Source organism: Sorex fumeus, unplaced genomic scaffold, assembly GCF_029834395.1.
Source record: "Sorex fumeus unplaced genomic scaffold, SorFum_2.1 ptg000033l, whole genome shotgun sequence".
Taxonomy (NCBI): domain Eukaryota; kingdom Metazoa; phylum Chordata; class Mammalia; order Eulipotyphla; family Soricidae; genus Sorex; species Sorex fumeus.
This window is the reverse complement of record NW_026606090.1, coordinates 18,465,572-19,619,004: the sequence shown is the minus strand read 5'-3', so window position 1 is coordinate 19,619,004 and position 1,153,433 is coordinate 18,465,572. Positions and strand designations below refer to the sequence as shown.

At 38.9% G+C, this 1,153,433-nt stretch overlaps 3 protein-coding genes, 1 non-coding gene and 2 pseudogenes across 4 annotated transcripts; 3 read left to right on the top strand and 3 right to left on the bottom strand.

The window, feature by feature from the left end:
• The first annotated feature begins 106,796 nt into the window (after positions 1-106,796).
• On the top strand, positions 106,797-107,973 carry TCIM (transcriptional and immune response regulator). The gene has a single exon (XM_056116864.1). It carries the CDS (start codon positions 106,858-106,860, stop codon positions 107,179-107,181), a length of 324 nt encoding a protein of 107 aa, XP_055972839.1. The 5' UTR covers positions 106,797-106,857; the 3' UTR covers positions 107,182-107,973.
• A 107,952-nt stretch (positions 107,974-215,925) lies between these two features.
• On the top strand, positions 215,926-217,147 carry RRP36 (ribosomal RNA processing 36). Its single transcript, XM_056116656.1, is given in 4 exon segments — positions 215,926-216,285; positions 216,287-216,427; positions 216,430-216,565; positions 216,918-217,147. Coding segments are annotated over 4 exon segments (867 nt in total).
• A 61,444-nt stretch (positions 217,148-278,591) lies between these two features.
• On the top strand, positions 278,592-279,190 carry LOC130026175 (60S ribosomal protein L19-like; annotated as a pseudogene).
• Positions 279,191-283,105: 3,915 nt separating this feature from the next.
• Positions 283,106-286,045, bottom strand: LOC130025997 (60S ribosomal protein L10a-like; annotated as a pseudogene).
• Positions 286,046-554,747: 268,702 nt separating this feature from the next.
• On the bottom strand, positions 554,748-554,850 carry LOC130026242 (U6 spliceosomal RNA). The gene has a single exon (XR_008792853.1). It is a non-coding gene; the product is annotated as a U6 spliceosomal RNA (small nuclear RNA).
• A 100,332-nt stretch (positions 554,851-655,182) lies between these two features.
• On the bottom strand, positions 655,183-1,133,334 carry ZMAT4 (zinc finger matrin-type 4). The gene is made up of 7 exons (XM_056116778.1): positions 1,133,083-1,133,334; positions 1,045,122-1,045,227; positions 959,862-959,951; positions 855,755-855,911; positions 826,558-826,785; positions 720,478-720,574; positions 655,183-656,504 (listed from the first exon to the last, which is right to left on the bottom strand). The coding sequence occupies exons 2-7, from the start codon at positions 1,045,221-1,045,223 to the stop codon at positions 656,489-656,491; spliced, it is 690 nt and encodes a 229-aa protein (XP_055972753.1). The 5' UTR covers positions 1,045,224-1,045,227; positions 1,133,083-1,133,334; the 3' UTR covers positions 655,183-656,488.
• Positions 1,133,335-1,153,433: the final 20,099 nt, after the last annotated feature.

Genomic DNA, 1,153,433 nt, shown 5'->3' with positions numbered 1-1,153,433 from the left:
GTCTCTCACCCTCTTCATTCTATTCTAGGCCATGGGTCCAGATGTGCAATTCTTTGGCTGATTTCTCAGTCCTATCTTGGCATTAAAATCACTGACAATGATCTTGTTGAAGGTGTGGTCTTCTTTATAGAACTTCTCAGCTCCATGTAGAACTTCTCACTTTCTCCTTCATCACAATTGGATGTTGGTGTATAGACAAAGAAGATAGAAACTGCCTGCAGTGAGCCAAATATATTCAAGTGTAAGGCATTCAGGTTGTTAGGCATTGAATGAATCAATGATCATTGCCAAGTTCGTGTTGACAAGGACACCGACACTTCCGACGCCTTTTTTGTCACATGTTCTGAGGAGCGATAGCACAGCGGTAGGGCGTTTGCCTTGCACGCAGCCAACATGGCCGACCCGAGTTCGATTCCTCCGCTCCTCTCGGAGAGCCCGGCAAGCTACCGAGAGTATTTGATATGCCAGACACAGTAACAACAAAGTCTCCAATGGAGACGTTACTGGGCCCGCTCGAGCAAATCGATGATCAACGGGAGGGCCTTTACTTTTTACTTTTACTGTTCTGAGGAACAGTTCTTCTCCAGTGTCAAAAACGGTGTCATGTGATTGATGCCTTCTCATCTCAGTCAAACCAATGATGTGACACTTGATGTTTCGCACTTGTACCATAGGTCTGCCATGGATGCATTTGATGCCAGCATACATGCGTTGAAAGTATAGACAGTCATTTTTGTCCTTCTTCGTTTTGACAGCCTAGTTTTACCTTGAAATTTTATTAGCCTGTCCTTCCTCATCCTTCTTAATGCTGCCATATTGGTGCTCTTTCAGGGTCATGGAAATGGGACTCATTGTATTTACTGGTTTTGGCATATCAAATACACCACGGATAGCTTGCCAGGCTCTGCCTTGTGGGCGTGATATTCTCAGTAACTTGCCAGGCTCTCCAAGAGGGATTGAGACTTTTAGAGCGGCCTCTAATCACCCTTTCAGTTGTTCCCATGGTTCAATCCATATTTGAACCCCATCAGATACAATGCAGTTATCTTGGAAGATAGGTATTAAGTGTCTTATGATATGTCGTGTGGTCCAGAAAGCAAATAGGAGTGTGTTGGAAGCTGGGTAGTGGAGATAGTGGACGTAGTGGAGGTCTGTTGATGAGGTATTTATCTGGTACCGGTAGGTTGGGTCTTCTGTGTGCAATCCCTGGGTCGCTAGAGATAGGTGGAAGCAGATAGTGCAGGGTAGATTGGAGCTTCTGGGTTTAAACCTTTTAATTATAATAATTTAATATGTTATTAGTTGAATTTTTTCAGTACTATCTTTGAAATAAATGTTTATATTGATAATATTTATTTGGATTACATTTTTGAAGACAGGCGTTTTTTTGTGGCTATCTCTCTCTTGGCGTTCCTCGCACATTCATGGAGGTGCTGAACCAGTCGATCATATTCCTCGTCAATGTTGTCAACAATGGCATCTTCCCATGTTGCCGCAATAGTGCCAAAGAGTTCCCAGTTGGTGGTCGTTCTGAGAGTTCTCTTTTTGAACTTTGCAGCCCTTTCTCCCCGCTCTGTGAAGTAGAATTTTGCACGAAGGAGACGGTGGTTCGATCCCGTTCAGAATTTTGGGACAACAGCGACATCAGTCAGGCAAAACCGTCGATTGAATATGATGTGGTCTATTTTGTTGTGGAATCATCCACCGGGAGACTCCCATGTCCAACGTTTAGATTCTGCCTTCTGGAACTGTGAGTTACCATGGATGGTCCTGGTCTACATGATGAACTCAGACAGTCTCTCACCCTGTTCGTTCCATTCTAGGCCATGGGTCCCGATGTGAAGTTCTTCAGCTGATCTTCTCGGTCCTATCTTGGCACTAAAATCACCCACAAAGATCTTGTAGAAGATGTGGTCTTCTTTATAGAACTTCTCTAGCTCCATGTAGAACTTCTCGATTTCTCTTTCATCATAATGAGATGTTGGTGCGTAGACAACTAAGATAGAAACTGCAGGCAGTGAGCCACATCTATTCAAATGTAAACGTCCGATTCTGGTTGTTAGGCATTCGAATGAATCAATGCTCTTTTTTTTTTTCTTTACCCACTGTACTATATTACTTCAGCCAATCCCCCCAGCCCTCACCTCAGTGTCACAGTTTTCTGCCCAATAATAGCACTTTATAGAGTCTATCATTGAATCAATGCTCTTGGCCAAGTTTGTGTTGACAAGGACACCGACGCCTCCAACACCTCTTTTATCGCTTGTTCTAGAGCTAATTCGCTAGCGTGGTTTGGAGCATGCCTCAGGCAATCGCAAGCTAACGTCTGAGCTCGCAAAGCAGTGCAGAGATGTGATCAAGGAAGACCTCAAAGAGAGAAGAGCAGAAGTACTGGTAGATGTGGCAGAAGCTGGGAAAAGTATTCTTAACGCCCGCCTGTCCTTCGCCAACTACAAGACCAAGATGACTGCCCTCCGACGTCCTGATGGATCCATCACATCCTCCAGAACGGCAATGGAGAAGATTATCCATGACTTCTACTCAAATCTCTTCGATAGCCATGTCCACTTGCCGACATACCAAATTCCACAGGATGGATTTGTCGTTCCCAACGTTCTCCCTTCTGAAATCCAACACGCCATTTCGTCGGTAAAGAAACAAACAGCACCTGGCCCAGACAAGGTCAGACCTGAAGACCTGAAGAACCTGCCGTCAGTACTCATCAATGCACTGGCTCGGCTCTTCACTTGCTACCTGTCTGAATGCAAGGTTCCGTCCCAATGGAAAACCAGCAGGACTATACTACTGTTCAAGAAGGTAGACATCCATGACATTGGCAACTATCCCCCGATCTGCCTATCTCCCTATCTACAAGTTGTTCACTCGAGTCATCCTAAATAGGATTGGAAGAACACTAGATGAAGGACAGCCATGCGAGCCAGCCGGCTTCCGCAAAGGATTCAGCACCATCGACCATATCCACACGAAAACCAAGCTCATTGAGGTTTCTCGGGAGTTCAAGCTGCTGCTCGTTTAACGTTCATTGATTTAAAGAAGGCCTTTGATTCTGTTTAGATGGAAGCGGTCATTGAAGCCCTAGCCAATCAGGGCATTGAAGCCCAATACATCAAGATCCTCTGTGAGCTGTATTGCGGATTCACTACCAGGATCTCACCATTCTACAAAGAAGTGATCATTGATGTCAAGAGAGGGGTTCGGCAGGGTGATACCATTTCACCGAAACTCTTCAGTGCCACCCTCAAGAACATCATGTGACGACTGGAATGGGAAGGAATGGGAGTAAAGATAGATGGTCGACAACTACACAACCTCCGCTTTGCTGATGACATTGTTTTAATAACACCAAACATCAGCCAAGCGGCACAAATGCTGGCCGACTTTGACCGTGAGTGTGGAAAGGTAGGACTACAGCTGAATCTTACGAAGACAATGTTTATGAGAAATAGCCTCGTTCCTGACGCCCCATTCGCTCTCAACGGAACGACCATCTCTGAATGCAACAGCTATGTGTACCTAGGTCGAGAGGTCAACATGACAAATGACCCGGCACCCTAGCTGTGCAGGAGGAAGAGAGCGGCTTGGAACGCCTTCAAGTACGTCGAAGAAATAGCTAAGAGGATGAAGAACCTCTGGCTCCGGGCACATCTCTTTGATTCTACTGTTCTTCTTATATTAACATATGCCTCAGAGACCTGGGCCCTACGCAAACAGGATGAGAACGCTATTCAGGTCTCCCAAAGAAGAATAGAAAGAGCTATGCTTGGAATATCATGTTTCACTCAAATGAGAGAAAGAATCCGGAGTTCCGACATCCATCGACGATCAAGAATCAGGAACGCTGTCTCATTTGCCAAGGTGTCAAAAGTCAGATGGGCTGGTCACGAAATGAGATTTAAAGACGACTGCTGGACTAGAGCTGTTACTGACTGGATTCCACGGGATGTCAAAAGACCGTGTGGCCGCCCACCTACCAGATGGTCAGTCTTCTTTGTCAAGGTCATGAATGATCATTTTGAGGCTCTTCATGTTCCCAGAGCGAACAGATGTCATTGGGCTACATTAGCACGTGACAGGGACAAATGGAGACGTTACTGGCACCCGCTTGAGCAAATCGATGACTAACGGGAAGTTAAGTGATTAAGTGATTAAGTGACAGTTTTGAAGATTTATTATTTCATGAGTAAATGAATTTATACAGAGCTGAATTGACAAATATCATATGACTAGAATGTAGAAGAGTAATTTACAATCTTTTTCACTCAGATAATTTTTAGAAGCCAAATAAGCATACTTTATAGAAGACTAAAATTAGGGAAAACACTTAAAAATAATGCTTGCATGGTTAGAATTATATCTCAGTGGCAAAGTGTAGAGTTCTGTGTATTTTTCCACTCCATGATAATTTTTGGTCCAAGAAATTCAACATGGGATACTGCTGTCATAAACCACTTCAGTTTCATTAGGCTGGTGATTTTGAAGTTATTTTTTATCATTTTGTGTCATGATCCTTTTAATGTTACTCTCTTTTGTGCCTACCCAGTTAAGGCTCTCCAGAGCCTTCCCAGATGGCTAAAGTCCCCAACCTGTAATTAACCTTCTGATTGCATGGCACTACTAGCAAAGACTTACATTCACTCAGGGAGGCAGCTGTAGCTCCAGAAATAATGAAGTGTAGGAATCCACTTGCACTAACAAACAAACAATTCTATGAAAATACAAGCATAGGTATTTCTAATCTCCAACACAAAAATTTCAGTCACTGTGATTAAGCTTCTTGTTGAAATAAAGAAAATGATAGAGAACTCTAATCAAGGAAACTAAAATATGAGGAATTATAAGAGACTTATAAGAAAAATCACTAAAGTACAAAATACAACTTAAAAATACTTTAGAGAATATAAGAAATAGAATGGTAGAAGTAGAGCAATGAACCAGGTAAACTGAAAGATAATATTCAAAAAAACCACCCCAAACAATAAAGGAAACAGGAAAATGAATATATACATATATATTATATATATATATATATATATACACATATATATGTTACGGTCCTCCCATTGTTCATCGATTTGCTCAAGTGGGCCCAGTAACGTCTCCATCATGAGACTTGTCGTTACTGTGTTTGGCATATCGAATATGTCACAGGTAGCTTCCCAGGCTCTGCCGTACAGGCAAGATATTCTCGGTAGCTTGCTGGGCTCTCCGAGAGGGGCGGAGGAATTGAACTCGGGTCGGCCATGTTGGCCGCTTGTAAGGCAAACGCCTTACCGCTGTGCTATCGCTCTAGCATATATATATATATATATATATATATATATATATATACACACCATCACAGAGATATGTGACTGTGATAATAGTATTTTAATTATAAGAATCAGAATGAGAAGAAACATAGGGTAAAAATTTGGTTGAGAACAATTATAATGAAAAATTATACCAATTTGAGGACCAACTTAAGATCCCAGATTTCAGAAGCCCAGAATACAATCAGAATAAAGCACAAGGGGTCAGAGATAATCCAATGGGAAGGCTGTTTGCCTAGTTCATGGCCAACCCAGTTGATCCTCATCACCATATAAGATCCCCTGCTGAGTTCTGCCAGAAGTGATCTCTGAGTGAAGAGCTAGGCAAGTCATGAGGACCACTGGGTGTGACCCCTAAACAAACAAACAAACAACCAAACAATAGAATAAAGCCCCAAAGACAAAAATACCAAGACACAAAATAATTGAATTTAAAGATGCTATCCTAAATCAGAAAAAGCAAACCCAAAAATTAACTACAAGGGAGCCCCATATTAAACAACAACTGATCATTCAAATAAAACTCTATAGGATAGATGGAGAAGTATGATATATCCAACACACTGAATTAAAAGTAGGCACCCAAGAAAGAATACTTTTATATCTTTGTTATTATTCAATTCAATATTATAATGCAAAGTTTCACTAACAACAGCTAAAGTTCTTTCACTAACAGCAACTAATGAAGATCGTGGTACGCTTTGCAGAAGTTCATTACTGCAATACCCAAATATCTCATGTAAAATACCAAAGGTAAAAAATCTCATTGTAAATATTTACAGAGCCCCCCAAATTGCATCAATTTCTTTATCTCAATTATTTCATCAAATCCTAATGGCCTGAATTTACTAGTCAAAACATGCAGATTGAATTGATGAATCATAAAACTGAACCCAACCTTGTAACAATTACGAGACTCAGTTGAACGGTTATGATAAATACAAGCTAAATGTACGAAACAAACACTAGGCTAAGAAAGTTGGGGAAAACCACAAATTTAATTTATATATATATTTCAATCCATAGAAAGGAAATAAACGGCAGATATTGGGGGGTGCAGATAGTGTCATGGGTATGATACTTGCCTTGCATATGGCCAAGCAAGATTCAATTCCCAGAACCCCAGATGGCTCCCCAAGCCCATCTCAGAGTGATTACTGAACACAGAGGCTGGAGCAAGTCCTGAGAACAGATGGGTAGGCCTAACTTCCCACCCATGCCCAAAGAGGAAAAGATAGAAATACAACATATATGAATATAGACACAACAAATGGAGAATCATCAAAATACATAAAACAAGAACTAGCACACATCTGAAGGAGAGTATTCACAGTAACATTATAGTTGGACCAAATATAAAAATAATGAAAATATTTCTTAATACATGTGAAAATAAAGAGTTGAACTACCAAAACTTATAGGACACACCAAAAGCTTTACAAAGAGGGATGTTTATATCACTACAGGCACTCATCAAGAAACAGGATCATATATAAATAAATAACTTTATACATCAAAGAATTAAAGAGAAACAACCAAATGAGTAGAAAAAGAAACATAATAAAAATTAGAGTAAAAATCAATGATACAAAAATAAAAAACAACATAAAAAAGATAAGTGAAGTCAAAGAGTTGCTTCTTTGAACACAAAACAATTATTGACTAGACTTACAAAGGAAATAAAAGAAAAAACCTGATAAACAGAAACATCATTAACAGAAAAGAAGAATTTTCAGAAAATATTCAAGAAATACAAAATCACTTGTAATGACTTGTCGTCTGGTTGTTCATCGATTTGCTCGAGTGGACGCCAGTAACATGTCCATTTGATCCTGTCATGTACTAATGTAGCCCAATGGCGTCTGCTCACTCCAGGAACATGAAGAACTTTAAACTGTTTGTTTAGGATATTGATGAAGAAGTCCAACCCTCTCGTAAGAGCATGGACAGGTGTTCTTTTGATGTTCCATGGAATTCAGTGGGTAACAGCTCTATTCCAGCAGTCATCTCTAAATCGCATTACATGTATGGCCCATCTGATTTTTGACACCTTGGTAAACAAGGCAGCATCCCTGATCTTTAATCATCGACAGAGGCCAGAACACTCAATTCCTTCTCTCACTTGAGTGAAGCGTGATACTCCAAGCATAGCTCTTTCAATTCCTCTTTGGATGATCTGAGTAGCATTCTGTCCTGTTTTTTTAGGGCTCAGGTCTCTGAGGCATATGTTAGTGCAGGAAGAATGGTGGAGTCAAAAAGATATGCTCAGAGTTGGAGGTTCTTCATCCTCTTAACAACTTCTTCGATGCTCTTGAAGGCATTCCACACCACTCTCTTCCTCCTGCACACTTTTGGCAGGGACTAGTTAGTTTTTCATGAACATTGTCTTGGTGAGATTCAGCTGCAGTCCGATCTTTCCACACTCAACAGTCAAAATCAGCCAACATTTCTGCTGCTTGGCTGATGTTTGGTGTTATTAGAATGATGTCATCAGCTCAGCAAAGTGGAGGTGGTGTAGTTGCCGACCATCTATTTTCACTCCCATTTCTGCCCATTCCAGTCATAGCATGACATTCTCCAGGGTGACACTGAAGAGTTTTGGTGAAATGGTATCACCCTACTGACTCCCTCTCTTTATGTCGATGATCACTTCTGTGTAGAATGGTGAGATCCTAGTGGTGATAGAATGGTGGGTAGGCGCTTGCCTTGCAAGTGGCTGTTCCCGCATTCGGTCCCCGATACCACATACTTCAAGTGAGCACTCTCTGGTATTCAACTATTTATGGATATTATAAATTCTGAAGTTAATAAAAATGATAAGAGAATATAGAACTCTTTTTCATGTTTATGGTTTGTAAGAATCAATATTGTTAAAATGACCCATCTTCACAAACTATTACAGATACAATGTAATTTCCACTAAAATCCCAAGGCATTTTTTTCAAAACCTTAGAAAAAATACTTATAAATTTACATGAAAATATAAAATACCCACAGTGGCCAAAGAATTACTCAGAAAAAATAATATGTTTTACACAGCATTTATAGATTGTAATATTTGCTATAAAGATAGAGTAATCAAAACCTCTCAGTACTGGAACAAATATACACTCTCAGATCAATGGGATGAACTGAGAGCCCAGAGATAAGTTTAATTTAGATTACTGGCAGATAATTTATAACAAAATAGGTAGGAACATGAGAGAGAGTGAGGAGAGTGGTGTTTCTGGGTCAAATGGGAGCTCAATTTCTAATTTTTTGAGAATCGTCCATACTGTTTTCCAAAAGGGCTGAACCAGTCGGAATTCCCACCGGCAGTGAAGGAGAGTCTCTTTCTCGCTACATCTGCGCCAACACCGGTTGCTTTTGTTCTTTTGGATGTGGGCCAGTCTCTGTGGTGTGAGATGATATCTCATTGTTGTTTTGATCTGCATCTCCCTGATGATTAGTGATGTAGAGCGCTTTCTCATGTGCCTTTTAGTCATTCGGACTTCTTCTTTGAGAAAGTTTCTGTTCATTTCATCACCCCATTTTTTGATGGGGTTGGATGTTTTCTTCTTGTGGAGTTCAATCAGTGCTTTGTATATTATTGATATCAACCCCTTAAATATGACAGATGCCCAAGAGTAAATATTATTCAGAGTTAATTAAGTCTCATGATACAAGAACATGGCATTAGCTGTCTTATTGTGTCCAAACAAAAAAGACATTGCTCTAAAATAAATATGGAAAGGACACAAAAAATGAGAAAAGCAATATATACACACCCATATATTATAATTGGGAATCACCACATGTAGGAGAAATGGTCATTAGGGGCTCATATTGCGGGAATGTAAATTGATAGACCATTACCCGAGTCATTTCCTGAAGGCGTGTTTGAGAAAATCTAAACAATTATGGGAACTATGGCTAATAGGTAGGAAACTACAATAAAAGGGGTAAGTAAGCAAGTATCCAAGGTGGGACTGAGGTAGTTGGCCAAGAGAAGAGGGGTGGGCATTGAATCGTTCCCTAAGGTTATCATGAATTCTAACCATATTCTTGATATTATCCTCAATTATCTCAAATTCATTAATAAAATAACAACATTGTTCAACAATAAACACACAGACCCCCAGTTTATCTGCTATTACTAAGTCCAGTGCTCTCTGATTCTGAAGAACAACTTCAGCCAGGGAATTAATCTGATGTTGCAGTGTTACCAGCGATGATGTGGTGAAGTCAACCGCTCCCTGCAGCTGAAGGGTGAAGTCTCTGGCTGTCAGGAGCATTTTGGCCAGGGAGCCAGAGGACAGTCTCACTGAAGCAGCTAATCCAGTAACAGAGCCAAGGAGGGCAAGAAAATTGTGCGCTTTCGTTGGGTTCTAGGCAGAAGCTAGGTAAGTTCTTCTGAACTGGGAAGAGTAAACTGAGAGATAATAGCAGCTAAAGAACCAGGTTTTCATGGAGGAGGGTGGAACAGTGTCTTATCATGAATAGTCACACCAGTAAAAGACATTTTCATGGGGTTTTCACTTATGGCTGCTGGAATAAGATCTGTCACATTCCCCCAAGAGGGACGCCCTGTACTGGACCATAATTCCTGTTCTGGGATAATATCACATTATCCTGTTCTGGGATAATACCACAGGTCTTATGTCAGGATAGCCTGTGACCGATTTAAAGTAGTGCCACAAACACTGATTGTGAGAGGGAGGCACATAAGAAATAATCCTTGCCGTCTGAAGAATTTAAGTCCCTAAGGAGAGTAAGTGCATATTGTAGATACCGAGTACAGGAGGGAGCTAGACGGTTCCTCTTGATTGCCTTTTTCAGGGAATACTCAGACTCCTGAGTAATCTGTGGCACTAGAGCAGATGCCAGGACAGGGACCGATGCTTTGGCTATCCACAATCTGCGTGCTGGTTTACTTGCCCAATTGGAGGTATACAGAAACCTGTCAGGTCCCACTTGCCAGCATTGGTGCCAGGGTCAACTATAACCCAGTTTTTTTTTTATTTGTTTGTGTGAGGGATTGCATAGTGGGTAGGGAATATCCCTTGCATGTGGCCGACATGGGTTCGATTTCTGTGCCCCTCTTGGAGAGCCCAGCAAGCTACTGAGAGTATCCCACCCACACAGCAAAGCCTGGCAAGGTACCTGTGATGTATTGTATATGCCAAACACAGTAACAACAAGTTTCACAATGGAGACATTACTGGTGCTCACTCAAGCAAGTAGATGAACAACAGGAGGACAGTGTTACAGTGCTACAGTGTGTGAGGGAAAGACCCTATTACAGCGAGGAAAGATTCCCTATCTGGATTTATACAAAGCAACATAGTGCTATGAAGCATCGAAAAACATTCTGAAGGTACAAAGAGGAAAACAAATACTTCACTTTACTCATAATGAGATGCAATATACCCATTTTTTATAGGTCGTAGTCAAAAGAAGCATTAAGTTCTGTAGAGGTAGGATATACAGTTTAACAACATCCTGTCTAACTCATTTATTTCCATGTTGAAAACCTTGATTTCTAATTATCTAAGAGCACTGTAACAGGATTCTGGATACTAGAACAATTCTGCAGATATAATTTAAAGAGTTTTTTTTTATAACAATATGGTTTGATCATGGTTTCTTTCCTTAAAACACAATCTCTAATCTAAACATTTCTTATTATGCCATATTCTATCTTATAACGTAGAATATCAAGTTATAGGAAAGTGTGGATAAAAGAGGATTAACAGACTCCGAAGATTTATATATTTCATTTACCTACATTTTTCTTCAATCTTTGCCCACTCCATTATTTCCAGTGGACAGCATTTTGTCTTTTTAAGTGACTTTAACCTCAATTTTATTTTTCTCTCCGGTACACAATTCAAATAGTCACATATGCAGTTTATGCTTATATTTTTAAACTGTAGCAGTTTCCTCCTGTTGTTCATCTATTTGTTCGAGCGGGCCCAGTAACGTTTCCATCGTGAGACTTGTTGTTACTGTGTTTGGCATATTGAATACATCACAAGTAGGTTGCCAGGATTCGCCATGCGGAAGAGATACTCTTGGTAGCTTGCCGGGTTCTCCAAGAGGGGCAGAGGAATCAAACTCAGGTCGGCCACATGGGCCACGTGCAAGGCTAACACTCTACCTGCTGTGCTATTGCTCCAGCCCATATTTTAAAACTATCCTTGAAAATAAAATAATACAGAGAAAGGGAACAAAGTTTAAGATTGCCTATGTTTACCTTAGTATAAAGTAAAGTAAAGTGAAGTAAAGGCCCTCCCGTTGATCATCGATTTGCTCGAGCGGGCCCAGTAACTCTCCATTAGAGACTTTGTTGTTACTGTGTTTGGCATATCGAATACATCACGGGGAGCTTGCCAGGCTCTGCCGTGCGGAGAATGAATTCAAATATTCCTTCTTGTTTTCTGCTTTATCTCCTTTATCTTTTCATTTTTCTTGAGACAAAACTATTCTATCAGAATGTTTTAAACTTTAAATTCCTTTTTACCACAAATACGTATTTTTGTTTTCTGGGTGTACTCTTTTCAAAAAGTATTCAAAACTTTTACACTTAGATATTAACTTCTTAATTTCAAAACTGGGCTCAGCATAAAGCTGTGATTTATCACCATTCTCATCTCCCACTTGCCTCAGCTAAGAAAAGATGGGGGGACAAGGCGGGGTGCAGCTGCCTCTGTTCAGATGCAAGGTCACTAAAGCCCAAGGAGCTATTCTGATCCTCTTGAACTTTAAAGTGACTCACTTTTTTTCTTTCAGCAGGAAGGTCTGAAGCTCATCTGAAATTCCAGCAAAAGGCTTGATATCATTTAAACTCTAATGGGATAAAATTTTGCAACCAATTTTATAACTCTAGAAAGCAGACTAATTTTTCATTAAAATTGGCTGAGTTTTGTAAGATAAAGTCTTCCACTCTGTGAGCTATTATTTCACTTTAGTTCAGGCTCTAGTTCTGCAGCTCTTTCTAGATAGCACAGATTCTGAAGCTCAAAAGAATTTCAACTATTAATAACCATTAATGCTTTTCCAATACGAAATTTATATTGAGAATTTCAATTTCTCAATTTTTTAAAATTTTATTATTATTATTTTGCTTTTTGGGTCATCCCAGCAATGCATAGGGGTTACTCCTGGCTCATACACTCAGGAATTGCTTCTGGCAGTGCTAGGGGGACCATATGGGATGCTGATAGGGTGGGAATCAAACCCAGGTCTGCCACGTGCAAGGCAAACGCCCTCCATACTGTGCTATTGCTCTAGCCCCTCAATTTCTCAAATTGAGATTGAGAATTTCAATTTCTCTGTAGGCTGAACATTCTGTGAGAAATGTTTGTTTAAACCTGATATAATAAGTTCTCAAAACACCTAAACTTTTTAAATTTCTGGGTTGCATATACTCTGACCTCTTGTGATGATGGTGCATGCCCATGTCTAAAGATTTCTACTTCTGATTTCAATATGACTCTAACTTTGAATGTTCCACACAAATAGACAAACAATGGACTAACTACAAACACTACATGTACATGTGCATACGTATACAGTTAATCAATCGATCTGACCCTTCAAGAATGTCAGGGAGAAAACTGACAGACTAAGAAAGGAAGGAGCAGTCCCCAGGGCAAAATTAGTCCTGTCGGCCAATTGAGAACCTTGTCCCCCATTTCCCGGCCTGACCAGCCTGTTGCCTGCTTGTTAAAAATGGGTCAAGAAAGCGCTTTTGATAATATAAAGCCAGCAAAAAAATTATGACAAAGTAAACCTAAGATGGTCAGATATTACCATTTTTGACTTTCCTTGTTCTGAGGTAGAGTTAGAGTTTTCTTATCAGGCATGATGATAGGCTCTCTTAGCAACACACAGTTAATCATATGATCCTGCCTTTTCCTGCCTCCTCTGGCTTGATAATCCTATTCTTTTGTTTCTTGCACAAAGTTCTAACTGCAAAAATGGTCTGGTAATGAAACCTGTCATTCACCGGCCATCTCTCCCCAGGCTCTAGTTTATTCTTAGGCCATATGTTGTTGCAAAGGCCAGAAATAATCGAAGAAAAGAGAATAAATGTAAATCATAATTATTTCTTGGCAAAACTTTTCTCCAGATCTCTTACCTTCAATGGCAGGGACTGAATAGGGAGATTAGTAGGCTCAGTGGGACAAAGGAGAGGCCTGTCCTCAGGGGTGTCAGTTTTTAGAGAACAGTTCTCAACAGAAATGTTAGAAGTGGTATTGAAAGGCTCCTTCTGGGGCCCACCCAGGGATCCTCTAAGTTTCATGATGAGAGAGTGTAAGATCTCTCTTAGGTTGTTTAGAATAAGAGAATCCTTGGAGCTGATAACATCTATGTTGCAGGTAGAAGGATGAAGAAGGTGGGGGGGGGAGGGGAAGGGATGGGCAATTCTCTGGTGCTGGTCCAGCCAGACTCCTTGTGGGATCTTAAGGTTCTCTTGGCTTTGGAGTGCAGGTGTAATCCCTCTGCCAGGTTGTTGCCTTGCAGGGAAAGACTCCTTTAGCCATCCTCGGATCCTCGGAACCCTGGGTTGGAGCCCACCTAGACCCTGTAGCACTGCTGATACAGTGGGAAAATTTCTTGGTTCAGATTCTGTGGAAAGTGGTTCAGAAACTTCTCAAAAAACAGCAATATAACTTCTTTTGACCCTATAATCCCACTTCTGGGCATCAAAACACAAAACCCATAGGTCATATAGACACCTACATTCATCACAGAATTATTTGCAATGGCCAAGATGTAACTACAGATTCGTGTATAAAGTAATTGTCATACATCTATATCTATACCTATATACATATATGTGTGTACATGCTATATACATATGTGTTTGTATAATGGAAGACCACCAATCTCTGAGAAAATATTAAATCACCCAATTTCCTACAACTTGGTTGAAATTGAAGAAAATCAGAAAAAAGGTCAGAAAAAAACATGATCTCATTCATTTGCAGAATACAAGGAAACAAAGCAAGTAATTCAACTACCCCCAATGAAAAAAATCTCTGAGACAATGTTAATAGAACTCTGTTCTACATGGCAGGGGAAGGTGATCTTGGCATAATAGTGGAATGATCTGGGCACTTACTCTGATGGTGGGCATGGAGTAGGGCATGCCAGTAAGGGATGCGGTGCAAAAGCACTGCAACTCAAAACAATAATATTTGTTATAGAATTTAAAAAATTCAAAAAATTAAATACAAAAAACACTGATCTCTTTAATGCATTTTGATTTGAGTTTTGGACATGGTATTAAAGGGAGTCTGAATTCATTTTTTATGTGAGCAACTAGTTTTCCGAACACTATTTGTTGAGGACACTTTACTTGCTCTAATATTTTTTCTCCCTTGTCAAGGATTAATTTCTCATGTGCCTGAGAACTTTCAAGTCTATTTCATTCATGTGCATGTCTGTAGTTATTCTATCCAGTAATAACACTGTTTTGATTACTATAGTTTTATAGTATGGTTTGATATTGGGGAGAGTAAAGTCTCCCTTTTTTTCTAGAATTGCTTTGTATATTCTGAGTGTGGTGGTTATATACTTCAACATGAAATTTCAGGGGAATTTAATCTGTATCTTTAAGAATGTCAAGGGCATTTTCAGAGGGATCACATTGACTCTCTACAATGCTTTGGCAAGATTGCCATTTTGATAATATTTGTCCATCAAATTTATGAACAGAAGATGTGTTTCTATTTCTTATTGCCATGTTTTATTTATTTTAGTAGTGACTTATAGTTTTCTTTGTATAAATCTTCCACATATTTTGTTTAGTTTATTCTCAGGTACTTGATTTTATGAGACAAAATTGTGAACAAGATTTTAATTTATTTTATTTCTCTCTCTTTTATTTGTGTATTAAAAACAATGAATTCATGAACAGAAATTTTGTAGCCTGTAGTGTTACTGCACAAGTCTTTTGTTTCTAGGAGATTGTTTTGTAGCGTCCTAATGGTTTTCTATGTATAGTATCATGTCAACTATAACCAGTGAGTTTAATGTTTCTTTTCCAATCTCAATGCCATTCTAGTACCATGTACAGAAATATAATAAGAATGGATTAAATACTTTGACATCAGGCATGGACTAAAACATTATATTGTGAAAAATATAGAATACTTCATGGCATTGAATATACAGGTATCTTAATGATTCAAAGTCATTGTCCAAGCAAACACAAATAAGACTACATCAAACTAAGAAGATTTTGCAGTTAAAAAATGGTTACTAGAATAAAAAGACAATCGACAGACAAGGAGAAAATATTTGTTTTCAGCACTTATGGCAGAGCCTGGGAAGCTCCCCATGGTGTATTTGATATGCCAAAAACAGTAACAACAAATCTCACAATGGAGACGTTATTGGTGCTCCCTCGAGCAAATCGATGAACAACTGGAGGACAATGCTACAATGCTACTTATCTGATAAATGGCTAATACCCAAGATATTTAAAGTACTGGCAGAACTATACAAGGAAAAATATACAAACCCATCAAAATAACGGGAAAAGAGTTGAACAGAAACTTCCTCAAAGATATTCAGAGGTCCCAAAGATATATAAAAAATGCTCCTTATTACTTAGCATCAGGGAAATGCAAGTAAAAACAACAATGAGATATTTCATGCCAGTAAGACTGGCACATATCACAAAGAGCAAAAACAACTGGTGTTCACATTAATATGAGAACCCTTATTCATCACTGGTACAAATGTCAACTAGTCCAGTGTTTCTAGAAAACAATATGGATACGTCGCTTAAAAAAAAAAAAGTAGGAATTGAGCTTCCATACAAGCTAACAATTATTCTCCCAAAAGTCAAAAATCTGTTCAGCAAAAAACATTTTCAACTCTATGTTCACTGCAGCACTATTCACAACAGCAAAATTTGAGCACATGCAAAATGTTCAAGAATAAATGACTGGATAAATAAACTATTGTTCATATACATGATGATATTTTATTTGACTTTATGAAAAGTTGAAATCATACAATTTGCTGCTTTGTAGATGAATTTGGAGACCATCATGCAGATCAGGATAAAAAGAAACATGGTGGGGCAGTAACAAGTGCCCAAGGGCAATAGAAACTGGGAACTGGTCTTCAGTAGAAAGCTTACCTCAAAAGCGTAGCAGGGGCTGGAGTGATAGCACAGTGGGTAGGGCGTTCGCCTTGCACGCGACCGACCTGAGTTCAATTCGCAGCATCCCATATGTCCCCCGAGCATCACTAAGAGTAATTTGTGAGCGCATGAGCCAGGAGTGACCCCTGTGCATTGCTGGGTATAACCCAAAAAGCAAAAAAAAAAAAAAAGGCGTAAGCACACAAAGATAATGGGTAAAGAATCAAACACTGGTGAAAAGTGTAATGCTTCAAGCGTTATGCATGAAAACATACCAGTCACAGCTTTGTAAACCATGGTACTAAACATATTTTTAGAAGGAAAATATAATTTTTTATCTTACAATGTTATAGGATTGTAATATCTCATCTTGTAATATATTTTATTTAAATATAGTTGTGTATATACATTTTTAAATATTTGAGCACAATTTGTAACTGCTAAATTTATTTTTCTTAGTAGCCATAATATTGTTGTCCTAATGTGAACTTCAGTTTCTTTATTTTGTTTAAATTTGGCTCAAGTGCAAAATTTTTTTAATTGTAAAAGTTTATAAATACTTTAAATTTTTTAAATGAGCCTAGTGAAATAGTACAGTGAGTAGGACATATGCCTTGCACATGGCAGACCTGGGTTGTATTCCCAGCACCATATATAGTTCCCTGAGTCCCTCCAGGAATGATCCCTGAGCTCAGAGTCAGGAATAAGCCTAGAGCACCCTTGGGTGTGGCCACCAAGCAGAACAAAACAATTTCTTATACTGTAGATAAAGCAAATTACCATAAGGCATTTGTTTAGCAATTAATTGGTGAATTCAAAAAGTGGCAACTTTATTGTTACTTTTCCATTAGCTATTTCCTAAGATATGATATGCTTTGTTACTTACCATTGTGAGAACATGTCCACTGTCACTTAAATTGCATCCTATTACTACAAGAATAGAAGTCAACTTTTATTTTGTGCACCCTACACTAAGGCCAATACATCAGCATATTCAATCATTTTTATAAGCTATGTAATAAACCAGAAGTAAAATATTTTAGAAAATCCCTGGAATTATGATATAGCATAAGTCCTTATAAATATATATTTAAATCTTCCATGACTATTATAAAAACATAAAGTGAAAAGTATCTATGAAGCCAGTTTCTAAGGTGTTAATCAACTTGTATTAGTAAAAATTAAGAATGATTCATAGTTTTGAAATTATCTCAGATTACTTCAGCTGCTTTCAATTGGTAGAAATAGAGCAATGTCAAATCAAAAGATTTATATGATGTGTGGTCCATCAAAATTGTTGCATATCACTAACGTCTCTTCCTGAATTTTTTTGATTTATTGGAAGATGAGAGATCAGGAAAGCCTGGGTAAGACTTAGGATAGATTTTTTTCTTCCTGCAAAGAGCAATTCGTCACTCCAGGTTGAGTTCCTTGGAGCCCTGAGGAATTGGATCATTTCCCATGCTGGACAGAACAAGTGAAACCCGATGTGGCTAGGGGACTCTTCTAACGGTGGGACTGCTGAGACATCAGATTTGTACCAGGCAGGCACTGAATGCAGACTTACATGAATCCTAGTATTTGCTAGATATTTCCCTAGGTGCAAAGTAGGTTGAAAGGGGAGCTGCAGACTCCCTTCTGGGCTGCTGACTCTCTATGCCCCGCTCACATATATCACCCAGCAACCCTGCTTCCTCACTGATGGATCACGTCTCCCACAGACAATGAGTGGTGATCCTGAAGAGACAAAGGCAAAGACCTTCAAGGAAAGGATGCAGCCTTGGGAGCATGTGCTGCGCAGGTACGCATCTCCTCTCGGAAAGTCTCCTTTGTAGTCTTTGTGAGAAATTTTGCTGCTGAAAGAAGCCTCAGTTTTCCCTTGCCAGCTCCTGTGAGCAGTTTCATTTTAGCTATCTCCATTTCCATACTTTAAACACTCTTGAAACATCTTCTGCTCTTCCTGAGGAAGGGATATTAGCAGTTTCCCCAAAGCGTGAATTATTCTCCAAAGCTTAAGCTCACTAAAAGATTGAGATAATGGGAAATACCTAAAGCAAATGGTCAAATTTATGAGCCGAAAGGCCTAAACTAGGGATACCAGTGTACAATTCTTTCATTCTTTGTAACATTCTTGTCACTTGATATGCAACATAAAGACCCAGCTTTCCTTTAAAAAAAAAACTCCACAACTTCATCTTTTCTAACAGCTACATAGTACTCCATTGTGTAAATGTACCAAAGTTTCTTTAACCAGTCATCTGTTCTTGGGCACTCAGGTTTTTTCCAGATTCTGGCTATTGTAAAGAGTGCTGCAATGAACAAACAATTGCAGATGTCACTTCGAAAGATGAAGTTATGAAATTTACATACAAGTGGTACTACATGGAAAGTATCATGTTAAGCAAAATGAGTCAGAAAGAGCGGGATAGACACAGAAAGATTGCATTCATCTGGGGAACATAAAGCAACAAAACGGGAGACTAACACCCAGGAATGGCTCAGATTAGTACCAGGAATTTTGCTCCATGACTTGAAGGCCAACCACATGTGCTAGGTGAAAAGGAAGCTCAGATAGAGAAGAGAGCACCAAATGAAGAGTGTTGTGAAGACCCTCCCAGGGTGGGAGAGACATGCTAAAAGTAGTCTATAGACCAAACATGATTGCCACTCAATGCCTCTCTGGCAAAACACAGTACCCAAAAGAAGAGAGAGAGAACAAGGGGGAATGCCCTGCCACAGCGGCAGGGTGGGACGGGGTGGGGGGACAGGGGGTGGGAGGGATGCTAGGACCCGTGGTGGGGGAGGATGGGCACTGGTGGAGGGATGGGTACTTGATCATTGTATAACTGAAAGCCAAGCACAAAAATTTATAAGTCTATAAATGTACCTTATGGTGTTTCACTAATTAAAAAAAATGATTAAATAAAAATAAATAAATTAATTAATTAATTAAAAAATTTTTTTAAAACTCCACAAAATGAATCATATTTTACTTAGCCCTACCCGTGGCATATTCGATATGCCAAAAACAGTAAAAATACCGGGTCTCATTCCCCTGACCCTGAAAGAGCCTCCAGTAAGGGGTCACTGGGAATTACGAGTAAGGAGAGGCTGCTAAAATCTCAGGGCTGCGATGACTGGAGATGTTACTGGCGTCTGCTCGAGTTAATTGATAAACAACTGAATGACAGTGATGATGATGATAATACTGTACCTCCTCATCTGGGCAGTTTCTTTTCCTCTCCCTTCTACTTTCCAATAAACTTTCCTTTCTAACTCTGATTCTGAGCATCTTTGTACTCAATATTTGCACCCCTGAAAATATTGAAGAACATGCTTTCATGCTGCTGTATCACTCCCAGGCCAGTACACAGAGACTTTTCACTTAATTCTTTCTATGTAGTAAATGGATTTAAGATCAATAAGTAGAAATTGAAATGCTAAGTAGGCCAGAATACAGGCTTAATCTTTGTATAATTGCAAACTGATTTCTACAAAAAGACATTACTTTGAGTAAACTTGGCTAGTTACTTTGCATAAATAGAGCAAGGCAAAATAGAGAATTCTCTATTTGGGATACCCTGTTATTTGCTAAGAGGTTCTGGGGACAGAGCAAATGATTCTCTCATTAATTAATTAATTAATTAATTAATTTTTAAGTTAATATTTTATTTGTCTGGAGCGATAGCACAGCGGTAGGGCGTTCGCCTTACAAGCGGCCAACATGGCCGACCCGAGTTCGATTCCTCCGCCCCTCTCGGAGAGCCCGGCAAGCTACCGAGAGTATTCGATATGCCAGACACAGTAACAACAAAGTCTCCAATGGAGACGTTACTGGGCCCGCTCGAGCAAATCGACGATCAACGGGAGGGCCTTTACCTTTACCTTACCTTATTTTATTTGTCACATCAGGGACGCTGACTTGAGGAACTTCCTTATGGGATATCATAAATTTTTTTCTGACTATACTTAGGAAGAAGTAGCCAAATTGGAAATACTGTGTCTTGGCTCAGCTGCAAGAATATGCTTTACTATGTTGTCTGCAATGGATCACTGGCCATCCAGAAGGTCCTTTTGCTGAGAAACTAGTATGGCAATAGCAAAGTACAATCAAATTTAGTATTTTTATAAATGACAATAAAAGCTTTGTAATTCTATATAATTTGTAATATGATTTAAATATTTTATAATAAACTTAAATAATTTTAAGATGCAATTAAAATATTTATATAATTTTATGAATGACAATAAAATTTAACATGAAGCCATATTAGTCACCTTCCATTAAAATGGGAAGAAGTTATTTTATTTTATAGGAACAAACAAGTTTTCTATATTTAAATTTACTTTCCAAGTCTATATGTCTTTAATACCACATAACCCTGAACTTGTTGAAGTCACTTTACACAAAATATTACCTCATATTTTTATATAAATTTTATTAATTAATTTTCAAATTAGAAAAGGAATGCTCCTAAGCTTATTCTGCATTGACCCTATTGTTAATATCAATTCTGAGGAAAAAGTTATGTCACAGTGAGGAAGTAAAATATTATCAGTCATTTTGCTGTCCTGAGGATGTAATAAATTCTATGAAGCATTCACACAAAATACAGTTTTATTATCTCCATAGTTATAATATAGTTCTGGAAACTAAAATATAAAAATGCAATTGGGTAAGTCACAAGGTTGCACATCCACTTGCCATATATACCAAAACTGATTTCTATTTCCAGGATCTCTATTTATGAAACTTTTGAAACTAATTCACCTTGGAATTTAGGGTTTCCTTTGTCATTATGAACATAAAACAAAAAAGAATGCTATGGTTTTAGATATTTGGGAAATTTGGTTACTAATTTCATTGGGGCAGAGAAAAATAGGAATGAAAACAAGTGATTTAATTTGAAATTTCTTTGTACAAATGAACCTAAGTTAATGGAAGCAATGATAATAAAACCACAAGTTTCAGTTCTCTCAGGAAGGCAAAATTTTGGTTACAATATTAAGAAATTTTTTGATACATTAGTGCTAAAGAAGGCAATGTAAATGTTGCAAGTATATAAGGGAAATTCAGAGAAAACTATCTGTTAATGTCTTGTGGATAATTATAATAATGCATCATAACTAGAATTTTTATTGTGCTGTATCTCTATGTTCATAAAAATATTTATTCTTTATAACTGCTGAATTATCTTATTTTTGTTCCCTGTTATTGAATGAGGCTCGTCCGAATGTGTGGAGAGTGGTCTTAAGCATGGCTGTGGCTGGAACTGAAGGTCTTCAGCTGCTGGAGCTCTGCTCGGGGCAGGGAGAGTAACTCAACCCACCCTCCTCCAAGGGGCCCCGGTGACGACAGCCAGGCGCGGATGTAGGAGACTTTGCGCTGTTCTCTTCCGGGAGCTGGGTTTTATAGTCTCTGGGTCTTGGCCATTGATGGGATTACACGGTGATGAGGACAGTTGGTGGGTGTAACTCCTGCATACTGGAAGATGGGGGAATCTGGGTGGAGGAGACCTAGTCCCGATCTGAGCAGGCTTGGAGATCTAAGCCCTAGGTCCTGCACACCTGGGTTCCTCTGCCGGTTTCTTCATGCAGAGGGCGGGTTGTGTTTCTCTCCCTGCCCTGAGCAGAGCCCCGAGAGCTGAAGACCTCCGGTTCCAGACACAGCCATACTTAAGACCACTCTCCACACATTCAGATGAGCCCCATGGATCGGGACTGGGCGTCCTCCACCCAGATCCCCCATATTCCAGTATGTAGGCATTACTGGAATAATGCCCCCAGAGCTGTGTAATCCCATCAATGGCCAAGACCCAGCGACTATAAAACTCAGCTCCTGGAAGCGACATCTTATTATCTAGATCTTACTCTGGAGAACCTGGCAGGCTACCAAAAGTATCCTGTCCGCACAACAGAGTCTGGCAAACTCCCTGTGGCGTATTCAATATGCCAAAACCCAGTAACAATAATGAGTCTCATTCTCCTGACCCTGAACGAGCCTCGAATGTGGCACTTTCTAAAATCAGGGCTAGGACGAAGGAGATGTTACTGGTGCCTGCTCGAGGAAATAGATGAACAACAAGATGACAGTGATACGGTGATTATTGAATATTCTCCTTAGATTGCCAGGCTCTCCAAAAGGGGCAGATCGAACCTGGGTGGGCAGGATTGGGTGCATACCAGGCAAATGCCCTAACCACTGTGCTTTCCCTCCAGCCCAGCTACAGAGAGTATCTCACCCGCACAGCAAAGCCTGGAAAACTACCCGTGATGCATTTGATATGCCAAAAAGAGTAACAACAAGTCTCACACTAGAGACGTTACTGGGCCCGCTCGAGCAAATCAATGAACAATGGGAGGACAATGGTAGTGAGAGTGATTATTGAAAAATTGGATTTTTAAATTATTAATCACTTAATCACTTAATCCCCGTTATTCATCGATTTATTCGAGCGGGTGCCAGTAACGTCTCCATTCATCCCGGTTGCGTGCTAGCGTAGCCCAATGGTATCTGTTCGTTCTAGGAACATGCAGAGCTTCAAACCGATCATTTAGGGTCTTGACGAAGAAGTCTGACCATCTTATAGGTGGGCGTCCACGTGATCTTTTGATGTCCCGTGGAATCCAATCAGTAATGGCTCTAGTCCAGCGGTTGTCTGTAAACCTCATTACATGTCCAGCCCATCTGATTTTTGATGTCTTGGCAAATGAGACAGCGTCCCTGATTCTTGAGCATTGACGAAGATCAGAACTCCGGATTCTATCTCTCATTTGAGTGAATCGTGATATTCCAAGCATAGTTCTTTCGATTCCTCTTTGAGAGACCCGAATAGCGTTCTCATCCTGTTTTCGTAGGGTCCAGGTCTCTGAGGCATATGTTAATGCAGGAAGAATAGTGGAATCAAAGAGATGTGCTCGTAGCTGGAGGTTCTTTGTCCTTTTAGTTATTTCTTCAATGCTCTTGAAGGCATTCCAAGCCGCTCTCTTCCTCCTGCGCAACTCAGGTGCCAGGTCATTCATCATGTTGATTTCTCGACCTAGGTATATATAACTGTTGCATTCGGAGATGGTGGTTCCGTTGAGAGCGAATGGAGCGTCAGGAACAAGGCTGTTTCTCATAAACATTGTCTTCGTAAGATTCAGCTGTAGTCCGACCTTTCCACATTCACGGTCAAAGTCGTTCAGCATTTGTGTCGCTTGGCTGATGTTTGGTGTTATTAAAACGATGTCATCAGCAAAGCGGAGGTGGTGTAGTTGCCGACCATCTATCTTCACTCCCATGTTTTCCCATTCCAGTCGTCGCATGATGTTCTCGAGGGTGGCACTGAAGAGTTTTGGTGAAATGGTATCACCCTGCCAAACCCCTCTCTTGATATGGATGATTACTTCTTTGTAGAATGGTGAGATCTTGGTAGTGAATCCGCAATAGAGCTCACGAAGGATCCTGATGTATTGAGTTTGTACGCCCTGATTGGCTAGGGCTTCAATGACCGCTTCCGTCTCAACAGAATCAAAGGCCTTCTTTAAATCAATGAACGTTAGACAGAGCGGCATCTTGAACTCCCGAGATACCTCAATGAGCTTGGTTATTGTGTGGATATGGTCGATGGTACTGAATCCTTTTCGGAATCCAGCTTGTTCACATGGTTGTCCTTCATCTAGTGTTCTGCTAATCCTATTCAGGATGACTCGAGTGAATAGTTTGTAGATGACAGACAATAGGCAGATTGGGCGATAGTTGCCAATGTCGTGGATGTCTCCTTTCTTGTATAGTAGTACAGTCCTGCTGGTTTTCCATTGGGATGGAACCTTGCATTCAGACAGGTAGCGTGTGAAGAGTCGAGCCAATGTATTGATGAGTACTGATGGTAAGTTTTTCAGGTGTTCAGGTCTAATCTTGTCTGGGCCAGGTGCTCTTTGTTTCTTTACTGACGAGATGGCATAATTTAATTTATTACACAATAGAATGTGGAGAAAAAATAGCAGGAGAATAGGTGAAGGAGGAAGTATTATCTGAGTTCCTTGATTTGGAGATACATTTATAATTGCATAACATTTGGCACACCATTCTTATTGTATGTTAATATCTGTATTATATTAGTTGGTAGAGATTGTTCAAATGTTATCCCTGGAGGAAAATATATGACTAATGGGCCAATAATTGATACTGTCAAATTTTGTTAATATTTTTGTGAGATCTTTTTTATATTCATTTATTTACCCTCTAAGTATGCTTTTTAGCTTTGGGAAAAATTGTTTTGATAGAACAAAAAATCCAGAAGCCTACTTCAACAATGAAAGTTATGAGCCAAAGTATTATTGTGGGAGAAGCATATATCCTAAAACTACCCAATGAATATATATTTTCCCTCTTAGTCTGAGTTTAATGATAACAGATCATCCATTCTAGTTTGGAAACTTTATCAGTTTTTAGAAGATAAATATATGTGATTCTGTTTTCTTAGTTTCCTACTAAAATACCGTGCTTTTTGCCTTTTGTCAGAGAATATGACTTCTAATTATAAAATAAGCAAAATTTTTGCATTATTATTCTTTATTAACTGTAGTTAAAATTCTTTCACCTTGTCATGAAAATACCAGAAGTGTATCTTGAAAGTTAAATGATACAGAGCAGGTAGGGGGTTAGACAGCTTGCAGGACTAGAGCTCAGCTTTTCATGCTAGTGGTACAGGTTTGATTACCTACCACCGCATGTTCCCCTTGATCACTTGATCACTTGACATCCCGTTATTCATCGATTTGCTCGAGCGGGCACCAGTAATGTCTCCATTCATCCCTGACCTGTGCTGGTGTAGCCCAATGGTGTCTGCTCTCTTCAGGAACACAAAAAGCCTCAAATCGATCGTTCAGGATCTTGATGAAGAAATCTGACCATCTCGTAGTTGGGCGGCCATGCAATCTTTGGTGTCCTGTGGAATCCAGTTGGTAATGGCTCTAGTCCAGCGATCCTCTCCAAATCACATTATGTGTCCAGCCAATCTGATTTTCGACGGCTTGGCAAACAAGACAGCGTCCCTGATTCTTGATGGTCGATGGAGGTCAGAACTCCAGATTGTGTTTCCCTTAATGCTGCCAAAAGCAACTCCCAAACACTAAAACAAGACCAGCTCCTAAGTACCTGCAACTGTGGAGCCATAATGAAAATGAGGAAGAAGGGAAGGAGACAAGGAAAGAAGGGAGGGAGGGAGGGAGGAAGGAGGGAGGGAGGGGGAGAAGAAAAATGAGAGACAAAGAGAGAGAGTGTGAGGGCAGACTTATTCAGAATGTTGGGACACAGATAGAAACATTGGTGAACTATATTCAGGATATTTCTATGGTATATAATCTTACCCTGGAAAGCAGGGGGCTTTCCCAAATATTCAGCACTCCCATTGACAATTATGTACTTTTGACATGGGCTGGAGCTATAGCACAGCGGGTAGGGTGCTTGCCTTGCACGCTGCTGACCCAGGTTGACCTCGGTTCGATTCCTTTGCCCCTCTCGGAGAGCCCAGCAGGCTACCAAGAGTATCAAGCCCGCATGGAAAAGCCTGACAAGCTACTCCTGACATATTCGATATGCCAAAAACAGTAATAACAAGTCTTATTATTGGTGCCCGCTCGAGAAAATCGATGAACAATGGGAGGACAGTGCTACAGTACTACAGAATTGGGGAGATGAGGATCTATGGGCATAAACAGGCCTCAGTGTCCCGGGGACTTCCATTCTGTGGACCTTTAACTATATAGGGCATAAAAGCTCTGCTGAAGAAAATATTAGCACCCAATCAGGTAACCACATATCTTGAGGGGAAATAACTTGTGAGGCACATTACTGACTTGAGCCAGCAGGTGGCTGATGAAAAATTATCAAGCATGGTATTTTCCAACAGAGAAGCAGACCCAGGTCCTGCCAGCCTGCTTCTAACTGCTTCATGGACGATGCACCCTATAGACAGTGCATCTCCCAAAGTAGTAGAGAGGTAAAGAGAATTATGCTCCACTGTTTGAAAGCCAGACTCTGCAATCTATTAACCCAGGTACGTGTACTCTGTCACCAGCTGAGGCTGAGGACTTAGCCTCTTAACCCATCTAGCACAGCCTCTAGCAAAGGTAAGCTCTCTGTAAAGACAAGCCACCAACAAGGACTTCCAAACTAGCAAATACTTCTAACCTGCAATACAGAATATTTCCGACCTAGAAAGTTCTAGTCACAATAGTACAAAGATACTGTTTGACACCTGTGGATAGACACCTGGCTTATTCCAAAGACCTGCTTAAGTTGGCACACATTTGCCCTCAGGCATTTGTCATAGTGACTTCCTAATTATTGCTAAACCTGTTATTCTCGGTGGCTGCCACATGACTAGCAAAACTCTATGTTCTGCCAATCCCTGAGTGAATGTTCTGCTGCCACCTGGGTTTGAGTGCCAAGTCTACTTTCAACCTGCTCGAGCACCGGCTCTGCAGCAGCTGCCTAATCGGCATGACTGTGACATTTCAGTAGCAGCAAAACACTCGAAACTTTGAGCTTCCTGGTCACTGCCCAAAGCCTGCTTGACCTTGACAATATAGCCATTGAAAGCTGCCTGTGACCACAAAATACCAGTTTTTGTGTAGGCTGGTTGGAACTCAGGGACATAGTGGATTATAGACAAACACAATTAAACTCACAACTGAACACCAGTTTGCCTCAATCTGTAGCTACAGCCCAGAACTGTGAAATCCCAGATTGCCTGCAGGCCCTCTTCACCATGGTTGCTAAAGTCAGTGCTAAGTACTCAGAACCGCATTCCCAGTCACTGCCAGGATTCCTCAACTTTAGTATTACAATTAGGGCCACACAGTGTAAATCCAATGGGCACCTCCAGAGACAATTATGTCAATCTCATTGCAACTGGCATTCTCAAGTGCAAAACCCCAGTCCATCCCAGTACCACTCAAGCACAAGCCATAGCAACCATGCAGGTGCTCATCAAGCTTAATGTGTAATGAGGAAAAAGAGACACCCACCCATACTAGTGGAATAAGATTGCCAAGAAATAATCAACACACAGTGATATGTAAACAACCTGAAGAAGACATTGAAGTAACAGTCCTACTAATACACAGAGCAAATAAGAAATTATAAAATTTAATTTCAATAAAGACCAGAAGTATAAGAGAAAATATAAGAAATTCTGGACAGACAAAAATAGACCTAAATGAAAATTACCAAAATGATAAGCAAAAAATTATACAATTAAGATAACATAAAAATAGGAGACAGTATCAAAAGAAACTGCATTTGTACTATTGTAATACCACAGAAAGATAGCACTGTAGCACTGTTTTTCTATTGCTTATCGATTTGCTTGAGCAGGCACCAGTAACGTCTCCATTGTGAGACTTGTTGTTACTGTTTTTGGCATATTGAATATGCCATAGGATGCTTGTCAGGCTCTAGCATGTGGGTGGAAAACTCTCAGTAGCTTGTCGGCCTCTCTGAGAGGGATGGAGGAATTGAAACTGGGTCAGCCATGTGCAAGGCAAACGTCCCACCTGCTGTGCTATAGCTCCTGCCCTACAGAACTATAGAGAAAAGAAAAATAGTTTATGCTGAAATAATAGCCAAAACTTCATCAAACTGAGAAAAGAGATACACAATTAGATATGAGAGGTTTAAATAATTCCAAACAAGATAACTTGAACAGGCAGACTTGAAAAAAAATACTTTAGCTAAATGGCTACATATGTTCAAGATGAAGAAACGATTACAAAGAAACAAGAGAAAAGACAAAATAATACATAAGAAAAAATACTATAGCTTGATGATCAAAATTTTTGACAGAATCTATATATGTGTAGGAAGGAAGTAGAATGATATAGAAAAAATTCTAAATGGAATAGTTGTCAAACATTTAATATTCACATATTTTGGTTTTTACTTCAATATAAGGGATGAAGCGATAGCACAGCGGGTGCTTCAATATAAGGGCTGGAGCGATAGCACAGCGGGTAGGGCGATCGCCTTACAAGCGGCCAACATGGCCGACCCGAGTTCGATTCCTCGGCCCCTCTCAGAGAGCCCGGCAAGCTACCGAGAGTATTCGATATGCCAGACACAGTAACAACAAAGTCTCCAATGGAGACGTTACTGGGCCCGCTTGAGCAAATAAGGGATGAAGAAAGAGATCCTAACGTAAAACAAAGTAAAAAAAAAAAACAGATAAATAAACAAATAACTAAAAAAATTCATTACCACTAACCCAGCCCCATATGGCAATCCCAAAGTAAAAATACTCATTAGATATGAACAGGATACAAGTGGAATCTGATAACACAAATTGAAGATCAGAAAAAGAAGATATAAAAGTCTAAGGAAAGAGAATAAAAGAACAAAATAAAGGAGATATTTCAGCCACAGTCAAGTTACACCTCAAAACTGGTAATAAATTCTTTCCTATTAATAATTTCATTAATTATTAAAGTAATGAATTTAAGAATTAAAAGACAAAGAATGCCAGGACAGATGAAAATAACTAATAAATAGAAATTCGATATAATTTAGAATTAAGAAAGTGTAGTAGTGTGGAGTTCATGCCCAATTCAATCAGCCTAATCAGTGGCTGAATAAATAGCAGTACTCTTACATTTAAAAAAAATCTTTATTTTAAGGTGAAAACATTAAAACCAATGTGACAAATGATACATAAGATAATAAATATTTTGAAGCAAAAAAAAAGAAAGTGTAGTAGATGGAAGAAGTAGATCTCCAAAAGAAGTAGATGTCCTGGTGGCTTGTGAAATATTGCAGGGTTCCTTGATGTCTTATCTTTTATGTTATGGGTAACTTATGTGAAGTTTATTTCAAAGGAGGTAGTAGCCTCCATCTATGACACTTTCATAATTCTAAATTATATTGAGAAAAACATAAGTAGAACTCTTCATGACACGGAATCTAGAAGTATCTTCAAAGGTTCAATACCATTGGCCAAGTAAATGGAAGCAAAGATAAAAATATGGTACTGCACAAAAATTGAAAACATGAAATATTGTCAAACCATATAGCCAACAAATTACTTGTATGGTACACTTGAAATTCAATAATAAATAGCATAGTTAGAAAAGGTATGACAGTAAGAATATATATTTTGTGTGAAAGAGCAATTGGTAGATTAATAAGCACATGAAAGCTTTTGATATCACAAACGATTGAGAGAAATATCAAGACCACAATGGGTACATACAATGGGTGCATACAATGGGTACATACAATGGGTACATACATAGATACAATCAAAAATCGAAAATAAAAGCAATGACACATTCTGTCAGAATAAGATAAGCTGGAGTTTTTATACAAATGGTGGAAATACAGATGATTTTATCACGTTAGAAAATGGTTTGGTAGTTTCTTAAAAATGGTAAATATATACATTTATCTTAAGACGTAACAATCACCATCACTAATACTGTTTATACTAGAGAAAACTGAAAATTGATGTTCTCACAAAAATCTATACAGAAATTATAATATTTTTTATAATAACCAAGAATAGGGGACAGCTAACATACCTCACAATAAGCAGGTGATTAATCAGTGTTCACTAATATCAATAAGTACTCAACAATTAAAAAATGAACGATTAATACATTAACAACTTTGATTAATATGAGGCATTATGCTGTAGAATAACAATATCAAAATATCATAATTTGTGAATCTATTTATGTAAGAAAATTTTGGAAATATAAAATTATGGTGATGGAAAACAGATAATTGCTAAGGGTTAGAGTTCTTGGGTGAAGGGATCTCTTTGACTGGTATTAAGAATATCTTTGAGAAATCTACAAGCTCTAAACTAGCAGTAACTCCTGTCCCTCAACACAGAAAGTTCTAGGTGATTGGGAATAAACTTAATAAAGGAAGTGAAGGACTAATGCGTGCAAAAGGGGGAAAAAGACTAATGGATCGGAAGGGCCTTGCTAAAAAAATAAAAGATACAAGGAAATGGGATATTCCGTACTCACAGGTTGCATGAATTAATATTGTTAAAGTAATTAGTATACTCAGAATTGTACAAATCAATGTGATCTCTATTAAATACCATTGACATTCTTTTAGGACTTGAAACAAACATTACACACTATGACTAAAAGCACAAAACGCTAAGTAAAATAATTCTTGAGACAAAGAATTTTGGAGATATTTTCCTTAGAGATTTTTAAATAATAGTATGAACATTTAATAAATAAAATATGATAGCACAGCAGTAGGGCATTTGCCTTGCATGCAGCCAGCCTGGCCGAGCCAGGTTTGATTCCTCTGCCCCTCCCAGAGAGCCTGGCAAGCTACCGAGAGTATTCAATATGCCAAACACAGTAACAAGAAGTCTCACAATGGAGAGGTTACTGGGCTCGCTCGAGCAAATTGATGAACAACGGGAGGACAGTGTTGATCTTAGAATAAAAGTAGATACCATACCAAAAAAATGAAATTGAGAATCCAGAAATAAATTTGTGCATAAATGGATAATTAAATTAAGACATTGGAGTCAACTAAGTAAAATAGAAAAAGCAATGTCTTTTCAACTGGGAAAACTGGATAGTTGGTACAATATAAAATTGAACCACTATCTAATAGCATTAAAAAAAAGTAAGTTCAACATGGATTAAAGATTTAGGTATTAGATTCCAATCCATATTAAAAATTTTAAAGCTAAAAATCAAAAACACTAGCAAAAAACTACATAATATTTATTATTTTTAATTGTATCTCAGGTGATTAGTCTCAATTGGTAAGAAAAAATAGAAAATTGAATTACACCAGACAAAAAATTTTTACACAAAACAAAAAATATTATCATTAAAGCAAAAATTGTTTGATTGGGATAGATAATTAGTCCTGACATAGGACTAACACACAAAATAAATAGAGAATTTTCAAGACTTAATGACAGAAAGCAACTACGTTTTTCAAAAAGTAGAGAGAATAGGTACCAAAGAAGACATACAAATAGGCAACAGGTTCATGAAAAAAAGTTTATCATCACTGATGAGGAAAGTTGCAAATGACAATATTGTCCCACACTTGGGAGAATGGCCTGTATAAAAATATGAATAAAACATGTTTACTGCCATAGATGTGGCGATAAAGAAATATTCATTCACTATTGATATGGAGACCAGTTTTAAGCCTCTAGAAAAAGCAGTGTTTTTTGATAGAGAACTCACCATTTGTCAAAGAATTCTTTATGATCCAAAAATTCTACTCACAAGTATTAGACAATCACTGTATCACTGAATCACTGTCATCCCATTGTTCATCCATTTCCTCGAGCAGGCACCAGTAACGTCTCCATTTGTCCTAGCCCTGAGAATTTAGCAAGTGCCACATTGGAGGCTCCTTAAGGGTCAGGGGAATGAGACCCATCATTGTTACTGGGTTTTGGCATAGTGAATATACCACGGGGAGCTTGCCAGACTCTGCCGGCAGGATAATAGCCTGCTGGGATCTCTGAGGGCAAGAACTGGACAATTAGAAGAGCTCACGGGGCCGCAAATTCCAATGCGCTTCTGGGAGCTTGGCTTTATAGTCTCTGTATATTGGCCATTGATGGGACAGACAAAGCACACACACTGCCGCTGTTGCTGTCCTCCCGTTGTTCATCGATTTGCTCGAGCAGGCCCAGTAACATCTCCATTGTGACAGTTGTTACTGTGTTTGGCATATCGATTGCGCCATGGGTAGCTTGCCAGGCTTTGCCGTGCAGGCGAGATACTCTTGATAGCTTGCCAGGCTCTCCAAGAGGGGCAGAGGAATCAAATTCGGGTTGGCCATGTTGGCCGCTTGCAAGGCAAAAGCCCTACCCGCTGTGATACCGCTTCAGCCTAAGCACACACAAACTATATTAAAATATATGTGCACATATATGTTCATTGTACACTGCTTACAACAGGTAAGGGATATATATGTTACTTAATGGAAAAAAGTGGATGATAAGCGGATAAAAAAGATATGATCATATATATACATATAGGTATGTATGTATGTGTGTGATTATATAGAGCAATAAATATATATTATGACAAATATATACTTGTATCTGTCATAAAGGAGCAATATAATTGTTTAGGTTTGAGGGTATTTCAATATCTTTTCCTTTGTCACACACAGCTGTGCTTAGAGCTCTGTGCTCAGGTTGACTCCTGCACTCCTGGAGGTATTTGAAGTACCATATGGGGCTCCAGGGATCAAACACTGCTTGGATGCATGCAGGCTAATCTTGTGACCCAATCTGGTCAAATATCATATATATGCATGATACACCTTCCACTTTATAATTTACTTCTGTTTTATTTTTCCCCAGCATTTATATAGAATTGGAGAAATCTTATACGTAAAATAAATCAGAAGGGAACAGATAAATAGAGGGTAAACTCACTAATATACGAGATGCAAAGAAACAATGAAAGACAAGTGATAACATCCAATGGAAAGAAACCAACAGAACTTTTACAGAAAGGGGGGAGGGACCTATCAGGGTGGTATTGACTATGGTAAAGGGTACTTGATAATTTATGGTGGTCAGAAATTGATAATATTGTATTATTAAATGATATAAATGTCATCATTGTAAATCATGCAAGAAAAATTATGTGGAAAAATTGCAAGATTTAATGTTTTTTAAAGTGCGCTGAGGAAAATATAGGCAAAGCATCTCTTCACTGACAAAGCATATCTTTCTTATAATGCCACCACCACAAGTGAAACTGTGGTAGCATTCTGGTTCTGTCATAAATGGAGTCTCATACTTTCTAAGCATATCTATTTCAATGATTCAAAAAATGAATACAAAGTTATTTCCTAGAACCCGCTGATGGAGATATATATATGTGACTTAATGAAACTCATACTTCTTAAGAGAGCAGTTAGGTAAAGGTAAAGGTAAAGGCCCTCCCGTTGATCGTCGATTTGCTCGAGCGGGCCCAGTAACGTCTCCATTGGAGACTTTGTTGTTACTGTGTCTGGCATATCGAATACTCTCGGTAGCTTGCCGGGCTCTCCGAGAGGGGCGGAGGAATCGAACTCGGGTCGGCCACGTTGGCTGCGTGCAAGGCAGACGCCCTACCCGCTGTGCTATCGCTCCAGCCCAGTTAAACAACTGAAAATTAAATCTAATTCATGAGAAAAATTCGTAATCATAGATGATTTCAATAATATAGATAATATACAGCCTGGGATGTAGTGGTGGGCTAAAAGATATCTCTTACTTTAGTTCTTAGAGATTTATAGCAGGCATTAGGAGATGTATTATCTCTCTGCATTTCCCTGAAAGCAGAAAGATAGTGTTGAGCAAAATCTCTGTTCTCCCTATGTAGAATGCATTAACATGATAAAATTAATATTACAAAAATGAAATAGCAGTAAACACTCATGTGATATAATTTGCAATTGTGTATGTCCATGGTTTAGTATGGACTGGCTTAATGAAGTTAAGATTCATGGTGAGGACGCTTTAGAGAAAGTAGATGAGTTAGATTTCTTTGTACATTTCATTGCACAAATGGGAGTAATTGGTCTACTTATCACTATGTTTTTGATAAGTGTCAGTGTTTATTGCAAATTTTCAGGATACAGTCTAAGTCATAGAACCTGACTAGACCTTAAATTATTTTCTAATTTACTTTACAAACAGAAAATATGTCCTATGCATTCAGTCCAAGATCACTCTTAGCCTTAAAGAGATGCATATACAAAATGAATGTCCTTAGAGCTCCTTCAGCAGTATATTTCAATTCACAGTTGAAGCCATTGAGGCTTAAGGGATTAAAAAAAAACCCTACTAACATCGCAATTACAAAGGAACAATAAAACTTACAGTTAATGACACACTTTTCTTTGCAGAAGAATCCATGTTTGTAAATAAGCATTTTTCAGCACTGCATATTATCAATAAAATTCAAAGAAATATTTTATCTAATAATTCATCACAACTTGAAAAACATTAAATTATCCTCTATTTAGTCATAGTACAAATTTTCCATGGAAAATATTATAGTTAGCAATTGATGTAGGTTTTTGTCATTTCTAAAAAATTATCCATTACCTTTCCTATGCATTTTGGCAAGTAATCTTTTTTTTTTGGTCCCCACCCACTTTTTTATAATAATAAAAAAGTGTTTTTTCCACCCTCAATGTGATTTTTCTTCTAGCTCTGTTTAAATACTGTGCAAGAGATTAATCAGAAAGCAGTGCTAGCCACCAGAGTTTCTCATGGCATAGCTTTTGCCTATAATTGCTCCTTCTACTCATTATACACTGAGCTGTGCATGCCAAAGCAGTGTCCCTCACACTCCACACACTTACACCTCCTGTGAAATCACATACTCAGGAAAGCACTGTGACCCCAGAGACTTTTTGCTATTAGAACTCCATTCTTAGCCCCACTTGCCTTTTCTGCAGAAAAGCATTACTAGGTAGTGGTGGTAACAATCAATTATATAATTTTAAATTGAAGTGGGAGAAGCCTAATAGGGGTCCTTGGGGGCTCGATAGGAGCCCTTGGGTAAGGGATATGGCGACATTGGTGATGGTTGTGGTGTTCAAATTATGTGCACGGGAAACTATCGTTGACAGGATTGCAAAGAACAGAAACTCAATCAATTATAAATAAATAAATTTCAGTGACAGGAGACACAGAGCTACGATGGTATCAAAAATAAACTTATAACCCACATCCCACCACAAATCAGAAGCCAGAAGCAGCAAACTGCGTCTTGAAGAGGCTCAGTAGCTAACTAAAAGCATTGCTCAGAAGAATCTCTCTCAGAGATCTCCTTCAGGGAAAACTGCAAAGCTTCACCCTCAGAACAGAGCAGAAACAGTAGGTTAGCAGTGTGGATTCCCACTAAGCTGAATGAATAAGGATAATTGCCCAGACAGCTCTTACCATACCAATAAAATTTGTGGTCTCTCCAATAAAAACTTGAAAGACATCATTTGAGAGTATTTAATGAGCTCAAAGAACTTGTGGTACAGTTGTCAATAAATCCCAAGGAAATAAGAGAGCAAAAATAAGAAGCTACCATCAGAAATGACAGAAATGAAGAGTATGGTGAATGAAATTAAAAGCTCAGTAGAAGGTCTTAGCTTTAGAATAACAGAAACTGCAAGGAAAAAATGATTATATACAGGAAACCTCTAGAAAACAACAAAAACAAATTGGAAAGAAGTCTGAAACTAAGTGAACATCACACAGCAGAACTATGGAAAGAGTAAAAAGGAGCAATATAAAATCATAGAAGCCTCTGATGAACAGGGAGGCAAAATCAATTAGAAATTACTAGCCAGAGAAATCATAACTAAGAATTTCCTAGAATTTAGGGTTACTTAACTCAGATTAAAGAGCCTTAAATGGTATCAGCCATAATAAATCCAAATAACAAAACTCCAAGAATCATTGTAATAAGAATGACAAGAGACAAAAACAGAGACAAGATATTGCAAGCAGCATGATCATAAAAGGAACTCACATACAAAGAAAATCCCTAAAATTCACAGCCAATCAATCAAATGAGATTCCATAATCCAGGGGAAAATGGTGTATTATAGGGAAAAATAACAACACTCCCTACCCCCAAGAAAACCCTCAATGAAATTAACAGCTCACCAATAATACTCTACCCAGCTAGACTATCATTCAGATTTTAAGGAGTGATATAAAGCTACATAGACAAAAGAAAAAAAGTACATCGTCTCAAAATCAGATATGCAAGAATGATTAATGGTCTTCTTTAGAATAAAATGTCATAAACACACATTTTTTACAATATTATGACAATAAATTTCATTTAAATAGTCCACTCATTGGGGCTGGAGGGATAGCATAACAGGTAGGGCATTTGCCTTGCACGTCGCTGATCCAAGTTCAATTCCCAGCATCCCATATGGTCCTCCAAGCACCACCAGAAGTAATTCCTGAGTGAATGAGCCAGGAGTAACCCCTGTGCATCGTCAGGTGTGATCCAAAAAAAAGTATATAAAAAATAATAATCCACTCATTAATGAACTGAATTCACAAGTCAAAAGGCATAGAGTGTCAGGACAGGCACTGAATCCAACTGTCTACCTCCTACAAAAGATACAACTGAACACTGGTAACACATGTTCAAAGTAAATAGCTGTAGAGGCTGAAGCAATAGAACGTCAGAAGAGTGTTTTCCGGACATGGCTGACCTAGCTTCGAATCCTGTGGCATCCATTCTGGTCCCCAGGAACGAGCTCACCAGGAACAAACACTGATAATAAAGGCAGGGGTAAGTCCTGAACAACACCAGGTATGGCCCCCAATCAAACAAAAAAACAAAGTAAAATAGTTGAAAAACAATATTTTGTATATTTTTTATGTTACTGTGTTGGGGTCAAATTCGATCCAACATATACCTCAGAATGTACCACAAAATATATGTTGTAATATAGATATAATATTTGATTGTATATAATCAAAGAATTGTCAAGATCACTATAAAAAAACTCTATGGCATAAAATTGGAGAACCCAGAAAAAATATATAAATCATTGAATTCTTATAACCTTTCTAAACTCAGTCAAGAAGACAGAGAATCCCTGAACTGACAAGCTGCTAACAGTGTTGTTGAAAAGGTAATCAAAAATCTCTACGAGGAACACTGAGGAGTACACATGGGCTGGGATCAAAAGACACTGACCAGAAACATTTAGGCTAGCCCAAGGCAGGCAGTGGTTTCGAACTAGTGCTGGAAACTGCAAGGCTCTAATACTTGGATATTCCAGGTATAAAGGAACCCTGTCTGCATAAAGCACATTTCTTCGCCTCTCCACAAATCACTATAAACATATGAAGACATCCTAACTGTAGGTGCCTAACCACACAACAGTACACGAGAAACAACTCCCAACTGCAAAGGTCACAATGCTAAAATAACACAACAAACCACAAGACTTAGTGAGTGAAGATGCTAGCTCAGATGACCCAACCAGTAATAATGAGCAACATAACTTTTCTGAGAAGGAGTTTAGAACAAAACTGTTAAGGATGTATAAAGAGCTCAAAGAAGCAATGGAACACACCACCAGTAAAATACAACAGAATATGAAGGAAATACAAACAAAACATACAAGCAGAAATGACAGATCTGAAAAACCAGTTGGTGAGATGAACGGCTCCCTGGAAAGCCTCAGCAACAGAGTAATTGCTGCTGAGGACAGAATCAGTGAGCTCTAAAATGAAGTGCAGAAATTCTCCAAACTCCGCAGAAAATGAAAAAGAGCCTCAAAATAAACCAAGAGATAACAAGAGAACATTGATTTGTTCTCATTCAAGAGGAACAACAGAAGAATCATTGGGGTCCCAGAAGGGCAGGAAGAAAACCTTGGTGAAGAAACAAGCATCCACACTATGGAAGGCAGGAAAATCTAAGAAGCACAATGAAGAATTCTGAACCTTGGGCCTCATTGAGCTGGTTGAGACAGACTTAGAGACACCAGGCTCTTTCTGAGACACAGCCTGAAAATCCATCACGGTCAGGACAGAAAAATATGTGACTTTTATGCTTGATACTAGAGCTTATCACTTAGTTATCACAACCCCAATTGCCCTCCTGACCAATAGAAAAGCAACAATTATAAGAGTCCCAAGAGAAAAGACAAAGTTAGTTTTTCTGGGGCTGGAGACAGAGCATTTGCCTTGAATGAGGCCACCCCATGTTCAATCCTGTTATTCCATATGGTCACTCCAACAGAACCAAGAGTAATTCCTGAGTTCAGAGCCAGGAGTAACCCCTGAGCTTTGCTGGTGTGGCCCCAAAACTAAACCAAATCAAACAAGCAGTTTTTGTCTCAGAGGCAATTTCTCTAACTGGGGGCCATTAGGTCAGGCATGAGTTCCTGTATATTCCAAAATACCGATCCCCCCCCCCCCAGTGGCATTTTAGTATGAAAAGAGCCCAGAAGACTTTTTATCCATTCTAATACAACCCTCAAGGTTAACCTTGACTATAAGGAGCCAAAGTCCTTCCTCCTGGCAGCCACCACACCCCAAAGAAAGAATGGAGGCTGTTTTGTGAACAGGCTCCAGCTGACAATCCAACAGAGTTCTGGACAGGCCTGTCTGCGCTCAGAACAACCCCCCTGGGCTGGCTCACAGCCAGGCTCCTGTTATTGTTGACCTATGACAGAGAGCAACCCCCGCCTCCCTGGAGACGGAGACAAAGACAATACCCAATCTCTTCAGAAGCACTGGCCAAAATCCAAAAGCATCTGTCTGGACTGAGGGACACAAGCATTTGGTAGAGTGCCAATTCCCCCTGGAACACTATACTCCTTCCTGTGCGGAATCCCGGGAGTGGGTACTGGACAGTCCTAGACCTCTGAATGATTAACAAAGCCACTGTTTCTGGCCTTGTGGATCAAATCTTCACAGTCTTCAAAGCCAGGCCCCTAGTTCAGCAAAAGGGTTCATTTTCTTAGATCCCAAAATTTGGGTTCTGCCTCCGACTATCCCTTTGCCCCTCAGAGTCAGTCCCTCTCTTTCTTTGAGCAGATGGACCCTGCGTCAGTTCATCTCCTGCAGCTTTAAGACTTCCCCTACATTTTTCAAGAAGGCTGACCTTTCCAGCTTCCCCAAAGAAGATACTCTCTGTACCCTACTCCAGTCTGTTGACTACTGCCTTAGGGCTGGGGAGACAAAGGTGGCCTGATTGCTGGAACAAGGGCTTTTCTTCAGTTCTTATCTAACCAGGGACAATGGCCCAGATCTCTGACAAGAAGCTCAGTACTTAGTCCTTCTTCACTCCCAAGGACAGCAGACAGTCATCATTTCTCTGCCACAACTGAGCAACAGACAAACTCAGAGATTTTGTTGAGTTGGTATTTAGCCTAGTGTTTAGCCTGGCCTGGGCTTCGTAGGAATTTCTGTTAGGCCCATACCACAGTCCCTCTGAGTGGAAATGGTCATCTGAGAAGTAAAGCCAGCCCTCAGGCGAGCTCCAGTCCTGGGGTTGCCAGATGTAAAGAAGCCCTTTAACTCTCTGAATGAAAATACAAAGACAGCACTGACACTCTTCATTTAGGGAACATGCTCCTGGCCAAGGCCAGTAGAGAATCTCAGTGAAAAAAGTTTGACTCAGTAACTGTGAAATGGCTGCAGTATCTCAGAGCTCTTGCAGTCATGCTTCTTCTAGTCCAGGAGGTCAACAAGTTCACTCTCAGGAAAACTTAAGTGTCAGAGTTCGCCCAGTCAGTTGTTTCTCTAGAACAAGCAAGGTCACCATTTTTTCTCTAGGTCTAACATGGCTCAATACCAGGGTTGATCTGAAAAATCCCTGTGACATCCTAAAGAAAGTGTGTACTCAGAATCCAACAGCCTTCTTCCCATAGAGAAGGGAGAACCAGATCACGACTATTCTGAGGTGACTGATGAAGTCTTTACCAACTGCCCAAACCCGTGGGACCAGTTTTTGCCTAACTCAGACATCATTTTGAGGCCTTTCCCATCAGCGCAGAACAGAAATTATGAGGTGGCTATGACCCTTGTCTGGGAATTCATCCTGATTCAGATTGCCTCTGACTTTTCACGAGACAATATAGCAGTGTTCATAGCAGATGTCATCCAGCACATAACTAGAGTTCTCAACATATCCTCAAAACTGCAGTCGACAGATCAAGTTCGGAAAGACTACTGTAGCCAAAGAATCAAGCTGTCCCTGGAAGGCCAAAGAGGACTGGGTGATATCCATAAAGCCTGTTTTTAACTGCCCTAACATCCCCCTTGTATTGGGTCTGTGACAGTCCAATACTGGTCCCTTCTTGGGCTGTTCCTTTCTCTGCAAGCAGTCACATCACTAAAGGAATTGAAAAGTGCCCTGAGTGCCCTGGAGCATAGTGGATGGGAGCCAGAGGGAAAGGGAAGATTCGCCAACAGTCACAGAGAAATCAGACAAAAGTGTAACAACAGTATCAGAGTGGTTATGGGTGTCAGTCAAGTGAAACTCCCATGACCACTGGCTAAAATGGGTCACATACTGTTCCTTAGTTACAAAAGAGACATTTCTGTAAAGCAGAACTGAGGTCAAGAAGGGGAATTTGGAAATATGGAAGAGTCAACTTTTGGATTCATGGCTCAGGTAAGGGAGACTGGATGGGTCTATATTTCTTTCAGATTCAGAAGTTGGCTGCCAGATGCCTGTTAGAACAATTGAGGGCTTGATAGATGGCATAGATCACCCTCAAGAACTGAACCATGGGGCTGGAGCAATAGCACAGCGGGTAGGGTGTTTTCCTTGCACACGGCCGACCTGGGTTCGATTCCCAGAATCCCATATGGTCCCCTGAGCACCACCAGGAGTAACTCCTGAGTGCAGAGCCAGGAGTAACCCCTGTACATCGCCAGGTGTGACCCAAAAAGAAAAAAAAAAGAACTGAGCCATGGTTCATTCTCTCAGTTGCAGTTGGAGACCAGATACACCTGGAACATGGGTCTGACTTTCCTGGTTCTCACCCACACTAAGAGGGGAAAGTAATTAGACTAGTCCAAAAACAGATAACAGTGCTATGATCCCCAGCAATACGCTCTGTCTTGGGTCCAACATACAATTGTGAGATTAAGGGGCAAACAATGATAGCAGTTTTCCTTTAGATTGGAGTATCAGACCAAGACTTCAGGGTCCATGTGGCCCACATATTTGTCCAGGAATATTTGGCACCCATAACTTGCATCCCCATTCTCAGCAAAAATGTGGGCATGGAGTCAGTTGCTGAGGTCTAGGTACCCCCACATATAAAAATATCCACTGCTCCTTCTCTCACATACTCTGAGGGTGGGAGGACATAGTAAAGGTACCAATGATGGTAGTCATCATATTGATTCATGAGCTTGCACCTGTCAAAGAAAGATTCACTCTCTTTGCTTCGTGTCCTATATTGCTACAGAAAATGGAACCTTGAGAGCAGGATTTAAACAGTAGAATTGAAACATCTGGTGGGAAACCCAGGTTGAGTGGAATGAGGAGAGTCATGACTGAATTGATCTGGTTGTAAAAAATCGCACACGTATAAGCAGACAAACCGAGCCAAACAGGAGTTGGAGCCCACAACCTCAGTCAGGATGAGCAACAGCAAGTAGACTGCAAGAAGTCAGTGGGAGTTGGGGGTGGGCATACTTGTTCTTAAAGGAAGACCCCAGGGAAGTCCAGAAAAATCTTAACTCAGCTGCAGAAGAGGTTATATAAAGCCATCTAGAATATGGTATTAAACCACTGAAAACTCTAATAAACTATTGTGATATGTTAGAGTTAAATTTCAGTTTTTCTCTGCTCTTCCTATGCCTTTTGAATTAGAAATGCCTTAGCTTGACATATTATTATAGTTAAGAGAAAGGTAGAAACATATGCAAGGGATCAAAGTGGGTGAGCAGGGAGGCATCCAGAGGCAGGAGCTGGGGCAGCCTGTTCTGGAAGCTGAGAGGATATGAATAGGTCTTACATCATAAAACTGACGAGAACAGAAGGGCCCAAACTAACCTGTCACCTTAGCTAGGAGAGTGGGGTCACCGAAACCATTAGGTTAATAAATGTCTCTATGGGATCTACAGCAGAATGCATCCTGCACAATTATTCACAGCAACAAGGGCCACTCAAGTCACTGTTGAGCCTTCCTGCCTCCATGTAACTTGGTGTATTGCCACCAGGTAAAGTCAAGAAGCCCCATTCTTTTGTTCTTCTTCCCTTTGTCCTGCATTTTGCTGTTGCAGGGAACCCTCCTATTCAAAGTCTGCTCTGGGCTGCCACTTCAGGCCATTGCCTAGCTGCTTCCTCTTGATGTTAAATAATTAAATGTCCTTGCTTTTCTCCTGTATAGATGATTTCAGTGTGATTGATTAAATGAAATCCTTTGCAACATAACAGCAATATTGATTCAGAAAATGTCAAACAGGTGTTCCTTTGATACAAAACTAATTTTCTGGGTATAACAGGGAAACAATGTTAGTAGCCCTAGTTTTATTCTTTCAAACTGCAAAACAGACTAGAAATTCTACAAAGCATGGTTTAAAAAACTTCCTTGAAAAGTATAGAATGATTGTTTACTCTGTAAGCATTGAACAGTAAACTCATACAATCAGGTAATGTCTCTCCCTAACTAGCTTTGGCCAACCCAGCATGCCATTTCTTTTATTTAATATTCCACAAAGCTAAATTTCCATTCCAAGGACAATGCCACTACTCCTAAAATAGTTCTCAAAATTTTCTGCAGTTTCTCATTACTGCAGTCTTTCCATTTGCCCTCCTGAGGGCTATTTTTTGTAAAATCCTGAAACCAGATTTATGCTATTGCATAAAACACAATAGAAGTACTCCTGCAGATATTTTACTTTTTTTATTTTTATGGTTATTTGAAATAGAACAGGATTGAAAATACTTGGGTTCAAATGCTTCTCAAGGTTAGTTTTCTATCACATTGTGCTAATTTCCTAGAATTACGTTGTGTGGCTACAACAGTAGACTCAGGTATGCTTGATCAAGGTGTTTTTGTTTTTCAGCAAATTGTGAAGGGTTTACATTTGCTCTAATTTTCAAAGTCAGGTTATTTGTTCCCCTATGATGCTTAAATATTAATTAATGTTTTATTTATACTAGGCTAGATCCTATATCATTGAGGTTTATTTAAGTTATGAAAATTTTCCTTGATTAATGTTCCTGAAGTTTCTGAGGCATTTCTTCTAATGTCACCTTAAAATTCTTAGAATTTATCTCTTCATTAACATCATTATCCAATCTCAACATATTACTATATTCCCTCTAGAAAATTTCGTTTTCTATTTTTGGTTTATTGTGTTAGTAATCTTTTTCATTTATTTCTACCTGATACCTTGAAGTCACTGTCTCTGAAGTGACAACTAAGAAGACTTTATTTGCAGAGATTTACTGGTTGAAATGCCTAATTTTCTCAAGATTCAAAAATCCATAACTTTCCATTCTCTTCTCATTTTGAATCTCGAATTTTTTTTTTCTTCTTTGTAGAATATCTCTATACAGCATAAATTTCACTGTGTCAATATGTTTGTCCCATTTTTGTTGTTCAATGTTATTTTTGCCACCACTCTCATTCTCATAGTTTATCACTTTTCAAATACTTGTATGCTTGCATAACCACTATGTTCCCCAAGATATTAAAAAATATATTCAAAATTGGACATGGGGGAATGATGAAGTGAACTGGAAGTAACACAAGGAAGTTGGTACAGTATACTTTGGGTAATTTATGGTGGTGAAGTGAGGTAACTATATACACATTATCATAAATGTTAACATTATTGGAAACATGATACATAAAGAGTAATAAATATCAATAAAATAAATCCAAAGTAAGATGCAATACTTACTTTTAATGAACACATTGTTTTAGATATACAGAGTGATTATAACCAAAAAAAAAGCAAAGTGTATTAAATCTTATAAAAAGAAATTTAAACTATTTATAAGTAAGTTAATTTGCAAATCTCAGTAAAGATAGAATAGAGGTAATTTTAACATTTTATTTTGGTCTGAATCTATATATGTTAATAGAGTTCAGTGCCGACTACAGCAGACTGACTACCTGAAAGTATTTAGATCTAGTTTATCTATAAGCTTAAATTTCCTTATGGTATTAAGAATGCCAGCACTTCTTTTAAAATGTTATGAAAATTAAACAATAGAATACATATAATGCAGCATGTAGGGTGCTTGCCTTGCACGCAGCCAACCTGGGCCGATCCTGGTTCCATTCCTCGGGCCCTCTCAGAGAGCCCGGCAAGCTACTGAGAGTATCTCTCCCGCAGGACAAAGCCTGGCAAGCTAATCGTGACATATTCGATATGCCAAAAACAGTAACAAGTCTAACAATGGAGATGTTACTGGTGCCCGCTTGAGCAATCGATGAAAAATGGGAGGACAGTGCTATACAGTGCATAGTGCAGTGCCTGAGACATAGTACTAATACAAATACTTAAATAGCATTATATGTTGTCCTCTTTAGAGGATCTTTTGTTAGGAGTTTGCTAAAGGAAGAAAATATTTGGGGGTATGGTGCTGCCAGCAGGTCAATCTGTATCTGTGAGGCGAGAGCATCAGCAGCCTGATGGTGCCTTCATACTTCCAGATGCCTCAAAATTGCTACTGGCCTTTGGCCAGACCCCAAATACTTGGGGCCAAGTTTACCAAGAAAGTAAATGCCCAAAAGTTAGGAATGTGGGAGACACACCCACAAACCACTTCTGGCTCAGCTATATAATTGGAGGCAAGGCCTCTCTGGTTCCTGATTGAACTGCTTAATGGCCATGATCCCAGAGACTCAGAGACAAACCTTGAAACCCAGCCACTTTTGGCAGAGATGTGTCCAGTCCTCGCAATGGGTTACCAGCACCAGTCCATCCCAGGGGATAAAGGTGTTGACTTTCCGCCTGCTCTCCCTTGCGGCTTGGTGGTCATCATCTTCCAGAGGCCATTGGACAGTTAGGTTTGGGCCCACAGTGATGAGACATGTGGAGCCTCATGGGATGGGGGTGGAGCTGGCCTTTTCCTCCCTGCCCCAATGAGACCCTGAGTCAATGCCCACGAAAGGCCTCTCTGGCCCCTGATCAATCTGCTTAATGGCCATGATCCCAGGGACTCATAAACAATCTTGGAACCCAACGGCTTTTGGCAGAAATGCGTCCAGTTCCTGAAGTAGGTTAGTGGCACCGGGCTACCCCAGGTGGGAATAGGTTTCGTGCCTTGGCCTGTTCCCCCTGGCAGCTCAGTGACTGCCATCCTCCAGAGGCCACTGGATGGTCAGGTTTGGGCCCACAGTGACTAGACATGTGGGGCCTCACAGGATGGGGGTGGAGCCATCCCTTTTCTCTCTCTGCCCCAACGAGACCCTGAATCACTGTCCACAAATGACCTCTCTGATTCTTGATCAAGTTGCTTAACAGCCATGATCCCAGAGACTCAGAAACAAATTTCGGAACCCAGCAGCTTTGGGTAGAAATGCGTCCAGTCCCTGCAGTAGGTTACTGGCACTGGGCCACCCCAGGTGGGAATAGGTTTCATGCCTTGGCCTGTTCCCCCTAGCGGCTCGGTGACCACCATCCTCCAGAGATCACTGGACAGTCAGGATTGGGCTCGCAGTGATGAGACACGCAGGGCCCCATGGGTGGAGCCAGCCCTTTCCTCCCCACCCCAACAAGATCCAAATTGCCGCCCATGAAAGGCTTCTCTGGCTCCAGGAGTTTTATTGAATTTTTTACTTTATAATGCAGACTTTTAAGCAATATATATAATATGTTTTGTGTTAGAAAATCAATAATTCCTTTCTTAGAGTAAAATACTCTGTACTTTTATAAACTCATTAATATTTTTTCATTTAAATTTACCTAATTCTCTCCAGTCTTACTAAATTTTACATTTGTAGGTTTTTAGTATTGCAAGGAAATTCTAAAATATATTAGCACAGAACTTAAAAAAATCTTATGTATGACAGGAAAGATATAATTACCACAATGAGATCCAAATACAAAATAAAATTTAACGGAATATATTTCAGGTGCCAGCATTTAAAATTTAGTTATGTGAATGAGAAAAGACAAGATGCTATATTGTATTAAATGACTTGAATTTTTATTTACATAGGTTAAAATAATATAGGTTAAAATAATAAAATCACCACAAACTGACTGATGTTTATTTATTTTCTGATAATTCTATTTGCCATTCATTTAAATTTTGTTGGAACAATTAGCATGAAATAAACTGCTTTATGCCTGACAAAGGGACAGGCTTGAGGTTAGGATGAAGCTAGGGATATTGATGGTGAGACTGTATGCATAAAACTATATGAACAAACAACTTTAAATAAATCTGAATAAAAATAAATTTAAACAGAAATTGTACTTTGTATTCTTCTCAACATAAAATTTATTCCTAATCTTTCTTTTTACTAAGAATATGCCATTGCTTTTGTTTTACTGGATATTAGATGTATTTTTTCAAAGTAGACACTAAAGTGACATTCACACTCTAAAATATATACATATTAAATTTTAAATAAAAATAGTCATTTAAATATGTTTAAATAAAATGGTAATTTATAAAAATACCTACTTATATTCACACATAAAATAACTGGATACCCTAAATCAGTCAATATTCTCTTTTGTCAGACTTCTAAGCCATTACCAATCTGTTGGGTGAAAGGGGTTTACTTTTATTTTTATTTGCATTTGTATGGATAATTACAGTGCATAGATTTATTCTTGTTTAATATATTTCATGATCCTTAATGTTTTCTTTTTGAATTGTTCCTCGGTATCTTTAAGAACATTTTAGTTTTTTTTATGATACTGTATAAATTTTAGGAAAATAGAATGCTACCATATCACATCCATTACTGGTTACCCAACTCCTTCCACCACAGTCTATTAGATCTTCGTCCTTTCTAACCACTCCTCACTACACTACTTCCACATTCTTAAAATTTATTGCCAATTTTTCTATTTGTCACACATCACTTTTTATGTATGAGTTGTTGAAAAAATAGTATTATTTTAACTTGTGATTTATGCAGTCTATGAGAAATGCTTTTATATTTTGGTCCTATGTTTAACTTAAAATGTTTTAAACTTTTTTGAATTCAATGTCTATTGTTTTTCAAACACAAATTGCTTTATCCATCAGTTCAAGAGGGAGAAGCATGCCCTATTTCAATAAATATTTTATCATATATTTTTGTCTATGCGTTTTTTAGGAATGACTTGAATACTATTTGGCTGAACCAAAAGATGAAATTATGCAGCTTGCTGCAATTTGCCCACAGCTAGAGGAAGGATACTGAGCAAAATAAACCAAAAGAAGAGGACAAATTCAGGGTGATTCCACTTTTCTGTGGTGTATAGGGAAACAAAATAAGGAAATGAAGTGATCTAGCAAAAGCTCATGTCCCTATTTCAAAGGCCTGACAGGGTAAGATCTTCCCTGTGACACAAACAACTGAGCTGTGTCTGTTAACATTAGCAATTGTGCCCAGAAGACTCTAGAGGTCCCACAGTAGTTCAAGTCTGTATTCAATTCTTACAATTGGCCACATCTCACCTACTCACCCACCACCCAGAATTAACTAAACTATAAAAGGCAGAAACTTCCTGCCAAAACAGTTCTGAGACACACAGTAACCCCCCCCCCCCCCACCCCCGAGACAGTACTAAGCACATCTCGCTCTTTGGAAGCCTCTGTTCTGTCAGTCTGACCAGTGTACTCCTTTCAATAAATTTACTTTGCTCTCCCTAAATTGTCCCTTTTTTTCTACTCAGTTATTGTACAACTCCATGCCTTAGATCCAGAGACCCTCCCTGTCAGGTATGGGTTATGAGCACCTCTTCCTATTCTTTCAGGAAATAGATGGTATAAATTGATGACAAACTCTGAGTACTGGAATAAAAACTGAGAATAACAGATTAGGAAAGAATAGCTGGAGCGCACCAGGCTATGCGCAGAATCTTGGGCTCTTGGTGGTGATGAACTGAGGTCATTGTGTACAGAAAGACCAGGAATGTCAAGACCATTGTAAACAAATTACCTTAATTATAATTAATGCTATCAAAGACTGGTGAACTGTCTTAAGTTATAGGAGAATAAGGACACAAGATGATAAAATGCAAATTTCATCCTGAACTTTATTTTATGTCAGAAAAAAACACCTTCTGCTATTAAGAATTAAGGGACAATAAAAATTGACTAAATAAGTTTGATAACAGAGATATACTGTTAAATAAATTTGCTAATTTGAAATAATGCATTGTTATTTGTAAGAGAATGCACTTGACTTAGGAAATACACACTAGGGCAAAGATATATTATTTTTGCAAATTACACTCAAAGTCTATGTTAGTGCAGAAATTCACATGGTTGGTGACCATCTGCTCTACTGAGGCTGGCCCAAAAAAATTAAGAGGTGAATTCAGTAATATTACTTGATCACTTGATCACTTGACATCCCGTTACTCATCGATTTGCTCGAGCAGGTGCCAGTAACATCTCCATTCGTCCCTGTCACGTGCTAGTGTACCCAATGGCATCTGCTCGCTTCAGGAACATGAAGATCCTCAAGACATTCTTTCAGAATCTTGACAAAGAAGTCTGACTATCTCATAGGTGGGCGGCCATGTTATCTTTTGAAATCCCGTGGAATCCAGTCAGTAATGGCTCTAGTCCAGCAGTCATCTCCAAAACATATTACGTGTCCAGCCGTCTAATTTTCAATAGCTAGGCAAATGAGACAGCACCCTTGATTCTCAATTGTCAATGGAGGTCAGAACTCCGGATTCATTCTTTCACTTGAGTGAATTGTGATACTCCAAGAATAGTTCTATCAATTCCTCTTTGGGAGACCCAAATAGCATTCTCATCCTGTTGTTGTAGGGCCCAGGTCTCAGAGGCGTATGTTGATGCAGGAAGAACGATAGAGTCAAAGAGATGTACCTGGACACAGAAGTTCTTAATCCTCTTACTATTTCTTCAACACTCTTAAAAGCATTCCAAGACGCTCTCTTTATCTTGCACAACTCAGGTGCCAGGATATTCGTCATGTTGAGTTCTTGACATAGGTACACATAAATGTTGCATTTGGAGATATTTATTCCATTGAGAGTGAATGGAACATCAGGAACGAGTCCGTTTCTCATAAACATTGTCTTGGTGAGATTCAGCTGCAGTCCAACCTTTCCACACACATGGTCAAATTTGGCCAGCATTTGTGCCACTTGGCTGATGTTGGGTGTTATTAGAACGATGTCAGCATAGAGGAGGTCATGTAGCTGCTGACAATCTATCTTCACTCCCATTCCTTCCTATTACAGTTGTCGCAAGATATTCCCTAGGGTGGCACTGAAGAGTTCTGGTGAAATGGTATCACCCTGCAGAACCACTCTCTTGACATGGATAATCACTTCCTTGTAGAATGGTGAAATCCTGGTGGTGAATCCGTAATACAGCTCACGGAGGATCCTGATGTATTGAGTTTCAATGCCCTGTTTGACTAGGGCTTCATGACTGCTTCAGTTTCAACAGAATCAAAGGCCTTCTTTAAATAAATAAACCTTAGACAGAGCATAATCGTGAACTCTTGCATAAACTCAGTGAGCTTGGTTCACTTCATCACTTAATCACTTAACTTCCCGTTAGTCGTCGCTTTGCTCGAGCGGGCGCCAGTAACGTCTCCATTTGTCCGTGTCGCGTGCTAGTGTAGCCCAATGGCATCTGTTCGCTCTGGGAACATGAAGGGCCTCAAACCGATCATTCATGATCTTGACGAAGAAGTCTGACCATCTGGTAGGTGGGCGGCCACGCGGTCTTTTGACATCCCATGGAATCCAGTCGGTAACAGCTCTAGTCCAGCGGTCGTCTTTAAATCTCATTACGTGACCAGCCCATCTGATTTTCGACACCTTGGCAAATGAGACAGCGTCCCTGATTCTTGATCGTCGACCGATGTCAGAACTCCGGATTCTTTCTCTCATTTGAGTGAAACGTGATTTTCCAAGCATATCTCTTTCTATTCTTCGTTGGGAGACCTGAATAGCATTCTCATCTTGTTTGCGTAGGGCCCAGGTCTCTGAGGCATATGTTAATGCAGGAAGAACAGTGGAATCAAAGAGATGTGCCCGGAGCCAGAGGTTCTTCGTCCTCTTAGCTATTTCTTCGACGTACTTGAAGGCGTTCCAAGCCGCATTCTTCCTCCTGCGCAGCTCGGGTGCCAGGTCATTTGTCATGTTGACCTCTTGACCTAGGTACACATAGCTGTTGCATTCGGAGATGGTCGTTCCGTTGAGAGCGAATGGGGCGTCAGGAACGAGGCTGTTTCTCATAAACATTGTCTTCGTAAGATTCAGCTGTAGTCCTACCTTTCCACACTCACGGTCAAAGTCGGCCAGCATTTGTGCCGCTTGGCTGATGTTTGGTGTTATTAAAACAATGTCATCAGCAAAGCGGAGGTGGTGTAGTTGCCGACCATCTATCTTCACTCCCATTCCTTCCCATTCCAGTCGTCACATGATGTTCTCGAGGGTGGCACTGAAGAGTTTCGGTGAAATGGTATCACCCTGCCGCACCCCTCTCTTGTCATCAACGATCACTTCTTTGTAGAATGGTGAGATCCTGGTAGTGAATCTGCAATACAGCTCACGGAGGATCCTGATGTATTGGGCTTGAATGCCCTGATTGGCTAGGGCTTCAATTACCGCTTCTGTCTCAACAGAATCAAAGGCCTTCTTTAAATCAATGAACGTTAAACAGAGCAGCATCTTGAACTCCTGAGAAACCTCAATGAGCTTGGTTATCATGTGAATATGGTCGATGATGCTGAATCCTTTGCAGAAGCCAGCTTGCTCGCATGGTTGTCCTTCATCTAATGTTCTGCCAATCCTATTTAGGATGACTCGAGTGAACAACTTGTAGATGACAGACAATAGGCAGATCGGGCGATAGTTGCCAATGTCATGGATGTCTCCCTTCTTGAACAGTAGTACAGTCCTGCTGGTTTTCCATTGGGACGGAACCTTGCATTCAGACAGGTAGCAAGTGAAGAGCCGAGCCAGTGTATTGATGAGTACTGACGGCAGGTTCTTCAGGTGTTCAGGTCTGACCTTGTCTGGGCCGGGTGCTGTTTGTTTCTTTACCGAGGAAATGGCGTGTCGGATTTCGGAAGGGAGAACATTGGGAACGACATATCCATCCTGTGGAATTTGGTATGTCGGCAAGTGGACATGGCTATCGAAGAGATTTGAGTAGAAGTCATGGATAATCTTCTCCATTGCCATTCTGGAGGATGTGATGGATCCATCAGGACGTCGGAGGGCAGTCATCTTGGTCTTGTAGTTGGCTGTAAAATCTTATCATGCCGAAGGTTGTATGTTCAGGGGCTCACTGGACGGCACTGTTTCACCGCCTGCGTTCGGTGCTCTTGAGCTACTGTGTGTGGCCTGGATCGGAACGGCTGTTGGCCAAGGGCAGACAGAAGAAAAAATGGGGGCCAGGCCAGTCTATATCAATAGTAGTTTATTCCAATCCTCTTCACTCCTGTCTTTCTCTGCCTCCTTCTCTCCTGGGCCCCAGTCTTGGAAGCTCTCTCCTTCTGGCTCTGACTCTGGATCACTGGAGCCCGAGCTCTCTTATTTCTGACCCCTTTTCCGAGCTTATGTCTTAGTTTATATAGCAGTCACATAAGGCGGTGACATAAAGGTGGATTGAATACTGACGAATCAACAAAGAGAGGTAAGACCACTCCTCCAGGAGATTAACTCAAGGATAAAATCTCATCTACAGAGATTACTTCAGATTACTAGGAGATCCACCCAAGGGTGGGATCCCAACAAAGGTGTGTTCTTCCTTCAGTTAGTAATCTACTTAAATATTTGTAATAAATCTACTTCTAATATTTCTAGCAATGTCATTCTGTATGAGCACAGTAAGAGATATAAATTTAGTTTGGTTCTTCCTGAGAACATCTCACTATACATTTCGCAGTCCTCTGGCCAGGTTAATCTTCCTAGCTCCAGCAGGGTCCTAGTCTCATCGTTACTTACTTTTGGATCATGACAGCATTTGTCCATGATCATGCCCTCAACTTATAGTTGAGTATTGTGGCTCTTTGGCCTGGCCCATTTCGATGCCAGGGTAGCTCACTGTTTGCCCTGAGTCCATTCAGTCCCTCGTCGGGACCCTGCTTTTGGGGTGCTAGGAACTAAGGGCAACTGAGTCAAGAAATCAGATGCCCAGGAGTAAATATTATTCGGAGTCAATCAACTCCCAGTTACAAAGCATAATATTAACTGTCTTCCTGTGTCCACACAGAAAGGACATTACTTACAATACAAGTTCAGTGTTCTTAGATGGGTGTGACCTGACAAACCTAAGCTACCTGAGGAAGGACAAAGGAGTATTATCCTACAGTTGGCGAAGGACAGGCGGGCATTACGAATACTTTTCCCGGCTTCTGCCGCATCTACCAGTACTTCTGCTCTTCTCTCTTTGAGGTCTTCCTTGATCGCATCTCTGCACTGCTTTGCGAGCTTGGACGTTAGCTTGCGGTTGCCTAAGGCATGCACCAAACCACACTGGCGAATTAGCTCAAGAGTTTTCAAAGATAGACGATTTTTTGTGGCTATCTCTCTCTTGGCGTTCCTTGCACATTCATGGAGGTGCTGAACCAGTCGATCGTATTCCTCGTCAATGTTGTCAACAATGGCATCTTCCCATGTTGCCGCAATAGTACCAAAGAGTTCCCAGTTGGTGGTCATTCTGGGAGTTCTCTTTCTGAACTTTGCAGCCCTTTTTCCCCGCACTGTGAAGTAGAATGTTGCACGAAGGAGACGGTGGTCCGATCCCGTTCAAAATTTTGGGACAACAGCGACATCGGTCAGGCAAAACCGTCGATTGAATATGATGTGGTCTATTTCGTTGTGGAATCGTCCACCGGGAGACTCCCATGTCCATCGTTTAGATTCTGCCTTCTGGAACTGTGAGTTACCATGAATGGTCTTGGTCGACATGATGAACTCAGACAGTCTCTCACCCTGTTCGTTCCATTCTAGGCCATGGGTTCCGATGTGAAGTTCTTCAGCTGATCTTCTCGGTCCTATCTTGGCATTAAAATCACCCACACTGATCTTGTAAAAGGTGTGGTCTTCTTTATAGGACTTCTCTAGCTCCATGTAGAACTTCTCGATTTCTCTTTCAACATAATGAGATGTTGGTGCATAGACAACGAAGATAGAAACTGCAGGCAGTGAGCCACATCTATTCAAATGTAAACGTCTGATTCGGGTTGTTAGGCATTCGAATGAATCAATGCCCTTGGCCAAGTTTGTGTTGACAAGGACACGGACGCCTCCAACACCTCTTTTATCGCATGTTCCGAGGAACAATTCTTCTCCAGTGTCGAAAACGGCATGGTGAGATTCATGCCTTCTTGTCTCGGTCAGACCAATGATGTCGTACTTGATCATTCGCGCTTGTACCATCAGGCCCTTGATGGATGCATCTGATTCTAGCATACGTGCATTGAAAGTACAGATGATCATTTTTGTCTTCCTTCGTTGTGGCAGCCTAGGTCGGCCTTGAGATTTTGTCGGCCTCTCCTTTCTCATCCTTCTCAGTGCTGCCATGTCGGTGAAGCCTTCAGGGGCAGGTGAATGAGACCAGTTGTAGTTACTGGTTTTGGCATATCGAATACACAACGGATAGCTTGCCAGGCTCTTCCGTGCGGGTGGAATACTCTCGGTAGCTTGCCAGTCATTCCGAGAGGGATAGACGCTTTTGGGGCGACCTCTAATCACCCTTGTAGGTGTTACCATATTTGAACCCTATCAAATACAGTACGACAATTCCGGAAGATGGGTATTTAGTGTCTTATGATGTGTCGCGTGGCTGCAAAGTGGCCCCGCGGGTCCGGAAAGCGTCCTGGAGTGTGGCGACAGCTGGGTAGTGGAAGTAGTGTCGAGCTTGGTTACCCTATAGATATAGTTGATCATGCCTAATCCTTTTCAGAACCCAGCTTGCTCGCATGGCTGTCCTTAATCTAGAGTTCTGCCAATCCTATTCAGGATGACTCGAGTGAACAGCTTGTACACGACAGACAACAGGCATATCGGGTGATAGTTGCCAATGTTGTGGATATCTCCCTTCTTGTACAGTAGAACAATCCTGCTTGTTATCCATTGTGACGAAACCTTGCATTCAGACTAGTAGCGTGTGAAAAGCTGAGCCAGTGTATTGATGAGTACTGATGGCAAATTCTTCAGGTTTTCGGGTCTGACCTTGTCTGGCCTGGGTGCTGTTCCCTTCTTTACTGAAAATAAGGCATGTAAAATTTTGAAGGGAGAACCTTGGGAACGACATATTCATCCTGCCGAATTTGGTATATGGGAAGTTGGACGTGGCTATCAAAGAGATGCAAGTAGAAGTCATGGATAGTCTTCTCCAATTCCCTTCTGGAAGATGTGATAGATCCATCAAGACATCGGAGGGCAATCATCTTGGTCTTGTAGTTGGTGAAGGACAGGCACGCATTGAAAATGCTTTTCCTGGCTTCTGTCATGTCTGCCAGCACTGCTGCTCCTCTCTCTTTGAGGTCTTCCTTGATCACTTCTCTGCACTGCTTTGTGAGCTCAAACATTCACTTGTGGTTGCCTGAGGCTTGCTCCAAGACACGTTGGTGAATGAGCTCAAGAGTTTTTGAAGACAGGCATCTCTTTTTGGCTATCTCTCTCTTGGTGTTCCTCACACAATCATGGAGGTGCTGAACCAGTCGATCGTATTCTTTGTCAATATTGTCAATGATGGCATCTTCCTATGTTGCGGCAATAGTGCCAAAGAGCTCCCCGTTGGTGGTCATTCTGGGAGTTCTCTTCTTAAACCCCGCTCTGTGAAATAGAATTTTGCATGAAGAAGATGGTGGTCCAATCCCGTTTGAAATTTTGGGACAACAACGACATTGGTCAGGCAAAACCATCGATTGAATATGATGTGGTCAATTTCATTGTGGAACTTTCCTTCAGGAGACTCCCATGTACAACTTCCATGTACAACAATTTGGCCTTCTGGAACTGTGAGTTACCATGGATGGTCTTTGTCGACATGATGAACTCAGACAGTCTCTCACCCTGTTTGTTTCATTCTAGGCCATGAGTCCCAATGTGGAGTTCTTCAGCTGACCTTCTCAGTCCTATCTTGGCATTAAAATCACCGACCATGATCTTGTAGAAGGTGTAGTCTTCTTTATAGAACTTTTCCAGCTCCATGTAGAACTTCTCAATCTTCTACATTGTAATTGGATGTTGGTGCGCAGGCAATGAAGATAGAAACTGCCAGAGGTGAGCCACTCTATTCAAGTGTAATCATCCAATTTTGGTTGTTAGGCATTCGAATGAATCAATGCTCATGGTCAAGTTTTTGTTGACAAGGACACAAACACCACTGATGCCTCTTTTGTTTCACTGTCTGAGGAACAGTTCTCCAGTGTCGAAAAAGGCACGATGTGATTGATGCCTTCTCGTCTCGGTCAGACCAAAGATGTCTTACTTGATCTTCTCTGCTTGCACCATCAGTACATTGATCCAATGCCAACATATGTGCATTGAAAGTACTAACAGTCATTTTAGTTCTTCTTTGTTTGGGCAGCTTAGTTCAGCCCTGAAATTTTATCAGCCTCTCCTTCCTCATCCTTCTTAATGCTGCCACAGTGGGGACTTTTCAGTACTATAAACCAGAAAACTTGCCTGGGCAGGGATATTTGAAAGTGTTGAATATCCCTATTATCTTGTCCTAAAGATTAGAAAGCAGAAACTTTAATTCAAAATCCTTATTTGCAGTTCCATTTTAAATGTGCTCAGGGGATCATAGCTTGAGTCAATTTATTGATCATTCCGTTGCCCACCAGTCTGCAATCCATCCTTTCTAAATATGTGTTTTCTGTTCTCTTTTTGGATAAAAACAAGTTTTTTATAACTGGAGATAAGATGGCTTTTTTTTTGTATTTTGCCCGTGAGCATACATAAATTGTCATCTCCTAAGCTGCCAGTTAGCTGCCAATAAAACTCTATCTCAATTCACTTTATTTCTTATTTATTGACTCTTGAAAGGACCTTCAATGATCTGTGTTACCATTTGATGAGCCAGATAGGAGTGGAGAGCTGTTGCAATAAGTTAACTGGTTCTCCTTGCCCTAGGAACTGTGCCCTGTTTCCTGAGCTGACACTTAATGAATTTTACACCACCTCTGATGGGTCAGAGAAATAGCTATGGGTAAGTGGATGGGCCATATTCGTGTGATCTCTTCTGTGTGTAAAAATGGGGAACGTTACCTTGAGGTGCATGCTCTGTGGAATTGAGGCAATTCTCAGAGAACTTTCTGAATTAGTAAGTTTAAAGAATTTGTGGATAAATTCATGATCTGTATATATGTGACCACATCTATTTCTACAATCTCCTAGAAAGAAAGCATATTGGGCAAAGGAAATTCTCATCTAAATGTTATATTACCACCTGTGAGAATTCTGGAAACCTGAGCCAATTTAAAGTTTGGAGTAGAAAAAAAAAGTGTTCATATGAGCATGTGTAACTAGTTAACACACAGGATGGACTAAATTATTGCCATAAATCAGAGAAATGGAGAGTCTTAGAATTAGCTAGCAATTTGAAGAGCTTAGGAGTCAGTTTGAGAAGTTTAATGTTTTCCTACTCACCCCATGGCCTCTGATGCTTCTGAGAGAAGTCAGTTGGATGCTTTATGCATGTGGCATGTTTTGTTTGTGTTGTTGTGGATAGTCCCACCAAAATACAATGGAAAATCAACCAGTGCACCTTGAGAAATAGGAAACACTGCTATATTATGTTAATGGATACATTTGAGCTCATGCTCCAGGACTGGGTTCAGAACATTTAATAGAATACTTGATGGGAATCTGAGCATATGTAGGAAACTGGCAGGGGAGAAAAGAAACAGAAATTCCAAAGCATGTTACTTTGTAAAGCAGATTCTGGACCACCTCAAGGACATGAGCACATTCAGCATATATTCCCAGGTTACCAAGGATGCAAAGTGAGACTATGAACCTCTCAGAACATCCTAAATATATGCCATGTCTATGTTATGTTTCCCAGACTCAGCTATCCCTTGGCTTCTTCTGCTTACTGGTGTTAGCCTGCTGAAGTTGAATAGCCTCCACAACTTATAATGTGGAGCAAATTTCATTGCCAAGTGTAGTATGTGTTATAAGAGCTTAAATTGTGAGCATCCTAAAGCCTTCTATATAAGGTAAAGGTAAAGGTAAAGGCCCTCCCGTTGATCGTCGATTTGCTCGAGCGGGCCCAGTAACGTATCCATTGGAGACTTTGTTGTTACTGTATCTGGCATATCGAATACTCTCGGTAGCTTGCCGGGCTCTCCAAGAGGGGAGGAGGAATCGAACTCGGGTCGGCCATGTTGGCCGCGTGTAAGGCGAACGCCCTACCCGCTGTGCTATCGCTCCAGCGCTGGAGCGATAGCACAGCGGGTAGGGCGTTTGCCTTGCACGCAGCCAAAGCCTTCTATATATCTATAGAAAATCTACCTAGTTGTTAAATGACAGATATATGGATCATGAAGATGTGGCATATATACACAGTGAAATACTACATCGTTGTAAGGAATGATGAAATCATGTAATCAGCTGCAACATAGATGGAAATGGAAGACATCATGTTAAATGAAGTAAGACAAAATAACATACATGGTATTTAGAATAATTGGATGAGGAAATGCAATGCAATTCTCTAAAGGGGGACCCCCAGATCACCTTGATCCCAAAATATAGGTAGCAGAAGAAATATAAGAGAGGAGGGGAGGGGAAAAGAAGATAAATGAGAAGGAACAGGGGCCAGGTCAGGGGATTAAAGTACAAAGATGATCTTAAGGAATGATAGAGGCAAATATCCAAACCACAGATTCGACAACACTGAAATCAAGAGAAAGAAACTTTAACAACCAAACTTAAAAAGGTACCTGTCAAGAGGACTGCAAGGGGGAAGGGAGGGTTGTGGAAAGGAACCTGGAAATATTCGTCAAGTGAAGTTGACTCTGGTGGTGCTATCAGTGTTGCTGCAATATTGTATGTCTAAAATCCAACCATGAACAACTTTGTAAACCACAGTGGTTTTGTAAATTATTTTTAAATAAAAAAGAAAGTTTCTTCAATGCTTCTTACAAAGGTGGTTTCATGGTTATGAGTGCCTAATCTGTTGTTTGTACAGGAAGCTTTCACCATCCCTTCAAATCCATATGATATTCTAGCTGGGTGAAATAATCTTGGTGAGGTATTAATTTCATTTCATTCTTCTTCTGTTTTTTACTATTTCCCTCCCACCCTCTGTTTTCTACTGGCCCTTATGTTGTCACTTGATTGATCTGGAGACAGTGAGTCTTATTTGACTTCCATTGCATGTAAGTTTCTTTGATCTTACTGCTTTCAGTACTCTGTCTGTCTGACTTTTTTGTTCTCATTCTAATTACAAATTACAATGTATATTGCAGTAGTTTTATTTGGGTCAATTTTTACCCTTGGGCTGCTTGCAAATGGATGCATGTTGCTCAACTCAAAATTTTGCTTTGTGATTTTTATGAGTTTTATCTTCCTATTCCTCAGTAACTGCAATGGTTTTACATGTGTTTATCGAAACTTTTCACTTTCAAACACTGCAACTGAATTCTGTGGACTATCTCTTCAGTTGAATTACCTTTTATCATTCTTTCTACATATAAGGGATAACATTCTCTATCAGTCCATTTTCTTCTGACTGACTACATTCAGTGTGATATATTCTAGCTCCATTAATATCACAAAAAATTACATGATTTGTTCTTTCTTTCAGCAACATAGCATTTCAATATGTACATATATCACAACAGCTTTTTTCCCCATTTGGATCGCAATTGGCAATGCACAGGGGTTATTCCTGGTTCTTCACTCAGGAATTACTCCTGGCATTGCTCGGGGAACCATATGGGATGCTGGGAATTGAACTCAGGTCGGCCACATGTAAGGCAAATGCCCCACCTGCTGACAACATCTTAATCTATTAATCTGTAACTGGACATTTGGGTTGTTTCTGTGTCTTCACTATTGTACTAAGCACTGTGATGAACATTGGTGTATATACATCTTTTACAAATAAGTGATTTTCTGTTTGGGAATATAAACCCAAAAAGTGATATTGATAGATCTTATGGAAGATATATTGTTATTTATTCTAGAGATATACATATTGCTTTCCATAGAAGTTAAACCAGATAATATTCACAACAGTAAATTATCGATCCTTTTTCCACAATCTCACCAAGTAGAGCTATTTTCAGATTTTGGGCACCATTATCAATAGTGTGAAATGTATTTAGTGTTTTTATTTGCACTTTCATAATTATAGTGAGAATTTTTTCATATGCTTATTGGATATCCGTATGTCTTCTTTTGGACAGTGTCTATTCATTTCTTGTCTCCAATTTTGGATGGTGTTGTTGGCGTTGGATTTTATGTTGTTGAGTTTTGTGAACAATTTTAAATATTAAACCCTTTATCTGATATATTATGCTTAGGCATTTTATCCCATCAGTGTGCTGTTGTTTTAGTTTGAGTTTCTTTTGCAGTGCAGGAGCTTTTAAATGTGGTTCAGTCTCTACCACCCATTCTCTTCTTTTTTTTTTAATCTTTACTTCTGTGAGCATCCTGAATAGAACAGGCAGAACACTAGATAAAGGACAACCATGAGAGAAAGCTGAGTTCTGAAAAGGATTCAGCATGATCGACCATATCCACCCAGTGACCAAGCTCACTGAGGTTTCGCAAGAGTAAGATGCCACTCTGTCTAAAGTTCATCAATTTAAAGAAAGCCTTTGATTCTGTTGAAACTGAAGCGGTCATTGAAGCCCTAGCCAAACAGGGTGATAAAACTCAGTACATCAGGATCCTAGGCTAGCTGTATTACAGATTCACCACCAGGATCACACCATTCTACAAGGAAGTGATCATCGATGTCAAGAGAGGGGTTCGGCAGGGTGATACCAAAACTCTTCAGTGCCACCCTCAAAAACGTCATGCATGACTAGTCACTTCTGACTACAGTTTTCTTGTTTCTGCTCTCAGACTTTCTTGTTCTTTATTTACTACCTGAAAAACTGATTTCTTTGAGCTTATGAAATATACTCATCATAGTGTTTCAAAAGTTATCATGGTTACAGGTCCTTTAGTTCAGATGGATTCCTCCACTTTATTATATCTTTCATTGCAGCTGCCTCTCCAGGGTAGGAAATTGAGTGGCAGCCCTACATGGGTAAATTTTAGAGGCACAGGGGTTAAGAGTGTCCTATCACGGTTCACATGAAATGTGTAGAGCTTCACAAAACAGGACTGAGCTAGTTCTGGTCTGTCAAGTGTGGAGTGTCTCTGCAGGAGGTAAGACAGTTAGAGGCTCCAGGGGAATCATGGTTAAGCTCAGCTCAAATGGATGGTGCGGTGTATAATTTGTCACTTCTCTGAGGAGTAGGGTATGTCTACCCAGGTGACAGCTTTGTCAGATTGAGACAGAGATTGGGGCAGTCTTCGCGGGACTCACCTGAGAGGGGTGGTAGGAACCAAGCCAGCTTCACACTGATCTACTGGGCAGGGCCAGCCTGAATGGAGTGCACCAGCAGAGTGAGTTCTGGGGGGTTTACCTGAGAAAGTTAGTGAGAGAAGTTTTTCCTTGATTTTTGTAGATTTGAGTCATATCTTTGTATCTTTATCTACTTCAATCCAAGAGGTTATCAGAAGGTCTGACACTGTTTAAATTCTCTCACCTAATGTTTAAAGTACAAACCTTTGTTTTTATTTTAAAAAATCAACAAACATCTGAAATAAAAGCAAGTAATGGGTCAGGGATACTAGAAGAAGTAGGTGGAGGAAGGAAACAAAAGTCTAAAGGAAACAAAATAATTGGAAAACACTTAAACAACTAAATAAAAATGTATTAAATGCAATAAATGATCAAGTTGGTTATTCATTTATTCAGCATGTAATTTTTTAAGCAAATTATACTAAGTTAGAAAAATATAACTTTCCATGACTAAATAGCTTCTTCTACAACTTGGATTATTTTTTAACCACTATGTGTTCAGTTATGAAGTTTTGAATTATTTTTTCTGTCTCCTGAGATACTAATATTGCCAAAGTGATATAGAGGTTATCTTTAAAGTCTCTAATGGAAAAATTTATACATTTTCATATCAGTAATACATTTTAGGAATTCAAATATTATAATTAAAATATAATTTAACATCTTAGAATACATTGATGATATTGGTATATGTTTCTGCTTTAAGTTTTACTTTTCCATTGTGAAATAGTCCATAACATTTAAGGAAATAGTTAAAAAAAATTAACACCCAGAGGAAAAAGAGGCCACGGGGGAGCCTCCACAGCTATCGAGAATGCTCCTGGTCCTGAAGAGAGCCGAGATCACCGGGAAGTTCCAGATGGAGTAGGTGCCGCATCCCGCCTCCTCCAGAGGGAATCCTGGTGACCATGAGCCTCTACAAGCATAGCTCGCTTATGCAGGAACCAGGACTCTCACTGCAAACTGCTGGGACTGCCCTGGCACCCAGGTAACCTCTGACTCCAGAAGTCACGCCCACAACCCGCCCCCCAGCGCCATCTTTACAGCACACAGCCACAGAGAAGAAAGGCCGTGGGGGGCCTCCACAGCTACTGAGAATGCTCCCGGTCCCAAAGAGAGCCGAGATAACCAAGAAGTCCCAGATGGGATAGATGTGGCATCCCGCCTCCTCCAGAGGGAACCCCAGTGACCATGAGCCTCTACAAGCATAGCTCGCTTATGCAGGAACCAGGACTCTTACTCCAAATCATCTTCTTATATATAAAGTGGTCAATGGAAAGTAAATTCTCCAACGTTTCTCCCTGAAAATCAGGCTTAACTCTTTTACAAACCACAACACGGAATAGGAAAGAGAGAACAAAAGGGAATGCCCTGCCACAGAGGCAGGGTGGGATGGGCATGGAATGGGGGGTGGGAGGGCTACTGGGATCCGTGGTGGTGGGAAATGATTACTGGTGGAGGGATGGGTATTCAAAATAAATAAATAAATTTAATTAAAAAAATTAACATCCATGGATAGCTTAAAGTGAATTTGTAATGACTCTGAGACTGGGCTAAGTGGGAAGGAATATAGACAAATTTAGGTTTAGCTATTTTATTCTAGGACCATCTTAAAATGGCATTCTGTTGTATTCTTTTGGTAATACAACTCCCCTGTGCTTCTGAAAATTGTGTATCTCAGCTCCCAGCAAGCCCATGTTACTGAAAAATTTATCTGTTATTTTCAAGTTTTCATTACACTAAAATTTAATTGATATACTAAATTTTATGAAGGCAAAACTGGACACATGTACCATGTTTATCTAAATGTTTGGAACAATCTTAATTGAGCAGAATTTGTGCTCTTAATGATCAAATTAGACATTACGCTAATGCCATGCTTTCAGCAACATATGCATAGATTTAATTGGTAAATCCAGTAATTAAGACAACAGTCAAAGGGTAATTGTGCACATAATAGAACCATTTTTCATTTCTTCGTTTTAAATTGTACTATTAAGCTATAATACTAAAAGTTTTGTGGTACCTTTAATAAAGATAGACTCACAGTTCAATGAAATAGAACTGAGAATTTGAGATAAACCCTTACATTTATGGACAGTTAATCTATGGCAAAGTGGTTGGGTGATAGAGTGGAACAAGAAAGCCTCTTCAAATATGAAAGCCTTTTTTTGGTAACAGTGGATAATAACATGAAAAAAATCAAGAACAAAAGAAAGTGGATTCATATTTCACATCATACACAAAGGTTAACTCAAAGTAATTACAAATCTCAAGATTAGACCAAAATCAACAAAATACATTGAGTAAAGCATGAATAGAGCTTTACAGATTATGAACCTCAGAGATGTTTTCAATAACTGGATTCTATTAGCAAAGATATAAAAAATAGTACTATATGAAATTAAAATATTTTGCTCTAAATAAAAAGACACTTTGGGATTGGGAGAAAGTATTTGCGCACCATACAGCAGTTAAAGGACAAATATCCAAGCATTATCAACTCAACAACCCAAACTGATAATCCCATAAAAATATGGGTAGAAGACTGATCAGACACTTTTTATGAAGAAAAGATAAAGATTGCCATTAGGCAAATTGAAATATGATAACATTTTTTTGCAGCAAACAGAAAGCATTTTATAAAATGTTGATTTAAACATAAACACCCTAAAGTTGTATAATGTTATTTTTCAAAACTATAGAAATCATCTTTATCTAGAAGAGATCCTTCATTCAAAAAATGAAAATCAGATCTAGCTGGTTTATTAGTTAATTCTTAGAGTTAGCATTTGCTAAGTCTTATTAGGTTGCAAACAAAAGGATTACAAATATTAAAGTACCTATCACAGTTACCCTCCTGGTAGGTCTTATACTCACTATGTGCCAACTCATTTTGGCCAATAAACACTTTATTATCTCTGCCTCTGTGGCTATAAATTTTGGAGTCTATTTCCAGGTCTATGTCTTTCAACTTTCATTTCTGGGCATTAATTTATTTTTAGTTTCTCTTTGTAGTAATATATTTTTCATTTACTCTGACTGCCAAGTCATCCTTATTACTGGAATAGCCTTCTAAATAAGTTTCTCTTGTTCCAATTATTCTCACTCACTCATCTCTTAAGCATTGTAAATGCCATTTCACTAAAAACATGACCTTCATCTGTAACCATGCCTTCTGGTTCAAAAACTTTCTTTCATAATAAGGTGATCATTAACATGCTAATCACTTCAGAAATAAGCTATTTTTTTATATTTTGATATTAATGATTAGTTGAGGTCTTTTTCATTAATAAATATCTTTTCACAAAATTCTACACTGTCTATTAAGGTAAACAGGGGAGTACCTACATTTTTATTTGAACAAATGGTAAAATCACTATAAGTCATTTGAACAATTTAATTTCTACATGAGCCCTCTTAAGACTTATCTACATGTGAGTTGTCCCCTATGAGCGGCTCTCCAACATGGCCATGGCTCCAGAGGCACAAAGACTTAAAACAGAGCCTGGCAGCTTGCAGAAGAAAAGTGAATGAACTATGCATTAGACTATGGTGCCAGGCCTCCCTGGGAGGGAAAGGGTGTATCTCCCTTCTGCCTCCCCCCTCCGACGCCCCCCCTCCTCCGGCAGCAAAGCCGCCACCACCTCAGAGCTTATTGGAAAGTCAGGTATGAGCTGGCGGTGACGGGGCAACTGCAGCCTCATGGGAAGGGGGACGGTACCAGCTTGTCCTTCACGCCCTACTGAGATCACGAGTTGCCCCCCAGGAGCGGCTCTCCTGTACAGCCATGGCTCCAGAGCCACAGAAACCAATCTCGTAATTATCTGGCTCTTGGCAGAAATCCCTCCAGACTTAATTAGTAAAATATCAGAAATCCAAAATTGCATGACATCATATGGTTCTCTTATCCAGCTATAGATAACATTATTTCACAATGCCTTTTCAGCAGTTCTGATTGTTGGGGGAAAATTCCAAACAATAATGGTGCATCATTTTTTGTCGAAAGAATGAATGTAATCAAAGTAGAGAGAGAGTTAAGTAGAAATCATCTGCCTCACAGGCATTGGGAGGGATGGGGAGGTATATTGGGGTTTTTAGTGGTGAAAAATAAGTACCGGTGAAGGGAAAAGTTTTTGATCATTGTATGACTGAGACTTAAACCTGAAAGCTTTGTAACTTTTCCCACAGTGATTCATTAAATAAATATAACAAAAAAACTTATGTACATGTATATGTTGTGTATATATATGTAGAATTCTTATATATCTCCACACACACATATATGTATATATATAAAAGAATTCTGTTCTCCAAATAGTTTGTTAGTATTAATGGTTTGAGTATACCATTTTAAATTTAATTGACTTGAATTTCTCTTACATTTTAAGTTTACATCTAATTTAATGTTATTCCTTGGTTAAATATTCTCTTTGAGAAGCACTATCATGTATTACATGAAAGAATAATTGTGTCCAAACTACTTGGGTTCAAATAAAAATACTAACATAAATTTACATGTTTTATTTGGGCAAACGTGTCTAGATCATAGTTTGTTGTCATAATTGCTCCTATGCCGTAAGATTGTTAGGATTCAGTGAGTTAATGAACACTTGGTGGATAGATAAATGCTATTTTTCTTCAAAAGAGATTTAGGAGTGAATTAAAAAGTGCTTCTATTTCACCTACCCTTCGAGATTGCACTCAAGCCTCATTTTCCATCTCCAACATTCCCATTTCTTTAAAATCTCTCCTACTGATCTCTTAAATTATATTATGCTACAGAGGAGGCTTGACATAAATCAATGATTGTATAGAATTTTGCAAAGAATTTTGCAGAAGAGTACATTGCAAAGAATTTTTCATAAGATTGGTGTTGAATTTTTACTTTTGCAAATGAATAACTAGGATGTAAAAATAAACCCAGCCTGAACAGATAAGTCCAACCTAGTATAAATTGATGAGGTAAACGACAACAGTGCAGGCCTCCTACCTTCAGTATACAGCGGACATTTACCATAGCAATAAGAAGGATCACTATCAAATAGTACGACAAAAATAGAACCTTCCCCAGTAGATAAATTCTATATATGTACTTGTTTGTTTTAGCACCACATTCAGTGGTACTCAGGACAAAGAAAGTCCTGTTTCTTTGCTCAGTAATCACTCTAGGTGTGCTCCAGTAGTTGGATCAAATGGTAGGAGTCTATATGCAAGGAAAATGTCTAAGCCCCTGTACTAGCATGTCTCCAGGCCAAAACTATGTATTTTTATTTTAGTTTTACTGAGAGGCTATGGGCTGGAGTGATAGCACAGTGGGTAGGGCGTTTGCCTTGCACACAGTCAACATGGCCAACCCGAGTTCAATTCCTCCGGCCCTCTTGGACAGCCCGGCAAGCTACCGAGAGTGTCTCGTCACACGACAAAGCCTGGCAAGCTCCCCCTGGTGTATTCGATATGCCAAACACAGTAACAACGAGTCTCATGATGGAGACGTTACTGGGCCCGCTCAAGCAAACCAATGAGCAACGGGAGGACAGTGACAGTGACAGTGAGAGGCTATATTTACAATGTTTTATAGTGGTTTCTCATGCACATAATAAAAATTCTATATTTTTAAAATCTAATTTCTTGGGCCATGCATTGTATAGTGAACTTCTCTTTTTTAATTTCCACAGAAATTTATGTAAACCAATCACAATCAGAATTAAAAGGAAAAACAATGAATACCACTCCTCTCTCATTATTCTAGATTTTCTTATTTTTTATTAATCACTAATCAGGAGTCCCTTATCTGAAATTATTGATTTTTGCTAATAAAATAATAATAAAATGATACAGTCAAAGTCAGTGTTCTTTAAAATTTTACTAAGGCTCACCTCCTATACCCACTCCCAAGTTGACTAACCCGCCAGTTCTACTCTTCAGATTCATGAATTAAATGCCTGAGGAGATGAAACCCAAGCAGTTGAAATTCATGGATACACTTGTCCCCTTGGCTGAAATTTCTGGAGCTCCCTCAGAGGTGGGGAGGGCCAAGTGTTCTGCCCAAGCTCTGGCAGCCACACCCACACCCCACTACTGCCACCCTCTCAATGGCCTAGCTCCATTGCCCCACTAAGAATCTCTGTAGACTCATCCCAATTCTACAGATCCTGAAGTTACTGGAAACCTCCAAATTCCACAGTACTGAAATCCCAGTAGGAGCACACCAAATTAAATGAGAAAATAACATAGAAGCCAAGTAATTTCAACAAAGAAAAACAATAACACAGAAGACTCAAAAAGCTGCAAACTGCTTAGTAAATTCTCAGACAAAAACAACCCCCGTGGTGATGATATATGACAATTTTCACAAATTTTCTTTTACTGAAGCATTTTTGATTTTTCCTTTAGCCATTTGGTTGAAACAGGCACCACAAAACTAATTATAATGTGCCTGCTAAAAAAGTAGTCTTGGAGGGTAGCTGGAAAAATTGGGTCAATGGTGGTGGAAAGTTCACTCGGGAGGGGAGAATTGGATTTTCAACATTTAAAGACATTAACAACTGTATTATGAACAACTTTGTAAACCACGGTCACGGTCACAGTCCTCCTGTTGTACATCAATTTGCTCGAGCGGGCCCAGTAACGTCTCCATCATGAGACTTGTTGTTACTGTGTTTGGCATATCGAATATGTCACTGGTAGCTTGCCAGGCTCTGCCATGTGGGCGAGATACTCTCGGTAGCTTGCCGGGCTGTCCAAGAGGGGCGGAGGCATTGAACTCAGGTCGGTCATGTTGGCCGCTTGTGAGGCAAATGCCCTATCGCTGTGCTATCACTCGTTTAAATAATAAAATAGTTAAATTAAATAAAAGGTTTGAATAATTAAATAAAAGGTTGCTAATGTAATGTGCTTGATATTTTCAGGAGTTACTGAATATTACCACTTACAGGAATAAATTGAAAATACAATCACTTTATCACTTGACCACTTGACTTCCCTTTACTCATCGATTTGCTTGAGCAGATGCTAGTAAAGTCTCCATTCGTCCCTGTCACGTGCTAGTGTAGCCCAATGGTGTCTGCTCACCCCAAGAACACGAAGAACCTCAAACCGTTCGTTCTGGGTTTTGATGAAGAAATTTGACTATATCTTAAATGGGCTGCCACACATCCTTTTGACGTCCCATGGAAACCAGCCGGTAACGGCTCTAGTCCAGAGATCGTGTCCAAATTGCATTATGTGTCCAGCCCATCTGATTTAGGCTGCCTTGGCAAACAAGACAGCATCTCTGATTCTCAATCGTCGATGGAGATAGGAACTCCGGATTCCTTCTCTCACTTGAGTGAAGCATGATATTCCAAGCATAGCTCTTTCAATTCCTCTTTGGGAGACCCAAATAGCATTCTCGTGCTGTTTTTGCAGGTGACTCTAGAGTCAAGAGAGACAGAAGACAACATAGAGAAGTGTGCAGTACTCCCAGATAAAGTGCTGACCACCTGCATTTTTTCCCACAGCTGGTTTTATAACCTTTGGCTTAAGGCTTTCTTTTCCTTTTCATAAAAATCTGTTGCTGGGGGCATTGTTATGGTCCTCATTCATTCTTATTAGCTTTTGTTCCTGCTAAAGCATCTCTTCCCCTAAAGGGAGGAGGGCTCATACTTCTCCACTTGGAATGATGTTATTCTTTGCTTATCATGCTTTGAGGGTTCCTTTGTTTAGAACAGGAGGCTGGTAACAGAATAGCATTTTTTCAGATAACATCCTCATTCTATTTTTTCCTGAAAATACAGTGAAAAAAGGGTAAGCATCATCCCAACCCTCTCAACAGTTCCCAAACCCATCTGCCTGTCTTCAATCTGTCGACATTTTTTTTTCTTTCTTCCTAGCTCATTTTGAAAAGGAGAGACTCTCACACACTATTTTAGGGCATGGTATACCTTTGAAATCATAGAGCAAAAGCCGTGGGCAAATTTCTTTCTTTCTTTTCTAGGAAATCTTCATTTTTCTTAAGAATTTTCTATCCCAAGTACTTTTAAATGCAGTCAAGATTAAAGGTCATGACTATCATTACTAAGCACCAATTTATCACCACCTCTCGATAGCACACACGTATGATTTTCTTCTCATTCAAGCATGTACTTCCAGGAACGTCTCAGAGGCCAATAGTTTCCAAAAGATATTGCCAAGAGAAAAAATTATACACTATGCTCTTTGTGCTCCTTATTTCTTAAATTGAAAATTCAAAGATTTATTTGATAAAAGACTCTACTGTGGGAAATACTGAGTTTCTAAGTCTCTTTCCTCCCCCATAATAAATAATAAATCTTCCTTTGTTTGGAACAGTATTATCACTTACCATTAATCTATTTTAACAAGGTTAAGAAAATTGTACTGAGGCTGGCATGCTAGTGAAGATGTTCAAATCATATCACCTCAAGGTTCTCGGGGGTGGTCTCCTTAAGACGCCCAGATCTGGTACCCAGGTGATTTTAATTCAGAACAGTGAAGTCTCTGAAGGCCATGGAGAATTTCTTGCCCAGCCCCTAATTTAAAATGCAATCATTTAGTACTAATAATGATCAGCACAAAAATAGCTTTCTTCTTGAGTGAGTAATTGAGTGACATACAAAAGACTTGCATACAAAACTCCAGATGCATATAAAACTCTGTTAGTTACTCAACAGCTTTATGAAGGTAGTTTGAATCCCCTGATGTCCCATGTCAAGACTTTATGCTGTTACCTCACTGATTCCTTGCTGCCATCCAGCAGCCCTTACTTAGGCAGTCCTTATTGCTCTTATGTTTTGATGGTTCTGTCTCTCAAAGTCCACCCTTACTTCTGTTCTCCTGGCTATCCTGATGCTATGAAGTCTTTTTCTGGGTTCGTGGTAGTTGGTATTTACCTCCGTTGGTAGTAACCTCTGAATGTTTGTAGTGCACCAGCTTCCTGTCCCCTCAACTTTCTTAGATTTCTGACTATGTGTATCATTGGTGAGAGTTCCCTCTTTCCTGCCTTCTGAGTATAAGTGAGAGGTCAAAAAGAAGATTTCCTAGGCAGAAGCTCTCTGTTATGTTCTACTATTTCCAACCTCTAGGCAGTTTTGTTGGGCTGACGCGATAGCATAGTAAGTAGGGCATTTGCATTGCATGCGGCCGACCCAGGTTCAATTCCTCTACCCCTCTCAGAGTGCCCAGCAAGCTACCAAGAATATTCCACCCACACGGCAAAGCCTGGCAAGCTACCAGTGACATATTTGATTTGCCCAAAACAGTAACAACAAGTCTCACAATGGAGATGTTACTGGTGCCCACTTGAGCAAATCAATGAACAACGGGAGGACAATGCTACAGTGCTACAGACAGTTTTGTTATCTATGGCTCTCCCCTGGCTACCTCTTCAGTGAGCAAGAGAGAAAAGGACCAATCAACTAGATTGCATGGTGCCCCTTCCATCATCTTTCCTCTACCTCCATCTTAGAATAACCCTGAAGGACTAGTTTTGATGCTACTAAAGGACCAAAGACAAGAGGCACAGTGACAGTTGAGAAACTACTTGATTGGCAAAAGGCTAAAGGACTGGATTTGCACAGTAAAGTAATTATTTTGTCTGTACAATCAAAAGAAGCAAATTTTTTATATAGAAAAATAAATCAATAAAAGCACATTTTTATAGAACATGGGTTTCAGCCTGATGTATACCAGGATGAGAAGTACATTCCTTCCTGTCCTGTCCCTTGAAGGATACTTCATATTATTTGCAAACATAATTTCTGAGTTTGAGTCTAAACTGTGCTTTTCTGAGACTTTTGTGAAAAGGATAAGGTATAGAAAAGCAACTGGTTTTTAATTTTGAATTTATTACATCATTTGAGCCTGGTTTGAATAATAACACCCTTTTAATGCCTATGAAAAATTAATTCGAGGGTTTTTTATGGTGTAGTCTTTTATATAAGTGCATTTTTCTACTGAGAAACCCAGTTTTACTTTCAGAAAAAAGATGAAGTCATCATTTCTTCTCAGGTGAACCCCCTCTATAATTCTCTTTGATAACCCAAGTTCCTAATGTCACTCAGTTGAAGTAATAATGACTGAAAACACTAATAAAGAAAATTTTATTTCAGAGTCAAAAGGTAGACCAGGGGACCAAGCAGAGAATTTGGACCAACTAACTCTGCTCTTCTTCGTTATATTACAACATAGCACTGTGAAAAGAAGGCAGCATGCAACAGAAAAATAGTAGATATTCTATAACAAAATGTTTGTTTTAGGAACAAATATCTGGTATTCTTTTAAAATCTTTAGAGAAAATATAAGGGGCATAGGAATACACTGTGCTGATTTAGCAGATTTTTATTACAATGATCTGATGCACTGTGTACCTAAGAATTTTGAGTCCATAGATCTGTATCTGAAAGTATGTCTTTTGTTAACATATGGGTTTGGTAAAATGTTCCACTAATATTTATCCTTCAACAGGGTCGGTGGTAGTGTGATCGGCATTATGGTATTCTGGGTCTTTATGGGGTATCCTTACAATGTCTTTATGACAATCTGCTTTCTCATGAATGTGTTCTCCATGGCGTTCCGTGCCCAGAACTGTTGATTTCTGATTCTGCTTCTCCTACACCTTATTTTGTTTATTGATTTAAAACCTGTGGTCTAAACTGGAATTGATACAGGTATAATCATTGTCACTCTCTCACACTTAATCACTTAATCACTTAACTTCCCATTAATCATTGATTTCCTTGAGCGGGCGCCAGTAACGTCTCCATTTGTCCCTGTCGCGTGCTAGTGTAGCCCAATGGCGTTTGTTCGCTCTAGGAACACGAAGAGCCTCAAACCGATCGTTCATGATCTTGACGAAGAAGTCTGACCATCTTGTAGGTGGGCGGCCATGCGACACTACCTCCACTACCCAGACGCCGCCACACTCCAGGATGCTTTCCGGAACCGTGTGACACATCATAAGACACTAAATACCCATCTCCTGAATTGCCGTACCATATTTGATAGGGTTCAAATATGGTAACACCTACCAGGGCGATTAGAGGTCGCCCCAAAAGCCTCTATCCCTCTCGGAAAGACTGGCAAGCTACCGAGAGTATTCCGCCCACACGGCAGAGCCTGGCAAGCTATCCGTTGTGTACTCGATATGCCAAAACCAGTAATCACAACTGGTCTCTTTCACCTGACCCTGAAGGCTTCACTCTCTCACACATATTATTTAATTGATTTTTGTCTTCTACCAAACTATCTAAATCCTCATTTGATTACCTAAGCATCCAAAGAAACCATAAATATGTGGAAAGCATTCCCTCTGCTCTTTTGTGACTGTCTATGGTCCCTTTGATCTACACAAGGTTGCTTTATTGAATGGACAACTGTTTTAAGACTATTGTAAAGAATTTTACATCAAGACATGATGCTAATATTAGACCCTAACACTCATGGTTATGATGATCTGAGAACCTTCATTTATGTGTCTATCTCCTATTTATTTTGCAAATTGTAGCTGGAAATATAATTAAATAGGAAGAGATGGAATTTTCTTTCTACAGTTAATTACTTCTTCCCCCATCCAAAGACCCTCCCCAATGTGAAAATCTTATGAAATTTAAACTCTTACAGTGTATGATTGGTGAAGGGAGAATTCATTTCTATTTGAGACAGGGAAGTATCTCAGAAGTTATAAAGACATATTTTAAAAGTGTGACTTGGGGCTAGAGCAATAGCACAGCAGTTAGGGCGTTTGCCTTGCTTGCGGCCGACCAGGTAAGATTCCCAGCATCCCATATAGCCCCCTGAACACCACCAGGAGTAATTCCTGAGTGCAAAGCCAGGAGTAACCCCTGTGCATCTCCAGGTGTGACCCAAAAATCAAATACTAATACTAATAATAATAATAAAATTAAAATGTGACTTACATAGTGTCTCTGAAAGCCTTGCCTGACACCAAACATCTTCCACCTGCAAAGATTCTGCCAAAATTAAGGGGTTCTTTTTTTAACTAAAGCCTAAGTATCTTTAAGATAGGAAGCATTTAGCAAAATGATGGTCGTTCAAAAGGCTAAGTAAATTTTAGATTTATTAGAAACTTACAGAAGAATGATGTCTAACAAATTAGTCCATTTAAAGTTTCACCTAAGAGGGCTGGAGTGATAGCACAGAGAGTAGGGCATTTGTCTTGCACATAGCTGACCAGGGTTTGGTTCCTAGCATCCCATATGGTCTCCCCCAAAGACCACCAGGAGTAATTCCTGAGCGGAGAGTCAGGAGTAACCCCTGAACGTTGCCAGATGTGACCGAAAAGAAAAAAAAAAGTTTGACCTAAGTAAGCTATAAATTCAACACAAAATAAAACAATTATTTTCATAATTGCATCATAAGGGTATTCGTTTTAACAATAACTTGTCCTACGGCCACACACGCTAGGGGAAAAGGCAGCTCAGAGAGAGAAAGGAGCACCAAATAAAGGGTGTTGGGAGGTTCCTCTCAGGATGGGAAATACGTGATGAGAGTAGACTATAGTCTGAACAAGATTGCCACTCAATGTCTCTTTTGCAAACCACAGTACTCAAAAGGAGAGAGATAACAAAGGGGAATGCCCTGCCACAGAGGTAGGGTGGGATGGGGGAAGGGGGATGGGAGGGATACTGGGACTGGTGGTAGTGGTGGAGAATGGGCACTGGTGGAGGGATGGGTATTCAATCATTGTATAACTGAAACCCAAGCACAAAAATTTGTAAGTATACAACTGTACCTCATCGTGTTTCACTAATAAAAATTTAAGGAAAAAAAAACAATAACTTGTCCTAAAACCAAAAGTAACTTTCAGAACATCTTTTAATTTCTATATTTTTATTTCTATATTTAATTTATTATTTTAAATTTTAAAATAAAATAGCATTTTAATGATGGTATAGTTCCACTACAACTCAAGGTGTTAATGTATATTTTCTGAATTGTAACTAAAGATGAAAAATAAAACATCAGGATCTTTAAAATTTTCTGGGAGATGGTTGTGTTGTGGATGCATGTACATATATATGTATCTGTGTGTGTATGTGTTTGTATGTGTGTGTGAGGAGACAAAATAAAAGAGTTTTTAATATGGTCTAAAATGAATGGGAACAAATTAAGAAAAATATCAAAGTTTAATTTACAAAAAGAAAAGAATATGCTAATTAAAATTCTCATGATGGTGGACTGGAACCACAAAGAAAGAAACAGAACTCTATTATATGATTCAAGTTAAAACAAACAAAACACAGTTCTATTTTTGTCTTTTTAGCTTCAAATAGTGCAGATTTCAGGAACCTACCTCTATTTCTTCCTTAATTAAAACAAAATTGAAAAGAGTCAAAATTAAATTTCAGATTTATCTGAGGAAGTTTAAAAGACATTTCAGTCACAGAGTGGCCACTTCCTGACTATCTGTTGTTCACAGCACACAACAATCTGACTCTTGGTATAAACCTAGCCGGGAGCCTTTGCAGCTGGCTGGGCCCCAGCTCCTTAGGTACATCATGGAAAATGAGGGTTTGTATTAGTGACACATGCATTGTATTTAAACAGTATGTTATGCTCTCCTGCATGTGTGTAGGTTTGGAGAAGGTCACAACACATCTGGTTTTAGTCTACTCACACAGTTTAAGCAAGATGTAAGTGGGCTCTGAAGATGCTGGTTCAAACTGATTAGGGGGACAGGGCATGCAACTCCTTTTTAAATGAAATTGAATATAAAGGATATATTTGCATATCTTCTCCCTCTGAATACGTTGAGCTGATACATGAAACATTATTTTTATTATTTTGAAGCATCATGATTTTTAATACTGTTAAAGACAGTTTCATGCATATATCACACCGCACCCATCATCCCTGTGTCCTTTCCCTCCACCATGGTGTAAAAGAAAAGAACAAAAGAACTGCTCTACGGAACTGAACTTACCTAGTGCACTGGTGCATGGGGCAAGTATGGAATGGAAGGACCCCAAAACTCTTCACTGTAATCACAAACATCAAGTCAAGACTCTGGGTACATTATCAAAACCATTATTAGATTTTGCGCTTTCCAGTTTGAAAATATAAATTTCAAATCATGCAGCATCTTACCTCAAGTTCAAAAGTTTTCCCACGTCCCAAGAATTCCATGTTCTAAAATAAACCCTTTGAATTGTCTTGGATGTCTCTGTAGCTACAATCTACTTCATACTTTCTTTTTACTCTAATTATTTTTTACTAAGACGATATCCAGCACCTTTATTTGTTCTTCCATTCTACTTCTAACTGCTATATTCTTCCTCTAATCACTCAGTTAATGCAATTGCCCCATAAAGCGAATTTATCTTCAAATATTATAGCTTTGATCATAGTAAATGTTCTGACTCTGAAATTCATCTTCACAGAACTCTTTATATATGTTTTTATAGCATTGAACTTTCTGTTTGTTCTCTCATTCTGTTTGTCCTCTTCTTATTCTTTCATTCTGCTGTCATTGTACATTTGTTTTTCTTGCTTTAAAGTATTTTCTCATTCTGTTATGTTTATCTCATTCACCCTAATTTCTTAGTAGAGAATTAGTGACTAGCAACATTTGTACAGAGTTGACTGTGATGTAACTAACAATACATATTAGACATATCTAGAAGGGTGTCCCAAGACCAAGATGATTTTCCTCAGGCAAATCTCAAAACAAATAGCAAACAAATTTTGAGTGCTCCTATTCTGTCTACCATTTTCTCAAGGTTGAAAACTAGAGGTTTTGCAATTACACTTTGTTCTTCCATTTCTTTATTTTCCATATTACCACAAATGTCTTCCTCGGTCTTTGAAATTTTAAATTGCTAGACTGTTTTAGCTGCGGGTTCCACAAATTTGTCTCCTCTTTACACAATTCAGTTGTAACTCCTGTGAGACTAATTTCTTCAAAATGTGGCCATTATTGAATCATTGCATTTCTCAAAAAATATTATTTATAAGTGATAAATTAAATATATAAATTTTTAGTTGTTTCCAATTAAATCTTAATTGTTTCCAACTTTTTACTCACTACTACATAATAGAAATCAAGTAATAATATCCTAAATTTATTTTTATATGTACTTTGAACAAACATACAATATTTTTTTTTTAGTTTTAGGAAATTTTTTTAATTTATTTGATTTAATCTTTGACCCAGTTGTTATTTAGCAGTGTTTTGATCAGCTTCCAGGTATTTGGAATTTCTCTGCATCTTTTTTTGAAAATTTTTATTAGTGAAACACCATGAGGTACAGTTGTAGACTTACAAATTTTTGTGCTTGGGTTTCAGTTATACAGTGATCGAGTACCCACCCCTCCACCAGTGCCCATTCTCCACCAACACTAATCCCAGTATCCCTCCCACCCCTCATCCCCCATCCCACCTTGCCTCTGCGGCAGGGCATTCATTTCCTTTTGTTCTCTCTCTTTCCTTTTGGGTCCTGTGGTTTGCAAAAGAGGAATTGAGTAGCAATCATGTTCAATCTATAGTCTACTTTCAGCATGCATCTCCCATCCTGGGAGGATCTTCCCAACACCCTTTTTTGGTGCTCCCTTCTCTCTCTGAGCTGCCTTTACCCCTAGAATGTGCGGCTGGCCTCCAAGCCATGGAGTAAACCTTCTGGTATTTACCTCAGCTATTCTTCGGTGTTAGTCTCCTATTTTGTTACTTTATGTTCCCCAGATGAATGCAATCTTTCTATGTCTGTTCCTCTCTTTCTGACTCATTTCGCTTAGCATGATACTTTCCATGTAGTACCACTTGTATGTAAAATTCATGACTTCATCCTTTCTAACAGCTACATAGTATTCCATTGTGTAGATGTACCAAAATTTCTTTAACCAGTTATCTCTTCTTGGGCACTCAGGTTTTTTCCAGATTCTAGCTAACACATACAATATTCTTAACACAGTTTATTCTAGTTACCTTGGTTTGTTTTCTTATACCCCCTCTTGTCTCCTAAATTATTCACTTTTTTCTAGACAACTTCTGTAGTTGATGGGACTGAGTCAAAGGGGATAATTTATGTCTTCTATGTATTTTCAAGGCTTTAAAGCCATAAGTGCCCTCATTTTTTTGTTTAATTTATTTATTGAACCACCTTGAGAAAAGTTACAAACCTTTCAGGTTTAAGTCTCAGTCATTCAATGATCAAACACCTTTCCCTTCACCAGTAATTATTTTTCACCACCAATAACCCCAATATACCCTCCTCCCACCCCTTCCAATATCTGTGAGGCAGATGATTTCTACTTAAATCTCTCTCTACTTTGATGACATTCATTATTTTAACAAAAAATGCACCAATATTGCTTGGAATTTTCCCCCAACAATCAGAACTGCTGAAAAGGCATTGTGAAATAATTTGTTTTCTATTGCTGGTTATGAAAACCATGTAATGTCACGCAGCCACTATTGCGGCCGTGCGATTTTGGATTTCTGATATTTTACTAATTCAGTCTAGAGGGATTTCTGCCAAGAGCCAGATAATTATGAGATTGGTTTCTTTGCGTCTGATGTCATGGCCATGCCAGAGAACTGCCTGTGGGGGAAACTCGTGGCCTTGGTAGGGTGTGAAGAAGAGCCAGTTCCGCCCCCCATCCCATGAGGCTGTAGTTGCCCCATCACTGCAGGCTCATACCTGACTTTCCAATAAGCTCTGAGGTGGCAGCCACCGTGCGGCAGGGAGGGGGGTGGCAGAAGAGACAGACACCCTTTCCCTCCCAGGGGGGCATGACACCGTAGTCCATTCATATTTCTGCCACATGCTGCCGGGCTCTAGATTAGGTTCATGTGCCTCTTGTGCCAAGGCCATGCCTGAGAGCCATACATACCCTCTTAACAAATATGGTAAGAGGGAATTTTCCTATAAGATGCAAAAATATTTCTAAATGGGAATAAAGGGTTTTCATTTTATATTTTACTTGAACCATTTATATACAAATTATTTCATAAATTTTATTTGGTAATGTATTTTCTGTTTCACATGAGAATGCTTTTCAAACAATTCTTCATTTCTGAGTTCACACTGACTTTAAGATTAAACCAACTAATATTAGTCAGTGTGAATTCTTGGGTAATATATACAATATAATAAGGTATAATCATAGTAATGTCTATTAATTTATATTCCCATTGGGAATGATTTTAGTCAAAGAGAAGTATGCATATTTTCTTACTTCTGTTTAATTTTATGACATATTCTGAAGGACTAGCTAATACACAAGACAAAGTTTATACCAAATGATTAATTAGAGACATACATTATCTTGCTTATTCTTTCGGTCCAAAAATTCATAAAGACTCTTAGAGATCATTCACTTTACTCCATCTCAATTTCTTTTGGAAAAGTAACATTCATTTTATTCTCCAACTCTAAAATAATTCCTCTTTTATACATTAGAAAGTTAAGTGAAGCAAATTAAATTCAAAATATTTTTTTCGGAGTTCAGAGCAACAGTACAGCTGGTAGGCTGCTTGCTTTATATGCGGTTGGCCCAGGTTTGATCCCCACACCTCATATGATCCCCAGAGCTCGGCCAAAAGTGAACCCTGACCACAGAGCCAGGAGTAAGACAAAGCACAGCTGAGTGTAGCACTAAAATTAAATAAATTTATTTTTACTCATAGCTAGACATACCTGCTGTTAACAATTTTAACTTTTGCTTTTAGCATTTTCCTTCACATATTTTATAACAAATGGCAATACTTATTTATGAAATACATTTATATTTTGTAAACTATGAACATGCTTACACACATTAATATTATTTTGATAATATGATACCATTACATAATAAATATTCGATCCTAAAGATACCATATAAATTAAGAGCTACTTCCATTGTTAAAAGGTTTGTTATCTATAAGTTCTCCTTTATAAAAATTCGCTTTCAATAAGATCTTTAGACATCACTTACAAGCAAAACTATAATCAAAGAAAAAGACATCTGTTCAGTAAAGAGGGTTGAAGTGTTGAGGTTTTGTGAAATAGATGGAGGGAATCAAGAAGTACAAACTTCCAGATAAATTTAAGATGAAATGTCTACAAACTTAAGATAAAATGTCTAAAGCAAAATTTCATTTAAAATATATAAAACTTTTTAAAAGACTCATTATTATTATCATATTGCATCTTGATTATTATTTTAATGTGATAAAGGGCTAAAATAGAGATTATAGTTTTTACATTCTTATCAGCGTGGTAAATAAAAATTGCTATTTCAACATTCCCTTTAGTTTCATTGCTAATTAAGCTGAGTACTTTGCTAAAGTTTTTATTAACTCTTTCTTCACTTGTAAATTCCCAGTTACAGGATATTTACATCTTTTTCTTTGGGAGTATTCAATTTACATGAGTTCTTTATGCTTGATATTTTTGCCCAAACTACACTTTTCAAATATAAAATTCTGGGTTTTATAGACAAGACTCTGACTCACAAACAGATCTCATGAACTTTTCATTATAAAAATAGCCTGTTAGGAAAAATTATTGAGAAAGCAAAACCTTTCCAAAAAGGGGACCTTTTAAGGAATCTATATTTAGACCACAAAGGCAGCCAACGACACTGCTTTGGATTAGATTTCATCCAGTGCCCCTCTTTACCACGGAGTGGAAGCATCCAGGTGCCTTTGCTTGTTTGCCTCTCTCTCCCCTCTAAATTCAATCACTTTATGGTTTTTTACTAAAGAAACACAGAAGAAAATAATTTCTTCAGGAGTCACATAATAACCAAATCCATCTGATGGCTTATCATTCTGATGCATTATATTGAGTCTCCAGTCCTACATAAGGTCAGTTCATGTTTTAAAAAATATTAAAGTAATTATCTAAGAAAGTTATGTAAACAAACCAAGTTACTTAAAATATGATACAAAATACATGACTTGGAATGCCTAAACCATATTCTCTTTGGAGAGGTCCTGATTTTCTAATTATTTCAGTCATTTGTATCAATATATAAGTGTATGAATTGCTAAGAAATATTTTAGACTCACAAATCTAAGGGTTTAAGGAATTTTTTAACATTACTATTTAAGATGTGCTCTACCGTACATCCTTGATAAAAATTATTTTATGCTGTCTGAAGTATAAAGTACTATTAAGTTACATTACTGTGTGAAGGAAGATCAAAAGAGACTCTTTAAGTACCTTCTCAAGATTTTATTAAAGTTACCCTCCTTTTGTAATACCCTATGATAAAGCAAATTTCATTTCTATGTCGTTTTATTATCAGTATCCCTCTAGGGTAGAAAGATTAACCATGAGACTTTACTTCTTTCAGTTGCAGCAAAACATTTCAAACATTTTTAGTTTTTAATAAAATGAAAAACCCGCAATAACCCACCATTGCAAAGTTATAAAAATCCTAATGTTGTCTATTTCAGGCTGTATTATTTCTCTTGAGGGAATAGGAAACAAATCAAACATACAATGGCATTGCAAAATCCAGGACATTCTAATAGGAGTTTGTTTTTCATGACTGCCACTAGCAATAATGGTCCTAAATAGCATCTACTAGACATCAGTATCTTATATTATATAGAACCGATTAATCCTGCATGTCTATTTTTCATTTCAAAAATGAATTCAATTGTCTTTATATAGTTATTTTCAATAATTCCTATATATAATTAGCAGAGAACTCAGTAGCATATCATCCATTTGACTCAATATACAGAAATACGCTAAAGTTGGCCCTTTTACTAAGCTATTTACAAATATGAACACCATTATATATACATCAATGAAGTTGCTACCATTCTTCTCTATTCAAATATTTGATCTCATAAAGGATAAAGGTTTTCATTCAAACCATACATATACTCCCACCTTTACTGTTTCCTTATCTTTAAAACACACGACACAAAATTTACTGTAACACAATGCAAAAACACAATAGAAAACTCCCTGCTTCCCAAAGTTAGTATGACACTCAAAGATTGGATAACTCTAATAGATGTGCACCATGCTGTATAGTAAATAATGTGTTAGGTCTTTGTCCCTGATGTCTAGAAGGGATATTTTAAAGACCAGCATGTACTTTAAAAAAATATTGTAGGAGTTACATATTATAGTGAAAATTTGAGAAGCTCATCTTGAAAATGCAAAATATTAAAAATAAATCATTTTTATGCTTTTAATTCTACTAGTTTTATATTCTGTATTTGTATATTATATCCTAATTGTGGGTTGGAGTGATAGCATGGCGGGTAGGGCATTAGCCGTGCACGCAGCTGACCCGGGTTTGATTCCTCTGCCCCTATCGGAGAGCCCGGCAAGCTACCGAGAGTATTCCTCCTGCACAGCAAAGCCTGGCAACCTACCCATGACACATTCAATATTCCAAAAACAGTAACAAGTCTCACAATGGAGATGTTACTCACAATTTGCCTAAGCAAATCGATGAACAACGGGAGGACAGTGCTACAGTGCAGTTGTATCCTAATTGCATTCCCCATCCAATTTACGTAGAACCTATATCAGCTCTAACCTCTCAAGCAATCATCATGGTGAATTCTTCACTCATTATAGTCCACACAAATTATTTATTGAAAGATGATAATTAATAAAATGTGTAAACTTTACACATTATTATTCTCAAGTTGATAATTTTAATTTTTACCCATTTAAGGTAGATATTGTATCTTAAATTTTTGCTCTCTATAAATCTATGCAAATAGTTTTAGGTAACGGTACTGTGATTAACTGATAATTCATATAGTTTCACACTAGTATGGTGGATAAATAATTGTCCTACAGTTTTTCTAATATGATAAAAAATTGAGGCTAATTTTTAGAATGATTGAGAACATGGAAGCCTGTTTGTTGCCTTGAAGGCCTATCAAAGTTGCTCCAATTTAAAATAAAAATGCTTGCGTGTATGTATGCAAACACAATGCCAAACAATATTGCCCAAACAATAGGAGAAAAGAAAATTTATGTACCCAGGTTCCAATGACGTGATTTACAGTCCACAGTGTATCTAGATTAAAAGAACCAAGATTCTAGCAGAACAATAAAGTGCCTGCTTATCATAAGCAGGATTAAGCCAAAATTTCCAAAGAGAAAACACAGGATATCCCCTTGCTGTCAGAACAGTGAGTCAGTGTCGCTTGCACAAAACAATGCACGAATACATAGTCATTGAGCGACCTTTTATCTTAATCCATGTTTAGCAATATGTAGGCCTTGTAGATACCTCACTCTCTAACCTTCTTGATCATCATTTGTTTAACAGGAAATCTGCTGCATGCATTTTAGCAACTGGGAGTGATGAATTATCTTCCAAAGTTAAGCACAAAGGCAAGAATTGCTAACTACAGGTAGTCTTTTAGAAACTGAGTGAAATGAATGGTAATGTGTTAGGTAATGCCTGGAAGCATTAGGGATGAACTCTGAAAAAGAGACATAATTCATCTAAGTAATCTAAATTTTAATAAAATACTGGTCTGGATCACTCATCTCCCTAAAATTAATCTACATACCATAGTTTTCAATGTGGATTATTTGTTGTAAATGACACAGGAAAGAAAATTATTTTGTTACTTTCTATTTTTACTGACACAGTAACATTATATATTACCACCCAACAATTATTATGTAAATTTACACATCAGAACAGTGTAACATTCCAAACTCTGACAAACAGAAGTTTTATTCCCTCAAAAAGGACAAAAGTCTTGGGTATATCTATGAGAGTACTTATTAGTTATTCCCGAGCTCCAATAATGGTATTTATTCAGTGACTAGTAACAGAACTCCAAAATACAGCTGCTTAAACAACCTAAGATTTACTATTTTTCACATCAGATATTAGCAATTTAGTGTTAGCACAGGCAGATTCACAACTTCAGCAGGAGTCTATCTTTGTTTCTCTGTCTTCCTCCATTCTAAGTTCATAAATCTTATCCCCCAAAACCATCATGCAAGACATAAAGGGAGGAAGCCATATGAGAACAGTATTAGTTCCTTTTAAAGAGTTTTCCCAGAAGTCCCACTCTATGACTTTCACTTTTACTTCAATGGCTGAAACTCAATTACTTTCATGGACATTTGCAGACACATACAAATAACAACAAATAAATAAATAAACTTACATGTGCCATTGATTCCATGTACAGTTATAGACAAAAAGAAAAAAAGAACTTTATTTTTTTTTTTGCCCAGGTCTTGCATTTAAAAAAAAAAGAAAAAGTCTGTTTTTTAGGTCTATTTAGCTTTTGGTGCTTTCTGTTGGCATTTTGCTTCTTTAAATTGCCCACAAATACAGTATTGACTTCTGTTCCTTACTGCTGCGTGATCTCTTCTAAGTAAAAAACATGGTAGCCAAATTTTGTTCAAGCATGGGACAGAATTTTTTTAGTTGTGTATTCAATGTCAATCAATCAATCAATCAATCAATCAATGCTGCATAAGATTTCTTCAAACACATATGAAACAAGCTATGTTGATCAGTTTATGAAAATATCGTCAAAAACTCTCAGGGATTTAGTGATCAAGTTTGGTACTTCCTGATTCAGCATTCATTGTGATTTTTATAGACCATAATATTATAGATAAAGAAACAACTGTATTCTGCTCCAAACAGTCCTTACAGTGGACCTCTTTCTATCATCATCTTATAGTATTTAGACTTTGACTGTCCTTGATTTTCTACCTTCATAGTCTACTTTTGTTGTAAACCCTAGAGTCACTATTCTCTGTGATACAATGAAGTAACTAAGGGGATAAAGAAGAGAGATCTGTACCCATTTTTGTTTGGTTTTGTGCCACACTATGCGGTGCTTAAGACTTATTCCTGGCTTTGGGCTCACAAATCACTGAGTGGTGCTCAGAAGACCATATGCCATGCCGCATGCCAGGTAAGCACCTTAACCCCTGAGTTTTACAGTCCCTCTTTTTATTTTGAATAATAAAAGAATTGAAAATACACAAATATTTTATCTATTATTGATGCTTCTAACTGGTATTACTTTATTCACTTGATTTTTCAAGTCATAATCTTATGTGAAAATTTTTTTCAAGAAAAAATAGAGTAGCTTTATAATAGACCATAAAGATGCACACCATAAAACCAAAAATCTCCAATAGCATTATTTAGTGATAGTTCTTGGAGCAGAAAACCATAGAAAATTTTCTGTCTCTCTTCTCTCTGTCTCTCTGTTTCTGTCTCTATGTCTCTGTCTTTCTCTGTCTCTGTTTCACTGTCTTGTCCTCCTCTCTCTCTGTCTCTCTCTGTTTCTATCTGTCTCTGTTTCTCTCTCTCTCTCTCTCTCTCACACACACACACACACACACACTTGTGAAACACTCATTTTTTGCCCATGCAAGATAATTTGTACTCACCTCATTAACTCATTTAATATGAAGAAATATACCTAATGAATCACATTAGTTGACTAAGGTGATTTCTAGACAGACATTTGAGAATGTCAATTTATTTTATTCAAGTAGATAAGATAGTGAGAAATCTTTTTAAAATGGTATATTTAGATAAAAAAAATTTTTCATTGTCACTCATAATTAGGGAAATGCAAATCAAGATAATAATGAAATATGGTCTCATTCCTCTGTGAATGGCACATATCAAAAAGTCTGGAGATAGCAAATGCTATTTATATCAAAAAGTCTGAAACTAGAAAGAGGGTATGTGGTGAGAAAAGAAACCTCACTCACTGTTTGTGGGTAGGTAATCTGGTTAAATTTCCGTGGAAAGCAATGTGGAGATTTCTCAAAGAAATAGGAATAGAACTCCCAAAGGACTCAGTGTTAGTATTTCTTTATGTCTATCCCCCAAACACAAAACTTAATCTGAAAGAAACCGACCCACCTATCTTCATTGCTGCTCTTAGCATAATAGCCAACATATGGTAATGACCCAAATACACAACTTCAGATGAATGGATTAAAAGTTGTGGTATATATGCGCAACGGAATATTGTGTAACTTTAAGAAAGAACAAAATCATGCAATTTGCAGCCACATGCATGAAACTAGAGGATGTTATGCAGTCAGATGGAAACAGAGAAATACAGAATAATCTCTCTCATGTGTGCAAGGTAGCAATAAAGGTCCAAAGGCAACACAGTGGGAGAACTGATCCACACAGTTGAGTTGGAATGGGGCGGGGAAAGGAAGGGAGGGGTCTGGGGTCCCTTGGAAGAAGAGGGGTACACTGACTATGGATATGATGTTGAAAGTATGTCCATGAGAAAACATTATTTATAGTATTGAAGATCAAAATATCTCAATTTTAAAATCACTTGATCACTTGATCCCCCGTTATTCATCGATTTACTTGAGCGGGTGCCAGTAATGTCTCCATTCATCCCTGTTGTGTGCTAGCGTAGCTCAATGGCATCTGTCCGTTCTAGGAACATGCAGAGCCTCAAACCGATCATTCAGGGTCTTGACGAAGAAGTCTGATCATATTGTAGGTGGGCATCCACGCAATCTTTCGAAGTCCCATGGAATCCAGTCAGGAATGGCTCTAGTCCAGCGGTTGTCTGTAAACCTCATTACGTGTCCAGCCCATCTAATTTTTGATGCCTTGGCAAATGACACAGCGTCCCTGATTCTTGAGGGTTGACAGAGATCAAAACTCCGGATTCTATCTCTCATTTGAGTGAATCGTGATATTCCAAGCATAGCTCTTTCGATTCCTCTTTGAGAGACCGAATAGCATTCTCATCATGTTTTTGTAGGGCCCAGGTCTCTGAGGCATATATTAATGCAGGAAGAACAGTGGAATCGAAGAGATGTGCTCGTAGCTGGAGGTTCTTTGTCCTTTTAGTTATTTCTTCAACGCTCTTGAAGGCATTCCAAGCCGCTCTCTTCCTCCTGCGTAACTCAGGTGCCAGGATATTCGTCATGTTGATTTCTCGAACTAGGTATATATAACTGTTGCATTCAGAGATGGTGGTTCCGTTGAGAAGGAATGGAGCATCAGGAACGAGTCTGTTTCTCATAAACATTGTCTTTTTGAGATTCAGTTGTAATCCGACCTTTCCACACTCACGGTCAAAGTCGGTCAGCATTTGTGCCGCTTGGCTGATGTTTGGTGTTATTAGAACGATGTCATCAGCAAAGCGGAGGTGGTGTAGTTGCCGACCATCTATCTTCACTCCCATTTCTTCCCATTCCAGTTGTTGCATGATGTTCTCAAGGGTGGCACTGAAGAGTTTTGGTGAAATGGTATCACCCTGCTGAACCCCTCTCTTGACATGGATGATTACTTCTTTGTAGAATGGTGAGATCCTGGTAGTGAATCCGTAATAGAGCTCACAGAGGTTCCTGATGTATTGAGTTTGTACTCCCTGATTGGCTAGGGCTTCTATGACCGCTTCTGACTCAACAGAATCGAAGGCCTTCTTTAAATCAATGAACATTAGACAGATGGCATCTTGAACTCCTGAGAAACCTCAATGAGCTTAGTAATCGTGTGGATATGGTCGATGGTACTGAATCCTTTTCGGAACCCGGCTTGTTCACATGGTTGTCCTTCATCCAGTGTTCTGCTAATCTTATTCAGGATGACTCGAGTGAACAGTTTGTAGATGACAGACAATAGGCAGATTGGGCGATACTTGCCAATGTCGTGGATGTCTCCCTTCTTGTATAATAATACAGTCCTGCTGGTTTTCCATGGGAATGGAACCTTGCATTCAGACAGGTAGCGTGTGAAGAGCTGAGCCAGTGTATTGATGAGTACTGATGGTAAGTTCTTCAGGTGTTCTGGTCTGATCTTGTCTGGGCCAGGTGCTCTTTGTTTCTTTACCGATGAGACGGCGTGCTGAATTTCGGAAGGGAGAACATTAGGAACAATATATCCATTAATTCTAAAATAAACTAAAATTTTTAAAATGTATGATTATAAAGTAGTTATAAATAAATCTAAAGGCCTTAGTGAATAAACTTTGTGTTTCATAATCAAAATGAACTCATCCTCTTTAAAATATAGTCATGGAAAACATTGTTATTATGTGTAGAATAATATTGGTTTGTCATTTCTCCCTGGCCTCAGGGAGCTTAGGTTTATTGGGTTACACCCATCACAGTGCTCCTAAGGCACTCCCATTCCTGTGTGTTTATTTTTAACTTCGTTTCTATGCTCTGCTTCCCCAACCAGTCAATCATCTTTATCCTCAAATCAAACTCGGTTTATTTGTATTTGTAAGTGAAATATTGCTTTTCTCTTCTCCTTATGTCCTTTTGCATAGTTTACTCCAGAACAATGTCCTTTTAGTATAGACACAGGGAAGGCAGTTAATGCTACGATTTTGTAACTTGGGAGTCAATTGACTCCAAATAATATTCACACCTAGGTATCTGTTTTCTTGACTTGACACATGGCAAGCTGTGAGCTACGCTGGCATTGAAATGGGCTAAGTCAAGTGCCATAATACTTAACTATAAGTTAAGATCATGGTCATGGACAAATTCTTTATGATCCCAAAAGTTATAATTGGATTAGGACACTGCTAGGGTTAGGAAAGACTAACCTGGCCTGAGTACTGTAGTCTGAGGAGAGCCACTGTAGGGCTTAATAAATATACCTTAATAAATGTTTCTAAATAAATGTACTTTATAAATGTACTTAATAAATGTATCTCTTATTGTGTCCATAAAAATGACTAATATTAAGAAGTAGAATTAAGATGAATGTGTGAATGGTTATTGGACTAAGGAAAGGAGAAACACATCCCTAAATGGTATTTTGCCATTGAGCTGATCTCCTGAATCTGAAGGAAGGGCTTTCATAAGTTGATTGTGCTACCAGACCTAGGTGTGGTTGCTACTCCCAAAGCTTGGAGGTTGGGTGGGAGAGATGAAGGCTGAGAGATAGAACATGGAGGGAGATAGGAGACAGGAGTGAGGGGCAGTATGAGACTGGCAAGGGAGCAGAGTGAGATTTGAACGTGCACTTGGGGAGAATAGAATAAATTGCAACTGATCTCCAATCAGTCTGGTGGCCCTATTCCCTCATTCACGCATTTGTTGGTGGTGACTGCAGGCCGGAGTGAGGAAGTGGCTCATGGCCACCTAACACATGTGGTGGGCGAGAGAGACACCACCACCACTGCTGTGCTCACTCATTTATTTTATGATTTGTGAAAATAAAAATACTAATAAAAATGTTAAGTAAATACCTATTTGCAACATGTCAAAGGAATAATATAGTTAATAAATTATCATATATAATAATTTTCAAGTATTATATTAACTGTATTATGTATCATTCAAGGTAGCAATTTATTGTTATACTTATTGTGGTACACTAAAAATATTCCATAGGATGTGAATGAAATAAAGCCATTTCTCGCAAAGAATGATGCAAAGTAATCTATATTATAAACTCACTGTCCTCCCGTTGTTCATTGATTTGCTCGAGTGGGCCTAGCAACGTCTCTATTTTTTTTTTTGAGACTTATTGTTACTGTGTTTGGGATATTGAAATGTATGTTTTTATTCTGAAATTACCATATTCATATTTCTGTAAATATATTTTATGATAAGAAAACAAATATTAGAAAAAGCAGATATATGTCATACTCACAAAAAATATGTTACGTATCTGTGAATAGCTAAAACATTGTGATAGGATATAGAGGGTTTTTATCTTGAAAACTTACCCAATGAAATAAAATCAATTTTTCTACTTTAGGGTTCATATATGGTATTCTGCATAACTGCAAGGTTTTATATTTAGAAAAACAGAAAGTAGCATTTGTACAAAATAATTAAGTAGATTGTGTGATGAATATTAGAGCATAAATTCACATTTTCACTTTAACCCAGTCTAAACTCAAATACAGAGTGGGGATATAGAATCCTCATATCCATAGCTATTGATATAGAAAAGTTATACTGACGTAAACTGTTTCCAGGGACACCTTTAAGACCAAGATTCAAACTTTAGTGGAAGAAAAGAGAAAGAACCACAAAACAGAATTACTTAAATTAAAACTGTAGCACTGTAGCACTGTCCTCCCGTTGTTCATCGATTTGCTCCATCAGGCACCAGTAATGTCTCCATTATGAGACTTGTCGTTACCGTCTTTGGCATATCGAATGCATCACGGGTAGCTTGCCAGGCTTTGCCATGCAGGCGGAATACTCTTGGTAGCTTGCCAGGTTCTTGGGGATGGGTGGAGGAATCGAACTCGGGTCAACTGCATGCAAAGCAAATGCCCTACCTATTGAATTTGAGTAATCTTACTCCTGATTATACATAATAAAATGCATTTTACCTTTAAAATATTAATTCAAAAACAAAAGTGAATTTATTTTTACCACCTTACAGGAAGTTATAGTTATTTTGAAATCTCCTATTCTCATTATTAAGAAAATGGCATAGCACTGATTTGTGGAGTATAAAACAACATAACATGAGGCTGACACCTAAGGACAGTAGATACACAGGACATATAGATTGCTCCATAGCTGGAAGCTGCCTCATGAGCAAAGGGGAGAAGGCAGCTGGAATAGAGAAGGGATTACTAAGAAAAAGATGGCTGGAGGACTCGGTCGGGATGGGAAATGTGTGCAAAAAGTAGATAAAGGACCAAACATGATAACCTCTTAGGGTCTGTATTGCAAACCATAATGCCAAAAGTAGAGAGAGTTTATGGGGAATCATGTCTGCCGTGGAGGCAGAAAGGAGGGTGGGAAAGGGGAGTTATACCGGGGATATTGGTGGTGGGAAATGTGCACTGGTGGAGGGATGGGTGTTTGATCATTGTGTGATTGTAACCCAAACATTAAAGCTTGTAACTATTTCATGGTGATACAATAAAATTTTTTTAAAAAGAATTATAAAATAAAATCCCTACACTGGAAAAATTAAAAAAAGAAAAAAATGGCATAGCTAAAAATAATTAGTTGAGTCTTTCCATGTGTCATCTTTGATTTAATCTGTGGTCTTACTTTTGGGGCAAATAGCTAATTACTCTTATTGCCTTAAGTTCAGAGTTTTGATGTGGAAATCACACTGAAACATATACTACTTAGCTCTTACAGATTTATAATTCTGTCTCTCTGAACAAAACTTTGAGTTCCATGTTCACAGAATTAGGTTGCTTTAAATAATTATTAAAATAATATTTTGCATTTTAATGAGGAAAGGATTCACATGTATAATGAAGACTTTATTCAGAGATTATATTAGTAGATCAACTATAGTATTCACAAAATGTTACCTACTGGTTCAACAGAAATATATCCACATTATTCTCAGATATATAATTATGTCATTATATAATGATAGCATAATATTTATTTCAGTGCATGTGAGATGTCATAAATAAATTGAAACAGAGGTTATAGAATCAGTACTTAGAAGAGAATTTTTTATTGAATTCTGAATTTCTCTCCTATTGGAAAGCCTGACTTGTGACAAATAATAGGAATGCATTCTCTCACAATTTGGAAGACTCGGTATGAAATCAAGTGTTGACAGGACTCTGCTGTCTCAGAAGGCACTAGGAGAGGCATTTTTCCTATACTAGTTTAAAAAAGTTAGTTCCTGGCTATCCCCAGAATTTCTTAATTTATTACATGCATCACTCCAAACTGTGACTTAGTCATCATATCGACATCTGCCTAGGATGTTTAGGTCTAATTTTTTCCATTATTTTAACAGATGAATCAATTGATGTGGGCATACCCGACCCCACTACGTGCTCATATTAACATGCTATTTGCAAAACTTCTATTTTCAAATAAGGTCATCTTCATAGTTTTCAAGAAGAGTTGCATCTTCAACATATATTTATCACAAATATACAATAATGCTAACCAAAGACTCCTATGTGAAAAAGACACTGGAATGAGAAATCTTAAGAGAGAAGGGAAGGTGTAGGCAGTGTGGATGGGAGAAAAGATTCTGTGAAATAGACAATGTAAAAATATCCAAAGTTCTAAAGTTGAAGCATCCTTTAAGTAGTGAGAAGACAGAAAGGCAAGTGTGACTAGAAAAAGGGATCGGGAGGAGCGGGAACAGGAGACCATGTGTATAAATAGAGACCAATGACACTGTACTTTGCAAACTACATAAATAGTTTAATTTGTATTCCATTGAGTGTGAAATTTACGCAGGATTTTATTCAGAAAAAAATATAATGTGATTTTAACCTCAAAAGAATCATTGTAGTGGTCAGAAATATAGTACAGAGGTTAAGACTTCTATTTTGCTTGTGGCCCACACCAGTTCAATTTCCAAGAGGACCAAAATTTGTCCTCTAATCCCTTCCAGAGTGATCTCTGAACACAAGCCAGGAATAAGCCCCGAGTACCAGTCGGTGTCAAACAAAGAATAAATAAGCAAAAGGATCATTGTAGATGCTCTACATGAAAATAGTAAGTAAATTTGTGATATTTTTATTGAAAAATGAGGTGGCATCGAAGATAATGATAGCAATAAGATTATGGAGATATGTTCTGAGAAGAAGATTCATCATACCTGGTTCAGTTAACCATAAGGCAGGGAAAAAAGAAGAAGGTAGAGCTTCATAACACTGGCTGAGAGGGCTATTACCATTAAGAAAGATGAAACACAATCAGGGAATTAAGCTTGTGCTAAGCAGAATGGAGATCCTGTATGTGTATATGTGTGTGTGTGTGTGTGTGTGTGCATATTCTGTACTTCCTGAATTAGTGTATATTATTCACTATATATAATAGAGAAATTTATACTATATGTACATTTACTAGATATGATAAAGAAATGTACACTGTATATATGTATATTATATACTATATAATGCATATTATATACTATATATATGTAGAGAAATGGTGATGCTATAACACAGAGTAAGCACTTAAAATATATGTATCCATCTCTGAAACTTGCTCGAATTTTCACCTTGCATGACTCTTCATTCTTCATTGCTCTTCCATCTGTTCTTCTGCCTCTAACATAACTACAAAATCATTAACATCTGTAAATCCCCGTTGCAAATGTTTCATTTAAATGCAGTGGGAGGGTGGAAAATCAGGGAACTAGATTTTATAGAACAGGATAACTGCACCATACCTGCTACTCAATGTTCTGTATAATGTCTAATTTCCATAGACCTTAGTTTTTATGCGTTCAGTGAATTTTTCCGATGATTGTTTTCGTTAATGCATATAATACTGTGAATGAAGCACACCCTAAATGCAGATGTAGGAGACAAGGAAAAGAAAAGGAAGAGACAGCATTCATATTCTGGCACCAACTGAAGGAAGTTTAGTGGATGGTCTCTCTGAGAGTTAGGATTCAGAGACAGCCAAACAAACAGATGTGATACATTGTTTGTTAAATGAACATCATCTTTTTAAATTTAATTTTATCAAAGCACCATTTTCACGAAGTTATTCATAGTTGATTTTAGATACACAACACTCCAGCACCAGCCCCACCACCAGCATCAACTTTCCTCCACCGGTTCCCTTGACACACCTCCTTCCTCCCCTCAGCCTTCCTGCCTCCTTGACAGACACATTTTTAAATTTTGTTATTGAAATTTGCATCTCATGTCTTCAGTGTTGTTGACTCTGCAGTTTGGATTTCAGCTATACCACTCCTTTACACATCCTATGCACCCAACTCCCCTTAACCCCTGCTCCCCATTGCTTCCTGTCTGTTTCTTCTTCCCCCAGATTTCTTTCCTTTTCTGTAATTCTCTTCCATAAATTATGGAGCCAAAGGTGACTAGGCTTCCTTCAGTAAAACATCTGCAGTACCCTACTTTGATTTGTAAATTGAGTAGAAAGTGTTTGGATCAGGGGTGACTCAAGAAACAGACTGACCTCCCTACACCCCTCTGCTTCAACTCAGAGTGCCATTTGCCAGAATGCTAATGCTAATTATTTATGCTAATCATAAAGTAAAAAAAAAAAGTAAAAGGCCCTCCCGTTGATCATCGATTTGCTCGAGCGGGCCCAGTAACGTCTCCATTGGAGACTTTGTTGTTACTGTGTCTGGCATATTGAATATCTCGTGTTAAATTTCAGACAGTATTTTTTGAGACTAACATGTTTTATGAAATGTTTGTTATTTTAATTTAGTTAACTTTTCTTTTGATTTCTAAAAAATAAATGAATTCCTCCTCTACCACCATTATTGTCACAATAAAAACTAGTACGCGGAAAAGCAAAGCCCAGGGAAACCAAAATAGAACTTTCAATTTGCCTCTTTATAATGATGAATTCATGTGGTCTGAGCCAATAAGTTATCTCATTGTGCCTTGCCTATCTTGGAGTCTATAAAAGATCACGTACTGTGTTCAATGAGGCTAACTAAGTTGGCCTCAAAGAAGTAAGAGCAAATTTGCACAAATGAATAGAACTTGAAGTCACGGTACTCTGACTTATCCCACACCTTTTTTCAAAGTCCTGGCAGTCCAATCTCAGTTCTAAAATGCAGTGATTACAAGGGTCCAGTACAAGGGTTCAGTACCGGATAGTCTGAAAATATCTGCTAAATAGATAGCATGGTCTGATGCAATCTTTTTCAGCTTATCTGACTTTTAGACTAGCAGAAAACCAGTCATGAGATATAGACAGCATTCCGTTACTCCTTTAAAAGAAGTGCCATCTATCTTATATCAATGACTTCCTGCCAGGTGCACAAAAGGGAAGGAAAGTGAAGATGCCAGAAGAGTCAGATTCTGTGTTCGCAATACAGAGTCTGAACATTTTGTGAAACTCCAGGGATCTGGGTCTCAGAGAGGAGCACTAAGGGCAAAGGAGTGATTAACTTTGCAGCTGTTCAAGGAGGCGCCTCAACTTCAGTTCCTCCTCCATCTTTCTTCTACAATAGTTGCTGGGAGTGAGCAAGCATGCCAAGAGCTGCAGTATGTTCTGGAACACAGAGACTGATAGGGTCATAGAACTTGACTTTCTGAAATATCTTTAAACTCAGAAAAATTTATCCACATTTATGGGCTCAGTAGAAATTTAACTTGTATTGTTCAATGACTCTAGACCCATTTAAAGAAAAGCGACGTTCAGTTCAGTGATTTTGATTCATTTCCTCTGCCTTTGACACATAATATGCATAACAAATACTTATTAGGTTATAGTCTGCAACCAATCCTAAAATCATGTGTAGGATAACATTGGTTTGTCCTTTCTACCTTACCACAGGCAGCTTAGGTTTATTGGGTTACTCCCATCACAGTGCTCCCATTCCTCTGTGTTTATTCACAACCTCTTTCTTTGTGCTCTGTTGACTTGTAAATATTGTTTTTCTCTTATCCTTAAGTACTTTGCATAGTTCATTCAGAACAATGTCCTTTTTGTATGGATGCAGGAAGACAGTTAATGCTATGCTTTTGTAACTTGGGAGTAATTGACTACTGAATGATATTCACTCCTGGACATCTGTTCTCTTGTCCTAAGCCTCAGTTGCCCTTACTTCCTAAAACCCCCAAAACAGGGTTCCAGCGAGGGACTGGATGGAGCCAGGGCAAGTAGTGAACTACCCTGGCATTGAAATGGACCTGGTCTAAGAGCCATAATACTTAACTGTAAGTTAAGAGCATGGTCATGGACAAATTCGGTCATGATCCAAAAAGTAATAACTAGATTCGGACCCTGCTGGGGTTAGGAATGATTAATCCAGTCTGAGCTCTGTAGTCTGAGTCTGTGGCGAGATGTCTCCAGGAAAGCCACCCTACAAACTCAATGTATCTCTTACTGTACCCATACAAAATAACTAATATTAAGATGCTAATTAAGTTATTCAACTAAGGAGAGCAGAAACACCTGTAAGTGATATTTTGTCCTTGAGCAGAATAAGGGCTTTTTATATATGTTTTGCTACCTGATGGGCTGTGGTTGCTACCCCCTAATGAAGGGAGTTAGAGATAAGAGAGAGACCAGGGCAGCAAGATGGAGTGCAGAGAGACTAGCAAAAGGGACAGAGGGAGAAGAATGTAGGGGAATAATGCAGGAGCAGGTGCATGGAGAGACAAGAGAGAGTCCAGGCTGTGAGATGGAGTGTGGAGAGATGACCGGGAGAGACAGGAGAAGACGGGAATGAGGGGAGTGTGAGACTAGAATGGGGAGTTTAGTGAGACTGCAACAGGTGCCTGGGAGAATGGAATAAATGGCAACTGATCATCTACCAGCTTGGCCCTTGTTTCCTCCTTGGTCTGCCTATGGCATGGGCCGCCCTGAGGAAGGGCGGGAGGGGGGCAACCTGGGATCACTGAAACTGGGCTGAAAGAGGGAGAGCCACCAAGGACTTTCTCAGGCAGCCCAGAGATTACACAATGTTTCACATTGCACACACATGTTCAAGGTTAATTTTACTTTCTTTTAAGTCTTTCAAAAAGGTTAGGGGTATGTGTGTGTGTGTGTGTGTGTGTGTGTGTGTGTGTGTGTGAGAGAGAGAGAGAGAGAGAGAGAGAGAGAGAGAGAGACAGAGAGACAGAGAGACAGAGAGCCTGCCATGGAGGGGGTATAGTGGTGGTGGCAGGAGGGAACTGGGGACATTGGTGGTGAGAAATGCACATTGGTGAAGGGAGGGGTGTTGGCATATTGCATGAGTGAAACCCAAACATGAACTACTTTGTAACTGCGTCTCGCGGTGATTCAGTTAAAAATCAAAGTTCTGTTTGTTGCATCTTGAATAGAAAAGTAGATTTATCTATACACATTAAGAATTTTGAGCTGTTATGAAATTTCCCTAGCACATTTTAGTGACTCTCAGAAACATATAACAACAAATAGCAATTTAGTCGAGGGTGAGTTTTCTCCTCATGCACTTAGAAACAGATGCGTATGGAGACTGAATATTGCTTTCTTAACTTCCACACACTCTGACTTCTACCCAACATCACCCTCACTGCTCTACTATTGCCTCTTTCTGACTCTCAGCCATCCATTCTTTTATTATCCCTGTATAAATGGGGAAGAAACACTTTGGAATGTTTGGAGGAGTGGAAACAATGACTAAAAATATATATAATATATCTATTTCTGTAGATTAAAGCAAAGTTAGTGGGAGGCACTTAAAAAAATGAAAACCTATTTTAGTAAGTATATAAAGGAGTAAGTGAATATGTATATGATTTATATTATTGATATTTCTGTGATTTTTCAGTGATATTCTATGAACATTTTTAAAAAGGCCTCAGTTTATATATTTTGGTTATGCTCAAGGCTTACTCCTGGCTCTGCACTCAGGGATGATCACTCCTGAAAGGGCTTGGGGGTTCAGATCAAACTCAGGTTGGTCAAATGCAAGGCAAGCATCCTACCCACTATACTATCGCCTGGGTTCTAGACTTCAATTTATTATAACAATGGAAGCAGTACTAGATTGTATTTCATTTTCAGGGTAACAATGTTGTAGACCTTTCTTTATATAATTTTTTTAAAAAAGAACCAAACACCCAGCAACAGTCACCAGAGATATTTCTATACTTAGGCGTATTTTAGATGAGTCTACATCCCTGCTCGCATAAAAATCAACCTTCAGTACTTACTAAGAATATTGTCTATGCCCCTCACAGGTTTTGCCTACCATCTTGTTCTTAGAATCCTACAGATTATGGTGATCTTCAGAGAGGACGCTGATGACAGTTTCCTTCTCAAGAAAAGGGATTGAAGGAGGATCTTTAATAGTGACTGACATGTGTATCACTACTTAAGAAACGTTGAAAGTACAGACAAGTATTTTTCCAGTAGTTCTACTTGAGAATGACTGAAATATGCCAATGTCAGAACCCTACTCACCACTCAGTCAGAAGCACACACTGAAGGAGGGGGTAACAGCAGTGGGAAGAAATCCTTCATAAAGACTTATTTGGGCTTAGTCATAGATTATAGAAACACACATGCTGCTATAAATACACATAAATACCTCATGCTCATTTCCTGAAGGGGAAAAAAGTTAGTTTATGTTCACAAATGTTTTCTTTTAAAACAGCTATAAATATCAGGGGTTTGATATCTCAATCTGAACAGCTAATTAAAATTTTTAAAAAGAAAAGCTTATCTTCCAGTTCTTTTTTGGGAAGTATTGCAAATACAGACTGATGGTTTAAGCAGAGACAGCTGTTTTATTTCACATACAAAGGAATAATTTAAAAAGAAGCACTAACAAATAGTCTTGGACATAATTCTTTCCAATAAAGTTGTGGGTTCTCCCCCACCTACACACACATACACACACACACACACACACACACACCACATGCGCACACACACACACACAAAGACATTTTGGATGAAAGTCTTGGAAAATGCATTTCCTCTGTTTTAATTTTTTTCATTTGTTTTACTTCTGAGTTTTAATTAGCTTCTCTTTCAGTCACAAGGTAAATATAAGAATTAAATTTTCTACACAAAACAGTGGTGAGTTAACAAGTGCTATCTAAAGATGAATGCACATTAATAAATTTTTGGTAAAAGGAAATGTATACAAATTAATTTTTAAAGTTATTAGCAATTACGGAAGAAATGTGAATGTCTATTCTTACATAAAAGCCTAATAAAGACCATTAAATTAATTGCTAAAATGAATGTTTGTCATTTCAGTAATTAAGTGTAAAAAGTGGAGAATTTAGCAGCAGATGTAATTAAGCAACATGGTCACTAAACTAACTCATTCATTTTTGCATGCTACTTAGCCCTACCTAACACTGCTTTTTCCTTTTAAAAAATAAAACAAATAATTTGGAAACTACTTATTTGACCTTGTTCTGGATTCTGGGTTTAAGGATATAGGGTAACACTAGTAGAAGGAAGCTGATACAGGTGGAGGGATTGGTGTTGATTATAGTATGTCTAAAACTCAGCTATTAATAACTTTGTAAATCGTGGCTCTTTAATAAAAAAAATTTTAGAAGTCATTTTTGGGCCAGAAGTGATAGTGCACTTGCCTTGCACACCCTGACGTGAGTTCAATCCCAGGAAATACCAAATGGCCCCCTGGATCACTGCCAGGAATAATTTCTGAGTGCAGAGCCAGGAGTAACACTTGAGCATTGCTGGGCATCACCCAAAACAACAACGACTAAAAACTTAATTTCTAGGAATAGACCAATACTACAGAAGGGCAGTTGCCTTGAATGGGGCCCACTAAGGTTTGATCCCTGCCAACCTCTATGGTCCCCTGAGACCTGGTAGGAGTGATCCTTGAGCTTCAGAGCCTAGAGCAGGTTCTAAGCATTGTCAAATATGGCTCCAAAACATAAAAACCAAACAGTTGCAATCCGTGTTGATTTCTTGACAATTATTACAGATAAAACACAAATTCAAACTGCATCTGAGAATTCTCCAGGCTCTGATTCATATAGCTGTCTTCTTGCTTGTTTCCTAAGTATTTAAAATTTAGTATGTACATAACTAACCTCTTGACATTGCTCCCAAATCCTCTCCTCTTTAACTTTGCTCACTGGAATCTCCCTACCAAGAGTTCCAAGGCTTATCTGGAAACACCTTTCTGTTTATGTGATCCTTTCTCCATCCACTATTCAAGTCACTACCAATTTTCTGTAAGTTTAATTCCAAATACATTTAGAATTTTCTGCTTACTATCTGAAACTGTAATTGTTCTCATTATCTAACTCATGGGCAGTAGCTAAAGCAATTTCATAAAAGAAAAAAGTAGGTAAATGCTACATAAATTTCTCTTCTAAGTTTATGTTTTGTACTTCTCAACGCTGCTCTTTGCTACTAGGATAAAGTTTATAATTTGCTATGCCCCACATCAATTGCTCCCTAGAAACCAATCCTGCATTAAAATCATCCTCTCCTCCCCTCTTTGGTTTTAGTTTACCAGAAATATTGTCTTTATGACAGTGTTCCTGATCTTCAAAGCCTTTGCATACAATTTTCTTCTGTATAGAAAGTTTTTTCCTCATTCTTTTTTTCCCGTTAATTTCTACACTTATTCCAAGTCTCAGCTTGCATATATCTTCTCCAGACTCTCATGATTCAAATAATTCAAATTATTTTTTAATTTAATAAATAAATAATTTAAAGGAAACATCGTGGACTCTATTCCTATATATTACTGGGTGTTTTTATTTTCTAGCACTTATAAAGCTATTATTCATATATTTATTTAATTGTTTAAATTGTATTTAGTTATCTTGAAATTACAAAGTTATTCATGATTGGGTTTCAAGCAGACAGTGTTTCAGCACCTTTATTCACCATTGTCCACATCCCCCACCAATGTTCCCATTTCTCCATTTGCCTCCCACTCACCACTCTACATAATGAGAGATGCTTTTTAGTGTGTGCTTTTGCACTATGGTTTACAGTACTGTTCCTGATAGTGTTTTACACATAACACTTTACTGCCACTCTTCACTCCATCCTTTTCTCAGTTATGCACATCCCTCCAACATAGTTGCTGCCTCTTCTTGTCCTATCTCCCAGCAGTCTGCTAAAAGGCATGTTTTCTACTGAAGAGCCCATTCTCATGTTTTATGTATAGTTTGTTCTTTTGGATGTCTGCCAGTCTCTGAGGTGTGAGATGGTGTCTCAATGTAGTTTTGATCTGCATCTCCCTGATGATTAACGATGTACAGCATTTTCTCGTGTGCCTTTTTGCCATTCGGATTTCTTCCTTGAGAAAGTTTCTGTTCATTTCATTGCCCCATTTTTTATGGGGTTGGATGTTTTCTTCTTGTGGAGTTCAACCAGTACTTTATATATCCTTGATATCAACCCCTTGTCAGATGTGTATTCGGTGAATATCCTTTCCCATTCTGTAGACTGTCTTTGTATTTTGGTCACTGTTTCTTTTGAGGTGCAGAAGCTTCTTAGTTTAAGATAGTCCCATTTATCTATCTCTGTTTTCACTTGCTCGGCCAGTGGCGTGACATCTTTGAAGATACCATTAATATACTCACTTCTTTTTCAAAAATATCTTTTCATTTTTGGAGCTCATATGTATAAAACCCTACTTTCCTCTAGGAGTTCTTTAAGCCTATAGTATTTTACTTGGCACAGTGAAAATTTAATAATTTGTTTCTAAATCATATTATAAATAACATAAGCACACATTAAAACATAAAAAAAAGTTTTAGTAGAATTTTCAAACCACAGGAGATGAGTAAATAATGAGCATAATCAAGGTGCTAAACAAGAGTTAAGGGGAAAAAAACCACAAAAAATGAAAATCAAAGTTCAAGACCAGCTTTGTCATTTAATTAACTCCAAGATTCTGAGAAAATTCTTAAATTTCTGTAGTACTCAAGTTATTTTTCACCTGTAGATTGGGTGTAGTAGTACCAGTGAGGTCATTGAAGTGAAATAAAATCATGTGCATACAAATGCACTTTAAATTAAAACAGTATGGAATGTTTATTGATAAACATATTCAAATAATTTAAGATAAATTTAAGGCTCAGGTTTTGGACATCTATATTTGTATTCAGGAAATTGATAGGGATATAAATTAGTATACAACAACACTTCAGTAAATACTGTGTACTTACCTTTTCCCACTTAATTACATAGTTATTATAAACAACACTGATAAACTGGTACCCTGAAGAAAATGCTCTGGTCCAAAAGCCACTCCTACTAAACTTCATTATCTACCTGGTAATGTTTTTATTTTTATTTTTTTGTTTGATTTTTGCTTTAGGAAGCAAAAATAATAATAATCTATAAGGTTTTACAGCCTAGTGTTGTTCATGTGCAATTTGCAAATTCTTGCAGTAATATTCACCTCATTGGGTCAAATTATTTATGCTAAGAAAGCAAGAATAAGGTGACAGTCATAAAAGGTTTTCCAAACCAATACTGAGTTTCCTGTGGCAAAGAGAATTCAGCAGCCCATGACCACAAGAATTGTGTTATATACTTGAGAAAGGGAAAGCAGCATTTTTCCCCCTATGGATGGGCATTTCATATAAAAATTTTTTAAATTTTTTGATCTCTTTAAATGTTTTTAGCTAGGACACAGGAGAACTACTAAGTGTCTTATAGAGACATTATTCAGACTTTGAGATCATTGTTGTTGATTTAGGAGCAATAAAACAAACTGTTTGAAACCATGGACTTCAGACTAGTCATGGGTTCCAGTTGTCCTGTTGGGTCAAAGAGATAGTCCCGGGGGTACGATGCTTGCCTTGCCTGTGGCAAGCTGTGTTCAGTCCCTCACACTGCATATAGTCCCCAGAGCACTCTCAGGAGTGATCTCTGAACATAGAGCCAAGAATAATCCCTGAGCACAGATGGATGTGGCCAAATACTGCCCCTTATTCTCACAAAGACAGCTGTATTATTGTGACTGAAGTATTTACAGACTGAACTGCTTCCACATAGTCTCCGTAACAAATAGTAATGGGCTCATTGGCTTAAAATTTAAAACTTTTTCTAATAGTTTAGGTCAGAATCTAAAATGATTATGAAGTGATGAGTTCCTTCTGAAGAATCTTTGGGAGAGTTTGTTTCTTCTTATTTTTTGCCTTCTTGAAACTGCCAACATTACTTACCTCACAATCTCCATCTTCTATCTGCCATCTTCTAAAGAAGCAGCTTAGCACCATTATTTCCCTAAGACCTACAGTCATCTTATAAGGATCCCTATGATTCAAGAGTGAGTCTGAAAGTCTAAAAATAAGCTCTACCCCCCAATATTTTTCATATAAATACTCCTATGAATTTTCTTTTTACCACCAATGTCCCTTTGGCAATGTATTTTTATCTTTATTTATAGATTCCATGGTGTATATGTGAAAATGTTAGAAAGTCATAATTCAGCCTACAACAGGGAATAAATATTCATTGACTTGGTTCTTTATATTGTATGAAAATTGTCAATGTTCCTACTGAATAAGGCTGTATGAGACTAAAATTGAGTTGCATATATTGTTTTTCAATTATGAAAACACATTAGGTAATCTAGGAGATTTGGATGTCAATTAGAGAACAGGACTGAGCTCTTCTCCTGCTTAAAAGAGGTTTTTAATGGGGACTCATAAATTTAAATGCATAATTGAAAATTGTTATAGGTAATCAAAAGGAGTAATAATAAATAGTAAATAAACTTTGTCAAAGATGTCTATATTGTCTAAAAGGATTTTTAAAAAGACTTCACTGAACAAATAGCTTTTAGTTGAAATATTATGAGTGGTTAAGAATTATATAGCAGATAAAAATAAGCAAAAACATTTCACAATGAGGAAAATGTGCAAATACTCGTGGCAGGATTGATAATGTTGTATTAATATTTTTGGAAGATGTAAAGAAAGAGAGACAGTAGCAAATTATAATAAAGAAGAGGTCTGGAACTAGGCAGTGACCAAAAGAGGTATAGTAATATTTGGAAGCTTTCCTAAGAGTCACAATATGATCAAGATGCTCACTGGGAAATAGTTCTCTAGATGCTAATTAGAGAATGGAGAACAATAGAGGAAGCAAGAACTCAAAAAAATTCTTAGTGTCAGTGGAAGAAATTAAAGAAAAATAGTTTCCTAAGGAAGCAAATCCCAGGATGAAGTTCAAAATGCCTGTTATTTATTATGGAATATCCTTTGGATCAATGTCTGCAAATTGGAAATGAACATATAGAAGTGTCAATAACCTAAAAATTTGTCTTGGGTTTACATAATCCATCAGAATAGGGATGAGGTAGATGACTTTGACATACTTACGATAATTAGTCATTTGATATAGTTGCCCAAGGAAAAGCCTAAAGAAGTATGACCTTCAATGGTGATGGTCACTGGAGGGATTGATAGTTGTGGATCTATAAGGGAATTATGGCACAGAGGGTTTGCATTTGCCTTGCACTCGGCCAACCCAGGTTTGATTCTTCCATGCCTCTCGGAGAGCCCAGCAAGATACTGAGAGTATCCCATCTGCATGGCAGAGCCTGGCAAGCTCTCTGTGGCATATTCAATATGCCAAAAACAGTAAAAACAAGTCTCACAATGGAGACATTACTGGTGCCTGCTCGAGCAAATTGATGAACAACGGGAGGACAGTGCTACAGTGGTACATCACAACACCCACCCTGTAGAGGTTTGTCTTATAGTCCAGTGGAAAAAATAGACAATAAATAGATTTTTAAAAAATTTTATACTTGGTTTTATATATATAAAATCTAGACTTCAATCAGGAGGAAAAGAGAAGATTCCAAAGTTTGCAGCTATATTTTTTGACAACTATAACTGAACACATATGTTGTACATTTTTGCATTGTTTGTTAAATGAACGAGTCATATACTGGAAATTCAATTTATTAGTAATATAAAACATCAGTTAAAAGGCAAGAGCCTAGAAAAGAATCATCTGAATAATGAACTTGACATAAGAAGATTGACAGGGGCTGGAGAAATAGTATAGCAGATAGGGCATTTGCCTTGCATATGTCGCATCTGGATTCGATCCCCAGCACATGATATGGTTCCCAAAACACTTCCAGGAGTAATTCCTGAGTATAGAGCCTGTAATAATCCCTGAGTATGGCTAGGTGTGGTGTACAAACAAACAAACCGACAAAAAGGAAGATTGACAAAGCTTTGACAATAAAGACAGGTAGGTACAGTGCTTGAAAATTAATGAGAAATTCTATTGCAAAATAAAAAATATTAATTATGACACAGAATGCCACAAAGTTATGCTATATTTGCCAATGAATTCATAGTAATATGCAGCACAGTGGGGTTCTTCCATGGAAAATCTGGAACAAATATGAACTGCTTTGGCTTTTAAATTGAAATCTCTTCGTTTAGAAATGTCTTTCAAAGAAGCTAAAGATCATCCTGGTTTCCTCCCTGTGTTTCATTACTCACATTGAGCCTTAAGGAATATTTTTGATACTTAACCTTCACAAATCTTCCCCAAATATCATCAGTTTCCGCCTCCACAAGAACTTCCTAGTGGGGGACTTTATCATTCCTTGTTAGGTTGTTTATTAACTAAGCTTTGTTCTCAGACCCTTACTTACCTCCCTAAAACTTTGCCAATAAATGGTATTCATTTTTTAACCATAAGTAGAATAACTTCGACCGTGAGTGTGGAAAGGTCGGACTACAGCTGAATCTTACGAAGACAATGTTTATGAGAAACAGCCTCGTTCCTGACGCTCTATTCGCTCTCAATGGAACCACCATCTCCGAATGCAACAGTTATATATACCTAGGTCGAGAAATCAACATGACGAATATCCTGGCACCTGAGTTGCTCAGGAGGAAGAGAGCGGCTTGGAATGCCTTCAAGAGCGTTGAAGAAATAACTAAGAGGACAAAGAACCTCCAGCTACGAGCACATCTCTTCGATTCCACTGTTCTTCATGCATTAACATATGCCTCAGAGACCTGGGCCCTACAAAAACAGGATGAGAATGCTCTTCGGGTCTCTCAAAGAGGAATCGAAAGAGCTATGCTTGGAATATCACGATTCATTCAAATGAGAGATAGAATCTGGAGTTCTGATCTCCGTCAATGTCAATGCTCAAGAATCAGGGACGCTGTCTCATTTGCCAAGGCATCAAAAATCAGATGGGCTGGACACATAATGAAGTTTACAGACAACCGCTGGACTAGAGCCATTACTGACTGGATTCCACGGGACGTCAAAAGATCGTGTGGACACCCACCTACAAGATGGTCAGACTTCTTCGTCAAGACCATGAATGATTGGTTTGAGGCTCTGCATGTTCCTAGAATGAACAGATGCCACTGGGCTATGCTAGCACGCAACAGGGATAAATGGAGACGCTACTGGCACCCACTCGAGTAATTCCATGAATAATGGAGGATCAAGTGACCAAGTGATCAAGTAAAATCATGCTAATTTTTTTGAAGCAAGTTCTCCAAAGATTACCTATCTCTTATAGTATAAAAGCTATATCTATGAAAAAGCCTATTATGCTACATTCAATCTGCAAACTCTGCCCTCTTCCCACTTCCTTCTGCCCTGACCTCAACTCCTCCTCCTTTACACTGCTAATTGCATTTCAACTACACTGCTGTCCTGACTATTCTTAACATCTATTCGGTTTCCATCTTCATCTCCTTCAAGTAGTTGTGCTTGCTATGTTAAAAAAAAAAGTCATCCATGAGTATTCAAATTTTTAATCTTTTCTTTTCTCATCTATATGTTTTGCTGCTCACTCTCCACACGTTTGGACAATCCTCATGCATGAAGGAAATGGCAGAGTAACCCAGGTGTGTGGGACCCGGGGCTTAGTTCTCCAAGCCTACTCAGATTGGGACTGGGGCTCCTCCACCCAGATTCCCCATCTTCCAGTATGTAGGCATTACACCCACCAACTGCCCCCAGTGCCATGTAATCCCTTCAATGACCAAGACCCAGGTTCTATAAAACCTAGCTCCTGGAAGCGCGTGGCAGAGACATCTTATTATCTAGTTCTTACTCTGGAGTAAGACACAGTAACAACAAAGTCTCCAATGGAGACGTTACTGGGCCCGCTCGAGCAAATCGACGATCAACGGGAGGGCCTTTACCTTTACCTTTACTCTGGAGAACCTGGCAGGTTTGTGAAAGTGTCCTGACAGCACAGCAGAGTCTAGCAAACTCCTCGTGGTGTATTCAAAATGCCAAAAACCAGTAACGATAATGGGTCTCATTCTCCTGACCCTGGAAGAGCCTCGAATGTTGCACTTTCTAAAATCTCAAGGCTAGAACGAAGGAGACATTACTGGTGCCTGCTAGAGGAAATAGATGAAAAACGGGATGACAGGGATACAGTGATGACTTTGCTGCATTTTGTCTACATGTATTACCTTCTGACATCTTTATTGTGAATGCAAATTGTTCTCTAGTTATTACACTTAGTTTAGCATATAAACACATACACAATATAAGCCTTGAGATGCTCCAGCTGAATCAGACCTTTTATACATGTGATTAAATAAGTATGTAAGAAGACTGAAACACAATTTTCTAAAGAAGTACCTTTCTCACATTCTGAATCTTTTGAGCGTTTTCTAGGTCTGGCTTTACTAGGTAAGAGAACAGTAAAGACAAAATCCTATTTCTTGGACCCTTAGAAAACATACAGACCTAAAATCCATGAAGAAAAAATCTCAGAGAGCATTTAAGAGCGATATACATCTAGTTGGATGCAACTGCTCCAATCATAGGTCTGCACACTAGCTGGTCGGATACTGAAGAAGGCAGAAAGAAAAAAATTCAACTTCTTCCGAACCATGTATTGTTCTATTTCTGGACAATGTCAACAAAATAACTTTTTATTGAAGTGATTGTCCATTATTACATATTTTTCAGGCATAAATCATAGAAAATTTATATTTCTGTATACTACATTAAGCTCACAATCAGTAAATTTTATAGAAAAAATCTTTTGTTTTGTGTTCTGTGTATTTAGAGCACCTAATTAATTTTAATACCTCGATATTTTGATAGCTATTGCTTTATGTATACATGATATGTTACTAATATGAAACGAAACCATTAATTATCATAATCATATTAGTTTTTAACTCATATTTTAGTGAAATGTTTTAATTATGTATTAATCATTGATCTCAGACTATTTAAATTATATTAAAGTTAATTCGGTGGGTGCCTATGAAACTTGCCATAGTCTCTAAAAGATCAGAGCTTCATTCTGTGCCATGTCAACTTTCTGAGGGTAAATCCCCAGTCTATAAATTAGACAAACTCTAACCCATAAATTGACACTCTTGATTTCTAAACTCTTTTCTCAACAACTCCGAAATTGTTCTGACATGACCAAGATTCTGATGTGGATTGTCAAGTGTTTAGAGTGCACTTTTAAAAATATCTCTAGAAATTAAAACCTCCCAGTGTTTCTCGGAAGGCTTTGTTCTGCTGTTGTTTGGAAAGGGTTTTGAGTTTGAGCCACATTATCTGTGTTTTATTTTTGCAGTTTCTAGGTTTGTTATTTTGTGAGAAAGATTGAGGTCAGTATAAGACTGTGGTCCAACGAGGGGATTAGGCCCAAAGCATATTCCCGCCCCTCCAATGAACACAGTTTCCAGAAACTCTTGGGACTGGAAGAGGGAGCTGGCACTGCAACTGTTAATCTGTCTGAGACTAATCTCCTGTGAGATCGCTGATGTCACCAGTGTAATTTGAACCCGGAGAGGTCCTGCAGAGTTTAAATAGCCTGCCGGGAAAGTTTGGCCACAGATTCCCAGCCCCAGGAACTGGACTCCAGGAAGATCCCAAATCCATGAAAGCAAAGTGGAGAGGCCAGCAGGTGACCACCATGTCCACTTCGCTGCGCGTGAGCCCGTCCATCCGCGGCTACTGCTTCGACACGGCCGCCAGGAAGAAAGCGGTGGGCAACATCTTTGAAAGCACCGACCAGGAGTCCCTCCAGAGACTCTTTAAAAACTCTGGCGACAAGAAAGCAGAGGAAAGAGCCAAGATCATCTTTTCCATTGATCAAGACTTGGAAGAGAAAACGCGAGCCCTGATGGCCCTGAAAAAAAGGAGAAGAGACAAACTTTTCCAGTTTCTCAAACTGCGGAAATATTCTATCAAAGTCCATTGAAGACAGGACGATGGATAAGACTATTTTCCCAGAAGGAGCATGTAAAGGGCACGTGAGTTTCTGAGACTCTTGGCGCAGGCCAGCAATTTGTTATAGCCTTGCAAGTTTCCCTTCCGACAGGACTCCTTACTTCTTGGGGCTGTGAAGGAATGGAACAAACCGGCTGCAGAAACTCCCATCAATCTCGAGCCTGGGCTGGACAGAGGAGAACAAAATGCTTTCTGCAAGGATCTGAAATTTTTTTCCTGTGGGAAAGGACTAATGCTGCTGTCAGGAGGAGTTTGGACAGATAGAAATGCAGCTGAAGGTGACAAATGGCTGGAGGAGACTTGGAGACCCTTTGGACTGAAGTTCAACCTGAATTTTTGTGCTCTGTTTTTAACTCCACTGTGTAGTGAGTAGAGAGAGGGTGGAGTACAGAGAAAGAAGATACCATGCTTAAATTGTTTACTGAATTTTTTTTTATTTGAATGTTCAAAATGTTGCCAAACTTTAATGTTGTTTATTGGTAGAGATTTTTAGGAATCAGAAATTATTTATTTTCACTTATGATAGCACCTGGAAAAGTGCATATAGGAATAAGTGCAAATCTGTGGAACTGCAATAACTTCAGCTCAGTAAAACTGAATGAGACCACATATATATGTCCATATATATCTGACGTACTGTGTACTGTGAAAAGAAAGCTATAATTTTTAAATTTTTCTAACTAATGCTAAAATATGTCAAATTATCTCTCTCGGTTACCGTGAAAGCATTAGAAGTAATAAAATACACTAAATAGCTTATAAAGATGCTTTGTTTTTTTTTCTATAATTTAATATACATGATAAGTGGTATGCAAGCATAATAAATTATTATACAGTTAGTTTTACTTGGCCTGTGATGATTAATCTCAAAGGAAAAAACTATAACTTGGGGTTTATAAAAGTGTAAACTTTTATAAAGTATTGTTAACTTTTCTAAGAAGTTACTTTAAGAATAAAAGGTAATTTTAGAGTAATGTGATGTTAATTTACAGTTTTTACCAAATGAACTCATAGTAAATAACTAGGAAAATTCCCTGTCTCAACTATGAAATTTAGACATATAAATGTATATGTTTACTCACACATATAGTTTATTCACTGAGAGTAAGTCTTTTGCTCCATATTTTTGAACATTTTTTGTTGCCCCCGCTTTAAAAATATTTTTTTCTTCTATGACTATATTAACTATATAAATATACTTTGTTTCTTCTGGAACAATAGACTTAGAAGCTGATTCAGAATTATGATCAAGATTCTGTGTTCTAACAATGTTTATGTAATTCAAACAACTACTGAAATCACATACTTATTTACTCATAAAACTATAATAACTCATTTCTATGAAGATGTATACTGATGCATCTGTTTAATTTTCCTAATTAAAAACAATTTTTTTAATCCCCAGAAATTGGGGCTTGAGCATATAATTGCTGGGCAGTGGACCTGGATTTGATCCCTCATATTGCAAATGGTCTCCCAATCACTGCCAGGAGTGATCCCTGAACACAATCACAAGTAGGACACAGCAGGAATGAATCCTGAGCTGGGTGCAGCTCCAAAACAAAACAAACAAACAAACAAAAAAAACCCAGAATTGAGTATTTCAAAAGTATCTAAAAGGCTTTGAAACAGGCCAAATAAGTAAATGCTTTAAAATCTTTTCAGAGAATTACAAGTTAGAATTCTAAGTCACATTTTTAATTTAATTTTTTGGGGGGTCACACCTGACTCAGTGCTCAGGGACATCCGAATTAAGGGCCGGTGGTGGGGGTGTCTTTGCAGGGCTTGGAATTAAACCCATAGCTCAAATGTGCAAAGCATGCACTCCAGCCCTTTGAATTATTTTCCTGGTCCTACATAACATTTTTAAAGTAAATTAAATGGTAGCATTTATTTTCAAATGTTAGTTGATTTGCTTAGTGAACATAGCAAAATTGTCCCATTAGAAAGGGATTATTAAGGGGCAAACAAGCATATAGTTTAGTGGTAGAGTGTGTGATTCACATATATGAAACCTCATTTTCCACTCCCACTTAAATCCCAACCCCCAAATGAAATTCATTATCTGAGAGCACAGATTGAAAAGCAGAATTGTGTCTGCACATTTGTGCGTGTGTGTGTGTGTGTGTGTGTGTAGGATGTTCATGAGATGAAATAAGTTACAAACATAAAAAGGTAGAGTTTTGACAAATAAGAGATTGTAATATCAAATTCTGGCAAACTACCCATGAAGTATTCAATATGCCAAACACAGTAACAAGTCTCACAATGTTACCAGGCCCGCTCGAGAAAATCGATGAACGAGAGGACAGTGACAGTGATAGTGATGGATTATCTAAATGAATAATTGTTTTAATGTTCTTTTTCTATCAGATTCAGAATCCTCTTGATAAATGGGCTTGCTTGGTACATTCACTTAAAGTCTTCTCTCTTCACGTATAGGTTAAACCGCCTACCTCAACATGCATGTCATGAGTGACATATTTTCCTCTGTCTTGGTTGAAATCTCTAAATGATATTGGTAAAGGTAAAGGTAAAGGTAAAGGCCCTCCCGTTGATCGTCGATTTGCTTGAGCGGGCCCAGTAACGTCTCCATTGGAGACTTTGTTGTTACTGTGTCTGGCATATCGAATACTCTCGGTAGCTTGCCGGGCTCTCCGAGAGGGGCGGAGGAATCGAACTCGGGTTGGCCATGTTGGCCGCGTGCAAGGCAAACGCCCTACCCACTGTGCTATCGCTCCAGATTGATAAACTAAAAAAAAAATTAGTAATTTAGTTTTCTAGGTTATAAATTATACTCCTTGTCTCCAGTGAAAACATTTAAATTACTTTAGATTCAGAGTATAAGTTTATCTCGGATACTGAACAGAAATTTTGTAGAATTTTAAATTTTCAAAGGTTAAATTTTGTACGCAAGTTTACAATTCTTTCTCTATTTGTTTTTCTGAGGCCTCACCCAGCAGTATTCAGGCCTTAATCCTGACTCTGCTCTCAGGGAGCACTCTTGACAGATTTGGGGAACAATCTTGGGGTACATAGAATTAACCTGTGTCAGTAAATGCCCTACGGGCTGTACCATTGCTTGGGCCCTGCCTCTGTTATTTTTAACAAAATGTTACATGCATCTTATCTGATTCATGTTAACAAACAACTTTTAATCATTTGAACTCAGTTTTCTTGAAATATTTTATCAATACTTATGATTTTAAGATCCTACTAGGGAAACAAATTGAAAAGCAAGTACACGTGTTAGTGATGCCCAACAGTTTGAAGGATAAAATCTGTTGCAGTGGATTATTATACAAAAGGACTATCCTTCCCTTTGTTTTTCATTTGTTTGCTTGTTCAACTTGTCTTAGGGCCACACCCTGCTGTGCTCAGGGTCTATGTCAGCATCTTAGCCAAGGGTCCACTCCTGATGAGACTCAGGGAACCTTATGTGGTGCCAAGAGTTGAACCTGGGTCAGCTATACACAAGGCAAGTGCTGTCCTATCTCTCAGCTCCATGATTTCTCCAGTTGCAGAGACTAAGATGTGAAGTAAAGTGATGTTATAATGTTGATCTTTAATTTCATGACATTTTTACTATAATGGAAGATAAAAATAAACCTAATTAGACCATGTTAAAAAAGTTCTTTTTAAAAAATCCATAACATAAGAACAGTCAAATATTTCTTTTTTATCTTCTGTTTTATCTTTTATTTATTTATTTTTTATTTTTATTAGTAAAACACCATGACGTACAGTTGTAACTTACAAATTTTTGTGCTTGGGTTTCAGTTATACAATGATCGAGTGCCCATCCCTCCACCAGTGCCCATTTTCCACCACCACTAATCCCAGTATCCCTCCCACCCCCCATGCCCCCATCCCACCTTGCCTCTGCGGCAGGGCATTCCCTTTTGTTCTCTCTCTCCTTTTGGGTGCTTGGTTTGCAAAAGAGGAATTGGGTAGCAATCATGTTCAGTCTATAGTCTAATTTCAGCATGCATCTCCCATCCTGGGAAGATCTTCCCAACACCCTTTATTTGGTGCTCCCTTCTCTATCTGAGCTGCCTTTTCCCCTAGCATGTGCGTCTAGCCTTCAAGCCATGGAATAAACCTCCTGGCACTTATCTCAGCTATTCTTGGGTGTTAGTCTCCTATTTTCTTACTTTATGTTCCCCAGATGAACGCAATCTTTCTATGTCTGTCCCTCTCTTTTTGACTCATTTCTCTTAGCATGATACTTTCCATGTAGTATCACTTGTATGTATAAATCATGACTTCATCCTTTCTAACAGCTACATAGTACTCTATTGTGTAGATGTACCAAAGTTTTTTTAACCACTCATCTGTTCTCGGGCACTCAGGTTTTTTCCAGATTCTAGCTACAGTCGAATATTTCTTGGTGGTAAATATCAATCATATTAAATTGTGCAATTTATGTTTTGAAAATGTATAAAATATTGACACATATAGTATGCATATAAATAATACTCTGTACACACTAAACATAGGCTTCATTACATTTTATAGTTTTATTTAGTTAATAAAATAATCAATGTTATTAACCAGGGTTAATTAAGCAGGATTAGTTTTCTCTGAGGTTTACTCAACTTATAGACTGCTGTCTTTTTTCCATCTGTCTATCTCTGCCTCTTATAAAAGTGCCAGTCATATTAGAATCAAGTCTACCTTCAAACCTCATTTTCACTTATTCAACTATTATCTTCAAATCTATTCCAAGATTGAGTGTTTGAACATTAACAAGAATTTAGAGGGAGCACAAGTCAGTTTATAATCCTTCCTTGCATATTTCTCTTAATTGTGGTAAATATATATATTAGAATTTACTATTTATAGAATAAATCCATGTAAGATCCTTGAGAAAAAGGAATGTTATCTTGTTCATAGCTGAGTATTACAATGCTCAGCATCACTAAGCATAACATCAGTAAGTACTTAATATTTATTGAATGTGAGCATACATACTGACATAAATATAAGGTTTTTGACTGGCATATTAATTAATATCAGTCAATGAAAGTCCATTAGCATTAACTAACTGAAACATAGAGAGGGTTCAGATTGGAAGCTATCTCGGAAAAGAATTCTGACATGGTGCATTTCTGCCACTAAGCAGTTTGTTATTTATTTTTTACACATGGACAGTTTAAAATGATTAGTAGAACAAATTCTATGAACATTGTGAACTGTGTTTTCTGATAAAGTCTGATTTTGTTGTTCTTGACATAGTTTTGTTTATCTGGTTGTGACCTGAAGGCAGAAAATTCCTATTTTCCTTCTTGTTTCAGCATTACAAACATCATTACTTCCTTAACCACATTCTTTGTCCCATATTAAATATAAAAATACATGTCACTGCACATTTCCAATAGTTCTCATTATAAACTATTTGAAAGGGTATAATATTAACTGCCAAAAATGTCTGTTCTATTCTCTGGAATAGCTTACATTGAGAAACATTAGTTTGAGGGAGACAGACAGACTCAGGGAAAAGAATTAATGGAAGCGCATGGCTCCTGCAAGCAGGAAATGCTTTGATAGATCTTTTCCTCTTTTTGTTATCAAGAGAGCCTTGACAATAGACTCCATCATGAAGCAGATGTTGTCTCCCCTTGTGATGAGCACGGCTCATTTTCCTTGTCAGACTTGGAGTCTGCACAATGAAGTAGGAAAAGACACACACAATGAGTAGGAAGAGACACACACACAATGTTGAGGTCTGCCCTTGAGCCTCCAAAATGTGTGATGGGTGGAGACATCACCTTTAGGAGACACAAATCCCTTTGGCACATGTTCCAGGAAAGTCCTAGGCTTCTGTTGTTTCAATGACCTTTTGTTAGAATCCACCCTAGTTGTGAAGATACGGCCAAATGAAAGTTTGAGACCTTGTTATTGTCAAAGCAGATCACATTAGGAAGCCTTGAATTAGTACCTAACATATATTGAATATTATGTAAGATATATGAAGTAGAGGGGAAATTCATATTTTTCAGTGCCTATATGGTGTTAGGCATTATGTAAAAGTTGGTCTAATTATTTGGTCTCATCATTTCAGTGTTTTTGCAAGTCTCATTGTCTTTTTCAGGAGTATCATCAGCTTTCATTATAAAACTCTAGTCATAGGAATGTAGAAAAGTACCATACAATACCTACCTGAATCTACCTCTAACTTGATTCAGTTTTTCCCAGTATCAATATTGCTTCTATTCTTAACAGTTTTTATTCCTCCCTTCATGGTTACTGATAGCAACTGGACTCCATGAAACATAGAAATGAAAATCGTCTCTAGTCCCCTTCTGAACACAGCATAGCAGCTATTCAGAAACTCAGAATTACCCTGATCCAGAATTCTGCTTTCAGGTTATATATCTAAAGCAGGTGTTGAAGAATCTCCATACCCAATGTATAGAAGCATTGTTCACAATAGTTAAGAAGGAATTTATTCTTTAATGAATATAGAATTTTAGTTTATAAAAATGAAAAAGCTTTGCAAATAGAGGTGTTAGTTTACCAACAATCTACATGCACTCTTTTGAACTTAAAAGTGATTATAATGGCCAAGTTATTACATATATCTATGGTATCTAGTCAAATCTTCTTAGTCTTTAAGATTCAGTTTTCTTATGTGCCTGTCACATCGCCTTAAGGTGAACACCAGAAAAAAAATTGTTCCTGTATAATTAAAGATTGACTTGTTGTTACTATTTTTGGCATATTGAATACATCACGGTAGCTTGCCAGGATTTGCCATGTGGGGGAGATACTCTCTGTAGCTTGCCGAGAAAACAGTAACAATAGGTATCACATTTTGTCCTGAGATGTTATTGTTGCCCATTCAAGCAAATCCATGAACAAAGGGAGGACAGTGCTACAGTGCAGTGCTACAATAAAAAGATAGAATTGGACTTTCGGTGGCATGAAATGTAACAAATTATCAACATATGTTTATTTTTTTAGTATTAAAACTTATATAGCATTATAATGCAATGTTACTTCATTTGGAAAAAAAACAAAAGACCAATGCAATTCATGTTCAGAGAAATAATAAAGCAGGTAGGCCATTTGTCTTGCACTTTTTTCACCTGGGTTAAATTTCTGGCACCTTATATGGTCCCCAGACATCCCTGGAATAATCCCTTAGCACACAGAGCCAGGAATGAACCCTGAGTCCTGCTGAATGTGGCCAAAGAGAAAGACACAAAATAAATACACAAATAAGATAAATGTTATTCAAAAGCACAAAATAAATTTTAAATATTTTTTCAGTTCATTCTCCCAAGATCTTTTCTCCCTTAATACACCTCTCTCTCTGTTAAATATCTCTCTCTCTGTTCTCTCTCTCTCTCTCTCTCTCTCTCTCTCTCTCTCTCTCTCTCTCTCTCTCTCTCTCTTCCTCTACTGGCTTTTCCCACTTTGAAGAAGCTGTGTTCTCTCTTGAGCACATATTCCTTCTTTTTCTCCCCACCATCTTTCTAAGTGAATTTCATTAATGACAACTCTGTTGTTTTTTTTTTGTCAAAACGCACACACACACACACACACACACACACACACACACACACACACACCCCTGGCCTGTAATAGATGTAGCACTTCTCACATTGCCTTTCACTCTCTCTATCTTCTTGAAGTGTATTCATCCTTCTCCCTGCTTATATAGATACTACTCATGACACTGATGGAAGTGGGGCAGAAGTAGCGGGTCTCTGAAATTCCAGGTTCTTCAATATTTTCGTTGTTGAAAATATTGAGTAATAAAGATGCACAGACTCTGAATTGGAGAGTAGAAAAGTTTATATTGAAAAGGAGGAGAGGAAAAAAAAGACTCCCCAAGTGAGGAGAAACTTAGTATATGACTAATTTAAAAGTGAAAGATTTGTGTAGGGTTTTTGAAAGGCCCTTTGCATTTCTCATCAGTTGACAAGTATTGCAGATAATGCAGGAATCTACAGGGCAATCAGGCTGGTTTGAGTGTTTCTGGTCATTGGCCTCAGATATTGTCTATTAGTCTCCCTGTGTGCCTAAGCCCTGGGGCAGAATTTTATGATGGACAATTGTTAAATTCCTGTTTGTCAAAAAAATTCCAGGAATTTTCAGGGAGTCAAAAAATGTAGAATGGGCCAGCCCAAAACAGGACTACTCACAGAAGCTGGTAAGGGTAAACTTCTTCAATACTACTACATCAAAGCATTTAAATCACACTGTCTCTACTACTGCCACCAATTACTTATGCATCCACATGGAAGTGAAAATCTTACTTTTTTCTTTTTGATGAAGCTGGCAATAATCACATGTTTTGCTAAGAGAAGGAAGGTGGACTCGGCACAAAGTGCTAAGAGATAGTAGAAGTAAAAATGTGTAAGCATCAAAAAGGAAATGTGAAAAATACATGACATTCAATCAATAATTATTTTTAAACACATGTGAATGATGGCATTAAAACTTTATCTACTCAAATTGCTGAACTACACGTAAATTAGGAAAAATCTGGGACCTCAGTCTTAATTGTGGCATAAGTACAATTTATATAGTTAAGCTCAATCTTTCTTAATTACTAGGTTCAAGACACACAAAGATAGTTTCAAATTAAAATGTTAGTGGTAAGGTCAAGGAGGTTTGAAAAAGTTCAGATACATTAAATAATTATAATATAAGGAGACAAGTACAACAAATGTAAAAAATGATAATAATTTCCCAGAAGAGAAATTGTTTTGTCTAGGGAATAGTAATTGCCTAGAATTTGTTCATGTCGCAGCTTTATTGAAAATTAGGACTCTGATTCCACTGCAACCTTTGTCATAGCCTTTCTCCTCTGCATACCCTATTCCTGTAATCCTGTGAACCAATTATCTCTTCTTAAACAAGCTTGAACTTTTCAGCCTATCTATGTTCTAGCCCTAGTGTACCTCAAAATCAATGCGCTCACAAATCATCTGTGAATTTTGTAAAAATCTGGGGAACTTTGAATGCTCGGAAAGAGACTTAAGATTCTGCATTACCAACAAGTTCCCAGCTCATATCAATGTGTCTGGTTTGCAGACCCTAAGATCGCTGTTGATCCCCTAATTTCACCCAATTATCAAATCCTCTGCAATTTTTAATACTTAAATCAAATGTCTGTGCTAAGAAAGCATCACCAAAACCTCAGAACGAGGTCAGGACTTTATCTATCTACACTCTTGCATTTGGTATTTTTTTTCTCTTTGTCCTTTTCACCCATGGTTAGTTGCATGTGGAAGTCCAGGAAAGTGGGGGGGGGGGGGGGGATGGGGTGGGATGTTAATGTGTAAGAATAATGTCTACTGAAAAAACAACAAAAACCACTTTTGTCTGAACCTAAACCAGCCCCCCAAACCTCTGAGACATAAAACCCATCTGAGGAAAAGCTTTCTTATGCAAAATTTCAGTCAGGGTACAGTTGATCACCCCCAGCCCTCCCTGACAAAAGGAACTCCTGCTGAAACAAGACCATGTTAATGTCAAAGACCATCTACAACAGACTGAGGAGGGAACATGGGGTTCAGTTTGGGAACGCTGCACATAGTAACTTGGCAGAGTGAAAAGCATGCATTTCCCCATTCTAGGGAAGTGACCCGCATCTCAGCCTGAGGTGTGTGTTTTCCTACTTCATGGCCTGCATTCTCCATCTTGGGGATTCACTGCCGCTCTACTTGAGATGTGTACTTGGCTCGCTCCACTCTGTAGAGCCCACACTCTCTCTTGAGCATAAAACTCTCTTTCTTTCCCCTCATTTCCCAAATATTTTTGGCTTACTTTTTCATTTCCTTCCAAAACTCTCTTCTGCAAGGTTAGGCAGCAGTTCTTAAAAGATGGAAACTGAGAAGAGTCTAGGACTGATTTTTCTTCCCTGCCGAAAGTAATTCCCCTTCCCACCTGAGCTGCACAGTTATCAAGGATGCTCTCCCACAATGAGTCGAACAAGTTTCTTCAGGTTTAGATTGATGAGTGCCTGGTGGAGCTGGAGAGTGCTATATCCATGCCATGTCAGTGTTTGTAGCAGGCATCCAGCAGTCCTCAGGCCCTTCCCCAGGCCCTTCCCTGGGTGTGCATGGTGTGTAGAGAGAGAAGCAGTAGATTCCCCCTCTGAGGTTGCCACCTCTCTGTTCTTGACCACACAAAGGTCACCTAAATTAGTTCTTTGGTCATATTCATCTAGATTTTATCTAATTTACTGACATTTCATTACAGAATGAGACCTTAATAATTATTTGCTGAGTTAAATATTAATTGAACTTAAAAATATAACATGATGAGAATATGCCTTAGCAATAATGCACTTCCCTTGCAATTGTGAGACTGTACGTATCCCAACTCTTAAAACACAGCTAAGCCAGATCATTTTAATACATATCACCATGAATTTTAATAAAACATGAATTGTAATATACATGGGGGCAGTCTCCTGAATACAAGCTTAATGAAAGTGAAACACTTTTTTGTTGACATATCAGGGACTGCATAGGGCCAGAGGCATACTTTGCAGTGCTTGGAGTCACTTCTGGAGTTCTAGCATTGATTTATTATACCGTTAAGTTTCAGGAATATAGCTTCATGCCTGGAGAGTAACACTGCTGAGAACTGAACCCAGGTCTCTCACATACCTTTATGTTATCCTTCTCCTCAGAGTCTAGACCTGTGACTTGCACAGGACAAACAACTAATGAATATTGGGTGATTATCCAAGAAGAGAGGACTCTGTATTTAAATTTTGTAACTGATCACAATGTAGTAAATAATGCTTATTAAGATCTTCATGTTTCTAGAAAAAAGTAAAAATGATTAAGCAACCAATATCTGAAATCAAGGACAAAATATAACTTATTCACTAAAGCTATCTATAAATATAGTTGCATAACAAACTCTAGGACATATTTTATATGAATTGTTTTTTCTTAAAATATATTTTACATCTACGAAGATTTTGTTAACTCTTTAACATCAAGAGCAATTTATTTCATTGTAACAAAAAATATTTTTGCATGCCACTACCATCAATTTTGCTGATGAGGAAGATTTTGCAGCCTTAGTTGGTACCAAAATAGATTTGTTTTGCTGACTATTCTCATCCTCACAGTACAAAGCAACGATAATGAAACTGGAACACAGGAAGTTTACCATTTCACAGTATTAAAAATAGATTTTTTTATTTCAAAAATTTTTGTCTCAAAGAAAACTCAACTTTAAATTTTTATCTTCTTAATCTCCTTAATATCATACTATAATAATTTGTATTAATATGTACCATCCTAATATATTTCTATATTTCAATGTGGGAAATACTGCTTTGCTGTGAATTTTTATGTGAACTGTAGGAATTACTTTACTTTTAAATTATATTGCCTATAAGCATTTTTGTAAAGGGGGGCTTATTTAAAACTAATGCTAGAATCAATAAATATTTTAGGACTCTGTTTCTCTCAAATAACTAAGTGGCAACAATTTTTATTGCTGTTGTTCTGTTTTGATTTAAATTGTTAGCATTGATTTATTATACTGTTGAGTTTCTGGAGCATAGCTTCATGTCTAGACAAAAGTTTGTACTACAATTCACCAAAACAAAAATTCTAGCAACATTCCCCACTATCAAACTGGCATTTTCTTTTTTCCTTTTTAGTTATAAAAGTGAACTTTTAAGTTTAGTGTTGCTGTATTTTATTTATTTTCTTTTTAAATTATTTTTAAAAATTAATTGAATCACTATGACCTACACTTACAAAGCTTTCATGTTTAAGTTTCAGTCATACAATGATCAAACACCCATCCCTTCAACCAGTGTACATTTTCCACTACCAATGTCCCCAGTATCCCTCCCCCTACCACATCCCACCCTTCCCCCTGGCTCTGTGGTAGACAGTTTCCCTATTACCCTCTCTATTTATGGGCATTATGGTTTGTAATACAGGTAATGCGAGGCCATCATGCTTGGTCCTTTATCTACTCTCTGCAACCATCTCCCATCCCAAGGGATCCCTCCAACCATCATTGACTTAGTGATTCCTTCTCTATTCAGCTGCCTTCTCCCCCAGCTCATAAGGCAGGCTTCCAATCATGGAGCAGTGTTCCTGACCCTTTTGTCTACTGTCCTTGGATATTAGTCTCATATTATGATATTTTATATTCCATAAAAGCAAATTTGCATTTTCTAACCATTCTTCTGTAATGTCAGCACAATAGAAAAAGAAATGTTATTCAATCCTTATAGAACTCTGCATTTATCTGCTACATTCCATTTTACACATGTAAAAACCTCAGGAATTTGAGTTTTTAGGTAACTTTTCCAAGGTCTCACATAATAAGCCTTGAGATAACAATTTGACTGTTTTGATTTCAGAGCCCACACTCTTCCTTCTGCTCAAAAATACCCTCAGAAAACTACCACCTATTTTATAAAAATGTTATGTCCCACAGTAAAAAAAAAGCTAACACCCAATTGTTTCTGTATTTTAAATAGTATAATTTTATTTTGTTCATTACTTTCTTCAACGGACTGGAGCTATAGCAAAGTGAGTAGGACGTTTGCCTTGCACGCATCAGGCCCTAGTTCTATTCCTCCGTCACTCTAGGAGAGCCTGGTAAGCTACCGAGTATATTCTGCCTGCACAGCAAAGCCAGGCAAGGTCCCTGCGTTGTATTCAATATGCCAAAAATAGTAACAAGTCTCACAATGGAGATGTGCCTGCTTGAGCAAATTGATGAACAATGGAAGGACAGTGCTACTTTCTTCAACATTTATTCACTGTATTACTTCCATGTAATTGATAATAAAAGTCCTAAAATATGCCACAAAGTTGCCAACATTAGACAACATTTGTGTTCCAAAAAATTCATATAATATATTTAAATGTGTTATCCAATAGATAGAATGACATATTTATTCCGGTTATTCTCACTTAATATTTATAAAAAAGAGACCTTCAATTTTGTTTCTCAACATTTTTATTATCCTGGATAAATAGTTTACTCTTTTCCTTTCCACTTTCTTCCGAGAACCATTCACTCAGAACAGAATCCGGCCTTGAGGGATTCCCACTCAGTCCTGACTCGGTCACTTGCTCATTCTATGACACTGGGCAGATCATCTAACCTCTCAGACAAATTTCTGTCACCGTCACTGTCCTGTTGTTCATAGATTTGCTCAAGCGGGCCCAGTAACATTGAGAGACTTATTACTGTGTTTAGCATATCGAATATGTCACGAGTAGCTTGCCAGGCTTTGCCCTGCAGGTGAGCTACTCTCAGTAGCTTGCCAGGGCAGACATATTTACCTTACTTAAACAGTTGAGAAAAATTCGCTTATTTCAGAAAACTTGTTTATTAACACATGCACTGATGTTTGCTTATTCAGTAATTTCTATTCCTTTGATCCCAATCCTGTTGTATTTATTCAAATTTTGAGTATATTGAAACAGAAACAGCTAACATTTAAAGCTCCAAGTACTTTAACTTTCATATAATAAAAATTTCTTTTGAATGAATCTTTTGGCTAATTTTACCATAATTTTAGGAGGACAAACTTATTACCATATAAAATCATTTCAGAGAACCACTCTTTGGCACACTGTTTCAGTATGTTTCAAATAGATTAGCCAGTTACAAATTCCAGGGCTTCCCTGAGAAATGCACTTGATCATGAAAAATCTCTCTGCTATCAGAACTCAAGTCACAGAACGACACTAGCCTATTAGAGAGAGTAATTTCCCAAGTAATTCTGGTACTGCACTCAAGATATCCCCAAAGCTAACAGGAAATATGATTAAAGACCAGACTTAGTCAGAACAAGTTTGGTTATTTCCTCTGTCCATAATATAATAAGGAATTTACATCATTCGCCTACTTCATGATTCAATGGATTCCAAATGTTTTGAGGTACCTATAATTAGAATAGTTTATTTATTCTCTATTTAAGGATAAGTCATATGCAAGTGTAAATGCCACACCTGCCTTTACTCCCCCAAATCCCAAATGTGTCCCAAAAATAATAATCAAATTCGATTCAAATAATATATATGGTTTCTACATGTTAAGGTGTAAATAATCAGATATTTTCTAGGTCATTGGCAAACAAACTAAACACATTTTTTATCAGTTCGTGGTCGCATTTGCAGACAAATATTAATCATAATTATAAATTAATGTATAATTTTAGAATATTGTAATAAGCTTAAAATCAAGGTGCTATGATGTGGATATAAGGAAGGACCTAATAACCTATTTTTTCTAGGAAATGGAGTTTTGAAGTGAGAGCTAGAGCAGTCTTAAGTAGTAAAAAATAGGGAAAGTCAAACAACCAAAGGGCCACGGTATATACAAGACTTATATGCCCAACAAATCTAACACAAATGATGGTCTGACTGCTTTTTACTAAAATAAAACATCAATGCTGCAAGAAAAAGAAAAGAAAACAAAACAAGAAAAAGTTATTTTCGGAATTTAAACTGCCTGGAGGGAGTAGCCAACACAGACTTTAGGTAAAAGATCTCTCCACTCCCCTCCCCCAAGGCAGGTTCCTATTATGGAACATGTGAGCAATTCACGATAGACAAAAAATTATATTGAAGTGTCCCAGAGTATACTTCAGTGGCCATTACTCATGTTTTGCTAGTATCAGTCTGTCACAAAGTTAGTCCCCAGTATGCCCATGTGTGCCAAGTGTAACCATAACAGTTCTGTTGTTTGTGCCTGGCCGTGTTCCTGTCTACGCTACCTACTTAGCAGCAGCACTGCAGCAAGGCAAGTACACGCACCATAACAAAGACTGCGGCACCCCCCACACACCCGCACACACACACAGACACACACATACGCAGTTCACTTAAAAGGTGCGCAAGCCACTTGGCTAGGGGAATGCAAGCTCTCACAAGACCACTGTCATGCTTCAGTAACGGGAAACATGCATTCAGAACTAGTGTGAACACACAACCAAGGAGCACAAACCTGCCCCTGCATACCCCCATTGTCCCCAAAGTCGATAGGTCCTGCGAGCACTGTGTTCGGATGTGTGTCCCCTATGGAACATGTGACTAAATGCACGAGCACAGCAGGCAGGGATGTGTGTAATCCCCAGTCATTGTGATCACAAGATATCTAGGGAAGGAGGGGACAGAAATAAAAAGTAAAGCAACAAAGTCTGCGTGCTTTCAGGCATGGTGATTTTTAACATCCTGGCCCAACAAGACAATGCGTATCTTAAACTCCGGATTCTTATCTCGGAGGCAGAAACTGTTCTAGCAGTGAGGAATTATAAATAAAGAGGTAAGAGAGATTATTCTGCAATTTTTGGTTCCGTAAACATTTTGACATGGGCGCCTTGCCCCGCAATGTAATTAAAGGAGGCTAAGATGGAGAATGGTTAAAGGCTCAGACCTTCTCAGGCTTGGAAAAGGAAAGATTTTGTTTTGCTTAGTCTCCAAAACTCTGACCTCCTGCAAACTTACCTGTGTTCCTGATTTTATTCTGCAGCTGTTTGTTTAGAGTGTAACCTAGTGTCTGGACAGAGTTAATGCAATGTGAACTTTACTCTTAGAGCAAAGTCAGAGAAGTATTTCAAAGAAGGTAGAAAAATAGATCCTTTATTCTCCAACCCAACCCAGTTTTTATGGAGGCACCATGATTTAGGGTGCTAATAGTAACTCTATCCCACTCTATTATTCTTTTTCTTCCCTGTTGTTAATTCTTTGATTGACAACACTGTTAATGATTGCTTCCTGCATATATAATTCCAGCACCACACACCACCAGAGTCCCAGTCCTAGAGGTCCCACCCAGGGAACTCTTCCTCCAGTACAGTTGCTTTTGGTTATTTGTTGCTCTCTTATAAATATATGAAAGGGATCATTCTGTATCTGTCCCTTTCTTTTTGATCAACATAACTCAGTACAACTGTTATTCCATTCATGTACTAGCAAATCGTATGGTTTTGATGTGGGTGGGTCTCATGGGTGTCTCCTGTGAAGCGGGGAGGAGGAATACAGTCACTTTCTCCCCATCCACCTTTGCCACCCAAGACCCAAGGTTACTGGTTCTTGTCTTGCCTCACAGAAAAGAATTTCAGGAGTAGACAAGCAGTGAAGTAAAAGAGATTTTACTTGGAGGGTTTGCAGGGAAGGAGGAAGAGAAAGTGGGAAAAGATGGAGAGTAACGTGCTCAAGAGAGATCCCTGGCTTCTCCAAGGGCAGAGAGAACCCCTATACACATCCTAACATTTTAGACATGAAAGCATAAAAGTACACATCTCAAGAGAGGAGATGTGGGTGAAACATGTGCTCAGGTAGCACATGTGGTTGGCCATGTGGGCGCAAGCGGCACAAGGGGTAGGATAGCATATGCAGCATATGCGTGTCCTTCTTTTGGTCAAGGTGACTTTTATCGGGTGTCTCCAACCTGTCCCCATGTGGGGGTTCTACCTTGGTCAAAGTTCATTGCTAAGAATGTTTCCTGGGGCTGTAGGGTTGGAAGTGGTGATGGTCTTCTTTGAAATTCCTTTCCTGGTCTTTCCTTTCCTGCTGGAGCTTCTGTTGAAGGGGATCCAGCCTTCTCAGGGTACATTGCTGGCACCAGGTGAGGGTCTTATCAGGCTTTAGTTCCTGTTTTCTGAAAGATTGTCCTTTGCAACTTCAGGCTATTACTTGCCAGGAAATTTACTGCCATTGCCTTGGGGGGGGGGGGTCTTCCCTATCTGCCTGTCTGCCTGCATCAATTTCACCTTTTCTTACTCTATCTCCTATTTTAAATAACAACTCTTTTTCACACCATCAGTACTGGATTTTCAGACAGATGATGTTCTAATACCTCATGCACCACCAGAGTGTCATTGTCCCTTCACAAATATCTCAGAGCTCCCTTTTGTTTCCCCAGACCCTGCCTTAGTTGTGATTACTTCTTGGAGACAGCATTTTGCCCTTTGCATGTAATTGTTCACCACTGATGAATGTATAAATCTCTGTGGGTGCTTCTTGGAAACAGCATTTTGCCCTTTGAGTGTAACTAGCAAGAAGAGATGACTCTATTCTTCAAAGGTCTCCCAATGACCAAATTTGGCCTCTGAGATCTGATAGAAATATTTTCTATGAGTCATGACTGTTTGCTTCATTTTCTGTCATTAGTTGTTATGGAAACCACACAGCATAGCTCAACAATTCAGAATTCCAAGCTTCAAATTTACCCACAGTTTATATAGCAAATAAGTTTGCTTACTTTGTTAATCTTTAGCTACTTCCTGCCTGGTTCAAATTGGAAGCAGAACTCGATATTGCCTAGGGCCTAAGCTGCTCTTTTCATGTGGATCAACATAATAGGCACCACTTGTGTACTGCCCTGAGGATAATATATATTTAGAAAAATTCCAAATTACTTCCTAGCTTATCTTATCTGATTGTTAGATCAAAGCTACTCTCTTGAAAACACAGAGACTATACACATATGAAAGGAATTAAACAATTCTTCACACTGTCTCTTTTGGGTTCATCCCAATCTCTTTGACAATATCTGTAGTCAAACCTTAATGGCCACTGGGATTACCTTGGGAAAGATGCGCTTGAGAGAGCAGCTCTGAGTTTCTCTGCTTGAGTTTCTCTGATGATTGCTGCTGCATCTTTGAGATCTCAGGTACAAGAAAATGCTCTATGTTCATGAGACTTGATTATTCTAAGACTGCGACTTTGAGGCTTCTTTAGCAAGGTCTGTATGAATCACACAGACCTGGATACGTACAAGCTAGTAATGTTTTTTTACTGTATGGGAAACTTGCTTTTGGAATTTCAAAACTTGTAACCCTTTGTTTATCCTTCTATAAGAGTGTTATTAATTTCTACACCAGAAGTTGTTTTAAGACTAAATTGAGTGGGCAAAAGACTTGGAACAATTCCTTGTATAAGTATATGCTTAACTTCTGTTAATTATCTTTCTTTTTCCTTTAAGCTTGGTGTTTTGTGACTCTTTTGTTCATATGGGAACAGCATAGAGAATTATCAGATAAACAATGTGTAATAATGAAAATATATCAGTTAGAAAAACTGAATACTACTTGACTTTAGATACACAATAAAGCATCTAAGATCTGTGATCACTAAGTGCAAAGATTAAAATATAATCCAGCAGCCAGGCATTTTGATCTATTAAAGGAAGACTCAGATTTTAAAATACTACAAAAGAAAGAGAAAAATACAGAGATAGATGTGGAGTAGAGTGACAGGCCCGTTTGGTCGAATGAGTAGAATTCAAATCCTAATTTTAATGTTCCCTATTGTGTGTAGCCCAAGTATGGTAATGAGTAATATTAAGAAAATAACTTTTAGTTTACATCTGGTAACCTTTTCATTATAAGAATTCTTTCCCTTGAGAGTATCTTTCAAAAATATTTGCCAAAAATCTGAAACTTTTTCATATGTGCTCTCTTTAGTCCCCTAAGATGTCCAAGGGTTTGCATTTATTTCTGAGGATAGTCGCCTGTGAAATCATTTAGAGAAGGTGACTTAGGTCACTCATCAATCAAGAGACATCACGTTCTGTGTGGATTTCCCTATGGTACTCAGAATGATAGACTATCTAGGGAGAACAGTTCTTAACTTCTAATTTGCCTTTTCTGCATTCATATCCTTGCAACCTTCTGCATGTTTATCAGAAGAGTATCACTCTTTTTTTGTTTTTTATTCTTTTTAACTTTTTTTTTGGTTGTTGTTAATGAAATCTGAGAGCCAGAGAGATAGTACTGAGGATAGGGGACTTGTAGCACACATAGCCAAAAGCCTGGGTTCAATCGCACAGAAGTGATCCCTAAGGACAAAGTCAGGAGGAAGCCCTGAGGTTTCTCAAGAAAATGGTTGTTAAATAATTTTGGTCAATAGTTTTCTCTTCATAAAATGCAGTACCCATCCATGGGACCATGATAGAGGTAGGTATTGTTTCAGACCACCCTTCTTTATCTCTTTGTCTCTCATATCACCAAATATTTATGAAAATTACTGTCTAAAGACCTTGCTCTTCTTTAATAAAACATGTTTTGATAGGCCATAATATAAAATTCAAATTAGAAAACTTCCACGGAGGAAAATAGAACACATTCAAATTAAAAGGAAATTCTACTTTAAGAATAATAAAATATCATGATGGGTTTGATATTTTAAGTCCTGATATGTAATTATAGAGACGTATCTATTCGTGGATAAATTAAGTGCTAGATTGGTGAGTTTGAACTGAAAACCTGTGTAAAGACGAAGATATAAATACTTAAAGCTCAAGTCAATTTCATAGTACATTTATTTATTATTTTTTAAATTTTACTTTAGGGACCACGGTTTATGAAACTGTCATTGGTATTTTAATACATAAAACTTTCCAGTACACAGTCTATTTCTTTTAGAATTTAATTATATAATAAACTTCAAATCTAGAAGTGCTGCTATATAAATGTATTTTTCTAAGCATCAGTTCATTCTGGAATACCAGAATAATTTTACCTTTGTTAAATAAACTTAGTTAATAAAGATTTTAGTGACAACTGAGAGCTCAGTAAATGTCTACATTTTTCATCTTCTTGTAAAGGATATGGTAAACTATTTTCACATTATAAACACTTAAAAACTAAGTTTAAATTACTCATGTATTTTAAGTATGTATGAATGTGTATACCTTAAAAGTGAGAACTCAGAATAAGATCTGTCAGAAGAGATGAAAGGAGAGAATAGAAATTTTAGTCTTAAACACCAAAGAGCTTATTTTATTTCATTTTCTAGTAAATCACACCTACGTTTATTTATCTTAGTTAGATCACATAATAAGTAGAAATTACGTAACTGGTACCATTAAAGAATTGAACTCATAAACTTTAAACTTTGTTTTCAGTTTGTCCTTTAAAGCTGTTATTGTAGGATATTATCCCCCCCCCATTACTTAGAGATAAATAGACCATAAATTTAAAATCCTCACTTTCTCTTTGTCATAAAAGTGTCCCAATTCAAAACATTAGAAGGGCTACAGCAAGTTGTAACTGTGAAAGATTTTATCTTCACTTGAAGCATACCCTTCTTTCTCACAATAGCCAGAGTATAGAAGCAACCTGAGTGCCCAAGAACAGATGACTGGTTAAAGAAACCAACATACATCTACACAATGGAATACTATGCAGCTGTTAGAAAAAAATGGAGACATGAAATTCACTTATAAATGGATGGACATGGAGAGTATCATCCTGAATGAAATCACTCATAAAAAGGACAAACACAGAATGACTGCACTCATTTGTGGGATATATAAAAAAAAACATTATGAAACCAACATTTAAGGACAGTAGAAACAAGGACCAAGACAAATGGTCCATGGTTGGTAGCCTACCTCAAGGGTTAAGAAAGAGGGCAGTTTGGATAAAGAAGGGATTATTATGACAATGATGGTTGGAAGGGTTCGCTCTGGATGGGAGATGTATGCTGAAAGTGGGTAAAGGACCAAACATAATGGTCTCTCGGTATCTTTATTGAAAACCATAGTGTCCAAAAGGAGAGTGTGTGTGTGTGTGTGTGTGTGTGTGTGTGTGTGAAAGATGAGAGAGAGAGAGAGAGAGAGAGAGAGAGAGAGAGAGAGAGAAGGAATGTGTCTGCCATAGAGGAAACCTGCAGGAGGGTAGGGATTTGCGGGAAGGAAGGATATAGTGGGTATCGGTGTGGGAAATGTACACTGCTGGAGGGATGGGTGTTGCAACATTCTATGAGTGAAATCCAATCACCAAACCTAGTAACTGTATCTCACAGGGATTCAATAAATTAAATAAAAATAAATTAAAAAATTAAAGTCACAAATGTAATAAAAATGAAAGCAATTTGAATAAAATATATTTTACAATTAGAATAGTGTAGTAATCATGAGAGTCTCTGGGGAACTGAAAGGTAACTTCAAAGAATTGCTAGACAAAGAATTAATTAAGAATGTCCCAAGTTGAGGAATGCATGCACCCAGATTCAAGAGGGTTAAAAGGCCTTAGCCAAATAAATCCAAATAGTAAAGCTTCAAGATACATTTTAATCAGAATCACAAATGCCAAAAAGCAGACACAGAATAAGCAACAGGATTGTGAAGGAATTTATATACAAAAGATCTCCCATCAGATGCACAGCAACTCATAAAATGAGAATCCACAGGCCAAAAGAGAATGTTGGTAGTAACACAAGAATAAATTACTCAATAAGGGGGCCAGAGAGATAATATATTGGTAGAGCTCCTGCCTTTCATATAGCTGAGCCTGATTCTTGGTGTCTTGTGTGGTTCCCCAGGCCTGCAATTAGTGATCCCTGAGCACAGAACCAGAAGTAATCACTGAGCACTGCTGAGCATGGCCCCAAAACAAAAATAAATAAACAACCCTCGATTAACTGGACACTACACCAAGAATACTATAATATTATATCCAGCTAGATTATCATTCAAATTTGAAAGAATGATACTAAGTTTCATGGACAAGCTTAGGTAATTTAGGATCTTCAAACTAGGTTTGCAAGAAGCATTAGAGAAACTTTTTAAGACAAGACCAAAGTCATCAAAATCCTTAACTTATACAAAATGATGAAAATGAATTTCTTCATCTCAACAATCTCATTCATCACTAGGCTGGAAAAACAATAGAGATACAGAATAGCAGAGTGGAATGTGTACAGAAAACAGAATGTGTACAAGTGATAAGAGTGAGCAGTTAGAGTACTCACAGACTCAAAGTCAGAGCCTGGAAAACAATATTACACACAAGCAACTGTCTTAAGAAAGGCAGGATGGCCAAACTTATATCAAGTACCATAGACTTCTAATTCAAAAAGGTTATGAAGGACAGAGGCGATTATTACTTAATAATCATGGTATCTGTGATGAAGAATTTGCACTCCTAAACACACACACACACACACACACACACACACACACACACACATATATATATATATATATATATATATATATATTCATCTAATGAGGGACAGTCAAAGTAGCTAGAGAACTGACCTTAGACCTGCAAGGAAGACATTTTCTATATGATCTGTCCTTTCCAGGCATGCACACATATTTTTCAATTAGGTTCTCAAGTCGTTCACCAGGTCAATATGTCTAGAACCAATTACAGACATAAAAAATAAGGGCATACACTTTCATACACATAAAAAATAAGGGCATACTTCTGTTAAATATAGTACTAGAGGTACTTGCAATAGCAGTTTGGCAAGCAAAAATATTAAGGGCATCAAGATAGGAAAGGAAGAAATCAAGTTCTCACTATTCGCAGATGATATGATACTATACCTAGAGAATCCTAAAGCCTCTACCAAGAAAATCCTAGAAACAATAGACTAGTACAGTAAAGTTACAGGCTATAAAATCAATTCCCAAAAATCCATGGCTTTTCTATATGCAAATAATGAGACAGAGAAAAGAGACATAAAAAAAAGCAATCCCGTTCAAAATCGTGCCCCAGAAAATCAAGTACCTTGGAATCAGCCTAACTAAGGAGGTAAAGGACCTCTACAATGAAAACTAAAAACACTACTCAATGAAATAAAAGAGTACATGAGGAAATGGAAACATATAACCTGCTCATGGATAGGAAAAATAAACATTGTCAAAATGGCAATACTCCCCAAGGCACTATACAGACCCCTATAAGGATACCCATGAAATTCTTCAAATAAATGGATCAAGCATTCATAAAATTCATTTGGAACAAGAAATACTCTGAATAGGTAAAACAATTCTTGGGAAATAGATGATGGGAGGCATCATCCTCCCCAACCTTAAACTCTACTACAAAGAAGAAACAATTAAAACAGCATGGTACTTGAAAAAAGGCAGAGCCACAGACCAATGGAGCAGGGTGGAATATCCCTAAACACAACCCCAAATGTGTGAACATATAATCTTTGATAAGGGAGCAAGAAACGTGAAGTGGAGCAACGAAAGCTTCTTTAACACATGGTGCTGGCATAATTCGACAACCACATGCAAATAATGTGCTCAGACCTCGACTTAACACCATGCACAAAAGTCAGATCAAAATTAATTAAAGACCTCAACATCAGACCAGAAACTATGTTATATTGAAGACAAGATAGGCAAAACCCTCCATGATATTGAGGCTAACAGTATCTTCAAAGATGACATGCCACTGACCAACCAAGTGGAAACAGAGATAAACAAATGGAACTATATTAAACTAAGGAGCTTCTGCACTGCAAAAGACACAGTGACCAAAATACAAAGACAATCTACAGAATGGGAAAGGATATTTACCAAATACCCATCCTATTAGGGGTTGATATTTGTGGTATACAAAGCACTGGTTGAACTCCACAAGAAGAAAATATCCAACCCCATCCAAAAATGGGGTGATGAAATGAACAGAAACTTTGTCAAAGAAGAAATCAGAATGGCTAAAAGGCACATGAGAAAATGCTCTACATCACTAATCATCAGAGAGATACAGATGAAAGCAACAATGAGATATCATCTCACAACCCAAAGACTGACCCACAACCAAAAGAACAAAGGCAACTGGTGTTGGCGCGGATGTGGAGAGAAAGGGACTCTTCTTCACTGCTGGTGGGAATGCCGATTGGTCCAGTCCTTTTGAAAAACAGGATGGACGATTCTCAAAAAATTAGAAATTGAGCTCCCATTTGATCCAGCAATACCAGTCCTGGGAATATATCCTGGAGAAGCAAAAAAGTATAGTCCAAATGGCATCTGCACTTGTATGTTCATTGCTTCACTGTTCACAATACCCAAAATCTGAAAAAACCCGAGTGCCCCTGAACAGATGACTGGTTAAAGAACTTTGGTACATCTCCACAATGGAATACTATGCAGCTGTTAGAAATGATGAAGTCATGAAATTTGCAAACAAGTGATTCTACATGGAAAGTATCATGCTAAGTGAAATGAGTCAGAAAGAGAGGGACAGACACAGAAGGACTGCACTCACCTGGGGAATATAAAGTAACAGAATGGGAGACAAACACCCAAGAATAGTTGAGATATGTACCAGGAGGTCTGCTCCACTGCTTGAATGCCGGCAACACCTGATGGGGGAAAAGGCAGCTCAGATAGAGAAGGGAACACCAAGTAAAGCTTGTGTGGAGGACTCACTCAGTATGTGAGATGCGTGCTGAAAGTAGACTATAGACTGAAAATGATGGCCTCTCAATACCTCTATTGCAAACCACAACACCCTAAAGTTAAGAGAGAGCAAAAGGAAATGCCCTGCCACAGAGTTGGGGCCGGGTGGGTGGTGGTGGTTGGCTACTGGGTTCATTGGTGGTGGAGAATGGGCACTGGTGCAGGGATGGGTACCTGATCATTGTATAACTGAAACCCAAGCACAAAAATTTGTAAGTCTACAATGGTACCTCATGGTGTTTCACTAATAAAAATAATAATAATAATAATAATAATAATAAGGGCATATTTTAACATATTATTGAGCAAATAAAGCAGAGCATTAATCCATATTTTTTTTTCTAAAAAAGCTCATGCCTATCAAAGATAAAATTTCTACAAATCTTCAAATAGACTTGCCTACCCTATTTTACATACCTCTGTTGTATCGCTATCCTAATAAATCTATATTTAAAATCAGATGGGGTACAGAGACTGGCAGTAGGGTGCTTGTCTGCAGTCAGTCCACACTGGTTAGATCTCCGGCATCCCATATGGTCCCCCAAGCTTGCCAGGAGTGATTCCTAAGTGAACAGCCAGTAATGAACCCTGAACATCACCAGGTGTGTTCCCAAATGAAACAAAACCACAAAATTAGGTGAGATTTTATTTTTGATGTAATCTATTCATGTGACACTATCTCTTACAATCTTAATATCCTGTTCATCTGGGACTATGCCTTACAATCTTAATATCCTTTCATTGTATTGTTAATGATTGGTTAGAGGACATAGGATGGGCCAAAAGGGCCAAACTGGGAAGGATTTCACAAAGCTTTCTCTTCACTATCGCAAAATGTACGGTAAAAGTTGGATTATATATCCAGAATCCTTTCTCTGGGGCCCTGATGAAAAGGTCATTGCAGAATCATCATTTCCAGAAGTCTCCCACTATGGAATGAGAGCAGAGCTAGACTTCAAGCTAAGGAATAGACCTTTTTCATGTGAAGGTGTGGGTGCACTGGCACATAATAGATACTAGCAGTTTAGGAAGAATCTCTTTGCTCTTAAGACTTGGACAAACCTTTCCTTTGGAAAAGAAGTTGGGGTGGGGATCAAGGTGGAAGACCTGCATTGGCAACTTTAATGTTTACTTTTACAAAATCTACTCCAGAAAAAAGACCTCCTGTACAGGGCAACACAATCAGGGGCCCGTTAGCTGTGGCATCAGCATTTTGCAGGACTGAAGGGAGCTGCAATTTTTTGATTGCTCTTTGAACAAGAAATATCTTGAGGGTAAATTCCATTATTCCCAAACTAAGGTCTGAGCATGAGCGCTGAGTGACTTTCTTTCACCTCAGGTTAAACAAAACCAGCTCCTCCCACTGAGAATCTGCCAAAATTCAATCTTAATTTAATGCCTCTTCTCAGAAAATGCTTTCTAGAGTACAAACAAACAAAACACGCTCAGCTGCCTCCCACTGGATTCAATCCCCTTTAAAAGACTTAGTTGTAACCATGTTTTTGTCAGACTGTATCATAAGCCTCCCCAAATGCCATGTTGTGGAAGAACAGCACACTTCTGAGGACTGCTTTTGCCTGATAATATAATTGCTATGTAATTGCTATTAGAGGTTGACATCTGAAAATACCCTAGATCTGTTTGCTATTGTGCAATCATGACCAACACCGTGGCTATTATTAGAAACCTGCAACTATAAATATTTGAAGTTCACTTTTATTCCTATAACAGAACACTAATGATTACAAATAACACTGTGTCAAGTTGCTGCACAAACTCAGAGCCACAGTCACGGGCTAGATTTAGTGAGCTTGAAACCTAGATTTCAGTTCATGCCTAAATGAAATCGGACCCTCAGCTGTGATATTATAGTAAATTTGACTAGCTTCTGAGTGTGGGTCCTCAGAAATCATGTGTAAAACTAACACACTGCCCCCCCCCCAAAGTTTTGCATTTTCATCTATTTGGCAGTTTTAAGTAGATGTGTTTCTGCTGCTATTGTTGGTCTGGAGTCTCTGCACACTTCTGCCCATGCACAGTCTCTGCACACTTCTGTCTCATGCTTGACTCTCCTATTCTGCGTACGATGTCTTCATATGACATCTCTGCACTGGCTATTGGGATTCTGCTGTACAGATGATCTTTGCCTCTTTGCCTTTCCTTTGTTCCCCAGTAACGCAAGTGTGTGAACTACTGCTTTAATTCCAAATGCCTGAGCACAGTTAACAGGGGCAAAGAGGAAATTACTTGATCTGTCCTCTCTTTTATGTCTTAATTTATCCCCAAATCTAGCTATTTCCATTATCAATTAGATGGGCCGTGAATTGGGAAGCAGGACCTATGAGTGACCCATTCTAAGAAATAGGAATAGTTGAATAGGTCGTAAAACACAAAGTTACAATAAGAAGAGAAGAAGTGGGCAAGTCTAACCAGGTTGATTTAACAGGAACTGGGTCACAGAAACAGTACATAAATGTTTGTATGGAACTTAAAACAAATTTTATTAACCACTGATTGCCCCAATCACTGTATATATGTCTGCATATGTTAAATGAAAAATGTTTCTCCTGAGAATCAATTTACCTGTTATGAATGTACAAAATACCTCTACAAATTGTTCTCAGGCCATAACTTTTTGTCAATAGCCAGGTTGTCTGTATATATAAACAAACTGGGGAGCCCTCCCTCTTCATATCTCCAATGCCAATCTGTTCCTTGATCAGATTTATGTAACAGCTACATTGCGTGCAAGTGAGATTTAAAATCTAGGTAACTAAGTTTCCTAGATTACCTGGTGTTTTTCCCTTTCCCTTCATTCAACTATACATCACTCACTTAGCAACAATCACATTGAAGATGTAGAAGAATCCACCTGCACAGATGGGATGATAAATATCCAGAAGACCCACAAGCACACCATAGATTTTTGAATCCAGGGTAAATATTTTAAAGCATCAATTTCACTTCCAGGAATATCCCTTTGGGACCCCAAAACATACAGCAGAAACAGCACCTGCACTCCTATGTTCATTGCAGCACTGTTAACAATAGCCAAAATTTTGAAACAATCTGAGTATCCAATAACAGACTAATGGATACAGAAACTATGGCACATCTACACAATAGAATACTATGCACCTGTTAGGAAAAATGAATTCATGAAAGAGCTTATAAATGGGATGGACATGGAAAGTATTGTGGTGAGTGAAATGAGTTGGAAGGACATATAGAATGACTGCATTCACTTGTGGTATATAAAAATATATAATAGAAGACTAATATCCAAGGCAAGGGAAAACAAGGACTAGGAAGACTGGTTAATGGTTGAAATCTACTAGAAGTATGTGTGGGGCAAAGGGTAGGTAAGAGAAGGGACCAGTATGACAATAGTAAATCGAAATGATCACAGTGAATAAGAACTGAGTATTAATAGCAGATAAAATTAAATACACGACAACCTTTCAACATCTGTATTGCAAACCACAATTTTCAAAAGGGGGAAGGGAGAGAGAGAGACAGAGAGAGACAGAGGGAGACAGAGAGAGAGAGAAAGAGAGAAGTGCCTGAAAGGGAGGCTAGGAGTGGGGTGTGGTGATGGAAAGGAAACTGGGGGCACTGGTGTTGGGAAATGAGGGACTGATGGTTGTTGGAACACTGTATGACTTCACTGTCACTGTCACTGTCCTCCCATTGTTCATAGATTTGCTGGAGCGGGCCCAGTAACGTCCCCATTGGAGACTTTATTGTTACTGTGTTTGGCATATCGAATACATCACAGGTAGTTTGTCAGGCTCTCTGAGAAGGGCAGAGGAATCGAACTCGGATTGGCCATGTTGGCTGCGTGCAAGGCAAATCCCCTACCCCTGTGCTATCGCTCCGGTCCACTGTATGACTTAAACCTAATTATGAGCAGCTTCATAAGGGTCTATCTCACAAAGATTCATTAAAAAAATTGGGGAAAAAATAAAATAAAGTTCTAGATGCCCTTATCTCTGGCACTGTAAACGAATAAACAAGTAAAATTTTAAAAAGAATGAGAGAAAAAAGAACTTGGGAAAACTGAATAGTCACATATTAAGAATGAAGCTAGGTCCATGTCTCACTCACACCTTACACAAAAGTCAAATTAAAGTGGGAAAAAGACCTAGAGATAAGACCACAATCCATAAAATACTGAGGGATATATATATATACATATATACATATACATATATACATATATTCATATATATGTATGTATTTCCAGGATTTAGATCTCAAAGGTGTTTTTAATGATATGTGTCCATTGAAAAGGGCAACAGAAACAAAAAAAAGTAAATTGGGCTTCATCAAACTAAAATGTTTTTGCATAGCTAATGAAACAAAGGTCAAACTTAAAAGGCACTTAACATAATGGGGAAAACATTTACACTCAGAGTCAAATTAGGTAGTAATATCCAAGATATATAAGGCACTCACAAAGAGTAACAAAAAAATTAAAGGTATCCCATCAAAAATGATAAGAGAAAATGAAAAGAAATGTCTTTGAAGACAGATGGCCAATCGACACAAGAAAAATATTCATTAGTTATTATTGGGAAATCCACACCAATAAGTATTAGGCACACATGCACACAGACCAGGGAATTATATATATATATATATATGTACATATATATATATATATATATATATATATATATATATACACACACACACACACACAAGGATATGGTAGAAAAGAAATTACCATCTATTCCTCGTGGGAAGGTTTGCTTTGTTCAACTTCTACGCAAAACAGTATGGAAGTTTCTCAGAAAAGTAGGAACAGAGCTCCGTGTGACCCAGGAATTCAAATTCTTGATATCAACCTCCAGAACATTAAAAATATCAGATGATTGGATAATGAAAGTATAATGCACATACATAGTGGAATTCGCAGCAGCTTCAAGGAAGGATGAAATCACACAATTCACTGAATCATGGATGGAACTGAAGATTACCATGTTGAGTGAAGTAAATCAGTAGAAAAAGGACAAACACTGAATTAATTCACTTACCTGCGGTATATAGAAGAATATCAGAAGAAGGGAATTCACACTTGCATAGTGGTAATACTGAGATTACCCTTGATTATGGATCAGTTAGGACTGGTAAGGAAAATACTGGGGTTTGGGCAGGGATTATAAAGAAGAGATGGACAGAAGGTAATGGGGTTCTGGTCAGGTACCTCAAACACAACAGTGGTGTAGAAGTGTGGTATAAGCATACATATGTAAAAATGTGGTCTGTACATAGATATATATAGGCAGACCAAGGAGCCTATAACACTGAAAGCATGAGATCTTATCTACAACAACCAAACTTAAAAATATGCCTGCCAAAGATTCAGATTGGGTGTTGGGAAAGAATCCGGGCAAAATCGTGGAGGGAAGTTGACACTTGTGATAAGATCAGTACTGGAACATTATATGGATGAAACTCAACTATGAATAACAATGTAAACCAGGTGCCTTAATATTTAAGAACAAAATTTAAAAAGTTGAAAATAAGGCTGGAAATGTTATTCAGTGTTAGAGCACTGCCTTTCAAATGTGAGGCCATAGATTCTATTTCTTCTACTGCATAGTCCCTAAACAATGGAAGCAAATCTTGAAATATAGCCAGGAGTAGCCCATAATCACCACTGAATATACCTTCCTTCCACCTCAGGAAACAGAATCTATGGAATAGCATAAAAAGTATTTGCATCATTGGGGTTCAAAAACAAGAGGGAAAAGAAAATGGAGAAGAAATATTGGTCAAAGAAATTATAACTATTAACTTCCTCAGTATGAGCAAGGAGACAAATACCACTATGCAGAAAGATCAAAGAAAACTCAAATAGAACACCAAGACAGATTGCATTTAAAATGGGAAAGGTCAAAACTAAAGATAGATTTATGAAAGTACTAGATAAAAGCAAAGACTTTCATATAAGGAAATGACCATTATACTCAAAGCAGACTTATCACATGAAACATTATGAGCTAGAAGGGAATGGTATGACATAGCCCATTCATATATTGAATGAAAATATTTCTGAACAGAATGCGTTAGCTAGCTAGACATGCTCTATATAACATTCAGTTCGAAAGGAATTATATAAGCTTTGTAGACAAAAAACAGTTAAAAGACATTTCCTTCCCTGATGTGACCATGTGACTCAGTGCTAGACCATATGCCACATTTGTGTAAGGATTTATGTTCTACTCCTGGGAAAGAGAAAACAAGAAAGCAGGAAAAGGAAGGGAAGGGAAGGGAAGGGAAGGGAAGGGAAGGGAAGGGAAGGGAAAGGAAGGAAAGGGAAGGGAAGGGAAGGGAAGGGAAGGGAAGGGAAGGGAAGGGAAGGGAAGGGAAGGGAAGGGAAGGGAAGGGAAGGGAAGGGAAGGGGGAAAATGGAAAGGGAGAAAGGAAGGAAGGATGGAAGGAAGGAAGGAGGGAGGGAGGAAGGAAGGAAGGAAGGAAGGAAGGAAGGAAGGAAGGAAGGAAAAAGAGCAGGTTTAGAGACAATATTCTAAATGTACAGCAATATGGATGATTTTCAATAAAAGGAAAAGGAATGGTTCTTTTAAGTTGCAAGATACAAAAAAACATTGTGGGAAAGGAGAATATTAATAACTAATAATTAACTCAAGACTTACTTGCTTCAAATTTAATAAACAAAATATGTGTGTTGTAAGCTTCAGTGTAATGTCAAGAGAAAGATAGTTAAGAAAGGGAAAAAAGAGGCAAATGCAAGACTGGAAAGGTAGTGCAACAGGGAAGGTATTTTACCATGTGCCCAACCTGGGTTGGGTCCCCTGAACTGATCCCGAAAGCACTGCCAGGGGTGATCCCTGAGTGCAGAGCCATGAGAAAGTCTGAGCACTTCCAGGTGTGCTCCCCCCCCAAAAGAATAAGAATACCCTAAATTCTAACTTCTATGTCCCATTCACAGAAAATTTCACAGAAGTTGCTGTGGCCAAGTGATATATCAAAACAAAAAACAAACCAAAAAAAAGCCAACAATCTATGCATTACTTATTTTCAAACAAATGCAAATGAGACAATGGGATATCGTCCTACACTAGTGAGATAGGTATATATCACAAAAGATGAAAACAATCCTTGTTGATATGGATGTGGAGAAAAAGGAATCCTCATCCTGTTGGTAGGTATGTTGATTAGCCCAGTCTTTTTGGATAAAGATCTGGACACTGCTGAGAAAACTGGGAATTAAGCTTCCGTATGACTCAGCAATCCCACTACTGGGCATAAATTTTCAGGAAAATAAAGACTCTATTCAAAAAGGCATTTGCATACTTACATTCACTGCAGCACTATTCACAATGGCTAAAACATGGATACAATCCAAATGTCCAAGAACAGATGACTGAATAAAAGTACTATTGCAGATTCATTCTCATGCGTGAGGAACTCATGAGCCTGTGAAGGTTGGCAGTGAGTGTGGCGGCAATTGGGTTCTGGAGGTTTTTGATTGCTGGGGTCCATTTGGGGCAGGCAGAGGAATAAGCCCATGACCCCCCCTCCCGCCACCACATACACACAGGTGCCTGGATGAAATCAGCCTGGCTCGGGGTGGGGAGACATCTCAGCAGGTTTCTGCTCTCTCCTAAATCAGGCATGCAAGAACTGGTCTTTAGTTGGAAGCTTATGGTGGGTGGGCTGGGGAGATACTGTGATAGTAGACATAGAGGGTGTGATGCTTGGGAATTTTATGCATGAAAACTTACCATGAGCAGTACTTTAGATCATGATGCCTAAAATAAAATTTAAGACATAGATGTAAAATTATAAATAATAATAATACAAATTACAGTAGTATGATAACCAGGCTATTAAGACCGTGTAAATGATGCAGATGGAACAGTTTGACAAACTCTGACTTTTCTTTTTTGTTAAGTAGTAATTAACTAGTAATCATGAGTCCTGAGAAATTAGTCATCATGAGTCCTTTTTTCTGTATGTCTCTTTAAAATATAAATATCCTTAAAAGAAAGAATTTGTTTAAAGGGTTGGAGAGACATTACAGCAAGCATCTCAGTTAGCTTTGCATGCAGCCCTCTGTGGTGGGACATTCAGCACCCATGCGGTGAGAGCAGGGCCAGAAATTACCCCTAAGTGCAGAGCTGCAGACCAGATCCTTTCCTGCCAGGTATGAACTAAAAACCTAAAAATAATGATAAAAATAAAGGTGTTCATTCTGAAGAGAGAAATGGGCCAAGAAAGAGCAGATATGGCTGTGTTTACAGTACTTTTAAACCTAAGTTATCATTCACTCAGCAGGAACCTGTCCACTTTTTATTGAGAATAGAGATGGAGGAGAGTGTAATACTGCCAGATTATCGTCAACAAATAACTTGTTCATCTACCATCCATTGTGTGACGAAGACTTTATAAATTCTCATCCATTTATCTCACAATCACACATGAAAAGGGCACAAAATAATGTCTATTACACATACAAAGATAATTTGTTTATTAATACTTAGCCAGCTGTGAAATGGCAGGAACAAGAATCTATCTCTGCTGCTTCTGCTTGGAACTTCAACCCTTCATTGTCCCTCCAGATATTAGCACAGTCATAAACAAATGGGCTATGTCGATAAACTGAAATCAAGGAACTTTTATATAATCATCTTCCTTGGAATTATTGAGGCAAATGCCAAAAGCAAGCAAGTCAGCTTTTGACTCTGGTAAAGGTAAAGGTAAAGGCCCTCCCGTTGATCGTCGATTTGCTCGAGCGGGCCCAGTAACGTCTCCATTGGAGACTTTGTTGTTACTGTGTCTGGCATATCCAATACTCTCGGTAGCTTGCCGGGCTCTCCGAGAGGGGCGGAGGAATCGAACTCGGGTCGGCCATGTTGGCCGCTTGTAAGGCGAACGCCCTACCCGCTGTGCTATTGCTCCAGCTTGACTCTGATGGTACAGAATTAGAATGATAAAGGAAGAAGGAAAAGCTGTGTGCGGTTACGGTTTCATAATTTTTAAATTTTATGTTCGATTTAATTTGATTAAAATTTTAAAAAAAACAAGCTATTATGTTAACGACTATAATCTTGGAATCTTGTTTCCAAGACAATTGCGTTTATAATTAATCATTTCTAAAATTACTGCACTGCAGTTATGCACACAGAATAGAAAAAAGCTAATTAGGGACTTTAATCCTTTGGGTTAAACCAGTCTTTTGGGTGCTTCATATTGCTGGACGAGTGTAAAACAAAGCACAAGCAGGAAGGTATTTCATGCAAACATTTCTGGAAAATTAATTAGGCAGATACTCTACTTGAATTCGTAAGAAGATTTTTAGATGAAATCATACCTATAAGATCCATGCTTAACCCCAAAAACTCCAAATTTGGAGATTTATTTTCTACTCCTAAGAGATTTTTGATAGGACCAGAGATATTACAGTCAGTTTGGTGCTTTCTTTGAGCACTGCTGACCTGGGCTTGATCCCAACATCCCTGAGCATCATCAGAAATGACTCCTGAGCACAGAGCCTATAGTAAGCCCTGTGCACAGCCGGTTGTGCCTCTCCCCCTCACCCCAAGAAAATGAGTTTTGTTTTCATTTTTGGGTCTGGGAATCAAACTTAAAAGCACATATATGCAAGGTAAATGTTCTAGGGCTGAGGTACATCCGTGAATATTTTATATCTGTAATTTTATTAAATTTTAAATATATTCATTTAATTAGCTTTGCAGAAGTCTCTCCAGTGGTTCTGAGAGACCCAGGGTTCACACCCAGCTCTACTCATTCTATGGTATTGACCTCATGGTTCAAGATAAGACCAAGCTCTGCAGTGCTGCTCAGGAAGTGCTGGGAAGACAAGGGCTACCGGGCCACTTAGAGTGCTGAAGACACAGGTCGGGGTCTCACACATGCTAGTCATATGCTCCTGCCATTTGGGTTCTCTCCCCTCTCCCTGATTATGGAACTTTATTCCATTTTTGAAAAAAGTCATGCAATGTTATACACAATTCATTTTCCACAGAAACTAGATTTTTCTGTCCATGGGCCTTCATTAAATGTTATGATTGTTTTTCTTATTACCTAACCATTAGATAAGTTTATCTTAAGAAATGTAAATGACTAGGACCAGAGAGATAGCACAGCAGACAAGGCTCCTGTCTTGCATTTGACCTACCCAGACTGAATCACCACCATGCCATGAGGTCATCCAAGGAGTGATCTCTGAGGGCAGAGCCAGGAGTTAAGTCCTGGGAACTTCCTGGTGTGGTCAAAAAATGATTATCTATAAAATTCTCTTTTTGTAAATAATAAATATTATAGGCTTAAGAGTCATGCATTGTCTATTACTATTTTTCAAGTGCATCGTAGTAGCCTGAGAACAGCAACAGACAATACAAAATGAAATAACATGACTTATAATAGAACTTTACATATAAAAGCAGGAAATTGGACACATTTAATCCAGAGACTTTAGTGTGCCATTCAGATTTTTCCACTTAGGTACTATGTTTATTTTGGTCTGATAGTTTCTGGTTGTACATGTATGTGCTTGGTATATCTTGCAACACCTCAAACCTCTGTGCAATAAAATGCCAGTGTCACCTGAAATTTCTTCCTCTACTGTGATGACTGAAAATATCTCCAGGCTGCCATATGCTATGAGGAAACAGAAGTCACCCACAGAGAACCACTGCCTTAAATTCATGTTTCAAATGTGTGTGTTGGGGAGTGGAGGTTGGGTGACTGGAGAAAAGGTGTTTATATGTTCTACCCTCTTTCTCAGCATGCTGCCTATCAATTCCTCTGTTGAATCCACCTAAGATTCTGAATATTGTGGGTGACAGTGGGCAATAATGAGAAAGTCCTGGAAGTAATGTAAGCATATAAGTTTACCTTCATTTACTGGTGAGCTTTCCATTTTTATTTTATAAATATATTATCTGTAGCAATTGTCTAATGCTTGTATTGTGTAAACGAAGGACCCCCTGTTTGAAACTAGAACATTTGACTCTCAGTTTGATTTTATATTATTAATCAGCTCTAAGCATCAGGTACATTTTTGGGAGATTAGCTGGCGCAGGGGGAGGTGAGTATGTCCATTGATGCTGAGCAACTGTTTCTGGCTCTATGTTTTGGGGTCCTAAAGTAACAAATGTGATACCCAGGTTAGAACCAGAAAATACAAGGCAAGTTTCTGTTTTCTCTCTCTCTCTCTAGTTCCTGAGATCAATTTTTCTGTGCTCTAATATTTTAATTTGAGATTTTTTAGTATTACAATTTGTGATGGAAAACATCTATGCATGTAAGATACATCGGATACAACAATTATTGATTCTGTGCAAAACACAATTCAATGTTCTCTACTGCTTTGCACCTTTAAAGAAACTAGAGGAAGTCAATGCTGATATGTCAGTACTGACCTCTCTACCAGGATATTTTAAATTGCAGATGGCAAGAAAGGACCTTGTGGGAAATTTTCTACATTCTTTTGACATGGTAAGAAAAGAAAAGGAACACAAATGCTTTGGTAGTCCCTGATGAACTATTTTCCCACTTGGGAAGGGGAAATGTACTCAGGTTTGCATTTTGTTTTTGACATGTAACAAGAAAATATAGGGCAATAATTTTCTTAATTTTTTTTTAAAAAATGAAGTACTGTGATCTCCAGCACTGTTAATAATGTTTCCTTATGCTCATCATTACAACTCTGCACCCATTGCCAGCATCCCGCCTCCTCCTCTAAGTTCCCAATGCTCATCCCTTTCAAAGTATTTTCACTGTTCCCCCCTCCCCCCCCCTCCAAAATAAGCTCATTCTTATGGATCACAGTGTGATCTGGTTCTGTTGTCTGTGGCCCTTTGTTGCAGCCTTGCTGTGAAAGTCCCACATGTGAAAGAGATCGTTTTATAGCTATACTTTTCCTCTGATTGAGTTCACTGAGCATGATATCTTCTAGTTCCATCTATGTCACAGAAATTGCGTGACTTTTTAGAAGTATTCCATTGTGTGTACACAACTTTTGATCCATTTGTCCATGGATGGGCATTTGGGTCATTGCCATTTCTTGGCTAATGTACTAAGTGCTACAGTAAACATGTGTGCACGAATCCTTCTGAAGTAATGTTTTCGTGTTCAGAAAACATTAAACATTAGGGGATGGAGGCAAAGAATTGGTATTACTAGGTCATGTGGGAGTTCTATTCTTCTTTTCTGGAGATATTTCCATAGAGACTGAACAAAATAACATGCCACCAGCAGTAAGTGAAGGCTTAGCACAGCCACTAACAAGCCGCCAACACTGCTGCTTGCTGACTTTTCAATACTTGCCATTCTCACTGGTGTGCCACTTAGTTGCAAATGGGGCTCTCTATTCCCTAAGGAAATAAATGATAAATAATTAAATATCTGTTTTGCAGGTACTTGCACTGTAATAGAGCATAAGTGAACAGCTCTGATCATCTGATCATCTGGTGTAAAATGGGCGCAAACAGTATGAGGCGACAAAAGCATACCCAGGAGAGCCCAGCATCTGAGAAAAGCAATCGCTCCTTAATTCACACGCTTCACAGCTTCACAGCTTCACCTCCCATATAGATTTTAGTTTCTAAAGAAATCATACCTCCACAATTTTATAGTCAGCACAACATTTATTTCTGAGTCCACCTAATTAAAATGCATAAAATGCTTTTAAAGTTGACTGAAATTACAATGAAGATGAGGGCGTCTCAACAGACCTTCAGAATATAGAAAAGTTTCTTCCTGATACTTTTCTATTATAATATCAATATATTGTCTGGAGCTCAACAGTCCAGTTAAATAGAAGACAAAGCTATTTGCGCCAGTGATTATGCAACACTATTGAGGCAGCAAATGCTAAACTCTAATAGAGATTGTTTTTTGCAGAGAATTGCATTTCTTGATGTGTGGGTACAGCTTTTGCTACACGCTAGGCCGCAACCTTTCTGACTACCATTCAAGGGTTAGAACTTAGGATAAATAAAGCATAATTTCACTGAAAGGGTGCAATACAAAATGTCTTTGTTTTGAGCTCAAAAACCTGGTAACAAAGATTAGGTTATTTTTAGTTGTTAAAGTTATGCCTGGTTACATAACCTTCCTCTTTATAGTCATTAATAAGAAAAAAACTCATAATTGGAGCCAGGTGTTAAAATGAGCAAAGGCATTTCTTGTGGGGCAGATTTTGTGCACAGAATGTTAAAAAGAATCCTTATGGGGAACTCTGGCATTTAAGAAAGTTTGTTCTTTGTGGATAATAGGATTGCTTGTCAGAGTCTTTATGTGTCAGCCACAGGGAAACACATTGTTGGCTTTAGAGTTTTTAATCAATGACCTTCACTTGAAAGGTATCTACATTAAAACCCCTTTTCCAAAGGATCAGATGCCACTCTTCTGAATATTTTATATTTTTTTCTAACACATGTATTATGGACTGGAGCGAGAGCACAGCGGTGGGATGTTTGCCTTGCACGCGGCCGCGCGGCTGACCCGGTTCGATTCCTCTGCCCCTCTCAGAGAGCCTGGCAAGCTACCAACCTCACGGCAGAGCCTGGCAAGCTACCCATGACGTATTTGATATGCCAAACACAGTAAAACGAAGTCTCACAATGGAGACGTTACTGGGCCCGCTCAAGCAAATCAATGAGCAGTGGGAGGACAGTGCTACAGTGCTACATGGATTATGTGTTAAACAAGAACAAAGTTTGATAATGTGAGCCCAAATACATGTGTCAGAAAACATTAAAGGTAAAGGCCCTCCCGTTGGTCATCGATTTGCTCGAGCAGGCCCAGTAACGTTTCCATTCGAGATTTTGTTGTTACTGTGTTTGACATATTGAATACGTCACGGGGAGCTTGCCAGGCTCTGCTGTGCGGGCGAGATACTCTCGGTAGCTTGCCGGGCTCTCCGAGAGGGGCAGAGGAATCGAACTCGGGTCGGCCATGTTGGCTGCGTGCAAGGCAAACGCCCTACCGCTGTGCTGTCACTCCAGCCAGAAAACATTAATCCATGTTTAATCCATGTTTATATATATCCACTAGATATATATGTATATGTTTATATATACTCATGAACATGTACACATATATAATTATGTATATGTACTATGCAATGTGTGTAGCAACTAAAGCTTTCACTACAATAATACACACCTATTCCATTGATTATTGTTTTACTTTTATGCACATTGACTGTATTTTGGACATTGCCTACCCTCCACCCCAAACCCCATCTCTAAATAATATCTTTCTTTAGAAACTTAGGAAATAGGTTTCATTGGGAAAAAGAAGAGTGTAGGGGAGAGAGAAAGGAGAATCATATGCAGGAGGGAACGCTCAAATCTCAGCACCACTCTGGACTCTCTACGTAGTTTCCCCACAGGCAAAGGAAAGCAAGAGAGGCCATTTTGTCACGTTAATCAGAGAATATAATAAGATGGATGATAAGAGAGCACTTCTGAAAGTTAAACAACTCTCAAATGATTAAGTTTAAGCATAATTCACTGTGAAGAATGATTCAGTTTTATAAAATAAAGGTCAGCAAAGATAAGTAGGGTGAAATATGCTGTTGTGTGAACCTTATTTTCTCTTTCTTTCCTTCTTTCTTTCTTTCTTTCTTTCTTTCTTTCTTTCTTTCTTTCTTTCTTTCTTTCTGTCTTCCTTCCTTCCTTCCTTCCTTCCTTTCTTCCTTTCTTCCTTTCTTCCTTTCTTCCCTCTTTCTTCTTTTCTTCCTTTCTTCCTTTATTTTTTTTGTGGGGGGTCACACCCGGCAATGCTCAGAGTTTACTCCTGCCTCTGTACTTAGGAATTACTCCTGCACAGGGGAACATATGGGATGCTGGGATAGAACCCAGGTCTGCCACATGCAAGGCAAACTCCCTCCCAGCTGTACTATCACTCCAGCCTGTGAACCTTTTTTCAGTCAGTGTCCCTGATTTTCGATTGTCGGTGGAGGTCAGAACTTCGGATTCCTTCTCTCACCTGAGTGAACCATGATACTCCAAGCATAGCTCTTTTGATTCCTCTTTGGGAGACCCAAATAGCTTTCTCATCCTGTTTTAGTTGGCCCAGGTCTCTGAGGTATATGTTAATGCAGGAAGAATGGTGGAGTAGAAGAGATGTGCCCGGAGTTGGACATTCTTTATCCTCTTATAGTTACTTCTTCGATGCTCTTAAAGGCGTTCCAAGCTGCTCTCTTCCTCCTGCGCAACTCAGGTGCCAGGTCATTTGTCATTTGTCAAGTTCTCGACCTAGGTACACTGCTGCATTCAAAGTTATTCATTCCGTTGAGAGTGAATGGAACATCAGGAACGAGTCTGTTTCTCATGAACGTTGTCTTTTTTGAGTTTCAGCTGCAGTCCAACCTTCCCAAACTCATGGTTGAAGTCAGCCAGCACTTGTGCTGCTTGGCTAATGTTTGGTGTTATTAGAACGATGTCATCAGCGAAGGGGAGGTGGTGTAGTTGCCGACCGTCTGTCTTCACTCCCATTCTTTCCCATTCCAGTTGTCGCATGACGTTTTCAATGGTGGCACTGAAGAGTTTCAGTGAAATGGTATCACCCTGCAGAACCCGTCTCTTTACGTCAATACCACCTTGAAAATATTTACTATGGTGTTGTAAAATACAGATTTAGCAAAACTTAATCTTCTGTCCAAATATTCTGCTTCACTATCATCAGTTTCATCATTCGATTTATCATCTTCAGTGCTACTCTTGTAAGATATGTTTGCTTCATCCCTCAGCCATAATGCTCATATTCAGATCCATCTAATGTTCTTGAAATCATCGTTTTCTTAAAAGTATTTTATAACTAATCTGTGTGGTATTAGGTTCCAACTCTTACGTTCCCACTTGCATAACAATTCCAAGGTTGAAGCTTAATATTTCCAGCAAGCAGCAATCAGTGACCGCTGCTCATTTGTCATCCATTCAATAGAGAAATGGTGCAAGTGGTGCAAGTGGTCTGTTAATAGTGTTAGCATTCATGGATGTATTCTCTTCCCACAGCCCTGCAAAATACCTAAGACCCTCTGCAATGCCCTGATGTTACTTCCTGATGTTACTTGTCATTTTTCTTCCACTCACCCCCAAAACAATATTCTCGATATTGTGATCCAGGGTAAGGATTTGTTAACACTGAATACTTACTGTTCTCTTATTCTGCTTTCTATATATCACAAATGGGTGAAATCACTTGATAACTGTCTTCTCTATGACTTATTTACTTAAGATGATATCCCCTAGTTTCAACCAGCCAGCTATGAATTGCATGATGTCAACTTTTCTTGTGACTGTCTTCCAATGTGTAGATATGTACCACAACTCCTTTAGACAGTCATCTTCCTTTGGACACTGGATAGTTTTCTGCTTACAGTCAGACTTTATTTTGCTATGCAGTGCAATATGTATCTTTTGAGTAAATATGTTTTCATTTGGGGGGGTTGAATATCAAGAAGTGGAATCGCCCACTTGTCTGGTTCTTTTGTGAGGTGGTGTTCCGAGTGCTGCTCAGAGACCTCCAGGCCCCAAATACGATTCTCTGCAACCAGACCCAGCGGCTCAGTGCTCGTGTCTGAAGACACTGTGTGTCAGACTGTGCAGTGACAGAGATGGTCTGGGGCCACCTTGAAACACTGTAGGCTCCAGGGCCACTCCCAGTAATTCAGAGGAGCATGTCATGATGGAATGAATGAGATTCATTCCTTCAGCACCTTAAACACCATTCTATCTCCTGACTCCAGGGATGCTTTATTCTTTTTTGAGAAATATTTATACTGTTTCTCATAGAGGCTGAACCAGATCCAGCCAACAGAAATTGTTTCCAGTCTTTTTTAGTGCATGCCTTTCTTACTGGTGTGAGTCTCACTGTTCTTCAGGTTTTGCCTGGTAGTGAGGGTCACTTTTTCATAAGCTTACTGGTCATCCATATGTCCTCCTTGGGGGAGTGTCTGTTCATCTCCCATTTTTTTTCCAGTGGAGTTGTCATTTTTGTCTTGGTGAACTTTGTGAATAGTTTATATATCTTGGACAATACATGAAGTAATGGACAAGTGGTCATTAAAGTGTGTGGGTTTTTTTTTTACACATATTGACAATGTGTGTGTGCTGAGAATTCTTGTGCTGCTCACAGTATGCAAGAAGATAAACGTGTATCCTCATGCCGCTGGTAAATACACTGTTATTCTACTTACTTATTTTTTTCAAAAATCTGTTTACCTTTTAAGCAGTGTGACAAAGAGAGTTGCCATATGATGACTACGCAATTCAAGGTCATAAACCAGCATTTGGACTGAAAAAACAGGGTGCGATAATTATACAGTGAAATATGGTAACCACATCCATGGGTTGAAGACAGGATAGAAGTAGTTTAGTTTATCATTATACTGATAGTTTTGTCTACCTCTGATTTAAAATAGTGATTATGCAAACCCTTAAAACAGTATCTTTGGTCTACTACGTTTTATTTACTCCCCAAATATAGACACTTAAAAAGTCCTTATAAACAAACAAACAGAATTCTAGCCATCATGACCTCCAATCCTTACTCAGGACAGATAAAGCAGTTTCTTTGGATCAGTAAAACAAGACATCAATGAAACAGGTCAAGTAATGTTTTTATGGGGTTAATTTAGTCACCAAAAATAAGTCACCTGAAGAACACACAAAAATATACTTATTAAATTTTCAAAAAAATTTTTGCATCAAATTTTATCTACATCAGCATACTCTCCAGGTGTCATCACTTCTTAAATATATTAAATTTATACCAATTTTTAAAAGAATGTTCCTATAAGTTAGATATCATTGGTTACAGCAATCTGCTATCTATATACCAAATACTTAACAAAGATTTAATAAAAACAATCACCACAATTCATAAACCCAGTAAATGGGAATAATTAAAAATATCTACAAACTTTTTTTCATTTCACAAAGATAAAAATGAAAGGAAGAAATAGCTAATCAAGTCATACAATTAAACAAATGGAATTAATTAAAATATCCTGAAACCTAAACCAAATCAAATCTAAATCAAAGCGCTCAAAAAGCTAAACAATATACAATGCATATATGTAAAACAGTAGAGATAAATAGTACAAAATTCAACTAATTAATTTGTGGTTTCTAACACATAATCTAAAGGATAAAAGCATAATAGAAACTAGAGAAAAATAGTTTAAACAAGCTAAAACTGTAAGATACTTGAATTCGACACAATTTCAAACTAGTTCTTGATAACTCATTATTTTCCATATCAGTACTTTTAATTTTGTGGTTATTAATTTTGAAAAAAGGAAAAAATGAATATGAAGTAGCCTCATTAAAGTCTAAGGAAATCAACATTTGTAAAATGAAGAATAACTTTTTCTGACTTTGTTGGAAACGGCTCCCTCTTGTGTTCTTTCTTTGTCATTACAAATTGACCTTAAAGGAGTCCTTCATTTCTCTCCAAAGGGAGAACATATTATATAGAGTCTAAAAATTATTGCCTCCTCATAACTCACAAGTTTATGAGCTGATTCTTCATGGAATAAATCAGCTTTACAAATAAAGAATGAATTTTCATCTGTTTTTCTCTATTTTGTTGGTAATGCTCAACACATTAATTTGTTACCCGCAAACTGAGAATACACAGTAGAGGTTTAATTTTTTAAAGCATATCCTTAAGTATATAGTCTGATACTTGTGTTGCTTGCAATCCAGAGATATAGATCAATGGGATGGAATGCATGCTTGCTTGCAGAATACATAGATTCACTCCTAGCACCAAATGGTCCCCTAAGACCATTACTGGAAGCAACTTCAGGGCCGGGCCCCAAAACCATATCCAAATTAACATACTTGTTTATAACAATAAACTATGAAAACAAATTCATTTTCTGGGTTCAATTCTGTTTTCTATCCCTTTTCCCAGCCTTAAAGTGCCAAGACTTTACAGGAATTGAGGCCTGACAGACTGAGTATACCAGAGATATTCCCAGTGGAGAAGTCTGGATTCTCTCAAGAGAAAAAAATCTTCTGTCGAACAATAGAGCCCGATAGATTGAAAGACAATCAAAATTTCAAAGCCCTCTTCCCATAAAAACATACTGACAACAGGAGCTTATCTACCTAGAAAACCCCCAAGCCACACAAGTTTAGAAGACAACTATAAAACCAACATTTGCAAAGCAAGCAGCACACATTCTGATTCTGGTGTTTCTATGTCCCACATTGGGGTATGTGATCTCTTTCTTTTACTCCAAAAGGGGGTCTCTCACCTACTTGGAGAAACCTACTTTCTCTTTGATGTGTTTCCTTTTTCTCCCCTTATTATTTCTTGGTTTGGAGCTACATTCAACCCATACAAAACCCAGGGTTACTCCAGACTCGACTCAGGCATCACTTCTGGAGGTGCTCAGAGGATCACATGCAGCCTTGGGAATCCAACCTCCATTACCTTCTGTTCTCTCATCTCTCATCTCTCCTTCCCTTTCAACAAAATTTATTTATTTCACTATGTACCCCCTTCTGAAATTCTCTTTTGACAACAGACAAAAGAACTGGTAAGCCTATGAGATCAGGAAAGATTTTCAGGCTTTAACCTGAGATCTCATAGCTTCCCAGATACTTAGGTGGTATGGATAAATCCTCAAACAGCAAAGACCAAGTGGTTATCCTGTGCAACTTGACACTTGCCTCATGGAGTTGGTAGGATCTTAGCATCTATGTCATGCAGGTGCTTATGCAGACTTTTACTGATCCTGGTCTCCCCATGTGCATTCCCAGTGAGGTGAGGTGAGGTGAGGTGAGGTGAGGTGAGGTGAGGTGAGGTGAGGTGAGGTGAGGTGAGATGGACCAAACAGAAGGGCAGGAGCACACTTTCTGTACACTGAGTCAGCTTCACTCCACTACCCGGTACTCATGTTCCTGACACAAAACAATAGCTAGTGGGATGAGAGTCTACTCAACACATGAGTTCACATCACGCATGACATGTATCCTTTGATAATCTCTTTGATGTAGATATTCTTTCATTCTATTACACTTGTATTTGACTTTTCTGGTCAATAACCTTTCCTTTTAATTTTACAAGCCCCTTATCCTTCCATCCTATTGATATGCAGATGATGTTGGAGCAGTGTTGGCTGGAAGGACTCTGCTTGTTCATGATTCCCAGTTTCTTCGATACCTTCAAGAATGAAAATATTGAGTAAATAAAGATGCTCATACTTGGAGTCAGAAGGTAGGAAAGTTTATCATAAGGCAAAAGAGAAAAGGAATTCCCCAAGTTGGGAGGAACTTAGTATAGGACTAGAATAACTATGGCCCTTTTCCTGGGGTTTTTATAGGAAAACTGAGTCTATGTATTACAGGAAATACAGGGGAGTCAACGATAAGGGTTTTTCTGTAGACCTTTTCACTTTTTTTCTTTTTACTTTTTTTAAATTTCTTTTTTAAAAGGTAAAAAGTAAAGGCCCTCCAGTTGATCATCGATTTGCTCGAGCGGGCCCAGTAACGCCTCCATTGGAGACTTTGTTGTTACTGTGTTTGGCATATCGAATACATCACGGGGAGCTTGCCAGGCTTTGCCGTTCGGGCGAGATACTTTCGGCAGCTTGCCGGGCTCTCCCGAGAGGGGGGAGGAATCGAACTCGGGTCGGCCATGTTGGTTGCGCGCAAGGCAAACGCCCTACCCGCTGTGCTATCGCTCTTCTTTTTAAATTTTATTTTATTTTTATAAAGTAGTTCATAATATTTGACTACATTCAATATTCAAACATCAATCCCACCGCCATTACACATTCCCACCACCATATATCATATTTCAGGAGTTTCCATCCTGAACACAAACTCCTTCCCCAAATCAGAACAGAAATAATTTATTGTTTGTTATGAAAAACTGCTAAAAATGATCCAAAAAAGTTTCCTTAGAGAAAAGTGTGTAAAGATTGTTGTATTTAACCCAGGGGCCGCTAAGTCCTTCTATAAGAGATTATTAATATATTGTTAAAGGTTGAGCTATATATATATCTTATACAGATATATATGTGTTTTTTTTTATATATTTCCAGACTCAACTCGGGAATCACTGAGCAAAAATATATTTCCCTCTAAGATTGGTTGCCTTTTACCTTAAACCCCATCAAATGTGGTGTCCTACTCTTGGAGTATGAGTGGTGTATGAGATGTCACATCTGTGTGGTTCTGGAGGATTTTGGCTGTTAGGGCTAGGTCCTTGGCGTGGGGAACAGGACTCACCCCTCCCCCCGTTGCCTCAAATAAAACAGTCTGGGGCGGGGTCAGGTGGCATGGCTACGGTGAATTGTTTTATGCTCTCTTCCGAGTGATTTATAATGAATCTCTGAATCATGGCCATTGACGAGATTATTTGGAGCTAGCCAGAGGTGGCGTGTGAACATGACTGCCAAGTTGCCGGAGACAAGGGAGAGATGGGAGGAGGTCACCCATTACTGGTACCACTGAACCTGGTGTTTTCAGTCACCTGTAGACATTTTTAGATGAAAATTCTGCTTTTGGCAAGGGTTACAGAGGATGCAATATTTAAATTATCTCTCTCTGGTCATTTACCTTAGGCATTTCCATTATCTTAGTCTCCGGGTAAGCCTAAATTCTGGGGCAGAATTTTATGATGAACAATTGCTAACTCCCTGTCTCTCAGGAAAAGCCCAGGAATTTGCAGAAAGTAAAAATGTAGGCTGGGCCAGCCAAAAAAGACTGCTTACAGCCTCTGGCAAGGGGAAACTGAGATGCCCTCTTTCACTATTAAGAGTTTCTCTATATTTTATCCCTCCATATCAAGGGTCTTTAAAAATGGCCCTTATAAACGAACTTCAGATGTTTTAGGTTCAAAATTATTAATAAGCAAAGATGGAGGTTTTTAAACATTGAATCGAGCTATTTGTCTGAAAAATGTATGCTTCTATATTTTTTTACATAAGAAAATAGTCATTCACCACTAGGCATTACCTGTAACGTAAAAAAACAAACTATTGCAGTGCCTTCTGTGTGAGTAAGGGAGATGCTAATCTTGGAAAGAGGAATACCCTGCTCTCCTCCTCTGTCTACCTCCACACACAATTAAGGGCCACCATCTCCTTTGCTTGGACATCTTCTTAGTGGACAATATTTAAAACGATCAGTTGGATTAGCTACTTTACTTGACCTTCCACTCTTCCACTCCCACTATATTAGAGTAAGGAATGTGCTCTTTGCAGGGAAGAAAAAGTCACGTATTCAAATAGAAATGTCTCAGATATTCATGTAAAAAAGTACGAACCTTAAAAGCATGAAAAGTACTGTTTGTATTAAGAAATTTATCTGATAGAGCTGCAACTTATACTAATTCATAGAATAAATAATATGGACTATTTTCAAAGCAAATACTTTCAAACAAATAGTATAGTAACTTGCAATGTTGATCACCTCAAGGTTTCAATTCAAATAACAATTGCTAATGGCCAGTTTGCATAAACATTTAATGGACCCATCAACATTTTTAAGGCCTTTCTCTAATCTTGACGCTCAAATTACTCCATTTTGAATAATCCTTCAGGGAAAACTCTACTTTCATTCTCTTCTTGAGTCTTTAAATAAAATCATTCTTCTAGAACTATATTCATTGGTGCCTGTGCTTGTGATTTCATCAGTTAATTCTTCCATTAAGTTCCTCAGATTTTTAATAACTTGATCACTTGACATCCTGTTACTCATCTATTTGCTTGAGCAGGCACCAGTAACGTCTCTATTAATCCCTGTCACATGCTAGTGTAGCCCAATGATGTCTGCTCATTCTAGGAACACGAAAAGCCTCAAACTGATCATTCAGGGTGTTGACAAAGAAGTCTGACCGTCTCGTAGGTGGGCAGCCACGTGATCTCTTGACATCCCATGGAATCCAGAGGATAATGGGTCTAGACCAGCGGTCATCTCCAAATCTCATTATGTGTCCAGCCCATCTGATTTTTAACGCCTTGTCAAATGATACAGCGTCCCTGATTCTTGATCTTCGATGAAGGTTGGGGCTCTGAATTCTTTCTCTCACTTGAGTGAAGCGTGATACTCCAAGCATAGCTCTTTTGATTCCTCTTTGGGAGACCTGAATAGCATTCTCATCCTGTTTTCATAGGTCCCAAGTCTCTGAGGCATATGTTAATGCAGGAAGAATGGTGGAATCAAAGAGATGTGCCTGGAGATGGAGGTTCTTTTTTCTTTAAGCTATTTCTTCCATGCTCTTGAAGGCTTTCTAAGATGCTCTCTTCCTCCTGTGCAACTCAGGTGCCAGAATATTCATTATGTTGACTTCTTGACCTAGGTACATATAACTGTTGCATTCAGAGATGTTCATTCCATTGGGAGTGAATGGAACATCAGGAACGAGACTGTTTCTCATGAACATTGTCTTCGTGAGATTCAGCTGGAATCCGACCTTTCCACACTCATGGTTGAAGTTGGCCAGCATTTGTGCCACTTGGCTAATGTTTGGTGTTATTAGAAAGATGTCATCAGTGAAGGGGAGGTAGTGTAGTTGCCAACCGTCTATCTTCACTCCCATTCTTTCCAGTTCCACTGGTTGCATGACGTTCTCAATGGTGGCACTGAAGAGTTTCAGTGAAATGGTATCACCCTGCCGAACCACTCTCTTGACATGGATGATCACTTCCTTGTAGAATGGTGAGATCCTGGTAGTGAATTTGTAATATAGCTCACGGAGGATCCTGATGCATTGAGTTTGAATGCTCTGTTTGGCTAAGGCTTGGATGAGTGCTTCAGTCTCAACAGAATCAAAGGCCTTCTTTAAATCAATGATCATTAGACAGAGCGGCATCTTGAACTCCTGAGAAACCTCAGTGACCTTGGTTATCATGTGGATATGGTAGATTGTGCTGAATCCTTTGCGGAAGCCAGCTTGCTTGCAATTGTTGTCCTTCATCTAGTGTTCTGCCAATCCTATTCAGGATGACTTGAGTGAACAGCTTGTAGAAGACAGACAACAGGCAGATCGGACAATAGTTGCCAATTTTGTGGATGTCTCTATTCTTGTACAATAGTACAGCACTGCTAGTTTTCCACTGGGACAGAAACTTGCATTCAAACAGATAGCATCTGAAGAGCCAAAACAATTTATTGATGAGTAATGATGGCAGGTTCTTCAGGTGTTTGGGTCTAACCTTGTCTGGCCCCGGTGCTGTTCACTTCCTTTTTTTCCCTTATTTTTATTTATTGAATCACTGTGGGAAAAGTTACAAAGCTTTCAAGATTAAGTCTTGGTCATATAATGATCAAACACCTTTCCCTTTACCAGTACTATTTTTCACCATCAAGAACCCCAATATACCCCCCTCCCACCCCTCCCAATGGCTGTGAGGCAGATGATTTCTACTTAACTCTCTCTCTACTTTGATTACATTCATTATTTTGACAAAAGATGCATTATTGTTTAGAATTTCCTCACAACAATCAGAATTGCTGAAAAGGCACTGTGAAATTTGTTGTTTTCTATAGCTGGTTATGAGAACCATATGATGTCACATAGCCACATTAGCAGCAGCAGCAGCAGCAGCAGCACGATTTTGGATTTCTGATATTTTACTAGGTAAGTCTGGAGGATTTCTGCAAAGAGGCAGATAATTATGAGATTGGTTTGTGTGCCTCTGGAGCCATGGCTGTGCCAGAGAGCTGCTCATGGGGGGCAACTCATGACCTCAGTAGGGCGTGAAGGACGAGCCAGTACCACCCCCCTTCCCATGAGACTCAGTTGCCTCGTCACTGCTGGCTCATACCTGACTTTCCAATAAGCTCTGAGGCGGCGGCCACCTTGCTGCCTGAGAGGAAGAAGGCAGAAGGGAGCAACACCCTTTCCCTCCCGGGGAGGCATGGGGCCGTAGTTTAACCCATAGTCCATTCACTTTTTTTGCCACCACAAGCTGCTGGGCTCTGGATTAAGTCCTTTTGCCTCTGGAGACATGGCTATGCTGGAGATCAGCTCTGCTGTTCACTTCTTTACTAAGGAAATGGCGTGTTGAATTTCAGAAGGGAGAATGTTAGGAACATTCATCCATCTTGTGGAATTTGGTATGTGGGCAGGTGGATGTGGGTATTGAAGAGATCTGAGTAAGAAGTTATGGATAATCTTTTCAATTGCCCTTCTTGAAGATGTGATAGATCCATCAGGACGTCTGAAGGCAGTCATCTTGGTCTTGTAGTTGGTGAAGGGCAGGCAGGTGTTGCGAATGCTTTTCCTGGCTTCTGCCTCATCTGCCAGCACTATTGCTCTTCTCTCTTTGAGGACTTCCTTGATCGCTTCTCTGCACTGCTTTGTGAGCTCGGCCATTCCCTTGTGGATGCCTGAGACTCGTACCAAGCCACATTGGTGAATGAGCTCAAGGATTTTTTAACACAGGCGTCTTTTTGTGGTTATCTCTCTCTCGGCATTCCTTGCACAATCATGGAGGTGCTGAATTAGTTGATTGTATTCCTCGTCAATGTTGTCAGTGAAGGCATATTCCCATGTTGCCGCAAGAGCTCCCAGTTTGTGGTCATTCTGGGAGTTCTCTTCTTGAACTTTGCAGTCCTTTCTTCCTGCTCTGTGAAGTAGAATTTTGCATGAAGGAGACAGTGGTCCAATCCCTTTTGGAATTTTGGGACAACAGTGACATTGGTCAGGCAAAACCGTGAATTGAAGATGATGTGATCAATTTCATTATGGAACCGTCCACAGGGAGACTCCCATGTCCAACGTTTAGATTCGGCCTTCTGGAACTATAAATTACTATGGATGATCTTGGTCAAAGTGATGAACTCAGACGGTCTCTCACCCTGTTTGTTCCATCTAGATTTTTTAATAAGTGTTAGAAATTTCTTCTTTTCTCAGATTTCTTCTTTCCTTTGCTTTCTTTTTTTCCTCTTAGTGTTACAAATAATTTTTTTATTCAAATCATACACTAAATTCATGCCTGCTGAGAGAGCACTGCATGCCTCCTGGTTATATCTATTCGCTATTTAGTGCAAAGTAGACAAGTTTTAAAATAAGTGCTGATTGTACAAAATTTTTTTTTTCAATTATGGTAGCGATCTAGAAAAATAAGAGAGGCCTTTTGAGGATGAGAAAGAAGCTGAGAAGGCAAAATTCAAATTCTTTTCAGACGAAATTAGGCTGGGGTAGAAGATTGGAAATACCTGAAAATTAATCTTTTTCTCTCTTCTATATGCAAAAGAGACAAAGATCCATAGCAACTTAAAAAATTACTTGTGACTTTCTTTCTTTACTCTTCTACAAACAAACAAATGTGAACATTCTACTTGATTCAGTTAAGTATTTTCTATGGGTTGGGGTGGGGGGAACCTGCAGTAATACCAGGGCTGGAGTGATAGTACAGTGGTAGGGTACTTGCCTTGCATGCAGCTCATCGGTTTCAACTGCACTGTTTGATACTCAGAACTGGACCCAGGAGTGATCCTAGAATGCAGAGCCAGGACTAGGCCCTGAGCCCCACCAGGTGTGGTTAAAAGGAAAAAAGCAAAAAAGAACTGGAGCTAAACCAAGTTTTGCCAGACACAGTAACAACAAAGTCTCCAATGGAGACGTTACTGGGCCCATTCGAGCAAATCGACGATCAACGGGAGGGCCTTTATCTAAGTTTGCTTAAAAAAATAATATATATCATGATAGATCAAATTGTGTCATGCTTGTCTGTTTTCACTACTTTAAATTATGTTATAATGCATAGCGCTATCTATGTAGCATCTATTAGAATATAATAACAGCCTTATTCAACCACTACTCAGTTATAGGCTAGGCAGCACCCCAAAATATTCCACAGTCAGTTTTGTCTCAGATCAAGGAGTCTTTATTAGCTGGTCAGTCACCACCTCTCAAGTCCAGCAGGGATGAAAGAGGCAACCCTGAGAGTGCTTTATAGAACAAAACCATACAATGGAACTTCACCTAGCAAGCAAGCAAGTTATTTGAAAGAAAAAAGAAAGAAAAAAATCAATGAGTTGTGAAACTTGCATCCTGACCCAAACTGCAGCTCACTCATAGCATAATTACTCGAACCCTCTCCTGGAGACAGCTGCTGCAAGTTCCTTTGTTCTGGGACCAGGACACAGCTGGGTCCTCTTCATGTTAATTTCCCCTTGTATTTTTGTGTTAATTCTATGATTTTTAATACTCCATGAGCACAGACAGTCCACAGGCACAGGAAGTTTGAAAAGAGGGGCTTGCTTCCATGATTCTAATCATGGTAGGTGGAGGCACTCATGTTTTTGTCCTTTAGCAGTCAAGCTGGGCTGGAGCGATAGCACAGCGGGTAGGGCGTTTGCCTTACAAGCGGCCAACATGGCCAACCTAAGTTCGATTCCTCCACCCCTCTTGGAGAGCCCTGCAAACTACCGAGAGTATCTCGCCTGCATGGCAGAGCCTGACAAGCTACCAGTGACATATTTGGTATGGCAAACACAGTAACAACAAGTCTCATGATGGAGACGTTACTGGGCCCGCTCAAGCAAATCGATGAACAACGGGAGGACCGTGAGCAGTCAAGCTTGAAAGCAAGGGATTGGGGAAGAGATAGCCCAGTTCAGAAGACTTTACTGAAATAAAGGGCACTGGATGCAGGGAAGATCCCAGATTATTGTAAGAGTCACCTAAAGAAGGATTCTGAATAAAAGAAGCCCTTCTCTTTAGACCTTCTTAACAAAGGTGGGTGGGTAAGCACCCCATTACAATTTTCCAAAAATGTCAGCTATTAAAAGCAGGTGAGAGAGTGCCGAGTTGGTTATTGTCTTCTGGTGTCTGGATCCAGCAGGAGCCTTGGTCATCCAGGGGGTCAGGTGCCACATTGCCTGACACTCCAGGTGATTCCCTTTCTGCAGGGCCATCACCCTAATCTCCCCCAGACTGCTTCCCTTTGGGCCCTGTCTATACCTACTATTGACAGGAGTTAAACATTGACTGGTATGTAGGGTGAGTGCTGGTCAACAAGTATAAAAAGACTAAAGAATGCTTAATTCTACAGTATCAGGGGCTAGAAGGACCAGTAGAGATTATTTTACTTCATAAACACCCCACCCAATTTTTCCTTGATTTTTTCCCCATGTTTAAAGGTTATTTTTATTTTAACATTTTGTTGTACAAAGTTAAGTTTGGTTTAGAAGATTGTATGTTTCAAGTGTATATATGATTCCTTCAAAATGTATATTTATCATACTAAATCCAGAACTTAATTACAATATTCTTTCACTATGAACCAAATGGATCACAATTTTATTCTTTTTTTTCTAGACTTTCCAGGGTAGGGTACAAAGTTCTTTGTAGTAGTGTTTTACAATTCTTTGTATTTTTGTGATATTTGTTGGATATTTGATCCTTTTGACTTCTAATTCTGTTTACTAGTGTTAGCATGGTTTCTTTTTCTTATGTCCACGATGAACATAAGACATGAAAATGAGTGAGCTGGAGGTAGTTTATTATGAGAGGAAGAGCAAGAAATCTATATTATAGATTTTCCTCAAAAGGGAAGATATTTGCAAGCAGGTAGCCACTTGAGATTTAATTGGGCTCTTCCTTTACATATTACTTTTGTTCTCCTGCCTCTTGGGCTTTTCCTTTATATATTTCTTTTGTTCTCCTGCCTTTTGTTTCCCAAATAATATTAAGGTCTGTTCTGCATTTCCTGCAGATATGAAGAGGTCATTAATGGCATACTGTAGTTGGATATCAGGTTAAAAGGGAAGGGTTGCAGTCTGGTTTTGAGCCTCTTCCCTGTCTTGTTTCTGTGTAGTGTGTGCTATTTTCCAGGCTAACTCTTGCCTCATAAATGGGTTAAAAACTAAATGTCATTTGGTAGAAAGAGCAATGATTGAATCTGACTACTTTATGTTGACCAGGGGCAAACAAAAACAGGCAGCGAGCAAGCATGCGTGGTTGCAGGGCAATCTAACAGGTATGGGAGTATGACATGCTCCAAAGGGGATCAGGACTAAGTGTTCTGACTCTTTGATGGAATCTTCAGAGTCTAGTAACAGGTTCTATGGAGCATGTTCCCCAAGATCTGGCTCAAGTAAAGTGAATCCAACAAAATATTCCTGGGATCTTGACAGCTGTTGGAATAGATAACACTACGTGGGGATAAGGCTCTTTTACTAAGGTGTTAGTTGATTTTGTCTTTAGGTTCCCTACAGCGCTTAACCAAAACCTGAATAGCCGGCCCATATAATGCTTTCCCTGTGGAGGTCTGGTTGAGGGGCCTAACTGACTGGACACTGTGGAAGGGCCTCTGTGGAGGAACCAAACTTGCCTACAATGGTAGAGTTAATTTTATCTTGGAGTTTAACTATAAAATGGATTATTGCTCTGAGAAACTGGAATGCAATTCTTACAAAGTCATGCTGCTGAAACAGAACATAGTCTCTCTCCATGTTTACAATTGCACAGTAAGCACAGCAAGTTGATTTCTAGTAAATGTGCTGAGTAATTTTGCAGAAACCATACTAATCAAAGAAATAATGCAGGTTTCTTTAACCTGTAGTCTTAGATTAAGTCAAATTAGAGCAAGATAACCTTTCCCAAATTGCATCTTGTCATATTTTCCAAACTGCACACCTCAGTCTGGTTTTAGTTTGCTTAACCCAGAGAGTCCTTCTTGGCCTTGGTTAATAAAGCAGCATTTTATTTTTTATCTGTTTAGAGGTTATTGAAGATATTACCCTTTTACCAAAAATACCTCTTGAGACCATAGCCTCTCTTGGGTCCTTGCCAGTGTCTTAGCCACCTACTCTGAGTTCATTTTAGACCTGTGGTGAGACACCTTGGGTCTGAAGAAATAAAACAAGCCCAGAGTTTAGGACAACTAAGGTCTGGAATTAACAAGCATCCAATGGAAACTCTTATGCATTTGGGGTTTCTCACTTCATTTTTTTTTTTGCTTTTTGGGTCACACCCAGCAATGCACAGGGGTTATTCCTGGCTCTGCGCTCAGGAATCTCGCCTGGCGGTGCTCAGGATGCTGGGAATCGAACCTGGGTCTGCTGTGTGCAAGGCAAATGCCCTACCCGCTGTGCAATTGCTCTAACCCCTCACTTTATCCTTGAGATTTCAAAGTACCTGAGTGACTGTTTTGTCACCCTGCTAATAGGTTGGAACCCTTTAAAAATTTCAGTAATATGACCACATTTTTCCTGTGTTTATGCAAACATGGCATTGAGATTAAAGCTTTTAAAAGCTACTGTTAAGTTGTCAAGAAGAGAAAAGCAATCCTTTCACTTTAATTCACAATAAAATAGAATACACACATTTACTGTATGCCATCAATAAAAAAAGTGCAAAAAATTGTAAAAGTAATGAAAACAGTTTGAAAAAGAATTATAATTGTTTATTCTACCTAGTTCTGTGTTGAAAACTTTGGTTTCTTCCAACTTTTCACTTATCATGACAAATGATTACTATGCAGTACTTGTTAATTTCCTGCAAATCTCACTGAGCACAAGGCATTACAACTGTTTTTTAAATGGCTAAATGCTTTTGGATATTAGAAAAGTTTGCTAACTTATCACTATCACTATCACTAGCACCCCGTTATTCATTGATTTACTTGAGGGTGCCAGTAATGTTTCCATTAGTCCCTGTCACGTGCTAGTGTAGCCCGATGGCATATTGGGGATCTTTCAGGGTCAGGGAAATGAAGACCATCATTGTTACTGTTTTTGGCATATTGAGTACATCATGGGTAGCTTGTCAGCCTCTGCCATGCAGGCGGGATACTCTCAGTAGCTTGGCAGGCTCTCCGAGAGGGATGGAGTTTTTTGGGGCGGGCAGCCTCTAATCACCTTTACAGGTGTTTCCAGTCAGGCATATATGTGGGCAAGATAGTCATGGTAGCCTGCTGGGTTCTCTGAGAGTGAGAACTAGATAATAACAGGTCAATCACGGCCACATGCTTCTGGGAGCTTGGTTTTATAGTCTGGATCTTGGCCTTTGATGGCGTTACACTGCAATTGGTGTGTGTAACTATCTAGCTTCTGGAAGATGGAGGATCTGGGTGGAGGATGCCCAGTTCCGAACCGAGCAGGCTTGGAGATCTCAGCCTCAGGTCCTACACACCTGGGTTCCTCTGCCAGTTCCTTCATACATGAGGCTCATCGTAGCGTGTGGAGAGTGGTCTCATGATGGCTGTAGCTGGGTTCCAGAGGTCTTCAGCTAACTTATAGTATACAATTTACTATGATTCCAAGAATTAACCAGAATGAATGAGTCATTAGAATTTCCAAATAATTTTTGGATACCCACAGTATTACTGGATAACAACCCACATGTTTAAAAGTTTTAACATTTCTAATATAATGCCTTCCACTAAATCCTAGCTTATGCATCTAATATTTTGTATATTTTCTATAAGGTGAGAAAGTAATTATCAAAAATATCTTATGAGCTAAAGCACCTTATGTATTTACTTTTTTTTAATTTAACAAAGTGAGTTTTCCTTACAATTTTTATTTCTAGGAAGTTATTTTTCACAGGCATACAGGTTTAAAACTCACAAATTACTGCAAAAGAATGCTCATTTATTTATTTAAGCATCAGTAAAGACTTCAAAACTGTAAATAAAACTTAGCTGTAAAATTAGATTTACTTAAAAATTGATAGTAAAACTGACAAGCAATAAAGTTATTTTGCTTTATTTACTAGGCAGATCCATTGAACAATTTAAACTCTGAAAGGAAACTGGCACATCTTTATAAACATTTAACATGACTATGCAAAGTTTCTTTCCATAAAATTCAATCCTGGAACCTTTAACAAATTCCTTTTTTATCTTTTTCACAACCCTTCATTTTCAATGAAAACTTAAGACTTATGAACAGTCTGTATTTTAAAGTGACTCTGTTCTTCTTATCCCCCTTTAGTTTGCTTTAAAGTTGGGCTAATTAGCAAATAAATAATAAGCTCTTCAGAGGTTTTTTCATCCCCTTTCTGCCCTACTTCAAGCCTAATTAACTCCAGTCCTAGTCAGGCTTGAGTTGACTCTGGGTCAGACCCTCAAAGAGATCATTTAGATGGAAATTGTGGGGGCCTGATTGATAGTACAGTTATAGGACATTTGCCTGACCCTGGTTTAACCCCTGGAACCCTATATGGTCCCCAGAGCCTGGCCAGGAGTGATTCCCGAGCACAGAGCTAGGAATAGGCCCTGAGCATTGCCGTGTGTGTGTCTCCCCACACCCAATTCCCCCCTATCCCCCCGCAACAAATAAGAGATGGAAACTGCATAGTGCCTAGTGGCCCTCCTCAATAATAGTCCCTGTGGGTAAGAGGTGTGAGCATTTCCTTTCAGTTCATCTGCCTTCCTGCTCCTTGGACTGTCAAACTGATTCTCCTGGGAAGGGATGGATCCCTAGTTCCATGCATCAACCCAGTTTTAGACTTCAGAATCCAGAGCCCGAAGTGCGCCCAGGTCATATGGACTGTCATAGAGGCCTGGACTGTCAACAGATGTGGGATGAGCAATTCCTGATCCCGTGGTGCATGGTCTTTCCCTGCCAGGATTTTGAGTGAAAGATGGAAAGACCCACCCCTGTTCTGCTACAATGGCATTCTGGTCTGTTGGCTGACGTGTCTAGGAGCAATAAGGAGAGAAGGGGAGAGAGGAAGGCAGGCCTCCACGGGCAATATTCCCTTACACAAATAATGAGAGGGGGCAGTCTCCAACAGCAAACCCTGTAAAAGCTTGTCTTCGGAGTCTTGTAGAGTCTTGTGGCCCAATGACTGCCCTAAATGGGTTACGGTTTGCTGACAGAATATCCCTACTGCAAAAACAAGAAGTAAGATAGTGAATTGCAGAGGAAGGAACAAATTAGCAGCACAACAGGAAAGATTCAGGACAGTCAGAGAAAGAGAGAGAGAGAGAGAGAGAGAGAGAGAGAGAGAGAGAGAGAGAGAGGAGTGAGCACAATAAGGTGAATGTGGGTGTACCATGAATTACCTGATGTATACTGGAGTGCCCCCCAAAAATGGACAGTGAGTGTATTGGATTAGGCTTCTCTGTTGGTGAAAATTTTCTCTAGTTTGGCACAACTAGAAATAATTATGACTCAATCTAGATTATCCTTTTGTGGGATACTTGTAGCAGTGGGGCACCCTCTTTACTATCTGACCAGGATAAGTCCTGCACAAACTTTGTCTATAAGTCTGTGGACCACAAACTCTCTTGTGGGCAAGTTTGTAATTGGAGATAAAAGTCAAATTTAGGTTGAAGAAGAAAAAGATAGCTGTCACCTGTTAAGATGCAAGGTTTCTCAGGAGGAGTTCTCAAGTCCTTCAAATATGCTCTGGGATGCTCCAAGTGCTCTTCAAAGATCTCTTTTGTGGTGTCCAGAGTGGTTCTCCCAGAAAATCAGGAAATCACATATAAAAAGCAGGCCACACAGAGGCTGAGATGAGTAAAAAGGAGTCAAGAAGAAAAGTGTCCTCTTTCAAGGGCAAGGGAGAGTCAGAAGACTGATTCGTGTGAGAATTTCCCACAATCTGATCTCCTGTGAAAAAAAGTGCAGCAAGGAAGGTGGAAATAACTGAACGGCACTGTTCTTCCTCCAAGTGTCTCCCCACTTGTCTCACCTCTTACATGTCTGCATGATTTTTGTTTAGGTTCCTGTGTCCACAAGCACACATTAGAACACAGAACAGGAAAGTGGGGGTGCAGGACACAATTTTATTGTGAGAGAAAAGCAAGAAATGTGGGGACCAGTTTTGCCTCTTACCATCTGACCAGCCCACCTTTGATCAGTTTCCTTTGGTGTTCTGCTGTTTGTTCCCTGATGACCTTAGGCTCTTCGGGTGTCAGTGAAGTTAATTTTAAACAGAATTGGTTCCCTTTTGGTATTGCAATTTCCTACAGCTCTAAAGATGAAATTAATGAAATTTGGTAGCAGGATGTCTCGTTATTAGCGATGATATACAGCCCTCCTTTTGAAGGCCCAATATCTTAATTGTGTCTGCCTAGTGTGTCTAACTTCCATCTCCCTAGAGGTTTCACATTTTATTTATAGTGGTCCAAGTAAAGTGTTTGTCAATTTTGCTCACTCTTTCATGGAATCATCTGTTGGTTTTGTTAATATTATTTATTGTGTTTCTGAGCATTAATTTGTTTATTTCTGTTCTAATATTTTAAGGCTTCACTTGTTTTCTTAATTTCTTTACAAGTAATATTTGAGATTTATTTTGTTTGCTGATTTATTTCTATGAATTGCCTGCTTAAAATTGCTTCCACTGTTTCATATGCTCTGATATCTTATGTTCCTTTATAATTTGGCTCAAGAGATAATTTTAATTTCCTTTTTGATTTCCTAATTTGCCAATAGTTGTCAGTATCATGCCAATAATTGTCAGTATCATGTTGTTTCATTTCTATCTACTTGACATTTCATGATTTTTAAAGATTTTTTGCGTTCTAGTTTTATCCTATTGTGAACTGAAAATATACTTAATATTATTTTAATTCTTATAAATTTATTAACAACTACTTCATGCCCCAACATGTGATTTGTCATTGATAATATTCTATGTGAATATGTGTTCAGATTTTTAAGGAGGTAGAGGATCATTTATATGTCTATTAAGTCCATTGGGTTTAATACCTTGCTTATTTGGTTCATTGCTGCATTTCTGACTCATTTTGTCCATTTGCTAGTGTTAGAAAAATTTCCTAACCATTATATTATTGTTCATGTTTGTTAATAATTTTACGTATAGAAATGATGCTGTTTTGTTTGGAGTATGTATTAAAGAGAGTTGTTTTCTTGATAAATCAATCCCTTAATGATTATAAGTTAATTCTTATTTCTTGTTTCATTTATTAGTTAGACGTCTATTTGATACAAGTATAAATGTTGCTCCCTTTTTTTAGACTATTATTATCTGATTTTTTCCCAATTTGTTTTGAGACTACTTTTGCCTTGGAGTTCAATGGTTCTGTTGTAGATAGTAGACATTTTGTTTTTTGATTAATTCATTACTCTTTTGAGTTCAGGCCACTGCCATTAAATTAAACTATCACTATAGAAGAAATTCTTGTCATTAATATATGTGAATTTGTGGTGTTGCGGCAAATTTGTACTTCTTTTCCATCAAATCTATGTAGAGTCATTCGGACCCACTTACCTCTTATAATTTGTTTCTTCTAAGTGTTTTTGTTTTGAACAAATAAACCTTGAGTTTAGTCTAATATTTTCCATTATAGTCTCCTTTTATTTTATACTTTGTTTTTTTCTACCTTTATGTTTCCAAGTTAAGTTTCATTTTTTTTTCCTGTAAGAAAATTCCCTTTGGTAATTCTAGCAGAGCAGTGGATTCCTTTAATTACTCTGTCTGAGAAGCTCATGATAACCCCTTTAAATATATGATAACTTTTTGGGTAAAGAATTCTCAGTTGGAGGTCTTTTTCAATTAGTGTTTTACATATATCTTGCTTCTGGCCTACGGTTTCTGTTGAGAAGTCCATTGACAGTTTTAGGAAGACTCAAGAGAAGTCTCTCACTCTGCTTTCAAGATTCTCTTTTAATTTCGGGGAAAGGGAGTTGTTTTATGGGTGATATCTCGCAGAGCTCAATGTTTAGTCCTAGCTCTGTGCTCAGAAATTTCTTCCGGCAGAGCTCAGGAGATCATAGGTAGTGCAGGAAATGCAACTGGGGGTTGGTTACATGTAACACAAGTGCCTTAAATCCTGTACTCTTTCACTTAACTTTCCTGGCACTAAAGGAGCAAGACTAGATTCAGTTGACGTTTTCTAAATAAACATGAAGCATTTATATGACTAAGTGAATTTATTAATCATACATAAATTTTAGAAAGAATAATTTGATTGGTTTATGTTTTTTGTTTTATAAACTCTAATTTTTAGTAGCTTGGAAATTAGTTGACAGAAGTTCAACACAAGTCTCATTTCAAGGATTTACAGTTAACACAAACTTCTGCTTTTCAGGGCTGCAGAGAATCAGACTTCCTTATGTTTTAAAGGATTCCTTAACCATAGTTACAGGTAAGATAAATGCCTATTCATGACAAAGCTGTGGAAGAGTGTTTAAAAGGTGTGTTCAGACTTCTGTAAATCAGAATGATTGAATGATTAAACTTAGTGCCATATTCACTGTATGTCATATGTCACTGTTCCTTAGGTAAAAGGTAATTTTTACTGGTGAAAAGTTTGGCAAAACCAATTATCTATTAACTACGTTGAGACTAATATTCACAAAAAGAAAAGAAAAACATAGGGCATGAGCAATACTACAGGGTAGGGCACTTGTCTTGCATGCAGACTAGACCTGGGTTTAATTCTCCCTACTCCAAATGGTACCAAGATAACCAGGAGTAATTCCCAAACACAGAACTAGGAGTAAGCCTTGAGCACTGTCAGACGTGACCCCAAAACAAACAAAAGTAAAAGACATTTTAGTCAAAACAGAAAAGGATTCTTTAGTTTAATACAAAAATTGAAGAGATTTTTAACCATTATAAAAATAGATAAAAAAGATTAAAAAATAACTATTTTGAAATAGATGTATACAACATACAATTGATCCATGCTGATGCACAGATATTGTTATATTTTTAAGTTCCTCAAGTGATATAATATTTAGCTTGATCACCTCGGGTTCAGCACTTTTAGGTAATTGAAAGCAATTTAAACTTTTTTAGATATAGTTTAAGAGAAACACAGCTTAACAAACCATTTTCCCTAAGTTTCTTTGAAAATAGAATAAAATATAATAAAATGAAACTAAATATGATGGATATGGATTATACATAAGAGAAACTTTCAGAAAAAGCAGTTAAATAATAAAATGTGCTGCCTTTTAAGAATGCTGTGCATAATAATTTTTGAGATAGTTCACAACAAGGATGGATTACTATCATAGTTTAGTATGTTTCTAATGGGATGTCTAACTTGATTTAAATAATAAATCTAATTTTTTCAGACAGGACTGCATTGTGAATTTACTCAAGACAGCCAGTAATTCCCAAACATTTTATAAATTGTAAAAGAGAACATGCAGTTAAATAAATTATTTAGAGTGCAGTTTTTTTTTTGATTCCTGATTGTTTTGTTGCTATAAGAATCAGTATTTTAGCTAATTATATTTCAAATAGCTATCCATAATACCTGGCTAAAATTTTCCACTTATTATTAGACATGCCTGCCTTTAAATCTATTAGTTTTCTCAAAATAGGGATGATGATATTTATATAATTATACTTATTGACTAGATCAGTTGCTTTGAAAACAATATGAACTTTACTCAGAAAAGTGAAAATTGAGTTTCACATATGACCCATCAATTATACTTCTTGGTATTTTTCCCAAGGGCCCAGAAACTCTTAGGGCATCTAGGCTCCTGTGTTCATTGCAGAACTATTCACAATATTCAAAATCTGGAAACAACCCAAGTATCCAAGTATCAAGATGATTAGAAAGAAACTATGATACATATACACAAATGGAATACTACTCAGCTAGGAAAAAAGATAAAACATATGCAATTTTCCATAGCACAGATAAAACTAGAGAATCTATCATGCTAATTGAATTTTGGCAGAGGAAAGGGACACCAACTGTACAGAATGCTACAACTTATATATGGGATATAAAAGACTTAATAAACAATAAAATAACTAATTCCAAAAGGCAACAACCTGAGGACTGGTCTACAGAACTGAGCTGGGCTGGAGTTGGGGGTGAGATATGGGAAAGGAACTGGGATCTTGGGTGGAAAAGGCAGCAGGCATTCTGGGTAAGAGTATGATGTTATAGCATTGTACCCATAAAATTGCGCCAGTAACAGTATTGCAAATCACAGCACTTAAAATTAATATCTAAATTAGTAACAATTTTAACCTCTTCCCAATAGAAGAACATGGTTTTGGTGGCCAGCTTCACGCTGGTTCTTCACCAAAATCCCTGATTTCCATATATGCTGTCCTTGGTCTGTGCTGGTCTCTCACTGATTTCTCTCTGGTTCTATCTCCCAATGCCAGTTGCGGTCTGTTGATCTGTTGATGATGCTCTGTATTTTACTGCTGGAGCTCTCGAGTCCTGTAACCCAGTGACTTTCCCTTGTTCTCCAGCCACATGTGTGTAGGTGAGAATTGGCTGCATTCTGCCTCCCGTCTGGGCACAGGTGAAGGTATCCAAGAGGGTGCTGGACAAACAGGTGTAAGGATATGGTCAAAGAAGAAATTCCCCAGCTTACGTCCTCTTTAGTACTTTATTGTTGCCTACTCCAAGCCATTCCATTATCACTTGACTGGGTAACTTTTTGGCAGGTGAGAGTTTAAAGGACAAGTTAAAATAACTTTGCACACCCCCCCTTCTCTTCTACTTCTACCATAATAGTACCACCATCATATAATTATTCTAACAGTTTGGTAAGTTAATATGTGTAAAGTGTTTATGCTGTGCCTAGTACAGAGTAGACAATTTTATAAATATTAATACATTTATTTTCTTGATATTTTCTTAAGATGTACTTTGGTTATTTAGGACATAGAATATTTCTTATATCCTGAGTTGTATATTTAATTGCAAAACTAAAATAAATTAGTTTTTGTTCCTTAAAATATTTATAAATACTCATCATTGATTATTTTAAAAATGTTAAATTGAAGATATAAGAAATTACTGGAAAAAAATGGTTCCCAAATCTATTTGCAGATTAGCACCACAGAAGTTTTAAATTCTTACTGTTGTCTAGATCCATCACAAATCATAAAGTCAATTACAGAACTCAAATATCACCATTTTTTAAACTTTTATTCCAAAGTCTAATAAATGTTGCAAATTGCGGTCAATAACCATCATCCCTGAAAGGCAGAAATTGTCTCAATCAATATTTTGAAAATATTTTCATTGACAAATAGTTCATATCTCATAAAGTTATTAGCACTATGACTTAGTACTAAGCAAGTAATTTAGACTGAACTGATTCTGAGTTCATTTTTAAACTTCTCATCTTAAATTATTGGCAAAAGTTTTGCTCAATCAGGTTTTAAAACATAATAAAATGTTTTATAAATCTCAAAGTTTCAGCTGCCACAATTAAATGTAATATTTATTTTAAAAAGAAAACTGAATTGATTTGCCATATAAAATGAAGATATTATTAACTTAAATAAAGTGGAATTTCTGTGTTTAAAGCGATGTGAAAATTTATTCCTCATAATAACTTTCACATATTTTAAAATGTGATTTTGTGTATATTAACGGTTGTACAGTTAATAGTTGTTGTCAAGTAGTATGCTACAAAAATTAACAAATATAATGCCAAAAACTTTGTTCACTATTTTATATTTTCTTAATATTTAGACATTTTTCTTCTGAAATATTGATGATTATATTAACAATAACTTTGATATACAGTTCTTTAATCATTAAATGTAACTGATATCTAAGAACTCAGCATTGTAATAAGATAACTAAGTCTTGAAGGATAAGAAGCACAAGATAACTATGGAATTATTTTTAAGTGAATTCTACTTTGTTCAAATGCTATTTAATTTATCAAAATTTATTTGTTATATAATTTCTAAAGATATTAAACAAATTCTAAAGATTTTACCAAGATAGCGATCAGAAACAATTGCAGTATAACTGGTAGGGTGTCTGCCTTGTGTGTGTCTGACACAGATTCAATCTCCAGCACCACAAATAGTCTCTGGGATCCAACCAGGAGAATCCCCTGAGTGTGGAACCAATAGGACACCCAGAGCACAATTAGGTGTGACCCAAAATAAACACAAAATATAGTTGCTAGCATGCAACTGCAAGTAACTGCGCTCTTTTAACAGAGGATGTTGCAGACTGGCATGAAAAGCCAAAATGAGTGAAAAAACTACCAAAGGCTTGATGGCGTTTAATGAACTGAAAGCAGCTTAATTGAATCAGCGTGTTTCATTGATTGCTCTCATGAAACATATCCATAAAGCTAGCCACACAGGAACTTCAGATCATAGGAATACTGCCACATACTGCCACTTTGGTCTGTGGAAGATGATTGTTGTAATATTCCCAGAAAATAGTTTTTTTAATGGGAAATAAGCAGTGGATCAAGGGTGGCAAGGATGGTGAACACCAATGATACACACCATATCAGCCTCATTAATGTGTGCATAAAGTCTGCTATTGCTAGTGAATTTCTAAATCTCATTTGAAAGGTGAATAAGCTCAGTGGGCTGAGTGCATGCATGGTGTGTGGGAGCTCTGGTGTCTAGCCTGACACCATGGTTCCTCTAGCCTTGGGAGAGCAACCCCCAAATGTTGAACACCACAGGGTATGACCCAAAGTCCAATAAATAAATAGATAAATAAATGAATAAAACTCACATTCAGGTTCTGGTTTTATACTATCATGGGTTTTTCACATTAAACCGTATCTTGGCTTTTTTTAGAAAAGCAAAACAAAACTACACACCTCCACTTCACTTAATCACTTAATTCCCATTAGTCGTCGATTTGCTCGAGCAGGCGCCAGTAACGTCTCCATTTGTCCCTGTCGCGTGCTAGTGCAGCCCAATGGCATCTGTTCGCTCTGGGAACATGAAGAGCCTCAAACCGATCATTCATGATCTTGACGAAGAAGTCTGACCATCTGGTAGGTGGGCGGCCACACGGTCTTTTGACATCCCGTGGAATCCAGTCAGTAACAGTTCTAGTCCAGCGGTCGTCTTTAAATCTCATTAAAAGACCTCCACTAAAGTCTTTTTTATTTTTCATTCATTTTAGTTTTGGGGTCACATCTGGTAATGTTCAGGGGTTACTTCTGGATCTGCACTCTGGAATTACTCCTGATGGTTCCAGGAGGACCATATGGAATGCTGGAGCTCTAACACCAGTTAGCCCATGCAAAGCAAAATCTCTACCCACTGTACTATTGCCCCAGCTTCTTTGTAAGTTTTTTTTTAATTCTATCTCTCCCATACTCATTTTACATACAACTAAACTGGCAGAGACCAAAGAACCTGGCATTCATTCAGCGAAACATAATGAATTTAAGTAAGAATATTTATAATAGTTTTAAAAGAGAAGAAACTGTTGAATGTATTTTGAGGATCAGTGGATTTTTTAAATGCTGAAATAAATACTGTTCATGTTCATTGATGTTCATGATCTCCAAGCCTGCACAGTTTGGGACTGGACCTGTCAGTAGCTAGACAGTTACACCCTCCAACTGCCGTGTAACCCCAACAACGGCCAGGATCCAGAGATTATCACAACAAGCTTCCGGGACTATTTATTTACTTTTCTCTAAGTTTTCAGGGTACCTTTAAATATCCCACCCGCACAGCAGAGCCTGGCAAGCTATCCGTGGTCTATGCCAAATAGACCAAATTGATATGCCAAATCCACTAATAAATGGATCTCATTCCCCTAACCCTGAATATGGCAGAGTCGAGAAGGATATGGAAGGAAAGGCTGATAAAATACCAAGGCAGAAATAGGCTGCCAAAACGAAGAAAAACAAAAATGATTGTCTGTACTTTTAATGCTCGTACGCTGGCATCTGCTGCATCCATTGAAGACCTTATGGTACAAGCACAAAAGATCAAGTACGACATCATTGGTCTGACCGAAACGAGAAGACATCAATCACATCATGCCGTTTTCGACACTAGAAAAGAACTGTTCCTTGGAACATGTGATAAAAGAGGCATCGGTGGGTGGTATCGGTATCCTTGTCAACACAAACTTAGCCACGAGCATTGATTCATTCGAATGCCTAACAACCCGAATCGGACGATTACACTTGAATAGATGTGGCTCACTACCGGCAGTTTCTATCTTTGTTGTCTATGCACCAACATCCAGTTATGGTGAAAGAGAAACTGAGAAGTTCTACATGGAGCTGGAGAAGTTCTATAAAGAAGATCACACCTTCTACAAGATCATTTTCGGTGATTTTAATGCCAAGATAGGACCGAGAAGATCAGTCGATGAACTCCACATCAGGACCCATGGCCTAGAATGGAACGAACAGGGTGACAGACTGTCTGAGTTCATCATGTCAACCAAAACCTTCCATGGTAACTCACAGTTCCAAAAGGCTGAATCTAAACGTTGGACATGGGAGTCTCCCGATGGACGGTTCCACAATGAAATAGACCACATCATATTCAATTGGTGGTTTTGTCTAACCGATGTTGCTGTTGTCCGAAAATTCCAAACGGAATCAGACCACCGTCTTCTTTGTGCAAAATTCTACCTCACAGAATGAGGAGAAAAGAATGCAAGGTTTAAGAAGAGGACTCCCAGAACGACCACCAACTGGGAGCTCTTTGGCTCTGTTGCGGTAACATGGGAAGATGCCATCATTGACAACATTGATGAGGAATACGATCGAATGATTCAGCACCTCCATGATTGTGCGAGGAATGCCAAGAGAGAGATAACCACAAAAAACCGCCTTTCTTCGATCACTCTTGAACTTATTCGCCAACGTAGCTTGGCACATGCCTCAGGCAACCACAAGCGAACATCCGAACTGGCAAAACAGTGCAGAGAAGCCATCAAGGATGACCTCAAAAACAGGAGAGCAGCAGTACTGGTAGATGCGGCAGAAGCTGGGAAAAGCATTCGTAATGCCCGCCTGTCCTTCACCAACTACAAAACTAAGATGACTGCCCTCCGACATCATGATGGATCTATCACATCTTCCAGAAGGGCAATGGAGAAGATTATTCATGACTTCTACTCAGATCTCTTTAATAACCACGTCCACTTGCCCACATACCACATACCATATGATGGATATGTCATTCCCAATGTTCTCCCTTCCGAAATCCAACATGCCATCTCGTCGGTAAAGAAACAAAGAGCTCAGAACTCTGCCTAACACCATGTACAAAAGTAAGATCAAAATGGATTAAAGACCTCAACATCAGACCAGAAACCATAAGGTACATTGAAGATAAAGTTGGCAAAACCCTCCATGACATTGAAGCTAATGGTATCTTCAAAGATGCCATGCCACTGGCCGAGCAAGTGAAAACAGAGATAGATAAATGGGACTATCTTAAACTAAGAAGCTTCTGCACCTCCAAAGAAACAGTGACCAAAATACAAAGACAGTCTACAGAATGGGAAAGGATATTCACCGAATACACATCTGACAAGGGGTTGATATCCAGGATATACAAAATACTGGTTAAACTCCACAAGAAGAAAACATCCAACCCCATCCAAAAATGGGGCAATGAAATGAACAGAAACTTTCTCAAAGAAGAAATCCGAATGGCAAAAAAGCACATGAGAAAATGCTCTACATCATTAATCATCAGGGAGATGCAGATCAAAACCACAATGAGATACAATCTCACACCTCAGAGACTGGCCCACATTCAAAAGAACAAAAGCAACCGATGCTGCCGTGGATGTGGCGAGAAAGGGACACTCCTTCACTGTTGATGGGAATGTCCACTGGTTCAGCCCTTCTGGAAAACAGTATGAACGATTCTCAAAAAATTAGAAATTGAGCTCCCATTTGACCCAGCAATACCACTCCTGGGAATATATCCCAGAGAGGCAAAAATGTATAGTCGAAGTGACATCTGCACTTGTTTGTTCATTGCAGCACTCTTTACAATAGCCAGAAACTGGAAGAAACCTGAATGCCCAAGAACAGATGACTGGTTAAAGAAACTTTGGTACATCTACACAATGGAGTACTATGTAGCTCTTAGAAAAGATGAAGTCATGAAATTTACATACAAGTGGTACAATATGGAAAGTATCATGCTAAGCGAAATGAGTCAGAAAGAGAGGGATAGACATAGAAAGATTGCATTCATATGGGGGATATAAAGTAACAAAGTATGAGATTAATACCCAAGAATAGCTGAGATCAGCACCAGGAGGATTACTCCATAACTTAGAGGCCAGCCGGGTATCCTAGAGGAAAGGGCAGTTCAGATAGAGAAGGGAGCACCAAATAAAGGATGTTTGGAGGATCCTCCCAGGAGGGGAGATGCATGTCGAAAGTAGACTATGGACTGAACATGTTTGCCACTCAATGCCTCTTTTGCAGACCACAACACCCAAAAGGAGAGAGAGAACACAGGGGATTGCCCTGCCACAGAGACAGGGGGGATGGGGGGATGGGGGTGGGAGGGATATTATCTATGGTGGTGGAAAATGGACACTGGTGGAGGGATGGGTATCTGATCATTGTATAATTGAAACCAAAGCACAAAAAATTGTAAATCTACAACTTTAAAAAAAATAAAATAAAATAAAGGGAAAAAAAAAGAAACAAAGAGCACCTGGCCCAGACAAGATCAGACCTGAACACCTGAAGAACTTACCATCAGTACTCATCAATACATTGGCTCGGCTCTTCACATGCTACCTGTCTGAATGCAAGGTTCCATCCCAATGGAAAACCAGCAGGACTGTACTACTATACAAGAAGGGAGACATCCATGACATTGGCAACTATCGCCCAATCTGCCTATTGTCTGTCATCTACAAACTGTTCACTCGAGTCATCCTGAATAGGATTAGCAGAACACTAGATGAAGGACAACCATGTGAACAAGCCAGATTCTGAAAAGGATTCAGTACCATCGACCATATCCACACGATTACTAAGCTCATTGAGATTTCTTGGGAGTTCAAGATGCCGCTCTGTCCAACGTTCATTGATTTAAAGAAGGCCTTTGATTCTGTTGAGATGGAAGCAGTCATGGAAGCCCTAGCCAATCAGGGCGTACAAACTCAATACATTAGGATCCTTCATGAGTTCTATTGCAGATTCACTACCAAGATCTCACCATTCTACAAAGAAATAATCATCCATATCAAGAGAGGGGTTCGGCAGGGTGATACCATTTCACCAAAACTCTTCAGTGCCACCCTCGAGAACATCATGCAATGACTGGAATGGGAAAGCATAGGAGTGAAGATAGATGGTCGGCAACAACACTACCTCCACTTTGCTGATGACATCGTTCTAATAACACCAAACATCAGCCAAGCGGCACAAATGCTGAACGACTTTGACCGTGAATGTAGAAAGGTCGGACTACAGCTGAATCTTACGAAGACAATGTTTATGAGAAACAGCCTTGTTCCTGATGCTCCATTCGCTCTCAACGGAACCACCATCTCCGAATGCAACAGTTATATATACCTAGGTCGAGAAATCAACATGATGAATGACCTGGCACCTGAGTTGCACAGGAGGAAGAGAGCGGCTTGGAATGCCTTCAAGAACGTTGAAGAAATAACTAAAAGGACAAAGAACCTCCAGCTACGAGCACATCTCTTTGATTCCACTGTTCTTCCTGCATTAACATATGCCTCAGAGACCTGGACCCTACGAAAACGGGATGAGAACGCTATTCGGGTCTCTCAAAGAGGAATCGAAAGAGCTATGCTTGGAATATCACACTTCACTCAAATGAGATAGAATCCGGAGTTCTGATCTTCGTCAACGCTCAAGAATCAGGGACGCTGTCTCATTTGCCAAGACATCAAAAATCAGATGGGCTGGACATGTAATGAGCTTTACAGACAACCGCTGGACTAGAGCCATTACTGATTGGATTCCATGGGACATCAAAAGATCACGTGGACGCCCACCTACACGATGGTCAGACTTCTTTGTCAAGACCCTGAATGATCGGTTTGAGGCTCTGCATGTTCCTAGAACGAACAGATACCATTGGGCTACGCTAGCATGCAACCAGGATGAATGGAGATGTTACTGGCACCCGCTCGAGTAAATTGATGAATAACGGGGATTAAGTGATTAAGTGATTAAGATGTTCATTGTAAACTCAATATATCAGATTCCTTTAAGTTTAATGTAGAAAATTCAATTTTAATGATTTTTTTCCTCATTGATACACAGGCAACTATTCACCTAGGCCATTGTTAACAAACGTGCTTTATATTGCCCCTCAGGGAGACTGGAAAGGTGGGAGGTGGTTGATAAGAGCCTACAGTGCAACAAGGAAACATTTTCTCGTTGGTTTGTTTTTGATTTGTTTTATTTGAGTCCAGGTCAGCTGCATGCGAGGCAAGTGCCCTCCTCACAGTGCTACTGCCCTGGATATCTCCTGATTCTGCACCCAGAGATCATTCCTGGGACTTGGGGAACCATATGAGGTGCTGGGAATCAAACCTGGGTCAGTTGTGTGCAAGGAAAATGCTTTACCTACCGTACTATTTTTCCTGTCCCAACATTCTCTCTGTTCCCTTCAAGAAGGTATATTTCCAGGGATATGCTGAGAAATTTTGCTTTTTAAATGGAGTGGCAGTAGGCCAAATAGGTTTGGAAATCACTGATTTAGCTTTAGATAATGTCATCTTTTGACACAATACATTCCTTTTTTGTTGCTGTTGCTTTTTGTGTCACACCTGGTGATGTACAGGGGTTACTCCTGGTTCGTGCACTCAGGAATTGCTTCTGGCAGTGCTCAGGGGACCACAGGGGATGCTGGGAATCGAAGGCCCCACCTACTGTGCTATTCCTCCAGCCCCCACAATACATTCTTATTTTATATTCCAAGTAATTTGAAATGGGAAGAAAATGTTTTCTATCTCTTCTTATTTTTCTTAATGTGATCAGACCTTGAAAAAGACGTTTAAGGTTTGTCAGAGCCTTCTATCAAGTCAGAGACTTAAATAGAATATATAACACTTCTTACAACTCTCATATTTTATTAATTTTACAATTTATTAATACAAATTTACTTTTAATTTGTTACCATGGTGGCAAAGGCCAATAGCTTTTTCAAGGTTATGCATGTACAAAGATAGTGGTCAGAGTGGGGGTGTAGCCCAGCATGAGATGCCTTGATTTGCTTGCATAGATACTGTATTTATACCATGTACAACCAAAAGAATGAATGAAGAAAAAATAAGGTAGTGAAATACTGAGATTTCCTGAATCATATTCTCAAATATAGCTGCTATGCTATGTTATTGATAATCAAAAACAAATATTGTTTTATTTGCATTATTGTTTATTTTACTCTTGCACAGAAGAAATCTGTTTAAATGCACACTGTCATATGAGATATTTAAATGGCAGAATGTGTTTCAAATAGTGATAAATGGAGCTTTGTGATTAACTGTGAAAATCAGGGAAAGAGATTTACTTGATGTTTCCCTCTCACCTCCATCTACAGAACACTCTTTTTGGGGTTGGCTTTCTTTCAGAATAGTCATTTCATTTGTGCAAAATGAGTAAGAACTGATGACTCCTAAATCTCTAAAAACAAAGAGGCAAAAGTTTCTCTTTTTTAAAAAATTTTATTGAATCACCGTGAGATAGTTACAAGCTTTCATGTTTGGGTTACAATCACACAATGATCAAACACCCATCCCTCCACCAGCACACATTCCCAACCACCAATATCCCCGGTATACCCCTCCCCCTTCCCATCTCCCCCTGCCTCCATGGCAGACATGATTCCCCATAATCTCTCTCTACTTTTGACATTATGGTTTGCAACACAGACCCTGAGAGGTTATCGTGTTTGGTCCTTTATCTACTTTCTGCACACATCTCCCATCCTGACCAATTCCTCCAACCATCATTTTCTTAGCGATCCCTTCTCTATTCCAGCTGCCTTCTCCCCTTTGCTCATGAGGCAGGCTTCCAGCTATGGAGCAATCCTCCTGTCCCTTGTATCTACTATCCTTAGGTGTCAGGAGAGGCAAAAGTTTCTTATATGATTAGATTAAAGCTTTCTCAGATTTTGGGTCAGAGTTATAGTATAGTGGGTAGTGCAAAATATTTGCCAACCTGGGTTTGATCCCTGGCATCCCATATGGTCCCCAAAGCCGACCAGGAGTGGTCCTTGAGTTCAGAGGGAGGAAAATGCCCTGCATACTGCCACATATTCCCAGCCTCCACCTCTGCAAAATAAATGTTTCTCAACAATTTACTGTTTATTTTTATTTAGAGTAACCTAATCTTTGTAGCACTGTAGCACTGTCCTCCCATTGTTCATCGATTTGCTCGAGCGGGCACCATTAATGCCTCTATTGTGAGACTTGTTGTTACTGTTTTTGGTATATTGAATATGCCACAGGGGGCTTGCCAGGCTCTGCCATGTAGGCGGGATACTCTCGGTAGCTTGCCAGGCTCTCCGAGAGGGATGGAGGAGTTGAACTCTGGTTGGCGCATGCAAAGCAGACACTCTACCCACTGTGCTATCGCTCCACCTTATAGCCAGGTTCAAAGCTCACAAGCTGAACATTAAAAGTATGTTTCCTTCTTCTCCCCAAAGAGGCAAATGGGAAGGAGTATCTCTAACTTTTTTTAAAATCCAAAGCACAGTTTTCTCCATAGAGAAGAGTGATTAAATAATTGGTGTCTGGGATACATATTAGCTAGGAATTTGGGTCAAACAAATCTCCATAGCAGATGGGGCTAACTGCTTGATTCTTTGTGAGACATTCATACTCTCCTCTGTTTCTTATCTCACTAGAAAGCAATCTCTTTCTGCAGGCATGATTTAGCTTTCCAAAACTTCTAACAAATCCTATAGTGTCTGCCTTGCTTGTGTGAGGCCCTAGGTTTGATGGCAGGTGTCATGGCCCTTCAGCCTCCATCACTACTGGGTGTGGGCTTGGTGGTCCTGGAGCACTGCCATGAATGCCCTCAAATCCCATTTAAAGAAAAATATTCTATAGCTGATGACTAGAAAACAGCAACATCTGATGTTAAACTTTGTTAGAAGTTGATGTAATAATTTTAGATTAAGAATGCTGTGCAGGGGTTTAAATTGCAGTGCATTTCTAACCTAGTTTAATTAGATACTAATGTCTTACACCTTGTCAATTGCTTGAACAAAATTATACTTGGAATCGCCATGTGACTTTCTCTAATAATTATCCTAATTGGTTTTGCTCACTTGGGCAGTAATATATACCTCAAGGTGGGAAATGAGACCCTGCAGGTCAGTGAGAATTACCACACATTTGCAGATCATAAACATGGTTCATTACTTTCTCAAAGACAGTTTTCTTGCAACAGACATGTCTGAAAGCAGTAAAAAGTACTCTTTAGGAACAGATAACATTTAGAGTCATAATAGAATAATCATACACACGTGCATGTCTAACGGTGTAGAAATCTAATGGTATAAGGAACACTTATCCTCTTTCAGAAGCAAGTAGACTTTTTCTCTAATTATGATAAATTGAAGGTTGCATTTCATGGCAAATAGTCAGAGAAATCTCCCAGAACATGAACAAAATTTTCTGTTTCGTAAGCTATTTTCTCTAGGGACCGAAGAATTGTCACCACCATCCCCGTGCCCACAAAAAGCTGAATGACAGGATAGTTGTTCTGAGCTTTGTAACTTACATCAGGAAAAACCTAAACTTTCATTGGAAAGTCAGAGTACTGATAAACATGACATGTCTGTGTCCAACTTACTGGAGTTGCAGCGAAACACAAGGATGCTAGAGGAAGAACATGGCATGCTGAAAGTTGTATCTGTATGTTGCCTCCCTCCTTCCCTGTGACTTCCTCCACTCAAATAGACACTGAGAAGTCATCATTTTTACCTTAATGGAGCTAGAACAAACTGCTTGGTAATAGTGTTTCATAATTTTTCTTAATTCTCCATCAGGCTCTGTGGGCCTCCAATGTCACCTTCTCAAATGATTTCCCCCAAATTTATAATTAGCAATTTGTATTTTCTTAATGAAACATCACGATCAGGATCACAATCATCCTGTTGTTCATTGATTGCCTCGAGGAGGCACCAGTAACGTCTCCTTCTCCTAGCCTTGAGATTTTAAAAGAGCCATATTCAATGCTCTTTCAGGGTTAGGAGAATGAGACCCATCGTTGTTACTGGTATTTGGCATATTGAGTACGACACGGGAAATTTGCCAGACTCTGCCGTGAGGGCAGGATACTTTCAGTAGCCTGCTGGGTTCTCCAAAGTAAGAATGGGATAATAAGATGTCGTACAGCCACAAATGCAGCCACGCGCTTCTGGGAGCTGGGTTTTATAGTCTCTGGGTCTTGGCCGTTTATGGGACCACCTGGCGTCGGCGGCAGCTGGTGGGTGTGACGCCTACCTACTGGAAGATTAGGTCCAGTCCCGATCCAAGCAGGCTTGGAGATCTCAGCCCCGGGACCAGCATGCCTGGGTTCCTCTGCTGGTTCCTTCATGCATGAGGCTTGTCTGGACGTGTGGAGAGTAGTCTCAGCAGGCTGTGGCTGGTTGTGGAGGTTTTGGGCTGCTGGGGCTCTGCTCGGGGTGGGGAGGGAAACTCAACCTGCCTCCCTCCAAGGGACCCCAATGAGGACACCCGGTGAGGACAGCCAGGCGCGGGGGCAGGAGACTCTGCCAATGAAACATCATGGTGTTATATAATAAAAGGGAATGACACAAATCGTATAATTTAAATAAGACAGTTCAATATCCTATTAAACCAAATTTTTCAAATGTTAATAGACAGCATTTGAGCCTGAGGAAAAGAGATTTCAAAATGCTGTGTCATCATGAATTCTGTCTTAGAGTCAGGTTATAAATATCAGACTTGACAGAAAATGTCACCAGCTTTTGCAGTTCCAAGTACTCATGTAAGATCATCCCTGGGACTGAATAATTATATGTTGATGATTTTAAAATAATGACATTATTTTTTACTTTATATTAGACTTCATATCGAAGTCTTCATGCCATGGCATATTCAAAATGCCAAAAACAGTAAATACGATGGTTCTCATCCCCCTGACCCTGAAAGAGCCACCAATATGGCAGTATTGAGAAGGATGAGGAAGGAGAGGCTGATAAAATCTCAAGACCGAACTAGGCTACCACAACAAAGAAGGACTAAAATGACTGTCTGTATTTTCAATGCACATATGCTGGCATCAGATGCATCCATCGAGGACCTGATGGTGCAAGCAAGAAAGATCAAGTACAACATCATTGGTCTGACTGAGATGAGAAGGCATTAACCACGTCATGTCATTTTTGACACTGGAGAAGAACTGTTCCTTGGAACATGCAACAAAAGAGATATCATTGGTGCCGGTGTCCTTGTCAACATGAACTTGGCCATGAGCATTGATGCATTTGAATGCGTAACAACCCAAATCGGATGATTACACTTAAATAAATGTGGCTCAGCGCCAGCAGTTTCTGTCTTCATACAATTATGATGAAGAAGAAATTGAGAAGTTCTACATGGAGCTGGAGAAGTTCTACAAAGAAGACCACACCTTCTAAAAGATCATTGTTGGTGATCTTTGGAGAAGATCAGTGGAAGATCTCCACATCGGGACCCATGGTCTAGAATGGAACAAACAGGTTGAGAGACTATCTGAGTTCATCATGTCGACCAAGACCATCCATGGTAACTCACAGTTCCAGAAGGCTGAATCTAAATGTTGAACATGGGAGTATCCCAGTTGATGGTTTCCCAACGAAATTGACCACATCATATGCAATCAACGGTTTTGCCTGACTGATGTTGTCCCAAAATTCCAAACTGGATCAGACCAATGTCTCCTTCATGCAAAATTCTACTTCACTGAACAGGGAGAAAGGGCTGCAAAATTTAAGAGAACGCCCAGAATGACCACCAACTGGGAATTCTTTGGCATGATTGTGGCAACATGGGAAGATGCCTTCATTGACAATATTGATGATGAATATGATCAACTGGTTCAGCACCTCCATAATTGTGCAAGAAATGCCAAGAGAGAGTACTGTAGCACTGTCCTCCCATTGTTCATTGATTTGCTCAAGCGGGCCCAGTAACATCTCCATTGTGAGACTTGTTGTTACTGTGTTTGGCATATTGAATACATCACGGGTAGCTTGCCAGGCTTTGCCATGCATGCGAGATACTCTCAGTAGCTTGCCAGGCTCTTCAAGAGGGGCAGAGAAATTGAACCCATCTCGGTCGGGTCGGCCATGTGCAAGGCAAATGCCCTACCCACTGGAGCGATAGCCAAGAGAGACAAAAAAATGCCTGTCTTCGAAAACTCTCGAGCTCATTAGCCTACGTGGCTGGGCGCAAGCCTCAAGTAACCGCTAGCAAACATTCGAGCTTGCAAAGCAGTGCAGAAAAATGATAAAGGAAGATCTCAAAGAGAGAAGTAGTGCTGGCAGATGCAGGAGAAGCTGTGAAAAGCATTCGCAATGCCTGCCTGTCCTCCACCAACTACAAGACCAAGATGACTGCCCTCTGCTGTTCTGATGGATCTATCACATCTTCCAGAAGGGCAATGGAAAAAATTATCCATGACTTCTTCTCAGATCTTTTTTATAATCACGTCCACCTGCCCACATACCAAATTCCGCAGGATGGATATGTAGTTCCCAACATTCTCCCTTCCGAAATCTGACAGGTCATTTTGTCGGTAAAGAAGCAAACAGCAACCGGCCCAGACAGAGTCAGACCCAAACACCTTAAGAAACTGCTGTCAGTACTCATCAATACACTGGCTCAGCTCTTCACATGCTACCTGTGTGAATGCATGGTTTCATGCCAATGGAAAACCAGCAGGACCATTTTACTGTACAAGAAGGTTGACATCCATGACATTGAACTGTCACCCAATCTGCCTGTTGTCCATCGTCTACAAGCTGTTCACTTGAGTCATCCTGAACAGGATTGGCAGATCACTATATGAAGGACAACCATGTGAGCAACCAGGTTCCACAGAGGATTCAGCACAATCAACCATATTTACATGGTAACCAAGCACATTGAGGTTTTTCAGGAGTTCAAGATGCCACTCTATCTAACATTCATTGATTTAACGAAGGCCTTTGACTCTGTTGAGACTGGAGTGGTCATTGAAGCACTAGCCAAACAGGGCGTTCAAACTTAATACATCAGGACCTCCGTGAGCAGTATTATGGATTCACTACCAGGATCTTGTTGTTACTGTTACTGTTGGGCTGGAGCGATAGCACAGCGGGTAGGGTGTTTGCCTTGCACGCAGCCAACATGGCCGACCTGAGTTCGATTCCTCCGCCCCTCTCGGAGAGCCTGGAAAGCTACCGAGAGTATTCGATATGCCAGACACAGTAACAACAAAGTCTCCAATGGAGACGTTACTGGGCCCGCTCGAGCAAATCGATGATCAACGGGAGGGCCTTTACTTTACTTTTACTTACCAGGATCTTACCATTCTACAAGAACGTTATCATTGACCTAACGAGAGGGGTTCGGCAGGGCAATACCATTTCACCAAAACTCTTCAGTGCCACCCTCAAGAACATCATGTGGCAACTGGAATGGGAAGGAATTGGAGCGAAGTTAGAAGGTCGGCAACTACACCACCTCCACTTCACTGATCACATCATTCTAATAACACCAAACATTTGCTAAGTGGCACAAATGCTGGCCGACTTTGATCATGAGTGTGGAAAGGTCAGACTATAGCTGAATCTCAGGAAGACAATGCTTATGAGAAATGGAATCGTTCCGGAGTTCCATTTTCTCTAAATGGAACAAACATCCCCTAATGCAACAGTTATGTGTACCTAGGTCGAGAAGTCAACATGACGAATGATCTGACACCTGAGTTGCGCAGGAGAAAGAGAGTGTCTTGGAAAGCCTGCAAGAGCATCGAAGAAATAGCTAAGAGGACAAAGAACCTCCAGCTCCAGGCATATCTCTTCGATCCCACTGTTGTCCCTGCACTGACGACTACCTCAGAGACTCGGGCCCTACAAAAACAGGATAAGAACGCTATTCAGGTCACCCAAAGAGGAATTAAAAGAGCCATGCTTGGAGTATCATGCTTTACTCAAGTGAGAGAAAGAATCTGGAGTTCCGATCTCCATCGATGATCAAGAATCAGAGGTGCTGTCTTGTTTGTCAAGGCATTGAAAATCAGATAAGCTGGACACATGATGTGATTTGGAGACAACCACTAGACTAGAGCCATTACTGACTGGATTACAAAGGACGTCAAAATATCATGTTGTCATCCACCTAAAAGATGGTCAGACTTCTTTGTCAAGATCCTGAATGATTGGTTTGAGGCTCTTCATGTTCCTAGTATGAACAGATACCATTGGGCTACACTAGCACGCAATAGGGACTAATGGAGACATTATTGGTGCCCACTTCAGCAAATGGATGACTAACGGGATGCCAAGTGATCAAGTGATTAGACTTCAAGGGAGAAGAGCTAGTAAATAGATCTCACCATTTTCCCAGTATCCTTTATACAATTTTTTTCTACTGAATTGAATCACCATATTGAATTTGGACATTTGGAAATCCAAACCACGACACACGCACACACACACTAAAACAAAACAAAATTTAGGTTGAAAATAGGAAAAATGATGAAAGAAAGAAAGAAAGAAAGAGAGGGAAAGAGAAAAAGAAAGAAACAAAGAAACAAAGAAAGAAATAAAGAAACAAAGAAAGAAAAGAAAGAGAGAGAGGGAAGGAGGGAGGGTGGGAGGAAAAGAGAGAGGGAGGAAAGGAAGGGAAATATTTTTTTAAATATGACAGCTCATTTCTTATTTGGCATCTCTAATGGGATTTGATGAAATGAATATTAAGAATCTGAAGTTAAATTAATTTGGTTTCAACCATTTGCTATATAACCAGAGTTGAGTGCATTTATATCCCCCTCTCATACTTTAGAACACAGTAAAGCAATAACTAATTTGCTTCTCTCAAAGAATTATTACCAAGTTAATCAATAGCTTAACAACTTTGCTCCATTGAACACATAAAATCTCACCATTGCTTTACAAAACTTTTCTACTTTGAATAGCTTTAGTTCCTTTATTTCTATATTGTATATTTGCTTCTTCTATTTCCAGAAAAAATTCTTAGTAAAAGAGTGCATTGAAATATAAAATATTACATAACAATGCTTAATCAAATCAAGTCTATGGTAAAAAGGAAAACAGATCCATAACTACCATTTTAACTAATTGTCTATTTCCCCACAAAAATAGGTCTTCAGTGTATATCATATCTTGTACTCATTTTTAATTAGTCAAGAAGCTCAAGTCAGCTTAAAGTTGATGAAATTGAATTGAGTATGACTAGAGAGGACCCGATGGCCTCTTTCTTGGGACAGTAGAGAGTAGTCACAGACATCACCCAGATACACAGTGAACTCACTCTTCTTGGCTTCTTGCTGAAGATGAGAAAAGAAAAAAATCAAAAACCATGTCTGCTCATGAAGCTGCCTGACTTAAATAATAAAACTTCCAGAGGTTGCATAGTAAGTTTATTCCTCTCCACAAGATAATGGACTGGAACAATAGCACAGCAGGTAGGGCATTTGCCTCGCATGAGGCTGATTCGGGTTTGATTCCTCCGTCCCTTTCAGAGAGCCTGGCAAGCTACCGAGAGTATCCTGGCCACATGGCAGAGCCTGTGGCCAGGCAAGCTCCCTGTGACATAGTCAATATGCCAAAAACAGTAACAACAAGTCTGACAATGGAGACATTACTGGTGCCCCCTCGAGCAAATTGATGAACAATGGGAGGACAGTGATACAGTGATACATCGATGCCTTGATTTTGAGTAGTTGGTAGGTTTTCAAAAAATTATAGTTACAAATAAAAGAATAAATTTCTTAATTAAATAAGGTTAAAATTATATAGCAATCAATTATCACAATTTGGCTTTTTTCTAACAATTCCATTTACCATTCCTTTAAGATTTTTTTGGAGCAAGCAATATAAAGGATATCCTTAGAAAGATATATAACTTAACTTGAAGGATAACGAGGTTTATGCTTTATGTGTACAAGAATATATGCACTTATAGTCATCCACTATTGGAAATATAAAATCTTCTTGTTAATTGTAAATTTAAGAGTGAAATAAATGAGCTTGTGTTTAACCATCTTTCACACTGGGATTGGTTCTTTTGAAACAGAATCCTAAAAAACTGAATTAAACTCTTCCTAGTCAAGCAACAGAACTTTGTAGTCAAGATAATTACCTATTATTATTAAATCCAAATACTTTGTGTTGACAAAAAATGCTTGAGACAGATATTGCAAAGGGAACATATGTAATTGAAAAAAGTAAGGAGACAAGCGTGGAGAAAAGGAGGGGTGTGTGTGTGTGTGTGTGCGTGTGTGTGTGTGTGTGTAAGTGTTTGAGGAAGGGATTAGTGAAAGTTCAGAGCTAAATTCTAACAGTTAGACTCTATTAGTCTTAGTTCCTTTTTTTTTTGGCTTTCTGAAATTTTTCTCATTTTTTTGAGTAAATATGCTTTGTAACAGTTTTCATATTGTTTTATACTTACAATGCTACCACCCTATCCTACAGCCAAGTATCACTAATACTCCACCATTTTTCTAAGGATACTTTTAATAATACTGACTTTTTTCTGATCTGCAAACAAGGAATATATTTCTATTCATTTCCTCATATCTTCTTTGAATTTTTTAGTGGATAGTCATAATTTCCTCTACATAAATCTTTCAATTCATCCCTTTTTTTGTATACAAAGTAACATGGGATTTGTTCCTTATTTCTTGCTCTTTTATTTTATTATTTACATACAAGAACGAAGTTTATGGGCTGGAGAGATAATACAAGGTGTAGACCACTTGCCTTGCATGCACCAACGCAGGATCAATCCTGGCATCACTTATGATTCACCAAGCACTACTAGGAGTAATTCCTTAACACAGAGCCAGGAGTAACACTTGAGCATCCTGAGCATGTCCCAAAAATCAAAACACAAAAGAATGTAGCTTATTTTCATGAATTGACTTTTTAGCCTGCAGCTTTACTTACTTTATGTTGTTATTATTATCAATATAATAATAATTGTTATTATTATTATTTGGAGTTCATGGGCCACACCCTACTCTACTCAGAGCTTACTCCTGGCTATGTACCCAAGGATCATTCCTGGCAATCTAGATGTACCAGAGATTAAACCCTAGTAAGTCGTGTTCAGGGGAAGTGCTCTACCCCGTGTACTATCTCCTTGGCCCCAACCAGCTACGTTTTAATATAATTTTATTGTTTCTAGAAGCTCTTTTGGTGTGTTTATAATTTAGAATGTATAATATCATATTATCCATGATTACTTAAAGTTATTTTTCTTGTCTCATTGCTGTGGTTAAAATCATTCGTACTATGTTAAATGATAGTAGTGAGAATGAACATCCATGTCTTGTTCCTAATACTAGAGAATAAATAAATACTTTCACTGTTTCCTCTTTAAGTGTGAGTATACTATCCATGGGATTGTCGTATTGTGGTAAATTTATTCAATCTCTATTTTGTTGAGATATTTTTAAATTATTATAAATAGGTCTTAAACCTGTCAAATGATTTCTCTGCTCTATAAAAATGCTCATATACTTTATATCTATTCTTTCTTCAATGAATTAATTTATCACATTTTATGATATGCCTATATTAAGGCAACATTTCATCCCTGCAGTAAATCCCATTTGATGCTGGTGTATGATCTGTTTTAAGCATTGTATTCAATTCACTAGATTTTATTAAGGATCTTTGCATCCATATTTATCAGGTACACTGGTCTGTAATTTTAGTTGTTATTGCTGTCTCTGCTTCTAGCAATAAGGTCTTGATTAAAAAAGTGCTTGAGAAGATTCTTATTTCTTTGACTTACTGGATAATTTTAAGATAGGTTTATTGGGTAATAGTTACTCCTTGAAGGGTTGGAAAATCTCACCAGTGAACACATATTTACTGGGGCTTTTGTTATGGAGGAGTTGTCCTTTTGCTTTTTTTATTTTTGCTTTTTATAATCTCAGTTTATATAGCAGGTTTACTCAGGTTTTCTACTTGCTTTTGACTCAGTCTTGGGAGGTTATAACATTAGAAATGTATCCATTTCTTGTAGATCCTCAATTTAATAAAGTTGATTACTATACTATCATATAGTGATTCTGTATGTATCACTTGTATAACTTGTCATCTCGTTGATCATAGATTTGCTTGAAGGAGTGACAGTAATGTCTCCATTTGTCCCTGTCGCACGCTAGTGTAGCCCAGTGGCAACTTCTCGCTCCAGGAACACGAAGAGCCTCAAACCATTCATTCAGTTTTGATGAAGAAGTCTGACCATCTTGTAGGTGGGATGCCATGCGTCCTTTTGACATCCTGTGGAATCCAGTTGTTAACAGCTCTAGTCCAGCAGTTATATCTAAATCACATTATGTGTCCAGCAAATCTGATTTTCGACACCTTGGTAAACTACAAAGTGTCCCTGAATCTTGATCGTTGCTGGAGGTCAGAACTCCATATTTCTTCTCACTTGAGTGAAGCATGATACTCCAAGCATGGATCTTTCTAATCCTCTTTGGGAGAACCGAATAGCATTCTCGTCCTGTTTTCATAGGGCCCAGGTCTTTGAGGCAATATTAATTCAGGAAGAATGTTAGAGTAGAAAAGATGTGCTGAGAGCTGGAGGTACTTCATCTCTTAACAACTCCTTTGACACTCTTGAAGGCACTCCATGCCATTCTCTTCCTCCTGCACAGTTCTGGTCCCAATTCATTCCTCATGTTGAGTTCTCAACCTAGGTACACAAAGCTGCTGAATTTTGGAGATTTTTCTTCCTTTGAGAGCAAATGGAATGTCAGGGACTAGTTCATTTTTCATGAACATTTTCTTGGTGAGATTCAGCTGCAGTTCGACCTTTCCACATTCATGGTCAAAGTTGGCCAGCATTTGTGCCGCTTGGCTGATATTTGGTGTTATTCGAACCCTGTCATCAGTGAAGTGGAGGTGATGCAGTTGCCAACCGTCTATCTTTACGTCCATTTCTTCCCATTCCAGTCGTTACATGACATTCTCAAGGGTGGCATTGAAGAGTTTCAGTGAAATGGTATTGCCCTGCCAAACCCCTCTCTTTAGGTCGATGATCACGACCTTGTAGAATGGTGAGACCTTGGTGGTGAATCTGTAATACAGCTCGCAGAGGATTCTGATGTACTGAGTTTCAAAGCCCTGTTTGGCTAGGGCTTTGATGACCACTTCACTCTCAATAGAATCAAAGGCCTTCTTTAAATCAATGAACGTTAGACAGAGTGGCATCCTGAACTCCCGAGAAACCTCAATGAGCTTGGTCACCATGAGTATATGGTAGATTATGCTGAATCCTTTTTGGAACCCGGCTTGCTTGCATGATTGACTTTCATCTAGTGTTCTGCCTATTCTATTCAGGATGATTCGAGTGAATAACTTGTAGATGAGAAACAATAGGCAGATCGGGAGATACTTGCCAATGTCATGGATGTCTCTATTGTTATACAAATGAGTGGTCATGCTGGATTTCCATTGGGACAGAACCTTGCATTCAGACTGGTAGCATGTGAAGAGCCAAGCCAGTGTATTGATGAGAATTGGCGGCAGATTCTTCAGGTGTTCGGGTCTGACCTTGTCTGGATCGGGTGCTGTTCACTTCTTTACCAACAAAATGGCCTGTCAGATTTTGGAATGGAGAATGTTACGAATGACATAGCCATCCTATAGAATTTGGCATGTGGGGAGATAGATGTGGCAGTGAAAAATATCTGAGTATCTCTTTCTATCTTAAACTAAGAAGCTTCTGCACCTCAAAAGAAACAGTGACCAAAATACAAAGACAGCCTACAGAATGGGAAAGGATATTCACCAAGTACACATCCGACAAGGGGTTGATATCAAGGATATACAAGGTACTGGTTAAACTCCATAAGAAGAAATCACCCAACCCCATCAAAAAATGGGGTGAGGAAATGAACAGAAACTTTCGCAAAGAAGAAATTCGAATGGCAAAAAGGCACATGAGAAAATGCTCTACATCACTAATCATCAGAGAGATGCAGATCAAAACCACAATGAGATATCATTTCACACCACAGAGCCCACATCCACAAGAACAGAAGCAACCAATGCTGGCGCGGATGTGGCGAGAAAGGGACCCTCCTTCACTGCTGGTGGGAATGCCGGCTGATCCAACCCTTTTGGAAAACAGTATGGACGACTCTCAAAAAATTAGAATTTGATCTGCCATTTGACCCAGCTATAGCACTCCTGGGAATATATCCCAGAGAGGCAAAAAGGTATAGTCGAAGTGACATCTGCAATTGTTTGTTCATTGCAGCACTCTTTACAATAGCCAGAATCTGGAAAAAACCTGAGTGCCCAAGAACAGATGACTGGTTAAAGAAACTTTGGTACATTTACACAATGGAGTACTATGTAGCTGTTAGAAAAGATTAAGTTATGAAATTTACATACAAGTGGTACTACATGGAAAGTATCATGTTAAGCGAAATGAGTCAGAAAGAGCGGGACAGACACAGAAAGATTGCATTCATCTGGGGAACATAAAGCAACAAAAAGGGAGACTAACACACAGGAATGGCTGAGATTAGTACCAGGAATTTTGCTCCATGAATGGAAGGCCAGCCACACGTTCTAGGTGAAAAGGAAGCTCAGATAGAGAAGAGAGCACCAAATAAAGGGTGTTGTGAGGACCCTCCCAGGGTGGGAGAAGCATGTTAAAAGTAGTCTATAGACCAAACATGATTGCCACTCAATGCCTCTCTTGCAAAACACAGTACCCAAAAGAAGAGAGAGAGAACAAGGGGGAATACCCTGCCACAGAGGCAGGACGGGACGGGGGGGATGGGGGGGGGATGCTGGGACCTGTGGTGATGGATGACGGGCACTGGTGGAGGGATGGGCACTTGATCATTGTATAACTGAAACTCAAGCACAAAATTTGTAAGCCTATAACTGTACCTCATGGTGTTTCACCAATTAGAAAAAAAAATATCTGAGTAGAAGTCATTCTCCATTGTCCTTCTGGAAGATGTGATAGATTCATCAGGACGTCAGAAGGCCATCAACTTGGTCTTCTGGTTGGCAAAGGACAGGCGGGTGTTGTGAATGCGTTTCCCAGCTTTTGCCACATCTACCAGCACTGCAGCTCTTCTTTCTTTGAGGTCTTCCTTTATCGCTTCTCTGCACTGCTTTGCAAGCTTGGACATTAGTTTGTGGTTGCCTGAGGCTCGCGCCAAACCACATTGGTTAATGAGCTCAAGAGTTTTCAAAGACAGGCATCTTTTTGTGGCTTTCGTACTCTCAGCATTCCTTGCGTAGTCATGGAGATGCTGAACCAGTCTACAGTATTCACCATTGATGCTGTCAATGACGACATCATCCCACATTGCCACAACAGTGCCAAAGAGCTCCCAGTTGGTAGTCATTCTTGGAGTTCTCTTCTTAAACTTTGCAGTCCTTTCTCCCTGCTCCATGAAGTAGAATTTTGCCTGAAATCCAACACACCATTTCATTGGTAAAGAAGAGAGCAGTACCCAGCCCAGACAAGGCCAGAACTGAACACCTGAGGAACCTTCCTTCAGTACTCATCAATACACTGGCTCGGGTCTTCACATACTATCTGAATGTAAGATTCCATCCTAATGGAAAACCAGCAGAACTGTTCTACTGTACAAGAAGAGAGACATCCATGACATTGGCAACTATTGCCTGATCTGCCTGTTGCCTGTCATCAACAAGCTATTCACTCGAGTCATCCTGAATAGAATAGACAGAACACTAGATGTTCATTGCTTTAAAGAAGGCCTTTGATTCTGTTGAGACTTTAATGGTAATTGAAGCCCTGGTCAAACAGGGTATTCAAACTTAATACATCAGGACCTCCGTGAGCTGTATTATGGATTCCTACCAGGATCTTACCATTCTACAAGGACGTGATCATCAACCTAAAGAGAGGGATTCAGCAGGGTGATACCATTTTACCCAAACTCTTCAGTGCCACCCTCAAGAATGCCATGTGACAACTAGAATGGGAAGGAGTTGGAGTGAAGATAGTCGGCAACTACACTACCTCCCCTTCGCTGATGACATCATTCTAATAACAAACATTAGCCAAGCCGCACAAATGCTGGCTGACTTAGACCATGAGTTTTGAAAGGTCGGACTACAGCTGAATCTCACGAAGACATTGTTCATGAGAAACGGACTTGTTTCTGATATTCCATTCACTCTCAATGGAACGAAGCAGTTATGTGTACCTAGATAAAGAACTCAACATGACAAACGACCTGGAACCTTAGTCACACAGGAAGAAGAGAGAGGTATGGAATACCCTCAAGAGCATCAAAGAAATGGCTAAGAGGATGAAAATCCTCTGGCTCCGGGCACATCTCTTTGACTCCACCATTCTTCCTGCATTAATATACATCTCAGAGACCTGGGCCCTACGAAAACAGGATGAGAATGCTATTCGGGTCTCCCAAGAGGAATCGAAAGAGCTATGCTTGTAGTATCATGCTTCATTCAAGTGAGAGAAGCAATCCGGAGTTCCGACCTCCATTGATGATGGAGAATCAGGGACGCTGTCTTGTTTGCCATGGTGTTGAAAATCAGATGGGCTGGATACATAATGCAATTTGCAGATGACCACTGAACTAGAGCCATTAGTGACTGGATTCCACAGGATGTCAAAAGGATCCGTGCCTGCCCACCTATGCTATTATCAGACTTCTTTGTCAAGACCCCGAACAAAGGGTTTGAGGCTCTTAGTGGAGAGAGCAGATGCCACAGGACTATAATAGCATGCAACAAGGATGGATGGAGATGTTACTGGCGACTGAGCAAATCACTGAGTAATGATGTGTCAAGTGATCAAGTGATCAAGTAACTGATAGAGTTAAAGATAGTTAAGACAAATTTAGTTACTTTATCTTAATTTGCTATGGAAGAATATTTTGATTGTTAATGTACCTCAAAAATATTGGTTATTGAGAGAGATTGTTGACAATTTATAATTAGAAAATATAAGGCCAGAGACGTAACTCTAAGGGCCATATTGCATATTTTATTTGTGGAATCCCTGATATTAATCTTTAGCATTGCATGGCTCCCATAGCCATGCCAGAAATAACTCTCAAGCATTGCTCTTGCAGTTCCTCTGAGAACTGATGGGTGTGACCCCAAACCAGAAAATATAAAAATTAATTCTGCATATAAAGCATTTTTGAGAGCACCATTTTTTTCTTGGGGATTTGCTTCAAAAATTGTGAAGCACTATAATTCCAATATGCTTGCATTTCAATGTAAAAATATTCGACTTTCATTTATTTATTTATTTTTGCTTTTTGTGTCACACCCGGGGATTCATAGGGGTCATCCTGGCTCATGCACTGCAGGTGCTCAGTGGGTAATATGGGCTATGCTGGGAATCAAACCCGAGTTGTCCGCATGCAAGGCAAACGCCCTACCCACTGTGCTATTGCTTCAGCCCCAACTTTCATTTACTTTTAATTTTCTTTTCTTCACAGTTTTTTAGGTCCTGTTTTGTGTTTTCTCTTTTTCTTTTTGTTTTTGGATCACACCCAGTGGTGTTTAGGACTTACTTTGCTCTGTGTTCAGGGATCATTTCTGGCAGGACTGTGGTAACCATAGAGATGCCAGGGATCGAATATAGGTTAGCTGCATGAAGGGCAAATATCCTACCCTTTGTACTATCACTCTATCCCTGGTTTCCTTTTTAAAGCTTTGTTATTTTATCATGTATTTTTTATTAGAAATTATTTTATGCTGAAGAGACTTAACTTCAAATACAATGTCAAATTAGCTTATATATATATAAGCTTATATGTATGTGGGTGTGAAATTAGCTTATATGTATATATATTATCTTATATACATTATATACTTAATATAAACTCAAAGAGACATACATATTCATATATTTTTCTGATAAACAGTAAAACAAAGACTGTGAGCTTTGATTTGTTTTTCTCAGAGAGAACTAGTTGTCCTATAATCTGTTCTTGTTTTCTTAGTTATTATGCCTGCTTAACTGAATGAGATTTCCAGTCTCCTTTGCTTTTAGATGTGGCTATGTGACAATGACCTTGTCATTGGAATAGGAGTTATATTTTCCTCTTCCAGGTCTCAGTCGCTGGTTTTTATATATCTACATTCTCTTTCTGTACAAAGCCATAGCTCTACTTTGTAATCTTGAGGCTATGCCATGTGAGATGGTATTGAAACATGGTTTCCTAAAGCTTACAGTTATATAGTGTTCTATTTATTTGGGCTGGTGTTATTGGGCTTTATATCTGAGACAAAAGTAAAATAAAATGCTATGATGTTTCATTTTAACCATTCAATTACTGGTTCTTGTTTTCAAAATGTGTTGGAACCATTACATATGTGTGTGTGTATTTCCCCAAATACCTCCAATTTTTCAGCTCTCAAAAACAGGTGTTGATAGATTCAACTGAAAACATGAGATCTGAGCTGCAAGCACTAAAGCTTTGTAATGTGCCTGTCAAGTTGACAGCCGGTGATGGGGTGGGGATTAGGGTGTGGAGGGAATAGAGGAACACTGATGGAGGGAAGTTAATTCTGGTGGTGGGATAGGAATTGAAATATTACAAACCTAAAACCTATTAACCTATAAACCTAAGACGAAATTCTATAACTTTGTAAATCACAATTTTTCAATAAAAATATAGGGAATGAGATAAATAATGTATTTATTTCTGTAATCAGAATTTGGGATGGCATATCATTTTTTAAAATTGAAACAAAGTGTGCAAAATGCTAAAAAAATAATTTGCTTAAGGCTTCAGAGTCAATCGCCATAAAACTAAAAATAAACTATGTTTTTAGCTATTTTGAAAATATTATAAATCCCATGTTTACTTTCTGTTCCCGAAAAGAACAGATCGTTAATTTTAGACCTGTTTATACAGCTGTGTGCTACTAGTAAATCATGCCTAAAAAATTTTCCCGGTTGCTATTAATTAGTGTCAACTAGCTAGCCTATCTGACCATTACCCAGTGAAGTTTCTATAGCATAAACACATCTTGACTTGTCAAACATATTATAATTTCAAAGAAAAAAAACCCAAGCTATGCTATTTATGCTTTGCAATTTGTCTGACACTTTTTTTTTTTACTTCTGATGAAATTTCTATCACATGCTGGCTTCTTGTAAAAGTCATTTCTGTCAAGTTGACTTAGAGAGTACAGGCAGAAAATGAAAAAAATAAACAAGTATTCTTTCTCATCTTTCAACACCTGAAGAAGCAATAGATAAATGTGATTTTGTCATATTCCAAATTAACTCAGATGCTCAGCTTTCTGTTAATTAAATAATCAAATACACGATTGCATATATTCAAGACTATTTAGAAACATGCTCAATTCTTGGAAAATAAATTCTATACCATAACCATGTGATTTTTCCTAATGTCCCATTATGAATTCCTTAATTTTTAAGTCTGGTACATGTTGATTTAGATGATCTCATAAAGAAAACATTGAGTTGAATAAAGTCCTTATAAGCTCCAGTTACATTTTTTACACATACTTAAGAACCTACAGCTTATACTGACTTTGTAGTAAAAAGAAGAGGGTGAGGTTAAAGAAATAAGTGTTTTAAGAAGGTAGCTCTCCCATATTTTGAAATACTGCTATAAAAATCTCATTTGCATTTATTAATACATTTATAAATCTTTATTTATTAATACAGCTATAGCAATTGAGCTAAGAGATAAAAGTTGCAAAAAAGAATTTTCTAAATGTTAGAACACTGCATTCCACTGTAGACAAATGTCATTTTACATGTTGCAGTATGTTCTTTTAAACACAAAATATACTTGAGTATCCATATATTCAGATCCTTCACCTATTTTTATTTTGATACATATTTACAATTGTTGAGTTGAAATATTTGAGTGTATGTTACAAATATAAATGACTTATCAAATCTCAGAGTCACAAATACCTTTTCCCCCTTATTTAGGTTCTTTTCTTTAATTATTCGTATCTTTTGACAAAGAACATTTTATGTTTTATGAAGTAAGTCTTGTCACTTATGCTTTTGTTGGCATAATTAATTTTTTCACCCAATATTACAAAGCATGTCCTGCAAGTTTTCACTAGGATTTTTATAATTTTATCTCTAACACTTGGATCTGTCTGATTTATTTTTCATTAATATTTAACATAGTGAGAGTAGAGTCCTAAATTCACAGAGATATTCCATTATTCTAGTACATTTGCTTAAAAGAATACTTTCCCCCTTTGATTCATCTCAGTATCCTGCCAAACTCAATTTACTGGAGGGCCTAAGAGAGAGTATAGCAGGGTAACTGCCTGTCTTGCATGCAGCAGACCCAGGTTCAATTCCTGACATCTGTTATGGTTCCCTGAGCCTTGTGATCACTGAGCACAGTCAGGTGTGGGCAAAAAGACATTTACAAAAATGAGCAGCCCATAAATATGATTTGTTAGATTGACATTTGTTCCATTGACCTTAATGTCTCTTTATCTGCCTAAACCACACCATCTGGGCAGTTTTGACTTTGTAGTAGTTTTTAAAATAGATGGTATGAATTCCTTAGCTTTGATAATTTAGAAATTGTTTTTTCAATTCCACTACTGCACATTCCTATATGAATTTTGATATCAGATGGTCAGTTTCAATAAAGCAAAAAGGAACAACTGGGATTTTGTTAGGCACTACACTGTATTTGGTTAATTTGGCGGTAGTGCTTTAATTTTATTAATTTACTAATCTATGAATATGTTCCCATATCTTTTTGTGTGAGTATGTGGAGGAATTTGGGGCCTTCCCTGGCTGAGCTTCTGTTTACTTTTGGCTTTGTATTTGAGGTTGATGGTAGCAGTGCTCTTGGGACCATGTGGTGCCTGGGTTGGTCTCAGGCAAATATTGTCCTAGAACATGTCAGCAAGCTTCAGGTCTATGGGAAGTATGAGTGTTATGTATATGATTAGCACAGAGAGCTCCCTTCATCCTCAAGGCTTATCAGATATTATAGCATATGCATTTTTCTAGGCCAAAACAATCATCAAAACAGAAGCTTCCAAATCGGGAATAGCAACTCCAGTTGCTATTCCTCTTTGGTGCTTCCAAAGATATCCAAGGACCCACAATGCTAAAGGGTCCAATTCAATCCAGGTCCCACACAGCTCAGCTCCAATATGCTCTTGTCTTACAGTCCTCAGGTCCTGTGTTCTCCCGGTCCAGGTTCTTCACTCTGAGGTCCACTGCTTGGCCTCTTGTATTCTGGGATTTGCTTATTGCTGCTCGATGCTCACTTCCCCACTACTCGTTTCTTTATTTTCTATTCATATATGTGCATGAGAACTGTTTCTTCTGCCATCAGTCTACATGATTGTGTAAGGCCAAGTCAGTTGGGCTGGTGAGAGGCTATATTTTATCCCAACCTTAGCTTTTTCTGCTGATTGGCTATACCCCATGATTGCAATCGTTGAAATGTGTAATTGAATCATCTTGATTATCTGCACCTTCCACTTTACCATAACACTCACTCTCTGCAGTCCCTCTTTCAATTTATTTTAGTTTTCACTTTAATTTCTATCAATAATAATTCATAATTTAAAATGTACATGTTTTACAGTCATTTCTTGTCATATTTCTAGCTGTGTAATCATTTCGCTTATTACTATCACAGATGTACTGCTTTCTTAATTTTATTTTCAGTTTTATTTTCAGCTTGTTATAACTAGAGTATTGGAACACAATTGTTTTTATATGCTGATTTTTCATATTTACATATTTATGGATTATTGCATTTGTTCTTAAAGTTAGCAAAAATAGAGATAATATTGAAGTAGGCAAGTTTATTGGGGTCCCCTAATAATGAGTTCTAGGAAGCAATAAACCAAAATATGATCTGAAGAGAAGAAGGTACCTGTGCCAATAATCCCAAAGCAAACTAAAAGCATAGACTGAACACCTTTTCTTTCTTTCTTTTTTTCTTTTTGGGCCACACTGGGCGATGCACAGGGGTTACTCCTGGCTTTGTAGTCAGGAATTAATCCTGGCAGTGCTCAAGGGACCATGTGCTGGGAATCAAAACCTGGCAATCAAATTGCAAGGCAAACACCCTACCCTCTGTACTATAGCTCCAGCCCCCTGAACACCTTTTCTACATGCAATAACTAAGGCTTGAGTGGCTGGAGCTAGTACAGTAGGTAGGGCACTTGTCTTGTACATAGCTATCCAGCATTCAATCTTGCATTCAGATGGTCCCCTGAGCAATACCAGGAGTATTTCCTAAGCGACCAACCGACCAACCAGGAGTAAATCCTGGACACCACCTGGTGTGACCCAATAAAATAAAACAAACAACAACAGAAACAACTAAAACTTTCCTGCTCTAGCTCAAAGAAGGTTAGAACCTACAGGAGAGGAGAAAACCAAAATAATAATGTTAAAAGAATGTTACTCACTGGAGCAATGGTGTAGTGGGTGGAGCATTTGCCCTGCATGAGGTCCAATGGAGTATACAAGATGGGGGTTCTATTCCAGGCATCTGATATGGTCTCCTGAGCACACCCATGAGTAAGCCCTGAGAACAACTGGGTGTGGCCAAAAAATTTAAAACAAAATTACTCCTGAACCTAAGTTCAGGTGCTCACCACTCCATTTACTCAAGAGAAAAAAGGTTGATTCAGGTTCTGGGGACTAAGAAAATGACAGACTCATTGTCTTTAGAAACCAAACTTTTCATTATGGGCCTGGAGCTGATTAAGGAAGTGAGTTACACATGGTCAGAGGCAGAGCAGAAGGGAGTTTTGTCCTGAGTCTGCCCTATTTGGGTTAAGTGGTTAACAAATTCTTGAAAGATAATGGTCTAGTCCTTGTAATTAGACTTTTCCAGGCTTTTCAAGATAAATTTCAGGAATTTTTCTAGAAATGTAGGGCACTGCTTTGATTTCCAGTACCACAGAGCTTTCCCTGAACACCTGTAGGAGTGAACCCGGAGTATAGAGCCAGATAAGCCCTGGAGAACTGTTTAATGAGACCCAAAAGCATAAAAACAAAGAATCTCCCCGGAAGGCTTACTATAGACTGTCTCCGATTGTAAAAGGAGTCCTTAGGTATGATAAGTGCTGTGAGCATTAGCAGGGGGATTGCTGCCTCCCCCTCTCCATCCAAGAACTGAATCTGGTTGAATATCAAGCACAGGTATATCACTTAAGGTAAAAGAACAAGGGAAAGGCCAAGAGATAAAGAGAGTATAGGAATATGTGAAAGTTGACTAGAGAGATAGTACAGTGAGTAGGGATTGGCCTCTGTGCGCCTGACCCAGGTTGATCCCTTATACCCCATATGGTTCCCTGAGCCATTCCAAGAGAGATACCTGAGCACAGAGCCAGGAGTAAACCCTGAGCACTGCTGGGGGTATTCAAAAAATAAACCAAAAATGTTAATATTATAGAATATAAGAATCTGTGAGTGTATTTGAAATATACATACATTTATATGTATATATACATATTTGAAGAACAAAATGAATATCTCTAATATTTACACATGTAAAAGACCTTTAAAAAAGCCAAAATTATTTTCCATTTACTATATTCTAGGGAGGACAATTCAAGGAAATTTGAGGAAAAAAAAAGCCCAATGCCAGTGGGCACCAGAATGAACAATACAGTTATCTTGTGGGCTGGTCACCTGAGGCACACTCTATTTTATCTGCAAATCCAAACAAATTAAGGGTTAGATTTATGAGGAGAGAGTTAAATAAGATTAGCTGTCCTTTAGGCAGTGAAGCAAGGACAATTGTCTTTGTCTATTATTTATCTTTGTCCTAGTTTCAACCCCCACTGGCAATTTTTCCTTCAATTTCCATGGAAGTTGAGGCTCCGAGTAAAATCTGACTGTCCCCTGCTGAAAGAACTGCTTATTAGCTTTTTTTCTTTGAGATTCTTGCTTCTTTCAGTCCTGATGGTCGGTTGTTCAAAATAAATGTGGTGCTGACTCAGATCTAACCATTTCCTGTTGGAAGAAAGTCATCATGACCAGAGGGAGAACAGAAAAATTGACCTTGTGGACAAAATATTCCCGTAAATTCAAATATATCCCACCCCAGAGCTACACCTATACAGCTAATGTTTCAACCAAGACATATTTGGAGGTTACAGATTTTCCTTTGTTAGAACCCGATCTTTGGAACTTCTTGAGAAGTTCCATACCTCGTTCATAGAATGAGTCTCTCTCAGTCCTAAAGATAAATCAGAAGTTGTGTTTGGAAGTTGTGTTTTAATCTTCCACAAAAGAGAACAAAAGCTAAAATATAAATAAACTGGCAATCCAAGCATGACACCCTCAAACTACAGGTTCTACAGCTCAGTCAAAACATTTAAAGATTATAGGTTTTCTCAGTTCACAGTGTCTCTTATGCCCTCAGGCATTCAGGAAAACAACCAGGCTACTGTTTATCTCAGTGTCTGTGTCACTTATTTTTTTGTTTCCAATTTTCATGATCTTTAACAAAAAACTATCTGAATTACTAATCAATGTGAATCTACTAGAAAATACTGGAAATGATAGTTCAGAAAGTCACATACACTAATTATAAAAATTTGAGATTCATTCCATCTTATAAACAAAAACAAAGCAAAAATGTTTTAAAGGAACAGAATCTGATTTCCACGAAAAGGCACATTACTGAAATATGTTTCTCTCCCAATTCACTGCTAATCTACTAAATAAATCATCACAGTAATTGATAAAGTTTTCTTCTGACTGTTTTCCAATTATTTTCATAAACATAGTAAGAACAGATATAATGAAACTTTAGGTCCAGGGAGAGTGAGTGAGAGAATGAGGGAGAGGGAGAAAGAGAGAGAGAGAGAGAGAGAGAGAGAGAGAGAGAGAGAGAGAGAGAGAGAGAGAGAGAGAGAGTGTAAGGACTCCCCTTGGGACTCCGAGCCCGGCAAGCTACCGAGAGTATTCGATATGCCAAACACAGTAACAACAAAGTCTCCAATGGAGACGTTACTGGGCCCGCTCGAGTAAAATTCCAGAGTTAAAACTCAACAAATTAGTAACTCTCCCTTTCCTGCCCCCTCCCTAGCAGAGCTTTAGAGTGAAACCATTCCTTATTGGAATGCAAATTCTGAAACCATTTGTTGACTCTTCCCTGTTGGGATGTAAATTCGGGAACTATTTGTTGGGCCTTCCTTATCTATTACCTCTGTTAGAAACTTTTCCCTTTATACACCTCCACTGGAATGCAGGGCTGAGAATCAAAGGAAGCCAGGTGATAACCAAATGTCCGAGTTACCAGATGCCCACTAGCCACAGTGCCTATGTACGTAAATGCTGATCTTTGAATCTATAGGCTAAGGAGTGATGTACTTTTAAATGGATTGGTTAAGAAAGCATATGTTGTTACAAATCTATTGGCTATGAAATGCGCGGACTTTGCTGTAAAGGCCAGTTAAGGCCATTATAAGATCCCCTTTGAAGAAGTTTGGGGTCTTGCCTCACCTAACTGACCTGCATGTCTGTGTAGGTGGCTTGACCCTGGCTAGCCAGTCTTACAATAAACCTTGCTTGCTGTTTGCAGTCTCTGTAGTCTCTTTGTCATTAAAGGGAGATCACTATCCGCACCCTAACAAGAGAGAGAAAAAAAGAGAGAGAGCGAGCAGGTAAGTAAGGTTGGAGCTCCTTTTATCCCACAGCCATCCCATTATTTATTCTGACTGGGTACCTATTCCATGGGTGAGATTTGAAGTGACTGACTAAACTCACCTGATGCTCCACACTTCCACTCCTGCCATACCATTATATCATTATAAACTATGAACATCAACCCATCCTATTTGGGGGTAGTTGAGGGTTTAAATTAACATGATAGATGCCCAAAACTTTTTTAAAATATTATTTACCATTCGGATCAACCTCAAATGTGATTCAAAAGGAGCCTTTGTCACATGCTATTCCACCTGAACCCTTTAAACAGGCATTAGCTGCTCCTTTTTGATTCTGTATAATGTTAGAAATGTTCTCTTTGAAAAATGCCATTTGTATTTTGATAGGGATTGCATTGCATCTGATCTGCAGATTTTAATTTTAAGAATGTTCAGTAATGTTGATCTGGAGTGATAGCACTGTGGGTAGGTAGTTTGCCTTACACTCGGCTGACCTGGGTTCGATTCCTCCATCCCTCTTGGAGAGCCCAACAAGCTACCAAGAGTATCCTGCCCACACGACAGAGCCTGGAAAGCTCTCCGTGGCATATTCAACATACCAAAAACAGTATCGAGTCTCAGAATGGAGACGTTACTAGTACCCGCTTGAGCAAATCAGTGAACAACGGGAGGACAGTGCTACAGTGCTAATGTTAATTTCCAAAGCACATTTGATATTTCATGCAACCAGTTCTCAACTACCTAATGCAAAGAGAAAGGGTTTCTTTTCTGATTATATTAAAATGCTTTTCAACAAAATATTAAATAAAGATATTAACGATATTAATGAGGGCGAGAATTAAATGGTAATGGTTCAGTATTATATTATAATGGTAATTGTTCTTGTAACAATAGTTATAATTTTTGTTGTTTTGGGAGGGCATTCCTGGCTGTGCTTAAGGGCTTACTCCTGGCTCTACACTCGGGGCCACTACTCGCCAGGCTCAGGATAATGTATGTGGTATCAGTTTAAATCCATGATGGCTGTGTGTGAAGCAAGCATCCTCCCCATGTATTATCTCTCTGGCACCAGAAGATGCAATTTAACTGGCTTCATTTCTTTATAAAAAATTTTGATCTATTTTTAAACGTCCAGTTTTACAATAAGTTCTGAAAAATTATCTTTAATTTCATAACAAATCTGACTCTAGAGTATCTGTCAAAATATATTCCCCCTACAGGCTCTCTGAACAAAGCACTACAACAATTCTATAAATGAGAAAAATGCCTTCAAATGCTCACAATTAAAAATCTTATTATTACACAATTGTGATGGAGGAGCAGCAAGTCTCTATGATAGCTAGCAGTTCCTAGATTCATTGATATTTTCAAGAATCAAAACATTGAATAAAAAATACGCTCAGACTCAGAAACAAAAGGTTTATTAAAAAAAATACAAGAAACGTCTTTATTGGGAGAAACTTAGTAAAGTACCAAGTTAAGCTGCCAGCAGTTCAGGACCAGGAGTCTCATCCTTCCAGAGGGATGTCCCACCTCCCATCACTGCTTCACTGCTTCTTCCCGCATGTACTGTACCTATCCTCCCACCACAAGCTCCATGACAAACAGAAGTACAGGCTTCTGGTCAGTCCGCCAATCCAGCGGAATTGTCTCTTGAGTTTTTCAGAACCTCCCTGCTACCTACCACACATCACACAGGGCACAGACTTTTGCTTTCTGCAGTAAAACAATAGACTACGGCAACAGACTATAGTCCCTGGATGCCCCCAGGTTCATCGTGTTGATAATAACTTATTTTTAGCTTTTTCCAGCTATCCCACAAAAGTGCTCACAAGGTAATGATTGTTTTTTCTTTTTCCTAATTTATTTTATTAAAGTACCATGGGTTCCAAAGTTATTTATGGTTTTGAGTTTTTGACATAAAATGTCACATCACCAATCCACTACCAGTGTCAACTTCTCTCTGCCAGTGTTTCCAGGTTCCAACCACGGAGTCTGTAACACTGACACCACAAACCCAAATTCTGTGGTTGGATATTTAGCTGCATCATTCTTTGATGCCACTAATGTACCTGAATTCTCTTCTCCTGTCACTTCTTATCTATCTCTTCTCCCCTTCTCCTACACTCTGTTTGTTTCCTTCTTCTCTCTATATTCTGAGGCCAAGGACAAACAAGGCATTACCCTACTTAAGTCACTGAATTTCCTCATCCAATTACTCTAAGTAGACAATGACATCTACTGTGTTTGTCCTTCTTTTGATTTACTTCATTTAATATGATATCTTCCAGTGTCATTCAGGTTGCAGCATATTGAATGATTTCATATTCCTTACAGCTGTGTATTATTATTCCATTGTCTGTGTATTCCATTGTGTGCCATATATTCATGATCCACTGAGCTGTTGTTGGACATCTAGATTGATTCTATATCTTCCTTATTGTACTGAATGTTGCAATGAGTAGTGATGTGCATACGTTCTTTTGAATAAATGTTTTTCAGTCCTGGGGATTGATACCCAAAAGTGGAATTGCTCACAACGTAGTGATTTTAATACATAATAGAACCTTGGGCTGGAGCGATAGCACAGTGAGTAGGCGTTTGCCTTGCATGCAGTCAACATGGCTGACCCAAGTTTGATTCCTCCACCCCTCTTAGAGAGCCTGGCAAGCTATCGAGAGTATCTCACCTGCACAGCAAAGCCTGGCAAGCTACCCTGATGTATTCGATATGCCAAACACAGTAACAAGTCTCACAATGTTACTGGGCCCGTTCGAGCAAATCAATGAACAACGGGGTGACAGTGATAGTGATAGTGACAATAGTACCTTAAATTTTAATCAGAGGAGAGACAGAGCCACTGATATTGAAAGTTAACCCATACAAGGAAATCTAAACAGACATCAAAAACAGAAAAAAAAAACATGTCTGGATAACTCAGGGGAAAAAAAAGAGAAACACACAGGAGAATAGCTCAGAGAGTTCCCTCAGAGGTTGGGTGGTTAACTACAAAGATTCCCAAGCCACACCTCAGAATACAACAGACACAATGGGAAGCAGCATAGAAATTCACCAAACTTAATGAGTGAGGATAATAGGTGGTTTGACCAGCTCTAACCAGCTCCATAACCAATCAGATAACAACTTTAGGGATGCCATATTGATGAACTCAAGAAACAATAGTGCACATATAAGAAAGTATAAGGCTATAATCAGTAGTAACAGAACAGGAAAGTTTGATAGTGAAACAAAAGCTCATTGGACGATCTCAGCAGGATAGTAAAAGCAGATGGGAATAAAATAAAAAGATAAAAAATCCTATAGAAAACAAGAGAATCAGGGTTTGGGGGTTGGGGGGATGGAGTAGATTGAAAATAAATTAACATCATACCAAAGAAGTTTGGGATGAATTCAGAGGAACAATAAAGAATCATCAGAAAGTGAACTGATGAATAGTCGTTAGTCACAAAAACTATAGTTGAGAATTTCCCAAAGTTGAGGAGTGCATGACCCTAATTTAAAAGTTCCAAAGTGTCCCAGACAAAATATACCCAATAAAAATACTGTAAGACATATCATAATCAGAATGACAAATGCCTAAAAGCAAATTGAATATTGAAAGCAATAAGATCAAATAAGGAATTTATATACCAAAGACCTTCCTTAAAATTCACAGCAGATATATCAAGTGAGACTCTCTAGTCCAGAAGACAATGAGGATATATAGTTAAAAATCAATGAAATGAACACCTCACCAGTTTGTAACACCCAACTAGATTATCACTCATATTGAAAGGAACTTGACACAAAATTTCATGGATAATCAACAGCTCAGAAACTTTATAGCCTTGAAACCAGCTTCGAAAAAAGCATTAAAAGAGCTCCTTCAAAAGACCAAACTTACTTAACAACACAAATAATTTCTACAGAATGATGGCAGTAATTCCTTTATGGCAATAATTCCACTACATATTAATGCCCTGAACTCAGCAGTTAAGAGCCACAGAGTCGCTGGATGGATCAGAAAAATAAACTCAATTTTCTGCTGCCTATAAAAGATACATTTGAACAATAAGGGCAAACACAGGTTTGAAGGGAAAGGATGGAAAGCATTTTTTTCTTTTTTAAAACATTTTTCTTTTTGTGTTCGAAAAACATTCTTACAAGCAAACAATTACCTTAAAAATGTTGATGGTTTTACTTACTTCTGATAACATGAACATAAAATTTTAAAAAGCTAAAAGGCACAATGACAGTAATTTTTTAATGATCAATGGATTTGGACATCATGAAAAACTAGGACTCCTAAACAATTATGAACCCACTTATGGTCCATAAAATATTTAGTGCAGCTACTAATATACCTGTAGGGAGATACTGATAGTAGCATGATAGTAGTTGAATACTCTAACACCATTCTACTGCCTCTGGATATATTAGCTAGACAAAGACCCAAGAAGAAAACACTAGCTTTGAAAGAAGAAAAGAAAGAGATTGACATAGCAAACATTTGTAGTGTTCTTCATCTCCCAAAGGCTGCATACACATTCTTCACCGTGAATGTGAGTGATTCTTCAAGACAGACCACATGCTGGTTGCAAAGCATACTACCATAATCACTGTATCACTGTCATCCCGTTCATCGTTCATCAATTTTCTCAAGCAGGCACCAATAACATCTTCTTCATCCTAGCCCTGAGATTTTAGAAAGTGCCACGTTTGAGGCTCTTTTAGAGTCAGGGGAATGAGACCTATCATTGTTACTGGGTTTTGGCATATCGAATATGCCACAGGGAGTTTGCCAGACTCTGCTGTGCTGGCAGGATACTCTTGGTAGCCTTTTGGGGGAACTGGGTGGAGGAGGCCCAGTCCCGTTCTGAGCAGGCTTGGAAATCTCAGCCCCGAATCCCGCATGCCTGGGCTCCTCTGCCAGTTCCTTCATGTTTGAGGTTCATCCGAACAGTTGGAGAATGATCTTAAGCATGGCTGTGACTGGTTCCAGAGGTCTTTGGCTGCCGGGGCTCTGCTCAGGGCGGGGAGGGAAACTCAACCTGTCCCCCTCCAAGGAGCCCACCAATTGCCTCCAGCGCCCTGTTATCCTATCAACAGCCAAGACCCAGTGACTATAAAACCCAGCTCCCAGAAGAGAACATTGCAGAGTCTCCTGCCCCCCATGACTGGCTGTCCTCACTGAGGCTTGCAGGGGGGCGGGTTGAGTTTCCCTCCCCGCCCTGAGCAGAGACCCAGCAGCCAAAGACCTCCGGAACCAGCCACAGCCATGCTTAAGGCCACTCTCCATATGTTCGGATGAGCCTTAAACATGAAGGAACCAGCAGAGGAGCCCAGGCATGCGGGACCCTGGGCTGAGATCTCCAAGACTGCTTTGATCGGGACTAGGCCTCTTACACCCAGGTACCCCATCTACTACCATAAAGAAGATACAAATTTTATTAACTATCTTTGCAAACTATAATGTGATGAAAATAGGACATATACACTTGAAATTTAATAAGTACTAGTGACAGGAGATGTACCTTGCACCCAACCCACCATATTTGATCCCAGATCCCCATATGGTCCCCCAAACATTACAAGGAGTGATCCATGAGCACAGAGTCAGAAGTAAGCCCTTATGAGTGTGACCTAAAAACAAAAACAAAAAACCCACAGCACTTAACAACAAGTGGGTCAAAGAAGAAATTAGAAAAGACATATAGAGCTTTCTGGAAACAAGAATAAAGACATAAGTTACTAGAGGATATAGAACACAATAAAAGCAATTTTAAGAGGAAAGTTCATATCAATGCAAGAATTTATTAGTAAGTAAGAAGGGGTACAAATAAACAACCTACCCACCCAGATTAAGCTGCTAAAGAAAGACCATAAAGGGAACCCAAAACAAATAGAAGGAAGAAATAATAAAACAGAGCATAAATCAATGAAATGGAAACTGAAAAAAACAAATTGAAAGATCAGTGGAACCAACAGTTGTTTCTTTGAAAGAAAAGACAAGGTGGACAAAAACCAGCTAGACTCACAAAGAAAGAGAAAACCTTCATAAACAGGATCATAAATGAAAAGGGGGGTTATGGTGCCCCCAGCAGGTCAACCTGTACCTGTGGGGTGAGTGCATCAACAGCCTGAGGGCGCCTTCAGACTTCCTGATACTCCAAAATTGCTGCTGTGCCTTTGGCCAGACCCCAACAACTTGGGACTAAGTTTACCAAGAAATTAAACAGCCAAAAGTTAGGTCTGTGGGAGCCACACCCACAAACCATCCCCTGCTCAGCTATACAAGCTTCTTTATTGGCCTTATTTCATAGACACATGGATAAATCTAAAAAGAGGTCAAAAACCACAGTTAATCTCAGACCCACGCTTGAACAGACTGGGATAAATCGGGGGGTGGGGGGGCAGGTTGGCCTGGTGGCCTGCCCAAGCAGAGCCCCCAGCAGCCACTTGTTTTCACAAACCAAACTCACCTCCATACCCCTGGCCTGACTCCATTGTCTCAGGAAAGACCTCACCAAAATATAATCTGCTGAAAATTCTGATATGCAGGTTTTGTAATGGAAAGTTCCAGGATTTCTCTGAGATGTGATGGGCCACCTCCCTCCAGTTCTCAATACACATGGAAGCACTGGCTGTCACCCTCACGAATAAATTCCAATACCACCCTGTAAGCTCTACTACTGGCCTTGCTTCAGAGACCCCTAAATAAATCTTGAAAGAGATCAAAAGCCACAGTTAAGCTCGAACCCATGCATGGCTGAACAAATTGAAGTAAATTGGAGGGAGCAGGCTGGCTTATATCTGCCCAAGCAGAGTCCCTGGCAGCCATTTGCTTCCACAATCCAAAATCTCTGCCATACCCACTGTCTTAGGATGGATCTCACCAAAATATAATCTGCTGAAAATTTTGTAATGTGGATATTAGCACACCAAAGCCCTGGTCCAGAGACACAGCAGCAAGTCCTGGAAGACACTACAGCACCAGAGATCTCTTTGGGCCCTATACCGAGCCAATATCACCAGGGCACCCCAGATAAAGCAAGTGCAATCTCCCAGCCTACTCCAGATGGAATCCTGGTGACCAAGAGCTTCCACAAACAAGGCCCAGGTATGCAAGTTCCAGATTAAATCTTCAGGCCAAATGGCAGCAGAGGACCCAGGCTGTCTTTGCCCGATTCCCCGCCCACCCAGCAGACTGGCTGTCATGTCCACAATTTGCCTCCGGATGCCATCTTAGTACAAAAACAGCCCTGACCCAGAGACACAACAGCGAGCCCTGGAAGACATCACAGTGCCAGAGATCTCCCCAGACCCCATGCCACAAAAACATCAACATGGCACCCCAGATGAAGCAGGTGCAGTCTCTCCACCTACTCCAGATGGAATCCCAGTGATCAAGAGCTTCCAAGGAGCAAGGCCCTCGGTATGGAGTTTCTAGGACTAAATTTCTTGAGCACATGGCAGCAGAGGACCTGGAGTGTCCCTCCCTGGGTCCTTGCCCATCCAGAAGACTGACTGTCACACCCACAATTTGCCTCCGGGAGCCATCTTAGCACACCAACAGCCCTTGCCCAGAGACTTCCAATTGAATCCCAAAATGGATTCGTGCCATACAGAGATGTCTCTGGAACTCACTGTAGCACTGTAGCACTGTCCTCCCATTGTTCATCGATTTGCTCAAGCGGGCCCAGTAACATTGTGAGACTTGTTGTTACTGTGTTTGGCATACCAAATACGTCACGGGGAGCTTGCCAGGCTTTGCCGTGCAAACAAGATACTCTCAGTAGCTTGCCAGGCTCTCCGAGAGGGGCGAAAGAATCGAACTTGGGTCAGCAGGTTGGCCTCATGCAAGGCAAATGCCCTACACGCTGTGCTATAGCTCCAGCCCCTCTGGAACCCAACCATTTACAATCTAGAAATTTACATTTACAATTGCAGCCATGCGAGTTCTCATGATATTCTAAATGAGCAATGGAAAATGAATCATCTAGTGTCTGCCCCTGGCAGGTAGGCTTGAATGGTGGTGGGAAAATTCAAGCAAAAGATAATGCCCAAAATTATAAAGAGAGTTTTGAGAAAATTGTCTGCCATAGAGGCAGGGTGAGGAGTGGGATGCATTTGTGCGGGGGGATACTGGGGACATTGGTGATGGAAAATGTGCACTGGTGGAGGGATAGTTTTTTCATTACTGTAAGGCTGAATCTCAAACATGAAAGCTTTGTAACTCTATCTCATGGTGATACAATAAAATAAAAAGTAATGTGGAGTTCATGCCCAATTCAATTAGCTTAATCAATGGCTGAACAAATAGTAGTACTCCTACATTGTTTAAAAATAATAATACTAAATAAATAATGAAAGGGATTGTGTTACAATAAATGCCACAGAAATTTAAAGAACCTTGGGGGTTTCTATAAAAAAATTTTATGCCACAAAATTAGGTAAATTTGGACTCTTATAATTAAGGTTGAACCAATAAGAAACATCAAGATGTCTGAAGAGACCCATAGCTATCAAGGAATTGCAATTTTAGTCAAAATTATTCCCCAAACAAAAGCCTTGATTGGATTCACTAGAAAGCTCTTCCATACCTTTATAGAAGATCTACTTCTAAACCTTTTCAAACTCTTTCAGAAAGTTGGAACAACATAAACTTTCCCAAACAATACATATGGAAAACAATACCTTGATAACAAAATCATACAAATACCACTAAAAAAATAAATATACAATCCTGTACCCCAGATAAATATAGATGCAAATATTTGAAATAAAATATAAGAAACCAGATTTAACAATACATTGAGTATTATGTAGCATGATCAGGTAGAATTTATCAGAAATACAAGAATGATTTTAAAAATACAATCAAGATAATAAACTGTATCAATATAAAACAAAACTGTAAGATTTTATTGGAAGCTCTTGCAATAGCAAAAAAGCAAGAAAGAGAAATTAAACTCATCCAAATTAGAAAAGAAGTCAAACTATTATTATTTGTTAATGACATGTCACTATACTTAGAAAACCATAAATACTCTACCAAAAAAAATTCTTGAAACAATAAACTGTTATATTAAAGTGGCAGCTGAAGACCTGCAAAACCCAGTGAGAGCCATGCTTAAGACTATTCTCCACATGCGAGAGAGTGAAGAGAATAGGCCTTATGGACAAGCCTTATGCATGAAGGAACCGGCAAAGGAACCAAGGTCTGAGGTACCTGGGGCTGAGATTTCCGAGCCTGCTCTGTTCAGGACTGGGCCTCCTCCACCCAGATCCCCCATCTTCCAGTAGCTAGGCATTACACCCACCAACTGCCCCTGGTGCTGTGTAATCCCATCAATGGCCAAGACCGAGATACTATATAACCAAGCTTCTGGAAGCAAGTGGTCACATTTGCAGTTGCGCGACCTCTTATTATCTAGTTCTTGCTCTCAGAGAACCCAGCAGGCTACCGACAGTATCCTGCCTGCACGGCAGAGTCTGGCAAGCTCCCTGTGGTATATTAGATATGCCAAAACCCAGTAACAATGATGGGTGTCATTCCCCTGACCCTGAAAAAGCCTCCAATGTGGCAATTGGTAAAATCTCAGGGCTACTATAAATGGAGACATTACTGGTGCCTGCTCGAGAAAATTGATGAACAATGGGATAATAGTGATACAGTGATACAGTGATTAAATGGCAGGCTACAAAACAACCGCACAAAAATCCATGCTATTTCTATATGCAAACATATAATAGAAGATTTTTTCTTTTAAAGATGCCATTCACAGTTGCCCCTCAATAAAAATCACTTAATCACTTAATCACTTAATCCCCGTTATTCATCGATTTATTCGAGCGGGTGCCAGTAACATCTCCATTCATCCCGGTTGCGTGCTAGCGTAGCCCAATGGTATCTGTTCGTTCTAGGAACATGCAGAGCCTCAAACTGATCATTTAGGGTCTTGACGAAGAAGTCTGACCATCTTATAGGTGGGCGTCCACGTGATCTTTTGATGTCCCGTGGAATCCAATCAGTAATGGCTCTAGTCCAGCGGTTGTCTGTAAACCTCATTACATGTCCAGCCCATCTGATTTTTGATGTCTTGGCAAATGAGACAGCGTCCCTGATTCTTGAGCGTTGACGAAGATCAGAACTCCTGATTCTATCTCTCATTTGATAAAAATCAAATGGCTGGAAATCAACAAAGGAAGGAACAAAAGAGGTGAAAGCATATAAAGAAAACTGTAAATCATTATGAAAATTGTTTTAAATATACAAGGAAATGAAAAAAATCTGCTGATCATAATTTAGAAAGATTAACATCATCAAATGACATTTCTATCAAAAGTAATACATAAATTTAATGAAATACCTATAAAATTACCCATGACATTTTGTTAAAGAACACAGACCAAATGTTTTTGAAATGTATTTGGAGTAATAATCCCTCCTCTCAAATATCCAAATAAATCTAGGAAAAAGTAGAAGAAACCTTGTGTTACCCCGACTTTAAATTGCAATATAAAGATATAATAATCAATGTAGTGTGGTACTGGAAAAAAGTGAGATTTTCATAACAGCGGAATAGAACTGAGACTCCAGACACAGATCCTCATGTTCCTAGTTAGCTAAACTTCTATAAATTACTGAGGACAGATACAGGGTGATTCTTTTATATGTGGAATATAAAGAAACATAGTATGGAAATAGCAAATGGCCAATTCTATTTGCTAGAAAGAGCCTCAAAACCATTCTACATAACTGAGCTAACAAAGGGCATAGGATTGATGGGAGATGAGCCTGAGACAAGAGTGGAGGGAAGCAGACACTGAGATAGTGTTGAAATGTTGTACACAGGACATCCTATCATTAATAGTATTGTAAATTTCTGGATGCTTCAATGAAACAAAACAAAACACAGACTCAATAATTCAGCTAGAAAAACCCTATAAAAAGAGGTGGTACTTTTTTTTCTTGATTAACTTTATTGAAAAACTTATTAATAAATATATTAAACTGGGGCTCAAGGGATAGCACAGTGGGAAGGGCATTTGCCTTGCACACGGCCAACCCGGGTTCGACTTCCAGCATTCAATACGGTCTCCCGAGCACCGCCAGGAGTAATTCCTGAGTGCAGAGCCAGGAGTAACCCCTGTGCATTGCTGGGTGTGAGCCAAAAAGAAAAAAAAAGAAATATATTAAACAGCAGTGGAAACGGAACAATGAACAATGAACCAGATAAATCCACTTACTTAGTTTTGTTCCCACTCTGCCTCTTCATCAACATCATGAAGAAATCCAGGTCACTTTAGTTTATGAGTAAATGTTATATTGTAGTAAACTATACTGACTAGACTTTTTAAAAAATTTAGTCATCATGATTTACATTTTTAATACTGTCAAAGACAGGGTTTCATTCTTCCAACAGTCAAACACTGCACCGCCTATCAGAGTATTCATTTCTCTGTACCATTGTCTTAAATTCAAGTCTCCACTATTTCACTCAGCATGATATCCTCTAGCTCCATCATTACAGCACAAATTTCACGACTTATTTTTTTCTTGTAGTCTTATAGTCTTTCACTGTGTGCGTGTGTGTGTGTGTGTGTGTGTGTGTGTGTGTGTTTCTTGATGACTAGAATAAAAGATACCTTATAGACTGGGGGAAAATATTTCTCCACCACTTATCTTACAGAGAATTAATATCTAAGATATATATCACTAATAAAACAAAAGCAAATAAACACAAATACAAACAGACAACCTTATAAAATTAGGGAGATGAAATAAGCAGATACTTCCTTAAAGAAGACTTACAGAGGGCTAATAGGCATATGAAAAATGTTCTCCATCACATATCATCATGAAAATGCAAATAAAAAGAACAATGAGATATCACCTTTGACCAGCGACATTAGCACACTTAAAAAGAACAAGAAGAATTCATGTGGACATAGGGAAAAGGGAATCATCCGCTCTTCATAGAAATGTAAACTGGTTCAACCTGTTTGGAAAACAAACAATATAAACAATTTTTTTAAAAAACTAAGAATTGAGATTCCATGTGAACTAGCAATTTTGCTTTTTGGCATTTATCCTAAGAGCCTCAAAAATCATTTTTGAAAAAAAAATTTTGAAAAACATTTATTATCCTATGTTCATTGACACACTAGTCACAATGGTCAAGGTCTGGAAATAACCAAATTGTCCTATGGATGACTGAATGGATTCTTTGTTTTTTATCAAGAGAAGCTTCTGTTGCATTTTATCGGATGATTCTCATTTATTTCCCAGAGATGTCTTATGAAATTAGGGTTCTTTTGTGTTACTAAAATAAAATTGACATCTTGTATTCCCACTTAAGGCAAGTGAGACTCTATTTAGGACTTTCTAGCTTGCTACTTAACTATCTACCTAGGGAATACCTGGAGTCACTCACGTCTCCTGTGAGCCCAAAACCTGAGGCAAAATTTTCTATCCTAGGCTCCCAGAGTCTTAAACAAAGCCCAGAGAAATTACAGGAATGCTTAGAATGTTGGATGGTGAGAGCTAAGGTAGAGTCACTGCTGGTAATTGATGGGGTAACCTGAGGCTTTCTCTTTCAATTTGTAAGGAGTGTGTTCAATTGTGGATTATAATTTCCTAAAATACGTAGAATTAACCATAACTATCAGATTCTTTAGGAATTCCAGATAATATTAGAGTAGCCACGTTATTATACAAAATATGTCTTAATGATTTTTTCTTAGCTAACAATGTTTCTCATAAAGCTGATGTAGGCAGGTAGATAGGAAAAGACCACCATGGCAACGGAATCCCTTGGAAATAATAACCACCTAGCTCTACGACTGTCAGGACCCACCTTGTGATTACAGGAACTAAGACCTAATGAGACCTTTACCTGGAGCTAGCCCAGATCAGAGCAGGCTAGATCCACCCTTCAAGAGAAGCTCCAGCAGGAACCTAGGTCAAGAAAAGGAGTTTCAAAGACCATCCCAAATCTGACCCCTTGCCAACCATCCTAGCAGTGGACTATTACCTATGTTGAAAGCCTCACATGGAAGAGCTTCAGAAAAACCTATAAAAGCCAACTTAAACAGGGGTCCTTGCATGGGGGCAACCGCTGCGTCTCTGCGCAATGTGAGCGACCATGGGGGCGGCGATGGGCACCCAGAGCTGCAGACAGACGAGGACTCATCACACTTGTCATTTGAGGAGCTGTTGGAATTGCAGAAGCAAGTGGTCACAAAGGTAGGTCAACATGTTCTATTTGGAAGCAGCACGAAGAAGCAAGGTTTTAGGCCACCTGAACAAGGCACACGCCTGGCGGACAAGCACAGGCCTCTGGAGATGTCACCCAAGGTTCAGGTGCCATTTTTGCATCAAGTTGTGCCTCCTAGTAAAAAAGGTAGCTCGTGACCCCTGCTTTGATGATCTCTCAGGAGAGTATAATCCTGAGGTGTTTGATAAAACATACTAATTCCTTGACAACTTCCATGCAAAGGAGAAACAGCTTGTGAAAAAGCAGCTAAAGAAGCAGCGTAACGGGAGGACCGTGAGAAACTGCATCAGTGGCTCCAGCTAACGGAGCAGCAGGAACTAGTCCAGCAGGAATGCAAGCGACAGCACGAGCTACTCCTGGCCCTGAAGCAGGAGCAGCGGGATTAGGCCAAGGAGGGCCATCAGCCATATTTTTTTTTTACTTTGATTAATTTCATTATTTCAACAAAAGATGCACCATTATTGTTCAGAATTCCTCCCCCTCCCCCCAATAATCAGAATTGCTGAAAAGCCATTGTGAAATAATTTGCTTTCTATAGCTGGTTATGAGAAGCATATGATTTTGGACTTCTGATAATTTACTAATTAAGTCTGGAGGAATTTCTGCCAAGAGCCAGATAATTATGAGATTTGTTTTTTGTGCGTCTGGTGCTATGGCCGTGCAAGAGAGCCGCTCAAGGGGGGCAACTCGTGACTTTGGTAGGTCATGAAGACAAGCAGGTACTGCTCCACCCCCCACCCCCCATCCCATGATCAGCCATATTTCTTGAAGAAATCTGAGCAGTGCCAGTTGGTTCTCGCTGAGAAGTTCAAGGAGCTGAAACACAGCAATAAACTCAAGAGTTTCTGGAGTCGAAAGAGGCGGCAGAATGCAGTCAAGGACCAGTGACATTTCCCTTTGAGAAAAGGGCGTGAAGGCCTGTCCTCAGTTCTGCAGCCGGGTGAGGCGTGGCGATGGGCACAGCAGATGGAACAGGGTTGAGTGAGAGAGAGAAGACCATGAGTGCCTGGCTGGCCACAGGCGTGTGACACTCAGGAACAGGCATTCAGCCATCTGTCTGTCCTCTGTGTCACCATGGCCTTCTGTTCTCCTCTGTGCTTGTCTTAAAGTGTGGTGGTACAGAAAGGGGCCACGAACACGATCTTGAGGCCAGTGAATGGCCCGAAGTCTGTCTGTGGCTTTCCACGGCCAGAACCTGATGTAGGAGCCAATTCATGAACGTTCTTGTCATTCATCTTGTTCTGCTTTGGAGGGATGGGGTGAGGACCAAAGTTGCTCTTTTTAGCAAGTCAGTTCTGTGAATGTAGGAGTCTCCATTCACTGTAGGAAGCCAGATCAGAAACTCCCTCCTATTTAACCGAAAGACAACAACAAGTCTACTGAGCTGTTAGGAAGCTGATGCAGAGGGCTGGACCACTTGCTTTGTGTGCAGGAGCCCCACGATTAAACGCCAGCATTGTTTGTTTATTTGTTCCCCTGAGCACCACCAGGTGCTTTCCCAGAAAACCAAAAAATAAAAATAAAAGTAAGGGGTTGCTCAATCTTAAACAACAACAACAATAACAACAACAACACAACTTGAACAAAGGAAGCATGTGCACACACAGTCTGAGCCCATGTGCTGTTTATGTTCACCTGTTCTGGCTGACTCCATGGGGTGTCTGAGCACATCTGTCACCCGCATTCCCTTTTTGGGGTATGTATTTTTATACTTTCATATCTAATGCCAGGATGTACGTATGAAGGTGCACATATGCTGACCAAGCCTATTTGCTGCTTGTCTCCACATGGCAAGATGCTGCTTGTCTCCACATGCTGCTTGTCTCCACATGCTGCTTGTTTCCACATACGGTGCCTGAGAACATGTGTCCCCACATCTCCCTTTCGTGAAATGTGTACTGGTCCTCTCAGTCTTTGAAGAAGCCTTCATTGTCTCTCTTAGTGTTTCTTTCTCTCTCTCTCTCTCTCTCTCTCTCTCTCTCTTGCTCCTTTTTCAAAACCTCCAAATAAAATCTGTTTTTATTTCACTACTTACCTTCTCCTGAAATTATTTTCTAAGAGAATAGACAAGGACTAAAGGTATGGTTAAAGCCTAGGGCTAGTTTTTCCTTTACTGCAAAGAGCAATTCCTCACACCAGTCTGTCCTTGGCTCCCTGAGAATTCAGGTGGTGAGGATTAACTCCTGTGCCCAGCAGAATAAGTGGGCATCAGGCATGGGCTCAAATTCCAGCCTTGCAGGGGCTCATCACAGACTTTATCAGTCCTAGCCTTCCCAGCCAGACCCTGGGTGGCAGAGATAGATTGGAGATGAGTGGCTATCTCTCTCCCCTCCACTTCACAAAAGTCACCTGGGGGTCCACAAGCATCAAAATCTTAACAAATAGTCTAGATTCATATTCATTTATCTTTACATAAAGGAAGAAGGTAATTATATTTTTTACAATTTTATATACTTAATTTTCATAAAGTAGTTCACAATAGTTTATTACAGATAGTATTTAAACACCCACCCAACCAATGAGCATCTTCCCACCACAATAAGAGGGAAGTGTGTGAAGGTTGTTGATTTCATTCTGGGGCCATTTTAAGCCCCTCTAAGAGAATACAAACAAGTATGTTAGACGAAACACATGTGTGCTACTTTAGATACATCAGTGGGCTAGAGTATAAGATGTCACACAGCCATGTTCCAGGAAATACTGTGTTGCTTTGTTTTATAGTCTCTGGATCTTGGTCATTGATGGGATTACATGGCACCGGCGGCAGTTTCTGGGTATGACTGCCAAGCTACTGGAAAGTTGGGGATCTGGGGGAGGAAGAGGAAGAAGGTAATTATTATGGGATCCCTTAGCTCTTCTAAGAGCTTCCATATTTACTTTTACTTTAACCAGCCAAGTTCTTTTCTTAGAATATTTTAATTCTGAGAGTTTTGTCTCAGTGGTATTAAAAAGTAACCTCTTTTCAGGTAATCATAAAAGCAATAAACTACCATTTAAAGTATCAAAGATTTTGCAACTGAAAATAAAACTTAATTGTACTATGGAAGTTTTGTGGTGGGCAGGTTTTTCTTTTCTTTGTGTGAGATTTGCTCTGACAAAATGGTGACCAGGATCAAATGGTGACTGACTGATGAAACAGCTGCATTCCTAGAATCAGGGGTCACCCTGTCCCTAGTGTGGAAGACAGGACTCATGGCCACCTGGACAGAAAGCCACCAGGCTGCATTCCATGCTTCCTCACACCCATCCCCAAGATAACAGGCCAGACCAAGCACACAGGTTACACTGGTCTATGTTCTTGTCTCTCTTTTCCCTCCCAAGACAGCTTACAAGCCCCCTTAGTCTCTCCCAGGGTGCAGCTCTACCCCAGCCTCACCAGAGTTTCATGGAGTTCTGCCTGGGAGCACCCCCCCCCCCAGTAAACTTCTCCTATTTCCTCCACTTTATTTGTCTTTGATCTCTGTCTGTATAGGACAGGGTCCCCACATCTGTCACTTTGATTTTTGACCTTTCTTTGATTTCCTCCAATGTTTTGTCAGAGAGGGGGACATAATATAAAACAGCATCTGAAACCAAAACCTGCCAGAGGCATGGGGGCTTTTCACACAAAAGACCCACCTCAGGAGCCAAGGAAACCATTGAGAGATAGAGAATTCCACCTGGCTAGCCAGCTGAGCAGGGTTCAATTCCTCCACCCTTCTCAGAGAGCCCGGTAAGCTACTGAGAGTATCTCGCCCACACGTCAGAGCCTGGCAAGCTACTATGACGTATTCGATATGCCAAACACAGTAACAACAAGTTTCATAATGGAGACGTTACTGGGCCCGCTCGAGCAAATCGATGGACAAAAGGAAGACAGTGCTACAGTGCTACAGTTGATCCCTGCCGAGAGAGGCACAGGGATGAGGGGAATAAAAAAGGCAAAGGGGACAATAGGAAGTCAAGTGTGTGCCACCAGAATTTCAATTTTTTTCCCCAGGAAAGCCCCATTAATTCTTACTTGTTTAAAGAATTTGGCACAAAGGTTGTTGTGGAAAAATATCCATATTTAACTTTGCCCTCAACACTACTTTGGGTTTTTTCCAGTCCGGAGAGGCCCTAGTGTTCTCTCTCTCTTTATTTATTTATTTCCCCCAATAAACTTGTTATACTTCATTGTTTTCCTCTTCTTGAAATTCTTATTTGTGAGGGAAATGTGACACATCAGAAGAGCTTCTGTAAGATTTGTCACCTTCGCTGTCACTGTCCTCCCGTTGTTCATCGATTTGCTCGAGTGGGCCCAGTAATGTCTCCACTGGAGATTTTGTTGTTACTGTGTTTGGCATATCGAATACATCACGGGTAGCTTGCCAGGCTCTGCCATGCGGGCGAGATACTCTCGGTAGATTGCCGGGCTCTCCGAGAGGGGTGGAAGAATCGAACTCGGGTTGGCCATGTTGGCTGTGTGCAAGGCAAATGCCCTACCCGCTGTGCTAGGATTGATTTTTCCTGTTCCAGTTTGAGTCCATAACTTTCCAGGAAACTGAGTGGCAGGAATTGTCTCCCACATTGTGCACAAGTTGACTTGATCACAGCCTGACAGCTGCCTCATGGGGCTGGCAGGATGGGAGCATCTGTGCCATTCAGGGCTTCAACACAGACTTTCATCAGGTATTAATGTTCCAGGCATTTCTCTGGCCAAACAAGTTGAGAAGAGAGAGAGAAGCCATTCATTCCCTTCTAGAAGCTTCCACCTCTCTCCTCCTTGGTTTGAGCATCCCACTGTCAGCAGTGTTTAAAACACAATCCTCAAGCCTATGCAGATTCCTTTTACATCATATTCAGCTCATTAACGTTTCTTCATTCAATTTAACCAGTTTCACCTTAAGATTGAATTCCCCCTTTTCTTTAATATGATCTTTCCATGCACTATGCATAAGTTTTCTTGCTTAAAACACACATCTATACTCATTTTAGGGGATATAGGGATATGAGAGTGGTGTTGAAGAGATTTGGCTTACACCTAAATGTACTTAGGAATCTCTCCTGTCATTTCTCAGGTGCTATATGTGGTGCTGAGGATCAAACTAGGGTTGCCTATATGCAAGGTGAGTACCTTCGCCATATTATCCCTCTGACCCATACATCTACACTATTTACACTAAATCTAATAGAATTTATTTCCTCCAAGGTATTTGAAAAACAATTTAAGATGAAACATTAAAAAAGTTCTTTAAATTTTCACTATGACTCAGTGTTATGGTATAAGTTTATCCCAGGTGGAGTCCTAATTCAGCAGTCACACTCTTGCCTGAAACAATCCATTATTTATTCTCATTCAGTAATATTAAAGAATTCAGAATTTGGCCTGATGAGACAGGGAAGAACCAAGTAGCACACAGAGGCTTTGGAAAGCAAGAGATTTATTTCATGCTAGCAAACTTAGAGGAGTAATTCCAAAGTCTGAGCCCCCATACAAGCAAAGCCCTATACTCTTTCACTTGGGCACACATCTCTAAAAGGGGCCCTTGGGATGTGGAGGAACTAGGGAATATATGACCAGCAATTGGTCAACAAAAGAGAGTTCAAGAGAGTATTGAAACTTTTCTAGGGAAAAGTTCTATGTGTAAGTCATTTCTCCTGCTTCCTGACAGTTGTGTTTTTCTGCCACAGTAGTTCTAAAATTTTAAATTTTCAAAATTCTTAGATAACAAGTATTCTTTGATATTTATATCAGTTTTTTTTAATATTTTGCCTCTCAATCATGTTTGTTTGATGGAAATTCCACTAGTATTAGGTAATTGGTTCCATTTTATCTTTATACTAGTCAAACACCTTGTGTTTTACTTTCCCTCTTAGAAAACATGAACTAATTATGATTTATAGGTACAAGTGTGTAAAACTTTTGTATCTAAGTTTATGACTTTAGAGACATGTTTCAAACCAAATAACATCTTTTAAATCAATTTTAAATCCATTTTTACTCATAAAAAACTATCTCAGATTATATGTATATTGGGCTGGAGCAATAGCACAGAAGGTAGGGCATTTGCCTTGCATGCAGCCTACACGAGTTCAATTTTTCTGTCCCTCTCGGACAGACCGACAAGCTACTGAGAGTATTCTGCCCGCACGGCAGAGCCTGACAAGCTCCCAGTGGCGTATTCGATATGCTGAAAACAGTAACAAGACTCACAATGGAGACACTACTGGTGCCAGCTCGAGCAAATTGATGAACAATGGAAGGACAGTGCTACAGTGCTTCAGTGCATATGTATATGGAGCCAGATGTCCTAACACGTCTATACAGAAGCCAAACAAAAGTGGGACAGACATACAAACATAAATTATAAACTAAAGAAATCGCTGAGATTTTATTAAAAATTCATATATTTGTAGAAGACTATATGAACCAACATTGAATACACTTGAATTGAAAGTTTTTGTGAAAACTTACAAAATTTCTTTAATTTTTTTAGATTCACACTTCTTCAAAATGTTTCTTCTTAATGTTGCTGAAATTTTTATCTTTGTTTGAGACAGTCTGTCTACTCTGTAAATAATCCCCAGACTTTGCATGTGAGATATGCCCAATAACTGTTCATTTATTTTTGAGATAAAGATATTGAACCAAGTTTTTGTCAGCAAATTGGAAAATATCCAGTTTTATGATTTTCACTTCATGGAGGTCACAGATGCCTGTGGAGAGGGCAGACAGATCCATTTAAGCCCATTTTTAATTATAGAGCCATTTGTAAAACTCAAGATAGTCTATGGTGGCAACTAACATATTCTAGGCATTTTTGGCATTATTACAAAGCCCATAGTCTTATCTAAATAGGTTCTCAGGTCTTTAAAAATTTGTTTTGTAAATCATGATATTTTTACTTTTTTTCATCTTTCTGATCCATTTACTATTTTCTCAATAAGAAATCTTGAATGAAGACTCCAGTTTTTTAATAAGCTAAATAACCAGCTTAGAGATCTTAAAATTTGTTTGTGACTTAATGAATCAATAAATGAATCAGCATTTTTGTTGGTGTTGTTTATTCAAGAGATCCGAAGTTCACTCACCATAGACAGAACTGAAGGAATGATCAATATATTAACAGTTTTAGCTAAGCCTTGCAGTTTTTAGAGTTTAGAAAAACAATAAGAGCTATCAATATTTGCCACATTTGGCTTTCCTTCTTTATAGTAATTGAAAAGACTAATCCTAGATATCACCACACATATAACTAAGAAATAAATATAAAAAGAACTTTTAGAACTGTCAGAGTTACAGATAAATCTGAAAATCATAGCACATAATATGTACAAAACAAAGCCTAAGAATAGATATCTTAGTCGTCCTCTCCCCAAGGCTTAGAATGTGAATGTGATGCAGTGTATACCACTCAATCACCATGCTCTCAACTCCAACAAAAATTCAATGACCCACATGAGCTTTGTGCAAGACATGTACCTTACCCACTGTACCTCATCTCTTTGCTCCCAAATTACTGCATAATAAACATTTTCATTACCAAAATTAACTCAGACCATAATAAGCACGTGTGGTAGGTAATTCCATCGAGAAACAAAACAAAAGCAGGGGAGGTAAGCATACATTCAGACACAGAAAGAAGTCTTACAGTTTTCACTGAAACTTTCTGTAAAAGAATATATTTGAACTGACGATATTTATTTAAAAACACATACACATACAACCTCCTTCCCCCCACAAAAAAATTTGTATACACATACAATCCCACTTTAAAAAAATATTAGTGAAACACCATGAGGAACAGTTGTAGACTTACAAACTTTTGTGCTTTGGTTTCAGATATACAATGACTGAGTACCCATCCCTCCACCAGTGCCCATTCTCCACCACCAATGATTGGAGTATCCCTCCCACCCCCCATCCCCCCATCCCCCCATCCCACCCCGCCTCTGTGGCAGGGCATTCACTTTTGTTCTCTCCCTCCTTTTGAGCATTGTGGTTTGCAAAAGAGGCATTGAGTGGCAATCATGTTCGGTCTATAGTCTACTTTCAGCATGCATCTCCCATACTGTGAGGATCCTCACAACATCCTTTCCTTGGTGCTCCCTTTTCTATCTGAGCTACCTGTTCCCCTAGCATGTGTGGCTGGCCTCCAAGTGAACCTCCTGGTACTTATCTCGGCTATTCTTGGGTGTTAGTCTCCTAATTTGTTACTTTATATTCCCCAGATGAATGCAATCTTTCTATGTCTGTCCCTCTCTTTCTGACTCATTTCACTTACCTTGATACTTTCCGTGTAGTACCACTTGTATGCAAATTTCATGACTTCATCTTTTCTAATGGGCTGGAGGGATAGCACAGCAGGTAGGGCATTTGTCCTGCAAACGGCCAACGTGGCCAACCTGAGTTCGATTCCTCCACCCCTCTCAGAGAGCCTGGCAAGCTACCGAGAGTATCTCGTCCGCACAGCAAAGCCTGGCAAGCTACCCATGACATATTTAATATGCCAAACACAGTAACAAGTCTCACAATGGAGACGTTACTGGACTCGCTTGAGCAAATCCATGAACAATGGGAGGACTGTGACAGTATCTTTTCTAATAGCTGCATAGTACCCCATTGTGTAGATGTACCAAAATTTCTATAACCAGTTATCTTTTCTCGGGCATTCCAGTTTTTTCCAGATTTTGACTATTGCAATCCCACCTTTTTGAATACTAGTTTTTAAATAAACACTGAAGAAATAGGGAGATTTTTTTAGTTGTTTGTTTTCTTTTGTTTTAACTGTTTTGGAGGTCATACTCATCAGTGCTTAGGACTTACTCCTGGCTCTGTGCCGAATAACTCCTAGCAAGGCCAGGGCACCCCACAGGGTACAAGGTAAGTGTCCTACCCATTGTACTATCATTCCAGCCCTTTAGTTTTACTTTAAAACGATTCTGTTTTTATAATCTCTAGCAAGGAAAGGAGTTGAATACATCAAAGGCACTTTTAAGAGTGTTTGGGAACTGAGGTCAAAGTTTCCAAGATTAACAGGAGAGCTCAATGTTGTGAGAAATCTATTCCACCACATAAAAAGGATGGTGAAAAGATCTGAGAGGAAAGTAGCCCTGCGTTGGTCCAAGGGGAGTGTCAGATTTGAAAAGGTGCAACAAATGGGGTTGAGTAGTGCCTGACACAAAGGTTCATGACCCTTCCCTGCTATAGAGTTCTGAACAGGAGGGAAAGATCCTGAGCCCCTGATCTGTCTTTGGCATGGCAGATGGCCTGTCTTAAAGTGGACAGAAAACAAAGGAAGCAGAAAGGCAGGGGCTTTGCAACATTGCTTCATGTCAAACATGAAAGGAGATTCTCTAACAACAGATTTAGCCAAAGGACTGTCATCCGGGTCATGTAAACCTGTGGCCAATTCTGGCTCTTATTTGGTCATCAGGTGCCCTGTTTGTTGGGACAAGATCCCTATAAAGAAACAAGAAATGTCACAAGGAAGTGAGGGAAGTAAAGAAATAGAAGTACAGAAGGAAAGAGTCAGCACAATCTGAGGGAACCAGGAGGAAGAACAACAGAGAAGGTGGAAGTGAGTCAGCAGACTTGTATTCTGGCATCGTGAGAATGGACGGTGTAACTGCATATGGCCATGTATGTCAGCTGAGGTGCCTTCCTTGAATCTGTTACAGATTAATTCCGTGACTCCCTCTGGGTAATCTTATTGGGGTATCTCCCTGTGGGGTGCCCTAGTGGTTTTACTACTTGACCATTACCTGCAAGTTTGTGGCTGAAAATCAAAGTGAAATTAAGGCTGAAAAAGAAAAATAGTCTCAACCCATTCAGGCTAAGTTTCTAATGAGAAATTCTCAAGAAATATTTTTCTGAAATTTCAGGGGACGTTCTAGCATTCTCTGTCTCTCTGGGTTTCGATGATAGTGCAAAGAAACCACACAGAAGGAAACAGGGTAAAATCAGAGCCCATATTTGACACAGAAGCAAAGATTAATGAGGAGAAGCTGAAAAAGATCAGAATTAAGAGGAATAAAAGCTCCAAATCTTCACTTTTCCAATGAGAACAGAGTGAAAGCCGAAACAGGAAGATAACTCACCACTGATGCTATCCCCTCTCTGGCAAGTCACTTAAATGTTAACGTGATTTTCCAAGTTCTTATGTTCTTGAACAAAGATTAGAACCCCTGTCAGGAGAGTGAGAGAGAAGGGTAAGTCCTATTGTAAATGAAAAGCTCCTGAGAGGGAGAGAAGAAGCAGGTTGCTACTTGGGATATAACTGGGATATTAAGAGTTTTTTGCTCTTCTGCCTTTTCCTTATGATATTTGAGACTTTCTGAGGGGCTGTTGATCAAACCCTTGATCAGATTTGGGTTTCTTTTGATCCTGAATTTCTTGAGATTTGTAGATACCAGGAGGGCTTCAAACAAAATGTCTTAAGTCATTATCAAGGTGTGGGAAGTGGGCAGACAGATAGGGAAGGGACCCCATAGCAATGTGTTCTTGGGAAATGAGAAAGCCAATAGCCCCAAGGCTACTACAACCTCAACTTGTGGAAGAGGGAACTGATGAAAACCTTTACCTCATGCCAGCACAGACTGGAGAAGGCTGGAAGCACCCTTTCCTATCCCCCCACCCCCACCAACAGCAGTGTATTTCCAGCAGGAACAAAGGATAGGAGAGGAATATAAAAGAAGACCACCAATCTCTCCCAACTCCTCCCTTTGGCCAGCACCTAGTACTGGACTCCTACATAGGTAGAAAGCCTACCTAAGATAAACCCTGCACAAGCCAAGTTGAGGGCTGGAGCCATAGCACAGTGGGTAGGGTGTTCACCTTGCATGTGGCTGACCTGGGTTCAATCCTCCGCCCCCTCGGAAAGCCCAGCATGCTTCAGAGAGTATCCCACCCACATGGCAGAGAATGGCAAACTCCCCATGGCGTATTCAATATGCCAAAAATCAGTAACAAGTCTCACAATGGAGATGTTACTGGTGTCTGCTCTATGCTACAGTGCAACTTATACAGCAGGAACTGAGTGTACAGTACCAGGTCACTTTAAATCTCTTCCCACAGAACAGGTAGACAATCAGAATAGATAATGGGATGGCTGGGGGTGGGATTTGGCAGCAGATAAAAGGAAGCTCCTCCCTCCCCCTCTTTCCCTCCCTCCCTCCCTCCCTCCTTCCCTCTACACCCTCCCTTTTTCTCCCCTCCCTCCCTCTACACCCTCCCTTTTTCTCCCCTCCCTCTCTCCTCTTTCTCTATCTACCTCCCTTCTCTCTCTGACTGTCATCTTCTCCCATACCTCCAGGATCAGATAGGGTAGCAGGAAGCACACCCTGACATGGGGCCCAGCACAGGTGGGCCACTCAGGGCCGGACAGGGTACTTCCTTTGTTCCAAAGAAATAGCTGGATAAACTGGATCTGGAGTCCCTGTGTGCATGCAAAAGGCTTGAATTTGGTCCTGGAACCATTAGGATCCCCGATAACTGATAGAATTACTCCCTCATGTAACAACCATTGAACATGTCAGTCATGCACAAAAATTGGGTGAAAAGTTCCCTCCAAAACTATTTGATTACAGGAATTATCTATGGCTCATCAGATTTTCTTAAATACCTTGTCTTGTTTTCTACCATTAGTCAAAAACAAAACAAAAAAAATCTGCATGAAAAGACTAGCCTTCAAACTTTTGATTTATAAGACAGATTTAACTCTTAGTTTTTGCATATATACAAGTCAGCTAAAGGTAAATAATTAGTGTCTTCTTTCTTGCTGGGCTCTCTCACAAATTCTATGTTACCCAGGAATGTGTAGAAATTTATGAAAGTTCCTAATGATTATTTCTTTTTTGTTTCCTTCCCAGACAACCTCCTCTATGACTCAGCTAAAATCACAGCCTTGGGCTACTTAGATGTAGCTAGGAATTGTTGTTGTTTTGACAATACACTGTGGTGTAGGCTTTCTTATCTCCCTACTTCTCTCTAGATCAAATCACGCAACCATTCTGTGAGAATAGATTTGCCAGGAAACTACAAATCTGGATAAAAAATAGGCTGAGTTCTGGAGATGGTGCCATTAAAGAAGCTCTAAAATTGTTCAGAATTCTCAATTATTATCTGCAGCTGCTTTTAACAGTCATGCCAACAAGTTGGGGACACAGGGAACAAAAAGCAAAGGGACACAGGGAACAAAAAGACACATCTTTAATTGAAAGCTTCAGTATCTCTTTCTCCATCCAGATGAAGCTAGTAGCCTATCTTGGGTATGAAATCAAGCCAAAGATCAATATTAATCAAGGCTCATAGGACTCCATTGACTTTAGTTTCACATATCAAGGTGACATGTATTGGAAAAGATCTGTATCAATGTCTCACTGTCATTCTGTTGTTCATGAATTTCCTCAAGCAGACACCAGTAACGTCCCCTTCGTCCTTGCCCTAAGATTTTAGAAAGTGCCACATTTGAGGCTCTTTCAGAGTCAGGAGAATGAGACCAATCATGTTACTGGTTTTTGGCATATTGAATATATCACAGGGAGGTTGCCAGACTCTGCCATGTGGGCAGGACACATTTGGTAGCCTGCCAGGTTCTCCAGAGTAAGAACTAGATAAGATCTGCTTTTAGGAGCAGGGTTTTATAGCCTCTGTGTCTTCGCCGCTGGTGGGATTACACAACACCAGGGGCAAATGGTGGGTGTAAAACCTACATACTAGAAGATGGGGGATCTGTGTGTAGAAGTGTTGGGATCGGGAGTCCCCTGACCCTGGGAGGTGCGGAGAAACCAGACAGACACAATTACTAGAGGAGTACAAACGGGGTTTATTTAGACCAGCATGCTGGGGCTCCACAGCATACCCCAGAGTGGGCAGTGGCGGAGGGCCCCCGAGCTTCTTCAAAAGGGATATTATATAGGCCTTCATCAACCGTTACAACAAAGCCTGCACATTTCATTGCCAATAGATTTGTAAAAACATATACTTTCTTGACCAATCCATTTAAAATTATATCACTCCTTAGCCTATAGATTCAAAGATCAGCCTTTACCAACATTGATTGTCAGCACAAGCAAAGTCATAGCCAGAATCATTAAGCCTTAGGTCATCTCCCGCATTTTGAGTTATCCATTACCCACGACATTTACAAGGGTCTTAGCTAGAACAATACATTCCTGGAGCGTGGGCAGTCTGCGTGCATCCTAAGTTATCCTTTACCCAAATCGTCGACAGGGGTTTTTGCTGAGACAATACATCCCTGGGATGGTGAATGCACCTGAATCCTACCATACTTGGGTTTACAAGAAGTTATGCCCAATTCACATTCCAGGTTCCCTCCCTTCCCCCAAGTGCGAAGCAGCCAAGCAGTTTTACAGAAAGCAATGTAGCAGGTTAGCTGAAGCATACAAGAATTTAATGTCCCTGAGGAAATGGAAAGATATCCCCTGCTCATGGGTCGGGAGACTTAACATTGTCAAAATGGCAATACTACCGAAAGCATTGTATAAATTCAATGCAATCCCTATAAGGATACCCATGACATTCTTCAAAGAAATGGAGCAAACACTCCTGAAATTTATATGGAACAATAAGCCCCCCACGAATAGCTAAAGCAATTCTTGGGAAAAAGAAAATGGGAGGAATCAACCTCCCGAACTTCAAACTGTACTACAAAGCCGTAATAATTAAAACAGCATGGTACTGGAACAAAGGCAGAACTGCAGACCAATGGAACAGGGCTGAATACACTGATATCTCCCCTCAATCATATGATCATCTAATCTTTGATAAAGGTGCAAGTAATGTGAAGTGGAGTAAGGAAAGCCTCTTTAACAAATTGTGCTGGCATCACTGGACAGCTACATGCAAAAAAATGGGCTCAGAACTCTGCCTAACACCATGTACAAAAGTAAGATCAAAATGGATTAAAGACCTCAACATCAGACCAGAAACCATAAGGTACATTGAAGACAAAGTTGGCAAAACCCTCCATGACATTGAAGCTAATGGTATCTTCAAAGATGCCACGCCATTGACTGAGCAAGTGAAAACAGAGATAGATAAATGGGACTATCTTAAACTAAGAAGCTTCTGCACCTCCAAAGAAACAGTGACCAAAATACAAAGACAGTCTACAGAATGGGAAAGGATATTCACCGAATACACGTCTGACAAGGGGTTTATATCCAGGATATACAAAATACTGGTTAAACTCCACAAGAAGAAAACATCCAACCCCATCCAAAAATGGGGCAATGAAATGAACAGAAACTTTCTCAAAGAAGAAATCCGAATGGCAAAAAAGCACATGAGAAAATGCTCTACATCATTAATCATCAGGGAGATGCAGATCAAAACCACAATGAGATACCATCTCACACCTCAGAGACTGGCCCACATTCAAAAGAACAAAAGCAACCGATGCTGCCGTGGATGTGGCGAGAAAGGGACACTCCTTCATTGTTGGTGGGAATGTCGACTGGTTCAGCCCTTCTGGAAAACAGTATGGACGATTCTCAAAAAATTAAAATTGAGCTCCCATTTGACCCAGCAACACCACTCCTGGGAATATATCCCAGAGAGGCAAAAATGTATAGTCGAAGTGACATCTGCACTTGTTTGTTCATTGCAGCACTCTTTAAAATAGCCAGAAACTGGAAGAAACCTGAATGCCCAAGAACAGATGACTGGTTAAAGAAACTTTGGTACATCTACACAATGGAGTACTATGTAGCTGTTAGAAAAGATGAAGTCATGAAATTTACATACAAGTGGTACAACATGGAAAGTATCATGCTAAGCGAAATGAGTCAGAAAGAGAGGGATAGACATAGAAAGATTGCATTCATCTGGGGGATATAAAGTAACAAAATATGAGATTAATATCCAAGAATAGCTGAGATCAGCACCAGGAGGATTACTCCATAGCTTAGTGGTCAGTTGGGCATTCTAGAGGAAAGGGCAGCTCAGATAGAGAAGGGAACACCAAATAAAGGGTGTTTGGAGGATCCTCCCAGGAGGGGAGATGCATGTCGAAAGTAGACTATGGACTGAACATGTTTGCCACTCAATGCCTCTTTTGCAGACCACAACACCCAAAAGGAGAGAGAGAACACAGGGGATTGCCCTGCCACAGAGGCAGGGGGGGATGGGGGGATGGGGGTGGGGGAGATATTATCCATGGTGGTGGAAAATGGGCACTGGTGGAGGGATGGGTATCTGATCATTGTATAATCAAACCCAAGCACAAAAAATTGTAAATCTACAACTGTACCTCATGGTGTTTCACTAATAAAAATTTTTTTTTTAAAATGTAAAAAAAAAAGAATTTAATGTCCTAATATGGATTCTTTCAGAAGGCCCAGTCCCACTCCGAGCAGGCTTAGAGAGCTACGCCCCGGGTCCCGCACACCTGGGTTCCTGTGCAGGTTTCTTCATACGTGAGGCTCATCCGAATGTGTGGAAAGTGGTCTTAAGCATGGCTGTGGCTGGCACTGGAGGTCTTCAGCTGCCAGGTCTCTGCTCGGGGTGGGAAGGGAAACTCAACCCATCCTCCTCCAAGGGACCCCAGTGAGGACAGCCAGGCGTGGAGGCAGGAGACTCTGCACTGTTCTCTTCCTGAAGTAGGAAAAGATTATTCTGGGTATATTAAAGAAAGACTATGTGAGAATTTGTGAAGGGACTAATCTTTTTGGGGGGCGCAGGGGGGGGCACACCTGGTGATGCTCAGGGGTTCCTCTGGACTCTGCACTCAGGAATCACTCCTAACAGTGCTTGGGAAACCATATGGGATGCTAGGAATTGAACCCGGGTTGGTCGTTGTGCTATCACTCCAGCCTCGTGAAGGGACTAATCTTATAACCAGAAGGACTAATGGTTGACTCCAGGCTAAAATCTTAGGTCATAAAGGTCCTTTTAGGTCAAGAACATGTTGTGGCCTCTAATAGTGAATGTCTAAAATCCATACTTTGTAAATATGCTATCTCCTCTTTAAATGAAATAGCTTATCCATAAGACAGAGGCAGAGCAAATGTAAAGAATGTTCTGAGTACCAGAAACTAGACCAAAGATCAATTCTTGACCCAAAGCCCATAGAGTGTGTACTCAATTTACTCTTGCCCCAAAGCCTAAAGTTAAAGTCAGACATCCTCATTTTTGACCTTTCCCCTAAACTCTCCTTTGTTTAAGTCAATAGATAAGAAGGAGTGTGCCTCAGGACACCAGGGGGATTTTAGTTTTCATTCTGAAGCATACTAGTTTGGAACCCAACATTTCTAAAAATGTAGTTTACAGTTCTTTTTTCCTATTAAATTCCGTTTTGTGCCCATGTGGACAAGATGGTTGTCTGAGAACATAAATTCATTATTTCCCAATCTTCTGCCAATAAGACTCTTTTTTGACTGGCTAGAGTATAACTCATTTGCTTGGTCATCAAGCAGGAGCAGAATCAGACCTTTAGGGTTGTTATGTAGGCAGAAAGATAGAAAGGCCCTGGTCATCTAGTAATCTGAACTAATATGAGGGCATGGAGGTCTTTAACACAAAGGACCCATCTCAGGAAAACCATTGAGAGTCAGAATTTAAGGTCATGTGCAAGAGACTTCCAGAGAGGAAAGGTGAGGAGACACTCCAGGTCTGTAACAAAGGCAAGGTGAAGGTTATCAAAATAAGGCCATCAGCTGCCCCAAACTCCCTCTTGGTAACTACCCTAGAAATGGACTGAGGGTGCTGATTTGGAGAAGTGTATATAAAGTTAACTTGAATAAAGGAAGTGCACCCACGTGCATTTGAGTGTTTGCACATGAGATGTGTACTATCAGTTCTTTTGCTCTTTCTCTCTCTATACCCTCTTCCTAATAATTTCTAAATAAAAGTTGTCTCTACTACACTGTCTCATTTCCTCCTGAAATTATTTTCTGTGAGGGAAATGTGACAGACCTGAAAAGCCTGTGTAAGGTTATGATTGACTTTTCTTTCCTGCATAGAGCAATTTCTCGCTCCACTCTGACTCCACTGCTCCCTTGAGAAATCAGGTGGTGGGGAACAACATCTATGCTACACAGAACAAGTGGACATTGGGTGAAACTTGACAGCTGCCTTGTGGAGCTGACATGATGTGAAGTCCAAGCCAAGGAGGAGCTCAAAGCAGAATCTCATCAGAGTCTCATTAAACCAGATGCTCATCTTCCAAGCATTCCCCCTGGTGACAGAGGCAGGGAGAGAGGAAGTAGTAGATTTCCTTGTCCAGGCTGCCAGCTCTCTCCTCCCCACCTTGCATAAGTCATCAGGGAGTCACCACCTGTGCAGTTGTGTACCTGTCCTCAAATTTACATTTATATCATTATTTTAAATTGTTGATTCTGAAAAACCTAAGCCCTCAAACCTAGTGGCATTAAATGGCCACAATACCATTGATGTTGCAACTTTGTGGTTTGGAGATTAAATCAAGATTCAGCTAGGTGGTTCTTTCACATCACCTGGGGTAATTATGTAATCTAGTGGTGACTGATCTGGTATGGAGGGCTTGCATGGCAGTATTTACAGCTCTAATTTGTTTTTTGTTTTTAAAGTATGCTGATAGCTACATTATGCTGGACCATTCTATCATTCTATCCATACTATCTCTGATAATCTCCATGTGATCTATCCCGTAAGGTACTCAGCCTACTTACTTTATGCTTCAGAGATACATAGTGGGCAAGGCTAATTATTTTAAAAGTTAAGACATACTCCTGGTAATGGACCAAGAGATACTTCATCAATGGTGTTACTCTTGTATCAGTTTCAGAAAAAGCAAAAGATCCTTTGTTCATCCTAGCTTGATGCCTTGATTGTCAACCAGGGGTATTTTGTGCTTGGGGAACATAATAAATTTGCTGCCATGACAAAGTTAATTTGGAGGGAATATCTCCTTACAGTTTTCATCAAAAAAGGATTTTGATGTGCTCAATCAACTTGAAATATCACATATTCAAGTTAGATTTTTACTTTTTGGTTTGTGGTCACCCCTAGAGGTGCTCAAGATTTTCTGATGACTCTTTGCTGAAGGATCACTCCATGAATTTCTCCTCGGACTAGGTGCAGTACCTGGGGTTGAACCATGTGGCTATAAGCAAAGTAAGTGCCTAAACCCCTGAACTATCTCTCTAGACCACAGATCATGTGTTTGGATTTTGGGGGGAAGAGTGGGCACATCAGCAATGTTTGTGGCTTACTATTTCTGTCACTGTTCTCAGGGATCACTCCTGTTGCTTCTAGGGCAACTCAATGGGGTGCCAGGGACTGAGGATCAGATAGGCTTTTTTCTAGAATAACATTGGTTTGTCCTTTCAGCCCTGCCACAGGGAGCTTAGGTTCATTGTGTTACTCCCATCACAGCACTCCCATTCCTCTGTGTTCACTTGTAACTTCTTCCTTTGTGCTCTGTTGACTTGTAAATATTGTTTTTCTTTTCTCCTTAAGTCCTTCACATAGTTAATTCAAAGCAATGTCCTTTTTCTATGGGCACAAGAAGACAATTAATGCTATGCTTTGGTAACATGGAAGTTAAATGACTCCGAATGATAATTCAACCATGGGCATCTATTCTCTCAACTTAAGCATCAGTTTCCCTTACTTGTTAGAACCCCAAAAGCAGAGTCCCAATGAGGGACTCGATGGCCCCAGGGCAAGCTGTGAGCTATGTGCTACCCTGGCATCCAAAATGGACCTGGCCAAAACGCCATACTTCACTATAAGTAAAGAGCATGGTCATGGACAAATTCTGTCATGATCCAAAAAGTAATAACTATATTTGGACCCTGCTAGGGTTAGGAAAGGTTAATCTGGCCTGAGCACTGTAGCCTGAATCTGTGGCGAGATGTCCCCAGGAGAGTCACCCTACAAGCCTCAATGTATCTCTTACTGTTTCCATACAAAAAACTAATTTTAAGAAGTAGAATAAAGATATTAATTTAGATGTTAATTAAGTTATTGCACTAAGGAAAGGAGAAAAACACCTTAAGTGGTATTTTGCCCAGAGTAAAGGGAGGGCTTTCTTATGTTAATTTTGCTCCCTGACAGGGTGTGTTGTCTACCCCCAATGTGGGGAGTTGGGGGGAGATGAGAGAGAGCAGGGCAGCAAGATAGAGCAGGAAAAGACTACCATGAGGTCAGAGGGAGAAGAATGTAAGGGAAGAATGAGGAGCAGGTGCGTGGAGAGAGAGAGAGAGAGAGAGAGAGAGAGAGAGAGAGAGAGAGAGAGAGAGCAGGCTGTGAGATGGAGTGTGGAGAGATGAGCGGAAGAGACGGGAAGGAGATGGGAATGAGGAGCAGTGTGAGACTAGAATGGGGAATTTAGTGTGACTAAACAGGCACATGGGGACAACGGAAAAAATGGCAACTGATCACCAACCAGCTAGGCCCTTGTTTCCTCATTCGTCCACCTATGGCCTGCGCCGCCCAAGGAGGGTGAGTGGCCAGAGACCATCGAACCCAGGCAGTGAGAGGGAGAGCCACTGGGGCCTTCCTAGCTGCATGGAGGTTACAAAGGCTGCAGGCAACACAAGTATCCTACCAACTTTACTATCACTCTGGCCCACAATTCAATTTTCTTAAGAAAGTATATTGAACATTACTCAATATACTTTGTTTACTATGTTTTGATCTCTGGAAATTATAACTTATCTACACTAAGATGAAGCCTGCACCTTAGAAAGATATAAGGTAAATAGCCACCTAATACTTGAAGATAGTTCCAAAAACGATGTTATGCCAACACTCCTATTTTTAAATGGTGGTGGTTCTGGCCACAGACTGTAGTGCTGGGGAGAGGGACTACTCCTGCTTCTGTGCCAAAGGGTCCTTTCCTGTGGTGCTCAGGTCACTGTACAATTATAGGATTGACTACATGTTTTAACTCTCATACCATCTCTCCATTCTTCCACCACCCTTTTAAAATTCAGATAAAGTTAGTGTTGGAACATAGTTTTGGTGAAATGTCATCTGTCCTCTCCTTTTGGGAAAAGCTATCATCACAATCTCCCTAGTTTAGCTCCTGGGCTAAGATAGTCTTTAGGTAAAAGGATTTCTCAGTAATACCTGGCTCCATTTTAACCAAAAACAAAAACAAACTGAACCAAATTGAATTCTTTGTTTCACGTCTCTCTGGTATTGTCCCAAGAACAACTCATGATAAATTTTGTTCATTATAGAATTCCCAGCTTCCTGTTCCTTTCTAATTCCAGATATATTCCTAAGAATGTAATAATGTGTTTCTAATCACTGAAATGTATAGATTCCCTAACACTCCTCTCCTGTTGAGCAATTACAATAGACACGGTCTTTGAAATAAAATTAGAAGTTTATATTAATTGTCTCACAGAGGATCCGACAGTTTAACTTTTTAATAATTAAAACACATGATTGTTCCTGTTTCAATTATTTTTTTAGAAGATTGCCTTTCCTGGGGTAGCATTGCTTAGTTCCCAAACACTACTTGTTCTGTGAGGTAGGAGAGATAGGACCTCACAATAAGTGAGCGGGTCTAGATACCTGTCCTGGGTATAGACTGCCAATAGTCCCAGTGCTCAGGGTCTAAACCAGAACATGTGGTGCTGTTTGAGTCCTGTAGTGCCAGGGAACACCAGGACCAACTTAGAACTGCTCAGAGGCTTCCATGTGACCAGGCGATTTTACTCCATTGAGTATACCCCAAGGGCCCAAAAATGCAATGCAGAAAAAACATCTGCACTCCTATTTTCACTGCAGCATTGTTCACAGTAGCGAAAAAGCTGCAGTTGCCCAAGAAGAAATGAGTAGATAAAGAAACTATGAAACATAATGGAATGTTACTTGGTCATAAGGAAAGATGAAGCCATACAATTTGCTACTATTGGATGGATCTGGAAAGGTCCATGTTGAGTGAAGTCAGAGGGAGAGAGACAGACACAGAATTATCTCTTAGTACCCAAAGGCAATAGAAACAAAGAGCATGAGAACTGGCTTTCAGTTGAAGACTGCCGCTGGTGAAAGGGGGTGGGAGACAATAGATCAGGGAAGAGTACCATATGGCACATGGACCCTCTAGTGGAGTACAGATGCTGAACAAGGACATATAAAATGTCTGTCATATAGGTAGGGTGGGGGATGGGAGGGAAACTGAAGACACTGGTGAAGAGAAGTGGACATTGGTGAAGGGATTGGTGTTCAAAAGTGTACATCTAAATTTTAATCATGAATAAGTATATAACTTTGTGATCCACAGTGATTCAATAAAAATAGAAAGAAAATAAGAAGTGCTCCAAGGCCTCCAGGACCACACCTAGTGGTGCTCAGGCGGCCATCTTGTGCAGAGATTAAACCCAAATTGGGCATATTTGTAACACTGTGCTGCTATATAGCTATTTCCCCTAAGAGCAGTTTTGTATGTCTGGTACATATGAGAAAGATTAATTTATACTTTCAACTGAACTTTGAATGTTTTAATGCAATCATCCTTGTGAAAAGCTTAGCTTCACAAGTTCTGTCAATAACCTCAATATTAGATCAGAGGCAAAAATATCACAATGCAGATATTATTGCAATGTCAATATTAAAGAGTAGATAGCACAGCAGTAGGGCATTTGCCTTGCATGCTGCTGGCCCGGCCGACCAGAGTTTGATTCCTCCGCCCCTCTCAGAGAGCCCAGCAACCTACGAAGAGTATCTTGCCTGCATGGCAAAGCCTGGCAAGCTACCCGTGATGTATTCAATATGCCAAACACAGTAACAGGAAGTTTCATAATGGAGACATTACTGGGCCCGCTCGAGAAAATCGATGAACAATGGGAGGACAGTGACAGTGACAGTGACAGTGACTAGGCCCGCTCGAGCAAATCGATGCACAATGGGAGGACACTGCTATAGTGCTATAGATTTTTTTTATATCAAACTGTTCTATGTTAAATGGAAATAAAATAAATATTTCCTAAAATCATAAAACTGACATTTATAGTTCAAAGGAAACAACTTAAATGATGATTATAATATATAAACATTTAGGGCTCAAGAGATAGTGCAGGGTTTTTTGCAAGTGGCTCACCCAGGTTCAAACCCAGCACCACATATGGTCACCCAAACACTAACTGGAGTGACCTCTGAGCACAGAGAAAGAAATGATCCCTATTGACAGCTGGACTTGGGGAAAAAATGGTGATAGAATTTGGTAGGCCTCACAAGAGTGCTCATGGGGTGTGAGGGTTCATACCCCACTACTCTCAACTAACAGGATCCGAAGTAAAATAAGTTTCCAGTACACAGTGCTCAGTTTCTTGCAGTGCAAAGGACCACCTGGCCACCCACAAGTTCTAAGGGGTCAAAAGGTCATGCCTTACAGTATTGGGGTACCTCTATGGCTAGACCTATTGATATTCAGAGGCCTTGAAACCAGTTTTGCAATAAGCATTAACAGAGTTTTTTTTTTTTTTTTTTTTAAGAAACAGGTAAAGGTAAAGGTAAAGGCCCTCCCGTTGATCGTCGATTTGCTCGAGCGGGCCCAGTAACGTCTCCATTGGAGACTTTGTTGTTACTGTGTCTGGCATATCGAATACTCTCGGTAGCTTGCCGGGCTCTCCGAGAGGGGCCGAGGAATCGAACTCGGGTTGGCCATGTTGGCCGCTTGTAAGGCGAACGCCCTACCCGCTGTGCTATCGCTCCAGCCCTTTAAGAACAACAACAACAAAAACCTCCTCAGCAGTTGGCATTGAGTATGGCATTCATTATTGGTGCTTATGGTTACCGTCTACTAGATTAAGATAGTCTGCTTACTCCTAGTTTACTAAAGGACTTTATATGTTTTCAATAACATACTTTATTTTTATTTTTCAGTTTTTGTTTTTTGTTTGTCATCTTTGTTTTGTTTTTGTTGTGCTTAGGACTTACTTCGGCGTTCTGTGATCAGGGATCACTCCTAGTGGGACTCAGAGGATCATATGGTATGCTGGGGACCAGACCAGGTTAGCTATTTGTAAGACAAGCACCCTACCTGCTATACTATTGCTTGGCCTTTTATTTATAGTAAATATTCTGTCTGATTCAATTTTTTCACATCAATAAATGTTCTTATCTGTAACATGCTTATTTTCTAACATAGAACCAATATTCCCTTTGTTAAGATTATAACATACGTATGTTTTTATAGACATACTCAGATTTTCCCCTTAAAATGTTCTTAATTCTCACTCTTACTAAATTTTACATTAGTAGGATTTATGCGTGTCAAGTAAATTTTAAAGTGTATTGCACAAAATTATTCATAATATTATATTTTCAATTCTGTAAAAAAAGTACTATAGTTTTTGAAAAAGTTATTTTATTAATATTTTTATTGATTTAAAATTTTGAGAGTTTCAGGAATTTACTTCTATTTATCTATGAGTTTGTAGGTTTCATGACCTCCACAACCTAATAAAGAAGTTGTCTTATAAGGACCCACTTAGCCAGAGAATTGGCATGACAGGCATTGTGCCCTCTGAGTGACTTAGGCCTCTTCCAGGAACAAGAAAAGCAGAAAAAAAGCAGATGGTCATCAAAGATTAGGTCCCCGGAATGAGATTTGGTCTCTGGAATGTAACTGTCATGATGTGGACTGGATGATGCGCGCCCAAAAATATGTATACTATAGGTAAGAGAAAATTGCTGAGTAATGCTTATTTGCTAAAATGAAAGTACAAGATCCTGCTGAATCTAGTGCTGGGGGTCCTTGTTGAAACCTGCTGCAAGGGGCGGATACTTTACTTGGACCCCAGCTAGCTGGGGCCATAAACCTTGCTGTGTGATTTGCATTATAGGTTCTGTTCTATGTCCTGAGGGGTGGTCGATTCTGGACCCTAACAGTCTCTAATATGTACAATAAAAATTAGAAAATAGAAAGGAAACAAAATGTTCTAAGTTATCGGATCTTTGTCTGTAGAAATAAACTTACATAGAAGTTAGTGATAGACTATTTGGTGATGTGTATGTTATAGAGATCTAAGAAACAGATTGGAACTTGGAAAAGTAAAAAGCAAAAGTAAGTGTTTATTTACACATGCAGATTAAACCTGGTTATGGCCAAAAAAGAGCCAAGCCATGAATCAATTCACAAAGAGTTTTTATAGCCCAGTTACAAGTTACATACTTCTAAAGGAAACATTTTCTCCATCCAATATATACATTGATTTCTAACATGGTTGGAAACATATATAGTAATTGGTAAAATCATGGTTGGAAGCATATATAGTAATTGGTAAAATTGGAAACATATACAGTAATTGGTAAAATGTAATTTTACCAATTATATTTAAGTTCCATATAGAGATTTAATGTTTCTGTAACCCTGTTCCTGTTCAAGCAACTTGATCAGACTAGCTCCCTTGCTCTGTTCTTGTGACTTTATGATTTTATGTAGGATAATATTGGTTTGTCCTTTCAGCCCTGCCACAGGGAACTTAGGTTCATTGGGTTACTCCCATCACAGCACTCCCATTCCTCTGTGTTCACTTGTAACTTCTTTCTTTGTGCTCTGCTGACTTGTAAATATTGTTTTTCTCTTCTCCTTAAGTCCTTCGCATAGTTAATTCAGAGCAATGTCCTTTTAGTATGGGCACAAGAAGACAACTAATGCTATGCTTTGGTAACATGGGAGTTAACTAACTCTGAATGACAATTCAACCATGGGCATCTATTCTCTCGACTTAAGCATCAGTTTCCCTTACTTCTTAGGATTCCAAAAGCAGAGTCCCAATGAGGGACTCGATGACCCCAGGGCAAGCTTGAGCTATTTGCTACCCTGGCATCTGAAATGGGCCTGGCCAAAACGCCATAATACTTCACTATAAGTAAAGAGCATGGTCATGGACAAATTCTGTCATGATCCAAAAAGTAATAACTGGATTCGGACCCGGCTAGGGTTAGGAAATATTAATCTAGCCTGAGCACTGTAGCCTGAATCTGTGGCAAGACGTCCCCAGGAGAGTTGCCCTAGAAGCCTCAATGTATCTCTTACTGTGTCCATACAAACTAACTATTACTAAGAAGTAGAATTAAGATGTTAACTAAAATGTTAATTAAGTTATTTGACTAAGGAGAGGAGGAACACCCCTAAGTGGTATTTCTGCCCTTGAGCCAGATGGGCCATCAGAAAACGCCTTTGATAAGTTGATTCTGTTATCCACAATGCTGGAGAGTTGGAGAGAAAGGAGAGAGAGAGAGACCAGGGAAGCAAGATGGAGCGCAGAGAGACTAGCATGGGGAACAGAGGAAGAAGAATGTAGGTTAAGAAGAATGTAGGAGCAGGTGTGTGGAGAGAAAGAGACCAGGCTGTGAGAGGGAGCATGAAAAGATGAGCAGGGGAGACAGAAGGAGACGGGAATGAGGGGCAGTGTGAAACTAGAAGGGAAGGCTCAGAGAGACTGGAACAAGAGTGAGGGGAGAACAGAATAAACGGCAACTGATCATCAACCAGCCTGGCCCTCATTTCCTCTTTTGTCCGCCCATAGCATGGACCCTCCTGAGCAGACAAGTGACCCGAGACCAAAGAACGTGGGTGGAGAAAGGGAAAGCCCGTGGGGGCTTTCCGTAGCTGCCTAGAGATTAAACAATTTATGATCCTTTCATCTTTTCCTGCTCCTAGTATGGATCACTCAGAGGCCCTGCCTCTGTTTTTCATGCTTCTGCCTCAATTTTCCTGCTTCATTCCCTTCTCTTTAGGCTTTGTGCACAAATTATTTGTAATCCTAATTTGACCTGTGTGGAAGAAGGTGGTATTGATGAATGTAGAAGAAGACATGGTTTCTCCATGCCGGCCACTTAGCAGTTCCAAGCCATGTCAGGTGTGAACTATGGCTGCAAACAAGAAGACACTTTGGTTCTGTATAGTGTCCACAACAATCTGGGGATCTGTTGGGTCTTCATTAACCTGGGTAGGCAGCTGGGTAAGAGATACTCTCCCCATTCTCATCAAAGCAGCTTCCAGACAAACCCCAATGACACCAAGAGAAGGTGGTGATAGCGTAAGTATAGGAACTTGTATGTCATCCGTAGCTTAAACTTAATAGCACGCTCACATCCTCCTTGGCTCAGGCAGAAAGGCGGGGGATCAGGAGAGCCTAAAATAAAAGACAGATTGACAATTATAATCATCTGGTAGATTCTGGCATGGCAAATCACTGTACAGTGTGTCAGTACAGGTTGTCCAGGAAAATAATCAGACCACAGCAGTCACGTTACCGCCTTGGCTGGGTCCCACTAAACAGGTTGTGTTCTCAATTACTGTCTAACTTATAAAAAGCATTAACTATTAGCCAGCTCTTTACGTGCTAACCAAGTTTTGCTGAATACCAGCCTCCGATCATTCATTGCTGTGTTTCATTCCTCTGCTCAGCCAGTGACACCACACCTGTGCAATTGGAATCTGCTTCAGCAGCTCTGGCAGTCCTGCATGGAGTTATGCAGATCTCTTGAGCAGGGTCCCAAAGGTCTCCTGGCTCCCCACCTTTACTCTCATTATTCTTATCATTATTATTTTGCAGCAAGTAGACCGTTGCTCATCCAGGTATCAAATGCCAAGTAAAAGTCAAGAGGATGGCCAAGTGCTTGCCTGCCTTGGCCTCATAGACTATCGTGTCCCCAGCGTGCCTCCTACTCTTCCTTGTGAACAGGGCTGCTACACTAAACCCAGTCTCTACAAGACACTTTTTTCTCAATTTTTTACAGAAGGACAAATTGTTGAAACATAGTTTTCTGTTTTCGCCTTTACACAAAATAATTATAGCAATGGCTTTCGATTACTTCTGATAAACATTACCAGTCACTTGCATAAGCACAGTAAAAAGAAAAACATGTATCCTTTTTTGCTGTAGCTTTAAATGGAACTTAAATGGTTTCTCTGGCCTCAGGAATGAAAGGTCAGAGCTGGATGGCTATTCTTGGGACACCGCTTCATATTCCCCAAACGACAGGCAAAACCATATGCGAGCTTATTTTAGCTTTTCTCAACTCTCTAGCATCCTTATCAGTGGATTATTTTTTCCTTTGGCTCTGTTTTTCTTCCACAACTGAGCCTTTGACCAATTATATTATTTGTGGGTCCTTAGACCCTTCGCCCTCTTGTGTTGAAGCCAAGGTGCCGTGATACCTGCTCCAGATCCATCAGGGCTCCTGGACAGATACACATTTTAGAGTATTAGGAATCTTAGGGAGTGGGATAGAGTGATAGCACAGGGGGTAATGCGTTTGCCTTGCACGTGGCCGACCCGGCTGACCCAAGTTTGATTCCTCCACCCCTATCAGAGAGCCCAGCAAACTACTAAGAGTATCTGGCCTGCACGGCAAAGCTTGGCAAGCTACCCGTGACATATTTTATATGCCAAACACAGTAACAAGTCTCACAATGGAGACATTACTGGGCCCGCTCGAACAAATCGATGAACAACGGGAGGACAGTGCTACAGTGCTACAGGAATCTTAGGGCAACAAAAGCTTAAGTTACTATCATGAGTGGTCAGGGATTTTAATCAGGATATCCCAACAACACTGAATTAAGCATTGTCTGTGTCTCTGTCTATGCTAAGAAGACACTGCCATGAAGCAAGTAACATACAAATGGAATGAAGAAGAGAGAAAGAAAATATTTCCCTGGCAGGTATGGTCTTGTTAATGATCCCCTTATTTCTCCATGATTTCTTCATAGTTAAGTTGCATTTTGGAGGACCATTACATAGTATTTTTAAAGATCTAGCACTTTCAGCTAATATAACCTCCTTCATTCAAGTATAAATACACAGCGAATCAAAGAACTCAAAAGAACAGGAATATAAAACTTGATTAAGTTATCTTGATACTTATGTTTAGATTGGAGGTTATTATTCATTTGAATCCCAACCTTCTGACTGGGCCAAATATAGGATCCAAAGGAGACACACATGCTTAGTGAGAATTTTGAGATCAATATTATGGATTAATGATATTCCATTATAGATTAGTGATACTCCAACCTCACCTATCTAGGTAAATATAAAATTTATCAATATGGTGGCACATCTCCACCATGTTGGTGTAACAGAGAATCCACTGGGACTCCACCTTATTAACACGTCTGTGTGTGTGTGTGTGTGTGTGTGTGTGTGTGTGTGTGTTTAATCCAGAGCATTAGCCTACAATATTAAGGGCCCAGGGGTGACTAGAATCATGAAGTCCAGTCCCTTCCAGGTGGGCTGGAGGATGTCTTTCCTCTCTTTCTCAACTCAAATGTAATCCTAGTTAGAAATTATGTGTCTGCGACCTCAGGGTCATTGGGGTTGTTCTTGAACAGTTCATTGGATTTAGGCAATAGATTAATCCACAAATTCCTGACACTCATGAACTGGGGACCCTTTTTTTCAAGCAGGTAGGTGGTGGGCTTAAGAATATGGACAGGCTAAAATGTTAGATATGGATTTCACAGACAGCCCTGTACTATGCCATCTGGGGAGTGGCTATCCACTCCACTAATAGCCACTAATGCTTTTTGGTTACTCATCAGAATCTCCCCTGGATGGTGAACTTGAAATGTTCTGTTTCTCCGACTCTCTGACCAGCAGGACTGCAGCAGCTGGAGATCTGAGGCAAGTGGCCTGCACAGGCCAGGAGAGGGGTATGCCATAGCCTCTGCCAAGAACCTGCCACAGGAGTCAGGACTCCCAAAGCTGCTGCCCTTCCTCATGCATAAAGAGGTTGAGCAACTTAGTCCCCTCAGGGAGCCTAGCCTGGGCTGAACTCAGCACTTTATAAGATTTTCCTCTCCAGTTCTAAGTGCACTTTCTTCCAGGAGGCTAGACATCCAGTATCAGCCAAAAGCTGTGCCTCAGTGCCTCTGCACCCTTTGTGCTTGGGATTCTGCTGCCAGGATTAAATCATCTACATGTAGCAGGGTAGTACATTCCAGGGATTTCCCAGGGAATTTTTCTAAATCCTTAATCTGGCCATCTCAGGATAAGGTGAGGGAGTTCGTGGACCCTTGTGGCAACTCAGTCCAGGTTAACTGAATTTCCCTGCCAGTCCTGATCCTCCCACCCCAAGGCAAACAGGGCTGGGCTAATTTGACCAATTTAAAGCTAGGGCTGGAGCGATAGCACAGCGGTAGGACGTTTACCTTGCACACAGCCAACATGGCTGACCCGAGTTCTATTCCTCTGCCTCTCTCGGAGAGCCCGGCAAGCTACTGAGAGTATCTCGTCCACACGGCAGAGCCTGGCAAGCCACCCGTGATGTATTCGATATGCCAAACACAGTAACAACAAAATCTCCAATGAAGACGTTACTGGGCCCGCTCGAGCAAATTGATGAACAACGGGAGGGCCTTTACCTTTTACCTTTTAAAGTAGAGCCAGAAGAGCATAAGACTTAGGTGCCACAAGGCCGTTGTTGTTGGACTGACCAGGCACAGGTCCAACACAGGGTTCTTCGTAGCCCCCTGCTCCTGATTCATAACTGGGAGCAATGTGGTGTTAGTGGGGGGAACCATATTCCACAGCTCTTCAGCATCCTGGAGGTTCTTCATAGATTCCCTTATTCCTAGTCAAACCTGGAGGATATTGCCACTGCCTTACAGTGCTACCTCCTGGCTGAGTTCGCTCACCAGAGGGACATGCAGTTTTGCCACACTAGAAGGACTTCCCTGAGCTCCAACCAGGGAATTTGATCTCAAATTCACCTGGGTTCCCCACCCCCACCCCCCACCAGACCCTGAGCAGTGAGATAGCCATTATGAGGGAAACTGGGGCTGTTTTGATTGGGGAGGGACAAAGTGTCAAGCTGGAAGTTTGAGTTCCTGGCTTTCCTAAGAAATCTCACCCCAGTAGTAATACTGTTCAATCAGGGACACAGAGAAGCTTGTTTTTTTTTTTTTTATCTGATGCCCCTCTACTCCCAGGTACAGTACAAGTCCTGATGAAGACTTTGGTTTATATTTTCACTGGTAGTGAAAGAGAGTCCTTCTATACATTACGAAAGGCTTTTAGATATAGCCCCTTCTCACTGGTATGAGGTGCTACCTCGTTCTTTAGATTTGCAATTGTTTGATAATCAGATACAATGAACACTCTCTCATATGTCTGTTAAGCATCTAAAGGTTTTCTTTGAGAACGTTAACTATTCCCCTCTTCTCCCCACTGTCGGGCAATATAAATATAACGATATAGTAGCTAGGCTATTATAACTATTATAATATATTCTCTCTCAGTGGGAGAAAATTTTTATTTACATAATAGTTTCTTTCACTGTGTATGGCTTTTACATTTTGATATGGTACCATTTGCTTATTTTTGTTCTCTCTCTTTTTCTTTGCCACTGGAGTCAAATCACTGAGGATTCCTCTGGGGCCATTAGAAGAAAGAATTCTGTCTATATTTTCTTTGATATATTTCACGGAGTTAGGTCTAACATGAAGGTTTTTTAATGCATTTTAATTAACTTTGTGTATGGTATGAGACAGTGACCCCACACATACTATGACTAACCAATCTAACACAACTTGAAGATCTTTTTCTTTAGTTTATGTCTTTAGCTAAAGGCGTATATTCGTATGTTTCTGGGTTCTTAATTTTATTTCATTGGTCTGAGATTTTGCTGTATTTCAGTTAAACGATGTTTTCTTTTCTTTCACTTTTTTAGCTTGTTTTCTGGGGCAAGAACTTCCAAAAGTATGTTGAATAATGGTGATGACAGTCAACATCTTTGTACTGTGCTTGAACTTAAAGGAAAATAATATTTCCTTTAAATATGATACATTTTAGCAATGTGGAATTGCTGTATGTAGCCTTTATATATTAAGTAGATTTTTTCCTTCCCGAGTTTGTTGAAAATTTATCTTACAAATGGATATTAAAAATTGTTGAATGCTTTTTTCTGGTTCTATAGAAATTATCATATGTTTTTTAATATGTTTTTTAGCTTTAACTATATGTTACATCACTTTAATTGATATGCTAAATTGAATGAGTCTTGTATCTCTGTGATAAATTCTACTTGATCATGGTATATAATTCAAAAATAAACTGATGTACCAGATATTTTCTCTATTTTTCTTCTTAGTGATGTCTTTTTGCTTATAATATCAAGTTAATGATAGTCTCTTAGGATCTGGGAGCATTCTTGTTTACTCCACTTTCTGAAATAACTCTAGAAGGATATGTAGTAGATATTTTTTGAAGATTTGGAAGAATTCATTAGTGAACTTATGTGTTCTTGGGATGCTTCTTGCAGTGAATTTTAATAAAATTACTGTCTCAGTTTCCTTGATAGAAGTAGAAAAGGCTCTATTCAAATTGTGTACTTCTTTCTAACTCCATTTAATAAGTTGTTCAACTCTAGATATTTATTTATTCTATGTACTTCAACGTAGTAACACTAAGTGGCTTATTATAATTTCATATGATCATTTGCATTTCTGAGATACCTCCTCTATTCTTTTTCAACTTCTCATCCAATTCATCAAAATTTTCTCTTTTTTTCCTTTGTGAATCTAAAAAATGACATATTGATCTTAATAATGTTTTCAAAAATAGACCTTTGCTTCATGGTATCTTATATAATTTTTGTTTCACCAATTTCCACCAACTTTTTATTTTCCTCTTTCTACTCACTTTAAAATTCTTTTGTTGCTCTCTTTAATTTCTTGAGATGTGATAAAAATCATTTATTTGTGCCTTCCCTTGCTTCCTAATGAACACCTCTATTGCTATAAACTTCCATCTCAGTATAGCTTCTTCTGGGTTTCATATGCTAAAATTGCTCATAGTTTCATCTTTATTATTATTTGTTTTATTTCCTTTTCTGTTTCCTCTTTAACCTGTTGGTAATTCAATAGTATCTTGTTTCTTTTCCAAGTGATTTGAGTTTTTCTATTTGTGGTTTATGTTAAATATTAATATACTTTCGATGTGAGAGGATACTTTTTATGGCTTCTGTTTTCACATTTTTTTTTTGTAGATTGCTGTATGTCCCATTATGTGGCCTATCCTAGATAATAATCATGTACAGTGAAGTAGTGTCTATACTCAGCATTTTGTGGACAGGTAGCCCTATAAATGTCAATTAATCCTACTTCCTTTATTACTTTGATCAGAACTTCAGGAATTACCTCTGGCGGTGCTCAGGGTTATGGGATGATGGGAATTGAACCTGGGTCAGCTGTGTGGAAGGCAAATGCCCTACACACTGTACTATCTCTCCAGCCCCAAGCACTTCCTTATTAAGTCTGTGTCTATCCAGTCACGAGAAAATAGTATTAATGTGTGATTCTCCTATTCTTCTGCTATCTATATTTTTCTTCTACATATTCATATTTACTTTACATATCATGAGCTTCTCTTCCTTGATGCATATTTGTTAATGAGTATTAAGTCTTCTTGTACAGATCTTTTGATTACTATATAATTTTCATCTTTTATTTTATTTATCTTTATTTCATCTGTCTTTTATTTCCGTTTTTGATGAAACATATTTTATCTGGTACAAGTATGACTTCATCAACTTTTTTGGATTTAATAATTATTTTTAATGATTTTCTTTCAGTCTTTTATTTTTAGCTTGCTTTTCTTATGAAAGTTCATAAGTGTCTCTTCCAAGAAGTGTCAGGTTGAATGTGTCTTGACTGGTGAATTGAGATCATTAAAAGTAAAAAAAATTATTGGAATAAAAAATTTTTTATTTCAATGATAGCAGAGAGTATCTGGAGCCAGCCATGGCCATGCTGAGACCACTCTCCATACATCCAGAAGGGCCTCATGCATGAAAGAACTGGCAGAGGAACCCAGGCATGCAGGTCCCGGGGCTGAGGTCTCCAAGCCTACTCGGATTGAGACTGGGCCTTCTCCATCCAGACCCTCGATCTTCCAGTAGATAGGTATCACACCCACCAGCTGCCAACAGCGCCAGGTTGGTCCCATCAACGGCCAAGACGCAGACTATAAAACTCAGCTCCCAGAGGAAAAAAGTGCAGTCTCCTGCCCTCGTGCCTGGCTGTCCTCACTGGGGCCCCTTGGAGGAGGGAGAGTGGAGTTTTCTCCCCCCGCCCCCGCCCCAAGCAGAACCCCAGCAGCTGAGGACCTTCGGAGCCAACCACGGCCATGTTGGGACCACTCTCCACACGTCTGGAAGGGCCTCATGCATGAAAGAACTGGCAGAGGAACCCAGGCATGCAGGTCCTGGGGCTGAGGTCTCCAAGCCTACTCGGATTGGGACTGGGCCTTCTCCACCCAGACCCCCTATCTTCCAGTAGGTAGGCATCACACCCACCAGCTGCCGACAGCGCCAGGTTGGTCCCATCAATGACCAAGATGCAGAGACTATAAAACCCAGTTCCCGGAAGCGCATGGCCGCATTCGCAGCTGCGCAACATCTTATTATCTTTCCTTTGGAGAACCTGGCAGGCTACAAAAAATATCCTGCCCTCATGGCAGAGTCTGGCAAACTTCCCGTGTTGTACTCAATATGCCAAATACCAGTAACAATTGATGGGTCTCATCCTCCTAATCCTGAAAGAGCATGGAAATGGCACTTTCTAAAATCTCAGGGCTAGGTAGAAGGAGACATTACTGGTGCCTGCTCGACACAATCAACAACAACAGGATGATCGTGATCGTGATCGTGAGCAGTGGGTAGGGTGCTTGCCTTGCATGTCCAGGTGACCCGGCTTCTGTCTCTGGGACCACATATGGTTCCCCAAGCCCACCAGGAGTGATTCCTGAGCACAGAACCAAGAGAAAGCCCTGAGCACCGCTGGCTGTGGCTCAAAAACCATACCCGAAACCAAAATCTCAAACAAGTTTAATGTTATATTTTTGTTTGGCTTCTGGCTATTTGTGTAGTAACTCTTTCTTTGGCTTTTTATTTGTCTTCATTATGCCTCCATTTTTTAAGTGCCTGTTCACTGACTATAAATATCTTTAACTGGTATTTGTTAGTGCTAATGCTGCTGTTGTGTCAGTTCTTTGAATTTAAATCATAACCTAGGTGGATATGGCTTTGGTGCATAGTTAATTCTGCTAGCTCATTCTTACCATTCCCTTGTAACCTGTACAATTTCACTTGAAAGTCTTGCTGGAAGCTTCTTGTTCCTCTATTATAATAAAATGCTTTGTTTTTTTTCACTTTGCTCTGGGTGCTTTTAGGATTATATCTCTAACTTTATTCAAATTTTAATTACGTTGTATCTCAAAACTTTTCTGTTTAGGTTCACTCTGTGTGGGACTCGGAGCTTCTTGGACCTAGAGATATGGATTGATCCTCATATTGGGGAAATTTGTAAACATAGATTATAATTTCTCCCACCAACCTTCTTATCCAGACTACCTTTAGAATCCTGCTTGGTTTCCTATTATTTAGATATTATTTCTCTTAAAATTGTCTCATCAATCACTGGGGTTTTCTTCATTGTATTGAATTCTTGTTTCCATCTATACTCTTTGATGGTTTATTGCATATTATCCTTGAGTTCACTGACTCAATACTCCTTCAATCTGCTAGTTATACCCTCTATTTAAGTTTTTAGTTTACTTCTATCCTTTTCAGTTTGGTGATTTCTGTTTAAAATGTTCTCATACTTTGCCTTAGGGCTGATGATTTCCTTTGGTTCTTCCTTGTGGATGATTCTAAATGGTTGTTAATAGCATGGCTCTATTTTTATGCAGACTTATTGCCAGAGTATATTTGCATTGGTCATTCTTCCAGAAATAAAGGGCTGGTATTAGGGATTTGCTGTTTCAAGCTTATTGGAGCAGGAAACATCCTCCTTTGAGCAGCATGTTCTGCTCCTCCGTGCTCTGCACCCCTGAGGTCTGGTGTGATGAGTGAAACACTCATACCTGAACATGCTTCACTTGGCTAGAAGGTGCTTTGGGGGTGGGATTTACCTTACTGCTCCCCGTCAGAAGATACTCTGGGCTCCAGCTCTCAGTGGTGTTCTCTCCTTAAATTGTCTCAATTTTTCTTAAATTCATGTACTTCTAATTAATCTATTTAAAATGTTTTAGGAAGATCTTTCCCTTTGCTTCACCTCTGCATCTTCTTCTACTACCCCAGTGTCAGAGCAGCAAACTTCTGTGGGAAATCAGCTGTATTTTCTTCATGTCTCATTGGAAACACACTTGCAAAACCCACAGGAAGCATCACACTCTGAACTAACTTGGCTACCCCAGTCAGATTGTGCTAATAATGACTTAAATGTAGTGTCAACCTCCTATCCACACTAAAACACACACATAATCATAACAAATCATAGAACCCCTAATTACAGCCAATGGTTGGGCAAGACAACTGACACTGAAGAGTTAATCTTACCTTCACATAAAACTTCAAACAAGTAGGAATAAATAACAAAATTGGTTGGGATACTTACGGTAAGCAAGGAGGAGTGCAATGATCAAGTGAATCCCTGGGAGAGCTCCCTGTTGTGGGGACACACGGGGTGAATTACAGAGTCACCTTAAGACCTCAACAGATACAAAGAAGAAGGTGTGTAGAATGCCATCAAGCATAGTGATTAAAGAAAGTAGCTGGGAAGCATTTGATGATACTAACTACTTGATTACCTCTCAAATAAGGACTTTAGAGATCAAATATTGAAGATGTTTAACAGGCTCAAAGAAATAATGGTACATATACCAAAAAAAATAAGGTCAGAAATGAGAAAACTACTAGTTAGTGACAGGACTAAAGAGCTTGATAGTTTATATAAAAATTCAAAGGAAGAGCTTTGTTGTAGAATAATAAACAGCAGCTGAGGACAAAATTAGTGAGCTCCAAGATGGGATCCATGAAACCTCTAGAAAACAAAGGGGGATAGGAAAAGAAGTTTAAAAACCAATGAACAGCACATGAGAAAATTATAGGATGCGTTTTAAAGGAGCACCAAATAAAGGGTGGTGTGAGGACCCTCCCAGGGTGGGAGAAGCATGCTAAAAGTAGTCTATAGACCAAACATGATTGCCACTCAATGCCTCTCTTGCAAAACACAGTACCCAAAAGAAGAGAGAGAGAACAAGGGGGAATGCCCTGCCACAGAGGCAGGGTGGGATGGGGGGATGGGGAGTGGGGGGGATGCTGGGACCCATGGTGGTGGATGATGGGCACTGGTGGAGGGATGGTTACTTGATCATTGTATAACTGAAACCCAAGCACAAAATTTGTAAGTCTATAACTGTACCTCATGGTGTTTCACTAATAAAAAAAGGAAAAAAAAGTGAAAAATAAATAAATAAATAAAAGGAGCAATGCAATAATCAGCAGAGTCATGGAGGAACCAAAGGTGATTTTCATGAAGAAAATCACCTTGGCTCTGCTTTTATGGTTCACTCCTAGCAGGCTTGGGAAACCAAATGTAGTGATACCAGGGATTGAACCTGGGTCGGCCATGTGTAAGGCAAGCACCTCACAGGCTGTACTATCTCTTTGGCCCAAGTGCTTGTTTAATACATCTATTTTTTCCTTTAAATTTTTATTTTAGGCACTATGATTGACAATACTTATAATAGTAGTGTTTCGTGCATAAAATGTTCCAGCACCACATCCTCTACACAAGTGTGTATTTCCCGTCATCACTGTCACAGCTTCCTCCTCCCCCCCCCCCCCCCCAGTACTTCTCTACACTTTATGGTTAGATTTCTACTGAAGACTAGCTCTGTTTAATAAGATCTTTTGACAACTAGGCCCTAAAGCTTAATATCCTTCTTAACATACTTTATGAATGCATTCTTATCTTGAGGATTACCTTTTACTCTCTATCTAATAGAATATTCCTACTTCACATTTCCAAAGTGTGAACAGTCTTTGCTCAGTCAGGATTCATTCATTCATTCATTCATCATCCTGTTATTCGTCGATTGCCTCGAGCAGGCCCCAGTAACGTCTCTTTCATCCTAGCCCTGAGATTATATTCAAGGCTCTTTAGGAGAATGAGACCCATCAATGTTACTGGTATTTGGCATATTTGGTACACCACGGGGAGTTTGCCAGACTCTGCCCTGTGGGCAGGCTACATTCGATAGCCTGCAAGTTTGTCCAAAGTAGGAATGAGATAATAAGATGTCATAAAAAGATGTCCTGATAAGATGTCGCGCGGCCGATATTCAGGATATCAGAATTAATAGCAGCCTGACAAAGAGAAATATTTGTATCTTCTTGATTTACTTCAGATATAAATTTCTTTGTTTTTAAAAACCATTTAAAACTGGAAATCTTTGCTTACACTAGGAAAAAGTTACAGAATTCAGTAGTGCTTCTAACACCAAAAAATTCTCTTGAGACTCAAAAATGAATCTCGGAAGAGAGCAAAAAGCTGCAGAGATGCCTTCAGACCCCACATCAGGTTGAATCTCAACTGGAGACATCCTGAAGGTGCGGGGAGAGGGGCAGGTAAGCCTACAGCTGGCCCAAACAAAGCCCCAGTAGCTGAAAACTCCAGAACTCAATCTCAGCCTTACTCATGGTCAATCTCTAGAGTCTCAGGATGAACCTCATCCATGAGAATGAATCTGCTAAAAAACTCAGGTACGCAGATTTTGTGAATAAAATCTCCAGGTTCTCATAGTCAGGAATGGGTGATCTCTTCTCATTTCTCTGGTCTTCTGGTACCCAGCAGTTATGCCCAAAAACTGCCTCTGGCACCATATAAGCTCATTAACAGCCATGATCCAGAGTCACACAAATAAATCTCAGAAGAGAGCAACAAACTACAGAGATGCCTCTGGAACCCAAAGTCACCACCCAATTAAAAATTTAACTCCATCTGTAATACCCTATTTAAAAATTTCAGAATTCCTAGAGTGACATCTCATACTTTATGCCACTGATGTACCAGAAGTGGAACAACACATTGTATGCAGTATAAAGAAGAAAACTGATCTTGATTTAAAAAAAAAAGTAGCACACAAGGCTCAACCTGCAACAACATGTCAACATGTTAGAAATCTCTTATATAAGGGTTTAATGGCTCCTGTGTGAAATAGAACAATCTTCACACACTTTTCTCTAGAAAACATTTTTTGGATAATTTTTAGCAGATTATTCATAACAAGCAAATAAATAAAAGATAAACACAATAATTAAATAAAAACAAATTATTTAGGGTCTGCTTTTGGGGCAGACTTGAGTGGTGGTGGAAAAATTCAAAATAATGGTAGTAGGAAGGTGTAATGATGATGGAAAGGTGTTGGAATATTTAATGTAATAAATTATTGTGAACAAATTATAAAAAGTAAATTAAATTTTAAAATTTCTCTCTATCTTCAGCTCTGTGCTGTTTAGAAAGGTAATAATGAAGGGCTTTATTATGCAGGCCCAAATCAATTTCAATTTGAATTTAGTCATTTTATAAATAGAGAAATAATTTTAGCAACATCAAACAGAGGTACAAAACTATAATGTTTAAAGCTATTTTTAACATAAAAATGTACACATCAGTCAAAGCAAGGTTTTGTGTTATTATAAACTCTGGGAGCTGAAATGCTTTTTGTCTACTCATATCTAAAGTTTTAGAAAAAATTGAAGACTTCTCTGTCTTAATCTATTAATTTCATGTTTTGTATCTACATGAAATTATTAGAATATCTGGCCCGGAATACTCATGGCTTGAGAAAAAGGTGGTAAAATAGAAACTGGTTTTAAATATAATGGTTTAGTTTTAAATATGCAGGTCTCTAGAGTCATATTTTAACTCTGTTTTTTAATTAGAATTAGCTCTTGTATCTTAGCAGAAAAGTAACTGATTTAATCTTCCAAGTTGTTACTAGCATAGAAGTAAAATGAAGTTGTACTATCTTCAAATTAACTATTTAAATTGAAAGAAAAAATTAAACTCAAGTGTTAAACATATCTAGACATATTTGATATTTGAGGCTTTTTGGAAACTTACAATTTTAGTAAAAATCAGATATAAGATTCCCCCAGATAAGCTGTAATGACCAATATTAATGAATTTTTAAAGAAGCCAAAATCTCACCTGTAGGATTTCTTATTGTTCACTTATGAGTAGATGTGTTTCTGATGCAAAGAAGAATTAAGTATTAGTGAAATGAAAGTCTATCTCTCTTGCAATTTCCATTGAAAATGGGGGAATAATAAAAGTAAATGCATCTAACGATGAGAAATTTCTTTAAATTTTACTGTGCCTCATAAATGGAAATACATGTTACGGTTAAAACCATGTAACGTCTGTTTAGCTGCCAAATCCTGAGTCAAACTTAGTTTTGACTTTGAGAAAGCAAAGTTTTAGTTATAGTCTTAAAGCTTTTACTACTGCATTTAAACGGGCAATGAACATTGTGTTTTTTTAATTTTTATTAGGAAAACACTAATTTATTTATTAGTGTAAGTCTACAGATTTTTGTGCTTGGGTTTCGATTATACAATGATCGAGTACCCATCTCTCCACCAGTGCCCATTTTCCACCACCATGGATCCCAGTATCCCTCCCACACCACCCTGCCTCTGTGGAAGGGCATTCCCCTTTGTTCTCTCTCTCTCCTATTGGGTGCTGTGGTTTGCATTGAATGGCAATCATGTTAGGTCTACAGTCCACTTTCTGCATGAATCTCCCATCCTGGGAGGATCCTCCCAACACCTTTATTTGGTGCTCCTCTCTCTATCTGAGCTGCCTTTTCCCTAGCATGTGTGGCTGGCCTCCAAGCCATGGAGTAAACCTCCTGGTACTTATCTCGGCTATTCTTGGGCCTTAGTCTCCTATTTTGTTACTTTATATTCCCCGGATGAATGCAACCATTCTATGCCTGTCCCTCTCTTTCTGACTCATTTCACTTAGCATGATACTTTCTATGTAGTACCACTTGTATGTAAATTTTATGACTTCATCTTTTCTAACAGCTCCATTGTGTAGATGTACCAAAGTTTCTTTAACCATCATCTGTTCTTGAGCACTCAGTTTTTTCCAGATTCTGGCTGTTGTAAACAGTGCTGCTGCAATGAACAAACAAGCTGTCACTTCGATTATACTTTTTTGCCTCTTTGGGATATATTCCCAGAAGTGGTATTGCTGGGTCAAATGGGAGCTCAAATTCTAATTTTTTGAGAAACGTCATACTGTTTTCCAAAAGGGCTGAACAAGTCGGCATTCCCACCAGCAGTGAAGGAGGGTCCCTTTGTCGCCACATTCGCGCCAACACCTGTTGCTTTTGTTCTTTTGTAAGTGGGCCAGTCTCTGTAGTGTGAAATATCTCATTGTTGTTTTGATCTGCATTTCCCTAATGAATAGTAATGTAGAGATTTTCCTCATGTGCTTTTAGCCATATGGATTTCTTCTTTGAGAAAGTTTCTGTTCATTTCATCACCCCATTTTTGGATGGGGTTGGATGTTTTCTTCTTGCGAAGTTCAACCAGTATTTTGTATAACCTTGATATCAACCCCTTGTTGGGTGTGTACTGGGTAAATATCCTTTCCCATTCTGTAGACTGTCTGTATTTTGGTCACTGTTTCTTTTGAGGTGCAGAAGCTTCTTAGTTTAAGATAGTCCCATTTATCTATCTCTGTTTTTCACTTGCTTGGCCAGTGAAGCGTCATCTTTGAAGATACTGTTATCTTCACTGTTGTGGAGGGTTTTGCCAACCTTGTCTTCAATGTTCCTTATAGATTCTGGTCTGATGTTGAGGCTTAAACCATTTTGATCTTACTTTAATACATGGTATTAGGGAGAGATCTGAGTCCATTGTTTTGTTTGTAGCTTTCCAGTTTTGGAGCACCATTTGTTAAAGAGGCTTTCCTTGCTCCACTTCAAATTTCTTGCTCCCTTATCAAAGATTAGATGATCATATGTTTGGGAAGAGATGTCAGTATATTCAACGCTGTTCCATTGGTCTGCAGCTCTGCCTTTGTTCCAGTATCTTGCTGTTTTATTTACTACTGCTTTGTGGTAGATTTTGAGGTTGGGGAGGTTGATTCCTCCCCTTTTCTTTTTCCCAACAATTGCATTAGCTATCTGTGGGGGCTTATTGTTCTACATAAATTTTTGGAGTGTTTGCTTCATATCTTTGAAGAATGTCATGGGTGTCATTATAGGGATCACATTGAATTTGTACAATTCTTTGTGGAGTTATTGCCATTTTGACAATGTTAGTTCTACCAATCCATTAGCAGGGGATATCTTTCCATTTCCTCGTGTCCTCTTTTAGTTCCTGAAGTAGTGTTTTGTAGTTTTCTTTGTACAGTTCCTTTACTTTCTTAATTAAGCCGACTCCTAGGTACTTGATCTTCCATGCACTATTGTGAATGGCATTGCTTTTTCATGTCACTTTCTTCTTTCTCATTTTTTGCATATAGGAAAGCCATGGAATTTTGGGTTCTCTCATTTTTTTGCATATCGGAAAGCCATGGACTTTTTAGTATTGATTTTATAGTCTGCAACTTTACTAACCAAGTTTATTCTTTCTAGGAGTTTCTTGGTAGAGGTTGTAAAGTTCTCTTAGTATAGTATCATATCTGTGAATAGTGGGAGCTTGGTTTGTTTCTTTCCTATCTGAATACCTTTGATATCTTTTTCTTGCCCAATTGCTAAGCAAGTACTTCCAGTACAATATTGTACAGTAGTGGAGGGTGGGCATCCTTTTCTCATCCCTGATCTTAGAGGGAAGGCTCTAAGTTTTTACCAATTGCGGATGATGCTTGCCATAGGCTTGTGATAGATGGCTTTAACTATATTGAGAAAAGTCCCTTCTATATCCATTTTGGCGAGAGTTTTCTTCATAAATGAGTGATAGATCTTGTCAAATGTTTTCTCTGAATCTATTGATATGATCATATCTTTAATATCTTTTCTCTTGTTAATATGATCGATTATGTTGTTTGATTTCCAAATTTAAACCATCCTTGCATCCCCGGGATGAATCCCTCTTGGTCATGGTGTATGATATTTTTGATGAGTTGCTAAATTCTATTTGCTAGTATTTTGTTGAGAATCTTCGCATCCATGTTCATCAGGGATATCGGCCTGGAGTTTTCTTTTCTTGAAGTGTCTTTTTTCCCTTTGGGTGTTAGGGTGATATGAACCTCATAGAAACTGTTTGGGAGACTTTCTGTTTCTTCAATTTCCTGGAAAAACTTGAGAAGAACTGGCAATAGGTACTCTTTCAATGTTTGAAAAAATACTAGTGAATCCATCTGAACAGGGCTTTTGTTTTTGAGAAGTCTTTTGATTACAGTTTCAATTAGCTTGATATTAATAGAACTATTCAGGTATTCTAGATATTCTTGATTCACTCTTGGGAATTATAGGAATCCAGGAATTTATCCATTTCTTCTAGGTTCTCTTGTTTCATGTCAGACAGACTTTCAAAGTAGTCTCTGATGATCTTTTTAATTTCTTTGGTTTCTGTTGTGACATCCCCCTTCTCATTTCTGATTCAGTTTATAAGAGTTCTCTCTCTCTCTCTCTCTCTCTCTCTCTCTCTCTCTCTCTCTCTCTCTATTTCTTTGTGAGTCTTGCTAGTGGGTTATCAATCTTGCTTATTTTCTCGAAGAACCATCTGTTGGTTTCATTGATCTTTCAGATTGTTTTTTGGGTTTCCATGTCTTTGATTTCTGCTCTAAGTTTTATTATCTCTTTTCTTCTGCCTGTTTTGGGCTCCTTTTGTTGGTCCTTTTCTAAGATCTTGAACTGAGAAGTCAAGTTGTTTATGTGGGTCCTTTCTTCTTTCCTGAGAATTTTCCCCTTAATACGGCTTTAGCTGTGCCCCACAGGTTCTGGTAGCTCGTGTCTTCATTCTCATTTGTTTCCAGGTATCTTTCGATTTCTTACTTGATTTCTTTTCTGACCCATTCATTGTTCATTGTTCAACATTGAGTTATTTAATTTCCAGATGTCTGATTTGGTTTTCTGCATCTGTAAATGGTTAAATTCTATCTTCATTGCATCACGGTCCAACAAGATAGTTAATACAATGTCTATCTTCCTGATTCTTTTGAGGTACACTTTGTGACCCAGCACATGGTCCATTCTTGAAAATGTTCCATGTGCACTGGAAAAGAATGTGTATTCTTTTTTGGGGGGATATAAAGTCCTGTATCTATCTGCTATCCCTCTCTCTTCTATTTTTTCTTCAGAGCCATTATTTCCTTCTGAGTTTTAGTCTTCTTGATCTATCCAGAGGACATAAGGTGGTATGAAATCTCCAGCTACCATTGTGTTCCTCACAATGTCTTTCTTATGTACTGTTTGCAGTTGTTGTATGTATTTTCCTGGTCCCTCAGTGGGTGCATATATGATTAGGAGTGTTATCTTCCTGATGTACATATCCCTTGATTAGTAAAAAATGGACTTCACTGTTACTTCTAATCTCTTTAACCTGAAATTTATGTTGTCTGATAGTATTAAGGCCACCCCAGCTTTTTTGAGGAGGTTGTTTGCTTGCAGGATTGTTTTCCATCCTTTGACTTTGAGTTTGTGTTTGTTCTGACTGTTGAGATGTGTTTCCTGTAGGCAGCAAAATGTTGGGTTCAGTCTCTGAATCCATTTTCCTCTCTGTGTCTCTTAATTGGTGAATTTAGACCATTGACATTGAGAGAGATTATTGTTATAGGGTTTTGTTTCATCTTTCTGTAAGGGTTTGTTGTGCTTGTAAGGGTTTGTCTAGTCTTAGAGTAGCCCCTTTAGCCCTTCTTTTAGGTTTAGTTTTGAGTCTATCAAGTTCCTGAGTTATTGTTTATCCACAAAATAGTGTACGTTCCTTTGTGTTTGAGTGAGAATTTAGCCGGATAAAGTGTTCTTGGTGAAGCTTTCACTCCATTGAGTTTTTTCACTATATCCTACCATTGCCTTTGGGATTGGAGGGTTTTCTCTGATAGGTCTGCTGTGAATCTAAGGGGTGCTCCTTTATGTATGATTTCCTTCTTTGACCTTGCTGCTTGCACTATTGTGTCTCTATTCATGGCATCCATCATTCTAACTATGATATGTCTTGTAGTGTTTTTGTTAGGGTCTCTTTTAACTGTCACCCTCAGGCTCCTTGAATCTGGATGTCTGTATTCTTCAGCTCTGGGAATTTTTCATCAAAGATTTCTTTAACCGGAGAGATAGCATAGCAGGTAGGGTGTTTGCCTTGCACGCTGTCAACCAAGGTTCAATTTTTCCGCCGCTATTGGAGAGCCTAGCATGCCACTGAGAGTATTCCGCATGTACGGCAAAGCCTGACAAGCTACCCATGATGTACTCGGTATGCCAAAAGCAATAACAAGTCACACAATGAAGACCTTACTGGTATCTGCTTGAAAAAATTGATGAACAATGTCAGGACAGTGCTACAGTGCTGCAGATTTCTTTAATTGTGGCTTTTTCATTGGCATTGCTTCCCTGTCCTTATGGTACTCCTGTGAGTCTAATGTTGTTCCTCTTGAAATCATCCCCTAGGACTGTGATTCACCATAGAGCTTTTTTGAGGTCTCTTCCCATTGTTTGTTGTTGCCTGTAGGCTTCCTGGAGCTCATTTTCAAGCTCACTGATTCTGTCTTCAGCTGTAGCCATTCTACTGTTAAGGGCACACACTGAGTTTTTTTAATTTCATCTACTGAATACTTTATCGTGACACATCTTTGCATCACTTTCAAATTTCTACTTTCATTTCTTCCTGTAATTTTGTGATTGTCTAATCCATTGTTTCTTTTATGTCCTCCTTTAATTTACTGGATATCTGTCCCATCTTATCTTTGAGTTCATTGAAAATCATCTTTACTTCACCTCTGAATTCATTATTAGAGAACTCATATTTGTGAGTAATGCCTATTGAGGCTTCTGGACTCTTTTCATTGTCCTCTCCTCATGGTGGGGATTTGCACTGTTTCCTCATGTTGTTGTGTGTTGTTGTGGTGGTATGGAGACTGAGATGTGACACCAGATTGAACTGAGTGGGAAATAAAATGGTGACTGTGCTGGGAAATGGTGCACTGCCCATGAGGGTGGCCATCTGGAGGATGGGGGGCTGTGTTTTTGTTTCTAAGAGTTCTTTTTTTGTGTGAGGCTTGAGGAGTTTTTATTGGATATTATTATGTTATCTGCAAATAATGATAGTTTAACTTCCTTTCCAATTTGGAATACTTGATATTTTTTCTTGTACTTTGGTAGTGGGAGGACATCTAAAACTATATTGAATAAAAGTGGAGGAATTGGACATCCTTACCTGTACCAAATCTCAGAGGGTAAGGATTTTTTATTGAATATGGTTATTGACTGTAGTTTTATTGTACTTGGTTGTTACTATATTAAAATGAATTTCTTCTATCTTTGTTTTTCTAAGTTACTTTTTTTTGATAAATGGATGTTGAATCTTTCCAAAAGCAGCTTTCTCTGCGTATATTGATAAGAACATATAATTTTTTTTTTTGCTTTTTGGGTCACACCTGGCGATGCTCAGGGGTTACTCCTGGCTCATGCACTCAGGAACTGCTCCTGGCGGTGCTCAGGGGACCATATGGGGTGCTGGGAATTGAACCTGTGTCGGCCATGTTGGCTGTGTGCAAGGCAAATGCCCTACCTGCTGTGCTATCGCTCCAGCCCCAAGAACATATAATTTTTAACTTTCCTTTTAGTGATGTGCTGTTTGCATTAATTGATTTGCATACACAGAATCAGTCTTTAATCACGGAGTTGAAAATCTCTTGAAGATGTGCCATCATTTTTCATTAACTAAGATTGATTTTGGGTTGGGGCTTACCAGTCTTTGCTCAGGGCTTTTTCCTGACTCTATGTTTAGGGATCACTCATGACAGTGCTTGGGGTCCCATATGTGTTTTTAGGGATCAAACTGGTTTTGGCCACAGGCAGAACAAGTGTCTAATCCCTGGTACTCTATCTCTAGTCCCATTCAGTTTCCTATTATTTTGCTAACAGTCTTTACATTAAAATTTAGCAGGGATTTGGTGTGTAATTTTTTGGTGATATCTCACTACTTTTGACATTAGGGTGATACATACATATGGTGTTAAAATTCATTGTTGATTCTTTGATATTTTCAAAGAACATGAGGTGTACAAGTAGCTATGCTTCATTAAAGTTTTCTTAAAATTGGCTAGTGAACTGATCTAGATTAAGGCTATAGTTCTTGGGGAGATTTTAAATTACTGCTTTATTTTTTCTTAATAGTGTTTCAGCTCTAAAAATTTGCTATTTTATTTTGACTCAATCTTGGGGAATTTTGTAATTCTAATAATTCACCTAAATTTTAGGTTCTAAAGTTTAACAGCATAAAATTATTTTTATTAAATCTTATGTTCTTTTATATTCTTGTTCTATCTGTTTTAATTATCCCCTTTCATCTATGACCAAATTTATTTGTGTTTTCTTTTTATGTCTATCTATCATGCTATAGAAATTTCACTATTTATGCTTTTGAAAAGTTATATCCTAGTTTTATTATACTGTTTTATTGTTTTCTTGATTTCTGTGTCATTGATTTCTATTCTAATTTTGATTATTTCCTGCTTTCTATTTATTTTCAATTCATTTTTTCTTTTTTCATTTCATAAGCAATGTTACAATCTATATCTCACAATAGTGTTACTAAAGTAATTGTCACAGGATTTACTGAGCTATTTCTTTGTTTTTTTTTTTTTTTAGTCTGTTGCCTATTGCCTCGTATGCAGTGATGATTTAGTGTTCTGCTGGAATTTTAGTACTGAGGAATTAGGAGGTATCCGCAGTACAGAGACTTCTGGATCTATGGTCTGGGTCAATGAGTTGACAGGGCAGCAGCTGTGGGAAGAGGAATTGACTGGGTTTCTGGAAGTACGGGGTGATGGGGAGGGAGGGAGACTGTCCATGCTGATTCCAAGAAGACATCAGAGTTCTCAGTGTGGGCCTAGGGTATACCTAAATTATATGCAGTTTGGTGTCTCTACATAGAATATTAATAAATCAGTGGAGTTGAACCCTTGGCAGGGCAATAGAGGTGGGCTGTGGATGTGGCTGCCAGGGCTTAGCATACCAGAAACTCAGCCTGCCTGCTTCCTGAGGGCACCCCAGGTTGGCAGCCACAAGCACTGGTCCTCCCACTACCAACATACATAAAAAAATCAAAGTGTTCCAAATTGGAAAAGAAGTTAAACTGTTAATATTTGCAGATAACATATAAATATTAAGAACTCCTCAAAACCCACAAAAATAAAGCACTTTTAGAAACAACACCACAACAGAGTAGCTGGCTCACCTCCAGGATGTCTGCTTTTATTATGTATCAAGAATAACAGATCTCACTAGCCTTCTCAGAATTAGTTTGCCAGTTGTGACCTTGGGACTGACCCCTGCCTATGTTGCATGCTGCCAACTCCTCATCTCTTTATGACATGGTAGGCACAAGCACAAAACTGCTCTTTTATGGGTCTTTTGCATTAAGTGTTCTCCAAATCAGGTTGGACTTAATATCTATGTATGCCCATTTTGGCAAACTTCCTTGGTTCTAAACTGACTGCTCCAAACAAGTCTATCGATTATCTAACACCTAGAACCTGAGGAATGGGGGCCTGCCTTGATAGAGCTGAGGTCCTGAGCTTGAGACTGAAACTGTGGATCAAGTGGGCAGAGTCTATGACTTAGACTTCCCCCTTACTGGATGCACCTGAGGCTGGGACCTTGCTGGGTGGTGCTCCTTCTATAGAAGGTGTTTCCAGTCTGTGACATGTCTTACTCTTTGTTGGGCCAAAGCAGTCCTGAGACTGTCCATCTCTTGATATCTGATGCAGAAAAATATTTTTATTGTTTTAAATTTTGGAGCCACACATGCAGGGCTCCTAGCTCTGCACTCCAGGAACATAGCTTGTGTTCTGCAGGAACCATATGGGGTGCCTGGGATGGAACCCAGGTTGGCGGAGAGCAAGGTATGCACCCTGCCAACTGTACTATCTCCGTCCCTGAGAAATGAAATATTTAAAGTGTCTAATATTTCAGCAAGAAGTTTGTCTGATAGGCATGCAGAAAGACTGTGCCAGTTCCGGAGGAAAGCCTACAGATCCTACAACCCTGCAGTGCATGGCTCACCTCAGGACAGGTGGCTCCAAGCCTAGAGTCTGAAGCGGCAGCCTGCTGGCTTGCACTGCCAAGATCCAAGTCTGTTGTCAACTAAGCAATTCCCAGTATAAACTCATGTTCTGCAAGTTGTTCATATTCAGCACCTTCACACTTAGATTTGTGCTTTATGGTCCTGATCTCTTTCAGACTCTGCTTCTCCTCAACCTCCATCCAGGGGACATGCTTCTTAACTGAATTTTCAGAGTTCTGGCTTCCACAGATTTGAGTTGCCCCGAAGTGATGGCCATTTTCTCCCATGAATTCTCTCAGCAAGATCCTTAGTCTGTGTTCGATTTAGTTTGCATGTGGTCTTCATGTTCATGATACAGGAGCTTTCACAAAACTGTTTCTTTTTAGCCAGCTTGACCCTGTCCAACTAAAATTACAAAAAATTAGAAAAAAAATTGCACTCTGGGAACAGAGTAATAGTACAGCAGGTAGGGTGTTTAATTTGCAGGTGGTACATCTGGGTTCAAATCCAGGCAGGAATTGTACCTAGCAATATTAGGGAAAGGTCCCTTCCCATCACTCTCTCCATTGAATTCTATTCCTACCTTTTGTTCTATTGGCAATAATTTGAAGTTTGTTTTAGTTGGTCATTGTCTATTCCCTGCATGTGTTTATTTATACGCCAATTATGAGTGAGATCTTCCAGCAATTATCTTTCTCTTTTAACTTAACATATTCCCCTCCAGTCCCTCTAGGTCTCTATTCTCAAGTCATAGAGAAATATAAGATTTCATTTTTTTCTTAACACTGAGTAGTATCCATTGTGTTTATATACCACATATTTTTTTGACATAGGGATTCAAAATAGTGCTCCAGATGCACAGGGGTTGCTTGTGATTTCCAGCCAACTCTGCTGATGGTTTAACGCAAGACTTTACAAATACAGTGATGCTTCAGCTCTGAGATGCTCATCAAATTAGGGTTGACATTGCCTGAATTACTGTACTATCTCTCCAGCCTCCATAATGCAGTTTCTTTAGCCACTCATGATTTTATGTGTAGGATTCATTTCTATACTTTCCAGTATGTTCTACTGACCCTAGTGCATTTTTTTCTTAAAACTCTGTCTTTATCTTTATTTTTTTTATCTTTAAAGTAAGTCAGGAGGTTTAAGTCTCTCTACTCTTTTGCAAAATTGTGTCATTCTAGTACTCAGGATTTTTTTACAAATTTTAGAATTAACTTACTCATTTCTGAAAAAAGAAGTCTACTGGAATATGGATATTACATGAAATATAATAGGAGAAAATGAAACAACAATATATTGAGTTTTCTAATCCATTAGCACAGTATATTTCTTCAATTGATTTCTCTATTTTTCATCAATATTATGTAATTTTACATTCTCATACCTATTCTTACATTGTTAAATAAAGTAATGTAAATTTAACCATAACTGTCTTATGTTTCAGTGCTGTTGTAAATATTAATGGCATTTAAAATTGTAAATTTCTAATACTTTGCTAATATATAGAAATGCATTTCATTTTTACACTGTCCCTGTACCCTAAAAATATACTGATAAGTTGACTCAAATTATTAATTTCAAAATTTAGTACAGATTGATTTCATAACTTTTCTAGAGAAAATTATGCATTCAGTAAATAGACACTATGATATCTACTTTTTAACTGTACATACCTTTTATTGCTCTATTACATTGGTTATGTCTTCAACTACAAATTGAACTGCAGGATAAGAGAACACCCTCATCTCATTTCTGATCTCAAAACAAAGCATTTAATTTCCTTCTACTGGGTGTGAAATATATTTGTGATTTTTTCATAATATATTTTATAAATTTGAGAGTATACAATTAAAACTGCAAAACTGACTCAAATTTTCTTCTTTAAAATTTTGTTTTTCGTCCTTCATGCCCTACCGAGGTCACCAGTTGCCCCCCGCAAGCGGCTCTCCAGCACAGCCACGGCCCCAGAAGCACAAGGACTTAATGCAGAACCCGGCAGCTTGGAGCAGAAAAGTGAACGGACTATGCGTTAATCCAGGCCATCATGTCTGCCTGGAGGGGAAAGTGTGTTGCTCCCTTCCACCCTCCTCCCTCTGGAAAGAAAGATGGCGGCCACACAGGAGCCTTGTGGACAACAGGTATGAGCCGGGGGTGTGGGGGCGACTAAAACCTCATGGGAAGGGGGTCGTTCCGGTCCATCCTTCATGCCCTACCAAGGTCACCAGTTGCCCCCCGCAAGCGGCTCTCCAGCACGGCCACGGTCCCAGAAGCACAAAGACTTAATGCAGAACCCGGCAGCTTGGAGCAGAAAAGTGAACGGACTATGCGTTAATCCAGGCCATCATGTCTGTCCGGAGGGGAAAGGGTGTTGCCCCATTCGCCCTTTCCTCCCTGGAAAGAAAGATGGCAGCCGCATGGGAGCCTTGTAGACAGCAGGTATGAGCCGGGGGTGTGGGGGTGACTAAAACCTCATGGGAAGGGGGGCGTTTCGGTCCGCCCTTCATGCCCTACCGAGGCCACCAGTTGCCCCCCACGAGCGGCTCTCCAGCACGGCCACGACTCCAGAGCACAGAAACCAATTTCTTAACTACCTGACTTTCAGTAGAAATACTTCCAGGGTCAATAAGTAAAATAGCAGAAATCCAAAACCAACATTTAATTCTTGAACCCAGCTGTAGAAAGCAAATCACTTCACAATGCTTTTTCAGCATGTCTGATTTGGGGGGGTGGGTAAACTCTAAATAATAGTGGTGAATCTTTTAATGAAACAATGAATCTAATCAAAGGAGATAGAGCGTTAACTAGAATTCATCTGCCTCACAGGGTCTGGGAGGGGTGGGGGTGGGGTCTTATTGGGGTTCTTCATGGTAAAAAATAAGTATTGGTAAAGGGAAATGTGTTTGATATTTTCATGACTGAGACCTAAACCTGAAAGCTTTGTAACCTTTTCCACAGTGATTCAATAAATAAATAAATTAAAAATAAATAAATAAATAAATAAAAATTTAAAAAAAATTTTGTTTTTATAATTTATTCACAATAAGTTGTTATATTTAATATTCCAACACCAATTCCCATCTACCTACCACCACATTTTTAATGTTTCCACCTTGACCTCCAAACCTTGCCCCCAAAGTATCATTGTATCACTGTATCACTGTCATCCTGTTGTTCATCAATTTGCTTGAGTGGGCACCAGTAATGTCTCCATTCGTCCTATCCCTGAGATTTTAGCAGCCTCTCTCTCTTTCTCTCTTTCTCTCTCTCTTTCTCTCTTTCTCTCTCTTTCTTTCTTTCTTTCTTTCTTTCTTTCTTTCTTTCTTTCTTTCTTTCTTATTTTTCTGTCACACCCGGCAATGCACAGGGCTTATTCTAGGCTCTGGACTCAGGAATTACTACTGACGGTGCTCAGGGGACCATATCAGATGCTGGAATCGAACCCAGGTCAGCTGCATGCAAAGCAAACACCCTACCCGCTGTGCTATAGCTCTAGCCTTTTAGCAGCCTTCTTTACTTTACTTTACTTTACTTTACTTTACTTTACTTTACTTTACTTTACTCCTTCCCAACAGTGCCGCATTGTACGCTCTTTCAGGGTCAGGAGAATGAGACCCATTATTGTTAACTGTTTTTGGCATATTGAATACGCCACAGGGAGCTTGCCAGGCTCTGCCATGCAAGCAGGATACTCTCAGTAGCTTGCTGGGTTCTCTGAGAGGGAGAACTAGACTATAAGAGGTTGTGCGGCTGCAAATGCAGCCGAGTGCTCCAGAGATCTTTGTTTTAGTCTCTGGATATTGGCCATTGATAGGATTGCATGGCGCCCAGGGCAGTTCGTAGATGTGACTGCCTACATACTGGAAAATGGGGAATCTGGGTGGAGGAGGCCCAGTCCTGATCCGAATAGGCTTGGAAATCTCAGCTCTGGGTCCCAGACAGCTGGGTTCCTCTGCCAGTTCCTTCATGCATGAGGCTCGTCCGAGCAAATGGAGAGTGGCCTTGACAATGGCAGAGTCTCCTGCTCCTGCGCCTTGTTGTCTTCACTGGTGCCCCTCAGAGGGGGGTAGGTTGAGTTTCCCTCCCCACCCCAAGTAGAGCCCCAGCAGCCAAAGACCTCTGAGACCCATCCACAGCCATGCTCAACGCTGTACCCCCAAAGTAGGATCTAAATATTTATTTTGTATTGCTTGTATAATCTGCTAAAACTGATCCAACAATGTTTCTTAGAGGGAAGTGTGTGAAGATTGTTGTCTTTCACCCTGAAGCCAGTAAGCCCATGTCTTGGTATATCAGTGATATAGAGTATGAGATTAGGAATTCTAAAATTTTAAATATGGTGATACAGCTGAGGTTAATTAACTAATTAATTAATTATAACTGGATGGTGACTTTGGGATTTTGAAACATCTCTGTGTAGTATCACTATTGTTCTTTTCTGAGAGCTTTATTTCTGCATCTCAAGAATATGGCCATTAAAGAGCTTAGATGGTGCCAGAGACAGTTCCTGGGTTTGACTGACAGTCTACAAGAGCACAGAGAGATGGGAGAAGATAGCCTATTCCTGACTCCATGTGAGCCTGAAGATTTCAGTCACAAGTCCCATGTATCCGGATTTTTCATCAAATTTTTCTTACCACCACACTAAAAACAATAAACAAAATAAATTTAAATATATATTATTTAGTATAAATATTGACAGTTCACTTAATCACTTAATCACTTAACTTCCCATTAGTCATCAATTTGCTCAAGCGGGCACCAGTAACATCTCCATTTGTCCCTGTCGCATGCTAGTGTAGCCCAATGGCATCTGTTAGCTCTGGGATCATGAAGAGCCTCAAACTGATCGTTCATGATCTTCACGAAGAAGTCTGACCATCTGGTAGGTGGGCGGCCATGTGGTCTTTTGACATCCCGTGGAATCCAGTCAGTAACAGCTCTAGTCCAGTGGTCGTCTTTAAATCTCATTACATGACCAACCCATCTGATTTTTGACACCTTGGCAAATGAGACAGCGTCCCTGATCCTTGATCGTCGATGGATGTCGGAACTCCGGATTCTTTCTCTCATTTGAGTGAAACATGATATTCCAAGCATAGCTCTTTCTATTCTTCTTTGGGAGACCTGAATAGCATTCTCTTCCTGTTTGCGTAGGGCCCAGGTCTCTGAGGCATATGTTAATGCAGGATGAACAGTGGAATCAAAGAGATGTGCCCGGAGCCGGAGGTTCTTCGTCCTCTTAGCTATTTCTTTGACGTTCTTGAAGGCGTTCCAAGCTGCTCTCTTCCTCCTGTGCAGCTCGGGTGCCAGGTCATTTGTCATGTTGACTTCTCGACCTAGGTACACATAGCTGTTGCATTTGGAGATGGTCGTTCCGTTGAGAGCGAATGGGGCATCAGGAATGAGGCTGTTTCTCATAAACATTGTCTTCGAAAGATTCAGCTGTAGTCCTACCTTTCCACACTCACGGTCAAAGTCGGTCAGCATTTGTGCCGCTTGGCTGATATTTGGTGTTATTAAAACAATGTCATCAGCAAAGCGGAGGTGGTGTAATTGCTGACCATCTATCTTTACTCCCATTCCTTCCCATTTCAGTCGTTGCATGATGTTCTCGAGGGTGGCACTGAAGAGTTTCGGTGAAATGGTATCACCCTGCCGAACCCCTCTCCTGACATCAACGATCACTTCTTTGTAGAATGGTGAGATCCTGGTAGTGAATCCCCAGTACAGCTCATGGAGGATCCTGATGTATTGGGCTTGAATTCCCTGATTGGCTAGGGCTTCAATGACCGCTTCCGTCTCAACAGAATCAAAGGCCTTCTTTAAATCAACGAACGTTAAACAGAGCGGCATCTTGAACTCCCGAGAAACCTCAATGAGCTTGGTTATCGTGTGGATATGGTCGATGGTGCTGAATCCTTTGCGAAACCCTGCTTACTTGCATGGTTGTCCTTCATCTAGTGTTCTGCCAATCCTATTTAGGATGACTCGAGTGAACAACTTGTAGATGACAGACAATAGGCAGATCGGGCGATAGTTGCCAATGTCATGGATATCTCCCTTCTTGAACAGTAGTACGGTCCTGCTGGTTTTCCATTGGGACGGAACCTTGCATTCATACAGGTAGTGAGTGAAGAGCCGAGCCAGTGTATTGATGAGTACTGATGGCAGGTTCTTCAGGTGTTCAGGTCTGACCTTGTCTGGGCCGGGTGCTGTTTGTTTCTTTACCGACGAAATGGCGTGTCGGATTTCGGAAGGGAGAACGTTGGGAACGACATATCCATCCTGTGGAATTTGGTATGTCAGCAAGTGGACATGGCTGTCGAAGAGATCTGAGTAGAAGTCATGGATAATCTTCTCCATTGCCGTTCTGGAGGATGTGATGGATCCACCAGGACGTCGGAGGGCAGTCATCTTGGTCTTGTAGTTGGTGAAGGACAGGCGGGTGTTACGAATACTTTTCCCAGCTTCTGCCGCATCTACCAGTACTTCTGCTCTTCTCTCTTGGAGGTCTTCCTTGATCGCATCTCTGCACTGCTTTGCGAGCTTGGACGTTAGTTTGTGGTTGCCTGAGGCATGCGCCAAACCATGCTGGCAAATCAGCTCAGAATATAATCTAATTTAAATTCATTGATGAAATTTTTAGTTTATCCTTCTTCAAACTAAGAACCTGAGAGCTGGTGATTATTTTATACCCATCACACATTTTAATTTGTATTAGTCACATTGTGAGTGTATGAGGCCTACCTGTCTATAGGTATAGGACTCTGCTGTGTATTACTTCATACTATTTTTAAATGTTTTTGTAACTGTTTTGTAGAGGAAATGCTTGATTTCATAAATTCGCTGAAATCTATTATGCATTTTTTTTTGGTGAAAGAATTTCTGGTGGATTTTAAGATTTGATCCTTCAATGTTTTATTCATGTTACCAGTTAAGCCATCTAAGTCTTCAGACTTCTTTGTTATACTGTGTATGAGTTAAATTTATTTGAGAGTTATAGAATATTGCCATTTATCTATTTTTTCTCTAGTGAGTTTGGATAGAAATGCCCAGGTTCTTTACATTTCACTAAAATGTCAGATCTATTGACAAGTGTTTATTCATAACATTCATGTCAGTTCCTTTAACAATTCCCAGAATTCATGTCTTTCCATTCATTTCTGATATTAATAATATATCTCTCTCCTTTTCTTGTAATCTACTATTTTATCAAACCTTTATCTTTTTAAAGTAAAAAATGTTGATATTAACTACTTCTTGTTTTTTCTGTTTTTAATTTTAATGACTTTTAATCTTTTTAACCTGAGTTTCCAGCTGTGTTCACAGTCTTGGTTCAACAACAAATCAGTAAAGCAGGATGTGGCCCCAAACAAAATAAAAACAACTCATGTTTCCTTCAGTTTGCTGATTCTCCTGAAAATATTTATTTTAAAAATTTCCCGTAAGTTTCCAGCCAAGGAGTATCAGTCATTTGCTCTTCTTTCATTATTGTAAATACTGTAATCCAAGAAGCCCCTCTGCCTCAGCAAACTACAGAGTTGATCACCTTCGAGGTGGAAAGTGGATGTTTAAAATGAAAGCCAAATAATATAATTTTAAACATGTCAAATTGTAGGGTTCATATCAATTATAATTATACAAATGTTTATAATGGTGTTACAGAGTTTTATGCAACATGATTTTATAATGGGACATATATTTTTAGAAATTGCAATTTGTATGAGTGGTAATGATAAGTTTTATTTGCCTTTAGTAATAACTTTATGCTTTCTTTGTAAAATTACCATTGTATGATTTGAAATTATACTCCATATTGCACTTAGGTATAAAAGTGCAACATGGAGTTAATAGACTTTTTCTTCTAAGCCAGGGTTCTCTTTTCCAAGTGGGTTTTTCTCTCTCTCTCTCTTTCTCTCTGTTTCTCTCTCTCCCTGATTCTCACCTCTCTCCCTCCCATATATCTGTAAATTGCTGTAAATAAAACATATTTTGCTTTCACGATCATGACAACCATCCTGTTGTTCATCGATTGCCTCGAGCAGGCTCCAGTAACGTCTCCTTCGTCCTAGCCCTGAGATTTTTTAAAAAGTGCAATATTAAAAGCTCTTCCAGGGTTAGGAGAATGAGACCCATCATTGTTATTGGTATTTGGCATATTGGGTACACCACGGGGAGTTTGTCAGACTCTGCCATGTGGGCAGGTTACATTCGGTAGCCTGCCATTTTGTCCAAAGTAAGAATGAGATAATAAGGTGTTGCATGGCCGCAAATGCGGCCACGCACTTCTGGGAGCTGGGTTTTATAGTCTCTGGGTCTTTAATATTTTGCTTTACTAAAAAAAAAAAGTGAAAAACTGAGTTCATAAGCCAGTTGGATGTATGTCTAATACTGCTCTTTACAGATTTAGCTGAGTTACCTCTTCTGTGTGTTAAGCACTTATAGGACAAAATAGGTTAAGTTTTGATAAAGCAAACCAATAGAATAAATATACTTAAATAATCCTTTTTGAGTTTATTTTGCCAGCGATTACTTATGACTCGTTTTTTATTAAATTATAATTCTATAAAATTAAAATTTCAATATGTCTTTATTTTTCGAGCAGTTAAAATGTTATAGCAGGATGTTATGTGAATTTAAATAACTGGAACAAAATTTTTCACTAACAGAAAGAGCAGTGATTTGTTGACAAGATAAGTGTAAATGTCTTTGTCATTTAGAACATATCAGTCTAAAAATGTACCAGACTGCAAATGGAAACAATCAACTAGAGTATACATTAAATTCTTAAATTGTTAATTGATTGGAAAAGAACAGAAAATTCCCTATGGGAACTCTTTCGGTTTCTTAGTATTTGAAATATATACACTGATACAATCATCATATTTATACTTATAGACTCCAACAAAATAATGGATGTCAAAATTGAGATCAAATTATAAAATGCAAAAGTGAGAGTTGCTCTAAGAATGAGACAGAGTTACCCAGTTAAGGAATGACTGTATGTAATGAAAGAGAGTTTCCATGTCATGTGAAAGTTTTGGTTTGTTGGTTTCTTTCAGTTTTTAAGATTATTATTCATCCTGATTTTTAAACTAAAAGAGAGATGGTAAATAATTGTGTTCAGTTTCAAAATATTTGAAGTCCACTATGCTCTTCTTATTTATTTATGGAGATGTAAATTAAAGAGGTATTTTAGAAAGAAAACATAGTCAGCCAGATATGGTCTAGCCTTCCACTTCAGTAAATCTCTTTTTGGAGGTTTTTGTTGACTTCAAGAATTAGATATTTTTATTTTCATAACTTTCTCACCAATAATGGCTAATATATGTTTAATGCTAACATATGCAAACTACTCATTCTCTTGAGGGACTTAAAATTATATCAGTTCAACTGAGAAAACCACAAATAAAAGTCTGACACTTAAAGGGACTTGTTTGTGCAAGGTTATGTAACAGTAAATACAAGACTTAGTATTGAAGCTTACTGTCCGAACAAACCCAGCGTATTCTGCTATCTCCACCAGAAAAGATTTCACAAGCATCACTAAGAAATTATATGTCAACTTTTATACTCACACAGATCCGATGATTGGGATATTTTTAGATTTGTGAGCAGATTTGTGGTGGATTATTTTTCCCAATTTGTACTGAGGTTCCATAATGTTCAGACAGTTTCATGCCTACAATATTCCAAGTGAATATTTAAAATTCTCAGTATTACCCAAGAAATTAGTCTTAAATTATTTTATTGTGCATCACCAATAAAATAAATTTACATCAAAATTATTTAAAAATCTCAGAAAGGGCTTCTTTCTCCTACATCCCTCTCTCTCGTGCCAGAGGGCCTTTCCTTTCATGTTTTTCCATTTTCTTCAATAGATGCTTTGTTTGCTTTCTTTAAAAATAGTCAGACATGGAAATACATCTTTAATTTCCATTGTTTTCCTCTGTATCACATAGCTTTTATTACATATTTAATGAGCTTTTCACGAAATACGTATAGGTAGGCTTTTAGAATCATTTCAGCTCACCAGGAAAACACAGGACTATAGAAATTATTCATAACTAAAACCTAATGCATGATTTATAGATCACGAGATGCCATTACTGTTTTCTAGTATCCAGCTTCACTAGATACTGCACTGATTCTTCCCATAACTTACTGCTTTATATGCACTGTTGCTTCTTACAGATTTATTTATAGGCACATAATATCCTTATAGTCACTTCAGTGGAGTAGAGTTGTATCTATAAAAATAAGTTGTGTTGAATTGCTTCAGTAAATATAAAGCACCTTACAGTAGAGAGAGATTTTGGCTTCATAAATGGACTAAATTAATGACTTAAAAGATTTATTTGGGCATGTATTCTATTCTAAGATATTATGCTCTCTAAATGTTGTATATGATGATCTGAAGAAGCCCAAGATAGGATTATAGTTCTGCAAATAAGATGTGAGATTTAGTTTAAAAATTACTTCATGTTTTTATTTATTTGAGTCTTACTCTCAATGGGCTATTTTGTTTTTTCTGTTCTTTTTAAAAATACCTAATCAAACCTATATAATCAACTAGACAAACAAGAGTTACCTTGGGAGATACAGAAATAAGTTTATTAATTCTGATTTAAAAACAAACTCACAATAGTAAATTACAAAGAAAAGGTACAATTTAGAACTGTAAGTAAATACTGTAAATATACAGTAGCTATATGAGTTAGTGATCAATTTAAGTATCAATAATTTAATTTAAAATTTTCCTTAATATAAAATACATGTTCATTTTAATATTTCATAATAAATAAAAAGGGGGAAAATACCATTAATAAGTGTTTCAATATTTTAATATTGACAATATGTTGAAATAATATTCGAAATATGTTTTGAACATTGTTTAAAATTTGTTACCTCTAGAATACGTTGTATCACATAAGTGTTTAATTTTATATTTCCACTAGATAATTCTGATATTTGCTCGAGCGGGCCCAGTAACGTCTCCATTGGAGACTTTGTTGTTACTGTGTCTGGCATATCGAATACTCTCGGTAGCTTGCCGGGCTCTCCGAGAGGGGCGGAGGAATCGAACTCGGGTCGGCCATATTGGCCGCTTGTAAGGCGAACGCCCTACCCGCTGTGCTATTGCTCCATGTTTTTCTGCCTTGTTGATCAAAGGAAGTAAACAAAAAAAGTTTAGAGAACAACTTTTATATAAGATTACGGTAATATAGTATGTAAGCTTCACTTCAGAGGACTTTGTAATATCTTGGAGAAACACATCCAAACAAAAGGCTATTATAATAGTCCACACAAGTTTTATAATATTTTTTAAATTGATATTTAAAGTTTTGCATAAATATTGGTAAAGAACCAAATTATAATGACCAGTGAATCCTTCTAAGTATGAAAAGAAGTACCTGAAGAGTGGCTAAGGTTGCACAAGGCCAACCAGATTTTAATGGTATCCTGAGCATCAGCAGGAGTGATCCTGTAAACAGTGTAAGCCCAGAGCACAGTTGGTGTGACACTTGGCATGGCTGATGCAGCTCAAAAACTTAAAGAAAAAAATAAATATTAGAACGAATATGGTGACAAATATGTATAACACATTTTACCAACTGTGACAGAGTGTAAATTTTTCCTAAGAAAACCAGCCTTTCCTCAGACACTGTATATTTTCCTAAATTATTGACTTTGGACTTTATCATATATCTTCTTTTAATAGAAGTAATATGTAGCCATCATGAGTTAAGATTTCAAAAGACATTACCTATTTTTGCTTGCCTTTTGTATTCACTGCCATTTGTACATAATAGATACCTTAGGTAAGTCATACTCCTTCAACTTGGATGCAGAAAAAGATTCATGTAAGACATATGAATGCAAGAAAATAAAGCTCAGTTGAGGCATGGTTTACCCCCAAAAAACATTAGTAAGAAATAAATGATTTTTTAAATAAAGCACTGGAGTTTGAGATGTAGCATATTTTAAGTTTGATATGTGCATTATTTAAGAATCTGATAAACACATATGCAAAATTATAATTTATCTTCATAAACAGGAAAATACCACAAGACTTCAACACAAAGAAAGCTTGCCTCTCAGATGTTATCTATCAAACTTAAACAACTAGTAATTCATAGGAACAGAATTGAATCCCATGAGTTTTGTTGCCAAATGTAGACTGTTTGGGTCATAAAACCAATATTTTATATGTAATGAAAATGAAAGTTTTAATATTTTATACTTATTTAGGAAATGCTTCTATCCTTGTTTTGTTAGTTATGGATTCTCCCTAATGAAAGACTGATTTTCTTTATGTTGCCTCATTGCCTGATGTCTTTGCATTTACCACAATATTGAGTCAGCTTTGTTGTATGTTAACTCACTGGAAAATATTTCAAATTCACTGATGTAAACGTGGCAGGAGATCAATCACTATAAATGCGGTTTACAGTTATTCCAAGTGGGAAGAACTAAGAAAACTTTATATCACCTGGAAAAATATTTACTTGCACAAATATTTAACAGTTATACCATTATATTTTTCTCTTAACAAACATCTATGTGCTTATACAAGACAAGTAACTATTGTACCTTGTTACCACAGTTACTTTTCTCTTGCATTCCTGATTTGCTAATAAAATTTTTAACAAAATCCAAGTAACAGGTTTAACAGTAAATGTGTCAAGGGAAAACTACTTTGAGATATTATTTTTATTATTTTTTAACTGTACCAAACTATAGAATTATCTTTAGTAGTGTTCTTAAGTTACTGTCAAATACATTTTCATTTTAGTGTGATTTTTTTCCTTAGTCTTTTCTGTAGAATAATTCCTCTAGGCACAAACTTTCAGACTTTATTCATAGGCATTTAATTCCTCTTTTATTTTTGATAGTTTTTATGCATATATAATTCTTGGGGAGGGGAGCACAACTGGTGGTGCTTAGGGGCTTTAAGTTTATGGGCTATTCTCTGTCCAAGGGTTGTTCCAGGTGGTTCTCAAGAAACCACATAGTGTATCCTGCATGCGAAACATACTTTATGTTGTTTAGCCCACTGAGCTATGTTCATGACACCTGGATATACAATTCTTGACTTAAAACCTTTTTGGGGAAGTAAATAGATTTTATTTGGAGGATTGGTAGGTATGGAGAGTGAGAGAGTAAAGTTAGACATGAAAGCATGAAAGTACACATCTCAAGAGGGGAGATGCGGGCAACATGTGTGCTCAGGAACCACATGTGCTCAGCCACGTGGGCGCAAGCAGCACATGGGCTCAGGCAGCATATGCACGTCCTTCCTTTGTTCAAGGTGGCTTTATAGGGTTTCTCCAACCTGCCTCCACGTGGGACTTCTTCCCAGGTAAATGTCCGTTGCTAAGGAGGTTACCAGGGAGGATGTGAGTGGTGATGGTCTTCTTTGAAATTCCTTTCCTGGCCTTTTGTTCCTGGAGGAGCTTCTTTGGGTCTGTTGCTGGAGCCAGGTGAGGGTCTTATTAAGTTTTAGTTCCTGTTTTCCTATTTTCTGCAGGGCTGGTTTTTGGCGTTACCTGGGGAGGGGGCCTTCCCTGTCTACCTGCCTACATCATATGGAACTTCTAATCCTTCAGGGTCTAACCATTTCAAAGTGATATCCCTCAGTCTAATCCATCTGATCTTTTCTTTCAGATAACTTCAGGAACCCAACCAGTTCATTGCCTGGGGCCCATTATAAACTAAGGTAGTCTGAGATTTCCCCCTTTCACAGCAGGGTCTGCGCCCCTTGTCAGCATGAAGCAGCTTCAGAAGATAGACCACCGACCAATTTCCCCTTAAAGATTTAAGGTGGTGAAATCTCTAGGGGGGATATGATGTAGGCAGGTTGACTTAAAACTTTTAAAAAATCTTTTATCGTTTTGAGTATAAATATGTCACATGTGGTCTTTTTTTCCCCCTGGTCGTGGCGAATTTCATTTCTCTTTATTTGAATTTTAATTTAGCACCATGATTTAAAAACTGTTAATAGCAGGGACTCATGCATAAAACATTCCAGCACCACCCCCTCCATCAGAGGGTGTGCTTCCTCCACCTCTCCAGCTTGCCCAGCTCTCCACCCATCAACCCCCTGACCCAAAATTCCTCCTGAGGATCAGTTCTCAATTTCTATTGCTTTAAAGCCTTTGTTATCTTTATTATAATAAATTTGACATTGATTTTTATCGAGTAGGCAATATTTTTAGTAATGCAGTTCAAATAGATTTTCATTTTAAAATGTGTTAAACTAAACGTGAGGGAAACAAAATGAGTAACCGATTAAAAATTGCAATTTCGGGGCTGGAGACATAGCACAGCAGGTAGGGCGTATGCCTTGTATGCGGCCGACCCGGGTTCGATTCCCAGCATCCCATATGGTCCCCTGAGCACCACCAGGAGTAACTCCTGAGTGCAGAGCCAGGAGTAACCCTTGCGGCCGCAGCCATGCCTATGCTTATGCTTCAGAAGAGGCTCACCTCCAGCATGCTGTGCTGCGACAAGAAGAAGGTCTGGCTGGACCCCAAGGAGACCAATGAAATCTCCAATGCCAACTCGCGTCAGCAGATCTGGAAGCTGATCAAAGATGGGCTGATAATCCGGTAGCCTGTGACTGTTCATTCCCGGGGCTTGGTGCTGGAAAAACACACTGGTGCGCCACAAAGGACAGCATATGGGCATAGGTAAGCACAAAGGTACTGCCAATGCCCAATGCCAGAGAAGATGACCTTGATGAGGAGGATGAGGATTCTTCGTCGGCTACTCAGAAAACACAGGGAATCAACGAAGATTGACCGTCATATGTATCACAGCTTGTACCTCAAAGTGAAGGGGAATGTGCTCAAAAACAAGAGAATCCTCATGGAAAATATCCACAAGCTGAAGGCAAACAAGGCCCACAAGAAGCTCCTGACTGACCAGGCTGAGACCTGCAGGTCTAAGATGCACACAAGCACCGCAAGCACCGTGAGGAACCACTCCAGGCAAAGAAGGAAGACATCATCAAGACTCTGTCCAAGGAGAAAGAGACCAAGCAGTAAACAGTACAAGGAGCAAGACACCTTTACCTGTCTGTACAGAGGGCCTCCATTGCTATTGATCATTGAATTAAACAAGACTTTGTCTGCAAAAAAAAAAAATTTGCAGTTTCATTAATCATAGATTTGAATCTCTAGGTTAAAGGAATATTAAAGCTGATTTCCCCTCTATTTTAGGTAATAGTGGGACTGTTATAGTCCAATATTCAAATTACATTATGATAATCATTAGAATTTAGAATAAAAAATCTAAATTAATAATTTACAAGAAAAGTGTATGTTTTTTATGAGGATTTGATTAATTATGCTTTATAGACTAAATCAGACTTACTTGAAGATAGCCAGAGATTCTACAAGGGCAGAAAATACTCATTATGTTCCTCTCATTATCTGAGAAAACACTAATTTCAATAAAAACTACAGCACTTTTCCAGACAAGTTTTGGAATCCTTCACTAACTCCTTATTTACTCATCAACCTTATTCTGAAGAGTTTATCTCTCCAATAGAGATTGAAATATCTGTGAACATCTGAGATCTTTATACAATCATCAGTCTCACAAACACATATATATCTCACTGGCTATTCCAGAGTTCAGGTTGTGACGTTGAATGTTGGGACGATCTCGTTGATCTGAAGCTCTTTACCTTCCTTGTTGTGACTCCTTATACACAAAGATCAAAGAATAATCCCAAAATAGGACATAATTCAAGAAGAGTTTCTATTAATTCAGTTTCTATTTACTAATTTTATTAATTAGATAAACTTATCATTAAAACATAAGAGAAATATAGAAGCAATGTATATATCATTGAACAACAAAAAACAATTTGAACATTAGATGTTCTTTTTTTTCATCCTTTTAAATTTTATTTTAAGTGTAGAGGTTAGTGTGATTTTTTTTATTTAAAATGCGTCTTCTGACCCTGCTTATATTTCCATTCATCTCTTTGCATATTAGGAGATATTTTTATATTTACATATGTAAATAGAATTGGAAAGGGGAGCAGGTGAGTAGTGGATGTATTAGACTAGGTATTGAATTGTTGATAATTTATTCATCATCAAATAGCTACATTAACATTTTGGAAACTTGTAAAGAATAAAAGCGTTTAACTAAATGAGATTTTGGTGCTCATAGCACTTACAATTGGGAAGCAAAAATGAGATATTATGTGGAAGTTTTAATGAAGATTGAGTAGGAGAGGAATTACACAGAAAATGTATTTTCTTGACGTTCATCTTTTTTTGAGGATAAAGGTAAAGGTAAAGGCCCTCCCGTTGATCGTCGATTTGCTCGAGCGGGCCCAGTAACGTCTCCATTGGAGACTTTGTTGTTACTGTGTCTGGCATATTGAATACTCTCGGTAGCTTGCCAGGCTCTCCGAGAGGGGCGGAGGAATCAAACTCGGGTCAGCCATGTTGGCCGCGTGTAAGGCGAACGCCCTACCCGCTGTGCTATCGCTCCAGGATGTCAAAGGAAAATAGTAACTAAACTCAGTATTGATTTTATTTCCCTGAAATCCTAGAAGAACCTTTTATAGAACAGATTTCTTATCTGTTCTATAAAAGGCATTTTAAAGTTAATCTGAAGAAATTTATCAGCATCACCACCAACAACAACACCACCACCATCATCATCATTAAATAAGGAAGCCAAGCTAGCAAATTAAAGCTTGTCATTAGTAGAGAACTGCTTAAAGCTATGGATTCCCTTATAGTTGAAATGGACTGAAAGAAATTAGAAGCAGCAAACTACTAGGACAAGGACAAATGCTTTACTTTCCCCTGATTGTCTTATTCCCCTCTAAACTAAAAGCCTAAAGATAAGGATAGTGTTCTCCATTTGTACTTATTTTGTTTAGGTCTGTGGATAAGAGGAAGTGTGCCACAACAGATCAGCCAAAACAGAAGTTCATTGTGCTGAACCCCACTGGTCTGCTATACATCCTTCTTTGCCTTCAGTTTTCCTATAGAACATCCTCCTTGTGACCTTGCAAATAAGATGACTGTTCGGTGCTCCAGCTTCCAAACTCCTGGCATGTTGCCAATCAAGTTGTTGTTGTTGTTACTATTATGGTTTAGGCCACATGTTTGCGATAGTGTTAATGCTTATGACTTTGACGTATGCAGTTAGAATACACCACCAAAGCACCCAAGACTCCAAATCAGTAATCCTATGTTACTTCTAGTCCATGTTATTTCTTCCCTGTCACACACCCTTACTTGGTACTCTTAGCCCTGTGATACAGGACCAAGGGTTTGGTATCATTTGATTCTGTATAGTCCTTTTCTTACCTTTTCTATGTACATCTGTGTGAGCTCATCCAGTTTATTACCTTCTCCTCTTACTTATTTTGCTTGATATGCCCTCCTCCAGTTCCATCAAAGCCATAGTGGACTTTATGCTTTCACCTTTTTTCACGATCCCATTGTGTTTATATACCATATCATCTTTGTATATTTGTCTATCGTTGAACATTTTTAGATTATAGAGCAAAAAGTGACATATACAATGATTGCTCAATTATCCCAATGGAGTAGATAGCTAGTACTACTCTAGAGTGATAAGAGAAGTTGATTCAAAATGTTCAATGCATGCCATAGGATATTAGGGATAATTCTCTGGAGAAATCCTACTTAATGAAAAGACTGCAATAACTTACTACCACCATCTGCCTTAATCCTATCATTAATTATAGTAGCACTGTCATCCTGTTGTTCATCGATTTGCTCGAATGGGCACCAGCAACGTCTCCATTGTGAGACTCGTTATTGCTTTTGGCATATTGAATACACCACAGGGAGCTTGCCAGGCTCTGTCATGTGGGTGAGATACTTTCGGTAGCTTGCCGGGCTCTTGGAGAGGGGTGGAGGAATCAAACCCGGGTTGGCCACATGCAAGGCAAACACCCTACCTGCTGTGCTATTGCTCCAGCCCAACATTTTATATTACCAATTACATTTTATTTTATCGTTATTGAATCATTTTTGTTTGTTTTGGGGCTACATCCAGCAGTGCTCAGAGTTTATCCCTGACTCTGTGTTCAGGGACCACTCCTGGTGGTGCTCAGGGAGAGAACCCAAGTCAGCTGCATGCAAGCAAGGCCCTTACCTGCTGTACTACCTCTCTAGCCCTATGTAACAAATTAAGTGGATAGCAAGTTCAAACACATTCTAAGAACTTGCATCAATTTTGGGGGGGTGAGCAAGCCAGGAAATGCTGAGGGGTTACTCCTGGCTGTGCACTCAGGAATTACTCCTGGCAGTGCTCAGGGGACCATATGGGATGCTGGGGATTGAACCTGAGTTGGCCATGTGCAAGGCAAGCACCCTACCTGCTCCAGCCTCTTGCCCTACATCTTTCATTTATGTATCTCTTAAGTAATTACAGCTATATGGAAGCTAATTAAGAAATTGTTTGGGAGCTGATCCATAAAATGGAAACCACAGTATGTGTATAAGAGTGGTAAAATGATAATATAATACTTCTTAGCCTGAACTCTAGAAAATTACAGGCAGTGGACACGGGCTTTTTCACCTGTGACTTTAAGTGATGATTTATTTTATTTTATATTTTGTTTTGGGGTCATACCTGGCAATATTCAGAGCATATTCTTGACTCTGTGCTCAAGGATCACTCCTGGTTGGACTCCAAAGAACATATGCGGTACTGGAATTAGAACCCGGATCAGCCATTTGTAAGACAAGTTTCATACCCTGTACTATCTTTCCAGCCTCCCAATTATTAATTTCAGAGAGCCGGTGGAAAACACATATATAGGAGATCCCTTTTGCTCTATCTTGAAAGAGAAATATAAATTTTCACTGTGTTCTATTTTTATTTTTTTATTTTTAATTTTTTAATTTTTATTTATTTATTTTTTGACACAGCAATACTCAGTTTATTTAGGGTGCCTAGTATAGGTGCTGAGGCTTGCCCATGGTGCTCTTGATGTATAAGGCTCGGTCGTTCTGCCAGCTCTTCTTGAGCAATGACAACAGGAAACTGACAGCCAGGAGGATGTTGTAGACAAGCTCCTCATCCGTCATCTTCACATGGCCAACAGCCACCGCCAGACACAGCAACTTCTTCATCTGGAACTTGATTGTGGACTTGACTTCATCAACCTTGGCCACCATGTTCTCATTGTGGGTCAGCAGAGAAGGAAACTTGCCAGCCTTGTTCAGGCTTGGGCCCAGGATCCTGGGAATCTGCTTGATTAGGGACTCAGAGGCCAGAAAGGCGTCACACTTCTTGGCCAGCTTCTTCACCCGCTTCCGGTTCTTGTTGAGTTTCTTCAGTGCCTCGATGTCAATGTGGGGGATGTCCATGGCCTTGGCCTCATCGCAGTGCTGCTGGTCCCCTAGCACGCACACGGAAAACTTGGGGCAAGGGATGGACTTGAGCCTGAGAGAGCCCGAGAAGCGCTTGTCCTTCTGTGGGTCATAGTTCTTGAGGCTGATCTGCAGCATCACTTTCTCAGAACTTGTGGCTCTTGCTCTGGTTCCCGTGCAGGACCTCCCGCACTGCCTCATACAGGGTGTCAAGGGACACTTTGCTGCTCGTGGTGATGGTGGCCGCGGGAACCGGAAGAGAGCTGTGTTCTGTTTTTATAATGCTAATTTAGCCAGTAAATATCTGCTAAGTAGCTTGCCAGATTAAAAAAAAAATGATGTATTAAAAAGAACTTTGTGTTTGTGCAAGCAAAATGCACAAAAGGTGGGCAATTCCCTTTAAATAATTTTCATAACATTTTTACCTAAGGAAATTGACTTTCTCTAGGTGAATATCCATAACCAAAGACTTAAACAAGCAGTGATTCCTACCTCTCAGGCCATAATAAAAATACTAAAGCAACAATAAAGGTAAATATGATATAACAGGTTGTAGAATTCAGCAACGAATCAGACATAGCAGCAATTTAGATTCATTACAAAACATAAACGATCATTTTTTTTGTAATTTGTCCACAAATAATTAGATGTTTGCATGCAGAAATATTAGCAACACTCACTGAAATGAATCCATAGTTTATGCAAAATTATCCTTCATTGGAAAACATAATCTTGATGTCTAAACATAATTAAGAGAGATTACTTAATTTCTATATGGCTACTGTTTTAACTCAAATGTTTTGTCAGAAGAGGGGTTCAAGTCTGTCTTGAAAATATGTTCCTATGGGATTCAGAAATAGGAACGTTGAGTCACTAGGAAAAGTTTTTATAGATTTTCTAAAATGGGAAACTAATGTGAAAACTAAGGATTAAATCCCCACGGCATAAAATTTCTTTGGAAGTCAAACCATTTGAGTTCCTGAAATATTTCATTTGTCTGAAAATGGAGCATGTCAAAAGAACTAAATGCTCACAAACATTCTACCTGAAAATAACAAATCTTATCTACTCTAAAAGAACACAGTTGACACTGCATCTAAATAAACATTGTTGCAAACTGTCTTATTTCCCATTTATTCCAAATGTCATCTATCTTTACAATGGTAAATGTTTTTTTTTTTAAAGTACATTTTCTTCTTTCCTTTATAAAGCCATTTTCTCTTCCAGAAAATTTCCCCTTTCCACACCCATCTTCTGTTAACATCTGTGTTACATAAACATAAAATCCTAATGCCTGCTTGAAACGTTTTTTCAGTGAATTCCCATGTATATTTGTTTGAGTAAAAAGCTTAATTGTTTTTGCTAATGTTCATTTTATCAGTTTAATTTGCAATTCCTTAAGGGCACAATTTAAGCCTCTGGAATAAAATGCTCCTCCTTCCCAGTGAGAGTCTTCTTGAGTTACACTTTTGTGAACTTACATGTAAATGTATGTGAACAAAGAATTGAATTAAAAAAAGTGAATAAAAAATAAGGTTCTACAGTGAATGTGTCCTTTTGCCAGTTTAATTTGCAATTCCTCAATCTGTCACTGTCACTGTCCTCCCGTTGTTCATCAATTTGCTCGAGTGGGCCCAGTAATGTCTCCATTTTGAGATTTGTTGTTATTGTGTTTAGCATATTGAATATGTCACGGGTAGCTTGCCAGGCTTTCCCATGCAGGCGAGATACTCTTGGTAGCTTGTTGGGCTCTCTGAGAGGGGCAGAGGAATCGAACCTGGCTCGGCTGGGCTGGCTGCACGCAAGGCAAACGCCCTACTGCTGTGCTATCGCTCCAGCCCACAATTCCTCAATATTTTAAGCAATTCCTCAATATTTTAATATTTTAAATATTTTAAGCAATTCCTTAATATTTTAAGAAAAAGTCTATAAGAAATTCCTCTCAATAGACATTCATCAAGGTTAGAAAATCAGATATTTGTTCTGTATAGCATAATGGTAGTCATTTCTTTCCTGCTTCTTCTCTCCACACTAGATAAAACAATATGCAGTCCCCTTGTCAGTCTGCATTATAATGAGGAGCGATTTTCTGCCTTTTTTCTAGACAGTAAACAAAAGAATATATTTTCTGGAACTGATTTTTGCTTTCCTGGTCAAAGGGGGAAAATTTCCTGAGCATCATGTCTGTCTTTAAACAACAACAACAGAAGCAACAACAACAACAAGAACAACAACAAAACCCACATAAAATAACTAGGGATTCAGTTCTTTTACAAAAAAATTCTAACTCCTTCGTGGATCTTGGGTGAAAGGCGTAAAATTAGCAAACCAAACGCTAAGATGTCTTTGTTCTTGCAATTCTTTATTTAACTGCGGGGCTAGTAGCCTGGGTTCAGGTCTTCCTCCTTCCTGTGACGGGTGTCTTGGATTCCCCTCTTGGTAGGAATGGGGTCCATGAGCCTTTCCTTCCCATGGGCTGTGCCCCGGACCTACTGTGGGGGTTGCTGGGGCCTGAGCCATTCTTGGAACTCTGGCCTCATCACTGCTTTTGGCCTCTTTGGTTCTCTTTTGCTCTCTAGACACTTGAATGAGGGTCGGGGAATCCCACCCCTGTGGTGAGAATTCTCTGTATAAGGGGTGGGCCTGCACCCAGAACCAGTTGTTGGAGGGTAAGTGCTAGGTTTTGGAAATAGTACTTGTGGTTCTTTACATTAGACTTTCCCTATTTGTATATTTGTTTGCTTTCAGCCCACACCCAGCAATACTGGGGGTTCTGGGTTGTTGGTTGGTGTTACTCCTGGCTCTGAACTCAGGGATCACTACTGGGAATAGTAGGCGTACAAGATAGAATGCCCAGTATCGAACCTGGCTTGGCCACGTGCCCAGGAACACAGTTTGCGCATCTATGTTAAACGGTTATAATAGACAATAACAGAATGATCAAGAACACGAACCAAGACCCAGCCCAGAAAGGTCGAAAGGAATGAAAAACCCAGCTGTTGTTTTAAAACTTGAGGTTTCATGTATCTGTGCAAGGCCTGGACTGGTTTTACTGACTAGTCCAGAAATTGTCCAGCTTCATTCCCTTGGTCTGGGAGTGATGGCAAAGAGGGGGAATAGTTTAGTTAATCCTGTTATTCTCAGTTTATGCCACTAGGTGACACTCTCGTCCCACATAGAAAGCACCAGAAGGCAGCCAATTCTGACTAACTCCTGCAGATCCTAAGGAATCTTGTATAAATTAGCACACAGAACCCCCGACGTCTTTGGTCCTATATTTCTTTAGTTTACAGCCAAAGCAAGTCTATTCGTTTCTCATGCTGCAGCTCAGTCCCAAGTCTCCCTCTTTCCTATGAACGATGCTCTGGGACTCTCTTTCCTGTAAACAGAGACCAGGGTCCTCTTCTGCACAGGATTCAGCTGTGCGGAGTTCAGGATCCACGTTCCTGTGACTGCGATCCTGCTCTGAGGTCTGTCCTTTAGGTGGCCTTGGCTCCTTGTCTGCTTTCTCCCTTTGCTGCGCAGCTGCTCCTTTGCTCCATTCAGATTCTCCTTTGTTCTCCAGCAACACAGATATGAGGCTCTGCACCCCCGCCCTGCTCCCACATCCTGTGTACAGGTGAGAGGGCCCAATGAGAAAGCTACCCATTTCCTGTCCTCTTTATGCCTTACTTCTCTCCATCCTGAGCTGTTCCACTGCCTGACTACATCATTTTAATGAAGCGGGATTTTTAAATCACCAATCAGGGTTTGGAGTGATAGTAGGGCATATTCAATTTCTCCCTTGAATATAGATAGAGTGTCTAAAGTATCAACAGTCATATATTATCTTTGAAAAAAAGTCATGATGCATAACATAAAGACAGAATAAATCCAATCCTATACTTCTTGAGGTAGATAAGCCATCAAATTAACATAATTGAGATTAGTAGGTAAAAAGATAAAATTAATAACAGTATATATAGAAAATTCACATGAACATAAACTCTAGATTAAGGAAAAATCAGAATACACATAAATTATATATAAAAATATGTGTATGCATTATCTATCTAACTGCTAACAGGATAAAAACTCTTCAAGGAGAGAGGAGATGGACCCCTTGGTTAGGAGAAGGTGACATGCCCAAGATAAAGAATAGATTTTCTGGAAATAGATCTTCGCTCTGACATAGAGATAATTTTCTTGGGTAAAAGGCTATTTCTGGTAAAAATCCTAATTCTCTATAATAGCTTCAATTTTTATTCATCAGGATAGTAAAGTGAATGGTAAAAATTCTCATGAAGTTTCAAGAGATAAATTGATTCAACTTGAAATATCCCATGTGCCAAACATTTTGCTATCTCACAAAATCCTGTGCTGGACATCTCAGCAAAAGATATCCTTAAGATGAATCATCTTAAAAGGAGATTTGAAACTGATGGTATCAAATGGTATCACTGAGTTTGTAAAAAAAAAAATAGTAGCAAGCATGTATAAATCTAGGACTAATTAAATGAACCTAATAAAAAGAATCAAAACAAGCAAATGGACCAGGATTCTAGCAAGCAGAATCAAGAGGGACAAGGAAAACATGAAGCAGTCAGTAATTACTTTGCTACTTTCTTCATTTCCTCCAAATTTTTATTTAAAGTTCATCTCACTCGTAGTTTTGCTCCCTTTCAAGAGCTTACTAAAATAGATAGCAACTATAAAAGCAAGTTGGAGATCACGGGAGGAGGAAAATTGACACAGGTGGTAGGATTAATTTTGAGACAGAAACGTCTTCTAAGAAGAAATAAAAATGGCCAAAATTCACATGAAAAAGTGTTCTACTCACTAATTATCAGGGAGATATAAATCAAAATAACAATGAGATATCATGTCATGCCACAGAGACTGGCACACATCAAAAAGAACAACCAGTGCTTGTGTGGATGTGGAGAGAAAGGGACTATCATTCACTGCTGGTAGGAATGCTGATTGGTCCAGCTTTCCTGAAAAAGAGTATAAACAGTTTCAAAAAAATATAAAAATTGAGCTTCTATACAATACAACAATACAAATCCTAGGAGTATACCCTAGTGGTCCAAAAGCACAATAAAAGCCATCTGGACTCCTATTCTTATTATAGCACTATTCACAATAGCCAACATCTGGAAACAACCCAAGTGCCAGAGAACAGATGGGTATGTCTGTACAGATAAAGAAACTCTGGTACGTCTACACAATGGAACACAATGCAGCTATTAGGAAAAATGAAGTCATGATATTTTCTTATACATAAATGGACATGGAAAGTATTATGCTGAGTGAAATCAGAATTAGAGGGGCAAACATTTATTATTACACTCATTTGTGGAACATATTGAAAAAATAATAACATAGTATGTGGAAAATATCCAGACACAGAAACAAGGGTCAAGAAGACTTTCCTTGGTAGGAAGCATACCACGAGCCGGGAGGGAAGGGTGAGATCACATTGACAAAGATAGTTAGAAATGATTGCTCTGGTAAAAACAGAGATAGATAAATGGGACTATCTTAAACTAAGAAGCTTCTGCACCTCCAAAGAAACAGTGACCAAACTACAAAGACAGTCTACAGAATGGGAAAGGATATTCACCGAATACCCATCTGACAAGGGGTTGATAACAAGGATATACAAAATACTGGTGGAACTCCACAAGAAGAAAACATCCAACCCCATCAAAAAATGGGGCAATGAAATGAACAGAAACTTTCTCAAAGAAGAAATCCGAATGGCAAAAAAGCACATGAGAAAATGCTCTACATCATTAATCATCAGGGAGATGCAGATCAAAACCACAATGAGATACCATCTCACACCTCAGAGACTGGCCCACACTCAAAAGAACAAAAGCAAACGATGCTGGCGCGGATGTGGCGAGAAAGGGACACTCCTTCACTGTTGGTGGGAATGTCGACTAGTTCAGCCCTTTTGGAAAACAGTATGGACGTTTCTCAAAAAATTAGAAATTGAGCTCCCATTTGACCCAGTGATACCACTCCTGGTAATATACCTCAGAGAGGCAAAAATGTGTAGTCGAAGTGACATCTGCACTTGTTTGTTCATTGCAGCACTCTTTACAATAGCCAGAAACTGGAAGAAACCTGAGTGCCCAAGAACAGATGACTGGTTAAAGAAACTCTGGTACATCTACACAATAGAGTACTATGTAGCTCTTAGAAAAGATGAAGTCATGAAATTTACATACAAGTGGTACAATATGGAAAGTATCATGCTAAGCAAAATGAGTCAGAAAGAGAGGGATAGACATAGAAAAATTGCATTCATCTGGGGGATATAAAGCAACAAAATATGAGATCAGTACCTAAGAATAGCTGAGATCAACACCAGGAGGGTTACTCCATAACTTAGAGGCCAGCCGGATATTCTAGGGGAAAGGGCAGTTCAGATAGAGAAGGGAACACCAAATGAAAGGTGTTTGGAGGATCCTCCCAGGAAGGGAAATGCATGTTGAAAGTAGACTATGGACTGAACATGTTTGCCACTCAATGCCTCTTTTGCAGACCACAACACCCAAAAGGAGAGAGAGAACAAAGGGGAATGCCCTGCCACACAGGCAGGGTGGGAGGGGGGGTGGGGGGAAATGGGCACTGGTGGAGGGATGGGTATTTGATCATTGTATGACCGAAACTCAGGCACAAGGATTTGTAAATCTACAACTGTACCTCATGGTGCTTCACTAATAAAAAAAAAAAAAGAAAAGAAATGATTGCTCTGGATAAAAACTGAGTACTGAAAGGGGATAAAGTGGAATGTGTAATACCCTTTCAGTTACAGTATTGCAACCACAGTGCCTAAGAGGAAAAGAGAGAGAGAGAGAGAGAGAGAGAGACAGAGAGAGAGAGAGAGACAGAGACAGAGACAGAGACACAGAGAGACAGAGAAAGAGAGAGAAGAAAAGTGTCTGTCATAAAAACAGATGGGGTGGGGAATAGTGGGTGGGGCTTGTGCAGGAAGGCAGCTGGGAATATTGATGGTGGGAAATGAGCACTGGTGCAGGGATGGGGGTTGGGATATTGTGTGACTGCAAATCAATCATGAACAACTTTGTAATTGTATATCTCATGGTGAGTCAATAAAAAAGTAGCAACTATCAATAACTTTGTAAATCAAAGTTTTTTTTAATGACCTTTTAAAAGGCACCATAGAGTAATTTTGAGCCTGATGTGCTTTCTTCTAACTCTCACTAGTGTCTGGGCAGAGAAAAATATTCCCTTACCCTCATCCTCTGTTCACCCCCTTCAGAAAAACCTTTGAAATCCTATAACAAGAGTGTACTGAAGTGGGTAATTGTGCTTCTTCCTTTGGCTTCGAGGAAAAAGACCATTTATTCTTTATCAGGCTTGAAGAGAGGCTCTTTTGTTGAATCTCTGGAAGCCAGAAAGATAAGGATAATGAATGTAAATGCATACAAAATATTTCCTGGGAAATATGTGTGGTAAATGAAAAATAAGTTGTCCATATTAAAAATTCCCCTTATGCTTGTTTTCCTGCCCTGACAAAGAATAGATCGGGGCAGACTGACTTTCCCCATCAGATACACAGGTAGGTGCTCAGGAAGAAACTAGGCCAGATCTGAATATTTTAAAGTGTTAATATATCATGATCACGATCATCCTGTTCGTCGATTGCCTCAAGCAGGCACCAGTTATGTCTCCTTTGTCCTAGCCCTGAGACTTTAAAAAGTGCCATATTCAAGTCTCTTTCAGGGTTAGGAGAATGAGACCCACCATTGTTACTGGTATTTGGCATATTGGGTATGCCACGGGGAGTTTGCCAGACTCTGCCGTGTGGGCAGGTTACATTCGGTAACCTGCCAGGTTGTCCAAAGCAAGAATGAGATAATAAGATGTTGCATGGATGCAAATGTGGCCATGCGCTTCTGGGAGCTGGGTTTTATAGTCTCTGGGTCTTGGTGGTTGATGGGATTACATGGCACCAGGGTGGTGGGGTGGGGGGGCAGTTGGCGGGTGTGACCCCTGCCTACTGAAAGATGGAGAATCTGGGTGGAGGATGCTCATCCCCGATCTGAGCAGACTTTGAGATCTCAACTCCGGGACCCGCATGCCTTTGTTCCTCTGCCAGTACCTTCATGCGTGTGGAGAGTTGTTTCAGCATGATTGTGGCAGAGTCTCCTGCCCCCACACCTGGCTGGCCTCGCTGGGGCCCCTTGGAGGGAGGCGGGTTGAGTTTCCCTCCCCACCTCGACCAGAGTCCCGGCAGCCAAAGACCTCCAGAACCAAAGTGCTAATATAAAAAATAAAAATATTATACTAGTATTTTTACATTCAAAATAAATTATTATTTTTTGGATCATAAATATGTGATGTTGATTTTTTTGTCTTCCCTCCCTCCCCATAATCCAAGTTCTCCTGGAACTAAAGTGTCTTCTTTAAGTAACTTTCTTATCTATTAGTGTTTCTCCTGTCAAGGTGTCCTATTTTATGATTTTAGGATCTAGGAGAAGTAGAGAATGGAAGGGAGAGAGGAAATTTTGTAACAATATTCATGGTATGTGTGTGCGCGCGTGTGTGTGTGTGTGTGTGTGTGTGTGTGTGTGTCTGTGTTTATAAGTTACATACTGGGAGTACTAAAACAAGAATGATGTGTGCAGGCACTAAATTGGGTAAGGTGGAATCAGAGAGAGAATAATATTTTCCCTTAATTCTCTTGGTTATTCACAAACTACATATGTACACATAGATGTGGATTCTGATTTCAATGAGGAAAATGGCAATACAAATGTTCCAAGTTAGAGTGTAATACAACCTGGTGCTGAATGGCAAATACCCAATGTTTTATAATTATATACTTGCTTTGAATTACAGATTTTTTTGTTTTGGGATCACACCTGGAAATGCTCAGGGGTTAGTCCTGGCTTTACACTTAGGAGTCACTCCTGACAATGCTCAGGGGGCCATTTGCGATACAGGGAATCCAACCTGGGTTGGCGCGTATAAGGCAAATGCCTTCACCCCTGTATTACTGTTCTGTCCCCTGTAGATGTTTCTTTAATAAGGTATATAATCGGATGGGCTGGAGCGATAGCACAGCGGTAGGGCGCTTGCCTTGCATGCAGCCAACATGGCTGACCCGAGTTCGATTCCTCCACCCCTCTTGGAGAGCCTGGCAAGCTACCGAGAGTATCTCGCCCGCACAGCAGAGCCTGGCAAGCCACCTGTGATGTATTCGATATGTCAAACACAGTAACAACAAAATCTCCAATGGAGACGTTACTGGGCCCGCTGGAGCAAATCGATGAACAACAGGAGGGCCTTTACTTTACTTTATAATCAGATGACCATTTTTTCCACATTTGTACCCCCTCCCTAACTTAAATAATAAATGGATGCTTGAGATTAAGAAAATATTACCAGACTATCCTGGGACTTCTAGTTTGGAGGATGTGATAGCCCCTTTTGAGAAGCAGTCACTTCATTATTTAATTTTGATGTTGATTGGACCAAGCAGTCTTACCAAGACCTTTATACTAATAAGTTCCCTTACACTGTGACTGCACAATACTGCTATTAGAGACCACACAGTGGAATACTCTTTGCTCCTTGATTATTTTCTGTGTACTTTTTCCATTATAGAAGGATTATACTTTTTAAAATTGTAATTTATTAATTATTTTCTAATTAAGTCACCAAGATATACAAAAGTTTTCATAAGAGTTGCAGACATGCAATGTTCTCAGACCAGTGCCACCCCCAGTGTCAGCTACGCTCCACCAACACCTCCAGCTTTTTCCAGCCCTCCATTGGACCTACCTGATGAGTAAATCCACATACCTAGTTACCATCCCTATTTTTCTTGCTATTTATTTTCTAATTCCAATATTTGACATTTATTTACCATTAGTTTCTTTAGATTGCCTGTCCTCTGTAGTAATGTCCTAGTTTTCTCCTGTTACCTTGTCACATCCTACTAAGGGAGGAAAAAATTTCCTGCTCCAGTTCCACATTTACAGAACGCTTCTTCTGCCTTAGGTATAATGCTCATCCTCTACTAACTATGGTCAACAGTAACCCCCAAGGACAGGGATCTCTAAAGAGCAAGGAGATGATGAGCTGAGCAGGAATGTTAAAATTTTCAGTTTGATTGGCTGGATAAATGTGGTAGGGTCCATAGAAGACTGATATCCTCTGGACCATTTTGGAAATGTGGTTATCAAAAGCTTAGTAAGTTATCTCTTTCAATATCTATCAGGAATTTCTTTATTGCCTCGCAGCATATGTGACCCTTCACTTAACACTGAATTACAAGGTAGCTTGTAATGTTTCCTTTTTCCACTTTCAATAATTGAGAGGCATTATGCTAAACTGTCTATATTTAAATACTAATTCTAACACTGACTACACGTGTGACTGAGAGAATAATTTAACTCAATTCGCAAGCCCTGCATCTGCAAATGAGATGCAATTGTTGTATCTTCCTTATAGAGCTGCTTTGAAGAATTAATTGAGAAATTCCTTGTGGAACTTAACGTCGTCTTCACTCTCATCATTGTTACTATGACCACTAGCACAAACCACTACCACGAAACACCACCACCATCACCATCACATCACCATCATCATCATCATCATCATCACCATCATCATCATCGTTTTTCAAGTGTCTAACTAGTGTTCCCATCTTCTCACCACTGGAAATATTCCACAACATAATTATTTTATTACCAGTTGCTATCAGACTGAAAATAGCCAATGCTGCATAGGTAGTTTAAAAAGAAGCTTACAAAATCCCTTCGTTTCATTTATCCTTGTCACATCAAACATCTTAATACCCCTAAATCTCTTCCTACTTTCTGCCAATTCCTTATTTCATGAAAATCTCACATTTGGGTCTTTAAAGTCCTTATGTGGATGAATACTTACATCCTATTCTACTGTCTTCAAAAAGTGTGTGGGTACTTGCCACATGCGTTCAGTGCCATGAACTACCTCCCTGTCTGCAGCTGCCAACAGATGCATGAAGGAGGGAACAGGGTTGCCAAGCTGGCTAGTGATCAGTTGTCATTTATTCCAATCTCGCTACCACTTTTTGTTCCATTCTCCCCATGTGCCTATTCCAATCTCACTGCATGTTCCATTCCAGTCTCACACTGCCCCTCTTTCCCATCTCCTGCTGTCCCTCAAGCTAGTCTCTCAGTCCCCAGTCTCACTGCCTCAGTTGTAGAGAACAACGACAAAGGGTTGGGGGTATCAATTACACATAAGTGAGATAACACAATCAACATAGGTAAAGCCCTTCCTTCTGGGGAAGCTTCTTCTAAGACAAAGATCTCATCCTTCTAGGAATCCGCTCAAGGGCAGAATTTCATCTAAGGGTGTATTTTTCCTTTCCTTAGTTCATATTCATTTAAACAATCATTTTTAATTTGCTTCTTAATCTTTCTAGTTATTTTGTATGGACACAGTAAGAGATACGTTAAGCTTATAGGGTGGCTCTCCTGTGAACAGCTTGCTATAGATGCCAGACTATAGGGTTCAGGCCAGAGCAGTCCTTCGTAATCCCAGCCGAGTTCTTGTCTAGTCATTTCTCTTTGGGTCATGACAGTTTGTTCATGACCGTGCTATGAACTTATTATAAATTTTATGACACATGGCCTGCCCCTTTTCAATGCATAGGTAGATCACAGCTTGCCCTGGGTCCATCTGAATCCCTTCATCTGGACTCTGCCTTTTGCGGTGCTAGGAACCAAGGACAACTGAGGCTTAAGCCAAGTAAATATGACAGATGCCCAGGAGTAAATATAATTCGAAGTCAATTAACTCCCAAGTTATAAAAGCATAGCATTAACTATGTCCTCTTGTGTCTATACAAAAAGGACATTAATCTAAAATAAACTTTGCAAAGGACATAAGGGAAAGAGAAAAATAATATTTCACTTACAAATGCAAAATCCTCCGAAGAATCTGGCTTTCCAAATCACGGGTCTGATTAAAGGAAATGAGTGATTAACAGATAGGGAAGCAGAGCACAAAGAAGTTAAAGATGAATGGAGTGCTTTTTGAGCACTGTGATGCATGTAACCCAAAAGAACTAAGCTCCCTGAAGGAAGAGAGAAAGAACAGAGGAGAAAGGAGGAAGCAATGCTACCCTACACTCCCCTAGCTACATACCATGAACTCAGCTCCAAAACTTTTAAGAAATTAAAAATTTGGGGCTGGAGCAATAGCACAGTGGGTAGGCAGATCTGGGTTCAATTCCTGGCATCCTATATGGTCCCCTGAGCACCGCCAGGGTTAATTCCTGAGTGCAGAGCCAGGATTAACCCCTGTGCATCGCTTAGTGTGACCCAAAAAACAAAAAACAAACAAAAAAAGAAATTAAAAATTTGTTGGGGCTGGAGAGATAGTACAGCAGGTAGGGCATTTGTTTTGCATGTGGCCCACAGGCCCACTTTGGATTTGATCCCCAGCATCCTATATGGTCCCATGAGCACCTCCAGGAGTAATTTTTATGTGCACAGCCAGAAATAACTCCTGAGGATAGTGGGTGTGGCCCCATCCCCCAAAATAAATTTTTCTTTTTTAGGAATTTTAACATCAAAGAAATTAATAAAAAATTTCAAAACTACTTGTCTCCTTGTTTAGAGGTTTCATTGTAACTTATTTTAGGGTGTGGGTCCTTGTTTTTCGATTACATTGTTTACCTGATAAGACCTTGAAATTATGGGTAGTAAATTGACAAAGAAAACATCAATTTATAACTGGGAAAGCCTCTATTTCTTAGAGTTCAATTAGATCAAAACCCAGCATCTCAATCCAGTTAATTTTTCGTCTAATGGACTCAAAGACTTAAAAATATTTACACTAGAGGGGGTATAGTGCTGCCAGCAGGTGAATCTGTACCTGTGAGGTGAGTGCATCAGCAGCCTGATGGCAATGTCAGACTTTCAGATACCCCAAAATTGCTGCTGTGCCTTTGGACAGACCCCAAAGCCTTGGGGCAAAGTTTACCAAGAAAGTAAAGGCCAAAAGTTAGGTATGGTGAGACACGCCCACAGAACACCTCTGGGTCAGCTATATAATTGGAGGCATGGCCTCTCTGGTTCCTAATTGAACTGCTTAATGGCCATGATCCCAGAGACTCAGAAACGAATCTCGGAACCCAAAGGCTTCTAGCAGAAATGGGTCCTGTTCCTGCAGTAGGTTACTGGCACTGGGCCACCCCAGGTGGGAATAGGTTTCGTGCCTTTGTCTGTTCCCCCTGGCGGTCCAGTGACTGCCATCCTCCAGAGGCCACTGGAGACTCGGGTTTGGGCCTGCAGTGACGAGACACATGGGGCCTCACTACATGAAGGTGGAGCTGACTCTTTCACCCCATTCCAATGAGACCCTGAGTTGCCACCTACAAACAGCCTCTCTGGCTCCTGATCAAGCTGATTAATGGTCATGATACCAGAGACTCAGAAACAAATCTTGAAACCCACTGGCTTTTTGCAGAAATGTATCTGGACTGCATACAAGGTGGCCGTCAGCTCAGAGCTTATTGGAAAGCCAGGTATGAGCTGGCAGTGACAGGGAAACTGCACTCTCATGGGAAGAGGGGTGGTACCAGCTCGTCCTTCACGCCCTACCGAGGTCACAAGTTGCCTCCCACAAGCAGCTCTCTGGCATGGCCATGGCTTCAGAGGCAAAAGGACTTAATCCAGAACCTGGCAGCTTGCAGCAGAAAAGTGAATGGACCATGACTTAAACTACCCCCGGGGGGGCACGCCTCCCCAGGAGGAAAAGCTGTTGCTCCCTTCTGCCTCCCCCCCCCGCCCGGCAGCAAGGTGGCCGCCACCTCAGCACTTATGGAAAGCCAGGTATGAGCCGGCAGTGAAGGGCCAACTGCAGTGTCATGGGAAGGGGGACGGTACCGGCTCATCCTTCACGCCCTACTGAGGTCATGAGTTTCCTGCCACAAGCAGCTCTCTGTCATGGCCATGGCTCCAGAGGCAAAAAGACTTAGTCCAGAGACCAATAGCTTGCAGAAGAAAAGTGAATGAACCATGCGTTAAACTATGGCACCATGCCTCCCTGGGAGGGAAAGGGTATTGCTCCCGTATGCCTTTTTTCCCCCGGCAGCAAGGTGGCCGCTGCCTCAGAACTTATAGGAAAGCCAGGTGCAAGCCAGCAGTGATGGGGCAACTGCAGTCTCATGGGAAGGGGGGCGGTATCAGCATGTTCTTCACACCCTACCGAGGTCACGAGTTACCCCCCACAAGCAGCTCTCCAGCATGGCCATAACACCAAACACACAGAAACCAATCTCATAATTTTCTGGCTCTGCAGAAATCCAAAATCGTGGCCGCGTGACATTATATGATTCTCATAACCAGCTATAGAAAACAAAATATTTCACAATGCCTTTTCAGCAATTCTGATTGTTTGGGGGGAAATTCTAAACAATAGTGGTGCATCTTTTGTTGAAATAGTGAATTTAATCAATGTAGAGAAGAGTTAAGTAGAAATCATCTGCCTCACAGGCATTTGGAGGGGTGGGAGGAGGGTTATACTGGGGTTCTTGGTGGTGAAAAATGATTACTGGTGAAGGGAAAGGTGTTTGATCATTGTATGACCGAGACTTGAACCTGAAAGCTTGGTAACTTTTCCCACGGTGATTCAATAAATAAATATAAAAAGAAAAAAATAAATAAAATTTTTTAAAAATTAAGGTGGAGTTCATGCCCAACTCAATCAGCTAATCAGTGGCTGAATAAATATCAGTACGCCTACAAAAAGAATATTTAAACTAGAATAAATGAGAAATGGGCTTTTGAGAGTTAAAAACAGGGTGATAAAGGAAACATAGTTTGGGCTGTGATCTAAGAGTTACCTCATAGTTAGGAATTAAGTAGACATATTACTAGAATTCAAGCTGGAGCTCTAACATTCATAATTGTATGTTTTCAAAGTGTGTTTCTTAAGAATCATGTTGCCTAAGTCTTAGTATTTTTGTTCACAAAATAGAAAGAAGATTATCTACTTTCTAAGACTGAGGTGAGGTTTCGATTAATTAGCACAGACAGACCACTTATAACAATTCCCGAGTGGCTTGAGAAAGAAATTATCCAAAAACATTCCTGGAATGTAATAATAAGCCCTAATTATCCTCTGTTTGTGGATTTAAAAAGCAACTTTGCATACTATAGATTTTATCTAGGTACTCCATTGTTACTCTTACCCTCGTGGGCCTGATGGATCGATCTATCACATCTTCCAGAAGGGCAATGGAAATGGTTATCCACAACATCTGCTTGGATCTCTTCCATAGACACGTCCACCTATCCACATACCAAATTCTGCAGGATGGACATGTTGTTGCCAGTATTCTCCCTTCTGAAATCCAAACACCATTTTGTTGGTAAAGAAGTATACAGCACCTGTTCCAGACCAGGTCAAACCTGAACACCTGAAGAATCTCCGCCAGTACCAGTCAATACACTGACTCAGGTCTTCACACACTACCTGTCTGAATGCAAAGTTCCATCCCAGTGGAAAACCAGCAGGCCCATTCTGTTGTACAAGAAAGGAGACATCCACGACATTGGCAACTATCGCCCAATCTGCCTGTTGTTCGTTGCCTACAAGTTATTCACTCGAGTCATCCTGAATAGAATCGTAAGAACACTGGATGAAGGACAACCATGTGAGCAAGCTGGTTTCCTAAAAAGATTCAGCATGATCAACCACATCCACACGGTGACCAAGCACATTGAGGTTTTGTGAGAGTTCAAGATGCCACTCTTTCTAACATTCATGATTTAAAGGCCTTTGCTTCTGTTGAGACTGAAGCAGTCATAGAAGACCTACTCAAACAAGGCATTCAAACTCAATACATCAGGATCCTCCATGAGCTGTATTACAGATCCACCACCAGGATCTCAGCATTTGACAAGGAAGTGATCATTGAAGTAAAGAGAGGGGTTTGGCAGGGCGATACAGGGCTATACCATTTCACTGAAACTCTTTAGTGCCACCCTCGAGAACGTCATGCAATGACTGGAATGGAAAGTAATGGGAGTGAAGATAGACGGTTAGCAACTATACCACCTTTGCTTTGCTGATGACATCATTCTAATAACACCAAACATTAGCCAAGCGGCACAAATGCTGGCCGACTTTGACCGTGAGTGTGGAAAAGCCGGACTGCAGCTGAATGTTCATGAGAAACATACTAGTCCCTGACCTTCCATTTGCTCTCAACAGAACAAACATCTCTGAATGCAGCAGTTATGTGTACCTAAGTTGAGAACTCAACATGATAAAGACCTGGCACTGAGCTGCGCCAGAGGAAGAGAGCTGCATTGAACGCCTTCAAGGGCATAGAAGAAGTTGGTAAGAGGACAAAGAACCTTAGCTCTGGACACATATTTTTGACTCCACTATTCTTCCTGCATTAACATACACCTCAGAGACCTTGACCATATGAAAACAGGATAAGAATTCTATTGGGATTTCCTAAAGAGGAATCGAGAGAGCTATGCTTGGAATATCATGTTTCACCCAAGTGAAAGAAGGAATCTGGAGTTCACACCTCTGCTAACGGTCGAGAATCAGGGACGCTTTCTTGTTTGCCAAGGCATTGAAAATCAGATGGGCCAGACACATAATTCGATTCAGAGATGACCACTGGATTAGAGCTGTTACCAGCTGGATTCCACAGGGCATCAAAAGAATGCCTGGCCACCCACCTACGAGATGGTCAGACTTCTTCATCAAGACCCTGAATGATCGGTTTGAGGCTCTTCATGTTCCTGTAGTGAACAGATGCCACTGGACTACATTAGCACGCAACAGGGATGAATGGAGACATTAGTAGCACCTGCTCTAGCAATTCGATGAGCAATGGGATGACAAGTGATACAAGTGATATTCTCTTGGGCCAGCGGGCCAGGCAGAAATGTTGCTCTATTCTTATGGCAGAAGGAAATCCCAAACAAGCAAGTCCATTTAAGTTGCTACTTATTTCTTACCTGGATGTTTGCCAAAGAAGTTGTGTATTATACTCAAAACAATTACAAAGAAAATGCATTCTGTTTTTATTAGATAAATTGCAAAATTACAGGTCCAAGATATGAAATAAAATTAGATGGAATATGAAGAAATATCCCATAATTCATTTTACCACATTGTGTACAATAAAACCTCCATTAATAATAACTATTTTGAGTGGTCCTTGGGCCATGTATGCTTGCGTTATCCCTAGAAACTCTTGAAAAAAAGCTATTCTTTATCTACTACCCTATTTTTCTTCTTTTAGCTGCTTTTATATGCATCTATATTAATTATTGCCTTTCCCATAGTTTACATACTTAGGACTCCTAATAAAGAGACTATCAAATTGACTTTGCTATTTGTGCACTGAACAATGACTACCAGGGTCTGGAGTGATAGTACAGTGGCTTGCCAAGTGGCTGACCGGGTTCAATTCCCAGCATTCCATATGTTACACAAGCCCATTAGGAGTGATTCCTGAATGCAGAGCCAAGGGCACCACCAGGTACATCGTCTCAAACAGAACAATCCCCAGTGAATTTACCAGAAATGTTCCTATCCTAATTTTTTAAGCTATAGGCATCTCAAAGTATATGGTAAAACTTTGAGACACAGAGATTGTTATTTTATAATTTCCAATTCAATACAATGTAATAATAAAGCTCTTTGTAAGGGGGTACTATAATGTTAAACACAGACAAAATACCATGTGAGGGTGAAGGCAAGAGGGCAAAGAAAGATATTAAATGATATAGAATTACTTGCTTATTGATTGATAGAGCCACAAGAAATTCAGTAAGCCTCTGGAAGGTAGAAAGGCATGGGAATAGATTCTTCCCCAGAAATAGAAAGGAACAAAACCCTGATGATCTATTTTAGGACATGCCATTTAGAACTATCAGAATAAACATGCTCTTTATCATAAATAATTTGTTGCAATTTATTACAGGCAGCAAGATCTCTAGCACCTTTCAAGAAATAAAATAAGCTAATAGTTTCTAATTTTTACTCCACCTTGTTCATAATAGAAACTGAAATTACAGTTCACTGAATTGAGCATTTTCTCTAAGCAATTGGAACTGATACTGTGCTTTTGGTAAGCGTGCAGACCAAGCACTTAAGCTTCACATACATCCAGCAAGAAATCTGGGAAAGAACATTCCTAATGTCTGTCTGGCTCAACTCTTCCTAGAAACAGCCTGTATCATTGTATCACTGTCATCCTGTTGTTCATCGATTGCCTTGAACAGACCCCAGTAAAGTCTCTTTCATCCTAGCCCTAAGATTTTAAAAAGTGCAACATTCGAGGTTCTTTCATGGTCAGGAGAATGAGACCCATCATTGTTACTGGTTTTTGGCATATGGAATGCACCATGGGGAGTTTGCCAGACTCTGCTGTGTGGGCAGGATACTTCTGGTAGCCTGTCAGGTTCTCCAGAGTAAGAACTAGATAATAAGATGTCGCTGGGTCTTGGCCATTGATGGAATTACAGGGCGCCGGGGACAGTTGGTGGGCGTAACTCCTACATACTGGAAGATGGGGGATCTGGGAGGAGGAGGCCCAGTCCCGATCCGAGCAGGCTTGGAGATCTAAGCCCTGGGTCCCGCACACCTGGGTTCCTCTGCTAGTTTCTTCATGTGTGAGGCTCATCCGAATGTGTGGAGGGTGGTCTTAAGCATGCCTGTGGCTGGAACTGAAGGTCTTCAGTTGCCGGATCTCTCTTTGGGGTGGGGAGGGAAACTCAACCCACCCTCCTCCAAGGGGCCCTGATGAGGACAGCCAGGCGCGGAGGCAGGAAACAGCCTATAAAATATTATATTACCCAGTAGATCTATAGAGCTCATGTACATAGGCTTCTTTGTGTCAGAGATTATATTCCATGTGATTTGTTTTCTAATTTTTTCACAATCATGGGATTTTAGAATGGCCACCCCCTAATTTTCAGAAAATATTTTAAAAGCTATCTTAATAAAAATAATAATAAAATAAAAGCTAGAACATAGTTTCAAATAAGAATAGTCAATTTCTTTTAGAAAGAAAGGGAAAATGGATATTGATCAAGCTGTTTATTGTTTCTCATAAAGTTTTCTCTTTACCCAATTCTGTCAGATATCTGCATAGAATATATTCCCACCTCCCTCAAAATTAGTCAATTCCAAATTCCGATCAAATTAATGAGTCAGTCCCAAGATTCAGGATGTATGAGCAACATACGATTATATAAATTTTTAAAATTGTATTTGAAGTAACATGGATAAGCTGTGTTAATGTTAATTTTTATTTTTTTTTTTGAGAAACAAAGTTACTGCACCTTCACCCTCACCAATGTGTTTAATACTTGAATGGTTTTCCTTGTGGTCTGGTGACACAAACTTAAAAGAAAGGAAACTTTTATCTAATTAGCAAAATGCCATGATGGAGGAGAAATGAGAAGACTGAAAGAAAAGCAAAATAAGTAAATGAGTAAACAAAACCTTCTATGGGTAAAAATGAAGAAATGGAAACAGATCCATGGCAATCATCAGATGCTTTTGGGTAAAAATAATAAGGGCTCCTAATCCTGTCCACAGAAGTTTCTGGTATTTGATGAGTTCAGCTGATAGTCTCCATCATGCTCTCTGGATAGAGATCTCTTCTTTGTCCTATTCCTCTGCAGTACCCTACCATGAATGGTAAGGGTATTGCCAGTGCCTACCCTTCTCCATTCGTGGATTGCCTCAGCAGGCCCCAGTAACATCTCCTTCGTCCTAGCCCTGAGATTTTTATAAAAGGGCCATATTCAAGGCTCTTTCAGAGTTAGGAGAATGAGACCCTTCATTGTTACTGGTATTTGGCATATTGGGTACACCATGGGGAGTTTGCCAGACTTGCCAGACTCTGCCGTGTGGGCAGGTTACATTCGGTAGCTTGCCAGTTTGTCCAAAGTAGGAATGAGATGATAAGATGTCCGGGAGCTGGGTTTTATAGTCTCTGAGTCTTGGCCATTGATGGGATTACACGGCGCCAGGGGGCCAGTTGGTGGGTGTGACCCCCGCCTACTGGAATTTGGAGGATCTGGGTGGAGGATGCTCAGCCCTGATCCGAGTAGGCTTGGAGATCTCAGCCCTGGGACAAGCGTGCCTTTGTTCCCCTGCCGGTACCTTCATGCGTGAGGGGAGTTGTCTCAGCATGGTGGTGGCTGGTTCTGGAGGTCTTCGGCTGCCGGAGCCCTAGTCAGGGCGGGGAGGAAAACTCAACCTGCTCCCCTACAAGGGGCCCTGGCGAGGACAGCTAGGCACGGGGGCAGGAGACTCTGTGCTATTCTCTTCCGGGAGCTGGGTTTTATAGTCTCTGAGTATTGGCCGTTGATGGGATTACATGGCGCCAGGGGGACAGTTGGTGGGTGTGACCCCCTCCATACTCACATATAAAGTACTTCTTTTGTTCCTTGCATATATGCTTGGCTTACTTGAATATTTCTTTTGTTGCTTGCATATAAGTTTAGCTTATTAGTTGCTAATGCAGTTTAAGGACCCAGATATTACTTTAAGATATAAAACTCTCAGGTTACTGGTAGCCACATTTGAGTTCATCAATATTGTTATCTTGCTTTATTGAAAACTGAGAAAAAGTCTAATTTTCATGCTCCTATTCAGTATTATGCAAATTAACTCTAAGCAAAATTTAGAAAGTTCTTATGAGAAAGTGTCTTCCTCTTATTTTTTTTTCTGGCTTTGTGCCTTGGCTTCTCAAATCAAGACCTGCCTGATATAATGGGCCTGCAGAGAAATATAGTAACTTTAATCATACTATTAGCTCTTTAAATTCTTGTAAGAAGATATCAGTTTTACGTCTTCTAAAGTTAGCAATTTTAGACCCATTAATTATATCCCTGGACTGGAATGACAGCACTGTGGGCAGGGTGTTTGCCTTGCACGGGGCCTACCTGGGTTCGATTTTTCTGTCCCTCTCAGAGAGCTCAGCAAACTACCGAAAGTATCCTCTCCACATGGAAGCTCCCCTTGGTGTATTCTATGTGTAACAGTAACAAGTCTCACAATGGAGATGTTACTGGTGCCTACCCAAGCAAATCGATGAACAACGGTGTGACAGTGCTACTTATATCCCCTTAATTTATGGGGATATAAATTTCAAATACATTTATTTGGCTTTTGCAACCCAGAAAGATCTAAATTATAAGACTTCAGTTCATATTGCAGACTCTAGGCAAGAAGGAATACACATATCTTACTGAGTTCTGTATGTGTTTTTCCCTCCATTTGAGCTTTTGGTATGGCCAACCCTAACACATGTGGAACGGCAGAGGGATCATGAAATCTGTAGAGTGATAAGAGGTTGGCACATAGTAGAATTTTTGACCTTCCTTCCTTCCTTCCTTCCTTCCTTCCTTCCTTCCTTCCTTCCTTCCTTCCTTCCCTCCCCTTTTTTCTCTATCTTTCTTTTTCTTTCTTTATATTTATTTATTTTTTAATTGAGATAGACCCTTACAAAGCTGTGCATGAGTAAGTTTCAGTCATACAATGTAACAATACCCATGGGCCTCCACCAGTGTACATTTTCTACTACCATTTCCCATCTTCCCTCCCACCACGTCTCACCCTCCTCCTCGTGCTGCCTCTATTTATTCCTCTTTCTTTCTCTCTATTTTTTATTTCTCACTTCTCTCTCTCCCTCTCTCTATTCCTTCCTCTCTCTCTCTCCCTCTCTCTCCTTTTATGCATTGTGGTTTGCAATACAGGCAGTAAGAGCTCATTGTGTTTGTCCAGGGTGTTCCATATTCTTATTGGGAAGGTACAGCTGGAGTAGCTATTCTAAATTGGGTGGCAGCTATGGAATGTGGACTTGACTGCTGGGGCTTCCAGAGATACAAAGAGGTGGGAGAAGTAGCCCATCCTGACCCCAAGAAAGCCTAGAGATTTCAGTCACAAAACCTGCATAACTGAATTTTCAGCAGATTAATAGCTCCATGAGGTTGTGTCCCAAGACAGTGGAGTCTGACCAAGGGCATGGGAGTGATTTGGATTGTGGGAGCAAGTGGCTGCTGGGGGCTCTGTTTCACAGGCACCAGGCACACCTGCCCCACTTTGATCTATCCTTGTCTGCTCAGCCTTGAGTGGGCTCAAGCTTATCTGTGATTTTTGATCTCTTTTGAGATTTATTTGTGGGTCTTTAGAGTCAGGATGATAAACGAACTTGCATGACTGAGGCAGAGGTGGTTTGTGGGTGGGGCCCCTACATACCTAACTTTTGGTGGTTTAGTTTTTTGGAAAACTTGGTTCTGAGTTGTTGAGTCCAACCAGAAACAAATCTCTGATTTTGTGGTGTTAAGAAGTCGAGGGCACCATCAGTCTGCTGGTGGCCTTCCTCTCTCCAGGTTGACCCACCAGTAGCACTGTGCCCTTTGGTCCCCAGCAGGCACCAGAACTGAAGCCACGGCTGCTACTGTTTTCAGCTCAGACACTCTGGGTGGGGGCCAGGGATGCCCCCACCCTTGGTCTCCAGAGAGTTGATGCTCAGGAAGGTTCGCTCCATAATATACTGCTCACAGTGTGGGCTGGTCTGATCAGTTGTCTGAGCTGGACTCCCCCGGTGGGCCCCTGGTGCCTCCTCAACTCTGAGACCCGCACATTTCGGGAGTGCCAAGATGGGCCCAAAGAACCCTATTCATTCAGGCTAAACTTCTGCTACCACTGCGGCCGGCCGCCCATAGTGCCAAGAGCCGTGGTAGCCCAAGCGGGCATGGCCCCATCTTCATGGATTCCACTCTGACTGGAGCTTCACTGCAGGCGCCAGTTTGGGTCCACTTAAAGCCATTCTTTTTGAAAGAAAATATTTAAAAGGCTCTTCACGCAGAAATTTTATGACCCCGTGGGCCTGCTGTTCAGAACTCTGAGAGCTGCTGACACAGCAAGATCTGGCACTGCTGACAGACCACCACCATCCTCTGTCTGTCTGTCTGTCTGTCTGTCTCTCTCTCTCTCTTTTACCACACTCCACTACACTCAGGGCTTGCTCCTGACTCTGTGCCCAGGGATCACTCCTGCTGGGCTCAGGGACTATATGTGGTACAGGGAGATCAAACCCTTCTTGGTCGCTTGGTCCAGGCAAGCACCCAACCTACTGCACTATCTCTCTGGCATTAAGTATTAAACTTCCATATAATTTCCCCCAAACTTCAACTTTGGTCGGCATGCAGTTGATATCCAAAATACAGGATACAATAGATTGGCAAAATACTTCAGTATGGTGGTCAAAGGGCAGTAGGATTTGACTATAATATAGATTGAATTGTAAGTGATCTAGGACTGGCACAAGAATTTCATGATTTTCCAGGAACTATACTCTATATTTCTGCACAATCATCTTGAGTATTACTTCATGAGCATATTAGTTTTCTTTCTTGGGTCTATCATGGACTTATTCAAAGCAAGATGAGGAAAAGTAAGGAAGAGTGCTGAACGAAAACGAAAGCCACTCGTCAATGAGATTGGGGATTATTTCCTTTGTGCCTCTCCCAATGACTATTACTGATTCTGATTTTATTTATTTATTTTTTTTGCTTTTTGTGTCACACCTGGCGATGCACAGGAGTTACTCCTGGCTGCACTCAGGAATTACTCCTGGCAGTGCTCAGGGGACCAGATGGGATGCTGGGAATCGAACCCGGGTCAGTCGTGTGCAAGGCAAACGCTCTACCCGCTGTTCTATCTCTCCAGCCCCCTGATTCTGATTTTAGCATTTCTACCTGCATGAAGCCTAGTAAGGTAAAAAAAAAATCTTTTAATTTAGTACATAGCCACTGAAAATTAAATTTTGTTTCCATTAGAAAATGAAGAAGGAAAGGAATATTGGGCATGCAATTCAGTTTCTTTCCCAATCTCTAGAGATTTTGTTTTCCTCCCCTCCCTCCTGCTATCAGGAGAATGAACAATGCCTCATTGCCTCTTTTGCATTAGAACTGATTGCCAGAGACTTAAATTAAATATTTAGAGGCACTTAAGGTGGAGAGGGGAATGTGGTGATTAAGGCATCAACATGTAATGCTAATAAATTTAATATCTTTGTCTTACAGTGGTCTCACATTTGAGAGAGAGAAGGAGACAACAGAGAAGAAACAAATGTACTGGGTACTGGAGGAGAGAAGACTTTAGAGATGATTTTTTAGGCTATCTTCATGGGCCCTCACACAGAAGACAAACTTCCATTTCAGGCAGTTCAATCCAGATACAGTTAGAAATATGTCTTATGTCTTGCCTGTTACTCCGGAACAAACTTAAGGTCACTTGTGCTGCGCTGTCTTTTGTTTATGAATATGAGATAGAGGAGTCTCTAACAAGTGTTGACTCCTTTTGAGGTTGTTTGGGTCAGAGTGATTTGGCACTGGCAGCATAGTGATCTTATTCCTAGAATAATGACTTTTATACTGTTGTCTCTTAGAAAACAGGTATTAGATGATGACAAAATTTGGGTCCTCAATTATAGAAATAGAATGCCAAGGAATGTCAAAGATGAGAACACGGGAGAAAAATGAGGATGTGATTTATATTTTGATGTAGCCATGAGGTAACTATGTACATCAAAACCAGAAAAGTGATAGAAAGGAAGAGGGAACACTTGGTCCTTGGTGGAGGGACACTGACACTGATGGTAAATGACACAGACTGATGGGAAGTAGAAAAATCACGTGGGGTCATTGATACAGAGATAGTGGACACTGGTGAATGGATTTGTGTTTTAATACTGTGTACCTAAAACCTAATAATGAAGAACTTTGTAATTTCACTGTGACAACAAAAGAAAAATCAGTTCAAAAAAAAGGAAAAAGATTTTTTAAAAGGAAATTGGAGTTAGGAGACTAAATGCCTGAAAGTATTACCTACAAATTTGTAAAGCACAGTGAGTAAATTCTTAAAAAATTAAAATTTCAAAATCTTTAAATAAAACAAAAAGAAAACAAGACAACCTGTTACCATGTAACATCTGGTTACACTCTTTCCTCTTAAGGAGTATAGATTTTCTTCATGCATGTAGTCCTAGGCTCGTGACTGCTTGGGTCAGTTCAGCATTCCAAAACACATTAGTTAGGAGGCCAGAGGATAGGACAGTGACCAGAGTGTTGATCACTCCACATGACCTATCCGGGTTCTATCCCAAGAAATCTCATATGTTCTTCCAACTTCTGTCATGGATGGTCCCTGAGACTATGCCCAGAAGTATGTCCATAACACCACCAGGTTGGCTCCTAAACAAGTCAACAAAAATTTAAGAAAAATACCAAGATGCAGTACCTTAAAGACAGACTTTAGAGTGTTTTCACTTTACTTTTCAAGATTTTCTGTAGGTTAACCTGTCTTCCAACCTTGAAGCATTGTCATGTGTTATGTATCCATGACTCATTTTCCACTCCTTGACCTCAGTAAAATTGTGAAAAGATTTCAACGTTGCTCTAAAATATATTTTTCTCATGGAATTTTGTCTTCTAGATAAAGAATTGTATCATCAAGTCTCAAAATAATTTGTTGTGTTTTTATTTACAACTGTGATTTACAAAGTTGTTCAAAATAGAGTTTAAGGCCTACAGTGTTCCAACACCAGTCTTACCACCAGTGTCCACTTCCCTAAACACTTCCCCCAAGTTCTTTCCCACCTCCAAGACAACTTTTAAGACAACCTTTAACTTTGATTACTGTAGCTTTGGTCTCATGCTTTCAGTGTTTTTGGCTCTATGGTTAACACACACACACACACACACACGCACACAAACACACACACAGTGACACACAGTGTACCTTTAACCATCTATATCATAGATACACCAAAGGCACCCGAAACCTGATCCTATTTATTACGTACTGCCCACTTCTCACTTGTCACCTCATTTTCTTTTCTTCACAGCCCTCATGGGCTGGAGCAATAGCACAGCGGTAGGGCGTTTGCCTTGTGCACAGCCAGCTCGAGCCGGGTTTGATTCCTCCGCCCCTCTCGGAGAGCTCAGCAAGCTACCCGTGATATCTTCAATATGCCAGACACAGTAACAACAAGTCTCAAAATGAAGATGTTACTGGGCCTGCTCGAGCAAATCAATGAACAATGGGAGGACAGTGCTACTGTCCTCATTTCTATAATCTAGGTCATAGATAGCCATTCCCACTGGATAGTGTATATTCCTTTGTCCTGGTATTTGATATACCACAGATACATGACAGAACTTATTCTTCTGATCTACTTTACTTAACATGATATTCTCCTGTCCATCCAGGTTGCTGGAATTGGTTTATTTCATCATTACTTGCAGATGCACATTATTTCTTTATGTCTATATACATCACACCTTCATTATCAATTCACCTGTCATTGGACAACTGGATTTGGATGCCATTCTAGCTTGGATGGATGCCCTTCTAGCTTTTGAATTGCTTTAATGAATAATGGCTTGCACATGTACTTTTTAATGGATCTTTTTGTGTCTTGAGGGTACATACCAAGAAATAAAATTGCTGGGTCATTTGACAGCTTTATTGTTACGTTTCTAAGAAACCTTCATAATGTTCTCTATAGGGGATGAACCTGAAAACCTTCCCACAAGCAGTGAATGAGAGTTCCTTTTCACCACATGCTGACCAACACAAATTGCTTCAGATTTTTTGTTTGTTTATTTGTTTTGGACAGGTGAGATATCTGCCATTGTCACTAGTGTGAGATCATATTTCATTGCGTCTTAATTTGGATTTCCAAAAAAAATAGGTTGATGATGATTAGCAATTTTTCATGTGCCTATAGGCAATATATTTTATTCTTTATTTAAGTATTTATTTCCTCTCCCCTTTTTTATAGATTTTTTTTCATTTTTTTGTTGTTGATGTTTGTGAACTCTGTATATATTTTGGTTATTAACTTTATTATTTTTTGCTTTTTTTTAGTTTTTGGGTCACACCCAGCAATGCTCAGGGGTTACTCCTGGCTCTGCACTAAGGAATTACTCCTGACGGTGCTTAGGGGACCATAAGGGATGCTGGGAATCGAACCTAGGTCAGTCATGCGCAAGCTCTACCCGCTGGGCTATCGCTCCAACCCCTGGATTATAACTTTTGATCTTAACTGTTGAGTATAAATAGTTTCTCTATTTCACTTGGGCATTAGATTTAGCTAATGTTTCTTTTGCCACACAGAAAAAAAAATTAATTGATAGCATAGCGGTAGGGATTTGCCTGACAAGCGGCCAACATGGCCGACCCAAGTTCGATTTCTCCGCCCCTCTCGGAGAGCCCGGAAAGCTACCGAGAGTATCTCGCCCGCATGACAGAGCCTGGCAAGCTACCCGTGATGTATTCAATATGCCAAATACAGTAACAACAAGTCTCATGATGGAGATGTTACTGAGCCTGCTCGAGCAAGTCGATGAACAACTGGAGGACCGTGACCGTAGTTGCATTGATTTTTGTTTTTGTTGCCTTTGACAATGAAATCATATCAGTGAAAATAACTTTGAAGACTAAATCTTAGAGAGTTCTGCCTGTATTTTCCTCATTATAGTAAAAATTCTGGTTTTATTTCAAGGTCTTTGATCCACTTTGAATTAGCTTCTGAGTCAGATCTGAGATATAGGCTTCTCCTTTCCCTTCTCCTACTTCTTCATTTTTTCTCTATGTTAATTGAAGCATCATATACTACAAAGTTCCAAAGATATTTATGATTGTGTTCCAGCAGCATATCATTCCAACACTAATCTCCTCACTAGAGCCAATGTCCTCAGATCTGACCCCTCAGACTGACACTGTAGCCAGCTTTACCCCTCCCCATTGTCCTCATGTTTCCTTCCTTTTCTTCTTTTGCACATGCTTTTGATTTATTTTTTATTTTCATTTGTTGAATAAGCTACTTTTACTCTGTATCATGTACCCAGTTCATTTTTTTCAAGTTACTTTTGAAAAAGTCCTGGGAACGTTTTTTTAAAAATTGATTCTAACTCATATTCTAAATTCAATAATATACTTTTTTTAAACAAACAAACAAAAACACTATTGCTTTATTGTATAGTTTAAAATTAACTAATTAGATACCCCCTAGTTTCTTATTTTTTGGTATGGTTTTGGAAGTTCTGAGTATTTTATTATTCCATACAAACTTTGTTCTAATTTTTCTAATTTGTTTTCTAATTTGTTTTAAAATTCACTATTCTAAGTGCTTAAAATGTTATTTTAATTTGTATGGAAATTGTGTTGAGTCCATGCAATAATTTAGGTTGGATGGTCATGTTGACTGTGCTGATTCTCGCAATTCATGAATATGAAATATATTCTTCCAATCTCTGTCTCTTATGTGACACAGCTTTTGTGATACAGATCTCTCTCCTCTTTTATTAAAGTTTCTCCCTAGATAGTTGAGATGTTTTTGGATACAATATTGAATTGGATGGTCTCTTTGCTCTCTTTCTCTTCTAGTTTATTATTCACATAAAGGGCTGTGACATGTTGTATTGATTTATTATTTTTTTCTAGAAACATTTTACTTCCTTGTAGAAGTTTATTATTATTATTTATTATTTTTTTCTAGAAACATTTACTTCCCTCAAGAACATCATGCGATGACTGGAATGGGAAGGAATGGGAGTGAAGATAGATGGTCGGCAACTACACCACCTCTGCTTTGCTGATGACATTGTTTTAATAACACCAAACATTAGCCAAGCACCACAAATGCTGGCCGACTTCGTGAGTATGGAAAGGTCGGACTACAGCTGAATCTTATGAAGACAATGTTTATGAAGAAACAGCCTCGTTCCTGATGCCCCATTCTCTCTCAACGGAATGACCATCTCTGAATGCAACAGCTATGTGTACCTAGGTCGAGTAGTCAACATGACAAATGACCTGGCACCCGAGCTGCGTAGGAGGAAGAGAGCGGCTTGGGACGCCTTCAAGAGCATCGAAGAAATAGCTAAGAGGACAAAGAACCTCCAGCTCCGGGCACATCTCTTTGATTCCACTGTTCTTCCTGCATTAACATACGCCTCAGAGACCTGGGCCCTACACAAACAGGATGAGAACACTATTCGGGTCTCCCAAAGAGTTATTGAAAGAGCTATGCTTGGAATATCACGTTTCACTCAAATGAGAGAACGAATCCGGAGTTCCGACCTCCCTCAACGATCAAGAATCAGGGACGCTGTCTCCTTTGCCAAGGCATCAAAAATCAGATGGACTAGTCACGTAATGAGATTTAAAGACGACCGCTGGACTAGAGCTGTTACCGACTGGATTCCACAGGATGTCAAAAGACCGCGTGGCTGCCCACCTAGCAGATGGTCAGACTTCTTCATCAAGATCATGAACGATCGGTTTGAGGCTCTTCGTGTTCCTAGAGCGAACAGACATCACTGGGGTACACTAGCAAGCGACAGGGACAAATGAAGACATTACTGGCGCCCGTTCGAGCAAATTGATGATTAACAGGAAGTCAAGTGATCAAGTGATCAAGAAACATTTTAGCAGATTCTTGAGGGTCTTTAACATGCTGTATAATGCAAATAGGGATAATTTAAATTCTTCTCTTACAATTTGGATCACTTTGATTTATTTTTCTCGCCCACACGGCAGAGCCTGGCAAGCCACCCGTGATGTATTCGATATGCCAAACACAGTAACAACAAAATCTCCAATGGAGACGTTACTGGGCCCGCTCGAGCAAATCGACGAACAACGGGAGGGCCTTTACCTTACTTACTTTACTTTACCTTGTGCTAAAGGGGACTTACAATATTTTGTTGAATAAAAGTGGAGACAATGGAAATTCTTGTCTTGTGTCTAATTTCAGATATAATGATTTTAGTTTTTATCACTGAGAATTATGATGACTGTGATTCTACAATAGATGACCATCAAAATTTTGAGGAGGTTTCTTTTCATCCCTATTGATAATTTTTATCATGAATGGATATTGATGCCTGTTGAAAGCTTTGTCTGCATCAATTGATATAATCATAAGATTTTTATTTTTCCTTTTATTGATGTGGTGTGTAATGTTAATTTTCTTGCATATATTAACCATACTTGTATCCACAAGTTGAGTCCCACTTAATTGAGGTGCATGAAACTTTTGATATGCAGTATCCAGTTCGCTAAGATTTTGTTGAGATTTTTTGTGTCAATATTCATCAGAAAATTGATCTGAAAAATATTTTTCTTGTAGTGTTTCTGTCTGTTTTGAGTATTAGTGTTATAGTAGCTTCATAAAAAATTGTTAAGAAGGATTTCTGTTTCTTCAAAATTTTGGAAGAGCTTAAGGATAAAAAGTAGCCAGTACTGTCTGAAGGTTTGACAGAACAAACCAATGAACTCATCTGGATCAGAGCTTTTGTGTTTGAGCAGATTCTTAACTAATGTTTCAATTTCTTTGTGATTGGATTGTTCAAGGTTTTCTATTGCCTAGTCATTCAATTTTGGGATATTAAATGATTCTAAGAATTTTCCTCAAGAAAGGAAAAGGGCTAGAGCAATAGCACAGCGGTAGGGCGTTTGCCTTGCACGCAGCCAACATGGCCGACCCAAGTTCGATTCCTCCACCCCTCTAGGAGAGCCGGCAAGCTACCGAGAGTATCTCGCCTGCACGGCAGAGCCTGGCAAGCTACATGTGACATATTCGATATGCCAAACACAGTAACAACAAAGTCTCCGATGGAGACGTTACTGGGCCCGCTCGAGCAAATCGATGATCAACGGTAGGGCCTTTACCTTTACCTTACCTTTAAGAATTTTCCATTTCTTCTAAATTCTCCAGTTTATCAAACATAAAGGTGCTCATAGTACCCTCTCATAGCTTCTTGAATTCCTGAGGATTCTGTTGCAATTTCTCCTTTTTTTGTCTCTTTTCCAATTTATTTGGGCATTTTCTTTTCTTTAATTTTTTTTCCCTCATGAGACTAACTAAAGTTTTGACTTTCTTGTTTATTCTTTCATGGAATCAGCTTCTCATTTCATTGACTATTTGTATTCTTTCCTAATTTCTATATTATTGATTTCAGTTTTAGGTTTTATAATACATTTTATTCTAACACATTTGGATTCATTTGTTGTTCCTTTTCCAGATTTTCAGAGATCTTTGCTTAGATTGTTGATTTAAAGTCTTTCTTCTTTCTTAATATAGGCTTATGTTTCCATGAATTTCCCCCCTCTGTATAGTTTTTGTTGTATCACATAGATTCTGATAGTTTTTTCTTAGTTCTCATTAGTTCAAGGAATCTTTTTAATTTCTTCTTTGAGTCACTCTTTTATACAGTTGTTAACTTAGCAGAGTTTAAATGGAGTATAGAAGTTTTTATACTATTGTGTTTCTGTCAATTTGTCTCTTTAGTTTTGTGAGAAAAAAAGCTTTATAAATGTTGTTCCCACTTCAGGTGGTGCATTTATATTGGTAAGAGTTAGTACTTCTTATTTATTGTTACCTTAACTAACAAGTAGTGCCTCTCCCTGTCTCTACTTCGTTTATAATAAACGCTGTGTAGTCTGATAAAAACATGACTGTCCTTTTTATTTGTTTGTTTGTTTGTTTACCATTGGCTTTTTTAAAAAAATTTATTAGTGAAACACCATGAAGTACAGTTGTAGACTTACAAATTTTTGTGCTTGGGTTTCAGTTATACAATGATCAAGTACCCATCCCTCCACCAGTGCCCATCCTCCACCACCACGGGTCCCAGCATCCCTCCCACCCCCCTATCCCCCACATCCCACTCTGCCTCTGTGGCAGGGCATTCCCTTTTGTTCTCTCTCTCCTTTTGGGTGTTGTGGTCTGCAAAAGAGGCATTGAGTGGCAATCATGTTTGGTCTATAGTCCACTTTCAGCATGCTTCTTCCATCCTGGAAGGATCCTCCAACACCCTTTATTTGGTGCTCCCTTCTCTATCTGAGCCCCCCTTTCCCCTAGCATGTGTGGCTGGCCTCCAAGCCATGGAGTGAACCTCCTGGTACTGATCCCGGCAACTCTTGGGTGTTAGTCTCCTATTTTGTTACTTTATGTTCCCCAGATGAATGCAATCTTTCTCTGTCTATCCAGCTCTTTTTGACTCATTTCACTTAACATGATACTTTCCATGTAGTACCACTTGTATGTAAATTTCATGATTTTGTCTTTTCTAACAGCTACATAATACTCCATTGTGTAAATGTACCAAAGTTTCTTTAACCAGTGATCTGTTCTAGGGCACTCAGGTTTTTTCCAGATTCTGGCTATTGTAAAGAGTGCTGCAATGAACAAGCAAGTGCAGATGTCACTTTGACTATACTTTTTTTCCTCTCTGGGATATATTCCCAGGAGTGGTATTGCTGGGTCAAATGGGAGCTCTATGCTTATTTTCTATACTGTCACTGTGCTCTTGTGTTTGTCCTGTGAGATTTTTTTATGTTTCCTGTAAGGAGTATATACGTGGATTTTGTTTCCTCATCCAAAGAGTCACACTATGTCTTTAAATAGGAGAATTTTCTTCTTTGATCCTCAGAGGTCATTGATATAAAGGCTGCATTGCCTTTTTCTGTGCATGTTTGTGGCATTTAGTAATTTTTGCTATTGGCCATATTCTTTTTATAGGCAACCTTTTAGTAATCCTTGCATGTTTGATTTAGTTGTAGCTAGTGCTGCCAGTTCCATTTGGTCTGAAAAATATTTAATCTCCCCCTCAAATCTAAATGCCAACCTCGCAGGATAGTGGGCTCCAGGTTAAAAGGTTTTTATTTTTTTGTTTGTTTTGTTTTTTAATTATTTTAAATATATCAATCCTCTCTCTTTAACTGTTTGTGTGGTATCATATGTGAGGTATCATCATATGATCATTTTTTTATTTCCTTTTTACTTGAAATATTTATTCTCTCCTAAGGTCTTAAGTAATTTGTCTCTTTCTTCAGTGTTTTTCCATTTTGTATGCAACTTCATGTGTAGTTTGAATCCATTTTGTTATACTCTTGGGCCTCTTGAATCTGTGCAGACTCCTTCAGAGACTGGAGAAGTTTTCAATTATTATTTCTTCTTCTTTTTATTTATTTATTTTTGCTTTTTGAAGATAGGATTTTAATTTTATGTAATTTTTAAAATTTATTTAATTTTTAATTGAATCACCGTGAGATATAATTACAAAGCTTTCATGATTGAGCTTCCATCTTACAATGCCCAAACACTCATCCCTCCACTAGTGTACTTTTTTTTACCACCAATGTCCTGAGTATCCCACCACTTTCACCCCACCCCATTCTTTGCCTTTATGACAGACACTTTCATTTTCACTCTCTCTCTAGTTTGAGTCATTATGGTTTGCAATACGAATACTGAGAGGCCATCAGGTTTGTTCCTTTGTTCTACTTTCAGCACACATCTCCCATCTGGAGGATCCCTCCAACCATCATTGACTTAGTGATCCCTTCTCTATCCCAGCTGCTTTCTCCTCTTAGTGATCCCTTCTCTATCCCAGCAGGCTTCCAACCTTGAAGCAATCTTCCTGGCCCTTGTCTCTACTGTCCTTGGATGTTAGTCTTATACTATGTTGTTATTATATTCTACAAATGAGTACGGTCATTCTTCGCCTTTCTCTTTTTCCTCTCCTACTGAATTTTCTATAAATTGAGAGAGTTCCACTTGCTGGTATCCATTAAGGATTGAATATTCTCTGCTATTCTTTTACTTTTATTTATTTATTTTTTTGCATTTTTACTTTTTTTCCTCCGTGCTTTTCTTTTTGCCACTTCATTATTGCTGCTGAATTGCATTTTATTTTCAAGTCTACTGTATGGTTTTCTGCATTCAAATTTCAGCTTCTGGGACCTGCTATTGTATTTTTTATCTCCTTCAATTCCATTTGTATGGATTCTTTCATACTCTGAATCAATTTTTCTTTGAATTGATTGAATTTCTCTACCAGTGATTGCTACGCTTCTATTGCCATTGCATAGAGTATTGATTCGAGGTCCTGCTCTACTAGGCTTGAGAATTTAGATGAACTAGGGGACTTGCCTGGATTTTTGTCCCTGTATCCTGGAGCAATTAAATTCCTTTGTTTTCCTGTTGTTCTAGAGTTTTGTAGGTGCTGACAGTGGAGCTTTAGATTCCTGATTATCTGAGCACAGACCTGAGTTGTTGTTTCACTCTAACAGGCTTATGTGTATTTTATTATTTTATCTCCTTTACCATGTAATGGCACTTCAACAGGACAGGCAGGTGTGGATCTAGTTCCTCCTTTTGAGTTGCCATGAATTTTGGGGGGTGTGGGCATTTTTCTACTGAAGTTAAACCTGTAATTTCCCACTCAGAGTTTGAAAAGTGGATGGAAGTATGGCAGTTGCAAGGATATCAGCACTGGGACTGGCAGATGTCCATCAGGAAGTGTGGGGTGGGGGGTTCCAGGCCCAAGGGACCACCTTGGAGGATTTTAAATTGACAGCAGGTGACATGATTCTCAATGGCTGGGTAGCAGGTGGTTCAGAGTTCAGTGGCCCGTGTGTCAATTATTCTCATCACCTTACTGAAAACCACAGCTCTGATGACACTTCTCTGATATTTTCTTTGCATGTGATAAATGTTGTAGCAATACCATAGTGAGCAAGGCATTTGCCTTGCACATGGCCGACCCGGTCAGCCCAGGTTCGATACCTCTGTCCTTCTCAGAGAGCCTGGCAAGCTACCAAGAGTATATTGCCCACATGGCAAAGCCTGGCAAGATACTTGTGACGTATTTGATATGCCAAACACAGTAACAAGTCTTACAATGTTACTGGGCCCACTCGAGCAAATTGATGGATGAAAACCGGGAGGACAGTGCTACAGGGATAAATGATTATAATTATATATTTTTATTAAATATAATGAGGCTATCAATGGTCATCCCTCTCACATATAATATATATTATACATAATTTATTTTAAAATTTCCCAAAATAAATTTAAAACTAGAATAAAATTCCAACAAAAATAACCTAGCAAGCTCTTCTAGAATGGTTGCCTCTTCTTCCCCCAAAGTCTAAGAGGAGGATAGCTGAAGCCTACACAGAAAGTTTTGTTTAGATTTGTACAAACAATGGAGTGTGCATCAAGGTATCAATATACAAAGGAATTTACCCATCAACATGGAGTCCACTAGTCTTCAACTCATCCTTCATAAAAATGTTTTTTTTTTCTTCTGAAAACTAGTTCCTGCAACTTTTCAGACAAGATGATTACTTAAAGGTCTGAGTCTGCCATTTCCCATTCTACCAGGTTGTTACAAATAAGTCTTTTTCTTGACTCATCATCTTGTCCCTTGATTAATTAATCAAACGTCTGTGGAACTGAATTTTCATGGTTACAATTTAGAATCTATATAACATCTGCTTTAGAATCTATATCCATTAGATTCTCCATATGTATGCAGTAATTTTTTCTACTAATCTTGTGATATAAATTTTATTATAATCTTAAACATAGGTAAAGTATGAAAGCCTCAATTTCAAGGATTATGGGGTCAATTTCTTCAGTACTGCAACACACTCCACGAGCATAACATAAACTATAATTGGCAAATGACTTTGTGAAAAAGCTTAAAACATGATGAACTTAAATATACTCCAACATCTTCCATTTTACCTAATAAAACTCTCAATATAATATTATTAGATGTGAGAATTCAAAACATCATAGCTCAGGTTTACTAAGCTTGGAGATTTAAAGAAATCCACAAAACTTTCCAATACTTTTCCAGAGTTTGAAGCGTGTGTGTGTGTATGTGTATTTATTTTTGTGTAGATTGACTTCCTTTTGAAATGGAAAGTATAAGCCTCACTAGAAGATGCTTCTTGAGTACTTATTGATCATTTTCTTACAACAGCTATAGAATATATATTTCATAATTGAAATATTTAATTTATCCCCCCGAAGGGTGGGGAAAAATGTGTTATACTCTACTCTACCTTTATGAGGTCTAAGTTTAGATCTAATAGTAAAGGGTAACAGAATGTGTCATTCCAAAATCTGCCGCTTTAGTACATGGATCTAAAAGCATCTAAGATTCTGTGAACTCAGAAAAATCTTTGTACCCTTTCCTCTTAAACAGTATAAAAGTAATTAGAAAGGGAGCTGTACCAGGAGAAAAACTATTATCAAAGATCTCTCTCTCTCTCTCTCTCTCTCTCTCTCTCTCTCTCTCTCTCTCTATCACAGAAATTTGTCTGAATAACTGGGAAACATTTGTTTACCAAGCATTTCCTCCTCTCCCCTTTCAATGAATTTTCTTTCTCCCCTTTAAAGCTCTGTTCCTTTCCTTATTTCAGGATTTTGTGAAAATTATTAAATACCACTTAAAAATCTGAAGACTAGGCAGCTGTTCTTAGGCATATGCAATTCCAAACCACAAAACCGCAAATGCATTGCATCTCCAAGTTAGTAAGTAGTGTTGTTTATCCACTTTGATCAAAAAAGGATGTTCCTCTTCACCCACCAATAGCTCAGTTAAGGAGACAATGCTGTGAATCACCAAATTTAAAACAGTAACACCACAAACTTAAAGTTTCCTTCAATGAATTATTTGGCTACAATAGCCCCTTTAAAGAACCTGTATGATTTACTTCTTTTTTTTTCTTTTATAAATGTTTTCATAAATGTTTTTATAAATGTTTCCTCATACATATGAAGTGGAAGTCTTGACTGACCACCATGGCATTGCAGGTGACGTGAGTGTCAGTGAGGCTGGTTCTGATAAATGTTTGCCTTAGTTCTATATGGAAGTACTGTCAGCCTCATTCATTGTCACTGTCCTCCCGTTGTTCATCGATTTGCTAGAGTGGGCCCAGTAATGTCTCCATTGTGACAATTGTTACTGTGTTTGGCATATCGAATACATCACGGGTAGCTTGCCAGGCTTTACCGTGTGGGCGAGATACTCTTGGTAGCTTGTCAGGTACTCCCAGAGGGCCGGAGGAATCGAACTCGGGTTGGCCGTCTTGACTGCTTGCAAGGTAAACGCCCTACCCGCTATGCTATCGCTCCAGCCCCATTATTGGAGATTTATGTTAAGCCCTTAAGCTGTACAGTTGCATCCAAATTTGGGGAGCCCATGTTTGTCAGGCTAAGCTGTTATGCTCTTCTCAGGAGAAGAGGCCCACCCAGTATCCAACTAGGATATCTAGATTTTGTTGTCTGTTCTCATAGAAAATGTTTTCAGAGGAAAATAGTTAATAATTTTATTTCTGAAATATGAAAGGGGAGAGAACAGAGAATTCTCATAGAATAATAGAAAATAATCACACACCTGAGTTAGAATGTGCAGGTGACCTGAGAATATAGTGCTGGAAGCTAGTGCAGAGAATTGATATAACCCTTTCCAGGTCTCTGTATCATGGGATCCTTGTTACATAAGAATCCATTGTTAGGATGTTGTTAAGGACACTGAACTTAAGTATCTTTATTCAGAGTTTTATTCAGGATTTTGTTCCTGATTTATTGTATCCTGAAGGGGTTCAGTACTGGGGAAACTGATCTGGGTCATATTAAATTTTGGGAAGCATCAGTTTAGACTAGGTGGTGTCAGGTGTCACGATAAATAATTTTCAGATTATATGTTAAATTCATTGCTTTTGAGAACTCATTGTAAACCTCCTCTTCTACTGATTGCCTACTTCATCATAATAAGATTACACGTTTGAAGTTTCTTTTTATTGTTGCTTCCAAATAAGACAATTTTGTTGGGAAAAGTATATAGTTTTGCTCCCCCATCCCCACCATTGCCCAAGGTCAACAGTGGTACATATAAGCCTTAATCATCTGATTTCCTTTAGGTGTTACATCTCTGCGGGGTTCTAATACCTAGAAAATTAAATTTGTTTTACTCTTGCTAATGCTTTATGTCAATATAATTACTAGGTCACTCAAACAACCTTGAAGAGAAGAAGGAAAATAGTTTCTTCTAGCAAAGTTTAATAATCTGATACCTTTTTCCTTCTTGGAAGGTAAAACTGATGCAATAACAATTCTGTACAATGTACTACTTAGATTATTTTTCACAGAACTTACTTTTCTTATCATCTTATCTTCATACAGTTGGAGGTGGGAATAGTGGCTCCCACAGAAAGAAGCAGGTTTCCTTGGTGACTCATGAATAATATTGCAGGTCACCTGACTCATGGCTATGTTGACAAGCGCTGTAGGTGACTAGAGTGAAGTGGGGAAGAGGTGGCCTTCAGGAAGGAGTCTTACCTGTTTGCTTGAACTCAGCTCCCTTGCCTAGGTCTGGTTCAGATGGGCAAAGTCTGGTAAAACACCTCTGTGTATGGGCACTAGTGTCCCACTAGACCCACAAAGTGGCTGTCACCCTGCACAGGAAGTCCACTTGATATGCGCAGCACAGGTATGGATCCCCACAACCAGGTCTGGGGGAGCCAGGGATTCAGGCTGTAGTCAGAATGCAGGAAAAGGAGTCCATCCTAAGTTGTCTCGGCTCTCTGAAAATTTCGAAAATTTTATCTTGTAGAAGAGAATTCTCCAAGGGCCTCAGGTTGAGGTGGCTGAGATGTGGACCTGGACAGAGTTGATTTGGTAGTAGATCTCCTAAATTAAATCCACGTGGGGCTTCTGTGTTGTCTGCGGCATTGTCCAGGGAAAGGGTCTTGATTGTCTTTCACATTTCTAACAGATCCTCTTTAAGACTGTCCTTTAGAGGTGGTACCCCACCTTTTACTGAGCAAGGTCTTGGTTTCCTCATCTGGTTAGTTCCTGATTTCCCCCATCTCTAAATAGTTCAGTGTTTTTTAAATCTTTGTTTGCTTTTTGTCTGGAAGCTACTCCTGGGTGTACTTAGGGCATACTCCCAAGTATGCGCTCAGTGATCACCCCTAGTGAAGGACCATTTGGGGTGCTAGAGTTCCAACCCAAGTCTGCTACATGCAAGGGAAGTGCCCTCCACACCATACTATGTCTCAGGCCCCCAGTCTTTTCATCTTCAAGGAATGTGATCTTTAGCCTTCAGGCTGCTTCGGGGCTAGTGACTGGACAGCTTCCCCAAAAGTCCATTACCAAGGCCCTTCCTATCTATATACCTGCAACATTAGAGTCAAGAATCTGGAAGAACTGTAGCTCTGTAGCACTGTCCTCCTGTTGTTCATTGATTTGCTCGAGCAGGCCCAGTAACGTCTCCATTGTGAGACTTGTTGTTACTGGTAAAGGTAAAGGCCCTCCCGTTGTTCGTTGATTTGCTCGAGCGGGCCCAGTAACGTCTCCATTGGAGACTTTGTTGTTACTGTGTTTGGCATATCAAATACGTCACGGGGAGCTTGCCAGGCTGTGCCGTGCGGGCGAGATACTCTCAGTAGCTTGCCAGGCTCTCCGAGAGGGGTGGAGAAATCGAACTCAGGACGGCCATGTTGGCTGCCTGCAAGGCAAATGCCCTACCGCTGTGCTATCGCTCCAGCCCTGTTGTTACTGAGTTTGGCAAATTAAATACATCATGGGTAACTTGCCAGGCTTTGCCATGTCAGTGAGATACTCTCGGTATTTTGCCGGGCTCTCCTAGAGGGGCGGGGAATCAAACCCAGCTTGGTCGGGCCAGCTGCACAAGGTAAACGCCTTACCTGCTGTGCTATAGCTCCAGACCCCTGAAAGTACAAAATAAAGAAAAAAATTGTGCCTTGGATACTTTCCAGTTATTTCTGACTTTTTTTTTGTTTGTGACCCTTCATGAGTTTATACTCAGTTTTTACACGTTATACAAATAAAAGAATTATGTAGAAAAAAATGTAAAACTTGAAATACAAAAATGATATATTCAGAAGAAATATATTTATAGGAAACGTTCTCTGAGGAACTTTCCTAAAAGTCTCTGTGTATTTATGAAATTATTTTTCTGCTGATCCTAATTTTTAACTATTACCCATGACAGTCTCCTTGCAAAATAAATAAGAATTATTTTTATGATAAAAAATTTAAAGTTCTGCTTAGCAGTCAATAGAAAATAATGGGTATCACCTACAAAGCTGGAACTTCTAACTCGATTGGATTTTGTGATTCTCTTCTCTGAGGGTCTTTTAAAACTAACCATGGATAGTTATGTCATGTTTTCTATGGGAGAATTCTAATGTTGTATTCTACATGTAGGAATAAAGAATTACAGGCATTTTGAGCACCTTGGAATTATTCATGTTTCTAAATATATAAAGATAAAACATAAAAAACATAAAAAATAGGGACAAAGTTGTGTTTTTATTAGATTAAAAATGATTATCTGCAGTTAAACAGATGGGTCAGTGGATATTATGCTTGCCCTGGCTAGAGCCCTGGTACTGCAGATGATCCCCCAAGGACCCATCAGTAGTGTTCTCTAAGCATGGACCCAGGATTAAGCTTTGAGCACCACTAGGTATGGTCAAAACACAAAACCAAAAATTAAATAATATATACTTCCACTCTGATCTATTTTTTTTGCCCTATTTTCTTTACAGCCATGTAAATTCTCCATATATGTACTATTATCTTTTCTTCTAATCTTTCTGATGTCAGTTTATTTTGTCTATGCAGCCTCATATGAACCCAATTGATCTGAAGGAATTTTCCCCTGGTGATAGCAGTGTCATTGATCCTTACCTTGCTTATTCTGTCACACACACTTCTAATCAATTTGTAGAGTAATAGTAAAGGCAAAAATAGCTAAGTATATATACAGTTTTCAGATCTTATAAGATGACTTTACTATAAAATCCCCAAATATTGTATTTGTTACATTTTCAAATTTAGCTAGCCCAACGCATTACCACGGAACATTAAGATTTAGTCAGATCATGCAACTCTGATCCTATGGTTATAGATTCTTGTTTCAGTTTTTTAAAAAAATGTTTTCATATATTGGGGACATAGCGTAAAAGGCTGGAGTTCATGACATGCATGTGAGAAGACTGTGTTTGATCCTAGTATCTCATGGCCCCCCAAACACACTCAGGAGCAACTCCTGAGCACCACGCTGGGAGTAGCCCATGGGGACTGACAGGTATTTCTCAAAAACAAAACAAAACAAAAAAGAAAATGTTCTCTTAACCATTACAGGCATATCAACACCAGGTGTTTTTGTAGTTGATGCAAGCACCACATCTGAAACATACACCAACTAGAAAAGATCTGACTTTGAGTGATTAAGCACTCAGACTCTCTCCACCTCAAACAGCACTTATCCACCACTTTATAAACTTGCTAAACTTGTGGTAGCATGGTCTGAATTTCACATATGCACCATCAGATATAAGCATCCAGCAGCAAACTAACCAGTCACATATTTCCCACAGGTTCTAAATATATGACACCCATAAATGCACCCACTATGTCTAAGTGTTAGAGAAAGAAATCTTTGGAACATCATTTCCCCTGAATCTCTTATTTGATGCAGATTATAAACTTCTCTTTTACCTGTTTCTGCCATGGTTGTATTTTTTGGTTGTTTACTGACCCATTAACTTTGGGAGCAATTTCCCCTAGAGTGTTTCTTTTTGTAAATATGAACTTTGTGTGTGTGAGATTCCCTATGTTGGAGTCAGGTGAGATCTTTAAAATGCAGGTGTTCGTAGGCACCTCATATGGTCCCCTGAACCCCAGCAAGAGAAATTGCTATCTGAAGAGGTAAAAGAAACTCCTGAGCAATGCCAGGTGTGGCCCAAAAATTAAAAAATCAAATGAAATAAATAAAATGCAAGTCACTCAATATTTTGCCTATTTTCAGGATTCTTTTTCAGCAGACCTAAGTGGAGTCCAGGAACCTCAACTATTCAGATACCTATTGCAGCGTCTTATCATGTAGGAGATGGTCCTCAGAGAGTCAATTAAAATTTGTATTTTCTTTTTACTTTGAAAATGTGTGTTGTTCACGCAGTTGTTGTCTATTGTTATTTTTTTAATAATTTGCTTGAGCGGGCCCAGAAACGTCTCCATTGGAGACTTTGTTGTTACTGTGTTTGGCACATCGAATACATCACTGGGAGCTTGCCAGGCTCTGACGTGCGGGCAAGATACTCTCGGTAGCTTGCCAGGCTCTTCGAGAGGGGCGGAGGAATCGAACTCGGGTCGGCCATGTTGGCTGCATGCAAGGCAAATGCCCCACCACTGTGCTATCGCTCCAGCCCTATTTTTTACAATAGTGTGACATTTCATATCTTTTTGGTATAAAGTCACTACACTTTCATCATCAGCAAAGTCCGAAGCTCCTCCACGTCTGTCCTTATGATCCATCTGGTCCCCTTCCCCCTGATTCCCCCTCCTCAAAGCTCTTTTTGAAAAAATGCAGCCTCACATCTAGTTTAGAACTGGACAAAAGGCTCAATGTGATTATTGAAGCATGACTAAATTATATTTCATCAGTTTATTGATGCATTGAGGACTGTATATACTTTTAAATATATTGTAGCACTGTAGCACTGTCCTCCCATTGATCATCTATTGCTTAAGCAGGCACCAGTAATGTTTCCATTGTGAGATTTATTGTTACTGTTTTTGGCATATCGAATATGCCATGGGGAGCTTGCCAGGCTCTGTCGTGTGGGCAGGATACTCTCGGTAGCTTGCCGGGCTCTCTGAAAGGGATCCGAGAAATCAAACCCAGGTCGGCCTTATGCAAGACAAGCATCCTACCCACTGTGCTATGGCTCTGAGCCATTAATTATTTAAAAATAATTTTAAATTTTACTTTCTATAAAGATATTTTCAAGTTTTTTGACTACTGTCTACTATTTTTATTGTAGTCTTAATTAAAAATTAATTATTCTAAGCATTGTAACATACAATATTACATTATAGCCAAGTATAGGGTTTTATATAACCAACATCCCAATACCAGACCCTCCAACACAGTGTCTATTTTTCTGCACCATTGTCTAAGTTTCCCCCCCACCTGCCACCTCAGCATCCCCATCTCACTCCTCAAGTCTCACTGCCCTGGTAGGATCCGTTCTGTTTACCAGTCCTTACAGTTTGATGCTTCGACCAATAGTTTTATGTATTTATAAAGCTCTCTAAAGAGACTTAAGGATTCTTGATATTTTGTGGGTTTTGTGTTAGTAGTTCTTAGTTATCTTCAACTTTTCTGAAAAAGAACAAAGTGGAAAGTTTGAATTATCCTTTTAGGTCTGTGAATCTTCATGCAGAATTCTCAGGAGAAGTCAAGAAGTTCAGAATTCCTCTAGTCGGAGTCTCACCACCTGCTAATCTTGGGAACTAGCAAAATTCAGTCTGACAAAAATCACCCAGACACATGAAACTGCCTTGCTTGGCTCACACTGCAGGTACAAATATGATTGTCAAGTGTTTGGCCATATGTTTTATGTTGGAACTATAGAAATGACTCATAAATTATTTCTTCTACAAGCTCATCTTTATTCCTCCCTTTCTAAAAGATAGTTTTAAAAAGTTCATATCTCTGGAGATCTTAGTCTAAATAGTGCTAGGAAAGTGATGCCTATAATAAAAATATATTACCGATTCTTTTAATTAAAGATAATACTTTATTTCTTGAGTTTGGGGAGTAATTTTGTACTTTTCTAGACCAGAGATTTAACTACCTTCTTATCTTTCTCAACCAAAAATAATGTAGACTCAATTTTATTTCTTGAAGATATTGTGCTTACTAATAAAATCCAAAACATGGCTACAACCTTCCTTTCCATATGGAGTCAGTCACTATAAGCTTCCAAGACATTTAGACATTTGCAATATGAGAACACAAAACCATATGTATTCAAATTGCAAGGAGAAAGTGAAAAGAATAATTGCTTTTAGTCTTTTAATGTTTTGTTTGTTGGGCATGTTTTTCTCTTTTATGCCATTATACAAGTTTCCAAATATAGAAACATCACATCTCCTAAGTGATATCTTCCCCACGGTAAATCTAATTAAACTGCCATTAAAGTTGCTGCTTGTTACATTATGCCAAGGTGACTGCAGCAGGTACAGAATGTTAACAGTGTCTTTGTGTATTGTGAGACATTAGGAGACAAGCCAGCTATTGTAGTCCCTTTTCCTCAATAAGTACATTTTCCGTTTGATTTACAGTAAGTGCTAGTGCTTATTTTGAAAACATTTTCGGCAAGGACAATAAATAAACATTTGGACAAAACCATATTTGATAATTTTCTTTTATATAATTGTTTGATAGACAGTTAAAAAACATTTACAAGTTTTCTAGAATTGGATCAAGCTCCCCAGCCTATTTATATGAATACTTTTCCCTTTTCAATCTATACAGGCTCAGATAGCACTCACTATTGCTGGCTTCTGAATATGACAAAAATGTGTTTGTTCATACAAATTAAAAGTTTCTGTACTTTATTATTTTCTTACATATGAATCCCTACCCACCTTTAGGACATAATTCAAAATGATTCTCATTTTGGGCCTCAGTAATCCAAAGTAATTCCTCCCTCACCTTGATTCAGTGGAGCATGGCACAGATGACCTTGCATGCATGGTTGTCTCACACCATTCATTAGAAGTATTTGGGAATAAATAAATCATTCTGTAATTCTCTGCTTTTCCCTTTTTATTTCCAAGGGTTTCCTTTGTGTTTCTCTACTCTTTGGAATTTTATAGGGGGGTAAGATCAGGTTTCTCATTACACTCACGGAATCCAGCTCTGAGCTCTCACAAATGCAAAAAGGCCTATGGGATGAGCTGAAAATTTTTAGCAGAGAAAAATTTTCTGATAGTGTTTATAATTTTTTTTGCACCATATCCAGCAGTGATCAAGGTCTATTTCTGGCTCAGTTCCTGGGGGTTGCTCAAGGTGGTATTTAGCTAACTACAAGAGCCAGACATCAAACCAGGGACTCCTGCATGCAAAATGTGTATTCCAGCCCATTCTGCTCTCTTCTCACCAAGGAACCATTTTAATTATATTTTATATTCATTTTTACATATATTTACTGAATTATATCAGTTCATAGCATTATGTATATGAGGTGAATTGTGAATTGACATTATTTTTTTAGCGGGGCAAGAGAATTTGTCCCAGAGATAAAGTTCATACCTTCCATACATAAAATCTGGGTGCAAGTCCTGGAATATTTTTTTTAAAGAATGCAGATTATACAAAGAGTCTACTATGAGGCTTGGTCTGTGATGCACAATTTTGGAGTGGGGATGTGACTTCAAACCAGAATGCATAGATAAGGACCTGTGTTCCATTACTTGTACCAAGGAGAGAGAATATGAGAGAGAGAGAAAGAGAGAGAGAGAGAGAGAGAGAGAGAGAGAGAGAGAGAGAGAGAGAGAGAGAGAAAGAGAGACTTATAGACTTAAAAGTCTATAGGAGGAGAGATCATTGGTCATTACTGGTCATTCAGCCTTCAGGAACTATTTTTTTTTTTTTGCTTTTTGGGTCACACCTGGAAATGCTTAGGGGTTACTCCTGGCTTACGCACTCAGTAATTACTCCTCGCAGTGCTCGGGGGACCATATGGGATGCTGGGAATCACACCGGGTCGGCCACATGCAAGGCAAGCACCCTACCTGCTGTGCTATTGCTCCCGTGCCAGGAACTATTTTTAAAGATCACGGTGCCCTCTCTGCTGCTGTCATATGGGAATGCTACTAACTGCTCTGGACAAGCTGGCTGTGCATTGCCTGTCTCCTCCTCTGCCCTTCTTCCCACATGCACAGCGTTTAGCCAGTTGTCTTCTGTCCCTGCTATGTCACAGCGCCTGTCTATGCTTGTAGTTCCATCCCATTGGGATTCAGAACACTTGCTATTACATGACTTACCTGAGACCTGTGCTAGGTTTTCTCTCTGTACTGACTGTCTTCTGAGTCCCCTGCTTTCCTGGACCTGAAAGTGGAAAACCTGCTACAGTCCGAGCTCTGTCTTGACTGCCCTGGGTACTCTACTGCACTACAACGATGGTTTCTTCTATCTCGGCTACTTTCCTCTTCTCTTTGGGGAAATTTTAAATTTTGTCTATCCCTACTGCACAGCTGGGTACATTTCCATCTCAGCTTGTAGATTCCTGTATAGCTAAATACTTTCTCTTGGCAGAAAAAAAAAGTATATGGGCAAATATTTATCTTAATAAATGGCATTCTCTTTTTGTTCTGTGTACGTCCTTGTTCCTGCTAGTCTCCAATATGACTTAAAGTCAATCATTTCAAATATCTCAACAAAACTCTTACAAAACTGCAGGGTCACACAGGAAATTTTCTCATAAATCTCCACTTTTTTTTAAAAGAAATTTACTAATAACAATACTAATTTACTAATTAATTGCTAATTATTTGCATTTAAATTTACAAATAACAATATATCTCCTCATATATGAGATGAAACCCAGTAAGATGGAATATACATCCTCATGGTGTCATACACCATTCTAAATAAGCTCAATTAAGACAAACAAACTCTGGGGAGAAGGGGGAGAAGAGAAAGATCAGTTATGAGAGGTTATAGGGAAGGCACAGTAACAGAGACAGGTCTTGTGCAGATTTAGTCCTCCCTTTGTCTATACCAGAGTTAAGGAGATTATGAGGGAGGATAAATGCCTCTGACCAAGGTCAACCTCCACTCAGGTCAGGCTTCAGAGCCTTGTCCATAAAACAGTCCTTTGACCAAAGAGTTTTGGGGTAGAAAGTTTTGCTCTCCCATAGCAATTAAAGTTCTTTAGCTAATATGGACCCTATCTAGAGGCATATTGCTATGAAGATGCCATCTTGAGATTCACAGGGGAACACAAAGAGCCGGATTCAGGCTTGCTCTTCAAGTCCATGTTCTCCCTTGAATAGATATCTCACTTGCCTGTTTTCCACTCTGGAGAAGCCTGTATTTTCTCTTAAACACACATTTCATCTCTTTCTTTTTCCTCACATCTCTTTAGACAACTTTTGTTCAATAAAAACTATCTTGCTTCACTAAAATAAATAGCCTGACTCATTATTACTATTACTTGCAAAGAAACAGACATCTGCTGATAGGACAACAGATCCTCATGCTGTGGCCTTCTGTATGAAGACTTTTACCTACCAGTCAGAGACTAGTGGATTTAGAAATTATTCTAAAAATATCACTGTTATGGTGACAATGGAGGAGACTAATCTTAATCCAATAAGTTTTTTTTAAATATTCCCTGCATGGAAATGATAGGGGTGGGAATAAATAAGGTAGGAAACAGGAAGCTTCCTCCTTTGGCCCCACATCTGCACAAGCATTTTTTCATTATAGAAACAGTAGATCTCACATGTGTTCAGACAATGGACAGAGGAGAAGCTGAAAGGACAAAGAATACTGTACCAACAATCAAATACAAAGGGAGGACACAGAGTCCAGCAACTTGAATTACAGATGCAGAATGAGGACACAATTGACAGAAAGCCGGAAAGTCTAGGAAATCACTCACGGGAAGGAGTGACTCCTGGGTATCATGCCATGTGATGAGAAACCCAAACATTGTTAAAAATTTGGGCATAGGCTGTAGCCTGTGACAAAGACATATCTTTAAGGGTGCAAAATAAAATGATTAAAAAAGCAAAGATAGGGGCTGGAGCAATAGCACAGCAGGTAGGGCGTTTGCCTTGCACGCGGCCGACCTGAGTTCAATTCCCAGCATCCCATATGGTCCCCTGAGCGCCACCAGGAGTGATTCTTGAGTGCAGAGCCAGGAATAACCCCTGTGCATTGCCGGGTGTGACCCAAAAAGCAAAAAAAAAAAAAAAAAAAAAAAAAGCAAAGATATCTGATGTCCTCTGTAGGCCCCAGATAACACTCAAAAAAAATGACTTGAAATTTGCTGTGAAATGACTGTTCAGACACTCTTCTTGGCTGATCTTTTCAAATTCCACTGATAACTTGATGCTAGTGGAAAACACTGATTGTAAATTACATGTGTACCCAGATCTTGATTACAGTTCTCAAAGAAGCACTATTATTTTTATGTTATATTTTATATTATGGGCTGGGGCGATAACACAATGGGTAGGGCTTTTGTTTTGCATGCGGCCATCAGGCCAACGCGAAATGATTTCTTCGCCCCTCTAAGAGAGCTCAGTAAGCTACCAAGTGTATCTTTCCCACGTGGCAAAGTCTGGCAAGCCATCTGTGTTGTATTTGATGTGTGAAACCCAGTAACAACAAGTCTCACAATAGAGACGTTAATGGGCCCGTTCGAGTAAATTGATGAACAATGGGAGGATAGTGCTATTTTATATTATAGTTTGATTATATATTATGTATATTTCTATTAGTTTGCATCAGAATCTGAAATATTTTTTCTTGATTTATATTATCTTCTACTGAGCTAAGTTATTTACTTAATGATATGATTCAATATTAAGCATTGTATTGATTAAGTTTTCTTATTATATGAGAGAAAACTGAGAATCTAAGAAATCTGAGAGGAATTACAAAATTTATTCCCAGTCATTTGGTTAATAAGGGTCAAATATTTGAGAAATAGTACACCCAGTAAGGTGCTAGAACTGGGTTTGATTTCTGGTATCTCATATAGTCCCCTGATGGCAGGGCCAGGAGTAACTCCTAAGCATATGTAACCCCAAAATATGACTCTTTGTCATAAAGATTATCTTATTTTGAGATGCTTAACTTTATGAAATAGCAAACACAGATGAACCTGTATAAACCAAGTTGAACTTATTATTTTGAAATAAAAATTTACACTTATAAGAAAAATCTCCATTTGGAATGGTCCCCCCTTTATCTGCACTGAAGGGACGGGTATTTAAACTCAATATTTGTTTTAACAAAAAAGGTGCAGATTTAAGTTGGCCTAGCACCTATATCTGTTCACTATGATTTTCAGAGTAATACTGTCTTTTCTTGTTGGTGTTTTGGGCCATGTCTGACAGTGTTCAGAGGCTACTCTTGGCTCTTTGCCATGATGTTCCCAGTGGTACTCAGTGGGCCATGCACTACTGGTTATCAATCCTGGGTCTTTCACACGCAAAGCATGTACTCCAGAACTTTGAGTTATTTCTCTGCTGGACCTTTCCCTATAAAAACCTTTGCTTGTGATGGTACATACAAGATGACTTCTTTGAGGACATGAATTCACCATCTTCCTACCTGCCAGCATGTTGCTAATAACTATCTTTCTTGATCAGGTTCCTTGTCTTTCCTTTGGTTGACCCTTTAACCCCGCAGTAGAGCCCGACTTTTGTTCCTAGAGATAGCACCAATGTTTAGACCATGGACATGACCTCAGATACCTTGGAATGAGTGGACATGGAATGGGATGGACAGACTGGATACATAGGACATGAAGTCAAAGACAAAAAGGATGTCTGCCTCAACCTTAAAACCACAAAACTGCCAGTGTGGAGGAGTTACATCAAGTCAATTACCTGGATTACATCCAAACTTGACCAAAGGGTTTGGAATCTCAGGCACAGTGATGTGTAACTTGTTTCCTGAGTTCTTGCTGCACTTCCAGTTCACCTGTTCATTAGTTTCTTCTTATAGAAAAACCTTTAGCATATATCTCCTTGGTTAAATTCTTCATGGGGAGTCAGGCTGGGGAAGGGAAGCAGGAACTTGGAAAAATGTTTTAGATTTTGAGTTAAAAACAAATATAACAAAGCCTATTCTCAAACTATATATGTTTAGGTAATAAAAGGGAGTAATGCCTGTTTCTTTGATTAATACTAAAGCAAAGAGATTAGAGGAAGAAGAAAATCTTGGCCTCCAATCCTTCATTACCCACAACTTGAAATAATCTGTGTGTGCAAATGAGTCATCTTAAGGAGACCAACTCTGAGACTCTTGAAGTGCTCTGAATTAACTACGTTTACTTTGGTTAATATGTATTATACCAATATAATTAGACCTGCTAAGGTATCCAGAAGGAATAAGAGAAAAATTTTCCACTTGTACTTAATTATGCCATTTCGATTATGAATTATTTTCTAAACTCCATAATATGGTGCTTCAGTTTTGGGTGGAGGATATTCTATTATCTATACGATTGGTCAAAAATGTTTTTTTAATCACAAAGAGATATTTTATTTTTGATCATCGCATGTGATTCTTCTTATACACTGTGAAAAAATATCAAGCCATACTAAATTACTTCTCTATGTCTCAGAGTTGTATTTTATTCATGATGGTAGCTTTTGACCTTCTGATTCTTTCTTCTACTATTTAAATTGCAATATATATATAAATATATATGCATTTAAAAAAAATGACTGTGTGACTACATCCTCAGAAGCCTGTATCATGTAGTGGATCCAAGTCTGTGAGGACTTTCTTCCCAGCAGCCACATGCTTGTCTTCTCTATTTCTCTACTTGATTTCACAAGTTTCATAAATCATTTAGCAGCTGCTATTTGTCAAAATGTTTTGAATTCAAATGTAAATATTTATAACTATTGTTTTATTTTTCAAAATTAAAAAAAAACACACACAAAAGAACTGTGTTATAAACAACAACTAAAACTGCCAGGCTTTTAACTTAGCCAGAACTGAGCCACTCTTGCAGCATAAGAATCCTCTATGAGAAACTTTGTGGTTTAGAATTGAGAATCCAAGTCAGAGAAGTAGTTTGAGAAGATAATGTCTGTGCAATATCAAAAACTGGAATGAAATATCAGTGCAATTACTTATCCTAACTGAACTGGATGGGTTGATTTTCAATGTGAATAAGTTACTCTCAAGCTAGATGAGAAGCATAGTACATTTATTTCTTCAAAATATTTAAAAGAATTCCAAGGAAACCAAGAATTACCATTCCAGTTTAATTTTAGCCTTTCTACCTGTGTTCTTGGAGTGCTCAAGTAATTAAACCAATGCCAGATCATTTGTAGTATAATATTAAAAATCAATTACATGCATTTGGAAGATATACATGGATGATTATAGCATGTATTATAAAATAAAAAAAGGTAAAGGCCCTCCCGTTGATCGTCGATTTGCTCGAGCGGGCCCAGTAACGTCTCCATTGGAGACTTTGTTGTTACTGTGTCTGGCATATCAAATACTCTCGGTAGCTTGCCGGGCTCTCCGAGAGGGGTGGAGGAATCGAACTCGGGTCGGCCATGTTGGCCGCTTGTAAGGCGAACGCCCTACCTGCTGTGCTATCGCTCCGGCCCCATTATAAAATAATATATTTTAAGTTAAGAAGTGCATTGGTGGCCAAGATCTTCAGGAAGCAGAACTAGAGATTCACATGTTGGGGAGAGTGTGACTCAGGTACAGGAGAGCAGTTGTTCTGTAATTAGAGCATTTGGTCTACTCTATAGGTATCTCTAAAATGAAGGCAGTGTCTAGTAAAAATCCCAATTCTGTATAATAACCCCAGTTTTTATTCATCTTAATAGTTAAGAGAATACTAAAAGTTTCTCATGAACTTCAGAGGCATCAATTGATCTTAGGTGAAAATTGTCCACATGCCAAAATAACAGGTTATAGGAAGGCCTATTCTTTAGTTCAAACATACAAATGAAGATATTCAACCATACAGAACTTTCTGTGGTTTCCTCATCATTTCTCTTTTGTTGAGATGCAGTCTGCAGAGGTGTTCTGTAAACCAGATTGGCTGTGACACAGTAAGACATTCCAGGCTCAGAAGCAGTGAAATTTTTGTTATATTTCCAGAAATCATTACATTAAAAAAAGAACAACTATCAGATTTGTTTAAGGAATTTCTTTTTAAGGAGAATGTATTATGACTAGCAATGAAAGTGTAAAAACTGTTACGATCATGTCACTGAGACACAATTTGGATGATAGCCATTTGAAGGGATTTCAAGAGATAAAAGATAATGAGAAAAAGCATACACAATGATACAGGTGCTAGAAATTTGAGAATATGATAGATTTGTCAAATATATTCTCAGGTTGGTGTTAATTGTACACACACACACACACACACACACACACGGATACTGGGCTCGCTTGAGCAAATTGATGAACAACAGGAGGATAGTGCTGTATATATCTGGAGGGTAAGTCAGAAGAAAATTGTTGAAAGTGGGCCAATGGTGGAAAGAATTAAGTAATCTTTAAAATTTTTTTGGAAGACCATTTTGCTCTTTTCCTTCTTCAAGGAAATCACTAGACTTGACTCAGCATAAAATACATGATTTGCAAGGTTATATAATAATAGTATAACAATGATTTGATAATATAATAGAATAATAAATATTCTAAGATTCACAGTGCTCAAAAAATTCAATGTTATGTCAACATTCATCACTTTTAATAGCATCAACAACATGGAATTTTAATATAAATTTTGAGACAATGTAAGTATAATTTCCCCAAATTGTATTTTTTTTCATATTTTATTTTATTATTTTTGCAGAATAATCTTGTATTGTTTCAGTACATAGAGAATTTCATATCTCTTTGATTTTCCTTTATCAACAGTTATAAAACTGTATGTTTGATGAATTTTGACATATAAACAGATAACCATGAAGTTTAAATAAAAAAATTCAACCCTAAAACCCTAAAGGGCATGATGTGTATTCAGTGTGTTGTTGGAGATAGAGGGAAAAGGAAGGACCTAGCATTTCACTTAGATCTCTTGCTGCACAACTTTTCCATAACTAAGCCCTTGAGCCAAAGGAAAATTTTTCTAAAAGATATACAACCACACAATTGCAGATTTTTAAAAGAGGTTTTGGAAGTTGTAGAGCCTAGACTGTATAACTCTGATACAAAGATAATGCCACTAGTTCCTCATCGCAAGACATAGTTTAATAATTACAACAGGCAACCTGGGGTATTGCTCAAGTAATAGAGCATAAGCCTTGCATTTGTGAAGCTGGTTTTAATTACATGCCTCTCTCTTCCCCAGCACGGCCTGCTATGACCCTCTTTGTCACCAGGCACTAGTCAGAAATGCCTTATACAACAAATAAAATACTACCACTACTGTTATTATTGCTGAAACTGCTATTGCTACTACTATTACTACTACTACCGCTACTAAGACTGGGCCAGAGAAAATCTTAGTGATAGCATTCAATCCTTAAATGCCAGTATCAAATGATTTCACAGGACCCAGTTTTAAGTGGGTGGTTTCATATTGATATTCACCATATTAAAATTTAAAGTGGGAAATTTATAAAATGTACTTTAATAACTCATTTGGCATAATAAATACATATGTTAAAATAAATAACATATAAAATCACTATATTTAAAAATAGCAAAATTTAGCATTGATTTTCACTGTCAATTTCTTTTTGTTCTCAACTTCTTTAATGTTTGTGCCAAATAGAAGACTATTGAAAGCTCATATTTCTTTTGTTTTTAGTCTGTTGTATTATGTTGTTTTGGTCAAAGAAATGATGATAATCCAGACCTACAGGAATATGGTTAGAAAATGGGGAAGAATATTAGTAATCTTTTTAGATAATTGGGAGTGTTCCTCTTTGCTTCTGTACCCAAAACTTGTCAATTTGCTATTTTTTGGGGGGAACGGGGCAAACCCAGAGGTGTGTGGGGCTTACTCCTGACTCTGTGCTCAGGGGTCACTCCTGCAAGTGCCCATGGAACTATATGGGATGCTGTTACTAGAACCCAGGTGGGCAGTATGCAAGGCAGTTGCCATAGCCACTGTACTATTGTTCCGGCCCCAAGTTATAATTTTAAAAATTTGTTTAATTCTACGTCTATAATCTTAAATAATCACAGTATACATTTTTTCACTTAAAATCCACTTATCTATTTGAAAATTAAGATAACAGTATTTTACCCAAATGTTGAATATCTGAGATCCACTGAAAGAGTTCCTAATACTAGCTTCCAGTAACTAGCACTCTTTTTCCTCGGTCAGTCACACTGATGGGCCATTTTTCTATAGTTTCCATCATCTTTCTGACAGAACGCTTCACTTTCCATCCACAGTTAATAATGAAATAAAGATATAGAATATGTAGAACCATAGGAAGCAGTGCAAGTTTCAGAGAACATGTTAACATGTTTTGACAAAGAAGAGAGAAAAAGACAGAATCAGAAGGAATTCTTTTCTCTGTCTTTCTCTCATTTTTCTTCATGTCTTTCTCTTTCTTTTATTATTTCTCTTTCTCTCCTTCCTCTTTCTTTCTTTCTTTCTTTCTTTCTTTCTTTCTTCTTTTTCTCCCTCCCTCCTTTCCCCCCTCCCCTCCACCCTTCTTACCTTCTTCCTTCCTTCTCTCTCTCTTCCTCCTTTTCTTCTTTCCATCCTTCCTTTGTTCCTTCCTTCTTCTCCCCTTATCCGTTGATCCCTTCCTTCCTTACTTCTTTTTTTTTCCAGTAGTGTTCAGGGGTTGTGTCTGTTTCTGTACTCAGGAGTCACCTCTGGTGGTGCTTGGGGAACCATATGCAGTGTCACAGTGTAACGTAGTGTGCAAGCCTATCTGCTTACCTTCTCTGCTATCTTTGCAGCTCAGAAGAACTCTATCTTAAATACTCGCACCATTTAGTGTTTTACGGGGGTGGGGGTTAAAGTATACAGTCAACTGGGCACAGAAATTGGAGAGCAATGTTGCTAAATATGTTTTGCTGAGTAACAATTTTAGTAGAAAATGTTAGATGCCATGTTAAAAAACTCAACTGAGAGTGGTTGCAGTTTTCAGTTATTTACAAAGCAGTTGGAATAGTTATTAAAGCAATAATGCAAACTACTTAAAGTTTTTTCAACCATTAAAATTACTTATGTACTGAAATAATTTACTTATAAATAATTTGACTGCTTTTTTTCTTTGAAGATAAGATTAATTCCCAAATTAAAAAAAAAACAAGCAACAAACGCCAAGTCATACTATTTTAGCACATATATTTTCTCTTTACTATTGTAATTTTAAAGCTGAATTTTCAGAGCTGGCTTTAAAGAATCCTGGCAACTTCCAATTCTGCATAAAACGGTTACTGAAAAACTGTGACAAATTTTGAGCTCTTCATGCTAGATTGAGTGTATGTCAACACAGAAGATCCTGTAATAAATGATATCATTGGAAGCTGGATCTCAGATAGATTTAGAACAATGATTTAAAATTCTCTCCCAAACCTACCCTTTTTTTTTATCCCCAAACTTCATCACAGGAAACATATTCTTTCTTTATTTTTGAGATGCAAAAATAATAAGGTAAGCTGATGAATCTGACAGAGCTAAGAAGTTTTGGAAATTGTTTTAGAGACAGACCTCTGGGCTTACAATGGCCTTCTTACCTTTTTTGGCTGATTGGGTTTGAAGTGTTGGGCTGCACTCAGGATGGGCTCCTTCTTTGTGCTTAGGCCTGGAGTGCCAAGGAAACCATGTGGTTTATTGACCACCATTGTACCCGTCAATTTTAAATCTGTCATTTCTAAAAGTAGACCTCTTGGTTATCTCCCTATATAAACTACTCCTTATGAACATATATCTATATATTTAACGGTATATTTCCCTAGAGATGAGCTTTCAAAATTGGGTCACATTTTTTTATGGGGATGCATAACTGACCTTGAGAGTTTTGAAAATTTTCACAACAGTAAAAGGTTTATGAAGACACAACAACCAAAATTTAGTTGAAAATTAGCTCCATAACAAACCTGAGATATTTCTCATTGCACTTAGACAGGTGGTTCTTGTTGGGAGAGATGAGGTCACAAGTGCAAACATTTAAGAAGCATGTACCTCAGTCATGAATCTGCCAAGTTAAACTTGACAGCCCGTGGCTATTAAAGCTCTTTCTTGCCCTACTATCTTATCTCTGTACTGATTGGCACCGATATGCACCGTGGAAATAGACCTTTGAAATTATATAATACGTGCTAAAGATTTCAGAGACAGACATTTACCAGCAAAAGCTAGGGTAATAGAACTCTTCTGAAATTGTAACCACACCCATACTCCAAGAACATAGAGCCTGAATATATGGTGCTAAGCTGATGCTGTGGCTGTTACTATAAGTGCTGCTTGCAACTTGCAGGAAAGAGAGGTGTCTGGACCCCTGCAGGCTCCGTTCTGGCTGGTGGGTGGTGGGAGAGTCAAACACCCATGCTCTGCCACTTAAAGCCCCTCTTCTTTAAACTTATTATTTTTTAAAAAAGAGATAGTTACATTTTATCTACTAAAGAACTATATATATGTATATATATGGTACTAGAAACATAAGTAGTTCTTTATATATATAATATGTAATGCAACTATATATATATATATATATATATATATATATTCCAACTAATTTCCTCAAGAAAATAATTTGGGGCATCTGACGGAAGGATACAAAAATGCCAGGCAAAAGAAGTCTATGTTGTGTGGAATCCAAGTTGGCCTCTGTTTTGGCAACACCTAGGCACTTAGAAAACTTTTGATTCTTCCAAATGGCTCCAGGTTCCAGGGACACATTTTAGGTATCTGTCTTGATCAAGTTGCCATGTATCTTCAAGCAAATGACAACGAGAGGGTTGGAGAGATAGTATAGCGGTATCATGGGTACCAGTAGGTGAAATATTTGCCTTGTATGTATCAGACCCAGGTTCTATACCAAACATTCCATAAGATCTCCAAGCTTGCAGGAGTAAGCCCTAAACAAAGCTGGGTGTGACCCCTCCCTTCCCTCACACACAAAAGTACAGTGATAATCCTGCTGATGTATATCTTCTCTGGAAAGTGCAGGCAGCTGTCTCCTCATATGCCTTGTATGTCTGGGAATCTGGGTTTCTCTCCTTTGCCCTATCCCCTTTGGGGGAGGAGATAGCATGCCAATGGTTCCAAATCATCTTAATAAGAAGAATGCTACTGTGAGCATTTGTGAACTGTAATATTTCATTGAGTTACAACTAATCCTTACTGAGTGTGGAAAGAGATGGGGCAATGGTTGTTTGATGGTAGCTAGCTTATTATTGTTTCATTTATATGTTTCATTTCTTTCGTGATGTTTCAGCAAAAATTGTAAAAACATGAGGATTGCAAGATCAATCATCTAAATCAGCACTTATCAACTGGGAGCCAGTATTTCTCACCAAAATATTCCAAGGGGCACACAGGTGAAAACTCACATATATGGAAGATCATTGTGGAGACTAGGGCACAATCAGTAAGGATAAAGGGGATAAAGGGTCACAGGAAGGAAGCAAGGTCGGTAAGAGACTATGGCCAAAAAGAAGTTGTTAAACATTGATCTGAATCATTCCAGAGCCTTCGGCTTACAGCAATAAGAATGTTTATGCTGAGGGTTGGAGACAAGTTATGCTCACATTCTTTCTTAGGAATATATAGTATAAAATTCAGGAGCAACTGGAATGTAATTAGGAAAAAATAGCTCCTTCCAGAGCAAAAAGGATTTCCCAGAAAATTTTTGATAAGTTCCAGAGAGGTCATTATTTTGTACTCATAGTCCCAGAAACATTTACCTTAAAAAATTAGAATTTGAGCTGAGGAAATGTAAGCACATAAAATCATTACTTAATTTCTGGCGTGGGGCTCACATACAGGAATTTCTAGACCTCCACTCTTAGGGATCACTCTTGCAGAGAGGGGGACCATGTGGTAACAGCGATCATACCCGCATCTCCTGCACACAGAGCAGACATTCTGACTGTTGAACTGTCTTTCAAGTCCCATAACGTTTTTATCATTTTTTTTAAATTTTTTCTATTTCTTTTAAGCAGTGTGGTGGGAAAGAGTAAAAGATGGTCCACGGGATCCAGAGCTCCCAGCGGGCCCTTCAGTGGCCAGTTTAAAAGATCAGACCTAACTCAGACTGAAGAAAAAGGAACAAGTAGAACATCCACCCGACCTAGCTAGAGGTTTCCCATGGGGAGCTGCAGCAGGCCTTAAGGAGAGCCAGAGTGAACGCCCTCCGCACCCTCCCACTGTCATGGGAAGCTGCATGTTAATAGGAGGCTGGGGGGCATCTGAAAGGAAGATGCAGAGAAAACATTCTCAAAGTGAGAAGAGTCAAATGACCGTTTTGCCAGTGACTGAGCACCCTTTCAGGGCCAAGGGAGCTTGGATCTGCCAGAGTAGCCATTTTCATGGTCATCAATTCCCTGGCCCACCCCTACTGACCACTGTCAGACAAGCAGTCAGTGGGAGAGCAGATGGCTAATGTGTGTAATTTGCCCAGGGTGAGCTGCTGCCTGGCTTCCAAGGCCTGAGGGAGAGAGAAAGGGTTGGCAGGGATGGAAGAGTCAATGGCTGGGCTCCTCAGTCTGCATGGGTGGGTGCTGGCGGCGAGGAGGTGAAATTGGACTGCCTGTTGCCAAACCTTGTGGCAGTGCAGAGGTTGAGGCTCTTATTTTTTTAAAATTTTTATTAGTGAAACACCATGAGGTACAGTTGTAGACTTACAAATTTTTTGTACTTGGGTTTCAGTTATACAATGATCAAGTACCCATCCCTCCACCAGTGCCCATCCCCCACCTCCAATGCTTCCAGCATCCCTCACCCCACACATCCCACCCCCCACCCCACCCCTGTGGCAGGGCATTCCCTTTTGTTCTCTCTCTTTTTTGGGTGCTGTGGTTTGCAAAAGAGGCATGGAGTGGCAATCATGTTCAGTCTATAGTCTACTTTCAGCATGCATGTCCCATTCTGGGCGGATCCTCCCAACACCCTTTACTTGACCTCAAGCAGTCAGAACTGAAAGCAAGGGACGGTAAAGCAAAATGGTCTAACTCAGTAAAAACTCTATGTAGGATAACAGATAGGAAGGAGTAAGGCAGAAGTGAGGATTAAGGAGTAAGGAAGCTTCCAGATTATGGGTGGGGTCGCCTAAAGCAAGATTCGCACAAATTCCAAAGAGTTTTTAGACTTAACCTTCAAATTCTGAACTTTGGGGGAAAAAAACAAAAGCAACTGTTTTTTTTTTTCCTTTTGCCATTAACACAGCTAAGTACAAATAAAACTTCCAACGTCTTGGTTTCCATATTGGTTATGCTTTCATAATGCAGAACGCTGTCTGTTGAATCTTATGCTGTTTTCTGTTCCTTATAAATCTCTCATCAAACAGGATCCCCCCCCCTCTTTCTCTTTCTTTTCCTTTTGTTTCTACTGTCATTGAGTGTTAGTCTCTTACTGTGTTTCCTTCCTTCCTTCCTCCCTTCCTTCCTCCCTCCCTCCCTCCCTCCCTCCCTCCCTCCCTCCCTCCCTCCCTCCCTCCCTTCCTTCCTTCCTTCCTTCTTCGTTCCCTCCCTCCCTCCCTCGCTCCTTCCCTATCTTTTGCTCTCTCTCCTTTCTCTCTTTCTTTCTTTCTTTCTTTCTTTCTTTCTTTCTTTCTTTCTTTTTTTTCTTTCTTTCTTTCTTTGTCCAGACAAATGTTTCTGGAGAGCAATTGTCAATTTGCTTTCCAGTAAAAACTTCCCAAGTGTCTGATATTGAAGTTCCATTTTCATAACATATATAAGTGTCACTGTCACTGTCGCTGTCTTCCCGTTGTTCATCGATTTTCTCGAGCGGACCCAATAACATCTCCATTGGAGACTTTGTTGTTACTGTGTTTGGCATATCAAATACATCACGGGTAGCTTGCCAGGCTCTGCTGTGCAAGGCAAACGCCCTACCGCTGTGCTATTGCTCCAGCCCGTATATATATATAAGTGAATTTAAAAAATAAAATTCTAACTTCCCTGGCCCCAGTGTGCTTAGGGTTCTGTAAATGTGTTGCAGACATGGCCAAGTCCAAGAACCACACCATGCACAGCCTGTCTCCAGAATAGCACAGAGATGATGTGAAGAAACCCAGGTCGTAAGGATATGAGTCTCCTAAAGGAGTAGACTCCAAATTTCTTAGGAAGACAGACTTTCCAGAAAGTCCAAGAAGTGCCAGATGAAGACTCAGGTCAAAATGCTAAAACCATAAATGCATGTACTGAGGGTCTCAAAGTCCTTTTAGAGCCAAAATATGTTAAGCCCTATTTGAAAAAGCAGCAGATAAAAGTTCAGCTGACTTGTCTACATTGTTTGCTCCATGCTTGGGAAAAAGGTTCATGCTGTACTTCCAAGGGTCTAAGGCTCTGCCAGACAAAGACCATCTTTCAAACAAGGAATCAAATCAAAGCATAAACCAAAGCCCAAGCCAAAATCCAAATGGCTAGTGCCCCTCCAGCACCAGTTAAAATTCACAAAGTTGCCCAGGTCCCCACAAAATCTTTATGAGGGCTTCTTGTCTGCTATTGTGATGTTAGAGGGACTGGGGTGACCTTTGACTGTGGCTGTGTGAGTCTTCTGTGCTATCTTCTGTACAAATAAACCAAGAAGGAAGGAAGGAAGGAAGGAAGGAAGGAAGGAGGGAGGGAGGGAAGGGAGGGAGGGAGGGAGGGAGGGAGGGAGGGAGGGAGGGAGGGAGGGAAGGACGAAGGAAGGAAGGAAGGGAGGGAGGGAGGGAGGGAGGGAGGGAGGGAGGAAGGAAGGAAGGAAGGAAGGAAGGAAGGAAGGAAGGAAGGAAGGGAGGAAGGAAGGAAGGGAGGGACGGAGGGAGGGAGGGAAAGAGGGAAGGAAGGAGGAAGGAAGGAAGGAAGGAAGGAGGAAGGAAGGGAGGGAGGGAGGGAGGGAGGGAGGGAGGGAGGGAGGGAGGGAGGGAGGGAGAGAAGGAAGGAAGGAAGGGAGGGAGGGAGGGAGGAAGGAAGAGAGAAGGGAGAAAGAGAGAGATAGAGAGGGAGGGAGGGGGGAAGGAAGGAAGGAAGGAAGGAAGGAAGGAAGGAAGGAAGGAAGGAAGGAAGGAAGGAAGGGAGGGAGGGAGGGAGGGAGGAAGAGAGGGAGGGAGGGAGGGAAGGAAGGAAGGAAGAAAGGGAGGGAGGGAGGAAGGAAGAGAGAAGGGAGAAAGAGAGAGATAGAGAGGGAGGGAGGGGGGAAGGAAGGAAGGAAGGAAGGAAGGAAGGAAGGAAGGAAGGAAGGAAGAGAAAGGAGGGAGGGAGTAAGTGGGGAAGGAAGGAGAAGAAAGAAAGAAAGAAAGAAAGAAAGAAAGAAAGAAAGAAAGAAAGAAAGAAAGAAAGAAAGAAAGAGCTTCCAGCTCCCCCAAGACCAAGAGTTGCCCCCCATGAGCGGCTCTCTGGGATAGCCATGGCCCCAGAGGCACATGGACCTAATTTGAAACCCAACAGCTTTTGGCAGAAATGTGAATGAACTATACATTAAGCTATGGTACTGTGTTCCCCAGGAGGGAAAGGGTTTCTTTCTCTTCCACCTCCCCCGCGCCCCCACATCCCGCATCATGGTGGCCACCGCCTCAGAGCCAGGTATGAGCTGGCAATGATGGGGCAACTGTAGCCTCATGGGATGGAGGGTGGAAAAGGCACGCCTTCCCATCACGCCAAGAACATGAGTTACCCCCATGAGCGGTTCTCTGGCACGGACCCAGAGGCACACAAATCAATCTCAGAACTATGCGGTTTTGGTTTTGGGCAGAAATCCCTCCAGATTTAATTAGTAAAATGTCAGAAATCACAGCCCCGCAACATCTTCATAACCAGCAATAGAAAAATTATTTCATGATGCCTTTCCAGCAGGTCTGATTGTTGGGGTAAAATTCAAAATAATAATGGTACATCTTTTGTCGAAATAATGAATGTAATCAAAGTAGAGAGAGAGTTAAGTGGAAATCATCTGCCTCACAAGCATGGGGAGGGGTGGGATGGTGGGTATCCTGGGTTTCTTGGTGGTGGAAAATATGCACTGGTGAAGGGATGGGTGTTTGATCATTGTATGACCGAGACTTAAACCTGAAAGCTTTGTAACTGTTCTCACAGTGATTCAATAAATAAATTTAAAAAAAGAAAAAAGACAGAGAGGGAGAAAGAAAGAAAGAAAGAAAGAAAGAAAGAAAGAAAGGAATAACAATTTAAAAAATTTGACTTTTTGTGCTATAAATCTGTATGCAAAGCTTTAGAAAAACTATCTGTGATTTTAATGTTAGTCATCAGTTAATATTTAAAGAATTGCTCATTTAAAACTTTGTGAGAACATTAATGCAGAAAACACACACATATATTGGTGAAATAACCTGTAAGGAATATGCGACATAAGCTTTCTCCTGTGGTCTCAGGTCACCAGCCAGGTCTCTGGCCACATGCTCATACTCTGTCAGCTCGAAAAAGTGTCCTGAATTCAAGACTGGGTGGCCCGACATACATTTCCCCTAAAAATATTCAAGGAGAAGGACAAATACAAAATAATTTTCCTACATGTGGAATATCAAGAAATATAGTAAAGGAAGAATAAATGAGGCTACCGAATTTGAAAACCAGCCTTGAGTGATGAGTTTACTCAGGAGGTTGATGAGGGTGGCTGGGAAGGGCTTTAGGACATTGACAAATGCTAACATTCTGATGATGATTTTGGTGTTGGGACATTGTTGCATGAAACTGCCATTAACAATATTAAAAATCACAGTGCCTAAGTAAAAATCAATAAAATGAATAAAAATAAAAACTCTTTGGTTCAAATATATCTCTTCCTCCTTATATTCCAAGTTATTAATTTTCTTAGTGAAACATGAAAAAGACATAAGCAATTAACATTTATACATACACTTAATAATATGCATTTATATAACATTTATATACGCATTTAATAACATTTTTACCAAACAGAGAAGACATTCTAACAACCTCTATGTTAAAAACTGATTGGGAATGGGAGGCAGCGTGATAGCACAAAGGTTTACATAATATATTTTACATGTGGAGGAACTTAGTTCTCTCCGCAGCAAAGCATGGTCACTCAGGCCCCGCAAGATTTGGCCCAGTTACCACCAGAACATCTGGACGTAGTGTCATGGATCAGCTTCTGAAGAAATGAAACATGTAAACAAATATGACTGGCTGAGTATTATGAGAGTGGTCTCTGAACCCCCAGAGTGCTCCTCAGGAGTCTCCCTACCTACCCTTTATCAAGAAAAAACTAAGTGGAATAAATCTTATAATTGCATCACTTGATCACTTGATCCCCGGTTATTCATTGATTTACTCGAGCGGGTGCCAGTAACGTCTCCATTCATCCCTGTTGCATGATAGCGTAGCCCAGTGGCATCTGTTCATTCTAGGAACATGCAGAACCTCAAACCGATCATTCAGTGTCTTGATGAAGAAGTCTGACCATCTTGTAGGTGGGCGTCGATGCGATCTTTTGACATCCCGTGGAATCCAGTCAGTAATGGTTCTAGTCCAGCAGTTGTCTGTAAACCTCATTATGTGTCCAGCCCATCTGATATATATATATATATATATATATATATATATATATAATTGCATATATACATATATATATAAAACAATTACTTTAATAAGTCACGGATTGGTCTTACTCTTAAGTCCCTTCTAGTTCATCCAGAATTGGTGGAAATGTAAAGATGGCACCCACAGGATTAAGTCATAGAAAACTCTAGATAATTGTTGACTATATAGGATTTTAACTTTCTTTTTCAATACTTCCTTCCTCTTAATATTTGGAAAGTGTAGGTAGGAGTTACCCTGAAATCACTGTTACACTGGGCCACACATGAGCCCTAGGGCCTTTGGCTACATTAACCTCAGAAGCACTCTGGTTTATTTTCAGCATAAAAATGTACAATTTCCATTAGATCACTCTAGTATTTACTAAAGTTTTATTAAATATATAGCACTGTAGCACTGTCCTCCCATTCTTCACCAATTTGCTGGAGATGGTACCAGTAACGTCTCCATTGTGAGATTTGTTAGTACTGTTTTTGGCTTATCAAATATGCCACGGGTAGCTTGTCAGGCTCTGCTGTGTGGGTGGCTTGCTGGGCTCTCCAAGAGGGATGGAGAAATCGAACCCGTGTTGGTCTTGTGCAAGGAAAATGCCCACCTGCTGTGCTATTTCTCCAGCCCATTAAATATGTATTAATGAATGTTATGATTAGTTGGCTGCTTTGTCTCTCCAACATCTACCTTTGCTGGATTTTTCTGCCTTTTACCTGCCATATTGCAGGCCTGAGTCTCATCATATCTTATGTCAAAATGTTTGAGGAGAGGTTTAAAGGTGGTTGTGGTTAACATTTCTCAAAATAGAAATTTAAAAAAGATATTTAGAAATTCAGAAAAAAAGTCTATTTGAAAGGGCACTGAGTGTTGGTAATGTTAACTTTTATAGATCTATAACAGTTTAGATAGCTTTTGTTTCACTTTGCTATCTCTCTTCTTGCTCATCTGTTTCATAATCACTGGAACAAACACATTCACTGCTGAATCAGTGAAAAAGTATTCTAACAGGAAAATCTTAAAGCAGAAATAAGAAGGCCAGAGGCACGAAAAAACAGAGGAAACTGAGAGATGTGATGGCATATTACTACAAACAATAAATGTCAATTATTGTTCAGTAGTACAAATAAACGAAAGGTTTTGACTAGAAGGAAGAGGGGTAGCCTTTTAAAATGTAATCTTTCAGCGTTATAGTAAGGATTTTGCAGTCCAGTCTTAACTAAACTTTCTGTCTATGCATGTAAAAAAGAGCAAGGCAGACTTCCAGGTGACTGAGAACAGAGTTAAAACCACAAGCTCTCCACCCCTCCAAAACAAACAAACAAACAAACAGACAGACAAGCTGGAATGGAACAAGTAGAATGTGGAGACTGCAGAAAAAATAAGAGATCTATACAGAGAATCTGTCGATTTGATCTTCTATACCAAAGACCCAGTTCCTCTGAGGAATTAGGCTGTCTTTGCTTTACAAATGGAGGTGTAATTTTAGCAATATAAAGGAGAAATGCTTCAAAGCACATACATGTGCTATTCAGCTTAAATCCAAAGAGAGTTTGTATGTTTTTTATAAACATTTCCAGTTTAAATTCTTTATTTTAAACTAGCATAGGTTTCTGAAATTTTAGTGGAACCAGGGGACTCCTTTATGTTTTATTTGAGGGGGAGGAAATGACACTGGGAAACACAGGATTACTCCTGGGTCTGTGCTCAGAAATCAATTGTGACAGGACTCAGAGGATTACATGTGGTACTCAGGACCAAACCCAGGCTGGCCAAGTACCCTAACCACTGCATAATTTCTTTAGTATCAGGAAAATTTTCTGTCTGAATGCTTATTTGTCCCTCAATCTTCATGATTTTTTTCAATGTAATTGCTACAAAAGCTAGCCCTAAATACTTATGGTATAAGATAATTTTGGTGAATGAAAGCTGGTTTGTAAAATAGGAATTTAGAGACATATGTGTCTCTAAAGTGAATACAGCAATTTTATCTTCCCTGTGTTTGTAAATGAGAATTAACTCTTATTATCTAAACAGGGAAAGCAAGTGACATGGTCTGGTAAGGTTCTTGATTTGTAAAATGGAGCTGTTTATCTTAATGTTAATGGACTCTCCACTCAGGCAATCTTTCTTGAGAAGTAAAAGATTAAAGCCAATGATAGAAATATCTAAGAATATTTATGCTCTCATACTTATTTTTTTGGTATCTTAAAATTTTGGAGCTACTTATTGAGAGTAAATAATGGATTATTTTAGGCAAGAAAATAATTCCAGATAGATTAAATTAGGCTTTCCTCCCACCTTAAGAAAGCTGAAGTTTAAATATTGTCTTATTTTTAAAAAAATTATTGAATGACCATAAGGTAGTTACAAGCTTTCATGTTTGGGTTACAATCACACAGTGATCAAACACACATCCCTCCACCAGTGCACATTCCCCACCACCAATATCCCCAGTATACCCCCTCTTTTCCACCCTCCCCCTGTCTCCATGGCAGACAATGTTCCCCATACTCTCTCTACTTTTGGGCATTATGGTTTGCAATGCAGATACTGAGAGGTCATCATGCTTGGTCATTATCTACTTCAGCACACATCTCCCATCCCAACTGATTCCTCCAGCCATCATTTTCTTAGTGATTCCTTCTCTATTCCAGCTGTTTTCTCCCCTCTACTCATAAGGCAGGCTTTCACTAATAGAGCAATCTTTCTGGCCCTTGTATCTCCTGTCCTTGAGTGTCAATCTAATGTTATGTTATTTTATATTCCAGAAATGAGTGCAGTCCTTTTATGTCTTTCCCTCTATTTCTAACTCATTTCACTTAGCATGATGCTCTCCATATCTATCCATATATAAGCAGTTTCATGACTTCATCTCTCCTAACAGCTGCATAGTATTCCATTGTAGATGTACCAAATTTTCTTTAACCAGTCATCGGTTCTAGGGCACTCGGGTTGTTTGCAGATTCTGGCTATAAGTAAACAGTGTTGCAATGAATATATATGTACAGATGTAATTTTGCATCCTTGGGTTATATTACCAGAAGTGGTATTGTGGGGTCATAAGGAAGCTCAATTTCTTATTTTTTAATAAACATTAAGTCTTGATGAAAAGTTTAGAAACTATTTTGAAGGTGTGTTAGCAAATTATTTTTAAAATCCCTTGAGAAATCCAAATTATACTAAGTTTAATAAAAAGTATAGATTTGTGGTTTATCTAAGAAAAATAATAGGTGGAGATATCTTTGTTTAGAGAAAAAAATCAACTATGTCATAAAGTGAAACTGGTTCAAAGGAACGAGGAAAAGTTATGGAAATGTATATGAGTGTAGTGAAATGGGTAGAAGGTTTGAAAATGGGAAAGTAATATTATATGGCGAAGCTGAATTTTTCTTAGAATATACCTTTAATTTGGGCGGGAGCAATAGCACAGTGGGTAGGGCGTTTGCCTTGCAAGCGGCCAACATGGCTGACCCGAGTTCGATTCCTCCGCCCCTCTCGGAGAGCCCAGCAAGCTACCGAGAGTATCTCGCCTGCATGGCAAAACCTGGCAAGCTACTTGTGACATATTCGCTATGCCAAACACAGTAACAACTGTCACAATGAAGACGTTACTGGGCCCGCTTGAGCAAACCAATGAACAACGGGAGGACAGTGACAGTGATAACTTTAATTTAAAATGTAATATCTGTAGTACTGTAGCACTGTTCTCCTGTTGTTCTTCCATTTGCTTGAGGGGGCACCCATAACATCTCCATTGTGAGACTTGTTACTTTTTTTGGCATATCAAATACACCATGGGGAGCTTGTCAGGCTCTGCTGTGCAGGCAGGATACTCTCCGTAGCTTACCAGAATCTCCAAGAGGGATGGAGGATTTAAACCTGGGTCGGCTGCATGCAAGACAAATGCCCTACCCACTGTGCTATCGTTCCAGCCTGTAGTACATTTGAGTAAAATCAGAATTTGACTTTCCTGTATTAAAAAAACAAAGTATTGTGAGGTGGTTTTAGATGGTCAGTTGTTAGTATACTGAGAAAAGGAATACATATTGTTAAAAATAGTTGTTTCTTGTTAGTTTTATCGTTAGGTCTAAGTAAGCCTAGTTTTGGTATAAGACAGCTAAGTTGCACTTGTAGTTTTCAAACATGTGCTATTCTGTTTGAATTGAATATTTTTTCATGGTATTTTTTTCAGGTGTTTTAGACTTTTAATACCTATAAAATAAACATTTCAGTCACCAAATTTCTAACATGTAAGTGTATATATATATATATGTGTGTGTGTGTGTGTGTGTGTATACACACATATACATATATATATACTAAAAGAGAAACAAATATTAAAGTTTTTATAAGAAGGAAGGAATTCTATATTTCTCCCCTTTAAAAAACAAATACATGTGAATCAGGTAAATTTAGTTTGATAATTTGTCATGGAAATTATTATAGCACTGCACTGTCCTCCCATTGTTCATCGGTTGGCTAATCTGGCAAGAGCACTGTACTCTGAGATCTATAGCAAGATGTCCCCAGGACAGCCACCCTACAAGCTTAATGTATCTCTTACTGTGTCCAAATGAAATAACGAAAATTAAGTTATAGGCCTAAGGAAAGGAGAAAAACCCCTAAATAGCATTTCACCCTTGGGCCTGATCCCCTGGCTGTAGGCCATCAGGAAGGGCTTTCATATGTTGATTGTGCTACCTGACCTGGGGTGTGGTTGCTACTCCCAAAACTGGAAGTTATTGAGAGACTGAAGTTTGCCTTGCACACAGCCAGCCTGGCCGAGCCAGGTTCAATTCCTCCACCCCTCTCGGACAGCCTGTCAATCTACCGAGAGTATTCAATATGCCAAATACAGTAACAAGAAGTCTCATAATGGAGATGTTACTGGGCCTGCTCGAGCAAATCGATGAACAATGGGAGGACAGTGACAGTGACAGGAAGAAAGACCACAGCAATGAGTAGGAACGCAGAGAGAAGAGAGGGAGACAGCAGGAGACAGGAATGTGTTTAGTGAGATTGGAATAGGAGCGTGGGGAGTATGAAATAAACAGCAACTGGTCTCCAACCAGCCTGGCCCTCATTTCCTCCTTTCTCTGCCCATGCTATCAGCCATCCCAGGTGGGGAAGCAGCATGAGATCATCATATGCAGGTGGTGAGAGAAACCTTCGAGATTCCTAGTCAGTTGGTGATTACACACAGTATATTTGCATAAATGCAAAGAGAGGTCCATAGATTATCTGATGCAAGAGCTGGTTATACCATCGAGATTGTCTGCATTGTCAGAGGCACTCAATACTCACTCAGTAAGATTAACCTGAGCAAAGAGAAAGAGATGCATGCCTTGTTTGAAGGGTTCCAGTCTGCAAAGAGGGTGACAAGGTAGCCCCTTGGAGTTTTAAATCTTCAGGGATGGAGTGACATCAAAATATAAGTGTTGGGGCTGGAGCGATAGCACAGCGGGTAAGGTGTTTGCCTTGCACGCGACCGACCGGGGTTCGATTCCCAGCATCCCATATGGTCCCCTGAGCACCACCAGGAGTAATTTCTGAGTGCAAAGCCAGGAGTAACCCCTGGGCATCGCCGGGTGTGACCCAAAAAGCAAATATATATATATATGTGTGTGTGTGTGTGTGTGTGTGTATTAAAGGTGCATTCAGATCATAAATGTTTTCTTATAACAATCTAGGCATTTGTCTTATTAATTTCTGTCTTCAGTTTTCCTAAATATTTGTCCTTATTCCTTTACTGGTTTTATTTTGGGAGTGTACCTGGCCATGCTAGGGGCATTCTTGACTCCTGTGCTAAGGAGGGTTTTCTGATGGGACACAGGGCCCTGTAGGTAGAACCCGGGTAAGAGCATGAAAACCAGCTCCATACACACTACACTCTCTGGTCCTGATCTTAGACCTTAACACCCAGAAATGAATTCTGCCAAGAGCACAGATCTAGTGTAGCTTATCATTTTACCTGGCTATGACATGGGAGAGCCTGAGAGCTAAAAAGGTACAGTTCTTTGATGATCACTGACTTTTGATATAGGCTCTAACAGGGCAGGAGAAATATGTTGCTCCTCCTTAATGTCAAAATTTAGAAAGGCTCTCTAAGATTAAGCAAAAAAGGAAAGATGGGCCTGAAATTTGTAGTTTGGCGATGTGACAAGGTGCTCCCTGGGAGAAGTCACCTTATTATAATTTGTTCACTATGTGCAAATAAGTACCTCAGACTCCTCTTTGAACAGCACTGATCAGTGGAGACTGACTCCTGAGAAAGAAAAATGCTTAATCACTGAGTACAGAAAAGTTGTTTAAGTGCAATCAAAATTTTCAGGTGAAGAGGCTGAAGCAATAATATAGTGGCTAGGGCATTTTGCCCTGCACCTAGTTTACCTGGGCTCAATCCCTGGGGCCTCGAATGTTCCCTCAAGCCCCACCAAGACTGATTCCTGAGTGCAGAGTCAGGAGCCAGCCCTGAACACCACCATTTCCAAAGAAAAAAACCCACAGTTTGCAGGTTTAAGCAACCTGTATATATCTTCTCATTGTGCTTATGCAAAACAACTAGACATATTTGTTAGAAATAAACTTATTCTGTTACTTTAATTAATTGGTAGTTTAGTAGTGAAGGTAAAGAGAGAAATATATTTCAGTTACATGCTTATTTTGGAGAACATAAAATTCTTGTTCCTTTAATGAATATTTTTCAGTTTTGTTTGTAAACTGCAATGAACTCTGAAGTTTCTGACTTTCTGAACTAGAACTCCCAGTATTTCCTAATTGACTCATAATGATTAACAATTCATACAGTTCTCTTCTAAAGCTTATGCAAGCTGGAGATGAGAATTTGTTATAGACTGCAGAAATATTACCATTTGTTATGTTATTTTTCTGAATGCCTGATGGAATCAGTGACATTGCCAATAAGCAATCTACGTATAGCTATCATCTAAGATGCTTTGACTGAAATTAGAATCTCTAGTTCTTGGACCTCCTTTCTGGATTTCTAGTTAATTTCCATTTCAACATTTTTCTCTCTAGTTAAGGATCCATACACAACCCCTTAAGTTGACTGATCTCATCCTAAGGACTGGGATACTGGTTCTATGAAAATAAGTGGATGAATTAGCTTCTGTGTTATAGAACTTTCCAAGAAGTTCCAAAGGTAGGACTGAGAAAAAGTAAGTATATTTCAACCTAAAATGTATATTACTTTAAAGTGAGAAGCTATAAAGGTAAAATGGAGAAATATTTTCCCCACTAGGTCCGTCTGTTCTGTTCCACCCTTCTCTACCATGATGATCTTATTCAGCTGGAAGTGATTAGATCTAATCATTTTGTGTGTTTATATTACAGTGGGGATTAAAGAAATAGGATAAAAGAAAAATATAGAAAACTAGGTTATAATTATTCCATAACCTCTAGAAAAAGGACTATTTATCAGGAAGCAGCCAGTTTTGACTGACATACAATTTTCATTGATGTGAAAGGAAAAAACTGAGAGTGAAGACTGTAACAGGGTCAGAAAAGAATTATAGACAAAAACTCTGTTCATGTCCCAAAGCTTAACCATTACTTTGTTAGAGGTTTACAGACAAAGTGGAAAGCACCGCGGGCAAACAGCACAAATCATTCATTTCACTGGTAGGCAGCTTACCTTTTCCTTCATGCTATTTACTTCTAAAAACTTCTCTTAACTGAGTACAAGAAGCTTGCTTTGAGTACATGAGTTTATTATCTTCCAGGCTGTTAGTATATTGGCAATACAATTCTTTCTCCACCTGTTACATTTTTCTTATTATTTTTGGAGGGGGGTGTCACAACTGGTGGTGCTCAAGGGTTACTCCTGGCTCTGTGCCTAGGAATAACTCCTGGAGAACTAGGGAGACCATTTGGGACACTGGGGGTGGACCGCACATCAGCAGTATGAAAACCAAGCATCCTGCCAGCTGTACTACTCTGTTCTGGCCCATGCAAAATCTTTCTTCTGATTGGCAGTCAGGTGTCAGTGAAGCTGTAACTTTATAATTACATAAGCAAAAATCAAAACAAACAAAACAACTGAAAAAACACAACCTCAGGTGACATCAACAACTATTTGTATGCAAAGATGCAGCCCTAAGTCAAAAAGGAGTTAATGGAGAAAATAACCTTTGTCCTTGTATGTCTTCTAACACTTCCTGTATGCTATGCACAATTTGAATGGTCTCTCCACAGCATATTTAAAGTATTTCATTCTTTCAGTAACCTTTTTGCTGTATGCAAATGTATTTTGTGTCTTTTAAATATTGAAGTCAGGACATTTTACTCAAAGTAAAAAATAATTACACCTGCTTTCAATTCAACAGTGGTTTAAATAACTGTTTATTACCTTAAACAACTTATACTCCCGAAATTTGGAAGCAACTCAACTAGGTAATTCTGACACTGGTTTTCTGATAGGATTCAATCAAAACTTTGGCTGGAGCTGCTATATGATAACTTAACTGGAGGTCCACTCTCAGCAGGAGCACTCATGTGCCCTTGTCAAGTGATCTATCTCTTGTCTTAACATTTGTATCTCTTCATAGGGTCACTTGTATTTCTCATTAAAGCGAAAAGGCTCTCTCACTGACTTTGTGACTCAAGAAAGAGTACAACAGAATATGCAGAGGATAGGAGATTTCACTGGTGAAAACAAATCTGTGGAAGGTCAATGTTTCAGATGTTTGTGGGGGGTAAGTGTCTAGAAGGCTGAAAAGTAAAGATTTCATTATTTCCTACATGGGACAGACTCATAAGTAGTGACAGTCACATAAGATAACCACCAAGTTGTACCAAATATACACTTGATCTATATAATTTTGGAACTGGTCCCCACAACTTAATTTGCGGGAAGGGGCACCATGGTTCTTAGTATGGAGCAGACTTGGACTTTATTTAGGAAAAGAAGTTATGCCCCCTGGTCTCCTAAGTTTGGTGTCAATTATTGCAGAAAATAATTTCAGAATACAGAGGAAAATGAGTTAGAAAATATGATGCGGGGGGCGGGAGGAGGGAGAGGAAAGAGAGAGAGAGAGAGAGAGAGAGAGAGAGAGATTCTCTAGTAGTGAGGATGCTTATAACTTCCCAAATGCAATAAATTATAAAGCATATGAAAAACTAGCACAACAATAATTGGTTTTGTGGGATTTCAGGTTGCAGTGTTGTGAGGTGAAGGAGAGATCATGCATCCAGAGTTTGGTTTTGTCTCTGTAAATGGATCATGTAATTTTCCATGGTTTCTTGACCTGGGTTTCTCTTTGTAAATGAGTCCACCATAGACAGTTGTCAAGGACATTGAATTCTAGGGATTTTATCTTTCTTGTCTTTGTTTCTGAATTAAAAGCTGGTCTTAAGTTTGGGCTAGGTCATTTTAAGTAATCAACCTAGGACTGGGGCTAAATAGGATAAATTCTTTTTGATCCAATCTTGGTTTTAATTTTTTCCCAAATTTCTCTATCATAATTTAATTTTATAAATCAAAACCATCATTTCTTTCACCTCTTATTGATTACACGGGTCCTCTTTATTGAACATAGACATTTTAAAGCGTTTTTTTAATCTATTGTATAACTACCCAAATGGATCTGAAGACTGTTTATGTTCTCAACACCTTTAATGTCACCCTGAAATGTATATGAATATTCACATTAGTTAAACTTCTGTAAACTGTGAAATCAACCAAAAATTTCCTTAAGAAATTAATTTTTGGCAACTCTGAATTTGGGAATTGTAGTGAGGTTATTACAGATTCGTGCAATTCACATTTATTTTTCATTTTCATATAACTAGGTATGCAATTAAATTATCAAAATATGTACTTTAATCCAAGACATTTAGGTGAAAGTAAAGTTTCATTACAATACAGAGTCTGACACAGATCATTTTAAAGACTGAAATTGTAAATATTAGAAATAATTTAAATGCATTTACATTGAATTGTCAAATCTTCACTTTTTAATTTTGCTCTATAAAACTATTCAAGAGTGAGACTGGAACAATAGTATGGCAGGCAGGGTGCTTGCCTTGCATGTAACCAACCGTTTGTTCCTGATACCCCAGAAAGTTCCCCAAGTCTACCAGGAGTGATTCCTGAGCACAGAGCCAGGAGTAAGCCCTGAGCATAGCCCAGTGTTGTCCCCCCAAAATCAAGAATATTCAAGATAAAAGTGTTAAATTACATAAAAAATTTTAAAAATACATCTTGATCTCATTGTCTTAAAATTTTAGAGTAGTCTTTTAAAACATATATCACTAACTATTATCATTCAAAGTGAAAACAAAGAAAACATATGCTAGGCTTGAAAGCAACGAGAGTCCCTTATTTCATTTATAATTAGGAAGATGGTGCATTGTTAAATGGACCTGTGAGTGCTTTTCCCTGAGGCACCAAGCTTCAGTAGAATTATTACATGTTTTAGAGTGAAGTAGATGTAGAATTAAATTTTTATTGTATTTGTCCTTGGAAAAATAACACATATCTTCAGCCATAAAGAATAGATAATAACTATATTTTAGGTTAATTATAAATGTAAGAAAGGATTTTAATAATACCATAAGTATAGGTCATGTTGGCTTATAGTTCTCAGGAGTTAGACATTATTATTTAAGTAATACTGTCTGAAAATATGATCATAAATTTTTTGATTCAGAAATTCTTAATAAATTTCTTTAAGCTTTGTACAAATACATATATTAGAATTATGTTTCTGTAGCTATGATCACCAAATGACCAACATGTTGATCTAGATATTTCAATATTACGTGGACCTTGACTGTAGTGCAATAAACACATATCAAAAATATCAAATAGATGCTTGTTTATATAAAGTATATAACACTTATAACTATATATATATATGCATATATACATATGTGATACGTGTGTGTGTGTTTTTCCCAGAGAAAGTTTTTCTGGATTTTCACTGTTTCTTTTAATTTAGTTACAGATATAGGAGAAGCTGAGTTTGTGCCAGAGACAATAAATACTAATTCCTCCTTAGAAACAAGTACAGTGTTTACAAGGTTAGATGTCTAGTCCAGGACTATTATGTGATGTTATGTGATACAAAGTCTGTTGTGTTAATGGACCTCATTCATATGCTGATAATGTTTCTGTTCCTGGTGGCAGAGGATACCTTTAAATTAAAATAAAGTGCAGCAGTGAGTTGTAATTCTCCACAATCTGATCAGGACAATGGATGTACTGCTCTAATCATAAATTTCACTATGGTTATTACATTGTTTGATAGATAATTAGAAAGTATAGCATTAGTATTACATCCAATGCAATATACACTTTTTTTAAGTCACATTTATTTTAACAGTTTAAAAGGAATTATACTGTCAATATCATTCTCTTGGAGGTGAATGCTGTGATAATGTCACGGTGACAAAGGATGTCATAGATCTAATTCAACTCCTTAATTCTACCAGTGTGGAAATTCCATAAAGAAGGGAAGGGATTTCTCTAAGGGCACTCAGTAACTGAAGGGCAGCCTGGTTCTGGAAGCTATCGCCTGTTTCCCAGTCTAAAGGATTTTTTCCTTTATTTTACAACACAAATAAAATGTGTTTGTGTCCTAATGACAAGGCTCAATTTTCTTTTTCTCATCCATACACATTTCCTTTAATAAATTAAAGCATTTACATTCTGCTAACTTTTTCATGGAGTATAAATTATTTGCTGAATAACTATAACAGTTGTTGAAAGGCTTTTGGTAACTATTTCTTCTTCTCTTTTTATGCCTACTAGGGTAATTCAATATCATTTGATGCATAATTTAATATCATTTAATGCAAAGGCTAATAAATGAACAATTCTCTTTTTCTACTGTCTCTCTGTTCTTTTTTTCCACTGTCTGTCTACTCTATTCTTACCATTCTGTAAGTATCTACCTTGAAAAATACACTTAAGTGATAGACATATACCAGTGAACAATAAATAGATCAAATCATATGTTATCCTAGTAGACTTTTGAAAACTCTTTAGACATTCCCAAGTACAAAACTATTTCATGACTTTTGTTGCTTTTTTGATGAAGTGTGGTATACCCACAATGGCATTGATCAATCTCTCCTTCTTCTGCACTATAATTACTGAAATGTTTAAAAAAATGATTCCTAGGTGCTGTCTCGTATTATAGAATTAAAATTGGTGGATTAAAATATTTCATTAAAAAAATCCTTAGTCTTTAGTCTTCCAAGTACCATCAGAAATGATCCCTGAGCACAAAGTCAGGAGTAAGCCTTGAGCAGCCTAGGTATGGCCCAACTCCTCCCCCCATATTTGCATTTCAGAGCCTGAAAGGATGGTTCAAAGGATTGAAGTGAGGCTTTACCTGTGGGAGGATGGATTTCGTCCCTGCCCTAGCCTTGTATTCTGTACCTTTCCAGGAATGGCCCTCAAGCACTGCTCTGGGAGTAAACCACCAATAAAAATTTAAAAAAAATAAAATATAATTATAAAAATGTGCATTCTAAAACAAGCATCCCGTGTAATTCTTAGTATATCAAAGTTATAGACCTGCAAGCCCTATAAAATTAATGTCTGCTTCATTAATTAGGCAGTTATCACATGGCCTCATTTTACTAATGGCCATTTTCAAAGTGAATAAAATATTAAGTTTATTATACTTTGTTTTTGAATGATAGTGACTCTAATTTTGCATTTATTTGTACACATAATTATTGACTATATTAGCCATTAAGGTTATTAAATAACTCTGTAACTAGATGTGAAGTGACATTTTCTATTCTCAACACACATTTCCTCCAAGGACAGCTGCACAAAATTTTATTCTTCATTTCCTAAAAGTCTGATTTGCAAAGTTTTCAAATCTGGCTGAAAGGTCTATTAGGATTCTGACATGATCTTGTGGTTGCTGTCTTCTAGCAGCCCATGCCCTGTCCCTCTGAGATGTCTGGCTATAATGGATGTCTTGCATCCTTGCTCTGACTTTCATAGGCATCATATTAACAGCTACTTCTGAACATTCTTTAGACCTAAATTCTAGCTCCAGATAGCTGCCTGTGGCTTAGGTCTCCCCTGACAGATGCATCTCATCTGTGGTACAGTCACGTACCTCACAAAGACATATTCATCTATTAAAGATTATCAGTACATGGTGGCACTACAGTTTCTGTATTTAGTAGGTTATGCATAATTCACGGTTATGGTCATGGTCCTCCCATTGTTCATCGATTTGCTTGAGTGGGCCCAGTAACGTCTCCATCATGAGACTTCTTGTTACTGTGTTTGGCATATCATACGTCACAGGGAACTTGCCAGGCTTTGCCATGCCGGCGAGATACTCTCGCTAGCTTGCAGGGCTCTCTGAGAGGGGCGGAGGAATCGAACTCGGGTCAGCCATGTTGGCTGTGTGCAAGGCAAATGCCCTACCGCTGTGCTATCGCTCCAGTCCATGCATAATTCAATATAATTTAATTGAAAAAATCCAGATTTTTTACGTACACACTATATTTATACCATGACAAAATCATATAATGATGTGTTTCTAAATATACTCCATATTCCTATTTTTAATCTGTGTATCACTGGGTTGATTCAACTTCATTGAGACACAGGAGATATTGGCTGGAAATTTCTGGAACATAAAAAACTTTTGCATATGAAAGAAAAAGCATATACTTTTATTGGGGGTAGGAAGAATTGAGCCATATCCCATGATGCTCAGGGCTCACTTCTAGCTCTGTGCTCAGGAATAATTTATGGAAATGCTTGGGGCAGGAACCATATATAGTACTGGGGAGCCAATCATGGTCGGTTACATGCAAGGCAAGTGTCTTAACCCTTGTGCTACCTCTCCAGTCCTAAACATGTCATTTTAATAGTCATACAACCCTGAGAGCAATTTAAAATCACATGATAGATTTTAAGTAAAGCAGAGCACAGATGAAAAGAAGTATAGTTCCATCAAGCTCAACGAGTTAATGAATAAAACCATTTTAAAACTTTTTGGCCTTTTTAGCTATTTAATTGATAATATACTTATTTAATTCTATTTGACCTGGGTAATCTATTACAACAGGAAAAAAAAATCCTGCATGACTCATGTAAAGCTTGGCTTATCTTTTTCAATTATAACACTCAGGGTCTAGCAGAAAGCAAATTAGTCAACTTAGATATATTTTTAATCATAAATAAATTTTAGTTGTATACTCTTGTTTTCCAAATGGATTAAATTATTATTATTTACATATGGAATTATTATGGTTTGCTTAATAGTACTGTCATGGTGTTTAATATAGTAAACTGTAAACTCATGTATTAAATCCCTATTATAGTCCAAGGGATGTGTTAATTTCTATAAACATAGACATTTTTAATCAGGGATATGAAGTTATTCTTGTATGCTGACATAGTCTAGCAATGGTGTAGTCACATGACTTTTTTTCAAATAACCCTCATGTAAGCTTTATGAGATATATGTCATTATCATTTTCTAAGGCAAATAAAATCACCTCAAGGTAATTAAGTGATTAGATGAGAGCCACATTGCTAATAAAGAAATTGATATTTAAATTCAGGTTAATGCTCTAATTCTACAGTACAGTGTAAGTGACTGTACTCAAGAACCTAAGAGCCATTTTATTCCTCACTGAAGTCCTGGAGGGGAGAATCAAGGTCAGAGAAGTCTGAAGCTTTGCAGCTTATGCTCTGCTAAAGTGGCTCAGTAATTCATTGTTCCAAGGTCTTAAAGGGAAAAATTTAAGCCTCGGAGAAATAATAATGTTTGTTACTGCTTTTTGTCTTGCTTTAAAATTTAATTGGAGTTAGATTTTAGCTTTTATAACTTCCAAATGAGCAAAAGGTCATTTTCCCTGATGTGGGTTTTTTAACCAATTCCAGGATTATTTGAGGGTTATTTTATTTGACAAAGATCCTGCTTTAATAGGAAAGGTTGTCACATCCTATTCACATCTGGGTTTGATCTTACTAGAGCAAATTTGATTAAACTCTTGCCCTGCTCTCAGTTCTCTGCCTTTTTCTTTTTGAACACCCTGACTCTGATATGCAGAGGCTTTTTTTTTTCCTGTTTAAAGTGTTCCTTGCCTCACTGGATTTTCCCCAAATCCTGAATATAGTTTGGCATCCAGCAGAGTAGTGAATGTCGGAGTCCCCAGCAACCAACTGCTCTGACTGCCCTGTGATGTGAGGAAGGTCTTATCAGTGCAAGTTTCCCAACACCCTTCGCCAAATCCTCTCCCTTGTTCAGCAAGGCTATTAAGTCTTGTGCTGCTCTATTTATCAGTAGCTTTAATTTCTTCTCAGCAGCAGATGCCATTGTTCTGTGGTAGATAAATGCCTTGAAAATGAGTCTCTGGACACCTCTGCTCCTGATCCAGAAGGAACATTAGTCTGAATCTTCTTCTTAGGTGATGGGAACCAGAAATTGATAATCACATTAAACCCTACAAGATAGCTTACAGTGTCAGTGATGAACGAATATTTGAACAATGGAAAGAATGACTGGATAATGATGAAAAGAAAATGTGGACAAAAGGAGAGAAAAGAAAGAAAGAAAAGTGAAGCACGAATGTATCTATTCACACTCAGGGCCAGGAGCAAGGCCATAATGGATCTTAACTAAGATCCTTATCTCCCACTCAACTGCAGTTATCCAGGCATTTTCACCCAAATTTTCTGGTTGAACCCATTTCCTGATCCATTTCTAAAGTTGAGACTAAATAGAAATCTCATCATTATAGTTAAAGTCTTCAATTAATTTTAAGTTTTTAGGACCCTGCTTCTACAGTAAACCCAGAATTTCCTTACCCCTTTCACTTACAACTTTCTCCATAAATAAAATATGTGTCTAATTTCATTAAGAATAAGAAAAGAGATACAAATATCAAATGTAAGATGCATTTTATATAAAATATATAACATAAAGGTAAAGGTAAGGTAAAGGCCCTCCCGTTGATCGTCGATTTGCTCGAGCGGGCCCAATAACGTCTCCATTGGAGACTTTGTTGTTACTGTGTTTGGCATATCGAATACTCTCTTTAGCTTGCCGGGCTCTCCGAGAGGGGTGGAGGAATCGAACTCGGGTTGGCCATGTTGGCCGCTTGTAAGGCGAACGCCCTACCGCTGTGCTATCGCTCCAGCCCATATATTACTATAAATGCATATGTAATCACTATTCAAAGGACAAATTTTAGTAAAACTTGTCTATATTTAAGACTTTTTAAGTGACACAGAAGAACATTGGAAGAGATAAAAATCTGAAGGGGATTTTAGAAGCTTATGAAAGAAAACCCTCTTGGTAATATGACTCTAGGATTTACAAGAGTGTTATTTCAAATGTTCAAGAAATAAATAATCCTTCCATTATTTTTTACCATTTATATAATCCCGAAGATTTAACAAAAATGAAAGGGCTGACATTTCATTTAGTAAGTTAGTATGACTCTTATGTTTCTAATTTAACAATATTAAGTGTGAAGGCCTACTTTCCTCCTACAATACTTACCTTTGTTTAACATCAGCAGAGCCATTTTTCTTTATATATGTTTATATTATTTTACTACAGTTATACACTGTTGGTTGACTGTATGTACAGAGTATGACTGTAGCAAAATAATATAAACATATATAAAGAAAAGGGAAAAGAATAAAATCAATTCTTGTCAGAGTTTTCTAGACAGAAAGTAATGTTACTTTTTCAATTTCAAAATAAAAATGTGTTATGAAATATTTAATAATTAGATAACAGGCATCAAAATTTTGAAGCTAAACCAATTTTTATTTCAATCAAGTAAAATATGTGAGTTTACTTAAGGTAATGTTATCAACATTTATATAAAATTAAAAATGATACAGTAATATATATGGTCTATATTTATGTGACTAGGGCTATAGAGAGGGTACAAATGGAGAATAAAAGATAGACACATGTCTCTGGAAAGTAAAATTGCTAAAGATGATTTTTCAACAAAGTGGCATCATGAAAATATACAATAATCATAGGACTAACATTTTGTGTAATCTACTTAGTAATCTGGGAGCCAGAAATATATAAGACTGAGTCAAAGAATGTTTAAGGAACTACATATTTGTAGGCAAATTAGTAAAAGAATCCTTATCCACTGTTGGTAGGCATGTCGACTGATTCAGTAGCTTTGGAAAACAGAATGGAGATTTCTCAATTAAGAGTTGAGCTTCAGTATCTGTAATGCAAACCACAATTCCAAAAGGAGAGAGAGAGATAGGGAGAGGGAGAGAGAGAGAGAGGGAGAGAAGTGCCTGTCATGGAGGAAAACTGGGGACTCTGGTAGAGACATGGGTATTGGAAGACTGTATGACTAAAACCTAATCATGAACAGCTTTGTAAGGGTCTATCTCACAGTGATTAAATAAAAACAATTAAAAATTAACAATAACAACAAAAATTTGAACTTCCATACAAGCCAGAAATTCTACTTCTTAGCATCTGTCCCCAGGACCCCAAGATACTATTTAAATATACATATGCATATATATATATATATTGAATCACTGTGAGATACAATTACAAATCATTCATGATTGAGCTTCAGTCTACAGTGATTGAACACCCATCTCTCTACCAGTGTAACTTTCCTACCACCAACTTCCCCAATATCTCTCCCACCATCCCCACCCCACACCACCCTCTGCCTCTATGGCAGGCAGTTTCCTTTTTACTCTTTCTCTACTTTGGGGCATTATGGTTTATAATACAAGTTCTGAGAGGCTATCATGATTGGTCCTTTGTCTACTTTCAGCATACATCAAGATACTTTTTTGAAAAGGCATTTGTGCTGCTATGTTCATTTTAGCACTACTTACAAGTGTCAAGGTAACCAACCTAAGTGCCCATGAACAGCTTAGTAGAGAAACTAACATGTATGCACAATGGAATACAGCTTGGTGATAAGAAAAGCTGAAATTATCCAATTTGCTGATACATGCAGGGAACTTGAGAAAAGCATGAGAATGAAGAAAAAAGAAAATACAAAATGATTTATTTTATTTAAGTGATCTAAAGAAACATAGTAAAGTGATACAATTGATGAAATGCAACAGAATGTAGCAATTTGCTTATACAACCCATTTAATCAAGGTTGGGTTGGAGGGAAGAAGGGAGTGAACTGTGTGTCATTGGTGTAAGAAAATTGATACTCCTCTTATGCCCAACTCCCATATCAGAAAGAGAAAGAGCCTGGCTTCCCCAGAGGCAGCAGCAGCTGTGGAGGTGATAGCAGTAGGAACACAGACCCAGGGTGAGCTATCCTTGGAGGGAACAATGCAGGATTCAAACATATGGAACGCTACTAATACCCCACTCCTAGATCAGAAAGGCAGAGGCTCTGTCTTCCTCAGTGGAGTTATACTCTGCTGAATAGCCCATAAGATCCGTTTTCAAAGAGCCTCCACATAGTTACAAAGGAATACCAACAAGGAAGGGGATATCCTACAAGGAGAAAGAAGGAATCACCACACCCAGACCACAACAGGCACAATGGGAATAGAGTACAGAGGTCCACCATGTGGAGTGGAGGAAAATAAGAGCCTTGAAACCTCAACAAGGAATACCCACATACAAAATCTCTCTGACAAAGAATTCAGAGACAAAATGGAGAATGTTCAATGATCTTAAAGAAATAGTGGAACAGACATACAACAATATTCAGGAAAATAAAGAGCAGCAGTGGAATGGACAGCCAATAAAATTCAGAAGAAAATGATTCAGAAATAATAAAACATAAACAGAAGTGTCATTAGTAAAAAATATGTTAGATGAAATGAAAACTTCAATGGGCATCCTCAATAGTAGAATGATATCAGCCAAAGACAGAATCAGTGAGCTTGAGGCTGAGCTGCAGAAAGCATACAGACAGCAACAGATGATGGAAAAAGACCTCAAAATAGTTCAAGTGTAGGCAAAAATTCTATGAGGTGAATTCAAGTAGATCAACATAAGAATCATTGGATTATTCCCTTATTCCCAGAGGAACAGAGACCCAACCCCAATGAAGTAGTCACAGTTAAAGACATCATTACTGAAAAGTTCCCAGAGCTGGAAAATGCAGGCAACCAAATTCAAAAAGCCCAAAGAGTACCAGGTAAAAGAGACAGCAATAAAAGATCCCAAGACGTGCCTTATTCAGAACATTGGATATCATAGATAGTGATACAATACTGAAAGTAGCAAGATCAAAGAAAAAACTTACATAAAAAGGAACATCCCTTAGATTTACAGCAGACCTATAATCTGAAACTCTCCAGGAGAGAGGTCAATGCTGGGACACAGTTAAAAAACCAATGAGGAGCCTCTTCCTGTTCATCCCCAACACCGCGCCCGGTTTTCTCCTTCTCCCAGGTCAGTCATTATTCAAACATAGAACTTTGCTTTCCCCATGCATGTGCCCCAGGCATCTTCTGGGAACCTGGGCCACCCACCATCCCTGAGCCTCTTCCTGTTGTACCCCCCACACAAACCAGGTACCTGTAGGGGTCATGGCCTCTTCAAAAGTGGGTATGACCTCTTCAAAGTGAGCATGGCCTAATTTGAGAGGGGCGGGTGCTCTTGCAGCTTGCAGGTAAATTACTCATATCCAGCAACCTCATGTAACATCTCAGTCTCCGTATCACCACACCAACATGAAGAAAGAATGCAAATTCCCACCATGAGGAGAGGACGAAGAAGAATCCAGAAGCCTCATTAGGTGTTACTCACTTAAGGGAGCTCTCTGAGAAAGAATTCAGATATGCTGTAATGAAGATGTTCAAAGAACTCAATGAAACAGAGAGACAGATATCCAGTAAATTAAAGGAGGACATGAAGGAAACAACCCTGCAATAAAACAACCCCCCCACACACACCAAAAAAAGCTGGAGTGGTCTTACTAGTATCAAACAACATAGATTTCAGGTTCAAAAAGATTAGAAGAGAAGGTGAAGGCCATATTTTATTATCAAGGGATATGTATAGCAGGAAGAAATCACACTTCTAAGCATATATGCACCCACTGAGGGACCAGCCAAATAACTACAACAACTGCAAACAGACCTTAAGAAGGACATTACAAGCAAAACAATAGTAGTTGTAGACGTCAACACCACCTTATCACCCCTGAATAGATCAAGAAGATTAAAACTCAGCAAGGAAATAATGGCTCTGAAGGAAGAAATAGTAGACAGAAAGCTAACAGATCTATAGAGGACTTTATACTCCCCCCCCAAAAATGAATACACATTCTTTTCCAGTGCACATGGAACATTTTCCAGAATAGACTTTGTGCTTGGCCACAAAACATACCTCAACAGAATCAGGAAGCCACAATGCACTGAAGATAGAAGTTAATCATTTACAGATACAAAAACAAAATCAGACACCAGGAAATTAAATTACTCAATGCTGAACAAGTGGGTCAGGAAGGAAGTCAAGGACGACATCAAAAGATACCTGGAAACAAATGAGAATGAAGACACAAGAAACCAGAACTTATGGGACGCAGCTAAAGCCATTTAAAGGGAAAAATTTATAGCTCTTAAAGCATTTCTCAGGAAGGCAGAAAGGGTCCATTAAACAACTTGACTTCACAGCTCAAGATCTTAGAAAAGGACTAACACAAGGAATCCAAAAAGGCAGAAGGAAAGAGATCATAAAACTTGGAGCAGAAATCAAAGACATGGAAACCCAAAAAGCAATCCGAAAGATCAATGAAACCAAGAACTGGTTCTTCGAGAAAATAAACAAGATTGAGAAGCCACTAGCAAGACTCACAAGGAGAGAGAGACAGAGCAATCAAGAGAGAGAGAGAGAACCCTAATAAACCGAATCAGAAATGAGAAGGAAGATATCACAACAGAAAACAAAGAAATTCAAAAAATCATCAGACTACTTTGTAAGTCTGTATGACACGAAACAAGAGAACCTAGAAGAAGTGGATAAATTCCTGGATTCCTATAATCTCCCAAGAGTGAATCAAGAAGGTCTAGAATACATGAATAGTCCTTTTAATATCAAGCTAATTGAAAATAATCAAAAGACTTCCCAAAAACAAAAGCCCTGTCCAGATGGATTCACTAGCATATTTTTCCAAACATTTAAAGAGAACCTATTGCCAGTTCTTGTCAAGCTTTTCCAGGAAATTGAAGAAACAGAATGTCTCCCAAACAGTTTCTGTGAGGTTCATATCTCCCTAATACCCAAAGGAAAAAAAGACACCACAAGTAAAGAAAACTACAGGCTGATATCCCTGATGAACATGGATGTGAAGATTCTCAACAGAATGCTAGCAAATAGAATTCAACAACTCATCAAAAAGATTATACACCATGACCAAGATATTCAGATCAGGGATGAGAAAAGGATGCCTACTCTCTCCATTGCTGTTCAGTATAGTACTGGAAGTACTTGAGATAGCTGTTAGGCAAGAAAAAGGTATTAAGGGCATTCAGGTAGGAAAGGAAAAATCAAGCTCTCACTATTCGCAGATGATATGATACTATACCTAGAAAACCCTAAAACCCCTACCAAGAAACTCCTAGAAACAATAAACTTTTATAGTAAAGTTTCAGGCTATAAAACCAATACCTAAAAGTCCATGGCTTTCCTATATGCAAATAATGAGAAAGAAGAAAATGACATGAAAAAACCAATCACATTCACAATTGTGCCCCAGAAAATCAAGAACCTAGGAATCAGCTTAATTAATAATGTAAAAGACCTGTACAAAAAAAAACTACAAAACGCTACTTCAGGAAATAAAAGAGGTCACGAGGAAATGAAAAGATTATCTCCTGCTCATGGATTGGAAGAATCAACACTGTGAAAATGGCAATACTCCCCAAAGTGTTGTACAAATTCAATGTGATCCCTAAAATGATACCCATGGCATTCTTCAAAGAAATGGAGCAAATACTCCTGAAATTCATATGGAACATTAAACACCCACGAATAGCTAAAGCAATTTTTGTAAATAATAAAATGGGAGGAATCAACCTCCGCAACCTCAAACTCTACTACAAAGCAGTAATAATTAAAATAGCATGGTACTGGAATAAAGGCAGAACCTCAGACCAATGGAACAGTGTTAAATATACTGACATCGCCGGCCTGTCCCAAACATATGATCATCTAATCTTTGTTAAGGGAGCAAGATATGTGAAGTGGAGCAAGGAAAATCCCTTTAACAAATTGTGCTGGCAAAACTGGACAGCTACATGCAAAAAATGGGCTCAGAGCCGGTTTTCAACCCCTGAGCTGCGTGGGACGGGCACGGAGGCCCAGCTCTGGGCAACAAAGCTGAACGGCTCCAATTTCAAACAGGTACAGCCCGCCTCCAAGGGCCTGGGACCCTTTCTGGGCATGCGCACGTAGATCCAGCCCCTAGACAGCCGGTTTTCAACCCCTGAGCTGCGCGGGACGGGCACAGAGGCCCAGCTCTGGGCAACAAAGCTGAACGGCTCCAATTCCAAACAGGAGACGTTCCCAACTCCTCGCCAGTGCCAGGGACTGTTTCCGGAGCCGTGGCCGCTAACGCGGCCGCGAAAGATTTTCTCACTACATATGCCATAGGAACCATAAGCTACCTTCTTAGATGGAAACTTCTCTATTTTAGCTCAGCCACTAGAAACACAGTAGCCAATAACTCATAAGCCTATCTTAACTCACACTGCATATCAAGCAGAATAGTAACAGTGAACGTGAAGGACTAAACCACACCTCTCACAATGGTAAAGCAACGCAAAAGCACACCAAACTTTCATATTGAAGAGTCTAGCCCAGATGACACCAACAGTACTGTAGTATTAGACAACCTCTCTGACAAGGAATTCAGGAGGGAGCTACTTAGGATGCTTAGGGAATTAAAAGAAACAATGGAAAGCAATGCCAATAGAAGACAAGAGGATCTGAAGGCAGAAATGAGGAAAATGCAATCAGAAATATCAGACCTGAAAAATCTCGTAGGCGAATTGAAAAGCTCAGTGGAAGGCCTCAGCAGCAGAGTAACAACTGCTGAGAACAGAATCAGTGAGCTCGAAGATGAAGTTCAGAGACTCTCCAGAAAGGAGCAGAAAATGGAAAAGAGACTCACAATTCGGGAACAGATGGCAAGAGAAGATCGTGATGAAGCCAAGAGGGGTAACATAAGAATCATTGGAGTCCCAGAGGTACAGGAAGAAAACCTCGATGAAGAAGAAACTGTCAAAGAAATCATTGCTACAACATTTCCAGAGCTGAAGAAAACTTGTGACCACATTCAGGAGACCCGAAGGGTACCAGCTAGAAGAAATCCGAATAAAAATACCCCAAGACACATTCTGATCAAAATGACCAAAACCTTAGACAGAGACAAAATTCTGAAAGCAGCAAGATCGAAGAAAGAAATCTCTTACAAAGGAGCATCCTTAAAATTCACAGCTGATTTTTCTGATGAAACCCTCATGGCCCGAAAACAGTGGTGGGACATAGTGAAAAAACTCAATGAAATAAATGCCTCTCCAAAAATACTTTACCCAGCGAGACTCTCATTCATAATAGAAGGAACAACACACAGTTTCACAGACAAACAACAGCTCAGGAACTTCATAGACTCAAAACCATGGTTACAAGAACAACTAAATGGGCTACTTTAAGGCAAGAAAGGCCCCTCAAATACACCAAATTTTAACAGAACAATGGGACAAAATCCCATAACAATAATCTCTCACAATGTCAATGGGCTAAATGCACCAATTAAAAGACATAGAGTGGCAGGATGGATTAGAAAATTGAACCCAACATTCTGCTGCCTGCAAGAAACGCATCTCAATAGTCAAAGCAAACACAGACTCAGAGTCAAAGGCTGGAAAACAATCCTACAGGCAAACAGCTCCCATAAAAAAGCTGGGGTAGCCATCCTTATATCGGACCACATCGATTTCAGAGTGAGGAAGGTCATAAGAGACAGTGAAGGCCATTTCTTATTGATCAAAGGATCTGTACAACAGGAAGAACTTACAATAATAAATGTATATGCACCTAATGAGAGACCAGCAAAGTACTTAAAACAACTACTCATAGATTTGGAAAGAGACATCAATAGCAACACAATACTAGTGGGAGACTTCAACACTGCTTTGTCACCTCTTGATAGATCAACCAGACTCAAGCTTAGCAAGGACATACTTCATTTGAGGGAAACAATGGAAGAAAGGGACTTAGTAGATATATATAGGACACTTCATCCACAAAAAGCTGAATACACATTCTTCTCAAGCGTCCATGGAACATTCTCCAAGATAGACCTCATGCTGAGCCACAAAACATGCCTCCATAAAATTAAGAAGATAGAGATTGTATCAACAATCTTCTCAGACCATAATGCGCTGAAATTAGAAGTAAATCACACACAAAAACAGAAAACTAAATCAAACACCTGGAAATTAAACAGTGCACTATTGAACAACGAGTGGATTAGACAGGAACTCAAAGAGGAAATCAAAAGATTCCTAGAAACGAATGAAAATGAGAACACGAGTTACCAAAACTTATGGGGCACAGCAAAGTCTGTGTTAAGAGGAAAGTTTATAGCTCTACAAGCATTCCTCAGGAAGGAGCAGAGAACACACATAAGTAACCTAACCTCACAGCTTAAGAGCTTGGAGAAGGACCAAAAAAAGGACCACAACCCGAACAGGAGAAAGGAAATAATAAAACTCAGAGCAGAGATTAATGAGATGGAAACCCAAAAAACAATCCAAAAGATCAATGAAACCAAAAGCTGGTTCTTTGAGAAAATTAACAAGATCGATAAGCCGCTAGCAAAACTCACAAAGAAAGGGAGAGAGAAAACCCTAATAAACCGAATCAGAAATGAAAAGGGGGTCATTACAACAGAAACTACAGAAATTCAGAGGATCCTCAGGGAGTACTTTGAGAAGCTTTATGCCACGGAATATCAAAACCTCGAGGAAATGGATAAATTCCTAGACTCCTACAGACTCCCAAGGCTGAACCAAGAAGACCTGGATTACCTGAACAGACCTATCACCATCAAGGAAATTGAACTGGTAATAAAAAGTCTACCCAAGCACAAAAGTCCTGGCCCGGATGGATTCACTAGTGAATTCTTCCAAATCTTTAAAGAGGACTTACTCCCAATGCTCTTTAAGCTTTTCCACGAAATTGAAATATCAAAAACACTTCCGAGCAGTTTCTACAAAGCAAATATCACACTGATACCAAAAGCAGACAGAGATACCACAAAGAAAGAGAATTACAGGCCGATATCCCTGATGAACACAGATGCAAAGATCCTCAACAAACTACTAGCAAATAGAATCCAACTACTCATCAAAAAGATCATACACCATGACCAAGTAGGATTCATCCCAGGGATGCAAGGATGGTTTAACATTCGAAAATCAATCAACATAATCCATCATATCAACAAAAGAAAAGATAAAAAGCATATGATTATATCAATAGATGCAGAGAAAGCATTTGACAAGATCCAGCACCCCTTTATGATGAAAACCCTAGCCAAAATGGGTATAGAGGGGACCTTCCTCAACATAATTAAAGCCATCTACCACAAGCCTACAGCAAGCATCATCCTCAATGGGGAAAAACTGAGAGCCTTCCCTCTAAGATCAGGGACGAGACAGGGATGCCCACTCTCTCCACTGCTGTTCAATATAGTACTGGAAGTACTTGCAATAGCGATTGGGCAAGAAAAAGATATTAAGGGCATTCAGGTAGGAAAGGAAGAAATCAAGCTCTCACTATTCGCAGATGATATGATACTCTACTTAGAGAACCCAATAACCTCCACCAAAAAACTCCTAGAAACAATAGACTCGTATAGTAAAGTTGCAGGTTATAAAATCAATACCCAAAAGTCCATGGCTTTCCTATACGCAAACAGTGAGAGAGAAGAAAGCAACATGAAAAAAACAATCCCGTTCACAATTGTGCCCCAGAAAATCAAGTACCTAGGAATCAGCTTAACTAAGGAAGTAAAGGACCTGTACAAAGAAAACTACAAAACGCTACTTCAGGAAATAAAAGAGGACATGAGGAAATGGAAAGATATCCCCTGCTCATGGGTCGGGAGACTTAACATTGTCAAAATGGCAATACTACCGAAAGCATTGTATAAATTCAATGCAATCCCTATAAGGATACCCATGACATTCTTCAAAGAAATGGAGCAAACACTCCTGAAATTTATATGGAACAATAAGCCCCCACGAATAGCTAAAGCAATTCTTGGGAAAAAGAAAATGGGAGGAATCAACCTCCCGAACTTCAAACTGTACTACAAAGCAGTAATAATTAAAGCAGCATGGTACTGGAACAAAGGCAGAACTGCAGACCAATGGAACAGGGTTGAATACACTGACATCTCCCCTCAATCATATGATCATCTAATCTTTGATAAAGGTGCAAGTAATGTGAAGTGGAGTAAGGAAAGCCTCTTTAATAAATTATGTTGGCATCATTGGACGGCTACATGCAAAAAAATAGGCTCAGAACTCTGCCTAACACCATGTACAAAAGTAAGATGAAAATGGATTAAAGACCTCAACATCAGACCAGAAACCATAAGGTACATTGAAAATAAAGTTGGCAAAACCCTCCATGATATTGAAGCTAATGGTATCTTCAAAGATGCCACGCCATTGGCCAAGCAAGTGAAAACAGAGATAGATAAATGGGACTATCTTAAACTAAGAAGCTTCTGCACCTCCAAAGAAACAGTGACCAAAATACAAAGACAGTCTACAGAATGGGAAAGGATATTCGCCGAATACACATCTGACAAGGGGTTGATATCCAGGATATACAAAATACTGGTTAAACTCCACAAGAAGAAAACATCCAACCCCATCCAAAAATGGGGCAATGAAATGAACAGAAACTTTCTCAAAGAAGAAATCCGAATGGCAAAAAAGCACATGAGAAAATGCTCTACATCATTAATCATCAGAGAGATGCAGATCAAAACCACAATGAGATACCATCTCACACCTCTGAGACTGGCCCACATTCAAAAGAACAAAAGCAACCAATGCTGGCGTGGATGTGGCGAGAAAGGGACACTCCTTCACTGTTGGTGGGAATGTCCACTGGTTCAGCCCTTCTGGACAACAGTATGGACGATTCTCAAAAAATTAGAAATTGAGCTCCCATTTGACCCAGCAATACCACTCCTGGGAATATATCCCAGAGAAGCAAAAATGTATAGTCGAAGTGACATCTGCACTTGTTTGTTCATTGCAGCACTCTTTACAATAGCCAGAAACTGGAAGAAACCTGAATGCCCAAGAACAGATGACTGGTTAAAGAAACTTTGGTACATCTACACAATGGAGTACTATGTAGCTGTTAGAAAAGATGAAATCATGAAATTTACATACAAGTTGTACAATATGGAAAGTATCATGCTAAGCGAAATGAGTCAGAAAGAGAGGGATAGACATAGAAAGATTGCATTCATCTGGGGGATATAAAGTAACAAAGTATGAGATTAATACCCAAGAATAGCTGAGATCAGCACCAGGAGGATTACTCCATAACTTAGAGGCCAGCCGGGTATCCTAGAGGAAAGGGCAGTTCAGATAGAGAAGGGAGCACCAAATAAAGGATGTTTGGAGTATCCTCCCAGGAGGGGAGATGCATGTCGAAAGTAGACTATGGACTGAACATGTTTGCCACTCAATGCCTCTTTTGCAGACCACAACACCCAAACGGAGAGAGAGAACACAGGGGATTGTCCTGCCACAGAGGCAGGGGGGGATGGGGGGATGGGGGTGGGAGGGATATTATCCATGGTGGTGAAAAACGGGCACTGGTGGAGGGATGGGTATCTGATCATTGTATAATTGAAACCCAAGCACAAAAAAAATTGTAAATCTACAACTGTAAATAAATAAATAAAAAAAAATAAAAAAAATGGGCTCAGATCTCTACCTAATACCATGTACAAAAGTAAGATCAAAATGGATTAAAGGTCTCAACATCAGACCAGAATCCATAAGGTACATTGAAGACAAGGTTGGCAAAACCTTCCACGACATTGAAGCTAATGGGGTGAGATGGGGGAGGTGAGGGGGGTGGGAGGGATAGTGGGATCACTGGTGGTGGAGAATGGTCAGTGGTGGAGGGATGGGTAGCCGATCATTGTATAACTACTGAAACCCAAGCATGAAAGTTTGTAAGTCTACAACTGCACCTCATGGTGTTTCACTTAAAAAAAAAAAACTAAAACTAAATGAAAATGAAGACTTCAGCAAGAATACCGACTAGACTCTCATTCAGTTTTAACGGAATTCTAAACAACTTCATGGGTAAACAGCAGCTCAGAAATTTCATAGATTAAAACCCAACATTAAAAGAAGGATTTATGGGGCTATTATAAGGCAAGAAAATTCCACAAACACAACAAATTTCTATAGAAATATGCTACAAAACCTCATAATAATATATTTCAATGTCAATAAACTAAATACACCAATTAAGAGATACATAGTGGCAAAATGGATTAAAGAAATGGAATCAAACATTCTGCTGCCAACTATAAACACATTTTAATAGGACAAACACAGACTCAGTAAAAGGATGGAAAACAATTCTACAGGCAAAATACTCCTTCACGAAGACCAGGGTGGCCATATTAATATCTGGTGACAAAGATTTCATACTGGAAAAATGTTAGAAGTGAGGTGAAGGCCATTTCTTAGTAATCAAGGAATATTTACATCAAGAAGAAATTACACTTCTAAACATGTATGGGCCCAATGGGGTTCCCTCAAAATACTAAAGCAACTGTTAAGAGACTTCAGGAAGGACATTGACAGCAACACAATAATTGGAGACTTTAACACTGCCTTGTCACCTCTTGATAGATCAATAAGAATAGAACTGAGCAAGAAATACTGGAACTGAAGGAAAAATTGAAGAGAGAGAGAGGGCTAGAAGTTATATAGAGGGATTTTCATCCCCACAATATGAATACACATTCTTCTCCAGTGCACACTGAGCATTCTCCAAGACAGACAACATGCTTGCCAGAAAACATATCTCCATAAAAACAAGAAGATAAAAATGGTATCACTATCTTTTCAGACCATGATGCAATTAGAATGGAAGTTAATTACACACATAAGTGGAGAAACAGATAAAACACCTGGAAATTAAACAGCTCAATATTGAGAAACCAGTGAGTTATAGAGGAAATAAAAGAAGAATCAAAAGATTCCTGGTAACAAATGAGAATGAAGACAGGAGCTACCAGAACATGTGGGAAACAGCAAAAGCAGTGTTAAGAGGAAAGTTTATAGTTCTGCAGGTGTTAGCCAGGAAGGAATAAATGGCCCACAGAAATAACTTGCTTCATAGCTTAAGATCCTAGAAAATAAGAAGCCCATAACAGGCAGGAAGAATGCAATAATAAAATGTAGAGCAGAAATTAACAAACTGAAATTCCAAAAAACAGTCCAAAAGATCAATGAAACCAAGAGTTGATTCTTTGAAAAAATAAATAGCATTGAAAAAACAGTAGCAAGACTCAAGAAGAAAGAGAGAAAGAGAGAACACTAATAAACCAAATTAGAAATGAAAGGGGAGACATCACAACAGAAGCCACAGAAATTCAAAAGATCACTAGAGATTAATTTGATAGTTCATATGCCACCAAACAAGAGAACCTCTAAGAAATGGATAAATTCCTGGATTTCTATAACCTCCCAAGACCGAACCAAATAGATTTAAAATACCTTACAGACCTATCATTATGAAGGAAATTGAAATGGTAATCAAAAGAAAAGTCTTCCCAAAAACAAAATCCCAGGTTCAGATTCACTACTGAATTCTTTCAAACCATTAAAGAGAACTGACTGCCTATCCTTCTCAGACTTTGCCAGGAAATTGAAGAAACAGAAACACTCCCAAAGAGTTTCTTAGAGGCGGGTATCACCTTGGTACCAAAAGCAGAGAAACCACAAAAAATGAAAACTACAAGCCAATATCCTTTCTGAACTCAGATGCAAAGATCCTCAACAAAATACTAGCAAACAGAATCCAATGACTCATCAAAAAATATACCATGACCAAGTAGGATTCATCCCAGGGATTCAAGAATGGTTTAACATTTGCAAGTCAGTCAACATAATACAACATCCACGGTCCACGGTCCCGTTGTTCATCGATTTGCTCGAGCGGGCCCAGTAACATCTCCATCGTGAGACTTGCTGTTACTGTGTTTGGCATATCAAATACTTCACGGGTAGCTTGCCAGGCTCTGCCGTGTGGGCGAGATACTCTCGGCTCTCTGAGAGGGGTGGAGGAATCGAACTTGGGTCGACCATATTGGCCGCTTGCAAGGCAAACACTTTACCCGCTGTGCTATCGCTCCAGCCCCGTGCTCGCTTTGGCAGCACATATACTAAAATTGGAATGATACAGAGAATACAACATATCAATAAAAAAATAAAAACTATATGATCATATTGATAAATACAGAGATAGCTTTTGACAAGATCCAGCACCTGTACATGATGAATACTCTCCAAAAAAAGGAGGTTGAAGGGATTTTCCTCAACATAGTCAAAGCTATCTCTCACAAGCCCACAGCAAGCATTATCCTCAATGTGGAAAACTAAAAGCCTTCCCTCTAAGATTGGCAAGGTTACCCACTCTCACCTCTTCTATTCACTATAATACCAGAATGACTTGCCTTGGCAGTTAGGCAAGAAAAAGAAATCAAGGGATCCAGATAGGAAAAAAAATCAAGCTCTCACTATTTGCAGATGACATGATACAATACTTAGAGAATCCCAAAGACTCTACCAAAAAGCTCCTAGAAAAAATAAGTTTGTATAATCGGATGGCAGTTTACAAAATCAATATCCAAAAGTTCATGGCTTTCCCATATAAAAATAATGAAAGAGAAAAAGTGATATCAAAAAACAATCCCTTTCACAATTGTGCCTCGGAATCAAGTACCTTGTAATCAGCTTAACTGATCCTGAGGAGGTATAGAATCTAAATAAAGAAAAGTACAAAATGCTACTCCAAGAAAAGAAATAGAATGTGAGGAATTGGATACACATTCCCTGCTCATAGATTGGTAGAATTAACATTGTCAAAATGGCAATACTCCTTGAAGCATATACAGATTCAATGCAGTCTCTATAAGAATAACTCTGACATTTTTCAAAGAAATAGACAAAACACTTCTGAAATTCATATGTGTAGGATAACACTGTTCTGTCCTTCCTGTGTAGCCTCAGGAATAGTTGATAGTTTATTGATAGTGTATTGGACTGAGGAAAAGAGAAAAACACCTTAAGGAGGTATTTTGCCTGGGGCAGTCAGAAGGGCTTTAGAATGCCTTTTAGGTGGGCCCTCAGGAAGAGTTTTCTTATGTTGATTTGGCTACCTGACTGGGTGGAGTATCAGCCCAGACTGCAAGGGAGTTGGAGAGACAAGAGAGCTGGAGAGAGAGAGAGAGAGAGCAGGGCTGCAAGTTGAACCAAGAAGAGACTAGCAAGGGGACCATGTGCTTGAGAGAACCTAGGCCCTCCATAACATAAATTTCTTCTATGGGATAAACTTCCTTGTAACAAACTGCTACTAAGATCAACCGGCCTGGCCCTCATCTCTTCCTTCGTCTGCCCTTGGCCAACAGCCATCCCGATCCAGGTCACACACAGTGGCTCTAGGGCACCAAACGCAGGCCGTGAGATAGAGAGAGCCCGCGAACACACAACCCTCAGCGTGCTTAGTTTTTTACATATATGGAACAAGTAACTCCTATAAATAGCTAACACAATCGTTAAGAAAAGAAAATGTTAGGAGGTATCATCTTCGCCAACTTCAAACTGTACTATAAAGCAGTAGCAATTAAAACACCATGGTACTGGAATAATGGCAGACCCAATGGAATATCTTAGAACAGACTCTCAAATATTTGATCATTTATTCTTTGATAAAGGAACAAGAAATATGAAGTGGAGCAAGAAATACCTTTTCAACAAGTGGTTCTGGGAAAACTGGATAGCTATATGCAAAAACATGAAGATCTCTCTTTAACGCTATGGACAAAAGTCAGATCAAAATAGATGAAAGACCTCAATATTAGACCTGATTACATAAGCTACATTGACGAAAGCATAGACAAAACACTCCATGACATGTAAGTGAAAGGCATTGTCACAGATAAAAAAAAAAACAAACACTAACCAAGCTAGTAAAGTGAAGATAAACAAATGGGACTATATTAAAATAAGCTTCTGGGGCTGGAACCATAGCACAGTGGGTAGGGCATTTGCCTTGCATGCGGCCAACCCAGGTTCAATTCCCAGCATCCCAAATGGTCCCCCCAGCACCGCCAGCAGTAATTCCTGAGTGCAGAATTAGGGGTAACCCCTAAGCATTTCTGGGTGTGACGTCAAAAGAAAAATGAAATAATAAGCTTCTGCTCCTTAAAATAGAAAAGAAAAGAAAAAAGAAAAGGAAAGAAAAGAAAAGAAAAGAAAGAAAAAAACCTGCTAAGTTGCAAAGACAGCCCATAGAATGGGAAACGTTATTTACCCAATACCTATCTGAAAAAGGGTTAATATCAAATTTATATAAGGTACTGGTAGAATTTTACAAGAATAAAACATCCAACCCTATCCAAAAATTGGGAAAGGAAATGAACAGAAACTTCCACAAAAAAAAAAAAAAGAAATTCAAATGGCCAGAGGCACATGAAAAGATGTTTTATATCACCATTTAGAAGGGAAATGAAAATCAAAACAACAAGAAGATATCATCTCACACCACAGATACTGACCACATCCAAAAGGACAAGAACAACCAGTGCTAGCATGAATGTTGGGGAAAGGGACTCTCTGTTGTTGGTGGGAACACTGACTGGTCCAGCCTTTTTTGGAAAACAATTTAGACATTCCTCAAAAAAATAGAAATTAAGCTCCTATTTGACCCCGCAATACCCCTTCTAGAAATATACCCTGGGGGCCAAAAAACACACAGCAGAAATGACATCTTAGCACTTCTATGTTTATTGCAGCACTATTCACAATAGCTAGAATCTGGAAAGAACTTGAGTGCCTGAGAACAAAGGACTGGATAAAGAATCTATGGGACACCTAGACAATGGAATACTATGCATCCTTTAGGAAAAATGGAATAATGAAAGTGTCTCATAGATGTATGGACATGGAGATTATCATGCTGAGTGAAATGAGTCAGAAGGAGAGGGAAAGATCTAGAAAGACTGAATTCATTTGTGGGATATTAAAAAATATTTAGTGTGAAACTAATATCCAAGGTGAGGGAAAACACAGGCCAGGAGAACTGGTCAATGGTCGGGAGCTTGCCACAAGAGCATCTGGAAGGCAAAGAGAAGTTAGGACAGAGAAGGAAGCAGTATGACAATAATAGTTGGAGATCATCATTTTTGGACAGGAACTAAGTGTTAAAAGTAGGTCAAGGTATATACCTGATATCACCTTTCAGTATCTCTATTATAAACTATAAGTCCCAAAAGGAAAGAGAGAGTGGGAGAGAGAGAGAGAGAGACAGACAGACAGACAGACAGACAGACAGACAGAAAAAAAGTTCCTGATGTTGAGGCAGATTGGTGAGAGGGGCTGGAGGGAATCTGGAGACACTAGGTAGGGTTGGGAAATGTACACTGGTGAAGGGATGGGTGTTAGAATGTTATATGACTGAAACTCAATCATGAACAACTTTGTAATTGTATCTCACTGTATTTCAATTAAAATAACTGAATAAATAAATAAAAACTGACACTCTGGTAGTGGATCTGGTGTTAGAACACTGCATACATAAAATAATCATTGACAATATTGTAAATAATGGTGACTTGAAATTAGGATGAAAGAAAAATGTTTTAATCCAGTGGCTAGATAAAAAACTAACTGTGTACCATATGCAAAGATTATTACCGTTTCTTTCCTATTGGACAAAAATTATTTGGCTATTTAATACTGAATAAAATCTACAAGTTAATATTAGTTTTACTAGTTCTGGGAACACCAATCAACAACGACAACAAAAAAGCAAACGCCACATTAAGGGGTCCTGGATTGTGGCTCAGGACTGCAATGGGTTTGCTATGCATATATGAAGTCCTTATAATCTTAGAATGGCCTCTCATGTTATATAATGTTTATATATGTTATATAATATTGTCATATAATGTTTAAGGGACTGCCATGTGTATTTACAATAATATTTTTAAATATTCTAAAAATTCTCTTAACAGAAATGCAATCACTTTAAATTCGTGATTGATTTTTTAAATTACACAGTTGATAAAGTATCTAGAGTATTAAACTTTTATTTTATATCTAAAAAGACTTTTTTTTACATTCTTCTAACGGGGAAGTAAATCATGCAAGTCAGGTTAGAAAATAAAAAACACAGATAGCAGAATTTTGAATGGGAATCTGATGGCATTTTCAGTTATGTTAGCTTCAAAGTCCTCCTGTGAGTTATTTTCGCTAATGATTTTAAGCAGTCAAGCATCTCTACTTTGGAGAAAATGAGACTAGCCCCAGGTGGGAGCTGTAAAAGACTCATCAGGGAGTGAAGGAGTTTCATAGTACATTTCTGGGTAACATACTTCCTAGAGTTACTATCAAGTCGAACAGCCTAGAACAAGTTAGACTGGCAAACTCAGGTAGTGTCCTTTTGAGTTATGGAGTTCTTGTTGAGGAGGAGCTAGGAGATTGAGAGGTACCAAAGCTGATCCCTGTAAAGTTCAGATTGGAACTGCCTGAAAATAAGATAGTACCCAAATGGAGAGAGTGAGAGATTTCTAGGGTTCTTTAGAGGCTGATGCTGCCAATTTTTATCCAACTCAGTAGTCTCTGTATTACAGATCCACGAGTATTTATTTCAAAGGGCAATTAGTTCTAAAGAGAAATAAGAGAAGTTTCCTGTTGTTATTATTTTAAAATATTTTCCTACTTGGGGGTAAAAATTAGAGACAAAAACCAAATTACTGGCATTTGTGTTCTAGTCTTTTATAATTTTTGTTTTCTTTGATCAAAAATGTAAACTCCTGAATTCATAAAGATTAGTATGATACATTTAGAAATCAAGTTCACTTACAATCTAAAATATAATACTTTAGAGTTTCTAAGCTTAAATATTTTCTCTAAAGTATATAAAATAAAAACTATTATTACTGAAATTCCCAAACCCTTGCATTTTACAAAGAATGTAAAAAGAGGCAAAATGCATACTTAATATAAAAAGAAAGTAATAGTTCATTTTAGAAATAATAAATAAATTATCTTTCCCTTTTGTTTAATTCTTTATTTATGAATAAATAATGATAAATAAATAGATATTTAAAATAATAATTATTTAAAGTAATATAAATAAAAATAATAATTAAATAAATCGTCTCTTTCCCTTTTACTTAATTCTTTATCTATTATTTTTTTATTTTTACTTCACAAGTGATACTCAGGAAGTCTTCAGCCCTTCCAATGTTTACACAAAAACTAAAAAAAAAAATGTGGGAGATAAAAAGACATTTTAAGGAAAAAACTTGTGTTCATCATCACCGATTAACAGGGAAATGTAAATCTAAACAAGGTACCATCTCACACCAGTAAGAATAGTACATATCAATAAAACCAGAAGCAAAGAGTGTTGGCAAGATTTTAGCAAACAAATTAACCCTCTTTCACTGCAGGTGAGAATGTTGTCTAAATCAATTGTTTAGTTGTTGTCTAAGCCTCTATAGAAAACATTATGGCAATTTCTCAGAAATATAAGCATAGTGCTCACATGTGATCCGGTAACTTCAATTCTTGCTGTTCACTCCAAAGCACAAATCACTGATCAGAAAAGATATACACAGACCTATGTTCATTTCAGTGCCTAGTACAATAGCCAGAGCATGGAAAGAACCAAAGAGCCAAAGACAGACAAATAGGTAAAGAAGCTGTGGCATATATACAATAAAATGCTGTGCAGACACTGGAAAAAAAAATCATGTAGTTTGCTGCAAGTTGGAGAGAACAGAAGGGATCAGCTGGTGGTATGTAAATTGGCCAGAGGGAGGAGACTAAGCACCAAATGATCTCACTCATCTGTGATGTTTAGGGAAATAAAACAAAGGTATAGACAGATATTCTAAAAGTGAACATTAGCATACATACTGTGAGCACCAGATTAGGGAGAAGTCAGTGGATGACAAGTGACTCAGGGGCTTGGGGGTGTTTGTGGGCAATTGTCATCTACTGATAACAAAGCTGATACAAACTGTAAGCACCAGATTAGGGAGTAGTAGGTGGATGACAAGTGACTCAGGGCACAGAGATGTTGTGGTAAAGTGAGGTAACACATACCAAAATAAAAACTGTCAACACAATTGCAAACACTTAGACTACTATAATAATTTTTAAAAATAGAATTCCTTAGTAAAACAGTAAAGAGTATTTTTATTAATTTGACTCTTAAATATATTTTGCTTTATTACATTTTATTACACTTATTGTGTTAAATAAGAAGTATACAAAAATAATTTTACAACATGTCACTTTTGCTGAGGAAAAAAATGTGCAATGAAATTTCTGTATTGATAGACTAAAATATATTAGTTACTGGTCCCGCTCGAGCAAATCGACGATCAACGGGAGGGCCTTTACCTTTACCTTTTAAAATATATTAGATTTTTCGATTAGTCAACTTTCATACTGTCACATTAAAGTCTATTAATCTACTCTGAAAAAAATTTCTATCTATGGTTGGTGTTTGTAATATCACATACAGGTCATTTGGAAGCTATTTCTCCATTAACTTTTCACACATTTTAATGTCAAGTCATTAAATTTGAGATTCTACAAATCTAAAAATCAAGTGCTTATTTTTTGTGAACTAAGAAAACGGAATGTCCACAGTTATCTGTAAGAAAACAGCGCAGAGTCTCCTGACCCCGCGCTTGGCTGTCCTCGCTGGGGACCCTTTCAGGGGGCCGGGTAAAGTTTCCCTCCCTGCCCTGAGCAGAACTCCGGCAGCCGAAGACCTCCAGAATCAGCAACCACTATGCTGAGACCACTCTCCACATACATGAAGGTACCGGCAGAGGAACAAAGGCATGCGGGTCCCAGGGCTGAGATCTCCAAGACTGCTCCATCGGGGCTGAGTATTCTTCACCCAGATCCTCCATCCTCCAGTAGGCAGGGGTCACACCCACCAACTGACCCCCAGCACCGTGTAATCCCATCAACGGCCAAGACCCAGACTATAAAACTTAGCTCCCAGAAGTGCATGGCCACGAATGCGACATCTTATTATCTCATTCTTACTTTGGACAACCTGGCAGACTACCGAATGTAACCTGCCCACACGGCAGAGTCTGGCAAACTCCCCGTTGTGTATCCAATATGCCAAATACCAGTAACAATGATGGGTCTCATTCTCCTAACCTTGAAAGAGCCTTGAATATGGCACTTTTTAAAATCTCAGGGCTAGGATGAAGGAGACGTTACTGGGGCCTGCTCGAGGCAAACGACGAACAACAGGATGATCATGATCTGTAAGTAGTATTGAAATACTCCTTTCTCTTCAAGCTACATACTTGTGTGAGTTCAAATGTTCTTCATATACTTCAAAGAGAATAACAAAACCAAAAATTTAGTACTGAAGCAAATTTGAGAACCAATCTTTCTTCTAATATTAGACATTAAAATATAAATACATAAATAGAGGGGTCTGTTTCACAATGATTTCTAAGAAGAGTATATGGAGTCCAAAGAACAAAATTTGAATTATCTGGTAAGTTATGTGCCTTCTAAGAAGCTTTTGTTGGTATCTTGTATACTGCTCACACTTTCTTGGATATATTTAATTTAATTTAATTTAATTTTTTAAAAATTTTTGTATTAGTGAAACACCATGAGGTACAGTTATAGACTTATAAATTTTTATGCTTGGGTTTCAGTTATACAATGATCAAGTTATACATCCCTCCACCAGTGCCCATCCTCCACCACCACGGGATATATTTTAGACAACACTTCTCAAACTTAATGTACCTGCATATTACCCGAATCAAGTGATAAAGTGCACAGCCAATGCAGTACCTCCAGAGCCTTATTTCCTGATCCCTGGCTTGTGAACCCATATGAGACTGCATAACATAACTGAATGTAGGGATATAAAAACTTTGTTTTTAAATTTAGGATTTATTTTCTGTAAATGTTTGATTTGTACGCCAGTTTTATCTCTTTAGGCTCACATAAAAATTTCTCAGGTGAAGTGTTTCCAAGTGGGAGAAACTTAAGAAGCCCTATCTAAACTGGTTAAGTCTGGGGCCTGCACTTCTAAAAGGTATCTAGAGGATGCCAGCGCTCCAGGCCCAGAGACCTGTCTTTAAGAGGTAAGTGGCAATTGTCTACATTTTTTTTTTTTTTAGTTTTTGTCTTGGGAGCCACACCAGGTGGTATTCAGGGTGTGTTCTTGGCAGGGCTCAGGGGACCAAACGGAGCGCCAGGTCAGCAGCATGCACGGCAAATCCCCTCCCCACTGTACTCTCAGACTCTCTGTCACCTGTAGTACCCACAGCATCCTTATCAGAGACTGATTTGTGACATTTTATATTTTGTCTATCATTCTTGCTGCATTAACATACGCCTCAGAGACCTGGGCCCTACGCAAACAGGATGAGAATGCTATTTGGGTCTCCCCAAGAGGAAATGAAAGAGCTATGCGTGGAATATCACATTTCACTCAAATGAGAGAAAGAATCCGGAGTTCCGACCTCCGTCCGTCGACGATCAAGAATCAGGGACACTGTCTCGTTTGCCAAGGCGTCAAAAATCAGATGGGCTGGACACATAATGAGATTTAAAGACGACTGCTGGACTAGAGCTGTTACCGACTGGATTCTACGGAATGTCAAAAGACCGTGTGGCCGCCCACCTACCAGATGGCCAAACTTCTTCATCAAGATAATGAATGATCGGTTTGAGGCTCTTCGTGTTTCTAGAGCGAACAGACACCATTGGGCTACACTAGCATGTGACAGGGACAAATGGAGACGTTACTGGCGCCCGCTCGAGCAAATCGACAATTAACGGGAGGTCAAATGATCAAGTGATCATTCTTATGATCATTAGTTTTTGTTTCTTTGTATATGTTAATAAAGAGGTGCTAAAGCATGTACTAATAATCCAGAATATGTATTGTCTAATGTACAATAGCTAGTATATGCAGTAAATGCTCACAGGAATAGATTTTTCTGCTTGTTTTCTTTTTTTATTATTTAATTTTTTTTTGATCCATAGCTGCGGGTTTCCAGGATTACACATGGAACTGTGCTTAGGGATCACTCCTAGCAGAGATGTCAGAGTAAGTTTGGGGTGACGGGATCAAACCTAGGTCGGCTGCATGCAAGGCAAGAGCCCTTCCCTCTGCACTGTCACTTTGGCCCCAAAGCAGGTTTTAATACTGAACAGGTGAGTAAAGTAAGGATCATCAATGTCAAAAAGAAGAAAAAAATCAGAATTTGATTACAGGTCCGTTCCCCATTTTAGAGCCTATTCTGTAAGCAATGCTGCAAATAACTATGTTATCTGGAATCATATATTTCCTTATTTTATGGTTATCTGATGCTTTTGAGGGAGCATTGTTTTTTTTTATTTTATTAAAAAAATTTTAATAGTGAGACATCATGAGGTACAGTTGCAGACTTACACATTTTTGTGCTTGGGTTTCAATTATACAATGATCAAATACCCATCCCTCCACCGGTGCCCATTTCCCACCACCACGAATCCTAGTATCCCTCCCACCTCCCTCCCCCCCATCCCACCCTGCGTCTGTGGCAGGGCATTCCCTTTTGTTCTTTCTCTCTTATTGGGTGTTGTGGTTTGCAAAAGAGGCAATGGGTGACAATCATGTTTAGTCTATAGTCTACTTTCAGCATGCTTCTCCCATCCTGGGAGGATCCTCCCAACACCTTTATTTGGTGTTCCCTTCTCTATCTGAGCTCCCTTTTCCCCTAGCATGTGTGGTTGGCCTCCAAGCCATGGAGTAAAATTCCTGGTACTAATCTTGGCCATTCTTGGGTGTTAGTCTCCTATTTTGTTACTTTATGTTCCCCAGATGAATGCAATCTTTCTATGTCTATGCCTTTCTTTCTGGCTCATTTCGCTTAACATGATACTTTCCATGTAGTACCACTTGTATGTAAATTTCGTGACTTCTTTTTTCTAACAGCTACATAGTACTCCATTGTGTAAATGTACCAAAGTTTCTTTAACCAGTCATCTGTTCTCGAGCACTCAGGTTTTTTCCAGATTCTGGCTGTAAAGAGTGCTGCAATAAACAGACAATTGCAGATGTCACTTTGACTATACTTTTTTGCCTCTCTGGGATATATTCCCAGGAGTGGTATTTCTGGATCAAATGGAAGCTCAATTTCTAATTTTTTGAGAATCGTCCATACTGTTTTCCAAAAGGGCTGAACCAGTCGGCATTCCCACCAACAGTGAAGGAGTGTCCCTTTCTCACCACATCCGCACCAGCACTAGTTGCTTTTGTTCTTGTGGACATGGGCCAGTCTCTGTGGTGTGAAGTGATATCTCATTGTGGTTTTGATCTGCAACTCCCTGATGATTAATGATGTGGAGCATTTTCTCATGTGCCTTTTAGCCATTTGGATTTCTTCTTTGTGAAAGTTTCTATTCATTTCATCTCCCCATTTTTTGATCGGGTTGAATGTTTTCTTTTTGTGGAGTTGAACCAGTACTTTGTATATTCTTGAAATTAACCCCTTATCAGATGTGAAGTTGGCGAAAATCCTTTCCCATTCTGTAGACTGTCTTTGTAATTGGGTCACTGTTTCTTTTGAGGTGCAGAAACTTCTTAGTTTAAGATAGTCCCATTTGTCTATCTCTGTTTTCACTAAAGAGAGCATTGTTTTTAAAGAACATTTAGCCTTAGCCTACAAAGTATGATAGAATACATTTTATTGTTATTATGAAATAATTTGTGACCTGTTAGTATGAAGCCACAGGAAACTCATACAAACTTGCAACCAAATGTAATGTGCAAACACAGATATTTTCACCCACAGAAAGATAACTTTAATGTTAGTCAATTTTTTAGATTTATAAAAACAGTCTAATATATATGATCATCACACTTTTGAATGTGAATGTAAGTAAATGTAATAGTGAATTATGCCACATACCATTTATATAATCCCTTAAGACTGCTGCTTACGAAGCAGGGTGGGATGGGGAGGATGGGGCTGGGACGGATACTGGGATCCATGGTGGTGGAAAATGGGCACTGGTGGAGGGATGGATATTTGATCACTGTATAATAGAAACCCAAGCACAAAAATTTGTAAGTCTACAACTGTACCTCATGGTGTTTCACTAATAAAAAAGAAAAAAAGAAAAAAAGACTGCTGCTTATGGCAGACATGGACTGCTGGAGCTTCCAGAAGTATGAGGGGAGAAGGAGAGGCTACCCACCCCAACTCTGGAAAAAAAATCCAGAATTCTCAGTCTGGGCTGCAGTAGCACTGTAGCACTGTCTTCCCATTTTTCATTGATTTACTCAAGTTGACATCAGTAACCACCATGCTGAGACCACTATCCGCACACCTGAAGGTACTGGCAGAGGAACAAAGGCAAGCGGGTCCCGGGGCCAAGATCTCCAAGCCTACTCAGATTTGGGCCGAGCATCCTCCACCCAGATCCTCCAAATTCCAGTAGGCGGGGGTCACACCCAACAACTGGCCCCCTGGCACCATGTAATCCCATCAACGGCCAAGACTCAGAAACAATAAAAACCAGCTCCCGGACATCTTATTATAACATCTTATTATCTCATCCCTACTTTGGACAAACTGGCAGGCTACCGAATGTAACCTGCCCACAGGGCAGTGTCTGGCAAACTCCCCGTGGTGTACCCAATATGCCAAATACCAGTAACAATGATGAGTCTCATTCTCCTAAAGAGCCTTGAATATAGCACTTTCTTAAAAATCTCAGGGCTAGAATGAAGGAGACATTACTGGGGCCTGCTCAAGGCAATCAACGAATAACAGGATGGTTGTGATTCGTCGTGATATCAGTAACCTCTCACAACAAATCGTGCAACTTGTCATTACTGTTTTTTGGCATAGCAAATACCTCCTGGGTAGCTTACTAAGTTTTGCCATGCAGGCAAGATACTCAAGGTAGCTTGCCCTGCTCTCTGAGAGGGGTGGAAAAATGGAACCCGAGCAGCTATGTTCAAGGAAAATGCCGTACCTGCTGTTATTCATAGATTGGTGTATTGAGTCAGTGGAATTGAGCCCTTGCGTAGATGTATTGGTGGGGATTGGCACTGCTGTCCCAGCCCTAGTTTGGCGGGCATTTGGCGGGAGGTGTGGGGTGGGGGTTGTTTAACAGTGGGGCGGCAATTCCATAAGGTTTAGCTGATTGGCGCACATCTCCTGGGAGGTTCAATGGGGGATGCTGGAACAGGGTCAGGGAGTGAGTTGGCAAGGTAGCAAGCGCAGTTTTCCATATTCTAATTGGCCATCAGTATGTCCTCTTCATGAAAAAGTTTGTTCATTTTTTTTTCCCTCCTGTCTTGATGGAGTCATTATAGCTAGGCATTATATTCTTTGAAAATTTCTTTTGTCTGATATATTGTGTGAAAACATCTTTATCCATTCAGTTGGGTGCTATAAACTTTGTCATGAGTTACTTTTGCTCTGTAGAAATATTTTAGTTTCATGTAGACCCATTTGCTTATTTTTTTTTTACCTTTGCCACAGGGGTCAGACACTGAAGATGCTTTTGTGTTCTAAATCTTGGAGAGTTATATTTTCTTCATTGTATTTTATGGATTCTGCTTTAATCATTTTGACTTAACTTTTGTGCATAGTATGAGATCATTTTTCTTCTTCTTCTTCTTCTTCTTCTTCTTCTTCTTCTTCTTCTTCTTCTTCTTCTTCTTCTTCTTCTTCTCCTCCTCCTCCTCCTCCTCCTCCTCCTCCTTCTTCTTCTTCTTCTTCTTCTTCTTCTTCTTCTTCTTCTTCTTCTTCTTCTTCTTCTCCTCCTCCTCCTCCTCTCTTCTTCTTCTTCTTCTTCTTCTTCTTCTTCTTCTTCTTCTTCTTCTTCTTCTTCTTCTTCTTCTTCTACTCCTCCTCCTCCTCCTCCTCCTCCTCCTCCTCCTCCTCCTCCTCCTCCTCTTCCTCCTCCTCCTTCTTTCTTCTTCCTCTTGCTATTTAGCAGTATGTTCTTAAATTTCCAAATGTTAATGTTTCAACCATTTTAGTTTTATGATTAATTTTTCTTTTGCGGCATTGTGATCTGAGAAGATAATTGATATGATTTGTATTTTTCATACTTTATGGATACTTGAATTGAGTCTCAGAACATGGGAATTCTGGATGATGTTCCAAGTGAACAGCAGAAGCATGTTATTCACTTCTTAAGGATGGAGGGCCCTGAATATGTAAATTATCTTCAGCTCTTCAAAGTCCTCGCTTAGGTTTCTTATGTTCTTATTGATGATACTGTTGCTTTTATCTTTCTGGTGAAGAAATTGGGTATTGAAGTCTTCACTACTAAAGTTTCTTTGATCAATGTACCTATTTTGGTCAACTATCAATTGCTTTAAAAGCTTTACTTCTTTTTCATTTGGTAAATTTACACTGACAAGAATTAGGTCTTCTTGTCCGATTGACTATTAGACCTGGATATAAATTCCAACCCTATATTTTATTACTTTCTTTAATTTGAAAACTATTTGGTCTGACAGCAGTCTTTAACTTTATTTGTTTAATTTTGTTATATATTTATTATTTATTTATTTTTTATTTGAAGCTTTTTGCTTTCCATCAATTTATTCTGATACTGTTTATTTCACAAATTCAAATGTTTCCTCTAAGCAATAGAAGGTTGAACTTTGTTTCCTAACCAATTGTGATTCTGCATTTTTTGATATTAGTTCACTGGAATTCAGACAAATTATTCACATAAAGGTATTTTTCATTTTTTTCCTCTGAGAACTTTGTTTTCGCTATTTGTTTTTTAATAGGAGGGCATTCAGTGTTCTTTCTAGAATTGGTTTTGCTACAGCAAATGACTTCAGGTCATGATTGTCTCTCTGAATGAATTCGTCCTTTCCTGAAATCTGATTAGCTATTCTGTAGGGCAAAGGACTCTAGACTATGTATTTTTCATCAGTGCTTTGAATATATCATTGCACTAAATTCTTGTCTCAATGGTTTCGTGTGACAACTCTGTTGTGAATTTTATGCTGTGTATCTAGAATTTAAGGTTTTACTTTGCTCTTTATTTTAATCAATCTGTCTCTTTGCTTCTTGTCATTTTGATTACACTGTGTCTTGGTGCTGTTAGGTTTGAGTTTATTTTGTTCACTGCTCTTTGGGTCTCTTGAATCTGTTTCCCTCCACTGACTGGGAAAGTGTGCAGCTATTATTTCTTCCCCCAAATATTCTTCCTTTTTCTCCTTTTCTGAGTCATTGGGTATGCCTATGATTTAGAGATTATTCCTTTGTCATTTTCTACTCTATGTCTTCTAATTTCTTTCATGCTTTTGCCTCTCCTTTTCTTTGTTGACATCCTGTGTTTTGTCATTAAGGCTATTGATTCAGTTTTCACTGTCTAAAATTCTACTTCTGTGACTTTTTGCTGTATTTTTAGCTCCTTCAGTTCTATTTTAATAGTACACTGTAGCACTGTCCTCCCTTTGTTCATCAATTTGCTCGAGCAGGCCCAGTAACGTCTCCGTTGTGAGACTGTTGTTACTGTGTTTGGCATATCGAATACGTCATGGGTAGCTTGGCAGGCTTTACCATGTAGTGAGATACTCTCAGTAGCTTGCTGGGATTTTCAAGAGGGGTGGAGGAATCGAATTCAGTGGGCCGGGCCAGCCACGTGCAAGGGAAATGCCCTACCATTTTGCTATCATTCCAGCCACTCTATTTTAATAATTTTTTAAAATATTGATATCAATTTTTTTTCAAGCCGAGTGAATTTATCCTACAATTATTTCTTAATTTCAGTTATCATCAAGATAATTGTTGCTATGAGTTCTTCCTCAGGCACTGTTGAGAGTTTTAATAGACCGGAGGACTTACTGGGACTTCTGTTCCATCTTAACACATCTACATAAGCTGCTGAGTTCCTTTTTATTTTTTTCATTATTCTTAATCTATTCTTTTTTTGTGTTAAAGACAAGTAGCATAATTCCAGGTGATCTGAACATCTGATCCCAAAAAATTAAGGGTTAGAATTTTAAAAGAATAAAATGAGGACCATTGTAGTTATCATTAGGTTGTGAAGGGAAGTGGAAGGCAAGAACAATTGACTTTACCAAGAATAGCTTACTATTTTTTTACTTACTTTTTTCCATGGCTCAAATGATAGCACAAAGGGTAGGGTGTTTGACTTTCCTGCAGCCGACTGGGGTTCGATTCCTCCATCCCTCTCAAAGAGCCTGGCCAGCTACTGAGAGTATCCTGCCCGCACAGCAGAGCTTGGCAAGCTCCCTGTGGTGACAAGGAACAAGTCACACAATGGAGGCGTTACTGGTGCCTCCTTGAGCAAATCGATGAACCATGGGAGGACAGTGCTACAAGTGCTATTTTTTTCCATTTTGTCTTCACTTTCTAATTTCCTTGGTTTTATTTCTAATCCCAACTATTGACTGTTCATTGTCCACAGTCTTGTGTGAAAGAGGTCACCAACTTATACCTGGCTGATTCACACAGATTGATGTTTTCTGGTGTGATGATAAAATAGAATTGACTGAACTGATGAGAAAAATATTTGAAACAACTTGCTGGTAAGGTGAGGTGTTTTGAGGGTTATCAGAGTGATGCAAGTCTGTGTTGCTGAGTGACACAGACACATGTTGCTGCACACTGCCTGGACATCAAAATATCAATGCCTATTTATTTGAGGATACAACACAGTGCCAATAGCATTCACCTTACTTTCTCTTCTCACAGAGACATCTTACATCATTCTAAGAATGTAGGCTGTTACATACTGTGCTACCTACCCTGACTTCCAGGTTCTTTGATTTCTGATAATTGTGTTCATTTAATTAGAATACCAACAAGATATCAATTAATGTGATAAAGATAATTCACAGTTTAGAAAAGTTGTGTTTTGGGGAATCCAGGGTCAAGATAGCAAAGAAAGGTGCTTGGTGAACTGCACCAGCTGAAAAACTGATCAGAAATAGCAATCATTCTACAGGAAATCCAGTATGGAAAGGTAAGGACAAAACTCTGTGGAATGTCCCAGAAAATTTCTGCATGGAAACAACAGCAGTTAGGTGAGTAGCCAATTGTGGGATTACTGGGATGGGTGAGGAGCAAATCAGCAGTGAGCCTGATAGAAAACTTGAAGGTAAATGCCCATAGTAGGACTAAGGAATAGCAATGAGTGCAACTATGGTTCCCAGTTAATCCTATGGGCAATCAGTTTTTCAACAGTATAAAACTTAGTCAAGAATTTTGTTAAGTATCTTGCAGAAATCAAAGGGAAAAAGGAAACAGCAAAAACTCAAAAACATATAATTGCTTTTGCCTATTTTTGAAAATTATACTGGAAAGCTCTTCAGGCAGAGGTTTCTGATACTAGGTGACCCAGACAATTACATATGATAGCATTTATTCCAGTGGTCCCCCACCCACACATACATACACATAGAACCTGATGCTTATGCTCAGGACAAAAGTTGAGACAAAGTACTCTGGACTCTGGAATGCCAAAGATCCAAACCCAATGACTAAAGTAAAATACTTGGAATGAGGCACTGGGAATCTTAATGACAGCCCTAAGAACAGAGTCTTATCCATAAATCAGAATCTCATTTCAGAGTACATTAATCATAATCAAAAAGAGTAGATGTCTAAAAAAAGATAAAGACTGCAGAGAATAATCCAGAAGGCTCTAGTGGCACAACCAGTTTTATATTACTTTAGATAAGGACTTTACAGTTGCCGTGAAATAGATTTTTAATGAATTCAAAGAAGAAAAGGTGTTAATTTCATTGAATGAGGTTAATAAGCCAGAAGAAAGTGTAAGAGAGAAATTGAGCAAACTGAAACCCAAACTGACAGAACTGTACAGCATGCTAGACAAAATTGAAAACTGCAAGAAAGACCTAGCAGAGTGACAGCAGCTGAGGAACAAATTTGTGAGCTTGTGGACAAAGTGCAGGGAGCTTCCAGAAAACATCTAAAGATGGACAAAATTTTAAAGAGAAATGAACAACATTCTTGTGTGACAAGTTCGAGAGAAAAAGAAAAAGAATCATAGTCATCTGTGAAAAATAGGGAGGTGGAGTTGAGCATGAGCTACTAGTAAAAAAAAATCATAACTAAGAAGTTACAAAAATTGAAGATTTTATGCACAAATTCAAAAACTCAAGTTGTTATAGCCCAAATAAAACACTAATACTTCAAAACACATTATCAACAAAATTATAAAAGTCAAAGAAGGAATATGCAGAGCAAGAAGATTAAAGAAGAAATTTATAGACAAACGATCCCGCATAAATTTTATGGCAAACATATCATATGAGGCTTTGTTGGATAGTAGAGATTGGTAGGATAGTATGAAGGGGAAAAAGCTCAATGAATTAAACATCCTATTAGCAGTATTCTATCAAGCAAAGTTATAAATCAGAATTGAAGAAATAATGATCCAATTCTTCATGGACAAGCAACAGTTTAGAAAGCTAATAATAGTCTTATAACCAGTTTTTCAAGAAGGATTAAAGAAATTTCTTTAAAAGACCAGATAAACTTCAAAAACACTTAATTACTACCAAATAATGGTAAGAAATTATTTGTCCATCTAAATTAGTGTCATCAGGCTGAATTAACCAGTATACAGTTACAGGATGGATAAAAAACCTAAACCAACTTTCTGCAGCTTATAAGTGATGTATTTTGAAAGTCATTTTAAGACTATAAAATACCTCTAAATAAAAAAAAAGCCTCCAAATAAAAAAATGACCTTAAAAAGGCTGAAATGACCATACTTACAGCAGGCAACAATGATTTAAAATATTAAAAGCTTTTAAAAGGTAGGGTGGTCATTATTTAATGATAAGGGGAGCTATACATCAAAATCTACTTAATAGCAATAACATGTACATCCCATGTAGCAATGAGATATTTAAAGCATCTAAATAGAACAATGAAAGAAACTGGCAGCAACACAATAGTAATAGGCCACTATTACACATCTTGCTCTATGCTGGATACATCAACTAGGTGAATACTCAACAAGGGAACATTTCCTTGAAGAAATAGAAGGAAGAAATAGATCTAAAGATATGTATAGCACTCACAAAAAAAAAGGAAAGTGTTGAGTGCACATACATTATCAGTGCAAATGGGATATTTTCAAAAGAGACTAGCTTCGGGAACACAAAATCATAAAATCAAAAAGTTAAAATAAAAATTTACATAAATATCTAACTTTTTTATTTTAACATTGAAAAGTTAGAAATTGTGTCAATTTTCTTCTCAGATCATGATGATTTGAAAGTAGAAATTTAACACAAATAGAAACTTTAGGAAAAATCTCAAACACTTGGAAACTTAATTTAGAATATCAGGTGGGTAAAAGAGGAAATCAAAGGGAAAATTTTTCCTGGAAACAAAAGAAAATGAAGACAAAGCTTACCAGAACATATGGTACTCTGCAGAATCTGTATTAAAACAAAGTTCTTACCAATATAAGTGTTAACCAGACAACAAGAAAAGTTCCAAATAAATAACATAATGGAGGAGCTTACATTATTAGAAAAATAACAACAAAGTTAGCACAAAGTAAGTAGGAGTGAAATAATATAACGTAGAGCAGAAACTGAGTCTAAAAGATCAGGAAAACCAATAGCAGTTTTTTTTTTTTTAATGTAGGACCACTGCTATTTTTTCAGCCATTGATTAAGCTGATTGAATTAGGCATGAACTTCACAATATTTTTTTAAAAAAATTAATTGAATATTCATGAGATAGACCATAACAAAGCTGTTCACAATTGGGTTTCAGTCATACAATCATCCAGCAACCCATGCCTCCACCAGTGTACATTTCCCACCACCAATGCCCCTTGTTTCTCTACCACCATCCTCCAAAACCCCAACCCTCCACCCCCAGCCTCCCTCTATGGGAGGCACTTTCCTTCTTGCTCTCTCTCTCTCTCTCTTTCTCTTGCTCTCTCTCTCTCTCTTTCTCTCTCTCTCTCTCCCCTTTTTCTTTTGTGTATTATAGTTTACAGTACAGGTTCTAAGAGGTCATAGTGTTTGTTCAGAACATTTGATATCTTTAACAGGATGGTAAGACTGTAGTAGCTTTATAATTGAGTGGCAGCTTTGTGGTGTGGATGTGACTGCTAAGGCTTCTGTAGGTGGGGGAGCGGTAGCCTATTTCGATCCCAAGAAAGCCTGGAAATTCCACTCACAAAACCCGAATACCCAAATTTTCAGCAGATTATATTGTGGTGAGGTTCATCCTGAGACAGTGGAGTCAGGCCGGGGTTTATGGTGGCGATTTTGGATAATGGAAGCAAGTGGCTGCCTGGAGCTCTGCTTGGACTTGACCCTGGCCAACCTGCCCTCCCTTTCCAATTTACTCAGGTCTGTTCAGGCATACGCGGATCCAATATTAACTGCAGCTTTTGATCTCTTTTGAGATTTATTTATAGGTCTCTGAAATAAGGCCAATAAATGAGCTTGCATAGCTGAGCCAGAGGTGGTTTGTGGGCATAGCTCCCACATACCTAACTTTTGGCTGTTTAATTTCTTGGTAAAGCTGGTCCCAAGTTGTTGGGGTCTGGCTAAAGGCACAGCAGCAATTTTGGGGTGTCAGGAAGCTTGAAAGCACCATCAGGCTGCTGATGCTCTCACCCTGCAGGTACAGGTTGACCTGTTGGCAGCACCATAGCCCTGCAAGAGCAGTGTTTTGAATTTGACATGATCAGCCAAACATTAACTAGACTTGCAGAAAGGAGAAAAAACTTGTAATGAATCTAATTAGAAATTTAGTAGAGCAAGATAAACCTCTTTTCCTAAATTGTGTTGACAAAACTGGTTAGCCAATTGTTTCTTAAAAAACAAACAAAAACAAACAAACAAAAAACAATCTCAGATCCCTGTCTCACACTTTAGAGAAAAGTCAATTCAAAATAGATTAAAGGACTCTATACTACATCTGAATCCATGTGTTGTATTGAGTATGTAATAGACAGAAATCTTCATGAAACTGAATCTAGAAGCATCTTTGATGATTCAAGGTCATTAGTCAAGCAAAGAAAAACAAAAATGAACAAATGGTACCTCATCAAGCTAAGAAGCTTTTGTGCCACAAAGAAATGAATTATGATTACAATAAAAAGACACCCCACATATTGGGAGAAAAATGCTTGCCAACCTCTCATCTAAAAAAACATTCAATATCTAAGTGACTATAAAAATTAGCAACTACAAAAATGAAAAAAACAAAACCAACCTCATCAAAAATGGGGAGAAAGATCAACAGGAACTTCCTCAGAAAGACATAAAGATGGCCATTTAATTACATGCTAAAGTGTTCTTTATAACTTACCCTCAAGGATATGCAAATCAAAGTGACAATGAGATATTACTTTATAGCAGTGAGATTGGCACACAAAAAAACCCCAAAAAATTTCAGTGAAAGTTTGGATATGGGGTAAAAGGAGCCTGTAATCATCATCATTGAAAATGTTGTCTGGTTAGCCCTCTTTGAAGAAATACAGACACTTCTGAAAAAACCTAAAAATTGAGCTTTCATATGACCCAGCAGTTCTAGTTCTTTGGCATCTACACCAAAGACACAAAAACTATTTAGAAAATATATTTGCATTCCTATGTTAATTGTGGCACTATTCATAATAGCCCAAATCTGGAAATAACCTAATTACCCAAGAGCAGATAAGTGGATAAAGAAATTTATAACTTACAATTCATAGCCTAGGACTTAAGTTTAAATCATACCCGCTTAAACAGATAAGAATTACTTTTGATGCTAAGTAAATCTAAAAAGTACTCCTAATTCTGAAGAACACCAATCAAGTCCTCCATTGTGGTGCATTTTTATCTTTTTTACCTTTTTTGATTTATCCTCTCAGATTAGGTTTGCACATCTCCAGAATGATTTAAGTAGGTACAATTGGTTGTATGAATGAGTACACAGATTCATCATTGTCAGGCCAGTCCGAAGCCTAGAAACAACTCTATGAGAAACACATGAGCCAATGAGTCTGGTAATTTTTGTTGAGCTGTTGTGCTCTTAGAGTTAAGGATGACTTCAGCAATTTGCCCTATGTATCAGGTAAATTTCTGATCGTTCCTATACCTCTGGTATAAGGACAATAAATTTGAGGATGTGCTACCATATTTCTTTGCAACTTGACAGCATCTGTCATCTTAGCTTCTCATGAGTGGTAATTATATTCCTTTAGTTAGTTGTATATTGTGAAAATTGTTTGATCGTATAGAAGGACAAAGGAGTGTGTGACAAACTAACCAAGTTGATGAAGAAGTGTTAAACCAGAGGTTAGCACGTTAGCACACTTTATTTATTTATTTTTGGGTGGAGGTGTGATTTCACACTCTGCTATGGTCAGTGCTTATTCCTGACTGTGCTCAAGAATCACTCCTGGCTAGGATTGTGGGACCATAAATATCCTGGGGATCAAATCCACATTTTCCCTGTGCAAGACAAGCATCCTCCAAACGGTACTATTGCTCCATCACCAACATTGATACAATTTCTAAGGACCTCACATTATATAATTAACCCAAGGAAATCTGACATTACTTAATTCTATTTTTAAGTATAGGTAGAGCGTGGAGGTTAAAGAATATTTTGTATTATATCAAAAGGCATGCATGGAATAGTTGTATTGGTTAGGGATACAAATTTGAGCTTGGAAATTCAAATTGGTGGAGGTAAATTTATATGAACATGAAGAACAAATTACAACTCAATGACAGGTACTATCAATGATGTAGAACTATTTTTTCCATTGAGTGTGGCATTAACTGGCGAAACTCTTTTTCAGCAAATATTCCTTCTTATTTGGCTTGTATTTTTGTACCTTTAAGAGAGAATTGACTTAACATTCATGTCCTCAAAACAGAGAGTCCACAGCCCAAGCACAGTCCTTCCAAGTCCAAATGACTCTGGATTTTGGAAATCCAGAGGTTTCCAAAAGGACCATCAGTAATCTTAAGAATGATTCTCATAGAATCTGAATGTTTTCTTTACCTTTGTTGCTGCTCAGTCCCTCCTTCTGGCTCTGTGCTACATCACTCCTGTTGGGTTGGGAGACCTTATACAGTGTCAGGCATCAAACTTGTGTCACCATATGCAAGGCAAGCACCTTATTCCAGTACAAGCTCCCCGGTCACAAAACAGTGAATTTCTATTTTTTTCTGAGATGAAAGTGACTTGTGTGTTTAATTTGAAAAGTTGATCTCTTCTGAGAAGAGGGATTGGGCACTCTGGCATATCCAGGTAGCTGTGTTTCAGTCTTAAGTGACCCTGATGACATTTTAGGAAATGTAGAAATGATGTATTGCAAAGTGGTTCAGGCATTCCAATAACTGGTCTTTTAAAAAATCCAAATAACCCTTTTTTCTCTTTTTGTTCTGGGTAGGGGTGGCTATTGAGTCACACCCAATGATGCTCAGGGGTTACTCCTGGCTCTGTGCTCAGTAATCACTCCTGGAGGTTTTGGGGAAACCATATATGAGGCTAGAGACTGAACCTGTTGACTGCATGCAAGGTAAACATCCCACCTGTTTTACTATCACTCCAGCCTCTAACTAGTCCTTTTAAAAATCTAATTAGTCCTTTTATCTGTTTAAATATTTAGAAGAGAGTTGGTGTTATCTGTATCCACTAGAAATCAATCAGAAATTTTTTCACTCTCAGTTGAACTCAAGCCTCCAGAAGGAAATACAAATAGGATACCTCAGATCTGTTGGAGCCCCTAGACTTCCTCTTTCCATGTTAGAGTGTGCAAGTTTTACTTCTGTTCTTCCTCCCATCTCCTTCCTCCTTACACAGGCACATGATTGTTTTCCCAGGGAAGTTTGCCTCTCCAGTTGATCCATTGTTTTTGGGCTATTTCCCTCTGAGAACTGCAGCTAGAATGTGACATTGTGTTCTGTTTGGCTTGATCCACTATTCCCTGCTATTATAAACTTAAAAGCCAGGTTCACAAACTGGGAAAAATCATTCCTAAGTGCTCAATTACTTTTGGAATTTCTTTGAAATATCCAGGGCAATCTGTTCTACCAAGGTTTTCTGAGGTTCGGTGTCAGAATAAATATAGTGTCAACATGCCAATGAATTCTCTCTAGAACTTCAAAAGGCTCATAGTCAGGATTTGGGAGTTATTTTTGAATATTATTGAGAAATCTTTGTTTGGGGACCCCAGTTCTCAATCACACTAGGATCCACCTCTTTTAATGTTCTAAGTGGGGTTTTCTTCTACCAAATTCACATTCCACCTGGTCTCCATAGTGAAGTTTCACTGGAATCTGTAGGGTTCATCCCTAACATTTTCTGTAATAAGTCTCTTTTTTTTCACCAGGAAATTATATATTCATCAGCATATAATTGGCAATGTAAGAAGGTTGGAATGTGATAAAGATTGAGGAAAGTAATTCTACCATTCCAGTAGGTTCTTTCAATGGGAAGGATTAGTGTTTTCACATTACACAAATCAGAAGTGGAATAGGGACTATGTATTCAAAAGCATTTAGCCAGATGCCACTGAAAGTTCATTCATTCTACAAGGTGCTGTCATGGAGGAAATTGTCCTGTTCACCAGGATAGATAATCTGAACTACTCTGTCCTATCCTAATTGAGTTTCGTATTTGAACAAGAAAGTGAGGTCCATCCTGTTGTGTCTTACTTTTCAAAACATATTTCACAGGCAAAGGAAGAGTTTCTGATGTTGCAGTTCCTCCCTATGGCATTTCTAATGAGTAAGGGCTAAAGTTTGACAGCAGCATTTTATCTTTTCCTTATCTTTCCCTCATCTTCCAAAGCCTACCATAATGTAAAGTAGAGGCTTTCCTTTGCTAGGCCTCTGTACCATGAGAAAATCTTGTTTCTCTTCTTTCTTACCCTAATATTTCTTTCTTATTTGCAAAGCACATTGGTTATAAATACTATAAAAGTTAAGTGAACTTCTCAAACTCCATTGATCCCTTAATCAATAGTCTACTGGTGCCAAATTACATTGCTGTAAGATATCACTTTATTTCTATACATTGGACTATAACTATGATCAGTCAATTTATTTAAGATCAGACTTAAAGGGCTCTTTATTGGGAGTGGTAGGAAAATATTTGTGGTTAAATGAAAGCAGATGTGTCCATACACAGAGTCAGAATAGCAACAAAATCTTGGTAAGAGTTTCATAAGCATCTGTTATAAACTAGGCAGTGACCAAAAATATTCCAGAGTTGGAATTGTGTCTCAAATTAAGGATTATTTATTAATTATCCAACCACTGCTCTCTCAAGACTAACCTGGATGAGGAGGTGGTACTGAGAGCAAGAACTGAGAGCTTTTTACAGGGCAAAATCATATTCGGAATTTCACTAAGCAAGCCAGCAGTTTACAGAAACAGGAAAGAAGAGCAGTGAGTGAAGTATGAATCCTCACCCAAGCTGCAACTCAGTCATGGTGAAATTACTCGAACCCTATTCCAAAAACAGATGTTCCAGTTTCTTTTGTACTGGGAAAAGGGCACAATGAGTTCCCATTCTTCTTTATGTGTTAATTTCCCCTTTGTGTTTTTGTGTTGATTTCCTGATTTAACATATCCTTACTCTAACAGCGCCCTGAAAGTATTGCCCCAAATCTACAGGGAAGGAGACCTAAACTGAGAGATGAGAAAGGAAGATCTTAGGTGTGCACCTGAGGCAATATTTCCCAATGTATATCCGCAGAGATGGTCAGTGCATGCACACAAACACATATACACTCACACACACACAATTAACTTAACCAAAGCAATTTCTCCAACCCACCAGAATTGACATGAAAAGCCATGAAAGAGAGGGAACGATTATGAGGGGACAGGGGATTTTCATGACTATTTTGAACTTATCTATAGATTTCCTATATTAGGTCAGTTCAACACAACAAAATTTTACTCCTAATTAGCTAAAAAAATTGCCATGAAGATCTGTTTTGATTTCTGTTCAAATGTCAATTAATTGAGTGACACAGTGACCGGTCATGAAACAGCTTTGTTGGCCGAAAGAAGCTTGTGGGTGAATTGATGGAGAACCAGTCCCCAAAGTAACCATCTTATTTGCATGCTCATAAGAAGTAGGTTTCAAGAGGAGGGTATCTGTAAAGGACATTTTAAAGGAAGGGTGGATTTCAGACAGATAACAGAATGACCAGTAAATTTCCTTGTGGCCTGGGTACTGGAGACACACTCACCTGAAAACATCTTTTTGTTTTATTTTTGGGGCCACACCTAGTGGTGCTCAGTGCTTAATCTTGGCTCTGTGCTCAGGGATCACTCCTGGCAGGTTTGGGGAACCAGTTGGGGTGCCTAGGATCAAACCTGGGATGACTGTATGCAAAGCATGCACCCTATCTGCTAAATTATTGCTCCTGCCACTCATCTTAAAACTTAAGCAAAGTAAAATTTGGTAAGAATCTTAGGGGGAGGACAAGATAAGAAAAACTCTCCTTATCTTTAGATTTGGGCAGGGATAGAATGAAAACATAAAGACAACTGGTTTTACTCATAAGGGCTTGCTCTTTTGTTTTATTTTAATTCTGGTCTCTAATTTCTTTGGGCTGTTTTTAGTTCTTGTGCCCATGAAGACAATGGTTATTTTGAAGACTTGAGTCCACCATCTTCCAGCAAGCCAGTTTATCACAAATAAAGCTTTTCCCCTCATTTTTTAACCCATAATTATGTATCAATCACTAGTATTGTAATCAGATGTTTGAGGTTACACTTCGGCACTTCAGTTAAGCATGGAGTTCTGTTGGATAACACTGGGTTGTCCTTGCTCCTCTCACAGGGAGCTTAGGTTTATTGAGTTACTTTCCTATATGGCCCTTGTATGGTTTATTTAGTAATGTTCTCTTTGTATAAACACAGGAAGACAGTTGATGCTATGCTTTTGTAACATGGGAGTTAATTGATACCAAATAATATTTACTCCTGGGCATCCATCATATTTACCTAACTTAAACCTCAGTTGCCCTTATTTCCTAACACTCCCAAAAGGATGATCGCGATGAAGGAACTGGAAAGGTGTAAGCTAGCTGTAAGCTCACCCTGGAATCAAAAGGGGACAAGCTAAGTGCCATAAAAAGTATAATAAGTTAAGAGCATGGTCAGGAAACAAACTCTGTCATGACCCCCAAAAGAATTAACTGAGTAAGGATCCTGCTAGGGTTAGGGAAGTGTAACCTGGCCTGAGGACTGTAGTCTGAGTATGTAGCAAGTTGTCCCCAGGAAGAACCAACCTTTAAGTTTAATATACCTCTTAATGTGTTCATACGAAATTACTAGAAATATTATAAAGAGTAAATTCCCTGTGATTGTTTAAATGTATTACTAGCTGAGGAAAGGAGAAAGCAATACACAGTGGATGGAATCTGGACCTTGAGCCTGTCTCCTAGTGGCTTGTAGTGCTGAACCCTCAGAAGAGATTTTGTACTTGAGTTAATATCCTAGATCTTCTCCTGAAGGAGTGGCTTTACCTCTGTTTGTTGTTATGAAAATGTTCAACCCCACCTATGTGTACATGATGATTTCCATGAAACTGTGCAGTAAGAGGGAAAGGGGCATCTAGAAGTAGAGGACTTTGAGGTCTATGAAAAGACTAAGAAGCTGGAACTATGATTGGGACTACAACCAAAACTACAACTCAATTGTGCTGTAAGAGAGAGTTTGGATTGGACTACATTGGGAAGGAGAGAGAAATAAAATGACTACCGACAAAACTGGGGCCCTGTTTCTCCATTCCCCTGGTTCGTTTTCCATCATCCATCGCTGTGGGATGGCCAGGGGAATGGTTTTCAGCTACAAAATGCTTGTATCCCTCCTGAACCCTTGCGCCCACACTTTTCCTTGAAAATCACAGAGTTCTACTCCAACAAACTTAAAGAGGGAAATGTTTGGGTAAGTCCCTTAATAAGATTTGTATTTGCCCTTTTCTTTATCACCCTTTTGCTGGTTGTCACTTATGTCACTTCTGACAGTCGAGAGAAACAGATATGACTAAGGACATTGTATTTGTGTGATCACTTTTATTTCTATTAATAGGGGCAGTCACATTGGAATACATTGCTGATCACTACCTTACTCTCACTCCAGTCTTCCTTTGTCAGTGTCAAATGAATCAATAATATGTCTAGAATCATTAACAGAATTGTCTCTTACAGTACCTGAGTAGTTTTTTAAATATGCTTTCAAAAAGTTATCTAGGGTGCTCTCTTGGAGTGGGAATAGTCAAAAGAATTTTCCTCAGAATTTGTGAATTGGTTCATTTGTCTTTTTAATATGTAGGTAACATACCTGTGTTTTTGATTTCCTGAAAAAAAATCAATGGAAAAATAAAATTCTAGTCTAAAAAATCAGGTTCCTCAGAACCTTTCAAAACTGAAGCTGAGTTAGAGTCTAAAATAGCCTTTGTTAGCCTCAATATCGTGGAGGGTTTTGCTGACCTTGTCTTCAATGTACCTTATGGATTTTGGCCTGATGTTGAGATCTTTAATCCATTTTGATCTAACTTTTGTGCACGGTGCTAGGTCGAGGTCTAAGCCCATATTTTTTGCATGTGGTTGTCCAGTTATGCCAGCACCATTTGTTGAAGAGGCTTTCCTTGCTTCACTTCACATTTCTTGCTCCCTTATCAAAGATTAGATGTTCATCCATTTGGGGTTGTGTGTATGGATTTTCCACCCTATTCCATTGGTCTGCGGCCCTGCCTTTGTTCCAGTACCTTCAAAGATGACACTCCACTGACCAATCAAGTGGAAACAGAGATAAAGAAATGGGACTATCTTAAATTAAGAAGCTTCTGCACCTCAAAAGATACAGTGACCAGAATACAAAGACAATCTACAGAATGGGAAAGGGTATTTACCCAATACACATCTGATAAGGGGTTGATATCAAGGATATACAAAGCACTGGTTGAACTCCACAAGAAGAAAACATCTAACCTCATCAAAAAATGGGGTAATGAAATGAACAGAAGCTTTCCCAAAGAAGAAATCCAAAAGGCTAAAAGGCACATTAGAAAATGCTCTACATCACTAATCATCAGGGAGATGCAGATCAAAACAATAAGATATCATCTCACACCACAGAGACTGGCCCATATCCAAAAGAACAAAAGCAACCGATGATGGCGTGGATGTGGCGAGAAAGAGACTCTCCTTCACTGCTGGTGGGAATGCCGACTGGTTCAGCCCTTTTGGAAAACAGTGTGGATGATTCTCAAAAAATTAGAAATTGAGCTCCCATTTGACCTAGCAATATCTCTCTTGGAAATATATCCCAGAGAGGCAAAAAAGTACAGTTAAAATGACATCTGCACTTCCATGTTCATTGCTGCACTATTCAGAGTAGCCAAAATCTGGAACAAAACCTAAGTGCCTGAGAACAGATGACTGGTTATAGAAACTTTGGTACATCTACACGATGGAGTACTATGCAGCTGTTAGAAAAGATGAAGTCATGAAATTTATATACAAGTGGTACTACTTGGAAATTATCATGCTGAATGAAATGAAAGAAAGAGAGGAACAGACATAGAAAGATTGCTTTCATCTGGGGAATATAAAATAACAAAATAGGAGACTAACACCCAAGAACAGCCAAGATAAGTACCAAGATGTTCATCCCATGGCTTGGAGGCCAGCGCACATGCTAGGGGAAAAGGCAGCTCAGATAGAGAAGGGAGCACCAAATAAAGGGTGTTGGGAGGATCCTCTCAGGATGAGAGATGCATGCTGAAAGTAGACTATAGACCAAACATGATTGCCACTCAATGCCTCATTTGCAAACCACAGCACCCAAAAGGAGAATGAAAACAAAAGGGAATGCCCTGTCACATGCATGGGGTGGGATGGGGGGATGGGGGATGGGGGGATGAGAGGGATACTGGGAGCATTGAAGGTGGAGAATGGGCACTGGTGGAGGGATTGGCACTGGTGGATGGGTACTCAATCATTGTATAAATGAAACCCAAGCACAAACAATTGTAAGTTTACAACTGTACCTTATGGTGTTTCACTAATAAAAAAAAATAGCCTTTGTATTCAGGTGATTTAATTCAGTTAACAAACAACACACACAAAGTTATTGCTAGGGATTTGCACAGTGGAAATTTTGGAGACTAGATAGAAACTTAAGAAAGCTGAGATTTTCTTAGCTAAAAACAAGTTTAATAAGCTTTCTTTCCACTCCATGATCTCCCACACCTTCAATAGAGGTCAATATGGGGCTCTATAAGCTTATTCCTTCAGAAAATTTTTACTGTATCTTCTTACAACATGCTGTTTCTTAGAAACCTTACCATTTTAATGTATATTCCAAAATGACTTAGAAATCAAAATATTTTAAAATGCTAAAATTTTAATTGATTAAAAAGAAAACTTAAAATGAGTAGGCTAAAAAGAACCCCTAAGAACAAACCATTATAGTAATTCTTCTCTATTGTATGAAGAGAAGTTCATATGGATTCATTTTATTTTATATATTGAGATTTCATGGGAAGCACGGTCACATTAGGAGAAATGTTTAAACTCTTAATACGCATGGATAATAATATGTATATTCTAAACTTATGTAGAATTTCTGAAGGTTTAATATAGTCTGGCCAATTCTGGGGAGTATTCTAGGAAATTGTGCATCAAAAATTGAACAAAATTCTTTGCCACTTGTGCTATAATAAGATTTTTAATAATCATCATTTCAAAGTCTTTTGCATTTACAAAATTGTTCTAATGCTTTGTATTCAAAGAAATGAATGTTAAAAAGGCTGTATAACATATACTCCAGAGTATAGACTTTTCATAGAACTGGAGATAAAAACTTCAGATTTAATGGTTAAATTGGTCTCATAAATTGTCAGAGATTTAGAATTTTTCTGAATGAGAATAAATGGACTGTTGAGGGCAAATATAATTTTTAAATATATTTTTATTGGAAAATAAACATATTTTGAGAGATTTAAAAAAATTGTTTCAGCTACAACCTGAAAAATATCTGGTAAATTGTATCTGATTGTGCACAGAACTAAAATATTTGTTTTTTTTTTAATCTCTTTCTACAATGTCAGATAATTAAAAAACCTAAACCCATCAGAAATAATGGATTAACTCAAAACATACGGTTGCTCTTAGATCCTGTGATTCTGGAGAAAGAAGCACGGCATAGTTTTTGGAACCTGGGATGCCATGAAAATCTCATTTTAAAATTTATTAATGGATTTATTAATGGAAATATTGTGGCAAAGCCAATTAAAGTATTCTAAATGTTATCTGTTCTTGCTCTTCTTATCAAAGTATGTGGAACGACCATCTCCGAATGCAATAGCTATGTGTACCTAGGTCGAGAAGTCAACATGACAAATGACCTGGCACCCGAGCTGCGCAGGAGGAAGAGAGCGGTTTGGAACGCCTTCAAGAACGTCGAAGAAATAGCTAAGAGGACGAAGAACCTCCGACTCCGTGCACATCTCTTTGATTACACTGTTCTTCCTGCATTAACATACGCCTCAGAGACCTGGGCCCTACGCAAACAGGATGAGAATGCTATTCAGGTCTCCCAAAGAAGAATTGAAAGACCTATGCTTGGAATATCACGTTTCACTCAAATGAGAGAAAGAATCCGGAGTTCCGACCCCCATTGATGATCAAGAATCAGGGACGCTGTCTCATTTGCCAAGGTGTCAAAAATCAGATGGGCTGGTCACGTAATGAGATTTAGAGATGACCGCTGGACTAGAGTTGTTACCGACTGGATCCCACGGGATGTCAAAAGACCGCCTGGCCGACCACCTACCAGATGGTCAGCTTCTTCATCAAGATCATGAACGATCGGTTTGAGGCTCTTCATGTTCCCAGAGCAAACAGATGTCATTGGGCTACACTAGCATGCGACAGGGACAAATGAAGACATTACTGGCACCCACTCGAGCAAATCGACGACTAACAGGAAGTGAACAGATCACTTAAATGATTAAGTGATCTGTTCTTGCTCTTCTTATCAAAGTACATGGAAATTTATTAGTATTAAACTTAATTTGTAACTATACGTATTTAGTAAAGTACAGAAAAAGTTGGAGAGGAAAAAATTGTCAATAGTATAACTATAGATTTCATATTCTGTAGCACTGTAGCACTGTCCTCCCATTGTCCAGTGATTTGCTCCAGCAGGCCCCAGTAACTTATCCATAGTGATACTTGTTGTTACTGTTTTTGGCATATCTAATATGCCACGAGGAGCTTGCCAGGCTCTGCTGTGTAGGTGGGATACTCTCTGTAGCTTACCATGCTCTTCAATAGGGATGGAAGAATCGAACCTGGGTTGGCCACGTGCAAGGCAAACGCCCTACAAGCTCAGATTTCATATTCTAGGCCCCTAAATCATTTTGAAGTCTTTTTCTCTTTTTTTCCCTGTATCCATAATGGATTCTAAATTTTCTAGTATCTGCTTATATTTTCTGAATGAATGTTTCTAGTGTTTCTAATTAACTTGCATTCCTTTAGAACTGAGATAGTCTTTTTTCTAGAGGCTATGCGAGCTGGAGCTGAAACTCTTTATATAGACTGCAGAAACATCACTCAGTGATAATGTTTCAACAAATCTTGTGGTACTTATTTAAATGTCTGACACATCAGGAATATTGCAACCCAAGAATTTTTTTTTTAATCTGGAGAAGCTTTTCCTAATATTTAGAAATGATTCTTCAATGGTAGTTCTGAGTTACCATCTGGATTTTTGGTTAAATTCTATTTTAACTTATTTTTCCTTTTTTAAATCTTTATAGATAATTTTTTTCATTATGTATGGAGGATTTAGAATAAAAAATTTAAATTTTTATTGGACTGATCTATTTTCGGGACTGGGAAATTGGTTCTATTATATGACCGGACATATCATCTTTTGAATACAAAACTCATCAAGAAGTCCCCATAAGGTGGGGTTTTAAGGAAGCAAATATCTATCTCCAAAGTATGTCTTATGTAAAACAGAATGTTCATAAGATGCAGGAGGGATGTTGGTCTCTGTGTTGGTCCAGCGTTCCTAGGTTCTGCAAGATTTTCAAGAATGAAAATATTGGGTAATGGAGATACTCAGACTCAAAGTGAGAAAAAACAAAAGTTTATTGAAAAGTAAAAGAGCAAGAAACTTTCCAGTAGGAGAATATAGGAGTATTACAGTATAGGGGTAAGTTAAGGATTTCTAGGTTGGTGCGTTTTTTAATTTTTTTAATAAGAACATTGGCGCTTTGTTTTTCTTACTGAAGTATAAGAGGATTCCCATTTGTTTCCCAGAGATGTATTGTTAATTTAAGGTCCATTTGTGTTGTGAGATAAGATTAACATCTTGCATTTCCACTCCTTAGTAAGCTGGTGGGGACTATCTATTTAAGACCTGTAGGGTTACATGTATGACGTCTGCCCAGGTATTGATCTTTGATGCCTCTGAGCACGACTCTGGCAGACTTAATGTTTTGGAAAACTAAACTTCCCCAGCTTAAGAAAGAGCCCAAGAATTTGCAGGAATTTTTAAAATACAGAATAGGTCCAGCTAAAATGGAGCCACTATCACCAACTAAAAGGAGAAACTGAGGCTTCCTCTTTTACTATTAAGACAAAATGGAAAAGAATTAAAAAATTTATCCTATAATTTGAGAGGCATTTTCCCCAATAGACCAATTTTTTTGGTTCTTTAAAAAAAAATTATATGGTATTCTTTCCCCAGCACCGGAGCTATAGCATAGAGAGTAAGGGGTTTGCCTTACATGTGGCTGACTCAGGTTTGATTCCTCCACCCCTCTCGGAGAGCCCGGCAAGCTACCAAGAGTATCCAACCCACATGGCAGAGCCTGGAAAGCTCCCCGTGGCATATATTTGATATGCCCAAAAAAAGTAACAAGTCTCACAATGGAGACGTTACTGGTGCCAGCTTGAGCAAATTGATGAACAATGGGAAGACAGTGCTACCGTGCTTTTTCCTTGCCCACAAGATTGTAAAAATGTGCAGGATACAAAAAAATTAATATGTATAGAACAGTCATGACCTCTATGGATATTACTATAATGGGGCTTTACAGTAGAGGAGAATGATATTCTGAACTTTGAACAAGGTAAAGTAAAAATTTATAGCCTATTTATTGAAAGACATCACTTGATCACTTGACTTCCCGTTAATCGTCGATTTGCTCGAGCAGGCACCAGTAACGTCTCCATTTGTCCCTGTCGCGTGCTAGTGTAACCCAATGGCGTTTGTTCGCTCTAGGAACACGAAGAGCCTCAAACTGATTGTTCATGATCTTGATGAAGAAGACTGACCATCTGGTAGGTGGGCGGCCACGCGGTCTTTTGACATCCCGTGGAATCCAGTAGGTAACAGCTCTAGTCCAGCGGTCATCTTTAAATCTCATTACGTGACCAGCCCATCTGATTTTTGACACCTTGGCAAACGAGACAGCGTCCCTGATTCTTGATCATTGACAGATATCAGAACTCCGGATTCTTTCTCTCATTTGAGTGAAACGTGATATTCCAAGCATAGCTCTTTCAATTCCTCTTTGGGAGACCCAAAGAGCAGGGTGTCCATCCACCTCTCTTCAGAAGCCTCCTGCACTTGGCCCACAATTCTGTACCTCAGGGGCTTTCTGGGCTCCGGAGAAGGGTCATTTGTGTCAGAGGCCTCCATGCCTTTGAGCTGCTTCAGCGGTTAGACTCTTTCCCCCAAGACACACATCACCAGGGACCCTTTGTCTTCCACCTACAATGTGGCCCAGAAGAGGAGTTGGAAACTCTTTGTGTAGTATACACGACCTTATCACAACCCTTAGTTCCTGCTGGAAATTGTCTTCTGTGAGGGTCTAGTTTCTCTGGCCAGTTCTCTGTGCTGGGACCAGTTAAAGTCTTATTAGGCCTCAATTTTGTGTACAGAAAGTGGTTCTGGAAATAGTGCTTAAGCTGCTTGAGTGCTAATGACAGAGTAACTTCTTCATTGTTATTTTGGTACTGTTATGTCCCAAGAACTTTTTATCAGCATCCCCCTAGCCCCCAGCCCCATTGTATCTTCGGCTCATAGTTCACAAAGGATTGAACCTCTGAGTTCAATAGCACAGTTAGTGAAATCATTTCTAATTTCAGAACTGTAGCACTGTCCTCCGTTGTTTGTTGATTTGCTCAAGCGGGCCCAGTAACCTCTCCATTGTAAGACTTGTTGTTACTGTGTTTGGCATATTGAATATATCACAGGGAGTTTGCCAGGCTTTGCCGTGCAGGTGAGATACTCTCGATAGGTTGCCAGGCTCTCGGAGAGGACTCACTCCTACATGAAAAATAAATAAATAATAATAATTAAAAAAAAAACACCAAAAATCTAATCATCACAGGCCAGGGAGAGTGCTGATGGCTGAGTGAGTGAGTGCTTCGAGGCTGTACTCTGAGGCTCAGTCCCTAGCACTGTACGATTCCCAGTATCTCTGGGGCAACCTCTGAGCACCACACAGGTGTGGCCTGAAAACCAAAGGAAAAATTAAGTCAGAGGCTGGGATGCAGCACCATGGTTAGAGTTCCAGCACCATGTCTCAGGAGCACTGCCAAGGGGCTGGGGTCACTCCTGCCCCAAGGGTTCCAGCAGCACATCTTGGGACCCCGCAGGCTGAGAATCAGGTGGGGGTTTCAGGGCCTTCTGAGCAAAACTTAAGATCAGGGGCTGCAGATTGTCTAGTGGATGTGGCACTTGCCTGCATATGGCCAACCCCAGTTCAATCCCTAGCACCTTGTTTGTTCCTGAGCACTGCCAGGAGTGATCCCTGAGCAAAAGCCAGATCTGGCCCTGAAACAAAATCATAAAAGTGGAGATGGTTCGAATTCAGCCGCTCAGGACTAAACAGTCATTACCTCCACTTTTGAACTTTACTGGCGTGGGCTGGCTGCACACTGTGACGGAACGCAACCTGGCACCCGAGGGAACACATATATATAAAAAGCCACAATGGGGGCTGGAGCAATAGTACAGTGGGTAGGGTGTTTGCCTTGCATACGACCAACCCAGGTTCGATCCCCAGCATCCCATAAACATGAGCACCGCCAGGGATCATTCCTGAGTGCAGACCCAGGAGTAACCCCTGTGCATCGCCAGGTGTGACCCCAAAAGAAAAAAAAAGCTACATGTGGAGTTGGGGCCACTGAGTGGGTCCATGGCTCCATGGCAGAGAATATACCTTATACATAAGTGAGGCCCCGAAGTGCCTACAGTTTCAGAACATAAACAATTAAAGACAAAACTACATTTCAAATATTTTAAGAAATAGAGACTTCCATTCACATTGTCTATCAGTCCATTTTTCCATTTCAGAATTGAAATATGGTATTACTTCCTTAGTACGTAACAGATAAAATATTTGAAATGCTCATTTTATTTATGTGTTTTGAATCTGAATACATGAGTTTAATTTTTTTTTAATTTTTAATCCCCCTTTTCTTGTTTCTTCCATTCCACTAACTTCTCAGGCAAATTTAGTTCTACTGAAAATGTCCACTGTTTTGTCTTTCTATGTTGCAATGCTAGAAATTGAACCCCGGGCCTCAAATATGCAAGGCAAGTGCTCTCCACTGAGCTAAATTCTCAACTTTCTTTTTTATTCTGTTTAGTATGTTCTTCTATTTTGTATTACTTTGTACACATGGGTGAACTCATCTAATGCTTGTCTTTTTCTTTCTTTCTTATTTTATTTCACACAATTCCCTCAGGTTACTTTCATTTTATAATAAATGGCAACATGTTATTTGTTATAGCTGAACGGTGTTTTATTGTATAAATATACCACATCTTTTTATATGATGAATACTTCAGTTGTATTTATTTTAATTTATTTAATTTTGCTACTGCAAACAACAATAAACACTGAAATGGTTTCAATTTTGTTTGTTGATTTTTCATTTTATATATGTCTCCAAATGTGGGATTGCTGCATCGTATGGATTTTTCTTAATCAAATTTGTTGTAAAAAATTTACATTCCATTAATAATGCAGGAAAATTCCTTTTGTCCTACACTATTCAACATTTATAATGCTGCATTTGATTTAAGCAATTAGTTTTAAAAAGGAATTTCACTGCAATATTAATACTTATACCCCTGAAAATCAGTGATAATGAACATCTTTTCATATTTCTATCAGCCATTTGTGTGTCATCTTTGAAGAAGCATCTATTCAGATTATATACTTATGTTCCGATTGGACTCTTTGGTTTTATTGTGGTTAAATTTTATAGTTCTTTCTATACCTTCATTATTAACTCCTCAGATGCAAATTGTATGCATATGCATCCTGTCCTTCAGTTTACTTTCATTCTACCAGTTTTCTGTTTAATTTTTTTTGCCATATAAAAGATTTTCAGTCTGATATAATTCCAAATGTTTTCCTTAACTTTCATTTTCCTCCCTGTTGGGGTTAAATCTACATATACATCACATTTTCCAATGTAATATAACTTCTTATTTATGTTATATTCTATGAGCAGTATGAACTTGGATCTTGCACTAAACTTTTTAATCAATTTTTACTCTATTTTATAATTGGTTTGATTCTTTTTTTATGATGCTGTCTACTTTTCCCAGCATAAGTTCAGATTCTCCTTTCTCTATTGGAAGGACTTAAATTTTTTTTTTGCCATAAACTGCAGATCAATGAGTGTACATTTTATATCTGAGATTTTAATTTTATTTCATTGATATATACAATAATATACAATATATATCATTATGTATACATTTTAATATTAATAGTTAACTGTTGCTTGTACAGAATTCTTGTTGAGAGTGGTCCAGGCTAGTCAGGTATCACAGATGGTTGAGGATGTGAAACTTGGTCAGAAATCCAAAGTGATCAGATTGAGGATGAGGAATTCTTCCTGAAGCTCTAAATAATTTGACAGTACCCTTGGCTAAAACTGGCATCTTGAGGCCATACTCAAGGATAGAGTATGTTTGAAAAAGATTTCAGAGGATAGCAAAACAGTTTGGTCAAGGAGAGAATATCAGATCTATTTAGTGAATAATAAGAATATATAACTAACAAAAGACTTGTTGCTTCTTAATTTTCAATATTGTTTCTTCTTTGTGTACTTGTGTGTGTTTGTGTATGTACATTTGTGTGTGTTTAAATTCATACATATGAGGGTAAAGGAAAATCTAAGTAAAATGTTGTTTTAGGCATGTATGTTTTAGCTCAGATTACCATTTGGCCACTAACATAGAATGTTGCACTGCTTTCTCCAACCCACATGATTAATCTCCAACTTCTTGGTATGAAAATTGACATGTTTCAATTATTTGTGTTAAAACCAATAGTCATGTACCTGAGCACCAATTTACGAGTTTATCCTCACCCTATGATTGTTTGTTAGAAATTTGGGATTGCCAAATTTTGTAATCCCCAAATGAAGCTCATATTATTTGATTTCGACTCTTTATATAGCTATTATGATGAGGCTAGAATACTATTCTGCTTATACAGCTCTGTCAAATAATTCTAGAAAATCAGTATACATCTGGGTGAGTCTCTAGTTGTATCTGTATTGCTATTTGGGCTAAAATTCTTATACATTTCTCTGTATCTTATTGAGAGAACTGAATACCATTTAGTACTGTATGCATATAAGATCCTTGGGAAACTCATGAAATTTATAATTATCCCCAACTTGTTAACTGTCAAATTTAGATTCATAAAATATAGATAGATAAATAGAATTCGGTTTCAGGTTAGCTCAATTCCAAAGATGTGCTTTTCTAAATATGTCATACATTATGTGATTGCAGTATTTTGGTCTTTTTCTGGCTACAATCAATTGCTTAAACTTCGAAAGAACCTTCGACAATACAAAACAGCAATCGATGAATATGTCTTCTTTAAATGTGGGGTTATTTACTTTTGTTTATTTTGTCTTAATTCACACCTGGCAATGTTCATGGGTTACTCCAGGCTCTGCTCTCAGAAATTACTCCAGTGCTCGGGTGACCATATAGAATGTCAGGGATTGAACCTGGGTTGGTTGCATGCAAGGCAAGTATCCTGCTCACTATATATCACTCTAGCTCCTGATTACTCCTTTGTGCTGAACTTTTAAAGGTTTATTGTTAAATGTTTACTGAACCTTTAACATAAGACTTCCTGTGGTAAAGGACTCTCTCTCTACTCTTCTCTGCTTAATATGAAAGAACTTTAAGTCTTCTTGACCGGGGTGCTCAGAATTCTCTACAAACATAAAATTCTTTATAACTATCATTGGTTCATACTTAACTTGTATTGCATAATAATATAAATAGCAATAAAATAGCAACAAAAATTATTTAGGAGACTGTTCATTATTTCATCTCATACTTCATTACATGAAAGAATCCTAGTCTGTCCTCGTAGATTTCAATATTTTTTTCAACAATAATATGCTGTAAAGATTTATTTAACATGTTAACTATGCCAGGTAACTCAACCCTGACATGCTGGATGAGATAACTTTATTTTTGGCATGTACCACTCTCTCCTGACTCACCATATAGACCTCTGGTCACTACACAACACTGAATCTGGAATATTATGGTATGACTCACAATCGAGTGTATTATTTTTTTCTTTTCTCCCAGTCCTAGCTAAACTAATGGCCAATGTTGCTGTGAGACTTTCCAGGTATAAGAGAGAAGTCTGACATTGATGAGTGCTCTTCCAGTGCTTGTTGTCCTTGAACAAACTGAAGAGTCCTGTTGACCAACAACCTGGGATTGCAATTACGCGATTGCAGTATTATGTTCTTTTTCTGGCTACAATCAATTGCTTAAACTTCGAAACAATCCTGACAATCTTTGATAGAAACCCAAGAAATGCAAGTTTAGGGCTTGAAAACAGTCACATTTTAATTCACCTTAGTAATGAACTGCCAAATGTTCTGAAATCAAAAATATATTGAAATACAGAGATAACTGTGAAGGACTCTAGAGATTTCTGTCATTGAGAATTTTGACATTCAATACAAAAATGAAGGAAAATTAGTGATAATAACTGGGACCCATTTGAGAATTTGAACACTTGTCCTTTAATGGGCACTGAGGAATTATCTGTCTGTCTGTAAGTCTATCACTTATCCTATCTATCTATCTATCTATCTATCTATCTATCTATCTATCTATCATGACTTATTTTATAAGGGCTACAGCAGCAGTGTTCAGGGAATTCCAGGACTTGATTTTAGTCATTTTAGGCCACTTGTACAGGCCAAATGATTTTGGTCTAGCAGTGCTTGGAGAGGGGGTAGGAGGGAATATGATTCTCAGATCAAACTTAGGGCTTTTCAAATTTCAGGCCTATGTTCCATGATTTGTACTATAAACCTGCCCCAGGGGTTAATTTCTTTTAAAATATGAGTTCTTTGATGAGCAACTTCATTTCTTTCTTTACTTCTTTATTGATAAAATGAGTGTCTTAAATCAAATCCAAAATGTAGATCTGTTTATCTCTTTATGGTATATTTATCTCCACCTTTTATGTTATTTGCCTCATTAAGACTTCCAGATCTTTTATCCTTTTCCATTATTTAAGTAGATGATTTATTTACTAAATTTTTACCAGCCTAAACTGATTATCAGTGATCTTAGCCTTTTTGTCTCTTTTATGCTTCTGTTTCAATGACTCTGTTACTACTACTGTTTGGCTAGCTTTGCAACCTATTTGTGGATTTTTAAGGGCAAAAAAGATACTCAGCTACAATAATTAAACCCAATTCCAAAATTATGATTTTCTCCTGTAAGAAAATTTATAATGCTCTTCAGACTTTTTCTTAATCATTTTTCATTGACTTCTACTTTCATCTCATACAACAATAAGCACAAAAATTATTTGTTCTCTCAATGTCTGAGTTATACTCATGATTATAAATTAGACAGCATTTGTTCCAGATATATATAAAAATTTTATTGTTGTACAAAATCAACAACTATAAATTAAACACTGTTACCAGGCACTGTTCCAGGTAGAAAGGTAAAATAAAATATTTGTGTTCATATCTTCTAGTAAAAAATATGGAAACATGGAAACATAAATAAAATTGGAAACAAGATTCTTTGAGTCCTAGATGAATTTAATGCTGTTCATGTGTTGATAACATTCCATAATACTGACAATTTGTAAATAAGAAAATACAAGTCAAGTATAGATTCAAGTACTAATGCATAAACTGGAGTGATCTAAACATATTACTTACGCTAAAGGCTGTAGATAAAATAAAACAGGCTAAGGATAAAGTGATAGGGCATATATATTATATATATATATACATACACATGTATAGTAGAAAAGAGATGTATGTCATAAGAAGAAATTTAGTATAAGCAATAGAAAATGTCCAAACTCAAATGGAGAGAAAAATATGGAAAATTGTAAATAGAACAGTGTTATGTGAGTAATTAAGCAAGACTACCCATTTTTAATGCAAGCCTAAGAATAAAGGGTAAATAATTTAAAACTAAATACTTCTAAGCTCTTAAATTTGCTAAACAATATATAATTTAATATATGCAAGAAATCTAAGTAGTATAAGCATAGAAAAATATCTACCACACAAATCCATTGCATATTTAAACTGCTGAAGATAAATGGCAAAGAGAAACAGAAATGTATCAGGAAATACAGTTTCAAAGGAATGAAAAAAAAGAAAAATTTTCATTATATTTTATCATTAAACTATATTATAAAACTTTATTTTGGTATTTATTCTTTTTTTAAGCACCATGATTTACAGTACTGTTATTGGTAGGTTTCATGGATACTGTATTCCAACACCACACAAAAGTGTCAACTTCCTTCCACCATGATTATCCCAGTTGTTGCCCTTAAGGATAAAACCTCCTCATTCTAGCTCTCCCTCTGCCACTCAGTCATAAGCTCAGTTTTAGAGACCAGTTGCCATTTCTCAGTTATGGTAACACTAGAAATGATATTTTTAAGCCATTCTGGGGGGGAAAGGCTATATTCCTATCACTAATTGTCATATTTTTCTTTTGAACTTTTTTTTTACAAAAGTTGTTGTTTTGTAGAATCATATTGTTGAACACATGAAAACACCTTTGAGATCCAGATTTCAGAATGGTCTACCTATATTTTTGTCTATGTATCTAAAAGAAGCTGGCTCAGTGTCAAGACCTTTGATCCACTTTAAATTGACTTTTCTGAGGGTGTGATGAGTTGTGGATTCAACTTCATTTTTTTGCATATAGCTATCCAGATTTCTGAATAGTATTTGTTGAAGACCATATCCACTTCATGGATCTAGATCCTTGTCATAAAGTAGCTGTGAATATATGTGATCATTTATTGTTGGGTATATTATTTGGAATTCAGTTTTAATCTTATGTGTTTAAACTTACCATGGTGTTTTTATTACTCTACCTTTATAATATAGTTTTAAGTCAGGGATGTAGGATCTCCTACTATCTTTTTTTCTCAGAACATATTTGGCTGTTTGGTTGTTTGATACTTCCATACACATTATATTAGTATCATTCTAAGTCCATGAACAATGTCATGTAGGAGTTGATGGAGTTTTGTTGAATCTATATAATAATTTAGGAAGGATGGTCATTTGGACAAAGCTGATTTTTCTAATTCATGAAATATGGTGTATTTTTCCATTTCCAGTTATACTCATCTATTTCTTTCATGAATGACATTTAGCTCTCTGGGGAAAGGTCTTTCACTTCTTTTGTTAACTTGATTCATAGGAGCTTGATATTTTTGGACACTAGCTTGAATGGAGTAATCTCTTTGATCTCTTTTTTTTATTGGTCACTATTTGCATATAGGAATACAATAGATTTTTGTGTATTTATTTTGTAGACTGGTGCTGGGCTAAATGGGTTTATTGTTCTAAAAGAAATTTAGTGCAATCTTTAGGCTCTTTATATTATATGTGTATTTTATATATTTTATGTAATATAAACACATATGGCAGAACCTGGCAAGGTACCTGTGGCATATTCTATATGCCGAAAACAGTAACAATAATGGGTATCATTCCCTGACCCAGAAAGAGCCTACAATATGGCAGCGTTGGGAAAGACGAGTAAGGAGAGGCTGCTAAAATCTCAGGGCTGGGACAAATGGAGATGTTACTGGAGTCTGCTCAAGCAAATTGATGAACAACGGGATGGCAGTGATACAGTGAATATAAACACATAATTATATGTCTAAATCTAAATATACTGCATGTAACTATACCTATAGGATCATATCATCTGCAAATAATGAGTGTTGGTTTTTTTCTTCTCCTAACTTTTTCCTTGATCTTCTTTTTCTTGACCAATTACTGCTTCTACCTTCCAGTAATATAGTGGGTAAAAGCATTGAAAAATTAGCATCCTTGCCTTTTGATTGATCTTAAATGGTAGGTTTTTGTTTTTTCCTGAGTATACTATGAGCTGTTGATTTGTTATAAATAGATACTAGCTATTTTAAGAATTTCCTTATATTTCTACTTTGTTGAGAACTTTCATCATGAAAGGTTGTTGAATTTTGTCAAAGTTTTTTCAGCATCAATTGATATAATGATATGATTTTTAATGTTTCTTTTTGTTGATATGATGTATTTTATTAATTTATTTGCATATATTCAACCATCATTGCATCACTAGTATGAATCCCATTTGACTGTGGTGTTCAATCTTTTTGATATGTTGTAGGATTTGGTTTATTAAGATTTTGTTGAGGATTTTTGCATGGATGGATGTTCATCAGAGAACATTTGTCTTGGGCTACAGCTTTCTTTTCTTGTTGGATCTCTGTCTGCTTTTGATATTAGTATAAAGTTAGTATACGGAAGCTTTTGGGGGAGATTCCTGTTTCTTCAACATTTTGCAAGAGTTTGATGAGTATAAGTTGTAAGACTTTGAAGATGTGAAACAAATCACTGGTGAATTCTTCTGGACTAGATATTTGTTGTTGAGTTAACTGGATTTTTATTACTGTTTCAAGTTTCTTGCTCATAATTTGTTGCTTAAAGTTCTCTACTTTATCTTTGTCCAGATTTTGGTGTCTCTATGTTTCTAGAAATTTATTTATTTCTGCTAGGTTTTCCAGCTTGCCATCATATAATTGTTTATAGTAAACTCTTATGAGCTTCATTTGTAATAGGGTCTACTGTAATTTCTTCTCTTTCATCACTGATACAATTTTTTCTATTTTTCATAATTCTAGCTAACATTTTGTCTATTTTATGCAAAGCTGCTTTAAATTTAATTTTTGTGTTATCCTAAAACGTCTCAGGGTTGGAGTGATAGCACAGCGGGTAGGGCGTTTGCCTTGCACATGGATGACCCGGGTTTGATTCCTCCATCCCTCTCAGAGATCCCAGCAAGCTACCAAGAGTATCCTGCCTACATCACAGAGCCTGGAAAGCTCCCCGTGGCATATTTGATATGCGAAAAACAGTAACAACAAGTCTCATAATGGAGATGTTACTGGTGCTTGCTCGAGCAAATCGATGAACAATGGGAGGACAGTGCTACAATGCATTTGTTTCCTTTATTTCTATGTTATTGATTTCTGCTCCAGTTTTTATTATATATATTCTCAAGTTTTTGTTCTTTTCTAGGTTCTTAAGATGACTGTCTAGGATATTGACTTGAATGCCTTTTTCTTTCTTAATATTGGTATGAATTTATATTTCCCTCCTAGCATTGCCTTTGCTGTATCCAGAGGTTTCTGTTATTTATTTCTTCATTTGCATTTTTTCTTTGACTTCTTTGACTTTGACTTTGCTCAGAGATTGTTTGCAGCATTTTGTTCAGTTTCCAAATATTGGAGATTTTCCGTATAATTTTTAATTTTAACTTTCACGGAATTCTTTTTCTGAGATGATAATAAATATGATTTCTATTTTTGTGATTTTGTGTATGTTTATATTATGTCCTGGTATGTTGTCTATCCTACTGAATGTTCCAAATACACTAAAGAAGAATGTATATTCAATTTTTTTGTGGGTGAAGAGACCTGCGTATATCATTTGACCCCAGTTCATCTAGTTTTTCAGTAGGGTTCATTGTTTCTTATATACTGTTTGATCAGTTCAATGGCAAAAGTGGGGTTCTAGAATCTCCCACTACTATTTTAAGTTTTTTGAGCCTTGTCATTATAAGCTTTGCTGCCCCTTTACTCAGTGAATATATGTTAATGTGTGTTAATATATGCTACTGATATGAATGCGCTGGCAAAGACAACAGAAACAAAAATGAGCAAATATGGCTACATCAAAGTCAAAAGTTTCTGCACAGTAAAAGAAACACGTGTTAAAATTAAAAGCCACCAAATTGAATGGGAGAAAATATTTGCATACAGTAGTAAGAAAAAGAATTAGTATCCAAGACAGATAGAGCACAAAGATCAAAACCAATAAATTATATGACCACATTTAAAAATGGAGAGAGGGGCCAGAGAGAGAGAGAGTTCAATGGTCATGGCTCTTCTTTCCCATATTCTGTTCAGGGTTTGATCCCAGGCACCCCACATGTTCCTCTCAGCCCTACCGTGAGCAGAGAGCCATGAGTTAGACCTGAGTACTGTTGGATGTGGCCTTAAAACAAAAAAATAGGAAGAGGAAAACAAACACTTCTCACAAGAAGACAGATGACACTTAGGCATATAAATAAAGTTCATCATCAGTCATTCCCAGGGAAATCCAAATTAAGATGACAATGAGATACTATCACACACCAGTGAGAATGACATATATTGGAAAAAATAGGAAAACTTGGATCTAGCTGGTATGAAGTGAAACAGCAACTCTCATTCACTTCTGGCAAGAATGTTATCTAGTTCAGCCCTTATAAAAAATAACACCAAGATTCATTTGAAATCATAAAACTCACTGATTAACCAAAGCAATTCTCAGAAAAATAAAGTGGGAGGTATTATGTTTCATGACTTTAAACTATATAATATAAAGCCAATAGTAGTCAAATATTGAAATAAAGGCAGACTCTCAGACCTATAGGGATAGAACAAGAGAATAGAAGTAAGTGATCGGACACATTAATAGTTAATTTATGACAAAGGAGCTGGTTGCCAAAAGTGGTAGAAAGAAACTCTCTTCTACAAAGGTTTTAAGGATACTAGGGAAGAAAAGACTCTAGGTCTGCATCTCTCACCATTCACAAAAGTTAATTCATGATGAATTAAAAACATTAAGATTAGACAAGAATCCATAAAATAGATTTGTAAAAACACAGAACTATTTGGTGTATGGGCCTCAGAGGTGTCTTAGTGGTTCAACAGATTGTCAATGAAACAAAACCAAAAATAAATAAATGACGTTGTATTAAAGTTTTTGCGTAACAAAAATAGATAAATAAATAAATAAAAGTCACCCACTAAATTGGAGAATGTATTTCCAGAACATATATCCAATTAAGGGCTAATGACCAAAATAAGCACAAGCTTAACAAAAAACAAACAAAAAATAACTTAATCAAAAATGTGGGAACATGTGATACTTAGTAGGGCATTCAATAATGGTGCATATGGTTGCCCTCTACAGATTAAAAGAAGGTCCAAAACATAGCAATAATTAATCATAAATTGAGTTATTGATTTGTTTTCTGATAATTCCATTTTCCATTCCTTTAGTTTTTGGAGGAATAAGTAATATGAAATAAATTTATTATATGCTTGCCAAGGGGGCAACGTGGATTAAACTCAGGAGTGCTATTCTGCTCTACTAGTCAGGAGTGAGTACTGTCTATGAAGAGCAGAGGCTGCTGGCCATCCTGGTCAGCTCCCTGCAGCTATAGTACCTGCAGACTACAGAGAGGCTCAGCAGGCTTGGTGTCAGGGGTTCAAGACTGAACTCAGAGGAGCCATTCTGCTCCATAGGTCAGAGGGAGCTCTGACACTCTGCTTCACTCCAAGGCCACAAGTTTCTTCACCTCTCCACACGGTAAAGATACAAAGGCATTCTAACCATAGGTTTCTAACCACACAGCAATACATAAGAAACTCCAGACTGCAAAGGTCACAAGGGTTAAAGCAACACAGAAACCCAAAAGGCTAAATGAGAAAAGATGCTAGCCCAGACAACACAACCAGTAATAATGAGCTATATAACTTCTCTGATAAGGAAGTTAGAACAGAAGTGTTGAGGATGCATCAGGAGCTTAAACAAACAATGGAATGCACCACCAAAAAAAATACAAGAGGATATGAGGGTAGAACTGAGGAAAACACAAACAAAAAATTCAAGTAGAAATAACAGATCTGAAAACCCTGGTAGGTGAAATGAAAATCTCACTGGAAGGTGTCAGAAGCAGAGTAACAACTGCTGAGGACAGAATCAGTTATGAGGTGCAGAGAATCTTCTGACGACAGCAGAAGGAAAACAGCTTCAAAATGAATCATCACAGATGATAAGAAAAAATCTGGATGAAGCGAAGAACAACATAAGAATCACTGAGTACCACAGGGGCAGGAAGAAAACCTTAATGAAGAAGAAAACACAAAGCTATCATTGCTACGAAGTTCCCAGAGCTGAGGAGTACATGCTCTCAAATCTAGGCAGCCCGAAGGGTACCAGCTAAAAGAAATCCAATAAAATTACCCTAAGACACATCCTAAGCAAAATGATAAAAAGTCATGGATGGAGATAGAACACTGAGAGCAAAAAGAACAAAGAAGGAAGTTACTTATAAATAATAATCACAAAGATTCACAGCAGACTTATCAGCTGAAACTCTCCAAGAACAAAGACAGTGGTGGGATATATAGTGAACAAACTCAGTGAAATGAATGCCTTACCTAGAATACATTATCCAGCCATACTCTCATTCAGATTTGAAGGAAATATACACAACTTCACAGATAAAGACCAAGTTAGCAACTTCATAGACATAAACCATTGTTACAAGAAGAACTAAATGGGTTACTTTAAGATAACACAAGCCTCACAAGTACCTACATAAAGATAGCAGAACTTCCCATCACAATAATCTCTCTCAGTATCAGTGGGCTAAATGCACCAATCAAGAGACACAGAGTGGCAGGATGATTAGAAAAGTGAACTCAGCACATTACTGCCTGCCAGAAACACATCTGAACAATCAAAGCAAACACAGGCTCAAAGTCAAAGGCTGAATTCTCAAAGCAAGTCTCAAAGCAAACAACCCCCTCAAAAGAGCCAGGGTTGCCATACTAGTATCAGACCACATAGACTTTAGGCTGAAAAGATTATAAGAGACAGCAAAGGTTATTCCTTTATAATCAGGGGATCTGTACATCAGGAAGAACTCACACTCCTAAATGTTTATGCATCTAATGATGAACCAGCAAAATCCTTAAAACTATTGCTAGTAGACTTAAGAAAGACACTGATAACAACAAAGTAGTAGCTGGAGATTTCAACACTGCTTTGCCACCTTTCGATAGATCAATCAGGCTAAAGCGTAACAAGGAAAAGCTTTATTTCAGGGAAGATAAGGAAGAGAGAGTGTTGGAGATATATACAGGACCTCACAAGAGACGCCACAGAAATTCATAGGATCAGTAGAGATCAATTTGAGGATCTTTGTGCCACAAAACAAGAGAGTTTAAATAAAATGGATAAATTCCTGGAGTCTTACCAAAGCTGAACCAGGATAATTGGAATAATACCTGAAGAGATTTATTACCATCGAGGAAATTGAATTGGTAATCAAAAGTCTTTCCCAAAACAAAAACCTAGACACAGATGGATTCACTAGTTAATTTTCTCAAAACTTTAAAAAAAAGACCTACTGCCAATTATTTTAAAGCTTTTCAAGGAAATTGAACACACAGAAACATTCCCAAACAGTTTCTATGAGGCAAATAACACCCTGATACCCAAAGTATACAGATATGCCACCAAGAAAAAAGTATACAGACCAATATCCCTGATGAACACAGATGCATCAATAAAATACTAGCGAATAGAATCAAATGACTCATCAAAAATATCATATGCCATGACAAGTAGAATTTATCTTGGAGATGCAAGGATGGTTTAACATTTTCAAGTCAATATAATACACCATATCAATAAAAAAGATAAAAACATATCAATAAAAGATAAAAACCATACCTTCATATAAATAGATACAGAAAAAGCATTTGACAAGATACAGTACCCATTTATGATAAAAACTCTCAACTAAATGGGAGTCGAAGGAACTTCCCTCAATAAAGTTAAAGCCATCTACCACAAGCCCATAGCAAGCATTATCCTCAATGGGGAAAACCTGAAAACCCTTCCTCTACTCTTGCCAGTTCTATTCAATGTAGTACTGAAATACTTGCCATAGCAATTAGGCAACATAAAGAATAAAAGACATCCAGATAGGAAAGGAAGAAGCTCTCACTATTTGCAGATGGCATGATACTCTACTTAGAGAATCCTAAAGACTCCACGAAAAAGCTCCTAGAAACATTTGTATAGTAGAGTGGCAGGATACAAAATCAATACTGAGATATTCATGACTTTCTTATATACAAATAATGAAAGAGAAGAGAGCGATGTTAGAAAAACAATGCCTTTCACAATCATGCCACAGTAAGCCAAGGACCTCGGAATCAGTTTAACTAAATACATGAAGAAACTATACAAAGAAAACTACAAAACACTACTTTAAAAAAGTAAAAGAGGATGCAAGAAAAAGAAAAACATCTCCTACTCAGAGCACTATATTAAATTAAGAAGACTATGCACCTAAAAAGAAACGGTGCTGCTTTTTTGCCTCTCTGGGATATATTCCCAGGAGAGGTATTGCTGGGTCAAATGGGAGCTCAATTTCTAATTTTTTTGAGAATCGTCCATACTGTTTTTCAAAAGGGCTGAACCAGCCGGCATTCCCACCAGCAGTGAAGGAGGGTCCCTTTCTCGCCACATCCACCCCAGCACCGGTTGCTTTTGTTCTTGTGGATATAGGCCAGTCTTTGTAGTGTGAAATGATATCTCATTGTGGTTTTGATCTGCATCTCCCTGATGATTAATGATGTGGAGCATTTCTCATGTGCCTTTTAGCCATTCGGATTTCTTCTTTGTGAAAGTTTCTATTCATTTCAACTGCCCATTTTTGGATGGGGATGGATGTTTTCTTCCTATGGAGTTCAACCAGTACTTTGTATATCCTTGATATCAACCCCTTATCGGATGTGTATTTGGCGAATATCCTTTCCCATTCTGTAGAATGTCTTTGTATTTTGGTCACTGTTTCTTTGGAGGTGCAGAAGCTTCTTAGTTTAAGATAGTCCCATTTGTCTATCTCTGTTTTCACTTGCTTGTCCAGTGGCATGACATACTTGAAGATACCATTAGCTTCTATGTCATGGAGGGTGTTGCCAACTTTTTCCTCAATGTACCTTAAGGATTCTGTATGATGTTGAGGTCTTTAATCAACTTTGATCTTACTTTTGTACATGGAGTTAGGCAGAGATCTGAGCCCACTTTTTTGCATGTAGCCATCCAGTTTTGCCAGCACCATTTGTTAAAGAGGCTTTCCTTGCTCCACTTCACTTTTCTTGCCCCCTTATCGAAGATTAGATGGTCGTATGCTTGGGGGGAGATGTCAGTATATTCAACCCTGTTCCATTGGTTTGCAGCTCTGCCTTTGTTCCAGTACTATGCTGTTTTAATTATTACTGCTTTGTAGTAGAGTTTGAAGTTAGGGAGGTTGATTCCTCCCATTTTCTTTTTTCCAAGAATTGCTTTAGCTATTCGTGGGGGCTTATTGTTCCATATAAATTTCAGGAGTGTTTGCTCCATTTCTTTGAAGAATATCATGGGTATCCTAATAGGGATCGCATTGAATTTATGCAGTGCTTTGGGAAGTATTGCCATTTTGACAATGTTAATTCTCCCGATCCATGAACAGGGAATATTTTTCCATTTCCTCGTGTCTTTTATTTCCTTAAGTAGCGTTTTGTAGTTTTCTTTGTACAAGTCCTTTACATCCTTATTTAAGCTGATTCTTAGGTACTTGATTTTCTGGGGCACAATTGTGAATGGGATTGTTTTCTTCATGTCACTCTCTTCTCTTTCACTATTTGCATATAGGAAAGCCATGGACTTTTTGGTATTGATTTTATAGCCTGCAATTTTACTATACAAGCCTATTGTGACATCAGCACTTGTTTGTTCATTGCAGCACTCTTTACAATAGCCAGAATCTGGAAAAAAACTGAGTGCCCAAGAACAGATGACTGGTGAAAGAAACTTTGGTACATTTACACAATGGAGTACTATGTAGCTGTTAGAAAAGATGAAGTCATGGAATTTACATACAAGTGGTACTACATGGAAAGTATCATGTTAAGCAAAATGAGTCAGAAAGAGCGGGATAGACACAGAAAGTTTGCATTCATCTGGGGAACATAAAGCAACAAATTGGGAGACTAACACCCAGGAGTGTCTGAGATTAGTACCAGTATTTTGCTCCATGACTTGGAGGCCAGCCACAAGTGCTAGGAGAAAAAGAATCTCAGATAGAGAAGAGAGCACCAAATAAAGGGTGTTGTGAGGATCCTCCCAGGGTGGGAGAAGCATGCTGAAAGCAGACTATAAACCAAACATGATTGCCACTCAATGCCTGTCTTGCAAAACACAGAACCCAAAAGAAGAGAGAGAACAAGGGGGAATGCCCTGCCACAGAGGCAGGGTGGGATGGGGGAGAATGGGGGGTGGGAGGGATACTGGGATCCATGGTGGTAGAGGATGAGTGCTGGTGGAGGGATGGGTACTTGATCATTGTATAACTGAAACTCAAGCACAAAAATTTGTAAGTCTGTAACTGTACCTCATGGTGTTTCACTAATAAAAAAAAATTAAAAAAGAGAGGGGTTTGGCAGGGTGATACCATTTCACCGAAACTCTTTAGTGCCACCCTCGAGAACATCATGCATTGACTGGAATGGGAAGAAATGGAGTGATGTCTGGCAGCTACACCACCTCCACTTCACTGATGACAGTTCTAATAACACTAAACATTAGCTAAGCGGCACAAATGCTGGCCAATTTTGACCATGATTGTGGAAGTGTAGGACTGCAGCTGAATCTCACCAAGACAATGTTCATGAAAAACAAACTAGTTCCTGACATTCCATTTGTTCTCAATGGAATGAACATCCCCGAATGCAGCAGCTATGTGTACCTGGGTCAAGAACTGAACATGAGGAAGAACTTGTCACCAGAACTACACAGGAGGAAGAGAGCGACTTGGAACACGTTCAAGAGCATCGAAGAAGTCGTTAAGAGGACAAAGATCTTCCGGCTCTGGGCACATCTTTTCAACTCCACCATTCTTCCTGCACTAACATACGCCTCAGAGACCTAGGCCCTATGAAAACAGAACGAGAATGAAAGAGCTATGCTTGGACTACCATGCTTCAGTCAAGTGATTAAAGGAATCTGGAATTCCGACCTCTGTCGACAATCAAATATCAGGGACTCTGCCTTGTTTGCCAAGGTGTCACAAATCAAATGGGCTGGACATGTAATGCGATTTGGAGACAACCACTGGACTAGAGCCGTTACCGACTGGATTCCACAGGACATCAAAAGAACACCTGGACGCCCACCTATGATATGGTTATACTTCTGTCAAGACCCTGAACAAATGGTTTGAGGCTCTTCGTGTTCCTGGAGTGAGCAGACACCATTGGGCTACATTAGCACATGACAGGGTCGAATGGAGATGTTACTGGTGCCCACTTGAGCAAATCGATGAACAACGGGATGACAAGTGATAAGTGAAGTGATTACAAGTCATTCGCATAAGTTCCTTGGGAGGCCACGTAATGCCAGGGATCTCATCTGAGCCTTCTGACGGCAAAGCATGCACTCCAGCTCTTTGAGTTATCTCGCTAGCTCTAAGAAAGTGATAATTAAAGATATGCATATCTTAAGGAATGTGAGCAATATTTTTGAGTTATATGGGAAGAATCTAAATGCTGTTATATTTATAGAGATCAAAAAGAATTCCAACATGGCACAATAATATGTTCATAGATGTGCACTCACATTCACATGTAAAAGAAAGTATAGAGATGGTTGTGAAATTAAAGCAGAGAGCTATTTATAAATGCTCTCAACGACTTTCAGAAAGATATAGTAATAAATCAAGGAATTCCAGCAGCAACCAGAAATTGTAAGAGATGATAGAGAGATTCTTCCTTTGAGCCTTTATGGGAAGATTTGTCCTGCTAATAAATAGGGCAGGAGCGATAGCACAGCGGGTAGGGCGTTCGCCTTACACGCGGCCAACATGGCCGACCCGAGTTCGATTCCTCCGCCCCTTCTCGGAGAGCCCGGCAAGCTACCGAGAGTATCTCGCCCGCACGGCAGAGCCTGGGAAGCTCCCCGTGACGTATTCGATATGCCAGACACAGTAACAACAAAGTCTCCAATGGAGACGTTACTGGGCCCGCTCGAGCAAATTGATGATCAACGGGAGGGCCTTTACCTTTTTACCTTTAATAAATTGTTTTCAGTACAGTGATAGAAACTATTTAAACTTTTACACTACTCTACAAGTATGAAAAAATATTATATTTTATTTGACACCACCATAGCACAGTGGTAGGGTGTTTGCCTTGCATGCAGCCAACATGGCCGACCCAAGTTCGATTCCTCCGTCCCTCTCGGAGAGCCCAGCAAGCTACCGAGAGTATTCGATATGCCAGACACAGTAACAACAAAGTCTCCAATGGAGACGTTACTGGGCCCGTTCGAGCAAATCGACGATCAACGGGAGGGCCTTTACTTTACTTACTTTACTTACCACCAGTTATGTGGTAATGAGTTATGTGACCTAAAGATAATACAATTACTACCAAGATAATACTATTACTAAGTTTATATTCAAATGAATATATTATATATCTAAACTTCTGATAACTCAGCAACAAAATAACTCAGTGTAAAAATTGGAAAACCAAATAGTAACCTACAAAATAACACATAAAACACCAGAAAGTCATTATTTATGATGCTTAGTATCTTTAGTCATTAGAAAATGAAACATAGTAATAGGTATAAAGTAGCATAGTAATACAATATATTCAGTAAGAGGTAAAAATTAAGTTGTATCAAGGACAGGAAAATAAATAAAAACAAATAATAGCACCAAGAATTGAAAAGTAAATAATAACAACTACCATACCATGCATTCATATTTGAAAAACATTTAAGACAACTGTATTACTAATGGGCAATAGCACAGTGGGTAGGGCATTTGACTTGCACGTGGCTGACCCAGGTTCTATTCCTCTGTCCCTCTTAGAGAGCCCAGCAAGCTACTGAGAGTGTCCTGCCTGCATGGCAGAGCTTAGCAAGCTCCCTGTGGCATATTTGATATGCCTAAAACAGTACAACAAGTTTCACAATGGAGACATTACTGGTGCCCACTCAATCAAATTGCTATACAATGGGAGGACAGTGTTACAGTGTTTATAACATCAAAATAAATTAAGTCCAAGTGTCCTTCTACAGATAAATGGGTAAAATAACAAAATATTCAGAGGGACAAAATATCTCCATAAAAATCTATTTACATTCAATAATATATAAAATTTTTCTCAAATGTATTTTATATATTTATTTTTGTTTGGTTTGGAGGTCTACCCAGCGATGTTTGGACGTTATCTTGTCTCTGCACTCAGGAATTGCTTCTGGCAGTGCTCAGGAACCCATACGGGATGCCAGGAATAGAATCCAGATTGGTTGCATGCAAGGCAAGCATCTACACACTGGACTATTTCTTTAGTACCTCAAAAGTTTTTTTTTAACTTTTTGGGGCACATCTGGCAATGCTCAGGGATTACTCTTGATTCTGTGCTCAGGAATTACTACTGGCAGTGCATGAGTGGACCATATGGTGTGCTAGGGATCGACTGTGGGTCAGCCACATACAAGACAAATGCCTACTGACTATACTATCACTGTGGGCCCCACAAAAGTATTTTTAAAATAAAATCATAAATGCATGGTTTTTATGATTTCAGCATAAATTCTAGAATAATAAAATTTAACTTATGTTAAAATTAATCAAAATAACAACTGTGTTGATCACCATATTGATAGTGTTTTCAAGTGTTATCAAGAGGCTTAAGTTTGAAAGGGTATGAAGAAAATTTCTGGTGTGCTAAAAATATTTTATATCTTTTTAGTTGTGGGTTGCATAGTAGATTTATTTGCTAAAATATTAACACTTTTTACTTTCATAAAATTAATACATAGTGTTGTACATATTTGCAATAAAATAATGGAAGAAAAATTGGATGAGGTGAATAACTTTAAAAATATTTGTATTTTACTCAATAAATACTCTTCCAATTAATATTTTAAAACAAGATATTCTCTAGATATAGTTTGAAAAAATCAATAGATAATTCAGAAACATAAGAGAAAAATAATTTTGTGTAAGAGAGGAACTTGACTTGGATAACAAAATGTTGAATAGAACATTTCAAAAAATATTGAGAACACAAATATACTTCATAATTTAAAAATGAGACTATGAAGAAGAGTTTCTAGTGTAATAGTGTCATTGGTGGTAAATATCATTCCCAACAGAGAGAATGTTACTCTCTACTCTCACAGCACATCAGAAACAATGAACAACTGGATGATCCCAACAGAATTAATGGGCCAAGACAAAAGCCAAGAGGGTTCCCCGAGCACCCAAGAGCTATCTAGCCTCTCAGAGGAAGACTTCAAAGTGATTATGATAAGGACATTCAAAGGCTTGAGGAAACAATAGATTATACCTCCAAGAAAAGAAAGTATTAAAAGAGTAGAAACACATTTCAGTGAGAGGTCGAGAATTGAAGAACACTGAAGAGGAGCTGAAAAATTCACTGGATAGGGCAACAGTGAAGTGATTGTTTCAACACCAATTCCTCCACCAATGTCCACAGATTACCTACCACCCCCATCTTGCCTGCTTGACAGGCATAGTTTTAATTTTGGTTGCTGTAGTTTGGCTCTCATGCTTATAGTATTGTTGGCTCTGCTGTTTAGATATATAAATAAATAAAACACAGAGCCTTAATATTTTTAAAATTAATGGAAAAAAAAGTAAAATAAAATATAGTACACCCCAAATTTTTTGGCACTCTTAAATTTCTATTTGGAAGAAATACTATCTAAACAGGCACATTAGTAACTTAGAAATAAAATTTGTTCTCACAGTTATCTCCCAAAACAAGTTCTGATATAGATGAGTTTACTAGTGACTTCTTCCAAACTGTCAAGAAGGAACTATTCACTTACTTTAAAATTTTCTGAAAATTTTAATAAACAATAATTTTCCCCAGAAGTTATTCCTGAGGTCAAAATAATCTCAGTACAAGGAGCTTTCTTTTTTTTTTTATAATTTATTTATTAATTGAATCACTGTGGGAAAAGTTACAGAGCTTTCAGGTTTAGGTCTCAGTCATGTAAATATCAAACACATTTCCCTTTACCAATACTTATTTTTTTCTGCGAACCCCAATAGAACCCCACCTCCCACCCCTCCCAATTCCTGTGAGGCAGATGAGTTCTAGTTAACACTCTATCTACTTTGACTAGATTCATTGTTTCGATAAAAGATGCACCATTATTATTTAGAGTTTACGACACCCCCTCCCCAAATCAGACATGCTGAAAAAGCGTTGTGAAATGATTTGCTTTGTACAGCTGGGTTTTAAGAATTAAATGATGTCGCGTGGCCCTTTTGGATTTCTGTTATTTTACTTATTAACCCTGGAAGTATTTCTATTAAAAGTTAGATAGTTAAGAGATTGGTTTCTGTGCTCTGGAGTCGTAGCCGTGCCAGAGAGCCGCTCGTGGGGGACAACTGGTGACCTCGGTAGGGCATGAAGGATGGACCGGAACGCCCCCTTTCCCATGAGGTCCCTGCCTCCCCCCACCCCCGGCTCAAACCTGCGGTCCACAAGGCTCCCGTGCGGCCGCCATCTTTCTTTCCAGAGAGGAGAGGGCGACTGGGGCAACACCCTTTCCCCTCCGGGCAGGCATGATGGCGCGGTTTAACACATAGTCCATTTGCTTTTCTGCTCCAAGTGGCTGGTTTTCTGCGTTAAGTCCTTGTGCTTCTGGGGCCATGGCCATGCCAGAGAGCCGCTCGTGGGGGGCAACTGGTGACCTCGGTAGGGCGTGAAGGATGGATTGGAACGCCACCCTTCCCATGAGGTCTCTGCCACCCCCACCCCCGGCTCAAACCTGCTGTCCACAAGGCTCCCGTGCGGCCGCCATCTTTCTTTCCTGCAAGGAGCTTTCTAAACTAAAGAAATTATGGACCAATATCCTTGATGAAATTACATACCAAGATCCTTAAGAATCCTTAGTGAAACAAATTTGCCAATACATAAAAAGGATCATATGTCTCTACTATATAGGATTTGTCATTGGGGATGCAAGAATGTTTCAATACTTGATCACATCACTTGACATTCTGTTACTCATCAATTTGCTTGAGAGGGTGCCAGTAATGTCTCCATTTATCCCTGTCACATGCTAGAGTAGCCCAATGACATCTGCTCATTCTAGGAACATGGAGAGCCACAAATCGATCTTTCAGGGTCTTGAAAAAGAAGTCTGACCATCTCGTAGGTGGGCAGACATGTGATTTTTTGATGTCTAGTGGAATCTAGTCAGTAATGGTTCTAGTCCAGCGGCCATCTCCAAATCTCATTATGTGTCCAGCCCATCTGACTTTTGAAACCTTGGCAAATGAGACAGTGTCCCTGATTCTTGATCATCGGTCTGAGGTCCGGATTCTTTCTCTCACTTGAGTGAAGTGTGATACTCCAAGCATAGCTCTTTGATTCCTCTTTGGGAGACCCGAATAGCATTCTCATCCTGTTTGCATAGGTCCCAGGTCTCTTAGGCATATGTTAATGCAAGAAAACAGTGGAATCGAAGAGATGTGCTTGGAGCTAGAGATTCTTTATCCTCTTAGCTATTTCTTTGATGCTCTTGAAGGCATCCCAAGCCACTCTCTTCCTCCTGCACAACTCAGGTGCCAGGTCATTCATCATGTTGACTTTAGAACTAGGTACATATAACTGTTGCATTCGGAGATGTTGGTTCCATTGAGACTGAATGGAATGTCAGAAACGAGACCGTTTCTCATAAACATTGTCTTTGTAAGATTCAGCTGTAGTCCGACCTTTCCACACTTATGGTTGAAGTTGGCCAGCATTTGTGTCGCTTGGCTAATGTTTGGTTTTATTAGAATGATGTCATCAGCGAAGCTGATGTGGTGTAGTTGCTGACCATCTATCTTCACTCCCATTCCTTCCCTTTCTGGTTGTCGCATGATGTTTTCAAGGGTGGCACTGAAGAGTTTCAGTGAAATGGTATCACCCTGTTGAACCCCTCTCTTGACATGGATAATCACTTCCTTGTAGAATGGTGAGATCTTGGTAGTGAATCCGTAATATAGCTCACAGAGGATTCTGATGTACTGAGTTTGAATGCCCTGTTTTGGTAGGGCTTGGATGGCAGAATCAAAGGCCTTCTTTAAATTAATAAAATTTAGACAGAGCAGCATCTTGAACTCCTGAGAAATGTTAAAGAGCTTGGTTATCATGTTGATATGGTTGATCATGCTGAATCCTTTTCAGAACCTGGATACTCACATGGTTGTCCTTCATCTAGTGTTCTGCCAATCCTATTCAGGATGACTCGAGTGAATAGCTAGCAGACGACAGACAACAGGAAAATTGGGTGATAGTTGCCAATGTCATGGATGTCTCCTTTCTTGTACTGTAGTACAGTCCTGCTGGTTTTCCATTGGGATGGAAACTTGCATTCAGACAGGTAGGGTATGAAGAGCTGAGACAGTGTATTGATGAATACTGATGGCAGGTTCTTCAGGTGTTCAGGTCTGACCTTATCTTGGTTGAGTGCTGTTCACTTCTTTACCGACAAAATGGTACACACTACAATACACACTAGATAATTAATGAAATTTGCTAAATTAATAAAAGTCAACCAAGACCATTCATGGTAACTCACAGTTCCAGAAGGCAGAATCTAAACGATGGACATGGAAGTCTCCCGGTGGACGATTCCACAATGAAATAGACCACATCATATTCAATCGATGGTTTTGCCTGACTGATGTCGCTGTTGTCCCAAAATTTCGAACGGGATCAGACCACCTTCTCCTTTGTGCAAAATTCTACTTCACAGAGCAGGGAGAAAGGGCTGCAAAGTTCAAAAAGAGAACTCCCAGAATGACCACCAACTGGGAACTCTTTGTTACTATTGCGGCAACATGGAAAGATGCCATTGTTGACAACATTGACGAGGAATACGATCGACTGGTTCAGCACCTCCATGAATGTGCGAGGAACGCCAAGAGAGAGATAGCCACAAAAAATCGCCTATCTTCGAAAACTCTTGAGCTAATTCACCAGCATGGTTTGGTGCATGCCTCAGGCAACCGCAAGCTAACGTCCGAGCTCGCAAAGCAGTGCAGAGATGCGATCAAGGAAGACCTCAAAGAGAGAAGAGCAGAAGTACTGGTAGATGCAGCAGAAGCCGGGAAAAGTATTCGTAAGGCCCGCCTGTCCTTCGCCAACTATAAGACCAAGATGACTGCCCTCCGACGTCCTGATGGATCCACCACATCCTCCAGAACAGCAATGGAGAAGATTATCCATCACTTCTACTCAAATCTCTTCGATAGCCATGTCCACTTGCCGACATACCAAATTCCACAGGATGGATATGTCGTTCCCAAAGTTCTCCCTTCCGAAATCCGACACGCCATTTTGTCGGTAAAGAAACAAACAGCACCCGGCCCAGACAAAGTCAGACCTGAACACCTGAAGAAACTGCCGTCAGTACTCATCAATACACTGGCTCGGCTGTTCACTCGCTACCTGTCTGAATGCAAGGTTCCGTCCCAATGGAAAACCAGCAGGACCGTACTACTGTTCAAGAAGGGAGACATCCATGACATTGGCAACTATCGCCCGATCTGCCTATTGTCAGTCATCTACAAGTTGTTCACTCGAGTCATCCTAAATAGGATTGGCAGAACACTGGATGAAGGACAACCATGCGAGCAAGCCGGGTTCCGCAAAGGATTCAGCACCATCGACCATATCCACACGATAACCAAGCTCATTGAGGTTTCTCGGGAGTTCAAGATGCCGCTCTGTTTAACGTTCATTGATTTAAAGAAGGCCTTTGATTCTGTTGAGACGGAAGCGGTCATTGAAGCCCTAGCCAATCAGGGCATTCAAGCCCAATACATCAGGATCCTCCGTGAGCTGTATTGGGGATTCACTACCAGGATCTCACCATTCTACAAAGAAGTGATCGTTGATGTCAAGAGAGGGGTGCGGCAGGGTGATACCATTTCACTGAAACTCTTCAGTGCCACCCTCGAGAACATCATGGGACGACTGGAATGGGAAGGAATGGGAGTGAAGATAGATGGTCGGCAATTACACCACCTCCGCTTTGCTGATGACATTGTTTTAATAACACCAAACATCAGCCAAGCGGCACAAATGCTGGCCGACTTTGACCGTGAGTGTGGAAAGGTAGGACTACAGCTGAATCTTACGAAGACAATGTTTATGAGAAACAGCCTTGTTCCTGACACCCCATTCACTCTCAATGCAACGACCATCTCCGAATGCAACAGCTATGTGTACCTAGGTCGAGAGGTCAACATGACAAATGACCTGGCACCCGAGCTGCGCAGGAGGAAGAGAGCGGCTTGGAACGCCTTCAAGAACGTCAAAGAAATAGCTAAGAGGATGAAGAACCTCCGGCTCTGGGCACATCTCTTTGATTCCACTGTTCTTCCTGCATTAACATATGCCTCAGAGACCTGGGCCCTACGCAAACAAGATGAGAACGCTATTCAGGTCTCCCAAAGAAGAATAGAAAGAGCTATGCTTGGAATATCACGTTTCACTCAAATGAGAGAAAGAATCCGGAGTTCTGACATCTGTCCACGATCAAGAATCAGGGACGCTGTCTCATTTGCCAAGGTGTCAAAAATCAGATGGGCTGGTCACGTAATGAGATTTAAAGAGAACCGCTGGACTAGAGCTGTTACCGACTGGATTCCACGGGATGTCAAAAGACCGAGTGGCCGCCCACCTTCCAGATGGTCAGACTTCTTCGTGAAGATCATGAACGATCGATTTGAGGCCCTTCATGTTCCCGGAGCGAACAGATGCCATTGGGCTACACTAGCACGAGACAGGGACAAATGGAGACATTACTGGCGCCCACTCGAGCAAATCGCCGACTAACGGGAAGTTGAGTGATTTAAGTGATTTTAATAAAAGTCACATGATAATATCAATAGATTAAGAGATTGCATTTGACAAGACCCAATACCTATTTGTAAAAACTCAACAAAATAGGAATAGAAGAAAACATCTCAATATAGTGAAAATCATATATCACAAAAATACAGGTAACATTACACTTAATAGGAAAATATTCAAAGACTTTCCAATAAAATCAGGGACAGGAAAAGGATGTCTGTTTTCATAACTATTAATTACCATAGTAATTGATTTCCACACTATAAAAATTAAGGCAAGAACAATAAAATAAAGGAATTTAACTTAGGAAAGAAGTCAAGCTATCACAATTTGCAGTTAACACATTATACACGCAAATCCCTACATATTTTGCAAAAATAAATCATATAAATAATAAAACTATAAAGTAAAAAGCCAGGTTCCAAAATCAATACAAATATAATTATAGAATTTTTCTCTTTTTATAGCATTGTCATTGATTGACATACTATCATTTACAATACAGCTAATGATGGTTTCACATGTACATGATGGTTCACATGCTCAGCACCATATCTACTGTACACATCTCTCTCTCCCAAGGACCCCAATGTTTCTTCCTTTCAATCCTACCCCAAACTCGGTTTTGTGGATTAAGTATGTTGAAAAATATTCTTTTTCATATTTTCCTTCACATTTTTAAAAATTAAAACACCATGATTTACAAAGTTATTCATAGTTGAGTTTTAGGCATACAATACTGAAGCTCTGATCCCATCACCAGTGTCAACTTCCCTCTACCAATGTTACCAGGTTTCCTCATATATTATATCCCTCTCTACCCTCCCATCTGATACACCCTTCACCTGACCTCTTGACAGGCACGTATGTTTGGTTGTTAAAGTTTGGGTATCTGATTTTGGTATTAACTCTGGTTTGGATATTTGGTTCTATCATTTCTTAACACCATCTTTCTACCTGACTCCCCTTACCTGCCCCCCCATTGTGTCTTATCTCTCTCTTCTCCCCCTCCAGTCCACTCTTTACTTCCTTCTTCCTATACTCAGGAACCAAGGTTGATTAGGGTATTCTCCGCTTTAAAACACTACATTCCCTAACCAGTTATTCTAAATATAACATATAAATGATATTATATTGTGTTTATCCTTCTTCTGGCTTACTTCATTGAGCACGATGTTTTACAGTTCCATTGATGTTGACACAGATTGCACAATTTCATCCATCCTTATAGCTAGGTAGTATCCCATTGTGTATATATACCACATGTACATAATTCACTTACTGGCTTTGGATAACTAAGTTTATTCCAAATCTTAGCTCTTTTTTTGAATGTTGCTGTGAATGACAGTATGTGTATATTCTTTTAAAGCAATGTTTTTCTGACCTGGGGATAGATTCCCACAAGTGGAATTGCTGAGTAATATTGGAATTTAATTATAAATTTAGGATCTACGCTCTGTACTGTTTTCCATAGGGATTGGACTACATAGCATTCCCACCAGTAGTGGATGAGGGTGACTTTTTCACCATATTCTGCCAACAAAAATTATTTCCAGTATTTTTGGTATATACTATTCTCACTGGCATAAGATGATATATCACTGTCTTGATTTGGGCTTCTCTAATAATAAGTGCTAATGAGCATTTTTTTCATGTGCTTGTTAGCCACCAATTGGCTTAACTTAGAGAAATATCTGTTCATTTCCTCACCCTATGTTTAATGGGGATTTTAAATTGTTTTGTTGATCTTTGTGAGTACTTTATAGATCCCGGATATCAGCACTTTATCTTATGTGTTAAGTGTGAACATTTCCTCTCTCTCAGCTGTTGTTTAGTTTTGTCTATTTTTTATTTTTATATTTCTTTAGTTTTCGCTTTTTGGGTCACACCTGATGATGCACAGGGGTTAGTCCTGGCTCATGCACTCAGGAATTACCCCTGGAAGTGCTCAGGGAACCATATGGGATACTGGGAATCAAATCAGGGTCGGCACCATGCAAGGCAAATGCCCTACCAGCTGTGCTATTGCTCCAGCCCCTATTGTTTAGTTTTAGTCTGTGTTTCTTTTGCCGTACAGAAATATTTAAATTGATGCAGTCCATTTGTTTAGTTTTTATTCTCTAGTCTTTGTCAATGGCATAGTAATGTTGACCTTTCATGTCTACATTTTGGAGCATTCTGCTGTCACTTGTATCACTTTTCATCCCATTATTCATCGATTTGCTTGAGGGGCAGATTCTGCCATGTTTTCCATTTTTATAGAAAAATAATAGTTAGAAGAGAAAGATCAAAATAAGTCTGAGAGACTTGTCAATAGAACTGAGTTGATCCAGGGGATAAAACGATAATGAGAAAAGACCTTGAATAGGTGGTGGAGAGATGCTTACACTTCTGGAGTCAGAGTAAGACAGGACATAATATTTCTAAAACAGTAATTTAAGCATTATTGTAAATCATAGTGTATTTTATATTATCACTTGATCACTTGATACCCCATTATTCATTGATTAACTCGAGCGGGTGCCAGTAGCGTCTCCATTCAGCCCTGTTGCGTGCTAGCGTAGCCCAATGGCATCTGCTTGTTCTAGGAACATGCAAAGCCTCAAACCTAAAATTCAGGGTCTTGACAAAGAAGTCTGACCATCTTGCATGTGGGCATCCATGCGATCTTTTGGCATCCCGTGGAATCCAGTCAGTAATGGCTCTAGTCCAGTGGTCATCTGTTAACCTCATTACATGTCAAGCCCATCTGATTTTTGATGCCTTGGCAAATGAGACAGCGTCCCTGATTCTTGATCGTCGACGGATGTCAGAACTCCGGATTCTTTCTCTCATTTGAGTGAAGCATGATACTCCAGGCATAGCTCTTTCGATTCCTCTTTGAGAGACCCGAATAGCGTTCTCATCCTGCTTTCGTAGGGCCCAGGTCTCTGAGGCATATGTTAATGCAGAAAGAACAGTGGAATCGAAGAGATGTGCTTGTAGCTGGAGGTTCTTTGTTCTCTTAGTTATTTCTTCAATGCTCTTGAAGGTATTCCAAGCCGCTTTCTTACTCCTGCATAACTCAGGTGACAAGTCATTCATCATGTTGATTTCTAGACTAGGTATATAGAACTGTTGCATTCGGAGATGGTGGTTCCGTTGAGAGGGAATGGAGCATCAGGAACAAGACTGTTTCTCATGAACATTGTCTTTTTGAGATTCAGTCGTAATCCGACCTTTTCACACTCATGGTCAAAGTCGGCCAGCATTTGTGCCTCTTGGCTCATGTTTGGTGTTATTAGAATGATGTCATCAGCAAAGTGGAGGTGGTGTAGTTGCCGACCATCTATCTTCACTTCCATTCCTTCCCATTCCAGTCGTCGCATGATGTTCTCAAGGGTGGCACTGAAGAGTTTTGGTGAAATGGTATCACCCTGCCGCACCCCTCTCTTGACATCGATGATTATTTCTTTGTAGAATGGTGAGATCCTGGTAGTGAATCCGTCATAGAGCTCATGGAGGATCCTGACGTATTGAGTTTGTACGCCCTGATTGGCTAGGGCTTCTATGACCACTTCCATCTCAACAGGATCAAAGGCCTTCTTTAAATCAATGAACTTCAGACAGAGCGGCATCTTGAACTCCTGAGAAACCTCAATGAGTTTAGTTATCATATGGATATAGTCGATGGTACTGAATCCTTTTCAGAACCCAGCTTGTTCACATGGTTGTCCTTCATCTAGTGTTCTGCCAATCCTATTCAGGATGACTCTAGTGAACAGTTTGTAGATGGCAGACAATAGGCAGATTGGGCGATAGTTGCCAATGTTGTGGATGTCTCCCTTCTTGTATAGTAGTACAGTCTTGCTGGTTTTCCATTGGGATGGAACCTTGCATTCAGACAGGTAGCATGTGAAGAGCCGAGCCAGTGTATTGATGAGTACTGATGGTAAGTTCTTCAGGTGTTCAGGTCTGATCTTGTCTGGGCCAGGTGCTCTTTGTTTCTTTACCGACGAGATGGTGTGTTGAATATCGGAAGGGAGAACATTGGGAACGACATATCCATCATGCGGAATTTGGTATGAGGGCAAGTGAATGCGGCTATTAAAGAGATCTGAGTAGGAGTCATGAATAATCTTCTCCATTGCCATTCTGGAAGATGTGATAGATCCATCAGGATGTCAGAGGGCAGTCATCTTGGTCTTGTAGTTGGTGAAGGACAGGCGGGCATTACGAATGCTTTCCCCGGCTTCTGCCGCATCTACCAGCACTGCTGCTCTCCTGTCTTTGAGGTCATCCTTGATGGCGTCTCTGCATTGTTTTGCGAGCTCAGATGTTCGCTTGAGGTTGCCTGAGGCATGTACCAAGCCATGTTGGCGAATAAGTTCAAGAGTGTTCGAAGAAAGGCGTTTTTTGTGGTTATCTCTCTCTTGGCATTCCTCGCACAATCATGGAGGTGCTGAATCATTCGATCGTATTCCTCATCAATGTTATCAATGACAGCATCTTCCCACATTGCCGCAACAGAGTCAAAGAGCTCCCAGTTGGTGGTCGTTCTGGGAGTTCTCTTCTTAAAGTTTGCATTCTTTTCTTCCCGTTCTGTAAGGTAGAGTTTTGCATAAAGGAGACGGTGTTCTGATCTCGTTTGGAATTTTGGGACAACAGCATCATCGGTTAGGCAAAACCGCCAATTGAATATGATGTGGTCTATTTCATTGTGGAACCATTCACCGGGAGACTCCCATGTCCAACGTTTAGATTCAGCCTTTTGGAACTGTGAGTTACCATGGATGGTCTTGGTTAACATGATGAACTCAGACAGTCTGTCACCCTGTTTGGTCCATTCTAGGCCATGGGTCCCGATGTGGAGTTCATCGGCTAATCTTCTTGGTCCTATCTTGGCATTAAAATCACTGACAATGATCTTGTAGAAGGTGTGGTCTTCCTTACAGATCTTCTCCAGCTCCATGTAGAACTTCTCAATTTTTCTTTCACCATAATTGGATGTTGGTGCATAGACAACAAAGATTGAAACTGCCGGCAGTGAGTCACCTCTATTCTAGTGTAGTCGTCCGATTTGGGTTGTTTGGCATTTGAATGAATCAATGCTCATGGCTAAGTTCGTGTTGACAAGGATACCGACACCACCGATGCTTCTTTTGTCACATGTTCCAAGGAACAGTTCATCTCCAGTGTCAGAAACGGCGTGATGTGATTGATATCTTCTCATTTCAGTTAGACAAATGATGTCGTACCTGGTCTTTCACGCTTGTACCATCAAGTCCTCGATTGATGCATCAGATGCCAGCATACGTGCATTGAAAGTACAGACAATCATCATTTTTGTCTTTCTTTGTTTTGGCAGCCTAGTTCTGCGTTGGGGTTTTATCAGCCTCTCCTTCCACATCCTTCTCGACTCTGCTGTATTCAGGGTCAGGGGAATGAGATCCATTTTTTTACTGGATTTTGCATATAGAATATACCACGGATAGCTTGCCAGGCTCTGCAGTGTGGGTGGGATACTTAAGGTACCCTGAAAAATTAAATAAATATAAATATAAATGAAAAGTCTCGCAATTGGATCAGAGATAGTAGGGCACAAATTCTAGCTCCTTTTCATCTGTTAGATCTCCATTTCTAACTTTAAACCCCATTTTTACCTACGTAAAATGAATACAACAAATCGGACAAATAACTTGATAAGTTAATGAGATGATAAAATACATGTGATAAACTTAGTGTGTTTCCTATTTTTTAGGAGACTTTAAAGACCCACTATAAGATCTCTCTATACTTTTTAAGACTTTTGCTACTTTCCTCCCTTTTGATCTTTTGTCTTATTTTAACTCTAGATGCTGTTTATGATTATATGTAAATAATCATATATTTCCCCAAAAGAGTTCTTAACAATATAAATCACAGTCCCCCTTTACTTAGTCTGACAATAAATTGCAAAATTAGCCACACTCCCCTCTCCTCAAAAGTGGCTTGCTACAGATGGAGAGTTTGGGTTTATGTTCCTCAATATGAAAGGGAAACAGAGCAGAAGGCTGATCTATGTTTGCTTGCTTCTGAAAATACCACCAAACAGTGCAGTGACAGTGCAATAATCAGGTTCGTTGGAGCAATAGCACAGCCGGTAGAGCGTTTGACTTGCACATGGCCGACCTGGGTTCGATTCCTCCTTCCCTCTCGGAGAGCCCAGCAAGCTACCGAGAGTATTCCGCCAGCACCGCAGAGCCTGGCAAGCTCCCTGTGACATATTTGATATGTCAAAAACAGTAACAACAAGTATAACAATGGAGATGTTACTGGTGCCAGCTCGAGCAAATCGATGAAAAAATGGGAGGACAGTGCAACAGTGACAGTGCAGTGCATGAGATCAGGTAAAGAAAGAAAAGAAAACGCATTGTTCTAGATTTGTCTGATATTAATACTCTTTGTCTGCGCATTTTTTTACAGTTTTTCCTCTTTTCTCCCTAAGTACTCTTCATTAGGAATTTCAGGTTTCTCTTTATATCTTTGTAAATGAACTCTATTTAGTCTCACACATAACCATTGCTTCAACAATGATCCATCTCCGATGATTCAAATTCTATGTCCCTATCCCTCTATAACAAACCACAACAAATTCAAGTTTATTTAAGCAATGCAAATTTATTAGTATGCAGTTTCCCGGTCAGAATTTTGAATAGAGCTTAGCCGGGCACTGCACTCAGATTTAACCTGATGTCAAGTTGGCACTGAGGTTCTAACCTCACTTAAAATTTAGGGTTCTCTGCCAGGCTCCCATGCATGTTGACTAAGTTCAATTTCCTTTAGTGTTTTGTTGAAGACTTTTGTCTTTTTTCTGCTGGTGTTGGTTAGGTATTACTTTTATGTTGAGATAACCCCCAAATCCTTGCTAAGTGGTTTTGCTGTAGTTTCTCTCATAAAATATTAGCTTCTTTCCATAAGATCAGAGTAAAATTTTCACAGTTACCACCCAGTAACTTTTATAGGAGATAACCCAGAGTTATAATCTCTCTTGATGAACCAAGAATGAATTAATTAGTAGTCTAGTTATAAATTGAAATATAATTGTGCTCAGATGTTTCTTAAGGAGAGGGAATTATTCAGAATGTGAACTAGGAGGTAGAAATCTTAGAATTCCTTCTCCTAGATAGCTGATATCTTTCTTACTGTTGAGTTACTTTAAATATAAACACAATTATATGCCTCTGTACAAAATGTTATTTGAACGTCTCCATTAGAGATGCTGCTTACCATGTGAAAACAAGCATAACCAAGTTTGAAATATTTGCCTTTCTTACTTAATCTACTAGCCAAGTTGCAGAAGAACTCCATATGCCTCAGTATACCTCAGTTAGAGTGAGAGATAAAGAGAAATATATTCCCAAGTAAGTTGATTGGATAAGGACTGAGTAGCATCCATGGCCCCAAAATGGATGTAAGGACTCCGGTCATTCTAAGCACAAATGATTATATCATGAATGTGATAATAACTTGAAGCTGACAGCATAAGTTCTACTAGCAAAAAATAGTTATTTCTGATATAGATATTTGTAAAAATCTGTTATCAGGGTCTGGGGAAAAAGATGAGGTGGTATAGAGTATGCCCAAGTTAGAAGCCTGGCACAGCATGCTTCCATTCCCATCAGCATCACTGGGTGTGCCACTGGTAGTTTTTGAGCACCAAGAATGGCACCTATTAAAAAAGTCACATTTATTGAATAATTGGAATGTAAATTATAAAATTATTCTTTTAGTAATATATGTTTCCAGCTATGGAAATAACTCTTTCAAGTTATTATATGCAGAAAATTCAGTCTTTAAAATTTGTACACTTGGCAGGAGAGATAGTACAACAGGTAAGGTGCTTGCCTTGATTCCAACTTGAATTTGATCTCTGGCACCCTATATGGTCCCCTGACCAACACCAGGACAGATCCCTGAGTGCATTGCCTGGAGTAACCCCAAAGCATCATCCGGTATATCCAAAAATAAAAAGTCTTCTTAAAAATAAAACTTGGAAACTGAAAAATGCAAAGTAAGAGAAAATAAAATTGTAAGAGTATTTAAATTTCGGGGGTGTTGTCCAAGTGGTGCTCAGGAGGTCACTCTTGGTTGAAGGTATTACCTGATCCACTTTTAAAGTACTCATGGGCATCCAATGATATATCTAGATATATAGATATATATAGATCATGTGGTACCAGGATACAAACCATTGCTGGCGGTCACAATAGGCCTACATCACAGCCTCTGTACTATCTTTCAGCCTAATTTTAAATATTCCAGTAGAAGTAATGATAAATAAAAATTTATGACTACCACCTCCATAAAAAGTCAGGTGAAATCTCATTCTCTTCTAACCTTTTGTTTTCTGAAGCACTGCTGAATATTCATGGGATAGGTTTTATGCTGTGCCAGTTTTATGCTGTGCAAAGATTGCAAAACTGCTCCTTTCAAAGCTTTCATACTAGTCTTTTCTTATTAAAATACAAGACTTCTATTTCTATACTCATATTTTATTTTGGAAGTTCATAAGGGAAAAAAAGGCTTGTCTTTTACTGAATACGTTGTGATAGGGAACTGATATCCTCATAACCCGGGTTTGGTTTGCTATCAGTGTTGTAGAAGGGAAAGCATAATTGAGACTCACCCCTGCAGTAACCATAAAACTCACTTAGCATGTCATAGAATTCTTCACTGCCTATCACAAGCACTTGTATTTTGGTTAAAAATGTAAGACATCGGGAATACTCAAATTTTTAAATGATTTAGATTTGCCTCTAATGAACTAGCAAAGGAAATATAGGAACAAGTAAATGATGTATGAAATTAGTTGCTATTTGCTTAAATTTGACATAGCTTGGTACCACTTTCAAAACATTCTCTGCTTCTCTTTAGTTTTTTATAAATTCCAAGTTGAGTGTCAGTTCAGGAATCAACCAATTCTCAGACTCTTTTAATAGTATAAATACTTTATGTTAGAGGTACACTTTACTTTACCTCATAGATTGTGTTCCAAATAAATCATTTTTGCATAATAATTTATCATCTTTATAATAAATTTTAGATATAGAAGGGTAGAATACTCTATAGACAAATAGAGTATGTGAATACAGAGCAGAGAAAATAATTTTGGAACACAAATTATGTGTTCTATATTCTATTATCCACTCAGAAATTACCTAGTTGTATAGTTGCTATGGAAGAGCCATAATTATGATTATTAATTATTATTATTAATTATCATTGCAAGATAAGAAATTTTGAAACTAGATACTAATTCCATAAATTCTCTATAAAAATTCTTTAGTGCATGCTTATTTGGTAAATTTATGCTGAAAATTTTACAGCAAATCAAAACCAAGGCACGCATATATATTATTCACCATTCTTAAGTTGGTATCTCATTTTTAGCCCCAATGTACAGAAATATTAGCAAATCTATATTTCCTAAAAATGGGAATACACTCTTTGTAAATCTACAAAATGTTATTTCACCCAGGATGGAGCGATAGCACAGCAGGTTGAGCGTTTGCCTTGCACGTGGCCGACATGGCCAATCTGAGTTCAATTCCTCTGCCCCTCTTGGAGAACCTGCAAGCTACCGAGAGTATTGAACCCGCATGGCAAAGCCTGGCAAGCTCCCCATGACATATTCGGTATGCCAAACACAGTAACAAGTCTCACAATGTTACTGGTCCCGCCCAAACAAATCGATGAACAATGGGAGAACAGAAACAGTGACAATTATTTCACCCACTAAAACCCTGATATAAGCAAACGTTTTGACTATAAGAAAGTCAGAGAGGTTGCTTGATGGATGAGGTGAGACGAGATGAGCAGATTCTCAACAGAGGCAGCTGGCCAGTGGCACCACACTAAGGCAATACACAATTGCAAAATAAATCAGAAGGCTGCAAGAAGTGCATTTTTAAAAATAATTTATTTATTAATATTATTATTTTGCTTTTTGGGTCATACTAATAATAAATAAAGTCTTTTTTTTTTTTGCTTTTTGGGTCACACCTGGCGATGCTCAGGGATTACTCCTGGCTCTTCATTCAGAAATTACTCCTGGCATTGCTCAGGGAACCATATGGGACGTCAGGGATGGAACCCAGGTCGGCCACATGCAGGACAAATGCCCTACCTGCTGTACTATTACTCTTGCCCTTAGCAGTGCATTTCAAAAGAGAATTGGTTAGCCCAAGTAATATTTCCCATAGAGAGGAATTCTACAAGGGGCATTCTTGGGGGGAGCATGATTATCTATTCTTCCTCAGTGGGAAACTTAAGCAGGTTTTATAGAGGAAATGGAACTTCACATAAGCTTAACATTAAATTTATGACAATGGAAGTTTTCTTCTATAGGTTAAAAAGCATTTTATCATAAATAGTATATCCATAATAGCTCAGCTGGGTAGGAAGGATTTAGCTGGTAGATGCTACACATCTATAGGACTTTGATGAGATAGCTAGATGCCTACAAAAAAATAGGTTACCTACAATTACCTGGAATAATTAAAACTACATTCCCCAACATTAATAAAAATTGTTTACAAACAAATTCTTAATGATCAGTGAAAAGATGAATTAGTTTAAGCTCATGTGACCTAGGAAAAACTACTTAAACTGTCCTTGTTTTCATTGTTATATCTGATAAAAGGGGATACACACTCACATGTATTATATATATTTAGTTATAATATTTATGGAATTAATTAATATGAACAACTAATGTTAGCTTTTAATTAATTGAGGCATCAATAAATAGGGGAAACTCTATAATGAAACATGAATTTCCCAGTATAGGAAAGTAAGACGTAAAGTAGATCTGCTTAAATGTGTTTTCTACAGATTGAAATAGATAAATAATAAAGAAAGAATTGAGTAAAAGATCAATGTAGTTTAGAGTCTATACTCAGAATATACTTAAAGGGTCAGTAAAAAGTGAACTGGTTGTTTGAGGGTATAATGAAATGAAAATCTGTAAATAACTAAAACCTGTCAATTTTCTACGCACAATTACTTTTTAGGTATTATTGTCAATTTATAGATTCTATTGTAACCCACACATAGAATATTTAAATAAAAATTACCTTATTTACTTTAAATTATTGGGAAGACTTTCTTCATGTTATTTTACATGTACTAATGTCAGTACAAGTATCTGAAGTTTAGTAGGAACAAATTCCATCTTTCCCAACATTTTAGAATTCAGAGAACATTGTGATCTTTAAATAATTTTTAAAATCTGTTTTTAATAATGTTAGCTTGCACCCTAAAATTTGCTCAGATATTCTCAAATATACTTAAGTATGCTAAACCTCAACTAAGGTAAAATAAAGCATAATTTAATAATTATATCATGTCATCAATTTTAAGCTTAATTTGCTCTCCTTCCACCCCCACCAAGGGGATCAGCTGAATTATCAGCAGTGGGAGATAGATTGTGACATAGAAAGTTGAAGAGAACTCAAGGTCCCTATCTCCACCAGGGAAAGGATCATAATAAGCAAGAATTTTATTAATGTGACTAATATAATTACCTGTGTAGGAAGCAGCTGGAAAAATTCTCATGTTTAGAAAGGGGAGGGAAACTGTTTTTGTCACCTTTGTATTATGGAATATACCATCAGGGGAAGAGACAAAGACAATCACTTGGAGCAATGGGAAATAAATTTGTTTAAAATTTTGTACAGGCCCAGCAGCATCACCTATCAAAGGTTGAGTGTCAGTCTGAGACTTTGGTTGGGATTTATAAATGGGTCTGTCCTTGCAGCTGGAAAGGGAAATATGCAGGGTCAGGATCACACAGGAGAGAGGAGAGGGAGATATGCAGGGTCACACAGGAAAGATTGAGCGATATAGTATGAACATGTGAGGCTGAGACAAGTAATAGATTTGATAAACTCAGTTCTGGGAGTCAGTCTTCCCCTGATTGTTGTAATGAGTGAAAAGTGATGAGACAGGAGCCAACTTCTCTTAACAGGAAATCAGGTTTCTGTACATCAGAACCCAGCTTCCCTTCACACTAGAACAAGATGAAGAGATGCCTTCTACTTCTGGGCTTTGGAGACTCTGAACTCATTCCCAAACTTTTCAGACATTTCTTTCAAATCCAGAGAGACGCAAAAGGATCACTTGAGCAAGCCCCATTCTCTCTCTCTCTCTTCTCTCTCTCTCTCTCTTACACACACACACACACACACACACACACACACACACACACACACATGCGCGCGCTGATTCCAAACCCATTTCTCCTTCTGCTTCATGGTAATACCATGTAAAATGTTGTTCCAACATCTAGATAATTCTGAAAAGAAAAAAAGAGCTCCAGACTCATTACAAAATAAAATTATCCATTTCTTTGGACTTGGCCCTGGTAAAAGACATTGGTAAAAGACACTGTTTTGATCTCTCACAGATATATTTTTAGCATTGGAAGGGGGGATTATCCTCCAGACCAGACTGCAATATTTCAAAGAAATGTTATATATTCCCTAGCTCTCAAGGCATGGCCAATTCAACAACTTCTTTTTTGCAGTAATAAATTCAAGCAGGTATTTATAGGGCATAAAATATATCCCAGTATTGTATTCACACTAGACAATGCAGGTATAATCTAAAAGACATGCTACTTGGCATGCAATCTTATGAAGACAATTTCAGGGTAGTAATCTTCTCACAAGAGCAACACAAGGGGTACATGATACCTTGAGATCACATTACAGAGGGCATGTTCCTATCTAGATATTTAAGACCCTGTGGAAGCAATTCTTAAGCTGATTTGCAAAGGACAGTTTAGTTGATAGAAAGGCAGATGTCAGGAATGATAGTATTCAAGGCAAAGAGAACCAAGTATCCTACTATGCAAAGTCAGAGCTATTCTACCTAAAAATCTATCCCAGGTTTATTTTAAGACTCTTCTTCAAGCATAAGACAAGAGAGAGAGAGAGAGAGAGAGAGAGAGAGAGAGAGAGAGAGAGAGAGTCCAGCAGTTAAGCATCAAATAAAAGACTTTTTAAGTTTTATAAAAAAATTAATTAATTCAGGCTCATCAAACTAAAGTAGAGAGTATAGTAGAGTGATCCACTGACAGTTACTTTCAGAAAGACTTATCACTTAATCACTTAACTTCCCGTTAGTAGTCGATTTGCTCAAGTGGGAGCCAGTAACATCTCCATTTGTCCCTGTCGTGTGCTAGTGTAGCCCAATGACATCTGTTCGCTCTGGGAACATGAAGAGCCTCAAACCGATCATTCATGATCTTGATGAAGAAGTCTGACCATCTGGTAGGTGGGCGGCCACGCGGTCTTTTGACATCCCATGGAATCCAGTCGGTAACAGCTCTAGTCCAGCGGTCGTCTTTAAATCTCATTACGTGACCAGCCCATCTGATTTTTCACACCTTGGCAAATGAGACAGCGTCCCTGATTCTTGATCGTCGAAGGATGTCGGAACTCCGGATTTTTTCTCTCATTTGAGTGAAACGTGATATTCCAAGCATAGCTCTTTCTATTCTTCTTTGGGAGACCTGAATAGCGTTCTCATCCTGTTTGCATAGGGCCCAGGTCTCTGAGGCATATGTTAATGCAGGAAGAACAGTGGAATCAAAGAGATGTGCCCGGAGCCGGAGGTTCTTCGTCCTCTTGGCTATTTCTTCGATGTTCTTGAAGGCGTTCCAAGCCGCTCTCTTCCTCCTGCGCAGCTCGGGTGCCAGGTCATTTGTCATGTTGACTTCTCGACCTAGGTACACATAGCTGTTGCATTCGGAGATGGTCGTTCCATTGAGAGCAAATGGGGCATCAGGAACGAGGCTGTTTCTCATAAACATTGTCTTCGTGAGATTCAGCTGTAGTCCTACTTTTCCACACTCATGGTCAAAGTCGGCCAGCATTTGTGCTGCTTGACTGATGTTTGGTGTTATTAAAACAATGTCATCAGCAAAGCGGAGGTGGTGTAATTGCCGACCATCTATCTTCACTCCCATTCCTTCCCATTCCAGTCGTCGCATGATGTTCTCGAGGGTGACACTGAAGAGTTTCAGTGAAATGGTATCACCCTGCCGCACCCCTCTCTTGACATCAACGATCACTTCTTTGTAGAATGGTGAGATCCTGGTAGTGAATCCGCAATACAGCTCACGGAGGATCCTGATGTATTGGGCTTGAATGCCCTGATTGGCTAGGGCTTCAATGACCGCTTCCGTCTCAACAGAATCAAAGGCCTTCTTTAAATCAATGAACGTTAAACAGAGCGGCATCTTGAACTCCCGAGAAACCTCAATGAGCTTGGTTATCATGTGGATATGGTCGATGGTGCTGAATCCCTTGCGGAACCCGGCTTACTCGCATGGTTGTCCTTCATCTAGTGTTCTGCCAATCCTATTTAGGATGATTCGAGTGAACAACTTGTAGATGTGTTACAGTAAGACGTGTAACCAAAAACATATGCTTGGGAAGACAAGTTATAATATACAAGGAGTTGTTTTGTTGGAAGCTCAGAATGAAGCTTAGACTCCTTCCAGAAAAATTGTCAGTAATAAAAGTCCTGCTAAGACACAAAGAGTGAAGATACTATCAGAGCTCAAGGATCTTTTCCTTGAGAGTGATAGCAATGACTTATCTTGACAGATAGCTCAAACTAAGTCAGGTGGGTGGGTGGTTAGAAACAACTTCCTAAATAAGTCAGGAGGAATCCCAATTTTGGTAGATCTTGGCACTCCCACTCCTCCTTGGGGTATATTATTTCCTTTATTTTACGACATTCATTTCTGTCTATGGAGGAACCCAAACTCTTCCATTTACTAGTGCCCTTCCTTAATAACACTTTGGTGGGGAGAGGGCTGTTGTCAATCAGCATGGCATTGGGACCACCTTTTAGATTAGACTCAGGGGAGATATTCTCCTCTAACTGGAGCCCCTGAAACCTAGCCTCACCACTCCATAACTCATCCTAAACATATAAATACAGCCTATGTAGCCTAATCACACAAAAATATATAGGAAGTAACTCCAAACTGCAAAGGTCACAAGGGTGAAGCAACAGAGAAACCCACTAGGCTTAGTGAATGAAGATGCTAATCCAGTTGACACAATAGGTATTAATGAACTGTATAACATCTATAATAAGGAAGTTAGAATGGAACTGTTAGTGAAACAAAGGAAACTCAGAGAAACAACAGAACACACTGCCTGTAAAACATAAGTGAATGTGAAAACAGAAATGAGGAAAATACAAACAAAAATTCAATCAGAAAAGACTGATATGAAAAACAAGGTAAGTACAATGCTGGAAGGTCTCAGTGGCAGAGTAACAGTTGCTGAGGACAGAATCAGTGGGCTCCAAGACATGGGGCAGGGAATCTCCAGACAACAGCAAAAGATGCAAAAGACTCTCAAAATAAACCAGATGACAAGAAAAAATAGAGAAGAAGCCAAGAAGAACAATTTAAGTATCATTGGAATATCATAGAGGTAGTATAAAAACCCTGACAAAGAAGAAACTGTCAAAGCTAATATTGATGAGAAGTTCCTGGAGCTAAGAAGTGCATGTACCCAAATCCCGGAGGCCCAAAGGGTACCGGCTAAAGGAAATAAAAAAAAATACCTCAAAGCACATTCTAATCAGAATGACAAAAACCACAGATAGAGATAGAATATTGAAAATAACAAGATTAATGAAGGGAATTGCTTAAAAAGAGTATCCTTAAGATTCACAGCAGACTTATTAGATGAACCCCTGTAGACCAGAAGACAGTAATGGGATACAGTGAAAAAAAATCAATGAAACGTATGCCTCATCAAGAATACATTACCCAGCCACACTCTTATTCAGATTTGAAGGAAAAATATACAACTTCACAGATAAAGAACTACTCAGCAACTTCATAGACACAAAGCCATTGTTAAAAGAAGAACTAAATGGGCTACTTTAAGATAAGCTCCACAAGTACCTCAATCTCCTACATAAAGATGGCACAATCCCCATCACAATAATCTCTCAATGTCAGTGGAAAAAATGTACCAATCAAGAGGCACAGAGTGGAAGGATGGATTAGAAAATTGAATTCAGCACATCACTGTCTCAAAGAAACACATCTAAATAATCAAAGCAAACACAGGCTCAAAGTCAAAGACTGGAAAACAATTCTCAAAGCAAACAACCCCCTCAAAAAAGCTGGGGTGGCCTTACCACATAGACTTCAGGCTGAAAATACATAAGAGACAGTGATTGATGATGATGATGATGATTGATTATTATTATTCCTTAATAATCAAGGGATCTTTACATCAGGAAGAACTCACATTCCTAAATGCACTATAGCACTGTAGCACTGTCCTCCCATTGTTGATTGATTTGCTCTAGCGGGCACCAGCAACAACTCACAACAAATTGTGAGACTTGTTGTTACTGTGTTTGGCATATTGAATACCTCACGGGGCGCTTGCCAGGCTTTGCCGTTCAGAGGACATACTCTCAGTAGCTTGCCGGGCTCTCTGAGAGGGGCAGAGGAATCAAACCCAGGCCCACGGTGTGCAAGGCAAACGCCTTACCCATTGTGCTAACACTTCAGCCCTAAATGCATATGCAACTAATGTGGGACCAGCAAAATACTCACAACTGCTACTAGACTTGAAGAAAGACATTGACAACAACACAATAGTAGCTGGAGATTTCGACACTGCTTTGTCACCTCTTGATAGATCAATCAGACTAAAACTCAGCAAAGAAATACTTTGCTTGAGGGAAGTATTCCCTTATTTGAGGGAAGATATGGAAGTGAGAGGGTTAGTAGATATAATAAGACTTTTCATTCCTCAAAAACTAGATACACATTCTTCTCCAGCACACCTGGGACATTTTCCAAGAGAGACCACATGTTGAGCCACAATATGTACCACCATAAAATTAAGATGATAGAAATTGTATCAAACTATCCTTTCAGACCATGTTGCACTGGTAGAAGTGAATCACACACAAAAATGGAACAGTAAATCAAATACAAATTTAATAGCTCACTACTGAACAACCAGGGGGTTAGAGAGGAAATCAAAGAGGAAACTGAAAGTTTCTTCTAAACAAATGAGAATGAGGACATGAGCTACCAGAGTTTATGGGCACAGCTAAAGCAGTCTGTAGAGGAAAGTTTATAGCTCTGCAAGCATTCACCCAAACCAAGATCAACCAAACCAAGATCTGGTTCTTTAAGAAAATAAGCAAGGTTGAGAAACCTCTAGCAAGACTCAGGAAGAAACAAGAGAACTCTGATAAGCCCAATCAGAAATGCAAAGAGGGCAGCACAACAGACACCACAGAAATCCATAGCATCATCAGAGGTCACATTGAGAATCATTATGCCAGGAACAAAAGAACTTTGAAGAAATGGTTAAATTCCTGGATTCTTAGAACCTCCCAAGGCTGAACCAAGAAGATTTTGAATACCTGAACAGCAATTTTAAAGCAATTGAAATGGTAATCAAATGTCTTCCCCCAAACAAAAGCCTAGGCCCAGATGGACTCACAAGTGAATTTGTTCAAACCTTTAAGTAAGATCCACTGCAGAGTGGGAGTGACCTGAAGGGACACTCTCCTCAAGGGGTTTTGGATGAAGAATGTCAGGACGAAATGATCACCTTGTAGGGTTGCTGAAAAGTGTGTCTCTGTAGGAAGGGACAACCTTCTCCAGGTGGTGTTGCAGAGCGGGTCTGCAGGAAGGGATGATTTCCTCCAGGGGGCTCTGCAAAGCAAGGACAGCAGGAAGAAACAGTCTCCTCCAGGGGCAGCTGCAGAGCAAGGGAAGCAGGAATGATGATCTTTTCCAGGGGGGCACAGCGCCCCCTAAAGGAGACTGTCTCATCCTGCAGGTCCACTACAGCACCTGCCCTTGGCAGGGGCCTCTGCCAATTATAACTTACTACAATGGATTGTTGAGGTGGAAAAGACTCAGGACCACACTCTGAACCTCACTGCTTACCTCTGGTAACATAACTCCGGGGTTGGGAGTGTTGTATGCTGGAGTAATAAAAGGATGAACTGAAAGGGAAACATAAAAATATTAAAAAAATAAAACAAATACATAAAGAGAATTTACTGCCCATTTTTTCAAGCTTTTTCAGGAAATTGAAGAAGCAGAAACACTCCTACTTTCTATGAAGCAAATATCACCATGATACCAACAGCAGACAGAGATGCCACAAAAATAGAAAATTACAGACTGATCTACTTGATAAATAAAGATTCAAAGATCCGCAACAAAATACAGAAATAGAATTCAGAAACTCTACACTTCCAAAGAAATGGTGACCAAGATACAGATCACAGATTAGAAAAAAATTATTTACACAATACTCATATGAAAAAGTATCCAAGATATATAAGTCACTGGCATAACTCTACAAGAAAAAAACCCAATTCAATAAAAAAAAATGGGAGAGTAAATGAACAGAAACTAAGTCAAAGAAGAAATAAAAATGGCCAAAGGACACATGGAAAAATGCTCTACATGGCTAATCGTTAGGGAGATGCAAGTCAAAACAATAATGAGATAGCGTCTCACACCACAGATACTAGCACACATCAAAAAGAATAAGAGCAACCATTGCTGGTGTGGATGAGAGGAGAAAGAGATTTTTCTTAATTTTGATGAAAATGTCAACTGGCTTTTGGAAAACAATATGGGCATTCCTCAAAAAGCTAGAGACTGAACTCTCATTTGACCCATCAGTACTATTTCTGGAAATATACCCCAAGGGGTCCAAAAAACACTACACTGCACTTCTATGTTCATTGCAGCACTACTCACAATAGCCAGAACCTGCAAACAACCAGAGAGCCTGAGAACAGATGACTGCTTAAAGAAACTGTTATACTTCTACACAATGGAACACTATGCAACTGTTAGAAAAATAAAGTTAAGAAATTTGCTTAAAAATTAATGGACATGGAGACTATAATGCTGAGTGAAATGAGTAAGAAGGAAAGGAATGCATATAAAATTAGTGGACTCATTTATTAAATATAAAAAATCACGAATCACGACCATCCTGTTATTCGTTCATTGCCTCGAGCAGGCCCCAGTAACGTCTCCTTCATCCTAGCCCTGAGATTTTTAAGAAAGTGCTATATTCAAGGCTTTTTAGGAGAATGGAATCCATCATTGTTACTGGTATTTGGCATATTGGGTACGCCACAGGGAGTTTGCCAGACTCTGCCGTGTGGGCAGGTTACATTCGGTAGCCTGTCAGTTTGTCCAAAGTAGGAATGAGATGATAAGATGTCGCGTGGCAGCATTCGCTTCCTGGAGCTGGGTTTTATAGTCTATGAGTGTTGGCCATTGATGGGATTACAAGGCGCCAAGGGGCCAGTTGGTGGGTGTGACCCCTGCCTACTGGAATTTGGAGGATCTGGGTGGAGGATGCTCAGCCCCGAATCGAGTAGGCTTGGAGATCTCAACCCCAGGACCTGCATGCCTTTGTTCCTCTGCCGGTACCTTTATGTGTGCAGAGAGTGGTCTCAGCATGGTGGTGGCTGGTCCTGGAGATCTTCAGCTGCCGGAGCCCTGGTTGGGGCGGGGAGGAAAACTCAACCCGCTCCCCTCCAAGGATATAAATTTAAATAGCACAGTGGTAGGGCGTTTGCCTTGCACGCAGCCAACATGGCCGACCCGAGTTCGATTCCTCCGCCCCTCTCGGAGAGCCCGGCAAGCTACCGAGAGTATCTCGCCTGCACGGCAGAGACTGCTCTCCAAGCTCCCCGTGACATATTGGATATGCCAAACACAGTAACAACAAAGTCTCCAATGGAGACGGTACTGGGCCCGCTCAAGGAAATCGATGATCAACGGGAGGGCCTTTACTTACTTACTTTACTTATATTTTTTAAAAATAAAAAATAATATGAGACTAATACACAAGGACAGTACAAATACCCTAGAGAATTGGTCCATGATTGGAATCCTGCCTCAAAGGGCTGGAGAAGAAGGCAGTTGGGATAGAGAAGGGAGGAACCACTATAACAAAGACAGTTGGAAATGATCACTCTGGATAAACACTGCTTGCTGAAAGTAGGTAAAGGAACAAACAGGATGACCTCTCAATATTTGTATTGCAAACCATAATTCCCAAGAGGAGAGGAGGGTCAGGGAGGGAGAGACAGGCTGTGGTGAGGGTGGCAGAAGGGAAACTGGGGTCATTGGTGGTGGGAAATGTATACTGGTGGAGGGATGGGTGTTTGAACACTGTATGACTGAATCTATAATAAATAGCTTTGTAGCTCTGTATCTCATGGTGATTCAATTAAAAAATTAAAGTGTAAGGGTAATAGAAAATTTATACAGATGAAATTATATTACAAATTAATTTGCACAGCCATATACATGCTAATGTTTAAACATTATCTTTATGGGGTGAGATAAGAGTCACTGGTGATATATTTGAAAGAACAACTCTATTACAAGTAATTTAAGTAACTTTTAATTTTGTCACCTTGAAATGAGTGTTATTGATATTGTATTCTTCTCCAGTAGAATGGCATAAAAAAATCTCATACTTTTCAAATTCACTACCTGTTTTGTCTTAAAGCTTCTACCGGTGCCAACAATGGACCTGGAATGGGGCTTGGGCTTACTTTTCCATTTCCTGCGAAGAACATAACTTTGCTTCATAATGAGAAGTTTCTCTGAAAGTCTAGGAGGCAAGGACATACCCCTCGGTCATGCATATCAACAGGACACAGGTGCAACTTGCTATCTTAGTGAGGTTGATACAATCTTAGTTACCACACCATGCAGGGCCTTGTGTATGCGTGACCAAAGCTGGTGTTCCGGGGGCACACCTTCCTGCAACACCATGTCAAAGCATCTAGAAGTGAGGTGACTTCCTGTAATGTGATTTCTTCCTATTATGCTATGGCTTACATTTTCATATTTCTTGAACAGTTCACAAATCACAGCTATTGAAGTTTTAGAGAGAAACATGTCAAAACTTTGAGAAGAACCCAGGTAGCCTGGTAGACCATGGACCTTTGAGGAGTTGGTTTACATCTTAGAATTACAGGGCTTCCAGTAGTTATATGATGGTGTTAATAACATTATTTACTAAAATTGTATTATAAACCATAATGCCCCAAAGTAGAGAAAGAGCAAGAAGAAAACTGCCTGCCATAGAGGCAGAGGGTGGTGTGGGGTGGGGATGGTGGGAGAGATATTGGGGAAGTTGGTGGTAGGAAAGTTACACTGGTAGAGAGATGGGTGTTCAATCACTGTAGACTGAAACTCAATCATGAATGATTTGTAATTGTATCTCACAGTGATTCAATATATATATATATACAGCACAGCGGGTAGGGCGTTCGCCTTACAAGCGGCCAACATGGCCGACCCGAGTTCGATTCCTCCGCCCCTCGGAGAGCCCAGCAAGCTACCGAGAGTATTCGATATGCCAGACACAGTAACAACAAAGTCTCCAATGGAGATGTTACTGGGCCCGCTCGAGCAAATCGACGATCAACGGGAGGGCCTTTACCTTACCTTTATTTACTAAAATAAAATGTTCTTGTGCACATTTGATTACCTCTTATTCTGTTGAAATATTAACTGGTGGCATAATTGGAAGTAAAGAGGACATAAATAATTTAGTTCATAAATTACCCAATTTTCTTGGGATAAGAGAATCTTGCATTTATTTGTATGATGCGATTCATTCCCACCTGTGGAATTAGAAAAATAAAACATTTGGTAGATATCTCCCTCTCTTTGAATTTGACTTTATCTCTATTCTGTTTGGCATCGTCTATACCTTGTCTTAGTCATGGGAAATTACCCTCCATTCATAAAGTATCTAAATTCCTCTACAATATTTTTTCCATTTGGGAATTAATTAAAGAAATGGATGAACAGTTAGCATTTCTGCAATCTACCAATCTAGAGAACTATGGCAGAATTATTTAATGTACCCCAAATGGTCTGGTTAATTTGTGAAATAGTGAGAAATATCTTGCAGGATTTTTGAAGGATAGCCCTGCAACTTAACTCACTGAGTTAGAAGCCTGCTTTTGCCATGACCTTGGAAAAATTACTTAATCTTCTCAGGTCTCAGGGTCATCATATAAATGATCTAATAGATCTTACAGACAGTTGTTGCAAGAATTAGACTCATTATAGGCAAAAGTGGTTAAACTTTCCTCAAACTTACTATTGAAGTGCGGATGCAAATCTACTAGTTTAAACAATTCTATTAAGAAAAGCAAGATAACGAGTTTTATATTGTGATTATTTAATATTACTATAATATTAGTAAAAATCTTGGGCCCTAGAATATAATATAGCATATAGGGTATTTTCGTCACTACTTTCCTTTCGTCACTATTTTCCTCCACCCAGATCCTCCAAATTCCAGTAGGCGGGGGTCACACCCACCAATTGGCCCCCTGGCGCCATGTAATCCCATCAGCAGCCAAGACTCAGAAACTATAAAAACCAGCTCCCGGAAACAAATGCGGCCACGCGGCATCTTATTATCTCATTCCTACTTTGGACAAACTGGCAGGCTACCGAATGTAACCTGCCCACACGGCAGAGTCTGGCAAACTCCCTGTGGCATACACAATATGCCAAATACCAGTAACAATGATGGGTCTCATTCTCCTAAAGAGCCTTGAATATAATCTCAGGGCTAAGATGTAGGAGACGTTACTGGGGCCTGCTCGAGGCAATCGAACAAATAAAAGGATGATTTGTGATTTGTGATAGGGTATTTACCTTGCATGCAGCTGACTTGGGTTTGATTTCTGACAACCCCACAAGCCATAAGGATTGATTCCTGAGCACAGCCAGGAAGCACTGTAGCCCAAGAATAACACAAAAAAAATTATGCATCTTTTAATGCTTTGTACACAACAAGAAATATAATACAGACTGAAACCAATTTGTAGACCTTAATGGTTTATAATTATTAAATTAGAAAACATTTGTAGATCTTTATATTTATTTATTCGTGGGAGGAGTTGGGCCACACCCAGTGATGCTCAGGGGTTACTCTTGGCTCTGAACTCAGAAAGTACTCCTGGTTTAGGTACTCAGGGGACCATATTGGATATTGGGAATCAGACCTTAATCAGCTATGTGAAAAGAAAGCACCCTACACACTATACTATCTCAAGGGTCGCTTATAGATGTTTATTTAATGATTCCCACATTCTAAATCACTAACCAGTTGAAAAGTAGCATACACTGACACTGTATCTTGATACTGAATGGGATAAACTGATATTGGAAAGAAGAAATTAAGCACTGGTGAAACCTGGAACACTTGACAAATAAAATTTTACTACATTCTAGTAGTAATCCAAATGGAAAGCATTGTAATATCCATTTCACAAATGACATAAGTGATCCTCAGATAGATTAAGAAACTTGATCAAGTTTGCATGATCAATACTGACTTAGCCATAATTTCTTATAATTTGTCAGTAATTGATGTGTATGCCAATTTCATGTATCTGGACTCAAGTAAAAATTTACAGGGCAAAAGAGTCACAAGTAAAAATTATGCAAGAAACCTTGCTTTATGTTCTGGTAATAGATCTCCCAGAAGTGTATTGAGACTTATTTGACCATTAGTTCCCATCCTAATGTGACCTTTGTTTGAAGACACTAGGTATATTGAGAAAACCCTATCTGAATCTTTGGGTGCAGCTAGACACAGAGATTGTGTTTTATGCAAGGATGAAAGAAGACATAAATATTGTAGAAGTCTTGGGGTGATTTGGATCTAGAAACCTCATCAAAAATAATAAAATCACTATTACTGACCATGGAAGAATCTGATTGGGAGATCTAGCATTTTCTCCTGATTCAGCTCTGCCAACCCAGGACAAGCTGGAAAGTCCAGAACTGATAAATTCTGGATGAGTCTCTGCATGGCACAGAACTCTAGTCCTGTCAGACCCATTAGGCCACTATCAAGCCATGCCTGATTTCCACTTGTTCTGCATGGCACAAGAGTCAATCCCCAACATCTGATTTCTTGGGGTTGTTGTGAATTCAGGGTGGAGCAAGGAGTTGCTCTTTGCAGGAAAGGAAAGTACTTTCAAGGCCTTGCCCAGGCTTTTCGGAGGCTTGACTCCCTCACAGAAAAGAATTTCAGGAGAAGACGAGCAGTGATGTCAAAATAAAATTTATTTGGTGATTTTAAGGAAAAGGAGGGAAGAAGGAGGACAGAGAGAGACACAGAGAGAGAGAGAAGGAGAGAGAGAGACAGAGAGAGAGAGGAGAGAGAGAGGCCAACATGCTAGAAAGAACGGGGGCTTTTCGAAAGGTATAGAGGGCCTCAGTGCAAATCCCATCATCAGATATGAAAGCACACACCTAAAGAGGGGATATGCAAGTGGCACTGTGTGTTCGGGCACTGCATATGCTGGACCACAACACAGGGGCCTGGGCAGCACATGTGCTTGGGCAGTATTGCATGTGCTTCTTTTGTTCAAGTTGGCCTCTCCAGTTTTCCTCAGGCCTTGACCTGGAGTTTTCTGTGAATGTGAGTTAATCAGATACTGTCATAAAGGAAGAAGATTAAATTTTCTGTGAATTTCCTTCAGGTTCTGTATCAGTCTTTGTTTCTGTTGAAGTGTGTCCTCTCTGAGGAGGTCTGGCATCTTCAGGACCAGGCAAAGGTCTTATCAAGGCTTAAATCTTATTGCTCACAGGTGACTTTTGCAGCCTTGGGGCGACTGGTTTTATTATGCCCCAGGAATCCTACTGCTATGGGGACATTTCGCCATCTACTTCTCTGGGTCACTGCTAGTAAAGCTCTTCTTTTGCCCTTCCTGGTGTCTCTCAATTGATTGGCCTTAGGGTGGCAGTGGAACTATACCTTCAAGTTATCAAAGCCATTCCTTCTATAGCTTATATTTCTAAGAAGAAATAACCTATAATTTGGTGTTCTTGTTGCAGTTCTTTAGGTTTTATATTTTTTTAATCTACCTCCAAGTCAAAGTGAATTGTAGTTAAGTTTATAGTTATGCAATAAAATATAAATCCATAAATTAAACCCAGCTCCCGGAAGAGAACAGTGCAGAGTCTCCTGCCCCTGCTCCTGGCTGTCCTCACTGGGGCCCCTTGGAGGGTGGTGAGTTGAGTTTCCCTCCCTGCCCCGAGCAGAGCCCCAGCAGCCGAAGACCTCCGAAACCAGCCACAGCCTTGCTGAGACCACTCTCCACATGTTTGGATGAGCCTCACGGCTGAAGGAACCAGCAGAGGAACAGAGGCATGCGGGACCCAGGACTGAGATCTCCAAGCCTGCTTGGATGGGGTTGGGCCTTCTCCACCCAGATCCCCCATCTTCCAGTAGGTAGAGGTTACACTCACCAACTGCCCCCAGCACCATGTAATCCTATCGCCGGCCAAGACCCAGAGACCATAAAACCCAGACATCTTATTATATAGTTCTTATTCTGGAGAACCCGGCAGGCTACTGAAAGTATCCTGCCCACACGGCAGAGTCTGGCAAACTCTCTGTGGCGTATTCAATATGCCAAAAGCCAGTAACAATGATCGGTCTCATTCCCTTGACCCTGAAAGAGCCTCGAATGTGGCACTTTATAAAATCTCAGGGCTAGGATAAAGAAGACTTTACTGGTGCCTGCTTGAGGAAATCGATGAACAACAGGATGACAGTAATACAGTGATACCTCCAAGTCAAAGTGAATTGTAGTTATGCTTGTAATTATGCAATAAAATGTAAACAATTACCAAGCACAAAAATTTGTAAGTCTACAACTGTACCTCATGATGTCTCACTAATAAAAATTAAAAAAAAGGAAAGGAAGAACATATTTGAAAAACATCTATTAAAATTATATAACAGAGTTTAAATTTAATAGGATGATATTTGGGGCCAACAATTTTTCCATTTGTGGTGTAAGTCTTTACCCAAGATTTCTTTCATGTGGTTGTATGTACATACATATATGCTAATCTGTACATACATATGCAGACTCAGGTCGGGAAGGGGACTTCACATGAAATCTCATAAATACATTCTCAAGAACATGTTTCACTTCTGAATTACTTCTCAAGAATATGTTTCATTTATGCATTACCATATTGCATAAGCCATTTTTTCTGATATTTTATAATATAAAAAGTTAGCAATGGAACTAAAAAGTTATAAACTAATAATAACTAATAAAAGTTATAAACTAAAAAACTAATATAAAAATAGCAATGAAACTGTAAAAATAGTTGACAAAGAAGTTTTCTTCTTTCTTCTTTGTTCTCTTTCTTTCCCGTCTTCCTTTCCTCCTTCTCTCCTCTCCCTCCCTCCCGCCCTCCCTCCCGCCTGCCTTCCTTCCTTCCTTCCTTCCTTCCTTCCTTCCTTCCTTCCTTCCTTCCTTCCTTCCTTCCTTCCTTCCTGGGTGACACCTGAAGTACTCAGGACTTACTCCTGATCTATGTTTAGGAATCACTCCTGGTGAGGGATTAAGGACCATACATGGTTTTTTGAGATTGAATCCAGGTCAAACACTTGCAAGGCAAACACCCTACCCACTATGCTATTGCTCTGACCATTCAGGAGTTTAAATTTAATAGGATGATATTTGGGGCTGGAGCACTAGCACGATGGGTAGGGCATTTGCCTTGCAAGAGGCCAACATGGCCAACCCGAGTTCTATTCCTCTGCCCCTCTTGGAGAGCTCGGCAAGCTACAGAGATTATCTCGCCCGCATGGTAAAGCCTGGCAAGCTACTCGTGAGGTATTCGATATGCCAAACACAGTAACAATTGTCACAATGGAGACATTACTGGGCCCGCTCGAGCAAATCAATGAACAACGGGAGGACAGTGACAGTGACAGTGACAGTGATATTTGGGGAAACCAAATGCTTTCCTCCTTTGGAAATTTTATTTCTTTTAAAAATCCTCGAGAAGGAATAATATTTTAGCGTAAATCTATTGGAAAGATTTGTAAGCAGAATTAGGATTAAATTCAAGAAATATCCTCCTAGAACACTGTCTCTGCATTAGTCATAGTAAGAAAGGTTGGACAGGTGGCTGTGTTATGCAATCCCAAGGACTTGAAGGATAGAAGAAATTTGTATCATAGCAATTTATTCTTTATTCCTAGAAGCAAAATATTTAAATTATGGGTCATGCACTGCATAGCTAGGATTTTATTTTTAAACTTCCAAATACTTGGCAATTACATAGAAAAAGAAAATTGACTTGAGCTAGGAAAAAACAATAAAATCATTTGTTTAGATTTGGAAATAAAAGAACTATAAATTTTATCTTCTCTGAAAATCTTATAAAAGGTTATTTTCTGTACCACTTTAAGCAACTCAAGAGATATAATTTATTTGAATCTACAGAGGTTTGTGGCACCACTATTTTATCAAGTAACCCACTTGTTCTAAAATACCACAAACATTAACCACTGACTGAAATAAACAGAATCTTAACAATGTGCTTATAATAGTCATTGGTTCCAAGACTCTTCAAACAATACCTGAGTTGATTTCACTTTGAACCTCTCCCCAAAGCACTGGTCATTTATATGACAAAACTTAAAGTAGCCAATCTGCAATGTTCTGGTCAGTGTTAGTGAGGCAATCCATTCTCCAATCCCCAATCATTCTCTAATGAAAGGTGGCTCAGCTTGAAGTAATCACTTTCATTTTTTTGCAGTTGGCAAATAACTTTCTTTTACTCTCTCTAGTAAGAAAAATCATGTGTTATATACAATTTCTGAAGAAGCACTAGACAGGATAGTGCCTGATTTATTAATCAGCAATAATAAAATTTAGGTATTTAAAATGAACTCAGCTGGCTTTTTATTATTTAATACCATCTTTCTCTGCTGCTGCATCTGACATCTGGCACAGAAGTAATGCAAAGGAAAAAATTCACAGAAAAAATTCACAAAAAATTCAAGGAAAAATGTCTTTCTTGTGTATATTTTAAATTTATCTTCTCCTCCCAGAGAGGATCTTCTTGTGCATATTAAGGAACTCTCAGGCTTCGGATTAGGGTGTCAGCATGGTTTGACTCTAAATAGCACCCTTATCCTGAAGTACAGATGACTATATCTTGATGTGTCTTCTTATGGCAAAGAAGATTTTGTTTCATAACTAATTACCTCCCCCAAGTCAATCTCCAAATGTCAACACTGAGGATTAGGGATTAAGGTTCTAACACATGAGTTTTAGGAAGGCAGGAATACAGACATGCAATCCTTAACATATTAAAACAGTGAACTATCATGTTGTACCTCACAGGATGACTTTCATCAAGAAAAGGAGAGGAAGGAAACAACACATTTTGGCAAAGATGTGGCAATTCAGGAGCCTTCATGCATTGCCACAGGCAATGTAAAGTTGTGCTGATTTTATGAAAAATAATTTGATGATTCATAAAAAATTGAGCAAGGAATTACATTTGATTCATGAATTCTACTCATGGATCTATACTTCAAAGAACTAAAAACAGGAACTCAAGCAAATATTTATATGTACATATTCATAGAGCATAACTCACTATAGTCAAAAGTGGAAATAATTCAAATGTCCACCAATGCATGACTGGATAAACAAAATATGATGCATACACTCAATAGAGTATCACTCGGCCATAAAATGTAAAGAAGTTCTGATAATGTAAAGTTCATCATAGATGAACTTTAAAAGCATTATTCTAAGTGAGAAAAGGCAGACACTAAATATTGTATGATTCTATTTATGGTAAATTTATAAAACAGATAAATCTATAATAACAGAATAACAGTCTGCTGAAATAGCTTCATCATTTGCAGTGCAAGCCTTGCATGCAGAGTACCTAGATCTAATCCACAAGACCACCTGGTCCCTAAGCACAGCCGGCCAAAATCCTTTTAGCTATGAGCTATAAGTAGCTCTTTCTCACACAGAGTGTGGTCAAAAACACAAACAAATGAGCCTGAATGCAGAATTCTGGGTACTAAGGAGAGGGTAAATAGGAACTGACACGGGGTTTTATATGGGGTGATGGAAGAGTTCTGCAACTAGATAGAGGTGGCGATTGTACATTATAAATGTAGTAAGCATATAGCATTTTTAAAGTTAGTTTATGTTATGCGAATTTTACCTCAATAAAAACCATGTCAATCTCCACTTCGTTGACATGTACCCAAACGTCTGAGCAATTACATTCATACCTTTCCTTTGTGCCATTATGGATGAAAGGTTTGTGACCCCCCAAATTCATATGCTGAAATTATAATCCCTGTGGTGGCAATAGGAAGAAGGGTCTTTAGGATGTAATTAGGTCATGAAGGTAAGAAAATACCAATCAAGAAGGCAATCTCACCAGAATCTGACCATCCTGACACCATGTGAGTGTCTAGAATTGTGATAAATTCATTGTTGTTGTAGATGTTACCTAATCTCTGGTGGTGTTGTAGTCATTGAAACAAACCAAGATACCCTTCCACTTTACCACTGTAATGCCAGGTGGACCCTATGGGAGCTCATCAAGGAATAGAACTTATTTTACTCTCTCATTTTGATAATCTATATGACTACTGACCCAGCCTAAGGACTGTGGACATATTAAGGACAGGACAAATTCAGCAGTTTCATTGACTGTCAGGGAGGTGAATGCTGATAAGTAGCCAGAAATAACCAAGGTAGGCAGAGTAGTTTTAAATAGAAATGTGATACACTTGCAAGTGGGCATGAAGCAGAATGTGGCAGAGTACCAGCACGACAACAGATGGGTGGTTTAGACACAGCTGCTGTTACTGGAGGGGGCGGGGGAGGGGGAGTTGCTGATTGCCATAGAGATAAGGGGCAATGGGAATTTATTTGGGGATAATGTTTCAGGGGTATAAAGAAAATGCAAATAATCATTTCTCCCCTAAAATTCAATAAAGTTATAGCATAAGATTTGGGATAACAGGATAAAAATTAAAAGTTTAAAAAGCAAGTGGCTTTTAGGTGAGGTTGTACTCGATTTCAGAGTGCACAATACCCATTTGCTGAGAATACTGCTAAAGTGATGAAGAATGCCACTGTGAAATTATGAACAGTTAAAAAAGAAATGTTCATACTAGAGCAGTTATTGGAGGTTTTTTTTTAAAACCTTAGGACATCTTCATCTTGACTCTCCCTTCCTCAAGATTTTAAGAGAGAATTATACTATTCAGTCTACTATTGACTCATCCTATGTGAACTTTAGTCTCTTGCAAATTTTGCTTATGGTTTTAGAAATTCCACAAATTCTTCCATTTACTTAAAATCATATAACCTAAATGGTGTGGTATTATTAGTGCATTGTCGCTGTCACTGTCACTGTCCTCCCATTGTTCATCAATTTGCTCGAGCAGGTCCAGTAACATCTCCACTGTGAGACCTGTTGCTACAGTGTTTGGCATATCGAAAACATCACGGATAGCTTGCCTGGCTTTGCCGTGCAGGCGAGATACTCTCTGTAGCTTAGTGCATTAGTTAAAATTACATTTTAGGACAGTCAGTTGCTTTATTCTGGATATTACAAAATTATCATTAACGATTCAAGCACTTGATGGCTAGCTGCAATTTTTTGTTGTTATTTAAACAGATTAAATACGTAGGGTTTACATTATGCCAGTCCCTAGGACATATGCTTTCAAAACATTGTCATATTAAAAAAAAATTCAAACAAAATGCAAAACACAGGGGCCGGAAAGATAGTGCAGGGGGTGGCACTTGCCTTCCATGTGGATGACCTATTTTGAACTCTGGCACCCCCATATGCCAGGAATGATTATTAAGTTCAGAGCCAGAGGTACAAGAGGTAATCTCTCATCATTCTCATCATTGGCAGAAAAACAAAGAATAAAAAAATAAAATGTTGCGTATTAATGTGGTACTTCCATTATCTTGATTTGTCAGTAATGTTAGTGTCTAGGAATCAGTGTGACAGAATATCATTGATTAGTCATATTCATAATGTGTGGTATGGAAAGGATATTGCAGTGATGTGTTAGATTTCTTTCAACATTTGACCAATTTGTTGGGTTTTTCTTTAAGGCATAACACTTGAGTCTTGTTTTTTAGATGGTCCTGTGTCCGATTTCAGGGCCTGAGTATTCAGGTTGTATAATATTTTGCTGAAAAGGTATGTCCTCTTTAGACTGCTGTTTTTTCTGCCTTAAGTGAACTATTTATATAATTTTAGTTAGGTGATCTTTAAGGTTGGAAAACTGGACTTCAACATGTTTAGAGAAATGCACATTTAAATTGCTTTCTGCTTAATTATATAAATAAGCGCTTAGATAATGTCTAGGTGTGGGAAAGAATTTGGTCAAATGCTTGCTTTTATTATAATCTTATAGCAAGAATTCTAGAACGAGAGCTAATTTTTATCCAGCTTAAAGTTTTTTTTATAGCTACTGTACCTTCGAAAAGGGACTCATTATAATACTCTAATCTGACACTCAGCAAGAAAGTACCTACTTCCATCTGTAGATACATTCTCTCACTCTAACTGTGAGATGGCCTGGTTCTCTATCTCACCAGATCATATGGCCTTCCTCACACATCCAGGGAAAAACTTCACTGCTTGATGGCATATGAGGCCTTTTTTGAGAACTTTTCCTACTCTTCATTTCTGTCATGTCAGGAAGAATGCTTCTGTGCTTCTAATTGGTCCTTTCTTGGATCTTGAGATAAGAATAATTTTTTTCTAATAGCACCTTTTGTCATGCGCACCTAATAAATCATTAGCTGTGTGATAGCTAGTTCAAAGATGGCCTTACAATCTGTCTCCTGGGACACATATCCTGTGTAGCTGGGCTGAAAAAAATAAATAGTAAACAACAAAATAATTCTCTGTTCATTATTAGATGAGAGAATGAGAAAGCCACATGAAGTTTGATTGCCCTCTTTCACTTGTATTACTAGAGCATGCAACCCTCTATGAAGAAAACAAATTGTTGTAATAGGTGTTTGCTTAATCAAGCACACCAAGACATTTATGGAGGGAGAACAAGGATGTCGTAATTCACAGGTTAATAGAGTTGGTGGGCCTAGGCTAGGCAAGCACCTGATGGGTCTCATTCTCCTAACCTTGAAAGAGCCTTGAATGTGGCACTTTTTAAATCTCAGGGTTAGGATGAAGGAAATGTTACTGGTGCCTGCTCCAGGCAATCGACGAACAGCGGTATGATTGTGATCGTGATTGTTGTATAATTATTAATATCCATACTAATTCCATAGAGCTGGAGCGATAGCACAGCGGTAGGGCGTTTGCCTTGCACGGAGCCAACATGGCCGACTCGAGTTCGAGTCCTCCACCCCTCTCAGAGAGCCCGGCAAGCTACCGAGAGTATCTCGCCTGCACAGCAGAGCCTGGCAAGCTCCCCGTGATGTATTCGATATGCCAGACACAGTAACAACAAAGTCTCCAATGGAGACGTTACTGGGCCCACTTGAGCAAATCGACGAACAACGGGAGGGCCTTTACCTTTACCTTTACTAATTCCAAAATCTCAAAAATCATATGCAAATTTATAAATGAGAAAGTCACTCTGAGCTGGAAAATATTGTTTCAAATCTAATTAAATTAGAACAACAGTTAATTTGTTAGTTAATATTCTAAGTAGCAAATTAAAATATAATTAATAAATCGGAACAAGTCAAACTGATAAGTTTGTTATAACCAAAGCACCTATGTATATGTTTGCCAAGTCTTTATTACAATCTTGTTCAGAATTCTTTTTTAAAAGACTGGAAATCAGTGTCCAGTTAACTAACATCTGGATTATTTAAGCACTCTAAAAAGTGCTAGAATATTTTATTTTATTTTTCACTTTACATATTTCACATTTTGAATAAAATTTCTCATTTTATAACTGAAATATATTCTAAAGTAAGATATAATGCATATTTTCTCCAGTTAATAAAAGAAAGAAAATTTCAGAAAGTTTAGATGTCACTCCAAGGCCATGTGCTAATAGTATTGCTGGAACATGAAGAAAGGTTTTCTCTCTTCAAGGTCTATGTACTTTCTATTACTTCATGGATTTGATGAGCCATATGGGTGGGCAAACTTGATCATTCCGACTCTATTCCCCTGACCTCTCATGCAAACACCTAATTATCTCTTCTCTCAGAAAATCAGTCTAAATCACCTCTACATCTAGACCTGTGAACAGATTCACTAAAGTCCTTTGCTTAGGTTTGATCTGGGCTGACTTTACAAATCTTACTCGCTGTCCTTTTTCTAATGTAAAGAGTAAAATCTTACAGCATCTCCCCAATTTTTATATTCTAGTATGGTATGGTATCTTATATGGAAATTAATTTTGCTTTAGGAAATCTGTAAGACCAGAGGATCTAGAAATACATTTAAAATTGGAACATGATCTTCATATCTACAAAATCATGGAGAGTAAGAGAAATATTTTAATTCGTGCTATCTATATCCTTTCAAGAATCGTAAGCAGAGAAAGATGCTGAATTGCCTTTCTTTTAAAAATATTTATTTTAATTAATTGATAAATTTAGTACCTTTTTTTTCTTATAGTCTTTCTTCATTCCTCTTCTACAAATAATGATCAACAATTTTGAGAAAGGGTGAGGGAAACACTGGACTGAGGAGTTGCTTAAATTGAGCAGATTGAATTGTGAAGATTGTGGTGTGTAAACTTGCTTGCACTGAAGTCCTTCAGTTACTTCATTGGGAGTGGAGTTTTTTATGCTCTTGATTGTGAGTATAATAAAGAAACAACTGCATAGACACTCTTCTCCATTTCTTATTTTTTGCATCTACTTAACATAGAAAAGAAATATAGCTTTACTGATTCCATTACGCCACACAATAGAGATAAATCCACTGGGAAGCACTGTAAATTATTTTTGGGGAATATAATAGGCTGAGAGTAGAAGGAGCTGAAGAAATCATTTATTTCTGGTAAGTAATTCTTCAGTTGATGGGGACTGGGGAGTAATGAAAATAAGAGAAAATATTCACAGAACAGTTTTAGAAACAGAGGTTTGTAGTTTAGACTTCTTCTAAAGGAGTAGATATTCATTTTGTAGGAGCAAAGGAATTTAGGAGGCATTGAAAAAACAAAAAACAAAAAACAAACGTGCACACACTCATACACACACACACACACACACACACACACACACACACACCTCTGTGCATAAACACACGCATCTAAACAGACAATTTAAGATAGGAGTCACTTATAAATATGTTTCTAACAACAATTTTTTCCAAAAGACAATACTCCCTACCATGGTTTAATGACATGTACAAGTTATAAGATCTTGTAAATTAGTGTTCTTTAAAAGTTACTACATATTCCTCTATCCCTAAGGGGAAATGACTTTAGTATTCTCACTCATGAAATGTTGAGTTTTCCCCTTATGAAAGCAAGGATCAATTCGATCTAAACCAGATTTTAAGTAAAATAGTAAAGATTAAAATAATTATAATCACAAATTTTAAATGCAAATTACAATAGACAACTTTGGAATTTAAATTTATTTATTTTAATATGGCACCTTCTCATGATTTTTCTCCTTAGACTTCAACTAAATTTCTTTGCAGGTAAATGCCAGAAAAATATGACTATAGTTTCATATGAATGTGAATATCATGTCAATAGATCAGGTGGATTTATATACTTCATATGATCTTTCCGCTTCATATAATCTTTTAAAAATCAATTTTAATTCTATAGTTTAGGTAGTAAAGTTACAATAGTGTTCTAGTTTATGAAAAGTTGCTGCATACCCCCTTCATCAATCTTCCCAAGGAGGAAGATTGTCCTCCTTACAACTCACCTATTTCCCTATTTTTTTGTTAACTGACAGTTACTAAAACATAAGTGGAGGATTTGAGCACATGTGTGGTGCTAAGTGGAGAAACAGTGTGCACTAAACCATCTTAATAGAATTATTGTCTTCACAAGAACATAATTATATATTTGGTTAGGTTTTGCCCATATTGTTTGTGGGTTGCCACAGACTAATTGAACGTTGGAACAGAGATTCCTTTTAGCCTGAAAATCTAAAATATTTAGTATTTTGCCCCTGTAAAAAAGTTTGCTGACATATATGTACAATTTTCGAATGAGGAAATAAAGTTCAGGAAAGTCATAAAACTTTTTTCTTTTCTTTTTTTTAATATAGAATGAACTATGAGGAACTGACACTATTTTTCTGATTTTTTTTGTTCTAATTATCTTCCTACTACTCCACTATGTAAGCTTCTGAGTAGAAACTTGCCTATCTATCTATCATCTATCTATCTATCTATCTATCTATCTATCTATCTATCTATCTATCTACCTATCTCTATTTCTTATTTTATCAACTATAATTTGTTAGTTATAATAAAATATTGCTGCTGCTTGGAGAAAAGAAAGAATGCTTTTATTTTTTTTAAGCATTTACATTTAGGGCTTCATGGAATTCTTATTAACTGTTTCCTACCCTGAGGGTGATTTCCAACATTTATGTAATTGGAAAGATGGAATATTTAAGTAATCAGGAAAACATTACACCCAGGGACTTTTTGGTGATGATCAAATAACAAAGTTGTTGACTATGACTGGCATATGGAAATTTTCTAGCATCCTGAATGAGCACAGATACATGAAATGCATATTTAAACACTCATTATCTCTGAGGCAAAAAGCATTCTAGATGTGAGGAGAGGAAAATTAAATGATAAAAAATTGATATTAAATGAATGGTTGGTCTGGTCATTACAACTGTTGTGTTGGCTTGTCTTTTGTATATAGCTTTAGCTGAGATGAGGAATATAGAAGGATTGAAAGAAACCGCAAATCTTTTCACAAACCCAAAGCAAATGTTTTTTTCTTTTTTAAAGTTAACACCAAATAATTCTGTAAATTTGTCTACTCTTACCCAATTTTATTCTATAGTATCTACTCATCCATTCATGCTTTGTTGAGATATGCAATAATAGAGAAGTAAAATTAAATTTATTAGAACTGCCCTTTCTTAAAGTTAAAAATATCCTAAATTTGAGTATAAACAGTATTATTTTAAAACTCTAGTTCTTGTTAAGTCAATAACCAGCTGTGATATTTTGGGCAAATAACTTGGTTCTTCTAAAGTTCACCTATTCATTAATAATAGAAATAAGTTAAAAAATAAGTAAACCTCTTACAACTTGAACTTTCTTCAAAGCTCCCCAGTAAATCTCCTTCTCTAGTACTATTTAATACAACAGAATTTTCTTTAGGGGATTCCATTTAATCTCAGATATTCAAAATAGGTATGGCATAGGGAGCAGAGTCGGCTGGAAGGAAGGATGATCCTAAGTACTTCCCCCTTCAATTTTGTAGCTTTCTACCCATTAGTTCCCTAATTAACTCTACTGATCACCCCTTATATTTCCTGGCAAGCTGCATTTCTGCTTTGATTCTGCCAATGGGTCTGGCACCTGTATATAAAACAGAACAATGGGACTTTTTCTTTTTAGCCAAGAGACATTATTTTGCCCTATTAATGAAAGGCAGCTATTTTGGTTTGTGATATCTGTGATCTCTGAGCATCACTCCCAATGGTGCTCAGTTAACTCCAATTAGGTTATGGAGACCATATGTATGTACAAGTACAAGGCAACTCTTACCATCTGTACTATCTCTCTGCCCCAAGACTGTGCTATTTTTAAATTTCCACAGCCTAAAAGTGCTTTTGTGGCAACTGCCCTGAACAATGTCTGAATAATGTCTCTGCATCTTTCTGTGGCACAGAACAGCACCTTCATACTTTGCATTTTTATTGTGATAGATTTTTATAGAAGTATTTTATTGTGATGAAGATAAAAGCATTTGAAATTCAACAAAAATTTTCCCAAACCTAATAATTTCTAGAACACTTAAACAGAAATATGGCCCAAGCCAGTCTTGGATATTTGGTATGGAATAGATCTGTTTTCTAGACCAATAAAGAGCCTTGGGTTTCCATGAAGCTAGTGACCTACATAAGCCTCCTGTCCACTCAGCTGCAATCAAGTTTAACCTAAGTGAAAACTAGCAGTTCCAAAGTCTGCTCCAATGCCTTATAAATTTTTCCTTCTCAGAACTATCATTAATTTTTGACAATTTAGTTATTTACTTGAATATACATTCTGTTATTACGGGGACATGATTAGAAGATATTTGAAGAGCTAAAACCCAAAGAAATAACGAGGGAATCCAAAGAACTAACACAAGCAAGGAAACACAGTCACTTCCTGATGAAACACTGCGGGGGAATGGTATTAGCAGAGTATAAGAGCTGGCTCTAATAAATGGAACCTGACCCAGGGAAGAATCCACTTCTAGAGTGTGCTCCCACAGATTGGGATAGTATGCAGGAAGTCAAAACCATAAAGGAGAAAATATTATATTGAAAAAGTAGTACAAAGAAGTCCAAAAAGGGGAGAAATTCTCTAGCCTCTCTCTTTCACTCTCCAGTTTTCTTTCAAATACTCCCATTGGTAGACTCAACAAATTAACAAATGTTTTGGAAATGCAATTTTATGAATCATCTTATTGTAATATGAGAGAGATGGAAAAGGAGTTGACAGCTAATTTGTGAGGAGAAAAAATGTGTACCTTTAGCAAGGTACCCTTTATTTTATTTTATTTATTTATTTATTTATTTATTTATTTATTTATTATTAGTTAAACACCATGAGATACAGTTGTAGACTTACAAGTTTTTGTGCTTGGGTTTCAGTTATACAATGATCGAGTACCCATCCCACCACCAGTGCCCATTCTCCACCTCCAATGCTCCCAGTATCCCTCCCACCCCCCATCCCCCATCCCACCCTGCATCTGTGGCAGGGCACTCCCTTTTGTTCTCTCCTTTAGGGTGCTGTGGTTTGCAGAAGAGGCATTGCATGGCAATCATGTTCGGTCTAGAGTCTACTTTCAGCATGCATCTCCTGTCCTGGGTGGATCTTCCCAGCACCCTTTATTTGGTGCTCCCTTCTCCATCTGAGCTGCCTTTACCCCTAGAGTTTCCACTGTCTTAGAAATATTCTTATCTGCGTAAAAGAGATGCCTTGATCATATGTCATAGAAATGGAACCAGAAAAACTGAGCTTACTACAGACTTGAACCCAGGAAGTGGGTTAGTGTAGTAAAGAATCAGAGTTTTGAGGTCTTGCATAGATGTCTGGAAGTTCAAGTGTATATTATTATTTGAAAATAGAACACAGAAAAATTATAGAGTGTTCTTCTGATTATATAGTGAATACATTGTGGGATCTGGGAATATGTGCATTTCTTAGATGAATTACAGCTACATACAGTGAATAAAGAAGTGGAATTTCTGAGAGAGTATTTGAAAAGTTGTGAATCCAAGATTTAGGACCCATCAAACAGAACAGAGAATGGAAATTTGTCCCAGGTCTGTCAATTCAAGCTTAGTCTTTGATTATAAAAGGGGGGGGGGGCATCTGGTGCGATAGCACAGTGGGTAGGGCAATTGCCTTGTACACGGCCGACCTGGGTTCGATTCCCAGAATCCCATATGGTCTCCCAAACACCACCAGGAGTAATTCCTGAGTGCATGAGACAGGAGAAACCCTTGTGCATTGCCAGATGTGACCCTAAAAGAAAAAAATACATTATTCACACATCATGTTCTGTTGGCCGCCAGAAGCCAGATTTAAATACTCAGTTGCTGTCAAACAATTGCTTAATATGCTCCTAGTTTGACCCAATCCTATTATTATATTTATTTTATAATTCTATAGATTTGACATTTATCTATCTCTGGCTCCTTTAGACTACATTTTCTCTGTTATTTCTGTCTTCTCATATTATTCTGGAATATCTTGCTGACAAAAATTTCTCACTCCAGTTTCAATATTTGCATAATGCCTCTCCTGCCCCAGAATTAATGCTTATCCTCTGCCAACCCTGGTCAACACTGACCCTGAATGAAGGTGAACTCTGATAAGCAAAGAAAAAAATGAGTTGAGCAGAGATGAAAGAGTTTCAATTATTATGCTGGTATGTTGGATAAGTGTGGCAGGGATCATGGAAGAATGAGGCTCTCATTCTGGACCCATCAGGAAATGTGTTTACTAAAAGCACTTTCAATATCTATCAGGGATTTCACTATTTGTTGGCAACATATGGGACCTTTCATCTGACACAAAATTATGAAGGGATTTCTCACATTCTCCTCCAAACTGATGACTAACATTTTACCATGTTCAATAGTTGAAAGGCATTTTTAAGCTAAACTATCTATATTTGAGAACTGATTCTATCCCTGCCTACCCCTGTGGCTTCCAATAATTATTTAACCTAAGTCTCAAACCTGCAACTGAAAAGGGATTGATATTAATGTTTCCCTTGTGGAATTTCTTATCACCGATATCATCATCATCATCATCATCATCATCATCATCATCATCATCACCATCCGAGACTTAGTGTACCCATTTTTCCACCAATTTGGCATATGCTACAGCATTATTAACTTGCTTAATGTTCTTTAGTACCAGTTACTCTCAGACATAATGCTGATGACATGTATATAGTTTAAACAAACTTACAGAATTTCTCATTATCTTTGTCCCTTGTCAGAAAATTCTTTAGTAGCACTTTTTTTGTAGCCCATAAAGCTTATTTACATCCTTTTAAATTTAGAAACATGAGAATACCCCTGAATTCCTAGGCTTTGTTAGTTCTTCGTGTCATGAAAATCTCACTGATCAGTTCTTATGTTTGGATTTACATATCACTACCTAGAGTCTCAAATGTGTATAATTTCTTATATCATAGACCTCTATATACCTCATATTAGATTTTTAAACTCTAAAAGTTTCAAAAATTCCTGCTTAAGATTTTTTAACATTAAAATAAAGAAACTTCATCGAAATCTCAAATATGGCCAATTTTTAAATGAACTGGTTGCTCCTGGTTAATGAGGGTTTCGTTGCGGTTGATTTTAGGGTATGTATTTATGATTTTATACTATATAATTTCCCAGAACATGACTTGAAATCTGGTTAGTAAATTGGCAAAGAAGAGATTTATATATAACTGGACATCCTATGTTCCTTATAGTTAGTTGGATCAAAACTCAGCATGTCAGTCTCCAGTTTATTTTTCATCTAACTTACTCACAGAAAAAATTAAAAACTTTTACTTTATTGTTAGAGAAAGCAAGTTAAAGTCTTAACAAATTAATAAACACTAAAGTTTTTTTTTTAAAAAAGAAACCCTGATTTTAGAATAGATCATAAATGTGTGATAAGGAATAAAAGTGTGACTGAATAATTACTTTAGAGTTAAGAATTAAGTAGACAAACTAACAAAACTCAAATTGTAGCTCCAACACTGATTAGTTGCATATTTTTAAAACATATTTTTTTAAAGCTCATTGTCTCACTTTCCCTACGTACCAAAAAATAGAGTAATATCTACTTTAAAAGACTGAAGTGAGGTTACAATTAATTAACACAGGTAAACCATTTATAGCAATTCCAGTGGTTCTAGAAATAATCCACAAACATCTCTGGCATGTAATACTATCTGAATTATCCATATTTATGGATCAAAAAAGTGATTCTACACTGTTTCACGTTGTATTTGGGATACATCATTGCTTTCTTAGCCTCCTTGGCAAACAGTCTAGTCAGGAGTGCCAAGAAGAAAACTCCCATTCAAGCCACTGCTTTCCTACCTGGACATTGGCTGAAGTAGCAGTTTATCATTTCAAAGTCAGTAACCAAGGAAAGGATTTTTCTCTTTGTTGGAGAAATAGCAAAGTTACAAACCAAAAATGTGGATTCAAATTAGGTGGAGATTAAAATTAGATCCCAAATTTATTTACCACATTTTATATAATAAAACTCCATTAATAATAGCTATTTTCAGTGGTCCCATAGTTAGATGTGATTATACTTCGCTAGAAGCTCTGATTTGTCAATTACTCTTTTTCCTTTGTAGCATTGCCTTTATATGTTACCAGTACTCACTGTTATTAAGTGGTCCTATGTTCCCCTGTCCCATTTCTCTACATAACTTAGGGCCTCTATTCAAGGCAATATCAAATTGCCATGGTATATGTGGGTTAAACCTTTACTGGTGATGCCCTTGCTTTAATCTCTTCAACCTATGACTATGTCAGATTGTTTAACCAGGCCAAGATCTCCCGAGAGGAACCACACAAAGACAAGTTGCATTGCAACAAGCAAAGGGTAATTTTGGCTAACTGGTGCTAGGGCCTCCATCCAGCTTACCAACACAGTGGCTGCTTCCAAAGAGCCAGTGGTCCCTTGCTACAGGTGTGCAGGGTTTTTAATCTTCCAGCATTACATAATAGGGCTTTCCAGACACTTGGTTAATTTCTAATTGGCTGGAGGCAGACTGAGGCAGTTGTTGTGGACTTTTCCTGTCATTTCTCTTTGGTTGTCCTGATAGGCATTTCTGTTTAGTTGTGCTGGCTGGGCACGTCACTTCGGGGAAATATAAACTTGGGGAAAACATATTTTAAGCCTAGGAAACCAAAACTTAGGCCTGTATCTTTCCTTATGGAGTCTTTCATGGTACTACCTTAGCCACTTTATCTTTCAAGATTACATGGCAAAAGGAAAATTGCAGTTATTAAGCAAAAGAATTTGAGACACCTGTCCTTATTGTATGTTTTCCAGTTCAATATTACATGATCAAAATAATTTTTATAAGGGGGTTATTGTGATATTAGAGCCAGGCAAAAATACAATGTAAGAATAGAAGCAAGGGTACAAAGATAAAGATTTAGTATTACTGGGTTATTGTCTAATAGACTAATGAAGATTATAGTAAGTATCCGGAAAGTAGAAAGGCCTGGGAACAGATTCTTCCATAGAGATTGGGAGAAAAAAAACTCTTTTAGAACTATAAGAGAATGAATATGTAATAATTTTGAGGCAATTTCAACAGCAGCAAAATCTGTGATGCATTAAGAAAAGTAAAATCAGTTAATAGGCTTTCTACTCTAACATGTTTATAACTGAAACTGAAAGTTCAGTACAAGTGACTGTTGAACTTCCTCTAACAAACTGAAACCCATACTATGCTATCAGTAAGTCAGTTAGCAGACCAAGCATCTAAAGCTCCCATACAACTACCAACATAGCTTACATGTAACTTCTAAAGTTTACCTGTCTCCTATCTTCTTGGAATAAACCTATGAACTATTTTGTTACCCAGCTGATCTCTAAAGCTTGTATACATGGCCTACTTTCCGTTTTTTTTTTTTACCACAAACATAAGATTTTAGAATATTTACTCTCAAAGAATAGAAATAACCACCTCTAATTTTTAGATAAATTTCTGCACTCAGAGATCGCTACCAGCAGTGCTCAGGGAACCATATGGGTTGCTGCAGATCAAACCTGGGTTGGCACCTTGCACTATATCTTGGGCCCTGGTTTTAGAACAATCTTAAAAGCCAACTTAATTTTCTTTTAAAAGATGAAACATAGTTCCAAAGAAGAGTAGTCAACTTCTTTAGAAAGGGAAGAATGGATATTTATTAAGTAGCTAATAGTTTCTCACAGAGTTTCCCTTTAACAACCCAATTCAACGAGGAATATACATAGAATATATTCCCTTGTCTCCAAAAAGTCAATTTAAAATTGTTCGTAAATTATTATATTAGCTGCAAGATTCAGGATATTTGGACAATATGTAATTATCTATATCATTTAAAAATGTATTTGAGGTAACATAGTTATGTGAATGTTAATTTTCATGTAATCTTATTTTTAATTTTTTTTTAAATAGAAACTTATTGTACTTCCTCTATGACCAAAATTTTAAATATTTTAGTGGTTCTTCTTGTTGTCTAGTGATACTAATTCAAATGAAATTCATACAGTATCCAAAATACCATGATAGAAAAGAAATGGAAGGACTTCCATGAGAGCAAAAAGGTAAATAAATAAGCAAACACTTCCTTTTGTAAAAATAGAGAATGGAAAATTGATCTATGGCAATGATCAAACCTTCTTCAATCTCCCCACCATGAATGCTCAGGGTCTTGCTATTACTCATTCTCTTTCGTGGTCCATCTAAGGTAAGTTCTGAAGAGTACTCCTTTTGGTGCTCACATATATGTTTAGCTTGTTGTTCATCAGGTTGTAGTCCCAAATATTTTTTGAAGGTATCAAAAATCTCAGTTAGCTGATGATCATGTTGAAGTTTATTAAAATTATTATCTTTGTGGCTGGAGAGATAAAACAGCAGTTGAACTGCCTGCCTTGCACTAAACTGACCATTATGGTCCCCTGAGAACAGATCTCTGAACCCAGAGCCAGAAGTAAGCCCTCAGTACTACTAAGTGTGGCCCCAAAACAAACAAAAAATTAATCTTTATTAAAAAATATTTAATTTGTTGCTTCTATTCAGTAATATGCAAATTAATTTCAGCAGTTTTAGAAATTTCTGGCCTTTGTGCTATACTGTCCTTTGGCTTCTCAGGCTAATGGCTACTCCTGTGAACTATCAGATATAATAGAGATACAGAGGAGTTTAGTACTATAAACATATTATTTGTCAGCCTTTCTTCACTTTCTGGGAGAGGATATCAATTTTAAGTCTTGTAAAGTCAGCAATTTTTATAGCTACTACTTATAACTTCTCAATTTTGTAGTACAAATACATTTATTTTGCTTTTGCAATCCAAAACATTTATGACTAACCCAGATGCAGAATGCAGGCAGGGGCATAAACCTTAGCAAAACTTCTGTGTGCTTTTGTCTCCGATTTTGTTTCTGGTATGGCTAACTGTAAACTTTTTTCTTTTTACAGAGATAGAGGTCAAGTCTACAGAGTGGTAAGCAGAAGATAAAACATAGTAGAGTTTAAACTTCCCTGTGATTGCCCCCAAAACTTCAGTTTTTTCACCCTGAAGTCTGGTTTCCAAGACTCAGGAGACAATAGGTCTACATGGCGAAATATTTTACCACAGCAGTAGCAAGGACTTTCAGACTGTTAGAGAGATGGAATAGCGAGAGGTCTAGGATTGGTATGACAGTGGTGATTTTATGGCACTAGGTTCTTTCCATACTTCTTTTCCATCATCTTCTTTATTACCTCACAATGATAATAGTTTGCTGGTTTCAGGACCATCATGGTCCTGTTCCAAGCAAGAGGAAGGAAAGAAGGAAAAACTGCTGAACCAGAACTAGAGCTACTAGTGAATTTGATTGGAGATTCTTTTATGCTTCTCCCAGTAACTTGCTACAAACATTGATTTTGCCACTTCTACCTGGGGAATGTAATATTTTAGCTTATTCCATGACCTTTCAAAATTTAATCAGGTTTCTTTTAGCAAAAATGAAGAAAGAGAATAATATTGGGCATGATCTTTAGTTCATTTCTCAACCTCTAGAAATTTTATTTCTCCCCTGCCTCATGCTATCAGGAGAATGAGCAATGCTTCACTGCTTATTTTGCATTAGATTTGATTGCCATTAAGTTAAGCCAAATATTCTGAAGCATTAGGATAGGGAAGGAAACTTTATTAAACCATTTACGACTAAGCTTCCTTCATTTCCTCTACCTATGTTCTGGGGTTTCCCTCAATATTGTATCAAGGTTTTTGATCAGCTTGAGGATACCACTGGGCTTCTGCCTCTGTAACTTAAAGGCTATTTTCCTTTATTTTAACTGTTCTATATCTTTTGAGTAGTAACTACAGAGATGGAGAAGGGGGTTGGTGACTGCTTGCTGGCAGTTCTGTGGCCAGAGCTGTGTTGAAGAGACTGCGGATTGGGTGCCTCTGCATGTAGGACTAGATGGATAGGGATGTCCCTGGACTGGTACAGACCTACAGGCAAAGATGCAGGTCCAGGAAGCCTAGATCCACCTGGGCTCCGAAGGAATAGTTGCCAGAGTAGGCTGGATGGGGAGAAAGCAGCGCAAGGAGGTAATGAGCAGTAATTTCATAGTTTAAGATAACAGTTGGGGCTGGAGGAATAGTACAGTGAGGAGGGTGTTTGCCTTGCACACGGCTGACTGAAGTTCTATCTCCAGCATCCCATAAAGTCCCAAAGCACCTACTGGAATAGTTCCTGACTGCATACTCAGGGTAACCTCTGAATATTTTGAGTTTGACCCAAAATGTCGGGGAAGAGAGAGAGAGAGAGAAAGAGAGAGAGAGTGAGAGAGAGCAATTATGAGGTTGAGGGGTAGGTATTAAGTCGTCAGTGAGTCTCATGTTTTTCCAGTGGGTTTATGGGTGTAAGGTTGGTAGACAGTAGCTGTCCTGCAAATGTATAAGTTCCTCTTAGAATTCCTATTAGAGTTCTTGAAGGGGTACTGAGCTGTCATGGTTCCCAGCCCTCTGGCAGGGTCACAACCATGATAGGTCAAGTGCTGCATTGGCACTTTTTCCAGGAAGTGGACAGCTATTGGCACTCACCTATTAGAGTGTGGAGTCAACACTGAGCTTCCCACTCCCTGGAGTGGGATCGAGTACTGGGAGCTTAATGAACTGGAACACTTCTGTGCTCAAAATGGCACGAATTATGGGAGCTGGAGAGATAGTTGAGTGGGTCAGGGGTTTTCTATGCATGCTGCTCACTTGAGTTCAATCCCAGGTACCCTGGGCCTTGCTAGGAAGCCAGGAGTAAGTCCTGAGCACAGATGGGTGTGGCCTAAAATAAAATAAATAATGACAACTGCATGAAATTACAATATAAATGATTGATTGTGGGGAGGCCTCCTTCCAACAGTGCAAACTGTAAAGGGTCTGGGGAAGAGTAATTCGTGTTGTTTAAGATGGAGAGTAGGAGACAGGCTAGCTGACAAAAGCAGCTGAGCTTCTTTCCCACTAATCCGTTCTTGGGGATAGATGGATCACTTTTGTTGAAAATGGGCCCCGGTGGTCTCACTGGAGAAAGTTTGAGTATTATTGACAGAGTCTAGAAGATATCTTATATTTGGTCCAAATCATTACGCAGATTTAAGTTATATAATATATGACAGGATGCTTGGCCCAAGATCTCCAAGCCTACTCGGATTTGGGCCGAGCATCCTCCACCCAGATCCTCCAAATTCCAGTAGGCGGGGGTCACACCCACCAACTGGCCCCCTGGCGCCATGTAATCCCATCAGCAGCCAAGACTCAGAGACTATAAAAACCAGCTCCCGGAAGAAGAACAGTGCAGTCTCCTGCCCCCGCGCCTGACTGTCCTCGCCACCGGGGCCCCTTGGAGGGGAGCGGGTTGAGCTTTCCTCCCCACCCCGACCAGGGCTCCAGCAGCCAAACACCTCAAGGACCAGCCACCACCATGCTGAGACCACTCTCCGCACACATGAAGGTACTGGCAGAGGGACAAAGTCACGCGGGTTCTGGGGCCGAGATCTCCAAGCCTACTCGGATTTGGGCTGAGCATCCTCCACCCAGATCCTCCAAATTCCAGTAGGCAGGGGTCACACCCACCAACTGGCCCCCTGGCGCCGTGTAATCCCATCAACGGCCAAGACTCAGAGACTATAAAAACCAGCTCCCGGAACCAGACATCTTATTATGACATCTTATTATCTCATTCCTGGGCTGGAGCAATAGCACAGCGGTAGGGCGTTCGCCTTACAAGCGGCCAACATGACCAACCCGAGTTTGATTCCTCCGCCCCTCTCGGAGAGCCCGGCAAGCTACCGAGAATATTTGATATGCCAGACACAGTAACAACAAAGTCTCCAATGGAGACGTTACTGGGCCCGCTCGAGCAAATCGACGATCAACGGGAGGGCCTTATTTATTTATTTTATTTATTTATTATCTCATTCCTACTTTGGACAAACTGGCAGGCTACCGAATGTAGCCAGCCCACACGGCAGAGTCCGGCAAACTGCCTAGGATGAAGGAGACGTTACTGGGACCTGCTCAAGGCAATCGACAATTAACAGGATGATTTGTGATTGTGATTTGTGAACATATGACAGATTCATATCATAAATCAATAGATTTATGACATTTTTCTGTATTGGATTATTTTCTGTCATTTTTAGTTTAGTTGAGGCCTCCAGCATGGCAAGGTCTTAGATCTTTCTATATATTTTCACATTTCTTCTATTGATAACATAAGCCACTCTCTCTATAAATGCCCCAATTTTGTGTCATTTGGGTGCCACTTCATTTCAGAGACCCCGATGTTTTCATCATCTGAGATCATTACTTTGCCAATGCATAAAACAGTTTAATCTCTTAGGACACATAAATTATCACTATGTATAGTAAGAAGCTAATAAATTACTGTAAAATTGCACATGCATTGCCTGCAGGAAACAAGGACTGAGCTGATGGCAAAAATGTGGTGGGTAGCATCGTTAAAGGAATTGGAGATGTAATTATGCATCAAAACCTCTGCTTCGTGTTCCAACAACATTTGAGGAGAAGCCTCTAAGACTCTAAGGATTTTTTTTAAATAAAATTAAAATTCTCATGAATTGTAGATGCATGGTGGGATTTAATTTTGAAATAGACAGTGATTTCTCTTACTCCTTCTTATATTTTAAATGGCCTATTCCTTCTTATTAGTTCAGAGGAAGAAAAATACAGGAAAACAAAGACAGGAAGCTAAGTATTGACTTGGATTGGTAGAAGAACACATTTTATTTATTCCTAAAACTCAAAATGATTTACATCATTGTATGAGAAGAAATCAAAAGGGACGCCAAGGTAATTTACTAGTAGAGGGAAATTAGTAACTCCTGGTATGAGGTGATTGGGATCCTGATGTGGCCTGGAACACTATGATCAGTGAGCAGTGCTAGACATCATAAGCTCTAGCATTTCTGAGGGGAATCCAGGGATGGAGTTCAGCTGTAAAGTACTTGTTTTGTATTTTATATTTTGTATTTTATTTCCAGTGATGCCATGAAACAAAACTAACGAACAACAGGAAAGTGAAGGGGGGAAATAAAATTACTATGACTATATTTAGGATCATACTCTTGAGAGATGTTATATAGTTTTCTCAAGAGCAGGCAGGAGTAGAACAATACATTTTATCTGACCAAGCCTGCTACAAATGTGCTCTGACTCACAGGAGGTCATGTGGTTGAGATGAAGGGATTTCAGGAGCTGAGCAGATATGATTGACCAAATGCCAAATTCTAAACTTGGATGCTCTAGAAGTTGTCACATAAAAGGCCCTGAAATGAATCTAAAGCAAATTTTCATTACCTGTTAAAAATAGAACTCAAATAGGTATTCTTGATAAAACATTTTTTTGTCAAATTATGGCTACTAGGATCAGTGAAAAAAAAAATGATAGCACTTATGCATAATTTGGCTTCACCTTTTAAGGATTCTGTATTAATCTGCTCAGGTTTTCATTATGGAATCACAAAGGGTGTATAGCTTTAACAAAAGAAGTTTATTTTCTCATAGTTCCAGAGTCTAAAGTTAGGATATCAAGGTGCCCGTAGAGTTATTTCTGGTAAGGTTGCTTTCCCTATTTTAGTCAGTAGTAACCTTTCTATTTAGGATCCGGGGGTAGGGTGGGGACTCATTTGACAATGCTCAGTACTTGCTCCTGACACTATACTCAGGAGTCTCTCTGACAGGAATAAGCCACCTATGCACACTGTAGAGTGCATCAGACCCAGTTCTGCTGCATGTGAGACAAGTGCCTTATCTACTCTTCTACCTCTCTTGGGCTACCAAGAGTTACCTTTGTTCTCTATGAGCATATGTGTGTGAAGAGAATCAGTTCACATCTGTTTCCCTAACAAGTACATTAATCCCACCAATTTAGGTCCATATCCACATTATCTTGTGTAATCTAAATTGCCTCCACAAAGGTCATGTCTGCAAGTAATATTACACTGTAATTGCGACTTCACCATGGACTTGATAATGGTGGTAGTCTGTGCAATGCCTTTTTGCCATTTATAAGAAATCTGAAATAGTCCAGGTAACTGTGATGAGGGAAATAGACTTCTGTTACCCTGAATTCTGAAGGGAATAGACCTCTGTTCCTCATGCCCCCAATTATGAACAGCTGAGCAGTCAGGGAAACAAGAGCTTCCCAAGATAACTGACTCTTTGTCTTGTTGGAACTGGACTATGAAATGTGCTTAGGGCATCCTGGAGATAATTCTCCTTCCTTTGTTTTCACAGAATGTGCTCACGATGTCCTTGAAGTGGTACAAAGAGTGCGTTGCAAATAACGTGCTTGGGAATTTCTTTTTCAGTAATCCCTCCAGCTGTGTGCAAGCACGCTGATCCCATTTGATAATAAAATTGAACTCTGCCCTTTGTGTCAGGTGTGGAGAAATATTTGTATGAATATCCCCATGAGTTTTAACAGGCTAATCTGGACAACAGGCCCCATCTCACTGGGTAAAAGGAGAGACTGATCTATTTGTAGTACCTGAGAGGAGCTCAGGTCATTACAGAGAAGTCCTCAGTCTCTTCTGGGAGGAGGGAAGTGGGCGTGGGGGAAGAACCATGGAAAATGCAAATCCTGTGAGATTTTCCACCAGCTTCAGAAACTCCCCAAATGGGGAGGACTGGAGGAAAGACCATTTAGTGATCATGGGAATGATTATGTGGCCTGATTTACTTAAATTCAAGTTTGAGTCTGTAGATCCTTGATGGAGTCTGATTGGGCCTGTTCTATGATGATCCACATGTGGTCAAGGATGACCCTGAGAGGGGGCCTGTCAGAGATTATTGGGCCAAGAGGCAGTCAAGGAGTCAAGTTCTGGAAAATGGGAATCCCTCCTATGTGTATCTCATGCCATCAACACATGAGGTGTGCGTTAGGAGAAGGGGGTCACTTAGCTCTCTGGCAGCTGCAAAGACTTCATTCCCCACAGAAATCAGTTGGTTTCCCTGAAAGGAAACCAACTGAGTCTCATTCAGCTGTTTCCATGGATTAAAAAAAATCAGTCAAGGGCTTTTCACTTCTGGAGAATTAACTCATCCCTCCAGCTCTTCTCTCCCTGATATCTTTGGGTTGTGTGCCACCTGGCTTTGTCTATGATCTCTTGGTATCATTTGAGCCATTACATACAGAGTAAGAAACTGTTCAGTAATAAAGTGAGGTCATTATTCCTTTTTCCCATTTCCAAGGAACCCTGAAACATTAAAGATAGGTAGTTTCATGTTTAAAACATTGAAGGAGTGAAAATTTTCAAGCATAGGCTGTAGTATAACATTGGTTTGTCCTTTCTCTCTTGCTGCAAGGAGCTTAGGTTTATTGTGTTACACTCATCACAGTGCTCCCAAAGCACTCCCATTCCCATGTGTTTATCTTCAACCTCTTCTATGTGCTCTGCTTCTCCTGTCAATCACCTATACCTCGAAATCAGATTCTGTGACTTGTAAGGTCAGATTCTTCTAAGAACTCTGGATTTTGTATATGTAAGTGAAATAGTATTCTTCTCTTTCCCTTATGTCCTTTGCGTGTTTACTTTAGAGCACTGTCCTTTTTGTATAGACACTGGAAGAGAGTTAAAGCTATGTTTATGTAGCTTGGAGTTAATTGACTCCGAATAATATTTACCCTGGGCATGTCATATTTACTCAACTTACGCCTCAATTGCCCTTAGTTCCAAGCACCCCAAAAGCAGGGCCTGGGTGAAGGAACTAGATGGAACCAGAACAGGTTTTAAGCTACCCTGGCATTGAAATGGGACAGGTCAAGTGGCATAAAACTCTGAATAAAGTTAAGACTATAGTCGTGGGCAAACTCTATCATGATCCTAATAGAAGTGACTGGCCGAGAACCCTGCAGGGATTAGTAAGGACTAATCTGGACTGAGGACTGTAGTCTGGCATCTGTAGCAAGATGTCCCCAGAAGAGCCACACTATGAACTTACTGTATCTCTTACTGTCTCCATACAAAATAACTAAAAAGATTAAGAAGTAAATTAAAATGATTTTTTTAAATGAATATGGACTAAGAAAAGGAAAAATACACCCTTAGATGAAATTCTGTCCTTGAGCAGATTCCTAGCAGGAAGAAATCTTTGTCTTAGAAGAAGTTTTCCCACAAGGAAGGGCTTTACCTCATGTTGATTGTGTTATCTCACTTATGTGTAATTGCTACCCTCAACCCTTGGTGATTATTCTCTACAACTGAATCTGTGAGACTGGAGACTGAGATACTAGCTTGAGGGGGAGTGTGAGACTGAAATGGAATGTAGACTGAGGTTGGAATAGACTCATGGGGAGAATAGAATAAATGGTGGGATGAAGATGGGATTAAGTGGAAACTGATCACCAACTAGCTTGGTGATCCTGTTCCCAATCTTTGGTAAGGGAGCAAAAACTGTGAAGTGGAGCAAGGAAAATCTCTTTAACAGATGGTACTGGCATAATTGGACAACCACATGTAATAAAATGGGCTTAGACCTCGACTTAACACCATGCAAAAAAGTCAGATCAAAATGTATTAAAGACCTCAACATCATACCAAAATCCATAAGGTACATTGAAGACAAGACAAAATTCTCCATGATATTGAACTATCAGTTTCTTCAAAAATGGCATGGCACTGACCAACCAATTGTAAACAAAGATAAACAAATGGGACTATATTAAACTAAGAAGGTTCTGCACTGCAAAAGATAGAGTCACCAAAATAAAAAGACAATCTACAGAATTGGAAAGGATATTCACCAAATACCCATTTGATAAGAAGTTGATATCAAGGATATACAAAGCACTGGTTGAACTCCACAAGAAGAAAACATCCAACCCCATCAAAAAATGGGGTAACAAAATGAACAGAAATGTTCTCAAAGAAAAAATCCTAATGGAAAAAAGGCACATGAGAAAATGCCCTACATCATTAATCATCAGGGAGATGCAGATTAAAACAACAACGAGATATTTTCTCACACCACAGAGACTGGCCACATCCAAAAGAACAGAAGCAAGGGGTGTTAGCATGGATGTGGCGAGAAAGGGACTCTCCTTCACTGCTGATGTGAATGCCGACTGGTTCAGCCGTTTTGGATAGCGGTATGGATGATTCTCAAAAAATTAGAAATCGAGTTCCCATTTGACCCAGCAATACAACTCCTGGGAATATATCCCAAAAGGCAAAAAAAGTATCGTCAAAATGATATCTGCACTTGTATGTTCATTGCTGCACTGGTCATAATAGTCAAAATCTGGAAAAAAATGAGTGCCCAAAACAGATGACTAATTAAAGAAACTTTGGTACATCTACACAATGGAGTACTATGCAGAAGTTAGAAAGGATAAAGTCATGAAATTTTCAAACAAGTGGTTCTACATGGAAAGTATCATGCTAAGTGAAATAAGTCAGAAAGAGAGGGACAGGCATAGAAAGACTTCAGAATCATCTGGGGGATATAAAGTAACAGAATGGGAGATGAACATTCAAGAATATTTGAGATAAGTACCATGAGGACTGCTCTAAGGCTTAGAAGCTGGCAGCACATGCTGGTGGAAAAGGCAGCTCAGATAGAGAAGGGAACACCAAGTAAAGGGTATTTGGAGGACTCGCTCGGGATGCGAGATGCGCACTGAAAGTAGAATACAGACCGAACACGAGGTTCACTCAATACTTCTATTGCAAATCACAATACCCTAAAGGAAAGAGAGAGCAAAAGGGAATGCCCTGCCATAGTGGTGGGGTGGGGGGGATGCTGGGCGGTTGGGAGATCTACTGGGTTCATTGTTGGTGGAGAATGGGCACAGGTGGAGGGATGGGTACTTAATCATTGTATAACTGAAACCCAAATACAAAAATATGTAAGTCTACAACTGTACCTCATGGTGTTTCACCAATATAGAAAGAAAGAAAGAAAGAAAGAAAGAAAGAAAGAAAGAAAGAAAGATGAAATAGGCCAAAAAATTCCACTCTATTTCTAATACCCAATGTTCCCTTAAGTTTGAGAAGTTAAATATGGACTTATCTAAGAAGCAATATAAGAAGCCTTTATGGAGGAGTTGAAGAATTTTATCTCACAGACCTAACCAATTTTATTAGAAAATTCGGCTGTTGTGTACTGCCATGTTAAAAGTTTAGTAAAAATCAGTTTTCTTATATGCTTAAGGTATATGTCTATTTTATTTTGTATGAAATTATTAGGAATATGGTACCGGAGACTCAGAAACAAATCTTGAAACCCAGCGGATTTTGGCAGAAATGCATCTGGACTGCATACAAGGTGGCTGCGGCTCAGAGCTTATTGGAAAGCCAGGTACAAGTCGGCAGTGACAGGGCAACTGCAGTCTCATGGGAAGGGGGAGCGGTACTGGCTTGTCCTTCATGCCCTACCGAGGTCACGAGTTACTGCCCACAAGCGGCTCTCTGGCATGGCCATGTCTCCAGAGGCAAAATGACTTAATCCAGAGCCCGGAAGCTTGCGGCAGAAAAGTGAATGGACCATGCGTTAAATTCCGGCGAAAAAGAAAATGGGAGGAATCAACCTCTCTAACTTCAAACTCTACTACAAAGAAGTAATAATTAAAACAGCATGGTACTGGAACAAAGGCAGAGCTGTAGACCAATGGAACAGGATTGAATATACTGACATCTCCCCCAAGCATACAACCATCTAATCTTCGATAAGGGGGCAAGAAAATTGAAGTGGAGCAAGGAAAGCCTCTTTAACAAATAGTGCTGACAAAACTGGATGGCTACATGCAAAAAAGTGGGCTCAGTTCTCTGCCTAACTCCATGTACAAAAGTAAGATTAAAGTGGATTAAAGACTTCAACATCAGACCGGAATCCATAAGTTACTTTGAGGAAAAAGTTGGCAAAACCCTTCATGACATAGAAGCTAATGGTATCTTCAAAGATGTAACGTCGCTGGCCAAGCAAGTGAAAAAAGAAATAGACAAATGGGACTATCTTAAACTAAGAAGCTTCTGCACCTCAAAAGAAACAGTGAAATTAGAAATTGAGCTCCCATTTGACCCAGCAATACCACTCCAGGGAATATATCCCAGAGAGGCAAAAAAGTATAGTCGAAGTGACATCTGCAATTGTTTGTTCATTGCAGCACTCTTTACAATGGCCAAAATCTGGAAAAAACCTGAGTGCCCGAGAACAGATGACTGGTTAAAGAAACTTTTGTACATTTACACAATGGAGTACTATGTAACTGTTAGAAAAGACGAAGTCATGAAATTTGCATACAAGTGGTACTACATTTAAAGTATCATGTTTTTGTTTCTGTGGGATATATTCCCAGGAGTGGTATTGCTGGGTCAAATGGAAGCTCAATTTCTAATTTTTTAGAATCGTCCATACTGTTTTCCAAAAGGGCTGAACCAGTCGGCATTCGCACCAACAGTGAAGGAGTGTCCCGTTCTCACCATATCCGTGCCAACATCATGTTAAGTGAAATGACTCAGAAAGAAAGGGATAGACATAGAAAGATTGCATCATCTTGGGAACATATAGTAACAAAATAGGAGACTAACTACCAAGAATGGCTGAGATTATTACCAGGAATTTTACTCCAATGGCTTGGAGGCCAACCGCACATGCTAGGGGAAAAGGGTGCTCAGATAGAGAAGGGAACACCAAATAAAGGATGTTGAGAGGATCCTCTCAGGATGGGAGAAGCATGCTGAAAGTAGACTATAGACCAAACATGATTGGCACTTAATGTTTCTTTTGCAAACCACAACACCCAATAAGAGAGAGAGAACAAAAGGGAATGCCCTGCTACAGAGACAGGGCGGAATGGGGCGATGGGGGGTGGGAGGGATACTGGGATCCGTGGTGGTGGGAAATGGGCACTGGTGGAGGGATGGGTATTTGATCATTGTATAATTGAAACCCAAGCACAAAAATTTGTAAGTCTGCAACTGTACCTCATGATGTCTCACTAATAAAAATTAAAAAAAAAAAAAAACAGAAAGGCTGTTCATGGTGGCGACTCGCAGTCTCGTTGGGATGGGGAGGAAAGGGCCGGCTCCACAGCCATCCTGTGAGGCTCTGTGAATCTCATCAGTCCGGGCCTAAACCTGACTATTCAATGGCCTCTAGCGGATGGAAGCCACTGAGCCACCAAGGGGAAGCAGGCAGAAGCATAGTACCATTTCCCTCCTGGGGTGGTCCAGTGACAGTAACCTACTGCGGGGTCCAGATGCATTTCTGCCAAAAGCCACTGGGTTTTGAGATTTGTTTCTGAGTCTCTGGGATCATGGCCGTTAAGCTTGATCAGGAGCCAGAGAGCCCGTTTGTGGAAAGCGACTCGTGGTCTCGTTGAGACAGGGATGAAAGGACCGGCTCCATCCCCATCCCATGAGGCCCCACATATATCGTCACTGTGGGCCTAAATCTGACTGTCAAAGTGGCCTCTGGAGGATGGCGGCCACAGGGCTGCCAGGGGGAACAGGCCAAGGCGCGAAACCTATTCCCACCTGGGGCAGCCCAGCACCCTATGCAGGGACTGGACACATTTCTGCCAAAAGCCATTGGGTTTCAAGATTTGTTTCTGAGTTTCTGGGATTATGGCCGTTAAGCAGTTCAATCAGAAACCAGAGAGGCCATGCCTCCAATTATATAGCTGAGCCGAAGGTGGTTTGTGGGTGTGTCTCCCACATACCTAACTTTTGGCCATTTAATTTCTTGGTAAACTTTGCTCTAAGTTTTTGGGGTCTGTCCAAAGGCACAGCAGCAATTTTGGGTTGTCTTGAAATCTGAAGGTGCCATCAGGCTGCTGATGCACTCACCTCACAGGTACAGATTGACCTGCTGGTGTCACCTTACCCCCCGAAAATAAATTATCATAATGGAGAAGACGACAAATAAAGTAACCCTTATTTATCTAAAGTATCTTTGGAATACCTGCATTACTGTTTTCTATTTGGGAGAACTTGTATTTGTAGGAGCAAACCTGTGCTTTTGTTTGGAATCAGGTTTCGTTGTGTTTGGAATTGTGTTCAAACTTGGCTATGATTTTTTTTTGATCAGTTTGTACTTGCTTTTGATATTTGAACTTCTATTTTGTTTAAAGTTTGGTTTTGTTATTTTTGATTCACTAGCTTTGGTTGGGGGCGGGAGCAATAGCATAGCGGGTAAGGTGTTTGCCTTGCATGTGGCAGGCCCAGGTTTGATTCCTCTTCCCCTCTTGGAAAGCCGGCAAGCTACCAAGAGAATCTCACCTGTATGGCAAAGCCTGGGAAGCTCCCCATGAAGTATTCAATATGCCAAAAACAGTAACAACAAGTCTCACAATTTGTTGTGAGATGTTACTGGTGCCTGCTTGAGCAAATCAATGAACAACGGGAGGACAGTGCTACAGTGGTACAGTGCTACAACATTGCTTGGCCTGGGCACATGTTAAAAGAGTTTGAGAGAGAGAGAGATGGCTCCTGAAACAGTTCTATACTCTCACATTTAGACCTCCTTAATGGAGTAAGAGACCTTATGTGCAGACTTGTATGTCCTTGCTCAATACCATAACATGGGTTCCTCTCAGAAGGGATTAACTGAATGAATTAAAGGGGGAATAGCATTAATTTTGTCCTCAGGGTAAGACCCAAAGGAAGAATAAAAAAGGCAAAAGTCCTCTAGAAAGTTTAAAGAAATCACTCCATCCTGCATATGTTCCTGGCCTTTGACACCCAACCTCCCACCTCAGCAGCTGCCAGTGCTGCCTCTAACACTGTTTCTCTCACTGTCTGTACCTGTGTCCCTGCAGCTAGAAACAGTTAGCTTCCTCCCACCTCAAAGCAACTGAGATCAGGGAATGATGAAGCACCACCGTCTAAAGCAAGTCACAGTTTTGAAATTAAGAAGTCAATATTTTAAGGGTTAAAAGTTCTGAATGCCTTATAAATAGAAATGAAGAGAGTATTACAGAAAAATATGTGAATATGGTAAAAAGAGACTTAAGAAGAGAACAATTTTGCTAAAATTTTGTCTCAAGGAAAATAGATAAAACAGAGAACTGAAAGATATGTTTGAATTGAAACTATGGTACACAGAAAGAATCTAAATCTGTGTTCCTTTCTTCTAGAGTATATATTTTCCAAGGTATCTTTCGAGATACAAATTTAAAGTGTGTATTAGCTGTTTGATTCACTGAACTGTACACCATAAATGGAACAATTGAGGTTAAAGTCACTTTAGGATAAAAACTGTATAAATTCCTCCTTAAATTTAGAATTCATTGAAAATGAAAAGTGAGCGAAGAATGAAGGAAGATGTATCTGAATGAAAATATGCGAGGAGAAGAGAAACATATAAAAGGAATGCGGTTTTGAATAAGTTGTGGTAAGGCGGTGGAGGTTTAAACAGAAGAAGGGAAATTGAAGTAAGATAGAACAAAGTTGAAGGAACTTAATTGAGAAGATGCATGTGTGTGAAATGAAGTTTGTGAAGGGATAGTAAAGTAAAGGCCCTCCCGTTGATCATCGATTTGCTCGAGCGGGCCCAGTAACGTCTCCATTAGAGACTTTGTAGTTACTGTGTCTGGCATATCGAATACATCATGGGGAGCTTGCCAGGCTCTGCCGTGGGGGCGAGATACTCTTGGTAGCTTGCCGGGCTCTCCGAGAGGGGCGGAGGAATCGAACTCGGGTCGGCCATGTTGGCTGCGTGCAAGGCAAATGCCCTACCGCTATTTTTAAAAGAAAAAGAAACACTATATGGACAAGCTAAATCACATCAGATGGATTGCTTTCAGAATTTTAAAGTTTTAAGAAGTTAAAACATGATCTGTGTCAGAATAGTTTCATGGCTTTATGTCAACATGGTCTTGATTTTAAATAAGCTTCATCTTATTTGTAATCTTAAAATTAGCATTGCTTTCAACAACTGTGTCACTCTGATTTAATACATAGTTAAATATTGTTTCATAGTAACATATATGGAAATTTTGTGAAATTTTGCAAGGTTCATAATAAACTGCACTCTTAGTATTATTGATCAATAATTAGAATTTCCTACATGAGAATGAAGAAACTATTAGAGGTGAATATAATTTTAAGTAACTTATTTTGAGACAGTACCATACGTTTTATGCTTAAGACCCCCAAAAGACTTTTCATCTTTGATATATTATCTATAGAAATGTGATAGACTAAACCATGTTATATGTGAAATGGTTTCATTTCTCTTTCCCCATAAGCCTTTTTAATATTTTTGCTCAGTGCAGATGTCTTATTTGCAGAGACACAGAAAGACAGTCAATACCTCCTTTGCAATAAATAATGTGGGAATTAATTAACTTCAAAATCTTTGTATTGTGGATGGATTCTGATGGTTAAAAAACTCTTATAAAAATCTTGAGTTTCAATGTTTCTTTTGCAAATCACAACACCCAAAAGGAGAGGGAGAACAAAAGGGAATGCCCTGCCACAGAGCCAGGGTGGGATGGGGGGGATGGGGGGTGGGAGGGTACTGGGATGCATGGTGGTGGGAAGTGGGCACTGGTGGAGGGATGGTATTTGATCGTTATATAATTGAAACCCAAGCACAAAAATGTGTAAGTCTGCAACTGTACTTCATGATGTCTCACTATTAAAAAAGATTTTTTAATAAAAAAAAAATCTTGAGTTTATGCTTTGTCGGGCTGGAGCGATAGCACAGCGGGTAGGGCGTTCGCCTTACAAGCGGCCAACATGGCCGACCCGAGTTCGATTCCTCCGCCCCTCTCGGAGAGCCCGGCAAGCTACCGAGAGTATTCGATATGCCAGAAACAGTAACAACAAAGTCTCCAATGGAGACGTTACTGGGCCCGCTCGAGCAAATCGACGATCAACGGGAGGGCCTTTACCTTTACCTTTACCTTATGCTTTAGCTTCCTGGGATTGGCCTTAATTTCAAATGCCCCAAAACTGCAAGTCTTGCCAAGGACCTTATGTATAAGAGGCAGACACCATGCCACCCTAGCTTCGACCTAGGAGGTCTTAAGGACCCACAAGTGATGCAGCTAGAGACAGTCAAGAGTCTTGGGACAGGCTCTAACACAAAAGAATACCTAAGCAAGGATCCTATGGGATTAGGAAAAACTAAACCAGGGTAGCCTGAGGCCTGTATTTTGGGGAGGTTGAGAAGAGATCACCAGGAAGTTACTCTGCTTTAACAATTCATTCCTGAGTCAGAGGGGGCATTTAAAATCAATCCAAATCTGTACATTTCTTACTGCACTTATGCACAATGAGTGACAAAATGTAACAAGTAAACTTAATCCTTTACTATAATTATTTAGTAGATCATCAGAAAAGATGCAAAGAAAATTGTTTCAGTAATTTGCTTGCCATTAAAAATTAGATACAAGATCTAGAGAGATGATTGAACAAATTTATTTTCATAGACTTGATTTGAAAGATACCTGTGTGAATAATTTAAATGAAACTTGGATCACTGATAGTAGCAACCTAGTTCGTGAGAAAGAGCCTGAGGTATGCTGGTCAGGAAGTAGTCTTTGGTCTGGAAATAGTGGACCTGACTGGTCAACTTGTGGCCAGAAACCCAGTGGGAGAAACAGTCCTCAAGATTTCTTACAGGTACTACCTTGGTCTATCTTTCTCATGTAAAATATACTTATTTGCCTGACACCTGAGAAAAGTGAAAAGGCAATTATGACCCAGATAACCCATCCACCTGACTCTCATAAGAGATTCTGAAAACTCCTTTGAATCCTAAACACATGACAGCTTTGCTCTGTCCACAAACGGGAAGCTGATCAGTCAATGCGCAGCCGAAGACTGAGAAACACAACAAAGGCAATAGAAGCCCATAGACGCTTCATTGCCATCCTCTGTTCTTGATAGCAGAAGGGGAACTAATGCTTGCACTTGCGTGGGGTGTCTGCTATGTCCCTCTTGATTAGTCATCTACTGGAAGGGCCCAATTGATCTTGCCATATATCTGTGTTTGTATCATTTTCTTCCTCCTGCAACAAGTTTGTGTGTTTTCTTTTTAATTTAATCAGCAGAAAAATAGGTTAGCTTGATTTTTATTTGTTTTGTTTTGGGGCAACACCTAGCTGTGCTCAAAACTTACTATTGCCTCTGAGCTCGGGATTGCTCCTGGTGGGGCTTGAGGATGAAATATGGTGCCAGAAATGGAACCAGGTAAACTGCATGTGAGGCAAGTACTTTGCCCTCTGTACTCTGTCTCTGGCCCTTGAATCATGTTCAACAAAGTAGATTTATTTTCAAATCCTAGGTTGAGTTATCACACTCATATCAGTAGAGGAAGAGTTCAGAAGAGCTGAAAAAGATGACCAAATAGGATTTTAGTTTCTGTCTTTCTTGGTGTATCTTGAGGAAAAATCTTGCCTAATATAACTGGAGACAGAAATTCTTTTCATTTAAATATTTGCTTCCTTTTGCTATGCTTCTGTTTTGATGCCAAAACTCGCATGGAAACTGTTTGTGTTGTAACAACAAATGTGAAGTAATCTGCTTAAAGCACCCTGAGAAAATGTCTAACAATTTTCTATCTACAATGAGTGATATGCTGAGATAGTTACCACCAACACAATCAGTTGTACTGTCCCTACTAATTTAATCAACTGCATCCAGAAGTCCTTAGAGATTCCACTCTTAAGGCCAGTGTGCCACTGAATTACTAGAACAGCTTTATATGACACCCTCCCAAAGCTTGTTTAGTGACATATTTTCCACATCTTTGTCACACAAAATCCTAGACTTTTCCCAGCTACTTCTTTTCTAAGGTAGGCTAAGTTATAATATATGAATCTCCCTTCTCAGAATTGTCTTCATTCACCTCCCAGAGTTAATTCATCTATAGAAAACAAAAATATGCCTGCCTAAGTAACCTGGAACCACGCAGCCGCGAATGGGACATCTTATTATGACATCTTATTATCTCATTCCTACTTTGGACAAACTGGCAGGCTACCGAATGTAGCCTGCCCACACGGCAGAGTCTGGCAAACTCCCCGTGGCATAACCAATATGCCAAATACCAGTAACAATGATGGGTCTCATTCTCCTAAAGAGCCTTGAATATAATCTCAGGGCTAGGATGAAAGAGACGTTACTGGGGCCTGCTCGAGGTAATCGACGAATAACAGGATGGTCGTGATTCGTGAAGTAACCCAGAGACATCCAAAGAAGAGAAAGTGCTGAAGAGACATTTCTTCTGAAGTTTTCTAGTTTCAGCCCAGTGTATTTTTTTTTCTCTTCAGTACACTTTGTTATTGTTTTTAAATCACCTTTCTCTCTTGGTAACTTCTGTTACCAACAGATTGGACCGAACAGTTCTCAGGTTCAAGTTCTGCTCCTCCAAAATGATGTATATTCTGACCAGGTCCATGTGCTGCCATGTAGTAATGCTGAGCCCATGTCACCCGCATCTCCCGCTAGAGGTGTGGACTTTCATAGTTCTGTATGTAATGCTGGTATGTACACTAGGGCTCCCTCTCCACTTTGGAGACCATATTCTTTCTTTTGAGCACATTATTCTCTCTCTTTCTTGTTCTCTCTCGCTCTCTCCCTTGTACTCTCTCCCCCCACGTCCTCAAAAAATCCATGCAGGACCTGAAAGGTGATAGCAAGGAAGAGGAAAGGAGACACTGGGGCAGAAGTGGGATATTGATCTCATGTTCTTCATGTTCTATTGTCCTATGTCTTATGTTCCATGCTAGGACTTTGGATGTTGCCTTTTAAGTGCTGGAATCTGTGAAAGGATCTAGGTAGTAGCGTATTGGGAGCAGAAAGGATGTACTCAAAAAAGGAACAAGTAGAAGCGGGTAAATCCTTTAGCTGGCAGTTGAATAAAAATGAAATGCCCACTTCTAGACACATATGGGTGACATATATGAGAGAGATAGAAGGCTGAGGAGTACTCAGGACACCAGGAAGGGTCCAAATGATTCCTTATAAGATCTATATTCTTCATGTGATCTTTGAGTGAGATTTTTGTTCTGAATCAGTGAGAATTCTTGCAATAGAAGAAATAGGTAACCTACAAAATGATGATATGAAAGACGTAAAATGAAGATAATTGGAAGTATTTTTTGAAACTCATGTCAGTTTAATTACAAGGTTTTGAACATATATGACAAAGGAGTCCAGTGTACAGTAAAGCCAGGTAAGTTTATTTAATAACGTATAGCTATTACAGTCAAGTACAAAACTTTGAAACTATACCAAACTACAGTCACATACAAAATTTTGAAACTATAGCAACATTTACCCCACAAATAATAAAACTATGTTATAGACCTGGATATAAGACTCAAAATAATAAAATACATTTTAAAATGTAGTCAATATAGCACTTGACATTGGACTTACTAAACTTTTTGGAGACTTGACTTGAATAGCAAAGGAAACAAAAGTAGAAATAAAAAATGGGCTTAATAAAAATTAAAAGTTTCCACAAAATTAAAAATCACACAATCATGAAACCCTACTGAATAGATGTTATTTGTACATAATATTTCTGACACACTCGAGCAACTCAATGAACAATGGGAGGACAGTGCTACAGTGCAATATTTCTGACAAAAGGTTAATATTCCAAATATTCAAAATCATAAAATTAAAAAATGAAGAATACACCTTAAAATGAACAGAGTATTTACATACACAATGCTCCAAAGAAGATATGCGGATGACAATGAGCACATTATAATATGATCACTTTCCCTTATTGGGGAGATAAACACCAAGGCAACATCAAGGAAACAATGAACCTTGCACTTGTGATAATTGCTGTCATCTAAAGAAAAAATATATGTTAAAATAATGTGATGAAAAAAAGAACTCTTTTTGTACACTACTAATGGAGGACATAAATTGGTGCAATTATTATACAAAGCAGCATGGGGAGTTCCCAAAAACTAAAAATAGAAATTCCATATAATCTATTTATCCCAGTTCTGGGAATCTAGTAAACAATACAAAAACACAGACTTGAATATATATATATATAAACACATATATAAACACTACAATAATGCTACTATTTACATGCTACAATAATTTTACAGTAAAAGTGGGGTATATACTTATCACCTTTTTATTGTAGCATTATTTAACAATATTAAAAAACTAAAATTATGTTTCCATAAATAGATAATTAGACAAAGAAAAATTAGATATAGCATATATGGTGTATGTGTGCATATATGTTATATATAGGAGCTATATACAGTGAGTAGGGTGTTTGCCTTGCATGAGGCTGATCTAGGTTCGATTCCTCCATCCCTCTTGGAGAACTCGGCAAGCTATCGAGAGTATCCTGCACACAAGGCAGAGCCTGACAAGCTCCTCGTGGCATATTTGATATGACAAAAACAGTGACAACAAGTCTTACAATGAAGACGTTACTGGTGCCCGCTCAAGCAAATCGATGAACAATGGGAGAACAGTGCTACGGCGCTACATCTATACATATATGCTACAATCAGATATTTATACAATGCTACAACAAACATGAGATTTAACCAACTATTTGCAATAAGATTATTAGATCTAGATTTATTATACTTAGTAAAATGTCAAATGGAGAAAGACAAATGGAATAAGTAAAATAATACATTAAATAAAACAAAACCAAAATTAGACCACAAGACAAATTGGTATTACAAAAATGAAAGGGGAAAGAAGGGTGGATAACAGGAAAATTATGGTCATTTGTATTTCCAATGGTGTCATGGAAATAATAGAATTGGACTTTTAGTGATAAATTTAGTACACTTAAATGTATGTTGATTTTTAATGCTGCATACTTGAAAAAAGTACCTGATGCAATAAAGTAATGTCATTTCAATTCAAAATATTGGAAATTGCGGGTTTAAAAACACAAATGACTGAGAGAAATAGCATGTGCCCAACCCTAGTTTTATTTTCAGCATCTCATGATCCACTAAGTACCACTGGGTTTGGTGCTAGAGGTTATGAGCACTGCTGCAGTGACCGAGGACTGCCCTGCTCTGCAGAGCCCTGACAGCACCATACTCTCAGGCTCTTATATTGAATCCTGGCCCCTTTGGCTTAGAGTTTCTATTTTTTTCCTTGAACCTTTTGGGGAGAAAAAATTAAAAACAAGTAGCAAATGCAATGACAACAATGGGAGACAAATACAGATATTGATAAAGTTTAGCACAACCATGAGGAACCAGGGCAATCACATAGGAACTTGGCATTAGTTTAAGGGACAATAAAGAAAATAGGAATTAGGAACTGAAAAATAAGAGAACATGTAGAATAAACTATATCAAGAGGAGTGGCCATTTCATAAGACACAGCCTTGTGAGGGCTGACCGGCTCAATGCAAAACTAACTACTCTGAAATCGAAGGAGTAGATATTAGAGAATTTGAATTCAGAATTGCCTGATTTGGCATATGCTATTTTCTGTCTGAAATTAAAGATGTGCAGAATGACGCCCACCCTGTCTCCCCTCCAAAAAAATTACTCATAGAAGATTGAGATTCCGTTGCTTTGCTTTAGTGCCTACAATTGTTCAGAGAATTTATGAAATGTTTCACATTTTTATATCCAAGTTTAGATTAAAACCCATTCTCTATGGTTTTTCTTTATCTGTTCAAAAAACTTAGAAAATCTATTTGATTATGATCTTTAGAGTTTACTGAAACATCTGGTATCAGTTATTTGATTACAATTTGGTTTTGATTTGTTTTGTTTCCTGTTTCTTTTCTTTTTCTTTCTTTTTTATTTGTTTATTTGTTTGTTTTGAGTCCACATACCCAGAGGTTTTCATGGTTTTTCCTGGTTTGGTTCTGTTATCAATGTTCACATTCCTGGTGGTGCTCAGGAGACCATATGTGATCCTGGGGACCGAACTGGTGTCATTTGCATGTAAGGCATGTACCGTGAATCTCCAGACTGGCTTCACAGGCATTGTTAGAAGAGAAAAAGTTCATATAGACAATGTGAGAGGCTAGGATACAGCCTTTTTTAAAGGACCTTGCAAAGAGGACTTAAGTTTGGTGGTAACAGTTAGAATCTCTGCAAGACACTGTGACTTCTCGGCATCTGCCCAGTATTTCTCTTCCTTGTCAGTGTTATGTAGAGTTGCAGGGTGACCTCCAAGTAGTACTTGGAGAAGATCATTTGAAAGGTAAAATTAGCCTGGCTGAAAAATAGAGGGCTAGTCTAAGCACTGTCTTCTCTTGAAAGGAAGGCAATTTGATCACTAGTTAGAATTGTTTTCACTTGGTTTTCCTTTCCAAATTTAGAAGGTAAATCATTAAATTCCTATGCCCTTCTCTGTCTCTTCCTTTTCTATTTATTTCTACTATGTTGGTCCTCTTACTCCTCCTCTCCCTCTTCCCCCACTTCTTCTCTATTTATCCATTCCCACTCCCCTTTTTACATCCCACTATATTCTATAAGCTAATTATTAAAATAGCTAATGAACTTTTGCTGTTATTGTTGCTTTAGTTATATTTGGGCCAAAGCTAGCAGTGCTTAGGGCTTACTCCTGTTCTGCACTCAGGAATCACTCCTGGTTTGAGGGTGGCATACAAGGTGCCAGCGATTAAATCCAGGCCAGTTGCATGCAAGGAAAAAAACTTTGCCCACTGTATATTTCTTTGACTTCATGATATTTTTTAAATAAGTTGCCAACATATATTAAACCTCCTCAACATTTGAGCACAAGAGAACTGAGAAGTTATTCTCACAGTTTTTGCAGGTTCAGACTAAAGACAACGACACCAGTTAATTATAAAATATGTAATTCAAAAATACAGAGACTATAAAGCCCAGAGAAGTGTTTCAGGGAATATTTTAGAGAAACCAGCAACATTATTTCCTTCTTCCCCCAAGAGGAAAATCACTTGCCTTGCACACAGCCAACCAGTGTTTCATCCCAATACATCTATGATCTCCAGAGAGCATAGATCCATGAGTAACTTTGAGCAGAGCTAGATGTGACTCAAACACAAACCTACAACAATTAAACTTTAAAATGTCAGGTTTACAGAAATTAAACTTAAAAATATTAAGGAGTCAAGTTGGGGATGGGAGAGATGGGGTCACAGGGGTGGAACTGAAAAAAGAAACATAACATGCCTGAGAAACTATCGTAAATAACAATGTAAAGCTTGGTGTCTAAATATAACAAAAGACTCTTTCAGAGATTTATTTATTTATTACTTATTTTGGTTTTAGTTTGGAAATTTCTTAGTTTATATTGGATCATTTTACCAGGCTTTTTGTCAGCTACAGCCTTGAAATTTTGTGTAGCACTTTCTGTTCATTTTCTTTCTTTCTTTCTTTCTTTCTTTCTTTCTTTCTTTCTTTCTTTCTTTCTCTCTCTCTCTCTTTCTCTCTTACTTTCTTTTATTTTTTACTGGAAGGCAGCTCATTTATTTATGTGTTGTTATGTTGAAAGCCCTCCCCGCCCCAAGGGACCCAGCTCTGGCAGCCGACCTTCACTACCCAACCACTGCCACGCTCCAGGCCACTTTCCACACACTTTGGCTGAGCGTCACATAGGAGTGAACATATTCCTGGGCTGACACATCATAAGACACTCCCTATCCATTATTTATAATTACTACACCATATTTGATGGGGTTTAGACAGCAGGCAACAAATCATAGAGGGAAATATATATATATATATATATATATATATATATATATATATATATATATATGGGACTGAAGCATTAGCACAGAGGTAGGGCATTTGCCTTGCACGCAGCCAACATGGCCGACCCGAGTTCGATTCCTCCAACCCTCTCGGAGAGCCCAGCAAGCTACCGAGAGTATCGTGCCCGCACGGCAGAGCCTGGCAAGCTACCCGTGACGTATTCAATATGCCAAACACAGTAACAAGTCTCACAATGTTACTGGGACCGCTCCAGCAAAATTGATGAACAATGGGAGGACAGTGATAGTGATATATATATATATATATATTTATATATATGTATATATATATATATATATATATATAGCCTCCCAGAGAGCCTGGCTAGCTACTGAGTATCCCGCCCGCCTGGCAAGCTACTTGTGGCATATTCAATATGCCAAAAACAGTAACAATAATGCATCTTATTCCCCTGACGCTGCAAGAGGCTCCAACATGGCAGCGCGTTTGGAAAGACAATAAGGAGAGGTTGCTAAAATCTCAGGGCTGGGAACAATAGAGACATTACTGTTTCCCATTTGAGTAAATTGATGAACAATGGAATGACAGTGATAGAGTGATTGAATCATTGTTAGATAGACCCTTACAAAACTTTCATGATTAGCTTTCAATCATACAGTATTACAACACCCATCCCTCCACCAGTGTACATTTCCCAGTACCAGTGTCCCCAGGTTCCCTCCCATAACCCCCCAACTCCCCACCCCCAGCCTGCCTCTATGGAAGGCACTTTTCTACTCCCCCCCACTTTTGGGCATTGTGGTTTGCAATAGACAATAATCGCTGGGAATTATCACACTGGACAAAATGTGAGTGTTAAAAGGGATAAAGGGATATTCTTGATAAACTTTCTATTCATTATATTTCTTAAAACTACATTATGTTAAGAGTGATTTTCATAGTTGAGATAGTTGTAGAAGTGTTGTGATAGGGACAAAGGATGTTCCCTGGGAATAACCCAGAATATCAAAATTCTTGTCATACAATTACTTATTCAGATGACATATTCTTCTGACAATTTAAAAGGAAAAGAAGAGTAAGATGTCTCTTGTTCCAATTTTAAACTATGTCACTATAAAATTCACCAAGTGCCTTTCCTTAATATGATTTTAATATCAGTTTTAATATCAGCAGGTTTGGCTTTATTGGGAGAGTATATATATATATATATATATATATATATATATATATACTCAATGTTTGGTTCATCAATATCTATGACCTTGCATAGATCAAAGAATCTAGAAACAAAATTTACCCTAGAACCTGCACGTTGTGAGTCTTTGTCATTGAAAATTTTATGCTAGTTTATTTTGAATTCAGTAATACCCAAAAGATATGTGTTTCCAAAACACAATTTCTTTCTACATCTGCCAAGGTGCAAAATATAAGTTGCCTTTAAAAATAGATATCAACCTTGCCACTTTTCTTACCTTTCCTTCTGTGTAATAGTCTCTGTCTTTGAAACTATATTTGGCAAGCCTTACATCATAAGGAGGTCATCTCTGAACTGCTGACACTCTCACTGAGGTTGAGACAGAGACACTCCTTTCTGTCAGCATTCCTCTGATATCTCTCATTGTACCATGCGTACACATTGAATGATGAGGTCACTGGTACAGGAATGTGAGTCGCCTTTGAAGATATGGAAGAGAAGGTGAAAGCAGCCAGGGAACCAATTGCTCACCAGTTCTCTCAGTGTGTGTTCAGGCATAAAGGCTCTTTGAATCCCAATTTATCTCTTCATCTCTGGTCCTTGCCTCTTCTATGACAGTCCTGCCTATCACAGGTATATTTATGGCATAGATAGAAACAGAGGCTGAAGTTACAGCTCTTATTCTCTGAACTTTTAATTGCCTCATCTCTTATTTCTACCCATACAATCTTTAGTCTCTAGAGGTATAGATGAATCAAAGTATTCTTCTACTTAGGTTATTTTCTATATTGCAAAAGCCTAACTGTTCCTCTTTCAAAAATGTCTTTTGTTGTAATTCCTTATCACTACAAACACGGTCACTTATGCCAATTAATATTTATTACTTATTTCAGATCTTTAGGTTAGAAGTCTGATACAAGTCTCAGTGCACTGAAATTAAGATATTTTCAGGACTGTGTTCCTTGATATTTCTAGTTTCAAGATATGACCCATAGACTTTGACTCATTCCACGGCAGGTTGATTTCTTCTCACAATATTTTTAACTTTCTCCCATCATCATATCTCTGTCTCTATGCACTCCTTTCTTCCTTTAAAGACTCCTACGATATCATTAAAAACACCAGAATAGGTGGTCATACTTATCTTGAGCCCTGCCTTTCTGTTGTAGTCAGCCCTTGACCTCGGCCTCCCAGTATCCAGACTTTAAAGATCTTTCACTATATTGTTCTTCACCCCTCTAGTCTTCCTAAATACTGGCTCAAAATAAGCTCATAGTTGAGTTAATAACATTAAAATCCTACCATTTTAATACCAGTAGCCAGGCTTCAGAAGTCTCTGCTTCACTGCCTTTTCCTGCCAGCCTGCCCTAGGGACCAGTAGGAGCTAAGGTCATTTCTAAATCCAATAACGTGCACCAAGAGGTCCCAGTGGTCATGCTGACTCCTACAAGTCCACCAACAATAATGTATCTAAGAGATTCCTCCATTGCTCCTGATCCACATACCCTAAGAACTGATGGAAAATTATTGCCATTTAATTTTGTTCCAAAATGCCATCACAAAAGTCCTGGTAACTAAACAAGTGGAACTAGACTACACCTGCTGGTCCCATTAAAATTATGTTGCAAGGTCATACAAATAGAATAACAGATCATAAGCAGTAGCCTCTTGGTGCAAAATAAAAAACCAGATAATTACTCAAATGTTCAGAAATCAAATGCTCAACTGTTAGCAGCCACAAAACTCTAAGGTCAATGGGGGAAATATAAAGACCTGGAGGGCAGCAAAATTCTCAAGCCTCCACGATAAAAATCTCAAATACATAATCCATGCAATGGCGGTGAAAAGTAAGCAATCACTAGAAGAGAAATTGAATAGACTAAAAGAAGAATTGATTTGGAGCATGAAAGAATCTATACAAATGGAATTGAGAGTTAAAAATCACAATATCAAGTCACAGGCAATAGAATTATGAATATGGAGTATCCTATCAGTGGTCTTGGAGACAAAATACAAATTAGTAGCAATAATGAAGTGGCAAAATAAAGGAGAAATAAAAAAATGAAAAAGAATGTCATATTCTTAATGAATAACAGGAAGATAAATATCTCCAAATTATAGAAATACCAGAAGAATAGGAAAAAAGAGATAAAGGAAGAAAGATTGATGAAAGAAATTATGACTAAGAACTTTCCCAGTTTTTAGAGGGAGGCTTCCATACAGATTCAAGAGTCTCAAAGAGGACCAAACAGAATATACTCAAAAAGAGAAACACCAAGACTCATAGTGATTAAAACGTTTAAAAAAATAATTCCAAAGAGACAGACTCTGTAAAGCTTCAAGTAAGAAGAAGAGTCTTAATATAAAGAGATCAGAACAGATCTCCCATATTATACCATACAGGAAATAAAAGAGTGAAATGACATATTCAAAATACTGAATGAAAACGACTTTCAACCTGGAGTTCACTATTTTGCAGAGTTAAAAGAAGGCAAACAATCATACCAACCAATTACAGAAGATAAAAATATGAAGCCTCTACAGCCATACAGTAGGCAGGGTGGGGAGTGGTAGGTAACTGGGGACACTTTAAAAGAGGAAGTTGATACTGGTGATAGGCTTGGTGCTGGAATACTCTAAGTCTGAAAATCAACTATGAATAATTTTATATATAGCAGTATATTAAGAACAAACATGGGCTGTAGCGATAGCATAGCGGGTAGGGCATTTTCCTTACACACAGCCGACCCAGGTTCTATTCTCAACATCCCATATGGTCCCCCGAGCACTGCCAGGAGTAATTCCTAAGCGCATAAGTCAGAAGTAACCTCTATGTATCACAGGTTTGACCCAAAAAGCAAAAAATTACAAAAACACCCAAAACAAATACACAGACAACACCTGAATAACCTGAGTTATGTTTTTATCTCCAGATCTTAAGTAACGTTTGCAGAGTTCTTTTTTTCAAGTAAGGTAATAGATTAGTAGATGCCAGGTATTTATATAGAAACATCTCTGAGTTCCATGATTCACATATTACACTCCTTTCCCAACATTTATTAATACTTTTCTAGATTCTTAAGTGTAATTTGGTATAGTAAATTATGATAAGAAAGTGAATTTATATAACTACATCCTCTACTTTACTCTCACACCACACACATACACACATACACACATATTTACTTTTCACTCTGCCTTTGATATCTTTGTTCCTGTCTACTATGTGGGATTTTGGTGGTTCTGGGAATCCAGGTGAATCCAGATGAATCATTCATTTCTGTGTTAGAGGGAAAGTTAAGGTCCTTAAAATCATATCACGTAGACTTTTCTTAATCTGACTAAGGTCAGTAACACAAGACTTTTTATCAGGTTATGTAGTTTGGGGTCTCGAGAGAGCACCATAATTGGGCTGAGATGTATCGCTGGAAATCAGCTATAGTGTTTTTCTCACTCCAACTGACTGTTGCAGCAAATCCTTAGTGCAAAGAATTTTGTTTACCATATAGCATTAACTTACAGAAAAGAATGAATTCTCCTGCGCTCTGTTGCTTTTCTATCAGGTTAAGTCTTCTGAGAGTAAAGAATGTTAGAGGTATCAGATCGTCTTATATTTAAGAAATACATGCATGTGCACAGACTCATTCAGACATTCATCTATGCACATTTTCTTGTTTCTTGGGGAAGAATAATAATAAGTTATATACCTGTTAGGTGTGGGTTATTTAGGGTCTGCATCTGCTTTTATGTCTTCTGTATCTAGAAATGTTTTGGCCAAGCCCAGAAAACAAAAGGAGAAATGGACACTGGAATTTTTGAAAGACTTATGGACACTTTAAAATTTTTTAAAAGACTTACAGGCAAGAAAATGCTATCAATTGTTGCATGATGAGAAAATGAAGAGAAATATGGAACATTTGAAGATATTGATTCAACCAATTAGCAGCTGTGGCAGGTCACTCTATACTCTTCAAATCCTTTACAAATTCCAAGAAAGTTCCAAGCAAAGGGTGGTGTGTGTTGTGTGTTGGTGTGGGGTATGTTGAATATCATAACGACAGCAATAGAGAGATAATGAGTGATAAGAGAGAGAAATAGGGGTACTTGGAATGAAGTAGATAAAAATATTGATCAACCAAAAATCAGGAACACAAAAAACTTAGTGCAAAGATGTTTACATCATATTTTTTGAGAATTTGAATTAAAATACAAACAATACTCTAAAAAATAGAAGGAAGAGGAATAACAATCAATTTTTTAAAGATCAAAGATATAGTTCTCACAGACAGACTTTAGGAGCCTATATATGATTGTTCATTTCTTCAGCAATTACCATTAATCAACTTCACCATTAGAAATTTTTTTTGAAAGAAAGGAAGGGTGGAGTGTATATGCCAGAAAAGAAATGCTACTTCTTAAATTAGAAAATTTATCCGAGGTATTGGTATTATTATTAGTTTTTTATTTTTAATGCATTAGCACAGCGGTAGGGTGTTCGCCTTACGAGTGGCCAATATGGCCGACCCGAGTTCGATTCCTCCGCCCCTCTCGGAGAGCCCGGCAAGCTACCGAGAGTATTCGATATGCCAAACACAGTAACAACAAAGTCTCCAATGGAGACGTTACTGGGCCCGCTCGAGCAAATCGACGATCAACGGGAGGGCCTTTACCTTTACCTTTACCTTTATTTTCCTTTTACACATTATATAAATACTATGGTTCATAATGCTGTTTAGGCATTCAATATTACAGCATCAATCAATGCCACCACAATTACATCTTCTCTCCATCATTTTCTCCAATTTTCCCAACTACCATTTAAGTCTGACCTCATAGCAATATTTAAAATTTTATTTATTTATTTTTTGTAGGAGTACTGCTATTTATTCAGTCACTGATTAGCTGATTGAATTGGGCATGAACTCCACCTTAATTTTTCTTTTCTTTTTATATTTATTTATTGAATCACTGTGGGAAAAGTTACCAAGCTTTCAGGTTTAAGTCTCAGTCATACAATGATCAAACACCTTTCCCTTCACCAGTACTCATTTTTCACCACCAAGAACCCCACTATACCCCCCCTCCCATCCCTCCAAATGCCTGTGAGGCAAATGATTTCTACTTAACTCTTCTCTACATTGATTACATTCATTATTTCGACAAAAGATGCACCATTATTGCTTAGAATTTCCCCCCAAACAATCAGAATTGCTGAAAAGGCATTGCGAAATATTTTGTTTTCAATATCTGGTTATGAGAATCATATAATGTCATGTGGCCACGATTTTGGATTTCTGCAAAGATCCAGATAATTACAAGATTAGTTTCTGTGTGTTTGGTGTTATGGCCGAACCGGAGAGCAGCTCATGGGGGGTAACTCGTGACCTTGGTAGAGCATGAAGGACGTGCCAGTACCGCCCCCTTCCCATGAGACTGTAGTTGCCCTGTCACCATCAGCTCGTACCTGGCTTTCCTATAAGCTCTGAGGCGGCTGCCACCTTGCTGCCAGGGCAAAAAAAGGCGGAAGGGAACAACACCCTTTCTGTCCTGGGGAGGCATGGCGCCATAGTTTAACGCATGGTCCATTCACTTTTCTTCTGTAAACTGCTGGGCTCTGGACTAAGTCCTTTTGCCTGTGAAGCCATGGCCATGCCAGAGAGTTGTTGCTTGTGGGGGGCAACTCATGATCTCAGTAGGGCATGAAGGACAAGCCGGTACCGCCCTCCCTCCCATGAGACTGCAGTTGCCCCGTCACCGCTGGCTCATATCTGGCTTTCCAATAAGCTCTGAGCCGGTGGCCACCTAGTATGCAGTCCAGATGCATTTCTGTCAAAAACCGCTGAGTTTCAAGATTTGTTTCTGAGTCTCCGGTATCATGGCTATTAATCAGCTTGATCAGGGGGCAGAAAGGCCGTTTGTAGGCTACGACTCAGGGTCTCGTTGGGATGGGGAGAAAGAGTCTGCTCCACCCCCACGTGGTGAGGTCCCGTGTGTCTCATCACTGCATGAAACTGCATCAGCCCAAACCTGACTGTCCAGTGGCCTCTGGAAGATGGTGGTCACCAGGCAGCCGGGGGAACAGGCCAAGGAACAAAACCTATTCCCACCTGGGGTGGCCCAGTGCCAGTAACCTACCGTAGAAACAAGGACGCATTTCTGCCAAAAGCCTTTGGGTTCCGAGATTCGTTTCTGAGACTCTGGGATAATGTCCATTAAGCAGTCCGATCAGGAACCAGAGAGGCCATGGCTCCAATTATATAGCTGAGCCGGAGGTGTTTTGTGGGTGTGTCTCCCACATACCTAACTTTTGGCTGTTTACTTTCTTGGTAAACTTTTCCCCAAGTTTTTGGGGTCTGGCCAAAGGCACAGCAGCAATTTTGGAGTATCTGAAAGTCTGACATTGCCATCAGGCTGCTGGTGCACTCGCCTCACAGGTACAGATTGACCTGCTGGAGACACCATACCCCCAGAAAAATTTATTTTATATTCCATGTTATTAATAATTTGCTAACAGAATGACCAAAAAGTCTTTCCTTCGAAGAAAGTTACTGAAGATTGTTGTATCTCACTGAGGTATCATTAAGTTCTTGTATAAGAGATTATTAAAATGTTATTACAAGTTAAGCCTTCTTTGTTTATATTTTCTTAATCCAGATTGGTTGGCTTCTACATTATATTCCATTCAATCTGGTGTGCTACTCCTGGTTGATCAGTGCTGTAGAACTTGAGATGTCTGCTCTAGGAAGTCCAAAATTTTTAACGAGTAATACAGCTGGAGTTAAATTTTTGACTGGGTGGCAGATTTGGGGTCCTGTGTGACTGCAGAGAGATGTAGGGAACTAGTTCATTCCCAACTCCATGAAAGCCTGAAGATTCAAGTCACAAAATTAGCATACCTGAATTTTTCTACAGATTAATTTCTGTATGAAGCTCCTTCTGAGCAGTGCTGGGAGCATGGTGCTTATTAGGATTGTCGAGGTTTTCATTTGCCAGGGCTCTTTTTGGGCTGGCACTGGGATCACCTGTCCCCCTCCAGGTTATCTCCAATGACTCAGCCTTGCACGGGCTCTGGAAGAATCTTTCCTACTTGTTAGTTTTTTGAGATTTATTTATGACTCTCTGGATCATTGCTGGTGAATGAGACTCTTGGCGCTGGAGATGATTCAAGGGCCTCAAATTATTTTTTTTTAATAAGGGGAAAGTGGTTGTGAATACGAAGGTTGAGATTTTGGATAACATGGAACTGCACAAGGAGAATGAGTCAACAGAAAAATAAATCAAACAACAGATAGATAGAATTTGAGATTGACTTGAAAGAAGTAATGAAATAGAGGCTTTATAATAAGAAAAGTAAACATATATAATTTACTTATTCATTTTACCTCTCACCAGGTATGTCTGATAACATGTTCTTTAACCCCCTGAGAAAGTTCAGCGATTTTTATGTCCCAAAAATTAGAAGTAGAGTTTGATATAAAAATTAGAATTAATGTTTATTAAATAGGGTTGGGGTTGGAGCAATAGCACAGTGGTAGGACGTTTGCATTGCATGCAGCCAGCCTGGCTGAGCCGGGTTCAATTCCTCTACCCCTCTCAGAGAACCTGGCAAGCTACCAAAAGTAGCTTGCCTGCACGGCAAAGCCTGGCAGCTACCCGTGATGTATTGGATATACCAAACACAGTAACAACAAGTCTCATGATGGAGATGTTACTGGGCCCGCTTGAACAAGTCGATGAACAATGGGAGAACAGTGCTAATAGGAGAAGTAGGGTAGAGTCCAAAACAAGTGCCAAGTAACTGTTCATTTACAACCTTGGGGGAAAAATACAGATGTTGAGAAAATCAGGGATCAAGGTTGGAAGGATTGATGCTGAGAATGGTTGCATTAAATATTCTCCTTGTATCTCACTTACTCCTCAAGGCTCTAAAAGATGACAGGAACAGTATTATGACTGCACTTCCACTAAATAAACCTAAACATAAAAAGCATGTTGAGTCACCACTCTAAGTAATGTTGTATGTTTTTACCATTTTCCTGAACATTGCTTTCTTCCTCTTCAGTGAATAATTCTAATCACAGAAAAAACTACTATTTATCATATCATTTTTATGAATATTTGTCTCTTTTGTAATTCCAGTTCCATTGTTGTGTTTTATATTGTTCTGGTGTAACAAGCAAGTGGTGTTTGGAAGTTATTGAAGGACCTATAACTGTTGGATTATTGAATCCAGGACTCCTGTAATCAAAGCATTTGTTCATCCCGGTGACCATCTCATTGGATCCTTTGGCCCATTGTTGCACCTCTCATTGCAACAAAACTAAAATATCGCTTACCTTGCTGTCAAAATTCTCTCATAGGCCATACTTCTTGAAACTCGTTTCTGTTGGTGTTTGTTCCCACCACTCCATTGAAATGGCACTTGTTAAGACATCAATAACTCCTATACTGCCAAATAAAATGTTAGTTCCCTTACAAACCTTCTATTGACTTTTAGCATTTTCAGCATTTTTGTCCACTCTCACAATCTTCTTTACAGTGGCCAGCCATTGTTCATTCTTCATATTCTCCAAGGTCTCTTTTTTTTTTCCCTTTATTTTATTTTATTTTTTTTAAAGTTGTAGATTTACAATTTTTTGTGCTTTGGTTCCAATTATACAATGATCAGATACCCATCCCTCCACCAGTGCCCATTTTCCACCACCATGGATAATATCCCTCCCACCCCCATCCCCCCATCCCCCCTGTCTCTGTGGCAGGGCAATCCCCTGTGTTCTCTCTCTCCTTTTGGGTGTCGTGGTCTGCAAAAGAGGCATTGAGTGGCAAACATGTTCAGTCCATAGTCTACTTTCGACATGCATCTCCCCTCCTGGGAGGATCCTCCAAACATCCTTTATTTCTCCAAGGTCTCTTAATGATGGATAACTATAGATTAAGTTTTATACCTTCTTTACTTCACTCCCTTTAGAGCTTATCTCCATTCTTATTTTATATATAATCAGTGTTGTTAATTCTCCAGTTTTTCTCCACCCTAGATCCTTTGTCCAACCTTTTCTGCTTTATGTTGCCCTAGACTACATTGCCTAAGTAATCTCACTAGTTATTTTTGTCTCTGACTGCAGGGAAAGAATAATTTTATTATTGTTATTGTTGTTGTTATTGTTGTTGTTGTTGTTCTACCATGATTTACAAACTTGTTAATAACACAGTTGTTTCAGGTATATAATGTTTCACCACCAATCCCACCACCAGTGGGACGCTCTATGCATCAATGTTCCAAGTTTCCCTCCCCCCCAAAGCCTGTCCCTTAAGAAGACACATAAAAAATTTTCTTCTTACAAAAAATGGCAAATGTAATTATTAACAAGTAAATTAATAAGACTCTATTTGTGATGAGTACATTTTATATCTCACAATGGTGTTCCTGAGGGTTTTCTGAGATGGTTGATGCTGGTTGAGTTTTATGAATTATTGTTTTTGCTTCATTGAGCATGGTGGATTTCTATGAAACTTTCCCATCAAATGTTCTGCTTTCTAGAGAACTGTAGGTAGTGATATTTAGAGTAGGTGTTCTACAGCTGCATATATGGTCATATACCTTAGAACCTGTTAAGGTGGGCTGTTTTAAATGGTGGAGGAAAGTGAGTGTAGTAGCTGGTGGTCCTAGCCAGAGGGAAGGGAATGGAAGGGAAAGATTTGATGCTCTTATATCTCATTGGACTTGAGGCACACTCTTTCCCCTCCATCTCTCCTTCACAGCTTAAAGTGATAACTTTCTACATTTGCTGCCTATCATCCTTTGTAGATTCCTTTAAACATAATGATATCTCTGGAAATAGTTGTTTTATTAAATTTGTTCCAGTTAAAGCCTCAAAAATATGTGTTTTCTGAAGGAACTCGATGATAATCACTTGATCACTTGATATTCCATTACTCATCGATTTGCTTGAGCGGGAGCCAGGAACGTCTCCATTCGTCGCTGTAGCATGCTAATGTAGCCTAATAATGTCTGCTCACTCCAGGAACATGAAGAGCCTCAAACTGATCATTCAGGGTCTTGACAAAGAAGTCTGACCATCTAGTAGGTGGGCAGCCACACAATCTTTTGATGTCCCATGAACTCCAGTCAGTAATGGAATCTAGTCCAGCAGTCATCTCCAAATCGCAGTACGTGTCCAGCCCATCTGATTTTCGATGCCTTGGCAAACAAGACAGCGTCCCTGATTCTGGATCATAGATGGAGGTCAGGACTCTAGATTCTTTCTCTCACTTGAGTGAAGTGTGATACTCTAAGCATAGCTCTTTCGATTAAAACCCCAATAGCATTCTCATCCTGTTTTCATAGGGCCCAGATCTCTAAGATGTATGTTAATGCAGGAAGAACAGTGGAATAGAATAGATTTGCGCAGAGCCGGAGGTTCTTCTTCCTCTTAGCTATTTCTTCAACACTCTTTTTTAATTTTTTTTTAAATTTTTTAAATTTTTAAAAAATTTTTTAAAATTTCTTTTAAAAAATTTTAATAGTGAGACATCAGGAGGTACAGTTGCAGACTTACACATTTTTGTGCTTGGGTTTCAATTATACAATGATCAAGAAATAAAGGGATAGACATAGAAAGATTGCATTCATCTGGGGAAAATAAAGTAACAAAATAGGAGACTAACACCTAAGAATGGCCAAGATTAGTACCAGGAATTTTACTCCATGGCTTGGAGGCCAATCACACATACTAGGGGAAAAGGGAGCTCAGATAGAGAAGGGAACACCAAATAAAGGTGTTGGGAGGATCCTCCCAGGATGGGAGAAGCAAGCGGAAAGTAGGCTATAGACCAAACATGATTATCACCCATTGCCTCTTTTGTGAACCACAGCACCCAATAAGAGAGAGAGAAAGAGAAAGAGAGAGAGAGAGAGAGAGAGAGAACAAAAGGGAATACCCTGCCACAGAGGCAGGGTGGGATGGGGGGTGGGAGGGATACTGGAAGGGATGGGTAGTTGATCATTCTTCAACGCTCTTGAAGGCGTTCCAAGCCACTCTCTTCCTCCTGCAAAACTCAGGTGCCAGGTCATTCATCATGTTGAATTCTTGACCTAGGTACACATAACTGTTGCATTCGGAGATGTTCGTTCAGTTGAGAGAGAATGGAACATTAGGAATGAGACTGTTTCTCATAAACATTGTCTTTGTGAGATTCTGCTGTAGTCCAACCTTTCCACACTCACAGTAGAAGTCAGCCAGAATTTTTTCTGCTTGGCTAATGTTTGGTGTTATTAGAATGATGTCATTAGCAAAGTTGAAGTGGTATAGTTGCCGACTGTCTATCTTCACTCCCATTCTGTCCCATTTCAGTCGTTGTATGGCGTTCTTGATTGTGGCACTGAAGAGTTTCAGTGAAATGGTATCACCCTGCCAAACTTCTCTCTTGACATCAATGATCACTTTCTTGTAGAATGGTGAGATCCTGGTAGTGAATACATAATACAGCTCACAGATGATCCTGGTGTATTGAGTTTGAACAACTTGTTTGGCTAGGGCATTGATTATCACTTCAGTCTCAACAGAATCAAAGGCCTTCTTTAAATCAATTAACGTTAGGCAGAGCAGCATCTTGAACTCCTGAGAAACCTCAATGTACTTGGTTATCATGTGGATATGGTCGATCATGCTGAATCCTTTTCGGAACCTGTCTTTCTTGCATGGTTGTCCTTCATCTAGTGTTCTGCCAATCCTATTCAGGATGACTTGAGTGAACAGTTTGTAGACGACAGGCAACAGGCAGATTGGATGATAGATGCCAATGTTGTGGATATCTTCCTTCTTGTACAGTAGTACAGTCCTGCTGGTTTTCCATTGGGACGGAAGCTTGCATTCAGACAGGTAGCGGGTGAAGAGCTGAGCCAGTGTATTGATGAGTACTGACGGCATATTCTTCAGGTGTTCAGGTCTGACCTTGCCTGGCCTGGGTGCTGTTCGCTTCTTTACTGACGAAATGGCATGTCAGGTTTTGGAAGGGAGAATGTTGGGGAGGACATATCCATTCTGCGGAATTTGGTATGTAGGCAGGTGGACATGTCTATTGAAGAGATTCAAGTAGAAGTCATGGACAATCTTCTCCATTGCCCTTCTGGAAGATGTGATAGATCTATCAGGACGTTGGAGAGCAGTTATCTTGGTCTTGTAGTTGGCGAAGGACAGGTGGGTGTTGTGAATTGCATTTTCTGGATTCTGCTGCGTCTGTCAGCACTCTTCTCTCTTTGAGGTTTTCCTTTACTTCTCTGCACTGAATTACGAGCTCAAACATTCGCTTCTGGTTGCCTGAGGCTTGTGCCAAGCCACATTGGCAAATGAGCTCGAGAGATTTTGAAGACAGGAATCTTTTTATGGCTCGCTCTCTCTCTTTCTCTCTCTCTCTCTCTCAGCGTTCCTCGCACAGTCTTGGAGGTGCTCAACCTGTTAATCGAATTCTTCATCAATATTATCATGAAGGCATCTTCCCATATTGTCGCAATAGTGCCAAAGAGCTCCCAGTTGGTGGTTGTTCTGGGAGTTCTCTTCTTAAACTTTGTAGCCCTTTCTCCCCACTCTGTGAAGTAGGATTTTGCATGAAGAAGATGGTGGTCTGATCCCGTTTGGAATTTTGGGACAACAGCGACTTCAGACAGGCAAAACTGTCGATTGAATATGATGTGGTCAATTTTGTTGTGGAACTGTCCACCAGGAGACTCCCACGTCCAATGTTTAAATTCGGCCTTCTGGAACTGTGAGTTACCACGATGCTCTTGGTCAACATGATGAACTCAGTCTCTCATCCTGTTTGTTCCTTCTAGAACATGGGTCCTGATTTGAAATCCTTTGGCTCATCTTTCTGGTCCTATCTTGGCATTAAAATCACCGACAATGACCTTGTAGAAGGTGTGGTCTTCTTTATAGAACTTCTCCAGATCCATGTAGATCTTCTCAATTTCTTCTTCATCAAAAATGGATGTTGGTGCATAGACAACGAAGACAGAAGCTGCCAGTAGTGAGCCACATCTATTCAAGTGTAATCGTCCGATTCAGGTTTTTAGGCATTTGAATGAATCAATGCTCATGGCCAAGTTCGTGTTCACAAGGACACTGACACCACCAATGCCTCTTTTGTGTCATGTTCCAAGGAACATTTCTTCTCTGGTGTCGAAAATGGCATGATGTCATTGATACCTTCTTGTCTCGGTCAGAGCAATGTTGTTGTACTTGATATTTCGCACTTGCACCATCAGGTTTTCCATGGATGCATCTAATGCCAGTGTATGTACATTGAAAGTTGACAGTCATTTTTGTCCTTATTCGTTTTGGCAGTCTGAATCATCCTTGAGATTTTATCAGTCTCTCCTTCCTCATCTTTCTTAATGCTGCTGTATTGGTGACTCTTTCAGGGTCAGAAGAATGAAAACCATTTTATTTACTGGTAATACTGTATTTACTGGTAATAAACTGATAATGCTATCTGTAATTTTATGAATTCTATACCTATGTGTATATCTTATGCATTTATCCTAAGTTCCAGGTCCACGCATCTCACTGGATACTTCAAAATGTAATTTTATTTCTCTATCTGTATTCCGTACTTGTCATGAATCCATGTAAGCACATAATGTTGACCCTAAACCTGTTAATTTCATTATCTTTCTTCATCACAGTTAAGTCAGTAGCATTCTTCCAAATCCTTGGTATCACTCTTCTATCACATAGTATGTCAATAGCAATCAAAAAAAAAATTGTTTGGGCCATCTTTGCAGCATTCAGCTGAAGAGAAGGACAACATGGAGGGCGGGATCCACAGATCCCGAAGGAAAAAAAAAACAGGTTCCAAAAAGAGCCAATATCATCGGGAAGTCCCAGATGGGGTAGGTACCGCATCCCGCCTCCCCCAGATGGAACCCCGGTGACCAGAAGCCTCTACAAGCACAGCTCGAGTATGCGGGAACTAGGACTTTTTCTCAAAACCATCTCTCTATATACAAAGTGATCAATGAGAAGTAAACCACCCAACCTTTCTTCCTGAAAATCAGAGTTAAGTTTGGAGCATGGCCACAGCCCCAGAAACACAAGGACTTAATGCATAACCCAGCAGCTTGGAGCAGAAAAGTGAATGGGCTATGCGTTAATCCAGGCCATCATGTCTGTCTGGAGAGGAAAGGGTGTTGCCCCATTCGCCCTCTCTTCTCTGGAAAGAAGGATGGCGGCCACATGGGGGCCTTGTGGACAGCAGGTATGAGCCGGGGGTGTTGGGGCGACTAAAACCTCATGGGAAGGAGAGCGCTCCGGTCCGTCCTTCACGCCCTACCGAGGCCACCAGTTGCCCCCCACTAGCGGCTCTCCAGCACAGCCACGACTCCAGAGCACAGAAACCAATTTCTTAACTATCTGACTTTCAGTAGAAATACTTCCAGGGTCAATAAGTAAAATAGCAGAAATCCAAAACCAACATTTAATTCTTGAACCCAGCTGTAGAAAGCAAATCACTTCACAATGCTTTTTCAGCATGTCTGATTTGGGGGGAGGGTAAACTCTAAATAATAGTGGTGAATCTTTTATTGAAACAATGAATCTAATCAAAGCAGATAGAGTGTTAACTAGAATTCATCTGCCCCACAGGGACTGGGAGGGGTGGGGGGTGGGGTTTTATTGGGGTTCTTCATGGTAAAAAATAAGTATTGGTAAAGGGAAATGTGTTTGATATTTGCATGACTGAGACCTAAACCTGAAAGCTTTGTAACCTTTCCCACGGTGATTCAATAAAGAAATAAATAAAAATAAATTAAAAAAAAGTGTAGCCATGAACAGAAAAAAAAATTTGTTTGTTTAACTAAAGGTATTCACTGAATTTAATTAGTTTTCTCAAGTGACCCCATTCTCTTTTGTCATTATAAGTGGTGACCCTACTCAAGACTCTGCTGTGGTAGATTGGGAATATAACTCAAAGACTTGAGCAGATTCCTTATGCACATGAGGCCCTGAGCTTGATCCCTAACAATACCTGTTCTGCACTGCTGTCTCTCAAGCACAGCTAGTGTGATGCTCTACTGGATCTACTCTATACATGTTATAGCCCATACCACAAACTCCGCTGATAATTTACCCATTATTATACATTATAAACATTATAAAACCTTGACTATATACTCAGTACTCTATACTGGACAGAAATAAGGATCAAGGAGCATGAACAGAGAGGAAAACTGGTCATCCAAATCTCAGCTAAGCAATTCACATTATACATTTTAGATTTTTACATTTAATTTTATTTTATAAGTACTTGACAGCATTTGATTACATTTAATAAAATGTAACACAAATCCCACCACCATTACACCTTTCCACCACCATATTTTGGATGTTTCCATCTCGAACCCCAATCCCTGCCCCAAGGCAGATTTGAAATAATTTATTTTGTATGGTTTGTTATGAATAAAAAATTTAAAATAGTCCAAAAAAGTTTCCTTAGAGAAAATTGTGTGAATATTGTTGTATTTATAAGGATTGAACCTTGTTTACATATCTATCTATCTATCTACATATATATCTGTAAAAATATATTTACCTCTAAGATTGGTTGCCTTATACTTTAAACCCCATCGAATGTGCTGTGCTACTCTTGGAGTATGAGTGGTGTGAGGCATGGGATGTTGTGCGGCTGCATAGGTTCACTCATGGGTGAGGCTTGGTCCGAATGGCAATTTGCATTATTTTTGACCAGATAAATTTTTAAACCTCTGTAGGACTTGAGGAAGTAACAGTATTAAGTCTAAAGTTATTAAGAATAATAAATCAGGATTAAATATAGACATACGAATTTTAATTAAAATTTTGCCTGAATCAGAATAAATTCCATAAAGTATACAGAGAAGTTGTGAGGAAGTTGATACCCAACCACTTTTATTGGGTTCTGAAAATGAAGTACTAATGTTCAATCTGAAGATTATAATACACCCTTCATACTTGAACTTTGGAATTTATCATCTCTGGGATCATATTTAGCCTCAAAAATGTTAATAAATCCAGAAAGCTCTATTCATGGGGCTAGCTAACCTATTTATTCTCCCCACATTTGGAAACTAGAAAACATTGCTGGAATTAAGAAGAAATTCTCCCTATAGCTGGAAACAATACTACAGAAGACTTTTCATCTATGCACTTGATCACTTGATCGCTTGATCACTTGATATCCCATTACTCATCGATTTGCTCGAGCGGGCTCCAGTAACGACTCCATTCATCCCTGTCGCGTGCTAGTATAGCCCAATGGTGCCTGCTTGTTCTATGCAATCTATGCTTCATCTTGCAATTTAGCCCAAATAGGAGATTGAGAATAACCTTTATATAGCTGTTCAAAAGATAACCTATGTCTTTAGGTCAAATGGTGAATACCCAGTATTTACTCACAGTGCTGCTACAGGCAATCTATCAGCTGTGCAGTTGTCCTGTTCATATGGTTCTGCTCATATATGGAGCGAGCCAGAAGGGAGGGCTTCTGCCTGCTGTTCTGGTTAAAAGGCCCAGTAATATCGGTTGGAAGTGAGTCTCACCTGGAATGATGGAGCAGCCAACAGAACTTTAGGATCTGTAGAGTGGACCCTTTTAGATGGTGCAGCTGACGTGTGCAGGCTACTAATGTTTTCTTGTTAACTTGTACTTTGTCTTTGAAATAAGTGATTTTTTTTGGTTTCTTTAAGCTGCTCTAGCATGTAATAGTACTCTTAGCTCTTTCATTCCCATTTTGATGAATTAATTTTTTCTATCTATGTTTTCCAAGCACATCAATCTTTCAGTAAATTATCTTATTATACTGTTTATTGAGAAGGTTGATGCTCTAAGGTCATTCTCATGTAAGTACTAGGTGCTAATCTATTGTCCTAATTTATTGTCCTCTGAGATCATTCAGGCAATATTGAGCATTGTGATAATCTTGATGGATTATCTGCACTTCTTCCTTTTCTTTAGAATCAGTTGAATTCCTTAATTTTTCCCACATTTATTTCTTATGCTTTCAGAATGCTAAAGGCAGAGATTTAAATTCTAGAGGAACTTAACAGTAATCTGGTTTGCTAATCACAACACTGGGTTATTACTAACGCCTGTTTTATTTCCTGTGTTTGTTAATGCTGTTTTGTATGAATTTCTCCTCATGGAATGTGCAGGTTAGGAGGGCAAAGCTTTCATGCAGCTGTTCATAGGGCCCTTCCTGTTGAGGAAGAGATAAGGAAGATGGTGTCTGGCTCAGAAAGGTGGAATCCAGCCCAGCCCAGAGCTTTCATTTCTTTTATGTTTTTTTCCTTTGTGTGTGTGTGTGTGTGTGTTTGTGTGTGTTGATATTTGGGACCATACACAGCAATAGTAAGAGATTATTCCTGACTTTGTGTTCAAGGATCACTCCTAGCAGTACTCAGTGGATCATATGTGGTACAAGTATCACACCATGGCCAGCCTCATGTAAGGTGAGTGCCCAACCTACTGTACTATCTCTTACTCAAACCTTATACCTTTTTCACCCCTTCATCATTCAGTAGTCTCATCTAGATTGCATTAGGGGAGAAAGAGGTAGATGAATATAGGTCTTTATGGTCTATAAAACATACTAAAATAATGCAATTAACAGACATAATGTTATTTACTTAGTTTTCCACAGTGACAAAATAAATGATGAACTGTTAATTGGGCCTACCTACCAGAAGGCTTTCAAGGCAAATTAAAATTAAAAAGTTATAAATTAAGCAGCTGCATGTTACAAGTGCAAATCTAAAATAAGTCAGATGATAGTTTTATAGAATTAGCAAAGTACCAAACTACAATCTAAATTCCAGATTACAATAATGCATGCTATAATCCTTTTTGCTGAGCTTTCTTCACAGCAAGAAATCTATTTTGGACAGAAGTAAATTATTCAGCATTTTGAATATTTATTAATATAAATATTAATTAGGTTTCAAAATAAATATCATAAAATAAATGTCATCATATAAATGTTTAATGAATTTTAAGAAAAATAAATTTGAAAAACCATGAAATTTTTCTATCTCCAATTGCTCATAAATCTCCCTTTTTGGTTTCATCTCAGAATTAAGTAGTGTTTCTCCCTAGTTAAAGACTAAATCTGCTAAACTAGTTAAAAAGACTAATAGCTAACTCCTGTTTAGCTCTAAAAAATGTGGAGATAAAAACTGGAATTTACATCTTAATGAACAACACAGAAATTCTTATATATCTATATGGTGATTAAGTAAAAGGGATGAGTAATGAATTGAAGTACCACATTTCTTTTTGGTAACATTAGTTAGCATTACTTCTTGATGAAAGCATTTATCTCCCTTTCATTTCTCTGCAATTAGGAGAGATCACTTTGGGCTTGGATGTTACTGAGTCAGGCAGGGGAAGCAAGTATTCTCGAGCAGTAAATGGACTCTCATCCATCTCCTCTGGAAATTAATTGCAATAGAACTCCATTTAATACAAAGGTGAAAGATCCTTTAGGGCATGATTATACAAGATATTGCAAAATCTAATTAAAATTCTTTATCTTCTTTTGAAAAAAACTTTTACAAATGGATTTAGAAATGTTTTAATGTAATAAAATGGCAGTTTGGTAACACTAGCTTCTGCTTGCAGAACACTTCCAAGATGTGCTCATGTCTAAAAATGCTCTTTTAGTTTCTGGGAAGCTTGACATGGGCGAAAAGAACTGGGTATGTATTGGTCTTAGAATTCCATAAAACTAGACTCAATTAAAAGTTGTGGGTACTTACAAGGTGCTTATTATGAGCCAGGTACTTGGTTGCTTCGGAGATCCTGGGAGTTTTCCACAAGTATAGAAATAGGACAGGAAGGAAATTCTTCAAAGTCATAGAGAAGGTTAAGGAAGGATTTAAACTTCAATTAGCCATTAACTTAGCAAAAACTACATCAGAGTATCACCTCACCCGTATTTTTTTTTCAAATAGAGAAAGTGAATCTAAGGAAATATGGCAGCATGTAGTGCCATAGACCAGTGAGCAGCTAAATTCCAATGATATCTGTTCTCCCAGTCCATGTCTCTTACCCAGTACCTGCGAACACCAGAAATTCTGAATTCCAGAGATGGAAGTAAATTCCTGGAATTCACTGGATTTTGTATCCCACCCAGCTCCCACGCTCATCTCCATTGCAGAACTCTTTCCTTTGGCAGTGAAGTGGTTCTATTTTCCAACTGTGCAAGAAAGAATTTAAATCCCATGGCATTATTAGAACTGATCATTTGGTTGCCTCTACCATCGAAACTACATGTTTTCTCATTAAAGAAACAGCAAAATCACAAACTACATATTCACCAAACATTTCTTCACTCTAAGAGAAGACATGCTGCTTATTAGTGGTAGCTGATAATTTGTGTCATGAAAGAATTCAACTATTCGTTATTTTGGTCAAATGCTTATTACAGTGGGTCAATTTCCACTGATATTGGGGAAAGGGGGCCACACCTGGCCATGATCAAGTGTCACTCCCTACTCTGTGATCACAAGTAATGTCAGGGATCTGAGGTGGTCAGCTACGCACAGGACAAATGCTTTAACCCCTCAAATCCAATTTATATTGGGGGCTGGAGTGATAGCACAGCAGGTGGGGCATTTGTCTTGCATGAGACCCAACCCAGGTTTGATTTCCAGCATCCCATATGGTTCCCTTAGCATGGCCAGGAGTAATTCCTGAGTGCATGAATCAGGAGTAACCCCTGTGCATCGCTGGATGTGACCCAAAAAAGCAAAAAACAAAAAACAAAACAAATCAAATCCAATTTTTATTGCCATCAATGTCTCTTCCATATTCTAGGTTAAGTAGAATTTTGCTGAAGGCAAATATTTATTTAAAAATAATTATCTGTCAAATGAAACTTAGAAACCATTTAGTTATGGATATTTTTTCACTGCAATAGCTATTCAATTCAAGAAATACTTCTTTGGTACACAAATGCATTTAATTAATTTCAGTCTAACATTTTGACCTTATCCAGAGATGAATTCTTATATTTGCTTCTTCATTCTACATTTTACATTGGACAGTCTTGACCCCAAACAACCTTAACCTGTATGCGGTGTATACTCTATATAATGTCTGTGTGTCTCTGACTTCCATATTTCCATTAATTTCTTTTTTTTTAGTTTGTCCTACCTTTTTTTATATTTAATCACCATGGGATCAAGTTACAAATCTTTCATGTTTGAGATTCAGTATTGAAATGATCAAACACTCATTCCTCCACCAGTGCACATTTTTCTACCACCAATACCCCCACTATCACCCCCATCTATCCCACCCCTCCCCCTGCCTTTATGACAAACAATTTCTCCCATACTCTCTAATTTGGGGCATTATGTTTTGCAAAACAGATACTGAGAGTCGATCACATTTGGTTCTTTATCTATGCCTCCAAACTATTCTGAACTGTCCCTCCAACCATCACTGACTTAGAGGTCCCTTCTTTATTCCAGCTGCCTTCTTCCCTAGCTCATGAGGCAGACTACCAAACATGGAGCAGTATTCCCGGGCCTGTCTCTACTGTCCTTGGGTGTCAGTCTCATATTATGTTATTTTATATTCCATAAATGAGTCCAGTCATTCAACGTCTCTCTCTCTCTCTTTCTGACTCATATCATGCTAAGGGAAATAAGTATGTTAATTTCTTAATCTAGTTACTGTACCTGCCTCATGGCTCAGTAGACCTGTAAAATCTAACACTTTTTTCCTCCACTCTATACTTCGAAACAATTATTAACTGTAATGAATACTGTTGATTGCCTACTATACAATAACTTTCCCTCTTCCATTTCTTGGAAATTGACTTTTTTGTGATTTCTATTCACACATATATTTGTTTCTGAAGAAAAAAAATTCATAACAAACTTCAGAAATATTCCTGATTGGCCTAGTAGTAATCTCATTTTCTGTGTTGATGATTGAATCACAAATAAGAAAATGATTCAATTCATGTTAATAAGAAGTTTACTAGAAATAGTTGGGAAAATTAATTACTATTTTCTGGACAAGACCTGGAAATGGTCTTCTCTATTCATAATTTAGTATAAAAGTAATATACCTAGAGTTCTTAAAACCATTTTCATACCATTTGGAGATTAAAAACAAGTGAATAAAGAAAATCAAGTGGACAAGGACTAGAACAATAGTACAGTGTGTAGGGCAAAGTCAATCTGTATCTGATTTCTGGCAACCCATAAGGTTCCCTGAGCCCACCAGGAGTGATTCCTAAGTTTAGAGCTAGGAATAAGTCCTGAGAACCCTCGAGCGTATTTCCCAAAGCCCCCAAAATGAATAAATAAAATCAAGTGGATAGTGTAGAATCTCCATAAGCAATTTCAAAATCTATTCTCTTTCTACACTTAATATTGTGAAAGAAAACAAATTTATTTATTGTCAAAGCTAGTTTTTCCCACTTATTTTTCTATTATTTTCTGAAAACTTCTCTCTAAATGATTCATCAAGACTTATCAATATTTAATATCTATCTCTGCATCACTGTCTCGTTTGCCATTGCCTTTGTCTCGACTTTCATTATTTCTCACTTGGATTAATAAAGGAGTATTCCTAACTGATGTTGTTGTTGCCTCTAAGCTTAATTTACAGCAATTTATTCTCTGCATCTGTCAGACTCAGCATTGTAACATTAAGGAGAAAAGGAAATCTTATCTCAGATTCCTGCTCAAAATTTCTTCCAATTTTTTCCATTTTCTTTTTTTATTTGTTTATTTAATATGTTGGTTGAATATCACATCCAGAGGTACCTCCTCCACTGTAGTATCTCTCTCCTCTTTTTCTTAAATTACTACTTAATGCAAAATGACTTAAAAGTTTTCACTAATCTGGGAAGTTCTGCAAAAGGATAATGTGAGAGAAAGATAAAGATGTTAGCCATGCTTCAAATTAAGACAGCTGAGACTAAGCTCAAAAGGCCAGTGTTTAGGAGAAGAACTCTGATTCAATTTCAGAAAACATACCAGCAAGACTGTGTGGGAAAAGTTAAGGCGTAAGTGTCCCACCGGGCCCTTTGGAAGGTAAAGATAAAGATCAAAGCATGTCCCAATTATAATAGGATCCTTAAAATCTGTGAGTGCTGATATCTTCTTCCGCCAACACTGAAAACTTAAGAATTCAGTTCACTCATTTTTCTCTCATAAGTCCCACAAAGTGGATCATCAAACCAGATTATACAAAATAGAAAAATGTTAAAATACACACATCGACTAAGAAATAAATTTTACAATTTATTATGCTTATGGAAAATTGTAGCACTGTGGAGTGATAGCAAGCGGGTAGGGCATTTGCCTTGCATGCGGCCAACCCAGGTTTGATTCCTCTGCCCCTCTTGGAGAGCCCGACAAGCTACCGAGAGTATTCCACCTGCTCGGCAACGCCTGGCAAGCTACCCGTGATGTATTCAATATGCAAAAAACAGTAACAACAAGTCTCACAATGGAGAAGTTACTGGTGCCTGCTCAAGCAAATCAATGAATAACAAGACAGTGACAGTGATTGAAAATTGAGTGTTTGACATTTTGTTTAATATAATTCATAATGGTATTTTTCTCTTCAATAATGGTGTATATCCATTGTTTGCATCTATTAACTCAATAACCATCTATCCTCCTTTAAAAAAATGAGTCACTTCCCCCTGTTGCTATCACATTTATAGTGGCATTTCCATGATTTTTACATCTTTGTGAGAATAGCTTCGTAGTCTCAGTAAAACAAACTATCTAACCCAGGGAAAGTAGAGGATCTCTCTGAGTACCTTAACTAGAAACAAAATAGTGATCCTAATCACTATAGTATATAGTATATTACTGTCACTGTCACTGTCCTCCCGTTGTTCATTGATTTTCTTGAGCGGGCCCAGTAATGTCTCCATTGTGACACTTGTTACTGTGTTTCATTTCATTTCATTCGTCGATTGCCTCGAGCAGGCCCCAGTAACGTCTCTTTCATCCTAGCCCTGAGATTATATTCAGGGCTATTTAGGAGAATGAGACCCATCATTGTTACTGGTATTTGGCATATTTGGTACGCCACGGGGAGTTTGCCAGACTCTGTGTTTGGTATATTGAATACCTCACGAGTAGCTTGCCAGGCATTGCCCTGCAGGCAAAATACTCTCGCTAGCTTGATAGGCTCTCTGAGAGGAGCAGAGAAATAGAACCCAGGTCAGCTGGGTCAGTCGCTTGCAAGGCAAACGTCCTATCCACTGTGCTATCACTTCAGCTCAGTATATTACTATATACAATATATCTAACTTGTTGTAAAGTTGCTGGTGATTATATTTTATGATATAAAGTAAAAATGTAGAGATTATAGGTACTGAAAGAGAGAGGTGAAAGAATAAGGGATGAGAGAGAGAAAGGGGGAAAGGGAGAGGAAGAGAGAGATACTGGGAAAAGATGAGAAAAAGTCTGTCAGGTTTATTTTATTGCTATTATTATCACAGTATTTCAATGAGTCTTTTTTTAAAGAAAAAAAGCTCCTTAAATAATTATGCCCCCCTTTTTCTTCCTCCTTCTTGCTTGAGCTATTTCTACCTGACACTTAAGACACTGGAGAACAAAATAGTGCTAAGAAACATCTCCCAACATTTAACACCATACATCCCATATACCCAATATATGGGACTTTGTTTCCATAGAAATCTCACTAAACTTATATAGCTCCTCAACACTAATTTTTCTCTCCCAGACCTTTGACCAAAATTTTCTTCTTTATTTTTTTTATTATTTTCTTTATTTTTATTATTTTTTTTCTGGAAACCAAGATTTCCCATTTGTAGTTGTATTTTTCAAATTTATTGTTGTACCTTTAACTTGATTTAATTTATTTTGATTTATTTTAAATAAATGAAAGTTAAATTTAAATAAGTCAAGTTTTAAATTACTTGATCAATTGATCACTTGACAGCCAGTTACTCATCGATTTGCATGAGTGGGTGCCAGTAATGTCTCCATGTGTCTCTGTCACGTGCTAGTGTAGCCTGATGATGTCTGCTTGCTCCAGGAACACGAAGAGCCTCAAACCATTTGTTCAGAGTTTTGTTGAAGAAATCTGACCATCTCATAGGTGGGTGGCCAAGCAATCTTTTGATGTCTGGTGGAATCCAGTGGTAATGGCTCTGGTTGAACAGTCCTCTACAAATTGCATTACATGTCCAGCCCATTTGATTTTCGATGCCTTGAAAAATGAGACAGCGTTCCTGATTCTTGATTGTCAATGGAGGGCAGAACTCCGGATTCTTTCTCTCACTTGAGTGAAGCGTGATACTCTAAGAATAACTCTTTCGATTACTCTCTGGGAGATCCAAATAGCATTCTCATCCTTTTTTCGTAGGGCTCAGGTCTGTGAGGCATATGTTAATGTAGGAAGAATAGTGGAGTCGAAGAGATGTGCCCAAAGCAGGAGGTTCTTTGTCCTCTTAGCTATTTCTTTGATGCTCTTGAAGGCATTCCACATTGCTCTCTTCCTCCTGCGTAATTCAGTTGCCAGGTTTTTCGATGTTGAATTCTCGACCTAGGTACACATAACTGCTGCATACGAGATGTTCATTCCATTGAGAGCGAGTGGAATGTCAAGAACGAGTTCGTTTCTTATAATCATTGTCTTGGTGAGATTCAGCTGCAGCCTAACCTTTCCACACTCATAATCGAAGTTGGCCAGCATTTTTGCCACTTGGTTAATGTTCGGTGTTATTAGAACGATGTCATCAGCAAAGTGGAGGTGGTGTAGCTGCTGGCCGTCTATCTTTACTCCCATTCCGTCTCATTCCAGTCATCACATGAAGCTCTTGAGGGTGGCATTGAAGAGTTTCAGTAAAATGGTATCACCCTGCCGAATCCCTCTCTTGACACCAATGAACACTTTCTTGTAGAATGGTGAGATCTTGGTAGTAAATCCATAATACAGCTCATGGAGGATCCTGATGCCTTGAGCTTGAATACCCTGTTTGGCTAAAGCTTCAATGACCCTTTCAGTCTCAACAGAATCAAAGGCCTTCTTTAAATCAGCAGAGCCTGATAAGCTATCCGTGGTATATTCAATATGCCCAAAACAGTAAATACAATGGGTCTTATTCCCCTGACCCTGAAAGAGCTCCCAATATGGCAGCATTAAGAAGGATGAGGAAGGAGAGGCTGATAAAATCTCAGGGCCAAACTAGGCTGCCAAAACAAAGAAGGACTAAAATGACTGTCTGTACTTTCAACACATGTACGCTGACATCGGATGCATCCATCAAGGACCTGATGGTGCAAGCACAGACAATCAAGTATGACATCATTGGTGAGATCTAGAACAAGAAGGCATCAATCACATCATGCCATTGTTGACACTAGAGAAGAACTGTTCCTCGGAACATGTGACAAAAAAAAAGCATTAGTGGTGTTGGTGTCCTTGTCAACATGAACTTGGCCATGAGCATAGAATCATTTGAATGCCTAACAACCCAAATCAGATGATTATACTTGAATAGATGTGTCTCACTGCTGGCAGTTTCTATCTTTGTTGTTCATGCACCAACATCCAATTACGATGAAGAAGAAATTGAGAATTTCTACTTGGAGGTGAAAAAATTCTGTAAAGAAGACCACATCGTCTACAATATCATTGTCGGTGAGTTTAGTGACAAGGTAGGACCTAGAAGATCGCCCAAAGAACTCCACATTGGGACCCATGTCCTAGAATGGAACAAACAGGGTGAGAGACTGTCTGAGTTCATCATGTTGACCAAGACCATCCATGGTAACTGACAGTTCCAGAAAGTCGAATCTAACTGTTGGACATGGGAGTCTCCAAGTAGACAGTTCCACAACAAAATTGACCACATCATATTTAATCGATGGTTTTTCCTGACTGATGTTGCTGTTGTCCCAAAATTCCAAATGGGATCGGACCACCATCTCCTTCATGCAAAATTCTACTTCACGGAGTGGGGAGAAAGGGCTTCAAAGTTTAAGAAGAGAACTCCTAGAAATATCACCAACTGGGAGCTCTTTGGCACTTTGAGGCAACATGGGAAGATGCCGTCATTGACAATTTTTAAATAAACCAAGTAAAATTTATTTTTATTCCTCTATCTCAAGTTAATCCCCTTTTCCATTATCACACTGCAACTTGTTCTATACCTATATTATCATTGTTAAAATAGTCTGTCATAAATTTTCTGAGCGACTTGAATAAAGATATCGTTTTACGATACTAGTCTAAGTTGCTCATTTTCTTTAACTCTTATGAGGACATAAATTTGATAATTCTTAACCGAGTAGATAAATGTGTTAATGAGTTGATCATATACATGATATATAACAACCTTAATTTTAAACTTATTTTTATATTTAAAAGTTTAGAATATCAACAAAATAAAAAAACAAAACTTAAGATACCTTAAAAAGTGGATTATACATATATTTACAACTGTGTAGAGATATGAAGTTGATATTCAGTAGGTTGGTTTTGGCATTGCTAACACGAGGTGGACAGCTGTTTTTAATAAAGAACAATTGTAACAGATAATTTCACTTTAGCCTTGATGTGCATTTTAGAACTGGTACTATAATGCATAACACAAATACAGAACTAGACTTAATACTTTCCTCAGTCTTTCCCTATTACCACTGTGAGGAGTGATCACTGTGAGGAGTTGGTTCTGGAAGGTAATCAGAGAGTTTTCTATATAAGAGAGGTCTAGATCTTATACCTGTTGGGTGCAATAAGATCTAATGAGATGTTATCTACTTGCTATTATTTAGTGTAGTTTGTAACTGCTAGAAAGGGAAAATCCAGAATCAGAGTAGAGATGTGATATCTCCATCCCTAATTGTGTTAAGCTTCATACTTCCTTCCACAAGACTAAAACATTAGAATCCTCATTCCAAGGTTTCTAGAAAGTGAATGTCATTGCAATATGCAGTAGAATATGTTAAGATACTTCATATTGAGGTCCCTTCTTTTCTAGTCTGAACACTTTAACACTGTGAAATGGGTCACTTCAGCTTAGTCACCTGGAATAGGAAGAATTACAAAAAAAAGAAAATCCTGGTAGCACTTCTGGCTTTGTGATTCCTTAAATAGCAATTGCATGTAAGAGAACCAGGTTCAATCCCCAGAAGAGCATGAGCACTGAGCACTGGCAGGAGCAATACCCCAAGAACAGTGCTAGAGGTTGTTTCTGGGTATTGCTGCCTATGGCAAAAAATAATAAATTTCAATTACTAGTGTCATCATTTTAGACATATAGTATTTTTGTAAGTCCAGATAGACTGGAGACACATTTTTGAATACCAAATCCCTTGGTTATTTCTTTAGAGTATATCTTCTGCATTTGAGTGCAAATTTTAAATGACAATGGGGATCAAATTATAAACTTGGTAATTGATTAACTGTGCAATGGAATTTTTTAAATATATTAAAAGTTTCAGTTCATATACCACAGCTTAATTGAATTTGCCCTAAAGCCCTTCAATTAAAATAGTGCAGAAACTAGCATTTTTGAGATAAATGTTGGACCTTGAACAAACTCTATGAAAACAAAATGGTAAGTGTTTGAAAGGTTAATAACTTTTATTCTAATCAAAGCAATAATGAAAATGGAGAGGCCTTTTTCTTTTTTATGGTATACAGGAAACTTTTTATACTATCATCCTGGAAGGTGGGGAACTAACACTCTCAGAAATGAAGATAAAACATGATTAGTCTTTGGAATAATTAATAAAGTAGGATAACCTTTAACAAAGTATATGACTTAGTCTACATTCTCTCTGAAGTATTTTAGCATGGGATTTGTAAGTCTCTTCACAATCTCACGTTCCTCCTGCTGGTCAGTCTCGAATCTTGCTTCTCTGATTTGTTACAGTGCTGCTAAATATCTGCCTTTACAACATTGTTCCCTTGGTCTGAATTATTCCTCTCTCCTATGCTCCTTACAAGCTGTAAAATACCTTCCTCCTAATCTTTTGAGTTCAGGGTCATCTTTCTTTGGAGTCAATCAAATCTAGATAAAATTCCTGGCTCCTTCCTTCCTTATTTATATACTTAATCCAAAGTGTTAAGCAAGTGACTCATTTTGAAAGAAAATAAATGACTCAGGCCCAAAGGATTAATACAGTAGGTAGGTACTTATCTTGCATGTGGATGACCCAGGTTCTATCCCTGGCACCCCATATGGTCTCCTATGCCTGCCAGCACAGAGCCCAGAGTTAACCCTGAGTAGTAGAAGAGGGTATGACCCCAAACAAAAAGCTAAAACGAAAAATTGGAAAGAAATGACTTTAAGTGACTCTATTATGGGTTGCTTCTTTAATGCTATGTAGATGCTTACCACTTGCACAAAGATCAATGAACGACATTTGAAGAAAAGTCAACAGCATGTACAAGAAAGAGAAATATGAAATAATGTAAAATGTGATGCAACTCACTGACCCGAGCATAAGAAGCAGTTGGACGAAATTAGAGATCAGATATTAGATGTTAAATTAGACAAGAACAAAAGATAAGGATGTTTTATAACATACTGACAAGTCAAGTTTTCTGCCTAAACATTTTGAATCCAACATGACATAGGTTCCGTAGTCTTGCCAAGGGGTTCAGTGATGCATACTTAGGCATCTCGGTATATCTGGTGTAGTCACAGACAAAAAACGAAATCAAAGAAACAAACTTTATTAGGGAAAAACTAGGCAGAGCACTGATTGCTCTATTTAGCTTGTCTCATGACATATCTCTTATCATTTCCAATTAGAGATTTCTGAGCAACATGCCTAGCTTTATTTTTCCCAGTTTTATATCTTTGAATCTAAGTTTGAACTATTTTGTATGAAGAACCCAGTATTTGCAGGGGAAGGAAACTGGGAATATTTGACTACCTAAACAAAGTTGTACTCTTAAACACAGCTGCGTGACTTTTACACTTAGTGACTTTCATGTTTAATAGCATTTTTGCTACATGATTCATAAGATTATTCACACTGCAGTCAAGTAGACCGCCTTCTATTGGGGTCATCCTTCAGCTGAGAGAAGAGAATAAGCAGTTAGGGTTTTATGTAAGGAACTTGAAACATCTAGCCTGGAGTAAAGTTTAAATTTAAGTTTGGAAAAAGGTTGTAAACAGCAGCAATGCCCTTAGAAGACAGAGATTATTTTTGAAGATGGCATTAACTTTATAACCTCAGGTGTAATTTTCCTTTCAGAGATAGTTTATTGAGTATATGAAATAGCATATGCTTTGGGAAGAGAATCCTAGCCCTGGCACAGGATCTCACCTGCCTAAAAAAACTTAGATGAGTCAGTTTTATTTGACTGTGTTCCCTACAACTTAGAACACAAGTGAAAAAAAAAACCTGGGCTTTTATTGAGGAGTGAAAGCTGACTGAATCATTAATAAGTAAAGGAAGAGGGAAACAAATAAAATGAATTGTAGAGCTGCATTATCAGTTTCACTAAAGCTGATTTCTGTCTTCCTAGACAGCTTCAAAGAGCTGCTGCTCCCTCTGGGTAGAAGGAGAATTTGCACATTCTTATCACCATTATTCAAAGCCCTCTATACTGGAGAAAAATTCCCTGAACTTATGATTGACCTATGCATGAGTTACTAGCTCGGCTCACTTCTTAAGGACTTCATAGAAAATCAGATAGAAGAAGAGAGACAGAAGTGAGGCAGGAAGCATAAGGTTGTCCCCTAACAAAAAAAAAAAAACAGAAATTGTTGAAGTTACTGCTGGTGGTCCCTTGGAGTTCAGGTACAGAATCAACATCAGTGATTTAATTTTATGATATTAAGAAAAATATTTGCCTTCTCTAGGGTAATTCTGGTTGTAGAGTACTATCCAGTAATGTGTAGACAGAATCTCTGTCTCAGTTTTATCATCTTTAATATAAAAATGAACTACTCATCTAACTCAACAGACTATTGTGAATATTTAGCCAGTTAATATATATGAGATGTTCAGTGTTTGATATAGCAAAACTTTCCTCAGTATAATTATATATTTTGTTATATTTCTTTATTATATAATATATATTTATGTGATATAAATATATTATATAACATATTATATATTTTATTTTATATAATAATAAAATTATGTATGTATATATAGTTAAGTCTTGTTAGGCAATTTGCAGTAGTTCTTGTGTATGTCTAGTTATATCTTTCTTTATGCTTTTTAAACTTTCTTCCTCAAACTATATTTAAGGTGACTGTCTTGGAACTGAGTTCAGTTCTGAATTATGTCTCAGAAACTAATGTCCCTTAAGTTCCTGTGTCCTGTTTTGAGTCACAAGGGGCTGGGGGGCGCCCCCTGGTGTGCTCAGGGCCGATAGACATTCCCTGGTCCACACACAAGGAACAAGTTGCAGACAGATCACCAGGTAATAATCAACCCTTATTCCCATCCCACAGACCAGACCAGACATAGGGTAGAGCAACCTCTAGGGAGCAGGGTTCAGTGATAGATTGGGAAACAATGCAGGGGAAGTTTAGTACAAAGGAGGAGTTCAACACAGGCTTGGGGAATGGTGAATGCCCCTGGGGAACCAATGAGCCCTAGAAGCACTGCAGTGGGTGAAACAAAAAGGGGCAGGTAAGTCAATGAACAGAACCTCCTGGCAAGAAAATAGACCTAAGTGGAGAGCCTAATAGAGGAGCAATGATTATAAATTATCACAGCACCACTTTTGACACTGTCCTTGTCTCTGAGGCAACATCTGAAGCTCTCTTGCCACAGGGGGAAGCCCGAATGTATAATCAACAGGGCAGCATTTGACACCAGAAGCTGATATAAAGAGGGTAGTGGGAGGGTTCTTGAAAATGAATTCTAAAACAAAACAAAACAACAACTGTTTTTTATTCTTTTCTTTTGGGACACACACAGAGATGCTAAGGATTTACTCTTGACTCTGTGCTAAGGGATCACCCTCAACAGTGCTCCAGGCAACCATGTGGGGTATTGGGGACTGAACGCAGGTCAGTTGCATACAAGGTAGTACAGCTTTGCCTAATGTATTATCTCTCTGGCTCCATAAAATAAATTATTATTACGGAAGTACAATCATTATTTGAACTGACTTTCCTCCAATTTCCTCCATATCACATATTTGCAGAAAGGAGATTTCAAAGTATGGTACTTGTGTAGCAAAGGTTTACAGCAGAGTGTTTGTACTTGCAGAGGAACTCGGTCAGGAATTTATTTTTATCACCACTTGAATTTTTGTTAATAATGCCGTAAATTCTCCATAAATAGGCTATTATTGGCCTGCTCTCTCTGGCACAATCATAGAAACCAATATTTAAATTTATTGAAGCTAAGATTTAATTAAAACAATTAAGTATTGGTTTTAATAAATCATGTTATTAATGGTGTCTTCTATCAGTAATTTTTCCTACTTATTTTTACAAGGAAACCAAATAATTTAATATCCTTAGCCCTGAGTTTCCACATGACAAAATTTATCTGGAACAGGACAGTTATTTTCCACATCACACAGGGCATGTTTTTCATGGTCCTCACCACTATGTTTTATATTACCAGGCTATTAGAACTCATTTATATTGCCACTTGTTATGGACATTTCAGTTTTTAACCCGGAGATAAAGCTTTCTGAATTGAGAAAGCTGCATTTATCATGAAAAACAGGCTCTCCTCAATCTCTATAAAAATTGTTTGATTCAATCTGTTGTCTTACCTCCATCCCCTAAACTTGGTGATTGGATAAATTTTTGGTTTAACTTTCCAAATGTAAACTGCTTTTAGATTTATTAATTTTATACTGTTTTCTTCGTTAGAAAGAATGAAACAATAGAGTAGAAAGGCCTATTTTGACATGATATATCTCTGTGTAAGAATTAGAAAATAACTCCAAAGTCTTACAGCACTTTTTCCTTCACTCTTGGAACTGGAAATGCACCACTATTTCTACATCTCGCTAAGGTCTCTGGCTTTCCACCTGACTCACCTGCATCTTGGCTAAAACTCAAGGTTCAAGAGGTGGAAACAAGAAGAAACCGATGTTTCTGTTGCTCTTGTAGTTGCTTCCTATAGCTCTATAGTTGTTGAGTTAGTCAAGGCTTCTTACAGGATCCTGCGTCATGATTACTCTATGCTGGGACAAAACACAGGTTTTGCTGTTATGATAACAACTGGAGTAGTGGATTTTGAGGCAGCTTTCATAGCAGTCTTTAACATAGGTTTTGCTAGGAAAAGAGCACTGCTTCTAAGTCTTCTTCGGAGTTTTTTCTGGGAAGTCATTGCTAGAGGCCCTAGCTCCAGTCAAACCTTTTCAGTGATGGTAAGGGCTTAATTCCCTGTGTCGAATCCCTTTGTGCCCAAATTAACTAGACTGGATTCTGTTATAGGCAAATATATTTTGCTATTCAGTATATCCTTCCAGCTTCCAGTATACATATCTTAAATAAGAGGCTGCCTTAGCATAAGGATCTAGTTCAAGGATGATCCTTTGCATCACAAAGCTTCCAAGCACAGCAACAGTGCCCTCATTCCAAATAGGCTTTTTAATATAATAAATACTTAATGCATCCTTTTAAAAATTAAATGCATTATTTTGAGATAATTATAGTTAGCATGTTAACATTGTAACACATAATACAGACTCTATGCACTTTTCTCCTGATTTCCCCATGGTAATTAGAAAACTAGAGTGAAATTCAAAACCACATTTGCATTGATGCAATATGTAATCGGCTGAGTTTTCTCAAAATTTTCACTTTTCTTCTGTACTTGGGTGTATCTGTACAATGGTATGTTTATATACCAATCACCAAAGTCAAGGTACACTATAATTTCAGGATACAAGGGTCTTTTCTATTGCCTTTCAATAATTTCAGCTGCTTCATCCCTTTACCTTCTTGAGTCCCTATCTTTTATGCAGCTATATGAAATTGTCACTTCAAAAATTCCAATTAAAATCATGCAGTATATATGACACTTTAATATTTCTATTTTAGTCAAAGATAGACAGAATATTGAAAATAGCAAGACCAAGAACAAAACTTGATACAAAGGAAAGACCAGAAAAGAATGGTGACATGTAGTGGAAAAACTCAACAAAATGAACATCTAACCAAGAATACTCTACACAGTTATCATTTCAAATTGAAGAGATGATACAGAGCTTAAGGGGCAGGCAACAGCTTTGTAGCCTTGAAATCAGTTTTGCAAGAAACATTATAGGAGTTTCTTTTCTTAAAAATAATTGATTTATATTCAAGTTTTTCTTTAACAAACCATGATTTACAAAGTTGTTAATAGTAGAGTTTTCAGAATGTTTCAGAATACTGAAACATTATATTCTGAATATAGTAAGTAATTCTGCCACCAGTGTCAACTTCCCTCTACCAGTGTCCTCATGTTCTCTTCCTCTCTGTGAGACTGAGACCTTGACGAGTTTTGTGGCTGCAGTTTTGATCTTATGTTTTCAGTGTTGTTGAGTCTATGCTTTGGATATATAACAATTCTGCTCCCTCATATGGCCTGGAGCGATAGCACAGCGGTAGGGCGTTTGCCTTACAAGTGGCCAACATGGCCGACCCGAGTTTGATTCCTCTGCACCTCTCGCTGAGCCCGGCAAGCTACCGAGAGTATCTCGCCTACACGGCAGAGCCTGGCAAGCTACCCGTGATGTATTTGATATGCCAAACAGTAACAACAAGTCTCATGATGGAGACGTTACTGGGCCCACTCGAGTAAATCGATGAACAGTGGGAGGACCGTGACTGTGACTCCCTCATATAACCAGTATATCCAGGGTCCTGATCCCCCATAACTTCTCCTTTCCCTTCAAGTTCTTTCCTTCTCTGTCCTTCTCCTCCCTATAGTCTGGGGGAAAATGTGATCTAGGCATCCCCACATTTAAAACATTGCATTTTATTGTCCAGTTGTTCAATATAAGTAAGTTTCTTTAAAAGATAAGACAAACTTCTCAGCACTTAGCTATTGGATTACAGTTCTAAACATTTTATAAGAATGTTTAAGAAAAACTGGTTTGTCCTCTCTCCTACTGTATGGAGACTAGATTAATTGAATTATACCCACCACAGTGCTCCCGAGAGACATCAAAATTTGATCCAGGCAAATTCTCTTTGTTTATCTTTAACCTCTCCTTTGTACTCTTCTTCCCTTATGTATTAATCAGAAATATCTCCAAATCAGACACTGTTACCTGAAAAGTGAAATCTTCTGATGGCTCTGGATTTTATGTATGTAAGTGAAATATTGCTTTCTCTTTCCTTTATGTCCTTTGCATAATTTATTTTAGAACAATATCTTTTTTGTGTAGGCACAGGAAGACAGTTAATACTATGCTTTTGTAACATGAGAGTTAACTGACTCTAAATAATATTTACTCCTGGACATCTGTCATATTTACATGATGTAAGCCTCAGTTGCCCTTAGTTCCTATCACCCCAAAAGAAGGTCCTGCTGAGGGACTTGGATCTAGGGCAAACTGTAAGCTACCCTGGCACCAAAAAGGAATAGTCTAAGGACAATAAAACGTATATTAAGTTAAGAGTATGGTCATGGAAGGTACTCTGACATGATCCCAAAATAAGTAACTGAATAAGGACCTTTCTGTGTTAAGTAAAACCAACCTGGCCTAAGGACTGTAGTCTGGGATATATAGTAACATGTTCCCAGGAAGAATCACCTTTAAGCTTAATATATCTCTTACTGTGTTTATACAAAATGACTAGTACTATTACTAGGAAGTAAATTTAATATGATTTTTTAAATGAAATTATTAGGAAAAGGAAAGGAGAAAGCAATGTGCCTTTAAATGAAATTTTGCTCTTCTAGTAGGAATCTAGAGTGCTGGAGTCCCTAGATAAGATTCTGTCCTTTGGGGTGGATCTGCTAGAAGAACTTGCCCTGAAGGAAGGGCTTTACATCTCTTCATTGTTTATTATAATGTTCAACCACAACTGTTTGTAATTGCTACCCCCAACCCTTTATGATATCTCTTTAATTAATATGTGAGTCTTGAACGAAGGGCTACTGATTACCAACAAGCCTGTGGCTCCCATTCTTTCATCCATTGTCAGCTGTTGACTGGATGGTGATCTGGCTGAACACACCAGGGGACCCCCACATCACCACAAAGTGGTGACTCAGAACAACTACACTTAGCCATTGAAATGGCATTTACTTATAATCTTTATGATTATTCTGTAATTAAGAAGGCCCTGTTTATCCCTGGCTGCAATTGGATTTATACTTTTTAAATGATCAATTGATGTCTCATTTTTATTGAATGCTTTGCTATTTTTGCATTTAAAGATATTTTATTGCAGTCTTTAACTTATTAATATAGGTACTTAAGCATTATCTATTATATATTATAATAAAAAGACTATACTTCCTTTTTAGGGAAAACATTTTTTATATTTTTATAAGCATATTCAGATTTCCCCTTGAAATTATCTTCTTTCCTTCATCTTACTAAATTGTGCACTTGTGGTATTTATCTTTTATATGCTTGTTTTAAGTGTATAAGCATAGAATTATTTTGGCTTTAGTTTTTTAATTTATATATCTGAAAAAAGAGAAAGTTCTTGAAAAAATTTATTTTCAACTTATTGATTAACAATTTTGCGAAATTTCACTTTAACATTAATTATCTATATGTGTGTAGGTGTCAAAAATATTTCCTCAAATATCTTTAAAATCTCTCTAATGTGTGGGATATAAAGGAACAATTTAAGGGAATAACAAGTGGTTTAAGTCATCAGAACTAGAGATTTTGTTTATATGACTGAACTTACATGGGAAAAGGGCTCTTAGGGCACAGGTGGAGGGAAACACTCTGCTGATAGGTTTTGGAATTGAAATGATGTATGTATGAAAAGTGTAATTAACACCATTGTAAATCTAATATTGCAATTAAATGATTGGAAAAAATATTTTTTTCTCAAAGTTATACTTTTCTGATTAAGCCAAGATGAGTGTATTAAATAATTCATTGTTTTTATAGGTATACAAAATTTCATGTTATGGATGGGCACAGTTTATTAAGCTACTATAAACACTAAATACATGTTTCTTGGTATCAGTTTGGGGCTACTGTGAATAAAGCTGCTTGGAACACTAATGGTCAGATATTTGTGTAAGTACAAGTATTAATTTATCTGGGACAAAGATCTGAGCAGAAACACTAGCTCATATGGTAATTGGATACTTAGGTTTATAATAAACTGCCAAATTATTTTCCAGAATGACTGTACCATTTTTTCTTTTCTGCTAGTAGTGGATGAATGATCTTTTCTCTGTGCAAAACTTCCAGAACTTCTTTTATTATCACTTTTAAAAATGGAGCTATTCTGATTATTAGTGTACATTAGTGCAGGAGCATTTTATTGTAGAGTAGTTATCATGTTATATTAGCTTATGTACATTATAATTTCAATCATAGAATGGTATTTTTACAATATTATGATTAGAAAAAAAGTTATATAAAGTTTTTCACTTTCATAGCATTTCCAAATATTTTACCATATTTCATTTTAATGTATTATGCTTTCCTATTATCATTGTTCATCTCTGATGAGAACATAGAGAGCAAAAGTAAATAAATTACCACTCATTTACTATCACTCAGAGGAAGGGAATCCTGGCTGCTAAGAACCATATGTTAAGAAGATTGTATCATCTCCTATAATTTTAACATTCTTTCTACCATTTATTATCATCCAGATTTCTGAAACTTGTTATATTTTAGATATAAAATGTTTGAATTATATAGTCTGTTAATTGTTTTCAAAATGATGATGTCCAAGGGAATGGGATTGCAAATGAACAGACAAACAATTGCATTCTCACTTCAAAAATGTAAAGAGAAAAAAAGAAAAATGTCATCTCACAAGTTGAACTTCAGCTCTAAGGATCAGAACTGACTTCTTTAATTCCTAAAAAAATTCTGACTTTGAAGAAAAATTTGATGTTTGTTCATTTAGATCATTTACTTGACCATGAGATGTGAGCTGGATAAAAAAGCAGGTATAGAGAAAATACATGGATCTTTGTAATGAAAATTATTTGTTTATATAAATCCTGGTTTTCCCAAGAGAAAGAAGGCATGTAGTAAAAGAAGTGTGTGGTTATCATTTATTCCACTATCCTGATTAAGAAATAACTGGTAAAGCCATAACTTATTCTAATATTGAAATCTATAGAGTTATTAGTCTAATACATTCATCTTTAATACAATTAAACAATGATTCAGTGGCTTACAGCTGACTTGCAGAGAAGCTAGGCTGAAGTTTAGGTTTCTAAATTGCAATATTTACCTCACTGCATCTGGTCCTATGGCTGCTTCTATTGTCAAGGCTACTATAAAGAAATCATCAATTTCTTTATCTTGTTTTTAGCAGTGTGACAGTATTGTTGCAGAGTGGGCAGAATATGTGCTAATTAGCTACTTTTGTCCTCCTAAGACATCAGATCCTAAATATTGTCAAACAATACTGTTACTAAAGTTTAACAATATAAGTGGTTCCATATCACTGATCCAGTTGTAATTTCCCAAAGTTTAGAGAAAACATTTTGAAAATATGGTCACGGTCACGGTCCTCCCGTTGTTCATCGATTTGTTTGAGCGGGCCCAGTAACGTCTCCATCGTGAGACTTGTTGTTACTGTGTTTGGCATATCGAATACGTCAGGGGGAGCTTGCCAGGCTCTGCCGTGTGGGCGAGATACTCTCGGTAGCTTGCCAGGCTCTCCGAGAGGGGTGGAGGAATCGAACTCGGGTCAGCCATGTTGGCTGCGTGCAAGGCAAATGCCCTACCCGCTGTGCTATTGCTCCAGCCCCGAAAATATGGATCATCATAATAATTCTTCCAGTGGATTTTTCACACCATACCGATATGAGTACTTTTGTCTGGTGTGAAAAATCATAAGTATCAGAAGAACACCCCAGAGAGATATTATGGGTTGCGTGCAAGAAGGGAAACTGAGTCAGATACAACACCTTTAGTGTCTGTCATTTTGTTATGCCTATTGCTTCTAACACATAGACAAAATTGACAAAATAGAATTTACAATAATTTACAACAGCCTAGGGTTGGGCCATACAGCAATGCAGAGTACAACACTGAAAACTTTAGAGGAAGGACTGTGTTGCTTGCAGTTTTATTTTTAATGCTCCAACCAGTTCCTGACATATATGAACTCTTATTAAATAAATATTCCATCTAATGTGAGCAAACTTCATTATAAAATATGTCATCATAGCTTATCCTCTTTGAAAATGAAAGCAGTCCCAATATTCCATACTGATATTAAAGAGGTTAAAATCTAAATAAAACTGCACATAAAATTAATAAAAAATAAATAAAATACAGTAATTATAAGTGAATAAATGAATATGAAACCTGGATTAGAATACTGCATGTGTGAGCTTGAGAAAATCACCTAAGCAAATCAAGATTCACAGTCTTAATATTAGAAAATCATAAATTTATTTAAAATTTTAAAGTACTGATTAAAATGTATAATGTATATATGCTTTGGAAACTCACTGTCACTGTCACTGTCACTGTCCTCCTGTTGTTCATCGATGTGCTCAAGCGGGCCCAGTAACATCATCATTGTGAGACTTATTGTTACTGTGTTTGGAGTATTGAATACATCATGGGTAGCTTGCCAGGCTTTACCATGTGGGTGAGATACTATCGGTAGCTGCTTCACTCTTCGAGAGGGGTAGAGGAATCGAACCCAGGTTGACCTGTTGGCCTCATGCAAGCAAATTCCCTACCACTGTGCTATCACTCCAGCCCTTGGAAACTCAAGGTTTTTATTTTATTTTTTATTGAGTCACTGTGAGATACAGTTACAAAGCTTTCATCTTTGAGTTTCAGTTATACAATGATCAAACACCCATTCCTCCACCGTGCACATTTTCCACCACAAATGTCCCCAGTATCCCCCACTAATACCACTCCTCCCCCTCCCTCTATGGCAGACAATTTTCCCCACACACTCTCTCGCTTTACTTTTGGGCATTATGGTTTGCAATACAGATACAGAGAAGCTATCACATTTGGTCCTTTATCTACTTTCAGCACACATCTCCCATCCTGAACTATCCCTCCAACCATCATTGCCTTGATGATCCCTTCTCTATCCCAGATGCCTTCTCCTCCAGCTCATGAGGGAGGCTACCAACCATGGAGCGATATTCTCAACTGTCCTTGAGTGTCAGTCTCATATTCTGTTATTTTTATATTCCACAAATGAGTGCAGTTTTTCTATATACGCCCCTCTCTTTCTGATTCATTTCCCTTAGCATGATTCTATCCATAACCATCCACTTATAAGCAAATTTCATGACTTTATCTTTCCTAACAGCTGCATATTATTCCATTGTGTGGATGCCCCAAAGTTTTTCCCAAGGATGCAAAGAAAAGCACAGTAGAAATGACATCTGCACTTGTATGTTCATTGCAGCACTGTTCACAATAGCTAGGTTCTGGAAACAACCCATATGCTCAAGAATAGACAACTGGTCAAGATTTTTGTTTTTTTTTAAATATAATGAAGCTCTAAATTCACTTATATCTAATAATTGCAATGTTTTATTGGGAAAGGTTCCGTGGGACTTATGACATCATAAAGACTCTGGATTAAACTATAGAATAGGTGACAAGACTCAAATAACGGAAACAATTTGGACTCATGACAGGTGACAAGACTCAAATAATGAAAACAATTTGGACTCATGAGAAAGGAAACTACCACAGACTTTAAATTGTCAGTAATTGCAAGTCTTTAATTGACTTAGCAAAGCTGGCATTTGACCCACCAGAAAGGGGCATGAAGGAACACAGCCATCCTTATGTTTATCTACAAAGAACAATAAAAAAGTATGAAAGTGTGTTTATACTAAAAAGAGGATATAGAGTTTATGCTAGAAAATATTATGTTATAGACTATGCTTAGGTATCTCAATAAGTGAAAAAATATAATAAAAATCTCTACATATAAAAAATTACCTGAATAGACACAGAGCATTCAATACACATAAAACATTAATTATTGTAAAAGTATATCCCTTTGTGGGGCAGGAATAAACATACATTAATCTCATAGAGACTAACCCTAAGCATCCTTACTGAAAGCCATAGTCAGCAGCAAAGAGTTGAGAAGTTTGTCTTATCTTTTTAAAGAAAATATTCCTATAAACATTCTTGCAAAGCCAGTTTTCAGACTATGAGTTCCCTAGACTCTTGCCTTGCCTAAAGCTTTGTATCATTTCTTCAAATAGAACTGATAATCTAGCTGAATAGAATACTCTTGGGAACTCATAGAATTTCTATATTCTCTTGAATGTGTTCTCGAAACATAATTGTCTGGTATATAACTCGATTTAAAATATACTTTTCCATCTTCTGTTCTTTATTAATACTTTCCAGTATCTTAACTTTCCATTCATCCTCATATTCTGTCACTCATTCCACTGAATTTTTGTTTTACTAATATGATCAAAAATTCTATGATTTCTCCTTGCAGCTTTCTATATCCCATTTCATTCATCATTTTCAGATAATAATATTGTTTATTTCTATTAGTGATTAAATATCCTTCCCATGAAGGTGACTTCCAAGACTCTGAAGTCTTCATCTGAAAGGTGATAGAGCTGTGAGATAGGATGCTTAAGTCTACATGCAGTGTGTTATATTTGTCCATTAATGCTGGTGGACTTCTATGTAGAGTGAGAGAGCTGAGGTCTGGTTTTGAGTAGACTGGGAAGCAAACTAAGGTTCCCTTTAGCAGTTCTACCCGGGTTGTATGTTACTCTTTATGCTGCATCCAACTGCTTCTGAGTCTTTGGAGTACAACTGTATACTTCTTTTTCTAGCTCCCTTTAAACAAATCCCAGTGACAAACCCTGGTCCTATTTGCTCCAGTTCTTGTAATCTGTTCAGCAATTACATCTATATTTTGAAGGGGTTGTCTGTTTTGTCAGTGCTTTCTATACCTATTGGATACTAGCCCTTTATCAGATAGATGATGTGTTAATATTTTCTTCCATTTACTATGATGTCTTTTTGTTTTAATAATATTTTATTTCATCATGAAGAAGCTTTATAACTTTATATAGCGCATATCTTTTTCCTTTTGTTTTCCTGATACTTGTAATTGGATTACTAAAGCTCCATGTTGAATCAAAAAAGTGTTATACCTATGTATATCACAAAGTATTTTACCTATGTTTTATTGATGCTTTTTCTAGCATTATATAAACTTAGGTTTTACATCCAAATCTTTAATACATTTTGAGTAACTTTTTCTGCATTGGGTGGTAGTAGTGGTCCAACTATCCTATTTTTTGTAAGTGACTATCCACTTAATCACTTAATCTCTTAAGTGATTAAGTTTTTACATTTTTTCTACTTCTCCTTCCCTTCCAAATTTTATTTTGTTAAAGCACTATCAATAACAAAGTTATTCATAATTGAATTTTTGACATACAATGTCCCATTACCAATCCTGCCACCAGTGTCAACTTCCCTCCACCAGTGTTCCCAGATTCCCTCTCTGGGCCTCATACCCCAGCCGCAATCTGCTGTCTTGACAGACACCTTTAAAATTTGATTATTAAATTTGGGTCTTGTGATTTCAATCTTGACTCTGTGGTTTGGATATTTATTGCTGTCACTTCTTATCACCACCAATGTACCTGAATCCCCAAGGCGATTTTTTTTTAAATTTTATTGAATCACGGTGAGATAGTTATAAGCTTTCATGTTTGGGTTACAATCACACAATGATCAAACACCCATCCCTCCACCAGTGCACATTCCCCACCACCAATATCCCCTGTGTACCCCCCTTACCCACCCTCCCCCTGCCTCCATGTCAAACATGATTCCCCATAATATCTCTCTACTTTGGAGCATTGTGGTTTGCAATAAAACCCCGAGAGGTTATCATGTTTGGTCCTTTATCTACTTTCTGCACACATCTCCCATCCCCCATCCTGACCGATTCTTCCAGCCATCTTTTTCTTAGTGATCCCTTCTCTATTCCAGCTGCCTTCTCTCCTTTGCTCATGAGGCAGGCTTCCAGCTATGGAGCAATCTATCTGTCCTGTGTACCTACTATCCTTAGGTGTCAGCCTCATGTTATGTTGTTTTATACTCCACAAATGAGTGCAGTCCTTCTATGTCTGTCCATCTCTTTCTGACTTATTTTACTTAGCAGGACACTCTTCATATCTATCCATTTATAAGAAAATTTCATGACTCCATCTCTCTTGACAGCTGCATGGTATTCCATTGTGTAGATGTACCAAAATTACTTTAACCAGTCATCTGTCATCTGTTCTAGGGCACTTGGGTTGTTTCTAGATTTTGGCTATTGTGAACAGTGCTGCAATGAACATATAGGTATTGATGTCATTTCTACTGTGCCTTTTTGCATCCTCGGGATATATTTCCATAAGTGGTAATGCGGGGTCATATGGAAGCTCAAGTTCTCATTTTTGAAGGACTGTCCATATTGTTTCCCATAAAGATTGGACTAGTGGGCATTACCACCAACAGTGAAAGAGTGTCCCTTTTTCCCCACATCCACGACAGCACTGGTTGCTTTTGTTCTTTTGAATATGTGCCAGTCTCTGTGGTGTGAGATGATATCTCATATTTGTTCTGATTTGCATCTCCCTGATGGCTAGTGATGTGGAGCATGGCCATTGCAGACAAAGAAAGATATCAAGGGAATACGTATTTGAAAGGGAGTGGTCAAACTATCATTATTTGCAGACAATCTGATATTATACTTAGAAAACCTTAAAGATTCTACAGAAAAGCTCCCAGAAACAATAGGTCGGTTTAGCAAAGTGGCTGGCTACAAAATCAACACCCAAAAGTCCATGACTTTCTTATATACAAATAACAAAATAGAAGATATAGATATTAAAAATAACAATCCCGTTCACAATAGTTCCTCAGAAAATCAAGTACCTTGGAATCAGCATAATCAAAGAGGTGAAGAAACTATACAAGGTAAATTAAAAAATACTACTTCAAGAAATAAAAGAGGACACTAGGAAATGGAGACACATCCCTTGCTCATGGATAGTGAGGATTAACATTATCAAAATGGCAATAACTGCCCAAAGCATTATACAAATTCAATGTGGTTCCTATCAGGATACCCATGGCATTTTTCAAAGAAATAGACAAAACACTCCTGAAATTCATATGGAACAATAAACCCCCATGAATACCCAAGGCAATTTCTTAAAGAAATATTCTAACTTCAATTTATGGTTTCCTTTAATAAAAATTAAATATTTCTAGGTGTGATAATTCTAATGTTTCTAATGTGATAATTAAATCTTATATTTTCTGGACTCAAGCCAGTAAGAGCAGTGTGAAGAAAAATATGTCTGGTATCCAATAATTCTAGCAAAACTTTTCAATTGTATTAGTTCAGTTTGGATTCATGAAATATTTATTAACCATCCACTAGTCAGACAGTGTTCAGTATTCTGATTGGCTGGGGTCTTGCTACACGTTAATCTTTAAAGTTAGAGTTGGAGTGAACTTCACTAGACTTACCTAGCCAAGAGTACAGATGATAAGAAGAAAATAAGAATTCTTTGCCTAAAATAATGAAAATCAAATTGATATTATCAAAATAAAAATAATAATCCACTATAGTCTAATTATTTTAATGAGTCTGATTAGAATCCAATCAATTTGAACTGAAAGAAAAATAATCTAGAAATTTAGGACCCGAGTTTATACCAGATTCCTCAGGAATCTGAGCTTTAATCAGATATTTTTATAGTTCCCATTCACATTAGAAATTCACAGAACAGAAGAAATTGAAGTGTAGAAGAAATAAGAAATAATCCAGAAGGCTGGAGATCTAGTATGGTCATTAAGGTTCTTGCCTGTCATGTAGTCATCCTGACTATATGACACCGAGATACAGACTTTCCTCTCCCGTTTCGAAGGCTTCAACCTTCACTGGTTTAGTTGTTTCCTCTCATAAACTGTTCAGAGGCAGGATCCAGTGTGCCACTATGAATTGGATGGGAGGAGAAGTCTTTTATCTCAGGTAAATCAGTAACTTGTCAGATATTCTTCTAAACAGACTAAACCAGGGATTCTGTGAAGCATCTAACACTTCACCTCAAGTCCAACAACAAAAGTGGAAAATCAGGGGGCAATAGAATAGTAGAGTGAGAAGAAAGATAAGACTTTTGATTACATTTGGGATAACCTTACTGGAAGCAGAGAGGTTATGTATTTTGCAGAATGGTACTTACAATAAAGACGCTATTTGTTGTGTGAATTATGATGGCCCCCTGAAAGTTAACTTTCTGTGTTGGATTCAGCACTCTGATTTGTAATCGGTTTCAGGTCAGATGTGCCTCATGAAAATATGACATTGAAATAAAATCAATATAAAACATTACAGGGAAAATAGTTCTGTGCTTAGCTACAGGACTATAGAAACATTTCATTGATGGAAACTTTTTAAAACAATATAGATTGATTCTTATTTCCTAATTCGTAAAATGAGGGGGTCAGATCAAGTGATCTAAAAGGTCATTCTTTTTCCTTTGCTTTCATTTCTACTAAGTTTAAAATTCCAGAAGATACATTATTTAAAAGCACTTGGGATTTGAGTTTATGTGTCTCTTTCTCTCCGCCTTTTCCTCTCCACTCCTTCTCTTGTTTGGTCTCTTACACCTTTCAGTTGGTGTGAACAGTCTCAGTGTATGTTAGTCTCTATCTATGATGAATTACTGTAAATCCCTTTGGTCAGCATAGTACTGTAACACTGTCCTCCTGTTGTTCATCGATTTGCTCAAGCGGGCACCAATAACGTCTCCATTGTGAGACTTGTTATTACTGCTTTTGGCATATCGAATAAGCCACTGGGAGCTTCCCAGGCTCTGCCATGCGGGCGGAATACTCTCGGTATCTTGCCAGGCTCTCCAAGAGGGACAGAGGAATCAAACTCAAGTCATCCACATGCAAGGCAAATGCCTTACCCTCTGTGCTATTGCTCCAGGTTTCACTGGTCAGAATATATCATAAAAACTATTTTCAGGATCTGTGATTATAACAATGTGATTTAAAATATAAATCATAGTGATTGAATCCCTCTTGGGAAAAATTGTCTGAATATTGTGTCTCCAGAAACATCAGGTAAAATAACAGTAACAGAAGATGTCCTATGTTCTCAGAACTCTGATTTTATCTATAACACTGAAATGCCCAAGACAATTCATTTCCTCTCCCAACTTTCATCCTTACATAAACTCTCTCCTTCAGTCGAATGCTCCAGTTTTGCCATTTTACTTTGAAATTTAGTCATAGAATTGATATTGCTTATACTCAATCTTTATCTGTGACACCTGGTATCATTTATGAGCCTATGTAGTTTTTCTCCTCAAAGTATTTAGAGCCCATAAGTAAGTTAGCACCCTCCTCACAAACACTCTGATGTCTGCTTTTTTGTTTTGATGGTAGTACCAGGAACTAAATTCATAACCTCATTCAAACCAAGTTTTCTAAAGTTTTGGTCCATCCCTGGCCTGATCACCGACATTCTGAATAAAGAAACACTGTGGAATTTTCCATTTCTGAGCTAATCACCTAAGAGTTTAGAAGAACAGAGAGAGGTAGGGTTTGCTCAGCTCTTTCTCATCCTTATCCTTCCATTCCTCTCTTAGCCACTGTGCTGACTTATTTGCCTACACAAACTCTAACGTTTTTCCCAATATTCTGATTCAATTGTGATCCTTGAACTTCCCTTTGTTATGTTTTCCTTTTGCTTGTTTTTCTGCTCACACTAAAAGCTTCTTTACTTCAGATATCTCTTGCAGTTTATTATTTTGTTTATTTGTTTGGGGAGGCACACCTGGAAGTGTTCAGGGCTTACTCCTGGCTCTGTGCTCACAGATTACTCCTTGTGTAGACCACCATATGGGGTGTTGCAGATTGAATTTGGGGCAGCTATGTTTGAGGCAAGAGCCCTACCTGCTATACTATTTCTGTAGCCTCAATATCTTATATTTTAAATTCTGAGTTAGACCCCATAGTATAAAAGAAAGAATTACGATAGCTGTCTGAAGGAATGAGGTAATTCTATGACTATCAAACATACAAACTCCAGTATTGTGCCTTTCAGGAATATTATGGATCTTTGTGAACGTATAGTTTGAAGACTGCACAGTAATGCAGCTTTTCTTTTAGAGACATCAGATGGAAGATCCATTCTTAATTACAGTTATGAGTGGGATACATGGAACTCAGCAAATCTTCCATGCCTTGATAAGTTAGCTATGGAGACGATGGAAATAACTTCTTATAAGATGAATGAAAGCTTATTGTGGCCTCAAAGGAGGAAGACCCTAGTACTTTCACATTTCTAATATGTGCTATATGCTTTCCTACATTCATAAATTCCCATTCAGTTCTAATGACAAGCAATTAAGAATTGCTTACTAAACTACTGCACAGATGGATAAAAGGAGATGTTAAGGGGTTCTGTCTCACAAGGTGACACAACCAGAAAGAGGTGAATTCAGCATTGTTCCCCTATGTTTGATAGCAAGGACTGAGTTCTTATTAAGAGGAACCAAGAAAAAAATGTATGTATTTTCTCTATGAATAATGATGTCAATCTTCAAAGATGAATATGTATCATAGATTTAGACATAGGAAAGTTGAATCTCAGAAAAGGTAATTGAGTTTCTTGAATTATACTGTTCAGATAAAGAGCATACTGCTTCCCTGGACAGGCCCCATTTGTTTAGTTCACTCATTTAACCCAACTCTGGGTTCTTGCTCTACTGGGGCAGCTGCACCATCATAAGTTCACACAGCAGGAGCTGCAGCCCATTTATCTGTAAAGGATGCAAGAGAAGAGTCTGAAAAACACCTTGCAGCATTCAGCCTGAAGGATAATTCCATTTGGAAACCAAAGCAGGTATTTTGGAGTTCTACAATCACTTCATTAATGGCAGTTACACTGACAGAAGCCAAATGGTACAAATCTGCTGACTTTGGTTCCCAAGAATTGCTAACCAGATTTTCATCAACCCATTTTCCTTTAGCACAGTGGTAGGGCGTTTGCCTTGCATGCAGCCAACATGGCTGACCCAAGTTCAATTCCTCTGCCCCTCTCGGAGAGCCCGGCAAGCTACCGAGAGTATCTCGTCCACACGGCAGAGCCTGGCAAGCTACCCGTGATGTATTCGATATGCCAACACAGTAACAACAAAGTCTCCAATGAAGACATTACTGGGCCCGCTTGAGCAAATCGATGTACAACGGGAGGAGAGTGATCTCTGATCTCATTTTCCTTTAAGCAAATCAGCCCAAAGAAAGTCCTGCTCTTCAGTCAGGTAATATCTGTATAGTCAAAAGTTTGCAGGAAAAAAAAATTACAACAAAATATAACCTTCTAATAATGAGTTAAATTTTGTTTTTTATTACTCTTGTCCTTTTGCAATACAAATTTTAAGAGCAATCCTTTTATCCTTCTCTATCTTTTATGCCTCTGTAACTGTTCCGGTTTTCTTTGCAGTTAGTCAATTATTTTTCAAAGAAATTTGGAAAAAACACTGAACATTGGGGAAAGAATGTTCAAAACAATTAATGTGCTGTTGACCTTGAATAGATGATCAACTAATAAAGCCATAAACAGGGTTTTATTTAGTAACAGAACAACAGGAATCAAAGACAGACATAATGCTTTTATAATGTACCCTTATACACATAGTCTCTGAGAGAGCATCCTATAGATTCAATGGAAAAAAAGATATGAAAGTGAAAAATATTTTTCCTTCTGTAGACTTTTGATCTCTTTGTATTAGGAATCATTCTTCCAACCTATTAAGGATAATAAACAGTGGAGGGTTTGGGCATTTTAACAGTAATGAATATGCAATAATTTTATATGTCAAAAGTATACTCTTGAACTCTATGTTTCAAGCAAGTTTACTGTAATAGATGATGATGGTAATGATGATTATTATGATAAAATAGTATGAAAGCTTGGGAATAACTCAAAGTTGAGAGAGAAAGAACCAGTACTCTGTCACATGAAGATTGAGGATCAGGGTAGGGAATAGAAGTCTCAGATAATCTTGTCTGTTCAACCCTTGAATATCTAAGTAAGGGAAAGACTCCAAAGCATGGTGTGCATTAATAATTTAGTGAGCTTGCATTTATGAAAAATATCTTTCCCTTGGAACAATATGCTGCTGCTCCAAGATTCAAAGACATTTGAAAGATAACAAAAGGGGAAAGATGAAAGAATAAGATCAGAAGTAGTTTAACCCTTTAGAGAATATTGGACTACTAACATTATAGATTATCCCGCCCACACAGACAGAGCCTGGCATGCTCCCGGTGGCGTATTTGATATGCCAAAACCAGTAACCATAATGGGTCTCATTCCCATGACCCTGAAAGAGCCTCCAATTGTTGGGAAAGATGAGTAAGGAGAGGCTGCTAAAATCTCAGGACTGGGACAAATAGAGATGTTACTGGCACCCGCCCGCGCGAATAAATCGAAGAACTATGGGATGACAGTGATACAGTTATACAGTGAATATAGGCCTGTATTGCTATGAATTTCCTCCTAATACTGCATTTGGTGTGTCCCATAAATTCTCATAGTTTGCTTCTTCATTATCATTTATTTCATAGAATCTTTTTATGTTGATTCCCTTTTTGGATATTTAGCAGGATTTTGTTCAGTGTTCCAGTCATTGAGATGTTCCCCAGCTTCTTACTTCTTCAAAATCTTTAATTGAATCTCTGTGAGATACACAGTTACAATACTGCTCATGATCCAGTTTCAGTCACATAATGTTTCAACACCCATTCCTCCAACAGTGTATATATCCCTCTACCAATGTCCCCAGTTTCCCTCCCACCACCCTCCATTTTATAATGATTAAGATAGTGTTGTATAAGAGGATGACTGATATGCTTTCTAAATTTGCAAATTCATATGTGTTAAATTTACTTCCTAGTACGTGGTCTCTCTCAAAGAATGTCCCTTGCACTCTGGAGAACAGTTCTATTTTAGAGGTAGGAAAGATCCTGTATATGTCAATTAATCCAAGTTATGCGATAGCACCGCGGTAGGGCATTTTCCTTGCGTGCAGCCAGCCCGGCCCAGGCGGGTTTGATTCCTCCACCCCTCTTGGAGCAAGCTGCTGAGAGTATCTCGCCTGCATGGCAAAGCCTGGCAAGCTCCCGGTGACGTATTTAATATACCAAACACAGTGACAACAAGTCTCATAATGGAGACGTTACTGGGCCCGCTCAAGCAAATCTCGATGGAGGACAGTAACAGACAGTGATTTTAATGGCACACTTAAGGCTCTTGTGTCTTTACTCTTATTTTTGTTTGGTTCATCTTTCTAGAGATAAAGTGGGAATGTAGAGTCTCACACTACTATTGCTTTTCCATCAATGTGTCATTTAAGTCTGTTAACAGAAACTTTGTTATCCCTTATGCATATTTATTGGTAAGAGTTAAAAACTCTTAATCTATTGCTCCCTTCTTCTCTGTATCGTTCCAATTTTAGTAGATGTGCTGCTGAAGCGAGAACAAAAAAATATGGAACGCTTCACGAATTTGCGTGTCATCTTTGTGCAGGGGCCATGGTAATCTTCTCTGTATCGTTCCAATTTTAGTAAATGTGCTGCCGAAGCATTAATCAGTAAGTAATGCTTGGCTCTATCCCCTACTACTTTTTCAAATGCTACTTTGTCTAATATAAGTATATTTACCACCCCCCCCCCCCCTTCTTTTTGGTCTACTACTACATGCTACTCATTATCATCCTTTGACTGCTTTTTCCCCCATTAAACATTGTTTTGTTTGTTTTGGGGCCACTCAGGGCAGTACTCAGAAGTTACTCTTGTCTCTGTACTCATGAGCACTCCTAGTAGAATCATGGGACCACAAGCGATGCCTGGGGTCAAGTCTAGGTTGGCTGTGTGAAAGGCAAGTGCAATATTGGAGGTCGCATTTCTTCTGCTATTGTTTGAGTTTTTTCACAAATTTTTTCCAAGTTATTGATAAATTTGAAGATTCCTCTGAACTTCCATTCCCTTCTGCTTTAGAAGATGATTTCCTTGAATTTTTTCATTGTCCTTAGTGGTGTTTTTCTTTTGTTTGTTTTGGTTTTTTTTTTGGTGGTTGTGATGGATATATAATGGAAGAAGATCTCAGCAGTGATCTGATCTGCTATTAATTCTTATGTTGCTTTCTGACCCATAAGGATGACTCAGCAGGATAAATTGGATAAAGCTAGTTCTAGGCCCAAAGCCCACATTGTAACTGTATCTCCTCCCTGTTATTTTAAGGGATTTCTTTCCATTTTGTTGTTAATATTTACAAGTACTCTATTGCTCTTGGATATTAACCCTTTGTCATTTTATCTATGGACAAATATTTTCTCCAAGTCTTTGGGTGACTTTTTATTCTAGTCATCCTGTCTTTTGTGGTGTCGAAGCTCCTTAAGTTTATAGAGGTTAATTTGTTTATCCATGCTTCCATTTGCTTTGCTAGTGGCATTGATTTATTGATGATGCTTCTAGAATCAACATAATTAAAAGTTCTACCTATTTTTTCTCAATGTAATTTATGTATTGAGGTCTGATATGGGTTGTTAATCCATCTTTTAATTGAATACTGTGTTCAGTATATGAAAGTGGTCTGAGTTCTTTTTTTTTTAACATATTACTGTCAAATTTTTACAACACCATTTGTTGATATTGCTTTTCTTTCTTTATATTGTCTTCTCTGTCTAACATCATTGTCTATATACCTAAATATCTATTTCTGGGCTCTAGATTATATTCCACTTCTCTGAAAGTCAATCTTTTTTCCAGTATCATGCTGTATTGATTAGTATAGCTAGAAATTGTAATTTAAAGTTGGGGAATAAGAGCTTCCCATCTTAATTTTTTCTAAGCTGGTTTTGATTATTTTGAAGTTCTATTGTTCCATATAAATTTAAGCAGCATATAGTCTCTCTTTAAAAATATGGCATGGGTACTTTTACTGGGAGTCCAGTAAATCTAAACTGGGATTTGGATAAAATTTTTATTTTGACAATTTTAATCCATCATGTGAACAAGGGAAGTGTTATCATTTTCTTGTGAGTTTTTTAGTAGCAATTTGCCATTTTATCTTTATAAGTATTTTCTATCTTTTGCTAATCTGTGTCTCAGGGACTTGAGATTTTTATTTATTAATTTTTTTTTGCTTTTTTTGAGTCACAACTGGTGATGCATAGGGATTACTCCTGGCTCATGTACTCAGGAATTACTCCTGGCGGTGCTCGGGGGACCATAAGGGATGCTGGGAATCAATCTCAGGTTGGCCGCATGCAAAGCAAACGCCCTACCTGCTGTGCTATCGCTCCAGCCCCCGGGGACTTGAGATTTTTAGGTGAAATTGTAAATGAAAATTTTTTTCTCCCTTCTACTTCCTTGTTTGAATATAGAAATGCCACCGATCTCTAAATATTCTGCTTATTTAGCCTGTCACTTTACTGTGCAAGTTTATTCCTTCTAAAATATTTGCCATAAGAATTATTAGAATTTTCTAAATATAATATCACATTATCTGCAAAGAATTATAGTTTGACTTATTTTCCAATCTGAATCCCTTTACTTTCTCATTCTTGTCTAAATGCTATGACAAGGACTTCTTATTCTATTCTGCTGCTGTCAATGCTCAGATCTTCTTGCATTTCTTTTTTGTTCCTTTTTGTTATTTTAATTTTTTATATTTTATTCACCACGATTTACAATAATGTCAAAGAATATGGTTTTATGCATACAAGATTCCAACAGTAGAGTGTCTGTTTCCCTCCAATGTTGTCTTGTGGTCTCCTTTTCAACCCCCACAACACACACACACACACACACACACCTTCCAATCATGTGAGCTTAATTCTGTGATAAATTCACAGATGTTGTTACATTAGGGCCATTTTTCATTCCCTGCTATAATTCTTGATAACCCACATATGAGAAGGTCCATTCTGTATCTATTCTTTCTGACTGTCTTCAATTAGTCTGACCTGTTTCAGTTCCAATCACATATCAGAAATTTGCATGAACTCTTGCCTTTTATTATAACTAAGTGGTATTCTTTTGTGTGTTCATATATATACATATTCCTTTATACATATATATTCCTTTGTATACATATTCTATTTTACATATAGATGTATTTATACATATATCTCTATCTATCTATCTATGATATAGTTTCATTATCCAGTGATTTGTTCTTGTGGTTACTTCCAGATTTGTTCATATATATACATATTCCAGATTTGTTCATATATATACATATTCCTTTATACATACATATATTCCTTTGTGTACATATTTTATTTTGCATATAGACGTATTTATACATATATCTCTATCTATCTATCTATCATCTAGTTTCATTATCCAGTGATTTGTTCTTGGACACTTGGTTATTTCCGGATTTTAGATACTGTGAATAGTGCTGCAGTGAATGTAGGAGCATATATGTCTTTTTCAGAATAGAGGGTTTTTTGGCCCCTGAAGTTAACTACCAGAAAATGGAATTTTTGGGTTAAATTCTCATTTAGCTCCATTCTTATTTTGTGAAGTGTCCATATTGTTTTTCAAAAAAGGATGAACCAGGCAACATTCCTACCAGTATTGGATGAGATTCCCTTTTCCTCACATCCGTACCAATACTGGTTGTTTCTGCTATTTTTTATGTGTTTGCAGTTGTTTAAAATATGTTGATAGAATGGTATTAGATGCATATATGTTTAGGCCAGTAGGTTCTTGACTTATACGTTCCTTGATTGTTTTAATTAATGACCATCCCTGTCCCTCATAGACTTTAAAGTCTTATGGTATATTTTCTATGATATATGTATGCAACTCCATCCCTTTTAAGACATTTTTCACCCTTTGATTCTGAGCTTCTTTTTGTACCATGACTTCATAATCTCTCTCTTATAGGTGGCAGAAACTGTGCAGTTTTCTGACCCATTCTGCGACTGTTGACTGATAAGTTCAGGCAACTGAGTGCAATTATTGAGATAAAGGAATTTATAGTCATTTTTTAGACATTACCTGTGCTTGGAAAATTTGTCTTCTCTTTTAAAGAGGACCCTTTAAAGTTTCTTGCAAGGTTGGTTTCAAGACCAAGAATTTCTCAAATTGTTTCTTATCCTTGATGCTTTGTATCATTCCTCCAAATCTGAATAATAACCTAGTTGGATACTCTTGAAGGGGTGTTTATTTCATTGAGGTTTTACTTTACTTCTTATTCATTTTAACTGTATCCAACCATTATTTTCTTAAATGTATAATCTCATTTTTTGTTTCGTATGGGTTATCATTTATATTTAGGTTTCTTCTTTGATCTTGCTGCTTTCATATTTTACCTCTATATTTGACTTTCAACATCCTGATAACAATGTATCTTGGAATACATTTGGATACATTTGGGCTGGAACATTTCGCACTTCTTTGATTTGAGCATGTTTATTCTTCAACTGGGGATTTCTTAGTCATGATCTCTTTGACTAACTCTTCTTCAGTCTAGCCTCCCTGTGTCTCAGGGACCCTGACAATCCTTTTACCTCATCCCATAGTTATCTAGTGTGCTGCTCAATTGTTTCGAGACATCACACCATCTCCTGTTGCTTTTTATATGTCTCCTGCATATCATTTTGGAGTTCAATAAATTTTCCTTCCAGATTCTGCTGAGGCCTTCCACTGAGGTTTGTTTTTTCTTTTTACCTATTATAATTTTCAGCTGTCATTTTAACTGAGTTTTCTTATTTCCACTCCCATGCTTTCTTGTGCTTTATTTACTCTTTGTACCCTGATCTCATTAAATATCATTAACATGTGTGTCTACTGTCATTATCAAGGAGCTATGGTGCTGGATGGTGCTGGTAGAGACTAGCAGTCAATTACCTTCACTTCAGCTAGGAGCATTTATCAGCAGATTCTCCAGATTGTGTTCAGTGTATAAATCTTTGTGGTTCTCCCCAGGGGCTCTCTCTGGCAGATTCAATAAGTGTTGCTTATTGCCTCCCTTGCCAAGATTTTTCTAGTAAATATTTGCAATTCTCGTTTGTGATTCTGTGGCCTGGAGTAGACTACAAAGATGCTTTATATGCCATCTTGGCCCTTCCTATATTTCACCTGCAATTTGAGGCCCTTTAATTTCCTACTACCATCACTTTTCTTTCTTCAGGATAGTTGTACAGAACTTGTCATAAAGCACTCATGGCACAAAGTACTTCAGAGTAGTCAGGCCTGTACTCACATCAGTGGGCTCCAGCAGTGGATATAAGTGTGTGAAGCATGAGGAATAGCATAGTTTACATGACTAACTTGCATGACTATGCATCTTGGAATATAACGATTGGTGGAGCACAATTCATGCCCCAAGATGTGATGACAGCTGAAAGTTTTGGGTGGGGTCTCTGACAGAATCCCCTTCATGCAGATTAGAGCTGGAACTGTGAGACTCCCTGAAAGCAGAGGTACCTGGGTGTGGATTCAGATCAGGGTTGGCCCTCTATTTGGATGGTCACTCATCTCATATGGGTTAGAAGCAGGAAACAATAGGCATCCAGGAAAACAAAGCTAGTCAGACAGATAAGTGGGTAAACATGATGCCATCAAGGTGACTTTTTATCTCATCTATTTCACTATATTCAGCATATTATTTATTACTCTTTGGGCCCTTTCTGATGTAACGCAGATATGTGCACATTTGTGTGTGTCTGTTTGTCGGATAAAAATAGAAATATTATTTAAAAACCTTAGACCCTAAATTGCTTCAGGTAGCATTTTTAGATTCTAAAAAGAAAAAATATCTATTATATTATAAGTGAATATATTTAATTATCTAGAACTAATTCAGATTGATACATCTGTAAATATTTCATTTTGTTTACTGCCTCTATGTTTTTCACCCCATTTGCCTTCTTACCACCATTTTCCAATTTTCCCTACCTCTCCTGTTAAAATTAACTCCAAACTTCCTCTTCATCGCGCAAGCTGTGCTGGTCTTCTTCCCCACCCAGGTCAGTTTATCTGCCGATGTTCAAACCCGGGACTTGGCTTTCTCCATGCAAGCTCCCCAGGCATCCTCTCGGACCTTGGGACAAAAGCAGCCCTGAGCATCTGCCTCTTCCTCTTGGACCCCAAGCTGTAATGGTCTTCATCCCCACCTAGGTCAGTTTATTTGCCGGTGTTCGAACCCAGGACATGGCTTTCTCCATGCAAGCTTCCCAGGCGTACTCTCGAACCTTGGGAATAAAACAGCCCTGAGCCTCTGCCTCTTCCTCTTCGTTTCCCAAGCTGTGCTGGTCTTCTTCCCCACCCAGTCTCCCCCCCACCCACACACACATCAGGTCCCCGTGGGGTATGGCCTCTTCAGAAGTGGGCGTGGCTTCTGTAGAAGTGGGTATGCCCCAATTTTAGGCAGGCGAACGCTAACGCAGCTGGAGGTAGTTTAGTCATACCAAGAAATCTAGTCAACATACCTACACACCAACAAGAAGAAACAATGCAAATACCTACCTTGTGGGGAGGACGATGAAAAGAGTCCAAAATTCTCCATAGGTACTACTCAACAAAGGGACCTCTCTGACAAAGAATTCAGATATGGAGTCATGAAGATGTTCAATGAACTCAATGAAACAGTCAGACAGATATCCAGTAACATGACAGAAAAAATAGACAAATTACAGGAGGAAATGAGAACAGAAATATCACGAATAAAAAACTCTGTAGATGAAATAAAAAACTCAGTCTCTGCCCTCAACAGTAGAAAGACCATAGCTGAAGAGAGAATCACTGAGCTGGAAGATCAGCTGCAACAAGCCAACAGGCAACAACAAACAATGGCAAGGAACCTCAAAATAGCTCTAGAGAGAATCTGAGTCGTAGGAGATGATTCTAAGAGGAACAACATTAGAATCATTGGAGTACCAGAAGCTCAGGGAAACAATCCCAATAAAAAAAAAAAACACGGTTAAACAAATCATGCTGAAAAATTCCCAGAGCTCTACAATTCAGCCATTCACATTCAAGGAGCCCGAAGGATGCCAGCTAAAAGAGATCCTAATAAAAACACTCCAAGACATATCACAGTTAGAATGATCAATGCTGCTGATAGAGACACAATACTGCAAGCAGCAAGGTCAAAGAAGGTCAAAGAAGGAAATCACATACAAAGGAGAACCCCTTAGATTTACAGCAGACCTACCGGAGGAAACCCTCCAAGCCCAAAGGCAATGGTGGGATATAGTGAAAAAACTCACTGAAATGAATGTTTCACCAAGAATACTCTATCCGGCTAAACTCTCACTCAAAATCAAAGGAACGGTACACTATTTTCTAGATTAACAGCAGCTCAAAAACTTCATAGACTCAAATCCAAACCTAAAAGAAGGGCTAAAGGGGCTACTATAAGACAAGACAAACCCTACAACCACAACACACCCTTACAGAAAGATGACACAAAACCCCATAACAATAATCTCTCTCAACGTCAATGGCCTAAATTCACCAATTAAGAGACACAGAGTAGCAAAATAAATGCAGAGACAGAACCCAACATTCTGCTGTCTACAAGAAACTCATCTCAACAGTCAGAGCAAACACAGACTCAAAGTTAAAGGATGGAAAACAATACTGCAAAAAAAAAAAAACAGCTCCCTCAAAAATGCTGGGATGGCCATACTAGTAGCCCACAACATTAATTACAGGTTAAAAAAGATTAGAAGGGACAGTGAAGGCTATTTTCTCCTCATCAAGGGATACATACAGCAGGAAGAAATCACACTCTTAAATGTATACAGACATAATGAGGGAACAGCTAAATATTTAAAACAACTGCTAACAGATTTTAAAGAGGACATTGCTAGCAACACAATAGTAGCTGGAGAGTTCAACATCGCTTATCACCTCTGGATAGATCTACAAGAACAAAACTCAGCAAGAAAACATTGGTTTTGAAAGAAGAAATAGAAAAGAAAGTGTAAAGACTTTACAACCAAAAAGAAGGAATACAAATTCTTCTCCAGTGCACACAGAACATTTTCCAAAACAGATCATGTAAGAGGCCACAAAACATACCTCAATAGAATCAGGAAGATAGAAATAGTATCAACAATATTTTTAAACTTTGATGCACTGAGAATAGAAGTGAATCACACGCAGACACAGAGAACCAAATCAAACACCTGGAAATTAAACAACTCAATGCTGAACAATGAGTGTGTCAGGAAGGAAGTCAAGGAAGAAATCCAAAGATACCTGGAAACAAATGAGAATGAAGACACAAGCTACCAGAACTTATGGGAAGCAGCTAAAGCCATATTAAGGGAAATATTTATAGCTCTGCAAGCATATCTCAGGATAGAAGAAAGGATGCACAGAAAAAGTTGACTTCACAGCTCAAGATCTTAGAAAAGTATCAACAGAAGTAGCCCAAATCAGGAAGAAGAAAAGAGATCATAAAACTTAGAGGAGATATCAATGACATGTAAACAAAAGAAACAATCTGAAAGATCAATGAAACCAAGAGCTGGTTCTTTGAGAAAGTAAATGAGATAGACAAACCACTAGCAGTGCTCACAAAGAAACACAGAGAGAGAACCCTAATAAATCAAATCAGAAACAAGAATGGGGATATCCAACACAAAACAAAGAAATTCAAAAGATCATCAGAGACTACTATGAAAGGCTGTATGCCACAAAACAAGAGAACCTAGAAGAAAAGGATAAATTCCTGGATTCCTATAATCTCCCAAAGCTGAATCAAGAAGATTTAGAGTATCTGAATAGACCTATTAACATCAAGAAAATTGAACCTGGAATCAAAAGTCTTCACAAAAACAAAAGCTCAGTTCCATATGGATTCACTAGCGAATTTTCCCAAACATTTAAATAGGACCTATTGCCAGTTAGTTCTTCTCAAACTTTTCCAGGAAATTGAAAATACAGAAACTGTCCCAAACAGTTTCTATGAAGCCCATATCTCTCTAATACCAAAAGGAAACAAAGACACCAAAAGAAAAGAGAACTACAGGCCTATATCCCTGATGAACACAGATGTGAAGATTCTCAACAAAATACTAGCAAAAGAATTCAACAACTCATCAAAAAGATCCTACTCCATGACCAACTGGGATTCATCCCGGGGATGCAATGACAGTTTAACATTCAGAAATCAATCAACATAATCCATCATATCAACAAAAGAAAAGAAAAAATCATATAATCATATCAATAGACACAGAGAAAGCATTTGACAAGATCCAGCACCGATTTATGATAAAAACCCATTCCAAATTGGGGATAGAGGGTACTTTCCTCAATATAGTTAAAGCCATCTACCATAAGCTTACAGCAATCATCATCCTCAATGGGGAAAAACTGAGAGCCTTCCCCCTAAGATCAAGAATGAGACAAGAATGCCCACTCTCTGCACTACTGGAAATACTTGCAATAGCGTTTGCAAGAAAAAGATATTAAGGGCATCCAGGTAGGGAAGGAAGAAATCAAGCTCTCACTATTCACAGATGATATGATACTATATTCAGAGAACCCTAAAACCTCTACCAAGAAAGCTGTACAAACAATAGACTTGTATAGTAAAGTTCCAGGCTATAAAATCAATACCCCAAAGTCCATGACTTTCCTATATGCAAATAATGAGAGAGAAGAAAGTGACATGAAGAAAACAATCCCGTTCACAATTGTGCCCCTAAAAAATAAACTACCTAAGAATTAGTTTAACTAAGGAAGTAAAGCACCTGTACAAAGAAAACTACAAAATTCTATTTCAGGAAATAAAAGAGGATGCGAAGAAATGAAAAGATATCCCCTGCTCATGGATCGGGAGAAATAACATTGTCAAAATGGCAATACTTCCCAAAGCACTGTACAAATTCAATGCAATCTCTATTACGATACCTATGACATTCTTCAAAGAAATGGAGCAAACACTCCTGAAATTCATATGGAACAAGCCCCCACGAATAGCTAAAGCAATTCTTGGGAAAAAGAAAATGGGAGGAATCAACCTCGCTAACTTCAAACTCTACTACACAGCAGTAATAATTAAAACAGCATGTTACTGGAACAAAGGCAGAGCTGAAGACCAATGAAACAGGGTTGAATACACTGACACCTCCCCCCCCCCCAAGCATATGATCATCTAATTTTTGATAAGGAGGCAAGAAAAGTGAAGTGGAGCAAGGAAAGCCTCTTTAACAAATTGTGCTTGCAAAACTGGATGGCTACATACAAAAAAGGGGGCTCAGAACTCTGCCTAACAGCATGTACAAAAGTAAGATCAAAATGGATTAAAGACCTCAACATCACACCGGAATCCATAAGGTACATTGAAGACAAAGTGGGCAAAACCCTCCATGACATTAAAACTAATGGTATCTTCAAAGATATCACGCCACGTGCCAAGCAAGTGAAAGCAGAGATAGACAACTGGGACTATCTTAAACTAAGAAGCTTCTGCATCTCAAAAGAAACAGTGACCAAAATACAAAGATAGGCTACAGAATCAGAAAGGATATTCGCCGAGTACACATCCAACAAAGGGTCGATATCGAGGATATACAAAGTACTAGTTGAACTCCACAAGAAGAAAACATCCAACCCCATCAAAAAATGAGGCGATGAAATGAACAGAAACTTTCTCAAAGAAGAAATTTGAATGGCAAAAAAGCACATGAGAAAATGCTCTACATCATTAATCATCAGGGAGATGCAGATCAAAACCACAATGAGATACCATCTCACACCTCAGAGACTGGCCCACATCCAAAAGAACAAAAGCAACCAGTTTTGGTGCAGATGTGGCTAGAAAGGGACTCTCCTTCACTGCTGGTGGGAATGCCGACTGGTTCAGCCCTTTTGGAAAACAGTATAGACGATTCTCAAAAAATTAGAAATTGAGCTTCCATTTTACCCAGCAATACCACTCCTGGGAATATACCCCAGCAAGGCAAAAAAGTATAGTCGAAGTGACATCTGCACTTTTTTGTTCATTTCAGCACTGTTTACAATAGCTAGAATCTGGAAAAAACCCAAGTGCCCAAGAACAGATTACTGGCTAATCGGAGGGGGGTGGGTTGAGTTTCCCTCCTTGCCCTGAGCAGAACCCCGGCAGCCAAGAACCTCCAGAACCCAGCCACAGCCATGCTTAAGGCCACTCTCCACACGCTTGAACAAGCCTCACTCATGAAGGAACTGGCAGAGGAACGCAGGTGTGTGGGACCCGGGGCTGAGATCTCCAAGTCTACTCTGATCAGAGCTGGGACTCCTCCACCCAGATCCCCAGTTTTCCAGTTGCTTGGCAGTCACACCCATAAACTAACCCCTGCGCCATGTAATCTTGTTAATGGCTAAGACCCAGAGACTATAAAGAGAGCTCCCAGAAGAGAACGACACAGTCTTTCTCTTTCAGAGAGCTCGGCAAGCTACCCAGAGTATCTCGCCTTTATGGCATAGTCTGGCAAGCTACCCGTGGTGTATTCAATATGCCAAAAACAGTAACTATAACGGGTTTCTTTCCCCTTACCTGAAAGAGCCTCCAATACAGCAGGTAAGGAGAGGCTGCTAAAATCTCAGGACTAAGACAAATGGAGATGTTACTGGTGCCTGCTTGAGCAAATCGATGAACAACGGGATGACAGTGGTACAGTGATGTTTAAAATTATTTTTCTTTTAAGAAACTAAGTGGTTCATTGCCTTCTTAAAAGGCATGTTTATTCTACTCCTCTTCCCTTCATAGCATTGATGGGGGTGTTATGATGAGAAGGAGCTGTTTGATGCCCTTGTGAGATGCTTGTCATCAGATTGTGATGATGGTGCTCCTTTGGTTGTGGGGGGTCACACCTCTTGGCTGTGATATGCACACATCTTTTAGTCATGAATCTGCACAGAGGTTGCATTACACCACTGCAGTGCATATTGTGGCACTTACACACACCTACCTGTGGTGTGACCAGAACTCAAATGGCCATCCCTAGATGTTTTGTTGTTGTTGTTTTATTTTCAGTATCCTTTTAGACTGTGTGATTATCTTCCAGCCATTCACTCTGAGACTGTTTTTATCATCAGAGATTAAGCACACTTTCTGTAAGAAACAGAAGATTGGGTTTTGTTTCTCGGTCAATCCTCCTACTCAGTCATTTTACGGGAGAGTGTAGTCAATTGACACTTACAGAAATTATTCATGTTGAAAATATTTGTTCCCATGTCTATGTGTGGTTGTTTTTGCTATGTGATGTTTCCTTTTTCAGTGTCCTTGGGTTGCATTCTAAATATGTACTCAACTGCTGTTTTTTTTTTGGGGGGGTGGGGTTGACAGTTCTTTCAAAATCTCTTCTCTCTGATATTTCAGGATAGAGGACTCTTGATTAGAACTTCTTTCATTCAATACTTTATAACCACTATTTAATTATTTTCTTGCTTTTAGAAATTTTATAAAGAAATATGCATAAATCTAACACATTTCTTGATACTACAAAATTCCCTGTGTGTTTGATTTTCTACAGATGATAAATATTCAACTATAAATCTTATAGTTGAAATTATTGTGATAATTTATTTTGGAGAAGTTGAAATATTTTTAAAAGTCCTTTCTTTAACTTAGTACAATTTTCAAAATATTTAATAATAGGAAGAGATATATCTGACTATGCACTAGCTGACTATTATTTGTATTCTTGGATATAGCAATCATTAGAGTCTTCCTCCATTTCCTCTTTGATAATAATCCATTTTTTTCTCTCTAGATAACATGCGAAGTATCTGGAAGTGAACTGTGGTCTTAATCACCAGTATTCCATTCCCTCTACCATTGTTAATTAGAACCATATTTGGTTCAAATCAGGAAGGTGGGAAGGTGAAATGTGCTGGAGAACTTCTAAAATAATTGTCAGATGAAATAAGAGAATTATAGATCACCTCTCTCTCTCACACACACACAGACACAACTTTCCTTTCTCACTTAGTCCTCTTATTCCCTTTTTTCTCTCTTACTGCCATGGCTCTCCTTCTGATTCATAAATATTGCCTTAGTCACATGAAGAGCTGAAAACTGGGCTAGCCTTTTTTTTGACAACAGGAAAATCTCATACATATCTCCTTTTGGCACCCAGGAAAGTTTCACAACTCTACTAGCTCAAGGACGGAATTTCTGTGTCTATACATAAATTAATTTTCTATAAATTTTTCATTAAAGAATAAATGGATATCTTATATGGTTTGATCTACTTTGTCAAATTTTGTTGTTGTTTTTATTAGTTCCTCATTAAAATATCATATAATTTCTCATATTCAACTCAGGTATGCTAAAGAGGACTATGAAGACTATGACTTTGTCTTTTAGCTATTCACAGCTCAAATGTTGCCATGGAACCTATAAGCCTTGCAATTTTTAGCTTCATTGCATAAATAAATGCAAAGAGAAAAAACACTCTGCTTCATTATACATCTCAAGGATACTTCTTTATATTTTATAAAAATATGACATTGAAACATATCTCATTTTGCTCAGAGATAAAATTTCCAGCACCAGTTATGGATAAAGGTAGTCTAGAAGGTAATAGTTTTGTAACACTTTTTAATTTGCAGTGAAAGATAGAGTTTAAAATAGTTTCCTAGGTGGTGCTGAAAGGTGATAAAGTGTTATGTATAAAACCCTGTCAGTAACAGTACTTTAAACCACAGTGCAAAAACAATATACAAAAGTACCTGAGTCATAATATTTGGTCCAAAGCTAAGCAGCAGGATATAGAGAGTTAAAAGTGGAACATTTATGTATTTTATATCTATATATGTATACATATTATTACTAAAACTTAATCATGAATATCTGTAATTTGGTGAACTAAAATAAATTTATAAAAATAAATAATAAAGTGTCAAAACAGATAAAAATTTAGAAATAAAAATATAATTGTCTTGTGAAGTAATAATAAGTAAATTATTGGGTCATTACATTTATGTGAGAGGTTATTAATACTCTACAAATGTTTTTAAAGTTTTTATCACTTCATAAATTAGATCTGTAAATGAGGCACAAACACATCCAAATCAGATTCAGATTTGTGTAATTTTGAATATTGGGTTGATGCAATAAAACAAGCCATGCAAGTGGTTACTGAATTATACAAAACCATAAAACTCTTGTTTTGAATGGAAGAAGTTCTGAAAACGAAAAAATATGGTTGCTCCTGGAGAGTAAGTAATTTGAATTACCTGAATCATAATAGGGAAATGTTATAGAAATCAAATAACTCCAAAGCCAAGCAGTGGGGGGTGGGGTGGGTTAGAAAGTTTAAAAGTGGCACATTATGTAAAATATATCACACACATATAAGTAGCTGTTACTTTGGAGAGCTTTTTTGCAGATTATAAAATGCTTAGGAAGCAAGTACTAAATTATTGACTGCCTTGTAGAAAGAAGATGAAAAACTCAGTTTTTGGTGAAACTGGAAATATTTTTTGCATATAACATTGAAAAGACGATGACTGTTATGAAATGAAGTGAATTCTATGAGAATTAATCAGGTGCCATAGGGAAGTCATAAATTTCAACTCTATTAACCAGTTTTATGAATTCTGAGGGGTTGAAAGAATTTACTCTATTATTTTAACTGATACCTATAAAAAATAGCATGAAGCTGTTCATTGCCAGGGGAACTCTCCACATGGAGTTCCATATTGAAGAAAGAAATTGAGTAATTATAAAGAAAAAAGTTATGCTTCTTTTTTTAATTTGATTGAATCACCATGCGATAGTTACAAGCTTTCATATTTGGGTTACAATCACACAATTATCAAACACCCATCCCTCCACCAGTGCACATTCCCCACCACCAATATTCCCTGTATACCCCTTCCCCTTTCCCACCCTCCTCCTGCCTCCACAGCAGACAATATTCCCCATACTCTCTCTCTACGTTAGGGCATTATGGTTTGCAATACAAACACTGAGAGGTTATCATGTTTGGTCCATTATCTACTTTCAGCACACATCTCCCATCCCAATCGATTCCTCAGGTCATGATTTTCTCAGTGATCCCTTTTCTATTCCAGCTGCCTTCTCCCCTTTGCTCATGAGGCAGGCTTCCAGCTATGGAGCAATCTTCCTGTCCTGTGTATCTACTATACTTATGTGTCAGCCTCGTGTTAAGATTTTTTATACTCCACAAATAAGTGCAGTCCTTCTATGTCTGTCCCTCTCTTTCTGACTCATTTCTCTTCGCATGATACTTTCCATGTCTATAGATTTATAGCAAATTTTATGACTTCATTTCTCCTAGAAATGCTTCTTTTTTAATAATAAATTAACCCCTTCTTGTCAAGAGGGCCTCCTTTTCTACCTCTAGAGAGTGAGAGAGCAATGTGGATAGAACTTTACAGAAACTTTCAGAAGTTCAGGTTACATAAGGGACCTGAGATCACCTTAAGGACAACATTAAGAAGCCCTTTGTTCTAGTCTAGATGTCAGCCCAGGCTTATTCCATCATATGATTTTTCAATTCTCTCTCTTTTTTTTACTTTTTTATTGAATCACTGTGAGATAGACCATTACAAAGCTATTCATGATTAGATTTCAGTCATACAATATTCCAACATTTCAATTCTTTATGAGTTTATAAATGCCACAGATGAACAGAGAGAGAATTATTCAATGTTGCACAGCAACAGTATTTCAGGTATTTACACATACCAACAATCTATGAACAATATTTGGCCCACATTGATGTACCACATAAGATCAGTACTCTATGATCTAGATATAGAAAACAATATCTTTTAAAAACATTTTAATTTTTTTAAATTTTAGGCACTATGGTTTATGCTATTAAGGGTAGGGCTTCATGCATACAATAGTCCAATACCATACCCTACATAAGAGGGCCCACTTCCTCTGAGTGCATTTTCTCCATGCATCTTCCTTCAACCTGCTCTGCCAACTCCCTGTACTGTGGTAATTTCAGTTATGTAAACAACTCAGATTCTGTTGCCCTTGGCTACATTATTCTCTTACTACGTTTCTTTATAACCCACATAGGAGTGAGATCACTGAAAAACTCCTATCTGCTTCCTTTTCTCTATATGCTTTTTCTCTGATTTATCCTATTAATATCTGCCCTATTAATATTTTAATGTTTCTTTTACTATTTCACACAAACATCCTTGTATGTTTAACTTGTATATTGAGTACATTTGGCATCAGGGTCCCACAGGATCCAGCGTGCTCTCTCCCCTAAGGAGTCTGTAGATTCTCTCGCTCTTACATTCATAACGGGGGTGATATTAATGCCAAAGAGATGAAAATTGTTCCTTAAGTGCACAAGAAAACATTGATAGTGCAATTTCTTGTTGGTCACGATATTTAAAGAGATATGATATAGCTTTGGTATTAAATTTTAATGTTGAGGGCAAAATTAACCAAAAAAGTCTTATAAAAGCTCTCTGAGGGTCTAGGAAGAAGAGGGCTGGGAATAAAGGGAAAGAAAACACTTTTAATTAATTAATTAATTTATTTATTGCTTTTTGGGTCACACCTGGTGATGCACAGGGATTACTCATGGCTCTGCACTCAGGAATCACCCCTGGCGGTGCTCAGGGGACCATATGAGATGCTGGGAATAGAACCCGGGTTGACCGCGTGCAAGGCAAACACCCTACCCTCTGTGCTATTGCTCCAGCCCCAAAGAACACTTTTAAAGGTTAGAAATAATTTTTGATGATTCACTCTGTTGTAAGTAGTATTTTCAGCTCCTATTTCAAGAACACCTTTGGGAATACAGCCAGGGAGTCCATATTCCTTCCAAGTGTGAGAGAGAGGACACTGAACAGTAGATGGACCAAGACGGATTCTCTAGACGCAGTAAAAATCCAGTGGTTTCCTTTTTTAAAAGGATTACCAACCATGTCCCCAAAAAAATACTCTTTCAGATTCTTTCGTATGTTGACCTCAGCAAACAAAACTTCCATATTTTGGAGACTTAGATAGAAATCTTGGAGCCATGCTCTCTCTGTTTTTGTGTGTGTCTCTGCCTACCTGCCTGCCTGTCTCTGTGTTGCCCTCTCCTTTTTATCTCATTATCTCTGCTGTTACAAAATTATCTCACTAGTTAATACAGTCTACTTGACCTTATAATTACTTCAAAACTTGACAACTTTTATTTTTTTAGGTTTTTGGTTTCACATCTGGCAATGCTCAGGGTTTATTCCATGCTCTATGCTCAGGAATTACCCTGGTGAGCAGAGGGGGCCATATGAAATGCCAGGAATCAAACCCAGGTCAGCCATGTGCAAGGTAGGTGCCCTCCCCATGGTGATACCTTCAACTCCAAAAGCCTGACTTCTTACCTTTTTAACTTTTTTTTTTAATCCTACCCATATGTCACCATTCACTTACTAGGTTTCCAAATTGAGAATCTTTTGTTTCTACTCCTGCCTCTCTACAGTCTATTATCAACATAACACCTAAAGATAAACTTCTAAAACAATTTTGACCATTCTAAATTATATTTTTATTTTTCTGTCAGAGTGAACATCTTTGAAATCAACATGACTTCTATAAATATTGGAAACATGTTCCATTACAAACCAGATTACAGCACTGGTTCATAAGTAGGCTGTTAAGTTAGACCTCACTTTATCTCTTACCTCTCTCAAATTCACTTATTCCAGCTTCATTCCTCTTCCTCTTCCTCAAAAATCCACGCATGCCTTGATACAAAGATCTTTGTACTTTCTCCTTTGTTATCTTAGATAATCTCTGTCTGGTCCAAGTGAAAAGTTCAAATATAAGTTTTTCATGAGTATCCAATTCCACCAATCTCTGTCCTGCTCTATCTATTGATCCCTTATTGTTAATTTTTCACTGTAGCTCTTACCATAATATATTTTATAATTTTCTAATTTTTGTATCTGTTACATTGTCACTCCAGTAGGAAATAAGTTACATGATAGCAGAAATTTTATTTTATATGGAATTCTCAGTTAGTACTTAACCTATGGTAGATTATTAATAAATGTGAATGATATAATCAATAAATAAATTAATATTTTTTAAGATTATAAAATACTAATCAAAATTGTATGTTTAAAAAATATTTTTTCCTTCACACTTGCTGGTCTCTTAGGTATCTTTTTTTTCAGGATTTTTTAAAAAAATTTTTTATTAGTGAAACACCATGAGGTACAGTTGTAGATTACAATTTTTTGTCCAAAAGGGCTTAACCAGTAAGTGTCTTAGAAGCCCTGGAGTCATGCTTTATTTCCCCAGGAAAAGCATGATTTCCTGCCTTCCACTTAATATCTATACTATATTTTCCTCTTGATGTTGAATGTGGAACCTCTAATTTCATCCAAGAAAAAAAATTACTTAGCAAATAATAATATATTGGAATCATATAGTGAAGGTGGGCTAGAGCTATAGCACAGTGTGTTGGGCGTTTGCCTTGCACGCAACCAACATGGCCAACCTCAGTTTGATTCCTCTGCCCCTCTCAGAGAGTCCAGCAAGCTACCGAGAGTATCTCGCCTTCACGGCAAAGCCTGGCAAGCTACCCGTGATGTATTCGATATGCCAAACAGTAACAACAAAGTCTCCCGATGGAGACATTACTGGGCCCACTCAAGGAAATCAGTGAACAACGGGAGGACAGACAGACAGACAGATAGTGAAGTAACTCTCCTTGCTGATGCCTGGATATTGTTCTCCCCAGTTTCTATTATCAGTTCCTCATAGTGAAATGAGATTGACTCAATCATAGAATTCTCCATCTGATAAACTGAAAGAACAATAGTTCCTATGTGTTACCATGGATTCACTCAGTGGTTTTGTATATAACACCGAAATAATTTTACTTAAATTAAGATGCTCTAAAAGTCATCAAGAGTTTGAAACAGTCTTATAAGTCTTCTAGCTCCAAAATGAAAGAGTAATTTTAAACAATAGTAAAACAATTCCTTGATTGCCAGCTATTCATAGTAGTGAAGAACAAATGGCTAGCAGAACAGAAAGGCCTATGGTTATTGGCTGATAATCATGTGGAATGGTTGTCAGGAGACTATTGTCTTCATCAGCTATTGTATTGTATTCCAGAACCTTTAAAAGCAATGGCCACAGCTAGTACTTTTTCTTTTGTTTGTTGCAACAAAACGATCTGTTCAGTGACAACTCACTTAATCCATACCATATCTGAAGACTGACTAAGTGCTTCTTACTGAATTAGGGGTCAACTCATCCTTGTCTGGTGTCAGATTACTTGAAGAGAGGGAGTAAAAACTTATGATAATGATTATACTCTATCCTTCCTTTCTAATTTGTGAGTGCTAAGTAGGAATAGGTTTCCTACAACACACAGAATAAAAAAATTAGTCTTATATATTGTTGGATATAAGAATATGTGGGTTTTCTAAGATTATAATCCCCTTATCATCCAATATTAAATTACCTTTTGGCATTAGGGTACTTGCTATATTATATATTTATATTTTTAAAATATTCCAAATTTCCCACTAATAAATTATGCCACTAATAAATTGATTATTCCCTAATTAAATAAATAGTAATTATAAGTTTATGCATGTACTTACCTAAATATGTTCAGGTAAGTAGATACCATATTTATTAACAAACAAGTATGCATTAAACATTTACTTGAGATTTATTATTTTTAATTATAGGAAGATTGTTAAAAAAGAAAGAAAAATTATTTAGCTATAATCTAAATAATTGTTTATCAAGGATTCCTGGGACCTCAAGAATGTTTCAAGAACTACAGGTGAAAATTTCATAAAAGGGGTGGTAGCATGAGACTAGAGAGGCAAACAGTAAGATAGGGGGACCATGTGAAGGTAACAATTTTGGAAATAGTGCAGTTAGGGAAAGACTGAAAAACACTGATTAGCTCATGTTTTATTTAGTAAACACATAGTAGAAGTAGTCAAAAGATGCCTTTAGCTAAAAGTAATAGAGAACCCAATTAGTTTTAGCTTAAACAATTGGAAGATGTACTCAGTAATGTAGTTGGAAAAATGAGCCAGTGATTCCAGCATCTTTTTCCTGGGGTTACATTATTTCATCTACTTGCTTTATCTTCAGATACTTCCTTTATAATGCAGGTTACAGATACCTGGATTTACATTCTCTCCCATCATCATGAGCGACCATTGCCAGTAAAAGTTTTTACCATATTCAGGAAGTGCCTTTTCCAGAACCTGCTTATGCCGCCACACATTCCCTGTGTGTCAAATACTTATATCTTATCCACATTCTTTTCTCAAAGCAATCTCCTGGACTATAAAAAAGCTGTTCTAACTTTGATTAATGTTCTCAAAAATAATTAATGCATCATTTAGGAGACTGAATATTTTGAACGTTTCGAATATTTTGCAGAATCATGATAATCTTTGGAGCTAAAAGGTTGGGTCAATGATCCCAAAATCTTTGCAAGAGAGACCTAAAAGAAAGTTAGAATTTCATTTGAAAAGGCTAGAAGCTGATAATTAGATCCCTAAATAATAGCAAAAATTAACCTTACCTTGGTTTCTTTGTATTCTTTTGCATCATAATGTGATGCCAAAGGATAAAGCCCTTTTTTATTGAAGTCAATCTGCATGATTAGTTGCCTTTAAATTTTTGGCCAAATAATTTTTGGTCCAATATTTATTCTTGAAATAAAAACCATTGATCAAATAGTCACCTTTGTATCTTTTCCCTGGTCTTATCACTCATCACTCACTTCAGGATGTGAGTCTTAAGTGAGGTATTAAAATGAAATGACATATTGTCATTTGTGCTTTAAAAAGTGCTTTAAAAACAGTGTTTTGGGGGACTACAGAGCGAGTTCAGCTAAAGTGAATATCTGCATGTGACTCATTCAAATTCCCAGCACTGCCTATTTTCCCATAAAATCCAGATCCCGGACGAGAACAGTGCAGTCTCTGCCCCCGCGCCTGGGTGTTCCTTCCCGGAGTCCCTTGGAGGGGAGCGGGTTGAGCTTTCCTCCCCGCCCCGACCAGGGCTACGGCAGCCAAAGACCTCCAGGACCAGCCACCACCATGCTGAGACCACTCTCCGCACACATGAAGGTACTGGCAGAGGGACAAAGCCACGCGGGTTCCGGGGCCGAGACCTCCAAGCCTACTCGATTTGGAGTCGAGCATCTTCCACCCAGAAAATTCAGATCCCGGAACCGCGTGGCCGCAAATGCGGCCGCGAGACATCTTATTATCTCATTCCTACTTTGGACAAACTTGCAGGCTATCGACTGTAGCCTGCCCACAGGGCAGAGTCTGGCAAACTCCCCGTGGCCTACCAAATATGCCAAATACCAGTAACAATGATGGGTCTCATTCTCCTAAAGAGCCGTGAATATAATCTCAGGGCTAGGATGAAAGAGACGTTACTGGGGCCTGCTCGAGGCAATCGACGATTAACAGGATGATGAAATGAAATGAAATGAAATGAAAATGAATTTTCCCATGAGCACTGCCAGGATTACTCTCTCAGCATATAACTAGGGGTAAGTCTTGAGCACAATCACATGTGAAATATAATACAATACAGTATAAACAGGGACTGAGAAAAATATGGCAGGTAAGTACTTAGAATGTTTTTCAACCAGAAGTTGTATGGCCCCTTGAAAGATCTTAGGATATTCTAAAGGCTATGGATGACTGTCACTGATTGGGGCTGGAGTGATAGATAGTACAATGTGTAGGGCATTTGCCTTGCATGCGGCCAACCTGGGTTCAATCCCCAGCATCCCAGATGGTCCCGTGAGCACCACCAGGAGTAATTCCTGAGAATATGAGCCAGAAGTAACCCCTGTGCATTTCTGGGTGTGACCCAAAAAGAAAAGAGAAAAGAAAAGAAAAGAAAATCACTTAGATTGGGGGTCATGGCATAAAACTAAGAGGGTAATTAGCGTGATGCAAGGCCACCAGAAGTAAACACAATTGGACAGCATAAAGGTCAGAAAAAGATTGAAAGGCTGAAACTGGAGACACTATGCTGAAAAGACTTGAAAATGTTTATTTTGGTGAATGAAGATTGGTAGCGTGGTTTTCATTTATATGATGCTACAGTTGTGTCCTGATTACAAACACAAAAGATATTCATATTCACAGGAGGATAAAAAAATAAGCCAGTAATGAAGAATGGACTTGAGATCCTTCTTGAAAGACAAACTTGGTGCATATGCTTCTGTATGTACTGCATGCTATCACACTTTAGGAGAGAAAACCTTGTTTTCTCTCTAAGATGCTGCCCTTAGCAAATATGGGATGTCTTAAGCTCAATTAATTGATTCCTTGCAGCACATTTTCTAAACTTCAAGACTAACAGCATTTTGGAAAAGATAATTTTGGGAGTAGGGTGAGGTGCAGAAGCTACCCAGTGTTGATGATCTCTGAGAGAGAGAGTGAGAGAGAGAGAGAGAGAGAGGAGAAAGAAGAAAGAAAGAAAGAAAGAAAGAAAGAAAGAAAGAAAGAAAGAAAGAAAGGGAAGAAAAGAAAGAAAGAAAGAAAGAAGGAAGGAAGGAAGGAAGGAAGGAAGGGAAAGAAATAGAAAGAACGAAAAAGAGAGAGAAAAACTCCTAAAGGTTCTGTATTTTCATTTTGTTTATTTTGCAAATAGTATGAGGAAAACAAAGGTAACAAATACTACTCACTGTCTGTTTTCTTGTGTTTATTATTCATTCAAGATGAACCAATAATATTCCAATGTGTGAAAATGGTGCCCAAGGCCATTGAATATGACTTTGAATTAAGCTTTAAAAATATTCTTAGCAACATGTTTAATTAACTAGGACACTTGGTTTATATTAAATCCACATCAACTAATATTAAAAACATATATATTGAAGTTTAGCAGCTTCAGGGGGGCTTCAGGATCTGATTGTGGTGTTATTCATTTTCAGTGTGCAGGTTCATTGAATCTTTCCAAATTGAGCATTGGGGACTGGAACATTACCGCTGATATGGAAAGCAAAGTGGGGATAATTAAATTCTTCTGTAATGATGTTTATATTTCTAAGCAGTGTTTATAATGAGCTATAAAAAGAGGGACCTTCACCGTTTCCACTACTCTTCCTTCTACCTCAAAACATTTATGGTTTTACTTTATTTTGCAAATGAAGGAAAACTGTAGTGATGGAATGGCTTGGCAGCACACCTTTTCTAGTTGTTGGAGAAATTTTTGCTCCTTTGATAAGTTCAGAAAGACCATCTGTAGTTAAAACTGAACTTGGAGGCAGAAAAATAGAGTATGATCTGAATTGGGGAGACATTTCACAGTGGATTTGTAAGGCTGCTAGGACAAAGAAAATAAATAGCATAGAAAGTTTACCCTAAAACTGATAAATATGACAGAACTTTATATTTATATATATTTATATATATACAAATTAAAGTCTTTCTGCATAGACTCTCTTACAGAGGAATTCTTTAATATTGTGCTTAACTATATAACTTTAGCACTTTTTTACTCTTTTCACACGTATATTGTACTCAATTGCTCTTTAATCATTTCTTGAATGTTTTATTTACTTAAAAACATCATAAGAATACAAATGACATGTTCCCTTGTCAGAAATTTTGCACCCTGAAAATATTTATGCACTGTCATACTAACCAAAGATGGATCTTTTAATGTGTACTGGATTCTTCTTCTCATACTCATGCTGGTTGATCAAACAACATGTCATGTCCCTTGTCCACATGTCTGAACTTAATAGTGCCAAAATACTTTTTTAAACTTTTTATTATTTATTCTACTATCTCCACTACCCAGCCACCGCCATGCTCCAGGCCACTTTCTGGACGCTCAGGTCGAGCCTCACTAATGAGTGAAGCCCCACAGAACCAGGTAAGTGGAACTCTGTGACCTAGGACTCCAGGTTCCATAGACCCAGAAACAGAGATCCTCTGTCTGCTTGCACCAACCTCCAGTGACCAAGGGATCACACCCAGAAGCCTCACCTTGCCAGAGGCAGAAAAATACCTCACCAGCCAACCTTCACTACCTCCACTACTCAGCCACCACCACACCTCAAGTTGCTTTCCAACACATCATAAGACACTTAATACCCATCTTCCAAAATTACCACACCATGTTTGATTAGATTCAAATATGATATGAAACATGGGAACACCTGTAAGGGTGATTAGAGGCTGCCCTAAAAGCCTCCATCCCTCATAGAGAGCCCAGCAAGCTACCAAGAGTATCCTGCCTGAACAGCAAAGCCTAGAAAACTACCTATGGCATACCCAATATGCCAAAACAGTAAAAACAATGGTATTAATTTCCCTGACCCTAAAAGAGTCACCAATATGGTAATATTAAGAAGGATGAGAAAGAAGAGGCTGATGAAATCTCAGGGCTAAACTAGCCTGCCAAAACGAAAGCATAAAATGACTATCTATACTTTCAATGCACATACACTGACATCGGAGCATCCATCGAGGACCTGATAGTACAAGCATGGAAGATCAAGTATGACATCATTGGTCTGACTGAGAAGGAATCTATCACATCACACTATTTTAGACACTGGAGAGGAACTGTTCCTCGGAACATGTGACAAAAAAAGGCATTAGTGGTGTTGGTGTCCCTGTAACATGAACTTGGCCATGAGCATTGATTCATTTGAATGCATAACGACCCAAATCATATGCTTGCGCTTGAATAGATGTGGCTTACTGCTGGAAGTTTCTATCTTTGTTGTCTATGCACCAACATCCAACTGTGATGAAGAAGAAATTGAGAAGTTCTACATAGAGCTGGAGAAGTTCTATAAAGACCACACCTTCTACAAAATCATTGTCAGTGATTTTCATGCCAAGATAGGAATGAGAAGGTCAACTGAAGAACTCCACATCAGAACCCATGGCCTAGAATGGAACAAATAGGGTGAGACTGTCTGAGTTCATCATGTTGACCAAGACCATCCATGGTAACTCACAGTTCCAGAAGGCCAAATCTAAAGTTGGATATGGGAGTCTCCTGGTGGACAGGTCCACAACAAAATTGACCACATCATATTCAATCAACGGTTTTGCCTGACCAATGTCGGTGTTGTCCCAAAATTCAAAATGGAATCAGAGCACTATCTCCTTCATGCAAAATTCTACTTCATGGAGCAGGGAGAAATGACTGTAAAGTTTAAGAAGAGAACTCCCAGAATGACCACCAACTGGTTGCTCTTTGGCACTATTCCGGCAATTTGGCACAGATGCCATCAATGACAACATCAATGAGGAATACAATTGTTTGGATCAGCACCTCCATGACTGAGAGAGGAAAGCTGAGAGTAGGAAAGCCACAGATAGACGTCTGTCTTCAGAAACTCTTGACCTCATTCGCTGACAAGGTTTGGTGAGAGCCTCAGGCAATCAGAAGCTAACATCAGAGCTCACCAGAGCTCGCAAAGCTATGCAGAGGAGCAACAAAGGAAAACCTTAAAGAGGGTGTTGGGAGGATCCTCCCAGGATGGTAGAAGCATGCTGAAAGTAGACTATGGACCAAACATGATTGCCACTCAATGCCTCCTTTGTAAACCACAACACCTAAAAGGAGAGAGAGAACAAAGGGGAATGCTCTGCCACAGAAGTAGGGTGAGATGGGGGGAAAGGAGGTGAGAGGGATACTGGGACTCATGGTGGTGGAAAATGGGCACTGGTGGAGGGATGAGTATTTGATCATTGTATAATTGAAACCCAAGTACAAAATTTATAAGTCTACAACTGTACCTCATGGTGTCTCACTAATAAAAATTAAGAGAGAGAGAGAGAGAGAGAGAAGAGAGAGAGAGAGAAGAGCAGCACTGTTGGCCGATGTGGCAGAAGCCAGGAAAAGTGTTCGCAATGGTTGCCTGTCCTTCACCAACTACAAGACTAAGATTACTGTCCTCTGACGCCCTGATGGATCTATCACATCTTCCAGAAGGGCAATGGAGAAGATTATCCATGACTTCTACTAGAATCTCTTTGAAAGCCACACCCACCTGTCCACATACCAAATTCCACAGGATGGATATTTCCTTCCCAACGTTCTCCCTTCTGAAATCTGACACAACATTTTGTTGGTAAAGAAGTGTACAGCACCTGGTCCAGACAAAGCCAGACCCGAATACCTGAAGAATCTGCCACCAATACTTATCAATATACTGGCTTGGCTCTTCACACACTACCTGTCTGAATGCAAGGTTTCATCCCAATGGAAAACCAGCAGGAACATTCTGTTATATAAAAAGCGAGACATCCACAACATCTGCAACTATCACCCAATCTGCCTGCTGTTTGTCTTCTACAAGTTGTTCACTTGAGTCATCCTGAATAGAATAGGCATAACACCAGATGAAGGACGACCATGAGAGCAAGCAGGTTCTGAAAGTGATTCAGCACATTCAACCATATCCACATGGTGACCAAACTCATTGAGGTTTCACAAATGTTCAAGATACTGCTCTGTCTAATGTACATTGATTTAAAGAAGACCTTTGATTCTATTGAGACTGAGCAGGTAATCGAAGCCCTAGCCAAAAAGGGCATTCAAACTCAGTACATCAGGATCCTCCACAAGTTGTACTATGGATTTGCCACCAGGATCTCACCATTAAACAAGGAAGTGATCATTGACATAAAGAGAGTGGTTCGGGAGGGTGATACCATTTCACCAAAAGTCTTCAGTGCCACCCATGAGAATTTCATGTGATGACTGGAATGGGAATAAATGGGAGTGAAGGTAGATGGTCGGAAACTACACCACCTCTGCTTCACTGATGACATTGTTCTAATTACACCAAACATTAGACAAATGACACAAATAATGGCTGACTTTGACCATGAGTGTGGAAAGGTTGGATGCAGCTGGTAAAAGGTAAAGGTAAAGGCCCTCCTGTTGATCATCGATTTGCTTGAGCGGGCCCAGTAACGTCTCCATTGGAGACTTTGTTGTTACTGTGTCTGGCATATCGAACACATCATGGGGAGCTTGTCAGGCTCTGCCGTGTGGGCGAGATAATCTCAGTAGCTTGCCGGGCTCTCCGAGAGGGGCGGAGGAATCGAACTCGGGTCGGCCATGTTGGCTGCGTGCAAGGCAAATGCCCTACCGCTGTGCTATCGCTCCAGCCCGGATGCAGCTGAATCTCACCAAAACATTGTTCATGAAAAACAAACTAGTCCCTGATGTTCAACTCAACGGAACAAACATCTCTGAATGCAGCAGCTATGTGTACCAGCAGCTATGTGCAGCAGCTATGTGGGTCAAGAAGTCAACATGAGAAATGACTTGTTGCTAGAACAGCACAAGAGGATGAGAGCAGTGTGGATTGCCTTCAAGAGCATCGAAGAAGTTGGTAAGTGGATGAAGAAACTCCAGCTTCGGGCACATCTTTTTGACTCCAAAGTTCTTTCTGCACTAATATATACCTCAGAGACCTGGGCACTACATAAACAGCACAAGAACATTATACAGGTTTCCCAAAGAGGAATCGAAAGAGCTATGCTTGGAATATCACTTTTCAATCAAGGGAGAGGAGAAATCCAGAGTTCTGACCTCCTTCAACCATCAAGAATCAGGGACACTGTCTTGTTTGGCAAGTCATTGAAAATCAGTTGGGCAGGAAACAATGCGATTTAGAGACAGCAGCTTGACTAGAGCTGTTACCGACTGGATTCCATGTGATGTCAAAAGGATGCATGTCCACCCACCTATGAGATGGTAAGACTTATTCATCAAAACCCTTAACAAATGGTTTGAGGTTTTTTGTATTCCTGGAGCAAGCAGATGCCTTTGGGCTACACTAGCACACTACAGGGACAAATGTGGACATTACTGGTGCCCACTTGAGTAAATCAAAGACCAACAGGATGGCAAGTGATACAAGTAATATTTATTAGTGCAACACCATGAGGTACAGTTGTAAACTTACAAACTTTCGTGCTTAGGTTTTAGTTATACAATGATCGAGTACCCATCCCTCCACCAGTGCCCATTCTCTACCACCAATGATCCCAGTTACCCTCTCACCCCCCTAACCCCAAGCCCCTGCACCAACCCACCTCTGTGGCAGGGATTTCCTTTTGCTCTCTCTTTCCTTTAGGGTGTTTTGATTTGCAATAGAGATATTGAGTGGCCATTGTTTTTGATCTATATTCTACTTTCAGCACGCATATCTCATCCTGAGCAGATTCTACAAACACCCTTTACTTGGTGTTCTCTTCTCTATCTGAACTTCCTTTTCCCCCAGTATGTGCTCCTGGCTTCCAAGCCATACATTAAATCTTGTACTTATCTCAACTATTCTTGGGTGTTCATCTCCCATTCTGTTAATTTATATTCAACAGATAAGTGCAATCTTTTTATGTCTGTCTCTCTCTTTCTCACTCAGTTCACTTAGCATGACACTTTCCATGTAGAACCACTTGTATACAAATTTTATGGCTTCATCTTTTCTAACAGCTGCATAGTATTCTATTGCATAGAGGAACCAAAGATTTTTTAACCAGTCGTCGGTTCTCGGGCACTCGGGTTTTTTCAGATTTTAGTGATTCCAAAACACTTTGATTTGGAAAAGGCCTGGCACCAACCTCACACCCCATTTCCACATTTTTTCCTCTCTATCTTCACTGAGGGTTATCCTTAACCTGGAATTTTGCTACAACTCTGACAAGCTACATTACTGTCTTAGAAGACAACAGTGATTGTGCACTTTCTTCTTGATTATAAGCATTTTTATGTCAATAAACTTCTAAACCACGGGCTGGGCCTCGATAAGAAGGGATCACCCTCGAGAACATCATGCAATGACTGGAATGGGAAGGAATGGGAGTGAAGATAGATGGTCGGCAACTACACCACCTCCGCTTTGCTGATGACATTGTTTTAATAACACCAAACATCAGCCAAGCGGCACAAATGCTGGCCGACTTTGACTGTGAGTGTGGAAAGGTAGGACTACAGCTGAATCTTACAAAGACAACGTTTATGAGAAACAGCCTCGTTCCTGACGCCCCATTCGCTCTCAACAGAATGACCATCTCCGAATGCAACAGCTATGTGTACCTAGGTCGAGAAGTCACTTAATCACTTAATCACTTAACTTCCCGTTAGTCGTCGATTTGCTCGAGCGGGCGCCAGTAACGTCTCCATTTGTCCCTGTCACGTGCTAGTGTAGCCCAATGGCATCTCTTCGCTCCGGGAACATGGAGGGCCTCAAACCGATCGTTCATGACCTTGACAAAGAAGTCTGACCATCTGGTAGGTGGGCGGCCACGCGGTCTCTTGACATCCCGTGGAATCCAATCAGTAACAGCTCTAGTCCAACGGTCGTCTTTAAATCTCATTACGTGACCAGCCCATCTGATTTTCGACACCTTGGCAAATGAGACAGCGTCCCTGATCCTTGATCGTCGACGGATGTCAGAACTCCGGATTCGTTCTCTCATTTGAGTGAAACGTGATATTCCAAGCATAGCTCTTTCTATTCTTCTTTGGGAGACCTGAATGGCGTTCTCATCTTGTTTGCGTAGGGCCCAGGTCTCTGAGGCATATGTTAATGCAGGAAGAACAGTGGAATCAAAGAGATGTGCCCGGAGCCGGAGGTTCTTCGTCCTCTTAGCTATTTCTTCGACGTTCTTGAAGGCGTTCCAAGCCGCTCTCTTCCTCCTGCGCAGCTCGGGTGCCAGGTCATTTGTCATGTTGACCTCTCGACCTAGGTACACATAGCTGTTGCATTCGGAGATGGTCATTCCATTGAGAGCGAATGGGGCGTCAGGAACAAGGCTGTTTCTCATAAACATTGTCTTCGTAAGATTCAGCTGTAGTCCTACCTTTCCACACTCACGGTCAAAGTCGGCCAGCATTTGTGCCGCTTGGCTGATGTTTGGTGTTATTAAAACAATGTCATCAGCAAAGCGGAGGTGGTGTAGTTGCCGACCATCTATCTTCACTCCCATTCCTTCCCATTCCAGTCGTCGCATGATGTTCTCGAGGGTGGCACTGAAGAGTTTTGGTGAAATGGTATCACCCTGCCGCACCCCTCTCTTGACATCAACGATCACTTCTTTGTAGAATGGTGAGATCCTGGTAGTGAATCCGCAATACAGCTCACGGAGGATCCTGATGTATTGGGCTTGAATGCCCTGATTGGCTAGGGCTTCAATGACCGCTTCCGTCTCAACAGAATCAAAGGCCTTCTTTAAATCAATGAACGTTAAGCAGAGCGGCATCTTGAACTCCCGAGAAACCTCAATGAGCTTGGTTATCGTGTGGATATGGTCGATGGTGCTGAATCCTTTGCGGAACCCTGCTTGCTCACATGGTTGTCCTTCATCTAGTGTTCTGCCAATCCTATTCAGGATGACTCGAGTGAACAACTTGTAGATGACAGACAATAGGCAGATCGGGCGATAGTTGCCAATGTCATGGATATCTCCCTTCTTGAACAGTAGTACGGTCCTGCTGGTTTTCCATTGAGATGGAACCTTGCATTCAGACAGGTAGCGAGTGAAGAGCCGAGCCAGTGTATTGATGAGTACTGACGGCAGGTTCTTCAGGTGTTCAGGTCTGACCTTGTCTGGGCCGGGTGCTGTTTGCTTCTTTACTGACGAAATGGCGTGTCGGATTTCGGAAGGGAGAACGTTGGGAACGACATACCCATCCTGTGGAATTTGGTATGTCGGCAAGTGGACATGGCTATCGAAGAGATTTGAGTAGAAGTCATGGATAATCTTCTCCATTGCTGTTCTGGAGGATGTGATGGATCCATCAGGACGTCGGAGGGCAGTTATCTTGGTCTTATAGTTGGCGAAGGACAGGCGGGCGTTACGAATACTTTTCCCGGCTTCTGCCGCATCTACCAGTACTTCTGCTCTTCTCTCTTTGAGGTCTTCCTTGATCGCATCTCTGCACTGCTTTGCAAGCTCGGACGTTAGCTTGCGGTTGCCTGAGGCATGCGCCAAACCACGCTGGCGAATTAGCTCAAGAGTTTTCGAAGATAGGCGACTTTTTGTGGCTATCTCTCTCTTGGCGTTCCTCGCACATTCATGGAGGTGCTGAACCAGTCGATCGTATTCCTCGTCAATGTTGTCAACAATGGCATCTTCCCATGTTGCCGCAATAGTACCAAAGAGTTCCCAGTTGGTGGTCGTTCTGGGAGTTCTCTTTTTGAACTTTGCAGCCCTTTCTCCCCGCTCTGTGAAGTAGAATTTTGCACGAAGGAGACGGTGGTCCGATCCCGTTCGAAATTTTGGGACAACAGCGACATCAGTCAGGCAAAACCGTCGATTGAATATGATGTGGTCTATTTCATTGTGGAATCGTCCACCGGGAGACTCCCATGTCCATCGTTTAGATTCTGCCTTCTGGAACTGTGAGTTACCATGAATGGTCTTGGTCGACATGATGAACTCAGACAGTCTCTCACCCTGTTCGTTCCATTCTAGGCCATGGGTTCCGATGTGAAGTTCTTCAGCTGATCTTCTCGGTCCTATCTTGGCATTAAAATCACCCACAATGATCTTGTAGAAGGTGTGGTCTTCTTTATAGAATTTCTCTAGCTCCATGTAGAACTTCTCGATTTCTCTTTCATCATAATGAGATGTTGGTGCGTAGACAACGAAGATAGAAACTGCAGGCAGTGAGCCACATCTATTCAAATGTAAACGTCCGATTCGGGTTGTTAGGCATTCGAATGAATCAATGCTCTTGGCCAAGTTTGTGTTGATAAGGACACCGACGCCTCCAACACCTCTTTTATCGCATGTTCCGAGGAACAATTCTTCTCCAGTGTCGAAAACGGCATGGTGAGATTCGTGTCTTCTTGTCTCGGTCAGACCAATGATGTCGTACTTGATCATTCGCGCTTGTACCATCAGGTCCTCGATGGATGCATCTGATGCTAGCGTACGTGCATTGAAAGTACAGACGATCATTTTTGTCTTCCTTCGTTGTGGCAGCCTAGGTCGGCCTTGAGATTTTGTCGGCCTCTCCTTTCTCATCCTTCTCAGTGCTGCCATGTCGGTGAAGCCTTCAGGGTCAGGTGAATGAGACCAGTTGTAGTTACTGGTTTTGGCATATCGAATACACAGCGGATAGCTTGCCAGGCTCTTCCGTGCGGGCGGAATACTCTCGGTAGCTTGCCAGTCTTTCCGAGAGGTATAGAGGCTTTTGGGGTGACCTCTAATAACCCTTGTAGGTGTTACCATATTTGAACCCTATCAAATATGGTACGACAATTCCAGAAGACGGGTATTTAGTGTCTTATGATGTGTCGCGCGGCCGCAAGCGGCCGCGCGGGTCCGGAAAGCGTCCTGGAGTGTGGCGACGGCTGGGTAGTGGAAGTAGTGTCGAGAGTGGAAGTCTGCCAGTGGGGTATTTATCTGGGTAGGGTGGGTCTCCTGTGCACAATTCGATCCCTGGGTGGTTGATGGAAGCAGACAGGGCAGGGTAGGGTGGGGCTCCTGATTAGAATCCCTTTGTCACCTGTGGTGGTGGGAGCAAGCAGAGAAGCTCTGTCCCTGGGTCCGCCGAGCCTGGAGTCCAAGGTCTCAGAGAGTTCCGCTTACCTTGTTCTGTGGGTCTTCAGTTGTGCGTGGGTCTCGGCCGGAGCTGCCGCGCGGGTCCGGAAAGCGTCCTGGAGTGTGGCGACGGCTGGGTAGTGGAAGTAGTGTCGAGAAGTCAACATGACAAATGACCTGGCACCCAAGCTGCACAGGAGAAAGAGAGAGGCTTGTAATGCCTTCAAGAACATTGAAGAAATAGCTAAGAGGATGAAGAACCTCTGGCTCCGGGCACATCTCTTTGATTCCACTGTTCTTCCTGCATTAACATATGCCTCAGAGACCTGGGCCCTATGCAAACAGGATGAGAACGCTATTCAGGTCTCCCAAAGAAGAATTGAAAGAGCTATGCTTGGAATATCACATTTCACTCAAATGAGAGAAAGAATCCCAAGTTCCAATGTCGATGATCAAGAATCAGGGACGCTGTCTCGTTTGCCAAGGTGTCAAAAATCAGATGGGCTGGTTACGTAATGAGATTTAAAGATGACTGCTGGACTAGAGCTGTTACTGACTAGATTCCACGGGATGTCAAAAGACCACGTGGCTGCCCACCTACCAGATGGTCAGACTTCTTCATCAAGATCATGAATGATCGGTTTGAGGCTCTTCATGTTCCTAGAGTGAACAGACGCCATTGTGCTACACTAGCACGCGACAGGGACAAATGGAGATGTTACTGGTGCCCGCTTGAGCAAATCAATGATTAACGGGAAGTTAAGTGCTTTATTATAAAACTTCTAAGCCACAGGATCTACATGATCACTTGATCACTTGACATCCCGATACTCATCAATTTGCTCAAGCAGGTGCCAGTAACTTCTCCATTTGTCCCTGTCATGTGCTAGTGTAGCCTAATGGCATCTGCTCGTTCTAGGAACAAGAAGAGCCTCAAATCAATCGTTCAAGGTCTTGACAAAGAAGTCTGACCATCTCCTAGGTGGGTGGCCACGCAATCTTTTGACATTCCGTGGAATCCAGTTGGTAACAGCTCTAGTCCAGCGGTCATCTCCAAATCTCATTACGTGTCCAGCCCATTTGATCTTTGATGCCTTGGCAAACGAGACAGCGTCCCTTATTCTTAACCATCTACAGAGGTCAGAACTCCGGATTATTTCTCTCATTTGAGTGAAGCATGATGCTCCAAGCATAGCTCTTTAGATTCCTCTTTGAGAGACCCAAATAGCATTCTCATCCTGTTTTCGTAGGGCCCAGGTTTCTGTCTGAGTTGTATTTTAATGCAGGAAGAACAGTGGAATCGAAGAGATCTGCCCAGAGCCTGAAGTTCTTCGTCCTCTTAGCTATTCCTTAGATGCTCTTGAAGGCGTTCCAAGCTGCTCTCTTCCTCCTGTGCAACTCAGGTTCCAGGTCATTCATTATGTTGACTTCTCGAATAGTAAACATAACTGTTGCATTCAGAGATGTTTGTTCCATTGAGAGTGAATGGAACGTGAGAAACAAGACTGTTTCTAATAAACATTGTCTTCATGAGATTCATCTGTAGTTCGGTCTTTCCACACTCACGAGCAAAGTCGGCCAGCATTTGTGCCACCTGGCTAATGTTTGGTGTTATTAGAATGATATCATCAGCAAAGCGGAGGTGTCGTAATTGCCTACTGTCTATCTTCATTCCCATTCTTTCCCATTCCAGTTGTTTCATGACATTCTTGAGGGTGGTACTAAAGAGTTTTGGTGAAATGGTGTCAACCTGCCGAACCCCTCTCTTGACATAGATGATCACTTTGTAGAATGATGAGATCCTGGTAGTGAATCTGTATTAAAGCTCAGGGAGGATCCTGATGTATTGAGTTTGAATGCCCTGTTTGGCTAGGGATTCGATGACTGCTTCCATCTCAACAGAATCAAAGGCCTCCTTTAAATCAGTTAATGTTAGTCAGAGCGGCATCTTGAACTCATGAGAAACCTCAATGACCTTGGTTATCGAGTGGATACAGTCAATTGTGCTGAATCCTTTGCGGAATCCAGCTTGCTTGTATGGTTGTCCTTTGTCTAGTGTTCTGCCAATCCTATTCAGGAGGACTCGAGTGAACAGCTTACAGATGACATACAGCAGGCACTTCGGATGATAGTTGCCAATGTTGTGGATATCTTCCTTGTTGTACAGTAGTACAGTCCTGCTGGTTTTCCACTGGGATGGAACCTTGCACTCAGACAGGTAGCATGTGAAGAGCTGAGCCAGTGTATTGATGAGTACTGTAAGCAGATTCTTCAGTTGTTCAGGTCTGACCTTGGCTGGGCCAGGAGCTATTTGTTTCTTTACCGATGAAATTGTGCATCGATTTCAGAAGGAAGAATGTTTTGAACAATATATCCAACCTGTAGAATTTGGTATGTGGGCACGTGGATGAGGCTATGGCAGAGATCCAAGTAGAAGTTATGGATAATCTTCTCCATTGCTCTTCTGGAAGATGTGATAGATCCATCAGGACGAGAGGGCAGTCATCTTGGTCTTGTAGTTGGCAAAAGACAGGTGGACATTGTGAATGCTTTCTGGCTTCTGTCGCATCTGCCAGCCCTGCTGTTCTTCTCTCTTTGAGGTCTTCTTTTATCACTCCTTTGCACTGTTTCATGAGCTTGGTCATTGGCCTGCGGTTTCCTGAGACTTGCGACAAGTCACGTTGGAAAATAAGCTCAAGAGTTTTCGAAGACAGGCATTTTTTGTGGCTATTTCTCTCTTGGTGTTCCTTGCACAATCATGGAGGTACAGAACCAGTCGATTGTATTCCTCGTCAATGTTGTCAATGACAGCATCTTCCCATGTTGCCACAATAGTGCCAATATTTCTTTACCATTATTTAGATAAAAATTTAAACAACTAGTTTATTAAATTAACATATTTGTATGCCAAACCTCTATTTGTTTGCTGAAAATATCAGCAATCTGTAATATCCTCAATATTTATGTACCAAACTTGTGTTTTCATGATTTTAGCAATCAGTAGTAGACACCTAGGTATAAATGGAAAGTAAAAGAAATAAGATTACTTCAGGTGGAACAAAATTGTGTACAAAATAAGAACAGCCCACTGGGGCAGCTCGAGGACTTCCCCAGAGGCGTTTCTCTTTTGCTTTCTATCTTCTCAATCATAAAAAAAAGATTTAATAAAATTTAAAAAGAGGGTGAGAGAGATGGCTAAGGCCTTGTAACACAGTCCACCTGGGTTCTATCTCCAACACGGCCACATTCAGTTCTCTGAACACTGTCAGAAGTGATCACTGAGCGTTGAACCAGGAAATATCCCTGAGTAAGGTTAGGTGTGGCCCAAAACCAAATATTAAAATGAAATTAGAAAAAAAACCTTCAGAAGACCAAAATTCTGATGAAATGGGCAGGAGTGGACAGCAAATTTTGTAGAGTCCTGGCAGGATTTCACACAAAATGAACGGTCATATTTACATTATTTGGAAGAGATAAATCTCCTATTTTGCTCTTATGGTAGCAAAGTTTCCAGCTTTGCCCTCTCTCTGGAAGGAAATTTGGGATCACAAAGAACATTATTGTGTATACAACACCACAAAATGTCTCTTTTCTCCTTCCTAACTAATCTCTTAGGTATATAGATCAGGAGGCTCACACACAAGTTAACACACAGATATAGAAAGCATCCATTAGAGATGTGGAGGATGGAGGGTAGTTAATATAGAGAAGCATCTATTATGACAATAGTAGTTGGAAATGTCAACCTTTCAGCCTCTGTATTGCAAACCATAACACCTAAAATGAGAGCAAGAAAGAGAAAGAGATTGAGAGAAGAGAGGTGCCTGCATAGAGGCAGGCTGATGGCGAGGGTGGCTTGAAGGGGTGGGAGGAAAGCTAGGGACACTGGTGCTGGAAAATTAAACTAATAGAGGGATAAGTGTTGGAACATTGCATGACTGAAACGAAATAATGAACAACTTTGTAATGCTTCATCTCATGGTGATTCAATAATATTTTTTAAAAAAAGAAAAGAAAGCATCCATTAGGATGCATGTACATAATTGTATATACCCATTTAAATAATAAAACCAATTATAAAGTCAATTAAAAACTAAGTTATTTTATATAGTAAAATAACTTTAGCCTGAATTTTTCAGATCAGTATAAATAAAATATACTGATATATACTATATATATCTGATTGTATATATATACTAATTCTATATATGTACTGATATGTATACAATATATGCAATATATAATATATACAATATATCAGTATAAGTACAATACCTCGTACTTATATTTAGGCCTCTAAGCCTTTTACCTGTGCTATTTTCTCTGTAATACTCATCTCTTTCCAGGTATTTGTCGAGCTGACTAGACTTTTCTCACTCTTCTCATTCAATCCTTGCTAGAAACCCAAAGTACTCATTAATGTGTTTACATTTCAGATTAATAGACTGAAATCCATAGATTTTTAGCATGTTGCATAGAATCACCACAAAATAGCAAAAAGTAAAGAAGAAATAGGACTTGACCTCATGTTTTTGATCTTATGGCCTACCGCCTTCTACTTATCCAATAAATTCTTTGGATTACCAAATAATACAGGCATGAAGTACTCCGGGTTATTTTATAAGCTTTCCTAGAAGAAAGTGAGATAAGCAAATGTCTGATGGTATCTAGGTCACATTATGGAGCTAAACTTCGTGGTAAAGCTATTCTCTGACCACTCCTGAATACTTCTTCACTTACAGCGAAATTAAATTCCTCTAAAAATATTTATCTTAATTTTTTTCTATGTTTTTAACCAGGAAAAGTACAATAAAATCAGAGCTCAGACATTGTCTTTGGCCTTTCCATCAGCAGGTGTCTGCCGTGCCAGGAGGCAAAACATCATGTCCTCCACTCTGCTCATGGAGCTGCCACACATTTTCATACCTACACCAAATTTACATTTTTCCATCTTTTTATATTAAGTATATTTTATCATGTGACAATGATTATTCCTGTAGAATAACTAGGCTAAGTCCTTAGTGATCCATCTCTACATTGAAAAGCAGCTTTCCCATTAGCGGGCAAGTCTTTATTTCAGAGGTTGAATAGCACAGTGCTTCAAAAAGACCTCCAGCTGCTTACATTTCAGGGCCTGATAAAAAGACCAATCCCAGAATATCTACTGGAGTGAGTCTGTGATGTATTTTTACTTGATTTTGAACTGGAAACATTTTTCTTGTTGTCTATTTCCATCCCAGTAGATTCAGTCCTGTGAATACCAGCACGTAAGTATGAAAGCTTCATACCACAGTGCTGGTCACAAAGATTCACCAAATGATCATTATCTCATCTGCACTGGCTGTTGAATAAGTTCTCTTGATGAACTCTGTCAAAATATAAGCATAGAAAATTAAAGGTGGTTTCCTACATCACTTTCTTATCACAAACTGTCCTTTAAAAAGGGTTGTAGGAATGATGAAAGAAACCCTCTGGAAAAGGAAGCAAGCATACTTAACTGTCTATTTCGTACTTTTTAGTACTTGGTACTTCCCAACACCCATTTCTGTCCTTACTTGACCCACCTCATACAGATCTTCTCTGGTTCTTTTTCTAATTACCTAATATTAGAACTTCCCAATGTTTAAACGTTGAATCTTAGCTCATTAAAGGCTAACAAGTTTTTTTTTTTTACTTCTCCAAAATGAAGTACAAATTGGACCTTGTCTTTCCCAACGTAAAGCTGTATTTCACTAATGTCTTATTAAAACCAAAACAAGAATTGGAAAATTTTGTGGTGAAAAGTTTTGCTGTTTTTACATCTGATAGCCCGTATTTACATCTTTACATCTTTTTACATGTTTTTACATGTTTTTACATCTTTTGTGCCCGTATTTCTGTCAGTAGTAAAGCTGATATATATTTTTATATGGTAATAACTCTTCAGCTTGAATTTCTGACTCTGACCTCCTATTTCGGCATCAATAACTTATATTGAACTCTTTTTTCTAACATTTTTGAATATAAATATGCATGTGTGTCTATCTATATCTGCATATTTCTTTTACCACCAAGCATTATTAAGAGGTTGTCAGTGTTACAATTCATTTAGAATTTTTCTAGCAGGTTTTCAGGTCTCTACAAGAAAAAAATGTCCATATTTATATACTTCATGTGTTCCATTAAATATTTTATTCTAGGAAAGAACTAAGTAATTGGAACTTACTAGTCACAGTGATGGTTTGCTGTGGAAACGTTGGGCAGAGAAAATGGGTCTAGAGACAACGTAGAGCTTGCCCTCTGCAGAGAAAACAATCTCTGGGAAATTTGACATTTGGATTCTCAGTGGTGCAGAAACTAAGCAGTATTGAGTCAGCAACAGTCAGATCTGTCTGCCTTAAACCAAAGAGTTTGCAAACAAGGCATAGGCAAGCAGTGACAAAGGAAAGACTACCTGCTTGAAATCGTTGGTGATAAAATCGCTACTGCTGTTTTCCAGACAACTCATTTGAATGCTATATTAGAGTTAAACAAATAGTTTTTGCTTCCTCATATCTAAGTTGTTAGTATGTTCTAATAATTTTATCTATTTTTATTATTAATACTTTTTTCAATTTTTCAAAAAAGTTCACATTTGTGCTAGTAAACCTTCTATTATTTCAACTAATCTATTACCCACTTACCAACTTCTCTCTTTTCAGACCATCAATCTGTTCTGTGTGGAATCCAATAACAAAACTTTTTTTTTTTGATGCCCTTTAGCCTTAAAGCAGCTAGCTATTCTCAAAGCTTAATCCTGGATCTGTGCTCAGGGAACACTCCTGGTGCTGCTCAGGGAGGCATAGTGGTGCCAGGGAACAGACATGGGTAGGCCATACACAGGGAAAGTGCCTTCCCTGCTGTCTCCTCTCTCCAGTCCAACTACTCATCTTTTTAAAAGAATAAATCCCAAATAGTTTAACTTTTTCAGTTATTTCATAAACTGGATCCATCATTTCCCATATCTATTCTCATTCACTAAATAAAACTAGTGCCATGGAGATAATTCTACTACTAATTCTGTATTAAACCCTGCTAATTTTTATATCATAGCTTCTGCCTATACTCTCTAATTGTTTAGGCAAAACTCCTTATCTGAGATCACCGTTATTGCTGCTCCCACTGGTCTGACCCAAAGTAATGAAATCCTGCTCATCTTGTCTCTGAACTTCTATTAACACGAGTGCATTTATTACCTATCTTATTTTATACTCACTATGAATTAATTCATTTACCATGTTTCTCTAACCTGGGAACAAAGTTTGACTGTGAATCATGACGTTTGTTGATTTATTTATACCAAAGCACCCATTGCCATAGAAAGTAAGTAAAAAACGTATCCTGGGCCAGAGCAGTAGTATAGGAGTTAGTGTGCTTGTTATGCATGTGAAAGACCAGGGCTGGATCCCCAGCACCACATTTAATACAACAAATCCTTCTAAGAGTAAGTCCCCAACATTGTTGGGTGTGCTCTTCCCCCAAATTAACAAAACAAAAAGAATTTTCTTGATAAGTTTTCCTTTTCAATAAAGATGTTTCCAAATTATTTTGCTATTATGATATGGTAACATTCATGACACTGAATGTTCTGATCAGTTTTTCTACACACATAACATTGACTTGCATTCCTTCAGGAAGAATGGGTTTGTGTAGATCCATTTAAATATTGTCATGAGGCTTCCTCTGTGACCAAGAAAAATTTGTCATATGAACTTCCAAAAACATAAGTCCTCAAAGACTTTAAAAGTATTTTGCATACAGAGACCTAAATTTTAAAAGTATACTTTAGACATACAACTGGCTCCTTCGACAAAATGCACTAACCATCAGAAACCTAAATGGGTCCAATTTTCATAACGAGCCCTTGATTTGAGTTAATTTTCTCACAGATGCATTTCGTATAGGGAAACTATTTCTTCTTCCATCCCATTCCTTAATCATTATACCAACTCAGTAGCACTGTAGCACTGTCCTCCCGTTGTTCATCAATTTGCTCGAGCGGGTCCAGTAACGTCTCCATTGTGAGACTTCTTGTTACTGTGTTTGGCATATTGAATACTCTCGGTAGCGTGCCAGGCTCTCCGAGAGGGGTGGAGGAACCAAACTCGGGTTGGCTGTGTCACACCCTACCGCTGTGCAATGCAAATTCTTCTATGGATCCTTTAAATATTCTATTTGAGGATACAGAGACAAGACTAGTGAACACTGAATATTCTAGAGAGGTTGAATGTTGAAGACCTGGGGGAAAGCAACAAACAATACCTTTTTCTATCTTCATTCTCAACAAAACAAGAATTTAGAGAAAGAGAAACAGGAGCAAATATTACCTCCATTCACTTTTAAAACCTAGAACATTTTTACATAGGTCTTTAGTCTTTCTGACAAATTCCAATTTGAAGTATGTGTGTTTTTACACCTGGTAACGGTCACACTGTACCATTATAACTCTGAACAGCCTGAGCCACAACTGGCTCTGTGAGGGCAGAAACTATATCTGAAAGAAAATGAAAAGGCAAGACAATTTATTCTTCTGATGTTTATAATTAAATTAGTCAATACAGAGGCCTGAAAGATAGTACAGAGTACAAGGTACTTAATCTTACACTCACTCAACTCTGGGTTGATTCCTGGCACCACATATGGTTCCCAGAATTCTGCCAGGAATTACTCATGAGCATACAGAGCCAGGAGTAAACCTGAGCACTGTTGGACGTGGCACCCAAACAAAAACAAACAAATCAAAGGAATAAAAATAAAACACAGGTTCCTCACTCCACTTCCCCTGTGTCAGAGAAAGTGAAACTGCAGGTGTGCAGGTGCTTTACTCCCTACACTTTACCTCTCTGACGGGAGCAGAGAGTGTGAGACTGAGATACCAGATTGCATCTGCCACTCCCAAACTGGGAGTTCCCAGTCTTCACTGGAAGCTTTTGCAGTTTTCCAAATCACCATTTTGGAAGGACTGAACTATGAGATTTGATAAGACAGCTTCAGACAGACTTGCAGGAAGACATTTAAAGTTTATCTGAAGGCTAACTATTCCTAAGTCAAATTTTAGAGGACTTTTTAAAATTTGTTTTTTTCTGCCACACCCAACGATGCTCAGGATTTACTCTTGTCTCTGCACTCAGGGATTACTTTTAGAGAGACTCTGAGGAACATGTGAGGTGCTGGGGTTTGATCTCAGGTTGGCCCCATGCAAAGAAGCACCCTAACCACTGCACTATCTCTCCAGTTCATGAGTACTTCTAAGTTACTTTGTTCTATAACCTAATTAAATCTGAGTAATATTTAATATTGGTTTTTGAAGATTTCAAAAGAAAGATACACACTAGGTTCCAAAATGGGGACTAAATGGGGACTAAACTAAAACATAAGTGATCCAACTGTTCTATTACAAATTCTGAAAAGCAGCTTTTGCAAACATCAGTGACATAACTTGGGATCTGGACTCTATAGCAGAACTGCACAAATGTATGCAAAGCTTTTTCAGGCTTACAAATCACCATTTTGGAAGAAATGCAATGGTTTGATTTGATAGGTCAGCTCCAGACTGACTTGCAGGACATTTAAAGTTTGTCTAAAGGCTCACATTTCCTAGTCAGCTTTAAGAAGTAGGGAAAAATGCTTTACCACTTTATCGAGGTAGTGAATAACTCACTTTTCATTCGATTCTTACTAAATATTTGAGTTCTTTGCATTGTCAGTATATCCTGGTCCAAGTATGATTCTTCTTCACTCAGAAATTTAGTCTCTTTAAATTGCAAGTGTTGTGCCAAGAGATTCGTCTATATTGAACCATCCATAAGAAAATTGGAAAAACAGAGACAATTTTTCAATAAAGCCTATCTCCAATCCCCTCATACCTCTCTCCCGAAAAATACCCATTAAAGCTATGTAACTACTGTGTACTAAAGCCAAGATTTGAGTCAAGATCTTGAAGACTTTGAAGTTTCATTGCATGCATTCATTTATTCATTCATTCATCTCAGTTCCTTGGAGTACAGGCAGAAAGTGGTTTTCCACCTTGCTATTACTCTAATGGTCTAGAGCATATCATTTCTTTCCAAGTCCTGTTTATATCTCCCTCTCACTTTTTGTTTTTTGGCTTTTGGGTCATGACAAACAGTGTTCAAAGGATAACCCTGGCTCAGTTTTCAGAGGATCATGCAGTGTAGGTATTAGGACACAAGCAAGTGCTTTCGACCTGCAAAACACGTACATCTGTTTGTTGAGCTATCTCTCAGAACATAGAGACCTATTTGATCATATGTAAAGTGCCTGCTTCACTGGGATGTTGTAAGGAATAACTTACTTGGTCATGTGAAAGCATTCTATAAATAGTAAAGACACACAAGGCTAGGAAGTGGTTTTATTCACTTTTGATCCACATTTCTGGCTTCTTTTATTGTTAGGAACTTTTGTTTCCTATATGACCCTCTGATCTTACCCTTGTTGGATATAGTTCTCTATGCCCTGTCCACCACTTTTCCAGTGTTTCTCTTTGTGTTAACAGAACAGGAAGCAGGGAGGTTGGAAACGACTTGGGATTTCACAAATGCTTGTTATGTGGAGGTAGTGAGTGAAGACAAATTTTCAGTACAAGCAAATGGTTTCAACATACTTGTGGAAAGCTGATGATGTGGAGAGAAAGAATGAGAATTGATAAGTAATTCAGCCAGTTGTGGAATCCTGGGTAAGGCATTTACTGTTTTGATATGGATGAATCGAGTGCAAAATCCTTCTTATACTCTGGGTACGATGGAACTGGAAACTGGGATCCACTGCCTGTATCCACTTGCTTCTGGCAACTCAACAGCCAAGCGCATAATCCACCTCTGGCTGGTGCCAGATAATCTCGTCATTGGTCACCATCCAGACTTACATGTCCTTCTCTACCAGAAGAGAGCATAACAGGAGACTCGCCATAACCATGGCACCGGATCCCATGCCTTGTTGTTTCACTCTGGGTGCCCCGGAGCGAGGGCAGGTGAAACCCTTTCCTGCCCCAAGGGACCCAGCCTCGACAGCCAAAACCTCCATAACTCAACCCCTGTCATGTTCACGGCGGCTCTCCACATGCTCGGCCGAGCCTCACCCACTAGTGAACCTATTCCTGGAGTGCATGGTCGCATGTGCGGCTGCACGACACTTTGTACCACGCACCACTCATACTCCAAGAGTACTGCACCACATTTGATGGGGTTCAGAGTAAGAGGCAACTAATCTTAGAGGAAAATACTTTTTTTGCAAATATATAAAAATATGTATATATATATATATACACAAAGCTCAACTTTTAACAACATGTTATTGATCTCTTATAGAACGGCTAAATGGCTGCTGGGTGAAATACAACAATATTCACACTCTTTCCTCTAAGGAAACTTTTGTGCAGCATTTTCAGTAGTTTGTCATAACAAAAAATACAAAACATATTATTTCAGTTCTATTTTGGGGGAGAGATTAGCGTTTGGGATGGAAACATCCAAAATACAGTGGTGGGAAGGTGTAATGGTGGTAGGACTAGTGTTTAAATTTTAAATGTAATAAAATATTGTGAACTACTTTATAAAATGGGCTGGAGCAATAGCACAGCAGGTAGGGTTTTTGCCTTGCACCCGGGCAACCGGGGTGACCGGGGACTCTATTCTTTCGCTCTTCTCAGAGAGCCCGGCAAGCTACCTAAAGTATCTCGCCCTCACAGCAAAGCCTGGCAAGCTACCCATGACGTATTCGATATGCCAAAAACGGTAACAACAAGTCTCACAATAGTGATGTTACTGGGCCTGCTCGAGCAAATTGATGAACAATGGGAGGAAAGTGCTACAGTGCTACTTTATAAAATAAAAAAAAAAAACAATTCTTCTCACAGGTATTAATCAAGATACTCCCATATGGAGCCTCTCTTTTGGCTTAATGATACACTTCTTTGGATTAATATCTTTTTTCAGCTGTGTCTTAAAGGCTGATCCTGAAAACTCAGGAGAGAAATAATTTGTTACAAAAGGAAAAAAGTCTCAGGTTCTAATAAATAGTAATTGCCATGGAATTTAACAGCAAATACTAGATAGCACTAGGGAGGGGTTTTCATACAGAATAAAACTAGAAACAAACTACCAACAACAACAATAACAACAACAACACTAAAGATCCAATAAAACAAAAACTCCTGCTATTTCACTGGTGAAACAAAGGCCACTGTGCTGAATGTCACTGTAGGAACAGAGCTACTCAACCAGGTGGACACAAAGAAAAGACTTCAAAATTCGAAACTTCATTATTAAAAAACTCTAGAAATATCTCAGCTGGTTACTCTGCCTGCTTTGTGGGATATAAACTACTAGTATAAATTTTTCCGATCTTGTGAGGGAGGGTGCGCACATGCTGAGATGCTCAGGAATTTCTTCTGCACTTGGGGGTCACTTCTTAGGGTACTCGGGACAATATTAGGTTCTGAGGATCAAATACGGATCACCCACATGAAAGGCATGCCCTACCCGATGAACTATCTCTCTGCAATTAAACTGATTTTTTAATTAAAAATATGTGATGCTCTTTGCACAGTTGAGTTTTACCACTAAGATTCCTTCATATTACACAATTACAAAGAAAATTAAAGGAGTTGTACATTTACTTTATTAATTATTTCTTTAACTTGTCTTTATTTTAAGTAAGTAAAAAGTAAAGGCCCTCCCGTTGATCATCGATTTGCTCGAGCGGGCCCAGTAACGTCTCCATTGGAGACTTTGTTGTTACTGTGTCTGGCATATCGAATACTCTCAGTAGCTTGCCGGGCTCTCCAAGAGGGGCGGAGGAATCGAACTTGGGTCGGCCATGTTGGCTGCGTGCAAGGCAGACGCCCTACCCGCTGTGCTATCGCTCCAGCCCATCTAAGATATAAAATGGTCATTTTGGTTAAAAGACTGTATATGTTGAAACTGGAGTGATAGTACAGCGGGTAGGGCATTTGCCTTGCATGCAATTGACGGGTTCAATCCCTGGCATCCGTATGGTCCCCCAAGCACCACCAGGAGTAATTCCTGAGTGCAGAGCTAAGAGTAATCCCTGAGCTTTGCCAGGTGTGACAAAAAAAGGAAAAAGAATAAGACTGCATAAATTTATGTACTTGAGGGATACAACATTGCTCCACCAATACTTTCACTGGTGCCACTATTCCTCCTGTCCTCCCACCTGGGATCCTCACTCCTGGGTTCTGAGTTGAATTTGTTTTCCTCAGACTTTCTTCCTTTAATTCTTTGTTCACTTTTACTGTCTTCTTCCTTTGTTTCTTTATTATTTTACATATGATAAATCATTCAATATTTGTCTTGCTTCTCTGTCTTAGCTTGTTTAGCATTATCTAACCCCTTAATTTCTTCTCATGTTATAGAAAAGGTAGGGTTTATTTTGTTATAAGTGAGTAGTATTCCATTGGGGATTCATACCTCATCTGTTTTTTTTGTTTGTTTGTTTGTTTGTTTTTACTCACTGGCTGTGGGGAGTTTAGGTTGTTTCCACATCTGGGTTATGGTAAATGAATACATAGCTCTTAATAAATTAGTTTTGGCCACTGCCCTCAAGCTTGAATAGCAATGTCATAACTCCCAGTTCCAGGAGTTTTGGGGGATCACCAGGGCTACAGGCAGTGTGGGAAATAAAGGTTGTTGCTTCATACATTCTAGGAATGGACTTATACCACTTGACTATATCTATATCCAGAATTCGTGTTTCTTATTCATCAGATAGATACCTAAGAGCACATATACAGGATAAATGGTTAGTCATTTTTAAGAATTTTAGGAATAACCAAAATTTTCTGTAGAGTTGGATAAATTAATATATACACCAAAAGTATATGAGGCTTCCTTTATGTTAACAACCAAACCAGCAATTGTTTTCACTTTCAAAAATTTATCTTTTGCCATTTAGGTGCAAGGGTTTAAATAATGTAAATGTATATAACATTTATGGCAGTGTTACTACACTTCAGAAACACCAAAGTTCTCACAACCTTCTAGCACTGCCCTGGGTCACCTCCAGTTGGTATTAAACTTCCCCTAATACTCCATCCTCTGCTTGGTAATTGATATTCTAATTTATGACCGAAGGTTTATCTTTGTTTAATATTACCTATACCCATTCTTTAATCACTCTATATATCACAGATGAGTGAGACCATCCGATATTTGTTCTATCGTTGACTTATTTCACTAAACATGATACCCTCCCATTCCATCTACATAGTGGTAACTGCATGATATAATCTTTTCTTATAGCTATGTAATATTCCATTATGTACATATATCACAAAATCTTTACCCCATCACCTATCAATGTATATTTTAGTTGTTTCTATATTCTGGCTATTATCTTAAGTGATACAATGAATATAAGCATTTTCAAGTTAAGGGTTTTGCATTTTGGAGCATAAACATCCTAAGATGCAGAATCAGTCAGCTATATTGGAATTATATTTTACTTTTTAAAAGAAATCTCTGTACTATTTTCTGTAAAGCCTGAATCAGAAAACATTGTCGCCAACTGTAAATGAGGGTTCCTTTTTCACCGATCCTAAGAAAGCTGTTCCTTCCCTCTCTCTCTCTCTCTCTCTGTCTCTCTCTGTCTCTCTGTCTCTGTCTCTCTCTGTCTCTCTGTCTCTGTCTCTCTCTCTGTGTCTCTCTCTGTCTCTCTGTCTCTGTCTCTCTCTCTCTGTCTCTGTCTGTCTCTGTCTGTCTGTCTGTCTGTCTTTCTGTCTCTCTCTCTCTCTCTCTCTCTCTCTCTCTCCACATTTTGGGCCACTCCCTGGGATGACCAAGGGTTAGTTCTGACTTTGCCCTAAGGAACCACTTCTGGCGGTGCTCAGTGAAAGGGGCAAAATATAGGATGCTGGAGATTGAACCCCTGTCAGATATGTTCAAGGCAAGGATCTTATCTGTTGTGCTATCTCTCCAGTCATTTTGCATATTTGTAATACCTGTCCTTTTCACTGTATGAGGAATCTTACTTGATTTACATTCCCATGATAATAAATGAAAAACAACAGTTTTCCTATGTGCACTGGCCAACACATGACTTTTCAAGGAGATGCCTATTCCACCTCCTTTCTCATTTTTTAAAACAGGATTGTCACTGTTGTTATTGAGGTTTGTTTGTGCTTCATATGTCTTAGATATTTTCCCAGTATCAAATACATTTTGTGCAAATATTTCTCCCTTTAAGCAGATGTCTCCTCTCCATGTCTTCTGCCGTGAAAAATAATTGATGTAGTTCCACTTGTTTCTCTTTGTTTCTGTTGTTTATGCATTTGGAGTTAAATCACTGAAGACAATTATGAGATATATATCCTAAAGAGTTCTTCCTTTATTTTTATTCAATATATCTTATGAACAATGTTCCAATATACAGTTTTTTTTAATCCATTTTGAATTAACTTTTGTCAAATGTTTGAGATATGGTTCCAGTTCATTGTTGTAACGTAGCTGTCATGTTTATCCCACATTTGTTGAAGATCCTTTTCTTGCTCCAATTTGTGCACATAAATCCTTTGTCATAGACTAACTGCATATAAATTATAGAGTTTATCTTTGGACTCTGAATTATTCACTATCACTATCACTATCACCCCGTTGTTCATCAATTTGCTTGACAGGTGCCAGTAATGTCTCCATTCATCCCTGTCGCGTTCTGGTGTAGCCCGATGGCACATTGGGGGCTCTTTCAGGGTCAGGGGAATGAGAACCATCGTTGTTACTGTTTTTGGCATATTGAATATGCCACTTAATTATTAGTCTGAGGCAAATTCTTATTCCAATACCACAGAGTTTTTATTACTGTAGCTTTATGGGGCTGGAGCGATAGCACAGCGGGTAGGGCGTTCGCCTTACAAGCGGCCAACATGGCCGACCCGAGTTCGATTCCTCCTCCCCTCTCGGAGAGCCTGGCAAGCTACCGAGAGTATTCGATATGCCAGACACAGTAACAACAAAGTCTCCAATGGAGACGTTACTGGGCCCGCTCGAGCAAATCGACGATCAACGTGAGGGCCTTTACCTTTTACCTTTACCTATAATATAACATGAAGTCAGGAAATAAAATGTACTCCATATAATTTTTTTTAGAATTCAGAATATCTCAGAATTTCCTTTTGTTCTGTTCTACTTTTTTCAAAAGTAACTTCTAGAGGCCTGGGTGATAATACAGTGGGAAGGGTGCTTGCCTTTTATGTAGCTGACCGGGCTTGGATCCCTAGCATTCCCTATGGTGCCTGGACACCACTGGGAATGATTCCTTGAGAACAAAGCCAGGACTAACCCTGAGGGCAGAGCCAGGAATAACCCCTGAGCTTTTATAGGTGTGGCTCCCAAACAAATGAAATATCACTAGTAACTTCTAGTTTACATTCTATAAGTGTTTCATATTTCTCATCCTTTTAAAAGTTTATTTATAGCTACCTTGGTAGTTTTTGACACTGTTTTCAGTGGAACTTTGATATTTCTTTCTCTTCTAGTTCATTATTTGCATATGGAATTAAAACAGACTTTTTCACATTATTTTTGTAGTCCACTACCTTCCTGTGTTGCTTTATTGTATATAATAAATTTTTAGTGGACTCTTTAGGTTGTTTCTGTGCACATTATCATGTCATCTGCAAGTAGCGGTACTTTAAACTTCCAGTCTGCACCTATTTTTTCCTTGCTTGCTGGGCTGGAGCGATAGCACAGCAGCTAGGGTGTTTGCCTTGAACGCAGCCAACATGGCTGACCCAAGTTCGATTCCTCCACCCCTCTTGGAGAGCCCGACAAGCTACCGAGTGTATCTCACCTGCCCAACAAAGCCTGGCAAGCTACCCGTGAAGTATTCAATATGCCAACCACAGTAACAGCAAGTCTCAAAAAAAAAATGGAGACATTACTGGGCCCGCTCCAGCAAATTGATGAACAATGGGAGTACCAGATTGCTGTGGCTAGGACTTCCAAAACTATATTGAATAAAATTGGAAAAAAAAATAGACATCCTTACCTTGTGACTTAGAGGGAAGCTTATCAGATTTTTACCATTGAGTACAAGAGTTTGTTGTAAATGACCACAGATATCTTGATTTATATCCCTTCTGTCCCTATTTTGTTAAAGGGTTTTATCATGAACGAATGTTGAATCTCTTCTCTTTCCTGATTGCGGTTGCTAGTAATTCTAATACATATTAAACAAAGGTGGAAACTGTGAACATCTTTGCCCTGTGCCTGATCTCAGAGAGAATGCTTTTAGGTTTTCACCATTGAGAAAGATAATAGCTGTAGATTTGTTGTAGATGACTCTTACTACCTGGAAGACAGTTCCTTCCAAACCCAATCTGTTGTGTGCTTTTATCATGAATGGATGTTGGATTTGATGAAACCTTTCTCTGTGTTGATTGATATGTTCATAAAATCTCTACTTTTCCTTTTATATGCTGCATTACATTAACTTATTTTCATATACTGAACTATACTTTCATCACTGGGACAAATCCCTCTTGATTGTTGTGCATGATCCTTTTGATATATTGCTGAACTTGATTCAGTAAGAATGTGTTAAGGAATTTCCACTGATATTTATCTGAAATATCAGATAAAATTTTTCACTAAACATAAGTTTATCAACTTTGTCTGAAATTTCCTATTTTATTAGTATCTCTATCTACTTAATGTTTAATGTTGACTTCATAGAAACTGTTAGGAGGAATTCTTGTTCAAATTTTGGAGGAATTTGAGGATAAAAGATAGTAAGTATTCTTTGATGGGTTTGTAGAATTCACTAGTGAAACCACTTGAACCAGAACTTTTGATCTTGGGAAAAATTATTTTTAAATTGAATCGTGGATTATAATGCTACAAAGTTATTTTTTATTTAAAAAATTGTTTTAATTGAATCACAGTAAAATACAGTGACAAAGTTGTTTATGATTGGATTTCAATCATAAGATGTCCCAACACCTGTCCCTTCACCAGTGTACATTTCCCACCGCAGGTGACCCAGTTTACTATTGCCCACTCCCATCTCTATGGCAGGCACTTTTCTCCTCTGTCTCTGTCTCTGTCACTTTCTGTTTCTCTGTTTCTGTCTCTCTCTCACGTTTTGGGCCAACCTAATTTGAGCCCGGGCCATGTTTCAGGAATGCCTGTGACTTTATTATTTTATTTTTAATTATTATTTTTATTTTATTTATTGAATCACCGTGAGAACAGTTACAAAGCTTTCAGGTTTAAGTCTCTATCAAACAATGATCAAACACCCATCCTTCACCAGTGCATATTTTCTACCACCAAGAACCCCAATACATCCTCTATCCCACCCCTCTCCATGCCTGTGAGGCAGATGATTTACACTTAACTGTCTCTCTCTACTTTGATTACATTCATTATTTTGACAAAAGATGCACCAGTATTATTTGGAATTTCCCCCCAACAATCAAACCTGCTGAAAAGGCATCGTGAACTAATTTGTTTTTCTTTGCTGGTTATGAAGCCCATATGATGTTACACGGCCACAATAGCGACCACAATAGTGATTTTGGATTTCTGATATTTTACTTATTAAGTCCGGAGGGATTTCTGCTAAAAGCCACACAGTTCTGAGATTGGTTTGTGTGCCTCTGGGTCCATGGCTGTGCCAGAGAGCTGCTCGTGGGGGGCAACTTGTGTCTTGGTGGGGCAGGAAGGAAGTACCAATTCTGCCCCCCACCCCATGAGGCTGCAGTTGCCCCATCACCATCGGCTCATACCTGGCTTTCCAATAAGCTCTAAGGTGGCAGCCATTTTTTTGGGGGGGGATGGGGAAGGCGAAAGCGACAAACACTCTATCCCTCCTGGGGTGGGGGGTGAGACAGGGCACAGCACTGTAGCTTAATGCATAGTCCATTCATATTTCTGCAAAAAACGCTGGGTTCCGAATTAGGTCCGTGTGCCTCTGGGGCCATAGCCATATCAGAGACCCGCTTGTGGGGGGCAACTCGTAGTCTCTGCTTAAAAGTTATGTATGATTGAGTTCCAAGTATACAATATACCAACGCCAATCTCTTCACTAGTGTCCATGTTCCTGTACCAATAGTCCCCCCGCCCTTCTCCCCTGCTCCCACTAACTCTCTGGCAGGCACTCTTTCGTCTTTCTTTTTTTCTCTTTCATTTTTAACATGCTTTCTACTATAGGCCAGTACTCATACCCTTGCTTTATATTGCTGTGGGCACATTTTATTCCCTAGGCTTCTTTATACCCTGCATACGAGAGAGCTCATTGTGTGTGTGGGGGTGTGTGTGGGGGTGTGTGTGTGTGTGTGTGTGTGTCCCTCTCCTTCTTACTGACTTCATTTAGCATTAAACAAATTGCATGGCTTCACCTTTCATTACACTGCTTCAGTGTCTGTCCTCGCTTGTGCTATGAAAAAGAGTTTTCTATTTTTTCTTTGCTGAATTTTGGGAGATTACATGATTCTAAGAATCTGTCCAATTTTTTTTAGGTTCTCCAGGTTAACTACATGATGCTGTTCATAGTAATCTCTCATATCATCTTGAATTTCTCACATGCCTGTTGTAATTTCTCCCCTTTCTTTTTAGGTATGATTTATTTTGGTGTTATTTTTTTCCCTTTTTTACCTAGTGAGTTTAGTCAAAGGATTGCTGTTGTCTACCTTGTGTTTATTATTATTTCTTTAAAGTACCTGATTTTACTTATTGCTTTCTTGATTTTTGTATTATTTGCTTTTGCTCTAGCTTTTGTTGTTTACTTCTTTTTAATACTTTTGAGATTCATTTATTATTTCTTTTCAGGTGTTTAAGACATGAGTTAAGGTGGATAATTAGAGTTTTTTCCCCTTTTTTTCCCAAATAGTATACCAAATCTTTGAGGTCAGTGATTTTCTTTATTCACATCAATAGAAGCAGCTTTCTCCATTCTGCTCCTGATGACTTTAGCTCTTGCTAAAATTCTTCATCTATTCTGCTGGATACTTTCCCTTCTTTCTTACTTCCTTGCTTACTTGTGAATACCTAGTGATGCTCAGGGCTTACTCCTGGCTCTGCACTCAGGCATCACTCTGGGCAGGGCTCCAGGACCATATGGGGTGTTTTGGATTAAAGTAGCATCAGGCACACCTTTCCTACAAGACCGCAACCACACCTGATGTACAAGCTCTCCAGATCAAGCTTCTTATTTCTATTTGAATTAGTTCTTTCTTTTTCTAAATTTTTATTTTATTAAAGGACCGTGATTTACAAAGGTGTCAATAGTCCAGTTTTAGACATACTGTGTTCTGGCACCAATTCCACCACCAGTGTCAGCTTCTTTCCACCGGTGTTCTGAGGATCCTGCCCTTCCCCCACCCCACACACACACCCAGCCTGCCACCTTTTAAAGTTTTTTTTGTTGAAGTTTAGATCTTATGTTTGAAGTGTTTCACCTATGATTTGGATTCTCAGCGCTAGCACTCCTTTTCTCTACCAGTGTACCTGAATCTCCTTGACCCTGGTTCCCACTGATTACCATAATTAAGGTTTTTTTTTTTATTAAACTTAGATTTTTAAATTTACTGGTTCTCTGTTTAAAAGTATTTTCAGTACTTTAAGCACAAATAGGACTTTTGTTCTGATAGCTTCTTCAGGCAGATTTTAAGTCTAAGTACTTGGAGATCTATGCCAAACACAGTAACAAGTCTCACAATGGAGACGTTACTGGGCCCGCTCGAGAAAATCGATGAACAATGGAAGAACAGTGACAGTGACAGTAAGTGACTTGGAGATCTTCTTGCACTTTAGTCACCTTTTGTTGACATGGGTGAGTTTCTCTCATCCTTCCATTGTTCCTGATGTTTTGTGCACTGAGGAATGTGATTTCAGCCACTCGCTACTCTGGGCTAGTATCCATTTTGATGTGGTTTAAATTGCTCCCTCCCAATTTAACTCAGTAACAGCCTCCTGCTGTACTGAGCAGTTGTGTTGGGGTAGGGCAGTACTACATCTGCTTCTGAAGGGAACTGGAGGTTTACTGAACAGGGAGTCAGGACTCTTAGTCATAGAGCTGTGGCTTCTCCCCTAGGACATCATTGTTGTGAGTACAGGGCTCTATCTGTTCTGTAGTTGTGTAATGGCACTCATTCTATGGCTGGTTGCTGTTACAGTCCTGGGTTGTTGGTATGCATTTGGTAGTTGTCCCTTTGCTACTCTGCATCAAGTGTACAAGTGCTGGCCTTTGTGGCCAAAGGTAATCATCTCTGGGTCTAATGCTGCTGTCCTGGAGGGTATCTGCATGGGTGAGGTGGGGGATTCTCTCTGTGACTCCTTGTGGTTGGTAGTTGATGTGGGAGGAGCTCCTGGGTTTCTGGGCTCTCACCCCTTATTATCTGCTGCTCCTGACCTAGGGTGTCTTGGCACTCAAAATTATTTAAAAATACAATCTATATAGGAGTAGCACATTTCCGAACATAGAGAAATTATTTTTACATAATTAGTGTACAGAATCAGGGGGGTGGAGAATAGCATTTAGACTGAAAATTTTCAAGCATTATTAAAAAAAACAGACAGTGAGGGTAATTGCTAGTCACTTGCATTTTCTTGGGATTTTTAAAAATGTATGTAACATAATCCAACTTTGTCCACTGACCAGATTCACCCAGTGAGCATTCCTGGGGACAGGTAGCTTGAAAGAGATAAAGGGCCCTAGGAAACAGCAAAAGAACATGTTTTTCTGAACATCTATAGCCAAAAGTCATCACCAATATGACCGGGCCTTGTTCCTTCATCAGGAAATGAGGGGATTGAATTAGTTTACTCTCAAGCAGGTCTACCTCAAAGAGAGTTTGGGTACCCAGAGTGAGGATAAATTCATCACTGACCTTGTTTAAAGTTACTAGTATATATACAATAAATAGCAAAGTGACTATTGTTCCTTTTTATTTTTACGAAGTTATTTTCAGATAATGCGCCTCTTCTTGACCACCTGTGATTTTGGGAGTTTAAACTCTTCCCTCCCCCTTCCTCATTCCACCCCTTTTTGGAAATCTTTTCCAGCTGCTTAACTGAATAATTTTTACTTCCTTTACCAGCATTTATAAGTCTCTTAAATTTCTTCTCTTTATTTTTCTACTGTTCTAGAAAAGATAATAAACCAAAACTGTTGGGTTACCAGAAAAGACACAATCTTGCAAATTGGCAGGGGAAAAAGCATGCCTTAGCCTGCCAAATGGTAAGAGCTATTGAGAAATGAAAACTACTCTATGACTTTGATAATGTGGAAAAATAGCTTAACACAAACTGCCAAACACAGAAGGTGACAGCTGATCCGTTAGGCCTGCTCAATTTTCAGGGTCTTAGGTTCCTGTTGATCTCCTGTGGCTAATTCTGAATCTCGCCTGAAATATTTATTCGCAACCTGCTAAGAGCCCTGTGAACTTGGATAAATAAAGATAAATGCAGTCAATTCAATGTCGACTCTAAACTGCTCTTTTCCTCATATTGCTGAGTTCACTCCATTGAGTATAGAATTTTCAAAGAGCTCCAAGATTGTTTCTTTCATTCCTATAAATGACTTTTGTAGCCTTGCCAGTATTAGAAGCCCCTGCCTGAGTGCTTAAGAATAGCAGCACTTCAGCCTTGTTTGCCAGAGTTCTAGAAATGAAGTGGTCCAAGAACAGAAAACCTAGCAAAACAGGAATCTCAGGCTTATGACTTACGTTGACCTTTGCTCTGACCTATTCTAGACTTTGGAAGGCATTTCCACAGGGTTTGTTATTCAAAGTGGGGACAGGAAGAAAGCTAGAATAGGAAGAAAATATCAAAACATTCTTAAAACATAAACTATCAGCTGTTTATTTCTTCTTTCCTTTTCACTTTAATTTCTTCAATATTTCTGGTTTGCAGGGAGGGGGTAGGACTGATTTGACTTTATGGTTTTTCAGGATGACCTTAATTTATTTTACTCAATTATAAGTTCTAATCAAAAGTTCTGAAAAGCAGAGGCAAGAAAGAAATGTGGCATTCGTGTCATTAGGGGAGGGAGGCTGTTAAGGAAAGAAAACATTCTTAGTAACATTGTCAAAAGTTTCTAAATACAAAGTTTAATTCCCTTTCTTGTTGACTGAGATGGGAGAGTTTTTACCCTTTCCATTGTTGAAAATGTATTTCTTTATAAATGTCTTTTCTTTTTATTTTAAATTTGTATTAGTGAAACACCATGAAGTACAGTTGTAAACTTACAAATTTTTGTGCTTGGGTTTCAATTACACAATAATCAAATATCCATCCATCCACCAGAGCCCATTCTCCACCACCAATGATCCCAGTATCCCTCCCACCCCCCATCACCCCATCCCACCCTGCCTCTGTGGCAGTGCATTCCCTTTTGTTCTCTCTCTCCTTTTGGGTGCTGTGGTTTGCAAAAGAGGCATTGAGTTGCAATCATGTTTGGTCTGTAGTCTACTATCTGCATGCACCTCCCATCCTGGGAGGATCCTCCCAAAACTCTTTACTTGGTGCTCCCTTCTCTATCTGAGCTGCCTTTTCCCCTAGCATGTGCAGCTGTCATCCAAGCCATGGAGTGAATCTACTGGTACTTATCTTGAATATTCTTGGGTGTTAGTCTCCTGCTTTGTTACTTTACATTCCCCAGATGAATGCAGTCTTTCTATGTCTGGCTCTCCCTTTCTGACTCATTTCACTTAGCATGATACATTCCATGTAGTACCACTTGTATGTAAATTTCATGACTTCATCTTTTCTAACTGCTACATAGTACTCCATTGTGTAGATGTACCAAAGTTTCTTTAACCATTCATCTGTTCTTGGGCACTCGGGTTTTTTCCAGATTTTGGCTTTTGTGAACACTGCAGCAATGAACATAGAAGTGCAGGTGTCATTTTGACTCTACTTTTTTGACTCTCTGGGATATATTCGCAGGCGTGGTATTGCTGGGTCAAATGGGAGCTCAATTTCTAATTTTTTGACAATTGTCCATACTGTTTTCCAAAAGGGCTGAACTAGTCGGCATTCCCACCAGCAGTGAAGAAGAGTCCCTTTCTTGCCACATCCATGCCAAGACAGGTAGCTTTTGTTCTTTTGGATGCAGGCCAGTCTCTGTGGTATGAGACAATCTCATTGTTTTGATCTGAATCTCCCTGATAATTAGTGATGTAGAGCATTTTCTCATGTGCCTTTTTGTCATTCAGATTTCTTCTCTGAGAAAGTTTCTGTTAATTCCATCGCCTCATTTTTTGATGGGGTTGGATGTTCTCTTCTTGTGGAATTCAACCAGTACTTTGTATTCTTGATATCAACCTCTTGTCAGATGGGTATTGGGTGAATATCCTTTCCCATTATGTATACTGTCTTTGTAGTTTGGTCACTGTTTCTTTGGAGGTGCAGAAGCTTCTTAGGTTAAGATCGTCCCATTTGCCTATCTCTGTTTTCACTTGCTTGGCCAGTGGCATGTCATATTTGAAGATACCATTCACTTCAATGTCGTGGAGGGTTTTGCCAACCTTGTCTTCATTGTACCTTATGGATTCTGGTATGATGTAGTCTTTAATTCATTTTGATCTTAATTTTGGACATGGTGTTAGGCAGAAATCTGAGCCCATTTTTTGCATGTAGCTGTTCAGTTTTGCCAGCACAATTTGTTAAAGAGGCTTTCCTTACTCTACTTCACATTTCTTGCCCATTTTCGAAGATTAGATGATCATATGTTTGGAGGAAGATATCAGTATATTCAACCCTGTTCCATTGTTCTGCATCTCTGCCTTTGTTCCAGTACCATACTATTTTAATTATTCTTGTTTGATGTTGAGGTCTTTAATACGTTTTGATCTTACTTTTTTACATGGTGTTAGTCAGAGATCTGAGTCCATTTTTTTTGCATATAGCCGTCCAGTTTTGCCAGCACAATTTGTTAAAGAGGCTTTTCTTACTCCTCTTCACATTTCTTGCTCCTTTATCAAATATTAGATGATTATATGATTACGGGGAGATGTCAGTATATTCAACTCTGTTCCACTGGGGCATACAAACTTTCAAAGTAGTCTCTGATAATCTTTCGAATTTCTTTGGTTTCTGTTGTGGTATCCGTCTTCTCATTTCTGATTCAGTTGATTAGGGTTTTCTCTCTCTTTCTTTGTGATTATTGCTAGTGGTTTATATATCTTGTTTATTTTCTTGCAGAACCAGCTCTTGGTTTCATTCATCTTTCAGATTGTGTTTTTGGTTCCCATGTCGTTGATTTCTGCTCTAAGTTTTATGATCTCTTTCCTTCTGCCTGGTTTGGGCTCCTTTTGTTGGTCGTTTTATAAGATCTTGAGCTGTGAAGCCAAGATGTTTATATGGACCCTTTCTTCCTTCCTGAGAAATGCGTACGGAGCTATAAATTTTCCCTTTAACATGGCTTTAGCTGCACCCATATGTTCTGGTAGCTTGTGTCTTCATTCTCATTTGTTTCCAGGTATCTTTTGATTTCATCCTTGACATCCTTCTTGATACAGTCTTTTTTCAATATTGAGTTTTTTAATTTCCAGGTGTTTGGTTTGGTTCTCCGTGTCTTTTTGTGATTCACATCAATATTCAGTGCATTGTGGACTGAAAAGATTGTTGGTACTATTTATATCTTCCTGATTCTATTGAGGTATGTTTTGTGTCTTAGCACACGGTCTATTTTGGAAAAGGTTCCGTGTGCACTTGAGAAGAATGTGTATTCTTTCTTTTGGGGGTGTAATGCCCAGTATAGGTCTATAAGCCCTCTTTCTTCTATATCTTCCTTCAAAGCCAATGTTTCCTTGCTCAGTTTTGTTCTTGTTGATCTATCCAGAGGTGATAAGGCAATGTTGAAGTCTCCGGCTACTATTGTGTTGCTAGCAATGTCCTCCTTAACATCTGTTTGCAGTTGTTTTAAATATTTATCTATTACCTCATTAGGTGCATATACATTTAAGTGTGTGACTTCTTCCTGTTGTACTTATCCCTTGATAAAGAGAAAATGACCTTTGCTGTCCCTTCTAATCTTTTTCAACCTGAAATTGATGTTGTCAGATACTAGCACGGACACCACAGCTTTTTTGAGGGAGCTGTTTGCTTCCAGGGTTGTTTTCCATCCTTTAACTTTGAGTCTGTGTTTGTTCTGACTTTTCAGGTGAGTTTCTTATAGGCAGCAGAATGTTGGGTTCTGTCTCTGAATCCATTTTGCCACTCTGTGTCTTTTAATTGGTAAATTTAGACCATTTCTGTTGAGAGAGATTATTGTTATGAGGTTTTGTGTCATCTTTCTGTAAGGGTTTGTTGTGCTTGTAGGGTTTGTCTTGTTTTATAGTATCCCCTTAGCCTTTGTTTTAGGTTTTGTTTTGAGTCTATGAAGTTCCTGAGCTGCTGTTTTTCCAGAAAATAGTGTACTGTTCCTTCGAGTCTGAGTGAGAGTTTAACTGGATAGAGTATTCTTGGTGAAGTGTTCATTTCAATGAGTTTTTTTTTTACTATATCCCACCAATGCTTTTGGGCCTAGAAGGTTTCCTTTAATTGGTCTTCTGTGAAACTAAGGGGTGCTCCTTTTTATGTGATTTCCTTCTTTGTCCTTGCTACTTGAAGTATTGTGTTTCTATCTGTGGCATCGATCATTCTAAGTATGAAATGTCTTGGAGTGTTTTTGTTAGGGTCTCTTTTAGCTGGCACCCTTTGGTTTCCTTGAACCTGAATGGCTGCATTGTCCAGCTCTGGGATCTTTTCAGCAATGATTTGTTTAACCGTGCCTGTTTCATTGGGATTATTTCCCTGACCTTCTTTTACTCCAGTGATTCTAATATTGTTTCTCTTGGAATCATCTCCTAGGACTCTGATTTACTCTAGAGCTTCTTTTGAGGTCTCTTGTCATTGTTTCTTGTTCCCTGCAGGCTTCATGCAGCTGATCTTCCAGCTCACTGATTCTGTCTTCAGTTGTGGCCATTCTACTGTTGAGGGCATTGACTGAGTTTTTTATTTCATCTACCGAATCTTTTATTAGTGACATTTCTGTGCGTAGCTTTCCAATTTCTGCTCTCATTTCTTCCCGTATTTTCTAGATTGTTTCTTTTATAACCTCCTTTAATTTACTGGATATCTGTCTCACTGTTTCATTGAGTTCATTGAACATCTTCATTACTTCATATCTGAATTCTTTCTCAGAGAGGTCCCTTAGGTTTATAGCATCTACTGAGGCTTCTGAACTCTTTTCACCATCCTCCCCTTGTGGTAGGGATTTGCGTTGTTTCTTCATGTTGGTATGGAGGTATGAAGACTGAGATGTTACATGAGTTGCCTGTGTCCACTTCTACAGAGGCCACGCCCACTTCTGAAGAGGCCACGCCCCCTATAGGTATCTGGTGTGTGTGTTGTGGGGGGTACAAATAGGGAGGGAAGAAGACCAGGCACAGCATTGGGGATGGTGGAGGAGACTCAGGGGATGGTGAGAGGCCCAGGTTCCTAGAGGATGCCTGAGGCATGTATGTGGAGAAAACCAAATCCTGGTTTTGAATACTGACTTACCTGGGGGAGGAAGAAGACTGGTCACAGCGTTGGGACGAACAGGAAGATGCTCAGCGATGGTGAGCGTCCCAGGGTCCTAAAGGACAGCTGGGACATGTATGCCGAGAAAGCCAATTCCCGGGTTCGAGTACTGACTCTCACTTGACTTTAAAACAAGTACTAATCTACCAATTCCTTACATACTTTAATGTCTTTTTCATTTTTTTTATTAGTCCTTGAAGTTCTTCCCTTTCAGTCATTCACTATCTCTGATTTTCCGATCCTTGAGTTGCCTTAGGGAGATAGCTTCAGAGATCATGGTGAAGCATGTTTGGAGAGGTTAGACAGTAGTAATTATACCAAGAGCCACAGCCGGCCTGAGGAGGAAGGGTGAGGAGGAAGAAAGTCTAAAGGAGGATGAACAGAGATAGAGAAAATTCAAGGGTAGGTATTCACACTTATTCCAGGACTAAGGGCTTAGTGTAATAAAAATTTCTGACATTTAAGCTGAACAAATCATACAGAGCAATGAAATCAATAAGATCTGTAAGGTTGGAATGGCTTAGAGGCAAACAGTATTTGCAGGCAAAAAAGAGAACAATATAATATTTGTATTCAACAAATTTTTATTAAACTTTCTTGATGTTCCAGGCACCATGCTGGGAAAAGCATGGAAAATGATAGACAATGCCTTAATGATAGTAATGCCTTACTTACACAGAGCTTACATTCTAGTGCAGATAAAAAACATTCCAATGAATGATAAACTACAAGTATCACGCAAATTACAAGACATAAAATATGAGTCTGTTAGAACAAACAGTATTAGTAGAACAATTTAATATTACTAGAAAATCATAACGTCTGAGAAAATACTATGATGTACCATAACTGAAAGGATAGGGGTAACAAGAGGATATCAATACCATCGAAGCACAGATTCTTCCAGAAGCCACGTTTGCCCTGGCTTTTATCAGCTGGCTCTTACTAAACTGACCTCTTCCAGATTCAATATGCTATTTATATGGTAAATAACATCTAACAGGGACACCACCACCTAATGGCAATATATTCCCCTTTACAAAGAACTCCCAGAGCATGTTTGGCTCTCACAATATTCGCAAGGGTAAAAAAACTACAAGGAGTCAAGTGACAGAAATATTTTTTTTAAAAATCAATATAAAACACATCTTCAATGTTTCTTAGTTTTAAGTGAAGTAAACCATCAATCCACAACAGATAATTTATTTAGTAAGGAAAGACAGAATGATAATATGGGCACTCTTACTTTTTATGGGAACACAGAAGGTCAGAGCTAAATTGTCTTCTGGTATTAGAGACACCTTTTCAATGATCCCCTTCTTTCTCTGCCCACCCAAATTCTGCCACATTTGAGTGGCAATAAGAGAAGAACCATCTTATTTAGTATATGATTCTTAGTATAGTTCAAGGTTTTTCTGAGCCTGCCATCCAATTGTACCACTTTTACCACAACTGATGCAATCTATTTGTTTCAGAATCCACCTGTGAGATTAAGTGATGATGTCACACCTTACCAGTAAACCGGCGACTTTATCAGGAGCTCTTCACATTGCTACTTTTTTTTGTCTGTTTATCCATTTAATAAGCACTGGGCTGTGAAATCAGAACTAACGCTGAAGGCTGCCCCTCTTGCTTTTCCAAGCTGAATTGTCAGTTGCTATTTCTTGTCAAGTCAGTGAACCTGGGTGTTCCCTGTTCTCTTTAGTGACCTGGACGCAGCTGCAGTCACAAGTTGTCCCGATTCAGTGCTATTGAAGTCAGGCCCATGTACCTGGAATTTCCACCTGTCTCCACCTGTCTCTTTATGCCAGGAACTAAAGAACAGATCTAGGCCACCTAAACAAGTCACCTATTTCATTCTTAAAAAGCATATCTCTAGATTTTTCAGATGAGGGTAGGAGCAGGAAGCAGAGATCCCAATATGATATGAAGAGATTTTCTGTAATGGGGTAACAGAAATATTTTTCCCTTTAACCTACTTCATGAGGAAATATCAAACAGCAGAAAAACTGAAAAAAAAAGCCTTGGAGTAACACTGTTTTACTTATTTTCAACTCAGCACATCAATTCAAAATTATACTCATTTTAAAGATATTTACCAAAAGAGAATGTCTTAACAAATACAATAGCCTGAACTAGTTAAAATGTGTTAATTTTCTATTATTTATTAGTCACCATCATTCCATCCACTCCAACTTTAACACTGGGAAAGTTGGGGTTCATGGGAGGCGTGAGGAAGAGGAGAGGAAAATTGTTAAGCAAGAAGGTCATTTAAACACACGCCCCAACGTTCTCAGGACTAGGGTCTTGACCTATGCCTTATTGGCATGTAGGTTGTTTGAGCTGAGATCAACAGGTCCTGGGGGCTAAGGAGAAACTCTATACAGATTATTCTCTTAATTTCTTAGAAGAATGAATGCTGTAGATATTAACTAAAATTAGGATTTTATATATAGAAGTGACCTTTCTATTAGTGAAAACTATTTTTAGAATTGACATAAATCAGTATCCTTTCCTTAATGCTCCAACCCTGCCCCACATCGTCATTATCCAATATAATACAAATCCAGGATGGGAGATAAGAGGGCTTTGGTCACATGCCTAAACTACAACCTGCCAGTCTGCTTATCTGAGAATTGTCAGGAATGAGTCTAGACCCCTTAAGCACTACTTGGAACATCCAAAGAACTGTCACTGTCACTGTCCTCCCATTGTTCATCGATTTGCTCGAGCAGGCCCAGCAACGTCTCCATTGGAGACTTTGTTGTTACTGTGTTTGGCATAACGAATACATCACGGGTAGCTTGCCAGGCTCTGCCACGTGGGCGAGATACTCTCGGTAGCTTGCTGGGCTCTCCGAGAGGGGAGGAGGATTCGATCTCAAGTCGGCCATGTTGACTGCATGCAAGGCAAACGCCCTACCGCTGTGCTATTGCTCCAGCCCGGAACATCCAAAGGAAAAAATAAAATAAATAAAAACCTCCCTCTGGTTACTCAAGAATGCAATGGCATGAAAAGTCTCCACATATGTAACTAAATATGTCCTTTCACTCCTACTCATTTCTCTGACACCATCTTGCTTGATCATCCCAGGAAGAACCCATAACAGTGACTTAATGTTCTTAGGTACCCCTACAGGTGTAACATTAAAGGGCTCCTGTCAACCTAAGAATCCATGTGAGTTTCCCAGAGCAATAGTACAATAAAGAGGGCATTTACATTGCACTCAGCCGACCGGGGTTTCATCTTGGGCATCACATTTGGTCTCCCTGAGCACCACCAGGAGTGATTTCTGAATGGAGCCAAAAGAAACTACCCCCTGAGCAACACCAGCTGTAGCCCCAAAACAAAACAAAAAAACAGACAAACCTAAAGAATCCATGTGAGTTCTCTGAATAGGAGAGTGAAAGTTAAAAGTCTGGGAAGGGGACTAATGTGAACAAAGGCAGTTAGCAGTTAGGCAGCAGGGATAGAAACAAGCCCTTTGTCTAAGGCTCTCACTGACTGCATTATTTCAAAAAGTCCTACTCTAGTCTCAGATTTAAATGGGCTCAGATCCCAAATCATGCCCACAGAAGTGTTTTTGTACAGACTGCAACCTGAGAAAGGTTTCTTGGTTGATTTTTTTTAATTTTAAAAGGTTGAAAAACATTAGTAGGAGAATGTAAAAATTATACAAAGTTCAGATTTGTCTTCATGAAGTTTTATTGAATATGACCACATGTTTATTTCTGTACTGAATGTGGCTAATTCTCACTGCAATAGTAGAACTGACTGTTAAAAAGACTACATGCCTTGGCAAGTCAGACTTTGTATATTTACTCTCTCTGCCTTTAAAAGAAATATTTTCAGCCCCTGGGATAGAAAAACATAGAGAAGATTAAGATAATAAAGTCCTAATGGGAGCTTTGTCACTATTTCTCTGAAGTTGGGACTAAAGTGAAGGTCTCCTTGGTAGAAAGATCAAGTCCCAATTTTCATCGATTTTCTCTTCTCTCATCCTTATCAATCTTCATTCTGCCTACTCCTTTCATCCAATAAGCGTTGGTGACATAAGTTTTACTACTAAAATGAAATAAAGGAGATTGTCCAAATAAGAAGATTAGGCACTCAGTATCAATTTCAGGAGACAGCTGGACTTTAATTCTCAGCAAACAAGTGAGTTGGGGTATTTTGAATATAATCTGATGTTTTGTCTGAAAGAAGATATTAGCATGAGAAAGTCAATTACTATATAATTAATTCAAACTTATCTCCACTTTGACCTTCTTATCAATCTTCAATTGTCATGTTTAAAAACCTTCTTGATTCAGACTCCTAAAACATATTATTTAGACTCAAATAAACTAGAGTGAGCCCAGAATTGAGATGAAGACTCACTCTGATACCAAATTTTATGTGTCCTTGAAAATAGTTGCTGCAATTGTAATTGTTATTACATTTTCAAAATAAACAAGTAATCTTATAAGAATTCTTTATGGCAAAAATCATTTCACTGTACAGATAAGAAAATGAGGGTGAATCATTTAATCCATGATCAAAGATTATATTCCTAAGTCATAACATAAAAATAACATATGTATTTGATTACAAGAATTATTTGTTTTTCTGAATAAAATTTTATTTTCTCTATATTTGTTTAACTTTTTTAAAATAAGATTGTATTAAGATTTACTAAATTCACTTTGAGAATCCATTAGCAGAATAAAGTCTGTTGACCTTGATATTCCTAAAAGTTGTATTTGGTCACTCGTTAAAGCATCAAATTTAGGTGTTTTCTGTATGTTTAAAGAAACTATCATAGATTCTGGGAAAAACACAGTAAACAAGACAGATACTGAGCTGTTGTCATAGACCATCAAGTCTGCTTCACCCTGGGGTTCTCCTGTTGAACCCTCTTGCCCACTCTAGCCTCAGTTTCTCCTATTGGATCACTCTAACCTACCTAACTTCAGTTTCTCCTGTTGGATTACAAGCTCAAATATTTTTTCTGGTAAAAACTGGAGTAGAACATTTTATTTGAAAAACAGTAAAATATTTGTGAAAGGTAAAATGTTTAAAACTCTGCTTTTCATCCTCACTAAAATTATGCTCAGTATTGTATATGTTTTGAGTTTAAATTGGGAGTTATTATAGAATGTATCAGGAAGCAAAGACAGCTGAATTCAGAAAAAGGAGAGTCAAAAAGAAAAGGCAAAGGAAAGTATGGATTCTTATGTCTATGGAGGGAGTTAGCCATGGAAAAGCAAATTCAGGTGAAGAAAGTCACGTATCTCTTTATTTGGCTTTTACTATGATTCATGTATTATTCAATAATCATTTCTAAGTATCTACTGAAGGAAATGTGCCCAGGGACTGGATAGAATGTTCCAAAAGACACATCACTATTATTTCATTCCCTTGTGGATTTTATATACTTTTACTATAGTTTAGATGAAAGGTTTACAAAGTGTTCAACTTTTTGATATAGATACTGCTCATTCCTGCCAGCAAAGTGCCATGACACCTGACTCTATCCTTACATCCACGTCAGACCAACACTCTTTCCTTTCCATTCCTGCACCCATTATTTGGCAGTGGTCATTCTGGTTCAAACTGTTACTTCCCTTAGCATCATCCATGTGCTCAAGAACTTTTATTTATGTTCCAGTGTTACTTTTTGACAGTCTATTCATTTCCTTTCCCCAAACCTGGCCCTCTCAGTTCTGTATTCTAGTTTCTGAGGTTTAGTATTCACTGATATTTTCCATATGCTTAATGTGTTTCTGCATATGGTAACAGATCTGTGAGATCATCCTATAGTTGTCCTCTGTTTCAGGTTTACTTGGCTTATTGTGCTATCCTGCAGTTCCATCTTTGTTTCTGTGAACTGCACGATTATTTTTCCTGTGCCTGCAGTTTTCCTTTGTGTATACATACCATGACTCTTTTATCCATTCACCTGCATTTTTTGACATTTGGTTTGTTTCCTACACCCAATGAACATAGATGGGCATATATCTATTTTAGTTGATGTGTTTGTGTTTGGAAGGTAGATGCCTATGGGTGAGTTGGTGAGTATAATGAGAATTCCCGTCCTACTCTTCTGAAAAAGTTTCATTTCACTTCTCATAGAAGCTAGCCAAGGTGACATTCCCATTAGCAATGGATGAGGGTTCCTCTTCATCACATTCCCACAAAGTCTGTTTTGCATATCATTTGTGTTTGAAAACACATACAATAACAGTTTCATATTTATATAAAGACACATAGAGTGAAAAATTCATTAAGATCAAGTCTAAGAGTTTATTTTTTATGTAGGCCATTTTCACTGGTGTGAGATGGTACCTTGTTTTGATTTGTGATACTGAGTTATAATAAGCACCTTTTTATATGCCTGTTTTCCGTCCATATATCTTCTCTGTTGAAGTGTCTATTCATCTCTTCCACCCATATTTTAATGTTTTTTATAAATTTTACTTTTGCTGAATTCATGAGTTCTTTATAGGCTGTGCATGTTTAGTCCTTTATTTGAAATGTTATGTGCAAATATATTCTCCTAGTCCGCTATATTCCTTTAGTTTTAGCCTGTATTTCTTTTGCCATCAGAAGCTCTTCAATTTCATCTAGTCTTTTTTAAAATTTTGTTTATTAAAAAAGACATAATTTTTGTCTAATATAATTTATTTCAATATATTTTTATGGAGGGCTAGAGTGATAGCACAGCTGGTAGGGCATTTGCCTTGCACTCAGCCAAACCGGCTGACCTGAGTTCAATTCCACCACCCCTCTCAGAGAATCTGGCAAGGTACCAAGAGTATCTCGCCCACACAGCAAAGCCTGGAAAGCTACCCTTGACATATTCTATATACCAAACACAGTAACAACAAGTCTCACAATGGTGATGTTACTGGGCCTGCTCCAGCAAATCGATGAACAATGGGAGGAAAGTGCAGTGCTGTATTTTTATGGAATTTGTAATAATGCACAGTGTAGGAGTAGAGAGAACTTGGAGGGATGGCACATGTGTGAAGCATCCACTAGGTCACAAATTTGACCACCACCACTGCATGCCCCAACCATAGGTTTGCCATGGTGGCCTATTAGCCCCCATCACCACTGGTTGTATAGTACACATTGCCAGGTCAGGAAATGGTACATCAGGTCCACACAGCTAGACTGAGTAGAGTGGAGAGCATCCCCAGACAATCTTTGCTATATTGAGGAGCTAATATAGAGATTGGGAATCTTTGAGGCTTATATTTGCATGTGTTTGAACCACTTAGGGTTGGGCATTATTTTATCACATTTTATCACATTTTATTTTATCTTAAGTGCCCATACTCATTGGTGCTCAGGACTTTCTCCCAGCTCTATGCTTAGGGATCACAGCTAGTAGTGCTCAGGGGACAATATTTGGTGCTGGGGATTGTACCTGTTAACTGGTATAAAGCAAGCACCCTACTTGCTGTACTATCCTGGGGCCATATTGATAGGTATCCTGCTATGAAGTAGAATTATCATGAAATTTATACATTTTCCATAGAAGTCCTATATAATCACCCTCAACAAACTCCAATTGTTAGTGTTGTTTTGTACATTAATTAAATAATGTCCGTCCATATAAACACAGAATTATTAGGCTAGAGAGATAGTTTAATGGGTTTATCATATACAAGCCTGCAGAAGGTTCGTCTAATACCTAGCATGGCTTGGTATCCCCAAACACAACCAGCTGTAACCCCAATATCAACCAACCAACAAATAAAATTTAAAATCTAAGAGCAATTATTGTTCTTTCTTATTTACAATGGTCAACAGTACATAAAATTAATGTATGAAGTATATGCATCGTCATATCCAAAATAAGCTCATTGGTCAATGTTATTAGTTACGTTCATAACATATGAAACAGTATTTACAAATCAAGACTAAGTATGCAAAGAAATCAAACCAGGCCTGCCGTGTGCAAGATAAATGCTAGGCCAGCTATGTTATCTCTCTACTTCCACGTTTTTTCTTTAATAAATTTTATTGGATCACCATGAGATATAGTTACAAACTTTCATGATTACGTTTCAGTCACACAATGCTCAAGCACCCATCTCTCCAGAAGTGCACATTTTCCACCAGCATTGTTCTCAGTGTCCTCCCACCACCCCCACTGCCTCTATGGCAAGTACATTTCTTCTTATTCTATCTCTAATTTGAGGCACTATAATTTGAAATACAGATACTAGGAGGCTATCATATTTGGTCCTTGGTCTATTATCAGCACATATCTCCCAGCCTGAGCAATTATTCCTCCAGTCATCATTTAGTTAGCAGTCCCTTCTTCATCCCAGCACATGGGGCCAGCTTTGAAACCATGGCATGACCCTCCTGGTCCTTATTTCTACTGTTCATAGGTGTTATGTTATGCTACTCTATATTCCACAAATGATTGCAATTGTTCTGTCTGTCCCTCTCTTCCTGACTAAATTCACTTAGCATGATACTCTCCATGTCCATCCACTTATATACAAATTTCATGATTTCATCTCTTCTAAGAGCTGAATATTATTCCACTATGTAGCTAAACCAGTGTTTCTTTAACCAGTCATCTGTTCTTGAGCACTCAGGATTTTTCTAGATTCTGGCTATTGTGAACAGTGCCGCAATAAACATACAAGTGCAGATGTCATTTCTACTCTGATGTTTTGCACCTCCAGGATATATTCCCAAGAGTCATGTTGCTGGGTAACATGGAAGCCCTTCACAGCTTTGCAAGCTCAGAAGTTAGCTTGTGATTGCCTGAGGCTCCCGCCAAACCAAGTTGGCGAATGAGCTTGAGAGTTTCCAAAGACAGGTGTCTGTTTGTGGCTTTCCCACTTTCAGCATTCCTCATGCAGTCATAGAGGTGCTGAACTAGTAGATTGTTTTCCTTGTTGATGTTAATGTCATCACCCATGTTGCTGCAATAGTGCCAAAGAGATCACAGTTGGTGGTCATTCTGGTAGTTCTCTTAAACTTTGCAGCCCTTTCTCCCTGCTCCATGAAGTAGAATTTTGCATGAAGGAGATGGTGGCCCAATACCATTTGGAATGTTGGAACAACAGCTGGTAGATGCGGCAGAAGCCGGAAAAGTATTCACAACTTCACCTATCCTTTGCCAACTACAAGACCAAGATAACTGCCCTCCAACGTCCTGATGGATCTATCACATCTTCCAGAAGGGCGGTGGAGAAGATTATCCACGACTTCTACTATGATCTCTTTGAAAGTCACATCCAAATGCCCACATATCAAATTCTGCAGGATGGATATGTTCTTCCCAACATTCTCCCTTCCAAACTCCGACACCCCGTTTCATCTGTAAAGAAGCGTACGGCACCTAGTTCAGACAAGGTCAGACCCGAACACCTGAAGAATCTGCCACCAGTACTTGTCAATACACTGGCTCCGCTCTTTACACGTTACCTGTCTGAATGCAAGGTTCCGCAACTGTCGCCTGATCTGCCTGTTGTCCATCATCTACAAGTTGTTCACTTGAGTCATCCTGAATAGAATAGGCAGAACACTAGACAAAGGACAAATATGTGAGCAAGCTGGGTTCTGAAAAGGATTCAACCCAATAGACAATATCCATGCGGTGACCAATTTCATTGAAGTTTTGGGAGAGTTCAAGATGCTGCTCTGTCTAATGTTCATTGATTTAAAGAAGACCTTTGATTCTGTTGAGACTGAAGCAGTCATTGAATTCCTAGGCAAACAGGGTATTCAAACTCAGTACATCAGGATCCTCTGTGATCTGTATTATGGATTCACCACCAGGATCTTACCATTCTACAAGAAAGTGATCATTGACATAAAGAGAGGGGTTTGGTAGGTTGATACCATTTCACTGAAACTCTTCAGTGCCAACCTCGAGAACGTCATGCGATGACTGGAATGGGAAGAAATGGGAGTGAAGATAGATGGTCGGCAACTATATCAACTCCACTTCTCTGATGACGTTGTTCTAATAACATAAAACATTAGCCACGTGGCACAAATGATGGCTGATTTCTACAGTGAGTGTAGAAAGGTCGGACTGCAGCTGAATCTCACCAAAACAATGTTCATGAAAAGTGAACTAGTCCCTGATGTTCCATTTGCTCTCAACGGAAAAAAAATCTCTGAATGCAGCAGTTATGTGTACCTGGGTCAAGATTTCAACATGAGGATTGACTTGGCACCAGAACTGCGCAAGAGGAAGAGAGCAGCGTGGGACGCCTTTAAGTCTTTCAAAGAAGTTGTTAAGAGATTGAAGAAACTCCGGATCCAGGAACATCTTATTGACTCCAATTTTTCCTGCATTAACATATGCCTCAGAGACCTGGCCCCTACGAAAACAGGATGAGAATTCTATTCAAGTAGTCCAAAGAGGAATTGAAAGAGCTATGCTTGGAATATCACATTTCACTCAAGTGAGAAAAGGAATCTGGAGTTGCAACCTCCATCAATGATCAAAAATCCGGAACGCTGTCTCGTTTGCCAAGACATCATAAATCAAATGGTCTGGATTTAGAGATGACCACTGAACTAGAGCTGTTGCTGATTGGATTTCACTGGACACATCAAAAGGATGTGTGGCTGCCCACATATGAGATGGTCAAACTTCTTTGTCAAAACCCTGAACAGTTTGAGGCTCTTAGTGTTCCTGGAGCAAACAGATGCCATTGGACAACAGTAGCATGCAACAGGGACAAATGGAGATGTTACTAGCACTTGCTCAAACAAATCAAAGATCAACGGAATGACAAGTGATACAAGTGCTGGAAGCTCAATTTCTCATTTTTGGAGAATGTCCATATTGTTTTCCCAAAAGGCTGGACCGGTCAGCATTCCCACCAACAATGCATGAGAGTTCCTTTCTCCCTGCATCCGTGCCAGAACTGGTTTCTCTTGTACTTATTACTATGTGCAAGTTTCTGTGGTATAAGATGATACATCTTTGTTGTTTTGATTTGCATCTCCCTGATGATTAGTGATATAGAACATTTTTTCCATGTGCCTTTTGTCTATTTGAATTTCTTGTGGAAGTTTCTGTTCATTTCTTCTCCCCATTTTTTATGGGGTTAGAGGTATTTTTTCTTGTAAATTCTACTAGTGCCTTATATATCCTGGGTATTAACACCCTATCTGATTGGATATCAAGACCCTATCTGTTGGGTAATTATTTTTTCCCATTCCATGGGCTCTTTCTTTATTTTAGTCACTGCTTTTTTAGAGATGCAGATTCTTCTTAGTTTAATGTAGTTCAACTTGTTTATATTTGTTTCAACTTACTTGGTCAGTGATGTTTTATCTTCAAAATGCTATTAGTTTCTATAGTATGGAGGGTTATGCCTAAATTTTCCTTCATGTACCTTATGGATTTAGGTCTGATATTGAGGTCTTTATCCTGTTTTGATCTGACTTTTGTGCTTGGCATTAGACAAAGGTCTGAGTCCATTCTTTTGCATGTAGCTGTCCAATTTTCTCAGCATCATTTGTTGAAGAGGTTTTCCTGTTCCACTTCATATTTCTTGCTCCTTTAACAAAGATTAAGTTATCATATACTTGAGAGGCTGTGTCAGAATATTTAGCTCTCTTCCTTTGGTCTGCGGGTTGGTTTCTATTCTAATATCATGCTGTTTTAATTACTACTGCTTGAGTAAAGTTTGAGACTGGAGAAAGTAATGCCACCCATCTACTTTTTCCCAAGGATTGCTTTGACTATTCGTGGTGGTTTATTACTCCATATAAATTTCAGCTGTGTTTTGTCTACTTCTTTGAAAAATGTCATGGGTATCCTTACAGGGACTTCATTGAATCTATACAGTGTTTTGAGGAGTATTGCCATTTGACGATGTTAATCCTCCCAATCCATGAGCAAGGGATGTTTCTCCATTTTCTTAGTGTCCTATTTTATTTCTTGAAGTATTTTTTTGTACTTTTTTTTCTGTATAGTTCCTTCACCTCTCTCGTTAAGCTAATTCCAAGGTACTTAACTTTCTGAGGCACTATTATTATGAATGAGAATTTTTTATATCTCTTTCTTCTTTCTGATTATTTGTTTAGGAAAGTCAGGGCCTTTTGGGTATTGCCTTTTTAACCTGTAACTCTACTATACAAACAAACAAACACTGTCCTCCCGTTGTTCATCGATCTTGCTCGAGCGGGCCCAGTTATGTCTCCATTTTGAGACTTGTTACTATGTTTGGCATATTGAATATGTCATGGGAAGCTTGCCAGGCTTTGCCGTGTGGGTGAGATACTCTCGGTAGCTTGTCGGGCTCTCCAAAAGGGGGTGGAGGAATTGAACCCGACTAGGCCGGGCTGGCTGCGTGCAAGGCAAATGCCCTACCACTGTGCTATCGCTAGAGTTCTCTACTTATAGTATCATGTCGTCTGTGAATAGTGATAGCGTGATTTCTTCCTTTTCTATCTGGATGCCCTTGGTATTCTTTTTTTTTCCCCTAAGTGCTATAGCAAGTACTCCCAATACTATATTGAATAGAAATGGTTAGAATGGGTTTCCTTGTCTTGTGCCCAATCTTAGAAGGAAGCCTCTTAGTTTTTCCTCATTGAGAATAATGATTCATGTGTCCTTGTGGTAGATACCTTTGACTATATTGTGGAAAGTTCATTCAACTCCCATTTTGCTGAGAATTTTTATCATAAATGGGTGCTGGATCTTATCAAATGCCTTCTCTGCATCTATTGATATAATCATGTGGTTTTTATCTCTCCTTTTTTTGGTATAATATATTATATTGATTGACTTGTGAATGATAAACTATCTTTGCATCCCCAGGATTAATCCAAGTTGGTCAAGATGGATGATCTTTTTGATGAGTCATTGAATTCTATTTGCAAGAATTTTGTGGAGGATCTTTGAGTCTGTATTCATCAGAGATTTTGGCCTGTAATTCTCTCTATTTTTTTTTTTTTTTTTGCGGCGTCTCTGTTTGATTTTGGTATGAGGGGGATATTTGCCTCATAGAAACTGTTTGGAAGTGTTTCTGTTTCTTCAATTTCTTGGAAAAGCTTAAAGAGGATTGGAAGTAGGCCCTCTTTGAAAGTTTGGACGAATTCCCTAGTGCATCCATCTGGGCCAGGGATTTTGGTTTTCAGGAGACTTTTGATTACTCTTTCAATTTTCTTGATAGTGATAGGTCTATTCAGGTATTCTAAATCTTTTTGGTCAGTTTTGGGAGATCAGTTTAAAGGGTACAGTAATTTATCCATGTCTTTAAGGTTGTCTAGTTTCATGGCATTAATCTCTGATTATCCTTTGAATTTCTGTGGGTTCTGTGTGAAAGGCATGATATTTTTTTTCTTTTTGGGTCACACCTGGCGATGCACAGGAGTTACTCCTGGCGCTGCACACAGGAATTACCCCTCGTGGTGCTCAGGGAACCATATGGGATGCTGGGAATTGAACCCAGGTCGACCACGTGCAAGGCAAACGCCCTACCTGCTGTGCTATTGCTCCCGTCCCAAGACATCCTTTTTTGAAACAAAGCATTCTTTGCTTGACTTTATGCATCTGAGTCCAATGTCATAGATTAACTGTCTATAATTCTAAAAGTTTATCACTGTAGTTTCCATTCTTCTCCATTTTCTGTTATATCCTTATTTCACTACCATGCTGTTTTGATTATTATAGATCTATTGTATTGTTTACAATCAAGGAATGTGATACCTTATACCTCCTTTTTTTTACTTTTTTTTTCAGGATAGCTTCGATATTCTTGGGTACTTATGCTTCCTAAACTTTATGGAAAGTTTTTCCATTGAAACTTTTTTTATCATTTGTCCTAATTTTTGGCAAATGTCCTTGGGGATTTAGTGGGAATTGTATTAAATCTGTATTGTGCTTTGGGGAGAATAGATACTTTGAATTTTCAATTAAACTTCCAATCTATGAACATGGAGTAATTTTTATTTCCTGTTCTCCTCTTCTAAGTCCTTCATAAGTGATTGATTGTTTTTATTGTATAGGTCTTTTACATCTTTGTTGTTTCCTAGATATTTGCTGCTTTGATCTCTTGCTTTTCCAGCTTATTATTTGCATATAAAATTCAACACTTCATTAATATTGATTTTGTAGGCTGACATTTGCTATATTTGACTATTATTTCTAAGGAATTTTAGTGAAATTATATACATAACTTATATATAATTATTTAATTTGTGCTTATTTTAACATATATCTGTTGAATCTTTATTGTTATCTAATCAACAATAAATTCTTAACCTAGAATGGTAATCTTTTAATTGCATTAGTGTAGACCCACAACATCTAATGTGAAATGACTATTCCTATTGGTTGAGGACATTTTCCTTCTTTTATACTCTCTCATTCATTTATGATTTCCTGAAAAAGAAAAACGCTTCTCTTTCCAGGAATTATTGTCTCTTTCTGAGAGCAAACTTTTGTAAATCAAATTCCCCATAAAAGCCCATATGAGTGGTTGATTGCATCTTGGAAGACTACACATATAATAAGCAATGGACATTAAAATAGGGTTTATGTACACTGCTGGTATAGATCTACATTTTCTGTATCTTGAAATAAATGAAGATTGTATAATACTTTAGTTTTACAGAAATAAATCCAATTTACCATAGTCAAATTATTATAGAGTTTGAGAAGAAAACTTCCCCTCCAAGCTCAACCATTGAATAGAACTTTCTACAATGATGGAAATATTCCATGTTTGTACCCAATGGCTATAAGTGTGGCTAGTGTAAATGAGAAAACATGTTTCAGTTTATTTATGTTTAATATTTTTAAGCCTGTTGAACTTAGTCTATACTAAGTTTCTCCACAGTTTGGTAGCTTCCTTCACCACTTTCCAATAAACCTCTTAAAAATATTTTATGCCAGACCTGGAATGATAATAGAGCAGGTAGGGCATTTGCCTTGCACACAACCAACCCGGGTTTGAATCCCAGCATCCCAAACGGCCCCCTGAGCACCGCCAGGAGTAATTCCTGAGTACAGAGCCAGGGGTAACCCCTGTGCATTTCTGGGTGTGATTCAAAAAGCAAAAAAAAATAATAATTTATGTCTATATATAGTGAATACTGAACAATACAGAATCAAATATAGAGATATAGATATAGAAATATTGTAAAAGTAAGTTTTAGGCACCAAAAATTTGCTCAGTTTTCCTAAATTTAGTACATCATCCTGATTAAAATTTAGCATACCGACTCAGAGATAAAATAGGGAAACTGGGGAATTATATTCTATCTGAGGAAAAGTATATTTCCTATTAGTTATTATACTGTATGACGTTGAGAACCAGTTAAAATATAAAAACTGGACCCACGAATATATTTTGAAATATAAAAAAGCAACATATAGTTTTCATCATAGATTTTAGAAATAAAGAAATATATTTTGTGGGAATGGAGCAATAGCACTGCAGGTAGGGCATTTGCCTTGCATGTGCCCAACCTGGGTTTGATTTGCAACATCCCATATAGTCCCCCGAGCACCACCGGGAGTAATTCCTGAGTGCAGAGCCAGGAGTAACCCCTGAGCATCGCTGAGTGTGACCCAAAAAGAATATATATATATATATATATATATATATATATATATATTTAAATCTCTTGTTCAATGTTGATTATATTTTCAATAATACTCAAGAATCAGATCACCTGAAAAGTGAAAGTTAAGTTTAGTCATTGAGAAAATAAATAAGATGAAAAAATAAGTATCCGAAAACTGGATGAGATCAAGAGTTGTAAAATGAAACAAGAAAGATTAAAACAATTAAAATGCATCACAGAACTGCATTGTGCTTTAGAAGTCTCAAAAGACAGAATCAATATTATAAAAAAAAATCAAAGCAGCACAAAGAGTTTTCTGAGATCCACTTGACTATAGATAGAAGAATGAATTGAGATTCAAACAATGAATTTAAGAAGACCAAATATAACAGAAGTAATAACCACATGCATACTCAGAAAAAAACACACTCCTAAATATAAAAACATACTTAGGTTGAAAAAGATAACAATTAAAAGATAACAAAATGAGTGAAATAAAAAACCAGATATGTCCTCAAGAAAATATTTCCATTTTAAATTAGTGAAAAACAATGCTTGAGTTTACAGAGAAAACTCTCTTCAGCAGACCCATAAGAAAAGTGAGTGATAAGGATTTTTCTGAGTACCTTTATATTAAAATTTAGGGTTACTGTGTAAATGCATATTAGAGTTTTTACTCATCATCTTTTACTGAGTAGAATATAATTATCCCTAAATTTATAAAAAATATTTTGAAATATTCAACTAAAAATTAAAAAGCTAATTTGTGGAATGATGCTAGCTTTTCTCTCAATAATAAATATTTCATTAACATTTTATCAATTTTTTTCTTAGTAAAATATTAATATCATTGCCTCCGTATTATTACACAAATTATTCAAGGTATTTAAATTTTAAGTTTGTAACAAAGTTACTTTTTTAGTAACATAAAGAAATTTGTTTTAGCTAAGGTATAATTTATGGCTTATACTGATTCAAACTCCTAAGTCTTTTATGTACTATAATAAAAGTAGATCAGAATACTATTTTTGCCTGTTTCCCTTCCTTTTGAAATTGGGAGAAAGTGACTCAGCTGCTTGGCTTTGGTGTGTTGGCAACCTGCTGCATTGCACTGCTGTGTGATGTGAGGCTGGGAACTGACTGAGAGCTTCATCACTCTGCCACCGAGTCCATCCTGAGCCAAGGTCAGATGATTCTCATGTCTCTTATTGTGAATTCATCTTGCTTTTGGTCCACATTGTGCTTTGTACCTAATATAAACTTTTTATAACAATAATTTTCATAAACCTAAAGTTTGAAGTTTTAATATGCTTTTATGCACTACATTTTATTTATTTTCAGTTATATCTTTTCTGGAAATGACTGTAAGATTCCAGTACAGCTTTTTTTATTTTTTTTTTTCTGACAATAGTGATGATTCTTGAAAACACTTTTAGGTAAATTTTTTTTTTTTGCTTTTTTGGGTCACACCCGGCCAATGCACAGGGGTTCCTTCTGGCTCTGCGCTCAGAAATTACCCCTGACAGTGCTCAGGGAACCATATGGGATGCTGAGAATCGAACCCTGGTTGGCCGCGTGCAAGGCAAACGCCCTCCCCTCTCTGCTATTGCTCCTGCCCCTTGAAAACACTTTTAAAAGATTGTCTCTATATTTTTTCCTCCTTCATTTTAGAGACACACGCCTTCCCACCTCTGTCCCACCTCTGTCCTCCTCAGATCACCTGAGTGAAGGGAGCCAGATTACCGGCAGTCTGAACAGATAACACTTATTGTAATATGAATTGAGGAAGAAGGATTTTTCTGCAGAAAATTTTAGTATCCAATTTCTCCTTTCATCCTGAGGAGGAGAATGAATCTGAAGTAGAAAGAGCAGAGAGGGAGGAGGATGTAGAAAGCTGCTGGGAAGATAGTAGAAAGTTAATCTGCTTCCTCTGATCTGAGTGTCATCTTGAATGATTTTTCTCAATTCAGAATCCCAAGAAGTTCCTTTTCATATAATGCTGGTATATGAGACTAATAGTTATGTCGATTTTTAAAATTTACATAAATTCATAATTTTAACTATTTTGCTATTAGAAAGAGGTACCTATTATTACTACTATTTAAGTTACTGAACTCTAGGCAGCTATCATAGGATTTCCATAGTGTTTTATAGTTTGTTGTCTTACACCTTTCTCTTGTTAATTAATTTCTTTGAAATGATTTATTCTAAAGTAAACTGGCTTTAAAAGACATTGTATTTTATCTCTTAGTACAATGAGACAGAAATTGAGCTGTTGGTGAAACTTTGGATCCATATTGTCCTCTCAGGTTCTTTGTTCAGTGAGAGTGAGTCTGGACTAGCCAGTCACTCATATCCACACTACTTGAAGACTTCTGGAGTTTTCTTCTGGGCTCAGCTGTCTGCTTCCTTATTTCATTGTGGTCTATTGTTTCTATGTTCATTCTTTCAGAGTGGTGAAATTTCTCACATGCCTAGTCTCTGAGAGACAAAGAAACTATAAATAGTTCTTGGTAAGCCTAATCCGCCAAACTGCCATGATATAGTGTTCAAAGTCAGCCCAGATTAAAACATAAAGTGGTTATCAAAGACTTTGTCGTGATTTTTTTCCCACTATACCAGGTACTCTGTGAGCACGGGAAAATGAACAAACAAAAAATTACATGGTATTAATCTTTGTTTCTCTAGGTCAAAATAGGACCAGATGCAAAAATTTGAAGGACACTCAGGCTTTTCATTGTTAAAAGCATCTTAAACAAATGCACTTCCCATATTCTATGTACTTCTTAGTACATAAAAAAAATTATGTACTTTGTAACTATCATTAATGTACTTCTTAGTACATAAAAAAATTATGTACTTTGCAACTATCATTAATAAAAATTTCTGGGAAATTCTAGTCATGGAATGGCCTAATTTTTCTGGTTAAAGACAAAGACTCGTCATAAGAATTGAAAACAGAAAACTAAATCAGTTGTAATTTTTTTAATAAGAGATACATCTAAGATGACACAAGAAGTAATAACTGGGATAAATTAATATGTCTAAAAATAAAACCAATAATTATTATATAATTGGGGCTAGAAAGCTAATATTGTGGTTAAGGTGCTGTTTTACATGCAGCCAACACAGATTCAATCCCTGACCCTTCTTATGCCCCCCCTGAACTTTGAGCCAGGAGTAAATGTAAGTCCTGAGCACAGCCAGGTGTAACCCACAGCCAACAAAGCAAACATCCAAACAAATTGTAAGTACATGTTTATATATATAGAGAGACATAGATATAGAATGCATACATATACAAAATATATAAAACATAATTTTATTTACAAATTTTGTCTTAGTGAATCCTCACATCATACTTTCAGGTAGGAATTATAGTTAAATTGCATCAGTTCTCAAGTTTAATTAAATCAATGATATGGAGGTGAAACTTTGGGTGTGCAAATAAAAAAGAAAAGACAAGAAAATTATATGCATTGTTGAGATCATGCTTGAATTTATTCCAAATACAGGAGTCAAGGTATAAGGTGGCTTTCTCTAAGCTAGGAATTAGGGTTAGTTTCTTGTTTCCTTCAGATTTAATTCTGGGAAGATTAAAGATTCCCAACATACCCCTAATTTCCATTACAAAGCAAGTTGGTAGCCAAGGATCATAATGTTCATAGGGGAACATTATTTATTTGTTTATAAGTTTTGTGGTACCAGGTATCAAACTCAGAGCCTCACACATGCAACTACCACTTCCCAGCCTAGAAAGATTTCCTTGGAGAAGAAAGAATTTAGTATAGCTGAGAAATAATTTATGCCTTGACTTCTGTCTTGCCAGACACGGTCCAGTTCTGCTCACAAAGAAGTAAAACCAACAAAACACCAGTGATGCCTAGCTAGCAATGATGCTTAGCTAGATTGGTGACTAAAAGCTTTCAAGATGTATCCTTATACAGTTTGATTGTGGTGATGCAGTGGTAGTGGTGCTGGAATCAGGTAGGATATTTGAAATAGCTTTGCTGATCTTTAAAGAACTAGTAATATCTTATTTCTAAACTATTCGGCACTTGACTAATCCCCAGCAATACATGGCTTAAACACCATCATATCCTTGGGGCTGAAGGTTTCCATGAAGCACTGGAAGGGTCTCTGGGTCTCCTGAGCACGACTTGGATACCCCCATATCTGCAAGCCAACAAACCCCAAGCGCATACAAACTGTTATAAAAGGTGCATAATATAACATGTGTATAAACACGAGGGAGAATTCTACACTGATATCACATTTGTGAAGTAAAATTTAACAAACATCAAACTTTTACATTAGTTTAACTGATATTATCACAGGTATGGCTAGGATATTAAAAGTATCTTAAATGTTGCTAAGTTGGATATCAGCTTTCAAGAAGATTAAATTATTTCTAGTTCTTCTAAATCAAGATTTATAGAAAACACCTAGATTGATTCTTGCTTTTCCCACAATCTCTCTATAATCATGAGGCCCTTTGAGAGCCATTCTGCTGTTCCATCAGTGATGTGTGACTTTCTTCCCTACTTACAAGAATTAATTTGACTCTTTGAATAAAACATTTACTTTATCAGCCACCCACCTTTTTATCAAGGCAATTTAAATCAAGATGACAATGAGATATCATCTCATACCAATGAGAATAGCACATATCAGAAAAACAAACTAACTTAGAACAATCAGTATTGGAGGCAATTTGAAGAAAAAAGCAAATCCTATTCAATACTGTTGGGAATATTGTGAATATTGTCTGCTTCAACTCTGGTTAAGATATCTCTATAAAAGTTAGAATAGAGTGGGGCTGGAGCAATAGCACGGCGGGTAGGGCGTTTGCCTTGCATGTGGCTGACCTGAGTTTGATTCCCAGCATCCCATATGGTCCCCTGAGCGCCACCAGGAGTAATTCCTGAGTGCAGAGCCAGGAATAACCCCTGTGCATTGCCGGGTGTGACCCAAAAAGAAAAAAAAAGTTAGAATAGAGTTACCTTATGACACAGTAATTTCACTATTGTTTCACTATTATACCCCCAGGCCACAAAAAGTTTCCTTAAAAGGACATAGCATGGGGCTGGAGCTATGTACCTACAGTTACCTACAGCAGTTAGGGTGTTTGCCTTGCACACAGCCTACCCGAGTTTGATACCCAGGATCCCATATGGTCCCCCGAGCACCACCAGAAGTAACTCCTGAGTGCAGAGCCAGGAGTAACTCCTGTGTATCACCGGTATGACACAAAAAGCAAAAAAAAAAAAAAGAAGAAGACATAGCATATGCATACACTTATTCATTGCAGCACTTAGCACTATAGTTAGGATATGGAATCAGTCTAGGTCTAATCAATCCCAGTGCCCCACAGTACACGAATGGATGATGAAGTTGTGGTATATATACACAACAAAATACTACACAGCTGCAAGACACAAATAATGCAATTCACTGAAACGTGGATGAAACTGGCGGATATAACGTTGAGTTAAGTAAGTTAGAAGAAGAAGGACAAATATTGAATTAAGTGTGGCGTATAGAATAACAAAACAAGGAAGAAAAGGCATCAAGGGGGAAATACTTAGATAATCTTGGAGCCTGGACTATAGAACTAAGAGTAGAGATGACAGGAATGGAAGTGAGGGAAGCAAGAAGAAGAGAATGGAAGGTAACATTGGCATGGCCAGGGACCCAGACAAACTAGTGGTGAGGATATGTGAATATATGTCTGAACCATAGAACAAAACTGAAAGAATAAGACCTAAACTACAATAGTCAAACTAAAAAATGTGCCTGTCAAGGAGGGAGACTTGAGAAGTGGAGAGACAAAAGGGGACCAATGGTGGAGTGAAGTTGACAATGGTAATGGGGTAGGTGTTAAAAAATTGAAACTCAACTATGAATGACTTTGTAAATTACGGTACATAAATAAGGCCAATTAATTTAAAATGTTTAGTTTACATCAGTTTATAAAATTTTAAGATTAAATATGACCTAATCAAACAAATATAATTATAGCCAATTTCTTCAAATAAATAATAGTATACTTATGAAACATAACAACATCAAAATAAACTACTTATAAAAAATGAGGCAAACTGGCAAGTGAAGGGACACTTTTTAAAAAATGCATGGAATGTCAATAGGTATGTGAAAAATGCTCTCCATCACTTAGCACCTGGGAAATGCAAATCAAAACAAGGCTGAGATAATGCCTTACACTAGTGAGACTAGCAAACATCAAAGTAAACAAGTACAACTACAACGAGTGCTGGCATGGATATGGAATATTAAAATCCTCATCCATTTCTGGTAGGAAAGTTTACTAGTTCACACTCTTTGGAAAATAATATGGATGTATCTGAAAAATAACTAATAATTAAGCTACCATATGAGCCAGCAATTATGCTTCCTATTGTCTTCCCTGAGAGCCTAAAAATACAATTTCAAAAAGATGTTTGTGTTCTTGTGTTCACTGCAGCACTATTAACAATAGCCAAGATCTGCAGATAACTTAATTTTCCAAGAATAGATGACTGGATAAGAAGACTGGTGTGTATACATACTTGGAATACTGGCTGGAATACTACTCATAAATATGATAGTTGAAGTCATGCATTTCTTCTCTACACGGATGAAAGTGAAATTAATCAGAAAGAGGACATATCTCTTGAAATTGTGTTTTGGGTATATGATTATACCCCTCAATATACCACTCAATCATGTCACTGGTGTCATTTAAGCCCTGATGCCTGCTAAACGATTACTTCTTGTTCTCTTCTTGCCCCTTCATTTCTCTCCTTCTCTGTCTGTTTCCTCTCTAAGCATGGGGTCGAGGATGATCTAAATATTCCTTTCAAGTTAACAGGTGGTGGTGAAGGGGGGTTGGGATTGGTAGGGAATCTGGAACACAGGTGGTGGGAAGTTGATAATAGGGGTGAGATTGGTGTTGAATTATTGTATGCCTAAAATGCAACTATAAATAACTTTGTAAATTATGGATCTATAATAAAATTTATTAAAATAGGATACAGAATAATGTACTCTAAATAATAAAAGGTTATAATAATCATAAAATATTCAGAATATTCTCTCCCATGAGATAGAGAGGAAAATGTAAGGAATAGCACATGACCAATGGGAATGAACCCTAAAAACTGGTCTACAGAACTGAGCTAACCTATGGCAGGTGGAATGGGGTGAGAGGGAAGTGACCCTAGATGCTAATAGAGGAAGTAGACATTCCACTTATGGGTGGGACTCTGAATACTGTGTGGAAACCTTTTGTGAATGTGCTATAAATATATGATTATACCCCTCAATATACCACTCAATCATAACACCTGTGTCATTTAAACCCTGACTTAAGTACTTACGTCATTAAGTACCTTAAATATAATTTTTAAAAGTTCAAATGCTTTGGATCTTAAGACTCTCCTAAAGTTTCTATTTTTAGATTACTTTCTAAATTCTTGAACCTTAGGGTTATCGGAGAGAAGTTGAGGCTATGTGATCAAAGCCCCTCATTGTGGAGTACCAGCTTCAATGTCAGCACAAGTACAATAGTTCCTACTGGTCACACCACCCAGGTCCTGGTGTAAATTATGCCTTAGTTGATTAGGACTTTGCAAAAATCATTTAAACTTTTTTGATTTCATTCTACTGTGACAGAATGTACTAAGAACTATGCAGCCTGAGATGCATATATCTCTGCGATGCCCAAAAATCTACACTGAAGAATCTTCCTTCCTTCCTTCCTTCCTTCCTTCCTTCCTTCCTTCCTTCCTTCCTTCCTTCCTTCCTCCCTCCCTCCCTCCCTCCCTCCCTTCCTTCCTTCCTCCCTCGCTCCCCTCCTTCCCTCTCTCCCTTCCCTCCCTTCCTCTCTCCCTTTCTTCCCTCCCTCCCTTCTTCCCTTCCTTCCTTCCTTCCTTCCTTCCTTCCTTCCTTCCTTCCTTCCTTCCTTCCTTCCTTGCCTCTTCTGATTTTTATCAAACCTGGTATCACACTATCTTTTTAAGGCAAGGACCTAAGGATTGATTGCTGTTCCCTGTGGTGCTTGAGGTGACTTGCACCACCTGGTAGGGCTCAGAGAAGCATGCAGTTTCAGTAACAAAACCACTTCTGGGAATAAACTCCAACGTATGCAGCAGAAATGCTTTATGCGTGTCTATGTTTATTACAGTCAGTATCTTGAATCAACTTCATTGCCCAAGAACAGGTGACTGGATAAAGAAACTATGGTACATCTACCCAATAGAATACTATACAGCTGTTAGAAAAAATGAAGTTATTAAACTAGCTTACAAATAGATAGACATGTAGAGTATCATGATGAATGAAATGAGTCAGAAGGAGAGGGATAGACATAGAATGATTGGATTCATTTGTGGGATATTAAAAAATATGTAATATTAGACCAATACCCAAGGGCAGTAGAAACAAAGACCAGGAGGATTTGGTTCATGTGTGGAAGCCTGCCTCAAGTATTGGGGGAGGAGGCAGTTGGGATAGAGAAGGGACCACCTTGACAAAGATAGTTGGAAATGATCACTGGATAAAAGCTGCATGCTAACCCAAGTTCCCAAGAACAGGTTAAAGAAACTTTGGTACATCTACACAATGGAGTACTATGGAGCTGTTAGAAAATATGAAGTCATGAAAATTACATACAAGTGGTACTACATGGAAAGTATCATGCTCAGTGAAATGATTCAGAAAGAGAGAGAAAGACATAGAAAGATTGCATTCATCTGGGGAATATAAAGTAACAAAATAGGAAAACCCCAAAATAGCTAAGTACCAGGAGGTTTACTCCATGACTTGGAGTCCAGCCGCACATGCTAGTGGAAAAGGCAGCTCAGATAGAGAAGGGAGCATCAAATAAAGGGTGTTGGGAGGATCGTCCCAGGATGAAAGATGCATGCTGAAAGTAGATTATAGACCGAACATGATTGCCACTCAATGCCTCTTTTGCAAACCACAACACCCAAAAGGAGAGAGAAAACAAAAGGGAATGTCCTGACACAGTGGTGCGTTGGGATGGGAGGGATACTGGGAGCATTGGAGGTGGAGAATGGGTACTGGTGGAGGGATGGGTACTCAATCATTATATAACTGAAACTCAAGCACAAAAATTTTCAAGTTTACAACTGTACCTTATGGTGTTTCACTAATAAAAATTTTTAAAAAATAAAATAAAAACTGCATGCTAAAAATAGGTAAAGGAATAAATATTTACAACCTCTCAGTGTGTGTATTGCAAATAATAATGCTCAAAAGGGAAGATAGAGAGGCAGAGAGAGAGAGTGAGAGAAAAAGAAAGAGTGGAGAGAGAGAGAGAGAGAGAGAGAGAGAGAGGAGAAGGAAGTGCCTGCCATAGAAACAAACTGGGGGGGGTGGTGGCAGGAAGGAACCTGAGGGCACTGGTGTGGTGGGAAATGTACACCGATGAATGGATATAGGAACACTGTATAACTGGATCAAGACTGTGAACAGTTTCCTTCCTGTATCTCATGGTGATTCAGTCAAGAAAAAGCAGTGCTATATATACATAATGGAATACTATGCTGCTTTAAGAAAAGATTAAATAAAACATCTTTGAAAGGATAGTCCTCTCATTCTTTATTAGCTTTTAATTATTTTTTGTTGTTACTGTGTCTGGCATATCGAATACTCTCGGTAGCTTGCCGGGCTCTCCGAGAGGGGCGAAGGAATCAAACTCGGGTCGGCCATGTTGGCTGCATGCAAGGCAGCCGCCCTACCCGCTGTGCTATCGCTCCAGCCTCCAAAAAATTATTTTTTGGTATTTATTTGTATAGGTTAGATTTGTTGGATCCAATGTAACTATATCTTTATATATGTTACTATATTAATAATAAATAATAAATAATTCTTTAAAAATAAAACTTGGGTAGCACGCATGCTAGGCATAAGCCTTAATAGCTATACAATCTTATCATATCTGATTGATTTTCTTTATTTTGGTTTTTGGGTCACACCAGGCTATACTCAGGGGTTACTTCTGGCTCTGTACTCAGGAATTACTCCTGGTGCTGCTTGGGGGACCATATGGGATGCTGGGAATTGAACCCGGGTCTGCCGCATACAAGGCAAACGCCCTATTCACGGTGCTATTGCTCCAGCCCCTGATTGATTTTCTTAAGACTGAGAAAGTTCAAGTGTCAATCACATGTTTGTTATGATTCCATTAGATACTTCATTTATCTGTTATGTATTTTAACATCACATGACATTTATGCTTGCAACACTACTACAATAAATGGATAGAACAGATTTTTCTGCCTTACTCTAAAAGTCATTTTCCTAAGTTTTAGAGAAAGATTAATGAGGTATATCTAATTTTCTTCTTCCAAAGTTACTATATTTAACAAACTCTTCACTGAAAGAGCATGTGAATGATCTATAATTTCCCCCTACACTTCCTGTGAAAAATGGATTCACGGTTAGATTCTGTAGAATGATTTTATTTCACCTACTTCCCCAGAATTGGAAGCATGTTTTGTAGGAGGAAAAGGGCAGTTATTCAAAGAAAATGGCTAAAATCTTAAAATAGTGGGGCATTGGTTGATTCATGTTGATGGCTTGTACTGGCCTTTCACATATTACTAGAGAAAATTAAAATGACAAGTTATTTTTGTGCATATCTCAGAGCACATGTTCTTTAACCAAACATAGAGCATGCCGTTTAAGTATTTGAGAATTTTCTATTACTCTAACACGGCTCTGTTGATCTCTAAGTACACTAAGTAGTTACATTTTATGTACATAAATTCAAATACCAATTATGTGATTAGCAAATGCATTTCTAATTAGAACTTTAAGGTTGTGACAAACAAAACTTTCTCCTAAGCCTGCTACAATGTTCCAGTAATGTATTTTTAGCCTCTGTAATGCATTAAAATTAAGTCTTAGACTAGCACAGAATTTCATCCATTTCCAACTAGCAGTGTTCATTTAAAAGTTGACAAAAAATTAATGAAACCAAATTAACACCTCTATCTTCTATGCAGTCATTTCCTACCTGTCTTGGCCACTAATTCTCTATGACTAGCTAGTAATTTAAGATTATCCAGAGCTTTGAAATCACTGAAATAGATCAGTGTACTGGTGCAGTCCCCAGCATGGTGCTGAGCATTTGGTGATCCTAACCACCTTGGCAGCAGTTCCTCAAAATCCCATGGACAAAAACTTATAGCAACATGAAAAGAAATATGAATAAATCTTGCCAATTACATGGCAAAATTTTGCAATATTTGGTGTCTGATTCCACTCTCAAGGCTGTTTTCCATGTGACTCACATAGTCTCTTGAGTGTTGCCTTTGGTTCCTCTTGTATGGACAATGTGCATCATTTTGTTTATTGGCTTCCTATTCTACATCACCTCCATAGCTGTGTTCCCAATTGGCTCTCACTGTTGCTTAGCTCCTGGTCAGTCACAGCCAAGAACCTGTAGCCCTGTGCATTCAACTAGAGATTCATTCACTCTGAGTCCCTTATTTTGTGATACCCATCAAGTTCTAACACAGGAGTCATGACCAATTCCATCACCTATGCAATGGACACAGCTCTTAATGTTAGTTCCCTAGAGGGCTGGCTCCTAAGCCCTTTCTTTCCAGAGTATTTTAAACAGCTTTAGATATATGATTAGTTTCCCCCCACATATCTGTGCTCATATCACACATCATCACAGGACAGAGACATTTTCTGAATTCCACCCGAGTTTGCAAGGTCATCTGGAAATTACCTAATGGTTCTTCAAGTGCTCTAGCTGTTAATAACCTATGCCACCTGGTCAGTCTCCTCTGCTCATTCCAGACTCAGTAACTTCGCTGTCCCTGCTGAGACATGACGTGCAGGTCCCCATCAGCTAGTCTGGAACATGTAATAACTCTTACCATGTGAAGGAAAAAATGTATTGCCATAGGTCCACTGCAGACCAGCAAAAGAAATTAAGTAGAAAATTCTCTTAACTCCTCTTCCTCAAATGTTGTTTCAAAACATGTGTATATCTTTGCCATAACGTTTGATTTATTCCTTTTGGTTTTTTTAAAGAGGAGACAGGTCTTTATTAGATGGTCTTTCTGCTGCATTCATGATATAGCAACAGCAGCATTGAAATGACCAGAATGAGTTCCTAGACCTCACACCAATCCTACATCATGTGCAGCAAGCAAGAAAGAAGACGAAAGAAAGAAAGAAAGAAAGAAAGAAAGAAAGAAAGAAAGAAAGAAAGAAAGGAAGGAAGGAAGGAAGGAAGGAAGGAAGGAAGGAAGGAAGGAAGGAAGAAAGGAAGAAAGGAAGAAAGAAAGAAAAAAGAAAAAAGGGAAAAAGTAAGGCTTAGACTTTTCCCAGGGTAAGAATTAATGGTGAAACTGGAACAAGTAATATGGTGTTAGAGCCTTTGTTGGCATTGATGAAAACGGTTGACCGCAGCCATGGGAAACTGTTGGCCTTTTCTCAGTTTGGGTGACACGGAATGAGTTCAATTCTCAACTGTATCTCTACGCTACTATTCAATTACTAAAGACATTTCTTGAAGCTAATTTTGTCCTGATTTTGGCTAAATTCTACTTTCCTTTCCTTCCTTCTTTGATCTCCCCCCCCCCCCACACACACACACACACTTAATACTTCAGAGCTTTGTACAGATAAAGCAGCTTTTGCCAAGGCTAGTCCATTCCCGCCATTTTCCTGCTTGACAAAAATAGAATTTATAGTGCATTTATAGTCACAGGGAACATTACTGTCACTTGATATGCCAGTGTGATTATGGGCAGTTTGCCAATATTGTTATTTAGAAGCAAATTGACTTGAGTAATCTCCTAAAACATCTTCTTGCAAAGGATATTTTTCTCCACTTAGGAGACAGCACCTGTCATTTACAACAGAGAAAGCATTTCTTCTATAAAGCAATACAAGGGCTTTGTCTGCAGAATTTGCATCCTTCTGTTTAAATAACGCTTTTTTAAAAAAATCAATGCATGCTCATTGTACTTAAGTGTTGTCAAATATTTTATTCAAACTCTCCCTGTTATTTAAATTCTCTAGTCTAATAACCATTATTACATAGCATTTTATTCCCGCAGAGAGCTTTCATGCTACATGGTGCTGTTATTGTTACCCAAGCATTTCATGTTGCCTCCTTTTTTCCTGTGTTCCAACACCTTCCATTCTTTCCTTTGCCCCATCCAGCACAGAGTGGGCAGGCACCGTAACAACAGAGCATAATTTCTGATTCTACAATAGTGTGATTCTAATGGCAAAAATTTTAGAGAGACAGAGATTGGAAGCAATTCTGTCTAAGGATGTTAATGATTCCTACTCTCCTCTGTTTTCTCTGCACCATCTCATGAAACAAATAGCTGGCTATTCTCTTTTATTTTTTTCTCTCATGTAGGTATTTCCTAGCACTTCGGAAACCAGGATGCAGAATGTGGCCTTGTTTCTTCTTAAAGACTTTCTTGATATGTGTTTTCTCTTTCTGACTCAGAAAAAGAAACATTAACAGAGCATTCTGTTCAGGCACCTCTTAGAGGAAACAGGATGCTTGTTGTAAATTACTGATAGTTACCTCACATCAGCATTTTTGACCAGACCTAGGCTGCAGAATAGTCTGGATGCTACTATGGCTAGAATGGAGTTAACTCTGCCCAGGAGCTATATTTTGATTTGATATTGAATTTAATTTCTTTGTTTAAATTGTTAGTAGTTTCACATATTAACCATGATATTACTCCTCCACTATAAACTGAAATTAAGAATGTGTTGGACTAAATTGAGGCAATAATGACATAAAAAACACACAATTTTAGCAAAAAGGCACATGAGAAAATGCTCTACATCATTAATCATCAGGGAGATGCAGATCAAAACAACAATGAGATATCATCTCACACCATAGAGACTGGTCCACATCCAAAAGAAAAAAATCAACCAGTTTTGGCATGGATGTGGTGAGAAAGGAACCCTCCTTTACTGCTGGTGGGAATGCCGACTGGTTCAGCCCTTTTGGAAAACAGTATGGATGATTCTCAAAAAATTAGAAATTGAGTTCCCATTTGACCCAGCAATACCACTCCTGAGAATATATGCTAGAGAGGCAAAAAGTATAGTAGAAGTGACATCTGAACTTGTTTGTTCATTGCAGCACTGTTTACAATTGCCAGAATCTGGAAAAAATCTGAGTGCCCAAGAACAGATGACTGGTTAAAGAAAATTTGGTACATCTACACAATGGGGTACTATGTAGCTGTTAGAAAAGATGAAGTCATGAAATTTATATACAAATGGTATTACATGGAAAATATGATAAACGAAATGACTCAGAAAGAGAGGGACAGACATAGAAAGATTGCATTCATCTGGGGAACAGAAAGTAACAAAATAGGAGAGTAACAGCCAAGAATATCCGAGATAAGTGTCAGGAGGTCTACTCCATGGCTTGGAGGCCAACCGCACATGCTAGGGGGAAAGGCAGCTCATATAGAGAAGGGAGCACCAAATAAAGGTTGTTGGAAGGATACTCCCAAGATGGGATATGCATGCTGAATGTAGACTATAGACTGAACATGATTGACACTCAATGTTCTTTTGTAAACCACAGCACTGAAAAAGAGAGAGAGAACAAATGGAAATGCACTACCACAGAGGAAGGGTGGGATGGAGGGGATGGGGGGATGGAAAGGATGCTGGGATCATTGGTGGTGGAGAATGGGCACTGGTGGAGGGATGGGTACTCGATCATTGTATAACTGAAACCCAAGCGCAGAAATTTGTAAGTCTACAACTGTATCTCATGGTGTTTCACTAATAAAAATTTTTTAAAAACCCACCATTTTAGAGTTAAATGAAGGTTATACCAGCGTGTCATCCTCTTTCCTCAACAGTCATAGAGTAGAATGCAAGGAAGTATCTGAATATTGTTGTGATTTGTGAGGACATAATCTTCAAAGAACAAGTGACTATAGTCTTCATTAATCAATGCAGAAATCTTCAGTGCAATTTTTTTGTTGTTGTCATCTGATTGTATACATTTCTCTTTGTTCTAATTCACAGTCTAGAATACTGAACTTACCTTGAAATAGTTAATACTTCATTAATGCATACCACAATAAACATTCACCATCACTTTAATATACAATTTGTTTCCAATTTTAAAAGAAACTGGAACCATCTAGTTCCATACCTATTTCCTATTTCACCCTATAAAGCTGGACCCGAAGAGAAGAAAATAATTCTTTTTACTGTTAAAGAATCACTGAATTCCAGACTCTCAATTTTAGCCTATAGTTATTATACCTTGGTGCCTCCTAATTCAGTTGCAAGTAATATTATTTCTAGAAATAATTTTAGAGAATATATTCACTGTGATTTACAAATTTATGCTGCTGACAATGATAGGGTTTCATGAATACAACATTCCAACACCATCCCCATCACCAGAGTGTGTTTACATTCACTTGGTGGCCTTCCTCACTCTTCTCCTGCCTCAAAACACCCTACACCCATCTCACTGTCATGGTAAACTCAGTTCTGTAGATCAGTTCTTAGATTCAGCTTCTTTGGGCCTTTTGTTATTTCCCTACTTTGCTTCTTCATATCTTGCACATGAGAGAGATAATTCTATATCTGTCCTTCTCCTCTGACTGACTCACTCAGCATAATAACCATTAACAAAGCTGAAAATTGCATGATTTTGTCTTTTCTTATAAAGAAAAGAGTAGTATTGAGTATGATTTTTAACGCCTTTAAATAACTGAACTAGTGAATCTATATCTTTAAAAATTAGGAAAGTTCCAGGCTGAATGCTTGCTTTGCATGTGAGAGTCTGATAATTCCTGTGATCACCGGGTCTCCCCAACACTTCCATATGTGACCACAAAACATTTACAAAGGGGAATGTATCATCAAATATGGCCCCCAACGCAAGTAATTATGTGTACAGGCCAAAGAAACTTAGTTTTCATCACATCCATCCTTTTCTGTCACTACCAAGGTCCCATATACAGATCACGAGAAGACAAACAGAAAGAGAGATGTGTGCTAAGAATGACTGGATCAGAGAGAAAATGAGGATAGCATGACTTACTCCTTCAAGAAGGAGTCAGTAGATCACCTTTAGTATTGAGGAGTATAGTGAAATCAATACAACTTTCATGGAGATTTTGGCTATCAGGATGGTGACCGAGGAACCAGTTCTGGGCAGAGTTTTCAGCATCTTGAGGGCTGTACAGGGAGACGACAACCTGATACTAATTAAAAATATAATTGGAATAGTTTGGGTACACAATGATATAGGTAAAAGGTGACACTGTCTTTGAATATCTCACTCTGCCATATAGGGCTCTCGCTGCTTTGGGGACTGGGTCAGATAGGTCTTTTAAGACTCCTGTATCCCCAAATGGACTGAAAAGAAGTAAATAGACTCTACCTCTAGTAGAATTTACTTTTATTCTCCAAGCAACAAGAATAGGCCTATTTCTCTGGCATCAATGATATGGCAATACTTAATCAGAAAACAAATTTCTGGGCAGAGAGAATTCCAACAAGCTAACAATGAAGAAAACTCAGTGCCAAGTGAAAAAATTATTTAGAGTCTTGGTTTGAGATTTTCTTGTCCATTTGTATTTAGGTAACATTCTGCAGTGGAGGAATAATGGTAGTACATTGATTTATGTAGTTGGCTAGTCTCAAATACAAAAGCTTATTTCTTAGCAATATCTGTATGGTATTTACTACCATTCAAACAGGTGGACAGTAATAAACTCAGCAGTAAAATGATTCCTATTATAAGACAAAGGAATAAAGAGGGATAACTCACAGCTGTGCTATTTATACCAAAATTCATTTTCAAAGGGAAAAACATAGAAAAACATTGTATTTTTGTATGTATACATAATCTATTCTATGCTCAATACTATATCAACACATATGTTGAACTCTGCTATGATTGAGGAAATATATTGAGTAACCGCATGCCTTTTAATTTTATATTAGAGCAGAGCAGATTAGAAGCCCCTCTCACTATATGCAAGTGTAGTGACCTGTACTGGGTAAACACAGCAGGAAAAATGAGTTCAGGCATTGATGCTTGATGGGCAGAAATCTGGCAGATAAACTTGAGCCTGGGGTGGAGTTGGAGGATACAGCAGACCTGAGACACAACAAGTACATCTCAAGAATTTTTATCTGACAACTTCTGGAACACTTTGGGCTCTGCTCATTTAGGAAGATGTTTCTCCTGAGAGTTATACTAGCAGTAACTTTCTTCCATGTTCACTTCTATTTCATCATATATTTATAAAAAATAATAACCCTCAGAGTGATAAAAGAAAGTTGAGAAAATTGAGACTAACAAATAAATCTTAAAGAAAGCAACAAGATGAAGAGATGCCTTCACACCCTACGCCAGGCTGAATTCACTTGTGGTACCTCGGTGGTAGGGGGGGGAGGGTGCGGCTGAGCTCATCACTGCCCCATTGGAGCCCTAGAAGCCAAAAGCTTCCAGAATCCAATCACCAACTGCCAATAGCAGATCTCCACAGGCTTGGGATGAGTTGCCCACCCATGAGAATGAATCCGCAGAGAAACTCAGATATGCGGGTTTTGTGACCAAAATCTCCAAGTTTGCATGGAGTCAGGAGTGCTACCTCTCCCCATCTCCCTGTGCCTCTGGGATCCTGCCAGTCATGCCCACAAACTGCCTCTGGCAACAAATTTTAAACTCATTAATTGCCATGATACAGATACTCATAAATAAATTTTGAAAGAGAACAACAAGCTGCAGAGATGCATCTAACTCCAACTATACTCCCTTATTTAAAAATTTAGAATTCCAGTATCATGCACATCCATACTCTATGCTATTGCTCCAGCTTGTGTATGACACAAGACAGAAAAATAATAAATGCAGAATTAGTTGTTTAATTTTTATAACTGTAATAAAATATATTAATCTCATTAAAACATTAAGAAAACAAAGCTCAGAAAATGATCTTCCTTGTTGACATTAATTTAAAAAAGTAGTAAAATAGTATTCCACATTTTTTTTCTTCAATTCTGCATCATTTTTCCTATAGTAAACTCTTTTTCCAGGACTTTGTATTTAATAATCACTTAATTACTGTACAGGTGTGTAATGTATAACTCCTTCAGCACATATTATAAGTGCATATATAATTATAGTTTATGAAAAAAATAACCAACTTGTAGTTTTAATAATTTCTCAAAAGTAATGCCTGTTTCTATTCCCAGAAGAATTGTGATAAAAAATTGTGAAAAAATTATTTTTAAATCCCAGAAACAAGTAATAATAAGGAATTGTACCTTGATTCACACTCAACAACTACACAGAAAACTGTTAGTAGTAACTAAGATATGCAAGACCCTACAAAAGTGGGTGAGTATCCTACATCCAAGTCCACCAAGATTGAAGGTCAAAATTCATTTTGGATAATGGGCAGTTTCTGAAATGGGAGTATCTGAAAAAAGAAATTCAAGTATTTTGTTTATTGATTCCTCAGCACTATCAAATAAGTAAACATTGCTGGAAGTCTCCCGGTTTAACTTTTGTTTTATCACATATTTTAGGGAGTGTTTAAAGAGCACATGATTAACTTTCATTACAGTTACAACCTAAAAAAACACCAAGATGGTAATTTATGTAAAGCTGTAGGAGATGCACTTGTTATTGGATTAAAATCAAGTAGGTTAGGAGATCATAATGACAGAGGCTTTAAAAATAAATCTAATCAAAATTAATTTGTTATTAAAATGTATTTACTCTTAGAGATATGTGTCCAGGTGTGTAGAAACAGTACAGAGTAGAGGCACTTGCCTAGTATTCTGGTGACACCAGTTTTATCACTGGCACTGCATATGGTCCCCCCCATTGCCATCAGGATTGATCTCTGAGCACAGAGCCAGGAGTAAGTACTGAGTAAAGACACGTTTGATCTCAAAGCCCACAATAATCTGTCACTGTCACTGTCCTCCCCTTGTTCATGGATTTGCTCAAGGGGGCCCAGTAACATCTCCATTGTGACACTTATTACTGTGCTTGGCATATCAAATACATCAGGGGTAGCATGCCAGTCTTTGCCTTGCGGGCGAGATACTCTCAGTAGCTTGCCAGGCTCTCTGAGAAGGGTGGAGGAATGGAACCTGGGTCAGCAGGGTCGGCCATGTGCAAGGCAAACACTCTACCTACTGTGCTATAGCTCCGTGTTTCCAAAATGACAAAGCTCTCTATATATTTATTTTCCTGTTACTTATTTTTAGAAGCACAACTAATCAGTTATTTTAAGAAAAATGCTTATGAAAGAGTATGGAAAAGCCATTCCTAATTCATGAATTATCCTTTATCAAGCCAATCAACATGATCATAACAAGATGAACATGACAATGGAAGATGGAATTAATTCAGAAGATAAAGGAGGAAGATCTAAATCCATTTATTAATTTCCCTAAATCTAAGAACTGTGGACAAATAAAGTTAAGGATTGTCTTCTCCACAGATTGTGATTTCTAAAATCTGGTAATTCTATTGAGAATGAAGTCGATCTACACTAAGAAAATGATGGTTGAAAGTATCATTTGGGATGGGAGATGTGTGATTAAAGTAGATAAAGGACCAAAAGTGATGTCCTCTCGGTATCTGTGTTGCAAACCATAATGCTTAAAAGGAGAGAGAGAGTATGGGGGAAATTGTTTGCCAGGGAGGCAGGGGGAGGGTGGGGTATACTGGGGAGATCAGTGGTGGGGAATGTGCACTGGTGGAGGCATGGGTGCTTGAACATTGTATGATTATAACTCAAACATAAAAGCTTGTAACTGTATCTCACAGTGATTCTATAAAATAAAATTTAAAAATAAATAAATGAATAAATAAATAAAGTGGATCAGATTGCCTTCCTAATTCTATGATTGCGCTTTTCCCCATCATTACCAAGATGAACCAAAACAATTATATATATAAATCATATGTATATTGCTTTTTTGGGTCACACCCAGAAATGCTCAGGGGTTACTCCTAGCTTTGCACTCAGGAATTGCTCCTGGCAGTACTCAGGAGAACATATGGGATGCTGGAAATTGAACCTGGGTTGACCTCATGGCAGGCAAATGCCCTACCTGCTGTGCTATGACTTCAGCCCCAAGCGATTATATTTTTGAAAAAATAAAAAATATTTATACTACCATGTTAGCGGAACTTACAGTGCAGTTGGATCTAACATTAGGGAGCTTAATCCATTTTTCTGTTTTGAGCTTCTTGTACTCCACTTACACCAAAGTATTAGGAAGATGAAAAAGTACAGTTAACCCGACATGACTGTAATAGAATCATTATTACTAATGTCATTATAAATACAGATTGACACCCCATTCATCAATGAAGAAAATTTCAAGACAAAAATATACAATAAAATTGTATATCAAATTAAGAATGTTTGGTCACTGAATTGGACACAAGGAAAACTTTTCTTGTTCGCTGCTGGTGGTTCTATACAAAAACTCTCAATCCTTTGAATAAAAATGTTTAAAACAGAAAAGATGCTGAGAGTTCTCGGATGAGCAAAGAGAGGAATTTATTTTTGTATACACCAATTATACTTAAAAAATAAATAAAAGGAGACTCTTTTTTAACCAGTCAAAATTAACTACACTATAATGAACTTCAAAGTGAACTTCAACTTTCTAAATTAAATCAGCTTTTCTGATCCTTTCCAACTACCTATGGAATGAAGACACTTGTGTCCAAATTTAAAACAATCACAGTTGATGTCAAAAGTTAGCATGCAACCAGTGATATAGCACATGGGAGTAGAACTCATGCTTTGTAGGCTGGAGACCTGTGTTTTATGTTTCATGTCTTCATGGTTTCATGAGCATTACCGTGAGCAACAGAGCACAGAGCTGGAATAACCTTTAACCAACACCTGGTATGAACCCCGCACAGTAAAAACAAATAAATACATAATTAAACAGGAAAACCCTTTATAACCAGAGAGAAAACTCAGCAGACTGAAGCAAATGTTCTGCACACAGGAATCACAGTTATGATCTCTGGTAACATATTTGCCAAGCAATGTCTGGAACAACCCAGAGCACACTTCCTCGTCCCAAACCCCTGAGCACTGCAGGGTGTGGACAAACAAATAAATGAAGCAAACAATGTAGCACATTACAATGGGTCCGTATATTTTTCAGAAATGGTGTAACCTCTTAATAATAGTTGAGGGGCAGGTAAACTTAGATTTTACACCCTTTATATAACTTGAAGATTATAGAATGTGGTTTTTAAAGGTCAGAGTGAATTAATAATTAAATGAGGGAATTCTAAATTAGCAAATAAAACTGCTTCTCAGAATAATGACCAAGGAGTAATTCATTTTAAAGAAAAATGGCAGAAAAATGGATCCAACAGTAAAATTATTTTTTAATTAGTTGCCATAAATCCTTTGGATAACTAAGAAATGGTTAGACATCATTCCATCTATTTCTCTTTAGGCTATACCATTTAATAAACAACATTTTACATTTTTCTAGGAAGGCACAAATCAAGGCAGATTTCCATCTGCACAATATATATAACAGTGTTCTACCTTATTAAACCTGCGCTGAATACCAAGCCATGAACTGCAGTTTTGCCGAAAGTCTTCAACTTTCCTGCACCTGTAGGCTGGCAGTGGATGAAGAGGCTGATCTATAGGGACTCAGAACAAGCTGTGACTTTTTCTTCATCTTTTACTCAACGTGTAAATAAGGGTTATATACTATAGACAGAAATTCATACTGATTAATCTTAAATATAAATCACTGGCAAGTTTTAATCCAATGCCGACATCTCCTGCTGACGACAGCTTCTTTAAAATCTTTTTTTTTTTGTTTTCTTTTTAGGTCCTACCCAGCCATATACAGGGATTACTCCAGGGTTTGGGCTCAGGAATTACTCCTGGCGATGCTCGGGGCACCATATGGGATGCTGGGAATTGAACCGCTGTGGGCGGCAGCGTGGAAGGCATAAGCCCTACCCCCTGTGCTATCGCGCTTCAGCCACAGCTTCTTTAAAATCTTGAGAAAACCTTTCTGCCTTTCTGTTTTGTTTCCAGATACTTTTTGTTTCTGCTGGTCCCATATTTACCAGTCTCGAGTTTGCTGTTCTCAATCCACACTGGAACTCATTGGATTTTATTTCTCATCCACATATGAAAATAGTTAAAGTTAAATTTGTCATCATTGATATTATAATGAAATATCCATATTATCTTAAGTTAGAAAACAAACTTTAGTAGAATTATACAGAAATTTATATTTTAAGCATCTCATATTTATTATAAGCTAATCCACACCACAAACCAATGAGGTAGTTTAGCATGACTTCAGCATGAAGAAATTAGTAAGAAACTGAAAAAATATCTGTTCTACCATATATTGATCAGACAACAATCCAATAACATGTACAAAGCAATTGGCCAAATGGACAAAAAATATTTTTCTTGATTGGAATATAGAGAAAATAGTTATTTTATTACCTGACCATTTAGAAAGTTGTTGTTGTTTTTTTTACTGGAGTTCCAAACCATTGTGCTTTCTACTGAACTGTCAGAAATACCTCACTCAAATACCAACTTTGGGAGTAGTGTGCCAGTCACCCTACCCCACCCTCCAAAGTTCAGATTTCACTGAGAGGAATACTGATGAGTGTTTTGCATTTAGCTTATATTTTTTTGTTTTCTTGGTCTAATCGGTATAATAAACTCATGTCAATAGAAAGGTTAAAAAATTGTTCCAAGGTTTTTATGTTGTTCCAGTTTATGCTTATATGCTATGGCTTTGGTCTTTGTAGTTAAACAAATGCAGATGAGGGTTTTATTAGTACTTTTATCAGCAAAAGAAATAACTATGGTTCTTTTTACCTAACAGATTGCACTGTGATCATATTTATTAGTGTACTGGGATGCAGAGACTATATAATTAAAGCTCACTAATGTGGGTTTCATGACAAAGGCATTTGTGGCCACTTGCACAGGTGCTTTGCCTGAAGCTACCTTTATTCTTAAATAATTTTTCAAAAAGTCTCTGCAAAGATTGTGTTAGGTGAATCTTAGGAGTGCTTTATCTTTATAAAATGTATGTGATTTCAAGCATTTAGCAAGTACACTGATAAACGCCATGAGAAGCCACCTTAATGAGACCATTACGCTTCTATATTATGTAAATTTTGAGTCATCCTTTTCCCCCAACAGAGCAAAACTTCATTGGTGCTGCTAAGTTATTTTAGTTGATATTGTTACAGGTATTCTGGTAAAAGTACCTTAAATACTGATAAAGAGGATAATGCCATCTTTTCAAATGGATTGGGTTCTCTCTAGTTCAATTGAATAAAGATTTATAGAAAATACCTAAACTGGTTTTGTTTTCGATGGAGTCTCTCTAATCTCAAGGGCCTTCAAGAACCACTTTTCTGTGCCAGCAGGTATGCATGGCTTTCTTCCCTACTGATAAGAACTATTTGGCTGTTTTGAAGAAAACGTTTACTTTGCATCTCACTCCCATCTGTTTACAAATATTAGAAGGCTAAATGAGTCCCAATTAAATAAATACAAGCATTCTCCACTTTCCCAAATAAACAACATATTGGTAAAACTTAATAATGATACCAACAAAAGAAGCACCTGGTCAGAAAATGGGGAGAAGAGATAAACAGACATTTTCTTAAAGAAGATGAACAGTTGGCCAATAGATATATTTAAGATAATGCTCCCCATCACTTCATCAGGGAAATCCAAATCAAAATGATGAGTAATCACCTCACACCAGCGAGACCAGCACACATCAAAAAGAACAAAATCAGCAATGCTGCCATGGATGTGGAGAAAAAAATGGGATCCTCATTCACTGTTGATGGGAATGTCTCCTGGTTCAGATTCTTGGGGGGCGGGGGGGGGGGGAATGACACATCTGAAAATAACTAGAATTGAGTTTCTATGCGACTCAGCAATTACACTTCCTGATACCTACCCCATCCGCAGAGAAACACTATTTCCAAAAGACAGCTGTGCTCCTATGTTTGTTACAACACTGTTTACAGTAACCAAGACCTGACAGCATCCTGAGTGTCCAAGATGACTGATAAAGAAGTGGTGGCATATGTATGTTTCAGACTACTGCTTGACCAGAATAAAAAGGTGAAATCATACAATGTGCCATTAGAGGACAATGCTAAATGAAATTTAGTCAGATAAGCTGGAGCGATAGCACAGCGGGTAGGGCGTTCGCCTTACAAGCGGCCAACATGGCCGACCCGAGTTCGATTCCTCCGCCCCTCTCGGAGAGCCCGGCAAGCTACCGAGAGTATTCGATATGCCAGACACAGTAACAACAAAGTCTCCAGTGGAGACGTTACTGGGCCCGCTCGAGCAAATCGACGATCAACGGGAGGGCCTTTACCTTTACCTTTAAAGAAATGACATCTCTCATATATGGGACATAGAAGAAAGTAGGGAATAAACAAGTGGCCAAAGGCAACAGAAACTTAGGCTGCTCTATAGAACTCTGCTTAACAAAGTAAGGGGTAGGCTAGGGCTTGGTGAGGGACGCTAAAGCTCTGCTGGAACATTTTCTGCATGAAAGCCTATTAGTAACAGCATGGCACCTCAAGGTGTCTCAATGTAAGGGCAAAATCACCAATAGCACAGATTCCTGAGTAGGGATGTTTCCATTCCAGAGTTCCCTTGGTCAAAGTAACATCAATATATCATTTTTTACTTAAAGCTGAATATGTCTTGAGAATGATAGTTTACTTTATATACATGGCATAAACCTCCTGCAGTGTTTTCATTTTAGCTTGTCAGGTAGCAAAGCAGCAATTGTATTTAAATGAGGAATTCTGGAATCTGACTGCTATATCTGGAAGCTATAAGGAATTTAGTCTAATCTCCTAGTAAAGCAAAAGAGATCTAGCTTCAGAGGTTCATCCATTTTAACTTATTTTTAAAATATATAGTCACTAAACACAGTAAAAACAAGAACTTTGTTCCTTTTTCTTTTACTTAGCACTTATTTTACAGCAGAATTGACAAACGTTTAATGTACACATTAGAAGAAAAGTCATCATTAGAGGTTTGACGGTCTAGGGTGTGCTTTCCAGAACAGAAGATAGAGTGCTTTCCATCGGAGCCGCCTTCCTCCTAGAGGACAGTGCATGTGTGCTGGCTTTCCTCAGAAGGTAGGAGGACTGTGAGCCCTGGTTCATCCTGAGTGGGCCCTGCCCAAGGGAACGGTGCCAAACCTCAAACACCTTAGGAACACTGTGCACTTCAAAGTTGTTTCATTTATTGCTCACTGAGTTGTAACCGCCTCAGCTCTGTGTGGAAAAACAATGGAGGTCCAGAAAACTCTGCCACTAGGAAATCAATTACCATAGTCACAATATCCAAAGGGGATCCCAGCCAGACACCAGATGGGTACTTAGAAGCATCATAAATAGAAGGTAAATAATCTTGCTTTGTAGTCTGCCCGCAAAACACCAAATTCAGACATGATGAAAAAGGACGAAACTGAGACAAGGAACTTTGAAAGTTATACTTAGAGGCTTTCCTGGTCAGTGCGGTTCTTCTGGGCAGCTGCTGGTCACTGGTGTCATCTCTAAAGTGACTGAGTGTTGTTGCCGCAGCCAGAGGACTTCAGTGTGAAAGCAAGGAAACAGGCAATCTCACCGTATCCGAGGATGGCATTTGTTTAAAACATTCCACTGCATTCCAAACCCTCAGTATTCCACATACCAGCTCACTATTTAGGCCAAATTCATTGAAATTAATTTCCATCGCATTCTGAAGTTTATAGTTTTTTTTTTCCTTTTTGATACCGTTGGGAAAACATTTCGTCAAGGTCAACAGCTATTAAAACATTTTTGCCTAGGAAGATCACCATGCAGGCAAACTTAATTCTTTTCCTAAGCTATTATTTTGGCAGCTTGCAATGAGAACTTGGCTTAACCTTGAGAAATTGCTCTTTGAATGATCAGAAAAAAAATACAGATGTGGAGTCTTTATTTACCCTACTCATTCTCATTCTTCGGATGGCAGACCTGGCTCACATTTAGAAGTGCAATGAGAAAGGTTGGCATTTATGTCCATTTTCCATGAATAGTGATTTGTTCTGCTCTGTATATTGCTACCATAATTCACATTCAATGCGGAAAAAAAATCCAATGGAGATGTTTTACATCACAATCATCAAAGATTTTATAGAATAGTTATTCTTGAAGAAGTCTTAAATAAATTATAAATGAAGATTTTCCACTGTTTCAATGATATTCCTACTGTTCGCTATAGGATTATAATTTAAGATGTGTGCTAAATATATTGTCATGAAGAATAAAAAAAATTCATTCAAAGTCTTAACTTACCACAAAATTAAAAAAAGAAACTTCAGTTGCTCTCCAAAACTAAAATTAGTCATATGTTAATTTGTGAATCCTCATAAGAAATGTTCATTGTTCAAGAAAGAAGCCTCCTCGGATGATAAGCAAATCTCCATGGCAGAGAAATCCTGAAATTTTTCTTACATCTTGATTGATGCTTCACTACTTATTCTTCAGGCTATAAGACACAAGGGAACACAGTCTTACCTTCTTTTATAATTACATATCCCTCTCTCTCTTTTTCTCTCTCCTTCCCTCACTCTCATCCCTCTCCCTCCTTCTCTAAACCCTCTTCCTCAACATTCCATCACAATAACTGTCCAATTAATATGGAACTGAGTTTATATGATGAATATTTTAAGTTCTAAATAACCTGTTTCAACAACAGGTCAATTATCAATGCCAATTATAGTTTAATTACTAGGCTCAATTACTAATGTCATCTTCAGACATTTCAAAGAAAATATAAACTTCTTTTTTTTCTTTTTGGGTAACACCCAGCGATGCTCAGGGGTCACTACTGGCTCTGCACTCAGGAATTACTCCTGGCGGTGCTGGGGGGACCATATGGGATGCCAGGGATTGAATCCAGGTCCAAAGCATGCAATGCAAATGCCCTCATTCACTGTTGATCTTAGTTGATTTCCCACTGTATTATTGCTCCAGCCCCCAAAATATAAACTTCTATATTGCTAACCCAGACACAAAATTCATTCCAAAGTTATTACGATAAAAATAAAATATTAATATTTTTGTTGTGAGTGTTTTTATTATTGGGTCACACCTGATGATACTCAGAATTTCCTCCTGGCTCTATGATCAGTTGGGTTAGGGGACCATATGAAGTGCCAGGGATGAAATCCAGGTGGGCCAGCTGCATGCAAGGAAAACATCCTATCCACTGTACTATCACTCTGAACCCAGAATAAAAAGAAAAAATATGTCTCTGGTTTACTCTCCACAGGTACCAATTTAAATTAAATAGATAACCTTCACTAAAGGGTTTTGAATTTTTATTTTTCTTTATAGCAGGAAGATACTACCATTAATGGAGGCCTGCTATTTCTCAAGAATTTCACATTTATGTCTAATTATAATTTAATTTTCATAACCACCTTAATGTTGCTTTCATCTCTTCCCCTGTGAAAAGTGAGTAGACTGAGGATAACATTTTTAATTGATGGCTTGAATGCTGAGGTTGAACAGTTGAAACTTGTGAAAGATCAGCAAAAGAAGGCAAAATTTATCTTTTGATAGTAATATCAAGAAATTTTACTCATGCATTGAAAATATCTTTTGATAGTAGAAAGAGGTGACTGCTAACCTAAAGTTATACTTTAGAGAAAGTAAGGGTTGCCACAGTGCTGGTCACGGTAATAGTCCTTGCCCATTATTTTTAACCTTTCTCACTAAGATAAAAATATTTTATCAGAAGTCTGGTAAATGATAATTCTCAAGATACAAAGAAAAACTCAGCTTGTTTCAAATAAATAAATAAATACACAACATATCTTAAAAGCTTATTTTCTAAGAAAAAGTACAAAATGGCCTAATAAAAAATAAAGACATTATTACTGGCATAATACAGACAAAATGAAAATGGAGACTGCATGTATATTTTTATAAAAATAGTTTGGGGTTGACTTTGGAGGCCAAAGTCAAGTTTTCATAACTGTTTTTGAGGAGGAGGGAAGAAGGGCTGAGCTATACCTGACACACTCTGGGCTCTGTTCAGAGATCATTCCTGACAGCACATAAAGGGGACTAAACCAGGATCAGCTATATGGAAGGTTAGCACTTCAATCACTGTATATCTCTCCAGCCACTTTTTAATAACACTAAAAATCCTATCGTAGAATCTTATTCTTTTTCTTTCCACCACAATCAGGGGCTGTTGTCATCTCCCAAATTAATGTGACATAATGGTTTGAAACTTCTCATTGAAAAAAATATTATTGCATTTTTATAACTGCAAGAACAGCTTTCAGATTAAAATGCATTTGAAATACAGCATCATCAAGTAATAAGAAGACCGAACATCAGCACTAAACAGTCACCAGTCATGATTACATAGTTGAAGCAAACTAGATGATTTTTTTTCTTATAGTAATAGTGGGTATATTAAGAATGTATTCTCATCATGAGTAAAAATATCACACTATTTTATAGTTAGGATAATTACTCAGATCTTTTCTGAACCCATATACGTAATGACAAATTAAAATGCCTTTCAATTCCATATAGCTTTTATAATTATTCATCTGTTGCTGTTATTATTGCTGGAAAGACTCTCATATTTTAGTCAGCATTCCATTTGATACAAAAGAACATGGAAAATTTTACTGCTATTAATAAATATGCAGCCATCGAATCCAAAAGAAAATTCTTTTTTATCTGAGAGATAAGCTGAATAATTCATGTATTTTCAGAAATTTCCTTAAATAGAAAATTGAGTAAAAGCATAAGAAAAAGAATTATTATGTACCCTTCATTTATGGTGGGACAATCTTTGTTCCCAGCCTGAAACCTGATTCAATTTGAAGAGACAAAATCAACTGCATTGTATAAATATCAATCATGCTCAAAGAGCTCCTTTATTTTTGACACTAATCATTTATAAAATTGATGGCAATATGGCCTCATTTCTCTTTATTAAAAAAAGAAAGAAATTGAAGGTTATGAGGGAGTTTGGGTTGGTTTTGAATGCAGTTATAGACAATCTGATAACTCTTTGGAATGACTACATCTGTCTTCCCAGAGAGAATGTTCCACATCAGGGATTTGCTGTGCTCCACCTACTTTCCATGAGCCCAGTCCCTGCCAGGGGCTGCCCAAGAGGGATGTGATGGTATGTAGCACAGGTTGCATTCCAAAGACCCAGGAGAGATGACGATGATCTACAAGAAGGGTTATATGAAAACAGAACAAAAAGGTTCTTTCAATTGGCCAGCCCTTTTGTTACTCTGTCCTAAGAGGGAAATGCTCTGAACTGAATATAATGCAAGTCTTAAGTGCACTGGTAAGAACTTCTTAAGACCTGAGAAAGAGTCGTAGGTACTGAAATTAATCTCCTGCCACCAGTAAAAATGGCTGGAAATCCATGCAGTCTTCTGGAGATACTATGGAAGTTAAGGGAAAGCCTGGAGGAAGCAGTCTGTCTGATGGGAGTGTCTGATGAAAAAGGCAACCATTGGTTCTTTGATCTCACAAAGAATTAAAAAGATGTGGTAAAACAATTAAAAAGCAAAACAGAACAGCCTCAGCCATGATCAAACCTAGTTTCTGACAACCAGGTTGGAAGCTGACAGTGTCAGAAAAAAAATGATATTGTGGAGCAAATCTTATATGAAATTATACACCCAAAATGTTTTACATGAGAATCATGGCTCACACACATTTTTTTTCTGCAAACATGTTGCTAAACAGTCATGACCCTGAAATTGCTTAGTCTGAGGCCATGCGTGAATGCATCCAGGTCACCTTTGCTCAAGTCAGTAAGAACAAGAAGAAATCAAATTTAATTACATTTCCAAAAGTTAATGTTTTCTACTTTCTTTTCTTTCTTCCTTGCATTTGTGCTAACATTCCCTAGAAGATAACGATTCCAAAACAAGGATTCCATACTTTCCCAGAATTATTTTTTTACTTATTTCACAACTAACTATATATATGTGTATATATATGTATATATACTTCCTATTTAACTTATAAATGCTACTTAGCATTTATTTCCCATGCTTTAGCCCATTTCCCAGACATTTTACTGGTTTACTCTTTTTTTTATTTTCTTTCATTTTTTTTTGGTGGTAGGGCACGTCTAATAGTTCTTAGGGTTCACTTTTGGCTCCCAACTCTGGAATCACTCCCAACTTTGGAATCAGTGCTCAGGGAATCACATGCAGTGCTGGAGATCAAACCCAGCGCTGTCACATACAAGGCAGACATACACCTTTCTCTCTGTCCTCTCTTTAGCACTTGCATTGCTCTTCTCTTATGCATTTTCAGAACAAGTGTCTGCATCATTATTGACAGCATAGAAATTTCTAGTGCATATATGCCAGACACAGTAACAACAAAGTCTCCAATGGAGACGTTACTGGGCCCGCTCGAGCAAATCGACGATCAACGGGAGGGCCTTTACCTTTACCTTTACCTTATTAGGTAAAACTTTTTTTAGATTGTAATGCTTAGTAATTTGTGTTTCATCCTTGCAAAGGATGTTATTTATCACTTTCATTCCAAATTTAGCTGTATTTTCTGCTGAAGTGAGCACTAAATTTGTAATAGACAAAGGTCACTTGACTCCAGTCTCTGCTTTCCTTTCCAATTCCATGATTTTCTGCGTCACCTGAAACTCCAATTACAGAGATCAGTTGACATTTCCAAACATGCCATGCCCTTCTCAGGCACTTGTGTGGTGTGGAGAGGCTCTTCTTCTGCTCTTAACTCAGCATTTTGACTCCTTTGCTGTTCTCTATTCTTTGTAAACATATTTTTAAAGATGGTTTTTTCCTGAACTAACCCTGACTCAAGAAACCATACTGGAAAAATATTGTGAGCAAGTACTCGAGAGTGGAGGGAAAAAACTCAAGAAAGGTGTCCATGCTACAGGAATTATGCCACAGAACTGTGCCAAAGACAAGGAAGTGATGCATTCTGTTTCTATGAAGGATGTGTGGTAGGAAAGTAAGATGTTTTAAGGAAGAAAGGGGGAAGAAAAACTAAATGTGGAGAGAGACCAATATGAAGTGAGAGAGGACAGATGACAATGTTCTGTGTATGGTATTGTCTCCGGATGAGGGCCAAGTCTTCTGAAACTGTCTAAAGAAATACTTTTAAAGTTTTCATTGTTAGTGAAACTGATTGATATAATATGATTTAATGGGGAAGGGGGAATGGAGTTAAGGAAAATTACACAAAGTTAGAGGGGAAGAAAGATATGGAAAGGCCACAAATCAATGGGAGTTAAAATAGCAGGCAGGCTTTGAATTGTAAACTGTAAAATATTTTTGGTACCCCTAAACTAATCCAAGATGACTGCAAGTGGAATGAGGTTCACCTGATTTCTTTGATTTCTAGATAACAAAAAATACATTCAAACACTTCTAGAAAAAAACAATTATATGTATTTATAATCAATTGAATCAAAAAGTTAGTTAAGAGATGGGAAGACAGCTCAAGTGGTAGAGTAGAGTTCTCCATGGATCCTGGGTGAGGTCCTGAGTTTGATTTATGGTACCACATGACCGCACATTGTGCCAGGAGTGGCCCTGTACCACCTGAACTTTACTGGGAGTATACCCTAATTTAAGAAAATTCAGTTTAACTTGAAGAAAATTCAGATATTGTTAATATATTCAAGAAATTGCGAGTATTCAACATATTTAAGATGAATGGGATCTATTACTTTCAAATATGCATAGACTAGCAAAGTTGATGAGAACAGTTCATAATTAACTTACCAAAACACCTAAGAAAACAAACTTTATTTGCTTATGTAGAATTTGCATTGTGTGTATGCAAATGAATTCCCTGATAAACACTTGTGAACAACTTATTCCCTTAAGAAGGTAAATTTTCTCTTTGTATTCTTGTTTACCATATTCATTTGCTTTGGAAATCATTTATCATAACATCACAAAATAATGCAAGGTTTAAAGCAGAAGGAACCCCAGGGAACATATAGGGAAGCTCATCATTTTCCGTTTACAGAAGAGAAACTTGATGCAGCCCCCAACAAAATTCTAAAGCCTCAGGCTTACACTCTCACCCCTCAGTCCCCTATTAACTCTTCTTATATGAAGTTCTAACCTCAAATGAACTAAAGTCAAATAGAGCAAGGAGCCTACAAAACGAGTGAGCCCAGCATTCTTCTATTCATTATAGTTCTGGGGGCCTAGTTAATTACTTTTTTGTTTCTAAGCCTTAGAGCCTACATTCTACTCGAGAAAATCTCCAAGGCCCAGAGAGATGGTGCAGGGTTTGAAATGGTGGCCTTGCACATGACAGTCTCCCAGTTATATCCCGGGCACCACATGGGGTCCCCTGAGCTCCACCAAGATCAATTCCTGAACACAAAGCCAGAAATAAGAGCTGTGCACTTTCAAGTGTGCCCCCCACCACCACTTCTATCAAACAAAAGACGATCTCTTAAATTTCTTCTCAACCTCCCCACTCAAAGGTAACTGCCCATCTATTCCTTCTATTGCCACTCCTCCAAACATCATATTACAATCTCTTATTTATTGTCTGTCCCATCGTCAATGTAGCCTGAGACTGCCTCTATTTCTGTATTTTAAATGCTTTACCTAATATCTAACATAGTATTGATAAATAAATTCCCCTAAAATATAATGAGGAAAATAAGAGAAGGAATTAAGTGTTCTGTTGGGAAGAAGTCTAATTCCCAAATCCTCACTTTCCTCATTATCTGTCTAATTATAGTTCTGGGGCATATGGGCAAATCCATTTCTATCCTACATTTTCGGACAGCAAAACAATTAAGTATTCCGAGCATCTCTATTTCTATAAATATCTCCTTCAACTACTCTGATAGAATCTCAGGACTTGTAATTTAATGTCATAAAACTTGGCTTAAACTAAAGTTTCGTTGTTACTGGTTCGGTACTCATGTATAAAAAATTGGGGTGAAGCAAAAGAAGAAAAACAATTAGTCTGAGCTTATTTACCTGTCAATTATAATAATATCTTCTGCATACTAGTGTCATAAGAATTAAATTATGTAATATATATGAGTATGCCCCCAAACCACTGAAATGTTATAAAAGTGTCTGATCTTTGCTCTTAATAATTAGAAGGTAAAGTTTCTGATGTAATTATTATAGAGAGATTATTTGATTTTTTTTCAGACAGGAGTAGGGATATTAAATATTTGGAATCTCCCAACGGATATAAGTATGTTTATAATTCATATTGAGTTTTGCTATTTTATGATAATGTGTCTTATGGTGAGTTCTTAGATGATTTCAGGATGGGCTTTGGTCATATTTTGGATTTTTTAACCAAGTGAGCCTAGAAAAGAGTAGCTACATATAATTAGATGATTAGGACTCTGAACTAAATTTTCTCAGAATAAGTAACCTCTGGGAAGGTCAAGAAAGATGATAGCTGAGTTTAGCTCTTCATTGGTAAGTAACAAAGTCCCCTGAAAATTCTGGGCATTGAAACTCAGTTGAACATCCTAGTCATTGTGCCAGAATGGAGATGGTACATAGACAACTCCACAAAGAAAGAAGAGAGAAAGAAGCTCACAGAGTCTGGGATCTTTACAGACCTCCACCTGTGGGAATCTGCTGGTTTTAATTTCTATATTCAATATTAAAATTGGACTTCAGCACCTTCCTGAGTTCTCTGATTCCTTCTAGTGAGATACTGAGGAGGTAATGGGAGACTAAGGAGGTAGGGGGAAACATTCGCCAGCAGATCACAGGTTCAGGTAGTCAGGGAATCTCCAAAGTCTGCAGCTGCCTTTAAAATGAGGGTGGTCTCATGACCCAAAAACAGTGGTGGGATATAGTTAAAAAAAATCAATGAAATAGCACAGTGGTAGGGCATTTGCCTTGCACGCAGCCAACATGGCCGACCCGAGTTCGATTCCTCCGCCCCTCTCGGAGAGCCCGGAAAGCTACCAAGAGTATCTTGCCCGCATGGCAGAGCCTGGCAAGCTCCCCGTGTCGTATCCGATACGCCAAACACAGTAACAACAAAGTCTCCAATGGAGACGTTACTGGGCCCACTCAAGAAAATCGACGAACAACGGGAGGGCCTTTACCTTTACCTTAAATGCCTCACCAAAAATACTTTACCCAGCGAGACTCTGATTCATAACAGAAGGAACAACACAGTTTCACAAACAACAGCTCAAGAACTTCATAGACTCAAAACCATGGTTACAAGAACAACTAAATGGGCTACTTTAAGGCAAGACAGGCCCCTCAAATACACCTAATTTCAACAGAATAATGGGACAAAACCCCATAACAATAATCTCTCTCAATGTCAATGGGCTCAACACACCAATTAAAAGACACAGAGTGGCAGGATGGATTAGAAAATTGAACCCAACATTCTGCTGCCTGGAAGAAACACATCTCAATAGTCAAAGAAAACACAGACTCAGAGTCAAAGGCTGGAAAACAATCCTACAGACAAACAGCTCCCATAAAAAAGCTGGGGTAGCCATCCTAATATCAGACCACATCAATTTCAGAATGAAGAAGATCACAAGAGATAGCAAAGGCCATTTCTTACTGATCAAAGGTTCTGTACAACAGGAAGAACTTACAATACTAAATGTATATGTACCTAATGAGGGACCAGCAAAGTACTTAAAACAACTACTCATAGATTTGGAGAAAGCCATCAATAGCAACACAATACTAGTGGGAGACTTCAACACCGCTTTATCACCTCTTGATAGATCAACCAGACTGAAGATAAATAAGGACATACTTCATCTTAGGGAAACAGTGGAAGAAAGGGACTTAGTAGATATATACAGGACAATTCATCCTCAAAAAGCTGAATACACATTTTTCTCAAACGGACATGAAACATTTTCCAAGATAGACTACATGCTGAGCCACAAAACATACCTCCATAAAATTAAGAAGATAGAGATTGTATCAACAATCTTCTCAGACCGTAATGTGCTGAAATTAGAAGTAAATCACACACAAAAACAGAAAACTAAATCAAAGACCTGGAAATTAATCAGTGCACTACTGCACAACGGGTGGCTTAGGAAATCAAAGAGGAAATCAAAAGATTCCTAGAAACGAATGAAAATGAGGACACAAGTTACCAAAACTTATGGGACACAGCAAAAGCTGTGTGAAGAGGAAAGTTTATAGCTCTACAAGCATTCCTCAGGAAGGAGGAATGAGCACACATAAATAACCTAACCTCACAGCTTAAGAGCTTGGAGAAGAACCAACAAAAGGAGCACAACCCAAACAGGAGGAAGGAAATAATAAAACTCAGAGAAGAGATTAACGAGATGGAAACCCAAAAAACTATCCAAAAGATCAATGAAACCAAGAGCTGGTTCTTCAAGAAAATTAACAAGATCTATAAGCCTCTAGCAAAACTCACAAAGAAAGGGAGAGAGAAAACCTTAATAAACCGAATCAGAAATGAAAAGGGAGTCATTACAACAGAAACTACAGAAATTCAAAGGATCCTCAGGGAGTACTTTGAGAAGCTTTATGGACGGAACATCAAAACCTCAAGGAAATAGATAAATTTCTAGACTCCTACAGACTCCCAAGACTGAACCAAGAAGACCTGGAATAACTGAACAGACCTATCACCATCAAGGAAATTGAAATGGTAATAAAAAGTGTCTCCAAGCACAAAAGTCCTGGCCCGGATGGATTCACTAGTAAATTCTTCCAAATCTTTAAAGAGGAATTACTCCCAATCCTCTTTAAGCTTTTCCACAAAATTGAAATATCAAAAACACTTCTGAAAAGTTTCTACGAAGCAAATATTACCCTGATACCAAAAGCAGACAGAGATACCACAAAGAAAGAGAATTACAGGACGATAACCCTGATGAACACAGATGCAAAGATCCTCAAAAAACTACTCGCAAATAGAATACAACTACTCATCAAAAGGATCATACACCATGACCAAGTAGGATTCATCCCAGGGATGCAAGGATGGTTTAATGTTCAGAAATCAATCAACATAATCCATCATATCAACAAAAGAAAAGATAAAAACCATATGATCATATCAATAGATGCAGAGAAAGCATTTGACAAGATCCAGCAAAACTTTATGATGAAAACCCTAGCCAAAATGGGCATATAGGGGAATTTCCTCAACATAGCTAAAGCCATCCACAACAGGCCTACAGCAAGCATCATCCTCAATGGGGAAAAACTGAGAGCCTTCCCCATAAGATCAGGGATGACAAAAGGATGTCCATTCGTTCCACTACTGTTCAATATAGAACTGGAAGTAGTTGCAATAACTATTAGGCATGAAAAAGATATTAAGTGCATCCAGGTAGGAAAGGAAGAAATCAAGCCCTCACTATTCGCAGAAGATATGATACTATACATAGAGAACGCTAAAACTCTACCAAGAAACTCCTAGAAACAATAGACTTGTATAGAAAAGTAGTAGGCAATAAATCAATACCCAAAAGTCCATGGCTTTCCTATACGCAAATAGTGAAAGAGAGGAAAATGACATGAAGAAAACAATCCCTTTCACAATTGTGCCACAGAAAATCAAGTACCCAGGAATCAGCTAAACTAAGGAAATAAACAACCTGTACAAAGAAAACTACAAAACACTACTTCAGGAAATAAAAGAGGACATGAGGAAGTGGAAAGATATCCCCTGCTCATGGGTCGGGAGACTTCACATTGTCAAAATGGCAATACTTCCCAAATCATTGTACAAATTCAATGTAATCCCTATAAGGGTACTCATGACATTCTTCAAAGAAATGTAGCAAACACTCCTGAAATTCATATGGAACAATAAGCCCCCATGAATAGCTAAAGCAATTCTTGGGAAAAAGAAAATGGAGGAATCAACCTCCCTAACTTCAAACTCTACTACAAAGCAGTAATAATTAAAACAGCATGTTAATGGAACAAAGGCAGAGTTGCAGACCAATGAAACAGGGTTGAATACAGACATCTCCCCTCAACCATATGAACATCTAAGCTTTGATAAAGGAGCAAGAAATGTGAAGTGGAGTAAGGAAAGCCTTTTTAACAAATGGTGCTGGCAAAACTGGACGGCTACATGCAAAAAAAAATGGGCTCAGAACTCTGCCTAACACCATGTACAAAAGTAAGATCAAAATGGATTAAAGACCTCAACATCAGACCAGAAACCATAAGGTACATTGAAGACAAAGTTGGCAAAACCCTCCATGACTTTGAAGCTAATGGTATCTTCAAAGATGTCACACCACTGGCCAAGCAACTGAAAACAGAGATAGATAAATGGGACTATCTTAAACTAAGAAGCTTCTGCACCTCCAAAGAAACAGTGACCAAAATACAAAGACAGTCTACAGAATGGGAAAGGATATTTGCCGAATACACATCTGACAAGGGGTTGATATCAAGGATATATAAAGTACTGGTTGAACTCCACAAGAAGAAAACATCCAACCCCATCAAAAAATGGGGCAATGAAATGAAAAGAAACTTTATCAAAGAAGAAATCCAAAATGGCAAAAAAGCACATGATAAAATGCTCTACATCATTAATTATCAGGGAGATGCAGATCAAAACCACGATGAGATACCATCTCACATCTCAGAGACTGGCCCACATCCAAAAGTACAAAAGCTACCAATGCTGGTGTGGATGTGGCGAGAAAGGGACACTCCTTCACTGTTGATGGGAATGCCGACTGGTTCAGCCCTTTTGGAAAGCAGTATGGACCATTCTCCAGAAATTAGAAATTGAGCTCCCATTTAACCCAGCAATACCACTCCTGGGAATATATCCCAGAGAGTCAAAGATGTATGGTCGAAGTGACATCTGCACTTGTTTGTTCATAGCAGCACTCTTTACAATAGCCAGAATCTGGAAAAAATCTGAGTGCCCGAGAACAGATGACTGGTTAAAGAAATTTTGGTACATCTGCACAATGGAGTACTATGTAGCTGTTAGAAAAGATGAAGTCATGAATTTTACATACAAGTGGTACCACATGGAAAGTATCATGCTAAGCGAAATGAGTCAGAAAGAGAGGGATAGCCATAAAAAGATTGCATTCATCTGGGGGACATAAAGTAACAAAATAGGAGATTAATACCCAAGAATAGCCATGATCGGAACCAGGAGGATTTCTCCATGGCTTAGAGGCCAGTCGGCCACTCTAGGGGAAAGGGCAGCTCAGATAGAGAAGGGAGCACCAAATAAAGGGTGTTTGGAAGATCCTCCCCCGAAGGGTGATACATATTGAAAGTAGACTATGGACTGAACATGATTGCCACTCAATGCCTCTTTTGCAGACCACAATACCCAAAAGGAGAGAGAGAACAAAAGGGAATGCCCTGTCATAGAGGCAGGGTTGGATGGGGGGGATGGGTGTGGGAGGGATACTGGTATCTATGGTGGTGGAAAATGGGCACTGGTGGAGGGATGGGTATTTGATCATTGTATAATCGAAACCCAAGCACAAAACTTTGTAAATCTATAACTGTACATCATGGTGTTCCACTAATAAAAATTTAAAAAATATATCAAAAAAAAATAAAATGAGGGTGGATTTCATGCCTGCACAGGGGGAAAGGATATTGGTTCCTTCTGCCTTTTTTCCTCTGGAAAGAAAGATGGCAGCCTCTTGGGAGCTTTGTGGAAAGCCAGGTATGATCTGGTCGTGATGGGGCAACTAAAACCTCATGGGAAGGGGGGTGGTCCCGGCTCGTTCTTCATGCCCTATCGAGGTCAAGAGTTGCCCCCCACAAGCGGCTCTCCGGCATGGCCATTGCTCCAGAGCACAGAAACCAATTTCATAATTATCTTACTCTCAGCAGAAATACTTACAGGGTTAATAAGTGAAATACCAGAAATCCAAAATTGCTTGGCTGCTATTGTGGCAGCGCGACATTGTTAAATTCTTGTGACCAGCTGTAGAAAACAAATTATTTCACAACGCCTTTTCAGCATGTCTGATTTGGGAGTGTAACCTCTAAATAATAAGGGTGCATCTTTTGTCGAAACAGTGAATCGAGTCAAAATAGATAGTGTTAACTAGAATTCATCTGCCTCACAGGCATTGGGAGGGCTGGGAGGGGGGATTTATTGGGGTCCTCCGTGGTGAAAAATAAGTATTGGTAAAGGGAAATGTGTTTGATATTTGCATGACTGAGACTTAAACCTGAAAGCTTTGTAACTTTTCCCACTGGAGCGATAGCACAGCGGGTAGGGCGTTCGCCTTACAAGCGGCCAACATGGCCGACCCGAGTTCGATTCCTCCGCCCCTCTCGGAGAGCCCGGCAAGCTACCGAGAATATTCGATATGCCAAACACAGTAACAACAAAGTCTCCAATGGAGACGTTACTGGGCCCGCTCGAGCAAATAAATAAATAAATTAATTAATTAATTAATTAAATGAGGGTGGTTTTATGGAGATGTGCCTTTGGAATGCTTTCACTAATTCTGAGGAGTGAGTGCCCAAATTACATTGCAATGTCACAGTAGAAAACTTATCTGCTTCTGTGCTAGGTCAGAAATATCTTTGCAGTGAAAAATGTGGTTGAGGTAGTTTAGTCATTGTCAGAGTGAGCAGTACCAGAAAATCTCCATCTGGCATTCATAGACTCTGTGCCTTAATCTCCTGGTCCATAAGATAGGGTGATATTATAATAGCATAGAAATCACAGTATTAATTTATTAACTCCACTAAAATCCTATGAAGGATAAATGAATTAATACACAGAAGTATTGCATAACTTTCACTCAGAGAAAATAAATATATAACTATAGCACAGCGGGTAGGGCGTTCGCCTTACAAGCGGCCAACATGGCTGACCCGAGTTCGATTCCTCTCCGCCCCTCTCGGAGAGCCCGGCAAGCTACCGAGAGTATTCGATATGCCAAACACAGTAACAACAAAGTCTCCAATGGAGACGTTACTGGGCCCACTCGAGCAAATCGATGATCAACGGGAGGGCCTTTACCTTTACCTTACCTTATATTGCTAATGCTGCTATTGTCATTTATCCACTGTGGGCTAAAAGAGTCCCAGCATTAGAACAAATTATCACCGTGTCTCACAAAATAGGCTGAAATAGGGTGTTGGACTGATAGATTCCCTTCTCAAATTTATCAGTGGTTTTGTTTCTACAAGTTTCCAGGATAAAGTAAGGATGGTGGGAAGCAGTAGAGGCTGGCACAGAGGAGACATGAAAGGAATGCTAAGAATAAATGGGTTCAAAAGGACGGGAATGAATAATACTGTAGAAAGTAGCCACAAGTGGTTAAGTGCAATATAATTTAACTAAATTTAAAAGTAATTCACTTTTGCTGCCACCCTAACTACATTTCAAAGTGCCACTGTTGCTTCTCTGTTATATAACTAGAGAATCATTGATCATCTAGTCTACTGAATAATGCTGGTATATATCATCAAAACTCTTCCAAATGAGGTATGTTTAGGATGTGAATAAGAATTCATTAAAAATTAATTTAACCAGGTAAAATCTATAAAATCCCACCGCCACAAAATGGAGGAAAAGAGCACATGCATTTTAAGGGGAGACTGATCATTACTTTGTTCATTTTATCTGTACATGTCTCTCAAACATTTCACTGCCTCCAGGTTGTGAGAGGAGGAGAGGGCAAGAATGTTTGAACTCTTGGTATCATATTGGTACAGTTCATCACACCTGCAAACAAGCTTGGGTATATGTATTTTGACAAGCCAGGGCCAGCAATGCTAGCTGATTACCAGACTTGCCCAGGCTGGTCATTGTAGAGATGGGAAGCTGCTTGTCCCAAGTCAAACTTTCCTCATCTATTCTATGAAGCCTCAGACTCAGCCATTCTTTCTTATTTTATTTTATTATTATTATTATTATTATTATTATTATTTTGCTTTTTGGGTCACACCCGGCGATGCTCAGGGGTTACTCCTGGCTCATGCACTCAGGAATTGCTCCTGGTGGTGCTCGGGGGACCATATGGGATGCTGGGAATCAAACCTGTGTCAGCCTTGTTGGCTGCGTGCAAGGCAAATGTCCTACCAGCTGTGCTATCGCTCCAGCCCCCTCAGCCATTCTTTAGGACCCTTTCATTTGTCTGCACCATGGTCAGGCCACAGACACTGCAAAAGAGAGACACTAAATTTATTTAAAAGTTGTTCAAATCCAAGTTCAGCACTCTTTAGTCAGGTTCATATAAATCACCACAAATTCCAAAATGACAAGTCCACATAGAATTACATATAATTTTCTTTTCTTCCCTTTCAGGTTCAAGTCTATTTGTTAACCAACAACTATAACACAGCCAAACAGAAGAAAATAAACAAATTCACAATTGAACCTGTCAGCGCATTTTGCAAACTCTATCTTATAAAATTACTTATTAAACCAAAGGCATGGATGAAAATATGGGTAAACTGAAAATCTCTGGGAAACCATGGTCTCTGACCTATATACAGGGCTAGACCAAAATAAATCTCATGAATCAAAGGCTTCAGTGTTCATATTTTACATATGACCAACACCATCTATGATTGTTCATTGGTGTCTTATTTCATTTAGCATAATCACTTCAAGTTCTAATCATTTTGTCCCAAAATGAACAATTTCATCTTTTAAACAACAGAATATTATTCCATCTAATGATAAAATATCTATTCAATATATAGCGCAGATACTTTACTTTGTCTTGTCATCTCTTAATTGGTTACAAAGTTTGACTATTGTAAACAATGTTGTTTTACACATATGATTGAAAATAGTCTTTAAATTGGTAAAGTGGTTTATATCTGGGCCTATTGAATTCTTATCTTTGGTATTTAGGCCACATCCGGACGTGCTCAGGGTTTACTCCTGGCATTTCATTCAGGAATCACTCCTGGTGGACTCAGGGACCATATTGGATGCTGGGGATAAAACCTGGGTCAGCCGCATGCAATGCAAATACCACTCTGCTGTACTATCTCTAGAACAGTGCCTAAAGGAACTTTATATCATTTTCCATAGAGGCTACACCAATTTATAATTCCTGAAAACAGGATACCAAAATCTAATTTTCTCTATATCCTCATCGACATGAGCAAACAAATATTGCTATATTGAATAAAAAGCTAAAAGTCTACATATTTTGGTAGTGATCATGTAGTGGGGGCAGTGCATTGGCTAGTTAAAGCATTGTCAATTTTTTTTATATTTTGAATCTCATCATGAATTTCCAAGTATTCACAAATCTAAATATTTGAGCTATTGAAAACATGATGATTGTCAGGAAATATTGGCTTAAATAATCAAATATTGTAAATGCCAACAGAGTTCATAACAATGTAAGACTAGGATGAAGGAAGGGTATAACAAATGAACAGGAAAATAAATTAAGACATAGCTGCTTCATGGGGCTGAGTGATAGCACAGCGGGTAGAGCATTTGCCTTGCACGTGGCCAACCAGGGTTTGTTTCCCAGCATCCCATATGGTCCCCTGAGCACTATCAGGACTAATTTCTGAGTGCATGAACCAGGAGTAACCCCTGTACATCATTGGATGTGACCCAAAAATGCAAAAAAAGGCATATCTGCTTCAGAACTAGATCTGGATTAGCACTAACAAACGTGTGATTTTCCTGAGATTTTCATGTCTCGTGTGGAGGAGGTATCATCTTAAAGTAAAGCATAAAAATGATACATTGGAAGTAGTAGAATTGTTTAAAAAAAAGGAACCGATGCTTGATGATTTTGAGAGCCCAGTCTATATGGGCAACACAAACTGTTAAAATTAACACATGGCTTCCAATAAGTGCCAGGAGAATGTGGTCTAAAAATAAAGTTGAGTGGAACTACATAAACCCTGGATAAGTCTTCAGATGTATCAAAGAACTATTAATAATCTTATATTTTAAAGAGGTTCAGTATCTGCATTACAGATTGTTTCAATGAATTGTAGGGTTTCTAGAACATGTCAGGAAATGGAATTAAAATTTATAGAAAATGGAGTGTAGTTTTTCTCTAATACAGAGAATCTCAATGACAGTCACAGATATTCCATAAAAATGTAAACTTTCAGCAAGAGTCCTGCTGTTTTTGGACTTAAGTTAGTAAACTCTGTACAAAATAAAAAGACCCCAAACATTAACAAGTAATAAAAAGGTAAAGGTAAAGGTCCTCCCGTTGATCATCGATTTGCTCGAGCGGGCCCAGTAACGTCTCCATTGGAGACTTTGTTGTTACTGTGTCTGGCATATTGAATACGTCATGGGGAGCTTGCCAGGCTCTCCGAGAGGGGCGGAGGAATCGAACTCGGGTCGGCCATGTTGGCCACGTGTAAGGCGAACGCCCTACCGCTGTGCTATCGCTCCAGCCCAAAAAATTAAAGTAAAGGCCCTCCCGTTGATCATCGATTTGCTCGAGCGGGCCCAGTAACGTCTCCATTGGAGACTTTGTTGTTACTGTGTCTGGCATATGGAATACTCTCGGTAGCTTGCCGGGCTCTCTGAGAGGGGCGGAGGAATCGAACTCGGGTCGGCCATGTTGGCTGCGTGCAAGGCAGACGCCCTACCCACTGTGCTATCGCTCCAGCATCATTAACAATAGGCCAAGTAAACATCTCTTATGAAAATATGCACTGGATTTCATTTAAAAAAAGGAAAGATAATTTAGAGTGGACCTGGGACCTGAAAATAGTATACTGGGTAAGGCACTTGCCTTGCATGCGGTCAACACCAGTTTAATCCTTGCACCCCTGAGCCCTGCCAGAGTGACCCCTGAACACAGAGTGATGGGCAGGTGAGCAGCTTCTAAAATGCTTTCTAAAGATCCCTATGTCCTGGTATCCACATTCTGGTGTGATTCCCTCCCTTTGAGGGTGGACTGAATCTGGCACCTTGAATCTTACGAATAGAATATGGATGATCATTGCTGCCAGGGTAACGTTATCAAAGACTGTGATTCCATCTTGATACTATATCCCCTCTTGCTGTTTTGCTCAGTTTGTAAAGGTTATAAGATGTGAGATGCTCTTACTCAGACATGACTATGGCCAGCAGTTCATGTTGACTGAGGCTCTCATTCTATGAATTAGAGGAAACTAAATCTCATCAATAAGCACCCTATTGATGCTGGTAATGTGCACACTAGTGTAACCTTCACTAAACTCACATGAAAATTCCAGATGAGCCATGTCTTACTTCTTGACTTCAATGATTATGAAATGATACACAGTTATTTTAGGTCATTGAGTGAGTAGTTTGCTAGGCAACAAGAGATTATGCTAGGTCTGTAGCACTGTCCTCCCGTTATTCATCAATTTTCTTGAGCAGTCCCAGTAATGTCTCTATCGTGAGACTTGTTGTTACTGTGTTTGTCATATTGAATACATCACGGGTAGCTTGCCAGGATTTGCTGTGCAGGCGAGATACTCTTGGTAGCTTACCAGGCTCTCTGAGAGGGGCGGAGGAATCGAACTTGGCTTAGCTGGGCCTGCCACATGCATGCTCTACCACTGTGCTATTGCTCCAACCTTGCTTGGTCTAAGTTAAATAATTTGTAATCTCTGTACCCAAATTCATGTTGTTTCTTCCTCCAATATCTCAAAACATGACATCATTTGGAAACAGAATGATTGCAGATATAAAAACTTATAAGGAAATAATATTATAGTATGGTATGCATCTAACACAAAGTGACTAAAGTACTTAAAATAGTGATAATTTGCAGACAAAGACATGAACACAAATATAACGCCAGTAGAGAGTAGGTTTTAACAAGTCACCAGCAGAAGCTAGAAGATAGGCCAACAACACAGTTTATTCTGAGTTCAGAGAAAACATGATCATGCCAACAGCTTTCTCTCAAAAGCCTAGAGCCTCTAGAACTATAAAACAATACATTTCTGTTATTTAAGCAACTTGGTGTGTGATACTTTGCTTGGAAACTCTAGCAAACTAATGCAATCGGTAAGTTGAAAGAAAAAGAAGTGAATACAAAAAGTACCATGAATATTAAGATGAAAGTTAAGATAAATGCTGGCAGGGGGGAGAGATAAATTTCACTTTATTTTATATAAATCAATTCACCTTTTTGAAATAATTGGACAAATAATTTTAGTGGAGGAAATGACATGCTCTAGTGCACTGATTCACAGTTAGAAGCCATGTGGCCCCCCGAAGACTACTGGATAATTTAGGGGCCACAGGTGAAAATTGCATAAATGGAGACCACAGAAACTAAAGAATATTGAAAAGAAGCCACAGTCGAAAACTTATTTACAAACACTGCTCTAGTATATGTTTGTGATGTATATAAACACCCCAGTCACCTCTCAATAGTGTTGGAAAAAAAATCACTTAGGTATCAGGAGCATCAATTGTCAAATCCTAATATACTTGCTTTCAAATTAAGACAGAAGAAATTTATTATTGAAAATCCATGGCTGTAAAACAGACACTGATTAAAATTTTTATGCTGACTTCTCTCATCAAGGGCTGGCAGGCTTTGATGGGGACAAATCCTTTTTTGTTGACTTGTTAGTACCTTAAAGGAAAGAAATGAATTCTTTCTTCTCAAGAAGAAATGAATTCTAAACTAATCCTCAGAGGATAGCACCAACTCCTGAGGCAGTGTAATTATCTGCTTCCAGATGATAATTTTTACACCCTGATGGCTGAGACAGAAAGGAAAGGAAGAAGAGGAATCAAGTGTTCAAGTCTATAGCAAGTTCTCTGCTCCTGGCTGATTTTTACAGAAATGTAGATTCTCAAAAATAAAACTTCCATAAATAATGTTCAGTACTACTTCTGTTGGATCTTTGGGTAAGCTCAGCCACAAACCAACATCAGTTGTTGTCTGAGAATATATAAATCTTTTGTCATTTTTTATTGGTTTTGGGGCCACACCTAGTGATGTTCAGAGCTCACTCCTGGCTCTGGGCTTAGGACTCACTCCTGGCAGACTCAGGGGACTGTATGGGACGATGAGACTCAAACCAAGGTCATCCATGTGCAAGGCAAATTCCCTACCCAGTTGACTATCACTCCGGACCTAAGAGTATCCCTTTGAAGCCCATTTAATGCAAGTACTCTCACAGAAGCAATAACGTGAATAAGTATATTTAAATGCAATTGATTAGGAATGACATTTCTCAAGGTGCATCCTTTGCAATATTTTGATTACTCCCATTTCTGACTAGCAAAGCAGTTAATAAACAGCAAACTCCAATTAGGCACCTGTGTACGTAATCTAAATAAAACCCTGGGCTAGTTCATGTGGGTCATGGTTCCCCCAAATTTTGTCTGTCGACTAGCCTGTGGTTGACAAAACAAAATATCAGATATTTAGTTCCTCTCAAATAGTCATATTTGCTGTTGATATCCTTTTTCCCCTTGATTACTTACATGAATCTCTCACAATTGGACTTCCAGACCAAAATTCAGAGTCTAGAAAGTGCTAGTACATCAGGACAATTCCCTTCCAACCACCCCTGATTACATGAAAGTATTCTAAGGGGTTATGTGGAAACATAGAAAACAAGTTGCCTAAAATGGAAGTGAATTTGAGGAGAAAAATCTGGATTGAAATTTAAAGCTTATAATTTACCAATACTGTTACTTGGAGAAATCATTTTTTTAAATTTTATTGAATCACTGTGAGATAGTCATAAGCTTTCATGTTTGGGTTACAATCACACAATGATCAAACACCCATCCTTCAACCAGTGCACCTTCCCCACCACCAATATCCCCGGTATACCCCGCCTTTCCCACCCTCCCTCTGCCTCCATGGCAGACATGATTCCCTATAATCTCTCTCTACCTTTGGGCATTATGGTTTACAGTACAGACCCTGAGAAGCCATCATGTTTGGTCCTTTATCCACTTTCTGCACATGTCTCCTATCCTGACTGATTCCTCCAGCCATCTTTTTCTTAGTGATCCCTTCTCTATTCCAGCTGCCTTTCCCCTTTGCTCATGAGGCAGACTTTCAGCTATGGAACAATCTATCTGTCCCGTATATCTTCTGTCCTTAGGTGTCAGCCTCATGTTATGTTGTTTTATACTCCACAAATGAGTGCAGTCCTTCTATATCTGTCTCTCTCTTTCTGACTCATATCACTTAGCATGATACTCACTTGGAGAAATAATTTCAACTGCCAGTCAGGTCATTGTGATTATGAATGGGGACACTAACTTTTTCCTATTTGGGCCAAATGCCTTTACAATATGCTCAGATGATGAAATTGGTAGAAAGTAACATGTCTTACATTTTCATATAAACTATGAGTTAAAACAAGAAAATTATAATAGTGTACCTGTGACGGATTAGGAACAAAAGTAAAACCTGCAGGGGAAAATGGGAGGAGATGAATTTTACTAGAGTGGTGAGGAAATATATATTTGCATGTTATACAATAGTAAGGGGAAGAAGAGCCAATGAGCATAGAAAATGCAAAAGCCTTGAGATCAAATTCCACTTAAAGTTTCTTTCCAAGAAGGAGCAGAGATGAATGTGTCTAGAATCAAGGCAAAAGGTTGAGAAGCTAGAAAACAGAGAGATCTGGAAATAGGAAGGTTTAAATGTTTGTCAAGCCTTAAGCTAGTTGCACAAATTCAAACTTCTGTGGGGAATATGATGGAAAGTGTTTAGTGTGTTCTAAATCAAGTGGATTGGCTTCTGGGGCAGCATGCTGAACAAGCAGCCACAACAAACTGGAAGACCCCTTCTCGGCTAGGGTGTCCACATGAGCACCTAGGCCAGAAGAGAGACTCATGAGGTTTCAGAAGTGCACCAGGAGTAGAAATCTAACCCAGGACCAGCACCAATGCAGGCACCTCCCCCACAAACTAGTTATCCCCCAAACATTAGGTCAATAGTCCACAAGCCTATTCCAATCAAAATACCCCCAAACTCGCCAAATTAATGGTGAGCACATGAATCTGAACTAGCCTAATGTAAAATAACACATCCCCTGAAGCTGCACTAGAGGCCTCCATAAATCAGCAGCAAAGAGTAGCAGCAAAGAGGGAGTTAGTGTTCTCGAAGGGGAAAAAGGCGACTACCATCAATCAAAATCATCCAGAATCCTCCCTTGCAGTGACAGGGGGAGAGAGATCGTGAACTGGTGGGATCCACCTCCATAATACCGCAGCAACATGAGGAAACAATGCAGATACCCACTACAAAGAGTGGATGAAGAGCCCAGAAGTCTCAACAGGAATAGCCACTCTAGTAAAATTCGTCTCCTCCCATTTTCCCCTGCATTTTTTACTTTTGTTCCTAATCCTTCACAGGTATACTATTATAAGTTACCTGTTTTAACTCATAGTTTATATATAATCTCTTTGATAAAGAATTCAGAGATAGAATGTCAAGGATGTTCAATGAGCTCAAAGAAACAGTGGAACAGAAATCCAATGAAATATAGGAAGAAATAAGAGCAGAAATAAGAACACAAACAGAAGTGCCACTAAGAAAGAATTCAGAAGATAAAATTAAAAACTCAGTGGATGCCCTCAACAGTAGAATGAAAACAGGTGAAGACAGAATCAGTGAGCTTGAAGATGAGCTGCAGAAAGCAGATAGGCAATAACAATGGAAAATCCTCAAAATAGCTCATGGGCGAATAAGACACCTGGGGGATGAATTTAAAAGGAACAACATAAGAATCGTCTGAGTACCAGAAGGACAGGGAGGTAACCCCAATGTAGTAACAGTTAAAGATATCATTGCTGAGAAGTTCCCAGAGCTGGAGAATGCAGGCATTCAGATCCAAGAAGCCCGAAGGATACCGGCTAAAAGAGACCCTGTAAAAAAGACTCCAAGACATATAATAATCAGAACAATAAATACCACAGATAGAGACACAATACTGCAAGCAGCAAGGCCAAAGAAGGAAATCATATAAAGGAACATCCCTGAGAATGCAGACTTATCAGAGGAAATCATCTGAGTCAGAAAGCACTGGTGGGATATAGTGAAAAAACTCAGTGAAATGAATGCCTCACCAAGAATACTTTATCTGGCTAGACTCTCACTCAGACTTGAAAGAAGAATACAATATTTCATGGATAAACAACAGCTCAGGAAATTCATAGACCGAAAAGCAACCTTTAAAGAGGTAATTAAGGGGCTACTGTAAGACAAGACAAACCCACAAGTACAACAAACCTCTACAGAATGATGGCACAAAACCTCATGACAATAATCTTTCTCAATGGCATTGGGCTAACTACACCAATTAAGAGACACAGAGTGAAAAAACAGATTTAAAAAAAAGCATTCAGATGCCTATAAGAACACATCTGAACAGTCAGAGCAAACACAGACTCAAAGTCAAAAGACGAAAAACGATCCTTCAAGCAAACTACTCCCTCAAAAAAGCTGGGATGGTCATCAACAACATAGATATCAGCTGAAAAAGATGAGAAGGGACAGTGAAGGCCATATTTTAATAATCAAGGGATATGTACATCAGGAAGAAATCATACTCCTTAATATATACACACCTAATGAAGGGCCAGAAAAATATTTGAACAACTACTAATAGCCTTCAAAGAGGATACTGATAGCAACACAATAGTAGTCGGAGACTTCAACACTACCTTATCACCTCTTGATAGATCAACAAGACTAAAACTCAGCAAGGAAGTACTGGTTCTAAAGGAAGAAATGGACGAGAGAGGGCTAATAGATGTATATAGGGCTTTTCATCTCTTCCAAAAGAAATGAACATTTTTTCCCAGTGCACATGGAACATTTTCCAAGATAGACCGCATACTGAGCCACAAAATATACCCAAATATAATTAGATAGATAGAAATTATATCAATTATCTTTTTCATACCATGATGCACTGAAGATAGAAGTTAATCACGTACAGAAATGGAGAATCAAATCAAACACCTGAAAATTAAACAGCTCCATGTTGAACAACCAGCGGGTTAGAGAGAAATCAAGTAAGAAATCAAAAGATATCTGGAAACAAATGAGAATAAAGACACAGGCTAGCAGAACATATGGGACACAGCGAAAGCAGTGTTAAGGGGAAATTTAGAGCTCTGCGAGCATTTCTCAGAAAGGAAAAAGGGCCTACATAAATAACTTCACTTCTCAGCTTAAAATCTTATAAATGACCAACAAAAGGAGCTCAAACCAGGCAGAAGGAAAGAAATAATGAAATTTCCAGCAGAAATCAACAATCTGGATTTAAAAAAAAAACAATGAAAAAGATCAATGAAATCAAGTGCTCATTCTTTGAGAAAATCAAGATTGATAAACCACTAGCAAGACCGACAGAGAAAAAGAGAGATAAACCTAACAAATCAAGTCAGAAATGGAAAGGGGAACATCACAACAGAAACCAAAGAAATTTAAAAGATCATCAGAGATTACTTTGAAAGTCTGTATGCCATGAAACAAGAGAACCTAGAAGAAATGCGTAAATTCCTAGATTCCTATAACCTCCCAATGCTGAACCAAGAAGATTTGGAATACCTAATGAGATCTACCACTATCAAGGAAATTGAAACAGTAATCAAAAGTCTTCACAAAAAACAAAACCTCAGGTCCAGATGAATTCACTAGTGAATTCATTCGAACATTTAAAGAGGACCTATTGCCAGTCTTTTTCAATCTGTTCCAGGAAATTAAAAAAAAACAAACAGAAATACTCCTAAACAGTTTCTATAAAGCACATATCACCCGAATACCAAAAGCAGACAAAAACACCACAAAGAAAGAAAATTACAGACCGATAACCCTGATGAACACAGATGCGAAGATCCTCAATAAAATATTAGCAAATAGAATTCAGTGACTCATTGAAAAGATCATAGACCATGATCAAGTGGGATTGATCCTGGGAATATGAGGATGGTTTAATATTCGCAAGTCAGTCAAAATAGTCCATCATATCAATAAAGAAAATTTTTAAAAATCATATAATCATATCAATACATGCAGAGAAATCATTTGACAGGATTTAGCACTCATTTGTGAGAAAACCTTGAGCAAAAATAGGAATTGAAAGAACATTCCTAAATACAGTCAAAGTTATCTACCATAAGCCCACAGCAAGCATTATTCTTTTTTATTGTTCATCTTATTGAATCATCATGAGTTAGTTATAAGCTTTCATGTTTGGGTTACAATCACACAATGATCAAACACCTATCCCTCCACCAGTGCACATTCCCCAGAACCAATATCCTCAGTATAACGCCCCTTTCCCACCCTCCCTCTGCCTCCATGACAGACATGATTCCCCATAATCTCTCTCTACTTTTGGGCATTATGGTTTGCAATACAGACCCGGAGAGGTTATCATATTTGATCCTTTATGTACTTTCTGCACACATTTACCATCCTGATCGATTCCTCCAGCCATATTTTTCTTAATGATCCCTACTCTATTCCAGCTGCCTTCTCCCCTTTCCTCATAAGGCAGGCTTCCAGCTATGGAGCAATCTCTCTGTCCCGTGTATCAACTGTTCTTAGACGTCAGCCTCATGCTATGTTGTTTTATACTCCACAAATGAGTGCAGTCCTTCTATGTCTGTCCCTCTCTTTCTGACTCACTTCATTCAACATGTTACTCTCCGTGACTATCAATTTATAAGCAAAGTTCATGACTTCCTCTCTCCTGATAGCTGCAATTGTGTAGATGTACCAAAGTTTCTTTAACCAGTCATCTGTTCTAGGGCACTTGGGTTGTTTCCAGATTTTGACTATTCCTAACAGTGCTTCAATGAACATATAGGTACAGATGTCATTTCTACTGTGCTTTTCTGCATCCTCGGGATATACTCCCAGAAGTGATATTGCAGGGTCATATGGAAGTTCAATTTCTAGTTTTTGAAGGACTCTCCATATTGTTTTCCAGAAAGGCTGGACTAGTGGGCATTCCCACCAACAGTGAAAGAGTGTCCCTTTTCCCCCATATCCACGCCATCACTGGTTACTTTTGTTCTTCTGCATGTGTGCCAGTCTCTGTGGTGTGAGATGATATCTCATTGTTGTTTTGATTTGCACTTTCCTGATGGCTAGCAATGTGGAGCATTTTTTCATGTGACTTTTGGCCATTTGCATTTTTTTTGAGTAAACTTCTATTCATTTCTTCTCCCCATTTTTTTTATGAGGTTGGAGTTTTTTTCCTTAAATTTTTATTAGTGAAACACCATGAGGTACAGTTGTAGACTTACAAATTTTTGTGCTTGGGTTTCAGTTATACAATGATCGAATATCCATATCCCTCCATCAGTGCCCATTTTCCACCACCACTGATCCCCGTATCCCTCCCATCCCCCACCCCCCATCCCACCATACCTCTTTGGCAGGGCATTCCTTTTTGTTATCTCTCTCCTTTTGAGTACTGTGGTTTGCAAAAGAGACACTGAGTGGCAATCGTGTTCGGTCTATTCTCGTCACGCATCTCCCATCCTGGGAGGAACGTCCCAATACCTTTTATTTGGTGCTCCCTTCTCTATCTGAGCTGCCTTTTCCCCTAGCATGTGCAGCTGTCCTCAAAGCCATGGAGCAATCCTCCAGGTACTTATCTCGGCTATTCTTGGGTGTTAGCCTCTTATTTTGTTACTTTCTGTTCCCCAGATGAATGCAATCTTTCTGTCTGTCCCTCTCTTTCTGACTCATTTCAATTAGCATGTATGTACATACTTTCCATGTAGTACCACTTGTATATGAATTTCATTTCTATTCCCGAATTGTGAGTCTCTTTTCCATTTTCTGCTCTTTTCTGAAAAGTCTCTGGACTTCATCTTCGAGCTCACTGATTCTGTCCTCAGCAGCTGTTACTCTGCTGCTGAGGTCTTCCACTGAGTTTTTCAATTCACCTACCAGGTTTTTCAGGTCTGACATTTCCTTTTGTAATTTTATTTGCATTTTCCTCATTTCTACCTCCAAATCCTCTTGACTTTTATTGGCATTGCTTTCCATTGTTTCTTTTAGATCCCTAAGCATCCTCGGTAGCTCCCTTCTAAATTCTTTGTCAGAGAGCTTGTCTAGCACTTCATTACTGTTGGTGTCTTCTGGGCTAGCCTCTTCAATAAGTAAGCTTTTTGGGCTTCTGTGTTGCTTTACCATTGTGATCTGTGTTTCAGACCGTCACACTCACTGTTACTATTCTGTTTAAGATACAGAATTACTTGAGATGGGCTTAATGAATTATTCGCTAATGTGTTTCTGGTGGTTAAATTAACCTAGGGAAAGTTCCATCTAAGAGGGTAACTTATGGTTCCTATGGGATATGTGGGGGAAAATAACTCCTACATAAATTCTACATAGAATAGCTCCAGGAAGGGGCCCTGGCACCAGGCAGGTACCTGGATGAGTGAGTAGAGAGTGGCGGAACGGCTCAGCTTTGGGCTAGCACTGCGTGCCTCAATTCCTGTCCACCGCAAATCAAGGATGAAAACTGGCCATTCTCAGGGGATCTAGTTAGATGCGCAGCCCCAAGAAGGGGCCCTGCTGCCAGGTGGGTACCTGGATAAGTGAGCCACATGCATTATTCTTAATGGAGAAAAAATAAAGGCTTACCCTCTAAGATAAGCGACAAAACAAGGATGCCCATTCTCACAACTTCTATTCAATATAGTACTGGAAGCATCATCAGGTGCTTTGGCAATAGCAGTTAGGCAGAGAGAGAGATAGAAAGAGAAAGAAAGCAAGAAAGCAAGAAAGCAAGAAAGCAAGAAAGCAAGAAAGCAAGAAAGCAAGCAAGAAAGAAAGAAAGAAAGAAAGAAAGAAAGAAAGAAAGAAAGAAAGAAAGAAAGAAAGAAAGGGAATCCAGATAGTAAAGGAAGAAATTAAGCCTCACTACTTGCAGATGGCATGATAATATACTTAGAGAACGCTAAAGCCTCTACCAAGAATCTCCTAGAAGCAATTGAGTTGTACAATATAGTAGCAGGGCATAAAATCTATACCCAAAAGTCCATGGCTTTACTATTTGCAAATAATGAGAGAGAAGAAAGTGATATGAAAAAAACTAAATCTGTTCACAATCACGCCTCAGAAAATCAAGTAGTTTGGAATCAGCTTAAGTAAGGATGTAAAGGACCTGAACCCCCCCCCCCCAAGAAAAACCCCTACAAAATGCTGTTACAAGAAACAAAAGAGGACATGAGGAAATGAAAACACATCCTCTGCTCATGGATTGGTGGAATTAACATTATAAAAATGACAATATTCCCCAAAGCATTATACGGATTCTATGTGATCCCTATAAGTATACCCATGACATTTTTCAAAAAATTGAAAATTTTTTAATTCCTAATATTCATATAGAACAAGAAGCCCCTACAAATAGCTAAAGCATTTCGTAGGGGAAAAATCTTGGAGGCATAACCTTCACAAAGTTCAAACTATACTACAAAGTGGTAGAAATTAAAATAGCATCTTATTAGAATAAAGATTGAACAATTTGATAGATTTATTATTCTTACACACACCCTCAAATATTTGATTATTTAATATCTAATAAAGGAGCAAGAAATAGGAAGTGAAGCAAGGAAAGCCTCTTTCACAACTAGTACTGTTGAAACTGGAAAGCTACATGTAAAAATACAGGTTTAAAACTCTCTCTACTTAACTCCAAGCACAAAGTTAGATCCAAAATGGATTAAACACCTCACATCAGAAGAGGATACATAAGGTACATTGAGGAAAAGGTCGGCAAAATTTTCCACAATATTGAAGCTAAAGGTATTTTTAAAGATGAAATGCCACTGACCAAGCAAGTGGAAGCAAATATACACAATTGGGACTATCTTAAACTAAGAAGCTTCTGCACCTCAAAAGAAACAGTGACCATGATTCTAAGGCAACCTATGGAATGACAAAAGATATTCACCCAATACCCTTCTGATAAGGGGTTAATATCAAAGATATAAAAGGCACTGATTGAACTCTACAAGAAAAAAAAACATGCAATCCCATCAGAGAATGGGGCAATGAAATAAACAGTAACATTTTCAGACAAGAAACTCAAATGGACAAAAGGCACAAAAAATGTGCTTCATCAGTAATAAGGGAGATGCAGATCAAAACAACAATGAGATATCATCTCACACCACAGATACTGGCACAGATCCAAAAGAACAAAAGCAACCAGTGCTGGCACGAATGTCGGGGAAAGGGACTCTCCCTTCATTGTTGGTAGAAATGCCAACTGGTACAGCCTTTTTGGAAAAAAATACGGACATCTCTCTAAAAACTAGAAATTTAACTCCCATTTGACCCAGTAATATCACTTCTGGAAGTATACCCTGGGGACCCAAAAACACACAGCAGAAACACCATCTTCACTGCTATGTTCATTGCAGCACTATTTACCATAGCAAGAATCTGGAAAAAACCCAAGAACAGACAAATAGATAAAGAAACTATGGCACTTCTGCTCAATGGAATACTATGCAGCTGTCAGGAAAAATGAAAACATGAAATTTGCCTATAAGTGGATGGACATGCTGAGAATATCATGAAGTGAAATAAGTCAGAACAAATGTGACAGATATAGAATGACTGCATTCATTTGTAATATATAAAAATATACATAGTAGAAGCATAATATCCATATCCAGGGAAAACAGGGGTTAGGAGACCTGGGCAGCGGTTGGATCTAACCCCGGGTGTGTCTGGAGCTGAGGATAGGTAAGATAGAGAAGAGACTGCTATGACAATAATAGCTGGGAATGATCATGCTGGACAAGAACTGAGTGTTTAAGGTAAGTAAAGGGATATTCTTGATAACTTTTCAGTCTCAGTATTGGAATCCACAATGTGCAAAAGAAGAGGGAGGGGGAGGGAGGGAGGGAGGAAGGGAGGGAGGGAGAGAGGGAGGGAGGGAGGGAGGGGAAAGAAGAAAAGCATCTGCCTTAGAGGTAGGCAGGGAAAGGAGTGGGAAGTGGGGGGTGATGGGAGGGAACTTGGGGACACTGGTGCTGGGAAATGTACACTGGTGAAGAGATGCGTGTTGGACTGTATGACTTAAATTCAATAACAAACAGATGTGTAAGATTTGCATCATAGGGATTCAATAAAACAGCTAAACAATAAATAAATCAAGTAGACTGATGGATAATTAAAAAAAATTAAGATGAAGCCACAGAAGTGGAGCGAGAGAAGGTAGAAGAGGAAGCAGAGTGAAGGAGAAAAATAAAATAAGAAATGAGAAAAAATGGAGAAATGGACCTAGAGCGAGTAGGGCATTTGCCTTGCACACAGCCAACCTGAGTCCAATGCTCAGCATCTCATATGGTCCCCCAGGCACTGCCAAGAGTGATTCCTGAGTGCAGAGCCAGGAGTAACCCTTGAGCATCGTTGGATGTGACCCAAAAAGCAAAATAATAATAATAATAATAATAGTAATAAAAAATCAGCAGACTCAAAAAAAAATGGAGAAGTGCTATAAAGTTCCTAGTCATTTGCAGGTGCTCTAACAATGCCCGAGAAACCTTTTTAACATTATCCAATTACAAAAATCTCTCCTTCCTTCCCATACTGATTCAAGACTATGCAAGTTATGCATGTGATTTTTGAAATGTTTAGCCCTCCCGTTGATCGTCGATTTGCTCGAGCGGGCCCAGTAACGTCTCCATTGGAGACTTTGTTGTTACTGTGTCTGGCATATCGAATACTCTCGGTAGCTTGCCGGGCTCTCCGAGAGGGGCGGAGGAATCAAACTTGGGTCGGCCATGTTGTTTATATTGTCTAAATTAATATCACGAAAACTGAAAAACAGAAATAACGTTGCAAAGCAAAACATACAGTCTTATTAAACATCTTAATGATTTTTACATGTAAAGTATACCCAGATGAGTCAAAAGAATCAAATAATATTCACTATCCACCCAACATCAGGCCTCCAGAGATATGGGTGCTCTTGAGCAGTGTCTGCAAATTCACTCCATTTATTTTCCTGAATAGTGAAAGAAATGTCCTTTTTACAAACTAACAAAGACAGTTATAACAGTAGCTAGAAAGCCTATTTTGTGAAAAACTCATTTGGAAGTCTGAAGATCTCACAGTCCTTTGTTTTTTGAGCCATGTAGGCAATGGCAGTACACAAAGTCCTAAACTGCTACACGACCCTCACTTATTTTCCTCCAAATTAATGTCACTCTAGGGAAAGTCTCCAGACACAGTCCACACAAAATTTAAGATTAAAATGATGTTAATTCTAGTTTTCAAACATCTTCCTAAGCTTGAATATTTCTAGTACTATTGCTGTAATTCTGAAATTAGCTCGTCTTTTTCCCTCCTTATAATATCTTATCCATCAACTGATTTACTTAAAGTAAAAAAAAAAAAACCCAAACTGTAGATACCCTTCTGACTTAAGTTCTCCATTATCTACTGTACATCTTTAGTATTAGTTTGCTTTATCTTTTTTCTTGCTGCCTCTCCCCGAACCAAAAAGTATCTATAATACAGCTTTATTGAGTTTATGGTTCTCATAAATGCATCAAACTGCTTTAAGTAAATCCTGAAGAACTGCTGTGTTCTTGGCAATATGCTTCACAGATTTTGTAGCTATAAAACAAGGAGCCAAGCAGAGTCCCAACTATGGAGATTTGCTTGCTTCTTCAGGGCAAATTGAGACTCTAAGTGGAGACAGCTAAGATGTGAAGAAAGATTCTTTTCTGGAAGGGAACATATCTGAGGCAGAGTTTGCCATATCTTTCTGATGCCATTTTAATTAGGCTTCCTAAAATCACCTGCACACTCCTTTCTTTCCCTTCTAACTTCCACAGGTTGAGTGGTCTAGGAGGGCTTTCTCAGCTTCTCAACTTTTTGGCTAAGATCAAAGATCTTAAATATTTTCAAGCCAGGAAGAGACAGGTTTTTTTTTTTTGAAGGAATAAAAGAGAACTATAATTTCAAAATTATAAACTCTTGGGTTATCTTATTAAAAATTCAATTAAATATATAACAATTAGAATTCTAATTCAAATTATGATCATTTGATCACTAGACATCCCGTTACTCATCGATCTGTTCGAGCGGGCACCAGTAATGTCTCCATTCAAACCTGTTGCATGTTAGTGTAAGCCAATGGTAACTGCTCGCTCCAGGAACACGAAGAGCCTCTACCAATCGTTTAGGGTCTTGACAAAGAAGTCTGACCATCTCGTAGGTGTGCAGCCATGCAATCTTTTGACATCCCGTGGAATCCAGATGGTAACGACTCTCTACTCCAGCAGTCATCTCCAAATTGCATTACATGTCCAGCCCATCTGATATTCGATGCCTTGGCAAATGAGACAGCATCTCTGATTCTTGGTCATCGATGAACTCCAGATTCTTCCTCTCACTTGAGTGAAGCGTGATACTTCAAGCATAGCTCTTTTGATCCCTCTTTGGGGGACCCGAATAGCGTTCTTATCCTGTTTTTGTAGAGCCCAGGTCTCTGAGCCTTATGTTACTGCAAAAACAACAGTGATATCAAAGAGATGTGCCTGGAGCCGGAGGTTCTTCATCCTCTTAGCTATTTCTTTGACGCTCTTAAAGAATTTCCAAGCTGCTCTCTTCCTTCGGTGTAACTGAGGTGCCAGGTCATTACTCATGTTTAGTTCTTGACCTAGGTACACATAACTATTGCATTCAGAGATGTTTGTTCCATTGAGAGTGAATGGAACATCAGGAATGAGTCCGTTTCTCATAAACATTATCTTCGTGAGATTCAGCTGTAGTCTGACCTTTCCACACTCACGGTCGAAGTTGGCCAGCATTTGTGCCCCTTGGCTAATGTTTAGTGTTATTAGAATGATGTCATCAGCGAAGCAGAGATAGTGTAGTTGCCGATCGTCTATCTTCACTCCCATTCCTTCCCATTCCAGCCATCGCATGATGTTCTGGAGAGTGGTGCTGAAGAGTTTGAGTGAAATGGCATCACCCTGCCAAACTCCTCTCTTGACATGGATGATCACTTACTTGTAGAATGGTGAGATCCTGGTAGTGAATCCATATTACAGTTCAGAGAGGATCCTGATGTACTGAATTTGAATGCCCTGTTTTTCTAGGGCTTCGTTAACCACTTCAGTTTCAACAGATCAAAGGCCTTCTTTAAATCACTGGACGTTAGACAGAGCAGCATTTTGAACTCCCACGAAACCTCAATAAGCTTGGTTACCATGTGGATATGGTCGGTCGTGCTGAATCCTTTACAGAACCTGGCTTACTCACGTGGTTGTTCTTCATCTAGTGTTCTGCCATCCCATTCAGAATGACTGGGGGACAGTGCTACAGTGCTACAATAGCTGTAGGGCTGGAGAGATAGTGCACGGGGTAGACCATTTGTTTTGCACACAACCAACCCAGAATTTTCCCCCTGTACCCCTGTTCCTGACAGGAGTAATCCTTGAACACAAAACCAGGAATAAGTTCTGAGCACTTCCAGTTGTGACCCCCAAGCAAACAAACAAAAGAAATAATATTTGCAATATAATCAAGTTAAAAATTTGTAGTCAAATTCTAGGTTTTGGTCCTTTACTTTGGACAAGTACTAATCTACTATAAAGGGAGAACAATAATAAAACTCTGAATGTAATATTCATGAGGAATAAAAGATTATAAACAGGTATGTCATAGAATAACATTTGACACACAATCTCTGCTCAATAAATGCTGGTCGAATCAACAGACAGGGCTGGAGTGGCATCTAATGCATTTTAAGTATCTGAGATGAATTTAAAACTTGGTATTTCTCCAAAATTAAAATCTAGTTGGAAAGATTTATCATAATAACCCTCTTAATCTTGCTGAACCTACACTAACTTTTGGGCTCTGTTCCCAGCCCAGGTCTGAGGGGATATCTTCTTAGGCAGGGTCTGAGGCATTTCCCCAGGGCAGTTCTCACTCCTTAGGTCATTCAACCACCAACCAAACAAACTGTGAACACCACTTACTAGAGAGTTGAGTCCACCTTTAGGGCTCATAGCCCAGTGTTTCCTAAACACACACGCCTGTGAGAGCTGGCTCTCAGTGCCTAATTAGGTCCTCATCTCCCTTGACCCTTCCCCAATCCCTTTGTCTACTTTCCAAATCCTAATCCCAGTTTCACTTATGGGTATAGAAAATAGCTAATAAACTATTTCATCAGGATTGTTTTGAAAAACTAAGCTAGTATTCCTCAACTACCACTTGTGCCAGACACTGTGTTCAATATTGCCAGGAATGTTATGTTTTAAGGTAGATTACATTAGAACAAACCACAACCTCTGTTGGTCCACAAATATCCTGTCATCCACAAAGTTACTGCCATTTTAGATGACCCTTGTTTTCAATTATAGGTATTTGGATTTATACCTGTCCGAATGTGTATGAAATCTGAAAATCATTATATTATAATGTACACAAAACTTCATTGGGAAAACTTGAATAAGGAGTTTGATTTTGTTCCATGAAAGGGAAATGACTTTGTCTAAGTAAAGGTATAATTAACACAGTCACCTTATTTGTCCAAGGGGACATTAAGGGACCTGCTTGACTTTGATGATAGAAAAGTATGATGACTTTAAAGTATGGTTGCAACTTATTTCACAGATTAGGAGGCCACTTTCCATCCTCCCATCCCTCCCCCTTTAGTTGGACACGACTTGCTTCTAATACATTTAAGATTATTTAGAATGAATAGTATTGTGACTTTGAAGATTTGATAGCTGTTTTTTATTGTTACGGAAATGCATAAATAAAATAGAGGAAATTTGGACAGTTTTATATATTAGTGTTAGTTAAAGGTAAAGGTAAAGGTAAAGGCCCTCCCGTTGATCGTCGATTTGCTCGAGCGGGCCCAGTAACGTCTCCATTGGAGACTTTGTTGTTACTGTGTCTGGCATATCGAATACTCTCGGTAGCTTGCCGGGCTCTCCGAGAGGGGCGGAGGAATCGAACTCGGGTTGGCCATGTTGGCCGCTTGTAAGGCGAACGCCCTACCCGCTGTGCTATTAGTTAATTAGTTAAAATAATATAAGTTAGGAGCTACTTAAAAGTCAGTAATGTGCTTTAGGGTCACGGCTGAACTTTTTGTTCTATCAGCATTGTGGCAGCAATATGCTAAAACAATTAACTCTAAAGCCACAACTGACTGGCATGTCAGAATAGTAATGTTTTATCTCAGCCACAGACCACTTTGAGGACTGCCCCTTATACTAGGATAACATTCCTTCCCTCATATCATTCGATCCACATGATTTTAGCAAGAAAGGAGAAGATTTATTTCCAGTATTTTAGAGGTGATTTAAGGTGAATTAACTAACATTTCATAGAAAATGAGTGCAATATCTGGTATGAAAATTTAGGATATTTGAATTTCAATATAACACATTTTCTTCTATTTCAAAATCTCTACATATATATATATATATATATATATATATATATATACTCCAGGGCTAAAGGCTGTTTTTAATAAGGGATACAAAAAGAAAACACTTACCATTATTCATTTTATGTCATGAAGTATGCCAGGTATTTGCATACTTTATTTCATTTATTCATCAAATGCAATGGAATAGCTTTTATAAGAATCAATTTTTAGATGGGGATTCTATTTAGGAAAATAACTTACAGTATTGCCAATGTTATTTAAAGATATACATCAAAGTCACTAGCATGCAATATAAATATTTCTGTTCCTAAAATATTAATAAGTCTGACCTTATGTAAAGGCATTTTTTTCACTTAAAGACATTTACATTTGGGTAAAATACAGCATGCTTCAAGAACAACTTCAAACAATTAATTTCCAAATTACTGTAAATTTCTTGCTTACTTTTGAGAATTACAAAAAAATTTGTCTTTTAAACAAATAAAAATTAACTAAAATAATCTAGGTTCTAGGAATATATCAGTGGAAAAATACTAGGCATCAACTGATCTCATTGAGTGTACTAATCATAAACATATTAAACTGTTTGGGGAAAACTATATTATGTCTAATGCAAATTCTACTATCCATCCCCATTGGATGATCAATAACATTCAGCTATGTTTATTTTTTTCTTTATACAAATGCAAGTTTTGCAAGTACTTCACGAATGCTTAGTAGAAGTTTAGTATTCTCAGTCTTGAAAATGAGTAACAATCACAACAGCAGCCAAAATTTAGTAAGAGTTTACACAGGCTAAGCATAACACTCAGCTTTATGGCAATGATGTCATTTTATTCTTATAACTCAAAGAAATAAGTGATGGTTATTTGGTTAATTTTAATAAACTGAAACAGAGAAGCATAGTAAGAAAACTACTTACCCAGTTCACACAACTAGCAGGCTCTGTGGTAACTAATAAGAAATACCAGAGCCAGTGCACACCATTACAGAAGACACTGTTCTTCTCTGTACCCTCCTTCATTCTCAACAGATACATATTTCATCATTGATGAGATTTAGTTAAAGCAGAATAAACTTATCAATTAAAAATTAATAATATGCTTATGAGCCTGTCGATTCTTCCTTCATCTGATTGTGGGTTTCAATTTTTACTGAATAATAAAACATTTCTCTGATTATATATGTGCATATATGCATCTATAGTACACATATAGATATACATGTAATAGACTCCTATTCTATACTAATCTACCCAATGAGTTGTCTATACCATCATATACCATCATCTTTCCTTCTATACTATAGAATTAAAGTAGTCAAAACAACAGTATAATGGAATAAGGCTAGGCTGACAGACCATTGGATCAGAATTTAGGTCCTAATAGTAAGTCATCAGATATGGTGTCAAAAAATGGTGTTGGAAAAACTGGATAACTTTTTTTTTGTAATCACTTAATCACTTAACTTCCCGTTAGTCGTCGATTTGCTCGAGCGGGCGCCAGTAACGTCTCCATTTGTCCCTGTCGCGTGCTAGTGTAGCCCAATGGCATCTGTTCGCTCCAGGAACATGAAGGGCCTCAAACTGATCGTTCCTGATCTTCACGAAGAAGTCTGACCATCTGGAAGGTGGGCAGCCACGCGGTCTTTTGACATCCAGTGGAATCCAGTTAGGAACAGCTCTAGTCCAGCGGTCGTCTTTAAATCTCATTACGTGACCAGCCCATCTGATTTTCGACACCTTGGCAAATGAGACAGCGTCCCTGATTCTTGATCGTCTACGGATGTCAGAACTACGGATTCTTTCTCTCATTTGAGTGAAACGTGATATTCCAAGCATAGCTCTTTCTATTCTTCTTTGGGAGACCTGAATAGCGTTCTCATCTTGTTTGCATAGGGCCCAGGTCTCTGAGGCATATGTTAATGCAGAAAGAACAGTGGAATCAAAGAGATGTGCCCGGAGCCGGAGGTTCTTCGTCCTCTTAGCTATTTCTTCGACGTTCTTGAAGGCGTTCCAAGCCGCTCTCTTCCTCGTGCGCAGCTCGGGTGCCAGGTCATTTGTCATGTTGACCTCTCGACCTAGGTACACATAGCTGTTGCATTCGGAGATGGTCGTTCCATTGAGAGCGAATGGGGCATCAGGAACGAGGCTGTTTCTCATAAACATTGTCTTCGTAAGATTCAGCTGTAGTCCTACCTTTCCACACTCTCGGTCAAAGTCGGCCAGCATTTGTGCCGCTTGGCTGATGTTTGGTGTTATTAAAACAATGTCATCAGCAAAGCGGAGGTGGTGTAGTTGCCGACCATCTATCTTCACTCCCATTCCTTCCCATTCCAGTAATTTTATTTTTGTAAAATAAAAAAAAATTTATAAAAAAAAGTGAAGCTGGATCCATATCTTACATCATGCACAAAAATTAATTCAAAATGGATCAAAGACCTAGAGATTTGGGGCCAGAACAATAGTATAGCAGGTAAGATGTTTATCCTACACATGACAGACCCTAGTTCAATTCCCAGAACGCCATATGGTCACCTAAACACCACCAGGAGTAATTGTTGAATACCAAGTCAGAAGCAACCCCTGAGCACCACAGAGTGTATCTTCAAAACAATAATAATAATAATAATAATAATTAATAGTAAGGGAGTGATTGCACAGTGGTAGGGCGTTTGCCTTACAAGCGGCCAACATGGCCAACCTGAGTTCGATTCCTCTGCCCCTCTTGGAGAGCCTGGCAAGCTACAGAGAGTATCTCGCCCGCACGGCAGACCTTCAAGCTACCCGAGACATATTCAATATGCCAAACACAGTAACAACAAGTATCACGATGAATATGTTACTGGACCCGCTCGAGCAAATAGATGAACAACGGGAGTACCATGACCATGAATAATAACAGAAAAAAAGAAAAGGCCTATAGATTATATAGAAAAACATAAAATACACTGAGGAAAACATAGGCAGAACTCTCTAAGATCTGGATATCTTCAATGACCTCATTCTACTGGCAAAGGTAACAAAAAGAAGCAAGTAGAACTATATAAATTAAAAAGTTTCTGCCTAAAAGAAACTTAGGTGAAAAATGAGAAAGACACCCAATTGACTATAAAAAGATATTTATACACACACTACTTCAGATAAAGAACTAATACCCAAAATTTATAAAGCACATACGGAACTCTGCCAATAACCCCATCAAAATATAAGGTGAAGACACAAAAAGATGCTTCCACAAGAAAGACATATAGATGGCCAGTAAGCATATGTAAAAGTGCTCATTATCACTCAGTACCAGGGAAACACAACTAAAAACAATAGTGAGGTATCAGTTCACATCATGAGATGGCATGTATCAAAAAAAATTAGAATAGAAAATGTTGGCAGGGCAGTGGTAAAAAAGGACCCTTCTTTTATTAGTGGTTGCAAGCATATAAAGATTTCTCAAAAGAGTTAGAACAGAGCTCCAATTGGACCCAGTTATGTCAATTCAAGGGATATGCCTCTCCGCCGATAAACACAAAACAGGAATTTGAAAAGATACATACACTTCCACATTCACTGTATCTGTCAGTACAGTAGCCAAGTATTGAAGCAACCCAAATGTCCAACAATAGCTGAATGGATAAAGAAACTAGTATATCTACACAATGAAAAGTTATGCGGGCACTAGAGAAAAATAGTTACGCAATTTCGGCAACTTGGATAGCACTGGAAGATATCATGCTGAGTGAAATAAGAAAGTCAAAAAGACATCTACAGGATGATTTCACTAATTTGTGGCATATGGAGAAAAAATACTAGGTATGGACAATATCAATTGGTGATCACAGTGGTAGGGTGTTTGCCTTGTGCGCAGCCAGCCCAGCCGAGCCAGGTTCAATTCCTCCGCACCTCTTGGAGAGCCCGGCAAGCTACCGAGAGTATTCAATATGCCAAACATAGTAATAAGAAATCTCACAATGGAGACATTACTGGGCCCGCTCGAGCAAATTGATGAACAATGGGAGGACAGTGACAGTGACAGATAACCCTCAGAGATGAGAATACAGATGTGAGAAAGCCAGATTGGGGAGGCGGTAGGAAGGCTAATAATGAATAGGTTGACTGAAAGTAACATGGGAACATAGGGGGAGGGTCTGGAACACATGGGTGATGCTAAGACGGGTAACAGTATTTATTGTAACCATACATCAGTCTGCATCAGGGTGAGGGATCTGAGGGAAGGAAGTTTGGATCCAGAAACATAAAGATGGGGAAAGGGTCTTGGGCACTTCAGTAGAGGATGTTCAATAATGGCATACATAAAAACCAGGAGTTTGAACACTCTTGTAACCTTATTAGTTAAACAACTATAATGTTTTTGCCTACACTCATGGTTCTTAAGGCTTACTCTTAACTCTGTGCTCAGGGACCATTCCTGACAAGCCTTGAGAGACTATATGGAGTGCCCAGGATCAAATTCAAATTCACTGTGTGCAAGATAACTGCTTTACCCACTGTAATATCATCCTGACTCCATAAAATATAATAATTTTTAAAGGATGTTATATATATTTTTTAGATTTAGCCAGGTGCTTCACCTACCTCTATAACTATTCCTTTTTGATTCTGTTAGTATTTTTTACACAGAATATAAATTAACACAATAGGAGAATAACACCTAAGGATAGTAGAGATAAGGGTCAGGAGAATCGCTCCACAGCTTGGAAGATGATCTCATGGGCGTGGGAGAAAAGGATGGAGGGAGAAGAGACTGCTAAGTAAATGACAGTTGAAGGGATCATTCGTGATGGTAGATGAAAGTAGACTATGGACGAAACATGATGGCTGCTTAGTGCCTATATTGCAAACCGTAACACCCAAAGGAGGGCGAGAGAAAGAGGAAATGTGTCTGTCACAGAGACAGGGGGAGGGAAGGAGTGGGTATGGCAAGAGGGACACTGGGAACATTGGTAGTGGAAAAAGGGCACTTGTGGAGGGATGGGTACGTGGACATTGTTTGATTGAAACGTAATCATGAAAATTTGTAGATCTGCAACTGTATCTCATGGTGATTTACAAAAATAAAAAAAATTTAAAAATATTTTCCACGCAGATTAAATATTTCCTTTCCACAAGATTTCACTTTAGCTTATCTCTATTCCTTACATATACATGTATGTATATATAATATCTTAAGGACTTAGTTTTTATCATTTTAATAATCATTTGCAATAGAATTCCCCAATTTTCACTCCTAGATGATTTTATACCCATTCCCAAACTATTGTTTATTTTTTAACTGAAAGATATTTCTGGTGATTACAGAGATAGTATAGCAGGTAGGGTGCTTGCCTTGTACACAGTAGAACCAGATTCAATCCCTAGTACCGCATATGGTCTCCTGAACCAGGCCAGGAGTGATTCATGGGTTCAGAGGCAGGAGTAAGCCCTGAGCAGAGCTGTATGTGGCCCCCAAACAAACAAACAAACAAACAAAAAACCTTTCTGAATTCTTCACAGACATCTCACATTAACAGGGATAAAACTGAGGTCCTATAGCACCTGCCTTACTGGCAGGAGGCCTTGAGTTCACTCATAGCACTGCAACTATGGATTTATTTTTAATTGTCAGCATCACAACAAAGAGTGCAATCTCTGGCACACTGTGGACAAGTGTGTGTATGCTCAATTAAGATGCATGACTTCTGGCAAACACTAAAACTCAGTGTGTGTGGTACCAGTCATTAAAACTCTAAAAGTTAGGGTAGGGAGGAAACACAAATACAGCTGAACTTCTTTTTTTACTCCTTCTCTAAAAGAAGGAATCCTTTTAGTGAGCCCTTTCTCTTCTATTCTAATGATAACAATGTCATCCATCTAAGTCTTGAAGGCTGGAGTTATCTGACATAGCTTTTCCCACTGATTTCTTTTCTTCAACTCATAGTACTATTTATGCCTCTCATAATTTCCTCATCCCTTTCTAATTTAGTCCAACCATACCTCTAGTCTAGATATTCATCACCAGATCTAGTTTGCCACTCAGTCATTGTAGTGCAAGTTCTGTCTCCTCCTTTCCTCCCTGTCCTTTTACTTATTTCTCTAAACTCCTCTCTCTCTCTCTCTGTCTCTCTCTCTCTCTCTCTGTCTCTCTCTCTCTCTCTCTCTCCATATACTGCCCGAGCTTCTAGCTCTGGCTAAATGTGTTAGATCTATTTCTTTGCCTATGTGGCTCAGGTATTTTGCAAATGTAAAGATATAAATCTGTCATTGATAATCATGTTACTAGACTAACTTCCTTATTTTTCCTGTATATCTATTAATCAGTAAGTTCAAATTAGGTACCGCCTCTTCTAGAAATTATTCTTAATTACAAGGTTAAAAGTCTATGTTTTGAAAGTATATAGCATTCTCTGCTTTCCTCTGAAATGGCATATTACAGCTACTCCATCTGTCGTGGTCTTTAATACTAGAATCCAGCATACAATTTATATTAGACCCTTCTAGGTATCTGAGATGCAACATTAAACAAGAGCCAGAAAAGACTGGACAGCCAGTAAACGGGTTAATCACTTGTCTTATGTATAGACAAGCCTAATTGGATCCCTTGACCCACATATTTTATGCTGAGCACCACTAGGAGTGATCCTTGACTACAAAGAAAGGGGAAAAAAGCCTTTTCAATAACAGGTATCTATCCCAAACAAAACTAAGCTAAATGGAAAGAGATTCAGAAAAATCTCTGTTCCTCTGGGAACTTTTTTTCTCTGTCCAAGTAGAGAGATGGCCAGGTGGCTAACTGACTAGCTGCTAAATGAATGTATATAGGTAGAGAAGCATCAGAAAGGTGTTAGTGGTAGACAGAGAGATCAAGTGGGATGGGTGATATGGAAATACTGCCAGAGACACTTGTAGAGAGAGTTTGGCTGATAAGGAGTTAGTCATGTGGTGATAGATGATAAAGCACATCAAGAAGAGATGATTTAATTTAGGTAAGCAAAATAAAGAAAAAAGCATGTAACTGTTTGCAAGTACAGGACAGTAAGTGTGCAAAGTGAAAAGGATCTGGGATAAGACAAAAAATAGAAAAATATCACACCGCACAAGATTCTGTGTGCCAGTATAAGGAGCTTTGATTCTTCTTTGAGTATAACAAGCTTTCAGAAGACTTTTCATAGAGAATATGATATAGATTGCACTGTCAGAAGCTTACTGACTGCTGTGTGGATGATTATAGGAAAGCAAATGTGCTCTCTCCAAGCAAGTTGGAGCAGCTGTTGCAGGGAACCCAGTAAAGCTAAATATTCAATGGAAGTGCAGACTAGGTAGGATGCCAGCAGAGGAGATGAGGAGATAAAACATGTGTAAAATATTTAGAGAGAGAGAGAGAAAGAGTCACTGAATATGCTGATAGATCAGGTGTGTAACTGGAGGGAAAGGAAAGGAAAAGAAAAAAGTTTCTGTCATTGACACAGTCTCAGGTAGAAGAGAGAAACTGGGACATTGGTGGAGAGAAGTGGACACCAAGGAAGCAATTGGTGTTGGAGATGCAATCATGAATAACTTTATAATACCTGGTCATTGAATTAAAAATTTAATTAATTAATTAAATTTAAAAAAGGAACAGAATTAAATTTAACAAGCCTTGAATTTGAGAAACTGGATAATGGAAGTGCTATTTAGTGCTATTTCGAGAAAGGAAGAAGGTTATGAAATAAAATCAGAAGCTATTATGTGTTCTCTGTCTTCTATGTTAGGTTTTAGATGGTTGAATAACATGCAGAATGATGGGGACTGGATTTATTGATATGTATCTATCTGTCCTCTCAAAGTTATATCTAACAGTATATGTGTGATAGATATAAACTATTGAAGTCATGCCACCCCGGGTATTTGTGTATTATATAACATATATGTAAAGTATATAAAATATTACACACTGAACGTATGTTGGATTGAACCATATCATATATATATATACACACATACACACACACACTTTTGGAGAATGTGCTGGAATGAGATCTATAACCTTTTTTGTGAACAGATTTATGTGATAATGTTTTTCCAGCTGATATTTAAGATGTGCTGCAATTAGGCAAAGAACAGATATTTATTATAAATTGTATACACTGTTGTTCCCTGAAGTCTATCTCACTTTCTAACTCTTGTTCTTGTGCCAGTTTTGTAAATGGCTCACTGCCACTGCTAACTTCATTTGTACCACTTAAGTACCCGGTTCCACCTATTTACAAAGTGACTAAGCTATTTTCTTTGAAATAATCTTCCAGAATCCTGTCAAAATTTTAATGTATTTATTGTAAGTAAAACAGATAATTTTACCTAGGAAAATTGGACAGTTTATCATACCTTGTTTTCCTGAACAAATTGTGTGAAGAATATTACTTCTTCAACAAGACGGTTCCATTTTCGTGAAAACTCAACACATCCCGAAGCAATTTTTCCTTTTGCTTTTAACTCATCAATAACAAAAGTTATTTTATCTTTCCTTTCAAATTAATCTCAGTATGCAGATGAAGCCATGAAATCCCCAGCTGGTATTTTGGGTACAATTCATTCCCATGTAGAAAATAATTATCTCATACATGTGATTATAAAACATTTCAATTAAAGGCATTTAGTTCAGTTTTATAAAAGATGATTTTCCTTCATATTTTGTATATACTTAAAAAAAGAAATTCAGAATGTCATTGCTTAATAAAACAAATTCATCTTCCTAAGAAATCTTGAAACTTCTGAGTCACAGTATCTCTGGTAAGTTTATTTTTTTCAAGAAGGACAAAATGACTCAGTACTCAAGACTTTAATCTTTCTTTTAGCATTTACCTATTTTTGTGTTTTTATTAAGCAGTTTTACTACTGTGAGTGTGTGAGTGGCTATTTTAGCATGTTGGCATGACTAATCTAAACAATGTCTAAAATTCTATGTCTGTGTTTTTCTTTAAAAATAAATATTTTCGACACTGTGTTTTCTCAAACCGCTATTGGTAGGGCTCCATGCACAGGGCAGTCCAGAACCATGGCCTCCACCAGTGTCCACTCTCCTCTAACACAGTGTTGCCACAGGACAGTAAATGTCACATATAAGATCAGCTCTCAGGTCCTGGTGCTACTGGGTATTTGTTATTCTCCTGCTCTGTTCATGATACCCCACATGAGAAAGATTTTGTGTCTCTCTCCTTCTGACTAACTTTACTGTGTTTTTATACACACTTTTATACCTTACCAGCAGAAGCTCCTGTCCTGAGCAAATGTGATGAGGACTAACACTGATATCTATCTATGCCCTAAAATTCCAGCTTATGTTCATCTTTTTTTTTATCTTGTTTTTGCTTTTTCTCACTTCATTTCCAGCTTCCTTTTCCAACTCTATCCTGCACACTTCAAGTTCAAGATGGTCAGTGAAGAAAACAAACAGGCTTACCAAATATGTAAAGCAGCTCCTGCAGTTGGTAAAGGTCAAATAACTGATACAGAGCCAAATGTGTACATGTGTGAATTTGTGTATATGTATGTATATTTGTATCCATGCACACATGTATGTGTGGTGTATGAGAGAAGGGAGGAGGGTGGGAAAGAAAACACAGTCTTGGTGGCTTCAGCTGTTTTTCTGACTCCTTTTCTACTTTAGAGGATATGACTATTCTCCAGGCCTTTTCCATCTTGCAGGCTTTTTTCTCTGTTATCCTCCCGATGATTGTTATTAAATAGTTCTGCATTTCCAGGGGACTACAGAGCTCAGGGAAGCAATTCAGTGGGTGGTACTCTTGTCCCTGCATGTCTATTTCCAATAAACAGCAGTTCAGTTTTCTTTTTTTTGGGGGGGGAGGGTCACACCCGACGATGCACAGGGGTTACTCCTGGCTCTGCACTCAGGAATTACCCTGGCGGTGCTCAGGGGTCCATATGGGATGCTGGGAATTGAACCCAGGTCGCCCGCGTGCAAGGCAAACGCCCTACCCGCTGTGCTGTCTCTCCAGCCCCAATAGCACTTCAGTTTTATAAAACTTCACATACTACTCATTAGTCATTTACTTGCTTATTTTTTTTTTTGGGGGGGGGGGCGTTCCTAGCAGAGCTCAGGGCTTACTTCTGGCTCTGTGATCAGGGAACACTCCTGACTAGAGATTGGTCAGCCACATGCAAGGCAAACACCTTACTCTTTCTGGCTCCACTTCTAATTTTTTTCAAAAGGATTATAAAACTTATTTTAGTTCTCATAAAAAAATTCTTTCTTTGCTCACCTTAAAATTTCATTCCAACTCTGTTCTTTGCTTTGTAACTTCTATGTGGCTAAATCATTCTCTCTCAACCAGTGAAAATATTGGTAAGCAGCTTTTAAATTTCATTCTTACTCTCACCGTAAGATCTCAAATCTTTTTCAAGTTTCCCCTGGCAAAAATCAAGAATCATCCCCTTTCTGACTCATGCTTAGGTTTTTATTTTGACTTTTTTGTATTTATTATTTCTGCCCCTTCCTTGAAATGTTTTACTTCCTTGACTTCTGAAGCACAAATCTGTTCTGTTCTCCTGTTACTTAGGAAGGAAATATAAAATGTGTCATTGTGATAAAAAGTATTGACTTCTCTTCTGTTGTCACTTTATGAATGTGTGCATGTGTATGATGTATACATCCATGCTCTCTTGTGTACATGAAGCGAGTTTTTTCATTCTGCTGTTCTCTTCCTTATATTATCCTGGAATGATCTCATTTTACTTATCATCTACTTACATAATCTAAGAACTGATAACTTCTGAATCTCTAAATCCACCCCTCATCTACTTTATAAACTTTAGTTCCATAGTCCTACCTGTCCACTAGCCCCTTCACTTGAATCTCCCAAAACTACAAAAGATCAGCAAACTTGAAATTCAATCCTTGTTTCCCAGCCCATAATCATCTCATATAAGCTACCGAGAGTATTCGATATGCCAGACACAGTAACAACAAAGTCTCCAATGGAGACGTTACTGGGCCCGCTCGAGCAAATCGACGATCAACGGGAGGGCCTTTACCTTTATTATCATTCATGTCTGCACTAATCTCTCATTTCAACTTCTTTGTTTTCTTTTTTTATTGATCACCATGAGATATACAGTTATAAATTTGTCCATGATTTGCAGTCTCACGATGTTCCAACACCCATCTCTTCAACTGTGTATGTTTCCTGCCACCAATGACCCCAGTTCCCCTCCTGCCCCATCTCTGATTTGTCTGCAGGACTCAACAACTGCCACCCAAGCCATCTTTTCTTTAGGCACTATAGTTTGTAATTCCATTAATGAAAGGGTACCATGTTTATCAGTTTAGGCCCTCAGTTCTTGTCCAGAGTGATCATTTCCAAGTACCTTTATCACTGCAGTCTCTTCTCTTTCCTAACTGCACTCCCCAAACTTTCAACCCATTATGGCAAGCTTCCTACCATAAACCAGTTCTCCTAACCCTCATTTGTTTTTGGATATTATTCTATAATTTTATAGACTTTAAAATTTTCAATACTATAATTTTATTTTTATATCATGCAAATGAATGTGATAATTCCACACCTGTCTCTTTCCCTCTGACTCATTTCACTCAGCATGATACTCTCCATGTCCATCCGTGTATAAGCAAATTTCATGACACCATTTTTACTAAGGGCTGCATAAAACCCTAACATTAACCGTTTTATAAACAACAGAATGCCTAAAATAAATTTTTTGAAAAATTCTAAGCCATATTTAAAAGTTTTATTTAGTTCTGTCTAAATTTTTTTTCCTGCAGGACTCTGCATGACTTGATAATAGACCATCTCCTCCTATATCTGACTGAACAAATATGTGTGAGGGCATATGACAAGGACATGATTTATTGTTCTTCAATGGCTCTGCTACTAAAAATAGCTATTACCTGATTCTGGAAGCCTGTCAAATTCAGGGAGAGGGTGGAAGCCTGGCAGCAGAAAGCAGAATTCTAAGCCTTTTCAAGCCTTTAATTTCTAAGGTTAGACCTCAACAGTATGAGTCACTAGGTTATCCAGCCAATGATTAAGAGAAAAAAAAAAACCTATATTGTCACATCACATACTCTCAGATACTTCTTGGAGATGTCTCACCTGTCACCTACCAAGCTGTCTTTAATTAAAATAATAATGAAGCTATTTATTCCATTTTTCCCTTCAAAAGGATAAAAAAGGGTAGGTATAAGGTCTGTGTATCCAAAGTGTTGTTGTTCAATGATACTGAAATTTTTGCATGTATGCACTAAGCTAAAGAAGATAAAAAATCATAATGGACAAAATTTTAATGACAAGTGAGTCTAGAAATATTTTGGAGAAAAAAATAACTCATTGATTTATAATTTTTATTTTGGTTTCTAATCGAACCCATTGACTCAGAAATTATCTATTCAGGTTTACCTGATCTGGATTAAAATTTGTTGGTCACAGTCTCATTTGACTGCCTTTCCTGTAAAACTCGATGATGCCCTTTTATTTTATATATCAAGACCAGTGTAAATTTTGCATCAGTATGATACTGGTATTTGTCATCTGCATATTCATTGTGTTATTATCCATGGAATTTCTATGGTAACTTAGATAAAAATTGATACTTTTAAACCTTTGGGAATAAATGACAATCTCCTAGGAGGAATGTATGGGGGAGATAAGGAAGCTATCATTTTGAGAAAAGAAAGCAATTTCCTGAAATTGTACAAAAAGAAAGGTTCAGTGTTATAGCCTAAAACATCCTTTCATGAGATCAGAGAAATTACAGGTAAGAGAAAATATTTTGGAATGCTATTCATGATATTCATTGGCTCCAATCATTCAAGTCTTATGTTTAGGCTATGTGTGTGTGTGTGTGTGTGTGTGTGTGTGTGTGTGTGTGTAACACCCAGCGATGCTCAGCTCTGCACTCAGGAATACACCTGGCAGTGCTCAGAGGACCATATGGGATGTCTCCATATAGATAAAACCCAGGCTGTACACGTGCAAGGTAAGCACCCCACACTCTGTACTATCTTTCTGGTTCCTCAACCCTAATAAAACAGTTGATGAAAGAGTATCAATTGGTAATTTATTTATGGTATACACAGATATTTTAGTCAAAGAACTCAAAAATAGATCTACTTCGGGTTGAAAAAAAAGACACAGATAATAAAAATACATATCTGTATTAGAGTAAAGCATTTTGGTTAGACAAATTTGACTTTCTGTCATATTCCTTATCAGCACACTATCTTATCTTAGGAACTAATTATTTTCTATAAATTTCTAAAACCATACACCATAGAAATTATTATAAGAACACAGGAGAAAAACTAATTCAAGTGATTTTCAACAGTATTTGGTTAAACGCTTCTAATCACTATTCTTGCATCACAAATGTCATATTATTCATAATGTAATTTTCATTCCTTGCTTCTTCCCTCACTTAGTAGCAATGAAATATCCTGTCAGTAATACAAGATTTAAAACATCCATATAAATAAGAACTCTTCAATGAAAGCCCAGAAAATATAAAAGGCTCAAAATAAGAATGTAATTTTACGTAGTAAGGATTTGGATGTCAACACTTCTAACTGATCACAGACTAAAATAGTAGACACTTCCTTGAGTCCCCTGGTATTAATATTTGATACCCACCTGACCCTTCCTCCCCACTGTATCTCTCGTCCCACTTCAGTTTCCAGGCCACGTTAGACACAAAAGCTGTACCTAGAATCTATGTCTCTGATGACAAAATCATTCTAATAGGAATGTTTCAAGGGTCACTTTGTGCCCAGTGGGACAGCCCCATTTCACAGAAGTTTCTTAGTGAGCATCATGTAAAGAAGATCCGCCAGCATATCATCATGCAAGCATAATCAACCCCAAATTGAGGAATATAACTACAGAATAATCAAAATTTCCTGTTTGGCATTTTACAAAACTTCAATAACACTTAAATATAGAATATATACCATACTAACACATCATTTGCTATTATGTTCCTTGGAATCTGCCACATGATGAATCACTTAGCAATAATTTGTCATACTATTGACCCATTAAATAAACATACTGGTGTTCCTTCACCATGATATGCAGTCTCACTGCAAGTTTCAGATCATGAGTGAATCAAATCAAATTTTATATTCACTCCAGAAGACCTAGTTGTTTTTTACAGAAGGGTGACTAGTCATTTGCTATGAGGTTTATTGGGGGGTTTCTCTTTCTTTCTTTCTTTCTTTCTTTCTTTCTTTCTTTCTTTCTTTCTTTCTTTCTTTCTTTCTTTCTTTCTCCTTCCTTCCTTCCTTCCTTCCTTCCTTCCTTCCTTCTTTCTTTCTTTCTTTCTTTCTTTCTTTCTTTCTTTCTTTCTTTCTTTCTTTCATCTTGTGTTAGGTCACAACTGATTAGGGATTACTCCCAGTGGAACTCAGGGGATGACATTTGGCACTGGGAATCAAGTCTGAGTAGACCACATGCAAGGCAAACTCTACCTGCTACACTATTTTTCTAGCTCTCTTCGGGATTAACATAAAATGAAAGATTCTTCTCCAATGAATATATATTAACTATAGTACTGATAAATTACTCAGATTGATGTTTTTCTTATATACCAATGTAACTGAAGTTTTTACCTTTCCTATTATTTTTAGAAGAAAGACAATAGATGCTTTAAAATTTTCTGGCTATAATAAAAGATTACACATTCACAGAATACTTTTGATTTTGTCTCCTCTTTTCATGAGAGGCAAATGTTTATTTTCAGAAATATTATGTAATATAGGATAATTTAATTATGATGTCCGGTTCCCAACTAAGAAATAGAAATCTATATAATTGAATTCCAAATATGCCCAGCAAAGAGATAACTGAAAAACCAGAGGCTTTCCTACTCAGTCTCTTTGACTTGGAATTATACTTATATAAAATGGATTTAAAATGAGAAATTTTAGAAGATCAAGCTAACTTAATCTCTAATAGAGATACAAAATGTTCTTTCTAATATATCAAGGAATCTAGATTCTACTTTTGTGAGCTGTCTGCCCATAAATCTTATCTATTAGTAGATTTATTATATTTTGCATTGGAAAGTTATAGAAGAGGAATGTATAACTTGAACTATATCTTTTATAAGGGATATCAAACCCAAAAGTCTAAAATTCATCTATTTAAGGTTATTATAAAGTATATTATTTTAAAAATAAATTCAGTGGTAGTGGTTTTAAAAGATAAAGAAAAAAATGTGGAGAAGTTACCCTGTTAAGTGTCTTTAGAAGAAACTGCACTTAAATAATACAGACATACATTTGGAGAATAGAATAGCTACAGAGATGTAGGTAGAACTTTGAACCAATTGTATCCTGATTTTCAAATAGCACTAACATTTCTAAAAACTAACTTTGTAGATTTTGATTTATATTTGACTAACCCAGCATGAAATGAGCTGATTATTATACCTTTGATCCTAAAAGCTATAGAAAGAAACACCTATTTGCTGGTAAGGATTGTTAAGAGCAACAGATCATAAGGACATAAAAATTCTGACTTCGGTCTAAACTATAATCATCTCCATATGAAGCTGATATCAAACAAACAGGTAAATTTTCTAGATGATATTAATGTAGCACTGTAGCACTGTGGCACTGTTCTTCCGTTGTTTATCTATTTGCTCGAGCAAGCACCAGTAACGTCTCTATTGTGAGACTTGTTGTTACTGTTTTTGACTTATCGAGTACCTCATAGAGAGCTTGCCAGGCTTTGCTGTGAGGGCGGGATACTCTTGACAGCTTGCCCAGCTCTCCAAGAGGAACGGAGGAATCAAACCTGGGTTGGCCACGTGCAAGGCAAATGCCTTACCTGCTGTACTATAGCTTCAGTCAAAAGAGAAGAAAAATAAAAAATTTTGAAAATGGTTATCATGAGACTAGAGTGACGGTATGTGGGTAGAGCAATGACCTTGCATGTGACAAAACCCGCTTTGATCCTTGACACTAAATATTGTATTATGAACCTTGAACCAGAAATAGCCTTCAAACACTACAAAGTGATTAAAATTATTTATTGTTAAGTAATAACTTTGTTACTTAATAAATAATAATATTGTTATTAAATGAATTGCTATATAATTATTTGTTATATAAACAATACTGCTAAATGATAATACAGCTGCTGTATACTAAAAGTTATATAAAAGTGGGTAACATTTAAAGAGAAATCAGCCAACATAAACAAAACAAAAAGAAACAATAGACAAAGCAACAACAAAAAAAGCACCACCACCAACAAAATTGTTGTATTACATAAAACTGAAATCTGAGAGATAGATTGGGCTACTTATCAAATACTGTGACTTAGAGATAAAAGACCCCCAAATAAATAAATACATTAAAGTAATTGAAATATACATTTATGTTTTACTTAGACATCTATACACTAAATACATTGTAAATTCTGAATAATATCAACATGAACAGATTAAATGTACCTTTGGGCCTTACTCCCATCTAATCTTCCACCAGAACACTCTATTAGTGGCTGTGCACTTATGGGAAGTCTGAAAGATGTTCCTGTTGTTTTAGGGGCAAAGTTTGAGGATAAATGGACCCTGCACATGGGCAGGGGACCTAAGAATGGCTTTTCCGATGGAGACAAAGGGTGGCATAAGGGTTGGCCTATGGGTGCTTCGTACTAGCTCTTCATTCTAATGGAGTGCTCAAACAGTGGCTGGGGGGGAGGGGATGAAGGGTGGGGGATAGAAGCGGCGGTAGGTGACATGGAAGAGGGCTCCAAGGCCAATTTAATCTGTTAATGTTGATATTATCTAGAATTTAGGATGCATATATTACGTAGATACCTCAATAAAAAGTATGCTCATATTTTCAGTATTTTAATGCATTAATTAATTTATTTTGGGCTATTCCCAATCAGTATTCAAGAGACCTGAAGGCCACTCCTGGCATTCTAAGTCTAATAGATTAGAGGCTGAGTGTGGAGCCCGAGGATGCAGTGATGTGCAGGACCCTGGTGCCTGGATTTCCTGGGCCATTCTGCAAATTCTCAGCTACTCCCAGGACCATGACTAGCAGTGTTCAGGTGACCAAGTGGTGATCAATATGGAACAAGGTCAGCCAGCAGTAAGGCACGAGCCTTAGCCCCTGTAACTCTCTGGCCCTACCATATCAGTTTGATGGTAAAATTTAAAAAGCACCTAACAAGAAAAATATAATTCTATATAATTGGTATGGTAAAAAAAACCTATCTAGGGAGTCTCAAATAACACTGAGAGTATGGTCTTAGAAAATTTGCCAAAGATGCATGGCTCATTTTAGGTATTTTAAGGTTTATAATCCAATAATTTTTAGAAAGTAATGTGCTAATTATGTATGATTGACAAGAGACAGTGGGTAATCAGCAAGCTGGATTACACAGGAAATCTGTGTAGAAGTCAAGATGTAGAGATCACAGAGTAGAAAAATATTTTTTATGACATTGCTAGATGAAGTATTAAATTTCAACACATAATAGTGAGGACTTGGAGAAAATTTGAGGCATGAAACCACAAGGAACTTATAATTAAAGTCGCCTTTGGAGTCCCGTCCAACGTCTCTCTTTAAATCCTAATGTCTAATGAAGTTCAGTTTTGTTTTAAGCCCCAAGCAAACCTAGACTTGTTTATAAGAACATCCAAAGCCCCAACTTTGGATAAGAACCTAGATTTTTCTCTAGAGAATTAGGGGATAATCTTACAAAAAAATTTAGAAATAAATAAATATTGCCTAAAAATGCATTTTTTCTTCCATTTCATCAAAAGTAGTTTTCCTGAGATAAGATGGTGATTATCACTTATAGAGAAAAGAACTTCAATTCAACTACTTTGTGCTTTGGTTGCTTCTAATATTTTTAATGAATTTCTCTGGCTTCAGTCAAGACTCCAATAGCCACCAATAGTTCAGTGGCATGAGACCCAGGACAACAGGAACCCAAAATGTATCCCTACACACCTGTGTCTGCCTCGACTACCAGTAGCTTCAGAGCTTTAGGGAGCAAATGGAACCACATCTACTGAAGGGAGAGGCCCCAGAGTAACAAGGATCTGGAGTCACACCCTGCGGACAATGGGAGAAAACAGCCACAGAAGAGCTATGTCAACAGAGAGGGGGTCAAAATCCAAGAAGAACCCTACTACACTGGACATTTTAATTCCAGTTGAAAACTTCAGAACATACTCTTATCAATGTTCAATGACCTGAAAAAGACATTTGAAAAGAATAAATACACTTGAAGAGAGTCTTAAAAATTTGGTATCACTCATTCAAATTAGAATTAAAAGAATTCAACTGAAGCAAGTCTCAGCAGATTCCTTAAATCAGCCTGAGAGAAGGAAAAAATATCTCATACACAATGGGAAAACATATTTTTCTATGAAACTCTACAAGCAATAAAAAGGATAAGATAATATTTAGAAAGTATTAAATGAAAGGAAACGCAAGCAAAACTTTTTAAATCACAAGGATATCACTCAGGGTTGAAAAAGCATGAAATAATTCTCAAAGATCAGATAACATCAAAACTAGCTCTGCTGGGAATTCTGAATGGCCTTATATTTGCAAAGTCAAAAGGCATAAGCAGCCAAACTCTGTGTAACTACAGGATCACATATTCTCACATCACAAATTTCTCTAAATATGAATGGATTTACTCTCCCATAAAAAGTCACAGAATTCAGGAATAGATCAGAAATAAATGACCTTCTTCAGCTTATGAGAGACAGACTTGAACTCTGACAATAAACACGGTTTCATTGAAATTATGGAAAATAATCATACAGGTTAATGTCAAACTAAAACAAGCAGAGATGTCCATACTTGTATCAAACCAAATAATATTCGTGGAAATGGGAAAATGAGATAGAGACGGACATCAAATAGTAGATAATAATAGCATTAGATAAAGAGTATTTAATTTTTATAAAGATATATGTGCTGAGTGAAGTGACAACAAAGTTTATAGAGTAACTGGTAACAGACCTGATGTGATCCAATGATCAACACAATAGCAGAGGGATTCTTTACTAACCCACTATCAACTTAAGAAAGATGAACCAAATTGAAAGAAAGAAACAACAAAGAAACCAGAGCACTAAATGGAGAATTTGAAGAAATGGAAAAATAGATGATAGAACTCTCATGCTCCAAAAACCAAATACACATACTTCACCAGTGCAGACGGTCTATTCACAGATTATTTGCTGAGACACAATTCAAATATCCACAAAGCCATGGAAATATGAATCACATCAAATATATTTATGTCCCACAATTCCAAGGAGGTATAAATTAATCTTTAAAGAAAATTTTGATAAATGACATCATTTGGAAACTAGATGGCATATTATTAAAATATGGGATCAAATACAATGTCAAAAAAAACTTCTGTGAAAATATAGTATTCTTTTTCCCGACTTCATATTTTACTATAGTAATTAAAACTGTATGATACAGGAATAAAGATCGATTCATACAGATGGCATGAATAAAATGAAATTCCAGAGACAAATCCTAAGATTTATGAACAGTTGACCTATGACAAAGAAATCGGATGATCAGGTAGAGCAAGGAAAGGCTCTTTAACAAATGGTGTTGTGAATATTAAAAAAAACTCAGGGTAGGGCAGGGGGGAATAACAGGAGGAAGAGGGAGAAGGGGGGAGAGGAGGAGATAGTGAGAGGAAGAAGAAGGACGATGAGGAAGAGAAGAAGAAGGAGGAGGAAGAGAGGAAGAAAGGCAGGAAGACAGGATGGAAAGAAGGCAGAAGGAAGGAAGGAAGGAAGGAAGGAAGGAAGGAAGGAAGGAAGGAAGGAAGGAAGGAAGGAAGGAAGGAAGGAAGAGAGAGTAGGAGGAATAAGGAGGATGAGGAAGAGGAGAAGAAAGGAGGAAGAGAGGAAGGAAGGCAGGAAGGCAGGAAGGCAGGAAGGAAGGGAGGGAGGGAGGGAGGAAGGAAGGAAGGAAGGAAGGAAGGAAGGAAGGAAGGAAGGAAGGAAGGAAGGAAGGAAGGACAAGAAAAGGGAAAGGGAAGAAAAGGGGAAATAGAGGAATGTGAAAGGGAAGAGGAAAGGGAGAAGAATGGGAAAATGAAGGGAAAAGAGGAGAAATGGAAAGGAAGGTAGCTGAGGGGAGAGGAGAAGGGAAGGGAAGAGAAAGTGGGAAAAGGGGAGGGAAGGAGGGGAGAGGATAGAAAAGGAGAGGAGAGGGGAGGAGAGGGAGAAGAGGGGGAAAGAGAAACTTTTTCTCTCATCATTCACAAAATCAAATTCAAAGTAGATTAAAGATCCTGAAATTAGACCAGATTCTTTTTTTTTTCAAAACCACGTGGCCACTAGTGTGGCCACGCGACATCATTTCATTCTTTTTTTTTAATCATTTTTTTTTATTAGTGAAACACCATGAAGTACACTTATAGACTTATAAATTTTTGTGCTTGGGTTTCAGTTATACAATGATCAAGTACCCATCCCTCCACCAGTGCCCATCCTCCCCCACCATGGGTCCTAGCATCCCTCCCACCCCCCATCTCCCCCCCCCCCGTCCCACCCTGCCGCTGTGGCAGGGCATTCCCCCCTGTTCTCTCTTTCTTCTTTTGGGTACTGTGTTTTGCCAGAGAGGCATTGAGTGGCAATCATGTTTGGTCTATAGACCACTTTTAGCATGTCTCTCCCACCCTGGGAGGGTCTTCACAACACCCTTTATTTGGTGCTCTCTTCTCTATCTGAGCTTCCTTCTCACCTAGCACATGTGGCTGGCCTTCAAGTCATGGAACTAAGAAGCTTCTGCACCTCAAAAGAAACAGTGACCAAAATACAAAGACAGCCTACAGAATGGGAAAGAATATTCACCAAATACACATCCGACAAGGGGTTGATTTCAAGGATATACAAGGTACTGGTTAAACTACACAAGAAGAAATCACCCAACCCCATCAAAAAATGGGGCGAGGAAATGAACAGAAACTTTCGCAAAGAAGAAATCCGAATGGCAAAAAGGCACATGAGAAAATGCTCTACATCACTAATCATCAGAGAGATGCAGATCAAAACAACAATGAGATATCATTTCACACCACAGAGACTGGCCCACATCCACAAGAACAAAAGCAACAGGTGCTGGTGCGGATGTGGCGAGAAAGGGACCCTCCTTCACTGCTGGTGGGAATGCAGGCTGATCCAACCCTTTTGGAAAACAGTATGGACGATTCTCAAAAAATTAGAATTCGATCTCCCATTTGACCCAGCTATAGCACTCCTGGGAATATATCCCAGAGAGGCAAAAAGGTATAGTCGAAGTGACATCTGCAATTGTTTGTTCATTGCAGCACTCTTTACAATAGCCAGAATCTAGACCAGATTCTTAAGAATACAGCAAAAAAAAAGCAGAAATCCAATAGGATATGGATATTAAATTTGTCTTTAATGATTTGACTTTGGAGACCAAGAAAAATAAAAAAAAACAAGTATAACTATATCAACTTAAAAAGGTTTTATATGACAAATAATTTGAGCTAAAACAAAAAGATATATAACCTACTGAACAGAAGAGTGTATAGCACAAAATATATCAGATAAAGGGTTATTATCCAAGATATATAAAGCAATCATGAAAGCAACTTCAAAAAATTCAGTAACACAATTAAAAAACTGAAAGGGAAGATAAGCAGACATTTTCCCAAAGGCAAATAGGTCTATTTAAAAGTGTTTTTACTCATTAATTACCAAGGAAATACAAATCAAAATAACAATAAAATATCATCTCACACCACTGAGAATAACTTGTATCAAAAGACTGGAAACTATTGTTGGTAGGAATATGATGAAAAGGAACCCTCACTCACAGTGAGTGGAAATGGTATCTGTTTCTGTTTCTGTGGAAAGCAGTAGAGCCATCTCCCAAAAGGTAAGAATAAAATTTCCATATGACTCAGCAATTCTACTACTTGATATCTATGTTCCAAACACAAAAAAATCACATTAAAAAATGTACGCATAATCGCTTTTGCAGCACTCAATGTTTAACAACAGATGAATGAAGGAATAAAAAAATGTTGTTATAAATATACAATGCAGTACTACGTAGCTGGAAGAAAACCATAAAACCATGCAGTGTCCTACAGCACAGCTAGAACTGAAAGGTATCATGCAGAGCAAACTCACGTACATAAATAATGACAGATAAAGGGTGATCTCACTCACCCATGGGAACTAAAGAGGAGAACACGGGGAATATACACTGTTCGCAATGACAAACTTTGACCTTGAATCACAAAACTCATATTGCCAAACACCGGGGAGAAGGGCAGGTGGGGAAATGGGGAAGGGAACATGAACTGACAACATAAAAACATTGATGGCATCACTGTGCACTTGGAAGTGCTGGGGTACAGTGACTACACATTACCACCATCAACTTTAACCCCATTGAAACCGTGCCATGTAAACTTTTATATTACTAATACTAATGTACTAACACTATATTATTTTAGAATGCAAAAGTTCAGGTCCCTCACACCCTTTTTCCTCTTTTCTCTCTCAATGTAGATGAACAAGTTAGAATCAAGTCAGGTATTTTTGGTGACTGGTTCTGGATGACTATTTAAAGTGTCATGACAAGGCCTGTGAGAGGTATTCAAAGAGGTTTCCAATTCAACCTGAAACTCCAAAACACTCCAAATCATCAGACACCAAACACTTCGGAGCTCACTATGACTCAGACAATTTTCAAGGAAGATCAAAAATAATGACTTCAAGACTGCCAGAAGGTGGGTAGGAAAAGAATGAGCTAAAGAATATGAGGTGTCATCAGTAATTCTAGGAGTAATATGAAAGAATAAAAGTGTTCCCCCAGGTATTTATTTTTTAAGCCTGCAATAGACTTCATCTTAGCCACATACTGTGCAGCATATATGGAAAAATCAAACAAATTAGACAGAAAGAATACAGTTTTTAGGATTTTATAATTGTCTTTGCAGTATATATATATACTCTGTCTGATTCTCTCATGAGAATCAGACAGAGTTTTTTCTGAATTCTGTGGAATTTTTCTGATTGCAGGCTACTTTTTCTTCCAGTCTAAAAAGTTGGACTCTTTAAATCAGAGAACATTTTCAGAGAAGAAAATTTTTAAAAATAGTGAACTTTAATGATTCGTTTATTAAAAACAGGATCAAAGAGAGAATACCCTTTGATTCACAGGGCCTACAACATATGTCTCCCTGGTATAACAACAAACACTATATTCACATTTTCCTGGATTTCTCTTAGCCTGAAAGAGGCTAATGACATGCACCAACCTCTGTTCCTAGTAGAGTTATTCACAAAGAATCATAAAATGGAACAAGAAAGAGCAATCTTTGGCTTTTGATCTGACTCTCTCCCAACCCCTTACAAGCAACTTAAAAATATTTAGAAGTTGACACTTTCTATTTTCAACTGAAAATGGAAAAATAATATCTTAAATACCATCATATGATCCACTCATATCATAACTCTATTGTTGAAAATTTTTAAATATTTTTCAGTAAAGGAAAATTTCTCAGGTAAACAAATAATATCAAAGTTCCAAGTTATTTGAAGTTATTGAAAATTATAATTAATGTAAAAAATTATATTGGAGAAATCCAGAAAAATATATGAAGTATTAGACTGAGAGAGTGTCTGCACTGATTTTTTTTAATTTTTATTCTTTGTCATTTATTTGTTTACTTATTACCAGAGAAAATTTTTCAGAGTTTTAAAGTACTTTCAATTGCTATAATATATTGTAACTTTAAAACTACATTTTCCAATAGTAGTTTTAAAATATTACACGTCTACTATTGAAGTTTCTTGATGCTTGGCACATTTTCCAAATATATTTATTATTGTGAACATCTCAGATAATTAACTACTATGCTTAATAAGCGAATTTAAACTTTTTTTAATTTTTAGCCCTACACTATTTAAAGTCCTAAAAAATTGAAATCTATTAAATAACTTCTCACATAAATGAATATAATTAAAGAATTAATTATCTGAAGACCTTGGAGTCTAATTAATATAAATTAGAAAAATATACAGAAAAAGCAATGTATATCACTAAAGGATTTATGTCAAATGAAGATTCATTTTATAAATTGCTGTTAACTTTTAGTTTGACTTATTCTTTTAGATAGCTGTATCATTATCTATCAACTAAAGCATCATAGTAAGTAATGACCACTTTTATATCTTTTGCTTCTAGGTAATAAAATATACTGAGGCTTGAAGTGTTCCCTGTTCTCAAATTTAAGTACATAATGTGAGAATTATTCATCTGTGCATGGTATATACTCTTGTGCCTTCAAATTTTATTTTAATAATTTATGCTAATTGACATTATTGATTTAAATATTCCTTAAAATCTAGTAATAAATAATTATATGTAAGTGTGGATATTTGCATTTCCAAGCCTTTAACTTCATTAGATATTTAGTATGTGTGTTGCTATTTTAAAGTAAATGCAATTTCACTGCTGTTATAATGTTTATGACATTTTTTACCTCAAAAGAAAATGCATCTTTATTACTAAAAAAGAGATAACAGAATCATTTAAATAACATCACAATACCAAAATAAATAGTGATAGATAACCCAACTTCTGCTCTTGGATCTTGCAAAAAATTATTTGTGAGTTGTTGAACAAGTCAGTTAATCTCTCTGAGGTTCAACTTTCTAGCTTAAAGAAAGTAAAATAGAGATGCAAAAATCTGGCTAGTGAGAAGGATCTGTGAACATTTGAAGCACCAACAATATCAAAGCAATAAAATTTGTTCTACTCGAGTCAGACTGAAGTTCTACTTCAAATATCAGTGATGGAATCTCTGGCATTCTCATCATTTTCATCAGCTATTCCTGTGATAAGCACAGTAAGCACTGAAATTTACTTATTGCACAAAGCAGGTAAATTTACACTATATTAAAGAACAACAAACTGTTTAGCTTAAAATAATAGGAAAGAGGGGACGGGAGCAATAATACAGCGGGTAGGGGGTTTGCCTTGTATGCAGCCAACCTGGCTCAATCTCCGGCATCCCATATGGTCCTCCAAGCACTGCCAGGAGTGATTCCTGAGTGCAGAGCCAGGAGTAACCTGTGTGTATCACCGGGTATGACCCCCCACAAAAAAAGCCAAAACAAAATAAAGGAATATTTTCTCTTAGAGTCCTATAGGAAAAAAATCTAGATGATTTTATAATGTCATGAATTTATCCTGATGGCTAAACAAGAAATGAGAGTAGGAGAGCAGTATATACTCTCACACTCATTCTAATTTAGAAATAAAGGAAGATCTCTTAACTTGCTTAATAAAGTCAAAATAAATGTAAATAACAACATACAAGAAAGTAACAAAACAAAACAATCTGTGTGTTACCAAAGACACACACACACACACACACACACACACACACACCATCCTAGTTAGACTCAATTGACTTCACTTGTCCATGTGAGATGTCTAACACCACAACAGATGCGTGAAATCAAAGATAGTCTTCCAGACACTCAATGGCAGATTTGCAGTCGGAATCTGCCTAATTCAAAATTCAATGTTATTTCTATTAAAAAAAATCTAAGAATTTCCAGTCAACAGTTCTCAGGAAACTATGACTACAAGGCAATATAAATCTGGTGATATAGCTCAAGAGGTAGAACAAATACTTTGCATATGGGAAGCCCTAGGACTAACCTCATGTCTCTGGAGCACCATTGGAAATGACCCACAGCTCTTGAGCACTGCCAGGAATGTCCCCAACCAGTATGTTTAAAAATATACATGTAAAACCTTGAAAAAGTAAAAATCTTAACATTTATGCTGATTTAATTGGTAAATTTGAACAGTTAAGAACTATTTGGCTGACTTTCATTGACAATCTAATATACTAATTATACTTATCTGCCAAATGAAATTAAACTAAGGTTATATAAAAACGTTAAGTCTTTAAATTTTCATAAAATTGACATTGTACTTAAGTGCAATTAGCAACAAAACTACTGCATGACAAAAGGTGATTAAAGGAACTAATTCAATATTTTAATATTTTTAATGCTAAATTGTCACTGTCACTGTCACTGTCCTCCCATTGTTCATCGATTTGCTCGAGCGGTCCCAGTAACTTTGTGAGACTTGTTACTATGTTTGGCATATCAAATATGTCACAAGTAGCAGGTTTTGCCCTGCGGGCGAGATACTCCCAGTAGCTTGCCGGGCTCTCCGAGAGGGACGGAGGAATCGAACTCGGGTCAGCAATGTTGGCTGCATGCAAGGAAAACACCCTATCATCTAATGCCAAATTGTAAGCATCTAAATTGGTAATCCTAAAATTGTCAGCATCTTAATATATACATTTTTAAAACTAAAACACATACTAACACAACATGAAGACATGAAGAATGAATTCAGACTCTCAACATCAATGAAATAGAATTGAAAATCCAGACACACCTTCACAACACTTAATCTTTGATAAAGGAGCAAACATTATGAAGCAGAACAATGAAAACCTCTGGAATTTTGGGTAATTGGCTAACCACATGCCAAAAATAATGAGCTCATATAGTGATGTATTGGATGTAGCACCTTCTTTCCACCATCGTTCAAAGCATGTATTTTGAAAGATGATTTCTTTCTACTCATTGATACTCACCCATCTGTCTTCAGAAAATGAGTGAAATGAGTAGGTAAAGGGCACCAATAAGATACTACCAGGAATATTTCCATAACAGAATATGGCTCCTTTCCTTGTTGGCAAGGTGATATTGAATGTCACTTAGTTTCTCTAGCCTTAACTTTTTCATATAAAATAAGATGTTAATTATGGTATCTGAATACAAAGATATCAAAGGTGATTAAAGGAGATAATAGATGGAAAAATGCCTAATGCCAATTTAGGTACATAAAATGTTACGTGTACTACAACTGAGAGATTTTCCTGAAGCTGGATATGCTGTGTGAATTTGTTCATTAATGGTTACCAATTCATGCCACTTAAAGTTATTGTTGTTACTTATTATGTATGTGTGTGGTACATAATATTACAATATACTGATTAGAGAGAAGATAAGCTGACTTTTGGGGTGGGTGACAGAGTCCATATAAATTTCCTGTGAAATCCCAAATAATGAAGGGAACTCTTATTTTCAAAGAATTAACTTGATAAGAGTACAGAGGAGACAATCAGAGAAAGGCAAGTGGTAAGAGCAATTAATTTCAAAGCAAGTAGTGGAAATTAATTTACTAAAATTCCAGCTAGTGGAAGTGCTTTGACAGCACAATATTCTAAAAAAGATTAAGTATCAGTAATAATTTTCCTCACTGAAATCATCTCTTTCTGACCTAGGTGCTTAGATTAATTTCCTTGTCTGGAATGCTTCTTCATCCTATATCTGCCTTGATTTTATAAATGATTTAATTTTATTTTATTACACACCTGGCAGTTCTCATGACTTGCTCATCTCATGTCTTTCTGCTCAGGGACCATTCTGATCATTCTTGGTGGTACTCAGGGGACTATCACTGTCACTGTCTTCCCGTTGTTCATCGATTTGCTCTAGCGAGAGCAGTAACATTGTGAGACTTGTTACTGTGTTTGGCATATTGAATACATCATGGGTAGCTTGCGAGGCTTTGCCATGCGGGCGAGATACTCTTGACACCTTGCTGGGTTCTCTGAGAGGGGTGAAGGAATCAAACTTGGGTAGGCAGCGTTGGCCACATGCAAGGCAAACGCCCTACCCGCTGTGGTATTGTTTCAGCCTCAGGGGACTATATGTGATGTTAAAGAGCAAAATTCAGATTGGCTGCATAGAGACAAGTGCCGTACTATCTCTCTGGTCCCTGTCTGAATGTCTTAAAACTCATCTTTTATAGCACATATTCGCTCAATGGAAACTGTTTATGAAGTACTTATTATGTATTAAGTATTTATTGTATTAAGCATTGGGGCTATGACAGTGAGCAAAGTCAAGGCTGGGTCTCATCTGTACACACTTGAGCTCTTTATACCGTCTCTAAGCTTATACTGGTATCCAGCTCGCTGCTAACTACAGCTCAGGATGTACTCATTGCAGTGCTGCATTTAAGAACAGTATCTGAGGTTTCAGATCTATTTCTCTAGTGTGGGGCGGCAAGTACAAAAAGAAGAAGGTCTTGGGGGCATGAGAGAGAGTGCAGCAGATAGGGGTCTTCCCTTGGACACAGTCAATAAGTTCAATGCCTAACATGGTATGTGGAGTGATTCCTGAGCACAAAGCAAGAAGTAAGCCAGAAGGACAGCCTGCAGTGACCCCAAAAGAGGAAGGCCTGGGTCATTTTCTCCTTCTTCCCTGCTCACACTACTTTTAGAGTCCGACACACAGGAGGTAGGCGATATATGTCTGCTGCATAAATTGTTTGTTATTCATGAAACCTTTCTGAAGTCAAATATAAAAATATTCTTCTAATAAATATGAGAGAAAAGGAATTATGCTCAGAAAAATTGCATAATTTTGAATACACTATTTCTGTTTTATTAGAATTTTATAAACAACCTTATTTTAAAATACCTACAATTAGCTGCATATTAGCAATATTGGCAAATCTATACTCGCAGAGGTCATTAATTACAAAAGAAATATGCAATTTCTTGGTGAAATTATGCCTTATTAGTTTTTATGGTTTAAAATAAGGATGACTTGTTCTGTTTTTAAAAATAAAATAAGACTTAGTTTTGTCAGAGTAGAATATATATATGTGAATAATTTAATAAGCCAAACTTGCTATATTTTATAAGAATCAACAATATTTTCCAGTAAGTAAAATTTTACATACATATTGTGTTCGAACTGCATAAGAAAGAGATGGAAAAATATAACAAAAACACTGTCACAGTGCAAAGAGAGACAATATACATCATTCTTCAGCATTGTGGAACAGACTCTGGATACTTTAACAGCATAAATATCAGAGAATTTTAGAAATAAAGAAATGCAGTTTCCATCTATTTTTGTTGGAATAAAGGAAATGTTTAGTTTTTATTCAGAATGGTAAGCATTGTATACAAACAAAGAGAAAAGTACAAGCATAAAGCACCTACTTGGCCTGGTGCTTGGACCCTTTCAGGTGGGCATGGTACTGCTCTATGGAGTTCAGAGAGACACTGCAGATAGCACATCTGTAATTGCGTCTCAGACCTGTGGACAACAGAAGACCTGGTTAGCTGCGTCTTTGTTATTAACCACCTGAATAAGTCCTAGAGTCCCAAAAGTTTCAGAGAAAAACGGGTCTGAGAAATAACTCAAGAAGTAGAATCCATGTTCAAGGTCCAGGTTCTTAGCAGCAACTGATATCCAGAGTACTATCAGGTAAAGTACATATAAGTAAAAAAGGATTATATATCATATTTTGGAGATTATCTGATACAAGCCATTAACATTTTTCTCTGTTCTTCTAGAGATCAATCTATAGGTACTTTAGAAGAAGCATAACTATGAAAATGCTAGAAGTCGTCAACTCCATTTCTAGATGATGGAAATTATTTTGGTATATTTTATTTTTGTGGTAAAATACTTCTGGATATTTTAAAACAAAAAATAATTGTATCTAAAACATTAATTTGTACATTAATTTTTAAAATATTAAGGCATTGTGATTTATGTAATTATTTTTATTTGAGTTTTAGTCATAACATGTTCTAATGCCAATATCACCACCATTGTTGGCTTCCCTCCACCAATGTCCCCAGATTCTTCCCACTCCCCAGCCTGCCTCTTTGTCAGGCAGGTTTTTGTTTAGCTTTTGTAGTTTGTATCTCAAACTTACAATTTTGATGTCTCATTAGTTTATGCGTATATGCATATCATACCACATACAGTATACATATACCACACATAGACACATATGTATATGTAAATATACATATACCCTTTGGCCTGAGTACACTGATCTCTATCTCTGTATCTCATCATCCATCTCTTCTTACTCTACTATTTGTTTTTTTCCCTCCCTATTCTTCTTATTTATGTGATGGAGGGTCAAGTGAAATTTGCGTATCGTCTCTTTGATGTACTTCATTTAACATGATATCCTCCAGTTCCATCCGATGGAACTGGAAGAAGTAGCCACCTTTTTCCTCTTCTCTCCTATGGCATGTAGAAATTATAAGCTTTCATCTTTGCTGTAAAACTTGAAATTCCATTTAAAAAGTCCTGTATAATTCCTTTCCAATCTCTATCAAATAGTATATTCTTAAATTCAACTTTAGATATCATCCATTTACATTATTCCAGCATCATACTACAAAATGAAAATAACAGAGGAAAAACAGCACATTAATCCAAATTATGCAAAAGTTTGCTTTCCACAAGAATTTAAAAGAAATTAATGCATTCTTTTTATTCATATAATGTATTCATTAGTAGGGTATCAGCTTTGGAGCAATAACAAGCAATTCCATGATAAATAATTTGTTCTTTGCTTGGAAAGAATTCAGCAAAATCCTTGACATTTTTGTAATATTGACTCATGTAGCAAGAAATGTGTTAGAAATAAGTCTTACTCAAATGAGTTTAAATATTTGCAACAGCTCAGAGAAGCACTATGGAAAATATTCTATCCTAAGAAAAGTAGCAATCTCAAAAAATGTCCTATTAGAGTAAAAATAAAAGATTTTCATGAGCTGAAAATTTGAATTTATATCTTGATTATTACATGATCTAGGGAAAATCACATAAAGTCTTCCTGGCCTCAATTTCCTTATCTTCAAGAAATAGACATGGTAATCTATGTCACAGGTTGCTGTCATAATTAAGCAAAGATAAATTAAAATTCCTTATCGGTTGCCAGAGATATTACGGGTACTTTCCTTGTATGCAGAAAATCCAGATTTGACCCTAGCTCTGCATACAAATCCCTGATTTCTGGTAAAAGTTATCCTTAAGTACAGAGTGTGTAATCACTGAGCACTGCTGAAAGGGATACCCAAGTCAAAAAAACTATATTAAAATTGTTATTGTTATTTCTGCCAGTTTAGTTTATGCTTTACCAGTGTACAAGACAAGGTATTAAACCTTCAGTTTTATTCTTAGGAAAAACACATAAAAAATATGTGGGTGGGTCAGAGATGTTTGGGAACATACCCAGATGTACTCAGAGCTTACTCCTGGCTCTGTGTTTAGGGATCATTCTCGACAGTGCTTGACAGCCACATGTGAAAATGGGATCTAACCAAAGTTGCTCATGTTCAAGGCAAGGCCTCTTTACTATCTTTCATAACCCAGAACTGGTTTTAATCCTAAACTTACCACTCACAATTGATCAGTTGATCTCTTTATTTTCCGTTAATCGTCGATTTGCTCAAGTGGGAGACAATAACGTCTCCATTTGTCCCTGTTGCATGCTAGTGTAACCCAATGGTGTCTGTTCGTTCTAGGAACACGAAGAGCCTCAAACCGATCATTCATGATCTTGATGAAGAAGTCTGACCATCTGGTAGGTGGGTGGCCACGCGGTCTTTTGACATCCCGTGTAATCCAGTTGTTAACAGCTCTAGTCCAGTGGTCATCTCTAAATCTCATTATGTGACCAGCCCATCTGATTCTTGACGCCTTGGCAAACGAGACAGTGTACCTGATTCTTGATCATTGACGGAGGTCAGAACACCGGATTCTTTCTCTCATTTGAGTGAAACGTGATATTCGTGATATTCCAAGCATAGCTTTTTCAATTCCTCTTTGGGAGATCCGAATAGCGTTCTCATCCTGTTTGCGTAGGGCCCAGGTCTCTGAGGCATATGTTAATGCAGGAAGAACAGTGGAATCAAAGAGATGTGCCCGGAGCCGGAGGTTCTTCGTCCTCTTAGCTATTTCTTCGAAGTTCTTGAAGGCGTTCCAAGCCGCTCTCTTCCTCCTGCGCAGCTCGGGTGCCAGGTCATTTGTCATGTTGACTTCTCGACCTAGATAAACATCACTGTTGCATTCAGAGATGGTCGTTCCAGTTAGAGCGAACGGGGCATCAGGAATGAGACTGTTTCTCATAAACATTGTCTTCGTAAGATTCAGCAGTAGTCCAGCCTTTCCACACACACGGTCGAAGTCGGCCAGCATTTGTGCTGCTTGGCTAATGTTTGGTGTCATTAAACCAATGTCATCAGCAAAGTGGAGGTGGTGTAGTTGCTGACCATCTATCTTCACTCTCATTCCTTCCCATTCCAGTCATTGCATGATGTTTTCTCGAGGGTGGCACTGAAGAGTTTTGGTGAAATGGTATCACCCTGCTGAACCCTTCTCTTGACATCAATGATTACTTCTTTGTAGAATGGTGAGATCCTGGTAGTGAATCTGTAATACAGCTCACGGAGGATCCTGATGTATTGAGTTTGAATGCCTTGATTGGCTAGGGCTTCAATGACTGCTTCTGTTTCAACAGAATCAAAGGCCTTCTTTAAATCAATGAATGTTAGACAAAGCGGCATCTTGAACTCCCGAGAAACCTCAATGAGCTTGGTTATGGTGTGGATAGTGTTGATGGTGCTGAATCCTTTGAGGAACCTGGCTTGCTCGCATGGTTGTCCTTAATCTATTGTTCTGCCAATCCAATTCAGGATGACTCAAGTGAACAACTTGTAGATGACAGACAATAGGCAAAAACACCTATCTTCAAAAACTCTTGAGCTTATTCGCCAACGTGGCTTGGTGCATACCTCAGGCAACCGTAAGTGAATGTCCGAGCTTGCAAAGCAGTGCAGAGATGCAATCAAAGAAGACCTCAAAGAGAGAAGAGCAGAAGTGCTGGTAGATGCAGCAGAAGCTGGGAAAAGTATTTGTAACACCCGCCTGTCCTTCGCCAACTACAAGACCAAAATGACTGCCCTCTGACATCCTGATGGATCTATCACATCTTCCAGAAGGGCAATGGAGAAGATTATCCATGACTTCTACTCAAATCTCTTCGATAGCCATGTCCACCTGCCGACATACCAAATTCCACAGGATGGATATGTCATTCCCAATGTTCTCCCTTCCGAAATCCAACATGCCATTTCATCAGTAAAGAAACGAACAGCACCCGGCCCAGACAAGGTCAGACCTGAACACCTGAAGAACCTGCCGTCAGTACTCATCAATATGCTGGCTCGGCTCTTCACACGCTACCTGTATGAATGCAAGATTCCGTCCCAATGGAAAACCAGCAGGACTGTACTACTGTATAAGAAGGGAGACATTCATGACATTGGCAACTATCGCCTGATCTGCCTATTGTCTGTCTTCTACCACTCATAATAAACCTATAAAAAAATTCCGGAGAAGAAATTAGAGAATTTCTTAAAGTAATATTGTCTATTATACTTCCCCTACTTTCTGTGGGGGGTCGTGGGAACTTTAGTGGTGATGGTGATGAATTATAATTTTAAAATTGTACATTAATCCCATGTACTTACCACAGGGGCTGGAGCAATAGCACAGTGGGTAGGGCGTTTGCCTTGCACACGACCAACCCAGGTTCCATTCCTCTGTCCCTCTCAGAGAGCCCGGTAAGCTATGGAGAGTATCCTGCCCGCAAGGCAGAGACTGGCAAGCTCCCTGTGGTGTAAGCAATATGCCGAAAACAGTAACAATAAGTCTCACAGTGGAGACGTTACTGGTGCCTGCTCGAGCAAATCAATGATCAACAGGATGACAGCGCTACAGTGCTACTATTAAAAACAGTGTACATATAATCACGGTCCTCCCGTTGTTCATTGATTTACTTGAGCAGGCCCAGTAACGTCTCCATTGGAGACTTTGTTGTTACTGTGTTTGGCATATCGAATACGTCACGGGTAGCTTGCCAGGCTCTGCCGTGCAGGTGAGATACTCTTGATAGCTTGTCGGGCTCTCTGAGAGGGGTGGAGGAATCGAACTCAGGTCGACCATGTTGGCTGCGTGCAAGGCAAACGCCCTTCTGCTGTGCTATCGTTCCAGTTCGTTCATATAAACTATAATAAAAATCAATTCATTCATTAATTAAAATAACAAAGTATTGCCCCAGACCACTCTCCGCACACATGAAGGTACTGGCAGAGGAACAAAGTCACGCAGGTTCTGGGGCCGAGATCTCTAAGCCTACTCGGATTGGGGCCGAACATCCTCCACCCAGATCTCCAAATTCCAGTAGGTGGGGGTCACACCCACCAACTGGCACCCTGGCGCCGTGTAATCCCATCAATGGCCAAGACTCAGAGACTATAAAAACCAGCTCCCGGAACCGCGCGGCCGCATTTGCGGCTGTGCGACATCTTATTATGACATCTTATTATCTCATTCCTATTTTGGACAAACTGGCAGGCACCAAATGTAGCCTGCCCACATGGCAGAGTCTGGCAAACTCCCCGTGGCGTACCCAATATGCCAAATACCAGTAACAATGATGGGTCTCATTCTCCTAAAGAGCCTTGAATATATTCTAAGGGCTAGGATGAAGGAGACATTATTGGGGCCTGCTTGAGGCAATCGACGAATAACAGGATGATTTGTGATTGTGATTGTGATTGCCTCAGACATTTATTTTAGTAACTTGAATTTTTCACAAAAATATTGGTTGTTTTTGTTTGTTTTGAGGCCATGCTTCAGGAATGTTCATGCCTTACTCATGCCTTTGCACTCAGGAACCAGTCCTGGCAGAGCTCAAGAGGGCATATGGAATGCCAGGGATCAAACCTGAGTTGACTGCATGCAAGACAAGCACCCTATCTGCCAGGCTATCCTATAGTAAAGAAGCTGTGCTTATATTTTTCATTTCACATATGTGTGATTCAAAAAGAATATAGCAGTTCCAAATTTTGTAAATGGTTAAAATCAGCAGATGAGTTGCTTGAATGTTTATCCCAGTTATCATTGTTCCCCCTTTTATGGTGGAATCAGAATACAAAAAGCAGCTTTATACCTTCCTCCCTGCATAATTTGCTGTCCAACTTATTAAAACTCGTGGTAACTATCTATGAATCTTCTTCAGAACACAGACTAACGAAATGCTTCCTTAGTAAAAAAAAAAAAAAGAGTTCAACTTGCCAATAGGTGTAAATATGTATGTTTTAAAATGGATATCTTTATGGTGAACAAAAACATCTTTAAAATATTCTGATCTTTTTCTTCCATTACAGTTATACTCTGTAACCGAACAGAGGTGAAGGTGGAAATTATTTGACATTTTATAGCATTTCAAACTACAGGGAATATAAACTAGAAAAGCAGTGTATATATACAGGGAATGGAGTAGAGTCCTCCCCCGTATATGACAAAGCATCCTTGATGGGGACCTACTGTTTTATTAATGCTCAGTTGAAATTCTAATTACTTTGAAATTATATGGCTCCATTTTCCTCAGAAACTAGAGAATCTTATAAAACAAAGTGCTAACTTTTTTATTCGATTTATTTTCAATGTAATACACATTAAGAGAATCCTAAATGTATACAGACCTAAAGGGAATTTTTGCATAATTGCTAATGTGTGTTAAAAAATGTTTTCTCCACATGAGGAAACAACCTGTGTCCAGTTTACACAAAGAAAATATATACAAAAACACAACATTGTACAGTAGATCACAAGATTTACCACAGTTAGCATGAATTAGAATGATATTAGGGAAGATATTCTTCCCAAAAATGTGAAAAAAAATCTTGAAGGTGCATACATTTTGTATTTGTATATTTTCTGCACAATGAACAGGGTGCTTGCCTTTTACATAGCCAACCCAGGTTCAATCCCCAGCAGCCCATATGGTCCCTGAGCTCTGCCAAAATTGATTTTGAGTGCAGAACCATAGTTGGTGGAAATGTTGTCTGATTCAGTCTATATGAAATACAATATTGAGATCTCTCAAAAACAGAAATAGAACTGCCATATGACCCAAAAATTAAATTGGCATTTACCACCCCCTCCAACACAGAAACATTGACTAAAAAAGAAATGTGCACTTTTATGTCCATTGAAGCACAAGGTAAAGGTAAGGTAAAGGCCCTCCCGTTGATCGTCGATTTGCTCGAGCGGGCCCAGTAACGTCTCCATTGGAGACTTTGTTGTCACTGTGTTTGGCATATCAAATACTCTCGGTAGCTTGCCGGGCTCAAGAAGAATGGATAAAGAAGTTGCGACATACATACACAGCAGCAAACTGCACAACTCTAAGAAAAGATGAAATGCAGTTTGCTGAAACATGGATGCTAATAGAGGGTATTCAAAATAAATCAGAGATAGAAGAACAAACACCTAATCATCTTACTATTTTTGTCATATAAAGAAAAAATAAGAGAATAGACAGTATTGGACAGTGACAAAACCTTAGCATTTGAATACTACCAGAAAATATTAGCTGGCATGAAGTGGTTGAATTCACTATAGGTGACGTAGGGCTCATTGATGGTTGTGAGGCACAGTAATTTTTGACTATCTATCGATAACATTAAGCCTTAATACAGTCATAACTACATAAACTAAAATAAATAGAAATAGTTTAAAAAGATGATTAAATATTATATCACAGACTACAAACATCAAATGAAACAACACCAATGTAAATAACCATGTGGAACATTTCAAATTCTCATGCATTTTTAAGGAGATTCTAGAATGGCACAACCATTAGGAAAACAATGAATTACTTATAAAGTTAAACATATACTTACCCTGTGACTCATAAATTCTATTCTAGACATTTACCTAAGAGGAACAAAAATCTCAGTATAATAAAAGAACTTGTACAAGAATATTTATGGCAGTTATTCCTAATTGTTAAGCGTCCTTTGCTCTGTCCTCTTGAATACAATCTGTGTGTTCATCAACAAAAGAATTGGTAAGCGAATTAAGATTCATACAACAGAATAATGCATGGGAAATTTTAAAACATACTGATTTATGCAATAGCATAATGAGTCTTAAAAACATAATGATGGTGTGTAAATAACAAAGTCAGACACAAAACAGCACATTCTTGAATGTATTCAGATCCAGTTCCAGAAATGCAAAGATAGATACTCTGGAATCAGGATTTAGAGAAATATTGTGTTTTGGGGATCAATTGGCTAAAAGGGGATAGCTAAGAATTTTCAAAGCAATGGAAATTTCATATATCTTTAGGAGATGGTAATTACTAGGTATCCTAGCTTATTACAATTCATTGTGACCTCTATATACCTTCATTAAAGCAAAAGTATTAATGGTGATTATATAGAGAGACTCAGCAAACTAGAAATTAAAGTTTGGTCAGTTTATTCTTTTTTAAATCATAAAAATTATAGAGGTAGAAGTAAACTGCGTGCTTATATTTATCTATGCTTTGATAGCCCTGAAGCACTCAAGAGAAATATTATAATGTTTACTAAACCTGGAACTATTTTAAAAGATGATGAGGAATAGGCATATAACCCTCAACAGTGCAACTGACTTGAATTCTGAGGCCTTGGCTTGGATATGTGTATGTGTATTTGTGTTATGTGTGTGTGTGTGTTAAAACATTAAGGTATTTGGTTTTGACTATTCTTTTCCTTCTACTTCTTTAACATCCACTAATAACATTTTTTTCAGTAAATATTTTATATTTCTGTAAAATGTAGCTTCTACTCATCTATTATATATAAACGCTGTTGTATTTACATTGTTCATTTATTCATCCTGTAACACTCTGTCAGCAGGGTATTATTAATTATCCTGATTTGATGGGTGAGGAATTTGAGGTATAGAGAAATGATCAGAATCACTAACCTAGTGGCAGATAAATCTGGGTTTTAAGGACCTTAGGATTTAGAAAAGGCTCCTAACTATTCTCCATAATCCTCTATTACAGTTGACATAAACTGTCACAAAAATACAAAAAATTCTTGAGATGGAAAAAAACACAGAAATACAAAACGGCCTTAGTGCAGTAGTTCTCATACTGGCCACTAGAGGGTCAAGTTCACAACACAATCAATCACAACCATCCTGTTAATTCCTTGATTGCCTCGAGCAGGCCCCAGTAATGTCTCTTCGTCCTAGCCCTGAGATTTTTTTTAGAAAGTGCCATATTCAAGGCTTTTTCAGAGTTAGGAGAATGAGACCCTTCATTGTTACTGGTATTTGGCATATTGGGTACACCACGGGGAGTTTGCCAGACTCTGTTGTGTGGGCAGGTTACATTTGGTAGCCTGCCAGTTTGTCTAAAGTAGGAATGAGATGATAAGATGTTGGCTTCTGGGAGCTGGGTTTTATAGTCTCTGAATCTTGGCCGTTGATGGGATTACACAGCGCCAGGGGGCCAGTTGGTGGGTGTGACCCCCGCCTACTGGAATTTGGAGGGTCAAGTTAGAGTAGTAAACTCACAAAGTCAGATCACACACATGATTGTGATTAAGTCAATCTAGAGTGAAAGAAACTTAGTATTTAAATTTGAAAAAAAAACGTTTTTCAAGTTACAAACTTGTGAAAGAAAAGCAAAGATTGAGTTCCAACATAACAATTGGACAACTCTTTTCTGATCAAACATTAATTGATATAATTTTAGGTGAACTATTAATTGATATATAATTAGGAGGAAGTTGAGAAAATATTTTCTAGAGAGTCATTATTATTATATTATAATTATAATTAAATCTATATTATTGACATTATAGTAAATTTATATGAGAAAAGAATGATTCAAAGGCATCACAGTTGTAGACTAGTATGTGGAAAAGCCAGATTTGAATAGAATTTGATCTGAATTAAAAAATAGTTACATTAAGAAAAATACTAGGGTTCTTAACCTGAATGCCCAAGAACAGATGACTGGTTAAAGAAACTTTGGTACATCTACACAATGGAGTACTATGTAGCTGTTAGAAAAGATGAAGTCATGAAATTTACATACAAGTGGTACAATAAGGAAAGTATCATGCTAAGCGAAATGAGTCAGAAAGAGAGGGATAGACATAGAAAGATTGCATTCATCTGGGGGATATAAAGTAACAAAGTATGAGATTAATACCCAAGAATAGCTGAGATCAGCACCAGGAGGATTACTCCATAACTTAGAAGCCAGCCGGGTATCCTAGAGGAAATGGCAGTTCAGATAGAGAAGGGAGCACCAAATAAAGGATGTTTGGAGGATCCTCCCAGGAGGGGAGATGCATGTCGAAAGTAGACTATGGACTGAACATGTTTGCCACTCAATGCCTCTTTTGCAGACCACAACACCCAAAAGGAGAGAGAGAACACAGGGGATTGCCCTGCCACAGAGACAGGGGGGATGGGGGGATGGGGGTGGGAGGGATATTATCCATGGTGGTGGAAAATGGGCACTGGTGGAGGGATGGGTATCTGATCATTGTATAATTGAAACCAAAGCACAAAAAATTGTAAATCTACAACTGTAAAAAAAAAATAAAATAAAATAAAGGGAAAAAAATACTAGGGTTCTTAAAGAAAAAGGTAGTAGAGAAAGGAAAATAGAAGTGTGTATTTTTTTCAAATAAAATTGATATTGAAGAATTCATAAAACAAGACTTTCATTTGAAATTGGTGTTAAGAACCTCAAACACTAAGCATTTATTTTCCTAACACACTTTAAGTAATGGACTTTAGATTCTGCAGAGCCATTTGGAACCAGCAACATTTTGTTACTCTGCCCTTCATAACACTAACAGGATAAACAGTGGGGGTCCAATTGTAGGTTTAGCAATGTGAAGAACCTTTCCCTGTGAGTTCAAAACTGGAGAAACCTAGTACCAGGTTTAGCTGCAGCTTCAGAGACAGAAGAGCCCGCATAACTCCATATTGTAATCATTGCATTGTATAAGATAGTTTAAGCTCTTAGCCTTCTGAGTTCAAATTGTTGCCTAGAGCCATAAAATGTAGGGCACCAAACAGTCAATTAAGCATAGAATTTACATTTGTTAAAGCAATCCTTTCTCTGTGTAAATAACATATATACATGCCTCAAAAATGGAATGGAAAAGCAAATGGCTTTGCATCTTCAAAAGTCATTTCCCAAAAAAAACATTTCTGGAAACCTCTGGCTATGGAATAAATTTATTCTTAGTAATTAAAAGACAATTTAGTCATGTTGGATGCCTGACCCAAGAAAAGACTGAAAATCGTCACCCTACTGTGAGGATTCAGAAAGAACAGATTATTTCATTATAAATATTTAAAATGTGTATATGCTTAATTTTAGCCCTGAAGGTTATCACTGTTATTCTATGCTGATTGCTATTATCAAACTGTTAGCAACCTTAAGGGCCAAGTTGATTTTGATTTTGTTCCTGTGATTTGGAATTAAATGTTAGGGAAACAAAATGAATAAAACTACTCTGAAGCAATCTGTTAAATAAATTATACTCCAGTATTTTTTAATAGTACATTAAATCACAACATACAGGTGAAATATTTTCTTCCTGATATGGATGTTGATGTGAAACAAATGGAAACTCAAAGAATTTGAAATAGCCTTTTTCATTCAGACTCCACTGCAGTGTAATAGATCACAATGAGTACAGGTAACTAATAACAAACAAACAAACAAACACTGTCCTCCCGTTGTTCACCATTGTTCATCGAGTTGCTTAAGTGGGCCCAGTAACGTCTCCATTGGAGACTTTGTTGTTACTGTGTTTGGCATATCGAATACATCACGGGTAGCTTGCCATGCTCTGCCGTGCGGGCGAGGTACTCTCGGTAGCTTGCCGGGCTCTCCAAGAGGGGCGGAGGAATCGAACTCAGGTTGGCCATGTTGGCTGCGTGCAAGGCAAACGCCCTACCGCTGTGCTATCGCTCCAGCCCTAATAACATAGCAGCACCCACCACCTGGCCCCCTGGCGCCGTGTAATCCCATCAACGGCCAAGACTCAGAGACTATAAAATCCAGCTCCCGGATGAGAACAGTGCAGTCTTCTGCCCCCGCGCCTGGCTGTTCCTCGCCGGGGCCCATTGGAGGGGAGCGGGTTGAGCTTTCCTCCCCGCCCCGACCAGGGCTCCGGCAGCCGAAGACCTCCAGGACCAGCCACCAGCATGCTGAGACCACTCTCCGCACACGTGAAGGTACTGGCAGAGGGACAAAGGCAAGTGGGACCCGGGGCTGAGATCTCCAAGCCTACTCGGATTGGAGCTGAGCATCCTCCACCCAGATCCTCCAAATTCCAGTAGGCGGGGGTCACACCCACCAACGGGCCCCCTGGCGCCGTGTAATCCCATCAGCAGCCAAGACTCAGAGACTATTAAATCCAGCTCCCGGACATTTTATCAGCACATCTTTTTATGACATCTTATTATCTCATTCCTACTTTGGACAAACTTGCAGGCTATCGAATGTAGCCTGCCCACAGGGCAGAGTCTGGCAAACTCCCCGTGGCATAACAAATATGCCAAATACCAGTAACAATGATGGGTCTCATTCTCCTAAAGAGCCTTGAATATTATCTCAGGGTTAGGATGAAAGAGACATTACTGGGGCCTGCTCGAGGCAATCGACGAACATATTTTATACAGTGTTTTTATAAAGTTCATCTTTTCCTAGAACAGAAATTTTATGCATGAAGCAGATGATATCCTCATATGAAATTATAGATTATAACACCAAATTAAAACATGGATTAAATGTTGGTCACCAGCTAGGTTTGGTAGAGAATTGTGTGCTCTGTGGGGTAGAACAGAACATGCCTCTTCCTTTTTTCTTTCTGCCCTGTGCTGATGTTTTTTCCAAATAGTTTCTCATATCTTCCCAAGGGCTAAGAGTTTTTGGCCACTGTGAGTTCTTCAAATACTTCTTTGACAGCGTCAAAGCTGTCAACTATAATATTAGTTATATGGGTGAAATATGAATAGCAAAAATGTCTTTATTATTACTGTTTTTAATTTCCTTATACAATTGTGACCCCCTTACTCTATCATTAACACAAATAAAGATGAGACATTATAGGTAAATATAATCTGGGGTTCTTTTTTTAATCTGTTTATTATCAGTCTTGTCTCGTGATACACATTCAGTGGAATGAGCCTGGTTAGTTTAGTGTTGGAGCCCAGACATACCCTGTCAAATGGGGTGAGTGTGTGGATCAAACTCCTGCCTTCACACATGATAGACTGTAACAGGCTTGTGCTCTACCACCTGACCTATGTTCCTGACATTGCCTTCTATTATTTATTTATTTGTTTGTTTGTTTTGGTTTCTTTGAATTTTTTGCTAGCTTATAGATATCTGATTCCTGTGGCCACAGCTCTGGTAAACCCATTAATCATAGTTGGATGACACTTTCCTGCCTTGAAAGAGAGTGATTTGAAATTTGAACCATCTTCAGTACCAGAGTGAAACATTTTAACTTTTTTGAATTGAAGTGCTGTGGTTTATAATACCGTGAATGGTATCTTAAGGTGTGCATTGATCCCAGCACTCCGTCCACCACTGTAGTGTCTGCTTCTATCCACCAATGTCTCATTCACCTCCTTCTAGATGCAGTTAGGTGGACCAACTCTCTAGTGCTGTTCTCTTTGACCCACTGTTGCTTCCTTATTGTGTCTATTTATATCCCACAGAAGAAAGAGATCATTATGTATCTCTTCCTTTCCTTCCAGAAAGAAACATTTTTAAAGTCAAAATGGAGAGCTTGACCAGAGCTTTCTAGGAAAGTGCTGGAATCATTGCAGCTACATAGTTGCCTACATTGCCCATCTGCAGTGTGACATATACAGGGAGTTATACTGTGACTTCCATACGTGTTTTTTCTTCGAGATACGTGCCAGGAATCTTTCCTATGTATGTCATTCTAGCAGTGTCCTCATCCATTTACAGAAACATGCCAAATGTTTGATTTGTAATGTAACACGGAATAGCAAAACCCACCACTTACATATGAAAAATTTGATTTTCAAAGAAAAGAAAACATTTCAAAATATCTAAAAAATTGCTAACACTCACTCTCAAACGGGTTTTATAGTCTGAAAATATGGCAAAACAAAGAACATAAGGGAATACATGTCTGATGTTTACTGACATAGCCCATTTTCTCCCTCTTTCATTCTATATTGGTTTAACTCTAGAAGTATTCATTTCCAAATATATCAAATGGAGATAAAGTTCCACCTATTTTGAAGAAGAATATATATAAAAATGAAAGTGTTAATATAGGAGACAATGAAGCGAAGGACTATATGTTAATAAAATGTAAACTAAAATTATGTTTTAAATGATAATAATCCTTAGCTTTGGACAAAATTTAAGACGTAACTTGTGAGAAATTACATAGCAATTTAATATTACAGAAATATTTTTCAGTATACTCAGGTGTATTCAAATTATTCTGCCAAACTGCCTTCTCTGCACATGTTATGTAATCTTATCTTTTACGACAGGTCAAATGCATCCTTCTACAATAATCATCTTATATATTTACTTGGCAATAAGTTGACTTCAACTACATCTATTGTTTATTCCAGAACAAATTTTTAAACGTGGACAAGATGATGTTACCAGAATTTCTTTTTTAGAAATCTAATGAGTGTATGAATCTCGATATATTTTGCCAACTTTTTTTTCAATTTAGTGATTGAGGCTATATAAGTAATTGACTTATTTCATAAATAAAAATAAAATAAGAAAGGGTATATTGGAAGTTATGTAATTGTGTCTTTTTAATTTTTAGGAAGCACCCTCAGTGATCTATCTGAAACCTGTTTACTTCTATTAACAGTCTCTGTTAAGTATTGTTTCCTATGTTCTTCATAAACACTGAGCAAGAAATGGGTCTAGTGAGCAGGAACATTTTCCACCACTTGAATTTTGTAACTAAAGATAAAATCAAAATAGAAAAGGTAGTTGACAGGTATAGATGTCTTTATAAGTGATATAATACATGATTTTATTGATATAAAAAATGATATAATTCATCGATTTGTTATTTTCTGAAAATCACTTTCTCATTAAAATTCATTCGTAGCACCCACATCAATACAGCTATAGGGAGACAGTACAAAAAATAGGATATATGCCTTACAGGCCCACTGCCAGGTTCGACATTCAGTCTTGGCTCCTGAGTAAGGCTTAGTATAGGGAAGCCCTCAGCATAGATGGCAGGTGGGGGGCTGGGGAATCCCTGAGAGTGCAGGGCCCCAGCAACATTGAATCCTCAGGTCCTTCCACTGAACCACTACTCTATTAGGTAAGATTTGCTGTTAGAATCCAAAGTCTCTGCCCAGAGAAGACAGAATGAGGAAGACAGGAAACAGTAAGAGCAGAAAGTTTCGGCTAGGAGCCTGGATGAGGGGTTTGGATTCCCACTTTGGCATTTCTTAATAAGGCGAAAAATCACTTAACTTCTGAACCTCATTTTCTCTTCTATAATATAAAAATTAGACTCTACTAGTAAAAGTCAAACTTAGAATCAAGATTCTGGTATGTGCACAGACAGATGGGAGAAATATCCACATTTTCTCCAGAAGTGATGGTTTAGTATTTGACTAATTCAGTTGTAAGGTAGTTGGTGGGGGTGGGGGGTGGAGGGGTTCCTAGAATATAAACTACCTAAAACAAGGAGAATCAACTATATAATCCCCAATGGGGGAGTTGAGAAAGTGTGAGAACTTGCAAGCAGCTCTGATTAGAGTTTTCTGAGAAGCCTTTGAACTGGCGGCTATGTCAGCAGAATATTAAAATCTATGCTGAGAAATATTGCAGGGATTCCAGTAGGAGCAGAGACTTAGGGGCAGAAGCAGACAGGTGTGGGGACAATGTCAATCGTTAAGATGAGAAGGTGTAAAGAACTGGACTACAGTGGTAGCACCCACATAGTCACAGTCCTCCTGTTGTTCATCGATTTGCTCGAGCGGGCCCAGTAACGTCTCCATCATGAGACTTGTTGTTACTGTGTTTGGCATATTGAATACGTCATGGGTAGCTTGCCAGGCTCTGCCGTGCAGGCGAGATACTCTCGGTAGCTTGCAGGCTCTCCAAGAGGGGCGGAGGAATCGAACTCGGGTCGGCCATCTTGGCCGCTTGTAAGGCAAACGCCCTATCACTGTGCTATCGCTCCAGCCCAGCACCCACATAGTAAGATGCAAAAGTGAGGTTAAAATATCTCTTCTGCCTCTAAAAGAAGAAACACAAGAAAGATTTAACTCTGAAATCCACAAGTTTAAAACAAAACTCTCTTCTTCCTTTCAACTCTGCAGCTCCCACAATGACCTGTTTGTACTTCCTATTTTGCATAATTTTAAAACTTTATAGTTGCCCACTAATCCTCTTTGAACTCCATCCAGCTCATTGGGAACTTCAGTTGGCTTTATCATCAAACAGACCAGAATATATTCTTATTTCTAATTGTGTTTGAATACACATCAGGAAATTTGCCATATTATTTATAAGTGTACAATTCGTGGCATTATTTTCATATTATTGTAATACCACGACCAACAATTCATTTACACTCTTAATAGTTCAAAGTTGAAAACATCTAGGGACTGGAGCTATAGCACAGCGGGTAGTGCATTTGCCTTGCACGAAACTGACCTGGGTTCAATTCCCAGCATCCCGTATGGTCACCCAAGCATCCCCAGGAGTAATTCCTGAGTGCATGAGCCAGGAGTAACTCTGGTGCATCGCCAGGCATGACCCAAAAAGAAAAAAAAAGTCGAAAACTTCTATTAAACAGCTTTCCTTCCCCTTCAAGCCAGACCCTGACAATCACCATTCTGCTTTCTTTCCCAGTGAATTTCACAAACAAAGATGCTTCATATAAGTGGAATCATATTGTATTTTGTCTTTCTGTGCCTGACTTATTTTGCTTCTTCACTAATTTAGTTTTACTTATTTTACTTAAAATTTACCCAAGTTTATTTTATGCAATACCTTTTGTTAGAACATTCTTATTCCCACCTATATGTAAACTCAATTGTACCAAACAAATATTTTACCCATTTATATATCTATCTTTACCCATTCATATATCTATGGATGCTTTTTTTGCTTCTAACTTTTGGCTACTTTAAGTAATATTGCTTATAGAGTGCATAGACACTTGCCCCCATAATTTTCCATCAGAGTGGCTACAATCAGCCTTAATCAGGGGTGTCTTCAACAAGATGAACACAGAGACAATGACAACAAATGCAAAAATAAACAGATGGAACCATATCAAATTAAAAATATCTTCATGACAAAAGAAACTCAAGCTAGAATAAAAAGACACCTTACTGAGTGGGATAAAATATCTGCACTGGGGCACAGGAGCAGGGGTGAGGGGGACAAGTTAGGGAAGGGTACACTACTACAATGGGGGAGGGGGGAAAGTGTCTGCCATAGAGGGAGGCTGGGAATAGGATGGAAACTGGGGACATTGATGGAGGGTAGGGGGAACTAGTGAAGAGATTGGTATTAGAATAATAGCACAGCGGTAGGGCGTTTGCCTTGCGCGCAGCAGGCCGGCCGAGCCGGGTTCGATTCCTCCGCCCCTCTCAGAGAGGCCGCCAAGCTACTGAGAGTATCTCGCCCACATGGCAAAGCCTGGCAAGCTACCCGTGATGTATTCAATATGCCTAACACAGTAACAACAAGTCTCACGATGAAGATGTTATTGGGCCCGCTCGAGCAAATCAATGAATAATGGGAGGACCATGACCGTGACTGATGCCTGAAAATCATAAATATATTTGTAACTTTGTAATTCACAGTAATTCAATTTAAAAAGGTGGAGGGGTGTATAATAATCTTTGAGACCTGCCAGGGAGAGGCCCTAATGGCTCTTCCCCTAGCCACCTGCGTTTGGGTGGTCCCGGGGTCGCTCCTCCAGCCAGGGCAGCCCAAGCCATGGGACAGATGGAGGAGGAAACAAGGGCCAAACCGTTTGATTGATCAGATGCCATTTATTCCATTCTCCCCATGCACCTGCCCCAGTCTCTCTAAGCCACCCATTCTAGTCTCACACTGGCCCTCATTCCCATCTCCTCCTGTCTCTTCCGCTCATCTCTCCATGCTCCATCTCGCAGCCTGGGTTCTCTCTCTCCACATGCCTGCTCCTGTATTCTTCTTCTACTTTCTTCTCCCTCTGCTCCCCCCCCCTTACTCGTCTCTCTGAGTTCCATCTTGTCACCCACCCTGCTCTCTCTCTCATCTTTCCCACTCTCTTGTCTCTCCAACTCCCCAGCACTCAGGGCCCATACTATACTGAGAATGGTAGCAAAATCAACATAAAAAAGCCCTTCCTGAGGGCCCACCAGATTCAAAGGAAACACCACCTGGGGTAATCCAAAACCCTTCCTGATTGCTCAAGGGCAAAATACCTCCTAAGGTGTTTCTTTTCTTTCCTCAGTCCAATAACTCTATCAATATCTTATTACTAGTTATTTTTGTATCTACACAGTAAGACATACACTGAGGCTTGTAGGGCAGCTCTCCTGGGAATATATTACCACGGACTCAGACTATAGTACTCAGGCCAGATTAATCCGAATCTAGTTATTAATTTTTGGATCATGACAGCATTTGTCCATACCAAATTCTTAACTTATAGTTAAGCATTATGGCACCTTGGCCAGGCCCATTTCGATGCCAAGGTAGCACATAGCTTACCACTTGACCTGGTTCCATCCAATCCCTCTTTTGGGAACCTGCTTTTGGGGGCACTAGGAAGTAAGAGCAGCTGAGGCTTAGGTCGAGAGAACAGATGCCCAGGAGGAAAATATCACTAAGAGCCAATAAATTCCCAGGTAACAAAAGCATAGCATTTACTGTCTTCTTGTGTCCATACAAAAGGACATAGCTCTGAACTATGAAGGAGAAGAGAAAAACAGTATTTACAAATCAATAGAGCACAAAGAAAGAGGTGACAAATAAACACAGAGGAATGGGAGCACTGTGATGGGAGCAACCCAATAAACCTAAACTACCTGAGGCTATGTAGGAAGGACAAAACAATGTTATCCCATGGGGAGGGGGAGTGGACTAGGACAGTGCTACCAATACAATGCATAACAGTCCCTAAGACAATTAAAAGTAAATTAAAAGAATAATATTTTAAAAATGAAAACAATATTTGTGATAAAGGGTTGTATCCAAGATCCATAAAACACTCATAAAACTTAACAACAAAAAAATTTATTGTCGCTCATGATTAGAGAAATGAAAATGAAAACTATATGGAGTTGTTTCACAGCAGTAAGAATGGCACATATCAAGCATGCTGTAAACAATTCAGTGTTGGTACGATCGTGTTGAGAAAGGAACCCACATGCTCTGCTGTGGGAATATCATCTGGATCAGACTCACAGAGAATGCTAAAAGCAATGTAGAGATCTCTCAAAAAACAAGAATATAACTCCCATATGACCCAGAGATACCGTGTCTTGCCATCTGTATCCCAAACAAAACATTAATTAAATCCTGCATTAATTGCAGCACTCAGTACAATAATCAAGACATGGGAACTGCAGATGCCTGAATGCACAACTGAAGAAGAATGACTCGTTAAGTTATGGTATATGTGCACGATGGAATGCTAAGAATTTTCTAAGAAAAAATGAAATATGCGATTTTGCACAAAGTAAATGACTATCAATCTGAGTGAAGTCAAAGGAAAGGGATACATACAGAATTTTCTCTTTCATATGTTGAACTTAAAGATACACAGTAAGGTAGCACAAGGGCTAAACTCAACATGATGGGAGAACTGATCTACTCAACAGAATTTGGGGTGTTAAAACAAAGGGCCATGGAGGTCCTTTGGGAAGAGAGGTGAGTACACTGGTGATCAATGTGTTGTTGGAATTATCTATCTGAGAAAGCATCATTAACAGTATTGTAATCCACATAATCAATCAAGTGAAAAAATAAGAACTATTATGCTACTCCAAAAAAGAAATAGTTTATCTATGACAAAAAATAAAAGTAAGGAAAGTAACATTTACAAAGACACACAAATAAGTGTGTGTATATATACATATATATATATATATATATATATATATATTAGTATTTTTCTTATCCTATCTAAGAGGGCTGTTAGACAGAGATATTCAGAAAATATTTAAATAGGAATATTTTCATGGAAAGAATAGTTGAATAGTTCATTGATTAGAAGATAACAATGGTAAACTGAAGGATAAAAAATGCTCAGTTCAAAAGTTTTTTCATTTTTTTGCATTAGTGAATGTGATAGGGGCTGGAGCAATAGCACAGCAGTAGGGTGTTTGCCTTCATGCAGCCAACATGACTGACCCGAGTTCGATTCCTCCGCCCCTCTCGGAGAGCCCAGCAAGGTACTGAGAGTATCTCGCCCACACGGCAGAGCCTGGCAAGCTCCCCGTGATGTATTCAATATGCCAGACACAGTAACAACAAAGTCTCTAATGGAGACGTTACAGGGCCCACTCGAGCAAATCGATGATCAACTGGAGGGCCTTTACATTTTACCTTACCTAGTGAATGTGAAAAATTATTTCACTATATTTAAATTTCATGGGATAAAACCTCAATAACTATAAGTGCCTACTTGATATTTTGATGGCCATTTTCTCTGTGTAATTATCACCAGGTATTCAGAATGTGCAGGACTTTTCTCTCAATCAATACAAATAATAATGTTCAGTAAGTTGCCATAATTTATTGAGAATCTTGATTTAGAAATATAGTTCAAAAGTAAACATAGTCAAATCAAAATTATAAACTATACTTTTATAAATATATGAACTTGGTCTCTATGCAAATATTTCCAAAACAAATTGTAGATGTCAGATTTACTCATTGAAATATCATTCTTTTATTTTCCAATACTGTACTTTATGTTTTTATCTTGCAATTTTCTTACTACCACGTAATATTTTGCAGATTCTCCTGCCCCCGTGCCTGGCTGTCCTCGCCAGGGCCCCTTGAAGGGGAGTGGGTTGAGTTTCCCTCCCTGCCCCGACCAGGGCTCCAGCAGTCAAAAACCTCCAGAACCAGCCACCACCATACTGAGACCACTCTCCACACGCATGAAGGTACCGGCAGAGGAACAAAGGCATGCGGGTCCCGGGGCTGAGATCTCCAAGCCTGCTTGGATCGGGGCTGAGCATCCTCCACCCAGATCCTCCAAATTCCAGTAGACAGGGGTCACACCCACCAACTGGCCCCCTGGCTCTGTGTAATCCCATCAACGGCCAAGACTCAGAGACTATAAAACCCAGCTCCCGGACATCTTATTATCTCATTTCTACTTTGGACAAACTGTCAGGCTACCGAATGTAACCTGCCCACATGGCTGATTCTGGCAAACTCCCCGTGGCGTACCCAATATGCCAAATACCAGTAACAATGATGGGTCTCATTCTCCTAACTCTGAAAGAGCCTTGAATATGGCACTTTTTAAAAAATCTTAGGGCTAGGACGAAGGAGTCATTACTGGGGCCTGCTTGAGGTAATCAACGAACAACAGGATGGTTGTGATCATCGTGATGTTTTTATCTGGTAATTTTCTTACTACCACGTAATATTTTACTACCACTCCTTTACTCAATGTCCTTGAGAACAGGAAATGTCTGATTCTTATAGGGATTTACATCATATTCCCTGGAACAGCATACATAATCAATTAAATCTATAATTATTCGTAGAGTTCTAATTGTGAAATACAAACCTAAACAAATACACATATAAAAGTGCAGATGTACAAATACATATATCAACCTTAATACACATGCAGCCATGTACTCAAATGTTTTCTATGCTGATATTCAGGAAGTTGAAGAGCTAAATTTCCATGGTAAAATTGATAACCTTTCACAAAGAAGCCGTTTCCTAATTTAAAGAATTTTCTCTACTAAAATGCCTGAGATTATCTTCTCCTCGGAAAAATAGGGAAACATGGTAAAAGGCCTTCTTAGGGAAATGTCATCTTGATTGAAAGTAAGATTCAAAGTATGCAAAGTGCTATATGAGAATCAGCTGTTTGACGGTTTAAGCGTGACCTTCCTTGGACTACCTGGATGTGCAGAGGAGCAGGTGGAAAGACACGTGGGAGATGAGAATGAGGACTGCTTGAGTCAGTTTGGTATAAGGCTATCACAGAGTCCCATTGAGTCTGCAGTTATCTGCATCGATTCTTTACTCTGTCTGTTCTTCACTACAGTGCACAGTTCCGGAGTTTTTCTCTAGCATCCTTGGAAAGTGACTTGTCTACACTAATCATGCAGAGTTTGCAACCTTTCCTGGCCCTTGTTAAAACACTATTTATCCAAACCAGCAAAATTTCTTCCATATTTGCATTTCCTCCATTTAACTGTTCCAAAGAAATGATGTAATCTCAGAAAAACACTCTTTTTTCTACCTGTTTTAGCTACCTACAAAGAATCCTGAATATAGAACTAGTCATCAAATAGTTTATTAATAAAAACATAAGTTAAGGGATAATGAATGGGTTAAAGATACTTTGGGTGACCAAAAAATTATTTATTTGCTTGAATTGAATCACTGTACACTCCTCCTAAGATAAAAGTCAACACATAGGGTTCAGGGAGATAACTCAACCCTAAGGAATGTGCAAGACCTTATTTTGATCCTTTACTAACCATTGAGTACCACCAGGTGTACTCCTGTGAGCTTTTTACCAGTAGCCTTGAAGGTCCCCAGGACTGTAAAATCCTAGACAACCCTGTATCTTTGAACTCTAGCATTGGCATCATTTATTAAATATTGCCAGGAATGTCCTCCCAAGTTCTCCCAAGAATTGTTTTTCCATCTCTAAGAATCCCCATCTCTAAGAATCAACAGGTAAGAGAGGTAGAGTTTCCTTAGATTGAGATATTCTCTTATGTATTGAGATATTCCTTTCTGAACTCATCCACACTAAATTCTACCCAAATATAAAGGGACCAAGCAAACATTCTAAATAATTCGAAGAGGAATTGAAGAAGTGTCTTTTCTGGGTCATAGTGCACACATACTTTTCCTCCTACTTCACAGAGATCCAAGGTCCTTAACAATAGGCAAATACATAAACAGAACCAAAAAATTAAGTTATGTTTTTGCTAGGGCAAACCTATCATTCCTCCCAATCTCAAGTAGGAGGAAGGCTGGAGTGTTAACCTTGTAAATGAGCTACCATGAAAAATTATACCTATAAAACCAAAAATTTCTGTTTTGTTTGTTTTCGGATCCTACACAGTGGCTCTCAGGGATTTCTACTTAGGAATAATTTCTGGCAGGGCTCCAGGACCATGGAGGGTTTTGAGAATGGATTAGGGGTTAAATACATGCAAGACAAATATCTTAATCTTGCAGTGAGTTCTGTTTGGTTCTTTTCATGTACTTTTCAAAATATCTATAATAAAAGACCAAACTCTTTCAGTTTTATTGATTCTGTTTTCAATATGCTGCAGATCAGACTTTTATAAGACGAGAAATTGAGGGCCTATAAATTCTGTTTTATTCATTTTATGTACTTCTCAAAATATCTGTGGTAAAAGGCCAAATTCCTTCATTTTTATTACCTCTTATTTTCAACATGTTGCAGATCAGACTTGTGTAAAATCCAGTAAAAATTAAATTAGTAGGAAAATAAAAACAAAGACATAAAAAACACAAGTTCATCATTTTATTTCTAGATGTAACACACTTAAAATTCTATTGTAGTAAAAATTCTCTAAATACTTACTTTCAATTTCTATACCTGTCTCACTTCAGACTAATAAAAATTAGCTGTCAAATCACCATCAGTCTGTGAAATACTTTATTTTAATTTATTTATCATTATTTATAATGCAGTGCTATTTCAGGAATTTAGCTTGATACTTATAGGTGTGTGTAATTGTCACTACTAGCACCAGTGGAACCAAAGTTCCAGTGTCATCCCAGAACCAAAAGGTCCAATTAACTATTTAAATTAACTACAATTTTTTTTATTGTTTTCTTAGTCACTGTGATTTACAAAGTAGCTTGTACTAACATAATTAACTTGGTACAAAGTAAAACATCTCTAAACTTTGAATTTACTAGAAAATTCAAAAAATACAATTTTAATAGGTTACAACTGGTAAGGGCTGGAGCCATAGCACAGCAGTAGGGCATTAGTCTTGCGAGCAGCCAGCCTGGCCAAGTCAGATTAGATTCCTCCGCTCCTCTTGGAGAGCCTGGCAAGCTACCGAGAGTATCTTGCCCGCATGGCAAAGCCTGGCAAGCTACCTGTGACATATTCAATATGCCAAATACAGTAACAACAAGTCTCACAATGGAGACGTTACTGGGCCCGCTGGAGCAAATCGATGAATAACGGGAGGATCCTGACCGTGATAGTTTGCCAAAGAATAAAAACAAATGTATCTTCAAATAATGACAGTGTTTAAAAACAAAACAAAACAAAACAAAACTATCAAAGGTTCACCAATAAATCTCCACTGATTATAGAATTCAGAATTGGGAAGTTCCTATATTGTACAGTTCCTATATTGTACAGTTCCTATATTGTACAGTTCCTATATTGCCCAAAGAAATTATTTATAGTAGTATCAAAAATAATCTTGCAAAAATAATCTTAAGAACACTAAAATACTTTTTCACAAGCACAGAGAAAACCTCAAAGTATTTTATCTTTTATTTTATATCAAACAGATAAATGCATGCAATGATGCCTTAGATAAGCACAATATTGCAAAGCAAAAATAGGGTTTTTTTTTTGAGACAGCTATTCAGGGTCAGCAATTTATACCACGGGTATAAAAATATCCTAATCAAGTAGATGATCTACCAAATTCTTTTTTTTTTCTTTTTTTGTTCATTTTATCTGTCTGGAAAGCTTGATTGCCAATTGAGCCACTTAAGGGAAAATGAGTTGTCTGCTTAATTTGGATAAAAGCAAGAACAATTTCTTTCATAAATGCCATGAATACAATTTAATTCTGTTATCTTTTCTCCTTGGGCAAAGAGACCAGATTACAAAGAAGTAGCAACTTGCTATTTGTACACTACCATGGTTTTCTTGATGCTGTAAATAAGTGAGACATTGCCTCACCACTTCTGGATCTTTGAGTATGTCTTCTATTCAAATTTGCAGGCTTAATAAATAGAAAGCATGTTAATAAGTGGGTAACGCTTAAGAATCTCAAAGCATGGAATGGGTCTGACATGGCTGCAGCCCACCTGCCTTTTCCCTTTGGGACCAACCCTGTCTCTGGTGAATCTCCTTGCTTCCCATCTTCACTTTTTGTGAGGGTAGAGGTGAGTGGTTATCACACCACTCCCAGAATCCAGTCAGGGCAGAAGCTCTAGAGCCCACCAAGCATAGAATAAAGATGTTTATCCTCTTGGGGACACCGTCCCTCACACACACCTTCTCCTCTACCACTCCTCCTGTGACCTGTGACTTGTGACTTGACCTGTGACCTTGAAGCAATAAATATGATCCCTTTCCTTAATGGAAGTGGGTGAGAAGAAAGGCAGGCTGCGTGTGAAACCCAGGGTGGTCCTTGATGATAAACTTCTTCCCCCTGTTCTCAGATGAAATAACTAGATTGGCGCCATTGCCTTTGCCCACTGGTTTCAGTTCATGAGCTTAGTGTTTCTCACAAAAGTTTTTCTTTTTCCACCACATAATATGTATTAGATCACAATTTCCCAAGTCTCCATGTGGCATCTGCACTCTTTTTTCAGCTCTGAGAACAGTGGTCTGTTCAGCTTAATTTTATAGATTCTGTGGACAATGCAACATCTGTAGCATTTCTTGATGTCAAGAGCCATTTAAAAGTGTTTTAACAAGGACCAGGAGAACTGATGCAGGGTTGGAAGTTTGGCATTGGAGTGAGATGGCAGTTAAGATAAAGAAGGGACCATTGTCATACTGATAATTGGAAATCTTGCTGGACAAGAACTGAGTGCTGAAAAAAGGTAAAGGCATAAACATGCTAATCTTTCAGTACCTGTTTTGTAAACAATAATGCCCAAAGGTGACTGGTAGAGGGAAGAGGCAGGGAGGGAGAGAGAGAGAGTGAGTACACTGGTGAAGAGATGGGTCTTGAAACATTGTACGACTGAGAACCAATCATGAACAAATTTGTAACTGTGTATCTGTATCTCAGGGTGATTCAATTTTTTTAAAAAATGGTTTTAATAGATCTGTTAGGCTTATTTGACATTCTTTTATTTTAATATAAAAACATGATACTTCATCAAATTCCGAAAATCTATTCAAGGCAAAATACAAATCCAGTATGATAGCAGTTATACATATATGATATAATAATTATAGTGTGATATAACACATTATATTTATGTAATTTTCTATTATATGTATGATGTATAATTCCGGTTATTGTCCAATGAAACAATGCTGATATGCCATTATAAAATCATGTCTAGAAGTTTAAAAAATTATCTGTAGAATGATTTGATTTCTGCAAGTTATTATTCAACTTAAAGCTTGTTACTGTAATCATATTTACAAAAAACATTGTTCTGGGGGCCAGAGTGATACTACAATGGGTAGGGAAACTGCCTTAAATGCTGCCAATCAGGGTTCAATCTCCAGCATCCTATAAATTCCCCTGAGCCAGCAGTAATTTCTAATTGCAGAGCCAAGAGTGATCCTTGAGCATTGCCTGCTGTATTCCAGAAAACATACATATATGTTACATATATTTATGCATAATTAATACATAATACATATATATAAAATTCTGCCCTACCCTCTATTAATGTAGGATTTCTTCTTTCCGGAAAAAATATTTATATATTTGTTATTCTGAGCACAAATAAAGAAGATCAGTAAAATGAAAAGTAAAACTTTCACAAGTTCAAATGCCTTTTCCAGAGAAGATTAAAAATATAAAATTTTACTATTATCAATTTAAACTCACAGACAATTATTAATTGCTACACTAAGATTGAAGTAGTAACTTCTGGAACTCTCCCTGCAACCTTGAGAGCGGATTTTTTATAGATAATAATCTTTACAGTCAAGTCTCCACTGTCACAGTTGAAAAGAACACGATGACCAGCTTTGTGGGAAGGACATGGGTTATGGCCTCACAGAAAGCTGAAGTTCTGGACCAGGAAATAACAATACAAAAGGTAGGGTGCTTTTCCTGCAAGTTTCAAACCCAGGACCGGGGCAATCCCAAATAAATAAACAATCTGAAACCAATTTTTTAAAAATCTTTCTATCCCTTTTGTTGTGCCGACTGGGGACCACATACTTGGTTGTTGCCCACCCAGTGACCCCCAGGTTCAGTGCTGCCTGAATCACAGTTGGCATATGGGGCAATGCTGAAGTATTGAATTCTTGGTCTTATGTCTGTAAGGCTGGTGCTATATAATTTTTATTTTTTTAAGTGAAACACCATGAGGTACAGTTGTAGACTTATAAACTTCCGTACTTGAATTTCAATTAAACAATGATTGAGTACCCATCCGTCCACCAGTGCCAACTGCTTTTAGTTCCATACCTATTGCCATTAAGTACTATAGAAAGACTCTGAGACCTAATTCCAGTTATTGCAAAGATAAAGAAAATATCACTAACTTTATAGGGTCATTCAGAAAGGAATGAAAATAGCAACATATATAAAGTACTCATCAGGTATCAGGCATGATTATCAATATATCCTGACCTAAAGAGAAGTGAATAGACAAAGACCTGCAGGGATTATAAAGGACTAATCTGGCCTGAGGACTGTAGTCTGGAAACAAGATGTCCCCAGGAGAGCCACCCTATAAGCCCAAAATATCTCTTACTGTGTCCATACAAAATGACTAGAAAGATTATTAAGAAGCAAATTTAAGATAACCTTTTACATGTAAATTGACTAAGGAAAGGAGAAACACACCCTTGGGTGGATCTTCTAGCACCAGGAGATCTTTGTCAGAGGGCTTTACATACATTGATTGTGCCATCTGACCTATGTGGAGCTGCTATCCCCAACCTTGGAGGTTGAGCTCTTGACAAAAGGCTTCGAGACTGGGTATGGGTAGACTAGCATGGGGGAAAGTAGGAGACAGGAATGAGGGGCAGTGTGAGACTGGAATGGGGCGCTCAGTGAGATTGGAATAGGCACACAGAGAGAATGGAATAAACGATGGGACGGGGATTGGAATAAACATCACCTGATCACCAATCAGCGTGGTGGCCCTGTTCCTTCCTTCATGTGTCTTTTGACTGCAGGTGCAAGACAGGGTCGAGAGGCAGGTCATGACCACCGAATGGCGAGAGAGAGCACACACTCACTTATTGAATACACAGGCATGCACTGAAGATTCATTAGTGACACAATAGAAAATCTGTTAGTTCCACATAGGTGGCAACTCTGAGTTTCTTCTATTGTCATAATTTTCTCTGACACGCAGCATCTTTTTATTCCTTATAAGTTGATATTCCTCAAGTTTTTATGCTTGGCTCACTTTTCTCCTTGATTTTATCTTATATATACAGGGTCTTCAGCTACTATCTCTATGTTGATCGTCGAAAGTTCTATGGTAGGTCCTGGCTGATGGCCTAAAGTGCAGACTTACTTATTCAGTGGTCAGTGCTCAGGGCTTATTCAGAAAATCCTGAAGCCATTCCTGGACCAGCAGTTAAGTGTTAGGCTCTGCAGTATTATGCAAAGTTATTTGCTGAACTGGCCTTGTGAGGCTGGGGATTATCCAGACATTATGGAAATCTGGAGTTACCAGTCCATACCAGTCAGTACTTGGGGACCTCCACAGATCTACCTGATGTTCAGGGGGAAAAGATTGAACAGGGTCAGTTGCATGCAAGTCAGATACCTTAACTCTGGGAACATCTCCCATTCCCTAAATCAGAATATCTTTACTGGTCAATTTAAATTGATTATATAAGCATTGATCTCTTACTGCCATTTCTTACTCTGTTCCACTGTGGTTTTAATCCCCGAACCTTTATAAAAAGTATTTTAATTTAATTTTTTAAGGATTTATTTTTAAATCTTCATTGTGAGATTCATAATGAGGTTTCAGCCATACAATGTTCCAGCACCCATCCCTCCACCAGGATATGTTTCCCAGAAGCAGTGCTCCAGAATCCCTTCCATCAACCCCATCCCCTCCCAGCCTGCCTTTCATCTCTCTCTCTCTCTCTCTCTCTCTCTCTCTCTCTCTCTCTCTCTCTCTCTCTCTCTCTCTCCTCCCCATTTTGGGCATTGTGATTTGCAATTTAAGTACTAAAAGGTTATCATGTATATCCCTTTAACTACTTTTAATACTCAGTTCTTGTCCTAGCATGATCATTCTTAACTAATATTGTCATACTAGTCTCTTCTGTATCTTAGTTATCCTCCTCCCCACACACCCTTGTGGTAGATTCCAACAACTGACCTATCCTCCTCGCCCATGTTCCCTGGCCTTGGATATTAATCTCCTACAATATACTCTTTTACATACCACAAATGAATGCAGTCATTCTATATCTGACCCTCTCCTTCTGACATTCGACTCAGCATGATACTCTCTATGGCCATTCTTTTATAGGCAAATTTCATTTTCCTATTAGCTGTGTAGTATTCCACTGTGTAGATGTGCCATGTTTTTTTTTTCTTTTGTCTATTCTCCAACACTAAAGGCTACTTCAAGAAATAAAGGAGTACATAAGAAAATGGAGAAGTATTCCCTGTTCATGGATTGGAAGTATTAGCATTGTCAATGTAGCAATACTCTCCAGAGCATTATGTAGATTCAATGTGGCTCCTATAAGGATATGCATCACATTTTTCAAAGAAATTGATCAAAACTACTGAAATTTATATGGAACAATAAACCACTATGAATAGCTAAAACAATCCTTGGAAGAAAGAAGATGGAAAGAATCACCTTCCCCAACTTCAAAATGTACTACAAAGCTGTGGTAATTAAAACAGCATGGTATTAGAATAAAAACAGACCCACAGACAAGTGGAATAGAGTTGAATATTCTAACACACACCCTCAAATATGAGATCACTTAATCCTTGATAAGGAAGCAAGAAATATAAAGTGGAGCAAAGAAATTCTAATTTTTAAATTTTTGATCACCAAGGTTTATAATACTTAGATGTTAGGGTTTCTGGCCAACACCACTGTAACCCTCCCCAATCCCACCTGCACCCCTTCACTTGCCATTGTAATCTCAACTCTGTGGAAAAGCATTTAACCTGTTCCCTAGTTCTTTACCAACATGTGCATATCAAGCAAATCTTAGTACATATTTTAGACTTTCTAATTTGACCTATATCTTGAACTTGAAACTGACAAACTGATGCACTTATGTGCTGTGTTATACACACACAGGATGTCCTTGGGCCCTTCAATCTCTTCTGTAATTGAATAAACAGTATACTTCAGAGTCTGAGTGGGATGAATTATACAAAGTCAGCTTTTCCATGAGGACAATTTTGCCCAAAAGAGAACAAAAAAATGGATGTATCTAAGAAAAGGAAATCCCCCTGCTTCTCACATTCATGTTTTCTTTTATGTCATTCTCAATACAAATTCAGCAGAATTCCACATACTGGAAGTGAGCACCATAGTGATCTCGGTACCTGACACTGCAATGCATGACTTTATTGCCCCATGTTCTTCTTTGCATCTCTTCTTTCGCCCTAATTTTTGCTTTCCTTTATCTTTTTCGCACTTAGCAACCAAACATTGTAATTAAATCATTGTCTCAATTTCTATTTTCTAAGGTATATAGGACCAGGAAAATTTCTAAAAAATATTTTATGCTACTTTAACTAGAAGCCTCCTGACAATAAAAAACAAGCCATATCACAATAATTTGCTTTTAGGTTTTACAAAGTGCATCTGCAGTATAAATAATAGAAACAACACATAAAGCAAAAGTTCTCTGACTGACATTCTTTTTTTCTGCATTAAGTAGTAAAAGAGACAAAAATGAAAACTCATGGATTAAAAGCCTGTTAGTGAAAAAAAGGTAAAGTAATCTTACAACATGTCACTTAGGTTATCTAAAAAAAACAGAATGAAGAAGGAACCATAGTAAATATCACAAGTGAATAATCGTTGGAATTAAATTTGTCAAGGGAAAAATACTTTGGCTACTACTAAACCAGAGGGTCATTGGGGTCCCGGCTGTGTTTCTGCTTTCCAGCTACGACCCCAAGTGAACATCCCTCTCAGCTGGGGCTCCCACGGGGAGACCCTCATTCTGCCCTCGAGGGTCCCTCGGGCTCCAGCACTTCCTCCCCGGAACTTTGCACAAAGGGAAATAAATGAATCTTGCCGAGGGCGTGTCACCATGGGGTGGGGATCCATCTGATTCTGTGGTCCCCAACACTAATCACGGTACCTGCAGTGGAAAGGGGAGGCCTTGTCTGTGGGGTGTCTTACCTGGTGAGGTGGGGCTGGGGGCAAAGAGGCCTCCCCCATCTCTTCCCTTCCTCCTCCTCTTCCTCCTCTGCCAGGCACCTCTGGCTCAGGGCAGCTCTGGGCTATTATTGGCTGCTGCCTGAGGAGTGACCCCGAGGAAAGATCTCAGGCTGCAGGGGTGGTGGTGGCGTGTCCCCTGGTCTCTGCACATGCCCCTGTCTGTGGCAGCTCCCAAACTGGCCTCACCGAGTCCCTTGTCCCTTCTCCGGTTGTTCGTTCTCCTCAGCAGCCAGTGTGAAGTCTGGGAAACAGCGCTCGGCCAAGGAGACCCATGGGTGAGAGCACGGACTCACGAGTCCAAGGCCGTGATCAAGCCCAGCACTCCTGGGGGTTGCCTCGGTGACTTCCCCTGAGCATCCGGGTGGCCCTGGAGACCCCAGCAGTGCCAAGTCTGTGCATCGTGGTACTGGGCCGAGCTTTGCTCTCCCAACTGGCTGAAGACCAACAGAAGTTTCCTCTTGGGCTCCAAAAGAATCACTCGGCTGCATTGGGGTCCGGTGGGGATAGACGCAGAGACAGCAAAATTCAGGCGTTGCCTGTGGGAGGCCGGGGTTCAGTCCCACAAGGACCCCTGAGCACCCTCGGAAGCAATCTGGAGTCGCCCCTGAGCACATAAACCGGGTGTGGCCCTTAAACCGAAACAGAAACCCCGAAGAAGAAGCTGCATTTGGAGCAGGGATGGGGGTGGGAGGCAGAGCTGGAACCAGGACCGCAAGCCTGAGCTGCTGGAGTCCTCCGCAGGGCCCAGAACCCCGAGGCTCCTGAGGACACCCGGGACTAGGTCCAGGCAGGCTCTGGCAGGCGCAGAAGCATCTAGAATGTGACAGGTAGGGCCGTGTGGCATGTTTCTATGATGGAGCTTAGGGACCAGCCCCCCACCCCCGCCCTGCACCCCACACTCAGGAGATGAGGGTCCCGGGAGACCCCAAGGCCTTTCTTGAACAATTAAACAGGATCCTGCCGGGGCTGGGGGGGTGGGGGGCTAGGCTGGGGCGAGGTGCCAGGAGGGAGCAATGTGGGATGAGGCTCCTGTGTCCTGGGAGACGGACCACTTGCTGACCCCATGATCAGGAGCTGCTGGCCAGCGCTACGGGCTGCAGGGTGTGGGCAGTGCTGGTGTCCGGCTCAGGGGTCAAACTGAGTCAGAGCACCTTGGGGCAGGCCTGGGGGTCAGGAGGTAGAGGAAGCAAGCGTATCACGGCAGCCCTTGGGTGACCCTGTTTGTATGGAGCCCCTTGCTTTCATCTCTTGAATGCAGTTCCCTGGGCCGCCAGAGGCCCACCCTGCACCGCAGCGCCCCCTTCAGAATAGAGAGAAAATGCCACTGAGACCCCACAGCTGGGAGCTGGGAGAAGGGAGGGTCTCCAGTGGGAAGCAGTGAACCCAGACCTCATAACGGGGGTCTCCGGAAATAGAGGCAGAGAAACGATTTTAACTTTGGGGAAGGGCTGGATCCCACCTGATCGTACTCAGGGCTACTTCTCAGTGCCCCGGGGTTTTCAGGCAGTTCTCGGAAGACCCGAGAGGGGTCCTGCATCCTGAGCCGCTGCTCCACCCCCTTGAGCGGGGCTGAGGGGCGGTGGGGGCGGGGGGGAAGGACTTGTGCTGGCGGCCTTGTCTCTGTGGTGGGCTCTGAAGGGAAGCCCCTAGCCCAAGCAACCGCTGTCCTTTCTGGCCAGCTGGGCAGCATCTCTAGAGCCCCTTGTCATGGTCAGCCCTTCCTGACCCAACACAGCTGGGTCAAGTAGAGAGACCCAAGGCGGGGCAGAAGGGCTTGAGGAGCAAATTGGCTTGATGGAGGCAGAGCTTCATGAGATAGTTAGACAGACACCATTAAACTCTGCCACCACCAGGAGGACGGCAGGGGCCGAGGTGGGGCCGAGGGCACAGAAAGGACCACTGTGACAGTGGCAGTTGGAAATGATCTCTCTGAACAAAAACTCTATTGCTCAAAGGAGGGAAAGGGATATGACTGAAAACCTTCAGGACCTATACTGCAAACCATAGTGCCCAGAGAGAAAGAGATAGACAAAGAGTGGGAGAGAGAGAAGGAGGGAGGGAGACTGAGAGACAGACAGAGAGACAGAGAGAGGCATCTGCCATAGAGGCAGGCTGATGGGGTGGCAGGAGGGAAACTGGGGACACAGGTGCTGGGAAATGTACACTGGTGAAGGGTTGGGTGTTGGGATATTGTATGACTGAAACCCGACCACGGACAACCTTATAACTGCATCTCACAGTGATTCTATTAAAAAAAAAATTACAACACTCCTCTGACTCCTGACAGAGGGACAAACAGTGGGACAGAGACCTCTGTGCAGGCTCAGCCTCGACCACCTGGGAACACTCAGCTTTCAGGAACCAGGAGGATGTCAGAGCTCTTAAAGCTGCTTCCTTTTCTGAAAATTCTCCCCTATGGAGGGGAAGGAAGGGCTGCCGAGAGATCCAGGCCCAGTAAAAAATGAATTTTTACTCACCCACCTAATGCCCTCCACAGGCCTCTGTTCATCGCGTATATTTAGTGTTGGGATCTATGTGCGAAACCCTTTACAGAGTCATTTTCTTCTTCTGTTTTATATCCTGTTTCCTCTGATTTTTAAACGTGTTTGAACTATAAAAACTTTGATTGCGATGATGCCGAATCCGCTGTGTTTGTGTGTCATTTCAGCTGGGATCATGGCCTGTTATTATTTGCCTCGTATTTGGGTGGGTTCCTCTATCAGGCATTCAGTGAAGGCTCTTGAGGGTTTTAGCTCCTGGAATCTGTACAGCAGCTGCCAAGGGAAACAAGACATTCTAAAATCTGGGCTGGGCCTGAGCACTGAGCGGCCATGAGATGGGCTGGGCTGACACCAGTCACTCTGTCCCCCCAGCCTGTGTCCACCCAGAGTCGGACATCGCAGACCCAGGGAAGGAAAAGGTTCATTTAGGGTCAGAGAGGTAGGACAGAGGGAAGCACCTTCCTTGCGTGCTGCTCCCTCTGCTGTGACCCAGTGGAACCTGGATCTAGCAGGACCCTCTGAGCACTGTCCAGGGCCTGTCCGGGCAAAGAGTCAGGTATGCCTCTCCTCCCAAAAAGAAAATGAATTTTTAAAAATTTGGGTTCCTAGTGAGCATGCTGGAGTGATTGCACAGCGGGTAGGGTGTTTGCCTTGCATGCAGCCAACCCGGGTTCGAGTCCTCCATCCCTCGCAGAGAGCCCTTGGCAAACTACCGAGAATATCCCGCCCACACATCAGAGCCTGACAAGCTCCCTGTGGCGTATTCGATATGCCAATCACAATAACAACAAGTTTCACAATGGAGACGTTACTGGTGCTCACTCGAGCAAATCAATGAACAATGGGAAGACAGTGCTACAGTGCTAGTTATAATAGAATATTGAATCATACATGAATAAAAATGATAATTTGGATTTTGTATTTGCAATATATGTAGTTAAATGGAAAGTATGGGCCATCAATTATATGAATATTCTTTGAACAAATGTCTGTTAAACCACATCTACTATTTGATCACTTCATCACTTGACATCCCATTACTCATCAATTTGTTCAAGCCAGCACCAGTAATGTCCCCATTCATCCCTGTTGCATGCTAGTGTAGCCCAATGGCATCTGCTCGTTCTAGGAGCACAAAGACCCTCAAACCACTTATTCAGGGTCTTGACAAAGAAGTTTGATCATCTCGTAGGTGGGCGGCCATGTGATCTTTTGACGTCCTGTGGTATCCAGTTGGTAATGGCTATAGTCCAGCGGTCATCTCCAAATCTCATTATGTGTCCAGGCTCAACGGACTCGGGAGCAGAGATCCTCTGCCTGCTCCCAACAATCTCCAGCAAACAAGGGATTAAAACCAGAAGTCCTACCCTGCCAGCCCTATCTGCTTCCACCAACCTCCCATGACCCAGGGATCACACATAGAAGACCTACCCTACCGATACCAGATAAATACCTCATTGGCAGACCTCTACTACCTCCACTACTTCCATTACCCAGCCACCACCACACTCCACGATGCTTACCGGACCATGGGGCTGATTTGCGGCCACATAGACACATCATAAGGCACTTAATACAAGATTGTCGCACCATGGGAACACCTGTAAGTTCGATTAGAGGCCACCCTAAAAGCCTCTATCCCTCTCTGAGAGACTGGCAAGCTACCGAGAATATCCTGCCCACACGGCAGAGCCTGGCAAGCTATTCATGGCATATTCGATATGGCAAAACCAGTAAGTACAATGGGTCGCATTCCTCTGACCAAGAAGTGCCACCAATATGGCAGAATTAAGAAGGATGAGGAAGGAGAGGCTGATAAAATCTCAAGGCTGAACTAAGCTGACAAAAAGAAGAAGAACAAAAATGACTGTCTGTACTTTCAATGCACATACACTGGAATCAGATGCATTCATCAAGGACCTGATGGTACAAGCGCGAAAGATTAAGTACAACATCATTGGTCTGACTGAGACAGGAAGGCATCAATCACCTCACGCCATTTTTGACACTGGAGAAGTACTGTTTCTCGAAACATGAGACAAAAGAGGCGACAGTGGTGTCAGTGTCCTTGTCAACATGAGCTTGGTCATGAGCATTGAATCATTCGCTATGCCTAACAACCTGAATCAGATGATTACACTCGAATAAATGTTGCTCACTGCCGGCAGTTTCTATCTTCATTGTCTACGCACCAACATCCAATTATGATGAAGGAGAATTTGAGAAATTCTATATGGAGCTGGAGATGTTCTATAAAGAAGACCACGTCTTCTAAAAGATCATTGTTGGTGATTTTAATGCCAAGATAGGACCGAGAAGAACAGCAGAAGAACTCCACATAGGGACCCATGGCCTAGAATGGAACGAATATGGTGAGAGACTGTCTGAGTTCATCATGTCGACCAAGACCATCCATGATAACTCATAGTTCCAGAGGGTAAAACCTAAACATTGAACATGGGAGTCTCCCGGAGGATGGTTCCACAATGAAACTGACCACATCATATTTAATCGACGGTTTTACCTGACGATGAAACTGTTGTCACAAAATTCCAAACAGGATTGGACCAACATCTCCTTCATGCAAAATTCTACTTCACAAAACAGGGAGAAATGGCTGCAAAGTTTAAGAAGAGAACTCCCAGAACAACCACCAAATGGGAGCAATTTGTCACTATTGTGGCAACATGGGAAGATGCCGTGATTGACAACATGAATGAGGAATACGATCGACTGGTTCAGGACCTCCATGATTGGGCAAGGAACGCAGAGAGAGAGAGAAAGAGAGAGAGAGAGAGAGAGAGAGAGAGAGAGAGAGAGAGAGAGAGAGAGAGAGAGAAAACAATACCTATCTTCGAAAACTCTTGAGCTTATTCTCCAACATCATTTTGTGTGTGCCTCAGGCAAGTGAATGTCTGAGCTTGCAAAGCAGTGCAGAGAAGCGATCAAGGAAGACCTCAAAGAGAGAACAGCAGTGCTGGCAGATGTGGCAGAAGCTGGGAAAAGCACTTGCCATGCCCACATGTTCTTCGCCAACTACAAGACCTAGATGACTGCCCTCCGACATCCTGATGGATCTATCACATCTTCCATAAGGGCAATGCAGAAGATTATCCATGACTTCTACTCAGATCTCTTCAATAGCCATGTCCACCTGCCCACATTCCAATTTCTGCAGGATGGATATGTCGTTCCCAATGTTCTCTCTTCTGAAATCCGACATGCCATTTTGTCAATAAAGAAGCGAACAGCACCCGACACAGACAAGGTGAGACCCAAACAACTGAAGAATCCGCCATTAGTATTCATCAATACACTGGCTCGGCTCTTCACATGCTACCTGTCTGAATGCAAGGTTCCATCCCAGTGGCAGCCAGCAGGACTGTACTACTGTAGAATGAGACATCCATGACATTGGCAACTATCGCCTGATCTGCCTCTTGTCTGTTGTCTACAAACTGTTCACTCAAGTCATCCTGAATAGGATTGGCAGAACAATAGATGAAGGACATCCATGCAAGCAAGCTGGGTTCCACAGAGGATTCAATACAATCTACCATATCCATATGATAACCAAGCTCATTGAGGTTTTTCGGGAGTTCAAGATGCTGCTCTGTCTAAATTTCATAGATTTAAAAAAGGCCTTTGATTCTGTTGAGACGGAAGCAGAAATTGAAGCCCTAGCCAAATAGGGCATTCAAACTCAATACAACAGGATCCTCTGTGAGTTGTATTATGAAATTACTGTCAGGATCCCACTATTCTACAAGAAAGTGATCATCAATGTCAAGAGAGGTGTTCTGCAGGGTGATACCATTTCACCGAAACTCTTCAGTGCCACCCTCGAGAACATCATGCAATGACTGGAATGAGAAAAAATGGGAGTGAAGATAAACAGTCGGCAAGTATACCACCTCCGCTTTGCTGATGACATGTTCTAATAACACCAAAAATTAGCCAAGTGGCACAAATGCTGGTCAACTTTGACCATGAGTGTGGAAAGGTCGCACTACAGCTGAATCTCAGGAAGACAGTGTTTATGAGAAACAAACTCGTTTCTGATATTCCATTCACTCTCAACAGAATGAACATCTCTGAATGCAACAGTGATGTTTATCTAGGTCGAGAAGTCAACATGATGAATGACCTGGTGTCTGTGTTGCACAGGAGGAAGAGAGTTGCTTGGAATGCCTTCAAGATCATCGAATAAATAGCTAAGGGGACAAAGAACCTCTGGCTCCGGGCACATCTCTTCGATTCCACTGTTCTTCCTGCATTAACATACATCTCAGAGACCTGAGTCCTACAAAAATAAGATGAGAACGCTATCTGGGTCTCCCAAAGAATAATCATAATTATTTATAATTAAATAAAAATAACAGGACATGGAATGTGGGATAATTTAAAGTTAAAGGAGCTCCACTTTTCCCTGCCCCTCTATGGTCCCCATCCCTGGTCAGCTTTCATTAAGATTCAGAGCAAAAACCACACGACAGAATATTGTATAGCCACGGGCAAGATGATGTGCCATAAATTACACCCACAGATACAAGATACTTATTCTTTATGCAAGTCCCTAAGAATTCCTATCAAAAGGTCTGTCTTATTTAAAAGAAAAATTTTCCCATAGATAATTATGTTGTAGACAACTTGTTTAAAATTAAAAGTAACATAAACAAAATACACATTACATATTAGACCTTTTCTCAAATTCTACTAATTCCTCGTAGTTAAAAGTAGTCATCAAGACTGGCTAGTTATTTGGAGTTAAATCTGTTTCTTTCTATATATTGACTAATGCTTAGATTCAGTTTCTAGCATCTTTGTAATTTTTTAAAAGCCTAATAAAAATTAAGAATTGCATCATATAAAGAAAGCTTAAAATTCATTACTTAAATATTTTTCAAAACAAAAGTCCAATTTTATAGAAAAAAAATACAAATTTTGCCTGGATATGTCCTGAATAAAGGCAATGTGAGACAGAGTTTGTTTGTAAGGGGAAGTCCCAGAGGACACATTGGCATTTATCTTCCACATCACTGCTCTAAGAGACTAAAGGCTTACAAACAATTCTGTCAGAGGACCTGAGGGAAAATCAGGTATAAATAATACTTCTTGACACCAGATATATTTCAGTGTCTGACCAATGCTCCAGATTGAAAAAATGAAACCATAGGGTAAAAGTCTTTTAAAAGGGCATTGGTTCAGATAGACAGAAAATCAAACACTACATTAATTGTACTTCCCTTTTTTTAAAAAAAAATTAAGACATATGATTTACAAAGATATTCATAGTTTTGTTTTAGGTACATCATGTTCTATCACTAGTCCCATCGCCAGTGTTGAATTTCCTTCGCCAGTGTTCCCAGTTTTCTTTTAATAGTTTTAAATGCATGTTAGGGTTGGAGCGGTAGCACAGCGGGTAGGCCTTGCACGCAGCCGACCCAGCCAATCCTGGTTCGATTCTTCCGACCCTCTTGGAGAGCCTGGCAAGCTATGGAGAGTATCTCACCCGCATGGCAAAGCCTGGCAAGCTACCCATGCCGTATTCAATATGCCAAACACAGAAACAAGTGTCCACAATGGAGACGTTACTGGGCCCACTTGAGCAAATCGATGAACAATGGGAGGACAGTGACAATGACAGTGACAAAACCATGTTAACACTTAATGTAAACATTGAAGGAGCAAAATCACTTCTTTTTTTTACGGAACATATGCATTTTTATTTCAAATAGAAAAATAAAAGTTAATGTAGGTGTTTCAGCAATAAAATTTACACTATAATCATCTGAAAAGGAACAGGAAAAGAGAAACAAGACTCTAGCTCACTAAGTCAAGATGTATTAGCCTAAAAGACCTATGATTTTGGAAGCGGGGCACACTTAGTGGTGCCTAAAGCTCACTCCTGTCTCCACACTCAGGACTCACTCCTGGCGGGCTTGGGGGACCATGTGGCGGTTCCAGTGAGTAAAACCAATTCAGCACCTGCAAGGCAAGCAAGCACTCCACTCTACTATCTCTCCATTCCCAAGACACCGCATCTTACCACATGTTACTGGATGGTATTTGAGCAACACCATTGATTCCAGGGAACAATGATTATTTGTTTTAACAAAAGTCATTAGATAAATAGTTGGGGGAAAGCAACAAAGAGTTTGTTTTTCATTAACTTGGCTCCAGATATAAGACTAAATCCCACTGAGGACTAGAGTGCTTTAATCCTGCCACAGGGAAGCAAAGCAGACACTGAGGACCTGGGAAAGTCCTGAAGGAGAAAAGATGATGATTGAAACAAATTGAGGGACACTCAAGAATTGTAGGAGCAGAGGTAAAATGGGATAAGCAATAGAGGTTTACTTGGTCTTGTACAGCCAATAAAACTCTTTGTCTGGGCAGAAGAGATAGTATAGTATAGTAGGTAGGGTTCTTGCCTTGCAAGCAGCTGACTCAGATTCGATCCCCAACATCCCATAAGATCCTCTAAGTGCTACCAGGAGCAATTCCTGAATGAAGAGCCAGGAGTAATTCCCTAGTGCAGAGCCAGTACTGCCAGAAGTAATTCCTGAGTATCACTGGGTCTGGCCCAAAAACAAAAGAAAGAAATCTTCTCTTGGTCTTCCAAGTTCAGGAAGATGCATGAGCAGTAAAAGATAAAGCTAAAACAAAAATAATAAAAAGCTTCTTTAACCAGTCATCTGTTCTCAGGCACTCAGGTTTTTTCCAGATTCTGGCTATTGTAAAGAGTGCTGCAATGAACAAACAAGTGCAGATGTCACTTAGACTATGAAAACCACAACACCCAAAAGGAGAGAGAGAATAAAGGGGAATGCCCTGCCACAGAGGTAGGGTGGGATAGGGAGAATGGGGGGTGGGAGGGATACTGGGATCTGTGGTGGTGGGAAACGGGCACTGGTGGAGGGATGGGTATTTATCATTGTATAATTGAAACCCAAGCACAAAAATTTGTAAGTCTACAACTGTACTTCATGGTGTCTCACTAATAAAACTTGACTTGATCACATGACTTCCCATTAATCGTCGATTTGCTCGAGTGGGCACCAGTAACGTCTTCATTTGTCCCTGTTGCGTGCTAGTGTAGCCCAATGGCATCTGTTCACTCTAGGAACACGAAGAGCCTCAAACCAATCATTCATCATCTTGATGAAGAAGTCTGACCATCTGGTTGTTGGGCGGCCATGCTGTCTTTTGACATCCCGTGGAATCCAGTTGGTAACACCTCTAGTCCAGTGGTCGTCTTTAAATCTCATTACATGACCAGCCCATCTGATTTTTGATGCCTTGGCAAACAAGACAGCGTCCCTGATTCTTGATCTTTGACGGAGGTCGGAACTCCAGATTCTTTCTCTCATTTGAGTGAAATGTGATATTCCAAGCATAGCTCTTTCAGTTCCTCTTTGGGAGACCCAAATAGCATTCTTCATCCTGTTTGCATAGGGCCCAGGTCTCTGAGGCGTATGTTAATGCAGGAAGAACAGTGGAATCAAAGAGATGTGCCCGGAACCGGAGTTTCTTCATGCTCTTAGCTATTTCTTCGACGCTCTTGAAGGCGTTCCAAGCCGCTCTCTTCCTCCTGCACAGCTCCGGTGCCAGGTCATTTGTCATGTTGACTTCTCGACCTAGGTACACATAGCTGTTGCATTCAGAGATGGTCGTTCCATTGAGAGCGAATGGGGAGTCAGGAACGAGGCTGTTTCTCATAGACATTGTCTTCGTAAGATTCAGCTGTAGTCCGACCTTATAAAACTTAAACAATTTAATAATAAATGAAACTTAAAAAATTTTAAAAAATAATAAAAAGCACAACAATGTTCATTCTTTGTGCAGATAGAGTGCACTTGGTGTGTTCAATGCTCTATGATAGTGGTAGAATTCAACCTGGAATCAGAACGGTTTCATAGACAGTCTGTAAAGTAGACGCTGGTGGGAAAGCCACAAATACAAGAAGAATGAAGTAAAGTGCAAGTGGGGCAAGTAGAGTACAATGCAGCCACAGAATTTTACTCCGAGTCCCTAAAATTATAGCAGGGGAAGACTACAAGAAAGTGGCTCAACTAAGCAGATGCAGAGAAAAGATCAACATTTGGTACAGGCCACGTTACAGATGAGAGAATTGTCTTCACCCTTTTCTCTGCAATTAGCATCTACTGATGACCTTTGAATAAGATGTCTGAAAGATGAGACTGACCTGTAGCTCCCTTGAGTGAAGAAGCAAACCCTGGGACTAGCAGAGAGGAATTAACTACATATGCCATGCACACCAACAGGTCAGTAGTAGGACCTTGGTAAGTCACTTATGCCACATTATTATGGCTTATTATTAGTAGCCCAATATACTTTAACTTAATTTCTCTGAGAGATTCACTCACATGGAGGAAGGAAATTGAAGCAGTCACCTCTATAATTCATAATATATCAATCCGAACATAACATTTGGAGAATATGTCACATAAAACATAAATCTATACTTTTCTCAGTAGTCATAGAAGTCAGGGAGATTTCAAAATATCAGCATCTCAGCCTATTTAGGAATGCAGAATACTAGGGATTCTTGCAAGACCTGAGAACAGACCCATTTCGAGAACATTTCCCCTCTCCAAACTTGATCCTAAAGAGTAATAGCAAGAAAATCATTAAAATGAAAAGTAAGCTCTGGGCACTTAAAGCAACAAGGGTGATATTAGTGTAAAGGTTCATGTGGTCAATGGAGAGATCTCGCTTCCACCATCATTCTTGAGTCATGCCAGAACTGATGACCACAGAAATAGGATAGAGAGAAAATTAGGTTCTATACCTAGGTATGTGATCTGCTTGCTGATATCACTTTTACTGTCCTGTTTAAAGTACATTGTTGTAGTAGAGAATCCTCTCTTTTAGACAAGGATTGCACTAAATAGCAAAGCAAGGATATATTAAAAAGGCATATGAATTTTACATCATACATCATTAAACACAGATGGTCTGACCACCATTATTCACTCCTACCACTTGTTTTAAATATTTTAGTATTAAATTCTTGATCTAGATACTTGGCTTCCTAAGTATGTGTATTTGAGATATTCCAACACAAAGAGACCTGATGAGTTATACTTCTTGTAATTATTGGCCTACCAGATTCTAACTGTGAAGTAACACAAAAATATTGAGGAAGATCTAATACTGAGGAAGACCCAATAAACCTGGATCTACCTCTGTTAGTCCATCTCCTTTGAATACTCTGCAGGACTTTATTTTTCAGTACAAGCATTTGATTATGTATCCCTTGAATATACTCTTCACATGCTACCTGTCTGAATGCAAGTTTCCTTCCCAATGGAAAACCAGCAGGACCATTCTACTGTACAAGAAGATAGAAATCCACGACATTGGCAACTATCGCCCGATCTGCCTGTTGTCTGTTGTCTACAAGCTGTTCACTTGAGTCATCCTGAATAGGATTGGCAGAGCACTAGATGAAGGACATCCATGTAATCAAGCCAGTTTCTGTAAAAGATTCAGCATGATTGACCATATCCACATGGTAACCAAGATCATTGAGGTTTCTTGGGAGTTCAATATGCTGCTCTGTTTAACGTTCATTGATTTATAGAAGGTGTTTGATTATGTTGAGACTGAAGTGGTCATTGAAGCCCTAGCCAAACATAACATTCAAACTCAGTACATCAGGATTCTCCGTGAGCTGTATTAAGGATTAACTACCAGTATCTCACCATTCTACAAGGAAGTGATGATTCATGTCAAGAGAGGAGTTCAGCAAGGTGATAATATTTCACTGAAACTCTTCAGTGCCACCCTCTAGAACGTTATGCAACGATTGGAATGGGAAGGAAAGGGATTGAAGATAGATGTTCAGCAACTACACCACCTCCGCTTCACTGATGACATCATTCTAGTAACACCAAACATTAGCCAAGTGGCACAAATGCTGACCAACTTCGACCATGAGTGTGGAAAGGTCGACTACAGCTGAATATCATGAAGACAATGTTTATGAGAAACAGACTCTTTCCTGACATTCCATTCGCTCTCAATGGAACAAACATCTCACAATGGACCAGTTATGTGTACCTAGGTCAAGAAGTCAACATGACGAATTACTTGGCACGTGAGTTGTGCAGGAGGAAGTGAGCAGCTTGGAAAGCCTTTAAGAGAGTAGAAGAAATAGCTAAGAGGATAAAGAACCTCTGGCTCTGGGCACATCTCTTCAACACCACTGTTTCACCTGCATTTACGCTACAGAAACCTGGGCCTTACAAAAACAGGACGAGAACGCTATTTGGGTCTCCCAAAGAGGAATTGAAAGAGCTATGCTTGGAGTACCACACTTCACTCAAGTGAGAGAAAGAATCCGGAGTTCCGACATTAGTCAACCATAGAGAATCAGGGACATTGTCTCATTTGCCAACGTGTCAAAAATCAGAGAGGCTGGACACATAATGCGATTTGGAGATGACCGCTGGACTAGAGTCATTACTGACTGGATTCCACAGGATGTCAAAAGATCGCGTGGCCGCCCACCTACAAGATGGTCAGACTTCTTTGTCAAGACCATGAACGATCAGTTTGAAGCTCTTCATGTTCCTGGAGCAAATAGATGCTATAAGGCTACACTACCACGCAACAGGAACAAATGGAGATGTTACTGGCGCCTGCTCGAGCAAATCGATGAGTAATGGGATGTAACGTGATCAAGTGATAATATTAGCCATGATCTATTCCACAAATTTAAGACCTGAGTTATTTTATTGGAGAAGTGACACCTCCATTTCTGGCTGTTTCTTTCTATTCTAATATGAGTGGGTTATAGTACAACCAAGGCCACAGGACTGAGTGGGCAAAGAAACACTGTGATTCCTGTCTCAGCTCCATCTGGGCAGGGTCTAGAGTGACTTAGGGAAAGTTATTCAGCTATCAGAAATAGGGAAAATAGGGCTTGTGTTTGAGGGACAGGCCAACACACACCAATTCTACCTTTCTAAGAAAACTAACCAATTGGATAAACAGGAATATGTTGAAATACTTAGGCAAGGTCAGAATGTGTTTCAGTGAAGGACAAATGCAGACGTAGAAGAGTTAAGCAATTCATAATGAAGAGAAATAGCTAGAAGCAATGTGTAATTTCACTAGTTGGTACTTCAAAGTGATTCCAAGTGTCTGCAGGTGGTAACTGTAAATACTTGGGGTTCAGCTGTAAGACCAGAAAATAAAACAAGGGAAGTAGAAATTCACCCTGGTGGCACAGGACCTGAAAATTTAAAGTACCAAGATTATAATGAAAGGATTAGCAATAGAGAAAATGATATCAACTACTCGGGGCCCTGCACTCTGTTATATTTTCTACCTTATACTTACATTTTCTACATATATATATATATATATATATATATATATATATAGGTTCAAAGACCTCAGCTTTAGTCACTAGAAAATGGATCCAGGGATTAGGAAAATATTATGTCTCTTTAGTACATAATCTTTTTTACATCGTGAGGTACTTGGACTCACTTTTAGAATCACTCAAGAGAAATATTTAATTATTTTCATGCAACCTTACTGTCACTAATGAATTGCTTAAAGTGGGTCAAATTGTAATTTTAAGAATTTTAACCATGTATTTTCTACTTAGGTTGTTTTACTAGTAAAATATCAGTTATGGAGTCATACACTTATTTAAAAAAGTGTTGCAAATATTGAGTGTTTCATTTAGTTTTAGTAAAAACTAAAATCCTACTTCTATTTACGAGAAAAAAATCATCCTAAGCATAACAGTAAGATCAGCTTAAGTACTTAACATGTTTTGACTATACACCAAAAATATATGTGAGCATAACAAAGGGTTGTATAAAAAATAAAACTAGGATTTTTTTCCAGTAGTTGATTACTATGGCTTACAAGTTAAACATACAAAAAAAAAAAAAAACAAAGCAAAATACCTGGTTCTGGAAATACAGTATTTATTTCTATATGTACTCATAGAAAACAGTGGGGGAAAACCAAGTCTGTGTGAAAACGATGGTTAAAGGCATTGAAAACATCTTTCAAATACTTGTGAGAACACCCTCTGAAGTTGAGGCTTTATACCTCCCAGAATCTGAGGAGGCTGCTGGAGGGTTAAGGAGATGGACACTGAGCAAGTTTTCCTCTACTAATCCTACCAGGTGGGGACACAAATTCCTTAACTTCCTTATGTGTTATGCCCCATTTGCTAGAGAGCATATTTAAGACCAGATCAAATGTTATGATCCTGAGCTGCTACATAGTCTAATACTTAATTTGACCAATATTTATTACTCAATATGTCAGACTCCATATTAAATACTGAGATACCAGGAAGACATCTGAGGCCTCAGTGAGCTGAGTGCCACCAATGGCACTTTAACAACTGAGAAGAATGAAGACTGCAGAAGGAAGCATATAGTGCTACACGATGAGAGGAAGGAAGGGTTACCTCACACAATGAACTGTCAGATTAACATCTTTTCATCTAAAACTTCATGGTAAGTTCAGTAGGCATCATGTGGCACTAGATATTATGATGTAGTGGAGGAAATACAGATTTTGTGGTACTCTACACAACTGCCATACTTACTCTATGAATTCTTCCTTGTATCTGAACATCTTGACTAATACTACTTAATTTGCAAGGGTAGTATAAGGAATAAAGTAAAATAATGCATTAGGAAAATCAAGCAAATGCTTGACAACATAATTGCCTTATTCTTATTTTCAATAATATGCAAATTATTCAAAATAGGAACTAAGTCAAGAAAACACAAGTGGGGCCAAAGAGATAGTAAAGAAAATAGGGAACTTGTCTTGTATGCAGTTGGCCCACTTTCATTCCCCTGGACCCCATAAGGTAGCCTGGGTCAACTAGGAGTTGCTCCTGAGTGCAGAACCAGGAGTAAGTTTTGAGAATGACCAGATGTGGCCCCCAAACATGCATGCACATACCACACACACACCCCTGATATGTCCAGTGAACCAAAAAAAAAAAAACCCAGTATCTAGAGCACAATGTATATGGGGATATGGAGATAGTGGATGGAGGGAGGAGACCATAAAGGAAAGGTGAGATTTATATTATATGGGTCTTATAGTTCCTGTTATAAATCTGGATTTCATTCCAGTTACAATGAAAGCCATATAAATTTAAGTGAATGTTTTTGTGTCTTGGATAGTACACATTAATACATGGATTCTATAGGTTGTATACGATTTAATCTTCCTTTTTTTTCCTTTCCTCCTCCTCCTCCTCCTCCTCCTCCTCCTCCTCCTCCTCCTTTTTCTCTTCTTCTTCCTCCTTGTCTTCCTCCTCTTTCTTCTTCTTTTCCTGCTCCTCCTTTATATTCTTCTTCTGTCTTCCTCTTCCTCTTCTTCTTCCTCCTCCTCCTCCTCTTCTTCCACCTTTTTTTTCTTCAAGAAATATCTATACACTTTCCAGAAGCTGAATTAGATGACACTCCTACTAGCTAGCAAAGTATGGGAGTTCCATTTTTGTCATATTAGCTTCTATAAGATTTTCGGAATAAGGCCAGACCCCACTCCAGTCTGTTTCACTCGGGGCATCCCAGAGTGGGGGTGGGTGACACCCTTCCTCACCCCAAGGAACCCAGTGCTGACAGAGTAAAACCTCCATAACTCAACCGCCGCCATGCCCATGGCCGCTCTCCACATGCTTGGGCTGAGCCTCACCCATGAGTGAACCCCCAGAAAAACCAGGAATGCAGGAATTTGTGACTGAGAACTCTGGGTACAATAGAACCGGGAACAGAGATCCTCTACTCATATACCCTTGTCTTCAGCAACTCAATAGCCACTCCCATAAGCCACCTCTGTCTGGTGCCAGATAATCTCATCATTGGCCACCATCTAGATCACATGTTCTTCTCTCGCAGAAGGGAGCATAATATAACGATCTCCATAACTATGTCTCTAGATCCTTCGCCAGGCTGTTTCACTCAGGGAGACCCAGAGGGTCAAAACCAAAAATCAAAAGCCAAAAACATCCAGAACTCAACTGCCACCATGCTCATGACTGCTCTCCACACGGTCCGGCGAAGTCTCACCCAGAAGTGAACCTTTTGTGGACTGCACAGACACAAAAGCGACCATGCAACACTTCATAGAACATACCCTACCCATACTCCAAGAGTACTGGACCACATTAAATGGGATTCAAAGTAAGAAGAAACCAACCTTAGAGGGAAATATATTATTTTGGTTCTGCTTTGGGGCAGGGATTGGGGTTCAGGATGGAAACACCCAAAATATGGTGGTAGGAAGGTGTAATAGTGGTGAGATTGTTGTTTGAATAACTGTCACTGTCACTGTTCTCCCGTTGTTCATTGATTTGCTCAAATGGGCCCAGTAACATCTCCATTGTGAGACTTATGTGTGTTTGGCATATCAAATACGTCATGGGCAGCTTTCCAGGCTTTGCCATGCAGGTGCAATACTCTCGGTAGCTTGCCGGGCTCTCCGGAAGGGGTGGGGAATCGAACCTGGCTGGGCCGGGACAGCCGCATGCAAGGCAAAAGCTCTACCACTGTGCTAGTGTTTGAATATTAAAGGTAATAAAATATTGTGAACTACTTTATAAAATAAAAAAAACAAAAATTATACAAATGTTTTAAAAAATAGGAGAAAATATATTTTGAATAAGTAACCACATGATGTTGTATCGTTAATGACAAGGTATCAAGGTGGGAGAAATGGCTGGCATTAGAGTGTGTGTGGAAAAGTAAGAAATATTTTATTTGATTATTTGTTTTGGTTTGGGGTCCACGTCTGGCACTGCTCAGAGAATTCTACTGGCTCAGTGCTAAGGAATCACTGCTGGCAGTGCTTGGGGGACCATATGTGGTGCCTGGGATAGAACCTAAGGAATGGTTCATTTAATATAAATGGTTCAGTTAAAGATGAGACATGTTAAGACTGTAATGCTTATAGGCATTAAATTCAACTATTTAAACAGGCAGCTGTATTTATTAGTCTAGAACTTAGAGAAGAGGTGAAAGCTAGTTAAATTAATCTGTCTGTCGGCAGCTAAAAGCATTTAAAGCAAGAGCAATGAGGAAGAATACATAGATGAAGATTCGATTCGTCGATTGCCTCGAGCAGGCCCCAGTAACGTCTCTTTCATCCTAGCCCTGAGATTATATTCAAGGCTATTTAGGAGAGTGAGACCCATCATTGTTACTGGTATTTGGCATATTGGGTACTCCACGGGGGGAGTTTGCCAGACTCTGCCCTGTGGGCAGGCTACATTCGATAGCCTGCAAGTTTGTCCAAAGTAGAAATGAGACAATAAGATGTCATAAAAAAAAGTTCTGTTAAGATGTCGCGCGGCCGCGAATGCGGCCGCGCGGTTCCGGGATCTGGATTTTATAGATGAAGATACTTACGTGAAAAAGACAAGACTTGGGGCACCTCAATGCCCTGAGTCCTATAAGTAAACAGAATCAAGTCAGGGGTCCTTAAAAGTTAAAGTTGAGTGGAAAAAGCAGGTAAGAGTGGTATCTCAGAAAACAAAAGGAAATCAAATAAGATTCCAATGGAGTAAAATAAAGATTCTGGCAAAATAAAAAATTATGAAACATCTTTCTTGAAATAGAAGATATTTTACTAAGATGATAATGATGATGATGATGATGATGATGATGATGATGATGATGATGATGATGAAACTTTTCGGAATACAACCAAAGCTTTCTTCTGCTCAGGGATCACTTCTGGAGGAGTATCGGGAAATCATATGGAAGGTTTGGGGATCAGATTAAGGTTAGCCACTTCTAAGGAAGCACCTGACCCACTGTACTATTTCTCCACCCACAGTAGAAGGGATTTTAGTCCTGAATGAGGAAGCTGAAAGTAAGCAAACAAATGTTCTGTGAATATACAACTCGTATAAGGACAAGATAAAATATACAGCTTTTATATTTAACTTGCATAAGTCCTAAATTATTTGTACCGTTTCCAGGATGAAATTACACTCCCAACTCTCAGTTCATTAAACATGTTCCACTGTCTTTTTTTTCTAAATTTTTATTAGTGAAACACCATGAGGTACAGTGCTACAGTTGTAGACTTACAAATTTTCGTGCTTGGGTTTCAGTTATACAATGATCGAATACCCATCCCTCCACCAGTGCCCATTCTCCACCATGTTCCACTGTCTTAGCACATGTCACCTCCCTGTAGCCAGTTTTGAGAAGTAAATAGGCAGGACATTAGGAAATGGCAAAGCTACCTTTTTAAGATGCCTTTGATTAGCCCTAAGAATATTTTCTGAGTGAATAAACCCTGTAGCTCTCTGTGACTAATGGAAGATGCTTGTGTTTCTTTGGAATGATGAGTAGCCAACTGCAAATGGAAGACAATCAGTGGAGAAAAAACAGTAAGATTCAATGAAAGAAATTTTTAAAAAAAGTGGAGGTCAGGTGGATTGGATAGAAGCATTGTCAACTGCAACCCTCCCTCCACAAGAAAAGTCTTAGTATTCTGGGTTTAGAATTTGACTAAAAGGATTATAGAATAAGGAGACAGGGTCTCCTTATTTAACATTTTGCAAACTAAATTTAACATTCAACAAGCTTATTTAATATTTCACAAACTAAATTTCCAAACTGAACCTGTGACATTGTGAAGCTTTTCCTGGTAACGTTACAGATTGAAATTCTTTTTCTGTCTACTATTTTTCAAGTACATATACCAATAAAATTACAATACTTAATCTATATGATACTTTCTGAAACAATTAGTAATCAATTAATGAGTCAGTTTTGAAGTTTGTTCTAGCCTTTAAAATGTAAGATATGCCTTTCATGGATACAAAGATATTTAAAAGAAATTAAACAGGCCAAAAATGTATCATCACATCATATAACTAGAATATTTTAAAACCAAACACATTTTTAGCAGCAGGTTTTAGCACAGTAAACAAAGTGCAAAGAATACATACACACATTTGTAAAAATGTATAAAAAATAGTGATATGTGTGTATTTAAACAAGAGAAATATGTGTATATCACCACCACGACCATCCTGTTGTTCGTCGATTGCCTCAAGCAGGCCCCAGTAACATCTCCCTTGTCCTAGCCCTGAGATGTGTATATGTAGGTGCATAATATATATAGACTAAGTATCTATTCTTTTCTATCTTTGCAGACTAAGATTTTAATTAATATTCAATAACACTTATTAGCAATATAACACATATTATAATTTGAATTATTTTCTACCACTTGAAAATGTTCAAATGTGTATAAGCAGTAATATAATTAAATCAGGTTATATTTATTGGATCTAAGTATTTTCTATGGCTTTTTATTGTATTATTTCAACTTGTTTATTCAGACATTACATAACATGAGAAAATCGTCTTTTTTTTTTTCAGATACATAGAAATAAGCATTCTGCTCAACAACTATGTCCACAATAAAAAGTTTTGGTTTTTCTTGAGTTTTGATTTGTGTTTTTTTTTTCAAAAAGAAAAAAGTTTCTATTGAAATTGATTTAGAAAAATATAAGGGAGAGAAAGGAAGAAGGAGATGTTTGAGAGAGAAAACAGGCTTCTCCAGAAGCAAAATAAATCAGCAAAGGAATATCAAGATAAGTAAGTGAAATACATGTTCAAGGGAGAACACGGATTTGAAAAAATTATAATTGATGTATTACTACTGTTTTAGAGAATCTGAAAAAAATACTTTTTAGAGAAGTTGAGGAAGTAAAAGTAAATCTAAAGATATAGATGCAAGAAATCAATTAATGATTAAAGATGTCAATTTTGTTTTTATGGTCGACAGTTGTGAGATTTAAAAAATTCAAACAATGTGTTAATTTTGACATAAAGACTATTCAGAGGGCTGGAGCAATAGCACAGTTGGTAGGGTGTTTGCCTTGCATGTGGCTGATCTGGGTTCGATTCCTCTGTCCCTCTCTGAGAGCCCAGCAAGCTACCAAGAGTATCCAGCCTTCCCGACAGAGGCTGGCAAGCTACTGTGGCATCTTCGATATGTGAAAAACAGTACCAACAAGTCTCACTTTGTGTTCCTGGAGCGAGCAGATGCCATTGCGCTATAGTAGCACGCAACAGGCACCAATGAAAACCTTCCTGGTGCCTGCTTGAGCAAATTGATGAACAATGGGACAACAGTGAGACAGACTAGTCAGAAATGAAGATAGACAGAATTGATAACATGAAAATATCTTGGTCAAAGTATTAAAGCTCTTAAGATCAAATAATGACATTCTGGAAGACTTTTTATAATCAAGTGCTGTGCTAAGCATTTCATATACATTTTTTAAAAAATGTTTTGGGCCTATAGGTGGTGCTCAGGGATGACTCCTGGCTCCACACTCAGGAATTACTACTGGTGGTGCTTGGGGGTCCATATGGATGCCAGGGAGCAAACCCGGCCAGGTGCATGCAAGGCAAGCTCCCTCCTTGTTGGAGTTTCTCCTGGCTCAGCTCCCTGACCATCTGGGCTACAGGATCTGTGGAAAGCCCCAGGTCCCAGCCTTGATGTGGATGAGCTGGGGTCAGGGGATCTGTATGCCCCAGGAATTAGAACAACTTTGTAACCTTGAAATTACAGGTGGCCAGGGCTTGAACATGGGAATCTGACACTCTTAGTATCTGTGACTTTCAATTCTGTCACTGCTTTGGATCACAGGGATTCCACGCCATTTTATCACTTGTAGTCCATGTAGCTCACGTAGCCATAGACCTGACCTTCCTCCTCCCTTTTACCTCATGTCCTCTCTCTCACAATCTGCATATACTGTGGTCCTCTTGGCCCTGGACAACCATTGTTTTTTCCAAATAAACTTTGCCATTGGACAAACAGTCAGTGACTCTGGTTTCTATTTGACAATCTGTTGCCTTCATGTCTTTGAGCTATCAGCCCTGGACTGAATAACTCCTACTCCAGGTGCCTTTCTGGCTGACCATGAACAGAACACTAAGGTGTTTCCAACTTCGACTTTTAGATGCTGGGGACACTTTGCAACCTTGTCTGTGACATGAGGCATCTGTGGTTAGGTGATCAGTTTAAAAGTTCTTTCTGTCCAGTACATATGTCTGATCTCAGAAGCTGTCAACAAATGCCACTAATACTGCCAAGCCCTAATCTATATTCCTAGGAAAGCAAGAGGAACTTGAAAACCATAAAGTCTCTAATCCTGCTCATGCTACGTACGAGTGACGCTGAAATTACTACCAGATGGGGTAAAATGTCATGTTTTAGTAGTAAGGAGCATTCAAGTTGGGAGAGTGCTCTCCTTCACTAAGAATCGCCCTCACTGAAGACACTTTTGTCCAAATAGTTCTCCATCTTCTGAACTTCCCTTTCATCACCTTTCTTCTGTCAATCACAATTGGTTTCCAATGATTGAATAGTTATTTCTCCTACATTGTATCATTTCTCTATCATCAGTCATCAAAGAACTCATTAAAGGCAGAATAATTAGCTTTTGGAGTGATGGATGGTCCATAACCAGCAGTGCTCAGGACTATACCAGGTTCTGTACACTAGTGGGTGTTCAGGGGACCATGCAGGGTTGGGGATCGAATATTGGCCTCAGGCATTTACATGTTGTCAATCTGTTGAGCTATTTCTCTAGCCAAAGGCTTGGTTTTATTATATACTCTAAAGTGTATAGTTGGACAGGCATGACGGTAATAATAGAAAAAAAAATGGACTAAAATTTTCTCACTTTGGATAATAGCAAAGAGACATGGAAACTATATAAATGCAATTTCATTTCAGAAATATCAAGTTTAATGTTTTGTGTTTTTTGAAATCTTTTTGTGACAGATTATGATCCCATCACTACAACTCAGCTCTCCTAGACTTGAAAAGGGCTTGGGATAGGAACACGAAAAACTGTACTTATCAAAAGAGGAAAATGCCATCAAGTACAAGTCACACTGAGTCAACTTAGTAAGTAAAGTTTACTGCTCTATTCACAAAGATTTAAGGGAAGCTTAACTTTCAGCTGATTTGAAGTAAAAATTCAATATCATTATTATGTCAAATATATGTGCACAAGAGAATATAGAAAGGATTCACACAGTTGGCACGTTATAGTGATGTTGTATATGTTTGTATTGATTTCCCAGGTTTGCCATAACAAATTATTATAACTGTATGGATTAAGACAATAGAACTTTATTAGCTTGAAGTTTGAAGATAAATGTTAGCAAACAAGTTACCAGGAGAGTTTCATTCCAAGTGAAGGTTTCCCACTTGTCTCTTCCAACTCATTTGTTTCTTCCGACTTCTGGTGACTCCTGTAATTCCTTGGCTTGCAAACTATTGAGTTCCAACCTACACCTTGTTTTCACATCAAATTCTTCTCTGTTTTTACTTTTACCTCTGTCTTTGATAAAACATCAGCCATCAAATTTAGGGATTACCTTAATCCACACTGATCAAATATATTTATTGAATTTTATCTTCTGGAATGTTATTTCAAATATATTTGCATTTTGAGCTTCAGGGTAGATATACATTTAGAATACCATTATTCAATTTACCAGACTGACTCATTATTCTCTTGCATTATTTTCTTTTTTTCTATAATATCACTGCCGGTAGCTTCATGCATGTGGAGAGTGGTCTCAGCATGGTGGTGACTGATTCTGGAGGTCTTCGGCTGCCGGAGCCCTGGTCAGGGCGAGGAGGGAAACTCAACCCACTCCCCTCCAAGGGGCCCCGGCAAGGACAGCCAGGTGCGGGGGGCAGAGGAACAAAGGCATTCGGGTCCCAGGGCTGAGATCTCCAAGCCTGCTTGGATCGGGGCTGAGCATCATCCACCCAGATCCTCCAAATTCTAGTAGGCAGGGGTCACACCCACCAACTGGCCCCCTGGCGCTGTGTAATCCCATCAACGGCCAAGACTCAGAGACTATAAAACCCAGCTCCTGGAAGAGAACAGCACAGAGTGTCCTGCCCCCACACCTGGCTGTCCTAGACGAGACCCTTTGAAGGGGAGCAGGTTGAGTTTCCCTTCCCGCCCTGACCAGGGCTACGGCAGCCAAAGACCTCCAGAACCAGTCACCACCATGCTGAGACCACTCTCCACATGCATGAAGGTACCAGCAGAGGAACAAAGGCATGTGGGTCCTGGGACTGAGATCTCCAAGCTTGCTTGGATCGGGGCTGAGCATCCTCCAACCAGATCCTCCAAATTCTAGTAGGCAGGGGTCACATCCACCAACTGGTGCCCTGGCATTGTGTAATCCCATCAATGGCCAAGACTCAGACTATAAAACCCAGCTCCCGGAAGTTGGGATATTTTATTATCTCATTCCTACTTTGGACAAACTGGCAGGCTACTGAATGTAACCTGCCCACACGGCAGAGTCTGGCAAACTCCCCATGGCATAACCAATATGCCAAATACCAGTAACAATGATGGGTCTCATTCTCCTTACCTTGAAAGAGCCTTGAATATGGCACTTTTTAAAAAATCTCAGGGCTAGGATGAAGGAGACGTTCCTGGGGCCTGCTCGAGGCAATTGACAAACAACAGGATGGTCGTGATCGTGATCGAATATCACTATTCTTACCTTACTGACTGGTATTAATTATAGTTTTTAAAAAATCTATGAAAGGTATAGTTTTCAAAAACTCTATGAAACTCCTTGAGCTTATTTCCTGCTATAGGTAGGGGCAAAGAAATATTAACTGGTCCCTAATAGAGGAAGCTTTATCCAAAAGATTTATTTAAATGCCAGCTACAACAAAGTTTTAAATGTCATTGGACTGAAAATGTGGGAGTTTGGGGTCTAGCAGCAATCAGAGTCACTTAAACAAATTCCTTTAGAGTAAATCAAGAGTTAACTTTCTATTATGTAACAAAGCAGTTTGAATTAACTTGTTTTCCAGACAATCCTTCTTAAATGTATGGAAGAAGTATTTTCTTCTGTCTATAACCTTTAAAAAATTAACATTTACATCCTGAAAACATTTCTTAAAATACCAATTCTGGAGAAAGATTATATTCACATCTTTAATTTCACCCAGGCATTTAGAAGTAAGCCAAAGAAATGATGTTATGCATCAAACAGTCATTCTACAAATAATTTTAAAAAAACTCTAAGAGTTCTAATTCTGTGCAATAGGATGTTCTCTATTTGCTGTTAAGGTTTTTTTTTTTTAACTTGAGGAGTCATTCAACATGGTGATCTTGAGTTTAATTACCATCTTTGCATTCAGAATGCAGAATGCCTTCTTATCACTTTCCAAAAAAAAGGAACTTAAAAATCTATAATATCATACCATTCAACTGTGTGTAAAAGCTTCTAAGGAATGAAGTCATCCACATGATTACTGGAAATATTCTGATGCCTGACTTATTTTGCAATCTGACTTCTTACAGAATCTGATCAGTCTATTATCCACATTCCTTCAGAACCTTGCATATCATTTCCAATATATTAATTTGTGCACAGTGATGGGAGTTTCTCATAATATTTCTGGAGTCTAGTCATATATCTCTAGTCACAAGTCTAGTTACTTATTTTCTCATTAAGGTAGTGATTTTCTCAAAGACAATGGTGATGATTTCCCAATTACACACGTGTAAACTGCTTAGAAATTTAGTGATAGAAAAAACTAAATTTCAAACAATCTGATAAATTGCAGTTCTTCTAGGTTTCTTCCCAAAATCTTCCCAAAATTTTGTATAACTTCTGATAGTCCACCTAGCCAAAATATTAGCAAATAACTGTTTGCTTGATAATTTTGTTTAATTCATAAATAATTATTATTATTAAATTATTATTTCTTTATTAAAGTAGTTTTATTTATAAAGTAATTCATAGTTGAGTTTTAAATAAAGTATATTGCAGCACTGATCTCACCACCAATGTCAACTTCCCTCCACTAATGTTTCCAAGTCTCTGTCCCTATCCATCCCCAACTCCAACCTGCCTTCTTGACAGGTACTTTTCCAAATTCAATGGTTAAGGTTTGGGTCTAATTGATTTCAGTGTTTTTGGCTTTGTGGTTTGGATATTTGGCTCCATCATTTCTTAATACCACCTTTGAACCTTTATCATCTGACCTGACTCCCATTGCTTCGGATGTCTCTTCTCTCCCTTCCTTCCACTGTTTCTTTCTTCTCCCTATGCTCCGGGGTTAAGGTTAATCTGAGATCTGAGCATCGCTCCTTTAAAATATTTCATTTGCCGCCCGCTCCTCTCTGGAAAGAAAGATGGGGGCCGCACGGGAGCCTTGTGGAAAGCAGGTTTGAGCCGGGCTCGGGGGAGCGGCGGGGACCTCATGGGAAGGGGGGCTTTGTGGGCCGTCCCCCACGCCCCACCGAGGTCGCCAGCTGCCCCCCACGAGCGGCTCTCCGCCACGGCCACGGCCCCGGAGGCACAAGGACTTAGCACAGAGAACCAGCCGCTTGGAGCAGAAAAGCAAATGGACTTGTGTTGATCCGCGCCACCAAGCCTGCCCGGAGGGGGAAGGGCGTTGACCGGCCCGCCCGCTCCTCTCTGGAAAGAAAGATGGGGGCCGCACGGGAGCCTTGTGGAAAGCAGGTTTGAGCCGGGCTCGGGGGAGCGGCGGGGACCTCATGGGAAGGGGGGCTTTGTGGGCCGTCCCCCACGCCCCACCGAGGTCGCCAGCTGCCCCCCACGAGCGGCTCTCCGCCACGGCCACGGCCCCGGAGGCACAAGGACTTAGCACAGAGAACCAGCCGCTTGGAGCAGAAAAGCAAATGGACTTGTGTTGATCCGCGCCACCAAGCCTGCCCGGAGGGGGAAGGGCGTTGACCGGCCCGCCCGCTCCTCTCTGGAAAGAAAGATGGCGGCCGCACGGGAGCCTTGTGGAAAGCAGGTTTGAGCCGGGCTCGGGGGAGCGGCGGGGACCTCATGGGAAGGGGGGCTTTGTGGGCCGTCCCCCACGCCCCACCGAGGTCGCCAGCTGCCCCCCACGAGCGGCTCTCCGCCACGGCCACGGCCCCGGAGGCACAAGGACTTAGCACAGAGAACCAGCCGCTTGGAGCAGAAAAGCAAATGGACTTGTGTTGATCCGCGCCACCAAGCCTGCCCGGAGGGGGAAGGGCGTTGACCGGCCCGCCCGCTCCTCTCTGGAAAGAAAGATGGCGGCCGCACGGGAGCCTTGTGGAAAGCAGGTTTGAGCCGGGCTCGGGGGAGCGGCGGGGACCTCATGGGAAGGGGGGCTTTGTGGGCCGTCCCCCACGCCCCACCGAGGTCGCCAGCTGCCCCCCACGAGCGGCTCTCCGCCACGGCCACGGCCCCGGAGGCACAAGGACTTAGCACAGAGAACCAGCCGCTTGGAGCAGAAAAGCAAATGGACTTGTGTTGATCCGCACCACCAAGCCTGCCCGGAGGGGGAAGGGCGTTGACCGGCCCGCCCGCTCCTCTCTGGAAAGAAAGATGGCGGCCGCACGGGAGCCTTGTGGAAAGCAGGTTTGAGCCGGGCTCGGAGGAGCGGCGGGGACCTCATGGGAAGGGGGGCTTTGTGGGCCGTCCCCCACGCCCCACCAAGGTCGCCAGCTGCCCCCCACGAGCGGCTCTCCGCCACGGCCACGACTCCAGGGCACAGAAACCAATCTCTTAACTAGCTAACTTTTAATAGAAATTCTTCCAGGGTCAATAAGTAAAATAGCAGAAATTCAAAACCGCGCGGCCGCTATCGCAGCCGCGCAACGTCATTTTATTCTTAAACCAAGTTGTAGAAAGCGAATCATTTCACAACGCTGTTTCAGCATGTCTGATTGGGGGGGGGGGGGTCGTAAACTCTAAACAATAATTGTGCATCTTCTATCGAAATAATCTATCTAGTCAAAGTAGATAGAGTATTAACTAGAACTCATCTGCCTCACAAGAATTGGGAGGGGTGGGAGGTGGGGGTCTATTGGGGTTCGGGGTTAAAAATGAGTATTGGTAAAGGGAAATGTGTTTGGTATCTACATGACTGAGACCTAAACCCGAAAGCTCTGTAACTTTTCCCACAGTGATTCAATAAATAAATAAATTATAAAATAAAAAAAAATAAAATAAAATATTTCATTTGCTCAAACATTATTTTAAATATCACATATAAGCAATATCATTCTGTGTTTATCCTTCTTCTGACTTACTTCATTTAATATGATGCATTCAATTTCCATTCATGATGCAGCAAAATGCATGATTTCATCATCCCTTATAACTGTGTAGTATTCTATTGTGTATATATACCACATCTTCATAATCCGCGTATCTTTTGTTGGACATTAGGTTGATTCCAAATCTTAGCTATTATACTGAGTGCTGCAATAAATAATGGTGTGCACACTTAATTTAAATGAATGATTTTCTGTCTTGGAAACAGGTACCTAAAAATTGAATTGCTGTATCATAAGGAAGCTCTGAGTTTATTGAGTACCCTCCATACTGTTTTCCATGGGGGTTGGAGCAGACAACATTCCCACCAGCAGTGGATGAGAGTTCCTTTTTCACGACATCTTCACCAGTAGAGATTGTTCCCTAGTTTCGATATGTGCCATTTTCACTGATGTAACACAATGTCTCATTGATTTGAATTTCCCTAATAAGTGATGATATTTTTTTCATGCGCTGGTTTGCCATATATTGGTATTCCACAGAAAAGTACCGATTCATTTCTTCTCTAAATTTTTGAGGGAACTTTTAGATTTTTGTTGTTGTTGATTGTTGTGAGTACTTTACAGATCCTAGATATCAACTCTTTATCTAATGTGTTGAATACAAATATTTTCTTCCACTCAGTTACCTGTCATTAAGTCTTTTATTTTTTTTTTCCATACAGAAACTTTTACGTTTGATGTATTCTTATTTTTTTTTAGTTTTTATTCCATAACCCTTTTCAAAAGCATTGTATCATTGAAGAATCCTTTGAGGTCTAGGTCATAGATCATTCTATCAATATTTTCTTCAGTGGACTTTATAGACTGGGTCTGATCTCAAGGTCTTTGGGCCACTTTGAGTTGACATTTTTGTAAGATGTTATATATAAATAATCTTTAATTTCTTGCTATCCAATTCTCCTAGAACTATCTGTTGAAAAGGCTATCTTTATTCCATTTCATGCTTTCAGCTCCTTTGTCAAAAATTAGCTGAACAACTATATGGGGGTTTACTCTTGGATATTCTATAATGACCCATTAATCACAGTCTTCATTTGCTCCAGTGCCAGGCTGTTTTGATCACAATGGCCTGCAGTATAGATTCAAGTTAGGTAGTGAGATGCCTCCCAGTTTCTTGTTTTTAGTATAGTTTTTGACCATGCGGGATCTTTTATGGTTCCACACAAACTTTATAACTGACTGTTCTAAATCCTTGCATAATGTTGTCTAAATTTGAATAAGTATTACATTGAATCTATACAGTGGTTTTAGGTAAGATGGTCATTTTGACAGTACTGATTTTTCCAATCCATTAGCATGGACTGTTTTTCCATTTCTTAAGATCTTCTTAAATTTCTTTCTTAAGTGTTTTGAAGTTTTGTCGCATACGTTTCTCACCACCTTTGTTAAGTCATTTCCTAGGTACTTGATTTTTGGAAACTATTTTAGATGAGGTAAACTCTTTGCTTTCTCCTTTGATTTATTATTTGTATATTAGAATGCAGCATATTTTTGTATTGACTATAGCCTGCTACTTTGTTGTGTTGATTTATTAGTTTCTTGAAGCTTTTATATGGACTCTTTAGGGTTTCCAATGTATATTATCATTTCATCTGCAAAAGAGATAATTTGAATGTCTCTTCTCCAGTTCATATCACTTTAATTTCCTAACAGTCTGATTGCTGTAACCAAGACTTTTAAACTGGGGGGCAGAGTGACCGTAGAGGGGCAGGGTGTTTGCCTTTCATGCAGCTGACCCGGATTCAATCCCTGGCATCCCATAAAGTCCCCCAAGCACCGCCAGGAGTAACTCCTGAGGATTGCTAGGTGTGACCCAAAAAGAAAAAAAAAATGTTTCTAAAACTTCTAAAACAATGTTGAATAAGAACGGGACTGTGAACATCCTCATCTTGTGCCTGATCTTAGAGAAATGTTTTCAGTTTTCTGTCATCAAGAACAATATTGGATATGGAAACTTTTTACTAACTTGAGGAAGGTTCATTCCACCCCATTTTATTGAGAGTTTTCAAAATGAATGTGTGTTGGATCAATCAAAAGCTTTTCTGCATTAATTGATATGATTATATGATTTTTATCTTTCCTTTCATTGATGTGATGTATTATGTTGATTTCTGTATATTGAACCATCCGTGCATGCCTGGGATAAATCCCACTTTATCATGATATATGATTTTTTTGATGTACTGTTGGGTTTGGTTTGCTAAGGTTTTGTTGTGTATTTTTGCATCAATGTTCAAGAAAATTAGACAGAAACTTTCTTATTTTTTAAATATCTCCATCAGCTTTGGGTATAAATGTAATGTTAACTTCACTGAAGATGATAGGAATAACTCCTATTTCTTTTATTTTTTGGAAAATATCAATAGCATTAAGTCTTCTCTGAACACTAGCTAGAACTCACTGTAAGCCTATTGGGGCCAGGACTTTTATTCTTGGGGAGATTCTTAATTTCTCATTCAGTTTCCTTTCCTTGCTTATGATTGGCCTGCTAAGTTTTCTACTTCTTCCTCACTCAGTTTTGGGAGATTAAATGTTTGTAGGACTCTTTCCATAACTTCTAGATTCTCAAGCTTAACAGAGTAGAGTTATTCAAAGGAAGTTGTCATGATGTCTTGGATTTCTGGGGACTCTTCTGTAATTTGTAACCTTTCATTTCTGATTCACTTTATTTGAACACTTTCTTTTCTCCTCATGAATCTAACCAACAGTTTGTCTTACCTTAATCACTTAATCACTTAACTTCCCGTTAGTCATCGATTTGCTTGAGCGGGCGCCAGTAATGTCTCCATTTGTCCCTGTCACGTGCTAGTGTAGCCCAATGGCATCTGTTCGCTCTGGGAACATGAAGGGCCTCAAACCGATCGTTCATGATCTCGACGAAGAAGTCTGACCATCTGGTAGGTGGGCGGCCACGCGGTCTTTTGACATCCCGTGGAATCCAGTCGGTAACAGCTCTAGTCCAGCGGTCATCTTTATATATCATTACGTGACCAGCCCATCTGATTTTCGACACCTTGGCAAATGAGACAGCGTCCCTGATTCTTGATCGTCGACGGATGTCAGAACTCCGGATTTTTTCTCTCATTTCAGTGAAACGTGATATTCCAAGCATAGCTCTTTTTATTCTTCTTTGGGAGACCTGAATAGCGTTCTCATCTTGTTTGCGTAGAGCCCAGGTCTCTGAGGCATATGTTAATGCAGTAAGAACAGTGGAATCAAAGAGATGTGCCCGGAGCCGGAGGTTCTTCGTCCTCTTAGCTATTTCTTTGACGTTCTTGAAGGTGTTCCAAGCCGCTCTCTTCCTCCTGCGCAGCTCGGGTTCCAGTTCATTTGTCATATTGACCTCTCGACCTAGGTACACATAGCTGTTGCATTCGGAGATGGTCATTCCATTGAGAGTGAATGGGGCGTCAGGAACAAGGCTGTTTCTCATAAACATTGTCTTCGTAAGATTCAGCTGTAGTCCTACCTTTCCACACTCACGGTCAAAGTCAGCCAGCATTTGTGCCGCTTGGCTGATGTTTGTTGTTATTAAAACAATGTCATCAGCAAAGCAGAGGTGGTGTAATTGCCGACCATCTATCTTCGCTCCCATTCCTTCCTATTCTAGTCGTCGCATGATGTTCTCGAGGGTGGCACTGAAGAGTTTCAGTGAAATGGTATCACCCTGCCGCACCCCTCTCTTGACATCAACGATCACTTCTTTGTAGAATGGTGAGATCCTGGTAGTGAATCCGCAATACAGCTCACGGAGGATCCTGATGTATTGGGCTTGAATGCCCTGATTGGCTAGGGCTTCAATGACCGCTTCCGTCTCAACAGAATCAAAGGCCTTCTTTATATCAATGAACGTTAAACAGAGCGGCATCTTGAACTCCCGAGAAACCTCAATGAGCTTGGTTATCGTGTGGATATGGTCGACGGTGCTGAATCCTTTGCGGAACCCGGCTTGCTCGCATGGTTGTCCTTCATCTAGTGTTCTGCCAATCCTATTTAGGATGACTCGAGTGAACAACTTGTAGATGACAGACAATAGGCAGATCGGGCGATAGTTGCCAATGTCATGGATGTCTCCCTTCTTCAACAGTAGCACGGTCCTGCTGGTTTTCCATTGGGACGGAACCTTGCATTCAGACAGGTAGCGAGTGAAGAGCCGAGCCAGTGTACTAATGAGTACTGACGGCAGGTTCTTCAGGTGTTCAGGTCTGACCTTTTCTGGGTCGGGTGCTGTTTGTTTCTTTTCCGACAAAATGGCGTGTCGGATTTCGGAAGGGAGAACGTTGGGAACGACATATCCATCCTGTGGAATTTTGTATGTCGGCAAGTGGACATGGCTATCGAAGAGATTTGAGTAGAAGTCATAAATAATCTTCTCCATTGCCGTTCTGGAGGATGTGATGGATCCATCAGGACGTCGGAGGGCAGTCATCTTGGTCTTATAGTTGGCGAAGGACAGGCGGGCGTTACGAATACTTTTCCCGGCTTCTGCCGCATCTACCAGTACTTCTGCTCTTCTCTCTTTGAGGTCTTCCTTGATCGCATCTCTGCACTGTTTTGCGAGCTCGGACGTTAGCTTGCGGTTGCCAAGCAGTTTGTCTATTTTGTTTATTCTTTCAAAGAACCAACTTTCTGTTTAATTGATTCTTTTTATTATTCCTTTTTTCTTTTTTCTATTTGAATCCAACAAATGGATTCATTTGTTGTTGGTACTCCAGACATTTATAATATGTGTTTAGGTAGTTGATTTTATCTTTTATTTTTTCCTTATGTATTGCTATAAGTTTCCTCCCCAAGCACTGCTTTTGTTATGTACCATTGATTTTGGTAACTTGTTTCTATATTATCATTAGTTTCAAGGAATCTTTTTATTTCTTCCTTGATTTCCTCTTTGAGCCAGCTGTTATGCAGCAGCATGTAGCTTGAGAATTATTCACTATTGCTTTCTCAAAGAACTTATTTTACAATAATAAGGATGACAAGAAACAGTGAGAAAAATATTTTGTTATTGTTTCCTTGTTTTATGCTATGCATTTTTGTTTTGTTCTCTTACTAATGCCTGCTGCCACTTCCTATGCTGACTATTTTTTTCTTAAGGAAATTTTCCAAGGAGACAGCTCAAAATTGTACAGCATGTAGCAATAGTCCTGAAATTAACCCCATCCAGGTATTTGATACCTCCAAAACAATGCTATTCAGCCTGATGGTACTCAGAACCACCCGGCATAAATACCAAAGTAGGGCCTAAATCTACATTGAATGACTAAGAATAGCTCCTAACTTTCCAGTGCCACTGAGAAGACCCCTGTAGAACACAGTAAAATATGCTGGGGGAAACAGTTCCTTATTGCAGTGTATGATCACAAGTTTCAATATCTGGCATTCCACAGAATTTAAGCATAATCTGGGCAATTTTGTTCTTTCAATATGGGATCTCAGTGGTCTGACCACAGTATCACAAACAATTTTCAGCCATACAGCGGGTAAGGCATTTGCCTTGCACGTGGCCAACCCGGCCAACCCAAGTTCAATTCCTCTGCCTTTGATTCCTCCGCCACTCTTGGAGAGCCCAGCAAGCTACCAAGAATATCTCACCTGCACATCAAAGCCTGGCAAGCTACCCATGACGTATTTGATATGCCAAACACAGTAACAACAAGTCTCACAATGTTACTGGTCCCTCTCAAGAAAATCAATGAACAACGGGAGGACAGTGACAGTGACAGTGGCCAGAGCTAGGTGTATGAAAGTACCACAAAAAGGCATGCAACACCAGCAGAATATACAGCTAAATGCAAATTTCACAGCTAAGCACAGCTCTGAGTATGGGGTAAGAACTGAGAGACCTCCCCCATCCTCCACCCCAGTGAGCTCCACAATCATAACTTGTGTGCCTCAGCTAAAAGTATAGTCTCCATAATCACATATGCAAACACCATGAATAAAGAATGATGACCTTGTTGAGCCATGGATGAGTGTGTAGCACTACAAACTAATGTGTGACCCTGGGTGAATATCACAGTTAAGAAAAAAGTCTCAGTAATATCAGCAACAACAATGAAGGGAAGAAGAAAGGAATTTTTTTAAAAAATAGGCTGGTTGATGCTGGCTGATGCTAGGGGGATAGTACAGTCGGTAAGGTAATTGCCTTGAACACGCCAACTTAAGTTCAATCCCAAGAACCACATATTGTGCCCCCAAGGAATGAGAGGAGTGATTCCTTAGGGCAGAACTAGGATCACACCCTGAGCACTCGTGGGTGTGATCTCCACCCCAAATTATATTAAAATAAATGAGGTTGTAAATATTAAAGAGTAACCACATCCCACACCTCCATTCCAGAGTCTTCTTTCCAGGCATGCTTATGTTCCATAATATTCCCTCCTCTAGCCATCTGGCCCATGTAATCGAAACTAACATTCTATTGTATAAGATGTATAATAAGCATAAATTTAAAGGAATTCCAACTGAACAAGTGTCTGTAACATTCCACAAAGAGCAACATACTGCAATCTGCTCTGTTATTTACAAATTCTGTCAATAATAAATAAAAAGCCTTGAAAAGCAACCTTGTCTCTGGAATGATCTTCTCATTGACTTCCATGTCATAGCCAAGAAAACATTCTTGAAAACATTTGCTGTTATAGGATAAGTGGATAATAGATATAGCCTTTGCAAGTATATTATGAAAAGTAAAGTTTAATAAACAGAGCTGATAAGAACAAATAAGCTGTAACATAATCAGTAAATGTATAAATGAACAAAGACCAAATTCTGAAACATTTGGCGAGGCCCCATAACTGCCTTTGAGAAAAAACCATTAGCAATAGACCTTATTTCCAAAGGTCATAAGCATCTGAGTAAACTTCTTAGCCATCTGTTTCAAGGAAATCAATTCGACAGAGACATAGCTCAGTGGGCAAAGTGTGTGCAGGGATCCTGGGTTCAATCCCAAGACTGAATGTTTCCCTGAGGACAAGTGGCTGCAGTGCTTCAGCACAGGGTTGAGGCACCTCTAAAGTACTGCTGTGTATGGCCCCCATCAAAAAAAAAAAAGCAAAATTGTAAAAAAAAGAAAGTCAATATTTGATAAATTTTAAAATACGTAAGGTTATTCAAGTACAGGGTGGAGTGATAGCACAGCGGGTAGAGCGTTTGCTTTGCATGCGGCCGACATGGCCAACCCGAGTTCGATTCCTTCGCCCCTGTCAGAGAGCCTGGCAAGCAACCGAGAGTATCTCGCCCAGAAGGCAAAGCCTGGCAAGCTACCCATGACATATTCAGTATGCCAAACACGGTAACAAGTCTCACAATGTTACTGGACCCGCTCGAGCAAAATCGATGAACAACGGTAGGACAGTGACCATGATAGAGGACAGTGACCATACAAGTACATTTCTTGTATGTCATATTTTTATCAGTGGGCATAAAAAGTTTGAATATCTCTTCTCTCTCTCTCTCATACACACATATACACACACACACACACACAAACACACATTTTGCATGCCTTTTCTTCTGGAGAAAATGGTTTGAAGTCACAGAACTGATTGTGACCTAAAAACTGATTTCACCATTCAGTAGGAATTCAAGTATGCACACAAAAGCTTTCATTTTAGGAATAAACTGCATCTTGACATAAGGTCAAAGAGCTGTTTCAAGCTCTGCACCTACCTATCACTTTTTTAAGGCCAATGTTCAATTTATTCTGAGAAAACATTTCCTTACAATGTTGTTCTGTGCTGATTTTTTTTTAAAGGCCAGCTTGAAATGCCTTCACATTTTTTCAGCTGCTTCTATTATTCTTTCAGGAAAATAATCAGTCAGTCAGAAAAGGGGATAATTTGACATGCACCTAGCCTTTGAGGCAGTTAGGAGAGAAAAACAGGTAGACAATTACACAGTGGCACAGCCTGGAGGAGATTATAATTAAATAGTAAAACTGTGGGTACCAACAACAGAAATGACCTGAGAATGGATCAATGGCTAGGGAAAAGTGTGTGTCCCAGACAATCAAGTAACAGTTTAATGGGTACATTTGGGACATTGAGGACATTTTTATGAGGATTGAGTCCTTAAATCAATTTTAATTTCAAACTTCTATTAAGAGATTTCTAGGTTTTTAAATGAAAACCTTTCACCTATTTAAATAAATGCCTCCCTCCAGGGGAAGTTACAGTACTTTTTTCTGATTTGAGAGCCACCTAATACAAAACTAGTTATCCTTTAAAAGTAATTGTTTATTAGATATGGGATGATTCCCCACACCAGCAAAAATTAATAATAATTATTCTGAACTCTAAAGTTCTACAAAGAAGAAGATTGCCTGAATCCCAAGGACAAAGAAAATGAACCAGATCTATTAAAAAAAAAACTCTAAAATTTCCAGTAAAGTATACAGAGTTCAGAAATGCCTTCCCTGTACATTGGTATATTTCTCAGCCAGTTACAAATATTGGGGAGGAAAATGGACAAAAACTATATTATAATGATTATCCCCTCAAAAAGAACATAAAATTATTTTCATATTATCCTTGCAATTTTAGAGAGAAAATAAAGGTCAATAGTTACCATGGGAGTTACTAAGTACCAAAGCATGAAATATGATAAAGATACTTGAAGAAGCTGATATTTTCAGTAAACGTGTGGTTTCTCTAAACCAAGATCTGGATAAAATGAGAAAGCGTAGCATGCAAAGAGCTTACAGTTATTCACCCATTGTTTCTATACTCTCAAAAGAGTGAAAAAGATTAAAGAGAGTCAACCAGAGATTTATTAAATTAAATTTTAGAAACATAAAACCTGCCAAAGTCATCTTAAAATTATTATGGGTCTACCCATAAACTCCAACAGAAGACATGTACAGAAATACAGAGAATATAAATACATAAAAATATTCTGTCTGGTCACTCTCCTAAGGAAGTTTCTAGTCTTTTTTTTTTTATAATTTATTTATTTATTGAATCACTGTGGGAAAAGTTACAGAGCTTTCAGGTTTAGGTCTCAGTCATGTAAATATCAAACACATTTCCCTTTACCAATACTTATTTTTAACCCCGAACCCCAATAGACCCCCACCTCCCACCCCTCCCAATTCTTGTGAGGCAGATGATTTCTAGTTAATACTCTATCTACTTTGACTAGATAGATTGTTTCGAGAGAAGATGCACAATTATTGTTTAGAGTTTACGACCCACCCCCCACAATCAGATATGCTGAAACAGTGTTGTGAAATGATTTGCTTTCTACAACTTGGTTTAAGAATAAAATGATGTTGCGCAGCCGCAATAGCGGCCGCGTGGTTTTGAATTTCTGCTATTTTACTTATTGACCCTGGAAGAATTTCTATTAAAAGTTAGATAGTTAAGAGATTGGTTTCTGTGCCCTGGAGTCGTGGCCGTGCCGGAGAGCCGCTCGTGGGGGGCAGCTGGCGACCTCGGTGGGGCGTGGGGGACGGCCCACAAAGCCCCCCTTCCCATAAGGTCCCCGCCGCTCCCGCCGAGCCCGGCTCAAACCTGCTGTCCACAAGGCTCCCGTGCGGCCGCCATCTTTTTTTCCAGCAGGAAGTTTCTAGTCTTAAAAGAGAATATTCTCTTCATATTTCATAAACTTTGCATATCTATGGGAGCAGATGAGAAGTTCATGAATATTATATTGTATACTGTAGCGGCCCAAGTGATAGTCCAACAGGTACTTTAGCTTTAGCTTACATACAAGGGACCTGGATTTGATCCCAGGCATTTCATATGGCCCCCTAATTCTGCCAGGAGTGATCCCTGAGTGCAGAGCCAGAAGTGATCCTTGAGCACTGCTGGATGTGGCCTCAAAAAAAAACAAACATAAAACTATAATCTGTTAAAACTCCCTGTAGTTTATTCTTCTTATTATTATTACATTGGAGAAAAATGTGAAAAAGACTCATTTGGGACAAATATACTCACAGAGGCTGAGACTCCTGGAGCATACACAAGGTGCCCGTATCAACATAGAGATCTAGCTTGGCTATCACTTCCTGAATTCTTAACACAAGATTTCATTCCTTTTCATGGTAGCTCTCCTAATCTTCCACAGAGGTGGTAAGAAGATAAAACCCCGATTTCCTTACCCTCAGATAAGGTAAAGTTGGGCTTTTCTCTCTCTTCTTTTTTATTTTATTATTGAATCAGAGTTACATAGAGCATTACAAAGCAGTTCATAATTGGGTTTCAGTCATGCAATTTTCAAACACCCAACTCTCCACCACTGTATATTTTCCAGCACCAATGTCCTCAGTTTCCCTTCTACACACCCCAAATCATCCCCAAATAAATTTTCCTGCAAAAAATAAAGATGATATAGGGAAATTGGTTTTAATAAATTAATATTACACACATGGGGGGGCTTGGATTTGAGGGAGTTCTAAAAATAATCTTAGACAAACAAATGCACGCTTGGAACAAATAGTAAAAGATCTACAAAACTTGAACATCTAAAGGCAAAAATATCCAAAATTACCACATAGAAATGAGAAATAACTTATTTGTGTCAAATCTTTTTTAAATGTCAAATGGACTAACCTCTCCAATCAAATGGCCTGATGTATTAAAAAAGAGTCCATTTACTTACTGCTTTTAGGAAACATCTAAATTCACAAGAAAAATGTAGGCTCATAAAGAAAGGATGGAAAATAATCATACAGCTAGTGGCAAGTAAAAAAAAATGCTGGCATAACCATACTGCATCAGACCAAATATTACTGAATATATAGAAAGTAATTCTATATAGGGACCAACACTACTTATTGATTATTGGAACAATAAAGAGGAACATCCCCTCTTGAGTTATGTATTTTCATGCTTTCATATCTAAGGTGGGGTGTAGAGGCTCTCTCTGCCTTTGGAGAAGTTCATATTCTCTTTTGAGCATTCCTCCCTCTCTCTTTTAATTTCCTTCCCTCCTAACCTTCAAAAACTTCCAAATAAAATATGTTTTACTGTATCAAAAAATGGTGAGAAGAGATGAACAAAACTTCCTCGAAGAAGAAATACAATAATGTTTTTTTTCTTAAAACTTGATATGATGTTCTTTCTTCGAGGCGTTTTCTCCAGTTCTCTTTCTTGCTCAGCCCAATGCTTGCTCAGACAGAAGACACAGATTTATGGCGTTATCTCCATAGGGAGAGGGCTAGAGCCACAGTCAGCTGGTAGTCTATTTGCCTTACCCACAGACAATCGCAGTTCAATCGCTGGCACTCCCTTTGGTTCTCTTGAGCACTATCAAGAGTGATGCCTGAGTGTAGAGCCCTGAGCATATCAAGGTGTGCTCAAAAACCAACAAACAAAAACACATGTTGAGACTATTCTCTATTTTGATCTGTGATGCAGGTAAATATTTAGGTTATCTTTGGAATTCTTGTGTTTCTAAATAACCATGCTGAGCTATTTAATATGCCTGAATAAACAATTCCGACACAGCAACTATTAACAAATTTCAGTAAGAAAGTTGTATCTTGTGCTATGCCTTATAAATAACAGAAGATGATTTGTATCAACACTTCACATCTTTCTATTATGGAGGAATGTCTCAGACTGACAGATACTCTGCTTATGAAAAAGTAATACATTTTTTAATCCCACAAATGAATTCAGTCATTCTTTGTCTGTCCTTATCCTTCTGACTTATTTTGCTCAGCATGATAATCTCCATACACATCCATTTATAAGCAAATTTCATGACTTCGTTTTTTTCTAACACCTGTATAGTATTCCATTGTGTAGATTATTATGGTTCCTTTAGCCAGTCATCTGTTCTTGGGTACTCAGGTTGTTTCCAAATTCTGGTTATTGTGAATAGTGCTGCAATGAACAACAAGTGCAGATGTCATTTGTACTGTATTTTTGTATCACCCTGAGTATATTCGCAGAAGTCGTATTGCTGGGTCAAATGGGAGCTCAATTTCTATTTTTTTTTGAGGAATACTCATATTGTTTTCCAAAAGGCATGACCAGTCGACATTCCCACCCAGTAATGAATGAGGGTTCCTTTCTCCTTGCATCAGCGCCAGCACTGGTTGTTTCTTATTCTTTTTGATGAGTATCAATCTCTGTGGTGCTTTGATTTGCATGTACCTGGTGATTAGCAATGTAGAGCATTTTTTTCATTTGCTTTTTGGCCATTTGTATTTCTTCTTTGATAAAGTTGCTTTTCATTTCTTGTCCCCATTTTTTGATGGGGTTGGATGGTTTTTTAATTTTTTTATATAAAATTCTACTAGTGCCTTATATGTCTTGGATATTAACCCTTTATTTGATGGCTATTGGGTAAATAATTGTTCCTTTTCTGTGGCCTGTCTCTGCATCTCGGTCAACATTTCTTTTGAGGTACAGAAGTGGCTTAGCTTAATGTAGTCTCATTTGTTTATCTTTGCGTCCACTTGCTTGGCCAGTGATGTTTCATCTTTAAAGATGCCTTTAGCTTGAATGTCATGGGGGATTCTGTCAACACTTTCCTCCATGTACCTTATGGATTCAGGTCTGATATTGAAATCTTTAATCCATTTTTATCTGACTTTTGTGTCTTGTGTTAGACAGAGATATGAGTTCTTTTTTTTTTTTTTGCATGAAGCTGGCCAGTTTCACCAGCATCTCTTGTTGAAGAGGCTTTCCTTGCTCCACTCCACATTTTGAGCTTCTTTGTCAAAGATTAAGTGATCATATATTTGAGGGGCTCTATCAGTAAATTCAAATCTACTCCATTGATCTACATGTCTTTCTCGATTCCAAAGCCATGCTGTTTTAATTACTATGGCTTTAATTACTATGTACAGTTTGAAGTAGGGGGAACTGATAGCTCCCATCTTCTTTTTACCAAGGATTGCTTTAGCTATTCATAGGGGTGAGATGAACACCCAAGGACAGTAGAAACAAGGGTTAGGATGAATGGTGCACCATTGGAAGCCTGGCACAAGGGCTAAGGGAGAGAAAAGTTGGGATAGAGAAGGGACCATTATGACAATGATAGTTGAAAGAGATAACTATGGATGGGATGGGAGATGTGTGGTGAAAGTGTATAAACATAATGGTCACTCAGTATCTGAATTGCAAACCATAATGCCCAAAATGAGAGAGAGAAAGAGAGACAGAGACAGAGAGACAGAGATAAAGACAGAGAGAGACAGAGGAAGAAAAGTTCCTACCAAAGAGGCTGGAGGAGAGTGGGGGGTAGCAGGAGGAATATGGAGGAAATTTGAATTGGTGGTGGGAAATGTACACTTAGTGGAGCTGTGGGTGTTGAAACATTTTATGACTGAAACCTGAATGCTTTGTAATGGTACATCAAGATGATTCGATAAAAATATAAACTAAAAAAAGTAATATGTATTTAACACTTGGAAAACTGTATTTCACTAAAATATATCAATACCACTATGGCCTTGGTAGTAACAATGAGAAATACCTAACATTCACTAATTTACTAAACAATACTTCTTTAGCACATATGAAGTGCTCAACATTGCAAAAATTTTGTAAATACTACAATGATGGAACATTGTAGCCCTTGTCAATACAAAGTTCTCAGTATAGCTCAGAAAGGCATGTGAAAAAATGATGGTCAGCCTTGCTGCTTAAAGCCTGTTAGAGAAGGAAATCATTAAAAAATGACAACAGTAAGAAGAGAGTTATCAAGCCTAGTATCAGTCTAGAGAAACTTCCCAGTAAGTGGTGTGCGTTTGTGTGTGGGAGGGGGAGGGGAGGTGTTGCATACACATGCGTGAACGGCAGCACACACACTTGCACTTTTGAGTGTAAATTTGTATGTTGGCAAACAAAAAGCCTAATAAGGATAATGTTCCAAAAATAATTATAAAAGGACTCATAAGCAACTAAATTTACTTCAATACAGATGAAATGAAAACTAGGTTGAGTTTTAGGAGGTAAAGTTTGAGAAGAAAATAGGAACCATTTTAAAATCATTTTCAACAACATTAAATTTAAATTTTCCCCTGAGGGCAATATACAGAGTTTATAAAGATTTTTTTTTGCCAGAGTAATAGCATAATAAGATTTACATTTTTATAAAACTCTCTCTGGTTGCCAAATGGCACATAGGTTGAAGAGAGGAACTATTTAGGATAATCTTACAGTACAGAAATGATAAGCATTTGGGAAAAAATGGTTCAAAGGAAAATAATTTGAATCGATGAAATAAAAGGGAATGAAATTTAAAGTAAGCTAGAAAACACAATAACCAGATCTTGGATTGTTTTGTTTTTTGTTTGTTAGTTGATTGGTTAGTTCTTATTTTAGGACACACCCAACTGTGCTTGGGACTTATTCCTGGGTTTATACTCAGGAACCACTCTTGGAAGGCTCAGGGGACCAAATAGTGTGCCAGATATAGAACCCGGATCAGGTGCATGCAAGACAAATTCCTTACTGGCTATACTATCTCTCAGCCCCCAGATCTTAGGCAGGTGGAAGGGAGGGAGTCAGGGAAGACAGAAGTACAGAAGAAAGAGAAAAATGTCTTTGATAAATATGAATCTACATGATTATTTTTAAGGAAATTGTACCAGGAGTTAAAAAAAAAAAACACATCAACTCCCAACACACAAACACTATTGGGGATATTTCAAAGCCACGTAGAAGCTAAATGAAAGAGTTCCCAAAATTAAAACCTAAATTGATATTAGAAACAGTATAAGAAACAAAAAATTAGATATAATCAAAAGTACAAAATAAATATATTGATGAATAGTTGTTGAAATAGAAATTGATTAAATTGGGTAAAAATCTCAAGGCCCTGAATCATTCTAGTAGACCGGGTGTCCAGGCTGAGAACTCTGGGTCCTTTCTTGCCTGGGGAGGCGATTTATGCCCACCAACCCTGCTGGAAAGCCCAGCGCCCACCCATACACAGCATCCTCCAGAATAGAAATAGCCCAGAACACAACAGATATCAACAAGATGCTAACCCTGTAATGGTCCCGGCTCCCCATCTCATGGATCACAGTTGCATACTGACACTTCCAAATTTCATAGTACTTAAAGCAAAGTCGGAGCGCTACAAATTTGATCAGAAGGTTGTGTACTCTATCACAATTTCTAAGACTTATTGAGCCCACCAAGTTCAATGAGTGAAAACAATAACACAGAAGGAGCAGCTAGCACTAACCAGCTCCGCAAATCCTCAGTAAGAAATGACTTTTATCACAAGCTGACTTTTCTTGATCTATGCTTTGATAATTCTTTTGCCATTTTATAGTTATAATCAATATGTGGGAATCTTGTTTGTGTCTGCCAAGGGAATAGGTTAGTTGGTGAGTGGGAAGCTGGAGACATTGCTGGAGGAAAGGTCACAGTGCTGAGGGAATTGTGTTGGAACACTGAGTGTCTGAAACAACTATATTATGAACAACTTGGTAAGTCACAGTGAATAAATAAAGATAAAATAAAATGAAGATTTTATGAAAAGTGGCAAGTAAGTAGTTATTTTTTGAAAAAAATTAAAACAATAAAAGATATATAAAGAATTTCATGTATTTTTTATGAAAATACTCTATTCTTAGGGAAGATAACCATATCAATGCCAAACACCTGCATAATGGAATATAGACAAATAACCTGAACACAGCCAATTCTCCAGTCTCGGTTCTCCCTTGAGTAATACAGGCACCACAACAGGCACTGGAGCACATAAAACCAGACTTTGCAAAGCAGTCCAGAAACAAAGCCTCACAAGAAGAAGTATCTGGGCAAAGCTGGCAAGAACAGGGTGTCAGCACCAGGTGTTTGGCCCTGAGCGTCACTCGATCTCTTAGTCACATACACCCACGACACAGAAACTGTCATGTACGCTTAGCAAGTCATTCTAACGGCAGCACCTAACCGTGGTTGGGATTGGACCAGGGCAAAACAAATGAGAGGGGATAGGCCAATAATACTATCGGACCTTCCTGTAAGCTGATACCCTCTATAAAATGTGTGTGTATTTGGCAATAAAGTGAACAACCATTAGCTGCTCCCAGAGGGTGTTTCTCCAAGCACCAGTCATCCTTCGTCCCATATCTGACCAAACCCAGTGCGCAACGTGTCCAGGCATGTTGGAGAAAACTGTTCCCCAACAATTAAAGATAAAATAGAACTCTGAAACAGAAAGGGGACATTGGTTAAAAACATAAGAAAAAAACTAATTATGGACTTTAGCAATAAAAATAATATATCAGTATTGTCTTAGCCATTGTGCTGGTATAGTGGGTGTTGTATATGTAAAAACTAATCAAATTTTATTTAAATTAAATATTTTTATAGTAAAAAATAAATAATAAACAGAAATGAAATGTATAGACTTTCAATGAGAAAGAAATAATCGCTAAACAGCCAGTATTTGAAGGGGCACAGTTATAAGGAGAGCTAAAATGTGATAAGTATTGTGTTTAGAAGCTTTAACATATTTAACAGAAAAAGAATAAAGTCAAGTTAAACACATAGCAAATTTAGGTCGATGCAGTAAGGATATTTATTTAGGTGTCAATCTGTAAAAATGCAGAAAAGAATCCAGAAAAGGAAAACTGGCTTTTCTTTGACCTGTACTCTCCCTTAACATGTACCTCTCATCACAGCTTCTTTTCTATCTTATTTCCATTATGAAAAACCCAGGATTCTTTTGAACAAATTTCTTCTCCTTCTCTCCTCTCACATATTTTTAAACAAGTTTCAATCAATAAAACCTGCATTTTTTAAAAAAATTATAATGTCATTCACTGCATTTGATTACATTTAATATTCAAACACCAATCCCACCACCATTACACATTCCCACCACTATACTTTGGCTGTTTTCAACCCGAATCCCAAACCATGCTCTTGTTATGAATTGCTTGTTATGAATAATTCACTGAAAGTGATCCATAAGAGGTTTCTTAGAGGAAAAACATGAAGATTGTTATATTATGCCATTATGCCCTTCTATAAGAGATTAGAACCATGTTGTTAAAGGTTGAACCTTGTGTGCTTATGTCTGTCTGTCTATCTATCTATCTATCTATCTATCTATCTATCTATCTATATCACTGTCACTGTCCATCCATTGTTCATTGATTTGCTCGAACGGGTGCAGTAACATTGTGAGACTTGTTACTGTGTTTGGCATATGGAATACATCATGGGTACCTTGCCAGTACAGGCGAGATACTCTCGGTAGCTTGTGGGGCTCTCAGAGAGGGGTGAAGGAACTGAACTTGGGTTGGCCATGTTGGCTGCGTGCAAGGCAAAAGCCCTCCTGGCTGTGCTATCGCTCCAGCCCATATATATATACATATATATGTATATTTATACATATATATATTACTTTATACCACTAATATATCAAGAACATCACATTAACATTTGATGGGGTTTAAAAGTATAAGGCAATAAGGCAACTAATCTTAGGAGGAAACCTCTATTTCTTAACCAAAATAAAAAGAGAAAAACTTTAGGTTCATATATATTCTTACATACAAGCAATTCTATTTAGTCCAATATATGGAGATGAAGAATCTTAAGATAAATGTATTGAAAGAAATAACTGAGACATCATTGGTATGCTTCAAATTTGACTTTAGTTTTAAGCATTGGTAGTAATTTTTATAAGGAATGTGAAATAGGTACAGATAACTAACTACAGCTGAGTAACTATGAGGTGAATCTTCTACATAATATAAACACACTAAAACCTTTTGCATTTATAAATCACAAAAATATGGTTTGTTGTTCATAATAATCTCGAGTCATATGTATATATGTATAGGAAATGCCATAGTAATACAAGAGGGTAATGTTGCAGAGATAATGCATTTCTTATAACAACAGAATAATAACTTGTTAGTTATTCATCACTTGATAAATAAGCCTACTGTATTCTAAATTCACATAAAGAAATATATTTATTGTAAACTAAAAATGTTTACATTCTCAGGTCTTTAGTATCTTGAATTCTGTCCCAGAATATGATCAATCCTGAAGAACGCTCCATGTGTACTGGAGAAAAATGTATATTTTCTTTCAAGGAATGGAGAGATTTGTACATGCTGACTGTACTCAACTCTTTCAATTTCCCATTTAGAGCTCTTATTTCTTCATGTTATGCCTTATTTATCTTTTCAGTGATGAAAAAGGGTGTTGGTACTCCCACTGCTATTGTGTTGCCATTGCTGTATCTCCTCAGCTATATTAGATGGTTTGTAAACTTTTCCATAAGTGTTTTTCAGTGCACTTATGTGATAAAAACTAAATTCCCTGGGGGTATGGAGCGATAGCACAGCGGGTAGGGTGTTTGCCTTACAAGCGTCCAACATGGCCGACCCGAGTTCGATTCCTCCGCCCCTCTCAGAGAGCCCGGCAAGCTACCGAGAGTATTCGATATGCCAGACACAGTAACAACAAAGTCTCTAATGGAGACGTTACTGGGCCCGCTCAAGCAAATCGACGATCAACGGGAGGGCCCTTACCTTTACCTTTATGGTGCCACCAGCAGGTCACTCTGTACCTGTGAGGCGAGTGCTTCAGAAGCCTGATGGTGCCTTCAGACTTCCAGACACCCCAAAATTGTTGCTGCGCCTTTGGCCAGACTCCAAAACTTGGATAAAGCTTACCAAGAAAGTAAATGGCCAAAAGTAGGTATGTGGGAGAAACACCAACAAACCATGTCCGGCTCAGCTATATAATTGGAGGCATGTCCTCTCTCGTTCCTGATCAAACTGCTTAACGGCCATGATCCCAGAGACTCAGAAACAAATCTCGAAACCCAACGGCTATTGGGAGAAATATATCCAGTCCCTGCAGTGGGTTGCAGGCACTGGACCACCCCAGGTGGGAATAGTTTCGTGCCTTGGCCTGTTCCCCCTGGTGGCCCGGTGGCCGCCATCCTCCAGAGGCCACTGGAAGTCAGGTTTGGGCCCACAATGACGAAACACGCGGGGCCTCACGGGATGGGGATGGAGCCGACCCTTTCCTCCCCATCCCAATGAGACCCCGGGTTGCTGTCCATGAACGACCTCTCTGGCTCCTGAGCAAGCTGCTTAATAGCCCTAATCCCAGAGACTCAGAAACTAACCTTGAAACCCAGAGGCTTTTGGTACAAATGCGTCCGGACCCTGCAGTAGGTTAATATTGCCGGGCCACCCCAGGTGGGAAAGAGTGCTGTCTCTCCATCTGCTTCCCCCTTGGTGGCTCTGTGGCAGCCATCTGCCTGAGGCCACTGGACAGTCAGATTTGTGATGAGACACGTGGGGCCTCATGGAATTGGGGCAGAGCTGGCCCTTTCCTCCCTGTCCCAATGAGACTCCAAGTCGCCACCCACTAACGGTCTTTCTGACTTCTGATCAAGCTGCTTAATGACCGTGATCCAAGAGATTCAGGAACAAACCTCGAAACCCAGCAGGTTATGGCAGAAATCCCTCCAGATTTAATTGTTAAAATTTTGAAATTTCAAAATTACTGCAACCACGCAACATCATAACCAACAATAGAAAAAAATGTCTACTGTTGCCTTTTCAGCAGATCTGAGTGTTGGGGTAAAATCCCAAATAATATGGTGGGTCTGGTGTCAAAATATTGAATGTAATCAAAGTAGAGAGAGAGTAATGTGGAAATCATCTGCCCCACAGGTAGGGGGAGGGTGTGGGATGGGGGTATACTGGTGTTTTGGGGGGTGGAGAATGGGTACTGGTGAAGGTACGGGTGTTTCATTGTATGACCAAGACTTAGACCCGAAAGCTTTGTAACTGCTATCATGGTGATGCAATAAATAAAATTATAAAAAATGGGGAAAAAAGTAAGGTGGAGTTCATGCCCAATTCAATCAGCCAATCAGTGGCTGAATAAATAGTAGTACTCCTACATTTAAAAATAAATTAAATTCTCCGGGTCTATTGATCCCTTCACTAGATTGTAATGTCCATTCCTTTTTTTAATTATTTGTTTCAGCTTAAATATCTTAAAATAAGTAGCTTTAAATAGGTATAGCTTAAAATAAGTATAGCTGTCTCTACTCACCTTAGTTTACCATTAATCTGTTTGATTATTTTCCAACATTTCACTCTGATATTGTATTTATCTTAAGAATTCAAGTTTACATCCTGTAGGAAAAATAAAGTTGGATTTTTTTCCTGATTCATCCAGTCATCTGATTCTTTTAGATAGAAGAACTAAGTCCATTGACATTTAAAAAATACGTTATAAAGGAATTTGTCATTTTTCCCCCTGAGGGTTGTGGTACTTTCTGCCATTTGCCATTTAGTTTTATTGGAAGTCATTTGATATCCTTTTAAAATTGATTTAGATTTTAAAAATATTTCAGCTCTTGCTTGATAATATTTTTATCACTCCTTCTAATCTCTACTTTACAAGGTAGAGGACTCTTGGTTGCAAGTTCTTTTCAATTCAGTTGCCTGAACGCATTCTCTTAATGCTCGCATTTCCAATTGAGAAATACAATATAAATTTTATGTTGTTTTCCTTGTATTTGAGTCTGTGTTCCATACCGAATTAAGAAGTTTGTCTTTCTCTCTTTAGTTCTTTTCATTTTATTAACATTGTGTCCTGGTATTTTTCAACTTAGTTTTAATTTCTTTGGCACTCTTTTAAAAAAATGGGGAGAGGAGATGAACAGAAATCTCTCCAGAGAAGACATACAGATGGCCACTAAAAAATGACAAAATATTAATCTTCACTTAAATATTGGAGAAATCTCATACTAGAGAAAATGGCACATATAAAGGACTAATATCCAAGAAATAATGAGCTCAACAAATCTCAACAGCATAGAAAGCAATAACCCCATAAAAATATGGGAACATGATATGATAGACAATTTCTCAAAGATGACACATGTATGGTCAATAAATAAATGAAAAAACTATTCATCATAACATAATGCCAGGGAAATACAAATCAAAATATCAAGAAAAGATCCTTTCACACTAAGAATACCACATATGAAAAAGCTAGAAAAAGTATCAATGAAAAACAATATAAAGACTTCTCAAAAAGTAATAATGCTTCCAGTTGCTGAGTGTCCCATGTCTGAAACTCATATTTCAGAAAGATTATGCACATCTACGTTCATTGCAACACTTCATTCAATAGCCAAAACATGAAGTCAGCCCAGTGTACAATGATAAATGAGTGAATAAAAGAAGTTGTGATATACAATGAAATCTATGCAGCTACAAGCAAAGATGAAGTCATGCACTATTACTCTAAGCATTAATGAAGTAAATCAGAGGAATAAGGACAGATACTAGATGCTCTCACTCAGTTGTGGTAAACAAAACCAAATAACAACAGAATGAAAGGTATTAAGGTGGAGAAATCCTTGCCCCTGAATTATAGAAAAGATAATGTTGAGAAAAAGAGAAAATGAGGGGCAGGTGAAGAATGAAGAGACATACTGGTGGTAACATAGATTAGGGGATTGCTATCTAGAGCATTGATTAGGGGATTTGGACACTTTGGTGGTGTAAATGTGAGGTAAGTGGTAAGTGTAAACATTTAAATATTAAAAGTCAATGCTTATATAAACATGTGTTTCACACTATAATAATTAACCAAAAGTGTATTTGATAAGGGAATGGGTTTGAGGAGTGGGTCGATAGTGGAGGAAAATAATTCTGGTGGTGAGGGTGGTGGGTATAATGTTAGAAAATCACATGACTAGAATTCTATAATTAATAAAATTGTGAATTACAGTGACTAATTTTTTCCCTTTATTTTATTTTATTTTTTTACAGTTGTAGATTTACAATTTTTTGTGCTTTGGTTTCAATTATACAATGATCAGATACCCATCCCTCCACCAGTGCCCATTTTCCACCACCATGGATAATATCCCTCCCACCCCCATCCCCCCATCCCCCCTGTCTCTGTGGCAGGGCAATCCCCTGTGTTCTCTCTCTCCTTTTGGGTGTTGTGGTCTGCAAAAGAGGCATTGAGTGGCAAACATGTTCAGTCCATAGTCTACTTTCGACATGCATCTCCCCTCCTGGGAGGATCCTCCAAACATCCTTTATTTGGTGCTCCCTTCTCTATCTGAACTGCCCTTTCCTCAAGGATACCCGGCTGGCCTCTAAGTTATGGAGTAATCCTCCTGGTGCTGATCTCAGCTATTCTTGGGTATTAATCTCATACTTTGTTACTTTATATCCCCCAGATGAATGCAATCTTTCTATGTCTATCCCTCTCTTTCTGACTCATTTCGCTTAGCATGATACTTTCCATATTGTACCACTTGTATGTAAATTTCATGACTTCATCTTTTCTAACAGCTACATAGTACTCCATTGTGTAGATGTACCAAAGTTTCCTTAACCAGTCATCTGTTCTTGGGCATTCAGGTTTCTTCCAGTTTCTGGCTATTGTAAAGAGTGCTGCAATGAACAAACAAGTGCAGATGTCACTTCGACTATACATTTTTGCCTCTCTGGGATATATTCCCAGGAGTGGTATTGCTGGGTCAAATGGGAGCTCAATTTCTAATTTTTTGAGAATCGTCCATACTGTTTTCCAGAAGGGCTGAACCAGTGGACATTCCCACCAACAGTGAAGGAGTGTCCCTTTCTCGCCACATCCACGCCAGCATCGGTTGCTTTTGTTCTTTTGAATGTGGGCCAGTCTCTGAGGTGTGAGATGGTATCTCATTGTGGTTTTGATCTGCATCTCCCTGATGATTAATGATGTAGAGCATTTTCTCATGTGCTTTTTTGCCATTCGGATTTCTTCTTTGAGAAAGTTTCTGTTCATTTCATTGCCCCATTTTTGGATGGGGTTGGATGTTTTCTTCTTGTGGAGTTTAACCAGTATTTTGTATATCCTGGATATCAACCCCTTGTCAGATGTGTATTCGGCGAATATCCTTTCCCATTCTGTAGACTGTCTTTGTATTTTGGTCACTGTTTCTTTGGAGGTGCAGAAGCTTCTTAGTTTAAGATAGTCCCATTTATCTATCTCTGTTTTCACTTGCTCGGCCAGTGGTGTGGCATCTTTGAAGATACCATTAGCTTCAATGTCATGGAGGGTTTGGCCAACTTTATCTTCAATGTACCTTATGGTTTCTGGTCTGATGTTGAGGTCTTTAATCCATTTTGATCTTACTTTTGTACATGGTGTTAGGCAGAGTTCTGAGTCTATTTTTTTGCATGTAACCGTCCAGTGATGCCAACACAATTTATTAAAGAGGCTTTCCTTACTCCACTTCACATTTCTTGCACCTTTATCAAAGATTAGATGAGCATATGATTGAGGGGAGATGTCAGTGTATTCAACCCTGTTCCATTGGTCTGCAGTTCTGCCTTTGTTCCAGGACCATGCTGTTTTAATTATTACTGCTTTGTAGTACAGTTTGAAGTTCGGGAGGTTGATTCCTCCCATTTTCTTTTTCCCAAGAATTGCTTCAGCTATTCGTGGGGGCTTATTGTTCCATATAAATTTCAGGAGTGTTTGCTCCATTTCTTTGAAGAATGTCATGGGTATCCTTATAGGGATTGCATTGAATTTATACAATGCTTTCGGTAGTATTGCCATTTTGACAATGTTAAGTCTCCCGACCCATGAGCAGAGGATATCTTTCCATTTCCTCATGTCCTCTTTTATTTCCTGAAGTAGCGTTTTGTAGTTTTCTTTGTACAGGTCCTTTACTTCCTTAGTTAAGCTGATTCCTAGGTACTTGATTTTCTGGGGCACAATTGGGAACGGGATTGTTTTTTTCATGTTGCTTTCTTCTCTCTCACTGTGTGCGTATAGGAAAGCCATGGATTTTTGGGTATTGATTTTATAACCTGCAACTTTACTATACGAGTCTATTGTTTCTAGGAGTTTTTTGGTGGAAGTTATTGGGTTCTCTAAGTAGAGTATCTTATCATCTGCGAATAGTGAGAGCTTGATTTCTTCCTTTCCTACCTGAATGCCCTTAATATCTTTTTCCTGCCTAATCGCTATTGCATTACTTCCAGTACTATATTGAACAGCAGTGGAGAGAGTGGGCATCTCTGTCTCGACAGTGACAATTTTTTAAAAAGAGTATAACTGACAAATAAAATTCAACCTACCAATATGCAGTATAATCCAAATTCTGAAAAAATATTATTTATCATATCAAAAGGTTGAAATAGTCTGTAATGATTTTAAACTTAAAAAATAGTCTTTTACAGAAATTAAGCACAAATATCTATAGTACTAATTTACATAGTTTTCATTCTTGATTATTTTAATTTCTACTTTAAAATAAATCTCCATCTGGGGCTGGAGAGATAGCACAGTGGGTAGGGCGTTTGCCTTGCATGAGGCCGACCCTGCTTTGATTCCCAGCATCCCATATGGTCCCCTGAGCACCGCCAGGAGTAACTCCTGAGTGCAGAGCCAGGAGTAACCCCTGTGCATCGCCAGGTGTGACCCAAAAAGCAAAAAAAACAATAATAATAAAAAATAAATAAATCTCCATCTGTAAATTCCATGAAATCTTTTCAAAAAATTCTTTGGCATGCTTTTTATTACACATCTGCTGACAACAAATAATTTAAATTTTGTTTATCTGACAATGTCTTTATTACATCTCTACTCTTGAAGAATATTTTCATAGGTTGACAGGTTTTATTGATGTTTTTCTTTCAGCACTTTTGAAAGTTTCACTTATTTCTGGATTAATATTTTATTTTGGTAAAAGTCAAGTATATTTCACATTGCTGATGATTTATAAAATTAAATATTTGGGGGATACTTTTAAGATTTTCACTTTACTTTTATTTTGAGCTACTTAACTTAGTGTACCTGATGATTCTAGGTATGGAATTTTTCTCCTTTTATATTTTTCCTTCATTGCTGGAGCGATAGCACAGCGGGTAGGGCGTTCGCCTTACAAGCGGCCAACATGGCCGACCCGAGTTCTATTCCTCCACCCCTCTCGGAGAGCCCGGCAAGCTACCGAGAGTATTCGATATGCCAGACACAGTAACAACAAAGTCTCCAATGGAGACGTTACTGGGCCCGCTCGAGCAAATCGACGATCAACGGGAGGGCCTTTACCTTTACCTTTACCTTTTTTGACTCAGACTCATCAGTACTTTGGGAATTAGGCTGCCGGGTCAGATATGAAACCAAAGTCTCTCTCAAGCAAAGCATATACTCCAATCCTTGAGTCATTTTCCCAGGCCTTGGTGTAATTTGTTTATACTTATATAAATAAATGGATAAGGTTCTTAAGTGATTTAAATGTTTTTGTTTAATATTCTAGACTCTTTAAAGCTATTCCACACACTATAGATTTTAAACTTAAATATTTAAACTTAAATATTCTTAAATATTTATTTCTGTGTTCTTCATAGTATTTTCTGTTACTCCAACTTCAAGTTCACTGACTCAGTTGTCAAATATAATCGAATTTATCTCTTTTATTTTTTTTATTATTTTTCAAGCATAAACTATTTGTTTTATTTTTTAACTTACATTGTTTTACAGGTTTTCTATTTCCTAACTCATTGTGACATGTTTCCAAACATATTCTGTAGGTGATTCATCTCAATTTTAGTCTTAATCCACCTTTTTTCTTTAAATTGGATCAAACTTCCTTTTCTTCATGTGCATGCACTGCAACTTAGAATTTTGAGACAAAATTGTAAAGATACACTGAATAAAGTCTGGAGTCTCCTATATTCCTCTAACATATACTGAACTTTAAAGCAGGCAATGAGCTTAGTTGAATTCAAGATCCAAACTCTGCCTTCTTGGTGTGTTTGCTTAGGAGAAAACAGCAGGAAAATATCTGCTCAGCACACTTAAACTTAGCTAATCTACTTGGACTTTTCCTTATCTTCTGAAATTGTGGCATATGCCACAATGGAATACTGCTCAGCTCTAGGAAAAGATAATATTGTGCCAAATATTAAAGGATATTGTGCTGAGTAAGTCAGAGGAAAGGAATAAACACAAAAAGATCTCACTCACATAAGGGATATAAGGATACATAGAATTTTTATGTGCAGGACTAAAAATAGAAAACTTAGCTCTCTCTCTCTCTCTCTCTCTATATATATATATATATATACATATATATTTGCAGATAAATACTTGACATTGCACTGAGGAGGGCTGTCAGGAGATGAGAGGAAAGGGTGAATAAAAGGATAAAGTTTGCATTAATTCTTGGAGAATAACAGCAATTCAGATAAGAGGATGATTTGGTAAGGTCTAAAAGTTTATGCTGTGTTGGTTTTCCAACTTGAGATATGTTGGCAAGTTGAGATATAGTTCACCTACACTCAAAGAAAATAATAAGAGAAATCTTTTGACCATGACTACATATTGAATCAAATCCTTATGCTACCCCTCTCATTGCAGACTCTCATGGGTGGTAGACAATTTTAAGACAAACTAAGACAAACTAAAATTCAATTAATGATTCTAAAATAGGGTAAGTTTGTCATTAACAATAGTCAGTGACAATCTGATACACCAAATTCTATCTGGAATTGAAACTGTCTACAGTCAATTCACACAGACTCAAAGTAAATATTTTTAACAATATACTTAAGACTAACATGGGTGTATATTGACTACAGAGATTGAGGATGACCAAGCTCAGCAAATTCACTTTATGGAGGGTAAAATGAGGCTCACAGAGTTGAAGTGATTCAACATCTCTCAGCTACTTGTAATGAAGGGAAGAATTAAAAAAAGGTTTTGACTCTGCTGAGTCTATTTTACTGAATTTTAAGGATTCACCAGGACTTTGAGAAACTACAGCTCTCTCAACAAAAAGGGTTCAAATTGATCAATAGAAGACTCCTCTCTTTTACATTCAATGGCAAAAGAAATCAAGACGTTTATTTACAAAACAGCAGTCCTTGATAGCTCATTTCAAATAATTTAACAGACTTCCAGCTGTTATCTGTGAAAAGCTTTGCTACCACTTCACTGGTTCATTAGCTATTTCATAAATGTATCATTATCTGCCATACTTTGTAAAAATAGACTTCTAATTCAAGTTATTGTATATTTTTCTTCAGTATGGAAGTCTAAGAACCCACTTAACTACCATAAGCATATAAATAAATACATTATGCATGTAACATTTCTATTGGCAGCATACTACCAACCTCCATGTTTCTAAAGAAGTGTTTAGAATTCTTTATTTTTTATTATTTTGGTTTGGTTTTGCTTTGTTTTCTTTCTTGCAATACTCCCAGTTGTACTCAGGCCTTATTCCTATCTCTGTGTTCATAAATCACTCCTGGCAGGTCTCAGAGTATTATATGCAAAAATGGGAAATGAAACCAGGTCAGAAGTATGCAAGACAAAAGTTCTATCCTCTGTACTTTTTCTACAATTCCAGAATTCTTTAGTTTTATTGTGTATTTTAAGATTCTTCCCCACCCCCAAGATTTCAGGGAAAACTTATTCATTGCTATAAGAAAGATTTCCCTTTCAGTTATCCTCCGTATAGTAAAGCACCTATACTGAATTTCCCCATTTTCAGGTAATTTATTTTTAGTCATAGGTATATAGTCAAATAAAGTGTCAACATATAGTTTAACAGTTGCTTTCTGCTTCCTTCCTTCAACTCAAACTCAACTAGAAAAATTTCCATTGACATAGGCAAATATCCACTTGTGATAAAAAAATTAGGATCTAAGTATAATACAAGATTATAGCATAATCATGGCACACAATAATCAAAGTATAACATATTCAAAGTTCATTAGATATACATGTAGCACTGTCACTGTAGCACTGTCCTCCCGTTGTTCATCAATTTGCTCAAGCGGGCCCAGAAACATCTCCATTGTGAGAGTTGTTACTGCTTTTGGCATATCAAATACATCACAGGTAGCTTGCCAGGCTTTGCTGTGTGCGAGATACTCTTTGTAGCTTGCCGGGCTCTCTGAGAGAGGCAGAGGAATCGAACTCAGGTCGGCCTGGTTGGCCGCATGCAAGGCAAAAGCACTAGCCCAAGATATACATGAATATATCTAACTTGAATTGTTTATGCAGATGCTTTATGAACTAGAGATAATGGGTAGTATTTGCTCTTTACTTATATAAATCCTGGTGGTGCTAAGGGGACCAAATGTGATGCCAGGATCAAACATAAGCTGGCCCAGGGCAAGACAATCACCCTACCCTCTGCAATATCTCTCTAGGTCTCAAACAATCTACATACAGAAATCAAGTTAGGTATGGAAAGAAACTTTCATAATACTGTACTGACTACAGTGCTTCTGATTTCTTAAAGAGAATAACTTCTACCTTCATTTATATTTATATCCAGGTGAAAGTGACTTTGATATTCCATGTTTTATTGCAGTGTTTTTTACATTAAAGGTGCTCATTAAATGTTAGTGAAAATAAATTAGCTAACAAACACATGAGAGAGGGTGTCTATACTAATTAAAGCGGATGGGTTTTTTTTAAAACTTTTGTATTGACTCACTGTGAGATAGACCCTTACAAAGCTATTCTTGATGTCATTCCAGTCATACTATATTCCAACAACCATCTCTCCACCAGTGTGCATTTCCCAGAAGTAGTGTCTCCAGGTTCCCTTCCCTCACCCCCACCCTCCCACCCTCTATGACAGGCACTTTATCTTTCTCTCTGTCCTTTTGGGTATTGTGGCTTGCAATATCAACAACATACCTTAACTACTTTTAACCCTAAGAGATTGTCCAGCATAATCATTTGCTAATTTCTAGCTATTATTGTCATACTAGTCTCTTCTCTGGGCTGTAGCAATAGCACAGCAGGTAGGGCGGTTGCCTTGCATGCAGCCAACCCGGGTGACCCAGGATAGACTCCTCCACCTCTCTCAGAGAGCCCAACAAGCTACCAAGAGTATTTCGTCCGCATGTCAAAGCCTGGCAAGCTACCTGTGATGTATTCCATATGCCAAACACATTAACAAGTCTCACAATGGAGATGTTATTGGGCCCACTCGAGCAAATTGATGAACAATGGGAACACAGTGCTACAGTCTTTTCTCTATCTTATCTACCCTCAGCTCCACACACACTTGTGGTTAGATCCAACAAATTACCAGTCCTACTAACCTTTATTTTCCTTGGACATGGATATTAGCCTTCATATATATATATATATATATGTATATCTCACAAATATATATATATATGTCACAAATGAATTCAGTCATTCTATATCTTTCCATTTCCTTCTGACTCATTTCAGTCAACATGGTACTATCCATGTCCATCCGTGTACAGGCAAATTTCAAGATTTCATCTTTCCTGATGGCTGCATAGTATTCCATTGCATACATATGCCACAGTTTCTTTATCCATTTGTCTGTTCTTTGGCACTTAGGTTGTTTGCAAATTCTGGCTATGGTGAATAGTGCTGCAATGAACATAGGTGTTTCTGCTGTGTTTTTTTGGGCACCCAGGGTATATTCCCAAAAGTGGTACTGCTGACCGAATGGGAGCTAAATTTCTATTTTTTTGAGAGATATAATATTGTTTTCCAAAAAGGCTGGAGCAGTCGGCATTTCCACCATCAGTGAAGGAGAGTTCCTTTCTCCCTACATCCATACCAAAACTGGTTGCTTTTGTTCTTTTGTATATGTGCCAATCTCTGTGGTTTGAGATGATATCTCATTATTGTTTTGATCTGCATATCCTTGATTAGTGATGAAGAGCATTTATCATGTGCCTTTTACCCATGTTTGATCTGATTGCCTTAATTTTAATTCACAATGAATCACATAAAATTTCATGTATCCAAGAAAATTAGGCATATCAGTAGAAGCTTGAAAACAAAAGACATTTCTGTCTGTATTTTGCATGGTACTAATATACTTCTATAACTAAATAATTTTCTATTTGTTAAATGACAGGATTTTACTGTTTTTGCAGCTTTTTCAGTAGCCTTTATTTTCTCAGATTCATGCATTTGACCAGCAATGACCAATAAATGTTCAAATGAAAATAACAGGAAAATAGTCTAGAATCTAAGAAAAGTACATTCTGAGCTCTTAAAAATATTTTCCGGTTTACGAGTTTAAAATATACCTTTTGGATCTTCATTCAAAATCCATGAAGTAAATTAGAGTATTGGAGGTACGAGGAACTTTTTAGCATCTTCACATACTTAGCATTAGTGGCCTCATCAATGAAACCAAAATTGTCAATTAATGGAAATATAAGTGACCTGGACTTGAATGGACATGTTCTAATGTTTGCATTGCCCTATTTTTGATTAAAAATATGCCTTCCCTGGGATATTTAGAGCTATTTCCATTGTATTAAACAACTCTGATAATAGACATCCAAGTAGGTTTCTGGTTTTCTGCTTAATTAGTTTGCCCAAAATGAATAAATGGAAGCAGAATAAGTCCATTTTAAAGACAAGTTCATCTTTTATGGAACTTAGTGATGATAAAGAGTTAACTGAGCTTCTTTTGACAGTGTTCCATTTAGTAGCTTCATTAACAACAATAATGAGCAAAAATCTGTCTCAGCTGAATAAAAAAATTGCCCCACAGGATGTAAATAGACTACTGTTAATGTTCATCAACTATGTTTCTTGTTGGGTTTGAGATTTAACAGAAATTTAAATTATTACTCAAATAACTCATTAAATTTATTCTTTTCTATTAGTGTTCCCAAGGCCTTGCCAAGGTATCTTTAAGAATTCTAGTGTTCTGGCTTCATTTCATTTTGCTGAAGGGAAGATTATGTTGAAGAAAAATATCTTTCACTTCCTCCACTTTCATCCACACCCCTTCAATATTAGTTCCTTGACTTCCTAAATCTCCTCATGTAATGCATTAAAAAATTCCATTAAAGAAAAAGACCCATCTTGTCCTTACTGAAAACACAGAACCTCAATGGCTGTCAAATAAAGTTCAGCTCTGCCTCACATGAAAGGCTATTTATAATTTGATTCTAATCTATCCTCTCAGCTTTATGTCACCTAAATATCTAACCTCTTGAATATGACTACTTATTATGCTTACAATTTCTCATTATCTGTGCCAACAATCATGCTGAATTCTCTGCTCTTATGTCTCCGGTTGATAATATCCACATGTTCTGATGTTAACTACAAGTGGGAAGAAATTATTAACTATTGTCAATTGCCAAAGCAGTGTGCTAAGCTGGCTCCTAGATATTTTCCTTTGTATCTTATGTTTTACTTATTTTAAGGAAGCTGTTACCTTTAATCCTCCCCTTCTCTTGACTTTAAATGCTTTATATTAGAGAATGAATTAAAAGAAATTTCAATATTTCCTATACCCTTAGGCATAATGCATGCAAAAGTTACTTAGTATGAGTGAATGATCTAATGAATTAATGAATGAACAAATAAAAATTATGTCACACTTTTGCAGTCTAATAATATAACAGGAACATAAGCCATTTAGTAGTTTAATGATCTAACCCAAATTGTGAGCTTTGAAGATCAGAGAGAGTCTATATGCAACAGCTGAGGTGTCAAAACACATTAAAAATAATAATGCAAAAATAACCAGGTGTAATCTAAGCGGAGTATTTTCTTTTGGCACTTCTTCCCCTACTATTCAATTTAGCATTGTGTCCTATAATTATCACATCTGCTTAAAGTTTCCATTTTCTGCTGTTTTCTAACTAGATAAAATATATACAGAGCTTTCAGAGACTGAAATTATTAATCTGATATATATTATTCAACTTACTAATGTAATAAAGGCATACCTTATGAACTCAATAATTTTTCACTAAATGCTTAGTAGTAGGACACATTCTATCATTTATTTGAGACCCATATTTCTGACTGAACCATAGGAACTGGAGAATATAAAATACGATATTTCAGTGAATGACAGGGCCCACTCACCTGGTATTAATTCAGGGCTTTCTTACAAATAATATTTGCAAACTGTGGGTGATACAGAAGGCACAGACTCTGCCCTCTAGAAACTTTGAAGAGAACAATGGCTTATTATGCCCAACGTTGGAACACATGTCATAGAAGAAGGCTGACAGTATGTGAGGCTGTGAGTTCACAGGTTAAGAGTAAAGTGAGATACACCTGGTCCTCCATGGAAAAGGAAATAATTCAAGTGACGCTAGGAAACCAACTTACCCATCTAGCACTAAATTCACGTCCAATTATTTTTTTCTCATTTAGCTCCCTTTAATTATACTTAGATTCCTTTTTCCTTAGTTCAAGCTGACATAATTTCCCTCTGGATTAACTTTAGAATCTTTAATAAGTTTGACTCTCTTCACTTCTAATCAATCTGGCCTTGCTGTGACTCTCAGCAGAGACCTCTCTAAAAAATACAAATAACAACATTGGAATTTTCCTATCAAAAATCTTAAAGTGACTCCCCTTACTTTTAAGGTCAGTAAAAAATTAAGCTTCTGTTGTGATTCTACCCTCACATCTCTAGCTCCTTGCTACTCTCAGATTCTGTCTTAAGCGCTTTCCTCGCTATCTCCTCCTCATAGGACTTAAGGCCTTACAGTCATATGCATTTGCATATTCTCTCTCCTTAGTTACAACATAATTTCACACAGTTGAGTTGGATACTTCCTATTTGTCTTCAAAGATTCCTGATCACGGATATCAAAATCTGTGGGACTCACTTTTCCAATTCCACGGTCACATACATATCCTCAGACTTGGACTGCTTGACTGACTGCACAATTAGGTGATGTTTAATAGAGGCCAAAATCTTCTATTCTACCATGAAAACTTTAATGTATTATTGTGACTCCACTTTTACATGTATCATTAGCATATGGTTAAACTTCCCTACAATGCCTAGGTGTATCTAATATTTTTCCTTTTAATACTAACCTATTTTGCAGGCATAAACAAACTGATTTTAAACCAAGCTTTTATGAATACAAGAGATACAACACATAGAAACACTAAAAAGAAATACTTTTAAAAAATCCCTTAGTTAAGATCTATACACTGTAATCCATTTAACCTTAATCTAACTTTTTTACTTCTGTCATTAGCTTCAGGCATTTTTTCTACCACTCCTCTTTAAATAGGTCAAGTTCTTCTCCAACAGATTTTGTACTTCCTAATACCTCAATTTGGAGGTTCTAGCAGGGGAGCGCAGCTACTCATATACCCTCGACCTAAGACCGGTCCATCTCTATTCAGGGAAGGCCGTCCTCTTCGACCGAGCGAGCAGTTTCAGGAGGGACGCACATGGAGTGGTGAGGGAGGAAGGGGACACCCGCCTAGCCAGCCAGATCAGCCAAATCAATCCTGGCGATCAATGGGGTGACAGATGTCGCAGCCAGATCGCCCTCATAGCACAGTGGTAGGACGTTTGCCTTGCACGCAGCCAACATGGTCAACACGAGTTCGATTCCTCCGCCCCTCTCAGAGAGCCCAGCAAGCTACCGAGAGTATCTCGCCTGCACGGCAAAGCCTGGCAAGCCACCCGCGATGTATTTGATATGCCAAACACAGTAGCAACAAAATCTCCAATGGAGACGTTACTGGGCCCGCTCGAGCAAATCGATGAACAATGGGAGGGCCTTTACCTTTACCTTTAATACCTCAATTTGAGGTGATCAGATATTGTGTACCTAAATATTTAATTCCTTCTATCCCAGCTAGAAAATCTGGATTCTCTAAAAGACAAAATTATCCCATTTCCCATTTAAAGGTTAGCATTTATCTTAGTCTAAAGATTTTGTGGATTTCATTTCTTTCCAATATAGAAGGTTTTTCCTTCCATTTACCCTAATATCTCCAAAATTTTGTTCCTGGTACCTAATAGAACTTCAATACCAATTTAATGAAAAACATAGGGTACTGATGGATGAATGAATAAAGAAATGAGTCAGCAAGGAAATAAGGATGTAGCACGTAATAATCTTTCTTTTTCTAAAAATTTGAAATAACTCATTGAGAACTCCCTCAATCATCTCAGGCAGAAGCACAGAATAAAGCTATTAATGCCAATGAATCTGTTCCCCAAATCTTTGGAATCTCTGAAGCATACTGCAGGTATGTGGTAAGTACATGGATCATTTAGCAATACTATGGAAACAACCAGGAATGCAGCTCAGTAGAATACATACCTTGCATGTATGAGACCCTGGTTTTGATTCCCCAGCATCTCACACACACACACACACACACACACACACACACACACACCACAAATTTTATGGCGATTTACATAACAACATGTATGTTAAAACTGTATGACAAGGATAGAGCATGACAGACAACTGTGTTCTGTCCTTTATCATCTAGTTCTAACATAAGTGTGGCCAAGCCTAGATCTTGGATACTATATTTCAGAGAAATTATATTTTGTCGGTTTAGTTCTCTTGAAAAAAAGTTTGAAAATTTTGCCAGGATTTGTTTATTTTCCTTTTTTTATTTTTGGATGGGCTGGAGCGACAGCACAGTGGGTAGGGTGTTCACCTTGCATGCAGCAGACCCAGGTTTGCTTTCTCAGCCCCTCTCAGAGAGCCCGGCAAGCTACCAAGAGTATTGTGCCTGCACAACAAAGCCTGGCAAGATACCTGTGACATATTTGATAAGCCAAAAACAGTAACAACAAGTCTGACAATGGAGACGTTACTGATGCCCACTCCAGTAAATTGATGAACAATGGGAGGATAGTGCCACAGTGCTATTTTTGTATTGGGGGCCACAGTTGGATCTGCTTGGACTTATTCCTGTCTTTGTGCTCGAATCTGTCCTAGGAACCATATGTGATACCAAGAATAGAACTTGTAGGACCTGGTAAAAGGCAAGCACCTTAAAATTTGTCATCTCCGCACACCAGTACATACTTGTTTATTTATTTTTTGCTTGTTTTATGTAGGAGTACTGCTATTTATTCAGTCACTGATTAGCTGATTGAATTGGGCATGAACTCCACCTTATTTTTTCATAATTTTATTTATTTTTTTCTTCTTATATTTTTTATTGAATCACTGTGGGAACAGTTATGAAGCTTTAAGGTTTAAGTCTCAGTCATACAATGATCAAACACCTTTCCCTTCACCAGTACTCATTTTTCACCACCAAGAACCTCAATATACCCCCCACCCACCCATCTGAATGCCTGTGAGACAGATTATTTCTACTTAACTCTTCTCTACATTGATTACCTACATTATTTCGACAAAAATGCACCATTATTGTTTAGAATTTCCACCCCCCCCCAAAAAAATCAGAATTGTTGCTGTAAAGGTATTGTGAAATACTTTGTTTTCTATAGCTGGTATGAGAATCATATAATGTCATGTAATGATTTTGGATTTCTGCAAAGCCAGATCATTACGAGATTGGTTTCTGTGCATCTGGTGTTATGGCTGTGCTGGAGAGCCACTTGTGGGGGGCAACTCGTGACCTCAGTAGGGCGTGAAGGATGAGCCGGTACCACCCCCATTCCCATGAGACTGTAGTTGTCCTGTCACCGCCGGCTCATACCTGACTTTCCTATAAGCTATGAGGCGGCAGCCACTTTGACACCGGGGAGCAGGGAGGGGAAGGCGGAAGGGAGCAACACCCTTTCCCTGCCGGGGAGGCATGGTGCCATAGTTGAACGCATGGTCCATTCACTTTTCTGCTGCAAGCTGTTGGGATCTGGACTAAGTCCTTTTGCTCTGGAGCCATGGCTGTGCCAAAGAGCTACTTGGGGGGAGGGGGGCACTAGTGACCACGTAGGGCATGAAGGATGAGCTGGTACTGTCCCCTTTCCCATGAGGCTGCAGTTGCCCCATCACCACAAGCTCATACCTGGCTTTCCAATACTCTCTGAGGAGGCAGCCACATTGCTGTCAGGAGGGAAAAAGGCGGAAGGGAGCAACACCCTTTCCCTCCTGGGGAGACACGGCACCATAGTTTAACGCATGGTTCATTCACTTTTCCATGAGACTGCAGTTGCCCCGTCACCGCCAGTTTATACCTGGCATTCCAATAAGTTCTGAGGCTGTGGCCATCTTGTATGCGGTCCAGATGCATTTCTGCCAAAAGCTGCTGGGTTTCGAGATTTGTTTCTGAGTCTCTGGATCATGACCATTAATCTGTCTGATCAGGAGGCAGAGAGGCTGTTTGTAGGCAGCGACTCGAGGTCTCATTGGGGAGAAAAGGGCCGGTTCTACCCACATCTGGTGAGGCCCCGCTTGTATTGTCACTGCAGGCCCAAACCTGACTGTCTTGTGGCCTCTGGAGGATAGCTGTCACCAGGGGGCTGCCAGAAGGAACAGGCTAATGCCCAAAACCTCTTCCCACCTGGATTGGCCCAGTGCCAGTAACCTACTGCAGAAACAGGATGCATTTCTGCCAAAAGACTTTGGTTCCGAGATTCATTTCTGAGTCTCTGGGATCATGGCCATTCAGAACAGGCTAATGCCCAAAACCTAGTCCCACCTGGATTGGCCCAGCGCCAGTAACCTACTGCAGAAACAGGATGCATTTCTGCCAAAAGACTTTGGGTTCCGAGATTCATTTCTGGTCTCTGGGATCATGGCCATTCAGAAGTTCGTTCAGGAACCAAAGAGGCCTTGCTTCCAATTATATAGCTGAGTGGGAGGTGGTTTGTGGGTGTGTCTCCTACATACCTAACTTTTGGCCATTTACTTTCTTGGTGAACTTTGCCCCAAGTTTTTGGGGTCTGGCCAAAGGCACAGCAGCAAGTTTGGGGTATCTGAAAGTCTGATGGTGTCATCAGGGCACTTGCCTCACAGGCACAGACTGACCTGCTGGTGGCACCATACCCCTCATGTACTTGTTTATTTTTTAAGAAAAAAATTTTTAACTTTCCTCTTTGGGATTCCTGAATAGCATTCTCATCCTGTTTTCGTTGGGTCCAGATCACTGAGGTATATGTTAATGCAGGAGGAACAGTGGAATCAAAGATACGTGCCCGGAGCTGGATGTTCTTCATCCTCTTAGCTATTTCTACAATGCTCTTGAAGGCATTCCAAGCCGCTCTCTTCCACCTGCGCAACACAGGTGCCAGATCATTCATCATGTTGACTTCTCGACCTAGGTAAATATAACTGTTGTATTCGGAGCTGATTGTTCCATTTAGAGTGAATGGAATGTCAGAAATGAGACAATTTCTCATAAACATTGTTTTCTTAAGATTCAGCTGTAGTCAATCCTTTCCACACTCACGGTGGAAGTCGGTGAACATTTGTGCTGCTTGGCTAATGTTTGGTGTTATTAGAACGATGTCATCAGAGAAGGAGAGGTGGTGTACTTGTCAACCATCTAATGTCACTCCCATTCCTCCCTTTTCCAGTTGTCACATGATGTTCTCGAGTGTGGCACTCAAGAGTTTCAGTGAAATGGAATTACCCTGCCAAAACCCTTTCTTGTAGAATTGTGAGATCCTGGTAGTGAATCAGTAATACAGCTCACGAAGGATCCTGATGCATTGAGTTTGAACACTCTGTTTGGCTAGGGCTTCACTGCTTCAGTCTCAACAGAATCAAAGGCCTTCTTTAAATCAATAAACATTAGACAGAGCAGCATCTTGAACTCCCGAGAAACCTCAATGAGCTTGGTTATCTTGTGGATATGGTTGATCATGATGAATCCTTTTCGGTACCTGGCTTGCTTGCATGGTTATCCTTCATCTAGTGTTCTGCCAATCCTATTCAGGATGACTTTAGTGAACAGCCTGTAGACAACAGACAACAGGCAATTCAGGCAATAGTTGCCAATGTTGTGGGTGTCTCTCTTATTGTACAATCCTTGTACAGTCCTTCTGTTTTTCCACTGGGACAGAACCTTGCATTCAGACAGGTAGCATGTGAAAAGCCAAGCAGTGTACTGATGGCAGGTACTTCAGGTGTTCGGGTCTGACCTTGTCTGGGCTGGGTGCTGTTTGCTTCTTTACCGATGAAATGGCATGTCAGATTTCAGAAGGTAAAACGTTGGGAACGACATATCCATCCTGCGAAACTTGGTATGTGGGCAGGAGGAAGTGGCTATTGAAGAGATCCGTGTAGAAGTCATGTATAAACTTCTCCATTGATCTTCTTGAAGATGTGATAGATATGTCAGGACATCAGAGTGCAATCATTTTGGTCTTGTAGTTGGTGAAAAACAGGCGGGCCTTGCAAATGCTTTTTCTGGCTTCTGCCACATCTGCCAGCACTGCTGCTCTTCTCTCTTTGAGGGCTTCCTTGAAAGGTTCTCTGCACTGCTTTGTGAGCTAATATGTTCACTTGTGGTTGCCTGAGGCTTGTGCCAAGCCACATTGGTGAATGAGCTCAAGAGTTTTGGAAGACATGTGATTTTTTGTGGCTATCTCTCTCTCGGCATTCCTCGCACAATCATGAAGGTGCTAAACCAGTTGATAGTATTCCTCGTCAATGTTGTCAATGACGGCATCTTCCCATGTTGCTACAATAGTGCCAAAGAGCTCCCAGTTGATTGTGGTTCTGGGAATTCTCTTCTTGAACTTCACAGCCCTTTCTCCCCTCTCCATGAAGTATAATTTGTATGAAGGAAATGGTGGTCCAATCCCATTTAGAATTTTGGGACAACAGCAACATCGGTCAGGAAAAACTGTTGATTGAATATGATATGGTCAATTTCGTTGTGGAGTCATCCACCAGGAGACTTCCAGGTCCAACATTTAGATTCAGCCTTCTGGAACCGTGAGTTACCATGGGTGGTCTTGGTTGACATGATTAACTCAGACAGTCTCTCACCCTCTTCGTTCCATTCTAGGCCATGGGTCCCGATGTGCAGTTCTTCAGCTGATCTTCTCAGTCCTATCTTGGCATTAAAATCACCGACAATGATCTTGTAGAAGGTGTGGTCTTCTTTATAGAACCTTTCCAGCTCCATGTAGAACTTCTCAATTTCTCCTTCATCATAATTGGATGTCGGACAACGAAGATAAAAACTGATGGCAGTGAGCCACATCTATTCAAGTGTAATCATCCAATTCGAGTTGTTAGGCATTTGAATGAATCAATGCTCATGACCAAGTTCATTTTGACAAGGACACCAACACCACCAACGCCTCTTTTGTCGCATGTTCCGAGGAACAGTTCTTCTCCAGTGTCGCAAATGGCATGATGTGATTGATGCTTTCTCGTCTTAGTCAGACCAATGATGTCGTACTTGATCTTTCACACTTGGTACCATCAGATTCTTGATGGATGCATCTGATGCCCACGTACATGCATTGAAAGTGCACAGTCATTTTTGTCCTTCTTCTTTGTTTTGACAGCTTTGTTTTGTTTTCTTTTTTGGAAGACTAGTTTGGCCTTGAGATTTTATTAGCCTCTCTTTCCTCATCCTCAACACTGCCATATTGGTGGCTCTTTCAGGATCAGGGGAATGAGACCCATTGTATTTACTGGTTTTGGCATATTGAATATGCCATGGATACCTTGCCAGTTTCTGCCGTGTGGACAGGATATTCTTGGTAGCTTACCAGGCTCTCTGAGACGGATAGAGACTTTAGGGCCTCTAAATAAATTAAAATCTAATATAGTCAAACTTAAAGCAAAAGAAAACATAAAAATGTCTTTGATCATGTGCATAGGGAAACTGTATTTAGATAGAATATGAAATGATGACAAGAAAGGAGAAATAAGACTTTTTATATTAGTAATATCTTGTCATCAGGTATTACCTAAACAAATAATTAGCCAAGTCACAGTTTAGAAGAAAATATATCTGAGAAAGAAATGCATTGTTATATAAAACAATAAAGGAAAATAAAAAATTAGACCAAAAGTACATACACCTCAGAAAGGAAGATATAAAAATGACCAATTCACAATTTTAAAACTGTCTGATATTAATCAAAATGAAATCTAAAATTAAAAACATAATTAAATATTCTCCTACACCCACTAGACTAACTAGTAGAAATCTTTCTTCACAGTTTCTGAGGCCAACATCAATCCAATACCAAAAGCTGGTAAAAGTGTTTCTTAAAAATCACTATCACGGGTAATCCCCATTGTTTTTCAGTTCGCTCGAGTGGGCAGAGTAACATCTCCATTTATTCCTGCCAAGTGCAAGTGTAGCCCGATGACATATTGGGGGCTCCTTCAGAGTCAGGGGAATGAGGATCATTCATTGTTACTGTATTTGACATATTGAATATGCCACAGGTAGCTTGTCAGGCTCTGCTGTGCGGGAGGGATACTCTTGGTAGCTTGCCGGGCTCTCTGAGAAGGATGGAGATTTGAAGGAGCAGCCTCTAATCACCTTTACAGGTGTTCCTAGTCAAGCATATAGGTGGGTATGATATTCTCAGTAGCCTGCCAGGTTCTGTAAGAGTGAGAACTTGAGAATATGAGGTCGTGCAGCATTCTGAGAGCTCTGTATTATAGTCTCTGGATGGCCATTGATGGGGTTACACAGCAGTTGGTGGGTGTAACTGTCTAGCTACTGGGAAGTGGGGGAGCTGGGTGGAGGAGGCCCAGTCCCAAAATGAGCAGGCTTGGAGATCTCAGTCCCGGGTCCCGCACACCTGCATTCCTCTGCCGGTTCCTCATCCAAGTATGTGGAGAGTGTTCTCAGCATGGTTTTGGCTGGGTCCCGGAGGTCTTTAGCTGTTGGGGCTCTGCTCGGGGCAGAGAGAGAAACTCAACCCGCCCTCCTCCAAGGGGCCACGGTGAGGACAGCCAGTTGTGGGGGCAGGAGGCTCCTGTGTATCCTTCGTTTCCTGTGATTCTTAAAAATAAAATTACATATCCATACCTTTGATGAACATCTATGCAAATTCCTCAAGAAAATCTTAATAGATTGAAAACCACAACATAAAATGTATAGAGCATAACCAAGTGTCATTCATTCCACTGATGCAAGGATCATTTGATCACTTGACATCCCATTACTCATCAATTTGCTCAAGTGGGCGCCAGTAACGTCTCCACCCGTCCCTGTCATGTGGTAGTATAGCCCAATGGCATCTGGTCAATTTTGTTGTGGAACCATCTACTGGGAGAATCCCATGTACAACGTTTAGATTTGGCCTTCTGGAACTGTGAGTTACCATGGATGGTCTTGGTCGACATGATAAACTCAGACAGTCTCTCACCCTGTTCGTTCCATTCTAGGCCATGGGCTCCCGATGCAAGGGTGGTTCAATAAATGTTAATTAAGTAATGTAATACCCCATATCAACCAAAGGAGTAAGAAAAAAATCATATGATCATATCAATAGATGTAGAGAAATCATTTGACAAAATCCACCATCAATTCATGCTAAAAATATTCAATAAAAATAGGAAACAAGGAACTTTCCTCAAGATATTAATTGTCATTTACAACAAACCCACAGCCAACATCACATGTGATGGCCAAAACAGAAAAGAAAATCCTAAAATTCTTCTAATATGTTTACTTTCTTTTTAAAAATTTATTTATTTATTGCTAGGGGTGTTGCTATTTATTCAGCCATTCATTAAGCTGATTGAATTGGGCATGAATTCCACCTTACTTTTTTCTTTTTCTTTTTTTTTATGATTTTTTAATGAATCACCGTGAGATACAATTGCAGATTTACCAATTTTGTGATTAGGTTTCAGTCATAAAATGATCAAGTACCAATCCCTCCACCAGTGCCCATTCTCCACTACCAATATTCCCAGTATCCTTCCCTCCTCCCCCTCATCCCCCCACCCCCCACCTCTGTGGCAGGCACATTCCCTTTTACTCTCTCTCTCTCTCTCCTTTGGGCTGTTACGGTTTTTAATACGGGTATTAAGTAGCCATCATGTTCAATCCATAATCTACTGCACTTTCACTACTGTTATTTAATACAGTCTTGGAGGTTATTGTTGTAGTACTTTGGCAAGGAAAAGAAGTCAATTGGATTCAAACTGGAAAAGAAATCAGACTACCATTATTGGCAGAAACCATGATAAACAAATGGGATGCTATGAAGTGGGAAGTGGGACTCTATGTAAAATTTTTATATGACAAAAGAAATGCAGATTAAAATAAGGCACCCCACAACCAAAGAGGAGATATCTTATCCAAATTATCCAAAACCAATACATCAGATAAAGTCTAACACCCCAAATTTTTAAAGTACTCACAAAGCTCAGCAACATAAAACAACATAAAAAAAAACAAAAATAACTACATCAAAAACTAGTGAGAAAAATAAGAATAAACATTCCAATAAGAGGGCATAAAGATGGTCAATAAGTATATTAAAAAGTATTAGAATCATCACTTAGTATCAGGAAAGCACAAATCAAAATGACAATGACAATGACAAATCAAAACATTACACCACCGGCAATGGCATATATCAAAAAAAAATTAAACAACAAATATTTGCAAGGATGTGGTGAAGAAAGAACTCTATCATTCACTACTGTTAGGCATAAGAGCTCAATGTTGAACTGTTAAAAACAAAGAGAAAATATTCTCAGAATCTTATGAATGAAGCTTCAAATATGACCCAGCTATTGACATGTCAAACACAAAAACACTAATTTGAAAAGGTAAAAATACACTTTTGTTAATAGCATTTAATACCATTTATTTAGCACAATATCCCAGATTTGGATACAATCTAAATGTCCACAAATAGATGGGTAAAAAACATTGTGGAATATATACATGATGGAATACTATGTAGATAAAAGGAGAAATAAAATCATGTGTTTGTAGCAACTGGATGGAACTGGAGATGTTGAGCAAAGAGCATAAGGCAAAACACCAAGTGATCTTCCTTATCTATGGTGTATAGAGAAAGGACTCAAGAATATGGAAGTCTGCTAACACTATGCTCTGCTCCAGCTGCTTGATGCATTTTTTTTATTTTTAATTTTTATTAGTGAAACACTGTGAGGTACAGTTGTAGATTTACAAACTTTTGTGCTTGGGTCTCAGTTATACAATGATTGAGTACCCATCCCTCCACCAGTGCCCATTCTCCACCTCCAATGCTCCCAATATTCCTCCAACCCCCTCATCCCCCCCTCCCACCCCACCCCTGTGGCCTGGCATTCCCTTTTGTTTTCTCTCTCCTTTTGGGTGCTGTGGTTTGCAAAAGAGGCATTGAGTGGCAATCATGTTCGGTCTATAGTCTACTTTCAGTCTACTCCCATCTCTCATCCTGGGAGGATCCTCCCAACACCCTTTATTTGGAGCTTCCTTCTTTATCTGAACTGCCTTTTCCCGTAGCATGTGCGGCTGGCCTCCAAGCCATGCAGTGAACCTACTGGTACTTATCTTGGCTATTCTTGGGAGTTAGTCTCCAATTTTGTTACTTTATATTCCCCAGATGAATGCAGTCTTTCTATGTCTGTCCCTCTCTTTCTGACTCAATTCACTTAGCATGGTACTTTCCATGTAGTACCACTTGTATGTAACTTAAGGGCATACAATCTCCTGAACTTATTTGATTATTACTTTTGCCTTTCTTAATTGTCTGACAGAACACCAAAGCATTCCAGAAATAAGAGTGTGTATCCGTGTCTCTGTGTTTATATGTGCATATTTCTCATTTGTGTAATATTTAATTCCTTAATAAATATGTATCATTATGTCACCTGGGGCAGGCCAAAAGGTCTGCTTTAAGGACATTGTGTTCAATGTTAATCATATTTCATGTTCCAGTGAGTCAGAGTCACATTGAGTTACCAAGTTAAAAACTCTTTTTTGTCTGCTGAGTAAGAGACAAACTGCCCAAATGGTACAGAATTCAGGCACCCAAGTCATTAAGATGTGATGGTATATAAAAGATGCAGCATTGATAATATATTTGAAGAATGTGCTCCAGGAGTAATTCTTCTACTAGTCATAATATCTGACACAGAACATCAATAAAACCCTATTTTTCTCCTTCAGTGCCCTGCTGTGGAGTCACTAAGCAAACTTAGCTTCCAGTAAGTTACAGGTGGGCCTTCAGCTGTGGACAGATATCATATATTTTTAGCAAACATTGGTGAAGAATATAAGAATCCAAAAGCAACAGCAAAACATTAGTACCAACAATTCAAAGGCTATGCAATTATATACTGAGCCCATTCCATATAATATTAGTTATTATACTAGTTACTAGTCATCAGCCATGTCAGTTATTTTAAGCTATGCTGGTTATTATACATAATGAACTTTATATATAAGTTGCTATGAATAATAATTGTACATAATTGTTCCTGTATCTCACTTTTGGACTATAACATGTAATGCTCTGGGGATCGAACCCAAGCTTGCTGTGTGCAAGACTAGAAGTTTATCTGCTGTGCTATCTTAATGGTCTTGCTATCTCAATGGTCTTATACAGGTTATTATCAGCTATTATTGTATATGAGTTATTATGTTAGTTATTTTTCATCAGCTTCTATTTCATGCAGTAATACTGAAATATTTGTATTCTGTACTGCACAGAAATATACACTGAAGATTATATACTAAAATATTAATAACTCACTTAAATATTAAGCCCCATGTTGCTTTTCTTTGGCTACAAGTCATACAAAAAATAACTTTGGGAGCTGGAGAGATAGAGCAGAACTGAAAGCACTTCCCTTGACTCACACCAACTTGTTCCAATTTCTCAGCACCACATATGGTTTTCTGTGTATCACCGAGTCACTTCTGAGCACAGAGCCAGAAATAGTTCCTGCGGACTGCTGGGTATAGACCCAAACCAAAACTGTAGCACTGTAGCACTGTCCTGTTGTTCATCAACTTGCTCAAGTGGGCACCAATAACGCCTCACAACAAATTGTGAGACTTGTTACTGTTTTTGGCATATTGAATATGTTGTGGGTAGCTTGCCAGGCCCTGCCACGTGGGCGTTAAACTCTCAGTAGCTTGCCAGGCTCTCTGAGAGGGGCAGAGGAATCGAACCTAGGTAGGTCACATTCAAGGCAAATGCCCTACTATCACTATCACTCCAGCCCAAACCAAAACTATAATGATAGAACAAAACTTTAATGCCTCTTAATGTTAAAACTTATTTGTAATTTTTAAACATATAAGGCAAAATCAGATTCTAATCAAGCTCTATAGATTATATAGATGTACTATTATACTGTCACTGTCACTGTCCTCCCATTGTTCATCGATTTGCACGAGTGGGCCCAGTAACATTTCCATTGTGAGACTTGTTGTTACTGTGTTTGGCATATCAAACACGTCACGGGTAGCTTGCCAGGCATTGCCATGTGGGAGAGATACTCTCAGTAACTTGCTGGGCAACTGAGAGGGGCGGAGGAATCGAACTCTGGTTGGCCGTGTAGGTGGCATGCAAGGCAAATGCCCTACCCACTGTGCTATCGCTCCAGCCATATAGTATTATACTACTATATTATATTACTATTATATGTATATAAATGTACAGATGTACTATTTATAGATGTATTATTATACTATCAATTACTATTATAGATGTATACAGATGTACTATTATACTACTATATTATATTACTATTATAGATGTATATAGATGTACTATAAATGTACTATTTTATTTAATCAGTAAATTCTTCCCTGATCAATATATTCAGAAGTGATTTCCCATCCCTTCATCTTATACAGCATAATATTCAATTTCTTCTTTATTACATGAAATTGCATTGGGTGATTTCTATAATTATTCTTCTTAGAGGCTCATAGCCAGTCTAGGGAAATAAGAATTTTTATTCTTCTACAATAAAAGTTTCACAAGCTGAGAGCCACAGACTATTGCAGATAAGGTGCTTGCCTGTATATAGCAGTACTTGGTTTGATCTTTTTTATCACATATGGTCCCCGTGGCTCACATGAGTGATCCCAGGGCACAGAACCAGGAATAGGCCTTTGCACAGACAAGTATACAAAACCCCACCTACCTCACAACCCCTCCAAAACTTTTTTGCATAAGCTAAACCCAAGTTAAACACAGGTTGCCTAAAACTCAGGTTGCATTCTTCAAATTTATTGGTAAATTTTTAATTATGATTTCTAAGAATGAGGATCTTATGTCCAACCCATGATCTAACATCTGTCATCACCAGCATTGTTTACAGACTATTCTGATAAAACTATTTTTTTAAAAAAAATATATAGTATAGTATGTGATTTTGTTCTGTTTCAACACTGTCACCATCAAATTGATCAAAATATTTAGGTGAGTAAGAAATGCTTACACAATTGTTGATGATGTATTAGAACTAGTCTCACATATTGACACACAGATTGTTAAGGAATCTACAGGAATCCTTTGCTTTATGATTCACAAGTCTCTGCTCAGCCGTTTCTATGAAACCTCACATGTGTGTGGAATGCTTCATGGTTTATCTTAGTTGAGAAAATGAGGGTATGCACACAGGGAACCAGGTAGGCATATATGGCACTATTTTACCTCATTATTTAGGTTTTGAGCTAAGCCTGGAGGTACTCAGCGTTTACTCCTGGCTCTGAGCTCAGGGATCACTTCTGGCAGTCCTCAGAGGAATGTATGCAGTGTCAAGGACTGAATTTATGACGGGCAAATGTAAGGCAGTGCCAGAATCATAGTACTACTGCAGCCCCATGTAATTCCTTTTAAGGGGATTATTGCTTATAGCCATTAAATAGAGTCAACTTCTTACTTTATTTTGACTGGATTTATAAAATGCACAATAAGGTAATGCTATTTGACCATTTTATTATCTTCTTCCAGCTCCCGGAACTGCGCGGCCGCATTTGCGGCCACGCGACATCTTATTATCTCATTCCTACTTTGAACAAACTGGCAGGCTACCGAATGTAACCTGCCCACACGGCAGAGTCTGGCAAACTCCCCGTGGCGTACCCAATATGCCAAATACCAGTAACAATGATGGGTCTCATTCTCCTAATTCTGAAAGAGCCTTGAATATGGCACTTTTTAAAAAATCTCAGGGCTAGGACAAAGGAGACGTTACTGGGGCCTGCTCGAGGCAATTGACGAATAACAGGATGGTTGTGATCATGATCGTGATTATCTTCTTATATATCACTTATCAAATAAAGCATTAGTAGAGAGCACGAAACATAAAGCGGAAGAATCCATTTTGTAGATGGGTAAATTTGATTTAAAAGTATTAAGTTATAGCAATAAACACTGAAACAAAAAAAATTACAACAATTAAACTATTTCTGTTCTCTTTTTCTTTTATTCCTTTTGGGTCAGTCTAGATGTTTCCAGATGATAAAGCAATAAGCAGAACAATTACAATTTGTGAGAACACAGCTCTTGGAAAATCCAGTTCTGTGGTAGCAATTAGGAGGGTTTTTCTTACCTCTTAGTTCAGCCATATCCAAAGTGGTGCCAAGTTGCTCTAATAATGCGACTCTTGCTGCATTCTTTTTGTGCTTCTTGCCATCATAATGTTGCTGAGCCATCAGGGGATTATTAAACCAAGCTGCACAGAGCCCACAGTATCTGTCTGAATCTCTTCTTTGATAGGGGGAAGTGGCCACGGTTGCAGTGTCCGCCCTGGCAGGCTTCAGGGAACTCAGGGGTGGAGCTATAAGGAAAACAACCAAAGAGACACAAGTTAATCAATCTGGTATCAAGTGAAATTGTCTTCAATATCTGATGATGCAACACTATTCATTTTGCTAAAATAAAAATGTGTGCTACAGTCTCTAACTAAGAGAAAAATAAAATCTGCTAGCCTTGATTTCCGAAGCTTGGATACAATTAAAACTTCCAAATTCATCGAGAGAAAGAGTTCACACATTGTTGCTTGTATCTGAGAGGGAGTTTCCTTATAAAGAAATGTATTTAAAAATAAAGTCTTAGAGAGGCAGTGATCTATTTGGCAAACTGAAGCCAAAACTTTGCAGTAAATGAAAAAAAAACAATTCTTAAATATTTCAAATGAGTTGGACATATGCACACTATTAATAGAAATAACTGATAAAGGATATGCACAAGTGATAAAAACAGATCAGTTGCTGACATGGATTGTGCCAATTGATGAAATCATGTATTTTATTGTCAGTATTTCTATTGATATATAATGTGTTATTTTCAAGTGATACCTACTAAAATTGATGCTGAAAAGACAACTTTATTTTTTTTACAAAGCCAAAAGGCAAATACTATAGAAAAAATGTTGCTTCACTAAACTGAGAGAAGGCCTGTATTACTATTTTGAGATTGCAGAGCCCCAGTTATTAATTTAACACATTTCATTGTGAGCCAAAATTATTTTAGGTTCAGGGGGAAAATAATCTAACTTGAAGGCATTTACTAATAGAAGGTAAAAATAACTGTTTTATGCATTACAGCATATAACTTATATGATAATTATCATTTGTGTTGTTATCTCATTTCAAATGATAGACTACAGATATACCAAATGATTTATTAAAGGTGATATATGATTTTATTGCTATTAAAGTGAGATTCCAGATCAGATACTTAATTTCCAAGGCCATTGCTCCTTTCATTAACTCTAATGCTTAATAGGGGATTCCCATTTTCCACCCCCTCTACCCCCAATACCGGAGATTTTAGTCATATTATGTCTTGTTTGGGATTTAATTCAATTTTGGGGAAAAATACTCATTCAAATATTTTGGAGTTGAAAATACATGTAAGTTTTTAAAGGGCTGATTATCATAATACAACATAGTAGTATCTACATAGTAGTATCATCTATGTTTTTTGTCTGTGTAATAGAGAATACAGGTCGCCAAAGTGGGAAAATTACTCTCATTCTAAAGAAAAGCTGAGATCTGTAACTTCATAATCAGTAAAAAAAAAAAGTCATTCAACTCCCAAAACTTTCATATAGACTTAATTTTTAAATATCTGTCATAGAACTGAAAATTTACTAAATGACATTTTAACTTTAAAAATTCCTATATTGTGACATTATTTTGAAAAAGTATTTTTCCCTCTACCCAGAGATGTCAGAAGATAGCAAGGATGAAACTTAACAGCATGATTTCTTTAGAGATTTAGAGAAATAATACGCCTCTTAATAGCACTAGTGCCTGATTCAATAAGCCATCAATCACCTTGTGAATAGAAGGCTCTGTCCCTGCAGCCATGCAGTATCATTCTGCTATGTCTTAGAAATGCTAATAAAAGCTACAAATATGTATTTGACCTGCATGTGAAAGGATATCTCTACTTTCTTCTCAAGGAAATTGGATCTCCCCTACAAACTTTTCTGCATCCATCTCAATTTCTGAAGATTTACAGTCACCAACTGGTTTTGGGCAATTGAAAACATATCAAATATGTGGACTGAGTGTTGACTCTTGAAGCATAATATACTTTTCTCTAAGCTTGGCACTTGAAAGTTTTGTAGAGTCAGTATTATACACCACATTCTGACAGGGGTGATGCACAGTAGAATATTCATCAAGTAAGAAGATCTTCTCCTACACATAAAAAAAAGTAGTTTGAAATGACAAATCTTATTGGAGCTTCTCCTCTTAAGAAATCCACCAGCTTGTGTGCAACCCACATTTTTAATTTGTCTTGAGTTTCTACTGTCAACCACATTCAGTAATCTTAATACAGTTCCTTTTCTGTATGGGTCCTATTGCCATTAACTAAGGGAAATGAAATTAGCCTAGAAACAAAGTCAGAGATGGAGGTTGGATTTGATTCTAGAGCCACTGAGCCAAAACATGGCCAGTATCAGCTCTCTAGGTATCTGGTTTCTGGCTGGTTAACACTTGAGGTAGCCTCTTCTTGCCAACCCTTTATCACCACAGGTACCCCACAGTATGAGATAGGATTAATTATAAATCTGTGGAGTCTCTGTCCCTCCCATTTCTCTCTCCTGACTTCCTCTTCTCTTCAGACGTCAAATAGCAAGATAAATGGCAAAAGAGCAGTTTACAGTTTGTCAGGTTATAATGATGAATATATAATATATATGTGTGTGTATATATATATGTATATGTATATATATATATATATATATATCACTATCACTGTCCTCCCATTGTTTATGGATTTGCTCGAGCGGGCAAATGTCTCCATCATGAGACTTTGTTGTTACTGTGTTTGGCATATCGAATACGGGTAACTTGCCAGGCTTTGCCGTGCAGGCGAGATACTCTCTGTAGCTTGCCAGGCTCTCCTATAGGGGCGGAGGAATCGAACACGGGTTGGCCATGTTTGCTGCATGCAAGGCAAACGCCCTACCTGCTGTGCTATCACTCCAGCCCATATATATATTTATGGCATATGTATGTATATATATGCCATAAAACACATTTCAGAAGAAGAATTCTTCTTTTTTCCTTTCGGGGGCACATCCAGTGGTGCTCAGGAGATATTCCCAGCTCAGTTTTAGGGTAGCTTCTGGCAGTGAGACTCCCACATGCAAAGCCTGTGCTCCAGTCTTTTGAACCACTACCTAGACCCAAGTGCATAACTGATCACTTGATGACTTTACTTCCCGTTAATCATCGATTTGCTCGAGCGGGTGCATAATTAATTTCAAATTAATTTTATACTTTTAACTTTCATTATAATTTCAGAAATAGCTAAATATTGAATTCACCTCTCCTATGTACAACTTAAAACCAACAATTCAATAAGCAATAGATCCATCAAGGGTTTTAAAATCAGGCTATTTTTCAGACTGATTTCATCAGAAACTCAAAGAGTTTCATGCTTTTAATACTTCATCTTATCACCTTGGACAATGTTTCCAAAATATAGCTAACATTGAGAACTGCTGCTCTAAATATTTCCAGATTTTTAACTTTTTCTACAAGAAAATAGTATTAGTTCTTCACATAAAGTATAGTCATGTTTTATAGCCAAAGGCAGTAGAGCATTTTATTTCTGCAGGTAATAACCAAAATGTCATATCTTGTCCACAAGAAAGAAAGAATAATTCGCTAATAACTTTAAAGTGTAATTATTTTTTTCATTATAACTAATGTTACTAAAATTTTGACTATTAAAAATAAATACTGTGAATGGTAAATAGCATTTATGATCTTTTCACTCACATAGAAACTGAAATATGCATTGAGCTTTTTAGTCATCGTAACACTGACCTTTGATTGACATTAGAGCCACTGCTCTGTCCTTTCCTTTTACACACAGTTAATATCTCTCCTGCAAAGGCCCCATCTCTTCTGTGAAGATGCACTAAGATGAGCAATAAACAGATCTCTTATTCTAAACTCATAAAGCATTTACCAACTTCAAATTTTATTTTACATATCTTACTACTACCATATAATCTTAGGAATATGTGTGTATGCAAAATTAGATATTCACACTAATATTCGATGCATCTGTGTTTGCTGTCTTCTCAAGTATATGTCTATAATCTCTTATTTCAAATTCAAAAAATTCAAGTTTTTTAAAATTTTAATCAGTGAAACACCATGAGGTACAGTTGTAGAAAAAATTTAAGTATTTTTAAAATTAAAATTTTTGATTTGCTATCAGAACCTTAGTCAAGCAAGGTATTTATAAATTCTATTCAGTGACATACATATTGTATATATGCCCATATGACAATGTAAGTATGCCAGTATATTACATAGAATTATTAATATCACTGACTATGGAGTGCTATCTCAACATTATATGGTAAATATATCTTTTTCTGTATTTTTTTAAAAATCCTAAAATTTCTGATTATCAAATGTATTTTTTTTTTTATTTTTTGGTGACACCTGGTGATGCACAGGGGTTACTCCTGGCTCTGCACTCAGAATTAACTCTGGTGGTGCTCAGGGGACCATATGAGATGCTGGAAGTCGAATCCGGGTCAGTAATGTGCAAGACAAACGCCCTACCTGCTGTGCTATTGCTCCAGCCCCTCAAATGTATTTTTGTCTCCCCCAAAATGAAATAAATTAAAATTGTTTTGATGTTTGAAATAGTTGAAAAAAATCAGTGTTCAATAAAAACACTCTCAAAAGACATATGCACACCTTTGTCTATTGGTGCGCTTGATAAAATAACTAAGATAAGGAATCAACCAATGACAGATAAATGGATTATGAAGATATGGTATATATACACAATAGAATACTATGCCACAGCAAAATAAATGATGAAATCACATAATTTGCTGCAACGTGGTTGGAACTGGAAGATATACTGAGTGAAGAAAGACAAACACAGAATTATCTCACTTATCCTTGGTATATAGGATACTGGATAAGGAAGTGTATTGTAAAAAGGGATCCCTAGATCAACCTTGACCCCAGTGTTCAGAAAGGAAAATGAAAGAAATAGAGGTGAGGGAGAAGAGAATGGGAAGTAATGGGTGAATAAGCTTTGGGGCTTCAATTATACTGCTGACCCAAGTGAGTGGTATATCATATATCCAAAACACAGACTCAAGAAAACTGAAAACCTAAGCTATAAGCTGCAACCACTGAAACTTTGTAATGTACCTGTCAAGTTGACAGGTGGGGATGAGGTGGGGATTTGGGTGGGGAGGGACTATGGGAACACTGTTGGAGGAATAGTCGACACCAGTGGTGGAATTTCATGTTTTTCAAGAACATGTTCTCTACAATCCCTTGTAAACTCGAGTAAGTTATCTTGATTAGGGGTCTAAAATGAAAATATTTCTGTGCTATATTTGTTTCTTTCTGGAGAATTAACTACAATTTATCAATGGATCAAAGGACTAACACTTCTAGAGTAACCCCTGTAAAATTCAATCAGGGCACTCCTCATTCTGTAAACAAAACATTGTACATAACCAGGTGATCTATAATGTGAGGACCTGGGTTGGTTGGCAGATTCAAAAGTGTGAATCCTATCCATTTTATTGAACGGATGACTGAATGATTGAGAAAAGAGTATTTTAAGCAGATACACATGCTTTTATTTGTTTCTTATAAATTGTATTATTTGGGAATTGAGTAGCTAAATGCAAGTGGAGTTAACACTAATATAAGCAAATGAGTGACAAAATACCAGCCAAATGATAGATCTTAAGTGATAGAAGGACCGGAGCCGAGAAATTCTATAGAGATTAAGACATTTGTCTTGCAAAGGGTTGACCTGTTTGGATGCCCAGATTTGCAGATGGTTTCCTGAGCACTACTAGGAATGGTCTCTATGTACAGAGTCAGAAGAAAGCTCTGAGCACTGTTTGGTGGGGACCAAAGGAAAAAAAAGTGTAAATGTAATGTCAAAGTACAAATGTGCATCCCTTTTGAATTCAGCTGTATGTATGGAATCGAAACTCACTATTCTTTCGAACTTCTGTTCATTTGCTAAGATTATCTATTTCTATTTGTTTCACAGAGTGCCAAATTATGTCCATCATTCTGGAAATTTCACCTTAAAACAAGAACCCATTTCCTTTGCCTTGTTAATTATGGCATCCAAATCTTGCTCCAGTTTCTGCCACATCACCAACAATTAGTATACCTAAAACTGAGAACGTTTTCAGGACCCAGGGATTTTACTTAAACAGTACCCTGGAATAAGATGAGATTAGGATCAAATTGGAGAAATAGGAACACTAGTGTTAGTATTTGGAACTAATTGTGCAGAAACTAGACATATATGGCCAAGCAGACAAGACCAACAATAGATCTCAAAACTTTACTTATCAAATAACTAAGTTACAATACTTAACAAGTGATATGGCAACAAAATATTTTCACTCTCCTTCCCAGACCAACCATTGAGGGACTTCTGCTTCACCTGTTCCAATAATGGATATCAATCCAATTTCACAAAGGATTTTAGAGATTTAAATATAGTTATAAACATTTGCTTATGGTGAGATGTGGTTTTATTTTAACTAAGATATTTTTACTCACAATACTAATTTTACCAAATTGTTTGCATTCTGTGAAATAGTTTATTCTATTATGTTTGTCCCATGCATTTTCTTTTTTGTTATCTTTCTGATCAACGAGGCAGCTGGAACTGGCAAATCAACTTGCTCAGTGAGCAACAATAGGAAATGTAAAACATCAGATCTTTGGGACTGCAGACAGTGCAGTAGGTTGGGCACTTACCTTGAATGTGTCAACCTGGGATCAAACCCCCATACCACATGCAGTTACCCACCACATGTCAGGACACTTGATCATAGGACCAGGGGTGAAACTCTGAGCACAGCCAGCTGGCAATTAGAATCATTCTATGAAACAAAATTTTTCCAATTCCTTTGAAAAACTGTCCTCTTTTACCCTCCTCTACATAAAATTAGCCACAGTATAAATTCTTCAGAAAAATCGCTGTACTTTGCAAACGCTACTGATGGTTACATTTGACTAGACCATTCAGTATTGACCAAGGATTGAGTTGGCAGGGAATATGGAGAGTCAGTCCCCAAACAACCAGTCTCTTCTGTAGGCAAACTTGTGGCTTAGTGCAAATAGTACAAGGCTGGAGTTCATAACTTATTTTCTTTTGTTTCCTCACAGAGAACAGAGGCTCTTTTGCACTACACATATGAAAAATAAATGAAGAATGTATAAACAAATTTCAGTTAAGATGAACTCAGGAGAATCATGACTCCAGACAGCAAATTTTAAATATTTTATATTTTTATTAAACTTACCTTACAAGATTAAAATCAGGTTGGATGTTCATAAATAGAAATGGATTTAATAAATCATGGTCGCCTGTATTCTGCAATCCCATGTGTCACCAAAAATATATTTTTATATAAAGTATTTAGTACCCCAAGAAATGTTCAAGATAAAATATAACTTAAGGATGTGTTTGATGTAGGTAAAACCAAACTACTTATTATTAAATTGTAAATATGAATCTAAATATTAGATTATGTATGCAAAACCTGAAAAGAAACTAGAAGACTGTAAATCAAAATTTAAATAAAGGAAATTTCTCTTGTGGATTACAGGTGATTTTTTTTATACAGGTGATTTGTTTACATGAGCATACAAGCAAAGAGAAAATATTCTTATCTTGTAATCAACACATATGACACAATGCATACTTGTTTTAGTGAAAGTTCCAGAAAATACTGCTCATGTGGCTAGCTTGTGGCGCCACAAGCAGCCTTAAATAAACTCTCTGATCTAAAATTCAATTTTCAGTTGTTTATTAATTTATTGCTGATTTGGGGAAAAATAAGTTGGAAGAAAGCTATATATAAAAGCCAGACCAAGAGTAAAAGTCCCTATTTTTCTATTTCTCTCAAATACACCAGGGGAACCTGTCATCCCATGGCATAGCAGATCCAGAGATGTCTAATATTTTGGCTAAAAGAAAGTTTCTTCCAACCCTTCTCTTATGGTGTGCTTAGAAGTAAATCCTGATATCCACAACTATGGAGCAGAAAATCCTTTTGCTATTCGTTTCATTTCATGAATGAAATTGATGCACACAATACAGTATGCATGTTCTAAAACCTACACCAATATCTACTTCCTGAGAATAAACAAAGATGACAGTTACTTAAAAGAATGACCCTTCAAATTTAATTCTACTTTATATCCTAAGTACAACCAGTCTATTAAGAGGAATTACTTCGTCGTCCACACTATATTCATATATCATCAGTCTTCATTAATATGAAATTCATAGATCATTGAGTTTAATTAATATAGAATAATACCCTCTAATTTTAGTCACTGAGCAAGTCCCAAATGCCTTAACTATGCATGTACTGGGAAGGATTCTGATCTTTGAAAATAAGCCTTCAATAAGATACTTAAGGACATAAAAGTGAATTTATAAATTTTTATGTGGTTTGACAAAAGGAATCAACAATGAGGATGTTCTATACATATTATAAACAGTCAGTAGAAGTAAATCAACAGGGACAGGATCTTCAATTTTTTTTTCCATTGGTAGATTCCAGGTTCCAGAATCAGAGTTGACATACAGTTTATGTTCAGCTTTGTTGAATGAGGTTATAATGTAATCCCTGAAAAACACTATATTTAAGACAAGGACTCAAATATTTAATTTAGAACATTTTGATGGTATGGATTATTGAATACCGGCAGAGGAACAAAGGCAAGCAGGTCCCGGGGCTGAGATCTCCAAGCCTACTTGGATTGGGGCTGAGCATCCTCCACCCAGATCCTCTGAATTCCAGTAGGCGGGGGTCACACCCACCAACTGGTCCCCTGGCGCCATGTAATCCCATCAACGGCCAAGATTCAGAGACTATAAAAACCAGTTCCCGGAAGAGAAGAGTGCAGTCTCCTGCCCCTGCGCCTGGCTGTCCTCGCCGGGGCCCCTTGGAGGGGAGCGGGTTGAGCTTTCCTCCCTGCCCCGAAATCTTATTATCTCATTCCTACTTTGGACAAACTGGCAGGCTACTGAATGTAACCTGCCCACATGGCAGAGTCTGGCAAACTCCCCCCATGGAGTACCCAATATGCCAAATACCAGTAACAATGATGGGTCTCACTCTCGTAAAGAGCCTTGAATATAGCACTTTCTTAAAATCTCAGGGCTAGGATGAAGGAGACATTACTGGGGCCTGCTCAAGGCAATCGACGAATAACAGGATGGTCGTGATTCGTGATTCTTGGTCGTGATTGAATACAAGTGCAATTATAAACAGTATCCTCTTTGTCCAGATTGACTTAAAGCACCTATTTCCTTAGAGTCTAATACATTCAAGCATTTGTTTCTTAAGTTCTAACTACTAAAATTACTTCACTCTCTTTATGTTGTGTAAAGTCTTTGCTATGGTCACACCGTTCTCTGTAAGTACTCTAGGTTGATTCAGTGAACATACAGCAGAACCATAAGATGTTTTAAAATTCTAAAAAAAATAGCAATATAATGCTCAAGAGGAAAACATTCATCAATAATTATAACTACTCAAGGATGGAATGCAAATATTAAGTTTTAATATATGCATATTATTGTAATAATGTTATTATAAAGTTATTATGAGACATAAGTTCTTAATAGATTTAAGTCTTAACACTAAGATTTATGAAATTGTTAACACTAAGAGTTATGAATTCATTGCCTCTTTTGCAAACCACAACACCCAAAAGGAGGGAGAGAACAAGAGGGAATACCCTGCCACAGAGGCAGGGTGGGATGGGGGGATGGGGGATGGGAGGGATACTGGGATCTGTGGTGGTGGGAAATGGGCACTGGTGGAGGGATGGGTATTTGATCATTGTATAATTGAAACCCAAGCACAAAAATTTGTAAGTGTACAACTGTACCTCATGGTGTCTCACTAATTAAAAATTAAATAAAATAAAATAAGAACAAAAAATTGTTCTACTATATTTTTTATGTTACTGTATGGATTAGGCATCAAAGAACTGCTCATTAGATGCCACTAGAAATAAGCGTCAGCTATTGAGATGGGATTCCCTGATAGGAACTCACTGACTCCCTGCCACCAGCATACACCCTCCAAACAGGTACCCTCAGAGCATGAACTAAGGGGTATCACCCAGGTCATACCACATAAAAGGGGTAAATGGCTACTGAACTCAAAACTGAGAACTTCCTAGCTTTTGTTCTTTCTATTTTGTCATTATTTCCCACATTATCAAGTTTACACCCTGTGCTCAAGGGTGCGAATGGCTTACTTATCTAGCAACATCAGCTATTCAACTAGAGGCAAAAACTTCTTGGATCATTTCTTATACCTTATGAATATTTATAAAGATTTTGAAGATGAGAATATTAACAGTGCCAAAAGCACAGCATAGATAAAGAGCAGGATAAGTAGAGAGGAAGATACAGAGAGATAGGGTTGAGATTTTGGTGTGTGTGTGTGGGGGGGGTGGGGGTAGAGGCAGGGGGAATTCTGCCCAGGGCTAGACACATGTTGAAACTAGAGAAGTACTTTTAGGGAAGTTAGTGATATTACTCCCTAAGACTAAAAAGCCCTTCTACACACCCATACTCTTCCAGAGGGATATCCATGTCATTTCAGTTTTCAGTTACATTAAGCATATATCTCTAAAAGTAGTATTGGAGGTCCAAGAGTAGTCTAAGCATTAGAGCATTGCTTTGCCTGTGGTGAATCCCCCATTTGAATCCCTGACACCGCACGCACATGGTCCTTCCTACAAGATCCTCAGAGCACCACCAAAGATGACTCCAGAGCAGAGTCAGGAATAGCCCCAGAACATTACCGGGTGTGGCCCCAAAATCCCACAAAATTTTGTAGCATAAAATGAAAACAATAGAAGTAACATGGGTGGTAAGAATCTCCAGTTTGTATTAAATATTGTTCTCTGAAGCTACAGTTTGTGTTCAAGAATACTATAGGAGAGTTTGTGTTAAACAATGCTTTCTGAAGCAAAGATACAACCACAGCACAAAAGCTACTGAAGTCCTTTCTACATTGTCTCATACCCTATTTGCTCATTCAAATGGTAAAGGTAAAGGTAAAGGCCCTCCCGTTGATCGTCGATTTGCCCGAGCGGGCCCAGTAACGTCTCCATTGGAGACTTTTGTTGTTACTGTGTCTGGCATATCGAATACTCTCGGTAGCTTGCCGGGCTCTCCGAGAGGGGCGGAGGAATTGAACTCGAGTCGGCCATGTTGGCCGCGTGTAAGGCGTGTAAGGCGAATGCCCTACCCGCTGTGCTATCGCTCCAGCCCCATTCAAATGAATGTAAGTGAATTCTTAAGATATTTAAAGTGACAAAAACAATCCCTTTGATGTAGCCTCATTATTAAAATATTTTTGTAGATAATAAATATCCATTTTTTAGTTCATCATTAATAACTAAACAAAAACCCAGTAACCTGACTAAATATAATTATTATTTCAAGCCTTATCTGTGTACAGAAATAATGGCAAAGGACTTTAGCTCACCTCACACTTTCAATTCAGTTCAATTCTATTCATAGTAGGAAGTCAGTGGCCTAACTAATGTGATTACTGCTGACAGCACCCAGGAAAACTATGAATAGAGAAACCACTGTCATCAACCAGCTATGTAACCTAAGTCAAAATATTTTACTAATCTAAGCCTCAGTTTCTTCACTAAAAAATTAGCTGAAATAATAATGATTTACCAATCATTGTTAGCACCTCCCAGGTCTTCAGTCATAACAATCTATGGCTTGTTTTTATAAATATTAGAAAAATCTAATATATCATGAGAAAAAATGCACTGGTCTAGAGATGGCATTTAAAACATGCCATATTTCCTAATTTAAAAAAATACAATTCTATGAGGAACTATTTAAAAAGCTTTTGTAATTTGACCATATTTTTACAGGAGAATAAGAAAAAGATGAATCTGATAATGCAGCTGCTGTGGTGTATAAGATCTCATATGCAAATACTGGTGCGATTGAACTTATAGTACATATAATATACAAAAATTGAACTTATGTGACTTTCAAACATATCTAGGTATCCTGATTTCTATTCATTTAACATGGAACTCAAATAAATTATTCTCTGTCTGGCAAAAGAATTTATGGGAAAGTTCTAAAGCTTTCTTTCTCATTTTGAAGCAGAAATAAGGAAAGAAGAGAACAAAGATTTCAGAAGAAGACGAATATATACGATGAATCACTTTTCCACAGGACAATCAGAGCGGGTGAAATGATTGCTAATCTCTTTCTTTCTGTTTTTTCCCACTCTGTTCACCATTCCGACAAATGATCAATACTTGGTTTAAAAAGGTAAAAGGCCCTCCCGTTGATCATCAATTTGCTCGAGCGGGCCCAGTAACGTCTCCATTATGAGACTTGTTGTTACTGTGTTTGACATATCGAATACGTCACGGGGAGATTGCCAGACTCTGCCACGCGGGCGAGATACTCTCGGTAGCTTGCCGGGCCCTCCGAGAGGGGCGGAGGAATCGAACTCGGGTTGGCCATGTTGGCTTCGTGCAAGGCAAACGCCCTACCGCTGTGCTATCGCTCTAGCCCTATATTGTTATACTTGGTTTAAAATTTACAAATCATTTTCTTTGTTGCTTGGCTGTTTCTGGTCATCTTTGTGGCCTTTTGAGTTTCGAACACTGTGACTCATTGGGTGAATAATTTTGAAGTTCATCTTATGAAGAATTATTTGTCACCACTTAGGAAAAGTTCAAAATATGCATGCAGCAACCCTGGGTTCAAATTTCAATAATATATCTAACTATGTAAGACCAGGCAGTTAATTTTTTCGTGTAGGATTTTAGTTTCTTCACTAGGAAAATTGACCCAGCAACGTTATTATTACTATTTGCGGGGGGGAGGGGTGCGGGGGGGGGGGGTCAAAAGTAAGCTACACCCAGCAATGCTCCTCAGGATTATTCTTGCCTCTGTGCTTTGGGTGAACTTTTGACAGAGTTAAGGGACCTTATAAAACAACTTCCTTGTACTAGCTCTTTCACCCATGTTACGTTCTTTTTATGAAGATTAAATAAAATAATTTTTTCTGGAGCTATAGCACAGCGATAGGGCATCTGCCTTGCATGCTGCCACCTGGCAAACCAGGGTTTGATTCCTCTGCCCCTCTCTAAGAGCCCAGCAAGCTACTGAGTGTATCTCGCCTGCACGGCAAAGCCTGGCAAGCTATCCCTGATGTATTCAATATGCCAAACACAGTAACAACAAGTCTCTCAATGGAGACATTACTGGGACCGCTCAAGCAAATCGATGAACAAGGGAGGACAGTACTACAGTGCTAAATAGTATATTAACAAACGATCAACTGTGATAATTTTATTAGGTTTTATTTAGCCAAGTGATCTGATAATACATATTTTATCCAATAATACATATTTTTACTTCATTGTTGAGATAAAAAAATTCTTGAAAAAGTTTTATTCATGTATATAATAAATATAAAGCAATTTTTTTTCAGTGGAGACAATTAATTCTTGTTATTCATTGTAGTTGTGGTTGACATGTCTCTGCAGAGAGTGAATTATGCAAGTCTGTGGCCATAACACTTGATCAACTATCTAATATAGAGTTATATGTCACTCAGTGATAGACAATTTGAATGTCACTCGGTGATAGACAATTTGAACATTGTGTTCATATCATAGAGGATGATTCTGCAAGTCTAGCCTATGGAAATACTACCATGAACATAGATGTATGTCATGGTTTCCAACCTTATTATATTATACCTATGAACCCAAGAAAATAGGAGAAATATGTCACAATTCATTACAGCAGAAATACGAATGACTACTTAACTAGTGTTTTGTGCATTGTTTTTAAATCAAATATTAGAAAATATTAGAAAATGGGCTGGAGCAATAGCACAGCGGTAGGGCGTTTGCCTTGCACGCAGCCAACATGGCCGACCCGAGTTCGATTCCTCCGCCCCTCTCGGAGAGCCCGGCAAGCTACCGAGAGTATCTCGCCCGCACGGCAGAGCCTGGCAAGCCACCCGTGATGTATTTGATATGCCAAACACAGTAACAACAAAAATCTCCAATGGAGATGTTACTGGGCCCACTTGAGCTAATCGATAAACAACGGGAGGGCCTTTACCTTTTACCTATTAGAAAATAAAAATTATGTACTTACTTAAATTTAAAAGAACCATTAACTAATCAAGAAACAAAAAACTACTAAGAAAAAATATTTTAAATAAAAAAATTAATTCATATTATATTAATATTGCTCTAATATAAATCTGTTGCTGCTCATTTGCTAGAATATATAAAGACCATGGCTGCAGTATTGTTTCAGAGAGAAAGGCTTTGATACCCATTTGATTTCTCTGATTTTATCACTGACAAAGCTTAATGGCTAAGAGACAATAACTTTTGTCATAAAACGTAAGGACATTTTTTTCCAGAATGGCTCCAGTCCTTGGCAGTTGAAATAAGGAAAACAATCAGGATGACCTCCATAGATTACCAAATTACCATTAAGTTGTATATGACTATGGAACTTAAAACTCATTTTATATGTTTGTATTTAAAGATACACTATTCAATGTTATTTTAATTCACTAACACTTGCCTTAAAGCTTAGCAGCTACCTTAAAGAAACTCACGCCTGAACAGAGCTTATCAGAACAACAACAAAAAAAAAAACTAAAAACTTTTCCACATAAGGACATCTGATTTCTTCATAGGAGCAATAAGCAACACTGGAGCATTCTATTGGGGGAGGGGCTAGTTTAAATAGCAAAATCTCAAGTTTCTCCTGTTCTGTTCTGTCCTCCCATTGTTCATCGATTTGCTCGAGTGAGCCCAGTAACATCTCCATTGTGAGACTTCTTGTTAGTGTTTGGCATATGAAATACATCACCAGGAGCTTGCCAGGCTTTGCCGTGTGGGGGAGACATTCTCGGTAGCATGCAGGGCTCTCCGAGAGGGGCCCTAGTTTCTTTTAAAAAATCCATTATCAAAGATTAGATGATCATATATTTCAGGGGAGATGTCAGTATATTCAACCTTGTTCCATTGGTCTGAAGCTCTGCCTTTGTTCCAGGACCATGCTGTTTTAATTATTACTGCTTTGTAGTAGAGTTTGAAGTTAGGAAGGTTGATTTCTCCCATTTTTTATTACCAAGAATTGCTTTAGCTATTCGTGAAGGCTTATTGTTCCTATGCATTTCAGGAGTGTTTGCTCCATTTCTTTGAAGAACATCATGGGTATTGTTATAGGGATCAAATTGAATTTTTACAATGCTTTGGGAAGTATTGCCATTTTGACAATGTTAATTCTCCTGATCCATGAGCAGGAGATATCGTTCCATTTTCTCGTGTCCCCTTTTATTTCCTGAAGAAGCATTTTGTAGTTTTCTTTGTACAGGTCCTTTAATCCTTAGTTAAGCTGATTCTTCGGTACTTGATATTCTGGGCCACAATTGTGAACGGGATTGTTTTCTTCATGTCACTTTCTTCTCTCTCACTATTTGCCTATAGGAAAGCCATGGACTTTTGGGTATTGATTTTATAGCCTGCAACTTTACTATACAAATCTATTGTTTCTAGGAGTTTCTTGGTACAGGTTTTAGGGTTCTCTGAGTATAGTATTATATCATCTGCAAATAGTGAGAGCTTGATTTCTTACTTTCCTACCTGAATGCCCTTAAAATATTTTTCTTGCCTAACCACTATTGCAAGTAATTCCAATACTATATTGAATAGCAGTGGAGAGAGTGGGCATTCTTATCTCACCCCATATCTTAGAGGGAAGGCTCTCAGTTTTTCCCCATAGAGGATCATGATAGCTGTAGGCTTGTGGTAGACAGCTTTAACTATATTCAGGAAAGTCCCCTCTATACCCATTTTGGCAAGGGTTTTCATCATAAATGGATGCTGGATCTTGTCAAATGCTTTTTCTGGCTGGAGCGATAGCACAGCGGGTAGGGCGTCTGCCTTGCACGCAGCCAACATGGCTGACCCGAGTTCGATTCCTCTGCCCCTCTCGGAGAGCCCGGGAAGCTACCGAGAGTATTCGATATGCCAGACACAGTAACAACAAAGTCTCCAATGGAGACTTTACTGGGCCCGCTCGAGCAAATCGATGATCAATGGGAGGAAAAAAAATTGATATGTTCATATGGTTTTTAAATTTTCTATTGTTGATATGATGGATTATGTTGATTGATTTCTAAATGTTAAACCATCCTTAAATCCCTGGGGTGAATACTACTTGTTCATGTTATATAATCTTTTTGATGAGTTGTTGGATTATATTTGCTCATAGTTTGTTGAGGATCTTTGCATCTGTGTTCATCAGAGATATCAGCCTGTAATTCTCTTTCTTTGTGGTATCTCTGACTGCTTTTGGTATCAGGGTGATATTTGCTTCGTAGAAACTCTTCGGAAGTGTTTTTGATATTTCAATTTTGTGAAAAAGCTTGAAGAGGATTGGGAGCAAGGAAAGCCTCTTTAACAAATTGTGCTGGCAAAAATGGAGAGCTACATGCAAAAAAAAATGGGCTCAGATCTCTGCTTAACACCATGTACAAAAGTAAGATAAAAATGGATTAAATACCTCAACATCAGACCGGAATCCATAAGGTACATTGAAGACAAAGTTGGCAAAACCCTTCACGACATTGAAGCGAACGGTGTCTTCAAAGATGTCACGTCACTGGCCAAGCAAGTGAAAACAGAGATAGACAAATGGGACTATCTTAAACTAAGAAGCTTCTGCACCTCCAAAGAAACAGTGACCAAAATACAAAGACAGTCTACAGGATGGGAAAGGATATTTGCCCAATACACATCCAACGAGGTATTGATATCAAGGAGATACAAAGTACTGGTTGAACTTCACAAGAAGAAAACATCCAACCCCATCAAAAAATGGGGCAACAAAATGAAAAGAAACTTTCTCAAAGAAGAAATCCGAGTCTCAAAAAGGCACATGAGAAAATGCTCTACATCATTAATCATCAGGGAGTTGCAGATCAAAACAACAGTGAGATATCATCTCACACCACAGAGACTAGTCCACATCTAAAAGAACAAAAGCAACTGGTGTTGGCATGGCATGGATGTGGCAAGAAAGGGACCCTCCTTCACTGCTAGTGGGAATGCTGAATGGTTCAGCCCTTTTGTAAAACAGTATGGATGATTCTCCAAAAATTAGTTCTTGCACTCCCATTTGACCCAGCAATATCACTCCTGAGAATATATCCCAGAGAGGCAAAAATGTAAAGTCGAAGTGACATCTGTACTTGTTTTTCATTGCAGCACTGTTTACAATAGCCAGAATCTGGAAAAAACCTGAGTGCCTGAGAATAAATGACTGGTTAAAGAAACCTTGGCATATCTACACACGGAGTACTATGTAGCTGTTAGAAAAGATGAAGTCATGACATTTACATACAAGTGGTACTACATGGAAAGTATCATTCTAAGTGAAATGAGTCAGAAAGAAAGGGACAGACATAGAAAGATTGTAATCATCTGGGGAACATAAAGTAACAAAATAGGAGACTAACATCCAAGAATAGCCAAGTTAAGTACCAGGAAGTTCACTCCATGGCTTGGAGGCCAGCCACACATGCTAAGGGAAAAAGCAGCTCAGATAGAGATGGGAGCACTAAATAAAAGGTGTTGAGAGGATCCTCCCAGGATGGGCGATGCATGCTGAAAGTGGACTATAAACCAAACATGATAGCCACTCAATGCCTCTTCTGCAAACCACAGCACCCAAAAGGAGAGAGAGAACAAAAGGGAATGCCCTGCCACAGAGGCAGGGCAGGACGGGGGGTATTGGGGGTGGGAGGGATACTGGGATACCTGGTGGTGGGAAATGGGCACTGGTGGAGGGATGGGTATTTGATCATTGTATAATTGAAACCCAATCACAAAAATTTGTAAGTGTACAACTGTACCTCATGGTGTTTCACTAATAAATTTTTTTTAAAAAATCACAAAATGTAAACACATGATTCTAAATAGGATGAAAACAGACACTTGTTTACAGTCTGAATGCTGAAACAAGATGATGCTGTTTTGCCAACCTCATCTAAGAACATTTATGTGCAATGACAAACTTTCACATGTCTATGAATAACCACTGAAATGTCATAGGTTCTAAAATCTGCCTTTTTTAAGAAGAATTCTGATCTTCAAAAATTACCACTTTACTATTTTCATAGAATACAAATCAGCAATGCAAAAGCTATTAAAATGAATTAAAACCTATTATTGACCAGAGAGAAATATATTTGTTTCAAAAGCACTTATTTTTTCTAGAACAAAAAAGTGTACAGTAAAATAAAAATATCTTAAAATGATGAGCACTTTTCAAAATAGTAAAGTAGGTTTCAAAATGGGTAGTCAGTTATCTCTTCTGGAAGAAAACATTAGTACTGAGAGCTCAGTTTTTAGAGGGAATCAATCAGATTAAGTATTGGAAAAAGTCTAACAGAAAATGATAAAATAATAAGTTATTGTATATTCAAAATCAGAATGGAGGCCAGTGTGTCAATATTAGAAAGTAAGAGAAAGATATGACCATCACATGGTCAGAGATGTGCATGTTAAAGTATATAAATTAGAGTGGCATATTTAAATTAAAGTAAGATATTATTTTATTAATTTTATAATTTAACCAGAGAATCAGAATGATGACATAAGAAATATACAGTAAGAACAACTAAATGCAATTCTGGGAGCTGGTTAAACAATTTTTGCACAAATTTATTGATATGCCACTGGCTTACAGTGCTATAAATTTTAGGAATATAGAATCACATGTTAGTGCCAGCATAATCCTCAGTATACCCACCACTATAATTCGAGTAAATATTTGAATTTACAAATTTAAAAAATCCATAAAAATGAATATATATTATACATATACAAACAAATATGTTTATATTTCTATTTATTTTATAATAATATATTCACTAAACATTTAATTGAGTGGCTAACACTTCTTTATTTTATCTTTTCCATCAGTGTAATTTTATGATATAAGTATGAATATGAAATTGGGAGCTGTGTGATTAAAATCACTGTGAAATGTCATATTGTTAATATAAGAATTTAAAACTGGGTATGACTTTAGAGTTTAGGTTTTTACTTTACATTTCTAAATTTCATGTATTTCATCTAAAAAAAGAGCTGCTTTGTATAATCAAGCAAGTGAACAATTTTCTTACAGATCAGATAAACATTTGTTCAGTGTCTTTTCTCTTCTAACACATTTTCTATGTGCCGGCATTTATATAGAGGTAATGGTGCGATGTCTTGAGAGTAAATTTCAAAACTGTTCTCTATCAAATTCCCCGAATTGCTAAGACCAATACACCCCTACGTGACTTCCAAGTCTTAGGGTCAAAAGAAAGAAATATTATTGCTCAATTTGATGCCTTTAGCTGTCAAGCCAGTGATATCCGAGCATTTTATAAGAGTTTCCTTGTATACATTTTGCTAAGAATGATAAATGTAATAATAAAATCTTATATCCTAAACATCAACTTTAAGGAACAATCAATCAGGATAGATTAAGGCTCTACCACAATAATAGACTCTCCTAAAACAACCCCATAGTATCACAATATAGGTGTTCTTTTTTTTTAAAGTCTAGTATTTTTTAATAGACTCTATCTTGCAATGTATCTTGCAGTAGAAAACATTACACGTATGCAGAATCAACTGAGATTCTGAGGAACAGAAGAAGGTAAATGGGTATTTGATGAACAATTTTTTTGCCCCAAACTACTGTTTTTCTTTTAAACCCTAAATATAATATATACCATTTATATTAGATATAATCTTGAATTTCACTGTGTTTAAAGAAGAATAGAGGAAATATTTATTGTTTAAAGGTTATTTCTTTCTCGTCAGATTTCTAAGAAATAATTATATTCTCTTAAAAATTTAAAATGTTTTTATTTAGGATTTTTTTCAAGACTTTTAATAAGAATTGGTCTTATTCCAATACCATGCTTGCAGAATAAAATCAATAGCTAATAAGCACAATGCAGGATTCCAAAACCTCTGTCAGATGTATTAGTTAAATGAAAGTAACTCCTGTACTAGGTTAAACTGTGCCCCCCCCAAAAAAAAACAATATGTCGACTCAAAATTAAGAAAGCAAACTTATTTAGAGATAGGGTCTTTAAAAAAAAACCTTAATATAGATAAGATAATACTACAACAAGAAATGGAAGATTTAACAAATTATAAGAATGAACAACTTTCCTGCACAAAGTGTTATACGGATACATTCCTCAGAATCACCTTTGTATACAACGTCTTATACAGATTTAATGTAATATGCACTAAAATTTTAATGGTGTTCTTCCAAGACTTGGAACAAACTTTAATAAAATTAGTAGGAAACAAAAAACTTCCCTAACAGCCAAAAGCAATCCTTGGGTGAAAATAGATGGGAGGCATTGGATTTCTCAAATTTAATCTACACTAAAAAGCTATAATAATCAAAATAGCATGGTATCGAAGTAAAGATAGACTTGCAGAACAATGGAACACAATAAAAAGTGTTAAAAAAGAGTCTCAATTTTAAACCCCCAGGCTTATGGACAACAGTTCAAAAGAATATACGCACACTTATGTTCATCACAGGGCTTAGTGTTGTAGTTAAGATATAGAAGCAACCTAAATGTCCAACGAGAGATAAACAGATCAAACATTGTGGAATCTATATGCAATTGAATAGCATGCAGTTGTAAGAAAGGACAAAATCATGCAGTTTGCCACAAGATGCATGTAACTAGAGGATATCAGGCTGAGTGGAGTTAGTCAGAAGGAAAGAGGTAGTTATAGAACATCCACTCTCAGATGTGGAATTTAAAGGCCCACAGCAAGGTAACAACAAAAGTTCAAAGGCAGCAGATTAGGAGATTTGAGTTTTTGGGGGTGGTGGGGTAGAGGGTATTGAAAGGAGGAGTTCAGGAATCTTTGGGGAAGGGATATGGATACACGTGAAAGCTATGGTGTTGGAATTATGAACACAGGAAACCATCATTAACAATATTATACCTAAATCAAGTTTTTAAAAGTTAAAATATAATTAAAAGAAAACAAGATCCGTTGGAACACTGGCTGGGGAGACAGGTACTCTAATGATGAGTATGATTTTAGAATTCTATGCACATGGAATTTCAATTAAAATTTCAATTAAATTTATATCTAAATATAAAACTTAAATAAACAGATAAATATAAATTTGGTATTTTAATCATTTTTAAAAAATTAAAATTTGCTATTTTAATCATTGGAGCATGCAGGTCACCAGTCCTAGAGGTCCAAAGGCTGCTGTCTGATAACCCTGAATCAATATAGAATTTTCTCAACTTGGGTTAATTTTAGAAATGTGTACAGATATTTGTTATGGCCACAACTAGTAATGTTCTCTTAGCATCTAGTGGGTTGAGCCAGGCATGCTGCCAAACACCCTATAGTATACAGGACAACCCTCCACCCCATACCAAGAACTATCAAGTAGATAACTGTCAGTAATGCTGAGACTAGAAGCCTTGATAAAGATAAAGAATTCCTGTAAGAAAATTGAGAATCCTGTCTAACAAAACTCTTAGGCTACAGTTATTAGGTTCTTACCTAAATGACTCTCTAACAAACTATCAAAAGTCTCCAAATATTATCATTTCAATAGCTCCTTAATATCCTCCTCCTGTCTTCAAGTGTGCTGCTTATGTTGGGCAGGGACATATGGTACCTTCTAAAATATGAAACTCTTAAGGGCAAAAGGTAACATTTGCATTTATAGGATGCAGGACGATTAGTGAGTGGTTCTGAACTAAAATAAATAATTTAAAGCCCCCAGCACCAGGCCCAAACAAGGTCAGACCCAAACACCTGAAGAATTTGCCATCAGTACTCATCAATACACTGGCTCAGCTCTTCACACGCTACCTGTCTGAATGCAAGGTTCCGTCCCACTGGAAAACCAGCAGGACTGCAATACTGTACAAGAAGGGAGACATCTGCGACATCGGCAACTACCGCCCGATCTGCCTATTGTTTGTCATCTACAAGCTGTTCATTTTAGTCATCCTGAATAGGATTGGCAGAACACTAGATGAAGGACAACCATGCGAGCAAGCTGATTTGTGCAAAGGATTCAGAGCGATCGACCATATCCACACGATAACCAAGCTCATTTAGATATCTCGGGAGTTCAAAATGCTGCTCTGCCTAACCTTCATTGATTTAAAGAAGGCCTTTGATTCTGTTGAGATGGAAGCAGTCATCAAAGCCCTATCCAAACAGGGCGTTCAAACTTAATGCATCAGTATCTTCTGTGAGCTGGGTTACGGATTCACTACCAGGATCTCACCATTCTACAGGGAAGTGATCATTGACGTCAAGAAAGGGTTTTGGCAGGGCGATGCCATTTCACCAAAACTCTTCAGTGCCACCCTCGAGAACGTCATGCGATAACTAGAATGGGAAGGAAATGGACGGTCCGCAACTACACCACCTCCACTTTGCTGATGACATTGTTCTAATAACACCAAACAACAGCCAAGTGGCACAAACGCTGGCCAACTTCGACCATGCTTGTGGAAAGGTCTGACTACAGCTGAATCTCACAGACAATGTTTATGAGAAACAGTTTTGTTCCTGATGTTCCATTTGCTGTCAATGGAACTAACGTCTGCAAATGCAACAGTTATGTGTACCTAGGTCGAGAAGTCAACATGACGAATGACCTGGCACCTGAATTGCATAGGAGGAAGAAAGCAGCTTGGAACATCTTCAAGAGCATGGAAGAAATAGCTAAGAGGATGAAGAACCTCCGGCTCTGGGCACATCTCTTCAATTCCACTGTTCTTCCTGCATTAACATGCGCCTCAAAGACCTGGGTCCTACGAAAACAGGATGAGAATGCTACTCGGGTCCCCCAAAGAGCAATCAAAAAAGCTATGCTTGGAGTATCCTGCTTCACTGAAATGAGAGAAAGAATATGGAGTCTCAACCTCATCGATGATCAAGAATCAGGGACGCTGTCTCATTTGCCAAGGCGTCAAAAATCAGATGGGCTGGACACATAATGAGATTTGGAGATGACTGCTGGAGTAGAGCTGTTTACCAACTGGATTCCATGGGATGTTAAAAGATTGCGTGGCTGCCCACCTACGAGATGGTCAGACTTCTTTGTTAAGACCCTGAACAATCGGTTTGAAGCTCTTCATATTCCTAGAATGAGCAGACACCATTGGGCTACACTAGCACGTGGCAGGGACGAATGGAGATGTTACTGGTGCCCACTTGAGCAAAGTGATGAGTAATGGGATGTCAAGTGATCAGGTGGTCAAGTGAAAGCCCTCTAATTACTGTCATTGTCGCTGTCTTCCCGTTGTTCATTAATTTGATTGAGCAGGCCCAGTAACATTGAAGACTTTTTGTTACTGTGTTTGGCATATCGTATACATCATGGGTAGCTTGTCAGGTTTTGCCATGTGGGCGAGATACTCTCAGTAGCTTGCCAGACTCTCTGAGAGGGGCGAAAGAATCGAAGGTGGAGGAATAGAACTCCAGTCAGCCTGGTCGGTCTCATGCAAGGCAAACGCCTTATCCGCTATACTATTGCTCCAGCCCACACAAATTACAAATTTACTTAATATAATATCCATTGATGTCATTTCAATTTTCACATTTTTATGACCTACTTTTATCCTTAAGCTCACTTAGGTGTCATTGGTTTTAGAACGGTGACTTGTCTGGGTCTCAGACGGCTCCATAGAGTATGAATGACTATTCCACATTAAGCCTGACAAGACTGAAGACTATAGAGGCTCCACTCAGTAAGAAGGAATATTTGGCATCAGACATGACCCTAAAATCTTGATCCTTCTGCATGATTAAGGACAGAAACGTATGTGAGCATCTGCTAAGTTTGGCATCAGAAACTGCACAGCCTTGCAGGATACTGGAGCACTTGGGATCTCCAGGATCATGCCATCAGGAGGATCTCAAGTTTTGCATTCACACTGCTCAGTTCTCATCTGAAATATCTGATGTACCATAAATTATCAGCCCACACTCCCTTCAAATCGTTCAAGTCTAGATTGCTCTGATCATTACTCTACTCTGGTCTCACAGTTCATCTAGTTTCCACCCCAAGCCTCCATACTGACTATGCATCTTCCCCTGTGACTTCTAATATCAAACCCTAAATATCCAGACAATCTCTTTTTATGGATCTTCCTGTCATAGATTCACAAAATTGCCCAGCATGCAAACACAGCCTTAATTATTTTCCTTTGGGGACACCTGGTCCATTTCTCTCTTCCTTCCACTCAAGCTTGCTCAAATAAGATCTCCCTCTTGTAGCTGTGAGAGCCTACCCAGAACCTTTCTCTGCCCAGACACATCTCATTTGGCAGATACCTGTGTCTGTTTTTAATTATTTTTTTTATTCTTTAGCCCATACTTGTACACTAGTGCTTATCTTCAAGGGAGAAGTAAATATCAGATTATATTGTTGTGACTCCCTTTCACATGAAAAAAAAGCTGTCAAGCCTTATAGGTGAATGCAGAAGAATACATTACTAATAAGTAGACATGTCTCTTCTGCAAGAAGGAATAAGTACACTTAGTGAAGTACACTCAATTAATGAAATATACTTACTTGATAGAGGCAGTAATGGATAAGAGACAACATTTTCTAAGTTTAAAATTATATGTAAGAGAGATCAAAGTAGGTGAAGAAAAAATAGCTTCATACTAATGCCCAAGAGTGGCCGGGATTAGTACCAGGAATTTTGCTCCATGGCTTGGAGGCCAGCCACACATGCTAGGGGAAAAGGGAGCTCAGATAGAGAAGGGAGCACCAAATAAATAATGTTGGGAAGATCCTCCCAGGATGGGAGAAGCACACTGAAAGTAGACTATAGACCAAACATGATTGTCATCCATTGCCTAATTTGCAAACCACAACACCCAAAACGAGAGAGAGAACAAAAGGGAATGCCCTGCCCCAGAGGCAGGGTGGGATGGGGGGGATGGGAGGTGGGAGCGATACTGGGACCCATGGTGGTGGAAAATGGGCACTGGTGGAGGGATGGTATTGATCATTGTATAACTGAAAACCAAGCACAAAAATTTGTAAGTCTACAACTGTATCTCATGGTGTTTCACTAATAAAAATTTAAAAATTAAAAAAAAATAGCTTCATAACTTAGTATATAGATGGGATACTTATTGAGCTCCAACTATGTGGTATCATTATAAATGCTTCAAAATTATTAGTCAGCACATTCAATAATCATGAAAAGACACTTATGTAAGAAATGGTAGTCACTCATAAATATTGGTAAGGGAGGTTCAGGCAAATAAAGAACTTTGCTAGTAAGTGCTAGCAAAGATAGTAAGGTCTCACTCTTTCTATCTCAAAGCCCACAGTGAGTCTAAAATGAATTCAAGCAGGTGATATTCATGGCAGTAGGGGTGGGGTGGCAACTGAAGAGAAGGACACTCTCTCAAATATTAATTTGATAGATTTGGGGGTTTTTTGATAGTTTTTTGTTTTGGGGACCATATCTAGCATTGCTCAGGAGCTTCTCCTTGCTCTGTACTTATAGGTAACTTCTGAAGTTTGTGGACAATATGCAGATGCTGCGTTAGAACTGGGGTTAGTGGCTGCAAGGCAAGCAACATAGCACCTCCCCATTTTTAATGGATTTACCTTTTGTTTACATTATAGAAATCTAATATGTCTGACAGTTAATCTTTTCCTTATCAAGATCTCAGATGAACTCCCAAATGTCTACTCACTCAGCTGTGTCTGTTTCATTGAAGCACACGTGTATGCACATTATTAATCCCTTTCTTGTGACAATTTTACCCGAGTGATCTCTTTTTTCATACAAATAATCCCTGCTTCATTTATTCTTCCTCCAAGAATATAATTTTTATGGTGTGTATTGATTTTGCCAAAGTTACTCTCTTTATCTCCTCTACATGTTCACACAGTGCAGCAAATAACATGATAATGGGAACTTAAATCTAACCTCCAACCTGGGAAATATCTCCACACAGAGATCTGCTGACTCTGTGAGAAAGTGTGAGTGTTAGAATTCTCCTCACTGGAATCATATAGCATGAACTATGAGAACATGAATTAGATCCTGAAACGCACTAACCATGATGAACTGGAACTTATATTTCTTTCTTTTTTTTCCTTGCAACTCTGCATGGCATTTCAAAAATTCCAGTAACTGTGTACTCATCTGGAAAAGGCAATTTCAACAACAACTAATTCCTACAGATACTCAGTTGATTCTTGATCAGAATGAATCTTGAGCAGGAGGAAAGGTAATCATTCACAGACACCAATCGCTCACCCTCATCAGATGGAGTAGCTAACAGAAGCAATGAGTTGTGCTTCAATTATTTGTATCCAGAAATCACTACAGTTAAAGAGTCTGCTCCTCGGGGAGGGGCAGCTTAGAAGCATACCTGAACAAGGGAATTGCTTCTCTTTTGCATCTTGATTCAGTTGGTTGCTTTTTAAATGTTCTTTTTTTTTCTTTGTGTTTTCATTACAAAAGTAATTTCAAATCAACCTGGTTGATTAGGCAGAGCGGTTCCAGGAAGAAAACAGGTCATCACAGTGTAGAAGGTGAAGTGCATTAGGGTCTGCTATTGGACTTGGCTCTCCGCAACAGGGAAAAATGGCAGGAATCCTGAGTTTATTCAAAGGATCCTGAGTGCTTGTATTTTGCAGTTCTGGATGACCCAGATTGGGTATTCTTTGCTGTTGCCACTCAATTCCTCAGTCATTCTGTACTTGTGGTAATTTAATCTGGGCTTGAGAGTAAGGCTAAACCTAAAATTCTAGGTCTGGGAATTTGATCTTTATACTTTGCTTGTAGAACAGTGCTACTGTCTTAAATGATGGTCCCTACTATTCTGTTAACAAACTTTTATTTCTTCAGATCCTCAAAATTGAAGTCAGGGCCCTGTCATCACCTCTCAGAAATTCAAGTTTCCCAACTTGCTTGAGTCTCTGTGATGTTCTCTGCTCCTAGACTCTCAGGATTAGAGCTCTCTCTCTCTCTCTCTCTCTCTCTCTCTCTCTCTCTCTCTCTCTCTCTCTCATGCTACATTTCCACATGCCTTTCTGCTGATTCTTGCATCCAATATTCACTCGAGCTGGATATATTGCTTTCTCTGGTCTCTGTCAGGCATGTGCCAGCATGACTTTGATGCCCAGGAACCAGGGTACATTTATTTGCCTGGTGTTGCTGCAATCTGAGATCTTTTCTGCTGAAAGTAGCTCTCAAAGAAGAGAAACACCAAAGATAGTGTGTAACCTGGATCCCTGCATTAAGGAATGCTGGTACAGTGAAACTTCAACATGATTTCTTCTGCCCAAGTCAAAAGCTGTTAGTACTATTTCCCCTCTTCTTCTTCCCTCTCCACTTAACCAGTGACCTAATTTTTGGCACAGTAAAAACAGGGGTATTTCAAAAGACAGCATAGATAAAGTCATTAAGTAAAGCATACGGTTTAGGTGTTTTTGATTTTTTCCTGTGAAATATATGGATGTAATTAAAAAACTCATGTTCAAGGCATTTCCTAAATCTGAGGATATTTGAATTCAGAGAAACTGCCAGATGGTTATCTTCAGAATATATCTGAATTCACAAAGAACTATTATTTGTGAGTAATAATTCACAAATTATTATTTTCCATGTGGTGCTTTTTCATCCTCCAGAAATAATGCCTTTCCTAGTTGATAATTTCTTTGATAAACAGTGACTGGCTCTCCACTTCCATCACTATACCCCCAAATTAAATTTAATAGCAATATTGCTTAGGCAGAGAGAAAAATGGACCGGTTTACTCATCACAGAAAATAGGTAAAATGTTCCAGTGACTGCTTCTTGAAGTACTATTTTAAGATATTTGATGGAGAATAGGTTACAAGGTGAAATTCCAAACTTTGAGGGAGCAAGAATCAGGAGTTTGAACAGGGTCACTGCCTATCAAATGTCAATACATACAGAGTTCCTCAAACAAGCTGGGTTTGTCTCCAGATTTCGTGTGTATTGCAACCCCATCCTATGCCTGAATGTCATAGTTACCTTCATAAAAACAACATTCTCTAAACTAAGTAGAAAATTAGAGTAAAAGAATTACTTGCCATTTTCCACGTAAAAGATATTTTTTAAAAGAAAAGTACTGGTGAGGATAAAAGTCAAGTATTGTGGTAGGCTTTCTTCAATTTCCAAAATACCATTAAAAAAATAATTACACCCACATTTTATGCATGATTCATTAGACAGCAAGACAAAATACACTGCTAAAGTTGAACAGTGTTGAAAGAGTACACACCATATAATATACCTGCAGCTTCTTGGGAATGCAATACTAATAATTTCTTTGTCCCTCCAAAATGTAAACCTGTTGAAATCATCTATCCTGATTAATTAATAGTGTTTTAACTTCATTATTTTATGGACTTCTTTAGAATATTTTTAATTAGAAGGTCAAATGAAATATTATAATTATTTTATTTTTTACTAAGAAGCTAAACAGGCTTATGACGGCACTTTTATGAAGAACACACAAATGCTATATCAGAAACAGAATTAGATTGTTTACAAACAAAAATATATTGAAAGACTGTGCTTTTCCTCCTCTCTGACCTCTCAGCGATAAGAATTATAGCTTATATAAGTATAATAATATATAATATATTGTCTTATATAATTATCCTTATATTGTGCATGATAAATCCATAGGTAAGTAATCTACTTATCACATGCAATGTGCTTTCCATTACTCTTGAGTAACTTGGGCTTGAAAACAAGCTAGAGAAGAATCATGTTCATCATAAAGTAGACATAGTATCTTATATAATACATAATATGCAATAAACACGATAGAAAAACATCTGGCCAATAAACAGAGTCTTTCAGAAGATAAAAGTTCCTGAATTACTTATATCAAGAAACCATGTGGAGAGAATAAACACATGAAGTTGGATTTCATGATCAACAGTAGCATCTGTTGGTCAAACTACCCGCCCCTTCAGATTCTGATGGCTGTCTCCAATTAGTACCCACAGCTCAGCTCCTCCTCTGACACCTGCCTCTCTTGTGGGAATGCCAGTGAAGTCAGCACAATGCTGTGCCTTAAGTCCCCCTGAGATCCTGTTCACACACATACCTGTGGTCTTCAATGGGGTTTTCTCTCCTAGCAGCAGCTTTAACCTTTTCGCATGGATTTTGCCTTGATAATGTGAGTCAGCCACCACAGCTGAGGTAAAAGACATGTTACACAGTGTGCAGCACTTGTTTTTATCCACCATATCAGCATCATTTCCCTGTGAGGGAGAAAAAAAGAAAACAGCATCAGGGAGAAGCCCAGGGCCAAAGTTTGTCTTTCCCCATTTCATTCTGCTTTCAATGAAAATGAGCCCAGATCTCCTCCTGAGATATTTAGACTTTGTGCTCAAAATTATTTTCTCTTTATATAATCATCAGTGAAATTTACTTATTCCAACCTACATTTATTAAATGGCTGCTAGTCCTGGAGGAGAGAATATAGTACAAAAGTAAGATGTGAGCTGTGAAAAGGAAAAAAGGGACATAATTTGGTGACAGAACATAGTGTCTGCCACCATGAAGAAAGCAGACTCTAATTGCGCCTATTATGCTCATTAAAGTAAGTAAACAGCAAAGTTCAGATGGCCTGAGTGATTTAGCAAAAATTATAATTTGACATTTAGCTCTTCTTTGGCCAATTTTAGCCTCAACTCAATATATCACCACGTGTTCAAGATTTTTTGTAAGATTTCATTAAGAATGGAACATTCTTCATAATTAATGAATATGTCACAAATCTGGGATGATCATGCTGGCTGAATTTTCTAAGATTTTGTGTAATTTTCCATTTCATCCAGCTTTATTTTTTTATTTCTTTGTGTAAGACTTAATGAAAATTAATCATGATTCAGAAAAAAAAGTCTCTTGCCAGAATAAGTGTACTTGCTATTGTCTGACAGGCCATCAATTACATATTTTAAACTGGGTAAAGATTAATCTAATGGGGTCCTTCTCGCCCCACCGAGACCACGAGTTGCCCTCCACGAGTGGCTCTTTGGCACACCCATTGTCCCAGAGGCACAAGGACCTAATTCGGAACCCAGCAGCTTTCGGCAGAAATGTGAACAGACTGTGCATTAAGCTACAGCACAGAGCCTCCCCCACCACAGGGAAAGAGTGTCTGTCTCTTTCGCCTTTCCCCTACCTCAGCAGCACAGTGGCCGCCCCTCAGAGGTTATTGGACAGCCAGGAATGAGCCGGTGGTGACAGGGCAACTGTGGCCTCATGGAATGGGGGGAGAACTGGCACATCCTTCCCGCCTCGCGGAGACCATGAATTGCCCTCCATGAGTGGCTCTCTGGCACGCCATGGACCCAAAGGCACCAATCTCAGAACTATGTGGCTTTTGGCAGAAATCCCTCCAGACTTAATAAAGTATCAGAAATCAAGACTGTGTGACATCATGTGGTCTTCATAACCAGCAGTAGAAAACAAATTATTTCACAATGCCTTTTCAGCAGGTCTGCTTATTGGGGGAAAATTTCAAATAATAATGGTGCATCTTTTGTCAAAATAATGAATGTAATCAAAGGAAAGCAAGAGTTAAGTGGAAATCATCTGCCTCACAGGCATGGGGAGGGATGGGGTGGAGGTTATATTGGGGATCTTGGTGGTGGAAAATATACACTGGTGAAGGATGGGTTTTTGACCATTGTATGACCGAGACTCAAACCTGAAAGATTTGTAACTTTTCTCATGGTGATTTGATAAATAAAAATTTAAAAAATAAATTAAAAAATTAAAAAATATATTAATCCAATGGTTCTCATTTGCCCTAGTTAGAAATCTTGTGTAAAGCTGACACTCAGAGTTAATCTACTCTGTAATAGAATAACAATAGCAAAGTATCTATTAAAACACAACTCTGAGTATTTGGCCCCACAATAGCACCTTTTCTTATTCATGGCACCTACCCCAAAAGTAAAAACTAGAATAGAGAGAAAAAAGAGATGGGAATAGTGTGAATTTTCTGCATAATAAAAACTTGACTAATGACTGAAGAAAGTGTTATCTTGTAAATTAAGTGGCAGTTGAAAAACCAATTTCTTCCTCTTAAGGTTTTAGTGTTTAATACCTCTAATAAGAATTTGTTCTTGGGTGAAGTCATAGTGTTGTTTGTGGTGGTGTATTCCTCTGTGTGTGTGTGTGTGTAGGCCTGTATGTCCATGACCTAGGAAGACAGCCCACATTTTAGTGGCAAGAGGGCGAGAAGACACCTAGGATCTTTGGAGTTAAAAAGCCTCAGCTTCCTCTGTTTACTCCCCTTCCCACAGTGCCTAACCACAGTGTCCCCTCCATTTATTATATATTAAAATGTATATGTTTGAGGAAATATTCTGCCAGCACCCCAAATTAGGATATTGGGGTCATAATTTATCTTCTCTCTATTAACACTCCACTCTGGAATGGCTGGTGTCCAGTTTTAGAATTTGAAGTTTCCTTCCTTCCTTCCTTCCTTCCTTCCTTCCTTCCTTCCTTCCTTCCTCCCTCCCTCCCTTCTTTCCTTCCTCCCTTCTTTCCTTCCTTCCTTCCTTCCTTCCTTCCTTCCTTCCTTCCTTCCTCCCTCCCTCCCTTCTTTCCTTCCTTCCTTCCTTCCTTCCTTCCTTCCTTCCTTCCTTCCTTCCTCCATTCCTTCCTCTCTCCCTCCCCCCTTCCTCCCTTTTTCAAACCTTCCCTCCTTTCCTTCCTCCTTCCTTTCCTCCCTCCCTTCCTTCTTTCTTCCTTCTATCCTACCTTCCTTCCTTCTTCCTTCCTTTTCTCCCTCTCTCTTTCTCTCTCAAACACACACATACACACACACGCTCACACTCACACACAGGCAGTCCACGTTCTTCACGGAATGAGTATCTTTTCTTAATAAAACTATTTACGTCATTATCTGTCTTCTTCATAAACATTTTCTTAGACAAAAACAAAAATATCCTGAACCAGTTAGCTTACAACTGATTTTTTTAATGAACAGAACAATATCTGAACTGAGAATCTGAACTTCCCAAGATTATGGATGAAGGGTCCAGTGTTCTTAAGCAAATGAAATGGGCTTCAGTCACTGTCTGACAACTGCTTTAATGAGATGTCATTCAGGTGTTCATGTAGATTTTACCAGTGACTCCTGATCTTACTGGGTACTTTATGTCACCTCCAACATTTTGGGCACTTCCAGTGAACTCTCTGTGGGAATCAGTTCCTAGTTTCTAGAGCATTAATATTTAGACATATCTGTAAAAAGCTGAAAATTCAGACATAAGGACTGAGATCATAATGTCAAGTGTACTCAGAACTTGTTTCTGTGACTAGTAACTGCCTTTGAGCTGGGCAATGATAAAAGAGTTATGTTAAGTACACATTCAACACATTTTAAGGACGTACTAAATAGTTGGATGAATTTGACTCTGCTCTTGATTATAAAGGAGAATGAGACCAAAATAACTGAAGATGGTAGAAAGAATATGATCGGAGAGTATTAATCACTTGATCTCTTGATATCCCATTATTCATTAATTTGCTCGAGCAAGCACCAGTAATGTCTCCATTCATCCCTGTCATGTACTAGTATAACCCAATGGCATTTGCTCATTTTAGGAACACAAAGAGCCTCAAACCGATCATTCAGGGTCTTGACGAAGAAGTCTGTAGGTGGGCAGCAACGCGATCTTTTGACATCCGTGGAATCCAGTCAGTAACAGCTCTAGTCCAGCAGTTGTCTCCAAATCTCATTACGTGTCCAGCCCATCTGATTTTCAACGCCTTGGCAAATGAGACAGCGTCCCTGATTCTTGACCATCGATGGAGGTCAGAACTCTGGATTCTTTCTCTCATTTGAATGAAGTGTGATCACTTCCATGGGGTACTCAATATGCCAAAATCGGTAAATACAACGGGTCTCATTCTTTTGACCCTGAAAGAGCCAGGTGAGTATTATACTCAAGGAAATATAGTCCTGAATTTAATTCATGCTTTCCCAATCGTAAGGCAAAAATACCGTTAATGTAAATTAAGCTTATTTGTGTGAACTTTCATCTTTAAGTCATTTTCATTCCTATAATGCTTTTTGCTTTTTGCTTCTTATTTAACCCATTTTTTCTCAGTATTTATCATAAATCTCATAAATCTGTTTAGTTAGCACATCTGAAATAAAGTTTCTTTCTTTCTTTTTTTTTTTTTTTTTGCTTTTTGGGTCATACCAGGAGATGCACAGGGGTTACTCCTGGCTCATGCATCCAGAAATCACTCCTGGCAGTGCTTGGGAGACCATATGGGATGCTAGGGATCGAACCCGGGTCGGCCGCGTGCAAGACAAACAGCATACCTGCTGTTCTATCGCTCCAGCCGCCATAAAATTTCTTTTTTAATTCTCTCAACTCTCTTGCAGAAGAACAAGCACTAGTCTTTTATGTGGCCTGTGTATGTGTTTTATAAAAAAACATGAATTTTAAAATATTTATATATTTATTTTATGCATCACGGTCACGGTCCTCCTGTTGTTCATCAATTTGCTCGAGCGGGCCCAGTAACGACTCCATCATGAGACTTGTTGTTACTGTGTTTGGCATATCAAGTACGTCACGAGTAGCTTGCCAGGCTCTGCCGTGAGGGCGAGATGCTCTCAGTAACTTGCCAGGCTCTCCGAGAGGGGCGGAAGAATCGAACTCAAGTCAGCCATGTTGGCTGCATGCAAGGCAAATGCCCTACCGCTGTGCTCTTCGCCCCCAAAGCAGTGTTGGTCTTCTTCCCCACCCAGGTCAGTTTTTCCGCCGGTATTCGTACCCGGGACTTAGCTTTCTCTTTGCATGTACCCCAGGCATCCTCTCAAGCCTGGAACAAAAGCAGCCCTGAGCTTCTGCCTCTTCCTCTTTGTCCCCAAAGCGGTGCTGGTCTTCTTTCCCACCCAGGTCAGTTTATCCGCTGGTATTCAAACCCAGGACTTAGCTTTCTCCTTTCAAGCACCCCAGGCGTCCTCTCGGAGCCTGGGACAAAAGCAGCCCTGAGCCTCTGCTTCTTCCTCTTTGTCCCCAAAGCAGTGCTGGTCTTCTTCCCCACCCAGCCTTTACTCCCCCTACACACACACACCAGGTTCCTGTGGGGACATGGCCTCTGAAATTTTGGTAGAAGTGTGCGTGGCCTAATTTTTAGTGTGAGCAGACACAGGTAGTTTAGTCATACCAAGAAAGCTAGTCCCCTACCTACACATCAACATGAAGAAACAACGCAAATCCCCATCACATGGGGAGGACGATGAAAAGAGTCCAGAATCCTCCATAGGTGTTACTCACCTAAGGGACCTCTCTGACAAAGAATTCACACATGAAGTCATGAAGATGTTCGATGAACTCAATGAAACAGTCAGACATATATCCAGTAAATTGAAGGAGGACATGAAAGAAACAGTGGATCGGACAATTGAGAAAATCCAGGAAGAAATGAAAGCAGAAATTGGAAATCTATGCAAGAAATGTCACAAAATAAAGATTCTGTAGTTGAAATTAAGAACTCAGTCTATGCCCTCAAGAGTAGAATGACTACAGCTAAAGACAGAATTAGTGAGCTGGAAGATCAGCTGCAACAAGCCAACAGGCAACAATGAACAATGGTAAGGGACAGCAAAGTAGCTCTAGAGGGAATCAGAGTCATAGGACATGATTCCAAAAGGAACAACATTAGAATCATTTGAGTACCAGAAGTTCAGGGGAAAAAATCCCAATGAAAAAGCCACGGTTAAAAAAAATCGTTGCTGAAAAATTCCCAGAGTCTGTTAGAAAAGACAAAGTCACAAAATTTACATACAAGTGGTACTACATGGAAAGTGTCATGTTAAGCAAAATGACTCAGAAAGAAAGGGATAGACATAGAAAGATTGCATTCATCTGGGGAACATAAAGTACAAAATAGGAAACAACACCCAAGAATGGCCAAGATTAGTACCAGGAATTTTACTCCATGACTTGGAGGCCAACCACACATGCTAGGGGAAAAGGGAGCTCAAATAAAGAGGGGAACACCAAATAAAGGTGTTGGGAGGGTCCTCCCAGGATGGGAGAAGCATATGGAAAGTAGACTGCAGACTAAACATGATTATCACCATTGCCTCTTTTACAAACCACAACATCCAGTAAGAGAGAGAGAAGAAAAGGGAATGCCCTGCCACAGAGGCAGGGTGGGATGGGGGGGTGAGGGGTGGGAGGGATACTGGGATCCATGGTGGTGGGAAATGGGCACTGGTGGAAGGATGGGTATTTGAACATTGTATAATTGAAACCCAAGCACAAAAATGTGTAAGTCTGCAACTGTACCTCATGATGTCTCACTATTAAAAATTATTTTAATAAAAAAATATTCCCAGAGCTCGACAATGCAGCCATTCAGGTTCAATTAGCTCAAAGGGTGCCAGCTAAAAGAGACCCTAACAAAAACACTCCTAGACATATCATAGTTAGACTGATTGATGCTGCTAATAGAGACACAATACTGCAAGCAGCAAGGTCAAAGAAGGAAATCACATATAAAGGAACACCCCTTAGATTCACAGCAGACATATCAGAGGAAACCCTCCAAGGCCAAAGGCAATGGCAGGATGTAGTGAAAAAACTCACTGAAATGAATGTTTCACCAAGAATACTCGATCCGGCTAGACTCTCACTCAAAATTGAAGGAACGGTATGCTATTTTCTAGATAAACAGCAGCTCAGGAACTTCATAGACTCAAAACCAAACCTAAAACAAGGGCTAAAGGTGCTAGTTTAAGACAAGACAACCCCTACAAGCACAACACACATACAGAAAGATGACAGAAAAACCCATAACAATAACCTCTCTCAATGTCAATGGTCTAAATTCACCAATTAAGAGACACAGAGTGGCAAAATGGATTCAGAGACAGAATCCAACATTCTGATACCTACAAGAAACTCATCTCAACAGTGAGAGGAAACACAGACTCAAAGTTAAAGGATAGAAAACAATCCTGCAATCAAACAGCTCCATCAAAAAAGCTGGGGTGGCCATACAAATATCCGACAACATTAATTTCAGGTAGAAAAAGATTAGAAGGGACAGCAAAGGCTATTTTCTCCTCATCAAGGGATAAGTACAACAGGAATAAATCACACTCTCTCGGAGAGCCTGGCAAGCTACCGAGAGTATTCGATATGCCAGACATAGTAACAACAAAGTCTCCAATGGAGACGTTACTGGGCCCGCTCGAGCAAATCGACGATGAACGGAAGGGCCTTTACCTTACCTTACCTTAAATGTATATGTACCTAATGAGGGAACAGCTAAATATTTAAAACAACTGCAAACCGATTTTAAGAAGGACATTGTTAGCAACACAATAGTAGCTGAGACTTCAACATTGTCTTATCACCTCTGGATAGATCAACAAAAACAAAACTCAGCAAGGAAACATTGGCTTAGAAAGAAGAAATAGAAGAGAAAGGACTTATAAAACTACGCAGGGGTTCACACCCCAAAAAGAAACATTACACATTTATCTCCAGTGCGCATGGAACATTTTCCAAAATAGGGCACAATACATACCTCAATAGAATCAGGAAGACAGAAATAGTATCAACAATCTTTTCAGACCATGATGTACTGAGAATAGAAATGAATTACACACAGACACAAGAAACCAAATCAAACACCTGGAAATAAAACAACTAAATGCTGAACAGTGAGTCAAGGATAAAATCAAAAGATACCTGGAAACAAATGATAATGAAGACATGAGCTACCTGAATTTATGGCATGCAGCTAAAGCCGTATTAAGGGGAAAATTTATAGCTCTGTACACATTTCTCAGGACGGAAGAAAGGATGCACATAAACAACTTGACTTCATGGATCAAGATCTTAGAAAGGATCAACAGAAGGAGCACAAATCAGGCAGAAGGAAAGAGATCATAAAACATAGAGAAGAAATCAACGACATGGAAAACGAAGAAACAATCCGAACGATCATTGAAACCAAGAACCGGTTCTTTGAGAAAATAAATAAGATAGATAAACCACTAGAAACACTCACAAAGAATGGGAGAACCCTAATAAATAGAATCAGAAATAAGAAAGGAGATATCACAACAGAAACCAAAGAAATTCAAAAGATCATCAGAGACTACTTTGAAAGTCTGTATGCCACAAAACAAGAGAAATTAGAAGAAATGGACAAATTCCTGGACTCCTATAATCTACGTAAGCTTAATCAAGAAGACATAGAGTACCTGAATAGACCTATCAATATCAAGGAAATTGAAATTGTAATAAAAAGTCTTCCCCAAAACAAAAGGCAAGTCCAGATGGATTCACTAGCGAATTTTTCCAAATATTTAAAGAGGACCCTTTACCAGTTATTCTCAAGCTTTTTAGAAAATGGAAGAAACAGAAACTCTCACAAAAAGTTTCTATGAAGCCCATATCTCTCTAATACTGAAAGGAAACAAAGATTCCACAAGAAAAGAAAACTACAGGCCGAAATCCCTGATGAACACAGATGCGAAGATTCTCAACAAAATACTAGCAAATAGAATTTCAACAACTCATCAAAAAGATCATACACCATGACTAAGTGAGATTCATCCCGGGGATGCAAGGATGGTTTAACATTCAAAATCAATCAACATAATCCATCATATCAACAAAAGATAAGATAAAATCATATGATCATATAAATAGATGCAGAGAAAGCATTTGACAAGATCTAGCACCCGTTTATGATGAAAACGCTAGCCAAAATGGGAATAGAGGGGGCTTTCCTCAATATAGTTAAAGACATCTATCACAAGCCTACAATAAGCATCATCCTCAATGGGGAAAAACTGAAAGCCTTCCCCCTTAAGATAAGGGAAGAGAAAAGGATGCCCACTTTCTCAATGACTGTTCAATATAGTACTGGGAGTACTTGTAATAGCAACTAGGCAAGAAAAAGATATTAGGGCATCCAGGAAGGAAAGGAAGAAGTCAAGCTCTCACTATTCGCAGATGATATAATACGTTACTTAGAGAGCCCTAAAATACCTACCAAGAAACACCTAGAAACAATAGACTTGTATAGTAAAGTTGCAGGCTATAAAATCAATACCCAAAAGTCCATGGCTTTCCTATATGCAAATAGTGAGAGAGAAGAAAGTGACATGAAGAAAACAATCCCGTTCACAATTGTATCCCAGAAAATCAACTGCCTAGGAATTAGCTTAACTAAGGAAGTAAAGGACTGTACAAAGAAAACTACAAAACGCTGCTTCAAGAAATAAAAGAGGACATGAGGAAATGGAAAAATATCCCCTGTTCATGGATAGGGAGAATCAACATTGTCAAAATGGCAATACTTCCCAAAGAACTGTACAAATTCAATGCGATTCCTATAAGGATACCCATGACATTCTTCAAAGAAATGAAGCAAAAACTCCTGAAGTTCATATGGAACAATAAGTACCCACAAACAGCTAAAGTAATTCTTGGGAAAAAGAAAATGGGAAGATTCAAACTTCCTAACTTCAAACTCTACTACAAAGCAGTAGTAATTAAAATAGCATGGTACTGAAACAAAGGCAAGGCTGCAGACAAATGGAACAGGGTTGAATATACTGACATCTCCCCACCCAAGCATAAGATCATCTAATCTTTGATAAGGGGGCAAGAAAAGTGAAGTGGAGCAAGGAAATCCTCTTTAGCAAACTGTGCTGGCAAAACTGGACGGCTACATACAAAAAAACTGGGCTCAGATCTCTGCTTAACACCATGTACAAAAGTAAGATCAAAATGGATTAAAAAGACCTCAACATCAGACCGGAATCCATGAGGTATATTGAAGACAAAGTTGGCAAAACCCTCCATGACATTGAAGCTAATGGTATTTTCAAAGATGTCATGCCACTGGCCAAGAAATTCAAAACAGAGATAGACAAAAGGGACTATCTTAAACTAAGAATCTTCTGCACCTCAAAACAAATAGTGACCAAAATACAAAGACAGTCTACAGAATGGGAAAAGATATTCACCAAATACACGTCCACCAAGGGGTTGCTATCAAGAATATACAAAGTACTGGTTGAACTCCACAAGAAGAAAACATCTAACCCCATTAAAAAATTATTGGACGAAATGAAAAGAAACTTTTTCAAAGAAGAAACCTGAATGGCTAAAAATCACATGAGAAAATGCTCTACATCATTAATCTTCAGGGAAATGCATACCAAAATAGCAATGAGATATCATTTCACAACACAGAAACTAGCCCACATCCAAATGAACCATAGCAACCAGTGTTGGCGCGGATGTGGTGAGAAAGGGACCCTCCTTCACTGCTGGTGTGAATGCCGACTGGTTCAGCCGTTTTGGAAAACAGTATGGATGATTCTCAATAAATTAGAAATTGATCTCCCATTTGACCCAGCAATAGCACTCCTGAGAATATACCCCAGAGAGGCAAAAAAGTATAGTTAAAACGACAACTGCACTTGTTTGTTCATTGCAGCACTGTTTACAGTAGCTATAATCTGGAAAAAACCTGAGTGCCAGAGAACAGATGACTGGATAAAGAAACTTTGGTACATCTACACAATGGAGCACTATGTAGCTGTTAGAAAGGATGAAGTCATGAAATTTACATACACGTGGTACTACATGGAAAGTATCATGCTAAGCGAAATGTGTCAGAAAGAGAGGGACAGACATAGAAAGATTACATTCATCTGGGGAACATAAAGTAACCAAATAGGACACTAACACCCAAGAATAGCTACAATAAATACCAGGAGGTTTACTCCATGGCTTGGAGGCAAGCCACACAATCTAGGGGAAATGGCAGCTCAGATAGAGAAGGGAGCACCAAATAAAGGGTGTTGGGAAGATCTGTCCAGGATGGGAGATGCATGCTGAAAGTAGACTATAGACATAACATTATTGCCACTCATTGCCTCTTTTGCAAACAACAGCACCCAAAAAGAGAGAGAGAACAAAAGTGCGGCCCTGCACAGAGGCAGGGTGGGTTGGGGGATGGGGGTTGGGAGGGATACTGGGATTAGTGGTGGTGGAGAATGGGCACTGGTGGAGGAATGGGTACTTGTTTATTGTATAACTGAAACCCAAGCACAAAAATTTGTAAGTCTACAACTGTACTTCATGGTGTTTCACTAATAAAAATTTTAAAAAAACTAAAAAATTTTGAAGGTCAAAGACTTTCTGATACTAAAGTTTAAAACAAAACCAATGCTTATCATAACTTGGTGGCCATCAGATGGTTATTAAACAAATGGAGTTGAGGATTGTTTGGTGAGAATAATCATTTGAATAACACAAATGGAAAAAATGAAATAAGCAATGGATAGAATTTTAGTTGAAAGGCAAAATCTACCAGACTGATGAGAAAATATCCATTAAAACATACAAACCAAAATTAACAATAATTTATAAACTAATTTTTAGAGATTCAAGTAAGGACACATATTTCAATATTTGATTATATTTGCAATATTTTATGATGGTACTTTCAATAGAAATTCCTAGCTATCTGTCCTTCTGTATAATCTCATTTGCATTAATATATCAGAATCAACAAATGATAGAGAAACACTTACTATATAAGAAAATATGAAACATTATAGTAAAGCCATAGTTGTAGAAATCAAGAAAATATAAACAAAGAAAGGACATTGATGCCTTGATAAATTAGGTAGTCTTTGAAGCCAGGAGTACATGTCTATAGGCTTTTTCACTAAATCATGTATAAAGAGCCCTGTGAGTCATACATCAGACAATTATAAATACCTAAGACTTTATACTAATGTCCCTGGTACAGATACCTGCCTCAAAAACAATCTTAGCATTAACTAAGACCTTGCTAAGTACTAGAATTTAATTGAATATTATTGGCTCTCTAAATCCCAAATAAATGTCTGCTTCAACAGCAGATCATACCTTCCTTATTGGAGTTTCTAACGGTACCCAAAACAATCGATGCTTCAGGGTAGAAACTCCATAAAGTTTGATGAACTGGTGCTAGTGAATAATTTCAAAGGAATTATGAATAGCCCCAAGCTGTGAATAAATCAAGACTAACCTAAAATTGCCTTAACATAAGGATTTCAAATTAGATGTGGAACTTTACTCCGGTTTTATCAATGCAATTTCTATTTTTCTGAGAGAAAAAAATTCAAAGATTATAAGTATTCTAAGGCTATTTGGTGAAAGACAATTTGTAAAAGTAGGAATTTAATCAAGGTAGAAAATCTGGTTTAACTGAGGGCAGAAATGAAGTTCTGAAAGAAACTTTTCTTTTCCAAAAATAACCTAATCTGAGTAAGAACAACAAAGAGTCTAAGGCACTTTAATAACAACAGGCTGTCTCTCTTGCAATCTTTTGTGCCAAGCTTAGCTTGCTAAAAGCCCCACTCTGATTGGGTTTGGTAATATAAAAACAGAACAAAAGAAAACAAAACACTCTCTCCCATTAACATCCAGTTTAAGGGAAACCAGAGTGGCAGCCCATTAGCAGTGATCAAATCTCTGTCTGCTCTGTTACATAGAATCTAAATCCCTCTCAATGTAGTCAAGATTGTCCAGAATCTTCACTTCCAAGAGTCATAGGAAGAGACTCTTCCCCAAGCCCAGTAGACCTTGGCTATTTGACTGTGTCAGCTCCCTTGTACAACAAAAGCTCCACACTAGGAGAGACAAGATGAGATCAGAAACTTCCACTACTGTCTGGATACTCTGAGCTATCAATATGTTTTTGCTTTGATTTTGTTTTGGGTGGATCAGGGATTACATGCAGTATTGCTTGTGATTTACTTTTGGCACTGTGCTTAGGGACCACTCGTGGCAGCACTTGAGGGACAATATGCAACAAGAGCAAAGTGTCTAAACCCCTTCAGTAAAACCCTCACTCAGAGACTTGCATATCACTGGAGCAAATGCTTAGATATTTTTTTCCATATGGAGGTATCTGGGATAGATATATCTAAACAAAGGAACTCACTCCATTTGAAATAAAACGCGAGAAGGCTTAATCTAATAGTGCTCTCAAAAACAACAGGAGATTTGCAGTGGTAAACAATAGAAAGTTTATCACACCTTTACCACACATCATACAACATACACACACATATACACATACACACATAAACACACTCACATGCACACAAAAAGAGTCCATATAAACTAAACCTATAGATTTAACTGGGAAAGACTTCAAAATCTTCAAACACTTACAATAATCACAAACATGAATCAAAGGAAGTCGTGCTTTTGTAAGCAAGGAAACACACGCTGACATTATTATTGAATATGGAATATCAATTCAGAAATAAAAATAATTTAAAAAATTAGACGGAAATTCTATAATTAAAAATGCAAGCATTAAAAAAATTCACTAGAGAGGCTGACATAACTTTGAAAGTAAGAATGATGAAAAAGAAGTAATTAACTTGATATGGGCCAATAAAAGTTATGCAATTAAAAGAAGAAAGAATAAAAGAATAAATAAAATTATATCAGCCATCAAAGAAATGTCTGACTCCAAACATGAATAAAATAATAATACCAGGAGAAGAGAAAAATAAATTAACATAAAGATTATTCAAAGCAATAATGACTTATTAGATCTGAAGAAAAATCTTAATTGAAACATCCAAGAACTTCAACAGAATTCAAGTACTTTAAAAATTAACAATAAACACCTAAATATTTTATGGTAAAAAAATTTAAATAATTTAAAAATCTGGAGCAGCAAAGGAAAACAACTCATCACACATAAGGAACCACATTGAAATTTATAGCAGTCTTTTCACTAGCACCAGTTGAGATCATATGTCAGTAGAATAAAATAATTAATTATGAAAAATATATGTTGGGGCTAAAAAAATAGTAGAGCAGGTAAGGTGTGTGGCCCCCAGCTTCTAACCCCACATGATATGAACAATTTGAGTTATTTGTAAGCACAGAGCCAGGAATAAGCCTTGAGGATCACATGGTCTCAACCAAGAGTCTTATATCCAGTGAAGCTACTATTAAAAAATGAAGCTGAAACAAAGACATAAGAGATAAGCAAAAACTAAGATCATGTGTTTCCCATAGATCTGCTTTATAAGAAACATGAAACAAAAAAATAGAAATTCTTCAGACTGAAAGCAGGTGACATCAGAGGGTTTTCAAATGCACACACAAACATACAATCACACCTATGTTCATCTTAGCACTTTCTACAAAAACTGAAATCTAGAAACAGCTCAAATTTTCAGTGGTGAATGAGTAAAGAATCTTTAGTGGGGACAGAGTAATAGTACAGCAGGCAGGGCATTTGAATTGTAGAGAGCCAACCAAATTCGATTTCTGGCCCCCATCTGGTCTTCCAAAGCCACCAGGATTGATACCAGAATGCAACCTCGGGAGAAAGCACCAAGTAGCACTGGATGTGACCCCTCAATGAACAATAAAACCAAAATTAAAAATTTTTTTTTAAAAAAACCAATTTTTAAGAAAATTTTTATAAATTTTTGTTTTATAACAACTTATATTTTTAAAATAAGTTGTTATATATACATATATTTGTATGAAATATTACTCACCTATAAGGAAGGAAGGAAGGAAGGAAGGAAGGAGAGAAAGAAAGAAAGAAAGAAAGAAAGAAAGAAAGAAAGAAAATCTTGTCTCTTGTCCCACATTCAGTGGGAAATAAGAAAATAGGTCTAGAGGACTGGAGATGATTCTGGAAAGAAGAATCAGAGGTAAGCTCTGAGCACTGCCAGGCGCCACCCAGAAACTAAAAGAAAAGGAAAAGAAGTCCGAGGGAGAAGAAAAAATATATTCATGTGCAGTGCAGAGAGAAACAGAGCAAGGGAATTAAATATATTTAAGGGTAACAAACTCTTCAACTTGGGAAACAGAACAGAAGTTACCAAGCAATTTTGGGACGTAGGGTAAAAAGAAAGAAAAAGTTAAAACCAAATGATGTAAGCATAAGTGGTGGAGAGTTTTGGCATTTTGACTATAGCAGTTATAGAACTTTGTACACAAAACGTATAAATAGTAACACTGTTGTAACCATGCCCCATCAAGTCCAATTTTTAAAAATGGCAACAGGAAAACTAAAGAAAGTTCAAAACTGAAATGTTCAAATATTATTACTGAAGAATATCCAAAGTGAAAAAAAAAGGAGGGAGGGGGAGTGAGATAGTGTCAGCATTGCCACAGGTACCAAAGTCAGCGGAACTAATGAGCTCCAGGGGCTATGGGCAGACGACCACCGTGGCAGCAGATTTTTTCCATTTAATGAATAGTGCTCTTCGGGTCCAATGTGGCACCACATGGAGCAGGGGGCCCAGAGTTGAGGGAGAGCTCCTAGTTCCATGGGATCCAGAGGTCACAGTCAAACACAGAGAGCAGAGTGTTACTGTGGACACTGCTCCCCTGACCGCCCGCTGCTGCTACTGCCCGCAGCATCTTATGGAGGAAGAGCTCCCTGAGCTGCAACTGTCTGGAGAACAGACCCAAAACCAGGGCACATGGTCAGGTTCTGCTGAGCTGGTGGCTGCAGCCCACACAGAGCACCGAAGCCGTGCCTACGTAGCAGCTCTGGATCCAGTCCTGGGCCCAGTTAGGGCTACTGCAGACGTCACTACTGCGGCCCATGTCAGCCAATCTGGACTCACTGGGTGAGAGCACCCACAACCTGGCCCTCAGGCTTCTCTATACCTCAAAGCCACTGCTATGAGTCTGTCCAGACTCCAGCAACTCAGTTATCATATTTTCCAGAAAGTAAACTGCCAAAATTTAGGTATGCAAGGCCATGTCCACAAACTATCTCTGTCACAGAAGCTCATTTTTCAGCCTTGTTCTAGAGACTTATAAATAATTCTGAAAAAGATCAAAAAGACCCATGTACGACTGAATAATCTGCAGCACATTAGAAGGTATAGGTTAGCCTGGCACACACGCATACAGTGACCTAACTCACCCATCCCCCACCCACCCAATGGTAGCCACCTGCTCCCATAATCAAAAATTGCTGTCATATCTCTGGCTGGACTCCATACTCTGGAGAGGGACCTCACTGAGAAATTTATCTGCTGAAAGTTCGGGTATGCGGGTTTTGTGACTGAATCACCAGGCTTTCTTAGATTTGGGATTTGATACCTTTCCCCACCTCCCTGTGCTTCTCCAAGTCCCAGCAGTAACTTCTATGTCCAAAGTTTTCACTCAGTTACAAAAGCTCCTCCTGCTGTTTCTTCCCAATAAAAATACTTAAGTCCCTGAACAAGCATGATGACTTCTTAGTATTTGTAATACAAACCATAATGCACAAAAGGAGAGAGGGGGAGGAAGAAAAGAGAGAAAGACAAGCAGACAGTCAGACACTGACACTGACACTGACACAGAGAGAGAAGAAAAGTTCCTTCCAGAGACAGGCTGGAGTGGGAGAGTGGGATTGGGGGAGTGGGTTGGAAGGGAAACTGGGGAAATTGGTGGTGGGAAATGTGCACTGGAGGAGGGATGGTTGTTGGAACATTGTATGACTGAAGCCAATAATAAAAGTTTTGTATGGTCTATCTCACCGGAATTCAATTAAAAATGCAAAGGCAAAGGATGAAGCCAGAGATATATCACAGGGGTTAGGGTGCTTGCCTTGCATGTAACTGAGCCCAGTTCAATCCTTGGCATTGCATATGGCCCCCTGAACACCACTAGAAATGAGCCAGGAATAAAGTATGTCTTACCAAAAAAAATAGGCAAAGAATTTAAAAAGACATTTACATATAATGCAGCTACATAAATGATAATAAGAATTTGAAAAGATGCTTAGAATCATTAACAATAAGAAAAATGTAAATAGTACTAAAATCAAGGAAAAAAGTCAACCTAGATAACTTCATAATTACTAGAAAGGAAAGAATAACAAATTGAATAATAAAATATATTAGTAAAGATATAAGTACCATGAGCTAACTGATTGCGTCACTGGGCAAGCTACCAGTGACGTACTCGATATGCCAAACACAGTAACAACAAGTCTCACAATGGAGACATCACTGGGCCCCCTTGAGCAAATCGATGAACAGCAGGAGGATAGTGACAGTGACAGTAAGGATATAGAAATAGAAACTCTTACAAACACTGCTATTGAGAATGTAAACTGATACATTCACATTAGAAAATCACCTGGGAGTTCATTAAAAATTTAAACATAGAGTTATCATAAGACCCAGCAATTCCATTTCTGGATTTAGTCAATCTTTATTATATGTACATATGTCTTTTCAATTTTTTCTACTTTCAAATATCCATTTGTCATCTGCAAATCTGTACTTTTGTGGTCACAGGCACTGACGTGTCAAAACCTTTGATTCTGTTGATATTCCTGTTCCCAGCTGAGATGAGTAAATGCAATGCTCCTGCTGCATCTCTTATCCTGGAAACAAATGCTACTTTCATTGTTTATTTATTGCTTTTTTCTCCTTAGCATTTTTCGTGTTTTTTGTTGGTGACTGCACAACCTACAGCGAATACCAAGGATAATGCTGAAGTGCTACCAAGCATAAGAAAGTTACAGTGTCTCTTACAGAAACACAAATTACATGTGAAGTAATCACTTAATAATCACTTAACTTCCCGTTAATTGTCGATTTGCTCGAGCGGGCACCAGTAATGTCTCCATTTGTCCCTGTCGCATGCTAGTGTGGCCCAATGGCGTCTGTTCGCTCTGGGAACATGAAGAGCCTCAAACCGATCATTCATGATCTTGATGAAGAAGTCTGACCATCTGGTAGGTGGGCGGCCACACGGTCTTTTGACATCCCGTGGAATCCAGTCGGTAACAGCTCTAGTCCAGCGGTCATCTTTAAATCCCATTACGTGACCAGCCCATCTGATTTTTGACACCTTGGCAAACAAGACAGCATCCCTGATTCTTGATCGTCGATGGATGTCAGAACTCCAGATTCTTTCTCTCATTTGAGTGAAACGTGATATTCCAAGCATAGCTCTTTCAATTACTCTTTGAGAGACCCGAATCGCGTTCTAATCCTGCTTGCGTAGGACCCAGGTCTCTGAGGCATACGTTAATGCAGGAAGAACAGTGGAATCAAAGAGATATGCCTGGAGCCGGATGTTCTTTGTCCTCTTTTCTATGTCTTGGATGCTCTTGAAGGCATTCCAAGCCGCTCTCTTCCTCCTGCACAGCTCAGGTGCCAGGTCATTTGTCATGTTGACCTCTCGACCTAGGTACACATAGTTGTTGCATTCAGAGATGGTCGTTCCGTTTAGAGCGAATGGGGCGTCAGGAACGAGGCTGTTTCTCATGAACATTGTCTTCATAAGATTCAGCTGTAGTCCGACCTTTCCACATTCACGGTCAAAGTCGGCCTGCATTTGTGCCGCTTGGCTGATGTTTGGTGTTATTAAAACAATATCATCAGCAAAGCAGAGGTGATGTAGTTGCCGACCATCTATCTTCACTCCCATTCCTTCCCATTTCATTCATCGCATGATGTTCTTGAGGGTGGGACTGAAGAGTTTCAGTGAAATGGTATCAACCTGCCGAACCCCTCTCTTGACATGGATGATTACTTCTTTGTAGAATGGTGAGATCCTGGTAGTGAATCCGCAATACAGCTCACGGAGAACCTTGATGTATTGAGCTTGAATGCCCTGATTGGCTAGGGCTTCAATGACCGCTTCCGTCTCAACAGAATCAAAGGCCTTCTTTAAATCAATGAACTTTAAACAGAGCTGCATCTTGAACTCCCGAGAAACCTCAAAGAGCTTGGTTATCATGTGCATATGGTCGATGGTGCTGAATCCTTTGCGGAACCCGGCTTGCTCGCATTATGTGACATAATGCCTGCATAAATAATGTTGATATTGATTGAGTTCAATAGTAACCAATTGACAACATGATACCTACAGAATAAGAAAGAAGTTCATCAATATGTATTTGAGAATGTTCCCTAAATTGCCAAGGTAACATATCTGTAGAATATTATTAAGCTATGCAAAAGATGTAAAATTTATGGATTCATTCAAGAATGGAATCATTATCACACCATCCAGTGCCAGTAAAGTTTAAACCTTCATTATTATTTTATTATGAAGATAGTTATACATCAATTACTTATAAGAAATATATATTAAATAAGGCATTCATGAACAAAAAAAATACAAGAAGACTATATGTGTTTAGGCTGATGAAAATCTTATAGCTACTGGCTCACAGGAACTTAACCATGTGTTTTCACTATGATTCAGAATGTTTTAATTCATATTTTTGGAAACCTAATTAACTTTGACTTCAATGAAAATTAGAAATAAATACATTGAAGAGAAATAAAAACATGTGCCCACATAAAAAGTGAACATAAGCACTCAGCAGTTAATTTCATAATAGTCTCAAAATAAAAGACAAATGTCCACCAAAAGAAAAATGTGCAAATCCAATATAATTAATCCATACAAAAGCATATTATCAAGTGAAAATAGTTAAGCACAGCTACATAATGGCAAGGAAGAAATGAACCTTGAAAACTTTTTTTGAACTGAAATGTCAATCACATACAGGGGCTGGAGGGATAGCACAGCGGGTAGGGCATTTGCCTTACATGCAGCTGACCCGGATTCAATTCCCAGCATCCCATATAGTCCCCTGAGCACCACCAGGAGTAATTCCTGAGTGCAGAGCCAGGAGTAACCCCTGTGCATCACCAGGTGTGATTCAAAAAGCAAAAAAAAAAAAGGAATGAATCGAGTCATATGGAATTATTAAAACAGGCAAATATAAAAACTGTAGATGATTGCAATAGATGCATGGAGGAAGAATTAAGGGAAAAGGGAGAATAACTGCTAAGAGTTAGAAGGTTTCATTTTGGTGAGGACAATATTCTATATGAACATACTAAAATTTTTAAATTGCAATTTTCAATAGTTAAACTTTGTAGTATATCACAATAGAAGCTACAGGAAAGGCCTAAGAGATTATTTCAAAATAGAATAACTTCCCTTTTCTGGACATCATCAATTAGGAGGCAAATCCATTGGAAAAGAAAAATATAGTAAGAATTCTTTGCTTATATGATTCCCTTATAGTATCTGGGGCTACTCTGAGCACCAGCCAGACAACCTTATAATTCTAATCACTGATGTTCATTTTGGCTGGATCAGATATTCCATGAATATTTTAGAGTCTCTCTTCACTTTCATATCAAAATAATCATCTGACATCCCTTCTAGAGGCAGAAATAGTATTCAACTCATCAATAACCTGTAGATATAAAATGTCCAATAAATCTAACTTTTCCCAGTGTTATGCATGTTGCGTATAGTCTTGCATTTAACCTTGAAAAGAGGATGCCCTTTCCTTTCTCATACTTGACTGGTGATAAAACACAAAAGTCACACTTGCTGACTGGCTGCAGAGAACCTGGCAATCTCATCCCCAGTTTCCCATGTATGTGCTGTCTTACTGCACTTAGGTCAGCTGTTTCCTTTCCTCTCAACCTACCCAAATCACATCTAGATGCCAAGAGCTATTAAATCTCAGTCTTTTCAGGATGCTGTAATCCTCATCCACATATACATTGCTGACTTCTCCCAGTGCTTAATGTTTGTGTCATAGGTGTTGATTAGGTTTTGTCCTTTAAATTTTTTATTAGTTTTAATATATAATATATATATATATATAATATTGTGTCTCAGAAAGACAACTTTAGGAACTTTAGGAATTTTCATGTCCATGTATCTTACATGCCTTCCATGGGTCTGGATCTAAAGAAGAGACTCTATAAACATAAAATAGTTTCTGATTAAATGCGCAAAAGAGATCACCCATTAACCAATTTACTTTCTGCGTCTCACATAAAATGCTCTTTCTCTTACTTTCTTAAATCTTTGTCTCTGGAAAATATCACTTGACATAAAGTCCATAGCGAATGCTGCGACTATTCTAGTGATAAAGGCACATACAGAGTGGTACTGCATACATAGAAATTAAGGATCTTATTGGTTAAGATGTAAGTGGTATTTAGACATTTCAGAAAGAGGCAATATCGTCACCATTTGTTGTACTAAGAGAGATATGTGTTGTCACATGGCTAGAACCTGTCTCCTAAGTGAATGAAAATTCTCAATTTACTTTCCCCAGAATTGGGCAAAATGACTCGTTAGGCAGTAAAAGAAAGGGGAAGACTTCTCACAAAGAATATAGAATTCTCCATATGCCAGTGGCATTTGCTTTTCAGTCAAAGAAATATTTTTAAAAGTGGTAACACTACTTCTAAGACTCCAAAAGGGAGAAATTAGCAAAAATTTCTGAGAGAAAATTAACACATAAGTAAGATAAATCCCACTAACAAGAAGTAGTCAGCAAAAATTGTCACAGATGAAAATTTCAGTCAGACAGAACAAAGGTTGTACAAGAGCTAGGTAGGAATAGAGTAAAATAAATTGCTAAATAGCCTGGAAATCCCCAAAACTACCAAATAAAATGTCGTTTTATATGTGAGACATAATTGAGGTTGAGTAGCTATAAGGCAGACTTAAAGGTGGAAGGATATTCATGCCATAAAGACCTTCCTTCCAACAAACCATTAACCAGAACCTTGAAACTCTAAGATCAGCACAGCTACAATTTTCTGAGTGTTAATTGTATGTGCCAAATATTGCATTAGGGGCTTTATAAATTTTATCACACTTAGTTTTCTTAATAACCCTAAAATGGACCTATAATTTATTCCTCTTAGCTTTCAATATATCTTCTAAATCCAATAGCATCACCTCTTATCACCTTGTTGTTCAAATTCCAAGCCCAAATTGTTCCTCTCTCAAACCAGTTTTACATTTTAACAATCATTCCAATAACTTCTTATAGCTCCCCTCTTACACTATAATATTTTGCATTCTTCACAGCACTTATTTCCTATTCTAAATATATATGACTTTGATATTTAAGTTTACTTATATATTATATGCTTCCTATTACTAAATTATTAACACTGTACACACAGTATCTAGAATATCATTGTCCTATTGTACACAATACAAGACACAAATGAGACTGTTTTTAACTTTTCTATAAGACACATTCAAAAATAAGAACCCATTAAGGCAATTTAATATTTTTAATGTATGATAAAAATATCACAAAAGGTAAGATGGTTGTCTTGCACACAGACAATCCAGGTTTGGTCTGAGGCTTACCAATACCAGAAGACCCTAAAAACAGAATCAGGAGTATTTTCTGAGCACAGATGGATGTGACTAAAAACAGAAAATAAAATACCTTTTTACTTACCATGATATGATCAAACTAGTTTACTTTGACAATGGATACATGATAAAAATTGCTAATAAAGTACTTAATTTTTCTAATGCTTATATGTTGAAAAATGGAATATTATTTATGCATAAATAACATCTATATGCAGAATATTGAAGTCTCAAGTGTTGAAAAAAGCTTTTTGTGACTAATGGCTCTTACATTGAACAATATAACTCTAAAATATAGTAAGTAATAATTAAATGTTAGTTAAGTTAAAAATGGATGAGGGCATTATAAATAGGCAAATAAATATCACTTATAGATATCTAAAAATTTTATGGAATTTTTAATAAATTCCACACTAAGAAAAAATGTGGTATTGCTAATTTTATAATCCTTCTCTAGCTATTTCCATTATATTGCACTGATGTCTGAGGACAGTCTTCTTATCAAAAACTTTCAAGCCTAAACTTTGTTACCTAAAACCAAAATCCTTTTCATAATATTTGTGTTCTGCTAAAGTCTAATTTCCACATATTTTTCTAGTATTTTTCTCCATCACTGCTTTACAGACATAATATGTGTTAATCAAATAATTTCAAGGTCAGGAACACCAAGGAGGATTGCAAGAGAGTAACATAACTACCCAGCTCTAAATTCACCTACTACAATTGCTTGACCATCCATCACTCTTAGAATTTGCTGGAGAGTGAAGAATCAGTACTTTATGCTTCTTTGTTGAATCGGCTTGAAGGACAGTTATTACTGGACCAGCTCCTTTCTTATCTTTCTACATCAATCAGAGCATGCTGCCTAGTACATAGAAGAATAGTTTGAAAGTTTGTTGGATGAATGCAAGAATGCAAAATGAACCAAGGAATCAACTCTTCCAGTAGCCATTTGTCAAATAATTTCATACGTTTTACAATACAGGTAAATAAAATTAGCTAGTGAAATATGTAAATTCAGCATGTCATGAGTATCTATTCAAGAAAATAGAGTAAAATTGGGACTCAAGTAACTAGAGACCTATTGGCTCCCATATTAGCTGATAAGGTAGCAATCACAGCCCCAGCCTGGCTTTCCTGCTGGCTTCTGTTGAGGTGTGTCAAGAGCACCCTGCACCCTCTTCCTGGTGCCATCTTGGGTCTGGAGTCAGTTGGCTTTCCCGTGCATGTCTGCACACACCCCAGCCGGAGCCTAGAGGAGCTTCTTGTTCCAAACTTGACAGCAACAGCCACTTTGATCAGCTGCTTTATATGTCTCTAAGTAACAGCTGTCCTTCACCCACCTCACATTTCCCTAAAGCTGCACGCCAGCAAACTTCTATTAAAGTTCCTGTCATTAGAACACAGGACCTACATTTATCTTTGCTTGATCTTCTAAAATAAACTCTCAAGGCAGTGAGGATAGTCAAAAATCAATAAAGGCATAAGCAATTGTCTAACTGATATAAACAAAATCTTGGGTCCAAATGAAGATCTTCTGAAATCTGAAGGACCATAGTCTGCATCCAATTTATTTTAAGAACTAAAGACAATAACAACAAAAAATAAACTGTCCCAGCAGACAGAGACAGAAGTTCAGTAAGTACATCCAGTACATCAAAATCCTCTAAGCTGGTTAAGAAATCTCCAAATAACTCTTTATATGTTGCTGCTGGAAATTAAGAACAAAAAGAAGAGTAAATTCAAGTAACTCAAAAAATGGATTCAGAACATTACAGAATTCATGTGAACAGAAATAGAAAAGATAGAGTACAATATCAAATTATAACAAAATAATTTTGAATACAAAAATCCATATCTGTCAACCTGAGGACAAAATACAAGCAATCAACAAAAATGGAAAAGCAAGAGATATAAAAATGGAAGAAAATATACTACTTAATAGAGACAATTAATCTCTGAATTATATAAATACCAGGTGAGATAAAACAGAAAGGGGATGAATGATGAGAAGATAATAACTTAGACTTACCCAGTTTCTGGAGGTAACCTATAACCACAACAAAGTACTAAACAAAATATACTCAAGCAGAAAAACACCAGACACATTGTAATCTCGATAGCAAGAGCCAAAGAGAGAGACAGTCTACAGAAAGCAGCAAGAGTGAAGCAAAACCTCTAATACAAGGAAACAATATAAAAACCAAAAGAGATCTATCATATAAAACCATATAAGCAAGAAGGCAATGAAAAAACCTATTCAAAGTACTGGAAGAGACAAAAATCTTTAAACTAGAGACAACTTCTTAGCAAAGCTATCATTTAAATTTGGGGGAAAGATAAAAATATTCCCAGAAAAAAAGAGCTAGTGACATTTGCTATATCTAATCCAATTCTGCTAGAACTAATGAAAGACCACTTATAAAAATCAAAGGGCTAAGTGCAAAATGAATCAAATCCCACTTAGAAAAATAACAACACATTCTTTGGTACCAATAATATCTCTGAATGTGAAAGGCTGGATGAATCATTAAAAAACCCCAAACAAACAATGTTTTGCTGCTAATAAATTGAATTTGGGCTGGAGCAATAGCAAGCAGGTAGGGCATTTGCCTTGCATGTGGCTGACCCAGGTTTGATTCTTCTATCCCTCTCAGAGAGCCCATCAAGTTACTAAGAGTGCCCCGCACACATGGAAGAGCCTGGCAAGCTCCCTGTCATATTTGATATGCCAAAAACAGTAACAACAAGTCTCACAATGGAGATGTTACTGGTGCCCGTTCAAGCAAATCAATGGACAATAGGAGGACAGTACTACAGTGCAGTGCTACATTGAATTTGAAATATAAACATAGCCTCAGTATGAAAGGCTGAAAACCAGTTATACAAACTAGCATAAAGAGAAAAGAATAGGATTTTTTTTTTTTTGCATCACACTGGGTGATGCACAGAGATTACTACTGGCACATGCTCTCAAGAATTACTCTTGCTTCTCTCCCAAACAGGACACCCTCCGGTGGTGGACACTGGCCGCAGCTCCGCTGTAGGACAACCCATCACTTCACCGGCCCCTCCATTCCAGGACCCTGGGTGGGAGTGACCCCAGGACGGGATGGGAGCGTGGCCACTACATAGGGGTGTAGCCTTCTGGAAGTGGGTGTGGTCTTCTCCACGGCAGGTGGCCCCTTATGCGGCCACAGTTATATTTCCCAACCTGAACACTCAGGACTTCCATCCCACCCTTTGTCACTTAATACCGACCAAAAATTTCTGACCATCTCTACTACAATACAACAATATTCTACTCGCCTACTCCATTTCTAACAAAAGACCAGTATGAAATAAGCTGTACAAGCTCAATATTAAAGAGCACCTCCTCCAAAGCTTCATTCATTGTTCGTTATAAAACAAAGAATAATGCCTGACTGAGAAGAAGGTCGGACTCTAGAAAGAGAGAAGGGTGACTACAATCAACCAACCTTATCCAAAATCCTTTCCCACAATAAAAGGGAACAGTACCTGTGATTTCAGGGTTCTACCTCTAGACAACCAAAACAACATGAAGAAACAGTACAAATCTCCACTACAAGGAGAATACTAAGAAAAGAATTCCAAATCCTCAAGCAAGGTTATCCACAATTATGCTCTCTTCGATAAAGAATTCCGGGACGAAATGCAGAGGATATTCAAGGATCTACTCAAAGAATCAATAGAAGTGATATCCAGAAAAATAAAAGAAAAAATGAAATAAACAATAGAACAGATGGTCGAGAAAATACAGGGACAAATGAGAGCAGAAATAATAAAGCTACAAAAAGAAGTGTCACAAATAAAGGATTCAGTAGATGAAATTAAAAACTCAGTAAGTGCCCTAGCAAAAGGATAAGTGCAGCTGAAGAGAGGATCAGCGAGCTTGAAGATGAGCAACAGGAATCCCATAGGGAACAACAAGCAATAGAAAAAGACCTCAAAATGGCTCTAAGGAGAATCAGAGACCTAGGGGATGACACCAAGAGGAACAACATTAGAATCATTGAAGTACCAGAAAGACAGGGAGGCAACCCCAATGAAAAAGCCACACTCAAAGAAATCATTGCTGAAAAGTTCCCAGAGTTAAGGAATGCAGACATACAGATCCAAGGAGCCAGAAGGGTACCAGCTAAAAGAGACTCCAGTAAAAACACTTCAAGGCATATCATAATCAGAACAATGGATGCTGTGGACAGAGACACAATATTACAAGCAGCAAGGTCAAAGAAGGAAATTACATACAAAGGAGAACCCCTTAGATTCACAGCAGACCTATCAGAGGAAACCCTCCAAGCCCGAAGGCAATGGTAGGATATAGTGAAAAAACTCAATGCAATGAATGCCTCACCAAGAATACTCTATCTAGCTAAACTCTCACTCAAATTCGATGGAACGATACACCACTTTGTAGATAAACAACAACTCAGGAACTTCATAGACTCAAAAAGAAATCTAAAAGAAGGACTAAAGGGGCTCCTGTAAGATAAGAAGAAAAACACTTATAAACACAACCAGCTCCTAGAGAAAGATGGCACAAAACCCCATGACAATAATCTTTCTTAATGTCAGTGGTCTAAATACACCATCCAAGAGACACAGTGTGGCAAAATGGTTACAGAAAATGAAACCAACATTCTGCTGTCTACAAGAAACTCATCTGAACAATCAGAGCAAACACAGACTCAAAGTTAAAGGATGGAAAACAATCCTGCAAGCAAACAGCTCCTTCAAAAAACCTGGGGTGGCCATACTAATATCAAACAACATTAATTTCAGGCTGAAAAAAAAGATTAAAAGGGAAAGCAAAGTCCATTTTCTCTTCATCAAGGGATACGTACAACAGGAAGAAATCACACTCTTAAATGTATACGCACCTAATGAAGGAACAGCTAGATACTTAAAACAACTGCTAACAGATCTAAGGAGGACATTGCTAACAACACAACAGTAGCTGGAGACTTCAACATTGCCTTATCACCTCTGGATAGATCAACAAGAACAAAATTCAGCAAGGCAACATTGGCTTTGAATGAAGAAATAGAAGAGGACATATTGCCAGTTCTTCTCAAGCTTTTCCAGAAAATTGAAAAAAACAGAAACTCTCCCTAACAGTTTCTATGAAGCCCATATCTCTCTAATACCAAAAGGAAACAAAAACACCACAAAAAAGAAAACTACAGGCTGATATCCCTGATGAACATGGATGCAAAGATTCTGAACAAAGTACTAGCAAATAGAATTCAACAACTTACCAAAAAGATTATACACCATGACCAAGTGAGATTCATCCCGAGGATGCAAGGATGGTTTAAGATTCAGAAATCAATCAACATAAAAGGAGTCTAAGCCAGGCAGAAGGAAAGAGATTATAAAACTTAGAGCAGAAATCAACAACATGGAAAACAAAAAAAAAAATCTGAAAGATCAATGAAACCAAGAGCTGGTTCTTCAAGAAAATAAATAAGATAGATAAACCACTAGCAAGACTCACAAAAAAAAAACAGAGAGAGAGAACACTAATAAACCAAATCAGAAATAAGAAAGGAGATATCACAACAAAAACCAAAGAAATTCAAAAGATCATCAGAGACTACTTTGAAAGTCTGTATGCCACGAAAAAAGAGAACCTAAAAGAAATGGATAAATTCCTGGACTCCTATAATCTCATAAAGTTGAGTCAAGAAGATATAGAGTAACTGAATAGACCTATTAACATCAAAGAAATTGAAATTATAATCAAAAGTCTTCCCAAAAACAAAAGCCCAGGTCTAGATTGATTCACTGGCGAATTTTTCCAAACATTTAAAGAGGACATGACTGGTTAAAGAAACTTTGGTACATCTACACAATGGAGTACTATGTAGCTGTTAGAAAAAATGAAGTCATGACATTTCCATACAAGTGGTACTACATGGAAAATATCATGCTAAGCGATATGAGCCAGAAAGAGAGGGATAGACATAGAAAGATTGCATTCATCTGGGTAACATAAAGTAACAAAATAAGAAACTAACACCCAAGAGCAGCTGGGATAAATACCAGGAGGTTCACTCCATGGTTTCGAGTCCAGCCGCACACTCTAGGGTTAAGGCAGCTCAGATGGAGAAGGGATGGAGTAGGGAGCACCAAATAAAGAGTGCTTAGAAGTTCCGCCCAGGATGGGAGTTGCATGCTGAAAGTAGACTCTAGACCAAACATGATTTCCACCCAATACCTCTCCTGCGAACCATAGCACCCAAAAGGAGAGAACAAAAGAGAGTGCCCTGCCACAGAGGCAGGGTGGGATGGGGGGGTGAGAAGGTGGGAGGGATACCGGGATTAGTGGTGCTGGAGAATGGGCCCTGGTTGTGGGATGGGTACTCAATCATTGTATAACTGAAACCCAAGCACAAAATCTTGTAAGTCTACAACTGTATCTCATGGTATTTCACTAATAAAAAAAAAGAATTACTCTTGGCAGTGCTCAGGGGACATACGGGATGCTGGGAATTGAACCTGGGTCGGCCAAGTGCAAGGCAAATGCCCTACCCACTGTGTTATCACTCCAGCCCAAAGAGGAAAGAATAGGGACAGCTTTGTTCATATCAGAATAAATAAAATTCAAACTACAAAGAATAATCAAGATAAGATAGTCATTATGTTCTGGTTAAGGGAGTAACAGACCTATGAGGTCCTGATTTTTATCATGTGCAGCAAATAAAGAGCTACCAAAGTCAATAAAGTCATTTTTCACAGACATAATAAAACCCACCATTGGTAACTCAGGAGCAGTGGGAAACTTCAACAGACCACTTTCATCACTAGACACATGAACCAGAAACACTCTGAGTAAAAAAATAAGAACCTTAAATGAATAACTGAAAAAAGGAGGTTAAATGACATATGCAGGGCCCTCAAGCTCAAAAAAGTGCAACTCTGTTTCAAAGGCATATGGATCATTCTCTGGGGTTGAGAATGACCTCAGACTTCAATTCTTTGAAGATTAAAATTAGCCCCAAAAAGATTAGAAAAAGCTCCTACACTTGAATATTGAAGAAAATGTCACTACATAACAAGATTATAGAAGACTTTAAAGAATAATTAAAAAGACCTCTCAAAGCAAATGAGAATGAAAATACAAACTCCCAGAACTTGCAGGAAACAGCAAAATCAGTACTCAGTGGGAAATTCATAGCAATAAAGAAAAAATGAAGAAAGAAAAGAAAAGCCAAATTAATCAGATCAGAGTTGAAAGTAGAGAAATTACAACAAACTCTTCAGAAACATAAAAATTAATAGAGATTATTGCGAACACTCTTCTACTGTTAACGTGGAAAACATTGAGAAAAAAATGATGAATTCCTAGAAAGAACACTCTTCCTAGACTAATCAAAGGAGAAGTGTAAAACTGGAACAGACATGTTACAAGCATGGAAAGTGCAGCATTAATTTAAAATCTCCCCAAGAACAAATGTCATGTTCCAAACTGGTACATTGATTAATTATATTAAATTTTAAAACAAAAATTTCTTTTTTTTTTGAAGTAACAGGTTTTATTTGGAGGCTTTTGGAGAGGGAGAGAAAGGGATAAGCGGGGGGATTGGAGAGTAAGAGAGAGAGAGAGTGTAACATGTCCAGAGGGAATGCGGGCTTCTCCGAGGGTGGAGAGAACCAAAACAAAAATTTCTGAAACTCTTTAATCTCTTTCAAAATATTGATGAAAGAGAAATCTCTCCTATTTCTTCACAGTTTCTAGGAAGTCGATATTATATTAATATCCAAAGTAGATAGAGATATCACTAAAAAGACAACTTCAGACAACTTTAACTGATAAACAATGCAAAATTTTCAACATAATCTTAGCAAACAAAACAACATATCAACAAAATTAATATATTAAAGTAATATCAGAAAAAAGGGAAAGATAAAAATCACATGTTAAGCAATGCAGAGAAAGCTTTTGAAAAAAATATCTAGCATCCAATTCACAATAAAAACTCTCAAGAAAAATGGAGTAAAAGGAAACTTCCTCAAGATAGTAGAAGTCACTTATAATAAACCTATAACTAGTATTACACTCAACTGTGAAAATATAAAATTCTTTCCTCTGAGATTAAGCCAAGAACGTCAATGTTTGTAGCCATTATAAACCTCTAGAAATCCTAACTATAATAATTAGGTAAGAAAAATAAAGGAATCTAATATGCAAAAGAAGAGGTCACTATTTGCAGATGACATGTTAATAAACACTGGACCCAAAAGATTCACATAAAAAACGTACAAACAACAAATCAGTACAACAAAGTAGTAGGCCACAAAATTATTTTTTTGCTGGTTTAAAATGTTTATTACTTTAATTATATGCAATACTAATAACACTGTATTTATTTAAAATTTTATAAAATTGTGTTATCAAAAACTATAAGATCTACATACTACAAATGAAATGCAAGTACAAATTCAACAGAACCATGATATTCTTTTTTTTTTTTTTTTTGCTTCTTGGGTCACACCCGGCGATGCTCAGGGGTTACTCCTGGCTCATGTACTCAGGAATTGCTCCTGGTGGTGCTCGGGGGACCATATGGGATGCTGGGAATCGAACCTGTGTCAGCCATGTTGGCTGCGTGCAAGGCAAACGCCCTACCCACTGTGCTATCGCTCCAGCCCCAGAACCATGATATTCTATTTCACACTTGATTGATTTATTAGAGATCCAACTTTCATAAAGAATACAGCACTCCTCCTTACAGAAGTAGTCAGTGAAACAATTAAGAGGAGCATACAAGAGGCCCTTAAATAAATATCAGTCAGTGATTGGCTGTGAATCTGGAAGCAAACCAAGTACCCAAGAACAGATGAGACTGGATAAAGAAACTATGGTGTGTCCACACAATGGAAAACTATGCATCTGTTAGGAAAAATGAAGTCGTAAAATTTGCTTATAAATTAATGAACATGGGGAGTATCATGCTGAGTGAAGTGAGCCAGAAGGAGAGGGACAAACATAGAATGATTGTACTCATTTGTGGGATATAAAAAAACAGAGGAGGAGACTAATAACTAAGGACAGTAGAAAAAAGGGCCAGGAGAACTGGTACATTTTTTTGGAAGCTTGCAGCATGTGGTGGAGGAGGGATGGCAGTTAGGATAGAGACGTCTACAAAACTATTACACAAAAATCTGTTGCATTTGTATATGCAGAAGAAAGACATCAGGAAGACTACCCCATTCAAAATAATGTCCAAGAAATATCAAATATCTATGTCTTAACTTGCCAAAGGGTGAAAAACCTTTCCTGGGAGACCTACAGACACATGAAGAAACAGAAGAGGACACTAAGAAGGAGGAAAATATTTCATGATCATGAATTGGACAAATAAACTGTCAAAGTCACCATCCTATCTAAATTATTACATAGATTCAATGAAATCTCTATCAAAATCCTGATGATATTTTTCAAGAGCTTAGAATGGTCAAAGTGAATCAAAACTCTGATATTAGACTAGATTTCATAAAATTAATTGAGGAAAATATAAGCAGAACACCCCAGAATTTGAACTTTAAAGGAATTTTTAAGGATAAGACTTTATTGGTAAAGATAACAAAACCAAAAATAAATAAGTGTAACTATACCAAATTAAAAAGTTTCTCATGGCAAAATAAATACATACTAAAATTAAGATACCTGCAATGGGAAAAAATACTTGCTCACAATACATCAGATGAAGGATTGATGTCCAAAATATGCAAAGTATTCAAAACATCAAAAAAATCTAATAACCCCATAAAAACTGAAGAGGAAATGAACATACATTTCTCTGAGAAACACAGATGAATGGACAGAATGCATATGAAAAAATGTTCATTGTAACTTATTATCAAGAAATTTCAAATCAAAATCTCAGTGAGAAATCACCTCATACCAATGAGAATGGCATATCTTAAAAAGTTTGGAAACAACCTGTGTTGAATGCTGTATTAAAAATAAATTACTAAATAAGTAACACTCTGATGAACGGCTGGGGGAAATGTCTGGTTCAGCCCCTGTGAAAAACAATATGGAAATTTCTCAGAGAACTAAGAAAGCTTCCATATAACCCAGCAATCCAACTGCTTGGCATCTACCCCCCAAAGACAAAAACATTATTTGAAGAGATATAGGCACAGCTATATTCACTGCAGAAAATAGGATATAACTGGGAGTTCACATGTGAAGTAAGTTAGAAAGAAAAATTAGAAGAAAAAAAAACCAACAGATGCTCTCATTAATTTGTGGTATATAAAATAATATGGCAAGGGAATGGAAGATGTCAAAGGTTGAAAGAAACATCAGCTCTAGATTATAGAAACAAAAATAACAAGGAAGAAAATAACGGAGAGGTCGGGAATAAGAAGAGGAAGTCTGGAAACCTATGGGAAAGGGAAAGGAACAGGATTCTTGGGCAGGTCTGTGGTGTAGAGGCAAGGTATCTGTATCTATCTAAACCACTATTGAAAGCCTGGAAAACAAACTGTAGCACTGTAGCACTGTCCTCCCATTGTTCATTAATTTGCTCGAGCGGGCCCAGTAACGTCTCCATCGTTGAGACTTGTTACTGTGTTTGGCATATCGAATACGCCACGGGGAGCTGGCTTTGCCGTGAGGGCGAGATACTCTCGGTAGCTTGCCGGGCTCTCCGAGAGGAGCAGAGGAATCAAACCTGCCTGACAGCTGTGCTATCGCTCCAGCCCATGGAAAACAAACTACAAAAATTAAAATTTAAAAAGTATTTTTCAGGTTCTGCTGTTGAGGAGTGGCAGGGAGCCTGGGGTCTTTGGTGAAGGGAAGGGCTCTTAGGGTGGTGGAATTGGAAGTGGGAACATTATTTGCCTGAAACCCTATTATAGACATTTCAAATCATATTGTCTAAATAAAGAGGAAGTTTAAAAATAGAGCAACTTGAGCTCATTTAATTCTAATAGAAAATGGGCACAAGCATGATACATAAGGCCTAAAGAGTGGAATTTAGGCCCTGTGAGCGTTCAAAGAAAAACAGACATTTCTTCTAGGATGTAATATTGAAGAGAAACTGATAAAGGTTGAATCAAAATGGCTCAAAACATGATTAGAGAAGATAAATAAAAAAAAACTATTTAGACAAACAGAGAGGTAGGAAACACTCAGTAAAACTCGAGAAATATTAAAATTGTTCATACCCCCCAAAACTAAATAAATAAAATTTTAGGTTAGAAGATAACCTTAAACTATATTTCCTTCTAAAGTTTAAGTAATATATAGTATGCTTATGGCCAATGGAAGAATATCAATTCAGAAAGTGATTGAAAAGAATAAATAACCTATTTCCTGGCAATAAATATATATCAGTAATAAATACTTTCAAGAAGTCATAATATGAAAGAAAAATTAAGAGCTAAAAAGTTTACAAATATATCAAAGAATTACAAAGTATAATTGTAAACAAAAGAATGAATCACTTTCAAATAAAAACTAAATTAAGGAAATAGAAGATAAATATACATGCATTGCAGCAATGTAGTACTTTCCTCCTGTTCATCGATTTGCTCAAGTGGGCACCAGTAACGTCTCCATTGTGAGACTTGTTGTTACTGTTTCTGGGATATCAAGTACGCCACGGGAAGCTTGCCAGGCTCTGCCATGAGGGAAATAAACATGATGGATAATATTTTAAGATAGATTAAAATCAAAATTTTAAAGAATACTAAAAATTCTTCAGACAGAAAAGAAATACAAGGACATTAAATAGAAAGTGAAAAATTGAAGAAATACCATCTTGACAAATACATACAATAAGAGACTGTGAAGAAAATAACCCAGCATGTCATAAAATTACAATTATATCACTGTTACTCTCTCTGTCCTCCCGTTGTTCATTGATTTGCTCAAGCAGGCCCAGTAACGTGTCCATTGTGACAATTGTTACTGTGTTTGGCATATCGAATACGTCACGGGGAGCTTGCCAGGCTTTGCTGTGAGGGCGAGATACTCTCAGTAGCTGGCCAGGTTCTCCGAGAGGGGCAGAGGAATCGAACTCGGGTTGGCCATGCTGACTGCATGCAAGGAAAATGCCCTACCTGCTGTGCTATGAGAAAAAAAAATATTATGACTTTTAATGCATCCTCACTTCCTCCCTCACCACCCTACTTCAACCAGCTCCTTTCCCTACAACGTGGTAACCATAGTTGTACAGTCAAATTCTAAAGTTTGTCATATCAAGCTCTTAAGAACTGGGCAAGAATAACCTATATTAATTAGGGATGTACACTTTACAATAAAACTATACAAAATGCAGTTCTTCCACACCGTTCTTAAAAATCCAAAATATTTTTAATTTCAGTAAAAATAATTAATTAAAGACATGAATGGGCCTACCAAATGTATATTTTTTTATCTGGGTAGTAGATAAAAAGGTATTTGCCTTAGAATCTGTTGTGACACATCATCTACTTTTAGGCAAAAGTATTTTAATTTTATTTTGGAAAAAATAAGTCTATGGAAAATGAATTTCAGTTTAAATGCTAGTAGCTCTGTCTCTCTCTCTATATATATATCACTCTAAAATATTGATAAAGACAGGAAAAGATAAAATGAATACTTAAAATTAATTTGATAGACCACCTGATGCTAGAATTTAAAGTGAAATTCTACCACTCTAAGGGATTAGGAGTTCAATTGAGATAAGCTCTGAAACAAGAATAATAGAAATTCCCTCATAGGGAAGTAGTGAGGATTAAATAAATTTATACATAGAAAGTAGTTTCCCTGGTACCTGACATAGTGTAAGAGATATATTTAAAAATAAGCTTATTTATTTTATTATAAACCTACTCAAGAATGCATTCATAAATTAACAATCTCATAAAACTAGAAATATAAAATTGAACGTGACCATCTACTAACACATCCTTCCTGAATACCTGATTTATAATAACAACAAAACCTTAAAGAGAGAGAGAGAGACACCCTGATGTTATCATATACCTTATTAAAGTAATAAAATGCTTAATGATGATAATTCTTCTATATCTTTCTGAAACTCATTTCTTACATTTCATATGGGTAGAGAAACAAAATTAATAAATTACAAAGTGCTGAATTCAGTTACCATATCAACACTCAGCAGCAGCAGCAGGAAGAGGAAGAAAGAAGAGGAGGAAGTGGAAGAGGAGGAAGAAGAAGGAGGAAGGAAGAGAAAGTAGAAGAGAAGGAGAAGAAGGAGTAGAAGGGAGAGAAAAAAGAGGAGGAGGAGGAGAGGCAGAAGGAGGAGAAGAAGAAGAAAGAAGGAAGAAGAAGAAGCAAAAGAAGAAGAAGAAGAAGAAGAAGAAGAAGAAGAAGAAGAAGAAGAAGAAGAAGAAGAAGAAGAAGAAGAAGAAGAAGAAGGAAGAGACAGAGAAAGAAAGAAAGAAAGAAAGAAAGAAAGAAAGAAAGAAAGAAAGAAAGAAAGAAAGAGAAGCAAAGAAACAAAGAGAAAAAAGAAACAAAGAGAACTTCTGAGACAGCAACAGAGAAAGCAGCTAACTTAGATTACAGCGTCTAATAAGAATTTTTCACTCGTAATGCCATAAAATCAGACAAAGTAGGTTATAAAAAATACACCTGAGAAAATCAGAGTTCTACTCTAAAGTTGAAGACTTCTAGAAACTAAAACTTAGCCAGTTACTAAGCATAATAAATCATATCTAACAAATCTGATGTGGATGTGCTATAGTATATTATCTATCATACATAATACATTCTAAATATTATACTATGGCATAATATAATAGTGGATGTGTTTATTAATGGATACTGGTATGATCTGACTATGTGCTAATTGAATGAAAAAAATTATTTCTTCTGAAAATTCTCAATAAATGCAATGCGAGTTCTATCTACTGGGACCCCCACCCCAAAATTGATTCTGAGACTGGAGAGATAGAACAGGTTTTTCATAAGAGGCCACATATGTGAAATGGTAAAACAAAATCCTCAGTTAAAATTTATCAAAGGCAAGAAATTAATTCATATCAATAAATTTCTAAATGTCAATGGACGTGATACTTCTATAAAGTAATTGAATAGCTAGAAAGATCAGGAAACAAAATCAAATCTTCTAATGCTTACAGGAGACACACTTGAATTCTCATGAAAAAAGGTCCCGAAGTGAAAAGTTGGAGAATAACCATACAGACTGGTAGATTTAAAAAAAAAAGAGGGTTGGCTATATTTAACAGATAAAATGATATTCAAGCTAATGTTAATAAAAGAAAAGGCTGAACATTACATAGTGGTGTACTGTATAAAAGGTCAATAGATCAAGAAGATCTAACCCTTATCAACAAATATGCACAAAATTAAGGGACATAAAAGTTTCCAAATAATCTATTAACAGACTTGAGGAAATACAACAATGTGAATACAATGGTAGTGGGAGACCTTAACATAACCCTCTTGCCATTGAACAGATCAACAAGACAAACAGAAATGGAACAAGCGTCCTAAATGTAATTGAAAGGCTTCCTAAGAATCAAAACCCACATCCAAATGCCTTTCCTGGTGAAGTCTACCAAACCTTCAAAGCAGACTTACTACATTTACCCCAAGCTACTCCAAAATATTGAGAAAATAGGAATACTTCAAAACTCCTTCTACAAAGCCACATTACCCTGATGCTAAAAGTGGTCATACCTATTACCAAAAATAATACAATTATACAATCAATATTTCTTATAAATGTTAAAGAAAAGATTTAAATAAAATACTAGCAAAACAAAAGGCCCTCCCGTTGATCGTCAATTTGCTCGAGCGGGCTCAGTAACATCTCCATTGGAGACTTTGTTGTTACTGTGTCTGGCATATCCAATACTCTTGGTAGCTTGCCGGGCTAGCAACAATATATTAAAAGAATCATATACTTGATCAAGTGAGATCAATTTAAGGTCGACAAGGATTGTTCTCAGCCCCGGGATCCGCATGCCTTTGTTCCTCTGCCAGTAGCTTCATGCATGTGGAAAGTGGTCTCAGCATGGTGGTGGCTGGTTCTGGAGGTCTTCGGCTGCCGGAGTCCTGGTCGGGGCGGGGAGGGAAACTCAACTTGCTCCCTTCCTAGGGGCCCCAGCGAGGACAGCCAGGCGTGGGAGCAGGAGATTCTGTGGGTCCCAGGGCTGAGATATCCAAGCCTGCTCGGATGGGAGCTGAGCATCCTCCACCCAGATCCTCCATATTCCTGTAGGCAGGGGCCACACCCACCAACTGGCCTCCTGGCGCCATGTAATCCCATCAACGGCCAAGACCCAGAGACTATAAAACCCAGCTCTCGGAACCTGGGACATCTTATCATCTCATTCTTACTTTGGACAAACTGGCAGGCTACTGAACGTAACCTGCCCAGACTGTAGAGTCTGGCAAATTCCCTGTGGTGTACCCAATATGCCAAATACAAGTGACAATGATGGGTCTCACTCTCCTAACCGTGAAAGAGCCTTGAATATGGCACTTTTTAAAAAAATCTCAGGGCTAGGACGAAGGAGACATTACTGGGGCCTGCTTGAGGCAATCGACGAACAACAGGATGGTCATGATCGTGATCTGAAGGATTGTTCAGTACGTGCAAATGAATTAATATAAGATGCCATATCAACAAAAGGAAAGATAAAAACTATATGTTTCTATCCATTGTTATAGAGAAAGAAATTGATAAGATCTAAGAGCCATTCAAGAGAAAAACAAAATAGATAGAATGTACTTCATTAGAATAATGGCATTTACAACTAATTCACTGCCAATGTTAAATGTAATGGCCAAAAATGAAAGCTTTCCCTCTGACATCCAGTACAATGCAAGGTTGTCTATTTTCTTCACTATTACTCAACATAATCTTGGAAGATATCTCTGCAGCAACTATGTAGTAGTCAAAAATCAAAGATATCCAAATTGGAAAAGAAAGTTTTACTCGTAGACCCTAAAGACTCCCTTTGAATAAAAACTTAAGAAACAATAAATTAATAAAGCAGAATATCAGTCTAACATGAATACACAAGATCTATTTCATAAGTAGAAGAAAAAGAAAACAATTTGAACTCCTTTAAAATAATGTCCAAAAAAATAAAATACCAAGAAATCAGAAAATAATGAAAAGGATAAATACAATAAAAACTGCAAGATACTATTGAAATGAATAGTATACCAAGGAATAGAGAAATAGTCCATGATTATAGATCAAAAAAATTAACATTGTCAAAAAGACCATCATACTGAGAGCATTATATAGATTTACCGCAAATCTTATAAACATTCTGATATTACTTACACTTAGAATAAAACTCAACTAAAATTTGTATGAAATCATAAACTTGATGAATAGCTGAAACTATTCAAAGAAGAAAGATGATGAGGGTTTTTTGTAAAGTCCTTTTCTAACTTTGAAGTAAATATAAAGCTATATTAACCAAAACTGCATAGTACTGAAATAAATATAGAATCTCAAATCATTGGCATGGAATTGAGAGCCCACAGTTAATCTATAAGGATTATAGACAATGGATCTGGGTCCAGGTAATGGAGGAAGGAAAGGTTTTTAAACAAATGATATCAGAAAAAGTAAATAGCCACATGCAATTCAGTAAAACTGGATCCGTGTCTCACACCATGCTCTAGTGTAACTCAATATGGGTTAAAGATCTCAAGAGTAGGCTAGAATCCAAAAAGTACATTGAAGAAAACATGGGTAGAATTCTCCAGAATACACATTTCAGAAGTATTTTCTCGAACCAGAAAGACAATACAGGCGTTAAGGTGTGGTCTGCCATGAGACTGTAACAGCTCAGTCTCAGCACCACCAGGACTGGCACCTGAACACAGAGGAGGACTCGATGAGTACCACTGTGTATTTGCTCACAGTCCCACTCCAAAATAATTGATTTCAATTATTTTACTTCACTATCAAAGAAAACAAAAATAAACAAATGTGGCATTAAAGTTTTTACATGACAAAAAAATGTCCCCAAATAAAAAATAAATCTTACTGAAATGGTAGAAAAATGCCACACATCATATAATAAAGAAAGGGAAAATCTCCAAAATACACAAAATGCTCAAAAACTCAACAACAAAATTCAATTGCCACATCAAAAAAATGGGGTGTGGATATGAATACACTTTCAAGAAGACATACAGATGGTCAATAGGCCTAGGAAAGTGTTCATTGTCACTTATTGTTGGGAAAATACAAATCAAAAAGACTGGAAACAATCAGTGTTGTTGACAGCGATGTAGTGAAAGGGACTTCTTCCCTTGTTGGTAGGAATACTGGGTGTGTCTTCTTCTGTAAAAAGCATTATGGATATTTCTCAAGAAATATTTTTGTTCCATATTGATTGCAGTTATTGCACTTTTAAGCAAATATGTCCAAACAGAAAATTATTCATTTTGAAATATATATTTATATATATGTAACTCACGTTTATGCAGCTCTTGGTATAATATCTAGGGTATGGGATCAATAAAAATACCCAACAAGAGGTGAGTGAAATAAAGAAGCCCTGGCCTATATATACAATGAACTGATATGTAGCAATAAGAAAAAGTGAAACTGCAGTTCATTGTAGCTTGGATTAAACTTGAGGGCACCATAATAAGCAAAATAAGCCAGAAGGATAAGGAGAAATAATAGATGATCTCACATATCTCAGGTGTATAAACATTATAAGGAAATAGACAGCATTGAATTATACCACAAATCCCTGAAAACAGTGAAATTACTAAGCAGGGTACAGGTGAGGTACTGGGATAATAATTACTGGACTAGACATGACATAAGGACACTTGGAAGACAGTCGTGGTATTTGGGTAGTATAACTATATCTGAAGTACCAATAACAATATTATTGCAAACATGTTACCTAAACATAATTCTAAAACACAATGCAACTTTAAAAAAGAAACCAGAAGAGGGTTCTGAAATTATGACCTTGCAAAAATCAATACAACAAAATCAAGACAGACTATAATCAGCATTTAAAATATGGTATTGAGGGGGTATGGTGCCGCCAGCAAGTCAATCTGTACCTGTGAGGCGAGTGCATCAGCAGCCTGATGGTGCCTTCAGACTTCCAGATAACCCAAAATTGATGCTGTGCTTTTGGCCAGACCCCAAAACCATGGGGCAAAGTTTACCAAGAAAGTAAACGGCCAAAAGTTAGTTATGTGGGAAACACCCACAAACCACCTCTGGCTCAGCTATATAATTGGAGGCATGACCTCTCTGGTTCCTGATTGAACTGCTTAATGGCCATGATCTCAGAGACTCAGAAACAAATCTCGAAACCCAGTGGCTTTTGGCAGAAATGTGTCCGTCCCTGCAGTAGGTTACCGGTGCTGGACCAACCCATGTGGGAATAGGTTTCATGCCTTGGCCTGCTCCCCCTGGTGGCCCGGTGAACTCCATCCTCCAGAGGCCACTGTACAGTCAGGTTTGGGCCCACAGTGACGAGACATCTTGGGCCTCATGAGATGGGAGTGGAGCTGGTCTTGTCCTCCCCACCCCAACAAAACCACAAGTCATCACCCACGAACAGCCTCTCTGGCTCCTGATAAAGCTGCTTAACGGCCATGATCCCAGAGACTCAGAAACAAATCTCGAAACCCAGTGGCTTTTGCCAGAAATGTCTCTGGATCCCACAGTAGGTTACTATCGCCGGACCACCCCAGGGGAGAAAGGGTGTTGTCATTCTGCCTGCTCCCCCTTGGCGTCTCGGTGGCCTTCATCCTCCAGATGCCGTTGGACAGTCAGGCTTGTGCCTGCAGTAACAAAACTTGTTGGGCCTCATGAGATGGGGGTGGAGCCAGTCCTGTCCTCCCCGTCCCAACGAGACCCCAAGTCATTGGCCATGAATGGCCTCTCTGGCTCCTGATCAAGCTGCTTAACGGCCATGATCCCAGAGACTCAGGAGCAAATCTTGGAACCCAGCAGGTTTTGGCAGAAATCCCTCCAGATTTAAGTGTTAAAATTTTGGAATTTCAAAATTGCGTGGCCACTAATGCAGCCACGCGACATCATATGTTATTCATAACCAGAATAGAAAACAAATTGTCTACGGTTGCCTTTTCAGCAGATCTGGGTGTTGGGGTAAAATCCAAATAATAATGGTGGGTCTGGTGTCAAAATATTGAACGTAATCAAAGTAGAGAGAGAGTAATGTGGAAATCATCTGCCCCACAGGTAGGGGGAAGGTGTGGGATGGGGGTATATTTCGGTTGTTGGGGGTGGAGAATGGGCACTGATGAAGGTATGGGTGTTTCATTGTATGACTGAGACTTAGACCTGAAAGCTTTGTAACTGCTCTCACGATGATTCAATAAATAAGATTATAAAAAAAGTTTAAAAAAGTAAGGTGGAGTTCATGCACAATTCAATCAGCTAATCAGTGGCTGAATAAATAGCAGTACTCCTACATAAAAAAAATAAAATATGGTATTGAGGGGCTGAAGCAATAGCACAGTGGATAGAGCATTTGCCTTGCACGCGGCCTGGGTTTGTTTCCCAGCATCCCAGCTTCCCATATGGTCCCCTGAGCACCTCCAGGAGTAATTCCTGAGAACAGAGACAGGAGGAACCCCTGTGCATTGCCGGGTGTGATTCAAAAAGCAAAAATTAAAAAAATTAAAATTAAAAAATAAAAAATCCTTATTGATAAAGTGTTCACTCTCTTTTAGGCATTGTTCTGAGGACAATTTGAGGAACAGCTCAGTTTTTAATATAAACACCACAATCAGGTCAACTTCTGTTGTGGAATTTTTATCTTAATTGAGGAAGCTGATAATAAGATAAATAAGCTAAGTACAAAATCATTGGGCTGGAGCAATAGCACAGCAGGTAGGGCGTTTGCCTCGCAAGTGGCCAAAATAGCCGACCTAAGTTCGATTTCTCCACCCCTGTCAGAGAGCCCAGCAAGCTACTGAGAGTATCTCGCCTGCACGGCAAAGCCTGGCAAGCTACCCATGAGATATTCAATATGCCAAACGCAGTAACAAGTGTCACTATGGAGACATTACTGGGCCCGCTCAAGCAAATCAATGAACAACAGGAGGACAGTGACAGTGACAGTGACAAAATCATTTTTAGCCATGATTACTAGCAAGGAGTAAATAAAAGGACCGCATTTAAATTCTGTAAGTGTAAGTACACTTAAAAAGTGTTTTGCTTTTTTGGCTATACTTGTAGGTGTTCAGGATGTACTCCTGGCTCTGTGCTCAGGGATCACTCCTGAGGCTGCTGCAGTGACTACATGCAGTACTGGGGGCCAAGCCTGGGTTGGTCACATACAAGGCAAGCAGCCAACCCATTGTGCTCTCTCTCTAGCCATGAAAGATATTGTTAGTGGGCTATAAATGGCCTTAGTTATTTTTTATTTTGTAGTTTTTGTTTTTTCTTTTTTAGCATTAGGGCCACACTTGGAGGTGCTCCAGGTTTACTCCTGGCTGTGCACTCAGGGATCATTCTTGGTGTGCTCAGGGGGGCCGAGGATCAAACTTGGGTTGGCTGTGTGCAAGCAAAAGCACTTTCTGCTGTAGGAAGAGAACTGGTTAATCGGATATAGATATCTGAAGGAAGAAAGTTCTAATTAGGAAGAATAATGATCAAGATAGACATCAGCATAAAGAGGCCAAGAATGTTCAAAGAAAGATATCGGATCAGTTATAGAAAAGATAATGGCTTTTATGTTGAATATAAACCATGTACAGGCAAATCGTGGTCTCAAAACTAGCTTTCCCCAATCGAACTAAAGAGTGTTAGCAGGAAGTTTTTGATAAGCAGAAATAGCAGAGGTGAAAGGAGCAATCACCATTCATTTCTATGGAAATTGGTTTAGTGTTACCAGACTCAAATACAAACTACCAGGTCATATGAAATAATACAGAAATAAAATAACATTGATTTATAGTAAAAATAGGAATGCTATGATAAGCACATATCCTACTCGTAGACTTAGCTCTCTGCTTGAGGTATCATTATCTCTAGAATATCTGCTTCAAAATCAACTCTGATTACTATTTCTGCTTGTCACTATTTTCCTTAAAAGTGAAAATCACAGTTCAGAGTGATAGTACAGAGGATCAGACATTTGCTGTGCCAGCGGCCAACCCAGATCCAGTCTCATACACTTTGGCCTGATGTCATCCCCAAAATACTAAAACTCAAAAAAAAAAAAACAAGGCTACTGTAGACTCCCAAATTTAAAACACTTGCATAATTTTGCATACATTTATTCATTCATGAGAAGCGAGAACAAGAAAAGAATGAAAAATAAAACCAAAAAAGACATGCCATTTAAAATTATTAGACATTAGATTTTAAATGTTGAGATAACTGTTATATGTTCCTGAGACCATATATATATACATGTATGGTCCTCCTGTTGTTCATCAATTTGTTCGAGTGGGCCCAGTAACATCTCCATTGGAGACTTTGTTGTTACTGTCTTTGGCATATCGAATACATCACGGGTAGCTTGCCGGGATCTCCGAGAGGGGCGGAGGAATCGAACTTGGGTTGGCCATGTTGGCTGCATGCAAGGCAACCACCCTACCGCTGTACTATCGCTCCAGCCCAAATATTGAGATAAAATTTTAAATATTTTAAATAACATCATTTTATGGAATTTATTTTTAGCTTTCCATATATGTTCTAGAGCAAAAGCACAGTGGGTAGGGCATTTTGCCTTGCACGTGGCCCATGCGGCTGACCCAAATTCGATTCCTCCGCCCCTCTCTGAGAGCCCGGCAAGCTACCGAGAGTATTGTGACCACACAGCAAAGCCTGGCAAGCTACCCGTGACATATTCAATATGCCAAACACAGTAACAACAAGTCTCACAATGGAGATGTTACTGGGCCCTTGGAGCAAATTGATGAACAATGGGAGGACAGTGCTAGAGTGCTTATATGTTCTAAAAAATTGCTTTTATTCCTTTTTTATTAAAGAGAAAACAAGACCTACTTTTTTAGTGGTTGGAGCAATAGTACAGTAAGTAGGCACTTGTCATGCACACAGCTGACCTGGGTCCCCAGCAACACATATGATCCCATGAGTCTTCCAGGAGTTTTCCATGGGTGCTGAGCCAGGAATAATACCTGAGAATTTCTGGGTGTGACTCCAAACAAACAGACAGATATGAAAAAAAAAAACTACTTTTTAAAAGAATAAAAAATATATAGTACTACCAAAGCAGAAGTAAACAGAAGGGGTAAGATTATTCACTTTTATTTATTTTTATTTATTTTGGGATTTGGGTCACACCCAGCAGTGCTCAGAGATTAATCCTAGCTCTGTGCTCAGGGATCAGTGCTGGTGGGCTTGAGGACACATATGGGGTTGGTGAGGATCAAACCTCGCTTGGCCACATGCAAGGTGATTACCCTACCCACTGTACTATCATGACGTTCAGGGCCATTCACTTTAAGATGGAAATTCTATTCCACTTATTGGGAGGAAATCAAGTGATGATGGAACAGTTCTATAGAAGTATCTCAAAAAAGATGATTCAGCATCATGACTCACCTCAGAAAAGCATGAGTGAGCCCAGGACTACTTGTTTAACAGTTTCCCATAAAGATCAGCTTACTTACATGTGCAGACTTCCAAACAATCTGCAAATCTGATATCTGATAAAACAAAATAGAACTGCAAAGGAAGCAAGATGTAGAGGTGTAGATGGCTGCCTGGCCTAATCTACAAATACCTGTGTTTAGCTTTGCCACTCTCAGTGTCATCTCCAATCCTTAACCTAATATAGCTACTCTGGGTTTTTCTGCCCTTTGAGATGCCTATGCTTTCTCTTTAAAATAACATATCTCTTTTCCTCTCTCTTGATCCCTTCATCTTTATCTAAATAAAATTATTTGACTTCAAAACAAAATTTCAAACCAGACACATTATCGCTGATAATCTTTACCGTGGTACTAGAGACAATAACTTACAGAAAGACAAAATATTAACAAAAAGTTTGGGTTTCCCCAATGTTTTTTTTTCTGAAAAAAAAAAGCCTCAATCAATTTCACCATGATACTCAAAAAAGGAAACTCATTTTTCATGGTACTTGGATTTGAAGAATCAGCAGCATCTGAGAACTTGCTGCAAATGCAAATTATACTTGGCTCCAGAAATTCTGTGACTTGAGCAAAGTTCTCCAGGTGACCCTGTCCTCTCTAAATAACACCCTAAATCCTCTGCAAGAATTCTTTCACTGGAGTCTCCCTACCTCTACTAAAGGGGAGAACTTCAGATTCGGAATCAGATGCCTGACCCTATATCAGGATTACTCATATTCTTACTGCTTTTACTCTATAGAGAATTCTGGTAGTTTTCTTGGGAAAACACCTGCACTTGTTCCCTTTCACATAGAGATATTGGTGCTTCACCTCTGCCCTTAGCAATTTCTCCAGAACAGCATGCAGTCTCCACATACTGCTCTACTTTTCCCCTTCTTCTCTCAAATACTAGCATGCCTATTATTGCAGAATTGCCTCACTGGTAAATTAATCTCTCTGGATAAAATAAACTCTGTTTTATGAAAAGTTCTGTGCACTTTCTTTTAACAAGGAGACTAGTGGAAACATTCGTTGGCTCTTCTATAATCCTGTAATTTTATCTTTGATTGCTCAATAATACCATCTTTTCCCAGTAGGATGGAATCATTTCTTTTGCTATTAAACCTTGCACACACTGAAGACTCTTAAGTCCCAATTTGATGGGGTCAGATGGAAGGTATTCTGAAATTCTCATTTACCATTTAATGTGATCTCTAATTCAGATTGTACAAAAAGGTCAGAACAAATCACATTCACTAGTCTTTGTATGTCAGTACAACTAAACAGACTTATTAAAAAACACTTTCTAGCATGAACTATGCAAAATTAAACATTTAATAAAATATGTATTTCCTGAATAAATTCTATATTGTTTACATTTCAGAGAATATTTTAGCATCAAATTGACACTTTAGCAAAATAAGGTTACTTTGAGCTGAGACAGTATGTTCCCTTTTTCATTTTATTTTAAAAATAAAACTTTTATTTTGGACTAATTTTAAATTTATAGGAAAATTGTAAAGATATTACAAACTTTTCATATACCATTCACTCAACTTACATGACCTGATAGATACTCTAAAATAGGAAAATTGACATTAGCACATTGTGATGGTTTAAATTCCAGATTACTTTAAAATTCCAGTTTTTTTGTTCATATTCTCTTTTTCCATTTCAAGATCCAAGCCATGGCCATGGGGCTAGAGAAATAGTACAGCAGGTACTTGGTTGTGAATGCAGCTAACGATCTCTAGGACCAAAAAGGAAGGAAGGGAGGAAGGAAGGAAGGAAGGAAGGAAGGAAGGAAGGAAGGAAGGAAGGAAGGAAGGAAATGAGACATAAATAAAAGAAAGGGGACACAGCCTCTTTTTTTTTCATAGTTGTATTTATTTATTTATTTTGTCTTATATTTATTTATTGAATCACTGTGGAAAAAGTTACTAAGCTTTCAGGTTTAAGTCTTGGTCATACAATGATCAAACACCTTTCCCTTCACCAGTACTCAATTTTCACCACCAAGAGCCCCAATATACCCCCCTCCCACCCCACCCAATGCCTGTGAGGCAGATGATTTCTACTTAACTCCTCTGCATTGATTACATTCATCATTTTGACAAAGGATGCACCATTATTGTTTAGAATTTCCACCCCTCCCCCCCCCCCCCCAACAATCAGAATTGCTGAAAAGGCATTGTGAAATACTTTGTTTTCTACAGCTGGTTATGAGAATCATATAATATTGCGCGGCTGCTATAGTGGCCATGCAATTTTGGATTTCTGCAAAGAGCCAGATCATTACGAGATTGGTTTCTGTGCATCTGGTGTTATGGCTGTGCCAGAGAGCCGCTAGTAGGGGGTAACTCAGGACCTTGGTAGGGTGTAAAGGATGAGCTGGTACTGCCCCCTTCCCATGAGACCGCAGTTGCCCCGTCACCGCCGGCTCATATCTGGCTTTCCTATAAGCTCTGAGGCAGCGGCCACCTTGCTGCCGGGGGTGGGGGGGTTGGAGAAAAGGCAGAAGGGAGCAACACCCTTTCCCTCCAGGGGAGGCATGGCGCCATAGTTTAACGCATGGTCCATTCACTTTTCTGACGCAAGATGCCAGGCTCTGGATTAAGTCCTTTTGCCTCTGGAGCCATAGCCATGCCGGAGAGCCACTCATGGGGGGCAACTCGTGGCCTCGGTAGGGCATGAAGGACGAGCCTATACCATCCCCCTTCCCATGAGACTGCAGTTGCCCCATCACCGCTGGCTCATACCTGACTTTGCAATAAGCTCTAAGGCAGTGGCCACCTTGCTTCTTGTGGGGGAGGAGGGGTAGGAAGGCGGAAGGGAGCAACACCCTTTCCCTGCTGGGGAGGGTGTGGTGCCATAGTTTAAAGCATGGTCCATTCACTTTTTTGCCACAAGCTTCCGGGTTCTGGATTAAGTCCTTTTGCCTCTGGAGCCATGGCCGTGTATGTGGTCCAGATGCATTTCTGCCAATAGCTGCTGGGTTTCAAGATTTTGTTTCTGAGTCTCTGGGATCATGGACATTAATCAGCTTGATCAGGAGCCAAAGAGGCCATTTGCAGGCGGCAACTCGGGGTCTCATTGGAATGGGGAGGAAAGAGCCGGTTCCACCCCCATCTGGTTAGGCCCCGCATGTCTCATCACTGAAGGCCCAAACCTGACTGTCTAGAGGCCTCTGGAGGATGATGGTCACCAGGCCGCCAATGGGAACAGGTCAAGGCACAAAACCTATTCCCACCTGGAGTGGCCCAGCCCCAGTAACCTACTGCAGGAACAGGACGCATTTCTGCCAAAAGCTTTTGGGTTCCAAGATTCGTTTCTGAGGCTCTGGGATCATGGCTGTTAAGCAGTTCGATCAGAAACAGAGAGGCCATGCCTCCAAATATATAGCTGAGCCGGAGGTGGTTTGTGGGTGTGTTTCCCACATACCTAACTTTTGGCCATTTACTTTCTTGGTAAACTTTGCCCCAAGGTTTTGGGGTCTGGCCAAAGGCACAGCAGCAATTTTCGGGTATCTGAAAGCCTGATGGTGCCATCAGGCTGCTGATGCACTCGCCTCACAGATTGACCTGCTGGCGGCACTATACCCCCAGACACAGCCTCTTTCAGTGAGAGCCTTGACTGCCCTTATTTCTCAGCCCAGGAATCATTACAAAGAAATGGGCAGAAGGTATTCTTCAGACAACTGCCAATCTATGCTAATCTAACTGGCTAATCACTTTAAGGATCCAATTTTGGCCAAAGGATTTTAGGGTTATCTCAACATATGCTTCCTCTGGGACAAAGACAAGCAGTCACAGGAACTTGCCTCACTGGCTTCACAGGAAGGGCTAGGCTTTCCAGACTTCAGACTCCTGTTCTCTTCCCACTCTGCTTTACTTCCCAATCTATTTCTCCTTACCTCTGTTCCCAACAAATTCCCAATTCCAAATCGTTCCCCAGCACCACTGAAATAGAACATGCCAGCTCTAGGACCAACCACAGAACCATCAGAGCATCACTGGAAATGAACCCAGGGTGCCAAGCACCACTGGGAGGGCCAAAATTAATATCAATAAGAACAATTATGGTGACAACTATAATAATAATTTCTCAGGAGTCATTAATATTTTAATGAAAGTGTAGTTTAAAAATCAGTAGGAGAGTGACAACTGGAGAAACTCCAAAGTCTTTTTATGATCCCCTCTTTTCAGATTTGATGGGCACAAAATTCACCATCCTCAGCTACCCAGGTAAGTCATTTCTGGATTGTCTTGCAGTAGGACCAAGAGAGCATCTTTGTGACCCATTTAACCTGACCTTAAAGTAACAGAGAATGTTGGCATCTGAAAGGAAATACTGTTTTGTTGATATTCTGGAGGCACCAGTACCATGAATGATCCAAGTGAAAACAGTCTCATTTAGGTGAAAATTGTCATTATAGATAATGCAAACCATTGGTTTTATTAAGTACGAACGGTGATAGTATTAGAATACCATTTAGTGTGACTATACCACAAATTTCTCAATAATTTATTTTTGAAATTTTCTAAAATGTTTCAATTGTTTGAGGTGAATACAAATATTAGTCTGAAGTCAGATCACTTATATCTTCCTCCCCCTCTTCCTGTCTCCCATTTAAATCACAGGAAAAGGAGGGGTATGAACTGTAGCATCAAGAACAGATCCCATTTCAGAATCATCGGGTAGATTGTTTTAGAAGTCCCTGTCTCCTACTAGCACAGTCTGAATTGGGGGTGGGATGTACAGACTCAGAGGCAAAATAGCAAATGTCACGAGAGAGCTATTTTTAAACTGTAAGGTGACACCAAGGGGAGAGTTTTCCTGAATCATAGAACATTACCTTAGTCAAACATCGTGCCTGCATTTTAGTGCCATTAGCTAAAAGCATCCTAGCAAGTATTTTATATTTATAATCAGATAAGTAAACAAACAGCAAGTATCTAAAAACTACTTCAACACTTCTTTATTCTTGGGGTGATTTTTGTAGCATCCTCTGTTTTTTTTTAAAGCAGAAATTTGTCTTCAGTAAAATGTCATCAAATATGATAGTCATATTCAAATTATTCTCAAACTGTGTAACAATCATTTTAATACTCGTGATGCGCAAAAATAACACTGAGATGAAATCCCAAGGGCAAAGAAAAGTCAAATTGAACACCAAAAATTAACCTCTTTGTCTTAGAGCAGGCTGAAAAAGTTAAAAAATATAGTAAGCCTGGTGAAGCACCAATATTATGATAGGAATCTACATGCTGAAAGGCAAAAACTGGAAGCATACACTGTTTATATTCATCACTGCCAATGAGACGTACACAAATATGTTTATGCACATATGTGTACACGAATAAACATGGACATGCACATGGATGTATATTCATAACCTAGTACTTCTATTCTCCAACAAGTATATTCTCAATCCAAGAATGACCCACGTTAAAAAAAAAAATGTTTCCCAAAGATTCAGAGCAACTGAGATGGCATTTCTACCCCACCCAGCAAGAATATCTTCACTAGAGGCAGAAGGAAATAAAGAAGAAATCTCTTATCAAAATCAGTGGGGGAGGGGGAATCCTAATTTGTTTAAAACATGAGAAAATAATTCTTAGGAATTACAGGCTTTGTCAGTGAATGCTTCCTTAGTCAGAACAGAGATGGGGGGAAACTGGCATCTACATGTGAGGCCTAAAATATAACTGCACATAAAAACCATATTGCAAAGAGTTGATGGACATACTTGAAAAGATTATATTGATTCTCTTCCTTGCAGGTGCATTCGTGGGTTAACAAGGAACAGTGGACCAGGTGGGACTCTAAACAGCATTTATAACAGTATTTCTCTGAAAAGTTTCCAAACTCCACATAAGAGTCTCAAATAGAACAGTATGTTGAATCACAGTGTATGTGAACTTTGATGGCCAGAGATGGGATGACGGCCAGACTTTAGCCTCTATCATTGAGAAGAATACTGTAGCGGGGTGGGTTCTCTCTGCATCTAGCAGCTGGAGCTGCTCTCTGCTAAATGGCGCTGCCCCTTACGTGTGCCAAACTTTCTCCATAGGCCTCTGTGATAGATCTTAGACCCAAAACCACTACCTCAAGGGCCAGGTTAGCCACCTGATTTAATTACCATTTTACTTGTTTCTTGTTCTCAGAGCCATTTTCTATGGTAAGAGTCACTTCCTCATGGGTAGGGTAGACTGATCAAGTCCTGGAACTTCATTTGGCATCCACGTGTGAGGCCTAAAATATAACTCCTCATAGAAATCATATTCTAAAGAGTGGATGGACATACTTGAAAAGATTATATTGATTAATTGATTCAAGGTCACGGTCCTCCCGTTGTTCATCAATTTGCGTGAGCAGGCCCAGTAACATTGTGAGACTTGTTACTGTGTTTACCATATCGAATACATCACAGGGAGCTTGCCAGGCTTTGCCGTGCGGGTGAGATACTCTCAGTAGCTTGCTGGGCTCTTCAAGAGGGGCAGAGGACTCGAACTCGGGTCAGACATGTTGGCTGTGTGTAAGGCAAACGCCCTACCCGCTGTGCTATCACTCCAGCCCAATTATATTGATTCATTTGTTGAAATGACTTAAATAGGTAGGGAAGTTAAGGGATGAGAAAAACCTTTAGGAAATTAGATGTGGCATCTAAGGTGGGTTCAACTCACTCCAGATGTCAAAACATAAAATCGCTTTCTAGAATTCAGTAGGATTTTATAAAGTTTATACCTTTCATATAGGCATTGTGTTCTGTCAGACTTTCCCAAAATGTTTGACACTGTTGAATCTGTTTTGTACTCAGATAAATACATTGTTGGACAATGTTTTTAAAATGGCATATAACTCTGGCATTGGATTCACAGAGAATTACTAATCGTCTACTAAATACTGAACAATAGTGATGCATAGTGATGAATAAATACTGAACAGTGATGAGAACCTGAAAGTCAGAGACTCGTAATAAATGGATAGAGATAAACACAAAACTAGCTTAGTCAACTTCAATGTGAAATGTTCTATATTCATGATGAAAGCACAGCAGAGAGAATAACTGTTTTGAGAGAGTTGGGAACTTTCATAGAGGGAGAGATATTTATTTGAATTGGATTAAGAATCATGAGTGAGACTCTGCTAAGCTGTATGTGGAGAAGATAAGGGATATTGAAAGGGGGAAAATGCAAAGTAGGATATTCAAGGGAGGAGAAAAATAAATAAATAAAAAATCAGGACAAAAAAGCCTCAAGGTCTGAGCCAAAACTACCTGACACATTCCGTTTTTTTACAAGGTAGTTTTACTAAACTAAGTATAAGAAGTCAAGATTATATTTCTGGTTTAATTTGTCAGTCTTTTCTTACTAACAGAAGCTGTAATAACGACTCTTTTCCATCCCTCTATGTTTTCAAAGTAACCATTCTGTGATAGAATGGCAGCCTAGCTAGGAGCTGTGTCATAGGGAGAGGACTGTAAAGCAAGTCGTTTCTGCAATACCAGGCATTAGAGCTTTGATTCTAGAGACACCTGTAAGTGTGTTTATTCCTGCTAAGTGACCTGCCAGGAACTTAAAAGCATAGGGTTTTCAACTAATTACAAAGTGGCAATCAGGCTGTGGGGAAAATTATATGGAAGAATTAGAGGGCTTCATGCTTCATCCACAATGAGACAGACAGAACTTAATTAGAAAGAGTTATTGTAAGGTCTTTCCCAAGGTGCTTCTTAAGGATGCTTTTCTTTGTTCTGTTTTCTTTGTGTGTGTGCTTATATTAATCAGAATTCACCAAAGAGCTGATGTGAATGCCTCACGAAGTGTGTATTAGTATAATACAATGTACTCTTCTCTGCTAAACAGGTGAAAGAGCAGTTTCAGGAAGATGTGATGCTTAATGGAAGATGTAAAGGTTCTGCTGATCCAGATGGAGGTCACTGAGGAGGCTAGCCTTTGGGAGGCTTTATTCTGGGACTAGGTACCTGGAGGAACTACTCTAAGTCATGATTTTATTTCGACCTATTTTCAGAGACAGTGCTGCATCTAGGGAAAGAGTGAGAGAAAATAAAACACCTTGGAAAATAAACGAACACTGCTGCATTTGTGTTAAATTCTTTTGCAACACACACATAAACACACGCACACACACACACACACACACACACACAAAGGCCAGCTATCAGATCCTAGATCTCACACATACAATGCAAGTGTAAGCCAAAAGTTTAATCACTGAGCTATATCCCCTTACGTTAATTCATTTTTAATTTAAGAAATTTTTTCATTGTACCATCTCAGCCAATATATTCTATTTCTATTTTTATTTTTCTGGCTTACATTTTTTTCAATAGATGGCCAACATTGATACTTCCCTAGTTCTTTCTTTTATCTGATTTCTATGACTGCATGTTGTTTTTTTTATTATGTTCACTATTATCATAGAGCATTTCTTCTCCTATTAGTACAACATTCTTGTATAGACCCCCCAAATTCACTTATTTTTATGCACAAGGTTTTATTATGATGCTTTTATTTGGTAATGGATACTTTGTGTTAAAGCAAGTGAACTGGAAGTGACCTGGTTTATCTATATTCTCATTCATTCAGTGACACTGAATTTGTGAATTTTTCTAAAGAAATGGTTCCCCCAAATGTAGCCAACTCAGCAATTTATTAAGTAGACAATCAATCATATATGCCTCCAGTTTATTTATTTTTTTCTCTTTGCATTGGCCCTCCACTATCTTACAGCAGGGCTGGAGCGATAGCACAGCGGTAGGGCATTTGCCTTACAAGCGGCCAACATGGCCGACCCGAGTTCGATTCCTCCGCCCCTCTCGGAGAGCCTGGCAAGCTACCAAGAGTATTCGATATGCCAAACACAGTAACAACAAAGTCTCCAATGGAGACGTTACTGGGCCCGCTCGAGCAAATCGACGATCAACGGGAGGGCCTTTACCTTTACCTTTATCTTACAGCAGATGGATATTTCATTGATTAAACCATGTGAGTGAAAAGAAAAAAATGGGATTCAGGCTAGCAGTTCATTCTTTGTTCTGTGCTTCAGTAAACCTGACCATCCATAGTTAGTTAAGATTTCATCGCTTTGTGAGAATTGACAAATTTTGATCTAGAGATCAAATCTGGCCCACTGCCTGCCTGCTTTGTACATAGTTTTACTGGTGTATCCCCATATTTCTTTACTTCTTTATTTGCCTATGACTGCTTCTGCACTAAAACAGTATACTGAACAGATGTAATAGCAGCCATACAACTTGCAATGCCTCAAATATACACTGAGTCTTTACAAAAGTTTAACAATCCCTGTCTTAAGTGCATGGGATAGAGAGCTTAATTTCTTAAACCATACTTTGATTAAGGTAAGGGCCTTTCATTTTCAAATTCATGAACTGGGATTGTATACCTGGCTTCATTGGGAGTATCACTAAACTTAAAGTCACCACTGGTAATCAAAGAGTCCCAAAAAGATATTCTGCAAGTAAAAGAAAACACTAAATCAACTGGCTTACAGAACGTATTCACACACCTGAGCTCCAGGTGCAGGTTAATTACTGCCCCAACATCTCATAGGTACTGAAGTTCTTCTGATATTGAAGATTCCAGAATTAATCTATCTGGTGTGGGCTTTTGGTTCAACTTTCTAGGGCCTAGAGATGGCTAGAAGGGGTGCAGTCATATCATCCTCTCAACAAAAAGTCCAACAGCAATAGAAATTATTTCCTTATATCTATATTTAAAAGATAAAAATATTATTCTCTAATCATCACACCGACTCTCAGCTGTTTTACCCTGTATCTCAACAGTCAGTACAGCACCACATGCCCCTGTGTTAAACAATGTTTGACAGGCATAGGGCACCCCATTCCTTAATTATCATGCAGCATCCCATAATGCTGAGATGAGGTTTCTCCTAAACTGAGGAGGGAAAATATATAACAAAATTTAGGCTCTGAAAGAAGGGAAAAAAGAAAGTGAAGATATGTTGAATAAATTAACATTATCAGTCTCAGGCTGACACGATTCCCTTTTTACCCCTAGAAGACTAGCTCACAAGATATCTCCAATTAGTGATGAATAAGCTGCATGCCACATAGGATGCATAAGACTTTTTTACATACAACAGAACACTATTTTAAAGATAAAAATAGTTCCATGATTAACACTGTGAACTTGCATACCTAATTTGTTTTCTCTAGGTCTTCAGAGGTTCAAATGAGATGAAAATCTGTTCCAAGGTTTGGGGGTGGGGGTGAGTGGGTGAGGAAAGGCATTATTAATTCAAATCCTTGAATAAAGGAGCATGATTATTTGAATTATTGTGTATGTTTTCTATTCATAACCTGTACTTTTACAGAAGGAATATAATCAAACCTTCAAAAAATAAAGCAAACTAAAGTAGTTATGATAATCTGTGATAGCGGGAAATGAAGTCTCTACCTAGAGACTGAAGCGAGGGGGGCATGGAGAAATGAAAACCTGAAGAGTTTCTATTAAGAATCACTGGGTAGTTGAATTCTAACCACTATATGATTTAAAACACTAAAGGAGACACAATGAATATTTTAATAAAATTAAAACAACAATACTTATTTAGAGATGGGCTGTAGTGATAGCCCAGCGGGTAGGGCATTTGCCTTGCATGCGGCAGACCTGGCTGACCCAGGTTCAATTCCTCCACCCCTCTTGGAGAGCCCGGCAAGCTACCAAGAGTATCTTGCCCACACAGCAAATCTAGGCAAGCTACCTGTGACGCTTTCAATATACAAAACACAGTAACAATAAGAATCAAAATGAAGACAATACTGAGCCTGCTTGAGCAAATCAATGAACAGAGGGAGGACAGTGCTACAGTGCTATTTAGAGATAGCATATTTTTATTTGAATTAAGATTTTAGACAAATTTACTTACAGCTCCTGATAAGGACACTGTAGTAGGTCTGATTCTTAATATCAACAGTTTATTTTGTTTTGGAGCGATAGCACAGCGGTAGGGCATTTGCCTTACAAGCGGCCAACATGGCCGACCCGAGTTCGATTCCTCCGCCCCTCTCCGAGAGCCCGGCAAGCTGCCAAGAGTATTTGATATGCCAGACACAGTAACAACAAAGTCTCCAATGGAGACGTTACTGGGCCCGCTCGAGCAAATCGATGATCAACGGGAGGGCCTTTACTTACTTTACTATTTGTATTTGTTTTAAATTTTGATTAAAGCACCATCATTTATGATTATTCATAGTGGAGTTTTAGACATGCTATGTTACAGTCCCAATTCCACAGCCAGCATGATCTTCTTCCCCCATCAGATTTCCCAGGTACACTTCCTCCCAACCCTACCCCCAATTCTACCCCAGAAAGCCATCGTGACAGACACAGTTTAAAGTTTGATTGTTAAAGTCATGTTTTCAGTGCTGTTGATTGTGCATTTTTGATATTTAATAAACCATTCCTTTACACCATGTATAAGCTTGGATCCCCTTCATTACTGCTCCCTCTTGCTTCCAGTCTCTCTTCTTCCCCTATAGATATCATTCCTTTTCTGTCTATCCTTCTCCTTTCTGTACTCTGGGTCAAGGGTGGTCTATGCATCCTCTTTTAAATCACTGCCTTCCCTCACACAGTTATTCTATATACTATGTATAAGCGAGGTCAGCCTGAGTTTTTGTTCTTCTTCAGGCTTACTTCAACTTCAATATTTTAAAGTCTGGTATATTATTATGGAAATGATATTTAAACAAATTAAGATACTTCAATATCATACTTTAAAATAGGTAAAGTTACCTTAAATTAGGGTGCAATTATTAGTATTTCAGACAATATTTGGCTCTGATCTTTTCATTTTATTGAGGTGCCTTTCACTGTGTGCTTGGGCCAAAGCCCTCTGCATTCAAAAAGCAGAATTTCTTGAGTTTGACACTATTTGCTTTTTAGACTAGACAATGTTTTGTTATAGAGGCCTATCCTGCATATTATGCGATGCTTAGAAACATCATAAACATTGTTGAAAGTCCCTAGGGAGATAAAATTGCATCTGCTTGAGAACCACTGAATTAGAAAACAAGGGGAAAAGAAAGCAGAGAAAAAACAGCTCCTATTTATTGAAGTATAACCTACACACAAATAGTTAGACTGCATGTATTCAGTTCAGTGAGTTTTGACAACCACTACAACTGTTTTATCATCAACATCCCAAGCAAGAGATAAACTATTTCCTTTACCTAGAAAATCCTTTAGTCTTTTGTCTAGTGAAACCACAATCTCCTCTGAGATAAATATTCTCTAATGTCCACCACCATGAAGTCAACTGAATAATCTTAGGATTTACATAAATACCATTACATAATATTCTTTTGGACTTGGCAATTTTATTTAATGACATATTCAAACACTCATAAAATTGCACAGATCAGTAGTTATTTCCTTCATATTGCAAAATAATAGAGATTTTTTTATTTATTAACTGTTGCACACACTTTAACTTTTTTTTAAAATTGATGTGCATTATTCTGCTCACATTCCATTAATGATAACATCTATTGACATCTAAATGCAAGAAAACTGTAAAATGTATTTTTGGTTGGACAGTCATTTGTCAGTGACAATTCTGTCCTTTGTAGGTAGAGCATAAATATTTTAAACTACTATTAATTATTTGTTATATCTCATTACAATGAAATATCTATGTATTGCTGCTGAACTTTCATCTAGAAAAATGACATGAAAGCTACAGGAAGTACCTAATTACACAGATAGCAATTATAAATTATAGTCTAAAACTAGCAGCTAGTCAAACATGTTAAATCAAAAAAAAATAGTCTCGGGGAAACAAATTTTTTTCATACAAATATCTCAGGTACTATCTCTAGTCCTTCGTGGATCTCCATCATTGCTTTGAGTAATGCCCAACCTCTGCATTGAGAGGAGCATTTTTTACCCCAGGTATGGCTCTCCAAAATAAATAAAATTTTAAAATGAACTCATATTGCAATTAAATATCCATATATTACGCTAATTATTAGACAATATCCAAGGGAACTAAGACTTCTAAGTAATGTAAATTACATTTTTGTACAGTTTTCTTGAAGACTCAATATTAAATAATTTGTTTTTGATTATAATATGGTTGACTATGTATAAAATATTATGCTTAAATAGCCATATTATCTTTTACAATTTGAAGAACTGTGATACAGACTTTTATGCACTTAGTTGTTTAATACTGAAAATAAAACAGATAAAACATAATAATAGAAATATATTTAATACTTATGATGTTTGACAAATGAATGAAAATCCATATTGATGAATTTATGAGTGTTTTCTGAACAAAATCTTCCCAATATTCAAAGACTACCTAAAAATATTGAAGACATGCAGTTGCGTTTTCTATATGACTAATGCTAAAAGATTAGTATTTTAGTTTTGCTTATTTTTTCTAATCATTTAATTAAAAAACTCAGGAAAATATATAAAAGAATACTGACTAAAGATAGGACCATAGCACCAGTACAAAAGGTAGGGCTCTTCACTCTCTCCACTACTGTTCAATATAGTACTGGAAGTACTTGCAATAGCGATTAGGTAAGAAAAAGATATTAAGGGCATCCAAGTAGGAAAGGAAGAAATCAAGCTCTCACTATTGGCAGATGATATGATTCTATACGTATAGAACCCTAAAACCTCTACCAAGAAACTCCTAGAAACTATAGACTTATGTAGTAAAGTTGAAGGCTATAAAATGTATACCCAAAAGTCCATGGCTTTCCTATATGCAAATAGTGAGAGAGAAGAAAATGACATGAAGAAAACAATCCCATTCACAATTGTGCCCCAGAAAATTAACTACCTAGGAATTAGCTTAACTAAAGTAGTAAAGGACCTGTACAAAGAAAACTACAAAACACTACTTTAGGAAATAAAAGAAGACACGAGAAAGTGGAAAAATATCCCATGCTCATGGATCGGGAGAATTAACATTGTCAAAATGGCAATACTTCCCAAAGCATTGTACAAATTCAATGCGATCCCTATTACGATACCCATGACATTCTTCAAAGAAATGGAGCAAACAATCCTGAAATTCATATGGAACAATAAGCCCCCACGAATAGCTAAAGGAATTTTTGGGAAAAATAAAATGGGAGGCATCAACCTCCCTAACTTCAAACTCTACTACAGCTCAGTAATAATTTAAAAAGCATGGTACTGGAACAAAGGCAGAGCAGCAGACCAATGAAAGAAGGTTGAATATACTGACATCTCCCCCCCAAACATATGATCATCTAATCGTTGATAAAGGAGCAAGAAATGTGAAGTGGAGTAAGGAAAGGCTTTTTAACAAATTATGCTGGCAAAATTGGATGGCTACATGCAAAAAACTGGGCTCAGATCTCTGCCTAACACCACGTACAAAATTAAGATCAAAATAGATTAAAGACCTCAATATCAGACCAGAATCCATAAGGTACATTGAAGAAAAAGTTGGCAAAAACCTCCATGACATTGAAGCTAATGGTATCTTCAAAGATGTCAGGCCACAGGCCAAGCAAGAGAAAACAGATAGACAAATGGGATTATATTAAACTAAGAAGTTTATGCACTTCAAAAGAAACAGTGACCAAAATACAAAGACAGTCTGAAGAATGAGAAAGGATATTTGCTGAATACACATCCAACAAGGGGTTGATATCAAGGATATACAAAGTGCTGGTTGAACTCCACAAGAAGAAAACATCCAACCCCATCAAAAAATGGAGTGATGAAATGAACAGAAACTTTCTCAAAGAAGAAATCCAAATGGCTAAAAGACACATGAGAAAATGCTCTACATCCTTAATTATCAGGGAGATGCAGATCAGAACAACAACGTGATATCATTTCACAACACAGAGACTGGCCCACATCCAAAAGAACAAAAGCAACCGGTGTTGGCACAGATGTGGCAAGAAAGGGACCTCCTTCACTGTTGGTGGGAATGCCAACTGGTTGAGCCCTTTGGCAAAACAGTATTGACGATTCTCAAAAAACTAGAAATTGAGATCCCATTTGACCCAGGAATACCACTCCTGGGAATATACCCTGGAGAGGCAAAAAACTATAGTCAAAGCAACATCTGCACTTGTTTGTTCATTGCAGCACTGTTTACAATAGCTAGAGTATGTAAAAAACCTGAGTGCCCGAGAACAGATGACTGGCTAAAGAAACTTTGGTACATGTATGCAATGGAGTACTATGTAGGTGTTAGAAAGAATGAAGTCATGAAATTTACATACAAGTGGTACTACATGGAAAGTATCATGCTAAGCGAAATGAGTCAGAAAGAGAGGGACAGACATAGAAAGATTGCATTCATCTGGGGAACATAAAGTAACAAAATAGAAGACTAATATACAAGAATAGCCGAGATAAATACCAGGAGGTTTACTCCATGGCTTGGAGTTCAGCCGCACACTCTAGGAGTAAAGGCAGCTCAGATAGAGAAGGGACCACCAAATAAAGTGTGTTGGGAAGATCCTCCCAGGATGGGAGATACGTGCTAAATGTAGACTATAGACCGAACATGATTGGCACCCAATGCCTCTTTTGCAAACCACAGCACCGAAAAGGAGAGAGAGAACAAAAGGGAGTGCCCTGCCACAGAGGCAGGGTAGGATGGGGGGGTGGGAGTGTGGGAGGGATACTGGGAGCACTGGTGGTAGGGAATGGGCCCTGGTTAAGGGATGGGTACTCGATCATTGTATAACTGAAACCCAAGCACAAATATTTGTCAGTCTACAACTGTACCTCATGGTGTTTCACTAAAATAGGCTGGAGCGATAGCACAGCGGTAGGGTGTTCACCTTACAAGCGGCCAACATGGCCGACCCGAGTTCGATTCCTCTGCCCGTCTCGGAGAGCCCGACAAGCTACCGAGAGTATTTGATATGCCAGACACAGTAACAACAAAGTCTCCAATGGAGACGTTACTGGGCCCGCTCGAGCAAATCGACGATCAACGGGAGGGCCTTTACCTACCAAATAAATAAATAAATAGGACCTCCCATTGTTCATCGATTTGCTCGAGCGGGCCCAGTAACGTCTCCATTGGAAATTTTGTTGTTACTGTGTTTGGCATATTGGATACATCACGGGTGGCTTGCCAGGCTCTGCCGTGTGGGCGAGATACTCTAGGTAGCTTGCCAGGCTCTCCGAGAGGGGCGGAGGAATCGAACTCAGGTCGGCCATGTTGGCTGCATGCAAGGCAAATGCCCTACCACTGTGCTATTGTAAAATAAAATGTTTCTCTTAATTTTGGCAAGAAAAAAATGTGAGGGCTCTTGTCTTGCACACGGCGAACTGGAGTTTAATCTCTGGTAACCCATATTGTATCCCCAGACTTGGTATGAGTGATCCCTGAGTGCCAAGTCAGGAATAAGACTACTGATTGTCGCCCCTAAAGCCCTCCAAAACTATATCTATTTAAATATATTCCTCATTTAGAAAGATAACATAACCATTATCATTGCATTGCACAAAATTGAACTGTTTATATGTGTTTGAAATTATTTACCTAGCTTAACACTTTATAACACATACTTCTTTATTGTTTGTAAAATATTTGATTTGTATTCTTCATATAATTCTGTCTGTGGCTTGTTAAGTGTATATTCAAACTGTGTCTCCTGAAAGTGTTACCTGAGCATGTAAATAATCTGATTTGTGCAAACCTGACAGGCTTCTCATAAGGATATGGGAAATATCAGGGAGCTATATTTCTCTGCCAGAAAGCAAAACAGAACCGATTCAAAGACAAGAGGCTCTGCTGAATGCCTGAAGAGAAAGGTCAGATTCAGTCACACATATTGAGGGGCAGGTGGAGGCAGAAAAAATATATATCTAGCTCAAGGCATGCAAGTGGCCTCAGGAAGAGCTGAAGAGCACTCAGTAAGGGTATTGGTGGACTGCAGCTTTCCTGCTTTTCAACAGAAATGACACACCTGACATTTGGATCATAGATCAGCATAAGCTAGAACCAAGCTACGAATTCCTGTCTAGGACTCACATGCCAAAGAAGTATGAGTACTGTTAGGATACTGCCCGAAAGCACCTTCTAAAATCACTGAGATGGGTCTTGGGGTAGAGGAAGAACTTTCAAGCTACCCAAAGTTTCTAAATGTCCACTGAGGAAAAATAACTTTTAAAGCAAGAATGGTTGATAGGAATGGGCTAGACTATCACTTGCCCCAAAGGACCAGAAGCTTCCCCCACTTCCAACAGTAGCTGCAATAACAGGAAAACAGAAATTACAAGCAGGGACACTGACATGCATATGTTGAAAATGACTGAATGCTTAACAGTACTTAAGATTTGACTATAGTTGACATTCTTTTATACAAGCCCTGAGTCTATCCCTGCTAGAGAGAAAATCATTATAGGGAGTTTGGAGACCAGTGCAGGCTCTACCCTTTAACTTTCATTTGGTTTGCCATTTTCCTCGCAAAAACTCAAACATTCTGTACATTTCATTTCCTGCTAAAAATGCCTCAAAACTTCATTATGTGCTACATATTTAAAAGTCATTGCCAGCAAGAAGGTAACTATCTAATTTTCAATGCATGCCTAGTCATAATGTTCATTCACAGACTGTGTTAGTAATATTACACACTTCAAAGTGAATCCTGTCTGTTATAAAGAATTAACCAGACTTGTTCCCGGGCCTGTTAACAAGTTGCTACAATACAGGAGCTTTTGGATATGTGGAGCAGTCATAGCCTATTACAAGTTGTGTCAAGGCAATTTCAGGGACAGGCAAATGAAAATCATTTCTCTCTGTGGAGCCTTAGGCTCTACTTTTAGATTTCATTAAGAATTACACATACATAGATTCCAGATAGCTACTTTTGGTGACTCTATTTCAAGAATTATTAGTTGTGAAAGGCAAATTTAGAACATGTCTAAATTAGGAAGCTTTTGCTCAATAATGAAATTTTATATGGTAGAGCCAGCACAGAGATTAAGGAGATAGCCTTGCATGGAACTGACCCTGATTCTGTCCCCAAAGCCACATTGTTCCCTGTACACCACCAGGTATGGCCCCCCAAAACTCCCATTCATTTATTCATTCACTCATTTCTCAATGAATATTTCCCAAGCCTTCCAATAAGTAAGTGCCTACATTAGGAATGAGATATGATATTTGCCTTAAAAGAACTGACAACCCTGAAGACACACATTAACACATTAACAGAAGCAAAATGCTAAGTGCATTAAACTAGCAGAGATGTCATTTCCATCAAGAAATTCAAGGAAAGCTTAGCCAAGAAAATGGTAGTTTATAATTGAGACCTACAGAGAGCAGAAATTTTACACATAGAATAGGTGATAATTTAGGAATCCATAAAGGAATGCGTAACAAGAATGAGAATTTATTTGGAAATTGTTGGGCTTGGAAAGAAACTGTTTGTCTGGGTGTGAATTTTCAGAAAGAGAATGGGAAGTTAGTAAATGAATTGGGCAACTGAAACCCTGATGCCTGTTCACTAGTGATATGGTTGAGAGGTACAGCCAAATACCCAAAACACAGACTCAGCACAACGGAAAACATGAGATCTAAGCTGCAACCATTGAAACTGCAATATGCCTGTAAAGTTGACAGGGGAAGATGGGGGTGGGGATGGAGGTGGGGTTGGGGAGGGAATACAGGAACACTGGTGGAGGGAAATCAACAATGGTGGTGGTGGGATTGGTGTTGAAATATTACATGGCTAAAACTCAACTACCAATAACTCTGTAAATTACAGTTATGTAATAAAAAATAGCTCTCATTTTCAAAAAAATAGCAGAATTGGGATGCAAACTTGGAGATAATCACGAAAAGTCATCAATGCTATAGTAAAGATTATCCAATGGATCTATTAGGTAATCAGCAACCACGGAGGTTCACATTAGGACAAGCATAGGTTATGTTCACTTAATGAGAGCAATATTTGCTTTTGAAATAGTGGGTATCTTTCTACAGAGAGAGTGTTGTTTGTAGGGCTTGACTTGGAGCACCTGGAGATGCTCAGGGGTTACTTCTGGCTCTGAGTCAGGAACCACTCCTGGCAGCATTTGAGGGACCCTATGGGGATTGGACTCAGGTCAGCCACATGTAGTGAAAGTGCTCTTATCACCCTGACCCTAATATAGAGAGAATATTATCAGCAATAGGATATTATGAAAGAATGTCATTGTACTGATAAACAGTAGTACAGTAGTCGCCTGAAGCAATCTCAATCATGCTGCCCAAACTGAGCAGATATTTACTGTGAGGGCTCCAAATCAAAGAAGGTTTTTCTTTACAAAGAGGTTTTCCTTTCAACTTTTACTTAGGCTTCATGATTTATAATATTGTTAATAATAATTACAAGTATATGAGATTTCAACCCTAGACCTGCCACCAGCATCACTGTCATTCCAACAGTATTTCAGGTCCCCTCCCACACCCAACTCTGCCTCTTTAGCAAACCTATTTTTAAAATTGAACTAATATAATTTGGGGTCACTTGTTTACAATAGGGTTATCTCTTAATGGTTCTGTGTCTTAAGGGTGGTACAGTAATAGAACAGCCTGGAGGTGTGGAATGGTGGTATACTAATGCCACTGCCATGAATAAGAAAACACAATCATCAAATATATATATTTATTTTACACAGAAGGGAGCCAAGTTCAAGAAGGTTCAGAGAAAAGCATTGAAGAGCTTAAAGTATGTCAGGCCCTTTGAGACCAAACAGTGGGAGGGCCAGAGAAAAACTATCTCAGAAATTATGACCCCGGTATTATTGGAAAAGTTACCTATCTGCTCACTAGTAAGGACAATCTAAAGACTGTTTCAAAAACTCAGGAATATCTTGATGTGAATTTTTACAAAGCACACACATATCAGGCTAGAAATTACCAAAAAGAATAACCTCTCCAGAAGACCATCATATTGCTGGACTGAAAGGATCATTCCAAAATTAAACAAAATTTCTATATCCAGATGCTGTTTATTTGGAGGCTGGGTAATTATAATCATATATTATCAGGTTGCTATTTACCAAGGTTTATACATGTAGCACTAGTTATACTCTGAAGAAACTTTATATATTTAAGTTTCGCACATGAAGAAGATGAGCTGGATATAAGTATTTCGACTGGGGTGGGTAAGAGAACTGTGATACCGTCTATAAGACAATTTCAGTGGTAAAGGAACATTTATTTAGGAAAGATGACAAGTTCAGCTAAGAACGTGTTGAGAACATGTTGGGGAATACAGGACAAGATACAGGAACTGCAGAGACAGAATGAAGCAGCAAGACATAGATCAGGGCACAAAATCACATATTTCTTAAAAGATAGTGAAAAGCAATAATATGCATTCTTAAAGCAAATGATTCATTTACATAACTTTATATAGCTATCTAAAACCTTTAAAATGAGATATATTATTAATATGTCTATTTCACATTACATAGAAAATGCTTGTGTTCTTAAATGATAATAAGAATCAAAACTCTTAATGAATTAGAAATTTTGATGTGTCACTCATTCTTGGTTAACACTGTTATTGAGATATAGGAGTAATAATTTATAAAACTTTGTTGATTATTATCATTTTAAAAGCATAGTAAAAAATCCTGATTTCAAAATAAATGCATGATTTATAGATTGTCACATGTACTTTTATAATTCTCTCACTGTTGTCCCAAGAACAACTGTTAGAATAAGTCATTCCAGGAACAAAACTCATGAGATGAATTCAAATTCCAACACAGCAATGCAGTTCCATTGTATACAATGCCATTTGTGTAATTGTTTTCCCAGATCAATACTTAGAATGAAGTAAAACAAACCTAACCAAGTTCTTAAAACCAAAAAAAAAAAAATCCAGACAGAACTAGCATGATCATGATTGCACTGATTTGTGGGATATAACAAAACTTAATAAGAGAATAATACCCAAGGACAGCAGAAATATGAGCAGGAGGATTGGTCCATGCATGGTTAGAAGGCTGCCTCAAGTTCTGGGTGAGAAGGCAGTTGAGATAGAGAAGTGACCACTGTGACATTGATGACATTGGTGGTTGGAAGTGATCACTCTGGATGGGAGAGGCATGCTGAGAGTGGGTAAAGGACTAAATATCATGGCCTCTCAGCATTGGCCCAAAAGAATAGAGAGAGAAAAAAGAGAGAGAGAAGAGAAAGAAAGAAAAGTGTCTTCCATAAAAGCAGACTGGTGTGGGATGGTGATGGGAGGGACAATGGGCTCATTAAGTAAAGTAAGTAAAAGGCCCTCCCGTTGATCATCGATTTGCTCGAGCGGGCCCAGTAACGTCTCCATTGGAGACTTTTTGTTGTTACTGTGTCTGGCATATCGAATACTCTCGATGGGAAATGCACACTAGTGAAGGAACAGGTGTTGGAACATTGTATGACTGAAACTCAATAATAAACAGCTTTTTATTGCGTGTCTCCAAGTGAATTTATTTAAAATAATCCACTGTAGCATTAGAAGAGTCTGTCTTGTAAGGATAGAGACATTCATCTGTGCACTGCATCCTAGTATCTAAACAGTATCTGCTAAAGAGCTCAACATTCAGTATACACTTGCCAAATCAATCAATAAAGAAAAGAGGAAAATATTCACACTTTTGACTTTTATTTATTCTGGGAGGTTTGAGGACTAGACTCAATAGTGCCAGGTGTTTTCAAATCTATAATTTGGGGTTGCTGCCAGCATCACTTAAGAGACTATGTGGTGCTGTGGATGAAATCAGAAATGCTTATATGTGACATATGTATCTTACTCCCTATGCTCTCTAACCTACTTTTTTCTTTTTCTTTGTTTTTTTATACATAGTTTTAACTTTTTTTTCTTTTTTAAAAAATATCTTTTATAGAGACTATAAAACTCAGCTCCGGAAGCGCGTGGCTGCATTCACAGCCGCGGGACATTTTATTATCTCATTCTTATTTTGGACAAACCGCAGGTTACCGAATGTAACCTGCCCACACGGCAGAGTCTGGCAAACTTCCCGTGGCGTACCCAACATGCCAAATACCAGTAACAATGATGGGTCTCATTCTCCTAAGCCTGAAAGAGCCTTGAATATGGCACTTTTTAAAAACTCTCAGGGCTAGGACGAAGGAGACGTTCCTGGGGCCTGCTTGAGGCAATCGACGAACAACAGGATGGTTGTGATTGTGATCGTGATCTTTTTAAAATTTTTAATTGAATCACCATGAGATACACAGTGACAAAGTTGTTCATGATCAGGTTTCAGTCATACAATGTTCCAACACTTGTCCCTACACCAGTGTACATTTCCCACCATCAATGTCCCCATTTACCCTCCTGCCCTCACCCATGCCTGCCTATATGGCAGGCACTTTTTCTCTGTGTCTCTCTCTGTGTCTCTCTGTGTCTATGTTTGTCTCTTTATCTGTCTCTGTCTCTCTCTCTTTCTCTCTCTCTCCCTCTCTCTCTCATACACACACACACACACACCTCTCCAATTTGGGGCATTACAGTTTGCAATACAGATATTGAAAGGGATATGTATATTCCTTTACCTACTTTCGGCATTCAGTTCTCGACCAGAGTGATTATTTTCAACTATTATTCTCATATGGTCACCTTTCTGGTCTACTTTTTGACATTTTTATTGCAGCTATTATTTTATATGAAGATGTCCTACTGCATAAGATTAAGGATGTCTGACTTGCTCGATGCCAGAAGACTTCATGCAAGAAGGCAAACACCCCCATACATTTCAAATGGTCCCTAACATTTCAAAAGGGAGAGGTTGTAATCCCATTGAGTTCAATTCTGGAAGAACATAAACTATCAGCAACTAGGTCTTAGAAGGATACTTATAATTTAATGACTAAAAGGTTAGTGTGAAGGAATGGTAACTTAGTTTTCAAATGAGCAGCCTTTTAAAATGAATGACACATTTAATGGGCCACCAAATTTGATTTTCTAGGCTTAAACATTACCTTATCATTGTTCAGAATTTCAAATTTAAAATATAATAACAAAATCATGAAGTTGTATAAGTGGAATAATAAAGAATAAGGTAATCTTTGACAATAATAAACCTGGAAAGTATGATACTAAATAAGCAATACTTAGTATAGAACTTGGAACTTATTTAAAGTTTTATAAATAACCATGGAATAAATATATAAAAATATGACTTTCACATAAGACATTTAAATTATATTCCAGTATTTTCTGTTTATAAATAATAATGTTGCATCCATTTATATAGCTTTCCATCAAATGGTTAAATATTCATCTCTTTTGCTAACACAACAGCCAAATATTTGAAAAATTGATCTAGGAAAATTCTCATTTTTAGATAATGCAAGACTAATAATAGGAATTTAATAAAATGAAAGATATGTTATAAATTTTATCAGAATGACTGAGAGCCAACGTCAGTAATTAATTCACTCTAAAACTTAAGGAAAAATATTTTTGTATCACAACTATTTTTCCAATACTCCTCACAGATAATGGTCACTTATGCATATCACATCGCAATTTGCAAAAAGTTGTGCACAATAATGTAATAGACCCCTTCAAGAAACAAGTTTAGTGTTTCTCTAGCTAGAAACTGCAGGTAAAAACATTTTGATGTTTAACTATAGGAAGCACCTCAAAGCTCAGAAACCAAAAACAGCATACCTACAAGGGACCTTAGAAAATATATAATTTTTATAATAAAATAAATAAGTAGTGTTTAAGTGACTTGCTCCAGGTTGCAACAGTAACCGGGATGAATTTGAATATCTGGCATCCTTAAAAGTTTCAGATGAGTTATGGATGAATACAAATAGAAAATAGGTAGAAAACTGTTCTGTATTGGGATCCTAGAATACAAAGTAGCAGAAATAGAATACACCATCTACATGATTAAACCTCAGTGCATCTGGTAAGATGAAGAGGTATCTGAGTTACCTAGACCCCCTGAATACTGCAATCACCTGGTCTCAGGAACACGATAAGAAACACCATTACATGAGGAGATTTTCTGATGAGGCCCTGAATCCAAGAAAACATCACACGTATTGGTAAAAATGATGACTCCTCTTACCTGGTTGAAGAAAAAAAAACATACAACAACAACAACAACAACAAAACAGAAAAAACTCCATTAACCATATTACACCATCCACAGGGACAAAAATATAGTCAGTAAATGATGGCACTTTTCTTGAAATTTGAATACTACTCAAAAGTGTTTGCATTCCTGATGTTGCATCTTTTATGTCTTTCTTCAGTAAGTTTAAGCTAATGATCTCAGAGCAGTATCTAGATATGTTCATTTATTCAGCAATATTTATTGAGCACCAACTATGAGTAAATACAGTACAAGCTCTGGGAATACAAATGGAAAAGCAAGAAATCTGCTCAAGAGCAAAGTTAGAGAAAAAAACAGTAAAACCAAAAAGTTATAAAATTGTAGGCAATATATTTGCCAGTATATAACAATTTTTTACAAAAGTAAAAGGAGGCAGCCATAAGAACAGGGTAAGGCTGCAGATAATAATACAAAGGAGAAACATTGGTAAAAGTGGGTTTTGCGATCTTGAAACACTTTGTGCCAGTCCTATGGGAGATGGATGCGAGTGGAACAACACAGGACAACGTGGAAGCCAGAGCAATGGGAATAGAAGGACAGAGTCATGGAGCATGAACAGAAAACACAGGGTGGAACTAAATTAAGGGCTGTAAGAAGGAGTAGAAATTTTAAAATGACACCAAAGTGTCTGGCATGAGGTTTCATGGACCAGAATTGAAAATAAATTCATTTAGTTCTGTGGACAACTGCCTGTGGGGCTGGGTGCATAGAGCACATGGATACACAAATAAGGGTAATAAGATGAACTTCTAAATGTGGGTAGACAGAGAAATGACGGAAGACAGAACAGTGAATTAGAAAATTAGATAAAGATGGCGGGGACAGAGACAAAGTGACAGAGAAAGAAGCCTGGCAAAGTGCACTTGGAAGCAAAATGATCAAAGCATGTCTCCATAGAATGTACATAGTAATGCAAGTATACAACCGGAAACAAGGGCGGGCTCTAATAAACAACAAAATATGCATCTTCGGGACTGGAGTGATAGCACAGCGGGTAGGACGTTTGCTTTGCATGCGGCCTGACCTGGGTTTGATTCCAAGCATCCCATATGGTCCCCTGAGCAGTTCCAGGAATAATTCCTGAGTGTATGAACCAGGAGTAACCCCTGTGCATCGCTGGGTGTGACCCAAAAAGCAAAAAAAAAATGCATCGTAGGCTACTAGAAATGGGTCCTAAAAAGAACCCAAAGTAAGCAAAGAAAAAATATATATAATTTGGAAAAAAATCAACTAAATGAAAATTTAAAAAAATCTAAAAGATCAATTAGCTTGATCCACTATATGAGAGAGTGAAAACTTTAATAAACTCTAAAAGACCATATCAGGATAAACTCCTTTACCAGTAAATCAGAATAAATTCTAATGATTTATAATAAACCAAACCAGAAGTGAAAGGGATTGCAACAGATATTGAATATTAGAGAAATTCAAAGGATCATCAGAAATTATTATGAAAAACCTTATGCCATAAAATTAGAGATCCTAGAAGAAGTGCATAAATTTAAACTCATAAACTTCCAATTTGGGCGCTTGAAAGATTGTACATCTTGTAAGATACTTGTCTTGCACTCAGCTGATCAAGTTTCAATCTTTGGCATCTCAAAGCATCGCCAGAGTGACTCCTGAGTATGGCGCCAACAGTAGACCCTGAGCATTGCCAAGTGTAGCCCCAAAACAAAACAACAAAATAAACTTGCAATTTTGAATCTGGGGGAAACAGAGCATTTTAAGAAAATAATTACTAGTATGGGAATTGAAATGGTAATCAGCAATTTCCCAAAATCAAAATGTGCAGCCCCAGATGGGTTCACTAGAGAGATCATTTAAATCTTTAGAGAAGACTTAATTCTAATTTTCCTCAGGCTCTTCCAGAAACAGCATCTTTCCAGAGTTTCTACAAAGCCATGACCCTGATACCAAAAGCAGACAAAGACAACACTAGAAAAGAATAAACCTCTTTCACTGATGAACACAGTTATAAAGACCCTCAACTAAATACAAGCAAACACCTGCCCTGTTGCACCATGCCCCACAGCTGTGCCATATAAATGGCCCCAACTCCATTGCTTCAAAACTAATCTCTGTTTCCCAAGAATTGCTTTAGTTATTCGTGGGGACTTATTGTTCCATATAAATTTCAGGAGTGTTTGCTCCAATTCTTTGAAGAATGTCATGGGTATCCTAATAGGAATCGCGTTGAATTTATACAGTGCTTTGGGAAGTATTGCCATTTTGACAATGTTAATTCTTCCGATCCATGAACAGGGAATATTTTTCCATTTTCTCATATCCTCTTTTATTTCCTGAGTAGAGTTTTGTAGTTTTCTTTGTACAGGTCCTTTACTTCCTTAGTTAAGCTGATTCCTAGGTACTTGATTTTCTGGGGCACAATTGTGAATGGGATTGATTTCTTCATGTCTCTTTCTTCTCTTTCACTATTTGCATATAGGAAAGCCATGGACATTTGGGTATTGATTTTATAGCCTGCCACTTTACTATACAAGCCTATTGTTTCTAGAAGTTTCTTGATAGAGGTTTTAGGGTTTTCTAAGTATAGTATCATATCATCTGCGAATAGTGAGAGCTTGATTTCTTCCTTTCCTACCTGGATGCCCCTAATATCTTTTTCTTGCCTAATCGCTATTGCAAGTACTTCCAGTACTATATTGAACAGCAGAGGAGAGAGTGGACATCCTTGTCTCGTCCCTGATCTTAGAGGAAAGGCTCTCAGTTTTTCGCCATTGAGGACGATGATTGCTGTAGGCTTGTGGTAGATGGCTTTAACTATATTGAGAAAAGTCCCCTCTATCCCCATTTTGGCTAGGGTTTTCATCATAAATGGGTGCTGGATCTTGTCAAATGATTTCTCTGCATCTATTGATATGATCATATGATTCTTATCTTTTCTTTTGTTGATATGGTGGATTATGTTGATTGATTTCTGAGTGTTAAATCGGCCTTGCATCCCTGGGATGAATCCTACTTGGTCATGGTGTATGATCTTTTTGATGAATAGTTGAATTCTATTGGCTAGTATTTTGTTGAGAATCTTCGCATCCGTGTTCATCAGGGATATCGGCCTGTAGTTTTCTTTTCTTGTGGTATCTTTGCTTCCTTTTGGTATTAGAGAGATATGGGCTTCATAGAAACTGTTTGGGAGAGTTTCCGTTTTTTCAATGTCCTGAAAGAGCTTGAGAAGGACTGGCAGCAGGTCCTCTTTAAATGTTTGGAAAAATTCGCTAGTGAATCCATCTGGGCCCGGGCTTTTGTTTTTGGGAAGACTTTTGATTGCAGTTTCTATTTCGTTGATGTTAATAGGTCTATTCAGATACTCCAGGTCTTCTTGATTTAGCTTTGGGAAATAAAATGGGAGGAATCAACCTCCCTAACTTCAAACTCTACTACAAGGCAGTAATAATTAATCTAGCATGGTACTGGAACAAAGGCAGAGCTGTAGACCAATGGAACAGGGTTGAATATACTGACATTCCCCCCAACCCCAAGCATACGAGCATCTAATCTTCGATAAAGGGGCAAGAAAAGTGAAGTGGAGCAGGAAAAGTCTCTTTAACAAATTATGCTGGCAAAACTGGATGGCTACATGCAAAAAAATGGGCTCAGATCTCTGCCTAACTCCATGTACAAAAGTAAGATCTAAATGGATTAAAGACCTCAACATCAGACCGGTATCTATAAGATACATTGAGAAAAATGTTGGCAAAACCCTTCATGACATAGAAGCTAATGGTGTCTTCAAAGATGCCACACCACTGGTCAAGCAAGTGAAAACAGAGATAGACAAATGGGACTATCTTAAACTAAGAAGCTTCTGCACCTCAAAAGAAACAGTGACCAAAATACAAAGACAGTCTACAGAATGGGAAAGGATATTCGCCAACTACACATCTGATAAGGGGTTAATTTCAAGGATATACAAAATACTGGTTCAACTCCACAAAAAGAAAATATTCAACCCCATCAAAAAATGGGGAGATGAAATGAATAGAAACTTTGACAAAGAAGAAATCCTAATAGCTAAAGGACACATGAGACAATGTTCCACATCATTAATCATCAAGGAGATGCAGATCAAAACCACAATGAGATATCACTTCACACCACAGAAACTGGTCCATATCCACAAGAACAAAAGCAACCGGTGCTGGCGCGGATGTGGTGAGAAAGGGACACTCCTTCACTGGTTGGTGGTAATGCCGACCGATTCAGCCCTTTTGGAAAACACTATGGATGTTTCTCAAAAAACTAGAAATTGAGCTCCCATTTGACCCAGCAATACCACTCCTGGGAATATATCCCAGAAAGGCAAAAAAGTATAGTCGAAGTGACATCTGCAATTGTCTGTTTATTGCAGCACTCTTTACAATAGCCAGAATCTGGAAAAAACTTGAGTGCCCAAGAACAGATGACTGGTTAAAGAAACTTTGGTACATTTACACAATGGAGTACTATGTAGCTGTTAGAAAAGATGAAGTCATGAAATTTACATACAAGTGGTACTACATGGAAAGTATCATGTTAAGAAAAATGACTCAGAAAGAAAGGGATAGACATAGAAAGATTGCATTCATCTGAGGAACATAAAGTAACAAAATAGGAAACTAACACCCAAGAATGGCAGAGATTAGTACCAGGAATTTTACTCAATGACCCGGAGGCCAACCACACATATTAGGGAAAAAGGGAGCTCAGAAAGAGAAGGGAACACCGAATAAAGGGTGTTGGGAGGATCCGCCCAGGATGGGAGAAGCATGCTGAAAGTAGACTATCAACCAAACATGATTGCCACTCAATGCCTCTTTTGCAAACCACAGCACTCAAAAGGAGAGAGAGGGAAATGCCCTGCCACAGAGGCAGGGTGAGATGAGGGCTGGGGTGTGGGAGGGATACTGGGATCCGTGATGGTATTAAATGCGAACTGGTGGAGGGATGGGTGTTTGATCATTGTATAATTGAAACCCAAGCACAAAAATGTGTAAGTCTGCAACTGTCTCACTCATGATGTCTCACTATTAAAAAATATAAATTAATTAATACAAAAATTTTTAAAAAAACTCATTTCTGACCTCAAAAAAAAACCTAATCTCTGCAGGAACACCTAACCAAGGAAACCTCAAGGGGCAGGAGTGGGGTTGACTGGGAAAATGGGGACGTGCTAGAGGGAAAGTCTCTCTGGGTTTGGTGTTGGAAAATTGAATGCCTATAACAACTGTTATTAACAAGTATGTAAACCACTCTGTTTGAATAAAGTAGAAATGAACATATATGTGTGTATGAAAACAGAAACCAACAAAACATTAAAATGATCAGGCACCATTATCAAGTGTCCCAGGGATATAAAGATGATTCAATATACATAAGTCAATGTAATATATCATGTCAAATTGAGGAAAGATAAGAAGTATATAATTAGAGGAGCAGAGATAGTACAGCAGAAAGGGCACTTACCTTGTATGCAGCTGACCCAGATTCTATCCAGGGCAACCCATATGGTCCACAGAACCTGACAGAAGTGTTCTCAGAGCACAGAACCATAAGTAAACCCTGAACTCAACCAGGTGTGACTCCACCAAAAACAAAACCAAGAGCAGATTATCATATCAAGATATATGAGGCAGAGAAAGCATTTGACAAGATCCAACACCCACTAATGATAATATGAATATATGGTGAAAGAAGTAACTTTACTTAGTATAGTAAAAACTATTCACCAGAAGGGTACAGCTTACAACATACTCAATGACCTCTAAGGATCAGGCACAAAAGAATATTACTCACTCCTACCACTATTAATCAATATGCTATTGGAAGTCCTGAATATAGCATTTAGGCAAGAAAGAAATATTAAGGGGATCAAGATTGGAAAATAAGTCAAATTATCACTTTGTGCTCACATAATCTAATTAAAAACCTTAAAAACTACAAAAATTCCTAGAACGATAAGAAAAAAAAACACTCAGTAAAGTGTCGGTTACAAAACTGGCATACACAAATTCATGGCATTTAAAAATGCAAACAATGAAATAGAAAAGGGGAGGGAGGAAAACTCCAGTCACAAATCAAGTGCCTAGGAGTCAATATAATGAAAGAGGTGAAAGACTTATAACCAAAAAAATTATGTCAGTGCTAAAATAAATGAAAGACAAACAAAATGGGAGCATATGCCCTATGAATGTATTAGAAGGATTAATATTGTCAAAATGGCCAACCTTCATAACACTATAAGATTAAACACAGTCCTTATAAAAATGTCCATGAAACCTTTTAAGAATCTAGACCAAATATTTTTAAAATGTATACGGAGTAATAATACACCCTAATAGTCTAAATAATCCTGGAGAAAAAAGAAGATGGGATGATTTTCTTTTCGAAATTTAAATGACACTAAAGCTAGAGACAGTGTGGTGATGAAATAAAGGCAGACTCTCAGACCAATAGATTAGAGTTGAGAGCACAGAGACACACCCTCATGGATATAGTCAGCTAATATCTTTGACAAAGCACCTAAGAATGCAAAGTGGAGCAAGAAAAGCTTTTTCAACAAATGGTTATTGGAAAATTAGGCAAACACACGTGAAAAAATTAACTCAGGCCCTATTTCACAGCTTACAAAAAGTCAATCCCACATGGATGAATAACCTTGATATCAAATTTCAGTCCACATATTATACCAAAGAAAACAAAATCAGAACCCCTTATGACATTGAAACTAGTGGCATCTATAATGAGTGATTGCCAGGAGCCAAGTAAATGAAATAAGAAAAAACAAACAAATGGACTGCATCACATTAAGAAGCTACATATTACAAAAGAAAAGATGATTAGAATAAAAGACATCATAGAGAAAATATTTGCTTATACTTTAAAAAGAGGGTTAATAGCTAAGAAAATATAAATCACTTATAAAACTTACAGAAAGCAAGCAACTGCCTCAAAAAATCTGTAGAAAGATGAACTTGCCAACTTGATGAAGATAGATGGCCAATTGGGATATGTAGGAGAAATGCTCTCTCTCACTTATCATCAGGGAAATACATCACTCACACAAGTTAAGACCAACCATGCAAAAAGGTATACAAAGACAACCAATGTTGGCTTGGATGTGAGGAAAATACACTGTTGATAAGAATGCTGACTCACTCAACCACTTTAGAAAACAATATGGACACAGAAGAAAAATAGAAGTTGACCTTCCACATGACTCAGCAATTATACTTCGTACATCCACCTCAAGGGTCCCAAAACACTATTTCAAAAAGACATATTTGTGCTTATGTTTTTATTACAGCATTAGTCACAATATCCAAGAGCTGGAAACAATCTAAATGCACAAAAATAGAGAACTAAATCATTAAAATACAATACAACAGAATAGTTTTGAGTTATATGAAATCATGAATTCTTCCACTTGTGTTTGGACTACAGGGTAGCATGCTAAAGTGACACTAGCCAGAAGAAGAGGGACAAGTGCAGAATGATCTTTTTCATATGTGGGTTATCAATAGAGCAACATATGGCCACAGCTAATAGATAGGAAGTGCTAGTCTACAACCTAAAACTTACTTGTCTGTAGAAAGAAGTGCGTGGGAGAGATCCTTGGAAATTTGGTGGAAGGATGTAGACATTCTGGTCATGGGTATAGTGTTGGGATGATGTATGCATAAATCTATTATTAACATTATTGTAAATAATAGTATCTAGATAAAATGGGATATAATATTTTTAATTTAAAGTTACAACAGAAAAAAAACATTTAGAAAGGGCATGGACTCAAATACTTCTACAAAATTTTGAGGTTCAGAAGCAGGATGGCTTGTCTGCAGAGCTGTGAAATTTATTCCAGGTAATATTTGGACAATCTAGCAGGGAGACTGAAGACTCAGTGATCAAATAGTACACATATGACAAGATATTCAGTAGAAGAGACCTCCAGAATGACACATGTGAATTAATGAACCTCCAAGTAGAAGGAGGATTTTGGGGAAGTTGGAAGGGTAGAAGCTCTATGGAAGAGCTAGATATCTGCATGAACCGCTTCCAGTCCCAAGGCAAGAGAGAGACAGGCTCCTGTTCCATTCTATTCTGGTGGAAAATGTTCTCCAGTAGATAGAGGGTCGAATTTTCAGTTAAGAGAAGGAAGTGGAGAATTACTCAGTGAAAAGATTGAGTTTGAAGGCTGTTAGTTTTCTCTGGGTTTACTTAATCCTGTATGCAGCACAATCACCATAATTCAGAGGTTCTGTGTGTTCCAGAACCTACCAAAAAGAGATAAGATTAAAAGGTTTCCGAAATATGGAAAGAAAACTAAAATTTCTCTTACTAAATGTTTAACCAAATATACACAAAACATCATTATGTCAACTTCATTAATAGTTAATTTTGTCATAAAATTTTCATTTGATGAAGAAAGCAATTTGTATGTTAGATTTCCCCCACTTTTTAATACCACCAAGTAAGCACAATGGTTGTCAAGAAATGGCAATCAGTTATAACTTAAATTAGTTTCTCGTAACCAATTAAAGTTAGAGATACAATTAGAGTAATTCTTTCAAAAATTAATAAAATTCATTTAGTGTGGAATGTGGGCAGATGTTAATATATTTGGTATAGCGTTTGAAAAGATCTCAGGGGCCTAGATTAATTATCTCAAAGGTGAAGAAGGGTATAGGGAAAGGAGAATTCTAGGGCCTCATGAAGAGCAAGTTCAAATCTTCTCATAAACTGAACACTCTAAGCTCAAGGATTGTGAAACATGTTTGCCTGGATGCAACTGGCAGTCTGAAGGTATCTACAGACCTTTTCCCAAATTAAAAATTTTAAATGCATATTCAAGAATAAGGAGGATTACAAGAAATACTTACTGAAGGGGGATAGAGATAATACACAGAGAGCACATCTGCCTTGCACACTCTCGACCTGGGTTGGATCTCCAAAACCCTACATGGTATCCTATGCCTAGCACTGAGCACCACAAGGCATGGCCCAAAAATTTAAAAAAAAAGAAATAAAATGAAGCAAAAATTTAACTATCAAAAATTTGTTTTTATGAGAAAGTAATTGGTAGCATACTTGCCTCTATTAGCTAGCATCTAGTTTATTTCATAGCTATGACAAACATAAACGGCATTGAAAATATTTTTAACAACAGTAATATGATTTTAAACTATCGCTGGCTTTTATAGATGAATAACATCAGAAACTATTTTACTATGGTTCACTATGCACATTAATAATTGAAATAAATATACATAAAGATGAAATTTTTTTCTATGGAAGTTCACCAATCTCTGAAATTATACCCACAGACTTTTTGTAAGTGCATTGATTCCTAGTTGAAAAATCATGTATAATTCCTGTGCAAACAAAATGAGAAGACTAATGTTAGAGGAATGAGAAGTAGGAGTAAAAATGTGTTCATTGATAATAGAAACCTCAAATGAAAGGTTCTCCCTCCAAAACTTCATTTCCTCTCTCTAATCTACTTCATAACTTCTGGAAGACTCTATTTCAATTGGGTTTTGGTCTTATCTATTTCAGCAATACCTTTTTTTATACAGCCTTTCCGACATGAGTACAAACATACACATACACGTCAAAGTTTGAAAACAATTTCACAAATGACAGGGAACAAAGAACAAAATATAGAAATCAGTAAAAAATATATAACATACAGTATAAATAATTTAGAAATGTTATAAAATTTTTTAAAATACAGATGACTATAAACATGGCCCCCAGCCTTGATGATAATTAAAGCTATCAACTACAAACAAAAAGTCACTTGTAATGGCATAAGTTTATATTAATAAGAGAACAATAAATGAAACCATAGGATACTTATTCAATATTATATCAAAAAGAAAACTGCTAAAATTTATGCCATGTTAAATGCTAAGATAGAATGTGATAAAATTATTTATTAAACAAAAAATAATACAGACTATCTACATTGTGATGCAATTTAAACAAATACATAAATACAAAAAAATTATAGTCCACAGGTAAAAGTCACATATAGATCACATATAAATATTATGCATACACATGGCATGACATATGGTTCCCAAGGCCCAATAAGAAGAATCCCTGAATACAGAAACAGAAGTAAGCCCTAAGCACTGCCAGATGTATCCTCAAACCAAAACAAATATTATGTATGCATATATATTTGTGTGTATACACAATCATAGTGCTTTTTATTTATTGAGAGGTATTTTAAGATGTAACAAAGGAAAGAAACTGGAAAATATCTACAAAATGATATTTCTCAGGGGTAAGGTTTTTATTTTCATATACAGATATCTGCAAATATACAAACATATGAACAAAAATATTGCAGATCATCTTAAAATCAGAAAAGGAAAGAATGATGTTTCTATTTGATTTCTTTTAAAAATGAAAATAAAAAATGCCTGATCTCTGTGTCCACCAAAGCTAGACTTTGAAAAAAAAAATCCTTTGAATAATTGAGCTTTTTCTCCACTCAAGAGGAATTCAGGGCTTTAAAATACTTGCTTAATTGGGTCTTTTCACTTAGCACCTGAAAGCAGTAACTAAAGATGACAGCTAAACAGGGAACTTCCTTCCTGATTATTTCCTAATGGTCCCAGGATGTCAGGCGAAAGCCCCAAACAGTGAATCACAGTTGCCCTGACTGCGGGTGCCACTAAACATTTCCTGAGAATCAAGAAAACCACTTTAAAACTAATGATGCTCATGTAGATAGAGGCTCTGTTATAACCCACATATTTTTCTCATTTGTTTATTCACTTAGACCTGCATATACTTATACTATGTACCTGCAATGAAAAAGGATCTGAAGTATAAGAGCAGTTAAGGCACAAGAACTGACTAATCTCTTCCCATAATGAACCTAGTTATAGAAAGACATGGGGTCCTGGTACACCAAAAACATAAATACATGTCACAGAAAAGACTTTGAAGGGGATTGCAGTTATAGTGCAGGCAATAGTAGTCCTAGACCAGTGTTCTTCAGTTGCCAGTTCACTGACTGGTGACAGTTTGGAGTCACAGAGATATTAAAACCATTATCTAATGTCTTGGTTATAACTTCTGCCTGTGGAACAGGAGGCATACAGGTTCCAATACACAAGTATTACAAAAGTTGAAGAACACTGAGTGAGGCCAGGAGTAAGAAATGGAAAGAAAGAAAGAAAGAAAGAAAGAAAGAAAGAAAGAAAGAAAGAAAGAAAGAAAGAAAGAAAGAAAGAAAGAAAGAAAGAGAGAGGAGGAAGGGAGGGAGGGAGGGAGGGAGGAAGGAAGGAAGGAAGGAAGGAAGGAAGGAAGGAAGGAAGGAAGGAAGGAGAAAGAAGAAAAAAGGAAGGAAAGAAGGAAGGAAGGAAGGAAGGAAGGAAGGAAGGAAGGAAGGAAGGAAGGAAGGAAGGAAGGAAGGGAGGGAGGGAGGGAGGGAGGGAAGGAGGGAGGGAGGGAGGGAGGGAGGGAGGGAGGGAGGAAGGAAGGAAGGAAGGAAAGAAAGAAAGAAGGAGTCATTTCTGGAAATATGAACAGCTTTTCACATTGAAGAAGAAGAAAGTGTTCAAGTACTGAGAAATTCAAGGAAAGAAGCATCGTATTTAATTTGATGTTACGGTTTTCCTAAGAGCAAATTCCAGTGCTGATCCCAGAGGTGCATTGGGGTTGACAGAATGGAGGCCACTTAAGGAATTATTATGAAGTCTCATCCATGGCACCTGTCATTCTCTGGCATTGTGTATTATGTTTCTTCCTCATAGGAAGGGATTGAAATATAGTTGGATGAGTCATGGGGTAAAATATCAATAAGCATGGCCTAAGTGCAGATTCCTCATGGGATTACTCACCATGTTCATTTCTTTTATTTAAATAAAATATCAGGGATACCCTCACATCAGTGTGCAAAGTAAGGTAAAAAAGAAATATGATAAAATGTATTCAAGGTTACATCATTTTCCCCCTAACTGTAAAAACATAGAGGGTTATATTCCTTCTCACATACCCAACACCCTTGCATGGCAATGTCACCTACATCTGCTTGGGTGGAACTCACTAGCTCCCTGTCAGTTGTATGACTGAGTCACATCCAAATCATGCACAGATCAGCTGTGAACAATTGTGTACAAGGAATCCCTCCTGGTGGGCTCAGAAGACCACAAAGTGTGAAGGATCAAAACTGGGTTGGCATTGTGCAAGAAAACATCCGGCCATTTTTTGATGGTGTACATTAATTTTTTCATGTAAATTTTTACAGGTGCTTTGTATTTTTAGTATTAACTTTTGTCAGATGAGTGGTGGGAAACTATTCTTCCATTTATGTGGGTGCTGGTACTCTGGTCATTGGTCCTTTTGAAGCAAAGACATTTCTTATTGATGTGATAGCATTTGTTTAAATCTGCTTCCATTTGCTTGGTCAGTGTCATTGAATCTTTGAAGAAACCTCTAGACTCAAACTGTTCTACTTCCATTTTACACATTAGAATTTGTGGATTCAGGTCTGATACTGAGGCCTAAAATCCATTTTGAATCGACTTTTGCACATGGTGTAAAAAAAGGGGTCTGCGTTCATTTTTTAATATATGATTGCCAATTTTTCTAGTATCATTGGTTGAAGAGGCTTTCTTTGCATCGCTTATCACTAGGGAAATGCAAACTGAAATAAAAATGAAGTAGCACCATACATCATGGAGACTGGCACACATCACAAAGATAAAAACAATCAACATTGTCCTGGATGTAGGGGAAATAGGAACTCTTATCCACTTGTAGTGGAAACGTTGACTTGCTTAACATTTTCATAAAATTGTAGGGAAACTTGTCCAAAAACTAAGAATTGCAGGCCAGAGCTAACATACAGCTGGTAGGACACTTGTTTTGCATGGAGCCAACATGAGTTTGATCCTCAATACCACACTTGGTCTCTTGAGCACTGCAAGGCATGATCCCATAATGTGAGTGAAAGGGAATGGATGAAGGGGAAGGGAAGAGAATTCTGGTGTGCTGCTGAGATGCTGTATACAGGAAGTCCTGCCACTAATAGTATTAGAAATTGAGGCACCTAACATTTTGAAATATTATATGAAAAAATAATTTTATTAAACACTTTCATAGTAAGCATGCTCTGTTACTTTCAGCAGTGTCCCAGATTGAATAATAAAATTACATTATCCTTCTTCTAGAAACTTTAGCTGTTCTGACATTCACCTACTGATTCTTCTGCCCTTTTCTACCACTACATCCTGGATATTCTCTAGCCACGTTCATCCAGTCTCTCCCCTCACACTTTCACACATGTTAGTCCTCCTCCTGGATTGTCCCCTTACCTCTCCGTGCAGTTATTGTCTAGACACCATTTGGATGCTACTTGGGAATCGCTGCTCAAGAAATCTTCCCTTAATCCCCAGATAGGACATTCCGACTGAATGAGCTACTTGTTTACTCATTCATAGCACTAAACAAAATTACCATTTTCATCTAAGAGCAAGGATTTTAAGGCTTTTAGAATATTTAGTGACTCACCCAAGCTCTCTCAATTTTTCTTAAAATCCAAGTAAAATAAAAAATCAAAACTGCAGGTTTCTGTCTACTTGCCAGTGAAAAAATGTGAACAAAGATGTCATTTCAGATCATCTTTGGTTACATACAATTTTATTGCTTCTCGGATAACACTTACTCGTTCTTGTTCTAGATTTTTCCTTCTCTTTTTTATCCTTTTATTAACTAGGAAAACAGACAGTGCTGCTCAAGACAGTACCTGAGTCACAGTGTCCATATGCTAAAAATAAAAATGAAAAGTTTGTATGGCAAAAGAGATGGGCAGAAAAGTCACATTAATGACCTTTATTTCTTAGCATTTAGAAAATTTCATGTCACAATTTCTTCTTGAAATTTTCCATTCTCTATTATAACAATGTATACAATGAATAACGAGAACAGACAAAAAACTAATTTGTCTATTCTAGGATGTGACATCATGACCATTCATTTCTGAGGTTGTTAATGCCAACCAGTGACCTTCCAGGATCATGTACTGTTGAAATGTGAAGAAAATTTACTATGAAAAGGTCAATCATCACTCAATGTACCAATGGAACAAGATTTTTTACAGAAAAAATAAAAAAGTAACCAGTGTCTTATGATACCTACTAAGTGCTTTCAACCCAAACTTAATGATGATTTAAATTATATGTGGGGTTTATTTACAGAGCTATTGAATGTCTGAAGCCAGAGACATTTCTTTAAAGGTCAGCTATAAAGCCAAGTTAATAACTTCAAAGAAAAATGCCTTTCTTCTACCAGGAATTTGCAATAAAAATAATCTTTGTGATGATATTTTTCCTTTAACTGCACTTGGGAAAAAGTCAAGGCTAATAGACAAATTATACATGATTACTAGACTATTTTGGCTGTACAATGTCGCAGATTAAGAGGAATGATTCCTTCTGCAAGCAGGTAAGGCCTTATACTACGTTCATTCACATATGCTTTGATGAAGCTTAAATAATGAAACACACAGAGGCAGAGAGATAGTATAATGGGTAAAGTGCTCACCTTGCATGCAGCTGACCCGGTTAAATCCCTGGCACCCCATGTCATTACCCCCAAGTACTGCCAGGAGTGAAGAGAATTCCTAGTATTGCTGGTATGATCCCAAACCAAAATCAATCAAACAAACAAACAAACAAAAACAAAATGACACACACAAACAGCTACATTTTAAATTTCTAGCAAAATCACTATGACAGAACTGAACAATACCACCCATGAGAGAAATAAAGGACATTTACAATCAATTGCATTGCACACAGGCTTGGGATGGGAATGTTGTTATCCCACCACCACCCCCAGAGCTGTTCAAACATATCTATGTTGATTAGAAATAATAATTTAGAATGGACAATGGCAAAGGAATTACAAGATATGATTGTTCCCTCCAAAAAAATCTGATATGCAAACGTTGACATTGAATTTTTCACTTTTAGTTTAGGTTCTTTAAGAAATGAGAAAGTATTGAACACTGCACTATTTTCTCTCCATTTTCTAGTTGTTTTGAAGTTTTTTTGGGTTTCTATAGAAAATTAATCTCGTAGAAGCATTTAGTCTTTGAATAGAAATCATTGGATTTTCCCACTCACTCATTCTAATCCATCTGTAGTATATGTTCCCCCACAAAATAAAACTTCTCCCAAAAAAAGAGACCACAGAGATAGTTCATGATAGTACATTTATCTAGCACACAGATTGAACCTGGGTTTAATCCCTGGCATCTTATGTTGACCCTTGAGTCCCACTAGGAGTGCTCACTGAGCACAGAACCATGAGAAAGTTCTGAGAACTGCCAGGTGTGCCCCCTCCGAAAAATATTTTTTTTAAAGAAAGCAAGAAAAAGCAACATTATCAAATTTTATCAGGCTCTCTGCTTGATATTCATATATTCACTTTTATTTTTTACAATTGTGCTAGAAAGTATAGGGATTTTTTCCACTATTTAGCAGATAATAGAACCAACTATTAGAAAATTAAGAAACTTAACCAAGGTTTCCCAGCCAGTAGGAGTCTAGTGGCAGATCAAACCCCAGCAAAGTTTCCAAACTCCATGATGTTTACTGTCTATTACGCCCAACCTGATGACAACACAGCATCTTACCCTTCTGGTTTTCAACAAGTCTCTAAATCCATCAACACTCAGTTAGAAAGCTGGAAACATAAAGTAATATGAGAGTGACCTTTCAATACTTATCTGACCCAACATTTATTGTGAGTGGAAGAATTCATTGAGCCATTCCCACATAGAAATCCTACAGCTGGAGAAATAGTACAGAAGTTAAGTTGCTTGCTTGCTTACTGCCAGTTTGATCTTACTTACTGTTAGTTTGATCCCCTGGAATCACATATGATTCCCTAAGCTCTGCCATGAGTGATCCCTGGGCAGAGAGCCAGAAGTAACCTTATAACCCTCAATTTATATGTGGAAATCTATAAGAACCTAACTCTACTAATGCAATCAATATATTAAATGACTGAAGCAAGACTGCAACATTATTCAAATGTGTTTGTGATCATTAACATGACAGAATGATCATTTCCCCATTATTCCTCTGCCCAAAACTACAACCAAAATGAAATACAAGCCTATTCTCAACATACAGGATTAATGACGGGCCCAGGAGTCCATTTCCAAAACATTACTTTGGAATCATTACAGGCAAGTCATGGAAATATACTTAAAGGGGGAAAAAGGGATGAAACCTGACATTTGTAACAATATAATAGAAATTAAGGGCATGATGATAAGTTAAATAAGACAAAGGGGAAAAGACAAATATCATATAATTCCCCCCCATATAAAGAATATAAAGAATATAAAGAAGCAAGTCAAATTATTAAGCAAAAGCACACTGGGACTCTGAAAATAGAATTGTGGTTAGCTGAAGAGATGGAGTTTAGGGTGAAGGGATTGATTGGACAGTGATGGATGGTAACTGGACCTTTGGTTGTGGTAGAATTGGTGGGATATACATTTGTTAAAGTATAAAACTTTATTTACGAAACCGTCATAGAATTTAAACCAATAATACCTCAATAAATTTTTAAAATAAAAAATAAAATAACTGCATTGCATCAAAGGCTGCCACAGGGAAGTGGCAAGATAAAAAAAAGGTGCTAGATTAGAGGACCCCAGCTTTGCACCTATGTGCACAGTATTACACTTAGAATTTCTTTATCTCACTTGTAAAACATGCACAGTAATCCTTGTATTATGAGTTTTCTGGGTATTATGTATGATAATATATGCAGTATTCCCAATACTGTCAGTGTGACATTGGGTTGGTACATCAGAAAAGTTTGCAGGATCCAAGTGCAGAAAAAAGATTTTACAGAAGTTTAATAGAACTGAGTGCATCATTCCTATTTTTCAAGTGTATTTTTCTAGTGTTTATCAGAAGACATTCATCACTGTCTCAGAATTATCTGCACCAAATTCAGGTCACATGAAGTTATAGATGTATCTTATTTCTAATGTCACAACCCTTAGCCTACTCTAAGGCAAGAAGATGGATAGAATGATGATGATGATAGATAGATAGACAAATATAGAGATTTATACACATATATATTATGTACATATATACATATAATACAAAACTTTTTCCTAAGTGAACACATCAACCCAAACAAAACCCAAGACTCAGAAGCCAGAATATTGTAATGGAAACATATTTCTTCGTTCTGCAAGAATAATATTCTAAACATCAGAAGTGCCCAGAAGTCAACAAGGAGAAGCAGAATGGGCACCGGGGGTCACTTAATGAGAAGACAGCAGCATGATTTATGGCATTGCTGTGTGAGAGTAAAGACTCACCATGCTATGTAGGACAAAGAACGCAAGGCAAGCTCTTCCAAGACACTTCCCTGAAGTCATGGAAGAGATGAAGATAAATGGACCCAGATATACAAGGAAAGAAATGTGATCAGTGGATGATAAAACCTTTCAGAAAAGGGTTGCAATTTAAAAGAAAAACAAACATGTTTTGTGAGATTCTAGTATGGTAACAAAAACAATCTATCAGGAGAAAATAACAGACCAGATACACTACTCACACACACACACACCTAAGAGGAATGCTTCTGCAGGGAAGAAGGAAGCAAAGACCCAGGGCCTCTGGCCTTCAGCTAGTAAACCACTGAGAAACTGCTGCACGTCCTCTGAGCCCATAAACACTGAAGGTAATACATGCTAATATTTAATAACTGAATTTTGGGAGTGTTACTATGAAACAAAGAGCTATTTCTCAGTCTCTGATCACCAGAATTGTTTTCATTAAAATGATCATAAACAAAAGGATGTTGTGATTCATTTTCAAAGACCTGTTGGTGTGCAAAGAGAAAAACAAGCACTAAGAAATTAGACTAATATGCTTTCAAAGCTTCACTACCTATATGCCTCCATGACTTTAAGGAATGCTCAATCTATTAACCCCCAAATAGTGCCAAATGTCCTGCAGGAAAGAATTTCTGAGAATCAGATTCCTTTTTTTTTCTTATGACTGAGGTTGGAATCCTTGAAGAACTTCTGTGGACTACAGGAAAAGGAAAGGTCTTAGTTTGTAACAAACTGGAGTCAAGTCTCAAAGGATAAAGGAAAAGGCTGCTTATAATTGACAGTAACAACAAAGTCTCCAATGGAGACGTTACTGGGCCCGCTGGAGCAAATCGACGATCAACGGGAGGGCCTTTACCTTTACCTTTTATAATTGATAGACGAGGCAGTCAGTGGAGCAGCCAATAAGTGATTGACATGTTGAACTATGAGCATTACAGAAGGGGCAGACAGTCAGACAATTCAGCTACTAATCAGAATCAATGTTAGAGTATGGAATAACTGTGCTGTCTGAGCAAGTTCTCTAAGAAATGGCTTTCCCTTTTCTCAGATTTCTTCCTAAAGTTAAGCTATGTGGTTGGTCAAGCATAGTGAATATTTTTATTGATAGTTAATAACCTGCAGATATTCTTGGACAAGCCCAATCTCTCCCACTCTCTCTCATACACACACATAATCACTCTTAAAATTTCTTTGATAGGAATGCCACTAAAATATATCTTATAGAAATGGTCTTTACAACTTCTAATGCAAATAATACACTTATCAAAATTATTTTAAATTCATATACATTATCATTCATCAATGGCAAGGGAGAGAAACAGAGAGCAACATGTCTGAGAGAGAATGCAGCCTTCTCTAGAGGAGAGAGAGCTAAGGGAACAGCATAAAGTAAAAGAATGACACATCCCAAGCTGAGATGTGGGTGATCCCAGAATGGAAATGCACTGGAAATATTTGCAAGCTGCCACTTATAAGACAACAGGTGAGTCAGAGGTCAGTCTTTATCAACATTATCCTAGAAATGTGAAAAATATATAATTTTTATATTGTAATTTGCTCTTCTGAGTCCCAACACATGTAGCTGATCTATTTCAGTGCTGTCAACCGAACTTAAGAACATCTGAAATTTTTCATGTTTAAATGAAATTTTTTTGTTTTGTTGGTGTCCAGTAACATATTCAGGACCTTAAACATACAAAGCACATGTTTGTCTACTGAGATCTGCTGCTGATGCCCAGGCTAGAGAGTAACAAGTCATTAGACTCAAGTGTGGCAGCCTGTGAGCTCTGAGCCTGAGCTTGTGGCATCTTTGGTGAAGTAACAGTGTCCCATGCTGAGGCCATCTCAAACACGTTTCTCTCTGTTTCTCTCCCTTGCCATATTCCCTATGTAACAGTAGTCAGGTGAACATTCTGGTTGACGTCAGGCCCAAGCAGAGCTTTGCAGATGACCATGAAGTTGACAGGCAGCATGGGTGATGGAAGCATCCTCTGGGTTCTCCTTTGGTTTGGGTTCTGCTCATCTGACACCACAGCTTCTCTCCCTGGTCCTTGTGGGGAGACAGAACCAGCCACTCTTATTTTTTTTTGATGAAGCAAAATATTTTAATTTTATTTATTTATTTATTTTGCTGGGGGGTCTTTATTTATTTATTTATTTATTTATTTTATTTCTTACTGAATCACCCTGGACTCTGGGCTCAGCGGGACCCAGGAGCAGAGATCCTCTGCCTGCTTCCCCCAGTCTCTGTGACCCAGAGGTCACACCCATAAATCACATCAATAAGCCACTCCCTGCTTGGTGCCAGATAATCTCCTCATTGGCTACCCTCCAGAACTCATGGCTGCTTCTCCCTGAAGGGAGCATAAAATGAGGCTCTCATAACCATACCATCGAACTCCACACCAGGCTGTTTTGAATCATGGCATCCCGGGGGAGGGGGTGGCGTGAGAGCCCTCCCTGCCCCAAGGAACTCAGAACTCAGCCCTGGCAGCTGACCTCCACTACCCAACCACCACCATGATCCAGGCTGCTTTCCAGACTGTGTGGCTGAAAAGCGGCTGTGTGATACATGATAAGACATTCCTACCTATTTTCCATAATTATCACACCATGTTTGATGGGGTTCAGACAGTAGGCAACAAATGATATATATATGGGCAGAGCCTGGCAAGCTCCCTGTGGTATATTCGATATGCCAAAAACAGTAACTATAACAAGTCTCATTCCCCTGACCTTGAAAGAGCCTCCAATCATTGGGAAAGACGAGTAAGGAGAGGCTGCTAAAATCTCAGGGCTAGGACAAATAGAGACGTTGCTGGTAGCCGCTTAAGTAAGTCGATGAACGATGGATGGCAGTGATACAGTGCTCATTCATCAAAACTACCTGAAGTGGTAAAGTTACAAAGATGAATCGGTTAAGGTCCCTACTACCATGAAGTCTAAAACTTCTCTATGCTCCCTACTATCTCTGTCTGTTAAACAGGGAATTGCAGCAAGGATCCTCAGGAAGTTCTAGGTACCAATTAACTATTGGTAAGTCTTGCTTTTGATTTGCTTTCAACTTGCTGAGGACTTAGTTTGAGATACCAAAGTTCTGGAACTCCATTCTCTCCAGATCTTGAGCTCACTTAACACATAGTTTGGTCTTCAGACTGGTTACTGGAATAGCTCTCACCTGCGGGTTCCTCTCTCGCTGGGTTGGTCATCATGTTCCACCATAGAAGTAGAATAAAGTGAACTGTGAAGAATCTCTGAGGACAAAAGGGCACAGACTCTTCACCCAGGCTTCTCCTAGCCCCTAACTAGAAGCAAATTCACTTGAAATGTAAGGCCTTTTAGTAAGAACCAATGCAAAACAACGTGAAGAAAGGCTTTGCCTCAACTCCGCATCTGACACAGATGTTCCTTCTTGCTGAGCAAGTGTTGTCAGGTGATTGCTAGAGGAGGGCAGCCAGTCTAGTAGAAACTCTAAACTCCAGCTCACTGAGTATCCAATCTATTATTTGCTATTATCCCAGAAGTTTATTCCTTGTTTTTTAACTACTGCCACCATCCTCATCTAAAACTGTATCCTTTCAGGAGACTCATGTTAGCTCTGCAACTTGACAGCCCTCTGTGTTTTCCACCAATTCATTCATTGTCTGTATCTTACACACTGCCTTCCTACTTTTGTATCTGAAGAACAGCCACACTGACTTTCACTTTTACTCTTCAGTGTGCCATGTTTTCTCTGAGTGCAAGGTCTCAGCGCACGCCTTTGGTGGAAAACCTCCTGTCTTCCTACCTTCGTTGTTTCCTGTGCAGATATCTTTCTGACATGGTCCAACCACTATTTATCTGGGTATTTTCATATCTCAAAAACTTATGATTTCCACTATCTCTGCTTTCTTTTCACTTCTCTTAGGTTGCATACTTGTTTTATGTAACAACATTAACATCAATGCTTCAAAGCTCAAGGAGATTAACGTCCAGCAAATCCAAAATTGTGAGTTCAAACTCCAAAGCTGCTGCATACACTGAGATAATAGGAAAGTCCCACTCTTTGTGATGTGCCAGGAGAAGGGCATAGAAGATAGCTTACAGACTAAAAGCACCAGCCCACAAACTAGGCCACAATTTCGAAGTCAAGTGCCATTTGTAAGTGCCATGCAGATTCTTACAGCACTACTGTTAAGAAACCCCAGTGGGGTCTCAAAAGGAATCATGCAGGGCAGTAAATGGTTGCAAGCTTAATCCCCATTCCCACACATGCACTGGAGCAATCATGTCCATGTTCTGGTGTCAACAAACGGAAGAAAGCACTGTAGCACTGTCCTCCCGTTGTTCATCAATTTGCTCGAGCGGGCCCAGTAATGTCTCCATTGTGAGACTTGTTACTGTGTTTGGCATATCGAATACCTCACGGGTATTTGCCAGGCTTTGCTGTGCAGGCGAGATATTCTCAGGAGCTTTCCAGGCTCTCAGAGAGGGGCTGAGGAATCAAACACCGCTCGGCTGGGCTGGTTGCACGCAAGGCAAACACCCTACAGCTGTTCTATCGCTCACACAAAGTATAAAATATGGAATGAGCTACTTGATCTGAACTTCACCTTTATAATATTGTAATACCTATTTAAATTTTTAAGGTCAATCAAAAATCTATTATTAGATTATCTATTAATCATAATAGTAAAGAACTTAAGTGGCATTATAATGGATCTTCTAAGAGATTAAATTCAGATATATGTCAAAAATAAAATGATTGATATGCAAAATTAAGAATTTCCTTTTATCAGAAACCAATGTCACTATCTCCACTAATAAAACAAATTTATGTTCATAGCTAGCTGTCTCTCTACAAAATTATTTCTTCTCCTCTGGGTCAAATTCTATAGAAAACATTGAATACAATTTGTTTTCACTCCAAATCAGCTTCAGAATCATAGTTCCAAGCTAGAGACATATTTTCAGGCCCAGAAATCCCTGTGTAGGCAAAGTGCCACACTGATACTTTCTAGGCGTTTGCTTGCCTTTTAATTTAAATTATTATTTGTACATCTGTGCTACAATAGCTTTTATTTCACTTTTGGGTACAATGCAGAGAGAAAATATTGGACTTTTAGGACCATTCAAGAAAGTATGCTCTAAATCAAGACTGTCCTGGAATATTCTGGAGTTTGGTAGTGCTAGTTATCATTACTTTTGGGTGTCAGGTGGCATAAGAAACTAATCTACAGTTTCCAGAGTATTGCAGGTTTCAACGAATGCTTGTGATATACTTGCTCATAAATTTCAATTTAGTTATATTGAAAGAAACAAAGCACAATAGTAACAATGCCAACTCCATCTCAGAGGTTTGGAATGATCCTTCACTTAAGGCACAAACTTTGGCCCGGGGGCCAGAGAGCAGGTGCAGTGCAGAGCTGTAGAGTTCAACATGCATTCCTCGCATGTAGCCAACCCTGGTTCACTCCTAGCTGACACAGTCACTGAGCGCTGCCTGGGTGCAACAAGCACCACCTGGGTGGCCCTGGAAGTTCCCAAGCCACCACCACAGTCGCTGGGGAAACCCATGGCACCACAGGGCCCAATCAGAGCATATCCTTAGGCCCTTGCATTGAACTACCAGCCCTGTTAACTGAAAAATCTCTGAGCCCCAAGAAAACAATCAATGAGCTTCGTTTCACTGGTCACTAACAAAAGAACAGGATGGGATGAGGGTCAGCGGTACAGTTCTTGACTGGCATATGTGACACCTGGCTATGAGTTCCAGCACTTAAAGAAAAAAGTAGACATGAACTGCTAACAAAACAGCTTCAGAGTTTAAAGGGCTTAAGGAATTATTATTACAAGTAGGTAGAGAGATGTCTCCTTTTCCTTCACCCAAACTGTCTAGTACTTAAGGGACTGGCAGACGGAGTCTAGACTGGGGCAGACAATAAATATTCTAGGCTCTATGGGGCACAGAGGATCTACTGCAACTATAAACTCTACCTTTTTACATAGGAGGTTGTGTGCTCTTATACATAGACAATGTGTAAAAGATTGAATATTTCTATGTTTTTACAAGACTTTATTTATGTAGCCAAAAGATACATGAAATACTGCTCTACATCACTAAACATCAGGGAGATACAAATAAAAACAATAATGAGATATCATCTTACACCACAGAGACTGGCACACATCAAACACAAGAACAAGCAGTGCTGGCATGGATGCAGGGAGAAAGGGATTCTCATTCATTGTTGGTGGAAATGCCACCCACTCCAGTCTTTTCGGAAAACAATGTAGACATACCTCAGAAAAACTAGAAATTGAGCTCCAATTTGACTCAGCAACACCACTTCTTGGAATATACCCTGGGGGTCAAAATCACATTGCAAAATATACACTGGAGGCCCCAAATCACATGCATATCTGCACTTCTATGTTGCAGCACTATCACAATAGCCAGAGTCTGAAAACAATCTGAGCATCAGAGAACAGAAGACTGGTTAAAGAAACCATGGTATATCTACACAATAGAATACTATGCAGCCACAAGGAAAAATGAAGTCAGGAAATTTACTTATACATGGATGGACGGGGAGCGTATTATGCTGAATGAAATGGGTCAGAAGGAGAGGGACAGAGAGAATGATTGCAGTCATTTGGGGAGCATAAAAAAACATGGTAGGAGGCCAGGGAAAACAGGGGTCATAAGGACTGCTCCATGGTTGGAAACTTGCCACAAGTGTATGAGAGACAGAGGGCAGTTAGGATAGAAGAGGGACATCTATGATAATGACAGTTGGAAATGATCACTCTGGACAAAAATTGAGTGTTAAAAGTAGGCATGATAACCTTTCAGTATCTGTATTGCAAGCTATAAATCCCAAAAGGAAAGAGTGAGTGAATGAGCGAGAGAGAGAGAGAGAGAGAGAGAGAGAGAGAGAGAGAGAGAATAGAGAGAGAAAGTTATTTTGCAAATCAGCTGCCACAGACTGGGGTGGGAGTGTGAGAGGGAAACTGAGGAATTGGTGATAGGAAATATACAGTGGTGAAAGGCTTACTGTTGGAACATTGTGGGAAAATCAATCATAAATATCTTTGTAACTCTATATCACATGGTGATTGAATTAAAAAGACACTTTTTTAAAAAGACTACAGATTTTAAATAATTTTTATGTCATGGTATAGTATTCTTTTGTCCTTTTTAAGAGCAATTAAAATTGTATGGACCATTATTAGACTGTAGATCTCACAAGATATGACACTGGCAACACCTGACCGATATATTGTGTCTCCTGACTTAGACACATAAATAAATGCCAGTTCATCCCAGGTGATTTCCTGACTGCTTTTCAGGTCTTCCAAATGAGAACTCCAGGTTGGCCTCAAAGTTAGAAGTACTCTTCACTGTAGAGATATGAGAAGAATTGTGAACTATAGAAATATATTGTACTACAGAGAACAAAGAATGGAATAAGATTTGAAGAATAAAAACTTCCAGGACTGAAGAGAGAACACAGTAGGTAAGGAACTCGAGTTGCATTCAGCTGATCTGGGTTTGATCACCTGCACCCTGTATGGTCCCCTGAGCCCACTAGGAGTGACTCCTGAGTGTGGAGTCAAGAGTAAACTCTGAGCACAGCCAAAACCACAAATTAAGTAAAGGTAAGGTAAAGGCCCTCCCGTTGTTCATTGATTTGCTCGAGCGGGCCCAGTAACATCTCCATTGGAGACTTTGTTGTTACTGTGTCTGGCATATCGAATACGTCACGGGGAGCTTGACAGGCTCTGCCGTGCGGGCTCGATACTATCGGTAGCTTGCCAGGCTCTCTGAGAGGGGTGGAGGAATCGAACTCGGGCCAGCCATGTTGGCTGCGTGCAAGGCAAACAAATTAAATACAAAAATAAATAAACAAATATTCCAAGAAAAAACATTTCATATATGCTTTATAGATCAGTATGCTAGCTTCCAAATTAAGTTTTCATTTAACCCCTTAATAACTTGCAGGGTAACATAGGGAAATGATTATAGAGCCTATTTAAAACAATGGCAGTAAAGAGTTTAAAAGCTCAAAACAAAAATAAAAATATGTAGTAGAAACATGGATTATGCACAGTAAAGGTAAGGTAAAGGTAAAGGTAAAGGCCCTCCCGTTGATCGTCGATTTGCTCGAGCGGGCCCAGTAACGTCTCCATTGGAGACTTTGTTGTTACTGTGTCTGGTATATCGAATACTCTCGGTAGCTTGCCGGGCTCTCTGAGAGGGGCGGAGGAATCGAACTCGGGTCGGCCATGCTGGCCGCTTGTAAGGCGAACGCCCTACCCGCTGTGCTATCGCTCGAGCAAATCGACGATCAACGGGAGGGCCTTTACCTTTACCTTTATGCACAGTATGCCCACTAAATGCACATAAGAAAGTCAAACACACAGAGCACCCATCTTTGGGAATTCCCCAGAAATTCTACTTTCTAAGGAGAGCACATGAGAGCACAACATTCTTACAAAACAATTGTCAATAGTGTAACATAATACAGGTTTGTACCCATCATATCCACCATTCAAACATTAACTTTTGTCTCTATGGCTACACTCTCTGTCCCTTCCGCATTTACATCCCTCTCAGACATGTGACCTTATTTGAATATTATTTGGCTGTGAGAAGATCAGGATCCCAGATTTTTCAGATTATGTAGCTAAAAGTGGAGGTCATTTAAATCGATCTGTTTGTGATTTGTTATCAATAAATCTTTTATTTGTATGTGTGTTTTATATTCCTATGCATGAAGCACTGTCCTCCCATTGTTCATCGATTTGATCGAGCAGGCACCAGTAACATATAGCAACAAATTGTGAGACTTGTTGTTACTGTGTTTGGCATATCAAATATGTCACGGGTAGCTTGCCAGGCTTTGCTGTGTGGGCGAGATACTCTTGGTAGCTTGCCGGGCTCTCCGAGAGGGGCGGAGGAATTGAACTTGGGTCAGCCACGTTGGCTGCGTGCAAGGCAAACGCCCTACCTGCTGTGCTATTGCTCCAGCATGAAGATCACAAAAAAAATTATGCTAAAGGTGACTCACATTGAAGATATTTAATAAATTCTTAACTTTATGCTCTAGAAATAATGTTGATTATGTTTTCTAATGGCATTACACATGGTGATTCCTTTCTACCATCCTCATTTGACTCCTCCACACTTGCCCTTCAAGAATCAGTTCAATGTTACTTTCTCAGGAAAACTTATCCTGCCCCAGTAGAGGATGGGGATCCACCAGTTTGCTGATCGCACCCTGCACGTAAATGTACAGAAGCACCTACCATAATGTGGTAACAGGCACATCTCATACACCAAAGAAGTGCTACCCCACCCCTTACCAGAACAACAACAAACAACTCTGTTTAGGAAGGTTCTAGGCCTTTGTGTGTGTGACCCCAAAACTAACTGGACACAACCTCTCTGTCCACAGAAGTAATATATTAAAAACGGTTTGTGGTGCCAGAGGAGAAAAAAAAAAGTCTGTTTTTCTTTAAAAAAAATAACCTTCTCCTAGTCTCTGCCATTTACCAGCTGTGTGACCAGAGTTAATTTAATCTATTTCAGTTTGCTTCTCTGGAAAGTGAGGATAATGATAGTTTCTACTTGGTACAGGACTGGTAGGATTAGATGTGTTAATGTATGTAAAACATTTAGAATTTAAGTGGGACTGCCTGATAAGTGCCAGCTACTATTATTACTTTGCCCCAGAACAGCAGTACTCCTGGCTCTGGACCCAGTACTGGCTCCAATGACTAAAAATAAGATACAATTTGAAGACACGAAGAATAAACCCAGTAAGAGGGAACTAGAGTGTCTAAATCTCAGGCCAGGCCAATGTACATCCTTGGGTCTTATTTACAGCTTTGTAAGAAGAGGGATTTGCATGAGTTTGAGTCTTCCAAACCTGACACTCAAGATTTCTCGTGTTCTGTGGAAGTTGTAGAAGAGGTTCTCCAGCTATCCTAAATGTTTTAGGTCTAAGGTCCACATGATATTTTAGGAGCCCATATGATAAGCCTGATCACATTAATCAAATATGAGCAAAGTTTCCCAATTTGAAGGAAGTATATTAACTTCATGGAAAAATACTGTCTACTAAACACTGACTGACTCTTTTAATTGACAGCTATCTCCACAGCATCAAAATAGAATAAAAGTAAATATAAATCACCTTCACACTTAAAAGTTCTGTGCCTCTTGAGCAAAGAGCTAGAGATAGTACAGAATTTAAGGTGTTAGCCTCGCATACTATCAGCACTGTTTTAATCCCCAGCATCACAAATTCTGGAGACCCCTAGGAGAGATTCCTCAGCACAGAGCTAGGAGTAAGCCCTAGCACTTCCAGATATGGCCCCCCTTAAGGAACAAACAAATGTAGATGCCCCCAAAAGGCTCTTTTTCCTTAAAGCATGTAATTCATGTGTGAGAAGGCAATCAAAGGACCTCTGAATATCTTCTTTGAGAAAGCTTCTGTTCATTTCCCTCCCCTCCATTTTTGAATGGGGTTGTTGTTATTATTGTTTTCTCTTTGTACTTTATATATTCTGGATCCTAACACTTGGTCCAAACTGGGAAAATATTTTTGTGGTGGAAAAAAAGTAGTTTTTAGTCTATGGGTTCTTTTACTTTTTTCTTTCTGTTTTTTCTTGGGGGGTGGGCTTCTGGGCCACTCCTGACCCTAACTATCACCCCTGGCAGCAGTGCTTTGGAGACCATGCTGGGTTCCAAGGATCAAACCCAGGTCTGCAATGTGTAAAGGAAGTGCCCTACCCACTGTACTATCTCCTGGCACCCTGTGTGATCTTTTGATTTGGGTCATCATTTCTTTTGCCACACAGAAGCTTTATAGTTTGATGTAGTCCTGTATATTCATCTTTTTTTTAATTGTTTAGCCTGTGGCATGGAATCATTGAAAATAAATCCAGATTTAATGTCAAAGAGAATTCTGCTTTTGGTTTCCCCAATTTAGTTTATGGAATCAGGTCTTATTTGAATTGGTTTTAGTGCACAATGTGAGATAAGATATGAGTCTGGGTTATTTGTTTGTCCCAGCACCATTTCTTAAAGATTTTTTTCTTCCTCTGTTTTATGCCTTTTGCTCATTTGCCAAAGGTTACATGAGAATTTGCTTCTAGGCTCACTGATCATCAAGGACACAGAAGTCAAAACAACAGTGAAAAACCACCTTACACCAGTGAGACTGGTACACATCAAAAAGAATAAAAACAGAGCCAGAGAGACAATAAAGTTGGTTGGGTGCTTGCTTTGCATACAACCAACCCAGATTCAATCCATAATACCACATACGCTTTACTGTCCAGCTAATCAGGAATAATCCCTGAGTGCAGGGGTTAGAGTAAGCCTTGAACATGACTAGATTTGGCCTAAAATACAAACAAACAAAATATAAGAAGAATTTAAAATGACGTTCATATAGATGTGAAGAATAAGGAATTCTCATCCACTGCTGGTAGGAATATTGGTTCAACCCTTTCAACACACAATCTGTATACTTCTCAAAAAACTAAGAATTGTGGTTCTAGATGACCCAGAAATCTCACTTCTATCCCAGTATCTATCCTGAAAACACAAAATCTCTATTCAGATAAGACATCAGTGTGCCTATGTTCATTATAGACAAATTTCACAGCAGTCAAACTTTGGCAACAAACCAAGTTTCCAAGAATAGATGACTGGATAAAGACACTGTGATATATATAAATATATATACACACATATATAATATATATAATGGAGTACTTCGCTGTATGAAAATAACTAGAAAATAACTAAAGAGTGAAATTTGTACTACATGGATGAAAATGGAGGGTATTCAATAGGAGAGAGACACACAGAATGCTCTCTCATATTTGAGATATAAATAAGTATAGAAAGGGAATAACTGGTGACCAAAGCAACAGAATCTGAGAACTGGTCTACAAAACAGAGGTCTCTGTGGTTAGAGACTTAGGGGTGTAAGTGTGGAGGAGGGAGTTGAGGACAAGGGCTCAGTGGGTATGGGGAGGTTTCACATATGTAGTACAAATTTCACTCCTTAGTTAATTTCATACAGCCAAGTATTCCATTGTGTGTGTGTATATATATATACATACATACACACACACACATATATATATATATATATATATATATATATATATATATCTGAGCAAGGGATCAGTGGGGATGTGGGGGTCCATGGTAGCAGTAAATGACCACCCTGGTTGCTACTTGCATCAAATCCTACGATAGAAACTATTTTTTTAACCTTTTAAAAAATTATTGAATCACCATGAGATAGTTACAAGCTTTCATATTTGGGTTTCAATCACACAATGACCAAAAACCCATCCCTCCACCAGTGCACATTCCCCACCACCAATATCCCCGGGATACTCCCCCTTTCCCACCCTTCCCCTGCCTTCATGGCAGACATTATTCCCCATAAGACATCATTGCTACAACGTTTCCAGAGCTGAAGAAAACATGCAACCACATTCATGAGGCCCAAAGGGTACCAGTTAGAAGAAATCCGAATAAAAATACCCCAAGACACATCCTGATCAAAATGACCAAAACCCTAGATAGAGACAAAATTCTGAAAGCAGCAAGATCAAAGAAAGAAATTTCCTATAAAGGAACATCCTTAAGATTCACAGCCGATTTGTCTAATGAAACCCTCATGACCTGAAAACAGTGGTGGGATATAGTGAAAGAATTCAATGAAATGAATGCCTCACCAAAAATACTTTACCCAGCAAAACTCTCATTCATAACGGAAGGAACAACACACAGTTTCACAGACAAACAACAGCTCAGAGACGATAGACACTATTGTAAATAGTTTTTAAAGTGCCACTAGAGAATAACTGAGATGCTCAGTGGACTGAATGCTTTCTAAAATCCTTACTTACACTAATGCTCAGGAAATCATTTAACATTTCTCAAAGAGAATCAACTATAACAATTTTTCTCACATTTTACTCTGTGAACCTAAAAGGGAAATTAACTTGGTCTAAAATTTTTAGGAAAATTTTAGAATATCCAAATGAAAGATTTTAAAGAGTAAAACATGTAAAGGAGAATTTTTTTTTATTATTGAAACACCATGAGATACAGTTGTAGACTTACATATTTTTGTGTTTGGGTTTCAGTTATATAATGATCAAGTACCCATCCCTCCACCAGTGCCCATTCTCTACTATCAATGAACCCAGCAGCCCTCCCACTCCCTAACACACCCCCATCACACTAAATGAGAAATTTTAAATGTTAAAATTGTGGTTGTAAATGAGGCAGTTTGAGGGGAGAGAGGTGGGAGAAGGCTGGGAAGAAATGTGGCTACACTGGTAGAGGGAAATTGAGACACTCAACTAGTACTGGAATACAGTAGCCCTAAAAGCCAATGAGGAATAACTTTGCAAATCGTGGTGTCTTAATAATATATATATATGGTTAAAAATCAGAAATGTCATGACATTACTGAACTTAAGGTTTCAAACAATAAAAGCATTGAGAATGATTTAATTAGAAATGATAATCAATGTTCAAAATGAGAGCAGACACTTCTATTTATCTCCAAGAGAAATTAGAATAGCCATGTATTGCCAGAAATACACAGCAACTAGTACTCGGGGGAATGGCTGCCATTATTCATCAGTCCCATTATTTCAAAATCCATGTTGGTCCATACTTAATGTGCGGGTATGCTTGGAAACCAGGAAGAGATTTTGTGTTTTCAGAAGTCACACATTTTGGTGTCTTTGGGGTACCAGAAAACTGGTCTCAATCAGGTAGTACTGGGATGAAAACCTGTCACAGCATTTAGAAGCAGGGTGAGAAAGGAGGGATAGAACAGAAGGTGAGCAGAACAAAGTGCTGCATCTTTTCAAGAACACTGTGTTGGTGGTACAAAGATTTCTTTAAGTAATGCATGCAGAAAACACTTGGGAAATAAGTACTAAAACCATGAGTTATCTCAGCTAGGTTTTATCTTAAATTTGTACACTAGACATTATTATTAAGCCCATTTTGTAGCCCTGTGGAAATAAATGAAGACTATCCCATGTGAAGACAGAGAAAGATTATTATTCCATGCTTAATATAAAAAAGGGAGTCAGCCACATCACTTGCATTTGGAAAAGACTCAAATGCAGGCAGAGGTGTGAGAAAGCTTTATAGTGAAAAAGAAGAAAATTCAAGCATAGCCTGATTGAAGTCTGTTGCCATAGGGAATTTTTAAATGGACCAACTACAAAGCAAACATCTTACGGGATTGGTGAGAGAAGCAAATCTGTTTTTTCTTGGTTAATCAAGGTTGGAAGTAGGGACAAAAATGAGAGAAAAAATTGCTATTAATTAATCACTACCCTTTTGGCTATTGTTAATGAAGCTACTGTTTGTATTTCCAAACAGTTACTAGAGAGAAAAAATATCTTAGGCTTATTGATAGCTTTACATTTAAGGACTGGTTTTATTTGCAGCTACTCTAGGCTATGGAGGAAGGAAGGAAGGAAGGAAGGAAGGAAGGAAGGAAGGAAGGAAGGAAGGAAGGAAGGAAGGAGAGAGAAAGGGAGGGAGGGAAGGAGGGAGGGAGGGAGGGAGGGAGGGAGGGAGGGAGGGAGGGAGGGAGGGAGGGAGGAGGTTCATTCCTCACTTTCTTCCCCACATTTTTCATTTATTTTAATAGGAGCCAAACCCAGAAAACATTTCAGGGGCTTAGGGCCTCTCCCAACAATGCTTGGGGCAGTGCTAGCCAAATGCTCAGTGCTCAGTCCTAGCCTGTGTTGCTAGGCCAGAAAGTGCTCAAAAAACACCAGGACTATACCCAGTGGTGCTCAGTGCTGAGATTCTGACTCATGGTCTCACATGCAAGACACATAATCTGATGCCTAAGCTCTCTCCCTGACCAAAGTTCTATTTTTATAAATTCACTTGGCCATGGTCTACTTGTGTATCCAATCTTCCATCATTAGATAGGGGTCTAAGCTAGTCCAAATAATTACAGCTGTCAGAGCCCTGGAGAGAAGGTGGGGGTAGCTTCTAAGCTCAATCTAATATATTGAAATGCCCACTGGAAATTATATGTATGATCCTGGGGCAGAGAGCTCGCAGAGCAGTTAGAGTATTTTCCTTGCATGCAGCTAACCTTTGTTCAAGCCCCTGGACCCCATATGGTCTCCTTAGTGTTGCCAAGAGTGATGTCTTAGCACAGAGTCTAAAGTAATCACCACTAGATCTTGGCCAAAACAGTAGCAGAGGTGGACGTGGGGGGCATAGTCTAATAAAATTATGATCCACTTCTTTCAAAAAAGTCATCAGACTATCCTTATTGCTAATTAATTTATTTTATAATTAATAATCTGTATAAAAATCATTTACTAAATAAATAATTTGTTGATAAAAAAGATTTGCAAAGCTTAGCATACAGCAGAGGAAAAAGTTACCAAAGGAAATTTTGGTAAAGAATTTTTACAAGCGCTTCTTACTCTTAAATCGAAATATCCTTTTTCCATTAAATAGACCCCAGGTTACTGGAGGAAGTGAAGCCTGGGTGGGGTGAATCATGGACCTGATCACAGTGGGAAAGATTCTGTTCTTGTAGCAGCAGCTCGCCTCCCAGGACCTCCTTCTCCTTGTTTGATTAAACCAATACTGAAAGCTCAGGTATATGTAAATTTGTGAGTGGATCCTAAATAATCTGTGTTCAAAGAGCTGATTGTCACCTATCTATGAATTTTCTTATATCTAACTGTTCAAGTAAGACTTTAAATGGCTAGTCAGTGAAGGACACAGGCACCATCTTGGGTGATTTTGAAGGAAAAAGACAAGCCCAAAACAAAACACATGAACGAAAACAAAGGTTTTCTATGCTAACAGAAACATAATGGAAAGAATGACCTATTATATTTGCAGACTTTTGAAATTATATAAATTCGGGTCAGGTTGACTCTTCCTAAGGTTTAATGAGTTCTTATGAAAGTTGTACCTAGCAGTATGCCTGTTCATCCTCTCTCTGACCACTGCTATACTGCCTCCATTCAAATCCCCAAACCTCAGCCCATAGACAAGTTCTTTGGTAACATCTTCCTGATTAGATCACCCTGACATAACAGTTCTCTTTTTCTCCCCATTGGATTTGTGCAGAATGTTAATGAACAAAAACATGATATTAGGTGTTTTAATACATAGCTAATACAATTCCAATCTTCTTATTTACTAAGAAGTTTGTTTACTTGTTTTTGTTTCATTTGGGGGCCACATCTAATGATTCTTAGTGGTTCCTACTGAATTTGCACTTGGATTACCTGGCAGTACTTGGGGACCCATATGGGATGATGGGGAACAAACCCTAGTTGTCTGTGTGCAAAGTAAGTACTTTGCTATCGCTCAGGCCTCAGTTACTGTTTTTTTGAAGGGCACGTCACACCTGAAAGTGCTCCTGACTCTGTGCTTAGAGATCATTTCTGGTAGGATTCACTCATGTGGTTCTGGGGAATCAAACTTTGGTTTGTTGCATTGCTGGACAAGGACCCCTAGTTGGCTGTTCTCTCTCTGGAACATCAGTGAAAATTTTAAATCTAGGTTGGATATTATTTATGTTTCTTTGATATTTAGCACATGCCTACCCATGCTTTGCTTCCTATTATTTCCTGTAAAATTCATGAAAGCTGAGCAAAGAAAACATAATTATTAAATCTTACTGAGGAAAGTGTGGTTGAAGAGAATAATTAACTTGTGCAGTATCATAAAGCTAAGAAATGACAGTTGGATTCAGTCCCACTTCTTAGTTTCTTAGCAAGTTTTCCTGACATTCTTTGCCTCCAATAATCTCCCAGTGGTTCATCACTAAGGCACTAAGGAAAACATCACAGTGCTCCAGAAGAGCCTGTTTATGAGATCTGATTTTGAATGACAAGATGTACGCTAGGAGTTCATTACAATACCAGTACTGATGCTGACTGCCTCTGGTTATGTACAGTTCTCTTGTTTTTACTCTCCCACGAAGACTATACACGTGTGAGTTTTGTCAACTTACTTTAACAATCATATTAATTTTTAATACAAAAAGAAAAGCATCATTTTGTGACAAAGAAAGAATACAAGATCAAAACATAAGTGATATCATGAAGTATAAATACTATGCCTGCAGCATTGTCAGAACTCAAAAGGGCAGAGGATTTCCTTCAACCCAGTGTCTATCACACAGGACCTCTGCAAAGGATAAATATGAATATTAGAAACAGCAACTCCTGCAGAGAAGAAAGGCAATCTTTGCTTTGGTCTACATGAAGCAAACCCTTTGCTATGACTTTAAGTCTTCAAAACAACTTTAATTATCATTTGTCTCCCCCATCAGAGATAAGAGAGCTGATCAGAAATCTCAAGTAATTTTGCTTGCAAAATGCAGACAGTTCTAGTTATAAACACAATCACTATTCTGCTTCACATATCAAAGTTAAAATAAAATATGTTCAAAGCAAAGTATCTGATAAATTTTCCCCTTAGGTCCTGCTGCTTGCTCTTTGCCTTTGATAAGTCCTAGCTGCCTCCCTAACTCTCCATTCCTCACGTTTCGTGTGCACAGGCTGAGCTCAATGACATCACAAAGTCCTCCAAGGCTCCACTGGCATATTCTGACAAGAAGAAGACTTGCAGAAATTTTATATTCTCAGTAAAATTTAATAAGAATTTTTCCATACACTTTTTGCTGTTGACTAAACTGAACGTGACTACTATTTCTAGACCTGCAAAATGCTTAGCTAACAGACAGAGCATCTGAAAATATCACATGGCACCGGATACTCACATTTTCTGAACGAAGCCTCTTAGCTGGGCACCCACCATCCCTCGGGTGAAGCATGTAATACAGCCTGACTTTGCTTGCATGTTTCCGGCTCTAGAAACGAAAAGCACAAGGAGACATGTGAAAGGGAAAGCATTTTAAATCCTCGTAAATATAATTAGTGGAAGAAAATACAAAGTAATTTATTTAGGAAACATTTTGACATGTTCATGGGAGTTTAGGAGAGATTATTTTGGATAGGTTAAGTGACTTGCTCAAGGCAACATAATTTCAGGATTAGAAAACACAGTTAATGAAAAAGATAAAAGCATTTTTTAGCCTGAATTACATAATAGATTTAACTGCCTAAAAGTGAGAGCCATGTTAGAGAACTAGCTCAGGGGGTAGAGAACAGGGCTGGCATGCATGAGGCATGGATTTCATTCTTGGCACTATCAAGTGAGACTCTTGGATCCCCCAGCCGTTTGGACCTGAAAAAACAGCACCTGCACCTTTGGGTCAGTAAGAATTATCAGGAGCAGTGTCTCATTTTTCAACCAACAGCACTGCCAGGGTAGTCTTTCTCTCTCTCTCTCTCTCTCTCTCTCTCTCTCTCTCTCTCTCTCTCTCTCTCTCTCTCTCTCTCTCTTTCTGTCTTTGTCTCTGTCTATTTGTGTGTTTGTGGTGTGTGTGTGTGTGTGTGTGTGTGTGTGTGTGTGTGTGTGTGTACTCCTGCTTGCTCGTGCTGCTCCTCCCACTGGAGCTAGGATTAAAGGTCTAGTCGGGAGACAGAACAACCTACCAAGCCCTTTCTCCACTGTTCCCCTAATTGCGTATTAATAAGCTATCAAAAAGGAATTTCCAAAATCATATATTATAAACAAACAAAAGGTATTGTTAATGACCCAAGCCTGAGAACTTGTCAGATCCAAGCTCTATAACATAGACATGTACAATGAAACAAAGCCATTTCTGTTAGAATTAGGGCTTTCACTTTTGGGCTGGAGCGATAACACAGCTAGAGCGTTTGCCTTGCACCCAGCCAACATGGTTGAACCGAGTTCGATTCCTCCACCCCTCTCGGAGAGCCCGACAAGCTACCGAGAGTATCTCGCCCACACAGCAAAGCCTGGCAAGCTCCCCAAGAGGTATTCAATATGCCAAACACAGTAACAAGTCTCACAATGTTACTGGGCCCTCTCAAGCAAATCGATGAACAACAGGAGGACCGTGATGGTGACCATGACTTTTGACCTGCATTCACTTTTCTGTGCTCAGGATGGAAAGACTTGTCACTTCATTCTTTCCTCTACTGTTTTCTCAACTGTGAGCCTTCCCCAAATCCTCTCCCCTGAAAGAGAACTACTTGCAGCTTCCACGTTGCTAGCTGAGACAGGGTGGCAGAGTGGAGATACTATTTAAAATATCAATACCTAACAGTTTATAACCATTCTACCTAAAAACTTGCTTCCCTGATTTCTTTCTCTGTGAAATCCCATTTCTGACCATGAAAATAAGATTGTTTCTTAGTGGAGGGTACAGACAAGAGTGTGAGAATTTTCAGGTTACTAAGCCTTGAATAAACTTACTTTCCTTGCATATATATACATATATATGGTATGTGTGTATCAATAGCCATATATACAAAACATATACTCAAAAATTGAAAATATGAGATCTAAGTTGCAACCACTAAAAATTTCTAATGTGCCTGTCAAGTTGACAGTGGGGATGGGGTGGGGATTGGAGTGGGGAGGGAATATGGGAATACGGGCTGATAGAAGTTGACACTAGTGGTGAGATTGGCATTAATATATTATATGTCTAAAACTCAACTATCAATAACTTTGTAAATCACAGTTTTTAATACTATATATACAATAAGTAGCTCAGAACCCAAGTTCTGGCTCCATCACACTCTACTCAAGCAATATTTAAAAAGTCCTTTATATTAAATTGTTTACCATCAGATGAGTCTCACCTTTTCCTTACAAGCTTTTCCTGGCAAGCTCCCCGTGACATGTTCGATATGCCAAACACAGAAATAACAAAGTCTCCAATGGAGACGTTACTGGGCCCGCTCGAGCAAATCGATGATCAACGGGAGGGCCTTTCCTTACATAAAATGGACATAATATTTTAGAGTTTCCACAAGAATCAAAAAAGATAGTGCATATGAGAAGCACATCAATCTACAGAGTGACAAACATTTCTCACTACTACTGCACCAATCCCTAATCTTGACTCTACTGTGGTCTCCATAACTGAGATTTCCTTGAATAAACTGAAATCTCATTTCAATTTCATTCGCTTCCTTCCTCAGAGATTAGGGTTTTCATTTCTTTTTTAAACCTTGGGTCATCTTTGTCTTTACAGCAGCTGAATTCTAGCTATTCTCCTGAACAATGGTTTACCTTGTGATTTATAGAGAACACAGAAAATTACATCTTTTTATTAGAAATATTATAAATCCTTGCTGTCTGGTTTCCACATTCAGTATTTTTTCAGTTCCTTTGCAAAGCCTAGAGCAAAAACCTATGATCTAAACAGGCTCTGAATATTTTAAAGCCTTTTAATGGACTTAAATATAAAAGGTAAAGGCCCTCCCATTGATCGTCGATTTGCTCGAGCAGGCCCAGTAACGTCTCCATTGGAGACTTTGTTGTTACTGTGTCTGGCATATCGAATACTCTCGGTAGCTTGCCGGGCTCTCCGAGAGGGGCGGAGGAATCGAACTCCAGTCAGCCATGTTGGCCGCGTGTAAGGCGAACGTCCTACCCGCTGTGCTATCGCTCCAGCCCGGACTTAAATATACCAATAGAATATAAAAATATTATATATGTAGAACACTGTTAAACTGTGATTTTGAAATATACTTGTAGCCATGTCTGATATGCTAGTAAATTTTAACCAAGAATTACCTGGTGTTATTTGCTAGAAAATTAGTAAAACAAAAAATTGAGACCTATATGGAATTTATGTTGTGGTTGCAGCACTGTTGTTCAGTTTCTGTATGCTTTTGAGACTAATGTAGTGCAGCTGAGCATTTCTGTTTGGCTAATGGAAATTTTGATTACAAAATCTCTATTTTTAGTTTCTTTTACATGGAAAAAAACTAAATATTAGATTTTGATTACTAAAATCTATATTTTTAGGTTTTTTTTTTCATGGAAATGGCCAATAATAATTTTCTATAAGATGTTAGGAATACTGCCATGTTGACTCACACATTCTGTGAATTCACAACAAAATAGTCAAACAGCTAAAATGCATAGAAGCACGGACAGGTGGGCAGATACCTACCTGCCAAAGCCCTGGCAGACACACCCATACCCCATGGCTGCAGCACCCATGTCAAGGGCTCACAGCCATGCCTCTTCAACAATATTCTCTGCAGAGATGGCAAAATGCAAATATTTTCAGGTACTCCAGTTCTCAGACTGAGAACTCTGGTGATTCTGAGAGTGAGTGGGTAGTTTCCCCAATTCTCTGGAACGTTGTACTTCCAGAAGCCCCGGCAGCCATGCTCATCTCCCATATATGCCACCATGTCAACTTAGTGACTCAGACCATAGATCCGGAAGTCTCGGGCAGGGTACAGGTACACAGTCACAGGCACCTCCTGATGCCTCACCACTGAAATTTCAGTGAGAGCACACCAAATTCAATAGGAAACTAAAATAGGAGTCAACTGAACTCAACAAACAAAAACAATAACACATACCATTCAACTAGAACCAGCTTAATAAATTCTTAGACAAGAATTTAACAGCACGATGGTCAGTTAACAATTTTCCCATGAAAAATTGATTATCTGTACTTATGATTTTAATACTGCAACTTTGTTATTGAATAAGTTTCAACTCTAGAATTGTATCAACAATTTTTGCTTTTGTCTATATTTAAAGAAATTAAAAAATCTTACAGAAGTAGGAATGTTGCTATAGTCAAAAAAATAAAAATGAACATTTAAAAACCTGTAAAACATTGACTGTGGTCACAAATCCTGGCTGAAGAAAAGCATAGAGAGGTAATTCGTGAAAAGACAGTAATAACATTGTGAATTTAAATGTATCAGTAGTGGATTTTCAATTTTTCATTTGTTACCATAGAGAAACTTCTGACCACAGTTCTTGTATCATCAATCTGTTCAAAGCCTAGCCTTCCCAGAGAACAAAATCAAAGAAAACTGGAAATCTTATAATATTATACTGACTGTTTAATGTTTTTCCCCCTTAAAACAATATGTTTCTTTTAAAATGAATTTTCTTAGAAGACAGAGTACTCCAAGTTATTTAACTGACGTTTGGAACTAACAAGAACCTCTTGTAGATAAAACTAGCAACAACCCCTTGGCTAGAAAGAAAAGGGAAATACAGTTAGACTCTGCCATAAAATCATTTGTGCTAAGACTCATTGGGATTCGAAACTCATTAGTCATTTTTTTTCATTCAAGACCTGATTTACTGGTTCTTCTCCTACAGCCTCAAGGTTTTATAGAAGAAGAAATGACTAATATGGCATAATGCCTCTTCTTGTGTAGTGAGCAAATGTACAGGCACAACAAAACCTGTCTAATTCTGAAGTGATTGATGGTAAAACCACAGAGCTTTGTCCTGTAGAGATATCAGTTCTTCCTATATTCTCTTGAAGGTCCTACTGCTTTTCCAGGTTCTTAAACAGAGAATCCTTTCTGTACCCACCAGTTAGTGAATAGGGTCTGAAGTTAAAACCCAGAAGAAAATACAGTTTTCAGACAGAAGAGTGTAGACACCCTCTCAGTTTTTCCATTAAGTACAAAGTCACTTTCAAATAGTATTGCTGAACCAATAGCAAGAGATTAAGCTAAAGGATACTGAGTATTCCTTTAGCTCTTCTTCTAAAGATAGTTTTGAGTCTATGAAGTTTCAGAGTTGTTAAGCCATAATGTATTGTTCCATCTTTTTTTTTACTATATCCCACTATTTACTTCAAACACAGAAATCCTTTTAGCAACAGTACTATAAAGCAAGATGCAAAACTTTATATTTTAAAGAAAGAACCTCTTGTGGAAGATTGGAAGTGGAAGACAAATGGGATTGGGGGCGGAGGTGGTATTGGTGAGGAGGGAAGTGGAAACTGTGAAGGGACTGGGTTTATTCAATCATGAATAAATCTGTAACTTCCTGGTGACTAAATTTTTAAAAACCCACAATCAATGGGGAAATGCAGTTGCAGGAATATATCAGTATCAGTATTGGGATTATTGTGCTACTGAGTTCCTGGTTTACTGGCAAACTCACCTCTAGTCAAGATGGGTGATTCTAAGTCATCTACTGTGTCCTTCTCAAACAAACTCCTCTCAATTCTATCAGTCGGGGCTGAAATTTGTCAAAGGACTCTCACTCCTTTTAAATTGTTGTTAAAAAATAAATAGACATAATTGAAAAATTCACAAAAACTCAAAATTAAATTTTAACAGCTGTTTCACCTTGATATTATATTAATAGAAAAAATAACCTTGAGTAATAGCTATGTGCATAACAGGAGACCAGTTGCACATTTTTATGTAGAGATTAAAGTTTTGCTTTAGACATAATGAATGTTAAATGAAAATACTAATCACAAAATAGTTTAGATAATGTGATTCCAATTACATAAACTTACTTAATGTTTCAATAAGAGATGAAAAGGAAAAATTGGGAAACGTGGTATATCAGGGTAGAAAGATGGTTTTAAATTTTTAATAACAGAAAAGTGTGCCCACATTGGGATTCAAACTGTAATCCAGAATCTGTGCCAACGCGTGGCCCTTCCACCCTCGGTACACTGGTGGTGGTGGGGGGGGGGGGGTGGCGGGCGGAGGAGGGGGGCGGCAGTCACTCAAGTAGTTAATTTCCCTCTTTCATAGTTCATTGGACCCATAACTCAGCCTCCTCTACCAAACTCTTATGAGGACTACCTGGCTACCCAACGACATTAAGCCAATCTTCCACTTGCCTATCCCAAACAAAATACTCCCCAAAACTCACCAAAATAATGATGAACACAAGAATCTGTAAAAGCCCAGTCTAAAAGAACAGAATACATCCCCTGAATCAGTGCTAGAGGCCAAACTCAACTCACAAAGGAGCACCAAAAAGGAAGGTAATATCCTTGAAGGGGAAAGAGGAGACCACCATATATATACCAAGCTCACCCAGATTCCTCACTGACAGTGAGAGGAAGGACACTGATAGTGAACTGGAAGGATACACCTCCAGACTATGACAGCATCATGAGGAAAAAGTGTAGATCCCCACCAAGAGGAGTGGATGAAGAAAAAAGGCTTAAAGATTCAACAAGGAATACCCATATATATAAAATCTCTCTGATAAAGAATTCAGAGATGAAATAGTGCGGGTGTTTAATGACTCAAAGAAACAGTGTATCTGACATCCAATGAAATATAGGAGAATGTGAAAGAAACAGTGGAATTGACAATCAATAAAATATAGGAGGAAATGAGGGTAGAAATAAAAAAACTACAAACACAAGTGTCACTAACAAAAAATTCAATAGATGAAATTAAAAATTCATTAGGTGCCCTCAACAGCAGAATGACAACAGCCAAAGACAGTGAGTTTGAAGATGCACTGAAGAAAGCATACAAGCAAGAACAGAAGATGGAAAAAGGACCTCAAAATAGCTCAAGGGCAGGTAAAAAACATATAGGTTGAATTCAAGAGGAACAATATAAGAATCACTGGAATCCCAGAGGAATAGAATGGCAACCCCAATGAGGTAGTAACAGTTAAAGAAATCATTGTTGAAAAGTTTCCAGAGCTGGAGAATGCAGGACATCCAGATCCAAGAAGCCAGAAGGGTACCAGATAAAAGAAGCACTGTAGCACTGTCCTCCCATTGTTCATCGATTTGCTCGAGCGGGCACAGTAACATCTCCATTGTGAGACTTGTTGTTACTGTGCTTTGCATATCGAATTTGTCAAGGGTAGCTTGCCAGGCTTTGCCGTGCAGGCGAAATACTCTCGGTGGCTTGCCAGGCTCTGAGAGGGGCAGAGGAATCGAATCCGGCTCGGCTGGGCCGGCGGCTTGCAAGGCAAATGCCCTACCACTGTGTTATCACTCTAGCTAAAAGAAGAGATGCTAATAAAATTTTTAATAATGAATTGTCCTTTGACATAAAAATAACATAAATCTCAAAGCAATGATGCTACTGTAACTCTTCTCAAGTATGCTTTTTTCTTACAACGATGAAAAGTCAAAATTATTGAGGTTCTAATATATGCTGATAAGACTCATCACATTCCCATCTACTTTTTTGAATGCCTGACCTATATTCAAAATATGCATTTTTTTTCAGTTATATGGTAATGAAATGACTCAGTGAATCCAAGGCTTAGGAGAGGGGCTCACTGGTGGAGGGACATTAACTGGTGGTGGTTTTAGAGTTGAAAAACTGAATGTCCAAAACTCTGTTATCATAGCTTTATTAATCATAGTGAATAAATAAATTAAGAATTTAAAATACATACATATACTTTGAATTTTAAAATATAAAGTAACATGCTGTCTTTAGAAGCTAACTGCAAAGAAAGCCTGGAAGAAAAGTCATTGCTAAAACTAGATTTTTCATCTAAATAAATATAGACAACAATGATGAATCCTCATGACTTTTTAAAAATAAATATCAATAACTAAGTTTTTTCGCTGCTTTCAGAGTTAAAAAGAACTGCCAACTAAGAATTTTAAGGATGCTATTTAAAAAATTTCTCTTGCATGTTAAACACACACATACACATACACAGAGAGACAGAGAGAGAAAATGAGAGAGAAAGAGAGAGACAACAGATAGACAGACAGAGACAGAGAGTCAGAAAGTTTGGGGAACATAAAGGACCAATTACTTTAAAGCAAAGAATGAAAAAATTATAATCCCTTTCAACTGTACTGAAAGTCAGCCCCAGATTCTTTCTTGCTTTAATATTTGCATTTAAAGCAAAAGTTATTACTTTCATTCAAATCACAGCTACTTTAAGCTTCCCAGATAGTCCAGAAATTACCAACTCTTCCATTTTAATTAAAACCCTTGCCCCAAATCCTGGACATTGTGTGGGCACAGAGCTATCTGTAGATTAGTTTTTTTTTTTTAACTGAAATAATCTTTTGGCGCTCAGAGAAATAGTCTAAAGAGGAAATTTAGGCCAACCTTTTCTTTGGAAGGATAAAGAACAAGACAAACCACTATTTCAGATGCAATGCTGTGAAAGGAGGAGGCGAAACACATGGAAATAGAATGGTTTTGTGCTTCACCTAACGTCATCTTCCATTATCACATATCCCTTAAAAAAATTCACAACTCAAATTTGCTTCCAACAAGGCTACTGATTTCTTGTCCCAAAAAAGTGATGATAACACAACAACTTTAAATTTGCATACTGTTCCAAACAGTCTTCAAAGTCATATTTATCATCTCATTTTATCCTTAAACCACAGTTGTGAGGCTGGCAGAAGAGGTGTTATTTCAAATAAACTTTAAGATCCCATTCTAATTTCCTTGTTAGGTCTTACCATCTTATTTCATCACAGGTATCTAATTATATCTCTTCCACAAACCAGCTAAAAGAAGAAGAGAATATAGAGAAAAGAGAAAGCCTAGAATAAACTGATAATTACAGAACAGTGATTCTCACATGGCCCCAAATTTGAGATATTTCTATTCACCCTGGGTAAGGAGAAACAGATTATGGTGAACGGGAACAAATACCAAGGGTCAAAGTCCCCAGGGTACCTAAGAGTGATTAGATGATGTGTCACGAGACTATGACTCAAGAAAAAGAAAAACGCATCCAGTGTTCCAGTTGAAAATATGGGCATTGACTCTGAGCCCTGGAAAACATGTCAAAGTGTAAAGCGAATAAAGGACAAGTTAAATGCAGACACCACATTGCTGGAGATGACCTCTGATGGTAAAATTCTTTACAAAAGTGATGAACTAATCCTTATTACCATAGGAAAGAGGGTTGAACAGGATATTCTTTGCACTTAAAGTTGAAAATGAACCAACTAAATAAACATCTAGGACAAGAAAACGACCCATAGAAGGAAGAAATCACACTCCATTCCTCTGCCTTCTACTCAAACTGCAGAGCTACTAAAATGATCTGTAATTCCATTCTATGACACTGGAAGATATCAGAAGATTCAAGTCCAATACATCTTGCAGGAGTTAATAATATGGCTGCCAAGGAAAATTGTATAGATGGAAAAATTCTGTAACTCAAAATACTTTGAAAAGTAAAATATCAATAATTTGGCTTTAAATGATACATATTTATGCCATTTAATTCAATAAATTATAAATTGAGTTTAAAAACTAAAAGACAAACTAAGAAGACATATTTATTATAGCTTAATTGTGAAGTTTAAGAGTAAAATCTATACTAAAGGTGGGTGTGGAAGTCCAGGGACTGTCAAACACTTAAAATAAGGAGAAAGAAGAGAAAGAATATAATCTCAGGGCTAGGATGAAAGAGACGTTACTGGGGCCTGCTCGAGGCAATCGACGATTAACAGGATGATGAAATGAAATGAAATGAAGAGAAAGACACAAAAAAAGTAATGATACTAAAGCTATAGCTTTGGGATTATCAGAACAAAGATTTGGCTTCAGTGATAGGATAGACAAATAGATAGAATAAAACATGCAAAATTAATCCCCCAATTTTTAAATTATTTTTTTCATTGAAGCACAGTGAGATACACAGTTAGAAAATTGTTCATGATTGTTAAACCCAAGATTTTTACCAAAATGTAAACTAGGAAAATCTATCTAGCACTGTGATTATAATGTCTTTCAAACAGAGTCAAAGAGCAGGATTGACAAACAAGGCTACTCAAAACATTGCTTTTACTATAAAATCCATATATTTTAGAGTCAAACAACAAGCTGAAGAGGAAATGTGCTCAACATGAAAAAGAAAACCATTTTAAGCCTTTAATATACAGAAACCTTTGAGACAGTACAGGACTGTAGGCATATGCTCTGCATGTCGTGAGCCCGACTTGAGTCCCAGTACTACAGGGAGCACAGGGTGAAGTCATGCAGGTCCCTGGATCCAGGTAAGAACCCCCAGCACTGACGTGCTGAGCAGCATCACATCCTCTGATCTTGGCCAGATTAGTCAAGTAACACAGGAAGTGGTCTCTGAGTCTCCTGAGCACTGTTTAAGAAGCTCAAAACATATAAACAAACAAATGTCTGGTGCACAGAATGTTCTAATAAATCTATGTAAAGAATACTATTAGGATAGACAAGGGATATAAATAGGAACTGTACAAACACAAATTGTTAAAAGGTATATAAAATATTTTTATGCAAATTCCATCTTACAACTTTTAAGAAGAAACTGTGTATTTTCATGCATTAAATTGGAAAAAATTTACAAAGTTACACATATCCATACTTTTGAAGACAACCCAAGATTCTTGGGCATAGCTAATAGGCATACAAATTAATATAAGCTTCTTGAATGGAAAATTTGTGACAATGTTCAAGAGGCAAAAAACATAGTTGAACCAACAACACTACTTTTGTTAATCTTTTATAAGAAAGAAATCAGAGACATGTGTAGCCATATTTTTATAAAGTAAAGTAAAGTAAAGGCCCTCCCGTTGATCATCGATTTGCTTGAGCGGGCCCAGTAACGTCTCCATTGGAGACTTTGTTGTTACTGTGTCTGGCATATCGAATACTCTCGGTAGCTTGCCGGGCTATAATGGGAAAAATTAGAAAAAATTAAGTGAAATGAAGAAAAATAATATACAATTATACATGATAGGTTATCAAACTTCCATTAAGAAGTGCAAGAATAACCCCAAAAGGAGAAAGGGAACAAAAGTGAATGCCCTGCCACAGAGGCAGGGTGTGATGAGGAAGGTGGCGGGGAGGGATACTGGGATCAGTAGTGGTGGAGAATGGGCACTGGTGGAGGGATGGGTACTCGATCATTGTATGACTGGAACCCAAGCACAAAAATTTGTAAGTCTACAACTGTATCTCATGGTGTTTCACTAATAATAAATAAATAAATAAAATAAAAATAAAAAAAATTTAAAAAATAAAATTGTCATTAAAATTCTAAGGCAAAAAATTTTCAATAAAAATCGAACTATTTAAAGAAAATAAAAGTGGAAGAATATTAAAACACAAGAAAAATATGTATTAAAGAATACTAAGAAAAAGTCCATTCAAAACAAATTTTAAACAATGCCTCTGTGTGTGCATGTAAAATTCTAGGAAGAAATACACCAGAGTTAATGCATAAATCATAACTGATTGGCTTTTTCAAAGTGTGCTTTCTCAACTTATTGTATAAGGTATTTACACATTTTAGTAATTAGAGAGAAATCACAATTAAAAAATTAGTTCAGAGATTGATGCTTTATCGATCTATTCATCATCCTTAAGATAATGTACTACAAAGTCCATGAGATGCGCTGAAAAGCCTACAATTTGTAAATTCCCTGCAATGAGGGATTAGATCTGCTTTGTTCATTGTCGTACCGCTGCTATCTGGCACACAGTCAGTGTTCAAGGAGATTTGTTGATTAAGAGACTGGATGGATAAATGACAAATGGACTCAAACCAGGACAAAAGGTAGAGACCTGTGATTCATTAAAATGATTATGTGGAAGTGTCCACATAATTGTTACAGATTTGCTTGCATCTTAAATATAAAATAAAGCCCATCATTGTCTTCCTTCCATCTCCAGAATCCGCCATTGCAGTGGAGCCAGAGAAAAGCAGGGAGCCCAAGAACCAGAGCATGGCAGGCATTTTGCAGCTGAATGTTGAAGAAATGACTCCCAGAAGGTGAGCTGAGAAAGACAACTTAAAATGTAAGAAAGAAAAAATAGAGGAACTTCCTCAACTAAAATCAAGATGAAGATTCAGAGGGAGTCACACTGCTGCAGAAAAGCACAGCACACCCAAGGCACATGGAGATGCAGCTTGATTAGCAACATTAGATTTTGGACAAGGCAGAAGTAAGTTTTCCACTATTAGCAAGAATCCCAACTCATAAGATGCTGGCATGGTAGAGCCATCTAAATTCGCACATTTCAATCTTTTTATACCTGTTGATAAGCACCTGCCCTGCATTCTGATCAGTAAAACAATTGGCATTTTTATTAAAATAACTTAAGTTGAATGGGGTTAAGAGGGCAGGGTTCTAATCTAACAGAACTGGTTTCTTTAAGTTTAGGAAGAGATACAGGGCATTCTCTTTCTATGTCCATAGAAAAACCACAGAGGGCCCAGCAAGAGAGATAAAATCTGCAAGGAAAAAGAAAAGGCCTCACCAGAAACCATTCCTGCTGGTGTCATCATATCAGAGGCACAAGAAGATAAATGTGTCAGATCTCAGGTTAAAGTATGGCAGACTCATAAATAGACTGGTGCTATCATCTTTTACCCCAGATACCTTGTGGTGGTGACTCTATTCTTGTCCATAGTAATTGGCCCAGTTTTTCCACTCTATACTTTCTAAAAGGTAGTTTCAAACCTCCTAAAATTAGGTCTTCATTCATCTGAAGTATTTTTAAAAGACCATTTGAAATGTCAAATTCTTATCTTAAATATGCATTAGGAAATTGAATTTGTTTGGAGAACATCATAAAAGGTGGGATGTGTTATATGTAGGATTTTGCCAACAAGTTTACACTAAATCTGTACTTCTGACTACACAAATATACTTCTGATTACAAAAACATCAACACGTTGCAACTTTATGTCAAAGGACTGCAACTCAAAAATTAAATTACCACCAAAGCACAAAGGAACATTTTTTATGTAGTGTGAGGACAGAATTCAATAAGTCTCTATGATGACAGCACATTTTAGCAGATCACAAGAGAAATAAAAGATCACTGGAGGATAAATAATGTGATAGACTTCATTTAGGCTTCTCTTTTTCTGGCTGTGGTAAAAATGATATTTACCCAGAAGCCCCTTGTAAAGAAGTTAAAGATAGAGATGAGAGAATAAAATAAAGACAATCCAATCAGTGACTAAAGTCACAGAAGACTGGGTTATTTGAAACAATAAAACCATCTAATATTTCTGGAATATGAAAGCTTAAACAACATAATACAATCCTGTGCTATCATTTTCCAAGATTTCCTTGTTTTGTCTATAAAATTCGTGATTGGAATATGAAAAATAAACTTGAAATTTAAAAAAATCACTGTGCAAGATTTTCCAGGATTAACACCACCATATTCATAGTCAAATACCAGAACAGTCTCTGTTTGTCTGAAGGTAGGTATAGTCTGTAGAGAATACAGACTATAGAGTCTACTGGAGTGCTTGGCCTTGTAAACATCACAGATAACTGAACCAGAGACCAACAATGAGAAAAAAACACAGCAGGGCTCATATGTGATCTCTTTACTACTTCAAGCATCTTCACATTAGAATCATTTTTAGCATATTCAACTGAAATACTCTTCAGTTGAATCTGTTCTTATGATTGAATCTTAATTTATAATTATTCTTAAATCCTAATTTAGTACTATATTACAACTTCAAAAATCTGGCATAAATAGCAATTAACAAAGAAATCTAAAGGATCTAAATTAGAAAAAGAGGAAGTCAAACAATCATTATTTGCAGATGATGGACAAACATCTTTATACACCTCTAACAACTCCACTCCAACTCCTTTTGGAAACAGCAAACAAGTACAGAAAAATAGCAGGATAAAAACAAACAAACAAACAAAATACACAAAAAATTGTTGCATTTTATAGGCAATGAACTAGAAAAGATGTAGTTAAAAAGTGCCTCTACTTGTGCCCCAAAATATCAAATGTAGAATTTAAAATACCTACTACACGAAAATTACAAGTAACTTACATACAAAAGAGAGGAGGACACTAAGATATGGAAAGATATTGCATATTGTAGCACTGTCGCACTGTCTTCCCGTTGTTCATCGAGTTGCTCGAGCGGGCCCAGTAACGTCTCCATTGGAGACTTTGTTGTTACTGTGTTTGGCATATCGAATACATCACGGGTAGCTTCCCAGGCTCTGTCGTGCGGGCGAGATACTCTTGGTACCTTGCCCGTCTCTCCGAGAGGGGCGGAGGAATCGGACTCGGGTCGGCCATGTTGGCTGTGTGCAAGGCAAACGCCCTACCACTTTGCTATCGCTCCAGCCCATTGCATATTAGTGGATTTGAATAATTAAAATAATCAAAGCACCTATCCTACCTAAAGCAATATACATTTTAAATGAAATTCCCATAAAATTCCAATGACCTATTTCAAGGAACTAAAATGAACACTGAAAAACTGTACAGACGCATAAAACCCTATGGATATCCAAAGCTATTCTGAAAACAAAAAAATGTAATTGGCAGGTATCACATGTCCTGACAGTAAATGTATTGGCCCAGAGAGATAGGTAAGGCACTTGTCTTCTAAGTGGCTGACCCATCTTTCATCCCTGACACCCAAGATGGTCCCCCCAAGTCCTGCAAGTATGATCCCTAAATACAGTTGCAGGAGTTAGGCCTGAGCACAGTCAGTATGCCTTCTCAAATAAATAAATACTCTATAGTTACAGTAATCCAATCAAAAGTCCTAAATAAGAATAGGCTGACAGAACTATGGATTAAAACTGCGATCCCAGTGGTAAATCCTTAGATATATGAACAGAAAGTCTATAACAAAGAAGTTGAATAGAGTGTATGAAGAAAATATTTTTTAATTAATGTGGTTGTGGATGTATTCGATATGCCAAACACAGTAACAAGTGTCACAATGGAAACGTTATTGGTCCCGCTTGAGCAAATCGATGAACAATGGGAGGACAGTGACAGTGACAGTAGCTGTGGAAATTGGATAATCACGTGTAAAAAATATATAAGCGAATCAAATTCTCACACCATATACAAAAATTGATAAAAGTGGGTGATAGTCCTAGAGATTAGACTAGAACCTATAAAATTCACTGATGAAAACAAAGGCAGAACTCTCTAGGATCTGGACATCAAAAGATTCTTCAGGGGCTGGAGCGATAGCACAGCGGGTAGGGCGTTTTCCTTGCACGCGGCCAACCCGGGTTCGATTCCCAGCATCTCATATGGTAACCCCTAGCACCGCCAGGAGTAATTCCTGAGTACAGAGCCAGGACTAACCCCTGTGCATTGCCAGGTGTGACCCAAAAAGCAAAAATAATAATAATAAAAAATAAATAAAAGGTTCTTCAGTGAACTGATTCCACTATCAAAAGAAACAAAACATAAAAAAGCAAGTGGCAATATATAGCTAGTGGGACTAAATAAAACTGTATAGTACTTTAAGTAGGATGGGTACTTTATTATATTATTTCTTCCAGTTCATTAATATTGATGGAAAAGAAGCCCACATACAAAGATACCTAGCTGACTAGGAAAAAGATATATGCACATAACACTTGGGATAAAGAATTAGCATTGAAAATCTATAGAGCAAAAAATCACATCAAAATATCTGGCAAAAGTCAACGTTGGCAGGGTTTTGGTGAGAAAGAAACCCTCATCCACTCTTGTTGTTTATGTCATCTGGATCAGACTTTGTGGAAAACAATAAGGAGATCCTAAAAAACATAAGGAATAAAACTACCATATAACCCATTGACACTTCTTCTTGACATCGATCCACAAAACATAAAAAAATTGAAGAGATATTTGCATATTTATATTAATTTAAATGTTTAGGACAATAGCCAAGATAAAGAAACAACCCAATGCCATGCTATGGATGAATGGGTTAAGAAGTTATAAGATATAGAATGGATGGAATACTATGCAGCTTTAATAAAGGATAAAATCATGCAATTTTCTGTAACACAGATGAAATTAGAGGATATCAAGCTGAATTAAGTCATTCACAAAGAAAAGGACAGATACAGAAAGAATTAACTTTCATATAAAGGACTTAAAGACATAACGCAAGGTTGCAAAAAATGCCAAAAACAAATGGAAGAACTAATAGACACAACTCAATTGGAGAGGATTGAAATGGATTGAGGGAGGGGCATTAGAGGGTGGGGGGATGGAGGGAGGTCCACTGGAGATGGATATCATGTTGTATATAGGGGTATATTACACAGGAAACCGTCATCAACAATATTGTAAATCACAGAAACTTAAAGTAAAATGCTGTAAAAATAACAAAGCATTGACAAAGCTTAGTAAGAAAATAAAATCCCATGAAACAACACCATTTAAACTTGAAAGAAATTAATATAAATTTCCATAAATAAGATACAATTATAGCCAATGTGTATATAACAAAGTTATCATTATCACATAGTATCAAGAAAACACAAATCAAAACAACAATAAGGTATCACCTCACACCAGTGAGAATGGCACATATCAAAAACAAAACTAAACTAAAAACAATAGATGTTGGTGGAAACTTTATGAAGTAGGAACCCTCATTCACGAATGGTGGGAATGCCACCTGTTCCAGCCTCAATGGAAAAAATATGGACATTTCTTATAAAAGTAAGAATTGAGCTTCCGGTGACCCAGATATTTTTCAGTTGAGGCATCAACTCCCAAAACATAAAAACATTGATTTGTAAAGATACATGAACATCTGTTCATTATAGTTCTTAGCACAAAAACCAGTGCATGGAAGGAGCCCAAATGTCCAACAACAGTTAAACAGATAAAGAAGTTGAGGAACAAATATAAAATTAAACATAATACAGCTTCTAGAAAAAAAAATTAAGTCATGCAGTTTGCAGCCAACTTGGACAGAATTGGAGAAAACATGCCAAGCAAAAAATAACCCAGACACAGAGGACAAATACAAGCTGATCTATGTAACTCATCTATGTTTTATAAAAAAAAAATAAATCCAGGGTTTGGGCAATATCAAACAATAATAAATCTCTGATACTAGAATACAGAGCACATTTGGGAAGAGAGAAGGAGGAAAAGAAAGTAACTCAGGAATATAGGTGGAGGGTCTGGAGTTCATGGATGGTGCTAAGGGAGGTAGCAGTGTGCCTAAAAGAATAATTTCAGTTAATAAATACTGAGGGGAGAGGAAGGAAAAACATACTGGAGATGATGTAAGGACAGGGTGGGAGGGTCACGGGCACTTCAGTGGCATCGGAAGATAGTAGCTTTGCATCAGTGACATAAACTTGAAGACTCTTGTAACCCTATTACATAAACCCTATTAAATACATGCATTTGGTTATTATATATAAATATACAAAAAATAAAACTTGCACAATCAGGTCCTTCATAAGGCCTTATTCTCTGATTAAATAGGCAATTAAGGGGCTGGAATGATAATACAGTGGGGAGAGCATTTGCCTTGCAAGTGGATGATCCAGGTTCAATACCCAGCATCCCATCTGATCCCCCAGCACCGCTAGAATAATTCCCAAGTGCAGAGCCAAGAGTCACCTAATCATAGCCAGGTGACCCATGAGTATCACCTGGTTTGACCAAAAATGCCTAAACGCACCCTATCTCGTCTGATCTCAGAAGCTAAGCAGGGTCGGGCCTGGTTAGTACTTGGATGGGAGACCACCCGGGAATACCGGGTGCTGTAAATAAATAGTTATTTTCAGTCTGATGTAGTTCGAATGGCATAATTTTGCTTGTTTCCTTTGCTTTAGGTATCAAGTCAAAGACTTCTATCAAAGAGTTTACCCAAAACACTTGTTTTTCTCCTAAGAGTTTGATAATCTCAGGCTTTACATTTAAGTATTTAATCCATTCATGCAGTTGATTTCTGTGTTTTGTGTAAGACAGGATTTCAGTTTAACTTTTTTTTCTTTTTGGATCACACTCTACAATGCAGGGGTTACTCCTGGCTCATGAACTCAGACATTGCTCCTGGTGGTGTTCCGGGGACCATATGGGATGCTGAAAATCAAACCCAGGATGGCCTTGTGCAAGGTAAATGCCCTACCCACTGTGCTCTTGCTCCAGTCCCTCAGCTCAACTTTTTTACGTCACCATGAATAAAATGTTATTCATGATTGGGTTTCAGCTATGCAATGTTCCCACATCGATCCCTTTACTAATATTCATTTCCCTCCACCAATGTCCACAGTTTTCTTCCCATTCACCACTCTCTCCTTATGAGACTCTTTAAGAAATAAATGGGGACACTGTGGTTTATAGCAATGTTTCTGTTACATAATACTTCACCACTTTTCAGCACCCTTGCATCCTCCTGAGAAACCACTTTTCTACATCATTGTCATAGTGTTACCTGCCCTACCCTCCCCTTCAACCCTATGGCAAGTTTTCTGCTGAAGACCAGCTTTCATGTTCTTTGATTCTATTGCCTTTGGTAATTTGTTATTTCCTACTAAGTTTCTTTATATCCCACATGAAAGGATCACTCTATTTTCGTGTCTCTCCCCCTGACTAACTTCATTCAGCATCATCCATGTAACATGATTTCATTTTCTTATGGCCTAATAATATCCAATTGTGTACTTGTACCACAGTTGTCCTACATCCCTTCACCACTTAATAGAATATTTTCCAATGTAAAGATCTTCCTTCCTTTGTTATAAATTACTTGACCATATATCATGTATTTATTTATGAGCTCTCTATTTTGTTTCAATGGTACATTAGTTTGGATTTTTAACAATGTATTAATTTATACGATTTTGTAAAATAAATTAAAATCAAAAATCAATTTTCTTTCTCAATATATTATGGTCTATTCAGATCTTTTTAGGTTCCACACAAATTTTAAGATTTTTAATGATAATTAAGTTCATTTCATTAATATTTATACAAATTGTGGCAATGAAATTTTCAGAAAGGTATTTCCCCCACTTTATTTAAACACCATAGTTTACAAAGTTGTTAATGATGATTTGTTACAGCCATTCAATATTCCAGCACCAATCCCTCCACTATTACACCTTCTTTACACCATTGCCTCCATTTTACCAAGTACCCCTCAAGCCTGCCCCCGTAACAAGCCCACAACAATTTATTTTATGTTTTTTACAATTAAATGCCTATCAGAATGATCAAAGAATATTTTCATAGTAAAAAAATTTGTGAAAATTGTTGTATCTCACAATAAGGACGCTAAGTTTTTGTCTAAGGGTTTATTAAGCTATTGTTGAAAGTTAAGAGTTAGGTGTTAATGATTTTGTTAGTTAAAATTGGTTGCATTCTCTGTTGCGTCCCATCCAATCTGGTGTGCTACTACTGGGATGTCAGTGAACTTGGAGATGTCGTTCCAGAAATAGTATTTAACTGGGCAGTCTGGCTAGAGAAATGGTGGCACTTTGGGGTTTGGGAACGGCTGCTGGAACATTGTTAAGGCAGGACTGGCCCACTCCACATCCCAAGATAGCCCCAGAATTCTCAGCTGGGAATGGATATTGGAGAAATTTTCAAGTATAGTTGATCTCATTCAAGACTCTTGAGTGTATGGAACAAGGACTGTATATGAGCTTATTTGGTGGGGTGATGGGACTTGGGTGTGACTGTCGAGACTTTCAGAGATAGAAGGAGGTGGAGAGGTCACCCATCCTGACTCAGAGAAGCCCCCCCAAGCACCACCTACCTGAAATTTTCAGCAACCTAGGTTCTCTGTGAGGTTCAGTGAAGGCGGGGGAGTCTGGCCCAAGGCATTCTGGGGCTTTGTTAGGGTAAGAGCTGGCCTGCCCCCATCCTTAGATCAACCCAGAGGTCTCAGCCAGGAATGCATGTCAAGGAAATTTTTTCTTAAGGTTTTATGTTTGATTTGAAAAAAACACCATTAGTATTTTCATAGTTAAATACATAATCTGTAAATTCAGGGTAGTATGAACATTTGGACAATGTTAATCCAAATCTATAAGAATAGAATGTTTTTCAATTCATTTATGTCTTCAGTATTTTTCTTCATTGTCAACATTTTCAGCATACAGATCTTTCATATTATTAGTTAAATATACTCTACAGTATTCTTTTTGAGAAAACTTTAAATGAGATTTTTTCCTGTTATTATCTGTGCTATTTTGTTTTTAGTGCATTGAAATGTCATATCCTTTAACTTTCATCCTACCTAAGTTCATTAAAGGTTTATCCATTTCTTTATCTTAAAAAAGGAAAACTCATATTTTAGTCCCTATTTTATTCTGCCCTGATCTTTGCTATTTCCATCTTTCCATTAAAAGCTTCTACATCACAAAAGAAACCATTAGTAAATGGAAGTTAACCATCAGGTACAAAACTAATAGGTTTAGTCTAGGCCACTGGAAATGCAACCCAGCCCCCTGAAGACTGGGAGAAGTTCCCTTCCAAATGCTATATAGAAGAATTTGCAAGTACATACAGACACACAAAATAGCTAGGTGAGATAAAATATGTATTGTCACTTGTAATCACTTGTCATCCCGTTATTCATTGATTTGTTTGAGTGGGCGGCAGTAAAATCTCCATCCGACCCTGTTGTGTGCTAATGTAGCCCAATGGCATCTGCTTAATCCAGGAACACGAAGAGCATCAAACCATTTGCTCAGGGTCTTGACAAAGAAGTCTGACCATCTCATAGGTGGGCGGCCAGGCATTCTTTTGACGTCCCATGAAACCCAGTTGGTAATGGTTCTAGTTCAGTGGTTGTCTCAAAATTGCATTACGTGTCTGCCCATCTGATTTTCGATGCCTTGGCAAACGAGGCAGTGTTCCTGATCTTCAGTTGTCGACAGAGGTCAGAACTCCAGGTTCCTTCTCTCACTTGAGTGAAGCATGATACTCCAAGCATAGCTCTTTCTATTCGTCTTTGCGTGATCTGAATAGTGGTCTTGTCCTATTTTTGTAGGGCACAGGTCTCTGAGGTGTATGTTTTTACAGGAAGAACGGTGGAATCAAAAAGATGTGCCCTGAGGTTCTTCATCCTCTTAACCACTTCTTCAATGCTCTCGAAGCATTCCACGCTGCTCTCTTCCTCCTGTACAGTTCTGGTGCCAAGTCGTTCCTCACGTTGAATTTTCAATCCAGGTACACTTAGCTGCTGCATTCGGAGATGTTCGTTCCATTGAGAGCCAATGGAATGTCAGGGACTAGTTCATTTTTCATGGACATTGTCTTAGTGAGATTCAGCTGCAGTCGACCTTTCCACACTCATGGTCGAAGTCAGCCAGCATTTGTGCCACTTGGCTAATGTTTGTTTGGTGTTATTAGAATGATGTCATCAGTGAAGCAGAAGTGGTGTAGTTATGTGTTAATTTACTAAATGCAGAGTATTATTTCTTAATTCACATGTATATAAAATCATCATATATAAGCTTTAAATTTTAAAAATTCATTGTCAATTATTCCCCAATAAAGTTGAAGTAAAAATAAATGAATAGATGTCAAAGTACAGGGTGGTAGGGTGCTTGTCTTATAATGTCTAAGCCAGGGTTGATCACTGGCACCACCCATCATCCCCTGAACACTACCAGAAGTGATCCCTGAGCACAGTGCTGGAAACCCTGATGCCATTGCAAACACCACCTACAAAAATTAATAAACGGTCTGTAGAACTTAGCTCAAATAATCCTCATTTTAAATAGAGATTTTTTTAGAAAATGGTAAGTCTAACAGAAGAGTAGATAGAATATTTACCTAACAAACACATTTTCAAGTTCTATGGTGTGCTTGAAAGATAACTTAATTTTTCAAATATTGCTATTCATTCTATTTCAAGAAAACATGTAGAAACAACTTTTATAATCTGAAAAAAAATAAACAGCAAATTGGTTAGCAACACTTTACAGTGGGAAATAATTTGCATAAAGAAGCATATATATATTTTGCCCCATCCTTGTGTTTTCCCAGTGTTTGGGCTAGATTTTTTTTCTACAAAATTTTCTGGCTATATTGGGACAGAGCTAGAAATTCTCAGGATGCCAATCCAACTAAGCTGTTAGTGAAAAATTATGCCCGTAGTTTTGCTTCATCTAAGGATAAAGAAAGAGACGTATTTTCCTCTTGAATTCTTTCTTTTAGAGTTCCCAAACATAGTAAAGTACTGAGAAGCATATTTTCTTTTCCCGGCAATATTTGTTTTCTTTGATAACTATTTCACACACCAAATGGGGAAACACACGTGGCTGCTGGCTGCATCTGTAATTTCACTGACACCTGCTTTTTGACTTACCTTTTTATGCTCAAAGCATAATATTTAGGTTCTTTTAAGGTTCCTTAAATAAAAAATATGTCACTGTCACTGTCCTCCCATTGTTCATCAATTTGCTCTAGCGGGCCCAGTAACATCTCCATCATGAGTCTTTGCTATTACTGTGTTTGGCATATTGAATACTTCACGGGTAGCTTGCCAGGCTTTGCCCTGCGGGCGAGATACTCTGGGTAGCTTGCCGGGCTCTCCGAGAGAGGTGGAGGAATCGAACTAAGGTCAGCCATGTTGGCTGCGTGCAAGGCAAACGCCCTACCCGCTGTGCTATCGCTCCAGCCCAAATAGTATGATTATGAGAAAATAGAATATTCTGGCATAAAGCATCCTTTGCAAGTCAGGCACCTCAGAGACCTGTATGTGTTCCGTAAAAGAAAATATCATTTAGCAAATATCCTCCAGAAGCTCCCAGAGCCTTGGTGTAACTCCTTTCCCTCAGCTCAAGGTTTCAGAGAGAGACAACCCAAAGTGGGCGTTGGTCCACCCAAGACCATGCAGTCTCTCGGGGACCGGGCGAAGGGGCTGCAGGATTCCTCATTTCCAGCCCAGTGCCTGTGCCTGCACAGAGCTGAGACAACAATGGTCCTCTTTTGCCTTCCGGTATTTCTTAAAGTTTCATCCCCGTATCACCTCGTCATGATTCTGAAATATCACTGGGCTGTTCATCCAAACTGTTAGGGTGCTGGAGAGAGAGGACCATGGGCAGGATGCTTGTATCTCACGCAGTGACCCGGGTTCCATCCCAGGTGCGCCATATGGTCCCTGGAGCCTGCCAGGCAGAAATCCTGAGCACAGAGGAACTCCGGAACATTGCCAGGTGTGGCCCCAAACCCAAAAGTAGTTACCGCTGTGGATGTGAAATGTAGGGTTTTGATAACTCCCCAAATGTTTAAGAAGGAAGTGGATTTTTAAAACTGAAACTTCCCTTTCGCTTTTTTTGAATCTTCTCCTCTCTTACTCTATTGTTACCAAGCCCCATATCTTCAGCTCTGCTAGATGGAAACTAGCTGAACGACTTCAGCGTGAAGCAAAATCAGGAACAAGCAGTATGAAGACTGATCCCCCAGACTGGCAAGGACAGCAGGTGAGGGGATCCTGGGTTAGCAGAGGCAGCACTCTGACTCCTCACGGTTCTTAGAAATTGATGATGGCTGCTTTTCTTTTCTCATAATCCTCTTTCTTTTCCAACATCCTGATTTCAGAATATCTCTCTCATCTATCCTATTATACCAGTCCAACACAGTACTATGAAAGAAGTTGCTCTCTCTACTCTTAGGTCTAAATCCTTTCTCAATATTCTTGCTTTATCCTGGACCCCCAGTACTTCCATAGATGGTATGTACAAACCAACTAGAAAAAAATGATAATAATATATACCAACCACAAATTTAAAACACTGATGTGGTTGATGATTGCATGACCTTAAACCTGAAAGCTTTGTAACTTTTCCCACAGTGATTCATTAAATTAGGTAAAGGTAAGGTAAAGGCCCTCCCGTTGATCGTTGATTTACTCGAGCGGGCCCAGTAACGTCTCCATTGGAGACTTTGTTGTTACTGTGTCTGGCATATCGAATACTCTCGGTAGCTTGCCGGGCTCTCCGAGAGGGGCGGAGGAATCGAACTCGGGTTGGCCATGTTGGCTGCTTGTAAGGCGAACGCCCTACCCGCTGTGCAATAATAAAACAAATAAATAAATATAGTAAAAGCTTAAAAAATAAATAAACAAATAAATAAAATAAAATACTGGTGTGAGTATTTAGAAGACGCTATCAATAAGAAAAAGAAAGTAACAGGAGATGTGTACTGAAAGTAGACAAAGGACCAAATGTGATAGCATCTCAGAATCTGTATTACAAACCTTGATGCTCAAAAGGAGAGAGAGAGTATGGGGAAAATTGTCTCCATAGAGGCAGAGGGAGAGGTAGAATGGGTTGGGGGGTACTGGGGACATTAATGGTGGAAAATGTAAACTGGTGGAGGGATGGGTGTTTGACACATTGTATGACTGAAGCTCAAACATGAAAGCTTTGTAACTATCTCACAGTGATTCAATTTAAAAAAGTGTAAAATTATAAAACTGTAAAGAAATATTAGACACTATAGACCATAACTATGTGATATAAAAGGTAAGGTAAAGGCCCTTCCATTGATCGTCGATTTGCTCCAGCGGGCCCGGTAACATCTCCATTGGAGACTTTGTTGTTACTGTGTTTGGCATATCGAATACTCTCGGTAGCTTGCCGGGCTCTCCGAGAGGGGCGGAGGAATCGAACTCGGGTCGGCCATGTTGGCCACTTGTAAGGCGAACGCCCTACCGCTGTGCTATCGCTCCAGCCCCAACTATGTGATATATATGGAGGAAATCTATGTTCAAGGCTTAAATTTCTATTTTCTAAGTTAAAACATAAAATATTACATTGTTTTTATATGTAATATGTAACCACCACCCATAACTTATGGTTCAGCTTTATTTTTGAAACACACAATATGGATGATGGTTATTTTATGTGAACTGTGTGATATATTATCTTACCATAATGTGTGGTTCAACTTTATTTATCATTAATAATAAGAAAACATCAAAAATTTAAACTATGTCCACATTAAAACCTGAACAATGATGTTTACAGAAATTTCATAATTTGGCAACTAATTATAAGCAACCAATATGTCCTCCAATGAGTAAATGCTTACATAAAATGGTACATTGCGGGCACTGGAATATTATTTAGTGTTACATAAAAATCAAGCTCTCAGGGCATGCAAAGTCATGGGGGAAGCTTAAATGCATCCTACTAAATGAAATACAAGTGCATTTTCAAAGCAATATATGTGAATATAAGCTACCTAACAGTTTGGGAAAAAAATGCCACTATGGTGGCATTGAGTGCCAGAAGTTAGGGGTGCGGAGGAAGAAAACAGAAGAGCACAGGGCACTTTTAGGACTATGAACATGATCTGTATTATACTGTAATGATGAAAACACTTTATTATACCATAATTTATCAAACTAAATGTGCAACATCAAAAGTGAACCCTAGAGTCCAGGGACTTTTAGTAATGTAGATATATCAGACATAGGCCCATCAGTTGTAAAAAATATACAAATTTATTTGGGTTATTGATAAAGACAATATTAAGTATATGTAGGGAAACAGGGAATATAAAAAAAACTTTGTGCTACTCTTCGCTTTTCTAGGTCCCTAAAGTTGCTCTAAAAATTAAGGACAAATATTGGATGCTCTCATTTATCTGCGGTATTATGGAATAATGTGAAAAGGGAATGGAAAGTTACACCGTCTTGGCCTTGGATAACAGAAATGAGAAATTCAAGGAAGGAAATGAGTGAGATGGAGGTGTTGGGGATGGAAGGGTAACCAGGGGACTGGCAATAACAGAAGCACGTTGATCAAGGGTGTTGAATAGTTAAGTGGCGTAGAGGTGAGGTGACTATGTACATTAAAACCTTAGAGTAAAACATATTGCAAGTATGTAACTAAACTACAATAAGCACAGTAAAAATATAAATTTTCTAAGAAGGCGGGGTGGAGAGGTGGAGTATCTTGGTCATTGGTAGAAGGACACTGACACTGGGTAGGTTTGAAGTTGGAATACTGAATGCCTGAGATTGCTATAACAGGTTGGTAAATCACAGTGCCCAAATTTAAAAATTAAACTCTACTAAACTTTTAAAAATTTGTATGAATATCAAATGCTAAAGAAAAATAAATAAATCATACATTATGGATATGTGTGCATTTCCCTTGTGATGGATAAGGTGAGGGAGGTGGCCCAGGGCCACACTTGGTGGTGACAGCATTGGCTGATGGTTCCAGGGATCAAATTTAAGTCCTCATGCTTCTAAGTCATGTTATCCTTCCCTTTGAGATATCTCCATGGTTCTCATATTGTGTTCAGAAAGTAATAAATTATGATCAATCACAGATTATCAAGTAGGAAAAGCTTAGCACAATACAGAAAAAGAATGTCATTCACTAAATTAATTCACTAAAAAGAAAACTTATTTCTTAGCCAATGCAAAACGTTATATGTAAAAACAAAAGCACCTATTTGTGTGTTTAAAGGAAAACTTTGGTGAATCTAAGAATATCAAGTGGCAATATTGAAAGAAATTAATGTGGAAAATTTCATTGTACTTATTTAAAAATTATTAAAGACAAAAACATAGTTATTGTCACTATTGCTGCTGAAAATTAATACCAATAATTTTAAAGAAAAATTATTAACATTATAAAGAAAGACATCTAAAATAGACAAGAATAGAAAAGACTCACTGCCAATAATAATAAAATACTTATTGAAAATACTGAGTCAAATCAGTAGACCCTTTTAATTCCTAGAACAGTCTAATGGACATCAAGTTCCATGATCCATACCCCCTCCAATAAAGAACACATTGGTAATGGTAATAAAAGGAGATCTCAGGATGCTTTACCTTTGTCACAGAATCTGAGCAAATCCGGTCCCTCCATGAAATATAATTTCTCTTGCGCTCCTTGTCTCAGCACCTCTGGCTGAATGAATATTCACTCAACCCATTGGCCTAATCATTACAAGTACTCTCAGCAGTCAGACTTAGCTATTCACCTTGGTTGAGAGTTAAATACCTTCAGGTACATAAAGATAATTTGTCTAAAGTCAAGTCCTTGCCAGAGTGTGGAATAGAAGTGCATAAATAAATTATGGAGGGGCAGTTTGTACAGAACTGCTTGAGAACACATATGGACTTGGAATGTGACTCCCTTTGTACCTGCAGTTGAATCAAATTTAATTTACATAGACCATATAACTATTAAGTTGTATAGAGAGCAAGAATTTGTTTGCTTTTTCTCTCGCCACCTGTGTTCAGTGGTCTCGCACTGCTTCCCCCACCTGGGACGGCCGAGGCCATGGCTGGTGAAGGAGGAAACAAGGGCCAGGCTGCTTGGTATCTGTCGCAGTTTATTCCAATCTCATCTCATCTCCATTCTCTCCTGATTCTCCTTCTCTGATTCCCTTTCATCCCTCCACTCCAGATCCTGCTCCTTTATTCCTCTCTCCCATTCACCTGGATCTCTCTTGATCCTCCCCTTGTCCACTCTTACAGCCTTAGTTATCTCTCTAATCCTGAGGGGGTTGGGGTAGCAAATACACATAAGTGTGGTCATATAATCAACAGATGTATGGTCCCTCTCTCGCAGAAAGTTTCTTCCAAGACAAACTCTCATTCAGCAGGAAGACCGGCTAAGGGTGAAATACCATCTGTGGGTGCATTTCTCCTTTCCTTAGTCCAACAACCATTTAAACAATAACATTGGTTAGTCATTTTGTATGTACACAGTAAGAGGTATATTAAGCTTATAGGGTTGCTCTCCTGAGGACATCTCGGTATAGATCACAGACTACAGTCCTCAGGTCAGATTAATCTTTCCTAATACTTAGCAGGGTCAGTCCTAATCCAGTTGTCACATTTTGGATGATGACAAAATTTGTCCATGACCATGCCCTTAATTTATAATTAAGTATTATGGCACTTGGCCTAGCCCCATTTTGATGCCAGAGTAGCCCACAGCTTGCCCTGGGTCCTTCCAGTCCCTTGTCGGGGCCCTACTTTTGGGGTGTTAGGAAATAAAGGTAATTGAGGCTTAAGTCAAGAAAACAGATGCCCAGGAGTGAATATTATTCAGAGTCAATTAACTCCCAAGTTACAAAAGCATAGCATTAACCATTTTCCTGTGTCTATACAAAAAGCACATTGCTTTAAGAATAGAAAAGCAATATTTACAAAATCAGAGATTTCTGAGTAATCTGACTTTACAAGTCACAGATACTGCTTAGCAGGAAATGGTGATTAACTGGTTGGGTACGAGAGCACAGAGAAGAAGTTACAGATAAACACAGAGGAACAGGAGTGCCTCAGGAGCACTGTGATGGGTGTAACCCAATGAACATAAGCTCCCTTTGGCAAGGGATATAGGATATACCAATGTTATCCTACACAACAGCACACCCATTACCAGTGTACCCCTCTCTAGAGAACTAGAATTTGAACCCAAATTTTTTTAACTGCAGAAACTGAATTCTAAATTGCAGTGCCATACCATAGTAGATAATTTTCCTTTAACATCGTATGATCACATAACATCATACGATCACATAACATCATATGATCACATAAATGCAGATTTTTGTTGATTCTCTTTAAAGGTCCTAAGATTCATGTATGTTCTCCACATACATACTTCAATATATAATAATCATTGAATATATATTTCAAATGATGACCTTCTAAGACCTCTTCTCCAGTTATTTCAGACACAAATCCCATCCTATTATAACCTGTCACATTCCCCATTTCCTTTATCATATATTTTAGTCTCCTATTATTTTCATTTCAGTACCTCATAAAATACTCCCTAGTGTATCTCATGTATATATAATCACTCCTCAATATAGCCCACGTGTACCCAAACCACAGCCACTTTGCAAAGGGTGAACTATGAATCTTCTATACTCTCAGAAGGCAGCAAAAATAGTATGTGTCAAAAAAAGCCTCTCAATTTGAATTTATTTGAATTGGTATGTACAGTGTATTAATTAGTCTCACTGCCTCGACTAAAGGTAAAGCAAGGGAAATAGAATTGTCTATCAAACTCTTTTCTGTTTGTCTTTCTCAAGCACACAGTCCGAATTCTACAATTTCTAGTCCTCATCATTCTTGACAATCTAATTTTGATTCAGAATCTCTTTTCCAAAGTCAGCCCACATATAACGATACACGTATAAAGTTAGACTGACACTACTTAGAGCGTTTAAGCAGACCAATCATGTATCTCGACTGGACATTTTCTCATGCACAGAAAATAATGTCTTCATCACTGGCACTGCCTGATTATGCAACAGCATGCATAGCCCTTTTCTCCTGTCACCTATTTTTAACCAGATTTCAAGTCAACCTGCTTCACTTCTTTCACCTGCTGACTGATGTGCTGTTTCATATAAATGCTCTAAATTTTTGAAAGCTGAAAAATAAGAGTAGAAAAGTTATGATTATTAGTTTTCTTCAGAATGAAGGTTTTAGCTGAGTTTGGTGCCCTGACAGCCCAATGCAGTTGTTTCTGGCTTCTATAGTAAAACACAGCAGTTAAGAGGAGGTGATGGCTGTGTGTTGCTTTTGTGTTTACTGAAGAATCCAGCTGAAATAAGTGCCTTAAACACACATCTGTTCCCCGTCAGGTAATTCTTTATTTGGACTTAAACAACGGTGATAAGTTTGTTCTAAGACACTTAAATACAACTATTAGTTTCAAATCTTACTCTTCTCAGCTAAAAGTGAATATATGAAATTAGGGCCAAATGAAGGAGAAAATTAACGTTGGTAACTGATTAAATTTCTAGTTTTACTGCATTAAATTAACTACACACATACACCTTTATAGTATTTCAGTTATGAATTGAATTAAAAACCCATGAACTCTGACAAGTAAATAGTATGCATAATTATATAAGAAATAATTCACTTGTTTATAGCCAAATCTTGATATACGTTATATGTAGATAAAGCATCAATAAACATTTCCGTGGCTTAAAACAAAGTACAGGGGGGTTAAGGTGCTTTTCTTGCATGTGTGTCACTGACCCTAGTTTAAGTATTCATGATCTCCAAAACACCACTGGGAGTGATTCCCAAGAACAGAGTTTGTAGCATCCCCCAAGGACCCTAGTTGTAGCACACAAAGGAAGTGTCACCTACCATATGGTTTACCTGCAACTGTGGTTTGTATGATTGGTTTGGTTGACTCACCAAAGGAGATACAACCGAAAGAAAAAGCAGCCAACACAAACTTTCTTGTTATTCTCCTAAATATCACATTACCATCCATAAACATAAATTTATTCATATTCTTTTTTTAAAATTTATTTATTGAATCACTGTGATAACAGTAACAAAGCTTTCAAGTTTAAGTCTTGTTCATTTGATGATCAAACATCCAACCTTTCACCAGTGCATATTTTCCACCACTAAGAACCCCAAAATACTCCCAGTACTCCCCCTGCCTATGAGGCAGATAATTTCCACTTAACTCTTTCTCTACTTTGATTACATTCATTATTTCAACAAAAGATGCACCATTATTATTTGGAATTTTGCTCCAACAATCAGACCTGCTGAAAAGGCATCATGAAAGAATTTGTTTTCTATTGCTGATTATGAAAAGCATATGATGTCGTGCAGCCGCATTTCTGATTTCTGATATTTTCTGAAATCAGATTTCGGATTTCTGATATTTTACTAATTAAGTCTGGAGGAATTTGTGCCAAAAGTCGCATAGTCACTCATGGGTGGGGGGGGAGGCAACTCGTAGTTTCAGTGGGGCAGGAAGGATGTGCAGTTCTGCCCCAATCCCATGAGGCCCCATCACCACCAGCTCATACATGGCTGTCCAATATGCTCTGAGGCAGCAGTCACCATGCTGTAAGGTTGGGGGGAGATGGAAGAGACAGACACCATTTCCCTCCCGGCAATCCTGGCAAGTTACCCGTGATGTATTCAATATGCCAAACACAGTAACAATAAGTCTCAACATGGAGAAGTTACTGGGCCCACTTGAGCAAATCGATGAACAACGGGAGGACAGTGCTGCAGTGCTACAGTGTCTCTGGGTCCACAGACATGCTAGAAAGTGGCTGTGGAGAGGGTTGCAACTTGTGGTTTCGGCAGGGCGGGAAGGTTCATTCATATTCTTAACTTTTAATCCTTGTGCCTTCCAATTAGCAAGAATCCACTGAGCCTGATATTACTTGATATTCTTTTGTTTCAGTGTATGTAAGAACATTTCCCTCTCCCAAAATCTGGGCCCAAATACAGATAGATAGATAGATAGATAGATAGATAGATAGATAGATAGATATTGCACATATATATACAGATATTAATAGAATAAGATAGGAGCTTATGGTCACCAAAGGTTATCCCAGGTCCAAAGATAAGTAGGCAGAATTTAATTCTGAAATAGCGATTGAAACGGAAAAGAAAACTAGACTTGGTTTCTGAGTATAAAGATAGATTAATTTCAAAAAAATGGTTTCATAAGAGGAGTTCTTTAAAATTTAAACACAACGTAGAAATATGCATTAACTTTGAGATGCTGACTAATTCATGATTTCTTAACTATAAAATGCAAAATAGCTTTGAAAATGTCATCTTAAATTTAAAGCACTAAGTGCTTATATTTGAAGAAAATTCGTTCAGCTTCTACATTAAAAAATAAAATTAAAAAGATATTGAAAATAACTCTAACAAAATCAGATGAAAAAATAAACATCAAAATAGGAAAAATAGGAAACAAAAAACCAAACTGATCAATGGAAAATAAAATATGCTCTTTGAGATTAGTTAGAGTGAGAAGCCTTTAGATACACTTGTCAGCAGATATAAAAACTGAGAAAAATAAATAACCAACATAAAAATAACATTAGTAGATAAGCTAGTATTAGAAACCATAAAGAAATAAGAAATAATGAATAACTATGACAATAAATTATAAAAAAAGATAAAGTGAAAAATACAAGCAACCTAACTAAGGAAGTAAAGGACCTGTACAAAGAAAACTACAAAACGCTACTTCAGGAAATAAAAGAGGACATGAGGAAATGGAAAGACATCCCCTGCTCATGGGTCGGAAGACTTAACATTGTCAAAATGGCAATACTACCGAAAGCACTGTACAAATTCAATGCAATTCCTATAAGGATACCCATGACATTCTTCAAAGAAATGGAGAAAACACTCCTGAAATTTATATGGAACAATAAACCCCCACGAATAGCTAAAGCAATTCTGGGGAAAAAGAAAATGGGAGGAATCAACCTCCCGAACTTCAAACTTTACTACAAAGCGGTAATAATCAAAACAGCATGGTACTGGAACAAAGGCAGAACTGCAGACCAATGGAACAGAGTTGAATACACTGACATCACCCCCCAATCATATGATCATCTAATCTTTGATAAAGGTGCAAGAAATGTGAAGTGGAGTAAGGAAAGCCTCTTTAACAAATTGTGCTGGCATCACTGGACGGCTACATGCAAAAAAATGGGCTCAGAACTCTGCCTAACACCATGTACAAAGGTAAGATCAAAATGGATTAAAGACCTCAACATCAGACCAGAAACCATAAGATACATTGAAGACAAAGTTGGCAAAACCCTCCATGACATTGAGGCTAATGGTATGTTCAAAGAAGACACGCCACTGGCTGAGCAAGTGAAAACAGAGATAGATAAATGGGACTATCTTAAACTAAGAAGCTTCTGTACCTCCAAAGAAACAGTGACCAAAATACAAAGACAGCCTACAGAATGGGAAAGAATATTCGCCGAATACACATCTGACAAGGGGTTGATATCAAGGATATACAAAATACTGGTTGAACTCCACAAGAAGAAAACATCCAACCCCATCAAAAAATGGGGCAATGAAATGAACAGAAACTTTCTCAAAGAAGAAATCCGAATGGCAAAAAAGCACATGAGAAAATGCTCTACATCATTAATCATCAGGGAGATGCAGATCAAAACCACAATGAGATACCATCTCACACCTCAGAGACTGGCCCACATTCAAAAGAACAAAAGCAACCGTTGCTGGCGCGGATGTGGCGAGAAAGGGACACTCCTTCACTGTTGGTGGGAATGTCCACTGGTTCAGCCCTTCTGGAAAACAGTATGGACGTTCCTCAAAAAATTAGAAATTGAGCTCCCATTTGACCCAGCGATACCACTCCTGGGAATATATCCCAGAGAGGCAAAAACGTGTAGCCGAAGTGACATCTGCACTTGTTTGTTCATTGCAGCACTCTTTACAGTAGCCAGACACTGGAAGAGACCTGAGTGCCCAAGAACAGATGACTGGTTAAAGAAACTTTGGTACATCTACACAATGGAGTACTATGTGGCTCTTAGAAAAGATGAAGTCATGAACTTTACATACAAGTGGTACAATATGGAAAGTATCATGCTAAGCGAAATGAGTCAGAAAGAGAGGGATAGACATAGAAAGATAGCATTCATCTGGGGGATATAAAATAATAAAATATGAGATTAATACCCAAGAATAGCTGAGAGCAACACCAGGAGAATTACTCCATAACTTAGAGGCCAGCTGGGTATTCTAGGGGAAAGGACAATTCAGATAGAAAGGGGAACACCAAGTGGAGGGTGTTTGGAGGATCCTCCCAGGAGGGGAGATGCAAGTTGAAAGTAGACTGGACTGAACATGTTTGCCACTCAATGCCTCTTTGGCTGATCACAGCGCCCAGGAGGAGAGAGAGAACAGGGGGGAATGCCCTGCCACAGTGGCAGGGGGGGATGGGGGGATGGGAGGGTGGGGGGGGAGGGATATTATCCTGGTGGTGGAAAATGGGCACTGGTTGGAGGGATGGGTATTTGATCGTGGTATGACCGAGATCCAAGCACAAAAATTTGTAAATCTACAACTGTACCTCATGGTGTTTCACTAATAAAAAAAAAAAGAAAGAAAGAAAAATACAAGCAACCAAATCTCACACAAGAAAAAATATGCAACATGAATATGTTTAACAATTAAATCTTCTTAAAATTATTCAACAAAGGGAACATCACACTTAGATGGTCTCACTGGAAAATTCTACCATAAATTTAAGTAAGAAATAACACCAATTGTACAGACTCTTCCCTATAATTGAGATTACTTCCCATCATATTCTTGGAGTCTCCTAATCTAGTGTACTTTGTTTTTCTTTAAAGAAATCACATGGAAAGAAAACTAATAAATGCTGATGTTTCCCCATGAACATAAATTAATAATCCTTAAAGTTTTAGTAAATCATGCTAGACAGATAGTACAGTGGGTAGGAAGGTTGCCTTGCATGCAGCTAAGCCAGAGTTCAATCCCTTGTATTTCATATGGCCCACTGGGCACTGCCAAGGGTAATTTATGATTGCAGAGCCAGGAGTAAACCTAGTGTTATCACCAAGTGTCCCCTTCCACTGCAAAAATAGCTGGTCATGTCCAATGAAGAATAAGAAATGTAAAACCAGATGTATACCAGATACATGAAAACTAAAGTAAAAAGGGGCCGAAGTGATAACACAGTGGGTAGGGCCTTGCACACTGCCAACCTGGGTTCAATTCCCAGCATCCCATATGGTCTCCTGAGCAGCTTAAGGAGTAATTCCTAAGTACAGAGCCAGAAATAATCCCTGTGAATCACCTTGTGTGACCCAAAAAGCAAAAAAACAAAAAAGGGGGAGGGAGTTTTAAAAAAAAAACTAGAGTAAGTATTTGAAAATTATAATCTATGGAGAGAGAGATAAAAATTTCAAAGGAAAGAAGAGGAAGACAGGGAAAGAAATGGGAAGGATGGGAAGGAGAGTAACAAGAAAAATGAACAAATACCAACAAGAAAACCAGAACAAGAAGAAAATATTAACAGATAACAGATGCAAAGAGAGCATATGAGGAAAAAAAACGCTCATTCCTAATTGAAAGAAAACTATTAACAAGCAGAAATAAAAAGAACTTCTTAAAATTCAAGAAAGTCATCTAAATAAAACTTAAATCTAAGATACTGAATGTTTAGAAAAAAAAAACAAAAAACTTGAATGCTATCTCAAAGACGAATTAGACAAAAATGTGCACATTAAACTCTTCTACGTGCTATTTCACTAGAACTTCCGGCAAGAACAATAAAGCAATAACTGAGATAAAATACATTTGTACTGTAAAATGAAATAAAATTAATAATAGCCAGACCATATATAAAAAGTTTGACCAACAGTTGTAGTAAGCACCCTGATGTCAACATTAATCTGCTTCAACTGTAGCAAACAATACAGAAGCCATAAAGTGATAACATAAAGAAATAACCCTAAAATGTCAGAATATAACTGAAGAGTGCACCTTCCCTAGTCCCACCACCACTACTGCTTCCGATAGAAATAAGGAGAGAGACAAATGCCTATACAAAATGAACCACGAACAATGTTCACTTGCAATTGGCTCATAACCTATAGTATCTCCAAAACAATAGCATCTCATCAGATATATCTGAACACCTACCTTTATCTTTTCTATAAAGCCTTTCATTCTTCTGACTACTTATGTGTCTGATTATAGACGGCACACTTAGCAACATCTGAAAAAATTTACTTCTGTTTCTTTTCTTCTGACTAGTCTTCATTTAATTCCAGAATGTAAAGAAAGAAAAACTGCATTTATTCACAGAAAATTCACAAGTGTAGAAACACTTAAGTATTTTATTTATTTTATCATTTATTTATTTATTTTGGGGGTTGGGGCCATACCGTGCCCCAAAATGCTCAGGGGTTTCTCCCGGTTCTGCACTCAGGAATCACTCTCAACAGTGCTCGGTGGGCTATACAGGGTTTCAGGTATTGATCCCAGTCCAGCCACTTGCAAAACAAGTGCTTTTGCCCACTTAGTTCTCTCCCTGGCCCTACAAAAGATTTTTGAAAGCTCACAAAGTAATTCAGAGTTTGTTATGCTGCAATATTGATAACAAAAAATCAATCATAAATATTAAAGCAACTTGACTTGATCAATTGACTTCCCGTTAATTGTCGATTTGCTTGAGCGGGCAGCAGTAACGTCTCCATTTGCCCCTGTCACATGCTAGTGTAGCCCAATGGCATCTGTTCACTCTAGAAACACAAAGAGCCTCAAACCTAAACATCTGGTAGGTGGGCAGCCACGTGGTCTTTTGACATCCCGTGGAATCCAGTTGGTAACAGCTCTAGTTCAGCGGTGGTCTCTAAATCTCATTACATGACCAGCCCATCTGATTTTTGACGCCTTGGCAAACAAGACAGCGTCCCTGATTCTTGATCATCAACGGAGGTCGGAACTCTGCATTCTTTCTCTAATTTGAGTGAAACATAATATTCCAAGCATAGCTCTTTCAATTCCTCTTTGGGAGACCAGAATAGCATTCTCATCCTGTTTGCATAGGGCCCAGGTCTGTGAGGCATATGTTAATGCAGGAAGAACAGTGGAATCAAAGAGATGTGCCTGGAGCCAGAGGTTGTTCATCCTCTTAGCTATTTCTTTGACATCTTGAAGGCGTTCAAAGTCGCTCTCTTCCTCCTGCACAGCTTGGGTGCCAAGTCATTTGTCATGTTAACTTCTCGACCTAAGTACACTTAGCTGTTGCATTCAGAGATGGTCATTCCGTTGAGAGTGAATGGAACATCAGGAACGAGGCTGTTTCTCATAAACATTGTCTTTGTAAGATTCAACTGTAGGCCGAACTTTCGACACTCTCGGTAGAAGTCGGTCAGCATTTGTGCCACTTGGCTAATGTTTGTTGTTATTAAAACTATGTCATCAGCAAAACAGAAGTGGTGTAGTTGCCGACCATGTATCTTCACTCCCATTCCTTCCCATTCCAGTCGTCGCCTGATGTTCTCGAGGTTGGCACTGAAGAATTTCAGTGAAATGGTATCACCCTGCCGAGCCCCTCTCTTGACATCAATGATTACTTATTTGTAGAACGGAGAGATACTGGTAGTGAATCTGTAATACAGCTCACAGAGGACCCTGATGTATTGAGTTTGAATGCCCTGAATGGCTAGGGCTTCAATGACTGCTTCTGTCTCAACAGAATCAAAGGCCTTCTTTAAATCAACGAACATTAGACAGAGCGGCATCTTGAACTCCCCAGAAACCTCAATGAGCTTGGTTATCATGTGGATATGGTCGATGGTGCTGAATCCTTTGCGGAACCCGGCTTGCTCACATGGTTGTCCTTCATCTAGTGTTCTGCCAATCCTATTCAGAATGACTCGAGTGAATAGCTTGTTGATGACAGACAACAGGCAGAGCAGGCAATGTCGTGGATGTCTCCCTTCTTGTACAGTAGTACAGTCCTAATGGTTTTCCAAGAGAATTCCATAGAGATTTCTCCTCCACTACTTCCACTACCCAGCTGCTGCCATGCTCCAGGATGCGTTCTGGTTGCTTGGGCCAAGACTCATGCACGAGTGAAGCCACACAGAACCAGGTAAGCGGAACTCTGTGACCTTGGACTCCAGGCTCAACGGGACCTGTGAACAGAGATCCTCTGCCTGCTCCCACCAATCTCCAGAAATCAAGGAATTAAAACCAGAAGCCCCACCCTACCCTGTCCTAACTGCTTCCACCAACCTCTGGCGACCCAGAGATTACACACAGAAGACCCATACTACTGGTACCAGATAAATACCTCATCGGCAGACCACCACTACCTCCACTACCTCCACTACCCAGCCACCACCACGCTCCAGAACACTTTCCAGACACATCATAAGACACTTAATAACCATCTACCAAGATTACCACACCATATTTGATAGGGTTCAAATATGGTTTGAACCATGGGAACACCTAAAAGGATGATTAGAGGCCTCCCTAAAAGCCTTTATCCCTCTCGGAGAGCCTGGCAAGCTACCAAGAATATCCCGCCTGCACAGCAGAGCCTGGCAAGCTATCCGTGATGTAGTCGATATACCAAAACCAGTGAATACCATGGGTCTCATTCCCCTGACCCTGAAAGAGCCACCAATACGGCAGCGTTAAGAAGGATGAGGAAGGAGAGGCTGATAAAATCTCAAGGCTGAACTAGGATGCCAAAACAAAGAAGGACAAAAATGACTGTCTGTACTTTTAGTGCATGTACGCTGGCAACAGATGCAACCACCGAGAACATGATGATGCAAGCACGAAAGATCAAGTACGACATCATTTGTTTGACTGTGACAAGCAGGCATTAATCACATTGCACCGTTTTTGACACTGGGGAAGAACTGTTCCTCAGAACGTGAGACAAAAGAGGCATAGGTGGGGTAGGTGTCCTTGTCAACATGAACTTGACCATGAGCATTGACTCATTCGAATGCCTAACGACCTGAATTGAACAGTTACAATTGAATAGATGTGGCTTACTACTGGCAGTTCCTATCTTCATTGTCTATGCACCAACATCTAATTATGATGATAGAGAAATTGAGAAGTTCTACATGGAGTTGGAGAAGTTCTATAAAGAAGATAACACCTCCCACAAGATCATTGCTGGTGATTTTAATGTCACGATAGGACCAAGAATATCAGCCAAAGAACACTACATTGGGACCCATGGCCTAGAATGGAACAAATAGGGTGAGAGACTGAGTTCACCATGTCGACCAACCATCGATGGTAACTCACAGTTCCAGAAGGCCGAATCTAACTATTGGACATGGGAGTCTCTGGGTGACAATTCCACAATAAAATTGACCACATCATATTCAATCCACGGTTTTGCGTGACTGAGCTGTTGTCCCAAAATTCCAAACCGGATTGGACCATCATCTCCTTCATGAAAAATTTTACTTCACAAAGCGGGGAGAAAGAGCTGCAAAGAAGAGAACTCCCAGAATGACTACCAACTGGGAGCTCTTTGGCACTAATGCGGCAACATGGGAAGATGCCGTTGTTGACAACATTGATGAGGAATACAATTGACTGGTTCAGCCCCTCCATGATTGTGCGAGAAATGCCAAGAGAGAGATAGTCACAAAAAGACGCTTATCTTCGAAAACTCTTGAACTCATTCACCAATGTGGCTTGGCGCAAGCCTCAGGCAATGACAAGCGAACATCTGAGCTCACAAAGCAGTGCAGCAGAGCAATCAAGGAAGAACTCAAAGAGAGAAGAGCAGCAGTTCTGGCAGATGCGGCAGAAGATGGGAAAAGCATTTGCAATGCCACCTGTGCTTCGCCAACTACAAGACCAAGATGACTGCCCTCCAACGTCCTGATGGATCTCTCACACCTTCCAGAAGGGCAATGGAGAAGATTAGCCATGACATCTACTCAGATCTCTTTGATAGCCACATCCACCTGCCCACATACCAAATTCCACAGGATGCATATGTCGTTCCCAATGTTCTCCCTTCTGAAAATCGACACACCATTTCCTTGGTAAAGAACTGAATAGCACCCGGCCCAGACAAGGTCAGACCCGATAACCTGAAGAACCTGCTGCCAATTCCTATCAATACACTGGCTAGGCTCTTCACATACTACTGGTTTGAAAGCAAAATAGAGATTTTAGGGCTGGAGAGATAGCACAGCGGGTAGGACGTTTGCCTTGCACGCGGCAGACCCGGGTTCGATTCCCAGCATCCAATATGGTCCCCTGAGCACCGCCAGGAGTAAGTCCTGAGTGCAGAGCTAGGAGTAACCCCCGTGCATCACCAGGTGTGACCCAAAAAGCAAAAAAAAAAAATTAATTTTATTCATTTGTTTTCTAATATAATGCCAATATTCCCTTTCATAGGATAAAACACACTATTATGGGACCATTCAGATTTTTCTCTTAAATTTTTCTCAATTCACATCAGAGAAGTAATATAGTAGGTAAGACACTTGTCTTGTGTGTGCCTGACACAGGTTAAGTTGCTGGCACCCCATATTGTCCCCAAGCCTATTAAGAGTGATTCATTAGAGCAGAGTCAGAAGTTATCCATAGCACAGCCAGGTGTGGTCAAAAATAAATGAAAAAATAACAATAAATAAAAACTTTCTTAGCATTCTTCACTCTTACTAAATTTTACATTTATGGAATTTATTTACTTTATAATAATTTTAAAATACATTATTACAGAATTATCATGAAATATGAATTGTAAGGTAAGGGAAAGGTAAAGGCCCTCACATTGTTCATCGATTTGCTTGAGCGGGTCCAGTAACGTCTCCATTGGAGACTTTGTTGTTACTGTGTTTGGCATATTGAATACATCACGGGTAGCTTGCCAGGCTCTGCCGTGTGGGCGAGATACTCTCGGTAGCTTGCTGGGCTCTCTGAGAGGGGCAGAGGAATCGAACTCGGGTCGGCCATGTTGGCTGCGTGCAAGGCAAACGCCCTACCGCTGTGCTATCGCTCACAATTGGATTGTAGTAGGGTGTTTGCCTTTTGCACTGATGGCCTGGCCAAGCCGGGTTCGATTCTTCCACCCCTCTCGGAGTGCCCGGCCAGCTACTGAGAGTATTCTGCCCTCACGGCAAAGCTTGGCAAGCTCCCTGTGATGTATTCGATATGCCAAACACAGTAACAAGTCTCACAATGGAGACGCTACGGGGCCCGCTCGAGCAAATCGATGAGCAACGGGAGGAGTGTAACAGTGTGAATATGAATTGTAAACTTTATAAACCTCTAATAAAAGATAAAATTTTGAAAAAAATTCATCTATCATCCTATCACCAAGTTATAATTTGAGGGAATATCAAGAGATTATCTGTATATATCTATGCACCAATTCCACCAAAATTTTTTAAAAATATTTTTCCTACATTATGTTTTTTTATATCCCTCAAAGGAGTGGTTATTCTATGTGTGACCTTCTTCTGATTTATTTCACTCAGCCTGATACATTCCATGTATATCCATTTATAAGCAAATTTTATAACTTCATTTTTTTAACAGCTGCACAATATTCAGCTGTGTAGATGTACCACAGTTTCTTTTTTTTTTTTTTTGGTTACAAGTTTCATTTTTGGGTTACAATCACACAATGATCAAACACCCATCCCTCCACCAGTGTACAATACCCACCACCAATATCCCCGGTATATACCCCCTTCCCCCTTTCCCACCCTCCCCATGCCTCCATGGCAGGCATGATTCCCCATCTCTCTCTACTTTGGGGCATTATGATTTGCAATACAGACAGTGAGAGGTTATCATGTTTTGTCCTTTTTCTACTTTCTGCACACATCTCCCATCCTGACCGATTCCTCCAGCCATCATTTTCTTAGTAATCTCTTCTCTATTCCAGCTACCTTCTCCCCTTTGCTCATGAGGCAGACTTCCAGCTATGGAGCAATCTATCTGTCCCATGTATCTACTATCCTTAGGTGTCAACCTCATGTTACGTTGTTTTATACTCCACAAATGAGTGCAGTCCTTCTATGTCTGTCCCTCTCTTTCTGACTCACTTCACTTAGCATGATACTCTCCATGTCTATTTATAAGCAAAGTTCATGACTTCATCTCTCCTGACAGCTTCATAGTATCCCATTATGTAGATGTACCAAAGTTTCTTTAACCAGTCATTTTTTATAGGGCACTTAGGTTCTTTCCAGATTTTGGCTATTGTGAACAGAGCTCAATGAACATATAGGTACAGATGTCATTTAATTATGCTTTTTTGCATCCTCAGGATATATTTCCAGAAGTAGTATTGCAGGGTTATATGGAAGTTCAATTTCTAGTTTTTAAAGAACTGTCCATATTGTTTTCCAGAAAGGCTGGTCTAGTGGGCATTCCCACCAACAGTGAAAGAGTGTCCATTTTTCCCCACATCCACGCCAGCACTGGTTGTTTTTGTTCTTTTGAATGTGTGCCAGTATCTGTGGTGTGAGACGATATCTCATTTTTGTTTTGATTTGCATCTCCCTGATGGTTAGTGATGTGGAGCATTTTTTCATGTGCCTTTTGGCCATTTGTATTTCTTTTTTGAGGAAACTTCTCTTCATTTCTTCTCCCCATATTTTGAAGGGAGTTAGAGAGTTTTTTCTTGTAAATTCTACTAGTGTCTTGTATACCCTGAATATTAATCCTTTATCAGATGGGCATTAATAATGTGTCTAAAATTAGCTGCGTGTCTGACCCGACCTCTCACCCTCTCCCGTTGCTCTTACAAACGCAGTTTCCAAGCGCCCCCAAGCCTTGGCACGCGCACCCTCTGCCACGCAAGTCACCTTCCGAGTGAACACGCTCCACGCTCCCGAGCAGAGCGGGGCAGCTGACCTGCAGCCGTCTGCCTCGATCGAGCCAATGCAGGTGAGGCGGGTTAATTGGGAGCCATCGACGTCTTTCTAGAAGCAAACGAAGGTGAAAGATGAGATCAAGGAGCCAGTGATCATGGGTAAATATGCTTTCCCATTCAGTGGACTCTTTCTGTTTTTTGGTCACTGTTTCTTTTGAAGTGCAGAACCTTCTTGGTTTGATGTAGTCACATTTGCTTATGTTTGCTTCCACTTGCATGATCATTGCTGTTCCATCCTTAAAGATGTTTTTAGCTTCAATGTTGTGGAGAGTTCTGCCTACATTTCCCTCTCTGTACCTTATAGATTCATGTCTGATATTGAGGTCTTTAATCCACTTTGATCTGACTTTTGTTCCTGCCATTAGAGTGAGGTCAGAGTTCATTTTTTTCAGGAAGCTATCCAGTTTTCCCAGCACCACTTGTGAAATAGGCTTTCCTTATTCCACTTCACATTTCTTGCTCCTTTGTCAAAGATTAAGTGGTCATCTATTTGGGGGTCTGTGATAGAATATTCAACTCTGTTCCATTGGTTGCAGGTCTGTTTCTAGCCCAGTACCATGCTGTCTTAATTACTACTGCTTTGTAGTACAGTTTGAAGTTGGGGAGGGTGATGTCATCCATCTTCTTTTCCCTAAGGATTATCTTAGCTATTTGTGGAGATTTATTTTTCTATATGAATTTCAGGAGTGTTTTGTCTATTTCTTTGAAAAATGTGATGGGTATCCTGATATGGACTGAATTAAATTTGTATAGTGTTTTGGGCAATATTGCTATTTTGATAATGTTAATCCTCCCTACCAATGAGCAGGGGGTGTGTCTCCATTTCCTAGTGTCCTCTTTTATTTCTTGCAGTAGTGTTTTGTAATTTTCCTTTTATAGGTCCTTCACCTCTTTGGTTAAGCTGATTCCAAGGTACTTGATTTTCTGAGGTTCTATTGTGAATGGGATTTTTTTAATGCTCTTTCTTCTCTTTTGTTATTTGTATATAAGAAAGCCATGAACTTTTGGATGTTGACTGTGTAGCCTGCCACTTTACTAAACAGACCTATTGTTTCTAGGATCTTTTCTGTAGAGTCTTTAGGGTTTTCTAAGTATAGTATCATATGTCTGCAAACAGTGATAGCTTGACCTCTTCCTTTCCTATCTGTATGTTCTGATATCTTTCTCTTGCCTAACTGCAATGGCCAGGACTTCCAGTACTATATTGAATAGGAGTGGCGAAAGTGGGTAACCTTGTCTTGTGCCTGATCTTAGAAGGAAGGCTTTTAGTTTTTTCCCAATGAGAATGATACTTTCCAGTACCACAGTTTCTTTAACCAGTCATCTGTTCTCTGGTACTTGAGTGTTTCCAGATTTTGGCTACTGTGAACAGTGCTGTAATGAACATACAAGTGCAGATGGCATTTCTGCTGTGTGTTTTTGTACCCCAGGGATACAGTCCCAGAAGTGGCAATTTTGGGTTAAGATGGAAGTTAAATTTATAGTTTTTTGAGGAATACCCATAATGTTTTTCAAAAGGGCTGGACCAGTCGGCATTCTCACCAACAATAAATTAGAGTTCCTTTCTCCTCACATCTGTGCCAGCAGTGATTGTTCTATTTCTTTTGGTTGTGTGCCAGTCTCTGTGATATAAGGTGATATGTCATTGTTGTTTTGATTTGTTATCTCCCTGATGATTATTGATGTAGATCATTGTTCCATGTGTCTTTTGGCCACTTGTATTTCTTCTTTTGAGAAAGTTTCTCTTCATTTATTCTCCACATTTTTGAGGAGGTTGGAAGATATTTTCTTATAAAGTTCTACCATTGCTTTATTATATCTTAGATATAACCCCTTATTTTATGGGTATTGGGTAAATAATTTTTCTCATTCCATGGACTGTCTCTGTGTCTTGGTCATCTTTTCTTTTGAGGTTCAGGAGTTTCCCATATATAGGATGCGGATAAATAAGAAACACAGTAATGAAACAAAATCTGGTCAAAATAATCCAAATCTGTTGATAGAATTGATCTTATAGTGGTATAGTTTGGGAGAGGTCCTTGAGAAACTTGTGGAGGAAAGTCATGTCTCTGGTGATGAGTGTAGTACTGAGATAATAGAGGCAGACAGAGGCAAATCCCAGTACCTAAGTTTAAATGCTAATAAAAATATTTTCTGAAAAATTAGGAAAAAGAAAACGGGCTAAATTTAACACACCCAATTGAATGAAAGAAGATATTTGCACTCAACACACCGGATAAAGATACAAGACATAGCAAGAACTCACAATGTTCAATAGTAAAATATTCAAAGACCCTATAATAAAATGAGAAGAGGAAATGTACAGACACTATTCTTTAGAATAGACATGCCAATATGCACCTAAAGCTGTGCTCATAATTGATGTGTCAGGAAATCCAAAAAGGACAACATTTAAATATCATTGCACACCAGTGAGAATGGAACATATTTAAAAAACTAGAAACTGTTGGCAGTGTTGGCAGATATGTGGCAAAAAAAGAACTTGTATACATTGTTGATGGGATGTTTTCTGGTTCAACCCTATGGAAAACAGCACAGAAATTTCTCAGAAAATTAAGAACAAACTTACTGGGGCTGGGGCTACAGTGGGTTCAACACTTGCCTTGCAAGTAACCAACTTTGTTCCAATCCCTGGCATACTGAGGTGCCCAAGGATGGCCCCAAGCACTGCTGGGATTGGCCTAAAAGAAAAATTTTTTTTAAAAGTGAAGAAAACCAGAATACAACTACCATGTAACTGAACAATTTCACTTCTTGCAATTTACTACTAAGACATTAAAAAAAATCATTCAAAAGGACAGGCACTCTCAAAAGAAATAGTGACCAATATACAAAGAAAGCCCACAGATTGGGAAAAATTATTCATGTCATACCCATCTGACAAGGGGCTAATATCCAAGACATATAAGGCACTGGTAAAACTTTACAAGTAAAAAACATCCAATCCCATCAAAAATGGGGAGAAAAATGAACAGAAACTCTCTCAAAATAGAAATACAAATGGCCAAAAGACACATGAAAAAGTGCTCTGCATTGGACAGATGCAAATCAAAACAATGAGATATCAACTCACACCACAGGGACCGGCACACATCCAAACAAGCAAGAGCAACCAGTGCTGGCACGAATGTGGGGAGAAAGGGACTATTCATCATTGTTGGTAGGAATGCTGACTGACTCAGCCTTTCTGGAAACCAATATGGGTGCTACTCAAGAAGCTAGAAATTGAGCTTCCATATAATCCAGCAATACCACTTCTGTGCAAAAACACACGGTAAAAATGCTATCTGCACTTGTATGTTCTTTGCAGCACTATTCACAGTAACCAGAATCTGGAAGCAATCCAGTGCCTGAGAACAGATAACTAGCTAAAGAAAGTGTGGTACATCTACACAATGGAATACTACACAGCTGTTAGGAAACATAAAGTTATTAAATTTTCATATAAAGGGATGGATGTGGTGAACATCATGATGAGTGAAATGAGTCATAAGGAGGACAGACATGGAATGATTCAACTGTTTGTAGGAAACAATAAGCCTGTATAAGATAGACTACAAATTCAACACACAGAAATTCATGGCATTCTTGCCTGCAAACAATGAACAGAAGAGAAATACCGAATTTTTAAAAATTCCTTATATAAAAAGGCCCTCCCGTTGATCATCGATTTGCTCGAGCGGGCCCAGTAATGTCTCCATTGGAGACTTTGTTGTTACTGTGTCTGGCATATCGAATACTCTCGGTAGCTTGCCAGGCTCTCCGAAAGGGGCGGAGGAATCGAACTTGGGTCGGCCATGTTGGCCACTTGTAAGGCGAACGCCCTACCCGCTGTGCTATCGCTCCTTATATAATTCAACCTAAAAATATCAAGTTCCTGGAAATCAGTCTTTAAAAGTAGGCAAAAGACTTATATAAAGAAATTTATAAAGAACTACTAGAAGAAATAGAAGATATAAGAAAATGAAACACATCTCCTATTCATGGATTATAATTACTGATATGGATACAAGGGCAACACTACCCAAGGCACTAAACAGATTAAATGCAGTTCCAATATAAATATCATGAATGTACTTGGACTAAATTCCATATTCCAAATACTGTTGAAATTTATATGAAATTACAAAACCTCTCACGTAGTGAAAGTTATCCTGATAAAAAAGAATATGGGAAACTTTTTTCCCCCAAATTTAAACTATACTATAAAGCCATAGCAATCAATACAGTGTATTAGAATAAAGACACAAATAAAAGAATTGAGATCTTAGAGACAGATCCTCAGATCTAAGAATGGCTAATCAACAATGGAGCAAAAAGTCTATACATTTCTTTTTTTAAAATTTTTATTAGTGAAACACCATGAGGTACAGTTGTAGACTTAAAAATTTTTGTGCTTCGGGGATGGAGAGATAGCACAGCGGGTAGGGCGTTTGCCTTGCACACAGCCAACCCAGGTTCGATTCCCAGCATCCCATATGGTCCCCTGAGCACCGCCAGGAGCAACTCCTGAGTGCAGAGCCAGGAGTAACCCCTGTGCATTGCTGGATGTGACCCAAAAAGAAAAGAAAATTGTGCTTGGATTTTAATTATCCAATGATCAACTGGGGCTGGAGCGATAGCAAAGTGGTAGGGTTTTTGCCTTACAAGCGGCCAACATGACTGATCCAAGTTCGATTCCTCTGCCCCTCTCGGAGAGCCCGGCAAGCTACGGAGAGAATCTCGCCCGCACGGCAGAGCCTGGCAAGCTCCCTGTGACATATTCGATATGCCAAACACAGTAACAACAAGTCTCATGACGGAGACGTTACTGGGCCCACTCGAGCAAATCGATGAACAACGGGAGGACCGTGACCGTGAATGATCAACTACCCATCCCTCCACCAGTGCACATTTTCCACCACCACAGGTATACATTTCTTAAAAGTAAAGCATTTGGAACAATAGGTGGGTGTTTGCCCTACACATACCCAACTGGGTTCAATCCCTGCCATCCCATTTGGAGCAATGGTGATGTGTTTGTCTTGCATATAGCCAACCTGGTTTAGATCCCTGGCATTCCATGAGGCCCCTTCAGCACTGCCAGAGTGACTCCTGAGCGTTGAACCAGGAGTAAGATCTGGGCACTACCAGGTATGGCCCAAAATTTAAGGGAAAAAAAATTTAAAGGAAAAAAGGGAAAGAAACACCCAGTAAACTTATTTTAGTTTATTAAAGCTGCCATAAGCAATACTACTGACAGGATGACTTAAACAATATCAATTTACTTTCCTAAAATTATGAAGACTAAATTCCAAGAAAATGTATCAGCAGCTTTGTATGCTGCTGAGGAAACTCTCAACTTCTCTTGTCTGTTCACTCTATTCTTTTTTTTATATATATATTTTTGGGTCACACCCGGAGATGCTCAAGGGTTACTCCTGGCTCATGCACTCAGGAATTGCTCCTGGTGGTGCTCGGGGGACCATATGGGATGCTGGGAATGGAACCTGTGTTGGCCATGTTGGTTGCGTGCAAGGCAAACGCCTTACTCGCTGTGCTATCGCTCCAGCCCCATGTTCACTCTATTCTTATGGCCATCTTTCTGCTTCTATTATCTGCATCAATGTCTTTTTAGAACAAAACTAGAAATATTGGTTTGAGGTTCACTCTACAGAACCTATTTTTAACTTAATTCCTTATTTCCAAATCCCTGTTTCCAAGTATCATCACATTATGGGTTTGAGAACTTCAGTATAGGGAGAAACACTGTCGTATATAACACCTACCATATAACCCAAAATTGACATTTTTCCTTTTGCAGTAATAAGTGTCTTAATTTTTTTTAGCCTCAGTTGTTTATATTTGCTAACATTTGTTTGGCCAGTGTTAACCACTTATTGAAAATGTTTCTCTATTCTGTTTCCACTGACCACTCTAGCTATCAGGTCATTGTGAAAACAGCTGATTGAGCCAAGAAGTTACTTCACAGCTGAGAAGAAATGTCACCAGTTCAATACCCTGAGAAATGGCATCCATACATAAATTTTATATAATTTTCAGAAAATTTAAATATTGTTTTATATTACATTTTTGATACTTCTCTTAAGGTTTTTTTTTTCTTCTTTTTGGGTCACACCCGGTGATGCACAGGGTTTACTCCTGGTTATGCACTCAGGAATTACCTCTGGCGGTGATCAGGGGACCATATGGGATGCTGGGAATTGAACCCGAGTTGGCTGCAATCAAGACAAATGTCCTACCCACTGTGCTATGGCTCCAGCCCATACATTTTTGATACTTCTCTTTTTAAGAAACATCTCCAGCTCCATTTTTTCTTTAAAAACAAATTATATATTTAAAAAAATAAAAACGTCAGTTCATTCAAAAGCATATACATAATCCGTACATAATAGTCACAGCAACATCCTTTATAATTCACAAAATATGAAAGCAAAAGCAGGTTAATGAATAAACAAATCAGTCAATGGAATAATATTAGTTCTGAAAATTGTTAAGGCATGAATAAATTGTAAATAATTACTAAGTGGAAAAAAATCTAAAAGTTCAGATATCATATAATTTCAACTCTGTGATAAACTATGGAGACAATCCTATGCCCGTTTGTAATCATATCAATACACCCTGTCTCTAAACTGCCATTATGAAACTTTTAGATGAAAAATAGTTAGCCTAATTTAACTCACACCACTGTTTTCCCAATATCAACAGTTTCAAAAAGAACATCCTTATTTCTTATCTAGGGTAAGTAAAAAATGAATCAAGCTTTCTATTGATTATTACAAAGCCCACACATAGCATCACTCTTGATGTTTTTCAACTCCCAGAAAACTGAACAAATGACCTAAGCCTAATTAGTATTCACCTCCTTCATCCTTTAAAAGTTCCCACTCTCCTGCCCCTGGGAAACACCTGCCTGAGGACCACCTCTTGTTTTCATGAAAAATAAATGAATTTCTAGTTATTACTGTAGAGCATTTTTAAATTGGTACAACAACAACAAGTGTGGTTGAAGGATCTTGGGAAGAGATGAGTAGGTCACACACAGAGGATTCTTAGAGCAGGACATACTCTGCATGATACTAGAAAGAGAGATTCAGGTCATTATACATTTTTGCAAGCCCATGTACATCAAGAGCAAACCCTAAGGCACTCCTAAGAGCTTTAGGTGATTATGAGGGTAATACAAGTTTATCACTCGGAAAAAATACTAATCTGGTGAATCCTGTTCATAGTGGAGTGCATGAATGTGGGGTGGGGCGAAGGAGAAAGGATGGGAAGAAAATTGCATTTTTACTTTCAAACATTTTGTTTGAAATTTTAAAATTGCTATAAAAATTGTTTCTAAAAATACTTTAACCATTTAAATTTCCTTAAATTAACCACTTTCTTCGGTCAAGTTTGGTACTTGCGTGGTCTAATTAAAACCAATATATACTCTAAGAGGTGAGTGAATAAATTCTTTGATACATCCAACAATCAGAATTTTGTAAAAAAAAAATACAAATGAAAGTGTTGCAAAGTACAAAAAGACATGGAGGGAATATAGATGCATATTAATAAGTGAAAAGAGTTAATATAAAATAACTTCAGATTTTATGATTCCAGTTGAACATGACAATTTTGAAAAGACAAACTATGAGATTGTAACAAGATGAGCGGAAGCCTGGGGTTGAGGTAGAAAGAGGGGTGAATAGGTGGAGTAGAAGGGACTTTTAGGGCAGTGAAACTACTGCATTTCTTTTGTGTATGTGGGGATAAGGTCCAGGTTGGTCCTCCAGGTGGAGCTCAGAGTGCCTGGAGTCCTTACAGCAGCTTCTAACAAGACTGATAGTTAAATGCCTGAGAACATAGTGCTCCCCTTCCCACAGGGCTTGAGTTATGTGTACACAGATGCCGTGGGCCACGCTAGCAATGATCAGAGGCTTCCAGAGCTGTGCCTGACAGTGTTTAGGGAACCAGGAAGTCCATAGGATAGAACAAGGCATGTGCCTTAACCACTGTACTATCTCACTAGTTACTTTTCCGTATTTTATTGTATTCATGTCATTATAAGTACCACAAGCTAACCGACTGCGCCACTGGAGAGCCCAGCAATCTACTGAGAGTATCTCGCCCGCACGGCAAAGGCTGGCAAGCTACCTGTGATGTATTTGATGTGCCAAACACAGTAACAACAAGTCTCACAATGGAGACGTTACTGAGCCCGCTCAAGCAAATCGATGAACAATGCGAGGACAGTGCAGTGCTACAGTGCATGTCATTATACATTTCTAAATTCCCATGAAATATATATATAATACGATACTAAAAGGTAAATATGAATTTAGGTGATAATTATGTGCAAATACAGATAATATCTCTTATTTTTAACAAATACACCACACTTAGGCAAGGTATCCCTAACAGGAAAAACTGTGAAGTAAAAGAATATGTGAAAACTCTATACTGCAGTTCATTTTTATGTAAGCCTCAAACAACTCTAAAGCAATTAGCCCATTAAAAATATAAACCCCACCTTGCCTTTCATCACCAAATAGAGACTAAAGAATAACTGAGATTTGGAAAGAGAAAGCTCAGGAAAGGCTGGGCGGATCTGGAGTTCAAGCTGGCCTCTTTTTGTTGACAGAAGTGCCCTCAAGAAGCACAGTCAGGTGCCAAAGATACACGCCATCAATATTCGAACCTGCCTAAGACTGACCTTTCCTTTCAACAGCCTGACTTAACAATAGACTTACAATTCTGTGTAGCACTCGCTGCTTCCTTTTCAAGTATTACAAATGTTTCAGTTGTGTACATTTCTAAAGTTCTAGTGATGTTTAATCTTATTTCTAAATTATACCTAAAAGTCCAACATTGCAAACATTTCCAAAGAAAATGAGTAGCTCTTGACAAAAGTGTCTCAAGTCTTTCCAAACCTGCAGGTCCGTAAAGACTGAGACAGCTCATTTTTATCTATGTTATTTTTCTGTGCTGAGGTTCATTGAGGATGGGAAATGATGGGGAGTCTCCTGAGATGAGACATTCTAATTACAATTTGTCTGAATTTCTTCTTCTGTCACTTTCTTAAAAAAAATGTGCCAGACTTGGCCTTTCTCTTGCCTGCTTGGTAGTTTATATTTTCTGCCACAGAACTGCAAATCCCTCAAGTCACAAGTTTCCATCCTTAGTGAAACAAATTTATATTTCTACAAGTTGTCCAGTATTCTTATTCAGCTGAGCAGAATATCCACTTTCATCAAAGAGAGTTTGCCTTAGAATGGTTGTGACTTGAATTAGGAGGTGCCAAGAGACAACTTTTTATTTTTACCTTTAACAGAATTTTTATCTAAAACACAACTATCATCTAGTAATATCCTTCATTAGATTATGTTGGTAGATTACACAGTATATCATTAGGAAACCTGCCAGCTTTACCAGGAGAACAGGATACATTAAAGATACATTCAGTAGAAAGAATAAAAATTAACTTCTTGGGCTAAAAGAAAAATAAGGTAGGCTTTTGGGCACACCACCAGCCCAGCTTCAATCCCTAATGCCCTAAAGGATCCCTGTACCCCAGCAGGAATAATACCACTTCCAGGACACTTGGACAATCACACATCCACTCTGGAGTTGGTCATTCCCTAGAAATTCCCACATAGTTGTAACCATGCATCACCCAGCATAGTTCTATGAACAATCTGTATCAGTGACTTGAACATTCCATTGCACACTTCTGCCATAAAATGTTTGTGGGTGGGGGGAATTTTGCTTTTCTTTGTATACCTGACTCCTAAAAACTGAGAAAAAAAATCTCCTGGATTGTCCTGTCAGGCATTCAAAGAACAGAGAATGCTAACCAGGGAATGAGACTACTTTTTGTGGTATGTTGAGTTAATATACTTAACTCTTGAATTTACTATTACAGAAATTTGACTCAAGGAACCAAAGTGGTAGAACAGTAGGTAGGTGCTTGCCTTGCATGTGGCTGACCCGGGTTCAGCCTGGTTCCTGGGCTCCCCGCATCCCATATGGCCCTCTGAGTACATCAGGAATTATTCCTGAGTACTGAAGCAGGAGGATCCCCTGAGTACTGCTGGCTGTAAGTCGCCCCCAAAAAAAAATTTTTTCAAAAAGAAAAAGAAAAGAAATTTGACTCAGTCTCATACTCCCTTGGCTGAGAAAAGAATTTAGTTCACACCTGCCTTCTCCCTGAGGGTTCCCTTCTTGCTTTGAAGGGCTACACTGATACATCAATTGGGAAACTGTTTCATCAGCAGAATGGAGTATTGATTTAAAGGACTGAAACTCTGGGATTCAGGGTATAAACTTTCTGTCCAGATTTATTTGATATAATTCACTGCATTAACGCTGCATATAAAAATTTCCCCATATTTTATGATAAATATTTTCTGTCTGCAACTTGCGAACTCTTAGCATTCTTGAGCATTCAGAGCAATGTTTTATATTCTATTCAGCACCACATAAGCAGTTCAGGGTTTATACAAGACACTGCCTAGACAGGTTCTTGCTACAAAATGAGCCTGAGAAACAATAGAAGTTCTTAAAAGTATAGCCATTACTTGAGTTTTCCAAATATCCTTTTCCTTTGCTATGCCCTTTTTTCCTTATTTTTTTCCCAATCCTTAAGTAGCAGTTTGGATGTATGGAATGGAGGAGTTTCTATTGGGATCTTTTCCATCTGAGCAGTTTTACTCTCCCCATCTATTCAGATGCCAAGGGTAAAAAAGATTGCAAAGAAAATTGAAGTTTGTTTTTTTTCTCCTAAGCCCTATTTGACCTGCTTGCTAGCCTGGTCTGAGCAGCCGCTAGATAACTATGGGAAGGAGCACAACTGTAGCAGAGAGAACACCTGTGGTGGAGCACTCATCCACACTGACGTGCTCCCAGTAGGGCAAATACCTCGAGCAGAAAAGAAGCACCTACCACGGAGGGTGTTTCTCAAGTGAAGAATGCATATGTAGAGAAGTGTGCATGTATATGGAGTATGTACAATGGAGAACGCATGTACATTGCAGAGGTTACCAGACATGGACCCAGGATGCACTACAGAGATGTCAGAGCCCTCTATGGTCAGCTCTGTCTTAATAGTATAGTCGATTCAATTCTGTAAGTGAGAGAGCTCCCTAATTTATTTTTTGTCATGTTTCAAAACAAATATTCTTTTTTTTTAATAGTGAGACATCATGAGGTACAGTTGCAGACTTACACAGTTTTGTGCTTCGGTTTCAATTATACAATGATCAAATACCCATCCCTCCACCAGTGCCCATTTCCCACCACCACGGATCCCAGTATCCCTCTCACCCCCCATCCCCCCCCCCATCCCACCCTGCCTCTGTGGCAGGGCATTCCCTTTTGTTCTCTCTCTCTTATTGGGTATTGTGGTTTGCAAAAGAGGCAATGGGTGACAATCATGTTTAGTCTAAAGTCTACTTTCCGCATGCTTCTCCCATCCTGGGAGGATCCTCCCAACACCTTTATTTGGTGTTCCCTTCTCTATCTGAGAGAGCTCCCTAATTTAACCTCTTTGTTTCTTCTAGGTAGTAGGCTCTACTGTACCACACTTACCTGAAACTTGAGGGTTTGTTTTCATGTTTTAGCTAGATATTTTGCATCAGTTGAGTTGGAGAAAAGCATCAGGATAATGAGAGAAATGGTCCCTGCCTCATTTACTCAGAGCATTGCTGGAAAAGAAAACAACAGCACTGCTATTATATCTCTATCTGGGGATGTTTCTTTTGTACTGCTTAGCACAACAGGCGGATGAAGAGCAAGTGCTTAAATCAGCAATTCACAAAGTAATTCACAAAGTTATCCACCAACTGCTGCCCTTGACTTCCCCCAGCTCTTTATCAAAGTCTCTGTTGTATTTAAGAAATAAAAAATGTTAGAGTGGAGGGAATTTTAAACCCTCAAATCTACCTATCTTCAATGCTCTGATTAGACTGGTATCTCCTTTCCTGCCTTGTCCCATGCAGAGACAGGAGGCGAAGGTATCTGGATTTGCATGCAAGAAGTACTTTTGCTTGTTGCCATTTTCCTCTTCATGCAATCCAGTCTTGAAATACTTTTTCGATGTCAGTCAAAGGTCAGCTTAAGCTTTTATCTTTTTGAATGTCATTAAAGATAGTTTTTGACCATCTTTTCTTTTCTGAGAAAATCTGAGCAACCTCACCACCTGCATGAACCCCCTCTGAGTGCTGCAGGAGCTCTTGAGTTGACATGTGAGCTAGTCTCTGGATCGAGGTCTTCAGGACTTCAGGATCATCCCCTGGCTTTGCTAAAGCAAAGCAGGCTGCATGCTATCCTCATGCACCCTGATTTTCAGACTTTTTGGAACATGGAATCTCTTTACCCCTTGTCTGTATGCTGAATCTTAATCACTCTGCAGAGGCATTCCTCTCAACTACAGTCTCTTGACACATTACACCTTCTCCTATCCCAGCGGTAGTATCACTACTCTCCAACATATCTAGTGGCATGACCTATCATTTGCATGAATACCATGAAAAAAATTCAATCAGGTTGCATTCAGTCACATCCTCCAGGTTATGCTGTACAGTCATAGAGATTATGTGAAAGCTCAAGGTCTGAGAAGAAAATGATTGTCTTTAAACAGAGACTGCAGAGAAGGAATAAGTTTCATTTTTCTGACCCACAAATCTTTAGAGAACAGGATATCCTACAAAAACAGTTAATAAATAATAGTTAATAAATAAATGATAGTTAATAAATGCTTAATGAACTAATGAAATTATGAGAATGCAATGAATTTATTAACTTCATTGTTACCTGTCTCATCAAAAGGGAGAGTGTGACAGGACAAGGATATTTAACAAATATTCTACATAACAGGGCAAAGGCACTGCAGTTGGCTAAATTAAATAATGTCTCTAGACCTCAGTTTCCTCATAGGACAAGTACAAAATCTTTATACCATCCACATGAAAGTCATTAAAGTTATGCACAACGTTCATACCCATAATGGTTGGTCCAATAACTGCTCCTCCATAATGAAGTCACTTTTATTACGATGACCTGGGGTAAAGAAGCTTATCAGAGAGATTGTAAAAGGGTTAAAGTGCTTGCCCTACATGACCTTTGTTTAATACCTAGCACCACACATGGTCCCCTAAGCATTTCTAGGAATAACCCCTCAGAAGAGTGAGAAGTAGCTCCTGAGCACCACCACACGTGGCCTAAAAACCAAAAGAAAAAAGAGAAACTTATCAGGCTGCAATAAGTTGACCAGTCCCATCTTCACACACACACCATCCTCCGTCTAGAGATAAGTCACTGTCATTGTCACTTTCATCCCATTAATCATCGATTGACTCAAGTAGTGCCAGTAGTGTCTCCATTTGTCCCAGCCCAGATTTTAACATCACAAACTTTATGCTCTCTCTCCTTGGATGCGGCACACCAGCTGCATGTCCTTGGGCATAATGGTGATGCGCTCGGCAGGGAATGCACAGAGGTTGGTGTCCTCAAAGAGCCCCACCAGGTAGGCCTCACACGATTCCTGCAGCGCCATGACGGCCAAGCTCTGGAAGCGCAGTTTGGTATTGAAGTCCTGTGCGATCTCGGGCACCAGCCACTGAAATGGCAGCTGGTGGATATCGCGTAGTGCCAAGGTATCCGGCTGATAGTGGTGTGGTTTCTTTACGCAACCCGTGGCTGGCTTACTCTTGTGCGTTGCCTTGGTGACCAGCTGCTTGTGGGGTGCCTTCCCGCCCGTCAACTTGCACACCATCTGCTTAGTACGAACCCTCTCCTTCTTCCCAACTCAGCTGGAAACTCCTTCAGGGGTAGGGAAATGAGACCTATTTTAGCTACTGTTGTTGGCATATTTGGTACATTACGGATGGCTTTCCAGGCTCTGCCATGCAGGCTGGATACCCTTGCTAGCTTTCTGGGCTTTCTGGGGGGGGGGGGGGGAGATGCAGGCTGTTGGGGTGATCTCTAATTGTCCCTGAAGGTGTTCCCAGTCTACTATCTAGAGATAAGTGAGTTGACAAATATACTAAAATCGCAGCCTTTGGGTGTGAGTTAAGACCTCTCCAGAGCTAAATCATAAAGGAATAAGCCAGGAATTAAAGAGATAAGGGCTCAAAGAGGCCACCAGGTCACTATGGGATTGAAGAAGTACCTGCTTTTTACCCTCTGCAGTCTTAAGAGTTCCCTCAGATTCTCACCTGAGAGAAACTATTACAATAGTCATCTAAATTGTGCCTTTCTTTTTGCCATTCTAAACTTTATTATTATTTTTTATCGAATCACCGTGAGCAACACTTACAAAGCTTTAATGTTTGAGTTTCAATCATACAATGATCAAACACCCATCCTTATACCACTTGGTCACTTGATCACTTGACTTCCCGTTAATCATTGATTTGCTCGAGCGGGCGCCAGTAACGTCTCCATTTGTCCCTGTCGCGTGCTAGTGTAGCCCAATGATATCTGTTAATTCTAGGAACATTAAGAGCCTCAAATCTATCATTCAGGATCTTGATGAAGAAGTCTGACCATCTGGTAGGTAGGTGGCCACACGGTCTCTTGACATCCGGTGGAATCCAGTCAGTAACGGCTCTAGTCCAGTGCTTGTCTCCAAATCTTGTCCATCCCATCTGATTTTTGATGCCTTGGCAAAAGAGACAGTGTCCCTGATTCTAGATCATCGACAAAGGTAGGAACTCTGGATTCTTTCTCTCATTTGAGTGAAACGTGATACTCCAAGCATAGTTCTTTCCATTCCTCTCTGGGAGACATGAACAGCGTTCTCATACTATTTGCATAGGGCCCCGGTCTCTGAGGCATATGTTAATGCAGGAAGAACAGTGGAATCGAAAAGATGTGCCCGGACTGGAGGTTCTTCATCCTCTTAGCTATTTCTTCAATGCTTCTGAAGGCATTCCAAGCCACTATCTTCCTCCTGCACAACTCAGGTGCTAGGTCATTCATCATGTTAACTTCTCGACCTAGGTACACATAACTGTTACATTTGGAGATGGGGGTTCCATTGAGAGCAAATGAAGGGTCAGGAACGAGGCTGTTTCTCATAAATATTGTCTTTGTAAAATTCAGCTGTAGTCTGACCTTTCCAAACTCATGGTCAAAGTCAGCCAGCATTTGTGCCGTTTGGCTAATGTTTGGGGTTATTAGAACAATGTCATCAGCAAAGCAGAAGTGGTGAAGTTGCCGACCATCAATCTTCACTATCATTCCTTCCCATTCCAATTGTTGCATGATGTTCTCGATGGTGGCACTGAAGAGTTTCAGTGAAATGATATCACCCTGCCAAACTCCTCTATGGACATCTATGATTACTTCTTTGTAGAATGGTAGGATCCTGGTAGTGAATCTGCAATACAGCTCATGAAGGATCCTGATGTATTGAGTTTGAATGCCCTGATTGGCTAGGAATTCAATGACCACTTCAGTCTCAACAGAATCAAAGGCTTTCTTTAAATCAATGAACATTAGACAGAGCGGCATCTTGTACTCCCAAGAAACCTCAATGAGCTTGGTTATCATGTGGATATGGTCGATGCTGCTGAATCCTTTGTGGAACCCGGCTTGCTCACATGGTTGTCCTTCATCTAGTGTTCTGCCAATCCTATTCAGGATGACTCGAGTGAACAGCTTGTAGATGACAGACAATAAGCAGATTGAGCGATAGTTGCCAATGTCGTGGATGACTCCCTTCTTGTACAGTAGTATAGTCCTGCTGGTTTTCCATTGGGACGAAACCTTGCATTCAGACAGGTAGTGTGTGAAGAGCCGAGTCAGCCTATTGATTGAGTACTGACAGCAGGTTCTTCAGGTGTTCAGGTCTGACCTTGTCTGTGCCGGGTACTGTTCATTTCTTTATCGACTAAATGGCGTGTCGGATTTCGGAAGGGAGAACATTGGGAATGACACATCCATCCTGTGGAATATCACTACCTCCACTACCCAGCCGCTTCCATGCTCCAGGACGCTTTCCGGATGCTTGTGCTGAGACTCATGAGTCTCATGAGTCTCAGCACGAGCATCCAGAAGAAGATAAGTAGAACTCTGAGACCTTGGACTCCAGGCTCAATGGACCTGGGGACAGAGATTCTCTGCTTGCTTCCACCAACCACAGGTGACGAAGGGATTAAAATCAGGAGCCCCACCCTACCCTGCCCTGTCTGCTTCCACCAACCACCAGAGACCCAGGGATTGGATTGCACAAGAAGACACACCCTATCCCTGCCAGTACCAAATAAATACCTCACCAGCAGACCTCCACTACCTCCACTACCTCCACTACCCAGCCGCCACCACGCTCCAGGACACTTTCCAGACCACGTGGCCTCAAAGCGACACATTATAGCACACTTAATATCCATCTTCCAGAATTGCCGTACCATATTTGATCAGGTTCAAATATGGTTTAAACCATGGGAACACCTACAACGGCAATTAGACGCTGCCCCAAAAGCTTCTATTCCTCTTGGAGAGTCTGGTAAGCTACCGAGATTATTCAGCCCACACAGCAGAGCCTCACAAGCTATCCATGGTGTATTCAATATGCCAAAACCAGTAATTACAATGGGTCTCACTCCCCTGACCCTGAAGGCATTACCAATATGGCATCATTGAGAAAGATGAGGAAGGAGAGGCTGATAAAATCTCAAGGCTGAACTAGGCTGCCAAAATGAAGGAAGAAAAAAATGATTGTCTGCACTTTCAATGCACATATGCAAGCATAGAATGCATCCATCGAGGACCTGATTGTACAAGCATGAAAGATCAAGTACGACATCATTGGTCTGACTGAGACAAGAAGGCACCAATCTCATCACACCGTTTTTGACACCTGAGAAGAACTGTTCCTCAGAACATGTGATAAAAGAGGTGTCGGAGGCGTCGGGGTCCTTGTCAACACGAACTTGGCCATGAGCACTGATTTATTAGAATGTCTAACAACCCAAATAGGACATTTACACTTGAATAGATGTGGCTCACTGCCGGCAGTTTCTATCTTCATTGTCTACAAACCAACATCCATTTATGATGAAGAAGAAATTGAGAAGTTCTACATGGAGCTGGAGAAGTTCTACAAAGAAGACCACACCTTCTACAAGATCATTGTCTGTGATATTAATGCCAAGATAGGACCGAGAAGATCAGTCGAAGAACTCCACATCGGAACTCATGGCCTAGAATGGAACAACAGGGTGAGAGTTCATCATGTCGACCATCACCATCCATGGTACTCACGGTTCTAAAAGGCCGAATCTAAATGTTGGACATGGGAGTCTCCTGGTGGACGGTTTCACAACGAAACAGACCACATCATAATCAATCGATGGTTTTGCCTGACCAATGTCGCTGTTGTCTCAAAATTCCAAACGGTATTGGACCACCATCTCCTTCATGCAAAATTCTACTTCACAGAGTGGGGAGAAAGAGCTGCAAAGTTTAAGAAGAGAACTCCCAGAACTACCACCCACTGGGAGCTCTTTGGCACTATTGCTGCAACATGGGAAGATGCCTTTGTTGACAACATTGACAAGGAATATGATTGACTGGTTCAGCACCTCCATGATTGTGCAAAGAATGCCAAGAGAGAGATAGCCACAAAAAAATGCATGAATGCCTGTCTTCGAAAACTCTTGATCTTATTCACCAATGTGGTTTGGCGCATGCCTCAGGCAACCACAAGCAAATGTCTGAGCTCGAAAAGCAGTGCAGAGATGTGATCAAGAAAGACCTCAAAGAGAGAAGAGCAGAAGTGCTGGTAGATGCGGCAGAAGCCGGGAAAAGCATTCATATCACCTGCCGTCCTTAACCAACTACAAGACCAAGATGACTGCCCTCCGACGTCCTGATGGATCTATCACATCTTCCAGAAGGGCAATAGAGAAGATTTTTCTGACTTCTACTCAGATCTCTTCGATAGCCACATCTACCTGCCCACATACCAAATTCCATGGGATCCTTATACCAGTCTACATTTTCCAATACCAATGTCCCCAGTATCCCTCCCCCCAGCCCCCACTGAGTCCCACTCCTCCCTCATCCTCTATAGCAGACAATTTCCTCCTTACTCTCTCTGTATTTTTGAGCATTATGATTTGAATATAATAAGAGGCGATCATGTTTGGTCCTTTATCTGCTTTCAGCACACATTTCCCATCCCAAGGGAGAATCTTTTTAACTGATTAGGTTTCAATTACCTGTGGTCCAAAAATGTTCAATAATAGTACAGAATAATATATTTTGTAAGAATCCATTCTCATATTTCATACTATATATAGTCATTGTTATTTCTGTTAATATTGCTACACTTGATTTATAAATGAAATTTTATGATAGTAATGTATGTGTATAGAAACAAGTGTAGTGTATATAAGGTTTGATATCATCTGTGCTTTCAGCATCCACTAAGGGTCTTGGAAGATATTCCCCATATATAAGGGAGAACTATCATCAAACACAATGAGAACAAGGCAGGGCTCAGTCAGGCCAGAGTCTTCTTTCTCCTCTTCCTCCTCTTTATGTGAAAATCTTCAGACTTTTAAATCCAAAAATGAACCATGACCATTAGACCCAGAGTCTGACCTACAAGTCAATGTCACTCAAAATTTCCAAGAAAAACTTTCTGGGGCTCCCATTCCACGTTTCAAGCAAACATTTAGCAAGCCCCACAGTGAGATACACGCTCACTGGACTTATGGCTCTGTTTCAAGGTCTTAATGATGCATCCAATCTAGATTTAGTTTCTAAATGTGGGTGTGTACTTGAGAATTGTACATAAAATTAGCATAGGATATTCCAGATGTTTATAATATTATTTAATAGCCCAAGAAAGTTTGTTTTTGTTTTAGGCAATTGCGGATGTCCAGGACAATTAAGTTCCCCCAATGTCCAGTATCCAGGTACCCTGGTCATGGATCTGCCCCTTGATGGCTGTGCCTTGCCCAGGTCTCTTTCTGTTCAATGATCTGGTCCCATGGTGCCCACAGGGTGTGCTGCTGGCCCATCACTGCTGCTTTTAAGTCTGTTTCATTTGGTTGGTGTGGGCTACTTTTTGTTCCCTTGTCTTTTCTTTATTCTTCAGCCACATGTGTGAATAAGCTGTTGGCCTACTGTCTGAACAAGTAGAGGTGGGGGGGGGGGGAAGTGAGGCAGAAGTGAGGCAGCAATTCTCCAGACACAAGTTTAGGGGTGCAGGGTGAAGGAGCAAGTTACTTGAACTGTGGCTTCCTCTGAACTGTTCTTCATCCTGCCCTTTACCACTTCCATGATCCGACAGGCTGATGTAGGTGACATTCTAGTCCTGGGAACCCATGGAGGATTTAAAACTCTTTTTAAAGCTAGTCTTTACTCTACTCTTCTAAAAACTAATTAACATGTCTTTTTATCTAAACATGTCTTTTACAGAAGGCCAGAAGAAATTAACTAACATTTTTTCTTTTATATAAAATGCATGAGAATTCAAAAGAAAAAACAAAATAAAAACTTAAACTATGGCCATGATTTTCTTGTTTTCATTATTTTCACTGCATTCCCTGTACCAAGGAAAGCTTTACTCCCCCCAGCCCCTCCGCTTGTGTGACATAGATATTTGCCTAATCTATCTGATTCCTCTTTTAGATTTGACAAATTTGAAACAAAACAAATGGCTGAGCTCCACTAAAACTAAGTTAGCATGATATTTCACCACCCCCTACCCCGAGGTAGTCAAACCCATGCCCTTTATAGTAAGGAGCTATAAAGTGAAATCTTTGCCCCTGTATTACTTAAAGACTTGAGAGGATGGAATACTGAAGGCAGGAAGAAAGCTGCAGGTCAACAGAATGGACAGAATAGGACTACTGGCAATGAGGATTTGGGAAAATAATAAAACTACAAAGAAAGTACCTGGCCCCAAAGTAACCAGAGGCATAAGGACCACATTCGAGATGCAAATACTGATCTTCTTTGGAGGTGGAAAAAATGAGCAACCACCAAGATGTAGAAACTAAGGCAACACCGAAGAAGGATAAATCCCCACTGAAAAGACACTTGAAGAGAATATAGAGGTCATGTCAAGAATATTGAAGGCAGCTGGAATAGAGAAGGGATCACTAAGTCAATGATGGTTGGAGGAATCATTTGGGATGGGAGATATGTGCTGAAAGTAGATAAAGGACCAAACACGATAGCCTCTCAATATCTATACTGCAAACCATAATGCCCAAAAATAGAGAGAGAATATGGGGGAAGTTGTCATAGAGGCAAGGGGAGAAGTGTGATGGGGGGAAACTGGGGACACTGGTGGAGGAAAATGTGCACTGGTGGAGTTGTGCTATCATTGTACAACTGAAACTCAAACATGAAAGCTTTGTAGCTGTATTGGTGAGTCAACCAAAAAAAAAAAAAAGAAAAGAAAACAATTTTAAAAAAGAAAAAAATATTGAACAAGGGGCTGTACCTATAGTAAACCAGGTAGGGTATTTGTCTTGCATGCAGCTGACCCAGGTTTGATCCCTGGCATCACTCCTGATTGCAAAGCTCTCAGTAACCCTTGATCATCACCACATTGCTGGGTGTGACCCAAAAAACAAACAAACAAAAAGAATCCAAAGCCATTCCCAGTGAAACACCCAGATAAAACTTTTATCTATGCAGGGAATTTCAGGCCAAGGAAGTTTTGACAAAGTCCTTCTATAAAGTCAACTTTATAAAAGTATATAAGATTCATTCTCTGCCCTAGGGTTTTAGCCAGTATCTCAATCTGAGAAATGTACTCTGCTTTCTTCCTCTGGAAAAGCTCAGTTCACTCTTGAACACCTATTTCGTTCTCTCTTTCTCTCCCTTTAGATTTATCTAAGAAAAAAATTAATATAACTATTTTACTTCACTGTAAAATAAAATCAAATGTATTTAAATAGACTATCTGAATCCACTTTCACTATAATACTAGCACTAATATCAGGCTTGTAATCAATCCTCAGTGAGCAGGAAACCCTATTTTTTTAAGCCCAGCCTATAAACTATATGATGAAAAACATTACTGAATAGCAGAGAACACTTAGAAACCAATAAACATCGTAAGTCCCTAACTGTCCTACCTTGAAAAAGCTGCCTTGGGTTTCCATATGCTGCATTAACATGTCTTAGTTTAGAGCCATAGTAGCTCCTTACTGACGCCCTCGATAATCACAATCACTTCCAACTTTGCTTGATTCTGACAAGAAAAACACCCTGGACAAAGTAGGTAATTTGGACTTGCTTTCCAAAGCAAGTGGAAATCTGCTGAAATTATTTCCCTTTGCCTGTACTGCTATTGCTATTTCTCAACATTACTTCCATTACAACATCAGTATTTGCATTCCTAGTATTTCTCAACATTACATTCCTAGGACTTCGTCTCGGACTAACACAATATTTTATCAGTAAATAGCACTGTCCTGTAATAGCACTGTCCTTCTGTTATTCATTGATTTGCTTGAGCAGGCACCAGTAACATCTCCATTGTGAGACTTGTTACTTTTTTTGGCATATCAAATATGTCACAGGTAGCTTGCCAGGCTCTGCCATGCAAGCAGGATACTCTCGGTAGGTTGACGAGCTCACTGAGAGGGATGGAGGAATCGAACCCAGGTTGTTTGTGTGTAAGGCAAATGCCCCGCCCGCTGTGCTGTTCTCCAGCCCCATCAGTAAATAAACTATCTAAATTATAGGCAAGTTTAGTGTACAGAACTTCTCCCCACTTCAGCTCTATAGGTTTCTAAACTTTTTCTACCATTTGAGGTAGCTCCTCCAGTCACTGTGAACAGGAAATATTCCTACTTTACCCTACCTTTAGCATTTAGTCTTTAATCTAGCTGTTTTCACCTTGCTCCTGTTCTCTGTCTCTCTCTTTCTTATCTTTTTGTTTTGTTGTTTTGTTTTGGGGTCACACCTTGAAGCACTCAGGGTTTAACTCCTTTTTCTACAGAGACCATTCCTGGTGAACTCAAGGAACTGTATGTGGTCAGCAGCACACAAGGCAAAAGACTGACCCACTGTACTATCTCTCTAGCGCTTTTTCTCTCAGAGGGTAGGTTATCATACACTCATATGGACAAGAAATATGACTATATGAATATTTTGATATGCTTATATATAAACATATATATGAGAGAGAGAGAGAGAGAGAGAGAGAGAGAGAGAGAGAGAGAAAGTAAGAGAACTCAAACAAAAAGGAAAATAGACTTTTCTTGATTCCACTTCTAAAAAATGTGTTTCCTTCTCCCTTGGAACTTTCTTCTGAAGATCAGGCCTCTTCTGAAGGCATGGCCTTTACCAAATGGTTTTCTATTAGAATAACAAAGAAAAGGTATTAACTAAAGTACCATTAAGTCCACCAACATACATATAAATTGGATAAATTTGTCACATAAATCAACCTAGATCTTATTAATCAGACTGAAAATATAAATGGCTGAAATACTTTGGAGGCCATTGACATACATTGCAATAGTTTTAAAGTTACTTCTATGTCAATAATCTCCAAAATAGTTTGATAACAGATAATTATTATGCTCAATGGAGTGTGAGTGAAAATGTAGAGAAAGTCAAATGGAATTTGGTATTCAAGATTAAACTTTTCTGGTCAGCATGGTTTGGTCGAGGATGAGGGATGGGGGCTGAGCATTCTCCACCCAGATCCTCCAAATTCCAGTAGGCAGGGGTCACACCCACCAACTGGCCCCCTGGTGCCGTGTAATCCCATCAATGGCCAAGACTCAGACACTATAAAACCCAGCTTCCGGAAGTGACATCATATCATCTCATTCCTACTTTGGACAAACTGGCAGGCTACCGAATGTAACCTGCCCACATGGCGGAGTCTGGCAAACTCCCCGTGGCGTACCCTATATGCCAAATACCAGTAATAATGATGGGTCTCATTATCCTAACCCTGAAAGAGCCTTGAATATGGCACTTTTTAAAATGTCTCAGGGCTAGGATGAAAGAGACTTTACTGGGGACTGCTCGAGGCAATCGATGAACAGGATGGTCATGATCGTGATCGTGATGGTTTGGTATTTCTCATGTGAATTTTACATGATATTGTAAACCAATGTTAATGCAACTAAAAAGAAAAAAAAACAAGTTAAAGGGAACATAAACCCCAAAGTAAAATTATGGAGAATAGGACTAATAAATAAGTCAGAGTTTTTTGAATGTAAGTACAAAAATTAATGTTCAAATTCACAAAAACAAAATTATCAAGAATCTGAATACTACATTCTGAAAAACAACTTGATAGCACAGCGGGTAGGGCGTTCGCCTTACAAGCGGCCAACATGGCCGACCCGAGTTCGATTCCTCCGCCCCTCTCGGAGAGCCTGGCAAGCTACCGAGAGTATTCAATATGCCAGACACAGTAACAACAAAGTCTCCAATGGAGACGTTACTGGGCCCGCTCGAGCAAATCGACGATCAATGGGAGGGCCTTTACCTTTACCTTTACCTATAAGCAAAAACTTTGTTGATAAGTTATCTTTGTGCCTGGCAAAATATGTATGTAAAAATTATCATTCAAATTTATGAAGTCTAAAATCATTTATAGAATTTCAAGGCAAATTCCATGCACCCGGTTTGAGAAATATTATCTTAAACATCTTACATGTGGATGGTTTGGTTGTAACAGCACGCGAATACTCCCTTAGAGTGTTAGAGCTAAGAATTCTAAACTTCTGGAGTTCAAATACCCAGCAACACTATCAGGATTATTTCTTTTTCTTTTTTTAAATTAATTCAGAGCATTAGCAAAGAGCTAGAAAAGGCCGTATTTCCATAAGACATGAGTAAGACTCCTATGATAACATGTGGAACAAAAATATAAAAGCAATATTTCCACAAATGTAACTTTAACATTCAGACATTTGTTGTTAAGGACATTAAGTAGCCACACTTCTTATTCTCATTTATCAAGTAATTATATAGACAAATTTTTGTCTATAGGGGAAAAATACACAGTTATTATTTTATTATTTTCACTGTCACTGTCATTGTCCTCCTGTTGTTCTTGCTTGAGTGGGCCCAGTAACATCTCCATTGTGACGATTGTTACTGTGGTTATTGTCACATGTTTATATAAACAATGGACTGGAGCAATAGCACAGCGGCCAACATGGCCGACCCAAGTTTGATTCCTCTGCCCCTGTCCGAGGACCTGGCAAGCTACGGAGAGTATCTCGCCCACACAGCAAAGCCTGGCAAGCTACCCATGACGTATTTGATATGTCAAACACAGTAACAATTGTCACAATGGAGATGTTACTGGGTCCGCTCAAGTAAATCGATGAACAACAGGAGGACAGTGACAGTGATATAAACAATAAGTCAAATTGCATTTCTTTCGAAACAAGTCAACTCTAGATCTCGCTTGTGAATAGCACATACCTCTGCTTCTCTAATGCCAGATTTCTTATTTGTACAGCTTGCCTTATTTTTTTTAAACTCCATACCTGAAATGAGAGCCAGATCTTTTTCATTTTGGAATCCCCATGGAGGAGAAAAATGAAATCCATGATGATACATTTACTGAGTGTAAGTGGTCTGAAAATAACTTGGGAGTATAAATGCAGGAGGACATGAGGGATATCCACCACCATCCTCCTAACTTGAAGGACGACACTTGAAAACAGCAGTAAATCAGTAAGGTCATGTGTTATCTACTATTTGTTTCACCTATAAAGAATACTCTCCTGTGTGTCCTTCTGGAAGCATGTTGCAAAAACCGGCTAAAGAAGTTCCTCAGATGAAGGTTCCCAAAGGGCAAGATTCTATCTTGCTGAGAATGTTAAATGATGGTGAAGTAAATTGTCCTCTTAGTGTCCAGTGTCTTTAAATAATTTAAAGACTAGTCCTGGCCCTGGCCTTGGCCCTTGCCATCAGTGCAGCTTTTTACTGAGAATTTGTACTGGAGTGGTGAGATTGCTTCCTGCCCCACTTTTTAAAAACCATTTTTATTGAGTAACTGAGATTTACAATGCTGTCTATCATAATTCTCACAGATGCATCATTTTAACACCACAGTCATCACCAGATGATGGCTGACCTCCCCTAGTGTCCCAAGAACCTTTCTCATTTTGTCTCAGTTCTATAGAAAAATAAACTTCAATTATTACGGCTTCGACCATTTGCTGTTCTCTTATGTTTTTTTTTAATCTCATACTGAAATATATCTCCCCCCTCCTGCTCTCTCATTCTATCTGTTGTTTTTTTATGTGGAGGTGGTAGCACCTACATATAAGTGAATAGAGTTAATCTCCTGAAATTTCACAAAATCTTAAATCAATGACAAATTGATAAACTAATTTTTTCCCAAAAACTGAATCTCGGAGTTTGAGATACAGTACAGAGGGCAAGATTAATGAATTAATTAAATTAATTCAGAGCATTAGTAAGGGTTTTGTTTGAAATGGAGAAATGGTACTGTAGATAAGGCCCTTGTCTTGCACAAAGTTGATCCAGGTTCAATCTGAGGCATCCCATATTGTCCCCCAATACTCCCAGGAGTGATTTCTGAGCATGGACACAGGAGTAAGCACTGAGCACTCTGGATGTGGCCCCAAAATACAAAATAATAATCATCTTTTTGTTTCAGACATATACATTTAAAAATTAGTATTAGGGGTAACTTTGTCTTATTATATTTTAAGATTACATGAAATAGATAAAGCTTACGAAAATTAGTTTAGTAGGAGAAAAGAGTTAAGGAAGGCTAACTGAAGAATCTAGCTAGGCCTATAAAAGTAAAAAAAGGTGTATTTTATTCTATGCTGTCTTTTCTTCTTTTTCATTTCTTTTTGCTTTCGTTTTGGGGTCACATCCAACATTGCTTGGAGCTTACATTTGGGGATAATTCCTGGTTGGTCTCAGGAGACCATATGGGATGTGCAAGGTAAGTTCCCAGCTGTTATACTTATTATTGTTCTAGCTCCAAAAGGTGCTTTTTTATAAGAAAGGGAATACTGATTTTCTGTCAAAAAATATTATATTAAAGGGGCCATTGTGATAGTACAGCAGATAGGCATTTGCTTTGTACATGGAGAACCCAGGTTTGATCCCATGCATCCCATATGGTCCCTGAGCACTCTCAGGAGTGATTCCTGAGCACAAAGTCAGGAGAAACTCCTGAGAATTGCTGGGGATGGCCCCAAAACTATACACACACACACACACACACACACACACACATATATATATATATGGTATTGCTTAATTGTGTGCATTAGTAAGTAAATGATTGTAATAAAAACCTATGGTTGTAAGAAAAAAGCACATGATCAGAAACATGACAGTCAATATAAATGAAATGTGAATTTATTACTGAAAATGCATAAAATCCCTTAGTAGAAGATGAATAAATAAATCTTTCTTAATCTAGTAGAGGGGAGTCATAAGTGCCACAGTGATGCCATGTCCAATGGCGAGTGCTAAGGAGTTTTCTTGCCTTTTAAAGAAGCCCCTCTGATGCTTCTCACAAGACTAGTTTCCATGCTATGACTCCCCTTAGCTGTTGCTTCACTCTGAAGCTTGGTATCATTCCTCCAAATCTATATGATAATCTTGCTGGACAGACTATTATTATTGACTCGTTCATTTCATTAAGTTTTTGTACTCTATCCCTCCATTCTTTTGTAACTCATAGAGTTTCATTGATAAATCTGCTATAAATCTCAGACTTTCCTTTGTATGTGAGTTTCATTTTTTGGTTGTTTGGTTTGGGGGGGGCACACTGTAGAATGCTTCATGGAACACTCCTAACGGGGCTTCAGGGAGGGATCAAACCAGCGTTGGCCGCTCACTCACAAGGCAAACACCAGATGCTCTGTACTGTCACTCTAGCCCCTGAGTTCTGTTTTTATCTTGCTGCTTTCAGTATTCTATGTCTTTGTATTTGTCATTCTGGGCACAGTGTGACTTATAGTCTTCCTATTTGAGTCCATTTTTTCTGGGACTCTTGGATTTCAGAGCCTGGTTCCTCAACTCTGAAATTCTTGTTAATGATTTTGATAGTCATTGTTACTCCATTAAACTTGCCTTCCTATTCTGCAGGGGCTCTAGTAATTCATGTATTGTTCCTCCTGAGCTCATCCCATAGTTCTCTGGAGTGCTGTCCATTTTCATTCAGACTTTCTTCTATCTATTGTTATTTTCTACCAGTTCCCTTCATTTCATCTCAGAGGCCTCAATCGTTTCCTCAGCTGCTGTTATTCTGCTGCTCAGAACTTCTATTGTGTCTTTTTTTATCATCGACCATACTCTTCATTTCCACTTGCCTTTTCTCATTTCAGCTCTCACACTTTCTTGGCTTTGTTTCTTTGAGCAGTGCCATTGTTTCTCTGAGCTCATTAAACATCCTCACAATGTTATCACTAAATCACTGTCTGGGGATTAACTGTGCTGACTCTGATGGTGCTGGCTGAGCTTTACCCGTTATTGTTCTTGCTCACTGAAATCAGAGTGGGCTTCCATGTGTCCTTCCCACTGGGTTTGCTCTGTGTTGAGGGGGAATCTTTGCAGTTCACCCCTGGGACTCTCTGAGAGATTGGGCTTGGGATTGCTCTTTTTTTACCTGTCTAGGCACAGTGATAGGAGGTAGAAAGGTGAGCAGTATGAAATATGATAGAATAGTTTGCAGTAAGGAAGCCAGAGATTAATTTCACCTGACAGGAGGTCTTAGCGCTCTAGCAGAGGTTCCACAAGATTGCTTTTCTGAACAAATACATTTTGATCTTTAAAGTGCTAATCTGGTAAACATTACTCCTGTCCAATTACTCAGAAAATATTTTATTAAAACTTCTAAATGCGGCACCATCTTACAGCACACAGCAACAAAGGAGAAAAGCGGCTGGGGTGCCCCACAGATCCCGGAGAATGCTCCAGGTCCCAAACAGAGCCGATATCACCGGGAGGTCCCAGACGGGGTAGGTGCTGCTGTACCACCTTCTCCAGATGGAACCCCGGTGACCATGAGCTCCTACAAGCATAGCTCTGGCATACGAGTATCAGGACATTTTTTCCGTAAGCAGCTGCGCGCCATCTCCTTATATACAAAGGGATCAATGGAAAGTAAATCATCCAACATTTCTCCCTGAAAATCAAGCTTAACTCTTTTGTAAACCACAAAACCCAAAAGGAGAGAGAGAATAAAGGGGAATGCCCTGCGACAGAGGCTGTGTGGGATGGGGGAGTGGAGGGTGGGAGGGATACTGGGATCCGTGGTGGTGGGAAATGGGCACTGGTGGAGGGATGGGTATTTGAAAATAATTAATTAATTAATTAAAAAAAAACTTCTAAATGCCATAGCTACCCAGTGACATAAGATTGACTTCAAACTTTGTTTTCTCTTTAATGCAATCAGAATATTAATTAGACTATTAAATACTACCCATTAGTACCATTCACAGGTATACTGCACCATTCCAGAGGTTTGTAAAGCACTAGAGCCAAGGTAGACTAGGTTTTTCTGTGTTTTTACCTTATTTAGCATTAGGCTTTTAATCATTTATATCAAATGTGACCTTCACTTCAAACTACATGCAGTCTAAAAGCAAGCTGCCATGAATAATTCTTTGCATCATGACACAATTAGGTTAAAAATCACTTTTAAACTAGAAAAACTCTATCATGTAGCTTATCATAAAGACCTGTAAAGGATACAGGCCAAATCATGTTTCTGAATCATTATGTTTACATATTGAAAAGCAGATTAAATGCAATACAAATATGGCAAGTAAAGATGCACTGTGAAACTTTCATTTAAAACTTTTTTTTCCTGTAAAGATCAAAGGTGACCACTGTGGGGGTATCTGAAGCATAAAGGGACCAGAAAGAACATAATAGCTCTTCACAAAGAAAATGTGGTAGTGAAAATCCAGTTAATGGCTAAAATTGGAATTAAAAAAAAGACAGAATGTTTTGAATTTTTATTATGGGATACTTAAGAAGCAGCTTGGCAATAAATGTTAACATCTTTCTAATGGTTGAAATGCAATTATATAAAGGTAAAAATTCACCTTGACTTACTAACACAGCTAGGTTTTAAGTTACATTGCGCATCCCCAAGAGGAAATGCACCACACTGCAAAATATGGGGGGAAATGTGGGCTTAGCCTCACTCAATAAATGGAAATAGGTGTAGGCTACCCTTTTCACCTAAGAGGTGATCAGAGAAAGACTTATAAGGGATAAGGAAAGAACAAATACCAAATGATCTCAGTCATATGCAGAGTTTAAAGGAAACAAAGAAAGGGATTAGACAACCCACCTCTGAAATAAAGAAAACAAATCCTGAGATATGGTCAATAGAGCTGTGAACTGAGTATGCTGAGGGGGTCAGGTTTTGAGAGGGTGGGTTCTTGGAAAAAGGTGGAGGGTTCTTGACACTGGTTGTGGGCATGGTATAGCAGCAAGTATAAAACAATACCAATAATATTGTAAACTATGATGCTTCATTAAAAATGTATTTGGGGGAATGAAAATCAGAAAGAGAAAAAAATTACGGTGATGATCATTTGGGGTGTAATTAATTTTTAAGTGGTATTTATTAATGCCCTTCTGCATTGAGATAGAATGAAGAAAGAAAAAAGTTAAAGATATGGTCCTTATCGTCAACACAATATAATTTAGTGTAAAAAAATTTACAAAATAACACAAAGGAATACATTACCATTGAGAATAAATATAAATTATTGTTCAAATGTGTACAATACACATGTTTATACTAATTATTGAGTTTACTGAGTTACATTTATATGATACTTTACTATATGAATTGACTTAAAACTGACTTAAAACCCTGCTGGCACTAGATAATCTCATCAACCACCCTCCAGAACTCACTGCTGCTTCTCCCAGATGGGAGTATAAAATGAGGCCCCCATAACAATGCCACCAAACTCCATGCCAGGTTGTTTTCACTCAGGGTGCCCCAGAGGGGGTGGGTGAGAGCCCTCCTGCCCCAAGGGACCCCACCCCAGCAGCTGACCTCCACTACTCAAGCACCGCCATGCTCCAGGCCACTTTCCAGACTTTATAAAACACTTCCTACCCATTTTCCATGATTACCACACCATGTTTGATGGAGTTCAGACAGTAAGCAACAAATCAGAGAGAGAAAAAAAAATATATATATATATGCCTCTCAGAGAGCCTGGCAAGCTACAGAGAGTATCCCGCCAGCACAGGCAGAGCCTGGCAAGCTCCCAGTGGGGTATTCGATATGCCAAACGAGTAACTATAACAGGTCTCCTTCCCCTGACCCTGAAAGAGCTTCCAATCATTGGGAAAGACAAGTAAGGAGAGGTTGCTAAAATCTTAGGACTGGGATGAATGTTACTGGTGCCCACTCTCATAAATCAAAGAACAACAGGATGCCAGTGATACAGTGATAAAGTGAAGTCCAACTAAGTCCAACTAAGCAAATATGTAGACATCAAAATGAAAATACATGGAAACTAACAACGAAATTTACAAAGAATATGAATCAAAGTCACACTAAAAAAGAAAACAAAGGGGCTAAAAAGTATATACAAAGTGGTTTAAATGCCATAGTAATCAATAATAAGATAGCAGACACCAATAATGCTCCACTTTGTTTCATTTGGGGCCCTACTCAGTGATGCTCAGAGCTTATTCCTGGTTCTTTGTTCAGATAAAACTCCAGGTGGTGCTTGGGCGACCATAGAAGATGGTGAAAATTGAAAATATGTCAGCTGCATGCAAAGCTAGTATCTTGCCTTCCATACGCCATATCTCTCTAGCCCTACCAAGATTTTTTTATTTTTTAAATGAGAAGGTTAAACAAAGTCAACTACATTGTAAAGAATGGATATAGAAGGTTTCTCATATACAGACCTTCTACAAAGTGAGGTTTATTTGGGGCCAAAGAGATAGTGTTTGCCTTGCATGCAGCCAGCCCAGGTTCAATTCCCAACATCCCATATCGACCTTCAAGCCCTGCCAGGAGCAATCCACGAGCACAGAACCATGAGTAAACCTGCAGCATTGCCAGGTGTAGCCCCTCAACAAAATTAAGCAAAACTAATTAAGCAAGTAGTATAATGCATTAGCTCCATTCTTGTCTTCTTAACCATCTCAGAGAAAAAAAATCCAAGGAGGATTACTTGGGTTAGTAGGATGATGGGAGCAATCTAAGAATGTATTCCTTAATGAAATGGAAAATAAAAAGATGATATATACTCTATAAATGTTATGCAGATGTTTTAAAATATTAGACATATATAGTAATGTGGGTGATTCTTAAAATAAGTGTAATACTAGATGAAATAGAAATATAAGAATGAGATTCATATCTCAAAGCCGTTACATTAAAAATTCATACTCATACTATGCTTAATGACTTTCTTCCACAGCACAGTACGGAGGAGGAAAAGTAACTTTAATAAAGAAACCCAATAAGCACCAGCTCAAGCTAGTTGATCAACATCAGAACCAACAGCAGTGAGTCATTATTGATAATGGTATTTGAAAAAGATGTGATGAGAATATAGGGCTTGGCCTTTATGCTAGCGAGAATGCAGAACTCCGCTCTGACCATAAGAAAAACATCAAATAAATCTTCTGTGAAGTTCATGCCACCAAATGTCTGGACTTTCAGTTATTTCTTGATTGTTTGAACCCTCAAATTATCAAGGTCACCAAAAATAATGAAAATCAGAGAAATTGTCACAGTTTAGACGGGTCTAAGGAAATATATTTAATAAAATGTAGTATGAAATCCTGTATGAGATCCAGAATATAACAAATACATTAGGTAAAAACTAAAAAAAAAACTGAACAAAATATGGACTTTTTCATACCTCATAATACATGTCATATACTAAGAAAAATTTATCAATATTGGTCCATTAGCTGTGGCAAATGTTCTGTAATAATGCAAGATGTTAACAACAGGAGAAATTGGGTCAAAATATACAAAAGTATTCTATATTATGTTGGCAAATTTTTTGTAAATCTATAACTGAACTAAAAGAAAATTTTTAAAAAGCAGATTCAGGAAGTGATATGAGTTTTTTAAAAAAATATACCCCCAAAATTCATCAACCCTAATAAAATGATTATCTGTGCAGATGTAGGATGAATAAGAATAAGGAATAGGAATTCAAGGGAAAAAGTCTCTTTGCTTTATGTTATCAAAGAATCTACAATCTGAAAGAGTTGTGATTTGGCTAGTATTTATAGTTACAATGTAGAGGTTTTTGCTTTATGCACACCAAAAGTTTTTCCAAAACTAATGTCTATCTATCTTAGAACAGACTATATTTATATTTATTCTATGTATTTTTTAATTGTAAAATTTTCATAGGAGTTAAAAATAAAGTACAAAGTTTCTATGAAGCAGAAAAAGACTTTGAAACAACTGACACCATCCCATCATACTTCCCATATTAAACTCGAGGGCTTTAGGATTATTGAACACTGGAAAGTCAGCTAAAAGCCACAGTTAATAGCAAAATATAGAAAAACTAAGCCTCTCAATGATAGAAATGTTAAGAAGAAGTCTAAAGCTACACGAAATTTATGAAGTTGAGTAGCAATTTTGTTTTGTTTTATTATTTGGGAGTCACACTCAGGAGTGTTCAGGACTTAATCCTGGCTCCATGCTCAGGAATCACACCTGGCAATGCTCCAGGGACTATATGTGGTGCCAAGAATAGAACAGGGGTTAGTCACACTACAAGGCAAGTGTCTTAACCTCTGCACTGTCTCTCCAGACCACAAAAATGGTTAGGACTATTTTAAACACTGTAGCACTGTCTGTAGCACTGTCCTCCCATTGTTCATCTATTTGCTCGAGCGAGCCCAGTAACTTTTCCATTGTGAGAATTGTTGTTACTGTGGTTGGCATATCAAATACGTCAGGGGTAGCTTGCCAGGCTTTGCCCTGCGGGCAAGATACTCTCGGTAGCTTGCCGGGTGCTCTGAGAGGGGATTTTAACACAAAGTAGAAATATTTCCCAGGTAGAAGCTAAGTTTGCGACTACAGGGCCAGAACATGTCCTCCAGAGACTTGGAGGAGAAAGATGTGGCCGGAACAAAAAATAACTGGGATCTATTTTTCCTAATTTCTTAACAAAATCTTTCAACTGCCTCTAGGTTTTCCAAGGTGAAGGAAGGACTGTTTCTATATTTGAATCAGCAGAGAGTGGATATAAACATCTTTCCAGCAGCTGGCATAATAGTGCCAAAGACTACCCCAGAGTCAAGGATAGTCTTTAAGGATTGGGCAAAGAGAAAAGAGCAGAAAACCTAGAAACTTTCAACCAGGTAAATTTACATCTTTATGTGATCTCAAATAAAGTAATAAAATTCAAAGTTAAAAAAACTATAAAAAACTGAAATAATCTTAGTAAAAGTTCAAAGACACTAAACAAATTCTCAAATCACAGTGCAGAGGGAACACACAAACACAAAAAGAAAAATATAGACAAAGACAAGGACTCAGACCAAGCAAGTCCTTTTAGATGCTTTTTAAGAATCTCCTTTCTGTAATAGCTTTAAACAAAATTAACAATCCCTGATAAGTTAGTGCCTGGAGGTTAGGAATGTTTTTATTTTCAAATTAACATTGGACATGGAAATCTAGAAGAAAAATTAACGCTATCTGTAACCAGTAAATAGAGGCTGACATTGAAAAAGCAGTTTTGATAAATGAGAACTCTAAAGAACAGTATTTTCTATCAGAATTTTATCAAGGCTACTCAAGTTCTCAATCAATTCAGTGAATATTCATTAAAAATTAGGACATAATCATGAAATAAAAATCTATGCAATTGGACTATAAAAAGGAGGGTACTGGCACCTCCAAAAGTACATAAAAGTTATAAATCTACAATCTAACAAAACATAAAACTATAGAATAAAAATAAAATACAGATACTTCAGTTGTGATACATATAGATGTATATGCAAGTATATGTCACACTAAATTATTATATTGGTTACATCTGAAAAGGAAACCTAATATTTGTTATACAAATGGGAGACTTTTCATATTAGATATTCTCTCATAACTTATGACTTTGAGTCATGCAAATTTACTGCATCTTCAAAAATAAATAAAAGAATACATACTTATTTATACTCTTTTGTTTCCCCAAAACACTGAACAGACAACAAAACATATCTAAACCTAATGCAGAGGGGTGAAATTAATAATTGAAAGATACAGATTTAAAATAAGAGAGACAAAATAATATCTACAGTGAAAAATGTGAACACCTCAAGATATATGCAGAATCCTACCAAGTTACTAGACACAGAACTTAGTGACTAAAGCCCATAAGGAAATACGATGTGAGAATTAAGCTGGTCCCTGAGGAGAGGAACGAAGTTTCTTCTAAGGAAGAGTAGAGAGAATTTCCCTCAAGTATTCACCTTTCAGAGACAAGGAAAACCGTGTGTCCTTAACTGCTCCCCACAGCTGGAGAGCCTGTGAGAAGACTGATCTCAGAGCAGCTTAGTATGGAGAGGAGAGGCATCACAATCCAAGGATCTCAGCGGTTGGGGCTGGGAAATGGGACTGAGAGCCCAAAAAGGCAAGCAGAAAGAGGAGCCCTGCAAGTCAAATGTACTATTCAATACGTGTCTCCAAATTCCAAAAGAAAAATCTATGTGCTTGAATAGGGTTAATGGGAATAAAATTCTAATATGCTAGTACCTCATTTTATTCCTTTGTTTTTTAGATAAAAAAATACATTTATTTCCATGTCCTATGCCACACAGTAATGCTATTTTCAACAGTAACCCACAGACACTTGATTGACAGAGTTGTTACATTTGTTCCTCTGTGAGAAGCACATCTTTCCTCTCTTTAATCTCCCAGCAGAGCATGTCCTAACATCATATGCCTTACAGCGTCACACATAAACAGTTCCAGAGACAAGCTACTTATTCACCAGATATGTCTGGTCCCCTTCTGGGCATTTAGGAAGGGCCACATTTCCTAGACTCTTTAAGAAGAAATCATATGAGTGAATTTTGATCGAGGTTATGTAGACAGGTCTGATGTCATCATGTGATATCTGCACAATCACCCATAATGCCCTCCAGGTGCAGTGGGATTAAAACATCAATGAGTAGCCATGGTGTCAGACTACATATTAAGTAATGATGTTTCAAATCTGTTGGTGCTAAGCCAGGACAATATGATGAGTCTCTGGACGCTGCCTTGCAAGCAAGAAGCAGAACCAGGCCCCACTTCACAATAAGTGGGCAAGCTAAAAACTTGTGCAATGATCTGGAGAAGTACAGCATGCTCTCACACACCCACCTAGTCATACACTATCTTGGCATTACAAGGGCAGCAGTTTCCCCCTCTCTTACACATCCTTAATCTGGATTGACCTTCAAGTATCAGTATGAGCCTTCTCTTTGTCCTATGTGTAACCAACCACAAGAATGTGCGAGATGTAATCTGTAAAACCTACATTTCCAGTTCCATATCTTCCTCTGACATTTTTAATCATAAAAACATGGCTTTGACAGCATAGTTTTGACAGTGCAATGTATACCCTGATGTTCCTTTGACAAATGCTTATCCTATAAGCTTATCCTGTCTGTACTCTCGTTAGTGAGTCTTTCTCTGTGATGAAGTCATTAGGATGTAACTGATAAAAAATAGAATAAAAGGGGGTCTTTGGCAGTCACTCTTCGCCTCAAGCCAGAATGAACCTTGACCCTTCGTGCTCTGTACATTTCTCTCCCATGTTCTATATCCATGCCTCTGACCGAAAGAATGTTCATGCAACACCAATCCCCCTCAGTAACCCACTATGAGCAATAATCAAAGCAGCAACTACAATTTGATTTCTAAAATGTTGAGTTCTGTGGACACAGGGATAACACAGCGGCAGATAAAGTCTTAGGCCAAGAGTTGAATTTCTGTCACTGACCACAAGCTGAGAACAAAGTCAAAGGAACTTCCTGTGTCCTTACAAAAGTATGCTAATTCAATCAGATACTACAACCCTGTATACAAACACACCAACCAAGCATGTATGATCCCCAGTCATTATAACAGCAACAAAGAGAAGGAAAAGGGAAAATAATAAAACATAAAATAAAATATTAATATTATTTGCTACAAAGTTATTCAATCTAATCTTACATGGAAGTTCGAGTTGCCTTATGCCATGAAACCTAAATATTTCACATTGATTTAACAGATGAAAAGTAAATTGGGAAGATGTAGAGTAAATTCATTTATACCATGACAACATCCTGGCAAATTATTGTTAATTTTATAATACTGTGCAAGGCAGACCACTTATATACTGCGTTATAGTTCTAAGTATATAGTTTTGTTATAGGATATGTTTCTGGTTCAAGAACAGGAAAATAGAAAAACAGTATGTTGACTACATGTTGTTGGTTACTAATTACGGGCTACTCACATTTCGTCTGTTTTTTGTTTTTAATTAAAGAATCAAATCAAAGCACTTTAAGAAATATAATTTGGGATCTGAGGAGGTGGTTGAGAAGTAGACCACTTGCTTTGTATGAGGCCCTGGCTCATGGAAGGAAGGAAGGAAGGAAGGAAGGAAGGAAGGAAGGAAGGAAGGAAGGAAGGAAGGAAGGAAAGAAGGAAGGAAGGGAAGGAGGGAAGGAGGGAGGGAGGGAGGGAGGGAGGGAGGGAGGGAGGAAGGGAGGGAGGAAGGAATGAGGGAGGGAGGGAGGGAGGGAGGGAGGGCAACTGTATACAGTTGGTCTGTGTTCTGAGTACAGTGTTGCTTTTTTGTATTCAATGGTTGTTTATTTCACTGTTCTTTTTATTAGCCATTATTTTTTTAATTTAGAAAAATTATATTGACTAATGATAACAAATAGAAGATAACCAGGTTGTGTGGATCTGCTTTTATAAAGCAGTAGAAAACAGAAGAATAATTACAAACTTCATAGAAGTTCAAGAGTCTTCAGTGAAATGGTCCAGAAATATATTTCATATCATCAGGTATTCAAGGATAGGCTGAAGTTCCCTGACATTATAAAGGTTAACAAAAATTTATTTAGCCTGGGAAAATGTATCAGAAATTATATTAACAGCATCTGGGAGAAATTAAGCATGTTATCACTTCAAAAGATTTGAAGAGACTGAAACCGTAATACTCAATGTATAGATTAAAGAAAGTTTTACACAGAAACCATGCTATGAAAATCAATTATTATTATCATCCTGTTAAGTCTTACATCTCCAGGAGTATATCACCTCCAATATTCAGGATAGAATTGGACAGTGCTCAAATCCAGCTAGTGCGATGCATGGCAAATATCAGAAATGCAAACACTGATTTACAGGAGTTGCTAAGTTTACCTAAATGTTGCTAAATGTTTACTTAGTAAGTTGGGAAGGGGAAAGAAAAAGAAAATTTGAGAATATGCTCTAAGAAACTAAGGGAAAGAAGACCAAAAAAAAGTCATTGGTACCCCAGATAGTCACAAAATTTCTATCTGCACATATATAGTTTAATTTCTCCCTATTGCCTACCCACAACACACCTATGACCCATTTTCTAGTATTTTTACAAAAACAGAAAAGTTCCTCTGACTATTTTCTTCCCAGTGGAAACAGAAACTTGGGAAGCCAGGGTTCTGTATAAACCAACCCAAACATGATAAACAGCAGAAGAAAGAAAAAAAGCTCATGTTATGGCCATTGTTTTCTTGCTTCGTTAAATACACTGCTATCCTTGGGCCAGGGCAATTTTTTCTTCTCCAGATCCCAGTTTTTTAAACAGTTCTTTAACCTATTGGCTTTCTCTTTCCGACTGACCGCTAGGAAGCCCAGTATAACAGTGCAGGAGACCTCACCCCTTACAGAGACGGGGCTGTGCCCTTTTAGCATCCTGAAGCAGCTCCAGAAGACAGCCCTTCACCCAGGTACTCTTAAAAGATTTCGGGGTATGAAATCTCTGGGAGGAAGTGGGTTGTACTGATAATAAATTTGAGGAAATAGGGCTGGAGCGATAGCACAGTGGTAGGGTGTTTGCCTTGCATGAGGCCGACTTGGCTGACCCAGGTTCTTTTCCTCTGCCTCGGTAGGAGAGCCCGGCAAGCTACTGAAAGTTTCTCGCCCACATTGCAAAGCCTGGCAAGCTACCTGTGACATTCTATATGCCAAAAACAGTAGCAAGTCTCACAATGGAGACGTTACTGGGCCTGCTGGAGCAAATTGATGAACAACTGAACAACAGGAGGACAGTGCTACAGTGCTACAGTCAAATTTAAGGTAGTAGCCTACAGGCTTGGAGGCTACATCCTTTTGAGATGCAAATAAATCAAGAGCTCTTGGGGGATGGAGAAACCCTGAGGCAGCGGACCTCTTCAGAAAAGAAGCTACAGAGGAATCTCAAACTTGGATAAGAATATACAAGGACTAAAACGGGTGTAAAGCTTCCCTGTGACAATGACCATATTAAAATTTCTGTATGCAGAGAACTCCTGACCAAGACAAGTTAGAAAAATTATATATAACCTTCCAAAAGTCATTCTCTGCATCCTTTTTCCCTCTAGGGGAGACTATGTTCTCTCTCTCTCACTCTCTCTCTCTCTCTCTCCCCGCCCCCTCACTCCTCTCCAGATTTCATTCTTTTTTATTTTGCTCTATGTGTCACACCCAGCCGTGCACAGGAGTTTCTCCTGGCTTTGTATTCAAGAATTACTCCTGGCGGTGCTGGGGCACCATATGGGATGCTGGGAATAGAACCCACGTCGGCCGTGTGCAAGGCAAACTCCCTACCCGCTGTACTATTGCTCCAGCTCTCTCTCCAAATTTCTTTTAAAAAATAATTTGCTTTGCACCTGTGGTAACACAGGTATGAGCAATGCTGACTTCCGGGACTCCTGGGTGGACTGACGGGTTTCATTGACAACAAGAGTGCATGACACTGAGATTCAGAAAAGTTTGAAGAGTTTCTTCTTGGTTCAGATAATCCACTTTTCTATAACTCTGAAACAATCACCTCCCTGTTAGCACAAGAGCAGATTTATCCTTCTCTAGTGGGTTTTTAGATCAATATGAAGGATTTGCATATAAAACTCAGATGCCTAAGAAATGCAAGCTTATGACAGAGTTCCAATAGATGGGTCCGGGTAACTGTCTGTGTCCCCTCTGGCCAGCAGTCTGTCTCCAGTGTCTGCATGTGAGTATTTGATTTTGTTCCTATACCCTTCTCTATTCACTAGTCTTTGCTCTCATCTGAAATCTTGTCCCTGGGCCTCTTTAGGAATGTCCCATTTCAATTCTCTGTCTTCTGGTTGTGCTTAGTCTCCAGCCATAGCCACGTGAGTATGAGAGAGACTCAATGTTCACTATCCTGTTACTCTCTGGGTGTGGGAGGGAGCCCTGCCTAACTCCACAGTCTGTCTGGGCATAGGTGACTGTGCCAAGAGTACCAGGAGCCTGATATCTGCAGTTATTTCCCACCCTCATCTCCCATCATCTGTTCTTGATTGGGTACCTTTCAGACAGGTAAAATCAAAGCAATCTGATTAGATTAAGCTTAGATTAACAAATCTATCTGGCACCCAACCCTTCCACCTCCACTGTATCACTCCGTTTTCACATATTTGTCATTTCTGGAGTTCAGAGTGAGTCCTAATACAAACCAGTCCCTCTTCAGGTGTCCTCCTCAATATCTGAGCTAAACTGACCCCAGTGCGCCACTGCAGGTTTATTCATCAGTCAGTAAGTGCCAATGAGCAACGACCCTGGTCATGGCTCAATAGTGAGCACTATGGATATTAAAAGAAGATGCACAGCTCCTAGCTGTCTTTAAGATACTCACCATCTTGTTTAAGGTGCCAGAACTCTTGACTCCTACTTTCATTAGGAGCAGTATCTTAGTGTGTATGCTGATTCCTGGATCAGTAATAAGAGACTCAGGATTCCCAAGCAGGGCATGAAGTAGAGGTTGATACATTTGTGGCTGGCTTTATTGGGCTTGCCTAATGAGAGCTTTCTAAATGTGCTCATTCACCTTTTTCCTTTAACACTTTCTTAAAGTTTGTTATTTCTTTTATTTATTTTCATTTCACATGGTCTGCACTGCATCTTTTCTCTTCTTTCTACATGCTAGAAAAAAAATCACCCTTTACAAGCAACTCTTTTTCCTGTGCAAAAAAAAAAAAAAATCTTTTTGCCTCTTGAAACTATAGCAAAATAATCAAGTGACCTCACTGAGAAACTATTTCTAACCTCTGTAATATTCAGGCTTTTTCATTTGAAAGCTTTCTCTTCCCCTCTGTGTCTATGTGTATTTGTTCTATTGATTCAGACTATTCATCTAGTGAGCACAGACAACATCTAATTTTATTTTCACTAAAACATTAACATATTATTAATGCTTAGCAAGTAAGAAAAATAATAATGTCTTCTGTTTCTCTTTTTTCTTCCACCTCAGGATTTCACATGCAAAAAAGAGATTTTTAAACTAGAGCATGGATAGTTTTGGCTAATAGGGCATAGGATGCCTTTTAGGTTCTGCCTCCCCTCCCAAACACAAATCTCCAGTCAGCAGTGCCTGCCTCGCTGTGCTCCTTAAAGACATCAAGAATTATCACTCCAGCACCACTAAACTAAACCCATTCATTAAGGCTTAGGTAATTCACAACATTCCCAACAAATCTTTTTTTGCCTATAATAGCTGTTGATGATTCATTCTTTTGAATTTAGAACATGCAAAGATCTAAAAAGTTAATAGCACAACATAGCATGCACCAGAAAACCAAACAGGCAAAATTGTTTATATAAAATTAGATCAGCAGCTCCTTAGGAGCAAGCTGCAGAATTCTACAGATGATGCTCTCCACATAACACACACACACACACACAAACACACACACACACACACACTGATTGAAACCATATGAAAATACTAATGGACACTTCCTTCTCAGGGACTGCATCTATTTCCTAAGTCTCTCTAGACTCCTCAGCAATAATAAACATGAAAAGTGCTGGATACACAGAAAGTTTACAGAAGATTCTCACTGATATATCCCATGAGAAAACTGAAGATATTATCTGTTTGAACTGTAGAATAAAACCATTTTAAGACAATAAGTCAAAGACAGAGTATTGAATATAAGTGACAATGTTTGCAATTAATGGGTGGGATTGAGGACATACAGCATAGAGCTTCCCAATTTATGCAGTTTCAATGAAGAAACATGTGTGAAGGGAGGAGATTTTGGTAAATTAGACTGAAATAGACTTTGCCTACTGAAATAGACTTTGATATCATCTGATGCTAGGCATTCTCTTACAGAGAAAGAAGAAGAGTGGAACTTTCCTGACCTAAACTGAACAGTCAAAGGTGTCCTCATTCCTGACAGTGTCTTCTCAGAGCCTTCAGCACTAATGCAGCATATGCACTCCTTTCCTCTGGAGAAAGTACACCATATCTCTGCACAGAGGCAGGCGTAAAATTTCCTTTAGAGTTCCCAACCATGTTCAAAGGGAATGGATTTAATGTTATATTCATCCCGGGTGACAATACAAATTTCAGATCCATTTGATTACTTTATTTCTCTAGCAACAAATATGAAAGTATCCTTTAATGATGGCAGATCAATGGTATAGTGTGATGACAGATAAACATTGTTCAAATAACTCAACACTCAATGGAACAATTAGGATTCTTTTTCTGAAATGTTTTTGGTTGTTTTCAATCTTGCAACTTGACTTTTCTAGTTTAGGTAACAGCAAGCAGTGCTAGACAGAGTGACCAGGACATTTTCATAAATACTGAACATCATCAGACATCTATAATATGCAAAACATCCTTCTGGAAACCAAAAATCCTTCAAAATTTTGGGGTTTTGGTCACAAGAATAGAATGAATGCAAAAAATTCTAATAAAAGAAGACCCTAAAGAATTAGTGGAAGACTACTACTTCAAGATACATCTCCTGATTTTCATAACTGTGGAATAGTAATGATACTATGTTTCAGAAGTAATATCCATAAAAATTATCAAGTTGTCAATTTTAAAATATGTGATTACACTTACTTCTTTGAAGTTCTCACTTCTAACACAGTTTACCTACTGACAGAAATGTTAACTTCATTTATAGATCCTGGTTTTTAGGTTTTCTCTGAAGAGCATCTTTATTTGTGTTCATCAAAATAAAACTAGTACAAAGTAGTGAAAAACAATGTAATTTTGCATGTTTATCACACTTTACAACTTTCAAAGTATTTTCATTGACATTATTTTAACAGGTCTAATGTCTAATTGTGTTGTCACAGAATATGCATGGTCAGTTATTGTGCTGCTGAACCGCACATATGCATGTTGTTACTAAGATCATCGTCATCATCATCATCATCATCATCATAATTGTGCAAAGAAGTCTGCGCCTAAAGGAACTTGGTGAGTGACAGTGACAACTGGCATTTGTCAGATTCATCAGACAAAAAGAAAATTGCTGGCTAAACTCCACAATCTAAAATTAGTTAGAAGTTATTCTACTTGAAAACTTGTGTTGCTGCTGGTCTATCTTCTCTGGAACAGAGGACATGGCCTGGCAGCACTCAGCCTCAGGGCACCCAGCAGTCTGTGACCTCAGTGCATCACCCCGGTCTCCTCCTTAGACACAGGCCAACCTCTTCCCACCAGAGGAAAGCAGCAATGGATTCTCCCACCCTTAAGATCAAAGTCATTGAATTAGGACCTTCAAACTTTGTTTTAACCCCAACAGGGAAATGGCTCTGTGGATAAACACATTGAGGCTGCAGCCACCAGGGAAAAGAATTGGCTCCTGGTGCCAAGTCACTGGCATTGCCAGTATTCTTTCCTACCGTGATTAGCCGAGGGCCTCTGAGCTTATTGGCAGAGTCAAAGAAGGAAAGAGAAGCTGGCACAAATACATCATGCCCTAATCCCTAAAGGGAACTTGAGAGACGAGCTCGGACAAATTTCTCAAGCAGAGAAAGCCCACCAAGTCTATAGGAACTGGGGTACAACGTAAATAGAATTGGGGAAGCAGCAAGGACCCAAGAATGATGTCCTGGCACTGCCTTCCAATCCCGAACATCACAGTTGCCTAGGTCTGATCTCCAACTTTAAAGACTTGACCCCACATCCAGGAGGGGTAGCTTCAAGCCCACGGTCATACGTAGGCTGTACTGTTTTCTGGTCAGAAACAAGGTGTGGGAGAAGTCCTTACCTCGTAGTGGGCCACACGCTGAGACTCAGATATCAGCTGTGCACTGCACACCTTGCAGTAACTGTCTGTGAATAAATCCTGATCGATGTCGGAGGACTTCATCAGGCTAAAGGAAAATTAACAGAAAAGAAAGGAAAAATTGAGTTCACTCCCTTGATGTTTATCCAGAGAGTAAGCGTTCAAACAAAACAAGCAGGAGCACAGAAACGGATCTAATGAAGCTAAGAGCTCCCCAAATCATGATGCCAAATATAAATTAAAATCAAACTCTTGCTGAAAAATATATTTAGTGAACTAGAAAATAATCTACCAGTAAAAACAAAAGAAATTTACAGATTACTGCATACAGAATTATTATTAATAAACTTGTTTTAAAATATTTAAGGTACAGAGGAAAATATTACAGGAAAAATAAATGAAATATGGTTATCTTTGGTAGACTATAATCATTTATTTGACCACGCTACGCTCCAGGCCTCTTTCCAGACACATTATAAAACACTTCCTACCCATTTTCCACAATTACTACACCATATCTGATGGGGTTCAGACAACAAGTAACAAATCATAGAAAGAAATATATAAATATATGCCTCTCGGAGAGCCCAGCAAGCTATGGAGAACATTCCGCCCACACGGGAAGAGCCTGGCAAGTACCCCGTGGCGTATTTGATATGCCAAATAGAGTAACGACAACAGGTCTCATTCCCCTGACCCTGAAAGAGACTCCAATCGTTGGGAAATATGAGTAAAAAGAGGCTGCTAAAATCTCAGGACTGGGAGGAATAGAGACATTACTGGAGCCCACTCAAGTAATTTGACGGTCAACTGGATGACAGTGATAGAGTGAATCATTTATTTAATTTTCCTTTCTTTTAAAAAACGTCTACAAGGAGCATGTATTCTTTAGTACACAAGAGCAAGCTTTAAAATCAGTACAAAACCCAGTTTAAAGTGTAGTTGTTGGGGCCAGAGAGATAGTATAGCAGACAGGGCACTTTCATTGCATACAGCACCTGGGTTCGATCCCTGGCGCCATGTATGTTTTCCCAGGCATAGCCAGGAGTGGTCCAAGAGTGCAGAGCCAGGAGTAAGCCCTGAAAACCACCAGGTGCAGGTGGCAGAAAGCAACCTCAAATCATAAAAAGGAAATAAAGTATTTAAAGGTTTTAAAAAACAAATTAGGCTAAACCATGATGTCCCTCACAAGTTTATAACTTGTATATAGAGAAACTCTTACCATTCCTGCTGATTCATCTATATTTAGGGTTGGTGGAATTCTTAAAGGTCAGTTCTACTATTCTATACCACAAATGAGTCACAAAGGAAAATAAAAATATTGTCAAGTTCCAAACCCTGAAACAAAATATAGTCAAGGGTCAAATATAGTCTTAGTATTGTAGATGTTATCTACCACCAATGTCGTCTATAGCTGCTGGAATATACTGTTACCATACTGTAAAACACCCACAAGTCTGACTGTTTTCCCATAACTCATGAACTCGACTTTCTTTCATCTCTTACGTGTCAGGCAAAAAGCACAGACAGGCCAGAGAGCGTGCTACACAAAGGAGAAGGAGAATTCTTGGACCACAGGGAGAGGCAAGTATCTGGTGTTTTCTCCCCTGTGTTACTTTAATGTGTGGAGATTATTTCTGAGTTATGTTGCGGAATACTGACCTGCCTTGACCAATTTCCATTGCCATCTCCAGAACTTTCCGATGTCTAATGCCACCTGCAAGTTGTGTGATGCTGAGTTTCTAAGCCCTGTTTGCTCTCTATAGATATTGAGTTATTTTTTGCTATTACACCTTAGAGAATTGTGGTTAATATCCAAAGGACAAACACAGAAGAGACAACATGAATTGTGAAGTTTTTGTCAGATGAAAAGGATCATTATTACATTTTTCAAGACAGCCTAATGTTGGTAAGATGTTAGCCAATTTTTAAACAGTACAACGGAATAAAGAATTATGGTCCATTTTTGCTGACTTAAAACCAACTAAATCACTTGGCCACAAAGAAAAACGTCTGCCTTGGTGGGGGGGAGAACTTTCTTGCTCCAAAACTATAAACTAAATTTTTATTCTTGACCTTAGCTGAAATGGCCTATAGGAACATTTAACTCTCTGATTCAAAAAGATTCATAGTTTCTGTTTCTTATGAGACAGTTTTACCTTTGGTTTTCATATAAGTCCTGAGTACCAAGACTAATGACAAACAATAAAACCCTGATATTTCTGAAAGGATCATTTCTGGCAGACTGCCCAAACAGCCTGGGGTTCATCACCTGCAGTGCCTAAAAGATCAGTATCTCTAAGGGCAATCCGCTCCCAGCGTCTGAATATTTTTCAGGTTGACTCAAGATCCATTCCACTTCAGCTTGCATTGATTCTGCCTTTGCTACAATGCACGTCAATTGTACTCTCCCTTTTCATAAGAATTCTCCCTTCGCTGTTGGATGATAGCTCACTTTCAGGAATGCCAGCTCTACCCTGCCTTATCATTTTTGTCGGATTTCTAGATGAGTCTTCTTCAAAGTCAGTGCCGAGGACATAAGGAAACTCTCCAGAGATGGTCTACCAAGGCAGAGTATCACAAATCCAAATGATCACTCAAAATATCTACTCCCATTTGTAAGAGTCTCCACCCATAGCCTTAATACAAATCAAGACAAGGTACTCCGATGACAGGAAAATGTAGTAGAACATTCTGAAATGTCGGATAGGAAAAGAAAACGTTCTTAGGTGTATTTTTGAAGCTATGCTCCTATATGGAGTTACATTTAAATATTATTGTGTTCCCTGCTATTTCTAATAAAGAAGCTCACAAAAATAGATTCAATGGTGACCTGGTTAATAGGAATTTCCAAACTCACTGCTCACTCCTTCCTCATTATACAATCAACTGCAGAAATCAAACACTGTGAAGGGATAGTTAAAGTACCTGTCGACCAGTGGGGCCCATAGGAGTCAGAGTCGGGAAAGCAGCTGTGCAGTAAAATAGCTTTAAAGACCTAATAGAAAATGTGTGTGTGTGTGTATCAAAGTGAGAAGAGAATATTATGGCTTTTTCCACTATTTTATATAAGAATATTGATTGAAAGAAGCTACACAGTAAAATGACAGTGAAACTCCCCAACCCCAAAATCTCTGAGGCTTGAATAAGTTAAACTCCACTGGGAGGCAATTAGTGGACAACTGTCAGCCAGGTTTGTACAGAGGCATTTCTCCATAAAAAGAGAACTTTTACTTTGTACAGGTCATTTTGGACAACCAAAGGGTCTGTATTTTAATTAAAGGGTGGAATTCACAAGGACAAAGCTGCCTTGAGTTCCCCTCCTACTTGTTTACATCAAATTCTCAGATTTCAAGGGCTTTCAGAAGCATCAAGAGAGAGGAGAAACCATATTACCTTTCTGAAACCTTGATCAGGTCTTCTGTCAGCAACTAGAGAAGAAAGAGACCAGGGTGGGTGACCAGTATCTGATCAGTTCCTCTGTCCTATCAGAGGCCGTGTTCCATGAGCGTGTTCATTGCACTATATACAGAAGGCTCGGGACATACTGAAAAGGGAGATAAGGGCAGGGGAAGGATGTGCTTCTATTCCCTGAGTGTAAATTGGTTCAAATGAAAACTTCCTTAGTGATGTAGAGGGAGATCTACTCCCATCTCTCTTCTGTACTCACAGAAGACAAAGCCACCTGTATTTTAGAGAAGGGATGCTGAGGAGAGGTAGAGATAAATGTTAGTGCAGGGTCCTGATCAGTTTCTCTCATATGCTGCCCTGTCTCTCTATACAAATAAATCAATGCCAGTATAAGATTCAGAGACATGGATAAGCTATAATAAAGAAATGCAGAGAGGAGAACCCTTGAATTTTTTGTTTTCTTTTGTTTTGCTTTGATGATGAGGGGTTGGTAATACTCTGTAGTGCTCAGAGCTTACTCCTGCCTCTGGACTCAGGGATCATTCCTGGCAGAAGAGATATTTTGCTAATACAGTAATTGTTAGTCGACAACACTCTCTATGAGGCCCCAGAATAATAGAAAGCACAATTCCTGTCTTCCAAATCTTTAGGAGACTCTAAGTGAGAAGAGATGCATGTACACACAGACTTAATTTGACTGCAAAAGCACACTACAGGATTTGAGAAGACAAGAGAGATTGTAAGGAAGATAGAAAGATCCTATAAAAGTTGAAAATTTCAGACTGGATAGGATTAGGGTGGAGGTAAATAAGATTACAACTCAAAAGCTGCCCTTTTTTTCTGGCACAAAGAAAATCTTACTACCAGTAGGCATGAGAAGTTGCATACAAGGGGCATTGGTGGGGCTAATTTGGGATCACGCAACATAAGGGGAGGAGGCAGCAAAATGCAAGGAAGAGCAGGGTACCGAGCGCTCAAGACCCATATGGAAAGAGAGTCTGAGGGAGAACAGCCAGGTCCCAAAACATCTCTTGAGGTGCAAGGAATGGCCTTTTTCAGGATCTTCAGATGCAGATACAAAGATATCTTTTTCTACTTCTTTCTGCATCTCATCAGCAGATTTCAGGAACACAGGCTGAAAACCTAGAGAATCTTGGAGCTTTGCCATAAAGGGTAATAGTCTTTATTCCCTTCCATTTCTGATAGTGCTAAAACAGTGTCTGACTCAGACACCCCCTCCCTGATTCTCACAGGGTCTTCAGAAAAAGGCTTTTGTTTTAATCCAGTTTTGTTCAGACTAACTCAGTTGTTGAGCAAGTTATATATTATTTTTTAACCTTGTGGCCTCATTCGTAAAGTGGGGAAAAGAATTTTCACAGGGATATTGTGAGGTTTAAAGATGATATATAAAACAAAGTCGTGGCATATGGCAAGCACTCGAAATCAAAGCAATACTGTTATTATGAATATTATTCTGTATTTATAATTATTCTTACTTTCAAGAGGGATGCTATAAATATTGAAAGAAGAGAAATAAATAGAACCACATTAAATACAAAGGATGAAGGCAACAACACAGCATGCAAAAATCAGATTTTAATTGACATAATACACTCTCTCTTCTGAATTCACATCATCCCAAAACACATCTGGTTTGCACTTAATTTCACTGCCATTTGATATTTATGTCAGAGGAAACTCCACATTTCTTTTTCATTCTTTCATGCTTTCTTTCTTTCTTTCTTTCTTTCTTTCTTTCTTTCTTTCTTTGCATTCTTTCCTTCTTCCCCCCACCCCCAAAAGTTTTATTTTCTTGAAGCACTGTGATCTACAAAGTTATTCATAGTTGGATTTTTGACATACAGTGTTCGTCACTGTTCCCACCACCAGTGTCAACTTCCCTCTACCAGTGTTAACGTTAACATCTATTCTGATTGTAGGTAGGGTGTGATGCTAGTAGAGGGAGCAGTTTGATGAGAAGTGACTCTACTTACCTATTACCTTTCAAAGTGATGTGCTCCCCGGGATACAAAGCAAAACACTCATCATCCAGATATCAATGTGTGACAACTCTCTGGCTGGAAGATCCCTGTGGGGGTCTACAGTGGCTGTGATCCCATGGCTCCCTCTCTCACCACCCCAACACCATGGGGAGAGAAGCCCTCGAATTGCTCTACCCCACTGATGGTTGCTCGGTATCACAATAGAATACACCTACGAAAGCTAACAAGCTACAAATCTTCCTCAGCTTACAGTGGCAAGACTTTATGACAAACCTGTTTTACTTGGAAAATATCATAAGTCAAAAAGCCAGACATTTAACACATTGAGCCTCAAAGCTTAGCCTAGAACTGCTAATGTGTGCAGAACACTAAGGTTTGCTTACAGTTGGGAAAAATCATTTATAAAATATATTTTATAATGAAGTATTGACCTCATTGTGTAATTTATCAAATATGCTACAGAAAATAAAAAACAGATGGCCTTAGTTCAAAATCTGAAAGGTTTCTGATGGATGCATATCACTCGCACACCTCTGTCAAGACGAAAGTCATAAGTCTGTCTGAATGCACTTTCCACCTACTCACTGTCCAAACTAACCCTTTATAATTAGGGTTTAAGAATGATGGCAATCTCAAGCAAAAAGCTACTACTGTCCTTAAAGAAAGATCTCTGACTGTATGGCCCTCTGAACATTGCCTGGTCAGAGAGAGGGTCTTCTTAAGGTGCTCCCAACTGTAACTGATCTTCCTAAAGGCTGCAGACCCAGGTGATTTTTTTTTAACTATTTCAAATAGATGAAGTGTTTCTCGTGAGCCAGGCTTAGTGATAAGGGCTTCCCTACCAAATTTAATTTCTTCTGAGAGGCATATTGCTGACTCATCAATCTTATTTTCCAGATTAGGATGCAAGGTTTAGGGGTTGAGTAATCACAACCGTCACACAGCTCAGAAGAGGCACTCAGGGCTCCAAGTCAGGGCTGACACAGTGCTTTGTCTGCAAAGCCCTCACCCAGGCTGCCTCCCTGGGGGTGAGGTTCAGTGCAGGCCAAGGCCTTTACTCTTTGCCCCTACTGCTTCAACCGGGAAGCTGTGAGGGAAATCCTTAAAATACCTCAAATTAAAAAGAACAGACATCCTTCCCAGATGCCATGTTTATGGTCCAGAGAGTCCCAGTTATTCAGGAAATGTATGGGAAGCCACCTGACCTTGGGTGTATTTGAATAAATGCACCATCATGTTCTCCCACATTCAGTAGCTGTTTGTGCTGGTCTGACACCCTGAAAGCCAGTTCATCCCTTACTCCAGTTCGGGCCCTTCACTTTTGATAAGTTGAGTAGTAGACTGCAAATGCCACACATTAAAATAAACCATCCCTGGAACTGAACATTAAAAAGATATGAGGCATGCCACTACTGTTTAAATTGGGGCATGTTTTTAAATATTCATCACTGTAAGTCTGTTGAAATCTTTCCTGCTCTTCTTCCCTTAATCAATATTAGAAGGGATCAAATTTGGCTCAGGAAAGGAAAAAATGTGAGCACTAGGGTAAGTCCTTTTTCAAGAGGAACACAATGAGCCTCGGCCTGTCCCTTGGTAATCTGTAAAATCTTATCATGCCGAAGGTTGTATGTTCACGGGCTCACTGGACGGCACTGTTTCACCGCCTGCATTCGGTGCTCTTGAGCCGCTGTGTGTGGCCTGGATCGGAACGGCTGATGGCCAAGGGCAGACGGAAGAAAAAACAGGGGCCAGGCCGGTCTATATCAATAGTAGTTTATTCCAATCCTCTTCACTCCTGTCTTTCTCTGCCTCCTTCTCTCCTGGGCCCCAGTCTTGGAAGCTGTCTCCTTCTGGCCCTGACTCTGGATCTCTGGAGCCTGAGCTCTCTCACTTCTGACCCCTTTTCCGAGCTTATGTCTTAGTTTATATAGCAGTCACATAAGGTGGTGACATAAAGGTGGGTTGAATACTGACGAATCAACAAAGAGAGGTAAGACCACTCCTCAAGATTAACTCAAGGATAAAATCTCATCTACAGAGATTACTTCAGATTACTAGGAGATCCACCCAAGGGTGGGATCCCAACAAGGGTGTGTTCTTCCTTCAGTTAGTAATCTACTTAAACAGTTGTAATAAATCTACTTCTAATATTTCTAGCAATGTCATTCTGTATGAGCACAGTAAGAGATATAAATTTAGTTTGGTTCTTCCTGAGAACATCTCACTATACATTTCGCAGTCCTCAGGCCAGGTTAATCTTCCTAGCTCCAGCAGGGTCCTAGTCTCGTCGTTACTTACTTTTGGATCATGACAGCATTTGTCCATGATCATGCCCTCAACTTATAGTTGAGTATCGTGGCTCTTTGGCCTGGCCCATTTCGATGCCAGGGTAGCTCACTGCTTGCCCTGGGTCCATTCAGTCCCTCGTCGGGACCCTGCTTTTGGGGTGCTAGGAACTAAGGGCAACTGAGTCAAGAAATCAGATGCCCAGGAGTAAATATTATTCGGAGTCAATCAACTCCCAAGTTACAAATCATAATATTACCTGTCTTCCTGTGTCCACACAGAAAGGACATTGCTTACAATACAAGTTCAGTGTTCTTAGATGAGTGTGACCTGACAAACCTAAGCTACCTGAGGAAGGACAAAAGAGTGTTATCCTACAGTAATCCTTTGGATATTTTACTCCATTTGGCGAAAGGGCCAGAACCTTTAGAATAAACATGCCATTGACGGTCTTGCTCTTGCTCCCCTTGCAGTCTGCCACTGTCCTTCTGGGGCTGGTGAAATCACTTTCCCTCTAGACTGGATCATGATTCCAGAAAGATTTATGGTGCCAACCTGAGCTTCAGCATCCATCACAGGACAGGATCCACAACCCACTGGAACCCAGGAGTTTGGGCTGACACAGACTTACTCTGTCCCTGAAGGTGGGCCATGTAGGACTGGGGGATGTGGCAGCTGACCAAACAGCTTCCTGAAACATCAGTAACAAAATCAACAGGAGTCCTCCAGAAATGAATACACACTGGTCTTCCCTAAAAGGGCGCAGGTTGCAGCAGATGAAAGAGATGAATACCAGGAAGATGAAGACAGCTCCTAGAGCCTGTGGACTCCAGCCCATGGTCTTCAATATACTACATACCCCAAAATGACAACATGTGGGGCTTGAACCCCCTGAGAAGTGGAGGAACTCAGCCTGAAAGTCAAACACACCAGCATTCCATTCCCTTTTCTTGGATTAGAGCCCTAGCCTCTGGCTTGATGCTTCCCCACTCCTGACAGAGCTCAGGCACAGGAATTTGGCAGCCTAGCCCCTTCCTATCCATCATCCTCATGCAGGTGCAAGCTGTGCTTTCCGGGGGGGGGGCATTGGGGGAAACTCACACCCTCCCTTCTTTTGCTTGGCATCACCAGAAGCAGCATCGCTGACTCATACAGCTTGAGTAATTGCCTTTTAATGGCACCATTTTCTTCACTTGTAAAACCAGGCTTTGTGAATTCTTGACTCAGAGTCATCTGCCACTGCTCGGCACGCTCACCCTCCATCCCAAGCTGTGGAATTGCGTCTACCATTCTGGTTCACAGCTGATGCAGGCTGGCATGAGCATGTGGGAAGGAGAGAGGCGAACAGTGTCCTGGGCCACTTCTGTGGGTATGCACGTACACCTCAGCCACCTCAGAGGAGGGCAATCACTGTTTACTCCCTTCCCCATTTCTGGCCCATTGTCATTTTTTATGATGCGTAAATTGCAATCAAGGGTTGTGGGGGTGGGGGGAGTAGTGCACCACGGATGCCCAGGTGCAGATTTCCTATAGAATTTACCAGATGCCCACCTCCCAGAATGCTGGAGTCCCCTTGTCTCCAGGAGAGGTTCGTATGGAGCCTTTCCTGGTATATACATGGTACTAGCTGTTTTAGGGAATAGGTGCAAGGTGTGCTATAAGAACTAAAAGTTCTGATAATGTGGCAAAGGCTCATGCACCGAGATCATTCACACACTGTTCTACATAAACACAGATGGCACTCGTGTCTTCTACACATAAATAAAATATTCACACCAGCTGGTAGGCAGATGATGGCTTTGGCCCTTCCATATGTCATTCTAGAATCTTTAACTTGCCCCATGGCCCAAAATTTCTCATGGAGATTTCACTGTTGGACCTCTGCCTCCCACTAACAGCAGAGGCAGAGGAGGAAGAACAAGCAGGCATTCCAGAAGATGGACCTTCTGTCTGAATTTCCAAAAAGTCCTCTAAAAGACCATTTAGGACCCTAAAGGTCTATCTTAATGAGATACACACAACTGGTTGGTTTGAGGGATGTGATAAGAGAAATCCTGTCTGGAAAAATACTAAATGTTTTATTTTTTTTAGACATTAATTGTTAAACCAGAATATTCACCATTCACCATAGATCAACAGATTTTTTTTCAGGGAGTGGTATGTACAGAGCTTGAATTTTCCATTGATTCATCACTTTGGGTCTGCCATGGTGCTGGCAAGATAGTACAGTGTGTAGGGCACTTGTCTTGCACATGGCGAACTCAGGTTTGATCTTTGGCATCTTATCTGATCCTTTGAGCACTGCCAGAAGTAACTCCTGAGTGCAGAGCCAGAAGTAACCCCTGAGCTAAGCTGGGTTTGTCCTCCCCACCGCTGAAATAAAAAAATCACTAGAGGCCCCAAAGCAGGGAAAGCCAGAGGCAGGATATGGAAGAAGAAACTAGGGGTGAGGTCAGCATATTCATTACGGTACCGGTGATCATTCCATCAAGCCGGAAGATAGCACCCAGTTGGGGAACCACTCACATAGTATCCAGAGGAGCAAACTAACCTTCCCTGCCACCCAAAGCAAGAAACCCGGTGTGAAATCCTCACTTGGCACTGTCAGAGACCTGCATGGGAGAGAGGCCGGGTCAGTGCCAGCAGCTGTTCTTAACCAACTGAAAGGCAACAAACCTTTCTTTGTAACAGAGGCTACAGCCTTCAAATATATTATATAAGTATTACATTCCTGTAACTTGTTTACATGATTTATCTTCACTAAACTGGCCTTATTGAACTAGAAAAACTGATGGCAGATTTAAATACAGTCATCACATCCGGGGCATGGGGGCAGAGTTATGCAGTATGGCTTCAGGCACTATGAATTGAGCTGTAGCAGAGAAAACTATTCCCTTTATTTAATTCCTATTCCCAGGTGCTGGCTAGGCTGCCGTTCAGCAAAAGGACACTTGCCTTTCATTCTCCACTACAGCACATTGGCCAGACTTCTCGAGGAAACTCACTTAGTTCAATTTGTTCCTCTCACCCTTTTCTCAAAGTCAGTAAAATTGTAGAGTATGTGTAAAAGAATGTGTCACCTCTATTAAGAAGATACAAGAATCAAAGTGTTGTCAACTAATGAAGATATAGGCATCTACAAACTCTCAAAAACTGGAATAGAGGTCAGCCCCTGACATGACATCGTCCTCAGAACTTCTTTTCAGATCTGAGATTTTGTGCCACCTTTTGCCTTGAAGACAGCAAGAAATCGTAAAAATAGTAATACCTTAGGGGAATAAGCAACCATGAGAAACTAAGCATAAAAAAATTTGGGATTTTTTCTCATTAAAAAATAATTCAGGGTGCTGGAGAGATAACTTGAAAGGCTGAGTGTATGCTTTACATACTAGGGGTGGAGTTTGATCCCCAGAACTGCATGATCTGATAACTGCCAGGAACATTAACTGAGCACAGAGTTACGAGCATCCCCTGAGCACTACACGGTGTAGACCCAAAATGAAATAAACAAAATCACCAATTAATGGATTTTTTTAAAATTAAAATAGGATTCACCAAATGTTGAGAATAGCATGTGGACATAGGACCTTCTGTACATTTTTAATGGAAGAGTAAGCTTGGAAGTTAAGCATCATCTCATCATGCAAAAAACTCAACAACTACACTCTTAGTTTGGAACAAGAAAACTTCTTGTTCATGTACAACACAACAAAGAGAAAAAAATAATAATGGAATTATTCAAATACTAAAACCTTCAATATTTCCTCACATGGGAGACTTTACACAAATGGATCATAAATTGAGGTATAATAGAATGAGGCATGGCAACACAATATAATATGAATGAATCACTGCAATTTCATATTTATATGAAGATATAAGTCAAAGAGTATGTGCATGAGATTATTTTTATAAAGTCAAAAACATTCAAAATAAACATGGATTCCTTTGGGTTGCATGAAGACATGTTGTAACTCTAAAAATGTTTGACAAAAAAAATATGAGCACAGGATTTAGAATGATGATTACTTCTTTTCAGAAAGACGTGATGAGAATAACATGACCAGACATTCTCGCCAGATCTTAACTTTGCTTTGGAAGGGATGCTGTTGGGTATGTTTATTCTGTAACTAAAGATGGCAAGTCAGAATGATGTACTAGATACAAAAAAGGGAGGTATTAAATAATTGGTTAGGTAGATAAATAAGTAGCTACTGGCATGGTTACCAACGATTAGAAATGATGTTCTAGAAATTAGTATTTCACTCTCTAGCACCAATGTTCATTTGCTTGTTTGTTTTTTCCCTTTTCCTCAGGCATAAAAGATTAGGCTAGATTCTAACCCTCCTTTGCAGTTTGTATGCCCTATAACTGCATTCTGGCTGAAAGAATCGGAAAAATTGTACATACTTTTGGTCCTGGCCCATATATTTTACTCTGCCTTTTGCCAGGAGATAGTTGGCTGTGATACTCTGGTCAACTTTAAAAGCCGCATTTGAAAAAAGAAAATGTTCTCTCAAGTCTGAGTGATTACATGGAGTAAAGTCCCATGTCTCCAAGGCTGAACTTCACTGGACATTAAGAAATTAAAAAACACATTTTCACAGCATTAAGACACTATAATTCCAGCATCTATCTAGTATTACCTTAACATATAGCAACTTGAACAGTAGTAGCTTAGCATAGTTTGATGACACCAGAGTGTATTTTCACCTATTTAAATCTTTCACAACCTTTGTGAGGGAATTAGAAAATGACAAAGACATACAAAGGTCTTAAACTTGAAGAATTCTACTCTTGAAGCTCTCACATTTGAGTGATACTCTGAGGAATGGCATTAAACATCTCAGACCTTATTGAGAATACTAAAGCAATAGCAATCTATCATTCATTTGAATGGAAAGTGATGATTTTTATGGGGTCTAAATATTTGACAGTTTATGAAAAAGGACCACATTTTTTGGGACAAGATCTATATGTTGGTATATTAACTAAGAGTTCATTTGAGATAATTAACTAGGCGTCATTTTTCAAGTATCAGAATCACCTTATGGAATGGCTATTCTACTTCTCACTGGCATTGAGCACATCCATCTTACTCACCCACTGGCATGTTGGTGCTGGTGTCTTTTCAAATCTGCTTTGCCATCTTGTGAGGGGGCAACATGAGCAGATGGTTGTGACCAATGGGATGCCAGGTAATGAGCAAATGCTTTCCATAGGAGTATCAGGGTCTTGTCACTTTGCCAGAAATGACAGCTTGACTGCCTGGCAACAGCCCTGATGTTGGGAGGAAGTACACATCTGACTTCAAATTTGTTTGTACTCTGAAGGATATCAGGACTCAATATTTTTTTAATTTTTGTTCTGGGCACCACAGTTCACAAACTGTTCTTGGTAGGAACGTACCTAAACTATAACAGCACCATACCCTTCACCCAGGAGTGAGCTTCCCTTCACCATGGTCCCAGGGTCCCTCTTCACCATCTGCATGACCAAGATTCCTACTGAGATAGGTTTCCAGTTTCTGTTGCCTTTAGGAATTTACTATTTTCCCTACTGTTTCATCATATCTCCCTTATGAGAGAGATTATTGTTTGCCCCTCTCCTTCTGACTTCATCAGCTCCATCCACATGCCAGCAAGTTTCATGATTCCATTTTAATCTTACAGCTGAGTAGTATTCCATGGTGTATATGCACCACAGTTTCTTTACACAGTCATCTGACCTTGAACACTGGGTTGTCACCAGATTTGGGCTGTTGTGGATAAAGCTGCAATGACCATAGCCAGACAGATGTCCTTTCAAAATTGAATTTTGGGACTCTATAGATGTCCAGAAGTGGAACTTCTGGCTTATATGAAACCTCAATTCCTAGTTTTCTGAGAAATGCCCATATTTTTTTTCCCAAACCATTGGACCAGTTGACCTTCTGACTAGCAGGGAATGAAAGAGCATTTTTCTCTATATCCATGCAAATAATGGTTGTTTTTGTTCTTTGTAATGGATGCCAGTCTTACTGGCACCGCATAGTTTTGGAGATGTAGTAATATAATTTGTATTTCCCTGATGATAAGTGATGCAGAGCTTTTTTTAAAAAATGTCTTTTGGCTATCTGTATGTTTTCTGTTTTTTGTTTTGTTTTATTTTGCTTTTGGGTCACACCCAGCGATGCACAGGGGTTACTCCTGGCTCTGTACTCAGGAATTAATCCTGGCAGTGCTAGAGGGACCATATGGAATGCTTGGAATCGAACCTGGATCAGACGCAAGCAAGGCAAATGCCCTACCCGTTATACTATTGTTCCAGCCCCTGTATGTTTTCTTTAAGCAGGTTTCTGTTCATTTCTTTCCCCCATTTTTTTTGATGAGGTTGTTTTTGTTCTGTTTTGTTTTGTAGGCTTTATATATCTTGTGTATCAACTCCTTATCTGATATGTAATGAGACAATATTATCTCCACTGTGTAGATGTCTTTTCATTCTAGCCATCATCTTTTTTTCTGTGCAGAAGTTTCCTAGTTTGATAAAGCTCCCTAGTTTCAGTTCGTTTGGCCAATGGTTTTGAATCATCAAAGATACCTCTAGCTTCAGTGTTATGAAGTGTTCTACCTATGTTTTCATCAAGGCAATTTATGGATTCCGGCTGTCCAATATCAAGGTCTTTATCCAGTTTTAGTGACGTTTGTGCATGAAGTTAGAAAGGAATCCAAAATTGGCAAAACCCTCCATGACATTGAAGCGAATGGTATCTTCAAAGATGTCATGCCACCGTCCGAGCAAGTGAAAACCGAGATAGACAAATGGGACTATCTTAAACTAAGAAGCTTCTGCACCCCAAAAGACACAGTGACCAAAGCACAAAGACAGTCTACAAAATGGGAAAAGATATTTGCCGAATACACATCCGACAAGGGGTTGATATCAAGGATATACAAAGTACTGGTTGAACTCCACAAGAAGAAAACATCCAACCCCATCAAAAAATGGAGTGAGGAAATGAACAGAAACTTTCTCAAAGAAGAAATGCAAATGGCAAAAAGGCACATGAGAAAATGCTCTACATCATTAATCACCCGGGAGATCAAAACCACAATGAGATATTATCTCACACCACAGAGACTGGCCCACATCCAAAAGAACAAAAGCAACCAGTGCTGGCACGGATTTGGCGAGAAAGGGACCGTCCTTCACTGCTGGTGGGAATGCCAACTGGTTCAGTTCTTTTGGAAAACAGTATGGACGATTCTCTAAAAATTAGAAATTGAGCTCCCATTTGACCCAGCAATACCACTCCTGGGAATATATCCCAGAGAGGCAAAAAAAGGTATAGCCGAAATGACATCTGCACTTGTTTGTTCATTGCAGCACTGTTTACGATAGCCAGAATCTGGAAAAAACCTGAGTACCCAAGAACAGATGACTGGTTAAAGAAAGGTTGGTACATCTACACAATGGAGTACTATGTAGCAGTTAGAAAAGATGAAGTCATGAAATTTACATACAAGTGGTACTACCTGGAAAATATCATGTTAAGTAAAATGAGTCAGAAAGAGAGGGACAGACATAGAAAAAATTCATTCATCTGGGGAACATAAAGTAACAAAATAGGAGACTAATACCCAAGAATAGCCAAGATAAGTAGCAGGAGGTTTACTCCATAGCTCGGAGGCCAGCCACACATGCTAGGGGAAAAGGCAGCTCAGATAGAGAAGGGAGCATCAAATAAAGGGTGTTAGGAGGATCGCCAAAGATGGGAGATACATGCTGAAAGTAGACTATAGACCAAACATGATTGCCACTCAATGCCTTCTTTGCAAACCACAGCACCCAAAAGGAGAGAGAGAACAAAAGGGAATGCCCTTCCACAGAGGCAGGGTGGGACGAGGGGAAGAGGGGGTGGGAGGGATAGTGGGATCCGTGGTGATGGAAAATGGGCACTGGTGGAGGGATGGGTATTTGATCATTGTATAATTGAAACCCAAGCACAAAAATTTGTAAGTCTACAACTGTACCTCATGGTGTTTCACTAATAAAAATTTTTTAAAAAGAAAGGAATCCAAAGTCTTCTCCTTCCACCCCCAAATGTGACTGATAAATGTTCCCAGCATCATTCGTTGAAAAAGCTTTACTTGTTACACTTCATAGTTTTTGCTCCTTTATGGAAGATTGTCCTCTCCGTTCTTAACAACTTTTACTTGAAAATTATTGCAAGGTCAGTTTTTTCTTTTTTACCTGATATGGGCAGAGTTGGGCAGATCAGAAAATGGAGATGCAGTAACATGGGTTGTCATCAGGCTGAGTAATGGCTTTGGGAAATGATTGCACATGTTGAAAAAGGTCAGGTTGATGCCCTTCTAATCACACTCATCACTCTGTTACTCCTGCTCTAAGCCTTTACCTACCTCAAGTCTGGCAGTAAATTATGAAGTGAAGTGCCATAAGCAGGGTGGGCAGCCTCTCTGATCACTTCCTCCAGGCCTTAAACCAATGCTAACTCTGCTCCTCCCTCGTCTCTGCCTTCTCCATTTGGGAGACAGGTAGACTGCTTAGGAAAGAGAAGGCGATAGAAGGAACAGAAAGAAGATGGGGGAACATCACTTGATCATTTGACATCCCATTACTCATCAATTTGCTCAATCGGGTGCCAGTAACATCCCCGTTCGACCCTGTCACGTGCTAGTGTAGCCCAATAGCATCTGCCCATTCTAGGAACACGAACAGCCTCAAACCAATTGTTCAGGGTCTTGACAAAGAAGTCTGACCATCTCGTAGGTGGGTGGCCATGAGTTCTTTCAATGTCCCGTGGAATCCAGTCGTTAATGGCTCTAGTCCAGTGGTTGTTTCCAAATTTCATTACATGTCCAGCCCGTCTGATTTTCGATGCCTTGGCAAATGAAACAGCATCCCTGATTCTTGACTGTCAATGGAGGTCAGAACTCCAGATTCTTTCTCTCATTTGAGTGAAGCGTGATACTCCAAGCATAGCTCTTTTGATTCCTCTTTGGGATATCTGAATAGCGTTCTCATCCTGTTTCTGTAGGGCTCAGGTTTATGAGGTGTATGTTAATGCAGGAAGAATAGTGGAATCAAAGAGATGTGCCTGGAGCCAGAGGTTCTTCATCTTGTTAGCTATTTCTTCGATGCTCTTAAAGGCAATCCAAGCCGCTCTCTTCCTCCTGCACAACTCAGGTGCCAGGTCATTCGTCATATTGACTTCTAGACCTAGGTACACATAACTGTTGCAGTCGGAGATGTTGGTTCCATTGAGAATGAATGGAACATCAGGAACGAGACTGTTTCTCATAAACTTTGTCTTCATGAGATTCAGCTGTAGTCCGACCCTTCCTCACTCATGGTCGAAGTCAGTCAGCATTTGTGCTGCTTGGCTGATGTTTGGTGTTATTAGAACGATGTCATCAGCAAAGCAGAGGTGGTGTAGTTGCCGACCATCTATCTTCACTCCCATTCCTTCGTGGTGTAGATGCTGACCGTCTATCTTCATTCCAGTCCTTAACATTCCAGTCATAACATGACATTCTTGAGGGTTGCACTGAAGAGTTTAGGTGAAATGGTATCACCCTGTCAAACTCCTCTCTTGACATCAATGATCACCTCCCTGTAGAATTGTGAGATCCTGGTAGTGAATCCGCAGTACAGCTCATGTAGGATCCTGATGTATTGAGTTTGAATGCCCTGTTTGGCTAGGGCCTCGATGACTGCTTTCATCTCAACAGAATCAAAGGCCTTTAAATCAATAAACATTAGACAGAGTGGCATCTTGAACTCCCGAGAAACCTTAATGTGCTTGGTTATCATGTGGATATGGTCAATCATGCTGAATCCTTTGCGGAACCTGGCTTACTCTCCTGGTTGTCCTTCATCTAGTGTTCTGCCAATCCTATTCAGGATGATTCGAGTGAACAGCTTGTAGACGACAGACAACAGGCAGATCAGGCAATAGCTGCCAATGTTGTGGTTGTCTTCCTTCTTGTACAGTAGTACAGTCCTGCTGATTTTCCATTAGGACAAAAACTTGCGTTGAGACAGGTAGTGTGTGAAGAACCGAGCCAGTGTATTGATGAGTACTGACAGCAGGTTCTAAAGGTGTTCGGGTCTGACCTTGTCTAGGCTGGGTGCTGTTTGCTTCTTTACTGATGAAATGGCATGTCGGATTTCTGAAGGGAGAGCATTGGGATGACATATCCATCCTGCGGAATTTGGTATGTGGGCAGGTGGACGTGGCTATCAAAGAGATCTGAGTAGAAGTCATGGATAATATTCTCCATTGCACTTCTGGAAGATCTGAGAGAACCATCAGGACCTCAAATGGCAGACATCTTGGCAGGCATCGTGAATGCTTTTCCCAGCTTCTGCTGCATCTGCCAGCACTGTTCCTCTTCTCTCTTTGAGATCTTCCTTGATGGCTTTTCTGCACTGCTTTGCAAGCTCATAGGTTTGCTTGCAGTTGCCTGAGGGTTGCGCCAAGCCACCTTTGTGAATGAGCTTGAGAGTTTTCGAAGACAGGCTGTTTTTGTGGCTATCTCTCTCTTAGCCGTCTTCACACAATCATGGGGATGCTGAACTAGTCAATCATATTCCTCATCAATGTTGTCAATGACAGCATCTTCCCATGCTTTTGCAATAGTGCCAAAGTGCTCCAAGTAATGGTCGTTCTGGGAGTTCTCTTCTTAAATTTTGCAGCCCTTTCTCCATGCTCTGTGAAGTAGAATTTTGCACGAAGGAGATGGTGGTCCGATCTTGTTTGGAATTTTGGGACAACCACAACATTGGTCAGGAACGACTGTCAATTGAATATGCTGTGATCAATTTCATCCTGGAACCGTCCACCAAGAGACTCCAATGTCCAACATTTAGATCAGCCTCCTGGATTTGTGAGTTACCATGGATGGTCTTGGTCGACATGATGAACTCAGACAGTTTCTAACCCTGTTTGTTCTATTCTAGGCCATGGGTCCCGATGTGGAATTCTTTGGCTGATCTTCTCGGTCCTATCTTGACATTAAAATCACCAGCAACAATCTTATAGAAGGTGTGGTCTTCTTTATAGAACTTCTCCAACTTCATGTAGAACTTCTCAATTTCTCTATCATAATTGGATTTTGGTACATAAACAACACAGATAGAAACTGCCAGCAGTGAGCACATCTATTCAAGTGTAATCGTACAAGACTCATGCACAGGTGAAGCCCCATAGAGCCAGGGAAGTGGAACTCTGTGATCTTGAAGTTCAGGTCCAACGGACCCAGGAACAGAGATTCTTTGCCTGCTCCCAGGAGCCCAGCAGAGCTCCATTGCCTCCACTACCTCCACTACCCAGCTGCTGCCATGCTCCAGGATGCTTTCTGGACACCGGGTCAAGACTCATGCACGGGTGAAGCCCCACTGAACCAGAGAAAAAGAATTCTGTGATCTTGGCCTCCAGGCTCAACAGACCCAGGAACAGAGATCGTCTGTCTGCTCCCAGCAGCCCGGCAGTCCTCCATTGCCTCCACTACCTCCACACGGGGGAGCATAAACATTTTAATTAGTAGTAAGGAGACAAAATAAATGTTCAGGAAAGAAAAGATATATGGGACTTGATTAATTAGAAACTGACTAATTAATCAGAAACTGATTAGAGAGAATATGGCTGCACCCTACAACTGGAAAGAGAAATCACAAATTCATGGAGATCACAAAAAAGACACTTAGAAGTTCCTGAAAATTTCCCATATTCATTGGTAAGTATAATCACAAAGTGGGATACTAAATTCTTATAACAGCATTCATTCTCTTTATCTCCTTATATGGTATAGAGTGGTATATATGATATACCATATTCCTCACTATATGGTATTCAGGAACATGAATATGGTTAAGCAAAAAACATTCTTTGGTCATTTTTTTAGCATTTTTTATTGAGGCACCCTGATATCTAGAGTAATTAATGGTTGAGTTTCAGGCAAACAATTTTTCCAACACCAGCGTCAGCTTCCTTACAACAGTATCCCCAGGTTCCCTCTCACTCCCTAACATACTTCTTTGACAGACAAGTTGTATTTGGGGGAGAAGGGGGTGTTTTGTGTTTTCAGTTTGGTTATTGTAGTTTAGATCTCATGCTTTCAGCTCTGTTGGTTCTGTGATTTAGATATATAGATATACCACACCTCTACACCACCAAACTATCCTTTCAAAGCTTGGGGAAACCAGATGCTGACTTTGTTGAAAAGCCATGATATATGGGGCTTCATAAAGATTGAAGTTCCAGGCAAAAGGCCTGGGGCGCCCCTGGGAGTAGGAAAAAGACCTGGATCTAGGTGGGATTGCACCTAATCCTTCCACCGAATTTACGTATTTTACAAGTAAGGGTTGAGGGCAGGGCGTGGGAGTGGGAGGACAATAAAGCCCAGAGACTTGCAACTTGCAAAGATGTTAGGGTGGGAAATAAACTTAAGAACTGATTCCACTGAGAACTAACTAGCTAGGCATTTCCTACTGCATGAGCAAAATCCTATTTCTCACAAACCAAAAATATATAACCATCCTTCAAAGTCGATGGGCTGTGAATTACTAAGTGACCTAATGTTCTTGACCCACATGAAAATAAGTATTTGGAACATACCGCATTGAACACAACAATGCATGACCCAGATACCTGTTTTGAGGAAGAATTGGTGCCTCAGATGCTGGGAGTGTTGAGGACACCCTACCTTCAGCTGCCTGTCTGCCAGGGAATGGTCCCTGTGAAAGATAGTCACCACACCCATGGTCAGATCTCTACCCAGGGAAGCACCTACTCAGTGACTAAGTAATGTAAAGATGAAAAGGCCCAACCTTTGTATTCAATGCCAGACCCCACAGATACACCACTGGAGCTCTACACTCCCTCTGGGGCTGGCTGAGAAATTTTATTGCACCGAAGCCCACGATATCTTTCTTTCTCACCCTGCCTCTGCCCATCCCAAAAGTCATTCATAGCAAGCATCATGAGCATCAAACTGTGGAGGCTGCCTCCTAGCAAAAGCTCATTGCTATGACATTGCTTCTCATTTGCCTCTTTGTGCAGCAAACCTCACACAATCCTGAAAACAAGGACTTCCACTCATCAGAAATCAGTAATGTGTTTGACTAATCCTTTAGCCAGAGAACAGCTGAAGTCCCAAAGATACAAACACCCCAGTTCACAAACTTTTCTCTGAGAAACATGTGTGCAATAGTAGCAAAACAATGTTTTTGGTTATGCTGTGACCTCAACTATAGTATTGAGAGAGAGAGGCTTGCACAGCCTTATTTTCCCATATTTTTAAGCTACAATCTCCACTGTGATTATAGTTACTATCAGACCTTCTGACTTGAACTGATGATTCTAAGTCCCATAATGTCAAATAAGTCATATTTCAGTAACACTTCCTACCCACTTCTAAAAATATCTCATCCCACACAGCTATTCCTAATGAGATATTTCAAGCCACCTGGCTCCGGGGGAGTTCCTTGCTAATTTTCTATGGAACCCCACAAAATGGAAAGTATATATACAATAGAACTTCACTTGATGTTGCTAAAAGGGAGTAGAAAAGCAGCAGCAACAACACAATCTATTTTGTCCAAAAAATAAGAGAAATTTCTTAGGAATGTCTCACGTTTCACTCACAGTATGTATGACCCTAGGGTAAAATGTAGTACATTACCACGTGTTTTTAGTGAATGCACTAAAAGAAGAAATGGCCTCAGGTACTGGCTTGCTTTCCTCCAGGACCCTAACTGTTCTTGTAGTTTCTGATGAGAACTAGTTTGAAATCTGAACAATTGCTAACTCCCACTAAAATTTAAAGGCATTTAGGGGACTGGCAAGGCCTCCTACCTTACTGCATTTCAACAAATTCCAGTTCTCTAAAAGGTGTGCTATGAACTAGAGAAGTAGTATAGAAATTAGGACATTTGCTTTGCATGCCCACCCAGGATTGAGCCCCAGCACCCCATAAGGTACCACAAAGTACTGCTGGAGGCGATCCCTGAGAACAAAGCCAGGAGTATCCTTCCCACCTCTGCTCTGAGCTTATCCACGACATGACCTTGGTTTAGTTTCATCCACTGTTTAAATCTTAGCAGTGGGTCAGCTCAGAAAACGCAAATAAGTCCACACTGATACACACCTTGTGGTAGGTTAAATTGTGTTACTTATAGAAGGCATGTTTGAGTCTTAACTCCTAGTGTTAGTGTGAAAATTTTCACAGTGGGTGAATAGGAACAAGCTAGACTTGGGAAGCTTGTTTTTGTTTCTCTAAGTCAAGTGGTACATAAATGTTTGACTGGGAGAAGCTCTAGTTGGGAGACAGGCTTCAGAATTGTGTACCCTTTCTGGATGTTTCTCACTTTCTGGCACAGGGAGGATCCTGGGGTGTGAGAAATCTGGGTAAGACAACATAAACGTTTAAAATTCAAAAGTCTATGCTCAGTTCCCTGCTCTAACTGGGGGGACTTCCTTTCTCACTCAGCTTCTCATCAGACAGTAAAGAGCCAGATGCAGTAGCAGTAATAGCAGTATCCTAAGGCTTTGGGCACTGACTCTAGGTACATTATGAATAATAACAAAATATATCAATAATTATTACATAAATAGCATAACAAAGCAATAATAACACTAACACCAGGATCTGTGAACATGATCTAATTTGTAAATGGGACTTTACAGATATAATGAACTAACTTAAGATGAAACTATACTGGATTAAGTTGGGTATGATGCAATTGCAGATGTCATCACATGAAATAAACTGGGAAACAGGTAAGTGGAAAAGGAGACCACGTTAGAGCAGAAGCAAAGATTGGACAGATGCATCAATAAGTCAAGCACTGTCAGAAATCAACAAAGTTAGAATAATCAAGAAAATGCCCCCAACCTGACCCATCATAGCTTTTAGTAAAAAATGCACTTATTCCATAATTTCAGACTTTAGGCTGCTAGAACTAGGAGAGAATAACTTTCTATTGTGTTCAGTTACCTTCTATGTGATACTTAGCTATGTCAGCCTTAGGAAATTAATAAACTGAAACCAAATTTTATGCCACATCTAATAGTTCTACAGGCCTGATGCAACTATAACAATGTTGAGAGGGAATTATTGAAGCCCCAAAGTCCATGTGATATTCATGGAAGGGTCAGTATCCAGTTCACATATAGCATAATTAGAGGACAGACTTGAATCCGTGTCCTTTAACTTCAAGTCCGGCCACCCCAGCTTTTGAATAAAATTTTTGTTTCAACAATTGCTTTAAAGCTCCTAATCCATGTTAAGGCATTAGAGTTACCCTTCTTTTCTTTCCACCTGCCAAAAGGAGACATAATCTGAGGTCATGACAGAGTTCCAAATCTCATGAGCTAGAAAGTCAGTTCAGCTGTTGTCTGCCAGTTTCTTCAAAGGCCTTCTTGCCTGGGTTGATGCCTTGATTTGAGGGTAAGGGAAAGCAGCAATTTACAAGCCATATTTTAACTGCCACTTCCATAAAGGAGGTCTATAAGCAATTAGACACTTCTAATCACTTAATCCACTTTAAATATCTGCAAAAGTAAGGTCATGATTATGGAGTTTAGATCTGGCTTGTCTTTGGCAAGTCTTCAGTCAACCAGTGTCTTAAAAATACCTGCATTACATTTTATTTATTTATTTTGCATGAGTATAGTAGGCATGTTCACTTAATTTCAATGAAATCACAGGTATGTTGAGCCCCAAAGTCTTAAAATCAGATATAGGCAACTCTTCTTGACAAGTTGAGAAATGCAAGAATAAAACAGACTAGAATTTCCTTCTATTACATAGTTTAAATTTCCAGTGTTGTATCTGTATATTGTTCCCTGCTGTCATTACATATATTCCTTCTGTTGATACTGCCACCAATTCTATAAAATACATTTTTAAAAGATTCCTTCAAAGTATCTGCAGCCCTGAAATTTTTGTCCCCATAGAAAGCCAAAGCCAGGAAACAATCTGGGTTTCCTTCTCTTCCTCTGCACGGAACTGAATTGATTCCAAGTCCCCTTCTGCTTGGACCTTGATTGTAAACTGAAAACAGACTCTTCATTCCATTTCATTTAGGTCCCCTCTTCCGTCATCGCCATGACTCCTGCCGAAGGTTCTAGATGTATAATTCACAAGGCGCTGTTGGACTAAAAGGAATATATAGAAGGACCTCATGGGACCTGTAACCTGCTGCTGTAAGATGGTATTTGTAGGTTGGAAAATAAAACAGAGCAATGAGGAAGCTGAGGAATATGCAATTAAAGACATCCCTGGTTTTCCAAGAAGCAGAAGGATTAGCAAGGACATGAAAACACCACCTACCCACTGAACTGAGATTTCTCTTTTGATCTTTCCAAGGAAACAGCAGCAGGTTCTAAATATTTTAGGCTTTCATCTCCCCATCCTTAGCACTGCTCCAGCCTTCGACACTCACAATAGTTATTCCACAGAAGCACATTATTTATTCAAGAGCTGCTGCTCTGTGTATTCAAGTATCACACCTTGAGACTCCTTGTCTTCTTTCTGGGGAATTTGTGCCTCTAAGTCATCAGCATAATCTTTGAATAGTAGTGGTTCAAGTGGAGACCACCACAAGAACAATTAGTAAAATAAACATTGGTTGAATGCATTTCTGCTGACTTTGATGTTTTTGTTTGTTGTGCAATTTGGCAAATGACCTGAAAAATAAATGCGACAGGATAAAGTACTCATCAGCAGCATCTGTTCTTCCTTCATCATGCCATTGTTTTATGGGTTGTGTACACATTGAAAATGTTCAGCAGTTCAGTATAGGGATCTCTGAAATGTGAAGAATACAAACCAGCAGACCTGACTGCTAAAAGAGAATAAGGAGGAATAAGTTGGTAAAGAAAACAGAGGATTTCATTGAAATAAGTTATACCTTGAATTAGCTGTAAAGCTTCATAACGTTTCATGCAGTGCCATGGAACATCATCGCAATTAAGGGTAGGTAGTGAAAATGTCCTTACCTCAACCTGATAGAGAGTGTGTACTGAAGCCCAGAGCAACTGTAATTTGCCTCAGGTCAGGAGGTCTGTGGCAAGCGCTGGGCAAGAATTTGGACATCCCTAGTATTGGTATGAGGAGAAAAAAAGAATGGTTCACAAGGAAGTTCAGTGTATTAGTAAGACAAAAGCAAAACTACTGGATGCCCCCACACTAGGATGGGCACTGTTTTAAATTCAGTCTGAGTTAACGTGACTCCAGGTGCTGAGTGAGGCTCTGAGCAGAATCTCAATCACCAACAACAATCACATGTCAGACCCTGAAAGTCTACCCTTCAATTAGCTCTGTTCCCCATTTTTCTGTGACTAGGAGATTTTTTAAAGAACTGTGTGAATGCCTTGGAACTGCTCCCAGATCAATATAGCCAAACAGCTTCAAAAAGATAATTTCCAGCATCTTCAATATTATTTTCAATAACTTTGCTCCTACAGAGAAAATACTATCATTTCAACAGTCAACTTCCCTTTAATTACCCAGGGTAGAGGATGAAGAATTAAAAGTTATTAATGGGTCTCTCCAGGCAGTTACAGATACTCTGCCCTCAGGTTTCTGGTCTCTTTCAAGAGGCCCATGCTAGCTGGTGATTTGGCTGCTTCTGAAAGTTAACGTCAACTTTGCTGCTGCTTGGGGAAATGTTCCTTCAGACCTGCAGGTTGTAGCAGCTTCTGACAAAGTAACAGTTTTCTGTAATTTGACTGAAGGCAATATAGATGCTCATGCTCCGGCAAGACACTGACAAAGTAACAGTATTCTGTAATTTGACTGCAGGAAATATAGATGCTCATGCTCGGGTAAGATAGTCCTGACACAGGCGAGAACCCCAGGAGACTTTGGAGAAGATGGTGAAAATCTGTGTTCACTGTCTTGCAGAATCACAAAAGCCTGTTATGAAATGTTTCAAGCCCAAAAGTCAAATGCACTTGCTAGTTTGAAAAAAATAACCATGCTACAAATTAGTGTCGGAGGGAGTACTGAGCATGAAAATGGATTAGTAAGAAGAGAGTCTAGCATCAGCAGAGCTCCAAAGCAGGTAAGATGTTAGAGGCAGAGACCAGCCAGGCGGCAATATATAGATCTTCTTCAAGTCAGCGAATCCTGGAATTCTGAGGTCTATAATTCAGTCCCTTTTGAATCCCAAAGAGCAGCTCCTGAGGTATCAGAGAAAACCAGTGAGTCTGTAAGGGTCTTACTAAGCAGTCTGCACACCAGAGGCTGCAGTTCTAACAGACAGAAACTATCTATCAGCTTGGTTTCCAATGGGCTCCCTGTATTTGTGACCTTACTATTTACATATTGCTCCTCAATCTATTCTGCCCCTCTCTCAGTCCTCTGCTTCACTCAACATAATCACCAGTCCCCAAGGAAGATACTGGATCCTGGATCCTCTCGAACATGAAGGGAAAACAGAGATCCTTGAGTTGGGCATCTTCTGCAGAGGGAGGAGTGCCCTGGTCCAAGCTGAGGCAGGCTGGAGGCTCCAGAGGCTGCCTCTGGGCTGTTGCCTCTGGGTTTCTGTAATTAAAGTCACTGAATGTTTGATCACCTTCTCCATGCACAGTAATTAAAATCACTGCATTGTATGTTTTTCATTTCCTTTGATAAATAATGAAAACTGTTAACAAGCAAAGGCAGCAATGTTCTACCTCTCCCACTTAGCTTCCACATTTCCAGGTGTGCCCTGCTTTTCTCCAACAAAGACTGAGTCAGGAGGGCGGAAGTGAGGCTGGAAGTCAAGGAGAAGAACTTGATAGGAAGAATCCAAAGGGCAGTAAAAGAAATGTGTTCAGATGTTTTGTGGTGTCATTACCTGTGCAACAATTCACAGGCAGCAACCGTTTGGGTGAGTTTTGTTTGATAGAATAACTAAAAATGCAAGTTCGGGCTATTGTGATGCAGCCCTAAATATGTCCCAATTTCCTCAGTTTGTATGAAAAAGAAATACATCAAATAGTCACTTGGGAGAAACAGACTCTAAATGTCTGTATCTCAATTAATCAAATAGCTATAGTCCTTGAGGCACTTTTTGTCACAAATACTAAGGTTTCAGGAGAATTAGCATGTTATACATGAGACCACTCCGCAAGTTCTACTAAAAGAAACATGTCACCCACTAGGTACAGTGAGAAAGGCACTGCCTTGCACTTTGCCAACCCAATTCAATTCCAGGCACCACAGACGATCTCTGAGCACCACCAGGAGAGCACCCTGAGCACAGGATGTGCTGAGCTCTTATATTAACCAGCCTTAATATATTAACCAGCCTTAACACTTCTTTGCATTTACCCCACTCTAAACACAAAAATATTTCATTTAAAAGAATAAGTACATGCCTATGCTCACTGCAGCATTTAGTATAATAGCTAAAATATAGAAACAACCAAAATTCCCAAGTACAGATGAATGGATCAAATTATGTATATAATATATGTATGTATGTATGTATATATATTTATATATAGAGAGAGAGAGAATTGACTACTGTGCAGTGGTAAGAAAGAACAAAAGTTTGTTGTGACATACATGGAAATAGAGGATACTTGCTGAGTGAAATCAGCTGGAAGGAAAGGGAGAGATATAATGATCTCTCTCAGGTGTGAGATTTAAATATATACAGTAAGGGAGCAACAAACGCCAAAAGCATCAGAACTAGAGAGTTGGTCCACAGAACTGAGATGGGGGCTGGGATGATAGAGACTGAAAAGGACGGGTCTGTGGGGCCTATGCAGAGGGAAGTGGGCATTCTGGTGGCCGGGTGCTATTGGAATGATATCTGAATGAAATCATCATTAACCATTAACAGGACTAGGAATCAGAGTAGCACTGCACTGCACTGTCCTCCTGTTGTTCATCGATTTGCTCAAGCGGGCCCAGTAACGTCTCCATTGTGAGACTTGTTACTGTGTTTAGCATATTGAATACGTCACGGATAGCTTGCCAGGTTTTGCCGTGTGGGTGAGATACTCTCGATAGGATAGCTTGCCCGGTTCTCCGAGGAATTGAACCTGGGTTGGCCACGTGCAAGGCAAATGCCCTACCTGCTCTGTTATGGCTCCAGCCCAGGAATTACAGTAAAAGTAAAGGCCCTCCCGTTGATCATCGATTTGCTCGAGCGGGCCCAGTAACGTCTCCATTGGAGACTTTGTTGTTACTGTGTCTGGCATATCGAATACTCTCGGTAGCTTGCCGGGCTCTCCGAATTACAGTAGCTCAACAAAATATTTCTTTAAAGAAAGGGAGTACAGTGTAAAAGAAGACAAAAACTTCAAAGGTATGTAAACTGTGACTTCCAGAAAAAAAATTTAAGAAACCAAGAAAGAAGGGGAGGGGCTGGAGCAATAGTACAGTGGGTTAGGCATTTGCCTTACATGTGAACAGCCCGGGTTTGATTCTCAGCATCCCATATGGCCCCCTGATAACCGCAGGGGTAATTCCTGAGTGCAGAGCCAAGAGTGACCCCTAAGCATAGGCCAGGTGTGACCCAAAAAGCAAAAAAAATAAAAGAAATAAGGGGCACACCATCCCTTCCACCCTTCCACCACCTCTCAAAGCGGGTAGGTGACTCTTCTGTCTCCAGCGAAAGCTGTCAGTCACTCTAGAACAAATTCCAATGGACTACGGTGACAAAGGAAACAGTTTCTGTGGCAGAGAGTGACTGAAAATGATTGTGCTCGGACAGAAAAAAAGGATGTATATGTATAGATAGATAGATACCATATATACATGTATATGTGTAAATACATATGTACCTATAAAATACACATATATGTATATATAACTATGTATATATAGATATATGTATATATAGATATATATATACATACACATACACTTCTTCTTATAGAAGATCACACCTTCTACAAGATCATTGTCAGTGATTTTAATACCAAGATAGGACTGAGAAGATCAGTCGAAGAACTCCACATTGGGAGACATGTCCTAGAATGGAACGAACAGGGTGAGAGAGTGTCTGAGATTATCATGTTGACCAAGACCATCCATGATAAGACACAGTTCCAGAAGGCCGAACCTAAACGTTGGACATGGGAGTCTCCCAGTAGACGATTCTACAACAAAATTGATCACATCACATTCAATCAATGGTTTTGCCTGACCAATGTGCTGTTGTCCCAAAATTCCAAATGGGGTCGGACCACCGTTTCCTTCATGCAAAATTCTACTTCACAGAGTGGAGAAAAAGGGCTGCAAAGTTTAAGAAGAGAACTCCCATAACAACCACCAACTGGGAGCTCTTTGGCACTATTGCAGCAACATGGGAAGATGCCGTCACTGACAACATTGATGAGGAATACTATCGACTGGTTGAGCACCTCCATGATTGTGTGAGGAACACCAAGAAAGACAGATAGCCACAAAAAGACGTCTGTCTTCAAAAATTCTTGAACTCATTTGCCAAAGTGACTTGGTGCAAGCCTCAGGCAACTGCAAGTGAACATCCAAGCTCCCAAAGTAGTGCAGAGAAGCAATCAAGGACGACCTCAAAGTGAGAAGAGCAGCAGTGCTGGCTGATGTGGCAGAAGCCGAGAAAAGCATTCACAATGCCCGCCTGTCCTTAACCAACTACAAGACCAAGACAACTGCTCTCTGATGTCCTGCTGGATGTCTCGCATCTTCCAGAAGGGCAATGGAGAAGATTATCCATGACTTTTACTCAGATCTCTTTGATAGTCATGTCCACCTGCGAACAAACCAAATTCCGCAGGATGGATATGTCGTTCCCAACATTCTCCCTTCCGAAATCCTACATTTCTTTACTGTCATTTTGTCAGCAAAGAAGCTAATAGCACCCAGCCCAGACAAGGTCAAACCCAAACAACTTTAGAACCTGCCATCAGTACTCATCAATACACTGGCTCGGCTCTTCACACACTAACTGTCTCAATCCAAGGTTCCGTCCCAATGGAAAACCAGCAGGACTGTACTACTGTACAAAAAGGGAGACATCCACGACATTGGCAACTATCGCCTGATAAGCCTACTGTCTGTCGTCTACAAGCTGTTCATTAGTGTCATTCTGAACAGGTTTGGCAGACACTAGATGAAAGACAACCAAGTAAGCAAGCCAGTTTCCAAAAAGGATTCAGCATGATCGACCATATCCAAATGATAACCAAGCACATTGAGGTTTCTCGGGAGTTCAAGATGCCACTCTAACGTTCATTGATTTAAAGAAGGTCTTTGATTCTGTTGCGACAGAAATGGTCATTGAAGCCCTAGCCAAATAGGGCATTCAAACTCAATACATCAGGATCCTCTATGAGCTGTATTACGGATTCACTACCAGGATCTCACCATTCTACAAGGAAGTGATCATCCATGTCAAGAGAGGGGTTTGGCAAGGTGATACCATTTCACCAAAACTCTTCAGTGCCACCCTCAAGAATGTCATGCGACTGGAATGGGAAGGAATGGGAGTGAAGATAGGTGGTCGGCATCTACACCAACTCCGATTTGCTGATGATTTGCTCAATTTGCTCTAGCGGGCCCAGTAATGTCTCCACTGGAGACTTTGTTGTTACTGTGTTTGGCATATCGAATACATCACGGGGAGCTTGCCAGGGTCTGCCAGGCGGGCAAGATTCTAATAACACCAAACATTAGCCAAGTGGCACAAATGCTGGCTGAATCGACCATGGTGAGTGTGGAAAGGTCGGAATACAGCTGAATCTCACGAAGACAATATTTATGAGAAATGTTCTCGTTCCTGGTGTTTCATTCGCTCTCAATGGAACGAACATCTCCAAATTCAATAGTTAAGTATACCTAGGTCGAGAAGTCAAAATGACAAATCACCTAACACCTGAGTTGCGCAGGAGGAAGAGAGCAGCTTGGAATGCCTTCAAGAGCATCGAAGAAATACCTAAGAAGATGAAGAACCTCCAGCTCTGGGCACATCTTTCCACTCCACCCTTCTTCCTGCATTAACATACGCCTCAGAGACCTGGGCCCTATGAAAACAGGATGAAAACTCGATTCAGGTCTCCCAATCGAAATCAAAAGGAATCGAAAAAGCTATGCTTGGAGTATCACACTTCATTCAAGTGAGAGAAAAAATCCGAGTTCTGACCTTCATCAACCATCGAGAATCAGAGACTCTGTCTTATTTGCCAAGGCGTCAAAAATCAGATGGGCTGAACACGTAATGCGATTTAGAAACAACCGCTGGAATAGAGCCATTACCAACTGGATTTCACAGGATGTCAAAAGATTGCGTGGCCGCCCACCTACAAAATGGTCAGACTTCTTTGTCAAGACCCTGAACGATCAGTTTGAGGCTCTTCGTGTTCCTGGAGCGTGCAGACGTCATCGGGCTACACTAGCACACGACAGGGATGAATGGAGATTTTACTGGCTCCCACTTTAGCAAATCGATGAGTAATGGGATGTCAAGTGATTAAGTGATCAATGATACATACACACATATATACATGTATATGTACATGTGCATATACATATATGTATATATGTATTTATATATATATTAATATATATATATATGCACACAAGTTTCCACCTTTAAACTTTAACAACATATTAGTAATCTCTTACACAAGGGTTTAATGGCTCCTAGGTGAAATACAACAATCTTCACACACTTTCCACTAAGGAAACATTTTTGGATCATTTTTGGTAGATTATTCATAAAAAGCAATACAAAATAAATTATTCAGTCCTGCAGGGTTTGGGGGTTAGGGTGTAAACTTTTGAAATATGGTGGCTGGAAGTTGTAATAGTGGTGGGAAGGTGTAATGGTAGTGTGGAATATTAAATGTAATAAATTATAAATGACTTAATAAAAATAAAATTTAAAAAAATCAAAAACACAGAAAGCTCAAGTGGCAATAAAGAACTTAAATAAACTCATAGACAAGGACTTAACAACCCTGTGATCAGATATAACAATTTTCACAAATATTAGGTTTTTACAAAATCTCCAGACTTTCATATGAGGAGTTGGGAATGGGCAACATCCGCCCATTTCCTGTCTTTCCAGGAGCCTGATGGCTATGCCCACAAACTGCCTCCAGTACCATATAAGCTCATGAACAGTCATCCAGAGACTAACAAATAAATCTCAGAAGATAGCAATAAGCTGCAGAGATCCTTCTGGACCCCAAAGTCATCTCCAATTATGCCACCTTATTTAAAATTTTAGAAGCTCTGGAGCACGTGGCTGTGAGATTTCATACTCTACTCCTCTGATGTACCAAGAGTAGCACACCACATTTGATCAGGTGTAAGGTAGAAGGCAACCGATCAAGATAAAAAATAAATATTAGCACACCAACAAAAATAAATTGGGTTTTTATACTTATTAATTCTAATATTAGAGCTTTATTATTTAATCAAATTTAATGTTAGAATTGTATCAGTAGTTGTGCCTTTCGTCTACATTAAGATAAATTTTAAATATTTTTTAAATGATTGTGTTCCAAAGCAACATCTAACTGAAGATAAAAAGATTGTCTTGCAAAAGTCATACTTTCTACTCTATAAACCTAGAATCCATTTATGGCTAGTGATGATCGCATTAAATTTTCAATCTGGGTACTCCCAGGAACAGAAAGTGTTTGAATTCAGCATCCTCTCAATAGCATCTCCATATGGGGAATGATAATTTGCAGTTCTTTAGAGGAAGCTGAGGTAACTGAATTTTTGGCAGAATGGTGCGGACTACATTAGGCCTGAGCCAGGCAACCATGTGAAGGAAGAGTGAAGCACAGACTATGTGCTAAGGATCATGGGGGCACACAGACCAGTCAGTGATCTGCAGATTGCCATTTGTCTATCTCCCACTTAGGTGAGCCACCAAATATCTGTGCCTCAGTTTACTATTTATAACAGAAGGATAATAATGTGTACATCATAATGTTGTGAGGAGAAAACAGAACATAAATTATTTAAAAGTCCTGAAGCATAGCGGGGATTAAATAAATAATAGTTATTATCATTATCATTATTGGACTGGAGCGATAGCACAGTGGTAGGGCATTTGCCTTGCATGCAGCTGATAAGGCCAACCCGAGTTTGATTCCTCTGCCCCTCTTGGAAAGCCTGGCAAGCTACTGAGGGTATCTTGCCCGCATGGCAAAGCCTAGCAAACTCCCCGTGACATATTCGATATGCCAAACACAGTAACAAGAAATCTCACAATGGAGATGTTACTGGGCCCGCTCGAGTAAATCAATGAACAACGGGAAGACAGTGACAGTGACTGCTACCAATACTTCCTCCCTGGAAGAGAAATATATAATTCTTTATCCAGTCTTCTGCCCCCACGCCTGGGTGTTCCTCGCCGGGACCCCTTGGAGGGGAGCGGGTTGAGCTTTCCTCCCCACCCTGAGCAGGGCTCCGGCAGCCGAAGACCTCCAGGACCAGCCACCACCATGCTGAGACCACTCTCCGCACACATGAAGGTACTGGCAGAGGGACAAAGCCACGCGGGTTCCGGGGCTGAGACCTCCAAGCCTACTCGGATTGGAGTCGAGCATCTTCCATCCAGATCCTCCAAATTCCAGTAGGCGGGGGTCACACCCACCACCTGGCCCCCTGGCGCCGTGTAATCCCATCAGCGGCCAAGACTCAGGGACTATAAAATCCAGATCCCGGAACCGCGCGGCCGCGAACACCTTATTATCTCATTCCTACTTTGGACAAACTTGCAGGCTATTGAATGTAGCCTGCCCACAGGGCAGAGTCTGGCAAACTCCCCGTGGCGTACCAAATATGCCAAATACCAGTAACAATGATGGGTCTCATTCTCCTAAAGAGCCGTGAATATAATCTCAGGGCTAGGATGAAAGAGACGTTACTGGGGCCTGCTCGAGGCAATCGACGAATAGCAGGATGATAAAATGAAATGAAATGAAATCCATTCCCTTTCTGGATTCAAAACATCTTCACCATTGTTTCTGAGCCCATAAAAATAGACTTCAATGCCCACAGCAAACCAGCCTCAAAGAATTTCTTATAGAAACAATTTTAGACTCAGCACCAAGAGGAGCTCAGAGGTCCCCTACAGATCACTGCTCTGTTCTCAGCAGATGGTAAGTCATTCAGGAAGGATGAGCTGCCTTCAGACAGGCCAGTGGGGACCACCTCACGCTGACATCACAAGTTGCCAGGCCTGCACATCTGCCTAGAAAGAGCAAGAGAGTCCATTCTGCAAAGTAAGGGTCAAGGGGTGGGCAAAACAAACTCCTGCCAGTCCAAATCTCCACAGAACCTGTACAGACCACGTAATATAGTCCATAACTGACTATAAGCCAAGTACTCAACAGCCAACTCAAATTGTCCTATTTGCATCTTTAAACCCAATACACATGCCAGAACTCTACAAGAAATAGTTTCTCTTCCTATACTTTTTGAGGAATTTTTATTGTTTACTACCGCTGTGCTATCGGTATGTTTACTAGTATTTTTGTTTCTTTTGGGGTCATACCTGGCAGTTCTCAGAGGTTACTCCTGGTTCTGCACTCAGGAATTACTCCTGGTGGTGCTCCGAGGACCATATGGGATGCCGGAGATCAAACCTGGATGGGCTGTGTGCAAGGCAAATGCTCTCCCTGCTGTACCACTGCTCTGGCCCTGTTTACTAGTGTTGTATTTATAAGTACTAACAGTCCTCTAACCACTTTTCTCCCAGAGAAATGAAGGAGGATTAAGTTAAAATTCTCTAAACTTCCCAAGAGAAAGGCATAAAAGGTGTTGTATTTATATTTCTTGTGTTCATAAAAAATGAAAAAAAAATTACTGGGTCAGGCAACACTTTTCCTGAAGGAGACACATACCTGCCCTGATTCCTTGATGCCCTCCTACTTCAGTCACTTGATCACTTGATCACTTGACATCTCATTACTCATCGATTTGCTCGAGCGGGCTCCAGTAACATCTCCATTCATCCGTGTCGCATGCTAGTGTGGCACAATGGCATCTGCTCACTCCCGGAATATGAAGAGCCTCAAACCAATCATTCAGGATTTTGACAAGTCTGACTATCTCGTAGGTGGGCAGCCACATAATCTTTTGATGTCCTGTGGAATCCAGTTGGTAATGGCTCTAGTCCAGTGGTCGTCTCCAGCCCATTTGATTTTCAGTGCCTTGGCAAATGAGACAGCGTCCCTGATTCTTGATCACTGACGGAGTTTGGAACTCCGGATTCCTTTCTCTAACTTGAGTGAAGTGTGATACTCCAAGCAGAGCTCTTTGGGAGACCCGAATAGAGGGTCCTGTTTTCGTAGGGCCCAGGTCTCTGAGGTGTATGTTAATTCAGGAAGAAGGGTGGAGTAGAAGAGATGTTCCCAGAGCTGGAGGTTCTTCATCCTCTTAGCTATTTCTTTGACGGTTTTGAAGGCGTTCCAAGCTGCTCTCTTCCTCCTGCACAACTCAGGTGCTAGGTGATTCGTCATGTTGACTTCTCCACCTAGGTACACATAACTGTTGCATTTGGAGATGTTTGTTCTGTTGAGATCGAATGGAATGTCAGGAATGAGACTGTTTCTCATAAACATTGTGTTCAAGAGATTCAGCTGTAGTCCAACCTTTCCACACTCATGGTCGAAGTCAGCCAATATTTGTGCTGTTTGGCTAATGGCTGGTGTTACTAGAACTACTTCAGTCACCCCCAACTTATACGTAATAACAGGGTAGGAAGAGAGGGTGGCACACCCAGATAGCATTGATAGCATTAATCTAACTTCTGGGCTTCCTAAGCATTATGAAAAAAAAACAATAATACACAGGCTGGATGGATGCATGTGATTCACTGCTTTCTTTTTGAAAAGTCTAGCTCAGTGTCTTGACATATCTAGCTCAGTGTTCTGACAAAGTAGCTGAGTGACCAATAGCTTCTCAATTACATCAGACTGTATTTGCTTTTATTATCCAAGAGAGCTCAAAATTAACTTAAACCTGTTGAGAAACCCCCTAAATATCAGTAAAATTGATTATCTTCATGTTTCATCATATTAGTAGGTGGTATACTCAGCCACCTCCTAGGAAGAGAACCTACAATCCTCCTTAATTGTTCCTTTCTTCCTACCCATAATCAATCTAAAAGTGAGATAAAATCTAATTCAGAAATAAATGTTTAATCTTAAAATTTTTCAGTATATCAGTATTTTTCTGAAGGGCTGGAGTGATAGCACAGTGGAAGGGTGTTTGCCTTGTGCGCAGCCAGCCTGGCCGAGCTGGGTTCGATTCCTCCGCCCCTCTCAGAGAGCCCAGCATGCTACTGAGAGTATTTTACCCACATGGCAAAGCCTGACAAGCTACCCATGACGTATTCAATATGCCAAACCACAGTAACAACAAGTCTCAAAATGGAGACATTACTGGTCCCGCTCGAGCAAAATTGATGAACAACAGGAGGACAATGTTTTTGTTTGTCAGTATTTTTCAGTCAGCAATTTAGATCAGAGGGAAAAGCAGAAATAATGTTGTTCAGATAAGAAAAACAAGATATAATTCTAACTATATATAAAAGAAATGTTCAATTTTGCAATGTTTCATTATCTTTAACCTTGACTTAAACCACCTTCATTTTTTTTGACCAGATAACAGCAAAGCAACCAAGTGCTCTGTCCCTTTTAATTTGCCCCTTATAGCCTCCCTTTGCTTGCATGTGATGCAGTGGGAGAGGGAGGGGGCATACCAGGTAGTAAGTAAAAGTAAAGGCCCTCCCGTTGATCGTCGATTTGCTCGAGCGGGCCCAGTAACGTCTCCATTGGAGACTTTGTTGTTACTGTGTCTGGCATATCGAATACTCTCGGTAGCTTGCCAGGCTCTCCAAGAGGGGCGGAGAAATCGAACTCAGGTCGGCCATGTTGGCCGCTTGTAAGGCAAACACCCTACCCGCTGTGCTATCGCTCCAGCCCTGTGGGATGTACCTAGTAAGTAAGTAAAGGCCCTCCCGTTGATCACCGATTTGCTCGAGTGGGCCCAGTAACGTCTCCATTGGAGATTTTGTTGTTACTGTGTTTGGCATATCGAATACGTCACGGGGAGCTTGCCAGGCCCTGCCGTGCGGGCGAGATACTCTCGGCATCTTGCCGGGCTCTCCGAGAGGGGCGGAGGAATCGAACTCGGGTCGGCCATGTTGGCTGCGTGCAAGGCAAACGCCCTACCGCTGTGCCATCGCTCCAGCCCCCGCACAGCGGTAGGGCGTTCGCCTTACAAGCGGCCAACATGGCCGACCCGAGTTCGATTCCTCCGCCCCTCTCGGAGAGCCCGGCAAGATGCCGAGAGTATTCGATATGCCAGACACAGTAACAACAAAGTCTCCAATGGAGACGTTACTGGGCCCGCTCGAGCAAATCGACGATCAACGGGAGGGCCTTTACCAGGTAATTTAGTGATATAATTAGTCGCTATAAATCTTTCCCACTAAAGAGGTAGCCAGTCAAAATAGATCATGGAAATGGCTAGTGGTGGGAAGTTGTAAGCTATAAATGGGGAGCACTGGGTAACTTCCTATTTGAACCCAGGTTCATGCCCAGATGGACAGCAGCCTCTGACTCCTCACTGCACCCAGGCAAAGAGCAAGAAAGCAGCAATTCTTACTTGGGCACATATGGCTGGAGAGCTAAGGAAATCCAAAAGGAACAAAGAGCCTCTGAGCTACCAACCTGGAGAGGCAGATCTGGGCCCCAGTGATAGACTTCAGAGCATCAGTGCAGACTGAGACAGTGGTGGTCTTGAAGAAAAAAACCCAGAAACAGACCATGGACTCTGATGGACAGAGCCCTTGAGAGGCCAGTATAGACCAAGTTTGCCACACAATGGAAGTAGCAGGGAATCAGAATAAGGTGTGGACACAAAACACAAGGGATTCAAAACTTCTCCTTAAAGTTGCTAAATAAACATAACTTCATAAGTATCTAGAGTTTTGCATGCAAATCTTTCATACATTACTCAAACATCCAAATAAATACTTGAAGGAAACCAGTTTTATGGCGCCAGCTAAAATGATTTCTTTCTGCTCCCGTGGTCAAAGTTTAGCATTGATTTCCAGGCAATCAGAGTAAAATCCAAACTACAGTCTGGCCATGAACCCTATTTATTTTCTGAGCATACCTGCCTCTCAGAACATATTTGCCCTGACTTTCCTCACTCGCCACCCTCCCCCTGTCCTGGCCTTTATTTCCTCCACTCAAGATTCCATTTGTCTCCCAGATCTCCATGTAATTACCCTTTTGAGACATGACTACATCTCACGTATGCACCCACAACCCTCTGCTACTGACCCCTTGGCTACTATACCACCCTATTGTTGTGTTTTAAAGCATAAACCAGTTTATAAAGTGATATGATTTCTCTGTTTATGTGCTTATTGTCTAATCTCCTTCAAAATAACCTAGCCTTCCTCTGTCATACGAATAGCAGTATCTTTATGACCAGAATGCTGCCCCTGTTTATTGAGTACTGAGTACTGTGTGCTGAGAGACCAAGTGACAATCTACGGCAGATGGACAGCAGCTTGTCTCCAGGTTCTATCTTCACTTAGTTTTGCACCTTCACATACACTTACTGATCACATTGAGGAAGGAAATAAAGTCTCCAAAGACATTATATAAAACCTTAACTTCATAACTACACTTACAGATGAGCAGTTTAAAAATACAAATTCTAGAACAATTGCAATTCCAAAATCTATTGTTCTAAGGACTCCTTTACACACTTTAAAACTATGCATTTAAGTCTTCATGTTTCTGAGGTTCACTCACACCCATCAATATTTACTATGAAAGAAATTAAAGTGGAGGATTTCTAAAATGAACCCATTTTCAAACAATAATAAACCATTGCTTATTCACATATATGCTTATACAAAAATTACTTTCTACACGCAATGCAGAGTTCCCATTTGGATCTCAGAACATAAGGATGTTAAAAAACTATTGTAAAATCTAAAATAAAATGTACATGTAATAGTTTGGTATGAATGCTAATAACAATATTAATGTTAATAATATTTCTAAATTCCAGCTTCTTGGTTTTTACAAATATACCAAGGTAATACATGTTACCATCAGGTACCACTGAATGAAGGTCACAGAGAAACTCTATTTAGAACTATTCTATAAGTGTAAAATAATTTTTATAAAAATTTTATTTAAAATGTATTTTAAAAATAGAATAAATGTGTCCTTGTTTTACATTTTTGTGGGTATTATTCATACCTAATTAGATTCTAGTATCTCTGTTGACATTCAGTCTCCTATGTTTCTTAGGTGACATACAAGAAGAAAATCTTGTTCATATAGATATGTGGTTATAAAGAGTTGACTTTATAGTCTTATCAGATAATAATGAATATTCTTCATTTGGTTATCTACCATAATTTGATAAAAGAGATTCTTATGGATTAGTTGCAAAGTATAACATGAAACAATATCAATGAACTTTCCATGTTCTCATATTAAACCCTATATGTTTGTGTTGTATTTTTGATGAATCTTTTACAGATCAATGATTTCATAACAACACACATGATTATTTGGGGAAATTAATTATCTTGTTTAAAAATAATATGTAAAATATCTAACATCTAAGATCCAAGATTTTTATGTTTTTAAAAAATGATATGTTGGGGGCTAGAGCGATAGCACAGCAGGTAAGGCGTTTGCCTTGCACGCGGTAACCAGGGTTCGATTCCCAGCATCCCATATGGTCCCCTGAGCACCCCTAGGAGTAATTCCTGAGTGCAAAGCCAGAAGTAACCCCTGTACATCACCGGATGTGATCCTCCCCAGAAAAAGTCTTTTTAAAAAAATCATAATCCTTGGATCTTCCAAATGTTAGCAAATTTTGTTGCAAAATATCAAAAAAGAACATTATCAGAATCAACTATCTTATCGGAAAAGTCTTTTAGGCTTAGACAGATGCCAATTAAATGACAGATGTAAAATTTTTAAAGTTCTAATTTTATTTGAATGTTTGATTATAATCATTGGCCAAAAATACATTCTTTAAACAGACAGATTCATTTTATTTATTTGGGCACACCGAGTGGTACTTGGAGAGCCCTACAGGATGCCGTTTTGAATCAGGGTCAGCCACGTGTGAGGCAAATGCTCTACCTGCTATACTATCATTCCGACCCCATTTCACTAATTTTTTTTTAAGTTCTCCTCTAAATTTATGTTTTTTTAATTGCTTCAGTTTATCTCAGCCATTTTCTATGTAAATGGCATTCAATGAAAAAATTGGGGGGGGAGGGGGAGAGTTCTCAACTCAATTGTGCAAGCACTTTTCCTCAAATACAATCTCATACATATATGGGGGAAAAGCGCATTATATTATTTTCTCCTAAGAACACAATAGAATTAAAAGATACATACTTAAGTCTTGACATTTAACATGGCAAATAATTTCTAAAATTTTAATTATGATATTTTAAGTGAGACTGGAAGTATTTATCTAATTTTATTTTTCACTACTTCAAGTTTTACCTCAAATAATTTATTGCCTCAAGTTACACTGACTTCTAGTACAATCAGGTGCCACTGACTCGATTTCGTCTGTGATACCTGAAGTTTTACCCATCTTTGCACTTACCAGTCTAAGTATGAACACAGTGGAGAAGGCAAATGACTCCTTAATACTATTATGAAGATAGTTCTGACCTCACAGATTTCTTTTTTTTTTTATTAGTGAAACACCACGAGGTACAGTTGTAGACTTACAAACTTTCGTGCTTGGGTTTCAGTTACACAATGATTGAATACTCAGCCCTCCACCAGTGCTCATTCTCCACCACCAATGATCCCAGTAGCCCTCCACACCCCCACCCCATCCCCCACCCTGCCTTTGTGGCAGGGCATTCCCTTTTGCTCTCTCTTTCCTCAGGGTGTTGTGGTTTGAAATAGAGGTATTGAGTGGCCACCGTGTATGGTCTATAGTCTAATTTCAGCACGCATCTCGAATCCCGAGCAAGTCCTCCAAACATCCTTTACTTGGTGTTCCCTTCTCTATCTGAGCTGCCTTTTCCCCAGCATGTGCTGCCAGCTTCCAACCCATGGAACAGAACTCCTGGTACTTATCTCAACTATTCTTGGGCGTTTTTCACCCTATCTGTTACTTTATATTCCCCAGATGAGTGCAGTCTTTCTATGTCTGTCCCTCTCTTTCTGGCTCATTTCACTTAGCATATTTTCCATATAGAAGCACTTGTATGTAAATTTCATGACTTCATCTTTTCTAACAACTGCATAGTATGCCATTGTGTAGATGTACCAAACTTTCTTTAACCAGTCATCTGTTCTTGGGCACTCGGGGTTTTTTCCAGATTTTGGCTATTTTGAACAGTGCAGCAATGAACATAGAAGTGCAGATGTCATTTCGACTATACTTTTTTGCCTCTCTGGGATATATTCCCAGGAGTGGTATTGCTGGGTCAACTGGGAGCTCAATTTCTAATTTTTGGAGAATCATCCATACTGTTTTCCAAAAGGGCTGAACCAGTCGGCATTCCCACCAGCAGTGAAGGAGGGTCCCTTTCTCCCCACATCTGCACCAACACCATTTGCTTTTGTTCTTTTGGATGTGGGCCAGTCTCTGTGGTGTGAGATGGTATCTCATTGTTGTTTTGATATGCATCTCCCTGATGATTAGTGATGATGAGCATTTTTTATGTGCCTTTTGGCCATTTGGATTTCTTGAGAAAGTTTCTGTTCATTTTGTCACCCCATTTTTTGATGGGGTTGGATATTTTCTTCTTGTGGAGTTCAACCAGTGCCTTGTAAATCCTTGATATTAATCCCTTATCAGATGGGTATTGAAGGGATATCCTTTTGCATTATGTAGACTGTATTTTGGCCACTATTTCTTTTGAGGTGCAGAATCTTCTTTGTTTAAGATAGTCCCATTTGTTTATCTCTGTTTTCACTTGCTTGGCCAGTGGCGTGACATCTTTGAAGATACCATTAACTTCAATGTTGTGGAGGGTTTTGCCAACCTTGTCTTCAATATACCTTATGGATTCTGATCTGATGTTGAGGTCTTTAATCCATTTTGATCTTACTTTTTTACATGATGTTTGGTAGAGATCTGAGTCCATTTTTTTGCATGTCCAGTTATGCCAGCATAATTTGTTAAAGAGGTTTTCCTCGCTCCACTTCACATTTCCTCCTCCCTTATCAAAGATTAGCTGATCATATTTGGGGCTGGGAGGTGTCAGTATATTCAACCCTGTTCCATTGGTCTGCGGCTCTTCCTTTGTTCCAGTACCATGCTGTTTTAATTATTACTGCTTTGTAGTAGTTTTTGAGGTTGGGGAGGTTGATTCCTCCCATTTTCTTTTTCCCATGAATTTCTTTAGCTATTCGTGGGGACTTTTTGTTCCATATGAATTTTAGGACTGTTTGCTCCATTTCTTTGAAGAATGTAATGGGTATACTTATAGGAATCGCAATGAATTTGTACAATGCTTTGGGGAGTACTGCCATTTTAACAATGTTAATTCTCCCAATGCATGAGCAGGGGATATCTTTCCATTTCCTCGTGTTTTCTTTTATTTCCTGAAGTAGTGTTTTGTAGTTTTCTTTGTATAGGTCCTTTACTTCCTTAATTCCGAGGTACTTGATTTTCTGGGGCACAATTGTGAACTGGATTGTTTTCTTCATGTCACGTTGTTCTCTTTCACTATTTGCATATAGGAAAGCCATGGACTTTTGGGTATTGATTTTATAGCCTGCAACTTTACTATACAAATCTATTGTTTCTAGGAGTTTCTTGTTAGAGGTTTTAGGGTTCTCTAAGTATAGTATCATATCGTCTGCGGATAGTGAGAGCTTGATTTCTTCCTTCTTATCTGAATGCCCTTACAAGGTTCTTGAGATACAATTAGAATGGTCTTCAGGTACCTTTTATATACCACTATTTTAAATGTTTTAACAATGACATACCCCAAAATGTAAACATTTATTGACCACTAATTCCATTTTGGTTTTTAATAGTCCACTATTTAAACACAGAAAAGAAATAAAGACCAAGTCCCTTCTTATATCTTATAAAATAGTCATGCAAATAATTTAAAATAAATAAGAGTTATAAAAGTATAAAGGAAGTAAGCCTATATAATACAGGAAAATTTTAGATAACAAAATAGTGGTTACAATGAGAATTCAAGTGATAAAGCAAAGATTAGAGAGACAGCAAGAGTGTGTAAGAACTTTTCTTGCGCACAACCAACCTAGGTTCAATCCCCAGCATCCCAAATGTGGTCCTCTGAGCACAGCAAGGAGTAATTCCTGAAGGCAGTGTTAGGAGTAACACTTGAACTTCACTGGATGTGACTGCAAAACCAAAATATAAAGTAAATCAATAAAATAAAATTCAAGTGATAAAGCACACTGTCAACCTACATAAATTAGGTGGATTAGGTAAGCAGATATTCTAGAAGGTGAGTTATTCAGGATAGCTAATTCAGACTTCTATATTCCTGTCCACCTCACACCTACTAGTCAACATACTGGAGACTCTGAAGACAAAACCTCAGATCAAGATGGTTGGTAAGGTTGCACAGGCAAGGAGGAGGGATGGCAGGAGTGTGTGAAAATGGCTTCCGGGAGTTAAAACAACACAGAGGATCGAGGATAAATATCGGGTCCGATATCACAAGTGAACAATTTCTATATACGGGCAAGAGAAATTTTTTTTAAAAAGAGAAAATATCATGATACTTCCAAAGGGCTAATTATTTAAATGCAAAACAAAGTCTATGTAATAGAAGATTAAAATTCAAGGACAGGTAGAACATTTGGGGGATGAAGTTTATGCCAAATAAAAAACACTGACAATATCTGAAACTGTTACAGTTAATTGATCACAGTGGCATTCATGGTTTACTTCCATCTCCTGCTGTTTGTGTTCATTTCAAATGACACTAGACTTCAAAAATTGGCCACCTGCCCACTTAACTTGGGCTCTTTCTAAGTGGTCTGTCTAAACCAGAAGTCATTCGAGCTGCATTATTTTTCTGACAAGCTGTAGCGTTTCCCCCTGCAGAGCCCAGTGTCCTGAGTCCTAATGGAGCCACGAGTGCCATCAGAGGTAGTTATGGGCTTTTCTGGCTGTTTTAATGGGCCTCAGACCAAATGACTCAAAATCCCTCAGGCTCTCAGTCACTGGTCTCAGATGAGTCCAAGCACAGAGGAGAGATGCTTTCAGCAGAGATAAAACCACAGTTTGAAAAGGGCTAGGGAATCACAGTCCTCCACTACAAGGCCAAAGACTCTTAATAAAATCCAAATCAATTCTCCTGGAGCTTGGAGTATCTACCCCAAACTTGACCAATAACAAATATGACAGAAAAAACTTGTTTTTCATTTAGTTCCACAATTTACACTGTTAGCTTTACTTTTATATCACCTGATATTATCACCATTGTTTTTTAAAGAGGGATTTTATCATATTCCCTTTCACAGGTCCCATGCTCTGCATACAGCATAAACCCAGTAAATCTTTTTTTTTAATGTAGGAATACTGCTATTTATTCACCCATTAATTAAGATGATTGGATTGGTCATGAACTCCACATTACTTTTTTTTTGTTGTTCAGAATGTTACTTTTATTTATTTTTTATTTTTTTAACCACCGTGTGATACAGTTACAAAGCTTTCCTATTTGAGTTTCAGTCATACAATAATTGATCATCCAACCCTCCACCAGTGCACATCTTCCACCCCCAAGATCCCCAGTTTCCCTTCCCCATCCCACCACTCCCTCTGCTTCTATGGCAGATAATCTCCCCCATACTCTCTTTTGTATTGCTTGTCATGAATAGCATAAGATATTGTGTGGCTGCAAGAGTGGCCATGTGCTCATGGAATTCTAAAATTTTAGATAATTAGGGTCTGGAAAAAGCTCTGCAGTGAACAGTTCAGTTAACAGATTCTTTTGTGTGCTCTGGGTCATGACCATTAAAGAGCTTAAGTAGCAGCTGGAGGCAGTTTGTGGTCATGACCTCCAGGATACCATGGAGGATGAGGGGATGAGAAGAACTGGCCCATCCCCTAACCTTTAAAGCCTGGAGTTTGTCATAGCTGAACTGTCATACCTGACTTTTCATTGGGTGCTAAAAATTGGCAGTCACCAGGGCTTTTAGGGGGCAGGTAGAGGGATGATGCCTGCCCCCATATGAGGCACCCCGGTAAAGTCTACCTGGCTTCAACTCCAGAGGCAACTCTGCAGTGAGCTGCTCAGTTCAGATTGTTTTGTGTGTCTCTGGGAGTTTAAGTAGTAGCCTGAAGCAATTTGTGGAACCCAGTAAATATTTTTTCCCCTTGTTGGGTCACACCTGGCATTGCACAGGAGTTGCACCTGGCTCATGCACTCAGGAGTTACTCTTGGTGGTGCTCAGAGGACCATGTGGAATGCTTGAAATCAAACCCGGGTCAGCTGTATGGAAAACACCTGGGTTGAGAGCACAGCGGGTAGAAGCCCAGTAAATCTTAATCCACACAAGGTAAACAGGACATGGAGGAGAACTTAATAAAAGTCTAAATCATGTTTCTATATTTTCTTTGCATTTGTCTTAACTCTATAAATTATGAGGTTTGTACTGATGAGTCTTAGCAATGATAATATGAGGAACTATGAAATTTAGAAATAAGAAGCATAGGGCCAGGAATGAAGCTCAGTGGTAGAGGACATATTTTGCATAAATGAAGCCCTGGGTTCAATCCCTAACACTATAAATGGATAGTTAAGATAGAAATACAAAAGGGCTGGAATAACAGTCCAATGGCCTAGAGCACAAGCTTTCCTTGCAGGCAGCCTGGATTAGAGCCCCTGATTCTAATGGTCCCCAAGAGCCTCCAGAAGTAGAACTGGACCTACCTGCTGGGATTAACCTCTGAGTACTAATAGGGTCCCCCAAATAAATAAAAAACATCGTTTAATAAATAAACTCTAAGTATGATTCACAGAAGAAAGAGTTAGTTGCTGGGTCCAATGCCCTGGAGTGACTTCTGGAGGATATAAAATTAAGGGACCAACACAAGGTAGAAAATTGAAAAAAGAAAACAGAAAGAAGAGGGTATCTCGGGAGAGAAAGAACATCAGGAACAAAAGCACGGAAAGCAACACTGATGCAATACAATACGTGTGCCACCGCAGAGGCAGCACAAGGTTAAAGTCATGAAGATAATGTAAGAGAAGTATAAATAGGAGATTGAGATTATCATTCAAAGGAAGCTGAAGATCATAGCCCTATGCATTGCAAAACAAATGTTTAAGACTACTGCAAACCAGCAAGGTTACATGAAAGGTAAGGTGGTGGAACCAAGCAGGGAGACAAAACCCTACAGACATCAAATCTTCATGAAGGACAGATGTTGATCATCATTCAAAAAGAATGTCATGTTTCCCAGGGAGTCATTGGACCATGGGTAAAGAAAAATTTGCCAAGGAGAGGAAACAACATAGGCGGCTTTTTAGCTCTAAATTGCAGCTGGAAAGGAAGAGAGGGGAGCTGTGGGAGCAGGTGTCCTAATTGTACTCCAGGTTAAGTTTCCAATTTGCACCCCAAAGGACTCAGAATGCACATGGATAGCTCGGGTTGCAGAGAATGAGAGGAATAATGAAAATGATGATTAAATGGTGCCCATTCCCTCCAACTGAAAGAGTTCTCTGAAGAAAGAATTTTCCAGTAAAACCAGAATTAACTGAATTTCTTTAAAGTTCTAATATTGGGGGTCTGGAGTAATAGTACAGCGGGTAGGGTGTTTGCCTTGTACGCGGCCGACCCGGGTTTGATTCCCAGCATCCCATATGATCTCCTGAGCACCACGAGGAGTAGTTCCTGAGTGAATGAGCCAGGAGTAACCCCTGTGCATTGCCAAAAAAGCAAAAAATAAAAAAAAAATAAAGTTCTAATATTGTTCATCACTGAAGGCTTTCAAAAATAAATGATTGAAAGAATCAGAAATCCAGAGCAGGCATATATGCTGCCATGTGCTCCCCGTGCTCATGTGCTATTGCTGGGCACATGTGCTGCCCAAGCACATGTGCCATCCAAGCACATGTGCCACCCACACTGCCCCTCTTGAGATGTGTATTTTCATGGTTCCACAATTTGATGCTGGGATATGTATGAGGGCTCTCTCACCGTCTCTGGAGAAGGTTCTCTCTTTTTTTGTTAGCTTTTTGGGGTCACACCCGGTGATTCACAGGAGTTACTCCTGGTTCATGCACTCAGGAATCACTCCTGGTAGTGCTCAGGGAACCATATGGGATGCTGGGAATCGAACCTGGGTCGGCCGTGTGCAAGGCAAATGCCCTACCCTCTGTGCTATTGCTCCAGCCCCAAGGTTCTCTCTTGAGCACATTACACACTCTCTGTGTGTCTGTCTCACTCTCTCAGTCACTCTCTCCCTCTCTTTCTCTTTCTCTCTCTCTCTCTCTCTCTCTCTCTCTCTCTCTCTCTCTCTCTCTCTCTCTCCATTTCCCCTTCCCTTCCTCAAAAATTCCAAATAAAACCTGTTTTAACTACGAGGAAAAGAAAAGAAAACCAGGGCAATACCCAGTGGCCTGGTTACCTGGAGGGAGGAAAAGTGAGTCAAAATGAGTTGTCATTTGGGTCACATGAGAACTTATCATTACTAGGACTATAACTATGAAAAATTAATAAATTAAAAGATACATCTAAGAGAAAATACCAAGAGAGTATTCACTGGAACTTAGTAGTTAGTTTTCTAAGAGGAAAAACAATTAGATTCTGCTACAAATCCACTAAAATGATAACAATTAAAAGGTTGACAATACTAAGTTTGGAGTATGAGACATCTTTTGAATTCCCATGCATTACTTTGGGAGTGAAAAATTGTGCTTCCTCTTAAAAAGATAATTGCTTAGCAATTTTTGTTAAGAGAAAACATATACCAACTCTATGACCCAAATATTCCCTCCTAGATATTTACCCAAGGGAAATGAAACATATCCCATTGAAAAAACTTGTATAAAAAATATGTCTAATAACTTTGCTCGTAAAAAATAAAGATAATGGAAGTAAACCACATCTCAACATCAGGACAATTAATAATTAAATTGGTCTGCTCATAAAATGGAATATAGCTGAATATTAAAAGGGGAAATGCACTACCAATATACAAATTAACCTCAAGAAATAGCATGAGAGGCCAGAGAGACAGTACAGTTAGTAAGAAACTTGCTTTGCAGGAAGCTCCCTCAGATTCAGTCCCTGGCACTTCATATGATGCCCTGAGCACTGCCAAGAGTGATGTCTGAATGCAAATCCAAAAATGAAACAAAAGAATACTGACATAAAAGAGTGAGAAGGTGATTTCATTTATATGAAGTTCAACTAAAGGCAATACCAATATACGATATAAATAAGAACACCAGTTGCCTCTAAAAGAGTTGCTGACATAAGGGGACAATAGCAAAATTTTTGGTCATATATTTTAATTTGTAAAAATTTATATAATATAAACTATTTTCAAAACTCAGACAACAATGTACTTTAAAAATATGGATTTTATTGAATGCTTCAATATAGATGGCAATGGTTATTTTGTCTGATTAACCTGGAGAGAAAGAGTTAAAGCTGATTCAAGGATTCAAGTAAATAAGAAACAGAAATTCCTCACTAATAAAATAGGGACATTCAGAGGGACTTAGGACTATGTCCATTTTCACTTCCCATAAAATTCATTCTTTATGCCGATTCATTACTTTTACTTTGCAATACTTTGGTTTTATCTTTTTTGGATTCTTTTAGATCATTAACTTCTTGGAATTCCTGTAGTACATGATGACCCGCAGAAGAGTCACTGGTTGCTGCCTCAGCATTCAAACCAATACTGACTTTATCTCTTCCAGGATCCTAAGACTGGCAGATTTAATAAACAATGTATGGGAGCACTAAAGTCTGAGAGCATTCAATGACTAGACACAGAGGAGTTAGTAACTGGAAATATTGGTCTGCAGAGAAGGCCAACGTCAGGTGAGTAATGAGAAGGAATTCCCGCACTCCTCAGTTCACCTGGTCCACTCTGCTCCTGGAGAAGTCACTGCAGTTTTCAAAACAGCAAAGTCCCTCAGTTAGAAATTCCTTCCCCCTGAGCTGCCCTTCTGATCCTCTTCTCCATGTACACCTCCCTGACCCTTGTCCTCTTTATTAACAAGATCAAACACCTGGTATCTATCCAGGCTCACCATACAAAGATTTTTGTCAATTACCTGTCTTTGTAATAAAGAGGGTCCTGCAAGACACTCACTTCTATAATTACTATCAACAGACTACTGAAATACAGAGTATCCTGGCATCCTCTTAGCACTAATCATTATTTTGCTAGCATCTAAGTTGAAAAGGGTACTCTGAAGGTTAAAAGAGAGAGAGAGAGAGAGAGAGAGAGAGAGAGAGAGAGAGAGAGAGAGAGAGAGAGAGAAAGAGAGCCTTAGTAATGCCCTAGACTACAAAATAAGCTCTATGCAAAACCTTGGTTTTTTCCCCAGCTGAGCCAGGCCTAACCTCAGCAACTCTAAAAGTATTGTAATTTCCCAAGAAATTAGATTCCTGAAAAATGATGTGACGTTCAATGAAGTCATCTGCTTGCCTTCAAGGGCTCGTGGCCTGCTCCTACATCAGAAACCATCTCCAGTGACTTTTCTGATAAGAATGTTCCACCCACACTCACCAGATAACAAAAATCCACAGGAAGAAAATTGACATTCCTTACTGCTCCTTTCTACTGTCCCCAAGCCATATGTGCATGAAAACCTTATCTTAAATCACCTTAAATACCTGTCAGCTGAAGTCTCATGACATATACAAATGCATCTGCAATTAACTCACATCTTAAAAATGTTGACTTAATTAGCAGACAAAAAGGATTATAACCATAGCTATCAGCTTCAGTGGACTTTTAATAAAACAACTCTGAATATGAACAGAATCTCAAAAGAAATGACATTATTCTGCCACCAGATTATACATGTCCAATCAAGCATCAACGGCAGTATGATGTGTTCATAGGAAATCAACCAGCACTGAGAAATATAAAGTTACCCTCCAGTCTAACCAAACTTTACACAGCTGCAAACAGGCAATTATAAGTCACTAAGGTCAAGCAAACTATAAGGACAGAAAGGGTACCAGGATTTTTCATTTAAAATGTAGGGTTGTCTTAAATTCTTTAACCAACATCTTCCAGGTCAAATTTTCAGTCTTACTATTCAAATTACTTTGAAATAAAATATAGAGGACAAGCCAGAGATAGTATATATTTGGGTAAAGTATTTGCCTTGCATGTTACTGACCCAGATTCAATCCCCAGCATCTCTGTTGTCCACCAAGTCCTGAGTGCAGAGGCAAGAGTAAACCCTGAACATAGCTGGGTATTGACCAAAAATAAATAAATAAATAAATAAATAAAAATATGTTAAGGTCAATCTGAAGAAAAAATTCTGTTTACTTCAGGTTAGCAAAGGATCTAAGGACTTTGTAACTTAATGAATGGAAAAACTGATCTTTCTCTGGGATCTGTGTCTGGGGCAAGTCACAGATTGTTACAGCCTCAGTTTCCATATCAAAAAATATGTATCATCAAATATATTCAGTGTGTAAGAATGTTTCCTCCTTCAAGACTTTTCCTGGAGCTTTTCCAATCCAAAATGTCATTGATATGATTTTAGTTGCAGTGTAGGTAAGGCACAGTCTACCAGAGGAGCAGCAGCCAAATGGAAGGAACCTAAGTCACTGCTCACCTGGATCATAGCAGCATGTTTATTCCAGGGATTGCTAGAATCATTTATAAATTAGAACACTTTTTTTACTTTATTAAAGTTTCTAAATCTATTTTTGAGCTTTAAAGAAATACAACATTCCAGGGCTAGGGAGATAGCTCAAAGGGTTGGGGAACAGATTTTGTATGCAGGAGGTCTGGGCTGGATTCCAGGAACTATGTGAGACACAAAGCATTGCCACTATGGGACTTCACAGGAGTAGCCCCTAGGCATCACTGGATGTGACCCCCAAAATAAAATAAAATGGAAAATAAATATTGGGGACTGAGTGATACTATAGCAGGTACAATTTGGGCCTTGTACATGGCAGACCCAGGTTTGACTCCCAGAACTGCATTTGGTGCCCTGAGCCTGGCAGGAGTGATCACATAGCCAAAACCAGTGAATATGGCTTAAAATCCAACAAAGAAGAAAGAATTATTAAGAGATGTGCGATTCCTTTTCATTGTGATGCTGGATAATGTCAGTATTCTCCTGCTTGCTTGCAGGCCCTCACATGAATCTCTGTAAAAAGCCATCATTGAGACTGATATGCACAAAACCTCTTCCACATTAGGATGAAAGCTCCCAAATTTTAGTCCATGGGGAACTTTGGCAGTGGACACAGGCTATTGTCTCTCACATTACTGGGGAGAGTTTAAAATTTTATCCCAAACTGTCAAGAGACATCCATGAGCAAGCACTTGTGTGTTAGATATCAGAGATGCTGCATGCTAGGCTCTCAAACTCCTTAAAGGAGCTCACATTCTAGAAACAGAGAGGTGATTCCACTATGACAGCATAAATCATATCCCCTACCAAGGATACATATATGGTACTTCCATTAAGCCTAAGGAGGCCACTAAACCCACCATTAAGAAAACCAGAAAACTTTTCACAAGAAAAGTATTGGAGAAAAACCCCAGCAGGATTCAAATTGCCCTGCAGACCCAAGAAAGTTCTCACAAAGCACACCTCCCAATCTAAATGAGGCCCTCTCTCACTGATAGACCCTGCTCTTCTCTTTATCTGTGTTCACATTTATATATCCATATATAATTACTACTTTATTTGACTAATTCAAACAGTATGAGGTTTAGTATTGCATTTATCAGTGGTCAACCCAAGACTTGGCACATAGGAAGTGTTCTGTACAAGATGGACAAATGAGAACCAGAGACTATGGTAAGTAGCGAGGCAAATGATGCACTCAAGTAGAAAGCCATTCACATGTTCTAAAAGTAATTTGTGAAGATTGTATCAAGAGATGAATCTGAAGAAGCAAGCAGTGAACCAAGCACAAGTGAACAGTACCACAAATGATTCTGGACAGCACCATATGTATGATGCAAGAATATGACATGGGCAGTAAGGTGATGAGATTAGTATTGCTTTACTATAGTGTGGCAAATGTTTGGAGAAAATCAAGACTGGAAATGCGAGAATGCATTAGAAATGTAAATATAAGATTATGTGGAAGAGTACTCTAAAACCAGAAGAAAATTTTAGGAAAAAAAAATGAGATACCAAAGGAATAAGTAGGAATTTCAACTTGCGTGTATATGGCTAGAGAGAGAGAGAGTACAGGGGGTCAAGGTACTTGTTCTACACTTGGTCAACCCTGGCCCCAGTATGGTCTCCTATGCACCATCAAGAGTGATCCCTGAGCACAGTCAAAGGAATCCTTGAGCACATCTAGGCATGGTCCAAAAACAAAAAAAGAAAGAAGAAAAAGATTCTGCACATGTTTGGGATCTTTGGACGAAAGTGATTACTTGAAAGAAGTAATTGAAGAAAGGGTGAGCCAATGGAAGTGTTCCTTACTGGGACAGAAAACAATCCCAGAGTGGGGGAAAGGCAAAGCAGAAAGAAGGGATGTGGAGTATGCTTTTAAGGACTCAGTTTAAACTCCTGTGGAACTCTCAGGTCAAAATGCCTCATAGATAATGAAATATATAAAGCTACCTAGAACAAGAATTATAGTTTCTATTTTATTTTGTTTTGAGGACCACACCTAGCTGTGACTAGGGCATATTCCTGACTGCGTTCAGGAATCACTTTTGGCAATGCTTGGTGGACCATATGTAGTAGCAGGGATCAATCAGGATTGGCTGCAGGCAGAGCAAGCATCTTCATCCCGGCACTATCACCCCAGCTTTTAGCACAAAAATTAGATAAGAAATATTGATTTCAAAAAAAGGGGGAGCATACAGTGATATCATGAAGTAGAAGAATGATTAAATTAAATCTCCCTGTGAAATTAATCAAAATAGCACACTTTTGTTAGATACCAATTATGAAAAACTTTACAAAAAGTAAGTATATCAGAAACAAAAGTAAATATATCAATACTCCTGATCAACATTTGGAGTGTCACACTAAATAAATAAAGATATAAAATAATCATCACATTAATACTGTTCAGCATCTAGAGCATGAATTCATGTAAAATGGGAGTATATCTCTATTTTACTCATCTTTTACATCTGTGCTTTGAACAATGTTCAACATATAGAAGGCACCAGTCACTGTATATGTGAAGCATGGAATCCAGGGTTTTGATTAAATGACCTTCAAAATTTCTTTTTTTTCCAGTAAGTGAAGGCATCTGACTTTTACAGATATGCAATAAACCAGAGTATATTATCCCAGGCTACAGAACTGCACGGAGTCACTGACCCCTTCACCAGCACCCTAACAATCAACAAAAATGACTTATATCAAGATTTATTTTCTGAGAGTTTCCCTTCTTCCTTTTCTACAATGAATGCATATGTCTACAGGTGAAAAAAATTTCTAAAAATCCCCATCAAAAAATGGAGTGAGGAAATGAACAGAAACTTTCGCAAAGAAGAAATACGAATGGCTAAAAGGCACATGAGAAAATGCTCTACATCACTAATCATCAGGGAGATGCAGATCAAAACAACAATGAGATATCATTTCACACCACAGAGACTGGCCCACAACCAAAAGAACAAAAGCAACCAGTGCTGGCACGGATGTGGTGAGAAAGGGACCCTCCTTCACTGCTGGTGAGAATTCCGGTCCAATCCTTTTGGAAAACAGTATGGACGAGTCTCAAAAAATTATAATTTGATCTCCCATTTGACCAAGCAATACCATCCCAGAGAGGCAAAAAATTATAGTCAAAGTGACATCTGCATTTGTTTGTTCATTTCAGCACTCTTTACAATAGCCAGAATCTGGAAAAACCCCGAGTACGTGAGAACAGATGACTGGTTAAAGAAACTTTGGTACATTTACACAATGGAGTACTATGTAGCTGTTAGAAAAGATGAAGTCATGAAATTTACATACAAGTGGTACTACATGGAAAGTATCATGTTAAGCGAAATGAGTCAGAAAGAATGGGATAGACACAGATAGATTGAATTCATCTGGGGAACATAAAGGAACAAAATAGGAGACTGACACCCAGGAGTGGCCGAGATTAGTACCAGGAATTTTGCTCCATGATTTGGAGGCCAGCCACACGTGCCAGGGGAAAAAGAAGCTCAGATAGAGGAGAGCACCAAATAAAGGGTGTTGGGAGAATCCTCCTAGGGTGGGAGAAGCATGCTGAAAGTAGACTATAGACCAAACATGATTGCCACTCAATGCCTCTCTTGCAAACCACAGGACCCAAAAGGAGAGAGAGAGAGAACAAAAGGGAATGCCCTGCCAAGGAGGCAGGGTGGGATGAGGGGGTTGGAGGGTGGGAGGGATGTTGGGACCCGTGGTGTTGGAGGATGGGCGCTGGTGGAGGGATGGGTACTTGATCATTGTATAACTGAAACCCAAGCACAAAAATTTGTAAGTCTATAACTGTACCTCATGGTGTTTCACAAATAAAATAAATAAATAAATAAATAAAATAAAAATATTTCTAAAATCTTGCATACCAGCAAGTATTTATATTTTAACTGAAGGTGGAGGTAAACTGAGAGAAATCTCTAATGAAGTTAACTTATAGACAGGGCAATGGCTGTACTGACATGCTTCAAGTCAAAGAAGGAGCTTCTACTAGCTAAGATAACAACTGAGGAATCTGAGTGTCAAGGACAAATGAGGTCAATGTCAAACTTAGCTTTTGTGACCCAGGGACACAGCTTGTGGCTACTATGAGCTGATGACAGCATTGTGATTATCAGCCCTACAGATGGTACAATGACTCAATTCAAAAATCTTTGTCTCTGTGACTATAGTGGAGTCATGACTTGCCTAGATGCTTGGTACTTTTATACACTGTAATGGTATAAACTGATTTTGAGCAGAAATATAGACAGCCTCTAGCATGTTAGGAGATGGCTGTAAAAATTCTACCAAATTATATTTCTCAAAAACTGAACTACATGTCACAACAAATCAAAAATTGAAAATGCACTGAGGCTGAGTTAGATGATATGGAATTCTAATATTTATGAAGTGCCAGGTTTCTAAAAATATAAAATTCTGAGCACTTTTATCAAAATGCTTATTAAAATTCTCTATTTAGAAAGTCATTTCTTAAAATAAAAGAGTGACATTGCACATAGCAAAAAAAACTGAATTAATTCTATACAGGGTCAAGTCAAAGTGTGAAATTAAAACATAGTGACAAATAGAGAAGCAAGATTCCCTTTTTTAAAGAAAATTACTTTTTGTGTATGGAACTATCTCTTGGAAAAAGCAAGGATTGAAAGGAAAAACATTTTGCTGAATTCACAAATTCTCAATAACTCTAAAAAAGTTTTTTAAATGCCACTTTCTCACACTTCTGAGCTTCATACAATGTTTTGAGATACAAATTCCAAGACAAAAAAGGAAGTCATGAATGCAAAGGCAAATGTGCCAACACACAGCCAAATTGATATTCTTCACAAAATACCCCATTCAAACAAAATTATTCCCTTGATTCTGTGTGCACTGCTATTAGAGCTAAGGAGAGCAGTGCATGTCTGTTATTTGTTATTCGTCTATTGCCTCGAGCAGGCCCCAGTAACGTCTCCTTCATCCTAGCCCTGAGATTATATTCAAGGCTCTTTAGGAGAATGAGATCCATCATTGTTACTGGTATTTGGCATATTGGGTACGCCACGGGGAGTTTGCCAGACTCTGCCCTGTGAGGAGGCTACATTCGATAGCCTGCCAGTTTGTCCAAAGTAGGAATGAGATAATAAGATGTCGCGTGGCCATGAATGCAGCCGTGCCGTTCCGGGAGCTGGTTTTTATAGTCTCTGGGTCTTGGCCATTGATGGGATTACATAGCGCCAGGGGGCCAGTTGGTGGGTGTGACCCCCGCCTACAGGAATTTGGAGGATCTGGGTGGAGGATGCTCGATCCCAATCCGAGTAGGCTTGGAGATCTCGGCCCCGGAACCCGCGTGGCTTTGTCCCTCTGCCAGTCCCTTCATGTGTGCAGAGAGTGGTCTCAGCATGGTGGTGGCTGGTCCTGGAGGTCTTCAGCTGCTGGAGCCCTGGTCGGGGCGGGGAGGAAAGCTCAACCCGCTCCCCTCCAAGGGGCTCCGGCAAGGACAGCCAGGCACGGGGGCAGGAGACTGCACTGTTCTCTTCCGGGAGCTGGTGCATATCTATACAAAGGGAATTAGGAAACCCCCTCCATGAGTCAAGCATCTCGGTGCTCAAAACAACAATGAACAAGAACCAACATCTTCCCATGTGCTGGTGACTGAAATGAAGCCTTCCCCCATAACAAGGATCTGAGGAAGCATACCACTATTCACTTTTTCTGGAATACTGATGGAAATTAAAACTTTAAAAGACAAAAATAGACAACCATGGGCTGGAGAGATAGTACAACAGGTAGGGTGCTCGGCCTGCATATGGCTGGCCTGGGTTCCATCCTTGGCATGCAATATGGTCCCCTGAGCAATGCCAGGAGTAATTCCTGAGTGGAGAGCCCTGAGTATTGCTGAGTGTGGCCTCCCCCCAAAAAGAAAAATAGACAACCAAAATCCTACCTCTTCAAGTGATAATGCTCAGCCCTAAACATAGCCCTCTGACTCGAGCCATTTTCTCTGCACTAGGCAGAGTATAAAAGACTGGCCCTTCCTTCTCCTACCAGTTTGTTGAACAGATATCTTATTTTTCCAATAAATATTTTTGGATTTCAGAATGCCAAACCCTACACATTCCAACTTTTCAGAGGGGGAAGGGCATGAAATCATCAAATAGATATAACAAAGCAAGAGCCACCTTGAATACACCATGCTTCAAGCCTGCTATTGTTCCCAAATGACTGAAAGCATCAGACAACAATTCTGTCTCACATCCTTGGAATAACATTTTTAAAGTTTGGTACCATCTTTCTACCCCTCCTGGTCTGGCAGAACTCCTAGAATAAAAGTGATCTTGCAAAGTTCTTCCCCATGAATGTGAGGCCATCATTACACTACTGTGTGGTCACTACCATTCCTGCACATCCCTGCATGCCAGCAGTTCTGTGCCTTTCTTCTGGCTCTCCCTTCCTGACTTTAAGTGCAGGTGGGCACGGGATGATCCAGGACAGTACTCAGGGCTGGTATCCTGTGGCTGAGAAACCTCGGGTGCCCCATTGTAAACAGATCCATTTCCACTAATAGCTAGTGGATGTGCATTCTGAGCCCACTGGCACCCCAGGCACATTTCCAACTAACGATGTGGCACACACAGGAATTCATCCGAATCCAGCAAAAATCACTTAGCTTAATAACACTGCCCTGATTTAATTTTAACTTTTCATAAAGCATGAGAGATGAGTGGGGTGTGCTTGGTGCTTTATGGATTACTGATGAGATTGGGCTCACATCTGGCTGTTTCATCTTTTTTATTTTTTTTTTTTCGCAACTTCCAAAAAAGAAGGGGGTTGGAAAGGAAGTGGATAGATAATTAAGAGGAGGGCAACACCTGCAAAATGTGCAACCAAAATGTTCTACTCATGGCAAGGGGGAGTTTTTGCTTCTCTGGGGGGTGGAAAGAGTTGGCAAGACCCTGGAAAGTCCAGAGAAAATAGCCGTGGTTAATGGATGCAGTGCTATGACTATGGGTATCCAAAAGGAAAGACAACGTACAAACACACACGCATGCACACCAAAACTTGCACATGTGCACGCACATGCTTGCATTTATGCACATTTGCAGGGCTCACAACCAGCAAAGCAACATTATGCTTTCTTCTTGTCTGCAATTAGGCAGCATCCTCAGGGAACGGCAAGCCCAGTGGTTTGGTTTGCAGTAGTAAACTGGAACAGATGTTCTACCAAAGTCATCTTTGACTTTATTTTTCTGCTCCTCAAATGGCAAAATAAACCTAGTTCTCCATCTTCCGAGCTCTACTGTCAGAGGCAGCATGATGTCTCATCTATGTTACTAGGATCGTCTCCCCCACATCCCTCCAGGTCCCGCTTTGCCCCTATTCTATTCTCAAAGGAACAATTATTAGAAGTTCCCTGAATATGCCAGGTCCTGTGAATCTTTTGTGCAGGATTTTCCCATAGCTTTTCCAAGTCAAAGTCAAAGTCAATCCTGACAGTGGCCACAGCGTCTCGCCTTTCTCCTTCTGTGCCTTTGCCTTAACGACCTTTCTCTCCACTCAGCTCTCTCCATAATGGCCACTTTCCTGCCTCTCAAGCAGGCATACACAGCACCGTGGACCTTTAGACACTGTCTCTGAGGGTTCTGCTTGTATTTCCACACGGTTCACTGTCTGTCTTCCCCTGAGTCTGCTCAGATTTGCCTAACAATACTGTGTAGACTTTTCTTCTCGCTTGCTGTCCTTCCCATAGCATCCTCACTCCCTCTTGTCCTGCATAAAGTCACACTTTCCATCAGAAAACAGCACTGTGGGACTTGCCTATGATATTTGTTTCCAGCAGACTATAAACTGCATGAAAATAAGGAGTGCAGCCCTTAGCTCTACCTCAGAGACTAGCAAATCTGGTATAAATATTACTATGTTATTTGTATGAGTGAATACATATTCTCTTCTGATTTTGTATTCACATCGAAGTTTTAATTCCATTTATGTTTATGTTTATAATTCTCCATTAAAAATACTAAGATCAATAAATCCCAAGGGTACTGGTATATCAGAAGAGCAGATGGCAGCACATCAAAACTACACTGTTCTCCTAGCAGCTCTGGACTCTGCCCCCGGGAATAACTGAGCTGAGAGCGAAGCCTGAAGCCCTCTAGAGCCTCGACTGATGAGAGTGCACTCACGGGTTTTCCCAGGACACAGCACGTTCCTGTCCTTGGACCACTAATCACAGAATGCACTTGGACCAGAGGAGGACTCAGTGGGAGGTCAGGAAATAAAAGCCGAAGGAAAGAAAATGTTTTTTCTAGAATTATTGTCAGAAGAGTATCCAAGATTATCACCACTACATTCCATAATTTAGTAAAGTTGATCATACACACACACAGACACACACAGACACACACACACACACACACACACACACACACACACACACCATGACTCTGAAACTAACCGGGTTCACTCAAAGGCTCAATGCTCACTCTAATATGCATTTGAGAAACATCTGTGTACTTGTTTCTGTTACCTAGGAAAGCAGGCTTATGATCAGTCTCCCTGCCTTTGCCCTGCTGATCCAAACCTGCTGTGCACAAACAACTGATTTACGACTGTGAACACTATCACCCATATGGGTTATGATACTACTAATAATCTGCCATTTTACCATTCCAAGATGAAATTCTTTCCTGACCTCAAAGTACTGCCAATTGAGCTTTGCTCTGCCTGTCCAGTATCACGGCCCCATGCGCTGGAAACTCAGCTTTGAACACCATTCCTCATTTCACCCCAGTTGGCACATCTTCTGCTCTTCCGCATTACTATTCAGTTATATTTATGTTGTTGGCTTGTTAGGTCACACCTAATGATGTTCAGGGGTTGTGCTGGGGTTAGTCCTGGATCTTCACTCAGAAATTACTGTTGGCAGTACATCTGGGATGGCCTCCAGGGATAGAACATAGGTTGGCTGCATGGAAGGCAAACACTGCACCCAATGTATTATCAGTCCAGTTCTTGTTATTGCTTTTTATTAGAGGGCCTTGCTCTAGCCATGCAAATTCTGCTCAAGCATTTAGAAGAACAAGCTCAACCCTCATTTTCATCAATAACTACTACTCTACTTAGAAAACAGTATCATAGCAGTATCATAATCACACTGCATAGTACCCATAAAACTACTACTAGTTAAGTATATATATATATATATATATATATATATATATATATATATATCACTTGTCACTTGTCATCCCGTTGTTTTTTGATTATCTCAAGTGGGCACTACTAATGTCTACATTCAACCCTGTCATGTGCTAATGTAGCCCAATGGTGTCTTCTCACTCCAGGAACACGAAAAGCATCAAACCATTTGTTCAGGGTCTTGACGAAGAAGTCCGAACATCTTGTAGATAGGCAGCAAAGTGTTCTTTTGACGTCCCGTGGAATCCAGTTGGTAGTGGCTCTAGTCCAGCAGTCATCTCCAAATCACATTACGTATCCAGCCCATCTGATTTTCAACACCTCAGCAAACGAGACAGCATCCCTGATTCTTGATTGTCAATGGAAGTTGGAACTCCGAATTCCTTGTCTCACTTGAGTGAAGCATGATACTACAAGCATAGCTCTTTTGATTTGTCCTTGTATGATCTGAATAGAGTTTTCATAGGACCCGGGTCTCTGAGGTGTATGTTAGTGCAGGAAGAATGGTGGAGTCAAAAGGATGTGCCCAGAGCTGGAGGTTCTTCATCCTCTTAACAACTTCTTCAACACTCCTGACAGCATTCCAAGCTGCTCTCTTCCTCCTGTGCAGTTCTGGAGTCAAGTCATTCCTCATGTTGAGTTCTTGACCCAGGTACACATAGCTTCAGCATTCGGAGATGTTCATTCCATTGAGAGCAAATGGAACGTAAGGGACTAGTTTGTTTTTCATTAACATTGTCTTGGTGAGATTCAGCTGCAGTCCGACCTTTCCACGCTCACGGTCGAAGTTGGCCAGCATTTGTGCCGCTTGGCTAATGTTTGGTGTTATTAGAATGATATCATAAGTGAAGCAGAGGTGGTGTAGTTGTCTACCATCTGTCTTCAAACCCATTTCCTTCCATTCCAGTCATCGCATGATGTTCTCGAGGGTGGCACTGAAGAGTTTCGGTGAAATGGTATCACCCTGCCAAACACCTCTCTTTACGTTGATCACGTCCTTGTAGAATGGTAAAATCCTGATAGTGAATAATACAGCTTGTGGAGGATCCTGATGTACTGAGTTTGAACTCCCTGTTTGGCTAGGGTTTTGATGACCACTTTCATCTCAACAGAATCAAAGAGCTTTAAACCAATGAATGTTAGAGCAGCATCTTAAATTCTCATTAAACCTCAATGAGCTTGGTCACCATGTGAATATGGTCAATCCTGCTGAATCCATTTCAGAACCTGGCTTGCTCACAGGGTTGTCCTTCAACTAGTGTTCTGCCTATTCTATTCAGGATGACTCAAGTGAACAACTTGTAGACGACGGACAACAGGAAGATCAGGTGATAGTTGCCGATGTCGTGGATATCTCCCTTCTTGTACAAAAGAACGGTCCTGCTGGGACACAACCTTGCATTCAGACAGGTAGCTGTGAAGAGCCAAGCCAGTGTATTGAAGAGCACTGGCGACCAATTCTTCAGGTGTTCAGGTCTGACCTTGTCTGGACCGGTGCTGTAAGCTTGTTTACTGACAAAATGGCATGTAGGATTTTGAAAGGGAGAATGCTGGGAACAACATATCCATCCTGTAGAATTTGGTATGTGGGCAGGTAAACGTGGCTATCAAAGAGATCCCAGTAGAAGTTATGGACAATCTTCTCCATTGCTTTTCTGGAAGATGTGATAGATCCATCAGGACATTGGAGGGCAGTCATCTTGGTCTTGTAGTTGGCAAAGGACTTGAGTTGCGAATACTATTCCTGGCTTCTGCCTCATCGGCCAACACTGCTGCTCTTCACTCTTTGAGGTCTTCCTTTATCGCTTCTTTGCACAGCTTTGCGGGCTCGGACATTAGCTTGTGATTGCATGAGGCTCACACCAAACCATGTTGGCGAATGAGCTCGAAAGTTTCCAAAGACAGGCATTTGTTTGTGGCTTTTCCACTCTCGGCATTCCTCGCACAGTCATGAAGGTGCTGAACCAGTTGATCATATCTTCCCATGTTGCCGCAATCGTGCAAAAGAGCTCCCAGTGGTGGTCATTCTGGGAGTTCTCTTCTTAAACTTTGCAGTCCTTTCTCCCAGCTCTGTGAAGTAGAATTTTGCATGAAGGAGACGGTGGTCCGATCCCATTTGGAATTTTGGGACAACAATGACATCCAAAGTCAAAATAAAATAACCCTCAAACACTTTAAAGCCTTGGCTTTGCCTTATTGCTCCCAGTGACTAGAATATCACTGACACATGGTTCTCAGCAGTAAAAATGGGTGAATAGTGTCCATCCAAGTCCTTAAGCAATCCCATGGATGGCACTGAACAGAGAGCAAGAGCCACGGCTTACAACCTCACTCTCAAGCAATCAAGAATGGTGTGTGAGCACTACCTGAAGAGCCTCCCTGTCCCAGAACAGAACACTGGTGGAAATGATAAAACCCCTTCCATTCTTTCTTGTGACTCTCCTTCATTAATCTCTTCATAACCATCCTTTAAAGCTTTCTGATTTTACCTGTGATTAAAATTAATAAATCTGGATAACTGGAAGGGAATAATATTCTTTTTTTAATGAACCCTTTGTGATTCTTCTGTTTTATGAAGACCTCTAGATTATTCTCTCCATGCCCTGTCTCTCTCAGCCTAAGGAGGTACTTTTTCTTTGAAAAATTTCATTGAAACAAGGTGATTTATAAAACTCTTTATAGTTGAGTTTTGGGCATATAGTGTTGTAGCACCAATACCACCATCAAGTGTCAACTTCCTTCCACCAGTGTCCCCAAGTTCCCTGCCCCTCCTGCCCCCGCCCCACCAACCAGGAGGAATTTCTGGAACATAGTTATTACTCAAACATCAAGGCATACACTTTTATAAAGCAAATAAATAAATTAAATAAAGCAATTGCTGATTAACAACGAATGTGCTTATTGATTAAGCAAAGCCAATTTTACAACTGTGGATATTAAAAGTTAATAACAGTAATAAACCTAAATTGTGAACTTGAAAATTAAGTGAAGACTTCCTTTCCCATCTATGGAAGAGGACACTGAAGTAAAGCATTGCCCTAGGAAACACTGCCCAGAGAGGAGCTTCTGTTGATCAGACAACCTGCTTATTTTTTCCACTTACTTATCTGGAGGGATGTGCTACCTCTCTCCTTAGAAGCTCCCCTATTTGTGAAGCAAATTCATGACCTTCTAATGGTCTCCATTCCCAAGAGAATGAGAATGCTTCAGACAAAGCATACTGTTATTATACTGTCAGGTAAGGATAAACTAGAACCCAGACTGGAACTGCTATTTCCAAGACTTGCTAAGCCATTTGATTAAGGGTAATACACGGCAGCAAGCAAAGATGAAAAAGAGAATGAACTTATTGAAGCATTTATTCCTGCCTTTTCTACTCCTTCAGTCTCCCTCCCACTTTTGATTTCATCATTTTTTTTCTTTTCCCATGTAATAAAATCTTTCTCACCTCTATTCTTCTCATCCCACTGATCTAATCTCCATATGCATACAGTGTGGGAGAGGTGGAGTGTGATGGATGCAACCAGAATTAACTGAGAGCAGTTGGAAAATGTCATCAAATTCCTCCAGTTCTGTAGCCAGGAATATCAAAAGCGGAAGTAGCAGTGGACAGGGAACTCAAATCTCTGTTCAACTACCAAGATTCGGGAGACGTGGAAGCAATAGTGAGAGACATGGGCCATTAAGGTTAGCATGGACTATAGTAAATTGTTTTCCCCAGGATGAATCAGACCCACTAGCCAGCAAAGGACAACGCTGAACATGGACTAACCCATCTTTCACAACATAGTACTTCTGTTCTACAAGGGAAGCTGCCCTCCATGAGGAAGGTGTCACTGTCTTACACTCTTCCTCCTACAAGAGTAAAGCAACCTCAGGAAGGGACTTGATAAACTGCCTCTTGGTAAATCTAAAGTGATTCATGAGTAACTATTCCTAAATATATGTGTTTTTCAACTCATATTACTACCTAATGTGAAAGAAATGCATCTCAGTTTGGAGAGTTTGTGGGAAATAGCTGACATGAATTCAAAGCAGAATATATTTGCAGATAATTTGAGCAAAGTTGAGAAGTTGCACACTACAGAAGTGTGCCCAAGAGGAGCAGTTTCTTCTAAAATGTGAAGGATTACTTTTAGATACCTAGCATCACACTAGGCTTCACCTTCACACAGCCTGATACCTTCCTGTCATTGCTTCCATGCACACACACTCATATACACACATATAGACATCCACACAAATTACAAACTCAGCAACAGCGAAGGAAAGGGACCCTCCCAGTTACGACCTCTGAATGGGGCATCCCCAGAAACCCTTGTCAAGAGCTGGGTGACAGCAGGAATACCCCTTGTTAGATTCAATCCTCTCACAGGATAGGCCTCTTCGTAGCAGTCACTCTCCTTATTCTTCCTGTCTGGTCTTCAGACATTCACGTCCTGGGCCAAGAGAGGGAGTACCAATCTTACCACCAGTGGGAGCACGACCTATTCTTGCAAGCCTCCCTCCGGATTGCAAGTCTCCACCCCCCACCCTGAATTAGAGTGCTGGTGCAGATGCTCGACAATGGAGAAGTAGTGTAGCCTAGCGCTCTCTCCAGTAGCCTCACTCTTGCCCAGCCAAAGAACATTGGACTTTGCTGCTGCTTTAATTACAAGAGGATCATCAGAAAAAAGAGGTGTACTTACTATAGGCTGTCTGTGGGGGCCGGGTGGGAGGGAGGGAATACTTTGCTTGTTTTCAGTTTGCATTAGCTCTTTTAGAATTAAAAGGTTTCCCTTAGCTGAACACAAGCAACTAGAGCCCTCAGCAAGGGCCATCCAGCTGAGCTCTGCAGACCAGCACAGCACAAATGGTGGTCTCCAGGTGCTATCAGTACCAATAAGCCTCTGATTCTAAAACCCCAAGTGGTTAAAAAAAATCCTCCATACCAAGTGACAAAGAGAAGAGGAGCAGGAGCGGCAGAAGCTCCGGTCCAGCCGCGTCAGCCCCAACTGCGCACAGGCACATGTGCATGGAAAAGATAATGTTAATGTCGCTCCTTATTTGTTTTTCTGTCTACAAAAATGCCCACTTATCAGTATTTAATGGCTTTCAGAAATAAAGCTATTTTAGAACATTATCCAAGATGCAAATGAGTCACTGAAAGCTGTTGCCACGACCTTTCTTTGCCCCTGGGGAGACATTTCCAGATCAACAAAAGCCTTCCCTGTAGCCCAACTCAGTGCGGGATTCCTCCTCTAACAGAGGGAAGAAGGCTGCCTGCTTTGAGGAAAGACAGACCCCAAAATGATTCAAAGACCCTTGGGAAGCCAACTTTCCAAGGAGCTCCCATTTTTACTAGGGAAAAATGCTTTCTCCTTCAAAAGGTTGTTTGCTCAGTTCTCTGGCCTCTGCTGAAGGAGGTCTACACAGAGAGCACTTTGCCATTTGGAGGGCAATCCAGAAATACAGAAATAAGTCAAACTCAGTGACCTCCAAAAGGGTAGTCCCATGAGGGCTCAGAACTCAACCATCAGTCTGCCCACGATTTTTTTTTAACATATTAATTCCACTTTCACCAACTGAATTATACCTGCAGATGCTATGAGAAGGGGCACAGTAACACTAATCAAGGAAGTAGGGGTGACAGGCAGGTTTTTATCCTCACCACAAATCTAGTCCCACTTTCAGATTAAGAAACAGTGGCAGTGTGGAAACTGAAGAGTATTTTCCCATGTCAAAGGTTAGCCCTTGTAAGGAAACACACTCAGGCATACACCCACAGGCCCTTCCTCTCAGATTCTCCAAGCCCGACACTACCCCTGAGGACTTCAGATCCCTAGATTGGAAGCACTTTCACAACCTAAGAACCCCTGAATAAGGAGCCATACTAGACCCTGCCCTTCACTTTTTTCCCAGACTAACTTCCCCAGTCCCTTCATCAAAGAAAGGTTTGGAGGATGCTACTTATCCAGGGTACAGTAATAGTGGTGTGGTGACAGTATGGATTTTGAAATACTTGATTACGTGAATACTTAGCAGTTTATTCAAATTTAAGACCAGGTACACTCACACATAGAATACGTTCTTAGTATTACTATTTGAGTGTTTAGAGATATTCAGTGAAGAAAGATCGTGTAAGCTCTAAAGTGGCATAATTATCTTTATAGAGTCATTTTAAGAATCAAAAGCAGAGGTTGAAGAATTAGTACAGGGATTAAGGCATATGACTTGCATGTGGCAAGCCAAATTTGATCCCTAACATTGCATATGGTCCTCTGAGATCTGCCAGGAGTGATCTCTGAGCACAAAGTCAGGAGTAAGCCCTGAGAAAGCCCTGAGCACTGCTGGGTGTGTACCTTCCCTTCCTCCCATCCCCCCAAAATAGCATCAAAAGCAACCTAAATGCAGCAATGTACCATTATCTCTCCAGAAGGTGTCTGCTATTAATACACTAATCTAGGTCATTATTATTTCTTGCCTAGGATATTTAGAACTTTTTAGTCTCTCTGGCTTTAGAATTCTACCTCTTACATCCCTCTTCTCTTTTTTATATAGTTATTCTTATTTATTATGGTTCAGGTAGTTATAAAAGTGCTAACATTTATGGTATTGATATATAAAATTATTACACACCATCACAACCTAAGTCTCCCACAACCCTGCAGCATTGTCCCTCCATCTTTCTTCATTCCTTTCACCTTCTCCACTATTCGGTAATGCAATGCTAGGATCATGTCATTAATATATATAGAATTTTCTACATGGAAACCTTTAATATCTCTATGCTGATTGTTACATAAAGTCCATGCTCCCCTTTAGAGTCCTCCAGTTCACTGTGACTAGATCTGTTTCCAAGTTTATCACTGACCCCACTTCCAGGAGTGAGCTTCTCTCTCATATGGAATAACCACTGAACATTCTTCTCCATACAACACCACAATCACTTCCTCTAGAAAGAAACCACTTCAGACAACTATTCTCTACCTTACGAAACCAGACGCTCTACCCAACATGGTTTATGCACACTCCTTTTTAACAGCTATATGCTAAAACAGGGGAATGTGTTGGGGATCTTTATTGATTCCTGAGCCTGGCGTGCTGGCTGCATGAGTAGATGTTGCACAAGTTCCAGTACAGTGAAGAGTCTCTTCTCTTGTAATGACATAAGCAAAGCACGTTCAATGTCAATACACTTACCACTAACGCAAACCCACTGGGAATATTTAACTAAATATTTTTCTCCATTAGCCTAAATATGTTCTCAACCAGACATCTCTCTCAACAAAGTGGAATTCATTTTAAGACAGAATTTTCTGAAGTCCAAGGTCAAATATAAAGCCAAAAGTGACTTCCTCTTCTGCACACCCCCTACTCTAATCTCTCAAGAATTCGAAAAGAGTATTATTTTTAACAGTACTTACACTGTTGGCATACCAATTAACACTAATTAATCACCTTCATTAGGTGTGATAATAACTAAGAGTGAAAAAAAAGATTAGTTTCAACAAAATAGCTGTTCCTCTATCAAGATCCCTTGTGGTTTATGAGATTAACCCACCAAGATCAAGTCTTCATCAAACTACCCCACCTACAATGGAAATCTGTCACTGAACATCTGGATGGTGTCAAAGAAACAAAAAATCCCTGCTGTAGAAGCAACAGATGTCAAGTTCTGTCTGACCTAAACAATCATCAATTAATTGATGGCCTCCCAGAGCAAAAAATTTTTGTAATCATAACAACTCCTGCAGTGTGATGCATCCATCAATTATAATTCCTGAGTTACTAAGGAGACAGACAGCAAAGATGAATCATATGGTGCACTTACTCCTAAGTAGGTTCCAGTCCAATAAAACCAGTTTAACATCTTACTTGTCAGCTGCCCCCTCACAGTCTTTCCCTCTGAAATTGGCAACTGTAGACTTCCAGTTGTTCAAGTGAGAATCCTGCAGTCATTCTTGATCCCCCACTTACTCCCAGTACACCCGAATCTGTTCACTAGAAACAAAATTAAGATGATCGGACATAGCACACTAGATAGGACCCGCACATAGGATGCATATGACCTGGATTTGATACCTGGTACCACCCTGTTCCCTGATCATTACCAGGTGCAGCCCTGAAAGTCCTCAAGCACCAACTGCAGCATCATATCACTGGGCCTTTGCACTGAACTGCCAGCAATCATAGTTGACAATCATTAAGGACCCTGGCACCTCCAGAGAACTTCTCAGAATCACCCTCCCCCAGAAAGCTAACTTAAAATTTTAATAACAAAATTCAAAAAGCATTCAGTATTCTATACTTACTCATTGTCCCACCTTGAGCCACTGTTAGATTCTGGAGACACTAAAATGGGGGTAAGGAGAGAGGAAAGTTATATTTTCTTACATTCGACCTTGTACTTTGAGAGTCACTTAATTAGGATTCCAGTATGTAATCTGGATGACTCCATTAGCTTCTTGCCTGGTCTTCCACCCTTCCTCATTTTCAGTCTCTTATAAACAAAATGTTCAGAGAGATTCTTTGAAAAGGTAAATCTCATTATCATTCTGTTTGAAGTACTTTCTGAGCTTCTTGCTACCTTCATCTCTTAAAATGGCTCACGGGCCCTAGGTGATGTGCTTGAGTTACCTCGATGTCCCTTCCCTGCTCCTTTATCACTCTACTATGGCAACACAGACCCCCGTGCCTTCAGCACATCCAATATATTTCTACCTAAGAGACTTTGCACTGGCCTTTGTAAAGATGTAACTCTTTTCAGAAGACCTATTTACAGACTACCCTATTTAAAATTACAACCTAATTTAATTTCCCTTGCCTCAGCATTCCCAACCCTCTTATGCTATTCTCCTTTTTTAAATAACAGATCTTTCCTTCTAACATCTTATGTAATATATATTATCTCTGTTATTTATTCTGTTTCCCTAGAATATAAGCTCAATAATAGTAGTCTTTTTAATTCACTGATGTATCCAGGGTGCAAAGAATAGTGTCAGATACATAGTACATACTCAAACAGTATTTAACTGGCAGTTGGTTAAAACAATTAAAAGACATACATGTATGTGACTAAGAGCTTCCTCTAGAGTCATGAACAGACGAGAGAGATCCTAAAAGTTTCAAAGGAGGATGTGCTGTTTGAAAGGAAGCTTGGAGATTAAGGTAGGTGTGAATTCAGCCCTGCCTTTTTCTCTTTGGTAAACAATGACCAAGAAGGTATTCTTAATTCAAGGAAGTCTGTATTCCTACTTCAGTAGAAGAAAAACGTCCTCCTTCATATTGTTTAATTTTCCTATTTGATTTTCTATCTACGGCACAACATGCAAGCTAATCTACGGGGGAAGGTAGATGAAAGCACCAAAAAAAAAAAATCAGAAACCAAACCCAACTTCTGGAGCTCCATGTGCTGGATTTGTAGCACTTGTTTGACAAATGTATATGCCAGTATAAAATCATAGCATCTAAGAGAGGTTTCAGGACAATTTCCTTCATTCATCTTACTGTCCCTTTCTAATCTTAACGTTTTGATTTTCAAGTTTTGAGTTTTAATTTGTGATCCTCAAGTTTTGAGCTTAACTAAGGGGAACTCTAGGTTATTCCTGAGTAAACATAGTTATCCATTTACCTCTCTGCATAAATACCACCTCCCGGGGTACCATGAATGTCTTCTCCCAATGTGCACACCTAATGTATCTATGTACCCTTACACTGAAGACGTGCCTCTTCTCAGCAACTTTCCCTTAGATGTAATAAGTAGGTAGAAAAATAGGGAACACTGAGTCTCAGAAGTATGTAAACTTGCTTCAGAGAAAAGATTTAAAATATTTAACAGGCAGTGACAGTATGCCTGAAAACTGTATTAGATATAATGCAGCTTAGAAGAGCTTGAAGGACGTTATATTTTAAAAACAAATGAGCACATCTATGAAAAGTACTGGATATCAACAGAGCATACTGATCTTTACACCCATCAACAATGAAACTAACAGCTGTCATCTATGGAATCCCCAAGTAAGAAGAACTGCAAATGATGTATGTATGTGGTATGTGGTATCATTACAGGGTATTGAGGAGTGTGTTTGAACAGAGTCAAACCATATCACTTCATCTGTTCCCACAGACAGGGTGATTCTGTCCACAACATCCTGAGGTTACACGGGAATGTGTCCATTGTTATTCTGTCCACAGCACCCTCAGGTCACAAGGGAATGTGTCCATGAAGAGGATAGAACCTTCTCTAAGGCTTCACATAAGGGCATCCATTGATTCCTCTGCTTTAGGACTCTAAATGGAGGTGAGGCCAATATGTCCACTGGGGAGAGGAGATAGAGATGGCTGTCCTTGAAAATGGCCACTAGACTTTTCAGAGGGTGGAAACTAGCTACTCCCCATTCACCCCAGAAAAGAGAAAATAGATTTGACTATAAGAGAAATTATAATATAGAATTAAAAGTAATGTGAATGTTTCTTAGTGAGGGTAGATAGAAAGAAGTGCTATCAAGCCAGAAAGCTCTAAGATAAAATCAAAGTAATATCTGGGAGACAGAATGAGTTGATGTTTTTTATTTTCACTTTTGAGGTCAAAGCCGGCAGTGCTCAGGGGACCTTACCCTTGGCTCTATGTCAGGGATCACTGAGGCAGTGAGCAGGATACTATACACAGTGCTAGGGAGGGAACCAGACTCAAATGTATGCAAGATAAGCACCTTAACCCCCAATACAATCTGACAGTATGAACTGAACTATGTTTCCCTCAAAATAAAAGTCATTTGAAGTTCCAAGCCCCAGCATCTTAGAACATGACCTTATTTGGAGATAGGGCTTCAACAGAGGTAACCAAGTTAAAATGATGTAATTAGTGTGGACTCTAATTCAATAAGACTGGTATCTTGTGACAACAGGGAATCTGGATACAGTAACAGACAGACAAGGAAGGACATGATGAAGATACTAAGGGAGAATAAAGGTTATCCACAATCAAAAGACAGATACCTGGAAGAGATTCCTTTCCTCGCTGTCCTCAAAGAGAATTCACCCTGCTGATACCTTAAGTTTGGACTTCCAAGACTCTCCAGAACTATGAGACATAAATTCCTGCTATTTAAGCCACTCTTGTCTGCGGTGTGTTGTTACTACAGTCCTAGTAAATCAATACAACTGTTAGAGAGCCTCTCTACAATGATTAAATAGCCCCAAGAATTTATAAAAGGTATCTTGTCACATTTTATGCCCAGGAAGCCTGGTACGATAAGATACTGATAAAACTGCACTTCTGCTAGACTGGGAGTTTTGATGACAAGGACTAATTTCATTTAGCACTGTGCCAGTAAGTAGAACAGAGTAGCTACTTGGGAAAGTTATTTTATTTTCTGTCTGTGTTAAAAACTTTTTAACCCCTTTTTACCTAATTCTCCTTTTAAAAAGAAGAAGGAAAAAGAAACAAAATTCCATAGACATTTGAACACATTCAAGATTTTTACTTATGTCTAAATACAACTACAAAACCACTAATGTATGTGTGTGTGTGTGTGTGTGTGAGAGAGAGAGAGAGAGAGAGAGAGAGAGAGAGAAAGAGCAGTTTTCTTCCAAGGTTTTCAGTGGGTGGTAGGAAAGTATATATCAGCCTCATAACCAGCACTATAGCTGATGTTTGTTACTATTTATAGACACAGCCATGGTCATGTCAGATCTTTAAAAGAAGCAAAACATCTGGGCACATTCCAAAGCCGAGAGAAAGAACAGAAGTCACAACATATTACACAGTGGAAGACTGGATCCTTACAAAGTTACAATTTACATTTGCCAAACCTAATCCTGTGTCTCAGAGGATCTCTGGGAACATGATTCTGGCACAGAGTGTAAAAAAAAACAGCACAATAGACACTCTATTTCAAACAAAAAAGTTCCGATGTGAGCACATGAATGGTTTCCAGAGGGCACAGAATACAGTAAATGTCATCAGTTAAGGGCCTCTAGGTGACATGGGGGCAACCATGATGGGCAAACTACCAAACCAAAGGAGGATACACAGTACGTTTTCAACTGGGCCAAAGTTGGAGTCAAAAGTCACACACACACACATGCACACACACACACACACACACACACACACACACTGTCTCATCTCTCCGAAACCTTGTAAGAATGAATTCAGGAAACATTTAAATTTAATAAGAGAAACAAAAGAAAAATATTACTACTCCTCCAATGTTTTATAGGCTTAAAAATAAGTGTGCTACTTTAAGATAGAGCTTGAAATACAGATCTTGAAAAATATGTCTTTCAGAATTAAGCTAGGCAATACATGCAAAAAAGATAGTTCCCCAAAGGTCAAGACTTTAGTTTTATTCACTAGGAAATACACAGCACCTAGCCCAAGACACTACCCAATAGATGTTCGCTGAACAAAATAATTACTTCTGTTCAACAGTCAGTTCCATCGAATACTTAATGTGTTACATGATTTCCCACCTTCTTTAACCCGGGAGTGCTGAGGTGTTGTAGCTGAGGCCCCCTGTAGTGTGACCAACTCTGGGGGATGGTTTTCCCAAGGGACACTCCCAACCTTGGACCTATTGATTGTGCTGAATGCTCTTGGCATTCTCTGTTGGCATTGACAACCCTCAGGGTCTCTGAGCTCTGAGCAGGTGGGGCTGATTTTTTCTGCCTTTTCCTCTTTCCCAGGGGTGATTATAAGGAAAGGCAGCAGGAGCTTAAAGCCCAGAAGTGCCTGTGGAAGGGTAAACACACGCATTGCTACCAGGTCTGTGACTTCTAAGAAACTTAATGATTTCAGGGCCAGAGAACCACTGTACTCGATTCTTTCTTCACAATACACCCACTTCTACTTCTACAGTCTAAAATATTTATCTCCATTCCCCAAACATTTGTTTCTTCCAAATTGGTCAGAGAGAAATAAGAGGAGGAAAATACAAAAGCTTCCAAGCCTGCAGGGAACCTACAGCAGGTCTCATCTGCAGAGAAATTCCACTTAAACAGGGCAAGGACTTGATCCACTCTGGTTACTACATTTTACTAGGAAAACTGATAGAGGTTCACTATCAATAATTTAGAAACAAATAAGAAAACAAACCTTATCTATAGTCTCACCACCATCTGGAGCCAGATGTATCTGGTGTATCTTATTCATGTTTATGCAAACACGTATACACTATAAAGCATACACATATTTTATTATAGAAACTAGTCAGCTTAGACTGTATTTCACAGACAGCTTCATGAACACCATATCATATCATTAATGTCTTCAAATATTTGATATGGCTGCCTACCACTCCACTGTGTGAATGAACCAATGTAAAATTCCTACTGCTGGGGAATTTGGATTTCAGTTTTGCAGTAAAATAAATAGCACTAAGAAAACAACACTATATACATAGTCTCCAGATTTTCTGATTGTTTCCTTAGAAAACAATCCTAAGAGTTAATCAAAACGCCCAGAAACACGAAAGAAAGAAGGAAGGAAGGAAAGAAAGAAAGAAAGAAAGAAAGAAAGATAAGAAAACACAGGCTTTCCAGAAGGTTGCACAAGTTACAGTTCTATAAATAGGCTGTTCTAATACTTTACCAGGTCTCTGAGCAAGGTCATCTTTAACCCATAATTTTGTAGCTGGAAAAATAGCACTTCAGTTCCATTTTAATTAGTATTTTAACTTTGTTATTATTGGAATTGCCACTGGTACTAAGTTTCTCGACTAAAATTTCTCACCTCTGCCGTGTGGCACACTTATAAGGCAGATTTTTTTTCATCATTACTCTACAGAGGGAGATGCTCAGACCCAATTCCTGACTTTACAAAGTCAAACAATTAGCCTTTAGGGATAAGACCGAAGATCTGATCCAAATCCTAAGCCCCACTTACCTGACCTGCTATGCTGATAATTCATGGAGACAAACATTTTAGAATGTGTTTTTAGCCATGTATATCTTTTTGTCTGAATTAAGTTACATTCCTTTTCCTGTATAGAAAAAACACCCTTTTGACATCTGGGGCATTTTGACACTCCCTGCTTATGTAAAGATTCACACATCACTCAGTCAACACCTTGTCTTAGCTATCCTAAATAACCACCCATCTCTCCACCATTATGTGTAACACAGTGTCTCCCTCCCACCTTGAAAGGTGTTTAAGCTGATTTCACTCAAGTTCTAGTGCAATTACTCAGAATGCCTTAGAATTTAACCAAAACTTGACTGGGAAATACTGATTCCCAATTAAAGAAGCTGGATTCTTTAATTCCCAATTAAAGAATCGGCCCTCTCTATTCCTATGACATAGACCATCTTGAAGACATGGCTCTGCCAGGAGCGCATTTTGCTGAACACTATCCCTTTCTTTAAAGGAAATGGGGCAAGGAGTGTATTGTGCTCTCTCCACATGGAGACATAAATACCTTTTGACCATACAGTTTCCTAACAATGTAATGTTTTAGTGTACAGCCAGGCCAGCATCTATCTGACTGTTAAGTTCCCTCATCAGGAATTCAAAGAAATGTGTGCTCACTCTCCTCCCACTGTCACACCCCACACTCCACGAGTGAAATAACCCCTGATTATGGAAGTCCCAAACCTCTGCCAGGAAGCTCAAAAATTTCCTCCTCACAAGTATTGGGAGGACTATACTATCCACATATCTTTGATTAGAGAATAGTTCCACCCTACAAAGAGGACAGCTGAAAGGAAAATCAAAGGAAGGTTTTTTTTTTCCTTGAAAGTCACCTGCTTGCCCAGAAATTCATGCTGCAGAAAAGTTCTGCAGGATCATAAACCAGCCTTGTGCCTGCCTCAGAGCTCATTCTGCAACTTGCAGTTATCATTTGCTTGATTCAGCTCAACTTAGGAAGATAGATAGGATTTTCCTACAAATCGCTTGATTAGTATGAGAAATCTATGTTCCTGCTGTTTGATGCACTGCAAGGATTTTTTGGGTCCCATTAAATCTATCTCAATATTATGATTCTTGCAGATTTCACAGTCAGCTCCCTAGAATTTACTTTTTGAAGGCATTATTTTTTGAAGGACTCTCAGGTAAGACTAACATGCTCTTTTCTGATATGTTGATGAGCAATATTTGGGCAAAAACATTTGAGCTCTGAAATCCCGAAATAGATATTCTGACCTTTGAGATGGCAGCTTGCAGAATCATGATAATCCGAGCCCTACGTGCTCCTCACCAGCCCACTACTCGGGTCCAACTGGGCCCATCTTTAGAGAGCGACCATTTGTCCCAGCACCTTCCTGTCTGCCCCCTTCCTCCACTTGCTACTTACCACAGATGCTTGAGCACTTGTTATAGACACTGTGCTAGATACTTTAGCTGACACTCCACTTAATCCTTATAATACCCTATAAAAGATGGCTATCATCAGATCTCTTAGAGCAGGAAAAAAGGCTTGAAACAACCAAATGGACTATGTGAGCTAAGTCTGTGGAGAAGTTTTGGTTTGGGTAAGTTCTTGGTCCCTACACCTCTGCGCTATCACAATTTCTATTATGTATCACCAAAAAGTAACAGGAATAAGATTTGGTGGAAAGATAATCCCTGATCCATAAACGACTTATTGCCTTTATAAAGCTTACTATAATTTATTTCCTTTCCCAGCTGAAAGCTTTCTTTTGAACTACCTCATTGCTAAAGTGAGCCCAGTATTTTTGACTCTGTCCTCTGTCATCTAATATGAGATCCCTCTCAGAAAAAAAAAAAAGTGGATGGGCCCAGGGCCAATCACAAGCCCAGGGTGGGTCCATTCAGTACAAGAACATAACCATTCTGGCTTTGGGATCAATTTCTGAAGCTTCCAGATCAATTTATCTACTTTCCTGCAGCCTCGGTGACCATCCTCGTACCTCAGATCTCAGTTTCTTTGTGACATGTCTGGCCTGCTTTTCTTCCTGGTTCGAAATCCAAAATTGTTCTTTTCAAAGTCCCGGTATCATTTTCCTTCCATTGAATCCCACTTTACCCTAGCCCATTTTCATTTTTCTTTCCCTAACAACACACCCCCTCCCCCGCCCCCGCAAGCTCCCTGCGGCGTATTTGATATGCCTAAAACAGTAACAACAAGTCTCACAATGGAGACGTTACTGGTGCCTGGTCGAGCAAATCGATGAACAATGGGAGGACAGTGCTATTGTGCTACCAACATCTGAACAGAACTAAGGAGGAATTCTTATCTTCACAGTTTATTTGCACATTCCCTTCCTCCTGAACCATAGGCAAGGGAGGACTGTTACAGGAAATCTCTGCTTATTCTTTTCTCCTAGGTTGTTTGAGAGGGAAACCTCAATGTGTTTAAATCCACACTGTGACTAAATTCTACCCTTTCCCCATCTAGATCATGTGGTTTTAGGTAAGATCCCTCTCAGAATAAGGTGTTCAGATAAAAATTAGAATCTTCCTGATGTTCACTCCCCCTTCCCATCTCATAGAAAGTTGCAAAAGTGAAAAAAGAAAAAAAGGGAAAAAAAAGAAGAAAGATGGGTCGAAGCAATAGTATTGAGGGTAAGGTATTTTACCTTGCACACAGCTGACCCTGGTTTGATCCCCAGCATCCCCCATGCCACCCTACCCCCAGGGTTGCCAGTAGTAATTTCTGAGTGCAGAAACAAGAGTAACCTCTGTGCATCGCAAGGTATGATGCAAAAAAAGACAAAAGCAAAAAAATTAAAAAGAAAGAAAAAAGAGAGTAAAAATGCAATAAATAAAAATAAACAAATTCTGTTTTGGGAGAAGTAAATTCAGTGAATGTACACCAAATGCTTAGCACCTGGACAATGTACTCTGCTCCTCCCCATGGAAGCAATTTCATCTTGGGGGGGACTTGGGTGGACATATAATACCAATTATTCAACTTTACCTTTTCTTTAATAATTTCCCTGCCCACAAGAAGCAATTTAATTTCTTCAAATCATAACAATGCAGGGCCAGAGAGATAGTATAGTGGTTCAGGTGCTTGCCTTGCATACGGTCAACTTGAGTTCAATACTCAGCACTGCACCCAGTCCCCCAGACCCCTCTAGAAATAAGCCTAAGCATCACAGGTTGTTGGGTGTGATATAAAATCAAGCAAATGACCACACACACACACACAAAACTATAATTGTGTGGTGATGGATGTTCACTAAACATACGTGACAATATATGCAACTGTCAAATCATTGTTTTGTGGACTTGAAACTAAGATAAGGTTAAACCTCAATTTAAAAGGAGGAAGACTCGGGGCCCAAGCAATAGTATAGCCAGTGGGGCTCTTATCCTGCACATGGCCAATGGGTTTCAGTCTCTGGCACCCCATATGGGTCCCTGAGCCCTACAGGAGTGATCCCTGAGTGCAGAACCAGAAGCAAAACTTGAGTACTGGAGACCCAAAAACAAAGACAGAAGGAAGAAAGGAAGGAAGGGAAGGAGGAAGGAAGGGATGGAGGGAGGGAGGGACGGAGGGAGGGAGGGAGGGAGGGAAGGAGGGAAGGAGGGAGGGAGAGGGATTCTAAATTCTACCCTTTCCCCATCTAGATCATGTGGTTTTAGGTAAGATCCCTCTCAGAATAAGGCGTTCATATAAAAATTAGAATCTTCCTGATGTGCAGGAGGGAGGGAGGGAGGGAGGGAGGGAAGGAGGGAAGAAAATAAAGACTGAACAAGAGTCACTGGGGTGGGCAGCTTCAGGATTGTTGAAATCTGAGACACTTTTTGAGGATTAATCCATACCTGTATCTTGACCTTATTAATTCAAGCATAATTTTTCAAAATTTACAAGGGCTCTTTTACAGTGAAAATCTCAAAAGGAAGCATGGGCAAAATCTTCTGATTTTGATTTAGAGACTCAAAACCTCTCTCTGTCATTGTCTTTCACCCTTAAATCCAAGGGTCATCCATCTCCCCAGCCCAGTTGATAAAAGGTTTTTCCCATTTCTTTCACAGATCCTGATCTTACTTTCTAGTCCCTAAAAAAGTGAAGTCACTGAATATCCAGCATACATATCCCCACTAACCCCATTTCCCTTCACCCCACAGCTGACGATGCCAAGGCACCCCTATCTCTATTCATCATCCCCCTGTAGGACCCCATTTCCCCTCCTACTTTCGAAAGCATCAGATATGCTCTTCGATCTGAATCATTTCCATCAGCAAACATACATCATTCTCTCTCCCTCCCTCTCTCTCTCTCCCTCTCTTTCCTTTTTTGATTTTGTTTTGGGACCAAACTCAGAGGTGCTGGGAACTTATTCCTGAACCTGTGCGCAGACGTCACTCCTGGTAGGTTTCAAGGGATCATATCACAGGTAGGATCATCACAGGTAGGGTGCCTGATGCACCCTACCTGTGAACTATCACTCCAGTGCCAATTACTCTCATTGTAGGTGAGAAATATATCCTTGGACTCCCATACACACCCAAAGTTAACCCTAGATTTCTTTTTACCCCTGTATATCCACACTTCTTCCTCCAGGTATTCCCATGAGTTGTCGGCTGTGCCACTCCTCCAGCCTAACACTAGATTTTGCCTCCTACTCTACAGATGAGCCTGCCAACTCACCAACGTTGCTGGACAGCAACCCCAGGCATCTCTCTTGACCCAGCTAATTTATCTCCTCCCTGATAAACACACTTAGGTTCTAAGGACTAGACTATTAGTTTGTGCTTAATCTCACAGGCTGTTCCGTCACAGTCTCCTCTGCCGATCTTTCCCCATGTCCTAGTATTCGATCAAACACTTGGCCAGCAAGACAGCTAGCTTCTGCTTTTATAAATGAAGTTTTATTAGAACATAGTTATAGTCATTCATTTATATGTTGTCTGAGGATGCTTTTGTATTGCAACAGCAACACTGAAGAGTTGCAACAAAGACCAGATGGTCCACAAAGTCTGAAGTGTTTATTATCTGGTTTTCTCAAAAACTTTGCCAATCCTAGATCTACACATTTTGGAATTTCCAGGACCATTTTGTATCCCTCATCTCTACGCTTCTGAGGTAATCCATCTGGTTCCAAATATTTAAAAGATTATCAATAAATTGACAATTCCCTTTTTTTCTGGATTGAACCCCTTCCCTGAACTCTAGACATGTCACTCAACTGACTAGGAGGCATTGTCTTTAGATGTCAAAGCCAAAAGAACTTTTCATCTTTCCCAAGTTGCTCTTTCCGTATTTTTCTTTCCCTAATTTGCTTCTTACAGCTTTTTTTATCTCTCTCATGCCACAGGTCTTAAAATTTATCCTTGAATTCTCATTTCTTTGAAAGTTCCAATTTTATCTAATTACAGTAGATCCTGTTAGCTTTCCATTCAAAATGTGTCGAGAATCTGTCCACTCTATATTCCACTCTACTGCGATGCCCTAATCCCAGCCAACACTCTCTAGCCTCCTACCCGCACTGATTTCTCACAAGGTACTTTCCTTGTACATATCTGCCAGAGTAATCTATTTTAGATCACTAGAATTCACTCGTTCAAAATTTTCTTGTGTTTGAGGCAATAAGCCTGGGCTTGTGGTACCTGACACATCAGCTATCTCCCTCAAGGCTTCTCCTGTGACTGCTCTCCGCCCCCCCACCCCCACCCCCATCCACTACCCAGTCGCAGGCTGCTCCATACTTACTTTCTCTCAGAGGTCCTCAAGGTCACCAACCAACTCACCCTCCCTTTCCCTTGCTCTGCTCACCTCCATCCCCATTTACTTACTCTCCCTCCTACTTAATTAATTACTTGTTGTCTCCCCACTGGAACACAAGTGCTGAGAAGTGGGGCCTGGGTCAGTTTGAGTAAATGCTTCATCCTAAGTTCACATCCATACTGGTTGATTCTCAATATTTGAGCACAAATCAGTGAGTACCCAGCAGCTCTGAAGTTTGTGAAGGAGGGAAGAGAGGCATGTGGTTCCAGTCAAACAGCCCCAGAAAAGGTCCCTGCTCTGAAGTCTCCTGGCCTACGACCTCCTGTGCTTCTCACAGTTCTCCTCAGAAAGCAACAAACAACTCAGTACCCATGATCAGGGAATGGCCCCTCTTTGCCCCACATACACCTCTGCAGAACCTCCCACAAAATCAAATGGGGAAAAATAAAGAAAAGGAGATGGGACTGTGCTAGAAGCACGTAGGCATCACTTCTTTGACCCGGCCAGCTGCCAGTCCCCAAGTTTGGACACACGAGTGGTGAGTTGTTGGGGTAGTGGTGGTGGCTTCACAGTGTCAACCTCCTTCAGCGAGCCTTAGCTGCTTCTTGATTCTGTGGCCTCTCTTTTCAACGTGCAATTTTTAAGTCTCTTTTGTTTCTTATAACATGTATTACCATAGATACTTGGAAAGTTCCCTAAGCTGCCCTGTTCACTCTCTAATGGCCTCTTAAGCTCCCACATGCTCTTGATTCTGCTCCCACTTTTCTCACTTTTTTCTTTTTGTCTGATAATCTTTTCTCTTTGGGAAACCCTAAGTTCCAGGCCATCAGGAAAGGGCAAGCAGAATAGGAACTACCTCAATTCTACTTTCTTTCTTTCTTTCTTTCTTTCTTTCTTTCTTTCTTTCCTTCCTTCCTTCCTTCCTTCTTTCTTTCTTTCTTTGTTTCTTTATTTCTAGATAAATTTCATTTCCCACAGAAAGAGAGCTTGAGATGGCAGCAGGAGAGACACAGTCCACGTAAGTTTTTCCTTCCACATTTCCTCCTTGCTGGGCAAGGAGGAAATCCTAATATTCAGCTCGCAGTCACATTGACTCCTGTTTATTAAGTAGAAGCTTTATCTCAGTGAAAAAAAGCCTAAAGTGACAAGACAGCTGAGAAGTTCTCCTGATGTCACAGCGACCATGGGTCCCCTGACATAGTCAAATGGTCCCCATGCTGCCTCTGGACTCCAGACCTCTACTTACACCAGAACTGACCCAATCTACTTTGTCCAGGTGAGCTTCTCCTCTGGTCCTCAGGACCCAAAATCCTCTGCTGCACATGCTCCTTGTGTAGACCTCCTGAGTCTATACAACTGCCCTGCGACCCACTTGTCAGCACCTACCTCCAGAATTACGTTAGGACTCTTTTACAAAAGTCTTCCCATGTATTTGTACTCTATTTTCCCCAAGTATCTGCCATAACTTCAGGGTGCCCATCTTCACTCCAAACCCCAAGGACATACATAAGACCTCCCTGATGAAAAAGTAGGAAGACATCCCCTGACAGTTTCTCTTCTATATTGGCTCATCTGCTTGCTGCTCCTACAAACTGAGCACAGGGGGTTACCCCTTGTACCTTCCCCAAATACCTTGAAACCTTGGAAATACAAAACATCATATAAATGTTTAATCTTTAAAATAAAAGCAATACAGAGACAAACCAGCAATGTGGCCCACCTTATCCAGCCCTGCCTTCTAATTATTCACTTTTTCCAATTTGTTCTTCAAAAGCCCCAGGGATTTGCCCATCAGAGCTGCCACCTGCCCTGCTGAGACAAGGATCACCAGAGCCCCACCACGGCCCAGCAAACATCATGGAGTCAGCCAAGTGTGACTTCCAGGGAGAGCAGGATTCTCCCGCTGCTGAAGTTTATGCAACAAAGGAAGCATAGCTGAAAGCAGTATTGGAGAAAAGGAGCAACAAATTAGACTTTCAGTTAGAAACCCCAACCAGGAGTTCACTGCAACCAGGAGGCAGCACCTTCCACACTCAAGCACCTTTCCTAAATGCAGTATGTTCTCAGTGTGTTCATTTGGCCTTGGTTAATAGGTGGATAAAGCAGGAGGCATGACTCTGGAAAAGACAGAATTTCCAAGCAGCAATCTGCCAACTGTCCTCAATAGCACAAGCAGCCAGCTCTGGAAAGGTATAGGTTCGATCAGCAAAGTCCTTTGCTACACAGTCCTGCCACTCACTAGCTTTGGCCAAGTCACAGTCACTGGAGCCTCCATTGATCTGCCTGGGAAATATGCAGATATTTGTGAGGATTCTAAACAAAGCCCTGGAAATAGGAACTCTGACCACTGGAAGGCACTGGGACCTGGAAGTCTGTGTAAGTTGGAGTGTGGGCATGAGGAAGAGAGGGAGAATGGAGTTGCCACAGCCATGGTGACAATTTCCTGCACACTGATCCTAAAGCTCAACACCTGAAGCAAACTCTCAGCTTTGACTGGTGCAGTGAAGGATCTACTGCTTACTCTGTGCACACGTATCTGCTGGCAACAAACGGGTAAGTACAGGGACTGTGTGAAGCTCTTTAGTGAACAACAGCCTGTCTGGCACCGTGCTACATATCTAGTCACTGTTCGAACCCTTGGGGTTTGAGTGACTGATTAAGAACATGTCTTCCTGACTTGTAAGATACCATGTTTTCTGGAGGTCATTTAGGAAATATAGAAAAGTATAATAAAGTAAAACAAGTAATGTTTCCTAAAACTCAGAGACAACAAGTACTATCACACTGAAGCATTATATTTTATTATATTTTTCAAGACTGTACGGTACTTTTATATATAGCATTCATACTGTATTTATTTTTAAATATTTATTTACTAAATATATATTATTAGTATTCCCCAATTTTTATTATCAATGTGATATAATAGCTTCCTTGATTTCCATTTTATAGATGAGCCATATTAAGTTTAATTAATCCCACCATACAATGTTTTGTCATAATGAATAATGCTAAGTGGAATATACTTGATTAGAAGCATTTTGCACAACTTTAATTATTTCCTTAGGATAAATTCCTAGAATAGGGATTGCTTATTGGTTGAAAGAGTATGTTTTTGAGATATGTCTCACATGTTTACAAATTCTCTTCCCACTGATTAAGGACCAAAAAAAATCTTCATTTCCTAGCACTCTTAACTACACTACATATTAGCATTTTCAACTTCACCAGGTGGAACTCTACATATTGCTCAAGGCCATCGCAGGTATTTCTCTATTCATCTGACCATCCCAAGTGCTCGTACCCACGTGAGCCTGGCTTCCCAGACCCACTCATATTGTACTTACTCTACCTCCTTGCATTCTAGAGTGGACAGAAACACCAAAACTTAGAGCATAAATGTGAAGTCAGTTAAAAATCACTCTGCATCAAAGTGCATATAAAAGAGGGTTCAGTCTGGGATAAACCTGAACTCATCTGCCCAGCTGACTCATTTCTCCAGATGTCCTCCATGAGTTGCTTCTGCAGACAGATGTGGCTTTCCACCTTGTTTGGGCTATACCACCCCTCGTCACTCCTTCCTGTTTTCTCATTCTCTCTCCCTTCTACAAGGCTGTATCACACCCTGGTCACCCTAGCTTTCTCCTCTTCAGCTTCTTTACTCCAAAGTGGTCTGTTCGCCAAACAGACACCCCACTGTGGCTGCTTAGAGAGCTGAGAGCTTTCTTTCAAGCTCCTGCAGGAGGAGGACAGCCCTCTCTTTCTCCTGGTTGAGATCCTATGCTTGCTAGACCCATAAAAGATAAGAACACCTTTGATTTTGACTTCTAGCCAGCTCAGAACAAACCTTCCTGTTCTTTTTCTTCTCAGCAGCCCCCATGCATGTGCTCGCTAATTATGTATTGAATTTTTGGGTTCACATTTCACTAAATCATGCTGTTTCAGACATAGTCAGAGACCTTCAAGGAAAGGGGTATTTGCCAGCAAAGCTGCACCCTGAAGTAGTAGAGGTCAGCTGCTTTCCTCCCATCCAGCATTCTGATTCTCAGTCCCTTTTCTCAGCCTCTGAGCAATGGTGAAGTTTGGAAGCAACTCAAAGGTCCTTTTGTGACAGAAAGAAGTTAGGCTACAGTCTTCAGCCTCCTCGAGTTCTCTGCTTTTTCCCTCCAATGAATCTTGTCCCTATCCATCCCCTGAAGATCATCACAAAGACATCCCAACCTTCCCGTTTTAACAACTTGCGGATGGAAAATTCTTCTTCATACCTAATCTAAGTCCATCTGCTGCAATTTCTGTCTATTTTCTTTCGTTCAATCCTTTCTGGAGATGGAGAACAGCTGGTCGCCATCCTCCATCTAACATCCCCTCCTAAACCCAAATGAGTTATTACATCACCCCTCAGCCTGTTTTTCTTCTGGCATAACTTCCACCATTCCTCCTGAACTGCCTTGAAGATTCTTATTCTGTAAGCTTCACTCACACTGGCCTGTGCCTTCCAGAGCTCTGATGTCCACAGCTGGAGTTCAGACCCAGGTGAAAAATCCAGAGAGAAAATTAGATAGAAAATAAAATCTAAGAGAACCTAGTCCACACCCTGGGCTTTACAGTAATGAAATGGAGCGGCAGAAAGAGCAAGTGTCGTGCCCAAAGTCTAGGGGCAAGACCAAGGTGCTAGACCTCAAATATTGCCATGACAAGGAAAGGGGTGTCCGCAATTTTTCCTAGATAAGGACGAGAGCAGGACTAGCCATAACTGAAAAGCAACGAGTCGTAACAGCCCAGATATTCTCTGTTGGGAAAACAAACTGTCCTCCCAGTCCCACTACTGCAAGAAAATCCACCATGAACATTTTATTTTCCACTAAGAACTCAAGTATTATACGGAGCTACAACGTAGGCTGTTTACACCTTGGTACAGTTAAGTAGATTTGATCTTTTCTAACTCTTGATAGATAAATTTAAGGGTAAGAAGAGAACAACAACAAAACAAAACAAAGATATTGACAAATAAAAGTCACAGCTGCCAGCATTTCTGAGAGTCGTGAGGATGGGGTTGAGGGAGAGTGGGGTGATGCCAGGACAATGGATGATGGGGGCAGGATCTGAAAGAAATCCCAGAGCTTCTAACAGTTCTGTCAGATACATCTGCCCTCAGGGCTCTTGCAGGGTAACTACATCACTCAGGGGCCCTGGTGAGGTCTGCAGACATTGAGCATGTGACCTCACTGCCCCTCCAGGACCAAGTCCACCTAATCCTCAATGCTTAACTTCCCCTAATTAACTGTTTTACAAGGAAAGTGAGCAGGGTGACCGAAATTACAACTCAACCTCAACTGTGGTCTTAATTTACAAGAAAGAAGAAAAATAGGAAGAAAGGGAGGCAGACAGCAATTAAAGTAAAATTGTCCCGGTATTTGCTTGCATATTTACTCCCAAGTAGAACATGAGTAAGGAAAAGTGAGCAATTACTCACAATTTCTACTATGATTTTGTCTAAGTGAAGAATGAAAAGGAGAAATAAAGTGATGAATCTATTTCAGAGCTGACATTTTGAAACCACCTTCACCTGATCTTGAATAGAGAGAAGCATGACGTTCTGACCGCTCCAACTTTCAGGACCCAGACAATTTCCATCCTCCAGACACAAACTCCCTTACCAGGATTACAGGGGAGACCATACCCCACAGAAGGCAAAGGAGGCACTTCACAGAATTCACAAAAACACCTGAAACAATCAAAGTACTCATCTGCTCTCCCCAAATTTAACCTTAAAATAGGAAACTAAATGACTCATCTGATAAAAAAATTGAATATATTTTCAATTATATTACAAGGGACAGTTTTCTTTTACAGTAAAGTTGGGACAAAATTACAAGATCAGAGCAGGCTGGGAAAATGAATATTTACTGATGTGTTTATGATGCTAAGGGATAATAAAATAAAAGAGGTTGGGGATGAATGAGCAACAAAGTGAGGAAGGTACTTTCACTCGCTGGGAAAATTACCCAAGACTAGGAAAAAAAAGAAGTGAATTCTTCATAGTGCAGTGGTTAAATGAAAGAAATCCTTGTCGGTCAATTGAGAGGTGAAACGCTAGATCTATGGAAGTTGCTTATTCGGGGTCCCAACTAAAACGACCATGTTTGATGAGGTGACAAATTTAATTTCCTGCACACTAATCAATCCCTTCATAAACACACAGGCTCTGACTTCACAAGGAACTAATTAACAACACCAGAGATTAAATCTTCCAAGTAGATCCCAATGAGCCAGAGCCGGGCTTTCATGAAGGTGAAGTTACAGTGATCATATTTTGCATTTTGTCGATTTTTCTTCAGCTCCTATTATCCTTTTTTTAGTCTAAAGTTGTTATTTTAGTGATCCTTGTTCCAACTAGGGAAATCCAAGGAAGAGGAAGGAGGAGGAGGGAGAAGGAGAAGCGCTCTTGTATGCCCCACTTAGACTTTCTACAGCTTCCTCTGCGCCCCCTGCTCCCCACCTGCCTGCCTTTTCCCTCTGTGCATGAGTCACCATTCAGGAGTTGGTTTAAAAGCCTTACTTTTAATGCCCTTCACAGTGACAGAAATCTATGAGATCAGTATCAATAAAGGGGACCCCAATATTCCTACCTGTCCCTGATTTTAGACACCCTTCAAACTCAAAAGCCTTTCCTAACTCTTTCACTGCCTACATAAACACCAAGAAGCCCCATTCAAAAGTGACACCCCACACACAAACACACACAAATACACACAAACACATGTGACCTTCCTTGAGTCATTTCGGGGGGTCACATATACAGACAGACTGATGAGAGTATGGAACAAATGTGCCCAGTAGCCCCAGCAGCTGATAAACGTTTTAGAACCACCTCAGGCAAACAAACACAAAGGATTTATAATATGTGGGCTGCAAGTTTGTTTGTTGTCAGATGACATGTGCAGAAGGGAAAGCTGACTGTAACATGAGAAAGAAACAAAGAGTCAGGAGCTGTTGGTGTTTTTTCCACCCTTGTGAGTAGAGCTTCCACAGTACGAGCTCCCAACTGAAAGAGCTGCTGATGGAAGTGGATGAGACTCTGTTGGGGTTAAAGAAAATAAGAATTAAAAAATGAAAGTGCTTCTCTGTCACCTGCACTTCATCAGGAATGAGGTCACAGGCCGGAGATGTTGCTGGGAGATGTCCCACAGAACAGGACTTCTCTCCCTGGACTGGAAATGAAATTCCCCAATCCTAGGTCTAGGACAGAAATCAGCACAGGAAATCATGTGGATTCCCCCAAAGCCTCCACCAAGCACTTCAGAGTGTCCATCCAAGCCAGGGAGATAACCCTGAGCACTACCACAGGCACACACACACGAAGTCCAAGATAACAGGCACACATTTCTGCATGTGAACCTGGGTCCCAGAACATCCACCTTCCAGTCACCTCCCAGTGGCAGAAAAGAGGCTTCTGTGAGAATCAGCAGTGGGTCTCAGAGACACTGAGACCCTAGATGGCCCCACGATTGGGAACACCCAGGGGTGCTGCGGGTTGCACAGGCTGTTGCTTCTAGGCCTGGTCTTTTCATGTGAGGGACCGCTGGCCACAGCAGTGTAGAGTGTATAGTAGCCCAGCACCTGTCCTTCACGATGCACCTGCTCACCTAGACTGAGCACTCTCTGTGCAGGCTCCCTTCCCACCGGTTCTCGGGACACTCCCCTCTGAGAAAATCACTCTACAGGGGATCCTGGTTTCAGGGCAGCGGGTAGAGCCTTTGCCTTGCATGCGTCTGACCTGGGTTTGATGCTGGGCCCCCCATTTGGGCCCCCAGGCTGCCAAGAGTGATGCCTGAGCACAGAGCCAGGAGTAAGCCCTGAGCATCTATGGCACAAACTCACAGATCCCCGCCCCTTAAAAAAATCACAATATTTACAAATCAAAAATTACAAGGAGAAGAGAACGTAGTCCCATTCCCAATATTTACACACCCAAACTGAAAAGTGTTCGGGAGTTTGTGGGGAGCTAATCAACTAATTAAGTGGTCTCTTTTTTTCTGAGAAATGTTCAGACGGTTCTTCACCAAGTTGTGCAGCCCATGGAGGCCCATTAGTTCAAACAGAATAGCTGTCCACGCCGCAGAAACGTCCCTTCTGCCCTACCCAGGGAGGAATAGGAGTGGGTCAGGGTGCAGAGAGAGAAGTTGGAGGAACAACTCCAGGGGAAGGCCACAACAGTTGAGGAAAAGCAGGTCAGGGTACAACCAAAGGCGCAGCTCCTGTGCTGGGGAGACCAAACAAGGAATCTGGTACCCAACCCCCGAGAAGGGGGACCCCAGGACGCAGCGACTGGGCGTGCCGGCGCCCTCAGCCCACAGATCTGCCGCTCCACTCCCCGCATCTCCTCCCGGATCCCGCGCGGTAAACAAGCCCAGCCTGGGCAGCGCTGAAGTTTTCCGAATGAGCAGCTTGTTTTCCCGTGGGTCAAAGATGGTCTTCCCCCTCCCGGGCCACGTTTGCGCCTTTAAACTTTTCTCCTCTCCCCGCACCCCCTCTGCCCCCCGCGGCGAAGGTGCGCGGGAGCAGCCCGCCCCCTCCCCGCGCGCCGGGTACCTTCTCCGCCGAGCCCGGAGGATGCGGTGCGGAGGGATGCAGGCGCGGGATGGATGCTGGCGCGAGGGGCTCCGGGCGCCCAGACCTCTCGGCGGCTCCGAGCTACAGTGCTTTCCCAGCACTGGGCGATTAGCTGCGGCCGCCGCGCCCCGCCCCTGCTCCTGCCATTGGCTCCGCAGCCGCGGGCAGGGCTGCAGCGCCTCCAGCCACCCCGCGCAGGGTCCCTACTATTATCTAAGCTAGCCAGGGGAATAACGCCCGTTTCACTGACAACCTGTAAGGCTCTGCACCCGGCCTGCCTGGGGAAGTAACTGTGGGGCCCTGGTGGGGGGGGAGGAGGAGGGTGACTACAATAAGTGGGGAGTGGGGGAGAGGGAAGACAGAAGAAAGGGAGGGGGCGGAGAGAAGGGGGAGACGAGAGAGAGAGAGAGAGAGAGAGAGAGAGAGAGAGAGAGAGAGAGAGAGAGAGAGAGAGAGCGCGCATTACAGCTATCAAGCAATAAGATTTTGGCTTCAGCATTTTAACTTCCACAAAACAGAACCCATAGCAACAATTTTCTGGCCGTATTTTTTCCCAACTGGTGAATGTTCCTAAGGGCAGAGAGAAACAACGATAGGCTTTATGCCAGTGTCAGACAAGCTCTGTGTAGCAGAGCAAGGTAGGGGTTGAAGGCATATAGTGGTGTTTTCCCAGAAGCCACCCTGGAGGGCATGTGAAGGTCACTTTAGATTTGGGGGTGGGGTGCATATTATGCCCCTTCATTGGAGCTTAGCCATTGGCTAAGCTCACATTTTACCTAAGCTCCCATTTGAGAAACAAAATTTCAAATAAGCTGTACTTAAACTCAGAGAAAGTCTAGGATGTCTAATTGTTCATTGCTTTGGGAGGTCCAGAGAGACAGACATTCCAGCACCAATCATTCTGCATAGAACCTCAATTTTGCTTATTGTGATCCAGCTGTAATCGATTTCTTCGACTTACATTATCAGTTAACGCAAGGGGATAGTGAAGTAAGCCAGTTATTGCGTGTTTTTCCTTATTCAACGAGGAATTGTAAAACACAGGTTTTTAGCTCCCTCTCCTTTAAGGTGTTTTTTAACCTATGGGAATGATGTTACTTGGGGACTGAATTTTAAGAGAAACAAATAAATGATTTAAAAGATTTGTTAAACGCTTTCATAATATCAAGTTCCTTATCAGTTAGAAACTAATCTTTCATCTCTTTCTTACTGGGGTCTGCCTTGCTTCCCATAATATATGGCAAGAGCCCATAGCACATGGGCCTTTATAACTCCTCACAAAGCACCAGCACTCAATAAATGTGCTGCCTGATAAAACCCAAGTCAAAATAAAGTGTGCTCAATCTGAGCATCACAGAATCATCATTTTCCTGTGATTGCACTTCCAGTGTGGCAGGGTGAAGGGGGGCTTCCTGGGTGTCCAAGAAGATAAATCTAACACCAAGTACAGTGACTGTAGCAGCGAGCAGGTTCCCTCTAAACTCCAAGAGCTTCTGTACCCTGTAATACTCAGCCCTTCTCTTAATGCTTCGCTTCTCCCTCAAGCCTCCAATGGAAATGAGAACATAGGGTACACATTTTACTTGTGAGGCATACACCTGAACTTTAAGTGAAGGCCAAAGACATAGTACAGGGGTTTTAGGCACTTGCCTTACGTGTGGTTTGATCCCTGGCATTGCACATGGTCCTCTAAGCACTGCCAGGAGTGATCCCTGAAGCACAGTAAGAAGTGAGCCCTGAGCATAACCAGATATGTACTGATCACTTCCCACCACACACACACACATACATAGACAGACACGTATACAGACACACACACAGACACAGACACAGACACACACACACACACGAAAATTACCCTTAAATTATAAGCATAATGGTTTTCACCAAAAGGACAGTGCCATACATTAGAATCAAAACTAGGACTCGAGGTAAGGTAAAGGCCCTCCCATTGATCGTCGATTTGCTCGAGCGGGCCCAGTAACGTCTCCATTGGAGACTTTGTTGTTACTGTGTCTGGCATATCGAATGCTCTCGGTAGCTTGCCGGGCTCTCCGAGAGGGGTGGAGGAATCGAACTCGGGTCGGCCATGTTGGCCACGTGTAGCCAAAACTAGGACAAAGAACATATTTTATATTTCACTCATTTGTCTAGATACAAAAAAATGCAATGATGGAATTAAATTTAACTATTCATTTAACATGGACTCTGTCCCAGAAACCAACAAGTTCAGACATGGTATCAAACCATAAAAATCACTTTTATGATTTTAGCAATAAATCTCTTTCAACCTCTAAGCAAAAGCAGGCTTTAGTTGTGCGCCCTCACTCTATCTCTCTCTCTCCAAAAAAAAAGAAAGAAAGAAAAACTAAATTGCAAGAACAATCTTGAGCACCTATCAAAGGTTCAGTTGTCCTCAAAGAAAGGAAACAGTTCAAGTGATTCTTTAGAATGCTTTGTCTAAAGCAGCATATCCACACATGTATGCTTTGCCTTTTGAAGATCAGAGAGCTGCAATAGTTGTTTGTGTCAGTGCCTTTTAGACTGCCTGATCATAAAACATTCTCTTTGAAAGAAGGATGATCCCTTTGTGTCCCATAGATCAACTGCTTAATTCTGACTTAGAAAATGCATATTAAGTATGCAGATTCCACTGGTACTTGCATTTGTATTAAATATCAATGCCATACAATTTAAATTCATTGGGGTATGAAATGTACCGAATTCCATTTTGTGGGCAGTGCTTTGGCAAAGCAGTCCATTTTGATTTAACAGTTTCAGTGCATTAGTGGCCTGAAAAGCTTGGGAGGGAGGGAGTTCCATTTTGAGTAATTAGAGGAAGAATGTGGGTTCTTTATTAAAGCACAAATTGAATAGCATCTGCTGGAACTACCATCTTTCTTGTGGGTTACTACTTGCTGCAACAAATTACCCTGACCTATAGTAGGAGGTTGGAGAAATCCTGCGTTTACTCTTCTGTTTATATCATCTTCTCAGTTATGATTTATTTATGCCAAATTCTGTTCCTAAAAGGGAGAAGAGGAGAATAAATCTAGGCAATGCCAAGAAAAAGGAAATGTGTGAAAATGGGAGAAAAAAAAGGGTGACTTTCAACATGACATCTCTGCTAACTGAGTTGAGCCACATGTAGTACCAGTACAGTGAAAGCATGCATTAGCAAGATTTTATTAACTCACAATTAGGTAATTTTTCAAAAAACTTCTAGCACTGCTTCTCAAGTAAAAAGACTTGGAGGAATATCCTCACAGCTTTCTGTTCTAGCTGATGGGTGTTGTGAAACTTCATGTAATCTAACTCCTTCCCCTCCCACCCACCATTCCACCCCCACAAACCAAACCTTTGGAGCCAGTGACATTTCTACTAAGTACAAGAGGGGATTGTGATTGCCAGGAAGGTGTCAGTCACCATGAACCACTTTTAATGATTTCATTAATTACTAATGAGTCTTCAGAAAGTTGGTATTTAAATAGACAGAGCTCCATGAGGTTTGAAGACAGCAACAGATATTGAATTATTTTAATTATTATATATACTGTTTAATAAATGCAGATGTTTCTGTTGGCTTGAGTCAGGATTATGTATATGATTGAGCCACAGTTGCAAGTAACCTGAATGTGAGAAAGACAGAAACAGAGTTGAACAATTGTATTGCACATCTAAATTCTGTTTTGTTTCAATTAAGTTCTTCGTAAGAATCATGGAATCAACAACAATGAAATATTACTTTGCTGGCACTAGAGCAACAGTATATCCAGAAAAATTGCTCACTTTGCATGGGGCTGACCTGTGTTTGATCTCTGGCAATATATGGTCCCCTAGCCGCATCAGGAATGATAACTGAATGCATAATCAAGAGTAAGTCCTGAGCACCAATGGATATGACCCCCTGAAAAAATTATTATTTTGTCACTTTGTCATACCAATAATAGAAACAACAAAAAAGAGTCAGAAAGGATATGGAGAGAAAAGAAGCCCTTTGGACACTATTGGTTGGAATATAAATTGGTTCATCCATTATGAAAAATTATATGAGTGCTCTCAAAAAATTAAAAGTACAGGGGACTGGAGTGATATAGCACAGTGGGTAGGGAATTTGCCTTGTACGTGGCCTACCCGGGTTCGATTCTCAGCATCCCATATGGTACCCCGAGCACAGCCAGGAATGATTTCTGAGAGCAGAGCCAGAAGTGATCCCTGAACATCACCAGGTGTGACCTAAAAAAGCAAAGTAAAGTAAAGTAAAGGCCCTCCCATTGATCATCGATTTGCTCGAGCGGGCCCAGTAACATCTCCATTGGAGACTTTGTTGTTACTGTGTTTGGCATATTGAATATGTCACGGGGAGCTTGCCGCCTCTCCGAGAGGGGCGGAGGAATCAAACTCGGGTCAGCCATGTTGACTGCGTGCAAGGCAAACGCCCTACCGCTGTGCTATCGCTCCAGCCTGTAATGGAATATTAGTCAGCTAAAAGAAAACAAAAAACAAAATTGGAAACCTTCTATCCGCAACAACAACTAACAACGTGGATATGAGGCAGGCAGGAGATAGGAAAGGGGAACCTGATGATGTGGAATTCCTGAGGAGTAATAAAACTAATATCTCTAAGTTTGTCAGGACCCACCTATGGACACAAGAGCTGAGGCCTAATAAGACCTTTACCTGGAACCAGCACAGGCCAAAGATTCTTACCTAGGCTCAAAGCCCCACATGGGGCAATTTGGGAAAAACCCTATGAAAGCCAAGTTGAACAAAGGAAGCACTCCTGTACACTGCCCCAGCCCATGTGCTGCTTGTGTCCATGTGTCATGGTCAAATGCATGTTCTGCATCCCCTCTCTAGAGATGTGTACTTTCATTCTTCCATATCTAATGCTGAGAGGTGTACTAGGGATCTCTTTGCCTATGGAGAAACCCACATTCTTTCTTGAGTACTTTACTCTCTCTTCCTTTCTCTCCCAACTTCCCATTCCTCAAAAACATCCAAATAAAATCTGCTTTGCTTCACTGCTTGTCTCCTCCTAAAATTCTTTTCTGTCACAAGGCAAGGACCCAAAAGACATGTGTAAGGTCTCGGACTGACTTTCCTTTCCTGCGAAGGGAAATTCCTCATTCCAGCCTTAGTCTGCAGCTTCCCGAGAAACCAGGTAGTGAGGACTAACTCCCATGGTGTACATAACAAGTGGGCCTTGGGTGTGGCTTGATGATACCTCATGGGCTATACAGGGGTTCATTGCATCCTGCACCAGTTCTAGACTTCACAGCCAGTCTCAGGGTGGCAAGGGTGGATTGGGAGAAAGTAACTCTCTCTCTCCCCTCCGCTTCACATAAATCAGCTGGGAACGTCCACCAGCATGTTTCATGAAATAGATCAAGCAAAGAAATATGAACTGCATAATTTCACTTAAACATTACATAAAAAACAGAGAAACTAAATAAAATAAATTAACAGTTTTAGACACTTAGTGGTTACCAAAGAAAGGAAGATAGATGGGCAGAAAACTACAAAACGAGTTTACCTTTTATATGATGAAAGATTAAAAAAAAAGTAGACTTTCAGTGGTGAACTTAAAATACACAGACACTAATTTATAATGACACATACCTAAACTTGTAGGTTTTGATTTGACATTTCTTCTAAATATTTTTAAGACTATGGTGCTGAAAGGTTTCATTAAATCTTGTCCAGCAGTGTACAAATTGGCAGGACTTGGAGAAGTGATTTTTGAGTGCAGAGCCAGGAGTAACTCTTATTTATTTATTTATTTATTTATTTATTTATTTATTGGATTTTTGGTCACACCTGGTGATGCACAGGGGTTACTCCTGGCTCTGCACTCAGGAATTACTCCTAGCAGTAGCTCAGTGGACCATATGGGATGCTGGGAATCGAACTCGGGTTGGCCACGTGCAAGCCACACACCCTACCTGCTGTATTATCACTTCAGCCCAGAGTAACTCTTAAAAAAATTTTTTTTAATCGAATCACCATGAGATACAGTTACAAAACTTTCATGTTTGAGTTTCAGTCATACAATGATTGAACAACCATCCCTTCACCAGTGCACATTCTCCACCACCAATGTCCCCAGCAATAACCACCCTTTCCAATCCTCCCCATCTCTATGGCAGACAGTTTCCTCCATACTCTCTCTCTACTTTGGGGCATTATTGTTTGCAATATAGATACTGAAAGGCCATCACGTTTGTCCTTTATCTACTTTCAGCACACATCTCCCATCCCAAAACGATCCCTCCAACCATCATTGTCTTAGTGATTCCCTCTCTATTCCAGCTGCCTTCTCCCCGAGCTTATGAGACAGGCTTCCAACTATGGAGCAATATTTGAGCAAGGAGTGACCCTTGAGCATCACCGGTGTAGCTCAAAACCCAAAAAGGAAAAAAGAAAGGAAAGTCAATATGCCTTTATGAGGCTGGCAGCTCACATGCATTCCCTTCCAAACTAAAGTTCTGCCCACAAGAGCATGACTTTTGAGGTCTCTGCTTTCCGTGTCTCGAATATTAATACAGAAACCTTCTTGACAAAGCTCATATAACATATTTACAATATCTTTCACGCATAATTTTCTTATTTGTAAATAGTGATAATAAAGCTTTTTTTTCTATAGTTGTTAAGAGAATGATGGTAAATCAACACACAAAGACTAGACAGATATCTAACACTTGATAGGATGCAATAATATTTTGGTATGGATCAATATTAATAGGATAATCATTTTGCTCCATAGACAAGAACATCAGGTCTCTTCTTGGAAAGGTTGAGAGGGACAGAAAAGATACTCCTGGTGTCAGGTACAGCTTTGATGAATAAAGTTTCACTTTCTGTTGCCAGAGTAAACCTCGGACTGCTGCAGTGCTGTGTTGTTAGGGAACAGAGGGGGCACTGAGGTATACTGTCCCAGCCATGAGCTTGAATTAAGATTCCTCTACATAGCCTACTCCAAATAATGCCCATGTTTATTTTAGGGCTGGAGTGATAGCACAGCGGTAGGGCGTTTGCCTTGCACGCACCCAACATGGCCGACCCGAGTTCGATTCCTCCGCCCCTCTCGGAGAGCCCGGCAAGCTACCGAGAGTATCTCGCCCGCATGGCAGAGCCTGGCAAGCTCCACGTGATGTATTCAATATGCCAGACACAATAACAACAAAGTCTCCAATGGAGACGTTACTGGGCCCGCTCGAGCAAATCGATGATCAACGGGAGGGCCTTTACTTTACTTTACTTATTTTAGTAAATAAGCTTCAGTGTAATTTAGTAAATAGCTATTTAGTCAATAAGTTAATGTTACACACTCACAACAAGTAACATTGAGTTACCAGGTGGGTGCTCCATATTTATGAAAGAAACTCAGACTAAGTCTCTCCTTTGCCTTCTGTTTGGGTTCCAAAGTAAGGTGGTCTCTATCTTCTTACTTGTTTGATATCTTTTCCCCTAATCCTCATCACCCCATACTAAAGCCCTTTGTGAGTATGCTTATTTTGCCTCTTGAATTTCCTCAAGCTGTTGCATTATTTCCCTCATTCTGCCTTCTCCTGGAGAGATTGAAGTGTTCCTCAAGACACAACCCATCTCTTCTCCTCGCACTACTACTTGCCTGACCACTTCAATTTTAGTGAGTTAAAATTAGTTATGTTGTTATTTATATTTCTATTAGTATCCATATGGCCATTTTCATATGGATACTATGCATTAACTTTCTTTAGTAATCCTTTCACAACACTTCACACACCACCCCCAAACCCACAGCATGAGAATAATGTGATCAAATATTTAGAAACTCCAACCAGGAGAGAGTCTGCTTTAACAAAACGGTGGATCTCTCAGCATTCAGTTCCTTTAAGTGTTCAGGAGGTGTTGGTGGTATAGTGGCTAGCATAGCTGCCTTCCAAGCAGTTAACCCGGGTTCGATTCCCAGCCAACGCATCTGGATAAACGTTTGGGCTGGAGCGATAGCACAGCGGTAGGGCGTTTGCCTTGCACGCAGCCAACATGGCCGACCCGAGTTCGATTCCTCTGCCCCTCTCGGAGAGCCCGGCAAGCTACCGAGAGTATTTCACCCGCACGGCAGAGCCTGGCAAGCTACCCGTGACGTACTCGATATGCCAAACACAGTAGTAACAAGTCTCATGATGGAGATGTTACTGGGCCCGCTCCAGCAAATCGATGAACAACGGGAAGACCGTGACCGTGATTGTGAAGTGTTCAGGAAAGAGTGGAGCAGCCCAGTTTGTCCCGTTGGCCATCCACAGGCACAGCAGAGACAGGAACATCTCAATAAAGACACTTTACTCCCTTTTTCTTTTTCCAACAAGAAGGGAGTCTGAAAAGTTCTAAATGTCTCATTTTAGCATAAGACTGCATTTAAATTACCTAGAATACATAATAAACCTTAGCAAGGAAACATTGATCTGTCAGGAAGATACATTTGAAGGAAGTATTCTCTGTATTTGTTCCTTTGAAATGAAGAGAAGTTGGAGGAAGATAGGGGCAGCAGAGCTGAAAGCAGTTGGATTTGTAAGGAAGGTAATGTAGAGAAGGAATTCCTGAAGTTCCCTCCATAGTAGTCACTGTAATTACATATAGGCATTGGCAGAAAAAGTAAATTAACTGTTCTACACAAGTCTCTTTTTCTACTATATGATAGAATTCATTAATACTGAGGGTTTTCTAGTTGGAAATGGACCACACACCTTTCCAATCAACTGTGGAACAAGCAATAATTCACTTTATAATGAAGCAGGAGTGATCGATATAGCAATACTTCTAAATCATTGAAGAAAGACAAAGTTTTGCTTAACACATTCTCTTCAGGATGGCATCAAGTGTCTATAATAGACAGCTCTCAAAAATAATTCATCCTCCAAGGGCTTGTTGTATATTGCATACCTTCACCTTTTGTTTTAGAAGTTACCTTAATAAATTTTTATTCAAAGACTAAAAGACAAAAATGAGATTAAGTAGAAATGATAGTACATAACAACCATGGGTTTGGTATTCCAGTTTATTTTAGGCATATACAGGTTATTGAATTCCTTCAGCTTTTCAGGATTGCAGGTGGATGTGTCCTAAGTTCTCATGCATCTTTCTTGAGCTGCTTTTCCAAAGTTGGGTATTGGATTCCTCTGTAACAACACTCAAAACTGTATTTCCCTCGACTTCTTCCAACAAAAAACATGTCTGGGTCTTTTGTCCTGTCTTTGATAAAGGTTCTGGATCTCTCTTATCAAAAGGGAGGTGATAAAATTTCACTATGCTCTAGTCAGTAGTCCTCACCCAATAAAACACCCTTTTCTTTAATGAAAGATGCTTCTATTTTGTTAAAGGAAGAGGACGCTTCCTTTGACTTCATCATAGGATTATTATCACTGCTTCCTAGTTTTCACAGTTTATTCCCTGGTGTTGAGAGTGGGAATGACCAATTACTGGTGACTCTCCAGAGGCCAGGGGAGAGTACTCGCTTAGCAGAGAAACTGTCCTATGACATACAGGAGACAGTCTTGGTATGTAGACTGGAGAGCAGTGCTAACTCCTCTGTGGACCTAGGAAACACATAACCTCTCTCCTCTTGCTGGAATAGTCCAAATGAGAGTCTTGAAGGTGAAGCTTCACATTTCTGCCAAGTCTCCCCCTAGTCTTTCAGTTCTATGTGTTAATTTCTGATCACTTGCTCCCTTTTCCTTACAAGTCTTGCTCTCTTCTCTTCTGTTTCTTATGATTATGTCTTTATTTTTCAGTTTTCAATATTAGACTATCATGATAAATTCCTAAAAGTGTCTTTTTCCTCTTATAAATCAGCTTACACAGATAATTGATTCTTCTAGAGGAGACAAAAATCTAGCCAAATTCAATCAATAAAATTCCACCTCTTTGCTTCAATTCCTTAGAGAAAAATAAAAAGAACAAATGTAAATTTTAAAAAGATTTAAGCTAAGGCTCCTGGGATGTGACTCAACAGTAAAGCACATGTCTCACATATGTGAGACCATGTGTTTGATCTCCAGGATAGAAAGGGGAAAAAAAAGATTTAGGGTAAAGGTGTTTGTGGTCACAGAAAAATAGCTATAAGCATTATATTGATTTTTCTTAGATGTGGGCTATTTTCAAGAAACCTCGGTAAATGACTCTTTAGTGATGAAATTTATTTAAATAAGTTCCACTTCAAAGCATGCAGAATAGGAGATATCGGGATTGGGGGTGGGGAGTGGAAAGATCAAGCAGAGTAGCATATGAGAAAGAAAAGAATGATAGTGCCAACATTTCAGCTTAAATCTTCTTAATATCAGTTTTAAAATGTCTGAATGAAGGGGATTCAGAATTTAGCTCTGCTTTTTAGTTATTAGAAAACTGTTAAGAAGAGCTTAGATTTCCAGAGGAAAGCTGTAAAATCAACACAAGCTCCTTAAGACAGGCTCCACAGACCAAAATATTGGAGGGCAGGAAAAAAATGAATTTGCCAATGTATTTTTAGCAATGTCACTGCTATGATTAGTAGTGGCCTTTAATCTCCCCTCACCCCCCCTTGCTTTCAAGGCACTGCCAGACTTCTGTGATCTACAGCTTCTATGAACTGGTGTTTCTTTCATTGTCCTTCCCTCTTGGTCCCACTAAGAGGGACATTTGTGTCAGAAAACTCTTACTGCCCTTGTAATAGGCACACTGCAATGACCTCATCTGCATGATAAGAGGACAAATGTTGCATATTTGTAAGTGGTAATATTAATTGAACAAATAATGAGTTGCACCAAAAGGTCATCTGGGATTCTCCATTTTAACTACTTAGGGAAATATTTATTGAGGTTCTAAAGTAAATGTAGAGCTTCTCCAAGAGTATGCTGGGAAAATACTACTGGAAACTTCACCCTGATACCAAAATTCTTCAGAAGCGGTAGTGTAGGTGGGGAAGGGTCATAAGAAAAAGCTTTTCAAAGAGCCCTGACAAACGGGTAGGGCGTTCGCCTTACCCGCGGCCAACATGGCCGACCCGAGTTCGATTCCTCCGCCCCTCTCGGAGAGCCCGGCAAGCTACCGAGAGTATTCGATATGCCAGACACAGTAACAATATTAGACAGAGCAGTAAATACTGGAGGACAGCAGATTACCAGATATCTCTTCTGGGCCCTGTACTGAGCCAATTCCACCTGGGCAGCTCAGGAGTGGGCAGGCTCTCTCTGCCTATTCCAGATGAAACCCTGGCAGCAAGTAGCTTCCAGAAGCAAAACCCAGATATGCGGGTTCCAGGACTAAGACTTCAGGCCACATGGCAGCAGTGGAGATGGGCAGTCCCTCTTGATCTCCCCGTCCACTTGGGGTCCTGGCTGTCACACCCATGATCAGTCTAAAGGTGCCATCTCAATGCATCAATGTCCTTGACTCCCAAATGAATCTCAAAATGGATTAGCTCCCTACAAAGATGCTCTGGACCCCAACCATTTACAATTTTACAATTTCAGAAGCACACAGCCGCTTTTACCATCGCACGACCTCTCATGATATTCATAATAAGCAATAGAAAATAAATTATCTAGCATCTGCCCCTGGCAGGCAGGCTTGAATGATGGTTGGAAAATTAAACAATACAAACCATAAAACAAACCATAATGCCCAAAAGAAGAGAGAGTATGGGGGAAATTGTCTGCCACAGAGGCAGAGGAAGGGCTGATATGGGGTTTTGGTGGGGAGATACTGGGACATCGGTGGTGGAAAATGTGCACTGGTGGAGAGATGTGTGTTCGTTTATTGTATGATTGAAACTCAAACATGAAAACTTTATAACTCTATCTCACAGTGATTCAATAAAAAATATTACTTAAAATAACAAGAATGTTTCTTATTCAATGCATAAGGGCAGGGACCTGCAGATAGGGCAATTTTCTTGCACATGGCCAGTCCAGATTCTGTCCACAACACCCAATATGGTCCTAGAGTCTCTGCAGGTGTTAGCTCTGAGCACTGCCAGGTGGGTCCCAGAAACAAAAACAAAGCAACAAATCAAAGACATAATGGTAATCGAAGTTGAGGGCCACATGGTTCTGGCTTTCTGACCTGACCAGAGCATAAGACCTAGTCATACTATGGTTCCAAAAATATTTGTTGAAGATTGAGTAGTTGTCTCAGTGTCACAAAATTTTAGCCCACCTACCATGACCTTTAATTTCTTGGAGTAGAAATCTACATGTTGGTAGCAGATAATGACTTCCTTTCTTGATTTCACATTTATCAATTAGAAATACCTCCTAAATTTCACATATTTATAAGTTCCCATTCACAGAAAAAACTTGACAGTTACCTTCAAATTTTTCAAGTTATCTCCTCCAATATCTTCAACTTTCAAGGGGTCCATAACATTCCCTAAAACTTTCTTAGAAGGAGCAGTGTATGTGTTTACTAAAAGCTTTCTTAGCTTTTACTTTTGGAAGACCATTTGTTTCATTGATAACCTTTACTTGCACCAAATAATTGCTACAGCATTGGTGCTAAGCGATCGGTAAGGAGTAGCAGTTTTTGGGAACGATTCTAAAATATGTGTTTGTACTACTCAGCCTGGACTACCATAGCAGAATATAAAAATAGGGTGATTTAAAACACAACTATTTCTTTTTATTTTTAATTGAATCACCGTGAGATATAGTTACAAAGCTTTCATGATTGAGTTTCAGTCATACAATAATCAAACACCCATCCCTCTACCAGTGTACATTTCCCATCACCAATGTCTCCAGTATCCTTCCTGTCACCCCCACCTCACCCCCTGACTCTATGTCAGGCTCTTTTCTTCTTACTCTCTCTCTACTTTGGGGCATTATGGTTTGAAATACAGATATTGAGAGGCCATCATAAACACAACCATTTCTTTTCTAGGAGGCTGGAAGTCCCAGACCAATGTGTGGCAGAATTCCAGGGACAGCCCCTTCCTGATCTGCAAACAGCTGCTTCTAGCTCTGTCCTCACAGGGGGAGAGAGAGTCCTCTAGAGTCTCTGCTTCTATCAAATCAGGTCCCATCTTAGAAGCTTAATGCACTTTAATCGCTTCTGAAAAGACTTTATCTCCTAAAATCACACAGAGGGTCAGAACTTCTCCTTATTGATTTGGAAAGGACATTCCCCAGTTCATAGTGATATTCTTTGATCTAGCTTATTAGAATAGTTTGAATAGAATTCTTCCTGAAGATAAAGAAAAGGGAAAGATGACATCCAAATAGCTGATACATTTCAAATTGTAGTTGTTTGTGAAGTCTATAAACTAGTTCTTTTCCTTTAATGTTGCCTCTCCTAATTTTTTCCTGAAGCTATCACCATTGTTTACTCATTTTTATGTTAGAACAATCTAAAAACAATAAAAATAAAACCCCACACTGTGTACATCAAGTCAATGTCCTACACTATTTGCAACTTCCCCTTCATATTTTTATAGTCCTCTCATTTATGGTCTCTAATTATATCCTCAAATTTTGGAGCCTCTTCCAAAAGCCTGGTTTGTATACACCTAAAGTGGACATCCTCAAGTCACTTAAAGGACTCCTCAAGTTACCTCAGATTCCTGGTGTGCTCTATTCTGGCAATCCTTTTACTCTACCTCATTGGCACATAAACAGACATGCTTAAGGTATGAGGAAGGTCCTATAAGAAGTAAATTCTCAGTGAATGTTATAGAAAAAAAATGATATTCTGTCAGTCTGACACAGTTATCATTTTCAGAGAAGTTCCTACAAAAAAAAAGATGTATCCATTTTTGGCACATTATTTTTAATCTTCAAGTGTAATCATCCGATTCAGATTGTTACATATTCAAATGAATCAATGTTCATGGCCAACTTAGTGTTAACAAGGACACTGACACTACTGATGCCTCTTTTGTCACATGTCCCGAGGAACAGTTCTTCTCCAGTGTCAAAAACATCATGATGTGATTGATGCCTTCTTGTCTCGGTCAGAAAAATGATGTCGTACTTGATCTTTCACGCTTGTAACATAAGTTCCTCAATGGATGCACCTGATGACAGCATACGTGCATTAAAAATACAGACAATCATTTTTGTCTTTCTTCATTTTGGCTGTCTAGTTTGGCCTTGAGATTTTATCAGTCTCTCCTTCCTCATCCTTCTCAACGCTGGCATATTGGTGACTCCTTCAGGGTTAGGTGAATGAGACCCATTGTAATTACTGGTTTTGGCATATCGAATACACAACGGATAGCTTGCCAGGCACTGCAGTGTGGGCGGAATACTCTCAGTAGCTTGCCAGGCTCTCCGAGAGGGATAGAGGCTTTTGGGGTGGTCTCTAATTACCCTCGTAGGTGTTCCCATGGTTCAAACCATATTTGAACCCTATCAAATATGGTGCTACAATCCTGGAAGACGTGTTATAATGTGTCCTGCAGCCGTTTTGCATCTGCGTGGCTCAGAAAGCATCCTGAAGTGTGGCACGGCTGGGTAGTAGAGGTAGTGGAGGTAGTGGAGGTCTGCTGGTGAAGTATTTATCTGGTACTGGTAGGGGTAGGGTGGGTCTTCTGTACATAATCCAATCCCTAGGTCTCTAGCAGTTGGTAGAAACAGACAGGACAGGGTAGGGTGGGGCTCCTGGTTTTAATCCGTTCATCACATGTGTTTGGTGGGAGCAAGCAGAGGATCTCTGTGCATTGAGCCTGGAGTCCAAGGTCTCAGAGTTCCATTTATCTTGTTCTGTGGGGGCTTCAGTCATGCGTGAGTCTCAGCATGAGTGTCCGGAAAGCGTCCTGGAGCGTGGAGCCGGCTGGGTAGTGGAGGTAATGGAGATCATTCGAATACCTAACAACCGAATTGGACGATTACACTTGAATAAATGTGGCTCACTGCTGGCAGTTTCTATCTTCGTTATCTACGCACCAACTTCCAATTATGATGAAAGAGAAATTGAGAAGTTCTACATGGAGCTGGAGAAGTTCTATAAAGAAGGCAACACCTTCTACAGGATCATTGTTGGTGATTTTAATGCCAAGATAGGACCAAGAAGGTCAGTCATAGAACTCCACATCAGGACCCATGGCCTAAAATAGAACAAACAGGGTGAGAGACCATCTGAGTTCATCATGTTGACCTAGACAATCCATGGTAATCATGGGAGCCTCCTGGTGGACAGTTCCACAACGAAATTCACCACATCATATTCAATCGATGGTTTTACCTGACTGATGTCGCTGTTGTCCCAAAATTTCAAATGAGATTAGACCACCCTCTCCTTCCTGAAAAATTCTACTTCACAGAGCGGGTACAAAGGGCTGCAAAGTTTAAGAAGAGAACTCCCAGAACGACCACCAACTGGGAGCTCTTTAGCACTATTGCTGCAACATGGGAAGATGCCGTCATTGAAAACGTTGACAAGGAATACAATCACCTGGTTCTGCACCTCCATGATTATGTGAGGAACTCCAAGAGAGACAGCCACAAAAAAATGCCTGTCTTTGAAAACTCTTCAGCTTATTCGCCAACGTTGTTTGGCACATGCCTCAGGCAACCGCAAGCAAACGTACAAGCTTGCAAAGCAGTGCAGAGATGCGATAAAGGAAGACCTCAAAGAGAGAAGAGCAGCAGTGCTGGCAGATGCAGCAGAAGCCAGGAAAAGCATTTGCAATGCCCACCTGTCCTTCGCCAACTACAAGACAAAGATAACTGCCCTCCGACATCTTGATGGATGTATCACATCTTCCAGAAGGGAAATGGAAAAAATTATTCATGACTTCTACTCAGATCTCTTTGATAGCCATGTCCATCTGCCCACATACCAAATTCCGCAGGATGGATATGTCATTCCCAATGTTCTCCCTTCCGAAATCTGACATGCCATTTCATTGGTAAAGAAACAAAGAGCATCTGTCCCAGACAAGGTCAGACTTGAACACCTGAAGAATCTGCTGTCAGTACTCATCAATACATGGACTCGACTCTTTACAGCTACCTGTCTGAATGCAAGGTTCCCCATTAGGACTGTACTACTGTACAAGGAAGGAGACATCCACGACATTGGCAACTATTGCCCAATCTGCCTTTTGTCTGTCATCTACAAGCTGTTCACTCGAGTCATCCTGAATAGGATTGGCAGAACACCACATGAAGAACAACCATGCAAGCAAGCTGGTTTCCGAAAAGGATTCAGCACGATTGGCCATATCCACACGATAACCAAGCTCATTGAGGTTTCTCGGGAGTTCAAGATGCTGCTTTGCCTAACGTTCATTGATTTAAAGAAGGCCTTTGATTCTGTTGAGATGGAAGTGGTCACTGAAGCCCTAGTCAATCAGTGTGTTCAAACTCAATACATCAGGATCCTCTGTGAGCTGTATTACGGATTCACTATCAGGAACTCACCATTCTACAAAGAAGTGATTATTGATGTCAAGAGAGGGGTTCGGCAGGGTGATACCGTTTCACCTAAACTATTCAGTGCCACCCTCTAGAACATCATGTGACAACTGGAATGGGAAGGAATGGAAGTGAAGATAGATGGTCGGCAACTACACCACCTCCGCTTTGCTGATGACATCATCCTAATAACACCAAGCATTAGCCAAGTGGCACAAATGCTGGCCGACTTCGACTGTGAGTGTGGAATGGTCAGACTACAGCTGAATCTCACAAAGACAATGTTTATGAGAAACAGTCTCATTCCTTACATTCCATTCACTCTCAACAGGACAACCATATCCGAATGCAACAGGCATGTGTACCTAGGTCAAGAATTCAACACGAAGAATGACCTGGCACCTGAATTGCACAAGAGGAAGAGAGCAGCCTAGATCGCCTTCAAGAGTGTCAAAGAAATAGCTAAGAAGATGAAGAACCTCCAGCTTCAGACACATCTCTTCATTTCCACTGTTCTTCCTGCATTAACATATGTCTCATAGATCTGGGCCCTACAAAAACAGAATGAGAACGGTATTCGTGTCTCCCATGAGGAATTGAAAGAGCCATGCTTGGAGTATCACGTTTCACTCTAATGAGAGAAAGTATCCGATGTTCCGACCTCCTTAGATGGTCAAGAATCAGGGATGCTGTCTCATTTGCCAAGGCGTTGAAAATTAGATGGGCTGGTCACGTAATGAGATTTGTAGATGACTGCTGGACTAGAGCCATTACGGACTGGATTCCATGGGACATCAAAAGACCGTGTGGCCATCCACCTACCAGATAGTCAGACTTCTTAGTCAAGACCCTGAGTGATCAGTTTGAAGCTCTTCATGTTCCTATAACAAACAAATGCCATTGGGCTACACTAGCACATGACAGGAACAAATAGAGACGTTACTTGTGCCCACTCGAGCAAATCGATGATTAATGGGAAGTTTAATCTTAAGAAAATAGGATTAAGAATTTTAGAATCTGATGTTGATTTATAGATAAGTATTATCTTAGTAAATATAAGCAATAACATTCGCTAATGTTTATGTTATATAACATATTTTGAGAGGATGAGGGGGGCTCATAAAAGTGCTCCCAGTTGTTCTTAGAGAAAATGCAGTACTGAGAATTGAACCACAGAAAAGCATGTACTCCAAACCTCTGAGCGATCTCCCTGGGCCTTCTTTCCAAAACATTAAATGGAATAAAATTTCCTTTTTTATACCAATTTTAGGAGGATTATTAATGGAGTTTATTCATCTGAATTCATCGGTGCTTACATGGATAAAACAAAGCTCTCAATAAATATAATGAGAACAATATCTTATTTCTTAAAAACATACATATATATTGAATGGACTTGAATGGATTTTTTACTAAATTGCAAATAAATTCTCTTTAATGAAATACATTCATAAATAGCAAATTGTATATTCTTTTCTATAAAGTGTAAAATAATCACTTGACCACCTGATCTCTTGATCACTTGACATCCCGTTAGTAATTGATTTGCTCGAGCAGGAACCAGTAGTGTCTCCATTCGTCCCTGTCATGTGCTAGTGTATCCCAGTGGCTTCTGCTTGCTCCAGGAACACGAAGAGTCTCAAACCATTATTTCAGGGCCTTGACGAAGAAGTCTGACCATCTTGTAGATGGGCAGTCACACGATCTTTTGACGTCCCATGGAATCCAGTTGGCTCTAGTCAGCAGTCATCTCCAAATTGCATTACGTGTCCAGCCCATCTGATTTTCGGTGCCTTGGCAAAGGAGACAGCGTCCTTGATCCTCGATCTTGATGGAGGTCAGAACTGCGGATTAATTCTCTCACTTGAGCGAAGCGTGATACTGCAAGCATAGCTCTTTCGATTCTTCTTTGGGAGACCCAAATAGCATTCTCATCCTTTTTTCATAGGGTCCAGGTCTCTGAGATGTATGTTAATGCAGGAAGAACAGTGGAGTCAAAGAGATGTGCTCAGAGCCAGGGGTTCTTCATCCTTTTATCTATTTCTTCCATACTCTTGAAGGCGTTTAATGCTGCTCACTTCATCCTGCGCAACTCAGGTGCCAGGTCTTTCACCTTGTTGAGTTTTCGACCTAGGTAAACATGACTGCTGCATTTGGAGATGTGCATTCCATTGAGAGTGAATGGAACATCAGGAATGAGTCCATTTCTCATAAACATTGTCTTCATGAGATTCAGCTGCAGTCCAACCTTTCCACACTCATGGTCAATGTTGGCCAGTATTTGTGCCACTTGGCTAATGTTTGGTGTTATTAGAAGGATATCATCAGCGAAGATGATGTAGTTGCCAACCGTCTAATCTTCACTCTCATTCCTTCCCATTCCAGTCGTTGCATGACTATCTTGAGAGTGGCACTGAAGAGTTTTGGTGAAATGCTATCACTCTGCCGAACACCTCTCTTTACATTGATGATCATTTCCTTGTAGAATGGTGAGAAACTGGTGGTGAATCCATAATAAAGTTCAGGGAGGATCCTGATGTATTGAGTTTGAAGGACCTGTTTGGCTTGGGTTTCGATGACTGCTTCCGTCTCAATAGAATCAAAGCCTTCTTTAAATTGATAAATGTTAGACATCTTAAACTCCTGAGAAACCTCAATGAGCTTGATTACCATATGGATATGATAAATATAATGCGTCTAATTACCCTGACCCTAAAAGACCCCCCATACGTCAGCATTAAGAAGGATGAGCAAGGAGAGGTTGATAAAATCTCAGGGCCAAAGTAGGCTTCCAAAACGAAGAAGGACTGGGGCTGGCATGATATCACAGCGGGTAGGGTGTTTGCCTTGCTCATGGCTGACCCGGGTTCGATTCCCAGCATCCCATATGGTCCCCTGAGCACTTTCCAGGAGTGATTCCTGAGTGCAAAGCCAGGAGTAACCCCTGAACATCGCCAGGTGTGACCCAAAAAGCAAAAAAAAGGACTAAAATGACTGTTCTTTTAATGCACATACACTGGCATCAGAAGCATCCATCGAGGACCTTATGGTGCAAGCGCAGAAGATCAACTCTACCTGATTGGTCTGACAAAGATGAGAAGGCATCAATCAGATCACTCCTTTTTCAACACTGGAGAAGAACTGTTCCTCAGCATATGTGACAAAAGAGGCGTTGGTGGTGTCGGTATCCTTGTCAACCTGAACTTGGCAATGAGCATTGATTAATTCAAATGCCTAACAACCCGAATCAAATGATTATACTTAAATAGATGTGGCTCACTGTCAGCAGTTTCTATCTTCATTTTCTATGCACCAACATCCAATTACGATGAAAAAGGAATTGAGAAGTTCTAGATGGAGCTGGGGAAGTTCTATAAAGAATACCACATCTTCTACAAGATCATTGACAGTGTTTTTAATGCCAAGATGGGATGGAGAAGATCGGCCGAAGAACTCCACATCGGGACCCATGGCCTAGAATGAAACGAACAGGGTGAGAGACTGTCTGAGTTCATTATGTCGACCAAGACCATCCATGTTGACTCACAGTTCCAGAAGCCCAAATCTAAATATTGGACATGGGAGTCTCCTGATAGTTCCACAACGAAATTGACCACATCATATTCAATCCACAGTTTTGCCTGACTGATGTTACTGTTGTTCCAAAATTTCAAACGATATTGGACCACCCTCTCCTTCCTGCAAAATTCTACTTCACAGAGCAGGGAGAAAGGACTGCAAAGTTTAAGAAGAGAACTCCCAGAATGACCACCAACTGGATGCTATTTGGCACTATTGTGGCAACATGGGAAGATAACCATCATTGACGGCATTGACAAAGAATATAATCAACTGGTTCAGCACCTCCATGATTGTGCAAGAAACACACAGAGAGAGAGAGAGAGAGAGAGAGAGAGAAAGAGAGGAGAGAGAGAGAGAGAGAGAAAGCCATAAACA

What these genes read in the sequence shown, in the direction of transcription:
- TCIM (XM_056116864.1), top strand. Translation starts at nt 106,858, where the DNA reads ATGAAAGCAAAGTGGAGAGGCCAGCAGGTGACCACCATGTCCACTTCG.
- ZMAT4 (XM_056116778.1), bottom strand. Translation starts at nt 1,045,223, where the DNA reads ATGAAGTCCTCCGACATCGATCAGGATTTATTCACAGACAGTTACTGC. An exon ending in AGCGTGTGGCCCACTACGAG is followed by an intron (nt 959,952 to 1,045,121) that starts GTAAGGACTTCT and finishes TTTCGTTTCTAG; the next exon opens with AGCCGGAAACATGCAAGCAA. An exon ending in GGATATGGCTGAACTAAGAG is followed by an intron (nt 720,575 to 826,557) that starts GTAAGAAAAACC and finishes TGTTGTCCACAG; the next exon opens with GTCTGAGACGCAATTACAGA.